The sequence below is a fragment of the Caretta caretta genome, chromosome 3 (assembly GCF_965140235.1).
Source record: "Caretta caretta isolate rCarCar2 chromosome 3, rCarCar1.hap1, whole genome shotgun sequence".
Lineage (NCBI taxonomy): Eukaryota > Metazoa > Chordata > Testudines > Cheloniidae > Caretta > Caretta caretta.
The window spans coordinates 77760323-78913755 of NC_134208.1; the positions used below are offsets into that span (position 1 = coordinate 77760323).

The following is a 1153433-nucleotide window of genomic DNA, read 5'->3' on the forward strand; positions in this document are numbered from 1 at the left end:
AAGCAACAGTGGACATATCTGGTGGTGGTTCTTGTGGTGTTCAGCAAGGAGTTAGCAAGAGAAGTTCTTCAACCATCTTAAGAAGGCAAGCAGTCATCATCAGCAACTCTATATTAAGGAGAATGGACAGAGAATTCAGCAAAGGATTCAGGACGGGGGTGCTGTCCGCCTGGTGTGAACATACTGCTCTGCTCTGATTACTAGGCTGGATTGTCCACATCCTGGTTCACAGCACACCATTACCTGTCTTAGAATTATGAATAAGTCCTAACCACTGGATGCATGTGGACCAATATGCTAACTAACAAAGTCTACGAGAGGGTACTGGTGGGGGTTCTATTATAAACCACTTAATTAAACCAGAATCATGATGAGTTCCTCCTTAAGTGCCTGACTTATGTGTGGAAAGAAGAATTGTGGTGTTATAAGGGACTTCAGTTTGAGAGACACATGCTGGAGGTGTCATGCAGCCAGTAGTAAAACATCATCAGAGTTTCTAAAAATGATCTATAATTTTAATATAAAAGGTATTGTACCTGGATGAGGTAACTCTATTTTAGACCTCATTAATTCATCTTGATCTATTATGATCACTGGACTGGAAGTTGGTGGTTCCCTAACCATAACCTGATTACAGGCAAACAGAGAACAGTCTCAAGCAGTAATATACATTTGGTGCTCCAGAATGGCTCATTTCCCAAAGCTGAGGAAAATTATGAGCAAAACTGGGAAGACAGATTTAGACAGAAAAATATGAATGAAAATTGGGAGGTCTTTAAGAAGATTTTTATTAGGTATACAAAAAGCCACAATTCCACAATCAAGAATGAGGAAAACTTTGGCTAACAGCCTATCCTGGTTTGCTAGTATAGTGAAGGCAGCAGTATATAACAAATGGAAAAATGGGGCAAATAAATAGCCATCAAGATAAACTAGAAGTTATGAAAGGCAGAAAATTGAGAAGAGAAGCTATAGACATCGGGGAAAAGCCATGGCTGACAGGACTAAGCATATTTAGGAACAAAAGAGAACCTAGCAATGAAAGAAGCTTATTACTAGATGGACATGGAAAAATTGTTTATAATGATACAGAAAATATAAGTATTCAATAAATATTCCTTTTTGGTATTTGGAAAAAGCAAGATGGTGTTTTGGTATCACATGAGGATATTTAGGAAAGCTGGACAAGCACAAGTCCATGGGGCCGGATGCGTTGCATACAAGAGTGCTAAAGGAGTTGGCGGATGTGATTGCAGAGCCATTGGCCATTATCTTTGGAAACTCATGGCGGTTGGGGGAAGTCCCAGACGACTGGAAAAAGGCTAATGTAGTGCCCATCTTTAAAAGAGGGAAGAAGGAGGATCTTGGGAACTACAGGCCGGTCAGCCTCACCTCAGTCCCTGGAAAAATCATGCAGCAGGTCCTCAAAGAATCAATTCTGAAGCACTTAGAGGAAAGCGATCAGGAACAGTCAGCATGGATTCACCAAGGGCAAGTCATGCCTGACTAACCTAACTGCCTTCTATGATGAGATAACTGGCTCTGTGGATGAGGGGAAAGCAGTGGACGTGTTGTTCCTTGACTTTAGCAAAGCTTTTGACACGGTCTCCCACAGTATTCTTGCCAGCAAGTTAAAGAAGTATGGGCTGGATGGATGGACTATAAGGCAGATAGAAAGTTGGCTAGATTGTCGGGCTCAACGGGTAGTGATCAATGGCTCCATGTCTAGTTGGCAGTCGGTATCAAGTGGAGTGCCCCCAGGGTGGGTCATCGGACCGGTTTTGTTCAATATCTTCATTAATAATCTGGAAGATGGCGTGGATTGCACCCTCAGCAAGTTTTCAGATGACACTAAACTGAGAGGAGAGGTAGATACGCTGGAGGGTAGGGATAGGATACAGAGGGACCTAGACAAATTGGAGGATTGGGCCAAAAGAAATCTGATGAGATTCAACAAGGACAAGTGCAGAGTCCTGCAATTAGGATGGAAGAATCCCATGCAACGCTACAGACTAGGGACCGAATGGCTCAGCAGCAGTTCTGCAGAAAAAGACCGAGGGGTTACAGTGGACGAGAAGCTGGATAGGAGTCAACAGTGTGCCCTTGTTGCCAAGAAGGCCAATGGCATTTTGGGATGTATATGTAGTGGCATTGCCAGCAGATTGAGGGACGTGATCATTCCCCTCTATTCGACATTGGTTTGGCCTCATTTGGAGTACTGTGTCCAGTTTTGGGCCCCACACTACAAGAAGGATGTGGAAAAATTGGAGAGAGTCCAGCGGAGGGCAACAAAAATGATTAGGGGACTGGTACACATGAGTTATGAGGAGAGGCTGAGGGAACTGGGATTGTTTAGTCTGTGGAAAAGAAGAATGAGGGGGGATTTGATAGCTGCTTTCAATTACCTGAAAGGGGGTTCCAAAGAGGATGGACCTAGACTGTTCTCAGTGGTAGCTGATGACAGAACAAGGAGCAATGGTCTCAAGTTGCAGTGGGGGAGATTTAGGTTGGATATTAGGAAAAACTTTACCTAGGGAGGAATCTCCTTCCTTAGGTATTTTTAAGGTCAGGCTTGACAAAGCCCTGGCTAGGATGATTTAGTTGGGGATTGGTCCTGCTTTGAGCAGGGGGTTGGACTAGATGACCTCCTGAGGTCCCTTCCAACCCTGATATTCTATGATTCTATGATTCTATGAGGATGCTGAAGTACTTTTCATTCCATTAATAATGAAGGAAGAGATAAATTAACATCTACTAGGTGTAAACATTTTTATATCAGTAGTTCAAGATAGCTTCCACTCAAGAGTCCTAAAAGAGCTGTCTGAGGAGTTTTCTGGTCTGCTGATTTTTAATTTGTAATAAATATTGGTATACCAGAGAAGTTCCAGAAGACTAGAAGCATGATAATGTTGTTCCAATATTTAGAAAGGGCAAGCAGAAAGACCTGGGTAACTGTAGGATGGTAAAATAATGAAAAAGCTGTTTGTTTATTCAACCGATAAAGAATGAAAGGATAGGAATATAATTAATGCCAATCAACAAGGCTTAATATCATACAATATTCTAATTTAAAAATTAGCACTATGAAATATCAAAGCAATGTCAAAAAGTAGTAATCAATGAAAGGGGGTGTTTCTAGTGGGTTCTGCAAGGATGGGCACTAGGCCTGACGCTATTCAACATTTTCATCAATGATCTTGACATAAACATATTGCTAATAAAATCTGTGGATGACACAGACTGGCAAAATTGTGAATAATGATGGAGACAGGGCAGCATGATCTAGGTCACTTGGTAAGCTGGGCTCATTCAAACAAAATGCATTTTGATACAGTCAAATGCAAAGTTATACATATAGGATCAAGGAACTCAGACCATACCAACAGAATGTGGACTCTATACTGGGGGAGGGATAGCTCAGTGTGGAGGGAGGGATAGCTCACTGGTTTGGCTTGCTAAACCCAGGGTTGTGAGTTCAATCCTAGAGGGGGCCATTTAGGGATGGGGCAAAAATTGGGGATTGGTTCTGCTTTGAGCAGGAGGTTGGACTAGATGACCTCCTGAGGTCCCTTCCAACCCTGATATTCTATGATTCTAAAGCAGTGAATCTAAAAAGGATTTAGGGGCCATAGTGGACAAGCAACCCAGCATGAGTTCCCAGTGCAATACTGTAGCAAGTGCAATCTTTAGATATATTTACAGTGCTATCTTTAGATATACAGAGAGCTAATGCAATGCTTAGATATATATAGAGGGGAGTAGCATGAAAAAGTAGGGAGCTAAGTTTTACCTCTGTATACAGCATTGGTGAGACTGACAATACCATTCTAAGTCCAGTTCTAATGTCAACACTTTAAAAGGATGTTGAAAAATTGGAGAACGGGCAGGAAAGAGCCATAAAAAGGATTTGAGGGCTGGAGAAAATGCCTTGCATTGCCATAAAGAGTACCATCATTTTAGTTAATCAAAAATGAGATTGAGAAATTACTTGATTAGTGTATAAGCAGCTTCATGGGGAGACTGGATACCAAAAATATCTTTAAAAGGCATAACAAAAACCAATGGCTGGAAACTGAAGCCAGACAAATTCAAATGAGAAATTGTGCACAATTTTTTAACAGTGAAGGTGATTATCTATTGAAGCAAACTACCAAAAGAAATGATGAAAATATGAAGAGAAGGAGAATTCAGATCAAGACTGGGTGCCTTTCTGGAAGTAATTTTTCTTCATTGGGGTCAATACAGGTATAGCTGGGTGAAATTTAATGGCCTGTGAGATTCAGAAGATCTGGCAAGATGATCAGATTGTTCTTTCTAGCCTTAAATAATCCTGAAACTATAGTTTAATAGAGTTTTCTTCATCTGAGAGAAATATTTTTTTTTTATTAAATGCAGAGAATTTGGGGAATGTAAAGATAATTAAGTTTTGAAACTGTAGCAATCTATTTAAAAATGAGCAATCTGATATTTTTTTTCTCATAAAAACAGCATAGCCACAGTTTTCTATATATGGTCTTTTCAAAATGTGGTAGTAACTTTATTCACTAGGTTATACAGTCTTTTTCATTAAAATTGGGGGAATTTATTTTACAACAGAAAAATACAGTATTTGAAATTTCAAGGAGGCAAGTTAATTACAATTCAATATTAGGGCTGATGTTCAAACAATTTCCTTAAGTTCTATCCAGATCTATGTGAATAAGTCTAATTATATATTATTCCAGTGAATTAAGTAACAATTCAATGAATATACAGGTACTTTCATAAACTAGTCACTTCACATCAGCCAGGAAAATTTATTTTTTGTATCCATTGTATTGGACTGATTGGTTTTGTAAATAAGTAAGTATGCAAATAAATAATTAACCATTAAAACAAAACAAAAAACCCGAAAACAACAACAAAACCCCATAAAATGACTGGAATTCAGTGGCTGGTATTGCCAAAGCCACACCACAAATTCCCCATCAGAATTAGACTTTATTGGGACTTTTCAGCTTGGAAAAGAGACTACTCAGGGAGGATATGATAGAGGTCTATAAAATCATGACTGGTGCGGAGAAAGTAAAATAAGGAGAAAATAAATACTCCCTCTCATAACACAAGAACTAGGGGTCACCAAATGAAATTAATATGCAGCATGTTTAAAACAAACAAAAGGAAGTATTTCTTCACACAACACACAGTCGCCCTGTGGAACTCTTTGCCAGAGGATGTTGTGAAGGCCAAGACTATAACAGGGTTAAAAACAGAGCTAGATAATTTCATGGAGGATAGGTCCACCAATGGCTATTAGCCAGGATGGAAAGGGATGGTGTCTTTTGCCTCTGTTTGCCAGAAGCTAGGAACGGATGACAGGGGATGGATCACTTGATGATGACCTTTTCTGTTCGTTCCCTCTGAAGCACCTGTCATTGGCTACTATATGAAGACAGGATACTGGGCTAGCTGGACCATTCGTCTGACCCATTATGGCCATTCTTATGTTCTTATGATTTGTAGTGGTAGAAACAATAGTGCTGTATTCTAATAACTTGTCTCAAATTATCATCAGGACTTTTAATCACCTAAACAGACTATTTCTGTGAACTGTCTTTGAGTCAGTGGGCTACAATTATTTGGATATTCCAGAAGTAACAGACCCAGACATCAACTGATTGTAACAAAATATGTCTCTGTGATCACTGAGTTTGATTTTAATTGTAACTTGAGGTGTTTTTGACCTTTTAAAGCTCCAATCTGTTTGGGTCCTTAACCTCAGCAATCACCTCCTTTCTTTTGTGCAGTAGTGTTGCTCTAGTATAGGAAACAGCACCCCAGATTTAAACAAGAGAGACTGATGGCAGAACATCTGTAGTGAAGGATCCTTGACTCTGGAATAATTTCCCCTGTTTGTCTGAGGGACCCTGAATTTGTTGAATATTAAGATATGTCTTTGTCAAGTGGGGGTATGCTGGGTTGGGTTTGGTGGCTCTCAAATCCTAGACTGTATGCCTAGGACAAATCCCCCTTGTCCTTGACTAAGAACCAGCCTCCCCTCTCCCCATGGAAAGGCAGAAGTTGGCCCCAGGAATGGACTCTGCTCTCCCCAATAAAGCAATATTTATCTGAACAGTAAGCTCTCAGTGAGTATCAGGAGTGACTGAAATAATACAACATGCCCAGTCCTCAGAGCCTAAATATACAAATTGATGCTCTCTCAACTGATTGAGCTGCAACATCCACTGCCCAGCCTGTTCTGTCCCATACATAGTACAAACCAACCCTTTGCTGTTGTCACTGTATGCTAGAGTGCAATAAGAACTCAGAGTCCCAAGTTCTGATTTCTGCTGCCAGGACTGTCTCCATCATTGCTGGGCTGGACTTCCCAGGTAGCTCTAGCTGCTCCCTGGGTCAGACCACTCTGCCACATATTATGTTTTCATTCTCTCCTCTAGTACAGTGGTTCCCGAACTGGGGTTCGTGAACCCATGGGGGTTCACAAAATGTTACGGGGGTTCTTGGGGAAATATTCCCTAATGCAGACAGAGCTGTCCCTAGGGACCCCGGGCAGCATGGGGCCAGCAGTTGGGAGCCCCTGGACTTCCAAGAGCTAAGCAGATCAAAGCAAGCATATCTATCACACTGAGGAGATTTAAACTTATAAGACTCCTTATAAGAAATAGAAAGGGAGGTGGATATTTTTTGCTGTTTTTAAAATTAAATAGGCAGTTAGTATTGTTTTTAACATTATTATGAAGAACAAGTTTAAGCTTGTTTGCCTGGACTGCTCAAGACCTAAACGCTCATGTAGGAGGAAAGATTTGAGTTGGCTTCTTAAATACCTTCATGCTGTTTCACATCTGATACTCCTTGATGAAACATAGGAGCCTTGTCTTATAACAAGCTTATTCAAAGTGATACAAGCTATGAAAGTGAGATCTTGGAAGAGTGTTGTCATTTTCATAATGTAATAAAAATACTGTAATATAAATAATAATTAATAATAAATAGTGTGTAATAAGCATGTCATGAAACATAATTTATATTTCCAAGATCACTGCTTTTATAATTTATACTCAGGTAAAGGAGAAAATCCCTGGAAATATTCATTTTTAGGAAGGGGTTTGCGAGACTTGACATTTTGGTGAAAGGGGTTCGTAGGTTGTGAAAGTTTGGGAACCAGAGTCTAGTACAAACCAAAACTACAGCAAGTCGCAGAAGCATTCTTGCCAGCTCCACCTCTGTGTCTGCTGATTGGCCCAGAGCCAACCAGGTGGCCTACTGCCAATTCCCTGTCCTTGTCCTGAAGTGACATTCCTCCTCTCTCATGAGAATTAGGCAGTTTGTAGCCAATCTCCTGCTGCTACTCTACCTTCACAATGAGAGGTGGGCCAGCACCAGGAAACTTGGAGATGAATGCCTACCTCATCTTTAACCAATCAGAGTTTTTCTGTGGAGGAAAGGCTCTATACAGCTCTCCAATTGCAAAGCCTGTCCACCTTCCTAAGCTTTTAGTGGGTGAGTCGCAGAAGCATTCTTGTCAGCTCCACCTCTGTGTCTGCTGATTGGCCCAGAGCCAACCAGGTGGCCTACTGCCAATTCCCTGTCCTTGTCCTGAAGTGACATTCCTCCTCTCTCATGAGAATTAGGCAGTTTGTAGCCAATCTCCTGCTGCTACTCTACCTTCACAATGAGAGGTGGGCCAGCACCAGGAAACTTGGAGATGAATGCCTACCTCATCTTTAACCAATCAGAGTTTTTCTGTGGAGGAAAGGCTCTATACAGCTCTCCAATTGCAAAGCCTGTCCACCTTCCTGAGCTTTTAGTGGGTGAGTAGAAGGTCTCAGTTTTAAAGGGTGGGGAGGATTGTAATTAAAATCAGTTTAATTTGAATCTCTATGTATTTTTTTTTCCAAAAAACCTAATTTGTTCATGTATCTAAAGCATGAGATAGTCATATTTTCTCAAATGTGACTATGACTGTGGTAAATAAATATTATCAGGAGTTCTAGTCAGGAAACCATCATTGATATATATCATTTTTGTCAAGTTCACTAATATAGCTATTTGGTAATGAAGAAATGAAGCTTGCCTCTCCTTGTTATTAGGTATGTATCCAGATTCTATTCACTGTGAGTTTTTATTGCTACTGCTGTAAGTAGTTCCTTCCTTTTTCACCATAGATGTGATAGGTATGGCCAATGAGAACTGATCTGGCTCAAATGCATGTTTCCCTTACTTGGCTTATTCAGACTCATTTACTGCTTAGAAAAATACTTAAGTTCAGGAGAAATGCTGAGAACTACCATTCTTTAAAAGTCTGAATATTTTTCCACTAAGCCGGCCCTGACTAGTGAATTTAAACAAATCCCCTTTAATTTGATAAATTGGACACTGTTTTCCCTGAATCAGAAATGTTTTCCCCAGTGTCTGTGTTAAGCAGTGTTGTAGCTGCTTTATTTTTACTTGTGAGATGCTCTTGTTTACTCATAATTGCCTCATTAACAGTGTCTGAGAGACACCAGTATCCAGTCATCTGTACCTCTTGCAGAATTCATCCAAGACATGATTAATTGCCTCTGTGCACTTTTGTTTTTAAGGTCATTCATGTGGCATAGGCATCATCAGATTCCCAGACCTAAGTTAGCACATCTTGATTTTTGGGGAGGAGGGTTAAGCTTTGGCTACTTCTACCATTGCAGCTGTTGTTGTTGTTTTTTCTCTCTCTCTTCATTCCTACAAGCAGTTTTTATTTTTTTTGGTAAAAGAACGAAAGCCACTGAAATCTTTAAAATGCTACAACTCAGTGACTCCCTCTGCAATGGTAGCATCCAATCAATATACTTCGCTCCTGTGGGCTACTGCATTTCCCTCACAGGCACTGAGATGGTGCCATTTCCTTTACCTCACATGCATCACTTGTTGCTGACTCCACAGACCAAACAACCTCAAATGCTTTTGTAGAATCCTGTGTAGACTCTGAAACCAGCTTGCTTTGATTGTTGTTCTCATCAGTACCTCATACTGTACCAGAAAATCTCTCAGCAATTCATTTAGTGAAATAAAATAACTACAATGTTTAGCCAAGCTGCCAAGTTTGGCCATGAACCTAGAAACAGCAGGCATATTCACTATTGACATAAGCAGGAGCAACTCCATTAATTTAACTTGGATGAAATTATTCCTATTTGTGCCAGCAATGCATTTGACCTCATTTTCCCAGTGTTCTGAATACAAAGTGCATAACTTCATGTGCTCCACTATGGCTCTGGATTGTATTTGTAATGAACTTTGGTGATTTAATCAACTTATCAAAAGTTCTATTTCAAGTTTTTCAAGATCCCCAAAATGAAGAAATGGAACCTACCATCCTTCACAGGATGGAATGCTTCTTTCCAACACATCCATTTTCCAAAACACTGTCATGGATGCTTTCTCTACAGCAGTGTTTCCCAAACTTGGGACGCTGCTTGTTCAGGGAAAGCCCCTGGCGGGCTGGGCTGGTTTGTTTACCAGCCGCTTCCGAAGGTTTGGCCAATCGCAGCTCCCACTGTCTGGAAATCATAATGAGTAAATATCTACCCTAAGATACACCTTATGCAATTTGCAGTCTAAGATTCACAAACATAGCTATTAAGTGTCAGTGGAACAGGTTTAACAAGAGAGTTTGAGGGAGTCCCTACATTACAGTATCCCAGAGAGCAATGATTAGAACACTTGCTGAGGCAGTTGGAGATCTCTTCAGATCATTTTGCTTCATCAGGCAGAGGAAGGAATTGAACCCAGGCCTTTCACACCCTAAGGGAGTGATTTAACCACTGGACTAAAAGTTACAAGGAAAAGTATATCACTACTACCACCACTTCCTCTAGCTGGATTTTGAATGGGCCCTAGTACCGTAGGCAAGGGAGACTGTCCCTTGGTTTGAGGATTATGTTGGGGCTTAGGCATCCAGATGTGTAGAGTGAAGCAACAGTGCGCATGCCCAGAGACAGAAACTTAGGCACTCAGGGAACTTGTACAGTGAAAATTTTGGTGCCGAGTAACTTTAGGTACCTACAGGGCCATGCAGCAGCCAAGCAGGGATTTTGTGGATCTCAGTGGTGCCTAAAACTGGGACTTATGTGCCCAAATCTGGGGTTTAGGCACCTAAGTGCCTTTGTGGATTTAGGCCTAAGATGTCCACTCTTTATTGCAATCTGATCTCCTGACATGACCTACCTACCAGCTTGCTGTTTTCCAATCTCTGAGATATATCATGACCTGGGAGCAGGGGGAAGCAGGTCACACTGAGAAAACTGGTTTGGTGAGGAAGGCTTTACTGGTAGCAGAAGGTAGTGTGGGTGCACTACCTGGTCCATCCTCCCAGAAGCCGGAATCTGTTTCTCTTCCCAGACATAAGGCTGCCTCTTAACTCAAATATCCCAGGTGACACACATTTGGAATTGGCATGTTTTCTGCTGGTTAGCTATCCAGCACACTATTTACCCTATTTAAGTCATTAAACTCTATTGTGAATACATTTTTATCAGATGCTTCAAACAAACAAAACACAACTAAATGTATTGAGGTTACTGAACACTTCTTATCTCTCAAAGCAGTAATACTTCAACAAGCTCTAGGTGTTAGGTAAGTACTGCTTGAACCCATCCATGCCAGCTACTACGAGGTAATTAAATGATACAATATGTATACAAGAAAGCTGAGCATCCCTCCTGACTTAACACCAATTTTGAGAGAATGCAGGCAACATTAACAAGAAATCTGGTATCTACAGCCAGACACTCAGATACCACAGAATATGCTCTGAGGAGAAAATCTGGCATACACATCTCAACACATTAAAACTGCCTTCACCAGCCAAAGACACTCAACCAGAGGAACAGATCACATCATGGAGCAGGCCACCCAAATATCCTGCTTCAATATAGAAAAACAAAAACCCTATGACCTCACGCCCCTTGTTGTCTCCTACCACTCCACTCTGGAATCCCTATGGGGTATCATTACACAATTACAACCCGTACTCATCCTGAAATAAATCTTTCCCAAACCCCCTCTTCTGGCCAGCAATCACCCTCCGACCTTGCCAACGTCATTGTTAGAAGCTGGTCCCCACAGACCAGGACCCACAAACTTAAAGTGGCACCAGACCTTGCCATAACAACAGATGCAAAACCTGCACACATATCTACACTGCTACGATGATAAATAGCCCCCACCACACACCTTTCAAGATCCCTGGGTTCTACACATGCCTATCACAACATGTGGTGTGCCTCATCCAGTGCACTAAATGTCCCAGTACCACCTATATGGGTGAAACCAAACAATCACTATGCTCTTGAATGAACTCTCACAGAAAAATGATAAAAGACAGAAACACCATATAACCCAGGGGTGAACACTTTTCACAAAATGATCACTCCATACCTGACCTCTCAGTTCTTGTCCTCAAAGGAAACCTGCATAACACTTTCAAAAGATGGGCCTGGGAGCTTACATTCATAACTCTGCTAGACATCCCCAATCATGGACTTAATAAAGACACTGAATTCATGGCCCATTTCAACAATCTATAACCCACTAACCCTTCTTTGGCCTATGACTGCTGAGGTGTTAATTGCCCACTGCCCTGAATGGTCTCTTTCATGTTAACTCCTTATGCTGTGTTCCATCTTGTAGTTATCTGTGACATTCTGAGTACCTTTCCCAGTCCTGAAGAAGAGCTCTGTGTAAGCTTGAACGCTTGTCTCTTTCACCAGCAGAAGTTGGTCCAATAAAAGATATTACCTCACCCACCTTATCTCTGTAATATCCTGGGACTAACACAGCTACAATAAACACTGCAGGCAACATTCTTTCCGGTTTAATAAGTGTAGTGATTTTTGTGATCTGAATGCCTAAATAAACCTGAGGAAAGCCATTGCTTCTACTATCTGTGCCTTTTCAAGGTGTTTCATCATTATCAACAAAATCAAGTCTCTACAAGTCTTTCTGAAGTTTTCTTGCTCAAATGGTTAATATGATTCATATAACTGAATAGAGCTGGGCAGACTATTTGTAGTGAACAATTCATTCTTTTAATATGACCATATTTCCTGCTTACAAAAAAGAATTCGATTGTTACTAATTTGTTTGCCTTTTGTAAATGTTTGAGTGTTTAATGGAAACAAAATTCAGCCTATGTGTTGCCTTCAAATTGTGTTCATCATATAAAGTCACTATTCATGTCTCTAAGGTACCACAAGTACTCCTTTTCTTTATTCATTATAAGTGCTGTGTGAGTCATCATTTTAATCCTATAATGCATTCTGTGGCTAGATTATGTAACTGTACTAAAGTAGCAGAGTTTGCAATATGGGTGAGGCTTTGTGCTGTGTCTCTTGGAGAAAACTGAAATGTCACCCAGCTGCTTAAGTTACTGCAGCCCAAATTCATTTGCTTCTGTGTTACAGTACCACCCAAAATCACCATAGCAGTTTTCACTATAACCCTTCCCTCAGCACACCCCTGTGCCAGGCCTTGCAGAGGAGGCCTCATAGGCCTTCTGTGGCTATCTTACTCAATTCTTCTGCCAGATAAATTGTCCCCTGGGTGGATACAGGGCTTTCATAGCCCCTTAGGCTACCACAGCATTATAAAGAGGACAGACATTGAGGGAGAACCTCTCTGGACTACAAAACCATTTAAGTATTTATACTCAGTGGAACAGTCTTTAGAGAGTGACTTAGAACTGCACTGGTTATAGCATCCATCTGGAAGACCCTGCGTCCAATCCCCCTGCTCCTATTAGTCTTTATTTATCCACAGTGGAGATGCTTCAATGGGAGACCTGATATCAGAATATTCTATATAGTTTAGTGGTTTGTGCATGCTCCTGAGAGGGGAAAAAAACCCTCTACAAATTCTTTTTTCCTCTACAGCGGAGAGGGGGATTGAATCTGGGTCTCCCACATCCTGAACAAGTGCTCAAATCACAGGGCGACAAATTATAGGGTATACAGTGCCATCACCACTGCTCCTCCATGTGGAGTAAAGCAAGTGCCAAACAGGCCCATAACAAGCATTTTAGGAGCTTAAGCCACTCCCTATTCATTGTGTAGGGAACCAGGTTCAGTTGCCCCCTTTGTGTGCTAAAGTGGAGTGTATAACCCCATCTGAACTAACAAGCTGTTGTATGGACTGGCTCTTTGGAGGCAAGAAACTTAGTGTTACCTCTGTGTGTGCCCAGTAAGAAGGACTGGACTCTGCAGGGGAGATGGTTTTGGGGAGACTTGGAACCAGAAGGGTTGTTGGTGTCACCCTGAAAGGAATAACTGGGCTGAAGCCTGGGTGAAATCATTGTGCTGTGAGCATGCTGCTGGTATCTGGGAGCACAGAGATTCCCAGGATTACAAGGCAGGTGGTAAGAGAACATTTTACCAGTCTGGGTAAATCCCCAAAGTGTCACAGCCTGTTTCTGCAGTCCTTGATAAAGTAAATTGCCCTCTGTTTTAGACAGGAGTTTTTGCTGCGTGTGAAGGGAGGGATAAGGCCTAGAAATGTAGAGTGATATCTTTTTCACAATCAATAACAGATTGTAGACACAAAGAAAGCTCCTTGCATTCCATGGCAATTATGACCTACATTCTTCGTCAAGAACATGGCATTCCATGACACTTCTGATGCTGTGGCAACTTCAGGAAAAAAAAAATTAAAATGAAGGTTTTTATTGAATTAAATATAAATAATAAGTCATTAAATTATGCTTTCGACTATTTAATTTCATAATAAATTGAGTTTACCTCAGTTACCTTCCAGCCTGCTGCTGGCGTCCAACTGCTTGCATTTTTAATACTAGCAATTTGTTTACTTGGGTTTATATCATTTTACAGATTTTCTTTGCCAGGATCAGGACTAGATATGTGTTAGACAGCTATGATTCTCTTTACATTTATAACTTCCCTAAAACAGGGGTTGGGGGACTGTGGTCACAGGCTTCTTGAATTTAAAGGCCAGTTCTGTAAATGGCACTGGATTTCTTATCCCTCCACCAGTATCTCTTTGTTGCTGTGCATCTAACCAGGCGGTCTCGTGAGGGAGTGAAGAATTATTGGCAATATGTTTTAAAATGATAGAAAATATATTTAAAAAGATTCTAAAACAGCTACCTAATAATATCACAATGTTAAGGTCTAATCTTATGGAATCCTCAAAGACTAGAGGGAAGTGGTTAGTGTGTCAATAGAATGTGGGAGATCATACTTTTCCAATGGGATAAAACTTGTACGCCCTATGAGATATAAGCTTGTAAGGCTTCAAGCCTGTCATTAGTATACAGTTAAATATTGCCCAACCTTGGCCGTGGGACATTGTAATTTAGGGAGAAGAATTTTACATGTAGGAAAAAGGCAGGATATATGTCTATGGCGTTTAAAATATGGTGGTTTGAAGGTGCTTAATAATATGATTTATTATTTGTATTACCATAGTGCCTTATAAGCTTGTAATGTTAGAAGTAGTTTGGCTATAGATGAATTGGTGGGTAGAGTGCAAATAAGGAATTCATATAGCTTGATATATGCAATTTATCTTATGGGGGTCACCAACACATCTGTGGTTTAAATATTTAGCACTTGCCTGCATTAGTAAATATCCATTTTCCTGCAAAATTTGATAATCAGTGTTCACTTTGGATTATGATGCTCAGAAATTCTTTCCACACTGCTGATGCATACCACATGTGCCATAGTCCAATGTCACAATCAGGAAAAAGTGCAGTATGTACTCTCTTTCCTCATAGAGTTATCTACTCTTTTCAAGAATTTTCTCTTATTTAATCCTGATTCGAATTTCTATTTGCAATTCATTCAGTAGATGGTCCTGATGTTTCTTACAGTATCTATTTTCACTGCATAAGTACTAAGTATTTATAATTAAGTTTCTGTTGAATTCTTTTGTTTGCAAACTTCTGAGTAGGAAGTTTCTGTTTGTTGGTCCTCTTCTCAGACATATAACCAAGTTGTCTCTCACAACCTATAAACTGAAAAGAATGTCTTTTCTTATGTTCCCTCATAACAGTTTCATGGTGGAGGACCCATCCCATGAAACATTTTAAAGTTTAACTGGAAAAAAACTAAAGTAGTATGTTGATTTTAGTAAGTGTCAAATCAAGATTGACAGATCAGATGAGCTATGCTTGTTCTCATGATGTCAGTCCCATAAATCTATTCCCTTCTGAAACCTGGCCTACCTTTGGCATTGCCATTCTGTCCCTGGATTTCAATCACCACACTTGAGCCCACCTCTTTTGACCCATGAACAGTTATGCCACCTTTGGCTCCTCCCAAATCACCATAACTTTTAATACCAGTCCAAGCCCCAACTTCCTCCCCTCTTGGGCCTTGCCATACCATGTCTGGCCTCTGCTTACACGCCCATGACCAGCTGAAAGGCTCTTCCTACCTAGGAGGAAAACCTGTTGCATTTGGTGTATGGTCAGGAAACCCTAAATCAATGGCGGATAATTAGTACCACCCTTAGAAACTATAAAGGACCACAAGAAATGATAAAATGTAAAAAGAGAGAGGTGTTTAAAATATTTGCAATGTTTATCTTTTAAGTAAATAGGTAAATAAAGTTAGGTCTGAGAGGAAGGATCCACACCATTTCAGGGCATCTGCATTCTGCCTTGCAGCTTCTTGGAGGTGGGATCAGGATTACTTCAAGATCAGTGGCATTGGATGATGTGGAGAGTCCCAGCAGAATAAATATGAATAATTCTTCTTCAAGTGATTGCTCATATCCAGTCCAAGAAGGTGTGCATGCACCATGTGCACAGTCATTGGAAAGTTTTCCCCCTAGCAGCACCTGTCAGGTCGGCTGTGGAGCCCCCTGGAGTGGCACCTTCATGGCACTCAATATATGACCCTGCCAACCTGTCGCCTCCTCAGTTCCTTCTTACTAACAGTGATGGTTATTGGAACTGTGGTGTCTTGCTCTGCAAGCTCTCCACGTTTCCCTAGCTTCTATTCAGACTGTTTGTACAAACTGGTTAGTTCTTTGTTATTGTTGTTCTAGTTCAGGGGTGGCCAACCTGTGGCTCCGGAGCCACATGTGGCTCTTCAGAAGTTAATATGCAGCTCCTTTTATAGGCACCGACTCTGGGGCTGGAGTTACAGGTGCCAACTTTCCAGTGTGCAGGGGGGTGCTCACTGCTCAACCCCTGGCTCTGCCACAGGCCCTGCTACCACTCCATCCCTTCCCATCCCCTCCCCTGAGTTTGCTGTGCCCTTGCTTCCCCTCCTCCCCGAGCCTCCTGCATGCCATGAAACAGCTGATGGGGAGATGGGGGAAGGAGAGGAAGGCACTGATTGGAGGGGCTGCCGGTGGGTGGGAGGTGCTGGGAACGGTGGGGGCGGGGAACTGATGGGGGGTGCTGACGTATTACTGTGGCTCTTTGGCAATGTACATTGATAAATTCTGGCTCCTTCTCAGGCTCAGGTTGGCCACCCCTATTCTAGTTAGTAGTTAATTAGCTGTTGGGTTGGGGGGGTTTACCCTCCACCCCGACTGCGTTCTACTTGGTGGACTTACGTGCCTTAGTCCCAGGGGTTCAAGCCCTGCAACAAGCCCATGCCAACAGGCGACCCCCACGACACTTGTTTAAAGTGTCTGGGGGAAGCACGCCAAGTGGACAAGTGCAGGATTTGTAAAGGGTTTTGCCCCAGAAAAAAAAAGGAGCAAGACTTTCACCTCAAGCAGCTCCTTATGGAGGCGGGACTTAGACCACAACCTACATCGGCACGGCAAGACACGACACGGAGCTCATCAGTGTGCAGCACCCCAGCGGCAGTGGTAGAAGTGGCACTGAGAAAGAACTCTGGGAGAGACCCGTGACACTGCGGCTCCCTGGTGCCGAAACCAGCGGGCTCAACCCGGCACCAGTCCCATTCCCTGCACAGAAGCGGCAACAGAAGCAAGGGAGGAGTGGATCTCTGACTCAGAGACCCACCCTTTTGGAGCCGGCCAATGGGGCACATCCCAGAGAGGAGCACCCAGGGCCTAAGACTTTGGAGCTAGTACCATTGACTTCGGCCCTGCAAGGGGGACTGTTGAGTCCAGTGCTGTTGGACTCCCCGAGCCAGGTCACTGAGGAGGTGAAATTGCCATCCGCCCCAGACACCTTTGAGACTGCAAGGGACCTCATCGCCATGACGGCACCACGGTCCCCAGTCCTTCGAGCCAAGCCTCCAGTACCACAACGTGTGGCACAATCTCAAGGCAAACTGGCTATGTGCCGTCCCTCACGCTGCCTGTGGAATCACGGCGCCGCTCATAGTCCTGGTGCCACTCGGAGTCCAGGTGCTGCTCGCAATCGCAGCACCAGTTGGACTTGCGCCAGTGCTCCTGATTGCGATGCTGATCCTCATGCCAATCCCAGTCGTGCAGCAAGTCCCGCTCTCAGCACCAGTCATCCCGGCACTGGTCAGCGTCCCCGCACAAATCCCGATCTTGGTACTGCTCCAGATCGTGGCACCTCTCCCAGCCTTACAGCGCCACTCCCCAGCATCGTGATACCATTCCTCGCAGTGCCGCTCCCCAGTTCAGCTGCATTTAGTTCCACCCTGGCCATCACGGTCCCTGTCTTCAGTGGCAGGGACCGGCGCAGCGGCCATTTTGGACTCCATGGGTCTACCAGCAGGCCCATGAGCTGGTGCCAACAGAGTTCAGGGAGGAGTTTGGAACGATAGTGGAGGAGGACAAGGCAGTGGCATGGACCTCTTTACAGGCCTCACTGGATGCTGCGGACTCAGCGGTGTGCACCTTGTCCTCCGGTATTACCATGAGGCGTAGCTCATGGCTGCAGGTCTCAGGACTCCTGCCCAAGGTTCAACAGACCCAGCAGCACTTGCCTTTTGATGGGGCAGGTCTGTTTGCGGAGCAGACTAACTCTGGGCTGCATAGCCTAAAGGACTCCAGGGCTACCATGAAATCCTTGGGTATGCCCACCCCGGCAACCCAATGTAAATATTCAAGCCCTAGCAGCAGCAGCAGTGTTCCTATCCTCCCTAGCCAGGGCAGGACTTTTATAGGAGAAGGGGCAGGAATGGCAGTCAAAAGCCTTCAACCCCCCCGCCCAAAATCATCGTCGGGTTCAAAGCAGACCTTTTGAAGATGCACCCGAGGATGGCACACCAGCCTCAATTCCAGCTCTTTTCCCATCTTTCTTGAATCGTCTGTCCCACTTCTACCTCTGGGTTCTCCATATGGTGGAAGTGGGATATTCTCTTCAATTCTGCTCGTACCCTCCCTCCCACCCCCCTTCCCCGTCCCTCTTCAGGGAACCTTCTCATGAGCAACTCCTCATCCAGGAGGTGTGGGTGCTTCTCGCCATGGGAGCAGTGGAGGAGGTTCCTCAGGAGCTCAGGGGCAAGGGATTCTATTCCCAATACTTCCTAATCCCCAAAGCCAAGGGGTGTCTTAGACCTATTCTGGATCTGTAAGGACTCAACAAATTCATGGTAAAGTTGAGCTTATGCATGGTCTCCCTGGGAACCATTATTCTCTCTCTGGATCTGGGAGACTGGTGTGCCGTGCCATGAAAGATGTGTACTTCCATATAGCTATTTGGCCTGCACAAAGGCAATTCCTAAGCTTCATGGTTGATTACAAACAGTATCAATTCATGGTCCTTCCATTCAGCCTCTCACCAGCCCCCTGAATGTCACCAAGTACATGTCGGTCATGGCAGCTTTTCTCTGTTGGAGGCAGGTGCAGGTATACCCCAACCTCGATGACTGGCTGCTCAGGGGCTGCACCAGGGGGCAGGTGGAGTCTGAAGTACGATTGGTTAGATCCACATTCAAGAGACTGGGTCTCCTCCTCAATACCTGACTACTACAGCAAGGGGATGCCTCATGGCAGCCTGCACTTATGTGACCCAGCATGCCAAACTGAGGCTCAGGCCTCTAGAGGTGTGGCTCGCTTCAGCCTATTACCTGGGGTGCAACAGCCTAAATTCAGTGGTCATGGTGCAAGGGCAGGTGCCCGAGTCCCTTCAATGGTGGCTCGACTCTCGCACAGTGTGCGAAGGAGTCCCCTTCAACAACCCCCAGCCCTCCTTGTCCCTTGTAATGGGACACGTCAGCTCTGGGGTGAAGTGCGCATTTGGGAGACCTCCAAATGCAGGGCCTCTGGTCACAGGATGAGCTCTACCTCCATATCAATATCAAGGAGCAGAGGGCAGTGTGACTAGCATGCCAGACCTTTCAGGCCTGACTATAAGGTCAGTGCGTAGCAGTTCTGATGGACACCACCACTGCCATGTTTTACATCAACAAGCAGGGTGGAGCCTGCTTCCCCTATGTCGGGAAGCCGTCCTGCTGTGGGAGTTCTGCATAGCCCACTCCATTCACCTGGAAGCATCCGATCTACCAGGAGTTCAGAACACACTAGTGGACCACCTCAGCAGGTCCTTCCGCAATCACAAGTTGTCCATCTGGCCGGATGTCATACATTCCATCTTCCAGAGGTGGGGGTTTCCCCTGGTTGATCTCTTCACCACCCGGAGCAACAGAAAGTGCCCAATGTTCTGCTCCTTCCAGAGATACAGTCCAGGCTCGATCACAGATGCATTCCTGCTTCCCTGGGGAGGCCACCTGCTCTATGCCTTTTCCTCGTTCCCTCCCATGTACCAGGTCCTACTCAAGGTCCGCAGGGATGGGGCAGAGACAATTCTGGTAGCACCAGCATGGCCTTGACAACATTGGTACACCACACTCCTGGAACTGTCAGTGGATGTCCTGGTCACGTTGCCTCTTCTCCCTGACCTGATCACTCAGGACCATGGTCATCTTCATCACCCTGACCTGCAATCCCTCCCCATCACATCTTGGAAACCTCATGGCTGAACCCTATGGAGCTTCTGTGCTCAGAACAAGTAAGGGAGGTCCTACTTGGCAGCAGGAAGCCCTCTACTAGAGCCATATATATGGCAAAGATTTACTTGTTGGTATGACCAGTGTCATACACCCCCTCTCCAGGCACCTGTACCTCTCATCTTAGAGTACCTTCTGCACCTGAAACAGGAAGGCCTGGCAGCATCCTCCATAAAGGTAGACCTCGCTGCTATCTTGGCTTTCCACCCAGGAGCATCTGGATGCTCTGTCTTCATCAACCCTATGGTTGGTCAGTTCCTCAAGGGTCTGGAATGCCTACATCCCCAGATCAGACAGCCTGTCTCTGCGTGGAACCTTAACGGGTCCTCTCCAGGCTAATGGGGCCCACATTTGAACTGCTGGCGACTTGCTCCCTTCTCTATCTGTTGTGGAAGGTAGCCTTTCTGGTCGCCATTACATCAGCAAGGAGGGTGTCTGAGTTAAAGGCCCTCACCTCTGACCCACCTTACATGGTTTTCCACAGGGATAAGGTGCAACTCATACCTCCCCTGGCCTTTCTTCCTAAAGTCATGTCACACTTCCACACTAGTTAGGACATTTTCCTGCCTGTTTTTTATCCTAAGCCTCATGCCAGTAGCCATGAGCAGAGGCTGCGCTCCCTGGATGTTCAGCAAGCACTAGCCTTTTACTTAGAGTGCACTAAGCCATTCTGGAAGTCGAACCAGACTGGTGGCATAGCGGTGGCAGACTGGATGAAAAGGACTCCCAGTCTCATCTCAAAGACTATCTTGCTGGATCACGTCATGCATCCGCACATGCTATGAGCTGCCCAAAATACCGGCCCTGGCTCTTACAGCACACTCCATGAGGGCTCAGGCTTCATCGGCGGCTTTCCTGGCCCAGATCCCGATACAAGAAATCTGCAGGGCAGCAACTTGGTCCTCGGTACATACGTTCACCTCTAATTATGCCATCATCCAGCATGCCAGAGATGATGCAGCTTTCGGCAGAGCAGTGCTCCAATCAGCAATTCCATAACTCTGACTCCACTGCCTAGGTAAGCCTTGAGAGTCACCTAATTGGAATCAATATTAGCAATCACTTGAAGAAGAAAAAACGGTTACTCACCTTCTCGTAAGTGTTGTTCTTTGAGAAGTTTTGCTCATATCCATTCCAAACTAATTATCCATTCTAATTGAATAGTTATGAACAATACCTCCCAAAGAACGATAGTTACAAGAAGGCGAGTAACCGTTTTTTCCCCTTGTTTCTGGGCAGAAGGAGGGCGTCTACCAGAGCAAAAAGTGCTGCTTCTGTACGGTGACCTGGTCTGAAGTCTGGCTGATAGTGATCCAGAATACTGGCAGTTGACAAATGGCACTGCTTTCTACTAGTTTCTTGATTTGCTTGCTTACAAAAGATGAGACTCTAGCAGTGGCTCATGAAATCTCTAGTATCAAGAGAAAATGTATTTTGTACTAATCAGACAATTGCATGTTTTAGGATACATGATCAATTTCGTTAGTCAAAGGAGGTGTGGCGGGGCGGGACTCATCCCTGTGGCACCTCCTGCTGGTCCTCCAGGGAATTAGTGTTTCCAGCCTTCGGAGCTCCCTCTGCAGGCCGGTGTCCCACTTGCTGTGGGTCCCAAGTCCCTCCCGGACCCCGGTGCCCCTTTCATGCCGGGGTGCTGCTCCCTGGCAGTACCGTCACAGATCTGGGTCTCCCCCCCCAGAAATCCCCACCCGCTATCCCTACCTCGCCTCAGTCTTTGGCTACTGCCATTCACCAGCTCCCTGGGGTGGACTGCAGTATAATTGCTACTCATCATCAGCACGGAGCGTCTGGACCTGCTGCTTCTGCCTACCCTTGAGCTGCCCTCTGCAACCCCAGTACCCTTTTCCTAGGCCTTCTACAAGGCCTGCAGCCTGCGATTTTCTCAGGCTGGAGCTCCCCAGCTTATCTGGCCTTGCCCCAGCCCTGCTCCACTGAGAGATACCCTATTCAGCTCCCAGCAGTCAAGCCCCTCCCTCTCAACATTGAGAGAGAGAGACTGTGTCCTCCTGGCCCACTGCCCTCTTATAAAGGCCAGCTGGGCCCTGATTGGGGTGTGGCTGCAGCTGTGGCTGTTTCTCCAATCAGCCGAGGCTTGTTGCTTTCCCTAGCAGCAGCCCTCTCCCAGGGCTGATTTCAAGCCCTTAAGGGCAGGAGCAGGTGACCACCCCGCTACAGGAGGTATTGATAATTCAGTTAGTAGGAGTCTTAGATGTTCTCTGTTCTCATTCTGGAAGTGCAGGGATAATCAGAGACACAAAAGAATCCTTCTTACTGTTGGTGTTTTCATGACTCTTAATGTGAATGGGCTGAATTATTGGAAGGAAGGCACCATTTCTCATCATGTGCTCAGCTTGCTGTTCCTGTTGGTTCATGTGGCCACTCTAGATGTGGGATGCACTATTAATTTGGATCTTTTAATCTATGAGTGAGATTTATCAGTGATGTGACCATTCATAATTTAAAAGTGCATATATTTTCCCTCAGTTCTGTTCACATTTGCAGTCTTTATTGGTTTTAGATATAGAAAATACCTAGCCATATTTTTGACATTTTTAGAAAGGGATACAAATAATTAATCCCCATAACTGGTGGTAATAACATAGTGAAAATATGTTGATAACGTTACCATTAAAGTGTCCAGTGAGGGTGCAGTTTTGCTGTTTTTCCTTTAGTACAACCCCTCTATTGCTTAAAGCTTAGCTGTACCCTTGTTACTCCTGGGGGAATTCTGCAGCACTGTGCATGGGCAGAATTTATGTCCCCCGCAGATTTCTTTGCATCCCCCCAGAAAAATGACTTTCTGACGGGGGAGCAAAGGGAAGCCACAAAAGCAGTCATGTGACCCTCCCCAGCAGTATGTTTCAGGTGCCCAGAGCAGCCAGCAGAGAGGTAAATCACTGTAGGGCAGGGTTGGGAAAGACGAAGACCTGGCTGGTGGCTCCTACCCTGCGCCAGGCTCAGTTGCTAGTTCCGGCTGGGGAGGATGGGATTTCCTCTTCTCCTGCACGACATCCAGGGCTAGGTCAGATCCACCCCTAGATTTCTCCCCCAGCTACAGGAAGCTCTGCAAACTCTCCCACCCGTGCTTCCTGCACCCATCGCTCCTCAGCTGCAGCCGGAGGGATCCCTGTACAGAGAGCTGCTCCCCCAACCCTCATGCATTCAGACTCCCTCATATCCAGACTCTCCCACCAAGCCCCACCTCCCCGCACTTAGAACCCCCCACCCCGATAAGCCTCACTTCCCCTGCACCTGGACCACCCTGACAAGCCACCTGCACCCGGTTCTCCACCCCACTGAGCCCCAACTAGCTGCACCTGGATCCCCACCCAACTACACACCACTCCTCCAGCATCTGGACCCCCCACTGGGCCACTGCACACCCAGACCCCTTCCTGCTGAGTCCCAATCACCTTCACCTGGACCTCCCTGCAGAGTTCCATTATTGTTGCAACCAGAACACTACACCCCCCCCAGCCCAACAAGCCCCTGTAAATAGAGATCCCCTGGCACCTAGATCCTTCACTGCGCTGCCCGCACTCAGATCGCCCCACACAGAACCCTCTCAACCCACACCTGGATCCCCCCACACAAAGCCCCTCCACACTTGGATCCTGCCTTGCTGAGCTTGCCTGCTCACAGCCTGTGCACCAGGCACAGAGGAGCAGAGCCCTGGGGTGTTTCTGGGGGAGGCCTGGTCTGCTGTGTCAGGGTTGGGTGCAGCTTCACTGCTGAGTCCATGTTTGTGTCCTGGGGTGGAGGAACAGCACAGTGATCTCCCACTTCTGTGCAGCCAGTGGCTTTTGCTCCCCATTGCTGTGCTGGAGACTCCACATTGATTTGACAAATAAAATTTGCAGAATCTTAAAATATTGTGTACAGAATTTTTTTTTTGGTGCAGAATATCCTCAGCCTTTTTCTGAATGTCATATGCTAGTGTTTTGCTGGGAAGCTGATTTGTATCATGGTAATATTATACAGCTTGATTGGTAATAGTTACTGACCCCAAATTATGACTGGTACTAACAAGGAATTTGTCTACACAATTTGTAGTTACCATGTAACTTCCATAAGCAGTACAAATAATTTCTTTACCAATTTGTTGTTTCCTTGCCTTCTTACTGTTTGCTGCAATTAGTTGGTTAATTTTTACTTGTGTTTGGTTAAACAGTTTAGCAATGTCATGCACATTATAAATGATGTACTGTTTCTTCAGTAGCTGGCCCTTAACACCATAAATTACAAGTTCAGAGATAGATTTGGCTGCCTGGTGGTCAAAATAGTTAATGACAGGTTTCAGAGGAACAGCCGTGTTAGTCTGTATTCACAAAAAGAAAAGGAGTACTTGTGGCACCTTAGAGACTAACCAATTTATTTGAGCATGAGCTTTCGTGAGCTACAGCTCACTTCATCAGATGAGCTGTAGCTCACGAAAGCTCATGCTCAAATAAATTGGTTAGTCTCTAAGGTGCCACAAGTACACCTTTTCTTTTTGAAAATAGTTAATGTTTTGTTTATATATATAATTTTTCATAGTACTCTCATTCCAAATAGGTCTGTGGGAAGCAGCAGCCAGCACATCCCTCAGCCCGTGCTGCTTCCCACAGCCCCCATTGGCCTGGAGTGGCAAACCGCAGCCAGTGGGAGCTGCGATCAGCTGAACCTGCGGACGCAGCAGGTAAACAAACTGGCTTGGCCCGCCAGGGGCCTTACCCTGGCGGATTGCATGCTAAAGTTGCTGATCCCTGCTCTATAGAGTTAATTAATCTTAAAAGTACAGGCAGCAGCAGCAAGGTTAGCAAACTGAGAGAGGATGTAAAGGAAAACTTAACTAGTACATAAAAATATTTGAGAACGGTTATATTATTAGGTCAGATCAAAGAGTGGGGCTCCGTGGGTTAAAACGGTTGGGAACCCATACTCCTGGTTTTTATCCTGGCTCTGAGAGGAGAGTGGGGGTTGTTACCTGCTCTTGCTAAACCTGAATTTGTTCCCCCAGTATCTGTTGTTTTTCTCTGCATGCCAAATGGGTTGCAGGAGTGCCTTTGCCTGCTGCAGTTAACTGATTCTGGGCAACTCCATATGTTATTGCATCGATTCCAGGTGTTACCCACTCACTCTAAATTTTTAACTTTGAAATTCTTTTTATCCACTCCCCTGCAATCAAGTCACAGCTCCTCTTTCTTAACGTAGTCTGCGAACTGTTCCATTTTTATCTTCATCTGATTTACCAATCCAGTGAAAGTATTGTTTGCTACTTCTCCATCCTTTACACTGATTTCTCCTGTACTGACAATCCAGGTCTCGGTTTAGGTTTTACCAGAACCTGATTCTTATCGTACACTGATGGTTGCAATACAGTCGCCCTTGCCCTTGGCTGTTAGGTAGCTGGTCTGAGTCATTCCACGTGTCCCCATTGCAACACCCATTCCAATCATCCAATGTTCCATTTTTCAATTTTGTTAGGGCCACTTTTTTCCATTTCTGTCCCCATTCTTCAGGCACTATATAAGTACTTGAAGTCTGTTGTTGCCCAACAAGATTTATAATGGAGGACAGCACATCTCTTGTTTGAGATTCTCTACCGCTGTTTCCAATTTTCTATTCTGTTCCTGTGCTTTCTAGTACTCTGTTGCTTCTGTTGTTTCTTCTGACATTTTCTTTGTTTCTGTTACTTGCCCCACCAATTTTGTGACATGTCTTAACCATTTAACAGTCATGGCCATAGTTTGTAATATTGTATATTTATTACCCTTATTATTTTTCAAGGCTACAGTCTTGTCTCTAGCCGTACAAATTCCATTCCATATTTCTTCCCCACTTTGTTTTTAAAACTCATATAGACTGCTTTATTTCATTACTCAGTGTGTCCAAACTTTATTAAAATCTGGGGATTTGAAGGGAGGGGATAAGGGGGTTCCCTATCTTGTAGTTTTCTGCCATGTTAGATCATGATTCCTACAGTGGATAATTCATCACTTACCAAATCAGTGGTTGGGATCACCAGTGTTCTCAGTTGGTGTGCATGTGGGACCTCTCCATGTGCCATCCCAGCTCTGTGCAGATAGCTGGCTCATCAGACCTTGATATTATTACTTAGAAAGACTACAGACTCAGTTTGGTGGGGAAGGCGCTCGACCAGGTTTATAGTCTTCAAGACATAGTCTAGCTTTCCAGATCAATGTTCTACAGGTACACTAACACATGAGTGTCCAGTGGCAAGCACTCATTTCAGTCAGCAGCAGGACATTCTTTTGCCCCTTAGGCTGGACAGAGACCCCTATATCCTATACCATCTCTTTTATACAGTGATACAAATAAGTTACAGATTACATCTTCGCATGGATAGTAACCAATCCTACACCTTGTACCTGTTTACTTGAACAAAACATCTTCAACAAAACATCTCCATCCTTTGGCCTTATTCCACGCCCCATGCTTCAATTTCTTGCTTCTTTCTACAATGACCATTAGCAGAAACATCTCTCTGGCATACATTGTCAGATCTCCTCCTCGGGACTAGAAAGCCATCTCTCTTTTCCCTCTCTGGTACCTTGAAAACCATTATGATCTCAAATGATGGCTAGCCTTTAAAGAAGAAATTGAAAACTGGTAACATAGCCCCCAGAAAGAACTAACCCCCCAAGACACTATGAACACAACTTTTTAAAAAACATTACTACATGTATCTTACTGTAGTGAGGGGGAGTGGCCTCCACCCAGACTTGAGAGCAAGGGACTACTACCTTTCTACCAAACCCGCTCCACCCCCCTCATTGGAAGTACTGGGGTGGGGTAGGAAGTATAAAGGGAGGGCCCTACAGCTCATTTGAACCTGCACCAAGGAGTCAAGCCTGTTGAAGGACTGTGGACCACCAACCGAGCAGACCAGCGCCCTACAGAACGAAGAGAAAGAAGGCTCTGAGTAGTGGCTGAAGTGGCCAATGCCTGACTGCGAGGCAGAGAGATAGAGCCCCAGCTTGATGGCAACACCAACTAAGTGGGGTAGGAAATAGCCTGGGGGAAGCAGACTTTGGACTGGCTGTGGTGATGGGAAGCGAGGCAGTGTGTAATAGGGCCCTGGGCTGGGACCCAGTGGAGTAGGGTGGGCCTGGGTCCCTCTACCCTCTTTGCTGCCACCCTGCACCTGGGGATTGGTGGCACACTCACCCTTGGCCTGAAGGCCTGTGCCTTGATTGTTGGTTGTGCCAGCCAGGAGGCTGTGGGCTTTAAACTGTTGATTGAGGTCTGCTCCATTCAGGAAGCTGCAAGCTATAGACTGCTTGTTGCTTGGCCCCGGACAGTGATGTCCAAGCCCAACTACTGTGGCAGTGAGGCAGAGTGACCTCCCTCCTCACTTGAGACTGAGGGACCACTACATTACCATTATTAGCCTGGACTCCTTCTCTGGGGGCTGCAAAAGCTGTCTAAGAAGCAAGGATAATCTAACAGTCACATTCCTGAAATCATAGAATCATAAAATATCAGGATTGGAAGAGATCTCAGGAGGTCATCTAGTCCAACCCCCTGCTCAAAGCAGGACCAATCCCCAACTAAATCATCCCAGCCAGGGCTTTGTCAAGCCTGACCTTAAAAACCTCCAAGGAAGGAGATTCCACGACCTCCCTAGGTAACCCATTCCAGTGTTTCACCACCCTCCGAGTGAAAACGTTTTTCCTAATATCCAACCTAAACCTCCCCCACTGCAACTTGAGACCATTACTCCTTATTCTGTCATCTGGTACCACTGAGAACAGTCTAGAGCCATCCTCTTTGGAATTCCCTTTCAGGTAGTTGAAAGCAGCTATCAAATCCCCCCCTCATTCTTCTCTTCTGCAGACTAAACAATCCCAGTTCCCTCAGCCTCGCTTCATAAATCATGTGCTCCAGACCCCTAATCATATTTGTTGCCCTCCGCTGGACGTTTTCCAATTTTTCCAAATCCTTGTAGTGTGGGGCCCAAAACTGGACACAGTACTCCAGATGAGGCCTCACCAATGTTGAATAGAGGGGAACGATCACGTCCCTTGATCTTCTGATAATGCTCCTGCTTATACAGCCCAAAATGCCATTGGCCTTCTTGGCAACAAGGGCACACTGTTGACTCATATCTAGCTTCTCATCCACTGTAACCCCTAGGTCCTTTTCTGCAGAACTGCTGCCGAGCCACTCGGTCCCTAGTCTGTAGCGGTGCATGGGATTCTTCCGTCCTAAGTGCAGGACTCTGCACTTGTCCTTGTTGAACCTCATCACATTTCTTTTGGCCCAATCCTCCAATTTGTCTAGGGCCCTCTGTAACCTATCCCTACCCTCCAGCGTAACTACCACTCCTCCCAGTTTAGTGTCATCTGCAAACTTGCTGCGGTTTAGTGTCATCTGCAAACATGCCATCCTCCAGATCATTTATGAAGATATTGAACAAAACCAGCCCCAGGACCGACCCTTGGGGCACTCTGCTTGATACCGTTTGCCAACTAGACATGGATCCATTGATCCCTATGTGTTGAGCCCGACGATCTAGCCAGCTTTTTATCCACCTTATAGTCCATTCATCCAGCTCATACTTCTTTAACTTGCTGGCAAGAATACTGTGGGAGACCATATCAAAAGATTTGCTAAGGCAAGGAATAACATGTCCACTGCTTTCCCCGCATCCACAGAGTCAGTTATCTTGTCATAGAAGGCAATTAGTGAATCCCTTGGTGAATCCATGCTGACTGTTCCTGATCACTTTCCTCTCCTCTAAGTGCTTCAGAATTAATTCCTTGAGGACCTGCTCCATGATTTTTCCAGGGACTGAGATGAGGCTGACTGGCCTGTAGTTCCCCAGATCCTCCTTCTTCTCTAAAAAGTATCAATATTGTTGCCTTCTACAGCAAATTATGTTATGTGTGGAGATTTCTTAGCATCTTCCAAAGGAAAAAAAATATATAATGCTACCCTTGTCTTTGAATTGGCAGGACCTTCAGTTCCTGAGAGGTGAATGAGTCTGCTGGGAGGGCAGGAGCATCACCACAGCAGAGGTAGATGGAGAGAGACTCTGGAAGACCTGCTCATTGGCATGGACAGGAGGAACCAGGAACGATTGCAGTTCCTCAGGCATGGGAGGATTGGGCTCTTCAACAGGAAGAAGCACTGATGAATCAGTTTCTAGAGCAGGGTACATGCCACAAGGAATGGGAGCTTGCCCAAAGGACATGGGAGCGTGACCGAATAGAGTGACACAATTGGTGGGCTGAATGAGTTCAGGGCCTGCCTGCTGCTGTGGCCACTGCTCCTCTTCCAAAGTGGCACCACCTCCTCCTCTGGCTGCCACCCAAGATGTTGCTGAGGCCGAGGACCCAATCCCTCTGCTCCACTGAGTGACTGGGAGGAGCTGGCAGGACTCCCGGGATAATACTCTCCAGTGGGACCCCCTGAGCATATAGGAGGGGAACAATGAGCCTGGAGCAATCTCTGAAGCCCAACCAATGTGTGGTCTCTAAACCCCATTCAGGACAAGTCTTGGGTTGTCCCCAAACAATTTTCTGCAGTCTTTCCTGCCCCAGGCAGAATGGAAGGGCAAGGTGATGAGTTCAGAGATGTTAGCATTTGGGTGTCCTTTGTGGACATAGACCTGTTGTCTTTCATTTACAGTTCCTTATAAAAAAAGTTTCAATTTTATGGTCCATGTACCACTTTTAATAAATGTTATTCATTCCTTGACTTGTGTGTGGATTCTTCTTGAGTATGATGAACATGAAATATTTTCCAGTTTGGGATTGGGCCCAATGATTCAAAGCACATGTCTTTGAATAGTATAACACTCTGGTGCCAGCATATTGCAAATATTTTTCTGTCCCTCCTACATCCATTTCTCCCCCTGCCTCCCTTAGGTCCATAAATATCCAAATTCCAAAAAATACACCAGAGGGATGGGGAAAGTATATTGTTATGTGCTTAGAAAGAACTGGTAGCTTTAAAAGCAGCGGAAGTCTCAGTACAGAAAACGGGGACATAAACATCTTTATGGCTTGGTTCATGTATGGAACAAGGAAATACAATTAAAGTAACATCAAAAACATCCGCCACTGAACAATGATTAAATGGTCCCTCCTCCCTCACCTCCAGCCAACCTTGACCATTTTCAGCCTTGGGTGTCATGATGCTTAACATCTGCAAAGTCCACTTATGACCCCGATAGTGAGTGGTGAAGAGAAAGAATATATGAACCCGAACTCCTCAGCACTCAGTCATGAACCTTTCTAGTGTTTCCAACATTGGTATTTATGAACCTGATTCTGTGGTTCATTAAGGGTATGTCTACACTATGAAATTAGGTCGAATTTATAGAAGTCGGTTTTTTAGAAATCGTTTTTTATATATTCGAGTGTGTGTGTCCCCACAGAAAATGCTCTAAGTGCATTAAGTGCATTAACTCGGTGGAGTGCTTCCACAGTACCGAGGCAAGCGTCAACTTCTTGAGTGTTGCACTGTGGGTATCTATCCCACAGTTCCCGCAGTCTCCGGAAATGAGATTCAAAAGTTCGCAGTTCTTTTCCTGTCTACCTGGCCAGTGCATCAGAGCGGTCACAATGGAGCACTCTGGGATAGCTCCCGGAGGCCAATACTGTCGAATTGTGTCCACAGTACCCCAAATTCAACCCGGCAAGGCTGATTTAAGCGCTAATCCACTTGTCAGGGGTGGAGTAAGGAAATCGATTTTAAGAGCCCTTTAAGTCGAAAAAAAGGGCTCCATCGTGTGGACGGGTGCAGGTTTACATCGATTTAATTCTGCTAAATTCAACCTAAAGTCCTAGTGTAGACCAGGGCTAAGTCTTACAGAACAAGGAAGTAATCTTTTCAGTTCACATACTCACTTTCCCCTTTTGGTGAGCAAAGTATTGGGATGTGGGTGCCATCAGTGGCCTCTGCACAGTTCAGAAACCCCGTCCTCTCACATCCAGCTATTATTTCTGGACCTTTGCTTATGATAACCACCCATGGGTAGATCACCGTATTAATTGCCTTGCAAACCTGAGCCCAGCAGTGGACTTCCAAACCCCAAAAAGGCTTGCAACTGGTAAACAGCTCCAGTGTTGCCAGTTTTCACAGGGTAATAGCTACCTGCTTCTGCACTGATATGAATTGAGTGTTATGATGCAGGATGGTTGGTGTGAGCTGCTCTCACAACTCCATGAAGGTCTATTTCCTCATTCAGAAGTTCTGAAGCCACTGCTTGTTTCCAAAATGATATGATCCTACAACACCATCTGCTACAGCAGAAGTGATGGTCCATCCATGGACATACCATGGCAATACTGGCAGTCACTGTATCTGTTCCATGGGACCAAAATGGCTTGTTATCACTCTCATGGTCAGTCATCTTCCATGTTAGTAAGCTCTGCCTCAATTCCATCCAGTGTCTTGCCAATCACCTACTGCACCCCATAAACATTTGTCCCTCAATAAGGAGCATGAGCAGAATCACATCATCATTCACTTGCTCCATGTCTTCCACACAGTTTGACAGGAGGGAGATGTTAGCAGGAACTAGCTTCAGCAAATGTGGACAATACCAACACCTCCCAGCAAAGCAGTTCCTAAGAGCATCTCCTGTGATAACACTCCTGAAATAGTAGTGCTGACAATGTGTAACAAATGCAGCAGTGTGGACATGAGCATTCAAGTGTACACAGCACATGCCGACACTGTATGGGGAACATGCGCAAATATGTATATTGTCAATTAGCTGAATATGTATGCAAGTGTAGACATAGCCTTAAAAGCACATTCCACTACATTGGAAAAATGTATTAACCTTCTGTCAAATTACCACAGAAATGACACATACCTGAGTCTGACCTTGAGGTGCTGAATGTCTCTTGTGGGAGGTATTTATGCAGTGGGAAATAAGGGTGCTCAGCACCTTATAGGATCTGACCCCTATTACCTTAATTTTCAGATACTGTTAGTAGTGGAGGTGCAGAGGATGAATGTGTTTCCTTTTATCTCACATGCACTGAGAAGCCTAATAGGAGCATACAAACAAATTGCAGAAACATATCACACCTCACGGATTCCACCCCTCCCCCCCTCACCAACATGCTAGGAGCTTGGCCTTGCTTCAAAGTGAAGTCTGGAGGAAAACGATTTTATGTTTTTTTTTTAAACTGGTGGGAGAATGTGCTTGAGTAACTATTCAACCTACCCAAACTCTGTGCATTAATGATTAACTCCTGGGACTGAACTTTTTGCACAAATGTATGTACCTTCTTTAAAACCAAAGTTTACATATAAACAAATTCTGGTAAATATATGGCCTATATGGGGTGGGGGTGGAAGGGAAATCTCTCTCTTTAGTTGAGGGATAGGGTATGGAACACTTGTGCAGCCCCTAAGTATTTGCTATTGCAATTATGGGATTGTAGCAACAACTGTGGCCCACTCTGTGGCTGTTTTTCAAGTGTTTGGGTCTTTGGATCCATGCAGTGAGACAGTATCTGACTTCTGAAAGTGCATTCAGCATCAGGAACAATAATTTTTGGAGGAAAAAGTGACACTGTTATATTCTCAGCTGAAGAGTTAGTTAGGCCACCTGTAATAAATCACTTTTCCATGTCTCTACGTAATTTTCATTTTTATATACTAAAAACAAACACACACTCATGCGCACACACACACAATGTCAGGAGCATGACATACCTCATAATTTAGCTATGTGAGTGAATATAATTTGGTAGCATTGTAGCCACCCTTCCTTGAATCTATTGAAGTTTTTAGCACACTGTCTGTTCCTCTTGTCTAAGGCTTCTGTTTTACTTTGGGTTCCCTACCTGGAGTTTCTGTGCCTCTTTGTGGAATGAATCTGTAAGGCTAGTCCAGCAGTAGCTGGGCCGAGCTTACTTTGTAATGAGGCCCAACTGGATCAGAGCCAGATCAGAGTTCAACCTTCACTGTTGCCTGGCACACGTGGCCAAAGGACCAGGTAACTGAACACTGGAGCAGGACCTGGCAGAGCAGTTCATTCTGAACTGGAGGAGACTGATGCCACTTAATTACCATTGAGTTGATCTGGTTCTGTGAGTGGGGTCTTATATGGGGTCTGTGGTGGGGCTAAGAATTCTGGATCTCAATCAGCCAGACAAGTATCTGAAACTATGGAGTTGACCAAATGCCTGAATACACTGATTTGGGTTGCTCATTTTCCTGTATGTAAATATATACTAGGTTTTCATGTCTTTTGATTGTTTTTCCATTTCCCCAAATAAAAAGATACTTGTGATTCCATACTCCCCAAGCTGAGTGCTTGTGAGTGGGGAAGAATCTCCTGCAAAAATAGTGAGGGAGGTTTTAATTTCTCACAACCAGAAATAAGAGTTCAGCTCTAGGTAGATCATAGTTTTATTTATTTCAGAAAATAGCCCCCTTGACAAATTGAATCTAGCCCTTGTTATTGCCATTGGCTCTTGGGTAAGGCTAAATGTCAATGGAAACTAGTTCACTTGCTAATGTCCGTCTAGATACAAGAGAATGCTTAACCCATGCAATTCCTCCGATATAGTTGCTCTAGCCAGCTTTCACTATGTCCTTTGGACTAGACCCTTTATATTGAACCCTTTTCGGTGGAGTGTTTCATGTTGCATATTGGCAATGATTATTCACAGCGTACAATTCATTAACAGCTTTGTATACCGGAGTCACTACAGGCTTGGTTGCTGGGAATTGGAGATATGCACTAGTTTCCCAAGAGCATGGGTCAAAATTATTACTCAAATTCTACATCGGGATCTCTAATGCCTATAGGTGACTTGATTGATTTTTCTCTAAGATGGAATGAAATATACAGCTTTGTTCCTCCTGCTCTTTCTGCAGTGAGCTGATACTAAGCTAAAGCATTAAGATTTGCAAGGCTTGCACAGCAGGAGGCTCTGATTTGAAAGCAAACGTGGGCTCTACTAACTTTATTCCTGTGTGGCATATGCCTACAGTTGTAATACAGTCCTGAGGCAATTCTAGTATAAGATAAATACAGAGGCTGGAGGTGCTGATAACATTGGACTTCAAACCAGAGAAATCTTGCAAATGCAAACTTCAGTCTCTCACCAGCTAATCAGTGGGAATTATTCTGAGTTTGTATTTCTTATGTTCAAGAGTGAGGAGTAGACATAGCAGGAATAAAAGTCACACCCCAAGTCACCTTTGGAATCAGTCAATGTTATTTTGATCCATTTGAATACTTCAATGGTTTTAAATAACATTTGGTCATTTTACATTTGTTGTATATATATTATACTTTTTAATAATTTTATTTTAGATCAAAGGATCTCAAGACTATTTGCTTTATGGCTACTTTAAGTTTTCCAACTGTGATGGGACACACCCTCACTCTGCCAGAGAGGAGACTAATGAGCTCTTCTGGGCCTGTTGAACACCAAAGAGGCGCACCTGCAAGGTTTGTCTTATCTGGAGGATGGGGGAGCTTAAAAGGGAAAACCTGCCACAAGAAGAAGGCTGTCTTGCCTCAGACAGCAGAGACCGGCCCACTGAGAGGGAGACAGCAGCAGGTCCTCACAGCTCCCCAAGCTGTAAGACCCAGCCTCAGAGCAGTATGCCCCAAGAGGAGGGGTTGGAGGTAGACCCCATTTCAGATTAAGCCCAAAGGGCTGATCCATGAAGACTGCCTGAGATTCAGGTCTCCCTTGCCTCTCTTTGTTTTCTTGTGGACTTCCCTCTGGGAAGGAAGAAAATCATTATTCGCTTGAAGAACCCCTCCCCTGCTGTGTGGTGGTGGTGGAGGGGAGGAAGATATTCTACAGGAGTGGAAGCAGAGTCTAGAGGGGACTTGAGAGAGCCCCTGCCCCCCTCATAGCTACCAAACATATTTTAACTAAACACATACAGAGATACAAAGACACAAACACTATTTATCTGAATATGATTGGGTCAGTTGAACCTGTACTTATACACAGAGAAAGCCTTGGCTTCTTCCTTCTGGTCATTTAAGTGATGTTTAAATTCCTCCCACAACTCTCTTTTTTTTTGGTGGTGGTGGTGATTAGAGCTGGCTAGGAAAGGGTTTTGCTGTACCAGGATAACTTTCAAGTGTTCGAAACATGTCCTGTTCTGAATTGGTCTAAACCAGAGACAAGCACTACCCCTGGTGTTTTGGAAACTCACCGGGGATATGGAAGACTCATGTTCATGTCCCTCCTCCAAATTAGGCAGGCTAGGCTATATAGTCTGTCTCTCTTGTTGTTGCAGTTTCACTTCATATAATTAAATATTGCTTGAAGCCATGAGAGACAGTGACTATATAGTGCCATGGTTTGGGCACTCCCCTAGGACGTGGGAGATTCAGAGCAGGAATTTGACTCTTGGCCTTACATATCACAGGGGCGTGTACCAAACACCAGGTTATCTGTTATTCTAGGGTGGGTATCGGTCTCTCTCTGGTATTGAACAGAAATTTCATCCTGGACCACAGAAATCTTCCTGCCTAATTGTAACAAGGCAGAGCTTCTCCCCAGCTTGCTAAGGGCTCACTGCCATACCCACAGTTGCCTTTATGCAATTTTATTATCCAAAGTTAGGTCAAATCAACAAAAACACAGTTCCTCAGCTTGCCCTGGACTACAGCTCCCAAAAATTCCCCACTTTAGATTCTTTCCACCTCCCCTCTGAGGGGACACTAGCAGTCCTGCTTTCCTGCCTCCTTTTCCAGAGAACTTGGTTTAGCTCTAGAGCTTAATTTGTAATGAAAGAGGTTCTGGGACTCAAGTAATTTTTATACTTTCGTAACTGAGGTGACAAGCCCAGAGGTGCCAGGGCTATGAACTGCTAAGCCTAGAAGTTCCAGGGATCAGCCTTGGCACAAATTAAGCAATGCCTAGCTCTCCAAGCACCCTATTATCAGAGAGCAAACTGTGACAGCCCCATGCCTACTCTCTCCATCCCTTTCCTGACTGGCACATAGCCTGACTTCCCCTCAGCAGGTCATTCATTCTCTCTCTTTCTAAATCAAGGTGTCCTCTATTAAAGCTCAATTGGAATCAGCTGCCTAGTCACAGGTGCACTGGGTCTGCTCCCTCTTAAAGGGCCAGTGTCACCCTGTGACACCAATGATCATAGAAAACGACCCTTTCATGTGAAAGTTTTGGTTTTGACAAATCAGCATTTTCTATTAAAAATACTTTGAAAAATTTCAGACCAGCTTTAATTGTGATGCGTGTGAATGTCTATCATTGGGGAAATCTTAGCACTATTTCACTAGCAAAGATGCTCTCCACCTTGGTAATGGAGCCTCCTCAATTAATTTCCTGAAAGACTTCAATACCCATGTGGCTTATGGACTCAGGGTGGTCTTGCCTAGCTTGTGATTCGTCCAAGTTGTCTCTAGACTTGCACACAATGCTCACCCACTGCATCTAATCTTTGGCCTCAATGTGTGTCTCTGTATGGTATGGGAGAATGGAGTAAGCCTTTGCCCTGAACCAACTATCCCCTTTCCCTGATGGCTACATAACATAAGACCGGCCAAATGGGGTCAGACCAAAGGTCCCCCTAGCCCAGTACCCTGTCTTCCAACAGGGGCCAATCCAGGTGCCCCAGAGGAAATGAACAGAACAGGTAATCATCAAGTGAGCCATCCCCTGTCTCCCTTTCCCAGCTTCTGGCAAACAGAGGCTAGGGACACCATCCCTGCCTATCCTGGCTAATAGCCATTGATGGACCTAACTTCCATGAATTCATCTAATTCTTTTTTGAATCCTGTTATACTCTTGGTCTTCTCAACATCCTCTGGCAAGGAGTTCCACAGGTTGGCTGTGCATTGTGTGGAAAAAATACTTCCTTCTGTTTGTTTTAAACTGCTGCCTATTAATTTCATTTGGTGACCCCTAGTTCTTGAGTTATGAGAAGGAGTAAATAACACTTCCTTATTTACTTTCTCCATACCAGTCATGATTTTATAGACCTCTATCATATCCCCCCCTTAGTCATCTCTTTTCCAAGCTGAAAAGGCCCAGTCTGATTAATCACTCCTCATATGGAAGCTGTTTCATACCCCTAATTATTTTTGTTGCCCTTTTCTGAATCTTTTCCAATTCCAATATATCTTTTTTGTGATGGGATGACCACATGTGCACATAGTATTCAAGATGTGGGTGTACCATGGATTTATATAGAGACAATATGATATTTTTTGGCTTGTTATCTATCCCTTTCCTAATGATGCCCAACATTCTGCTAGCTTTTTTGACTGCTGCTGCACATTGTGTGGATGTTTTCAGAGAACTATCCACAATGACTCCAAGATCTTTCTTGAGTGGTAACAGCTAATTTAGACCCCATCATTTTATATGTGTAGTATTTATGGGTAGTGAAACAGAATGTGTTGGTCTATCCATGAAGATTCATGGATTCAGTGAGTCTACAGCACAAAGCTGACTCACCATGGGATCAGTATATTCATATACCTGTTAGGTACTATAATCACTTGTAATATAAAACTGCTGGTATGGTAGCCTTGAAGTACCCCCACCTTCTGCATGGACCCTACAGATTTCCTTGGGTTACTGTTGATGAACATTAGATAATGTACAAATGCAGGGGATTAGAGGTATTTAATGTGTTCTGAAACCAATCGGGTACAGCTAAACTAATTAATGCAATCCAGTTCAATGGTTGTGAGAGAGTCTATGAGAGCCTTTTCTGCTATAGCTTTTGTGTCTTGATCTATAGAACTGCTCTGAATAGTGATATGTCTAATCAACTCTGACTGTCTTCACACACAAGTTATGAGGAATTCCCAATCTGGTGTGTGGAAAAGCTCAGTTGTGTCTGAGCTTTTGTTCTCTCTTGGGTCCAATAAATTTGAGTCAAAGGAATGCATCGCAAACTCAAAATGAGAGCTGTGTGTTTGGAATACAGTCTAAAACCAGGATAAACACTGATGCCATTTGTTTCCGTGAACAAGAAAAAAGCTCAGTTTCTATTTCTTACATACACACACATGTATGTATCTACAGGCAGAATGTCTGACCCCTGTAGTGAAGGTTTCATTAATTTTCATTATAAAGTGCTTTTTTGTTTGCTTATTTCTTTTGGTCAGAAATTTTGCAGGCCAGGTCTCTGCCCAAGGTAACATTTTTTTAGGAAAAGTCTGAGCAAAAAAAAAAGACTATAAATAAATATACTTTTGTCATTTTAAAATTATGTATTTCACTATTTCTGAACAGTTCTAATGCCTCAAAAAGTATGTGCCTTTTTGTATTCCAGTGAAAATCTGCTTTGATTTGACTAGGTCAGAAGGTTTAAAGAACAGACTTTGTGCAAGTGCATTCATGTTTTACTAACCACATGAGTTTTTTCATTAATGATCTCCCAGTATTCTGATAATACTGCGCATGGGTGCATGTGTAACTGGAATGGGATTTTCAGTCATTGAGGTGAATATGGCATTTTGTCTCTATAGCGTTTAATGGTGCATTCATAGGTGTATACAGAATGGGGGATCATTCCAAAGATCTCATTCCATCTGATGCTTGAAGGTCCAGTTGCCTCCCTGAGTGATCATCTTCTGCAGGGCACAGCACTTCATGTGATAGAAATTCTTGGGTTTATCATTTTTCTTTTAAAAGGAAATGCCATATAAACAATTATCAATAAACATACAGATTAGGGCTGTCAAGTGATTAAAAAATTAATCATGATTAATTGCACAATTAAAAAATTAATTGCGATAACATCGCTCTGCTAATAGAATACCATTTATTTAAACATTTTTGGATGTTTTCTACATTTTCAAATATATTGATTGCAATTATATCTCAGAATATAAAGTATACAGTGCTCACTTTATATTTTTATTACAAATATTAGCACTGTAAAAAAGAAACAAAAGAAATAGTATTTTTCAGTACCTAATACAAGTACTGTAGTGCGATCTCTTTATCATAAAAGTTGAACTTACAAAGGTAAAATTATATAAAAAAAACCCCCCTGTATTCAAAAATAAAATAATCTAAAACTTTAGAGCCTACAAGTCCACTCAGTCCTACTTCTTGTTCAGCCAATCACTCAGACAAACAAGTTTATTTACATTTGCAAAGATAAAGCTACCCACTTCTTATTTACCATGTCACCTGAAAGTGAGAAGAGACGTTTGCATGGCACTGTTGTAGCTGGCATCACAAGATATTTATGTGCCAGATGTGCTAAAGATTCATATGTTCCTTCATGCTTCGCCTGCCATTCCAGAGGACATGTCTGTGCTGATGACGGGTTCTGCTAGATAACTATCCAAAGCAGTGCAGGCCGACGCATGTTCATTTTCATCATCTGAGTCAGATGCCACCAACAAAAGGTTGATTTTTTTTTTTTTGTGGTGGTTCAGGTTCTGTAGTTTCTGCATTGGTGTGTTCCTCTTTTAAGACTTCTGAAAACATGCTGCACACCTTGAACCTCTCAGATTTTGGAAGGCACTTCAGATTCTTAAAGCTTGGGTCCAGTGCTGTAGCTATCTTTAGAAATCTCACATTGGTACCTTCTTTGTGTTTTGTCAAATCTGCAGTGAAAGTGTTCTTAAAATGAACAACATGCACTGGGTCATCATCTGAGACTGCTATAACATGAAATATATGGCAAAATGCAGGTAAAACAGAGCAGGAGACATACAATTCTCCCCCAAGGAGTTCAGTCACAAATTTAATTAATGCATTATTTTTTTAATGAGAGTATCAGCATGGAAGCGTGTCCTCTGGAATGGTGGCTGAAGCATGAAGGGGCATACAAATATTTAGCATACCTGGCATGTAAATACCTAGCAATGTCAGCTACAACAGTGCCATGTGAACACCTGTTCTCATTTTCAAGTGACATTGTAAATAAGAATTGGGAGCATTATCTCCTGCAAATGTAAACAAACTTGTTTGTCTTAGCAATTGTCTGAACTGAGTGAACTTGTAGGCTGTAAAGGTTTACATTGTTTTGTTTTTGAGTGCAGTTATGTAACAAAAAAATCTACATTTGTAAATTGCACTTTCGTGATAAAGAGATTGCGCTACAGTACTTGTATGTAGTGAACTGAAAAATATGATTTCTTTTGTTTGTCATTTTTGTAATAAAAATATAAAGTGAGCACTGTACACTCTGTATTCTGAGTTGTAAATTGAAATAAAATATTTGAAACTATAGCAAAACATAAAACATATGTAATTAATTTATATTGATATTCTATTGTTTAACAGTGTGATTAAAACTGCGATGAATCATGATTAGTTTTTTAATCAAGATTAATTTTTTGAGTTAAGTGTGTGAGTTAACTGCGATTAATCAACAGCCCTAATACAGATGCAAAATGAGGAACTTCAAAGTTAGAAAACACCCCAAAGTTAGCTCTGCCTTCTTGTGCATATGCCTGACAGCAGTGTTTCATAACATGTTTTTATGCAGTTTTTTTCTCCTCAAGACTCCTGTCTCATTCATTACATAGGTTGAATGAGGCAGGCTTACAGAGTGAATGACACAGTGATCCTGCAGAATTGGGATGAAATTCTGTTTGCAATACCATAGTGTAAATGTACAGAAAATACTGATTTACATCAGTGTTTTTGATTGCATATTTATGTCCTGACTGGACTGGATGGATGGTGTATAGCGATTGAGCCAAAGATTCATGGAATAATGAGGATAAAAATATTGAATATTGCTTCATTCTCTGCATGCTGCCCAACTTATTCTGCCTTTGAGGCAAAGGATCCATGGGACAAAACTTATAGGGTCATGCATTTAAAGATTGCACCGTAATGCAAATACACAAAAGACATAATTATGAGTTCACAGGCAACCTTAACTTTGACCTTTTTTTCCCTTTGCACCTTTAAAGTTCTGTTCATGTGGTTTGTTTTTCCATCTTATGAAAGAATTTACATAGGCTAGAATAAAAATGAATTCTAGTATCATAAAAATACTGTGCTCTGCACCTTTAGAATAAGTTCTTCATTCTTCTGCATAACCTTACAGAATGCTGTTTGCCTGTACCACTATATTATCTTCTACTCTTACTATTGAGGAAAACTAATTCAGGAGCAGCAAAATTTTACCATCTATATAGTATATGTAAAAATTTGGATTTAGGTTATGATTTATCACTCATATTGGGCTAAGTCCTGCTTACCTTACTCGTGAGTAAATCCATTAGCAATGTTATTGGGTGCATGTATATTTCATGACAGGTGCTCATAGTTTTTCAAATGTGGCCACTGTGGCTGCATGTGGCAACCAGGGGCTTTTTTTTGCCGCCACTGCCTCCTGGAGGTGATTGGGGTGGGGAGTAAAAGAAGCGGTCCGTCTCTGGCGGCTGCCAGCACAGGGTGGTCCCTCCCGCATTCTGGAGCCACAAACGCTGTAGGAGCAGGTGGCCAGTGTGAGTTCCCCACGTTCCCAGGGGCAGTGGGGCTTGGCTTCGGGCTTCAGTCCTGGGGGGTGGGCAGTAGGCTCTGCCTATGAGATGGCAGGCTCTGTCCCCCAGCCACAGGGCTTCAGGCTCTGGCCCTGGGCTCACCCCCGACTCCCCGTCACTCCGAGCCTCGCTACCTCCTTCAGCCCCCTATTCATCACCCCTGATCCCCCCGACCACCTTACCCCCCTCCCCGCCCATCCTTAATTTGTCCCCCAGCTTGCCAGGGCTGAGTAAGTCTGCTGTGATATTTGTATGTTTGTTAATATCACTTTTCACATCCTCCAGATAGTTAGTAAGTTTGCTGTGAAAAGTGATATTAACAAATATGCAAATATCAGTTTTCACAGTAGCAGACTTACTAGTTATCAAGTCTAACCCCCTTCCCCCACCCCCGGAAAAAGCAACCGAAAAAGCAAAACATACAAAGCATCTTATTTGTGTTTCGGTTCTGTTTGGGTCCTGTAAAGAATAGAAACAACTGTACATTATTTTTATTGAGTCTGCAAAAACAAAACAAAACCCTACATAAATAAATTACAATATTTTGCACATGTCTATGTGCATATTTATTTCTTCTTCCTAAAGTTAATTAAGTATTTTAGGAAAAATTGTCAGAGCAGCCACCGGCAAGAGTTGGTGGCCGCACTCTGAGGCCACCAAAAATTTTGTTGTGAGAACCCACAGCTGTTATAGCAAGATGCAAATTCAACCCCAGGAAGGATTCCTCCAGTATCCCTGCTGTCTCTCCCTTGCTGTTTCTCTCATTGAGGTACTTAATCATAACATTTCATGATTGCTTACTCCACACCAGGTAGCACCATTCAGACTGGGTTCTGTACTGGCTGGTTGTGGGTCCCCCAGCACAGGGGAGTTTGTGATTACCATGCTCCACTCTAGCCCTCTGAACCACTAGTGCGAACCCAGGAGTTAATTGGCATTGGACTTTAGCCTATCAGTACTATATGTAATATACATTACGTTTAAAAGAAATACTAATTAATTGAATACTTACCTTGTACGTTAGAATATCTTAATGCTATTTCATTACTAAATATCATATATGATTTAAGAAAATATCTATGATTTTATATAATCCATACACACACGTATATAAAAGTGTGTATGTACATAGGGACAGCTTCCCTCTGTGGACCAAAAATAGCTTTGAGTGATCTCTTTCATTTGAGTAGCAGCTGCTTTTAAAAATTGCTGAAGTATATATTTACAGGTACCAGAGGAGCCATTCTAGTGTATTGGGTAAGTGACTGAGGAGCATTTTACAGCCTTCTGCAAGAAATGTGTTTTTTAAATAAGCTACAAAAAGAAATGCACCAAAAAAATCAAGTTTGTGATATAACCTGACAATCTAATCCCCTTGCATTTATGGCTGGCAGATTTTTATTCTGGACTGCTTATGTGAAAATACAAGAAATGTCAGCTTTATCTTTTAATAGTCTGTCATATGATAGTTTGTGTTATGAACTTACTGTATCTAGTAAGCTTATTAGAGGTAATTATCATTTGTGTATAGGAAAAAAAGTGCTTTGATTATTCTTCCAGTTAGAGCTATTTGTACCATGTAAATCTGAGCATTCCTTTCTATCTTTGTGTTTTACTTTGGGGAGAATTTTTAAAAAAAGCAATAAGAGTATTTTCATAAGCTAGTCATATCCTGAAAATGGGAAGCAGACAACAGAATTAAGACTGTACTACTATTTACAACAAATACAATTAATTTTTTTTCATTACTTCATAGTAAAATGAAGCTCACTCTTGATAGAGGGGAAAGATCCATCATGCAATGGAAAGAACCAAGAGAAATGAACTTGTGCTCTTTCTGGAGATCGTGTTGGGAGTTCAGGTAGGGGCAGTGTAAAGGGAGTCTCAGTAAAATGGAGTAGAGTATCTTAGGGGAATTCTGTGCCTTAATGAGACAGTCAGAAATTTACTTGGCACAAGGGCATTCTTGTAGGGAATATCTAAAATGAGAAGTGGAACAATGCACAGGATCTTTGCTGGAGAGAATGGAACAAGGTGACAGGTCAGCTCATGGAGGACTATGTTATAGGAGTATGACTCAGGGAACTTTAGAGGTTCTGGGGGAATGGGATGGGGCATAAGAATACTTCAGTGATGTGGCAGGTCCATCTCTACATAACCATCAGTGCCACTCAGACTGCAACACCAGTAGAGAAAGTTAAATGAAAGGATCTCCAAGTGTTGGCCCATTTGTCCACCCCCATCTCTCTGTAGCCCACAAGAGGGAGAGCAGGTGGGCAAAGTGGTAGGAAATGTCAACAGAGATGATGACAAAGGGAGCAGTGGGGAATGAAGAAACTTCTACACTCTTGCCTCTACTGTTATTAACTGTTGGAACAGAATAGTAAGGGATGTAGGGATCCTCTATGACATAAAGATCTTAAATCAAGAATGCATACTCCAGTTCAACCACAAGTTATTGGGTTCAATGCTGGAATTACTGGGTGAAGTTCTAGGTCATGCACAGGATGTCAGACAAGATGACTGTAATGTTTCCTTCTGGCTTAAAAACTGTGAATCTATGGATAGTGTTTTCTAGGTGGGGATGAAGCTGGGAAGAGAGCAGATAATAGTTCCAGCTTTTCTTCATGATCCCATGGTGGTGTTTGGTCAGACAAGTTGGGAGACTGCCTGGAATGCCTCTTTCCTGCTCCTGGAGGAGCATACCAACAGGAGCAGGTTCTCCCAGCTTGCATTGCTCTGGTGTGTGAGCAGAGTGTCTGTCAGCGAAGGAGAAAGAGAAAAACATAAAAGAAAAACCAGGAGAGGAGGTGAAAGACAATGTCACATCTAGATGAAGTAAATATTTATTTATTTATTTGGATTTGGACAATAGGTAACCACTGGGCCAAATGCATTCCGTTCTGATTCTGGGCTTGTTTCTCCACTCCATAACACCAGCTTCACATCCACTTCAAGTCCACTTGAAATCAATGCATTTACACCAGCATAAAGCTGAAGTGAAGAATTTGAGGCTGAGATCGCTAACTGGCACTGGTTCTGTTGCTGTGGCACAGAATAACACTCTGGGCTAGAGTGTGCAATTTACATACTGCCTTGCGTTGGGAACAGCATGGTGCTTCAATGCTGTGGTGCGTCAATGCTCTGAGGGAGTGCTGGGAGGGATGGTGTGTTAGGTAGGCACAGTCCCTCCAGAACTCCAGGGAATTCAAGGAGAAGGTACAGCGTGATAGAATCTGGTGATGGAATCAGTTTCCATCTGAAGCACATGGCCAATCCATCTCCTCCTGGCAATGATGGTGCTCAGCTCCTCTTGGCTGCACTTTGTCAATAGATTTTTGGTTTGAGATTGTTCTGGGCCAAAAGATACAGAGGATTTTTCTGGGGCGGGTTGTATGGAGATGGTTTGGACATGTCATACTTCTTCCCCAGCATTCTGCACTATAAAGTAATGTTGAAAGTACACAGCTCTCATAAATCTTGAGTTTCATTTTGGTGTTGTATTTTGATGATTTCCAGACTGTATTTAAGCTCCTGAAAGTGTTCCTGGCTTTATAGATTTTGTTCTGGAGGTCCTGGCTTGTTCCACCGTCCTGGCTGATGGTGCTCCCAAGTAAGTGAATGTTTCTACATTGGTGAGAACATAATCCTCTAACCCTATTGGTGATGGTGAGGCAATATTAAAGGTCACGATATCCATCTTATTGCAATTGATTTTTCAGTCCAATTTGCTGGCTGAATGCATTGAGTTGAGTTATTTTTTCTTGTATATGGTGTTGGGTATGTGATAGGAAAGTGACATCATCTGCAAAGTCCAGGTCTTCAAGGGACGAGAAGAGTGTCCATTTAATGCCTCTTGGCATGTCTTCTGTTGTATGCCGTATTACCCAGTTGATGGCAATGTTGAAGAGGATTGCTGAAATGACACATCCCGAAGTACTCCTGTTTTGACTTGAAAACTGAGCTCACTGTGATCAGCACTGCATGTAAAGTTGAAATAGAATCTTTTGATGACGTTGATTATACGGAAAGGAATTCCATATGCCCACAGAATGCTTCATGGGCTGGTCCTGTGAATGCTATCAAAAGATTCAAAATCTATGAAATTTATGTAGAGTTGCCATTGCCATAAGCACTGTTCTATTATGTTTCGTAGAGTGAAGATCTGGTCTGTGCATCCATGCCCTTTCCAAAACTCAACTTGCTCTTTTCTGAGAATACTATCAACTGCCTCTGATATATGCTGGACTATGATCTTACACAATACTTCGCTTGGCACAGATAAAAGTGTGATACCACACCAGTTATTACAATCACGGAGAGTTCCTTTCTTTGATATCTTCACTATAACCCCATAGGTCCACTCATCTGGCACGTTTTCCCTTTCCCAGACTGATGTAAATAGAGGGCCAGGATAGATGCTGCTAAATTTAGGATTTATCTTGAACAATTCTACATTCAAATTATCCTTGCCAGGAGCTTTCCCATTTTTTAAGGATTTGATGGCTTGAATGATCTCTTCCTTCGTTGGGGTGTCTAGGTTGATATCAAGATCTTCTGCCTCCTCGATGTTTGCTTCCTCTATAGGTGGCTCCCTGTTCAGCAATTCTTTGAAATGCTCTATCCAGCGCATTTCTTGTTCTTTTTCGGTTGTTAGTAGGTGTCTTTGTTTGTTCCTGATGAGAGTGTTTGTTGGTGTCTGCCACTTACCACTGATAAACTGCATCATTTTGTAGAGGAGGATATTTGCCTTTAAAAGCTGAATTTCCCAGACAGTCTGGGCAGGGCACTCTGCACTTGTTATGCACAGTCACTTGGAGCCAGACACAAGAATAAAGCAACATGAAACAATTTTTTTCTGACTTTGTGATTCACCTAAAGTTCTGAAAAAATTTGTTTGGGTCAACCCTTTTTAAAATTTTTATTTTCCAGCACTGCCAGTGAACCAAAAAAATCAGTTATGTGCACAGTTCTACAGGGTAATCCATATTGTTTGGAAAAAGAAACATCTATGGCTTTTTAAAAGAAACTTTTTATTTTGTTGCAGCATGTCTGTTCATAAAGGGCCAACATTTCTTTCTAGTGTTGTCTGGTAGCTGGATGTATCAAATTATAAACACAACTTCTTGGGAAAACAGTCTGGGTCTTTATCAGCCCCTAATAATGGAATAGAATTGGGCATAGTAATTTAACCTAATTAACAGAATAAAATTATTATAGTATCAGCAGTACATGACTGGAGAGCCCCAAAAGAATTACTTAACTTCTGCAACTTTTGGACTCTCATGAAGTTTGTACGGTTTACTGATTTCATTTGCAGGTCTACTCTTAAAAAGTCATTGATGAAAAAGTGTAATGTTAATGCAATAACTGAAAGGTCTGTCATTTTTCTGGCAGAGGCTCTCTGACAATAGCAATTTGTAACCTCTAATTGCAACTGTAAGTCTAGTCAATACAGTGTCCTCATAAAATCTCATCAACATGAATGCAGCTTGTATTTTTTTTTTTTTTGCAGACACCATTTAAAAAACTTTAGCTCCTCCTGAGGTTAGTGTGAATTGATATCCACTCTTGCATGTAGAGGGGGCTCAGCATCTTCCACACTACCATCTCCACCAACCACTGTGGATCTAGCAATTTGTATTTGAGAGGGTCCAGGAAGACACAGTCAGCTCATGGACACCAGCAATATATCATGGAGATCCCTCCACTCTGGGGAAGCCCTAAACCTTGAGGCAGTTTTTCTAGGGGCATCCACTAGTGGGGAAGGCCTGAAAACATTGGTTCTGTTGTAAAAGGTACAGAAGACCACAGAGCTGGCATAGAGACAGCAGGATATTTTTTATAGAGAACTGGCCTCCAGTGGATCTCTGGTTCTGAGTAAATAATGAGCTGGTCACTCCATGGGTGGTGTCCCACCCCAATGGCTCCCTCCCTCAGGGAGTCTCCGGGGAAGGCAGATCAGCATTGTATGTGGCTAACACGGTTGCAACATTGCAAAGCATTTTGGGAAGGGTCAAAGGTGTGTGAGTGGAGAATGGAAGGTTCCTTTGCAGAATACGAGAGGCTGCGCAGGGGGGCGGCAGAGAGAAAGAAGAAGAGCAGAGAACAGGTTAACTCAACACTTCAGCTAGCTCCGTGTGAAGATAAGACGCTGGCCCCGGCCCAAGGTTATGGGTTAGACGAGAAACCAGCAGTTGCCCAGCCATGAGAACGAAGTTGAGCGGAGCTGCAGAGATAACAGTGAGAACAAATGAGACGGCAAGAGCAAAGGCCAATAGAAGGGAAAACAAAGTCTCCGGAGCCGGGATGTTTTGGGAAACTTAGGCGGCCACAGCAAGCCAGTTTGGACTGGCACAAAGAGCACCAGAAGCAGAGGTCCCGAGTGGAATCCCCCGCGAGAAGCTCAGGACTTAAAACCCTCCTGAGAGCTGGAGCAACTGGGAGATCAACAGATCCTTGGACGACCTGGGCCCAGGACACCATTCCCCCCCACCTCTTCTTCTGATGTTACAACGAGGCCTGGCCAGTCTTGGGTAGTGCATGTGTGAGTATGAAAGTGGGTTAGGGTTTGGGGCGTTAACGCTTTCTTTCTTCCCCTGAGTGATGTGGGAGTGTTCCCAGCACACTCTGCTGTTATTTTATCAATAAAGCTTTAATACTTAGACACTTGGTGTGTTACATCATCTCCCCGGAAAAGATCCTGCGGCATCAGCCTGACGAATTGACGCCCCAGGCAGATTGGTAATGAAAATCTGTCACAGTGGGATGTACCATAGTGTACCACCAATCACTCATAGAATGAGAAATAAGATTTATATCTAGTCAATTTGTTGAGGGAGGTACATGCATGTCTATTATATACATACATTCAACAGTCCAACTCATATTCATGGCTATTACTTAGGGCAGTATGGACAGCTTAAGGTTACTCTGAGAACATTCACTTCTCATTCCCTGCTTGCTTTGAAATTTGTAACCCTCATTGCATTAGCAATTTTTTTTTGGTAACATTTAATTTCTAAATCTGTGCTGAATGGCCGGAAGACTGTTACTTTAAAAATAAATATGAGGTGTAAAATAGGTGCCTGAATAAAAAAGAAACAGCTTCAGGGTCAGGCAATTGTTTCCTGCAAAATGAACTTGGACCTAACATAATTACTTTTTAGTCAGTTTTTCCTCGAAAATTATAAAATGATTTGAAATAATTATAGCAACATGGATGGTAAACCAGTGGCATTTTAAGGTTATGAAATTGCTTTTAAAGTGTACACACAGTGTAGTACCTTTATTTCTGCAGGCTACAAGCAGTGAGCTGAAACTAATAACAATAAGTTACTCAGTGCTTTACCTGACAAACCATGATTTATTTTACAACTTACTGAAACTGAAATATTTACAGAGGAACCAGCTAGTTTACTCCTTCCAGTATTTTACATGTTAAATCTTGGGTATCCAGAGACACTTTTGATGCAATCACCAATGATCTTCTCAGACCAGGAGGCAGCGTGGCCCAAGGACAAGATACTGGGAGGCAGGAGATCTGGATTGTATGTATGGCTCTGCTACTGTTTTGGGTAAGTCACGTCAACTCCTCGTGCCTCAGTTTCCCCATCTGTAAAAAGTGAATGCTGACCTTTGGAAAGCACTTTGAGATGAACTTGTTTATTAATTATTTTAAAACACACTCATCCATTTTGGGACCATGTACAACATATAAAAACTCCATACAACTGACAAATTGAATCATTTCAGTTAAGCCAGAAATAGCACAGGGGTCACCCCAGTCAAGGATCAGTGACATTGTGCTGGGTACTGAACAAACACATAATAGAAAAATGGCCCCTGTATTTGATCCTTACCACATGAGATATTAATCTATTAGATTTCAACATTCTTGTAAATCAGCATTTCTTACAGAAGATTTTAAATGTGTATCTATACAGTGGATGCCCTTAAAACTTGCACTTACGGATTTTCACAAGCCTTAGTAGAGCCACCAAAGAAATTAGGGGAAAGTAAGACTACCAAACCCCTTCCATCGCTGCATTTGGGCTCCCCTAGATCATAGCTCTGGGTCCCCATGAAAAGCAGCCATTTAGAAACAGGTGTGGGCCCTGGGTCTTTACAGCATATCCTGCCCTTGAATAATCAGCATATAAATAACCTGGTTTCCTTTAAGTGACTAAAAATGTACCTCTAAATATCAGCTGACCCAAAACTAAATCACAAAATAGCATGTCTCTTCAAAAGGGACAGCTGATGACACTACCATCCCTGCTGGCTGTGATTTCACTAGAGATGGCAGCTGATGTTCAGAAGGTGAGTTTCCTGGAGAGCTTCCTGAAGATCTTTTCCTAATTTCCCATTACAGAGATCCCTGGGGGTGTGTGACTCTGGGTGTCAGTCTGTAACATTCTGGGGTGCAATCCAGACCAGTGCGGGGTTGTGTCACCACTTGCCCTGTAACTCTGGGTTCCTTAACTGCTCTGCTGCTGAGGCTCACAGCTCAGATGCCAGCAGACAAGCATTCAGTATCCTGAGTGTCTATGTGCTGTGCAACCCTGGTTCAATGCTCTGACCTGAGCAGCCTGCCTACAACACCACAGCCCCAGTCTGGTTTCCACTAGCTTTGGATGCACCTGGCAAGATGACACCAACAACCTCCAGTCACAAATTTTCCAAAATAGTGTGCTCTGCAATGTCCAGTCCTTTCATGGTCCCTTCAGAGGAATAAGGTTTGTTTGCTCCTTTAAAGAGATAATACCCAGCAGCTTGCCACAGTAACTGGAGTTAACAATCACTTCCATTCAAACACAGGTCACGGTTGGTTTAGTCTAAAAGTAAAACAAGTTCATTAACAAAAGGATATAGGTTAAGGGATGCCAAGTAACAGAAAGGGTTACAAACAAACAAAAGTAAAAATACACTTTCTAATGTTGTGTTAGGGAATATTGAAAGTGAACCCAATTCTTCTAGAGAAGTCCTTTCAGACACTCTACTAGGTAGGATCTGGGAGTTTCTGCTAAGTTCCCAATATCTGTGAGCCAAATGTTTTGAGCCAAAGATAGGTCTCTGGTCACAGTTCAGGTAACACTTTTTTTCTGTGCTGAATATTGAAGTTTTGTTGCTGCAAATTTTTTATTTCAGCATCCCATTTTTGAAATTCCTTCAAGATGGGCCACTTCGGTTTAAGCAGTATCTGCAGGCATAACAGGTAGAGGCATCCTTACTCGTCTTCCCATCAGAAGTTCTTCTGGTGACAGTCCAGATGGAAGCTGTGTTGACCGATATGACAGAGTGCTTTATACAGGTCCTCTGATTTTTGCGGACATACTTTTAAAGTCTGCAGTACCTTCTCCATCTCTCTATTGTTCTATGGGTAATGTGGACTACTAGTACATCCTGTGCAAATGCTAGGAATGTTTTGGAGGTAAATTGAGGCCTATTATCTAATATGAAGTCTTCAGTAATTCCATGCCTTGGAAATATTGACTTTAGTTTCTGGATGACCAGTGCCAATGAGGTCTGTGTAAGTATAGCCAAGTCAATATAACAGGAGAAGTAAACAACTACAATAATATGTGGATCCTTTCCAGAAACAGCAAATCTGTTGCTACCCACTTCCAAGGTCTGCCAGGCAGCTTTGCAGAGAGTAATGGCTCTGGTGATTGATTTTTTTTTCCTTGTTACATACCTCACAGCCCTCTACTAAGGTCTGAATTTGTGGTACCTCCTACTTTTACTGGACATTGTTGCCAGCTGTGGCTTGGTGTCTTGCCACATCTTCTACAGCCTTGTCTGCACTACAGGCACTTCAGTGGTAAAGCTACTATGTCGTACAGCACTGTAGTATAAACGTTTCCTACAGCGATAGATGAGAATTTTCTGTTACTGCATGTAACCCACATCCAGAAGTGATGGTAGTTAGTTTGATGGAAACATACTTTCATCAACCTAGTGAATTTCATACACCACTGAGCGCCCGTAGCTATGACAACCTAACATTTAAGCGTAGACCTGGCATACAGCTTTTCCAATCTTTCCCCCTATTAAGGTGATTTGGTCTCATTGCTGTTCCTTGTTTCTTCCATTCTCATTTTTGCTATAGCTTTTGCTAATGTGAGATCTGGGTGTAACTGAAGTTGTGATAAGTTGGTGTCTTGTATGCCACCAAACATCAGTGGCGGGTATAATAGGCCAGGGGAGGCTCTGCCTCCCCTAGCTCAGCTGTTGCTGCAGGCCCCCCAGTTGCGGATTTGGCGGGAGAAATGTTTGCTTTTTATTATGCCCCATGCAGCTTCTGGGGCGGCTGAGGAGGCAGAATGTGCTATTCAGCTTCCTGGGTTCATCAGTGATGGCCCTGGACTCCAGGGAGATTTCTGATGAACCCGGGATGCTGAGTAACACATACCACCTCCTCAGCCGCCCCGGAATGGGGCATAGGAAAAGCTCAGGTTCTTCTTCTGGAAGAGAGAACAAGAGAAGAGCTTTTGAATTTTTGTGGGGCGGCTTGGGGTCTGGAGAGGAAAAGCGCAGCTGCAGGGCCTTCTGCCAGCCCCGGGGCTCTTCTGAGCAGGTTGAGATGGGGCTCAGGGCTCCGGCTGGCCCGGGGCTCCACTGGCCTCGGGGGACAGGGGTCTCGGGGCTCCAGCCGCAGAGGTGGGAGCGGGGCTCAGGCTATGGGGGGGAAAGAGGGTCTTAGGGCTCTGGCCGCAGGGGGGGTCTCAGGGCACTGGCTGCATAGTGGGCCTGGGGTCTTGGGGTTTGGGCCATGGGGAGGCAGGGTGGCTTAGGGATTGGGCCACAGGGATGGGGGGGGCAAGGCAGCTCAGGCTGCGGGGGGAGGGAGGATGGGACAGAAGGGGTGGAGCCGGGGGCTAGCTTCCCCGAAGTGGGGCTCCAGCCACTGCCCATGCCACCAAATATCCTGTCTCTTATTAATTCTTCTTTTAGCATTCCATATTTGCAATGTTCAACAAGACTATAAACTGCAGCGATGAAAGTCTCAGCTGTTTCCCCTTGTTCCTGGCATCTCCTATTAAATTTGACCCTCTTGTATAAGATATTCTTTCTGTGAAATGGGCATAAAAGCCTCTTTCACTCTGTATTTTTTCTTTTTCTCATCAGGATAAGGACAGAGGATATCGTCATCATCATCATCACCCATGGCAAATATCAGACCATTTACCTGGTTGGTGTTCTTGTGTTTCTCTATTAACCAGAAGCCTTCTGGACTCACCCCAAACTCCAGATTCAGAAAGACCAGCTGCTTAAGTTTCCACAATCAAATTTCTCTAGCTCAACCATTTGCACTATGGATTCTGTTGCTGTACGGGCACAGGACACTGCATCCGTCCTTCTACAGCTTTCAAAGGTCTCTTCCCCGATTTCCCACTTTCTCCACTCTCCACGCTAGCAGTCTGTGAGTCTCCCTTCTTTCCTGTACTCCTTCTTTAAAGAGTGGGGTCACTCACTTACCACCCAATGTAGTGTGAGGACACACAAAAAGAGCTATGTCTTAAGCAGGACACACAAAGAGCTATGTCTTAGAAACCCCCCTGAGTGTGAAGTCCCTCTGTTTATTAAGCTCTCCTGGCAACACATCCAGGTCCTCTCTGGAAAATGGAGAGGACCTGGAACTATATAATCACTCCATAGTGGGTAAATGAACTGGAGGGTTCTAATGGTAAGGACCAATGTGGAGTTTAGGAAAAGGGAGCTGGAGAGGCAAAGGAGCTCATGCTGGTAAAAGCTGATGCCTTCTCTTAAAGTGTCATAGAACTTTAGGCTAGAAGGGACCATGAGATCATCCAGTCTGACCTCCTGTATAACACTGGCCATTCATTTTTAGACAAATACTTTAGTGAGACTAAAACATTTCCATAATCAGGAAAGTAAACTGTGCCACAGGGAGAGAATAGGAGAAACCAAGGCACCACCAAAGCCTGAGGTCCTCACCGTGGCAGGGAATTGATTTAGGTGAGATATACCCAGTTGATCACAGCAGGCAAACCATGCCCCATCCTGTGGAGGAAGCCAACCCCACTTGCCCCACACTTGCTCCCCCAAGGTCCCAGCCAATCTAACCTTGGGGAAAATTCTTTCTTGATGCCAACTCTGACAATCAGTTTGACCCAGTGTATGTGAACAAGACATCTCAGGCAGGTATCTAGAAAGAAGTTTCTCTGTACCATCTCAGAACACCTGTCTACCCTGTCCAGTGTCTTGTCCCCACTGTGGTCAATCTGATGCTTCAGAGGAACGTGAACCTCCCCATCCTTTTCTCCGCACCTCACTACTTCTAGCCACTTGTACACTGGAGGAAAAAAAGTCTTTCTGACCTCTGTAGATGACTGGTTGAAGCCATGAAGCATGAGATTTTATTATAATCAATATCTTACTGCAGAGCTGTAAGTGTTCTGAGAATGTTGAGGGCAATGCAAGCAATCCTTCTGTTTGCACTCCATCTGATAGACCCTGGAACTTCCGCTGCAGACTCTACCTCTTACTTCCAGTGCCTTCAGGATTCTCAAATGCATCTCCCTGCCTTCGGGAATACCTGCTCACCCATGCCTGTGCCTCCTTCCCATTGCTCCTCTTAGTTACATCTCTCTCCTGTTGGAGAACCTCTCCCTCTCTCCAAAGCCTCTGCAGATGACTTTGCTTCCTTCGTACTGTCCTGCTAAGCTGCTTATTCAAGAAGGGGCAGAATAAGTGGGGTAGCAGGGTAGAAGAAATCTTCCAGGTCACTTCTGGCCTCTTTTGTGCCATGTGTATCAGCAGAGTGGAAAAAGTTGGGGATTGTGGTACCAGCCTCCTGTTTTGTTCCCAGGGGATGAGAGTGCTAGATTGAGGAGTAAAGTTTTAGACCACCAGCAGAAAGAGAACTATGAAGGCAATGGTCTGCAGCTGCTCATCTGTTGCTCTGCTACCTAGCCTCTTTGTGGATGGAATAGGAACTACTTGTTCAAGGCGAGAGAAGGATACGCAGAGCTGGTGAGCTGTTCCCTAGCTGCTTCTGCTTTTGAAAGTGTTGCAATGGGACAAACATTTTGTTTACATTAGGACACAAAGGGCCCCTTGCTAATTGTCCAACCTCTTGGGTATGTCTACGCAGCATTTTGTAGTGAGCCTCCCAGCCTGGGTGGACAGACTTGGGTTAGTGGGATTCATGCCAGGGCTCTAAACCTAGCTGTGTAGACAGCACTTTGAAATTTCAGTTCAGGCTGGAGCTGGAGCTCTGCAGAACCCCAGTTGCAATTTCACAGTGCTGTCTACACAGTGGTAGTGTGAGCACCACTAGCCCAAGTCTGTCCACCCCGGTTGGGAGACTCGCTCCAAAATGCTGCGTGGGGTTCCCCTTGACCTCAAACCAGTCTCATTAAAGGTGGAGACCCTCTGACTCTCCAGGGGGCTCAAATTATCAGCACGGAGATCTGACTCAGCTTGTACCCTACTTCTTGGCACACCAACATTTCAGTGTCTTTGAATTGGTGGGGGTCCCCATACGTCTGCAACATGCTCTAAACACATGCATTGGCAGCAAGCTTTGAACAGGCCCCGAGGAGAACCAAACACAAAGGGTGTATTTACACAGCAGTCAGAGGTGTGAATGCAGCACGTGTGTAGGCATACCTTTGCTAGCTTTAATCTCGTTAGTGCAGCTAAAAACAGCAGTGAAGACATGGCAGTGCGGGCTTCAGCTCTGGCTGCACGAGCCTACCCAGAACCCACTATGCTGTCACTACTACACTATTTTTAGCTGTGTAGGCTAAGTTAAAGCTAGCATATATATGCCTACGTGAGCTGCAATCTCATTTCTGATTGCACCATAGATACACAGTCTCACAGCCAACAGGGGGGAGAAAGAGAGAGATGAGAAGGCTCCCTGTGCTCTCTTTACATCCCCTTTATTAATAGTGTTGCCAACTCTCATTATTTGTGCAAGTCTCTTAATATTTGGTGCTTTTCTTAGATCTCCAGTTCCTGGATTCGTGTAACTACATGAGGCTCTAGCCCTGATGGTTATGGAAAAAAAGCTTGAAAATATGAACTGTAAAGACTCTGACACCATATATAAATAAAAAGAACCCCAAAGATGTTTTAAGTAAATGTTATGAGGAGGGTAGTCAGACTCATGATTTTTTGAATGTTTGAGATTGGCAAGACTGCATTAAATGTAAGACCCCAGAAGTTGTCCCTATATATGCAGATCCACTAATGTCTGTGCTGTGACCAAGATAAACTGACCAAGTGTCTGCTGCTAAAGTCCTGCTGAAACTTTGAAATGTAGGGATGATGGATTAAGACTTCAAAGGGATGCACAGCTGGTAGCATGGTGGTAGTAGGAGTTGTACAATTCTTTGTAATCTGACCAATAATGAAAAGTGAAAGGGATGAAGAGGAGGTTGCCAGGAACTAATGAAATGTCCTTTGTTCCACAGGATAGAATGAACTGCATTTGAAGGTACTACCCTTTCGTTAGTCTCTAAAGGTGCCACAAGTACTCCTTTTCTTTTTGCGGATACAGACTAACACGGCTGCTGCTCTGAAACCTACCCTTGCTATGGATGGCTGTGAAATTCCACGTTACTAAGGTGAAAAGATAAGACTAAACCGGGGGTTTTAAAGAAAGCCAAAAAAAAAATCACATATGTTCTAGACTTGAACTCTTGCAGGTTTTATCCTTTTATTATTAAATCTTAAAAATATTTTGTAGTAAATTCAAAATTTCATCAGTGTTTGAACATACTTGCTTTGACAAAAGAACTCACAATCCTTTAGATGATTAGCAAGAGATGCCTCACAAGACACATAAGGAGGTACTAAGCTACAGGATTGTTATGTTATTGTCACCTCTGACAAGAATGCAGTGTTTCTGGGGAAAATAATATTAATGCCCCTCCCCCACAGCAGAACTGACTAAAGTTAATGTTCCGCTGGAAAAAGTTAATGAATGGCTGCCATCCTGCAGGTTCTTGATCTATAGGCTATTAAAGACCTGGTAAATCTGGTGGGTGTGCTAAGCGTCACTCTTTCAGGCTAAATGGAAGGCAAAATTAAGCTTCTTTATTAAGTGAGATAGCTGGAACAGTAGAAGCCACTGTCCAAAGCTCTGGGCTGCATGGCAAGGCCTGATCAGAACCTAAGCTGTGGGGTTCTGAGTGGGCTAGGGAATTGTTTGGCAATCTCAATGTGTGTGTTAGGTGGAGAAAGTGAGCAGACAGCAAGATAAGTAGCTACAAATGTGTCCCTGAGACAGAACAGCAAGACAGAGCTTCTTGGGACACAAAACTGACCGGGGGGTCGGAGGTGCAGACTTGGAAACAGTGAGCAAAGAAACTTCCTCCCATTTGTTTCTAATGTGCTCAGGGAAACAGGACAGTTACATTCTTCTTAATGAAACAAGATTGTACCAAATATACTTAACTTGTATAATCAATTTCTCCTTCTAATGGAAACAACGCAGCAGGGTTCCTGTCACAAATCTCACTGTCCCAGAATGCCCCTTCATGACATAGTGGGGCATTACAGCAGCTCTGCCTCAGCTTATCCTCAGTGACTTGGCCCTCCAGCCAAGCCATTAACAAAAGCCAACCCCTTCTGATGTATCCACATTCAAAACAAACAAAACACCAAGTCTTTGTCCCTGACTCAAACTGGGCCGAGCCCCTCCTTCCCAAGGAGGTCTGTCATCTTTCCTCTGATTCAAGCACTCTTCTGACCAGCCTCGGCTTTCACCCTTCCCAGGCTCCTTCAGACCCTTCTGGGCTCCTTCCCAGGCAGCTAATGCCAGGCTTTTCTGCCTGGTGTCTTCCACAGACCCACCTACCTTGTGCTTTCCTCTGGTTTCTCAGAACCTTCTGTTCTCCTCTCCAGCCATCCTTCACTGCTGGGCTTCCTTCCTCTTAAGTCCAACCCTGCACAGTTGTAACAGGACAGGGCTTAATTGAACAGGGCTGACTGGCTTATCACCTCTTGACCCTTAAAGGAGCAGACCACCCAGTTATAGCCCCAAATATTGGCTAACCGCTCAGGTCAAAGAGGCAATGTTAATATGAGCAGCAAGGTACTCCTCAGATACCTCATGTGCCCCCAAATAACTCTATGCTTGAAGATAGAAACCAGGTCAGGGAAATTTGGGTATCAACAGCCATGGCAACACAGTATACTAGAGAGAATTACACTCTACAGAAAACAATGATGTGGGCTCACTAGCTATCCTGCTTAGCTTGACATGCCAAGACACTTAAAAAAAACTGTCAACAGAGAGAGAGAGAGAGCAGTGAAAATTAACTACTAAAGCTGATAGACATTCTTTGTGGTGGATGTGTTGACTAAAAACAATCCTCTTGGATTAGCACACATCAGTGAAGCATGTGCTATTGGACTGCCTGTCACAATTATAGGCACTGATATGTGTGAAATTACTCAAAATGTGAATGAATATGATGTGGCAGAGGATATTGGAAGTTGTGCGCCTGTTATGTGCAGCTTCATGCAAAAGCCAAAAATATGAAAGACAATCAGAGAAGTTGCTAGCAGGCATCATCCTGTTTAGCACTAATGCAGATTGACTCATCCTTAAGTTACAGATATTAGTGCTAAGCCAAGTATTTCCTATTCTTTTTAAACACACACTATTTTATTTATCTTGGGGGAATAAGTGGAAGACACAGTGACTGAACTAATGCCAGATAGAGATGTTAACATGCAAAAAGTGAATTTCTTGGGTATTCATTGGCCAATAGAGTTTTAGACCATATTTCACTGCATTGTATAATTTTTCTTTGTAATTTTAGTCAGATATTCTCTTATTTTTTTAAAAAAGGACCAGCAGAAATGCCTTGGTCCAGTTAAAAGAAAATGCTATTATTGCTAAGTGTCCTCTAAAGAAATCATATTGACTGGATTTCCACTGTTTTTTTATCAGCTGTGTAGTTGCGAGATGGAATTTGTCTAGTTCTCAGATTTTTGGCCAAATGAGGCATCGTTCGTTCAGCACTATCCTGAGATCAACTGCTAGTATATCAGATCTTCCCCCATTCTGACTGAGCTCTCTGAGGATAACAACATAGAGTTGTGGCTGTCACATCTGCTTCCAGTCATTGCTGCCTCCTTGGATTTTTGTGTAGGTTTAGATGCCATTTCTAAATCCTCTTGATTTTTCCTGTTCTTTATTTTCCTGGGGCTCTTGAGTGGCTCTTCACAGTTCTGATTGTCTTTTATATATATATAAAACTTATATATATATATAACTTTTAACTGAGTAACTGAAGTTGTGTTGTCAGTGCCTCTCCTAAGAAAGGAGAGCTCATGAAAGCTTATGCTCAAATAAATTTGTTAGTCTCTAAGGTGCCACAAGTCCTCCTTTTCTTTTTGCGGATACAGACTAACACGGCTGCTACTCTGAATCCTAAGAAAGGGAGGACTTTTCAGCTGCTATGGATCATATGCTTCGATGTGCTTGGCACATTATGGGTCACTGGCCTTTTTTTCCTTCGTTGTTGATATTCCTTCTTTGCACAGCATTTCAGGAGCCTCAGTGCTCTGCTGATGATCAGTGGTCTGGCCACATCCTTTGACATGCTGAATTCCCTAGCTAAGTAATTACTTTTGACTCACTTTCTCACTGTCTGGAGATTATTTTTGTATGGCTTTTATCTCTTGTCTGCTAGATGTATTGGGTGAGGTGAAGAGCCCTTAGGGATTACTTTGGGGTATCACTCTGTCGTGGAGGCATCACTTCAAGCTCCCTGGGCAGAGAGGTCCATGCCCTGAGGTCTCCAAAAGAGAGACTAATAATTCTGAGCCATTCTGGGTCTGGAGTGCTTGGAAGGTGTCTGCCTCAGAGCAGGTTGTGGACCCAGTATCCAAATGCCAGCCTTTCATCTCTCTACAGTAGAGAAGATTTGATGGTGGAAGGCCTAATGATATGGACTAGTGGCATAGAATTGCCCTTCAAAACTGCTCTCTAAAGCCTGTCACAAAGGCAGCCCTTCACCTCAGCTCTTGGAGTTTAAGGTAAGTAGTTTCAGTGCAAAGCCACACTATGAAGCCCGAGCACTTCTGAGCTTCAGTTTTCATGTTATAGTCCTGATGCAGTTAAAGGTGTGGTTGAGAGTAGATTGACTGCTTCTGAGGTTGAGACAGGTAGCATCAGAGCAAAGTGGCACTGCATTGCTGAAATGCACAAATCAGTGCAGCACTATTCTGGTGAAGATGATATCCATACTATTGGAAGTGCCAGGTCACTATGGGCTGGTGGAACTAAACCCCACCAATAATGCCCCAGCTGTCAACCACACTGTAGAAGACATCACATAGTGTGTAGTGGGGGTGCTAAACTATGGGGTGCAGTACAATTTGAAGCCACTGGGGGACTCTTTTGGGATTGAAGCTGGTCCAGTTCCATCATTAGCCCCTGGATAATAACCAGAGCTGATTATGTGCTAATGCAAGGGAATAGGGGTAAAATTCTGATGCCATTAAATCAATGGGAATTTTGCTATAGACTTCAAAAAGACCAGGAGTTCCATGTCTGCCTTGCAGTACAGACCTTATGTTGTCCACATCTTGAGGAACATATGACTGGCCTTATGGCTATTTGCCGCCTGCTCAGTGTTTCACTTAACTCTCCCATCTCTTACTGTAGATATAGGGAATGGGACCTTTCCATAATTCTCCTCATGCAATTTCTTTGTGCATTCATGACTGGAGAATTTGATGGGTTTGTGGAAAATCCCCACAAGCCATTGAGTTTCTTGTGAGGAGAACAGCATATATGGAAATACAGACCTTATATAACAATTACATTTTATATTTCAAATGGGTTTAATCTTGAGCTGTAAAATCATTTTTCTCTATCACAATTTAGATTGCAGAAGAAAAGCTGTCTGACCTATAGTCCAGTTCCAAAATAGAAAGATTACTGTAATTCTTGTTTGCAACAAGAATAAGAATGTTGACTGGAGATGACTAAATGTATCTTAAATATGAATTTATTTTAATTTTGCTGATGGATGAATGTTGAGTGAGTGCTTTTGTTGTGCTAGGTTTTTCCTAATAGCTATTTTTAGAAAGATTTTTATGCTGAATTTTCCATAAATTGCTGACCTAGTGTCATTTTAAAACATTTCACCCAGATAAGACCATGCCAGCTTCCTCAAAAGTGGTCTCATGTACCTAGATTTTTGATAATTTTGGGGGGAGGTAGAGAGGTGTCACAGACTTAACAATCTTTGTGGTATGCACAACACTGGATATGTTTCACATTTCTGGGTTAAATGGGACTTTTCCAAATTGACCTGCTAATGATGATTGTTCAAACCTGACTGGACTAAGTTGCATAATTCCAAGACAGACTTCACACCTGATTTGTCCAAAGACCTTGGAGGGAGGTGCTGTAAGGCGGAGCAAGTAAAATTCCTAAACCATGAGGATCAAGGATAAGGCTGAGAAGTCTCGGCTTTCAGGTCAACAAGCCATCTGAGGGAAGACTCATGTTCCAGAATATACAAGACTGATCACCATAGGGAGAGAAAGTCATGACATCAACCACCAGGGTCGAGCGCCTCAAAAGTATTTAGGCACCTAACACCCATTGATTTCAATGAAAGTTAGGAGTCTAAATACGTTTGAGGATCTGGATCCAGGCCACTCCAGTCTTTGACCAGTCTTTTCCAGCAGCACCTGAGGGAGGCCCCCTAGCAAGAAGCTGTGTGGCTCAGAACATCACTAAGAGGCTCTTTGACTGAAGTTCCAGCTCTGACTGAGAGTTCAGAAAACTACAAGAGGTGAGGAGTTTGCCACACTTTGGGTATTGTAAGTATCTTATTTCCTCCTAGTTTATTTTTTGTCATTTGTTTTTTATTAAGTGGGAGATATCCCAGATACTTTTCGGATGTGAAAGTGCAGCTTTGTGCATGCATCTATATGTGAGCACACTCCAACTCCACGTTAGGAAGGCACCTGAAGAAGTTCCCCAGCTTTGAACAGCTCTAAATATTGTCTCATAAAGATACTCATTAGAATGTGTTCTATGTCAAAAAGTCCTAAGAAGCTTGCAATTATCATCTGCAATTTCTGGTAAATAAGAGGTGTTAAACTTATCAGGAGATTTCTGAAAAACTCCGTATTATAGTATCTCTGTGCAGGGTTGGATGTGGAGTGGGAGGGAAGGATTAGCTACCATACCAGAATCTAACAGGGAAGTTTTATAATTGGCTCTGAGGTTATGGTCCAGACATTAGATAATAATTTGGTTTCAATATTTAACCATTCAAACTATAGATCTGATTGACTGACTGGTAAAATTTTGGGATTTAAAGATCAGTCTGCCATTTTTAGAATGCATAAGGATTCATTATTTGTGGGTATAAATTTGGTGATTTAACTAATTTGATTTAATTCCAATTCAATATTGAGACTAATTTGTTTTTATTTTGATTTGGCTATTTGAATGTTGAATTGCTTTGTTCTTAGTTTAGTTTATTAATAGTAGCTAAGATAGGAGATAGTATCAATTTTATTAAAATACTTACAAAAAACCCCAAGAAAACCTAAGTCACATTTCTTTCAATAAAAAACACGGGTCCAGAATCTTTGACGTAGTTGACACTCAAGGGAGGAACTCCTTTGTGTTAAATTTGAAACTGAAATGTATATAACAAGATGTTTCACTGCACACATATTTAATTGTTTCTTTGTTATAGTTGAAGCTAATTAAGTTACTTTGTTAATGGGATTGCATTTGTGTATCAAACTTGGAAGATGTGTACATCAGAAAACAAGGCAATAAGAATAGAAATGAAGTTCATTTCCCCTAGTCTCCTTCCTTTAATCTAATTTAAAAAGTCTAGCTCCGTTCTGCCTTTCTTTATTATAGTCATGGAGATAATGGGACTTTGCTGAGAATAATAGAACTTTGCTGACACCTGTAGGTGATGTGGTATGGTATCTGATTGGAATGTATTAATATCTAAGGAACTGAGCAAGGACTTGGGTGACTTTCAAAAGTCCCTGGACAGATAAGCCCTGGCTACACCAAAGAATTGCTATATTTCAGCTGGCACGGCTATGATGGACACAGCCAAGATTCCAATGTAATGGCCCAAGCTATCCATCTTGTGTTGGGTGCATCCAATGCACTGTATTCACACACTATCTTTCCTGAAAGCTTTGCAGGCTCTGTAGGTTGTTGCATCTATCCCAAAATTTTCAGTAGAGTTTCCTGCAGCAGTATATGACATCTGCAATATACAATATTTGTTATATAGGCAGACCACCTTAGTCTAGGCTAGGACACTGGACTGGGAATTAATAGATCTGGATTCTGTTCTTGGCTCTGATACTAGCCTCTCTATGATCTTGAGCATGTTTCTTTACCTCTCTGTTCCTACAGTTTTTTCCATTGGTAGGAAAGGAATAGTGACACCTCCCTCCCTTTGTATAGGGCTTTGAGATCCAAGGATGAAAAGATTGCATAAGAACTAATTCTTGTTTGCATTAGTTCACACTTCTGCTTTGTTCTGATGGATGCTGTGAATGTCTCTGTCCTACACAAGGAACAGAGAGGTAACTTCACATTAAAATTGCAAGTGCTATGGTGCAGCGTCACCCACTTCACCCCAAGCTTGTGCCACATGGAATCTGTGCCTGGAAGCCCAGAGTCTGTTGCAATGAGGAACGCTATCTTTGGGTGGCAGTGCCTGAAGAGGTAAGGAGATAGAGGGTTTGTTACTATTACTCTATTTTCTTTAAAATTTAATATTTTATTGGGTTCCTGTTTTTCTTTCTTGAGTTCGCCTGTCATTTTTATGGTGGTTTTGTAGACTCCATGGGTTTAATTTTGTCTCCCTTTTAATGCTGAGAAAGAAGGGGTCCAGATCCTGTTCCAGAGGGAGGAGATCTAGCTAGGCCTCACTATGAAGCCCATCTGGCTCCCATTTCCTCTGCCCCATCTCATGCAGTGGGGACCTAGGTACCTGTGTGCTCATGAGTATTAGAATTGCCACCCAAAGCCCATTGTGGTCTGTGACAGGATGTCAGGTTCTAGCACCCTCCACAGAGGTGCAGGTCTTTTCTGTTTGTTTGGCAGCCAGATCAGGTGGGTCTCATTAGCTCTAACTCAGGATGATAAAAGGTGGACAGTACAAGACAAGAGAGAGGGTAAGAGGTGTGAGAGCAGGGTTTGTAAAGAATAACCCGAGAAGTATCCAGCTTATGAGGAAGCTCAGGCTAAAATGTGTTAGTTGTTCAAGTAAGAGTAGAGGAAAAACCCAGGTGGAGACCAGGCTTGTGTGTGTGCTTTGGACATTAATACAGCATGTGTAGTACTGTGGGTAGGGTAGGGACTCAGCCCATTCACAACCTATGCAGATGTTAGGACATCCCTGGACCATGAAGATATTAACTATTTAAAATTCTTGATGAGGTGATACATACCCAGGTGATATCTGGGTGTTTGTATCTGTAAAGTGAGGGTGCAGGTACACAGAGCATAGTGTAAATATAATATATGGAGCTATTTTAAAAAATGGAAATTAAAAAAACAAACACCTCATACAATTTTTCCTGGGGTAGGGACAGGTATAGAAGGTAAGAAAGGATGAACCACACTTGTCAGATGTTAGTCATTGTTCAATACGCTCCTGGGAGGTGCTCAGATACTACAGTGATGACACTGGTATAAGAATCTGAACAGAAGAGAGTCTATACTGTTTTCTGCTGGTAAAGCACTATCAAAATAAATGATTAAATGCTGAGCTTTACAGAAATACACTGAGGGGCATGCTGATATCTTAATTTTTATAATGCATACTTCCATAATTCTACACAATTCAGGAAGGGTTTGAGACTTGTTTGATTTTCTTTGTCATAAGGTTTTACTACTCTTGGTTCATAATCCATGAGTCTAACTCATCCACAAAAAATAAGCATTTAATCTTCATTTTTCCGAGCCTGATGAGTTCACTGATATCTTTGATTCTCCTAATAGAAAACCTGCTAAAGTTGTGCAAGGGTATTTCATCAAATGTTGCATTTTAAGGACCTTACAACTAATGAAAAATGTGTGTATCTTATCACAAGAATTACAAATAAGAAAAACAACCCCAAATTACTGAATTCCAATACATGCTGTATTGTGCATGCAATTAGTGGAATGTTTTATTTTTCTTTGCAATAAAGTTAATCACCTAAATGTTGTTAGTTGTCTGTGATTATTTCTGTTAATGATAATGTAAATTCATGAGATATAATCAGCTATCAAGTAATTTTGATCACACCACTCTTAATGTATTTGTTTTATTTTTTTAAAGGACACATAATTTCAAAAACACGTATTTTAAACATTCTGGACAAAATCCATCCCTGCTGTAGCTCCTGTGACATCAGAGGAGTTATCTAGTGGTGAGTGAATTTATCCCTCTGTGACCTGCAATCTAGTCAGTCTTTCCTGAGTATGCTACAAATGGAAATCACTACATGTGCGATCCTATGAGCAACATGGGAAATACTTGTTTAATTATTTCCCATTCTGGTTATGATACAGTGTAGACCATTAATCTCAAGAACAAAATAGTGATTTTTTTGGTGGGAGAAATGCGGGGGAGGGGGAGGAAAGATAAGCCTTATGTTGTACATATTGACTATCATCACATGTCTAAGTCCCCAGAGGCTGTGCATCTGTTATGCATGTTTGTTCTGCAGTGCTTATTACAGTACATTTGTTTCAGAGTTCATGGATCTGTTATTAATTGGTATATTGCTAGTACCTTCAGGATAAGGTTGAGGCAGATGTTGTTGGCTTCACAGAGACCTTGGTAAATGAATGATCTGATATATGATAGGTTATTCCATCGGTCAGAGAAAATGGAATGTGGCTGATGCAATAAATAATACATTTCTCTTCTTCCAGGAGAAGATTGGCATGTGTATTTGGCTGATACTGGAGGACCAAAACCAGAGCTTTGTGGTGGCTTTGGTGACACAATTTGTTTCCTTTCTCCATTCTCAGAGTTTACGTGGTGGCATTTCACTCTGTCTTTTATAAATGCTTCAAGGCAGGGAACATGTCTTACTCTGTAAAACACCATGTCAGTCTAATTCATAAATATATAACAGTTACTGTTCACTCTTATCCAGTGAGAGCTTTGTTACTCACAGAATGGAAGAAGGCAGGCATGAGGAGTAGATGTCTGGATTACAGGTAAGCCATGAACTCCTGTTTCCTTTGCTAATGTGGACATTGGTCAGAATCTACACTGAGCTTCAAGTGAGTTCTGTTCCATTTTACCTTTTAGCGTGATTTTCTCTTGTTTTGTTGGGGAGTACGGGGTGGAGAGCAGAACATGACCATTTCATGTAAGAGTTTGGGCAGATTTAAGAAACACATTGGATTTTTGTGTGTGTGGAGAACAACTTTATATGCTTTAAAACTAACCCCAGGGAAAAGCAGTAAAATCACTGATCTGCCTGGTCTGAGCACTCAGGGGCTACTTAACTGGTTGACCAAGTGCCAGGAAAAGGGATGCTTTGGCACATCAATGATATGTCCACTCATTCAGTAGCAGTTTGTTTTCTGGAAAGAATTGTTTTTTCTATAGCTACCATCTGATCAGTCTGGGGTTTGGGCCTCATGTCCAAAATGTATTCACGATTCTGGGCTTGGGTTATCCTGAAATTAGAGAGGTGGTGATCAGTGTTTTTCTGGTTATAGGTAAGGATGCCTGGAGCTAGTCCCGCCTGCTGAAAGATGTTAATTCGTTTTGTTTGCTCACTCACTAACATCTCACAGTCCCTCTTTCCTTAGTTAGTGACAACTATTAATCCAGATAAACTATTAATTAAACATTTTACATTGAGAATGGATGTAGCCAGCTAGGAGAGAACAACTGGCTTTCTTGCTGAATACTAGTCCCGCCTTATTGGAAAGGTGAGATGAGGGGCCAACTCATTGTCTCACCAATAGACTGATAGCACCCGAGTTGTGTAGCAACACTGTTTTCCATTTTACAATGGAGGAACCAAGAAATATATCCACCTTTATTAATGTAACCTTTCTGCCAGATGGTGTTGGCAGCAGTAAGGGCTGCATTCAATATCGAGGGGTTTCTCTTAAAATTACAAAAGAGACCCTGCTCTAGCCTCAACCCAGAAACCGGCAAAACCTGAATACCTCCCCTGAGCACCTCTAATAGGCAGTATGTCCCTGCTAGTAAGCACTGAGTCTGTGCATAACAAAAAACTTTTATTAAGGGGAAAGGGAGCACAACATTAATTTGGGAAAACAGAAACAATAATGCAAAAGTATGCAAACAATAAGTAGCCCCACCCCGTACTCTCCCCCACCGTATGTTAGGCAATGTCCTTTGCCTTGGTTTTCCATCTGGCAGTATGAAAGTCCAACAGACAAATGTCTCTTCAGTACATCTTGCCCCCTTTCTCTCTGCTGAATATCACTAATGGTTTGTTGTTGGAGGTCAGACAAGTCCCAGAGTCCAGGGGAACATCAGATGGGTTCATCTTCATCTTCTCAGGGAAGTGAGACTATTACCACTGCTGCTTTGCCAGCCGCTACCATCCAACCCTACCCACCAGATATAAACTCTTGTCTCCCATCTCCTTTGGCTTTCACTTGGATTTGGATCACTGCCCCATGCTTAGCAAGTTAGACTAATGTTATGGTGGCCACTCAATTAGGACCTATTAAGTACAGTTCTGTTGCCCTTTAGTCATACAGTAAGGATAACAATATTTCATGACGCCTGTATCCAAGACTTAAGTGAATTTTAACCCAAAACAGCCAGAATTGGTCACCTTGGCAGAGCATATATGTCAAGACAAACACGTTCTGTTCATGAGGTCTTTTCTTTCAGTTCCTCAACAGATGGCAGCAGAGAGTTCATTCAGACCATATGCTTACTTCAATTATTTGTATTACATTACTGCCCAGAAGTCCTGCCTGAAATCAGAACCCCATTGTATTAGATACTGTACATACACACAATAAAAGAAAGTCCCCACACCAGAGTTCATAATAAATCGACAAGATTGCTGAATAGATTTTTCTCGCCCATCCAGTGGTTTGCTAGTTGAGGTCACTGCACAAAACCAGCCATGGGAAGAAGAGGCATAAACTGCAAGTGAAAAGTCTCTTAAAAAAAATCTACTTCCTTTGCAAGCCTGCCCTATGGAAAACATCTCTACTGTAACTCCCCACTACACTCAACCCTATTGTAATACTTTTACTGGACTATGTGGACTGTTCGGTTATGGCAACTTGAGAATGAGTCAAACTGAGGAAAACCTTTTCTTGGGGCTTGAGTGGGATAATATGATCATTTGCCAAGATGAGTACAGGGACATCTATCCATTCTTTTGCAGTCAAAAGATGTAAGAAATTAGTACTGTAGGTAGAATAAAGTAAATTGTCATTGGGAGGATTTTTTTTTTATTTATTGGGTTCTAATCTGTGGCCTATGGAGCATGTGCTCAAGATTAAGGCTGTAATTTAGTCACGGAGGTCACTGAATCCATGACTTCAGCCAGAGCTGGCTGGGAGCTACAGGGTCCTCTGCTGCCTGCAGAGGCAGGGCACTGTGGGGTACCCCTGCAGCTCCAGGCCAGCTGTGGGCAGCAGGTGGACTGCCCACAGCTCCTGGCCACCACAGGTGGCTGGGGGACCCCCGCTGTATGGAGTCGCCAGTGGAGGGAGACCCTGGAGCTTCTAGCCCCCACGGGTGATTGGGGAGGGGCTTGGAACTCCCAGCCCACTGGCAGATGCCCAGGCTCCCCACTTTGTGATGATATTTTTAATAAAAGTCAGGGATAGTCATGGGCTTCCATGATTTTTTCATTATTGGCCATGACCTGTCTGTGACTTTTATTAAAAAATATCCATGACAAAATCTTAGCCTTACTCATTGTCCACAAAGAGTTGGCAAGGCCCGTGGTTCTGGCTCTACTTGCTTTTTGCTGTAAGATTACATTACATCAAGTGCTTATATACAAATGCACAAAGCCTTGGAAACAAGCAGGGGGAACTGGAGGTCCTGGTGATGTCAAGGAACTATGACGTGATCGGAATAACAGAGACTTGGTGGGATAACTCACATGACTGGAGTACTGTCATGGATGGTTATAAACTGTTCAGGAAGGACAGGCAGGGCAGAAAAGGTGGGGGAGTAGCACTGTATGTAAGGGAGCAGTATGACTGCTCAGAGCTCCGGTACGAAATTGGATACTATTAATTTAGGCTTAAATAGAGACTGGGAGTGGCTAAGTCATTATGCAAGGTAGCCTGTTTCCTCTTGTTTTTTCCTACCCCCCCCCCCAGATGTTCTGGTTTAACTTGGATTTAAACTTGGAGAGTGGTCAGTTTAGATGAGCTATTACCAGCAGGAGAGTGAGTTTGTGTGTGTATGGGGGTGGGGGGGATGTGAGAAAACCTGGATCTATGCAGGAAATAGCCTGACTTGATTATGTAAAGAGTTGTCACTTTGGATGAGCTAGCACCAGCAGGAGAGTGAATTTGTGTGGGGGGGTGGAGGGTGAGAAAACCTGGATTTGTGCTGGAAATGGCCCACCTGTTGATCACTTTAGATAAGCTATTACCAGCAGGACAGTGGGGTGGGAGGAGGTATTGTTTCATATTCTCTGTGTGTATATAAAGTCTGCTGCAGTTTCCACGGTATACATCTGATGAAGTGAGCTGTAGCTCACGAAAGCTCATGCTCAAATAAATTGGTTAGTCTCTAAGGTGCCACAAGAACTCCTTTTCTTTTTGAGAAAAACCTGAGTGTCTCTGGATTAAGTTTAGAAGTGTGTGCAACAAGAGTGATGTAGTGGTGGGAGTCTGCTATAGACCACCGAACCAGGGAGATGAGGTAGATGAGGCTTTCTTCTGGCAGCTCACGGAAGCTACTAGATCGCATGCCCTGATTCTCATGGGTGACTTTAATTTTCCTGATATCTGCTGGGAGAGCAATACAGCGGTGCATAGACAATCCAGGAAGTTTTTGGAAAGCGTAGGGGACAATTTCCTGGTGCAAGTGCTAGAGGAGCCAACTAGGGGGGGCGCTTTTCTTGACCTGCTGCTCACTAACCGGGTAGAATTAGTGGGGGAAGCAAAAGTGGATGGGAATCTGGGAGGCAGTGACCATGAGTTGGTTGAGTTCAGGATCCTGACGCAGGGAAGAAAGGTAAGCAGCAGGATACGAACCCTGGACTTCAGGAAAGCAGACTTCGACTCCCTCAGGGAACGGATGGCCAGGATCCCCTGGGGGACTAACTTGAAGGGGAAAGGAGTCCAGGAGAGCTGGCTGTATTTCAAGGAATCCCTGTTGAGGTTACAGGGACAAACCATCCCGATGAGTCGAAAGAACAGTAAATATGGCAGGCGACCCGCTTGGCTTAATGGTGAAATCCTAGTGGATCTTAAACATAAAAAAGAGGCTTACAAGAAGTGGAAGATTGGACATATGACCAGGGAAGAGTATAAAAATATTGCTCGGGCATGTAGGAATGATATCAGGAGGGCCAAATCGCACCTGGAGCTGCAGCTAGCCAGAGATGTCAAGAGTAACAAGAAGGGTTTCTTCAGGTACGTTGGCAACAAGAAGAAAGTCAAGGAAAGTGTGGGCCCCTTACTGAATGAGGGAGGCAACCTAGTGACAGAGGATGTGGAAAAAGCTAATGTACTCAATGCTTTTTTTGCCTCTGTTTTCACTAACAAGGTCAGCTCCCAGACTGCTGCACTGGGCATCGCAAAATGGGGAAGAGATGGCCAGCCCTCTGTGGAGATAGAGGTGGTTAGGGACTATTTAGAAAAGCTGGACGTGCACAAGTCCATGGGGCCGGACGAGTTGCATCCGAGAGTGCTGAAGGAATTGGCGGCTGTGATTGCAGAGCCATTGGCCATGATCTTTGAAAACTCGTGGCGAACGGGGGAAGTCCCGGATGACTGGAAAAAGGCTAATGTAGTGCCAATCTTTAAAAAAGGGAAGAAGGAGGATCCTGGGAACTACAGGCCAGTCAGCCTCACCTCAGTCCCTGGCAAAATCATGGAGCAGGTCCTCAAAGAATCAATCGTGAAGCACTTGCATGAGAGGAAAGTGATCAGGAACAGCCAGCATGGATTCACCAAGGGAAGGTCATGCCTGACTAATCTAATCGCCTTTTATGATGAGATTACTGGTTCTGTGGATGAAGGGAAAGCAGTGGATGTATTGTTTCTTGACTTTAGCAAAGCTTTTGACACGGTCTCCCACAGTATTCTTGTCAGCAAGTTAAGGAAGTATGGGCTGGAAGAATGCACTATAAGGTGGGTAGAAAGCTGGCTAGATTGTCGGGCTCAACGGGTAGTTATCAATGGTTCCATGTCTAGTTGGCAGCCGGTATCAAGTGGAGTGCCCCAAGGGTCAGTCCTGGGGCCGGTTTTGTTCAATATCTTCATAAATGATCTGGAGGATGGTGTGGATTGCACTCTCAGCAAATTTGCGGATGATACTAAACTGGGAGGAGTGGTAGATACGCTGGAGGGGAGGGATAGGATACAGAAGGACCTAGACAAATTGGAGGATTGGGCCAAAAGAAATCTGATGAGGTTCAATAAGGATAAGTGCAGGGTCCTGCACTTATGACGGAAGAATCCCATGCATCGCTACAGACTAGGGACCGAATGGCTAGGCAGCAGTTCTGCGGAAAAGGACCTAGGGGTGACAGTGGACGAGAAGCTGGATATGAGTCAGCAGTGTGCCCTTGTTGCCAAGAAGGCCAATGGCATTTTGGGATGTATAAGTAGGGGCATAGCGAGCAGATCGAGGGACGTGATCGTTCCCCTCTATTCGACATTGGTGAGGCCTCATCTGGAGTACTGTGTCCAGTTTTGGGCCCCACACTTCAAGAAGGATGTGGATAAATTGGAGAGAGTCCAGCGAAGGGCAACAAAAATGATTAGGGGTCTGGAACACATGAGTTATGAGGAGAGGCTGAGGGAGTTGGGATTGTTTAGCCTGCAGAAGAGAAGAATGAGGGGGGATTTGATAGCTTTCAACTACCTGAAAGGGGGTTCCAAAGAGGATGGCTCTAGACTGTTCTCAATGGTAGCAGATGACAGAACGAGGAGTAATGGTCTCAAGTTGCAGTGGGGGAGGTTTAGATTGGATATTAGGAAAAACTTTTTCACTAAGAGGGTGGTGAAACACTGGAATGCGTTACCAACGGAGGTGGTAGAATCTCCTTCCTTAGAGGTTTTTAAGGTCAGGCTTGACAAAGCCCTGGCTGGGATGATTTAACTGGGATTTGGTCCTGCTTCGAGCAGGGGGTTGGACTAGATGACCTTCTGGGGTCCCTTCCAACCCTTATATTCTATGATTCTATGATTATGCAAGGAGGTGGGGATAGGGCAGGACAGAACAACAAATTAACCCCCTGCCATCCTCCGTATACATATTACATCAATTTGAAAATTTATTCACACTGATTAACTGATGTGTATCTTACATTACCTCTGAACTTGGCCCAATGATATTCCAGGATATAGCAATATTTCATAACATTGTAACCTAAGATAGCCTCTATTTTATATTGTGTTTGCACAGGGTTGTGAATGGGTACTGAGTATATACTGAAGCTATGCTAGATCTTTTCATATACTTCATGTGGTTATAATATCAGCAATCCCTTATTAAAATTTACTGTTTCATTTTCTAGATTAGACTTTTAATAATTCAGGCAATTTTGTAAATTTTGTATATAGACATTTATTACTTTGTAATAATAGATAATCTATTACTTTAAAAATACCATCTGACATACTGTAATTAAATTTACTTTATAATTTAAATATGAATGCATAAATGTTTACATGATCATCTCAGCTGAGCATTGTGAGTAGAAGGTGCCATATACTGTCGTATATTTTTGCAACAGATATAGCTAATGATTAGAACATTCCAAAAATAACACTTTAAAGCAGTGTAATTCTTGTTGAAGGCCGGTTTAAAAGAAGGCTGAGCAATGTGAATATTATAATACGCTGCAAACACACTATGAATGAATGAGTTCCATGAAAAATGGTTTTAAACTACATAGTGATAGTGGGGTATGACAGAATGTAATTAAATTGAAGTCGATACGTTTTCCATCCAAGATGACTACATTTATATTTGTCAGTATAAATGTATTTAGTGAATAGCTAGGAAAAATGAAGTCCTAACAACTTAAAATAAGTACTTTTTATATGTAATACTACTTGTATTCACCTTGCTACATTGAATAATACAAATTCTGAGCTGTGTTGTATGTTGACTGTTATGTTTGATTTCCAGTACTGATATCAACACATACTGGAATTCAATACATGCTAATTCATCTTCCAAAACTTTACCTTGTGTTCAGGAAAAGCTCCTGTACCCTGGAGAATATTTCACAGTAAATGAATGGTGGCAGTTGTTAGCGGGCTTATTCCTTCATCCATTCACTTCCCTGGTCCTTCTTGCATGAACAGAGAACAACAATACCCGAAGTCTGAAGGTGCAAACAATTCGATGTTTATTGGGGTGAACTTCCAGCAAGCATGATTCCAGTTTCCTTCCTTAGTATCCTCCTTCCCAGCTCTGACACCACAGAGCCTTACACCTGTGTCCCTGTTCCCATTCCTGCCCTTAGCAAAACATTATTCCAATTTCCTTACCCCCATTCCCTGTTCCCATTTCCCCTCTTTAGCAAAACATGATTCAATTTCCACACCCCCCATTCCCTGTTCCCATCTCCCACACCCACCCCCTCACTTCCTGATTGACTGCAGACTATATAGTAAAACTTGAGTTCTGCTTTGCTATACCTTAACCAATCATTTTCCTGAAATTTAACTAACCAATCCTAACATATTGTAACATGATTATGTAACCAATTATATCCCACCACCTTAATTAGTTTACACCCAGCAAAATTAATTATACAGCAGACAGGAACAATCACAGAACCAGACAGAGATTATACAGACAAACAATAGCAAAGTGGGAACTATAATGACAAGACAATAGAGAAGTGAGGATTTCACATCCCAGCTATTGATAAGTGAGTTCTTGCCAGACAGGATGATGCTATCAAACTAAGTTTCCTTTTACATTTTCTAGGCACTTCCCTTTCTCTGGAGGGGATAGGCACTATCAGGACAGGATTGTATTCCTAACAGCCCAATAGCACCTGATTTCAATGTGACTAGTTTGGAATGTGAGGATGTGACTGTTGACTTCCTAGCTTATGGCTGCCTCTGGTGCTTAGCCAAAGGCCTTAGCCTAAGAACAGGGCCTCAGACTGTCACAGTAAGAGAAGGCCCTTACACCGGCAGACAGTGATTTTGATTCTTTCTTTTGTACCTCTATAACTAGCCAAGTGATAAGAATACACCTAAATTCTTAGAGTATAGGCCTTTACAGACAGGCGTGAATATCTATATCCTAACAGCAGTAAGTGCAGGTCGTTGGCAACATATTACCCCAACATGCTACTTCTGCTATTAACAAAATGGTGTGACATCTACTGGTTGGTACAAAATGGTTGGCTGTGCAACTACTACATAACTAATTATATTCTCTATAATAATTAGCACTTTTACAGTTTCACATCTTCAAAGTGCTGCACAAACAACTGATTGATCAGTACTCACTACTCCTCTTTCATTCTCCAGTCTCTTTGATATTTTCAATTTTTCATCTGAATTCCTTAATTAAGTTTTCTGTTTTAATTTTTTAGTAAACTATTATCAGTTTATTACTGAACAAGATAAGTAGTAAGGAATGAATGACATGACTGTTCATTAAAACAAGAAAGTATGTTATAGTTTCCTCATTATTTTTACAAATAAGTAATCGATTAGTAGCAGTTTTCCCTCTTGCTGTATATTTCATATTAAATAATATTGCTGAACTATTCCAAGGCCTTGTCTGCACAAGCTCTAAGCTGCACCAGTACAAACTGCATTGCACTGGTGTAAACTACATCTATGCTAGGGGGTTGCACCAGGACAACTAAACTAGTAGTTTAAAAAAATCCAGATCTTGACTCTCACTGACACCAAGGCCTCTTTACATCACACGGGCATGTAATTTATATCCACTTCAATATCCCTTTATGTTGCCAGATGGTGTTGTTGGGGACACTGGGGCATGGCCACTAGGTAACTCGAGGGGATGGAAGACCACGAGTGTCGATGAAGCCCCCTTGCACTAGGCCCAGGTGTCCTTGGCCCCCCTTCCCGCCTGGAGGCACTCGCAGCAGCTCTGCGTACTAGGCCCAAGTGTCCTTGGCCCCCGCGCCTGGAGGCACACACAGCAGTTATGCTGAGGATCTGCAACAATATGTTGCAGAGTCAGACTGCCTGAAACTAAGCAAGGCCAAACAGGGCAGATATGGAAGAACAATGCTGAATAAAGCAGCTTTATATATAGTTTAACAAATGATACAGAGAATCAGGGAACTAGCTGGGAACTGGATTGGCTGGCTATATGGATACTTGGGGCAGCTTGCTATTGGATAAGTATGCTGGGAAAAAGGATGTATAAAAGCCTGTGTAACTTCCTGCTCTGGGTGTAGGATTTGAGATTTTATTCTCCCTGTACCTTTTTGCAGCTGCAAATAAACTCTTCTGCTTCTCCACCCCATTGTGATTATTGGGTGTAGCACACCGGATAACGAACCAACTCAAGCTGTTGTTCAGCCTCTCGGCACTGCGTGCCGGCAACAGTGTGATGAGGCCTTAGTGTGAAGGAGAATCAGTCCATAAGTGTAGGCAAGGCCTAAACTGCATCAGTTTCAATGAGCTTTATATACTTGTCATATTGTGGTTTCAGGAAGTCTAACTATTTCAGACTGACTAAACCATCCCTATATGACACATACAAACTTGAGGGATTCAGACAAAAGCAACAAATATATATTTAGGAATATCTGTCTGAGAAACATTACCTTGCCTGCCTCCTGATGCCTAACTCTTGGTTTGCCTTCTGGCCTGCCTCGGACTCTGACCTCCAGGGCATCTGACCTTGCCTGACTCCCAACACCTGTTCCGACTGCTAGGTCAGACCACCAACATCCTGATTGTGACACAGTGGAAATGTTAGGCACTTGCAACACAAGCAATCCCAAGGGGCAGTGAGGGGGACCCCTGAAATGCAGATTTGACCTGTGAAGGACTTCTGCTTGGTCTTCTGTTTGGCCTGCTCCCTGCTGGGAGCTCCACTGTAAGGACGGCTGTGTTACCCAGCTCCACCCTGGGATCTCGGCAGCTCTGGCAACTTCTCCGCCCAGACCCAGCTGCAGTGTTTCCAGCCTGACCTGCCTCTGAGTGCCCCTCTCCGCCCTCGCTGGCTCAGATGATCCTCTGTGGCTGGGAGGGAAAGGGGATGCCTGGCAACCAGGGAGCTCAAAGACCTGAGCTGCCAGGTGCCAGCTGGAGTTGGGTAGTGGGGCTGCATTTACAGCAGACCTGTTGTGGGGCCAGTAACCCCTCCCCCATCACCCTGGGGGAGGGGTGAGGTAGCACTGTGGTTAAATCAATATGGTTGCACTTAGCCACAGGGCTGTGTAGTCCAATGGCCAGAGTCAATAGAACTCCCCTTGTCTGCAGGGAAGCACAGTCCAATGGCCAGAGTCAATAGAAGGGGGGTTTGGTGGGTCACCCCCCCAAAAAAGGGGGGGGCGCTAGTTAGGGAGATCTGGGCCCTCCCTGCTCCACCGGGTCCTAGCCCAGGGCCCTGGTAGTGGCAGTGGAGTTCACCACGAAGCCAGCGTGGAATCCACCCGCAACTTGCTGCCGGCTGCCGGGACACTGGCTAGTCCCTCCCTGGGTTGCTTCCTACTGTGCTTTGGGGGTGCCTCAGATGGCAATTGTAGTCTCTCTAGGGCATCTGTGGGTGCCTGTCTGGGCCCCAGCATCTTCTACTCCCTCGGTTCAGGTACCTGGCTGCTCCTCAGCTAGCAAGTTGCATCCTTCCCTCCTGGGCAGTCAGCCCAGACTGAGCTAGACTGCTCCATGCCCAACAGGGTTGAGGGAAGGCATAGCTTCTGCCACTAAGAGCACTGCCTTAACCCTTCAGCTTCAGTGCGGGGCCAGCACACCCTGTCACAGGACCCCTCAGCAGGGAGCAGGAAGAAACAGCTGAAGCCCCAGAGGGCAAAATGGAAGGTCCTTGCAGTAACTTCATAGCCTCTGGCCCATGTGCTCTCCTGCCCAGTGGGCCCATTTTCTCTCCTGCAGAGCAAACTCTAAGCTGACAGGTGCTGGACCTGGGTTGGGGGGTGGGTGGGAAGGTGCTCAGAGGCAGGTCATCTCAGGGACCCTGCAGCCTTGGACTGGTTTGGAGCTGCTTGGAGCCCAGGGTGGGATATACCCAGAGATGGAGCTGGAGTTGAGTAGTGGGGTCATCTGTATGGTGGAGCCCTTGGCTGGGAGCAGGAGCTGGGCACAGCCAGGGGACAGGATGGGTTCTTTGGTGAGCAATCCCCTGCTTCCCTGGGATTTGCCACTCAGAAGTGTTTCAAATACACTGGCAACACTGGTAGGGTCTTTGGAATTGAGTTTTGGGTGGGTGCGGGGCCTGCACAGGATGAACACTGCCACTGACTGGGGGCCTGGTATCGGGCCATAGATGTTAATGAAGTTGATGATCAGCCCCTCCACCTGGACCAAAAAGTTCAGCTGGCAATTTGTCATGACCTTGGCAACCTCCAGCACCTCGGCCCATAGGTTTAGGGGGAACTCTGAGTTATTGGATGGGGTGATGATCATGATGTGGCTGAACTACACCTTGGCCTCCCTACTCCAGCCACCACCTGGCTTCTGTAGCCAGATCAGAGTTAGTCTCCTGCAGGAAGATTATGGAGTGTTATCCTGCCCAAAGGTAGTAGTGTACCTGCCACCTGTGGAGGTTCATTTTATAGCCCTTGATGTTAAGAATTAAAATGGCGGGAGGCTTCATTGGGAGGCTTAGGATTGTGGGAGTGTTGGGGGACTCCTGAGTCCCCACCCGACCATGATTCAAGTTGTTTACAGTGTCCTTCCTCTGTTTGTCACATACAAGGGGTTCTCCAAGCCAAAGGAAAAAAAGTCCTTTTCTCTCTCTTTCCATTGAGGGGAGGGTGGGGGGAATCAGAGTAGAAGAAAAGAAAGGCAAAGTTGGTCTGTCTTGTAGGCAGTCTTTTTAGGGTTACTCCTTTGGGACTTGTCTTATGAGCTGGCATAGTGTCTTTAATTAGGGTCTGCCTCTAGCCCTCTCCTCCTGGGTCACCTTTATACCTCATCTATGCAGTCTCAGGGGTGGTGAGGCCTGCAACTGTCTCTCTCTTGGCTGATCTCTCTCTGTGGTCAGCAGTCTTCTTCCTATTCTAAGCTGTTCCTTTTTAAGCTTTTTAAGCTTTTCCCCTCCGGGCAGAGCAAACCTTACAAGTAGGCTTGGTTAATGCTGGCTGAGCCCAGAAGAGCTCATTTGCCTGCTCTCTACAAGAGTCAGGGTGTGCCCCTTCACAAACCCCAACCCTCAAGTTGGCAAGACAGTCCTGGGGCAGGTTGTCTCCATCTCTGATTTCCCATGAAAAGAAATTGGCAGTAGTATGGTCCTACCCACCCGGTGTTGCACTCTGAAACAATAGGGCTGTTCGTGCAAGGCACCATCACATTATACATAGGTTCATGTCTTTCAGGGTATGGATCCAGTGTAGGGGAGCATGATCTGTGATCAAGGGAATTGATGGCCCACTTGCTCACTAGTCCCTCCATTTCAATAATTGAGTAGGCCTTTTCTCTCGGGAATAGCTTCCTACTCAGGTACAGAGTTTTTCTCCTATGAATTTTTGTGAGAACATGGCACAGAATCAGACTTCTGAGGCATCCGCGTGAAGTATGAACTCACAGGCAAAATAGGGGCTGAAGAGCATGGGCATCAGGCACAGTCATGCTTTCAGTTCACTAAAGGTTTCCCACATTTCTCATCTCATCAGATCTTTTTTGAAGTTGTTACCTTGTATGAGGCCTTTGAAGGGGAGGGGCTGCGACTGAGGCAAAACTGGGGATAAACCTTCTGTAATACTCTGCTATGCTGAGAAAATGCCTCATTTGACTCTTCATCTGGGGAATTGGCCTGTAGGGCCTGTAACTTGTGGACCACTGATTTCCTGAGGCCACTGCCTATGCAGTACCCGAAATAGGTGACTTCAGTCACAGCTAGTCTACATTTTGCTGGATTGGCTATAAGCCCTCCATCTTTGAGGGCCTTTAACACTGCCTTGAAGTGCTGCAGGTGATCTTCCCAAGTAGGACTGCAGATGACAATGTCATCTATGTAGGATGCAGCATACTGATGGTGTGGGCTAAGTATCCTATTCATAAGCTGCTGGAAAGTTGCAGCAGTTCCATGGAAGCCGAAATGGGTGGTGAGGCCTGTGTCTGTCTCCCTCTTTGGTGATCAGTCTGTGATCAGCTGAGGTACAGTGGTCTTCTTCCTGTTCACCACCCCTTCCTGAGACAGGCTTTCCCTTTTTAAGCTCCCCCACTTCCAGGCAGAGCAAGCCTTACAGGTGTGCCTGGTTAGTGCTGGCTGAGCCCTGAAGAGCTCTTTAGCCTCCTCTCTACTAGAATCAGGGCATGCCACTTCATAAAGATCCTGGTAGTTGGGGGATCTCCCACACCAGCATGACTACACAGTAACCCATGCTCCCTCAACCAAGCTACAGGTATACTGATACTTCTTAGAGCAGTGGCTCTCAACTTTTCCAGATTACTGTATCCCTTTCAGGAGTCTGATTTGTCTTGTGTACCCCAAATTTCACCTCACTTAAAAACGAGTTGCTTACAAAATTAGACATAAAAATACAAAAGTGTCAGCACACTATTATTGAAATATGGCTTAATTTCTCATTGTTACAATAAAATTATAAAATAAATCAATTGGAACATAAAGATTGTACTTACATTTCAGTGTATAATATATAGGAAATCCTACACACATGCACCAGTTGAGAGCAAACTGTGGCTTCCTCCTGGAGCCACAGTTGTATGATGGATTCCATAAAAAAGGCTATGGGGAAATTATGAATTCTGCCTTCAGAGCAGGGTTTAAATTGTGAACAGTAACACTGAAAGATGAGGAGAAACAAAATATTGAAAGGCTGATCATTAATCCTCATCCTAATATGCAGTGAATGAGGCAGGGGTCCTGTGGAAAACATAGGATGTGATGATGTAATTAAAGACTGCATCATAATGCATACACACAAGAGGGATGAATTAAGGTTTCACAGGGAACCTTTTTTTGGGCATTTCCTAACTTTTGAGTTCTTGACTTCACAACCTTAATAATGCTCTTTTTGTATGTAACGTCCTCGGGTTTTTTTGTATGTTTGTAAGCCAGTAGTTTGAATGGATTCTTGCCTTCCATCTTTTGAGCACTCACGAGCAGACCTTATTTGGATAGATACACACCTACTTTGTCCAGGTGGTCAATTTTGGCTGTTTTGGATTAAAATTGACTTAAGTCATGGATGCAGGGATAATGAAATGTTGTTATCCTTATTATGACTAAAGCTCAACAGAACTGTACTTCATGTACCCTAATGGAGGAGTCACCATAACATAAACCTCATTAATTAAGTATGGGGTAGTGATCCAAATGCAAGTGAAATGGGGGAGCGGGGCAGAAGAGAGAGACAGTTGTGACATGTCACCTCCAGAGTTTAAAGACACAGCTAACATGATTCAGTTGAGGGTCCTAGTCTCTTCTCAGTTTCTACTGGAAGTGACTCGCTGATAAAGCTGGTCTATGCACTGAGCCTTAGATCTGATGTGGAGACAGTGTTGTGGTGAAAGACCGCACAGAGAGAGCAGCTGCAGTGAGATTCCCCACCCCCTAATGAAATCACTAGGTGGTGAAACCTCAGAGCATGGTGTTGTGGCTAAAGGCAGTGTGGTGAGAGAGAGAGAGAAGCAAAGGTGATCCCATATGCAGGAAGTTCTAACGGAGTGATTACTAATAGCTGTGTTAGGTGGTTGTGGTGCCGTGAAACTGGACAGGATCTGACCAGACCAAGGACACAGCAATGCACTGACAGCAAGAGGTAGTGGTGGTAGCAAAGCTGCACCAGCCCAGCCCTTCCAACTTGTCCCTGTCTCTATTGCATCACTGGCTCCTCACCTCAGTCCCAGTTTCTCTGCCTAGTAAGTACTAGTCTCAAACCAGTCCCAGTCTCCCCAACTCCCCAGTATTCACTCTGTGGGGATGGTGTTGGGCCTGCACTAGAGCTGTGAGAGGCTTGAGCATGCTAAGTGAGGATAGAATCTTCAGCGAATTTAGCTATTAAACTCTCGCAAGTCTCTATCAAGCATGTCTGAATTGCAATTTTTCATCAGCTTATAACTTGGCCAAATATGGTTGGATTTTTGGGGACAGCAAAGTGCACATTCCTGACACATAGGCCACCCTCCTGCTAAATTTCAAGTCCCAGTTCCAAAGCACAGGAGCACTAGAGCTTTCTAAAGAAAAGGTTACAAGTTTTTTTTAACTCTGAAAAATGTTATTTTCCTTAGCCTTGTTTTTGGAAATGGCTGAATTGTTTTGGCTGAAATTCTCTCCTATCCCCATCCCTCCCACCCTGCAAAAGAAAAATTAAAAATGAGCCTGAGGGAGACACCTGGCTTAGAAAATTTGAGTTCAAACAATAAAAGTTTGGTAAAGTTATAAGCATATGGAAACAGGTCTTATAATGGGAAGCATTGGCCAACTTTCATATTAGGTCGGGGTCGGCAACCTTCAGCACACGGCCCATCAGGTTAATCCACTGGTGGGCCGTGAGACGTTTTGTTTACGTGGACCATCCGCAACACGGCCCCCGGAGCTCCCAGTGGCTGTGGTTCGCTGTTCCTGGCCAATGGGAGCTGTGGGAAGCGGCGTGGGCCACAGGGGTGTGCTGGCTACTGCTTACTGCAGCTCCCAATGGCTGGAACAGTGAACCACAGCCACTGGGAGCTGCGGGGGAGAGGCGTGCCTGAGGACAGTCAATGTAAACAAAATGTCTTGCAGCCCGCCTGAGGATTACCCTGATGGGCTGTGTGCTGAAGGTTGCTGACACCTGTATTAAGTGGTGCTATCAGCCCCACTTCTAATACAATCCCTGTATACATAGTATATAGTTACTATTTTTAACTTTTGTTTTTCATTAATTACATAAACAAACAAATATTGTTTCTCTAGTGACCCTTCAGCCACCTGTCCCAGATTCATTGCTGCTGTTAAATGTTGGCCAATTTCTTCTGTCATATGGTAGAAATGGATCTTGTGAAAGATTTCAGAGGCAGAAGTGGGAAGTAGCCTTCAGAATGTTTCAGGAACGGCATTCCTGTCTGGTTTGGAAAAAAGTGTTAGCATATCTGTGGAAAGAGTTGGGGGTTGAGGCTGGCGTAAAAAGTTGGTCAGATTGATGACTGATCTGTTATGTTCTGTTTTTTCACTCTCATAAATACATCATGACCATAATAATTTAAGGAAAATGTCCATCAAATACCCAGTAACAGATGATCATGAAAAGAATACCTGGTATTTTCATACAAAGGAACCTTTAAATGCGGAGAAAAATCCAAGCTATACATTCTGTTGACTTTGTGTTTCCTATCTTAAAGATTTGTTACATATTAATTCCAGTTGCAATTTACTGTATCTTAAAAGCTGTGAAATATTTCAGTGGGTCTGAGATTAGCTTCTTTTATAGAGAAACTGAGGAGAATATGCCTCTTTAATAAGGAAAAGCTACTATGAGGAATTTAAACTCTCTTATTTAGACTAACCAGCTTTTCCACCAACGGGATGGCTAATTCAACCAAGTAAAGTTCTCTTTTTAAAAGTGTTACTTGGCAATAAATATAAAAACTCTGAGATTTTTTTTGTCTTTGAGATAGCTTGATATACGGGAAATTCTAAATGATTAGTGGTTCCGCTTCTTAAGGAGATAAATTGTTAGTGCTGCCCTTGTCACGTCAAGGTTAGATGAAACAGTCCGAACCTCATTTTTGGTTATTCTTCAAGGTGATGAATGAGGAGAAAACAAACTGTTAACCATGGATTGAACACCTTTGGACACTGGTTGATTCAAACCTTGGTAAGGCATGGTGTCTTCATTAGCAAGAACAAGTATCCACAACGCTGTAAGAGGTGACTCATTGCTTTTAACCAGAGGGACAGACATACCAAGCTAAATTATATCAATGCTGTTTGTGGTTATAGAATTGATTTTTATCCCAGACAAGCACCCACAGAACCGTTCTATTTTAAAATACAATTGACAGTGCTATTGGACTTCTGTAAATAATTAGGTAAAAGTCCAACCATTCTGTATTGAATTTTGTACTTATCATGATGGACAGAAGTCTGATAGACCCTCATCATCTAAGTTACCCTATATTAAGAATCTAGGTTTCTATTGATATGGTTCATGTCTAAATGATACATCCTGAATGATTACTGCATGACTTAAAGTGACATTTCAGGGAATATATAAAACCAATTGGTTTTAGTCATGTATTGAATATACCAGAAGGTTTTTATTCAACTGGCTATGGAGCACTTAGGGCCTGCTATTTCAGGTACTATTTACAGGATGCTATAAAATCTTGAGATTACTGCTGCTGCATTATTGGATGATTTAGTTGGGGATTGGTCCTGCTTTGAGCAGGGGTTTGGACTAGATGACCTCCTGAGGTCCCTTCCAACCGTTATATTCTATGATTGTGATGGTTGTCAATGACAACAATCTCCACTATCAAACATAATTTTGTGAGGGAATCTAGCGAGCTTGAACTCTTGTCAGTGAATCAAATTAAAAAAGCAGATTGGTTTACACATACCTAACTACATAAGACTTCCTTCAAGGAGATTAAGGATCTGATTCTGTGAGGAACTGAGCACTAGTTTCATGGACTTTGATTTTTGTAGTTGTTTGGGCAATAGTTTTACTATCTAAGTTTTAATACAGTGGACACTAATAACAGCATAAGTATCCAGTGTCTCAGTCATAAAAAAAAAAAGGGGGGGGGAACCCTTAAACAGTACAAAGGCCTAGATTAGTTTAGAATTTTGGGAAATGATTACCATGGTTTATATAATTAAAATGTTGGGTTCTGTTTTTAATAAATCCTCATTTGAATCTGCTGTCTCTCCAGTATACTCTCCCTACTCTGTTTTCTTTTCCATTGCTTCCCCCTGATCTATTGTATTTTTCTCACTTTACTGTCTCCCACTTTAGTGTAATCTGTCCCTTTTCTTATGACTGTTGTTTCCTTGGTTAGTCCATTTGTTTTCCCCCTGGGCTTCTCCGGGTTTTATCTTCCTTATATTTGCCCCCATTTGTTTCCTTCTCCTCATTTTCACCCTTCTGTTTTTTGTTTCACTTTCCCATTTGTTTTTTTCCTCCTTCCTGTTCTATTAGTTTTCTTTCATCTTCTCACACGCTTGTTTCTTGTCTCTCTCTCTCTCTCTCTCTCTTTCTCTTTCTCTGACCGACAAACTTCTTTTCCCCAACATTCTTTAGTCTCTCCTCCTGGTCAGATGGTTCTCCACCTGTTTGTTTGATTTGCATAATCCTCAATCAGCATTTCTTCAGCTTGGTGACATATCCTTATGCCAGTGGGTCTGATTGGTCTACCGTCTATTTTGGTGAACTTTCGGCTGAAGATGCTAGCTCAACACCTCTACTTCTGCTGACTTTGTTCTAAATTGGACTCTTCAAAGACTTAGAAGATAGGATCAAATTTCGTTGTCAGAGGGCAGGTAATACTAATTGTCATTTTTTTTAAATGGGAGGAGCAGCTGCCCAACTTCTTTATTTATTGTTGTATGAAGTGTTGTAGTCCTTTTGGTCCCAGGATATGAGAGAGACAAGGTGAATGAGATAATCTTTTATTGGACCAACATTTACTGGTGAAAGAGACAAGCTTTCGAGATCCACAGAGTTCATCTTCAGGACCTGGATAAGGAATCTAGTGAGTTTGGAGGAGCTCAAAAGCTTGTCTCTTTCATGAACAGAAATTAGTCCAATAAAAGTTATTACCTCACCCAGCTAGTTTTTAATTCATTCGCATGATGCATATCAATTTAGTATTGTGTATGAAAATAGGAATTTTGTTCATAAGTCCCTATGTATCCTCAATATTTACCCCTATAAACAAAGACAGCCTTCCACAATTCTTGCTTCAATGCACAGATAATCATAGCCATTTTTTTGTAATTTTTTCCCCCCAGGCATTGGCTCTAAGTACCACTATGGATCAGTGAGAGAGCCTGCTGCATATGAGGATGCAAATGTTCTACCAACCGTTCCATTTACTTCTACAATACCTCATATCCAGTACCCTGCTAGCAAATAGCTTTTTCCATTGACAGAACTACGTTTGCCTATTTTTACCTTTTATTTCATTTATCTCTGATCAGCTTACTGAGAGCAGTTGTCATATATTTCCTTAATCTGAACCATCATAAAACTTTTATGCATTCCCACCTGCAATGCTTTAATTTTTCATGGGCTCAGTGTAATCAGTTTCCATGTTTTTCTTTATTGAACCCATTCAAAAACCAACATGGTTTCACTCTGGAATGTTAGATTTTTATTTTTTATTTTTTTATTTTTTTTGCATTTTACTGAACTGTTTTAGCAGAGGGTCAAGACCGTATATAAATATATTTGTATGTATTTATGTTCAAGTAACCCTACCATTGTGAAATATCCTGCACAAATATTCTTAGTCCTGTAAAAGTGATATAAAATTTGTGGGGTAGAATTTTAATGGAAATGCTTTAAATGTATGGGTTTCATTTCTCTTGAAAAGTGAATAGATTGGAAAGAATTCAAAAAGTGACTTTTTTGCAAAGTTTTATTTTCCTTAAATACATTTTTATATTATTCCAGCTAATGAGGAGGTGAAAGCAAAAACTGGGCTTTTAAAGGAGAGTAAAAAGGTATCATTCAAAATGCAAGCAAATAAAATTAATAGTGGAATATGGTACAGAAACCACAACAGCACAAAACAGTACAGAAACTACACAGATATTCACACACACACCTGCTTAGACCAGTCAACCATTAATTTTGCCTTAGTAGAGCTAGCATGGTGACTTCATATAGTAAGAGTTGATTCACAAACCATTTAGACACCATTTACACTCAAAATCCACCCATTGTATGTGATATTTGAATACACTTACATTCCCTAAGGAGCCCTTCACTCTTTATGTGCAACTGTTTCAATCTCATTTCTGTGGTTTTGAAGAGTGATATGTGTAGAAGGGGTGGTGTTAGCTAAAAACAAAGCTGGCTTTGCTGAAAGAAGGGAATTATTATGCAACTATTACATTAAAAGTACATTTAAAGAAAATTAGGTTAATGTTATGGGGGATGCTAAGCTTTGGATCTGTAATAAAAAAGCTTTGCAGTGGTAAGAGAAAGGAAAGAATATGTTACTGAAAATACAATTGCATATTAATGTTGTCTTTGACAGACTTCTCAAGGGGTGACCATGTTGGCCATTCAAATTCCTTCACCCCGGCATGATTGATTACTATTTTGTCTGAATAATGCTATTGACTCATGGAATATTTCATCCAAAACACACCCACAAATTTACATTCAACACAATGACAGCATTCTTGAATTGAACAGCTCCAAAGACCTAACGCATACAATGGGTCAAATTCAACCTGTGTGTAAAAGGATCCAAACTGCCATCCATTTCAGTTTGCCTATTTACACCAGGTCTGAATTTGGTCCAGTGTCTAGCAAACAATTAAAGAATTGAGCCCAGTTACACAGTCTTAGTTCACATGCCTTGTACAGCTGCCTGTACTGTGAATATAGCTGTTTTCCTCTTTCCCTCCCTCTAACTCCAGCAATTGATGGAATGAGTCTGGAAAAACAATTTTAAAAATACATTTGCTAAATAACACTTTGTATGTCATTCAAAACACATTTTTGAAACTCTTTAGAACCTCTTTGTTTAGATTCAGATGACTATATAATTCAGTCCAGTGGAAAACCACTACTATTTCACTCTATTACAGCTGCTTGGGGCGGGAGAAGAGTGTCTTGTCTTCTCCTTCTGGGGATGGGGAGGATATCTCTCTGATGGATGGCTTTAGAGAAACAAACAAAAAGGATAGATGGATACTTTGGAAGTCATTCAGCCCCACTTTCAAAATTACTATAGAACTTCTTTGTATGGCCACACAGAGTAGAATTGTTTAAGCTCCATTACATCATGCTGCGTTGCATTGTGAAATTAAGTGACTGTGATGTGATTGGAGCAGCTGATATATATCAAATCATTTGACAAAAGGGGAAGTGTAGTGGAAAATCAAATGGATGTGTATGGACAGTAGAAGTGAACAGAACAAATAGTGAACATGACTGTGTTTGCTCAGTATCATTTTTTTTTACTTTAAATTGCCTTATAGTAGCCCCAACCATGATGAAGATATGGGGCTTGGTCTTGTTCTTTCAACCCTGTCAGACATCTGCTAATGAATAATAGTTTGACACTCAGATGCCATGGTGATGGGTGTGGTGTCAGAACCTGAATAGAATGATTCTTCTCATGGGAATGTGAGGTTCTCTTTACTGTTCCTGCTCATTCAACCTGTTCCTGTTTCTAACCAACTGGGACAGATGCAGCAGGGTTCAATATCAGACTCCACATATAGGGTCCTAGAATCTTCCACTGTCTTCCACCCTGATTCCTTTGGGCCAACTTCAGCAGCACCTTACACCCTACAACATCTTGGATCACTTCCAGTCTGACTTTAGGCCTGGAATTGGCATGGAAAGTATGGCTGTCATTCTGATGGACGATCTTCTCATTGGTATAGAAGGAGGTCAAATGCCCATGCTAGCATTGTTGGATGTACCAACAGTCTTTGAAACCATTCAGTGTGAGGTACTGCTAGCCTGCCTGTATGATTTAGCATGAGTGTCCAGGTGTGATGCTGTATACAAGCCCCAAACTGCAGTGGAAAGGATTAAAGAAGAGTACTGGGCCCAGGTAGCCCCACCTCTCCAATGCTGCAGAGCATGTGTTAACTGGAGACAGGGTTGAAAAGGGAAAAACCTAGCTCAGAAGGCAGAGGCTGGGGAGGAGGACAGACCTACTCTGAAGGCTGCTGACAAAATGGGCTGGAGAAGCCTCCCTGAGGGAACAGGACTGTCTGCTGATTCTGACTGGGGCCGACACTTTGGTTTCTTTTTCATTTTCATTTTTTACTTATCTTTGAGGGAGGAAGGCAGTGGAAGGAGGTGTCCCCAGGAGGGTAGGTCAGAGGGCCCCCTTGGAGACCAAACACTGCTGACCTTCCTAGGGCCCTGGTTTGGAGCCTGGTGGAGTGGGTGGGCCTGGGTTCCCCTACCACTTCCCCCACAACTGGATGGGTGTTAACCCCAAGGATATCCAGTCCACCAGGGATCCTATTACACCAGAGTTTTATAAGATGGGTCCACTTATTCTTATCCAGCAGGGGCATAATTTCAGAAAAAATTGTGGGGAGGAGAGGGAAAATTGTCTGAGCATATCAAATATTATATGTGATTATATTATATCCTGCTATAATATAAGCACATATAATGTTTGAAATGCTCGCACAACCTGGCTTACGTGGAATACCCCAGAAGTCTGTAAATATGGTGGATATTGCATGTCTTGAATGCTCATGCGGGTATTCAACATCATCTGGGAGCAGGAGATGGATGCCATCAGTTATCCATATATACAAATGCAAAGGTGACCGAATAGTCTCCAGCAATCATTGTGGTATCTCTCTTCTTTCCATTACCGAGAAGATTTTGGCATGTCTTGCTCAATAGATTCTCTACCATCACTGATAGCAACATCTCAGAGAGTCAGTGTGCCTTTCATGTGCAACACAGAACAGTGGATATGACTGTTGTTGCTCGCCAAATATAGGAAAAGTGTTGGGAACAAAACCAGGACCTCTACATAGTGTTTGCAGACCTGAGAAAGGCCTTCAACGACACTAGTTATGAGGGTCTCCGGCAGATCTTGCACAAAGTTGGGTGACCACACAAATTCATCATCATGTGCCCATTCCATGATGTCATGCTGGCTAGAGAAAATTGTGCTTCATAATTCTCTGTCACAAATAGTGTTAAGCAGGGCAGTGTGCTTGCACTGACACTATTTACCATTCTTTTTGGTGCTATGGTGTTAGAGTCCTTCAAAGACTGCAACTGGGGTATTTACACACAGTTCTGCACAGATGGCAGCATCTTCAGTCTCCAGCATCTTCATACTTGCACTCAAGTGATCAACTTGCTCATCAGGCAATTCTTCTTTTTTGATGTGCACTTGAGGCACATACTGTCTAGGACATGCAGCATCTAATTGACTGCTTGTCTAGATTTGCAAAGTAATTTGAACTATCAGCCTCAAGAAGACCAAGATGGTTTACCACCTTCCCCAGGAAAAGTGAATTCTGCCCCTGAAATCACAGTTGATGACATACTGCTTAATGCAGTAGAAAAATTTTGCTATCTTGAGAGCACTTTATCTAATAATACCGTGTTTGATGATGAAATCATGCAGTACATTTCTAAAGCTAGATCTGCCCATTGTCTACTCCGTCACTGCTTGTGGAATGTGAGAGTCATTTTGCTTCCCACCAAGATTAGTGTCTATTGTTCAGTTGTGTTAAGCACTCTTCATTACAGCTGTGAAACATGGACACTCTCTATAGCAGGCGCTTAAAGCAACTGGAGCATTTTCACATTCACTGTCTGCATCTCCTATGAAACATCAAATGGTCAGACAGGATATCCCACACTGAAGTCCTGAACCAGTGCTGTATGACTAGTATTGAATCCCTAATCATACAGGTGCAACTTTGCTGGGCAGGTCACCTTGTATGTATGGATATGTGACTCCCAAAGCCATATTTTATGGACAGTTGAAAACGGGAGCACATATGCAGGGAGGCCAATGAATATGATATAAACACTCTTAAAGTTCACCTAAATGCTTGCCAAGTTGACCTGAACACAAGGGAAGCTGCTGCTGCTGACAGATCAGGTTTTTGCAGACCTGTTTGTCTGCAGTTAAAATCACCAAGAATAGCAGAAGAGAAATAGCCAACAAGAAGCGTGAGTGAAGAAACCAGGCTGTGGCAAAAACATGCAGCCACATCTGCTGACGTGTGGATGCATCTGCAGATCCCTCATCTATTTACATTCACACAAGAAGATGCATTGAAACAAATTGACTCTCATACATCGACCACAATGGGAGATTCCAACAATTATATCCTGTTAAGTCTGGGGGTAAGGAACAAAAAGTGGAAGACATAATGGAGCATATGGACCTATGAAAAATTGGCCATGGTGAACTGCCCCCTAGCAAATGACACCCGTTATACAGTGAAGCTTTAAGTGTTAAGATAAGCAGCTACTCGTTCTCATCACTAAGGCTAAACCCATGTCACCTTTCCTAGTCAGCATGTATGTGAGACCACTGGGGGAGTTTGTGTCATCTTGAATAATCAGAGACTAAAGAAGAACTGTATGAGATTAAAATAAACAGAAAAATTTATGATGGGAGACTGCATTTGGTAGATCATGAGAAAAACTGAACTATTTGTAACTATCTGTTCTTTTAACCACTGACACTAAGTACTGTGGGGTGAATGATCTGAACAAGAAGAAACAGATGCAAAATGGCACATCACTTGGAATGGTGTAATAATCACTTCCTCCTCCTTATTAAAGAGATTTTAATACGGCAAAATGCTTTATTGACACTGATCCCCAGCTGGCCTACAGTCATCAAAGAGAATAGAGCTGAGCCAAATTTCAGATGATGATGATTTTGGGTTCTGATTAAACAAGCATTTGTAAACTTGAAATAAATATTCTCTAATCTAGCTGTACAACAAATATTGGTGTGTCCATTAGACAGACATTTCAGATAGCATCTAACCAATAATCATGAAATACATCTGTGGTCGTGCTGAAGTCATGGGGTCTGGGACTTCCCAGAGGATATGCTGTACTCGTGCAGTATAAACCTAGGGTATCATAACAGGCCCAGGATCCTTGGAAAGTGATCAAACATTAGAGCATGAGAGCTTAGTCACAAGTAAACTACTTATGCAACAGAACTTGTGCGTTGTGTGCCTGAGGATTCGCAAAAATATTTCAGCTTTAATCTTCATTGCAAATAAGGGGACAGATGGAACAGTTGTGGCAGGGGGTATCTTCTTCTGACCCCTGGCCTCATGTCTTGGGCTGCAGTTGGCAACATTTTCAATATATTCAACATTTGGATATGTAATATAATTCATATATGAAAATACTGATGAAATGAAAAATTGTAAAACTCTTTCTTAGAATCAAATATATGTCCCTGGTAACGTGCAGATAGTGAATATGGGAGATGTCATCAGGTGAATTTTCGGATACAGTCCCACACAGCATATAGTTAAAAGGGAAACAAGCTCTTCTGGAATATTTTCTGTGAGGTATTATCCTGTAGATATTTATTTCTTTCCTATGGTTTCAGTATCTTCAGTCTTATAGATGACCCCTCTTTCTGGAAGCAAATGGTTGCTGGTTGTTCTGACTGTAGCAGAAGCGGTCACCTTTAAGCACTGTCAAGATGAATCCCCATGTCTTCTTTGGACCAGTTGCAAGAGCTGTGCATTTAACATACATTTAGCAAGTTAGAGAGATACAGCACTCAATAAATGCTTATTTATATTCTTCATTCTTGTCTTTACAACATAGCTCTTACCAGCTTCTGTGTTCTGACATATTTCTACTTCCTCTCACTTGCTTTGTTTCACTCAAGCCAACCATCTCTTTGTTTCCTTCTCCCATTCCCAGCCCTGTGCCTTCTTCTAGCTGACCTGCTGTGCTTAAAACCCTCTGCCTGACCCAGTCCCTCCCTGTCTTCAATTTCTTCCTGCTTTAATCTCTCATTAAAACACATGTTTTCCATGAAACCTGTAAATCCTAGTCTTACCTCAGTAAAAAAGCATTAACCCCTTATGGAATTCTCAAGATGCCTGCATTACTAATAGAAGCAGCCTCATGATCCTATTGCTGTATCCCTCATACTCTCTTCCTTGAACCTGCAATCTAGTGTGTGGAACCTTATTTCCACGTGGATTTGTACTGAAGTTAATGGGTTTCCACATAGAGGCAGGGTTCATTTACATTCATCAGGTTATGGGACTGGGGCCATCGGTTGTAAACTATTCAGGATGGAGACTGTGTCTTATATTTGACAGTAAAGGGGCATATACCTTTCTGACACTGTGTAAGTAATGATTATAGGGCACTAATATACTATCGTTATATAGACAAGGTAAGTTTTATAGAGCTGGAGTTCGATCGATTTGCTTTAGGAACACAGCTAAATATGCAAGTCTGTACTGGTACTATCAGAAAATACAAAGTAACTGTGCAGGAGCATCCACCTTCTCTTTTCAGGCAGTCACTAGTGTTTTCCCTTTCTTTGTTTGTCTCTCTTATATGCCATACATTCTTCAGTCCTCTTTTCTTTTGGTACTCTGCTCTGCATACCAACAATGAGATTGTATAAATATTCTGTCCCGTAAATCATACACACTACGTTATACACAACGGTAACAAGTACAGTGGCACAGGATCCTTAAAAATACAAATGGAATTTGTAAAAGGGACATATCATCAAGACCAGTAAATTGAACATAGTTAACAAAATATAACCCAGATTCCAGTTGTGTCCTGAATATTATATCTTATTGCAGGAAAATTTCTGTTGTCACTGCTATCCGTTTCAATCCTATCAGCCATGTGATGGCTGTGCATGTCCATACCATGATTTTACCTTGCTTCACGGTGACATCTTGGCATGATTATTCCAGTGCATCATGCTGATAGAGCAGGATTTGGGAAGCAGTAGGTAGAGAGATCCTTCTAGTCTGTAATGAATGTATGGTATTCTTCCTGCACATAGATTGATGAGATGGCACCTAAAAATCAGACAGGAATGTTTATTTGTGGAAGACAATAAATGTAAAGAAAGGAAAATAGTAATTGTGGTAACAACATATAACTCTATTTAAAATGCAGATCTTAAAAATATTTTTCAAGGTCAGCAGCTGCTAAGGTAGCAATATAACAATTTTGCTGCAATATTCTCTGAAAGCACATATAGCTTTCAGGAAATCCGTGCCCTTTGACTATTACTATTTTACATCAAACAACTGCTGTGCAAACGTTAAAGGAACTTTATTTATGCAAATTACAGAACCTCAGCAACCAACAATCAAAACCTCAAGTACAATAGCCAGCAAATATAAAATAACGCCACCTTTCAAACCAAAGGAACTCCTTCCCTTGCTTAATAACTCTCCTACAGCAGGAGTGACACATTTTAGGCATGCATGGATGCATGCTGTGCTGTCTCTGCCATGAGTATGCTAACTACCAGGTTTGTGTGGAGAAAAAGGGGGTGGTTGGTCCAGCCCGGCTTAAGTAATAAAGAGAAAGAGGAGAGAAAGAATGGTCCTGGGATTAGAACATTAGTCTGGGATTCAGCTCTCTGTTCTGCCACAGACTTCCTGGGTGACCTCTTGCAAGTCACTTAGATGCCTAAACGCTGGCCGGAGTTACTGAAATCCACAATGCCCCCCCATGACCCCCCCCCCACACTCAGCTGGTGCCCAACCTTTTACTGAAGAAGGTCCCTTGGCACCTAAATTTCTGCCTCTGGGCCTGTGCATTGCTGTCTCAGACAGACATCCAGACGCCTACCTCACACCTAAGCCCCAGCGTGATCCTCAAACCAGCTGGAAATAGGTGTTGCCATACCTATCTAGCCTACAGGTCTGATCCAGTAGGTGTGGTCAGAGCATACCGAGCCACACAAAACAGCCAAGGGAGGGGGTGGCGGCAACCTCCCTCTTATAACTTTTAGTTCAGGGGTTAGAGTACTTACCTAGGATGTGGGAGACCCCAGCTCAATTCCTCCCTCTGTCTGATGAGGAGATGGGATTTGAACAGAGATCTCCCAACTCTCAGGAGAGTTCTCTAACCTGTGGGTTGAAGAGTCATTCTCACTCTGTCTCTGGCCCAATTAATATTTAATTATTTAATACAAAGTAGAATGACTTCAACAGGAGAGATTGAGGGAGGCCCCTTCCAGAATATACTGTAGCCCAGAGATTAGGGCACTCACCTGGGAGATGATTCTAGGAGGAATGCTGTGAGGAAAAATACTCTAAAAGATTATGTGCTCTGATAGGTACTCTATAGGAATCTTAGCTAGTAGGGGTAGATTGGTATCCTTGGAGGTGGGCAGCATCCATGTACAAGTGGGAGTGGGGAGGCAGAGATGGAAGTGATAACCAGTGTGGGAGGATGGGAGCCAGGGAGGAAAAAGCAGGATGGAAAGATTGTGTGGAGAAGATAATTGAGGATGAGTGGACAGATTACATGTGATGGAGTGAGTGCAGAAGGAGGGGTTCAATACAAAGTAAATGTGAGATCCTGCTCACAGTGAAGTCAGTAGTAAATCTCTCATTGACGGGAGTGGTTCAGGTCTGGCCCCTAAGTTTGACACTCAAAGGAGATCCATCTTATCAGATCTGGGTTTAGCTATTTGGATCTGGGCTTGGTCCCTTGGCCAGCAAGGGATGGGAGCACTGCTTAAAAAAAATGTGCTGAGCCCTTTGCAGGAGGGAATTCAAAGGGCCTAAATTTCAGCCATAGAACTGAAGGAGACTTTCTCTATACTGGAGAGTTTGGATTTGGCTTTCTACTTTGCCTCCCACTTCCAGTCCTGCCCAGATCTCCCTTTCCTCACCCACCTCACCCTGACAATGCTATGGGAGAGCCATTTACTGCCTTCCCTTTCCTTTCCCAGTCCCTCTCCTCATAAGCATTTACCACTCCATCTGGAACAGATGGTCAGAATTGAGAGCTAAATAGCTCTGTGTGTGTATGGGTGTGTGTGTTAGGCAGAGCTCTCCCTTGCTGAGGGCTTGGCTCCTTGCTTTGGCCATATGTTTCAGGCAAAGCAGAGTACTGAGGGTAGAAGTGAATGAACATAAGAACATAAGCATGGTTATGCTGGGTCAGACCAAAGGTCCATCTAGCTCAGTACCCTGTCTTCCAACAGTGGCCAATGCCAGGTGCCCCAGAGGGAATGAACAGAACAAAGAATCATCAAGTGATCCATCCCCTGTCGTCCATTCCCAGCTTCTGGCAAACAGGCTAGGGACACCATCTCTGCCCATCCTGGCTAATAGCCACTGATGGATTTATCCTTCATGAACTGATCTAGTTCTTTTTTGAGCTCCGTTATAGTCTTGGCCTTCACAACATCCTCTGGCAAGCAGTTCCACAGGTTCACTGTGCGTTGTGTGAAAAAATACTTCCTTTTGTTTGTTTTAAACCTGCTGCCCATTAATTTCATTTGGTGACTCTTAGTTCTTGTGTTATGAGAAGGAGTAAATAACACTTCCTTATTTAAAAAGAAAAGGAGTACTTGTGGCGCCTTAGAGACTAACAAATTTATTTGAACATAAGCTTTCGTGAGCTACAGCTCACTTTATCAGATGCATGCAGTGGAAAATACAGTGGGGAGATTTTATATACACAGAGAACATGAAACAATGGGTGTTACCATATACACTGTAACGAGAGTGATCAGGTAAGGTGAGTTATTACCAGCAAGAGAGAAAAAAAACCTTTTGTAGTGATAATCAAGGTGGGCCATTTCAGCAGTTTACAATCATGATTTTATTACACCAGTCATGGTTTTATCGTGAAGAACTAGGGCATTTCTGAAGTGCTGGAAAGATGAGAGAAGACTGAAGGTAACTAGCCCCTCCATTGCCTCTTCTTTTTGACTTCTTTCCCACTTTGAATCTGTCTGTGTCCCTCACTGCTGTACTCTTCACACAACACATTTTCCAAAATGAAACTAATCACTAATGTCTCACTATCCCTTGGAGCCAGAGTTCAGGGAAAACCAGCTAATCTTTTCTCTTCTCCAGAGCTACAGCACAAGGGGAGAGTGAAATTATGAAGATTTATTGTGCAGAGGTATCAGCAGGCTGGAGAGGGGAGAGGAGTAGTGGGGAGCTGAGAGAGGGTCCTAAATCCAAGGCCACTTCAACTTCAGGTGATTGGCTTGGAAGTAGGGGAATAACTCGGAACTAAATGCCGAGATTGCCTTGGTGGATTTAGATCATGGTGACAAAGGGCTGTGCGGGAGAGGGTATAAATATGGGACAGGGTGATGGGTGAATCTTGTAATAAAAACAAACAAAAGAAAGAAGACTGGGTGGCCCTCAAGGTTCACCCTGGCATCTTAACAGCAAATATATGAAACAAGGAACAAAGATCAAATAATTTACAGGGAAGTAAAGATTAGTCTTTCTGCAAAGTGTATACCCCTTTATGACCAATTGTGACACATTTTGGTCACCACCTTTGACAAAACACTAGCTGTAACTCTGGACATAATTCTAATAGGACAATGTTTGAAAAGTCTTTTCTGTAGCTTCATATGTAGCAAAAGTGGGTGTAGGTGGAGAAGAGGATGGGGGTTAAGCTTAGCTGCCAGATCAAAATAGTGCCTAGGAAAAAAGAGACTTGCGTAATTGAACGGGACCTGACCTATATTGTGAGGCGCTTATATACAGTAAACACTTTAGGCAGGAAATGAGACGACTTGTTTCAGCTATTGAATGATGTGTCTATCTGTGTGGGGCACAATGTGATAAACTATTATCTGCACATATTTTAATTCAGTGAAAACAACCTCATTTCACTATAAGTTGTCATCCAAATGTTCAAAATTTAAAATGGCCCTTTTCTCACGAGCTGTGGTATGGCTTCATCTAGGCTCCATTCCTGTGCTTATTAAAGTCAACAGCCAAATTCTCAATAACTTTAATGGGAGCAGAACTGGACCCCTATTGAAAATTGTTGCCCGTTTGGTCAATGAGATTCTGAGTTCTACCATCATTCCTCCCTGTGTCATGTGCCTGTTTCAAGGTATAAATGAGCTTGCTACACAACACATGCTTTATACATCTGGTTTTATTGTCAGCCAAAAGAAATGTTACAAAATACTGGAAGTTTTTCAAACCGGCCAGCTTTCAAAACTTGGATTACTTCATGTTCTCAATGTAGTCTCATTAGAAAAAGAATATATTTAAGGAGAAGGCCTGGCACAAGATTTCTTCATGACCCTTTATCTGTATAAGAAACCATAACAATACAATAGATTCTGCTTAATAGCAATCCTGATTATAACAACTTAGAAACATTTTGCTGGGAACCATCCTGTCTATTGACTTAAATGTTAATGGGATAACAGCATGCCACTGTAAGGATCTGCAGGTCTAGAATGCAGGGTTGTGGCAGCTTGGGTGATTGATGCCTTCATAACACCAATGGACCTGGCAAAGCAGCATCCAACTATTGCTGGAGGGTTAGGCGCTGTAGGAAGTACTGTCTGAACAGACCAGAGCGACAGAACCCTCCACACCAAATATTTAAACCAGGGAGTTACCTCACAGAGCTATCTGAGCAACAATGTAGACTCTGGCTTGCTACTACTGCAGACCTCATCTTTTGCCCTATTTTGCATCTGATTCCTGCCTTCGACCCCAGCCTGGTTTGACCTTGGTACCTGTCTCCTGACTCACCTTCGTAACTAGTCTTCACTCCTGCTTTCAACCCCAGCCCAGTGGACACTATTGGCCTGGCTGCCTACACCCCAGCCATTACAGTTGCTAATTGAGAACACTTGAAAGTTTCTCTTCCACTTTATGATCACTCCCTAATGAAACTGATATATGTCACCATTATGTTGTCTTTGCTACTCTTTTGAACTTGCACTTTTTTACTTGATTCCTGTGTTTTGTATGTAGACATCATCATGCTGTGTCCTTTATTCTTTGCATAATATGCAGTAGATGTCTGTTCTATTTTCACTGCTGAACAAATCAATATTTTCTTTAAATGAGAGGGAGCAAAAAAGGTCATCCTAGCTGTTGTAGACAAACTGGATTTGTCTAGCCTGAAATCAAAACCAGCCCTTTTTGAGTTATGAGTGATCAGAAAAGGTTAACTTTTTGCAGAAAGACAGAAATGTTACATTTCCATTACCTTATGCCTCACAAATGGCTGAGCCAATTTTCTTCAAACTTTCCAAAGTAATTCTCTTCTGTTCCTGGACCAAGAAAATGAAGTTTTCAGATTAAAGTAATTTCATTATGCAGTATGATTAATATTAATGGAAGTGCTATAAACTTACTGTATATGGTGCTTTACAAAGTGTCATGCATGTTCCTTGGCCATAAACACTTCACAATCTTATAGTCCAGTTCTACAAGATGTTGAATGGCTTCCTGTAAGGTGCTGAAATCTTTTAGCTCCCATTGCAGTAAATGATTTTTAGTCAAATGCACTTGAGAACACTCAGCACCTCACAGGAGGCACAGAATATCTTTCAGTTTATGGTATGAAACTTTTCCAGCACCTTCGGTATTTCAGAGAGCACAGTTGACTGAAATAAAAATAGAGACAACCTAGCATTTGTCCTCATACATCATTGTTTTGCTTCCATGGTAGCAGACAGTTTGAGTCAAATCCATGTGATTTTTCCCCTCTGCAAATGATCAATTTCCTCACAATAAGAGGAGCTAGTCAGCCACAGAATGGATACAGCCAGTAATGATTATTTAGTATTTGTATTATTGTAGCACCAACAGTTCCCAATGGGATATCTGGCTTCATTGTGCTATCTATTGTACAAAATTTTAGTAAGAGATGGTTCCTGCCCCAAAGAGCTTATAATCATGATAGACAAGGCATATGAAGTGCACAAGGGGAAATGGAGGCCTGAAAGGAGAAGTGACTTGCCCAAGATCTCATAGCAGACCAGTGTCAGGGCCAAGTACAGATCTCCTATCCTGAGTCCTGATCCAGTGCTTTATCAACTGAACATCACTGCTCACAGTATGACCAAAACTAGCCATGACTCAAAATAAATCTTTTGTTCAAGATTTTATTGATGCTACGATGGAATCAAAGACTGGTATTTTTTGTGTCTCCCACATGGGTATATCATAAGAATTACACACTTATTTTAGAGTATAGTTGATCAGCTTCACCCCAAAATTTCCACTACCTGAGCTCTAGTCTGTTTCCCTGTTTCAGTGTAATTTACATGTATAATAATGTGTGTGGATATCACATAATGTACATATATTAAATATTTTAATAATTAACCCCCCCAAAAAAAAATTTCCCCTGGAGAGGGAAATAGAGACACTCACCCCCCTCCCACACACAAACACATGATAGGTACTAGGCATCTTGCTTTAATTCACTTCTGGAACAGTGCTGAGATGTATCAGTGGTGACGGCTGCATAGAACCTGAATACTATAGTTAGAGATCCCATTCCCTCAAAGCAATTAATGTTATTTTCAAGAAAGAAGGGGAAATCAGAGTCCTATAACTGTATATATACAACAGTACTTTTCCTTAAGCTTTCATTGAAGAATATTTGTTAATACATATTCTATTCCACCATAGCACAGTGGTGTTCTCGTCCATCCTCCCCATGGAAGGAAAAGGCCTGGGTAGAGACCATCGAATCGTGGAAGTCAATGAATGGCTATGCAGGTGGTGTCGGAGAGAAGCTTTGGATTCTTTGACCATGGGATGGTGTTCCAAGAAGGAGGAGTGGTAGGCAGAGATGGGCTCCACCTAACGAAGAGAGGGAAGAGCATCTTCGCAAGCAGGCTGGCTAACCTAGTGAGGAGGGCTTTAAACTAGGTTCACTGGGGGAAAGGAGACCAAAGCCCTGAGACCAAAGTGGGGAAGTGGGATTCCGGGAGGAAGCATGAGCAGGAGCGCGTGAGAGGGGAGGGCTCCTGCCTCATACTGAGAAAGCAGGACGATCAGCGGGTTATCTCAAGTGCCTACGCAAAAATGCACAAAGCCTTGGAAACAAGCAGGGAGAACTGGAAGTCCTGGCAAAGTCAAGGAATTATGATGTGATTGGAATAACAGACTTGGTGGGATAACTCACATGACTGGAGTACTGTCATGGATGGATATAAGCTGTTCAGGCAGGACAGGCAGGGCAGAAAAGGTGGGGGAGTTGCACTGTATGTAAGGGAGCAGTATGACTGCTCAGAGCTCAAGTATGAAACTGCAGAAAAACCTGAGAGTCTCTGGATTAAGTTTAGAAGTGTGAGCAACAAGGGTGATGTCATGGTGGGAGTCTACTATAGATCACCGGACCAGGCGGATGAGGTGGACGAGGCTTTCTTCCGGCAAGTCGCGGAAGTTACTAGATCACATGCCCTGGTTCTCATGGGAGACTTCAATCACTCTGATATCTGCTGGGAGAGCAATACAGCGATGCACAGACAATCCAGGAAGTTTTTGGAAAATGTAGGGGACAATTTCCTGGTGCAAGTGCTGGAGGAACCAACTAGGGGCAGAGCTCTTCTTGACCTGCTGCTCACAAACCGGGAAGAATTAGTAGGGGAAGCAAAAGTGGATGGGAACCTGGGAGGCAGTGACCATGAGATGGTCGAGTTCAGGATCCTGACACAAGGAAAAAAGGAAAGCAGCAGAATGCGAACCCTGTACTTCAGAAAAGCAGACTTTGACTCCCTCAGGGAACTGACGGGCAAGATCCCCTGGCAGAATAACATGGGGGGGAAAGGAGTCCAGGAGAGCTGGCTGTATTTTAAAGAATCCTTATTGAGGTTACAGGGACAAACCATCCCGATGTGTAGAAAGAATAGTAAATATGGCAGGCGACCAGCTTGGCTTAATAGTGAAATCCTTGCTGATCTTAAATACAAAAAAGAAGCTTACAAGAAGTGGAAGATTGGACAAATGACCAGGGATGAGTATAAAAATACTGCTTGGGCATGCAGGAGTGAAATCAGGAAGGCCAAATCACACCTGGAATTGCAGCTAGCAAGTGATGTTAAGAGTAACAAGAAGGGTTTCTTCAGGTATGTTAGCAACAAGAAGAAAGTCAAGGAAAGTGTGGGCCCCTTACTGAATGAGGGAGGCAACCTAGTGACAGAGGATGTGGAAAAAGCTAATGTACTCAATGCTTTTTTTGCCTCTGTCTTCACGAACAAGGTCAGCTCCCAGACTGCTGCACTGGGCAGCACAGCATGGGCGGGAGGTGACCAGCCCTCTGTAGAGAAAGAAGTGGTTCAGGACTATTTAGAAAAGCTGGACGTGCACAAGTCCATGGGGCTGGATGCATTGTATCTGAGAGTGCTAAAGGAGTTGGCGGATGTGATTGCAGAGCCATTGGCCATTATCTTTGAAAACTCATGGCGATCGGGGGAAGTCCCAGATGACTGGAAAAAGGCTAATGTAGTGTCCATCTTTAAAAAAGGGATGAATCCTTTTTTCTGGGATCCTGGGAACTACAGGCCAGTCAGCCTCACCTCAGTCCCTGGAAAAATCATGGAGCAGGTCCTCAAGGAATCAATTCTGAAGCACTTAGAGGAGAGGAAAGTGATCAGGAACAGTCAGCATGGATTCACCAAAGGCAAGTCATGCCTCACTAATCTAATTGCCTTCTATGATGAGATAACTGGCTCTGTGGATGAAGGGAAAGTAGTGGACGTGTTGTTCCTTGACTTTAGCAAAGCTTTTGGCACGGCCTCCCACAGTATTCTTGCCAGCAAGTTAAAGAAGTATGGGCTGGATGAATGGACTATAAGGTGGATAGAAAGCTGGTTAGATTGTCGGGCTCAACGGGTAGTGATCAATGGCTCCATGTCTAGTTGGCAGCCGGTATCAAGTGGAGTGCCCCAAGGGTCGGTCCTGGGGCCGGTTTTGTTCAATATCTTCATAAATGATCTGGAGGATGGTGTGGATTGCACCCTCAGCAAGTTTGCAAATGACACTAAACTGGGAGGAGAGGTAGATATGCTGGAGGGTAGGGATAGGATACAGAGGGACCTAGACAAATTGGAGGATTGGGCCAAAAGAAATCTGATGAGGTTCAACAAGGACAAGTGCATAGTCCTGCACTTAGGACGGAAGAATCCAATGCACCGCTACAGACTAGGGACCGAATGGCTCGGCAACAGTACTGCAGAAAAGGAAGTAGGGGTTACAGTGGACGAGAAGCTGGATAGGAGTCAACAGTGTGCCCTTGTTGCCAAGAAGGCCAATGGCATTTTGGGATGTATAAGTAGGGGCATTGCCAGCAGATTGAGGGACGTGATCATTCCCCTCTATTCGACACTGGTGAGGCCTCATCTGGAGTACTGTGTCCAGTTTTGGGCCCCACACTACAAGAAGGATGTGGAAAATTTGGGAAGAGTCTAGGGGAGGGCAACAAAAATGATTAGGGGACTGGAACACATGAGTTATGAGGAGAGGCTGAGGGAACTGGGGATGTTTTGTCTACGGAAGAGAAGAATGAGAGGGGATTTGATAGCTGCTTTCAACTACCTGAAAGGGGGTTCCAAAGAGGATGGCTCTAGACTGTTCTCAATGGTAGCAGATGACAGAACAAGGAGTAATGGTCTCAAGTTGCAGTGGGGGAGATTTAGGTTGGATATTAGGAAAAACTTTTTCACTAGGAGGGTGGTGAAACACTGGAATGCGTTACCTCGGGAGGTGGTGGAATCTCCTTCCTTAGAAGTTTTTAAGGTCAGGCTTGAGAAAGCCCTGGTTGGGATGATTTAATTGGGGATCGGTCCTGCTTTGAGCAGGGAGTTAGACTAGATGACCTCGTGAGGTCCCTTGCAACCCTGATATTCTATGATTCTATGAATGTGTTTGTAGACTGTACCTGTAAAAGCAGCAAGCTTAAAAAGAAAATTGTGGATTGGTGTCATAAAATAGCATATCTGAATACTGGTGATATGAGCACTCCGGAATGAAGTGGAAAAATCTAAGAAATGGTTTTACAGCCAACTAATGGTATTAAAGAATGTAGGTATTCATTTTTGTTTTCATGGTTGTTGTGTGTGTCCTCCTGGTATATTGCCTTTCTGATTGGCATCTCAGCAGTAGCTCATAATCAAGTTTTAAATAAAATATTCAACTTAGCAACAAAAAACAGTGTGAAAGTTTACAGCCACAGCCATTTGCATTTAACTTTGGGGAAGTGGGCTGAAGCACTTGAGTGATACTAATCAGGAATTTACAGAAACTCTAAATGTGCTTAAGGACAACATCATGTGTCTGGGGTGCTACAGCTGGCAGTGCTCCAAAAGGATGGATGGGCGACTCCCAATATGAGGCTGGTTTGTTCAAAAAGCTGGTGCAGAATGGGATAGCCTACTTGGTAAGCAGTATATCTCTCCAGGAGTACATGTCACCAGTGCTCTGATCTTGGTGGAGTTTAAGGTGGTAGCATTGACCTACAAAATTGTAAGTCAATCGGGGCCCACCTATTTGAGAGTTTATCTGTCCCCCTAGGCCATGTTTATAAAATCGAGGGCCGTGGAGTCATTTGAATTGGACCCTTCTTGATATAAGATAGTGTGATCTGCTTGGACCTTCAACTTCTCAAATTCAGTCCCCTTTCTTGTTCCAAGATAACTAAGATCTGTTGAGCTTTAGGGTACACCATAAGGCCTTTTTTTTGTCTTGCAAGCTTTTGGGGAAGAAGAGGCATAATAACTGGGTAGGGTATTGTTGGAATATTGCTTGATTTGAAATCTGTTTGGTATATGTCTGGTTTTAAGGAAGCAGCTGGTGTTCTGTATTTATTTTTTATGATCTTGCATTTTTTTCAAAATGAGCTCAAAGTCACCTAGCATCCAGCATAGGTGCTTTCCCCTCTTTGTTATAAATTTAATTAAATAATAAAATGTTGCTCCTTTTCTATTAGTCCAACATAGTGATATACATGACAGAGCAGGACAAGTTTATAACCGTATCAAACGTTCTTGTAATTTGAAAAAAAACAATCCCAACTCTGCATTAAATATGAATGTGTGTGGCCAACTTTTTCAAACTCTGGCATCTAAATTCACTCTTAGGTACTTGGATAAAAGGGGATTGATTTTTTTTCCCTCTGACTTCAGTGGGAGTTCTGGGGGCTCAGCACTTCTGAAAATCAGGCCACTTGGATTTAGGCATTTAAATGTGGATGTAGGTACACAAATTTAAAAATGTAGACTGAATCTTTCATTTTGAGAATACCCTTTCATTGAGAAGCCATGCACAATAATGAAATAACTATGCAACCCATTCTATGACAAAATATCCTTAATTTTAGCCACATATATTGGGGTAGATATTGGTTGCATTCTGCCAATGTGCAGAAGGTTGTAGTTCTTCAAGTTCTACCCACAGTCCAACCCAGATATTGGAAATATGTGCTGGTTATACAAATAATTTAGTAAAAGATAAACAGCTCTGAAAAACTTGTGGACATGTGTACACTGGAGCTGGGAATGAGCCTTCGAGTCTGGGTAAACAGAATGGAGCTAGCATGCTAAAAATAGCAGTGTGTTGAGCCCCACCAGTCCTTGATGCCTGGCTCAGGGATATGGCTGAACTTGCAGCTAACAAATGACTGGCATTCCACAGAAGGGGAACATCCAAAAACTTTAGAGCAATTTGGGCTGACTTTTTAGACACCTATGATTAATGTAGATCCTGAAAATAAATATGTTGCTTCCTCTCCCTTCCCTTTATCCTAATTCACTTTTCTTTACTTTGTGTATTATGATGAATCTGGTATTTTGCTATATATGTTGTATTTTGAAAAATTAATAAAAAATATAAATATATATAAAAATAGCACTGTGAACATTGTAGGTCAGGTGGCAGCATTGGTTTCAACTCCACCCAATCTTTCGGATCTGAGCTTGGGTGAGTAGCCTGCGCCTTCACCAGAGCTTTAACGTCCACACTGCTATTTTTAGCATGCTAGCTCAACCTAGCACAAGTCTGTTTACTTGCGCAGGGATGCACGGTCCCAGCTGCAGTGCAGACATATCCTGGGACATCATGGATACATGATTTATCTACAAGGATCTGTGACTGTAAGTTTTCATGAGTTTATTAAAATTTACACTAATATTTGTATTGTATGGTATCCTGGGAGGTATGCTGCCTGCCAGGGGCCCGTATTTGAGACCTTACATAGGGATCGTCGAGGATCATCTGGCCCTCTGACTACTACCCCATGCTACTCATCCATGTGGGCACTAATGGTGTGACCCTGAGCAGTTCAGAAGTGACTACAGGGTTCTGGGAGTAAGGGTGAAGGAATTGTGGGTGAAAGTGGTGTTCTCTTGGATCCTTCCAGTCAAGGGTAGGGGCCCAGGTAGAGACAGATGCATCCTGGAGATGAATGTCTGGCTGCAAGGATGGTGTTGCCAGGACAGCTTCAGTTTCCTTGATCACGGGGTGCTGTTCTGGGAAGAAGGACAGCTAAGCAGAGATGGGGTTCACCTATTGAGGAAAGGGAAGAGCATATTTGGATACAGATTGGCTAACCTAGTGAGGAGGGTTTTAAACTAGGTTCTACAGGGCAGATGACAAAAGCCTACAGATAAGTCCAAAACATGGAGACCTGGGAGAAGGGTCTGTAAACTAATGCGAGAAGTATGGGGAATAAGCAAGAAGAACTTGAAATGCTAGTTAATAAACACAACTATGACATTGTTGGCATCACAGACTTGGTGGGATAATATGCATGAGTGGCATATTGGTACAGAAGGGTACAGCTTACTCAGGAAGGACAGGCAGGGGAAAAAAGGGCGGTGGTGTTGCCTTGTATATTAAAAATATATGCATTTGGACCAAGGTTAAGATGGAAATAGGAGACAGACTTGTTGAAAATCTCTGGGTAAGGATAAAAGGGGTAAAAAACAAGGGCAATGGCATGGTAGGGATCTACTACAAACTACCTAGCCAGGAAGAAAAGGTCGATGAGGCTTTTTTTTAAACAACTAACAAAATCGTCCAAAGCACAGGACTTGGTGGTGATGGGGGACTTCAACTACCCAGACATCTATTGGGAAAATAATACAGAAGGGCACAGATTATCCAAAAAGTTCTCGGAATGTATTGGAGACAATTTTTTATTTCTTCAGAAGGTGGAGAAACTCAATGGAAACTTCTGCTGAGAGTCTCAGATCGCACAGTGCATCACTTCATTAGCTGCTGGTGCTGTTCTGTATTCAAGTCCTCTGAGCACTCTAAGGCATCATGGAATAGCTATCCAGACTTCCCCAGCCATGGTTAGGCAGCATGGTAGTATTCACACACCAACATGACTGTGTTGTGAAAAAGCTGGCATATGCAGTCAAGTCATCTATGTTTGTTGTAACTGGGTCAGAAAAGAGTATCATAATCTGACTGGAGAAATATGGATATACTTGTAGTGTAGATGAAGACTTAATGGCAACCTAAGAATCTCTCCAAACTCTTTACAGCCATTAATATATAATGAACCACCAAAATCTCACAAACAACCAAAGAATAGAACTGAAGAGTTATCCCCTGTGGCCAACTTCAGGCCTGGGGTGAATTTCCTTATTTCAATACTTAAATCCTTAAGTACTGTGTCAGGGGATATGGGGTATATTACATTCTGATGTTCCCCAAAACAGCAATCCCAAAACACAAAAAAATTGAAGCAAGACATGCAGGTATGTGCTCAAACAAAACATGTAATAATCATGAACCAGTAAAGTCAGCAACAAAACATAATAGCAATCCAAATGGCAGATATGTTGCAGCAGGCCCTGAGTAACTGCATACTCCGAATGCCATTTGTGGACCTGGAACACTGAGTTCAGGGATCAGAAACTAGGAGACAAATAGGTATAAGAATAGGGAACAATAAGAAGGATGCGCGTGCGCGCACACTTTTTAAAGAAGCCCTTTCAAGTCTTTGGTTGAGGAAGAGGATCAAAGGCTTCAGTGTCTGTTGTTATCAGCCCATCACCTTTAAAAATTTCTTTTGTCCTTTCCAATTATTCCAACTCCATGCCAAGCTAGATTCATCTATAGTGCCTATTAACTCCATTTATGGGCTATGGTTTTATCTAAAACACAAGTGATAGCAATAAATCTGTGTTTCATTTGGTATTTTTACCACTTTTATTACTCTTTAGCAAAAATTAATTATTGTTCTGATTTATGCATCTCACCCCAATTTGTTCTGAGCTGCCTTTTTGAAGATCTCTTTCCATCATGCAGCCTGTGACATTCCTTGAAAATGAATTAAATACCAACTCCAGTATTGTTGGCTTTCATTTTTGTACAAAATGATCATAGTACTTTTTTCTCTGAACTTGAAACCGACCCCACCTGCTGCATAAGAGATGTCAGAACACTATGAAGTGGTTGGCTAATATTCTGCCTTTGCCACCAGGACTGATGCGGGAGATCGGAAAATAAGGAACGGAACTTTCCATTTAAAAAAAAGTGAATATCATTTTGCTGAAATTAAAAAGAAAAGAAATTTAGATAGATTCTGTACCGAAAAAAGACAACCAGGGTGGTGTCCTTAAACAGCTACTTCCGTAGCCACTGCCTGCAATATTATTTTTATTGCACCTGAACTGATACACTTTTAACATTATTTCAAAAAGACTGTTACTGAAAACTGACCAATTTCGAGAGAAAATCAGTTCCTAAATGTTCTCCCTATTGGTACTGAATAAAACTAGCCATTTTTGAGCAGGAAGAGAAAGCTCCATAGAATTTACTTGTTAGGATTGTTTTTCTGGGAGATCAAAACAAATGTTGAATAGTTTCTGAGCAGCTAAAGGACTCTGCAACAAAACACCTCTCCATCAGTTAAAGTGAAATCTAAGCAGGTTTCTTCAATCAGGAGGGAAGTTGCCCATGATTGAAGGGAATGGTGTGTGTGGATCTCTATCTTCCCAAAAGAAAAATGATTTTTCTTTTTCATTAACAAAAATGATCAGTCTTATCCACATCCCTTAAAGAAGAGGTTACTGGGGGACCACCTGCAGCCAGTTATTTGATGTTCCTCAAAAACCGTTCTGCCAAGATGAATCATTCCTTGAGTGGGCGCAGGCAGAATTGAAATGCAGCAGGCAAGTTTCATAAATGTTGTTTTTTTCCCCATGTAGGGGCTTAATAGCTTTTAAAGCTTCACTGTTTGAGCACTAATGATAATGTCTCTGTTGGTAAATGCAGGAAGCATAACTGTGTGCTCAAAGTGAAAACTTTTTTCTGAAATCTTTTCTGAAAAGGGCTGGGAGCAGAATAGTACATATAACAGGCCAAAAGGGGTGAGGGGGGGGGAGGGGAGAGAAAGGCCATTAAAATGAAATTAAGACATAGCCCTAGCCTCTCTGAAAAATGCCAGAAAATAATTTTGCTGTTTAAAAAACAAAGCAGATTAAACAGCAAAATGAACACAAAGCTGGAAAGCTGGGAAATCCAAAATGTGAGGTTTCCACTTAAAACCAAAATACCCACCAAACACTGGAGAGTTTGGAGATGCACATTTAAGCTTACCCCCAAACCCTTAACATTTCTCCAGTACCACCACTGACCTGAAAACATACCTAGCACTTTTTCAGATATAATATTTTTTGTTGAAGGATTTTGTCTGACCATTTTTATGAAAGATGTTTTCTTTTTTCATAAAGGCTCCAAGAATTCTGCAGCAATAACTTGTGGGTCTCTTACATCTGAAAGAGCCATTGTATTTGTACTGTTTTCATATGGAGTATAGTAAATGTGTTCTGCAGTATACTGGGTTTATATATGTCTGCCTTTGATACTCCGGCCTTTATCATCTTGAGACTTAAAGTATGTGAGTAGTCCAAATTAAAGTCAAAATTATGTGTGACACAAGTCTTTTCAGGCTGGGGCCTAAATGTGTTCCTGGCCCACCACACTCTCTTTACTCTTACCATGCAAATGTCATTATTTAGGGCTCAAGTTTTAGGAAGTTTAAATTAGATGTAGAATTGACCTCTGACAGACTGTCCAGGACCTAGGCAGAGAGCAGTGAGATCAGGGTGGCAAGGTGAGAAGCTGCAATACAAAACCAGCTGAAAAAGAGAGACAGAAGTCTCCTTTCTGAGCAAATCACTTCTATGAACTGTGGCCTTGTAAAGGTAAGATAAGGGAGTTCAGTAAAATGTTTGTTTGTTTTGGAGTCTGGATTAAGTGAACCTGTGTGTCCCACCTGGACCAGATTGTCTAATTTTTTGGTTGCTCTCACGTGAGATGGGGGCCAAATTACAGATTTTTGCTGATAACTATGCATTCCAATGACAGGTTTCAGAGTAGCAGCCGTGTTAGTCTGTATCCGCAAAAAGAAGAGGAGGACTTGTGGCACCTTAGAGACTAACAAATTTATTTGAGCATAAGCTTTTGTGAGCTACAGCTCTCTTCATCGGATGCATTCAGTCGAAAATACAGTGGGGAGATTTATATCCACAGAGAACATGAAATAATGGGTGTTACCATACACACTGTAATGACAGTGATAGGGTAAGGTGAGCTATTACCAGCAGGACTGCGGGGGGGATGGGGGAGAACCTTTTGTAGTGATAATCAAGGTGGGCCATTTCCGGCAGTTGACAAGAACGTCTGAACAACGGGGGGAGGGAAGAATAAACATAGGGAAATAGTTTTACTTTGTGTAATGACCCATCCACTCCCAGTCTTTATTCAAGCCTAAGTTAATTGTACCCAGTTTGCAAATTAATTCCAATTCAGCAGTCTCTCGTTGGAGTCTGTTTTTGACGTTTTTTTGTTGAAGAATTGCCACTTTTTGGTCTGTAATCGCGTGACCAGAGAGATTGAAGTGTTCTCCGACTGGGTTTTGAATGTTATAATTCTTGACATCTGATTTGTGTCCATTTATTCTTTTACGTAGAGACTGTCCGGTTTGGCCAATGTACATGGCAGAGGGGCATTGCTGGCACATGATGGCATATATCATAATGGTAGATGTGCAGGTGAATGAGCCTCTGATAGTGTGGCTGATGTGATTAGGCCCTATGATGGTGTCCCCTGAATAGATATGTGGACACAGTTGGCAAGGGGCTTTGTTGCAAGGATAGGTTCCTGGGTTAGTGGTTCTGTTGTGTGGTGTGTGGTTGCTGGTGAGTATTTGCTTCAGGTTGGGGGGCTGTCTGTAAGCAAGGACTGGCCTGTCTGCCAAGATCTGTGAGAGTGATGGGTCATCCTTCAGGATAGGTTGTAGATCCTTGATGATGCGTTGGAGAGGTTTTAGTTGGGGGCTGAAGGTGATGGCTAGTGGCGTTCTGTTATTTTCTTTGTTGGGCCTGTCCTGTAGTAGGAAACTTCTGGGTACTCTTTTGGCTTTGTCCATCTGTTTCTTCACTTCAGCAGGTGGGTATTGTAGTTGTAAGAACGCTTGATAGAGATCTTGTAGATGTTTGTCTCTGTCTGAGGGGTTGGAGCAAATGCGGTTGTACCGTGGAGCTTGGCTGTAGACAATGGATCATGTGGTGTGGTCTGGATGAAAGCTGGAGGCATGTAGGTAGGCATAGCAGTCAGTAGGTTTCTGGTATAGACATTCCAATGTCTTCTGCTTTCACATTTTTAAGTGGAGACTGAGCTTTGGATTTCCAGGATTTTTAAAGTAACTTTTAAAAAAAACTATAATATTCTTTTAAGGCATTTTATTAAAAGATTAGTATTATCTTTGTTCAATTTCATCTCTGCCATAATGGTTATTTTCCTGGGGAATTTTCTTAGTTTTTTTAAAGGAATGTTTAAGAACTGTTCCCTGTAGGGGATGCCAGCTGCATGGGGACAGGCTGTCCACACATGTAGCCCCTCTCTCTGTCTCCACATGTAGCTCTCTTCTCACTGTTACACAGTCTGGCGCCTCTACCTTCTGCTCCTGCAAGAGTGGACCCATTCATATCCCTTAGGGATTGAAAGCACTCAGCAACCTGGAGAATAAGTGTCAGGGATGGTGGGTCTTGAATGCTGGTCCACAGGGCTCTTAGGAGCTAAGCAGTTCCAACCTGTCACCCAGTGGATAGAAAATAAACTCTGATAGAGGACTCTAGCCTGGGATCTGATAGGTGGACTGCCTCCCCTGCATGATTTGCTCCTTCTGCCTGAGTCTGATCTCCTGGTAACCTGACCCAGGCCAACTCTTACTCTGATCCCAAGGTCAGAATACCCATGTACTGGTTGTGAAAATAAGACTCTTTTCTTTGTTCAGAGCTGCTGTCAAGGTTCCTTCCCCTCTCTGAACTCTAGGGTACAGATGTGGGGACCTGCATGAAAGACCCCCTAAGCTTATTCTTACCACCTTAGGTGAAAAACTTCCTCAAGATACAAACTTTGCCTTGTCCTTGAACCCTATGCTGCCACCACCAAGCATGTTAAACAAAGAACAGGGAAAGAGCCCACTTGGAGATGTCTTCCCCCCAAAATATCCCCCCCAAGGCCTACACCCCCTTTCCTGGGGAAGGCTTGATAAAAATCCTCACCAATTTGCATAGGTGAACACAGACCCAAACCCTTGGATCTTAAGAACAATGAAAAAGCAATCAGGATCTTAAAAGAAGAATTTTAATTAAAGAAAAAGTAAAAGAATCACCGCTGTAAAATCAGGATGTTAAATACCTTACAGGGTAATCAGATTCAAAACATAGAGAATCCCTCTAGGCAAAACATTAAGTTACAAAAAGACACAAAAACAGGAATATACATTCCATTCAGCACAGCTTATTTACCAGCCATTTAAACAAAAGGAAATCTAACGGATTTCTAGCTAGATTACTTACTAACAAGTTCTAATACTCCATTCCTGTTCTGTTCCTGGCAAAAGCATCACACAGACAGACACACCCTTTTGTTCCCCTCCCCTCCAGCTTTGAAAGTATCTTGTCTTCTCATTGGTCATTTTGGTCAGGTGCCAGCCAGGTTATCTTAGGTTCTTAACCTTTTACAGGTGAAGGGGTTTTGCCTCTGGCCAGGAGGGATTTTATAGTTCTGTATACAGAAAGGTGGTTACCCTTCCCTTTATATTTATGACAGTTGCATATAAAGAGTTGCAACAAGAAGCCAGTTACAGTGAAAAACAAGAATATTTCTGTTTCTATAAAGCCAATGAAAAGTGCTGCGTGTTCTTGCACACCCTAAAGAGTACACTTATAAAGTTTGCAGACAATACCAAGCTGGGAGGGGTTGCAAGTGCTTTGGAGGGTAGGATTAAAATTCAAAATGCTCTGGACAATCTGGAGAAATGGTCTAAAGTAAATTGGATGAAATTCAATAAGGACAAATGCAAAAGTTCTCCACTTAGGAAGGAACAATCAGTTGCACATACACAAAATGGGAAATGACTGCCAAGGCAGGAGTACTGCGGAAAGGGATCTGGGGGTCATAGCGGACCACAAGATAAATATGAGTTAACAGTATAACGCTGCTGCAAAAAAACCAAACATCCTTCTGGGATGTATTAGCAGGAGTGTTGTAAGAAAGACACGAAAAGTAATTCTTCCGCTCTACTCCTCGCTGATTAGGCCTCAACTGGATTATTGTGTCCTATTCTGGGAGCCACATTTCAGGAAGGATGTGGACAAATTGGAGAGAGTCCAGAGAAGAGCAACAAAAATGATTAAAGTTCTAGAAACCATGAGGGAAGATTGAAAAAACTGGGTTTGTTTAGTCTGGAGAAGACTTAGAGAGGACATGATAACAATTTTCAAGTACATGAAAGGTTTTTACAAGGAGGAGGGAGAAATATTGTTCTTCTTAACCTCTAAGGATAGGACAAGAAGCAATGGGCTTAAAGTGCAGCAAGGGTGGTTTAGGTTGGACATGGGATTCCTTACAGATCCAAATTTAGTCAAAATGTCATTATTTAAAATATGCAACCATCAAATGGAAGAAGAAAAGAAAAAAGTGTATTCATGAAAAAAGCCAATGATATAAAAAGACTTTTTAGGTCCCATCCAGGCTATTGTCCCAGGGATCAATGCAGGATTGTTTCTATTATATTTTCTAGTGTTTTGCCCAGCGTAGTTTTGAAGATATAAGAGCAGGAACTCCAGTCAGTACTTTCCCAATTATTCAAATACGGTCAGGCAGTCACCCCAGTACTCTCCAACCCCTATTCCACCAACTGTGAGTGTGCCCTTCACAAGGGGATGGGAAGCTGGATTAGTGGAAATGGTGTGTTCAGGTTTCAGGTGCATAGGTTTCAGAAACACATAGATTAGTTTAGCTGGAGAAGAAAGGACTGTGTGCCTGGGTGGAAAAGCAGCAGGACTACGGACAGCTAAGACTGCTGGCAGGGACTGGGGGAGTGAGAGGTTCCTGGCTGCCTTCTAGGAATGAGCCAAAGACAGTTGGCTTGCAGGGACTGGGGGAGCAATGAAGAGACACCTGGTTGGCTGCGGGGACTGAGTAGGGTCTGAGCCCTGGGAGGGCCATAGGAAGATAGTCTCTCCAGGGAGGAAGTCCTGGGGATACATCCCCATACCAGGGTCGGACTGGTTTGAAGACTATAGACACGCCCAACCAAAGGGGGCACTTGTGAGAGGTGGGTGCTAACCCCATTACAGTTAGTGTTTCTGAAACACTTTTTCTTTAGGATTTCCAATTTATGGGAAATTTTGGGAAAAAAGTGGATTTTTTTCTGATCCATAAGAACCCCAAACTTCAAAAAAGGCAACATATCCCATCAACCACAAATCTTGTCTTTCAGCCAACTCTACAGGCACCTGCTCAAGTGACAAACCATGGGCAGACATTGAGATCTGTCTTTTACAGAGCACAGCCCACCCCATTTGTTTTCTTCTTCTGAAGCATTGTATATTGATCACTATTGTTTGCAGGATTCCAGACTTTTGACAGCACAATTATCTAATCTAGTATGCTAAATTCTCTGTTAATGTTAAAATAAAATGTGTATTTCATCAATTTCTACTGGAGCTATAATACTGAACTATAGTTATGATTAGAAAAGTGACCATGTATAAAGATGACTCCCCTTTACTCAGCAATTTGGCCACAGTGGCCTGAAAAGGCATGTTTGTTCACATTAGTCAACAGACCTATAGATGAATGACCTGGATTCTATTGTGCCTCACATATATATCATCAGCTAAATGCTAATTGGAACATCATTATTGCTGGAAATGATGTTGTAACTGACAGAAAGAACAGGATGACTTTTTTCAGATGCTAGGTTGTTTCTATACCGTCAATTTAAAAGACAAAAACCTTTCACATGTTAACTAAACAAATTTTGATATAGAAATCATTGTGAGAAATAAATAAGTAGTCCTAAAATGTTATTTACATGGAGTCACTTTTCTAAGCACTTTATGACATAGAGTTTACTTTGACTTAAAATTTGTGTTTTGGACTATAAACCATTTCTATACAAATAGCAGCCGAATGCACTGTGTAGAATGCCATAACATTTATTTCTACAATTTGGGGTGTAAACCAATATTTATATTAGTTATAGAAGCAAAGTATGAGCTGAATGAATTTCAAACCTACTAAGTCAGAAACATACAATGAATTTATGACATAAGTAAAAATAGCAAATGATGATTTTGTATGTGTTGTGTGGATAAATTCTATTTTCGCTTACACTTCTTGGCTAATAAAATGCTACTACGACCATATTTGCAATACTTCTGGACATTCTGATCATTGAAAGGATACAGGAGAAACTGAAAAAGTACAATAGGTGGAAGCCAAAATGATTCTTGATTTTACAATTACAATGCAAGTTTTGTGTACAAAGGAAAATTTGAAGAGATTTGCCAGCATTCCCTTCCATTTATAACCTAACTTTTGCAAAATTATTTCAGGTTTTCTGCAGCAGTTAGCACTTTGGCATCAGCATGTCCCATTACAAGTAAAGTTATTTGTGCCAGGAACTTGTGCCTCCTGGAATCAAAGAACTCAATCAATGCTTCTTTACACAGCTTGTAGCTGAAACAGGGAAATGGTTGGCAAATGCAGAAGGGAAAAAAAGAAGCAGAAGCAGTGGAACACAAGAAATTTAAGAACAGCTACAAGCCAACTGACCCAGCTTGTGGTGTGTGTGTGTTTATCTTGTCTACAATTGGGTTTTCAGACACTTTGGAGGAAGCGTCACCCGTAAGTCATAGTTTACTCTGGTACACTGCATGCACACTATGCATATGTACGGGGAGACTTTGGCAAACCAGTAAAGTGCCTGAAACCACTGTGGCTTATTGCTAAAAGCAGCCAAGTCAGCTGTAAACTGGCCATTCAGCGGTTTCAGTTTAACCAAGGCAGGAGGAGAGCAGGTTTTTTGGGTGCCACCCTGCGTCCTTCCTGATAAGAATTGTGTTGAAGTTGCTGATACATGCATCTTAGAAGAGGAGGATGTGCCCCCAGGAATGTCTATTGGGGCCTCAAGGCTGCAAACTCTGGAAAAACCCACACCTGGTTAATCGATAATCAGAAGGAGCCTCTTACTTGCCCAGGGGAACTGCTTGCTTAACAAGTTTTCTTTAAGGGACATTCTATTACTAATGTATAAATAAGGGGGAAAAGTTTGAGGTGGTGGGACTCTTCAGGACTGGACTCTCCCTCTGGATGCATCTTGTGTTCCCCACCGGCAAACGGGCTGCCGCTGTGCCACTCGAGAGCCACACTCAGCTTTGGTAATTATCAAGGGGTGTTTTGCTAACCTGTTGCAGATATGTGTATAAGTGCTTGAGACCAAGTAAAGTTTAGCTTTAAGTGAAAGCACGCTTGTGTTGTCCTGTTTGTGCCAGCCATCTATCGGTCAGACTGCCGTGTTTCCCCTGATTTATTTCCTGACACCACATCGCACAGAGTAAAAGTTACCAAGAGCTTTGGGTTGAAAGAACTCTGGGTAACAGAATTTGGAGGCCCCAGCGAGGATTGGTAGCGAGGAAGGAGACAGATGGTACAAACAGTTTGTAGTTTGTCCATTGTAATAGGAGGTAAAAGATGGCGGGGTGGGGTTGCTCCCTATAAGTTCCTGTGTCACAGTTCGTGAGTTCATTTATGGATACATTCCATTACTGGGACTCAGAACTCAGGCTGATTGCCTACTCAAGTGGAGAAATTATGTCCAGAGACAAGGAACCAACTCCAGGACACAGCCCCAAAGATCAGAGCTGCCAGACCTTAACACTCTGCCAATGACACCGTGCAGAAACTGGAGTCCCCCAGATGGACCTGATTCTGACTGGCCATCAGGAAAAGTCCATCTGTCTTATTGGGAGTGGTGAGCACTGTATGTGTGTGAATTCTGTTTTGGGATTGTCAAGGTTCCTCCCCCACTCTGAACTCTAGGGTACAGATGTGGCGACCTGCATGAAAACCTCCTAAGCTTACTTTCACCAGCTTAGGTTAAAACTTCCCCAAGGTACAAATAAATGTTATCCTTTGTCCCTGGATCTCCACTGCCACCACCAAACTCTAACTGGGTTTACTGGGAAACGTAGTTTGGACACATCTTTCCCCCCAAAATCCTCCCAACCCTTGCACCCCACTTCCTAGGAAAGGTTTGGTAAAAATCCTCACCAATTTGCATAGGTGACCACAGACCTAAACCCTTGGATCTGAGAACAATGAAAAAGCATTCAATTTTCTTACAAGAAGACTTTTAATAGAAGTAAAGAAATCCCCTCTGTAAAATCAGGATGGTAGATACCTTACAGGGTAATTAGATTCAAAACATAGAGAATCCCTCTAGGCAAAACCTTAAGTTACAAAAAAGAAACACAGATAGGAATAGTCATTCTATTCAGCACAATTCTTTTCTCATCCATTTAAAGAAATCATGATCTAACACGTACCTAGCTAGATTACTTACTAAAAGTTCTAAGACTCCATTCCTGGTCTATCCCCGGCAAAGGCAGCATAAAGACAGACCCACAGACCCTTTGTTTCTCTCCCTCCTCCCAGCTTTTGAAAGTATCTTGTCTCCTCATTGGTCATTTTGGTCAGGTGCCAGCGAGGTTACCTTTAGATTCTTAACCCTTTACAGGTGAGAGGATTTTTCCTGTGGCCAGGAGGGATTTTAAAGGGGTTTACCCTTCCCTTTATATTTATGACAGGGATTGTTAAGAAATAGAGGTTATATAGTATATTACTGTGTAAGGCTCTTTCACTGGTAAAAGACCCCATAAACCCACAAAAGATTAAGCCCTGAGTCCACAGGGAAAGGGAGTTTGCTCAGAGTCCACAGGGAATGGGTACTTGCCCTTAGCCCATGGAGGAGTAGAGCCCAGAGCCCATGGAAGGGTAAGGTTAGGTGCTTTTTGCCTGGAGCCCTAGGAACTGGGGAAAAAGTGGGTGCCCTTGAATGTGTGAGTAACAGAGAATTTTGTGCGGCTAACGAATTTGGTGGAGAGAATGCAGGCAGCCTAAGGGCTTTTGGACTGAACTGATAGAGTCTAACACCGTAAACAATAGCAAAGTACCTGTGCCTTCTGTCAGAAAGGGTCGCTACCTATCTGGCAGAATGGCCACCCCAGAGCAACAAGAGAGAAAGGGAACTAAGAAAAGGGACCAGGAGGGGTGGGGGCTAGTTGAGGAACCCACCCTCCTTGCTAAATGGTTAGTGGGACAAAGCCTGTGCCCAAGGGAAGGGGCGGTTCAGGGAGGAAAGCAGGATCAGGCCCAGACAAGCAGGCAGGCAACAGATAAAGAGAGTGAGAAATTAACTCTGCAGAGGCTGGAGGGAATTAAGCAGTTGAACCTTGTACAAATGTTAACAGAAAAAGAGTTATAGAAAAAGAATTCTTGGTTTCTTTGCAGCCATTCTGAAGGAAAAATGGGCCCTTTTCCAAAGGAATGTTTGTAAATAAGCCAGGCAAAAAGACAATCTGCTTTGAATCATTTGACTGAACAATTTAGTCAAATTTGCCAAAAGAACATAAAGGGGTTTCTACTGGAATTTACCTGACCCCAAATATATACCAATGTAATCTATGTACAGCTGTGTAAAAATTAAAGCAGTGTAAGGGATGTGAAGCAGAAGAGCATGCTTGTATCTGTGTGTGTGTGTGTATAGATATACTGTGTAAGTGTGTGGAGTGTTTGGGACCAAGGCCGGCGCTCCTGGCTCGTGAAACTCTGTTTTGTGGGTTTAAGATAAATTGTTTTTTTGGTTTGGTTTGGTTTTAAATAACACCACTAAAAAGCCATCTGAATCTTTCATTCAAAGTTGCAAAACTGAGAAACACTTGTTTGCCAGACAAAGGTGACTAGTGTTGTTTGGCTTTGGTATTTAGCATTTAACCCTTAAGATGCCTCAATGCTTTATACAGTTCAATATTTCTTTTAAAGACCAAAGTCCTGGCTGCAGCAGGGCAGTCAAACCCAGGAGAATGGGGAGAAATTCTGGATCCTTTTTTTTTGGTAACAAAATAGCAGATAAGAGCTGTAGTATAAGAAGTTAAAAAGAAGACACTGCCCCTCTGGAGCAACAGCAGGGGTGAGGTGCACAAAAAAAAAGAAGCAACGTTAGAAACACTGAGCCTTAAGGTGGCTCTGAGTAATCAAACTGTCACTTTGATAAAGGTACATGAAAACTCTGTGTGAGCACAAAAAAAACTGTTACACCTTATGTAAAAATTGATATGGCTAATATAATGTTATAGAAGTTAAACTATGAAAGGAATGTGCATTTTTCCCAGGACATGTGCAGTGTATATTGTAGAAGGGGTAAAAGAAATGCAAACAAAACATGCTACTTAACTAAAATCCTATTAGGGCTCTAAAGGGAGCTAGAGTAGGTTGTATTTTGTTTTTCAGATCACTGTGTGTTTTGGAAGCAGAAGTTGAAAGTGAAAAGAAATCAAAACTCAGGTGGAAGTTGATTGTGTCCCCTTTTCAGAAAGGGTCTCTGACCTGCTGATGGCTTTGGATCCAAAAGCAAGCCAGAAAGCATCTGTGAAAATTCAAATTACCTTACTGATAGAGCATGGTGGGAAAAAAAGTCAAATCTAAAAATAAGAGAGGGACAGGTTAACCCTAAGTAGGAAAAATATTCTTTTTGTGTGTGTATGCAGTGCTGAAATCTGAAGTTTTCAATAGATTTGATGTTAATATTAAACATTAGGATAAATTTAATGTTAATAAATACCCCTGTAACAATGGATAGTGTGTATGATTTTTGAAAAAACCTAAAAGGTCATACGGTAATGATACTTCTCAGTTATTACCTGTGAATACACTTAAAGCTTAGCACAGCTTCTTTAACACTTAAAGAATATTGCAAACTTGGTCTGCTATATAAGAAGAAAAACTGAGGTACATCACCTCATGAATTTAATAACTGAACAGTGGGATAATTTCCCCTAAACCCTTAAAAGATAGGAGCCATTGAAACCTAGCCTGCCTATAGAACAAAAACACAGGAAAGTATGGGGGTAATTCCTCCGTTTTGCCTGCAACACGGTCTTGGGATCAATCAGGCGAGGTATTTCCAGTAGAGATAAAGAGGTGTTAGTACCATTACACAAGGCACTGGTGAGACCTCATCTGGAATATTGTGTGCAGTTCTGGTCTCCCATGTTTAAGAAGGATGAATTCAAACTGGAACAGGTACAGAGAAGGGCTACTAGGATGATCCGAGGAATGGAAAACCTGTCTTATGAAAGGAGACTCAAAGAGCTTTGGGTTGAAAGAACCCCAGGTAACACATATAGTGGCAAAAATCCCCAGTGTACATAAGGCCTTAGTATCACCATTCTCCTCTATCATTATACCCCTTCAATCCCTTTCTTCTCCAGAAACTAGGTGTTTCTTAAAGTCTCGCTTTTTTTTTTCTTCAATGACTTTCCCCTGGGACTAATTTTTTACATGTAGTACCTTTTAACATCAACTTGTTCTGTCTACTTTTTCCTGTGTGCTTTCAGGTTCCTAGTTTTTAGATTGTTCTGTAATAATGGGTTCAGGTAGGATTATTAATAATCAATGAGACGTCAGCTACCCGAGCTCTATTGGGTTTATTAAATCAGATTGCTCTAACTAAAAATAGAACTGCAGGATGCAGAAGGTTGGTAGTCACCAATCTAGGGTCCAGGCCCGTCAGCTCATACTGGTCTGGAGTGGTTTACAAGTATACAGTTTTTATAGACTGCTTGTCTACCTCTTTCTACAGCTTGCGGTTATTTGCATAATTGGCACCATCCAATCACCATCAAATGTTACCCTTATGTTTCATGATCTGGACAACATAGGATTCAAGCTTCCAACTTAACATACTTACAAGAACTCATAACATTTTGGCCTGCTAAACAATAAAGACAATATGATGGTTAGCTGTGTAATGCTTTTTTTTGTTTTTAAACCAATGATTTTGTTTTGCTCTTTGCAGTCAGAATAGCCTATGCATCTGCAAAACATATTCATTTCTTGTCGTTTTAGTTCTCTTCATTTGTAATTGGCTCCAATGAGTGAAATAACAAGCACAAAAAAACCTTAAGCAGCTATTTTTTATATTTTTATAGGTCATGCCCTAGACATATTTCCATTTCTTTTAGGGCATCTCCTACATAAGTTTAATATGCTCAAAGCCAAATATACTGCTTGGCTCCCTGACATAATTGTGAGGGATCCTGGAAGCTCAAAGGCCCTAGTTTATTAACCTCTTTGGTGGTGTAAAAATGTACTTCTCACCTCCCCATCTCTGTCAATCCTTTCTTGAATTTTGAAAACAAGTATTAGCCTCAAAGTCCTTATTTCTTCACTAAGAACAAAACCAATTCCCTTCCTGCATATTTTTCCTGACCTGCTGTAATTGTTGTTGTCTTAAACATGAACTCCTACAAGGTACTGATATCCTTCTTCTACTATAATGACAATGTACAGAACTCCAGAAGGACACTGGCAAGTACCTTATACAGCAACAACATAAGCACTGTAATGTTGTATTCTATTCCACTGGTAATAAAATCTACAGTGGTGGTAGCATTATCTTGTTTGCTTTTCTCCCCCCACCCGCATCTATTTATATTTTCAATTACTTTTGCCTTGTTAACTTTTCCCAATGAGTGTGCTGCATGATTTAGAATATTCTCATGTTGCTTTCTGATTCCTTTTTAAATTATTGAGCTTTTTTCGCAATTGAACTTCATTTGCTTATCTGCTACTCTGGTCCAACTCTTTCAAAGCTTAGTGATTTTTTTCTTATTATTTGTTTTGTTTCTGCCTTTAGTATCCTCTAGAACCTTGGCAGTTAGGGTACTGTAAATCACATGAAAATTGTGTAGTTCTAAATTTACGCACACAGTCCTAAAACTGACTCATCGCAGACCCCTTTCCAACTTAAAAAAGTTTCCATCTATAGCTCTACTTTAAACTTTAGTCTCAAACCAGTTTTTTATCCAGTATCCTATTTTACCCCTTATTCCATGGCTCTTTACCTTACCCATTAATCCCTAGTGTGCAACCTTGTCAAATACTTTTGTAAATCTGCATATATTATGTCCACTAAATTCCCTTTATCTCTAAGCAGTAACATCGTCAAATAGCTCCAAAAGGCTAGATAAACATGACAATCACGTGCAGAATCCATTTTTGCAATCCATAATCTGTACTTCTCCAGGTGTTGTCCTGCAAAGTTCCTTATGAAATAGTTTTGAAGATTTTTCTCATGTTAAATTAATATCTAGAGTTTCCTGTTTTAGTTACTTCTGATCACATAAATATATTTCTGAAAGTTTCTAGTTTGAGAATTTCTTTTCACAAAAAGAAATGTTTTAAAATGTCAGAATTTCACTGATTTCCCCCCCCCCCAACCCCCACTCACATTTTTATCATTCTTTGGAGCAGGTTATTACAGTCTGGTGTGTGTTGCCTAAGCAGACCCTGTACTGAGAGTTGTGGTAGTGACTTAAGCCAAATATGCAAAGTAAATCTGTTGTTTGTTATCTATGTTTGACCAAACTTGATAGGAAGTTCTGGAATTACCAGGCATTAAAACTTGGTTCTTTTTAGTACAGCTTTTTTTATGCAAAAATCACATACAAAAATCAATTTAATAGGTGCTCTTTTTTGGGAAACATTTATAATTAAAATGTTGGCTAATTCTTCTTTATCTTCTCACACTTTTGCAGAAGATGCAGAGTGCAAAGGGCCCCAGTTCTGCTTTATGCAAACCCCAGGTCTGCTTTATGCAACATGTTATCCCCTTATTTCCACACATGCCTTAGACAAGATGATCAATACATTCTATGAGTCTGTCCCAGTCAATCATGGAGAATTCATTTCCTGCCCCCTGGGCCTCCTCTCTTCCCACCCCCTTTCTTAAATAATTATTGTAGACACTTATGCACATGCAGTTCCCATAAGACATATTTATAAGATGCAAGATTCTAGAAGTATTGATTCTGAATAAGATATGGGGTCACAGAGGATAAACAGCTAAACCTTAGTTTTCAGTGTTAGGCTGTAACTAAAAGGGCTAATGCAAGCCTTGGATGCATAAAGAGGGAAATCTCAAGTAAGAATGGAGCAATTGCTTTCATAGAATCATAGAATATCGGGTTGGAAGGGACTTCAGGAGGTCATCTAGTCCAACCCCCTGCTCGAAGCAGGACCGATTCCCAGTTAAATCATCCCAGCCAGGGCTTTGTCAAGCCTGACCTTAAAAACCTCTAAGGAAGGAGATTCTACCACCTCCCTAGGTAACGCATTCCAGTGTTTCACCACCCTCCTAGTGAAAAAGTTTTTCCTAATATCCAACCTAAATCTCCCCCACTGCAACTTGAGACCATTACTCCTTGTTCTGTCATCTGTTACCACTGAGAACAGTCTAGAGCCATCCTCTTTGGAACCCCCTTTCAGGTAGTTGAAAGCAGCTATCAAATCCCCCCTCATTCTTCTCTTCCATAGACTAAACATCCCCAGTTCCTTCAGCCTCTCCTCATAACTCATGTGTTCCAGTCCCCTAATCATTTTTGTTGCCGTCCGATGGACTCTTTCCAGTTTTTCCACATCCTTCTTGTAGTGTGGGGCCCAAAACTGGACACAGTACTCCAGATGAGGCCTCACCAGTGTCGAACAGAGGGGAATGATCACGTCCCTCAATTTGCTGGAAATGCCCCTCTTATACATCCCAAAATGCCATTGGCCTTCTTGGCAACAAGGGCACACTGTTGACTCATATCCAGCTTCTGATCCACTGTAACCCCTAGGTCCTTTTCTGCAGAACTGCTGCCGAGCCATTTGGTCCCTAGTCTGTAGCGGTGCATTGGATTCTTCCGTCCTAAGTGCAGGACTCTGCACTTGTCCTTGTTGAACTTCATCAGATTTCTTTTGGCCCAATCCTCCAATTTGTCTAGGTCCCTCTGTATCCTATCCCTACCCTCCAGCATATCTACCTCTCCTCCCAGTTTAGTGTCATCTGCAAACTTGCTGAGGGTGCAATCCACACCATCCTCCAGATCATTTATGAAGATATTGAACAAAACCGGCCCCAGGACCGACCCTTGGGGCACTCCACTTGATACTGGCTGCCAACTTTGACATGGAGCCATTGATCACTACCCATTGAGCCTGACAATCTAGCCAGCTTTCTATCCACCTTATAGTCCATTTATCCAGCCCATACTTCTTTAACTTGCTGGCAAGAATACTGTGGGAGACTGTGTCAAAAGCTTTGCTAAAGTCAAGGAATAACACGTCCACTGCTTTCCCTTCATCCACAGAGCCAGTTATCTCATCATAGAAGGCAATTAGATTAGTCAGGCATGACTTGCCCTTGGTGAATCCATGCTGACTGTTCCTGATCACTTTCCTCTCCTCTAAGTGCTTCAGAATTGATTCCTTGAGGACCTGCTCCATGATTTTTCCCGGGACTGAGGTGAGGGTGAGGGTCCCTTGGTATTTGCCACTGGTGTGACTGCTGCTGGAATAGGTGTCCAGTTTTGGTGTTGACAATTGAGGAAGGTTATTGATAATTGGAGAGGGGTCAGAGAAGAGCCATGAGGACAAGAAAACATGACTTATGGTGATTGAACTCCTTGAGCCTATCTATTTAGCTTTACAAAGGGAAAGTTAAAGGGTGACTTGATTACAGTCTATATTTGGGGAACAAATATTTAATAATGGGCTATTTAATCTAGCAGAGAAAGGTATAACAGTGCAATGGCTGGAAGCTGAAACTAGATAAATTCTGACTGGAAATAAAATGTAAATGTTTAGCAGTGAGGGTAATTAACTATTGCAACAATTTACCAAAGTTTGTGGTGGATTGTCCATCACTGGCTATTTTTTAATTGAAGTTGGATATCAATGGTCCCTTTTAGCCTTGCAATCTATGTATGTATGGCATATTTCTAATGGCAGGCATAGTTTTGTGTTTGGGATCATTTTATCTTCTGTATACATGAGGATGCAACAAAACACATAAAATAATCTTTTTGTGTGTGTGTGTCTCTTCCACTGTGGGTACTTTGCCTTATTTGTGGGGTGGGTATGGTACCTCAAAAGTTGTGATCTTTGTCTTCCTATGCCTGGGTATTAGAGTCAACCCCCCACCACCCAAGCAGAGGATAATCACGTATCAAGTCTATGTTGTTTATACAACAGATCAGGAATCTTACCAGCTCTTCTAGGCAAAGCATGTCCAGATAGCTGAGCTGTGTACAGAATGCCTTAGGAAGCACAAATCGTTCCCCAAGCAGCCCAGGGCAGTTTTCCCAATGTTGAGGGAAAATCCCAGGCTATGATAGGCAACTGAGAAAAGATCTAGGGTGGATTGCAAGTCAGCCTCGGTGTGCATGAGGGTGGCACAGTCATCAGCATACTCATGGTTGGTAATAGCAGTCCTGGTGATCTTAGTTTTAGAATGAAGACACCGTAGGTTGAAGAGCTAGCCATCCGCATGATACTCAATCTCAATTCCAAAAGAGAGGCTGTCACGAATAATAATCAGGATCACAGCAAGATAGATGGCAAAAAGGGTTGGGCAGTAACACAGCCCTGATTAACACCGGTACGGATGGTGAACAGGTCCATCTTCAACCCATTACAGAGGACAGTTGTGGCCATCCCATCATGAAGTAGCCTGAGAAAGCGAACGAACTTCAATGGACAACCAAACCTAGACAGAACATTTCATACTGCTTCAGAATTGATAGAACCAAAGGCCTCAGTTAGGTCAATATATGCCATAAACAATGGCTGGTGTTCTTTTCAATACTTCTCTTGGATCTGTTATGCAAGAAAAATCATGCCAGTGGTGCCTCGAGATGGTCTGAAACCACATAGGGATTCCAGAAGGAGGTTTTCAACAAGAGAAGATGGATGGATGGCCATGCCCAGCAGGATCACTTTACCCATGGTCAGAACATATGAAGCAAAATGTGAACATTCCAAGTGGCAGACTTCATTAATCTGTCCTGAAAGAAGAAGTGCAGTAATAGCTAGAGAACTTGCAAGATATGACATTGATATTGCTGCCCTAAATGAGATCCATCAGGCAGATGAAGGCCAACTGAGAGAAGATGGAGGTGGCTATACCTTCTTCTGGAAAGGAAAGTCATCTGAAAAGAGATTCATGGGAAAAGTCATCTGAAAAGAATGAGAGGAAAGTCATCTGAAAAGAGATTCATGTATTCATGGGATTGGGTTTTGCATGTTTATCAAACCAGGCTTTTTGCTCTTTTTGAGCATCCTGTAGGTTTTCTTTAGCAAGGGCTAAAGAGGTTTGGAGGGTGTTTTGTAGGTTGGTTACAAAGTCCAGAATGTTAGTTCCTGGAGAAGGTGTAAACCCTTCCCACTGCTGCTTCACCAACTGTAATGGCCCCTTAACTTCGCGGCCATATACAAGATCAAATGGTGAAAACCCTAAACTGGGATGTGGTACAGCTCTGTAGGCAAAGAGCAACTGCTACAACACTAGGTCCCAATCATTGGAGTGCTCATTTACGCATTTACATATCATGGCCCCCAAAATTCCATTAAACTTCTCCTCCAGGCCATTTGTTTGATGATGGTAAGGGGTGGCAACCAAGTGATTCACCCCATGAGCTTCCCAAAGGCTTTCCATAGTTCCTGCCAGGAAATTAGGTCCTGCATCTGTGAGGATGTCGGAGGGCCAACCTACCCTGGAAAAATGTCCGTTAGTGCCTGACACACACTTTTAGCTCTGGTGTTGCTTAGAGCTACTGCTTCCGGCCATCAGGTGGCAAAATCCATGAAAGTCAGTATGTACTGCTTTCCTCTGGGTGTCTTTTTTGGAAAAGGACCCAGAATATCCACAGCTACTCGCTGAAATAGAACCACAATGATGGGAAGTGGCTGTAGAGGGGCTTTGACCTGGTCTTGGGGTTTTCCCACTCTTTGGCACACCTCACAAGACCAGACATAGATAGAAACATCCTTGCCCATTCCCTCCCAGTGGAATGACTATTCCAAATGGTCTTTAGTTCTGTTCACCTCAGCATGGCCACTAGGATGATTGTGGGCTAAGTTTAATAGCTTTACCTGGTAGTTAGCTGGAACTACCAACTGTCTCTGAGGATGCCAGTCTTCCTGGTGTCCACAAGAAAGAGTTTTCTTGTATAAAAGTCCTCTTTCTACAACAAACCTGGATCGATTAGAAGAGCTGAGAGGTGGTGGGTTGCTCCGTGCTGCCGCCAAAGCTCTCTGGAGGCTTTCATCTGCTTCCAGTTTGGTCTGGAACTGTTCCCTTGATGCTGGAGACATCAGTTCCTCATTGGATTGTGGACCTAGGCTTGGTCCCTCTGGAAGCGATGCAGGTGATGGGGCTGTTTCCATTGACTGTGAACCGCTCTCTGCTGGTGCACTATGTTGGGGTTCAGGCTCCGGCTGAGCCTCTTGTGTAGGGTTATCTGTTGCTGCTGGTGCAGGTTCGGTGGGGCCCTCTGGTGTTGGGGTTGCAAGTACTGGATTCAGTGCTAGCAATGGTTCTGGTGCTGGTTGTTCCGCCGGTTCCTGTTCTGGGACTGGCTCTGTCTGGGTCTCTCAGACTGGATCCACTACTGCTGTTGCAGACATTGGCATGGGGTCTGATTCCATCACCTCTGACCGGGCCTGGTAGAAGTTTCCGGAACAGAGCAAGGTGTGACAGCTTGCTTAGCCTGGTTGCAGGTGACCATTCTCACCCTCTTGGCTAGCTTCACATGATTGACCAAATCTTCCCCCAACAGCATGGGGATAGGATAATCATCACAGACTGCAAAGGTCCAGGTTCCTGACCAGCCCTTGTACTGGACAGGCAACTTGGCTGTAGGCAAGTCAAAAGAGTTTGATTTGAAGGGTTGAATCATCACTTGGATCTCCGGGTCGATTAAATTGGGGTCCACTAAGGAAGCATGGATAGCTGACACTTGTGCTCCGGTGTCCCTCCACGCGGTGACCTTCTTCCCGCCCACACTCACAGTTTCCCTCTACTCTGATGGTATCTGGGAGGTATCTGGGCCTGAGGACCTCTGGTGTGATTCTGGTGCAATGAACTGTAATCTGTTGGGGTTTCTGGGGCAGTTGGCCTTTATATGCCCCAGCTCTTTACATTTAAAACATCGTCCATCTGACGGGTCACTAGGGCGAGGTGGGTTGCTGGAGAATGGTGTGGCAGGACGATAAGGTGTCTGGAGTGTTCCTTGGTGTGTAGTTGGAGCCTTGGGCTGCCCTCAGAGTAGGGTGTGGTCTGAGGGTGTCCCTTCTGATATCCGCTCCAACTGCAACCAGGGTTGTTTCTCTCTCCTCCCTCCACCCGTTTTGTTCCAGTTTGCCCCACCTCTTTGGAGGTCTGTGACCGCTCGTATTGATCAGCATAAGAATCAACACTTTCTGCTGAGTCCATTTTCTTATCCCATAAACACTGTTTTATTTCCTCCTTGGACATATTCAGGAATTGCTCCTGAGCCATCAAATCACACATTCCCTCAAAGCTAGTTACACCCCTTCCTTTGACCCATTTATCTAACAGATCCTTCATCTGGTTTACATAAGCCACATTACTTAGTCCAAGTTTTCTCTTAAGGGCTCTAAATTTTACTCTGTAAATTTCAGGTGTAACTTGAAATTGCTTTAAAACCAAATCCCTGAATTTATTACAGTCAGAAGCCTCACCAATAGGCATCATATTGAATATGTCCAGAGCTCTTCCAGTCAATTTTGCGACCAATGTGGTCATCTTGTGAGCTTCAAGAATTTTATGGAGTGTGCACAGTCTCTCAAAGGTGAGAAAATATTCAGCAATATCACTGGATTCATCATACTGTGGACATAGTTGCTCCCATTTGTGGATTGTTGGGGAAGGATTGTTAGGGTTATCCAGTATATTCTGCTGAGCCTTTGCTTTCTCCATCTCCAGTGCATGCTTCTACTCTTTTTCCTTTGCCTTCATTTCTTTTTCCCTTGCCTCCATAGCTCTTCTGTGGGCAGCCTCTTGGGCTTTTTCTGCCTCTTTCGCTGCCTCCAGTCTGGTTAACTCCAATTTGTGTTGTGCCTTGGTTTCTGTCATATTAGCCTCTCTGTTTTTAACTAGCCCGAGAGTTAGAAAGAAAACAACAAAACAAAAGAAAACAAACAAAGAAACAAAAAAGCTTGGCATGTCAAAAAAAAATAGGTTGTGCTATAACTGGATACCTATGTTCTCTGATAGTGATTGTCAGCCTACAGAAAAATCCGTAAAAAACAAAAACAAAAACTAACACCTTTGTCTCCAGGCAAATAGACAGAAAAAGCCTCTAGTTGCTCTTAGCTAAAAATACCTCTTCAGGTCTGTGAAGACTTGTGAATTTCCCTGCAGGAGGTTAACTACCCTGCCTTTAGAGAAATGGTCTGTAGCCACGCACAGATGAACTTTAGAGAAAACTCAAGCTCACAAAAGACAATTCCCTTTTGTCTCTGCTCTGGCCCTCAAGCAGAGACAAAAAAACTCTAACTGCTTTCAGTTTAAAACCTGCTTTCCAGCAGCCCAAAGGAAAAAAATTTCCTTTTTTAAAATCTGTGCTTCTGGTTCAAAAAATCTCAAATTGATCTCAAAATGATTTCAAGTTAATCTCACCACTCTGCCACCATGTCAAGGTTCCTTCCCCAGTCTGAACTCTAGGGTACAGATGAGGGGACCTGCATGAAAACCCCCCTACGCTTATTTTTACCAGCTTAGGTTAAAACTTCCCCAAGGTACAAACTATTTTACCTTTTGTCCCTGGATTTTATTGCTGCCACCACCAAGCGTCTAACAAACATAACCAGGAAAGAGCCCACTTGGAAATGTCTTTCCCCCAAAAATCCCCCCAAGCCCTACACCCCCTTTCCTGGGGAAGGCTTGATAAAAATCCTCACCATTTTGCATAGGTGAACACAGACCCAAACCCTTGGATCTTAAGAACAATGAAAAAGCAATCCGGTTCTTAAAAGAAGAATTTTAATTAAAGAAAAGGTGAAAGAATCACCTCTGTAAAATCAGGATGGTAAATACCTTACAGGGTAATCAGATTCAAAACATAGAGAATCCCTCTAGGCAAAACCTTAAGTTACAAAAAGACACACAAACAGGAATATACATTCCATCCAGCACAGCCTATTTTACCAGCCATTAAACAAAAGGAAATCTAACACATTTCTAGCTAGATTACTTACTAACTTTTTATAGGAGTTCTGAGATGCATTCCTGATCTGTTCCCGGCAAAAGCATCACACAGACAGACAGACTCTTTGTTCCCCCAACTCCAGCTCTGGAAGTATCTTGTCTCCTCATTGGTCATTTTGGTCAGGTGCCAGTGAGGTTATCTTAGCTTCTTAACCCTTTACAGGTGAAAGGGTTTTGCCTCTGGCCAGGAGGGATTTAAAGGGATTTAAAGATTTACACTTCCCTTTGTATTTATGACACAAGACCCTGATGTAGTGAAAATATTGCTCTGAAAATCTAACCTTTGAATCCTATGACAAAGTTATGGCAAATATTCAAGAAAAATGTTCAACCCATATTTTGATGAGGCTTTAGGGATTGGATACTCTCTTTAAATGCCATGTCCAGATGATACTTTGGGTAAAATGATCAGAAAAGGGCAGTGATAGTTTGGAGCATATGTCTGTGTCAAATTATGAATTCCATTTTGTCTTGTGAATGCCATTTATAATTGTAACCTTCATTGTGGATAGAGCATCCATTTTTATAGTAGTGGCTTGACACCTTGTGAACAGACTATGTCTGAGATGCTGTGACAAAGCAGTTAAGGGCCATCAACATTGTTCCAGTATGGAAGAGTGATTCAATGTTGCACCAGCAGAGCTCTAGATTTTGAATGTCTTTCTGTACAGAAGGCTGGCTGGGGAAAGGGTCTGCAGTTCCTCAGCAACAGCACATAGGCAGAAAAGGGACAGAGATGGGCTTAAAAGGTGGCTGCTTCTCTAAGCAGGAGGCTAGTCCAACAACATTTGCAGAAGACCAGGTCAAGCAGACAGGAAGAGCTGCCTGGTCTGAGTACTTGAACCAAACCCAGGACTCCCAGGGATGGTGAGGACACACTGAAGGAGATTGCGCTGAGTACAGGAATTTTTTGTTTTCCATAGACCTGTAACTCCACCGTTTGTTTAAGAGTAAAATTGTTTGTGGTTAAGACATTTCTTTGCTAGGCCTCTGTTTTCCTTGTTTTGCTGCCACATTGTCCCTCAAAGCAGTAACTAGGAAACCAGACCTCCTTCAGCCAAATGGACTTTGGGGGAGAACATGTCCAAGTAACTCAGGGTTGGGAGGTGGGAGCAGATATGGCACTGGTGGCTGGACTACAGGATTCCACTGACAGAGGATGGCGTCAGACATAATGTCGACACCTTGGGAGAGATCCAAAGTTAGGAAGAGTGACCAGACTCAGGGGGCTTAGAGGAACATGGGATTTGGTGAATGTATCAAAGCACAGCACACTGATGTCTGTTCAGAGACGGGGACTGGGCCAGGTTGTGATGAGCTATATATGTAAACCAGCTATACAGGAGAAAATACTCTTACGTTCCTCTAAAATGAGAAGAACATTTAACTGAGATAAGATGAGCCATTGGTGACGCATGCCATCAAAATATTTTTAGAGTAGTTCCAGTGAAGAAAAAATGATTCTATAGAAAATGGCTTCTTGGGGTTAAAATTATTAATCAGACCAAAAATTGAGCCTCAGCCATTTTCAAATACTTCCTAGTATCAAGAGTGCAAAGCAGGTAAAGTAATAGTTCTCTGGAACAGAGGGTTGCACCCAGAAGTTTAATAATTAAAATCTGTAATTATATATGCAAATATATATATAAAATCTGGATCCAAAATCCAGGGCTTTCAGATCCTGGAGTTTAGTTCGCCCCATTACAGAACAGGGCAGCCAACTGTAAAGTTTAGGTTTAACAGCTTTGCTCTTTCCTTATTTTTCCTCTACAGTGCAAGGGTCTCATAAGTGGCCCAGTGATACCTTTAATCCTTTGGATGTAAAAGTCAAGTCAATCCAAAAGGGAGCTGGAAAAGATTGTGGGATTAGAATATTTTCCTGAAGCTAAAGTTACTAGCAATTGTATGGGGATAGGAAAACTATATTATTTAAGTTGTATAAAAGTAGCTGGGCTGGACACTAGGGATCAATGGCAGGGGAGGGCATGTATTTGTGTCTAAGGAGTATGACTCCTCCTTCCAACACCTGAGATCAGCTGTTCTGCATTCTTAGTGTCCCTCCTCTAGGGAGTGGTGGGTCCTGTGGCCCGTCCCCTGTCAGAGTCCTTCATACTGCCACACCAGGAGCTCACATGGAGGTGGGATCTGTGCCTTATTAGGATTTTTAAATATATGGAATTCATAAAGCTGAATACTTACATGGATTATATTACAATTACACTCGTAAAAGTACATGGAAAATATGGTCACCTTCTAATTTGGAAATGCTGTAGAATAGAAGTGATTTCAGTTTTTCACCCTACATCCAAACATATATGGTTGAATTCCGTGGTCGTTTCTGACTGTCTTGTGTTTGTTTCTGATGTCCATGTCACACTGGGTCCTCAATATCTCTTACCCTTTGTAATGCTGATTGGAGTTGTGCTCTTTGATCACCTGGCAGAGTCATAATGCATCGTTAGGTATCAGGAGAATAAGTTAAACCTTTTTTCAGGGAGCCATCCAGATACACTGTGCACATATCTAGGATTGGTGCAATTTTTCTTTCTTTCATGTAGCACTTGTCATCAATCTTTTGCAAGCAGAAAGTGAAAATGGAACCTGTTATCCATACCTTAGCATTTGCTGTAGCGCCTACAGACAGCAAATTTCAGCTCATTTCTCTTAAGCACTAGGGCTTTTTACTTCACTTTTTGATAACCAAAAGCTTTGCTTTATCTCTACCTGTCTGTCATACAGTCCAGCATACAGATTTGTTCATTAGATTTTCCTTCCATCACTTTAAGGAACCAAACTATTATTAAGAGTTAGTTTTAAAGAATACCTTCATCTAATCCCAGCTGTGTACAGAATCTTCTAGGCATAGTGATTGTCAGAAAACAGTAGCTGTACAGCAATCTGAAAAAAATGCAGTCAGGAAACAGAAAGGATCTGTCCTAATGCAAATCACAAAACAAAGAAACATAGGCAAGGCTAAAAATGCAGGCCAATTCTCTAGGCTTGATTCCACAATCCTACAGTCAATGGGAGTTTTGCCTAAGTAAGAAATGCAAGATCAGGCTTTCTTGCCTTATTGCCTGAGATGAGTGCATGATTCAGTATCTGGGGAGAATGAGGTGCATTAAGGTCAGTATCACCCTTGACTCTTGCTGTCTTAGCTCCAAATTTCCTTACTTCCTACAAGTTTCCACCAAACCACTAGCATTATTTATATGTACCTGACTGTCTATTTGAGCTAGAGAGACAAGATGGGTGAGGTAATATAATTTTTGGAACCAACTTCTGTTGGTGAGCTTTTTCAAAAACTTGTCTCTCTCACCAACAGAAGTTGGTCCCATAAAATATATTACCTCACCCCCCTTGTCTCTCTAATATTCTGAGACCATCTCTGCTTTAACAACATTGCATACAACAATATTTGAGCTAGAATAATATTCAAAAAAGAATATTTTATATGACTTTATTTTTGAAAACTATGCCTTGTTATATTTACTTCACATACTGATTCCTCCAAATTACCAACTGAATACACGATTACCTTCATGGGTAACAACTGCAATTTCAGGGTTTTTTAAAAAATGTGTTACATATGTGTTAGAAAAAAACCTCAGATTCTTCTCATAGGTTATAACAACTCCAGAGGAGTCAAGATCTGATTAAATCATAACAGCTCTCTTTAGCCAGCACAGTCTCTTGTGTCATGACCTACTTAGAAACTTTAAGTTCATATAGTGACTTGATAAACAGCAATGGCTTCTCTGGGGCTGTTAAAGCATATTTGGTCAGTATAGGTCTCTCAAATGTATAGCTCTTGCTAAATATTTATTAGTTTAAAAATATAAATTAAATATATTTGTAATAATAAGAGAAATAGAAGTTTAGGAAGAGAAATGAAGCAAGTTCCTAGTACAGGCGTAATAAGAATATTTATATTATACAAAATTTATAATACTGAAGAACATAGAAATTATCATTTGGGATCACACCAGCAACTTATCTAGTCCAATGTTCCATCTCTGACAGTGTCCAATGACAGATGCTTCAGAGGTAGGTGCAAGGAAACCTGAAGTGGATAATAATCGAAAAGTTGTCCATAGGGTAATGAAATGTATATAATATTCCACATAAGGCTGTGCCATTGATAATTGAGTCCATTTGATTGTGGGAGCTCTGGTTTGCTATTTACACACTTCAGATACAATGTGGCAGTAAAGTAAGAATAACACTAGCATAATGTTTTTAGAATTTTCAGTTGCTTCTACTGCCTAATATAGTGTTGATTTTCAGAGTGCTTTTGTACACTACCCTGAGGTTTTAACTGAGCTGTCCAAGTTGACATTTTCAAAAGCATCTAAAGGCCAGATTTTCAAAGGTATTCAGGAACTTAAAGATGGAGATAGGAGCTTTGTGCAGGCACCTAACCTGCTTAACCATACTTGAAAATCCTAGTAGGTCCTTACCTGCATATTTAGGCAGCTAAATACCTTTGACAACCTGGACCTAAGTGATTTAGGAGCCTAAATTATGTTGACTTTCAGTGACACAGGACCAGACTTTTAAAGGTATTCAGGTGCTTAAAAATGCAGATGGGTACCTATTGAGATTTTCAAATGAAATAAAAGGGCATTATTAAATATGGTAAAATAGTTTATAAACTATCTGGTTAGATCATAGATAATATCCCAGTGTTTAAGGTTGTCTGTTTACAGACTCATGAGAACTGTATTATGGAGATAAATAATAATTTTATGTATTTGCATTGTAGTAGTACCTGGAAACTATAATCTTGATTGGGGCTGCCATTATGCTTGGTTTTGAAAAACAAAATCTCAACTAACAATTTTTTGCAAAATTTTTTGACTACAAGGGATAAACCAAGAACTAATTATTTGAAACGTCAGTCTACATGGGTCAACGCAGCTTTGCAAAACCAAATCCCACATCATCTCCATTTTTGCTTATCTTTACAGCCCATCCGTATAAACATTTATCCATTACCAAAGTTAAATGTAATTTGTCCTCTTGCTGCTCAATCCTCATGGTGTTGAAAGTCATCAGGATTTTCTCAAACTTTCTTCATATGTTCACTAAAATAAGTTTGTCACCTGCAAATTTTGGCATCTTCCTATCCACTTCCTTCTTTTAGACATTAATAAATAACAGAGGTCCCATTGATTACCATTCTTCATATAATACACACTATTGTTTAGTCATGTTCCTAAACACTATAGTAACACTCTAGTAAGCTTCAGAGGAACAGCCGTGTTAGTCTGTATTTGCAAAAAGAAAAGGAGTACTTGTGGCACCTTAGAGACTAACCAATTTATTTGAGCATGAGCTTTCGTGAGCTACAGCTCACTTCATCAGATGTGTACCGTGGAAACTGCAGCAGACTTTATATACACACAGAGAATATGAAACAATACCTCCTCCCACCCCACTGTCCTGCTGGTAATAGCTTATCTAAAGTGATCAATAATCAGGATTCTGCAACAGTAGAATTCACCTCTTTCTGTAAAATCGTGCTCCATAATTTAACCTTTTATTTAAAATAAAATGTTTCTAGTCCTTATGTTTGCAAAGATAACCTTGAGAATGTTGACAACTGACAATGATATTTGCATAAGTCTGCAGACAGCTTCAATCGCTCTAGGAGGTATGAACTTACCCATTCATCTCAGTACTGTGCTAACTCTGAAACTTGATATCAATTTAGATATCATCAGTACAAAAATCTGTGGCATATTGAAAACTGAGAATGTGCCACAGCTGACAATAAATTGAATTTAATATTAAAATAAATAACACAGGAGCTACTTTATTGACTGTAGTTTCTGTTTTCATGTTTAATTAAAAGAAACCTCAGTTTTGAAAATCTATTTGCAACTGAGGCAGAATTTTTGCTAGAGCAATGCAGAATCCTGGGACCTTGCTGTGAATTTATGTCTATCTTGCCAGAGAGTACATGGGGGTCATGGTAACAATGTTTCCAACTATGAATGTAGCATTTTTATAAGTGATGAGACTAAAGCTGATTGAAAAATGTTAATGACATTATTTTGGTCAGAAATGGCGTCTTTTTGAAAATAGAAAAAAAATCAGAAATCATAATTTTTAAGATATTTTGCACTTTTGATGAAACTCAAAATTTTCAGTTTTTCCTTTTACCCCTTTGTTTTTTTCTTTCTCATTTTTTCACAGACAAAATGGGGGGAAAATGGTGAAAAGTAAGATAAATGAGGAGAAAAAGAATAGTGTGCCTTCTCAAAAATCTATGGAATTAAAGCTATTTCAAAATTGTTGATATTTTTGTCAAAATGCTTTTTTCTTTGTTGACCACCTCTACATGAAATATGTCACTATTTACTACTTTTCACCATGAGGAGCTATTATGATTGTCTTTCTTATTGTTAAAACCTTATTAAATACTTATGGCTGCCTACTGGAAATGCTCCTGATTACACTTATAATTCTGTATTATTTGTACTGACCAAAACTAAGTGCATAATGTAGGATGGTATTTGCTTAGTAAATCACAATAAATTCTTTTCAGAGTGAGGAGTGTATATTAGATCTCACTGTATCTTTCAGAGGTCCATGAAGCAGCTATATGTGGAAAACTGCCAAATTATCTGAGCCCACAGATGGAAACTATGGGGTCTCTCCCCACAGGGAGCCAAAATAAAGGTCCTTGCTAGGAATTCCTGTTCAGCATGGCCAGCAAGTACTGCTACTCACAATTCAAGCTTAATTTTTACAAAGGTAAATTTCAAGGCACATCTTAGCAAATATTTTAGCTTGTTCACTAATACTGAACATTCTCCTTTTTCTGTTTCACAATGAAATACAAGCAGAAGGGCTTCTTTTTCCCCTCACACTTCTATTCAACCTCTTCTCTTCCTCCCTCCCTCCTGACACACTCTCATAACAGCATCCTTACTGAGACTCAAGTAGAATTTTGGCCTTGGCCTTCGCAATTGTACAGATGTGTCAAGTAGCAGCTACATAATATTTCTTTGTGGCATAATTATTCAAGCTTTTAAAGATCTTCAATTTCTGTGGTAGGATCATTATAGTCCTGTTCATCTTTCAGGCCATTATTTCAATTGAGTTCCAAAGCAACAATACAGTGGTTGCAACTGTGTAGTCAATAAATATCTGAAGTGAACTGATCAGAGCTTGAAATTCCTGCCTTTCATTTATATATATATATATATATATATAGCTTCTAAAACCACAATGACAGTTAATGCTGATGAATAGTTAGTAAATAGCTTTGATGATGCACGTGGTAACTGCCCACATTACTTTACAAAATGGACAATAGCCCCATTAACAAGTGATTTGCTTGAGCTGGCAGTGTTTAATCATATTTACAACACAATAGAACTTTGCTTCTCTTCAAATGACAATATTCACTCCAATGCAATGAATTGGTATTTTTTCATGCTTTAAGTTTTTATTTTTGTAGTGGCCCACTCATGTCTTGTTTGTGAAATCCTTAACAAACATCACATCCACCACAATCCCTCCACTGCTGAGAAGACAGCTGAACAGTCCCTGAAATCCAACCACCAGGTAGTGATCAAACCAGCAGACAAAGGGGGAACCATTGTAGTCCTCAACTGCGATAACAACATTAGTGAGGCCAACCAACAATTCTCCAACACCACCTACTATAAAGAGCTCAAAGATGATCCCACACCACAGTTCACCCAGGAATTTAAGGATATCATCAAATCCTTCTCCAAACAACCCCAAGGGAAACTCAACAACTTTGTCCCTCACAAACCCACCCCAGGGACCTTCTACATGCTTCCCAAAATACACAAATGAGGGAACCCAGACAGACCCATCATATCTGGCCATAACACTCTTACTGAAGGAAAACTAGTGTCATGCTGTCTGGAGCGACTCATGAACATGGGTACTAACCTTAGGGTAGACTACCACAAACCAGGGCAGAACCCCCAAATTGGTTGTGTGTTCTATACTTAGATTTTACCAGTGGTGAGTTGGAGCTCATTCGCACAGGTTCGCTAGAACCGGTTCTTAAATTTAGAAGCCCTTTTAGAACCCATGAGGGACAACTGGTTCTAAAAGGGCTTCTAAATTTAACAACCGGCCAAAAGTGGCGCCTTAGGCACTGACTCTGTTGGTGCTCTGGGGCTGGAGCACCCAAGGGGAAAATTTGATGGGTGCAGAGCACACACCGGCAGCTTCCTGCCCTGCCCCGCACCCGGCCCCAGCTCACCTCTGCTCTGCCTCTGCCTCCTCCCCTGAACGCGCCGCCCCGCTCTGCTTCTCCACCCCACTTCCCCCCCTCCACTTCGTGCAGGAAGCCTGGGAGGGCTGAGAAGCAAGCGGCAGCTTCGCGCTCAGGCCCAGGGAGGCGGAGGAGGAGCGGAGGTGAGCTGGGGTGGGGGGGCGTGACGGGGGCTGCCTGTGCCACAGCAGGTGACCATTCACTTCCCAGCTTATGGCTGCCTCTGCTGCTTAGCCGGAGGCCTTAGCCTAAGAACATGGCCTCAGACTGTCACAGTGAGAAAAGGCCTTATACAGTCAGACAGTGATTTTGATTCTCTCTTTTATACCTCTATAACTAGCTCAGTGATAAGAATACACCTAAATTAGAGTATAGGCCTTTACAGACAGGCCTGAATATTTATATCCTAACAGGGGGGCGCAGGGGAACTGCTTCCCGCCCCAGCTGGCCTCCGCCTCCCTGGGCCTGAGCGAGAAGCCGCCACCTGCTTCTCAGGCTCCCAGGATTCCCACGTGAACAGCTGATTTGCGGGAAGCCGGGGGAGGGCGGGGGAGTTGAGAAGCAGAGCAGGGTGGTGCGTTCAGCGGAGGAGGTGGAACGGAGGTGAGGTGAGCTGGGGCCGGGCGCGCGGTGGGGAGCTGTCGGTGGGTGCTCTGCACCCAATAAATTTTCCCTGTGTGTGCTCCAGCCCCGGAGCACCCACGGAGTAGGTGTCTAAGGCGCCACTTTTGATGTGATCAGTGGGGGGAGTGGCTGCTCCCCCTGCTCCCCCCTAGCTACTCTCCCCCATCCCTAGGAGCCAGAGGGACCTGCCAGATGCTTCTTGGGAGCTGCCCCAGGTAAGCACTGCTGGGACTCCCCACCTCGCCCCCTGGCAGGTCCCTCTGGCTCTTAGGGGTGGGGTGGGCACCCACTACGGTGGCCCATGAGACACTTCTGCCCAGTTCTGGGGGAAGTCAAGGGACGGGGAGGGGGGTGGATGGGGCACGGGTCCGGGGGGGGCTGCATCAAGGAATGCAGCGGGTTGGATGGTGCAGGAGTCCCCGGGGGGCGGGGGTGGGCCACAACCCCCTTGTGGGGTGAGGAGGGAACCGGTTGTTAAGATTTCGGCAGCTCATCACTGGATTTCACCAACCAGGTATCGTGTGTAAACTCCTTAAGCACTATACCAGTCTTAACATGGAGTCACAGACAGTCCCCTTGGTCACTCTGGGATATTTTGCCATCCAGGGAAGCTTGCCTTTGTGATAGATGGTCCCTTACACCAACAATCACATCAATTTTCAAGTTACTTCCAGTCCCAAAGGACCAATCACTTACCGGAGGTCAATTGCACTTTAGATCTCACACCAAAGACAATGCTAGTAGCCAATCCTATAATAAACTAACTAAAGGATTATTAAATAGGAAAAAGAAAGGAGTCATTTCTCAAGGTTACAGCAAATAAACATACACATACACATGAGATACAGTTTTAGGTTCCTAAAGATGACAGTGGCTGTTATCAAGCTTTAAATGTCCTTTAAGGCTTATCCAAGCTAAGCAGCTGTGGACTCCTTGATTATACTTAGAAATCTCCCCTCAGAGTTCAAACAGCATAGGGATAACAATTTCTCCTAAACAGGCACTTTTATTTCTTTTCCCCAGCATTCAAGCTTTGATGGGACAAAGACATGTGCAGGGGCATGGGGAAATCAACAAAGTCTTTTCTCCACAGATGTTCCACAATGGCTTGTTGGTGTCTATGGGCCTTCTTTTGTGGGTGACAAGATAACATCTCTTGTGGCAAACTAGTATTTCACACTTGGTAATGCTTCTCCCCTGACGGTAGGGGGTTACAGTCATAGGCCATGTCTACACATACAGTGCTTCAATGGTGCAGCTGTACTGATACAACTGTGCCACTGCAGCGTGTCTGGTGAAGACACTCTATGCCGACAGGAGAGAGCTCTCCCGTCAGCATAAAAACACCAACCCCTGTGAGTGGCATAAGCTATGTTGGCAGGAGAAGCTCTCCTGCAGAAATAGTGCTGTGCACTGTAACTATGTTCCTCGGGGGATAGAATATTCACAGGTGGTTGTGTAGACATTTTTATAGTTACAGAGCAAACACTTGTGTCTCTAAATTTGATTGGTTTCAAGTCTCATGAGGTATCTATATGTATATTTAGGTGTATAGCTACCTTAAAACTGGCCCTTAGGGCCAGATACTCAGCTGGTGTAAATCAGTATAGTTCTATTGAAATGAGTCAGATGAAGTCATACCATTTACACCAGCTAAAGATCTATTCCTTGTGTGTCTGCATTTATCCATCTGTAAAATGGGACTATGTCTACACTACTCCGGTATACACAGTATATACACAACTCCAGCTACGTGAATAAGGTAGCTGGAGTCAATGTACCTTAGGTCGAGTTACCACGGGGCCTACACCATGGGGGGGGGGGGGGGAGGGTCGACTGGAGAAAATCTCCAGTTGACTTACCTTACTGTTCTGTTTGGGGGTAGAGTACAGGGGTCAACTGGAGAACGATCTGCTGTTGATTTGCCGGGTCTTCACTAGACTTGCTAAATCGACCACTGGTCGATCGATCTCCTAGGGTTGATCCTGGCTGTAGTGTAGACATAGCCTGGGTTTAATAATGCTAAATTACTTTACCAGTATATTGTGAAACTTATTTATAGAATCAGTGGTGATTCCATTGTTTCAGCTATTTTCCATTAAAAACATGATTTTGATTTCCTTAAAAGCAAAAAATCCATTCTCACTAAAATTTATATGGAATATTTCCTGTGATAAGAGACTTTTCAAGCAAAGTTTCAGTGTAATTGAATAATGCTTTTTTGAAATATCAGACTTTGAAAAATGAGGTGTTTGTCAATTTTCAAAGGGGGAAAAATAAGAAACTGTTTAGGCTAGAAACTTCAAATTGGTTTATTCCCATATTAGTCTCAAATAAGATCTAGTGCAGAGAACTATGTTTGCTAAATTTTGGTGCAAAATTTTGTACTTACTACTGTTTTTTCTATGCTCAGCTGCTCCATCAGGTCCCAACAGAGTTTATAAATGCTTTCAAAGGTCTGAGGACTAAACCTTCATTTGAAAAAAGAAAAAAAAAAAAAAAACCTTTTTTTTTTGCAAAGGTGCTGTACACAATGTAAACTGAATACCAGGATTGTATTCCTTCCAAGAGTGTCAGCAAAATAGCTCCGACCGCTGTTTTTGTCCCAGTCATTGGTAACCAGACCTACTAACCTGAATTCTTGCTTCTTTGATGAGAATCGTGGGTCCTGTCTCGTCGAGAATTTTCAGTTGTTTTGTAATTCAAGTTAATTGATTAAAAAAATTAACTTGAATCAATTAACATAATTGTAAGTGTTAATGTAGATGCTCTGCAAATATTTGTTCCACAACACAAATGTTTGTTCTTGGTTATGGCTCACCATAAGGCTCTAGATATGCCATATTTGTGGTTCTTCACCATGGCCAGGAACAAATATTTGTGTCCTAGCACTCACGTTTATGGACTCACTACACTAGCATTTACAATTGCGTTAGTTACAATCTTGTTAATTTGAGTTACAACCCTTTGTCTTCAGCCTTCAGACCAGAAACTTCACTCTAGTCTGTGACTAATGCTCCTCCCCCGTCCAATCGTGCACCAAGGAGACAGGTGGAGAAACCTTCACCTTCTGTGCACTTTCGTTTAGATACACCAGGGAAAATTGTTAGAATCACAGCAGTAACTAAAGCCTTGTCTATACTAGCACTGTAGCCTCTGATCCACCAATTTGGCTGCATGAGTGCAAAGCCCTAGGGTGAAATCATGCCTCCAGTGAAGTCAATGGAATCACTGATTTCAAGAGGATCAGAGTTCACCCCAGTGTACACATGCTGCACTAGTGTATTTTAAAACAGATTACACCAAATATCTGGTTGTCAAACCCCAATGTAGAAAGGGTCTGAGACATTTCATCTTGCTTCTACTCCTTTCAAACCCTCAGGAAGACAGAACCTGGGAGATGACTTTGGGAAACATGTCACCTAGAAAAGAGCTGAGAAAGCTGCTCTCCCCAGCCTCAGTTCTAAGTCTCAAATATTTTACCGCTTATAGAATCACAGCTTTATGGAATCTTAACTCCAAATTTCCTAGCTTTCAAATACCTGTTTGTTTGCTAACAAAGCTTTTCTAATGTGGTTATTCTGGTTTAAGAAACATGCAAACTTTGCTCTATCTTAGAGTTTTGATTTGGATTTATTTAGTATTTTTAAATCACTTTGTGATTGTTGAGAGCAAAAAGCTAATGTATTATCTTGTATAGCACTAATGCAAAACAAGATTATAACAAAGACCAAAAAGCATTTGACACATATATTTTACCTGGAAGCAGAATCAACATGCCTGGGACAGTATTAATGTCAGAATCTCAGAATATGCCGTTTTGTGGTTATAAAAACTAATTTGTTTATATACCAAAAGAGGGTAAGTGAAACTGAAGAAATATAGCAGATGGGGTAGCTGACATTCTACAGTAAAGATTGAATCAGCCATTAGAGAGTCCAACACCAGTCTGGAGAATTAGTATAGGTCAACACCACATGTGACGCATCCAGTAGACCACTAGAATCTTCATAAAGGGCTGTGTACAGCAGCTTAATAGTTGTACTGTATTACTTCACTGTTTACTTTCATATGAGAACTACACTTTCTGCAAGATCAACTAAGCCTGAATCATCCATTTGGTTGCCTTAGCATCTCTCATGCCACAGCCTGGAAAATTCTGAGTGACAAAGCATCTTAAGTCAGCATGCCCTTTTACTGTGTATTGTGACAAACTTATATTTCTGTGGATATCTCACCTGCTACTGCTGTACAAACTGCAATCCCTTTGTGTTGAATCTGAGTCTGGAATGGAATGAGATTTAGAAAGAATTACTGTTGTGTTGCTGGCAGTTCGATACAGCTTTAGTGTAAAAAATAAATTCATCTCAATCTCAGCCTTGGAAGGAGAATATGTATGTATTTTTCTTCTCTCATCCATGTGAAGAGGTTTTGTGTAAAACCCTCTTGGAAGATGCTTGTTTTCTTAAGTGCATGTATACAACATGTCTTTGTGTTGGTTAAGAATGGAAAGTATACTCTGATTTCAACAACCTGGAGAAGTTGAGTTAATGTAGGCTTTTCATTCAGGAGCTCTTTTATGTTAGACACATCTCACTCAAGATGTAGTGCTATGTACATGTATAAAAATAAGCAATAGTTTTAGACTTGGATGGAGTACAGAGAGCTGTATATGATACAGCCACAACACACGTTTCATTGGTTGATGATTTCTCCTGGAAAGGAAAAAGACAAGACAAGGGCCAACTCTATTACTGATGCAAAACCACTATAGTCAAATGAGATACATTAAGGATGAATTTGGCTCCAGGTTATCCAGGCTGGTTTTTTAGGTCTGTCAAATTCCTTTGGTACTATTGACCACTCATTTTTGTTGATATGGATCCAAACCCTGACAGAGATTGAGTAATTTCCATTTGTTTTGCATTGGGGGAACCTAGAGGCCATGTTGGGTGAGCACTCATCTCTCCTGAGGGTGCTCTTAGACTTCTGCTTGGTCAAATGGGTGAGGGGCTGGCAGACCCTACATTCCTAGTTGTCCCCTGTACAGTGAGGGTGTTCTCACACTTGCAGCAGCACTTTTTGAGTCTGGCTATCCTCCCAAGAGATGATTGGTGGGGCTGGAGACCCCTGGGGTGGTGGTGAGGCATCCATGACAGCCTAGTGTTCTAAACTGACACCTGAAATGATCTGTGGTGCTCAAAGCTAATGGTTCCCAAATGTATATGTTTGGGTACAGAAGTAAAGGCATTCTTGATGAGGGGCTCTCATTGCTAGAACTTAATTCCCCTGTTGGCCTAACAGGATTTGCTAAATGTTAGGGCATGCTTGAAGGCCTTTCTGTTCACTCAGGCTTCGATGGATTTTCAAGGTTCTTTTTGGGCAATGATTGTTGAGTGTGTGTGTTAACTGATTTATTTTTTTAAAGTATAAATCCACCATATCACTCTCTCCATATCAGCAAAAAGTGGGTGTAAGCAGGGTACTCCCACCCACACAAAGGATAGGCAACCTGATCGTGCTCCAAATGTAGCCCATTCCTGGGGTTTGGCTTCGGTGTAATTCAAATAATAACAAAACATTTTCCCTCAGTCTTAGCTATTCATAGAGTTTTTGTTGTAGGACCCCTATGTCCAACTTCCTACTTCCCTCTGCCTCAGAGAGTCTCCAGCCCTTCTCACTTCATGGCTGAAGATAACTTGTATCTGCTAACATGAACATGAAAAATTTCTCTTTCTCTATACAGGTTTCAAGCACATGACTTCAGAATGACTCAACAGAAGAAGTTCTTGAATCTGCTACCTCTTGAATCTGATGGCTGTGATGGAAGGAAGGGAGTGGCCCAGCCCATGCTGCTTCTCACAGCTCCCATTGGCTGGGATCGGCAAACTGTGGACACTGGGAGCTGCAAGTGGCCATACCTGGGGACTCTCGGGTAAACAAAGCATCTCGTGGCCCGCCAGGGGCTTACCCTGAACAAGCCACGAACAAAGTTTGGGAACCCCTGACCTAGAATAACTAGTTTCCTTCATCTTGGCCAATCTATTTAACATATTCATTTTTCTACCAGGCAAAATCATTCTGTGTTAATGACTTTTTTGATCGAATGTGTGAGATGTAACTTGGTCCTTGTCAGCAAATGGCTTATTCAGTGCACACTGAGGGTTAGTTATACACAGATTCATAAAATCATTTAGAATTACTAAGCTGTATATGGACAGATTTTCCAGACTGTCATATCCTACTCACTTCTTAATTTAAAATAACTATGCTTTAGATTAAAGATTTCCGTCATTCTACAGCTGATTGGTTTGTTTGGTGGACAGAAAATATTTGTATTCTATGTCAAATTCTGCTGGACTTACTCATGTGAATATTGCCATTGGGGCCAAGTGGCTAACCCTCCACAGGACTGAAGATTTCTCTGAGGACAGTACATCATATGACTAAAATTTGTGGCAATTAGTAAGTAAGGCCAGCAGAAACTGGCTTTGTATTTTAAAGTGAATTACAGAGTACTGATTAGAGAATATACACTGAAGATGTAAAAAGGGGCTAATTATCTTACTAGCAAGTTTAATATCCTATTAAATATCCTATTTTTTTATCAGTGAAATTATGTTTAAAGAATTAAAAAAAAATTTCCCTTATCACTCTGCATAGAAAATTCATAGGATGAGAAGTAAAAGCATGCAAGCCAGTTTGATCAGGAAATTTAGCCTTTAAATCTCTCAAGATCAGGTGTTCTCACAAGACTTTTCAATCTTCAAAGGTTTTGATATGGCCCAAGCCAGAAATACCTGAAGAGCAGTCTTTCGGTATATCCACTTCCATTCCAAAATAAACTGGACTGAACTTCAGGTTTCAGAAACTCCTCTGGTTATGTTTATAGGTTCTTATTATATCAGGCTGGTTCACTTGTTGCTACTTAGAGCACGAATTAGTCATGCTTGCTTTAGCCTTTAAGTGATGTTCAGGTTTTTTGGTCAATAACATTTTCAATTTTGCCATTGTATTTGCCATTTGCCAAACATATTGTTGCTTTAGGATATATATTTCAACAGGACGTACTCCTGTTTCAGTTGACTTTCATGGCAAAGTTTCAATGGGAGGAGGATTGCGTCTATTCTGTACAATGGTTATGGCAGAGGTATAAGTGTGTAATTCCAGAAATTCTACTGGGCAGATTACTAATTATGCAAAGAATTTGTTGAATTGTAGCTAGATGAAATCCAAATTAACCAAAATTTCAGAAAATAAATTGATAATGCTGGAAGTAGGATTTTTCCTTTTAGCATAATGCAGCCATTTAGAGAGAACTCGCAGCTAGGAACATCAAAGCAGATTCATAACCTTGAACTTTAATTGTAAATCTTTAGAGTAATTAAAGTGTTCTGAATTTTTATAACAGTGATAACCCTGCTAGCTTACAGGCTACAGAGGAGACTACAGAGGAGACCCACATGCATAGCACATAAATTCAGAGGTTCATATAAAGTATGAAAAGTATTTTAGTTGGTCCATTGTAATTCATCATGATTTTGCTAGTCAGAGTTGAATAATAATTCAAATGGTAGCCATCTACATTTATATCTTTAGGTATATTAGGAAAATCCCTGACACTTTTATATCAGTCTCTTTTAAGCATCTCTTCTGCCTCACATAATTTCTTACCTTTTTGAAAATGATATGGATCACTAATCAGTGTAACAAACGTTCACTGATTTTTTTGTGCATGTTTCTGATTTTTACATGTGTGTGGATGTGTACTACATATAATATATTGGATGATGATGTCCTTATCTGAAATGTTTTTTTCTTCCAAATATATAGATGACATAATAGCATAGTTCAAAACTAGCTTGTTATTTTGATTTTGGCAAGGGATTCTGAAATCATAAACCATGCCCCTGTTGCATTACTCTCTTTAAATTATTGCTAGTTCCAAAGCACTGTGTCAGCAGCTGCTCTTTGAAGTGCCACCTAAGCAGCTTGGTCCTGAAGTGCCATTGGAACAAGTCTTCTCACTAGTGGAATCTGCTTTAATAAATTATTTATTTTATTTTATGTGCTGGATACGAGCTTGCTTTGTAATTTGTAACAAAAAACTCCTCCTACTATTGCTTTAAAGTTTGTGCCCTATCACCAAAATTGTTCTTTGATTCTTTTTCTGAAATAACTAAATGAAGCTTGCTTGACCATATTAACTGTCCACTCTTTGATAAGAACATAAGATAGGGCAAATTTCCACAGATAATTTGTGCCTTAATATTTCAGATCTGTAGGCTGTGTAACTTAAATGATTGTTCAAACATGTAGTTTAACACAGTTTTTGGAGCTAGATTGAATGGTTCAGTGGACAAGCACCGGAAATGTATTCTACCAGACATTCTTTTTACATAGAGGCACAATAAATTCAATATTACATTTCAACAATTATCTTCTTCACTTTAGTATTTTTCAGGACTGTACTTAGAAAATATTTTATATATTTACTGGCTTGGAAGACTTTGTTAGTAATAGTGAGATTGAACTCAGCACACTTGGAGACAAGCAGCTGGCCATTTGAGTTTGACCTTCCAATGCTGTGATAGCTTAGTACCCTCTTCCACGTTTCAGAGTTAGCTCCTACATGAGCATTAAAATCTCCAAGGACAATGACTTTGTCCTGGTGTGGCATCCCTGTGATAACCCTGCTGATATCTTCATAAAGAGCCTGCTTGATCTCATCTGAATAAATCATTGTTGGTGTGCAGGTGCTGATAATGGTGGCACACTGGTCTCTGGACAAGTTTATGTGGAGCACTATAAGTCTGTCACTGACTCTCTTGGGGAGCAAGTAAAGCTTGCAGGCAATGTCAGATCATGTGGTGAACCTGTCCCCCAACTGTCTTGACTCATCCTTAGCCTTGCCAATCCAGTAATAGGTGTAGGCTGTTCCTAGCTGCTCATAGTGGGACTTATCAGCCAGTCTGGTTTCACTGAGAGCAGCAATGTTTATATTATACTTCTTCAATGTTTTGGCAGTAGGGGCTGCCCTTTGTTCTGGTCTTTGGCTATTGTCAAGAATGCTGATGTTCCATGACCTAAATGACAGTCTGTGAATCTTTGTTTTACTTTGGCCGCTGAGTTGATGACCAGCCAGGAGTGGTAACCCAACTGGTATGTACAAGTCAAGCTGTGTTCTTTTTCAATCCCCTTTTCCTGGATTGGGAGGGCAGTGCTGCGCCTAAAAAAGCTGGAGGATATGAACTCCAAATCTGCCCTGACATATGGAGAACGACCATCACTCTGAAGCTGCGTGTATGCAGAGTTGTTACTAAGGACTGCCAGCAGCATTCTCTGCCCATCCCCATCGCCACTTCCCCATCACCATAGGGCTTTGGTCAGTTGATTGGTTATATAAATTCAATGAATTAGCTGAACAACCTGCATTATGAATGGATTTTAGTTAGAGAGAGGTTTGTTCAGAGTCTTTCCCACTCTCTCGCGAAAGCAGCTGTTTCCAAGCGGGTGCAATAGATTCTAGAGCAGCTGACCTGGGTGCAGGATTTTTATTCAGAGTTGTCCTTCTCCTAGATGATCTGCCAACTTGAGCTAAAGCATTTCATCTGCCCATGGGTGTAGTGATTTGCCAATGTCTGCATACATAATGAGGGTTGCCCTTATGTGCTATCATAAGGCCTATACTTCATCGCTCTCCTCTCTGCATTGTCTGCCGATGCAGACTTTGCCGTGACTCTGGTGGAGAGGTTTAGGAGTTCCTCACACTTACTCAAGATGGGACCCTGTGGTGGGGCAGTGCCCCACCCCTAGGCAAGATTGGGCTACAACAGGCCAGAGTAGCTGCGCAGAACGGCACCCAGAGAGGGCCTGTGGGGGAGCCAATCACTGCCGAGCAGAGGGCAGCCAATCAAGGCCAGGCTAGGCCCTATATAAAGGCTGTCCAGGAGAGAAGCTGGCAGTCTCTCCCAGGCCTTCAGTGGGGGAAGGTCTGTCTCCTGAGCTAAGGAGACCAGCACCTTGGACAGCACAGTGCTGGGCAGGCTTGGAGGAGCAGAGGAGAGCTCCAGCCCGATACCTGTCAGACTGCGGACCCTGATCATAAGGGCCTAGAGGGTGCACAGGGTCAGAGGGGAAGTGACCCAGGGAGGATGGACAGACGAGGGGCGAGAAGGAGGGCAGAGAGGCTGCTGCTAGAGGGTCCCTGGTTTGGGACCCAGAGTAGCAGGTGGGCCTGTGTCCCCCACTTCCCCCTTGTACTACACCTGGCTAAGGAGGAGTGTGGCCTGACACAGGCTTTGGCTGGCCCCTCCGACAAAGGGACTAGACTTTGAGGCTGCAGTTGGCCACTAGGGCAGGTGTAGAGTGAAGACTGCTGATAACACCAAACCCCTGGAAGGAGGTGAGACCGGAGCAGTGGGCACTGCCAGAGAGCAGTGTCCTGAAGAGTATGCCATCCAGCGGGGAGTACTGTGGGTCCCCAAAGCAACAGAGCAGATGAAGGGCAAGACACCATGTGCAAAATGTGCTCCATGACTGGACAGAGCTAATTCCTGGAGCAACCAGCAGGAGGTGCCAGCAGTGGTGAGTCTTGACCCCGTCACAGACGCCATTTGCCAGGCTCACTCAGTGGAGGGAGCATGGAGTCTGCATCAGAACCAAGATAAAAATCTGCTACACTGTTGTACTCACCTCACTCATCTATGGCTGTGGGACATGGATGCTCTAACAATGCCACATTAAATAGCTGGAGAGCTTCCACCTTCGCTGCCTAAGATCTATCTGCAACATCAAGGGGAAGAACAAGATCCCTATCACTGAAGGCCATGAGAAGAGACAAAGCATTGAGAGTATGCTCATCAGGGCTCAAGTTGGGTGAGTCGGACACATTGTGCAGGTGGAGGTTTCTTGTATACCAAAAGCATTTTTCTACAGCCAGCTGAGCACAGGAACCTGCTCTGAGGGTCAGCCCATCCTCCAATACAAAGACACCTTGAAGGACAACCTCAAAGCATGCAAAATAGACATTAAAACCTGGGAACTTGTTGCACTGGACAGTTCCAGATGGAGAGCTCTGTCCCATGAGGAGTGGCATTCTTAGCAGGAGAAAAGAGCACTTAATAAGGCTAATGCCTCAAACCCTCCCCTCAACAACAATTACACTTGCAAGACATACAACCGCGTTTGAAAATTCAGGATTGGACTTGCTCCATGTGAGAAGCCATAAAAACAAATAAACCCAGAACTTAAGTCAATACTAGCTGAACCATCATCTGGTGATGTGACAGGAGAATCCAACACCACTTAGAAAATAAAATCTCCAGTCTTAAAGTCAACCTTTTCTTTGCTTCATGGAGGAAGATAAGAGCCCAAATTCCTTTGTGGATCTAGTCTTAACTGCCACTCTTCAAGCACCTTCATCCAAAATTTAGATCCTCAAACCCCCCGCTCATCTACCACCTAACCCTGTAGCTGCCTAAATTTCTAGTGGCAGGCATTCACAAAACTTCTTAAGTCCTGACATCACTGAGCCCCTAGCCACCTAAGCCCCAGTGGGATTCTCAGACTAGGTGCTCCCCTGCCTACTTCGCTTGGGGACCCTATCTGCTCAGAGTATGCCTTTCAATGACGTGTAGCAAAGCACTGCAGTGTGGACACAGCTTTCTTTTTCATGGTGGCATGTAGATACATATACCCCACATGCTGCCAACATGGGCAGCAACTGGGGGATATGTAGACATAGCCTGAGAGGGGGCTGTTGGCCCCGATCAGCTTGCTGGCTTTTTGTGGTGCCTAACTTTTAGGTGCTTAATTTTCTTCATACATTGCTTAGGGAGCATGTATGCCTAACTCAGGGCCATGGATTCCACTAGGCGGCAGGGCACATTAGGTGCTGCAATGCTAAGTCTAAATTCTCTTTGTGGATGTAGCCCATAACATTCAAATTAAAAATATAATACATTCATCTTCCATTTCATCATTTTCCCTTTTGTTTGGGACAGGCTACTTTCTTGTGTCTAGAAAATATCACCTCTCTGGACAGGAATCTTGTCCGAGTAAATTTTATGAAATGTCACAATCTAAATTTGTATTGCATTTGTATATTTTGAGGAGGCTTGTATTGGTGGAAATAAATTGTATCCTCTTTTAATTACAACATTGACTGTTTCTTTATGCCTGCTAGTAATATTTTTACTTACTGTTCCTTCATTTTTAAATAATTGATGGTCTAAAATTTCATAATCAATTTCACACAAAGTAAGATGCACTCTGGCAGAATTATGGGTAAAGCACTGTAAAGTAATAAGAACAGCCAATGGGGTCTCCGTGGAGCTTCATATGTAGTGATAAGATAATAAAATAGATTGTATCGAGTATCATATGCAGCAGGACAGAAAACAACTCCCCCTCAATCTTCAGTTGTTTCTATGTCATGTTGTATTAAGGGAGGGAGTGCTTTCTAATGGTTTAGAGCAGAGTCTGAAAGTCAGGACTACAGGCTGGGGAGGAAGGAATTCATCCCTGTGCTATGGCCACTTTGTGCCTTGGATGGCTGTGCAATGTGGTCACAAAGAGGTGATATGAGACTCCCTTGATGCAGAGTTGCTCGAGCAGGGGTCATGCTGGGGGTCTGGCAGGGGATGTGTCAGTCATGTGGCCACAGTCTTTCCATTACCTGCTTGTGGTAAGGCACAAAGGAGCCATGGCAACTGGGGTGCATATTGGGGCAGCCCTCAACTCTGGCAGTGCTTAGGTGTAAGGAGCAGGGCACCATCTGCTCTCTACTCACATCCATCTGTTATGGACCCTACACCATACGGAGATGAATTTAGCCTCTGACTTCTAATTCTGACCTCATCACTGTATGCCTGCCCCCAGGCATTTTTCCTTCCTATTCGCCTGCCACCTCTCCTGAGCCCTGCTCCTTAGGTCCTGCCCCTTGCCCTCTGGACAGCCACATCCACATGAGGATCCAGTCTTCACAGGCGGTTCAGGGTTGCATATCGAGACCCTGCACATGTGGGGTGAGGGGAACCAAGACCATAATAAGGCTTATTATGGAGGCACAGCAGTGACCAGGAAAATGGACCTGGAGAGTTTTACAAAGAGAATCCAACTGCCTTGAACCCATTTTCTCCAGTTAAAAACCTAATCTACCTAAAGTGTAGGTAGTCATGCTGGGGAGAAAGATCACCTACTATACAGTATGAAGTTATATATACACATAGTAATTAATCAAAGGGAGCAGAAGCTAGGGCCTTCCATCCCTTTTTGTGAGGATTTTGCAGATTCTTATTGAATCAGACAATTAGAGACCAAAATGGGGAAGCTTGTAAACTTTTTCATTCATGACTAATAATATTTTTGAATTTAGGATGAACAGAGCAATGGGTTTCAACAGGCATTATATCTTACAGGTATTATAGACTCTACTGGGAAATCTATATCATAATAGTGCCTGTTACTGTTTGTTATTGACGTATCTGTATTTTATGACTGGCCATTTGCTCTTTAGTCTAGCCTATACCAGGAAATTTTACCCTGATCCTTTAAAAAACAAAACAAAAAAACCCTCCATGCTTAACAGTACTGGTAGGAGCCCTAGGCTAAACAAGGTTCCTGTGACCAGACCCAGTTTGACCATATATCACTAATAAAACTACTAGAAGCCACTGGTGCCTTGTGTCTCAAACTGGTTCAAACTGGTGGAAATGTTTTAATTTTTAAAAAATTCTCTAGTGTATCCACAACCTTTCTGAGCATGATCAATTTAATTTTGAAGGTCATAGGCTTCAACTGGTTGAAAAACCATCCTCAGGAGTAGTTAATTGTTCACTGTCAAACTAGGAGTTTGTATCTAGTGGGATCGCACAGGGGTCTGTCCTGAGTCCAGTACTATTCAATATTTTAATTAATGATTTGGATTATGGAATGGACAGTATGCTCATAAAATTTGCAGATGACGCCAAGCTGGGAGGAGTTGCAAACACTCTGGAGAACAGGATTAGAATTTAACATGGCCTTGATAAATTAGAGAATTAGTCTGAAAATGACAAGATGAAATTCAATAAAGACAAATGTAGAATACTCTATGTAAGAAGGAAAAATGAAATGCACAAATACAAAATGGGACTAACTGGCTAGGTCCTAAGACTGCAGAAAAGGGTCTAGGGCAGTGGTTCCCAAACTAGGGGCGTTGCTTGTTCAGGGAAAGCCCCTGGTGGGCTGGGCTGGTTTGTTTACCTGCTGCATCCGCAGGTTCATCCAATCGCAGATCCCACTGGCCGTGGTTCACCACTCCAGGCCAATGGGGGCTGCGGAAAGGGCGGCCAGCACGTCCTTTGGCCTGTGCTGCTTCTCGCAGCTCCCATTGGCCGAGAACAGTGAACCGTGGCCAGTGGGAGCCGCAATCGGACGAACCTGCGGACACAGCAGGTAAACAAGTTGGCCTGGCCTGCCAGGGGCTTTCCCTGAACAAGCGGTGCTTCTAGTTTGGGAATCACTGATCTAGGGGTTATAGTGAATCACAAATTGAATATGCACCAACTATATGATGCTGTTGAAAACAAGGCTAATATAATTCTGGGGTGTATTAACAGAAGTATTGTATGTAAGACACAGGAGGTAATTGTTCTGCTCTGCTCAGCACTGATAAGGTTTACAACTAGAGTACGGTGTCCAGTTTTGGATGCTGCACTTTAAAAAAAATATGTGGACAAATTTGGAGAGTGCCCAGAAGAGAAAAACAGAAAGAGAAAAAGTTTAGAAAACCGGACCTATGAAGAAAGGTTAAAAACCTGGGCATGTTTAGCCTTGACAAAAGAAGACTGAGACTGGACTCTGAGAACAATCTTTGAATATGTTTTGGGCCATTATAAAGAGATTGGTGATCAGTTGTTCTCCATGTCCAATGAAGGTAGGACAAGAAGTAATGGGCTTAATCTGAAGCAAAAGAGATTTAGTTTAGATATTAGGAATAACTTTGTAACTAAGGATAGATCAGTAATGGAACAGGCTTCCAAGGGAGGTTGTGGAGTTGTTGTCACCGGAGGTTTTTAAGAACTGGTTAGATAAACAGCTGTCAGGTATAGTCAATGCATAGTTGGTCACAACTCCTACTTTGGGAGTGGGGGAGCATGGACTAGATGACCTCTCAAGGTTCCTTCAAGACATACATTTCTATGATTCTATTCTTTTTAATTGATTCCTTTGATTTTGTGTGTGTGTGAGATTTTTTTCAGCTTCAATATTATTACAAAGTATCTCTAATGGTCTTGAAACCTAGGTAGAGAGAGAGGGAAAGTTTTGTTTGAGCAATCTTTCCTTTAGCTAAAGAAGTAAGAACACAAATCCCTGCTTCAGTGTGCTTCACTTACAATCACTGTCATCACAGTGGCAAGTTGTTACCTCAGCCCCCTCTTTGTAGTAAATATTTGTAAAGCACTCTAAGGTTCTTAGATTCAAGGTGCTTTAAAATGTTGAAGTATTATATATTATTAATATTGTTACATAAACTTGTTTTTATTTTCAGTGGAATGAAGTAACAGTAAGATTATTTTTATGAAACACTAAGACCCATTGCCTACCCCAAATCCAGCTTCTCCTAAGACAGGGAAATAGACACAATGAAATGTGTTGGGAAAACACTGTTTTTTCCATTTTGGACGTGTAGTTTTCAAGGGCTACTTAAGTTCCAGTTACAAAATTACAAAATGGTAAAGAACTTAATGTAAAGAGCTACACAAAGGAAACCATTTGCAGTGTACAACAAGTTTCATGGGTCCTACAAAGTCCAGGAATCATGCTACCTATTCTTGAGTGACATTTTCTGGTACCTTATTAGTTAACTATTTACACTCAGATATAAAATAGGGCTGTCCAAAACTGCTTACCAACAGAAAGTTGGGTTAATTGACAAAATGACAAATGAACTATATTTTCCATGATGTACCATAGCCGGGACTCCCATGATGCACCACTTCTCTCCAAAAGGGAGATTATACTGCAGCATGGGATACATAGTCCAACCAGGGAGCCAGGCCTGTGGAGGAAAATGTGAGGCACTTGAATTACAACTGCCATGAGGCACTGCAACATCACTTTGAAATAAAAATATTTCGGTTTTAGGCCAAAAAAAAAAATATAGTGGTATTTGAATTTCCACTGAAGAGTCAAAATTCTCCATGGCTCTAAATCTAAAATCATGTATGCCAACCTCCCACCCCAAGAAAACACATTGACTACAAAGCTGAAGTATTAGGGCTACTTTGGAAAGATTCATGCGAGGGAACCAACAGTGACACACAATGCATGTGCTGGGTCATCAGGTGGAGCCTCTGCGCCATAGCTAGCAGGAGAGAGAAGCGGGAGAGGAAGGGATTAATGCCTTGCTATTCATCCATTGATGGTGCCAGAAGCTCAGGAGAGTTGAAGAACTCATTGCTTGCAACTTTCATGACACCATTTTGTGTATTTGCTTGGAAAGGTAGTGAATCTAAAACAGAAGATATCTTTTTCTCTGTACTCTGCACGTTGTGCATATCCCTTACTAGAAGGGTGTGAGTAAAAAAGGACCTGAGTATGTAACTTGCGGAGTCTTTGATAGTGGCCTCTGTTCCTTACATGGGTTTTTTTAGGCTTCCGTCATTCCTTATTTCTAAAGCACTTAGAGATCATCGTCTAAAATGTTTTTATTTGGTAGCAGAGTACTCAGCACCTCAGCAAGGAGTGCTTTATAATTAACATTGGTACTATTAAATTTTGATTGTAAAAATGTGCTCAAAGATCACAAGCCCTTTGACTATTTAACGTATTAAAAAATATCACTATGGGTCACATCCTGGTACCCTTACTCATAGTAACTACTGTTTTAGACTATGATTCTGGAAATGCTTATGCACATGTTCAACCATCGAAGTCAAAGGAACGACTCACATGCATAATCATAAGCATGGGCATAGAGTGAGTTCATTTCAGTGGGAGTACTCATGAAGTTCTATGTCTTGTATTATACAGACTAAATGATTACAATTCTCCTTCTGGCCTTGGAATCAATGGGAGTAAGGGTAGCAGAATCTAGTCCTATGTATTTTGGATTATAATGGTTCTGAAATAATGGTAATATCTTGATTTAAACTTTTAAAATTTGACGAGTAACACCCTCCTCAGAAGTTTCTTTGGAAAATATTGTATTTATCTTTCTTCACATGCTTGTAGTTTTGAGCTTCATCTTAAACCTCATCTCTTACATGCAATATTATTGTAGCATTCTCTGATTTCTTGTTTGAGTCTTTTGTGGGTAATCTCTCTCTCTCTCTCTGTAGCCTGCATACCCACAGTACCAATATCTGGGAGTGTAAGACTCATGGTTGCAGGTCTTTTTCAAATCTCTGCTTCTTTAGTATTTGTAAAACCACTGTAGTGCCATTATACTTTCACTCTGTGCTGTCCATATACTGCATGTCTGTTGTTTTACTGTTTTTTAAATTGATTGTCATAGTTTGACATATGGCTAACTAAAAAGTATGCAAAGGATGTTCTTTCCTGAGTAACAGAAAGCAACATTTTCAAGTTATATGTTGTGAAAATGTGCCCTTCCTTCTTCATATGTATTTAAAAAACAATACATGTATTATAGGATAATTTTTTATTTCACATTCCATACATTACTGTAATTTTAAATCATGTTACAAACAAAACCAAATATTTTATTGTATGTGCAAACACTCAGTAATTCTATTTCTGGTATATTTCATATAGCAAGATCCTATCTCTCATTAATTATCACGGTCCATAATTACATTTCATTGTGTAAGTATAAGATGTGTTACTAGGTCACCACATTCTGCCATTTGAATGGTAATTTATTGTAGGCTAAAAAAAAATCAAAGATCTCATCAATTATGTCATCCTCACTGTCTGACTCTATTGTAAACAATAAATCATTGGAGAGAACACATTAGCATTCATGAAGAAATATCATTTGGAATTGGATTGTCCATGTGGATCCACCTGGATCTCCATACTCAAATCATATAATGAAATGAGCCCTTGTTATCTTGCCCATTACATTAGGTATACAAAAGCTTTCCTTAATCACCTTCATCAATCTTTCACCTGCCACACAATGTTTCTTTACCTTTCCTTTGGTTAAGTTGTCTGTCAAAATTACTTAAACCTCCCACAACTGTAAAGCTTCTATTTTCCTTAAGAATGAAGCAGTGATTACTGAAAACTTCCTGTGTCTCAGACACAAATGAAAAAGCAATAACTTTCAAAACCCCGGGAAGCAAAGTCAGTATGCAGATTTTTCTTAGAGAGAGCAAGGTCAGATTGGAAATACCTACTACCTGAAGTTACTGTTACTATATCCTTGGATAACTGGTTAACAAGACCAGCAAGTAATCAAAATTGTGTGGATCAAGTGTTTAGTAACTGAACTTAACTGCAGCTGTAAATAAGGCTTGGTCCTTCTCTGATTGAAGTCAATGGCAAAACCCTTGTTGCCTTCAACATAGCAGGATTCAGTGCTAACTGATAGGTGTTTTTACATTTTGGATAAATTTTCCATTTCTGTTACATTGGTCATCAAATTTATCCATGCTGAAATAGTCTCACCACTCTACTTAGGTGTTTTGGATGGGGTTGTGGCAGTGGCAGAAGATTTGGCCCACTCAAACCTTCAGATCATAGAGGATCTTATGGAGGCAAGGGGCTTTCATGCTGAAGTCTATCCATATGTGGCTTTGGACAGCATAGTTGCTATGAACAACCCAGTCATGGTGCCCCAGGAACATATCGCAGAAGAGTGTGGAGTTTGTCTGTTTGGGTGGATTGTGTTTGGCTTCCAGCATTTTGTTTCCTTCTTGCCCACAGAGAGCTTCTATGAGACTTGAGGAAGAAAGGAACATATTCTTGAGGTGGCACCCTCAGCAAGCAGATGCAGATATGGGTTCCATTTTGGCCACAAAAGCAGAAGACAGAAAGGATACCATAATTTTTACTGGTTTCAGAGTAGCAGCCGTGTTAGCCTGTATCCACAAAAAGAACAGGAGTACTTGTGGCACCTTAGAGACTAACAAATTTATTTGAGCATAAGCTTTCATGGGTTACATCTGATGCATCTGATGAAGTGGGCTGTAGCCCACGAAAGCTTATGCTCAAATAAATTTGCTAGTCTGTAAGGTGCCACAAGTACTCCTGTTCTTTTTGCCGATAATTTTTACTCTTTCACTGGGATTCACAGTGCCAGAATTATGTCATTCAAATGACATACTTTCAAATTCTAACAGTACAGCAGCCATGCAATCTACTGGTTTCACGGGAACATAGAAAACTCTTGCTCAGTAAGAATCTAACTACCAAACTCTAGCTAATGCCCTTTATTTTTTCAGACCTTCATGCCAACCATCTGTTAAAACATCTCTACAGAGCTAGCCATCTGTTAAATACTTAATCTTCTCTCGTGCTGTTGTGTATGCATTTTTTTCAAGAACATTTACATTTTCTGTTTCAGCTGGTATTTTACCAACAAACATGAGGACATCTTATTATTATCTACATCTTGAGGACATGTTATTCCTACCAAGACAACTCTTGAAGTATACATACTGCAGATGTAATACTCTGAGAACAACAGTCACCATTCATAAGCAAATGTTCAATAAGATATCATATATATGTGAGATATCTGAAAAATTGATGTTCTACCATCATCTGCATAATTCAAATATTTTTATCCTGTGATATTCTATAATAAAATGAATAAAAATATTTTCTTTTGCCTGTATGCTATATTCAGTTCACATTACCAATGTTAGAGACTATTTACTAAGCTTTAGTTCCTTTGCATATATAAAGCATAGAAAACCGGGAAATTGTACAGTAAAATTGACTTATAAATCAAACCTGAGCAAGTTATTTTTTTCTGGTTTATAAAGAGTGCTATGTAATCTCATTTATGTCTTTGTAAAATATAGTATATTGTCTATACTGAACTTAATAACGGCTTTGAAATTGGCTGCTACTATAAGGAAACTACTTTGTTGGCATGCTAGCAGAAGAATTGCATAGTTATTTGTTGTTGATTTATGAGCTTCAAGTTTTTATGGTAACTTCAAATATAATTAACATTTGTAATTACCAAGAACAATAATCATAATTATTTTGTCCTCTAAAATTACAAATTATATATGTAATTGGTTTAATCACATTAGCATTTTATTAAATTGCACCATAATAACACTATATTGTAAAATAGATTTTCCATAACTAAAAATACTGAATGAAAATAAATTTAACTCAAAAAGAGGCTATTGTGAGTAAAGTAGCTTTTGACATAATAAGCAGAACTTGAAATGAAAATCTTTAATACTTTTTAATTTTACTTTTCCAAGTTGTGCAGCAATACTGTAATAAGCATTTGTTTTGTTTGCTGAAAAATTATTATTTCTACTGTGTTCTCTTCAAATGATACACAGTAAACGTGCATTTTTCAAAGTTTCTAGTGAGTAGCTCTCAGAGAAACAGAATGATACAAATCTCATAAGCCATGCATAAAGCTGAAGTCCCTCACCAGAGCCCTGATCTAACATAGCGCTAAAGCAAATGCTTTGATATAGTATATTGAGTTGAATTATTTGTCCTCTTTGCTCCTTAAGATCACTTGCAGCTTGTGCTAATGTCTGCTTTGATGTGTCCATGGAATTTTCTAGAGTAGTGACATGTGGGCTTAGATACTCAAAGGTATTTAGGTGCCTAATTGATTTGAATGGCTGTTAGGTGCCTGAATACATTTGAGGAAATAAGTCTAAGAGTCGTCTTTGGGAGTTTTTGGCCACCTGAATAGGTTATGATGACTTTCTGCCAATACTAAATTCTGCTAGCAAATATTGGACGTTATCACCAGACACTGTCTGAGGAGTGCTGGGGTATGCAGGCCTCTGCATCAATTATGAAAAATAGTCCCTTCCCTCCAGGCTGCTGATTTCTAGAGAAGTTTTGCATTGATGGACTTTTTATTTTTAGACATTGTTAGTTGCAGTTTTGATCAAAAATTGCAATTTCCAAAAAGGTGTTTTTAGGAGTTGAAGGCTAAGGAAGCAAAAGCTTTTCACCCACAAACGCACCTTGCTCCACCCTTTTCCACAAGATATTTAAATATTCTTGTAGTCTTAAGACGAGCACCGTAATATTGTGCTGTCAGAATTCACAGCAACAGTCACCAGAAGTCTGTTTCTCTTTAGTATGTTGCCCCTTGGTGTGTGTGCATGCAGAATTTGCCATTTATCCTTGTCTTGATTATGCGACCACCCAGAAACTTTTGTCTTATAAAAATACATGCTAAAATGGTATTTAAATCCCAGTAGGGGAAGGATGTATGGGTGGTGTCTCTGACCTTCTACACTAAGCCCATGCTGAGGATTTAATGAACCATTATTTATGTGGTCTTACAAAAGTCAGATAAATTACTTCTCTAGTTCCCCACAGTCCAGTCTCCATCATGCTGCATAATGGATCTCTCTATATTGAAACTGCTTGATGAAAAGTAGAAAAACACCCTCTCAGCTCTCAAACTTTGTGTGGTGTGTACTCATTGCCAAGACAAAAGGAAGCAGTTTACATGTCACACACATGCCGATAGCACTGGGAGGCTAAGTCTGGCTATTTAGAAAAGTCTGTTCAGAGTGTCTGGCCCAGAGATGACAGAAACAACCCTTCCTCACCAAACACCCGACTGAGTAAAGAATGAAGCTCAGCAATAGACATTTCTGTTTGACAACTCAGAAACTTAGAAAAGGGGAGAAAATAGATAGTAGCTAACTTCAGATATGATAACCAAACTTAAACCATCTATTATCTCCATAAACTAATATATAGTCCTTAGACCATTATAATACATATTATTTTACTACTCCCTAGAGAGTGATTAAAATGTGATTTTGATGGGGTTTGGGTTTGATTATTTTTGATTGCATTAGTTTTACATGAGACTATCTACATTGACTTTAACATGGGGTAGCCATGTTAGTCTGGATCTGTAAAAGCGGCAAAGAGTCCTGTGGTACCTTATAGACTAACAGACGTATCAGAGCATAAGCTTTCGTGGGTGAATACTCACTTTGTCGGATTTCTTCTATCCTAAAAGAAATTCTCTATCCTAGTCAAAATTATGGTTGCAGATAGTAGGGCTGGGCCCTTGCTCAGAACTGCACACTGCAAGTCCACACTGTACGTATATAGACACTTTTGCTTGGTTGACTATAAGTCTGCTTGGGGACATGAACTCCTTTTGGCCACATAGCTTTTTCTGTAGTCCCTCAGTCTCTTCCCCTTGCTGTAGTCCAGCACAAGATGCAGATGCAATTACACATCATCACCACTTAACACTGAGAGCTGTCCAAAATAAGCAATATCTTCCTCCTAGCTCTTTAACCACTGAGTCAGTGGCACCTGTGTTATTGATTAATGAGAGCAGGATCAAGGCCAAACACTTTACAGAAGTAGATATCTCAGCCCTAGAGCATTTTTATGTCAAGTACAAGCATGCTAAATTTACAAGACCAGCTATTGCTTTTACTGACAGAAGTGGATAAATGATTTATCTTTTATTCTAAACAGAGTAGATGAACTGAAGAAATGCTTACAAAAAAGACTTTGGAAAGTCCCCAAACAGTCATAAAATAAATATTCAAATAATAATCTCCCCAACAATGTTTTCTTTTATAAAGTTAGAATCTTGGGTCAACAACCCAGCTAAACCATAGAAACCATCTTGCCACCATCCTCCCAAGATAGCATGATGATGCCAGCTCCCCATGTTTCTGCTTCTGAGCATGAGAACTGCTGTCTCAAGCAGGCATCCAGATACCTCTCGTGTATTCTACAAGGAGCCTAGGCTTTGTGCAGTCCAGTGATTTTCAAGTCACTTGAAAGCTGCAATAGTCAGCATCATAACGCCTAAATCCCTTTATGGATCTGGGGCTTAAAATTCAATGAAGAAAATGATAGAATCATAGAACTGGAAGGGACCTCAGGAGGTCATCTAGTCCAGTCCCCAGCACTCATGGCAGGACTAATTATCTAGACCAGTGGTTCCCAAACTTGTTCCGTCACTTGTGCAGGGAAAGCCCTTGGCGGGGCAGGCCGGTTTGTTTACCGGCCGCGTCTGCAGGTTTGGCCAATTGCGGCTCCCATTGACCTGGAGCAGCGAACCCCGGCCACAAGGAGCCGCGATAGGCCGAACCTCCAGACGCTCCAATTAAACAAACTGGCCTGGCCCGCCAGGGGCTTTCCCTGCACAAGTGGCAGAACAAGTTTGGGAACCACTTATCTAGACCATTCCTGACAGGTGTTTGTCTAACCTGCTCTTAAAAATCTCCAATGATGGAGATTCCACAGCCTCACTAGGCAATTTATTCCAGTGCTTAACCACCCTGACAGTTAGGAAGTTTTTCCTAATGTCCAACCTAAACCTCCCTTGCTGCAATTTAAGCCCATTGCTTCTTGTCCTATCCTCAGAGGTTAAGAAGAACAATTTTTCTTCCTCCTTCTTGTAACAACCTTTTACATACTTGAAAACTGTTATCATGTCCCCTCTCAGTCTTCTCTTTTCCAGACTAGACAAACCCATTTTTTCATAGGTCATCTTTTCTAGACCTTTAATCATTTTTGATGCTTTTTCTGGACTGTCTCCAGTTTGTCCACATCCTTCCTGAAATGTGGCGCCCAGAACTGGACACAATACTCCAGTTGAGGCATAATCAGAGAGGAGTAGAGCAGAAAAATTATTTCTCATGTCTTGTTTACAACACTCCTGCTAATACATCCCACAAGGACGTTCGCTTTCTTTGCAACAGCATTACGCTGTTGACTCCTATTTAGCTTGTGGTCTACTATGACCCCCAGATTACTTTACGTAGTACTCCTTCCTAGGCAGTCATTTCCCATTTTGTATGTGTGCAACGGATTGTTCCTTCCTAAGTGGAGTACTTTGCATTTGTCCTTATTGAATTTCATCCTATTTCTTCAGACCATTTCTCCAGTTTGTCCAGATCATTTTGAATCTTAATCCTGTCCTCCAAAGCACTTGCAACCCCTCCTAGCTTGGTATCATCCGCAAACTTTATAAGTGTACTCTGTATGCCATTATCTAAATCATTGATGAAGATATTGAACAGAACCAGTCCCAGAACTGATTCCTGCAGGACCCCACTCATTATGCCCTTCCAGCCTCACTGTGAACCACTGATAACTACTCTCTGGGAACTGTTTTCCAGCCAGTTTTTCACCCACCTTATAGTAGCGCCATCTGGGTTGCATTTCCCTAGTTTGTTTATGAGAAGGTCATGCAAGACAGTATCAAAAGCTTTACTAAAATCAAGATATACCCATCTACTGCTCTGCCCCCACCCATAAGCCTTGTTACCCTATCAAAGAAAGCTATCAAGTTGGTTTGACACAATTTGTTTTTGACAAATTTATGCTGACTGTTACTTATCACCTTATTATCTTCTAGATGTTTGCAAATTGATTTCTTAATTGTTTGCTCCATTGTCTTTCCAGGTACAGAAGTTAAGCTGCCTGGTCTGTTAATTTCCTGGGTTGTCCTTATTTCCCTTTTTATAGAATGAGATGGTTCTATGAGTAATGGTGGCTTATACCCACCTACGTTGAAACTCTACCAAACAGACTTCAGTAAAAAACAAACAAAGTTATTATGTTAGCCAGATGAAAACCCAGTTCTACCCATGAATTTAACAATCTTGTGGCTAATGCCAAATTACCCAGAAACTAACTTGTTAAAAACACTAAAAGGTTTATATTCCACAAGTAAGGTGAAAGTGTGGGAAAACTGGTAAAGAGCTTTTCATCAACTCACTTGTATGACTGTGCCCCCATGAAATTGCATCAGTAGAAATTTTTTACTAAAAAAACCCACCTAATGTAGTCATAGCCTAAGGCCCCAATCTTGCAAAGACTAAAGAAGTGCTTGACTTTGTACACATGAATCATCACATGCATAAAGTTAAACATGTGCCCAAGTCTTTGAATGGACCTCTTAGGCATCTCTTGCTCTCGCTGTATGTTTTGAGTTGAGTCCTAGACTCACTTTGGGATAAGGGGAGATGGTTGCTGTGAGAAGCCCATTTAAATTTATTTACTGGACTCTGGCTACAGCAGACCTTTTGCCTTCATGTATCTCAAGTCGAAAGCTTCTGTTTTGCCTCACCTCTGTTTAAATGACATCCCCTATGCAGTTATACAAATTAGATTTAAATGACAACAATTTATCCTATGGTAATTTGAATAATAAAATATATATGCCATAGGACAATTATGCAAACACTAATCATTTATGGTCATGACGTGATTGAATATTATTAAAGATGTTTTTACATTATTCATGCACTAAGTTAAATGATTACTCAAAACATTTAAAAAAAACAATCTTATAAGCACCAGTTGGTGTTAAATTAAAGGTAGCACAATAGGATGGGAGATTGTAAGACTCTATGTATCTGTTGGCTTATCCAAGGTGCTTAAATCCTGCATTAAGATTCAGGGTAATTACTGAAGAAGCATGCTGAAAGGTGGATCGCTCCAAACAAAAAATAAAGGGATTGGAATTTCTCCAATTAGTCAAAAAAACTCCTGCGAAGAAGACCTAGGAACAACCAGGTTTAGGGAGAAAGCTTAGACTGAGGTTCATGATGTGTTATTGCTTTTGAATCGCTGAGAAAGCAAAACCTCAGGAAGGGGATGAGTTTGGATATGAACTCAAGGTCTGTGTGCTATGTTAAAGAAAGGGAGACACCTGTTCACAGATGGCAAAAAAATATATTCAAGCAATAGAAAAATGTTTTAGACCTAACACTGAAAGAAGATTCAACTTCAAACCCATGAGAGTAATATTCACACAATAAAAGATAATTATAGGTTTGGAAAATAAACTAAATGATCTAAAATACAGACCATACTTGAATCTTTTTGATTGATCATTATTCTTACCTATTTGCATAGACCAATATTTTTTTTTTAGGACCAAAAACTGGGGAAAAGAGGAAGAAAATGAGGTGCACAGGGGCCTCCACCCCAGAAAGGACTAAAGAAGAAATTCTCTGCATTTTAAAACATTGTTTTAGTTGTAGTCTATCATTGATTTCTTGGTTTGATTTCTGTCTTATAGAGAAGGAATATAATACTGAAATATTGACTGTTGATATTTTATCCAAAAATATAAAACAAAAATAAATATTTTACAAAATGAAAGAGGTAACAAAAAGTAGCAGATAAAGGAGATTTTATATTAACACTACTTACAATTCAAACAATGCTTTTCATCTTCAGAGAGCTCCATTAACATTAACTAATTATTGAAGCTTTTGTTAAAGGCTTTTGATGAAGCACCTTACATTTGCTTATTAAGGAAGCTTGATAAATGCTCAGTGAAAAGCAAAGACTGTTCAAGGATCATAGACTGCCTATGAGACAGGAGAGGCAGATCAATAGAGGAGGAGAAGATTTAGGTCAGGCAGATGATGAGCAGGAGAGATGATCCAAGGTGGGAGGGTGATACAGAGAGAGGAGAAGAGCTTGACGAATGAGAGAGATTGTGAAATCCAATTGCTGCAGTATGAGAAAGCTATAACCCTTTCCTTACAGCGCAGAAGTGACATTTCAGGTTTACAGAGCTAATAACTTTGTTTCTGACACACTGTGAACATCTCTAGCTACAATATTGGTTGTCATATTTAAGTATAATAGCTGTTTACAGAAGTAGGACCAGGTTCACGAGCCTGCTACAGCTGCTCTGCACCATTCCAGAAACACAAAGCAGCCATATATGGTTCAACTCTCCTAGTAAGTGGAGTTTACACATTCTGTGCGTCACTGGAGAAGTGGAAAGCACCTGGATCACACTGGTAAATCTGGTTCTTAGGTTCTCCAACAGTTGTGCTACCTAGCACACTCTAGGCCTGATTTTTCTCTCACCTAAATTGCTGTAAATCAGGAGCAACTCAATTAAAGTCAATGTATTGACCCTTTGCGTTTTATTTGATTGGCTGAAGCTTACTTACTATTCATAGAGTCACTGAAGTAATGACAGAGCTAACATGGTGCTCACTGGCTTGTTCTGATTTTGTGAGTAAGATTCTTTATACTATTTTAGAGTGCCCCAATGCAAGGGAAAAAGATAGAAACAAATTCAACCAAACAGGGAATCTTGGTAACATAAAGTCAGAGTTTTTAACTGTTTAACCATCCACTTGCCTCCTGCTCTGACACTGGAGATTCATGTTAATTATTCTCATTCATCTGAATCAGCTACAGGGGAGGCTCTCTAAAGATCTTAAAGCAGCCTCTAGCTTCAGAAGGCACTCCTTTTATTCCTTTGTGGACATTGTATTAGCCTATTTTTACACTGTGATTAGACACCCCTGGCTAGCCCATGCCAGATGACTCGGACTCACGAGGCTCTTTAATTGCTGTGTAGACTTTCAGCCTCAGGCTGCATCCCAAGCTCTGGGACCCCCTGACCTTATAGAATCATAGAATCGTAGGACTGGAAGGGACCTTGAGAAGTCATCTAGTCCAGTCGCTTACACTCATGGCAGGACTAAGTATTATCTAAACCATCCTTGACAGGTGTTTGTCTAACCTGCTCTTAAAAATCTCAAAAAATTGAGATTCCACAACTTTCCTAGGCAATTTATTCCAATGCTTAATCATCCTGACAATTAGAAAGTTTTTCCTAATGTCCAACCTAAACCTCCCTAGCTGTAATTTAAGCCCATTGCTTCTTGTCCTAACCTCAGAGGTTAAGGAGAACAATTTTTCTCCCTCCTCCTTTGAACAACCTTTTATGTATTTGTTCCTTCTTAACTGCAGTACTTTGCATTTGTCTTCATTGAATGTGATCATATTTTCTTCAGACCATTTCTCCAGTTTGTCCATTATCCGCAAACTTTATAAGTGTACTCTCTCTGACATTATCTAAATCATTAATGAAGATATTGAATGGAACCAGACCCAGAACTGATCCCTGTGGGACCCCACTTGATATGTCCTTCCAGCTTGACTGTGAACCACTGATAACTACTCTCTGGGAATGGTTTTCCAACCAGTTTTGCACCTACATTATAGTAACTCCATCTACGTAGTATTTCCCTAGTTTGTTTACGAGAAGGTCATGTGAGACAGTATCAAAAGCTTTACTAAAGTCGAGATAAATTAAATCTATCACTCCCCCCCTATTCACAGGGCTTCTTACCCTGTCAAAGAAAGCTATTAGGTTGGTTTGACATGATTTGTTGTTGACAAATCCATGCTGTTACTTATCACCTTATTATCTTGCAGGGTCTTAGAGCCCGGGCTCCAGCCAAAGCCTGAACATCTATACAGCAATTAAACAGCCCCTTAGTCCAAGCCCTGTGAGCCCGAGTCAGCTGGCATAGGCCAGCTGTAGGTATCTATTTGCAGTATAGATATACACTTAGTTACTTAACTTGGCTCTACTGGAGAAGCCAACACATTAACACCTACACTATCAGATGAGTAAACTGAATAAGATTCACAGAACACATGCATACATTTTTTAAAAATCACCCATATGCTAATGGGACTGAATCTGCAGACTTAAGGTCTGCAATTTTAGATTTATAAATACATTGCAAACAAAATATAAAAGGACTATGTTAAAAGAACATTAAATGTGTAAATTCAAGCACTCAAAAGTTAAGAAATGCCAATATTAAGATTGCCTGTGCAGCCTTAATTTGTTCCCTTTGTACATATAGATGCATTATGATACAGTCTTTATTTCCATGATCACATACTATTTTTTCCGCAAGTCCCCTGCTACATTCAGTGCACAGAATGGATTGTGGTAAGACATTTTTTAACATGGCAGTACAATATTTTCCCCTACTCTTGCTATGAAAATGGCTGAACTGCTTATGCTGAAACTTATAATAATAATGATCCTAAAGCAGACACTCACCAGGGAAAATTTCAGCCCAAACAGTTAGAGTTTGGCTAAGTTTATAAGCAACAGATGGCATAACTTTCATCAAATACAAGGAGGGAATCATCCAGAGATGGGCTGAACACATCAGTAGTCTACTTAATAGACCATCTACAGTCCATTAGTGTGTACTTGATCAATTACCCAAGGAACCCATCAAAGAGGGATCTTGACATTCCTCCATCAGTTGAAGAGGTCATGAAAGCCATCAAACAATTGAACTCTGGCAGGGTCTTATAATGCGAATCATAGAATCATAGAATCATAGAATAACAGAGTTGGAAGGGACCTCTGGAGGCCATCTAGTCCAAACTCCTGCCCAGAGCAGGACCAATCCCAACTACATCATCCCAGCCAGGGCTTTGTCAAGCCTGACCTTAAAAACTTCCAAGGAAGGGGATTCCACCACCTCCCTAGGTAACGCATTCCAGTACTTCACCACCCTCCTAGAGAAAAAGTTTTACCTAATATCCAACCTAAATCTCCCCCACTGCAATTTGAGACCATTACTCCTTGTCCTGTCATCTGCTATCACTGAGAATAGTCTAGATCCATCCTCTTTGGCTCCACCTTTCAGGTAGTTAAAAGCAGCTATCAAATCCCCCCTCATTCTTCTCTTCCGTAGACTAAACAATCCCAGTTCCCTCAGCCTCTCCTAATAAGTCATGTGGTCCAGACCCCTAATCATTTTTGTTACCCTTCGCTGGACTCTCTCCAATTTATCCACATCCTTCTTGTAGTGTGGGGCCCAAAACTGGACACAGTACTCCAGATGAGGCCTCACCAGTGTCGAATAGAGGGGAACGATCACGTCCCTCGATCTGCTGGCAATGTCCCTACTTATACATCCCAAAATGCCATTGGCCTTCTTGGCAACAAGGGCACACTGTTGACTCCTATCCAGCTTCTCGTCCACTGTCACCCCAGGTCCTTCTCTGCAGAACTGCTGCCTAGCCATTCGGTCCCTAGTCTGTAGTGGTGCATTGGATTCTTCCGTCCTAAGTGCAGGACTCTGCACTTGCCCTTGTTGAACCTCATCAGATTTCTTTTGGCCCAATCCTCCAATTTGTCTAGATCCCCATGTATCCTATCCCTACCCTCCAGCATTATCAACCACTCCTCCCAGTTTAGTGTCATCCGCAAACTTGCTGAGGGTGCAATCCACACCATCCTCCAGATCATTAATGAAGATATTGAACAAAACTGGCCCCAGGACCGACCCTTGGGACACTCTGCTAGATACCGGCTGCCAACTAGACATGGAGCTATTGATCACTACCCGTTGAGCCTGACAATCTAGCCAACTTTCTACCCACCTTGTAGTGCATACATCCAGCCCATACTTCTTTAACTTGCTGACAAGAATACTGTGGGAGACCATGTCAAAAGCTTTGCTAAAGTCGAGGAATAACACGTCCACTGCTTTCCCTTCATCCACAGAGCCAGTTATCTCATCATAGAAGGCAATTAGATTAGTCAGGCATGACTTGCCCTTGGTGAATCCATGCTGACCGTTCCTGATCACTTTCCTCATCTCTAAGTGCTTCAGAATTGATTCCTTGAGGACATGCTCCATGATTTTTCCGGGGACTGAGGTGAGGCTGACTGGCCTGTAGTTCCCAGGATCCTCCTTCTTCCCTGTTTTAAATATTGGCACTACATTAGCCTTTTTCCAGTCGTCCGGGACTTCCCCTGATCGCCATGAGTTTTCAAAGATAATGGCCAATGGCTCTGCAATCACATCCGCCAATTCCTTTAGCACTCTCGGATACAACGCATCCGGCCCCATGGACTTGTGCACATTCAGTTTTTCTAAATAGTCCTGAACCACTTCTTCCTTCACAGAGGGCTGGCCACCTCCTCCCCATGCTGTGCTGCCCAGTGCAGTAGTCTGGGAGCTGACCTTGTTCGTGAAGACAGAGGCAAGAAAAGCATTGAGTACATTAGCTTTTTCCACATCCTCTGTCACTAGGTTGCCTCCCTCATTCAGTAAGGTGCCCACAATTTCCTTGGCTTTCTTCTTATTGCCAACATACCTGAAGAAACCCTTCTTGTTACTCTTAACATCCCTCGCTAGCTGCAACTCCAGGTGTGATTTAGCCTTCCTGATTTCATTCCTACATGCCCGAGCAATATTTATATACTCATCCTTGGTCATTTGTCCAATCTTCCACTTCTTGTAAGCCTCTTTTTTGTGTTTAAGATCAGCAAGGATTTCACTGTTAAGCCAAGCTGGTCGCCTGCCATATTTACTGTTCTTTCTACACATCGGGATGGTTTGTCCCTTTAACCTCAATAAGGATTCTTTAAAATACAGCCAGCTCTCCTGGACTCCTTTCCCCCTCATGTTATTCTGCCAGGGGATCTTGCCCATCAGTTCCCTGAGGGTGTCAGAGTCTGCTTTTCTGAAGTCCAGGGTCCGTATTCTGCTGTTTTCCTTTCTTCCTTGTGTTAGGATCCTGAACTTCACCATCTCATGGTCACTGCCTCCCAGGTTCCCATCCACTTTTGCTTCCCCTACTAATTCTTCCCAGTTTGTGAGCAGCAGGTCAAGAAGAGCTCTGCCCCTAGTTGGTTCCTCCAGCACTTGCACCAGGAAATTGACCCCTACAGTTTCCAAAAACGTCCTGGATTGTCTGTGCACCGCTGTATTGCTCTCCCAGCAGATATCAGGATGATTGAAGTCGCCCATGAGAACCAGGGCGTGTGATCTAGTAGCTTCTGCAACTTGCCGGAAGAAAGCCTCGTCCACCTCATACCCTTGGTCCGGTGGTCTATAGCAGACTCCCACTACGACATCACCCTTGTTGCTCACGCTTCTAAACTTAATCCAGAGACTCTCAGGTTTTTCTGCAGTTTCATACTTGAGCTCTGAGCACTCATACTGCTCCCTTACATACAGTGCAACTCCCCCACCTTTTCTGCCCTGCCTGTCCTTCGTGAACAGTTTATACCCATCCATGACAGTACTCCAGTCATGTGAGTTATCCCACCAAGTCTCTGTTATTCCAATCACGTCATAATTCCTTGACATCACCAGGACCTCCAGTTCTCCCATCTTATTTCCAAGGCTTTGTGCATTCGTATATAAGCACTTGAGATAACCTGCTGATCTCCCCTTATTCTCAGTATGAGGCAGGAGCCCTCCCCTCACAGACATTCTTGCCTGTGCTTCCTCCTGGTATCCCGCTTTCCCTCTTACCTCAGGGTCTTCTTTGGTCTCCTTCCCCCGGTGAACCTAGTTTAAAGCCCTCCTCAGTAGGTTAGCCAGCCTGCTCGCGAAGATGCTCTTCCCTCTCTTCATTAAGTGGAGCCCGTCTCTGCCTAGCACTTCTCCTTCTTGGAACACCATCCCATGGTCAAAGAATCCAAAGCCTTCTCTCCGACACCATCTGCGTAGCCATTCATTGACTTCCACGATTCGACGATCCCTACCCCGGCCTTTTCCTTTCACGGGAACACCACTTGCGCCTCATACTCCTTTATCCTCCTTCCCAGAGCCACGTAGTCTGCAGTGATCCGCTCAAGGTCATTCTTGGCAGTATCATTGGTGCCCACGTGGAAAAGCAGGAAGGGGTAGTGGTCCGAGGGCTTGATGAGTCTTGGCAGACTCTCCGTCACATCGCGAATCTTAGCCCCTGGCAAGCAGCAGACTTCTCTGTTTTCCCGGTCAGGACAGCAGATAGATGACTCAGTCCCCCTGAGGAGAGAGTCCCCGACCACCACCACCCGCCTCCTTCTCTTGGGAGTGGTGGTCGTGGAACCCCCAACCTTAGGACAGTGCATCTCATGCCTTTCAACTGGTGGAGTCTCCTTCTGCTCCCTTCCCCCAGACATATCATCTGGGCCACTCCCCGCAATGGTACCTGTGGAGAGAACATGAAAATGGTTTCTTACCTGTATCTGCGTTGCTGGTACATGGACGTTCCCCCTTCTTCTTCTGGAGGTCACATGTTGCCAAATTTCTTCACCGTCCTCCTGTCCCCGCTGCGCAGCCTGCTCTGAATCTTCAGAACCTTTTGCCTGTAGAAGCATATCCTGACGTCTGTCCAGGAAATCTTCAGTTTCTCTTATGCAACACAGGGACGATACCTGTTGCTCCAGACCTTGAACCTTCTCTTCCAATATGGAGACACAGAGTCGCTTCTGTCCTGTGGAAGAAAGACAAACATGGCACATCCAGTGCAGGTCACAACAGCTGAACACTCCCCATCCATATTACCTTCCTACTACGAGCTTCCTCAGGAGATGCAGTAATTACTCAGAGAAGTCGTTAGGGTGTAAGCCTCAGTGGGCTCACCCCAAGTTGCGAAGTCTTATGCAACCTGAACTACCAGCATCACCACCTTTTCCTCCTATATTTGGGAGTATGCAAGAATTTAGTAAAAGCTAGCAATCCTATGAGTGTTTAGAGATTTGTTATAAAATAGGGACTTGAGTAAGATCTCTCTGACTATAGGTTTGAACCTTTATTGTGCAAAAGTCCAAAAAGCCCTCCTCTGCTCAATAAATCATTCAATGAGCAAAACTTAAATAAACTATAGGGAATTATATTTGGAGAAACACAGCGATGAGTAGTCAGCTAACTTCAACAAAAGCAACCTTATATGTAGCTGCAAGGCAGGGTATAGTATCTGTTTATGACTCACAGTAGAAGTGCGATGATGAACCAAGCAGATAAAGCAACAAGCTTGTGATGAAGAATTAGTTTGTGAATCCACTTCAGAAAAATGTGTCTGCTGGCTAGCTGGCAAATACAAAATCAAACACATAGATGCCAGATGTCACGTGTTGCTTAAGGATTCCAACATGCTATCAGGCCATATACCACTTGCTTTTCATTGGGATGCCGTAGGAGAAAGTCCACAGTGCAATAAAGGAAAAGCTACTTTCTCCACTGCCTTTTACGATTCTCCTTTTACTCCCCTCCTCATTCTATCTCTTCCCTTTAACTGTAGTACACTTTCCAATATCATTGTGTTTCACTGATTAAAAACTACAATTTTATTTTAATTACATAGTTTCTTACTCTCACACTACTGAAACTAAGGAGAACAGTGGTTTCGTATGTGCCATCATTTCAGATAATACCCTCTTGGTAAATCATATCAATATATAAGTATCTTATGATTATTTCCAGTTTACAAGCTACATTAAGCTAGACAAGTTCTTGGGCTATAAACTGAGCTACACTTAACAGAGCCTCTTCAACTTGTCATAATTATAATATTTAAATTCTTAATTTCTGTCCCCATCTCCCTGAGTGTTGATTGTCTGCTATCATTCCCTCTGTTCTGACTGACTACTATTTTTATAGTGACCCATGCAAATGCCTACTGCAAACACGAATGCTTCAATTTCTGACCCTCTTTCCCCACCTTCCATCCTTCTCAATATTTCAATCTCTACTCTTCCTTGTTTCTAGAACAAGGCTTTCTGCTTCTCTCCCTCCCCATAAGAAAGTAATTATCATTTTTTATAATTAAAGTGCATTTCATAGGGTCAGCTGCTGCGATAGAGTAGGGGTGGCAGAGCTGAGGTGACCATTTTTATTGTGGGCAGGTAGATGGGGAGTGCTGAGGGCAGTAGCCAATCAAGAAGGAGGATTTGTACAATGATAGTGGGTTATTGGTTAAGAATAGCCCCCACAAATTTTCTGATTAGATACCTTTGCATTCTCTTTGGTTATTGGTTAATAATCATGCAGTCATTGTACAAATCTGATCCCTTAGCTCGTTAGTGTAGGGGATTGTGTGACTAAGAAATCAGTGTATAGTTATCATTCAGTAGTTTCACAGTGTTCCTGTGCTGTGAGTAGCTGGCAATTTCATTTCAGAAAAATGCAAATTGTGCTACATTTATACAAACAATTAACTTTTAATTTTTATGGCTGTGGTAAAACTATAGTTAACAACACAGAAAATATTTTAAATCATGCTGTATTTTAATGCTTCAAAGTAATGACTAAAAGGTATCATGTAGCAGTATTCTGGGTTTTTCACTTATAAAAACTATGGAAAAATAGTACTTTAAATGCATTATATCTTGCTCTAATTAGGTTGTTTTCTTCTTTGTTTACCCATGGTAATCTAAATAACTTTTGTTGTCTGTTTGCTTTCCAGACAATTTACTGATTATTTTAAATAAAGTTGATGTAACTCATATCACAGTGATATTCTGGATGAAGACAATGGTCTCTGTCCTGGGGCCTGGCCCAGTTTTACTCAGCTGTACATCAGCTTTGTGATCTCCTGATTCCTAGGGCTACCAGGGCCAAATGTCCCCTAGTATAATTTAGAGCAGTCTCAAGGTTGCTCTAACTTTCTCTGGTGTACATCAGACCCCAAGGACCATTTTGGCAGACAAGGATTATCAGCAGTCAGCATGCCATTGGCCCTTTTCTCTTGGGGAAGCTCAATTTGTAGTTATGGCAACTTAAAGGTTGCTTTATGTAAAGCAGAGACCAGTACCTGTTTCTAGGCATTATCTTTCATAACCACCAGCCCCCCGCTCTGCCTTACTTTTTATATAGCCTTGCCTTGAGTCTGCTCCCAACTCTCAATTACATCGCTGTGAATTAGTAGTAATCTCACTGAAGTCAATACCCATATAGTGGAATAAAGATAGTGTTAAAGGAGAATCCAACTGACTGAGCTTTTCCTCTTTATTTTATTTATTTAAGTGTGAAGTTGTCTTGAGTGGCTCACAGGTGTGAGTGCCAACCTCAGGGTAGATTGTCAAGGAACAGGGCACAAACCCCAGACTTCTTGTATGTTCTATAATTTGATTTTACCAATCAAGTAACAAGTGTGACCTCCTAAAGCATTATAATAGGCTTAACAGGGAGTCACAGACAGTCCCTTTGGGAACTCTGGTCTATCTTGCTACTCAGGCAAACCTATCTTTGTGACAGATGGTCCCTTACACCAAACATCACAACAATATTCAGGTTACTCTGAGCCCCAAAGGACCAGTCACTTACCCCCAGTCAAGTGTACCTCACATCTCAAACTAAACACAATGCCTGTAACAAAACCTACAGTACTAACTAAAGATTTATTAACTAAAAAAAAGCAATAAGAGTTATTCATAAGGTTAAAGCAGGTAAATATACACACAAAAAATAGATACCGTCTTAGGTTCCTAAAGATGATAGTAGCTGCTATAATATGCAAGTTCTATATGTCATTCAGGGCTAACCCAAGCTCAACAGCAGGGGAGACCCTTTCCTTATGCTTAGAAATCCTCAAGCAACATAGGGATAACAATTTCTCCTTAACGGGCATTTTTATTCCTATTGTTAGGGGGCTTATTCCTTCACCCACTTACTTCCCTGGTCCTTCTCACATGAACAGAGAGCAACAATACCCGAAGTCCAAAGGTGCAAACAATTCGATGTTTATTGGTGATTCCATGATTCCATGATTCCAGTTTCCTTCCTTAGTATCCTCCTTCCCAGCTCTGACACCACAGAGCCTTACACCTGTGTCCCTGTTCCCATTCCTGCCCTTAGCCAAACATGATTCCAATTTCCCCAGCCCCATTCCCTGTTCCCATTTCCCCTTTTAGCAAAACATGATTCCAATTTCCACACCCCCCCATTCCCTGTTCCCATTTCCCTCACCCACATGCCCACCCCCACTCCCCTACTTCCTGATTGACTGCAGACTATATAGTAAAACTTGAGTTCTGCTTTGCTATACCTTAACCAATCATGTTCCTGAAATTTAACAAACCAATCCTAACATATTGTAACATGATTATGTACCCAATTATATCCCACCACCTTAATTAGTTTACACCCAGCAAAATTAATTATACAGCAGACAGAAACAATACCAGAACCAGACAGAGATTATACAGACAAACAACAGCAAAGTGGGAACTATAATGACAAAACAATACAGAAGTGAGGATTTCACATCCCAGCTATTGATAAGTGAGTTCTTGCCAGACAGGATGCTATCAAACTAAGTTTTCTTTTACATTTTCTAGGCACTTCCCTTTCTCTGGAGGTGATAGGCACTATCAGGACCAGGATTGTATTCCTAACAGCCGAATAGCACCTTATTTCAGTGTGACTAGTTTGGAATGTGAGGATGTGACCATTTGCTTCCCAGCTTATGGCTGCCTCTGCTGCTTAGCCAAAGGCCTTAGCCTAAGCACAGGGCCACAAACTGTCACAGTAAGAGAAGGACCTTACACCGGCAGACAGTGATTTTGATTCTTTCTTTTGTACCTCTATAACTAGCCAAGTGATAAGAATACACCTAAATTCTTAGAGTATAGGCCTTTACAGACAGGCCTGAATATCTATATCCTAACATCTATCTCCCAGCATTCAAGCTGTGATGGGATAAGGACTTGTGCAGGTACCCTCTTCACGAGTGTGGGGGAAGCAATCAGTATGTCTACACTATCAAATTAGGTCGATATTATTGAAGTCAATTTTTAGAAATCGATTTTATGCAGTCGATTGCGTATGTCCACACTAAGCGCATTAAGTCAGCTGAGTGCATCCTCACTACGATGGCTAGCATTGACTTATAGAGCGGTGCACTGTGGGTAGCTAACCCACAGTTCCCACAGTCTCCGCTGCCCATTGGAATTCTGGGTTAAGCTCCCAATGCCTGATGGGGCAAAAACATTGTCACGGGTGGTTTTGGGTACATCTTGTCAGTCGCCCCTCCCTCCGTGAAAGCAATGGCAAACAATCGTTTTGCCCCTTTTTTCTGTGCGGACACCATACTGCTTTCAGCAGACGGTGCAGTAAGACTGCCAACCATCATCATCCACTGCTTCCGCTGCAACTCTACTCTGCTGCTATTGTCTCAATAGCGAATTTCTCCATATTGTCTGTCTTGGGCTCCCGGGTATGTGTGTTCTTCCTTGGGAAATGTGTGTGGTGCTAACTGGCGTCCTCCACTGCTTCCGCTGCAACTTTGCTTTCCTGCTCTCATGAATCCACCTCGCAGGTCCTCTCGTTGTTCTCTATAAATATCTATTCTCCTGGCATCTGTCGTCAGCCACTGCTTCATCTGCAAATCTGCTCTCCTGCAGGCGCCATACCACAGCAAGCATGGAGCCTGCTCAGATCACCATGTAAGTTATGAGCATTGTAAATACCTTGTGCTTTATCCTGCAGTATGTGCAGAACCAGAACCTGCAAAAGCAGGCGAGGAGGCAATGGCAGTGTGGTGACGAGAGTGATGAGGACATGGACACAGTCTTCTCTCAAAGTACGAGCCCCGGCAATTTGGACATTCTGGTGGCAATGGGGCAGGCTCATGCTGTGGAACACCGATTCTGGGCCCAGGAAACAAGCACAGACTGGTGGGACCATGTAGTGTTGCAGGTCTGGGATGATTCCCACTGGCTGCAAAACTTTTGCATGTGTAAGGGCACTTTCATGGAACGTTGTGACTTGCTTTTCCCTGCCCTGAAGCGCAAGAATACCAAGATGAGAGCAGCCCTCACAGTTCACAAGTGAGTGGCGAAAGCCCTCTGGAAGCTTGCAACGCTAGACAGCTACCGGTCAGTTGGGAATCAATTTGGAGTGGGCAAATCTAGTGTGGGGGCTGCTGTAATCCAAGTATCCAGTGCAATCACTGAGCTGCTGCTGTCAAGGGTAGTGACTCTGGGAAATGTGCAGGTCATAGTGGATGGCTTTGCTGTAATGGGATTCCCTAACTGTGGTGGGGTGATAGATGGAACACATATCCCTATCTTGGGACCGGATCACCTTGGCAGCCAGTACGTAAACTGCAAGGGGTACCTTTCAATGGTGCTGCAAGCACTGGTGGATCACAAGGGACGTTTCACTGACATCAACGTGGGATGGCCGGGAAAGATACATGACGCTCGCATCTTCAGGAACTCTGGTCTGTTTGAACAGCTGCAGGAAGGGACTTACTTCCCAGACCAGAAAATAACCATTGGGAATGTTGAAATGCCTATAGTTATCCTTGGGGACTCAGCCTACCCCTTAATGCCATGGCTCATGAAGCCATACACAGGCACCCTGGACAGTAGTCAGGAGTTGTTCAAGTATAGGCTGAGCAAGTGCAGAATGGTGGTAGAATGTGCATTTGGATGTTTAAAAGCACACTGGCGCAGTTTACTGACTCAGTTAGACCTCAGCGAAACCGATCAAATAAATTGGTTAGTCTCTAAGGTGCCACTAGTACTCCTTTTCTTTTTGCAATATTCCCATTGTTATTGCTGCTTGCTGTGTGCTCCACAATATCTGTGAGAGTAAGGGGGAGATGTTTATGGTGGGGTGGGAGGTTAAGGCAAATGGCCTGGCTGCTGATTACACGCAGCCAGACACCATGGTAGTTAGAAGAGCACAGCAGGATGGGCTGTGCATCAAAGAAGCTTTGAAAACCAGTTTCATGACTGGCCAGGCTATGGTGTGACAGTTCTGTTTGTTTCTCCTTGATGAAAACCTGCCCCCTTGGTTCACTCTACTTCCGTGTAAGCCAACCACCCTCCCCACTTCGATCACTGCTTGGAGAGGCAATAAAGTCATTGTTGTTTCAAAATCATGCATTCTTTATTAATTCATCACACAAATAGGGGGATAACTGCCAAGGTAATCCAGGAGGGGTGGGAGAGGATGGAAGCACCAGGTGGGGTGGTGGATGAGGGGAGGAGGGAAGGACAAGGCCACATTGCATTTCAAAACTTATTGAATGCCAGCCTTCTGTTGCTTGGGCAGTCCTCTGGGGTGGAGTGGTTGGGTGCCTGGAGCCTCTCCCCACTCCCGGCCTCTGGGTGAGGAGGCTATGGAACTTGGGGAGGAGGGGGGGCGGTTACAGAGGGGCTGCAGCAGCGGTCTGTGCTCCTGCTGCCTTTTCTGCAGCTCCACCAGACGCCGGAGCATATCATTTTGATCCTCCAGTAGCCTCAGCATTGCATCCTGCCTCATTTCATCACACTGCTGCCACCTCTCCTCTTGCTCCTGCAACCTCTCATCTTGCTTGTCCCTCCTGGCCTCACGTTCATTTTCTGCTTTCCTAGACTCTGCCATTGTTTGCCTCCACACATTCTGCTGAGCTCTTTCAGTGCGGGAGGACTGCATGAACTCAGAGGGCATTTCATCATAAGTGTGTTTTTTTCGCCTTCTTATCTGCGCTAGCCTCTAGGATGCAGCTGTGGGAGGAAAAAAGGGAAAGTAGTATTTAAAAAGACACATTTTCGAGAACAATGGGTAGACTCTTTCACGGTGAACCAAGCTGTTAACATAGCACATGTGCTTTCAGTACAAGGTCGCATTTTGCCTCTTATATTGAGGGCCTTCTGGTTTGGTGTGAGAGATCACACTCGCAGGGCCAGGCAACAGAATTCGGCTTGCAGGCAGCCATGGTAAGCCACAGTCTTTCAGCTTCTTCAACCTTCATAACATGTGGGAATGGTTTCAAACAGGAGCGCCCTCCTTTCCCATACCAAGCATCTGTTGGGTTGGCCATTTAAAAGAAGGGGCTGCGGTTTTTTGGGTTAACGTACAGCACAAACCCAACTAACACCCCCCTCAACTAATCCCCATTCTCTGGGATGATCGCTTCACCCCTCCTCACTGTGTGATTAGTATCAGGGAAGATCCCTGCCAGCCAAACACGAACAGCTCAGCGTGAACAGGCCTCCTCTCCCTGCCACTGCGTGGCTAAAAGCGGGGATGATTTCTTTTCAGCCACAGGCAAACAGCCCAGCAGGAACAGCCACCTCTGAATGTCCCCTTAATAATGTCCCTTTAGGATTTCTGCTCCTCCCCAGATACATTAACAGACTTTTCCAGTAGCTGTACTGGCCGTGAATGCATCCCAAGTCTTCAGGGCAAATTAATCATTAAACACGCTTGCTTTTAAACCATGTATTATATTTACAAAGGTACTCACCAGAGGTGCCTTCTTCAGCTGCATGGTCCGGGAGCCTGCCTTGGGAGGGTTAGGAGGGTATTGGCTCCAGGGTGATAAACAGTTCCTGGCTGTCGGGGAGAATGGTTTCTCCGCTTGCCTGTTGTGCGCTATCCTCCTCCTCATCTTCCTCATCCCCAAAATCCTTATTCCTGTTGCGTGAGACTCCCCCCTTGCAGGTGTCCATGGACAGGGTGGGATAGTGGTAGGGGTACCCCCTAGAACTGTATGCAGCTCATCATAGAAGTGGCATGTCTGAGGCTCTGACCCAGAGTGGCTGTTTGCCTCTTTGGTTTTTTGGTAGGCTTGCCTGAGCTCCTTAATTTTCACGTGGCACTGCTGTGGGTCACTGTTATAGCCTCTGTCCATCATGCCCTTGGAGATTTTTTCAAACATATTGGCATTTCATCTTTTAGTACAGAGTTCTGATAGCACGGATTTGTCTCCCCATACAGCGTTCAGATCCAGTACTTCCCATTCGGACCATGCTGGAGCTCTTTTGCAATTCTGGTACTGCATGGTCACCTGTACTGATGAGCTCTGCATGGTCATCTCTGCTGATGAGCTCGCCATGCTGGCCAAACAGGAAATGAAATTCAAAAGTTCCCGATGCTTTACCTGTGTTCCTGGCTAGTGCATCTGAGCTGAAAGTGCTGTCCAGAGCGTCACAATGGAACACTCTGAGATAGCTTCCAGAGGCCAATACCATCAAATTGTGTCCATACTACCCCAAATTTGACCTGGCAATGTCGATTTCAGTGCTAATCCCCTTGTCGGGGAGGAGTACAGAAACCGATTTTAAGAGCCCTTTAAGTAGACAAAAATGGCTTCGTTGTGTGGACAGGTGCAGGGTTAAATGGATGTAATGCTGCTAAATTCGACCTAAATGCATAGTATAGAGCAGGGCAAAGTCTTTTGTCTACTGATGTTCCACAGTGGCTTGTCTGGTGTCTCTAGGCCTTCATTTGTTTAGGAGGAGATAACATTTATTGTGGTAAACTAGTATTTCACACTTGGTAATGCTTCTTCCCTGACTGTGGGGGTTTAAAGTGTTAGCAAACATTTTTATAGTTACAGAAAAAACACTTAAACTTTACCTTATAACATGGACTGCAAAGATTAAAAGTGAGATTAATACATGCAGCATCCTACAAGCATTCCATAAAGTCTAAATACTAAACACATTCTTATAACTCTGACATCTATTTTAACAATATTAACAGATTAACAGCCAGATGGGTTTCCAGCCATGCATTTGGAAGTGTTGAATGAAGCCCAGTGGCCTTGGCATGAGCTGGCACTTGCTCTGTCAGCATCACAGGAGGCTTCAACAGTAGAATAGATATACATTTTGATACTCTTAAAATTTATTTTAAGTCAGAGTTTCTGCTCCTTTTCCTGCTTCTGTCTTTATTTTTTTAAACCATTCATATTGAAGTAAATAACAGGAGTAGCACATTTGATAATTTCTGGAAAAGTTTCACCTAAACTAGGAATTTCACAACACTGTATTATTAATATTTATTTATTATTTTTTATTATTTTATTTTATTTTCAAATGGAAGGTACTTCATTTCCTTTGGGCCTCTTGCTTGTAACAGGAAGTATTTTCTGGAAGAACATTCTTTTTCTTCATCGATTGCCAGAATCATTAAAAATATCTCAAGAAACAGTGGGACTAAGGAGATTTGAAAAGATCAGGACCTCAAAATGTTAAATATTTGACTGTCTAGCCTATGCATCTGTTGTAAATGAAAGATACATTGGGTTACCTATGAATGAAGCTCCATAATCCTCTGATTTACAAGACAACAACTTTCACAACAATTATTTCTGCAGTTCGCAGCTCACTGTATCAGGGTATCAGATCTTTTCACTTTCTGTGATGTTGTCTACACTACAGGGGAAATTCGATCTAAGCTACACAATTTGAGTTACCTGACTAGCGTATCTCAAATCAACGTAGCTTAGACCTACTTACCTTGGGGTCCACACTATGCGATATTGACGGGACATGCTCTGCTGTTGACTCCTCCTACTCTTCTTGATCCGGTGGAGTACAGGAGTCGATGGGAGAGTGATCTGCCGTTGATTTAGAAGGTCTTCTCTAGACCTGCTAAATTGACCACTGATGCATCGATCGCCACTTGTTGATCCCACAGTAAGTGTAGACAAGCCCTATAATGCTGATCTAGGTGTAAGACAGGGGTGCATATCATCCAAAAGCAGAAACTAAGTAGGGGCCAGAGGCTTCATTCTAGCCTGTTTGTTTTGGTTTTTGTTCTTTTTTTCTCCCTCAGTAATACCCTGTTCTTCATCTTGAGAAGATCTGCATGAACACAGAATTCATTTTGTGGCTGGGAGGAGTGAGCGACCAGTCATCAGGTGTCCAATGAGGTAATATCATCTTCCATCCCTTAACTTAAATTCTCTCTCCCTTTTCAGATTTTCCTCTCTCTCTGTGTGTGTTTTGTTGACCTCTATCTATTCAGCTTCAGGTTTAGTTGGATTGTATGAGCTAGCTCCTGCATAATATTGAGTATCTTCTGATGGGTACTGAGCAATCTCATCTCCCAGTGGATTCAAATTTTCTTTAAAATATTTTTTTTACTGTGCATTGTGATCAGTTCACTCTGAATATCTAGTATTAATGTTCAATTTGAGTTGTGCTGGTTAGTTGTGATTGATCACACAAGAAGTCAGAGCTGTGGATTTTGGAATCACTTGTGCAGCAAGGGAAAAGAGGACAGAGACTCCTTTATATCTGAAAAATGATATAGTTTTACTACTGCACATCAGTTCAGGTTCCAAGGACCAAGTTTGGTTGAGAGTTCTGGCCCAAATGCCTTTACATAGCCGATGGATAGTAGTTCTTACTAGATCTCCACCATTTTGGTTTTTGCCAGCCTACCCTCTCTACCTTTTCCATTCAATTTCCCATGCCTCACTTCCCTAATAGTACCTGTTTTTTCATATTTGTGTGCATGTGATTGTTGGTTTTAGCCAAATTAAGCTAATCTCCACTATCCAACATGAGTTAATACCAGCAATTCAAAGATAGAAAAATAATAACAGACATGAGTCAATGTTTTGCGTTTTCCCCACTCAACTGCATAGGAAGCTGCAATACTGCATTTCTGCCACCTTGTGGGCTGTAGGAGTCTATAAACCAGCAACATTCCTAGGCCCACAGGTGATTCCAAGATGGCGTCTTTCAGCAATGTTTGGTGACTTATTCTGGACTCCTGGATCAAGAGAAGGCCCAGTTTGTACTCTCCTAAGGTAAAGATGCCCACATTTTGACAGTAACTTCAATGGACGCAGAATAGAAAAAAACTCGTTCTAAATTGAAGTGTGATTCTAGTTCTAAAGTGAACAGTTCACCTCCCGCAGTGATTTCTTCTCTAGCTGTTGTATGGGGCTTCATATAAGACAACTGGGAAGGCAATTGTTATAGGTTGTGCATTCTACTGGGCTAACCTTTCAATGGTGGCTTTCCCAGGATTAATCTTCCAGAGGCAAATTTGTCTATCACACCTTGATTGGATGAGAGTAACTTACAATCAGGAGAAGGCCTTGATGAAAATACTGGAGCTTTGAATTTCTTGGGGAGAGGCAGCTGCTTAGGGAGATGTAGCTGATAATCAGTGTTAGTGAATTTTAGAACATTTTTTCCTTGCTGGTTTAGTCAGGCATTGTCTGAGGCATTATTCCTAGGAAAACTAGACCAGTGTAAGATTTATTGCTTGGATGCAAAGTTAAAATTCAGTTTAACTTAATTTATGTTGAATCTTAGTTGTGAAGTATCCAATCAGATCCTTCTCAGACTCTGTCTCGGGGTGGAGTGTATTGGGAACAATGTCCTCCAGCTTTGTTAAACACTATCTCAAACACCCTATATAGAATAACATGCCAAGTGGATTGAATGTGCTGTTAGTAATTTTCTGTCTTCATGAAAGTCAGGGGCACAAAAATGTTGCATGTGCATACACAGTCCTACAGCTAAAGGTATTAGATCCTCATCTGTTTAATTTCCTCTGCAGCATAGCTCTCATTGGCGCTTTGGGGAATCTTGCTGTGTTAAGCGTTGTCCTATACCACATATCACAAATCACTTTTGGTGCAAATATTTGAGTGAGCAAGCTTTGCATTAGCTCTCTATGGGACTGATCCAACTCCTATAAAGTCAAGTAAAAGATTCCAACTGACTTCAGTGGCAACTGCATCATGCCCTGTAAGTATTTATGAAAGTGAAATCCAATTGTTTGAATATTTGCACAGAATGAACATAAATGGGGGGCAAGTTTGGCAGCAGTGAGTTAAGCTTTGAATCTGAACTAGTGCACAAAGAAATAAATGCTGTGGCAGTCGTTCAGATATGGTGGTGGTAATAACTGAGATTAAGGTTACCATCAAACAAGAATAAAGTATACTTTATTTAAGGAACAGTTTCTGCTACAGCATAGCCTTGTAGGCTACCATAATAAGCTGGTATTACAGGAGCCATGGGCATATTTCTGCTTAACCTAAAGCTTTCTGATAATTTAATACATTTTGGCAGTCGTCATTTGCTATACGTCACTGAATTTCTCTACTGACCGTGCATCAAATGCCTGAAACAGAGCCCTTTAAAGTCAGTGGGAAAACTCTCATTGACCTCAACAGGCCTTGGATCAGGCCTCAAGCCTGCAGTTTGCACAGTGGTATAGAGTTGTATTGGAGATGGTTGTGGACTGCATGGACACTTCAAGGTAGGTGGTTCTAATTCACTATGCTGGAAGGGAAGCTAATAAATGCTGTTGGATTCTGATTTCTTCTTTGATACATTCAGTATTACTCTGTGGGCTCTTCTGTGAGAGATTGCTCCTATCCAGCACTTAAAAACACTTTCAGAATGAGTGAAAGAGAAATCAACTTGTCATATTTTAAAACACAATGTATGTTCTTTTCTACAAGCCAGCATTTTAGTGTAAATCACGGTGTAGTTTGGTATGACTCACTATCCCCAGGATGCATTACTTAAATCCATTTGTGTATTTTTAAAGTGTATCATAATTTCTGAAATGCTTATTGCTTTATTAACTTCATACTATTGAAATAAAAGATGGGGCTTAAGCAATTCAAAATGAAGAGAGAGGCTGCATATGCAAAGAGAAGCTAAAAGTCAACACCTACCTATGGACCAAATCCTGTAATTCTTACTCAGGTAAGATGCCCAATGTGAGTTTAGCCTGAGTAAAACCCTCAGGATTTGGCTCTGAATAATCACCAACATAAAGAACCAATCCTGATGGGTTAGGTTTACTTCTGAACTTTTCCAAAATATCTTGGCACTACTTGGCTTCTGATTTTATTTCTACTTTTGCTTTCTTTTATTTCCTTACTAGTTAGAAACATCAGTGGCCCAAAGCTGCATTCCTTGCGTGCCTCAAACACCATTGAATTCAATGGTCACAGGAGCAGGCCCCCACTGGGGATCTTTGGTGTTGAAAGAATGCAGGGTAAGGCCTCCAGTGGTTTCCCATAGTTTGAGTTCTGCACCTACGTCTGAACTGCAGCTGTTTGCTGGATCAGACTCCTCTTCCACATTTTTGAGGAAATCTGTTAAGTAGGTGGAACCAGCGGAGGAAGCAGCACTGAAGAACTCACTAGGCTTTTGTGCATACCCAGAGTGAAATCTTGGATCCCTTGAAGTTAATGGGAGTTTTGCCATTGAATTCAATGAGGCCAAAGTATCTGACTCTGTGATAGGTACAGTCATGGGACTGTGATGTGTTTTTTTTTTTTCTGTATACTGCACCTTTACATTCTGGAGAACCCTTTCTGCTTGCAAAAACAGCAGGTGGATTTTGTTCATTATGAGCGTAGCCTCGTAATGTGGTGGCCCACACACTCATCTCTCATAGGGACTTTATTTTTGTCCTTTTATTATTGAAGTTTGTCTTAGTCTAACAGAAAATTTAGACTAGTACATAATTTCTCTTGATGCGTGGAAACACACAATTACAGTGTTGTTTGCTTAATACTGTAATAGCTAACATTCATGAGAGTGGGTGGTCCATACAGCTCTACTACATGTTAGCTATTACTAATCTATATAAATAAAAACGTGGCAATACTGTTGTGTTAAACTTTGAAGATCAAGATAGAAGAGAGAACATTGGTGAGGCCTCATCTGGAGTACTGTGTCCAGTTTTGGGCCCCACACTTCAAGAAGGATGTGGATAAATTGGAGAGAGTCCAGCGAAGGGCAACAAAAATGATTAGGGGACTGGAACACATGAGTTATGAGGAGAGGCTGAGGGAGCTGGGATTGTTTAGCCTGCAGAAGAGAAGAATGAGGGGGGATTTGATAGCTGCTTTCAACTACCTGAAAGGGGGTTCCAAAGAGGATGGCTCTAGACTGTTCTCAATGGTAGCAGATGACAGAACGAGGAGTAATGGTCTCAAGTTGCAGTGGGGGAGGTTTAGATTGGATATTAGGAAAAACTTTTTCACTAAGAGGGTGGTGAAACACTGGAATGCGTTACCTAGGGAGGTGGTAGAATCTCCTTCCTTAGAGGTTTTTAAGGTCAGGCTTGACAAAGCCCTGGCTGGGATGATTTAACTGGGAATTGGTCCTGCTTTGAGCAGGGGGTTGGACTAGATGACCTTCTGGGGTCCCTTCCAACCCTGATATTCTATGATTCTATGATTCTATGAGAGCTAATTCTATTAATACAGCTTGGGTATTCTGATCACATGAAAACTTAATTTCCTAGCAGAACCAATTGAGATTATACAAAAGTTTATACACTGTGGTCATGTAAACTGTTGTATATGCCTGTATTTTGAACTAGATAAACATCTTGCCAATCACTAATTAAAGATCTGGCTGAAAATACAGTAACCTGGAGTCATTTTGCATCCACATTTCTATTGAAGGCTAATGAACAGTTAAACTAATTTAGTCTAATTGTAACTTCATTGTGTTAGAAGTTAAAACTAACCATTTAGCTTTAGCTGTGGTCTTTTAAATTATATTTTCACCACTGTTGAGTAAGAGTCTAATGAAAAGCTTTTAGCCTCTCATATTGTGCAGGCTGCTAAGTGATATTCTTTAGTCCATGGGGATTCAATTATTACTCCATGTTAAAATATACACTTCTCCTTGGTGTTTTGTTCCTTTGGCTTGAAGCAGATTGTGTCCCAAAAGTGAATTTGATAACAAGATTATTTTTTAGAGGTTTCATTTAATAGAAACACAATTACATCAATGGTTTTGTGATTTTAAAAAGAAAATGAAAATAAGAACAATAATCTTATAGATATGTGCACAGTGAAGTATTATATAGGAACTCCTTATCCCATAAACAGCCATTATCTATGGATTGGAAAGGGGCATAGGGCCAGATTTCTTGCTGTGTTTTGTATGTGTGTGTTTTGCAGGAATGGATGATTCAGTCCATTGTAACTGGGTCTAAAACATTTGGTAAATGACAATGCTGTACGCAAATATTTGTTTGTTCTTTTCTCAGTTTGTGGTGTCTTGTTGTGGCTTACCTGCCAGTTTCATACTTGAAACATTGCGGAGATTTTTGGGAGCTAAAAAAGAATCAGCATGAGAATTTAGTGTTGGAAATACTCCCGCTTGTAGGAACAAAACATATTCTCGGAGAAAATGCTTGGTAATAGGCAACTAAGAGAAATTACAGCATGTTTTCTAAAGCTAAGCTAACCATTACATCAAGCTGGATGGTTCTCTCTGGTCCATATGAAATATTGTCTTTATTATCTGTTCTCCATGGCCTGATTTGCAAAAGAGCACAGTTCACAGTTAGGCACAAAAGTAGGTGGTGAGGTTTGTGGAAGAGCTCAGCCTGATGAGTGCATTTGGAGTGCTGAGCTCTTTTGAAAATCTGGGCCCATATTTCTGTAGATATCAATATATTCAGAGTAGTCAAATGATATTGAATACATATTTAATAATAAAATGATATTACAATACTGAGAGGCTGTACAATATTAGTACTACAGTTTCCCCGTCTATAAAATGGAGATAATGATCTCCTTCATAAAGCGCTTTGAGATCTGCTGATGAGAAGGATTATGTAATAGGTAGGTGGTTTGATTTCTAAGTCAATAGCACAAGAACGCTCACTTCACTCTCGTGATGAGTATAAATACGTAACTGGTAATAATTAAAGAAGCAAATAGTTGAATCAAAGCAATTAAATCTAGTTGTATGCCATAAAAATGTTTTAAAGTTTTACTTTAAAATATTTTATATCCCATTTTTACCTCTTCTTCCTCATTTGTTAGCTTGACTATCATATGCATAAGCATGTGCTATTCTTGGCTATGCATGGTATGGGAGAGCACACACCTGAGTTGTAATCTGTATAATTCTTTATGTCCTCGGATACTGGGTTTGGTCCTTAGCTGGTGTAAATCAGTTTTGCTTATTGGCTTCAATGAACCACATTGATATACACCCTCTGACGATCTAACCCCATGGCTCGATGTATTTGGGTATGCAGTAGGGAGAATGAGAGGTCACCCGAGTGTGCTTCATATGTAGTTGGGCCCCCAAGAATCATGGTATTTACATAAAAATCATGAGATTAAAAAACATTTTGTATTGATTTTACTTTCCTTCTGATTCATGTGCGGAATGAATTTTGTTATGTATACCAATATTGAGGTAATTTGTGGATGTGCACCACCAGCAGAAACAAAAAACATAGATATATATCAGGGATGAGCAACCTTTGGGCCACCGCCCGCCAGGGTAAGGTACCTGGCAGGCCGGGCCGGTTTGTTTACCTGCCGCGTCCGCAGTTTCGGCCGATCGCAGCTCCCACTGGCCATGGTTCACTGCTCCAGGCCAATGGGGGCTGTGGGAAGCGGTGTGGGCCGAGGGATGTGCTGGCCGCCGCTTCCCACTGCCCCCATTGGCCTGGAGCGGCGAACTGCGGCCAGTGGGAGCTGCGATCGGCCGAACTTGCAGACGTGGCAGGTAAACAAACCAGCCTGGCCCACCAGGGAGCTTATCCTGGAGGGCCATGTGCCAAAGGTTGCTGATCCCTGATATATATTTTTAAAAAGTTGCCATAGGGATAATTACTCCAGCCAGGACAGGTCAGGCATTTTAGAACTCACTACTCAAAAAAATAAATTTAAGCATAAGAGAGAAATAAAATTATGAAATGTATAGACCAGTTAAAAAACTCCAATAACAGCATGTTGAAAGAATAAAATTACAGAAAATATATGTGCATAGCAGGAAGTACCAAGAAGTAACAAGAACAACAATAGATTCATAGATATTTAGGCCAGAAGGGACCATTATGATCATCTAGTCTGACCTCCTGCACAATGCAGGCCACAGAATTTCACCCACCACTCCTAAAAAAGACCTCACATCTATATCTGTGCTATTGAAGTCCTCAAATTGTAGTTTGAAGACCTCAAGGAGCAGAGAATCCTCCAGCAAGTGACCCGTGCCCCATGCTACAGAGGAAGGCGAAAAACCTCCAGGGCCTTCCAATCTGCCCTGGAGGAAAATTCCTTCCCGACCCCAAATATGGCGATCAGCTAAACCCTGAGCATATGGGCAAGATTCATCAGCCAGATACTACAGAAAATTCTTTCCCGGGTAACTTGGATCTTACCCCATCTAAAAACCCATCACAGGCCATTGGGCCTATTTACCATGAATATTTAATTACCAAAACCATGTTATCCCATCATACCATCTCCTCCATAAACTTATCGAGTTTAATCTTAAAGCAAGATAGATCTTTTGCCCCCACTACTTCCCTCGGAAGGCTATTCCAAAACTTCACTCCTCTGATGGTTAGAAACCTTCGTCTAATTTCTAATCTAAATTTCCTAGTGGCCAGTTTATATCCATTTGTTCTTGTGTCCACATTGGTACTGAGTTTAAATAATTCCTCTCCCTCTCTGGTATTTATCCCTCTGATATATTTATAGAGAGCAATCATATCTCCCCTCAACCTTCTTTTAGTTAGGCTAAACAAGCCAAGCTCCCTGAGTCTCCTTTCATAAGACAAGTTTTCCATTCCTCGGATCATCCTAGTAGCCCTTCTCTGTACCTGTTCCAGTTTGAATTCATCCTTCTTAAACATGGGAGACCAGAACTGCACACAGTATTCCAGGTGAGGTCTCACCAGTGCCTTATATAATGGTACTAAAACCTCCTTATCCCTACTGGAAATACCTCTCCTGATGCATCCCAAGATGACATTAGCTTTTTTCACAGCCATATCACATTGGCAGCTCATAGTCATCCTATGATCAACCAATACTCCAAGGTCCTTTTCCTCCTCCGTTACTTCTAGTTGATGCGTCCCTAGCTTATAACTAAAATTCTTGTTATTAATCCCTAAATGCATGACCTTACACTTCTCACTATTAAATTTCATCCTATTCCTATTACTCCAGTTTACAAGGTCATCCAGATCCTCCTGTAGGGTATCCCTGTCCTTCTCTAAATTAGCAATACCTCCCAGCTTTGTATCATCTGCAAACTTTATTAGCACATTCCCACTTTTTGTGCCCAGGTCAGTAATAAAAAGATTAAATAAGATTGGTCCCAAAACTGATCCTTGAGGAACTCCACTGGTAACCTCCCTCCAACTTGACAGTTCACCTTTCAGTAGGACCCGTTGTAGTCTCCCCTTTAACCAATTCCCTATCCACCTTTCAATTTTCCTATTGATGCCCATCTTATCCAATTTAACTAATAATTCCCCATGTGGCACAGTATCAAACGCCTTACTAAAATCTAAGTAAATTAGATCCACTGCGTTTCCTTTATCTAAAAAATCTGTTACTCTCTCAAAGAAATGTGAAAGAGACAGAGTGTGTGTGTGTGTGTGTGAGAGAGTGAGAGAGAGAGAGAGAGAGTGTGTTTGTGCTGGGGAAGTGTATGAGAGAATGCGCATTGTTACTTTAAGCAGAGCAGCGCTCACCAGTCTGAAAGCTTGTTCAGACATAGCAGCAGCCACCAGCAGCTCCATCTCACTCCCGAGCTCTGTCCCCTCTTCCCCGCCCCCCCACCACTCTGCAGAGAGAGATACATAGGTACCTGGGGAGAGGGGGACACCCTGACATCAGCGCCCCCCGTCTTCCCCGCTCTGCACAGCAAGCAGGAGGCTCCCAGGACCAGCTGGCCAGGGGCTCCAAGGCAGAGGACAGGAGCAGTGCAGCAGCAGAGCATCGGGAGGAGGGGCACCTGAACACAAGTCACCATCGCTGAGGATATGCACGACTGTAATAATCAAGTGTGCGGCACTTGACGGATTGTTGTGTGGCCTCACAGGCATGCATCTTAGAGGGAACACTGCCTAGCACCTTAACGCCACCAGTTGCTTCTTTAAAGTCCAAACAATTTAAAAATGAGGTTGAAGGGTTTTTCCTAACTTTCTTAACTTTCTCCTGTTCTTCCTCAAACTATTTCCCATACATATACATACATTAAATGAATATTTATTCTTAATAAGAACTTAATCATGGGTCCAGATTTAAATTAAGATGGGAATCTCCGGGGAGCAATTAACAGTTAAAATTAATTCCTTCGATTACCACAATAAACTAATGAATTGTTAAAATAAACCAATTTTAAGTGTCATTTAAATCCTAATGTAATGGGTATGTCATGGCAACAAGAAGAGGGTGGGGAAGAAAAGGCTCCTTACACTGGAGTCACTAAAACTTTTTTAGTTAGTGATCAGCTGTCAGTTAAAAAATATAAATCCCCAAATCCCTTTTCAGATGTCTCTCTTTCAGATTTTTTTTTAGTTTTTTCTTTAAGATTCTACCTCACAATGTCTGTCCCTTTAAAATGTGTTTGTACTCTGAAAGGAGACTGATTAAAAATAATCTCATTGTAGGGTTCCATGTTTTTTTTTATTTTTTCCAAGTGGAGTTCCATGATTGGTAGAGGTACCTGAATTTAAAATGCTTTATTTGTAGCAAATGTTAACAGATGCTTCCTACATAGAAGCTTTTACTGTCTGGCAACCAAACTTCGTAGTCATAGCATTAAATCCCCATGAATCAAGGTTTGTGTGTGTGTGTGTGTGTGTGTGTTGTACATACACTCTTTCTCTCTAACTTTGGTTCGTGGGGATTGAATGCAATCAATGGCAGTTGTGGCTGGGTATTGGAGGGCTAAAATGAGCTCAGATTTATAGTGAGTCTGTCCTAGCTTCTTCCATCATATGCACCTTTTGTGCTGCAGCAATCTTCTCCACTCCCCATTGAGCATGCTGTTATTGGGAACCTCCACTGACACACAGGGTTCAGCACAGAAGAGGGCACAATTTTGTGTTAAGCGTCTTTTAACTATTTACCTAACAAAAGTTGAACTACTTTAAGTCTATTGGTGTAGTTTAAGCAGTACACCCCTCTCAGTGTGGATGCAGTTATACGGGTGTAAAAGTGCTTATACCAGAGTAGCTTATTCCCATATGGGAAGGGGAGTAAGCTATACTGCTATAAGGTACTTTTATAATTTATCCATACTATGAGTTGCATCAGTATAACTGGTTTCAGAGTAACAGCCGTGTTAGTCTGTATTCGCAAAAAGAAAAGGAGTACTTGTGGCACCTTAGAGACTAACCAATTTATTTGAGCTCATGCTCAAATAAATTGGTTAGTCTCTAAGGTGCCACAAGTACTCCTTTTCTTTTTATCAGTATAACTATTTCAGTTGAGGGTGTGATTTTTTTTGCCAATACAAAATTCGTATGTAGATCAGGCCTTGTATATACATGACTCCCATTACTATAGTATCAAAGTGGGTCACAATCTTGAATGTATTTCTTATTGAAATATTGTGTCAGGGGTAAAGTGAAGTATTTGGGGTAAGGGGAAAAAATCTGTCCACATGGAATTCTGAGCCAGTGTAAGCAGGTGTAACTGGAGTTAGATTAGGATGGTGAGTGAGGGTGGAACGCAGAAATAGGAGGGAGGGAGGTGAAAGGATGTGGCTTAAACAAAGGTTTCATGTCAGGGGGAGGGTCTAAATAACAATGATTCAGTGCTTCTATAAACTGACACAGTGTTTGCCACCCGGCTGCTCCTGTTGCCATAAATCAGGCAGAGATTATACGCCAAATGCTGCAAAGCTCCTGTATGCCCATATCCACTCCATCAGACACAGAGTGTCCAAGAGTGATAAACCTCAGAGAGGTAAAATGTGCAGAAATGGTCTTCAAAATATGGATTTTTTAGCCTTGTTGTCACCTTGAGGCAGTGGTTGGCTGGTGCAGCAGAGTCAGGCAGTCACAGCACATCCAGTAGCCTCTGTCCAGCAGTTTTGCAAACAGCTGAGAAATGAATTTCTAACACATACATGTTAGGTTGAGACTTCTGATGGCTGGTCTCAACAAAGCAATAACAGCTGGATAGTAGAGATCAGAAAGTCAGGGTTAGAGTTATGTGCACACTCCCTCCTCGGTCTATGACCCCCACAACAGATTTCTCAGAGAATTACACTTTGGCAGATGCCCACCAAACTTTGATGGAGAGAAAATACTGGGTTCTAAAGAGCTCTTTAATCTAGAGGAGGAAGGCATAAACAAGAACCAGTGGCTGGAAGCTGAAGCCAGACAAATTCAAATTAGAAGTTAGACACAAATTTTTAACAAACCCAGTGAGGATGATTATCCATTGGAACAAACTACCAAGGGAAGTGGTAGATTCTTCATCTGTTGATGTCTTCAAATCAAGACTGGATGCCTTTATGCTTTAGCCAAACACAAATTATGCTTTAGATAAACACAAGTTATTGGTATGTTGAACCCCCTTTTCCCACCCTTCAGAGGAGGGTTTGGACTGGACTGAAAGGTGAGACCTAGGTAGGTTTTAATCAGGAGCTGCTGTTTTAAGGGAGTTAGGCACTAGCCAGTTGGCCAAGTAGTTTATTGATGGGCTTACTTGTGTACTCTAAATAACATCTGATTGTTCTCTCAAGTTAATGAGACTCCAAGGGTGCCCGTGAAATGGGAAGATAACTACCACTAAAGGTGATAGGAAGTTAAAATTTAAAGATCCTAAAACCTGAGACGAGATAAGGTTTTAGATGGGGACTTGAGCCAACCATTTTATTTATTTTAAATTAATAAATTTAACATTTAAAATAAATTGCATTTTTTGAACCTGGCCCTTAGTACTGCTAATGACCCCTGGCTGAAGGGTTATGCCTCTAAACCAGGTGTATTGTAATCACAAACACAAATGTGAGTACTCAGAAAAATACATCCCGGAAATTGGTCCAGCCCTGAAAACACTGACGTGCAGGTCAGAATGCCCATTGATCAAAATCTTGCCTGTGAACACCCTTCTTCCCCATTTCAGCAACTGAGTTACACTCTTTGCTTTTAGAGGAACAGCCGTGTTAGTCTGTATTCGCAAAAAGAAAAGGAGTACTTGTGGCACCTTAGAGACTAACCAATTTATTTGAGCATGAGCTTTCGTGAGCTACAGCTCACTTCATCAGATGCATACCGTGGAAACTGCAGCAGACTTTATATATACACAGAGAATTCTCTGTGTATATATAAAGTCTGCTGCAGTTTCCACAGAGAATTCTCTGTGTATATATAAAGTCTGCTGCAGTTTCCACGGTATGCATCTGATGAAGTGAGCTGTAGCTCACGAAAGCTCATGCTCAAATAAATTGGTTAGTCTCTAAGGTGCCACAAGTACTCTTTGCTTTGCTAGACTATCCATATCTTGGTTTATCCACAGTACTGAATTGTACGTGATCCTTAGATATGTGGTGGGATTAAGCCTATCCTGCAGGACAGGGTTCAGTTGTTATCCCAGGGCCTAATGCTCCTGACAGCAGAAAGTTCACCTGGATGGGTTTGTGGTGATACAAGGAACCCACAACCTGTTTTTCTCTAAAGAGGTGGGGGAAGGCCTACAACTAATCAGCTGTGCCCCAAAGTGGGTGATGGTTTTTAAATGGGAGATAGCTAGGCTGGCTGGGGTATGTGTTGATTAGTGCCCACTTGGGACAGCCTCTGTAGGCAAGGCTGTGTGAAGCCTTGGCAGCAAGTTAAGGCTGCCCTGCACTGGTCAATTCAGCCCCAATATTTCAGGCAGCTCTGACTGCAGTTAAAAGCTGCCCTCAGCTGACTGAATCACCAGAGAAGAAGGCAGTGCAAGTAATTTCCTCCCAACTTGGCTATGAACCACCTGAGGAGGGCGGGGCACAGCAGCCTTTGCTGGTGTGTGGAGATGCATGTCCCTTTGCCAGCGGGGGTGAAACAAAACTGAGAGGAATAATTTATGCTGCCATATATAATGATTCCTGAATTTGGCTTCATGACTGTTACTTCTGTAAAATAGCAATGTGAATGTCTTCGACTTTTGATTTTATTACTGATGAGCTCATCCAACAAGTGATTTCTATTCAACGATCAAGGCAAATAAAGGGACAAGCAAATATTATGGTTGTATAGGTTTACTTTTTGAGCGTAATAGGTAAATATCTATGCATATTAGGAACTTTGTCACAAAGTTCGTGCATCACAAAGGTGAAGTCTGGCCTTGGTAGGTAAGGTTTACAAACACACTGTGCATGACATTTCCTGCCACCTGATTGTGAAATTGCATGGTGGGTGTTAATTACATCCAGGTAATACTTTGTATTTTGGTTCACTGGAAAGGTCAAAGTTGCATTTGCCTCCTCAGATGGCCGATAATTAGAAAGATAAACAGAATACTTCTGTACATCACCCTTCCACCTCTGTTAAATATTCTGTCACTTCTTAACCCTCTGACATTGATTCAGGATTTCCCAGCACTAAGCACGAATGCTAAATGCCTTCATGCAAAGCTATTCACAGATTAGCCAGAACAACTGGTGCCAAAAGATTAAAGTGAAGGTGAAAATCTCATATCAGATCAATTCCACTAATGTCCCTTGATAATAGCATCTAGTGGCCAAAGACTTGGGCATTCTAAATAACAAATGATAAATAATTGCGCACCCCTTACTGAAATATTAATTTGGATATTCTCCTTATTATATCACTTTGGAAAACAATATCCAAGAATATAATAACCATATATATTTAATCTTTGTTTTATACATTGATAAAATATGAAACTAAACTATAAAGACATTAAAAATTAGCATATTTACTGCAGTTTTTATGAGACATGCTGCTGCAAAACACATAAAATCCTCTAGGATAAATCTACATCTGGTGCTGTCTCAATAACAGTTAAATTTACAATAGTGTAATATTTATAAAGGGTTCTTCTTTTAAAGAAATAGCTGAAGTGTACAGTTCCTTTGTTTGATATGTACTCTGTCATTTGCTGCTGGAAGCTACTGGTGCATTCCATCAGTGTGAAAGTGAGATATGCATATGCCTCCAAGAGTGTTAATTTTGAGAAATGAAATACCCAGTTCCAACAGTTCATTTTCTACTTCATCTAATTTTTTGTCAGTCCAAACAGACAGTGTACTGAATATATTTGTAATTGGCCTTAAGCATCACACATTTGGCTGCCCACATACTGTGTTAGCCACACTTTGAAACTTTCCATCTTTTTCAACCATAGATTTATCACTGGATTAAACAAACCTGCTTTGCTTCTTTTTTTTTCTGGCTAGGAATGTAATTATTTCTCAAAGTTCAGAATCTTTTATTCTAGTCAGGGATTTAAACCCTGCTGCTATTTGCTGAGGTCGCCATGGAGAAGTCAGTATTTGCCAGAAGTTAGTACACAGTGCTACAGGATTGCTCCCTCTTTTGTATGCTAAAATAACTACTGTTATAAATGTGATAACTACTGGCAAATGTACATTAGGTGCATGCTGTCCTGAAAATGACAGGCCAGACCATAAGCTAGTGTAAACTGGCATAGTACCATTAAACTGATTTAAATTAAACTGATTGACACCACTGAGGATATGGCCCAAAATGTGAATTCCTAGAACAAAACTTTGTTCTAAGCTCCACATTCTAGATACTGACGGCAATATCCCACTATATATTTGCATGAAATTCCTACTTACAGCAATAGGAGAGCTGATCTCTCTACAGACTCATGATACTGGAACAGAGATCATATGCTATATGGATCATAGAACTGAAGCTGACTTTTACTTGTCTCAGCTTGTGAAAAGTAGAGGAGAGATAGTGATAGTTAGGAAGGTGGAAATGAAACCTATGTTGATGAGGGCAACAGAGGGAAGAAGTTGGGTCCCTCTGAAGACTATAAGAGATGGAAGGACAGGTTTCCTGAAACAGTAGTCATTTGAATCAGTAGCTCCTTCTACGTGAGAGAAATCCTTTTGTAACTCAGGCCTGTCCGCTTTGAGTGGGGCTGGGAAATAAAGAGCAATCACTTACCATTACCTCTATATCACGTTGTTTTTACTATGGGTTCTCAAAGTGTTTGGACAAATTCAGGAGGCACATTGGAGCTGAACTTCCAATCCTTTGAGGTTTGCCAATAACTAATCCAGACAAACATAGTAGAAGGAGAAGAACTCTACCAGATTTGTTTACACAGTTCTTTGATCTGCTGTTCTTTGAATTTAATTATAAGATCTGAATTAATACCCTGCCACTGTATATACGGCTCTACCACACTCTTATTTTCTTTGGTTTGATAAACTCAGCATGATTCTTAAAAGCTGTTCATATCTTAGTTAGTCCACAGGATAAATAACTTCCTCTTCTTTCTTTTATTTTAATTCTTTGACCATTTGATTGACATAATTATCACTCCTTCTTAATACTGAGTGGCACATTTTCCTTCCTCTCTGGCCATCCAGACATATCTATTTTGAGTGCTATAAGCACAGTGTCTCTTTGAGAAGGTCTCTGTATCTGCAAAAGCTGCCTGTGTGTCACACAAAAGAATTCTGCTTGGTTGATGTGTTCAACTAAGAGCTGGGTGAATAATTGAAATTTGGGTTGACCCAAAAGAACAACTATTCTTTTTTTCTTGGCAAAATGAAAAGTCATTTTTTTTTAAGGAAATGAAATAGGTTAAATAAAATGTTACATTTGACCCAGAATGAACTATTTTCAGATTGGAGGGATGGTCTTTTTTTTGGTGAGTTTTTTTAAGCATCACTTAAATTTCAAAATGAAATATCATTTCACAACCAAAAGTCAGTATGTTTCATTTTGAAAATATTGAACTGAAAAAGTTGCAGCATTTCAGAAATCTATTTTCCTCCATTTTTATTCAGCTGAACCGACTAGCTGAATTCAATCTGAGTTTGCAAATAGTTTTGTCTGACCAAAAAATGCATTTTTTGACAAATAAATTTAGCTGAAAAAATTTCATTCAATTCTCCTGCTACCTTCTTTTAAAACCATAACTTGAATATTGTATATGGGGGCCCAGACAGTCAGGTTTTCTACTGTGGATCTTTTGTACATTTATTAGCAGAGGACGCTGAGCAGCAAACCAATACTGGCCTACTCATGCTGTTGTTCTTAAACCAACTGCCTCCCTTCTCAGCTTGGGTAGAATCACTCCTGGGTCATGTTAGGAAAATTGCACTGAATGTACATTCCATTTCTGTATGAAATGATTGTGTCACTCAACATAAATCCTGCGTCTGAGAAGTTTAATCAGCTGTTTGAATCTTATCAGCATGAAATCTGTCAACTGAACTTTTTTTTGTTTTAGATTAATTTTATTCTGTGTTGTTTTCAGTTTAGAAATGTACCAAGCGCACAGAAACCCCATAAGCACTAACTAAATGAATGTTGACAATTCCTTTGGGAGTAAATCCTGGAACCATCACGCTGCCAAGAATATGGGCCATGCACAAAGTGCTACTCAAAGGGTTTCAGGGAAAGAATCCTCCCCCAGGTCAGCCTCCCAGCAGATATGCCTTGTATTGCAGCCTCACCTGGTGCCTGCTCCAAAGCCCATTGAAGTCAAAAGACTATTTCTGTTGACTACGAGGGGATTTGGATCAGGCACTTAGTACTTGTAGCTCTTGTCCCCTTACCTCTATTCCCTTGCAGTGGAAAGGGATCTGTGATAATTCAATGTAATGTCAGTATATTTGGATTAGGAGTAGCTTTATTGCGGCATAATCAGCCTGTAGAATTTTGCCTCTAGAACAGTACAACAGTGCAAAATTATGCTCAAACAGAGGAAGAATATTTAGTCATTGATTTTGCATGCAACAAGTTTGAACAGCGTCTCCTGGGATAGGAACATATCCATGTGGACACAGACCACAAACTTCTGGAATCCATCTTCAAAAAGTCTTTATCAGCTCCAAAACATTTCCAAATAATCGTAATCAAAAATCAAAAATATTGCTTGGATGTATTGTACAAAAGAGTCTCTGACGTTTATTGCAGATATTTTGTCCAGAGCAGTAGTACCCAAATAAATAAAAATGACTGCTGAGGTCCTGGATTATGAAATCCTCAACATATGCCAAAGGGGAAGAAGCTTCATCAAGATGTTGAACACATCAACCAAGCAGAATTCCTTTTTGTGACACATAGGTGGCTTTTGCAGATACAGAGACCTACCCAAACAGACATTGTGCTGCTAGCACTCAAAACAGTTGTTATGACTGGATGGCCAGAGAGGAAGGAAAAGGTGCCACTTAGTATTCAGGAGTACTGGACATAAAGAGAAACAACTGACAGTACAAAATGGTGGTCTTTATAAAGACAATGGGTTCATGTTACCCAAAGACATGCTAGCCTGCATAGGCTAGAGTCATTGGTACTGAAACATGACTATGCAAGGCCAGAAGTGTCCGATGCTGGCCAAACATGAACAGAGAGGTCAAAGATTTTATAAGGCACTGCAGTACTTGCAATGAATTCCTAACAAATCAACTCATGAGGCACAAAATATCTGATCATCTGTGGAAGAAGGGTGGGCAAGAATTTATACATAGTGAGAAATCAAGTATATCTTCTTATGGTTGATGATAATTCAGGTTATTGGGAAAGAGTTCTCTTACATACATCAACAGAACCTCTGTTATTGATTGTTGCAAAATGCTCTGTTTGCCCTGCATTGAATTCCAGAGACTTATTACCGAAAATGGACCTCAATTTGCCTATCTGGATTCTTTCTTCCTATCATATTATTACATAGAAACTATGTAATAAGAGTGTTCTGTCTATATATTTTTAGTTAATTAGTAGATAATGCTCCAGTAGATGGCATTCAATAATATGCAGCATTATTCATAGTTTTTGTCAGACCGATAAAAGTTATTGTGCATTGCAAATGTCTTTCAGTGTGTAGCTCTTTACATTGACTCTTAATCTGCTGTGCGTCTGAAGGAGCGTTGAGGCCAGAACTAGTTCCTAAAATCTTAATCTGAACTAGTTAATTTTGATGATCTCCATTACTTTTACTCCAAATTACTCTTCCATATTATCTTCAGTACCTTTCACATTGATATTGTTTTGCAGTTATCACCAGATAGAGCTGTGACATATAGTCTTACAAGTTCTTTTTGTTAGCATGTCAGCATTGTTCATTCTTCAGAGAAATGCTTGCCGTCTTGTTCACTGTGTAATATAATTTATTTGGGGCGTGCTGTGGCAAGCAGCAAGGGAGTTTGCTTTCTGCTTAATCTCTCGAACTAGAGTCAATTCTTGAGGCAGTTTCTCCTTGGGTACTGGGCATTGATATTTTGGCTGAGACCCCTGAAAGAGAGGATTACCTGCATGTTATTTGTGACCACCTCAGTTCAAAAACTAGCAAATACAATGTAAAATGAAAAATTTGCACTAAGAATAGACTACTGTCTATGTCACTGATTTCTCCTCGAATGGGAAACCAACCTGCAGGTCCTTGACATTTTCTACTGCTCAGCAGAGTGGTTCCAGCACAGTGCTTTGCATAGTATCTTTTATATATTAATGGTTTCAAGCCAGGTTTTGCAGCTAATGGAAATCAGGTAGTAAAATTCCAGCCAAAGATTTTAGAGCTATTTAAATGCAATGAGTTATTGCAGCTATTCTTTCCATAATGTATCAGATGTGCATTTATAAAAAAAAGTACAATAGAGACCAATTCTGCATTTACAGAGAGATGGTCTACTCTAGATGATGATGTTTGGTCCCTTCCATCTCTATTATTTGATTTTGTGAACTGATGACTGAAAGTACATTTTTGGTTAAGTTTGCTGTTGTAAACTTAACAAAACCCATTGTATTGCAGAAGTCTCAGAACAGTCTATACTTTCCCATATGGTACCATTTGTTCTTCAATTCCAGTTCAGAGTGTGATGAGCTAATATTGGAATGCTCTGAATGCTGGATGTTCTTCCTTTTGTGGGTTTAAGTCAGACATTTTAAATATGGTGTGGGGGGGGGGCTTGGGGGGAGGTTTTTCTTGGTTGTTTTGGTAATTGATTAATACATATATTACTAGAATTAAAATATTCAGCATGTATGCTGATTTCTATGTGTGACATTGTACCATACTATATTTAACATAATACTGTTAGGACTGAAAGATATCATCTTGAAATCTGTTTTTGATGCTCCTTCTGGATTATTACAGAAATATAAGGTGTCATCTGATATGTTTGGACAAAAATGGGATCACAGATCATGATAATACTACAGCAAAAAGGAAATTGCATTAAGCTCAGATAAAAACATAACTAAAGAAAATAAGGATCACTTTGAGGGCCATCCATCAGTCCTTTAGCTGATGTTAGTTCAGTATAGTTCCAGCAGTTTGATTAGTGTAGTTGCACCATCTAAGGATCTGGTCCCATGATTTTAACACTAATAAAATAAGAAAATACCAGCATCTGAATACAAGATACGATGAGTTTATTTACATCATGTGTACGGGAGTTTTTAACTTAGGGAGAAACTAGATGGATGTGGCTTCTGAGGTTCATAGACTGAAACAAGAAATGAGGATGTATAATGGAGAGACCAGCTACCTCTGGAATTAAAGAAAGTTACAGCGATTACCAGGTACTCCCATTTCAAAACCCTATCTGTGCTATTGTGTCCTACTTTTTCTGCACTTGCCAATGTGTGTCTGGAGGCATATCTCATGTTTTTTTTTTTGTGCTCAGCCATCTAGGATTCTTTCCCTATCAAATGTGGGAGAACTTGTCTGTATTTTGGTGGGAATTGTGGGATGGTCTTGGAGGACTATTAGCACTTGAAAGATTTAGCCTGCATCCTCACTACAAAGTGGTGGGTTCCATTGCAAGTTAAAGTGGAATGTAGGCTGTAACCCATACACCTACAAAGCTAAGCCAATCTGCAAAGCTGGTGACAGGTGGTTTTTGTGTGGACAATGGAGGGGTTAAGGCTAAAATCCATGTAAGCTCCTGCATCAACCATGCAGTGTAGATATACCTCTTGAGATCAGACTACACAAAGCAATACTTTAGGCTATGGTTTTGTCTACACTACATAGACTATGGGCTTGTCTGCACTTCTCCACAGTTTGGAATCCAGGGTATGTGAATATCAGTTTATAGCAAAGTGCTGCACTGTAACTTCCATGTGCGGATGCTGTGGGCATGAACTAAAAAGTTCTTAGTTTGAATTAATGTAGCCCTGTTTGAAGAGTTAGTCTAGCTCAAGTGACAACGGCCACACTGCAAAATAACACTGGAACTGCACAGAGTGATCATGGGACCAGCTGATGAGTTGCACTAACTTGAGGGTAGCCTGTTTCCCAAAGGGCCAACCAACTCTAGTTAAAAGCACCTTAAGTTAAGGGTTTTTATGTGTGGACGAGACTTGAATTAGGGGCAACACTTGAATTATAGCCTGAGTTAACTGGCAGTGAAGGCAAACCATTGGGGAGTTTTAGAAAATTTAAGCTCATACAAAATGTGGCTGCCTGTTTGTGAAAAGTCACACAATGAGCATGTTTCACAAGTGTGCCATAGCTTACCCCTGATTCCATTAGTTTCTGGAAGAATTTAAGGTGTTGGTTTTGACCTTTTAAAAAGCCTAAGTGGCTTGGGACCTACCACATTTCACTGCCTATGTGGTATCATGCAATTATCTTCAGTGGAGGTGCTCAAACTCACTCCAGAAGTTTAAGAAAGAGGGGGATGATGGCAATGTATCCTCTCTCTGGTGTCCTTACTTCTGCAACTCACTTTCTTTCCTTGGTCTGACAGACCCTGGATTTGGTGACATTTGGGACATGCTAGAAAGCTAGTCTATTTTCTCAGACATTTTCTGTTGAGGTGTGGTATTGGGTTTGGGGCGGTTATTTTATGATGATTGGATTTCATGGATGCTTTATTGGAAAAATGGGGATGGTTTGGGAAAAGATGGGTAAATTTGTGTACTATGCTATTGATTTTAGTGTTATATAATTTGTTGTTTTTCAAGCGCTTAGAGCTTTGGAGAAGCTCTATTAAAATAAATCTAAGGGATTTAGTAAATTACAGAGAGATGAGGCCTGTTCTCCTCTCACATTGAATTTACATCAGTGTAAAACTTCACTGGTTGCCTTGGAGTTACTCCTGATTACACTAGTATAAATGAGACAAGAATAAAGCCTATGTAACCTCAACCTGGTATTTTGGTTTGGAGCCTTCTCTGCTATTTATGCACATAAGAGTAGAACGGAGGCAGGTGCAGTCCAAGACTCCTCAAACCGCTCTTTCAGTGTGCCTTACTCCTGATGTGGAGGAACTGCTTCTGGGGGTAAAAGATAGGCCAGCACCATTGCCTCAGCAATATTTGGCCTCTCTGTGGAGACTGCTAACAAATGCATTGTATGTGGAGCAGGAGAGAGCTGTGTAGTATTTTTACTCAGGTTATCTATGTGACATTATGCTACCTGAATACAGAGTTAAATCAAAGGAGGCTATAAGGGAGAAACCAACAGGAAACTAAACAGTGACAAAGATAAGGCACTATGATAGGAGTCTTGTACACATATTTCCCCTTACCTACATCTTAATCTTTCCTTGAAAGCATTTGTAAATTCCTCTCAGTCCAGCTAACCACCATCGTAGGCAGCCTTCCTTGCTCATGGCATGCTCTCTCTGGCTCTGTGTTTCAGTCAATCTGAGTGTCAACCTCTGTCTGACAACCCAATTCCCCTGCCCCCTGAGGAATTTACAGATGCTTTCAAGGAAAGATTTAGAGCTATGTAAGGAGAAACATGTCTATGGGACTTTGTTGTGTTAGCCCTTTGCTCTGCATGCTATGTACCTTTGGGTTAAAGAATATATAATGCTTTGTTTTGAAGAAGCTGTTTTTGAGTCACTAGTCAGCCACTGTCACAGGCTTCCAGAGGTAAAGAGCTTACAGGAGCCATACACTAGGGGGCCTCTTGAGTTACCATGGTTGGGAACCAGGAGGCTGAAGCCCAGAGAAACAGTCTAAGACTTGTTAAACCATGTGGTTCCACCCAGAGGTGAGGTTCAGGAAGCCAGGCCCGTCACCTGAGGGGTGCATTAAAGATCGACTAAAAGGTGTCTAAGGCACAACTCTCCCACTGTGCTCTTGTGATGTGGACACATCTCCCATAGAAACAGTACTGAAACACCAATTTATTATACATAAGCCTGCTGCTCTGCAATACATTTTATCTTGATTTTCCCTATGAAAAGCACAGGAACTCGTGGAAGATTTTACAAGCAACCCTTTAAAAACTAAATACCCCATAGAAGCTATAGTTAACATGACTGATGGGTTTGCTAATATAAAACCTAATCCTGCAAGCCCTCCCAGAGGCAGGTCTACATAAGCTGAAAATAGAACACACTGTGCTTAAGTTATAAAATGTTGTGATTATTTTCTTGAGTGTTATTTTCTGAAAATGTGTAGAGCACTTCAGTGTGAAGATACAGTGACTTGCCATATCTGATGTTGCAGTCTGCAAACAACTCATCTGGTAAAAGTCAAATAACTAGTAATGATCCAAACTGCCTGGTGGTCAAACTAATTCATCTATATCTTATTCTGACCTAGCATTGGAGCACATCCATTATTTTTTTTGTATTGTTCTAATTACTACCCCATCACATGGATTATAGGTAGTCATAATAGCTGCCATTGCAGAAAGAATGCACATTATGAGTATCACAGTACTACATTTTCAATAGTTCACTATTATAAGGCAGAGGTTTAAATGGACACAAAGCATCAATTTTCTAAAACTTTCAGCAGTCTTATTTGGGTCATTTTGTTTTCCATTCAATTGTATTAATATAGGACAGCAGCACTGGGCGCTTAAGATTTTTTTGTTTTGGAGTTACTATGCTTTGTGATGGTACCTCAAATTGCAAAATTATTGCAAGTAAAGACATGAGGATACTTTTAATTTACAGGGGTTTTTACATTATTATGATTTTTAAAGCACTTCTCTAATTATAAACCACTTTTTAGTGATATTTTTGAATAAATTGAGTCTTGCAGAATTTATCTCAAAAGCTGTCACAGCACTGGTACCCTGATAAATTTCAAGGCAATAAAATGTCATTAGCAATTTAACTACACTGAAAACAAATACAGTACAACAAAAACACGCCAAGCAGACATGTTGATAATGGAAACATGGAATATAAACAGATTAAATGTGGTACAGAATTAACTATACTGCAACGTTCATATAAAAACTGACATCACCAACATTCTGTTTTAATGTGCAATTTGACATAACCCTGTAACAAGATATTACACTGTACTTTTAAAATAAAGACTATAAATAATACAAGCAAAGAGGTTCCTAGTGCAGGATGCCTTGATTTACTTACTTAGGTGAAGGCATTGCAAGGATCTCAGAACAGTAGGTTTTCTTGCTATATAGGCTGTGTATACCATGCAATGACCAACCACAAAACCAGAGAGAAAACTTCTTCCATTCCATCATTTAAAGACTCCTAGTGAGTAGGGCACTCTGGTCTAGCGCCTATCCCTGTTCTGACCCTTCCTGCAGGCTCCCACTATGGCTGGCTGCTGCAGCCTGGTTTCAGAGTAGCAGCCGTGTTAGTCTGTATTCGCAAAAAGAAAAGGAGTACTTGTGGCACCTTAGAGACTGGTGAGTCTTCCTCTGGAGGAGACCTAGTACTTAAAAGTGAAAGTAGCCTGCCAGACCTATTAGCTCAACACTGAAACTGTTAAGGAGCCATTCAAGTGGTAATGAAGCCATTTAACAGGCATTTGCCAACCCCCAGCTATATACTGTCAGTTTCTGAATTTACTGACAAAAACAGTTGGGCATTACTGTAATATTTACTCAGAACATGTTAGTCTACAGGACCTTAGTTTAAAATTTGCTTTAAAAATATGTCATTGGTATGTTGCTGAAGATTATAAATTCACATCTCTAAAGAATCCTTGCATAGATTTTTAGGTACACGAGCTGAATATTCATCTTTAGCCTTAAATGCTTGGATCTTCAGACATATAGTTTTTTAAATAAATCCTTCAAAAGACCACCCTTATCTAAAATAAACATGCAAGCTCGGGATGCTATCGGGGCACCAGTTTAATAATACTGCATAGGGTGGTGGGCCCCATAAATCATAAAGTCGGTCCTGCCCCAAGGTATCAAGTTGGGCACCCAGAAAATGAGGAGGACAGAGAAGCCATCTGTGAAAAGTCTGGTTTAAATGACTTGCCCAGCATCACACAAGAACTCTGGGGCAGGGGTAGAATCCAGTTCTCCAGGGTCGCATTCAACAATGAGACCATCCCTTCTCTCCTGGCAAACCCCTGCCTCATTTGTGACACACTTTCACTCATGCTTCCAACTTCAGCAGCAAATGAGGTACAGTCCTACAGACCACAGCCTCTTTTACTACACAGCCGTAATTCGTCCCTAAAGCAGGTCCATCCTGTGCTCTGAATGAGGGAGGCATCCTGGAAGGGAAAAAAATGTGATCATGTAATTAAAGACTATCATAATTCATAAGTATCAAAGATGTGTTGCATTTCCTAACTTTTGAGTGCTTGACTTTGTAACTTTAAAAATGTTCTTTTAACAGTTTTTGGTGTGTAATATATAATGTGTCCCCCCCCCCCCAAGATTACCTGTCCAAAAACTACACATTTTCATGATGATTATAGTCTTCTCTTAGGCCTTGGCTACACAGGGAATTCAGAAAAATTAATCCAAATTAACTAAAGGTTTGAATTTAAAGTGTATCAGTTAAACTGCATTAAATTCCTGTGTAGACACACTTATTCAGAATTAAAGTGCCCTTAATTTGATTTTGTTTAATTCACTTTAAATTCACACCTTTAGTTAATTTGGATTAATTTTTCTAAATTGCCCATGTTCCCTGCTGCATCCCCACTGTCAGAGCCTTTCACTGTGCTGTGTAGCTACATGTGCAGTGCCTGTACGGGACAGGCCTCTGAAAGTGCAGATGTAGTCAAAGCCAGAGATTTGCTTCTTTGAGCTAAAATTGGTTTCAGTTTCACAGCCATTTTGAATAACTCATCTCTAACTAAGGAGCAGAACGGTGAGATAGAAAGAGGCTTCCCTACCTTGGAGGATTTGTGTGGGTGAGTCTAAGTGCTGTGGAATCAGGGACCATAATCCAGAACATCTGGAGGAGAGACTTCCAGTTCTGCCTCTCAGCCCTTGTGCAGCCTCAGCCGCAAGACCTGTATACCACAAGAGGCTTCAAAATGCTCATAGTCCATTGCTCCTTCTTTTCTAGTCATGTTTATCTGACATCTGGAGCAATTTAGATTGGAGGCAGAGAGAGTAATGAGAATATGTTCAGACATTTTTCTTTTGATGATAGAATTAGGGAAAATGCCATTTTCTGCTTTATGGGCTGCCTACAGCTGTCTGAAGCCATCTGAATGTCAACTAAAAAAAATCCCTCATCACCCAACCACCACCACTTTTTTGGAAAGATTTTGCTGAAGTGCAAAATTTTAGTCTTGGTGTTAAAGCAAACGATAATATCTTTACCACTTTATTTAAAATGTTCTGTCCGTTTAACAATCATAATTCGATAGAGCTACAGATCAAGCTGATCAATGTATTCATCTCAGCAGATCAACAACATTTTTAAGAGAAAACCGGAGGGAGATGGATTGCTTTCACTGATGATGTGGCAATTTTTTCAGCTGTGCAGTCCAGATATTTTAAGTCCCAAGACCATTTATGGTAGAGGAGATGGATTACCAATATCCATGTTATATAAAATATTGAGTATCATGTTCATATCAAAATCATCAATATGGGACCTTATTCTTAGTTCAACTTTCTGGTATACATTTCTCCAAAAAACTTACAAAATGTTCTGAGAATATATTGAGTGCCAGGACTTCTCCAGAAAAGAAGTTGGGGATAGATGTCTCTTTAAAACGGTTGTAACAATAAGGATATTTTATGTTTTCCACTTCAGCTATGGCTGGAGTGAATAAATAAGAGCATTAATTGATACAAGCAGCTGAATCTCCTTAAAATAACAAGTTTAGTAAAGGATTATATTTTCAAGAACACCCAGATGACATTACAATATAAAGCTTCACTATATTCCAAGAGTCTAATCACTGAAATCAAGGCAGCTATGTTGGTTTACAATTGATGAGGCTCAGGCCTCAATTATATTATTAAAATTATGATTTTCTCTTTCTCTCCCAACCATCAATTCCTCCTGCAGGATGAAAGATGAAGAAGTTATGACCTTTATTCTTCCACCCATCCGGGTAATGATCACACCCATAACATGACACAGAGTTTTGAATTGTGTGTAAACAACTGACATTATGTAACTTTCTGGTATGTTTAGGTAATTGCAGTTTCCAAATATATTTCATGTTTTACATGAACCAGAATCATGACAAAAATATAGCAACTTTCTTGTTCTTCAGATACACGAATAAGTTCACAAATCTGTATTTATCATCCAAATATGAGGAAGGACAGTCTAGTGGTTTCTGTGGAAGCCTGGGATTCAGGAAACCCGTTTCAGTTCCCTGCTCTCTCACTGACTTCCAATGTGACCATAGGCAAGTCACTTAGTCTCTCTGTGCTTCAGTTCCCCATCTGGAAATAGGAATAATAATAATAATAGTTTCCTATCTCACTGGAATTTTGAGAGAGTAAATACATTAAAGATTGTGAGGTTCTCAGATACTACTATAATGGGGGCTATATAAGATCCTTAGATAGATAGATTAGATTAGATAGATGCCCTGATTTTCAGAAGTGCTGGGGATTCCTAATCCTACTGAAGTCATTGAGAGTTCTAAATGCTCATCACCACTGAAAATCAGACCACTTTTATTTAGGTATCTAAGTGTGGATTCAGGAATCTAACTTTAGGCACCCAAATTTGACAAATGTGGCCTATGTAGTTAAATCCCTGACTTCACTTTTGTCAAGGCTGAATCCCCACTCTGGCACTTCGAGTGCAGAAGGTGGAGGCCCGCAAGGATTTTAAAAACTAATACTTGCCACTCCAGGCTTGTATTACACTCCCAAGGTTATAGCTTTTCTCTGACCTTGGCTTGGTAAATGCTGCCACCACCTGTGCAAAAAACCCTTTCAATCCAAGAAGGAGCACTCGGGAATTCCTCCCTGTGGGGTACCCTTAAGCCCTTTCATCCCCCTCTGGGAAAGAGCTGAGAAAGGAAACAAAGGAAATTAGCTGTTGCTACCAGATAATCAAACAACATTCACAAACCTCTTAGGACACCAAAAATCCAATCCTTAAATTCTTAAGAAAGGCAAATTTTATTAGAAACAAAAAGGAAGAAAATACATCTGGAATTTAGGCTTTTGCTAGATTTTTAAAAGAGCAATTCCAAAAATCAAGTACCAAGAAAAGCTTTCTTGGGGTTCAGCTTAAAAGTTACAAACAAACAAAAGCATCTGGGGTTACCACAGAGGAGTTCCACAAGCCAAAATAAAGAAATTAACCTGATCGCATCTGTTTAAAAATTCCCTGTCCAATAATTTCTTCTAGGTATGGAAGATGAATTTTCATACCTGGTTCAAGCCTTACACAGCATTCCTACTTATAGCATTGCTTCTCCTTGTCTCCTTCTCTGGAGAACAACAGACAAAGGGGAAGGTTTTTTTTCCCCATTTTAAAAAGTTCTAGCCTTCCCATTAGCTCTTTTGGTCAGGTGCCCACTCCTTTTCTTTTACCTGTGGGCTTGCTAACCCTTTACAGGTAAAGCAAGAAGAGAACAGACACCAAGAGGGATTTTACAGCTAACTGGCTGGCTGAGTGTCTATAAAAGGGAGCTACCCCACCTTCATTTATCAGAACTTTAAAAGTAGAAAATTACCTCAACCTGTTATGCTAAACATGCTAACAGAAAGCAGCCTAAGAGAGCATTTACAATGAGTAAATTTTCACAGATAAAGAAATAACTTGAATGTAGAATCTTGGTGGCCAATAAAAGAGTATCTGAGAAATACAAAGAGCTGCCCAGAAGATGACAATCTTTTTATGTGGAAACTTTTGATGTTTTGAAAATTGTTTTCATTCTGCATTGGAATAAAAATCAAAACCTTTCGGATGTTTTCACAAAATGGAATGTGTCAAAATGTCCACTTCAAGATTGAAAAGCTGAGCTTTTTGATTCAGGTATCTTATATTCTCTCTGCTCAGAAATGTTCCAGAGAATACTGGACTCAAAACATCTTCCTGACCAAAACTCAGTCGAAACCAACACATCTCTGCAAAACATGAAAAAGTACACTTCAGCAAAATTTAATTTAGCCAAAAAGGTTCCAAACAGCTCTAAAAATAACTGAACACATGAAGTTACAAAAGTATTCATCCTTCAAGAAGCATACAAAATCTAGGAGGTGAAAGTAAGATCAAGAAGCAACTTTGCATAGCAGCAGATGAAATGACATAGATACACACACTGAATTTTTCACACTTTCTTAGCCATATCACACTTTGTCACATATCCTTATTTGTTCATTTAAATAGTCACATACACACTTTTATAGGATAATGGTGTGATAAGGAATAATCAGCATGAATTTGTTAAGAACAAATATTGCCAAACCAACCAAATTTCTGTCTTTGAAGGGGTGCTGACTTAGTGGATAGGGAGAAGCAGTAGACCTGATAGATCCTGATTTTAGTAAGGCTTTTGATGCAGTTCCACATGATAATCTCATAAGCAAACTAGGGAAATGCAGTCTTAATGAAATTACTATAAGGTGGGTGAACAACTATTGAAAGACTGCATTCAAAGAGTAGTGATCAATGGTCTTCTGTCAAACTCTCTGTTGCACTTATGGCAGCTGTCAAACTGAGAGGGCATATCTAGTGGGGACCCACAGGAGTCAGTCCTGGGTCAGGTACTATTCAATATTTTCATTAAACTACTTGGATAATGGAGTGGAGCGTATACTTATAAAATGTGCACCAATATAGATAGGAGGAGTTCCTAACACTTTGGAAGTCAAGATTAGAATTCAAAATGACCTTGGAAATTGGAGAATTGGTCTGAATTCACCAAGGTGAAATTCAATAAAGATAAGTGTAAAGTACTTCACTGAGGAAGGAAAAATCAAATGCCCAACTACAAAATGGGTTCTCACTGGCTAGGTGGTAGTACGACTGAAAAGAATCTGGGGGTTATAATGGATCACAAATTGAATACGAGTCCACAATATGATGCATTTCCAAAAAGGGTAATATCATTCTGGGGTATATTAACAGGAGTGTTGTATACAAGACCTGGACGATAATTGCCCTGCTCTGCTTGGCACTGATAATGCCTCACCTGGAGTAGTGTTTCCAATTGTGGGCACCAGACTTTAGGAAAGATGTGGACAAATTAGAGAGAGTCCAGGGGAGAGAAACAAAGATGACAATGACCTACGAGATTATGTTAAACACCTGGGCATATTTAGACTTGAGAAAAGATTACTGAGGGGGACCTGATAAAAGTCTTCAAATAGGTTAAGGGCTGTTATAAAAAGGACAGTGATCAGTTGTGCTCCATGTCCACTAAAGGTAGAACAAAAAGTAATGGACTTAATCTGAAGCAAGGGAGATTTAGGTTGAATATTAAGAAAAACTTTCTAACTATAATGGTGGTTAAGCTCTGAAACAGGTTTCCAAGGGAGATTGTGGAATCCCTGTCATTGACTTTTTTAAATAATAGGTTGGATAAACACCTGTTAGGGATGGTCTTGGTTACTTGATCCTGCCTCAGTGTAGGTGGCTGGACCTGATGACTTCTTGAGATCTCTTCCAGATCTACATTTCTATGATTTTATGATCATAGGTTGGATCCATGGGACTTATGCTCCCAGGTCAATCAGGTACTTTTGAAAGTTCCCCAGCGACTTACATGTAATAAGAGGCTTCCATATTTGTAGACACACACAACTGGAAAATTTCAACTGAGAGTTGCCTGAAGTAAAAGATTATAAATACTTTGTCTTTGCAAATATTCACTGCAGTTTACCTGCTTTGCAAGGGCTGTATAGAAGGGTGCGGGAGTAGCAATTGATCTCATTTTTGCATACCAGGTTTTTCTACTGAAAAAAACTTGATGTGATTAACCTCAGCAGATGCTTCTCACGGTTTCATATCCGTACCATATAGGTGATATATTCCCCACCTGTTCCAGTCTTCTGTTTATTATGGATCAGTCATTTTAAGACAGTATAAGGCAATGGCTCCTCTGGCTTTCCTCTGCCATAGGCAAATCTACATGAAGCTATTATCTCCATTGTTATATATGCAAGACCTGGGGAACAACCGACTTCTTAAAAACCTGAACCTTCTCTAACATCTGACTCAAAGTGTTATGTATTGTAAAATGCAGGGAGTTACATGAAAGTTTGTGATTATTTATGGAAATTTGCAGATTTCCAAATGAAAATAAATAAGCGACTAAAAAGTTAGGGTAAACATTCAAAAGATCCCCTGCTACTTTTTAACTGATTGCCATGCTTATGTATGGTGATCACTGAGAAATTATTGCAGATATAAGCCATTTTTTCATGCCACTTTGTTTCTGCATTGGCTTGATTCTCTCTCAAATAACATCTCAGTACATCCTCTTTCCTCTTTTTTTTCCATTTTGATCTTAATCATAAGAATAAATCAAATCAATAAATCAAAATTAATTATAAGAGATCTGAAGAGTGGAACATCATAATTTCCTCTTCTTCCTACTTGGATGTGTGCTTGATCAGGAAGAAAGAATGGACAGAAATGAAAGTGTCCAACTTTTAAGTAGTAGTCTGGATATGATATGCTGGCTCCTCCCCTATCCCTATTATAAATACATGCTGTCAGGTTTGTTTCTACATATGTCTGAATTGCGTGCTCTTATCAAAGGACTTAAGAGAATGTTGAGTCCTGAGCACGAGATGCAGCCATTTGGTACTAAGACAAAGCAAGTGGATATTGGAAGAAAGAATGGATGTGAGAGAGGCCATGCTCTGTTGCTTCTGGTAAATCTGGGAAGCTGTCATGCTTTTCAGCATGTGTCTAGATTGGATGTTGTTTCTCATAAAGAATTACTTTGTTTCTGAGGGTTGTCCTCAGATTCCAGGGGGTTGGTTCTCCTTTGTCTTGCACTTCGCGTAGTTATTTAGAGCTGTGCAAAGTGGGTACAAAATGCTAGTAAATCACAACAGCATTTTATCCTCGCACTTTGTATTGGTATAAATTACTATACGTACCATGTAGTGCAATGGTGAATCAGGACATAGGCATTCCAGAGTCATCTTGTTAAATTCTTTTTCTATTTAAGAGTAAGCCCTATCAGTCTCTCCCTCAACCCCTGCCCAGCCCTAACCAAACCAAACCAAAACTATAAAACCCAGTTTGATGCAAACAGTGATGCTTGAAAAGCAAAGAAACATTCAGTTAACCTTTTTTAAGTTACACTGTTTTTTTCCCAAGTATACATTTCATGTTGCTAGTTAATTTCTGTTTTAACATATATGTTGTCAAGGTTCCTTCCCCACTCTGAATTCTAGGGTACAGATGTGGGGACCTGCATGAAAACCCCCTAAGCTTATTTTTACTAGCTTAGGTTAAAACTTCCCCAAGGTACAAACTATTTTACCTTTTGCCCTTGTACTTTATCGCTGCCACCACCAAGCGTCTAACAGATATATAACCGGGAAAGAGCCCGCTTGGAAACGTCTTTCCCCCCAAAATCCTCCCCAAACCCTACACCCCCTTTCCTGGGGAAGGCTTGATAAAAATCCTCACCAATTTGCATAGGTGAACACAGACCCAAACCCTTGGATCTCAAGAACAATGAAAAAAACAATCAGGTTCTTAAAAGAAGAATTTTAATAGAAGAAAAAGTAAAAACAATCCCCTCTGTAAAATCAGGATGGTAAATACCTTACAGGGTAATCAGATTCAAAACATAGAGACTCCCTCTAGGCAAAACCTTAAGTTACAAAAAGACAAAAAAAACAAAACAAAACAGGAATATACATTCCATTCAGCACAGCTTATTTTCTCAGCCATTTAAACAAACAGAATTTAACGCATATCTAGCTAGATTACTTACTAAATTCTAAGACTCCATTCCTGTTCTGTTCCTGGCAAAAGCATCACACACAGACAGAGAGAGCCTTTGTTTCTCCCCCCTCCAGCTTTGAAAGTATCTTGTCTCCTCATTGGTCATTTTGGTCAGGTGCCAGCGAGATTATCCTAGCTTCTTAACCCTTTACAGGTGAAAGGGTTTTTCCTCTGGCCAGGAGGGATTTTAAAGGTGTTTATCCTTTCCTTTATATTTATGACATATGTGAAGCCTGCAGAATTGCTCTCTGTTTACTGCAGAGCAAATACAAAGGAAAGGGATATGTAAAATACTTTGGGAAAATTAAGATTGTGCAAAGGGCTGATTAATGTCCTTTGCTTATCTTCACCCCAAATGATAGGTGGGTAACTTTGTAGCAAGGAGTATGTATGTGATGTGGCCTGTGGGACACCAGAAATAATTAATAGTAATTAACAATATAACAGTTTGTACTTATAGAATGCTTGTCATGAAGTGTATATACCCCACGATGGCCCACTAACCAAGGGGTTAATGCAAGTCCGGATGGCCATTGCTGATTGGCAGCTTCACAGCAGCTGGGAGGATAAAAGAGCTAGGAACCAGACAGGTGGGGCAGCTGCTAGAGGAGTGAGCAGGCTGGAGAAAGGAACTCCTGTCAGCAAGCTGCTGAAAACCCACTCAGAGACAGCACCTAAGAAGGGATGACCGGATCAAGAGGCTGAAGACCCTACAGAAACCAGGGGAGGTAGGAAGGAGTTCAGAGCATAGCCGGAGTCATTGAATCCTGATTTTGCCTGGCTAGCTTAAGGGCTGTGAGCTGGAAGCCAGTAGAGTGGACAGGCCTGGGTTGCGCTACCAACCCCTGAGAGACTTAAGAACAGAGGGGTTTCTTTAGACCCCCTGGGTTCCAGGAACTGACTGACAGACCTGCCAGGTTGAGTGAACTCAGGTGCAACACTCTATATGTCCAGAAGGGGCACTGTTGCACCAACACACCATAGAATCATAGAATATCAGGGTTGGAAGGGACCTCAGGAGGTCATCTAGTCCAACCCCCTGCTCAAAGCAGGACCAATTCCCAGTTAAATCATCCCAGCCAGGGCTTTGTCAAGCCTGACCTTAAAAACCTCTAAGGAAGGAGATTCTACCACCTCCCTAGGTAACGCATTCCAGTGTTTCACCACCCTCTTAGTGAAAAAGTTTTTCCTAATATCCAATCTAAACCTCCCCCACTGCAACTTGAGACCATTACTCCTCGTTCTGTCATCTGCTACCATTGAGAACAGTCTAGAGCCATCCTCTTTGGAACCCCCTTTCAGGTAGTTGAAAGCAGCTATCAAATCCCCCCTCATTCTTCTCTTCTGCAGGCTAAACAATCCCAGCTCCCTCAGCCTCTCCTCATAACTCATGTGTTCCAGACCCCTAATCATTTTTGTTGCCCTTCGCTGGACTCTCTCCAATTTATCCACATCCTTCTTGTAGTGTGGGGCCCAAAACTGGACACAGTACTCCAGATGAGGCCTCACCAATGTCGAATAGAGGGGAACGATCACGTCCCTCGATCTGCTCGCTATGCCCCTATTTATACATCCCAAAATGCCATTGGCCTTCTTGGCAACAAGGGCACACTGCTGACTCATATCCAGCTTCTCATGCACTGTCACCCCTAGGTCCTTTTCCGCAGAACTGCTGCCTAGCCATTCGGTCCCTAGTCTGTAGCTGTGCATTGGGTTCTTCTGTCCTAAGTGCAGGACCCTGCACTTATCCTTATTGAACCTCATCAGATTTCTTTTGGCCCAATCCTCCAATTTGTCTAGGTCCCTCTGTATCTTATCCCTTCCCTCCAGCGTATCTACCACTCCTCCCAGTTTAGTATCATCCGCAAATTTGCTGAGAGTGCAATCCACACCATCCTCCAGATCATTTGTGAAGATATTGAACAAAACCGGCCCCAGGACCGACCCCTGGGGCACTCCACTTGACACCGGCTGCCAACTAGACATGGAGCCATTGATCACTACCCGTTGAGCCCGACAATCTAGCCAACTTTCTACCCACCTTATAGTGCATTCATCCAGCCCATACTTCTTTAACTTGCTGACAAGAATACTGTGGGAGACCGTGTCAAAAGCTTTGCTAAAGTCAAGAAACAATACATCCACTGCTTTCCCTTCATCCACAGAACCAGTAATCTCATTATAGAAGGCGATTAGATTAGTCAGGCATGACCTTCCCTTGGTGAATCCATGCTGACTGTTCCTGATCACTTTCCTCTCATGTAAGTGCTTCAGGATTGATTCTTTGAGGACCTGCTCCATGATTTTTCCGGGGACTGAGGTGAGGCTGACTGGCCTGTAGTTCCCAGGATCCTCCTTCTTCCCTTTTTTAAAGATTGGCACTACATTAGCCTTTTTCCAGTCATCTGGGACTTCCCCCGTTCGCCACAAGCTTTCAAAGATAATGGCCAATGGCTCTGCAATCGCAGCCGCCAATTCCTTTAGCACTCTCGGATGCAACTCGTCCGGCCCCATGGACTTGTGCACGTCCAGCTTTTCTAAATAGTCCCTAACCACCTCTTTCTCCACAGAGGGCTGGCCATCTACTCCCCATGTTGTGATGCCCAGCGCAGCAGTCTGGGAGCTGACCTTGTTAGTGAAGGTCACATGTGGTACCAGAAGTGGGAATCTTGCTGTGCCCTTGCTCCCACAGAACCCATAGCACAGATATGCAAGGTTTAAGATGCAGGAAGCACTCCAGTTGCTAGCTCAAAAGCAGGCTGATGCCTTAGTCTAGCAAGCAGTGGCACAGGAGCAGCAACCACAGATGAGACTTTGACACTACAGTTGTTACAGACACGGCAATGGCAAAACAAGCTGCAAGTGGCAACAGCAGGAAGCCTAGGCCATGGCTCAACAATACAGCCAGCGGATGTTGGACATAACAGCCACCCAGCAACAGCAGCTAGACATATTGATTTGGTCACCCACCTAGATGACTCCACCCCCTATATCCCCACCTGGAGCTAGGGTGGACCAGACAAGTTGGCCCAGAAGCCCTGTGTTGTCCATGACGGGACCAGATGATAACCCAGCAGCTTTTCTGGAGACCTTCAAATGTCTTGCCACCTATGCCTGCTGGGACCCCAAGACATGGACCATCTGCTTAGCACCTCTTTTGGCCGGAGAACCACAAGCTGCTAACAGGGCCCAGAGGCTGCCTTTGACTATCCAATGGTGAAGGTGGTGATATCTGATCAGCTGCAATTAAGTGAAGAGATTTAGCATTGCTGTTTCAAAGGGCAACTATTTGGCCTCAAGCTCTGGCTCAGAGTCTCAAGGATGTTGGTTGGAAGTGGATGAGGCCTGAGGCCAGGATGAGCAGGTAGAATGTCTTTGAGCAGTTCCTCTGGCCTCTCCCCACTCCTTTGTGTGAATGGGTATAGAGACACCAAACAGAGGCTCTGGAAGAAGCAGTGAGGTTAGTCAAAAACTATTTTGAGGCTGATGCTCCACCAACCCAGTCTGGGAGGACAGAGCTTGCTTCTCCTAAGTCAATGAGGGCTAACCAAAGGGAGAATGGCTGTTTCGAGGCCACAGGATGGAGACCAGCCTCACCTCTGACAGATAAGTCCTAATGCTGAAGGCTGGTCTTAGCTTACTCCCCACCCCATTCTCTGAAGGCCAGAACTTGGGGGCCATGCCATGCTGAAGCCCTGAGTATCCCACCATTTGAAGGTTCACTAGGGAGGGTGATCTGTTTTAAATGGGGCCAAGAAGGGCATATCAAAAAAAGATTGCCCAACCGTGGAGTGTAATTATGGAGCCAGCTAGGCCTTCCCTGGCCTTGACCAAACACCAGGCAGCCTGAAATTAACCATTATAGGTGCACATCAACAACCTAGAGGCACAAGCTTGGTAGATTCAGCTTATGAGCAGACCCTAATGAGAGAAGACCTACTGGGGAGGCTGAGGTCTATTCAGAAGGCACAGTGTCACTGACATGCCTCCAGAAGGACATAAGGGATTACCCCTGTATTAGTATGTCTAATGGCAGGTGGACAAACAAGCCATCCCATGGTAGGTCTACCACTTAAACTGGCATACCCAGTTCTGTTGGGATGAGACTGGCCCCACTTTCAGACACTGCTACAAACCATGTTGAGGAGCTGAACACAGATGACTAAAGAAGCTGAACATTCCCTTCAAGGATGAAGACCACTTTCTATCCCAGACAAAGGCACATTGGACCAGACAAGACATGTGCCACTGGACATGAGGGATGGGATTTACATAAATGAAGCTGAAGTTGTTGCCTAGGTGAATCAGAGAACTCCACTGGAATAGGCAGACCTAGTGATTTGAACCCTGAACAAGACCCAGTAGATGTGGGGACGCTGTTGGGATCATCTAACTTGCGGGTTGAACAGCAAAGGGAGGATTTTTTCTGGAGCGTTTATGAAGAAGGCACATCTCTCAGAGATGAGGAAGTGGTGAGGCTCATTTTGAGCTATGAGGAGACCTGCTCTATCGCCAGGTGCGAGGTACCCTTGAGGGGGGAACAATATACACATCTCCTTGTACCCCACATATTCAGACAGCAAATACTCAAGCTAGGCCATGAGGTACCGATGGGTTGGAAGAAAACCCTTGGCTGTCTGATACCCTTCTTCTTTTGGCCAGGAATTCACAAAGAAGTGAAAGATTATTGTGCTTCCTACCCTGATTGCCAGTGGGTAGCCCCAAAAGGAGTTCAAAAAGCCCCACTGGTTCCCCTTCCACTAGTGGAAGTTATATTTGAGCAGATAGGAGTAGCCCTTATAGGATCCACAGATAAGAGCTCTGCCAGCTACCTGTACATACTGGTTGTCATTGACTATGCAATCCACTACCCTGGAGTGGTTCCCCTACAAACCACTATGGCCCCAGTGATAGCACCGGAATTGTTAAAAATATTTGCAAGGGTAGCACTACACGAGGAGATCCTGATGGACCACAGTGCAAAATTCACCTCCAGGCTGACGAAGGAGTTGTGGAGTTTACTACAAATCAAGAACTTGCATACCTCCTTATATCATCCACAGACAGACAGCTTGATTCCCTGAAGAGATTGCTGAAATGATTCATGAAGACTGACCTCTGGCACTGGGAGGCACTCCTTCCCTGATTCTATTCGCAATATGAGAAGCCACACAAACCTTGGCAGGCTTCTCAAGTTTCAAACTCCTGTATGAATGGCAACCAAGGGGAATACTCAACCCAATTGAGGAGGGCTGGGAAGAGCAAGCCAATACAATGCCCAACATGGTGCAGTGTGTTCTACAGCTAGGGGACTGCCTGGAGTCTCTGTGAGAGTTCACAAAACAAAACCTACAAAGGTTCCAAGCAGCCCAGGAGTGGAACTACAATAAGGGGACCAGACTAAAGGAGTTTGGACCGGGCGACTGCATTTTAATATTATTACCCACTACAGGGTCAAATGGCAGGGCCCATACAAGATTATCCACTGGGTCAGTCCAGTGAATTATGAAGTCCATCAGTCAGACCAGAAAAAAGGAAAAACAGAACTATTATGTCAACATGTTAAAACCTTGGACAGCGAAAGAAGGACTCCTAATAGCACCATACCCCTATGAACCAGACTTAGGATCACAGATAGGATTGTGAGTTGTTGATTCAAAAGTACAGCTGAGGGAACACTCGACCCGCCAGGCAAAAGAGATGGGCCAACTTCCTGATCCATAAGTTCAAGGATGTCCTCTTGGAAGTGCCAGGCCAAATTGCCACCACATCAAACTGATATTCCACCACATCAAAACTGAGCCAGGGAAGGTGGTGAGAGAGGCCATATGGCCCATATTGAAGAAGATGAAAGCGATAGTCAAAGAGGAGTTAGAAGATGTGGAAGCTAGTGGTCATTCTAGAGTCTCAAAGTGCAAGGCGTAGTCCAATAGTCCTGGTTCCCAAGTCCGATAGCTCAGTCAGGTTTTGCATAGGTTTGTGCAAGGTCAACGAAATCTCAAGGTTTGATGCCTACCCAGTGCTTTGAGTAGATGACCTCCTTGAGTGTCTGGGACAAGTGCAGTATATAACAACCTTAGATCTGACCAATGGGTACTGGCAGATGCCCCCCTAACAAGAGCATCTTGGGAAAAGGTCGCTTTCTCTGCACTGTGGGGACTCTTTGAGTTTGGAGCCATGCTCTTCGGTTTACAGGGTGCAATGGCCACCTTTCAATACCTAATGGGAAAGATCCTGTGGCTGCTTATTTAGATGACATGGTGATTTTCAGTCAGGACTGGGAGATGCATGTACAGAAGGTGATTGTTGTTCTACATTCCTTAAAGGCTGCTGGGTTAACAGCAAGCCCTGCCAAGTTTGCGATCAGAGAGAAAGGAGACATGATACCGAGGGGACCTGCTGCGGGGCTGTCAAGGTTCCTTCCCCACTCTGAACTCCAGGGTACAGATGTGGGAACCTGCATGAAAAACCCCCTCAGCTTATTTTTACTAGCTTAGGTTAAAACTTCCCCAAGGTACAAACTATTTTACCTTTTGCCCCTGGACTTTATTGCTGGCACCACCAAGCGGCTAACAAATATATAACAGGGAAAGAGCCCACTTGGAAATGTCTTTCCCCCCAAAATCCTCCCCAAACCCTACACCCCCTTTCCTGGGGAAGGCTTGATAAAAATCCTCACCAATTTGCATAGGTGAACACAGATCCAACCCCTTGGATCTTAAGAACAAGGAAAAAGCAATCAGGTTCTTAAAAGAAGAATTTTAATTGAAGGAAAAAGTAAAAGAATCCCCTCTGTAAAATCAGGATGGTAAATACCTTACAGGGTAATCAGATTCAAAACATAGAGACTCCCTCTAGGCAAAACCTTAAGTTACAAAAAGACACAAAAACAGGAATATACATTCCATTCAGCACAACTCATTTTATCAGCCATTTAAACAAAACAGAATCTAACACATATCTAACTAGATTGTTTATTAGCCCTTTACAGGGGTTCTGTTGTGCATTCCTGCTCCGGTCCTGGCAAAAACAGCACACAGACAGACAGAGAGAACCTTTGTTTCTCCCCCCTCCAGCTTTGAATATATCTTGTCTCCTCATTGGTCATTTTGGTCAGGTGCCAGCGAGGTTATCCTAGCTTCTTAACCCTTTATAGGTGAAAGGGTTTTTCCTCTGGCCAGGAGGGCTTCCCTTTATATTTATGACAGGGGCTGAATAATCAAACCCCTAGTTGACAAAGTACAAGCTTTGAGGGACAGTCTGACCCCTGACACCAAAAAATAAGTCTGGTCCTTTTTGAGTCTAGTCTACTATTACAGAAAATTTGAGGCTATGTTCGTAATGCTGGTGGCACCCTGGAAAGTTAAATGGACTTCCAAAAGCCAGGACACCTTCCAAAGGATTAAAGAGTATCTGTATGGCCAACCAGTACTATGAACCCCTCACTTTGAGAGGCCCTTCACACTCCAGACAGATGCCTGTGAAGTCACCATAGACACAGTACAATCCCAAGAACATGACAGTGAAGAACATGTGGTATTATACTTAAGCTGTAAATGACTCCCCCTTCAGAAAACATATGTAATAATTGAAAAGGAGTGCCTTGTGGTGAATTGCTCTACCAGGACACTAAGCTATTATCTACTAGGCAACCACATTATTGTTGGTGACCGACTGTGCTCCACTAAAATGGCTGAACAAATGCATGGACAATGAAGTGGTACATCAGTCTACAACTGTACTCCTTCTCAGTAGAACACTGTCCCAGCCCCCCCAAAAATGCAGATTTCTTATACAGAAAAGGGGGATCACTGCTTCTGCAGAGAATGTTCCCACTTCTGTCCAAAGGCTGGGAGGTCTGTCATGGGGTGTATATATCCCATGCTCACCCAGCAACTAACGGGTAAATGTAAGTACTGCCAGTCAATGCTGATTGGCAGTCTCACAGCAGCAGGGAGGGTAAAAGAGCTGGGAAGCAGAGGGGTGGGCAGATGTTAGAGAAGGAAACAGGCTGGAGAAGGGAACTCCTGTCGGCAAGCTGCCGAAAAGCCACTCAGTATTAAGTGTGTGTGTGTGTTTAAAACAATGAAACAGTTTTTGTCAAAGATAAAACTTCAAGTTCAGCAGTATTTACATTACTACTGACCCATTAAAAAATGTCTTCCTTGGCCCTTCGCCCATGCTGCTGCTTTAGAAAGTTATCCTGAAAAATGAAACCTTTCACAATATGAGGACATAAATAATCAAGATAACTAGGTCATTTTCAAGCCTTGCCAAAACTGGTACATAAGCAGACAACCATTGTCTTTGAAATGTGGTCCACACATCCAGCCTCTGTTAGAGCATTGAAATACTCTTCATATAAAAATGTCCGTACATTGCCTTAAGCTGAAATGCATGTAAATACATGCTTAACTTTAAGCATATAGTTGTCTAACTTCAATGGTGTAGATATTTCCCCTGAAGCTCAGACATTTGGGGTTTTCTTTTCTATTGGAGCACCAAAAAATCCAAATAAAATAGAATTCTCTGTGCCTTCAACCAGCAAATAAGTGAGACATTAGAGAGATGAAGGAAGACAAGGAGCACTTAAAAATGCTTAAGAAAATGTGAAAACATATTGGATAAATAGAAGCTTGCATGACCTAATTAAAATGTTTTATTTTTCCGTATTACTTGTGCATCACTTACTAAGAAAAAGAGTAATTATTTTTTTAAAATGCAATGTCAGGTTATATGATTTTCTGTATAAATAAAAACATTTTGAGGAGGAACATGGATTTATAAATATTTTCTCATACTAGGAATAACTTTACATAACTGATAAACTGCTTAAGTTCAATTAGTTCTGCAATTTCCTTGCCCTACTGAAATGAACCAATTTTACTTTATATAGCCTCAGTAAAATAATTATCAAAGTAGATTAGAAATTTATGCTCACTTGGGTGGAATTCATTCCTGTGCAAAGATTCAACACAAGGTCTGTGCACCACTTGAATTTCACTTCAGTCTAGATTAAAAATCTTTAATGAGACTTAAATGGTACATAGAACTTGTGCCAGCTCTCTGCACAGGGTGAATTTCACCTTTTGACTTTGAGAACTAAAAGTCAGTTGAAAGGTCCTGTTCTTGACAGTTGTGCTTTGTGAGTAGCTAATATCTAGTGCTTGACTTTGAACACTGTAACTACTATATAATGTGTGATGCCATATATCTGGATCCTGACAACTGCACCTTGGTGATTTCTAAGTCCAAGGGAGAGAGGAGGGATGAATGGTAATTGATCTGAAAATATAACAAATGGCTTACTTGAGAAGGCTGGATATTGAAGATGTCACAATGTGGGCATAGACTGCCATTCTTACCACTACATTAAACACAAACATATCAACTATCAATCATGCTCATATTATTACTTCAAGTTTAGACATCTGGAACAATATATAACATAAATTGTCTCTCTAGTGTCTTTTCCCCCTGAAAATAATGTCTATAAATTCTCAGAGCATAAATTACTTCCATCTACTTAAAAAAAACCCTTTACACATTGTAAATGTGGTCAACAAACCTACAGTCCCAAAATCTGGAGAGATTATGTTAAATATACGACTAATTTAATCTGATCAACTATATAAACAATTGATGCAGTTCACTGATGCTTTATTAATCTTTTAGTACTGGTATTCTGAGTGAGATGGGCAAAAGTTGAGCAGTGATCCAAGAAACCTGTTACAATTGTACATTAATTATTATTATAGTTTGAATTTTTTGGAACACTATGCCAATGGCAAATTAAAGCCAAAATTCTGTATTTGGGACAGTTCATTATTAAAAATGCATTCTAATATTTTGGATCCAGATTTCCTCCTCTGTTTGTCATCATCTTACTTTGGAGATAATTTTTAATCTACATACTGCCAATTTATTAAATTAAATTCCAAGAAAAACCTTAGACTTGATAAATAATTTTCTCACCAGTTGCAGTTTTATGTTTTACTACGTATTGTTAAATTTTGTCAAGTGTCCTGTAAAAGGGCAGTTTTCCTGTTTTTTGTCTGATGTCCAGAATCTCTGTTCCCACTAGTCATTATATTATTGATTGCAAGTGTTGTGTTTTTAAGACTTATTTATTTCATTTTTAAAAACATTTTTAAACATGTGCCCATCATGGTTGTCTCTGGGGCCAGGTATAAATTTAGGCCCTGATCCTGGCACTGATTCACTGCTCCATTCACTTCAGTGGGCCTTTATGTGGCCATCCATAAAGGACTGGTTGTAGGATTGGGGCATTACAGACGATGACAGGAAGTTGTTGCCTTCCTTAACCTTTGCCAGTTGCCAAGTTATCTTAATACACATCCTTTAAATCTGTAGAGAGCCATGTTCCCAAGTATCTGATTTTCTTCACTGTCTTTCAAAAAGAATAATTTCTGGGAAGGGAGCCTCATTGGAGCCAGGGTATTAAACATAGTCATGATTCAATAACTAAAATGTAGGCTCCTTGAAAAATAGATTATAGGGTACTTAAGTGTGGGTCTGAACAAGATCCTGCCCTGACCCCCCCTCAGTTTCTTGTCATCACCCATCGACTGGAGCAGGAGCTCTGTGTGATGGTTGTTTCACAACCTCACATTCATTCTCTTAGCCTAGCTCCTTGTACATAGATAATAGCTAGTTTAGTTAGCTAGTGTTAGTTTTAAAAAAAGTTATATAGTGCTCTCCGGTGATGCCTTCACTGGGGTTCCAGCATTGCCCTTTGTGTGGAGTAGCAATTCCCAACAGTGCCCCCCACATGTGGTGCTTACTCTATCTTGATGAAGCCCATCTTAAAAGCACTGTTTGATGTGTAGATTGTTCAAGAAGAGGACTCAGATGGCAGGGGACCGTTGCCTCAAGCAGCACCTGCTTGAATAGGCCACGTGGCCTGACCTGGTACCGTGGTCTGACCTGTTACCAAGGCCTTCCCCAAGCCACAGATCGTGCTCAGGCTCAGAAAGTGCTGCTGCCTCTCATTCTGGAGCAGGGGCCTCTTCAGAGAGGCACAGGAGCCAGTCTCCATTGTTGGCACCAAAGAAGAGGTCTCACAAGCCAAATTGTGAGTGCTCCAGGTCCCCGGGTGGCTGTTCTGCCTCCCCTAAGAAGAATGCTGACTGGCATGGGACTGGTTTGGGCATGTGGGATGGTGAGGGTACCTCTGACTCTCCCTTGGTACAGGGTAGAGAGGGCAGAAATCCCATACCGTTGACTCCAGTTTGGGCATCTGTTGAGTCTAGTATCAACTGGAGCAATGCCGGTACTGATGAGGTCTGTGACATCAGTATATCAGGCTGCAGTGGACCTAATCTGCCTTTTGGTTACATCTTGACCGCTGATCCAAGACTTTGCATGGCTGGCATCTGCAGTGGCCCCCAGTTGGAGCACACCACCAAAATTTCAGGCCCTTCCACACCGCAACAGGAAGCACCCTTCCTGGTAGTTGACATGGACACAGCACTGGAGCGAGTACAGGGGATCTTTGGTACCAGGCCCTTCCTTGGCATTGGCACAATTGATGCTGCAGATGCTTTCATGGCAGTTGTCACCACCCTCAATGTAAAGGCATTCAGGTGCTCTGGTGCCACTTTCTGCACCGGGACTGATCCTGCCTGTGGCACCAACATATTGAGCACCAGTGGCTCTGACTACATGTGGAATGCTGATTCCAACCTTGTTCTGGGCCACAGGGGAGTCGGATCATCTGCTGGCCCCATCTAGGGTTGCCCTCTCCCCCCGCATGTCTCCGAGGTCACGGCCTCCTCTTTTTCAGAGTTGGGATCCTTCTTCTCCTGCTCCACTTCTCCAGAGGAGGTCCAAAGACCACTGGCAAACCACTATGGCTACCAAGGTAAGCACGTTCCCTGAGGCCGAGACAGAGGCCCCTGGCCTGGCACCTTCTTGCCACTAATGCCTTACTCATACCAGTGGCCCGCTTGGGCTCAATGGGAAACTCCTCGCTCCCTTACTCATCATCCAAGTCAAAGGCAAGATCATCTGCTCATGGAGCACTGGCAGCTGTGGATTGGCTGCAAGCCCTGGCACTCACGGTTCTCCTTCCTGTGAAGTTGCGGGAGTTTCCTTGTCTGGAGATGCTACTGCAGGAACAGGACCCATCTATGTTTCAGCCAACAGCCTTAGCCAACAGCCTTGTCCTAGTCCCCGGATGATGCAGTGCTGTCTGAGTCATCCTCCCTTTCCATCCCAGAGGACTTCAATGTGTACCAGGATCCTTTATGTTGGGTGGACACATCCCTCAGTTTTCAAGCAGAGTTTCTCCAGGAGAATACCCATAAACTTGTGAACGTTTTCCAGATCTCTGTCCCAGGGAGAATGGCCCTCCCAATTAATGAACCTTGAACCTGCAAGAGCTTTTTGGAGTATGCTGGCCTCAGTAATGCCAGTGGCCAAACACTTGGGGAAGCACTATTTTGTGCTTGTATAGGTATACAAGGGGTTCTATTCCCATCTGGTCCTGAACCCGCTGGTGGTCACAGAAGTGAATGACAGAACCCAGCAGATCAGGTTCAAGTCCACCACCAGCAACAGAGAATCTAAACATTTGGACCTTTTGGGCAGAAAAATATACACCTCTTAATCACTACAGATGAGGATTGTGACCCAGCAAACTTTGCTGTCCAAATAGGACTTTCTCAATTGGTTGGCTATGGCCAAATTTGAGGAGCAGTTGCCCTAGGCCTATCAAGATGAGTTTCAGGTATTTGTCACCAAGGGCTGCTTGGTGGCCAAGATGACTTTGCTATATGCCTTTGATGTTGAGGACACCTTGGCCAGTGTGGTGGCCTTGACAATTACTATGAAGGGGGCTTCCTGGCTCCAAAACTCAGGGATCGTGCTGGTTGTCCAGCAAGTGATTGAGGACTTGCCTTTTGATGGCTGAATGTTATTTTCAAAGAAGACTGATAAAACCTTGCATTCCTTTAAGGATTTGAGGGCTAACTTAAGGTCTTGGTGGACATATACTCTGCCCACGTGGATGTACCACTACGGGGTGCAGCAACAACAGCTGTACAGGCCACAGCATCCTTTTGTGCAACCCTTTCCCTTGAGACAATAACACTTCCCCTGGAAGAGGGACGGGTCTCACAAGAGGAAGCATTTGAGCTCGAGGCCCAGACCATCTGTTTGCCCTCCTTTGGCACCTGCTAAGTATCCATTTTGATTTGTTGGTCCAGAGCACTGTTCCAGTTGTTCTTCTTCCTCATTGTCCCCTTCCACTGCAGCTGGCAGTTGATTTGTCTGTATGCCTTCCCTCCTATCCCAGTCGTTCCCCAGATCATCACCAAACTCAAGGTGGATTGAGCCAGGCTCATCCTGATCACCCCAGCATGGCCGAGACAGTGCTGTTTCTGGGACCTCCTTATTCTGTTGGTTCAGCCTTCCATGCCACTTCTCCTTCTCAGCCTCCTCACACAGGACTGCAACCACACCCTGCATCTGGTGATCAGCTCCCTGTACCTGTACGGGGAGATTCTGGCAAACCAGTAAAGTGCTTGAAACCACTATGGCTTATTGCTAAAAGCAGCCAAGTCAGCAGGCCATAAAGTGACCATGTAGCAGCCTCAGTGTCACCAAGGCAGGGGGGAAGGGGTTTTGGGTGCCACAGAAATGGCAGCTTGACCCCACATCCTTCGTGACAAGAATTGTGTTGAAGTTGCTGATACATGCATCTTAGAAGAGCAGGATGTGCCCTCAGGAATGTGTCTGACAGGGTCTCAAGACTGCAAACTCTGGGAAAAACCCACACCTGGTTAATCAATAATCAGAAGGAAGCCTCTTGCTTGACCATTGGAACTGCTTGCTTAACAAGTTTTCTTTAAGGGACATGTCATTCTTTTACTAATGTATAAATAAGGGGGGAAATTTTGAGGTAGTTGGACTCTTCTGGACTCTCCCTTTGGATACATCTTGCAGTCCCCAGCGGCAAACGGGCTGCCACTGTGCCACTCGAGAGCCACACTCAGTTTTGGTAATTATCGAGGATTGGGGGTGGTTTACTAACCTGTTGTGGACGTGTGTAAGTGTTTGAGACTAAGTAAAGTTTAGCTTTAAGTGAAAGCACTCTTGTGTTGTCCTGTTTGTGCCAGCCATCTATCGGTCTCCCCTAATTTATTTTCTGACACCACCTTGCACCAAGAGTTACCAAGAGCTTTGGGTTGAAAGCACGCACCTTGTGGGGTGGCTGCTCCATGGCTAAATAAGGAGGAAGAGTGTTGCTTGGAGGCTGTCCAACAGGTCCTATTCAAGAGCAGGGAACCTTCTTGGCAAAGTGGAAGAGGTTTTTGGTGAGGTCCTTGGCCCTTGGGGCTGGCCCCTGGACTTCCATCCAGGACACCTTGAAGTACCTGCTACAACTTCAGGAACTGAGCTTGGTGCTTAGTTTGCTGAAAGTGCACTTGGCAGCAATATTGACATTTCATCCCTGTATCCAAGGGAAACTGTTTTTTTTTCCAGTGCCATGCTGCTGAAATCTCTGAAAGGACTTCTCTGCCTGCATTCTCTGGTCTGAGAGCTGATCCTTCTGTGGAAACTGAACACTGTTTTAGCAGCTGTTATGGGGCCTCCATTCAACACCTTGCTTCCTGTCTGCTGCCCTTCCTGTCTCATAAAATTGCATTCTGGACACACCTGAAGTTAGTTTCCAAAGTAGGCTCTGAACCAGGCGATGTATTAGCCTCTATTTTCCCCCAAGCCGCATTCTTCCCCAGAGGAGCAACACCTCCATCTGTTAGATACTGTCTAGCCTTTTATCTGAACAGGGGTAAATGGTTTTATGCTTCACCTCACCTGTTCATATCATATGTGGACCCCATGAAGGGACAAGCAGTCTCTGCACAGACCATCTCTAGATGGATAACATCTTGTATCAAGACTACATATGAGATAGTGTCAGACAAATTGGAGGATTGGGCCAAAAGAAATCTGATGAGGTTCAATAAGGATAAGTGCAGGGTCCTGCACTTAGGACGGAAGAACCCAATGCACAGCTACAGACTAGGGACCGAATGGCTAGGCAGCAGTTCTGCGGAAAAGGACCTGGGGTGACAGTGGACGAGAAGCTGGATATGAGTCAGCAGTGTGCCCTTGTTGCCAAGAAGGCCAATGGCATTTTGGGATGTATAAGTAGGGGCATAGCGAGCAGATCGAGGGACGTGATCGTTCCCCTCTATTCGACATTGGTGAGGCCTCATCTGGAGTACTGTGTCCAGTTTTGGGCCCCACACTACAAGAAGGATGTGGATAAATTGGAAAGAGTCCAGCGAAGGGCAACAAAAATGATTAGGGGTCTGGAACACATGACTTATGAGGAGAGGCTGAGGGAGCTGGGATTGTTTAGCCTGCAGAAGAGAAGAATGAGGGGGGATTTGATAGCTGCTTTCAATTACCTGAAAGGGGGTTCCAAAGAGGATGGCTCTAGACTGTTCTCAATGGTAGCAGATGACAGAACGAGGAGTAATGGTCTCAAGTTGCAGTGGGGGAGGTTTAGATTGGATATTAGGAAAAACTTTTTCACTAAGAGGGTGGTGAAACACTGGAATGCGTTACCTAGGGAGGTGGTAGAATCTCCTTCCTTAGAGGTTTTTAAGGTCAGGCTTGACAAAGCCCTGGCTGGGATGATTTAACTGGGAATTGGTCCTGCTTCAGGCAGGGGGTTGGACTAGATGACCTTCTGGGGTCCCTTCCAACCCTGATATTCTATGATTCTATGATTCTATGCCTCCTCAGCAGATACGGTCTCATTTGATGAAAGCACAGGCAATGTCAGTAGACTTCCTCAATATTCCCATATTGGACATTTGTATGCTGGCCACATGGTTGTTTATACATACATTTATGGGCCATTATGCAATTGCTGCTTCTTTCAGAGCAGATGCTAATCTCGAAAGATTGGTCCTGCAATCCTTATTCATGTAGACTCTGAGCTCTGCTTCTGGTGGGGGTACTGCTTGTGAGTCACCTACTTGGAATACACATCTGCATCTACTTGAAGAAGAAGAAATGGTTACTTATTGTAACTGTGGTTCTTCTAAATGTGATGCAGATGTGTATTCCACAGCCCATCCTTTGTCCCCTCTGCATTGGAGTCTTCCCCTGGCCATTCAGTGCGAAGGAACTGAAGAGGAACGGGGCGACACTGCCTTCTATAGCCAGGGGAGGGGCTACAGGAATGAGGAGTGAGTGCTGCCCCTCTGTGGGTACTGCTAGGAAAGAGTCTCCAACTTTGGCATGCGGGGTGTGCCCACACCTATTTGGAATACATATCTGCATCACATCTAGAAGAACCACAGTTATGGTAAATAAACGTTTCTTTTTCTAGAGTTACGGGCCCTCTGCTGAAAAGGTCCTGCCCCAGACATTCAGACATAGGAACTTTAGTGTAAACTTATCTGATGAACTTATCTGCCTTGACAGTACAAAGGATGAGAAGCATGTTCCCAGACAGCCAGTAGCTAAATCATATCATGACCCAAACATATGAATCTCTTGTGGACATAAATATATTACTGCTTTACTAAAACTCTTTTGATGCCATCTCTCACAATTAATTTATAGCAATAAATGAAGCAAGATATCAGATGGTCAGGCAGATTTTTTTTTTAAATTAACAGTACCCTGTAACACATGGACATAAACAAAATCAATGACAAATTAAATTCTGCATTACTACCCTCCTGGTGTAACCCATGCTAACACAATGTGGCTTATTGTCCCCTTCTAGTGGCTAGCTCATGTATGGACACTTATGAGACTGCTACTGAATCTAAGCTAAATGACCTGCTTTGTTAGCTGAAGCTGTATAGACACATTTTGTACCAAGGCCCAGAGATTAGTCCTTGTATACCACCTGACCAGGAGTGCCATTTCATGTATTACAAGTGGTGGCTCATACAGTGACTCGAACAATTGTAGGTTTCTGAAGCTTGGGAGGAATTTCTGTGTTGAGATGGAGTGTGTAGCGACACTAACACAGCGTGTCTCTTTGTTCTCTCTAGTAGCTAGACCAAGTATGGAGATTTGAGTCTGCTGCTGGTCCTGAGCTAATGGACTTGGTCCGTTAGCTCAAGTAGAGGCCTATACTGTTACATCCAGAAGTCCTGAATGTAATCCCTGCATTTGATGCAGCAATCATTACACTGGATCTATAATCCTCACCACCCCGTCAGCCCTCTGAGAACAGTCAGAACTCCACCAAAATGGCTGTTCTTGTCAGTCTCTTGTGACTTTTCCCCTGACTAGGTTAAACTCTGCCCACAAACTTCCAAGAAAACCGATTTGAGGGATCATGAACCTTTCAAGGTTTACAGTGGCATTAAAGGAGAAAGAAGGAAAATGATATTAGTGTGTTGAATATTCAACCAAGCAAGACTCTTCACATTGGCTTCCAATGCACCCTTCAAACTCTAAATGAAGTCGGTGGGAATTGTAATATTTTAAAAATGTATATCGCAGATAAAAAGGTATACAATACATTGTGTCCTGTATGATGAGTAACTACTGTACTTTTCTATAGGTTTCAGAGTAGCAGCCGTGTTAGTCTGTGTCCGCAAAAAGAAAAGGAGGACTTGTGGCACCTTAGAGACTAACAAATTTATTTGAGCATAAGCTTTCGTGAGCTACAGCTCACTTCATCGGATTTTCAGTGGAAAATACAGTGGGGAGATTTATATACTCAGAGAACATGAAACAATGGGTGTTACCATACACACTGTAAGGAGAGTGATCAGGTAAGGTGAGCTATTACCAGCAGGAGAGCGGGGGGGGGGGAGGGAGAGGGGAAGGGGTCTTTTGTAGTGATAATCAAGGTGGGCCATTTCCAGCAGTTGACAAGAACGTCTCAGAAACAGCGGGAATAAACATGGGGAAATAGTTTTACTTTGTGTAGTGACCCATCCACTCCCAGTCTTTATTCAAGCTTAAGTTAATTGTGTCCAGTTTGCAAATTAATTCCAATTCAGCCGTCTGTCATTGGAGTCTATTTTTGAAGTTTTTTTGTTGAAGAATTGCCACTTTTAGGTCAGTAATTGAGTGACCAAAGAGTACTTTTCTATGTGAGGAGAGCAGTACTATTTTATCATTAATGCAATAGGACATAGCTATGTGGGAGTCCATGTAATTCCATTCAAAGTTCTTAACAGCAGAACTGAACAAACAATAGAAAACATTTTTATGAAAATATTTGCCAAATAATCATCCATTTTGTTTAAATCTGTAATTTTAGTCAAAACTTCAAAAACTCAATTTTGACTACTTTGTAGCAAGTAAAAAAAATCAGATTTTAGTGTTTGAAAAAGTCATCCTGTTTTTTTGGGAGGACGGGGGTCCGGTGTCAGAATTTGAAATTCTGAAGTCAAATTCTGAAAAGTTTCAATGAGCTCTGCTTAATGAATTGTTGCCCATGATTCTATATGCTCTGATTTATGCCATTATCTAGGTTTCTTTGATAACTTTGAGCTACAGTTTCCTGATGACCCTTCCGAGTCTTTCCATATTGTCAGTGCCCATTGTTTTCCTAATACAACTACTGGAGTTTTAACTAGATGGAAAGGTATGCCACTTTGGAGTATGCGAAGACTTGAAACTAAGGAGACCCCGGTTCTCTGCCCAGTCTGCCGCTGACTTGATGTGTGACTTTGTGCAGGTCACTTAACTTTCTTCATTTGGAAAATGCTGATAATGAAATCTTTGTAAAGTACTTTAAGATCTCTGGATGATAAATGCTAAAAATATTACCTAGGCTTTTGGGAATCTGATATTTCATGTCTCATGGGGGGACAGATTTAGGGAAAGGTATTGCTGGGCTGTGAAAAGAGCGGGAGATAGATCTCTTGAGCATATTAATTCATCCTGCGCAATAAAGGGAGATGTGAAGTAACCGATCTCTCCCCAAAGAAACAATAGAGGTGAAACTGACCCGTATGCCACCCATTGTCAACTTGGAATAGCTATGTCCTTTTAAGGACTGAAATGCCACACTAGTTTTATCCCTCTCCCCTTTTCTCCTCCTAAAAACATATACCAGAGCCTCATCTATATATGCCAATATTTTGAGATAAGAGTCTGGATCATAATTATAATTAATCATAAATAATAAACCAAAGTAGGTTGAACCATCAAGTCATTTGAGATCAAAATATTAAATTTTCAATTGATTTAACATGACATCCCCTCCCCCAGTTGATTTGAAGTTGATTTGACCCTCAGGCACTTCTGCTGCAGTTTGCATTGTCGTGGAGATCTTTTAATAGACTTAGTCAATGTCTCCGGGATTCCTTTCTCTTTAATCTCAGGGTGCCAATGGGTTCAGCTTCTCCGCTAACCCACCCCACAAGGGAGCTCTGCCAAACCTGATCTCCCCGCTTCTGTTCAACCCCCATCCCCAACCACTTTTAACCTCGTATGGTTAATACGAGTGTTTCCCTATGCGAGTGTATTTGGTCTGTGCACAAGCGATCGCCATTACAGCCTCGGGCAAATTAAGCGGCTAATGAATTTTCTGTCGGCCACGGAAGTAATTAAGCTGTGTACTGTGGGGCCGATTAAGCTGCAAGTCACAGCAACCCGAGCCCAATCGCAGCGAGTCAGTCGCGCGTCTGTACTGCCGGCTTTTTGCTGCACAATGGAATCATTGACTATTTATTTACTCTGCACAAGAAGTCTGCTGTTTACTTAATTACAGGAGCTTTTCAGCTCCCAAAAAAACTAACTCTTTGAGGTCCCTCCGCCCCACCGCCCCCTGGAAACCAGCTCATTGATTGCAGCTGGAGATTGTTTCTGTAATTTTTAAGCAGCTCTTTTGGGGGGGGGGGGAGTGTAAACAGCACTTCATGAGAGGCAACATCTGTAATACTGCAGGTCGCACCCCAGGTAGGAAGCAGAACCCTGGGGAAGATAGGAGAGCCGGGGAATTCCTCTAAAGCTTCCAGGCATAGCTGAGCTGGAAATCAAGAACGCAGGGGGAAGCTACAGTTAGGAAAGCAGGAGAATTCCTGTCATGCTTCCACGTAGGTCTCAAGTGGGAGGCAGAAAACAGGGGGAGAATGGGAAACTCCTGTCATGCTGCATAGAGACCTGAACAGGGGAGAGCAGAATGCATGGAATTCCTGCAGCGCTGCTTTAAAGCAGGGCAGGGCTCGGGCTTGCTGGCTGGGCAAGTGGGACAGGCTCCTTTGCTTCTACAGTTAATTTCTGAGCTTTAGACCTATCAGAAGCGAGCTCCAGTAATGTTGCGGATCAGGTCGCGTTAGGGAGCAAGTCAGAGAGGGAGACGGGAAGGTCTGATCAAACATCTACCATTAGCTGTTCTTTTTCTTTTTTCCTTTCCAGTACTATGGTCTTTAACATCTCAGTTCACTCTTCTAACCTCTGCATCTTTGTCCCCCCCCCCCCCCCCACCCGAGCAATTCGCCTCCACCCCTTACATTCTCACAGTGCTGGGACTCCACTCCTGCCTAGTGGGGGCGGGAGGAGGGGGGGGGGAGAGTGCCAGAACTCAGCTCCTTCCCACTTTTAGAACTGTGTATTCAAGCAGGGAGGGCAAGAGGAATCCCTCATGTGGAAGCAATAGGGGGATGTAGCCAAAGGGAACTAGATTTGTACATGTTAATTCCTTCCTAAACCCCAAGACAGCTGCTCTTGAAGAATAAATGCAGACCCTGTTCCCACAGCAGGCTATAGGGAACTCAGCTTCCTTGATGGTATTTTGCACATAAGGACAGCTTGAGTTCCTTAGCTCTTCAACCCCTGATTCTGCCCTCCTTCTCCCTCCCTTTAAAAAAAAATAATACTCAGGGTTACAATACAATTGGCAGCGGGAGGTTCCAAACCTGACGTGTGTCATAGACTCCCTCGGGGTCGGCTTTATGGTTCTGCGGTGCCCCCAAGCCAAAATGTGGCGTCCGGCTCGCGGCCGCCTTTGGCCCCAGCTGCGAGAGCCGAGCTCTGTGCCAGGAGGTGTCTGCAGCAGAGCTTGCCCACGCCTGCGGGGGAGGGACTGGGCCGAAAGAGCAGGGTCACAAGCAGCCACCCGCCTGGCTTGTGCTTGAGGCAGGCTGGGCTGGGGGTGTGAGCGGTGTGTGGGGCGCTTTGGGGGCCCGGCGGTGGTGGAGCGGGAAAAGGAGCTCTGTGCCTTTAAAGGGCGCTGTGCAGAGCTCCGGGCAGGAGGCGTGTCTCTTTGCCGGGCTGCAGCTGCCGCCGCCGCTGCTGCTGCTGCTGCTTTCACTCGCGCTCCGCGCGCCGGCCGCACCTCGCCCCCACAGCCCCCGCCAACTGCTGCGCTACTTTGAGGGCAGCAGCCGTCCCGGGCTCTGCCTGCCCCGCGCACGCGGCCAGCCCCGCCGAGCACCTGTCCGCCGCGCAAGGTAAGAACTGCCCTCCGGGGCAGGACCCCGGCCGCTCGAGGGGCTCGCTGCCTCTTTGAGAGCCGTGCGTGGTTATTTGTCCTGCCCTCTTTGGAAGGGGGCAAGAAGGGGGCGGGCGGGAGAGCTGGCACCCGGGAGCTGCCGGGCTGGTGATTGCCCCGGGCGTGGTTTGTTGTAAGTGGCATTGTCGGGGTTTCTTTGAACAAATCCAGACCGGCTTGCAGCTGTCTGAGCTGAGCACCGCTGCCTACCAGATTCCTACGGACTGTCTAGATATCAGTCATCCAGCTGGCAAACCCAGTCCCCCAGGTTAGAGCAACAAAAGCAACACCAGCTTCCCCCAAAGTATCCCGGAGATATCTGTTGCTTTGGCTCTCCGGCGCTATATCGCCACGATGTGCCAGGGCAGAATCCGAGTTAGCTTCAAAAGCTTGAGGGGTGTAATCTCCCCTTGGGACCCTGCTTACTTCCTTCTCCGGGTCACGATTTTGTCTTAAAAATGCATCAAGTCGCCTTCCTTAGAAGATTAGCCACCTGAGGAGAAAGGATGAGACGTGCTCTAACTTGGTGGACAATAGTCTGTACTTCATCTGATGTCTCCCCCCCCGCCCCCTTCCCTCCTCCCTTCCTCCGTCCAGTCATTTACTACATTATACAACCAGCCGTCTACTCTATGATAGCCAGTCCTGTCGTTATTGATCAAAGATGAAATTCCACATTCTTTGAGAAGCCATCCATTGTTAACCTGGCTAGTGTCTGTGGCTCTCTGTATTCAAGGGGAAACCTTCCTTTCTGTTCCATGTAGTCGTGACTGCTAATACAGCGTGTGCAGTGAAAATGAAGGAATGCGTTCAAATGAAAACGCTCCCTTCATTTTTTCTTAAAAACTTGTTGGTGGAATAAAAAAAAATCTTTCCCCCACCTTTCCCAGATACTGGGGTGTGTGTGTGTGTGTGGGGGGGGAGCTGATGTATGGGGAAAGCCATGCATGTTTGCTTTTGCTGCTTAAAAATATGCTAAGAGTGCATTGCTGTGAAGTCCAAAAGTGCCTGAACAAGTAAATCTATTACATCCTCAGTTCGTTAATTAGGTTGCAAGTCTCTCCAGCAGCTAAAAAATTAATTACCATCTTAAAATGTCATTAATCATCGGCGCAGCAGAAACTTGGTTATAAATCTGGACTAAGCTAATAACAGACAAGGGGGACCTACCGTTTTTATAGCTTGTGGGAGTGGAGTGCAAGTGGGCCGCGTTGTGTTTTCTTTAACTGATAACATCAACATTAATTTTAGTACTTTGGCAAACGTTTAAAGGGGTGGACCGGGTTACTGATTTGTCAGCAAATCTGCAATACTTCTGTGTACCGATCTGGTGGGGTTGGTCAGGTGTTGTAGGAGGCTACTGCTTTCCTCTCACCAGATTGCAACAGCAGGACGACTCTGGTGGCCGACAAGTCTGAGGCGTTAGCAACGATTCACCGAAAAATGTCCAAGGAACAAAGTGTCAGGGACCATATGTCACATGCCGATTCTACATTTCTCTCTGTTATCCTTGTGAGGGAAGCGATCAGGAAGTTAAGCGACGTAAGGCCCATGATATACAAGCTCTGTAGTCAGTTCTTAGTTATGTAGCTGATAATGGAAAGAATTGTCTTAAATTGTTGTGGTAAAAATGTATATCCCAGCAGGTGGCAGCTAAATGGAACTAGATTAACTTTTAGTATAAGAAAAGGACATAAATATATGCTCTGAAGAAGAAAGACCTTGGTAATCAGGTAAAAGGTTAATCATTTAAATGTAATCGCTTAAGGTAATTCTTTAAATACACAATTTAAACGAATCCCCCTTTTCCTAAGGACACATTATTTACATAAGATCATTGTATACACAGGGCGCACACACACACACACACACACACACACACTTAGTAGGCTTTTAATACCCAGCATAGTTTTTAATTAACTTATGCAATGTCTACTTAAGTTTTTTTTTTTTTTGTAGCTGAAACATGTATTTTCATATCTGCTTCCCTGTGCGCTGGCCCTGGATACTAAAAACATGTAGCTACCAGGCTCCGTATGGTGAAGTTGAAGAACAAAACAAGACTTATAACAAGAAACTGAATATTTCAACCCTATTGTGGCGGATTATTGGTATGTGGAGGATAGGATCCCAGTGGACACCAGCTTCAGCTAGCCCTATATCAGAAAAGGATTGAATAGCGGGGTTGACAAGCATTGAAAAGACCAGCTCCCTCAGTAAAATACTGTATAATTAGCCGTGTTAATCCTTTAGATGTGTACAGTACTGGGAACGAAAATGCAATGAGGGGTGCTATGGCGCTTTTCAGTTTCCATACTAAAAATAGTTTAGAAGAGAGAGAGTTTTTTAAAAGGTGTTTAATAATGGGGAAATGAAACTGAAATCCTCTTAACAGATGGGAATCTGGAGGTGGTGGAGTTTGAGGCTTTGGCTAATTATATATTTTATAAATGGGTTTTAGCCACCAAATGTAGGCAAATGTTTTTTGTTTTTTTTACTGAGTTTTAAATATTCGGTGGCTTGCAAGACATTCCTTACCAGAAAGTAAGGACGCCATGTAAGAATTCTGAGTTAACCACAATCTTCCTTGAGAAAAAGATATTTTCATAAGATACTAGAGAAATGTATGGTAGGACATAGGAGATATTCAAGGCAACCCTGTGAAATACCAATAAAAACACAGTCCAGCCAACATAGTAAAGAATAGAGTGTATCTTTAAAAGTGTAGATAAAATACATTAATTCCCTTTCTGTATTGGGAAACTATTGGAGGGGGAAAATGTATTTTGACACCTAAAATCACACACGGCTTAGGTAATATAGCTCAACAGCAGTAAGGCTTAAGGAGTGGTGCTCTCCGTGGTGCTGAAAAGGGAATGCAGCCCTCCTATCGACACCATATTTCAGCAGGACAGGTCCAGTCACTGTCCATGGTGGTGAGTGCTGTCAGGTTAGTGTTGGACGGTTATTGAGAGTGAAAAGTTAATTTGAGTGTCATGCGTGTGCACAGGTTTTGGAATGTAGAATACTGAATATCTAATTTTAAAAGCCATTTATAATGGATGGTTTTGAAGTTTCAGTGATTGTATAAGATCCTTGGCAAGTTGGGAATTTTGTTAGGATTTTTTTATATCAGGTAGCTGCCTATTTGTCCAGGTAGTTTAGAAAATAAGTTTGGATAACAGATGGTTAAAATTGTTTGTTTTCATTTCTTGATTAATGCGCTGCATTTACAAAATAAGACAATGAATCTTATAATTTCCCATGCTTTTTTAAAGTTCATTCTATAAATAGTGCTACATTCTGATAATTCGCAACACAATGAGCATTTGAAGATACCTAACCTCCGCTAATTCATCACTGTAGCAAAATTAAGAATGCTCAGTTACCACCCAGGTCAGTTTTATTCCTCCTTGGACCAAGATAAGATATAACAGATAGATCAGAGTAAATGAAACAGCAAATACATGAAAGAATACCTCAAACTGTACATTTTCCTGAGAGTTATTCTAAATGGGAACTGAAGGAGTCGCTAGATATCCTTGCTTTTAGCACTAGGTGTTCTTTTTAGAGTACTCCAATAGTCAAATCATTTGACTGAATTCCCTGCTAGACTGCAGAACTAGCCATTCATGATACTTATTTTTGACACTGCAGTTATGCCTCCATTTTAAAGACAAGAAATCAGTAATGTTTAATAATCCCCTCGCAGAATATTTTATCAGTATTTTTACAATATAAGAAGATGATATGGGCAGATAAAATCAGGGTAGAAAGTTATTGTGAATTGTTAACACTTTTAGGAACACATGGTTTCTAGAACATAGGTAATTTCATTTTAGTATCACTTATTCTGCATGTCTAAAGTATGCATAGAATTATTAAGAATTAACCATAACTCATGTCTGTGTTGTTACACTCCTGATAGGTCCAAGAATGTGTTTCTTCAGTCTGACGTTCTGTAAAGCCAAATCTATGCTGTCTTCATCTGTGATAAAAATCTCTCTCATTGAGATTTTCTTCAGCACTAAAGAGAGGGCAGAGCCCAGGCAGACTACAGTTTAATCTGCCTTCATTTTCCTTGTGGGATACTAGGAATGGTCTCTTAATATCTATAATAAAAACCTAAAATAGCTTCAGTGAAAGCTTCACTTTCAGATTTTTTTTTAAATCGCTGTCCATTCTCGACCAGTGTGTTTTTAATGAATGCACATAGGAGCGAATACACAATTCAAAGTATCTTAATTGTTTTTCCAAGGAAAATCTGAATGTTGCTGAAAATGAGTGCACCTTTATATGGAATACAATGAGGAAAAAAAAAAGTCCAGAGCTGTTTTAAGATGCAAATTAAATGTCCCAGAAGCAAACTAGCAAGCACTGTTATACTTACTGAGGATAGTGGAATATTATGTGTATTTAGACTACACTCCTATTTTAACCATAGGTCTCGCTATGCAAGTATAAACAGTAGAACCTTAATAAAATCACAGTGAAAGAGAGTTTAGTACCAAAGATAGGCATTTTGGACTGTAGCATATGAAACCTGTAAATCTACACATTCTCTCTTACAAATAGCATTGTCGTTTTAAGCAAACTGAGCGAAATGAATATGTAGGACTTTCAATTCAGAATTAGATGTATTTATTTTTTTAACACTGCAAAATTGTTCTGTACTTTGCTAAAGCTTGGATGTTCAATGATCAGAGTCCCCTACAAGTTGCCAAAAGACAGGCAGCATACAAGTCATGGCGTTTACATTAATAGCATTAAATGTGCATAAGTATTAGAAAGTGAATTAAACTATTGGGACCTTTTTAGCCTAAGCCTTAGCCGGATACCCTTCATGACATACGGTCACCCCTTGTAATACCTCCTCTTGCAGAACTCTGAGGCTAAGTGATTTCCACCCAGCTAGTCAGCTGTTAAAATTCATGAACTGATTTTTATAGAACCGCGCGCGCACGTACACCATAGCTGCCCCTTTGCAGGAAAATAGCTATTGTTGAAAATAAACAAAAATAATAATTGTACGCACGTCAGTAAAACGGAGCTGATTTTTCAACAAAGCGAGGCGATCAGGTCGGTTGCATGGCAGAAATTGGGAAGGCTGTCTGGCAGGCAGCCGTAAGAAGCGAAGAGCTATCTCAAATTTTCTCACTTAATCTTGGCTTCACGTCAGAAGCTGTGCAGCAGTGCAGTAGAATGGGAGCACAGCAAAAGCTTCGCTACTAAAACGCCTGGAGCTCGTTGACTCTCGCTATGTGGCGATAGCTCAGCGATTTCTCGAGCTGGATTACTTATTGATTTCCCTCCTTTCTTGCTTCCCAGGTTTACCCGGCTGGACATTGTGTGTGTTTGGATTTCGCGAGGATTCTCCCTTGACTAACATGGATGTCCCACCATTCCTTGCAGTTGAAGGTTGCTCCTTGGCGCAGTGAATGAAGAACATGCAGGGATTGCTAATGGGTTTGGGAAGCGTAGACTCTCTCCTCTCTCTGTGACCATGCCGTGATCGTGTCTGAGGGCTAAGAGTCTACGTATCCTCATTCTTACCCTACCGGGGAACCTGACGCTTAGAAGGGGGAAGTAAGGCAGCGCGTGTGTGCATAGAAACACCATGAAGATTATTTCCCCGATTCTAACTAATCCAGTCTTCAGATGCACCATTAGACTCCTTCTTTGCTTTTTGTGGATTGGATATTCGCAAGGAACTACACATGTGTTAAGATTTGGTAAGATTTCCCCTGCACTTTACATTGTGTATTTCAAGCTGAATAGTTATATGCATGATTATGTCAATAGGTGGGGAGCAGGGAGAGATACGAGGCTCCGGGGGATGCTTTTTGAGTCAGTTACCGAAGACCCTCTTTATTTTGTGTCCGCATGGCTAAATTAATGTTTGGTTTTTGTGTCGCCGATTATAGTAATAAATAATCATAGGAAAAAAATGACTGTCAAACGTGCTTCCCGGAAGCTCTGCGGGGTGATCAGAGCTTGTGTGGTTTCCTCGTGCTGTGCCTTTTTTGTTTCCATAGCAGTAGGAAACGCGGCTAAAATAGCTGTTGATTAGTTAACAATCTGACAACTAGTTGGTGAGTTTCGACCTCCAGCTTTTCCATGGCCCTCTCTGAGTTGGAGCGTCAGGGCAGATTCAATATTAATGTGACACTGGAAGAGACCTTCCGTTCTGTTGTTCTTTTAGTTTACTTTAGTGGGGGTTCCGCTGTAGTAGAACAGATTCTTTATCAACAATTAGTGGGATGCCAAAGAGGCATTGATGCAGGGCTATGACACATTTCAGAAAAGCTCCTCTCATCAGGGAAAATGACTTGGTCATTATTTCCCCTGTAAGACAAAGAGACTGGGAGATGTCACAGGCAGATCAGTGAAAGCAAGCGTAGCGGTGTCCCAGATCAAAGAAATACTCAGCGTCTCGTGGAAACTAGTATTAGAAACCGGGAGTGACATTTCTGATAGAAAGCCTCCCACATATAGGGTTGCTTCAGGGGAGCAGAAGCAAGAGGAATGTTCAACAACAGCTCGAAGCTCATGTTGTTTCTTGCCATTGGGGCAGACCTGGGCGTGAAAAGTTCTGTTAAGTAAGAGTTAAGGTGGTGAGAATTGCGAAGAGCACTGATCCATTCAACAATCGCCAGCCTAAGTGGTACTAGCTTAGCGTTTGTGTGTGACTTACTCTCTCAGATTGTACACACGTTGGAAAAGTTGCCGTGCCAAACAAGCCCATCCTGTGTGCCAGCTTGTTATGTATGCAAAAGAAAATACTGCTTTTTCTTTTCTGTAGCTTCATTTTTACACTGTAGCAACTGCAGGAGCCATAAATAGCTCTCGTTTGCTTGGGAAAGGTAGAATGTCTTGCAGTTCTTTTTAAAAAAATCATTTTCGTGTTGAATGGAAGGCTGGTAATGATTAAGAAGGCGACTGGTTGCTATTGATCTCGTGTGCTGAATTCCTAGTGTACTTTCTTTTGCCTTCATCTGGTCTAAAGGTGGTGCTTAAGGCACGTTGCTCTTAGCAACCATCTTCAGGAATGCTTGTTTCTTTGGACACGGCTAAACAGGTCCATATATCACCACGGGGTTTATTTTGCATTGAATCGGCTCCGTTGGCATTGCAGTGCAATCATGCAAGGGCTGAATGTCGCCTGGCGCTGCCCAGTTATCCGTCTGTACCCGAAACAGGTTCACAATTGTTGCTGAGCGTTGGTATCTGTGCGTTTGAATTACTTGCAGAGGTAGCTATGAAAACAAGCACCCTTCCATCCCCACCATCGCAAACGCTGATTTGAGGGGTAATTGAAGCTGTCCTCGTCAGTAGCCGCATCCTTGTTGAATTGTGAGGCTGGAACACTTATTAGAATATCATTGATCAACCTGTGTTTTTATGTTAGAAAAATAACAATCTTAAGGTCACAGCGGGGTTTTATAGGGTGCCTTTTCCAAAGGGCTGCTCTTGACAGCATATAGTGTGTTTTTCCTAGACTAACTTCCTTTCCCAATCTGTCTCCCGGACATACATCTCGGTTTTGGGGTTAGACTCCGATGGCTGGTGTTCACACTGGTTTGCTGCAACAAACTAGAAAGACACTTTGGAAGCATTTGGTGCCTTTCTGTGCTTAAAAAGTCACCTTTTCTCTCGGTTTCTGCGGGTTGGGGGCGGGGCGGCAAAGTTATTTTTTTTTCTCATGTGGAGTCCTGGGAGTGAGGGAAAGGGCTTCTTTTTGCTTGTCAGCGTGGCCTGTTGCATGTCTGTCGTTGTGATCGAGTTTAGCTTTTAATTTCGTCCAGGAGTAAAACTGCCCTTATGCCCAATGTGTAAGAGAAGGGCTGTGCGTTCCCAGGAGGGTCAGATCATTTGTCTGGGGGAAGCTGGAAATAACAACTGTGTAATGAAAATCTTGAATTATTGTAAGTGGTAATCCTGTCGCGCCCCCCTCTCCCCCGGCCCCCGTTCCCACCGTGCTACATGCCACTCCGAAATGCCCTTGCTACTGAACTGATGGGTTGTCTCTTGTTGCCCATCGGAGTTTTCCATGGGTCTAGGCGGGAGCGCAGAAGATTGCCTTTAAAAGGCAGCCTGCCAGCCCCCGCGTTTCCTTCTTCGCTAGCAGCGCTATGGCAACAGGGGAGATCTCGTAGCTTGCCAGAGCTCCAGCCCCCTCATTCTTCCTGTGCAAATGAACCCACGATAGATTCGCGTTGTCCTTCCCACGGCGGTGCCACTGTTGGGACTAGCCGGCGTGTCCTGACAGCCTCTCTCTCTCTTCAAGCTACTTTTCAGCAACAGCACAGGAAAGCCGAATGCCCGGGTTATTTGTCATAGGCAGACTTATTTTTATCCACGCGCTTTGGATCGAACCCAGGAATGGCTGATAACTAACTCTCCAGTAGCCTTAAGTCAACCTACCCTTCACCCATCCAGTCCAGTTGCAGGAAAAATGTCTGCGTGGATTTCTGACTCCTGCTGCTGGAGCAGGACCAGCTAATATTTTGGCACCGCAATAAAGCGATCCCTTATAAATGGCATACAGCCAAATCTCTCGTTGCAGTTCCTGAATACTTTCCTATACACAAGCCCAGAAAGCAATAGGCACGAGGCATGCACCCATGATAGTCATGAATTTGAAAGAGAATTAAGGCAAGGCACTGAAAATAGTATTGTGATTATAACACGAGGGTCTAAATTTAGAATAAAAGGAAAGGTCAGGATGGTGTCTTATCATTTGCATCACTGTTGTCTCTGCTGTGTTAAGTCAGACTCTGGCAGAAATCCATACTTTTGCTCTTGGAGTTATACAAAAGCAGAAATGCATAGGTAAGTCGGTCCGTGGTTTTTAAATTTACTGTTGACTTATAAGAAAAGCAGGCCCTATAACCTGAAACAAATACATCTCTGTAGACATCATTAAGCCACTCCATAAATCAGTCCACCTTCACCGCCACTCATGATGGTCTTTCCATCACTATATTTTTGTTTGCCCACAGCAGCCTAATGACACGCAAAAGTGGGGTTACTGTGTTAGTGACAGGTTTCAGAGGAACAGCCGTGTTAGTCTGTATTCGCAAAAAGAAAAGGAGTACTTGTGGCACCTTAGAGACTAACCAATTTATTTGAGCATGAGCTTTCGTGAGCTACAGCTCACTTCATCAGATGTTATACCGTGGAAACTGCAGCAGACTTTATATACACACAGAGAATATGAAACAATACCTCCTCCCACCCCACTGTCCTGCTGGTAATAGCTTATCTAAAGTGATCAACAGGTGGGCCATTTCCAGCACAAATCCAGTGAGAGCTCCAGACCAAAGCATTTCAGGACCAAGGTAAGCAACTTTGGCTAATGCTGAGTTTAGATGCACCTACTACTGATTCTTGGATATTTTTTTTTTAAATGTCCACGATATTTTCCTAGTGCATAATCACCTCCCCAGTCTCCTCTTCAAAGCACCACAAGCTGATCAGAAGCAAGCAGTGTTTAAGAACTGGAGTCCTCTGGTTCTAACAAAACAAAACTGGACAAAGGCACTGGGAGGTAGCAGGAATCCTGGTGTAAAAGCAGCGCCCAGTAAGTACTGTTAGTACTAAGAGGTTAATCATGACAACTACATACAGTTTATAACAACAGTGACAATTCATCACTCTCCAGTGTGGTATGGGACCATAGAGCATTTAAAAACATTTGGCTACTTCAAGTAACCTATTTTAGATGTTTTGAGCATTTTAAAATGCCTCATCTTATTTAAATTGCACCTTTCAGGATTTCTAATTCATGCTAGGCCCTTGCAATATTTAACAGCAGGAATCTGAGGCCAGACAGATCCCGTTTTCTCTTTGTCCTGGTAGTGCATGGACATCATCAGCGTGACAACTGGCTGGAATCAGGAGAACAGAATTTGGTCACTAGGGATTAATTTACGTTTCCTCTAATTACAAGTGTTGTCCATGAATGTATATTGAAGACACAAAGCTCTGAACCGTGAGTGGTCCCTTGACCTTATGTCACTCCCTCTCTTCTCTTTATTTTCAATGTCACTGTAAAAACAATCCTACAAGGAAATGAAATCACAAAATGCCACTTCAACATACACAAAAGAAAGGAAGGCTGAGAATCAGGACTACAACTCCCTATAGAAAGTGACCTTTTGTTGCTCAGATGTTGTGGATGTCTCCAATAAAAAAAGATTTCAAGCCTATGGGGGGATGTAGCTGAATATTGTGAGTTAGTTACTCTTCTAAACTTACTTGCACAGATTCTTTCCCCTGAGGGTGCAATAGCAAAGGAAGGTCCAACTCTCTAGGGGAATGCGGTGGAACTGTCAGAACTGCAAGAACTTCAGGTTGAACTCTGAAAAGCAACTAAACTGAGACCATCTCAAAGAAAGCATAGGAAATATTGATCCGTTCCCTTATCAGCTCCTTCAAGTATTACATATGCCTGTTTGCCCTTCATCAAATTGGAGAAAATATGTTCAGAAAACAACTGAAAGTGGTTTTATTGTCTTAAAAATAAAAAAGAAAACTCACCTTATTTTTGGTCTCTTTTCTAATGGCTCCCAGTGACAGGAATGACTGCACAGCAGGGGCTTCTTCAATGAAGATTTGGCATTTGGGCTTCATCGCTGTTGTTGCTCTGTTGTGTTCATTCCCACTGAGCCAAATGAGTCTTTTCATAGAAACTTTTAGCATGTGCCTGAATAAGTAAGACACTACATGGCCAGCAGCTGGAATTCACTCCTCATGCCATCACGGATGGCCAGTTATGTATTACTGACCATTTTGCCAGACCATCATTAAAACTAGCAAAGACTCTACGTAGCATACTGGGAAAGCTGGCTTTCCGGACACTGAGATCATATAGTTTGCAGGCTCCCCAGACATACATTTATACCTCGTGGGCAATAGTGTTTTATTACTTTGTACTCTGTGTTAGGCATCTCAAGTGTGGAGTTTCTTTCCATTTGGTTCCTCTTCCACCGACATGACTGTACATTGCCATTGCAATCCCCAAACTGGGAAGGTAAAGTCAGACTGAGTTTAAGTGGAAGGATCTAGTCTATTTACCCATCTTTCTACATGTACTTAATCTATGCATGTGCACATGTGGGGGGTGAGGGGGAGGGAGAAGAGAGGGGGTATCTGCCTTCAGATCAGGGAAACGGTGAAATCTGGAAAAGAGCTGTCGGGTTCAGCAGCCCTTAAAGATTCAGGACTGCTGTATTTCTTTGCTTATTGGGAGCTAGTGAAAATTTTACTTGCCAAGGGCAAGGAGCCTTCAATGTGTATTAAAGTCCTCAGAGCGAGGTATTCAAAATGTGTCTGAAACACAGCAGCAGCAGCAGCAATCTTTGGAGGAAGAGTAAGGTTAAGAGCCCCAGGAAGAAAGGAAGGAGGTGAGAAGCATTGTTATTGACTGGTCCAGATTAAACAGCACAGAGGAAGATTTCAATTTGATAACGTCACAGCCCTTCCTGTTTGTCTTTGCTGCTTCTGCTGACAATTTTGTAAGGTAATTAAACTGGCTGGCTGAAGTCACAGTGGTCACAGGGCGATAAAGACCATTTGGATTTAATGGAATTTAAAAACAACAGTGCACTGCACACAACTCTTACAGAACAAGAATTTTAATGACCCATTCAGGGTGCTGACTAAATAGAATGTCCTGAACAAGTTTAATTGAAAGGGCAAACAAGATTAGCTGTACACAGTCTTTATTGCTGTAGATAGGGGAATTAAAATTATCCTTTTAAAGGACTCATTATTACATTATCAAGATTGAATGTAGGTGAAGTAAGCTGTCTTCAATGTTGAGCTTTTGAAATATTCCTGGATCCCTTTACCCCACTATTTAGAACCAAGCACACTTGTACAAGAATTTGCACACAACTGTGCTATGAATCAAGTGATCAGAAGTATAACTTACTTTTTTATTGACTGTTACTGATCTTTGGAAGTCATGGAAAGTTCAAGTAATGCTTTCAATGTAAATGTGCTTGATGAGTGAAATGGTTTCTGTTACTGGAGATAAGAAACCAGAGAAAGATTTACTTGTCTTTTCTAAACGTGAATACTAAGGATTTTCCTTTTAACAAGGAGAAAACCCACTCCCATCAGAAACTAACATGTTTTGCAGTCAGTGCAAACAACTGCAAGTCTTATGTCTCATATTTAGATTTACATACCTTGTTTTTCATAGTTTTAATCTTTCCTTCCCTTAATATCTTCTACTGAAACTATTTAATATATGTTCAGTTAGTAAGTACCTTATTTTCATAGTCTCCAATCTGCAAGGCAAATTAATGTTGGCTGAATATTCTTATTATACGTGTGCTGTAATGCATGTTAGAAGACTAGATTAAACAATGCACAACATAACATTAGGTCACATTTGAACTGAAACTTGAGGAATCGGAGGTCAGCCTGATGTTAAAGTGCTTGCAAATTCCCATTATTTTGTACTTTATTATTTTTTTGACTATTTTGTTGTTTTAGATCCTTTGTGATATGATGTGTAGTAATAATTTTAATAATAGTGTTATGTTTGTAAAACAAATTTTAATTTCAAAAGATTCAAGCATTTTGCAATCGTATTTAAAAATTACATTGTATGTAGTGATCACTTTGTATGTCACTGGAGTGCAGCCTGCGTTGACTGAGTTGATATATTAACAGCATACAATAACGCTAAAGCAGTTCAGGGCAGTAAATGAAGACTATCTTATTCTCTTGAATTAATGGGGAGATTTTATTTAGTCGGGAATTGGAATACACGTATTTGAACGTGACAAAGACATCAGGCCTGCCATGCAATGTGTTTCATGGATCTTAAAGTTGCCAAAAGGCACTTTTACATCTCATCCAAAAGTCACACTTGGATCAAAATCTGCAAGTAAATAGCAAGGTAGTTTTGCATCCAAGTATTACCTAAGAATTCTTCTTGGGTGAGCCTTCACTCTTCTATAGTAATTTTTGGGAATCCATTCTGACCGTTCTAAGAGAATCTCATAGGCTTAGGAGAGAAATTTCCAGATTCTTCAAAAGGTGCAGAGCTTTTTCTTCCCGGTTAGTTTTGTTTAAATGAATACACAGTAGCTGCATTTCCCACTGCATAATGTCAGACCCATAACTGGATGTCTGTAGTAAGTTGAGGGGTAGTTCAGCATGTAACTATACTGTGATCTTTGTAGAAAACACCATGTCAGCATCCACACAACAGAAGCTCATTTCATTTATTGGGTCAACAACATTGCAAATTTTTATAAGCAGCAGCTGTCTAGTTTGGTTATCCACATTCTGCCCATGACAATTCGCCTCCAGTTTGCTACATTTGATATTCTTCGTGTTCATTCCCGAACTCTGTTAAACTTGTTACATTTCACCACAGCGGTGATTGCATTTAAAAGGTAGGTGAAGCAAATCCTACATACTTGTTTTTAATTTTTTTGGGATGAAAACCCCTGCTTAAAGGAAGATTTTATTACTTATTATGGTTACTAAAACAACTTAGGGACACATGCACTTTACATCGGGGGCATAACACATTTTCCAAATATATGTTTGTCATTTATTATATAATATAAATTTGTCAATATATGTGTTTGTCATTTATTATATAATATAAATATTAAATATGCCATGTTCCCCCTCCCCCACCTTTTTGCTGTTATGGAAACAATTTATTAGGCCCATTCTGCAATCATTTATTACACAAATAATGCAACTGACTTCAACGTATATGAATAAAGATTAACAGGATCAGATGACTGATTTATACTTTTACACAGATTATAGTAGTAAGCAGGAGTATGTCTTACATGGTCACAAAATAATCTTAAAGATGAACTGCAAAGGAAAGAAAAATGGGATTGTCTTTTTTCCCTATCCTTTGTTTACAAAAAAAAATAAAAATATTTTTTACTTCTTTTTTGCAAGGTCTTGGACTTCCTAACTTTGATGGGGAAACTCCATGGATGACTGGAAAACTAATCAGTTTATGACCTCAGATATATGGAGAAAGTGAAATCGGAATGAGAGAATGTGACATATTTTTTTTTATCAGACTATTTAAAGCTATTTGTTTTTGTTACACCTACTTACCTCAAGCTCCCTAAGGGGGGGAAAATATTTTAAAGAAAAAGATTTTTTTTTTTAAACATTCAACAGCCTTGTCTTTAAATTAAAGGCTTGAAAAAATTGGAGCTGAGACCTTCAGGTAGCAAAAATCCCAATAGGACTACTAATGGCAGTAAGCACTACACCTGGTAGTAAGTGATTGCAGGATCAGACCCTGGATTTATAAACTTGTTCTTCCCTACTCCCCAGTGATATAATAAATGTTTATTACTTTCAACATAACATGTTTGAATGTGACATGCAAATTAGAACCTGCCATTTACTGGACTAATTGAGATTACTGGGTGAGGACCTGATTCTGAAGCCCAGAGAAAGAGTCCCCCTGAAGTCAGTAGGACTATGCAGCTGAGTAAGGGCTGTCAAACTCAGCCTATAAAATGCAGTCCTGTTTTGGTTAAGGCCCCAATTCAGCAAGCTGTCTCTAATCAGCAAAGCACTTAAGTATATGCCTAACTTTAAATGCATAATTAAATCTCACTGATTTCAATGGGATGTATGTGGTTAAAGCTAAACACATACATAAGTGCTGAATAAGAATAGTCTTAAGCATATATTTAAGTGCCTTGATGAACTGGGGCCTAACTCTATGGCAAAGCTCCAACTGAAGTCAATGATTAAGTTCATACTGAGAAAATGATGTTTGGACAGCATGTAATCTTGATTTTCAAAGAAAATATTATCCTGTGTTTATACAAAAACAATGCTTTCTTTAAAGCTGTCTTTATAATAAACTGACTGCTGGTGAATTCAAAATACTGTTGTTAAAATATTCATTCATGTGTATATACACTCTAATAGGGAAAAAATCAAGTAAATTTATTAAGGATATACTTATAATTGAAGTTGCCATCCATCTGGGCTTTTATGGTTCTGCTATAGTTTATAACTGATATATGTCTATATTTATACCACTAGTTTAAAGTAACACAATTATGGTATGGCTATAGAACATAACATAATAAAAATAATCAAGTATCCACATTATTTTAACAAGAAATGTGTGAGGTCCACAGCCCACTGTGTTCATATTTATTAAGGCCTTCATCTTTTTTTTTTTTTTTTTTTTTTTTTTTTTTTTGTGCAAGTAATCAACCGTCTTGTTAAGATAAGTCTAACTTCTACCTGAACTATTCAGATTGGAATAACTAAAAAACTGGTTATTTTAATTGGTGGGGGATACAGTACTGATTTATATTCATAATTAACTTTGCATCATCCATCAGCAACAAGCACCTTGTCTAGATTTATTATAGAAATACATTTTCTTTAGCTGTGTGAGATAGCGCAGTGCTGCTGGGGTCACTTTAGTGTGTCTTATTTTTCATGCCATAGCCATAGGTGTAACTATCAGTTGCATGCACCTTTTAATTTAGCCATTATTCACAATTACATTTTATGTACCAAATTTGGCAGTAACTTAATTTGCAGTGTAAATTACAGGTAGGCTCTGATTTTGATTTTACTTTCACTGTTTTTACACAAGTGTAACTGCATTTAGTTTTGTGGGGTTACTCCTGATTTACATCAGAGTAAATGAAATCGGAATCAGACCTGCAAATTATAAGAGAGTTTTAAAATGAGTGTAAATTCACTGCTATGGCACTTCATGATTGTGAGAAACCACATTATACCGTGAGACCAAAGTCGATGAAAATTGCATCTGTTCACTCAAGGTGTCAACTTTGCCTAGAAATGTTAGGGATAGTGTGTAGGCATAAGTGTAAACTGATTGATGTAGTTCCCTTGAAGTCAATGGAGCTATGCTTGTTTACACCAGCTGAGGATCGGACTCTGTATGTGTTTGGAGCAGGGAGTATGTTGCTCTATTTTATATTCTCCTGTCAGTTGTTTATCTTGCTGCATACTCCTTCTGCCTCCTTTGTGCATGTTTTACACAGTCACTAAATGCTAAGTCAGTGTAAGTTTATGCTTCTTTGCCACTACCCCCACTATAACTGTTTTATGACCAATTTATTCCTGATACGTGATTTATAACACTGACTACTGCTGAATTTGGTCCACAGACTTCCATGGACTTAGCATCCACTCAGCAGCTGTGTTTACTGAATTTGTTCCTGTACATTTATATCTTTTTAATACATGTATAGTATACACACATGCGTGCACGCGCACACACATCCAAATTTTAAAGGTAGGCATGTACAACCAAATTTATACAGTTGCATGGCCAAAGTTTTGAACACAAATATCTGGCTTGCATGTACATAATATGTGTGCGCCTCCCTCCGCTCCATGACCAGTTAGGCATATAAATGGTCATGTGTGCACAGAAGCACTTCATTTGTAACTACTCATCAGTTACTTATATACATAATTAGACATGTTTAACAGTATGCGTGTACTTCTATGTGCTTCCCTTTGCAACTCTGTGTCTGTGTTCAGAATTTCCAACATCTGTAATGTAATAATATGTAGCACTTTTTATCTTGAAAGAATTATACAAACTTATTATTACTGATCTAATTAATCAACAGTTTGGTTTGTGATTTGTGCATTTTTTTTGCAAAGGCATAACTCACATTAATTTCACTGAGTGTTTTGCCTGAGTGAAAAAAGAGTTAGACTGGGCCTTGTGCAAAAAGTCTATAGCTCCTGGAAAAAAAGGTTTGCTGTATCCTAGTTTAACTGTACTTTTTATTTTTGGCATTTTTTAAATTGAATTCCATATTGTGATACCCTATTCCTGTTCCAGAATTAAGGTCTGTGTGATATCCGTCTGTCCCTCCAGTTCAACTGTATTTTCTGCCCTACCTTTTACTGGATACAGAGATTGAAACTTTGCTATTCTCAACGACCCAAGCAGAAAGATGTCTTTGTCCAACCTGATTGTTCTTTGGCATGTGTGGGCTTTCCCCCAGCTCCCACTTCAAATAATAATACCCCCAAATGTGGTCAATTTCCTCTGTCATCAGTCTGGCAATTTCCTCTGGTCATTTTCCTTTGCCAGCTATCTTTAAGGTACATTCTTTCCTTTCAGGAAACAGTATTACAACAGGGACTATTTCACTGAAGATTGTAGGAGGTATGGACATGAATTTTGATCCCTTTTAATTAGTCTCTTTCTCATCTTATCTCTGTCTTACTGATTTAACAAAATATTTGTGCAGATTTGGGAACCCTTAGGCGTCATGGGATTTATGCCAGTGTAGTTGAGATCAAAATTTGCTAATTAACTCTGCCAGTTATCTTTGTTAGTCCATACAGCCAAAGAAGATGACTACGGACCTGATTCTGGTCTCACACCAGCACAGATCAGGGGTTTCCCTTTGGATCAGATGGAATTTTAAAGTAGTGTGAGACCTTATACTGGTAGAATTAAATTTTATATATTTGTGAGGCTAAAGGGATGTGGCTTTTTGTTTGTAATATCATGAGATCTGAATGTGGGTCCTATTTATATATGAAGAAACAAAAATGAAAAAGATTGGATTGTGCTTTCATGCTTTCTGTAAAGCTGTCTAAGCAGTATGTAGTTCATTTGTGCACTAAAGTTTGTGAAACAAAAGTAAATGGCATTCAGTGAGCATTAACCAAAACAGATACTTAGCCAAAAAAAATTAAGTGTTTCTGTTGTAATAAATGACAATTTATTAATAGTTTTATAGATTTTTTTTTTTAAGGCCAGAGGGACCATTAGATCATCTAGCGTGACCTGTATAACACAAGCCATAAAATTTCATATAGTTACCCCTGTATTGAGCCCAATAGCTTCTGTTTGACTAAAGCATCTCTTCCAAAAAGGCATCCAGTCTGGATCTAAAGATTTTGGGGGATGGGGAATCCATCACTTCCCTTGGTAGTTTATCCCATTGGTTAATCCTCCTCCCTTTTTTTAAAAAAAAAAGTACCTGATTTCTAATTTGAATTTGTCTGGCTTTAATTTCCAGCCATTGGTATTGTTAACTAATATACCATAAAAAAGAACATTAAAGTCATGCAGCGAGACCTTAAAATATTGGGTGGGAAAGCTTCAGAGAACGGTTGGTAATGGTTTGGTTCTTAGTGATCGAATCTTTATTACATTAACTAAAAAGGTTATGCCTGCTGCTTTAGAATTGGTCTCTCAGTAGTAGTAAATGCCACTGGTTTTACTGACAATAACTCATATGCAATCAGACGCTTCCTGTAGTATGTAAAATAAAAGTGACTAATATAGTCATGGAGCCTTAAGATTCCACATTGTCTGGAGCAAGAGAGTGTCTTTTAAGCAAGAACTCTGTGTTGTTCAATGACCTTTATTCTACAGGGCAGGAAATCTCTACATAAAATTTTACAGCTCCAGAATTCCACATTGTCTGTAACTCAAGGAGAAAAGCAAAAACTATATGTGAGAATGTTAAGAAATGTTTTTTTTAGAATATAAGCATCTATTTACCTAAAATCAGCAAGATTATTTGTTCTTTAAAAGTAATATTTTTATATCTGTTACATTTAGGCTTTGCATTTCTTAAGGGCAACACACATATTCAACTGGCTATCAGATACATTCTGCTCATCTCAGCAATAGAAAGATAATCATATTCTTCTCCTGGAGTCTTTAAGAAATTCATAGAATAAGTTAAGTGTTATATAAATAATTCATTCTTTTTGCTGCACGTTACAGCACTTAACGAGGACCAATATCAGGACTCAGCACCTTAGGGAAGCTAATTTGTAGCATTATTACTTCTCTCATTTTTATCTGTTCTACGTTGTTTAGAGTTTTCATAACCTAGTATCTTCACAAAAGTCCCCCTTTCTCTGTGATGCCTGAAAAAAACCTTTCCCCTCCACACATATCACTTTTGGTGGCATGCCAAGGAGGACCCTTAAACACTTTTTATTTGTCTTTCTGTCAAGAAGTACATAAAAATGTAAGCATTCCTGTTTAATACAAAAGCTAGTCAGTTACTGTCACCTTGTTACTGTCACTCAAATAAATCAAACTAAACTTCAAATACTTTGTATCACATCTCCTGAAATTGGCACCTGAAAAATTACTGTATATTACAAGTTGAATTAAGCTGACATGTACAGCCAAATTCTGTTCTTCGTTTATATCACCACATAAGCAAAGTAATTCCAGCTACTTCAATAAAATTATGCTTGATTTACACTGGTGTAACTGAGATTAGAATTTGGCTGATAGATTATGTGGGGAACCTCTCTTTGGTACAAATAAAAAATAGTAACTATTTAAAAAAGTGACCTGATTTTGGACACCTCAGTTATATGGTACATAATTTGAGACACTTTTTGGTGCCTGATTTTCCACTGAGATCCTTAAATGTGCCTGAAAATGGCCACTTGTCACCCCACTCTGGTCAAAGTTTTCAAAAAATTCTGGAATCAATTTGATGATGATCTGAGAGCATTGCTGGTATAACAGAATATAGATCAGCTTTTAGAGCTTGATGATGATGATGATCACTTATAAAAAGGTTGACAATGATTAGTGATAATAAAACAAATCTTTTATGAAGAGAGATTATAAAGCTAGGGAACGCTTTATCTCAGAACGAAAATTAATAAGAGGAGACATGATAAAAGTACACAATAGTGAATGGTATAGAGAAGGTAAATGGGGAACATTCAGTGAAACTGAAGACTGGCAAATTTAAAACGGATAAAAAGGAAATGCTTTAATACACAATGCACACTAGAGTGTGGAACTCATTGGCACAAGATATCATTGAGACCAGGGGTTTACCAGGATTCAAAATTGATTTAATATTTCTATTTCTATCCAGAGTTGTTCTTTTAAAAATTAAAACATGGAGAGCTTTGGAGTTGATATAAATGATTGCTATTCAGCCTAGGACAACCTTTGGGAGTTAGGAGGAATCTTTCCGACTGGTCAGATTTTTCCATAACTGCCTTTTGAAAGTTTGAACATAATTGTACATAGTACTGATAATTAGGGCCATATACAGTCTTTCTAACCCTTGTCCATGTAAGGGACAGGCATTATTGCATTTCCTGAATGGAAGGAGCCAGGACTGGTGTACAGGAGAGTATACTGCACTTCACAAAGGGATGCAGCACTGTACGTGCTACCCCTGTGTGCTGGGGAACTCTGGGAGATGCATGTGGCTGGATTTCAATGATATTCAATGATATACATATAGTTTATATATTACTTTGGGATCCTTGAGGTTAAAAAGCACTACAAAAATGTAAAATAGTACTCCTTAATAAAGTTTGTTTTCAGATCCTGGCAATGTCTATCATTCATGGCAGTAAACTTCAGTCTGCCCATTCAAATTTAGTATCAGGTCTGTGCTATGGATAATAATAAAAAATAATTCAACAGAACTGCATTAAAAAGACATTAAAAGGTCTGTCTTAAACCTACCAAAGCAAGGAAAATCTCATTTAAGGATCAAACCAACATTATCTAGTCACAACAGGATATCATCTCCAGCATCATCCAGTTGTGACCTCTTGTGTCTAGATGCTGGAGATCTGATGCTTAGTTATGAATGTCTAGGATTTTGTGACCTTCAGGCAGACCCTTACTGTTAGTTAAATGTTTTTATTGGAGGTTAAGGTAAAAATATACTGTGTTTTCATGCTAAGTACTGTAGATCACTTCACTGAGTCTCCTTCATTCTGTATATGCTTCATTGCTTTACTATAGCCAGCAAGAACCAGCTATAACAACAAAGAATTTAAAGCTACGTTGACCATCTGAATCATAGATATTGCCAGTTCTGACCATCTACTCAGCCTGGTGTAAAAATACCATAGACCTAAACAACAAAATGTACACTTATAAACATGAATAGAATGCTGGATCTATTTATTTCAAAAACTACAGGTATCTACCACTTGAGATAAAGGAGACACTCCGTTAACTGTTTGTGTTTGCTTTAGTTGGGCTTTTTATTTTAAATGTTACCTGCAGGGAACCACGACAGAGCAACATAGGACAGGGATGGGTAAACTACAGCCCGGGGGCGGCATCTGGCCCTTCAGATGTTTTAATCCAGTGCTTGAACCCCTGCCGCGTAGCAGGGTCTGGGTCTTGCCCCGCTCCGGCGCTCCAGCTGAGAAGCAGGGTCGGGAGCTTGCCCCGCTTTGCACGTGCTGTGGCTCCATGCAGCTCCTGGAAGCAGCAGCATGTCCCCCCGCCCCCCTGCGGGGTTTATGTGGAGGGGCAGCCAGGGGCTCCACATGCTGCCCCTGCCCCAAGCGCCGCCCCCGCAGCTCCCATTGGCTGGCAACCACAGCCAATGGGAGTGCAGGGGCAGCGCCTGCGGACAGGACAGCTTGCAGAGCTGCCTGCTCATGCCTTTTGTGTAGGAGCCAGAGGGGGGACATGCCGCTAATTCCAGGAACTGCTTGAGGTAAGGACCCCCTGGAGCCTGCGCACCTGCCTCAGCCCTGATCCCTGTCCTGCCCTCTGAACCCCTCAGTCCCAGCCCGAAGCACCCTCCTGCACCCCAGAGCCCGCATCACCCAGCTGGAGCCTGCACCCCCACTCCAGCACCCTGAACTCCTCATTTCTGGTTCCACTCCAGAGCCCACACCCCCAGAGGGAGCCTTCACCCCCTCCATACCTAGATGTGGCCCTCGGGCCAAAAAGTTTACCCACCCCTGATATAGCGTCTCTATTACCTGAGGATAGGCACTAGTTGGCAATAGTCATATATGCTCATACCTATGTGCATGTGCAGGAACCTATTTGTGCGTGATCCTGCAACCTTTATACAGGAAAAAAGGAACTCCCCTTTGTCTGAGTAGTCTTTAAAATATAAGTTGGAAGACAAGGAAGAACTGCCCCAGGCTAAACCTTTTAGTCTTCATGAAAGGACTCATGGGCTATATATCTGTTTCATGACAACTGGTGTGAAAATGGGATAACAAAAAAGGTGTGAAGGTAGCAGAAACTGTTCTGCTACAGCATGGTGAGGACTTCATCAGTATTTTCACAGGCTTGGTGGAAATAAAGAACCATTCAGGGTCATATGAAAGTCAGCAGAAATCAAGTGAGGGAATAAATGCAAATGACAAAGAAAGGAGAACAGTTCTAAATCAAATGCTGACAGAAAGAAAAGCTAATGATAGTTGTCCTGTTAATAAGAAGCACACAAACGCACATAAAAACTATTAAGAAATGTTTGGGAGATGGAGCTTGTCAAAAACACACCAGGATTAGAGGAGAGATGAATCAAGGGCCAAAGCCCACTTAAAAAAAAATCGTTCAAATCTTGAGGATCAACAGTGTGGGGGAAGAGCTAGGAGACAGATTTGAGACTGAGCTACAATATACAAGATCAAATTCTCAAGTCTGCCAATTTTACTTTACATGTGTGGCACAAGGTGAATCCAAAGCAGACAGATATCACTATTGAGGCCTACGCCTTCCATAGGCATAAAGCCTCTGCCACTTTAACTTGTCCTGGCGCTGGGCAGCTCAGAATCAGGGAATTGCAACTGACTCCCAGAACTCCGCTTCTCCCTCCACTGCACTTTGTTCACTGGAGAATCAAGCCCACAATTCTTTACTGAGAAATGAAGGTAGGTCCTGACAAAGTAGAGGAGTCTCATTATATCCTTACTGGGTTAGGCCAAAACTCTACAACTTCTTACTCTCAAGTAACTTTATAGACATGATTCATAGGTTCAAGGCCATACGGGACCACTGTGACCATTCAATTTAGGTAATCACACGTTTTAAGCATTTGCAGAATCAGTGCAATAGTTTTCAAGCATAAGAACTGAGGAATGTGCCTACACAATTTAGTTGTTTAGGCGATGCATTAGAGACCATTCAGTTTTGAAGAAAAATCCATCCTGAGAAGCTTTTGAAAGAAGCCAAATTAAACCCGTCAACAACAGTCTTGGTGCCAGTCTAAAGGAAGCTGAACTTTTTTTCCTAAGTAATTTGTTAGAAAAATAGAAAAAGCTGTTAAGCCTAGTCACTGCATTAACTAATTCTGTTGGAGTTGAGCATCAAACGAAATTCACTAGAAGTGCAGTTCCTGTATTGTGCTAGTGAACATGTGGATTCTCTACCAGAACTGTCTGAAGACAGTGACAGATTACTACATGCATTTCCAGATGTCTCAGAAGAGCTCTAAGATGTCTTAGCTCAATATCAATATCATATACATACTTGCTGTGAACTAGAAACTGAAGAGAAAAGTAAATAAACCTTTATCATTTAGTAGCTCTGGCATAAACTTTGAAATTAAAAAATGCCTGTCCAACAAACCCTCCAAAAGAGAAAATATTCCATGATATAAGATGGACAGAAAATTCAAAGTGGAATAAATAAGCATCCATCATTAATGACAGTTGCATTTAAGGCAAATTATGATGTTCCTGCAAGAGTTAGTTGAACTCCTCCCTTCACCTCCAAAAAATCTGCATTCCTTGAAAATTAGATGCCTGTCACCTTTTGAGATATTTGAAAATTAATTTGGTGTCACTACCACAACAGGTAAGAAGAGTATCTGAAATCAGAGAGTATTTCACAGCCAGGGAAAGATGACTAAAATTGGATTAAGGCAGAAAACTCACAGTAACCAAGCTTCCATTTCTTTTAAAGTGTGATTCTACTCTAAAAATGGCACAAGTGGTACCACCTTAATCCACTGAGCTGTTCCTTGTTTGTATTCAGAATAGTATCTGATCACTTTAGTAATAAAAAGAAGGTTTTATTGCTCCTTATTCTTCCTAGCACTATAGTGACTACAGGTAGATGTGAGTGAGCTAGAGGGTAAAATTGTCGAAAGTACCTACATCTCATTTTCAAAAGCAATTTAGGCACTTAAGCATCGAGTGGGATTTTCAAAAGCTGCTGGGCACTGCATTACTACTGAAATCAATAGGAGTTAGGTGCCCAAATACATTTGCAAATCAGGCCAGTAGTCTCCTAAGTGTTTAAGCCACTTTTGAAAATGAGACTTAGGCATTGCAATGCTGAGCAGAAGAAATGCCTTTTAAAATCTGGATCTTGCGCATAGACAAAATAGGACTTAGGGTCCTAAGGCATGGACCCACAAAGGGACTTACATTTTGCAATTTTAGGTGCCTGGAGAATCAGTGGGATCCACAAATCCTGGGTTAGGTGCAATGAATGGAGAGAGTCAGATGTCTAAGAATGGGTTCTAGGTAAGCCAACATGCTAGCCTCGTGGTTAGGCTACTCACAGGGCAAGTAATAGACCCCAGAACAATTCCCCCTTTTGCTTGATGAGAAGGAATTTGAACAGGGGTTCTCCTACAGCTCAGGTGTGCTTTAGCCACTGGACTATGGGATATTCCAATGTGGGTCTCTTTTGTTGAAGATATTCCTCTTAATTAAATACTCAGGCTAGAGAAAGCGTGAGACTCACTCTATAGTCTATATATACACACACGCAAGAACTGGGATATCCTTTCACCTTATTAGGTAGAGAGGTGAATTAAACTGTGGTCCCTCACATCCCAAGTGGGTATCTACCCACTGGCCTAAATAAGAGAAGGCCCTTCATTCTCTGGTCACTTCATATAGAGTTAGGTGGCCTCTGTGCATGCGTCCCAATTGGGCCCCCAGGCCAGATAGGTGCTTCTCCACCTATCTTCCTCTGGTTTGCACTGGGGCTTAGTTGTCTGTGCACCTAGAGTGAGGTGCATGTGCTCAGAGGCAGAAACATAGTCACTTGGGAACTTAACTTTTACACAGAAAATGTAGGTGCCTAATGAATTTAGGTGCCTACAGGTTAGGTGGCAGCAGAGTAGGGTTTTTGTGGATCACAGTAGTGCCTAAAACTGGGATATAGGCACCTAAACCTGTGTTTTAGGCATCTAAATCAGTGCTACTCAAAGTGGTGGTCCGTGGACCGGTGCTGGTCCGCGAGCCATTGGCTGCCGGTCTGCGCGAACATTGGAAAAAAAAAAATCCGGTCCCCCTCATCAGATAGCTTGAGAAGCACTGATCTAAATCACTTCATGGATCTGTCCCGAAGTGCTGAAATCAAGTAAGCCAGTTTTGAGACACTTGTTCTGAACAGTTTCAACTTTAGACGTAGCCCCAGCTTGCATAATAAGAAATGGTAAATACAATATGAGGGGTGAAATATCAAAAGGATTATAAAATAGAAGTTATGCTGTGTGAGACTGTTCTTGGCACAGGTTCAAACATCACCTTTATTCAGCAAAGTATGTAGAAGAAAATACCAGTGAATGCAGAAACATGGGTCAGGGCATGGGCAGCGAGTGAACTGGCAGTTGCGGGAGTCTAGCCCCCTCCCCTTCTGCCGCAGGCCCCTCCCCTCCCATTCGAGGCCCTTCTCCTCCCCGCTGAGGCCCCATTCTTTCTCGTCTTCTGCCCCCTCCCCTGCAGGAGCCCAGAGTAGCAGAGCCCCACTGCAGCCACTGGCCCCTCTGCCTCAGGCCAGAGCCCCCATCCACAGCCTCCCTCCCTGACCCCATTCCCAACACAGGGCAGTTGGCGCGGCCACAGTGCCCTCAACCCCAACCAGGTGGGTGGTGTCGCTGCAGCATTCCCCAGCCCCAGAGTGCGGGGTGGGCGGCGATGCTGTAGCATCCCTGAGCGGCGTGCCAGGCGGGCACCAGCACTGGCCTCCCCAGGTCCTGGCGGCAGGATGTCCAACCCCAGCCTGGGCCAGAAAGAGCAGGAACTCACAGGCACGCCTGGGGCTGGAGCATGGGTGGGGCTGTTTGGGGAGGCTCAGCCTCCTCCAGCCTATGATACCCGGTGCCAATGGGTCAGGAAACTACTATGCTTTTACTACTATGCTTTTACTTATGAAAGCAGGCGAAGTAGATGTAATGTTATCCTTGTGTATAGTCTGTGATGTATTTGGGGATCCTTTGGGATGAAAGATGCTATATAAAAAGAGAATTTAAAAGTCAAATGCCAGAGACAGTGCATGCTATTAGATAATGCAAGAAACGAATGATGAATAGGCTCCACTATAAGCAAAAATAAATGCTGGCATGGCAGAAAGCACTCAGAGGTTTTGGTTGCCAACATCACAGGTGAATGCACTTGGGATCTTGATTATACGATGGAAGATGTAGAAAATAACAAGCTAAGAATAGGATAGGAAGAAATTCCCTTGCACCAGATACTTAGATCTGGAACAGGGACAAGATACCAGAGTTAATCTGCCTAATTTTGAAAAGATTGACATGAGATCTTCAGTGACCACAGTGGTCAACATAACAGCTCTGTTTTAAATGTCATCCGCGAGCCCCTAGGAACACGGTGAACCCATAATGTCTTGCTAGCACATTATTTCAATGTTTTTGCAAAAGGGAGAGTGTTGCCTAATAAATCTGGGTGTTTTGATGGAGGTTTCCAATTAAAATACTTAATAGGCCTGATCAATTTCACTTGATAAATCATCTGAGATTAAAGCCCACGATGGTGCATTTACCAGTCTAAAGGATTTGCATGGATTGGGGCAAAATATTTCTAACATTACAAATTGTTCCATAATTTCACAAATAGTGTCTATTTCTCCCACCAGTTTCCTGAAAAGAGGCATCTATTTAACTATATTGAAGAATGTGAAAAGGGCTTCCAGCAGCTGGAAGTGACACTACTAATAGGACTAATCTTAGCTTACCCATCCTAAAAAGACAGCTTTCCTTCTGGACACTAATGCTAGTGATTTAGGAATGGGAAGAGTACTATTTTAGGAGCACAGAAGCTAGAGAGAGTAGTTTTATATTATAATTAAACTCTCTCTGCTGCTGAGAAACATTATTGTGTCACAAGAAAAGAACTACTGGCCATTGTAAGATCAATAGATCACTTTCATCATTACCTCTATCGGAGAAAGTTTATTACTCAAAATGATCACACAGCTCTACAGCAGCTATTGAAACCCCAAAGCCCTGAAGGACAATTGGCTCGCTGGTTGCACAAAGTAAAACAGTATGATTTCATCATTTAGCATCTTCACAGGGGAATTCATGGGGATGCCGGTGCCTTATTACGCACAGTGTGTTTAGTCACTGATTGTAAACACTGCATTAGCAAGAAAGATAAATAATTTTTATCAGAATACCAAAATTCTTCATGTGCCAATTCTGGAAATATTTCTCTCCAGACCTAATAAACTGGAAAAGTACAATTAACTTTATGACGACTATATAGCTGCTTGTGAACTGAATGATGCAACTCTACAAAGATTAATTACAGGTGAATTTCAAGAAGTGTAGTAAAAATATCCTGTGGCATTAGCTATTGTCAGATTGAAATTTCTTGGAGATGGAACTTCTTGGATCATGGAACCACAATTAAAACCTACCGGACATGATGGAAGCCTCTAGAAATGTAACAAGAATTGTTAAAATGGTTGATAGAGAAATTGAAGCTAATGTGATCCTAAAATATCAGGTTTAGAGGGCCAACATATTTAAGCAAGTTCTTTATCTGCATCACAATCATAAGAATATTGACCCCTAGGAATCTACAAATGATATGAGTATTTCTCTTGTTGAGGATGTCAAAAACATGTTGAGAAATGGTACAAGAAATGCGAAAGGTATGTAAAGGAAGGGCTACAACAGGAAGTTTGTGCACCTTTACAACACAGTCCATTGTTGGATCACTACTGGAAAGATTTCTGCATCAGAACCAGAAGTCACTGCTTTGGATTATTTTAGTAACCAGTCTGAGGCCTGCCTTGGCGCTGACCCATAAGGTAACAAACAATGTTTAATTTTCAGAAATTATTAGTCATTTTTTATGTTCAGGAATGCACTTTGCTGAAGATTATTGTCACATTTTAACCCTTGACAGTCTAATGATATCACATGTAATGAGCTAAGAGAGCAAGAAGTTTATTTAGAAAAGAGAAAATCTTAGCAGTGTGCTCCACTATCATCTATTGTTGTCTGTCAATCATTTGTAGTGCGGGAGGGGAAGATTGGTAGCTCTTTTATATATACCCAAACCCAAATTAATGCTGGAACAGTATTCTAATTTTTGTGTAGATACACCCTGCTAGATCTCGCCAAGAGAGCAAATCAAAGAATGTTTTATTCTCATGAAGCACTCACACCTTTGGTGGGTATAGTGCTGATACAAGATCACTTTGTAGGTTCGACTGATTCCTCTATTATATTTGCGTCTTAAGATTTGCGTCTGGAAAGATCAGTATCTTTTTATCCTTGATGTTTATTGTCTCTTTTTATTTTAGATGTGTCCAAAATCTTCTCTTCATCTTGCAGCCATTTTAAAGCCATAATACTTTCATTGTTGGATGCGGTTCCCAGGAATTGGCTTTGGGTGGGTTTCTGTAACATCAAGCCACTTTTCAATAAAATCCAGTCTCTTTTTCTTCAGTACCTGCAAGAATGTAATAAATTATTCCATTCCTACTTCTTCCCTGGTAATTCTGTGTTTTAATCAAACCATGAAGCACACCAGAGTTAAATGGTATTTAATCAGACTGTAGAAATCCAGCTAGCAACCTTCATTTGGGGGACCCTGAATTTGTGATTATCATGTTCCACCATTACTTTTCTACATCTCTAAGTATCTAAGGGTCTGAGTTCGACACTAAGGGCTAGGTAGATTTGATTGTTTATTTAAACATGTTTGTCACAATTTTTAAAAGTAAAAATCAAGAAGGAAAGAAACTTCCTGACCTAAGGCTAATTGTGTAAAACTGTAATAAAAACAGTTATATTTTGTGATATTATGTATCAGTTAAAGGTGTGCCATTAACTGCATAAGAGTCAGAGAATAGAGAGATGTCTATCAGCCCAGTGATTAGAGTGACTATTTTAAATAACCTATCCTGCTATTAAGATTGCATAACATGATGGGAATATATATATCTAGTCTAATCATTTGTTGCTCAGAATTTCAAAATAATATGATTAGCTAAAAACATAGTAAGAAGGCAATAGTTCTTAGCAGAATTGTTCTTTTTTTATTTGAGTAGTTTAAACAGATTTCTTTGTACTTCATAATAGGACAATATGGGTTATCTTTTGCATGCAGTTATATTAATATTTGAAGAGGAAACTATAGCTACTCATAAACTGGCATATTGCTTCTAGGTCTTAAGGTTCAACTATTTTTTCTTTTGAAGAAGGTCATGAAGTATTTCTCCCCCTTTGCTTTGCTTCCTCTTCCCAATTAACAATTTATAACACAATGAAAGATTACATTAAAGAAAAGAGGGACAGCCATTTTACTGAGATTCTCTGAATGTAGCAAAATGGAAAGTATTTATAATTTATTATTGATGAATCACAATACATTTTAGCCTTTTACCACACAATCAAGCCATCTGGATAACAAGTGAAGTCTACATTTGCTTTGCAAATTCAAGGAACATTTGCCTACTTCCTGCTCAAATGACCAAGGCATCTTTTGAGATCTTGAAATTTTATTTCTGAATCACACGTGCAATTGCTGCTTCACTGTATCCATTATGAAAACATGTTTACTGCCTTCATACATCCATTTTAAAGGAAATGGCTGCCATTCCTTATTTTCATTATTCAACAATAGTCCTTTGTTTCAGAAGCTGACACATTGAATTTGTGTTTTTATTCTTTTCACCTTATAAGTTAATTCTATTCTATTTACCTTGTAATAACTGGGTGCCTTGTATAAATCTTCTAACCTTTAACCAGGATGGAAAGTTAAAATAATACTTTACCATTTCAGGAGGGAAGCGGTGCTGTTATATTTTGACTTTAAAGATTTTTTCCCCTCCAAACTTCATGGCTGAAATAAATATATATTTTCCATAAATCAGATAAGAGCATGTAGCATGAGCATTTTGTGTGTAATGCACCGACTTTGATTCTGCAGAGTAATTAATCACATGCCTAACTCTGAGCATGAATAGTCACATTAATAATAATATCTAACTCTCACTGATGATTTTTACTATATAAAAATAGGTATTAATGTTATATAGCATATTTCACCAGTAGATCTCAAAGCACTTTAACAAAAGAGATCATTATCTCCATTGTACAGATAGGGAAACTGTGGCATAGGGAGGTGAAGTGACTTAGCCAAGGTTATCCAGAAGGCCAATGGCAAAACCAGGAATAGCGCCCAGGTCTCCACACTCCATTCCAGTGCTCATATAGACTTCAATAGGACTATGCACATGCTTGGTTAGGCACAGGCTTAAGTACCTGGACCAACTGGGGCTCAACCCTATGGAGTACTGAGCACCTTCATTTCCTTTTGAAGTCAATAGGAATTGAGGGTGCTCAGCACCTTGCAAGATTGAGGCTTTGGAGCCTAAACAATAAAGTGATACTGAGGGCTCTGTATAGCACAATGCATCAGGACCTAGAAAACCTGCATTCTATTCCTGGCTCTACTGCTGCTTTGCTGCGTGACCCTGGGTAAGTCACTTGTATCACTGTGCCTCCATTTCATGTCTGTAAAATGGTGATACTAACCTCTTCGTAAAATGCTTTGGGCTCTATGGATAACAAGTGCTATATAAGAGCTAGGTGTTAACTACTGCATTGTAGTAAAGGTGGTAATATTGATATATCTGTCTGTTTTGGTCTAGAGAAACTAAATGCAATGTGTTAATTTCTCTCTTTTGCAGCCATGTGTGCCAAGGAAAGTACAGAGATGGGGCCTGATTCTGAGTAAACTCAGTGGCTTTACACCAGTGTTACGCCACTGATTTAAAATGAGCTACCTGATTTTCATTGGTTTATGCTGAGATCAGAATTATCACCATTATGACTGAGTGCTGGCACCTGGCAGAATCTGCCTTAGCAGAACAAATCCAGGTAGAATGTCACAGGCAGCCTCATTCCTGTCTTCTACTACTTCTGCTTTTAAGAGGAGCAATGAATGCTGCCTCAGCCCATGATGCTCTATTCCAGTTGGAACATGGTGGGTAGGATGGGGCAGTGGCTCCTGCCTCGTTGGCCATACTTCTCCATGACCATTGGCTGGCCGAATATCCTAAGCCCTGAAGGGAACACTGAGTCTATTGTGTGTCTCCCTCCTGTGAGCATGTGCTTGGAGGCTCTTTGAGGCATCTTCCTGGCCTCTAGTATTCCTGCCCAGGCACAGCCACAATTTAGACCAACTTGCTGTTGTCTTAGAGTAGTCTGAAAAAGTTATTGGAGTGACTGTTACAAATAGAGTAAAAGCTGTGTTATCTGGCACTTTACCAACCAGAAAGCTCTAGAAACCAGCATTTCTGATATCCATTAAAAGTCCAGTTGGCCCGGGGCCGGTAGGCTACGTACCTGGCAGTGCGTGGCTCTCTGGAAGTAGCGATATGTCATTGCTGCTCCTAGATGGAAGACTGGCCATGGAGGCTCCATGCGCTGCCCCCACCCCACCCTGAGCATTGGCTCCACAGCTCCCATTGGCTGGGAACTAGAGCCAATGGGAACTGCGGGGGCGGTGCCTGCAGGAGGAGGCAGTGCACAAAGCCCTGTGGCCGCTCCTCCATGTAGGAGCAGCAGGAACATGTTGCCGCTTTCAGGGAGCTGCCCAAGGTGAGCACCACTCAGATCCGGCACCTCGAATCCCCTCCTGCACCCAAACTCCCTCCCAGAGCCCACGCCCCACACTCCCTTCCATGCCCCAACCCACAGCCCTGAGCCCCCTCCCGCACCCAAACTCCCTCTCTCTTAGTTAACTGGAATTTTTGACTTACTGGCACCCCTCATTCCACCAACATACCAGAAACAAAGCTATTACTGTGATGCTTTCTTTTTTTATATGATATTATATTATATCTTTGAATAGCAGTAGACCAGGTTTCTATCACACTTCTGAGTATATTTTTGCTGGAATTACCTCAAAGGCAGGCAGTCTTCTCTCAGGGGATTTTATAACTGAGTAAGTAGCAGTAAACAGAAAGGTCAACACACAGCACACATCTTCTCCGAGAGTCAATGCCAGTAGAATTTTGATTTAATTGTGCAACAATTATATCTTTTAAGTAATGTACCGAAGTGCTTAGGGATTAATTCTTCACCTTGTATTATGGAGTCAGGAAAAGTAATGACATGCATTACTTGGATGTCATGGATTTACTTAACTGGGTAATTTGAAATCCCTTCCAGTATTTATTCTTGTGATTCTTTTTGATCTGTAAATATTAGTTCTAAATATTTTAAGGGAATTTAACAAAAATTAGTTTTAAACAGGAATAAGCAATCAGCCTATGTTTGTGTCATGAATAATCTTTTGGCAAATCAATATGTTAAAGTAGCTGAGATTATCTACATTAGCACACTAATATCTAAGATTATCTACATTAGCACACTAAATATCTAATCCTAAAAATACAAGTGCAGAATTCTGCCACTGGAATGCTTGTCTGTATGATGAGCTGCATTATATGTACACAGGGAGAGGAATGCACATCAGCCAAAAGGTGCCAGGATAAAATCAGAACTGGACAAATTCAGATCTGATGTATATGTGTTTATTTCTATTAATTTAATTATAGTTACTCCCTTTTACCATAGAAATGAATTTTGCCCATAGGCATAATTAGCCCTTCTGAGTCAGTTATATTTATTCTGTTCTCCCTCAACATGACTGTTTTATGAAAACTGGAGCATAAATTAGACTTATTCCTCTCACTTTAAAGTCACTAGACACAGTGGGCCAAATCAATCCTTTGTACAGCTCAAGTGAAGTCAATGGGGTGCATAAGGTTTGAATCTCACCCAACAAGAGAGAGAATTGTGTTACAGGAGACAAGAGGTGTGAGAATCAGGGTCCAGATATGCCTAGGGGAGAACAGGGGGTCTGAACCCCAAATAATAAATTGTATACAGTTGAATCAACTGATTGTATACAGTATTAATGTATTATAAAATGTATTGAGTAATGTCTTTTATGAAAGCTGGTTACACATTGGTGATTAATATCATTGGGAATTATGGATACGCAGTGACATTATGCTTTTAAAGTCTGTGACCAAAGGGGGATGCAGGTTTTCTCTCAGATAGGAAAGAAGGTAATTTCCAATGTAAATTAAGCATTTTTTTATCCTCGGGGGATAGGAAGTCATCAGGAAGCAAAGAATAGCAGGTAGCCATCCTGATTCTGGGAACAAAACAGTGAGTTTTGGGAAATATAAGTGGAAGCAAAAAGCCATTTTGGCATCTATCACCTGAGGGACACAGAAGGTCAGAGCTCTTCAAATTTGAGAAAGGTGGATCCTTCAGAAAAGGGGGTTGAGATCTCTGGGCACTGACTGTAGGTGAGAAACCTGCTTAGACAAAGATTATAACTTGCTGAACTTAAGTTTTAGTCACTAGAAAGTGTGGGGTTTTTTTATTTGTAACCTTTCATTTCTCTTTTACTCTTATTCAAAATCACTTAAATGTCTGTTCTTTGCTGATAAACTTATTCTTGTTTTGTTACAAAAACATCTCAGTGCTGTTATATTAAAATGAAATGTGAGTCTTCAGTTAACATAGGTTGGTGTGTGCTCTGTCTCTTTGGAGGCAGCAAACGTAATAATTTCTGTGAATGTCCAGTGAAAGGGAGATGACTCTGGGGAACTTGGGAATTGGGATTTACTCATTGTTACCTTGAAGGCAGAGTCCTGAAGAGTTTGCTGGCCAGGCAACACGCTAGTAAGACAGGGAGATGACGCAGAGCTGAGCAGCAGCAATGTTCGCTCTTGCTGAGGCAGAGTGGTCACACAATGTCTCACAGTGCTGAGTGACCTGAGCAAGATGTCACAGGAAGTAATAGGACTTAAGTAGGTGATTAAGTGTTTTGCTGAATTGTGTGCCTTTGGCCTGATTGTCAAGGCTGCTAAGTCTCTGCAGTGCCCAAGTTGTTACCTGAGGTTTTCTGAACCCAAAGCTTTTGGTAACTTTACTCTTTGCGAAGCAGTGTCAGGAAATAAATCAATGGAGACACAGCATGTCCGTCTGATAGATGGGCGACACAAACAAAAGTGCTTTCACTTAAAGCCTCTACTTTATTAGTCTCCAGCACCCCCACAGGAGTGCTTTTACTTAAAGCTTCTACTTCATTTCATCTTGAGCAGACACAAATGCAGTAGTTATTGATCTCCCCCAATCAATAGTTACCCCAAAGGTCTGGAGTGGTCTCGAGTGGCCAATGACATATTTTCAGTGGTGAGCCTTCCGGCTGCTGGTGGGGACCTTAAGATGGGTTCACAGCAGAGTTCACTTGACCCAGCACCCCTTTTCCCTTTTATCCTTACAAGTGTTACATAGCGGAGCAAAGAAAACCAACCATTGAGCAAGAAGCAGGTGTTACAAAAAACCTCATGTCACTTAAAAAAAATGTTAGGCAAGCAATTCTGAGCCATTAGTCTTGCAGCTGCATTTCCCCATAACAACAATCCTAAAGATATAGCCAGACGTTCTGTTTTTCAAAGACACATATCCTGGAAATTTCAAAAGCGAGCTTATCAGGAAAGATGCAGGGTCATGTTCACTTCTCACAATTGCTCTGTGACCCCCCCACCATCCTCTCTGGCTTTTGCTTAATTATGCTAAAGTTCCTGCAACGGCCTACTGGCTAGCTTAACTGCTTTTAGCAATGAGCAAATTAACTGACATTCCAGTTACTGGTAGTGGCATAAAGATGTTAGGCATTCTGCTGGTTGTCAAACTTACGCCCTTACAAAGGAAGTCAGTGGGTGTTGCAGTACCCTCTCCCTTACTTAGCTTTTTGTTGCACAGAGAGACAATCTAATCCTAAATGCATAGGTCTGACAGCATTTAAATACACTGTAATTAATATTTTCATTGGCTTTTAGTGACTATAACTATCTAATTCTGTGCTTTTCCAGCCCCAATGGTAGCTGTTTCCCCTGAGGATTAGCCTTAATTTTGGAGTCTCTCTTTAATATCTGGATAGACTTGATATGATGGAACTAGTCTATGTTTGCTGTCCTGGAATTGTGGCAGCTGGGATGATAACCATAAACCTGATGCTTCTTATTCCAAACCTCTCTCAAGAAGTTGTGTTGCCTAACAGGAGAATATTCGGATCCTCTAACATAAGCATCCCCTGGTTCATTCCCACAATCATGAGACCAGACATGAGCCTTCCTAAGGGTACATCATCTCACACCATTAAATGGACAGAAAGTGTTCCTGTTGCAAAGCATGCCATTGTGAGAACTGCAAGAAATACATTCCCGATGCTCAGCCACACAATGCAAAAAGGAATACAGATACTGAGGCTTAAACAGATTCTCGGCACTGCAATATTATGCTGGTCACCTGAACTTACTCCACTTGTAAATCAAACTGTGATGCAAGACTTATATATCCCTGCTTAAATCCAAACAGCTAGCAAGCTATGTAAGTACTTATATGGCTCTTATCACCATAGTGTCTGAGAGCCTAGAGCAGGGATCGGCAACCTTTGGCATGCAGCCCGTCAGGGAAATCTGCTGGCGGGCCAGGATGGTTCGTTTATCTGCAGTGTCTGCAGGTTTGGCTGATCGCAGCTCTCACTGGCTGCGGTTTGCTGGTCCAGGCCAATGGGGGGCTACTGGAAGCGATGTGGGTCGAGGGATGTGCTGGCCGCCGCTTCCCGCAGCCTGCATTGGCCTAGAACAGCGAACCACAGCCAGTGGGAGCTGCGATTGGCTGAACCTGTGGATGTTACTAGTAAACAAACTGTCTCGGCCCGCTAGCAGATTTCCCTGACGGGCCGCATGCCAAAGGTTGCCGATCCCTGGCCTACAGCACATGAGAGATGGCTTCAGTTAACAAAATGTCTTTGTAGTTTTTAACAATTTTGCTTTAAATTTGAATTCTATAATAATGGATTAAAAGTATTTCACCACTTTCAGAAAGGGAAAAGAGTTTACAATTTTCATTACAAGTTTGAAACAATTTATTTTATAAAAAAAAAGATATAAATTAATCCCTGTTAACTAAAATAGATAATGTGTAGACTTTTGTTTCCTACAAAATGAATATTTATGCTAAAAATAAATGTTATTTTGAAGCATATACATCAAATCAAAGCATATAGATGTTGAAGCAAAATATATGGTTCTCCTTATGTTAAAATACTTCAGAATGAAAAAAAAAAACCCAGTGTGAAACTGACAGTGAAGTATAACATGCTCTGGTAGAAAAATTAAAGGTTATCGAATTCAGTAATACTTACTGTTATTTAAAAATAAAAGGTTACTTTCAAAACATGAGATCAATAAACACTGTTAAGTTACTACCCCGTCTGGTTCCCTTCATTTGACCCTCTAACCACACTCCTGTCCCTGTTATTTCATTAGTTGGCCCCCATACTCATTTGGCTTCCAGGTCCTGTGGATCCCTCTCTTAGGCTGGGGTGGAGGAGGGATCCTTTAGCAGTGGACTTCGCCCGCCCACTTCCCGGATCCCAATAGAATAAAAAAATCCACTCAATAGTACTTTTTCATGAACATCTCCAGTGGAAGTGTGGTGAGTGTAACATAAAAGGTACTTGTTTTTTCAACTCTTATGCTGAGTGAATTCTAGGCATCAAAAATTGAAATACCTTCCAGCAATAACTGAATAATGCAAACCACTTGTTTTCATTGCAAAGTGTGTTAGTATTCTGCAACCCATTTTGGCTGTTTCACTGTTATCCCATCTTGGAACACCTAAGTGCCAACATCTCAATGTACATAAAATACAGCAGCCTGCATAATTGATTTAACAATGAATTGGATTAAACTGCTTTGTATGAGGGGAAGCTGGGGAAGAAATAATTTGGCAGACTGGGTATTTACAGTAAATATAACACTTACTCTGAATCATTACATGTTTACTGTATTTCTTTTTTTTTTTTTAAAGAGAAAGTGAAGATTTTCAGTTTAGCATATTGCTTCTTAGAATATGGTACTGACATATCTACAAGTTTCCATGAGAGTTGTTTCCTTTCTGTCTTGGGGTGACCTTAAATAGATGAGTATTACTATGCAACTCGTTAGTAACAGCTGAGTAATAAATAATAGCTGTTAGAATTCCTTATTCCTTTTTATTGTTGTTCTTGTTTTTATTCCCTTTCCATTAATTTCTTTCTTCATTAATCCCCCAGCTTTATCCAGCCTTTGCAATTTCAAGCTAGAGAAAACAAATTAAGAAAAAAAAAATAAGTTAATTGACTTTATTTGCTTTAATGCTGCCAGTCCATATTATCTGCTTTCTTAAATTGAGTCAGGGATTGCCAGCTTTGAGGGTATTACACTGCATTTTGGGTTTCTGCCAGCATATCCTGAGCAAATATATTTAAATCAAAGTTAAGCTGCTTAAAATATTCATGTGATGCTCTTAGTATGGTTTAGAGAAATGTGAAACCATTTATGACTTGCAAACCTGTTATGTGGCCAGAAAATATATTTGAACTGTCAGGCATATAGCCTAAATTGATAGTCACTATTAACTTTGTCTAATAGCAAATGGTTTCATTGTCTTATTAGCAATGATACATTTCAAATGTCTAATTCATTTGAAATTTGCTACACAGTGGCCTGCTATAAACACTGTGATACAGCATGGCCAGAAGGCAGCAGGAGAGTGATATAGGAGAGATATGTAAGTCCCAGGATGAGGAGAAGCCTTATTCTCTGTAGAGGGAAGAAAGGTTTCTAAAGATTGATTAAAAGCACCTGAAGCCAATTAGAGCACCTGAAGCTAGTCACTTGATAAAAAACACCTGCTTCAATCAGCCAGGGGAAGGAGTCAGAGCAGAGTTGTTTGGAGTTGGAGCAGGAGGGGTGGTTTGGAGGAGTTGAAGTAGAGGAAAGTTTGGAGAAGTGCTGTGGCTGGCTAGAAGACCAAGACCCTAGGTAAAAAGACAACTGGCTTGTGCAGAGAGAGTGGGGGATGGGGGTGGTAGGAAGCCCCACAAGCTGAAGAATAGGAGAGGGAAGTAGCCCAGGGGAAGGAAGCACTAGTTCAAGTGGTTTACCACTATCCCTAGGGCCCCTGGGCTGGGACCCAGAGTAGAGGGTGGGCCCGGGTCCCTTCCTCTCCACTACCCTTTTCTGGGTTACTAGTGGGATAGTAGATACCCTAGTTCAGGGGCAGGAAACTGTGCCCTGAACACCATCCCCCCAAGAAGAGGAAGTGCGGGACCCATCATAATCGTACCAGCAATTTGCCACAACACATTATTTACATTGGTACAGTTAAACATTTTGATTGAAAATGGTGCAGGGAAAAGGCATATTTTTATATTTTGAATAGATATAATTATGGATAAAGGGGAAATACATCTGTTTTATGCATTACAATTGTTGCATGGAGCTTTGAATTTCATAGTCAGCAATATGTTTAGCAAAAAATCAATATATTTACAAATTTCTTAAGTAGCCATAGCTAAATATTTAGGGGATTTGGAGATGGGTCACTTACTATAATGGAAACCAAAAAACAGGCATTTCAAGACTCTTGTGAGGAAGCCCTGAAGCATATGCCTTAAAACATTTATCTCTAAAACAAAATGTTTAAGGCCACTATGTTATTTGTCAGCAATAAAAGGATATGTATTGCCTACAAAATGGCTATGATGGACCTGTAGAAAGTTAGATTCTTATTCCAGCCCCTCTCATGTATATGAGTAACTGTTCCCCAATGGGTAAGTGCTACAATTAAAGTCAATTTGACTTGGTAGAAGATTAACCAGTGTATATGTAACTATTGCTAAGATCAGAGCCTCAGTTTTTACCCAGTCCATGTATAGATATTCTCCTATTGAAAGCAATAGGAATTTGCCTAGATAAGAGTAGAATTAGTAATGAATATAAATAAAAAAACTATGAAATGTAGAAAATTGTAAGGGAAGCAAGGGGACATAAGGAGAAATCTATGACCAGTGGAGTTAAGGACAATACCAAAGAGTTTTTAAAATATATTCAGAACAAAAAGAATCCTAAGAATAGTATTGGTCCATTACTAGATAGAAATGGCAGAATTGTTGATAATAATGCAGAAAAGGCAGAAGTGTGCAATAAATATTTGTATTCTGTATTGGGGAGAGGACGGGGAGAAAGCGGATGGTGTAGCAATATCACATGCTGACTATAATACTATTTCAATTCCAGTAGTATCTCAGGAGGATGTTAAACAGCAGCTACTAAAAGTTAGACATTTTAAAGTCAGCATCCAAGAGTTAAAAAGAACTGACTGAGGTGCTTATTGGATCATTAATGTTGATTTTTAATAATTGATACACCAGGGAAGTTCCAGAAGACTGGAAGACAGATAATGTTGTGCCAATATTAGTAAGGGTAAACGGGATGACCCAGATAATTATAGGCCTGTTAGTCTGACATCAATCGTGGGCAAGATAATGGAATGACTGATATGGGACTCAATTAATAAAGAATTAAAGGAGGTTAATATCATTAAAGACAATTAGCATGGGTTTATGAAAAATAGATGAGATTACAAGTTTGGTTGATAAAGGTAATAGTGTTGATGTAATATATTTAAACTTCTGTAAGGCATTTGACTTGGTACCACACAGCATTTTGATTAAAAATCTAGAACAATATAAAATTAACACGGCACATTTTAAATGGATTACAAGATGACTCACAGATGAGTTGCAAAATGTAATCGTAAATGCGGAATCGTCATTGAGTGAGTATGTTTCTAATGAGTTTCCGCATGGATCACTTCTTGGTCATATGTTGTTTACCATTTTTATCAATGACCTGGAAGAAAACAAAAAATCATTACTGATAAAGTTTCCAGATGGCCCAAAAACTGGGGGGAGTGGTAAATAATTAAGAGAAGAGGTCAGTGACAGTGATCTGGATTGCTTGGTAAGCTGGGTTCAAGCAAATAATATGTTTTCATATGCCTACATGTGAATCTAGGAACAACAAATGTAGGCTGTACTTACAGGATGAGGGACTCTATCCTAGGAAGGAGTGATTCTGAAAAAAATTGGGGGCTGGGGTGCATAATCAACAGAATGTGAGTTTCTAGTGCACCACCGTAGCCAAAAGGGCTAATGTGATCCTTGGATGCTTAAACAGGAAAATCTCAAGTAGGAGTACAGAGGTTATTTTACTTTGGTATTTGTCACTGGTGTGACTGCTGCTGGAATACTTTGTCCACTTTTAGTATGTACAATTTAAGAAAGATGGTGTTAAATTGGAGAGAGATCAGAGAAGAGCCATAACAATGGTGATTAAAGGATAAGAAAACTGGCCTTATAGTGGCAGACTCCAGAGCTCAAGGTATTTAGATTAAAGAAGATAAAGTCAATGGGTGACTTGATTATAGTCTGTAAGTATCTACATAGGGAATGAATACTTGATAATGGGCTCTTCAATCTAAAAGAGAAAGGTATAACACTATCTAATAGCTGGAAGTTGAAGCTAGACAAATTCAGCCTGGAAATAAGATATACATTTTTAATAGTGAGAGTAATTAACCACTGGAACAATTTAACATGATGGATTCTACATCATGGGCAATTTTAAAATCAAGATTGGATGTTTTTCTAAAATATACATTCTAGGAATTATTTTGGGGAAGTTCTAGGCTGGTATTCTACAGGAGATCAGACTAGATGATCACAATGGCCTCTGAATTTATGCATCTATGACCATAGTAAAAACTAAATAAAGGCTCCAGAATTTGACTTAGAGTGAGTATTCACTTGGGAGAACAAGGTTTTACTTAAATTTCTGAGACGTCATATCATGTTACAGTATAAAATAACACCAATTTATGTACTGTGAATTAAACAACAAAACAAAAGAACAAGAGAAGGCCTCTTAACACTGGTAACCAAAGTTTATATGGATTCAAAAGATGATAAAATGTATGGTAGTGTGACTGAGTTACAGCTCACCCTCCTTTCCTCTATTGCGGGATAATCCATCTTTGTGTAATCAAATCAGATTAATTAAAGATGGACCCAAATTTGGAGGGGTTTGAATTCTGGACCTCAAGCCAAATGTTCATAGTGGGTCAAACTGTAATCCAAATACCAGGTACTTGGGTCCAAATATGGGTCCAAATTCTATGGCTGGAGTTGATCTGTAGTATTTTAAAAATACAAACTCTGCCTTAAAAATTTTTATTACATGCCTTGAGGGGAGGCAATACATAATTGTTATGCCTGTGTAATGGACAAAATATATTGTGCATGTTACTAGTTAACAGCAGAAATAACTATGGGACACATTCTATTGACAATTACACTGGTTTATATATGCAGTATTCCACTGAAGTTATTAGTCTGGATTTGTACTGGTGTAAAAAGGAACATAATATGCAAATGTCTTTGACTTTTTGTTTATTCTAGAATCTTAATATCCTTTCATTTTAGATTTTATATATAAATTTCCATTATTTTGTATCTAAATTTCAGTCTATCTATAGATTCAGAGGCATACATAACTACATATTATGATCCTGATCTAATGCTCACTGAAGTCAATGGAAAGACTCATATTGACTTCAGTGAGCTTTGGATCAAGCCCTATGTCCTACAGATATGGCAAATACTGGACTAAAATAAATGCATCCTGAGAGAGTAAACTTTAATTTGAGTGCTAAGAATGCACCTGTGCAAATTAGAGTTTAGAATAGGAAGTCTACAGCATGTTAAAATGAGATGCATTATTGCAAACATATCTGATTTTATAAAATAAAATCAGGAATTTTATTGTATACAATCAAAACAGCAAAATAAGTTTATCAAAGTGGCTGTTAATTGCAATAAAAAGTGATCGGAAGTGTTTATTATAAAAGGTGTGTGTCCCTTGTAATTCCTAATCTATGACATTAATTACTTTATACATTCTTGATCTTACCACATTGATAGTATGCATATCTTTAAAAATATCCCAATTCTGATAGTTGTTGGACACCATTTCACTACTTATAATGCACAAGGAAGTCTATAAGATTTGAAATCTTATAAATAGTACACTAACCTTAATGTATTCAGCATTTAGAACTAGACATCAATGTTTCCCTTTTAAAAAAGACTCTGTCTTCTAAGGTCAGTGGGCCAAATTCTGTCTTCATTTACGCTAATAGAGAAAGTCCCTGTCAATGGTACTGCATGGCTGTAAATGAGATAATATGATCCAATGAGTTTTAGTTAGAATCATTAAGTCAAATATTGAATTTAATGCATAAAAGCTTTGGAACATAAACACATATTCTGAATCAATATTCTAAACATTGTTACTACATTGAGAAAAGAAATGAAGAATACTTTACACCATTGATGAATATCTTTTAGGAAAACAGGCCTGGAAATGACTTAGTTATAATTACCTCTTTGAAATGATTATATAATGAAACGAGGTAGAACCAAAGAACATAGACTGAGAGCTAAGGTAATTTTTGTTATAGAGTTCTAAAATCAACATGGTTTGTTTCATTATCAATTAAACAAATATTTGTGTGCATTCTGTGGTGGAGGGAAAGCAGATTACCAGTGACACATACTGCTGACTGGAAGCACACACCTCATACATACCCTACACGTTCACAGTACAGAGGGTCTCCATTAAAAGTAGTACTGGCTGCAGATGAGCTAACCGCAATTTTTTTTGACCCATTCCAAGCCACCAAAGTGGGGAGGGTGGATCTTTTCCACACTATGTCTAAGTAAATTGTAACACCGAATTAGAAAATTACAATTTACCAGTAAATAAGGAAAAGTATTAATCTTTTCTATAGTCAGAAATGAATGCATATGTTCAGTCGGTCAAATTTCTGTCTTCATTTATGCTGATGCCATCTCATTGAAGACATGGCAAAAGCACCCCTGGAAATGAGGGCAGAATTGGCCCCTGCATCTTTTAATGGAAACTTTGAGCTATTCATGTTATGTTTCCCTTGAACTACTCTTTGGAGACAAATCACTTATTTCCTTTTTCTGCGACTACATATTAGGTGTTTTATGCTATCAAGCCTGGTTGAAGTAGTGTGCACTGTTACTGTCTCAGCACTGAATGGCTGGTTGCACTGGGACCTAGAGTAGGGGCTATTTCTTTTATGCTAAATTCTGCCGCCTTTTTCTTGCTATGCTAAGCCCAAATACATACTGAAGATCTAAGGAGGACTAATGTGGAAAAAACATCCACGTGGAGTGGATCAGATGAGCAGCTAGCTCTGCAGCCACTACTACTTTAATAGACTAAAGCATCCCTAATGTGTGAGGAATCTGTTAGGTCTGTGAATCCATGCAGTGGTGTGTGTCACTGGTAATCCCTTTTCCCTCCACTATGCCTACAGCGCTTGTTGAGCCCTCCAGAGCAGGGCTCCATGGAACACATCCCCCTGCGCATCCACATTCTGTCTCCCTTTGTGGCGCACAGCCGTGGTGGGTCTATTGCAGTTCACAGAGCCCTCTGTACCTGCCAGTCGGAGTGGGTCAGAGAAAGTGAGTTTTGCAGCAGATCCATGAAAAAGAAATGGACTTAAACTACTTTTCTTTACAATTAAAACATTTATGCAGCTATATTGATTTTGAAATAAGACAAATAATGTTTTTAGCAGCCAACACAGCTCCCAGCAAGGCTCCCATTTCTGCCTTGACAGGTGAATGCATCACTTCCAGTGATGTCAGTGGAAGTTCCCTGGCTGCAAGTCTCTAATCTATTTTGGGAGATCCTTGCTCCCAGCACAGATCAGAAAGCTACCTTTACAAACTCAACTCCCCCCCCCCCCTTCTGTTAGTGTTTAATCCTGCCATCCTTACTTAATCAGAACATCCCTACCCTCCTGATGTCAACATCAGGATGTGTCCCTATGGACCTGACTTTCAGAACATCAGATATGCAAGATATGAATGGGCACAGATGGTCAAATTTGTACGTAACTGACCATTTGTATATGAAAATTCCTGATTTACATCTACTCACAATAACTGCATGCTCAAATAAAACTTGTAGCTGCACTCGCATGTTTGCATATGCCCTTGGGCTTCTTGGGTTCTGATAATCAGTCCCCGAGTGTTCAGCTTGCATCTCAAACTCTGTGATTATGACTCCTCCTCAAAAACATCAAAATTCACATGATTTCAGGATGCAGGCTGAGCCAATTGGCAGGATTCCCCATGCTGAACCAACTTATGGGCAGATGCTTTGCAACAGAAATTTAAGCCACCTGAGAACTTAGGCTGTATCTATGTCTTTAAAGGGAAAGTTTGCTTTTAAATGGAAATGGTACTTCTAAATTCTTAAATACCTGCTTCAAGCCTTCCTCATTCCTGAATAGCTCTGTAATAGCTTTCTAGCCTCCTAGAAGATACATTCCTCATCTTGTATTAAAAATACTTTATAAGCATATATTTTGTATCTGTGCCACTTTTGATGCATGAGGGTAATGGTGGGAAATGAGGGGTTCTACTTTGGGAATACATCCGTTATGTTAGGTACCTAGACATTCTTCACAGAATGTGTTTGGAAGCTGAACAAATAAAATCCAGGGCATGGTTTTTCTTTTAAACTGAAAGAACAAGTAAAAAAAAAGTTACAGCATAAATCGAATGTAAATAAGCATGTTCTTCCTTAATTTCTTTATTGAAAGGCACTGTTTTGGCAATTTCTTCAAGCTACTTTACAAAATTAACATGCAGATCGAAGTTAGTGGAGGAGGTATAGAATTTTTAGTATTTAAAGTTGGATTGTAGTATTTGTAAAATACTTCTCTAGCCTCCCATGGAACATATCTCATAGGTTGGTGCTAAAAATTGAAACTTAACAGGTCACCGAGAGGAAATAAAACATTACATTTATTAGATCCAGGATGTGTTAGTTGATTGAACATTACATGCATGCTGTTTGTGTCATATCTTTATTTCTGTTAGATGTTTGAACTGTTCATGCAGGTTTGTGTTCCATGCAGGCTGTCTCTGAAATTTCATCTGATTGCCAAGTTCAAGGTTCTGTTCTTGTTGCATTGCTGAGCAATGGTTGAGTCACTGTCAGGCATGAAGAGTTATACTTGTGGTGTTCCTGTAAGGAATGCCAGAATGTTGGCAGCAATTGAATATGACTGGTGTCGGTTCACAAGTATGGCACAGTCACTGTTTTTACTGATTTTTTTTTTTTTTAAGAAATTCCTGTTGGGTTAGGTATGTGTGGTATGATTTGTTTGTCTCCTTTTCGTCTCATTAGCTTGTTTCTTGAAGATGAATGTTTGCAGCTGCAGTCACATTTTCCTCTACTTTTCACCCTGTACAATAGGCACACAAAGTAAAAAAGAGATTAATCAGAATCATGCTGTCTTTAAAAATGATGAAATCCTTGACAAAACCCACATATTAGACTGTCATTGCAAATGTTAATTCTTTGTTTCTTTCAATATTCAACAGCAGAATTTTGATCAAATGCCTGTAGCTAAAATTACTAGTATAGTGGGCAAGATTCACGCCAGTGAGGGTGGGAATGTGCAAGTTGAATTCTTTCTTTTACTATGGGCCAGCTGCATTGGAGATGTAATTCATTCCCAGAGGAGAGTAGTCAGTGGTGCTGCCACCCCACTATACTGGGGGTTCCATTAGGGGAAGCATATTTCATAAGTCTACGGGAGAGACTCCATCTGAGATGCACAGAATCAGAGATGCACTGAGCTGGCCTAGCCCAGATTGCCCATTCTTTGGGTGACTGGTGTGAGGAATGTCTGGTTTCCATTTCAGCAACTGAGCTGAATCTGACCTACATAAAAAACACCTTATAAAATTATGCACAACACAAAATCCAAAGAAAAGAAGTCGAGGAACCAAAACGGGAAGCAACAAGTATAATCACGTCTAGTGTGAAACTTACTTATAAACACATGAGCAAGAAGGTGGGAGAAGTAATACTTTTATTGGGACAACTTCTGTTGGTGAGAGACACAAGCTTACACAGAGCTCTTCCTCAGGTCAGCATCTAAATGTATGAAGGAGTTAAGGAAAAATTATGTTGTTGCTCATATTTGGGTTCAGAAAAATCTTAAAGATTTCCACTTAGCATAAATCTCTGACACTATTTAAGGGATTTGTTACACTAAACATTGACAATATACTAATCAATTTCATGCCATGTTTGGAGACAGAAATTCCAATTTTAGATTATAGGGATGAGTAAAATCTGCCACACCAGGATGTTAGGTTGAAAACACTCTGGCAAGAGGAATGGATATCTGTTATAATCCCCAACCAGCCCCTTGTTACCAACCCCACAATTTGCTCGCCTGGTTTTTACCTGCCCCATCGCCAATGGTCCCTGTTGAACAGGTTCTGGTCTGGGAAAGGTCTCTGTGCAGCCAACCAGTATCGCTGAGGCCTTCGTGACAGCCCTTTGTGCAGCTGTGGTGCAACACAGACAATGACGCACATTGTCGATGAATGCCCGCTGACTAGGTTCACGCCACTCAAGATGCCATCGCTTGGCTAGATGACTATGCACACACTAAATAAATAGTAAAATATACATCAGCTCCTCAGATGCACTGTATTGTATTCTTAGATAAAAGTATCACATTCCCTTTGCTTTTGCCATTTTGAAAGCCGTTTTGGGAAACCTTGCACTTCATTCTAGATATGTACTAACATATAAAATGGAACCTACGGACAATAAGGTTCTGTGTTGCACATCCTGTAATTATAAAAGAAATAAAATTTCCAGCATCCTTCTGATGCCCAGTCCAGACCAGATTATATGCATTTCTTTAACAATAAAAGCTTCCTCCCAGTATCCATGAAGTTTTTACTGCTCTCAACAAGGTTATTCTATAATGTTCTATACAAATGAATAGCTATAGTGTTTGCAATGTACACATTTAAGGCTGACAATAATCCAGAATGACATAAAGGTCTATGTGATCTTTGAAACAGAAATGAAATTCCTGATCTGCAAATACTAGGAAAAAAAAATTATCAAGTTCAGATTCCAATTTTAGTTTCTTAGAGGACTTGAACATGTCCTCTGCAATTAATCTTCTGAAACAAATATTAAACTGATTGCATGATAGTTTTTAAATTTCTCAGTACCAGTTAGGAATTAACATCTTTTTTCAAAGATCTTAGATCAGTCATCAGAGTGACTGTGAAATAATAAACGTTTTATATGTAGGTGGGATTAAATATTTAAATATATTTTGCAACATTACTTTCTTGATATTTTATTTTGAGTGATTTATTTCTAAAGCTTTACCACTGAAATGTTTGTACTGGACATTTTGGGCTGCTTAGTAATATTAGCATTTCTCCACCCTAATTTCCTGCCCACCTTAACTACTTACCCAACATCCATGACAAGTTGTTCAGAGAGAAGAGATGTGTTTTTTTTTTTTTTTTCTTTTGGAAGGGATCTGAGAAGTGATCTTCTGAACTAACCGAAATTAGAAGTTGTATATTATAGCGTTTCTGCTTATAATATGGTTGGATTTTTTCATTTACACAGATGTGAACCAGGAATGACTTTGTTGAAATCAATGGAGTTACATCAATGTTAAAGGAAAATTATGCCTATCCGGTTGTTTGTTTAAAAAACATAAATACAATTTTTAAATGAAAATATCATTGGAAACAAGACTTGAAAATACCAAATGCTGATCTTACAGCAAAGGGAAAATCTCACTTTCTTTGTGCAAACTTGAGAGTGATAAAATGTAGAAGTAATAAGATTTAAATGCAGACTGGTCTTTTGTGAGTAGCTTTTCCTTCTTTAGCCATTTCTAAATTTTGAGACCTTTTTGTGGTGTTAGTTTGTCAAAAAGGTTTTTATATGCAAATGAGGTAAGAGGCAATTTGACTTTTCTGTTTAATGGCCCCTGACCTGAGTTATCAGCATGGTTTGAAGCCAGATGCCACAACACACATATCTACCACTTAAATCAAAGGAGTAATTGTATTATCTGTTAGTAGTAGAAGTCTGTTATCCTCAGTGGAGCAGGCTTTATAAGAGGAAGTGATGCACACTTTACCTGTGGTTTATACACTAAACTCTCTTGGAGAATGCTTATCCTGAACCTCTGCCAGCATTCAAATACCTGTTCAGGTACCACTTTCTGTAATAACTGCTCAGCTTGGGTTATCAATAGGATTTGTATTCAGGACATTCAAGGATGAGCTATACCACTGGTACTAAAATAATAATTCCTCTAGCTGGCCACTGAAGTAATCTCTTATCCTTTTTGGTGGACCAATCACTAGTGGGAAACACAGACACACTGTTTTTCATAAACGTGAAGAACAATCCTGACTAAAAAAAAAAAATCCAATCCTCCCCACCACCACTCATATTTTTGTTGTCAGTGAACAAGATGGCTACTCTGATACCCAAAAGTACTATAAAACCTACCTAAAGTACGGAGAAGATAGTTTGCATGATGTTTTAGTTTCTATTTGCATTGTATTGCTCCAAAGTACTGTGTTCTTCTCAAATCTTATGAACAAAGCGGGGTCAGGACTACTCAGCACTTAAATGAGAGACAGTGATGGGGTGTACAAACCCTGGACTGGAAAGGAAGGGGTTAAAGAGCTACTTTGTGTCCAGGCAGCTCCCTTCCCGCTGCAGCCTCAAAGCACGCAGGAGGAGCCAGTCAATAGAGGTGAATTCTTAGCTCACTGGAGGGAGCATTGTGTGAGGTCCAGGTGGTTGGACCTCTGGTAAGTAGGACTCAACCAGATCTGCTGAGGAGAAAAGGTCGTCTGAGATTTCTTTGATTTCTTTTAGTTTAATGCCTTTTTACTCTCCTTTGGTAGAAGGAGTCTGGTAAGCAATTCAGGGAAGCAGTGGTACTGCAGCTTTGGCTTTAGACCTTATCTGCCTACCACAGGGCATTTTGGATTGGAAACTGGTGGAGAGTGTGAGTCCAGATTCTCCTACCAATGCCTAGGTGAAACAGAAGATGGAAAGCCTACCACTGACATAGAGAATCTAGGCAAGAGAAGATCCTGCAGCCAGAAGGGTCAAGACCCTGAGACTTTGGCTCAGGAGAGGCTTGGAGCCTTTCACATGACTTTAGGCCTATCCTTTGCCAGTCAATTTTATATCTCTCAAAAGGGATGGACATAAAAACATGACCTAGCTGAGGGGCTGAGTCACGAGCAGACCATCGTGGGTCCAGAGTGGCTGTCAGCAGGGGATGCCTGCTATGCTCACATCTAGCCACAAGGGGACACTTCCAAGAAAACATAGGGTAGAAGTGAGGCTAGTGATTGAGTAGCTGATGCTCTTTGTTACTCGCTTTTCAGGCAGTGCCCTGGCATGGTGCAGTGTGCAGTTATAAGTGCCATTTCTTACTGTGTACTTTGGTATGTTTGTGTTTTGATCTGAATACCTTGAGGGAGGCCGAGATTTATGTCCCAATTTTGCTGACTTTAAAGATTTAGGGAATTTAGTGAAGGATCCAAACCAAAGAGAACTTAAGAAGTTTTCAGGATTCAGCTGTCATTAGTTACAGAAAGTCAAGATTTATTGTCCATTAATTGTAGAGCACTGTTTTCCTATATTTGATGTGCTATCTGTAAGTAAATATATAATTTCAGGCTCAGAGGGGAGAAATGAAGTATTAGACATGACTTTACCATTAGATTTGACTTTTTGTTTTGCTCATTTCTCATGTCCTTGGCTTGTTTTATATGGGTATAAAGAGATAAATATGTGTGACCTACATTTTTAAGGTGACTAGTGATTATGAGTCTCCAACTTGGGACACCTTAAAGGGGGACTGTTTATGAGAAAGTGCTGAGTTTTTGCCTTCTGAAAATCAGGCCTCTTTAAAGGCACACAAAATCACATCAGTCTTGCTGATTTAGGCTAGCTTGATATATCGCTGTTAAAGTGAGAAAAGACAGCCCTGCGGTTTAATTGCCACTTTCTAGTATGTGTGCTAAACATTTCTTGTGTTTGGAATATGAAATGTAGACACAGACCTTCTAGCTAATTTGGCAATTGCCCAATTAATATATATGTGATATTTTTACACAGCTATAAAATAAATGTCTTCCTCCTCCCTTTTTATCACAAAAGCATTAATGTGGGAAGGTGTGCTATCCATCAAACAGTAGCAGAAGTAAGCTAAAAACAAAGTGCATGTTAGTAGCAGATGTTTCACTATTACTTTAGATGAATGATGATCACTATAAAAGATATTGTACACTCCATGGTTAAGTGGATAAAATAAGACCCTCTTATTTCATCCAAGCCTTCATTACATCTTTGTTCCCAACTAAACATTTAATGTCCAATTAACTTTTGTGTGATTACTCTACATTTTCATACTCCTCTGTGCTTCTAAATTATGGATGGGGATGAACAGTGAAAGTGTTGCTTGATTGTGAGGAAGGCTGTTCCATTTTCTGCTCACCTGAAAGAAAGACGTAATGCAAAATCTTTCCCTTTTGAATTTTTCCCATCACTGGACTACTTGGCTAAAACTCTAGGCCATATTGTGATAGTCTACTTACATTTATTGTTTCATTATTTCACAAGTAATGAAATCCAATGGGACTATTCAAAGGTTTTAGGGGTATCTCATTTTGACTCCTGATGATTCATTCCATAGAAGAAGTAAAGTACAAGGCATACATTTCTATGGTTTTTGATGTGGAAAAAGTCATTTATTGTTTCATTATTAAGAGTTAAATAAATTTGCCAGTGACCTTGCAGGGGGCGGGGGAATTATTTTGATCTTTTCGAAGTCACTGTTCCAACTTTTGTATATATATTCCTATTTAATAAAACTCAGTGCAGATAATGTACAATCCCAAGAAAATATAATTGGGAATGTACTAGAGTGTATATATCAACATTTCCAGCATTAAAACAAGTTCTGGGAGGGAACTTGGTGGGAGATGTTTTTACACCTTCACAGGTAGGACATATTTTCCACTTTGAGCTTACTCTGGTTTGGATACAGGGTGTTGTGAATCCCAGGATTTCGAATCTCTTGCTGAGCGTATACTGCCTGAAGTAAAGCTTCTGTATTTAGTAATATATGGACTTGTCAAAAAGCCTGTGGCTAGATTAAACTTAGATTTTGTTTGTTATGGATTAATAATATACACATTTATATGGCACCTAATTAGTTAAAAATAAAAATAAGAATTAACTAAAAAGGAATCCAATTACACTTTATTTTTTATTGGTATTTTTTTTTTTTTTTTTTTTGTGAATTGAATGTACTCTTAGGGAAAGTTACCTTAGTGACAGCCCTGAAGACTGAAGGCCTCAGTTATTCCATGTATCAGGCCTACCGGAGGCAGTCGACATACAAGTTTCTGTTCACTGAATGTTCCTCAACCCTGACCTGGCACTTTGAAAATAATATGGAAATACTTTCCAGTTCAGCAGCATAAAGATATACACCTGATTTAGCATGCAAATGTTAAATCACCTGTCTTGTGAGTGTGTGTATATGTTGAATCAGTTGCTTTGATTTTGTGCCATGTCATTAGTACTTCAAAATGGTAGACCAAAACATTTGCAGAGAGATCTGTCAATCTATGATCTTTACAATATCAGGGAATGTCAGGTTTTGAACTTGAAAATAATTTTATTATACTAACAGTTCAATTAATTTATTTTGTATGTATTGGTTTACATGAACTTGGTTTCAGTTGGACGTTAAACTATTGTACTGTAGAAATACTTATGGTATCACATTAACATGTAAGATACTTCAAAATATGGATGATAGCAAAGGTGTTTTTTTTTGTTTTTTTTTTAAACGACCAAAAAAACCCCTGTATCTATTCGGCTCAGATCATGAGCATAAGTTTAGGCTTTGATGATGCTTTGGCACCAGAGAACTCTTAGCTGTGTAAAGAACAGGTGCTGCTACTCACTTAAGTTGGTCTATTCTTCTTTCGATATACATGCACAATTCCCATTAGTGTCAAAGGCAGTTATACATCTTATTGATGGGCTAATAAACTCCATACTGAGTCTGTTGTATACCATGTTGATACTAGATAGATTTTTTTTTTGTGTGTGTGACATATTACACATAACAATACGTAACTTTAACACTTGTGGGTAGTATTGCAAATAAACAGAATGAACTTTTGATTTGACATTCTGTCCCTACTACTGGATGAACATATCATGTTTTGTGATATCATATTGAGAGATAAGGCAACCTCCTACTGTCTGAATTTGCATGCAGTCTATGAACAGCAGGTATTATCCGCCTGTAGTGAATCTTCAATTTTCACTGTTCATGGCTTAATTTCCTCAAAGAAATCATCTGTAGGAACTAATAATGGACTCTCCAACAAGAAATACATTTGTCTTGTTGAAATCTCAGGGCAAGAAAGATGACATCCAAATTATACAGTGTTCCATGACTCTGTTGAAGAAAGTTATATTCAGTACATACCTTAAAGAGCTCAACAACTGTGTGTGTGGTAAGATAGTATCTCCTGTCTTAAGGACAGGAAGACACAATGGTTATTGCAAGTATCAAGGATAGAGAAAGTTGAATTCTTTATGGCATTCTCTGTAGATTCCTACTTCATTTTTTTTCTTTTTTTTTAATTTGTAATTTAATTTGTCAGTGATTAACTTTCATCTTGTTGAACATTAAGATAGTTTGTGTTGAGAAAAATCCTGTGTTGGTGGAGAGGGGATGAGACATTGTGAAATGATACAGTATTTCCTTTTTTTCATCTGAAATGTGACAAGCATTATAGACAACTATTGCCCAGATTCTTCCAAATAATAGTCCTTAGAATTGCCTATTGGACCTCCTTTATTTGTTGGAAAAGGCTTTGATCTATAAATGTATCCAGATTCTTCAGTTCAGTTTTTATCATCCACTGGACAACAGTAAATCTATGTGAAGGAAAATAATGTATTTAATTTCTTAATATAGGAACAAGAACATATTAAAAATAATGTCGCACTGAAATCTGCTTCACATCTGCTATAGTGTGACATACCCAGGGTACAATACACACTAATGAATAGCTGTGTCACCCCGACCCTCTAAACTGGGGTGCCCTTTACAATGGTTTGTTCCTGTAACCTCCAGTCTGGACTGCCCACAAAGAGCTCCAGCATGTAAGTCACTCCCAGCTATGTCTCTGTGTGTGCTGCACCTTGACTCTTAACAGCCTGAGTTTTATACTGCAGGGTGAGCCCAAAACAATCCCAGATTTTCTCCTCAGAAATGTATGTCCTGTACTGCCCAGCCCTCTCCTGGACAATACAAATGTATATAGGTCTGGTATTTCATCAATGGAAATAATATGCACACGTTTTGTTATCCCAAATGGGGTTTCCCAATCACTTCAATTTAAACACAAAGAGTTAGATAAAACAATAAAACATCTTTGTTAACTACAAAGAAATAGATTTTAAGTGAAGACAAGTAATGAGGCATAAGTCAGAAATGGTTACAAGAAAAATAAAGATAAAACACAACTAATGTCTAATTTAACAAACTCAATTCAAAGCAGTTTTTTCTCACCACTTGCTCTCAACAGTCATACTGACCAAACTTCTTAGGCCAGAACCCCTTCTTCTAGTTAATGGCTGCTTCCTTTGCTTCTTCTGATGCAGTGAATTGATGAACAGAGAGAAAGAGGAGGAGGAGATCTCTGGGGGTCTCCCCTTCCCTTTTATAGTCTTCTAACCCCCTCTGAGAAGCATTTCCAGCTGAGAGCATGGTGACAGGCAGACTCTGTGCAACAGGCAACTCATGCTGTTTCTTTGTTAAGATTTTTTTCTTGCCAAAGAATGGCCACTTAGCAGGTAATGGCCCATTGGCCTAGTTTATATCTGGCTGAGTCATCAGCTTCCCCTTTGTTACTGAGGAACTGGTTTGACCACTCTCCAGCTTGTAACTTGTATTAGTAACACCATACAGTGGAATCTGATAACTTTACAGAATGTGGCCACACATATAGTACCAGGATAATAATGACGAGCAAATTATGAGTTTTCAAATGATACCTCAGAAGGTATACTATGTACAAAGATTATTACAATAGTGGACACAGGTATAGTCTGTCACATGTAGTAAGGTAAGAAAGGTGACTGATTTAAGTGCCTCATGTATATCACCTGCAATGAAATTTCCTGTTGGCATATATAGTGGACATATCTTGAGATAAGAGAAATATACATTTCACAGCTTAAAGGATTCGGTCCTCCACTCTTTACTCAAGCAAAACTTCCATTTTCCTGAATAGTGAGGGTAGGATAGGGCCCAATCATAGCTATTACAAAACGGCAAATAAAGGTAATGAGTGAATAGGGCCCTGGTCGTGTTTGAGTAGTCCCTTTTAATTCAATGGGACCACTCTCATGCAGAGAATTAAGCAAGAGCAGAAGTGTTTTCAGGATCTGGGCTTAATTCTATATAATCACCTTTAATAAAAGTGCAGGAAATACACTAAGAGAGGCACTGATTACAAAACATTACACCTTTCCCTTGCCTAATAGAATTCATAGATTGCAAGGCCCGAAGGGCCTTGTGATAATCTCCTCTGATTTCCTGAATAGATGAGTAGGATTGTTAGATAGTTGACTGTGAAATGTTACTATGTTCAGATGCAATGTTTTGCTTTTTATATTACCATAATTACTTATATCACCAACTGCAATGATATAATATGATGCTGTAGAAGAATACCATCTCAACTGAGAATACTTGAAAAGATAGCTTTGGTTGGCAAAGTCATTGTTGATTCTGATACCAGTTAGGTTTCAGTTGTGTAAACAATGACTCAGACCTATTGGAACCACTTAGTTTATGAAAAATAAATAACAGGGCAGAGGATGAAGGTGCAGGGAAAATCCTCTTATTCCAGTTCAGCAGGAGTTAGGAGAATACTATAATCCACATTCCTGCCCTTAGCAGGAGAATTTGAATGCCAGTAATTGCAGGTTGCGAAAATGAAAAAAAATTCTAAGGTTCTCTCTACCCCTTGGAACAGCTATAGACATTACTATCTCTTTTTGGAACAGTATTGTTTATTTCTGTCCAATTGTTTTTGACTCAGAAATTGGGGGACCACACATGAAGTCTGAGGAACTGGGAATGGTTATTGTTCACCAGTTACATTTTTTACATATGTGAACATGCTGTATTTTTGCAATTTAGAACTTAATCAAGTTTGGGTAGTAAAGCACCATAAAAGAGAAATCTCAAACGTGTAAATTGAGTGTGTATGAAGGAAGATTTCAGAGGAACAGCCGTGTTAGTCTGTATTCGCAAAAAGAAAAGGAGTACTTGTGGCACCTTAGAGACTAACCAATTTATTTGAGCATGAGCTTTCGTGAGCTACAGCTCACTTCATCAGATGCATACCGTGGAAACTGCAGCAGACTTTATATATACACAGAGAATATGAAACAATACCTCCTCCCACCCCACTGTCCTGCTGGTAATAGCTTATCTAAAGTGATCAACAGGTGGGCCATTTCCAGCACAAATCCAGGTTTTCTCACCCTCCACCCCCCCCACACAAATTCACTCTCCTGCTGGTGCTAGCCCATCCAAAGTGACAACTCTTTACATAATCAAGTCGGGCTATTTCTTTACTTCTGCAGGTGGGTATTGTAGTTGTAAGAAAGCTTGACAGAGATCTTGTAGGTGTAAGAAAGCTTGACAGATTATGTAAAGAGTTGTCACTTTGGATGGGCTAGCACCAGCAGGAGAGTGAATTTGTGTGTGGGGGGGTGGAGGGTGAGAGAACCTGGATTTGTGCTGGAAATGGCCCACCTGTTGATCACTTTAGATAAGCTATTACCAGCAGGACAGTGGGGTGGGAGGAGGTATTGTTTCATATTCTCTGTGTATATATAAAGTCTGCTGCAGTTTCCACGGTATGCATCTGATGAAGTGAGCTGTAGCTCACGAAAGCTCATGCTCAAATAAATTGGTTAGTCTCTAAGGTGCCACAAGTACTCCTTTTCTTTTTATGAAGGAAGAGAAAGTCTTTGTATTGTAATATATTTTCCTGTTTTATATTCATTAAGGTTGCAGTATGTGGGTGAAAGTAATTTTAAATGAAGTTCTAATTCACTTGTCACCTTCAAAACACTCATGGAAATGAGGTTCTTTCATCACACAGATATTTTACTTAAGTACCACTAACACTTCAGCTTATTGCTTCAGAATACAAGTAACATGCATCTGATGAAGTGAGCTGTAGCTCATGAAAGCTTATGCTCAAATAAATTTGTTAGTCTCTAAGGTGCCACAAGTACTCCTTTTCTTTTTGAAGATAACCTTTGTTAAACCTACTCACTCCTTTTAGAATCACATGCTGATAATTTTACTGAAAGCCTCCATCCCTTGAGTTGTGACGTAAAAGTTTACTGTTAGATGTCTAAACAGCTCGCATCAAACCAGATAATTTACACTGATCCTTTTTCTAATAACAGCAACTGATCCTTAGTAATGTAGTTTTGGAAGCATCATCCATTTTAAATTTTATGTAAATTACATATATGTTTAAAAATAATTGTTACTGAACCAGCAAAAAAGAGAATAAATAATTGAAGTCTGTACAAGAGGAAAAGCTAGGAAAACACTTGCTTTTTTTAGTACAGCCGAACTTAATTTTTTATTTATGAAAGGCTTTAAGAATATATTTTAGTCATGCCTGTAAACCTGCCAGAAGCTGAAGTAAACTAGATAGGCCAATAATGAAGTGCATGTCCCAAACATAAGTAGACATCTTGCTGTAAGAAACACAGATTTTAGGAACTGGATCAGAGAGGAAAATGTTTTCAATGATATAACCTGGTTAAATGCATAATGAACTGCAGCAGAGTTGAGCAAACCGGGACTGCCCATGCTTGACTGAGGCTTTCCAAGCTAGAGGGAAAACCTGCCAAATGTAAGCTGCTCCTTGTGCTATCCTAATAACTCATTGGTCTGAGTAGACAAAGGAGAAAAGAATCATAGAATATCAGGGTTGCAAGGGACCTCAGGAGGTCATCTAGTCCAACCCCCTGCTCAAAGCAGGACCAATCCCCAATTAAATCATCCCAGCCAGGGCTTTGTCAAGCCTGACCTTAAACTTCTAAGGAAGGAGATTCTACCACCTCCCTAGGTAACGCATTCCAGTGTTTCACCACCCTCCTAGTGAAAAAGTTTTTCCTAATATCCAACCTAAACCTCCCCCACTGCAACTTGAGACTATTACTCCTTGTCCTGTCCTCTTCTACCACTGAGAATAGTCTAGAACCATCCTCTCTGGAACCACCTCTCAGGTAGTTAAAAGCAGCTATCCAATCCCCCCTCATTCTTCTCTTCTGCAGACTAAACAATCCCAGTTCCCTCAGCCTCTCCTCATAAGTCATGTGGTCCAGACCCCTAATCATTTTTGTTGCCCTTCGCTGGACTCTCTCCAATTTATGCACATCCTTCTTGTAGTGTGGGGCCCAAAACTAGACACAGTACTCCAGATGAGGCTTCCTCAATGTCGAATAGAGGGGGAGGATCACGTCCCTTGATCTGCTCGCTATGCCCCTACTTACACATCCCAAAATGCCGTTGGCCTTCTTGGCAACAAGGGCACACTGCTGACTCATATCCAGCTTCTCGTCCACTGTCACCCCTAGGTCCTTTTCCGCAGAACTGCTGCCTAGCCATTCGGTCCCTAGTCTGTAGCTGTGCATTGGGTTCTTCCGTCCTAAGTGCAGGACCCTGCACTTACCTTTATTGAACCTCACCAGATTTCTTTTGGCCCAATCCTCCAATTTGTCTAGATCCCCCTGTATCCTATCCCTGCCCTCCCGCGTATCTACCACTCCTCCCAGTTTAGTATCATCTGCAAATTTGCTGAGAGTGCAATCCATACCATCCTCCAGATCATTTATGAAGATATTGAACAAAACCAGCCCCAGGACCGACCCCTGGGGCACTCCACTTGACACTGGCTGCCAACTAGACATGGAGCCATTGATCACTACCCGTTGAGCCTGACAATCTAGCCAACTTTCTACCCACCTTATAGTGCATTCATCCAGCCCATACTTCCTTAACTTGCTGACAAGAATACTGTGGGAGACCGTGTCAAAAGCTTTGCTAAAGTCAAGAAACAATACATCCACTGCTTTCCCTTCATCCACAGAACCAGTAATCTCATCATAAAAGGCAATTAGATTAATCAGGCATGACCTTCCCTTGGTGAATCCATGCTGACTGTTCCTGATCACTTTCTCTCATATAAGTGCTTCTGGATTGATTCTTTGAGGACCTGCTCCATGATTTTTCCAGGGACTGAGGTGAGGCTGACTGGCCTGTAGTTCCCAGGATCATCCTCCTTCCCTTTTTTAAAGATGGGCACTACATTAGCCTTTTTCCAGTCATCTGGGACTTCCCCCATTCGCCATGAGTTTTCAAAGATAATGGCCAATGGCTCTGCAATCGCAGCTGCCAATTCCTTTAGCACTCTCGGATGCAACTCGTCCGGCCCCATGGACTTGTGCACGTCCAGCTTTTCTAAATAGTCCCTAACCACCTCTTTCTCCACAGAGGGCTGGCCATCTATTCCCTATGTTGTGCTGCCCAGTGCAGTAGTCTGGGAGCTGACCTTGTTCGTGAAGACAGAGGCAAAAGTAGCATTGAGTACATTAGCTTTTTCCACATCCTCTGTCACTAGGTTGGCTCCCTCATTCATTAATCCACACTTTCCTTGGCTTTCTTCTTGTTGCCAACATACCTGAAGAAACCCTTCTTGTTACTCTTGACATCTCTCGCTAGCTGCAGCTCCAGGTGCGATTTGGCCCTCCTGATTTCTTTCCTACATGCCTGAGCAATATTTTTATACTCTTCCCTGGTCATATGTCCAACCTTCCACTTCTTGTAAGCTTCTTTTTTATGTTCCGCTAGGATTTCACCATTAAGCCAAGCTGGTTGCCTGCCATATTTACTATTCTTTGACACATCAGGATGATTTGTCCCTGTAACCTCAACAGGGATTCCTTGAAATACATCCAGCTCTCCTGGACTCCTTTTCCCCTTCATGTTAGTCCCCCAGGGGATCCTACCCATCCGTTCCCTGAGGGAGTCGAAGTCTGCTTTCCTGAAGTCCAGGGTCCATATCCTGCTGCTTACCTTTCTTCCCTGCATCAGGATCCTGAACTCAACCAACTCATGGTCGCTGCCTCCCAGATTCCCATCCACTTTTGCTTCCCCCACTAATTCTTCCCGGTTTGTGAGCAGCAGGTCAAGAAAAGCTCCCCCCAGTTGGCTCCTCTAGCACTTGCACCAGGAAATTGTCCCCTACGCTTTCCAAAAACTTCCTGGATTGTCTATGCACCGCTGTATTGCTCTCCCAGCAGATATCAGGAAAATTAAAGTCACCCATGAGAACCAGGGCGTGCGATCTAGTAGCTTCTGCGAGCTGCTAGAAGAAAGCCTCATCCACCTCATCCCCCTGGTCCAGTGGCCTATAGCAGACTCCCACCACTACATCACTCTTGTTGCTCACACTTCTAAACTTAATCCAGAGACACTCAGGTTTTTCTGCAGTTTCGTACCGGAGCTCTGAGCAGTCATACTGCTCCCTTACATGCAGTGCTACTCCCCCACCTTTTCTGCCCTGCTTGTCCTTCCTGAACAGTTTATAACCATCCATGACAGTACTCCAGTCATGTGAGTTATCCCACCAAGTCTCCGCTATTCCAATCACGTCATAATTCCTTGACATCACCAGGACCTCCAGTTCTCCCTGCTTGTTTCCAAGGCTTTGTGCATTCGTATATAAGCACTTGAGAGAACCTGCTGATCGCCCCTTATTCTCAGTATGAGGCAGGAGCCCTCCCCTCACAGACATTCCTGCCTGTGCTTCCTCCCGGTATCCCGCTTTCCCACTTACCTCAGGGCTTTGGTCTTCTTCCCCCGGTGAACCTAGTTTAAAGCCCTCCTCACTAGGTTAGCCAGCCTGCTCGCAAAGATGCTCTTCCCTCTCTTCGTAAGGTGGAGCCCGTCTCTGCCCAGCACTCCTACTTCATGGAACACCATCCCATAGTCAAAGAATCCAAAGCCTTCTCTCCGACACCACCTGTGTAGCCATTCGTTGACTTTCACGATTTGACGGTCCCTCCCCAGGCCTCTTCCTTCCATGGGGAGGATGGACGAGAACACCACTTGCGCCTCAAACGCCTTTATCCTTCTTCCCAGAGCCACGTAGTCCGCAGTGATCCGCTCAAGGTCATTCTTGACCTTACGGGGGTTGGACTAGATGATCTGCTGAGGTCCCTTCCAACCATGATATTCTATGATTCTTGTCAGTGTCATTGGTGCCCACGTGGAGAAGCAGGAAGGGGTAGCGGTCCGAGGGCTTGATGAGTCTTAGCAGTCTCTCCATCACATCGCGAATCTTAGCCCCCGGCAAGCAGCAGACGTCTCGGTTTTCCCGGTCAGGGCGACAGATAGATGACTCAGTCCCCCGGAGGAAAGAGTCCCCGACCACCACCACCCGCCTCCTTTTCTTGGGAGTGGTGGTCGTGGAACCCCCCATCTCAGGACAGTGCATCTCATGCCTTCCAACCAACGGAGTCTCCTTCTGCTTTCTCCCCCCAGACATAGCATCTGGTCCACTCTCCGCAATGGTACCTGTGGAGAGAACATGAAAGCGGTTAGTTACCTGTGTCAGCGTTGCTGGAACCCGGACATTCCCCCTTCTTCTTCTGGAGGTCACATGTTGCCAAGCTTCTTCACTGGCCTCTTGGCTCCGCTGTGAAACCTGTTCTAAATCTTTAGAGCTTTGTGCCCGTAGAAGCATATCCTGATGTTTGTCCAGAAAATCCTCCGTTTCTCGTATGCAATGCAGGGTCGTTTATCTGTTGCTCCAGACCTTCAATCGTCTCTTCCAATATGGAGACCAGCTTGCACTTTGTACAGACAAAGTCGCTTCTGTCCTGTGGAAGAAAGACAAACATGGCACATCCAGTGCAGGTCACAACAGCTGAACCCCCCCCGGCCCCGCTTCCATATCACCTTCCTACTATGAGCTTCCTCAGAGAAGTTGTCAAGATGTAAGCCTCACTGGGCTCATTCCAGGTGAACTCCCAGGCAAACTCCTGCTGTGTGCTGCTCTGCTGTTCCTGGCTGCTCAGCTGGTTCGCGAAGCTCTCTGGCTATTTTTAAACAGCCAGGCTTCCCTGAAACAGACAGCCCCAGTGCCCGCCCCCTGCAGGCTACCAGCCAATCAGGCACTCGCTCAGGCTCTCACACTGCTCTCCCAGCAAACACGCACTCGGATACTCACTCAGCAAATGTTGGATCATATTAAAGAAGTTCTGTATTAAAATCACAAATGAGTTTGATTCCCCATAGTTTAAATTCCAGGGTATTACTAATTAAGAGCTCTCTTGGTTTTTGGTACTGTTTCTCTCCCTATATGTGTGAAACTTGCAAGCTGCTAATTGTGTTAGTACATTCTAAGACAGAGTCTGTTCTCAAAGCAATTCACAGAGAGAGACTCAAAGCAATACTCTAACAACAGAAACAACACCCAAAGACTCCCCACCCTTTTGTTGTATTAACAATTGTGATTAAAATAGAGATAGAGGATGTATGTGGATGGATGCTTGGTGTGGATAATAACTGAATGATCAGGGAGGTGCCAGCCTAAGAATCCATTGTCCATTGGCTGAAGAAGGCGTCAAGTGGAAATAACCAGAGGACCCCCCGGAGGGCAGACTGGAATCCACCCAACAGCCTCAAGAATGGGAGAACCAAAGAACAAGATAACATCTTGGAGCCGTCAGGAATGTGCTATCTGCTGATTGATTCAGCAACAGCATGATGAAGCAATTCCCATAGACTGGCATAGGAAGAAATTCCTATAAAAATAGACTCTAAAAAGTGAGAACTTTGGGGGGTCTGATTCTGCAAACCAACTTCCAGGAGCATCAGATGAGCATCTGACAAGGCCCTGCTCCCTCCTCATGTCCAGGCCACCTGGCCAGTGGCTTGGCATGAGCAACTCTAAGGCTGGTAACTATGATAACAACCTTGCAGAACCTGTGTGTGTGTGTATGAATGAATGTGTGAATAAATATGAGATTGAATGGAATGTTATAACTAGAACTAACTGCTTTCTATGATTCTTTCTGTATTCACAATAAATGTGGTATTTTGCCTTTTTCCCTTTAATAAGATCCTGCTGGTTTTTATTTTATTGGTACAACACAAACACGCACTGGATACTCACCAATCCCAAAACTTATCTCATCATAGAAGGCAATCAGGTTGGTTAGGCATGACTTGCCCTTGATGAATCCATGTTGACTGTTCCTAATTACCTTCCTCTCCTCCAAGTGCTTCAAAATGGTTTCCTTGAGGACTTGCTTCATGATTTTTCTAGGGACTGAAGTGAGGCTGACCGGTCTGTAGTTCCCTGGGTTCTCCTTCTTCCCTTTATTAAAAATGGACACTGTATTTGCCTTTTTCCAATTGTCCGGGACCTCCCCCGATCGCCAAGCGTTTTCAAAGATAATGGCCAATGGCTCTGCAATCACATCAGCCAATTCCCTCTGCACCCTCGGATGCATTAGATGCATTGACTTGTGCACATCCAGCTTTTCTAAATAGTCCTTAACCTGTTCTTTCACCACTGAGGGCTGCTCACCTCCTCCCCATGTTGTGTTGCCCCCAGGACAGCAGTGTGGAAGCTGACCTTGTCTGTGAAAACTGAGGCAAAAATTGAGTACTTCAGGTTTTTCCACATCACCTGTCAGTAGGTTGCCTCCTGCATTCATGAAGCATCCCACACTTTCCCTGACCTTTTTCTTGTTGCTAACATACCTGTAGAAACTCTTCTTGTTACCTTTCACATCTCTTCTTTCAATCTTCAAAACTCTTTGCTTGTGATATCCTGTGATAGGTTGTACCTAGCTCTTTGTGGCTTCCTGCTGGAAGCCCTGTAGCCCTACTATGTCCTACCCCAGGAAGGAGTACTGGAGTGGGGTCCGCCAGGCCTGTCTAGAGAGGCCTCATGAAGGCAGCCAATCACAGCCCAGCAATCTCAGATAAATGTTCCTGGGTGGGACAAGAGGGGCAAGGAAGGGTGCTCTACTCTGGCCAGAGAAGCTTGATGGGCTACATTTACTGGCCCTGGGAGCGAGAGGACCTGAGAACTGTAACCCTGAGGTAACAGGTGAAAGTAAAGGGACCAGGCAGCAAGAGGCCCAGGGAATGCAGCAACAGCTAGTTGAAGGGAGCAATATATGGCCGCTCTTTATATGGGATCAGCCCAGGTTCCCTCACTGGTCGCTGGCAAAGTGGTCAAAGATCTGAGATGGGGACAAGGCTCTTTTGTATGCCTGAGTGAATGGCTGGATTCAAATGGCCCAGAGACGGGGATGAAGACCATGGTGAGGGCAGACAGTTTGTTGAACTGTTAGCTACCCTGGAAGAGGTAAATTTTTTTGGACAGTGTGACCTGGCCAGTGAGCTGAGTGACTAAAGATCCACCTAATGAGGTTGGCAACATACAGGGGGCACCAAGAGCAGGGAAGAAAAGATTGCTGCACAAAACCCAGATGATAGGAGTTGCTCAGGAGGTGAATGGCACAATCACATATCCTTTGTTTTTTCCTACCCCCCCCCCCAGATGTTCTGGTTTAACTTGGATTTAAACTTGGAGAGTGGTCAGTTTGGATGAGCTATTACCAGCAGGAGAGTGAGTTTGTGTGTGTGTATGGGGGTGGGGGGGATGTGAGAGAACCTGGATTTGTGCTGGAAATGGCCCACCTTGATTATCATGCACATTGTAGGGAGAATGGTCACTTTGGGTGAGCTATTACCAGCAGGATAGTGAGTTTGTGTGTGTGGTTTTTGGGAGGGGGGTGAGGGGGTGAGAGAACCCGGATTTGTGCAGGAAATGGCCCAACCTGATGATCACTTTAGATAAGCTATTACCAGCAGGACAGTGGGGTGGGAGGAGGTATTGGTTCATATTCTCTGTGTGTATATATAAAGTCTGCTGCAGTTTCCACGGTATGCATCCGATGAAGTGAGCTGTAACTCACGAAAGCTCATGCTCAAATAAATTGGTTAGTCTCTAAGGTGCCACAAGTACTCCTTTTCTTTTTATGGTGAGTGTTCCTCCCTCAGTTATCATTGCCTGTGTGTTACTGACATTCACTCTAAGCCCAGATTGCTCAAACTATGTTGCTACTGTTCAAAATTTGCTTGTAGGGTCTCACAATCCTCTGCATACATCACCAAGTCATCAGCAAACAGGCTATATCAAGGCTGCTCCCTTCGTACATTCTCATGTATCACATTGATGACCAATGCCAACAAAAGGAAGCTCAACCCTGACCCCTGATGTGGGCCAGTATTTACTGGAAATTGTCTTCTCTAGCCCCTTTTAGTTCTGAGTAGTCACTCCATCATCCAGATCCTGGATAAGATGGACATATTCTTCTGGCATACCTGTCCATTGCAAATTCCACCAAACTAGTTTTCTTGCTTATATGATCCTATGCCTTCTCCAGGTCCACCAAGATCATATCCAGTTACCTTCTCTTTTCTTTGAACTTTTGCCATGAAGATTCATAGCACAAATATGGCATCAATTGTGTTCCTTCCTGGCATGACCCTTCCAAATGTAAGATTCTTTTTAAGATTCTTTTCGGTAGTTTTCTCCCATGTTTAACTTTGCTTAATGTTAACAGCCATTTCCCAGTTACCACAGTTAGGCAGGGCTGTTGTACATCATGACGGGGAACACCCTAGCTTTGACGTGGACATAAGTTCACATGAGCATATCTTCTGAACAAACTATACAGGTTAGCTGTCCACGCCTGACACATTTGGTTTGAAGTCAGAGTTTTCCTTCTCCTAGGTGAACTACCTGCCAAGGCTTCCAAACCCCGTCTGCCCCAGCACAACTTGTTTTAGGTGGTCTTTATTCACCCTGCATCCTTGTCATAGGGCCTCCATGGCTTTTAACAGAGGTAACCGTGCCACCACCTATCCCACCACACCCAGCTGAAAGATGTTGCTTGTTGGTCCACAACTGCTTATTGAATATTCTCAGCTGCCCTGCGTCTGCAGGTGATCACCTGTCTGCCAACTGGGTACATGCCTGGTGGGTCGGTCACTCTTAAACAGCTCTACACATTTGGGTCTGTGTAGGATAATAATTTGAAAAATAGAAGTGATTCATCATTCATTCTGTTCATCTATAGTGCTTGTATCTTTAAAAACAAACAAGCAAATCCTCCTGCAGACAAATTTTGATGTGGCTAAAAAAGAACCCTGTTTATATTTAACTTAGTGGTAGTGAGCTGTTGGGATAAAGAATTTCTCTTGCATTGTACTAGACACTTCAAGAGGGGTCTTTCTTGATTCATTAAGACAGCTACAATACTTTCCCTTAAATTATTCAGTAATCAAGTGAAATCTGTTAGAAGGTTCAGTCATCCTGGCCTAGCTACTATACATATAAGACTTGAAACTAGGATGTAGCAGTAGGTATGCATAATGGCTTTTGGGATGTTTATAGGGTCTATTTAGACAGCTGAGTGAATTCTATAAATATTGTAAATTAAGTAGCTGCACTTTTTAAGTTAATAGTTTCTCTTCCGTTGTTTTCTTGTTAGAAAACATGCATATTTAAATTGACTATAACAGAGATCTGAGAAGCTGATTGCTCAGTTGATTGTTTATCACTCACTGTGCTCTTCATTTATGTAAAATCCTCATACTCAAGGTTTTTTGTAGCTATACCTTCTGTACTTGCATCTCTCTCTATGGTCCTTTGTGCTTCCTCTGCTTTGTTTGTTCTCAGTGTCCTAATTCTGTTGTGCTATATAGGACAGTCTGTATCCTTCTGTTCATTTCAACAATTCCTCATTCTTTTTTGAAACACAGGTCAAATTCCATCTTTTCTGTGTTGCTTGCCAACTATGAGCTATTAATATTTTCTCTACACTACAGCTTGCAAGTACTATCCTCCCTTTTGTACTTCTTAGTCTACTGTCCCAACCTACCTGAATGAATCCAAATGTCCTCAGATTTAGATGAGAATTGTTTCATTCAGAATACAACTACAACTTTGTTTCCACATCAGATCCATAACTGAAAAGTACCTATGCTCCAGTTCTGGTTTGGGTGATGCGAAAATCTCACACGATCATTCAAAAATTGCAAGATTTAATTTTAAGATAATGGGAATCTCATGTGATTAACTGCTCTCACAAGATTTGTGCCTTCCAAGGCCTTTGAGTGCTATACCACAATACAAACAAATAGTTGGGGCTGAAATTTCATGACAACAACTTGCAGGATTTGATTTCGAGTCTGAATCCTGAACCCTAACCTAAACCTAGTTCACATTCAGATCAAAACAGTGTCTTTGGCTCATCTCTCTAGTAATACTCTGTTTCATGTAATATCTTATTCGATCTTTTAGGCTAGGTTTTAATCCCTTTAATTTTCCAGGAGGAACAGTTTATTCCCAAATGTCCCTTCTAAAGCGTATTAATTTACATTGTGGTCTTCTAAATCATCCAATAGAACATCATAACAATACAGCAAATTATTTTTTAAAAAGGATTTTTTGTGGATTCAGAGTGACTTACTCCCATTTCACAGAACATTCACTATGCAACTTGACACTAGATGAAAATTCATGGTGCCATATTCAGCCATCAATTACATTCAATGTAACCCCCTTTACACTCAGTGGTATTGCAGTGATGTAATGGAGGGCAGAATTTTAGTCACTGTTATTAAGACACATTCAGGTTCTTTTTTGTGCTGAAGTTCTTTTCACTGATGCTTTCTATGTGAAATGCTGATCTTTGTAGCCTCAGGTCACATATGTGTCTAGTCTGTCATACTTTCATCAGGATCACCGTAGAGGCCTAAATCCTCACAACTTTTAAATTGCCTGTATTAATGTTTTAGTGCACTGCTAAACCCAATCTGTATGATTGATGTTGTAATCACTAAAATGTGGTTGTGTTATAGGTTTGAACTCCTTCACATAAACTAGTTGAAAGCACTGGTCTCGGCACTTACATAGCCACAATGAAATCAAATATATGGGTTCTAAAAAACCTGAAGATATACTTAACTAGTAAAGGGACCAGTTCTTCAATTGAAATAAGGGAGAATTTTGTCATTGACCTCCATAGGAACAGAATCAGACCATAAGTAATTGAGGTCACTATTCTTCTACATTGAAGTCAAAGCAAGTTTACCTTCGCAGTTAATGACAGCAAGATCAGGCCCAAACTAATTCAGGTGTGGAGAAAACAGATTCACGTGTAAGCTTGTGTTTCTCTTGCACAATGTAGACTGAACGCTTACTGAAATGAAACTGAATTTCTAATATGTATGTATTTTCCTACCCAATTTAAATTGCAATAAATTATGTTATGCAGCATTATTGTATGCTCAGATTTATATAATATGGCATTGGATACCATCACCAACCTCACTTGGCAGATTTAAAAATAATGCATAATTTATTTCAAAAATGTTCTTTCTAATGCCTGTGAGCTGCAAACTAAACTCCTTAAATATGCGCATTCAGTGGGTCACATGGAGTTCAGAGCAATACATAATGTAGCCCTGAGACAGATCTTAATACACACTGTACAAGAGGTTATGGGATAAAATTATGGTACTAGCCTTTGTAATAGTAATTATACTCTGTACCTCCCTAGCAATATTCATTCTGTTACCAGGAATCATAGAATATCAGGGTTGGAAGGGACCCCTGAAGGTCATCTAGTCCAACCCCCTGCTCGAAGCAGGACCAATTCCCAGTTAAATCATCGCAGCCAGGGCTTTGTCAAGCCTGACCTTAAAAACCTCTAAGGAAGGAGATTCTACCACCTCCCTAGGTAACGCATTCCAGTGTTTCACCACCCTCTTAGTGAAAAAGTTTTTCCTAATATCCAATCTAAACCTCCCCCACTGCAACTTGAGACCATTACTCCTCGTTCTGTCATCTGCTACCATTGAGAACAGTCTAGAGCCATCCTCTTTGGAACCCCCTTTCAGGTAGTTGAAAGCAGCTATCAAATCCCCCCTCATTCTTCTCTTCTGCAGGCTAAACAATCCCAGCTCCCTCAGCCTCTCCTCATAACTCATGTGGTCCAGACCCCTAATCATTTTTGTTGCCCTTCGTTGGACTCTCTCCAATTTATGCACATCCTTCTTGTAGTGTGGGGCCCAAAACTGGACACAGTACTCCAGATGAGGCCTCACCAATGTCGAATAGAGGGGAACGATCACGTCCCTCGATCTGCTCGCTATGCCCCTACTTATACATCCCAAAATGCCATTGGCCTTCTTGGCAACAAGGGCACACTGCTGACTCATATCCAGCTTCTCGTCCACTGTCACCCCTAGGTCCTTTTCCGCAGAACTGCTGCCTAGCCATTCGGTCCCTAGTCTGTAGCGGTGCATTTGATTCTTCCATCCTAAGTGCAGGACCCTGCACTTATCCTTATTGAACCTCATCAGATTTCTTTTGGCCCAATCCTCCAATTTGTCTAGGTCCTTCTGTATCCTATCCCTCCCCTCCCGCGTATCTACCACTCCTCCCAGTTTAGTATCATCCGCAAATTTGCTGAGAGTGCAATCCACACCATCCTCCAGATCATTTATGAAGATATTGAACAAAACCGGCCCCAGGACCGACCCTTGGGGCACTCCACTTGATACCGTCTGCCAACTAGACATGGAGCCACTGATCACTACCCGTTGAGCCCGACAAGCTAGCCAGCTTTCTACCCACCTTATAGTGCATTCATCCAGCCCATATTTCCTTAACTTGCTGACAAGAATACTGTGGGAGACTGTGTCAAAAGCTTTGCTAAAGTCAAGAAACAATACATCCACTGCTTTCCCTTCATCCACAGAACCAGTAATCTCATCATAAAAGGTGATTAGATTAGTCAGGCATGACCTTCCCTTGGTGAATCCATGCTGGCTGTTCCTGATCACTTTCCTCTCATGCAAGTGCATCAGGATTGATTCTTTGAGGACCTTGATTGTCAGTTCTATTAGTTATGACAATAAATCTTAACTGACAGTTTTTGAAATGTTTGACTTCTATGGTTTAAACCTAAAGGGTATAGATCACTGACTTGCTTTTTCCTTTTTTCCCTGACATTACAAATTAATTTTGTTCAGTTTTTTATTTTATCTGATTCCTGGTATTTAAAATACCTTTTATATACTATTTTTTCCTCTTGAGGCCTCCTGTTACTTTTCTATTGATTGCTATCATTGTGCAGTTGTTCCAAAATACTCTAGTATACCTGCTAAGCTGGCTGCCTTCCTTATCAGGCTTTACTTTCAAGTTATATTGCAGGCTGGATGGGAAGCCTGGACAGGACTTAAATATCTTTTGGGAACTGTCTTCTCCTTTCCCGCTCACCCTGCAGTGTGAGGTACTTGAATTTTGCACTGTTCCAAAAAATCCTGATCCAGATTTTGGCATTAGGATTGAAATCTACAATCAGAGTCTGATTCAATGAAGATTACTGTGCTCAGTTTTGTGGCAATAAAAATGGTGGCATAAATTACTATACATGAATGCAAATTAGTCAGAAAATGAGTGGACGTGCCAGCACATCGATGTGAATTAGTGAGAATTTGATTATAAGTAAAACACCAATTTGGAACAACTGGTTTCATCAATTTGGAATTCTGTAGTTGTCAAAAGAAGTGTAACTCTACTTACAACCATGAATCAGAAGAGTGCTTACTGTAAAAAATGGGGGTATGGCTAATTAAAAGGAGGACAAGCTAAGGATATACCAACAGGAACATTATATTCGAGTTCTCAAACACAAGGCCTGCAGGGTTATTTTCTGTGGCCTTCCAGCTCCCCATGGCACCCCCACATTTACCTAGAGCGGCTCCGGCCTGGCGCTCACCAGGGGCGGGCAGGGCAGTGTGCCCTGCCCCCTGTGCATGCTGGGCCGGACCCACTCCCAAACCCCTCCTGCAGCTGAACCCCCTGCCCTGAGCTGCCTGCCGCACCCTGAGCCCCCTCATGCACCCTTCCTGCACCCCAACCCCATGCCCTGAGCCCCCTGCCACACCCTGCATCCCCTGGGGGCAAGGAGGGGGCGGAGTTGGGGTGGGGATTTCAGGGAAGGGGTTGGAATGGGGGCAGGGAAGGGGTGGGAAGAGGTGGGGCAGGGGTGGAGCCTCACAGAAGGGGTGGAGTGGGGCTGGGGCTGGGGCAGCAGGGGGTGGTGGTCAGTGGTCCGGCCCTCGGCCAATGTACTAGTCCTCATGTGGCCCTTGTGGTCATTGAAGTTTGAGACCCTGCCCTAAATGAACCCCATGAGTGTAATTTGTTTTCAATGGGATAAATCCAAGTTGGGATTCTGAAGTTCAGAAGCATTTAAGGTCTCTAGCCCAGTGATCCTATCTGTCAAATAGCTATAAAGATACTTGCTTTCATTTGTAAAATACCTTGAGATCTATGGATTAAAATATTGATGTAAGTGCATTAAGATATTTCACCATTATAGTATTAAATAAGACAGGTGTAAATCCCAGACATATTAAGTGATTGAGCTACAGTAATATGATGGAGAGGCTAAGAGTATCAATATCCTACTGTAGACTCAAAGCTACTAACTGAGGGCCTGATCCAGTTAGGTGCCGACCGACCTCTTACTCTGAGGTGATGCTCAGCACTTTGCACATGAAAACCTGTTCACTGCGGCCCCTAAACTGACCTATGTAAGCAGTGGTGTAGTACTCTTTGGCTGCTTGTATCCATGTGGTTTTCAGATTATCTGCCCATTATACCTTTGATCTATACCAGCCTTAGACCCTGATCCTGTAAACACATATATTCATAAGTACACTCATTGAACTGAGTGGAGCTAGTAATAGCTGTAATGGTTGCAGGATCGGAGCCTTATTTTGCATGTTCTGCCCTGCAGAATCCCAGTTTGGAGTTAAGCCCTTGAACATAAGTAACTTGGCATAATTTAGGGCCCAGTGCTTTATTTCTTGAACACTCAAACTGCCATTGACTTCAGCTATGGAACAAAAGATGTGCATCAGTGCCTATCTTTTTTTTTTTTACGAGCAGTGTCCTCAAAACATGGAGAAGAATATTTTGAGTAGCATTGTTGATTCAACCACCTTAAAACTTTAGAGATTCATAGATTCTAAGGCCAGATGATTGTGATCATCTGGTCTGAACTCATGTATAACACAGGCCATAGAACTCCCCTGAAATAATTCCTGTTTTAACTACAGCATTATCTTTTAGAAAAACATCTAATATTGACTTTAAAATGTTCAGTAATGGAGAATCCACCTTGGTAAGTTGTTTCAATGGTTATTACCCGCACTGTTCAAAATTTATCCTTATTTCCAGTCTGAATTTGTCTAGCTTCAACTTCCAGCCATTAGATCTTGTTATACCTTTCTCTGCTAGATGGAAGAGCCCATTGTCAAACAGAGAAATGGAAACCAACTGAGCAAGCAGCTTAAGATACTGGCTTTGCTTATTTTATCCTGTGTTATAGAAGCATATGCTTTTCTGTGAGTGCACCTGTTAGTCATTATTATATGAAAAGTTAATGACTGGAATGCTTAAGTTCTGTATCAAATAGGGAACCATAAAACACCTTCAAGCAAGAGAATAGGGACAGCAAGCCTCACAAACTTTATACTCTGATAGTATACTTGTATACTTATGTTTAAAATATCCAGTAGAAATCTTGTGTCACTAATGACAGGAGAATCAATATTTCCTGATAACATTCTCTCTAAAATCATTGTTGAGTCTTTCATTACCTTTACATGTCAAACCAGTTGCAGGAATTTTAGTTTATTCTCTTAAGAGCATTTTGTTTTACAAAATGACAATTTTTAGCCTTTCTTTCTGCATGAAAAACTGGTGACATCTTGTAATGAATCATGCAAAATAATCTGTGGGGGTCTTTATTCAGTAGGCTACGTATGTAAATTCAGGAACACTTCCAATCTTTGATATGAATAAAAGACCAAAAAATCTTAGAACTATATTAATGTCTGTCAGCAAAAACATTCTGAAAGGGAGGTTTTGGATTGTAGTGGTAATTTTATAAATACAATAAAAAGAGCTAAATAATACATAAATACCATACATACAAGGTTAAACACTAGATTTAGTGAACATGGGAATCAGATTACAATGTATAATTCTTTTCAAGTGAGCCAGATTTGTTCACATCTTAAAGCAACAGATGGTTTAATCCGATATATTTTGTTATCCTTACTTAGAAAGGGCCTGCTCCATTGTTGTGCAGCTCACATCATCAGTTCCATTAGCGCAAAGTGGGTGTACTGTGTATGGCGAATCAATGCCTTTGGGTCTGTTTAATGTCAGTAATATGAACATTACTAGGAGAAATATCTGTTTATTTTTCACATGTCTGATGTGGCTCAAGTGCCCCCACATGCACTTCTGAAATCAACACCTTCCTTATGAAGACAGTGTGAGTGTGAACTCTGAACCTGTCTAAATTCATTTGAAGTTTCTGGATGAAGCCTGAGACAAATTTCTGGTTCACTAGCTGTCAACATGGTACAAATATAGTAAATTTACCACTTCTTCACAGGTCTGTCAGGATGCACATAAATATGAATAATGACTACCAAATTGCATGGTCATCTTGCTGTTCAGACCTGTTTACAACCAAAATATCATTGTTTGGGTAAAACATATTGTTACTGCTACAAATGCAGAAATAAATTGTGTGTATATGATGGCGAAAGCCCCTGATCGCTAGTAGTGGCCAAGACTAGGACAGGGTGATAATGGACAGCTGAGGGTAAGGGGTTAAAAAAGACCTGATCTTATTTCGAGTTGTCACTTTTTCCATTGTTAGGATATAAGAGAAGCAGAACAGTGAGGGGAAAAGAGGGTAGTGGATGTGTATCAAAAGACCTCTCTGGGCTTGGGAGACCTGCAAATCTGGATAACCTACTTCTATTCCCTGCATGGCCATTGTTTCCAAATAGAGGTTGAGAAATGGGAAGGAAAAATAACAGAAAAGATGACTGACCCATGCACGTTAGGAGAGAGGAGAAGAGATCCCCTTTGAAGCGCTGAATGCACTGAAGTGAACTCCTTATGCATGTCTATGCTAGCGTTTCCCCTGCCTACAATCACTGACTGAATAAACCTGCTGGTTAAAACCTGCACTTGCCCTTGATGCAGCTAATAGAAATTGGGCTTTGCATATTCTAGGATGAATTTAATATTAATTAACTTCTTATTCATAAGTATTCTTTTGAATAGTGCTCCTCATCCCTTAATTTCCAAATGCAAGTAATGGATAGAATAAATCCCAGTGTCACACACACACACACACACACATGTGAATCTAAATGTCAGGATCTATGCATGTCCCTAGTCTCTTGTCTCTCATTGTGCTGAATGTGCACATTCCAGAGTAACTCTCCTTGTCAAGCCTTTAGAAGAAGTGCTGGCAGGGGACCAAAATAACTGGCTGTGAAGTTTGACTCTAAACTTGCCCACTGGGGTAGTGCTCTCTTCTTTCATCTCAAAAATTCACATGTAAAGATTAGACTAGCACATGCAGTTAAATCAATAATTAAGATGTTTGTTTGTACTTCCTTGATCCGCACGTTATACTAATGTCCGCAGCATAAAAACAAATCTAGTTTTTGAACCAGTCAATTTAAAATGTTACAAAATGGTGGTGGTAAAGTAAGAATTTTGCAGCAGAGAGAACTCCGTGGGCTCTATGCTATGCATATTAGTCCAAATCTTCTGTCCATCACAAACAACCAGGATGGTGCAATGGGGTTTACAAACCCTTTACTGACGATAGACAGAAGGGAAAGGAGAGCCTCTCCTGTTTACAGGGAAGCATCTTGAACAGACTCCCATGCAGCTGCCAAAACAGTCAGTCATGGAGACAGGCACCCACAGCTGTGACCAATAGCAAAAATAAGACCTTCTGTAGAAGGGAGGAAACAGATGAAGACAGAAGGGCCTGAGATAGCAAAGGGGCTACAGTCCCACACCAGGTTGCCTCTGAGAAAGCAACCAGGAGACAGAAAAAGACTGCAAGCCCTAGAATTGAAGGGCTGTTTAGCTTCCATTTAAAGTGGGGCTCCATGAGCTGCTCCGATTGCAAAAAAAAAAAAAAAAAAAAAACAAAAAAAACTGAAGAGGGCCAATTAGGAAAGCTGAGACCCCAGAAAGACCACACCAAGAGGTGATGACAGATGGGCACTGGGGAATTCTTCCAATGGGTTCCTTTCTCCCTGTCCCCATGCAGTGGAGTGGCAGCAGAGTTGCGCTGTAGCCATTATTGCAGCCTCTTGGCTTGAGCAGTCTCTGTTGCCCTTTTCCCCATGTAGGTGGAGGGGGAGGCAAAAGACCAGAGACTGCACATAGTAGTGGATTCGCCAGCACGTATCCAGCCTATTTTCCACCTACCTCCAAAGAGTCACTGCACGCATCTGTGGTTCAAGCTGGCCTCCTTAGTACAGAGTTAGTCAAGCCTGTAGCAGGTTTATCAACCCACTTGTGGCCCAGCCACCACTAGAGGTGCGATAATGGAGAGTACCTAGTTGAATAGATGTGTTACATATACACCCATTCCTTGGGCTTACACAATCCATTCCTGCTCTCCCTTTCATACCAGAATTGTGCAGCAGGAGGGCATTTCTTCCCATTTGTCCCTATATATTGAAGATTCTCCTTTTTGAACTTCTCCAGATTTCATTACCTAACTAGCTGAATAAACACTTGTGATTTGATTTTATGATTTGGGGAATGGGGAAGGTTTGGAGAGAAGAGAATACAATGCTTCTTGTATTCCTTAAAATTACTCTCTGAAACAAAAGCTGGACAATACAGAAAGACATTACGTGTTTAATGTGTTTTCTAAATTATGTTTGAAGAACCTCTAGAGCAGAGGTTCCTAAATTGTGGGCTGTGGACACTTGCTGGTAGCCCATTCAGAGCTAATTGGTAACATGACACTGGTTCTTTTCCTGGTTTCCAGCTGAGAGAAACAGAGCAGACCAGGAGGAGGATAAGAAATGAAAGCAAAAGTCAACAGTGTGATTAATTTTTCATTCAAAAAGATCAAAATACTTGGGAGAGCTGCTGGGCCATGCAATTGCCGATAAGATGGGAAGTAAACCAGGAAACAATCTTTCTCTTAAAACATGGTCCTCACTTATTTGAGAACCCCTGTTTTATGAAGAACTTTAGTCTACATGATAGACTACTAATAGACAGTGTTAAAAGGTGGCTGTTCTTCTGTCACTAATTTATTTTCATTAGTTGTACAGTTCTAGTTTCTCTGATTTCACACCTTTGGGATCTTTTTGAAAATTCATCAGGGATAGATTCTAATACCTCTTTTATGAGACAACTTCCAGAGGAAGGCATGACTCTGTGGAAACAAGGATGTCAGAAATGGCCCAATAATATGTTGACAATTAAAAGCAGCAGCACCGCAATTGCTAATTGGCTCATTATTTGGCAGAGGATACCAATTTTGAGCGGATGAGCAGCAAGGACCTGCTTCATTGGAATTTTTTTTCCCCTTGGGATACCCAGCAGGAGTTCAGTGGCATCCTTTTACAATTTATTCTAAAATTTAGTTGTTCCTTCTGCCTTGTCTTAATAACCCCTGAGAATTCATGTTTCAGAAGAAATAACCCTCTTCCATTTACGTTGTGGTATTTTAAACAGGCTCAGCACCTCTGAAACTTCATTAGTGTTTTGGGTTATCTTCTGCCAGATTTTGCATGTGTTTTTTACTACTTGAGAACATCTATGTGGAACTGGATTTCCTTGGAGATCGTCTCTTCATCAGGAAAGTTTATCCTGGAGAGATCCCTTGCTAAGGAGGAGACTATGTATATTTATGAATTATCTCTGATCACTTGCAGCAGGTTAAGCTCGACGATAAAAGTGGTTACTTTTTTTTCTAAAACTCTTCATGTTGAGAATTTTTTCCTTTGGAGATTTTAATACTGTTGAGAATTTGTCCTCTCAAAGGTGTCTTCTTCTTGTGTCACATTCCTGTTTGAAATGTTTTTGCCTGTGAAGAGAAACCATTGCTTTAAAACAAAAATAGCAAGGATAGGTTTTTGTTGTCATTTTTCAACTCATTCAAAGCTATTTGTGTTCACTTTAATATTCAATGTACAATTCTAGGAGACGTATCTTATCTTCCCTAAGTTGAATATATGTATTTAGAGGATAGAAAGCCAAGGACTGTTTGTAGAGAGAACCATAGAAAGGTACATACAGATCCATTCAAAATTCATGAAGTTGTTGAGGGAAGAAAAATGTGTGAATGAAGAGAGATTTCTATTTTGGGTTTCTTTTTAAGAGTCGCAGTATGTAAATACAATTAGCTGATTGGCAGCCCTTCATCGTGGTCATTTTTAAAGCATTATACAATTTGTTCTACTGTTCCTTTTCAAAGTTACATGATTGCTAATTTTAAATAATATGTGGTTCATCTGTAGAAATGTTGTACTTTAGGGAGTTGGATAGTTACCATCCATATTGTTTTCCAGTTTTTCAGCTTAATGGTGTTCTTTGAGTAGGCTGAATAGCCTGACACCTGAGGTTGTGAATATATCTATTAATGGTCCTATTTGGGCACATTTATTCAGCCTATTCCAGGCAGTTTCCATGTGTACTGAGAAATGGATTTTCTTCTACAAAGAACACATTTTTGCAGTCTGTTGAACCTCATTTCTGTGTATGAACAATATTTGGATGACTCCCTGTTACAAAGCTGAGAGCAGAAAGGAGATATTATCTGACATGTAAAAGTACAGTTTTATTTAATTGAAACAAAAGCCTGGAAATCCTGCTTTCGAAGTGGGGATTGTATAATTTAGGCCATGTCTACACTAGCACTTATATTGGGAAAACTTTTGTCACTCGGGATGTGTTTTTTTTCACACTCCTGAGCGACATAAGTTTGGCCGGCATAAGCGCTCATGTGCACAGTGCTGTGTCGGTGAGAGACACTTTCCCGCCAACATAGCCATCACCGCTGGTTGAACTAGTTTTATTATGTCTTTGGGAGAGCTCTCTTGTCAGCATAATACAGCTACAAGAGCACTCTTAGAGTGTCACAGCTGTAAGCGTAGACATGGCCTGACTGCAGGCTTCAGGTTGTGCAATTGACGACAAACCTGTTTCTTCACTAAACCGATCACTACTTTAGTTGTCTTGTTCTTTTTGCGATCAGCATTTTGGATCTGAAAAATCCGCCAAATCCCCCTGTCCCCCTTGATCGAGCTTTCTTTCTTTTTATAACTGACATTTTTTTGTGAGGAAGAAGACCGTTTTGGGAAAGTGTTTTTCTGCTTTTAATTTTGTACAGAACTGTGTATTAATTGACTGTTACTCTATTGCTAAATAAAAAGTCATACACATTTTAGGGGCCAAATTATCTGCTGATATAAATGGGTGCAACTCCATTGACTTCAGTAGAACATTGTCCATTTACAGTGGCAGACAACTTGGTTCAAAGTATTGCTCAAGTTCTGAGTCCAGTTTTAGCATAATGCAGTTGCTGCACCCATGCATTTCAGAAAATGTCAGTCCACCCCCCGCTCTCAAGAGCTATAGGAGAAGAAAAAGTGAAACGTTTAAAGCATACCCATGACTAATTTTGTAATACTTCAGCCATAACTTGTCACCTACACATGAAGTAACTTGGATTGGTTTTCTGGATTGTTTTCAGTGCCCTTGCAGCACTCAAATAAGCAGCTCAAACTCTATTATTCTATTATTAGTTGCAGGTATACACTTTGTTCTAGTGATATGTTCACAGAACCTTTTGTGCCCTTGGATATGTTAGATACAATATTTATCAGCTCTGCTCTAAAGAAAAGCACTTAGTTCTTTGACTTCAGGAAAGGAAGTTTGGTGATCAGTCACCAAATTGAAAACAAAAACCTGGTGTAATAGCTACCAAATCTTCCATTTTGCTTTATTTTCCAAAAGTTAAATTAAGATCTTATATTCTAGTCCTTCAGCTATAAAGAAAATCAATTGTTTAGTCTTCATACTCTTAAAAAAACAAAAATGAACAAAAATTGCTTGGGTGCAATGTTGGCTTGCCTTATTTTTATTTTAACATCCATCTCTGTAAATTTTAGAGTAGTTACACATCACTTTTGTTTACTTTCAGCAATCTTCAGTTTGATGGAACCAGGTAAAAGTTATGCTAAGGAAAGAGATAGGACAGACAGACTTCCTAAGCTGGCATTTCCTCTGTCTAATGGCCACTTTTTAAAAATGTAAGAGGGTTTGCATATTTTAGTTTCAGGGAAATCAAAGACATTACTGAGCTGTCACTCAGTCTTCATGACACATTCCCCTTTTTCCTTACTGTTCCTTCTCAGCAGCTAGCAGGCATTGAGGATGTATGAATGCTCTCTCAAATGAAGAGCGGCTGCACCCCAGTTCCATCTAATAATTCTCACCGAACCTTGACGACAAGGTACAAGTACAGAGGGGCTACTTTGCTAGATCCAGGGGTATTTGGTTTATTTTTTTTTTCATATACAGAGAACAAACATTTACCTTTCTATTAGGATGACCATTATTTTATAGGTTATGAGAAAAAGAGCAAAAGAAAGACACACTTCACTTTTGTTCTTTCTTCTGTAGCAAGCTCCATCTGAACACAAAATGGCAGTCGTCTCTGTAGCTCCAGGGATTTCTGTATATTTAAAGGTGGAGTATACAAATCAAATATCATACAAGCTACATGTAAACCATAGGAAGCATGCAGCAAAGGCTTTCTTTCCCACAACCCTTTCTGCCCCTCCAGCTGTGTGATAGATTATTTTACTTCTCTAGACCTGTGTTGAAGCATTGGGCTGTATATCTTTTGAATGAGCACCAAACTGTTAGCCCAACTCTGCTTTTGTAAAACAGAAGAATTAGTTCCGTTACTGGTGTGAAAATCTTGATGAAGTTATAATGTAATTTTGTTTAATCTTCCTCTTTTGTAATCTTCTATATCAATAGCAGTTAATAATAATGAAAATTTAGCACAGACAATGTCCCGTACGAACAGCTAATATGAGACTGGCTTATAGAATTCTATGGTAAATAGTCATAACACTTAAAATATCCACTTTGAAGAAAAAAGGAAGGCAAATTTTCCAGCAGAGTGAACAAGTAGTTTTTGTTCTTGCAAACTAGCTCCTTTTTGAGGATTAACACTCCAAGATCTGTTTAAAAAGTAATATTCTATGAGAACAATCTGTAAACGGGCACTATATTTCTTATTTAAAAATTGAAATGCCAATAATCACACTTCTCTTTAAAGATTCTTAAGGCAATGTGTAGTCCCGTTGCTTATACCAGCATTGTCGTTACTATTTATGTTCAAGACACTGGGTTGTCACCAGATTGAACATCTAGACTGATATCTTGATAAATCAGAGTGCCTTATTATATGGGCCATTTGTCCTTTCCAGATAACCAAAAGGAGTGACCCTGGCCTTGATCTATAGTAGCAAGTTTTCTTTGTGGCATTCTAAAAAAAAGTCCGCCTGAAAGAAACCTTTATCAGCCTTCCTTGGCTACTCCTGATGACTGATAACAAAGCACCTCAAAGCTGACTCATGTTTAGGATAGCAGTATTATACTCAGGAGATGCAATGCCATTTTTAAAGGACTAGAATATTGTAACCTCCATACCTAGGCAAGCTTGGGGGACTCCCTTCAGTGAGTAAGTCACATTTTAGGTTTTTTTTTAAAGGAATTCTGAATTTGCTTGGAATTGGAGCATAAGTAGCACTTAAGTAAAGTCAGTGTAGGGATGAAAAGGCTTTAAGAGTTCTTTTTGGGCTGTACAAAACTCCAGCAGTTAAATATAAAATATTCATGTTTTTGCTGCAGAGTTTTTTAAATGAATTGTTTATTGCTCAGTACTATTTTCCTCTGTCTCTCACTTTACTCTTCCCCCCTTTACTTAAATAGCAATTAGAAGTCCTGTTTCAAGGTCCGTTCTTCTTATACTCTCCTCTCGCTTTGATTGCTTCTGTTTCTTTTATTTATTCATTTACTTTTGTTAAAAAGTGCTTAAAAGTACCATTTGGAGTATTTTCTTGCTCATTGTGCACTCTTCTCATTCACTTTATCATGCACTTCTCCTCTGACACACACTACTTGGCCTTGGGCAAGGTTGGCATACAGATAAAAGGGAAATTGTATAATAGGCAGGCTGGTATTGCTGCCTGTTATTAAGGTTGTACAACGTGTCCTATTACAAGACCCTGTTTTCAGTTAACTAATAACTTTGCCAAACTTTAGTTGTTTGGGCTGAAAGTTTACATGCTGGGTGTCTGTGTCAGGCTGGAAAAGTTTAGCCAAAATTGTTCAGCCGTTTCCACAAATGAGAGTAGGGGAAAAATAGATTGTTTTGCCAATGTTGAAAAATTCTGGTGACCTTTACTTTTAAGCGCTTTAGCGCCTCACATGCTTTGTACCAGCAACTTGAAATGTGACAGGGGGTTGCCTTTGTGTTGGTCATGTATCTTTTGCTGTCCTTATGAAAATCCACACAAATTTGGCCAACTCATAAGCCTTTGAAAAATCACAGATCTCACATACTCAGTAGAGACTTCAATTTCAGTAGCTAAAATCTCTGAAGAGTCCATCTTTGTTGAGCATGCTTGAGCCTCTCATAACTTTTCATGCTGATCAGACTATATGTATTATAATAGTTTCACAGGGCGGTTGCCTCATTCAGTGCACAGACCTGTTCTGGGCATGAATAAGGGACATGTAGTAAAAGAGGCTGTTGCCTGTAGGACTCTGCCTCATTTGTTGCTGAAGTTTGAAGGAGTGTAGTGAATGAGGAAAGGGATTGCAGGCTGAGGAGAAGAGATGGTCTCACGGTTAAGTCAGCTGAATGGCATTCTGGAGAACTGGATTCAATCCTGAGTGGTGATTTTGAGGGAATCTGACTTTACAACTTATGAATTCTAGTTAATATTATGGAGTTGCTCTTATGAAAGCTGCTGTATCATGAATACTCCCCTATATGTGTATCCCCATGTCCTCCAAGCCTGAATGTGTGTCCTTCCCAGGCTGAGGACAGTGGACACTTAACTATTAACAACTGGTCTATAGATATGCTGAGGGTTGCACAGACAACCGTAATTCTGGCATTTCATAACTTTTGAATGCTTGACTTTACAACCTTAACATTCTTTTTATATAGTTTTTGTGTGTGTAATTATATTAGATATGGCTTGGAATTAGATTACTGGGCTAGATTCTCATCTGGTATAAATCAATGAAACTCCATTGATGTCAACAGAGCTATGCTGATTTATATCAGTTTAGGATCTCGCTCATTATGTTTTAGGAATTCTTTGGGTCTTAAACTAGAAGACTGAATTTTCCATTGGATTAGTGGAGCTTGTTCTGTTTTTTTTTTTTTTTTTTTTTAAAACTACTGGTTTTGTTGGTAGCCTATTAGGCATGATCAGGAGAAGCATGGTAAAGAGCAAGTGGAGAGTGGATGGAGAGTTGTTGGCCTGAGTCTGTGACCAAAGAAGATGCATACCATTCTTCCTTCCCACTCTCTGACCCCGGTGGAGTTCCCCACTGGAAGTTAATACAGCTCCCACTGAAAGTTAAAACAGCCCCAGCTGTATTAACTTTCTGTAAGCTAATCTGCATGGTGGTGGTCCTCAAAGCATTTGGTGTCTGAAGAAGCCTGAGCAATGTGGTTCCATGAGAGCTGCAGTGCTATGGAGGTGGGGGGAGTGGGAACAAGGGACACAGAGCCAGCACATACAGCGGGAGACTTCACATGCCTCTCTCCTAAGATCTGTGCAGTTAGTTGAGGGACAAATTGCTGCAAAGAAAACCTGTGGAGACTTTCTACCCCTTCTCTCTTCCCAATGGTGAGAGAGCAAGACAGCCAAGAGTTATTCTTGGAACACTAAGCATCCCATTGCTATTTTTTTACAAGTGGGGTTTGACTTACTGCCAGTGAGTATATTCTCTTTCCCCAAGTGAAGTACACAGCTTAGCTACCATCCTCTGACCCAGATATGGCTGCGTACTGTTTATGAAGTGTGTCCTTTGATATCCTTTTAGAATAAGCTGAGAATATGTTTGTACAACCCCATATGTGCTGCTAGCTGTCCATATTGTTATAATATGTTTACTCTGATAATAACACTAATTGAAGGAAATGCACATCTATGCATGTCTAAGCTATAGGAAGAGATTTCTGCTGTACTCACCCTGCTGCTCAAAAAGAGTTACTCCAGCAATGTTGCAACTTGATGTAGTAGTGGCAAGTTTCTGGTTATAAAATTGGTTACAGTAATGTACCTGTATTAAAGTGCTTCCCTTTGGTTACCTTGGCAAACTACATGAGGACTCAAACTCAAACCCTACAGGAGAGCTCAAACTCATTCATCAAGACATACTTGGCTTCCTTCTCTGGTCCACTTGCCCACCTCTCTCTCTCTCTCCTTCTTTCTTTCATCTATCAAGCTAGGTTCTTATGTGGCCTCTTCCCCCCCACATAGTAACTGAATGCCTCCCAAAATTATAAAGTGTACACATAAAGACACCTTTTTCTCTCTCTCGTCCTCCCCCTCCAGTCAGCACGGATTGGACACTGTTTACCGAGGGTGTTTAGTTTCTCTGTTTTTAATCTGATGTGACTGAAGATATAGGTTTTATAGTTTGCTCTGAAAATGCTGATGCACATGGTCTTGCTGATGTCTTCCAGGATTGAGTTTCAGATGTGTGGGTCAGTCAACAAGAGATCTCTGTCTCTGGCACATGGGACTTTCACTCCTGAGGTTGAGAGTTCCACTGTTCCAGTGTAATGTAGATGTCTTGGGAAGTCAAAATAATAATGACTACTCAAGGTGAAGTGGTCTCTCGGGTAATGTGGCCAGCCGCTCTTCTCTCACCTCCCTTCTACCACTGCCTTTCTTTCTTTCTCTTCCCTAAAGAAACTTTCATTCCATCCACACTGATGTTTTCTCAGTCTGATGGTGACTTTTAGCCCCATGCTCAATCCACAACTTCTTTCAGTGTCCTTGACTTCCTCATCAAAAAATACATGCCACAGTCACATACAAGAGGTCACAACCAGACAGAATTTACGGCACAATTGACATCAGTACATTTTTTTACTTTAGCTACTCACCAGATTGCTAAATGGATGGAAGCAGCTCAGGCAGCATACTGAATTGAGATAAGAAGAGCCAAGGAGCATCTGGCTTCTTTTAGCATAGAGATGTTTTGTTTTTTGTTTTGTTTGTGACCCAGGTGCTTCTGACTTGAGGAGATTGAGCACCATCTTCTCCTTCCTGCTGAGGATTTAAGCTGTTCTGAAAGCCAAGGAATTGAAAACATTATGCATAATTAATCTTCAGCATTATCTTTCCAACAAATATCTTTGTACCACATTTAATTACACTTGGTATCAGTAATAAAACTCACATCACTCTTCTTTTCAGGAAAAGGGCTCATATTACAGTCGTCACTTCATTACTTTTAGGGTCATTGAAAAATGCCATGCATCTAACCTATAGTAATCATGCTTCATTTAAGTTTCCTTCACATAAATATTGTAAGACTTGGAATAGGTTCTATAAATGTCTCAACAGGGAAGAATCATTTACCTGCTTCAGAGCAGGGAGGATTTTCAAAACATAAGCAGTTGTCCCCAAATTCCATTCTTTCTTTGAAGTAGTTGGTTGGAGGATCAATTAGATTGAGTCAGGAGCCCTACAGTGAGTCATTTTCTCTGATGGAGAGCATATGATGCTTTCACCCTTGCAGCGAATGCCCGGAAGATGCAAGACTCTAGTGATGCCTGACGGCATGTACGCTATCACTTCTAGTAACTTTGTGTGGATATCGCGTGTGTGCTTTTATATTGTCAGAGCAGAATGACAGTACTGCCAAACTAGCTGAGGAGGAGTGGTTGGTCCAAGGAGTAATTGTGTCTAATCATTCATTATAGCAGTGAGAACAGATTTGTTTCCTGGTGAAAACTAGCTGTTTGCACCACACTGGACATCTTATATCAGCAAGTCACCAGAACCCATGTATACTTTTTGATAACCTGTTTAGTGTTCAGAACCAGAACTAACCACAAATGACCCTCAGCAACCCTTAGAAGGATTTCTTAAAATGAATTGGTCCTCTAGCTTTGTGACTAATGATTAAATGCAAATTCAGATAAAATCCTTAGAAGCTGTCTATTGTGTCCAGAAGTCTAGTATCTTGGCACAATTTACACTGTTTCATATGATGAGGCAGGACTTATATACACTCATTCAGATTCTGTTGCTGCAGGAAATTAGTACTGTTCACACTTGTTTAGGCTTAATAATCATTTTAGCTAAACTGCAAGGATAAGGTCATGTCTGTCACATAGAAATGCCAATTTTAAATAAGCAACAGTAGGAAGAGAGTGTTTTTCATTCTCAGGCACTTTCAGAAAGAACTTCAAATAGGCAAGCCCCTAATTGATTTCAGCACCTATCAGATCACAGGAATTCAATTACATAACAGATTTGCTGTTCTGTAATTATAGTTATATTTAAGCAGCAGTTTGTTTATACTGCCTTCATGAGTTTGCAAGGAATACAGTGTGCTCTTTCCTTCCTTTATTTACAGTTAGTAACATCTGCTTATATATAGTATGCCCATATACACAAGCATTCAGGAGTACTTCCTAAAATTTTTGCAAAATTAATGGCCAACTCAATATCTTAGTTCACTGGCGCTGCACTTATACCAGGTTTGATTTGGTCCATTATTTTAAATTAATCTATACAAATATGATCTGAAATGTTTGAACAAAAATATCGTTTAAAATTTGCAATCTTTCTCATAACAGTTTAATTGTATCTCTCAAGTGGCAAAGTACGATATGGTATATCGTGATCTCCCCTTCCCTCCCCCCCCTACCCCCCCCCAGAATATAGTACAAAGAAATGTACACATGTCCTGTGGATTATAAAGAACACTTATGCTTATTTATTCAGAGTGCATGTACTATATGCAATACATAATTAATAACTGCAGAATGAATGATTGAGTATGACCTATTCATGACCAGAATGTTTGCGCGCTAATGAAGGAGATTAAAAGATGCAGTTGCAGCTGAGGAATTGAAGACCGCGCTCGCGCGCGCTCTCTCTCTCTCTCTCACACACACACACACACACACACACACACACACACACACACACACACACACACTTAGTAACATCTGCTTTTTCAAAATTATATTCAAGGTTGCGTAGCCTTTCAAAATAAGACCTGAATCTTATGGTTGGATATCTTTTTAAAATCTTCTTTATTCATCTACAGACATTCTGGTCATGATAAAATCATATTTAAGCATTTGTTCTGCAGTTATTAGTTATGGAATTCTAAGTTTTAATAAAACTTATCATGTATTCATCAGACTTAAGCAGTACAGGGAGATGATGTCATGTATCAGCTGTAGATAGAATGGGACAATCGAAGTGTGGGTAGGTGAAGGCATTCAAGACACTCAGTAGGGTGAGTAGCAATACCATTAATTGCTTCCTATTGTCACAAAGTACAAAATAAATAGAAATACAGACTCTGTTGTGCTGATGATTTGGTAGCAGAAGAAACAAGAATTTCTTGTAATACTGTTACAGATACTTGTGGATCCAAAAGTTGAGGTAGATTCATTTCACCCCGACAGCTGCAAAACTCTAAATCCATGTTTACTGATATCCAGTGTCCTAACATGGATTCAACTTTTTGGCCATCTTCTAATCTTACGATCAAGGGGAATATTTAAAATGGCATCACCATTCCTGCAATTGCAGCTCTTTTAGGCTCTCGTAATATCTCACTAAATTTATATTTCAACAAAGGATGTGTCTGCATTGCAAATGAAGGTGTGATTGTAGCCTAGATAAGGAAATCCACGCTAGCTTTAATCTAGTTAGCATGGGTACAGTAGTATGGAGACATGGCCGCATGAACTTCAGTGAGGATCCCTAGCGGGTGGCTAACTTGAATACAAGCCCTGTCACCACTTCTTCACTATTGTTGTTACTTGTGATAGCTACATTAAAGCTAGTACGGCTGTGCCTCCCCATGCTACAATCATACCTTCATTTACACTGTAGACATACCCAATGTCTTACTTCCTTGTCTCTATCAGGACTAACCCCTTTCAGTTTTCCTAAAAGAATTACCATACCTGCTGGATGGGTTGAAGACCTTGAATTTGTTTAACTCTTTGTCTTGATGTTTGATTTGATTTGTCAGAATGGGTGTTTGTGACTTATCAGGTGCTCTTTATCTCAAATGTCAGTAGCTGGGTTTTCTTGTTTTTTGTCCAGTTTGATGGCCAAAGTCCTGCAGAAGTTGTAATTCTAACTTCATTTACTACAGATTTACATTCAGTGGAAGCTCCAAATTACCTGACCATTTACTTGATTGGTACTTTTCCTTTAAGAGGAAAAAGCTGGCTGTTTTGATATGAGCCCAAAGTAAGGAAGCCTCTAACAAAGAGCTTTACTCCAGCCCCGCTTTATTTAAAGCGGTCATCAGTGCCTGAGCCAGTGGGCTTTAGCCGGTCTCTGTGGCCTGCTGAGGCACTAATCATATAGCCTCTTTCCAAGGCTTGCATTGTAATAGTTACAATCCTAGCTAGCTGTTCCAGACAGGGTCTCTTCCTCCTTGATCTCCAGAGAATCTCTCCCCTTCAGCCTTCTCCAGAAGAACCTCTCTCTCCTTCTAACGGGCATGCTTTTATAACTACTATAATTAATTCTGGTTTAAATCCTTTTGTGTGCACAGAGTCATTTTAATTCCTTTCCTCATCGCTAATATGGGGTATATGACCCCCATCACAAGACACTAAATAGAAAAAGGCATAGTAATTACACCTAAAATATGTGTAAACCTTCTCAACTGTACACAAATGGCTCAACCAAAATAGACATTTAATAGCTCATTGGTTTTGTGACTACTACTGCAAAACTTTGCCCTGGAATACAAGTTTAAAAAACTAAAATTAAAAACACAGTTATGTCATAACAAATGAATTCAGCAAATAATGAAGTGGGCAGGTCTAGAAGACACGATGGTTAAAAAGCTGGAGCCACCATTACATAAACATATACATTATCACAATCTCTGAGTTGCACCGTTGGTAGCAGTGCTGGGAGTTTAGGGGGAAACAGGCTTTTGTGAACAGGATGCCAGTTGAGTCACTCACGGGGAGCGTGTCTTTGCCTCTCTTCTCCAGAGGCAGTAGCCCAGGGAAGCCAAAGTTTTAAAGGTATTGTGCCCAGTCCCTGATCCAGCAAAGTGATTAACTGTAGTATCACTGGAGTCAGTGGCAGGGTCCAGGCTTTCTCCAAAAGTGGGCAGTCCCTCCTATAACTCTTTAATGCTAAAATGGTTTCATGTTTTGGCACCATATAATGTTTTTTGTTTGATTTCATGCACCTAAGAGTCATTCTTAGAATGATTCAGGAAGAATGTACTTTGAAAAGAAGTGCATCATTGCTAACCATCAGGATTTCTCTCAAGCTAGTTACTTTCATATGTAGTTGAACAGAACTAAGGAGACTATCTGCAATAGCACCATCTGGTGACTCACAATGTCACAGTTACATTATTCAAATTCTTGTTTGTGGAGCTGCAAAAGAGTTCAGGTTTATAAACCTACAGTATATGCTAAAGGCTAAATATTTTCCTGTCCTGAGCTGGTGCACAATGGGTAGGATATAAGTGTGAAAAGGGCTTACGCAATCCATCCCCCTTGAGTAGGCATAGCTCTCAAGAAAGAGTTGGAAGGGAAGGTTGGCTAACAGAGAGGCCCGAGCACCGTGACCCTAGGAAAGCATGGTAAGCTAATCCCACATCTGGCCAGCATGTACACTACAGTCATCAACAAGCACTAACCTGGGGTGCACTGAGCTGCTGCTCACAGGAGTAACAAAGCCTGCATTACAGTGAAATCCTGCTCTAGCAGCATTCCTGTAACAGACAGCACACACAGTTTAGGCTCTGCTCCCACTCAGTACTAGTCAAGCCAAGGATTTCTGTCTCGAGAGACGTAAAATTTGAACAGAGCATAATGTGGTTCTGCTATGAAAAGTGACTCTTTCAAAATGGTGTGGTTCTGTGTTTATTGTACTGTAATGAGTTCCATGTCAAATATACTTTATAAATTAAAAAAGTTTTTATTAGCTCTCAGGCTCGGTTGGCAGTTGAGAAGCTGTGTTTTACTCTTGTATTTATCACAAGTGGAAAAGCTACTGCAGGCTACATTTATACTTTGAGTTCCATCTCCATTGTCCTCAATGACACCTATCCAGTCCTAATGTCAGCAGTTGATTTATACAAATGTAACTGATGGGAACAGAATAAGCAATTTAGTTGATGATACCCAAGAAGGAGTAGAGTCCAGCTCACTCTTTTAACTCTCTTGCATCTATAGGGTTGTAAAGGTTTTGACTCACCCCTGCGGCACCTCCTACTGGTCGTTCTTGGGAAGTAGCTTGATTTCCAGCCCAGAGCACCCTCTGCAGGCCAGTGATCTGCCTTACCAGTGGCCCCCGTGTCCCTCCTGGACTTGGTGCCCTTGGCTTGGGTGCTGCCTCCTGGCAGTACCCCCACTCCCTGGGTCTCCCCACTCCGGGGAACCCTCACCCACTATCCCCACATCACCTCAATCGTGGCTACTGCCAGTCACCGTCTAGCCCCCGTGCCCTAGGGCGGACTGCAGTGTAAAAGCCAATCATGACAGGCAACAAGGGGTTTGGATTAGCTGCCTTTACCCACCCTCAGGCTGCCCATCTGCAACCCCAATACCTATATGGGCCTCAGGAGTTGCTGGCCTAGGGCTTCCCAGCTCCTGAGGCCTTTCCCCAGCCCTGCCTTACTCTGGTTGGTTGGGGCAGGGTGTGGAAAGACTCTGCCTAAGCTTCTGGCTCCCAGCGTTTATAAGGGCTATGGCCCAGCTGCAGCTACTTCCCCAGTCAGCCCAGCTTCTAGCCCACAGCCCTCCCCAAGGGCTGGCTTTAAGTCCTGACGGGCAGGAGCGGGTGACCACCCCACTACAAGGGCTAACAGAAGTAAGAAAAGTTTTGTTGCTCAAGTGAGCAGATGACTCTGAATACAGAAGAGGGACTACTGAATAAAAAGTACAGAGTCACTTTCCAGAGTATAAATCAACACAATCAGATAGTGCTACGTCTTTTTACTGCAGGCTTCAGAAAATCAAATATATTGCTCAGACATAGCCTCTGAGTTAAAAATAAAACCTGCTGTATTCAGTTTTCTTCAAAAGAATAAACTGTTGTTGAAGAATAAAATAAATAAATGGGCAACAGTATACAACAGAGAAAATGCATGAGCAAGATCAGAGGACAGAAAATTATCACTGTACTTGCATGCCTCCAATTACAATTATGCTGTAGCCTGGTTCCAGATTCTTCTTGTTTTATAGCCTTTTACAATTTCTTTTGACAATATCCTTCCATATCTTTGTGCATTTTTTTTCTTCAAAGGTCATCTGAGACAATCATTCAAGTCCCTTCAGGCATATTAAACGGTCAGTAGAATATTAAGAGGCAAGAGCTTCTCCTGAGGTTTACACCTATGGTATGTTCCTCTCTGCTTCCTGACCCTTCCCCACCCAGTATCTGGAATGAGTACAGAAGGCTCAGATGTTTCAGCCAGCCTGTTCAAGCAAAGCCCCTGGGATTGCATTTAATGTCGCATGGAATACACTATCTTGTGCAAATCACTGTCCATCAGTGTAGACTTTTATTTCCTGAGAAAATGTTCAATAGTATATTAATGTAATTTTACTACATTGTTTATGACATGAACCTTGGATTTTGACATACCTGTATGAGCCATGCTAGTGAATTTCTGACAGGAAACTAGAAAACAGTCCCTGTTTAAACAGATGGATTTTGAGTCTCTTAGTTGCAAGCAATATTTATAGTGCTAGAAATATGGATATTATAGCCATTAAATGTAAAGGGAGCGCATCTTTAATTCTCTTTTTAATTAGAAACCTTTTTCTTTAGCAAGAAGATGGGATGAAATCTCTTTGCTCTTGAAGTTCACATCATTATCTGCTCTTCCCAAAGCATAGAGTGGTTTACTGAAGTCTGTGCATACAGTGATAATATTTTTACCGGTTTCAGAGTAACAGCCATGTTAGTCTGTATTTGCAAAAAAAGAAAAGGAGTACTTGTGGCACCTTAGAGACTAACCAATTTATTTGAGCATAAGCTTTTGTGAGCTACAGTATGCATCCAATGAAGTGAGCTGTAGCTCACAAAAGCTTATGCTCAAATAAATTGGTTAGTCTCTAAGGTGCCACAAGTACTCCTTTTCTTTTTGCAAATATTTTTGCCATCAATACACCTTTAGGGAAAATATAATACAAGTTGTAAGCTATTGGTGCTATGACTTGAGGAAGGATCTTTGAAATCTGCAGGTAAGATTTAAATCTATATGCTTCTTTTAAACATTCAGATCTGAATCTCATTAAGGAGTGGAGTCAGCTATTAAGGAGGTATTTCCATTACAAATATACCAACACATAACTCTTCCTTAAGGGTTTAATTGTTACATGTTAATACCATAGTATGCATCACAAAAACTATGTGAGGTTAGATACTATGGTGATGGATACTAAAGAAAATGATAAGTCCCATATGTGGTGAGTTCTCTGCATTTTTCTGCAAGTGATGTGGGAAGTAAGCAAGGATCTGCCCCACAAACACCGGAAAAAACAAGACAACACAAACAACCATAGAACGTCTGAAGAAGATTTAAAGAAAAAACTATTCAGACCCTAACTTATTTAGCGCAAGGACATTCTCGCTCTCGCTCGCACTCTCTCGCTCTTTAGATATGGCCTTGGTTTAGAAGACCACTGAAGCACAGTTCCCTCTAAGTTGTGTGCGTGTGCCTGCACACACAGATCCTAAACCCTACGCACACGGCGAAACACCGCACCCACAACAATTTGCACAGAAGCACAACAATTTGCACAGAAGAAATTTTTTTGTGCACATGGCCTGTCAAAAACTAGAGGGAACATTGCACTGAAGTATGTGCTAAAGTGCTTTTCTGGACCACAGCGGGGTCCCTATGTGATACAAACAATTAGTGATGATGATGTATTGTAATTAGTTTAATAAAATTGATTTCTCAATATTAAAAAGGACAATTAAATAATCACTAGAAACAAATAAGATCAAAGGTAGGATCATACTGAATATATGTGCAAATTATCAAATAGCTTTTTGCCCCAAATGGGAACTGTACTTGAGTAAGGGCTACAGAGTTTGGTATCTAGAAATCAAAGGTGAGCTATAGTTCCTAATCTTTTCGTTTCAGCAGCCCAGCCAAGACTCTCAGGATCTGATTGTTATTGATATTAAAGTCCCTTTACACTTCTATGGCTGCATAAAGGGACCTTAAAACGGGTGAAATTTTTACCCACTTTAAGGTCCCTTTACACACTGCCAGAGTGGTGAAAAGAGGCCTTAGTATGAATGAAAAATAGGCTCTAGAAGTGTAATAAGATGATAAAGGTCCAACGAAGCCTAGCTAACCTGTGAAAAATGCTGTGTTGACGTAAAAATAAATCACTTTCAATTACCTGTGATGTGGATTTGAGGTCCACCTACAGTATTTTGTAATGTTTTACACCAGGGAAATTACCAGTGTTGGCTTGTAACCTTTGTTTTAATAGAAGAGTTTTATAACTTTTTGGTTGAAGCTAACATAGCCTTAATTTGTTTCAGATATTCCTTGGATATAGTGGTTGGAATCAGAAAGAGGAAGAGCACCAAAATGACAGTTAATTTTAGGAATATGGACTTTACTGCCAAGTCCATATCATGCTAGTTTGACATTGAATACATTATTCACCACAATATTTAATAGCAGATGTTAAAATCTTTATAAATATCTATAGTTATTTACGTCCAAAAGGGCTAATGTACTTGTTTTATTTTAGTATATTTTTGTAATTGAATGTAACCTGAATCCAGAGTTAAGTACAGTATTCCCTTAAGACTGACTAGTTTAGTCTGGATTTGCTCTACTTTAGAACATGCTAATCAATTAATTGTGCATTTCAGAAAACAAGTCTGTAGGGATGCTCTTAAGGGGGAGGTTTTGGTATTATGTTTCAAAATATCAGTCCATTGCAGCATATTGCTAATTGGATTACACAGAATACTTACTACTCTGGGATTTTTCATTCAGTTTCATTAATAATAGTGAGACGTGTGTTAAACGTTTTTTTCAGTTTTCATCTGCTAATATGGAACATAGCTGATCTGGCAATGTTGAGGCATTAATCAGACAGATTTCATGAAGGAAAAATGAAAGAATGGAGCATTTTTATTGTCTTAGGTTTTTTGTGGTGGTGGCAGCTTGAGGCATCAAAACAGACTTTCTTGGGTTTACTGACCTGACCAAGGGGATAGGTATGGGTATTGTGAGTCCATTTAAGGCTATTTCTTTAAGGCTATTTCTCTGTATTTAAATAGACCTAAGAGTAAAATAAACACCAGCTTTGAGAAAAGATTTATGAGTAATGTACAATTCATTACATTTTCAAAGGACAGTAAGTGGATACAAGACATTCCCTTTTAGGATAAACACCAAAAGCTAAGTTCTGCTTTAATTCATTTCTTGTGCTAGAAGTTTTCTTCTCCATGGAATGAAAGAAAAAGTTTGTGTTCATTACCAGTATCTGGTAATAACAAATCTATGGAATTAAATTTGAACACGATTAGTTGAACTCATTTTAGCATTCAGGGTATGTGTGTTTAAGTTTTTAGATGTGGTGATTTGTTTTAGAAAAGTAAGAAATGATTGTTTATAACAGTCTAACAATCACAGTACAATTTTGCCAGAGATCTTGGATTCAAAGGCGGCTCATCTTTCAGATGTGTGCTGTTGATAGGCTAGTTATTTTACATGTAATAAGCAAACAGTACTCTTCACAACTAAACATAGGGTCAAATCCTTCACCTAGTGTAAATTAGCACAGCTACATTGAAGTCAATGGAGCTATGCTGATAAAAAAACAGGTGAGGTTTTAGTTCACAATGTTTATGCAGACTATATTCTACCCAGCATGTATTTTAAATGTGCAAGACAAAGCTCTGATTTTCCATTTGTGATGTCAATTTTGTCCTTACAGCAAGTTCAGTAGACTGTTCTTTCAACAGTCAAATTAATGTGGACTAGTGGCTCACTGAATACCTGATGCCATAACAGGTGACAGAAATGCTGTGGGTGTTTTTGCTTAGGTTTTAATGGGATTTTGCATTAAAAACTTTTGATCAAAGTGTGGAGTCATGGTATGGAGATAAAAGAGCTTGCTAAAGAGAAAACTGGATCATCAAACCAGGAAACTAAGGGTCTGTTATAAATGTTATTTTTTCTAGCTTTAAAGTGGTGTGACAGGCTGTTTGGAGCAGAGGTAGGTCTATCAATGGACTCTGCATGTCTGGTTAGATTCATAGGTGTTTGAAGTGTGGGTGATTGGAACTGAAGTTATTGCAAAACAGAGATGCCATTTCAAGGCTCAGACATAAAAGACAGAGGGCTTGTTTCATCCATAGTCCCTGAAGTAACAGAATAAAAGGCTTGCTTCAGCTGTCATGCAGGCTGAGACTGTACCCAAATCTTCCTGTAGTTTCAACCTCTTTCCCTTCATGGCTGCTGGTTTCACAGCCACAGAGGAAACCTGCTACCAATGCGGATTATCAGAATTCCTGTGCAGAGCTGCTGCAGACCCACTCCTCCCTCTTACCAACATTTTTGTTTGGATAACCGTTTTAGCTCCTTTCCAACAGTGCTTAAGTGGTCTGAAAAAAGTTAAGGATCTATCATAATCTGGGAACGGGAACTTTTGTTAAACAATGCTTAAAGTATCCCCCTCAGCAACCCAAAGCTTGCTTTTAATTTTTTTTTTTTTTGGTTCTGTGCAACTCCTTGTTACCTTCCACCCCCTGCCCTACCCATCCCGCACAGCACTTTTAGCATTGCCTCCCAACCAGAAGCTGAATAGGATCCCTTTGCTCCATCACATAGGGTTATGTGAATGTTAGCAACCAAGGTCTGGTTTGGGAATTTTACTGGAGTGCGAGAGGTAGGTATATATGTTTTTGGTAAGACTATCAAATATAAAATCTCAAAATCTGTTAATATAAATTCCATGGATATGAAATAATGAAGAAATTTTGTCGTCTTAGGAGTCTTGGTCCAGAAATGAAAGTACATTTTAAACGTAGATCAGTGTAAGTGAATGGACCAAATTCAATTCAGCTGGAAGCAGCACAACTCTAGTTAGGCCATATAAGTGTAGGGAGGAAGGCACTAAAACCAATATAATGAGAAACCATGCAAGAGTTGAGCAGAGTATTACTCCCCAGAAAAGATATTTAGGGGTTATTGTAGAAAGAGTTTGTAACCCAACCCACCAGCCCAGCATGTGGTTTCAGTAAAAGAGGTGAATCAGGATACTGAAATATTCCAAAAGCATAGAATACAAAGCAAAAATAAGTAAAACTGCACTCTTCAAGTCATAGATAGAATACCATCAAGAACAGTGTTCCATTTTGGTAACCTTTTCATAAAGGATATTTTTGCACAGCGGTATGCCTCCCCAATATAGGGGAACCAGAATTTCAACTATAGGTTTTAGAAATACGCACAATAACTGAAAGGCTGAAGAATGAGCTTTTAGTCACTTCAGAGAGCAGAAGATTTGGAAGTGACCGAAGTGAAATACTATAATATTAATGTAGTGCAAGGACTAATTGTTCACTTTGGGAAGACCCTTAGAAATCAGAAGGACCAAGTGATAACTTGGGAAATTTCGAGTAAATGGGGAATTTAAGACAAAAACAAACTATTGTAATTTAAAGGATAGTAACATACAATAAGCAAAAATTGCTGAGGCAAATATTATTCCCAGACAAATACTACATTAAAATGGAATTAAAGTTGGGAGTACTTTAGAGTAAAATAGCAGAATTAAGGTTGTGTCGGTGCCCTAACTGTGCATTTCCGTATCTTAATATATTTGGATTTTCTTTTAAGTTTATCCTTAACTTTGAATTTCCTGAGTGTGTTATGTGTAATTTTGGGGTAATTAAAACAATAATATAGTAAAGTTGTTTATCTCATTTATACTATCCACCTTAACTTCTCAATATAGTCTGGGAATTTCTTTCATTGTTGTTTTGTTTGTTTGTTAATTGTTAAACTTCATACATGAAAACTAAACAGTAAGCTCAAAATGAATGTTAGTATTTGATATTTCTAATGATCTGAAAATATGAAATAGAAACATTCATTTTAAAAAAGTCTTCATTTTAATTTGTACGGTTAGATTCCCCAGTATGTTCTGGCTGCTTTATACCATGCTAGAGCAGCACAAAGCAGCCAGATCACAGTAGTTAGTTAAGCTTGGTTTACAGTTTCTTTACACTACCAGAACAGGACAAAGAAGCATAGGATATACCCTAGTTTCCCTGCTATCCTGCACATTACCCTGCACACACACAACTCAAATGCCCCCTCCCTCATTCACCAATTTACTGCACACGTACCCGGTTTTGCCCTCCCTTCCGCATTCCCCCCAGATTTGCCCTTCTTCCTGCCCCCACTTTCTGGCCTTTCACATCCCTCCCTCTCTCACACATGCACACACTCAACCCTAGCTTCTCCTTCCTTCCATCTCTCCCTTTTGTGTAGATCTGATACAATAAATAGTTTATGACAAGAAATAATTCGTATTAATGATCATTTTATGCTGTCATGCTATAACTGAAAGTTATTTGTGAACAGAGACTGGCAACAAAAACTTTCTCCTTCAGAGAGATCTATGAAGACTTTCCTTCTGCAAAATAGCCACCATTTCCCATTCTCTGTAGGACCATGGCCAGAGGCTGACGTCAGTTAAGATGTCCTCTTTCACAATGACCGCTGTGTCAGGCAAATAATATGCCTGGCACAATGTGCTAAATTTTGTTGAAGGATCTATTTTAAATTTAAAATTTAATTCATAAGCTAGTCAACAGAGTAACTTGTAAGCTGTCAGAAAATTAATTCAGTATTCAAAGTGTTGTAACGTGGGGAAGAATATGGTCTATTTTTGTACATAACAGGTCCAGTCTCAGCATTAAATGCAATAATAAATTCAGACTTAGAGCAGAGGCTTGCACCTCCAAAACTGTCTTTAAGAGAGAGAAACCATATTATGGGTGAGAGAACAATGAAAGATAAAGCGACTATGAAAGTAGCTGGGTCTAAAATAATGCACTGTGGACCTCTGTCAAACTCTGCCAAACTCTGTCCTTTGGTATGCTCCTGTAATTCCTATTTTACTTCAGTGGAAATAGTGAACTTGTATCCAGGCGTAATTCTTTGATTTTATTGTCAAAATGGTCTTTTGTGTTGAGAAATCCTTTGTCCTCTTATTGGGAAAAATACAGCTATTTTTCAGCTCTATAATTTATAAATTTGTGTACAAAAATTGCAAACATAACCAAGAATTAAATAAAATTTTCATTAGTTTAACCACTCAATTGTTGCTGAATGATCCACGAACACTTGCTTTCCTGTTTTGTGTACTAGTAGGTGTGTCCCCTGCCATTCCATTGATGTTAATGGAAGACAGCAGCACTGGAGGTGTGGTGGAGGACCAATAGTGAAAGACTGAACAATTTGTGCCTGAGTAAAATAGAATGCTTCGTAGATTGTTACTTCTCTCTGTTCAGAAACTCTAGGGTGGTTTGGAATTACATGTTGTCAAGAGATGCTCTTTAATGAAGTATTCTGTCGTACAGATTCCTCATAGTCATTTAGTATAGTATAGATGTCAGGATTATAGGCTGGATTTGTGTTTCTGATGGAAGCATGTAGTGTTCAGAGAGAAATACATAAGACCGTGACTATACAAAATGTATTGATGCCATGGGACAAACCAAATTCATTGCTGGTTGTGAAGGGATAGTGTCAATGGATGAATTTGGTTCACACACTTTACCAAAGATGGAATTGGGTGTATTCGCTCTCTGTGGCTCTTCAATTTTAATGCACTTTTTACTGTGCTGGATTACTTACTGTAGAAAGCATTATATTACAAAGACAGCATATACTTTTTAAATACAGGATTTTTCTTTGTGCCAAGTCTTAGAAACACATATTCTTACTGTTCATTGAGTATTTTATTGTCATAGCAACAAAGATTCAAAGCAAAGTAGCAAGTCCAGTAATCACAAAGGCATTAAAATGAATAGCCAATATATAAGCTATTTGGAAGGGAGCCTGGTCTAACGGCCAGGATTACATGGAATAATAAAAAACAAAAGTAAAAGGATGACAACGACACACTGGGGCATCACATATTAGAAGCTGAGCTATAGAGTAAATATTGTCATTCAGAGCTTTTCAGAGTTACCTACTGAAGCTAAATTTGTTCATACTTGGAAAAGTAGTTTGTAATGTGCCCTACTTACTCAGTAAAGTGTATTTGTTGCTAAGGATGTCACTGACGTGTGCTGTTCTACAATCCAGTACAAAATGGGAAATACCTTACTGATCGTATTATTGGAGAGCTGTGTAATCAAGAAACCAAATATAAAAGCACTGGTATTAAAAAAAAAAAAAAAAAAAAAAAGTGGAGCAGCACAATACTCAATAAATGTCGCCATCAGTGTGATTGTACACCTGAAAATCCAAGGAGTTGAGGAGGTGCTAAGCAGAATTTAGCAAGCTCTAAATATCTGAGTTTTGATTAATGCACCACTAACGCCATCTGATTATCAAGACTAATCTATCCCATGGTATTTTTATTACATTAGTACCTTACATTACATTAGTACAGGACACAACCAGGAACAGAACCATGTTGTGCTAGGCACTGTACAAACTCGCTGGTGGAAAGTACCCAAAGGAGGTAGAAGGATAGACACAATGGCTCTGTGGTAGCAAATCCTTTACCCATAGTTGTCCCTTTCCCACAAATCTATGGCAATTGTTCTGGCAGACCCAGGAGTATAGCTGGTTAAATAATGGATTAGTTGGTTCATTGGCCTTCCCAGGAAAAAAAATTGTTTGGGGTTGAACCGAAAATTAATTTTGAATATTTTTTTTGGCAACCCATAAAAATTGAAAAAAAAAATTTGGGGGTCAAACAATGTTTAATTTGACCTGGAACAAAAATATTACTTAGAGTTTGATTGGTTTTTACATTTAATTTAAAAAATTAAAAAGTTACTTGAAAGAAATTTTGAAACAAAACCCGAAAATCAAAATGTTTCATTTTGGAAATGACAAAACAAAATGTTTTGATTTTTGGGGGGGGGGGGAGAGAAAGGTGGGGCCCAACATGAAGAATTTGGCAAAACTAACATGAATTTGACATGTTTTGGTGTGCTGAATCTTAATTTTTTTTTTTTTTGACAGGAAAGAGTTTTGCTGAAAAATTTTGCTCTGCTCTTCTCGTATTGCTCTCGTGTGGCACTTATTGACTTAAAATACCTTGAAGAATTACACCTTTTTTGCTCATGATAAAACTTACAAAAAAATTCTTCCACTGCTCTTTAAAAGAACAAACCTTTCAATATATTGCTAGTCTTTTAGGGCTGGTATTTGTATTAAGGAAACTTGCATATTTGACACAATTGCATGCCTCTTAATAATCATTTGTTTACCAAAAATAGTTTAGATACTGAATAGGGTGGTAGCCTATTTGAATATTGCAATACTGAGTTATAAATGTATGTCAAATTTGTGTGATATCTAGGGAAAAGACCTATTGTGAGTTATCAAGGAAGGATAATGTCTCTGCATAAACTAAACACCATGGCAACCATCAACAGATTTTTAGACACAATTTAATTGTATCTTGGAACAATTGCCTTGATGGTGTGCTTGACCTTATGAAAAGCAGTTTAGGAGAAGCAGGCTTTAGAAAATGAGAAAACAAGAATTCTTCATAATTCCTATTCCAGTATTAAATATTTTGGATAGTCTAATATGTACCTTTAAATTTCTATGGTACTATGTGTTCCTGGTGGAATTCTGCAACACCTCTATGGCTCCAGCAGCTAATGTTGCAGATTTACAAGAAAAATAATAGGATATACTGTACTATATTGGGTATGAGGCCCTGTGCAAAGTAACGTCTGCTGTCTACTCTAGCACATATCCCACATGGATCCCTCTTCTCCTTACCACCAATGGTCTCCCTACAGCTTCTACCCATCGTGCTCTGATGATTCTCACATAGCCACATCACTTAGTGAGGGAGGTTTTAAACTATGTTTGATGCGGACAGGAGACAAAAGCCACTGGTAAGTCCAAAACTTTAAGACCTGGGTGAAGGATTGGAATCTGAGGGGAACATGGGAAATCGCAGCATGGTCAAAGGAAAGACCAGAGGGAATATAGAAGGGAAATCTAATAAACAACTCAGATGTCTATACACTCATACAAGAAATAAACAGGAAGAACTAGAAATACTAATGAATAATCACGAATACAGTAATGGTGGCATCACAGAAACTTGGTGGGATAATCCATGACTGGAATATTCGTATAGAAAGGTACAGTTTTTTCTGGAAGAACACGCTGAGAAAAAAGGGAAGAGGTCTGGGTGGCCTTGTGTATCAAAGAGGTATATGCTTGAACTGAGGCTGAGATAGAAGTGGGAGGCAGAGCTGTTGAAAGACTCTGGGTAAGGATAAAAGGGTTAAAAGAACAAGGTGATGTCATGGTAGGCCTCTACTATAGACCACCTAACCAGGAAGAAGAGGTGGATGAGGTGTGTTGTTTTTTTTTTAAACAACTAACAAAATCATCCAAAACACAAGACTGGGTGGTGATGGGGAACTTCTACTACCCAGACATCTGTTGGGAAAATAATACAGCAGGGTACAGATTATCCCACAAGTTCTTGGAATGCATTGGAGACAACTTTTTATTACAGAAGGTAAAGGAAGTGACTAGGGGAGAGGCTATTATTGAGTTGATCTGACAAACAGGGAGGAACTAGCTGGCCATCTGAAGGTGGAAGGCAGCTGGGATGAAAGTGATTGTGAAATGACAGAGTTCATGATTATAAGGAATGATAGGAGGGAAAACAGCTAAATAAAGACTTCAAGAAGGCAGACTTTAGCAAACTCAGAGAATTGGTAGGTAAGATCCCATGGGAAGCAAGTATAAGAGAAAAAACTGTTTAGAAGAGTTTGTAGTTTTTTAAAGAGACATTATTGGGAATACAAGAGCAAACTCTCCCAATGCATAGGAAAGATAGAAAGTATGGGCAAGCGGCCACACTGGTTTAGCAAGAGATCTTCAGTGACCTGAAACAAAAAAGATTCATACAAGTGGAAACTAGATCAGATTACAGAGGATGAATATACAAATAATGGAAGCAGGTAGGGACAAAATTAGAAAGGCCAAAGCACAAAAGGAGATTCAACTAGCTAGGGCTATAAAGGGTAACAAGAAAGCATTTTACAAATACATGGGAAGTGAGAGGAAGACCGGGGATGGGGTAAGCCCATTACTAAAGAAAGAGGGAAAGAAAACAACAGAAAATGAAGCAATGGCTGAAGTGTTAAATGCCCTTTTTTGTTTCATTTTTCACCAAAAATATTTACAGTGATCTGATAACTCATATAGAGCACATCAGTATAAATGGGGTAGGATCTGAGGCTAATATGGGAAAAGAACAAGTTAAGAATTACTTGGACAAGTTACATGTCTTCAAGTTGGCAGGTCCTGATGAAATACACCCTACAATACTTAAGGAACTGGCTGAAGAGATTTCAGAGCCATTAGCGATTATCTGTGGGATTCTATGAGAACTCTTGGAGGATGGGGGAGATACCTGAGGACTGGGAAAAGGGTAAAAATAGTACCTATCTATAAAAAGTGGAATAAGGACAACCCAGGAAATTATAGACCACTCATCTTAACTTTGGTACTTGGAAAGATAATGGAGCAAATAATCAAACAATCAATTTGTAAGCACCTAGGCAAAAATAATTTAATTAACACTCAACATGGATTTGTCAAGAACAAATCATATCAAACCAACCTAATATCCTTCTTGGACGGGGTAACAAAACTTGTGTATGGGGAGAAGCAGTAGGTGTCATATTCCTTGACTTTAGTAAAGCATTTGATACTGTCTCCTGTGAATCATACTCAGAGAATAGTTATCATTGGCTCACAATTGAGCTGGAAGAGCATATCAAGTGGGGTCCTGCAGGCATGGGCGACTTGTGATCTTCCCATTTGGGGAGGTTAGCCCCCAGCACTGCCCCGAACCCCCCACTGCGGACACTGTCCCCCCACCTCAGCCTGCCTGAGCACCCCTAGTGCTGGAGCATCAGGCAGTGTGACCCCAGCCCTGGAATGCTGGGGTCACGCTGCCCCAGTGTATAGTTGGGATTATGTTTTCCAATGTGCATTACTTAGTATTTATGGATATTGTATTTCATCTGCCATTTTGTTGCCCAGTCACCCAGTCTGGTGAGATCCCTTTGTAACTCTTTGCAGTAAGCTTTAGACTTAATGTGAATACAGTATTCTTCACCTCATGTTTTGAAATGGCATGGAGTGATTCAGCAATTTATTAGAGCTACCAGATTCATCCCCAGAGTATTTTAAAAGTAGGAAAAATGATTTATACGTGCATAGAAATCTATACAGATAAGTATAGAGAACAATTGGAAGGAAAACCAAGTCAGTAAAACTTCATGCAGGTATGACTGTGTAGACCCAGGGCCACAATCTCGATCCCCAATCCCTCCTCACCAGCTCCTTCAATATTGTTAGGGTCGAAACAGAATAGAATAATACTAAGGAAATCTTGCACAGAACCATGGTGTGAGAAAGTTCCTCCTCTGCCATGGTGGGTCCTGTGCTCATTCGCGGATTTGCTTGCCTTAGAGATTCATGGCAGCCCTCAGTTTGGTCATTTTTGCTAGTGGCTCAAACGTGCCATTCACTCAGCTAACCCCATAACTGGCCAGCATGGGGAAAAGGAAAGAGAACACACCCCGCTGTCTCTGCTGATCCACCGAGTGGGTCGGGGGACAGGCCAGGGGCCTTCCCCTCTGGTGAGACCCACAGTCCAGTCAACTCCTCTTATATCCAATATGGGGGAGGGGTAACCCGGGCCTGCCCTCTACTCCAGGTTCCATCCCAGGGTCCTGTGGATCACAGCTGTCTACTGTTTCTTGTAACAGCTGTGTGACAGCTACAACTCCCTGGGCTACTTGCTGATGGCCTCCTCCCACTACCTTTATCCTTACCACAGGACCTTCCTCCTGATGCCATATAGCATTTGTACTCCTCAGTCCTGCAGCAGCACGCCCTCTTAGTCTCAGCTCCTTGAACACCCCCCACTGACTGAAGTGAGGTCCTTTTTAATCCAGGTGCCCTGATTAGCCTGCCTGTCTTAATTGAGTCTAGCAGCTTCTTAATTGGCTCCAGGTGTCTTAATTAGCCTGTCTTAATTGGTTCCAGAAAGTTCCTGATTGTTCTGGAACTGCCCCTGTTAACTTACCCAGGGAAAAGGGACCTGCTTAACCTGGGGCTAATATCTGCCTTCTATCACTCTTCTGTAGCCATCTCGCCTGACCCTGTCACAATAACCAGATTCAAGGAAGGACGTTTTGCAAAGGGGTTAAAGGCAGTTATAAAGAGAGGGAATATCCTATGTAAATACTTTTCCCACACATGCAGTGACCCTGCAAGTTTTTCCCTGCATGACCCTGCATGTTTTTACTTTTCTTAGCCCTTTGCCTTGTGGTGTACCCTTTGTTTGTGAAAGGCTTTAGCATCATTCACACTGAAAGACATTATATACATGAATGATATATATGTATGATAACATTGAGGATAATTTATTGCTTTGGTTTTCTACCATTGTCTTTTTTTCCCTCCGTACAACTGTCCCTCCAAATCTCCTTCAGAAACAGCTACAGACAGCTATTATAATACATCAGATGCTTTGAATTTTAAATGACTTTTTAGAGGTTTTCATTACAGGACAGAGAGCTAGGGCCACATCATTTCTGATTCTGGGTCTGACAAGGATGCTTTCAGTGACCCTGGACAAGTCACTATTCTTTTCTGCCATACATTGTTCTTCTCTAAAGTTGGGGTACTGGTACTTATCTCAGAGGGTGTTTGAGCGGTTAATTAGTTAATATTTATCCAGTAAAAATATTCTGTGGGTAAATGTGCTGTGCTGTTTATTAAATGCTAAATAACGTTATACTAATAAGAATAATAATTGGTGATAGGCAAAACATTAGAGAAATCAAATAGTGGCAGTTAAGTGTGGTGTATATGTAGATCACCAAAGAAAACCTGAATTTTCAGATTACAATAAAAGAAATGTTATGAAGCAGTGATTTTATTCTTCCCTTGATACATTGTCTAAAGTGCCTCTTAATGCTTAGGAGAGTTCTGTTCTTAAAAGGTGGGAGAAGAGAAAGGGCAATGAATATTTGCAATTACTATTACAAAGCTGCCTGCATATTACCATAAATGTAAAGTACACAAATACCATATTGCAATCAAACCACCACTAAAGACTATCTGTAGTAGACAAGCCCTCATTGTAATAATCCATTTGAAAGAATCCCTAAGGTTTTTAGTACAGCTTTGTTTGATTTTCAGTTAAATATCATCTCTGCTAGCCAACTGACATTTGCCAGTCCCTTGGGTTGTTGTTTAAAGCCGGTTTTGCTGTACTTGTTTTGCTAATAAAAAGGACATGGCTCTTTGCAACCTGTTTAGTTTCAGTAAGAAAGACAAAGAATTACAGTGCACTTGCTCATTTATAAGTACAGTGCACGGTTCACTAATGGCTTATACAGTCATGAATTTAGCAGCATATTAGTTTCTATGAGACTTCATGTATTCCCTTCTTCATTCATTTATAAAAATTCCATTTACTTTCCTTTTATTTCAAGGAGGGATCCTCTGGGATTCCTCATTAGCTCCCATCAGCTTGTCCTACAAAGACCAACACTGCAGTGGCCTTCCCTTTGGGGGGATGCTGCTCCCTTGTGAAGGCATCAAAGCCATTCCATGTGTCAGTAAGAAGTTGCCAATTTATAAAAATTTGGATGGCTCTTTCCCCAGGGGCTGGTCATGCTTCCTCCACATCCTTCTCTGTACCTGCCAGACCAAAGCAAGAGAAGATAGCTGGTCCTAAATTCAGATGTTTCTATAAGGGTGTTTGGCTGGCTCATCATTTATTTTTCCAATTCATTTTTATCATTGAAAACATCTTCAATCCCAGGAGCCTTATTTATGTTTCTGACCTTTAGAAGTTCAATTCAAAAACATCAATATATTACACTAGGGAAAATTAAAACCATATTTTATCAGCGGTCTCACATTTTAACAGTCGTGCATGATCTCTCTTAAACTGATATGACTCCATTGGTTTCAATGGTGTTTCTCTTAATTTACATAATTAAAGACAATGCGAATATTCATGTGAGTAATTCTCATATGCTTAAGTGATTGCAGGAATAGGTGAGTTGGTGTAATGAAGGCATGAAGTGCAGGTAAGAGACTAAACTTTATTTATTGGACCCAGGCACATGACAGGTTTATAAATGATCATTTCCCATCTGATTACAGGGATCAGTATCTATGGAGTCCAGAGGAGACTGTTACACAGGTGACATAACCAAGACCTTGAAGAATGTTTTGCCAAAAATTGATACTATTTTGTCTTTCCAAAGGAAAACATTGTCTATCTACATGGGAACTTATACAAGTCTTTTTCACCATAGTATCTGAGTGCCAGAATAGCTGAAAGTGATTTATTAGGTAAAGGCTCAGTCCTGATCCCATTGATTTCAATGGGAGTTTTGCCAACAGCCTCAGTGGGAGCAGAAATAGGCCCTAATTATTCAAAGTGACTCAATGTTCAGTTTGTACGATCAGTTAAGACATTTGTTCCTTACTGGACTCAAATGATGACACTTTTTTATTATTTTGTTTTTGTAGTGCTGTCTGTTCAGTGGACCAATTTGTCTTGCCATAAAAGGAAAACTCTAATAGCAGAAGGGGACAAGTGGGTAAATTTTCAAAGATACCACTATATAGAAACTGCAAGCCTATTTACAACTTTCAATGAATGTTGAAGCAAATTAGACTTCAGCAAAACTGAAATTGGACTGTTTTGGAAAAAAATAGGGCTGTCGATTAATCGCAGTTAACTCATGCGATTAACGAAAAATTAATTGTGATTAAAATATTAATCACGATTAATCGCACTGTTAATAGACTACCAAGTAAAATGTATTAAATATTTTTGGATGTTTTTCTGCATTTTCAAATATATTGATTTCTATTACAACACAGAATATGAAGTGTACAGTACTAACTTTATATTTTTTATTACAAATATTTGCACTATAAAAATGATAAACAAAAGAAATAGTATTTTTCAGTTCATCTGATACCAGTACTGTACTGCAATCTCTTTATTGTGAAAGAGTAACTTACAAATGTAGATTTTTTTATTACATAACTGCGCTCAAAAACAAAACAATATAAAACTTTAGAGCCTACAAGTCCACTCAGTCCTACTTCTTGTTCAGCCAATCACTAAGAGAAACAAGTTTGTTTACATTTTACAGGAGATAATGCAGCCATCTTCTCATTTACAATGTCACCGGAAAGTGAGAACAGGCGTTCACATGGTACTTTTGTAGCTGGCATTGCAAGGTATATATGTGCCAGATATGCCAAAGATTCGTATGCCCCTTCCTGCTTCGGCCACTATTCCAGAGAACATGCTTCCATGCTGATGATCCTCGTTTAAAAAATAGTATTAATTAAATTTATGACTGAACTCTTTGGGGGAGAATTGTATGTCTCCTGTTCTGTTTTATCTGCATTTCATTTTATAGCTGTCTTGGATGATGACCCAGTACATGTTTGATTTAAGAACACTTTCACAGCAGATTTGACCCAAATGCAAAGAAGGTACCAATGTGAGATTTCTAAAGATAGCTACAGCACTGGACCCAAGGTTTAAGCATCTGAAGTGCCATCCAAAATCTGAGAGGGGTGAGGGGTGGAGCATGCTTCCAGAAGTCTTAAAAGAGCAGCACTCCGATGCGGAAATTACAGAACCACCAAAAAAGAAAATCAACCTTCTGCTAGTGGCATCTGACTCAGATGATGAAAATGAACATGCGTCGGTTCACTCTGCTTTGGATTGTTATCGAGCAGAATCTGTCATCAGCATGGACACCTGTCCTCTGGAATGGTGGTTGAAGCATAAAGGGACATGAATCTTCAGCACGTCTGAAACCTAAATATTTGCGACACCAGCTACAACAGTGCCATGTGAACACCTGTTCTCACTTTCAGATGACATTGTAAACAAGAAGCGGGCAGCATTATCTCCTGCTAACCAGACTTGTTTGTCTGAGAGATTGGCTGAACAAGAAATAGGGCTGCGTGGACTTGTAGGCTCTAAAGTTTTACATAGTTTTATTTTTGAATGCAGTTATTTTTTGTACATAATTCTACATTTGTAACTTCAACTTTCATGATAAAGATATTGCACTACAGTACTTGTATTAGGTGAATTGAAAAATAGTATTTCTTTTTTTTTACATTGCAAATGTTTGTAATAAAAAATAAACATAAAGTGAGCACATTACACTTTGTATTTTGTGTTGTAATTAAAGTCAATATATTTGAAAATGTAGAAAATATCCTAAATATTTAAATAAATGGTATTCTATTGTTTAACAACATGATTAATCATGTGATTAATCATGATTAATTTTTTAAATTGTGCAATTAATTGTGATTAATTTTTTACTTGCTTGAAAGCCCTAGAAAAAATGAATTAATTATGGACTTTTGTGTATTTTTAATTTCACTTTTGTCTTATGTAAGAAATAAAATGGTCTGTCTTGGCTGTAAAGTGACTTATGAATTATGAATGAATTTCAAAAGACCTACACAGTCCTTATTTATTTATTTATTTTTTCCAGGTAGAAGTCAAATGTCTGTCTGCACTGTCAATAGAAAATATATAGCTGTTTGTACCTTACAGAAATAGTAATAATTCATTTAAATGTATTATAAATACTTTTTATGCCACTTCAGTGTGGTCTCATTAGATCATAGTGTTTTGATCTTTCAGTTAGAGCTAATACTTAGGGCCCTACCAAATTCACAGCCATGAAAAACACATCATAGACCGTGAAATCTGGTCTTTTTGTGTGCTTTTACCCTATACAATAGAGATTTCACGGGGGAAGCCAAGGTTTCTCAAATTGGGGGTCCTGACCCAAAAGGAGTTGCAGAGGGGTCACAGGGTTATTTTAGGGGGGTCATAGTATTGCCACCCTTACTTCTGTGTTGACTTCAGAGCTGAGCGGCCAGAGAGTGGCGGCTGTTGGCCGGGTACCCAGCTCTGAAGGCAGTACCCTGCCAGCAGCAGTGCAGAAGAAAGGTTAGCAGTACCATACCACACCATTGTTATTTCTGTGCCTGCTGCCTTTAGAGCTGTCAAGCTGGACAGTAGTGGCTGCTGACCAAGGGCTCAGTTCTGAAGGCAGCAGCGCAGAAGTAAGGGTGGCAATACAATACCATGCTATCATTACTTCTACAATGCTGCTGGTGGTGGCTTTGCCTTCAGGACTGGGCTCCTGGCCAGTAGCCACCACTCTCCAGCTGCTTAGCTCTGAAGGCAGTGCTGCTGCCAGCAGCAGCGCAGAAGTAGGGGTAGCAGTTCCACAAACCCCCCTCCACAATAACCTTGCAACCCCCCCAACTCCTTTTTGGGTCAGGACCCCTACAATTACAACACTATGAAATTTCAGATTTAAATATCTGAAATCATGAAATTTACGATTTTTAAAATCCTATGACCAAAATGTACCATGATTTTGATAGGGCCCTACTAATACTCCATTAAGGCCTGGCTCATGCCTCCTAGGCCTGCTGAAGGTTATAGTTGAATTCTTCATCTAACATGCTAGAATTCAGCCAGTAGGCGTTACTAAAACAAGAAAGAAGAAGAAACTACCACAGCAAGCCATGACAAAATATTGGATATGCATTTATTGGCCATTTAAAAAAAATGTTACCATGAGAATCTATATCTGACCCAGAAGATAGGTTACTACAGGCAAAATCCAGCAATCTTTACTCAATTAAAAAAAAACGAGGAGTACTTGTGGCACTTCAGAGACTAACAAATTTATTTGGGCACAAGTTTTCATGGGCTAAAACCCACTTCATCAGATGCATGTAGTGGAAAATACAGTAGGAAGATATATATACACAGAGACCATGAAAAAAATGGGTGTTGCCATACCAACTGTAATGAGACCAATTAATTAAGGTGGGCTATTATCAGCAGGAGGAAAAAAAAACTTTTTACTGTATTTTCCACTGCATGCATCCGATGAAGTGGCTTTTAGCCCACAAAGGCTTATGCCCAAATAAATTTGTTAATCTCTAAGGTACCACAAGTACTCCTCGTTTGTTTTGAGTTTTTTTTGCTGATACAGATTAACAGAGCTACCACTCTGAAACCTTTACTCAATTAGACATCCTTATTGTGGACCTTGTTACTCTGGCCAAACTTCTGTTAGTGGGAGTCAATGGAACTGAATCGTACAAGTGAAAGATGATCATCCAGTCTATCTCCCTGTCTATGCAGGATTTTCCGACTGTACATTTCATATTATTTTATCCATTCCAGATTTAGCTGTTCCATGTGATGTGAGCTCTATCACTCCTCATGGGAAGCTATTTTGCAATACTTCCCTAAGAGATAATGCCTCCCAATACTCCCACTTGCAGGCTGCACATTATTCCTAACACAGGGATTTACCATAATGCCACAATTTAACCCTTAATTTCCACCCATAAATAACTTCCTCCAGCCACAGTGGGCATTTTTGTTGCTTTCCGCCCGCACAACTATTTCCTGTAAAATATATGAAATTTAACAGTGTGCAATGCAAATTGTATTGGTCATTTTAGCTGCAATAGTGAATTGAAAACTCACACCTAATTTGCTGTTTGCTGTTATCCATAGATCTTAGTATCACAGTTTTCTAGATTTCTCCCTTCTTTGAGTATGTGTGTCTGAGACTGGTTTTTCCCCAGACGTATTAACCTGCAGTTTTCCAACCTGAATCTCATTTTATTTTCTGTCTCCATCTTTAGTCTCTCTAAATCCCTTTGCTCTTTGCTTTGACCAGCATTTGCAATTCCTCCCAATTTAAGGCCAGTCTCTGCCCCATCAATGGTGCTACTCCCAGTATAAAGGTGCCTATCATTGTGAAGAAGGATGATGGAATCTGGCTTTAGTATCATCTCTTGAGTTTTGCTATCATGCTATTTACTTCCTTTTTCATGATATTAAATAAAATGAGGACGAGTGCTAGTAATAATAATAGGGCTCAGATTTTCCTAGATGCAATAACTGATGGATTCCTTCAGCAAGTAGTTGCTGAACCGACTAGAGGGGATGTCATTTTAGATTTGGTTTTGGTGAGTAGTGAGGACCTCATAGAAGAAATGGTTGTAGGGGTTAGTCTTGACTCAAGTGATCATGAGCTAATTCAGTTCAAACTGAACGGAAGGATTAACAAAAATAAATCTGCAGCTAGAGTTTTTGATTTCAAAATGGCTGACTTTCAAAAATTAAGGCAATTAGTTAGGGAAGTGGATTGGACTGAAGAATTTATAGATCTAAAGGTAGAGGAGACCTGGGATTATTTTAAATCAAAGCTGCAGAAGCTATCAGAAGCCTGCATCCCAAGAAAGGGGAAAAAATATATAGGCAGGAGTTGTAGACTAAGCTGGATGAGCAAGCATCTCAGAGAGGTGATTAAGAAAAAGCAGAAAGCATACAGGGAGTGGAAGATGGGAGGGATCAGCAAGGAAAGCTACCTTATTCAGGTCAGAACATGTAGGGATAAAGTGAGACAGGCTAAAAGTCAAGTAGAGTTGGACCTTGCAAAGGGAATTAAGACCAATAGTAAAAGGTTCTATAGTCATATAAATAAGAAGAAAACAAAGAAGTGGGACCGCTAAACACTGAGGATGGAGTGGAGGTCAAGGATACTCTAGGCATGGCCCAATATCTAGACAAATACTTTGCTTCAGTCTTTAATAAGACTAAAGAGGATCTTAGGGATAATGGTAGCATGATAAATGGGAATGAGAATATGGAGGTAGACATTACCATATTTGAGGTAGAAGCAAAACTCAAACAGCTTAATGGGACTAAATCGGGGGGCCCAGATAATCTTCATCCAAGAATATTAAAGGAATTGGCACATGAAATTGCAAGCCCATTAGCAAGAATTTTTAATGAATCTGTAAACTCGGGGGTTGTACTGTATGATTGGAGAATTGCTAACATAGTTCCTATTTTTAAGAAAGGGGAAAAAAGTGATCCGGGTAATTATAGGCCTGTTAGTCTGACATCTGTAGTATGCAAGGTCTTGTTAAAAATTTTGAAGGAGAAAGTAGTTAAGGACATTGAAGTCAATGGTAAATGGGACAAAATACAACATGGTTTTACAAAAAGTAGATTGTGCCAAACCAACCTGATTTCCTTCTTTGAGAAAGTAACAGATTTTTTAGACAAAGGAAACGCAGTGGATCTAATTTACCTAGATTTTAGTAAGGCATTTGATACCGTGCCACAGGGGGAATTATTAGTTAAATTGGATAAGATGCGGATCAATAGGAAAACTGAAAGGTGGATAAGGAATTGGTTAAAGGGGAGACTACAACGGGTCCTACTGAAAGGTGAACTGTCAGGCTGGAGGGAGGTTACCAGTGGAGTTCCTCAAGGATCGGTTTTGGGACCAATCTTATTTAATCTTTTTATTACTGACTTTGGCAAAAAAAGTGGGAGTGTGCTAATAAAGTTTGCGGGTGATACAAAGCTGGGATTTATTGCCACTTTAGAGAAGTATAGGGATATCCTGCAGGAGGATCTGGATGACCTTGTAAACTGGAGTAATAGTAATAGGATGAAATTTAATAGTGAGAAGTGTAAGGTCATGCATTTAGGGATTAATAACAAGAATTTTAGTTATAAGCTAGGGACGCATCAATTAGAAGTAACGGAGGAGGAAAAGGACCTTGGGGTATTGGTTGATCATAGGATGACTATGAGCTGCCAATGTGATATGGCCGTGAAAAAAGCTAATGCGGTCTTGGGATGCATCAGGAGAGGTATTTCCAGTAGGGATAAGGAGGTTTTAGTACCGTTATATAAGGCACTGGTGAGACCTCACCTGGAATACTGTGTGCAGTTCTGGTCTCCCATGATTAAGAAGGATGAATTCAAACTGGAACAGGTACAGAGAAGGGCTACTAGGATGATCCGAGGAATGGAAAACTTGTCTTATGAAAGGAGACTCAAGGAGCTTGGATTGTTTAGCCTAACCTAAAATAAGGTTGAGGGGAGATATATTACCCTCTATAAATATATCAGAGGGATAAATACCGGAGAGGGAGAGGAATTATTTATGCTCAGTACCAATGTGGACACAAGAACAAATGGATATAAACTGTCCACCAGGAAATTTAGACTAGAAATTAGACGAAGGTTTCTAACCATCAGAGGAGTGAAGTTTTGGAATAGCCTTCCAAGGGAAGCAGTGGGGGCAAAAGATCTATCTGGCTTTAAGATTAAACTTGATAAGTTTATGGAGGAGATGGTATGATGGGATAACATGATTCTGGTAATTAAATATTCATGGTAAATAGGCCCAGTGGCCTGTGATGGGATATTAGATGGGGTGGGATCTGAGTTACCCAGGAAAGAATTTTCTGTAGTATCTGGCTGATGAATCTTGCCCATATGCTCAGGGTTTAGCTGATTGCCATATTTGGGGTCGGGAAGGAATTTTCCTCCAGGGCAGATTGGAAGAGGCCCTGGAGGTTTTTCGCCTTGCTCTGTAGCATGGGGCACAAGTCTCTTGCTGGAGGATTCTCTGCTCCTTTAAGTCTTTAAACCTCGATTTGAGGACTTCAATAGCACAGATATACATGTGAGGTTTTTTGCAGGAGTGGTGGGTGAAATTCTGTGGCCTGCGTTGTGCAGGAGGTCAGACTAGATGATCATAATGGTCCCTTCTGACCTAAATACCTATGAATCTGTCAAGGTTCCTCCCCCACTCTGAACTCTAGGGTACAGATGTGGGGACCTGCATGAAAAACCTCCTAAGCTTATCTTTACCAGCTTAGGTCAAAACTTCCCCAAGGTACAAAATATTCCACCCGTTGTCCTTGGACTGGCTGCTACCACCAAACTAATACTGGTTACTGGGAAAGAGCTGTTTGGACGCGTCCTTCCCCCCAAAATACTTCCCAAAACCTTGCACCCCACTTCCTGGACAAGGTTTGGTAAAAAGCCTTACCAATTTGCCTAGGTGACTACAGACCCAGACCCTTGGATCTTAAGAACAATGAACAATCCTCCCAACACTTGCACCCCCCCCCCCTTTCCTGGGAAATGTTGGATAAAAAGCCTCACCAATTTGCATAGGTGACCACAGACCCAAACCCTTGGATCTGAGAACAATGAAAAAGCATTCAGTTTTCTTACAAGAAGACTTTTAATAAAAATAGAAGTAAATAGAAATAAAGAAATCCCCCCTGTAAAATCAGGATGGTAGATATCTTACAGGGTAATTAGATTCAAAAACATAGAGAACCCCTCTAGGCAAAACCTTAAGTTACAAAAAAGATACACAGACAGAAATAGTTATTCTATTCAGCACAATTCTTTTCTCAGCCATTTAAAAAAATCATAATCTAACACATACCTAGCTAGATTACTTACTAAAAGTTCTAAGACTCCATTCCAGGTCTATCCCTGGCAGAAACCAGCATATAGACAGACCCAGACCCTTTGTTTCTCTCCCTCCTCCCAGCTTTTGAAAGTATCTTGTCTCCTCATTGGTCATTTTGGTCAGGTGCCAGTGAGGTTACCTTTAGCTTCTTAACCCTTTACAGGTGAGAGGAGCTTTCCCCTGGCCAGGAGGGATTTCAAAGGGGTTTACCCTTCCCTTTATATTTATGACATGCCCCCCAAATCACAGCTAGGGTGAAACACTGGCTGGGATTTCTTCCTGGAGCTCTAGGAAAACCAGAGTTAATAAGACATATGCATCTCTAAATATACTACCAAGTACATAAAGACTAACAATATTTTCCACATCTCAAGGACGATTTTAACCAGTTGATTCTGGGAAACTTTCACGGGAGAGTGCATCAGCCACTTTGTTAGAAGCTCCTGAGATGTGTTGGATGTCGAAATCAAAATCTTGGAGAGCTAAACTCCACCAAAGAAGTTTTTTGTTAGTTTCCTTGACGGTGTGAAGCCACTTCAGTGCAGCATGGTCGGTTTGCAGGTGGAAATGCCGTCCCCAAACATATGGGCGTAGCTTTTTCAGAGCGTAGACAATGGCATAACATTCTTTTTCAGTGACTGACCAGTTGCTTTCCCTCTCAGACAGTTTTTTGCTGAGAAACACTACAGGGTGGAATTCTTGATCAGGTCCTTTCTGCATTAAAACTGCTCCCACACCACGCTCGGATGCATCTGTGGTTACTAGGAACGGTTTGTCAAAGTCTGGGGCCCTTAGTACAGGGTCAGACATGAGTGTCGCTTTAAGCTTGTTAAAGGCCTTCTGACACTTTCCGGTCCACTGAACAGCATTTGGCTGTTTCTTTTTGGTTAGGTCTGTCAGTGGGGCAGCGATTTGGCTGTAGTGCGGTACAAATCGTCTGTAATAACCGGCCAAGCCTAAGAAGGATTGAACCTGTTTCTTTGACTTTGGGACAGGCCACTTTTGGATAGCATCCACTTTGGCCTGTAGGGGGCTGATAGTTCCTTGACCCACCTGGTGTCCAAGGTAAGTCACTCTGTTTAGGCCTATTTGACACTTCTTAGCCTTAACAGTTAGTCCTGCCTCCCTTATGCGCTCAAGGACTTTTTGTAGATGTTCCAGGTGGTCTGCCCAGGAATCCGAAAATATGGCCACATCGTCAAGGTAGGCGACTGCATATTCTCCTAATCCCGCTAGGAGACCATCTACAAGTCTTTGGAAAGTGGCGGGTGCATTTCGCAGCCCGAAAGGGAGTACATTAAATTCATACAGCCCGAGATGTGTGATGAAGGCTGACCTTTCCTTGGCAGATTCATCTAGCGGTACCTGCCAGTACCCCTTGGTTAAGTCCAAGGTAGAGATGAACTGGGCCCGTCCCAGTTTCTCTAATAGTTCATCTGTGCGTGGCATTGGATAGTTGTCTGGGCGAGTTACAGCATTTAGCTTACGGTAGTCCACGCAAAAACGTATGTCCCCATCTGGTTTGGGAACTAGAACCACTGGAGATGCCCATGCACTTTCAGAGGGGCGGATTACACCCATCTGTAACATATCCTGGATCTCCCGTTCTATAGCAGTTTTAGCTTGAGGAGACACCCGGTAAGGTTGGACCCTAATTGGGTGAGCATTACCTGTGTCAATGGAGTGGTATGCCCGTTCAGTCAGTCCTGGGGTGGCTGAGAACGTTGGCGCGTAGCTAGTGCACAGCTCCTGGATCTGCTGTCGCTGCATACGCCCAAGGGTCATGGAGAGGTTCACCTCTTCCACACCACCACCACCACACTTCCCTTCGTAGTAGACACCTTCGGGCCACTCAGCGTCGTCTCCTCCCTGGGCTGTAAACTGACAAACCTTTAATTCTCTGGAATAAAAGGGCTTTAGAGAATTAATATGGTACACTTTAGGCTTTCGGTTCGAGGTGGGGAATGCTATGAGATAATTAACAGCTGCCAGGCGCTCCTGGACCGTGAATGGCCCTTCCCACGATGCTTCCATTTTATGGGCCTGGAGCGCCTTTAAGACCATGACCTGGTCTCCTACTTTGAAGGAACGCTCTCTGGCATGTTTATCATACCAGGCTTTTTGCTCTTTTTGAGCATCCTGTAAGTTTTCTCTAGCAAGGGCTAAAGAGGTTCGGAGGGTGTTTTGTAGGTTGGTTACAAAGTCCAGAATGTTAGTTCCTGGAGAAGGTGTAAATCCCTCCCATTGCTGCTTCACCAACTGCAATGGCCCCTTAACCTCACGGCCATATACAAGTTCAAATGGGGAAAACCCTAAACTGGGATGTGGTACAGCTCTGTAGGCAAAGAGCAACTGCTGCAACACTAGGTCCCAATCATTGGAGTGCTCATTTACGAATTTACGTATCATGGCCCCCAAAGTTCCATTAAACTTCTCCACCATGCCATTTGTTTGATGGTGGTAAGGGGTGGCAACCAAGTGATTTACCCCATGAGCTTCCCAAAGGTTTTTCATAGTTCCTGCCAGGAAATTAGTCCCTGCATCTGTGAGGATGTCGGAGGGCCAACCTACCCTGGCAAAAATGTCTGCTAGTGCCTGGCACACACTTTTTTAGCCCTGGTGTTGCTTAGAGCTACTGCTTCCGGCCATCGAGTGGCAAAATCCATGAAAGTCAGTATGTACTGCTTTCCTCTGGGTGTCTTTTTCGGAAAAGGACCCAGAATATCCACAGCTACTCGCTGAAATGGAACTTCAATGATGGGGAGTGGCTGGAGAGGGGCTTTGACCTGGTCTTGGGGTTTTCCCACTCTTTGGCACACCTCACAAGACCAGACATAGGTAGAAACATCCTTGCCCATTCCCTCCCAGTGGAATGACCCCCCCAAACGGTCTTTGGTCCTGTTCACCCCAGCATGGCCACTAGGGTGATCGTGGGCTAAGCTCAAGAGCTTGACCCGGTATTTAGTTGGAACTACCAACTGTCTCTGAGGATGCCAGTCTTCCTGGTGTCCACCAGAAAGAGTTTCCTTGTATAAAAGTCCTCTTTCTACAACAAACCTGGATCGATTAGAAGAGCTGAGAGGCGGTGGGTTGCTCCGTGCTGCCGTCCAAGCTCTCTGGAGGCTTTCATCTGCTTCCTGTTCGGTCTGGAACTGTTCCCTTGATGCTGGAGACATCAGTTCCTCATTGAATTGGGGACCTAGGCTTGGTCCCTCTGGAAGCGATATAGGGGATGGAGCTGTTTCTATTGACTGTGAACCGCTCTCCGCTGGTGCACTATGTTGGGATTCAGGCTCCGGCTGAGCCTCTTGTGTAGGGTTATCGGCTGCTGCCAGTTCAGGTTCAGTGGGGCCCTCTGGTGTTGAGATTGCAAGTACTGGATTCAGTGCTGACACGGGGTCTGGTGTTGGTTGTTCGGCTGGTTCCGGTTCTGGGACTGGTTCCGTCTGGGTCTCTGGGACTGGATCCACTACTGCTGTTGCAGACATTGGCCTGGGGTCCAGGTCCATCACCTCTGACTGGGTCCTGATAGAAGTTTCCGGAACAGAGCTAGGCCTCACGGCTTGTTTAGCCTGGCTGCGGGTGATCGTTCCCACCCTCTTGGCCTGCTTCACATGATTGGCCAAGTCTTCCCCCAACAGCATGGGGATGGGATAATCATCATAGACTGCAAAAGTCCACATTCCTGACCAGCCCTTGTACTGGATAGGCAACTTGGCTGTAGGCAAATTGAAAGAGTTGGACTTGAAGGGTTGAATCGTCACTTGGATCTCTGGGTTGATTAAATTGGGGTCCACTAAGGAAGCATGGATAGCTGACACTTGTGCTCCGGTGTCCCTCCACGCGGTGACCTTCTTCCCGCCCACACTCAGTTTCCCTCCGCTCCAAGGGTATCTGGGAGGTATCTGGGCCTTTGGACCTCTGGTGTGATTCCGGTGCAATGAACTGTAATCTGTTGGGGTTCTTGGGGCAGTTGGCCTTTACATGTCCCAGCTCGTTACATTTAAAACATCGTCCAGCTGACGGGTCACGGGGGCGAGGAGGGTTGCTGGAGAACGGGGTGGTGGGACGATAAGGGGTCTGGAGGGTTCTTTGGGAGGTAGGTGGGGTTTTGGGCGGCCCCTGGTAATAGGGTGTGGTCTGGGGTGGTCCCTTCTGGTCTCCGCTCCAACTGCGACCAGTTTTCTTCTTCTCTGCCACCTCCACCCATCTGGCTCCAATCTCTCCTGCCTCGATTACAGTTTTGGGTTTCCCATCTAGGATGTATCTTTCTATTTCCTCAGGAACACCCTCTAAGAATTGTTCCATTTGCATTAGGAAGGGCAAATTTACTGGAGATTCAACACTTGCTCCTGATATCCAGGCATCCCAATGTTTCACAATGTGGTAGGCATGTCGGGTAAATGACATGTCTGGTTTCCACCTTAGGGCTCTGAACCTCCGACGAGACTGCTCGGGTGTTATCCCCATTCTGACTCTCGCCTTGGATTTAAACAGTTCATACTTGTTCATGTGTTCTTTAGGCATTTCAGCTGCCACCTCAGCTAAGGGTCCACTGAGCTGCGGCCTCAGCTCTACCATGTATTGGTCAGTAGAGATGTTGTACCCAAGGCAGGCCCTTTCGAAGTTTTCTAAGAAGGCCTCAGTATCATCACCTGCCTTGTAGGTGGGGAACTTTCTGGGATGGGAAGTGGTACCTGGAGAAGGATTGCTAGGGTTTGTTGGTATATTCTGCCGGGCCTTTATCCTCTCCACCTCCTCCACATGCTTCCTCTCTTTTTCCTTCTCCTCCTCCACATGCTTCCTTGCCTCCATTTCCCTCTTGTGGGCAGCCTCCTGTACCTCCTTCTCCAGCCGCATGAGTTCTGTCTGTCTTTCATGTTCCCTTTGTTTTTCCTCAGCCTGAAATTTGGCTAATTCCAGCTGTAGTCAAGCTGAGGATTTGGTCATTCTAACCTCTCTGTTTTTAACTAACTTCACACCCGAGGTTTAGAAATAAACAAACAAAACTTGGCTGTAAAATTTTGCTGTGCTGGAATAGAATATCTATTCTCTGATAGTGATTGTCAGCCTACAGAAAAAGACAATTCCCTTGTCTCTGCTCTGGGCCCAAATTAAAGCAAAAAACCTCCAACTACTTGGAAACCTGCTTATCCAGCCTAAAGAAAAAGCAAATGGGTAGAACACACACACCCTATTTACTTTTAGGAAGAAAAGAAAAAAAAACTCTGGGTTGGAAGACTGTGAATTTCCCTGCAGGAGTTAAGTACCCTGCCTCCAGGCAAAGAAAACCTGCAATTCACAAAGATAATCCCCTTTTGTCTCTGCTTGGCCACAAAGCAGAGAAAAAACAAGCTGCTTTCAGTTTCAGCTGCTTTCTGGACTTCCTTTCCAAAGGAAAAAAAAATTTCCTTTTTAAAAACTGTATTTCTAGTTCAAAAAAATCTCAACTGGATCTCAAAATGATTTCAGGTTAATCCCACCACTATGCCACCATGTCAAGGTTCCTCCCCCACTCTGAACTCTAGGGTACAGATGTGGGGACCTGCATGAAAAACCTCCTAAGCTTATCTTTACCAGCTTAGGTCAAAACTTCCCCAAGGTACAAAATATTCCACCCGTTGTCCTTGGACTGGCTGCTACCACCACCAAACTAATACTGGTTACTGGGAAAGAGCTGTTTGGACGCGCCCTTCCCCCCAAAATACTTCCCAAAACCTTGCACCCCACTTCCTGGACAAGGTTTGGTAAAAAGCCTCACCAATTTGCCTAGGTGACTACAGACCCAGACCCTTGGATCTTAAGAACAATGAACAATCCTCCCAACACTTGCACCCCCCCCCCTTTCCTGGGAAATGTTGGATAAAAAGCCTCACCAATTTGCATAGGTGACCACAGACCCAAACCCTTGGATCTGAGAACAATGAAAAAGCATTCAGTTTTCTTACAAGAAGACTTTTAATAAAACTAGAAGTAAACAGAAATGAAGAAATCCCCCCTGTAAAATCAGGATGGTAGATATCTTACAGGGTAATTAGATTCAAAAACATAGAGAACCCCTCTAGGCAAAACCTTAAGTTACAAAAAAGATACACAGACAGAAATAGTTATTCTATTCAGCACAATTCTTTTCTCAGCCATTTAAAGAAATCATAATCTAACACATACCTAGCTAGATTACTTACTAAAAGTTCTAAGACTCCATTCCTGGTCTATCCCCGGTAAAGACCAGCATATAGACAGACCCAGACCCTTTGTTTCTCTCCCTCCTCCCAGCTTTTGAAAGTATCTTGTCTCCTCATTGGTCATTTTGGTCACGTGCCAGTGAGGTTACCTTTAGCTTCTTAACCCTTTACAGGTGAGAGGAGCTTTCCCCTGGCCAGGAGGGATTTCAAAGGGGTTTACCCTTCCCTTTATATTTATGACAGAATCTAATACCAATCCTCTGTGACAACCTACAAATTTCTCCCCAACTTGAGTTGCCATCATTCAAGTACTTTTCCCTTCACATGACAGTTACTATCCCAGTCTATTTAAATATATTTTTCAAGTAAAATTATGCAAGACACAGTATCAAATACCTAACAAAAATACAAATAGCACATTTCTCTATATTCCTTTCACTGACCAATTCTGGAATTCTACAACAGCAAAAAGGCAATCAAGAACACTTGCCAAAATTCACTCAGTAAATAAGCACCCCAACTATTACAATAAACCAAAGATCAAGCTAATCCCATTTCAAAACAAGGCCAAAACAAGTCAATCCCTAAGAAACCCAACATTCTATGTGACTAGATCCCCCTGGCATGCAGTCTGGTACTGTGGTAGGCCCGCTGTACACCCCTGACTGTCTCCCGCCCTTGCCCCTGCTTGCCGGGAGCCAATAAAAAAATAGAAGCAACAAGCTGCAACAAGCTAGAAGCCAAACAAGCTACAAGTCAAAAACTAGCCAACAAGCAACTCAAAGCCAATTAAGCCAAAAACAAGCCCAATTTCTGCATTTTTTCCATGGGTTTGGCATGTCTGCAATGAAGTACTGCACTCATGATCCTTATATATTGCATTCAGTGATCAAATATACTATAATGACTAAGTTGTATTATGATATTTTGGGCATTTTGAAACCTGATCCAAAGCCCTTGAATTCAGTGGAAGTAGTCTTCTTATTGCATATTTCCCTGTTTACCATGTATATTCTTTATGAAACCTCAGATATTTACTTAAGTGATGGATTTTGTAGCAGATATTCATAAGAATAATGTGTTTCAGAGCTGGTTCAAGCACACCTGAGAACTCATTCAGACCCACTTGGATGCATCTTTGTCCTCTGTAATATTTCACCCCTTTTCCCTCTGCTTATAATTAAAATTATCTGTTTTTTAGTTTATAAAAATGATGAATATAAGTCCTGTAAGCTAGGAAAGGCTGAAAGGGCTCAAGAAGTTGGAGGACTTGGCAGGATGGAGAACAAAGGGGGCAGAAGGAGAGGGATGGTCTACCTGTGGGAGACAGTGTGCAGGGATGCGGAAAGAAAGCAACAGCCTTCAGCAGCCTCCAGTTAGGTGCAGGTTGCAGCACATAGGAGATCTGGAGGCCAGAGGAAACTCCTTCCTGGCAGTGAGAAATAGTTGGGTAGTGGGGCCCTCAGAAGCAGCCCTAGTCAAAGTATGGTGTGGCCAAGATGGTGGAACAAAGGAAGCTCCCAGTCAGATGCAGCCTGAAATGGCTGGGATATTGAGTACTTGGAGGAAGCCTTTCTTGTTTGCAGTGGGTAACAAACTCTGCCCACTGACACCTAAAAAATCATGTCTCCCATGCCCCATATGCCTGTCTTGTATCTCAGTGAGTGGTGGTAGTAGGCCTTCTCAGTGCCAGTCTGATCTAAAGTGGAGTAGGAGAATGTCCTTGTAATTACAAAACTGGATTGGGATTGCTGAGATCTGGGTTACATTCCTGGTTTTGCTACAGGCTTCCTGTTTCAGAGGAACAGCCGTGTTAGTCTGTATTCGCAAAAAGAAAAGGAGTACTTGTGGCACCTTAGAGACTAACCAATTTATTTGAGCATGAGCTTTCGTGAGCTTCCTGTTGTGACCTTAGGCAAATCACTTTGTGTTTCATTTCCTGAACTAAAATACTTATATTCTCCCACCACTTGTCTAGATTGAAAGCTGTTTGGGACCATGTTTTGTCTTAACGTAATCGATCCCCTCTCTTGATGGAAGTCTCTATGAGCTCCTATTATACAAATCAAAACAATAAACTCTTTGCAGGGCAAAAAAGCTTTACGTGTAGGAGGACTAGTGTAAGCACTGCTCAGCTTGATTCATGCCTTTTATGATGTGTGGAAGAGGGTAAAGAGAGAACATGCATAAATTCTTATTCTGAGATCTCCTGTGTGAGCTCACTTGCAAATCCAGGTTCTTTAGCCTGTCAGAACTTCCTGATATGTTTTTTGGAAAAAAGGATTTAAAAAATTTGTTCATTAAAATGCACCTTTGGTTTCTGGAGAATATATTTTAAATCTTCTGTTTTTTTTTAAAAAAAAGCCAAATTGTGAATATTTAAAAAGTGCTGTTTAAAGAATTTACTATTCAAAGATACATCTGTATTTTTGAACAAATTCTAAGAGTTTAATTCCTTGATCTTTGGATATCTGCATGCTACAAGGGCAGCACCATCTACACCACAGACTACACCAGGTATCAGCCTCCTTTATCACGCAGCCTGCCAGGGTAAGCCTCCGTGTGGGCCAGCTGGTTTGTTTACCTGCCACGTCTGCAGGTTTGGCCGATCGCAGCTTCCACTGGTCGTGGTTCACCATTTCAGGCCAATGTGGGCTGTGGGAAGCAACGGCTAGCACATCCCTTGCCCTTCGCCACTTCCCGCAGCCCCCGTTGGCTTGGAGTGGTGAACGATGGCCAGTGGGAGCTGTGGTCAACCAAACCTGTGGACGTGGCAGGTAAACAAACTGGTCTGGCCCAGCCCGCCAGGGGGCTTACCCTGGGAGGCCACGTGCCAAAGGTTGCCAATCCCTGGACTAAACTATAGAAATTTTGAGAAATAGTGTCCCTATGAAACTTAAGTCTAAAAAGCTTTTCTGACATATGTATAAACCAAAAATACAGCATAGAGAATTTTAGTTTTTGTCTCCATTTCTCATATTCTGTTTGTGACTGTTGTAAATCACAGTTTACATATAGCCTTGAAATACTTACATATCTCAGCAGAATGTACTTTAACTTTCTTCCTGCTTTAGGGTTGCAGCACTTTGTGACAGGTAGCATGATTCTCAGTGAAGTGAAAGTGATACATGTCAAAAATGGATTTTGTTTGTGACATGCCACCTTGGCTATCAGGTGCTTTAGTTAAATAAGACTGTTTTTCACTTCACTGACAAAAATACTGCGTCATACAGTTCTGCAATCACCACTTACGGTTCTGTATGAACAATTTTCATTATGTTGCATTCTCTCACGCAGTTCTGAACCATTCAAATAAAATAAAAATGTTAGTTATTCACACTGGATCACATGTGGATTACTCATTAAATAAAAAAAAATATTCAGCCATATCATATCCATCAGAGATATAAAATCTACATATGAATGGAAAGTAATGACTACACTAGTTTTTGTAAACCCCAAATTTCCAAGACATAAATCCACATGCTAGATTTTGCATTTGGGTGTTTGAAAGCTATGTGAAATCTCATGTAAGGAGACAGCTCCGTACTGACTGCTCCGCTAAGGAGTTTTGTGCGCGTATTTTACTCCAGCAAATTCAAGGCATATACTGCAGTCTAGAAACATGATTCCTGATGTGCTGCTGTTTCAGACAGGGATATGCAAACAGCTGGTGAATGGGAATAAAAACATCCACTTTTTTAATTAAATCATGCCCCTTTCTCGGAATCTCTGTGGGCTGATATATTAAACATGCATATCTGTCCTAATAACATGCCTTTGTGGGGGAGAGCAGCAGCTCCCAGCAGTCTGGAGTGGAGGCTGCTGCTAGCTGCTATTCCACCTTTTTTTCCTTTGCCTTTGTGACTTTGAGATCACTGTAAAGCTGAATGTATATCTACAGTGAATGGTAAAGCAGCCTTTTAATGTTCCCTTTTCTTCACATTCTTTTCATTGTTCTGTTTTCATTCCACATACTATCTTATCTACCTTATTCTGAGAAGAAATAACTTTAGTTATGCTACTCCCAGGGGCAAGGACTACCCCTTAAATACTAGTTTTCAGGCTCAAGCCCTAAATCCTTCCTTAATAAAGCAACACTTGCATCTCCAACAAAATATGGTATATTGGAAATGCAAAGAACATCTTTGTTCAAATTCGAATAATTTCACATTTCCTATTTTGTTTTCCTAGAAGTTCCTTACTGGAGCCCTGAAGTGTCCTACCTTTGGATTCCCTGCCACATCTACAATTCTTTCAGTTCATGGGGACTTTTTGTATGTAATCATCCCCTCTCATTTAATCACTAGAAGAGGCCACTTCCAAATTATACAGGACACTTTTTGCCCATAGAGACTGAGTAAGTGGCATTGAAACCACTCTCAGAGGTTGTTGATCTGGGAAGCAATAGAGTAAGGCAATGAATATTCTACTTGTTAGTTCTGAGATGTATCAACAGATCCATGGGCCAGTCCTGCCATTGTTTATAACTATAAGATAATGGATTTCTTTAAAGTGTTGGCCAGAGGTCAGATATGTAGTTAGCCAGCTAACTATAAGCAGCAAACTGGTGAAGCAGTGAGATGCTTTTGAGGGCCACTACTTCCATATCAACTTAATTCTGGCAACACCCTTTACATGGACAAAATGTGTGTTCTTTTGGAAATCCATAGGGGAAGACCACCTGTGTTTAAATTACCTGTCCTCTGGATATCACTGTTACACATAAATATATCTCAAATCCTATCTATGAATATTTGGCGTTTCTCTATTAATTCAAGAAAGGAATGAGAACTGTTTCCAGTACCGTGAATGAAATGATTACTGGCATTAAACTGGCTGTTCATTACAGAACAAAGCTATTTGACTTGACACATGCTCACAGGCAGTTAAAAACACCAGTTGCTGATGTATGTACCATGCTGTAAATGTTAGAAGTTTTATTGTTGGTGTGCATCAGGATAGCTTTTGTGATCATATGTGCAGTATAATAGTTTTGTAAATTTCCATTTCAGACTGCAGGAAGGGGGCAATTATTTCACACCAAGGATCAAAAATATTACAACATTTAACTTTTGGTAACCTGTCTATTGTACCAAATTTAGGCAGACACCAAACATATGTGATTTTTAAAAAGAAGCCAGAATGAAAGTTTGTCCGGAAAGTTTTAATTCAGGATTTGTAGTATGTCTTAAGCAGAAATAAAGGGGCCTTATAACTGGCCTTGGCTGAATATTCTTCTCTTATCTCCTTGCCCTGAATTTATTTACACTTGGTTGCCCCCTGGGTCCAGCTTTTTTTTTTTTTTTGTAAGCCAGATATAAAGGACATGAAAGGTTAGGCAATTTCAGCCAGTGTGGAATATATATGACATGTTGTAAACTGAAGTTGATTGTGTTTTCCCTGTCTTACCTTAACCAAGCCATATTAAGGTAATATGAAGTGTAAGGCTTAAAACTGGAATCATCTAGGAAATTCATACAAAGGTTTTAAAAATCCAGGATAAGGGAGAAGACAGTTAAGCTACAAGTCCTTGACCCACCAATCCAGACAGAGCAATAGTAGTATTCTTCATTATACTTTTTGTTGGCTTCTAGATGCACTTTGTTGTTTTAGTACAAATTTCTTTTCATTTCATAATATATATATACACATATGGAATATGCATGTATAAACTTAATCCTACTTGACAAATTGTTCTAAAAGCAGCTATTTCAGCATAAAGCCCTTAACAATGCTCCCTTTCTAAGAGAACAATAATGAAGGTCCTCCTTACAATTAGTCTTAAACAATCTTTGCCATGCATGATTAATAATTTACATATTAATTACATAAACCTATCTGACTGACTCTCCATTCTCAACTCCCACTGCTGTCCAGGGCTATCAACCCTAGATTTTTATAAGCGCTAAGTTGAAGAGAAAAATGAAAATCCTTTGTGAATAAAAATCCTTTGTGAAGGTTAAAGAAGAAGAAATCTCCCAACTAGTAAACTTCAATTTCTACACTTTGATAACTTAAAAACAACCCAACCATTTTTATAGCTAAATCAGAAACCCCTGAAGATACATTATATTGCGAGTTCATAAGTGAGAATTAATTGCTAACCCAAAACCACAGTATTCTTAATAAGGATATTATATTTTTTCTAGATATTGAAAATAAATAGATGAAAAATTTAGATATAATCTGTGACAAATGCAGATATGCAGATTTGGTGGAGTTCTTTGCTTTCTGTAAGTGTAGAAGTTACACTGAGTGCTCAGTGTCATTAATCTGCAAATAGAACCTGCCAAGTGTACCCTGTTTCTGCCAAGTATATCCATGCATTTTGAAAGTATTTAATCAGGTAGGCATTACCCAGCAATATGGTTGGGAGACTAAACATTATTTCAGTTAAAGAGAGAGAGAGCAATTGTAATGAACTCTGCCAAATGTTCAACACTTTTGTTTTTTAAGAAAGAGATTTAAAATGTTCCAAATTTAATTTTGGTCTCTTTGGTCATTTCACAGTAGTGGAATGGAACAACCAGTCACAGACATTTTGTTCCAGAATCATCACAACGATAAACAGCTACAAGTACAACAGTATTTTCTAATTCTTCTGGTATCTGAGAAGGTCTGATCACCTTATCAAGGCCTACGTTCAGGAAACCACTTAACCACATGCTTAAGTCTGTCCATGTTCAGGACAGCACTTATAATCTCAAGCATGTGATGAAAATTTAAATATGTTCTTAAGTGATGTCCTGAATTAAATGTTTTCTTGAACTGAGAACTAAGAATTTCTCAAAATCAGGCTGTTACTGAACTGAATTCCTAGCTGTTATGTGAATTTTTTTGGTAAAGGAGTTATGTACTATTTATGCATAGAGCTTACTTGTTCCCTAAGCAGTTTATATTTACACAGTGGGTAGCCCGCCACTATTAATACTGTGTAACTGGCATTTTGGTGTAGTGCCCTGAAGGTGTATGTATTTTGTGTTTCTTATTAACTACTTCCATAATTAAATATAGTCTCAATGGTATCTGTTGTCCCAGATCTAATTATGTGCATTTTATTGTCTGGGTATTCCAATAAAAAAGTTAACCTTTTTTTTTTAAAAAAAAAAATGACTCTGTTGAAAAGAGTACTATGAAAGCTATTACACTCACTTTTATGCTAAGCAAGTCCTGAAACCTAACAGTTTTGCAATCTTAGTATTGAAAGGTAAAGTGTTTATCAGAGTGTGTCTTGTTGTAAAGACAAATATATTGGCAGTAAAGTTAAAAAGTGCTACTGCAAGTGTTTATTTAATTGTATTTGGAGAGAAAACAGTCACTGTTAATGTACTGTTACATTTAATGTCACTTCTGTGTCTTATAAAGGAATAAAGTGCTTTCATTAGTTAAAAAGATGGAAATTGCTCAGGAATTCATGCCTTTGTGAATGTTCTATTTTTATACGCTCTCAATGTTGTTTTGAGTTTTTATTACATTTAATTTTCTTGCTTGCATGTTCCTTTACAAAATGTTGACAAAATAAGTCAATAAGGAGAGAGGGGGTAAAAAGAACAGCTCACATGGTTGATTAACTAACTGTTATGGCAACAATGGAAAAGCTTTAGAACAATAATTTCTAAAGTGATGAGAAGAGATGCCTTCCCCTCACCCCCTGTGGGTATAGAAGACTTAGTTTAGTAAAAGTGATAAGAAACACAAATTTTGATTACTCCATATTTCCACCAGGGAGCTTTTGGAGGGTAGTCCTGCTACCCTTGGCATGTCGAATGCAAAGCCAAAAGAAGTATTGTGTGGATGGCAGGTGCAATTTAAAAAAATTATGTAGTTCTACCCAAGCACAAACAGTAGATACAATCTTTTAAAACTTATTGTACTGTGCAAATGCTGAAAAAGAATATGTATTCATTCATTTATTCATCCATCCATTCACAAATCATGACAGATCTGCCATTCTGTTCATCTACCGGAGGGGACAAAAAAATGTCGACATGCGGATGAATAAGCATTTGCCTACAAACAATTGGCTTTGGCCGTAATTTGTGTCAAACAATTGGCCTAACTCCTGATTAGAAATTAATTAGATCAATATCAGCAGACCACACATGGTTTCCTTGCATAGAATTACATGCCAAATCCATTAAGAATAAACTACTTGATGATGATGATTCAAGTCTTTCATGCTTTGTCAGTTCAGCTGCATATCTTTCCAATGATAGTGGAATACACTGTGCAAGAACTTAAATGGAAAAAGAGTATGTTCTAAAATATAATATTTACATTCATTCAAAACCACATTCCTCTCAGATGCGTTGCTTTCGCCTGCAAAGTTGTAAAACTCCAACTCTAGATATGTTTCAGAGGAACAGCCGTGTTAGTCTGTATTCGCAAAAAGAAAAGGAGTACTTGTGGCACCTTAGAGACTAACCAATTTATTTGAGCATGAGCTTTGAAGTGAGCTGTGGCTCACGAAAGCTCATGCTCAAATAAATTGGTTAGTCTCTAAGGTGCCACAAGTAACTCTAGATATGACTGCTAGAAATGAAATACAATTAAATAAGCAAGAAAGAAAATGTCATTTTCTTTCAGATTGGTTAGCTTTAATGAGAAAGAAACTCCGAAGTAGACATCACCATTCACTGTATTGATCTAATCAGGGAGAAATGTTTGCTCTAGATTTAATTTGTATTTCTGCTGAAAGTTTATCTCCACATAACAAGCAATTCTGTAACCATGAGGTAGTGTTCTGTGTAGCCCCTCAATACTTCATGTAGGCTGTTTTCCCAACTGAAGACATTCTGCTCTTCAGAAAACACCAACATCTGGGCCAAATCCTGATGAATGCTTGCTACTCCTACTCACTTCCATGAGAAACACTTTTCAGGATCTTTATGGTTACTTGCCCTTTTGTACATTGGAAGGCACGCTTTCATGGTTGGTTTTTAATTTTAGATTCTTCCTCTGAGCCCAGTTTCTGTAGCCCTTGTCCAACAGTTTCTAAAACAAAGCAAAATAAGTCTACTTAGTGGCAAAGGTTGATTTTTAGGTTTTCTTTTTTCTGGAACATGCCTTTTGGTCTACCAGTTTCCAGTTTTACTTTATTGAAAGTGCTTTGGAATCCTTTGGGATGAAATGTGACAGGTGCTATCTGAATGTAGTGTTATCAGTAGCAGGTCTAGGTCAAACCTTAGTTGGGGCTGTAAAATTCACTTTAGTTCCACATCTCTTTGTTGAGTAAGGACAGCTGTGAAGTGTCCCTCAGACTTTTGCTCTGGCTGCCAGGCTATTAAGTGAATGCCAGGCTGCAGTTGCTCTCCTTGCTGCTCCTGTGGAGCTCCCTACTGGTGCGTGCATAGGAATTAGATGGTCTGAGGAACCAGAGCAATTGTCCACATATGGACATCTCATTGAATATTTGTTCTGTTTCATAATGCAGAATAATGTATAGAACTGGGGAGAACTAGTGGTTGAAGCACAGAATGGTGACTTAGGTTTTGTTCGTGGCTCTGCTAAAGACTTCCTGTGAGACCTTTACTTCTCTGTCTCTCACTTTCTGTAAAATGGGGATAATAATGCTTCCATACCCTGCCAGGGGGAGTTTGCAAGAATGAATATTTGTGGGTTGCTCAATTACTCAGGTGGCTAAGTTACTGTGGTCAAAAGGCTAGAATGCATTTATTTCACTCTGATTTTTATTTTTTCCATTATTTATTTGTGTGTGTTTTCTAGTAGAAGAACCACTGCTGGTAGTATTATTACATCATTTTTTTCTTTGTCCATAGCCAGCTGGTTATGAGTGTCTAGCTGATCAGAGTACTGGAAACAAAGGTACTGGCAAAAGTACCGGGTTTCCTGAATGCGTTTTTCACAAAGAAACCGAACATTTCAAGCTGAAGTGAAAACCAACCAACTACAACTAAAATTAGTAAGAGGCTACCCATGACAATATGCATCATGCCTAGGGCAACATATAGTAAGACTTTATTGATTTTAAACTTCTATCTTCTCTGGCATCTGTGCAAGGGGAGGTGAGAAAATTCAAAAAATAAACTCTCGTTTTACAATGCTAGGCATGTGAGCAGTGCGACTATATTCATTCAGCTATCTGTCTAAGCACTTGTACTGCCTATACTAAAGGACTCTCCATTACTTTTTTTGGTGTTGATCCATAGCACACAGATGTCAAGTAGTCAGTTCATGAGAATGCTAAGTTCTCTAAACGTGAAATTTCTTTAATGGTATAACATCAGAGGTTTTATTCTTCCCTTTCCCCATTCCATTTAACTGAGCCTGTTCCATTGAAGTAAATAGGAATTTTGCCACTGAGTTCAGCTGGAAAATGATCAAGTTCTTAATTGACTCATCTCTTCATTTGTAATGGTTTCTCCTTTGTACTCATTTATTTTATTGATTTTTGGTTTTGTTTTCTTTACTCAAACTCCCTCAATCTCCTATGTTCACATTTTTCCTCCTGTTGTTTCTCAATGTCAGCTCAAGTGTGTGATCTAAATAGCATGTGACATTCAGTTGCCCTACTGTGCCTGTTCTGTACTTCAGAGTATAACTTCCTATCCACTAAGACCTTGACAACACTTGCAGGCCTTTCTGGGAACATTCATGTAGCCTCATGCAGTCAGGCTATGATCAGAAGGAGGCTTGGAAAGCAGATTAGGCTAAACAAGACTTAAAAAAAGTCACTTTGTGCCAGATCCCAGGCAGAAGGGGTTTGACCCTCCATGGTCATCTGTGTCAACTCTGATCTGAATCCGAACCAACCATGGTAGATGCGAACATCTAATGCAGAAATGGAAAATCAAGGACTCCCCGGCATGTGAGTGATGTTCCCCATGACAGGCATCAAACATATGACTACCTACTGCCCAATTTATAAATATGAAGGAGGCATTACTGCAATAAATTCTGCTACTCCTGATGTAGCCATTTGGCTTGATCAACTTCTAGTGAAACTGTAGTTGCTGCTCTACACTAGCCATACGAAAGAAGAAGAGTATAACTAATTTTCATTAATGCCAAAGTTCACCAAAATAAGTTAATTGAAAATAGACTGTTTCTACCTAGTTTATAACATGGGGAAAAGATAAAGTGATTTCTACTAAAACATCAGCATTTGTCAACATTTACATGGTGGTATCTAAGGTATCACCATTTCCGCACTTTACCTAGAATGAGTGATATTTGTAGCAACTTGAATAGTATCTATCGCAATGGTTGATCCGTGAGGCATTTTTAATGATTCTGCTGCATATTTTATGTTAAATCATTGACTTACATGTACAGCATTCATGTGCGAGTGTTGCAAAATGTTTGCAATGAAATTGCTAGTTAGTCAAGACTCCCCTAGTTCCTGAACCTTGGCACAAGTTCACCAAGAGGATCGTGAAGATTTTGCGTGAACTTGGACTGAGTTTTGGTTTTTGGTTGAATCCACACAGTAGGTGCTGGTTTCTCTTGGCATTGATTGAAATCATATAAGTACCTAGACAGACATACCACTGGGGAAGTCTTAGCAGGAGTTAGTCTTACTGGCTGGTGTCTTCAAGTCATTTGAGTTCTGGGGTTCCTCTGACTGTGGAAAGCCCCAGATGGTGGAGGATTTTAATAGTATCATCAAAGAAAACCCAAGAGAGGAAGTGCCAAGTCTCAGACTCCCTTGACATATTATCACCTAGGAACGGGATGTGGTGCTCATCAAAGAGAGTGACTTGGGACCATCTGGGTGTTGGGAGTACTAGGATTCTGTAAGGGAGAGCTAGGTCTTTTTCGGGAGTGCGTAGAAAAAATAGTTTGAATACATCTGTTTGGAGGTTGTTGAGGAATTTGGGTAGATAAGGGAATAAAACGGGGGGTCAGAACAAGAGAATAAGAGGCAAAGAAATGGGAGAGACTAAGGGAAACCTCAGGAGTCAGAACTACTGATTCTTTTGATGTTCATTCATTGCTGCCTTTGTCATAAATATAAAGGGAAGGGTAAACCCCGTTGAAATCCCTCCTGGCCAGGGGAAAGCTCCTCTCACCTGTAAAGGGTTAAGAAGCTAAAAGTACCTCGCTGGCACCTGACCAAAATGACCAATGAGGAGACAAGATACTTTCAAAAGCTGGGAGGAGGGAGAGAAACAAAGGGTCTGTGTCTGTCTATATGCTGGTCTTTACCGGGGATAGACCAGGAATGGAGTCTTAGAACTTTTAGTAAGTAATCTAGCTAGGTATGTGTTAGATTATGATTTCTTTAAATGGCTGAGAAAAGAATTGTGCTGAATAGAATAACTATTTCTGTCTGTGTATCTTTTTTGTAACTTAAGGTTTTGCCTAGAGGGGTTCTCTATGTTTTGAATCTAATTACCCTGTAAGATATCTACCATCCTGATTTTACAGGGGGGATTTCTTTATTTCTATTTACTTCTATTTTTATTAAAAGTCTTCTTGTAAGAAACTGAATGCTTTTTCATTGTTCTCAGATCCAAGGGTTTGGGTCTGTGGTCACCTATGCAAATTGGTGAGGCTTTTTATCCAACATTTCCCAGGAAAGGGGGGGTGCAAGTGTTGGGAGGATTGTTCATTGTTCTTAAGATCCAAGGGTCTGGGTCTGTAGTCACCTAGGCAAATTGGTGAGGCTTTTTACCAAACCTTGTCCAGGAAGTGGGGTGCAAGGTTTTGGGAAGTATTTTGGGGGGAAGGGCGCGTCCAAACAGCTCTTCCCCAGTAACCAGTATTAGTTTGGTGGTGGTAGCGGCCAGTCCAAGGACAACGGGTGGAATATTTTGTACCTTGGGGAAGTTTTGACCTAAGCTGGTAAAGATAAGCTTAGGAGGTTTTTCATGCAGGTCCCTACATCTGTACCCTAGAGTTCAGAGTGGGGGAGGAACCTTGACAGCCTTAAATTACATATTTATTTGAAAGCCATATATTGACCCAGCAAGCAGGTCCCTACATCTGTACCCTAGAGTTCAGAGTGGGGGAGGAACCTTGACAGCCTTAAATTACATATTTATTTGAAAGCCATATATTGACCCAGCAATATATTGACCTAGCAAATAGTTCCTGTATGTCAGTATGCTATAATGAAGATCCATCTTTTTTTTTTAAATTTTCATGGAGTTGCACTGCAGAAACAAAGGAGTGAAACTGTCATTTTGTAACAGTGAGGAAAATAGTGAAAGACTTCTGTGCATGATATTAGATGATAGATTCATGAATGCTCTTTCTGGTAATGATACAGTCCTTTGTTCCAAAAATGTTTTATCTAAAGGTGTCAGAAACTTTAAACTCAAAACATTGAATTTACTCAAAATCAGCCTTGACTCCATGTTCATAAATCAGCACTTGAATTTGCAAACTCTGTCAAAACTGAACAATGAACGTTTGCTCCAGCTGCTAGCAATGAACATTCTGAGTTTGTGGTTCAGTGACACATTTTGAGTTCAAACCCTGTTCCCCGGAAAGGCCACATAAGGTAAGTCTTGCAGTTTCTCACTTTTTAGAATTGATTGAGAATTTTCTGATGGAATGCATTTCTGTTGTAAAATGCCGAATCGTCAAAAGAGAAACATTTTGTTTAAATCTGTTAGTTTCAACAATAGTTCATTTAAAGAGAAAAATTTTAAAAATGCATTTTGATGAAGTCAGAATGGAACATTCTATTTCAACCTTTTCAGGACATAACATTTTGATGTGCTGTGTCAAAATGACTATTACAATTTTTAAAATTTTGTATGATATAAAATTAAAATAAAAAGTTGAAATAGAAACAAAATGTTTCAGTTGACTCATAATGATTTTTTTGGGGGGGAGGAGTTGTTCTACAGGAAATTTCTAACTTTTTTGCTTTGGTTCTGTTTTGGAATAGAAAAAAAAATTCAAACTCATGGTATTCTCCATGAAACAAAAAATTCTGTTTCTACCCTGCTCTACTTTTTATGCAATTTTAAATTTATTTTTAACATCTAGGATGCTTATCACTGTTGTATATAATACCCAGTTCCCCATACCTCTGATATGCTGAACAAACTTTATGTAGTAAAGAAGTCGTCAGAAGCTATTTTACTCAGGGTGAGAGATGGATTATTTTCTTGCTGAGCTATCTGATCCAGATGGAAAAAATCAGAAAATCCCTTGAAAACATTTCATCATAGCCTCTCTAGCTGGCTGACTCTGGCAGGCAGTGGCTCTGGTAGGCACGTTGTCATTCTTAGTTCTGTTAGTGGAATCCGACTGCATTATTATTTAGCCTCATTAACTCTCATGAATTATAATTTTGCATAATGTTCCTTACTGCAGTCCCTGACTCAATCAGTGGTGCCACATTCTGCACCATTTAAATTCAGCCCCAGCCACCCAAGACCATCCTACTGTTCCAACAACTCTGTCATTTTTTGAGTACTTCCCATATAGCCACGATTCCTACGTGCTTCTCCAATGACAGCTCGCTAATGACATACTGCTTGGTATAGCTTGATTCAGAATGATCCCAGGCATCAGATCATATTCTACCTTCATGACCTGCATCTCTGGATCATTTTACCCTTCCTTTTGCAGTCCTATTGCCGGCTCCTCTGCACTTTCGCTTTCCTTCTCTACAGCCCCTTATCATTCTTCTTCATGCTTCCTCTTCCTCCTTCACATGATGCTTCTTCAAGCTCTTCTTACTTTTCTCAACATTTGCTTTGTAAACATGTGAATATTTGTACATTTTTTTCTCCTCACTATCTCCTAAATAAAACTCAGTGATATTTTCTAGTGTGGTTACCTCTCTGACTTCTGGCATACCAGTGAACCTGCATGGACCTAAATTTTGCCGGTTGGTTTGCAATGTGATTTAAGGTTGAGAAAACAGGTTTATGTGAATGTGAATCTAATGCATTAGGGATCTTTCTCCAAGTCCAAGGACAGCGTATCTCAGGGTTGCCATAACAGCAGCTTAGAAATAGCTCAAAGCAATGCACAAATAATCAAAACATAAACATTGATTAGAAATTCTATCCTTTCATTGACTGGGGATTGGTGGAATAGGATGTCTTATTTCATTGTGAAAGTCACTTGACAACATACATTCCCTGAGGTGCTCAGAATTCTATTATGTCTGTGCTTGACATTGCCTATGCAACTTGGAGCTTTGGGTGCCACTCAGAATATAACACAGGCTTTGTCTATGGAAATTCTTGCTGGTATGTTAATTTTAAGCCCATACATTTTGACTGGATGCAAAAGTTACCACCATTCCCCCAACCCCGAGTGTAAAAGCCTGCAATTTGTCATCCATTCCTTTCGTATGCACTCCTGACAGCAATAATGCACAATTTAGCTATCACACAGCATTACTGTGAAAAGCTGATTTGCTGCAGATAGGAGAAAAGCTGTTGAGAAAGCAGCCTATGCTGTCTTGCAATCATTCTTCTTTTCCTGTTAGTTTCTTGGTGCTTGAGCAAAAGTCCAATCACACTGTTTGCCATTGTGCCTTTTGTTTAAACAGAAGCCAGCTGCAACTGTATAGCATAGCATTCAAAAATGATATATTAGAGCATGGCATTTATTTATTGATTTGTTGTTTTATTTTACCGTATAGTGACCTGACTGTTACCAAAATCTCATGATTTTACCTAATACTAAAACAAGTCAGTGTGATGATGAATATAGGAAGGAACATTTTTCAGTTTGTACAGCATACTCTATGTAGGGACAGTTTACTCATAATCTGGAATGAAAGGAATAAGGAAAATATGCTATCCACTAGCATTCTTAGAGAAAGCATGGATATTTCTGCTTTAATCCTGGAGGGGTGTGGGGGGGGGAAAGTGCAGCTAAACTACAACAAAGACTTTGTTTTGAGACATTCTTTGGGTGAAAGAAGTATAAATGGAAACAGATTGTTTTACCCCCTTTGTCATACCCACTAAATTATGCCAGTCTGAGCTTTATAGATGGCACTGATGTAAACATAATATAAATAATGCAATTATTATTAGTACTGTAGTAGGGCCTAAGGCCCCAAGCAGGACTAAGGCTCAATTGTGCTAGGTGCTGTATAAACAGATAGGAAAAGACAGTCCCTTTCCTTAAATTCTGATATCTAATGGAGTCATTTGCAATTAGCATGTGAGATCTGTTTACATTTTGCATGTATTTAAGTGATTATCTCTGATCTTGTGTTCATTGTTAAATATGATGCTAAGTGTTGTTGTAGTCATCTAGAGTATTTTTAACAAAAAAAATCTAATTATATCATCATTGAACTTGATATGCACTTGTGGGGCATCAGAGCTAAAGATTTTCTCCAATTTTAATTAACATTTTATTTTGTTCAATGATATTCTACTCTCTTGTTCTTCTGAGGTTTTTCATCATCTTTGCCAGGTTTTCTTTCTGTCAATGTGATTTCTTAATAAGTCAGACAAAATTGCTCCTGTGTAAATAATTGTCACATGCGTACACTGGAAAAGCAAACCTTTGTATAGTTTTCTCTGGCTTTTTTAGAGGGTGTAAGTATGAAAGGAGGTTTTGGCTATATTTATTTCATGATTTTTTTTTTGGTATTGTTTCTAGTGGTTGTGGCAATATATAATAATTGCTATGGTTTACTTTTCTATCATGTACATGTTTTTAAGGAGCTGTCCTTAAGTCTTTGATCTACTCTTATTTTAGACCTTTCCTTTCAAGGCAAAATCCATTGGGCTTGCACAGAGGCTGTGTAATTTAGATCTATATAACTGGAGAGTAGAGGATTTGGAGCTGTGCCATCTCACTCTCCAAACTAAGGCTGAAGAGTGGGACTGCTGCACAGCTCCCCAGTTGCTGCTTCTATTCCTATCTTTAGGCTCGAATAACACCTGCAGCCCTCTGCGCTAGTTGTATTGGATATTGGTTTGCTGGCTCGACTTACACATAGAGCCCATGGTTCTTTCCCTGTCCCATGCCTTTGTGGCTTTATATGCCTCCAGGACTGACCCAAGGTGTTTTGTCACCCAGTGCGGAAAACATTCCCCACCCCTATCCCCCAAAATGTGCAAGCAAAAAGATTTTAAAAAAGATGTGGTGCCTAGGGTGGTCCGTCCTGATTGTCTGCCCCTAAGGTTGGCATTGTAAGCCATGGGCCAGTAAGGACACTCCTTACATTATATAGAATGTAGGAAGGCACCCCTGCATATCCTTCCTGTTTGCATTTAGCACACTCAATTCTTATGTGAGGCTTAAATGCTTTGGAGGGCTTTGTGCTGACCCTTTGCACCAGAGTGAAATTCAGTTTCATTTTCACTGTGTAACAGACTTTTGGATCTTTACTCATAGTCCCATGGATGCTAATTTTAATGGAGAGACTCCTTTGTTTTCAAAACAGTGGGGTCAGCTTAGCTGTATTAATTTAGAAAATAAAAGGATTGATCAAGAAAAGGCTACTATAGGCAGTGAAAGAAAACAATAATTCTTCTTGGAGTAGTGTCCCTAGGGGTGCTCCACCTCAGGTGCACATGTGACTCTCGAGCCCTTGATTGGAGATTTTCCATTAGCAGTGTCCGTTAAGCCAGTGCACGTGCTCTACACAACATTGTGCCGCTCACTGAGGGAATTAGGGCTGTGTGGGCAAACCATTTCCTTCTCTCTTGCCTGGGCCTTAGAGGGAGCTCTAGCATGTCTGGCTCGTGCACGCCTCACCATTTCACAGTTGTTCTGTAGTTAGTTTAGTTAGTATTTGTTAGATAATATTTAGGGTTTTTTCCCCTTTCCCTCCCCCCCACCTTTCTTTCTGTGAGGCTTATTTGACCTGGCAGGCATGCCTGGCTTACCAGGTTTCAAACACTGCCTCCCTTGTTGGGAGGCTATCTCAGTCAGTGACAGCCACATCTAAGTGTATCTGTTGCTTGGAAAAATCCCATATCCCTCCCCTCCCACATACACTTATCTCTGGGCAGATCCAGCACCCCTTTGACCTGGGCTAAGGTTTCCACTACAAAGGGGAAGACTTTAGAGGACACAGGGAAGACTCTGACAAAGAGGCACTTTGTATCACATCACAAGGAGCTGCTATCAAAAGGGCCCAATCTCCCAGTAAGTCTATGGTTTTGGAGGCCTCAACCTCTCAGCTTGGTACCATGGAGATGAAGGACTCTCCCTTTGATACCATTGAAGCCACGAGATCCTGGAGCACTTTGGAGAAGCGTGGTTCCAGCAAGCCCCCAGTACTGTTTGTGAAGGATAGGGAGGCATAGGATATACATTCCTTGAGAACTGCACCATCTACATCAGATTTATCAATGGTGCCTTCACATTCAGCAAAATCAAAATGGCAGAGGCCTTCAGCCAGATCAAAGGTACTGTCTGTCTCAACTTGTACTTCAGTATCAACCCACTTGGTACCACCAGAATTCAGGGACTTATCAGTGTTAAATGAGTCAGAATCCTCCCTGCCTGTGGGTACCGAATGACTCTCTGTACTGCTGTGGAGATGGATCTAGTGGTAGCGTCCATGGCATCTAAGGAGATTCTGGCTAATAACCGACGCTCCTTACTGATGGTCTGGAAGTGATCTCTATGCTTATGTGAAAGATGCTCAATAGAGGTTGCAAACTTGTTGTAATTTGTGAAGTCCTGCATGGCCATCTTTGACTGATAGTTTGTGATCTGAAGTTGGAGGGTCACAGATGAGTATGCCTTTCAGCCAAAAAAGTTCTAATCTATTTTGGCCTTTATCATAAGGAGTCAACTTTGAGTAATTCTGTCTACCCCTTTCAGTTATGGCATCCATCACCAGGAAATTAGGTGGGTGGTGGGAAAACAACAAAGCTGAGTCCTTGGGCAGGGAGGGAGGGAGGGACATATTTTTTTTTATTTGCCCATTCACAAAGTTGGTGTGATGGTGGCAGGAGTTTGCCACAGTCATTGCTGGATCCAGGAGCACTTAATTAATGGCTAGTGCAACCCTGGTGAGTGTTGCCAACTGCGGAATGTCCAGGAGCTTGTGTTCTGAGTCTTTAACCTCCTCATGAGGTATCTGGAGGGTGTCAGCCACACTCTTCACAAGGTCCTGGAACTGGCAAAAATTGGTGGTGGTGGAGGCATGACTGTCTTGTCTGTAAGTGAAAATAAAATGAGAGCTTGGGGTGGGTTGGTGGGTGGGGGGGGGGGGAGAATAACTGAATGTCTCCTTCATCCTCCTCAATGTCCTCCAAGGCATGAGGTGGAGGACAGCACAAGAGTGCAGAGAATCCTGTAGTAGTGGGAAGCAATGGTAATCTGGAGACCAGGATCTTGGTTGTTATGCGCAGGGCATTGTGGTCCCAGCTTAATCTCCTGCTTGATGGTCAGAAGCTCTTCCCAGGGATGAGTTCCTGCACACTCTGAAGGACTCCAGGGCCACGTTGTGGTCTCTAGGTTCATACACTTTTATGAACAAGAGGAGATTTAGCAGGTCTCAAACTGTCCAGAGATCATATCTGACCCAGTTCTCTGGATTTCTCAGCACCACCAAACCCACTAGAAAGAGACAAAAATTCCAGAGGAAAAGTGCTTCTGACCCTCCTTCAGCAAGAACTCAGTTATCATTGAAACAACAATTCTGATGGTTTGGTCAAGGGTTCGGCTTCTCCCTCACTTCTAGTTTGCAAGCTGCAACTTCTCCCCCACCTTCCCATTTTTGGAGACCACCTTTCCCATTTCCAACAGGCCTCATGGTGTATAGCACAGACAAGTGGGTCATGGAGGTTATAACATCAGACTACTTCATCTACTTTACAGTGCTCCCTACCACCTCCCTTCCCTGTCCCTCTCACAAGACTATACTGGTTACAAGAAGTTACACTCTCTCCTTCATTTAAGAGTGATTGAACCAGTCCCATCTCCTCACAGGGGGAAAGGATTTAACTCAAAGGATTTTCTCATACCGAAAGATGCAGAGTGGAGATGGATCTTAGATGTAAGATGACTGAAAAAATTTGTAAAGTCTCAAAAGTTCAGGATGGTGACTGGCAGCTTTTCCAGAAGCAGGAAATTGGTTTTTGGCTCTTCCCGTACAGGATGCCTATTTCCATATAGTGATACATCCCCCACACAGAAAAAACAATGTTTCACCCTCGGTGGCCAGAATAATTTTTAATACTGAGTACTTCCTTTTAGCCTCTCCCTCCTCGTCCCACTATGTGGCAAAGCTATGAAGTTGTGGAACTGGCGCATAACGGATCAGATTCACATTTCAGCCCTTTCTCATCCTGGAGTCAAGAATATCACAGCTGAGCAGGCGCCTCTTGCAGGACTATGAATGGGGGTTCAATGTTCAAATTCTCCCCAGGATATTCCAAAGGTGGGGACTTCCCGAGGTGAACCTGTTCACCACATCCAGCAAGAAGATGTGCCCATTGTTTAGCTCAAAAGGAAGCCAAGGTCACCACTCTCCAGAATACACATTTCTCCTTTCCTGGAGAAACATTCACATAAAGATTCTGACACATCAGAAAAGGGCAGACAAATAAACAGTGATAAGTTTAAGTGCTTGTACACAAATGCTAAAGTGTAAATAATAAGATGGGTGAACTAGAGTGCCTCATGTTATAGGAGAATATTGATATAATAGGCATCACAGAAACCTGGTGGAGTGAGGACAATCAATAGGACACTATCATTCCGGCGTACAAAATATATTGGAAGAACAGAACAGGTTATGCAGGGGGGGAGTGGCACTATATGTGAAAGAAAAATGTAGAATCAAATGAAATAAAAATCTTAAATGAATCCACATGTTCCATAGAATCTCTATGGATAGTAATTCCATGCTGTAATAAGAATATAACAGTAGGGATCTATTATCAACCACCTGACCAGGGCAGTGATAGTGATGATGAAATGCTAAGGGAGATTAGAGAGGCTGACAAAATAAAAAACTCAATAATAGTGGGGGATTTCAATTATCCGCATATTAACTGGGTACATGTCACCTCAGGACAAAATGCAGACACAAAATTTCTCGATACTTTAAATGACTGCTTCTTGGACTGGCTGGTACAGGAACCCACAAGGGGAGAGGCAACTCTCAATCTAGTCCTGAGTGGAGCGGAGGATCTTGTCCAAGAGGTAACTGTCACAGGACTGCTTAGAAATAGTGACAGTTAATAGAAATAATATAATAACATTTAACATTCCTGTGGTGGGAAGAGCACCACACCAGCCCAACACTGTGGCATTTAATTTCAGAAAGGGGAACTAAGCAAAAATGAGGAGGTTAGTTAAACAGAAATTAAAAGCTAGAGTGAAATCCCTGCAAGCTGCATAGACACTTTTCAAAGACACCATAATAGAGGCTCAACTTAAATGTATACACCAAATTAAAAAACACAGTAAAAGAATTTAAAAAGAGCCACCGTGGCTTAACAACCATGTAAAAGAAGCAGTGAGAGATAAAAAGGCATATTTTTAAAAGGTGGAAGTCAAATCCTAGTGAGATAAATAGAAAGGAGCATAAACACTGCCAAATTAAATGTAAAAATGTAATAAGAAAAGCCAACAAGGAGGTTGAACAGCTAGCCAAAAACGCAAAAGGTAATAACAATGTTTTTTAAGTACATAAGAAGCAGGAAGCCTGCTAAATAACCAGTGGGGCCCCTGGACAATCGAGATACAAAAGGAGTACTTAAAGACGATAAAGTAATCACAGAGAAACTAAATGAATTCTTTGCTTCAGTCTTCATGGCTGAGGATGTTAGGGAGATTTCAAAACCTGAGCCGTCTTTTGTAGGTGACAAATCTGAGGAATTGTCACAGATTGAAGTATCAGTAGAGGAGGTTTTGGAATTAATTGAGAAACTTAACAGTAACAAGTCACCAGGACCAGATGGCATTCACCCAAGAGTTCTGAAAGAACTCAAATGTGAAATTGCGGAACTATTAACTATGGTCAACTATGTCCTTTAAATCAGCTACTATACCCAATGACTGGAAGATAGCTAATGTAATACCAATATTTAAGAAGGGCTCTAAAGGTGATCCTGGCAATTACAGACCAGTAAGTCTAACATCAGTACCGGGCAAATGAATTGAAACAATAGTAATGAATAAAATTTTCAGACACATAGAAGAACATAAATTGTTGCTCAAAAGTCAACATGGTTTCTGTAAAGGGAGATCATGTCTTACTAGTCTATTAGAGTTCTTTGAAGGGGGGTAAACAAACGTGGACAAAGGGGATCCAGTGGACATAGTGAACTTAGATTTCCAGAAAGCCTTTGACAAGGTCCCTCAACAAAGGCTCTTATGTAAATTAAGTTGTCATGGGATAAGAGGGAAGATCCTTTCATGGTTTGAGAACTGGTTAAAAGACAGGGAACAAAGGGTGGAATAAATGGTAAATTTTCAGAATGGAGAGGCGTAACTAGTGGTGTTCCCCAAGGGTTAGTCCTAGGACCAATCCTATTCAACGTATTCATAAATGATCTGGAGAAAGGGGTAAACAGTGAGGTGGCAAAGTTTGCAGATGATACTAAACTGCTCAAGATAGTTAGAAACCAAAGCAGACTGTGAAGAACTTCAAAAAGATCTCGCCAAACTAAGTGATTGGCAACAAATTGGGAAATGAAATTTAATGTGAATAAATGTAAAGTAATGCACATTGGAAAAAATAACCCCAACTATACATACAATATGATGGGAGCTAATTTAGCTACAACTAATCAGGAGAAAGATCTTGGAGTCATTGTGGATAGTTCTCTGAAGACATCCACGCAGTGTGCAGCGGCAGTCAAAAAAGGAAACAGGATGTTAGGAATCATTAAAAAAGGGATAGAGAATAAGACTGAGAATATCTTATTGCCCTTATATAAATCTAAGGTATGCCCAGATCTTGAATACTGCGTACCGATGTGGTCCCCTCATCTCAAAAAAGATATACTGGCATTAGAAAAGGTTCACAGAAGGGCAATTAAAATGATTAGGGGTTTGGAACAGGTCCCATATGAAGAGAGATTAAAGAGGCTAGGACTTTTCAGCTTGGAAAAAGAGGAAACTAAGGGGGGATATGATAGAGGTATATAAAATCATGAGTGATGTGGGAGAAAGTGAATAAGGAAAAGTTATGTACTTGTTCCCATAATATAAGAACTAGGGGCCATCAAATGAAATTAATGGGTAGCAGGTTTAAAATAAATAAAAGGAAGTTTTTCTTCATTCAGAGCACAGTCAACCTGTGGAACTCCTTGCCTGAGGAGGTTGTGAAGGCTAGGACTATAACATGGTTTAAAAGAGAACTGGATAAATTCATGGAGGTTAAGTCCATTAATGGCTATTAGCCAGGATGGGTAAGGAATGGTGTCCGTAGCCTCTGTTTGTCAGAAGTGGAGATGGATGGCAGGAGAGAGATCACTAGATCATTACCTGTTAGGTTCACTCCCTCTGGGGCACCTGGCATTGGCCACTGTCAGTAGACAGGATACTGGGCTGGATGGTGGACCTTTGGTCTGACCCAGTATGGCTGTTCTTATGATGGACCTATTCCATTCATTCCCTCCCACACCACTAATTCTAAGAGTGATGAACAAGATCAGACAGGACAAGACCCAGGTTATCCTTATAGTACTGACCTGGATGAGTCAAGCTTGGTAATATGAGGCAAACCTGCAGCCAGACTAGGGCTGCTCACTCGGGGTACCTCCATCAGAGCCTGCAGTGACTTAGCCCTGAGGCACGCTGCAGCAGCCTTGAACAGGCCTGGATCAGATGACCCCCAGGCACAGGTATTTCACTGGCCCTGCTAGAGCTGCAAGTCAGTCTGGGCAACAGCACTACTAGGCTAGGAACCCTGTTGCCACCTTACAGTGTTAAAGACTCCCTAGGCTTCTAGCCTGCTCTTAATCTGGTTCCTGGTCCCAGGCTTGCCTGAGACTAGTTCTAGCCAGTGTCAGCCTAGTTCCAGCCTGCTTCAACATTGTCTGTACCCTTCCCTGAGCCTGCTTCAGCCCTGTTCATGACCTGCCCCAGACGCGCACCCGCCTCCTGACCCCCAGACCTTTGGAGTGACTACAACTCGGTTTTGACCTTCAGCCTGCTTCCTGATTCCGACTGTGATCCTGATTTGGCTTGTCCATGGACTCTGACCCCAGTTCTGACCCACAGCCATCCACAGACCCCAGTTTCAACTCTTTCCTTGGCCTGGTCCTGACTCTACATCTGGCTTCCACCACTGCTCCAAACACCAAGTCTGACCACCTAGAACCCCGTGCCTGGCAGATATCCTTGTCTGCTTCGCCTATGTGTCCAACCGGCATTCAAGCTTCTGATCATCCCACATCTCCTCTCCCATGATGCAGGTCATGTGTTTCACCCAAACCTAGACCCCAAGCATGGCTCCAAGATGACTCCTCTGCCTCCAAGAATGGCTTCGAGATGATTCACGGGATTAGAATCAACCTGCTGAATAGGAGGACAATGGATATTACTAAACACGAGGAGGAAGTCAACTCAAATTACTTATCTTCAGAAATGGAAAAGGTTAAACCACTGGTGTCATTTTCACTGCATTGTGCTTGACTATTTTCTGCTCTCAGCCATCTTGGATTACCTTCTGAACTTAAAAAAAAAAAACAGGGTTATCAATTAGGTCCATTAAAAGTGATGTCAGCATTTCATTCCCACTAGCGGGGTTTTCTATATTTGCTCTTCCTGTGTCCTCTACACTTATTAAGGATTTGGGGAACCTATAACCCTGGGTTAAGGATCCTACTCTGACTTGGGATCTCAACCTGGGACTTATAGAGCTCATGGGATTGTCTGTTTGAACCTACTGCAACCTGCTCCTTGCTTCACTTATCTATGAAGGTACCTAGTAGCTATCATATCAGCCTGCATGGTTGGGGAGATTGGGGCCTTGATGATATTTACGGTATTTTTCAAGGACAAGATTTCCTTATGGCCACACCCACAATTCTTAACTAAGGCACTGTTGGATTTCCATCTGAGGCAGTCTATTCATTTACTGGTATTTTCCCCTAAACCACATAAACCTTAGTGATTTCATGCACTAGATGTGAGACAGGCATTAGCCTTTTATCTGGATAGACCCAAGCAATTTTGGAAATCACGTAGACAGTTTGTCTGCATTGCAGAAAGGTCCCTGGGATCCACAATTTCTTCGTAGAGAGTTCTGAGGTGGATCGCTGGATGTGTTATTGCTTGCTATGATGATACAGCTGCTGCTTTACCACACCAAATGATAAGAGCAAACCCTACCAGATTATGGGCAACTTCCACAGCTTTACTCAAAAACATTCCAGTATCTGAAATATGCAGAGCTGCTACATGGGCCTCAGTGCATACTTTTTCTGCCTTGGTCCATGCCATCAGCTCTGATGTGGCACTTGGATCTGCTGTACTGTCTTTAATCTTGGACTTGACTCTGAAGCTCTGGGGAAACTGCTCAAGAGCCACCTAATTGGAGCACCCATAGGGACACTGCTTGGTGAGTAACTTCTTATTCTTATTCTACAGTAACTGTAGTTCTTTGAGATGTGTGTCCCTATGGGTGCTCCACTACCAGCCATGTTTCCCCTCTGCTTCAGACTGTTCTTTGTTGGACATTCAGATAGAAAAGGAACTGAGGGTGGTTTGTCTGTGTGGCCCTATACATCCTCAGTGAATGGCATGAGGTTGTATAGAGCACATGCACTGGGTGAACAGACACCACTAATGGAAAAGCTCTGATCAAGGACCTGAAGTGGAGCACCCATAGCAACACTCATCTTGAAGAACCCCAGTTACTACACAAGATGAGTAACCTCTTCTTTTATATTTGCAGTAATACAGAACTAGTTTATTGAGGTCAAGCCTGCAAGTTGCTGAGCACTCTAGCCCCAATCCAGGAATCACATAAGCATGTTCTTAACTTGAAGCATGTGAGCAGTTCCATTGCATTTGCCTGGAAGGATTGAGTCCATCTATTATGTGGGGACAGATCTAAAGCCCACTGAAATTAAGGAAAATGTCAATATACTTTAAATATTGGGGTCAAATAATTATTTACAATAATTAGATTACAATAATTAATAATCTATCCTGAATGATTGTAAATGAAATTTACAGCATAGTTTGAACAAATAATAATCACCTGTGCATTTGTTTTTTCCCCTAATACAGAACACTTAACATTAACAACAATAGTATCTTGACAGACATCTTCACGGCTCTGAAATAAGCCTTGGAGGTCTCTTTCAGCAGATTTTTTGAGTGTCCCTTCAAATAAAGGGCACATGGGCTTTGGCTTTCGGGTTACACTTTTGGAGGTGAGGGAGGAAGACAGAAAGAGAGAGAATCAGACTCAGAAGACCTTGGGCAAGTCACTTCTCCCCTCTGTGCCTCAGTTTCTTTAACCTTTCTTTGTCTAATTTCATTTTTTGTGAAGTGCTTTGAGATCTACTGATGAAATGTACTAGGCATTATTAATTATGATTTAATCCTTGTCTTAAACTTGGCAGTCTAGATTGCCTAATTGTCATTTGTATATTTGAAAATCTCCCCAGCATGTGAAACTAGTCCAAAAGCTGAGTGTATACTAAATTTCAGCTTTGAGGAGTTGAAATGATTGACTCCCTGACAACTGAATTGAGAGGTTCTAGTGTGATGGGTTGTAGATAGTTTCATATGATTCAAATAGGAAGAACAGAAAAATTAGTTCATTTTAAAGAAAACAGCAAAATTACAGCTACCTTTCCATAATATTAATGATTCTACAGTGAATCTCACAGAGCCAGAGACAAATTTTAATTTGTGTTCATGCTTCCACCATCTGATTCTTCAACACATTTATCACTTTCACAATAAAGCTTTATAATTAATTGTCTGCCTAATTACAACTCTCAAGTGCCACATGCAACTTATCAATGGAACAACATAGTGGAAGCAGCAATGTGTAGTGATTTTGTGGAATGGCTCTGATTATACCTGGATACTATCTTTTTCAATTATATTGACTTACATTTTTTAGGCCTGATTTCTGCAGTCCTTCCTTATATAAAAACGCCACTGAAGAACTGAAAACTGAAGGATCAGTTCCACAAGTGTTTCATATGCAAATTCTCATAGATAAACCATAGAAAAGGATTCAAGAAAATATTTTGTTATATCCATGAAATCTGTTTTAAAAAAATTGTGTGTGATGTCACAGGGAAAAAAAGAAAGAACAGTTCAGCTTTATGATGGCTTAAATTTTCAAAAGTAATTTGAGATTTTGGGTGTCTCAGTTTTTGGCTGTTTAATTTGAGAGTCATGGAAAAAATCCTGATTTCCAGAAGGAAAGTACTCAGTACATTCTGAAGAGTTAAGCTTGGTACACAAATTTCACTAGTCAATTTTGAAAATTTAGGCCACCATCACCGTTTGTGTCAATATTACTATTGGTTTCAGGAATCTCTGGAGTCTCTAACACAGTGGGTCATCCATTTCTATTTAGTAGAAAACGAAACTCAGCTAAATTAACCAAAATATCAGCCCTGGTTTGGGATTTTCAAAGGAGTCTAACTCAACTCAATTGAAATTTAATGGGATTTCATAGGTTTCTTTGAAAATTGCAGCCACCATCTATAATACCTTCTTATTTATTCCTTCTTGCCACATTTTTAATACTAATTTAAAATAACATTTATGCCATTTTAGGAGCAATGAAAAATATTCTTTATACACCGGCAAAAAGATAGTTAACCAGTTTTATGTAATTATATGTAAAATTTCTGACAGACAGGATTTCGACATCTAATTTCCAAATTGTCCCTGAAATCAATTAGTTAAATGGCTAAATCTGATTATTTGCTCACATTGTTTTCCCCCTCTCTAAAGGGAGACAAGGTTAAGGCCCCTTTAAAACTTAGGCTCTGACTGTTTCATTTAATAATGAAATACTATCTTAAAAAGAAGAAACAATATAACACGTAAAATAACTTAATTAAATAATAATAATTAATAAAAAGGACAGAGTCTGGATAATTATGATCATGCACCTGTAAGGAAGTTCTCTCTTGTTGATTACAAGAGAACACAATGGCACTTCTGATAAGATGAATTATTTATTTTTTCACCAGCTACAAAAGAGTTAAATCTCTTGAATCACTTGCATTTTATAATACATTAAACTAAAAAAAAAAAAAAAAATACAGGAACAATTCCTTCTAATGAATCCATCCCCACTGCTTCAGACATACCAAAACGTGCCTCCAGATTATTGCAATCATAAATTTACCTTTGCTTGGTGTGGGGAGACATTTTGAGAAACGATACAAATAAAAATAATTGTAAACCAATTGTTTTATTCTCTTAGGCTTATCATTCATTAATTTGCTTTTCTAATTGCTTTATGGGGATTTGTTGATAGATATATTTGTCTTTCATTGTTTGCAATATATCTGACAATTACTAAACACTCTGACAGGATAATTTAACAAAATAAATGATGTCCAAACAGTGGTTCAAACACAGAATCTGATTAATTATTTTAAAATAACTTCTAACTCTTCTAAAATCTTGGCAAGCAAACACAGAGGAAGGAAGAAATGTAGTTAATATACTAGAATCATCAAGATAGCTATGGATAGGATGAAAACTTGCGACCAAATCTTGCCTTCACTTAGTGCCTGATCTTGTGTCCTTTGAAGGCAATGGGAGTTTTACCATTGATTTCAATAGGTGCTGGATTAGTTCCTTTCATCGGGACAACTCTGTGGAATTCAGTGGGCTTGGACGAGTATATAAATGAAAACAAATTTGCCTATTTCACTGCAGACATCAGAATCTTTTATCTTCCTCTACACCTGAGGCTTAAATACCAGGTACCCACCATTCTGTCTGAAGCCTTCTGTTACCACTTTTAAATCATCACTGTTTAAAAGCAAGAAAGATGATATGCTTTCCACACTGCACAGCTTTAAACCATGTTTCAACCCTGATAGGAGTTAGTCCTGACAATAGTTTTAACAAACAAATCCCTGATCCATGTTAACTTTACTTCTGATCTATACAGGCAAGATTTAATAGAGTTCTCCATGAATCATGAGTCCACAAACCTGGCTAAAATCCATACTGTGTGTGTGCATAAATTACACAAATACAATACTATTTCTCCATCAATGTGGTGTTAATGTAATTGGCTCACTTTGACCCAGTGCTTTGCAGCACTTACTTTGCTGCCTCTATCCATTTAATGCTTTCGGCGCTGGTGTGCCATGTGATTATGTTTAATAACAGGGTACTGCTCATGCACAGAATGTTTCTCTGTTATTCAAAGAATATTGTTAAAATAGTAGATTCCTGCCAACCTATAAACATTACACACATTATTTGGTTTACATTAAATATATCTATCTTAAAAAGTGTAACTGATAGAACTGTGCTGTTTCCATTCATAAAGATTTATTCCATTCTTATTTGCAGTTGTAGATCACGTGGGTTCAAACCCATTTAATTATTCCTTGAGTTTCAAGGCTTGAACAGATCTCCAAAGTCAAAGGATAAGTTTGCTGAAGTGGCCAAATTTATCTGGTTTGGGGATGAACTTGCCAAGTTCCAAACAGTTTCTACTAGAAGTTATGCATTGTCCCAGGTTTGCTGGAATTAATCCCAGGTTCTTGAACACCAGAGAACTCTTTGGCAAACCTGACCAAGTATCAAGTATGTAATGAAACCTGAACTTGAATATTTCACACAGTTTTACTCATTGCATACTGCCTTCTCACTAGGACCTCTGTTCATTAAAAATATTGTTGGATTCCTATGGTATAAATCCATGTCAAAGCCATAAAAGTTGACATCTGTTTCTCTAGCTCCTCTGTTTTCTTATCTAGCATCTATGGTTTCTAATTTGTCCACCTATCAGCTGTGCATCCTCATCTGACCTGTACCTACTTTTAGTGTATATATCTGAATCAGTAAACGTGTGCATATTTTCTATATTCATTGGATTGCCAACATGGAACATAATATTTCAAATGAGAGTCATAAGGAAGTTTAAATTATGTGCCAATAGGCCACATTCAAAACCATAGTAATTCTATGCAACATATTTTCTTATGATCTTGAAATATATTTTTCTATCCAGTTGAACATATTTCTTATCACAGTTGTTTAGGATTACTAACTTGTATTACAGTAGTGCCAAGAGATCTTAACTGAGAAACACAATATCCTGCACAGAGGCACTAGAGGGGGAGAGGCTGCCGGGGGCTTCTGTCTGCCCAGCAGAACCCTATAGTAATTGGGCAGAACTCCAACCTTTGAGTGGTGGGTGGGGAGCCTACTTGAAGTCATGATCAGCCTTCCCTTACACATATATAATCTGCCAGTGGCACCAAGTGCTGGTGCAGAAGTGTGCATGCTACTGCCTTTTACAGCAGTTTCTGGGAGTCCCATTTGTTTGCATTACTCCCTGGTCTCCTTGAACCATCCTGTGCAACTCTGGCAGAATAGCTGGTAGACCTCACACTTGGGTGCTACTCCCCTTTCTGGACAGCTTAGTATCATAAGGGCAGGATTTTTCCAAGCATATCTATGTTATTAAATATCTAATCTTTGTTGAATGATGCAGGCTTACAGCTTAACATCTGCTGCTATTTCCGGAATGACTTTTAAACTGTGGGTAATGTTATTGGGAAATATATTTACATAAAATAGAGCCACTGAACACTTTAAAATTGATTATTAATCATTACCATCTCACCAGCCAATTGATGCTGTCCATTTTCTCTAACCTTCCACAGCACTTTTAGTTTCCCAGATCTGTTTTTTCACTTGATCTTTGGTGTTCATAGAAATAGTGCATACTGAATGCAGTAGAAACCCTCTTTTTCCAAGCAAAGGCTTGGCTATCTGTTACTTATATTTGGCCCTGTGACAATGGATTGGGCTCTATGCACTGTCTGGTAAATGGGGACTTAATTCCAGCTCAGCTTTCCCCTCCTTTTTGCACAGATGTTCAGTGGAAGATCTGTAATAGTGGCTGCTTAGAAGACGCAAGGAGCCAGTTCTCAGTTGGCGTAAATCAATGTTGTTGTATTGAAGTCAATTTACAGCAGCTGAGACTCTAGCCAGAGGTGTGCAAATGCTTTAGGGAAGGTCATGTTTCACACCATGGTTCGGAGTCAGTTGAACTCTAAGGTAGGGATTTTTTTCTGTTTAGCATATGTTTATTTCAATCTACTTTGTTTTCTTGTTTCGAACACCAGTCTCTAGCGTTCAAGAACAATGCTGAAGTAGAGTTTGCTGGCTTAAACCTGGTCTTCATTGGTAAAAAAAAAAAAAAAAAAAAAGTTTCTCACCTCAGGGTGGTTAATATGCATAAGCTAGCCCAAGGTAAAAACACAGTGAAGAGAACACTCTGGTTTCTAGAGAGAGAAATTAGGCAGAGTCAACACAGGTGGGGGGATACAGCTGACCTTGCTTAGTTTGCCTTGCAGTAAAACCACAGTGTGTGTGTTTATTGTGGGTTTTTTTACCTTGAGACGCTCACATGCATTTGTTATCCTGAGGTAAAAATCACTTCTTTTTTTAGCAATGAAGATAATGCCTAAGACTTATATTTCCTGTTGAACGCAGCACCATCCTCCATGTCTTTACCCTGTTTTGTCTACATAAGGAGAATGCAATTTGGCACTTCATGGTTCGGTAGCTTAGGAAAGGGGGAAAAATAATTCAATGCATATGCACATTCATTTTGTACATTTATATGTTATTGGGTAAAATTTTCAAAAGCACTGTAGCCACTTAGAACCCTGAGTACTTAAAGCAAAGGGAGAGCTCCCACTCCTTTCCCTGACTTCAGGAGCAGGGCTCCCTCACAACTCCCCCTCCCCTTGGCTGGGTTAATAAGCTCCCTTTTTTCTTATTTTAAACCTACTTTTTAACCATGGGTGGAACCCAACTCCAGATTAGCCATATGTGGCAGTTGGGACTGGATAATGATGACTGAGGTAGAGATTGAAATTATCCTGGCCCACCTTGATTTTGGTGAGGAATGATGGGGAAATGTTTTCTCTAACTGATTGACATTCCTCCACAGAAAACTTTTAAGAGGCTGCCTTCCCCTGGTAGTTGGCTTCTCTCTTTTGGGAAAGAAGGTGGGTCAGTTGGCTAAAGATTCATCATCTTCTCCCTTTGCCCACCCCAAGGAATCAGGAGAGAGACCCTCAGTGACCCAACTTCTCAACCTGACATTGGGGAACAATTTTTTTCCCCACTTCCTCCTCAGGAGTTGAATATGGGTTATTTTAGAAAGTTTCTACACTGCCTAGTAATCTCCTACTAAAAGTATATTATTATTTATTCTTTAGTGCCAACAGTGTGCCAGACATAGACAATTGATAACAGTCCCTACTCCAAAGGTTATAATCTAACAGGTGCATCCCCAAAAGGAGGCACAAGAAGTCAGGGTCTTCATAGGAAGGTTCAACATAGCAAGGGATAGACTGCTCATATACATAAAACCTCCGCCTGCCCTAAGCTGCTCTTTGCTACTACCAACCACAACATGGCTGCATACTCTCTTCACCTCCCTCGCTGAGTGAACTGGCTCTGATCCAACTTTAGCCAGTTTGCATGACTATCTGAGGCTTTTAAAGATTTGGTCCACAGATCTTAGTGGCACATGCCATTTGTATAGTACCTTAACAAAATATTTACAGGTCTTACTTCACATATACTGCCATTTAAGGGCTGCACTTCTGCAAAGAATAAACAAATGCTTTCCTTAGGGTAATTTTTGTTTGGACATTAAAATGATATTGATTCTTTTCTCTTTATACCTGTTTGTTCAATCAAGCATACCACTGGAAAAAATACCACCAACCGCCAAATTCTACTAGTTGTCTTTGAGGAAATGTAAAAGTTGTAGTTTTAGTGATTTTTTTTTCCAAAGCCTTTGATTTCCCATTGTGTTGCATTGCCTGAACTAATAGATTTATATGCCATCTCCTTGAACAGTAAAACCATTTGCCATTTGGTGGAATTGGCTGACATTTCATTTTTGCTGTGCAGATTGCAGATTATGTTGACATTATTTTGCTGGGCTCTGTGCTACATCATTAACATATTGCTCATGACTGAAGCTGAAATGGTTTCACTCTGGAAGCATAATACCCCATGCTTTCTGCAAGAAAAAAAATTGATGTAGATTTTGCTGAAAGAAAATAGGTACTGTTGCAGCACAATAAAGTAGGAATTGCATTAATGTAACAAAATGTATCCAAAAAACTGTGTGTCAAAAGGGAGGGAAAAAATAAAAGCATAACATGTTTACTGTTGGTATCTGTAAATCCGGCCTTGAAATGAGCAGCGTTCATGAAATACTAGGTTTAAACTGAGATTATATCAGTGTGCTAGCAATACAGAACTTGTCAAATAAAGGAATGTAACTGCCTGGTTGCACTACCTGAAAATGAAGGCATAATTTCATTCTTGTCCACATGTGAGTATTTTTCTGAAGTAAGAGTCAGCCAGCAGCATCACAAGATGGCTTTGTTTGGGGGACCAGAAGCGCCAAAATTCCGGACAGCTTTTAATTAATCTGGCAGTTGAGTACCAATAGCTTATTGCAAGACATTTGAAGACCCTACTTACATCAGTTCATTTAAAAGTCATATATTTATTTGGAATTTGTACCATTTCTTCTCATATACTGTCTATAGAGGGAAAATGATCTCATCTGGACTGCAGTCCTGCTATGGCCTGTCTACTGTAATGTCCTGATAAAGACAGTCGTGAATTGGTTGCTTTATGGGATGAGGTTCTCTGGCAGTTTCCTTGCTGTTTTTGTTTTTTGCTTATGAATTGTTGTGTTTTGCCAGACACCAAGTTCTTGAATAATGTATTATGGGCTACATGCTACCACCCTTATTCATTTTAAGTTGTACTTTCCTCTAGGAGAAGTTCTGGTGATTTAATTGTGGCTACTCACTGAGTAAAGTATTATTTAGCGTGCCTAAGGATGGCAGGATGTGATTATGTATGATTGATGAGATCCTCTCAACCGCATACAGGGCACTACCTACACAAATCATCAAACAAACCAACCAGATATGTAGCTTAAAAATTCAGGATTGGAGCAGCCATCTATGTTTGAGTTTTTCCAAGGAAGAGTCATTATTCAGTTTCTCAGTCAGGTGGGTTAACTTTGTTTAGATTATAGCTGCAGAGGATGGATCCTTAATCAAAAGTAAAAGCTTTTATATTTGAGTCCAGATATGTGCCATATATCTGATAGCCAAATGTTCTATTTGTTGAATCAGTCAGTTGGCCGGTATTTAAATTTTATTTTGAAAAGATTCAGAAGGTTGCTTTTCCTAATTAGGTGGCAGGGAAACACCATTTTGAGGTGTTTGTATGTGTGGGAGGGAGATGCGGGGGGCAGGATGTAATTTGTCATGCTTTAATAGCATTTTATCTATCCTTTTCTCACAAACATAACAGTATAATTTTCCTGTAGAGATGTTAGTTACAGTTTCTATAAAATCAGAAGTACAGCAAAATGAATAGTTATCAAAATAAGCAAAGGCTATATTTTCCTCTGATTACTTTTGAATAGTAGTTGGAATGCTGGTAACTGAAATGTGAATTAGCTGCATCGTTTCTTACGGCAATGAGTGAAAAGAGAAACAATAATCTTGGAGCCGGATGGAAGCTATTGGTGATATTTCTTATCAAAAATACAAAGATAACTGAAAAAAAATAGTCCATTCTTTTGAGGAGTTCCAGATCTACCCAAGACAATAATAAAAAAAATCTGTGACTACAAAAAGCTTGATCCAGCAGTGAATCAAGAGGGCATCTTTGGTCCCACCCAAGGCAAAAATACTAATACCATTAGCCCTTTCAGTAGTGATTATTTTTTTCAAATGCCATGAACACGCAGGATGGCATGCAAAAGCCAAAAGAGATCATGACCAAGCTAAGAAAGGGTCTGTCTGTTGCAAAACCAACTGTGGGTGACTATGCAGGGAAAATGTGCATGCCAGTATGTAGCAGTCCCACCTAAGACAAGTCAGCCTCTTAGTCAGTATAAATAGTGTAGCAGTAGCACTATTTTGACATATCAGAGATTGTTTGCGGTGGTGTTTTTGCAGGAAAATGTGTGCACCTGTATTCTACGTTTCCTTGTATGTGCTCCTGCCTAAGCTGCCCATGAAGATGCTTTCTGCCTGTGCCTAGTGGGGAAATAGTTTACTCTTTTTTTCAGCCCATGGTTCTACATTGTCACTGGGAATAGGGGTGGGATAGGGGCATAAAGTGGAGGGCTCGTGACTAATCCACTTATCTCTCTTTAGCTGTGCAACAAATAATTACTGGGCTAGACTGCGGCTTATGCATGCATCAATTCCTGGATAACTTCCTTGGGTCAATGAGCTGTCATACAAGTAGGATTATTTTACATATTCCTGGCATTCTCACTTGTCTGCCACTGAGTTACATGTTGTGCAGGTGACAGTGTGTATTGTTGCATTTCCTGATGGTTTAACCTTTCTGATGGTAAAATCCTAGTTATGGCTTTTTTCTTTATATCCACCTATATCAGATTAACACCCTGTTTATGCTAAGGGTGGTCTACACTACAAATTTACACAAGCATAACTATGAAAAATCCATACCCTGAGAGACAGAGTTAAGCCAACTAAGCCCTGGTATAGACAGTGCTAGGTCAGTGGAATAATTATTTGGTCGGCCTAGCTACCACTTCTTGGGGAGGCGGGTTAACTACAGTGATGGGGGAACCCCTCCTGTTGCTATACTGAGTGCCTACACTGAAATGCTACAGCAGTGCAGCTGCAGCTGTGCCACTGTAGTGTTTTTAGTGTAGACATTCCCTACATCTGCAGAAGTTACTATTGTTGTTTTTTCTATGCTACTGCCTTGAAGCCTTAACAAAGATTGAATCTCCATTGTGCTAGGCAAGGTAAAAACATATAGTGAGAGATTGTCCCTTCCCTGAAGATTTAGAGTCTAAATAGAGAAGACAGATGAAGGGTGGAAGAAAAGATACAATATAAAAACAGAAAATTTGGACCTGAGGCAAAGAGATTCAGTGACTTGTCCATGTTCACATGGAAAATTTGTGACCACGCCTCAAATCGAACTCAGGTGATCTAGGGCCTTAACCATAAGACCTTCATTTCAAAGAGCCACATTTTGCTCTCAGAACCTTTTGAAGTCTTTGTGTTGGCAATGATCCCACCAAGGATGGAATTTCGTCCAAAATATTTAATGATTCACTGACATTTTGTTCTGATTGGATACCAGGTGGCTGGAAAACAAAATATTCATGAAATCCCACAAATATCAGGTGAACCTGTGAAGTCATTCCCCAAATAGCTGGTCCGAATGTTGCCCTCAGTCACACCAGTGCAATCACATTAACTTTATTCATTATCATTGACTACAGTGGGCTTGCATGGAAATTTTACTTCAGAGAGCAGTTGGAAAAAAAGTGGCAATGCCCATGGAAGGCAAGTGCTACTTATGGGATCATAGTTACTGATTTACTCAAAACACCCTTGTAATTTTTCTCAGGTGTTTGGATGGTTTTCCATTGTCAACTATGTGGTGAAATGTATTGTACTGTTATGTCAAATCATATCCCACCATTTTACTATGAGCAGCCTTACTACTGAAGTCCAGAGGAATTTTGCTTGTGGATAGATGGCAGGATATTGTCCATATATTTTAAACAGTATTAATAAATGTGGGGCCATTATGAAAACTGACCACCTTAACATTGTAAATATTCACAAAGGGTAAATTCACTTTAAATAGTTGTACGTGTCAAATTTTACAGGGAATACAATATTCTTGGTGTGTGTGTGTATGTGTGTGTGTATATATATATATATATATATACGCACACTCCAAGAATATTCTATTATATATATATATATATAAAATTCACATTTTATGCAGCATGTAAATTATTCGTCAGTGGTTTATTTTTAAGAAGGACTCTAACTTGCAGAATAAAAAGGCATGATCAGTGTTTATAGTGTACATCTAGCAAGCATACTATTTATTTGTTCCTAATAGCCCATTTTCTTTTGTTTTTTAACAGCTTTGTGAGTAAATCTAAAATATTATAAATAACCTGCCCCCGTCACTTTTAGATAATATGTGCAAAAGTGATGTAGATTGTTTGATTCACTGATGTTGCATTAGCAGCCACTTATCTGTTCTACACATAGATGATTACTAGTTGCCAAGGATACAAGGAGATTTTCACAAGATGTTACACAGAATAAGCAACCATATTTTTTGTTGGTAAAACACGTTAACGTAGCTAGTTTTACTTAAAACACAAGCACATTTTTTTGTCTCAACACTGCAAAACATAAAATATTTATATTTTATTTTTAACAATCAGCTTTCTATCCATGAAGCTCTTAGACCAGTAACACCCATTAATCTCAGATGAACAACTACATATGAAGAACACTCTGTACCGCTCTTTGCTCTCTCACATTACATTAGTTTTTTCAGTGCTAGTGGCTCTCCAATGCAATGAAATATTCAAGATTTTTGAAATGTTAATTGTGCATGGCTAAATGTGGTGTTGGACCCGAACCAAAACAATAGATCTGAATAGCCTCTAACTTTGGAGTAGTTTGGAGCAGAACATTGTGGCATGGGCTCATCTTTAGCTAAAAGGCAGAAGGTTGTATCCTTGCCCTTTTTTTAGACTTCTCTCCAAGGAGTAACTGGCCTTTGCCCCCTCTGCATGTGTTTTTAGATGTTTGGAAATCTGTAAGTCATCATAGTGTGTCTATGCTGAATATGTGTTTTTAATCTGAAACATTACAGCTGGTGTAATAACCAACTGTTCTAATCCTGAAGGTACTTCTGTCTCCACACTGAAGAGGAAAAAAAAAGTTGGTTGACCTTATGCAGTGTTTCCCAAACTTGGGTCGCCGCTTGTCCAGGGAAAGCCCCGGCGGGTTGGGCTGGTTTGTTTACCTGGTGCGTCCGCAGGATCAGCCAATCGCGGCTCCCATTGGCTGCAGCTCGCCGCTGCAGACCAATGGGGGCTGCGGGAAGTGGTGCAGGCTGAGGGACGTATCGGCCACTGCTTCCTGCAGCCCCCATTGGCCTGCAGTGGTGAACCACAGCCACTGGGAGCCGTGATCGGCCGAACCTGCAGACGCACCAGGTAAACAAACCAGCACAACCTGCCAGGGGCTTTCCCTGAACAAGCGGCGTTCTAAGTTTGGGAAACACTGACCTTAAGTAATGGATAAATCCATTCTACACTCTTTAAAGTGAGTGCCATTGTAGTAAAGTAACATAAGACTCTGTTTTCCGGAACAGTGGTTTCTATTCTGTGTTTGCCTAGCAACAGAAACTTGCAGCAACAACACGGGTAGGTATAACTGAGAAGAAATGTATTCAGAGTTCCCAATGCCGTCTGTATAATTTTTAAAAAATAACAGCTGTGAAAAATCAGCTTTACAGATAAAATCCACAGTGGTTTATGAACTATCTAGAGTGGATTAGTCACACTGCTTACTCTCCTGGACTGTATCAGAGGAGCACAGCACTGATGAAGTCATAGCATTATCCCCACATGTTTCTCTTTCTAACTCTATTGTCATTACTACTAGAGTAGTCAGAGAGACACTTCTGTGGTGGTGTTGTCTTCTCTATGTCCTTTTTTGCCATGGACACGGGCTGCTGCTTTCTCTTTATCAGTTTATGAAACAATGTTACTCATTCTTGGTATTAATAAAAGAGTAACTCAGAAGGAGTAAGTTATGGAAAGTTTGTCATCCTTTCTTTTACCATTTGGCTATCTAAGTTAAAAATAAATTAAAATAAATCTCTAGATTCATAGAGTGTAAGGCCCAAAGGGACCATTAGACCATCTAGTCAGGGACTGGCAACCTTTGGCACATGGGCCCGGCAGGGAAATCCACTGGCAGGCCTGGATGTTTTGTTTCCCTGCAGTGTCCACAGGTTCGGCCGATCGCAGCTCCCACTGACCGTGATTTGCCATTCCAGTCCAACGGGGGCTGTGGGAAGCAGTGCGGGCTGAGAGATATGCTGGCTGCCGCTTCCCACAGGCCCCATTGGCCTGGAACGGTGAACCACAGCCAGTGGAAGCTGTGATTGGCAGAACCTGCAGATGGTGCAGGTAAACAAACCGTCCTGACCCACCAGCGGATTTCCCTGATGGGCCGTATGCCAAAGGTTGCCGATCCCTGATCTAGGGTGACCTCCTGTATAATACAGTACATCATTAATTTCTGTTTCAAAGGCACGTACAATGACGACTTACAGTAACATAGCTGTTACTATGAGAGTATAAGACTGCAGCAAATTTTATGATCATTCTCAGTCAATCTTACTCAGTTACTGAAATCACTGAATGAATGTTAATAGTGAATAAAACCTGGCATTTATATAGTCCTGTATATCTACGGTGTTTTTCACAACCATATACTAACCAGCACAGCACTCCCATATGATAGATCAGGGAGTATTATTTACCCCCATTTTTCAGAGTGTTAAACAGAGACACAAGCTAAATTTTCAAAACCTTGCTCATGTGCAAAAACCCAGAAGCATGCACTGGGGGAGCTAGCTGGAGCTGGATATGCATGGAATATTTAAGGGGAATGTCTGGGTGAGAGCAGAGCTTACATATTCATTAATTAGCAGCACATGCAGATCAGTAAGGTTGTGGACATGGCCTTATAGATAGCTGTCCACAGCCTATTTTCAGAATTGTGTGGGGCCCAGTTTTAGCATGCTCAAGGCAGTCATGGTTCAGGCTAGTGAAAGACAAGCAAGACAGCCGCACAAGTAAAACTGGTTTCCCATCAGATCTCACTTGGTTGTTGATTGAGCCACTACAGTCCCAAAAAGCAGCAATTGAGAATTATTGGTGCCTAGATTACTTGTTTCAGAGTAACAGCCGTGTTAGTCTGTATTTGCCAAAAGAAAAGGAGTACTTGTGGCACCTTAGAGACTAACCAATTTATTTGAGCATAAGCTTTCGTGAGCTACAGCATGCATCCAATGAAGTGAGCTGTAGCTCACGAAAGCTTATGCTCAAATAAATTGGTTAGTCTCTAAAGTGCCACAAATACTCATTTAGATTACTTGTTTAATTCTGGGATGTATTAGCAGGAGTATTGTAATCAAGTCATGAGAAGTAATTCTTCCACTCTACTTCATGCTGATTAGGCCTCAACTGGAGTACTGTGTCCAGTTCTGGGTGCCATGTTTCAGGAAAGATGTGGACAAACTGGAGACAGTCCAGTAAGAGCAACAAAAATGATTAAAGGTCTAGAAAACATGACTTATGAGGGAAGATTGAAAAAATTGGGTTTCTTTAGGCTGAAGAAGAGAAGACTGAGGGGGGTGGGGGATGGGACATAACAGTCTTCAAGTACATAAATGGTTGTTTCAAAGAGGAGGGAGAAAACTTGTTCTCCTTAACCTCTGAGGCTAGGACAAGAAGCAATGGGCTTAAATTGCAGAAGGGGTGGTTTAGGTTGGATATTAGGAAAAACTTCCTGTCAGGGTGGTTGAGCACTGGAATAAATTGCCCTGGAAGGTAGTGAAATCTCCATCACTGAAGATTTTTAGGAGCAGGTTAGACAAACACCTGTCAGGGATGGTCTACATAATACTTAGTCCTGCCACGGGTGCAGGGGACTGGACTAGGTGACCTCTCAAGGTCCCTTTCAGTCCTACAATTCTATGATTCTATCATACAATGAAATCAATGGGGGCTAGGCACCCATGTGCTTTTGAAAATTCCACTTGTTATCTATCTGCATCTGTAAGCACCTAAATACCTTTAAAATCTATGTGTTTTTATTGGTTTCATATTGAAATGATGAGAAGTTGAATTGTGAATGGTCTCAATGCAAAACTATAAATTGGTCCATTTTCACTGAGAACTCAGTATCAGGAACTACTTATCAAAATCTGAAAAGCAATTCACGCATCCCTAAGAAAAGACCTTGCAACGACAGACTCACTTTTCATGAATTTAGCAGTGTATGGATACAGTATTTGAGCAATAGAAAGACATTTAAGGAACAATTAACTGACTTTGATTCCATGCAATTATTTGGATAAGATCATTATCACTACCCTGGCGATGTTCAACGGTAAAAAATAATAATAAAGAGAGCTCTCTGAAGTTTAAATCTAGATTCTACAATTATAGTTAAACACTAATGAAATTAGATCATACACTTAAAAAAAAAGTATAAATCTATGTATATATTTAAATTATATTAAAGTTATGAAGTTATCTTCTCTAGTGCTTTCTTCATGTATTGTTGTATAAATATCTAAAGAGTGAGATGACATACACACAATTATCCATATGCTTTCCAGATATAAAAGGGCAATAGCTTGTTGAAATGCTTTTGGTGACTGATTTCTTATTACTGTTTAGCAGAATGGATTCTGTGGAGTCCTGAGGGAATTCTGTGGCAAAAATTAAAAATTCTGGGCCAAAAAATAAAAAATTATGCACACAATATTTTAATTTTTTTCAAAATCCTGCAAATTTTATTTGTCAATAAATAAATATGGCTCCAGCATGGCAGTGGGGAGCACAGACCACTGGCTGCAGTGAGGTGGGAGATCACCCTGAAGACTGTCCTCCCCAGTACAGGGACTCGGCAGTGAGGCTGTATCCTACCCTGACACAGTGCAAGGGCTGGGCCTGCCCCAAAAACATCCTGGGGTCCTTCTCCTCTGCACATGGTGCGCCAGTAGTGGGTGGGCAGGCCCAGACCAGCAGTATCCAAGTGTGGAGGGGCTTAGTGTGGGGGGATCCAGGTGTGGTGTGAGAGGTTTCTGGGTGGGGCAATCTGGGCAGCTCAGTGAGAGATCTGGATGCACAGAGGCTCATTGGAGGGGTTCCAGGTGCGGGGGCAATAGGACTCTGCAAGGGATCCAGGTGAAGGTGGTTAGAGGTCAGTGGGAGGGTGGGGGTCAGGGTGTGGGGAGATGGGGCTCGGTGGGGGCATCTTGGTGTGGAAGATGCAGTGTGGGGGCTCGGGTGCTGGGACAGTGGAGCTTGATGGGATGTGGTCCAGGTGCAGCTGGTTGGGGATCTGTGGTGTGGGGGTCTGGGTGTGGGGGGGTCATCAAAGGGGTCTGGGTGTAGGGGGTAGGACTTATGGTGAGGGTTCAATGGTCCAGCTTAATGGGGGAGCCCCAGCTGCTGCCGAGGACACACTGCATGCCAGGCTCCCGCTTCCCCCCTCGATTCCCCTATCCCCTTTTCTTTTCCATCCCCCTCCCCTCACTCCCACGTTCCCCCCATTGCCTCTTCCTCCCCCCCCCACTCCCTCTTCCCTCATTTCCCCCACCCCCCATTGCCTGGCCCCACCACTGGCACTCCCTGTTGCACAGAAAATAGGAAGGCTCCCAGCACACAGAAGGGGACTACAACTGGCACTAGGACCGAGGAGGTAGAGTTGAGCTGCAGAGTTGGGGGAGCCCAGACTCAGCCTCCTGCTGCTGGGCAGTTCTGTGCTTGTAGAAATGAGGGAGGGGGCTGTGGCACATAACCCTGTGTGCCCCCCATATCTCACCTCTGTTTAGAGGGGGAAAATCCCCCCCACAAAAAACTGTGCCCATGGTCGTTTCCCTCCTTGTGTGGCTTCCTTTTGCTTCCCTGACATTTTCTGCAGGGAAGCACAGGAATTCTGCGGGGGCAGAGGGGCATTTTCTGCAGGCACCTAGTCATGCAGAATCCCCCCAAGAGTAGCTATTACACAAATATCTTGGGAGCTTATGGGAGCTAATGGGTCTGGGTGTGGGGTCTTATGGGTCTGGGTGTGGGGGGTTCTACACTCACTACACTCACACGCATTAATGAAGTAGAAAACTAGAACATCTTTATTTGCTTGCAAACTACCCATTTGGTAAGTGATTTTGTTTATTACTAATTATATTTCTTTTCTGAAAATACTATTGTTACTGAGAACTAGAAAGAGAAGTAAGCTCATAATGCTGTGGGCTGAAATACAAGTAGTTTCATAGAAGTCATCCAAGGTATTCACAGTTTACCTCAGGAAATTCAGGCCCTATTTCAGTAAAACACTTAACTACATGCTGAATTTTAAGAAGTGAGTAATCTTATCCCTATGCAGCAAAGCATTTCATTTAAACATGTGCTTGAATTACTTTGGTGGCACTTTGTGTGAAATTAAGCACATAGCTAAGTGCTTTTCTGGCACTCTTATTTCTGGTCTACACTAGAAAATTAGGTTGAAATACTAGGTGAATTTTAGGTGAAATATTAGTTGAAAAATCCATACCCCAAGCGACATATTTAAGCTGGCCTAAGTCACCATGTGGACAATGCTAGGTTGACAGCAGAATTCTTCCATCGACCCATCTACCACTTCTCAGGGAGGTGGATTACTACACTGATTGGAGAACCCATCTCATCAACATAGGTAGTGTCTACCCAGAAGTGCTACAGTAGTGCTGCGGTAGCATTTCAAGAGTAGACAAGCCCAGAGTCAATAGTGAAACAATGTTCTAGCACAATTGATGGGTGAGTTGCCTCCTGTAAACCTATATGGTTTGTAAAGCACTTAAGGATCCCTTTTAGGGATGAATGGTGAACTAAAGGAATATTATTATTATTATTTATTTATTACTTTATTTTAAAGAACAAGTTTACACCTCTTCAGTGGTTGAGGAAACATTAAATTTCAACTTGTATCTATCCTTCCCTGTTTTAATTTCCCTCCCACTTAGTTTAGTTCAGTTTCTGACTGGCCTTTGCTTGTATGTGGCAGGTGCAAGTAGCCTGATTTCTGAATGTTAATGTCAGTCAAATCAAAGCAACTCAAACCTCAGTCTAAGTTTTCTTCAGTCCTTGGATATTCATGGGTTTTCCTCAAGACATCCTCTCCCTGCTTCTTTCTGCTTCAGAGGGACATCTCATCCCTCTTGTATTCCTAGACTGTAGTTAATAGGATCTTCTTCTTCTTCTTGTGTCCTTCCACCCAATCCTAGATTTTGCCAGTGTTGAGCACATGATATGGCCTGGTCTATATCCCTGGCAGGATCTTCCATGGTGCATGGTTCCTCCCAGGAGCAGGCAGACCAACAGATGTTCCATGATTTGTGTTTTACAGCAGTCACATGCATCTGGGTCTTCGGAATAACCTCACTTCCACATACTGACTTTTGATCTGCAAACTCTTTTTTGGAGAGGATTTAAACATCTCCATGTTGACCAGTCTTTCTCTGTACCCTCAGGAAGGTGTTTGGAAATGTCATTGTGCATTTGACATACTCATTGCATATTTTGAGCTCGGTGTGCCACATTTCTAGTTGTGTAACTGCCAGGGATTTTTTAAGTGGTTCTGTTGCAGCTAGAAAGTTTTTCTGCAATTGAAGGAGGCTAACTGCTGTGGTGTGGCCAAATAGAGGATGTCGGGTATCTTTGACCTGTCGTAAACTTTCGATTTATGATGGCTGTACTAATATCTGGTAGAGTGATTCCAGCAAGCCCATAAAGTCTGTTCAGGTTTGTTTGTTTTAGACATCCTGTGATGTAGGGGCAGCCGTCATTCAGCACTGGGTCCAGCTTCTTTGTGTGAGCCAATCTTTTCCACACCAGACATGCATATTTAGACCCACCTTGCCGGACATCGGTGAGCAGGCAAAAAACAAACCAAACAAAAACCGTACATATCTGCAGGAACTTAGAATGTGTGTCTCTGCTATAGGTCAGTCGCAGTCTCATAGATCTCAGGGAAGCACAAACACTGGTTTGTGTGGCAATCACTCTGGAAACAATTTACCCCAGAGCGGGGGGTCAAGAGGTATAGACATAGGCATGCCCTCTCACTCTAAAGAGTGGGCCAATCAGGGGTACCCTGCCATCTCAAAACTCCTGACCTCATTGCACTGAGGAGCTCACTAAAACAGTCTTTCAGTGAGCTTCTCCTGGGGTGAGTGGAAGCTCTGCACTGCCCCTACTTAGGTCTGGCACAATACAAATAAATAAGGAAAATGAATTTGGCGATTAATTATTTTTATTGCATTTCATCATATTAATTTTCTTCACAGCCATATTATTTCTTAAAATTATATATATTGGAACTTAGTTGCTAACAACAAAGATCATTGCCAGTTAGCTAAAGTGGCAAAACAATGTCCTGGAAGCCCATCCCACAACACTCGCCTTAGAAATTAAGCTTCAAGTCTTATATTTAATGCCTTTCCTTCTCAATAAACCTTACCTGGAGTCTGAGGCCACAAGATAAATTGCATAGGAAAGTGACCTATATAAATACTTCCAGATCAATAATGAACAAGTTTGCAAGACGGGTTGACATAACCAGGGGATTGTTTCTACAGAGAACTTGTACAAGAGGCAATTTCTTTCCTTGAACGTCTTTCTCTGTAGGGGTATATACAGGCAAATATGAATTCAGAGTTCAAAAGCACTGCTCCATAAGGACCCAAACAAAGCTCTCTGTGTCACTTACCCTGTGCTGCCCCTCACAGGAGAGAGAGCAGGGCAGAACAAATGTGTGTGTGTGTTCATCCTTTTTTACTCAGAGAGGGGGCGTCTACACCAGTACCGGAAAGGCTGGCATGGAGGATGGAGTTCGAGGTAGTTAGGAGAGGGCTGGTTAGTTATTGATAAGATAGGGATTTTCACCCTAACAGTGTGAAATTTTGAACATATAGGATGTTTATAGAGACTTTTTGGCAAAAGCAACACATTTAACTAAGCTGCACTGTGTTTAAATATTTCTGACTGACAGTGCAAATATTTTAAAACAGAACGCTTATACAACATTTTGCAAAGCTGGAATATATGAAAAACTAGTTCTTGTGCTATAGAGAAAGGAAAATAAAATGGTAAAAGAGCAGTAAAACGTTGATGTTCTTAGTACTATGAACTCCCTCTCCCTTTTTTCAAGTGGAACAAAGATTCCCCCCCACACCCAAAAAGATAGAAAGTGAGGACCCCAGAAAATCTTTTTTCCCCTTGCATTTGACACAAAATTTCTGTAAAAAAAAAATAGAAAACAAGTTGTGGAAAATACTTCTCAGCTCTAATATTGAGTCTAAATATAATTAAACCTCAGCATACTGAGATTCGTAGCCAGAGCTGGCCCTAAGGTTGTGGGATACATATGTCCCTAGGCTAATGGGACCCCATCAGATGCTGGAACTAGAAGCAGTGGCAATAAAGTAATTTCTTCTTGTTTAAATAGAAAGAAGGTCGGAAGGAAAGAGAATAACAAGAGCCTTGTCGATATGATGGTATTATAGGCTGTGCCTTTAAGAGGCCTGATAATGGTTGACACCATGAAGTGCAAGGGGTAAGGTTGTGGAACATACAGTGTGATCTCTGAACAGGCTGAAAAGAGTTGTATTTTGGAAATGACTGGGTTGTAACTCTGTTGTCTCTCTGTCTGATACCAAACCAGTGACACTTCTGGGATCGAGTGGTAGGAGTTTCCTGGTGGAAGCAGGTATTGTGGGAGGTTGAAGAAACTGGTGGTCTGCCTTCAGAGGTTCACACATTTTCTCTAAAAGTGTGTTGATCTTTGGATAATGTTGATCTTTGGATATTTTAGGAGCATCCTAGCTATAACCAAAGTATTGCATGGTGGGCCTCTTTTGCCGTAGAGTGTTTGTATTTAACAACAAAATTGGCATGTATTGGCATTCTATAACACAGCAATGAGAGCCGGCTGTAAACCAATCTGTTCTCTGGTTTGCCTGCAGCCTGCTCCCCAAAGTGGAGTCTGACCTTTGGTTTCTGCAGCCACATCCAGCACTTTTATGTAACAGTGGCTGTTTCACACATCTGTGGTCCTATAGACTTTCTTCACTGGAAAGAGTGGATCAAATTTGAGGTCTAAACTCTGAAAATATAGAAATAGAAGGAATAGAAGTAGAACTCTGTGTCCTTCCTAATACCCAAATATTTTCAGATTTAGTATGAACATATTTGCCTCAATAAATATGAAGAATACTATTTTAATTGATTCGGCATCCATTTTCACATTACATCATGTTACATTTAGATTTCCTTCTGGATTAAATTGGCAGAGCTTTCTGACTGAGTAATTCATGGAGCAAAGCCATCCCTTTTGCTCTTTTAAAATTTCTATTACTTTGGGAGTATGATGCTCATTTCTTAATTAATGTAACAGGGCCTCTCGCAGCAACCGTGGTAGAAGGAGAAAATATTCATTACTATTTTGTTCTCTGCTGTATGTGAAATTAGACTGAGTTTATACAGGGAAATAATTTGGGTTTTACAAAAGAGATGTTCAAATATATTCCTCAAGCAATATGCTAGATGTTCCTCAGTCGGTATCTAATCTCTGGGGAGCAAGTACTTGGTACTGTGGGTGAACGTATATTCTATATACTTCTGCTGAAGATATGTCATCTAATGACTTTGCTCCTTTCAAAGTGATTTTTTTAAAAAAATCATCTTTAGGATCTGACTTTGTTTTTGTTCAGAACAAGGTTCTTTCTTTGCAAATCTCTTGTAAAATTCCGGGAGAGTCTTCTTTATATATCAGTATTAACATGACAGCCTTTCCCTCGCCACTGTCCCCCTCTCCCGCACTCTTTTTACTATAAAGCAGTGTAAAGAGAAGTCTGTGCCATCTTGTATTTTATGGAAGCTAGTACTTTATGGTATGCATCTGAAGAAACATATTCACCATACACTAAGTGACATCAGAATTTCCGGGGTGCTCAGTTGCCAGTAAAAATCAAATCAAACCAAACCAAACCAAATTCCCGCATACTTTTAAAATCCCCACATGCTTTGTCCTTTTACTACTACTTTGAGAATGGAGCGCTTAAATCTTTGTATGCATCATTTGGATTGAAATGTATTTAAATAGGATCTCTGGCAGCTGTGTATTTTTCCCTATGACTTGAAAATTGTATTCACCCATGACTACTAGTCTTCAGAGGAGAAATCCATTGTCCAGTATTAAGCTTCTACTGCACCTACTTATTTCAGTAATTGTTTGTGCATTAGACTGTTTTGTCTTGCTCAACATAATAACAGTGATGTGTTGGACTCCTCAAGTGCAAAAAGGAAAAAAAAATCATGGTACTATTTAGTTTGTTTAATTTAGGTCTTTTTTTTTTTTTTTGGTTTGTTTAATTAGTTCTGTTGTTCATAGACTGGCTATTGAGGGCCCAACAGCAATAATATTTTGAACCAAAACTAATGTCATTGAGCAGGTTTTTTTATACTATTGTGCATTTCAGTTTAGCATCCAATCACTGCAGTTCAAATATCCTCAGGGATGCTTTGGTGCCTATAATTATACCAGCTGTCTGAGTCTAGAATGTCAGACTGCTATTACAATGAGGAAATAAATAATGTTGCATTCTGAGCACTCTGTTGTAAGCTTATTTCTCTAAATGCATCAAGCATCACTGATTAAAAAGCCTAGCCAGACACGGACCTTAGAATTCTGTTTTTAATAAGGCATTGCTGTTATTGTATAATCAATAGGGAATACTCTGGAGATGCTTTATTAATAATGTGGCAATGGGCCAAAGCAATGAGATATCAGGTGTACCATCTTGCACAAAGAGCTGGCCTTGCATAGTCTATTTTTGCTCGCTATATCATGTACCCAGACACAAATGTTATGTAAACAAATCTTAAAAACACACTGTAACAACTGATAATACATGTCAGCTGGTGTCCAGAAACTGAAAGAACTAATGGACAGATTGAGAGAGAGAGAGCTTTTTGTGGTGTAGAACTGAATATTTTTTTTCTGTGCTGCACCTTCCCATTTCGAATAACAGTGGCTGTGTGCAGAGACAGCAGCCATTTTATTTTCAGAATTGCTGCTGTGCGTACAGAGGAGAGAAACTCTCTCATGGAGACTTTACATTTGTTCTTTCTTACCGAATATTTCCTTGATACAAACTAAGTCAGTCAGACTGAAAGTTTTTTGGATATGATAAAAATATTCACATTATATGGTTTATTTTTATTGGATATTATGCAGAGAAATACCTGAAAATAAATTGAAAGTATTTTGCAAAACAATGATAAATGCACTGGAACATGAAATTGCCTTATGGTAAGCATAGTGTGCAAGCTTTCACCATACAATACAGTAATATTAGATGAGGAAAATGAGAATCTTTGGTCATTTAATAAGGAATTATCCACTGAATGATATTCACAGGGTTCAGAGGAACAGCCGTGTTAGTCTGTATTCGCAAAAAGAAAAGGAGTACTTGTGGCACCTTAGAGACTAACCAATTTATTTGAGCATGAGCTTTCATGAGCTACAGCTCACTTCATCAGATGTTTACCGTGGAAACTGCAGCAGACTTTATATACACACAGAAATCATGAAACAATACCTCCTCCCACCCCACTGTCCTGCTGGTAATAGCTTATCTAAAGTGATCAACAGGTGGGCCATTTCCAGCACAAATCCAGGTTTTCTCACCCTCCACCCCCCCACACAAATTCACTCTCCTGCTGGTGCTAGCCCATCCAAAGTGACAACTCTTTACATAATCAAGTCGGGCTATTTCCTGCATAGATCAAGGTTTTCTCACATCCCCCCCACCCCCATACACACACAAACTCACTCTCCTGCTGGTAATAGCTCATCTAAACTGACCATTCTCCAGGTTTAAATCCAAGTTAAACCAGAACATCTGGGGGGGGGGGTAGGAAAAAACAAGAGGAAACCGGCTACCTTGCATAATGACTTAGCCACTCCCAGTCTCTATTTAAGCCTAAATTAATAGTATCCAATTTGCAAATGAATTCCAATTCAGCAGTTTCTCGCTGGAGTCTGGATTTGAAGTTTTTTTGTTTTAAGATAGCGACCTTCATGTCTGTGATTGCGTGACCAGAGAGATTGAAGTGTTCTCCGACTGGTTTATGAATGTTATAATTCTTGACATCTGATTTGTGCCAATTTATTCTTTTACGTAGAGACTGTCCAGTTTGACCAATGTACATGGCAGAGGGGCATTGCTGGCACATGATGGCATATATCACATTGGTGGATGTGCAGGTGAACGAGCCTCTGATAGTGTGGCTGATGTTATTAGGCCCTGTGATGGTGTCCCCTGAATAGATATGTGGGCACAATTGGCAACGGGCTTTGTTGCAAGGATAAGTTCCTGGGTTAGTGGTTCTGTTGTGTGGTATGTGGTTGTTGGTGAGTATTTGCTTCAGGTTGCGGGGCTGTCTGTAGGCAAGGACTGGCCTGTCTCCCAAGACTTGTGAGAGTGTTGGGTCATCCTTTAGGATAGGTTGTAGATCCTTAATAATGCGTTGGAGGGGTTTTAGTTGGGGGCTGAAGGTGACGGCTAGTGGCGTTCTGTTATTTTCTTTGTTAGGCCTGTCCTGTAGTAGGTAACTTCTGGGAACTCTTCTGGCTCTATCAATCTGTTTCTTTACTTCTGCAGGTGGGTATTGTAGTTGTAAGAAAGCTTGACAGAGATCTTGTAGGTGTTTGTCTCTGTCTGAGGGGTTGGAGCAAATGCGGTTGTATCGCAGAGCTTGGCTGTAGACGATGGATCGTGTGGTGTGGTCAGGGTGAAAGCTGGAGGCATGCAGGTAGGAATAGCGGTCAGTAGGTTTCCGGTATAGGGTGGTGTTTATGTGGCCATTGTTTATTAGCACTGTAGTGTCCAGGAAGTGGATCTCTTGTGTGGACTGGACCAGGCTGAGGTTGGTGGTGGGATGGAAATTGTTGAAATCATGGTGGAATTCCTCAAGGGCTTCTTTTCCATGGGTCCAGATGATGAAGATGTCATCAATATAGCGCAAGTAGAGTAGGGGCTTTAGGGGACGAGAGCTGAGGAAGCGTTGTTCTAAATCAGCCATAAAAATGTTGGCATACTGTGGGGCCATGCGGGTACCCATAGCAGTGCCGCTGATCTGAAGGTATACATTGTCCCCAAATGTGAAATAGTTATGGGTAAGGACAAAGTCACAAAGTTCAGCCACCAGGTTAGCCTCCTCCTGAAGGTCGAAACAGCAGACTGGACTTCTACATAGAGTGCTTCCGCCGACGTGCACGGGCTGAAATTGTGGAAAAGCAGCATCACTTGCCCCATAACCTCAGCCATGCGGAACGCAATGCCATCCACAGCCTCAGAAACAACTCTGACATCATAATCAAAAAGGCTGACAAAGGAGGTGCTGTTGTCATCATGAATAGGTCGGAATATGAACAAGAGGCTGCTCGGCAGCTCTCCAACATGAGTTTCTACAAGCCATTACCCTATGATCCCACTGAGAGTTACCAAAAGCAACTACAGCATTTGCTCAAGAAACTTCCTGAAAAAGCACAAGATCAAATCCGCACAGACACACCCCTGGAACCCCGACCTGGGATATTCTATCTACTACCCAAGATCCATAAACCTGGAAATCCTGGGCGCCCCATCATCTCAGGCATTGGCACCCTGACAGCAGGATTGTCTGGCTATGTAGACTCCCTCCTCAGGCCCTACGCTACCAGCACTCCCAGCTACCTTCGAGACACCACTGACTTCCTGAGGAAACTTCAATCCATCGGTGATCTTCCTGATAACACCATCCTGGCTACTATGGATGTAGAAGCCCTCTACACCAACATTCCACACAAAGATGGACTACAAGCCGTCAAGAACACTATCCCCGATAATGTCACGGCTAACCTGGTGGCTGAACTTTGTGACTTTGTCCTTACCCATAACTATTTCACATTTGGGGACAATGTATACCTTCAGATCAGCGGCACTGCTATGGGTACCCGCATGGCCCCACAGTATGCCAACATTTTTATGGCTGATTTAGAACAACGCTTCCTCAGCTCTCGTCCCCTAAAGCCCCTACTCTACTTGCGCTATATTGATGACATCTTCATCATCTGGACCCATGGAAAAGAAGCCCTTGAGGAATTCCACCATGATTTCAACAATTTCCATCCCACCACCAACCTCAGCCTGGTCCAGTCCACACAAGAGATCCACTTCCTGGACACTACAGTGCTAATAAACAATGGCCACATAAACACCACCCTATACCGGAAACCTACTGACCGCTATTCCTACCTGCATGCCTCCAGCTTTCACCCTGACCACACCACACGATCCATCGTCTACAGCCAAGCTCTGCGATACAACCGCATTTGCTCCAACCCCTCAGACAGAGACAAACACCTACAAGATCTCTGTCAAGCTTTCTTACAACTACAATACCCACCTGCAGAAGTAAAGAAACAGATTGATAGAGCCAGAAGAGTTCCCAGAAGTTACCTACTACAGGACAGGCCTAACAAAGAAAATAACAGAACGCCACTAGCCGTCACCTTCAGCCCCCAACTAAAACCCCTCCAACGCATTATTAAGGATCTACAACCTATCCTAAAGGATGACCCAACACTCTCACAAGTCTTGGGAGACAGGCCAGTCCTTGCCTACAGACAGCCCCGCAACCTGAAGCAAATACTCACCAACAACCACATACCACACAACAGAACCACTAACCCAGGAACTTATCCTTGCAACAAAGCCCGTTGCCAATTGTGCCCACATATCTATTCAGGGGACACCATCACAGGGCCTAATAACATCAGCCACACTATCAGAGGCTCGTTCACCTGCACATCCACCAATGTGATATATGCCATCATGTGCCAGCAATGCCCCTCTGCCATGTACATTGGTCAAACTGGACAGTCTCTACGTAAAAGAATAAATTGGCACAAATCAGATGTCAAGAATTATAACATTCATAAACCAGTCGGAGAACACTTCAATCTCTCTGGTCACGCAATCACAGACATGAAGGTCGCTATCTTAAAACAAAAAAACTTCAAATCCAGACTCCAGCGAGAAACTGCTGAATTGGAATTCATTTGCAAATTGGATACTATTAATTTAGGCTTAAATAGAGACTGGGAGTGGCTAAGTCATTATGCAAGGTAGCCTGTTTCCTCTTGTTTTTTCCTACCCCCCCCCCAAGATGTTCTGGTTTAACTTGGATTTAAACCTGGAGAATGGTCAGTTTAGATGAGCTATTACCAGCAGGAGAGTGAGTTTGTGTGTGTATGGGGGTGGGGGGGATGTGAGAAAACCTTGATCTATGCAGGAAATAGCCCGACTTGATTATGTAAAGAGTTGTCACTTTGGATGGGCTAGCACCAGCAGGAGAGTGAATTTGTGTGGGGGGGTGGAGGGTGAGAAAACCTGGATTTGTGCTGGAAATGGCCCACCTGTTGATCACTTTAGATAAGCTATTACCAGCAGGACAGTGGGGTGGGAGGAGGTATTGTTTCATGATTTCTGTGTGTATATAAAGTCTGCTGCAGTTTCCACGGTAAACATCTGATGAAGTGAGCTGTAGCTCACGAAAGCTCATGCTCAAATAAATTGGTTAGTCTCTAAGGTGCCACAAGTACTCCTTTTCTATTCACAGGGTTGAATGTCAAGTGCACTTGCATACAATAAGAGCCAAATAAGAGTCCCGAGAATCTCTGACCCCGTACCTAATTGTTGTGTTTTCCCACTAATAGCATTTAATTTCTCTTAAAACGTTTATCTGCTTGCTAGCTATTGAACAGGGTTTCTCTAGTAGGTTTTCCGCCCAAGTGCTGTCTTTGGGTAGGCTCACTAATGGCCATGCTTTGAGCTGCTCAGCACTTCCTGTGTCAGCGAGAGCGAGAAGGTACGAAACGCCTTGCAGGAGTTGCTAAACACCTCACAGGGTTGAGCCCTGAACTTGCAGAGCATAGGTTCTTCAGCTACCCTGCTGGATGGTTTTAATTTGCTTTACAGAAAGTATGGAAAAAACTGAGAAAGAGACCCCTGAGTAATGGGATGCAAAGCTTTTAACTTGTATGACACTTGGGTGAGTCTGACCCAGGTCAGTAATCACCCAAATTCACTGCCACTTGATGCCCGTTCAGGAAATCTACATTAACTGATATTTTACTATATATGTACCCACTTCACAAAGATCACCTTCATGATTGGGACCCTCTGATAATTGAGAGCCTGATAGTACAAACCGTTGTTCAATAGAACTGCTCCTGCGAATAAGGATCTATTTGTTTACAGTTTCAGAATGTTCAATTATTAAGTAAAAAAAAAAGGAGTACTTGTGGCACCTTAGAGACTCAAATAAATTTGTTAGTCTCTAAGGTGCCACGAGTACTCCTTTTCTTTTTGTGAATACAGACTAACATGGCTGCTACTCTGAAATCTGTCAATTATTAAGTGGGAATGGAAAATCTACCTTTCTTCTCAAAGCTGTAGAACTGATACAATACCTCTGTATAAATGGCTGAACCATGGTGGCTTGACATGGCTCGGGACTGTAAAGGGGTGTGGTAGAGGGTGTGCTAAGCCTATGTGATGGGGACTCAAGGAGGCATTGTCCCCTGTGGCAGTGTGTCAGGCCCTGGATCCGTGGCAGTCCTGGGAGTCATCATACTCCAATCCTCCACCCTGCAGCTCACAGACAACAGCTGGGACTGGGGTTCATGAAGCACAACTGAGGCACAAGTCCCTCCCCATACTCTGATTGGGATAGCTCTGAGGCTCCTGAAAGGGTTCCAGTTCCTATTTAAGCCAGAGACTGAAACAGGAAGTTGTTGTACGTCTGGGCCTTACCCTGCCATGGATTGCTGGTCAGTTGTTTACTTGTTCCTGCCTTCTGATCCTGACCTCCTGGTATCATGTCTTGGCCTGTTGCTTGGTAACTGCCTCTTGGTTCCATCACCCTAAATTGCTCTTTTTGGTATCCTGACTCAGCCTGACTTTCTGGTAACAGACTCTTGATCCCTGTCCTCTGGTTTGTCTCTCGGTTCTGATCTCCTGGCATCCCTGTTAATTGGCTCCTAGCCCCATGGTCTGTGCCTGATGATAACCCTTAGATCAGGCCCCCCACACACTGGCCCTGACACAATGTGGCTCTGCAAACTGCTTGCTTTGGCCTGTGCCTAAGTGGCATGACCTATCCCTTGGCGATTGCAGCCATCAGATACTTGTAGATGGTTATTATGAGTGGATTTTTCAAAAGCTCTCAGAATTAGCCTAGCTTTGCTTCCATTAAAGTCAATGATAAAACTGTCATTAGCTGCAATGGGAGCAGAGCCAACACTGAGTGCTTTTGAAAATCCCACCCTATGTCTGCTGCATGTGATACACAGATATTTTTACCTTTTATCAGTCCCTCCTTCCAAGGACATAATCATTTTAGATACTTTTCTCTGAAACCTCTCCAATTTGTCAGGATTTCTTCATTTTCTATCTTTATGTGTCCAGGAGGGCAGCACACAATATTTCAGGTGGAGTCTTCCCACTGCCACGCAGAGAATGTAACTTCCATGGCCTGTGATGTGGTGCCTCTTCTGTCATATCACATTGCAAGCTCATCTCTGATATGCTCTCCCCTATCCCCTGTAGGTCTTTCAGCATTATTGCTTTCCCTGCCTCCCCTTCAACTCCCTAAATCAAATATCTTTCCTTGGGGATATTTTTTCCAAGATGCATTATTATCCTGCATTTTTTCTTGTTGACTCCTATTATTTCCCCATTTTCTCTACTGTTGGCAGCATCTCCTAATTGAGACTATCTGTGAATGTAATTAATGCACTTTTACACTTTTTTTTTCCAAATAATACAGTTGATCCTAACAGTTCTCCTGGTATTCCTCTGGACAGTTCTCCACATTGGCATTTCATTATCCATTGTTGATGGTCCTTCATCCAGTGAGAGTACTCAGATCCAAGCCAATTTGAATTAAATTTTCAAGCACAGATTTGAGACACTGTCAAATGTTTTCTTAACAGATGCATACATGATGAGCGTTCACTTGTTCTGCTTTGTTATTGGCCTAGCTCACCGTTGATATCAATGGGGAAAATCATGCCAGTAGTTCAGTGGTTACAGAGGTTGCCAGATGCAGTAGATTCCAAATGATGGGCAAGGTAGAACAACCTGCATAGAATAGAATAAATAGTATGGCTCCTCTACATGGGGAGGTAGGAATCCATGTGAAGGAGCCTAAGTGAGGCAGTTGAGGGGCAGGCTGGGGGAGATGCAATGGTGGGATTGGATCCATCAGCTGTGCACATCCAGGGGGTATCAACCGTCCAATGAGAGAGTGCGTAGGCATGATGTGGGCGACTGAATCCTCCAGGCTGCAACAGTGGCCACGGTTCCATTGCAATGCCCTGGCTTAGTGGGAGTCTTTCTTCCACACTATGTCTGTGGAAAACCTAGTGCATTTGGCTACTTGGTTTTGGTGAGAAGCCTGGATTTAGCTAAGTGTGAACAGAATTGGGCCCTCAGTATACCTGAATTCCTCTCATCTGCCACACTTGCAATAATATTTAAAGGAAAAGTGGGAAACTTTGACATGATTTTTTTTCTTTATAAATATATTCTGCTTCTGTTGGCTTCTTGGTGCTTACAGATTGTTTTATGGTAATCTACAGTCATTTAAGATTTCAAAACTGTAATATAGTTGACATATTGTATCCAGAGAAACTGTTCACTACTAGCATGAATGTGAGAATATCATGTAAACTTCAGGAGCAAATAGAAAGTTTAAACAAAACAATTTTTCAAATAGGCTAATAAGGATATTGAAAGATATTACCACGCCACCGAACCAAGCAATATCAGTGAATGAGGAAAAGAGAGATAAGTACGCTACTAAAAGAGGGAGGGGATGGAGTTTCATGAAACTGGTAGAAAAAACTGAGGGAGAAAAAAGCTCAGATACGATGTAATAATACATTTTTTTTGTTCCTTAATCTCACTGTTCTTAATAACAGCAACTTATCATAGAAACATCACCAAATGTTTTCTTTGTCTCAATTCAAAATATTTATTAGGGAAACATCTGTTCATGTCTCATCTGAACTACCAAACACCAGAGTTTAGTATCTGAAATCACTCAGCTGTAGCCCAGTTGAGGTGACTATATGCTGTACACAGACATTCCATTTTCAAATGGATTAAATATCACAATTTTAGATGATATTAACTAAAGTTTGACATGAGTGAAAGAAGCACCTTGGAGCAGTGTGTTGCAAACAAGCACACAGTCTCCCTAGTCTTGGGAAATTTTAATGAGGAAAATCCATCCTTCCCTTTAGATACCTCCCATAGATCATACCCAGTGAGCACTATATGACCACTGATTCATCACACTTACAAAATTTTGCCTGCTTTGAAAAAGACACTGAATTTAAGCTTGGCATTTTCAGTTCTTGAAGGACAGTTGTTTTATTCTCCCCCTTCCCCACTCCCTCTGGATTTGTGATAGCACAACTGCCAGCCCAGATGTGAAGCACCTAAGGTCTGAGTCTAGCGTTAGATGTATGGGGCTGTATTGTGCCTTTTGCCCACAGTTGAGTGTGAAGATGCATGGTTCTTAAAGGATCTCCCGCAGGCCCTACATGCTTGCCTCATCTCTCAGTGCAGGGACTGTGTTTATTGATGGTCTTTGTAGGAGGTGTACTGGGGTGGTAATAGGAAATGACACAATCTCCTCTGCTATTTTTATCTTACAAATACTTCAACTTTACTATGGATGGTGCAAATGCTGCAAATTATTATGCACTTCCTTAACTTTACTACCCTGAATAGTCCCACTGACTTCTACTCCTGCTAATAAAGTTAATCGTGTGCATAAGTGTTTGCATCATTAGCACTTTGAATATTAACTGGAATAAAAACTTGCTTGGACTGTGTTAACTTTCTGTGAAAATATTCTAGTGAATGAATTTACTTGTTAGAATGTTTGAGGAAACAGCTAAATTGAATGTAATATTCAGGAAAATGAACAGTGGACTTATAAAAAAGAATATTTACACCAGAAATCTCATTTTAGGTGATCTCATCTATTCAGGAAATAGAAACCAAACCATAAATTGTAGTGCCCAAATTTGTATTTATTTGTCTGAACTAAACTATCTGATACAGCTTGAATGTCAAACACTGAGTACAGTGAACATTTTGTAAATAGTCTATAGAGCAAGAATTATTCAAAGAAATCTGGGAAATTTTCAATAAAAAATATATTTGAGAAAATTAAAAGCTACAGATGGACAATTCATGCGCAATAGAATAAATTATGTGCTATAAATTCTCTTTGTGCTAATATTAGACTGTGGTAAAATATTTTACAGTGCATTTGTGTTAAAGTTAATGTATATTAGTCACAAATTTAACATTCACATGCATTTCTGATTATAGGTGCTGCATGAAATCCCACAATTAGCACCCCGTTCTTTTATTCAAAAGAACTCTGTATACCCTTGGTTACAGAATATATACTATAAACAGATGCTAAATAAATTCCAAGAAAATAATTGGTTGCTTGTAAGTTTCTTAGGTTTTAACAAAACATAATTGAACTTTTAATTACGTGGTTCATTGCCTTTCTAACAATCTATAACTAATGCCAGATTATGTTAAAAGCAAAGAAAAAATAAAAGCACTACTGGAAAAGTATTCATTGACATGATTTACATAACAAGAATTACAGAGCGGAACAGATGCAGACCTGGCAACAGTACAGGAGGGACAGATGCAGATTTGGCAGCAGTGGAGATACTCTTTTTTAGGGCACTGATCATGCAAATAGATGCATGGGTACAAACACTTATGCTCGTATGAAGTCCCATTCTAATCAATGACACTCTGCAAAGATCTGGTCTGTACCAGTGCATCTCTTTCCAGGTTTGGATCCTCAAACATTTATCTATTGGATATCCTCAAACATTGGATCTATTCCAACTATGCACTTGCAAAGTGCTGTTATGTGCCTAAATCACCCATTAGCAAATATACCTGCATTCCAGCATTACATACTTCCTTTTTGTCTGTTCCAACCCTAAAAAACTCCACCGGCAAGAGATGCAGGGTGAAGCTAAAGAGGGATACAGTTGATAGTCTTTTTGTGCAAAGAAAAAATTGTGATAACTTTGAAATAGATGACTGTACTGATTGATCACTTTGTAGATGGAAATTCTAATAGGAATCTTATCACCATCATCATCGATCAACTGTATGTTTCTCTACCTGATCAGCATGCTATTACTAACGTTCATTATTGTTCTATTCAGTTAATCTCAATTTCTGTAGTTCACTTAGTAATTGCAGCTCAAATATAATATTCTATTTGTGTCCACTTCACCTATCAAAACAGCCATATTTTATTTGGTTTAGCAAAATTATGACATAGGGGAAGGTCCACCCCACATTATATTTTACTAAAGGATGTTGGCAGTGAGTAAGTAGTGGTATACAAAGCTCTACTTCAGGGTATGGTCATCCCTGCCTAGGTGAGCCTTGGGTCTGACTGGTCCTAGTCACTAATAGATGATAAAGGCTCCTGCTCAGGATAATGAGGTCAGGCCAACAGTGGACCCTGTGGACAATGGTCAAGTTCCCAATGGTGCTGAAGGTGGATAGGTCACAACTTTAGGTGTGTGGACTGCATAGGGCAGCAGAAAAACTAGATCTTTGTAAAGGTCATCCATACCCTCAGGAACCAACAGCATCTGGCAAAACAGCTTCTGGGAAAGGGGTGGAGTATCCAACAAAATAGAACCCCTGTATGTGTCCCCAGTCCTAAGGAGGCAGAGTGGAATGAAGGGGCAACCAGTCATGACAGACTGCAACAATAGCTCCAGGTTTAAAGCCCCTGCTGTAACCAACTCCGGCTGGAGGGGTGTGTTTTGCATGCGTAGGATGGGTGTGACTCAAACCCCACTTAAAGAAAGCACAGCCCTGATGACCCCAGCTTCCTGGGAGTCCAAATCTCACCTTCATGGTATGTTCTGTGTTGCCCCATGGAACGTGCTACCATTGAAAAGCACTGAGTACAAGACTTCTCTTGCCAAAGAACTCATTTATTACAAGATTGTCATTGGCAGCATCACAGCAAACTGTCTGCCACAAAACAATAAGTTGCTATGGAAAGAGCAACCTTTCTCCACTCCAGTGGTCTACACCAAGCTCAGGCTGTGGCACTTGTTGTCGTCATCATCAGTCCCAAATCCCAAGTATAAAGTGGTTTGTCTTTGAGCAAAAAATGCCACAATCTCAAAAAGACTCCAGGGTCTCAAGTTGGGCACGCAGAAAATACAATTAGAGGAACATACAATTAGTGACCACCTCTGAAATGTTTGGTTTAAGTGACTTGCCCAGCATCACATAGGAGCTCTGTGGCAGAGGCAGGGATAGAATCCAGGTCTTGAGGGCAGCATTAATCTGTGTTAACTATGAGATTGTTCTTTCTCTTCCTACAGTCCCCTGCCTCATTCATTACATACCTTCCAACCTCTGCAACAAAGGAAGCAGGCCCCTATAGACAACCATCTCCCTTCCTAGTCTGATTTGTAGAAGTGCGGAGCACTCATAGCTGCAATTGAAGTCAGTGGGAACTGTGCTTTGAATGTATAAAATGGCACATACTCTGAAAAATCACGTCCTAGGTGTCTCAAATTGGACACCCCAAATTAGTGGAAACTGTTCGACTTCTCTGTGCCTCAGTTCCCCATCTATAAAATGAGGAAAACTATATCCCCATCTCAAAAGGGGATTCTGAAAACAAATTAACGTTAGTGAAGAACTCAGATGCTACAGTTGTAAGCATCATAGAAAAGCCTATGTGGAAAGCAACAATTCTGCCTTCAGAGCAGGGTTTGAATAGTGTGCAGTAAATAAGGCCCAGAGCCACAAACTGAACAACAGGAGAAAACAGAATATTGAATAGCTGTTCATTAAGGGACTAGTGTTGGGATATGTAAGGGTTAAGTAGAGACCTGGGAGATCGCTGGTGTGCTGGTATGGTATTAGGGAGTAGAATCACAAGCAGTCACAGTCATCGCTTGATAGATAAGTGTCATCCCTCACCTTCCCTTTCAGCTTGTTGGAGATAAATAAATGTTGCAGCTGCATAAGGAATGGATGTCTAATGGATACCTTTGTGTAAAGAAGTGTTATCTCCCCCTCCTTCCCCTGAGAACTGCTGATTAAGGGAACTTGTTGCAACAGTCACTGCAAAGAAATGTATTTTCAAGGTAAAAATGTGTGTATAATATGCATAATCCTGTAATCAGTCAATAGGGGTGGGTATAATCATAGTATGGGTGTTTCTATTACTTAATAAGGGGTTTTGGGGTGTTGTAGCAGATGTAGGTGTTTACATACTAACTTAAATAAAAAGAGTGTGATGTAACCAATCCAGTGCTTACTCGACAGTTGGGTCGAGGGGAACAAGCCCCGCAATAAAGAAGTCTGTCTACTCAATCTGCCTCTGAGTCAGCCTGCTCATTTCTCTAACAACTACCATCCATCCTGTACACTGATTGAGAGAGGGGTCCTGTGGAAAACAATATTATGTGATCATGTAATTAAAGGCTGCTGAATTAAGGTTGCACAGGCAATGTTTATTCATACAGTACCTAATTTCTGAGTTCTTCACTTTGTAGCCTTAATTCTTTTAACATAGATTTTGTGTGTTTAAAAGATATATAGTTTTAACTAGTTAAGGATACATCAGGTGTGTGGGCTAGATTCTGGGGTCTGTTAAGGCCATTATGTAGCTCTTGTAATAGTTAATCTCCATCAAGTCTCCCTAGGGCAGTGGTTCCCAAACTTGTCCTGCCACTTGTAAAGGGGAAGCCCCTGGCGGGCCGGGCTGGTTTGTTTACCTGCCGCGTCCGCAGGTTTGGTCGATTGCAGCTCCCAGTGGCCGCAGTTCACTGCTCCAGGCCAATGGGACCTGCTGGAAGCGGAGGCCAGTACGTCCCTCGGCCCGCGCCACTTCCAGCAGCTCCCATTGGCCTAGAGCAGCGAACCGCAGCCACTGGGAGCCGTGATCGGCCGAACCTGTGGACGCGGCAGGTAAGCAAACCGGCCCGGCCCGCCAGGGGCTTTCCCTGCACAAGCAGCGGAACAAGTCTGGGAACTACTGATCTAGGGTAAAGGGAGGGAGGGGGCATTCAAGTGTGGGAAGTGGAGAGGTCACTACACCCAGTCCTTCCCTAGCACCAGTCAGCTGTTTACTTCTGTGCTGAGGCCAGGCTGCTCAGGGTCAGGGAGCCACTACTGACTCCCTGCGAGTCCCATTCTGTCCAAATGCAGCTTGAACAGAGTAGAGAATTAAGGTCATGAAGATACTTCATCATGTTGTAAAAACATCTAATCTTCAAAACTCCCCTCGTGTTCCTTGAAAAGGGACAAAAAAGTGTTACCCTCTAAGTTCCCTCTATGATGTGCAGCTGCGCAGCAGACTGGGACAGGCGTCTCTCCCTCAGCCCCGGCCCTGGAGCTGCCTCAGCCAGGAGAGGCACCTGTCCCCTTGGCCCCAGCCCCGGAGTTGCTGCAGCCGGGGAAAGGTGCTCTGCCCACTACAGCCTTGGTGCAGCCTGCAGCCTAAACCTCTCATCCCCTACCCCACCCTAGAGCCCTCCTCAGCCAGAACCTTCACCGCCCACACCCCAGCCCTCTGGTCCTGAGCCCCCTCCCACACCCCAAATCCTTCATCACCGGCCCCACCCCAGAGACCGTGCCCCCATCCAGAGCCCTCACCCCCCTTCACGCCAACCCTCTGCCCCAGCCCTGAGCCCCCATCACGTTGCAAACCCCTCAGCCCCACCCTGCCACACATCACCTCCATGTTAGTGCACATAACAAAATTCATTCCACACATGGATGTAAAAAATCAGAGGGAACATTGATTAGCCTCCCCCAAAAGAGGATTGGAACAAGGATATTATTCTGTTTCCCAGGATAGTCTACCATTCTGTATGTATGGACATAATGTTTGTTCCTGGATATATGACCATACATTTAGTCATACTGAAGCACGTTGCATGTACTCAGCTTATTAAGTGATGCAGTCTGTATCATTCTGTATCAGTCACCTGTCCTCTTCATTATTTACCATTTCCCTAATCTTTGTTTCAGTGATGATTTTATGTATTCCCCCAACTCACTGGTAAAAATGTTACGTAGTATGGGCACACATTAGAAACACACCCGCTCAATGAAGATTCCCCTGCTTAAAATTACATTTGAGATCTATCATCTAGTTTTTAATCCTTTTAATGTGTTGTATGTTAATTTTGTGTCATTCTAGTTTTTCAATCAAAAAAAGGACTCTATACTCTGATATGAAAGTGAGGGCAATGATATGAAAGTGAGGGCAATGCTAAAAGACTGCTACACCAGATTTGGGAAATGTAGGTGAAAAAAAGCTTAAAATCCTCTAAGGGATGTCTTTCCCATTTTTCCTAGAAAGATGATGTGTAAGGTAACCTATCTATGGACATCACTTTGACAAACTGGTATGGACAAAAGGTGTTGGCTTAAAAGATCTGCTCACTTCATATTAGCATTTAACTTCTTCATTAGACAGGTATAGTTCTTCAAAGTTTAAATGCCTGATTGTCAGCAATAATTTGTGTGTATTATCTTTATATATATATATACACACACTCTTCTGTATGGTGGAAGCAATTCAAAAAGGTGTTCTATTTTTTTACTGTGAGGTAAGATGATATAGTGAGGTTTAGCCTGTGCAGAACTACTTGCAGATATTGGGCCTTAATTACGACAAAAGGGAAATATATATTCTCTTTAATTGCATCCACACTAGTGCATCAGATGTCTGTTTAAGAAGAATGCTACATTTCTGTGATGTGTGTAATGTGGATACCTGTAAATATCTGTGTAGTAAAAGACACTAAAAGAATAGCTAAGGCATCCAAAAAATATTAGGAAAGTAACCACATAAATGAAAAGCATCTTCTAGAAAGGTAAGAAAAGTCAATAGCCATTAAAAAAAAAAAAAAAAAACTCTCCCCCCATATCACCACCCTCCAGTAAAATAAAACAAATGAGAGAGTCTTATGTTATTTTCCAGCAAACTTGCTGCCAGACTTAACATATGAAATGTCACACTTCATTGTTTCCATGACATGAGCAGCATTTCAACTAACTTGTCACTGTTCATTCTGAGTAGGCCTTTCCACAGCTCTGACTCATTCCTGTTTCGAATCACATTATGCAGAAACTTGGGGTAGCGGTTAAATAAATCGATACAAAACGTCAGAAAACCTGATTCTCTTTTAAGAGTAGTCACTAATGGTTATTGGCTAGTCATTTAAGAAGGCTTTGTTTAAATCTAATTTAAATTATATAGATAACTGTAAATACCACAAAATAATCCGGATGCCCTTGCACTGGAGTGATTGCTTTCACCTGTGTCAGTTCTGAAGCAAGCATTGCTGCTAAGTAGCGCTGGAAAAGCCATAATTTGTGAGAGTGTATTTTGCAAAATATTTCTTCCTTTACTGCAAGGCCAGTTCATGCCATTTCTTTTCATTTGTTGTCATCATTAGGTGACCAGTTTTAAGGAAAAACCTGTATGAGGATAAAACACATTTACATGCTGTTTTGATGTTTCTTTGAACATTTTTTTTAATAGAAGCGAAACATCTTATGGTTGAATAAATGTACCTGTTCCATACAAATAAAAACAGCATAGACTGTAATATAAAAGAAGGTGTTTACTTCTGTGTAAGAAAAGAAAAAATCATAAAAAATCCTACTGCTAAAGAAAAGAATAATAAAAATAAACCGAGTGGACTGTAACTATGAAATGAGTTACAAATATATATTGTATTCCCTGTGACAAACAACTTTTACTGCAACAGTGTCTTTAAATTCTGTTTAACTGTTTGCTTGTGTTTTTTTCTTATTTGCTGTAGGTATGTGTGTTCACACATACATATACTGATACACAATCTAGAAAATATACAGTGACATCTCTAGGTCGGTAACTTCATGTCTTAAGAGATCATTTCAAAGTATCCCTCAGTGTAAGGACCAGATTGTCAGTTGGTATAAATTGATATAGCTGGAGTTGTGGTTAATGGCACTGTAGTGATTTACACCAGCTGAGGAATTGGCCCATTGAGTACAATTCTGTCCCAGTTATTTTAGAAGATGACTACTTTTAAACAATTGATATTGTTGGTCCCTTATGCAGTCAAAAGGTTGTCATCCATTTTGGGATGCAGGCACACTGATACCTTCCCACAGCCCGGTAGCTGGAGGTTGCAGCTCCACTCAGTAGGTTTTGGTTTCTCTTTTTCATTTCATTTATGCATCTTAAAAATGGTGGTTGAAGATGAGAGATCCTTTCTTCTTTGCAAAGAACACCACAGTCATTTAGGTACCACTTCAGAAAAGCGCGTAAATACAGACATGTTCCCCTATCTCTCTCATTACAGCTGATTGAATATTCTTGTCAGAATCCTTATTTGATTAAATTGCCATTTTTTCATTGAATAATTTATTTGAAGCATCCATTTTTTCTTGCATTCAGCTAGTTTGCACTTTTTGCTCTCTCTGATATAGAATTCTACAGGTATACATCAAAAAGAGTCACACCAAAAAAGTTGCACTGCTTGCAAAGTACAATTTTGCATCCTTACATCTCAGGCCTTCACTAGATATATTTACCATGCTAAAAATGTTTGTTCCCTCCCTTTTTGTCATTTCAACACCAGCCATGGCATCGATATTTTGAGGTTAATGAATGATTAAGTCTCAGTTATCCTTGCCTCAGTCATTGACTGCTGGTGTTGAGGCATCTCACTAGCACAAATGGTGGGCTGTCACCTAATTTAGTTTTCCATCTGAATGTCCCCTGACTTGCTACATAACCAGGCCCCTTCACAGTAATTCCATCATGGCCATGACCACCACAGTAGGTCTCTCCAGAAAAAGTCCTCTTTCTCAGCTCACATTTCATTTAGGGAACCAACTTCAGTATGCCAGTTGAAAGTACTAGTCTGATGAACCACAGCTGGCTTGTAAAACTAATGTTTATAAGCAGTGAACCTGATCCTCAGTTCACAGTGCTTGTAGAGAAGACAGTGGGGCATTCATGGAAGCTAAGATGCATTTTTAGGGAGATAGCATTTTATGTTGCCCAAGTCTAATAGTTGGCATCTTTACCAACAACAAAAGTCAATAACCAACTTTTGCATTAAGTTTGAGCTAATGTTTGGGTTGGAGGACACTGACACATCAAGTGCTGATGTTAAGATCTTGAATGTTGAAAACCTCATGAAATCAGCTGTTTATATAATGCATTTAAACCAGAATAGAAAAATAAGCTACTTCTTGTTTTGAATACCACTCAGAACCAAAACCTAGAGCCAAATTCAGATCAAAGTGTTTCAATTTGATTCCCTTCCTAGGCAAAATATTTGAAAGCCTTCAAATTTGAGGTTTTAGTTAATTCAGATGCTATATTGGCTCATCTCTTATTCATATGAAAACTGAGAAACAGGCACTTAATTCTGTAATACAACAGAAATTTTGTTAACCTAAACATTTAAACTAGAGGAGAAAATGAAGGTCAATAACACAAGTAGCAATACATTCTCTGAGTTATGCCTTGGCACTACAATCTGATAATGTGGCTCTGTTTTTGATATCCCAGCAATGCATTTTTGTCTCTGATCTTTCCATTGCTGATAAATTTTAATGACATATTTCAGTTCTATACTTTGTCACTAAGGCAATATTTATTGGGACTTCTGTCTCTCAGCTAGGCTTGAAATATTTTAAATACTGTAGATAAACTACCTTTTCTGTAAAACAAATCTATCAAACTGGTATGAACATGAAATGGAGTCGATTTGGGTAGCAATTTTGAAGATATTCTCTTGCAACAGATTAATTATGCATTAGATACAGTTTGCATTACAGGATGTTGCTTGCTGTGGATTACACTTTTATTTCACTAAGGGCGAAATTCACCCTTTGCACAGGCCCTCTGTGATGTAAAGCCTCACTGGCTAATTGCACAGTTAAGTGCTTTCTATGCATGGGATGTTTCTTCCACCTGTGCACCTTGTCACATTCCTAAATTGTGAGCTATCTGGTTGAGAGACTGTATTACTGTCTGTTTGCCTTGACCCTTGACTGGCACTACTGCAGTATAAATAAAAATAACCATAACGTAACATTGCTTGTTGTTCATATTTGATGCAGTTCTCTTTGACCTTTTGTACCCAAATAAGCTCCATATTATAAGTATAGATGGCAAGAATATAGGCCCTGATCCTGTAAAAACTTCTACACATACTTAGCTTTATGCATTGGGAATGATCCTATTGAAGTAAAAAATCAGAATATTAAAAAAAAATAGACGGATGTTTCAAGCCATCTCCCACAATGAAAAGTGATTATTATAAATGCTTTGAATTAAACTGATCAGGATATACAAAATCTCAATCCATGTCCTACTTTTCAAATACCAAGTCCTTAAGAAAGGCCAAAATAGTCAAAACTCACTAAACAGATTGGCCATTGAAACTTGTCAAAATGCAGAAAAATATGTAAAATAAATATGTTAACTACCAAATTGAAAGTGTTGCCATCATGATTACAAACAAATTAATTTCTTCTTTGTAATCTGGTCAATAAAATTAACTAAAAGTGGTTCCATATTCTACACTTATTCATGAGTCCAGTTTTTGTTGTTTTATTTCCCTTTTTGCAATGTGTAAGAGTCACTCAAAAACAGGGGAAAACAGACTATAATATTGGGAAATGGTGAAATTGAATATCTAATGCCTGAAGTAAGCATTCTGAAAAATAAGAGGTGTTTTTATTATCTAACTTCTATTAGTTATTGTAATTTTGGGTCTAAACAGTAACCAAAGTAGTTCGAAAATTTGCAGACAGAATTGTGATATTTAAGTTGACATTGTCCCTTTAACTATAAACCCAGTATTATGCTGACATTGTAGAAGACAACAGGCAACAAGGCAGTCCCTGCACCAGAGACAGACGCTGAAAGGTGAGAATCACAGATATATTTCAGAGGAAGTTTTCTTAAATGAGGGAAAAACAAGTTATCTGTTTCGTGACAGATAAGGCAATTTCCTGCAATATCCTTGAAAATCTTATTGAATTAATATTAAGCAATTTTGGCGACCATTGTATTACATGCAAATGTTATCTATTGGTTCTGGATGATCAAAGGACTATACTGAACAAAGTGGCAGACAAGAATGATGTTTTGGCATAATACATATGAAGTGGAATTCCTGGGAAATATCTAGGGGAAGGTGAATACAAATTCATCCCCTCAGTCATGAAAAAATCCAACCCTTTGAAGTTACACCCTGCAGAGAGGACAATTGGCTGATGATCACCTGTTCCCAGAATCTGAAGATCAAAGGCCTAAGCTGAATGAAAGGAAAACTGAACTATTTGTGGTGTTCTGGTTCTGAACGAAGGATGTTATAAACTTGTAACCACAGGAATACTCCTTTGTGGGATTCAAAAGGCTGACTCCTACCAAAGCCCATGGCTGGAGGTGGAGGGTGGTCTTCAGTAAGCTTATTAGTGTGTGAAAGTTCTTTTATTGCTTTTATTATGTTTTCTCTGGAATGCTTTCACTTTAAGTGCTTGCTTAAAAGATCTGTCTGGTAACTCATAATTGCAGACAATTATGTTGTTCATAGCCTTAGAAGAGGAAGGCTAAGTGCAGACACTGGCCTGTTTAGGCAAACTGGCTTGTTGGGGATATCACAGAGTAGCAAGGAACTGTGCAGACAGGAAAAACCTCAGTCAGGAGGGGGAGAGATGTGGTTCTTCACTCAAGATAGGTGATGGATGAGGAGCTGGGAGGATATATTGGGAGCCCTTGGTGCACCACAAGGGGGAAATACAGCTGCAGTTGCCCTGAATTGTGACATATCTCAGCCTGCTAATATTTACCCCGCTTATATTTTGTGTGGGCCTCACAGAAGTACGTCTCTCAGAGGACTAGGTGAGGTACATAGCTATAGTCTCCTGCCAAAAAGAGATTTTAATTTTTTCCCTGAGAGGCAGAGTAATTAGAACCTAATTATCATATTAGTGAACATCTTATTAGAGCGTAATTATCATATTAGCTGCTAACATATTAGGTTTTAGATTCAATGCAAGAAAATCACTTTAATTAATGATGAGCCTGAACCAAAACTCTGGATCTGATCAATCCCGAATTCTGGGGGTGCTCAGCTCTCAACATGCTCCATTGGCCTTTGATGCAGGTGAGAAGAAAAATGGAAACATCAAGGGTACAGTTTGCACATCCAATTCAGATCCTGACAAGAAAATCATTCAGCAGGGAAAATGCTGCAAATAAGAACAAAAGTGTAAAATCTTAGGGTCATGACTCTTAAATATTTTACACTTTCCAACTTTCCCCTGCTTAAGTACAACACTTTCCCCCTTTAAATACTATTTCTATATTCTGTGAATTGAACCCAATTGGTTTTGTCACCGAAAAAGCAAAACACCATGTCTGATATTCTGCTATAACTAAAACAGCCCCTCATGTGCCTTGTTAAATACTGTTGCTTATTTACATTAATGTAAATTCCCACTAGACTCTATTTACAACATGAATATTCCAATGCATTTCCAGTTCAGATTCAGAACCACTCACTTTTTTACACACATTAATAAAATGTTATGAATGTTAATGTTAGAGTAATAATTGTATAGCTCTAAAATAGAAAATATTCAAAAGATATTCTGTTTGAAGTGTTGTTGTAGCCCAGGACATTAGCAAGCCAAGCTGGGTAAGGTGATATCTTTTATTGGACCAACTTCTGTTGGTGAAAGAGACAAGCTTTCAAGCTAGACAGCACTATTCTGTTGTTTAGTCCTTTGATATTTAGAGAAAATATCTAGCAACAGCTTCCAAAAAAGCCTTTGAATTGTATAATTATCTTCCTTATTATTTATGGTGTTTAGTAAAGTACATTTCATGCATTTCTTCAGAGAAACATGTCTTTTTTTAAATTTCTTGGGCTTACATGTCATGTTTGCATATGTCACACTCAGCTGCATAAGTCACATTATATTACATTTCGTAATGTAACCTGCTGTGTTAGTGGTGCAACTTAAGTAATGGGTGAGTGCAAGAAATCTGAATAGATGTCTTTTTCAATCTTCTTTTAATTATAAATCTGCTCACTTTGGTAACAGCAGCTGCTGCTAACATTTCTGCTGGTGAAATAGAAGAAAATTCTCTCTTTTGTGTGAATTCTTTTTTATTCAGAGTAATAACAAGCTTTTCCCCACACTCATATATCTTTACTCACCAGTGCCAGAGAATAACTAGTGGTATTTAATAATTCTGTACACTTTCTGTGGGTTTCTTGGGATATAAACTGCGTATACATTATATATGTATCATATATAATGCATCTCTTTTGTGTTCATGAGACGGACCATAATGACAGCCCTGACACTGAAGTTATCTAACCCAAACAACTGGTACAGTGTGGTCCATAGCAGTGCAAGTCTTTCCTGTATTGTCTGACTGATATTCCTCACTCTCTACCTAGATGACCAATTTAACCTTAGACTCCTTTGCTATGCATGCCAAGTGGTTTTTTATGGCATAAGCCAAATATAGGCCACTGATCAGCAATTATATGATACCTCTTGCTCATTACTGATCTGGATGGATTTGAAATTGAAAAAAAATGACGTAGGAGAGAGAGGTGCTATATGCCATTTCTAACCTGCTGCACAATTTAGGCCTCCTTGGGCACTGACATTGGATTATGGCAAGTGAAAATTTATGGTATGGACATTCCCCAAGCATGTGCAGTGTCATCAGTAGCAAAGAGATTAAAAGCTTTTGGGCTTAAACTGAATAAATTGTGGAGGCTGTTTCCTTTGCCTTTAACTTTATAAAGCTAATGTTCAGAGGCAGTGTCATCCAATTTGTAGGGAACTGGACTGGGAATCAGGTGTCCTGGGTTCTCATCTAGGCTTTTCTGCTAAGTCACTTCACCTCTGTGTGCCTCTGTTTCACATCCCCAACCGTTGTGTGTTCAGATAGTAAGCTCTTCAGGCCAGGAGCTGTCTCTTATTTGTGTTAATACAGTGTCTTGCACAACAAGGATCTGGCCTCATTTGGGGCCTTTAAGTGCTACTGTGATATAAATAATTAAGAATATCCTATTTTATGCCATATTCACCAAGGGAAACCACTCCTTAAAGATATGCACATTGTTAAATATCAGACAATTTCTTTATATAGTGTTAGCAAATGAGGAGTGCTCAGCTCAGCTGTAAAATCTGTGGTGAAATACAAAGCATCCAAACACTAGCGTGCAGACACATTTTATATATTCAGCTGGTTAACTCCATTATACCATTTGGTACGCAAGACTACTTTCTGACCTTACAGAGAAATGCTGTAGTTTAGAAATTAAGCTAAATCAAAGAGTTGTTCTTAATGGCCCATAGAGTTTAAATGTTACACAATCAAAATATTTCTTTAATATATATGGTTTTACCAAGTGCAATTTCTGTAATTTACATTTGTTAAATTTTCAGATGTGCATTAAATACATTATTTTGCTTGGACCTTTAGTATAATAGGAGTGGAGGAAACTGAATGGCACTCTACTTGGGAATGCTAGTAGGAAATGCCCTTTGATGACTATTGCTCAAAGTAAACTGGACAGAAAAACATCTTTAGACAAGAAACGTGGATAAAGGTCATCAACCTCTTTATGCAATTGCCAATTTTAAGTGACTGTCAAAATGTGTACCCAAATATCTTTTGCTATTCAACCTTCCTTTGGAATACCATCTTTGTTTAAAAAAAACCAAAACCTATTTTTTGTTCTTCCCTTGAGCTGTCACTTTTTTGCTGTGTACAAACAATGTTCCATTCTCCATCTGGTCTGACTATGGAAAGAAACAAATCACTGCCAGACATCAGAGGGATGAATCCTCGAAATAAAGAAACAATTATAGCAACTTCCTGCACACCAGGGTTGTAAAAAACTATTTTATTAATCCAAAGAATTATGGCTCATGGTAATATAATTTTAAATTGTTCTTTTAATTTAGAAGGGTTATTTTAATAAAAGAAAAAAAGATATTTTAAGCAGAAATATAGTTGCTTTTCTCCCAACCACAGAACAACACTCCTAGCCCTGTGGATCTTTTTCATTTGGCACTTCTTTTGAGATGTAAACAATACTCTGGTATTCTTATTTTCTTTTGTTTTCTTTAAAATATAAACTCTTGAGAAAACACAATTGTTTCAGGATACTTCAGTGTTTAGTTACCAGGAAGCTTGTGAAAAGCACAGTTGTTACCTGTGTAAGTGTTGCTGTCACTTAAACTGTGATTCTCATCATAGAGGCATTTGCATACTGCATGAGTAAGAACCTGTGATATTTCGTTGGTGCAGTAGCTTGCAGTATATCTTCAAAGTAATCCCAGGAAGGGCCTTCCTTGGAATGCAAGGATGCAGCAGGCAAGCTTAAAGTAGCTTTTAACAACTTGTGCAAATTAGATAGTTAGAGAGATGTCATTGGAGGTATAAGAACTGCTTTTTAGAAGTTGGTGGTAGTTGCTTAACCATGCTATTATTGGGTGAGATCTTGCAACTAGATCCATGGGGACAGACTCCCGCACAGTAATGGAGGCCAATGTCTTCAGCAGGGCATGGTGCAGATACAGAGGACCAACATACATATTGAGTTACGGGATATGGATAGTTACAGGATAATGGATTTCCTGTGTGTGGAAATGGGTGCAGATGGACTACCACTGATTCTCTGCACTGAAGTGAATTTCACTCCCAAAGCTGAGCCATAGTGTTACTGAAGGTGCTTACCACAGTAAGAATTTCATCTTAAGAATGGAATAAACTTTCCATGGTATGCATTATAGTAATTTGAGGTTATTTTTTTATAGATTATTGTTTCTGGATGGATTTTTTTATTGCTACAAATTATTCACTTACAAAATAATTTTCATTACATCTCTGTAGTATAGCATAAAAAGTTACATGTAATAATTTATTGACTTTCCATTGACTTACGTCGGAGCAGGAGTAGGCTCTATCAGGTCATCTAATTTAAAGGTGGGGTTACTTTAAATCAAGCCATCTGCTATATAGATTTACCAAGTTTCTTAGCTACAGATTGATTTCTATTTTAATGGCCTGATTCTCATTTCCACTAAGTCATCTATACCTTGTCAAAGCAATGAAAAAGGACCTTCATGTAAATGAGAATCTGGCCTCATTTCTTCAGCTTTCCTCTCTGATTCCTTTAGCACATGACTTTACAATTATGAAATTATATTGTAAAGGCTAAATTCAAGCTAACTATAACTATTATTACTTTGTGAGCTAATCATTAATAATATTTCTGAATTCCATTTATTTCTAAAACAAATTATTAGCAGAGGGTATTCCACTTCAGCTCCTCTTTCTTCATTGTCTATGTACACAGCTTCTTCATTTTCTGTGATCTTGAATCCTGGACCTGAGCTCAAACTAGCCTTTCAAAATTATATTCACCCATTTTCCTGAAAGAACAATTATTTTTGCTAAGCTAATAAAATATAATTTAGTTTTTAATAGTAATCATGATGGGAAAACTGGGGAAGTAGATTTTTGTTCATGTTTTTAGTACATTCTCATGATGATCTTGCTAAGCTGAATAAAACCATCCAGAACTTATTAATTTTAAGGCATATTAGCAGGAAAGAATATGGGAAACTTGTGCACTGTATCGGTTTTATATTGGATATTGCCTTAGTCTCTAGGGCTTTGTCTCGTACCTTCACACTAATTAAATTTATTTAAAATATTCCTCAAATAGTAATAGTGTTGTTTTTTTCCAGAGGTTGAGATTATTTTCCTCTCAGAGTTTCACTGTTCATTCAGCTGCATGTTTTCCAGGTGGAACCAGAGGTGCCATGGAATATGCTTTGTTGTAACATTTTAACAGCTAAGAAGAAGAAAAGCAAATTTAGCTAAATCTTGTGGAACTGGGCTTTTAAGAATCTTCATTTAGTGCTTTTGTTTGCCTTTGTATACAATGGTCATGAAGAATGCTGGCATTCAGGAAAGATGGCAATTTAATTACTATAATCAAACATGCCGCTTAATAAATTGCTTAGTGTGGCAGAGATAATTATAAGTATATTTAATGTGGGAAGGAAGCTTGTGAATAACGTATTTTACACAGTATAGATGCATATGTTTAGATGTTCTTATTCCATAAGCCATCTGTGGTCATGTACCATTGGCATCTTGACTGTAATAAACAATATACACAAGTAAAGTTAAAATCAGCATGGTATTTTGCATATATGGTATTTTTCAAACTAGTGTTGTTACAAGTTCACATTCTTTTCTTCATGGCCTTCAAACCATAGCTAGGATCCCTTTAGGTCATAAAATAGGTCATACGTTTTTAACAGTGAAAGTAATTAACCACTGGAACAATTTACCAAGAATCAAGGTGTATTCGTCATCACTGAGAATTTTTAAATCAAAATTGGATGTTTTTCTAAAAGATACGCTCTAAGAATTGTTTTGGTTCTGTGGCCTGTGTTATACAAGTGGTCAGGCTAGAATGGGGTTTTCAAACTGGGGGTCGGGATCCCTCAGGGGGGTGTGAGGTTAATATATCGGGGGTCATGAGCTTTCAGCCTCCACCCCTGGCCCCGCTTTGCCTCCAGTATTTATAATGTTGTTAAATATATAAAAAAGAGTTTTTAATTTATTGGGGGGGGGGGCACACTCAGAGGCTTGCTATGTGAAAGGGGTCACCAGTAGAAAAGTTTGAGAACCACTGGGCTAGACTATCACAATGCGTCCTGCTGGCCATGGAATCTAGGAATCTATAAAATTACAGCCTTAATTAGATTAGATTAGATTCTGTTGTGCCTTGTGACACATGAGGCAACCCATTGTTTCTGACTCCATGTGTCTAGTGCCATGGTTCTTGCTCCATTGTAGTCTGTTTCCATGACAGTGATGTCTTTCTCAATGTTTTTCTTATGTTATTTGTTGTCCTCCTCTTTTCTGTCTTCCACCAAGTGGTATCCAGTGAAGTGCTTGTCTACGAATATGTTTTTTGACATCTGTTCAACATGCCCAAACCACTTCAACCTTCTTTCTTGAATAATTGTCTCCACTGTCTTTTTTTTTTTTAACTCAATGATCCCAAAAGCGATCTCCTTCAAGATGGCGAATTGAGAGACATTTTTTTATCTGGGTTGCTTCCATAACTGTATTTTTTTATTATTATTATTTACATGGACAGGTTGTCAACCTGAGTCTCAAGCATGGGTCCATGGCTCCTTATTCAACATATTCAGAGCAGCTCATACCATGTATGGGCTTTCCCCATCTGCCACCTGAGGTAGCTTAGGATGTATTACAGAATATTCAGTCTGTTCAGTGCTGTGAGAAGTTTTCCATATCTGTTAAACAGATATCCTTGTGATACAGATAAGTTGTGACTTGCCCTAGACTTGCCCTTGTCTGTGGTAGCACTGGGTCTAGAACCCAGGGATCCTGACTCCCCACCAACTTCTCCAATGATGAGATACTGGCTATTACATTCTGAAGTAAATTATATCATATTCTGTTGCATGACTTATGCTAAACTAAGTCACCCACATGCTGTGCAAAGATTTTACTTATTTCTCCACTCAATTTTTGGATGGTTTATAGGAAGAACTTATTTTTGCATTCATAAGGGTTATCATTATAATTCTCTTACACATTGATTTAGAGATGACCGGGAATTTTCGAACAGATCCTTTTTTTGTCAGAAAATGCTGATTCATCAAAACTGAGACTGGATGAGAAAGGGTTGGTTTTGAAAAAAAATTCAACTCAAAACCTTTTTCACAGAAAAGTTTCAAAAATTGTCAAAATGTTTCATTTTGACATTTTCAAAACAAATAATTCTAATAGTCAAGTTTGAAATAACTTTTATTTCTAAATTTAAGCTAATTATTGTAATAAAAGTCAGTCAAAATAATATTTCAAAATAAGTGAAACAAAATATTTCAACTGATGTGGCACAATTTCCCCCTAGATTTTCAGTTTGTGAATATTTTCAATTTTTGTCCAAATTTGGGATGTGAACAGTGTTTGGCATATCAGAAATTTCCATGGGATGGTAAAACCATTTCCTGCCCAGCTCAACATTGATTGGCCAGTTTTCAAAATAATGCAAAATTTAAAAATAAATAATAATAGAGTTATAGTCATAGAGTTGAAGCCCAGAAGGGACACATAGATCATCTGGTCTGATCTTCCGTCTGTTGCAGGCAAGCAGCATCCTGCAGCACCTCCACACTAACCACAAAAAAAAATAAAATTAGGCCAGAATATTACAGCCCACTATTATGTGACTATTATGTGCCTCAGGCAGAGAATAGGGGGGACTCAAGTGCACCTACAGTGGCATGGAAATGATTAAGTGAAATATACCCAGTTAATCCTGGCAACTGAACACTGCAGAGGAAGGCAAAATCCCTCCCCACACAATCTGACATGAGGGGAAAATCCCTTCCTGGTCCCACATATGGTGATCAGTTAGGCTCTGATCATGTGAGCAAGAACCAGCTGGCCGCGCACCAGAGAATGCTCAGTGTCACCTCAGAGGACTGGCCCACTCTCTTCACTGACCCATCTCCAGCCATGAACATCTCTGATGCTTCAGAGGAAGAAGACCAAAAAAACCCACCCCCACCCAATATCCAAAAAAACAGACTACATTGAGGGGATTCCCTTCCTACCGCCTGCAGGTGGCTAGATGAAGCCCTGAAGCATGAGCTTTCAGGAACATAAGCCAGAGCTTCCTGAGCTTTGCTCCCTACCATCAGAAGGAACACTGTCCTACAACTGCACTCATAAATTTGTCCAGCTCTCTCTTAAAACCAACTAGGAGGTTGTTCCAGAGAATCATCTGTCTGATGTTAGAAACCTTCTAATTTCCAGTCTGTATTGTTCATAGCACAACATTGCCATTTAGCATAAATAGCTCTTCCCCCTCCCAGGGGGTTTACTTCTGTATGTATTTATAGAAAGCAACCATATCCACTCTTAGCCTTCTTTTTGCTAGATTAAACAAACCAGGCTCTTCCAGGCTCCTTTCAAAGGATAGGTCCTCCATTTCCCTGCTTATCCTAGTAGCTCCTCTCTGTTCTTGTTCCAGTTTGAATTCATTTTTCTTGAACATGGGTGACCAGAACTGTACATAGTATTCCAGATGAGGTGTTGCTTTGTACAATGCTATTAATGCTGATCTACCTCTGTTCCTTGAAATACCTCGCCTGATGCATCCTTGGATTACATTTGCATCACATTCGTGGCTCATAGTCTTCCTGTGATCGACCCACACACCCAACTTTCTCTCTCTTTTGTCACTTCCAAATGATGAACCCCCAGCTTGTAGCAGTAACTCTTATGATTAGATTCAAATACATGACCTTGCAGTTTGTACTATTGAATTTCATCCAATTTCTTTCACTCCAGTCTTCAAGATCATCCAGATCAACAGTAAGGTTGGAACATTTTTCTTTAATGCAATACCTTCTGTGGTTTACCTGAGAAGTGATTTATTTCATACAGTTAAACAGGGAGATGGATATTAAGAGAGTGATTTTGTGCACAGCTTTAATCCATCTTTGCAGCCTCCCAGTTCTGGACTTGTGTTGGGGCTGAAATGGAATGAGTCTGGTCTGCCTTAGGGTTATGATAGCCCACGTTAAGGCATTCTAAGCCAAACTGCATATGGGCAGCTGCACCATGCCGCATCACTGTAGCATAAGGGCATCTGCTGTGGTCCTGCCACCTCCAGCTCCCACACAGTAGCTTGCAAAAGAGGCCTTGGCAGCTGTCTGTCTCTCTTCCTGCAGTGGGGGAATTATGGTCCCTTTAAGCTGCAGGAATGTAAAGAAGTTGTAGCAGAAAGAAAACGCTCTCCTTGGGAATATTAATAATGCACTGTTGTCCACTGCACTGTCTGTTAATCAATAATTCACTGTTGAACCTTTATCCCATTGATCTGGGAATCACCTGGATGATCTTGTGCTGTGATTTTAAATAGTGAGTTATTAAAATCAGGACAGCAACAGTATTTATTGGGCTTGCTTCATGGCAGTAAAGTGGTTGAAGACCCTCTGGTGTCTCTTGCAAAACTTAGAAAATAAGAAAATAAGCTGTGCTGAATGGAATGTATATTCCTGTTTTTGTGTCTTTTTATAAGGTTTTGCCTAGAGGGATTCTCTATGTTTTGAATCTGATTACCCTGTAAGGTATTTACCATCCTGATTTTACAGGGTGATTCTTTTACTTTTTCTTCTATTAAAATTCTTCTTTTAAGAGCCTGATTGCCTTTTCGTTGTTCTTAAGATCCAAGGGTTTGGTCTGTGTTCACGTATGGAAATTGGTGAGGATTTTTATCAAGCCTTCCCCAGGAAAGGGGGTGTAGGGCTTGGGGAGGATTTTTGGGGGGAAAGACGTTTCCAAGTGGGCTCTTTCCCAGTTATATATCTGTTAGAAGCTTGGTGGTGGCAGCAATAAAGTCCAAGGGAAAAAGGAAAATAGTTTGTACCTTGGGGAAGTTTTAACGTAAGCTGGTAAAAATAAGCTTAGGGGGTTTTCATGCAGGTTCCCACATCTGTACCCCAGCGTTCAGAGTGGGGAAGGAACCTTGACAGTAGCTTCACAATTAAATGTTGAGATAATTATGGTAACCCAGACACAGGATACTGAGTGGAAAAATGAGAAACAGAAGTAGATTAATTCTTGTACAGCAAAGATTTCATTTTTCTATTAGAATAATTAACACATTCAATTTTTCTATTGGAATAATTAACACATTTTTTGTTCTGAAGTGACACTTTAAATGTGAAATTTATTTCATTTTGGAACATTTCATTTTGATAGAAAGTGGCAACATTTTTAGTTTTGACATTTCAAAACCAAAATTATACGGAACATTTCATTCTGTGAATTTTTTTGATATTTTGACTTTCCAATTCAGAAAGATTTGGAAATAAAGTGAGTATATACTATAGTATTGTAGTTTGGCTGCTTGTCCACATAGCAATGGCAAGATTTATGCCTTTTCCCTCTCCTTATCTAAGAGCACGTGCATGCTCTCACTTTGATTATTAGTAAAGCTATCCTGAATACAAGGCACAACAGTAGTAGAGAAGAAATGTCTCCTTGGGAGGGAATAACATAGCTCAATGTGCTGTAATAGCCCTTGGAAGCCAATATCCTTTATAATAATCGAGAGCACCTGAAAACTGGGGTCAAACCTTATTTTGTTTTTTGTTTTCTATTTTACAGGTAATGTAGTATGATTGGTGTTATATCTCTCAGGATTCAGTCAGTAGAGCCACTCTTTTAAAAATTAACTTTAATAAGTTTGTTATTTTGTATTTATTCATTGGATCAGAATAACAACAAGAAGAACAACAACTAAAGCCCAGATCCACAAAGATAGTTTGGTACCTAAACCCCAGACATATGTGCCTATGTCCTAGACTTAGGCACCACTATGATCTATGAAACTCCCCTTGGCTTCTGCCTAACCCTGTAAGTGCCTAAACTCACTTAGCACCTACATTGTTGCAGTAAAAGTCCCCTCAGCACCTAAGTTTCTGGCTCTGGGCATGCACACTGCTGCCTTCCTCAAACACCTAGCACCCATCTAAGCCCCAGTGTGATGCATGAACAGGGAAATATAGTCACGCTCTCCATCTATTTTGCATGTGGGGCCCCAGTGTGGTAGGCATTCTCATAGGGTTGCCAGACATCTGGTTTGCAACTGGAATGCCTGGTCGAAAAGGGATCCTGTTGACTCTGGTCAGCACTGCTGATCGGGCCACTAACAGTCCAGTCAGAGGCGCAGCGGGGCTAAAGCAGGTTCCCTGCTTGCCCTGCCTCCATGTGGCTCCTGGAGGTGGCAACATGTCTCTGTGGCCCATAGGCGCAGGGGCAGCCAGGGAAGCTCCACATTCTGCCCCCGCCCCATGTGTCGGTTTCGCAGGTCTGAGTGGTCGGAAACTGTGGCCAATGGGAGCTGTGGGGGTGGGCACCTGCAGGAGCAGGCAGTACACAGAGCTCCCCTGACTCCTCCGCCTAGGAGCCGGACATGTCACTGCTTCTGGGAGCCATGCGGAGGCAGGGCAGGCAGGGAGCCTGCCTTAGCCCCACTGAACCATTGACCGGGAGCTGCCTGAGGAAAGCACAGCCTGGCTGGAGCCCGCACCCTGATCCCCCTCCCACACCCCAACCCCCTGTCCCAGGTTGGAACCCTCTCCTGCACCCTAACTCCCTCCCAGGGCCTGCACCACCCCTCATCCCCTCTCTCACCCCAATCCCCTGCCCCAAACCTGGGCCCCCTCTTGGAGTCTGCACCCCACACCTCCTCCCAAACCCCTCATCCCAGCCCCACCCCGGAGCCCACACCCCCTCCTGCACCCCAAACCTCTGTCCCAGCCTGGTGAAAGTGAGTGAGGGTGGGGGAGAGCAAGCAACGGAGGGAGGGAGGATGGAGTGAGGGGGAGTGTGACATTGGAGAAGGGGCGGGGTCGGGAGGGGTAGGAAAACGGTGTTTGGTTTTGTGCGATTAGAAAGTTGGCAACCATCCATACCCAGAGAGCACCTAGCCAACTGGATCCCCTTCAAAATCTAGCAGGTGGTGGTGGTGTCCGCTTTAAGGTTGCTGTGCCTAAGTCCCTTTGTGGATCTGACCCCACGTGTCTAAAACATGCCTCAAGCACTTATTTACAAATGAGGACCCCAGTGCTGCAATGAGCTGTGCATGGGCAGACCACAGTGTTCACATGGAGCTCATTTAAGGATTGGAACTTTAATCTAGCACTATTTCATTCCTGAGTTCAATTTCCAGCTCAGCTCCAGCTCCAGCTGCAGCTAACTTCCTGATAACAAGTTGTTGTTTAAAAATACAAACAAACAAACAAAAAAAACCTGTTACGCAAAATGTTCCAGATCTCAAAGGTACAACAATTGTACAGTCAACCTTATCCTAAACACTCTGTATTGTTATCCCACAGTTGGAAGTTTATCAGAAACAGTTCCTTGATTTCTGCGCACCTGGTGGAAGGTGTATTGCATTTTCATAAGCTCTGTAAAACCATTCAGCAACAGGTTGGGTTGAACACGTGTCGTCTGAAAAAGCATGGACTGATATTTTATTCGGATGTTGATTTGGTTTTGCACCATATCTGTGGTGAACACATTTATTTTTCCCCTTGATTTGCAGCATTTTGCAGTGAACACTAACTACATGATCATCATAGCTTTCCTAAAAATGGCTTTAAAGATCTGATGTTGAGTGCCTCCTTTGGGAAAGTTCACTGCTGCTAAGTAATACTCTAAGGTCACAGAACATGATTTTCTTGTTTATTAACAGAAAAAAATGGAATCAGCAGTCCCAGAAAACACCAAGGGAGTCTTGTTTGACTGGGAATCAGAGCTTCTGATTTTTAAAGTCCCTTCAGTTTATGCTACTATGTATTATCTTTTGTGTTTTCACTTTTGGTTTAAGTAACATTATGTTCATAGTCAAAATTATGTTGTAGCATGAGGAGAAAAGTTAAATAAGAAAGAAACATGTTTTTGCAATAAAAAAGCTTTCCTCAGAGGTGTGTTGTGGGGCGTAATTTATCAGTGTTTAAATATGCGTTAAGATCCTCTGATTGGAAGGTATTACAGAAGTTCAAAGTGCTAGGTTTATTAACAAGCAACTTCTTCTCATGACTGTCAGGTTTAACTGTGAATACATAGCATCCTCCTGCTGCCAATGGTTCAAGGTGGGTAGAGCCCATTAAAACTGCTGTAGAGACATTGGAACCCTGGAAGTGGAGATGCCCAGGAGAGAATTTCCTCTGGTACAGAATTTATGCAAGACACCTTATTTTGCCCTGCAAAGCCTCCTCTACAAGCCCCTGGATAGGGGACATGTCAGGGACTGGGCAAGATAACATGTGGGGGTTGGAGGGGTAGGGCCACAAAGTGTAGTCATAACAACAATAATACTGAGCAGTTACACGGCACTGTTTGCAGCTATGTGTAGTGGTGCTGCCTCCCAGAGCAGGTAGGGGAGGAGCTGCCATAACTTTGGCAGTACTAAGTTTTGCTGTAGGGGGCACTCACCAGCATTGGCAGCAGCCCTGAATTCGGAGTGCATAGATGTTGCCAAAATCCATCTTAACTCCCCCTCTCCTGGCGTGAGTTTTATGCTGTATCGCTAAGAGATTGCATATTACGTAGGCAGCAGAAGGAGAACACAGCAATAAATAAGAATGAGTGAGAAAACACGATAACAAGCCTAAGATCAAAATAGATTTTTTAAAAAAAATCTTCCAATGTAAAAATCAGAAAAAATAAATGCCACCAGATATTATATTAGCTTTGTCTGTTGTTGATATTGAATGCACTGTCACTTTGGATACAATCTTCCATTAAATAATGCTACAGTTTACCTGCTATCTATATATTTGAGTAACAATTTTTCAGTTATCTTAACAAAGTCTATATATTCTATTTTTATCCTGATCTTATTTAAGCAACCTCCTTTCACTTTCTTGACAGTTGGTAACGGTATTTAACAATTGTACTGAGTAATCTTATGCTTTCTGTTGCAAAGGTATTTTTCATAGTCTCCTGAAATCAAAATAGAATCCTCCTACACATCACAGTCTGACTTTTAATGTGTAGATGCTGTAAGCCTCTAAACAGCATAAATATAGAGGGCTGTCTATCAAGCCACATTCTGCGAAATATAACTTCCTTACTCCCCACGATATTCGGTTGTCTCCAATCTTTAAGTTGTATTATTATTCAGGTGATCATTTTTCATGTTCCCTAATCATTTTGTATTACAATTACTTTTACCTCGATATTATCCAAGTTATTCCCGTTTGTAGTTACTGTAGTATTGTTTATCTCATTATTATTGTTTATTTTGTGTAGTATTGTTTATCTCATATAGCTGCCTTTATTGCTGTGTCAGTTTTGATCATTTCTGTACATATCTAGCTATAATTGGAACATCTACTTCTCCCACCTATGCCTCCCTTTGAGTTTTAAATAGCTAACATTTAACTAGCCATTTGCCATTTCTCTCCTCAATATGCAGTGCTTCTATTTTTAAGTTAATATTATTTGAGCATCTATCCCCAGGAGTCTGGTCAGGATTTTACAGGCTCACCTGCAGGAGGAAAAATTAATGCCTATTCTCCAACCTGTGGCGAGAAACAGGCTGAAAGTGGTAGGATGGTTGTAAAACTAAAAGGCTTTTAGTATTTATAATATATGATAGAAGAAAGTGGTGAGGTGCTAGCTAACTAGCCACTTTTTTCCTATAGGGCAGGCCTGTCTACTCTGCTCTTCAACAGTCTTGTTTATAAGTTTGTTGTAGTTAGCAGTGTTCCGTCTGACTCAGCCCCTCTACATCTGCGTTCTGTCAAGGGCTTCCCACTGAAAAGCAGTGAAGTGTTGAATTGGGAAATTCTTAGATATTATAGAGCCAGGTAGCAATGTCAGTTTAGAAATGAACAGGCACAAGCTATTACAAAAGGGGGAATTCAAAATGTCTGCTGCACTGAAATAAAACCTGACTTGTAGTTAATGATCCCAGGCAGAGTGGCCCTTGGCTGTCCTTAGCAGATAGCAAGTAGCTGCCCTGGAAACTTCCCCTTTTAAAAAACCTTTCAGTTATGAGCACAAGGGATTTTTTTTCAAGGTGTTGGATTTCAGATCCTCAGAGTCATCTCATACTAAGACTATCTGGTGTGTGTATCTGGAAGTGGGAATAGACTACATCCTGTTATAAGTGTTTTGAAATTGTGCAAAGTGGATATGTAACCTCACTGGGGTGCCTTTTAGGAAGGAAGGAAGGAAGGGACAGAATGGTCCTGATTGTTGCTGGCATAGGAACAAAGGTGCATTTAAGTTGCCTTTACAGCCTCCATATTCTTGTTCTCACTAGCCCACAGCATAAATAAGAGGCAGCTTGGGGCTGCTGTAACTTACATTCTGTCTGCAGTGTCCCCTTGCAGGCTGTCATTAGATGGCGTTACCTAAACCATAGTGCTCTTTGATCATGCCTCCTCCCTCCCTTTCCTTATGCCTAAGGCCACAAGTAGAGTGGCATAGAACCATTCCAGCAGCTGCCCCTCTCCCGGGGAACCCTCTTACACTGGCAGTATTCTTAGGGTAGCTTCTGCCCCCCTCTGTGGCCCTTTATTCTATCAGAGCTGTGTAAAGGGCCTAGGGTGCAGTGGAAAATGGGCCTCCAGGAGCTTTATATTTATTTCTGTGCAGCAGCTGATTTGTGGAGGTTGCAGGAATGATAGGGAATCCCTTCAGAATTGTCACCAGTGGGAATATTCATATCCCCCCCCCCCCCACAGACTCATACTCACATGGTCTCAATCACATAAATACAGGGATTGCAGAAAAATTAAGAAAAGTTGACAATTTAAATTGTTGTGAATGTGATCTTTGGAGAAATATGTGATAATATTGTGCAATTAGAGTGTGCTCCAAAGCCCACTGAGGTCATAAGCAGCTTTCCTTTGGTTTCAGTGAGCTTAGGATCAGGCCCATTGGGGCAAATACCAAGAAATTTCTATTAATTCCAGTTTCTAATACTCAACTCATATCTTGAAACATTGGCTGGGTGTTGTTTTGCTGACTGGATGTTCTCTCTCTCTTTCTCTCATTACCAGGGGGCATTTTTGAATGTGTGGAATCCGGCCCAATGGGAGCAGAGGAATTGGCCTTCAGATTTGCTGTGAACACAATCAACAGAAACAGAACTCTCCTGCCAAACACCACATTAACATATGACACCCAAAAGATAAATCTCTATGACAGTTTTGAAGCATCCAAGAAAGGTGATATTTTGCATATTTAAACTTTTATGTCAGCAGCTAAAACTCACTTGGCTCACCTACCTGAACAAATGCCTGTCAGTAAACTATTCAGAAATGATACTGTACAAGGTTAAGGCGTGCACCACTGACATAAAAAAAAGTTTTAAAAATGGTCCTTTAAAGGTAACAGTTTGAAAAAAAATTACATGTGAGCATTGCTTCCCCATCAAAAGATTATTATTTCCTTATATATTTAGAATCAATTTTGAGATGAGGGTGGTTTTAGGGTATGTCTACACAGCAATTAAAAACCCGCGGCTAGCCTGTGCCGGCTGACTCAGGCTGTGGGGCTGTTTAATTGAAGTGTTGACTTCTGGGCTCGAACTGTAGCCTGAGTTGTCATGGGTGTCTAATAGCAGTGTAGACATACCCTCAGAGACTAGCAACCTTGGAAACTGAATAGCCTTTTTGGACCCGATCCTGCAAGGGACTGAGTGCCCTCAACTCTGCCCTATCTCCCAGTAGCTGGTGCACCTATTTAGCAGAACATGATGTTTCAGACCTAAGCTTTCCCTGCGCACCTAAAGTGCGTGTTTTGTAGGTAGGGTTACAAACTGATTCAATTGACACCACAAATCAAAGTTCATTTGAGGCCGCTACAGGCCTGTCTACACTGCAACTGGAAGTGAGCCTCCCAGCCCGAGTAGACAGACTCATGCTAGAAGGCTCAACAGCAGCATGGATGTTGCAGTATGGTGGATACTCAGACTAGCCACCTGAGCTCAGACTCACTTGGGCATTAGCTCAAGTCTCTGTTGATGCCACAGTGTCCACACTGCTATTTTTAGCATGCTAGCATGAGCCCTGCAAACACATGTCTGTTCACCTGGGCTGCGAGGCATTTTCCCAGTTGTGGTCTATAACCTAGATGAATCACAATGCGGTAAACACATACTGCACTGAGATTCCAGCTGCTGCTTCCAGTATCTGTTAAAATTAGAGACAGGTCTGAACCAAACCCTTTGATTTAGGCTGTTCAGAATCTAAAGTTCTGAATTTTGTGACAGTACGTCATTTGTAACTGATAACTTCTTCCTGTGCACTCAGGCTCCAATTCAATTCATGCTTAAGTCTCCTTAAAGTCAATGGTTATAAGCCTGTGCTTAAGAATTTTGGCAAATAGGGATGGACTGCTGTATCAGGGCCTCCAAAATTTGCTTAAAAGTAAATGGATTATTTTTTAATTAAAACTGATTCCCATGATTGTTAATCCTGTGTAGTTTCAGACCTTGCTGCTATACTTTCTGTACCTTTTCATTGTGATCCCTCAGATATACTGTAACACTGTAGTATGGTATCATACATAGTAATATAAAACAGAGAAGTCCTGGTGTGTTCTGAGATCTGTCTTTGTGTTCTTCTATTCCTAAAACACACAGGTGTTTGATTCAAGCTTGTGTTAGCTCACATTCTATGCAAATGCATTTTTTCCTACATCAGAGAGGAAACTACATAGGTTTTTGATTGTTAGCAGCACAATCAGAATGGTAGAAAGATCACAGGCGCAGTGGTCAGCTAATCAGATTTTATCAGAGGTTTCTAGTTTAATGCAATGGGTGATGTGAGGAAATTAGGGTTGTCAAGTGATTAAAAAAATTAATCACACGATTAATCACACTGTTAAACAATAATAGAATACCATTTAAATATTTTGGGATGTTTTCTACATTTTCTAATATATTTATTTCAATTACAACACAGAATATGAAGTGTACAGTGCTCACTTTATATTAATTTTTGATTACAAGTATTTGCACTATAAAAAGCCCAAAAGAAATTGTACTTTAAAATCACCTAATATAAGTACTACAGTGCAATCTCTTTATCATAAAAGTTGAAATTACAAATGTAGAATTATGTACAGAAAAACCTGCATTCAAAAATAAAACAATGTAAAATTTTAGAGCCTGCAAGTCCACTCAGTCCTATTTCTTGTTCAGCCAATCGCTCAGACAAGCAAGTTTGTTTACGTTTACAGGAGATAATGCTGCCCACTTCTTATTTACAATGTCACCAGAAAGTGAGAACAGGCGTTCACATGGCACTGTTGTAGCCGGCGTTGCAAGATATTTACATGCCAGATGCGCAAAACATTCATATGTCCCTTTGTACTTCAACCACCATTCCAGGGGACGTGTCCATCCTGATGACGGGTTTTGTTTGATAACAATCCAAAGCAATGTGGATTGATGCATGTTCATTTTCATTATCTGAGTCAGATGCCACCAAATGAAGACGGATTTTCTTTTTTGGTGGTTCGGGTTCTGTAGTTTCCACATCAGAGTGTTGCTCTTTTAAGACTTTTGAAAGCATGCTCCACACCTCATCCCTCTCAGATTTTAGAAGGCACTTCAGATTCTTAAATCTTGGGTCGAGTACTGTAGCTATCTTTAGAAATCTCACATTGATAGCTTCTTTGCGTTTTGTCAAATCTGCAGTGAAAGTGTTCTTGAAATGAACAACTATGTGTGGGTCATCATTCGAGACTGCTATAACACAAAATATATGGTAGAATGCAGGTAAAACAGAGCAGGGGACATATAATTCTCCCCCAAGGAATTCAGTCACAAATTTAATTAGCACATTATTTTTTTCACGAGCGTCATCAGCATGGAAGCGTGTCCTCTGGAATGGTGGCCGAAGCATGAAGGGGCATACAAATGTTTAGCATATCTGGCACATAAATACCTTGCAATGCCATGCAAATCCCTGTTCTCACAATCTGGTGTCGTTGTAAATAAGAAGCGGGCAGCATTATCTCCTGTAAGTTTAAACAAACTTGCTTGTCTGAGCAATTGGCTGAACAAGAAGTAGGACTGAGTGGACTTGTAGGCTCTGAAGTTCTACATTGTTTTGTTTTTGAGTGAAGTTATATAACCAAAAAAAAATGTACATTTGTAAGTTACGCTTTCATGACAAAGAGATTGCACTACAGTACTTGTATGAGGTGAATTGAATAATACTATTTCTTTTATCATTTTTACAGTGCAAATATTTGTAATAAAATAATATACACTTTTATTTCACTTACAACACAGAATACAATCTATATGAAAATGTAGAAAAAATATCCAAAATATTTAATACATTTCAATTGGTATTCTATTAACAGTGCGATTACAATGTCGATGAATTGTGATTATATTTTTAAATCGTGATCAATTTTTTTGAGTTATTGCATGAGTTAACTGCAATTAATTGACAGCCCTAAAATAAATTGTACCAAGTGCATTTTGATACTATACACATGTACAGAGTAGGGTAGTATGCAAAATTTACATTTTACTTAACACCTCATTTAAAATATGTTATGGGCCAGAGTGTGGCCCAGCCTTACATGGCTGAGCGGGGGAGCAAGATGATCTCTGACAGAGTCTCCCTGGACTACCACTCCAGATACTAGATTAGAGCAGGATCAGGGGCATTGCTGCTCCCTCCCCACCCTCAGAAAACAGGTGGGTGGCATGGAGTGGGTGCCCATTCACCAGCCAGTCTTATTGAACTAGCAGGTGGGTTGGGGCCTGGGAAATAACTTGCTATGGGCAAGGGTCTGTAGTGAAATACTCTGCCACCTTATCCCTCCCAGGAAACAAGGAGGGAACAGGAAAGAAAACGTAATTTTCTGAGTCTTAATTATTTTCCTAGAGCAGCATAGTAATTTGTTTTCCTTACATGGGCTATGCCCAAAGACACCGTCTATCCTGTTGTTCTTATGCTGCAATTCACAGACCCATAGAGGTATATTTATATGTCCCTTTTGTACATCAAAATGAGAGAGTACCTCTTTATTTGCAGTTAACTAGACTGTATTAAACTCTGTAAAATCTTTCAGCTCTGATAGTTCATGGCTTCATGAATCCAAAGTACTTTCACACATTTGACAACCACTTTTGTGCTGAAAGGTTTTTTAGTCAGGAATCAAAGGCTAAAGGTTAGCATAAAATGGTGTACTTAGTATGATGGCTGCAAAGCAGGTTTTTAACAACTGGGTTTATGCATTTGACTATTTACATGGTTCATGATTATGCCCATTAGTGAGCAAGCAGACATCACATCAAAAATACAGTCTGTTTACCTCTTAATCACATAGCCTCTTGGAGTCGATTGCAGATGAGAGATTAATGAGTTTTTAAAGGTACCATACAGAAGAATAACCCCAGGGAAGATCACAATATTCCCAAGATGTTTGAATAAAGAATTATGCAAATGCAATCCCAGTCTCCCTCAATACATTAGAAAAAATGGTGTGCTTCTTATAGAAAAGTGCTGTACTAAATCACGTGCAAAATGATCACACTCTCAAAATCTCAGAAGCAGAAAATAAAAAGCCCATTGAAAAGCCATCTGGTAGCTATCACTGTTGTGTTAGATCCCATCTACTTGCATTTGCATAAAGCTTGTGGACTACACTTAGGAAGGGCAATATTAGTAGAAATTGGAGTGCAATGCTGAATTATGTTTTGAAGCAAAATGTAGTCACTTAGGCCCTAGTCCTGCACTCACAGCCATGTGGGTTGGACCCGGTGCCTATATAAAAGCTCATTGAAGTCACTGGTGCTCTTCAGGGGTGTTCTTGCTCAGTTTGCAGTACACAATCAGGACCTTGGTAGACTCTCCATCATGTAAACACATGAGAATGATTAATTTTAAATTAGTGAAAAGAGTGATGATATATTTATTTCTACTGCTTGCTTTATTGGCAGTCAGCAGTATTGACTTTGTAAAAATATTAATCATTCACATCTCATGTAAATGCCTTCATCCTGGCAGAGATCTTTTTCTGACCGTATAACTTAACAGCCCAATACTATTTTAAAAGAACAAACCTGTTCCATTTCAGAGAGATATGGCCAAAATGGGAATATTTCCAAATATTCTGTCAGGATGTGTGTAACAAAGTACATTGATTTAATTCTTTAATGAATACCAACAATTAATCTCCTTAAAGAGAAATATTGACTCCCTGCATTCTACTAGTTAATGTATATCTCTCAAAACAATACACCCAAAAGTCCACTTCAACATAAGTCAGTATCTGCTTAATGTTACATTATCTTAATAGGTTGAAATCCACTGAGTAATTGGGTTCTCTGGGGAAGTAGTCTGGGTAGGTTGGGGAGGAAATTCATTTCTAAAACTTGGGTTTAAAAATACAGCCCTCTATGGTCCTACATCTGCTGTAAGGTGCATTACCATTTGATTTCTCCCTTCCCCCTGCATTTTCTAAAGGCGTGCCAGAGCTGAGCCTTGGCAACTTCCATTGACATTAGTGGGAGTTTTGACTAAATGTAGTTGTGTTGTATGCATGCTAAGTATTGTTCTTCATCAAATCACAGTGAAAAGTTAAAGATGTAGTTCAACTTGGTCATTATTTAAAGGAAAAGTCTCAGTACAAATGAAAGTGTTAAACTTGAATAGGAAGGGGAAAAATATATTTCACAAAGTGCCATTTAGTTAATGGGAATAGTACAATACTTTCTGGCACATTCTCTCCTCTCAGAATTGACAGACTTCTGTCTCCTCTTCAGCCTGTGATCAGCTGTCCCTTGGGGTGGCAGCCATCTTTGGACCTTCCCATAGCTCTTCAGCTAACGCCGTGCAATCCATCTGCAATGCCCTGGGTGTTCCACATATACAGACCCGCTGGAAACATCAAGTTTCAGACAACAAGGACTCATTCTATGTCAGCCTCTACCCAGATTTCTCTTCTCTCAGTCGTGCCATCCTTGACCTTGTGCAGTTTTTCAAGTGGAAAACCGTCACTGTTGTTTATGATGACAGCACTGGTAAGGCTAACCCATGGGACTATGTGCAGAACTATTCATGTGTGTGCTTTGCTTGCTAATTATTGTATTTTTTTCCTTTTAAATGTAGTTTTAAGTGAAGCACAGGTAATTCTGTCTAAAATGGTGTGTAACACGTAACAGTTTTGCATACATTTATGCTGCATGTGTATGTTTTATATGCACAACTATATTATTGCATGTGCATAGTTCATATGCACACGTATACATACACCTTTTTATTCATATATCAATCTAAAAGTAATAGGTAAATCTTATCTTGTTCAGATAAGCATCTAAAGATCTGGATATTTATCCAAACCTATCACAAACATCTTTGATTAAGAAATTGGGCTGAAAAATTCATAAAACAGACTTTCTTGCAGGGGTCAGATTGCCCGAAGGGGGCGGGTGGAAGGTGTAGAGTCAGATGCCCTATTGTATTTCTTGAGTTTGGCTGATCTTTGGGAGATCTCAGATGTCCCTCAGGGCTCTGCGTGGCGTCTTGGATTGACTCCTTCTTGATTAAGGGGCTGTGAAATGAGCAAGAACTCTCCCAAGCTCAAATCCTATATTGTTCAGATAAGCATCTAAAGGACCTGGTGGTGCCAAACTGAACAAACTCATAGTAGTTTGTGTAGATCTCCTTAATATAATCCTCCCTCTCCTTTTTTATATGCTTTGAGTAGTGAAATAGTTAATCTTTTAAATGTTGACATTGTTATCATAGACCATCTGAGTTAGCCCCACTGAGATAAATAAGGCAGTTCATATCTCTTTGAGTTATTGTTTCAGATTCTGCTGACATCACTGCATCAGTTACACTTGGTCCATGTTTTCAAATCTGTCTCTGCAACCATAATATCTAGAGGCTGTTTTTTTTTTTAAAAAATACAAGCTTAGGTTCTGAAGAATAGGAAGGCAGCTTGAAAGAGGTGCTGCTACATGATACTAGTGAGTGCCTGCTGAAGCCCAGCCCAGCCCTGCTCACTGGTTTCAGCTAGGTAGGAAACACACCATGATGACTATTTTGGTTTCAGTCGTGGATAGGGCTGTGTAAAGCCTGCAGTCTAAGATTTGCAAAAGAAACCCTGCAGCCTGGCTCCTAGGATGTGAAAGCAAATGAAACTTGAAGGCTCATTTTCATAGCTAAAATTCAGATTTGCTGATTCAAATTTGATAACATTGAACCTCAAACTGCCAATGGGGAATTCCCCATAGCTTGCCATATTATAGCCCTCCACATCCTCCAGGCTGCTCTGACAGGAACCATTATCCTCAAAACAAACCATGGGAACCACCTCCTTATTTTAGGTTTCATCTAGTAAGTGGGGTTCACTACCCTACCAAGGCTTGTTGAGAGGAGGAGATAGCTGTTGGTGGTGATGGAAGGAAACTGGTTCTCAAGTGGGGTATGCTAGCTTCATGGCTGGGTAATCAATTTTGTCTCAGGTTTTCTGAATTGTTGAGACATTTTGACAATTTCAAGACTTTTTTCAAAATATTTTTGAGAAAAAAAAATTGTCAAAACTGACTCCCAAAAATTGTTTTGGTTTCCATGAATCGGCATTTTCCACTAGAAAAAATGTCATTGAAAATATCTTGGCCGGTCCAAATACTCTTGTAAAGAATTTTGTATGGTGATCGTATAGTTGAGAGATATTCACACAGCTTGGACATATAAGAGAAATGAGGATGAAGATTGGGTGTCTTGCATCTGCTGTGCAGTATACATACAGCATTTTGCATACAAAATGGCTATTTTAAATAGCTATATGAAATGTTAATCTGAGTTCATTTAAATGTGTTTTACTATGTGGTTAGTCTCCTTTTAAAATAACTATGAATGAGAAATCAGTATGTGTATTAAAATGATGTTTGAATCAATTTCTAAAGATCCCATAAACCTTCACAACGTCAGCTGAGAACTTTCAGTCCCAGTACCTCTGCCTTGCAAAGCTGCTCATGCCAAAAAGAAACCAGTACTTGTAAAAAGTAAACTTTTAATCTTTTCATGATCTTGGCTGTAAGTAAATTTTGAGGCTACGGTTTAAAAAACTGCCAGAATATCTTTGTTGGAAGCATCTCCCTACTTCAAAGACTTCAAATCCAAGGGCATGCTGCTGGGAAGTCCACAGCATCTTCTGCTTTTGAAGTGCTTATGGGAGCAACTTTTTGCTAAAAGAAACTCTCTTAAAAACAGACTTGAAAACTTAAAGCTAGGCTGTAAACAGGTTTAAAAACCATTTGTTAAAGAAGGTAATTAATCTTGATTAAGAAGGGCTCCGTTCAATTCATGGGTACTTCTAATGTAAACATTGAATGGTGGAGGCTGGGGCTGAAACATCCAGTGACAGTTTAAACTGACACTGGAAGATTCAGTATCATAATGACCCCTTGACCATGAAGATTTTGATTAGTTTCAAATCCATTCAAATGAATGAAGGAAATAAAAACAAAATTAGAATTTGCATTCTTGTAGGCACCTCTCAATCTCCTAACATAGGCAGGAGACACCCAAAATGTGGGGATCAATGTGCACTCTTATTTCCCTTCCTCTGTTTCTCTGTATTTACTCCTTCCCCTTCACCTCTTTCTAAGAGCTATTTAGGATTGATAGCCAGTCATGCCTCCTCACTTTCATGATAAAGTTCTCTACTAATGGATTTTCTCCTTCTGAATGGACATTTCCCAAATGGACACTTTTCATGGGAATAGCAATAATATGCTGTCGCAGGTATGCGGCATCATATTTTTCTTGCTAAAATTGAAGGTTCATTATTATTTTTTGATCTGTTTACGTTTATGTAGTTCTATTACTTCTGTATTTACATGGAAACTGCTGGAAATGAGGAGTCTTATTAAGAAAAAAAGGTGGGGGCAGTTGGGGAGGAATGTATGTAAAAGATTTTAAGAGTTTTCAAAGGATAAGTCTCCAAATAAAGCCAGGTCTCCGGGGGCGGGAGGGTTAGGGAGAAGGGGGAGAAGCGAGGGGTTGCAAGGTTCTGGAAGGCTGTATTTGTACTCTGGGGAAATTTAGATTACTATTTTATCTCAATATCTTAATTTTCATGGCCTCAAATGTAATGCAATTATGAGGCAGCTCTGAAAAATGTATTCCCCTGCTAGATGAAAAGGGCCAACCCACTCCCCCAAAAGCATTCCAGAAATTTCATCATCTACATTCTCTACGGCATTTACTGCCTTAAGATGTTGCATTCAATATGGGAAATTTCATTATGATGGCTCGATGTTCCAAAAGTACATATGAGCTCCCAAAACTCCACTATCACAAAAATAGATGTAAAAGCACACACAACTCCAATGTCAACCCTATAAAAATAAAGGTAAAACCAACAGTGGGAAAATCCTAAAGGTTTGAAGTGTGAGATTAATTTGTATTAGCATCTTCTTTCTTCTTCATTGTATTTTTTTATTTTGTAGTGCCCCAAAATGTGTTAGGTGCTTCGCTGAAACACAACAATAACAACAATAAATAAATAAATAAATAAAGAGCTCGGCTTTGGTACTGCTGCAAATATCCACCTACCTAAAACACTGCTATGGTACCCATTAACATAATGTCTGAGTGCCTCAAACTTTTTAATGTATTTCTTCTCATGAGTTAGGTAGGTTATATAGTTATCTCCATTTTAAAGGCCTGACTCCACAGAAGCTAAGTGACTGGCCCAGAGTCACACAGGAAATCTGTGGCAGACTAGGGACTTGAACCCCAGTTTTCGGAGATCCAGGTTAGTGCACTGACTACTAGACTGTCCTTTTACAGAGGTTTGGATGAAGGAAAAGTTGCAGTTTTTGTTAGGTGTGACATAGAACGAGAGAAGGAATTGCTCGGCGGATCTTCCTGACGCAGACTACCCACTGCCCAAAACAAATGGCCATAAAGGCAGAACAATTCCTAAGGTGAGGCTAGCCCTACTCCCCTACCAGGGATCAGATCGCCCCTGCCCTTTGCTCATGTGATGGGTGTGGGCTTAATCAAGGTGGGCCTCTTTCTGCATCAAACATTGAAACAAGTCCAGCCAGTGCCCATGTCTGCCGTTGCAACTCTGCCTCATCACTGCCTCAGTTAACCTGCGTTAGACAGCTGCCACACAAATATCAGTACTACAGAATCCTGTCACTAGCCCTACCTATAGGCTCTCTGTGGAAGGCAAAATCCAGACACCTGTAGCTACCAATTTGCAGAGTTGTAAAGAACTTTCTTAAAGGATCATTGGGCAAATCTCTGAGGAAAAAGGGGAAATCGAGCAATAAGAAAAACAACAAAGAAACAATCCAAGGGAAGGACGGGGGAAGGGAAAGAGGGGACATGGGCACGCAGGCAAAAAAAGGAGGCGCATGAATGATGGCTAATTTCCAGGAGTAGCAAATTGCCTTTTCCTCCCCGTGTATTTGAAGGGGGTGTTATGGAGCCAAAAAAAATTACCCCTGGCCCACAAATGGGCCAATTAGATTATGAGGGTGGGAATTAAGGTCCCTCAAGCTCTGTCCACATGCAAACCTGCTGAAGTATGAAGAGAGGGTGCTGTCAGGGGGCACTGACACTCCTCCCCATGCCAGTTAGGACCCATGCTGGTCCAGATAGACCCCTCCCCCTCTTACTCCCAGCCAGTGTGGTATGTAACAAGTGAGGAGTATAAGCAGTATGTTGGGATGGGAAAGGAATATGAGGCTACAGAAATACTTGGATTTTCATTTCAGATATGTACACACCATAGTGGTACGGTTGAGGTGGAGGTTGAATGTACAAAAATAGGGAAGATAAAGATTGAAGATAGTGAATTATTTTTGGCTCACTTCATTATTATGAAGAGATGAATTTTCAGATAAAACCTAAGGGCTTTATCTTGCAAAATGCTGAGCGCTCTGGCTCTGATATTAGAAAACAATTAAGCATTCACTTAAGCCCCTTTAAAGTGCACTGCTGGGTCTGGGCTAGAGTGCTCTGCATCTCACAGGCACGAGCTCTTAATTAGTGGAAGGTTGTAGCTGGGCAGATTATAGAAGGGAGGGTATTCCATGCATTGGGGTGGCATGGAAAAAGGCATGAAGAGGCTTGTGGAAGAAAGAGACCAAGGGGGTGTCAGTGGTGGGGATGGCAGGGTCTACATGACAAGGGGCAAGGTTAGATAAAGAGGCAGGAGAGAAGATTTGCAGGCTTGAACAGAAAGGCTAAAAGGCTGAGTTATAGGTAATGGAGAAAGGGAGCCAGTGAAAAGATTCAAAGGAGGGGACGATGTAGTCAGATTAATGGGACAAGAAGAAAATTATAGCAGCCATGTTTTGAATCAGTTGGAGAGAGATGAGGTGAGTACCCGAGAGAATGACATTGCAGTAATGAGGATGCAAGATCTTGGAATGGATGGGAGATCATGGAATGGATGGGAATTTTGCTGTCGGATACAGAGAAAGGGTCAAAACTTTCAAATGTTATGGAGGAAGAAATGAGATGGACGAAGATTATATGAGTGATTTCAATTCTTTTCGTTTTATATTAAGGCCTTCTGCTTTGGCAGAATTGTATGGATCAAGCCATGGGAATGGGAGGGAGAGAAATACTCAGGGAAGAACAAGTTTAGGGATTGCTGTATGTTTCTGTATCTGATTGCTTGGCTGCTAGGTGGCACCTGCTTTCCTCTGTAGTTCCTCAGTACAGTTTTCTTGTGGCTCCTTGATGTAGCCCATCTGTTAAAGTGATGAAAACTGGTGCTAGAACTTTCTAGCTGTCCTGATACAGGTTTAAAAACCTTAACTGTGTCATACCATCTTTCATATTGGATTCAATGAGAGCTTTGCGTAAGAATTGTTGGCAGGATATGATCCAGTGTATTTTTGGTAATTTCTGATCCTCTCATTAGTTAGATATGTGTAAATTATCCATTGGTTTTAATTAAGTCCCCTTTAGGCTTATGGATTTGTTGCAGTCAGATGGCTTTAAGAAAGAAGGGAAAAAATGGCAGACATGCGCACCAGCTGGCTTTCCCCTGAGTTCTAATATCTCCACAGAGAATAAAGTGTCCCAGAGCTTTCTTCCTAGTTCTCAAAAATTCAACTACGTGAGATAACCTTCTCTAAGAAGGAGAAAACACATCAAATCAGTCCTAGAGAGAACTTCAGGGGTGCAAGAAGCTGTGAAGCAGGCTGACAAGCTTAACCCTTTGTGGATATCATATAAAACACTAGCGTGATTCCTGATTTGCATAAGCCATTAGTTGCTAATACCATTCAATTACATAGTGCAAATGGCTTACGCAAATCAATTTGATAAAAACAGGAGCTGAGTTTTTTTCTTAATTAGCCTTTGTTGTGGTCTTGGATGAACCGACGTGAAAGTTGGAATGGAATTGTCTTCAGAAACGAACCTGTTGTTAGGGTGTCTTCAATATTTTATACACTGGGGCTCATTTTAGAGGTGGGAAAAAAGGAGAAAAAAAGTGTCATTTTGCTGGTATTTTTAACGAGAGTGAATTTGGTGTTTGCTAATTTTTAAACAAAGTTTGGGTTTGTTTCTTGGGACCTGTGCTGGGTAGTATTATATATCTCATATGATCTCGCATCCAAAGATAACACTGTCTTGTGCATATAATTGTAATAAATTAAAGGTACTTCCCTTGCATTTGCTGCTGTTCTAACTTTTTGGGGGGGGTAATTTAGTAATCTGGGAAAAATTGGGGGAAGGAAACAGTCATCACTAAAAGATAAAAAGAGTGAATGTGTTTCAGTAATTGTTGGAAGTGAAACTGAGGTTAACTCTATGTTGCTCTATGTTGTCTCTTTAAATATGTCTTGTAAACAGTGCTTGGAGACAGGAAGTGGGGCTTAAGACTGCAAAGAATAAGTAATTCAGAGAGAGAAGGGGGACCAAGAAGCCATGTGGCCTCAAGAGAGACAACTCAGAATTTATGTTTCCCTCAATATAAAATCAGCAAAATATCTAATCTATCTATCCTGTGCTCATTATTTAGAAGAGACTGAGGTCAGGGTAGGTTATTGTAGTTATAACAAAGAAAAAGTGTGAAACAATAAATAAATACAGAATTAAGGATCAAATTTTTGACAAGTGAAACAATTACAGAATACTTCGCCGGAGTCTAGTGGGCCTGATTCTGATCTCACTTATATCTGTTTTAAATTGATATTATTCCTTTGACTTCACTGGAGTTGCTCCTGACTTTGTGCCCAGTTTAGTACTTGGGAAAGCACATGGTCACATGTGGAGTTAATATTAATAATACATAACTCTTTTTTAGTGCTTTTCTATCAGTATATCTTAAAGCACTTCACAATCTTGAGTGTATTTATCCTCACACCACCACCAGGGAGGTCCCCATTTTACGCAAGAAGAGGCTAAGTGACTCGCCTGAGGTCAAACAGGAAGTCTGTGGTGGAACAGGGAATTGAGCTAAGTCCTAGGTTACTGGCCTGGCCACTGGACCATCTTCCTCTCTCATAAGCAGCTGCTTGAGTGGTTTCTTGAATCAGAGCCTTACCTGGTGTATGTGAGATGAGGCTGTGACTATGAAAAGTCTTGTTTTAATTTACTATTTTAAAATAAAGAAATTAACTTGAGAATGAGGGGGGAAATGTGAAGATCCCTGCCCTGGGAAATAGAAGTTTGTCAAAAGTTTGTTGTTTAAGGTATCAACATAAATCTTTTGTGAGGCTTCGTTCAGCCCTCCTAACTTAGAATCAAATTCTCAACTCCACTGATCGGCACTCTGGCTCTTTCCACAGCTTGGCTCTCATGACCTATTTCCCACTCATTCCTCCTGTGGAATCCTCACTGCAAGTTCCACAACAAGGACACACAGAATCTGCAACAGGGAATTTCACTGAGGGATCACGTCTAAATTAGTAATGTTGTGCAGACTACTTAAAGAGTTGTGTTGCTTTGTATGACTTATAATAGGATAGGGGAGTTTAGCACTTTATGATAAGCTAGAAGATCCATTGTTGTTCTAGGTTTCTTGAAAGACAAAATATGGTCATTCTGACTTTTTAAATGGAATGGATGAATATCTAAAGGCATAATATTTTTGACATTATCATCTGAGGACATGGGCGTTTCCCCCCGTTATAGATAAATATGGCTTTTGAATGAACTGTAATATTCATTATTATTAAATAATAATTTTGAACTATTTTTAGAGGGTCAGAAAATGTAGATTCAGGCTGATTATATATTATGCAGTACCTTCTAAATACTTAGTATTTCAAGTGCTGTGTGCAATAATTCCAAGTGCAAATACAATTAGTAATCATGTGTTAAACCTAATTACTGTATTTGGATATAGTTGATCACATAGTTTGATATATTACGTTTCCAAGAAGGTTATTGAACGAGTTGCCCAGTAAAACTTGAAAGTATTTTTCCTGATGTCAGAATGAAAATACAAAAAAAAAAAAAAAAACAACCAGAGAGAGAGTATCTTGTGTGGTCATAATTTTACTTTTGATGGTTATATAGTCTCAATATTAAGAATTATTTACCTTTTTAGATTAACAATTGAGTCCCTATAGTATGAGAGAGACTTTTGGTTATGTTTAATTTTTCTTTTGTGGTCAGTCATGCTATAAAGCTTCTTTGTGATTATTTCTTTAGAACTCAAAAGTAATGGGGCATTTGAAAAGAGCAGAAAAAAATTAAACCAACTTAGGCCCATACCATACATGGATCAAAGAACTTCTCTGATTTCAATCAGAGTCAACTTTTTGATCATGACTTAAATTTGCTTTTCAGAAAAAGACCAGAATACAAGTATTTTTTAAAAAAACGTTATTTTTTAAAATATAATGGGCTTGATGGAGTTTTGCCTTTGACTTCAATGAGAACAGGATGGGGGCCAATATTTCCAGAAAATATTGGATCGTTAAATGAACTTACTCCAGATGACAGTTTAAATTGTACTGTGCCACTCAGAGGAAAACACACACACTTAAGAATTTTTAAGTCTTGTAGAACATTGACTACTTAGAATTGGTTCTTCGAACAAGCTTACTTTCTAGTATACAGAATGCTAGAAGTGCCAAATTGAAATTTTGTTACTGATTCAAAATAGATAAACAAAGACAAAAGACAAAAAAAAATAAGGAGGAGAAAAGGGAAAACTACTAGCTATAACATCCTGAGTGCATCATAAATATAAATAATTTACAATTAACTATACTACTTGTATTTTTCACGTACATTTCAGTATCACGAGTTTGTCCTCTAGTTTTAGAGAGAGCGTTAAAGATGCTGAAAATGTCTAGTACTGTGTTAATCACTGTTCTTTACTGCACAGCCTCAGATAAAATGTTCCCATCTTAATCTTTTTAGCTTCATTTTTAGAATCATTCTTCTCTTCTTCTGTCAACTTTTGCAACACAAATTTCACTGTTTTGGTCTCCCAAAATAAATGTGGTTAGCCAGTATTCCTATTACTCTAGTGGAAATTCCAGTTGAAAATGTTCAACAATATCACATGTCCAACTAGGTCTACTGGAATTTCTAGTAGGTATTTATTTCCTGTAAGCATCCTTTTTTGACTGGTACAGTACTGCTGCCTCTGTTCCTCTTATGGTAAAGGTTTGCTTTATTTGTTCCAACCTTTGAGCATAATTCTGAAAGCTGAGATGCAGAAAGAGTTGACTTCCTCCCTGTACCATAGCAGATCATGCTTTTCCCTCCTGCTTTCATTAATCTCTCCCTCTCATATTTGTCAGACATTTTGTAGAGCATAGTTCCCTCAATTAAATTCTGTTCCTGAGACTTTCTCATTGAAATTCAGAGTAACTTTAGTTGTCATTGTCCTCTTCTGTATTCAGCAGTTTAGGCAGAAGTTTTCATAACATATTTAAGTTGGCAACAACCAAACTTAAAAAAAAATACCTTCAAAGACCGTGATACAATAATATATTCAAATATATTCAGCTAAGTGATACATAAACTGACAGAGACCCTGTCTGGAAAAAAAATTACATATTGTATATATTGTTATCATCTTCTTGTTTCTCATCTTACTACACAGGATTTATTGTTTAACATTATTGGTAAGAAGATTGTTGAGTTAATTTTTGGTTGCCTTTTCACCCCCTACATATTTTAAAACTGGACAGTTTTAATAATTGTGGTTCCTCTGGGGCAGGGGTGGCCAACCTGAGCCTGAGAAGGAGCCAGAATTTACCAGTGTACATTGCCAGAGAGCCACAGTAATACATCAGCAGCCCCGCATCAGCTTCCCCTCCAACCCACAGCACCTTCCACCCTCTGGCAGCCCCGCCGATCAGCACCTCCACTTCCCTCTCCATGTCTCCTGTCCACTGTGATCAGCTGTTTCATGGCATGCAGGAGGCTGTGTGGGGGAGACGGAGGAGGAATGAGGACATGGCAGGCTCAGGGGAAGGGGCCTTGGGGGAAGGGGTAGAGTGGGGGCAGGGCCTGGGGCAGAGCTGGGGTTGAGCAGTGAGCACCCTTCAGCACATTGGAAAGTTGGCACCTATAGCCCAGCCCCGGAGTTGTCGCCTAGACAAGGAGCTGCATATTAACTTCTGAAGAGCCATATGTGGCTCCACAGCCACAGGTTGGTTACCCCTGCTCTGGGGACTTTACAATATGGCTCATGCTTCAAGACCAAACTTGCCCCTGCTCCATGATCACAGAGGCCCTTTAAAGCTAGACCAGTGTAGTTGCTTTATGTGGGGGCATAGAAAATGTAGAAAAGTCAGAATTGCTATAGCCCTGCACAGTGGATTAATACCCTCTCGGGGGACTGTGTTGCGTGTGGGCTCTTTCAGTGCTGAAGAGCTGTGTGAAACTCCTTGCCAGAAGGTGTTGTGAAGGTTAAGAACTATAACAGGGTTCTAAAAGAACAGGATTCCAAAAGGAAATGCCAGAAAGAGAAAGTGTGCTTTAAGAGGCTAACAAAAACCTGAAAAGTGCTCACTGGTACTGGCATGGCTTGTATCCAACAGAGAGAAGTACTTGAAAAATGGTTGAAAGTAATAAGGCTTTTGTTTTCACTCTAAAATATGGTGGCTTGGCGTTGCTGTTAGAAAAAAATAGTGAGACAGAAACATTTGTTAGTAGGATACTTGGGAAGAATATATTGTTAAAAAAATTAAAGGGGCCGATCATGCCTTGTGCCGAAGGATTCTATTTGGCATATCTCTCTTCTCTGAGGGAATATTAGAATCAGCTGTCTCCTAGGCATTGTACTCATTGCTGGAATACCAGTGTATGGATCCATAAATGGGGAGGTCTGGAGTTGGGGGAGCTGGAGGATGCATGCATAGTAATGCAAGGTATTCACTCATGAGTTAATATCCTCTAAAGGTGTATTAACTCCTGAATAGAAGTCACTCCATGGTGCGGAACTCCCATCTGAGGGAAGTTCTAGGGGCAGTGGGTTGCAGAGCAGATAGGGAGCCAATGGAGCAGTTATAGGTAGCCTGGAGGCACAGTGCCACCACACAGATGACTCTGGCCTCCATCAACTCCCCTCAACATCTTAGTGAATCTGTAGGAATCTCCAGATTCTCGGGGTTGAAGCTGTGTCCCCCATCTTCTATCTCAAGGGGTCAGACCCTTCCTTCTGATTGGTTTAAGTTAGAAGAAACTTCATGAGGAACCCTAACTGGGTTTTTATGCCAAAGCATGATTTAGCCTAAATAATTTAAATACAGCCAGTGCCATTTTTCAGAAGGAAATGAATGGATCCCAAGACCATAAAGGACCATTATGATCATCTAGTCTGACCTCCTGTATTACACAGTCCATAGAACTTCCGCCAAATATTTCCGAGTGCAAATCTTTTAGAAAAACATCCCAAATTTATTTAAAAATTGTCACTGATGGAAAATTCACCATGACCCTGGGTAAATTGTTCCAATGGCTAATTACTCTAACTTTAGAGCAGGGATCGGCAACCTTTGGCCTGCGGCCCTTCAGGGAAACCGGGACAGTTTGTTTACCTGCAGCATCCACAGGTTCGGCCGATCGCAGCTCCCACTGGCCTTGGTTTGCCGTTACAGGCCAATGGGGGCTGCGGGAAGTGGCAGCCAGCACATCTCTCGGCCTGCGCCACTTCCAGTGGGAGCTGCGATTGGACGAACCTGGGGATGCCGCAGGTAAACAAACCGGCCCGGCCCGCCAGCGGATTTCCCTGACAGGCCGCGTGCCAAAGGTTGCTGATCCCTGCTCTAACTGGTAACATGTAGTATGCCTTATTTCCAGATTTAATTTGTCTAGCTTCAGCTTCCAACCATTAGATCGTGTTATACCTTTCTCTGCTAAATTCATAGAATCATAGAATATCAGGGTTGGAAGGGACCTCAGGAGGTCATCTAGTCCAACCCCCTGTTGAAAGCAGGACCAATCCCCAATTTTTGCCCCAGATCCCTAAATGGCCCCCTCAAGGATTGAACTCACAATCCTGGGTTTAGCAGGCCAATGCTCAAACCCCTGAGCTATCCCTCCCCCCAAATAGTTGAAGAGCCAGTTATTAAATATTGTTCCCCATGTAGGTGTATATAGGCTGTAACTGAGTCACAATTAATATTGTCTTTGTTAAGCACAATGATTGGTCTCTTTCAGTCTACTACAAACACATATTTTCTAATCCTTAATCATTCTTAAGATCCTTCTCTGAACTCTCTCCAGTTTATCAACATCCTTGAATTGTGGACACAGTATTCCACCACTGGTTCCACCAGTGCCAAATAAGAGGAAAAATAACCTCTGTAGTCTTACCCAAGATTCCTCTGTTTGTGCATCCAAGGATTGTGTTAGTCCTTTTGGCCTCAGCGTTGCACTCGGAGATCACATTCCTTTAACCTCAAGGTTTCTGTCTTTTTAAAATAAAAATCCCAGGGACCAGATGTTTATTTACACTAAGGCCACTTGACACCACTTAAGCGGTACAGAGGGGTATTAAAGTGGGTTTAAATATCATTTACTTTGACTTTATTTCCAGAAGGCTCTGAATGGCACTGAGGTTGCCTCGCTTTCTGTGCAATACTACCAGCAGGTGCAGATTCTCAAAAGATTGATTATTATTATTATTTTATTAAAGACAGGTCTTTTGTAAATAGAGGATGTGGGGAAAATAGAGCCAACTCTGAGAGCCCACAGATAATCTGTTCCAATAGTCAAGATTTGTGAACTTAAAAATATAAGAACGGACATATTGGGAGGGACCAAAGGTCCATCTATCCCCGTATCCTATTTTCTGACAGAAAACGTTGCAAAAAATTGAAAATAAAGGAATTTCTCAAACAGCAAAATAAGGTAATATATTTATATTTAGCCCGTTGTGAGTGTCCTGCTGCTCAGAACAGGCCAAGATTGGCTTTCATCTAAATAAAGAATGTGTAACTTTCTATTATACAAGAAAAAGTGTTTGTGTACAGCCCATTGCAAAGTATATTGGTTTGATATCTTCTTATACACCACAAAGACAGCATTAATGGGAATGATAAATAGCTTGATGAGCTGGCCAGCTGGTATAACAATGGCTTGTAAAGCTGAGCTTGGCTTTCAGAACAAACTTGAGACTCTTGCTTCTTGGAGTTGGTTGAAGTTGAGCATGTTGAGGAGGTGATGGGATTGATCTCTTTGGAGGAGGATGTCAGCTAAAGTGTTCAAAAACTGCACCTTCAGGATTCTCCACAAAACTGAACTATAGCTTCTGAAAAAGGAGACTCATGCCTATATTCTCAGTCATTCAGACATAAGGCTCATGACAGTGGCTGCCAAAATAAATAAATAAATGAATGAAAATCAAGAGTTCAAAGGGGCAGAAAAGGTGTCCATGATACAAGTCACTTTAGAAAATATACCCCCTCCCCGCACAATACAACAATTATTTCACTTCCACACTGCTGTAAAGCTATTTCAAGAGCTTGTCTACCCAAGTTGTTTTCCTCTCATCATAGTAGGGTCCTGTAGTACCAATAAAATAAGTGGTCAAAATTTCATCTGCATGGCTGTATTCTATGTGGTTATATTGTAAGTCAGTTCTATTAAAATGCTCAAGGCTGAAATTTGGAATTAGTCAGCACAAAGATATAATTCAAAATGATAAAATAATCAATTGTTTTGTTGCTGTCCTCCAATTTCCTTCCTTTATTCCTCCCCTAATTGAAGGCCCCACACTGGGAAATTTATTTCCTGAAAATTGTTGCATGCAACTTGCTTTGAAATGTAGGGCACTCAGTCCTGAAAATGCTTCAGATTGGACAAAATTCTCAGTTTTATAGTGTTCCCTCCCCTTCCATTGCAGGCCTCAAAGGCAAAGGTGTGTCATTGCACCACCTACCTGCCTGCCTATTTCATTTATTTGTAAGAGATACTGTAATAAAGACAAGTATCAGAGGGGTAGCTGTGTTAGTCGGGATCTGTAAAAGCGGCAAAGAGTCCTGTGGCACCTTCTAGACGAACAGACAGTATTGGAGCATAAGCTTTCGTGGGTGAATACCGTGCGTCCGACATGGTGGGTATTCACCCATGAAAGCCTATGCTCCAATCAGGGGTGGCTTGACTAATTTTGCCGCCAAATTGCTGCCACCGCAACAGCACCGGGGCTGCCACCGAATTGCCCCCACGCCCGGAAGATTGGCGGAGCTGCTGCCCAAAAGCCGCCACAGTGGGAAAAGCGGTGGAGCTGCCGCCGAATTACTGCCTTGGGGCACGGACTGCAGCCCCATTCTCAATGCCGCCCCAAGCACCTGCTTGGAAAGCTGGTGCCTGGAGCCGGCCCTGGCTCCAATATATCTGTTAGTCTAAAAGGTGCCACAGGACTCTTTGCCGCTGTAATAAAGACTATAAATAAACTGAAAGGTGTTGGGTTTGGGATCTTCTGAGCTAGTGCAACTTTACAAAAATAACTTTCTTCCTAGTCTTGAATGCCTATAGTTTATTTTTTTACTTAAGACCTTTTTAGGCCTGTCCTTTTTACATGTGTATGAGGTGGTGGATGGAAAGGAGCCATCCCTAAGTATATCCATTGGATGCAATTGCAGGAACTGACCCTTTCCTGCAGGCATAAGTCAGTCCAAAGGAGGAGAGTGAGGATGAGGAAGAAGTGGATCGTAGCATACAATAGTAAATGCTGCATCATCCTAATGGATGGTAAACCAGAGGCACGTTCCTCATGCATGCCTTGGATTTCCAGAGGGATGTACACTCAGAAGTTTGTCTATACAAAAAAATGTGCTCTTAAGTTCTCCAGACGAGGTGTCTGTTGGACCATAGATAGAGGGAGGGAATTATAAAGATGAAAGCCTTAAAGGCGGCAAGTGCTATCACTGGTCCTGAAAAAACAGACTCCAAGCATTGATAGCAGAAGGCACAGAAAACCACAGCATTTGTAAAAGAACATAAGGGAGAGGTAACTTCTATATGAGCTTTTTCAGGACTTTAACGTTAATCAGAGGTTGGTACCCAAATCATGGGCCACAACGCAAGTGTTTAACCAGAAAAGAAAACAAAAAATATTAGAAAACTGAAATGATCAGAAGACAGTGTTCTCCAAACAATCCATCCCCTTCGCCATTAACCAAGTTGTATACAGATGATCACTGGGGTGCGGGGTGGGGTGGAAGTTTCGAAAAATGTCTGGGCTTTTGCACCGTGTAAATGATATACTTTGTTCCGAGGGTTCCTTTCATGCACTGCATCCCTTAGGGAAATGAAAATTATGCTACCTGGAAAGATTTTCATTTGCAAGCTCGTCCTTACAGCTCTATCGGCATCCCTCCACCCGCTGCTCTGTTTAATCTAAATATTGCTGCACATAAATATTCAAGCCTTACTGTAGCCTCAAAGTTGGGATCCAAAAGAGGTTAAATTAAAAAGGCTCTACTGCAGCCTGTGTGGAAATCACACCAGTGAGAGTCCTGGACACAATGTGTCAGGAATGAGTGTCAGCCTTCACTGTGCATGAGCACAAGCATGTGTTCTTTCTAAGTTTGACCTAAACCTGAGAAACGTTGAACAACCTGAATTCTCAGTAAAATCTTAGTGAGAGCTGATGTTGCTCAGCAGCTTGAAACTCTGGGCTGTTATGTACAAATAAAAACAATGGGTAAATGGATACTAAGTACTGTATTATCATTCTTTTGTGAAGCATTTCTTTGTTGTAGGAGCTGTAGGGTAACTGTAATGAGAGCTACTCCCTCAGACTTAGCTTCAATTCTCTGTACTGTTCATTTTCCACAAAGTGATGAATCCTTGAAATCCTAAGCAAGGGACAGCCGCTCCTGCTAGTGAAAGATTTTTGCTCTTCAAAGTCATTCCCCAGGGAGCCTTACAAGCTGAAAACTGTTGAATTAGTGCCAGCATGGATTTATTTTATGAGTCTAAACAGGAATGAACAAATATTTATTGTAGCTTATGGCCCAGTGGACTACCAAAGTGAACCGTTTAGTACAGTGGAACATGTTTTGTGGCCTACATAATTCAGTTGAGCTTTATAAACACAACTGACCGTGCTTATTCAGGAGACTGTTCTGTATTGTCAGTGTTTGTGCCTCTTTAGTTTGGAATAGGCTTTTTGAGATACTAACATATTCTATTCATTTTTTGTCACTCCTTACATGTTATAAAGTGCTTTGAACAATTACATTTATTTTATAAATTACATAGTGTCACAAAAGTAAAAACACACTAACTATAGGTGAGGGACAACATTTTGTAAAGTTTTCCATAGGTCAAATGAATGTAAGATAGCTTCTGCTATTGCATAATATCTAAATAGAATTTTAAGGTGAATTTTCAGCTTTTTGCTCTGTGTAAAGTTACACATGATGATAATGCATGACAGCTAACATCATTTCATGAACCTTCCTCATTAATATCTCTATCTTGAAAGGAAGTAGGTAATTTCAGACATTGGAGATATCTTTTAGGGCCTGATCCTACTCCAGCTGAAGTCAAAGACAGAACTTTCATTGACTTTGGTAGGTAGGTGGAAAATTGGTCCCAAGCATCACATATGAAGTACTGATGGCATATAACAGCCATTACTGCCAGTGAGTTATGCACACCCAATTCTTCACATGCCAGGGAGAAAGTTTACCCATAAGAATATATCGTTCTTGCTAACACTGAAATGAACTGTTACTTTAGGGAAGAGCGGCTTTTACGCTGTCATTTTCAATACAGTTAAACAACATGAGGTTTAGTATTGGTCACAGACCAATGATCTGTAAACCAACTCTGCACTGTCACATTGATTTGAACTAAAAGATTTCTGAGAAATTTCCATATATGTAACTCCTTGGGTGGGTGGGTGGGGGGGGGGGGGGAGGAATAAGTAATTCAAAATGTTTTGTAGTATGTTAAGGAGGAATTAAGTGACATGAGCCTACTGTTTATTCTATACCCCTTTTTGCTGTGCTTTTGAAGCTGCTTGTTAATTGTATAATTAAGAAAGATAAATTAACGCTCTTAGTAGCCTGGTGTGGATTATGTGAAAATGTTCCATGGTACTGTAATGAACTTCAGCTGTGTATATAAACCTGATAGATTAGTCATGAGAATGAGTAGTCTGATTACAAACTATTAGTCTGGGATATTGCTTTAATTGAATTATAATAATTATATATATATATTATTTAGAGAAGAATATCATAGCTTCAAGAAAATGCAAAAAGGAAGATTTGTCTGCATTCCTGGACGTAATCCTAACTCAGGCTGCTTACTGTCTATTAATATTAATGAAGAAAAAAGAATTGTGTCAAGAAAGCAATGGGATCCCAGACATTTCTTTAAGCACAAATTTATACACACTGTAGCGTACTCATAAGAAGGGGAAAGAATCAGGAAATTGCAAATATTTTGTAATAAGCTATTTTCTCTTGCCAGGTCATTTCATTTTTGTTTCAATAATTTTCCTTTCCTGTCTCTTTCATATTTTCTTTAAGGCCTTATTCGATTACAAGAGCTCATTAAAGCTCCATCACGGTACAACCTAAGACTAAAAATCCGTCAGTTACCAGCTGACACAAAGGATGCTAAGCCTTTACTAAAGGAGATGAAAAGAGGCAAGGAGTTCCATGTGATCTTTGACTGCAGTCATGAAATGGCAGCAGGCATTTTAAAACAGGTAATCATTACATCACTTCAGATGGCCTAGTATATTTCCTAACAAATAACAGGAACACCTAGTCTCAACTGATTTTAAAATTGTGTGTGAATTTTACTGAGCTCTTTCTACTGGAAAATCAACCAAGTCCTCCTGAGCTAATGTTATATGAGATTATAATGATAGCCACTTTTCTTTTATTTGTTTGGGATGGAGCAAGAGCTTTATTTACAAGTCTCTGGAGGCAAATGTTACTTGGAAAAATCTTTTATATTATCTTATAATGATGAATGTCCTGTTGGGTATGCATCCGATGAAGTGAGTTGTAGCTCACGAAAGCTTATGCTCAAATAAATTGGTTAGTCTCTAAGGTGCCACAAGTACTCCTTTTCTTTTTGCGAATACAGACTAACACGGCTGTTACTCTGAAACCACTCATAGACTGGCACTCTGAACAGAAAGCAAATTTAGAATGTTTGTTTAGTCTTATTCTGCACAATGAACAATTTTAATTTAGACTTCTTATTTTAGTATATTCCATAATCAAATGAATAGAATTCCAATAGTGTATTTCAATAATAGAAAACTCAACCTTGCGTTGATTGACAAACCACTTGAGTATGTTTGTAAATTAAATCTCTCTTTTCCTTACCAGATGAGCACACTAATATGTTCCACTGAGAAAATTACTCATACTGTCAGTTCCCCTTGGGTATTTTCTTAGGGGCCAAATTCTCTCTGCCCTCCTGCCATGATTGCGGAGGACCCTAAACATGGTTAAACTGCTGCATTTCCATTGTGTGCCTGTGGGAATGCAAGGAGCATATGGCAGAATTCACAAGAGCTTGCCCAAACTTTCTGCACCAGCTGTATGCTACACGGTTATACTCCACTGGGATCCTCCAACTTCTTTAGGGACAGGGACAGGGAAGTGGTAGGGGTGGGTAATAGTTATTCTCCTTCCCTGTCTAAGGTGATGCAGCACATTCAGCGTGAGGGTGCAGTAGTGGTCTCTGAGTAGCTCCATTGCTGCTCTATAGTTTTGGTGAATGAGGATTCCCAATGCATACAGGCACTCCTTAGCTGTACCCAGTGGTGAGGTTTCACCACTTAGCAAGAAAATGAAGTAATGCTTGAGTCTGAACATTCAAACTTGTAGACTCCTAACTTCCCCCCCCCCCATAACTACAGTCTTGTTGCGTCTTGCCTTCTCATGCAGTGTCACAAGCAGCAAAGCTTCTGGAGGACAAACTAGGATCTCACGTATATATCTGAAAAATTAATTGTTTCCGAACTGTGTTCACAGTGACTCCTCCTCTTGCCATCAGTAGGTTCGAACAGATGTAATTGATAAAAGAATGCTGTTGGTGCACAAAAAGAAACAGAATCCAAATTCTTCTCCCATAGCTATGTTATCTTTTCAGTGCTAAAAAAAGTAACTAAAAGTTTTAGTTACTAAAATGATTGGATATAAATCTTAATACACAAAGGAGGCTGTTCTGCAGAGTACTTTTCGGATTGGAACTGCCCTTTAAGGTAGAAGAATAATGAATTAGAATGAGGAGAGATCCCCAACCCACTTCTTTAAAACTGTATTTAAGAATACTTGCCCTTATTTTGCCAACAAAAATATATACGAAATTGAAAATACACAACTGAGCTGAAATTATTCTGTGTTGTGCTTTTAGGAAGGCAGGAAGACATACTTGCTAGTTTTCTATACTTTTTGAATAATGGTACCGATATTTGATATGCTCCGTTAATGCTAAAGAAATATGGTAAAAGTGCCCAAAGCTTGATCTGTTGATCTATTTGTCTGTCTGTCTATCAATCAACATCCCACTTATTTTGCTAACACTAGTTTTTAATTGAGTCATATTGTTAATCAAAGTAGAATTGTGTTTCTCATTAGGTTATTAGTTAGTGGAGACATTATAAATACAATGAAGTAAAATATTCTTAGTTCAGATTTTGTGTGGCAAGTTAATGCTCCCATTAATATGTAAAACTATAAGCCTCTTTCACAATTACAGCTCTAAACATTATAATAATAATCTTTTTATCAGAAGATCTGGTTCATAAATTCCTTTAATAGTCAGTAATCTGTTCTGACTATTAAGAAATGATTTGCTTGACCTAATTTTAGTATAATTCCTACCTTATAGTCTGTTCCAAATAGTGTTCCACTTTTGCTTTTTAATTTGCTGTAAAGGTGCAATTAAAAAGTATGTTATGTGACCTCAAAATATTAATCTTTCGTTTATTTTTTTAGGCTTTAGCTATGGGAATGATGACAGAATACTATCATTATATCTTTACCACATTGGTAAGTAGCTTATAAAAACATGCCAATAACATTGAACAAAGGCCTTAGCCATCTTAATTATATTACTTGACAGTGTGAAAGAGGTCTCTCAGGTATGGCCTCTCAGGTATGGCATGTTTTCTCCATCAAGTTTTGTTATGTCCAATGAAAACTCATGAGGATATTTTAATTAATGTTCAACACTGTACACTGGTAACTAATAGACCTGAGAAAATTATTTTGTAGCATTAGAGATTTAAATTTTTGAGTAGAGCTGAGAGCATAATCAATCCACAATTAATAATTATTCTATGAGTCTTGTCATTTTTCTCCTTACTGTTTTTTCAATGAACAAGTTGTAAAATTCTCAGATATATTCATTATTCCAAGTTAGTTATTAATTTCTTTGGCAAACAATTCTTCGTCCACCGATGAGTACTAAATAATTCATTGTGAATAATTTCAAACCACAATTTAAAATTTCCTGTGTGGTGATTAATTACATAAGTCATGTGGTATTGTTTCTTTTCCTTTATGTAAATACCAACTTGGGAAGAATGGAGAGCTCTGGAATTACATATGCACCACAAAAATCAGCTTTGATGAATATTGGAGCATTCATGCTGAAAATTTGGTGCTAAACTCAAGAACTGGAAAAGCTGAATCTAAATATGCTTTCAAATTTAAACAAATATTCATGTGACAATCTTTTTCACAATTCACTCAACTCTACTCTCAAGTAATGTGTTCTTGCATTACTTCCAAGCTATATATGAGAAGGCTATCAGGGAAGAATTTAGAAGTTTTTAGAATTCCACCCTGAGAAATGGGAAAACATTAGTAAAATTCAAATTATATACATTATTTTATCTTACTCCTATTATGGATCAAATGGGCACATTCAGTCCTCAGTTCAGCAAGGTTCTTGAGCGTGTGTGTCATTTTAAGCATGCAGATGGTCCCACTTCAGTGGGTCTATGTAATGTGTTTAAAATGAGACGTGCTCAAGTACCTTGCTGAAATGAGACCTTTATGTGGACTCAATGAACAGTCATCAATGAATCATAGTATAGAGATTGCAAAACATGGAAAAGAGCAGCACTGGAACAGCCTGCGTACTGGCCTTTAATGAAATAACTCTTAAAGATGAACCTCATTAGGTTAGTAAAAGCAGAGAAGATTTTACATAACCATAACTTTTCTTAGGGCCTTTGTGGAACTCAGAGATGCTGGAATTGCACACAGTTTATAATTCACCTTGTCAAAGCTCTCAGACTGACCAAATGATTCCAGACGTCTCAGTTTTAATTTTGTATATTGTATTTTAATTTGGCTCATTGGTGAGAATTGCTGGTTTGAGTGACTTGAGCTTTCTATCTCATTGCATTTGTTTCTTTGCTTTATATTCTAGAATGGACTTTTTACTAAATTTTAAAATCAGGATTTTGCTGTAATTAAATATTTCCATTTGCTTCTTGGAACACTAGTTTCTTTAGGTGCCTGAAGGACCAGCCTGAATCAGTGACAGAAAAGGATAATTTGGCATACGCCAGCAGGTGATAGATTTTGATGCTGCAGTAGAGCTCTGTAACTTGCAACAGAGTTTCAGCTGCTTTGATTTATTAATTGCTTCTTACCTGGCACAGTGAAAGCCTGTCAAATAAATTTTCCAATCACAGCATTTAAAGCAGTCTTCAGAACTGTATTCTCCAGTGACTGATTCAGGGGCCTAATGCACTAGCTCATTAATACACCGAGTTGTTGTGTATATTTGTTATACTTTTGTGTACACATGAATGTGTTTGGATTAAATAATTAGTTATGAGGTTGGGGTTTTTTTGTGCAGATGTTTGAAAGCATCTGAAATTTGAAGGGAAAGAAATTCTGTAAGAGTACAGCATTACTGCAACATAGTTCTTATTACTTTTAGCTATTCTGCTAAAATGTACAATATCTTTAGAATAAGGACGCAAGTATGGAAATTTGTAAATAGATGTCAAACTGCAGGCACACACTGAATTCCGACATAGCCAGTGCTTAATTTGTGATGAAAGAGGTGTCAGGGCTCAAGCAATTAGGTGCTGAAGCTCAAGTAAGTTTTTTACAGTCATAACTCATGCAGCAAGCCCAACGGTGCTGGGGCTATGAACTGCCAAACCGATAGATGACGGGGCTCAGCCAAGTTAAGCCTTGGCACAAATTAAGCACTGCATGTATCCTAAGGAGTCCGGTGACACGTTAAAGACTAACAGATTTATTTGGGCATTAGCTTTCGTGGGTAAAACACCACTTCTGCATCTGAAGAAGTGGTTTTTTACCCACAAAAGCTGATGCCCAAATAAATCTGTTAGTCTTTAAGGTGCCACTAAACTCCTTGTTGTTTTTGTGGATACAGACTAACACGGCTACCCCCTGATACTTGTACATACCCTATACATTGTATATGAAAAATAATACCATAAACCCTAATTAGAATCCAGAAGGATAACTATCTTTGAGATTAGGTTTGAGTTCTAATGTTAACAATGAGCAATTCATCATATACTGCTATCCCTGTTATTGCTCTGCTTTCTCTTCAATGGGTAAATAAATGCATTCTGATAAATATCAGCCCTAACATTACAATTTCACAGAAAACTAGAATATATTAAATGGGCAATTTAAAAAAAGGAGATGAAGGACAAGCACTGTAGGTTGAATTGTATGGAGGATGCAGTGTTTATCAAAATATAATTCGGTGCAGGACTGCTAAATAAGGGTCTCTATCACCTTCACTAGACATATTACTAAGGAAATCAGAAAAAAGAACAGTCTTGGTGCAGCCTGCTATGTAGTACTGAAGCACTTTCTGCTGGTTGAAGCTCTGCTTACTGAGTCATAAAAGTTATATTTTTCACCAACTTCATATTTAAGTTCCAATTCTGCATCAGAATTCTCTAGTGAAGATCTCTGGACTCCCCAGAGGTACTGGGGTCTGCACTGAAGAATCACAGTGAAGGATCGGGACCTTGTTCTTGAAATCACTTGTTCCATCCAAAATTTCTACTTATTTTTCTTTTTTTCTAACTTTATTTTCTCCCCTACACATATGCCTATTTTCTTTTTTAGAAAAGATCTTAATTAAAATGTTGTAATACAAAAGAGAAATTAATAGATCAGATTGATTAAAGATATTATGTGTTCCGAAGAACAGGAAAATATTGTATTCAGTGATAGATCAGTATGAAAGGTGTATAAAAAACAGAATATTTTGTTACTCGGGATATGCATTTTTCTACAACATCCAACTGAGAATGTCTAAATTTAATAATGAGCTTTTAGCATTTATTCTGTTTTTGAGATAATGGAGACTAATTCTCTACAAGGTGTTCTGTAGCTCATTAAGGTAAAAATAATAATAAGGTAAAAATAATAGAGATAATAGACCAAGATAAAAACAGGAAGAGTGTATTCTGCTTAACAGAGAGAAATAGTCTGAGGAAAGTGCAGGGAATCTGTCATTTTATTTTATCATTTAAATTCAGTATCTGAACTACAGAAAAAGGGATTGTTAAATTAGCAAATAATATTAAAGTCTGATTACATTTTATGGAGTATTTGTAACTAGCAATTTCAGCCACTGGGCTTAATTTTTTTCCTAATGTGCTTTGTTTATGACTGTGGGATATGTTCTTTCCTCTTTATGTACAGGGAACTCCCACTAACATCAGTTGGAGTTATGTGTGTATAAGATGGAATAGACCCCAACCAGACCTGTACATGGAACATACGGCACTTAGTAGCATGTACAATACTGTTGGTCATGGCACATTACAGTGCTTATCTCCACGGAGGTGGTTAAATGCCTGCATTAAGAAATGACATATAAAAAGCATTTATGTTGTAAACATCTCTTTCAGGACCTTTTTGCTCTTGATGTGGAACCTTACCGGTATAGTGGCGTTAACATGACTGGATTCAGAATCTTAAACACAGAGAACAGCCAGGTGGCCTCCATCATTGAAAAGTGGTCCATGGAACGATTGCAAGCACCTCCTAAACCTGATTCAGGTTTGCTGGATGGATTTATGACGGTATGAATACCAATTTATAGATTAGTTTGTGCATGCCTGTCTAATTACAAAACCCTTAGAATTGTAACCTGCAATCCAGTCACGCAGTTGTTCTAAAGTCACAGGACCAAATCTCATTTTAATTATTGCCTACAGATTAGTCATTAGTTGCATTCACAATTGATAGACTAAAAATGTGACTTAGTACTGGAGAGCCATACTAATTTTATCTCAAACAAAATACCATATTTATATTTACTTGCAACCTAATATTTTAAAGTAACTGTCATTTTTGCTTCTTTTTGTATCTTTTGAACTATGTTCTTTACTTACTTTCATTTAAAAAGGGAGATATTCTGGATTATGCTAATTCCAGAGCCATTTGGTCATAACACAGAGAAATATTTGTCTGGTGTTACAATGGACTTCTTTAAAATGTGATTATGTAATTTAACATAAAAAACTTCTCCTTTATAATAAAAAAATACTTTGTTTTCTCAAGTCAAGTCAACATATCACTAAATGAGAAGGTTTTTCGGCCTATTTTAGAAATCTCTTGTCCTGTAGATCTCTGATTATTGGAAATCATTGGATAAATCCAATAACAACATTCCTAGGAGATGTTAATCCTGTGCACAGTAAGCACCTTCCTCCAGTGATGTCCATGTATTTTATAAACATTATTTATTCTTCACACTCTCCTTGTGTTATAATTATTATTATACCCATTTTAGAGATGGGCAAAGTGAGGCTGAAATTAACACTCATGTTTTCAAATGTATGAGCAGCACCCGATGCATACTGAAGAGTTACACACTCATATTTATGCAGAGCTCACAGAATGCATAACGTGTGGGATTGCCCAATGGAGAACGTTAAGGAGGAAGTTTGATTCCTTGTTCTAAATAGCCTTGTATATTTGCATGTGCATGGTAATGTTTTAGAATATAATCATTTGTGGTTTAATAGTAGGTATCAATTGATCGGCATGTAGGATAACATCATTTATTTTGTGAAAAAGAAATATTATGAATGATATCTTGGCACCCATTGAAGTCCTTGGGAGTTTTGCCATTAACTTCAGTTGAGCCTATGTGATTTTTCCTCATGTGTATAAAAATATTACCCATATATTGTGTTCTTATCCAGAGCCACACACACTGATGGTACTCTAAAAATTAACAATAGTGGTATTTAGAGATGTTTTTAAAAATATGTAATATTTAAAGTCTCCATTAAAGCTAATTACATCATAAAAGTTTTTATACTAAGAAGTGTATTTAAACTCCATGCACTGTAATTACTCATTCAGAAGTTTTGCTAGAAGTCTATGGAAACTATAGAACTGATTCTTATCTTACCCCAGTTTTAGACCGGTGTTACTCTATTAGCATACATTTACTTGCACCGGACTTACATTGGTGTGAGTGAGGTCAGCTCAGGCTTTATAGTTATAAGGTACCCATCCAAAGTATAGAGCTTTTATGAGAGATGTCTCTTCACTAATCCTATGGGAAACATTTAACATACTGAAAAGGAGTACTTGTGGCATCTTAGAAACTAACAAATTTATTTGAGCATAAGCTTTTGTGAGCTACAGCTCACTTCATCGGATGCATCCGATGAAGTGCGCTGTAGTTCACAAAAGCTTATGCTCAAATAAATTTGTAAGTCTCTAAGGTGCCACAAGTACTCCTTTTCTTTTTGCGAATACAGACTAACACGGCTGGTACTCTGAAATGTAACATACTGTGGCTTTTACCCAATAACAGTATTGAGCAACTGTCACATCTAGGTCAAAAGGCAAAAGATGGTGTCAGCCACCTCCTGGCACCATCTCCTTCTGACAGAGATATTTCAGAAGAAACTCCTGAGCTCTGAGGTTCCACATGTTGTGAGGCAGGTCAAGGGCAGGAGCATGTATTGTTCTTTTCCAGGACATCTAGCTTCATCAATAAGATAATACATCCCGAGGCTGTGTTACCTCTTTTGTGTCTCTCCCTCTCCAACCCTTTGCATAGTCTAATCCCCTTTATTAGAGGTTCCAGGGACAGACAATGGTAGAGGAGGTCCTTGTATCATAGTTCCAGTGTTCGGCACTGAGCCTGAAAGTGGATCAACACAGAGTAGAAAGCAGAAGTGAAATCCTGGTCCCGCTAAAGTCAATTCACCTCAGATCTTCTGCTTCTTCCCCTGTAGGGGTGAACCATAAATAGAAGATATTGCAGGAAATTACAGGGGGAATCTCAGAGTTTTTGTTCATCTGGTTCCTGCTCCCCAAGTTTTGCTGTGAAAGAGGATGATATAACTAATTATAATTATACTTAAATTTTTTAAAAAGGCCTTATTTTAAATGGCAGATAACCAAACAGATGTTTTCCTGTTTAAAAAAAACACACCAACCCTGTTGTCTTTCACTCCTACAACTATTGATTTTTATTATTTATTGTATTATAATAGTTCTAATGTTTCAATTTGTTGGAAAAAAAAAGTTGAAAACCCCACAATTGTCACATTGATTGGAAATCAGGAGTCCTTACTTTATGCCTTCAGTCTAATATTATACACAATTTTTGAAAAAAAATAGAGCTTTTATAATAACTGTGCTGACAGAGCTTCACCTCTTCTGCTTTTATCAGATACTGCATTAATATTTAATTTGAAAAATATCAAATTCTGTATCATTTGTTGAATATTCATATCTGGTTATTTAAACTATATATATATACTGTGCTAAATGAGCCACACAAAATTAGGTAGTTTTTTTAACTCTTTTTTTTAATGCCAGTGGAGATTATTAATATATATTAAGGATTTTACAGACACTGAATATTAAACCACAATCAATGGATAATGTAAACAGTTAAACATTTTTCAAGTATATCAACCTGGTCCCTCTTAAGCAGAGCTATGATGTATTAAATATCAACATAGCTGGGACAGCTAGAGAGACAGGAAAATTACATCCTTCCATGTACTTGCACTTTGTTTGTCATTAGTGTACCACATTTATTAATTGGAAACAGTGATTTCAAAAAAGTTTTTAATTAGATTTCATTTATTATGTATTTTGAATGTATTGCAACTTCTAAGTATTATCATGTATGATGGTGTCTATAAAAGTATATTGTTTGTCCACTTATATTTGTAAATGAAACTTAAAGTGGCTTTAGAAATAGGCATAAAGGAGAATTTAAGATTTAAAATCTCTTCTCACCTGTTCTGACTATACTTTTTGTCCCCTTTGACAGCGACCAAAGAAATAATGGGCTTCTGGTTACTAGACAAAGAATTATTACTGGCAATGGCACCATTCCCATTTGTCAGTACATGGGACCACAGTGCTTACACATCTCATGTTCTTTCTTTTTCATGATGTTATAGAGAAATAGGAAGCTCAGCAAAGCCTCTAGTATCTGGGACAAAGACCTAATATTGCTAGTAGTAATATAGTCATTTGTCACTATATAAACCCGCAGAGCTTACACATTACACCCTTACTTTATCTTCAAGCTATAGAAAGAAATAGAGGGAAAGGAACTGGATTCATTTATGAACTCTCATGGCTCAGTTAACCCCTTTAATTGGCCCTAGAAGCGATCACCAGAGTCAGCCATTCATCCACACTGTAATGAATTGTTCTGGAGGTGGATGGCACTGGTGAAAGGGTATAATTTCAAATCCTTAAGAATTCTAGTTTAGGTCGGTTGAATTTATTCTCTGTTTGTCATCAGTGGTTGAAGTGGTTGCCCTGGATTTAACCATCTGAACTGTAGATTGCCCTTTCAGTGTAAATAGTCATGGGGAGGGGCCTGAAAGGAGGGAAAATCAGTGTCCCCCTGTGTAGTTTCCTTCAAATCATTCAGGCAGGGGGAAGTCTTGCCTCTTTCCACAGAATGTAACCCTATTCTCCCCCGGTCTCTTCAGATGCTTGTAGATTAGGGTCCTTTATGTGGAGGAACACCATTTGCGATCCAATCTAACCAGAGGGCCCACAACAAATCGAATCTGCTTCCCTTTCAGCAGGAAAGAGTTTGTGACTCTTGTGCATCTCTCATTGATTATGATACATCAGTTTCCGTTATCTGAACGTAGCCTCGCTATTTCAGAAACTCTGAACAGAAATCACCCACCCATGCAGTACAACCTTGCTAATTCACACTTCGCTAGTCTCCACACTTTATAATACTAAAAAAAAAAAAAAAAAAAAGAAAAAGGGGAGCCTCACCCAATTCTCAGCAAAAATTTAATATCAGACATGGAGCTGTCATGCAGTCTCAAATTAGTATGTACTATACTTTTTCACAAAAATATTCATGTTATCTTTAGAAGCACATTATGAAACATTCTGAAGTAATTTAGACTAAACTACAATTGTTGGCTGTCTTATTCTGAGAATAAAAACAGTAAAATAATTTTGTAATAAAGGGTAGGGAGAAAGTGTGTGTGTGGGGGGGGAAGTCCATATTGTGATAACACACAATAGGAAGTTACATTGTGTGTGCACAGTTACCAAAAACCTCATACTGAATATACTATGTTGCACAACCTGGGGGGTGGCTAGATGTTCCATCTTGCTTGAGTTCTTGGTGTCAGATAATGAAACAAATGTGTTGCATGTAAGTTAGGGTTGTTATGGGAAAACTGAGACACAGAGAAAGAGATGTAACTTGCCTGGGGAACAAGTGGGGTAGTGGATTGGGTGAGGAGGAGACAGGAATTCAAGAAATGTGGTTGTAGCCTGGATTCTGATGCTGATTTGCTATTAGACCATGGACAAGTCACGTAACCACTCTGTGACCAATCTTTAAAATAGAAATATAAATACTTATTTACCTACCTCATAGTCTGAGAAGATAGATTAGCTAATGTTTGTACAGTAGGTAGAAAATCTAAACCACTGTATATAGTCATTATTAACACTTAGGAGCTGAGAGCACTCCTTTCCATGGAGAACACCCCCAACCCCCACCCCATATTAGCACTACAACCCTGGGCAGAGACTGGAGGTGGGAACAGGAGTTTCTCAGCATTGAGAAGAAATGAGAAGGATTGGTGCACCAGATGTTTTGCAGAAGCATTTTCTGCAGAGAGAAGCAAATGGAAGATCGAGTAACCAAAGTAGTAACAGAGCTTTTATGCTCAATTGGAGGGGATGGCTTGGAGCTTTAACACCAGGTATGAAATATTAGTTTCTCTGGAGCCACAGATCAAATCTAGAAAGAGTGGATCCAACCTTTCGTCCTCAACGTAGATAAAAAATTAGTTCCATTTGGTTTACTGTATGGATTTTTGAAACATAGGGAATGATTTTCAAAAGTGTCTAAGTGACTTAGGAGCCCAAGTCACATTTTTCAAAAGTGACACTTTAGAGTCTAAGTACCAATGCCTTTCAATAATTTAGACACTATTAAATTTTTTACCCTATCTGAAATCCTGTCTCATCTGTGTGGTTATTAAAAAGTTTGTGATGCATTTTGTAAGAGACAAGCGTGTCTCAGTATAACTGTGTGAAGTTTCACCACTGGCGAGTGATTCATAACAACCTGTGTAGCAGATGGCTGCTGTCCTCCATTTGCTGTTCGCTGATGCTGTTGTTGCTTTTTATGTATGATAGGTAAGGTGCTAATCTGCAGAGCATATCACAGTTCAAGATCTAGCTCCCAAAGGTCCATCGTCTGTTTATGCACTTTCATGATAGCTAAGATCATTTCCTTTGCTAACACACCCTAGTGCACATTTGGATGTTGAGGGTGGAGAGTAGAGCCATAGTATTTCTGTGGTGGGCCCTTGGCTGTGGAACTTGCTTCCTCTGGCAGGGCCTGAGTTCACTGAACTTCAGAGCATGGGCCAATATACATCCTTTTGGTCAATCCTTTGTCTGATTGTAGATTATCGATGATTTATTTATGGTTGTGTGATGGTGTTGAAGGAAGGGACTTTTGTGCTGTCTGTTGTGGACCTTTGAATGCTTTTCTGCATTTAATCAGACATATGCCCAGAGGCTAGAGCGATCAGTGCATAAAAATAATGAAGGAAACAAATCCAATGAGAAAATTTGTTCTGGCAACATTTCTCTCCCAGGTGAAACCAGAAAGTACAATAAATCTTGCAAGAAGTCCTGCTCATACTTGGTTTTCAGACCAAAGAGGTTTTAATAAAAACACCTGAAGGTCTGGAGGAATATATAAACAAAACTTTTGGAGCTATATGTCTCCCAAATCAGTTTTTCTTTTACTGATCCTTCATGTGCTTTTGTTGTACAAATTTGCTTCTGCCTTTCCACTCCCCAATGAATAATTATTTATTTCAGCAAAGTAACATTTCTTGATAGCTTAAACAATATTCTCTTATCGAATATGTGCACTTTAACCATATATCATTGCAAAGGAGAACACCTCATACAGGTAAGTGTCAAGTTTCTGAACTTAGTTAAATAATTTATTAAAAACTTGTAAGGCCATCAGATGTCATATTTTGTGTCATTGGTTAGAAAATAAATGATTCAGACAACTTAACTGGCGACATCTCTTATGTAATAAAGCTGGGGTCCTGTTCACATAGCATAGACAGGTGCTAGGCAACTACTCCTCTCCCCCCCAATTCTGCCAATGCATCTTAGTTCTAGTTTGTGACAGTTATTCTAATACTGAAGATCTCATACTAGAGACAATCTTGTAGTAAACTATCTAAGGATTTTAATACCATTATACATTCTCCAGAAGTAAAAAAAAAATACAATGCATGCCCTCCACTTAGTTTAGTATTAAACTAACTCAACTGAGTGTAAAGATCTGTGGGATTAGAACCCCAGTCTACAGATCCTGGGACCAGGTGATGTTCCCACATCACTACTGGAAGGATATGCAAAGCCTTATCCAAGGAGCTCTGTGGAGTTTAGGTGCTACAGGAAGTACCACCCATAGGTTTTCAGAGTGACAGCACTCAGCGGCCCGCTGATTGGCCCGTGCTCACTATTTAATCCTGGAGGTTTAGCCCAGAAAGTTGTCTAAGTAGCCATGCAATTGGCTTTCTGTGACTCAAGACCACACCTTGCTTTCTGGTCTCCAGTCTCTGACCCCGGCCTGACTCTGGCCCTGACTCTTGCTTATTAATCCTGGCTCTAGTGATTACTCCAGTTTTTGCCACTGACTACTGCCTCGTTGCTGTCCTTGACATGTGGACACCAGTCCAGTTGTGACCACTAGGCAAGACTGCATATGCCACAGTCCCTTTCACTGAGCTAACACAATTGGAAAACATGCCCTTTCTGCCGATCAGACAGGACCTTATTGAGACTGGGAAAACCAGGGTCTGGGAAGCACTGGTAAAACAGCTCTTGCTGTCCGGGGGCCAATGAGAGCTGGTAGGTTTGAGCTGCAGTAGTCATCACATGGATACTCTGGGGTCTGTGGGTAAAGGGAGTGGAAAGCTTGGTTTCTTCTGTTGGGATGGACAAGGAAAACAAAGACCCCACTTCCAAGAGAAGAGTAAATAAGAGAATCTCCTTGATGAAACCTTGCTGTTTTCTTTCCCTTGTGGAACATTGGATCTTAAAACATTGCAAGCAATTCAGGCAGTGGCAGCTGTATCACAACGTTAAAAGTGTGAAAGACAGGAGATTTTCCAAGCTTGGGTTGATGAGTTGTACATTGCTTTCTCCCTGCCTTTATTGCAGCACTCAATCCCTTTGCCATTTCTCTTCCCTACACATCTTTCTCCCATTGCCTAGCACAGTGGGGTCCTGGTCCATGAGTAGGGATCCCAGGTGCTATGGTAATACAAATTACTAACAATGATAGCATCTGCATTTCTGGGATTCTGATCCCCACATTAGTGCACTAATAATGCAAGGTATATTTCTACATTTTGCTGTGGTAACGGGTGTGGGATTTTTTCTGGCCTAAAGCATTGTTACTGTTGTTGTCTACAAACAGGTAGAGATTCTTTCCTTACCTGAAGCTGCTGTATGGTCTCTCCATGGACTGGGGAGATTCTGTACTAACCCCAATGTTTGGGCTATTTGTTCTCATAGTGAGACCAATCTAGGGGAGAATTAAATTTTAATGAGTCCAGTGCTACCTAATTCCAGGTCATAATATTTTTGTGTGGATTTCTCTGTTGGTTATAATGTGTGTATATGTGTTTAAAATTAGGTTTGTATTCAGTTTGTTAATACACACAGTTACACAACTCTCTTACTATTTGTATCAGGGAACCATCAGTCTTGTACAATACTGTGTAAGGATCTATCGAGAGCTGGCAGAGAGTACACATTATTTAGAAATTCATTTTTTGATTGGGAAGGATATTAAACTAGATAAAAAGATACTTAGAATGTCTGTTTTCTGAATGAGACTTTGATCTTCATATGATAATATATATTATCTAAAAAGGAATAATTAAAATACTTACTATAGTTCAAATCCTGAAGTCCTCCGTAAGTGTTTATTCAAGACTTACTCAGGGAGAACTCAGTTTATTTAAGACTTACTCAGGCATCATAGTGGATTCAAATAGAGTCCCATTGACTGTATGAATAAGGACTGATGAAGAGCTTCATGATTTATTGTTATTATTATTATTATTACCATTATTATAATTATATATTTTTGTTATTGCTTCTGCAACTCTAGCTCCTAGAAGCCATAGTCGAGAACCAGGAAGATAGTGGTCATCAGTTAAAATTTGGCATAGGCATTTATACTTTGGCTTACAAGTATGAATACTTGGAAATTATTTTTGTTGAATTCTTGGCCAACACATTATTTTAGGAGTAACAGTAAATGTAGTTTCAGGGCTTGTCTACATGGGGACATCCAGGAAAGTTAATTCAAATTAACTAAAGGTGTGTATTTGAAGAGGAGTAGTTAAACCACATGAACCGCTGTGGAAACCGTCTCATTCAGAATTAAAGTGGCCTTAATTTGGGTTATTGTAATTCACTTCCAAAGTGACCTACTGCTGTCTACTCAGGGACTTAGGTCGGTTTAACTACTTCACTCAGGTTGTGGATTTTTCACATGCCTGACCAATGAAGTTAAACTGCCCTAATTTTCTAGCATAGACCAGGCCTAATTCTTCTTCCACTTGTCTTGCTAAATCTATGTAGCCTTCTAATCACAGAAAATGTGTGTTTTCATATTTAAAAATTGCCTACATAAAGAAGAATTGTTTCTAGTATTAAATTCTACTTAACTTTTCTGAAATCTTTTCTTTAGCAGGAGCTAAAATCAAATAAAAGAAGATTTTTTTACTCCCCTTCTTAGGATATTTTTTGTTGTAGTTGCATTCAGATCTCCCTCTTTGTCTCTCAAATTACTTTAATGGTAACCCCTTACTTAATCCCATCATCCTGCTTCCTTATGAGTACCTGGTCATTTTTCTTCACACATTGAGAACTTTATCCTGAATATTACAAGAATTGGTATTTTTCATAAAAGTCCAGCTCCTAAAAATCTTGACTGTGGGAGAATGTCAGCTTTTATTATTTTTTTCAAGTAAGTTTCTAGCTCTGATGGCTACAGAGAAAAAATTGAATACACCGCCTTTATAGGTGATGGAGGAAGGAAATAAACCTCTACTTTGCTGCAAACCTGTTGTTTTTAAGCAAACTGAATTAGTGCTATAATGAGAGTTAGTGGTTCGATGAATGGAGTTGACGGAATCTACAGACACTCTGCCTTTTACTGAGCTCTACACTTTATATGCATTATTGAATAGGTGTGTATATATATTTGGTTGAAATGATATCTGTGAAACTACAGTTTCTTACCTTTACTCTAATACCATAAAGAAATAACTTATATCTCAGATACTATTGGTAGGTAACTTTTGCTTAAGAATGGCTTTTCTCTGGTGACCACTGTAGAGCTGTGAGACTTGCCTGAAGAATCAGAAAGGTACCTGCTCTCAGGTTCCCTATAAGGGAGGAAGTGTTTCTATTGTTCTCTGTGGCCCTATTTCAGCAAAATATTACATTTTCTAGTTTTAGGTATATAAGATGTCCCATTGAAGTCAATAGCACTACCCATGAGCTTAAAATTAAACATGCATTTAATTATCTTTTTTAACTGGGAGTTATAGTTTAAATGCAAAAGCCATTGAAGTTAATGGGGGGAAAAAGCCACTGACTTCAGTGAACTTTGGAGCAGGCCCCAAACCAGTAGCTCCTGATGGGCTTTGAGGAGGGTAGTTAATGAGGTAGGCAGCCTTATCATTATCTGTTTGGCTGACCGGAAGTTTCTTGCTCTACTTATGAGATGTATTTAGTAAATTATACAGTTTGAAATTTGTACTTCAAAGGGAGAAGTAAACAATTTCTTATTGCTGCATTACAGGCTGACTAGAAATCTCCCTTAGGCACAGTTAACTTCACAGGTTGGGAGACTACACAAGGAATCATTTTAACAGGGTGATGTTAAGAGGGATGAGGCCAGTTCACCCGTGACTGGTCAGCTGATTGCCAGCTCCCAGCTGGCGACTTAAAAGAAGGCACTTGGGCCCTAGAGTGGGGAGAGACCTGGTGAGTCAGAGCTGCCTGACAGTGCAGATGGGGTCAATCAGGAAAAGGGAAAGTGAGAGCTGTCTGGGAATGAGAATTTTGGCAGGTGACATTGCTGTCTGAGTACAGGATAGAGATCAAAGGCGCAGCAGAGAGCTGCCTGGGTGGAACCTGCAGAGAACAGAAAGCACTGTAGGTCTTCCCTAGGAGAAAAGGAAGGAATTGTCAGGAAGCTAGCAGAGGTGTGATGAGAGATGCTGGAGCAATACCTGGGAGGTGAGTGTGGTGGAGCTGCAGAGAGTCTGAGCATAGTGTAAAATTCCAGGGCTGTACGTTGATGCACTTTGGGGGCTTGGTTGGTTATGGTTTCTATGCAAGGGGATTTGTTTTGTATACATTAACCCCACAAGGGCTATTTATACTCCAAGAGTTGGACTATTTCTGGGAACTGCTGAAGGGGAGACAGAGGCAGGCAGACTTGCCATGCAGCAGCTTGATGCTGGAGGGCACCCCAGGTGAGGCTGCCTTATGACATTCATATTTTAATACATTTTTAGAAAGAGTAACTCATTTGTTTTGAGAATGAAATGTATAATTTAATAGACTGGATGCAAGAATCATATATCTCATTCTTATTGTTTAGGAGCCAAGATATGTGTCAGAACTTCACAACCCTGCCCACTAAACCTGCCCAAAAAATAAATGGTTGCATCTTTTGTACAATGATCAGTTATGTAGAAGTTCTTCATTTTATATATAATATGAAACCCTTGTAAGGATTTCAAAATATAATACGATAAAATTGTTATTATATAGCTGTTTTCATTCTTGAAGTTCGTCCAAGAGAGCTTTACAAAATAATGAATACAAAATGTTAGTGTAGCAATGAGTAGGCAAACAGCCGAAATTATGAAGTCTGCAAAAAGCTCACATGCAGCATTGAACTAAAAGTGGTTTCCCTGAGTCAGGGAACATTAGCTGGAACATACTGTTGCTCCCTACTTTTTTCAAATAGTGCCCCAGGATCTTTAACTTCCAGCTGGCAACCACCACAGACAGGCTGGAGGGAACTATTTAATAAGCTACCTTTGAAAGTTGTCACTTTCTAACAGTCCCTCAGCTCTAGAATTGCATCCTGGAGTCAATATTGTATATGAACCCAAGGTATGGAGAAGAACTTAAACCTGCAGGTTATAATCTATTGGTCCAACAGGGGGTTGTTCCAACTGAAGTATTCTGAAATACATGGTAAGTTGTTTGGGTAATGACCCAAACTACTTTTCCTCTTCAAATATCATTAAGTCCCATTATATCATATAACAAGTTCATGAAAATAATGAGTTTTTATTTCTGATCAAAAAGTGGGATGCCAGCTGTCCTGCATTAATAGGGATATTCCTCCACTCATGTAAATTGTCATAAAATATAAAGGGAATATATAAATATATATACTTTCTGTATACAGTGCTATGAAATCCCTCCTGGCCAGCGGCAAAACCCTTTCACCTGTAAAGGGTTAAGAAGCTAAGATAACCTCGCTGGCACCTGACCAAAATGACCAATGAGAGACAAGATACTTTCAAAGCTGGAGAGGGGGAGCACAAAGGGTCTGTCTGTCTGTGTGATGCTTTTGCCAGGAACGCTCTTCAGAACTCCTGTAAAAAGTTAGTAAGCAATCTAGCTAGAAATGCGTTAGATTTCCTTTTGTTTAATGGCTTGTAAAATAGGCTGTGCTGAATGGAATGTATATTCCTGTTTTTGTGTCTTTTTGTAGCTTAAGGTTTGCCTAGAGGGATTCTCTATATTTTGAATCTGATTACCCTGTAAGGTATTTACCATCCTGATTGTACAGAGGGGATTGTTTTACCTTTTCTTTAATTAAAATTCTTCTTTTAAGAACCTGATTGATTTTTCATTGTTCTTAAGATCCAAGGGTTTGGGTCTGTGTTCACCTATGCAAATTGGTGAGAATTTTTATCAAGCCTTCCCCAGGAAAGGGGTGTAGGGCTTGGGGGGATATTTTGGGGGAAGACATTTCCAAGTGGGCTCTTTCCCTGTTCTTTGTTTAACACGCTTGGTGGTGGCAGCATAGGGTTCAAGGACAAGGCAAAGTTTGTACCTTGAGGAAGTTTTTAACCTAAGCTGGTAAGAATAAGCTTAGGGGGGTCTTTCATGCAGGTCCCCACATCTGTACCCTAGAGTTCAGAGTGGGGAAGGAACCTTGACATAAATCGAAGGTGCAGTTCTTGTCCATGGATTTGTTGATCAGAATGCTGTTTTTTGGCTGATCTCATTAAGCAATTGAACTAATGCAGATTGAGCTGATAGCCAGATAGCACAATTTGAGATAATTTAAATGTATAAGTGCTATTGCTGTTTGTAGTAATTCACATAATTTTCACAAAAAGTATGTTGCCCCTCAATGGCATTATCTTTCACTTTCTAGAAAAGTGATCACTGAACACAAGATTACCCTTAGCAATGTACTTTCAGGATGGTTCAAGGATCTGAATGGAACAGAACATCTTTAAGAATGCATTAACAAAAGAATGTCATGAAAATCAGACCAAACTGTGTATCTAGGAGTGTGTTACGTAGAAATAGGAGGCTTGCAGTTGGTTATAAGTGAGAGCTGTTATCTACCCATTTTACTATGTAGTGGAGTGACATTGTAGATGAAATCCTGGTCTTCTCAAAGTCAATGACAAAATTCCCACAGACTTCAGTGGGGCCAAGATTTCCCCTTGTGTATGTTAAATATGGGGTATTCTTCCTTTTGCTGGGTGACCACCTAACTCAAGAATGGTAAGCCACAGAATTGAAAAATGGGTTTGTTTACTCCAAGGGAATTAAATAATGTTCAAATACTGTTCATTGTCCCACATTCTGTTTATACTACATTAGAGGGAAAAAATGTGTAAATCATCTCTTGGTAAAAATATTTTGCCTATGATTACTCAGGGGGTTGTTATCCCGGGTGGACATTTTTGGGCAAGTTTTAAAACATCCACATGCACTGTGTCTATGCCCCTGTGTTCTTTCTGTTCTGTGAAATGTCAAAGTAAATTATTGTGTTTATACTACGAAATGTGAATTCAGTCATGCAGTCCTTATTCAGGCAAAATCTCCAATCACTTTGACTTTTGTCTGAGTAAGGTTTGCAGGATCAGTCCCCATCCTGAAGTTATAACTGTAGAAATGCAACTTGATTGATTGATGTCTGTTTGAAGTAGGAAGTACAGCTAATAATTTATATTCCAAGACAGAACTGGGCTGAGAACATATTGCCCTTGAAAACAATGCTAATGGGAACAGGGTGGTTGCAGGCAAACAACAGCACCCCACACACAACATATTAAAAAATCACCTAAAGTTCCTGCACCTGGATCCCTCCATCTGCAGGACAGCAACACACACTTACACTCATCTATATTTAACCTTATACTTATATATACTTATAACCTTATATATAACTTTATACTCATCTCTATTTTCTTTATGGGCTTCTAATTAACACTCTCCGAAGCCACACTCAGCGTACTAATGGATTATCAACACACCCATCTCATGCAGGCCAGAGACTCAACCCTTATCCAGTCTATTGGAGAAAAATTTCACCATCTTGCATTTTATCTTTCCCATGGAGTCCACACAACCACAATAACCCAATAAAGGCTGGGGATGTCATTTTTCAGATACTTTTCAGCGATACATCTTTACCCTGTTCACTTTAATCAGAGGCCATGTAATATCTTGGAAATAGGCTGTTCTGTTAATGTGTATATATTAACTTTCATCTAGTCCTTTTCAGTAATCTCTGAGCAACTTTTCATTATGTTTGACCACGTCTGTACTGTTGGTTTTACTTTATTTAGCTGTTGGTTAAGGTCCCTGTTCGGCAAGATACTCAGTGCATTTGATGGATAGTAAATATATAAGTAATCCTACTGAAGCCAACAGGGCTACTTAGATACCCCATATGAAAGGCATATTTTTGAGAATAATTAACCATTCAAACAATTTACCAAGTGCCATGGTGGATTCTCCATCAGTGAGATTTATTTTTAAATCAAGATTGGATGCTTTTTTCTAAAAGATGTGTCCCAGGAATTATTTTGGGGAAGTTCTATGGCCTGTGTTATACAGGTGAGATTAGTTGATCACAATTGTCCTTTCTGGTCTTGGAATCTATGAAAAATATAGATAGACAGATAGATAGATAGGTAAAGTACCTGTTTATTATATCTTTAAAAAAGTTTATTAAAACATCTTTGCACATTCATGCGCCCACATATTACATTTCAGATAAACTCACAACATTGCAACATGTTTTTAAACTATCAGTGTGAGATGCTATAGAATCACTTCATATCTTTTTCAGTTTCTTAGTACTAAAGGACACAGTTCACAAAATGCTGGGGTGCACCTGGTACTCTTCTGGGCATATAATTGCTGTCAATACCATTTGTAAAAACAAACATAAAAGCTTATTTGACACATTGATTTTCCACAACTGTTATGATGTAACTGTTGTGTTATCTTCAAAGTGTTTTGTTATAACAGCTAAATAGAAAGAAATAAGTGTTCAGTGTTCATTTGTTATACTATTAAGTATCAAATTACACCTTAAAATCAATAGTAAATAGTAACCGTTAGCATTAGACTATTGTAGGTATGTTGCTAGAATTCTGGTCAAGGATAAGCACCAATGTAATCAGAACCCAAGAGAAAATAAGTGCTTAATTAAAGTGTTTCTGGCTCGAAGATTACTTTTAAAGAAACACCTTTTATTATCTCAATGCTGAAAGGTTTCTGCTCTTGAAAAAATAAGCATTACTTGTCTCAAAGGTGCATCATGCAGAGTGTGATCCATACTTCACCAACTTATGCATTCATATGAACAGATCTTCCTCTGCCGGTAGTGGTTCAGAAAGTTCCATTTGTTCTAGCCTACTGTGGAATTAGAATTGAAACCAGCAGATTCTGGCTGTTACAATAAAGACTGCTGATCCATGTGTTTCAGGCATTTGCTGGGGTAATCTTGAAGGAGTTTTCCACATAACTTATTTGTGAACTTTCTCTTGATGGAGCATGCTGAATTCTTTGCAGGATACTTTAATAGTTGTAGACACTTGTTGCTCACTGGGATTGAGGATTGAAGATAATGAAGATAAACTGCTAAACTGTGGAAGAGGAAAGCAACTCACCAGCATACTCTCTTGTAAATTTATCAGTCTCAAAGCATAATGTCCATTGATAAACTGTTAGAATATGCCTAAAATTCAAGCAAGTAGAGTATCTACCTGTCAAGAGAGCAAGTGCCAGTGACTATCAAAAGAGAAAATCAATGGATTCATAGTCAATATAGAGAAAAAAAAAGTCAATAAACTCAGACCGGACTACTCGATGGTATTCTGATTGGTTTTGCCTTTAATAAAATGTGCTTCCGAGCAGCACAGCTGAATGGAACATTCCTCTCTGATCTTCAGCAGTTATATGCTGACCTGTGAATGACTTTGCCCTAGTCAGTGCCTGAGAATCATTCATGCTTAGATTCTTCCTTTTCTAAAAGAACATTCTGAGGAGAAGAGTGGCTACTGTTGACAGAGGATAAATTACTTTCTTTTCTGCTATGCATATTTTATATGGAAATGTAAACATTGACATATTATGTTTTTTCAAATGTGTAAGAATACACTGGCATGCATTTAAGACATTGACCCTTTAATGGACTCCATGCTGATGGATCTTGAATTAAAGTCAGTGCGGTTCTCTCATGGGCACAGGGATCAGCTCTCATAGATCTGATTGCAGGATCTGTGGAAGCACCTAGGAAGGATTAGAGAGGTTTTGCTTTTCTTGAACAGAATCATTACAATCTTAATTTTCTTTGTATACAACACCCAAGCATTACCGTGACAGGTGTTAGTAAAAGCACAGAGTTGATGGAATGTCTCTTTTTTTTTGTACCCAGAAGAAAAACAGCAACACAACTTTTTCTTTAGAGTTAAAACCTTTCTTCTGTTAACACATAATACCAAGTATAGTATCTCCTGTTGTGAGTTGATCCTGTGGAGACATTGTGGTATGTGATAACCCCATTTGTTGGATTTATCCTCAATAGAGAAAAGGAAGATCATTTAGATTTAAGATTAACAAAATTGCATACATCTTTACTGTCTAGTGTTTAACTTTGATTTATATTTGTTTTTCTTGAGCTGTCTTTTAGGGTTTTGGTTTTTTAAAATTTTTTACAAATCCAAACTTTTAGCAAAGATAAAAGTGAACTATTATATCCTTGGTGGGCTAAACATTTTTATCATTAGATGATTTATGAGATATACATAGATGAACAATGTCAGGAAAACTCCTTAAATAGTTAAGACAGATTAAATGTGAAGATTTTGAAGTTCTCTATAGCTCTAAATGAATGACGATAATTAATAGGGACTCAAGCAATGTTGTGTTGCTCAAAGAGTATCTTCTGTAGGGCTAGTATTCAAACAGCAGCATATAGAGCAATCCGGAACAATTTGTATACTGGGGGTGCTGAGAGCCGTTGAACCAAACTGTATACCCTGTATATGATGGCAACCACTTCAGGCCATGGGGTGTAGCAGCACCCCCAGCACCCTTAGTTCCAGCACCTATGACATTTGTGCTGGAACCTATTTGTGTATAGAGCCTTGAAAACACAGAGGGAATACACAGCACAGTTTAGTTTAGTTGCAGTTTGTTCCTCTCAACAAATTTCAGTTATTAACATACACAAAGGTATGAAAAGCAAACTTTTAAGTGAAGAAAATCTTTCTGTTCCTTGACATGGATGTGGGATTCTGACTGAAATATGAGTCTCTTAATATTTATATTATCTATTGATATAGGCCAGCAGTGTGTTAGGAACTTCATGGATAAGTATGAAGACAAGAGGCCTGAATTTGATATCTCTTACACCAATAGAAATCAGGAGTAGTTTCAATGAAATTGGTTGGGTTACACTGATTTTACACCTGTGTGACAGTCCATTTAAGTGAACCTACTCCCAATTTACACTCGTGTAAGTGAGATCAGACTAGAACTCAAGGTTCTTGCCCCAAAGAATTTACAGAACAGGCAATATACAGATAAAGGGAGAGAAATGGGAAACAACCAGTCAGAATGACTGGAAGGAGAAGTTTAATACATCTTGATAGTTCCATGATTTTTGATTGACTTTTTTTTAGTTAGAGTTTTATGTATTTATTTACTTTTGCATGAAAGTTGTTGGCACTTTGAAAGAAGCGTGTTTCAAGGAGACCCTTGAAAAAGAAGATGGTAGATATGTGGGAAACCAGGTCTCGGGGAGGATTCTGGGTGTTGGGGACTGTAAATCTGAAGGCAGAATTTTGGCCTCAGAGTAAAATTTTAAGTTTTTATATGCATTAACATTTGCCTTTCTTGTTCTAGGGATGCAATTTCATGTACACTGTCATTTTGTTTTGGCCAGAAGTGGCTCTGAATACCAATCTTGTGAATCAAAGTGTCATAAATCATCTATATGAAGTTTCTTTAATGCTGCTGGTTAGAATTTGAATGTCAGAGACCTGTATTGATTTACATGTAAGATCAAGAGAGGAAGTCAGTCAGCAGAGCAATGGGAGGTATCAGGAGGGAATCTTCTCAAGTAATCTGAACTCCAAACATCATGGTTATTAGACAGAAATACTTGTACTTAAGAACTCCTCTGGGCATACAAATCAGTAACAACCGGTCAACCAGTTCTTATAGAGATTTAGTGAAGTCATTTTTTTTTTAAAGATTAGGTTATTGCTTGGAAAGATTTATGGTATTTTCATCAGTCAGAAGTAACCTTCTTGCAGCTCCTATTTTGCTAACTTGCTGGAGTGCATGTCACTTTTCCATGCTGCTGGGAAAATTAAACTGTGTAATATTTCCCTTTCTCTGAAACCACAAAATATAGTGCCTCATTTCCTGCTTTGTATCCAGTGAAAGGCATTCATACTAAAAAAGTAGCACATATTACAAATAGATTTATGAAGATTGGACTATGTACTGAACACTGCAATATGCAATGAACCTGTTTATATTATTTTCCCATGAAAGTTATGAAAACTATTAACATTTACTTTCATGATATTTGACTGTAAGGTTTTTGTGACAGGGATTTTTTCACATGAATTATAACCAGCTTGGTGTAAATTAGTGTGTGTGGTTGCAAGGTATAATATTTTTAAATGAAGCAAACTGTTCATTTCTCCCTCCCCAAATTGTTGCTTCATTTGCAATTAATTTTAGGTGCATTTTGTTATCAGGAAACTGAGACAAAACTGAGATCTTCACTATAGTTAGGTGAAGTTGCTCTCTATTTCTTTTTTTCACTGAGAGAATCCCCAATTCTTTGACACTGAAACACATGTCTCTTTATGTGATGAAGTGTCCACAACTAAATAAAAATAAAATCTTGCCTAAATTAAAAAGTACCCCATTCATTATTTTAGATAAGGTAGTACATACCTTATATTCAGCCTATTAAAGTTTTGCCTCTGTTGTGAGAGCCAATGTAAAAAACCTCAGGGCTAGATTCACTAGTACACTCCAAGCGCTTTGCACTGTTCTGGAAATAAAAGGTATCCATAAATGTGGCTTATCCAATGCCACAGGATGCTGCTAGAAAGAATTTTCCTGCTGGAAGTGCTGTCTTTTAGATAAAATGTAAAGCTGAGGTCCTGAACGCATGTAGTTATAAAAAAATCACACATGGAACTTTTAATAAAAGTCCCTCTGGCTGAGTTAACCATGTTTATGGCTACTTTGCATCCCTGAAATAGCTGTGAGGTACTGGAATGTATTGTTGAATCTTGCCATCAGTTTGGATTTAAGAGCTTTAACTGTGTAGATGGAGGTGCAATGATGCAATAAATTAACAAATTCCCATTCTGCTGAACTGAACATTCCAAATAATTTTCTCTTCAAAAATCTCATTAGTCAGAAGTTTTATCAAATGCATAAATAGGTATCTTGACCGACATCTCACAGGACTGAGTTTTTTGCACACTATGAAGTCCATGGAGTTTCTAAGTATTTAAACTCTGATGTTCAGGCTTATGTTATCCCTATTTTAATGACTTTAACAACTGAAAAAATTATGACCCATTACCACTTGACATGGGTGCCACATTTCAGGAAAGATGTGGACAATTTGGAGAACAACAAAAATGATTAAAGGTTTAGAAAAAAAGAAAAACAGAGAAACAAAGAGCAACAAAAATGATTAAAGGTTTAGAAAACATGACCTATGAGGGAAGATGGGGGGAGGTGTAGGGGGTAGGGTTTGTTTATTCCAGAGAAGAGAAAACTGAGCGGGGACTGATAACAGTTTTCAAGTACATAAAAGGTTATTACAAGGAGTAGAGTGAAAAGTTGTTCTTGTTAACCTCTGAGGATAGGACAAGAAGCAATGAGCTTAACTTGCAGCATGGGAGGTTTAGGTTGGACATTAGGAAAAACTTGCTAACTGTCAGGGTAGTTAATTGCCTGGAACAAATTGCTTAGGGAGCTTGTGGAATCTCCGTGGTTAGAGGTTTTTAAGAACAGGTTAGGCAAAAAACCTGTCAGGAATGGTTGAGTTATTATTTAGTCGTGCCTTCAGTGCAGGGGATTGGACTAGATGACCTGTTGAGGCCCATTCCAGTCCTACACTTTTATGATTCTATGGAGAAATCACAGCTGGAGTGACTAAGACTATTTTTAATTTAACTTTTAGTAACATCCTTTTCAACAATACCTTTTATGTAGGACTCTTTGCCACTTTTACGGATCCAGACTAACATGGCTAGCCCTCTGTTTCACGTAGATGAATCGCAACACTCTATATAAACTCTATGCCCGTGTTTCCCAAGCTTGGGACGCTGCTTGTTCAGAGAAAGCCCCTGGCGGGCCGAGCTGGTTTGTTTACCTGCCGCGTCCACAGGTTTGGCCGATCGCAGCTCCCACTGGTTGCGGTTTGCCGCTGCAGGCCAATGGGGGCTGCAGGAAACGGTGTGGGCTGGGGGACATTAACTTAAAATATAACAAATGTGTGTTTGAATGAAATCCAAATAGAAACAATAAATAAATAATGGAAATTAGAACTTTGGATTTCAGATTAGATCAAATGTCCCTGAAAACCAGGAACCATCCCAGCCTTGCCCCGTGTCCCTGTCAGTTTTTTCTGAAACAATTTTTGTCCCAGTTGTAAATCCCAGCAGACTGCAGCCACCTGAAGGTGCTGTTGGACAGCTGAGCCAGTGTAGAAGAGAAGGTATCCATCCCCATCAAGGCCAGCAGCATGTTATGACTGTGCCTTCTCCCCCTCCCCAGGATGCCTCAGAGTGAACATCCGCACTTCCCACATTTAATAAATAATTTTCTTAGCTGCCAAAACCTTCTTATACACATTTCCGAGAAATGCCACCAAAACCATCCCCCTGTGCTAACCTCCCTCCCCAGTTGTCCTCACTTTTCCACTTTGAAAATCAAGTCACCTTAATGATTGTGTGGTGGAGAGACCAAGAAAGAGAGAGGAAAAGTGCTTGTCTCCAATTCCCTTAAGGCAATTTTGTTCATCAGAAAAGGAGATAAAGTTGCAAGACATTTCTTTTGATAAGATCCTAATTGTGTAAAGTTCTTAGAATGTGTATGTGGTTTCCCAGCTTTCCCCGATTAGCTAGCAGCTGTATGGCTGAAACTTGCAAATGAAGTCTCCACAGACCAATTTGTTGTGATGTTATGCTTTCAACATGTCTTCTCCCAATGAACTATACAGCAGTGGGAACCTAGGATTTGTTAATAAAATATATTTCAGTGCTCATCAAACAATATAGAAGACCTGGAGGCCTCTGTAACCATTAAGAATATATATTTACCTATTTGTGTTTATGGCTTACACCAGTGGGATAATACCCCATGGGAAGATTAGAGAAAAAAAATCTTTCTCAGTAACTAGGAGCCATCAAGTAGGCCAAGATTAAATAATGAGGCCTTCAATAGGCTGTAATGGAATAACATTAAGCCTTTTGAGTTCAGTGGGCAGTTAGATACACTAATGGAAGCACCATGCTGGGAAAGTACACATTTTAGTTGGAATTTCTTATGAGGGGGTGATTGCACATTATGATATGAATAGCTGTGCTAAACGCATGGAAATTTTCTGCCAGAAAATGAGAAGATTAAGACCCCTTCTACCAGATAACGGCTCACTGGAGGAATGTAATGGTGGTGAAGTAAAATCTGAAAACAGATGATTTCCCATTTAATAGTCCATTGACTTTCCTCCTAGAGTCATCGCCTCCACTGCGATGGCAATACTCTTTATTTTCATTTCACAATCAAGCTCAAGCTGTTTTGATATGGCTTGGGAAGACTCTTTTTTTAAGGTTTCATACATTACAATTTTATGCTTTTGCAACTCAGGTTTAGTTACTGATTTCAGTAAGGTTTTCACTAGAGTATTTTCTGAGTAGATGCTGCATAATACATTAGCTTGTTTCATTCAATTTTGCCCTCCATAAATGTCACCAGTGTCTCTAACATAAATTCGAATACCTTCTGCTATCCATTTGTGTCTGAAAATGCTTAATATTTCCTGGATAATTTTCTTTAGCCTCTATAAATTCTGTGTGCCATTAATTATTAAGCTTTTAGCAGACACAATCTATTGGCTTTATGGTTGACGCCTAATGAAAAACATTGCTGTTAAAATACAGCATCTACTGATGAACAATTTCAAGAAATTCTGGTAAAGCTTTCTTTGTTCTAGACATTTTGTTTCTCTCTCCTTTGTTCAGGCATCAGACTAGACAGTAACCAGACTCCTCAAGACTAAACTACTGTAGAAAAGGTCCTGTGGATTTTTGCCCCCATTCACAGTGGGAACCACCACCTCTCCCTTTGAAATCTTGCCTCTCCTCTCTTCCTTTCAATAAAAGTTGTTTGCAGTGGGTGAGTGAAGATATAGCTACTATCACTGCATAGACTGTGCAACCAGTAATTGTACCCCAAAATGGGGCCTAGGTGGGTCATCATCACTCACTTTAGGAAGCCCACATGGTTCTAAACCTCCATATCCCATGCTTCAATATAAAAATCAAGGTAATCTTCATACTGTAGGGTTTCAAAGCATAATTTATTTCATTACATTTCTCCTTTCAAAATGGTGGAAGAGCCAGATGATTTGTTTCAACCACTGGAAGAAGATAAAGTAAATTGAGTGACACTATGTGTAACATGAGAATTAAAGTAGTCTGCATTCCTCAGGATAAGAAATGCATCTTTCTACTAATAACTTGTCTATTTATATGGATAAATAAAATGGCACATTATACAGTAAAACAGAAAGAAACAATATAGCTGGGGTGTACCTAGTGCAAACAGTTGAACAGTAAGGGCTCGATAGTACTTGGGGTATGTCTACACTTACCCGGGATCGACGCTGTGGTGATCATTGCACCAGGGGGTCAATTTAGTGTGTCTTCACTAGACCCACTAAAGCAACTGCAGATCACTCTCCCGTTGACTCCGGTACTCCACCTGAATGAGAAGCGTAAGGTAAGTCGATGGGAGAGTTTCTCCCATTGACCCAGTGTGGTGTAGACACTGCGGCAAGTCAAACTAAGCTACGTCGACTCCAGCTTCGTTATTGATGTAGCTGGAGTTGCGTAACTGAGGTCAATTTACCCCTGTAGCGTAGACCAGGCCTTTTGGTCCTTGCTAGGATGGAAGGTGTATTCTACCTTATTGCTCCCATGGCACAACTGCATTTGGAGAAATGCACTTGGGGAAATGAAAGGAGTGCTCCCTTTACTGTCCCCAGGAGTGAAAGCCACTCTAAAGAGGGAAAGGAACAGACTGGGTCATGGATCCAACTACTCCCCTTTGCATTGGCAAGTACAGCTGGCCAGCTGAAGAGGAGAGCACATGGTATAATAAGGGAAAGTGCTGCTTGCAAGCTTTCCATGCTCTCTGAAAACTCTCTTTGGGATGGCGATGCCCATGCCAATCCCAGGCCTGGTTTGTACCTCTTGGGCCTTTTAGGGGTCATAGGTTTTGTTAATATCTTTTATTTTCTTTCCTTTTTTTCTCCACCTCCACCCCCATTAGTTCAGTATTTAAGGATAGCATTAGTACTTTGTCAATCTTTATTGACTACTAACATTTGAAGGCTTGTAACATATTGCTGAGCGATGTCTACTCTGCTCTCTGACACCATTTGTTCAGTGGGTATTGAATAGCTTTGGGCAGTATGCTGTCCAGGCCCTCCTTCACAAAGGAGATTGTAGAGTAGGCAAATCTCCAGAGAGAGTTTTAAATTTGTTGCATTTTTGCTGAACACATGGCCACAGTGATTCATTTTGAAAATTGGTGATTTTTTAATTGGGAGTGATTCTGATGGTGAACATTTTGGGTGAGTGATGGGGAAGGCATATTATATATATAGTATTTAGATTGTGACAGATTTAAAAAATATTCAAATAATTATAAAATAAAGTTGATTCAGAGAACACTAGTAGTATGGATCCATGGTGTAGAGAAGACACCAAGAGATATGTTTTCAAGGTGGCTTAGCAGCATTTATCTACATCATCATAATTTACATGAACATTCAGCAAGAAATTTTGTTTGCCTTTTGATCCAATGTATTTGAAGTATTTTTCTTCTGATGGGAGGATAGGTGACCTGCTACACTAATGCTATTTTATGGATTATCTAGCAGGGGGACACTCATGAAGCTAGGGTCTTCCCTCTTCCGCCTACTCAGCAATCTCCCATTTTGTCACTTCTGAAAGCTGTAGCTAGCTGGCATTCCTTTAACAGTGTTATAATAATAATAATACACAGCACTAACCTGACTTTATACATGAAAGCAAATGGAGTGAACCTAAAAACTGTTTCACTGATGTTACAAATGTGCTATCCCCCTTGAAGAGCTAAATTTGATTCCTGGCAGGGTTTTGAGATTAAGGATTCATGCTGGTAATAATTGCCTTGACTTTTCTTTAGATTCAGATCACCTGTAAACATGAAGGGATTACTACAAAAGACAGTTGTTTCTTATGAGGCCACAGAAAACATAAAAAAAGAAACACATCTGAGAGTTACCTTTATGCTTTTTGCTCATGGATTGGCAGCTGGGAGTGACAGAATTCTGCTGTAGGCATGATTTACAGTGCTCTCATAGACTTGGCAGCATTGGTATGTCTGTCACAGTAAATATTCCATCTGAAAAATACATCACCAGGGATGATCCTAGGTTTTCACCAGAATCAACAGGTACTGCCAGTTGCTTCTAATGCATCAGTGATGCCTCTTTTCATCCTGCTGACCAAAAATTCACATAAGAATTCAACATTTAGTAAATCAAAAATACAGTTTCATCTCTTAGAAGTCTGAGAAAGGATGATAATTTTTGAAACGTTAAAACACTTCCTAATTTCATCAGGATTTTTTCTCCCCCTTGAGATATTTTATCTAGAGATACTTATTTGAGTATTAAAGAATATCTACAAGTGTCATAAGGGATATTTTTAATAAGTTATTTGAGGGGAAAATGATTTTGTTTAATTAAAAAATAAAATGAACACATCTCTACAGCCCAAAGGATCCCTCCCTGCCCTGAAATTTATACATCACACAAGTCATCTATAAATAAGTTTATTGCACTCGATGATAAATTTTGTTTTAAAACCATGTTAAGTTGACATAATCCTTAGGGGAAGTTTGGACAGAGAAATGTGTCCTCCAGTACCAAAAGTGCTAAATAGTGTGTGATTGAAAATTATTTATCCATCTATCTCACACTTTGATTTCTGCAGGAGTTGAACTTTCTTTACCCTACAGCAAACTTTACATATTCTGAACTACTCTACTTTCAGCTGTTTAGATTCACAAAAGTAACATAGCATGTTACTGTATTCTTTGTCTTAGGTAATTATGCCATTGCAAGTTGGCATCAGTTGGCACCTAAGTAACACAGATGGATGTGCCTGTTGTTGTGGATACTTGCGCTGTGAGTGTGATTGCATAACAGAGCTTAATTCTGTTTCATCTGTGAAAGAATTGTTTCATTTTACAGTAGTACTTGGGGTGGGTGACACACACTTTCCTCCGATCATTGACATATAATCATTTTCCTTTCTTCTGTTATGAAGGGGAAGTATAGTACACTCCACTTAATAAAACAGACATGGCTAATGCAGGCAGTCATTTATCAAGGACAAAAACAGAAGTCTCTAATCATATATTAAAATGAATGTTATTTTAATGACTAGAACAGAGAGGAAGTTTATTTTCTGGACATTGCTATTGCTCTAAGACAGGGGAGGGGGAATTGATAAGGAGATTGGACATGTAGAAAAAAGACACTGATTATTCTTATATGGTGAAAAATATGTACTCTAAAATTGTCATTTCTCCTTCCTCTTCTTTTTTGAAACAAATCAACAGAACATCCTCCACCCCTTTATTGTCCAGGACACAATTAAAAATTCTTTTGCTAGTGAGTCCATTATTCTGCACCCTCAACAGAATGCCAAAAATAGTCTCTTTGCGATTTTTGTTTCAAAAGAGTTCCAAATATTCTGGCAGCAAAGTTACTTTAAAAAACATTGACAGGTTTCAGAGTAACAGCCGTGTTAATCTGTATTCGCAAAAAGAAAAGGAGTACTTGTGTTACCTTAGAGACTAACCAATTTATTTGAGCATAAGCTTTCGTGAGCTACAGCTACAGTATGCATCCGATGAAGTGAGCTGTAGATCACGAAAGCTTATGCTCAAATAAATTGGTTAGTCTCTAAGGTAACACAAGTACTCCTTTTTAAAAAAAAAAAAACATTATGACACAACTGCCAGTTTTGGATCAACAGAGGCGCAGGGATAGCAAGGATGTTTCCAGAAGGAATTGAGGTGTACCTGTAGAGTTGTGTGAGAGAGCTTGTACAATCTACATTGTGCCTGGCAAGACAAACTACTACTTGTCATTTTGTTTTAATTTTGAATGAATGTAATGCTCATGAAAAGTCCAGCTTCTTATACAAAACAAACAAACAAAAAAACCACCCACAAACACCACACAGGTTAATTGGAAACTTTTTCTTTCATTTTGTTTTTTCTGTTAAACAAATATGTACAAGTGTAACTTAATGGACCAATAAGACATAGCATCATAGAATCATAGAATTTCAGGGTTGGAAGGAACCTCAGGAAGTCATGTAGTCCAACCCCCTGCTCAAAGCAGGACCAATCCCCAACTAAATCATCCCAGCCAGGACTTTGTCAAGCCTGACCTTAAAAGACAAAACTTCTGTATTCATAATACCAGTGTGGCATCAATCAAATTACTTATTTTGTCTAAACTAGGAAACCCCTTATAGTGCATGATCAAAGAATGTAAAATTGAAGAAAAGAACATAAAGAGAGGCAATGCTAACACAAGAATGTAGACATTTGCTATAGTTAAAATACTGGAAAAACTCTGAAGTAAGACTTACAAGTAACTTTAGCTCTGAAAAGACTGTGGGCCATGTTCCTGTGGCATAAACTGATATAGCTCCATTGACTTCAGAAGACCAGCTCACATGGCTTCATAGAAATATAGGCCTGGATGGAACCTTGAGAGGTCATCAAATTGAGCCCCTTGCGTTGAGGCAGTACCAAGTAAACCTAGACCTGGCACGTGTTTGTCTAACCTATTCTTAAAAACCTCCAACACTGGCGATTCCACAACCTGGAATAAGCTTCCACGTGAGAACTTAACTACCCTTATAGGTAAAAAGTTTTCCCTTGCAGCTAACCTAAATCTCCCTTGTTGCACGTTAAGCTCATTATTTCTCATCCTACCTCCAATGGACATGGAAAACCACCATACTCTTTGTAACAGCCTTTAACATATTTGAAGACGTATCGGGTCCCCACTCAATCTTCTTTTCTCAAAACTAAATATGCCCTGTTTTTTAACCTTTCTTCACGGGTCAAGTTTTCTACACCTTTTTTTTGTTGCTGTTCTCTGGACTCTCCAATTTAGCCACATCTTTCCTAAAGTGTGGTGCCCAGAATTGGACATAGTACTACAGCTGATGCCTCACCAGTGATGAGCAGCATGGGACAATTACCTCCTCTGTCTTACTTATGACACTTCTGTTAATACACCCCAAAATACTATTTGCCTTTTTCACAGCTGCATCACTTTTTTGACTCATATTCAGTTTGTGATCCACTATAACCATCATATCTTTTTCAGCAGTAATACTGCCTGGCCCGTTATTCCCCATTTTGTAGGTGTGCATTGTATTTTTTGTTCCTAACTGTGGTACTTTGAACTTGTCTTTATTGAATTTCATCTTGATGGTTTCAGTTCAATTCTCTAATTGGTTGAGGTTTTTTTGAATTCTAATCCTGTCCTCCATAGTACTTGCATCTCCTCCCAGCTTCGTGTCATCCACAAGTTTTATACGCATACTCTCCACTCCATTATTCAAGTCCCAAAAGGGATGAACAAGTTCAGGACAGTTCGCAGTTTTTTAAAGAGACATTATTAAGGGCACAAGACAAACTGTACCAATGCATAGAAAAGATAGGAGGTATGGTAAGAAGCCACCCTAGTTTAACCAAGAGATTTTCAATGACCTGAAACTCAAAAAAGAGTCATACAAGAAGTGGACACTCGGTCAAATTACAAAGGATAAATATATAACAACAACACAAGAGGGTGGGGACAAAATTAGGAAGGCCAAGACACAAAAAGAGATTAAATAAGCTGGAGATATAAAGGATAACAAGAATCATTTAACAAATACATGGGAATCAAGAGGAAAATGAAGGTCAGGGTAGGCCCATTACTAAATCTGGAAAGACAATAACAGGCAATGGATGAAGTGTTAAATTTCTTTTTTATGTTAGTTTTCACCAAAAAGGAAATTAGCAGTGATTGGATGACTAACAGAGAGGACATCCATTAAAATGGGGTTGGATCTGAGGCTAAAATAGGAAAAGAACAAGTTAAGAATTACTTAGACAATTTAGATATCTTAAAGTCAGCAGGGCCTGATGAAATACATCCTAGAATATTTAAGGAACTGGTTGAAGAGATCTCTGAGCCATTGGTGATTGTCTTTGAGAACTTGTGCAGGACTGGAGAGACACCTGAGGATTGGGAAAGGACAATATAGTACCTATATATAAAAAGGAGAATAAGGCCAATCTAGGGAATTATAGACCAGTCATCTTAACTTTGGCACCCAGAAAGATAATGGAGGAAATAATCAATTTGTAAGCACCTAGAAGAAAATAAGGCTATAAGTAACAGTCAACATGGATTTGTCAAGAACGAATCATGTCAAACTACCCTAATATCTTTCTTTGACAGGGTAACAAGCTTTGTGGATAGGGGAAAAACAGTAGATGTCATATATCTCTGCTTTAGTAAGGTTTTTGATACTGTCTGAAATGACCTTTTCTTACATAAAATAGAAAAATATTGCCTAGATGAATCTCCAGTAAGGTGAGTGCACAATTGGTGGAAAACCATACTCAGAGAGTAGTTATTAATGGCTCACAATTGAGCTGGAAGGGCATTTGTCATGGGTCCAATTCTATTATAATCATAGAATCATAGAAGATTAGGGTTGGAAGAGACCTCAGGAAGTCATCTAGTCCAACCCCCTGCTCAAAGCAGGATCAACACCAGCTAAATCATCCCAGCCAGGGCTTTGTCAAGCCAGGCCTTAAAAACCTCTAAGGATGGCAATTCCACCACCTCCCTAGGTAACTCGTTCCAGTGCTTCACCACCCTCCAAGTGAAATAGTGTTTCCTAATATCCAACCTAGACCTCCCCCACTGCAACTTGAGACCATTGCTCCTTATTCTGTCATCTGCCATCACTGAGAACAGTCGAGCTCCATCCTCTTTGGAACCCCACTTCAGATAGTTGAAGGCTGCTGTCAAATCCCACCTCACTCTTCTCTTCTGCAGACTAAACAAGCACAGTTCCCTCAGCCTCTCCTCATAAGTCATGTGCCTCAGCCCCAATCATTTTCGTTGCCCTCCGCTGGACTCATCTAGTTCAATATCTCCAATTCAATATCCAATATCTTCATAAATGATTTGGATAGTGCAGTGAGAGCACATTTATAAAGTGGGTGGATGATACCAAGCTGGGAGGGGTTGAAAGTGCTTTGGGGGACTGGATTAAAATTCAGAATGATCTTGACAAACTATAGAAATGCTCTGAATTAAACAGGATGAAATTCAATTAGGCCAAATGCAAAGTACTGCTCTTAGGAAAGAATGGTATAAAATACAAAAGGGAAAATGATTGCCTAGGAAGGAATACTGCAGAAAAGGATTTGGGGGTTACAGTGGATCACAAACTAAATATGGATCAACAATATTGCAAAAAAAGCAACCACCGTTCTGGAACGAATTAGCAGGAGAGTTGTAAACAAGACACAAGAAAAAAATATTCCATTCTACTGAGGACTGATAAGGCCTCAACTGAGTATTATGTCCAGTTCTGGGCACCACCCTCCAGGGAAAATGTTGGCAAATTGGAGAAAGTCCAGAGAAGAGCAACACAAATGTTTAAAGGTCTAGAAAACATGACCTATGAGGAAAGATTTGAAAAAAAATGGGTTTGTTTAGTCTGAAGAAAACACCGAAGGGGGGCATGATAAGAATCTTCAAGTACACAACAGGTTGTTATAAAGAGGAGGGAGAAAAATTGTTCTCCTTAACCTCTGAGGCTGATCTAAATTATACTTAGTATCCTGCCATGAGTGCAGGGGACTGGACTAGATGACCTCTCGTGGTCCCTTCCAATCCTACATTTCTATGATTCTATTATTCAGATTCACTACCAGTTCCTCTCTGTTGGTCAGAATCTAGTCTAAATTGTCTGTCCCCCTGGCTATTTCCTTCACCTTCTAAAACAAAAAAAAGTTGTCCCCAATACATTACAAGAACTTACTGGGAATTTTATGTTTTCCCATATTACTTTTCTAACAGGTGTCTGGGTAGATAAGTCCCCCATTACTACCACAGCCTGAGTTTTGGACATTTCTCTTATTTGCCTCATTCTCCTCCTTGTCCTGATATGGTGGTGTCTAGTAGACCCTTACTATGACATCTCCCCTATTTTCCCCTTTATATCTTTATCCAGAGACTTTCAACTGGTCTACCTCTCATCTCCTTCTGAACCTCAGAACAAATGTATATATTCTTGAGGTATAATGAAATACTTCCTTCCTTATTTCCCTGCCTGTCCTTCCTGCACAAACTATACTCCTCCGTACAGATATTCCAATCATGAGAGTTGTCCCACCAACTCTCTGTGATGCCAGTTAAGTCATAATTTAGTTTATGTACTAAGACTTCCACTTCTTCCTATTTATTCCCCATACTTCGTGCATTTGTGTATAGACATCAAAGGTGTTAAGCAGCTCTGAATACACAGAGATTAAAGGAGACATGTATTGGAAGAAAGAGGGTATGTACCTGTCAAATTCTTCTCCTGCAGAAGTGGTCTGTCTCCTAAATAAATAACTTATTGCATCTCTGAGTTACATAAGCTAATAGAGATGGGAGGAGTCAGATTTGGGAAAGAACAGAGGAAGGATATCACAGACTTAGTTAGGTGAATGGCAGTCCTGAATGCACAAAAATCATGAGTCAATTTCTTACTAAATAAGGAAATAAATAAATACATAGTGGCTTAAAAATCATGAGGGTTTTTTGAATTTTTAAAAATAAACTTGGGGAGTCTTCTGGTTTTTGAGCCTCAGAAGTTCATGTTTTCAAGCTTTTCTCCACAACCATGAGAGCCAGAAAATTTATTGTAGGGGGAAAAAAAGGAAGCTGAGAGTCTCATGAAATAACATGATTCCAGGAGCTGGGGCTTCAAGAAAAAATGCCAAATACAGAAGACTCATGATAAAATCATGAGAGTTGTTAACACTGAAAAAGTGCCTCACTTGACACTTGTCTGAGTTACTGCTGGAATCAGCTTTGCATATGGGCCCAATAACTATCTTGTAGAGCACAGACTATGTTGTCAGGTGGAGTTTGCAGCCCAGGCTCCGGTTGACTTAATAGGCACATGTCCAGCGGGAGGAACCAGTGGATCATAATCCTAGATGCTCTTATCACCTTCCAATTCTACTATTTTCTTCTAATTGTGTGCTCTTTTTGGCACATATCACACTGAAGTTAACATTAAGTTTTCAGAACTCCTTGTTCTTTCTTAGAATCTTTTTGTCACAACCCTAAATTAAAGATGATCAAAACAGCATTTTATTGTGGGGGGAAAAGGGGTTGATGAATCATCTGGTCTCACCACAGTAGGAGACGATTACTGTGGTGATTTGTGTTCCTTTTAAGAACTTGCAATTCATTTTCAACTTTTAACTAGCAGCATTGAAGTGATCATTTCAACAGGAACTCAGTCACCCAGCTATCTATAAAAATGCCTTTAGGATGATACTGCAGTGTTCAGATTGCAAACTCTGTAGGGTAACATCTAAATCCAAACACGGAGGACTATTTTAATAGGAAAAAACCCCCACCTTTGAATGAGTGAGGTTAATATTTGGTTACCTTTTGTTTAAAAATTTACTGTTTGTGTTTGCAAAACCTAAATGTTGACCCTAGAGCTAAGGATATTAGGCTCATGTGAGTCTAAGCTTTGCCCATGTATTGACAAATGGCTATATAATACAGAAGTACATTAGGGCTGTCAATCACAGTTAACTGAAGCGATTAACTCAAAACAAATTAACTTGATTAAAAAGTTAATCACGATTAATCACAGTTTTAATTGCACTGTTAATAATAGAATACCAATTGAAATGTATTACAAATTTTTTGGATGTTTTTCTACATTTTCAAATATATTGATTTCAATTACAACACAGAACATATAGTGTATTGTGCTTACTTTATATTATTATGTTTATTACAAATATTTGCACTGTAAAAGGAAACAAGAGAAAAGTATATTTCAGTTCCTCATACAGGTATTGTAGTACAATCTTTTTTTTTCATGAAAATCCAGTTTACAAATGTAGATTTTTTTTGTTACATACCTGCTCTCAAAAACCAATCAATGTAAAACTTTACAGTCTGCATGTCTACTCAGTCCTACTTCTTGTTCAGCCAATTGCTAAGACAAACATTTTTTTTTACATTTATGGGAGATAATGCTGTCATCTCAAAGTGAGAACAGGAGTTCACATGGCACTGTTGTAGTTGGTGTTGCAAGGTATTTACATGCCAGATATGCTAAACATGCATATGCTCCTTCATGCTTTGGCCCCCATTCCAGCAGATGTGCTTCCATACTGATGACAACCCATCAAAAAATATTGTGTTAATTAAATTTGTGACTGAATTCCTTGGAGAGAATTGTATGTCTCCTGGTCTGTGGTTTTACCCGCATTCTGCCATATATTTTGTGTTATGGCAATCTCGGATGATGATTAAGCATATGTTGTTCAATTTAACAACACTTTCACTGCAGATTTGACAAAACACAGAGAAGGCACCAATGTGAGATTTCTAAAGATAGCTATAGCACTCAACTCAAGGTTTAAGAATCTGAAGCGCCTTCCAAAATCTGAGAGGGACAAGGTGTGGTACATGCTGTCAGAAGTCTTAAAAGAGCAACACTTAGATGCGGAAACCGCCAAAAAAGGAAATCAGCCTTCTGCTGGTGGCATCTGACTCAAATGATGAAAATGAGCATGCATCAGTCCTCACTGCTTTAGATAGTTATCAAGCAGAACCCATCATTAGCATGGATTTAGGTAATCTGGAATGGTGGTTGAAGCATGAAGGGACATGTGAATTTTTAGTGCATCTGGCACATAAATATCTTGCGACGCCGGCTACAACGGTGCCATGCAAACGCCTGTTCTCACTTTCAGGTGACGTTGTAAACAAGAAGCGGGCAGCACTAGCTCCTGCAAATGTAAACAAACTTGTTTTTTCTGAGCAATTGGCTGAACAAGAAGTAGGACTGAATGGACTTGTAGGCTCTAAAATTTTACATTGTTTTATTTTTGAGTCCCGTTATGTAAAAAAAAATTCTATATTTGTAAATTGAACTTTCACAATAAAGAGATTGCACTATAGTACTTGTATTAGGTGAATTGAAATATACTGTTTCTTTTGTTTGTTTTTTTACAGTGCAAATATTTGAAATAGAAATTATGTAAAGTGAGCACTGTACACTTTGTATTCTGTGTTGTAATTGAAATCAATATATTTGAAAATGTAGAAAACATCCAAAATATTTAAATTTAAATGATATTCTATTATTGTTTAACAGTGTTATAAAACTGCAATTAATCACTATTATTTGTTTTAATTTCGTGATTAATTTTTTAAATTGATTGATAGCCCTAAAATATATATATTTCACCATTGTCAAATATGCTAAATACTGTGTAGACAATGTACAAATTGTGTTCTCATATAAATGTAAACCTAGGAAATATTATGGCTGAATTCAGTACATTTACTCTGGTTTTACACCACTGTTACAGAGATCAAAATTTGACTCTGTGCGCACTGACAGGTAAGGGCCAAATTCTGCCCTCATTAAGATCATGCATATATGGACTAATGAAGCTGGTTAAAGATATAAACTGGCCAGGTAATATTATTCTAGCTATTCATTTTAGACTAATTGCATGAAAGCAACTATTTCACTTTTAGCCATCAAAAGGGTAGCGTTTTACTAACTGCATTGCTTTTCTTCTTCGTGGACAGATTCAATAAGTAAACCTTGTTGGTCGAATAATCTCTTATGAAAATAATGTCCAAAGAAGATATCCAATCCTCATTAAATGTAGTTCTGCTTGGCTGCATTACACTTTTAATAGGAAACTAAGAAAAACTCTGTGAAAGATACTGTCTGTTGCTTCATAGCAATATGCCAGTGATTTCCCAGCAGCTAATGGAAGCCAATGAAAAGGATGTAGCTAATATAACTGGTGCTTTATCTTTTATGCTTAAAGAGAACTAACTGCATAATGTCCTCATGAATTGGTCAGAGTAGTGCTTTGATAATAACATGCAGTTCATATGGGCAAACAAACAGAGAATCAAGTGTGACAGCATAGAGCATAAACATTCATAACTGCTTATTTAGAAAGCAACTGGATTAAAGGCAGTTCCACTGATGACTGAAACACCTTCAAATGAAGATGGAAATTTTAACTGATAGAAATTAGTACACATATTAAAGTAACATATTGCCAAAAATGCTGAAGCAATGGTAGGATGTTTGAACAATACACATAAAGAGACTATATAATTATGCAAGTACTCAGTATTTTCAGTGTTTTATGTCCTATATTTGGCTTCTTCTAGTCTACAGAGCTACATATTTTGTCTGTATATTAAAATTTAAAACAATAAATAAATATAGAACATAAGAAAATTCCCACCCAAAAGGCTTCTAATACTATCAGCTTGATATCGTTAAAAATTCACTACAGATCAGCAAAAAAAAAGTATAGTTTTGCAATTTAGGTCCCATAAAAAGAATTTGTTTTTATTTGGCTTCACCTTTACCATGGAGTATCTAGGCTTAATTCATATTAGGCCTTGAAAAGAATAGATCACCTATATCTGAGTTACACCATAGGGTTTGAGTTGCTTTATAACACTGTTGGGTAACAGTTATTCCTGGATGTGATATCTGACAGATGATGCTATTTTAGACTTGGTTTTGTAGTGAGAACATTACAGAGGAGGTAGTCACAGAAAATAACCTTGGATAGAGTGATCATGAATTGCTTCAATTTAAATTGTATGGAAGGATAATCAAAAAACAAGTCGGTAACTAAGGTTTTTTATTTCAGAAGGACAGATGCTGAGAAATTAAGGGAGCTAGCAGGGGTGAAAGTAACTGAGGCCACTTACTGGTATGGGGCGGCTCCAGCTCCCAGAAGGGGCATGGCCTCTGGTGGAAGGGGCGGGATTCGGGGGGTCAGTGTCCCCCAGCCAGCCCTTCCAGTCTGGCTGGCCCGTGCCTCCCAAGACTCCCGTGTTGATTTAAAAGGCCTGGAGCTCCAGACGCCACTGCTGCCATAGCGGCAGTGGCGTCTGGAGCCCCAGGCCCTTTTAAATCGCCAGCCCCAGGGCAGCTGCTCCCTTTGCCCCCTACCCCCTCCCGTTGGCGGCTGGGGGCGCCAAAAGGGGCAGGAACGTTAAAGCGCTGCAGGATCCTTTGCCGTGGCAGCGCTTTAATATCCCTGACCCTTTTGCCTCCCCTGTCGGCGGCCCTGTTGGGATGGACCCTACTGGCAGGGCCACCGACAGGGGGAAGGGGCAGTGAAGTTAAAGTGCTGCCATGGCCGCGGCAACGCTTTAATGTGGGCTGGGTATGGGCCAGTGCGGGTTCTTACCGGTACTCAGTACCGGCCCCTACCGGCTCACTTTCACCCCTGGGAGCTAGTTATTGAGGTAATCTGGACTGAACCATTCAGGGAATTAAATGTGGAGGAGGCTTGAATTTTGATTATGTCAAAGATGCAAAAACTGTCTGGAATTTACATCCCAAGCAAGGGGGAGGGGGGCGGAACATAGAGGGAAGGGGCCCAGGCCTAACTGTATGAACCTCAGTAAGGATATTAGAAGTAATTGTGGAGCCTAAGAGGAGTGGAAGAAGGGATTGATCAGCAAAGAAAGCCATGTCTTGGAGGTCAGAAAGTACATGGGTGAAGTGAAAATTGCTGAAAATCAAGCTGTTAGGCTTTGCAAAGAAAATTAAAACAAATAGTAAAAAAGTTCTTTAGCCATATAAATAAAAAAGAAAAGAAAAGTGCTTGCTATGCAGCAAGATGGGGTAGAGAGATTCAGGATAATCTGTGTGTGGTTCAAAATCTAAATAAACACTTTGCTTCAGTTTTCAATAAGAATGATAACGTGGGCAAAGGTAGGTGAGCTAATGGGAATGAATGTATAGAAATGGAAATGACTACATTCAAAATGGAAGCAAAACTCAAAGAGTTTAATGTGCTCAAGTTGGGGGACCAGATAATTTCCATTCCAGAATACTGAAGAAACTGGCACATAAAATTGCAAGTCCGATAGCAAAGATTTTTAATAATTCTATCAAATCAGCAGTGGTATAACTGGAAAATAGCAAATACAGTACTGCTGTTTAAGAAAGAAGAAGAGGCAACTACATACTCGTTAAACTGCCCTCAATAGTATGTACGATTCTCAAACAAATTTTGGAGGAAAAAATAATTAAGGATATGGAGGTAAATGAAAAACAGAAAATGGGATGAAATGCACCATGTGTGTTTACCAAAAGTAGCCAGACTAGCCTGATATTTTTCTTTGATAAGATAACTGAGTATTTAGCCAAGGGAAATGTGTAGATCTATCACATCTGGACTTCAGTAAAGCATTTGATCCAGAAACCCCTGGGAAGTTATTAGTTGAACTGAAGACAATAGAGTTTAGTACAAGAATTGTAAGATGGAAAAGGAACTGGCTAAAGGGAAATGGAGAATATGTTATGCTGAAAGGAGAACTATTGGGCTGGAGGGAGGTTACTAGTGGAGTTCCTCAAGGATCAGTCTTCAGGTTGATCTTATTTAATATTTTAACTAATGACCTTGGCACAAAAAACTGTGCTAAAGAAAATTTTTTTGATAACACAAAGTTGGGAGGCAACCTCCATACAGAGGAGGATCAGAATATTACAGAGACAGAAGAGGATGACTTTTATGTGGAGTAATAGAAATGGAACACAACATGCAATTTAGCATAAAGTGCAAGGTCATACACTTAGGGAACCACTAACCAGAATTTCTGCTATGAGATGTGAGCTGATCTCATAAACATGAAACAACAGAGGAGGAGAAAGACCTGTGTGTCTTAGTCAATCACAGGATGACTATGAGCCACCAATGTAATGCAATCCTGAAAAAGGAAAATGTGATCATTGAATGTATCAGGAGAGATATTTCCTGTACAGATAAGGGAACATTAAAGCCATTGACCAAGGCATTGGTAAGACTTCACAGAATCATAGGAATGTAGGGCGGTAAAGTCCAGTTTCCCTCACTGAGGTAGCATCAAGTATATCGAGATGATCCCTGACAGGTGTTTGTCTAACATGTCCTTAGACACCTCTGATGACTGGATTCCGTCTATTGGTAACCTATTCCAGTACTTAGCTATCTTTATAGTGAGGTTTTTTTTTCATAATATCTAACCTAAATCTCCTTTGCTTCAGATTAAGTCCATTATTTCTTTTCCTCCTTCAGTGAACAATTGCTCACCATGCTTTTTGTAACAGCCTTTAACATATTTGAATCTAAAGACTCATCAGGTCCCCCCCCCCCAATTTTCTTTTCTCAAGACTGAACATGCTCAGCTTTTAACCTTTTCTCATATGTCAGGTTTTCTAAACTTTTTTTTTTTTTTTTCATTTTTGTTACTCTCCTCTGGACTATTTCCAGTTTATCCACATCTTTCCTAAAGTGTCAAGAATTGGACACAGTACTACAACTGAGGCCTCAGCAGTGATGAGTAGCATGGAACAATTACCTCCTGTGTCTTACCTATGACACTTCCGTTACTATACCCCAGAATGATATTAGCCTTTTTTGCAACTGCATCACGTTGACTCATATTCAATCTGTGATCCACTATAACTCCCAGATCCTCTTCAGCAGTACTACTGCCTATCCAGTTGTTCCCCATTTTGTAGGTGAGCACTGGATTTTTCCTTCCAAATCGTAGTGCTCTGCACTTGTCTTTACTGAATTTCATCTTGCTGATTTAAGACTAATTCTCTAGTTTTTTCAGGGTTGTTCTGACCAATTCAAATCCTGTTTTGAATTCTAATCCTGTCCTCCAAAGTGCTTGCAACCCCTCTCAGCCTGGTGTCATCCATAAATGTTATAAACATACTCTTCACTTCATTATCCAATTCATTAATGAAAATACTGAAAAGTACGGGACCCATAACAGAGCTTTGCAGGACCCTATTAGAAATGTCCTCCCAGTTTGAAAGCAAAATCTTTGTGTTTTTTCAACCAGTTATGCACCCACCCTTATAGTAATTTCATCTAGACTACATTTCCCTAGTTTGCTTGTGAGAAAGCCAGGTGGGACAGCGTCAAAAGTATTCCTAAAATCAAAATCTATCACTTCTGGAGTCAGTAATCCTGACAAAGAAGGAAATAAGACTGTCTGGGTTAGCTTTGATTGAACACTTATCATTATTTATTTATTATTAATATTGCCATATTGCTTAGGAGCCCTCTTCATGGTCCAGGACTTGATTGTGCTAGGAACAGGACAAACAGAACAAAAAATGGTGCCTGCATTAAATTGCTTACAATTTACATATAACACAAAAAACAAAAGGTAGGTACAGATGGACAGGGGAGTGCAAGGAAACAATGAGACAATATTAGTCAGAACAGTAGGCAGTGTATAAAACATTTAGGTTTGTTTTTGTATCCTGATTGGGGGTGAGTTTGCTTGTCCTATAACACATGGTACAATAGATATTCTGGGCTATGGAGGATGCCACGCAAAAGCCCCTGGGAGGCTATCATAAAATACAGCAGTCTTTGGCTGCTCTAATTTACACCAGGAACAATCTAGAATCCAGAGAGGCAAAAGGTGGCTCAAAGCCACCTTTGCCTACCTTCCCCCAGGGTGCACCTCCTGTAGGCACCACACAGGTTCTCAGCCACTAAGCAGTCATGCCTTTTGGGTCACATAGTGCACTGGCTACGTTTCATGGCTGATAAGCATGTAGTATTTAAGGTGTCTGAGGATTTCTCAGATAACTATGTCATCTACAACAGAACTGGCTTGGAACATCTTCAAGAAAATATTCAAGAGGATCCAACAAGTTGGTTGGCTGGTGCATTCAAAGAAATGAGCTTGGTTTCAAGAGGTAGCGAAATATCTGGAATATGTCATGGGTCTCACCAAAGTGTAGAAAGTCCAAATCTATTAAATAAGATGTTGCCACCTTGGACTAGAGATTCTTAAGCCTTTAAAGGGTTTGATACAACAGGCTCAGGAATTCATAGCAAACTTCTCTATTTTGGCAAAACCTTTAACCAATTATTTTAAACACTCAATTGGACTTTACAGGAAAAATATTTCCAGGGTGGTCTAGCTACATAGCTATCAAGAAACAATGTCTAGTTCATTGCTAGAGATCTTAAAATATGGTGTATTTGGAAGACATTCACTGAGTGGACTGCAATGGCTTCATCATTTGAAAGATAAAATCTGGAGGGTTACTAACAACTACCTCACCTTATTGACTGAGCTAGCATAACATGGGATGGAAGAACTCTCTGGATGATTACCTGCCTCAGGCTCCAGTCTTCATACGGATTTTGGGTAGAATAAACACTTTTGAGAAAAATATCTCTCAACTACACAAATGTATAGGGAAATATGCAGGGGCAGATGAGCTATACAGTGTTAGATACTTTGTTCAGACTTCACTGGAAGAAGCTTGAAATCCAACTCAGATTTGACAAAGTACATAAATAGTTATGCACCTATAATAAATAAAATTTCCCTTGGTGTCATCAGTCCAAATGTTTGGTAGTACTTGCATTTTGTTTTGCTTTGATATCAGCATGCAACTGTCTCAACTCCAAGCCTGTGTAGATATTTGCAGAGTAAGAAACTGCTCCTATCCATCCTCAGAGACCAGTCCCTCAGGTGTAGATAGTGACCTTAGTTTCTGATGTTGCTAATGGAATTGGAATACATTTAAAATCAGCTCTTTTTGACAACCCTTTATTAGCAGTCAGCAATTAAATGTATTAGGAGCCCTTGTTGTGCACACTCTTTCAGCCATAGAACGCTAAAAGATGTATATGTATAATTACAATTATCCATTCTCCTCATTGTCCTGCTGAGGAATGCAACTGTAATTCTGGCAGCCAAGCTGCATAGCTGGCTTGCTTTTCTTGGACTGCAGATGTCTAATTGCAGGCAACCATTTCATTTCAAATGGCTCATTAAAGTAGAAGCCATTTAGCATTGGTAACATGGATCTGCATCCATGATTATGCATTTAATTAGAAAAGTGATTTTTTTCTTTGTACTCAGAGTTTGTAAAATCTCTTCTAAGTGATCTGTGTTGGAAGAGCTCAAATGGCTGAGTTAATTTTTTCACAGTGCCTCTAGATTTGTGACCTTCATCTGAAAACCTGGTAATCCAAATATTAACCACAATAGTGTATTCTGTTATGTTCCGCACATTTGTTGCATATTTATCTGGTTTATCTCGTTCTGAATTTTTCTCCACTTAACTAAACTATAGTTTATATAGGCTCCTATACTGCCAAAATAGTATATCAGTGCCTTCCGGTAGTGCATTAAGTGATGTGACTAATGTGTCCCTGCAGCCTCACAGGTGGGAAGGCTTTGGGACAGCTGGGGACAGAAAACTATTGGCCCTGTTAAGGATTGCATGCCCTCCTCATGGGTTTGAGGAGGGGGTCTGTCGGAGATTGGTTGGACAGAAGGGTGTAGCATAAATGTATTGTCTGTGCACAAACAAGGGAGTTCCTCCTGCTGCCGAGGGCACCATTCTGTACTGGGAAGAAACCTACCCCACTCCTGACCCTTAGGCTTAGAGTAGGACTGGGTCTTGGGAGGGTCTTTCTGTGGGTTCATGCTGGTCACCATTTCTCATCATTGTCAGATTGACAACCCTCTGATAGCCAGCAATTGAATGTATTAAGAACCCTTGTTGAGCAAACTCTTTCAGCCATAGAACAGTAGACATTTATGTTATAATTCAATTATCCATTCTCCTCATTGTCCTAAAGAGGGTGGGGAATGGGAATGAGAGTCCTAATGTCTGGTACAGGGAGGAGGAGACAATCCTCTCTTTTGCAACCCTTAACCCTTATATGTGGAAAGGGTCATGGGGGGACTAGCTGAATGAGGTAGAGTGCTGATGTCAGCCCTCCACATATTGGTGCAGATTACAAAGGAAGGATGTTTGCACTGGATGAATTATTACAGGGTAGATCCCAGATGTTACTTAATAAAGATGCAGCCTAGTTAAGCCACATTCCTGCGGCCTTGCCTGTCTTCTTAAGAGTCTGGGACAACATCTGTTGTGTGGTTCATTCTTTCTCTCAGGAAATGAATAATGTTTTGTTATGGTAGGATGTTGTTTGTATTTATTTATTTATTTCAGAGTACACGCTGTTATGTGTGTGTTAGAGGAGGCAAAGTCAAAGAACTGCACCTTGTACTTGGAGCAGACATTGGTAAGCTTTGCAATGGTCATTTGTTCTGTGGAAGTTCATTCCACCGTCTCAGGCCAGCCCCCAAGAAAGCTGTGTTCTGCACAGACAATCTTTACTACTGGGGTAGAAAGTTCCATTGTACTATTAGTTGTGCCCCAAGTGCCACTGCTCTATTGTGTGTGAGAGGCTTTTAATCATCCACTTAGCTTTCTTCACAGATTTTATAGATTCTAAGGCCAGAAGAGTCCACTGTGATCATCTAGTCTGACCTCCTCTATTACTTCACCATACACTTCCCCAAAATAATCTCTAGAGTATAGCTTTTAGAAAAACTTACAATTTTGATTTAAAATTTGCCAGCGATGAAGAATCTGCTTCAACTTTGTAAATTGTTCCAATGGTTAATTACCCTGACTGTTTAAAAATGTATGCCTTATTACCAGTCTGAATTTGTCTAGCTTCATCATCGAGTCATTGGACTGTGTTATATCTTTGCCTTCTAGACTGAAGAGCCCATTATCAAATATTTGTTCCCCATGGAGGTGCTTATAAACTGTGATCAACTCACCCTTTAACCCTTTCTTTGTTAAGCTAAATAGAGCGAGTCTCCTTGAGTCTTTTCTCCAAAAGACAGTTCTCCAGGCTTGGGTCCTTCTATCGCACTCCTCCTCCTGATCCACTGTATACTGCCTATATATCATTATTTAAAAGAGAGATCCTACCTGAGTGGAGGAACTTTAACAAAAGGATGTAGCAGAAAACAGGAACAAAATGTCGGTTCTGTTCTACATAGGTTCATATACTGCAATCATCACTGTAGTATTTCAAAGCAAGTGATGGAATGCTTTGAAAGTGAGGTTAAAAGAAAATTGAACTGTAGGCACCACAACAGGGAAAGAAAGTGGGACAGACTTGGTCAGAATAGTGGCAGAAGTAGATCCTTGCCACAGGATTCCGTGTGGATGCATGGGAGGAGCACAGAGAGTACAAAGCAAATAGAATAATTTCCTCTCTAGCCAAACAGTTAGGAGCACGGGGGTGGGGAGGAGGTGAGATGAAGGAGAAACAGCCAAGTTCTTACTTGTTGTAAAGAAGAGGTTGGGGAGGAGTGCTGAGGTTGTCTAATGGAATCCCAAAGAATCGCAAAATGATATTAATAGTAATAAAAACACTGTTTTCCATCCATAGCTCTCAATGCATTTTACAAAGGAAGGTAAGTATTTTTAGCCTCATTTTACAGATGAGGAAACTGAGGCACAGAGATTTGATGTGATTTACCCAAGTTCATTTAGCTTTGTATTAGACTATGCTGCCTCACTTTTAAAAGAAGCAAAGTAGACTTCAGTGGGATTGGTCTCATGTTTACAGTTAAGCAGATGTTTAAGTGCTTTCTTAGATCAGAATCAATGTCATAAAGGTTTATTCACATTGTGGCATTAATATGCGATGGTGTATTATTGCAGCATGATAGGAAATTTGATTTATTTTTGTAATCTCTCTCTCACACACACACACTTTTCATCAGGTTCTACATTTCCAAAATATTCCACTGAACTGTTGAAGAGGTTGAAAATGAGAACAATGTCATGGAAAAAAATCCACAGAAAAATGTTTTCTGTTCTTTTGTTGTTGTTGTTATTTTGGAATGTTTGAAGTTTTCCAAGCAGCTTTAGTTGACATCTTGCTAAGGCTTTGTCTACACATAGAATCATAGAATATCAGTGTTGGAAGGGACCCCAGAAGGTCATCTAGTCCAACCCCCTGCTCGAAGCAGGACCAATTCCCAGTTAAATCATCCCAGCCAGGGCTTTGTCAAGCCTGACCTTAAAAACCTCTAAGGAAGGAGATTCTACCACCTCCCTAGGTAACGCATTCCAGTGTTTCACCACCCTCTTAGTGAAAAAGTTTTTCCTAATATCCAATCTAAACCTCCCCCACTGCAACTTGAGACCATTACTCCTCGTTCTGTCATCTGCTACCATTGAGAACAGTCTAGAGCCATCCTCTTTGGAACCCCCTTTCAGGTAGTTGAAAGCAGCTATCAAATCCCCCCTCATTCTTCTCTTCTGCAGGCTAAACAATCCCAGCTCCCTCAGCCTCTCCTCATAAGTCATGTGTTCCAGACCCCTAATCATTTTTGTTGCCCTTCGCTGGACTCTCTCCAATTTATCCACATCCTTCTTGAAGTGTGGGGCCCAAAACTGGACACAGTACTCCAGATGAGGCCTCACCAATGTCGAATAGAGGGGAACGATCACGTCCCTCGATCTGCTCGCTATGCCCCTACTTATACATCCCAAAATGCCATTGGCCTTCTTGGCAACAAGGGCACACTGCTGACTCATATCCAGCTTCTCGTCCACTGTCACCCCTAGGTCCTTTTCCGCAGAACTGCTGCCTAGCCATTCGGTCCCTAGTCTGTAGCTGTGCATTGGGTTCTTCCGTCCTAAGTGCAGGACCCTGCACTTATCCTTATTGAACCTCATCAGATTTCTTTTGGCCCAATCCTCCAATTTGTCTAGGTCCTTCTGTATCCTATCCCTCCCCTCCAGCGTATCTACCACTCCACGTGGACTGTGGACACTCGTATTCTGGAATAGGAGTATTTTGTTTGTGTTTATCTTAATCCACAAAGTGGATTATTCTGGAATAGGTGTCCACATATGGAGTTATTCAAGAATAGCCACTGTGTTTTAAATTTAAACCCTACTTTAATCCAAGTTAACTTTCAAGAGAAGCCCTTAGTGTCTATTTGGTAGTCCATTCTGTGATGAAATGGCTCTCCAGCTCTACAAAGCTAAATGCCACCAGAGACTTGTGTTAATGTGGGTAAATTGATACATTTGGGAAATATTATTCAGGGGCTGCCACCTCCAAGGTGTGTGTGTGTGTGTGTGTGTGTGTGTGCGCCTGTCCCCAAATGACAGAATTCTGACATTTTCAGAAGAACACATCTGGGAAAGAAGCATGAAATCTTTTGGAGATATCCCGCATGAGAACCAATCTCTGAAGGCACTTTGGTGGTTCAGTTTTCTTTAAGAGATCCATTTTTTATATCAAAAAACAGTTTGAATGAAACATGCCCTGTCAAAAAAACCCTTATGTTGTTTTTAAGCAAGAAGAATAGCAGCGTCTGAATATTTTAGAGCAAATTACCCAAACCTTTAGCAGTGGTGATTATATATTCTCTCAGTTTGACTTTCCTCTTTAAAAGTACTTTCATTTCATATTTATGCCTAATGTTAATCCTTTAAGAAAAAGAACAGTGCACAACTGTCAATTTTACTGAGTTGGATTTGTTTGACAAGGATAACAGTTCCCAGAGGAATTTTAGCATGTCGAAGAGTACTTTACAATCTTGCTTGGTGGCTGAGAGAGCTTTTCTGTCTTGGCCTTGCTAGTGGTGTTTTGTTCCCTGAGGACTAACTGTTAAAGGTACTGTACCTTTTCTCTGAAATACACCAGAGCTGATTGCTGGCCCCACCCCCACTTTTATTTTCAGAAACAAGATACTGTTCTTGGTTGTTTCTGTTGTTTTGCTAGTATTATATACTGCTCAGTGTATTGTAGCTGCAATGGTGGCTTTCTCAGCATTTTAATATATACTTAGTTGAATAGATGCATTTTAACTGATGAGAATCCAACTGTGGTAACCTACCAGTACTGCAAGTCAATTGTTTTTACAAGTTATAACAACGTAAAATGATTTAAAGTGCTCATTTTTTATAAAATTTAATCAGCTGCTCTTGTTAAGAGTTTTACTGGGGAAGTGTAGACTTTGTTTGCCTGGTTAGTTAAACTAATGGCTAGATTCACCACATAAGTACCGGGGTTGCAATTTGTACCTTCTCTGGGGTGGAAAGAAAGGGTATTCGCCCTTGAGAAGGCAAGCAGCAGTACTGTCACTGCGTAAAGCCAGAGAATCTACTAAGGGGAGGTGGTTAAAAACTCTGTTGACGAATCCAGAGCATCCCCTCCATTAGAGGCTGCTCTGATGAGGTGCTGAATCAGTGCATCTCCTAGCGGCGTGCCCCTGCTTCTGGTGGGCTGTACCAGCCCACTTCTTGGGTGTTATTAGCCAGCTCTATGCCTCCCAAATAGTGTGGGGATTGAATGGAGCATGTGCCTTGTGCTCCTGCTCCTCACTGATCTCCTTCCACTGGTAAAAGGGAGCCTGGCAATGTGCTGGTTCAGTATTTCTTACACTGAGTGTACAGAGTTAAGCAATTTCACATTTATTCCGGTTCTTGGGAAGGTGAAAAAACACATACAATTTGCTTTTGCTTTTAATTACAGACAGTATGCCGCCTACAGCAGTGTGTCTAGATCTGAAGACGTGTGCAACCCACACAGTTTTAAAGCATTTCCTCTCTAGTGTAATTATACTATTTTGTCCTTCACTAATTTTTATTTGTATTATATTTGGGAGATAACCCAGTTGGATTAAGAGATAATGTTTTTTTTCTCCAGTTAATGCACTCGATAAAAATGAAATTATGATACAATTTAGTAATTATTCAGACTTCTTACTTGAGTTTTTAAACAGATCATTCTAGTAATCATCTGAAATTTTGTCTAACAAATATAATATACAGTGCGCCATTTGAAATTCTAAGGGCCACAATCTCAATGCATAAATATCCCTAAAAGGGGCAACTCTCAACACAGCAAAAGCAGCATTTGTAGCCTGCCTTGTGGCTGGAAGTATTCTTCTTGACTGACCCTCACATTTTGTCCCTTTTTTGGGCAGGAATGCAAATTGTCTACAAGGGGAGGGCTGGGGTCTGTTACACTGACAATGAACTACAACCCCTCACTCTGAGGCTTCCCCAATGCTCTTGCTTGAGAGACCAGAGCAGCCCCTCCACACAAAAAAAACAAAAAAAACAGGAGTGAACAAGGTCTGCACTACACTGGAAGCAGGTTTTCTTTTATACAAAATACATCATTCAGATAGTGTATCTAGGGTAAATGTTTTTAACTAACTTTTCTGGCATGTGTTTGGCTAGAATTAGTAAACTTACAGCTTCCTTATTGAGTAGTGACTTGTTTCTTTTACTCTGTGTTCTGTTTCTTTCTCTCCAGTTTTTATTATAGCCTAGTTGTTATGGCATAATTGCAAAATTGCACTGTAGTTGCTGATGCATTTTTCTATAGTATTTTCTGTATATACACACCCCCTTCTATACTGGGCATATATGATGTCCACCAATCCAAGTTTTTTTATTTTTTTAAAATGTAATATGTTATCATTAGGGCTGTCAAGTAATTAAAAAAAAATAATTGTGAGTAATTGTGCTGTTAAACAATAATAGAATAGCATTTATTTTGATGTTTTCTACATTTTCAAATGTATTGATTTCAATTACAACACAGAATACAAAATAAAAAGCGTACAGTGCTCACTTTATATTTATTTTTATTACAAATATTACACTGTAAAAACAAAAGAAATAGTATTTTTAATTCACTTAATACAAGTACTGTAGTGCAATCATTTTATCATGAAAGTTGAACTTACCAATGTAGAATTATGTACAAAAAATAAGTGCATTCAAAAATAAAACAATGTATAACTTTAGAGCCTACAAGTCCACTCAGTCCTATTTCAGCCAATCGCTCAGACAAACAAGTTTGGTTACAATTTGCAGGAGATAATGCTGCCTGTTTCTTGTTTACAATGTCACCTGAAATTGAGAATAGATATTTCCATGGCACTGTTATAGCAAGTGTCTCAAGATATTTACGTACCAGAAGGGCTAAAGATTCATATGTCTCTTCATGCTTCAACCACCATTCCAGACGGCATGTGTCCATGCAGATGATGGGTTCTGCATGATAAAGATGCAAAGCAGAGTGGACTAACAAATGTTCATTTTAATCATCTGAGTCAAATGCCACCAACAGAAGGTTGATTTTCTTTTTTGGTGGTTTGGGTTCTGTAGTTTCTGCATCTGAGTGTTGCTCTTTTAAGATTTCTGAAAGCATGCTCCACACCTCTTCCCTCTCAGATTTTGGACGGCATGTCAGATTCTTAAATCTTGGGTTGAGTGCTATAGCTATTTTTAGAAATCTCACATTGGTACCATCTTTGTGTTTTTTCAGATCTGTTGTGAAAGTATTCTTAAAACGAACATGTGCTGGGTCATCATCTGAGACTGCTATAACGTGAAATATATAACAGAATGCAAGTGAAACAGAGCAGGATACATACAATTCTCCCCCAAGTAGTTCAGTCACAAATTTAATTTAAATTTAATTAAAGCATTTTTGTTTTAATGAGCATCATCAGCATGGACGCATGTCCTCTGGAATGGTGGCTGAAGCATGAAGGGGCATATGAATGTTTTGCATATCTGGCACTTATATACCTTGCAACTCTGGCTACAATAGTGCCATGAGAATGCCTGTTCTTACTTTCAGGTGACATTGTATATAAGAAGCAGGCAGTAGTATCTCCTATAAATGTAAACAAACTTGTTTGTCTTAGTGATTGGCTGAACAAGAAGTAGGACTGAGTAGACTCTGAACATCACTGAGGGTTACCACCTTAGAATTTTAACAGGGGGAGGGATAGCTCAGTGGTTTGAGCATTGGCCTGCTAAACCCAGGGTTGTGAGTTCAATCCTTGAGGGGGTCATTTAGGGATCTGGGGCAAAAATTGGGGATTGGTCCTGCTTTGAGCAGGGGGGGTTGGACTAGATGACCTCCTGAGGTCCCTTCCAACCCTGATATTCTATGATTCTAAAACTTGAGAGTCTACTCAGTCCTACTTCTTGTTCAGCCAATCACTAAGACAAACAAGTTTGTTTACATTTACAGGAGATACTACTGCCTGCTTCTTATATACGTCACCTGAAAGTAAGACCAGTTTTACACTGTTTTGTTTTTGATTCAGTTATGTAACAGAAACATCTACATTTGTAAGTAACACTTTCACAATAAAGAGATTGCACTATAGTACTTGTATGAAAAAATGGAAAAATACTATTTCTTTTGTTTATTATTTTACAGTGCAAATATTTGTAATTAAAAATAATATAAAGTGAGCACTGTGTACTTTGTATTCTGTATTGTGTTGGAATAGAAATCAATATATTTGAAAATGTAGAAAAACATCCAAAAATATTTAATAAATTTCAATTGGTATTCTGTAACAGTGTTCAATTGCTTAATTCAATTTTTTTGAGTTAATTGTGTGAGTTAACTGTAATTAATTGACAGCCCTAGTTATAATAATGTTCACAGCTATATAACAGTTATCTCCTTTCTGTATTCTGTCTGTCTCTCTGGGTACTTATATCACACCTGTTGCTGTGATTTCGAAGTGCCTATTGATTTAAGTACTCTTTAATTGAAAATTGCTCAGCAAACATGGTTTTCACCTTACTGCTGTACCTATTTACATTTTTGGAGCCAGAGGCTTGTTTGCAACAGTTGATGGTTGAGGATTTAAAAATAGAGCTGCATGTCATGCAGGTATACACAACAATATGCATGAATTTCAAGAAGGACTTGTCATACATTCGCACAGCCTATAGGCTAGAATGGTGCTTCTGTGTTGGAGTGCATTTGTGTCTGCAGGTATAACCTTAGGAAAGGAAAAGACAAAGAATCGATGATTTCAAAATTAATTAAAATCATGAAAACTTTCCCCCCACAGACAGGATATTTAGGATGAAAATCATTAAATGAGCTTTTGTGGCAAATGCAGTATTGATTGCTTACCAAGAACAGCCCCCTGAAGACCATGATAAAGATTGATAACTGTTTTTTTTAGCAACCAGAGCCAAAGGCAAACATTCTCATGTGTAACTTGGGTGCATGTGCATAATCTCAGGAAAGGCTTCAAACTCACCCCCTTGCTAACCAGTATAAACTATTTACCACCAAATGAAGCATTTGTACTCTTTCTCCTCTGTCCTTCTAATACAATTATATCTGCTACAGGCTGTGCATTCATTCCCTGTGCCTGGGTTGTCTACTGGATTCATCACTGTGGTTTCTAGGTGGATTCATTTTCAGTTACTTTTAATATAGTGCACTGTTTTTACTTTTTTTAGCCACAAAAGAGGTGAAATAGCTGCAGTTATTAGCACAACTGATAGCAGAATGTACATGGGTGGAAATCACATCCACTTTGAATTACTTAAGAAAATAGATCCATGTCTTGAGCAGAGCTCTCAATGAACTCATAATGATGAGACCTAAATATAAGCTGGCACCAGGTTTTCCATTTTGATTACTATCATGTAATAGCACTCTTGATAGACTGTGGATGGTAATGCAGCTTTTTAAATTTATTTTATAAATTTTATAAATTTATTTATTTATTTAAATTCTATATAATTAATTAAAATAATCAGTATATTCATAAGGGAAGAAGCCTATGAAGACAAAGGCCATTGTCATTTTCACCTTGGGCTCAATTAAAAATGGACTTAAAATGATAGAAGAGGGAACAAGTTATATATGTATAATATTTATTTAAAGCATCAAGCCAGTCTGTTGGGATTAAACACCTTTGAATCATGCTATTTTATCTAAATGTTTATTCAGGTAAACTTGCAAATTACACATCATCCTATTCGGCAGAGCACACAGTTGGCCCAGGAAAACAAAGTCTCACACCAAATACTAATAAGAGAAAGTAAAATGGGGGATGTTTTTGAAGTCTGTTTTAAAGAATGACATGCAATAAATTATGGGTGAGATCTTGTGTGCTATGCCTCTTACAGATGCAGAACAGAATTCTCAGCTGAGGGGGAATTGGGGATTATGTTGGATTTGACGTCTTTGTGTCCCCCTGATAGTGAATTGCTCTGAAGCCAAAGCAGACCCTAGAATCACTTAGATGGCCCTGGGGGACTGTCTATGTTGTGTCCCCTATGTTCCACTTGTTTGTGCACTGCCCAGAAGAGCCTCAGGGCTCCATGCTGCATCCCTGTCCCTGACACACTCCTTCCACCAACAATATGCCCCTATGCCAGGGCTTGAAATGAAATATTTGCAAGACAGCCGGTAGCCGTGTTTCTCAGTTCCTGTGCTGGGGAAATTTTCCCTGGGCCCTGGGGCTTTTAGAGTCTTTTTTAATGCTGCTTAGGCTTTTTTACCTGCAAGGACAAGAATCTCATCCACATACCTCTCTGAATGTTACAAATATTGTACCTTTGAGAACCCTGGAGGTCTCTTGTGAAGACTTTCTCCCTGCTGAGAGGATATTTAGCATGGGAAGGGTTTTTAATTAAAAGTTTTTCAATAGATAAGATTTTCTTTTTTAGGTAAAGGACAGCAAGACCTATGAAGCTGAAAAGAGGTCAATCTCTGCTTCCAGATTTGGACTCCTCAGAACCTCTGTGCAGTGGGGTAGACACTTGCTCCTGCCCTGAGGGACTTAAAACGGTCCCAGAGAGGGCTGTGGCTGGGGACAAGAAGCCTGGGCTGATTGGGCAAGGCAGCAACAGCAGGGGCCACGCCCCAATCAGGCCCAGCTGGCCCCTATAAGAGGCTGTGAGCCAGGAGTCCAAACAGACTCCTTTGCCTGTAGAGAGAGAGAGAGAGAAGGGCCTGATTGCTGGGGAGCCTAACCAAGTGCCTAGAGTGGAGTTGGGGAGCTCCGGCCCAGAAACCCCCCAGGCTGTGGCCTAGTCAAAGGCCGGTTAGGTACTGGGGTTGCAGGGGGCAGCCTGCAGGTAGGAACAAGCAGCAGGTCCAAACCCCCCTTGCCTGAGATGAGTGGCTTATATGCTGCAGTCAGCCCCAGTGAATGGGGGGCTAGATAGTGACTGGGCAGTAGTCAAAGACTGAGGCTAGGTGGGGATAGGAGGTGGGGGTTCCCCTGGGTGGGGAGACCCTGCAAGTGAGGGTTACTGCCAGGGGGCAGCACCCTGGCATACAAGGGACACCAGGTTTGGGAGGGACACAGGGGCCTGGTGTAAGTGGGACACTGGCCTGCAGAGGGTGCTCTATGGCTGGAAGTAGAGCGAATTCCCAAGACACCAGCAGGAGGCGCTGCAGTGATGAGTCACGCTTGCTTACACTCAGTCATTCAGTTAAAATGTGAGAGAAAATAGATAGTTCTGCTAAAATTAGAAAACAGCTGTTTCACAAAGCTCACTTGTATGCTAGCTGCTCATTTTATGGCTGTTCAGGAAAAGTTTTCCTAAACAATTGTGTCATTTCCTGCACACTGTGATTTCTAAAAAAGATTTCTTTATCCAAGGCAGAAGCTAGTAGAGTGGGTTTACACCGAGAGAAATCTTTCTTTTCATGAGTGTATATCATTCATTGAAAATCTGCACAGGAAATAAATTATTAAGACAATAACCTGATATATTATTAACATGATTAAATTCTCTCCAGTTCATGATTCTTTGCAAATTGCCAGTCTCGGGAAGACAATACCATCAAGAATGTTAAATATGAACCTTTGTGACTTTAATTTGACTATACTGTGGTTTTCCTTTAGTTAATTTGGTTTTCTTGAACGGATAAGGATAAATACGTTACCTAAATATTTTATTCTTGTTTAGAAGTAATTTATCCTTAGCATTACAGGTGGGGCTTTGTCGTGCTGTCTATATTAAGTTTTCAGAGTAACAGCCGTGTTAGTCTGTATTCGCAAAAAGAAAAGGAGGACTTGTGGCACCTCAGAGACTAACCCATTTATTTGAGCATGAGCTTTCGTGAGCTACAGCTCACTTCATCGGATGTAGCTCACGAAAGCTCATGCTCAAATAAATGGGTTAGTCTCTAAGGTGCCACAAGTCCTCCTTTTCTTTATATTAAGGTTGCCGAACACTTTCCCTTATATGACCCCATTTTCAATTGCTCGTTTTGTTGAACGTAACTGTTTGGGCTGAAATTTTCCATTCTGGGTATTTGCTTCAGAATAGGTTTTTTAAAAAAATGATTTATTTACTTTGGAAAATTTTAGCCAAAAAGTGAGCCATTTCTGAGAATGAGGCTCAGGGGAAAATAAATAACTTTACCCCTGTTTAAAACAACAACAACAACAACAAAAATTAAAAAAAAAAAATTCTGGTAGCATTTTCTTTGAGAAGCTCTAGTGTCCCATGCCTTGGAGCAGAGACTTGAAACTTGGCAGGGAGGTGGCCTATCATAATGCATAAGCACAAGGGGGTTTAATTAAGGTTGCATAGGTAACCTTAATTTTCTCATCTTTTACTTTTTGAGTGCTTAAATGTTCTTTTAAGTTGGCTTGTGTCTACATATATATCTGTATCTATAGTGTGTATGTTTGTAGATTTGCATATGTGTGAAAAAATATACACATTGCATACACAGAGTTCTTGTGTGTGTATTGTATGTGTTGTACATAGCATTTATTTTTTCACCACAACTATCACAACTATTCTAAGTACTAGGAATATTGAAAAAAATACTTCAGTAAAATATTAACATAGGATACACAACCAGGCCATAGATCATACAAGAAAACACACAGGATTCCTATATCTTCATAATCTAAAATATCAACCTCAAACTCAATTTCCCTCTTCCCCTTAAATGTTCCCCTAATAAGTATCTCGAGCCACTCTATCAGGCAGTTCCTCTCAGGAGAAGCCTGAAGATCATCAAACCTAAGTGAGAAGTAAGTTGCAGAACCAAAGAGCTCTTAATAAGAATGTTTTACCACTGGATTTACTGATATCTCAACCACCTCAGATTACCTCAAGGAAAGTGTGGGCCCCTTACTGAATGGGAGGGGCAACCTAGTGACAGAGGATGTGGAAAAAGCTAATGTGCTCAATGCTTTTTTTCCCCTTTGTCTTCACGAACAAGGTCAGCACCCAAACTACTGCACTGGGCAGCCCAGTATGGGGAGGAGATGACCAGCCCTCTGTGGAGAAAGAAGTGGTTCAGGGCTATTTAGAAAAGCTGGATGAGCACAAGTCCATGGGGCCAGATGCACTGCATCTGAGGGTGCTAAAGGAGTTGGCAGATGTGATTGCAGAGCCATTGGCCATTATCTTTGAAAACTCATGGTGATCGGGGGAGGTCCTGGATGACTAGAAAAAGGCTAATGTAGTGCCCATCTTTTAAAAAGGGAAGAAGGATCCAGGGAACTACAGGCCAGTCAGCCTCACCTCAGTCCCTGAAAAAATCATGGAGCGTGTCCTCAGGGAATCAATTTTGAAGCACTTTGAGGAGAGGCAGTTGATCAGGAACAGTCAACATGGATTCACCAAGGGCACGTCATGCCTGACTAACCTAATTGCCTTCTATGACAAGATAACTGACTCTGTGGATGAGGGGAAAGCAGTGGACAAGTTATTCCTGGACTTTAGCAAAGCTTTTGATACGGTCTCCCACAGTATTCTCACCAGCAAGTTAAAAAAGTATGGACTGGATGAATGGACTATAAGGTGGATAGAAAGCTGGATAGATCATTGGGCTCAACAGGTAGTGATCAATGGCTCCATGTCTAGTTGGCAGCCGGTATCAAGCGGAGTGCCCCAAGGGTCAGTCCTGGGGCTGGTTTTGTTCAATATCTTCATTAATGATCTGGAGGATTGTGTGGATTGCACCCTCAGCAAATTTGCAGATGACACTAAACTGGGAGGAGAGGTAGATATGCTGGAGGGTAGGGATAGGATACAGAGGGACCTAGACAGATTAGAGGATTGGGCCAAAAGAAATCTGATGAGGTTCAACAAGGACAAGTGCAGAGTCCTGCATTTAGGACGCAAGAATACCATGCACTGCTACAGACTAGGGATCAAGTGGCTAGGCAGCAGTTCTGCAGAAAAGGACCTCGGGGTTACTGTGGATGAGAAGCTGGATATGAGTCAACAGTGTGCCCTTGTTGCCAAGAAGGCCAATGGCATTTTGGGATGTATAAGTAGGAGCCTTGCCAGCAGATCAAGGGACGTGATCGTTCCCCTCTCCTTGGCATTGGTGAGGCCTTATCTGGAGTACTGTGTCCAGTTTTGGGCCCCCACACTACAAGAAGGATGTGGAAAGATTGGAAAGCGTCCAGTGGAGGGCAACAAAAATGATTAGGGGACTGGAACACATGATTTATGAGGAGAGGCTGAGGGGACTGGGATTATTTAGTCTGCAGAAGAGAAGAATGAGGGGGGATTTGGTAGCTGCTTTCAACTATCTGAAAGGAGGTTCCAAAGAGGATGGATCGAGACTGTTCTCAGTGGTACCAGATGACGGAACAATGAATAGTGGTCTCAAGTTGCGGTGGGGGAGGTTTCAGTTGGATATTACGAAAAACTTTTTCACTAGGAGGGTGGTGAAGCACTGGAATGGGTTACCTAGGGATGTGGTGGAATCTCCTTCTTTAGAAGTTTTTAAGGTCAGGCTTGACAAAGCCCTGGCTGGGATGATTTAGTTGGGGATTGGTCCTGCTTTGAGCCGGGGGTTGGACTAGATGACCTCCTGAAGTCTCTTCCAACCTGTATATTCTGTGATTCTATTCTATGACTGTGTACCTCAACTGTCACAGGAAAATATGAGGAAAAGAGGCAGTCTCTCAGCCTGGATCCCAAACTGTTTGGGGCTTCAGAGGTCAAAGTCAACATTATAAGTCTCACCTGGAATCAGTCAATAGCCTGGAGCAAATCACAGAGCACAGATGTAATTAGGCAGAAATATGGCTGAACAAATGGGCCTTTGCATTCTGTCTAAGCTACTGGTCCCAAGTGGCTTGAAGTTTTAGCCCCAGGTGGCTGCACTACAATAATATAAACTTGAATGGAAGACCTATGATGAGGTTTACTGCAGAGCTTGGAATAGCAGGAGCCGAGGTTACCAATCTGGTAAAGAAGGGATGCACTCATCCTGTTAGAAAGGTGGTGATATAGCTTATACCTTTCCTCTGGTCATTTCTTCCTCATCCTTAAAACTTCTTGGCATAGTCTCTGGCAGTTTGTCCATATTCCAGTCTCTATAAGACACTGGATAAATCCCTCCAATTCACCTTCAGGATCAGTAGAGATAGAAATATAATGCAGAGTTGGATGTTATCAGCATGCTGAAAACTCTGTAACCTATACTTTTTAACTAACCAAATTCCCCCAGAGCCCCGTATAGTCTTTGAAGTGGGACAGTAGGATTGAAACCTTTGAAACCCTTTGACAGTCCTGGATCAGGGGAATAATTGTCCTTTGAGATGTCAGGGTTCCCTCCCCACTCTGAACTCTAGGTTACAGATGTGGGGTACTCTAGGGTACAGATGTGGGGACCCACATGAAAGACCCCCTAAGCTTATTTCTACCAGCTTAGGTTAAAAACTTCCCCAAGACACAAATCCCTATTTGTCCTTGGACTGAGGTATGCTGCCACCACCACCAAGTGATTTAGACAAAGTATCAGGGAAAGGAGTTCCTATTCCCACAAAATATCCCCCCAAGCCTACACCCCCTTTCCTGGGGAGGCTTGAAAAATAAACAAGGTGAGCACAAACGAGGCCCTTGGGTTTGTCGGACACTAAAAACCCAATCGGATTCTTAAAAACCAGAACTTTATTATAAAGAAAAAAAAGTAAAAGAAGCACCTCTGTAAAATCAGGATGGAAGGTAATTTTACAGGACAGTCAGATTCAAAACACAGAGGATTTCCCTCCAGACAAAACTTAAGTTACAAAAAAAAAAATCAGGGATAAACCTCCCTCTAGCACAGGGAAAATTCACAAGCTAAAACAAAAGATAAATGAACGCATTTCCTTGCTTTATTTACAATTTTTGTAATCTAGATGCTTAGTTCAAGTAAGGCTTCGGGAGACCTATTTTCCCTGTCCTGATTCCTTGCTGACCCGGAGAGAACCAACGAAGAGAACAAAGCAAAAACCTTCCCCCACAGATTTGAAAGTATCTTCTCTCCTTATTGGTCTTTTTGGTCAGGTGCCAACCAGGTTACCTGAGCTTCTTAACCCTTTACAGGTAAGGAGGGATTTTATACCCTTAGCTGTATGTTTGACGCCTCTCAACACTGAAGGAGCAGAGTTACTTGGGAAAGTCCCCTTTTGATCTATTCTGGAGTCCACAGACACATTATGGGCTAGAAGTATCAAAGAAAGTCTCTAGAGGAATCAAAATGGATACCTGTTATTCACTTATCACCAGGAGAATATCAATCCCCAGTACCAATAGTGCAATTTCCATATTATATCCAGGTTTAAAACCAAACTGACTGGGTCTGATGACCTGAAGAATCCAAGAATTGCTGGTGTTTTGCCACAACCTTTTTGATGATCTCCCTCCAAAATGGAAAATTTAAAAATGTCCAGATTTTTAGTAATGGTCTAAGCTGTGTTTTTAACAGAAGCTGGCATTCTGCTCCTAGAGAAACGTTGGCTTTCACCAGCCTGGGGAACATGGTTCTAACTCACCAGTAATAGCCTGTACAACCCCCTGGCTCCTCCAAAGCTCCAATAGACACCACAGGACCAAAACCAAGCCCAAAAGAGCTTAACTTTGTCTGCAACACTTTTCCCTCTGCTCCCCAAAATAACTCATTTCACTTCCTTGGACGAATCTCAGTTCATGTTAGAGAAATCTTATCTTATATGCAGAGTAGTGTTAAACTTACTTATGGTGAGAAACATTCAACTTTCTCACTAGATGCAGGTAACAGTTTAATCAAGTTGTTTATCACATGGAACTGTGTCACAGCTGCAGCTTAACAGATGCTGTGATGGAGGCACAACAGCCTTGCTTTACGGTCTTGCAGAGCCATCGTATAAGGTCAAAACATTTATTTATGCTGCAGCCAATCTGATTTGAAATGAGACTTAAGGCACTGGCAGCCTTGCCATCTTCCTTTCTATTTCATCAGCCATGGGTCATCTGGGTAATACAGTGATATATGAGAATGAATCCAGCATTGAAAAATCCTTTCCTTACTGGCAGATGAAAGTAGATCATTTTAATATCATACCAGACGGAGTGGTTTGTTGGCATGACAATCTCAATATTTTTCCTTGGAGCTCTTCTAAGATCTAATAGGGATCTAATAGGTCCCTTTAGGTGCTGGAAATGGACCATCAGAACCTTCTGGCTTATAGGATAAATGTGCCACCGCCTTAAAAGTGAGGTTCTTTTCGGTGCATGTGAAGGGCACAGTTTTTCCCATGCTTATCTGCATTCAGTTTCCAAAATAATGTCCAGACTGTAGCCACCAACGAGTATAGCCAGAAACCACCTGAACAGAGCGGGGTTTTCACGGTGGTCACAAATGCTGCTGTAACATTCTGTACATGGTGATGATATCTATGATATTTTCTATATATCATGCTCCTTTTAAGACCTCATATGCATTTTGTCTACTGTACTAGGGATGATTACTAACATTCCAAACTTCTGAGTTGCTTGAAAAAGTAGCAATATAAAACCATATCAAACCAAACATAGATAACAAAACAAAACACAGCAATCTGTTGTATAATTTTTCCCTTCAAAAGTTGATTTGAAGTTCCAGATATGGAGCTTCTACAGAAAGGGACTAGCAGAAATGTAGGTCCAAGAATCATGTTTTCAAACCTTGCTATAGAGTACTTAAGAGAGTAGAAAGAAAAATCTCATCACAGTCAGAGGTAGCACTAGGCATAAGCAGACTAAGCAATTGCTTAAGGCACTGAGTGTTAGAGAGCTTATTCCTTCACTCTCCCACTTCCCTGGTCCTTCTCGCATGAACAGAGAGCAACAATACCCGAAGTCCGAAGGTGCAAACAATTCGATGTTTATTGGGGTGAACTTCCAGCAAGCTTAAATACAAGTTCCTTTTTCCTTATTTTCGAATCCCAACTTACTTCCTGTTTGCCCCTAATTTATATAGTAATATTCTTAGCTATACCTTAACCAATCATTCTACTGAAATTTAACTAACCAATCCTAACATATTGTAACATGATTAGCTAACCAATTATATCCCACCACAATAATTAGATTACACCCAGCAACATTAATTATACAGCAGACAGAAACAATCACAGAACCAGACAGAGATTATACAGACAAACAATAGCAAAGTGGGAACTATAATGACAAAACAATACAGAAGTGAGGATTTCACATCCCAGCTATTGATAAGTGAGTTCTTGCCAGACAGGATGCTATCAAACTAAGTTTCCTTTTACATTTTCTAGGCACTTCCCTTTCTCTGGAGGTGGTAGGAATACAATCTTGTCCTGATAGTGCCTGACAGCCCAATAGCACCTTATTTCAATGTGACTAGTTTGGAATGTGAGGATGTGACTGTTCGCTTCCTAGCTTATGGCTGCCTCTGCTGCTTAGCCAAAGGCCTTAGCCTAAGAACAGGGCCTCAGACTGTCACAGTAAGAGAAGGACCTTACACTGGCAGACAGTGATTTTGATTCTTTCTTTTATACCTCTAACTAGCCAAGTGATAAGAATACACCTAAATTCTTAAAGTACAGGCCTTTACAGACAGGCCTGAATATCTATGTCCTAACACTGAGCATTTCAAGGGACCCCCCATATTCACTTTTTATTATGGGGTGTGTGTGTGTGTGTGTGTCGGAGGGGAGAGGGGTTTAAAATTGCTGCGTAGGGCCCCCAGTGGGTGAGCACCGCTCATAGTGACAATGCAAGAGACTTGATAAGCAAAAAGATCTAAGCCTGTTGAATAGGGCTTCTTATTGATCTTCCAGGTAGGTTTAGCTACCATGAAGGACTTGGTCTCCTATCCACTCTTGAATTCTGGTGGAGGATTGAAAGGGTTGGAAATTTATTCAGTCTTCAAATCCTATTTCTGTTTTGGTAATTGTGATATCATTTGGCTTTATGATATAAATATGCTTCTACTGAAAAGTGAACTTAAACAGTGAGCTGTATTTAAAGGGAGAGAAACAAATTAAAAAAAGGAGCACAGGGTGAACTTGAAGCTTATATATTACTATAAATAACAAAACTGTTTATAAGCTAATGATATGGAGACATTCGAAGGTTCATGTAAGTATCTAAAAGAAGTAAGTTATTTTTAAGATTATGGTCACTTCTTGTTTCACCCAGACCCATTGTTGTTTGTAAACCCACTAACAGAATTCTTCTGAATGCAGTTATTAAACCTGCATTTCTTCCAGTGTGCATAGTTACAGATGACTTCAAATTTGTTGCAGCTGGTCTTTAGCACTAATATAATTTGTTTTTGCTGAGAAAAATAACACTTTGTCACCTTCTTGTGGCAGGAGGTCAATAAAGGTACTTATTCCATAAAGGGACTGGTCCCTGATAAACTGGAATTGGAAGTTAATTTAAGGGAAGGTAACCCATAAGGAAGCTGGGGAAGGAGGTGGGTGGGAGATACTAATGTCTGGAACAGTGAGGGAGGCAACCCCACTTCTTCCAGGCCTCCTTAACCTTCACATGAGGGGAGGGCAGCAGGACCAGGTTTGGAAGAGAGGGGGCCTCCCAAATAGGTAGAAACTATTAAGGAAAGAATGATGACCTGCACTGTATAATATAGTGCCAGGTATTCCCAGAAGTTGTTAAAGTTGTGGCCTAATTAAACCACATCTGTTTCCTCTTGTCTTTTTGTATGGCTGGGACAAAGAATAAACTCCACTGTGTGTTTTCGCTGTGTGTTCGTAGTTGACTGAAGTTAAGTCTAGAGATGTAGTTAAAAAATTAAGTGCACAATAGCCAGATACCTTTCAGAGATAAGAATGGTGGGTGCTATTAATAGTCACCAGTTGCCTCTACACAGGGATATCTCAGACACTATAAACTCCTTCACACTTAAAATAGGAAGTACTTGTTGGCAAATGTTTGTGTTTGTTTGTTTTTTATTAGTACCTGCTCAGAGTGCCTATCTATATTTCAAAATGTTATCATATTAGAGTGTGACTTTGAAAGATCACATTAATTTATGTGATGCTGACCACAACTTTGGAGTCAGAGTAGTTATGGGCAAGTCATGTTAGTCATGTCAACTTGTGACTAAACCCGTAACTAGGTGACACAATGCTGAATATGACTTGTCCTGATCTATGCTGTTTGGAAAGTTGTGGTCAGCATCATGTTAGGTAACCTGGTTCTTGACTGTCACATTCTAACATAAAATGTCATGAAGACAAACCCTAAATAAATGGAGAAGAACCGTGGTAGAAACTGAAGAGACAATTTTAGGCAGGTGCATTCTAGTTTCCAGAGTTGAAATTTTGTGAGCTTGCATGACCATAATTGTTAATCACCTCAGATTTATGTCTAAGAAGCTTTGCAAAGCTCATTAACATGTATCTTTGGCGTTCAAGAAGCACTAAGAACTAATGAGGGTGCTTGGCCAAAGTAAGGATCACTTTCTTAAAAAAATGAAAAAACTAGAAAATCATTGCAAAGTTTCCTAGGATCTCCTCAACCTGTACTCTAAAGAAGTTAGGATCTTATTAAATCACCATTTGATGAGGATCAGAAGATTGTCCAGTTAAGATATGATCTGTTCTTTCTTATTCTCTTTCTAGTTTTATTTTGACCTTTTAAAGCTTTAAGATTGTTCCACTTCATATTCTTCCTTGCTCACAAACATAGTTGTTTGCGAGGAAACAAAGGCATTGGCAGAAAATCAAACTAAATGTTATAGAATCAGATCCTATCTTTATTTTATATGAGCAGTGAAATTATGATGTCTATTTCTCATGGCAAAATTTGTCACAACAAAATATAATGCTTAATAATCTTCTTCTTCTAAAACAGGGGTTCTTCTTCAAGTAGTGTCTCTATGGGTGCTCCACTTTAGGTGTCTGTGTGCTCTTGCACCTCTAATCTGAGATTTTTGCGCATATGCTTTCCCTCCCTCGTGGTCTGCCTCCAGGCTATTTAGCACTGTAGGGGCGAACCCTCCTCACTTCCTTCTCTACTGTCTTTGGCCTCTGAAGGAAGGAGCAGTTGTCCCTTATCTGTGTTATTAGCATAAGTAGTGTTTGTTTTTGTTACCTTTGTTCTCCCTAAAAATACTCAGGCTAGTGTTTTGTTTTTATTTTATTCCTTTGGTTTAAAAAGAGAAGAGAAAAAGGAAAAGAACTTCTCTTTCCTTCCCTGTCTGGGGCCATTCTCTCCCCCCCCCCCCACCCCCAGGCATCTAGTAGACTCATAATTATTTCTTTTTCAGTTTACTTTTTTTTTTATAAAGACTATGTTCTTCTGCATATTCCTCCCTGCTAGAGGATGACACCCCCTGCCTACGGGCTTGCCTGGCTCTCTCTGCTCCAAGCAGTGCCTCTCCTGCCAGGAGTCAGTTCCTGTAATGACTCACTGTGCCTGGGAGACCCTCACAGACCTGCTTTACCTGCCATACCTAAAACTGCAGCCTCACAGGAGCTGGGAGCTGAAGTAAAAATTCCTCCCTATAGAGAAAACACTTCAGTCTGCAGGAGACTCTGGTGGGTGTTGACCCCAGATCATCCCCAGAACCCTTCACTTCAAAAGGGGTCGAGCGGTGAAGAGGAGGAGAGAGAGAGAGAGAGAAGAAGTCACCAGCAGACTCCCCCTGGAAAGGCTCCTCTAAGGCCAGCCAGAGGGGTGCTCCCCAGTGCAGCCATCTCGGTACCGACCCCCGACCCCCAGCAACTGGCCAGCCAGAGGGGTGTTCCCTAGTGCGGCCATCTCCTTAGGACAATACCAGCAGAGGAACCTCCTACTGTGAGCTCAGCTGCCGCTCCCTTTCCCCACCAAAGCTCTGGAAGCTGAAACCTCAGAAGGGGCTTCCTGCTGTGAGCTCCCCACCAACAAGGGGCTTCTGTAAGCTCTGTGCTGCTCTGAGCTCTACTCTGGGCAACTAATGCACCAAGAGGGCACAGCTACCGTACCATCTCTAAAAGAGCGACACAGAGAAGCCCTGCTGTCAGCTCTGCTTCCGCACCCAGACACCAGAGACTTCCACCCTCATGCTCTGAGGCAATGGTACCCTCTGACAGGGAGAGGGGACAGTTACCATACCATCTCTAAAAGAGCGGCATAGAGAAACCCTTTGGTACCAGATGCAACAAAACTCCCATCGAGGAAGCGTTCTGCACCTTCCCAACCATTGATACCGACTACAGACACTCCTCTGGGGTTCTGGATGAGCCTATGGTAACACAGGTGCTCTGATATTCTGGAGACCTGTGGCCTCAGCACCCAGGGAGAGACAATTACCACACGGTCTCTAAAAAAGTGGGACCAGCAAACTTTTTGTACTGGGCAAAACTCTTATTTAGGGAGTGCTCTGCCCAACTATCGGTACTAACAATGTACCATGGACCCTCCTCTGTGGTACCAAATGAACCCATGGTACTGCATGAGTTCTGATACCCTGGAGACCTGATGATGGGGGAAGAACCACAATCCCCATTACTTGGTACCAGGACCCCGGTATCGACCACGTCCTGGCACCCAGAATCGCTCTTAGCACTGGGCTGTATACTGCCAGTACCCCAGTCAGTGGCACCCTTACCCACTGACAAATCTGACACTAGCCAGGAGAAGATCATTCCATGGTCCCTCAAGGTGGCCCACCACCACACTACAAGGGTCATCCCCAATTCCATAATGCCAACAGCCCGTGCTTGCCTTCCTGGCTCTCCCTCCCAAGGCCATATTGTAACTCTTCGGGTATATACACACACATGGCGCAACCGTCTCCGGTGTCTCTCAGGGAGAGTCCATCAGATGGTTTGCTACAGCCTGGCACCTGAGCCAGGACAGGAGAATGTTTTTCCCCTTGCCCCTTCTTTCCTGTTCTGAAAAAGCTAACAAACCAAAAAAAAAACAAAAAACAAAAAAACACTACAACTGAAGAGGAAGCTACCTCTTCAATACACTTCTCCTCATCTCTCCCAGATGAGACTGTGCTGCCCACCCCTCATCACTAGGTGAAGATTTAAGAACTTTCTGGATCTTACCAAGAAGGTGGCAGACGAGCTGCAGATTCCCTTACAGGAGGTGGCAGATACACATCACAAGTTGGTGGAAATTCTGCACACTACCTTCTCATCTAGAACTGTCCTCCCAATTAATGAGCTGATTCTAGATCCTACCAAAATTTGGCAGAGCCAGCCTCCATCGCACCAACCAGCAACAGAGTGTAAACAAAAACAACCCTACATCTCTACCCAAAGAGGCAGACTTTGTTTTCAACATCCGCAACCCAACTCCATCATAGTGGATGTGGTTAATGCATGAAGCAAGCAACATAATGCCAAGGCAACTCCATATGATCAGGCTTTGCAAGATGGCGTATTCATCAACAACATTACTGTTTAGAGTAATAAATTATCAAACCATCATGGCCAAAACAATTTTGTTAATCTTGGGGAAACCCAGGATGTTTCTGAAACGTTACTGGAAACACAGAAAGAACAGATTCAGACCATTCTTAGAGAAGGTCCGTTAATAGCCAGACCGTCCTAGAGACACCACTGGATGTAGCTGTTACAGCTGCCCGCCCAGTCTCCATGACAGTGGTACTGAGGTGGGTTGTGGGTTTATTTATTTATTTATTTATTTATTTTGTTTGCTACACCTCTCTAGATTGCCCAAAGAGCTACAGACTTCCAATTTGAAGGGCCAAACTCTTTGCGGAGAAGACAGATTTTCTCTCCAGATCCTGAAGGATTCTCGGACCGCACTACACTCCTTCGGAATCTACACTGTGGAACAGAAGAGAAGATATACCTCTCAACCACACCACAGATCACAATCTTCTCAATACTCACCATCTCTGTGCTGTTATGAGCCACAGTGTAAGAGGCCCAGGGCTCAAGTGAGAACAGTTTGTTCCACAGTCCATGACCTCTCAAACTGCCTCTTATAAGCACTTTGAGCTGGTTGGGGGCCTGAACAATGACACCTTACAGCATCAGCTGCCATCTATACACCTGTGACACTACTCAGAAGTCACCTTACCTTACTTCACAGCAGTTAGGACAAGCTCTAGAGCAAAGAGATTGATTTCTAGCCCTGAACTTACAGGGTGCCTACTTCCATATCTCAATACAACCATCATACAGGAAATTTCCTACTGCTTACCTTTGGGGCAAGATCATTATAGGTACAGACTGCTCCACACAGGGTAGTCTCCAAGGTTCACTTCATTGTAGTGGCATACTAACCCTGGTACAGTGACTGGACTTTAGCAGCACCAACCTGATGCAGTACAAGCAAGAGCGCTCCTCTCACTACCCACATTCACCACCCTGGGACACGTCTCCCTAATATGCTGGGGAGCTCACCTACACAACAACAAGGTTCAGGACAAATGGCCTTCCACAGAAATTACCTTCCATATCACTCTTTTGGGGTTAGGGGTTGTCAGGAGTGCCTGTGCACAAACTCTGCCTTTCATCAAAAACAACACACAAAGGTTATGATGGACTTAATGTGAGCTGTATGTTTTGTATAAACTGCCAAGGAGCTGCCAGATCTCCCTCCCTCTGCAAGACAGCATTCAAACTTTGGAATTGTGGACCCATCACAATGTGCTCATCTCAGCTGTCTGGCTACAAGGGATACAGAACGGGATAACCAGCAGTCTCAGTTGGAATTTTCTCATGACAATGATTATACTGAATTCACAGGTGCTTCAAGATACAGCCACCCTTTGGGGAAACATTCACTGGCAGTTGCCCTCATCTTCCCAGCGGACAGGGCCCACTTGTATGTCTTTTCCCAGTTTCCTACCCTATCCAAGATTCTGTTGAAAATTCAGCAAAACAAAGTGAGAGTTATTGTGATTTCTCCTCTTGACTATGACAAGTCTGGCTCCCTTACCTGATGCAGATGGCAATATGCCCTCCTGTTCCTCTGACGTCAGCCCATTCCTCACCTGCTTTCTCAAAACAATGGGCTGACCCTTCACCCTAACCCATGGGCCCACTGCCTCCAGGCTTGGATCTTTTTTTGTTCCAAGGCTTAGAAGCACAATGCTCTGATAAGCTGAAACACAAGTTGACCACTCCACATACCTATCTACAAAATGGAAATGACTCCAAGTTTGTACCATTCCAAATGGACTGACCCAACCTCATCTTTCCTCCCTCTGATTTTGCACTAATTTTAAACTCTCACTCTGCTCCCTTAAGGTACATCTCATGGTGAAAATGGCTTCCCACTTGGAGTTTATTCAACCACTAATGTGTAGACTCTTTAAGAGCATTGGGACTCTCTTCCCCCATGTGACACCACCCGCTCCAGCCTGGGACTTCAATCTAGTGCTCAGGGCTTGGACTAGACCTCTCTCCGAGTCCAGGACAACTTGTTCTCTCTTACACCTCTCCATGATGACAGCATTTCTAATTGCCATCACCTCAGCTAGGCACATAGGAGAAATAGCAGCCCTGATGGCACACCCATCATTCACGGCCTTTGTTTTTAAATAAATAAATAACTCTAAGGCCATATCCCAAGTTTCTCCCTACTTGTTTTGCACTTTCCATATGAATCAACAGATCAATCTCCCTGTTTTTTTTTCCCCCAAAACCACATTGTGACAACTGGGAGACAATTGTGCCTATGGTAGATATTAGAAGGACATTAGCATTCTTCTTGGACAGAACTAAGGACTTCAGGAGATCCCCTAAACTCTTCCTTTCATCCACAGAAAGATCCAAAAGCTCTGTGGTATCTCCTCAAAGACTATCCAAATGGGTCTCTAATTGCATTAATCACTTAGCAAGGGCGCAACTTGCTTCTGTACATACGCACTCCTTGAGATCAGTTCCTACCTCAATCACATTCCATAGGGATACCCCTATCTCCCAAATCTATAGAGCAATGGTCGGGGCCTCTGTCCATACTTTCACAGAACATTATGTGATCACTGAAGATTTGGCCGCTGACACCATCTTCGACTCCACAGTACTCTCTGTACTAAAAGACTCCCTTCCGAAGTCCCAGCCTCCAGTGGTGGGTACTGCTCCGGAGTCACCTAAAGTGGAGCACCCACAGGGACACTACTCAAAGAAGAAGAGGAAGTTACTCACCTTGTGCAGTAACGATGCTTCTTCACTATGTGTGTTCCTATGGGTGCTCCACAACCCGCCCTCCTCCCCTCTACTTCGGAGTTCTCTATAGGGCTCTGTGGTAGAGAAGGAAGTGAGGGGGGTTTGCCTGGGCAGTGCTAAATAGCCTCGAGGTAGACCACGAGGGAGAGAGAGCGCATGCGCGGGCTCAATGGGACACTGCTACCAAAAATCTCTGATTCGAGGTGCAGGGGCACACAGACACTTAAAGTGGAGCATCCATAGGGACACACATCTTGAAGAACCATCGTTACTGCACAAGGTGAGTAACTTCCTTTTCTCAAACTTCACTGCACTGTGACCCCCTTCTGATGACAAAAGTTACTTTGCAATTCCAGGAGGGGGGACCGAAGCCTGAGCCCACTCTGGGAGGGAAGTGCAAAGCTGAAGCTCCAATGGCTTCAGCCCCAGGCAGGGGGCCTGCCACCCAGGGCTGAAGCCCTCGGACTTTGGCTTCAGCCCTGAGCCCCAGAAAGGCTAAGCCATCCCTGGTGACCCCATTCAAAGGTCACTTTGGGGTTCTGACCCACAGTTTGAGAACTGCTGTTCTAAAGGATCTGTAAGGGTTTTACAAATGTCAATTATAGTAATTAAAACTAAAGATCATTTGTGGTGTATTAGTATTACTTAGTATTCATTAAAGTTAGGTAAACCCAGACACTCGAAGTTTGTCACTTGGCAAAGAGTCAATATTGAGTCAGCTAAAGATAGAACCCAGAAGTCCTACCTCAAAGTCCTGTCATCCAACCATGAGATGCTGCTTAAAGCAAGAATCCATTCTTGAAGATGATGATGAGACTGGGAAGCAATATACCACCATCTATTGTTGATGTAAAAGAGTAGCATGGAGTCTTCCACTACCCAGACAGGGCAAACATTTTTATGAAAAATGCCTTGTTTTGTTTATCCATAATAGAAGGCACTAAGAATATGTATATTTTGGGGAGTTTTGGCTGGGAAACTTAATCAATTTGTGACTTATCCCATAGTAATATTTGTGTCCCAAAATCTCCCATGCCATTGCATATTCAGCTTAAGCAAGGTAAGAAGCTCTCTAGAAAAGAGGGATTTCCCTGGAGCAGAAAAAAAAAATAAGGTAAGGATTTTACAAGAGCAAGTAGAAAAGAAATGAAAGAAACCAACCCTAAAGAAGATTCAGAACCAAGTGATCTGTTGCTCATATTTCTAAAGCACAGGCTAGCAATTATTTTTTAAAGTCTTTAACTCCTTATTGAAAGCAGAAGTACCTAAAGAAGGTTGGCACCTAAAGTATCATGATGCTGTTTACTTATTTAAGCTAGGGCTGAATAAATAGTTTAGTGTATGAATTCTAACCTGATCCACGCAAAGGGTGAATTGTGTTTTTGGCACAGAAATATTATTGTATGGACTTGGTTTGCTTTAAATTGCTGGACAGTTTGCAAATCCCTGTGAAGATGAAATTTGCCAGGGCTCCATGTGATTAATTATGTCCTTTGTGTAGGATACTGAATTTGCTGTCTTTTTTTTTCTCTGTAAAATAAGCTTGCCAAAAGCAGCACAGAGCAAAACTTTTTTGAGGGCCCATAGTCATTTGGCCTGCGCATTTCAAAATCTGGTAATCCAATAAATATTTATATCGGCCAACACAGTTAAATGTTTAAAGGTCTGAAACCTCTAACTATTCTGGAAAAGCTTAAGATACAAATGTATGATACAATCAGGTAAAAAGGACAGAAAATAGCCATGCATGCAGTTCTTCCTGTCAAGCAATTCCTGTCTTGACTTGTACTCAAAAATCTACTTACTAATTTCTTTGGGGGTGTCTAACTCTGAGCTCCTCCATTAAGGAACAATCACACTGTGGACCTCAACCCGTAAAAGTGCACAATAAAACCCAATATTTTTCACATATGAAATTCACCTGATCTTAATAGGTTATGTAAATCCCCATATAAAATATGTTTAGGTAAAATATGTCCCTCTGACAGGGGTAAAACTTTGCAAATGTCCTGGTCACTTTCTAGTGCTTGGGGTAAAACAGATGCTTGTTGTATGTGTCAAGCATGCTAGTTCCATAGCTGCTTATGGATGCAGTTGATACACTCGTAAAAGGGCTCTTGATGTGTAATAGCTTGAGTAGAGAGGCATACTACTATAATGGGTAGCCATCTGTTATAGAGCTGGCTGCTAGATTTGAAGTTGAAAAGATTACTGGTCACTACAGTATAGATTCTGAAGGGTGGGGGGAAAGAAGAAGAGTTGCCAAAAGAGTTGCCAGTGGTGACTTGGTTTCTTCAGAGGGACATAAAGTATATAAAAGATTACAAAAATGGTATCCATTAAGGAAATATTCTCATGAATGCTGCTGTTTGAAAAGATGAGTATTGAGGTTGACACCAGCATTTAAAGATACTTTCCCACCTGAATAGTACATGTTTCCAAGGAAACATAAAAATCTGCATCATTTAATGTGTCTGTCTCAGATATAAAAATATCTGAGTAGGAGCTGTGGGCCCAACTCTGCAAATGCTTATGCACACGGGTAGCTTTTACTGTACAAGGAGTCCTTGTGAAGTCAATGGAAGGCCTTAGCTGAGAAAAAACTACTCACATGCAAAGGTATTTACAGGATTGGGCCCTGTGTAACAGCACTTGGTACAGTGAAGTCTATTTCCTCTGTTAGCCAGGAATGGAAAACCAGGGGAGAATGCACTTTGTGTTGTGTTTTTTCAAAGAAAAATATACCTTTACAAAAATAAGATTTTTGTTTTTGTCTCTCCTTTATTTTGTGTTTATTACAGTCATCAATTTTAATAAAAGAGATGTGTGTCAGTAGAGCACCAAATAATAGCTGATGATAATACCCATATGCAATCTCATACCCTCAGTTAACACACCCCTCCCCACTTATGGGAAAACAAGAAATAAAAGGTCAAATTCTCTGTTGAGGTAACTGTTTAAGTTAGTGGAGTTACAGCAGCAGAGAATTTGGACCTAAAATCCTAAAAGCACACAATAAAAATCACTATTTTCCATGTAGGAAATACACCTGATCTTAACAGGTTATGTAAAGTCATATAAACTATATAGGTAAAATACGTCCCTCTGACAGGGATAAAACTTTGCAAATGTCCTTATTGGAGTTATTTTTTGTTACCTATATCAAGTTATAAAACTATGAATTTCAAAACTCATACTCATCAACGTACTAGTTACATAATTTGAGTTGAGTTAAATGCCCATTTCATAACTGAGGAGACTGGAGTTTAACATTAAAGAATCAAGTTATCAAAGGAAGAATGTTGCTACAAAACCCATAACCTAGCTGTGAGTATAGCTTGGATAAGGGCTTGATTGATCCACCGCCCTTTTTGCCAGCATCTGGAGAGAAGTAAAGCTCAATGAACACTTTCAGAGAGTAAAGGCAGATAACCTGGTTTAAAAATAAGGGAACTTCTGCTAGTTCAAAATGAAAATTCAATTGTGAATGCAGAAAGATTCAAGTAAGTCAGTCACAATTAGATCTCACACCAAAAGAACAAATACAATAAAAAATACTTCTGATTCCAAACTGGACAAAGTGCCATCGAAACAACATCGAAACAATGTAGAGATTAAATATGAGGATATTTTTTGACTGCATGAACATTCTAAACATTCTCAGAGCCTTCTTCCTTGTGGCTCTTGCCCAAGTCTGTGTGCATCCCTGTTCAGATTCATGGTCTTTGCTTCAGCAGGCATATTGAACAACAATGTGTCCGTGACCACCAAATTGAACTCAAAACTTTGCTGGATACACCAGGGTATATTCTAATCCTTAGCATTTTATTTAGTAAAATGAAATCTACGTCTTATACCATAGGTCAGCCTGTAGTCCTTGCTGTTCTTAGCACAGTTAAACCTGAACTTAAGCTACCTTCTACCCCTATCACCTGTGTTAAGTGTGGCAAAAGCTCAGGTTCTCTGAGATTTCTTACCTCCTCCATGTGGTAGGTGGCCACCTGCCTAGTGCATTTTCAGATGCTTGGAGATTCCTAGCACTATAATTTCATTGCAAGCTGCCTGAAGTGCAGAGATTATTTTAGAGATGAAGAACATTCGTTCAAATTATTATTATTAAAATGATAACTTTAATATTGTGAATATGCTGATTTATTTTTTGTCATAAATGTACAGCTCCTAGTACAATGGGGTCTGGTCTGTGACTGGGACTCCCAGGAACTATAATACACATGACTAAGTTTTTTTTTTATTGTTATTTATAAGTGAAAGTTGCATGTATGTTTTTGTTGTTGTTGTTTTGATTCAGACTATCTAACGGCCCAAAATATGGTATCCCCACGATGACCATTATTAGCAGAGCTTTTGTGTAATTGTAGATTTATGTTTTTTATCCCTCACTATGGAAGATAAAACACCCCACCCCCCTTTTCTCCTCTTGGGCCTCCCCAAATGAAGTAACTGTTTCTTGCTCTTCATCCAGAGCCCTGCTCTTAGAGAATGTGAAAAGAACTACTTTGTGCATTCAGGAGGGAGATAGAAACCTTTTATTTTTTTTCTTTAAGTATAATACAAAGTGACATTAAACTGCTAAATTAATAAAACAGATTGATGTAACTTATATTAAAACGAAAAACAATAAAAGAAAAAGAAATCCCAAAAGCAAAATTTTGTTTTTAAGATTTCTGCTGTAATGACTAATACTTGTTTTTCTTTGATAAAATATTCATCTCTCTTGTAGCTTAAATAATTCCTTTATTAAATAGCATGCACATAATTTTCTTAAGCACATTGCTTAAAATGTACTGGGTAACTATACTTAAAAAAAATCTATACAGCTACCCCTTGATGTGGTAATTATTATTTGTGTGAGATATTACCCTATTTTAAAAATAGTTTGTGTGCAAGTTCTGTCATATTTGGAAAATTAAGTGGACATTGTTTATAGTTGACGGCTTGCTGATGTTCATATTTTGTTCCCAGTTGGAATGTACTCCAGTGGTGAAAACAAAATCTCTGCTGTTTAATTATACCCCAGGGTGGAGTTGGGAATGTGTCAAGAAGTGAAAGAACACCAGCTTTAATAAGCATACACTGCAATTTAACAGTTCATAAAACAGTGAAATTTAATCTCACACTGAGAGATTTATTAAATCTCACTCAGCAAAATGGGGTGTGGGATGTGTGAGCAAGTGAGAATTAAGTGAAATGATTTCAGGGGCAATAGACTTTATTACCCAAGGAAGGGGGGAACTGGTTTGTCAAGCCATTTCTTCTTAATTTTATTCACTGGTTATAATTGCCTTAAATAGGAGAGCTTTCTGGGAGCAGAGGAAATATATTGGTGCAGAATGCATGCATATTACTAACGGTCAGGCCTCATCTAACTGAAATCTTTGTAGGTAATCTTGTGTTGCGGTTCTACTAATAATTGCTAAAGATTTTTAAATGTAATGCGACTTAAATATCTTTAGGGAGAAATGACTATCATGAATTAGGTTTATAAAACGTCCATTGAGAAATCCTATTAAAGCAAATGGTATGATCTCCTGAAAAGATTGCGGTTAGTGGATTTTTTTTTCTTGATGGGGCTTTATTTTGTCATATTCTACAAAATCATGTAGATGACTTGCTATATGTTACTGGTTTTATTTTGCCACCTTTGATAAGAATGGATCTTCTGTGTACTGTGCAGTTGCTAGTGATGGGTAAATCTCCAAAGGTTTGAAGGATGGTATGGTTGAAATAAGTATCAAAATATTCATCCCAAACCAAGCTGAGTAGAAATATATGGAAATATAATCTTCCAAAAAATGTAAGATTCAGGCCATTACAAAAGCAATAGGAAGGTTCAAGTTAACTATTTAAAATAAGTAAATTGGAACTTGTTTGTAAATTCCTACTCATTCTTTACTCCCCCAGCCTTGTTAATCACATGTATGAAATAGCATGGCAGATTCTGTGATGATGGCAGTGTTTCACACAACACCAAATGAGAAAATTGGCACTAATTGGGATTAGGAGAGTCCCTGAGATAGTGTTTAACTCGTACCATTGGTATAATAACAGAACAAATTACTTTTTTAATATGAACCTTAATGAAGCTAGAAAATTCCATCCTACAGTTCCAGAATCCTCCTATACCGTATAAGTGAAGTTTGACTTAATATAGCAACTTACAGAACCCTGAGATAGAATATATAGACTTAATGAATGTGGGTTCAAGGAGCAATCTTGCGTATTTGAAAAACTTTGGAGTTTAGCTCCGTGTGCAGAATAACTGAGCCTGCTCTACATCCTGAAGTCAATACAAACCAGATATGCAAATATATGCATATTGATGTAAAAGGGTTTAGGGAGAGTGTAAAAAAGAAAAGAGATTCACTCCTCTTAGAGTGCCTGCAAACAAGAATTAGCATCCCTTCTCTTCTCAGTTTGCAGGGGTGGTGAGAGAGAACTGCAGCTCAATTTAGAACTTTCTATGGCATCACTAAATGGGTCTTGTAAAAGTCCTTTAGCAAAGAGAAGGAAGCATATGTTCTCATATTTCGAGTTATTGACCACAAAGCTGGAATTTCTGTGAGAAACTCTATGGCTTGTGCTGTGCAGGAAGCCGGAGCAGGTGATCGTAATGGGGCCTTCAGGAATTACAAGCTATTAAATGTGAAAAAGTTTATTTTTCCATTTTCTCTCATTTCTTTTCCTACTTGCTTAAATGTGGTTTTTAGTCTGTTTAACTGTCTGAAAGAGAAAAAAAACTCTTGCTGCATTGTATCTGTTCTATTTCTGAAGCATTGTATCATTTTACAGCAATAAAAATAAGGTTGAAAGAACGTTTGAGCTATCTTTATACAGCATAAAAGAACAATAAAGAGCAAAAACAAACATGCCTTGTTCTCACTTAGCAGTTGAGCTTTAAGTATTCTCGTGAAATATTGACAAAAATTTACACTCCTCTCTCCAATAATCCCATGTAGGCCAAAAATGTTTCACATGACAGGGTACTTTTGGAATATGAATAAGATGTTTATTTCCACCAGTTTATGAGCTTTTATTACCCAGCCTTATTTTGGCCTCTGATTAAATTTAAAATCTGATTGATTCAGCAGAAATCCTGAATTAGTTGCATATGTATAATAAAGACCAGTTACCTTGGATTTAAGACAATGGGTTTACGAGAATAGTGTCATCTGGTGACTTGCACATGAGACTACTGAGAACAAAGGATTTTGTATAGTGTTTCTATAATGGAGGTATGAACTTTATAACAAAAGTGATAGCGTGAATGATTATGTCATAAAGGTTCTTTATGTACTTTAAATATAGTCAGTATTCACTTTATATTAGCCTTGCATTATATGTTACTACAGAGAAAAACAAAGTCTAGATTCTGCTGTCATTTACATTAGTGTCAACTTGCATATTTTGTATAATTTTGGAGTAACTGAGAGCATAAACAGGCCTATTAACTGTAAACTATAATAGCCACAAATAAAAAAAGAAATAAATTCAAGGAGCTTTATAACTCTCATAATGCCTTTGATAAGAAGAGATTTCTGAATAGAGAAAATACTCTAGTTTACAATTTTCAGACTAACGTATTGTGCAGTAAATTTATACAGTATGTTGAGTCTTTCCAAGTTCTCAGTTTGGGCTGGGTCCTCTGATCCAACCAAGCTGTGAACAGCACAGGATCTGAGACAAAGGAGGAGAAAGGAGTCTTTGAAACATCTTTTTGTTTCCCTGATCTTGAATCCACTTGTGGAATATCTATATAAGAACAATATCTCTCTGGAGGCACTTCATGTGAGTAAAAACAGCAGATTCTCTCAGCAGACACTTCATGGATGACCGCTAGTGATTTATGAAGAAGGAGATTCTTCAAGGTATTTTCCAGCAGCTGGGGATACCTGGTAATAGACCCTTTTGCCAGCAATCTGAACAACAAATGCAGGATACTCTCCAGGGCAGGCCTTTTATCTTCCATGGTTGAGGCATCTGTTCTATGTATTCCCTCCAGTTCCTCTAATTCTGATGGTAATCAGGAAACTGAAACATACAAGGCAACTTTAATTCTCATAGCATCTGCATCACCTAGGTAGTACTGGTACACAGACCTGCATCAGCCCTCAATTTGACCACTCCACCACTCTACCTCTGGTTGTGGATCTCTTGTCTACGAACCAGGTATAGCTGTCCACCAGGGCTGGAGCACCACAGAAAAAAGGCAATCTCGTACCCTCCACGCAGTGCCTCGCACCTGCTGGCAACCCTACTGATCAACTTCTCCCTCCCAGTGCCTCCTGCCCACTGCAATCAGCTGTTTTGCAGGAGGCTCTGGAAGGAATGGGGAGGAGAGGGGACGGGGTATGCTCAGGAGAGGGGGCAGAACCGGACAGGAAAAGGTGGGTGAGGGTTTGGGGGAAGGAGTTGGGTGGGGGGCGGGATGTGGGGCAGAGTTGGGGGTTGAGCACCCCTCAATCCCAGAGGAACCCATGGCACCCCAACCTGCAATCTCTCCACCTCACCACCTGGATGATCTCTGGATAAGTAATGCAAAAAAAGCCTGCACTTAGGAGGTTCAGATGAGGACATTTGATTCAGTAGAGACACTTATGTTGTAAAATAGAAGAGAAGTTTGCTTTGGGCTGAATCTCATTGGGTATCAGTGAATCTCACAGAGATATGACTTGTATTGGACTACATCTGAAATCTGGCCTCTCCATCAGTGCTGTGAGATTCCATTTAACAGCCATCTCTGCATTACATCTGACAATAGAAGGATTTTCTAACTTTTTAAAACCTGGTTACCATGAGATGTTAAAAGGTCATATTTACCCTCCTGTGTCTGATGCAGTACCTCCATGGGACCTGATCAGTGATGACATATCTGTTGAATGGGTATCCCTGTGTGACACAAACATCTGATGAAGTGAGCTGTAGCTCACGAAAGCTCATGCTCAAATAAATTGGTTAGTCTCTAAGGTGCCACAAGTACTCCTTTTCTTTTTGCGAATACAGACTAACACGGCTGTTCCTCTGAAACCAATCTATTCTATAACACTGTTGTGGATTGTGTTGGGTATATGAAATGCCATCATGCAGACTGGTTAGACAATGCTGATCCTGAAATATTGAATCTCCTGGATGTCAAGCAACAAGGGCATGCCACACTCTTAGCTGACCCACTCTCTAAGTCAAAATAGGACAAATACAAGGCAGCTTGCAGCATGCTCCAATTCAGATTCCAGCAAATGCAAAATATGTGGTTTGCTCATGAAGCAGATGAACTACAGGCCCTTGCTGATAAACCTGACTCCAAAAGTTTCTGTGATATAGTCAAAGCTGTGTGTGACCCTTCCCAATCTGCTTTGACACCACTAACAAGTGATGTCTCATTGGAGATCGTGGCATGAACATTTTATCATTTTTCTGCTCTTTCTGATGAGTACTGGATATTGTCCGAAAATTTCCCACATCTAATGCACTTGCTGATCCACTCACAGAAGCTAAGGTGTTGAAGGCTCTTCAGAGAATGTAAAATAACAAATCTGATGGTCCCGATGCCATTCTATTGAAGTTTTCAAACACAGAGGGAATTTTCTCATTGACAGGGTGTTTGAGTGTTTCTTACATGTCTGGCTTCAAGAAATTATACTGCAACAACTGAAAGATGTTAACATCATCACTATCTATAAGCATAAAGGCTCAAAGAGTGACTGTGGTAATTACCGTGGTATCTTTGTGCTCCATGGCAGGCAACATTCTTGCAAAGATTCTCCTGAACTGACTCCTGACCCAAACCTTTGGCAACGTTCTGTCTGAGTCACAGTGCGGCTTTTGTGCTCAGAAGAGCACTGTTGACATGGTTTTCATCATTTGACAATTCCAGAAAACATTTTGTGAACAGTACCAACCTTTGTGTATGTTTTTCAAACTAACCAAGGCTTCAACAGTCAACTGCACTGCCCTCTGGAAATTATTTGCTAAATTTTGATGTCTAGACAAATGTATTAACATTGTTTGACAATTGCATGAAGGGATGAAGCAAGGATGTGTCCTTGGTGGAAGAGTTAATGTTGAGGGTGATCTAACAGACCTATTTCCAATTGCAGAAGGGATGAAGCAAGAATGTGTCCTTGCTCCTAGCCTTTTTGGTCTATTATTTGCTGTAGTGCTAGAGGAAGCCCTTGGTGGCTCTTCAAAAAGCATCCTTTTATGCTTCTGCACTGGTAAGCTCCTCAGTCTTTCCCATCTATGTGCAAATATCAAGCTGACAGAAGCACTGATCCAGGAACAGCTCTATGCTGATGATTGTGCCTTGATGGCATACTCTGAAACAGCATGACAGGATCTTACAAACTGCTTTGCTGCAATGGCTCGTAAATTTGACCTCACCATCAGCTGAATGAAACTGAGGTTACGTATCAGTCACCTCCTCAACAATCTTACCAATGTCTGTCAATAAGCTTTGAAATACCATGCTCCAAGCCATCTAACAGTTTGCTTATCTTGGGTGCATGTTGAACAACGAAGCCACAATTGACCACTAAGTGGATGCAAAAATTAAGAAAGCCAGGGCTGTGTATGGCCACCTCCATCGTGAATTTGCAAGCAACATGTATCTCTGTACAGACAAAAATCAAAGTCTCTAATTCTGTTTTCCTCATGACCTGCTGTGTAAAACGTGGACCTGCTATCAGTAAAACATGGACCTGCTATCAATAGTACAGTAACAAGCTTGACAGTTTCCATTTGTGATACCTACGATGATTGGGCATCAAATGGCAAGACTGAGTTTCCAACATAGAAGTCCTGGTAAAAGCTGATTCAGAAGGCATTGAGGGTCATTTGATCTGCACACAATTGAGGTGGACTGGCCATGTATGCCTAAGATCTACTTATCAAAACGAGTCTTATATTCCGAATTAAGCTCTGGCAATCATAATCATCTGCTGGTACTGCTGGCAAAATGTATTTAACTTGAGCACATTGGGTGTACATACACCTACTGTGGAATATAGATGTGTGCACTACACATCTTGAAGAACAGTTACTGTAAACTAAGTAACCATTTTCTCCTCACTGTCCAGAGATTCCCATTATGGTAACTGGGTAAACTGGAGATATGGCTGTTTTGCCTCATAGAGCAGTCATATTAGCCCTTGAAATGTAATTTTCGGAGCAGGCAGTACTTGCTGCTACATCCAAGCAAGTGCAGACATTGATAGATAAATCTTAGGTTGGTTTTATATACACCTCTGTTCTTTTTTGACAGTTCCAGTTCATATCCTACAATTTTTAATGACAGCTTTATGTAGTTTTCTGGTCAAACAGGACAGCGTTCAAGGAAAGTAGCAGGCAGCTAATAATGAGGGTCCTTCTACTGTAGGTGCTCCACTTTCATGACTGTTCAGTGTTGTCAGATTTTCCTTATGTCTTTGTGTTCAAGTACTTTTTTTCTGATTTATTTAGAAGAGGGGAAGCAGTCTGCTTCTATGACAAAGCCAGTCCTAAAAGGAAAAGAAGATACTTTATAGGGGCTGATTCTTCTCCTCTTGCACACATATTGGGTTCATTTCTGGAGTTAGGAGTTACACATTTATTGCAGTGGACTTACGAGAACTCAATAAATGGAAGTAACCCTGGATAATAGGAAATTACACATAATACAGAGAAAGGAGGAGGAAAGGGATGTTATTTGCTTTGGCTATGTGGTTTGCCATTTATTCAATTTTTTGTAATTAACACTTTTTTGTAATTTATTTTAAATTATTGGCATGTTAGGCAAGGCCTAGGAGAAGGGATACATGATTAGCACTGGGAAGTTCTTTTACTTTCAGACTGAGCAGGGTGGTGGGATTTCAATAGGGGAGTTGCAGTGTATAAATATAAATGTCACGGTGGTACCGTGCAACACACTGAAAATAATTTCTTCACAAAGGGCAAGATTATGTTATGATCTATGTGGCTATGGAGGGGAGTAAGGTGCGTCCCTTCACCCCACGTCTTTTGTGGTCTCCCAGCATCTTTGGTCTGTACATGGAAATGGGGGGAGCAGGTGCTGCAAGATTGTTACTTCTCCCCCAACACAAGTGGGTAAGGAGTGGGAAGTGGATAGGGAATGGAAGGAACCTTGACTCTACCTCCAATGTGCTGTCCATGCTATTTGTAAGGATCAGTAGCAGATTCCTTCTTCCTCCCTTGAACAAATGGTATTTTGTGGTGTAGCTGCATTCTCTCTTACTAAACACAAGCTGTAAAACCTTAATTTTGGTCTAAACCAGGGATCGTCAACCTTTGGCACACGGCCCGCCAGGGTAAGCCTTACCCTGGTGGGCTGCGTGCCAAAAGCTGCCAAGCCCCCTGGCGGGCTGGGTCGGTTTGTTTACCTGCCACGTCAGAAGGTTCAGCCAATCACAGTTCCCCCTGGCCACGGTTTGCCGCTCCAGGCCAATGGCGCTGGCTGAGGGATGCGCTGGCCGCCGCTTCCCACAGCTCCCATTGGCCTGGAGCGGTGAACCGTGGCCAGTGGGAGCTGCGATTGGCCAAACCTGTGGATGTGGCAGGTAAACAAACCGGCCCGGCCCAGCCCGCCAAGGGGCTTACCCTGGCGGGCTGTGTGCCAAAGGTTGACTATCCCTGGTTTAGACCAAAATTAGACCCAGCTTGTGTTTAGTAAGAGAGAATGCAGCTACACCACAAAATACAATTTGTTCAAGGGAGGAAGAAGGAAACTGCTACTGATCCTTACAAATAGCACATTGTGGGATAGAGTCAAGGCTCTTTCCATTTCTGGCCTGGACCACCAGAGGATTTCCCTGATAAGCCATGAGCCAAAGGTTGCTGATCCCTGGTCTTAACTATTGTAAGGATGGATATCTTGTTACAGATATGGAAGTGACTATGCAAATGACGACATAATTTCTATATGGGAGTGACTATGATAATACCTGTGTTGAGCCACTGACCAAAGTCCATGTGAACTAGATTTTACTGTTGCCTTAACAGTCCCCTTAAGAGCTGGCTGCGTGTGGAGCTAAGAATAATTCTGTGCCTTCTCTCTAATCATGCTGCTTCCTGAGCTTACTAACCATGCCAAGATAAGTGAAATTATTTAAGACTTTGAACATGTTATATGAACTAATTTTAACATGTTGGAACATTTTAAAGAGCTATAGTTAAATTATTTGGTGGACCGTTTTCTTCCACTTTCTGTGTTACATTTCTCTGGTTACTTTTGTTATGGTTACCTTGGAAACAAATGGAGGCATACATTTGCTAATATATAGACTCCGTCTGTGCCCCAGGGATGCAGACAATAAGTGAATACTTGCAGTGGATTTAACCAGAGAATGAGGAACTTCTAAAGTAAAATCAGGCATAGTTTTTCATACTTAGAAATAGAATTCTTATTGAGACCGGAAATTGTTCATTCTTTATGCTCCACTGTATGGGAAAAAAAAATCATTTTCCTGTGAAAATTTGAAGACACTTTTTAAAAAAGAAATCTTCAAAGTAAAAAGCAACAACTTTGGGATTTTGAGGGGTGGCGTTCTAATGGAGTAAGATCAGGACTGAGAGCTAGAAGGTCTTGAGTTCCATTCCCATCTGTTTCAGAGGAACAGCCGTGTTAGTCTGTATTCGCAAAAAGAAAAGGAGTACTTGTGGCACCTTAGAGACTAACCAATTGGTTAGTCTCTAAGGTGCCACAAGTACTCCTTTTCTTATTCCCATCTGTGTAATCACTGCCCTTAAAGGTGGCCTGCAAAGGATGTTTTTTTTTTAAAAGGGCTTATATCCTCTTTTGCATCTTTAAAGCCTTAAGTCTTTTTTTTTTTAATTCTGCTTGTTTCTCCCCCTTAGATATATCCAGAATGTCATGTCTGACCTTGTTTTGCTGGAGGATTAGTTGGGGGATCTTAGAGAATATAAATGGATAGCTCTCACACATTAAGCTTAACAATATGTAACAGACTTCTTTTCTCCACAATATGACATTAAATAGGGATTTAACAACAAAAATATCAAGAACTTTAAGCAGTTTGACTAAATATCCTTTACCTTCTCACTTGCTATGCGCTGTTGTGTAACATTATCACTTTACTAGCTCATCCGTTCTCCAGTCTTCACAGAGTTGTTCAGGTTGGTCTGGACCTGAATTTCTAATGTAAAATATAAACAGAAAAAAATGTTGGAAACCAACAAAAACTTGGCAGCCCTTCCCCATACATCATGAAGGCAAAAGTATTAAATATAGCATTTCACAAACATTAAGGTCTTGTTATGAGCTGGGTGAAAACTTATGAGTTGGGTTAAAACGTCATTTAGGTGAACACATCTTTCATCTAAGATAGTTGTAGGAAACATGTATGGGGTCCACACCTAAAACAAGGCCTAGTAGAAAAACTAGCACCATGTGGGTAGGGAGGTTCTACTGGGTATTGTGATCAGGTATGTGCGTGAACACATTAACTGGGAGAGACCAGAGAAAGACCACTGAAAGCTCGGTGTCTGATCCTGGAAGAAACCCGGGGGAGAATTAACTGAGTCAGGGGTGAAGGCTAAGAAGTACTGTGAAAGGTGCTGTGAGCAAAAGAAGCTGTTTCCTGCTGTCTGATTCCTTCTGCATTCAGAGAAACTGGACTTTGTATATTCTTTGCAAATAGGTATTCCTGTGGTGCAGTTTTGTTTATCACCAATTTCTACTCCCAACTGAACTTCCGCAGGGCCCCAAACTTGACTATCCTCTTGGGTCAGAAGGGGACAGTAGCATGAAGGTGGTAATTGTTACTGTACCTCCATCTGTAGGGGGGATGAACTATATACCTAAGAAGAAAAGGAGTACTTGTGGCACCTTAGAGACTAACCAATTTATTTGAGCATGAGCTTTCGTGAGCTACAGCTCACTTCATCAGATGCAGTTGATAGATTTCCACTCCATACGGCTAAATGCAGTGCCTTGCATAATGACAGGTTTCAGAGGAACAGCCGTGTTAGTCTGTATTCGCAAAAAGAAAAGGAGTACTTGTGGCACCTTAGAGACTAACCAATTTATTTGAGCATGAGCTCACGAAAGCTCATGCTCAAATAAATTGGTTAGTCTCTAAGGTGCCACAAGTACTCCTTTTCTTTTTGCGAATACAGACTAACACGGCTGTTCCTCTGAAATCTATATACCTAAGGACTCTTTGAAAGCTATTTCTATGGTTCCATGTCTGTCATTCCAGTTACACAGTGAAGAGTCTGTTGACTTAATTGAAAAAATTGTCTGTATAAAGGACTGCCCCTGTGTATTGCAGATTTAGAAATATACAAATTATCTTAGCTATAGAAAATTAAACCAGTTCCCTGTTATTTTGGCTCTTCTCACAATCCATAAAATCACCAGTAAATACCAGTCAAATCCAAACAGAGCTAACATTATTAAGTTTGTCTATCCCATTGGTACTGAGTTATTTATAATGCTACTCAATTTAGAGAGCTTCCTTGATTCCAAGTATTCCACAGAATATCTTTAAAACTGGAGGCCATATATTGCTTTAGGCTTTTATTATTGAAAAATTAATTAAGAAAAAATAATTCTTAGTTAAATGAAACTTAATTGAAAACCTGTAGGTTTACCTGCTTTCATCCGTTTCTTAATCAACTGGTTTTGAGCAGTGAAGAATTCCTCCACATCATGCTTGAATATCATCTAAATTACTTAGAATTTGTAAATTAGGGTTTAAAGAAGACTGGGATTTGTATAATAAAAACTGAAATAGGATTTTCTGTCTGAAGAGCAGTACTACTTCTTTAGAACTATTTAATGAAGAAATAGAATTAATCAGGAAAACCCCAATCCTGAATTAATGTCATGCCTGAGCAGATAACACACATACAGTAGATGTCTTCTAAAATTACAAAGTGTATTTTTTGCATCTTGAAACTAGATAAGAACTGAAATATATTGAGGTGTAAACAAAAGCAATGCAGTTCACTGGATGCATCGACCTGTCCTCTACATGGAAAAAAAGTGACATGTAGAGGTTTAGTATATGTAGCCATTTATATCTCACTGTTTCTCTGTCCACATATTCACCATCATGTGGGTAAATGAGGAAGCTGCAATTTTATTTGACTAATAGTGGTTAACACCCAAAAGTACTCAGCAAGAGTGTTCCAGTGCTGATCTCAATTGGTATCTCTGGCTCTTGATGTACTGTGCCTGAGGGTGAATGTGAAGGGAAGGCCATGCCCCCTCTACATCCTCTGGCCTGTCCAAGGACTCTTTCTGGATGTCAAGGTCCCAGCTCCTTCCTTTCCCCATACTGTAGGGAGAAGAGGCACTCAGAGGCATGCCCCTCACCATGCCATATGAGTGCCTAGGAAGCTCAGTGGGTTTTGGGGCATTTAACTGGACCATTTGTAACCCACCAGCTTCATTGGAAGCCCCCCAAGAGGTCTCCTGCATGCCAGATGGAAGGTGAAAAAACCCCAAACATCAGCTTGTCAATTTCACCATGTGAGAAAAATCCCTTCCAGATGCACAAGTCCATGGGTCCAGAGCTAACACATCTGAGGGTGCTGAGGGAATTGGCTGTTGTGATTGCAGAGCCATTGCTAATTATCTTGGAAAACTCTTGGCGATCGGGGGAGGTCCCAGACAATTGGAAAAAGGCAAATATAGTGCCCATCTTTAAAAAAGGGAAGAAGGAGAACCCGGGGAACTACAGACTGATCAGCCTACCTTGATCCCTGGAAAAATCATGGAGCAGGTCCTCAAGGAAACCATTTTGAAGCACTTGGAGGAGAGAGAGGTGATCAGGGACAGTCAACATGGATTTACCAAGGGCAAGTCATGCCTGACCAACCTGATTGCCTTCTATGATACAACTGGTTCTGTGGATATGGGGAAAGCAGTGATCGTGATATATCTTGACTTCAGCAAAGCTTTTGATACTGTGTTCCACAGTATTCTTGCCAGAAAGTTTAAAAATGTATGGATCGGATGAATGGACTATAAAATGGATAGAAATCTGGCTAGATTGTTGGGCTCGATGTCTAGTTGGCAGCCGGTATCCAGTGGAATGCCCTAGGGGTCAGTCTTGGGGCCAGTTTTTTTCAACTTTTTCATTAATGATCTGGATGATGGGATGGATTGCACCCTCAGTAAATTTGCAGAAGACACTAAGCTGTGGGAGAGGTAGATACGCTGGAGGGTAGGGATGGGGTCCAGAGTAACCTAGACAAATTGGAGGTTGGGCCAAAAGAAATCTGAGGTTCAACAAGGACAAGTGCAGAGTCCTGCACTTGGAGAGGAAGAATCCCATGCACTGCTACAGGCTGGGAACCGACTGGCTAAGCAGCAGTTCTGCAGAAAAGGACCTGGGGATTAGATTGGATGAGAAGCTGGATATGAGTCAGCAGTGTGCCCTTGTTGCTAAGAAGGCTAACGGCATATTGGGCTACATTAGTAGGAGCATTGCCAGCAGATTGAGTGAAGTGATGATTCCCCTCTATTTGGCATTGGTAAGGCCAAACCTGGAGTATTCTGTCCAGTTTTGGGCCCCCCACAACAGAAAGGATGTGTACAATTTGGAGAGAGTCCAATGGAGGCCAACAAAAATGATTAGGGGCTGGGGCACATGACTTATGAGGAGAGGCTGAGGTAACTGTGCTTGTTTAGTCTGCAGAAGAGAAGATTGAGGGAGGATTTGATAGCAGCCTTCAACTACTTGAAGACGGGTTCCAAAGAGGATGGAGCTCAGCTGTTCAGTGGTGGCAGATGACAGAACAAGGAGCAGTGGTCTCAAGTTGCAGTGCGGGACGTCTAGGTTGAATATTAGGAAACACTGTTTCACTAGGAGGATGGTGAAGCACTGGAATGGGTTACCTAGGGAGGTGGTGGAACCTCCATTCTTAGAGGTTTTTAAGGCCTGGCTTGACAAAGCCTTGGCTGGGATGATTTAGTTGGTGTTGGTCCTGCTTTGAGCAGGGGGTTGGACTAGATGACCTTCTGAGATCTCTTCCAACCCTAATCTTCTATGATTTTGTGATTCCAAAACTGGTGATCAGTCTAGCCCCTGGCATCACAGGAGACCCAGTACGCCTATGTAAAGGTGGAATGGGTGAGGGTGAAACATGAAGCCGACAAAGACTTCCCGTCCCCAGCAAGCTGCTTAAACTCACTCAGTGACCTCTCACCCCACTGCAGGAGAGGAGCCTATAACACTGTCCTCCATCATCCCGATCACCCAAACAGAGTGGCTGTGGGTAGGACAAGTCCCAGCACCTGGATGATAGAGGATATATCGACACTTGGAGCTGGGGGTGTGATTCCCAGCTTGAAACTACATACTTGTGCAAGCTTTGATCAAGCTTGTGTGGGTAAAAATAAAAATCACACCTTCAGCTCCAAGTGTAGACATATCCAGAGACTTTCCTGCCTTTCCCTTTCTTGGCACCATTGTGAGGAAGGTGAAGGTGAAAGGGGGAAGACCCAAACACACCAAGGTAGTGAGATAATGAGTAGCAACAAAAAAACAAAAAATCCCAAAAGCCACCCACAACAACCAAAACCATGCTGGACACATATATACCATCATGTTCAAAGAATGTATGCTAAAGCATTAACCTAACTTTTCAAACCATTCTGTAGAACAGACAAAAGAAAAATAATCAAATTACATGATGATTTTTTAAATGGACATTGTCCTACTTCTAGGGTTGCAAGGTGTCTACTCGCAGAAAACCAAATTCCCTTTCCCCACCCCTACCCCAGCCATTCTCCAAGGCCCCACCCCCCATTCACTCCATCCCCCCTCCTTCTATTGCTTTCTGTCCCCACCCCAATTTGCTGATTTTCACTGGGCTGGCTCAGGGGGTTGCGGTCCGAGAGGGTGTGAGGGCTCCAGCTGGGAGGTGAGGGCTCTGGGGTGGGGCTGGGGATGAGGGGTTGGGGGTGCAGGAGTGTGCTCCAGGCTGGGCGTGAGGGGTTCAGAGAGCAGGAGGGGGATCAGAGCTGGGGCAGGGGGTTGGGGCATGGGAGGGGGGTCAAGGGTGCAAGCTCCAGGCAGTACTTACCCCAGGCGACTCCCGGAAGCAGTGTCATGTTCCCCCTTTGGCTCCTATGCGGAGGCACGATCAGGCGGCTCTGTGCACTGCCCCATCCACAGGTGCCACCCCCGCAGCTCCCATTGGCTGGGAAGCCCAGCCAATGGGAACTGCAGAGCCGGCGCTTGGGGTGGGGGAAGCATGAGGAGTCCCCTACGCATAGGAGCCAGAGGGCAGATGTGCCACTGCTTCCAGGAGCTACATACTGTCCTCCTCCAGACATATTTGTTCATGGATGGAGTGGGACAAATTTAATATGAAGGAGGCTTAGTTGTTGATTACTTTAATCTATTTGTTGCAGTTGGCTGTCTCTCTCTTTCAATAAAATTGTTCTTATCCCTGTTTTTTCTAAAAATGGTGATGATCACTATGGAAAGCATTCTGACTACTGATTGCTAGAGGAGATGTGTGATTAGCTTTTCCTGTCTTTGGTTCGGGGAATATAGTTAGAAGTTGGGCAGTGAAAATACCCTCTTGCAAGAAGACCATAGCACATACATTTGAAATCTGAGCTAGACTAATGTGTAGTACATTATTTTATGGTTTCCTTGAGAAAATATTGAATAGCTCCAACTTTAGCAAGATGCGGTCACCAGAATTTTAATTTATACACAGCAGACTTTGTATATTACTCCAGCTTTTGGGAGCTATATTGGCTCCTTCTCAGATATCAATTTGGCCTTAAAAATATTTTAATGATTTATTAGGTGGTGAACAATTTAGGATCTGTGTATTTTTTGTCTGAGTTGTAGTATCAGTACAAGCTTAGTTGCTGCTTGAATCATCTGAAGCCATTGTACTGACTATTTCAAAATTGGGATTTATTCCCATTTGAATTTGAAATGTCACCTCAGGAGACCTATTTCAATCTAAACGTGGCTTATGGTCTATAAAGGCATAGCACTTTTGCATATTGTAAAATGCCCTGAGATGCATTTGCATAAGCTCATTTTGTATTACATTGTATTGTATTGTGACAAGTGCAATAATCTCCAGGTTTCCTATCCATTAAAGAACTCATTTCACAGCTCACTAATTATGTGAATGAGAAGGGGAAATAGGTCCTTTTTCTCTATGGTATGGTGAGCAGATGGCAGAGTTCATTTCCACCAGCTGAGTCTGAGGTCCTCTTCTCAGTTTTGGTGGCAACACTTGCCACTATTTATCAAACAAAATGAAAGAGACATATTGGTTTCTTTGCACAGTGTAGTGTGTCGGTTGAGTGAGTAGCTCAATGCTGTGAGCATGATGCTGGTTAGCATTTACTGAGCGTAAAAAGACTATTTATTTGGAGGGGCACAAGATAACAATTAAAATGAATATGAATTTTAATGTAAATTTGAATTGCCTCTCATTTATGGGAAAAATTGGTCAAATCAACCCTAGGGATTAAACTGAGTTCCTAAAAAGTGATTAGTGAATATGCTGAGCACCTTTGGGATTGTATCTTCTCTGTACTTCTAAAATGGAAAAAATATTATTTTCACTGCCTGTGTATGTTCCTTCTTAGCTGAGGCCTTTGTAATCTTTCTCCTGACCCAAGAGAATAACTTGCTCATTGACTTATCCATGCATAGTGTGATTTATATAGCCCCTGAAGGTACTTCTTTTTTAATATTATAAACAAGTCATCTTAGTTGTCAGAGCTCTGCAGTGATCCCAGATAGTATGTAATTGGGCCCTTATATCTGGATTTAAAAAGAAAAGCTAAAACTGAAGAGCTTGACATTTCTGATGTAGGAACTTGGTAACTATGTTTTATTTGACAGTGCTGCATAAGCAGTCATATGGTTTTCTGCCTGCTGTGACAAAGTTCCTCCTTTACCTTGGTGGGTCTTGCACTTATTGGTGGATTTGCTCACCTTGGAGCTTCACAGCAGCCCTCAGTTTGGCCATTTTCGTGAACCCACAGTCCAGGTCAGCTCCTCCTGTGTCTGACCAGGAGTTGGGAGGTTTGGGGGGAACCCGGGCCCGCCCTCTACTCCGGGTTCCAACCCAGGGCCCTGTGGTATGCAGCTGTTTAGAGTGCCTCCTGGAACAGCTGTGCAACAGCTACAACTCTCTGGGCTACTTCCCCATGGCCTCCTCCCAACACCTTCTTTATCCTCACCAAAGGACCTTCTTCCTGGTGTCTGATGATGCTTGTGCTCCTCAGTCCTCCAACAGTATGCATTCTCACTCTAAGCTCCTAACACCTATTGCTCCCAGCTCCTCACACACACACCACAAACTGAAGTGAGCTCCTTTTTAAACCCAGGTGCCCTGATTAGCCTGCCTTAATTGCTTCTAGCAGCTTCTTGATTGGCTGAAGGTGTTTTAATCAGCCTGTCAGTCTTAATTGTCTCCAGAAGGTTCCAGATTGTTCTGGAACCTTCCCTGTTACCTTTCTTAGGGAAAAGGGACCTACTTAACCTGGGGCTAATATATCTGCCTTCTATCACTCTCCTGTAGCCATCTGGCCTGACCCTGTCACACTGCATTATAACAAACAGCAGGACAGATTTTTTTCTTTCTCTTTTTTTATTCTCTGTCATGCACTTTCAATTTTGTGTTCACTGCATTGATTTCTTTCTAATTTCAGACGGACGCAGCTTTAATGTATGATGCAGTTCATGTGGTGTCAGTGGCTGTCCAGCAGTTCCCACAGATGACTGTCAGTTCATTACAGTGTAATCGGCACAAACCATGGCGCTTTGGGACCCGCTTTATGAGTCTCATTAAAGAGGTATGTCATTAATAAAATATGTTCTGGTTTCTTCTTACCCCATCTTCCCCCCACCCTTAGTCTACTTTAATTTTTTTTTACCAGCAGGCGGGACTCTTTCTGCTTGTTGTGTGTGGGGAGACTTGCAGTCAAAGCCTCATTTATGTTTAAAAACTGTTCATATGGTTGTTCATACAGGAGCAATTTATAAATATAAAAAACACAAAAGGGTGAAAGTACTGCACTGCAAATAGACAAAATGAAATGTTTTGCTGATAGATCTTTCTTGGAACTTCTGTGATGCTAAAATGATCACAGAAGCAAATATGTAATAATTCTAAAAGCAAAATTCTAGCCTATATTCCTTGGTCCACCACTTCCCAGGCAACCTTTACCTCAGCCTTTTCCACTTTAATCTGTTCGCTATTTATGCTGTACAGCTCTGGTAACGTAAAAATCTATAGCTGGATTTTTTTCCCCATAAATGTCTTAAATTTATATGTTTTGCCTCAATGTAACTTCTCTTGGATTTTATTTAAAATTTAGTCCTTATACAATCATGCATAATTTAAGACGTTGAGGGTCAGCATGGTACATTGTTCAAATATGTTGTTTCGTAAGTGCCTACCTCTGAATTTTCCATTGTCAGTAGAGGAAATAATGTGGTAAAGATAAATACAGCAGTGTCATAAATTTCCATTTTTAACGGTGCCTACTTGCAAGATCATAAATTGCTCTTCTGACATCTCCTCTTGAATGCTTTCACTATAACAGATACATTGGGAGAGTGATATACTTCTTATTTTCAGTTATTAACAATGACCATGCTTGCAGAACCCATTAATGGCATCATTAGGCTCTACAACTTAAAAATTATAAGAAAATAATATATTGTGCCTTCTAAAATTAAGCGTTCATTTCTGATAGGTGCTGACTCAAGTCCCTCAATGTCATAGGTGCTGGAACTAGGGGTCCTGGGAGTGCTGCCGCACCCCCAGGCTTGACGTTGTTTGTTTAAATGGCTCTCTGCAATCCCACTATAAAAATTGTTCCAGCACTCCTGTCGATGCCTGTTGTCTCAAAGGGATTTGAGGCTCAGCACCTCACAGCATCAAGACCTTATTTGCAGAAAATAAAAATGACAGAAATTAAACAAATCCAGTACATATAGTGGGGAAAATAAAAATGGTAATTATAAATGTCTGAGAAGAGTTAATGGAAACAGTCTTTCATCACACTAAGACCAATTTTTATTGGCTAAAATGGAAGGCTGTTAAGAAATTGTGTACAGAGATTAAAGAAAGGTTGGTTTAATTAGGAAAAACCCTGAGAATCTCAGAAATGAATATGAAATTATTTTATCTTTAGATCAGCCACAAGGTGAATTATTTAAATGTAATGAATAATTAATATTCCCATTTTGGTAGAAATTATTTTTTTGTTCTTTTTTTGTGTGGCTTATTTATGGAAATTATTTTTCTTCTTCCATAGGCCCACTGGGAAGGCCTCACAGGCAGGATAACTTTCAACAAAACCAATGGCTTAAGGACAGATTTTGATTTAGATGTGATCAGCCTCAAGGAAGAAGGTCTTGAAAAGGTACTTGACATGTTCATCCTATTTGCTTAGAGAATAATGTGAAGTATTAAAAAAAATTTAAATACTTTCCCTGTATGAGAGATCTATTTATACCATGTTACAACTGCATCATATTGAATGTAGGTTCATGTTTGTGCTCTTAAGTAGGAGGTAGCCTTTAATAACCTTATAAAAAAACCCTTATGTTTATGGTGATGGAAATAGAATTAACTCACAATTTGGAAGTTGAGGTAAAGTATTACTTAGGACAACTTAAGCATTTTGTTTTGGGCAATGTGTTATGCTAGAACTATGGGAATGTGTACTACCTTCATTAGCTAGGGTCTTTTTACCATTATAATTAAGAAACACTTGGGTTTTGCTCTGAATATTTGCGTATACAGCTCATATCCATAGAGCGATTACAGAATATCAGTCACCAGATATAAATAATCAACATATAACCATAGAACAGTACCAAAAATGATAGAGTAGCATTTTTAAGCATAACAAGTTAAATGCTTAAGACAATTTTGTAGGGTGCTCAAGAGACAGTAAATAACAAGCATATATTTTGCAAAAGAGGATGATGGAAACAGAGGGCTGGATACTGAGCTGAGTGTTTCTAGAAGTAGGGCTGGGGGTTTCTAGAGATGGTTTGTTATCTTTTAAACAGGTTTTGTTAGGAAATTCTGGGGAGATGGGGTAATAATGTGGGGAGGAATCTGAATGTCGAGGTGAAATTTAAACAGCTTTCTGTTTTAAAACAAGAAAGCAAATGGAGAGTATCTGTCCCGCTCCATAAGCGCTAAACGTACAGTCAACAGGGATTTGCTCAACCCCAGTCCAAAATTAAGGTTGATAGCAATACATTGAAAGAAGTGCAGCACACCCATAATTTGGACCAGGCTTGAAATTCTACTCCCTGGAAGTCAATGGTTTCCCATTGATTTTAATAGTGCCAGAGTTGCAGCACAGATTTTCAAAACAGTTGCTCAGCTCCACTTTAGGTCCCTAAATGAAATGGCCAGTGTTTCAGAAGTGTCCAGTGCACTGGACAGGTCATTGTTTTTGAAAGAGTTCCTGGGTGCTGAACAATTTTGAAAATTTGGCCACATATGTAGGTGTTTCAGTGGGAGCTGCTGGAGGATGAGCTCCATTGAAAATCTACTACATAATGCATGACCTTATTCAACTGAGTCCAAAAGAAGGTTATCAAGTGTGGCTTAATTCAGCTACATTACAGAGGGGAAGAGAAACATACAGAGCTTCATTTCTCATTTCATCTTCAGCTTTCTTAAGATAGCTGTGGATATACCGTGCCTAACGATAGGCACCCATGTCTGAAATTTTGGCCTGATTTCTCTCCCAATCCATGTCCAATGTAACATGTGCAGAGGTTAACAAGGAAGAGGTTAATCTTTCCCTCTAACTAAGAGAGGCATCATGGATGCTTGCGCTGAATATAGGAATATAGTGGAGCAAAGCTGGGTCTGCTGAGAGAAATTACATAATACTTTAGTCCACGATGGGCCAAATTTTGTGAGCTGTGGGGATTTGGGATTGAGTCTGATTGAAAGAGGAAGACTGTCTTGGAAAATGTGTGGAGCAGAGAAGAGAACCAGGAGAGGGGATGTAGAGATGAGCACTCACCAGCTCTGAAAATCAGACCTCTCATTTAAGTGCCTACACTTTATGAATATAGGTGCCTAGTTATAGGAAAACACATTTGAAAACTTTGCTCTGAGATATGAAAGTGATTGCAAATGACAGGAGCAGGTTGTCATAATACAACTGTAGTAGCATGGATCATCGAATCAGTAAATACAGCATAAACAATTAAAGCAGAGTGTAAATCAGGAGTCCATCAAGTATCAAAATAGGGAACTTTTATTTTTAACTTTCAGAACTCTAATAGCAACAATCATATGAAACCACCGAAATCCACCTTCAAGGACACGAAGGCATCTGGCAAAACCCCCTCTTATTCAGAGATATAACCATCACAAGAGCCTCACTTAGGTTGAGTGAGTGTCTAACTTGAATCAGAGGTCTTAGTCCAGCTGGGCTCTTAAACTGGAACATTTCCAGGCTGGAATGAGCTCAGGGGGCTATAGACCAGATTTATAGTCCCTTGGTTCCACCTTTTACTGGTTTTAGTTAATCAGTGCTCTCCACTCAATCTGCCTCACTTTTTTTTTCTTTATATATGTATTTGTAAATACATATTTCCTTTCTCATTAAACCGCTTTTCCACCTTACAACTTCCAATCAAGAAGATGTAAAGGGCCAACAGCAACAAAGCACCTAAAATAAAACAAAACAATAAAAACCAACTAATATTGAGTAGGTTTCAGAGTAGCAGCCGTGTTAGTCTGTATTCGCAAAAAGAAAAGGAGTACTTGTGGCACCTTAGAGACTGACCAATTTAGTTTTCCACTCTTCAATAGGGAGTTGCTGTCCTTGCAATACTAAATTCTTAACAGCAGGTGGAACAATATAAAGTTATAAATTGCATTTACAAGCCCCTCATATGACCCAAGATAGAGTCCAGAGGTCTCCAGTAAACACTGTGGCTTCCCTTAGCTCCTGAGAAAGCTTTGCCAAATACTGCCCCAAGGTATGAATGCCCAAATCTTACTTCTACTATACAGAGCAGAAGAAGTCAATTTTGCAATATGCAACAGGATTCTCATTTCCTTTTTCCATAAAGCTTTATGTATAACTGAATAAAGGAGTTTAATGTAAATAATATTCATTGTTATATTAATCCTATCCCAAATCCACTACTAGAGGCTTCATATTAGCCTAGTGGCAATGATACAACCACAGAGCCTCAAACTGGTTATTCCTCAAGCGCGTTTAAGAATGAAGATTTATAGTAGATTCTTGATTCAGCAAGAGAGCAAGTGGTATTAGCAGTAACTGAGATATGACCACCAAAGAAACGGACAGTCAATTGCAGAAAATGTTACTTTATCTGTGTGAATGCCAGGTGGGATACATATGCTTGAAGTGCAAGCTGACTTCCATTCTGGAAGAAAAAGTGAGGGGTCTGAAACAGTAGGAGAAGCTGAATCAGTTCACGAAGGGAGGGACTGTTATGAGAGACCCAGCCACTTGAGACCAAGGATGGGATGGATATGGTGAAGTATGAAGGGAGACAGACAACAAGGAAGAAGAGAAGGGAAACAGTATAGAGCTTGTCAAGGTTCCTTCCCGACTCTGAACACTAGTGTACAGATGTGGGGACCTGCATGAAAGACCCCCTAAGTTTATTCTTACCAGCTTAGGTTAAAAACTTCCTCAAGGTACAAACTTTGCCTTGTCCTTGAACCCATGCTGCTACCACCAAGCATGTTAAACAAAGAACAGGGAAAGAGCCCACTTGGAGACGTCTTCCCCCCAAGCCCTACACCCCCTTTCCTGGGGAAGGCTTGATAAAAATGCTCACCAATTTGCATAGGTGAACACAGACCCAAACCCTTGGATCTTAAGAACAATGAAAAAGCAATCAGGATCTTAAAAGAAGAATTTTAATTAAAGAAAAAGTGTAGGAATCTCCTCCGTAAAATCAGGATGGTAAATACCTTACAGGGTAATCGGATTCAAAACATAGAGAATCCCTCTAGGCAAAATCTTAAGTTACAAAAAGACACAAAAACAGGACTATACATTCCATTCAGCACAACCTATTTTACCAGCCCTTTAACAAAAGGAAATCAAACGCATTTCTAGCTAGATTACTTACTAACTTAACAGAAGTTCTGAAGAGCATTCCTGACCTGGTCCCGGCAAAAGCATCACACAAACAGACAGACACTTTGTCTCTTCCCCCCAGCTTTGAAAGTATCTTGTCCCCTCATTGGTCATTTTGGTCAATTGCCAGCAAGGTTCTCTTAGCTTCTTAACCCTTTACAGGTGAAAGGGTTTTGCCTCTGGCCAGGAGGGATTTTATAGTTCTGTATACAGAAAGGTGGTTACCCTTTCCTTTATATTTATGACAGAGCTGTTCAACCTAGTCACCAGTGACACACACTCTGGCCTTCATGAGTTAGGGAATAAATAGACTAAAAGGAGACTGAGGACAATCAATCTCCTGAGTAATGATTGAAAGGGAGCCACCAGAAGCAAGAGTTAAGTTATTTTGACTGGCAAATGGTTGTTATGGAAATATGGTCCAAGCCATCAACAGAGTCATTTTTTTTAATATTCTGGATCCTTAGACAGAAAAAAGAATACTACAAGACGGGCCAAAGAGAACCTAAATAATGGTAATGAATATCCACTTATTGCAGTCCACATGGAAGTAAATGAGAAAAGTGGGGCTAATAGTTCTGTAGAATCAAGGATGACTTTAGAGGCATGGGAATAGAACTGATTATGGCAGCAATACAGCTGAGCATCACAGAGAGTCTACCTGTGCCACATGTGAGTGTGAAGAAGGGAGAAGACTGATTCTGGAGAACAGCCAGTGAGTACTAGCTGATGGAACAGAGAGAAGGAGCTTATTTTTATGGAGCACTACAAGGCTTTCTTTGATGAGAGGGGAATGGTCTGCAATAGATCTCCATTTCATCAGAAGAATTAACAAACATGGATTTAAAACTGAGCTTGCTAAATAGATTTTAAGCTAGGATGGTGGGTATATGATTCCTATTTGAAAATGAGAAAGGATGGAAATGATCTACAGACACACACATATGTATGTGTATGTATGTGTATATAACAACAAACATAAGTATTTATGTACTTTACAAGAAATACGGGGAATACATAATAACTAGAAGGGATACAGTTATCAAAACTGGGTATTATTATTGGTGGGTACCTTGAGGAAGAGATGAAGTAGCACTGTGGGCCTGATCCTGAGAGGTGCTGAGCACCCTCAGCTTTGATTGATATGAGAGAGTTGAGGATGTTCAGACCCTCTCCGGATCCAGCCCTATAATATGTTTCAGAAGCATTAACAAAACCAATGTGATGCAATTTAATAATGAATAACAGTGAAATACAGGAATAAAATAGTTGGATACAGGAAACAAAAAAATAAAAAAGCAAGCATCTGGTACAGACACAGAGGACTGGAGGAGTATAAGAACAATAAGCAGCATAAACTATGCCAGACAAGCTTGATTGCTTTTTTTTTGATAGAAATACAAAATTAGTGGATGAAAAGAATACAGTGGATATAATATGTTTGGACTTCAGTAAAGTATTTGATACTGTATTTCACAATCTTATTTGAAAAATTAATGCAAATTGACTTGGATAGAAACAGTGTCATGTGAATTGAAAGCTGTCTGAAAGACCATCAACAAAACATATTGATAAATGGCAACATGTTGAACTACAGGAAGTGTCTATTGTCTTCCATAATGATCTGTGTTATGTCTGGCCTTATTAAACATAATTTTAGATCTGGAAGAGGGAGCAAAAAACATGTTAATTAAATTGACAGTTGATACAGTTGAAATTAGGAGATATGAACCACAGTCAAGACAAAAGTGAAACAAAGAGCCGCAGAGATTAGAAATTTGGGAAGAAAATGCAGTCAGAAATTTTTCAGTTTGGAAAAGATTGGAGATATACATCTGGAGGAAAATAATCTAAAACACACATACCTAAGAGGAGGGAGAAACTTGGGAAGCAGTAAGAGATGGCAAAATAGACATAGTAGGCTATGGAGGTTAAAAAATCTAAAACAAAAAACCACTAGTTTGAGCTGTCTGCTACAAAGGTATCACAGAGCAGGAAGTTAGTAATCCCTTTCTATGTGTTTTCTGGTGACCTCACTGAAATATTGCATTCATTTTGGGTTATTACCAAAATATATTGACAAACTGCAGTAAGAACAACAAAAATAATCGGGTGGAGAAATTGGCTTTCATAGAAAATTGAAGAGTTTAAGTATTTTATTTTAGGTAAATAGTGACTGAGAATGATATATTGGTTTATAAGCATTTGAGTACACACAACAAAAATGGGGAAGTGAGTAGAACTATGAAATTAACAAACTGGAAAATTATGGCTATATATTGTGGTAAACTTTCTCACAGTTAGGTGGCTCAAGCAGCAGAATAGCCTTCAAAGAGAAGTGGTGGAAGACCCATCTCTTGGGACTCGTAAAACTGTACTAAATAAAAACCTTAGATAGTGCAGTAGGGAATGATCCTGCATCAGAATGAGCATGCCTAAGGGCTTGTCCATATGGGGACATCCAGGAAAATTAATTTGAATTAACTAAAGGTGTGAATTGGAAGTGGATTAGTTAAACCACATTAAATTCCTGTTGTTCAGAAATAAAATGGCCTTAATTTGGTTTAGTGTAATTATTTTCCAAAGTAATTAAACTGAAATACCACCACTTTAATTCTGCAGGAGAGTGTTCACACAGAGATTTAATATGGCTTAACGAATCCACTTGAAATTCACCTGAAATTAATCCAGATTAATTCTCCTGGATGCTCCCATTTTTGAAAAATATTGGCCTTAGAGAATAATAGACCTGTAAGCAATAAAACACTATGAATGTACAAATAGCAAGAAATGCCAGACAAACCTGATTTTTTAAAATAATACATGAAAATGAAGAATTAGAGTTCAGTAAACAACGTATAGCAGAATCTCCTTAATGAATTTGGACATAGTGAAACCTAAATTAAGTACAGTGCAACAATTTGGGACTGTCAATCTATTATAAAAAGCAAATTATCACTCTGATTATAGTGAAGGATAATTTATAATAAGGCTGTTCTGCGAGGGAAAATTACTTTAAGTTGGTCCCCACTATACCTGGACTTTAATATAGCATTTGATACATTGTGTCATGAAATATTACTAGCGAAACAAGAATAAAATTGCCTTGGACAAGAACACTATCAAATGGACTGAAAATTGGCTGAAAGACATGAATATATGGCATGAATTGAGTTGAAAAATATTGTCCAGTATTACACTGCAGGACTGGGTTATATTTTATATCTTCATTAATGACCTGGAAGGAGGAGTGCATGGCACATTACTTAAATTAACAAATATGAAAGTGAGAGGTATATTACTATGCAAATGCCAGAGAGGACAAACAAATGAACAAAAATCTGGAGAGATCAGAAATATGTGCAATAACAAAATGAGTTTCAAACAAGTAAGTTAAATATTTTTGAGGAAAATGGAATATGGAACTCGGAGATTAAATGGGAAGGACTTAAATGGGAAGTAGTAATACCAAAAAGATGATAGCTCAGATTTTGAATAAGCACTATAGAAATGTCTAATAACTATAAAAAAATGAGAGAGCAGCAAACTATATAGGAGCTTGTCATGTGTTATGGGACAAAAAGCCAATGTGATTTTGGCTGCACATTTGACAAATTTGCATCACAGACCCTCGAGATGATGATCCCTCTTATTGCAACACTAAAGGCACCACATCTAGATCAGTACATGCATGTTTGGGCACCTCTCAGTCAGAAAAATGTCAACATTTTGAGGGTAATTCTGAAAATAACAGCGAAAGAACATTTGGTTATTTATAAAAATGACATTTTATCTACGGTCTAAGTAGGCAATAAATTGCATAGAAAGTCTCATTTGACTGACATACAGTAAATTCCTCTGTAGTCTAGACATGAATTCAGCCAAGCTCTGTTTCAATATGAGTACAATACACGTCTTACAGAGTCTGAGGATTTGTATTAAATCAGATTGTTCCTGGCAAATATAGTAGCTTCGAATGGAATATGAGGGTGTTCAACAGGAGGCTAAAAACTTGATTTCTGACATTTCCACAGAAAGTGGAATAGAATTTTTTCACAAATAATTTTTTGCTAGATTGTTATTGACATGACTAAAAGCAGATCTTTACAACGTGATATGTGGTAACACAAAAAGACCACTTCAAACATTTTGCAGCAGATTTGTTGAGGCTGTTCTGGAGCTTTCAGAAGAACTAAGCTAAATCACTGCCTTTTCCCAGATACTTTATTTTAGATTACTATAGAATCTGCGGGCCTTCCTTTGCACAGTGATATTTTTCTCCACACCTTCGACTAACTGCTCATTTGGGAATTCTGATAGTGTTTACATTAGTCTTCCAAGGTTTTTTTTTTTATTCTGGCACAAATAATTGTGCAAATTCAAACTTATTTTATTCACGTTTGAAGTTCTTTCCATGAACATGTGTGGGAGGAAACTCAGTTACTCTAATCTTTGTGGAAAGTGAATACAAGATGTTTGAGCACAAATGAAGCTAATTCATTTTAAAATGCAAGTGGATATTTCCAGACCATATCTTTTGGTATTGCTGAACTCTATATTTTTTTGGAAAACACACTGAATATTTTTAGGAGACTTCTGATATCCTTTCAGTTTTTTTATTATGTTTATATTGAGCCAGTGTCAGATAAATGTCACGAAAACCCTGTTAATATTGTAGTGAAAGGATCTATTTGATTGATTGACCCAGTGGAACTGTGTATATACCTGCCTACAAATAACTGATTTCTCTTAGGCATAAGACATACAGTTCTGTTAGTAGAGATTAATTACATAACAATTAAGGCCCTACTTGAATTGCGGGATGATTGTCAAAAAATTGCAGCAGAGTTGAGGACAAACCATGGAAAAGTAATAACTGCAGTAATAAAGTCTATTACTTTCCTGTGATTTTCTGCTGTCTGCCACCCGGGGCTGAGAGCAGGGGCCTGGGGCTGAGAGCAGGAACAAAAGGCTCAGAGCAACGGTTCCCAATATCATCTGCCCATGGCTGAAAGCAAGGGCCTGGGGCTGACAGCACCCCTCCTGCCCCTGGGGGCTCCCACTGTCAGCCCTGCACACAGCAGGGCTCCCGCTGTCAAAATTGCAGTGGAAGCCTAATATTGTGGAATCTGCAATTTCCGCAATATGTCAAGCTAAATAGACCCTTAATAATAATATAATTCTGGGAGTCAGTAACTGACTGTCTTATCTGTGGTTCAATAAAGATTTCTCCATTTTCTGCTCCTTGTCCCCTTCTGTTATGTTTGGTTCATCTGTATCTTAGCAGCACCCCAAGACCTTTTTGACATTGCTGGCTGCCTTTCTATTGGAGAACAATGTGAAAGTCAATGCTGAATGTTGATCTCCAAGTAGTCCAAAAGCCTAGTTTTTTATAAATATGTATCCTGTAGGAACATACACTTGTAGTTTTCTTTGGCTGCAACTAGAAATTGTGAGTGTTTAGGGCCTGTTTATGCACCCTTATTCACATGAGATTCTTACTCACAAGAGTAATTTAAGTGACGTCATGAGGCTACTCACATAAGGCTACCTATGTGAATAAGGATTTGAAGATTAAATTCTCCTCCACAACTGTCTTAGATCTGATGATAAAGTTTTGCTCATAACTGCAATTGCTATGTAAACCTCCCTTTAAACTTGTACCTTATAATACTCAACATGTTTAGATTGCCATAGAGAGGCTAGATTGCAATTATACATAATAAATTACCTTGGTTGGATTCCACTACATTTTTTGCCTTAAGGGAATTATTTGGTTTCCAGTTTTAATAAACATACATAACTAAATCTATTCAGTTCTTAAGACTGTTTGAGAATTAAAACAATTGCACTAAACAAATTGACTGCTGCGGATTTGGTGCCAACGTTAATCTTCATCTTTTACTTTCATTCATGGAGAAATAGCTTTTAGTAGAATGTTGATATGTTGTATTACTTGCGAACAATAACAGTGTCTGTCATATCTATGGTATAAATTGTTGACGCTTTGCTCACCCAAAAGAGAGAATGTGTAAGATGGCACACCTATGTCAGTCTGGCCCTCCATTTCCTTCAATTTTTAAAATTCTTTATTCACAATTTTCAAAAAAGATAAACAGAATGCAGTAACATGCAACTATCAGTATATCTATTTAGATAAAATAGTAGGTTTTTTTTTTTTTACACACAAAGAAATTCTCCTTTAAATGATGCAACCACTTATGAGACTAGATAGGTTTGGTTAAGGAAAACCAAAATTCTAATGTGGTAATCCTCAGTGACTCACAAATGTGGTTAGATTAACTGAAACACATCTTATGTTCATAGAATCATAGAATATCAGGGTTGGAAGGGACCTCAGGAGGTCATCTAGTCCAACCCCCCCTGCTCAAAGCAGGACCAATCCCCAATTTTTGCCCCAGATCCCTAAATGGCCCCCTCAAGGATTGAACTCACAACCCTGGGTTTCGCAGGCCAATGCTCAAACCACTGAGCTATCCCTCCCCATGTTGAAAGATGTAGTGGAGGAAATTACTTTAATTGCCTATAGGTATCAGAATTTTTAGGCAGGCTTAATAAAATAAAATATTGTTTCCTGAATTTAAGATTTGAAATGGATAATATATACATATGGAATTCCCATAAGTATCTCCTTAGGGATCTGCATCTGTATTATTCATAGACGACTTTCCTGAGGCGAGGCTATAGTCGCTGAATATGCTGGAAAGCTAGTGGAGATTAACCTAACCTAACCCTACCCAGTTCAGTCTTGTACTGGAACAGCATTGACAAACCCAGGTCACCCCTAGTCTCAGCCTCCTCTTCCCCAGCTCCTACCTTATCTCTCCCCTTCTTGCCAGTTCTCTTCTACAAGTGACCTATCACTGCTTTCCCCAACATCTCTGCACTTTGCCCACCGTTTTATGGGTGGCTGAGTGATAGAGGCAGCAGCAGAATGAGGCGGGGAGCTGTTCCTTTCCTTCCCTGCCTGGGCTCCTGCTGGTTACTAATCACCCCAGGATTTTGCTGCTTTTTTAGCCAGTGGGTGCCAATTTCTGATTGCCCCCTTGCAACTGATTTCCAGTTTGCGTTGACTGACTGGGCAGCACTGCTTTAGAACCCTGTGGTCTGGAAATTCAGTAATAGTTACTCCCCAAAGGATATTCACATGTACAAACTGAAACATGCTACTATGTAAGGTTATTCAAGTTCCTTACTTACTCAGATTTAAAGGCGCTCCACCTTATTTTCCAGAGGGGTGAGGAAGAGAGCTCACATCAGTGTATGAAAAGTAGCTTAAGGCCCTTTCTGAACAAAAACTGCCCTGAGTGGCACTACTGTGTGTGTGTGTGTGTGTTGGGGGGGAGGGGTGGAGTACACACCCCGTGTGTGTGTGTGTGTGTGTGTAGGGAGTACAGCAGCCCAGGAAGTGGGGTGGAGGGGGTTCAGCAGCAGTGAGGAAAGGGAAAACAAATACTGCTTCCTGAGGGTCTCCCTTCACACCCCCGAGAAAGGGAAAGCGAGAAGCTCAGGGGTGGCAACGGCATGGGAGGTGGAAGGGGAGGGATGAGAGTGTGACTGGGGTCCCCAGGGGCTGAGGAGTGGCACCACCTCACCAGGCACAGGGATTGATTGAGCCAGTGGTGGGGATCCCCTCCTACACCAGGCTCAGCTCTCACAGTCTAAGCATCAGGTTGGACACTGACTGGGTGCGTCAGGCATCTCTGACCCAATTTTGTCAGTGTTCTGAGTGGGGATTATACACCATAATGAACTAAAATAAGACAAGGGAACCAAAATAGTCTTACACCTAAAGAGAAGTGCTAAGGTATGGATTTACCACTTGGTTATTCAAATTTTACACTCATGTAATTGTTGATTTTAGTGGGCATAACACTGGAGTAATGCAGCCCCATAAGACACAATCTGAACTCCTTACTTAGGCAAAACTCCTATTGACTGTTTCTGGGATAAGGACTTCAAGGCCCTAAGTGTCAGAAGATATATGTACAGAATCTTATCAGCAAATCAATCACACTATTCCACTTAATAAAATTGGAATCTTCCCCATAATATTTTCCCCAAAATATCTTTTTTTGCCCTTATGCTAATTATGATGAGAAGAAGGGATAAATCCATTTTCAGAAGGGATACTGTAAGCTCTGCAAATGAATTCCTGTCTGCTATCAAGTTATCATCAGAGGTGGTTTATCTAGGAGAATGAAAGTTTAAATGGGAAATTAAGCACTCAGAGTGACTTTAGAAATTCTTTGCATCATTTTGCCCTTAATGTCACACTTCACCAGGCACAATTTGAAGTACAGTGAATCATACTTTAAACAAGCAGACTTTAATATAACGGCAGCAGATAATGTAGTAGAGGTGAATAATAAGCGTTAGCAGTCTTAACTTCTCCTTTACAGTATTCTCTCTTAGGTGCCTAATAGAATTGATGGACAATTTATAAAGTGCATATGCTGTTTTTATAGATTGGAACTTGGGATCCAGCAAGTGGCCTTAACATGACAGAGAATCAGAAAGGAAAACCAGCAAACATCACAGATTCCCTATCCAATCGCTCTTTAATTGTTACTACCATCTTGGTAAGTAATTATATTTGCATTCCTTTTCTGGAAATACGGATGTACATAAAAGTGGATAGAAAAAGTTGTACTAATTACATCGGTAATGAATAATATGTCATGTATTTTACAGTTATTTAGCAATTACTTTGTAATGAATGAGCTACAGTGTTAATTTAGTCATGGATTTTTATTCTGGTCTAAATTGATGTAAATTTACTCTCACTTTAGTGCTATCTCATTTAATAATTTAGGTTTGCTTATTATTGGCAAAAAAATTGTACAAAACAAATTAATCGAGACTTTTTTAATGTCATATTTAGAAAAAAAAAAGTATTGATTCAAATCAACTAGAAAGATGATTAGGCCACTGACTCAAATTCAGAACACTGTCCCTACTTTTGTCAGTCGATAATGCCATAAGGTTTTATTGTCACAAACAGTAGCAAGTGTTTTCCGTCTTTTTAATCAGAATTATCTTGAAAATTTTAAGTAAGCCTTCTTTTTAATCATATGAAAGGATTTTTATTCTTAGCAATTATTCTTAAATTAAATGAACAATTTTCCTCAACATTATTTTCATCCTCATTACTAAATTAACACCAGTGAGCCAGGTATTTTAACTTTCTTTTATGTATATTTTTAATGATAATACAAATTAATATTCAGTAATATCTGTACTGTTATTTTAAAACAGTAATTTTAATTTTAACTCAAAAGAAGTTCTCCAAGGGTTTATGCTACTTGACTCCCACCATTCTGCATTTACAGGTATCAGAATGCAACATACTATTCCTTTTATTGGACTAACTTCGGTTGGTGAAAAAGACAAGCTTTTGAGCTTCACAGAGCTCTTCTTCAGTACTCACAGAGAATCACAGCTAAATGCAAAGTGGAATAGATTGTTTAGCATAAGTAGTTAGCAGAGATATGCCTGCTTCTGATGATGACCTGAGAGAGACTGGGGGTTGTTTGAAGACCAGAAGTGGGGGTTCATTGCTTTCACTTCTGGGCTTCAAACAACCCATCCAACCTCATCATCAGAAGCAAGCTCCCCAGAGACCGGCACATACCATCTCAAAACGTTACAAGATCCTGCCAGAAAAGATAACAATATATAATATATATGATGATATAAGACAAAAACATCATTTTATCTGAGGATGAACACTTTTCACAAAGCCGTCACTCTTATCTGATCTATCCGTCCTCATCCTTATAGGCAACCTGTACAACACTTTCAAAAGAGGAGCCTGAGAGCTTAAATTAATAATTCTGCTAGACACTAAACATCATGGACTGAACAGAGACATTGGGTTTATGGCTTATTAAACCAATCTGAAACCCACTAATCCCATTTTTTTCTTATGACTGCAGAGGTGTTAATGGTCCACTTCACCTGGAATGTGTGCTAACTACTTATGCTAAACAAATCTGTTCCACCTGGCTTTTAGCTGTGACACTGGGAGTATCTTTTCCAGACCAGAAGAAGAGCTTTGTGCAGCTTGAAAGCTTGTCTCTCTCACCAACAGAAGTTGGTCCAATAAGATATATTTGTTTATTACCTCACCTACATTGTCTCTCTAATATCTTGGGCCCGCCACGGCTGCAACTACATTGCATGCACACTATTCCTCTAATTCTGCTGTCCAATCAGAAGGGTGATGGTTCTGTGTCGTATCTGAACTGACATTCAGACAATGCTGGCAACTTAGGTTTATTTTAAAATTTCAAACTGGATTTTCATAGGTTAATAGATTTATAATGCCAAAAGGGGCCATTGTGCTTATCTAGTCTGACCGCTTTGCATAACACAGGCCATAGTAGTTTACCTAATAATTTTTGCGTCTTGCCCAAAAACCTGTTTGAACTACAGCATATGTGTTAGAAAAATATTGATTCTTGATGTAAAGACTCCAAGCGATGGGGCCTCAACCAACATCCCTTGGGAACCTGTTCCAATGGTTAAATATCCTCAGTTAAAAATATGCAATTTATTTCCAATTTGAATATAACTAACTTCAACCTCCAGCCATTAGATATTTTTAGAACTTTGGCTGCTATATTTAAAAGAACCCTGCAATATCATCATCCTCCTGTATAGGTAATTACAGACCATGATCACATCATCTCTTATGTTTCTTCTCCATAAGCTTAAGACTGAACTCTTTAGTCTCTCATTGTAAGATGTGTTTTACAGAATCATTCTTTCACTTCTTCCCTAAGCCCTCTTCAAGTTTTCAACATCCTTTTTAAAAAACGTGCACTCCAGAAATGAATGCTGCATTCCGGTAATGGTCTCACTAATGCCATATACTAAGGTAATAATGCTCTCCTCCCTGCCCACCCCCAATGCTTCGTTTACATCCAGGTATCATCTTAGATGTTTTTGCCACTATGTCACACTAGGAGCTCATGTTCAACTGGTATCAATAATGTTTCCAAAATCCTTTCTAAAGTTGCTGTTTTCCAGAAAATATAATACCCAGTCCAATTAGTATGGCCAACATTCTTTATTCTTAGATGTATGTTCGTGCATACATCTTATGTTAAAAGTCCTGTTGTTTGAGTGCATCCATTTTACCAAGCAATCCAGATTGCTCTGTATCAGTGACCTGGCCTCCTCATTATTTCCTACCCAACCAATCTTTGAATCATCTGCCAAATTCCTCAGTAATGATTTTATATTTTCTTCCATATCAGTGATAACAATATTGATCCATGAACCAAACCCTGCAGGACCCCACTAGAAACATCCCCTCTAACTGGCGATTCTCCATTAACAATTATATTTTGAGATCTATGGGTTAGCAAGATTTTAATCAATTTAGCATATATGTCATATTAATTTAGTAGAATGGTAATTATTTTAGTCAGAATGCTGGCTTTGCAAAAAGGTAAAATCCATTAGTGCAACTAGTGGCTTTGCCTGTATGTGCCAGAGGTGTGCATTAGAATGGCCACATAAGTTTTTGTAACTGGGGCAAATTCCCGGTGTAGACAAGAGCTACATTTTCTTCAGGGTAATTTTGGTTGCTGGTTGTGTAAACATCTGTCTTCATCCCACACTTCCAGATGGAATGCATAATTAAGAAAAGAAATTGGAGGATATTCAAATGGGTGTTATTAGCTGCTCATTTGTAGTGCAGTAATTCCCTTTTTACACCTTAATTACTGTTTGTTGAAGGCTTGGGTAACTGTAATAATTCTTGTTAACTGAAAACAAAAGAAACGGGGAGGGAGGTGGTCAAAATAATTGAAGGTCCAAAAGCCTCTTCTGCGCCTTTTGATATATAAGTAGGCTTGGAAAAATTATATTTTTATCAGTAAAAGTTGGTAAATGTCAACTTCACCGTACACACACAAACTGACAAAAAAGATTTCCATTGATAATTTAAATTTACAGGTAGGCAAAGTAAGAAAAATGCTGCTTTTATAATGATTATGGTTTGGTTGAGCGATATTTACTTTGTCTATTTTGACATGTGATGTTGACATTTTGTGTTTTAGTGTTTTGCAAAGCTTTAACATTTTGAATGTCAATGTCTATTGTCATTAAATAATTATTGTCTGTCACTCTCCCATAGTTTCCTACAAATCTGAAGACTTAAATTGATAAAAATCAGAATTTTGTGCAACAGTGAAAATTTAAACAAATACAAATAAAAACTGCTTAAAAATTAACCTCAATATTATCCATCAAAATTATAACAAATAAAAATTGAATTCTGCCAAGTGTATAAATGTGGTGGTTTGTTTTGAATGCGCAAAGAGTAGGTGTGGTGCTTTGCATTGTGGCATCATTTCTTTGTGTTTAATCAGTGTATTTGTATGTAAGACACATATTATTGTCTCTATTCTCCGGACAGTCAACAATGTGGGCAAGAGATTTTTTTTTCTCTTTTTATTTCACCGTATTATACTAGTGAAGTTTCAGCTATACAGCCCACTGTAAAAGACTGCATGTATGGAACAAAGCTGTCAAAAATAATGGAAAAGTTAAAATCACAGAGGAGAGTATTAGCCAGTTATAGCTTTAAGGATCCCTCCAAAAGTGTCTGTAGCAGGTTCTAGAATAGCAACCAACCTAATTTAGAGGCCCATGTTTGTTGTGCTGCTACTCCTGTTAACGTTTCTGCTTTGTCCAGTGTCACTAAGGTACCGTCAAGGAAGAATATAGCCTCTGAAGGGCAGCGTGGTATCAGTGCTGGCTGAAAACTAGGGAAAACAAAGATAGTGTGGAAAACTACACAGCTGGCATGCCAGATGTATGCCATTGCTGATCCATCTGTAACACATGGTATATGCCAGCCACTTTGCTAGATACTACATCGATAGGCAGGGAATCTGAGAGAGAGAATCTCCAGTGCAACTATAGAAATGCAAAGATATAGCATGGAAAACCATAATTTTCGCTTTATTTCTACACTTTTGTTTCCTTTCTCGCATTTTAAAATATTGTTAGAAAAGACTACTTGGCTCAATTACCCTGACAGCATGGATTTTGCAGCAGGGCTAATATCTCATTTAAATCAGCCCCATTACTGCACTGTGTATGTATTATGTGCATGGATGATACCTTGGTTATTTTCCTTTGCTGTCTGGCCTGCTTGCCAAGAGCTGTTATTTTTAAGAACCTTATTTCTGCTTGTTTCACTGCTTTCTAAAATTCCAAACAGTGCTCTGTTTTTCTTTTATATAGTAAAGGTGGTTGCAGGTAGTTTAAAGATTGTGACTATGACCTGCTTCCTACCTTGTCTTTTGTAAATGGCTATATATGCCCAGAGAAAAAATAAACAAACTGGCATTTCATAGATTCTAAGGCAAGAAGTGGTCACTGCATAGCACAGGCCATAGGAAGCAAAGGCTACCAGGGACCTTCAGGTATATCAGCACTGCAGGTGGGAGTAAGTCTCCAAGCCCATGTAGAGAAACTCATAGCTCGAGCTATCACGCTAAGAATAGCAGTGTGGACATTGCAGGGTAGACATAACCCACTGTCCAGTGTAAGCCCAGGGTTAGTAGAACTTGAGTTAGCGGACTCTGAGTTTGTTAACCTAGGCTTGAGCATCTGTACTCATTTGCAACCCCAGATTAGAATTGTTGAACGCTAGGTCCCAACTTGGGGCTCCAAGGTCTACACTTCATTTTGAGGGCCCTCTCATATCCCAAACTTCCTAGCACCTCCCAAAATGTAGCCACACTAGCCCTGTTCATGGTGCAGTGTGGGAAAACTTGATTGTCCACCAAACTTGATTGTCCAAAGGACATAGAAAGTCAGCCCATGGGATTGTGGGATACTTTTGGCCGACTCCAGAGCACAAGTCAAGGAGGGCTACACCTAAGATGGGTCCCAGCTTGACTCAGGTTCAAACACTCCACCCCATGTGAGGTCCTGAGACTCTGGGTTAGCACAATTTGTTTGTAGACAGAAGCGGGGTTATACCTGAGCTTGAGTTTGAACCCTGAGCTTACATTGCAGAGTAGACATACCCTATGGGTCTGAGTTTGGGTGGCTAGCCTGAGTCTTCGCTGGAGCTGCAATGTTCACACTTCTATTTTTAGCATGCTATCTCAAGCCCTGCTAGCATGAGTCTGGCTACCTCGGGTTGGGAGGCATTCTCACAGCTGCAGTGTAGACTACTCCAGAGCCAGGACTTCCATGCTCCTGGGCTGCTCACCTTCTTACCTGATTGACTGCCTGAGCTCCAAGAAGCTTGGAGAGCCTTGGAAACTTTTCAAAAAAGGTCAAAACTAAATGTCAGAATTCTTGTTCTGTGGAAATATTGAAATTTTGGGGTTTGATCCATTCTGGAATATTTGTAGTGTGTGCTGTGTGGTTTTTGTTTGTTTTTGTTTGTTTTTTGTTTTGGAATTTCCCACTGAATGGAAATTCCAGTTTCTGGCCAGCTCTAGTTCTGATAAATCCTCTGAGAACTTCACAGTCTGTTGCTGAGGTCACCTTAAACATATTAAATACCTTTGTTTGCATAATTTGTCCATCGACTGAGGGAATTCTGGAGTTATGTGGCTTTGTACATACATGTCTTATATGTTTGTGATGCTTTATAATTAGGCCTCTGATGTGAAAGCAATCTAATGTTTGGTTCAACCTTTATGATGGTGATAGCTCCATAATGACATTTATTTATCTGTGATGAGTGTCAAAGTATGACATCACTTGTGTATTTGAAATGCCCCCTATATTTTGAGTAATTGTCCCAAATGGTTGTCCTCACTTTCGGCTGAGATGTGTTTTTCCAGCAACTGAATATAATGGGCAGGTATAGTTGGCTGATGTGATAGAAACTATTGCATTTCATTCTATGTGTTATAGGAGTGTGCAAGTCAGTCTTTAGCAAGAATAAAATACTTTATTTAGCTACTTTTCTATTTTTCACATTTTTTAAAAAAAGCAACATTTGAATTTTAACATATTTCTTCAATGTTAATATCTAAAACAAAAAAAGCAATTAAAGATCAGTTTTTTTGCTTAAAATAGGACAATTTTAGAATGAACACAGACCTATTGTCAGGCAAATGTCCATTTTTCAAGAAGAAACCATCATTTTTACAAATTTGAGTGTTTTCAACATTTTTTTTATTTTGATTTGAATTTTAAACACCTAATATTTTCTTTAGTTTTACACCATAGTTCCCAACCTGTGGAAACTAGGTATGCATTATATGTATCCATGCAATATTCTATAGGGAATTACATTAGGGATGCAAACAGGATGTTAGGAATCATTAAAAAAGGGATAGAGAATAAGACAGAGAATATCTTATTGCCCTTATATAAATCCAAGGTACGCCCACATCTTGAATACTGCGTACAGATGTGGTCTCCTCATTTCAAAAAAGATATACTGGCATTAGAAAAGGTTCAGAGAAGGGTAACTAAAATGATTAGGGGTTTGGAACGGGTTTGGTCCCATATGAGGAGAGATTAAATAGACTAGGACTTTTCAGCTCGGAAAAGAGGAGACTAAGGGGGGATATGATAGAGATATCTAAAATCATGAGTGGTGTGGAGAAAGTGAATAAGGAAATGTTATTTACTTGTTCCCATAATATAAGAACTAGGGGCCACCAAATGAAATTAATAGGCAGCAGGTTGGGGATTGATCCTGCTTTGAACAGGGGTTGAACTAGATGATCTCCTGAGGTCCCTTCCAACCCTGATATTCTATGATTCCCCAGCATGCAGATCTAAGGGATCAGCAATAATATTTTATTATTCCATTTTTCTTAAGCCTTAAAATAAAAAAGCCACTTTGAATCCAGAAAGATACATTTGTCACTTTTTTTGTGTTAGCAAAGCTTTAGAAAAAAAATATATATATATACACACACAAAACTTGAAGCCTGTGTTTTGTCTTGTGGCAGGTAATAATTGCCACTTTGTGTAAATCATTGCTGTCATTCCTAATGACATTCACTTTCTAGTTTAAATATGATAAAAAGAAATACATTTAAATAAACATTTTTATCAAAATCTGTTTGTAAAAGAAAGGAGAAAGAGAGAGAGAAAAGAAAACAAATATAAACACCCTTTCACTTGAATTTAAATTTCACTGTCAGATTTTGGAAATCTGCAGTTCATACATGGTCCCATATCACCCAGTTAACTGTAGGTTGAAAAATTAAAATTAGTTTGTAAAACCACAGTTCTAATCTGATGTCTAGAATAATCATAATACATTAGAATCTTCTTTGTTGCATCAGTGAGAATTTATTTTAGTGATACCAATTAGGAAAAAAAGGCAGTTTACCAATGCTTGTGGTAGATTCTTCATCACTGGCAATTTTAAAATATAGATTGGGATTTTTTTTTCTCGATGATATTGTGACAGGGTCGGGCCAGATGGCTATAGGACAGTAATAGAAGATATTCGCCGCAGGCTAAGTAGGTCCCTTTTCCCTGGGTAAGGTAACAGGGAAGGTTCCAGAACTACCAGGAACCTTCTGGAGACACTTAAGACAGGCTGATTAGAACATCTGCAGCCAATCAAGGAGCTGCTAGAATCAATTAAGGCAGGCTAATCAGGGCACCTGGTTTTAAAAAGGAGCTCACTTCAGTTTGTGGTGTGCATGTGAGGAGCTGGGAGCAAGAGGCACTAGGAGCGAGAACGCAGACTGTTGGAGGACTGAGGTGTACAAGCATTATGAGACACCAGGAGGAAGGTCCTATGGAGAGGATAAAGAAGGTGTTGGGAGGAGGCCATGGGGAAGTAGCCCAGGGAGTTGTAGCTATTGCACAGCTGTTCCAGGAGGCACTTTAGACAGCTGCATTCCACAGGGCCCTGGGCTGGAACCCGGAGTAGGGGGCGGGCCCGGTTTCCCCCCGAATCCTCCCAGCTCCTGGTCAGACACGGGAGTCGTCGACCTGGACTGTGGGTTCAGAAAAACGGCCAAGCTGAGGGCTGCCGTGAAGCTCCAAGGCGAGCAAATCCGCCAATAAGCGCAAGACCCACCAAGGTAGAGCAGGAACTTTGTCACAGTATCCTCTAGTTCAAACAGGAATTAATTCGGGGAAGTCCTGTGGCCTGCGTTATACAGGAGGTAGGACTAAATGATCATAGTGGCCCTTTATGGCCCTATAATCTATGAATCAATGAAAAATATTTCTTTAGTGAAATAAATGTGAAATGAACTGAATAGCTAATATATATTGATATTCCCAATTTTTTTAAAATAAACTATATTCTAGAGACAGCCAGATGGCTTGGCAGCCACTTGCCAATTACCAAAGACTCAGGTTGGGGAATGACTTAGGGATAGCCCTTTTGTGATATCCACATGTTGGAATCTAAAGGTAATGTAACATCTGAAATGTTTATGTCATCAATAACCAATAAAAGAGACTAGTCTTGATTACATATAGTAAACTTTGTCATTGGTGCTCTGACTCTTAGCACCCTTAATGCTATTTTTTTCCCAAATTGAGCACCTACATTGCACTGGCAAAATATGCATGCCCATGTGCAGAAGGATAATTACTTTCCCCAGATAAACACATTAGCATACAAACCCCTATTTACGTACACAGTTACCCAAATTGCATATTTCAGGCTACTAATGGTTTCTGTGCCTATATCCTGCAGCTGTAACTTAAGTGCTTAGCTTTGAAAAAACGGCCTTTACTGTTTACCTCAAGTTTCTAATACACTTTCGAGTGGAATACCTAATTACACTGCCATCTTGGGCTCTGGTGTTATGGACATTTTCTCTTCTGTGGAAAACGTTGTGTCTACAGTTCCTGTCTCTCTTTCCCCCCTAGCATTTGATCCACTCTGCTCCCTGAATCCCTGCCCCTTCAGAAAACAAGCAAGGACTGTGCTATATCTGAGTGAGCACAGATAGCCTGTGACATAATTCTTAGGTGCTGGTCCCTACCCCACTAGTTGCCATGCCAGGAACATGTTTTCAATTTTCTGGGTTTTTTTAACCTGTTTTTATGAAAACATCATGAAAGTGTTTTTGCTATAAAATTAGATGTATAGTAGTGTACCTGCTTTAGAACCCACATACTTCAAGTTCATTAAAGGTTTCTTGTAAATTTATACCATTCTAAATCTTGGTGTAACAAAATCAAGTCACTTAATCTCCCAGTGTCAACTGAAAAACGGGGATAGTCATATTTTTTTCTCTTACCTTTATATATCTTATATTTTCAGACGGCAAGCTCTTCTGATGTATGTACAGCACCTAGCACACTGCAGTTCCAACCTTGATTGGAGCATGTTGACACTATTGTAATACAAATAATAATATGAATAAAAGAAGGGAAAAACTCACCATTTGGTTAATACACATTATTTACCAGTGATTCTCTGAACCCCAGAGAGCCTTCTCAATTTTCACAGTTATTTCCCTTCAGCATTCTGCTTTTCTGTCTGTTTTCTAGTGTATGTAAACTGGGAAACATTTGTCATTAAGGGCTTGTCTCCACTTACAGCTTCATTTAGGGTATGTCTACACTACGAAATTAGGTCGAATTTATAGAAGTCGTTTTTTTAGAAATCGGTTTTATATATTCGAGTGTGTGTGTCCCCACAGAAAATGCTCTAAGTGCATTAAGTGAATTAACTCGGCAGAGCGCTTCCATAGTACTGAGGCTAGAGTCAACTTCCAGAGTGTCGCAATGTGGGTAGCTATCCCACAGTTCCCACAGTCCCCGCTGCCCATTGGAATTCTGGGTTCAGATCCCAATGCCTGATGGGGCTAAAACATCGCCGCGGGTGGTTCTGGGTACATATTGTCAGGCCCCCATTCCCTCTCTCCCTCCGTGAAAGCAAGGGCAGACAATCGTTTCACACCTTTTTTCCTGAGTTACCTGTGCAGACGCCATACCACGGCAAGCATGGAGCCCGCTCAGGTAACCGTCACCGTATGTCTCCTGGGTGCTGGCAGACGCGGTACTGCATTGCTACACAGTAGCAGCAACCCATTGCCTTGTGGCAGCAGACGGTGCAATAGGACTGGTAGCCGTCATCGTCATGTCCGAGGTGCTCTTGGCCGCGTCGGCCGGGAGCGCCTGGACAGACATGGGCGCAGGGACCAAATTTGGAGTGACTTGATCAAGTCATTCTCTTTAGTCCTGCAGTCAGTCCTATTGAACCATTTTATGGTGAGCAGGCAGGCGATATGGAGTGCTAGCAGTGGGATTGTACCATCTTCTGCCGAGCAGCCATGAGATGTGGATGGCATGCAGTCCTTCTGCACCATCTGCTGCCAGCCAAAGATGTAAAAGATAGATGGAGTGTATCAAAACAAGAAATAGACCAGATTTGTTTTGCACTCATTTGCTTCCCCTCCCCCCACCCCCTGTCTAGGGGACTCATTCCTCTAGGTCACACTGCAGTCACTCACAGGGAAGGTGCAGCGAGGTAAATCTAGCCATGTATCAATCAGAGGCCAGACTAACCTCCTTGTTCCAATAAGAACAATAACTTAAGTGCACCATTTCTTATTGGAACCCTCCGTGAAGTCCTGCCTGAAATACTCCTTGATGTAAAGCCACCCCCTTTGTTGATTTTACCTCCCTGAAGCCAACCCTGTAAGCCGTGTCGTCAGTCGCCCCTTGCAACGGCAGACTATCGTTCCGCGCCTTTTTTCTGAGCAGACACCATACCAAGGCAAGCATGGAGGCCGCTCAGCTCACTTTGGCAATTAGGAGCACATTAAACACCACACGCATTATCCAGCAGTATATGCAGCACCAGAACCTGGCAGAGCGATACCGGGCGAGTAGGCGACGTCAGCGCGGTCGCGTGAATGATCAGGACATGGACACAGATTTCTCTGAAAGCATGGGCCCTGCCAATGCATACATCATGGTGCTAATGGGGCAGGTTCATGCTGTGGAACGCCGATTCTGGGCTCGGGAAACAAGCACAGACTGGTGGGACCGCATAGTGTTGCAGGTCTGGGATGATTCCCAGTGGCTGCGAAACTTTCGCATGCGTAAGGGCACTTTCATGGAACTTTGTGACTTGCTTTCTCCTGCCCTGAAGCACATGAATACCAAGATGAGAGCAGCCCTCACAGTTGAGAAGCGAGTGGCTATAGCCCTGTGGAAGCTTGCAACGCCAGACAGCTACCGGTCAGTTGGGAATCAATTTGGAGTGGGCAAATCTACTGTGGTGGCTGCTGTGATGCAAGTAGCCCATGCAATCAAAGATCTGCTGATATCAAGGGTAGTGACCCTGGGAAATGTGCAGGTCATAGTGGATGGCTTTGCTGCAATGGGATTCCCTAACTGTGGTGGGGCCATAGACGGAACCCATATCCCTATCTTGGCACCGGAGCACCAAGCCGGCAAGTACATAAACCGCAAGGGGTACTTTTCAATAGTGCTGCAAGCTCTGGTGGATCACAAGGGACGTTTCACCAACATCAACGTTGGATGGCTGGGAAAGGCACATGATGCTCGCATCTTCAGGAACTCTGGTCTGTTTCAAAAGCTGCAGGAAGGGACTTTATTCCCAGACCAGAAAATAACTGTTGGGGATGTTGAAATGCCTATAGTTATCCTTGGGGACCCAGCCTACCCCTTAATGCCATGGCTCATGAAGCCGTACACAGGCAGCCTGGACAGTAGTCAGGAGCTGTTCAAATACAGGCTGAGCAAGTGCAGAATAGTGGTAGAATGTGCATTTGGATGTTTAAAGGCACGCTGGCGCAGTTTACTGACTCGCTTAGACCTCAGCGAAACCAATATTCCCACTGTTATTACTGCTTGCTGTGTGCTCCACAATATTTGTGAGAGTAAGGGGGAGACGTTTATGGCGGGGTGGGAGGTTGAGGCAAATCGCCTGGCTGCTGGTTACGCACAGCCAGACACCAGGGCGGTTAGAAGAGCACAGGAGGGCGCGGTACGCATCAGAGAAGCTTTGAAACTCAGTTTCATGTCTGGCCAGGCTACGGTGTGAAAGTTCTCTTTGTTTCTCCTTGATGAAACCCCCCGCCCCTTGGTTCACTCTACTTCCCTGTAAGCTAACCACCCTCCCCTCCTCCCTTCGATCACCGCTTGCAGAGGCAATAAAGTCATTGTTGCTTCACATTCATGCATTCGTTATTCATTCATCACACAAATAGGGGGATGACTACCAAGGTAGCCCAGGAGGGGTGGTGGAGGAGGGAAGGAAAATGCCACACAGCACTTTAAGCACAGCACTTTAAAAGTTTACAACTTTAAAATTTATTGAATGCCAGCCTTCTTTTTTTTGGGCAATCCTCAGTGGTGGAGTGGCTGGTTGGCCGGTGGCCCCCCCCCCACCGCATTCTTGGGCGTCTGGGTGTGGAGGCTATGGAACTTGGGGAGGAGGGCGGTTGGTTACACAGAGGCTGTAGTGGCAGTCTGTGCTCCAGCTGCCTTTGCTGCAGCTCAGCCATACACTGGAGCATACTGGTTTGATCCTCCAGCAGCCTCAGCATTGAATCCGGCCTCCTCTCATCATGCTGCTGCCACATTTGAGCTTCAGCCCTGTCTTCAGCCCGCCACTTACTCTCTTCAGCCCGCCACCTCTCCTCCCGGTCATTTTGTGTTTTCCTGCACTCTGACATTATTTGCCTCCACGCATTTGTCTGTGCTCTGTCAGTGTGGGAGGACAGCATGAGCTCAGAGAACATTTCATCACGAGTGCATTTTTTTTTTCTTTCTAATCTTCACTAGCCTCTGAGAAGAAGATCCTGTGATCATTGAAACACATGCAGCTGGTGGAGAAAAAAAAAGGACAGCGGTATTTAAAAAGACACATTTTATAAAACAGTGGCTACAATCTTTCAGGGTAAACCTTGCTGTTAACATTACATACATAGCACATATGCTTTCCTTACAAGGTTTCATTTTGCCTCCCCCCACCGCATGGCTACCCCCTCCCCCCACCCCTTTCTCCGTGGCTAACGGCGGGGAACATTTCTGTTCAGCCGCAGGCAAACAGCCCAGCAGGAACTGGGTCCCCTGAAGAAAAGCACCCTATTTCAACCAGGTGACCATGCATGATATCTCACTCTCCTGAGGATAACACAGAGAGATAAAGAACGGATGTTGTTTGAACGCCAGCAAACATACACTGCAATGCTTTGTTGTACAATGATTCCCGAGTACATGTTACTGGCCTGGAGTGGTAAAGTGTCCTACCATGAAGGACGCAATAGGGCTGCCCTCCCCAGAAACCTTTTGCAAAGGCTTTGGGAGTAAATCCAGGAGAGCCGCGAATGCCAGGGCAAATTAATCCTTTCACATGCTTGCTTTTAAACCGTGTATAGTATTTTAAAAGGTACACTCACCGGAGGTCCCTTCTCCGCCTGCTGGGTCTAGGAGGCAGCCTTGGGTGGGTTTGGGGGGTACTGGCTCCAGGTCCAGGGTGAGAAACAGTTCCTGGCTGTTGGGAAAACCGGTTTCTCCCCTTGCTTGCTGTGAGCTATCTACAACCTCATCATCATCATCATCATCATCTTCTTCGTCCCCAAAACCTGCTTCCATGTTGCTTCCATCTCCATTGAAGGAATCAAACAACACGGCTGGGGTAGTGGTGCCTGAACCCCCTAAAATGGCATGCAGCTCATCATAGAAGTGGCATGTTTGGGGCTCTGACCCAGAGCGACCGTTCGCCCCTCTGGTTTTCTGGTAGGCTTGCCTCAGCTCCTGAAGTTTCATGAGGCACTGCTTCGGATCCCTGTTATGGCCTCTGTCCTTCATGCCCTGGGATATTTTGACAAAGGTTTTGGCATTTTGAAAACTGGAACAGAGTTCTGATAGCACGGATTCCTCTCCCCATACAGCGATCAGATCCCGTACCTCCCGTTCAGTCCATGCTGGAGCTCTTTTGCGATTCTGGGACTCCATCATGGTCACCTCTGCTGATGAGCTCTGCATGGTCACCTGCAGCTTGCCACGCTGGCCAAACAGGAAATGAGATTCAAAAGTTCGCAGTTCTTTTCCTGTCTACCTGGCCAGTGCATCTGAGTTGAGAGTGCTGTCCAGAGCGGTCACAATGGAGCACTCTGGGATAGCTCCCGGAGGCCAATACCGTCAAATTGTGTCCACAGTACCCCAAATTCGACCCGGCAAGGCCGATTTAAGCGCTAATCCACTTGTCAGGGGTGGAGTACGGAAATCGATTTTAAGAGCCCTTTAAGTCGAAATAAAGGGCTTCATCATGTGGACGGGTGCAGGTTTACATCGATTTAACACTGCTAATTTCGACCTAAAGTCCTAGTGTAGACTAGGGCTAAGTGAAGATGCTACCTATACCAACAGGAGAGCTGCTCCTATCGGCATAGGTACTCCACCTTCTTGAGAGGCAGTAGCTATGTCAACAGGAGAAGCCCTCTCATAGACATATTGCTGTCTATACTGGGGAGTTAGATTGGTATAACAACATTGCTCAGGATGTGGTTTCCAAGCCCCTAAGAGTCAAAATGCTAAGAGTCAAAATGCTGTTCATTCCTTCTGAGGGAGAGTAATAGACACAACTCCCTCCAGAACTCCTGGATGTTACTCCTCAGCTGGTCAGAGGTTCACTACAGAGTTGCCTAAGGCACTCTCTTCCCCTTCCTCAGAACCCCAGCCCCTACCAACTTGGGAGCAAAGGCAAATGTGTGCCTATATCATTGAGTGGAGACTTGATAGTCTCTAATCTTCAGTCTCCTTCCTTACTTAAAAGAGAGGTTATTATTACTCTGTGTCTTAATAATGAAGCTCAAAAGAAAACTGTGCAGAAACTGTCTTGAGATTGTCTTTTAAGTGGAAAAACACACACAGTTTAGAGGGGAAGGATACAGTGTGCTTCTCAGGAGCCAACAACATATACCGTCCTGTATTGCAGGCTGTAACAAAGCCACTCAAGCGAGACAGTTTCAGATAGCTGCCAGAACTAGTCTTTATTTTACTTGTCAAAGGAATGCCCACCTTTTTGGAACAATTTTTCTTCTGTCTCCATGTAAGGAATGATTTTCCTAACCATGCCAATAATGGTATTTTTTGAGATTTAAAATCTGTACTATCAGCCCCCGTGCAACCTCCCCCCCCCACATCATGACTTGAAACCATAAAATTACATGCTTCTACATGTGTTTTATTCCTATACATTATTTCTTTTTTTGTATTCCCCAGCTAAGGAAGAAAAATGAACATTGTTCTTGTAACATATTAACTGCTGAAATGCAATAGTGAAAGACAATGGTGCCAATAATAAACAAAACTAAACTAAAACAGAATAATAAGTGGGTGGGGAAACAGAATCATGCTTTTCATGGGAATCTTGCTTCAGCTTTTCCTGTGGTATGATACACATCTCTACAGTATATCTGAGAGGCTTTGTTTGTTTGGGTTGAACTGATATTCACCTGTAGTTAAACTAATTCATAAAACCCTGCTTCATGCCATTCAGTGGGAATTAACAAAGGTGGTATGAGGATGTTACTTTTCCCTGGTGTGATGGGAGTCTGTCGGAAAGGAACAAAAATACCTGTATCCTCTGTTTAAGTTAAAAAATGTAAACAAGGTTTTCTAAATGTCCTTTAAGCAATATGCCTGTGTTCTTGCCTCCACTGCTTCTGCATTCACATCTATCTAATTATTGACTTGATTTTGCTCCCTTTGCTGGTCAAGACCTTGAGTTACATGGTGGGAATTAAAGAAAGGAAAAGCATAAAGTTGTTGTTAATGAAAAAAATTAACACTCTAATTAACAGTACTTTAAACCATGCAACATGGATGCTGCTCCTACTTAATGTACATGAATTATCTTAGTGAAGGAGTCTGGAACAAATCTCCTAGGATGCCTCACAAGAAAAATAAACTTCTGAAGATAAACAGTTACCATTTCTAACTTCCATAAAGAAATAGAAAATAGACAATTGTTGAGGTGTGTGTTATGGTGCCCTCTTTGGTGCACGGAAAACTGCCATGTTAGACAATTAAATCACAACAAATTCAAGATAATCTGTCTTTGAAGGCAGCCAAAATGGCTTCTAGCTGAGCAGGGAGGCAATGGACAGAGACTGCAAGGAACTGTGGATCTTGGGCTATCTGAGCTGTTCGTTTAGTTCATTTGACCTCTATTTACCAAGGTGCACAGAACATCAATTGGTCAGAACCATGCTATTTGTTCATGTGACCTCTGGCACAAATATATGTTGTCTGAGGCACATTGTATCTTTTTATCTATAACAGGCTATGATGTATTACTATTTGTGTTTCAAGTGTTATGCTAGTGAACAAAATTCATAATTTACAAATGTCATTCAATATGATGCCAGCAGTTTTTAAGGAAAAGTCCACTGAGATTTTCAGCTGCATATTGCTTTTTATTAAGATTGGCTTTTTTAGGTACACACACATTCTATAGATGCAGTTTTCTAAAATATTTCTTTCTAGGAAAATGTTTCATCACACAAAAGATTATGGAGATGCAGAGCAAATATGATGTGGATCTAACACACATGTAATATTGGGAGTCATCAGATAATCATTGTCAGCCTTCAAGACCTCTGAAAGCAAAATCAGGTCAAATTACATAATATTAAATTCTCCTTAAAAAAGCTAGCAAGCTGGGATTGGATGTATGCAGCTTAGTGAGCTCTGTATATAAAAAGATTTCTCACCATTTCATTTTCAGTAACAGGACACTGACATCTTGATTTTCAAATTTGCCAGTGATGGAGAATCTACTTCACTCCTTTGTAAATTATTCCAGAGGGTTGATTACAATTACTTTAAAATGCACGCCTTATTTCCAGTCTGAATTTTTCTTCAACCTCCAGCCATTGCATTTCATTATACCTTTGTCTGCTAGATTAAAGAGCCTATTATCAAATGTTTGTTCCCTATGTAGAGACTTATAGACTGTGATCAAGTTGCCTCATGACTTTCTCTTGGTTAAGCTAAATAGATAGACTCAAGGAGCTCAGTCCCTAAGAGGTAGATTTCCCAATTATTTAACCATCCTGTGGCTCTTCTCTGAATCCTCTCCAATTTATCAGCATCCTTCTTGAATTGCAGACACCAGAATTGGACACAGTATTCCAACAGCACTTGCAGCAGTGCCAAATACAGAGATAATATAACCTCTTTATTCCTACTTGAGATTCCCCTGTTTATGCCTCCAAGAATTGCATTAGCCCTTTTGGCCACAGAATCACAGTTGGAGCTCATGTTCAGCTGTTTTATCCCAACAACCCCCAAATCTTTTTCAGAGTCACTGCTTCCCAGGGTAGTATCCTCCATCCTGTAAGTATGGCCTACATTCTTTGTTCCTAGATGTATACGTTTACATTTAGCTGTATTAAAACATATTGTCTGATGGTGCTCAGCTTACCAAACAATTCAGTTCACTCTGTGTGAGTGACCTCTCCTCTTCATTATTTACCTCTCCCCCAGTTTGTGCATCATATGAAAACTTCATTATTGAAGATTTTGTGTTCTACCATGTCATTAATAAATGTTAAATAGCATAGGGCCAAGTGTCATGCTGTCTGGAATGGCTCACAACTGTGAGAGCCTACCTATCAGAAAACAGGACAGACAACCCAAACTGGTAATGTGTTCTATAATTAGATTTCACCAAGCCAGTACCAAATGTGAACTCCTGGATCACTATACCAGTCTTAACATGGAGTCACAAACCCCTTGATGCCAAGTGTACCTTGCTGTCAAGAGAATTGGACTTTGGGTAAAAGATCACTTTGTCTAAAAATCACACCACATCCGGTTACCCTGTCCCAAAAGACCAGTCACTTACCCTAAATCAATTGGTACCCTAGATCTTACACCAAAGACCACTGCTGATAGCCAATTCTATAGTAAACTAACTAAAGGTTTATTAGGTAAGACAAGGAAGTGAGAGTTATTGAGAGTTTAAAGCAGGTAAAATATATGACAAGTGGGTCAGAGTCTATACTTCCAAATGGTAGCAGAGATGTAATAATCTGCCGATATCCCAAAAGTGTCTCAGGGCTGCCCAGAATAACTCTGGGGATCTCCATATTCTCAGACAGTTATTCTCTGTCCTATTAGAATCCAACAGTCCAGAGATGAAGCATCTTTTCTGGAATCCATACAAGTTGACAGTATCACTACCCACATGGGCTCTTCCTTTGATGGAGAGTGAGGAATTCATTTAGAGTCTTTGACCTCTGATCATCACACACAATTACCACTTGCTTTGAAATTAGCACTTTTCTGTTTGAGTTCTTCCTTTGCATTCCAAAAGGCTTCTTTCTTGATTTGATGGGCTGTTGAGTTACAGGGATATACACATTGTAAATGTTTGCTACGCCATTATAAGAGGATACAGATGCGTAAAAACAATGCATGTAACGTCCCATTAATTTTCATGATGTTTAAATGCCAAATACACTCTAATACATTTAATAATTACTTTGATCTATACTAATAAACAAGTGAATTGATCTGGGGCTTTGGCATGAGCTAGCATCTGGTCTGCCAGCATCACACCAAGAACTGATCCCTATGGGATCCAATGAGTAACATACTCACTTCATGATGATTCTCGGTATATAGTTACATTTTGAAACATGCCAGTTAGCCAATTTTTAATCCATTTCATTTGTTCCACATGAGTTTTTTATCATTCTAGTTTTTTAATCAAAATGTGCAGTAGCATGTTAAATGCCATACAGGAATCTCAGTATCATCAACACTAACACCTTGATCAACTGGACTTATAATCTTAACAAGGAAAGATACCAAGTTAGTTTCACAGGATGTATTTTCCATAAATCTATGTTGATTGGCATTAATTATATTACTCTAATTTAATTCTTTATTAATCTGGTCCTGTATTATCCACTCTGTTATTTTACCTAGGATCAAGATCAGATTGATAGGCCTATAATTGCTAGTCATCTCATTTATACTTTTAAAATATTAGCACAACATTAGCTTTCTTCTAGTCTTCTGAATCTTCCACAGTGTGAGAAGAGTTATTGAAAAGCAACATTAGATTCATAGATTCATAGATTCATAGATATTTAGGCCAGAAGGGACCATTATGATCATCTAGTCCGACCTCCCGCACAACGCAGGCCACAGAATTTCACCCACCACTCCTAAAAAAGACCTCACACCTATATCTGTGCTATTGAAGTCCTCAAATTGTAGTTTGAAGACCTCAAGGAGCAGAGAATCCTCCAGCAAGTGACCCGTGCCCCATGCTACAGAGGAAGGCGAAAAACCTCCAGGGCCTTCCAATCTACCCTGGAGGAAAATTCCTTCCCGACCCCAAATATGGCGATCAGCTAAACCCTGAGCATATGGGCAAGATTCATCAGCCAGATACTACAGAAAATTCTTTCCCGGGTAACTTGGATCTTACCCCATCTAAAAACCCATCACAGGCCATTGGGCCTATTTACCATGAACATTTAATTACCAAAACCATGTCCAGATATCCAGCAAGCTCCTTTGGCCAGCTCTTTAAAAACTCTTGGATGCAATTTTTCTTTCTTTGCTGATTTAAAAAATTTCTAAATTTAGTAGCTGCTGTTTGATATCCTCCTGTCTTACTACTGGAATGAGAAGTGCTTCATATTCATATAATATGTCTAAATCATCTGTTTTTTCCCAAATGTAGAACAGATATATTAACTGAACTCTTCTGCCTTTTCTGCATGTACTGCTGAGCTTTTCCATACATCTTGAGATAATATTTTAAGAAATCAGGCAAATAAAGAGGTTCCAGGCATTTCTGACCCTCCCAAAAGTACACAGCTTCCATAACTGAAGTGATCTGGTTATTAATTGCCATCAGCTTACCAAAGGCAAAACGTTTTACTTTTTACCTAGAGAATCAATTTTCCAAGGCTACACATTCTTACATAGTTCTCTGAGCTGTACTTAGCTAAAATTGGATTGCTTTTCTAACCACATAGTGCTCTGTGAACAGTGTACAACATTTTCTCAGACCCGAGGGTGTCATATTTATAGAGATGGTTGGTAAATGTTTGAAAAAAATGTTTTTCATCAGAAAATGCCAGTTCATTGAAACTGAAACCGTTTTTGTGACCATTTTTTGACTCTCAATTTTTTTTTTAAAAAGAGTTTTGAAATTGTCAGAATGTTTGGTTATGAATTAAAATAGTCTTGTTTTCTGCCTCAACGTTTTGTTTAGAAATATAAGCTAAGTATAGTACAAAAAAGAAAAGAAAGAAAAAAGGAAAGAGAGAAAGAAATGGTCAAACTCAAAATGAAATCTTTCAAAATTATCAACATGAAATGTTCTGATTGACCCAAACAGAAATATTTTTCAGCTTTTCAGTTTATGAAAATTTTCAAGATTTTGACTTTAGTCCTGATTCGGGATAGACAGTTTTTGTTTGTTTGTTTGTTTGTTTGTTTTTTTGATACTTCAAACTTGAATGGAACAGGAAAATTGTTTCCTACCCAGCTCTAGTAGTTACATTTTTTACAATTTTTTAGACATGAGAATGAAAAACACAAAATAATTCCAATATCCTTTCCACTGAAATATTCAAGACTCTTAAATTATTACATGCTTTTCAGTTTGCTTGGATTTTGCATAATATCATTCTCTTGCACTCCACACAATTCATACAAAATTCCAGAAAAAGTTTGACTTCATTCTGACTCTTGAAATACCATAATAGCCCTTACATTATAAAGCTTATATGAAATATCTCACTGAAGCTAATGGAGTTTTGGAACTTGGGAGGTAGCGTGCACATTGTTCTGTACATAGTAGGAAATGCAGTTTGCCTACTAAAACAAGCTATGAAAAAGAGCCAGTGAGTATACGCAGTGATCTGTTTCCAGATTTAACAAATTTCAACATAAAAATTCATATTTTTAATTAAGAAATACAAAAACTCCTGAACCACTTGCCAAATTTAATGTTAAAAACCAAAGTGCTGATCCATAACAAAAAATCTAACTCATGAGTAGCTCTTACTAATGTGAGGAGACAATGGAATGACTTGTGTGGGTCCAGCTTTTGCCAGATCAGTCCCTACATTTATTTCTTTAAGTAGAAATGTGTGAAATAGCGTCATAACATGACAATTTGGAGAAAACAAATATTGATCTTTTTAATACAAAAGATGGCCAAAAAAAACCTTCCACATAACATACTTTTTGAACATGTTTTGTTCTAACTACAACAAACCCCCCTCTCTCTCTCTCATACCCTTGTATCTGGGCAAAAATCATATGTGCAAAAGTTTCATCTTTATGCAAATTAAATGGATCAATTATGGGACTCCTCAAAAATGGTGTTTATAGCGAAAATGCTGACAGACTCTTATTAAAGCTGCCAAGTGCCACTAGAATGAGGTGCCTTTAACCCCAGTGAATGCTGATGTAGAGGTTTAGTACTGTATGAATTTTATAAAGTTACCCAGGAGAGTTATTTTATTATTCATTGAGTCTTGTGTCTGGTATAGTAATTGCATCTGGTGCAATTTTTCTTGCCTTACTTTGTGGTTATTTTTTATTCTGTCTAAAATGAGGAAAGGTTCTAAAACAGGAGAAAAGCTTGAGCTCATGTATTTAACCTATTCTGTGTCAAAAGGAAACTGGAGGTTGGTAATAGAAAATTCTTGATGTGGTATTTCTTTTCCCTCCCAGCATTACATGTAATGAAAGCTACATTTATTCTGCATACAAAACATAACAAGAAGTTGAGCATAGTAGCAGATATTAGTTTCCTACCAAATAAATTACTAATGATCTGCCAATTGTTTTAAAATGTTGACTGTCTTCTGTATACCACTTAATACAATAAACATCTACCTAAATCTTCAGTCACATCTTAACCTTACAATTAAATATCAGCTGAAGGTTTGAAGGAATTAAAATTCAGTTTCCATGGACTTAATTTTTTTAAATTTATTTTTTTGTTAATGTTTTCATGGGCTTTCTGCAGTCTCATAAATAGCAAAATATATATCTTGATGCAGCGGACCAGAATATACTGTTACTGATTTGTGTTTTGAAAGGTTTTCTACATGCTTATTTAAAAAAAATATTGCAAAAGCAGTTAACATCCCCACTTATACAAAAATTATAGCATGCAATACTTAACACTCTTGATTGACATTCTGAATTAAAACTATTAATTTTTCAGTCGCCAAATAACCACATTGTTAGATTGCTTTCATTTTAAGCAGTTTACAGGATTCTACCCAAGTAATATGTTAGACATTAATAAGCAATTCGGTAGAGAACACATTTCAGATTAGGTAGGGTGCGGCTGCACTGAAGATGTGGCTTCACTATTGGCTCATTTTTTTCACTTAAAAATGAGAGCGTTTTTGAGTAATCCAAGGTAAATTTTCCCTTGATAGAGGGGAGACAACAGGATTTTCTTTTTAAAGTCCACCTCTGTCTGTGTGTGGTAATATATTAACAACTTTATACAATGACTGAACCTCCCTCTCTGTGTCTTCACTTACAGGAAGAGCCATACGTGATGTTCAAGAAGTCTGACAAACCTCTGTATGGGAATGATCGATTTGAGGGATATTGCATTGACCTCCTCAGGGAGCTAGCTACCATCCTTGGATTTACCTATGAAATTAGGCTGGTGGAGGATGGCAAATTTGGAGCCCAGGATGATACCAGTGGACAATGGAATGGAATGGTTCGTGAACTAATTGATCATGTAAGTTCCTTTTTGGAAGCTTGTCTGCTATCTTACTGAAATCTAAGTGAGGGCAACATTTAACAAGGTCCTGCAGGTTACTGATTGCTTTTTTTACATGGATAGATTGTTATAATAGTGTATGTTAATGCTAATGGTATGCTGAGATTTTCTAGGCTAACAAGTCACTGTACTTAAAACAACAACAACAAAACAAACCAAAACAAAAAAAACCCAAACCAAAACAAAAAAAAAAAAACCTTAAAGATGCTTTTTTCTAGTTTTTAAAATGTATCATTAAACATGAGCTATTTATTTTGCATCTCTGTTTTTGTCTTCCAAATGGAAAGAGCTTCATGCTTTCATGAATCATTTCCAAATCTAAATGTAGAATAGATAACATCCACAATGATTTCTTAGGAGCAATGTATTTCCCTTGTGAAAAGAAATATTATAGTCACTAACTTAATCATTCAGGAGCAATCAGCCCTTCTTTTCTGGCAGGAGATTTGATACTGTGTCCCAGAGGAAACCCTATATAACCTTTAAAATATGCAGTATTATCTCCCATTAACATACACTGAGCAGATCCCTGTCTTTTCTCCTTAAAACATCTGCTGTAAAGTCCAGGCAGTAAGACAGAAATATCAATGCACGCTGAAGCAGCAGGGTAATTCAATCTGAGTCAAAACAGATATCATTACTGGCAATTGTTTGTAATTGAATAAGTCAGGCATCCCTTTTCTCTGGCCTTTAAAACTTTCTCAGTTGATGGTGCCAATTGAATTTGGTCTCTTGGAAATGGAGTTTAGTCTGTTTGCAAATTATGCAATTGTCTCTAGCTTCTTTGTGTTTGTTAATTTTGGTAAATTGCTCAATGTCCAGACATCTGATCAAAGCCACTTGAAATAAACCAAATAAACCTGTGCATGAATTTGATTTAATACAACCAAAAGATAGGAAGATTATTCTGTAGCTCCAGTCACACCTTTTCAGGCTGACACTGGGAAAAATGCATGGGTCTTCTGAAGCAAGAACAGACAGTTTTTGACCGACTTGAACCTATCCTGCCTGCCTCTGTTTGCCCAAAAGGTTCACAAGACAGTGAGAACATATGCCAGGATATTCAGATTTACTATAAGTATTACTTTAACACCCTTCTCTTAAATTATATTGTAATCCTGTTTTGAAGAGAAGTACGTTAATGCAAAGTTTTTATCTTGTGCCTGCAGCATCCACACAGGGGAGGAACAGTGCAGCACGTCAATGCGCACTGCTATACACACTCCCATAGTCCGAACTGCAGGGCAGTGTAGACATGTCCTAAGACATGTCTGAAGAAATTCTGGCACTGAAATGAAAAGGTTAGAGCTGGGGCTGCTCCAGTCACTCCCTTCAGATGATATATCACAAACTCAATAACTGTTTTTACCCATGCGGCCTCAAGCTCATTCACTGGTTGGATCAATATTCCCCCTTCCTCCATGGAAAATTTTGACTTTTTAAGTTACAGAGCTTAAGGCCAGAAGGGACTACCAGATCATCCTGTATATACAGACCTCCTGTATATCGGGTAGGCCACCAATTACCACCCAGAACCTGCACACTAAACCCAACAGTTGAAATTAGATCGAAGTATTACAGTCCACAGGAGACTAGATGATTATGTGCAACAGGCAGAGAATTGGAGGGACCGAGGTGCTCTGGTGCCCAAGAGCCCACAACGGCAGGGAAATGAGTAAGTGAGAAATACCCAGATAATCCTGGCATGTGCTGCACCCACATGCTGCAGAAGAAGATGAAAGCCTTTGCCAATCTGACCTGAGGGAACATTCCTTCGCAATCCCTCTTATGATGCTTAAGTTAGAGCCTGAACATGTGAATAAGAACTAGACAGCCAAGCACCTGAGAGAAAGAATGTTCGGTGCCACCTCAGAGCACTGGCCCTCCCTGTGCAGTGTCCCATCTCTAGCCGTGGCTATCCCTGAGGCTTCAAAAGAAGGGGAGAAAAAAATTAAAATCTTCCCAGAATATATTGGGTGAAAATAAAATCTGAGTGTGCAGGTAGCTGGCTAAAACCCTGAAGCATGAGCTTTTAGGAACATAAGACATGAACTAGAAATGAGCCTCCGGTGCTGAACCCTGCCCATTATCATCACTCAGTTTCCTCTCATTGGGGACGGTTTATTACAACATAGTCTAAAGAGTCCATAACAAAAGACCCCAAACATAGACAATTTATTACCCCCTTAAAATCACACAATATCTATTCCCTTGATGTCCCGCATATTACACTCTGGCATCTTCCACCATGCCTGTGCTCTTCGTCAGTCATCTCTTGCCTTTTAACAGAGCAGCAACCCCACCCCGTCCAGCTGGAGTGCAATCCAGCTCTTCCCAGCAGAGACACCCACAGCCTTTCTGCTGGGAGTTCAGCAGGGGAGCCACTAGTCCTTTCCAGCCCTCTTGCTCCAGCTCTTCAGCATGGAGGTAAACCCGTTTGTTGCATCAGTCCTCTCCAGCTCTCAGCTTCACACTCCAGCTTAGAAGTCTGCAGGCAACTCCCTCTGGTGGTCCCTCACCTTCAGCTCTCTGCAGCCTTCTTGCTCTGGTTCTCTGGCTTGGGGAGGTCTAGCTGCTTCAGCCATACCCCAGAAACCATGTACAGCTTTTTTCAGGGACCTTCCACAGTCCCCCTGGTTTATGGCACCTCTCACCTGCCCTTTTCCTAACTGAGTCAGGCAGCTCTGATTCACCAGATATCTCTCCCTTCTAAGGCCTGGGTGCCCTCTTTGACACCCAGTTAGGAGGTAGATGATGAGTCACAGGTGCACTGGCTATGCTCCCTCATAAAGGACCGGTGTTACCCAGTGACAGGCACCCAAACTGCAACTCCCATGATGCACCTCAACAGCATTCCTGAATCACTTTTGTTTTTCAAAAAGAAAAGGAGTACTTGTGGCACCTTAGAGACTAACCAATTTATTTGAGCATGAGCTTTCGTGAGCTACAGCTCACTTCATCGGATGCATACCGTGGAAACTGCAGCAGACTTTATATACACACAGAGAATATGAAACAATACCTCCTCCCACCCCACTGTCCTGCTGGTAATAGCTTATCTAAAGTGATCATCAAGTTGAGGAAGTGTTGTTCTAAGTCAGCCATAAAAATGTTGGCATACTGTGGGGCTATGCGGGTACCCATAGCAGTGCAAAGGAGGTGCTGTTGTCATCATGAATAGGTCGGAATATGAACAAGAGGCTGCTCGGCAGCTCTCCAACACGAGTTTCTACAAGCCATTACCCTATGATCCCACTGAGAGTTACCAAAAGCAACTACAGCATTTGCTCAAGAAACTTCCTGAAAAAGCACAAGATCAAATCCACACAGACACACCCCTGGAACCCCGACCTGGGATATTCTATCTACTACCCAAGATCCATAAACCTGGAAATCCTGGGCGCCCCATCATCTCAGGCATTGGCACCCTGACAGCAGGATTGTCTGGCTATGTAGACTCCCTCCTCAGGCCCTACGCTACCAGCACTCCCAGCTACCTTCAAGACACCACTGACTTCCTGAGGAAACTTCAATCCATCGGTGATCTTCCTGATAACACCATCCTGGCCACTATGGATGTAGAAGCCCTTTACACCAACATTCCACACAAAGATGGACTACAAGCCGTCAAGAACACTATCCCCGATAATGTCACGGCGAACCTGGTGGCTGAACTTTGTGACTTTGTCCTTACCCATAACTATTTTACATTTGGGGACAATGTATACCTTCAGATCAGCGGCACTGCTATGGGTACCCGCATGGCCCCACAGTATGCCAACATTTTTATGGCTGACTTAGAACAACACTTCCTCAGCTCTCGTCCCCTAAAGCCCCTACTCTACTTGCGCTATATTGATGACATCTTCATCATCTGGACCCATGGAAAAGAAGCCCTTGAGGAATTCCACCATGATTTCAACAATTTCCATCCCACCATCAACCTCAGCCTGGTCCAGTCCACACAAGAGATCCACTTCCTGGACACTACAGTGCTAATAAACAATGGTCACATAAACACCACCCTATACCGGAAACCTACTGACCGCTATTCCTACCTGTATGCCTCCAGCTTTCACCCTGACCACACCACACGATCCATCATCTACAGCCAAGCTCTGCGATACAACCGCATTTGCTCCAACCCCTCAGACAGAGACAAACACCTACAAGATCTCTGTCAAGCTTTCTTACAACTACAATACCCACCTGCGGAAGTAAAGAAACAGATTGATAGAGCCAGAAGAGTTCCCAGAAGTTACCTACTACAGGACAGGCCTAACAAAGAAAATAACAGAACGCCACTAGCCGTCACCTTCAGCCCCCAACTAAAACCCCTCCAACGCATTATTAAGGATCTACAACCTATCCTAAAGGATGACCCAACACTCTCACAAATCTTGGGAGACAGGCCAGTCCTTGCCTACAGACAGCCCCGCAACCTGAAGCAAATACTCACCAACAACCACATACCACACAACAGAACCACTAACCCAGGAACTTATCCTTGCAACAAAGCCCGTTGCCAACTGTGCCCACATATCTCTATTCAGGGGACACCATCACAGGGCCTAATAACATCAGCCACACTATCAGAGGCTCGTTCACCTGCACATCCACCAATGTGATATATGCCATCATGTGCCAGCAATGCCCCTCTGCCATTTACATTGGTCAAACTGGACAGTCTCTACGTAAAAGAATAAATGGACACAAATCAGATGTCAAGAATTATAACATTCATAAACCAGTCGGAGAACACTTCAATCTCTCTGGTCACGCAATCACAGACATGAAGGTCGCTATCTTAAAACAAAAAAACTTCAAATCCAGACTCCAGCTAGAAACTGCTGAATTGGAATTCATTTGCAAATTGGATACTATTAATTTAGGCTTAAATAGAGACTGGGAGTGGCTAAGTCATTATGCAAGGTAGCCTATTTCCCCTTGTTTTTTCCTACACCCCCCCCCCCCCGAATGTTCTGGTTTAACTTGGATTTAAACTTGGAGAGTGGTCAGTTTGGATGAGCTATTGCCAGCAGGAAAGTGAGTTTGTATGTGTATGGAGGTGTGTGGGGGGGTGAGAAGGCCTGGATTTGTGCTGGGGGTGGCCCACCTTGATTATCATGCGCATTGTGGGGAGAGTGGTCACTTTGGATGAGCTATTGCCAGTGGGATAGTGAGTTTGTGTGTGTGGTTTTTGGGAGGGGGGTGGGGGGGGTGAGAGAACCTGGATTTGTGCAGGAAATGGCCCAACTTGATTGTCATGCACATTGTGTGGAGAGTTGTCACTTTGGATGGGCTATCACCAGCAGGAGAGTGAATTTGTGTGGGGGGGTGGAGGGCGAGAAAACCTGGATTTGTGCTGGAAATGGCCCAACTTGATGATCACTTTAGATAAGCTATTACCAGCAGGACAGTGGGGTGGGAGGAGGTATTGTTTCATATTCTCTGTGTGTATATAAAGTCTGCTGCAGTTTCCACGGTATGCATCCGATGAAGTGAGCTGTAGCTCACGAAAGCTCATGCTCAAATAAATTGGTTAGTCTCTAAGGTGCCACAAGTACTCCTTTTCTTTTTGCGAATACAGACTAACACGGCTGTTACTCTGAAACTTTTGTTTTTAGTTTTTGGGTGATGTGGCTTTTTTCATTAAAAAGTATTAAATTAGTTTCATTAAAAAGTATTTTTTTTCCTGTAACAAGCAGTTATTTGTCGCAAAATAATTCATTTATTCAAAACCCCAATTTTCAGTCAAAAACCATTTTGATTGAATATTTTCAACCAGTCTAATTGCTTTCTCTATTTCTCTCTCAGCTTTTATGCCTATTCTTAGCTTTCTATGTATGTTATTCTTTTCTCTATATTTAGCTGTATCCCTCTGTAGCTCTATTTTATATATCTATCTCTGTGAGTCTCTCTGTGTGTGTAATTAGTAAGCAAATATTTTAGATATGAGAAGTTCCCCAACTATTTAGTGTGGAGACATCAAGGTAGAAAATGATTATATATGATCATCTCCCTCTGCCACTTCAGCTTGAATCACTTTACAGTCATCCTTTTTACTTAGTTCCTCCATCTGTGTTTACAGCAGCCTGTTATTTTTTGTTTGTAACCATCCAGTGACCTCCCATCCAGATTATTTGTTTAGAGTGACACTCATAATGTGCTGAGTGATTTCCAGACATTCTGAGAATCCCTTCAGCAAAGGCACCTCACAGGCTAGGGATAATTTGTAGCATATAGGCCGCAACTTCATTAAATAAACAAATATGTAAATAAATGAAGGAAACAAGTGAGCGTAATCTTTTCACTACAGAGTGGTTGAGGCTGTTTAACCTGAGCACGAGCCAATCTTTGTCTTGGCTGGTAGACCCAGAGATCAAAATGGCTATCCAGCAAGATGCACCATCCAGGCCAAGACATGCAGCTTGCACCAACCTATGCTCTACTCCAGTAGAAAGTGCTAGGGCTGGGAAAGATTCCAAACAGTCTCATTGGTGAGTTCTTTAGTCTCAGCTACATATGAATACCATAATTCTGGGAAATACACATCTATCATCCTAGCCCAAACACCCAAATAAATGTACCCTCCTGCAAAGACAGCATCCACCCAAACACTACAACATAATGCAGGGGATTGTGTGGAAACAAAAACATAATTCTAACTTGACTTGAACACAGAATAAAATAAATTTAACCAACATAACACCGCCCATAATACATACAGCAGTTACACACCAGTAAAGATAAGGACCAACTGCTCGCCCTAGGTCCTGCGTGTGGGTAGGCATATGGGAGGGAAAACTTTGTTGCAGCTGGAGGTGTGTGTGAATGTCCTTTTTGTCCTCCCACAGCTCATCCGAAGGAGTAGATTTGTAGGAGTAATCAGGTTGCCTCTCTCCTGCCCTATAAGTAGGCTCTTTAGAAGAACAGGAGAGACCTTGAGCACAGCCTGAGCCCGAAACAGCTTGTGATTGGTCTGGAGGGACAAGTAGCTTCTGGCATCCATTCAGGGATGCACCCCCAGCAAAATGAGCCCAGGGAGCTGCAGTCCTATGAATCTGTGTGTGAGCACAGGGTGAGAGTGGGGGCTAAAGAGTGGGGATGACTGAGCAGAATTGAAGAGGGGCCAGTCCCTGCCTCCAAGTGCTCACAGTCATATACAGAAACAGAGGTGGGGGAAGGAGAAAACAGAGTGGTCTTTTTTATAGATTCATTGTAGGCAGCATGGCAGAACTGTCTTTAAGAGGGACTTAAATATGGACAGCATAGGGAAACGTTCTGTTATTCGTGTCCGGGATATGTTAGTTTTCACACAACTGCTGCAGAGGAGTTTCCTGTCACACTGGCCGTCTTTGACATTTTGCAGGTGATTAGTAGCATGTTTTATATTTTGTAATGGTCAATATGTTTCTCCTGAATGATGGTACCTTTAGCAGTCAGACTCATTACTATCTAACTATCAAAGTGGTCCAAGTTCCATCAGTATGCTACTTTCATACCCTCTTTATTTTTAAAACACCATTTGTAGCATTCATCAGTTTTTATGATATATCTAATATCCAGCAAAGAACTGGGAATTGTCATAAATAAACACAATGAACAAGGTGTCCTGTTCGGACACTGAAGCAAACACTTGATTTTGTCTTACACAAAGTGGTTAAATAAACTGAGAAATAAACTGTTATTTCACTGAGGACATTGTGACTCTGGGTGTATGTTCTGAGTTGGTCTCTAGTTGCCCTTTCTTAAACTCTCTGCTTAAAATATTCATTGCAACACCAGGTAGGATAGGATGAAGGTTATCTTACACAGTGTGGCTACAACCTCATTCCCTTCTCTAAGTAATCCAATTCTTCTGAACATAAATTGTGATTAGAAATGGGCCATTGTCCAACGAGACTAAGAGAGATACTAGATGTGTCTTCTTTAACAGTATAGGAGGTGCATGTTAAGGTGAATGTTGTATACTTTGAGAGCTACTTTTTACTAGTAGATTTAGAGATTTTATAACTTGTTGATCATCTACGCTTGAGATCAATAAAGAAGGAAAATAACTATGCTGACAGGTCTGTGTTAATTGGTTTAACTGAGCTATGGGATGCCATTACAAAGGAGGTTGTGTATTCATTGTTCATGGATTTTTAAGATATACTCACTTCAGTATATCATTTATATGGAAAAGATACTTCCTAACTTAAAATAAAAGATAAATAGTACAATATAAGGCCCAAACTTCCAAACTTTGTTGCCTAACCCTAGGTATCTAAATGTATATGTAGGCACTTCACGTAAATATTTGGCCTGAGGTGCAAGCTCAGAGGTGTGCAGAATCAAAGGTATAAAAGCTTAGCACACCTGTGGAAATCATGTCACTTAATTAGATGTCTCAATATAGATTTAAGCTTATTAAAATCTGCGAGAGGGGAGCTCTCCTATTCATCTTGTGGACCTTTATAAAATGTGACATAGAGGACCACAGAGTACAAGATGTGCAGAGACTGGCAGGGAAAGTCCTTACCTTAGTCTGTGTGCATTTTCAGTTTGCTTTCTGGTTTTCCACTAAGCTATCTTCTCTCTTCTACCATACGACACACTGGCTGTGCATGCACAGATGTGTGTCTGTAGTGTTTGGCCCATGTAGAGTAGGACAAAGGTTCCTAACCTGTAACCTTTGAATCTCATGGTGGTTCACAAAGAACTGGCAGGTTACAGGGTGGTGGACCTCCTTTGTTCTAGCAAATACATTACACTGAAAGCTAAAAAAACATGAAATGATTCCTTCCCTAAGATTAATTCCCTGTGAAAGCTACAGCAGTTACTCAGGTAGCTTTCACAGGGAAGTAATCTTAGGGAAGGAATCATTTCATGTTTTTTTAGCTTTCAGTGTAAAGTATTTGCTAGAACAAAGGAGAATTCACCACCCTGTGACCAGCATAATTGCAAATGGGATGGAGGTGGTCCATAAGACAGGCTCTCTCTATTATCAAAAAGAAAAGGAGTACTTATGGCACCTTAGAGACTAACAAATTTATTTGAGCACAAGCTTTCGTGAGCTACAGCTCACTTCATTGGATGAAAATTTATGCTCAAATAAATTAGTTCGTCTCTAAGGTGCCACAAGTACTCCTTTTTCTTTTTGCGAATACAGACTAACACGGCTGCTACTCTGAAATCTCTCTATTATGCGTTTTCCATTATGAAAAATGGACTTCTGCCTTGTACCTGAACAGTCTGATGCTTGCAGCTAGAGGAGTTAATCCTTTTGCACAAGTGTTAGATGTATATGATTTAAAGTTCGTTGAAGTCAGAGACAGTCTTTCCCTTGACTTAAATTGGTTTTGAATCAAGCTGTAAGTCTCGAAGATCTCCATTTCAAACTGTGCTGGTGATCTGTGGTGGGTTCGTTATATCTCCTTAGGTTGTGGGATAAATTGTATAGTATGATTATTAGAGAAATGGGATGTTTGTCTATCCTCTACAAATAGATATGTGTGTGAATATAAATATATATACATATGCATATATATGTGTGCCATGTGTATATATAATATGCTTATTATAGATGTCAGATATAGACATGCTCTGGCTAAATTATAGAGTGAAATCAATTATTTTACTTTACTTTTAATGAAACTCCTTTTTTGCAACTTCAAGATTACTTTAAAACAATCTTAGTAATAGGATTCTGAAAAAGTAAGGAAAATGACTGCAGTTTTATAGTTTCCAGCAGCTATGAGTTAGAGTGAGAAATCCACTGGGAACGAATTCACTATTATTATATTACATAAAAAGATGGTGTTTGTTTCTTGTCTGTCACTTTGTATGATTTCTCCACACAGTTCTTATGCAACACAAAGGTTGTGTATTACAAATTGTATTTAACAGTCGCAGAGCTTTTATGATTCCTAAATCACTCATGGAAATCCTTATTTATTAGTCTTCTCTAATTATTGAAGTTATTTATGTCCATTGATGACTTTCATATCATTATATAGAGGCTGGACAGACCTTTTTTTTGCTGAATTTTTCAGCTCAGCAGATATTTAGATGTTTGCTTCTTTTGTTAAGAAGTGAGTTATCTACCTTTTCTTTGTCCTGTGTTTTCTTGCATTCATTCAATTTGATTGCATAGTTTGAACTTTTGTAAATTTTGCTACTAAAGATTTTTTAAAAATACTTATGGACAGATTGTGCCTTGTTTTTCACAGCTTCACAAGGAAGTGCTCACAGAGCCTTCTCCAACCCATTCTGTGCATGTATAAGGCCAGTCACACCCTTTGTCTTTGCAATTTCAGTGTGCAAAGACTAGAGGTTGAGATTTGAAAATCAGTGTAAGAAGATTTAGCCACACATCTTGCATTAATGAAAAATTTCAGCCAGGGAGTCTTCTCACCAATACTGGGGCTAGATATTTTGTAGGGGACAATATAAGGATGGGGCCTTCGACTAGGGTTGCCCCCATCCAGGTTTTCCCAAGATCAGCCCTTTTTTGAGATTGTTGTTTTGGAAAATCTGTGAGGGTGCTCACTACAGAGCGCCAACTGACCCATTTTTTGTGCTCAAGATTATCCTGCATGTCCAAGTTCTTTGTACCTCAGAGGTGGCAACCCTACATTGCGCCCCCTTCCCCTCTGCATTAAATAGTACATGTTTCACCATAGAATTGAAAGATTGGAAGGGACCTTGAGATCTAGTCCAGTCCCCTACACTCATGGCAAAATATCTAGGATACTAAGTATAATCTAAACCATGCTCAGGGGTAAAGGAGAAGAGAAGAGTTTATCACTCTCCTCTTTATAACAACCTATTGTGTACTTGAAGCTTCTTATTATGTCCCCCTTCAGTCTTCTCTTCTCCAAACTAAAGAAACCCAATTTTTTCAGTCTTTCCTCATAGGTCATGTTTTCTAGACCTTTAATAATTTTTGTTGCTCTTCTCTGGACTTGTTCACATCTTTTCTGAAATGTGGCACCCAGAAATGGACACAATACACCATCTCTACTAAAAAATCTACTGTTCTTCTCTTGACTTGTCTTTCTCCATCTAAACTCCCATCTCCAACATTTTTTTGGCTCTCTCACTGTCAGCTTCAGCTTAATATGACCAAAACGTAGCTCCTTAACTTTCATCTATATTCTCCATTCCTCCCTCTATGACAAACCCAACATTTCCCCATCACTCATATCCATGACATAGGCATAATCTTAGACATCTTCCTGTCTTCTTTGCCCTCTTCTTTCATGTATGGACTGTGTTCAAATCTTGCTACTTGTTCCACATTGCTAAAAATCAGGCTTTTTTGCCATTCCCTACTTATCTAGTCTTGTCTCTTATCACATTACATTGACTTTCAGTCTCGACAATTTGTCCATATCCTCCATAACCATACATGCTTTTTCCACATGGTGCACCTATCCTGAATTGATTCAAAAGATCACTGCTATAGTAGGTTGGAAAATGAGCAGTTTTGTTGGTCTTGTGCCCTACTCCTCCTCCCATGGAAAATGTCAGTAAAAATCACTGACATTTTCAACAGAAACTTTCATCTTCTTATGGAAAAAATTAAAAAAAACCATAAAACCATAACAATTTTCAGGCAAAACATGAAAAAAATTGTGGATTTTTTGTTTGTTTTTGGATGATTTTTTTTTTAAATTTGAGGAAAGTGGACATTTCCCATGATTTTTTTTTTAAACCTAATTTTCCAGCAAAGAAAAGTTTTCTCAGAAAAATTTCAACCAGCCTTAGTCATTAGAACTGATTGCAGGACAGACATTCTGTTTCACCACAACTTTTGAGGATTTGAAATTTGTTTTAATTCTGCATTAAAACAAAATCCAAGCCTTTCAAACATTTTCATAAGTTCTGATTATCTCTACTCGTCACTACCCTCTCCTCAGATAAACTCTCATAAACACTGATTTGTACCATGACGGCTGCAAGAAATTAGCCAGTAATGATACACACACTTTGACATGTATCTCTATTTATGTAAACAAAAAAATCCTTATATCACCATGCTTACACTCATTTTGTCTCAGGAACTGCATACTGTATTTGATATAAATTCTATCCTTCCTCTCTTAGCTCCTAAATCACAGCATATCTGAAATCAGGATATATGCTCTCCTGGGGAGGGACTGTCTCATCTACTGTAAAGTCTAACTCATTTTAGGCACTGTAAAATAATAGCCGAATCTATCTTTAGCACTTTGCTAGTCTTTAACAAAATGAAGTTCGGTCAAAGTTTCTGTCATTGGAACCTTATTTGCACCTATAAAATAAATGTGTTTGTTTAGAGAAATTCCTTTATTTGTGCAAACTGATATTTGTGTGATCAAAGTAGTATTTACTTTAATCAGTTACCTGATTACACACTTAGTTGCATCCATAAACACAGAGCAGTTCTATTGTTGCAATTTAGTAGGAAGTATCTTAAAATTTTGCCTTTAAAATCTAGTTTAAAAAAATCCTGCAGTCATGGAACACTGAATTTTGCAGTACTATGCAGAGTGCAATTTAAAAAAAAAAAATCTTTGCATTTTAAGGATTTTCTTTTCTATTAATGTATACATTGCAGAAAGCGCTTATGCAGAACAGCATGGCCACTGGTAGAACAAAGATAAAAACTGATCCTGTAGTTATTAAAATCAATTTTCTATTAAATCCAACAAATGATTGTTAATATAAAACAAGAAACATTAGAAGCAATTTTTTTAAAAAGTAGCTGTGCAAAGTGGATAAAATAGAATGTACTTGATATAAGTAATATTTTTCTGTAGCATAGATATTCACCCAGTTTGCTTCAGATTTTCAGAATCCTGTTTAAGCGGATTCCATGTCAAGGGAATATGTTCCTGTGGCACTTGACCATCACCCTAAAATAAGAATATATCCACTTTTATGTGATTAACCTCCCTGCATACCCAAATATTTATTGAGAAAACTCAACTCTATGGAGTTAGGACAGTGTTTGCGACTCTTGTGATATTTTTGCACGTGATGTGATTTTGGCAGGGAGCCCGTCTGGCAATGACACGAGAAGCTTCATTCCTGCGTGGGGGAAATCCCCTCTGGCACACCTGCCCCACTTGCCAGCCTCCTGGAGGTAGAGCAGCCAATCACAGCTGCTGAAGGAAACAGGCCGTGCTCTTTTCCCCCTCACTTCAGCAACCCAACGTGATTCTCACAGAAGGGGAGAGGGAAGGAAGGAGCAGAAAGAGCCCAGCAGCTTAATGCAGCTCTGCTCCATGATTCCCCTTTTCCCTCTGGTGAATAATGGGAGGGTTCTTCTGCTCCTCCCTCTGTCTTTGCTGTACTGGCCTGAGAGGAAGCTGCTTCCCCCAGCCTGAAAGAGGGAGAAGGGGAAACGGTTTCAATCTCCCTAGGCCTTGGAGAGGTGAGTGAAGAACCCCGTGAGGAGCAGAGCTGGGATTGGGGTGGCTGAAGTGATGTGGGGGTGGGAGGAGACTGGAGAGGGCAAAATAAATAATGGGGGGGGGCAGATGTGGGGCAATGGGACAGGCAAAATTGATTCGGGATGGGAAATCAGATGTAGGGCCAGAACTGATGCAGGGACTGGGAGGGGGGTGGGATTGATTTGGAAGTTGAGGTAGCAGAATGAATTGCTGGGCTGGATACAGGCAGAGAGCTCCTGCAGTGGGGGCCAAAATCACGTTTCCCAATACATTTGGGAGAATGAACAATAGTAATTCTCTCTCACACTCTCTCTCACAGACACACTGGGGATAGGCTGGGGCAGTTAAAAACACAAACTAATCATTTTTTAAAAACATATCTTGATTTGGGGGATCTGACTCATGGTTTGTTTGGTTTTTTACTTGTGGGGTTGTGTCAAGGTTCCTCCCCCACTCTGAACTCTAGGGTACAGATGTGGGGACCTGCATGAAAAAAACCCCTAAGCTTATCTTTACCAGCTTAGGTCAAAACTTCCCCAAGGTACAAAATATTACACCCGTTATCCTTGGAATGGCCGCTACCACCACCAAACTAATACTGGTTACTGGGGAAGAGCTGTTTGGACGCGTCTTTCCCCCCAAAATACTTCCCAAAACCTTGCACCCCACTTCCTGGACAAGGTTTGGTAAAAAGCCTCACCAATTTGCCTAGGTGACTACAGACCCAGACCCTTGGATCTTAAGAACAATGAACAATCCTCCCAACACTTGCACCCCCCCTCTCCTGGGAAATGTTGGATAAAAAGCCTCACCAATTTGCATAGGTGACCACAGACCCAAACCCTTGGATCTGAGAACAATGAAAAAGCATTCAGTTTTTTACAAGAAGACTTTTAATAAAAAATAGAAGTAAATAGAAATCCCCCCTGTAAAATCAGGATGGTAGATATCTTACAGGGTAATTAGATTCCAAAACATAGAGAACCCCTCTAGGCAAAACCTTAAGTTACAAAAAAGATACACAGACAGAAATAGTTATTCTATTCAGCACAATGCTTTTCTCAGCCATTTAAAGAAATCATAATCTAACACATACCTAGCTAGATTACTTACTAAAAGTTCTAAGACTCCATTCCTGTTCTGTCTCTGGCAAGAGCAGCATACAGACAGACACAGACCCTTTGTTCCTCTCCCTCCTCCCAGCTTTTGAAAGTATCTTGTCTCCTCATTGGTCATTTTGGTCAGGTGCCAGCGAGGTTACCTTTAGCTTCTTAACCCTTTACAGGTGAGAGGAGCTTTCCCCTGGCCAGGAGGGATTTCAAAGGGGTTTACCCTTCCCTTTATATTTATGACAGGTTGGCAATACCTATAATGTCAATCATGGCTCATACTTCAAAAGTGAGGTTAGCTATGTACAGCTTCTAATTGTAGAAAGCAAACTGTGCTGTAACCTTACAATACAAGGGCAACTGCCAGTTGCCACTTATGCAGTTGTGAAAGGTCATTTCTGCAATGAGCCACTTTTGCATTCACTATTTTCACTGGAACAATGAACGCGGTAATAATTACAAATATGCCTCAGAAGGAACAAAAAAATTTCATCTGAACCCTGTACTTACATGCAGATATATTTTAGAAACAGAGTTTGGTGTCTTTCATCTAGACTCAGTGCAGCAAAGTCATCGCAGGTGTAATTGTGTTGACTTAATTGGTCTTATTCCAGGGAGGAAGGTTTTTTGTATGTATGAGGTGTATGTTCTTCAAATGAACTTGTTTATTATTTTTATGGTCTATTGAGTACTGTGTTGTTTAGAACTGAGAGGAAAACATTGCAGTGCATGTTTTTCCCATGCTGGTCAATACTAAGACTGGTTTCAGAGTAACAGCCGTGTTAGTCTGTATTCGCAAAAAGTAAAGGAGTACTTGTGGCACCTTAGAGACTAACCAATTTATTTGAGCATAAGCTTTCGTGAGCTACAGCTCACTTCATCGGATGCATACTGTGGAAAGTATAGAAGATCTTTTTATACACACAAAGCATGAAAAAATGGGTGTTTACCTCTACAAAAGGTTTTCTTTCCCCGCACCCCACTCTGCTGCTGGTAATAGTTTATCTAAAGTGATCACTCTCCTTACAATGTGTATGATAATCAAGTTGGGCCATTTCCAGCACAAATCCAGGTTGTGCTGGAAATGGCCCAACTTGATTATCATATACAATGTAAGGAGAGTGATCACTTTAGATAAGCTATTACCAGCAGGAGAGTGGGGTGGGGGGAGAGAAAACCTTTTGTAGTGGTAAACATCCATTTTTTCATGCTTTGTGTGTATAAAAAGATCTTCTATACTTTCCACAGTATGCATCCGATGAAGTGAGCTGTAGCTCACAAAAGCTTATGCTCAAATAAATTGGTTAGTCTCTAAGGTGCCACAAGTACTCTTTTTCTTTTTGCGAATACTAAGACTGACTCACTTTTAATTTCCAACTGTTTCCCCGTTACATTTAATTTGCTATATACACCAACCAGTTATTCAGTCATTCCCAATCCTGTTGTATTTCACTTGCTACCATCTTCATTCAGTGCTTATCACAATTTCTTGCTATCAGTTAAGTATTCAGTTCCTCTCTCTTTCTCATTAAAGGATAATAAGAGACATCTGAGCACTGACCCTTACTGTCACTGGACCTAGCTTCTCTCACACTTGGTTTTTCCTTTTCCTAACTATTTCTTTTCTTTATTCGTCTCTATATCCTATGTATGATATCTTTACATCTCTTAATATAGTCAGGTGCCTAACATAGGAAATTGTACTTTGGGGAGAAAAAAAAAAGCCTGCCTCAGAATCCTTATAAATCAAAAAATGTAAAAAATAGAGTAGATTGCAGCACACATGTTCCCAGTATCATTCTTATCTTTAAATTCCCCAGATAGTCCGAGATTGTTTAAGAAAAGCTTCTCTTGCTAAAACTCTGTATTGTTCATTCAATTAGATGTAATTATACATAAACTATATTCTTTAAGTGGCTTCACAGGATAGGGTCAATTGTGTTCGAGACTATGAATGATTAAACTGTTCAATCTTTTTGTTTCCTAGATCAGCCTTATCTCATTTTTTGCTTTCCACTTTAGGTGGAGGGAGTCAGTAGGTAATCAAATCATAAGCTTTCCCTGACATGTTTGATCACAATTACCACTACTAAACATAATTTCTATTCAGTTTCACCATGTAAACAGCCAGAGTAGACCTATTTGTTTAAGGAAAATTACTGGAACGATATAAACACTCAAGTATTATGTTATACCTGCTAATTTCTTTGGTAGCCAGACATTTTGCTGTAGCTATAGTCATTTTTTTAAAAAATGACCAGTATAATGTAAAATTCAGAGGACTAAAAGTCTTAACACAACTGCTGTAGAAATCGAGTACAGTCACTTTAGCTTTTCACATTTTACAGGCATTGGGTGTTAGTGCAGTACTAACTACATACTCAAAATGTGTGAAAAATTATGGACTGTGCAAAGTAATTTAATTGAAATGAAAATTGTAATGGAAACCTAATATTGTGGAGTCTGCAATTTCCACAATATTGTGAATGAAGCAGGGCCTTATACGTAATATATTTTACTTTGAGGAGTCTAAACAATATACAAAATCTGGACTTGATTTGCTGAATGACTGGATCTGAAGGTTATTTAAAATTCAGACTTAATCCAGTATAAAATTGGATTGGATCTACACTGTTACATGATCAAAATTTCAACCATGCTAGAGGACAATGCCACGTTTATCACAGTACTGTATTTCAATGCATTTGGAAGATGATATTTCCAAGGATGACAGTCAAGTAGCCACATATTATGTAGGCAAGTTGTGGTTGCCACTTTTACTTCTAATTCCTCTAGACATGGAGGCCTGGTAAAATACCCACACATTTCTATTATGAATTTTATTTTATTTTTTTTTATTCTTTGACATTTTAGCTTCTATTTTAACTACTCCTTTGCATTGGTAGTACTAGAAATGCACAGTAGGAGCTCTCTTCACTTGTAGGCATGCTTTCTCTATATTTTCAATATTGCATTTTGTCTGTTTCAGTATTTCTTTTATTTTCTCACCCTTGTTTGCAATTGTTTGCAAGCATCATACGGTTCTTGTTTTTAATCCAGCTTCTTCCTGATTTATCTGTTTAGCCATTTGAAGGCCATCTGTTCAAACTGCATTTTTATTTCTTGGTATACATTTATTTACCCTGTAGATTAAGCACTCCTGTTTTGTGCCGGAACCATTTCTCTTTACTTAAAGTAATTTCCATTAATCATCATCCTCAATTGTTTAAGCTTCTTTGGCATCTCTCCAGCAGTAGCCTTTTGGAAGACCTAGCCACCGATCCATACTATTTAATATATAATAATAATATGTCCATTTGATCAAGTTTTTCTAATTATCCTCTCGGTCATTTTTTGTAAATCTGACAGAGGCACGTACACTTCCGTAACTGTTAGTATCGATGATAAATTTTCTATTTGTGTTTACTGCCTCAAATATTCCCAATTATTATTACGTTAGCATGCTTTTTTCATCCCATTGATGTAGCATTCTGTTTCTGTGTGAATTCTGTCTTGGCGGGTCCATAGGATAATTTATTATGATAATTTGTAATATGCCAGAAAAAGATCACTGTGCATTTTATACTTTTCAGTCTAATTGGTAATTCACGAAGCCTGAGCTTCAAATACTCTGACCTTTCATTTCCAGTGTCATTTGTCCCAAATTGAATGAGCACAGCAGGCTCCTGTCTGCACCCCAGTAACCTTATTTCTTTTGTTGTTTGCACCACCTTTTTTTGCTTCAGCAAATTGGCTACATTCTTATTCTCTGGCCTCTTTCTAGAAAACCTCCTGCTGTACATTTGAATGTTGCAATAGAGTCCCCTCTATTTTAATATGTTGCTAATTCCCTAACAACTTTTCTTTTCCTTTTTTCTTTAGTGCACTGAGTAGCCCATTCTTCCACATGACTGCTGTCAACTACACCTATGTTCCCACTAGAGTTATTTGTTTCATATTTTTAATAGAGGCTGAACATTGGCTATATGCATCTGTATGTATTTGTCCTTCACTCTTGTATTGCTCTACTTTTTGCCTAGTCATACTGATGATTAATCCGCTTTACTTCTAACCTGACTGAACTCTTCCATTTAAACATTGTTTTATAACTAATAGTAATAATAATAATAATAATTATATATATATAATAAAGTATAAATTAATAGGAACATGGCTGTAATTGAGAGCAACCACGTGAGGGAACCTGTTCTCATTTCATTTAGGGTAAAAAGATAAATTGTTGAGGAATTGATGACACAGTATTGGAGGATTGTATAACAAGATTTGGACATATTACAGATGGTTTTGCAGGCAAGGTGCATATATTGCCTTTTAGGAAAAGTCTGCTTTTCATGCTGATTACTAAGGTGAAATATTCAGAAGTGCCAAAAGTCCTATTTTCGAAAGCGTCTGAGATCCATTTATTCTGTAAGTGACTTAAACATGTTGAAAATTGTATCCTCTTTTTTTCCAAATTGTAATGAGAAAAAAATGCTTAAGTGGAACAGTTCATTCTATTTTGAAGTGGAGCAGATTGGTCAGTATGAATAGGTATGAACCAGATCTTTTGTGATGGACAAGCCAGATTTACATAACCACTTTAATTCCCACGTAGCCACTTCTTGACAGAAGTCAAATGGGGGAACTTCCAGGTAGGACATACGTGCACAACTTCACTCAGGCAGAGGTGGCGTTATGTACAGATTGGAACACCCAAGCTTAGGACACATTAATCGTAGCAGGAGAATGCCTTGAATTATTTCAGGCTGACACAAGGAAGCCCACTAGTTTCTAGAAGAAGACTTGCCAGACTCAAAATCATGAACTAGAAGCAATACAGTTGAGCATACCAAAATTACATAGTAATTTAATATACGGCTTGGGAGAAACACATGTATAAAGTCCCAATCAAATGGTAAATCAGAAGCATGCTACTGATCCCAAGTAAAGGACAGGCTACAACTAAGGAATTCTCAACAAAAGGGCAGTCAGATATAAGCACTGTTCCCCAAAGTGTGAAGAACACAAGCACAATCTAAACTTAATGAAATAAGTCCAGTCAACCCCCAGTACACTGTAGAAAACAACACTGCAAGCACTTTTCCTCCTAACATTAAATATTAATACCACATCTTGTGACCAGATCTTCCTCTACATTTTTGTTATGAAGCTGGATGAAAAATTATGAATGTATCTGAGGGTGGGGAAATTGAACCTGAACTGTATCACCTCCTACCCCATCTTTACAGCCCCTTGCTGCCACTGGGGATAGGGGCTGAGGGAGTAGCTTGGAGAGACTAGTTCTTAACAGATGCTTTGAGATGTGTGGGATTTCTCTGCTGGTCTCAGGAGACCCAGAGATTTGGAGAGTTGTGTCCCAATTTGCTCTTTTTTGGAAGATGCTATTCTAACAGTATGATTTGTAGGAAAGGCCATAAGTTATGAGTTTCTTGCCCCTTGCAGTCCGACCAAAGATGACTTGCCCTTAGTTTTCCCAGATTCAGTCTTCACTAAGAAAACTTTCTCCACAGATCTTTTTTTTTTTCTGGTGCCTATTTCTTTCCAGTAGTGTATTTAACTCTTCTTCATGCCTCTTTCTTCTCCTTTCCTCATTTTCTTGCTCTTCTTCTCTTTGGTTGTGGACAAAAATATCTGATAAGTAGATCATCTGTTGACAGTATCATGGAAACAAACATACTCTTTGAAAGCAGCAAGGGTGATGCTTAAAAGCACTGGACTTATTTTAAAGTATAGAGCAAAATCCTTGCTCCGTTGAAGACAATAGCAAAACTCACATTAACTTCAGTAGGGCCAGAATTTCGCCCATACAGATTTCTGTATTGTCTTTTCTACCTCTTGTCTAGCAGAGCTTTCCTTCATGCCCATATCCGGAGCTGGCATCTGTATTTACCAAGAATTGCCTTTCATTGCTGTTTGTGAGCAGCTTTAGGATATTTAAATGTAGCAAGTTTTGAAATAGATAGAGAATATTTTACAAATATTATCCAACCAAAAGTTATTGACAAAGGAATATTATCAATGGACCAATTAAAATATGGATCAGGGACCAATTATTTTTACAGGAGAGATATGACCAGAGGTTAAAAATACAATATGCACAGATCTAGGGTTTTGGGGAGACAAGTATAATCCCCATTCATAACTGGAATTACCGAGTTGAACAAGCCTGGCTTGTGAGGTTAGATAAATAAAAATATTAAATCTTAGTGATGACGCTAATATATACTTAGATAGTAAACATAAAATCTGTATAGTCAAGAAACAAAATTAGTTTTTGTTGAGTTGTCTGTGAGATTCAATACAGACTATAGGATAGTAACACAAGGGTTCATGTCTGAGCCCTTTTTTAAGGTGATTCTCTAACTCTTTCAAGATTTAGCACTATCAGTATATTGTGCATTTACAATCTGCCCTATTTAAAGCTGCATGTGTAGTTATGCCACCTAGGAAAGGAATTGTGTTTCAGGAAGGTACCATCCCTTCTCTGCTCCTGCCTCATTCCATGGGTTTATAGTAATCTGCCTGGTTCTGCTGTATTTACTATTGCAGTGCTAGAGGAGAGCCAAGGCCCCAACTATTCCTGTCCACTCTCTCTCTCGAGATGGGGAGTAGTAGACCTGCTTGACCATTTATGTCTGGATCCAGGGCTGGGAAGCCTGCACAGAGATGTATTTGTGAGGTTCTTCCTCCATCTTGTGCACCTGTGTGGGGACGTAGGTTGGGCCACTTTCTGGCTCATGAAAATATTAGTGCTATGAAAAGAATAAAGATAGAAAATCACTTGAAGAGTTAAATTTTATGTTTAAATGTCTGCCCAAGAGGGTATGTGGAAATTAAGGCTGCCTGATAAGAAAGTTAATTCCCACTTGGATTTAAATCCAGTGTTATGTAAACTCTTGTGCATACATTTTGCTTCTATTTCTTCTCGTTCAGAAAAGGTTGGACATGAGAGATGGCAGTTGATAGAAATTAAATTACCTGCAGAAAATTGGTGAAACTGCTTCTCCATTTATATGTGCATTTTTCCTCTGAAGAATTGATTTGTAATTCTACCTTTTCATGCCAAAGCTCCCGCAAGATACTTCCAGAATTCCATTTTTGAGAGTTTATTATTTCTCCAATCATTCAGTCCATTTCCACAAAATCTATACTTTGTGTCCTTTAACACCACTGAACTCAAAATAAATATTGGTTGAACTGGAAAAGATTAAAGCTGATAGTTACTCTATTTCCCACTCTCCAAGAAAAACAAAAAAAAAACCCAGCCCTTTACCCCCCTTTATTTCCCAAACCAACATTTCTACAGTCTAACCACAGGATTGGGAACTAAGAATTCTTAAATTCTAATTCCACCTTTTAAATTAACTCCCTCAGTGACCCTAGGCATAGTCACTACTTAATCTACCTGTGTCTGTGTCAGTTTCCTCCTCTATGAAATGGGGGTAGTGGAATTTGCAAGATGTTATGCAGATTTATTAGTCAATGCTTATGAAGCACCTTTAAATAGGACTAAAAAGCTTAATGTAAATAAACATTATTATATTTACACTTTTCATCTGTCATGCATAATTTGATCACTGCTCATGTCAAAGTAAACGTTGCTGGAAAGTGGAACCCTTGGGAATGTCAAGTATCAGCCAAAATGGATTTCAGTAGTCCAGTAGCTCTAAGGATGTGCTGCTGTCAGGAGATGTACTTCTGGGAATGATGCCCAAACCTGGTGACACCAACACTGTTTGGAGAGTTGGCAGGTTGTTTATTTGTACAGCATCAAAGAAAGAAGTACTCAGGTATGTAAAAACTGCAGTACTGATCATTAAGCTAGACAAAAGATAGACAAAGCTGAGGAATGACATAACAAATTCATTTGAATGTGTCTTGTTGAAGTTTAGCATGTCTTGTTCCGTGATTTACAAGTTTTTAAATATATTTTATTCATATATGTTACTAAGTATGTATCATTATATTATAAATATACAGCACACATGCATGTGTATTTATGAATATATATACACACATATGCATCCATATATGCATTTTCATAAGATTTACCACAGCCTTTCAAAATAATTATTTAAATTGTATAGATTATATACCCCACCCAAACCCCCCGGCTCTCCAAAATTACACACACACAAACTGTGTTAATGGGACAAAAGAACATTATTACAGGATGGGTGATGCTCAGTTAATGAGCAGCCATTCAATATTTTATTTTATCCTCATTGTTCAGTGTTTGTCCCTAGACCTTATCTACTGCACACTATAATCCTGGGGGAATTCTGTGCCAAGAAATTAACAATTCTGTTCACAATATTTTAAAATTCTGCATATTTTATTTGTCAAAATAACACTAACACAATATAATAATGGCAGTTTCAATTATTTTGGTAATTTATTTCAAAATACCTGTCAGCAACTATGTCTGTAACAATACAGACAACAAAAAAGATTCAGGAAATGTTTTTTGACAAATAGATTCCTTACTACGCATATTAATACTGAACTTTGAGTAATAATTCATTTTAAACTACAATACAGAACCGTATTTCCTGCACTCCTCAGAAGAGTACAAATGCTTGGGAGAGTCGGGGGCAACAGAGGAGTGGAGGGAGAGGGAAGTAATTGCTGGGAAGGAGCCTGGGAATGAACCTGAAGGGTTGTTGTGTGTGAGTGGGAGAAGTAAGGAACAGGTTTTTTTGGGGGGGGGGGGCAGGAGGGATTGTTAAGGAATTGGGGAGCCTCCCCTATGCAGACCGTGGCTGACCCCTAGCCTCTCCCATTCAGTGAGACACATCTGCCTCCTGTTTTCATGTGACCCTGCATCCCCTTCCCTGTCTCCATGTGGCCCTTCGCCTATCCCCATCTGGCCCTACACGCCTGTTCCCATTCAGATCTTTCCCCAGTCTCTCCACACCACTAGCTCTTCTGAACCCCAGTCTATGTGACCTCCCCAGCAGCCCCATGCCCCCTCGCTTGTCTGTTTCCCCCCATATCCCATACCTCCTTATCTGACTCCACGGGCAGGGCACTGTAAGGAATGCAGACTCCTCTGTTCCCAATCTGCAGTTTGCTGCTCCATCCCGGGAGTGGTTGCTCTCTGTTCTGGTGCCATAGCAGGCCCTAGTGGGCAAAAGGCTTAATGCAGTGCCTATCCAGCAGAATGAATTTTCTGCTGAGAAAAAAAAAATCTGCAGTGGGCCATGAATTCTGTGCATGCACAGTGGCACAGAATTCCCCCAGGAGTAATGCTGTCCAAACCCTTCTCTCAGTACAGAATTATTAATTCTCTCATGGCCATTTCTGTGGTGCTCATCTCTATAGTATTTGAGTGCTTCATGAATATTAATACATTTATGTTCACAATGCCCCTCTGAGAAGAGAGGATATTATTTTACCCATTATACAGATGGGGAACTGAGACACAAATTAAGGTTAAAAGTATCCACTAATTTTGATTGCCCAGTTTGAGACACTTTGAACCAGATTTTTTAGAGTACTTAATATTATGTAGTGCTTTATGTGCTCAAAGCAACATTCCCATTGGCATCAGTTGCAGCTGTGAATCCTCATCACTTCTATAAATCAGGGTCTCAAGTTGAGCCACCTTTTTAGTCTCATTTAGTGACCACCTATGAAAAGTTTGGGTTAAGTGACTTGCCTAACCTTTTCCTTCCTGAAATCCCCCAATTCATTTACTTCACACCTTACATCTTCTGCAGCAAATGAAGCAGGGAACTTACAGGCAATAGTCTGGTTTACTACACAATCCTGATTGATCTTCAGAGCAGGTCCATTCTGTGCACTGAATGAGGTAGGGTCTTGTAGAAAAAAACATATGTGATCAGGTAATTAAAGACTGTATCATAATGGATACACACTAGAGAGGTGTGAATGAAAAAATTACAAAAGCAGCTTTAGTTCTGTCTTTCCTAATTTTTGAATGCTTCATTTTGCAACCTCGATTAGTGTTCTCTTAACTAGGGATGTAAATATCGTTTACAAAGTTAACTGTTTAAATTATTTAAATTATATTGTTTAATTGGTTAACCGATTAAAGGGAGAGGGGCTGGGGTTGGCAGGCTGGCTGGCCTGGGGCTGGGGGTTAATGGTTAGGGTGGGTTATTTGGTAAGACTAATGCTTACCATTTAACCGTTTAATATTTTACATTCCTACTCTTAACATATTCTTTGGTTTTTTTATAGAATTTTTTTAAAAAGCAAACTGAAAAAATAAAAACAAATGCCATTATGCGGAGTCATATTGACATCCACATGGCTTCATCAGCAGTGTTTAAACCTTTAGATCCACTACACAGCCCTCTGCCACTTGACCTAATGGAATAACTAATAGCGGTAGTAGGTTGTCATCCCTTATGTGTGCCATAAATAAAGGGGGATCATAGAATCATAGAAGATTAGGGTAGAGACCTCAGAAGGTCATCTAGTCCAACCCCCTGCTCAAAGCAGTACCAACCCCAACTAAATCATCCCAGCCAGGTCTTTGTCAAGCCGGGACTTAAAAACCTCTAAGAATGGAGATTCCACCACCTCCCTGGGTAACCCATTGCAGTGCTTCATCACCCTCCTAGTGAAATAGTTTGTCCTAATATCCAAGCTAGACCTCCCCCACTGCAACTTGAGACCATTGCTCCTTGTTCTGTCATCTGCCACCACTGAAAACAGCCTAGCTCAGGGATCGGCAATGTTTGGCACACGGCCCGCCAGGGTAAACCTCCTGGCAGGCCGGGCCAATTTGTTTACCTGCTGCATCCACAGGTTCGGCTGATCATGGCTCCCACTGGCCGTGGTTTGCTGCTCCACTCAAATGGGGGCTGCAGGAAGCGACAGCCAGCACATCCCTCAGCCCACTCCTCACTCTTCTCTTCTGCAGATTAAATAAGCCCAGGTCCCTCAGCCTCTCCTCATAAGTCATGTGCCCCAGTCCCCTAATCATTTTTGTTGCCCTCCGCTGGACTCTCTCCCAATTTGTCCACATGCTTTCAGTAGTGAGGGGCCCAAAACTGGACTCAGTACTCCAGATATGGTTTCACCAGTGCCGAATAGAGGGGAATAATCTCTTCCCTCAATCTGTTGGCAGTGCTCCTACTAATGTAGCCCAATATGCCATTAGCCTTCTTGGCAGTAAGGGCACACTGTTGACTGATATCCAGCTTCTCGTCCACTGTAATCCCTTGGTCCTTTTCTGCAGAACTGCCACTTAGCCAGTCGGTCGCTAGTCTGTAGCAATGCATGGGATTCTTCCGTCCTAAGTGCAGGACTCTACACTTGTCCTTCTTGAACCTCATCAACACTGGGGTACTCTGCTTGATACTAGCTGCCAACTAGACATCGAGCCATTGATCACTACCCATTGAGTTCAATAATCTAGTCAGCTTTCTATCCACCTTCTAGTCCATTAATCCAATCCAATGTTTTAACATGCTGGCAAGAATACTGTGGGAGACCATATCGAAAGCTTTGCTGAAGTCAAGATGTATCACATCCACCGCTTTCCCCATATCCACAGAACCAGTTATCTCATCATAGAAGGCAATCAGGTTGGTCAGGCATGACATGCCCTTGGTGAATCCATGTTGACTGTTCCTGATCACCTTCCCCTCCTCCAAATGCTTCACAATGGATTCCTTGAGGACCTGCTCCATGATTTTTCCAGGGACTGAGATGAGGCTCCCAGTGGCCGCCGTTTGCTGCTCCACGCAAATGGGGGCTGCGGGAAGCGATGGCCAGCACATCCTCAGATTCTCCTTCCCTTTTTTAAAAGATGGGCTCTATATTTGCCTTTTTCCAATTGTCCGGGACCTACCCTAATCACCACGCATCTTCAAAGATAATAGCCAATGGCTCTATAATCACATCAGCCAACTCCTTCAGCACCCTCAGATGCATTAGATCCCGCCCATGGACTTGTGCACGTCCAGCTTTTCTAAATAGTTCTTAACCAGCTCACCTCCTCCCCATGCTGCGCTGCCAGTGCAGCAGTCTGGGAGCTGACCTTATCTACGAAGACCGAAGCAAAAAAAGAGTTGAGTACTTCAGCTTTTTCTACATCATCTGTCACTGGGTTACCTCCCCCATTCAATAAAGGTCCCACACTTTCCGTGACCTTCTTGTTGCTAACATGCCTGTAGAAACCCTTTTTGTTACTGTTCACATCCCTTGCTAGCTGCAACTCCAATTGTGCTTTGGCCTTCCTGATTACACCCCTTGCATTCTCAAGCAATATCTTTATACTCCTCCCTAATTATCTGTCCAAGTGTGCACTTCTTGTAAGCTTCCTTTTTGTTTTTAAGCTTATCGAAGATTTCTCTGTTAAGCCAAGCTGGCTGCCTGCCATATTTGCTATTCTTTCTGCACATTGGGATGGTTTGTTCCTATGCCCTCAATAAGGCTTCTTTAAAATACAGCCAGCTCCCCTGGACTCCTTTCCCCCTCATATGAGCATCCCAGGGAATCCTGCCCATCAGTTCCCTGAGGAAATCAAAGTCTGCTTTTCTGAAGTCCAGAGTCCGTATTCTGCTGCTCTCCTTTCTTCCTTTTGTCAGGATCCTGAACTCAACCATCTCATGGTCACTGCAGCCTAGGTTGGCACCCATTTCCACTTCTCCTACCAATTTTTCCCTGTTTTTGAGCAGCAGGTCAAGAGGAGCATGGCTCCTAGTTGGTTCCTCCAGCACTTGCACCAGGAAGTTGTCACCAACACTCTCCAAAAACTTCCAGGAGTGTCTGTGCACTGCTGTATTGTTGTCCCAGCAGATGTCAGGGTGATTGAAGTCCCTCAGGAGTACCAGGGCCTGTGATCTGGAAACTTCTGTTAGTTGTCCAAAGAAAGTCTCATCTACCTCATCTTCCTGGTCTGGTGGTCTATAGCAGATGCCCACCACAACATCACTCTTGTTGCTCTCGACTCTAAACTTAACCCAAAGACTCTCAACAGGCTTTTCTCCAGTTTTGTACTGGAGCTCTGAGCAGTCATACTGCTCTCTTACATACTGTGCAACTCCTCCACTTTTTCTCCCCTACTTGTCCTTCCTGAACAGTTTAAATCCATTAGTGACAATGCTCCAGACATGAGAGTTCTCACCAAGTCTCTGTTGTTCCAGTCACATCATAGATCCTTGACTGTGCCAAGACTTCCAGTTCTTCCTGCTTGTTTCCCAGGCTTCTTGTGTTCGTTTACAGGCACCTAAGATAACTAACTGATTGCCATACATTCTCAGTATGAACCAGGAGGCCTCTCCTGTTGCACCCTTCTCCTTGTGTTTCCTCCCGGTATCCCACTTCCCCACTTACTTCAGGGCTTAGGTCACCATCCCCCAGCGAATCTAGTTTAAAGCTTTCTTACTCAGTAAGCAAGCCTGGCTGTGAAGATGCTCTCCCTTCTATTCTTTAGGCAAATCCTATCTCTTCCTAGCAATCCTTCCTGGAAACACATACCATGGTTGAAAAATACAAAGCCTTCTCTCCAACACCACCCTCGTAACCACGCATTTACCTCCACAATTTGATGGTCTCTACCTGGGCGTTTTCCTTCAACAGGAAGATGGATGAGAACACAACTTGCGCTTCAAACTCCTTTACCCTTCTTCCCAGAGCCAGGCAGTCTGTAGTGACCCGCTCAAGGTCATTTTTGGCTGTATCATTGTTGCCCACATGGAGAAGCAGGAAGGGGTAGCAGTCCAAGGGCTTGATCAGTCTCGGCAGACACTCAGTCACATCCTGAATTCTAGCTCCAGGCAAGCAGCACTCTTCTCTAGTTTCCCGGTCTGGACGACACATGGATGATTCCATCCCCCTTAGGAGGGAGTCTCTGACCACCACCATCCATCTTCTCCTTTTGAGAGCAGTGATTGTGGAACCTCCATCCTTAGGACAATGCATCCCATGCCTTCCGGTCGATGATGTCTCCCTCTGATCACTCTTCCAAACCATCCTCTGCCATAGTACCTGTGCAGACAGCCTGAAATGGTTTCTTACCTTTACCAGCACACAACAGTTTGCCAGCAGGTTTCACAGATACTTGATGTCAGTAGAGTACTGGTGAGAGTCTAGAATCTTGGGTTCCAGACTCTGGAAGGGAATATGCTCAGACTGTTCTACCCATTCCCCAAAAGCTTTACCCCTTCTGCCCTGTCCCAATCCTGTCTGTTCCCTGCCCCTGGCTTCTTGTGCCATCCCCAGTCTCCAAATCAGAGGCATCACATGTCAGTCCCAATCTCCTTCCCAGCAAGTCTAGTCTCATTCCTCTGGGCTCCCAGTCACAGTGTTCCTTTGCCACTCCTAGTTTCACTCTCCATTCTCAGCTCTCCATCATATCCCCAACTTTTTTGTCCTCGGTCTCCTTGCCCATCAAGTCCTTCTCCCGCTCCTTCCCAGCTCCTCATCTAATCTGTCTTTCCCCCCCACCTTGGCCTCCAACCACACAAACACCCCCATGTAACCTGTGTCCACTGATTCTGTCCAAATCTGTGTCCCAGTCTCCTTGTCTGATCTCAGTGGCTCTCCTTCCTGCATGGCTCCTCTTCTTTATCTCTTTGCACAACTAGTCCTAGTGCCCTCTGCAAGCTCAAGCTCCTCATCTTCCCCACCCCCAATGGTTCTCAGCCCCAGTTTAATTGCCCAGCTTGCCCTCATCTCCTATTCCCCACCCCGAGTCCTCATCCGATCTCCATTTCCCCCACACCTACTGACTCACAGTCCCCACCCCAGTTCTTAGTCCCAGTCTGCTTCCTTGGCCAGTTTATCCTCCTCCCCAGACCCAGTCCTATCTTCCCCACTTCCATTCCCAGTCTCTTTCTCCTCCCTCCCCCTGCCAGCCTTCAGTCCCAATTTCTGCCCCATCCATGTCCCATTCTATAGCCACTGCCCACCCCCAGCACAGGTCCTCTCTGCATTTGAATCAGGCATTCCCCAGGCATGTCCCCACTTCATTCTCCTCCACCATGTCTGGGTCAATCAGGAAGTTATTGAGGGAACAGGACAGACCAGCTACCTGATTCCTTTTGGTTGCTTGAAACCATACCCAGCATAGCCCAGAGCAACACAGAGATGCAATTTCAAGGAAAGTTATGCTCAGCCCTGGGTTGAGGCATACTCAGTTCTGACAGAATGTTTGGGGAATTTATCTGCAAATATATAAGTACTCTCTACTAAGCATTGTGAATTGCAGATTTTCAAAGGCTTGTATCTTGGCCAAATTTGGGATTTTCATGGGTATGGCAAAAGACACATCTCTGACACAAGCTCTCAAGCCCATGCTGTAAAACATGGGAGCGCAAGAGCTTCTCAAAGAAAAGGTCACCAGAAATTTTTAACATAGTTAAAAAATCCCTCTATTTTTCCTTTAGTCTCATTCTCAAATATCTGAAGCTTTTTGACTGAAATTAAATATATATAACAGCCTAAGGCAGACACCTCAGGCATTTTGACAGCACGGTTACATATATTCTTTCTGGATAGTAAAATTATCTAGCCTTTTTAAAAGTCTATCTATAATATTCAACAGTGTGACCTGCACCAGTGATTTTTTACATATTAACTATGCAGTGTATGGAGACCTATGTCCCTTGATCAATTTGTTCTACAACCCCTCATTCTTGTATTTTGGGATAACGGGAAAGAATTAATCAACTTTTGGTGTATCCATCATAAGCTTTAATATAGTGGTCATGAAATAAATAAATAATATCTAGCTCTAATGTAGTACATTATAAAAGAGGGCAGTATCAGTGTGCCCATTTTACAGATGGGGAAAATGAGGAACAGAGAGATTAAATAAATTCTCCAAGGACACCCAGCAGGCCAGGGTCTCATTTGTCCACAGGTACAAAAGAATTACTGTGAATCACAGTGATTTTCTGTTTGAAATAGTGTAGAGGACAGCTGGCATATTGGATATTGTTGTGTTGGTTACTTTTTGCAAATGCTGACTTTTTAATGGCAACTGCTGTTCCTCAGTCAACTTCCCTCAAATACTTTTCTTGTCCAGGGTAGTTTTTGCCATTTCTTGCCATATTTAAGTCCTATTATACTATCTTTTTAGTCCTACCTTCTTAGTTTCAGGCTGGGGTTTCCACTCTTGATGCAAAACTTTCTCAAGATGGCTAGAACCTCTGCCCTCACTGGAGTCTGGAACACTCCAGAGGAGTTAAACTCCAAAGCGTGTATCAATAATTCTAACCCATTATGCCATAGTTGAGAAGTGGTTTTCAGTCCATCAATATACATTAAGAATTAATGTGCTCCTCTGGTGCCATGTGCATTCAGTTGCTAAAACAATCCATTTTTATACCATGCCAAAGGTCAAATAACTATAACCAATTGTTTCGTCTACGAATAACACAATCCAGGTTCTTCCTCTGTTTAAAAAAACACCTTTTTTTCCACCTTGTAAAAAGTATGGATAATTCTGTGTTATGTAGGTGGCATGATTTGGTCATTCCAAGAACCTTTGTGGTTTTCGTGTTACTCCATAAACTGCTTCCTAAAATAACTTTCCTGTTACCCACTCTGTAACACATCTAAAGGTATTTTTGTTTTGTTTTGTTAAAATCAGTCTGATTATTCTGACATGGCCCTTAAATTTTTGATAACTTCCCGCAGTATCCTAGAATATTTTCCCAATTATAAATGGTTTGTACAAGACTCAGTTCTCCCACCACTGCAATGCAGCTTCATCTGGGCTGGACTATGGCAGTTTATATAACTGAACACAGCAGGTTAGATCAAGAACATATTTAATTAAAACTATAGGCAAAGATTAAATAGGCTGAATGTAATTACCCTTATTGGAATTTGGCCAGGCCGCTGGGTCTAGAGTGCTAATACCCATTCTGTTGCCAAAAAAAAAAAAAAATTAAAAATTACCAGTGCTCCACACTTTGATTTTTAAATCTCATTCCAAAGATGACACTTGTAACCACACACAGCTGCTGGGAAAATGTGGGCCCATTGGTGTTTGACTGATTCAGAGGGAAGAGTGCCACCAAATCTATTATCTGCATCATCCAAGGTTTTCCTTGGCAATCTCCCTTCCAATTACTGACCTTGCTCATTTTGGGAGATGGGACAGGATCACACCTTAAGAAACATTTTAAAACAGATAATATGAAATATTTTACCTTGCCATGTATAATTAATTTCCCACTTAGCGCTACAGATAATTATTGAGGTAACTAGTCTTTCAGTATTGAAAAGAATATAAAAAGTCATTTAAATACTATAGCTTTTTGTAAGCCCAAAACACTGAATTAAATATGTTGTAAGTTTTAATATTTTTAATTATTAGCACAGAATGTTGTAGTTTTTTAAAAAAAAAATAAGAATAGCACTGATAGTTATGACAAGGGTAAAAGGTACATATACTTTCGATAAAAGAGTGGCATTTTTCTTCTGTTTATCATCCCTGTTAGCAGACGTTAGAACCCTGTGCAAAGGTGCTGAAGTTGTTCTGACTCAGCATGGCAAATGTAGTTTGATTCCACTCAAGATATAAGGGAGGTGAAAGTGGCTCTCTAGATTGAGGGAATCAAACACAGGAGGGATATCCTAGAGACAGCAAGCTATAGGCTAGGGTGACCAGAGTGTGAAAAATCAGGATGTGGCAATAGGCACCCATATAAGACAAAAGCCCCAAATATCGGGACTGTCCCTATAAACTTGGGACATCTGGTCACCCTACTCGAGGCGTAAGCCTAGGCTGAGCTCTATGGTGGTGCTTGTGAGATGACAGTGAAGCGAAACCACAGGAAGGCAGGGTGGTTGGGCACTAACTTCATTTCTGGTGACCTGGTTAGGATGATGAGCTTGATTCACATTTCTCTCTGTGACCCTGCACACTGGCTACACTTGCACAAAAGGGTTGCAGAGCAGCCACATGAGTCCCCAGGGGATTGTCTTTGGTCCAAGAGATCCTCTGCAGAGAGAGTACCACTCCATCCTTTTCTGTATCTCAGTCCAGGGATGGAATCTAAAGGCAGAAGAGGGAAAGGTGAAAAGAATTCATATGGCCTCTCTATTCACTGCTGCAATGATCTATAAGGGGCTATTATAGCAGGGGCCACAAGTTCAGACAGTCCTCATGGGTGTTCTAGCAAGCATTGGAGCTTGGCATCTGTGCAGTGATGAATTCTGCCCTGTGCATTCTGTAGAACTCAGTATATTCACACTTCCAGTCTTCATGTCTTATTCTGGCCTTATTTATCCTATTTTTGCTGTTATCTGTAAGTAATCAGCTTTTGATTCCTTTGTGTGTTCGCAATGCAAAACAATCAGTAAACAAACTAGTTTAGGCTTGCATCATATGTTTGTACAATCTAAGAGACAGTACTGCTAATCTTATTCCACTAGTGAAAGCCCAGTTTTTGCTATATGTACATGCAAAATAGAAATAAAATTACAGGGCTGCAATTCTTTTTTGTACAGAAAGCAGTATAGAAAATTGTGGAAGGAAATGACTTATAGTTCTTGTTCACAGAAATGCATGACCTGCATTCCTTTTGTTTAATGCATTGAAGTTCACCTAAATTATGGTAGATTTAGAGCATAAGCAGTTGTAAAAGATATACTGTTGCAAGCTAAGCATAACAAATCCATATAGAATTCCTGTAAATTATTGCTGTCTCTTTGAGCCGTACGAAGAAGATGACATATTGAAGTGAGGAAGAGCAGTTGAATTGTGAAACACACTTTTATGCAAAATGTACATTTATGCCTAGTTGTAATATATTTTCATGTTTTTACAGTGATGGGTGGGAGACATACCCATTTAATAACCAAAAGGAAAGAAGACCTCCTAGTATTCTAATAGTTTTTTTTTTTCCAGAAAGGAAATTGTTTTGCTGTATAAATTGAAACTCATTCTCTCATATCTCACATAGGCCTGAGCCCAAGTGTGTCTGAACAGTGGTTGACAGAAAATGGTTAGTCTGTAGTCATGACCACTACACCACAAACACTGAAGGCAAATGCTGTAGGCATTCCAACTATTAGAGCCTGATTGAGGTATCTATCAGCCCAAATTCTTGTCAGTTATAGGTGTAGAGGAAACCTGGATTCTTAGTGTCTAGGGACAAATTGCAACCTGGATTCTTAGTGTCTAGGGCTATAGCTTCCCCGTCAGGCCAATCCCTGTTCAATGCACCTCTTCTCCCAAGTGTGACTCTCCCTCAGGATCAGATACTACCATTCTCTCCTGCCTTCCAACATAGTTCCTGTAACTTAGTTCTACCCCCAAAGTAATTTAATTGGTCAAAGAGGGAAGACTTCTCTGTCTGTCGGAGTGTCAGTCTCTGATTTTCACGAAAGTTGCTTCAGCTCGTCCCCTTCAGCTCGTCCCCTGCTGGAGAGAAATGGCCTTTTCTGTGTTCTTTACAATATTTTATTTGGACAGCATGATTTTTTGCCTTTTTCCAAATAACCAACTGTTTGATGTGGCATTTTAATTCTCAAGATGAACTTTAATTTTATGGCCATAATATAGTCCTATATTCTGAGCTTGCACATTGAGCTGCATAGGCATTCTGTAGTGTGGCTTAGCTCTGGCATAGCCCACTGGTATGTGTTGTGCAGGTCCTTTGGTACATGATCCACAGAGAATGTGAGTCTGTTGCCATCACCAGTTACAGAACTTAGTTCTTTACCTTGAGCTGTAGAGGCACATGTATTCAGCTCTAGAGGGCCCTGGTTTTATCCCCACTATCAGTGAACAAGGCCCACTTATGAGACAATTAACAACAGGGCTTACAGAGTTATATGTTGTGCTGGGACCAGGCTGAAGGTCTTTGGACTAAATTTTGAAGTGCTTAATCGATCCAAGCTCCTGCTGAATTTCAGTTTGGGTTTGACTCAGTTGGAGTTTGTTAAGCACAAAAAAAAAATGGCCCTTTGGATTTGCATTTTTATTTTTATTGTGGAGGTTTATGCTTAAAAACGTGTTTCTCCTTGTGTTTTCAATACTTGAATAGTGCCTAAGGCTTTGGTAAGTGCTTTATTAAATTTAAATGCGAGAACAAAATTTTGTCAAATGAGTAGTGCCTTACATGTACTGTAGGGATAGCAGAAATAAATTAGCACTTGGTAAATAAAATCACTGCCAGCACTTCCTTTTAGATTTGTGCCAACATCTTGTTGGTAATAAAATATGTGCTGTATTATATAGCAAATAACTGGAAATATTTTTGCAATGCATGTAAACAGTTGTGCATTGTGTAATGCCATAAAATAACATATACTACAAAAAGGTTTCTTTTTTTTTTCTCTGTTTAAGGAACTCTGTCAAAAGAAATATTAAAAAGCCATATTTTCCTTTGCAACTGAAAGCTTATACAAATTGAATGTAATATTATGCTGTAATATCATTATGATCTGTAAATCTTTGAGCATATTCCAGGCAGTAAAAGGCATTGTGTTTTTATCATATTTGTTGTTTTTAATTTAAGCCTCAACTGATGGAATTAAAAGGTTGCATGGGTATCAGCTTGGGGGTGTGTGTAAATTTCTTGCCTTCATGGTGGCTGAGAGAACCATGAATATGTGACTTGAGAAGAAAAAGAACTAAAACAAAAATTTTAAAACCTCCTGATTTGGGGGGCTTAACTCATGATTTATAGAGATTGGGGTGGGAAATACTGAAAGCATCTCAGATTCTTTTGGTTCTTAATGGTTGGGGCCTTTCTAATTTATAGCCAAGAATATTCAAAGAATTAGCTATGGAGCTCTTTAAAGCATTAATGATATTTTGTAATAAAACTTGGAATACTGCGCTAACTGGCAGGGGGAAAGCAAATGTGTGAATATTTAAAAAGTGTAAAAGAGATGACTTGGGAAACTATAGAACATTTACTCTGATTTCAATCCAGGGCAAAATCATGAAAAGGCTCCTAAGGGATATATTCAGTAAAGAATTAAAAGATGAGAACATAATTAATGTCTGTATGTGAAATGGGATTTGTCAAAAAAACCCAACAACACTTGACATAATTTTCTGATGAGATCAAAGTTAAAGGTAATTGTGTCAACATAATACACTTACATTTCTGTAAGGCTTACACTTGACATTCTGATTTTAAAAGTTAGCACTATACAAACTCATTATACAAACTCATTTTACCTTGTATTAAATGGATTATAAGTTTATTAAGTGATAGATCATAAAAAGTAATTGTAACTTGGGAATTGTCATCATATGAGAGGAGTTCCTAGTGAGTTTCTGCAGTGATCTGGTTTTGGCCCAATGCTATTCAATATCTTTATCAGGATCTGGAAGAAAATGTAAAATAATTACTGGTAGATTTGTAGATGACGCAAAAATTGGTGGAGTGATAAATAATGACGGGGAGGTCGATCACACAAACCAATCTGGTAAGGCAGGCACATTTGAATAACATAAATTTTAACACTGCTAAATGCAAGGTCAGAAGATAAGAACAAAGAACTTAGGTCATGCTTTAAAAATGGGGTATTGTATCCTATAAAGCAGTGACTCTAAAATGGCCTTGAGGTCATGATAGATAACCAGATGAACATGATCTCGCAGGGAGATGCTGTAGCTAAGAGAGGAATTTAAGTTCTTAGATGTATAATTAGCGGACTGTCAAATAGAAAAAGGATGGTGATATTATCTCTGTATACAACATTAGTGAGACCATTAATATGCAATTCTGCGGTTCACACTTCAAAAAGGATGTCGACAGATTAAAAAGGGTTCAGAAAAGAGCTATAATAATGTTTTGAGATCTGGAAAACATGCCTTTTAGTGAGAGACTAAAGAAGATTAGTTTATTAAGTTTACTGAAGAGAAAGTTAAGAGATAATATGATCACAGTCTACAGGTACCTACATGGGAAAGAGATTTCTAATAGTAGATGGTTCTTTAATGCCTCAGGGGGAAAAAAAGGCATAATGAGATCCAATGGTGGGGAGCTGAAGTGAGCCAAATTCAGACTAAACATAAGGAACGATCTTTTAAGAGTGAGGGTAATTACCCATGGGAACAATTTACCTAGGGATCTGGTGGATTTTCCATTACTGGAAGCCTTTAAATCAAGGCCTTTCTAAAAGGTATACTGTAGCTGAAACAGAAGTTATGGGCTCTTGTTTGTGAAATTATTGTGCGAGGTTCTCAAGCCTGTGATATGCCAGATGTCAGAATTAGATGATCATGATGTTCCCTCTGGCCTTACAATCTATGCATCTTATTTTAAAAATAGTTTTTAATTTATGAATAAAGTAGTCAGTTGTCTGCAATAAAAATTGTTGTTGATAATTTACAGGGGTAAAAATGACTTTTAGATGCAGTGGGGTTCCAGCATGTAAAGGAGATCCGTTCATTTCCCCCGCCCCCTCAAATAAACCTACCTTATACTAATATTACTTGTCCACCTTTCCCATAACTATTAACACATCTAAAAGGCATTAGTGGATATATTGATATTTACTTTAATTGTACACTTTTTCATTATATGAAAATTAGGGTTTGGAGTGAGAATGAGCAAAAGTCAGATCTGTTTTATTTTTCTCATTTTCTTGGTAATTGAATTTACATAAGTACTTATGTTTTTTTTTTTAAATGGAAAAATACTTTACTGCAATATCTACTTTATAAGCATCTGATTATGGGGTATTGTATCCTATAAAGCCTTGAAAGTACACTTATTTTTGTTAGTCCATCCCTTCTTATGCTTGGGGTAAGCAAGTTGTCAACTGCCCACGCACCCTGCAAGGGTGCTTCTACACTTCCCTCCTCTGTATTCTCCCTCTTCCAGGACCTTTAACACAGAGTCCACATACTTGCTTATCCATTCATCACCTTTATAGGGGTCTGGAATTGTTTAAGAAAAATAAATTCAAAAGTAAAACTCAAAGTCCCCAAAATCTGTCCCTGGGAATGGCTCTTACCTCAGAGCCTGGGTGTGTGAAACGGTTCCTTCACAAAGTCTTTTTATCAATTCTTAGGAGGTGACCTGCTTTGGGACTTCGCATGCAGCTCCTCTCCTCAGACCTGATATCTTTGCAGACTTCCCAGAGTCACCTCCCTCACTCCCTCTGCTCTCTCACGCTTAGGAATCCTGTTTTCTTAAACCATCAGAATAACCCTCTGTGGAAAACTCTGCTGGAGTGAAATCATAAGGAATACGGCTGAGATTTTATTAAGAAGGTTTGGTATAGTTCATAGTCATCCATCTTAATGCTAAGAGTAGTTTCTTGGTCCACTGCTTGTGGTCCCTTAACATTCAATCTGAGAAACACTTGATTAAAATGGGGTTAGTACAAAATGCCTGGCTGAAATAGTAGCTTAATAAATCAACAGCCAGAAACTTCTTGGTTATTTTGAAGGAATAAGCAATGCTATATAAGCTGTTAAATAATGTAATGCATCAGTCCCCATATTTTACGCTTCCTTTCAAAAACGGAATATGGAGTTCTAAAGAAGGAGCTTCTCTCAAACAGCTGGTTGATGAATAAACCAAAAGGTAAATTTCAGTTGTGTAATGATACAGCTCACTTACCAACCTATGGGATTGTTACCTTTTAATTTGTAACTGCAGCTGTAAGATCCAGTCAGCACCAGGACCACTGAATAAGAATGCACCAGAACAGTAGTCAGATTTACTTAGATGGATTGATGATAGCACAAACTATGAGGTAAATTAACAAATTATCTGTGTAGATCTCCTGATACTCTGAGTAATAGTTTTTTCCAGGTAAACATCCAGGCCATAAAAAACAAAGGGAAAAATAAGATGTTGGAAATCACCTCTAAACACCACTGTGCAGATGGAGAGGAAGAATAGCAATTGCATTGAAAAGCCATGATCTGAATGATTCCAAATTATTACTTTCAGTCAGGTTGAACTCATACCATCATTGTTTTTGTTTGAATAATGGCATACAATACAATTATTGGCTCTCATGTTGACAGTCTGCTTTAATTGAAGCCTGGCAGTGTTTTATAGCTTATGGTAGGTACTATTAGGAGATAAAGCAAGACCTTCATTTAAACAATGCGTTTTAAAGGCTTGAAGTGAGTACAGATCATTGATTTCCAGAGCTTTGTGGGACTGACCATTGCTATGACCTAAGAGGGTATCCGAAGAAGTCAAGGATCTATTCATTGTCAGCAGGTTCCACTGAAAGTATTTATATTTCTGAAAACTATCTGGCTTGCAATGATAGTTTCAGATCAGAACAAATACACGTTGAGAATCTAAGCACCAGTTAAAAATGGTTTTGTAAATTCAGTTCATATGTATTGAAAATTGTCAGCAGGCTTACTTTTGTATTAGTAAAGTAACAGCTGCTAAAGCAGCAGCTGAATGTGCTACAGTTAGCTTTTAATTTCTTCTTAATTGCTATAAGTCAGGCCCTCACAAGGGGGAAGCTTTGTGTTATCTAAACTCAATTGCCTACTTTGCCTACCCACTTTGGACTTTATGGGGTGCTACTACATTTGGCAAACATAGTAAGAAGGCATGCTTGTTATGGCAATGTGTGAATCTTAAAGCTGCAGACACACTTTTTGTTTGTATATGTCTTGCATACAGAAACAAAACTATATGAAAATAACTGACTAAAATCTAGTGAAAAATCTAGTGAAAGCTGACCCTCTGCCTTTAATTTACCATGCTGTGCTAACGTAATAGCAGAACTCTTGGACCAATCTCAAATATGCTATGATGCCAAGGAAAATCAGGGTGGATGCAGTCTTGAAAGCAAACTAAAAAGCTTAAATACCCAAATCATAGACACTGAAATCCAGCTCTTTGCAGATGCCTAATGCAAAACTTATACACCACTCAAATCCTCAAGGTAGGATTTTAGTGGGATTAAAGTGGTACATAGCCTTCCACTGTTTTTTTGCATAGAGATAAATTTCACCCTAACAAAATATAGGCCAAATTTTGCTCTCAGGTAACTAATAAGATCTGTGTGGTTGTAAGGCTGTAAATAAGAGCAGAAGTTGGCTATGTGGGACCTACTCAACTTTACTCTGCATATTATGTATTCATCTACATTGGTGCAAAGTAAATGTAAAAAGTTACCAAATAATGCTCTTGGCACTCACTGTTCACTGGTGCTATGCTGGGAAGCAGGTCCTGAGTGTTTAAATTTAAAAATTACCTTACTATAGAAAGGACTGAAAATTCATTTTTCCTTAACATATTTCAGAAGTCCTGAGTTCAGGATTCTATTTTACCTTCCAACAGTGATCAGCATGAAAGTGTTTAAAGTGTCATTACTGTTGAAGGGGAAAAACTTAAAATCCTGACATCTTAATCCAAACCTTCTGATTTTGTGCAGTCTAATTAATACATATCCATTTGTGAACATACTGTTACTAAAACTATAACTGCTTTTACAAACCCTAAATTGTATTGGTTTGGATAAGATGAAACCCAGATTAGAACTGACAAGGTTATGGAAGACAAAAGCCAATGACCATCTAGTTTGCTGACTGTGGAGGTGAGACCAAATCTTTCATCCCAGCAGCTTCTCCTCCTCAAAACTTGGTGGTTCTTATAAAGTGAAACACATCTCAACCACTTTAGTTTTGCAAACCAAAATCTTACCAAGAAGGTTTTACCAAACCACACCCAAAAAGTAGCCACCTCACCCCATCACCAAATAATGTGTCTATAAATTATTCAGTATTCTTAAAACACAGTTCATTACATGGATAACATGACAGCTGCTCAGAGAGGCTTGTTACAGTGTTAGTTTTCAACATAAGGTACCAGTAATAACATATGACCCATGTTTTGGCCTATACACTGCTCTTGATTTAGAAGTGAAATGTTTATTAATGTCAAGTCGAGCTGCATGCATGGACTGAAGGCAGTATAATTTAATATCTTGTGTGCTGGGAGCTTGTATGCCAAATTTCAACCTAGTGCAAGCTGAAGAATGATTATCCTCATTTTCCCCCTGACCCTCACTTTGTGAAAAAGAGAGGATCAAAGTCAGTAATAACCCAGTATGGTATGTGTCTAATTAAAATATAAAGAAGAAGGAAGGGAGGCTCTGCCAATAGGATAAATCCTGCCCTCGCTATGATGTCTCTGAAAGATCCCTATAGCTCCCACATAGCAGCAGGAGCTACAGAAGAGAGAAATGTTTCTGCAGCTAGGATCAGGGAGACTGGAGGTAGGGTTCTAGCACAGCATGACAGAGGGAGGATCAAGCAACCCCAACCTTGAAAGTCCTGCTTAGTGAAAGATCAATCATACACCAGCAGCACACACGCTCACTGTGCTCGGACAATAGGGGGAATGAGTAGATACCCATGCCCCACCTCAGAGTTAGGGGGTGAGGGGTGGAGAGGTCTAGCACCCATCCAGAATATCTCAGTACCTGGAAAAAAACAGGTGAGGAAAGATGTCAGGGTTAGATGTGATTGGTTTAATTGACCCTGGAAAATAGTCACCTAGGCTTTGGCGAACTCCCCTCCTTCCTGCTGCAGGCAGGACATTTCTGACTTTCTCTCTTCACTCCTGGATTGAAGGACCACATAGATGGAGAAGAAGATGGAGGCCCTGCCTGGGCCAGCATCTTTCCTTTTGAAAGGAGGGGACCACACTGAGAAGGGTTTAGGGGTGTGAGGGAGGATGGCCAGACACTGCTTTCTGTTTCCTCTCCCCTCCTAGTAATCCTGTACTTCAAAATCCCAACATGAGGGAGATAAACCAGCACCATCTTGCCTCAGTGGATTTGAATGTGTGTGAAGGGAAAGGATGGCTGTGGGAATCAGAGGAACATCAGAGCCCAGGTGGCCAGTTTACAGAGTCAGAGTACACATCATGCTACTTGATGCCCCACACACCAGGGGTATCCCTAAAGGATGAGACATGTTGTGGGAGCAGGTTTGAAGCACTTATCTACCTCACTTGCAAATCTTTGGAGAAAGATGGCCAGCGGTGTTTGATCCTGCCCTGTGTCCTTTTCAAGTATCTTGATTATATCATTGGCCTGCCCTGTTCTATTAAAATAAGAGCACTTTTGAGTGGCAGAGTGATGATAACTAGCAAAATAAATCCCTGGTTTACTTTGGAAATGCTTAACATCCTTTATATAAAAACACTTAACATCCTTTAGGAAATGCTTTCCCAATGTTCCCTTAAAGTGATACAATTCTCAATTTACACTGGTACAATTGTATTCCTTTGGGCTCCCCACCCACATACACACACCGAAGCAAAACTGGCCATATTTATTGTTTCTGTTACTCCACTGAATCAATGGCACTACAGTGAGGTGAACTTGGCCCTTGGCTCTGTTCAGTTTGTAATTTTTCTTTTTAAAGAAAACAGCTGCTGAAGAGTTCATTGACTGTAGTGGAGATACTTTTCAGAGTAGCAGCCGTGTTAGTCTGTATTCGCAAAAAGAAAAGGAGTATTTGTGGCACCTTAGCGACTAACCAATTTATTTGAGCGTAAGCTTTCATGAGCTACAGCTCACTTCATCGGATGCAACTGTACCTTATTTTTAATTCATAAAACACCATTCTCCACAGGTAAAATATCAGCATTATTATATTTTTCCTTGGTCACTCTAGGCTTTGAATCTTTTTTCCTTTTCCTACATTGCATCTTCATTGTGTTGGGCTCTAATGTAAAGTTATTGGGACAAAGTCAATAGACTCAGTGGGTTTTCACAAGAGTTGAATTTGGCCTATCCTTCTCTCAGCTGCTTTTTCTTTTTTTTTTGTTTTTTGGCCTATAATTTATAATATGAGAACTTTGTACTCCTGAAAGCAGAAGGGTAACAGCACTGACTAAAACCAGCCCTAATTCAAGTTTCCATTCATAGCTTGACCAATGCACCTCAATTCCAGCTTGCAAGCCCCCTGCTATTCGAATCATTTGTCTGTCTTGAAAAGAAGCTGCTGCAGTAATTGTGTCAAATTATATGGTGGTTTTGTGATAGGACAAGGCAATTGGCTGAGTCCACAACATTCATTTTTACTTGTGATTTAAGGCAGGCTTTAAACTTAGGCCTATTGTGCCACCTTATCTTCTTAGGTTAGTTTGTCATGCATTGTAAAGTGTTCCAGCCTAGGATGGCAGGGTTCTCTGACTGACATTATGAACATTTTTAACATCCAAATTGCTATAACATTCAAAATGATGCCACTATAGCGAGACATTCTAATGAAGTTGAACATACTCATTAAAATGTTGCTATGAACTAAAAAAAAAACCAATTAAATTTTTATCCTTACTCCTTTCAGGATTATCATAGTGTGTTTTCCTGCCTATAGTTGGTTCCTTATCTTTGTTCCTACATATTTAATGCTTTTGACATGCTTTAATATTAACTTTAAAAAAGAAAGATGGAGTAGAAATAATGTTTAAAATATTTGTCATATTGTATCAAAAATCCCTAAAACAGTAGGTAATTGATTGGATGTACCAGAGAAGCTATAGATGTTCACTGAGTGAGTGCAGGAATGTTTTTCTAAGTTCCAAACCCCTGCATCTTTTATAATTTCAGCTGGCTGCTTTTCTCTGTAAGTGAAAGACTTACGCAATACATTGTACTATGAGATGCTGATCTGAGGTTACACAGCACTTTAGAGAATTTAGGCAGTTTCTGTAAAAATGATCATTATATTAAAAATCCAGTGCTGTCTCAGGATTAGAAACTGTGTCCCTCGTTCTAATGTTTTCTCTCTGACTCAGCGCTGAACCAGTGCCACAGTATGGTATTAGGTGGAACTGTGCTATGGGAGGTCTTTTGAATAAGACAAAAAATAAAGATCCTGATCACTGTTATAAATAGCTTGAAGTCATTTTCTAGTCCTAATGCTTTTTTCTCAAGAATAGAACATTGTACTCCCATTCCTGTCCAAATTACAGTGCAGATAATTAAATTCTGTTTATCTGAATTCTCACTAAAGTTTTACCTGAATATGGTATCCTCCTTCAGATTACATTCCAAACCATTACATAGTGTTGTTGTATACTAATCAACAGCTGCTGTCACTTTGCACCACAGAGGTGATAGTGGTGGTTAATATGAACTCTGTGTGTCTGTTGTATTTTGTATTGCAGTTTAAATTTGTAAAACACTTTAATATATTTTACACAGTGACGTCTCCCCTACATTGAAATATTGCCCCAAGTCATTTATATCAGCATCAGAAAATCACTGATTTAAAAGGAAATTGACCCTCCAGTAGGTATGATAGGCACAATTTTGTAGCTATTGTACTTTAAAATGATATCACAATGTAGAATCTCCATGTATTAAAAGTACATTAGGGAGATTTTTTTTAAATCCTCATGTTTTGATCACAGGGGGAAAAATATCCCTATTGCAGGATACCTCTCATAAGAATGGCATACTGCATCAGGCCAAAGGTCCATCTAGCCCAGTATCCTGTCTTCCGACAGTGGCCAATTCCAGGTGCCCCAGATGGAATGAACAGAACATGTAATCATCAAGTAATCGATCTCTGGTTGCCCATTCCCAGCTTCTGGCAAACAGAGGCTAGGGACACCATCACTGCCCATCCTGGCTAATACTTATAGATGGATCTATCCTCCTATGTAGTTCTTTTTTTAAAATTTGGCCTTCACAACATCCTCTGGCAAAAAGTTCCACAGGTTAGTTGTGCATTGTGTGAAGAAATACTTCCTTCTGTTTGTTTGTGCTCTCAGCTGTAGAGCACTTGCAATACATCAAGTTTTGGAACAGATTCTGGCTCTGTGTTTCCAATGGTGTTCTCCATCTGTGATACTATGGGCAACAGCCAGTGCAATGCCTATCAGCTGGGAAGGGAGCAAGCTTTGGTGGGGGAGGAGTGCCTATGTTTAGCACAAAGCCAATATGACTGCCACCATCTTGGCCAGCAAATCAGAGATTGAAGTTGGGACCTCCTGAGCTAAAAGCATGAACTAAAGAGGAGAGGCTCCCCCACTAGAGCGGTAACACTCAGCCTCTGCAGCTTGGCCACCGAAAGGGACCTGTAATGCACACGCGCGGCAGTGGGTTACACCTGCACAGTGTGGTGACATCACCATGCACAGGCCATGCCCATTGCTGATGGCAGGTCTCTATTGTTGGTTCTGCCACTGTAATCTTCAATCTGGAACAGCCTGCATTTGCTGCTTCCTTTGCTGCATTCCACAACAATTGAAAGGGTTTGCAAGTGAGCAGGAAGTAAATGAGACCAAAAAATAGGGACACAAACTGGTGTTCTACATTTCACTCATTTGGTGCTCATTTTGATAGGTTGTGTCACACACTACCAGGTTTGAAAGTTGGGAGGTATGGGTTGCAGTCATTAGGAACATAGGTACGTCTAATCATAGAATCACACGACTAGAAGGGACCTCGAGAGGTCATCTAGTCCAGTCCCCTACATTCATGGCAGGTTAATTATCTAGAACATTCCCAACAGGTGTTTGTCTAACCTGCTCTTAAAAATCTGCAATGATTGAGATTCCACAATCTCCCTAGGAAATTTATTCCAGTGCTTAACCACCCTGACAGGAAGGAAATTTTTCCTAATGTCCAACCAAAACCTACTTTGCTGCAATTTAAGCCCATTGCTTCTTGTCCTATCCTCAGAGGTTAAGAAAAACAATTTTTCTTCCTCCTCCTTGTAACAACCTTTTACATACTTGAAAACTGTTATCATGTCCCCTCTCAGTCTCCTCTTTTCCAGACTAAACAAATCCAGTTTTTTCAATTTTCCCTCATAGGTCATGTTTTCTAGACCTTTAATTGTTTTTGTTGCTCTTCTCTGGACTCTCTCCCATTTGTCCACATCCTTCCTGAAATGTGGCACCCAGAAATGGACACAATGTTCCAGCTGAGGCATAATCAGAAAGGAGTAGAGCAGAATAATTATTTCTCGTGTCTTGCTTACAACACTCCTGCTAATACATCCCAGAATGATGTTCGCTTTTTTGAAACAGAGTTACACTGTTGACTCATATTTAGCTTGTGGTCCACTATGACCCCCAGATCCCTTTCTATAGTATTCCTTCCTAGGCAGTCATTTCCCGTTTTGTATGTGTACAACTGATTGTTCCTTCCTAAGTGGAGTACTTTGCATTTGTCCTTATTTAATTTTATCCTATTTACTTCAGACCATTTCTCCAGTTTGTCCAGGTCATTTTGAATTTTAATCCTATTCACCAAAGCACTTGCAACCACTCCCAGCTTGATATCATCCACAAATTTTATAAGTGTTCTCTGTATGCCATTATCTAAATCACTGATGAATAGTTCCAGAATGATCCCTGCGGGACCCCACTCATTATGCCCTTCCAGCATGAACGTGAACCGCTGATAACTACTCTCTGGGAATGGTTTTCCAAAGAGTTTTGCACCCACCTTATAGTCCATCTAGGTTGCATTTCCCTAGTTTGTTTATGAGAAGGTCACCCTGTCAAAGAAAACTATCAGGTTGGTTTGACATGATTTGTTTTTGACAAATCCATGCTAACTGTTACTTATCACCTTATTATCTTCTAGATGTTTGCAAATTGATTGCTTAATTATTTGCTCCAGTATCTTTCTGGGTAGAGAAGTTAAGCTGACTGGTCTGTAATTTCCTGGGTTGTCCTTATTTCCCTTTTTATAGATGGGCACTATTTGTGCCCTTTTCCAGTCTTCTGGAATCTCTCCCATCTTCCATGACTTCTCAAAGATAATCACTAATGGCTCAGATATCTCCTCAGTCAACTCCTTACGTATTCTAGGATGCATTTCATCAGGCCCTGGTGACTTGAGGGCATCTGATTTGTCCAAGTAATTTTTAACTTGTTCTTTCCCTATTTTAGCCTCTTCTGTTCCTGCCTCATTTTCACTGGCATTCACTATGTTGGACATCCAATCACCACCAGACTTCTTGGTGAAATTCAAAACAAAGAAGTCATTAAGCACTTCTACCATTTCCACATTTTCTGTTGTTATTTCCCACCCCACATTGAGTAATGGGCCTACCATGTCCTTGGTCTTTCTCTTACTTCTAACGTATTTGTAGAATGTTTTCCTGTTACCCTGTATGTCTCTGGCTAGTTTGATCTCATTTTGTGCCTTGGCCTTTCTGAAGTTGTCCCTAGATACTTGTGTTATTTGTTTATATTCATCCTTTGTAATGTGACCTAGTTTCCACTTTTTCTAGGACTTCTTTTTTTTTTTTTTTTAAGATTATTGAAGATTTCCTGGTTAAGCCAGGGTGGTCTCTTGCCATACTTCCTATATTTCCTACTCAGTAATATAGTTTCCTCTTGTGCCCTTAATAATGTCTCTTTGAAAAACTGCCAACTGTCTTCTATTATTTTTCCCCTCAAACTTGCTTCCCATAGGACCTTACCTACCAGCTCCCTGAGTTTGCTAAAGTCTGCCTTCTTGAAATCCATTGTCTTTATTTTGCACAAAATACCATATATCTATGCAAGTGTTTGAGCAGTGATTTTTGTTGTTCAAAACTAAGAATCAAAATAACATTAAAAATTACCTTTGTCAGTTATAAGTGAATTTAGTGCTTGAGAAAAATCATTTTATCCATAGAACAGATACAGATAGGTGCTGGAAATGCAAACTTTGAACAGCCTCGTGAGTGTGTCTTAAATAATTTCCTTTCAGGTAAAGGTTAAGGATGGGAGCTCAATTCAGTATCTAAGGCTTGCCATCTGCAGCTACTAACAAAGATGCCATTTTGTGTAAGTTGTGATGCCCACGGAAGTCATTTGTAATTTTGTTTAAAAATTGCTAGCAGGATATTGTCGTTAAGGGAAGGGGATGCATGTTTTCAAACTGGTGTATGGGGATTCAGTCACATGAACCCATGAACTATATGTCCATTACTAGATGATAATGATATTGCTTATACCAATAACGTCAATAATATTGCAGAAAAGGCAGAAGTGTTCAATAAATATTTCTGTTCTATAACATATAATATAATCTCATTTTCTGCTGATGAAAACACTCTTCCCTGTCCGCTAGTATCTGTGGAGGATGTTAAACAGAAGCTACTAAAGCTAGACATTTTAAAAATTAGCAGCAAGATAACTTGAATCCAAGATTTTTGAAAGAGCTGGCTGAGGATCTTGCTGGACTGTTATTGTTGATTTATTTTCAATAAATCTTGGAGCACTCGGTAAGTTCCAGGAGACTGGAAGAAAGCTAATGTTGTGCCAATTTTTCAAAAGTTTAAACAGGATGACACGGGTGATTATACGCCTGTCAGCCTGACATTGATCCCCAACAAGATAATGGAGATGCCAATATGGGACTCAATAAAGACTTAAATTAGGGTAGTGTAATTAATGCAAATCAATATGGGTGTATAGAAAATTAAAGTAAATTGATATCTTTTTTTGATGAAATTGCAAGTTTTATTGATAAAGGTATTAACTTTTTTATCAATGACCTGGAAGAAAACATAAAACAGTCATTGATAAAGATTGCAGATGACACAAAGGTTGGGGGTATGGTCAATAAAAACAAAGACAGGACACTCATACAAAGTAATTTGGATTGCTTAGTAAATTGGGTGCAAGCAAACAATATGTGTTTTAATATGGCTAAATGTAAATGTAGACATCTAGATTCAAAGAATATAGGCCATACTTACAGGATGTGGGTCTCTATCCTGGAAAGCAGTTGGTCTGAAAAGGATTTGGGTGTCCTGGTAGATAATCGGCTGAACAGGAGCTCCCAGTATGATGCTGTGGCCAAAAGAGCTAATGCAATCTGGGGATGCACAAATAGGGGAATCACAAATAGGAAGAGAGAGGTTATTTTACCTCTATATTTGGGGCACTGGTGGAACCGCTGCTGGAATACTGTGTCCAGTTCTGGTGTCCACAATTCAAGAAGGATGTTGATAAATTGGGGAGGGTTCAGAGAAGAGTCTCAAGAATGATTAAAGGATTAGAAAACGTGCCTTAACACAATTGAGTTCTTTAAGTCTATCTATTTAGCTGGGGCCTTTTCCCACTGCAGATCTCTTTCCCTGTGGTGAGGGAAGGCTCCAGCTGCAAGGAGCTGGTAGAGCCTTTCCCGCTGCCTCCCAGCTGCTAGAGTCTTTCCCCATAGTGTGGAAAGGTTTCAGCAGCAGGATGCTGCATTGCTAAAAATAGCAATGGGGAGACAGAGCTTGGGTGAGTAAAGAGCCATCAGGTGTGTCTTTACTCTACTCACCTAAGCCCAATGCTTCGCCACTCACACTGCTGTTTATATTCCTGTTAAGGGGACTGTGCAGGTACCTACGCTACAAGCCACTGAATGAAGCATGCAGTATCTTGAGAGTCTTTTAGCTTAATCATTGTACCCTACCTGGTAAAATGAACAACTCTGGGCTTGAATCATCATGTATCTTTACAATATCAATTACAGTGTTTACACATGCAGACTCCGTTGTTGATTTTAGAAGATATGCAACAGTATCTCACGTCGAGGACCATGACATTAATACTGCTGGATCAGTTGTGTGTGGTGTGTTGAGCACAATAGTTAGACTGACACCAAGGACTTCTGACAATGGCATTTTTTATTAAGATGAAACCCCAAATAACTCTCTCCCCACAAATAACTCACTGTGGAGATTTTCATAAAGATGGGGAAAATAGCCAACATACCAATTTCATCCCTATTGTAATTCCATTCACATGAGTAGAATTATACTGGGATGAACTCTCTCTCTCTATATATATATTCTGTAGTTTGGTTTGATTTGGTGTTTTTCAATAAGATGATGATTCAGTACTGTGAAATTAAAACAAATTCTACACAATCTAGAAGCCACAGTTATGGGTGCAGTGTAAGTACCTGAATAGACTGGAACAGACATGTTATAGCTATCGGGTTCTCATTTACAGATGACATAAGCATATATCTCCTTCATATTGTATTGTGAATTTGTCCTATTATGTTTTGATGCATGAATTGTACAGGGACAAATAAAGCTGAAGAAGGTTTTATAAGCTATTATGTATTCTTCCAAGATATTTAGACTCAGTAAAGCAGCATCAGCATCCAAATGTGTATTTATTTATTTATTTATTAAACTAAGGTAATGTTTTATATTGTGGTTTCTTACCTTAAATATAATATTTATTACAACCACTTTAATATTTAGAATATAAACCATAAATTAGTATCCTATATATGAACTCTTAATGGGGGTGAGGAGTAGCAGAGCTCTAACCATCCAATATAGTGAAATACAGTATGTAGCTAATTGCCTAGTTCAGTATAAATTCTTTTTCCTAAAGCCTGGGACATTTGTTTTTTTTAATGTCGCAACTTGGCTCGTGGGAATCTTTTGCATGAGAAGATGGTAGTTGCGTCCTTTCTCATAACTTTTGCGCAACTTTAGGAACAGGGCTTCTAAGGGAGGAAAAGCGTGTGGGAATGGCCTACTAACATGAACAGACAGGGCCCCAGATGAGAATATATTTCTCTCAAACACTGGTGTGGTTCCTGAATTTCAGTTCTAGCCAATACATGAGCTTCCCTGGCCAAGAAGAGTGTGTGATTCACAGGCACTTGGTGTAGCACTCTGTGACCCCCTCTAGTGATAGCTGGGCCACAAATTGAGGTGAGTGAACCTTCTACACCTTTTGCTATCAGGAGCATGAGTGCTGGAACAATTTTTATAGTGGGGATGCTGAGAGCTGTTGAACCAAACTGTAAACACTGTGTATAGTGGAAACCACTTCAAGTCAGGGTGTGCTACTGCACCCCCAGAATCCCTAGTTCAAACACCTATGAACTGGAGGCTCATGTTTTAAGATCGTGAAGTCCTAGGTTCAAACCCCATTGCCAACGACCCACCCAGTGCCCTGTGTTATAGAGCCATGGGGGGGCGGTATCTCCTCAGAGTCTATAACAGCTACCCTCAGCCTTTGATACTTATTACCACAAGAATTAATGGCTGCCTGGTGATGCCACAGTTTATTTTTTGTATTTCAGTAAAAAGCTGCAGCTGTAGCCTTTAATCCAAATGAGTTATATAGTCTTTCTGTATCATCCAGGGGGCATTAGTAAAAAGTGGCCCAAAAATACTGATATTTACCTCTTACGATGCAACATTAGTATGCTATGGCCTGATTAATACCTTTGAGAATGAGAATTGAGAATTGAGAGCATTCAGCACCTTGCAATACTGAGCTCTTAGTAAATAACTTGCACAATGTTATCTGAGTTTTGCACAAATAACAAACATACTTATGGAGTAAATTCAGTGACATCATAAATATGCATAGGAACAGTGAAATACAGTACACAGATTATAGAACTTCATGAAATGGTATGCAGCAAGCACAAAGTAATCCACAACTGAGAAAAATGTTATGATGGCTGAAGCATATAGAAACATAAAATGTATGCGATTTTTGGCTATATACACAATACAAACTGAGAAAAATATATTAATCTATACCACATCGCTGGAAATAAACTGTACATCAACGGTATTATTTAGGCTTAGGACAGGCATTTTAAAAATAACATGCTATTGTCACAATAGTTATTCCATCTCTCTTTCATTACATCTCTCTCAATCTCTATAACTGGTCATAGAATCTGGCTAATCTGCACCTTCTTAACTTGCATACTTTGTAATCATCCCCCAAAATTGCGAGTCTTTCATCAGCCATCAATACAGATTTGAATAGTCAGTGCTGTAGTTAGATTGCATGTTACTTTGATGTCTTTATTTTTACAAAATACAGTATATTTACTAAGTATTAGAGGGTAGCCATGTTAGTCTGTATCCACAAAAACAACAAGGAGTCCGGTAGCACCTTAAAGACTAACAGATTTATTTGGGTATAAGCTGTTGTGGTTAAAAAAAAACCACTTCTTTGCTCATGCCCAAATAAATCTGTTAGTCTTTTCGGTGCCACCGGATTCTTCATTGTTTTTTAGTATATTTACTAGTTTGCTATGCATTTTTGACATAATTAAAACTGAATGGCAGCCGACAAAATACTTTTTGTGAAGTGTGGGGGTTTTTTTGTTTTTGTTTTGTGTTTAAGTGTTCACTTACTCATGGGTCACAAAATTCAGTAATTTACAATGAGGTCACCTAGTCATTCATGCAAATTAGTAAGGATATAGCTACATAGCTAGAAATTGTTCCCCATGGTTGTTTTGCAGGTGCAGCATATATGAGAACTGTTAATTGTCACAGTAAAACTGTTCTGTACATTTTCTATTTCCATCAAAATATCCTTCTGCTAAAATAAACACAAGCAGCCTTCTCCCTCCCTACTCCCAGTTCCTCCACCCACCCACACACAAAGCTATTTAAAAGTTTTGGGGTAAGATTGTGATATCATTCGGTATGTTGCTTGTATCTTAGTGTATAAAGATTCTCATTGAAGTTAATTGGTTTACTCCTGGAAGAAGATGCAAGTAAGGGAATCAGAATCTGGCTCTAAATGTATGATCTGGTTCTATCATTTCTTTGGAGCTAAACTAGTATAATGGAATGGTGAATCATTCACTATGGGCCCCATTGAAGTTAATTGGAGTTTTCCCACTGACTTCAGCAGATCCAGGATTTCACCCTATATCTATAGAATTACTACTTGAAAAGCATTCATGTTCACGTCTGGTTCTTAAGTTTATTACTATTTTTTTTAAATAGCACATTTAAGAATTTATAAAGTAGAGATATGAAGTGACACTCAAAGCCAAATGGAGTTTTAAGAGAGAGATTGGAAAGAGCTAAGACACAGGTCCTCTGAAGGATATTGTATTTTGCCTCCTTTCCCTTCCACTTCTGTAATATCTCTAAATACTGCTGTGTTAATTCAGAAACACTCAGTGAAAGAGAACCAGAATTAATCATCTTCCTTACTAGAGGAAGAGGGTAGCTTTAAATTTAATCTTAATAGGTACCGGGACAGACCTCCTCAAGTGTAAAGTCAGTGTTTTGTTTAATTTGATTGCCTGCTTCTGCCTGCTGCTTCTGACTTACGGCCTGTTTCTCTTCTCTTTATATTTTTGTCAACAGAAAGCTGACCTTGCAGTTGCACCACTGGCTATTACCTATGTTCGAGAGAAGGTCATCGACTTTTCCAAGCCCTTTATGACTCTCGGAATAAGTATTTTGTACCGCAAGCCCAATGGTACAAACCCGGGCGTCTTCTCCTTCCTGAATCCTCTCTCCCCTGATATCTGGATGTATATTCTGCTGGCTTACTTGGGTGTCAGTTGTGTGCTCTTTGTCATAGCCAGGTAACATGAAAACTTTTGTGATTTTTTGGCAATTATTATCTTCTTTTTCTTACTAATAATTGTCAAAAGTCACAATTTTTTTATTACTTTCTTACTCTTATTTTTCACTGTGTGGTGTATAGTGGAATAATTAATTAGGGCTCTCACTGTTGATTAGAATGTAGTACACTGCCATGCTAAGCCTCCAGCATGCTGTTTATGTCACTAAACTACCAGAATGCCAGGTACCTCTCCCCTTTTATTTTCAAACTGAAAGACATTAACAATCCCTGTGAATATTTTTTTTCTTCACTCCCATGTGTTTCTGTTCAGATAGAAAATGATGATTGTATTGTGTTGGCCTGACATGGTGTGGCATTGAAGGAAAATACCCCAAGTTAAGCACTTAACTGCCCACAGCAAGATCTGTCCTTAGATGTTCAAATTGGGCTCATAATATCTTTTAAATATAAAAATTGTTAGCTCACTCAAGGTTCCTTGGCTTCTCGGGATTAAAACAACTGAATAGTTTATTTAAAATCTTGTACAGGTAAATGCACTGAGATAAAATATCTAATTTAAAATGCCAGTCTGGGATGTATTTGGAGCCATGCTTAGCTGGGCTTGTTAGGGTCAAGGGCCTCAAAGCTGCAATTATGAAATCATAAAGCAATCCAATACGTATTGCTTTCTTGCTCTTTAATTGCGTTATTGCCCATTTTCTTCAGTACAGTGTTTCTCCTCTGTTAATCTTACAGGCACTGGTAACAGCTCTGGGAGATGGGCAGACACGGTGACACTGCCATGCCATTTTCCCCCCATGGGCATCCCATAACTCTGATAGGAATTTTTTTATTATTGTATTTTACCTTTTCATTGTAAAGTAATTGGAATTGACCCCAAATGCTTGCAGAACTGTAACCTTGCACTCACTTTGTAACTGTGACTCGTGCTGTGACTGCAAAAAATTGCAAAGCATTAGAGAAACCAGTAAATCCCACTTTCCTTGGATTGTTGCTGTAACATCACTTGCACCATTCCACGATATTGGCAGACATTTTAAAATCATTTAATGAATTAAAACAGTTTAATATGGATGACTTTTTGACCACCTGATTGCCTAAGTTCACCTTATAATACACTTTTTTCTGTCAATTTTTAGAACCATCCTTGTATGTTGATAACAAAATTCCCCTCAGCTTCAAGTTTTTTGTGATGTTATTCTCCTGTGCATAGTGGAGTCTCCCTATCCTTTTCCCTTATGCTGGAATTGATGTAAGGGTTCCACATCTTTCTTTGATACTATCTCTTTCCTTTGGTAGAGGTTGTATCATTCCTCTGGCAGATGGAAAGGTAGTAATCCTTGAAGCTACTTACACTTCCAACTCATAAGTAATTCAGCAAGGGCACCCAGGCATACAGTTTATGTAGATAACACTCCGAAACACATGCTGCATCTTGTAGTGAAAAACTTCACTTGTGTGCCTTCATTAAAGGACAATTTTAAAGAGCCAAGGACTTACATTGGAAGTTCCTTGAAAATAGAGTAGACTTCGTGGATTTTTGATGAAGACCAAATCTCTATTTCAGAGGTGATCCTATAACAAAGATACTTCTGAAAGCACTGAATTCGATAGTATAGCAAAAATGCACAAATGGTTTATTGTGGAACACATGCTGCGTGTATTTACATGTATTTCCAAAAAAACTTAACCCAAACTTTACTTTATAAGGAAATTTTTGAGTGTGGTGCACAGCCTACACACCACTCTGAAAATATTTCCTGCTGTATCTTGTGGGAGACTTTTTCTGACCCTACAAACTATTTGTTCAATTTTTTAGAAACTTTTTTTTATTATGATATTCAGTCACCTCATATCACTCACTGAGCTGGGAGGAATGTTTATCAACAAGCAGAAGCACCAAATAGTAAAGGGTTATTGCTGAACTTGTTTTCACTTGTTTTGTCATTTGGCTCTATAAAATCCTGATGTACTCAGAAGCATATCTTTCTCATAAAGCAATACAAAAATATAGAATAGAGGGTTGTGTACAGTGAGAAAGTTGTGTAAAATCTGTTTTATTTCCAAGTTTACATCAGTCTTCAGAGCTACAGATAACATTTAAGCATTTGTTAACTTGTACAATGAAATATTGATAGTGTATGCAGAAATCCAAGAAGTAGAATTAGAAAGGATACATTTTTCCCATAAAGTAGAAAGCTTTGTGTTAAAAATATGTATGTGCTAGGATTTCCAATCCAAGATTTATAGTGCCTTTATACAGAGAAAGAAACTTAAATGATGATCTATCGAAGAATACTAAAGATTGTAAAATACAGACTACACAGAAGTAAAACAGCCTGTTTGTGAAAGTAATAATCTACCTGTTGTCATTATAGGGCCAGATATTATAACTGTATCGTAGTGGACTTGGATATTTCAGCAGGCACTACTAAATGTGCAGTTTCACTACAACATATAATGTAGGTGATGCACTGTGTAATGTATGGAATTCAGAAAGTTTTGTACCGTATGCATTCCAGTCATGATAGGTCATGGAACTTGAAGGCTGTATGTCCTTAAATTGATACGTTCCTTTTAGATTCCCCTCTTAAAAAAGATTTGATGATGTAGCAACCCCCAGCATAATGAATATTTGACTGCCAGTATTTCATAATAAGGTATAACTATGTTTGAAGCAGTATACTACCTGGTATATCTTTTGTGGTGAAACATATGTTTTGCAATTACAGCTCATCAGACTATTCATTGGAATTATTTTGGGGGAAGTTCAGAGGTCAGTCTAGATGATCACAATGGTCCTTTTTGGCTTTGGAATTTATGAATGTGAACCATTTATTTGTCATATTTGGCCTTTTTCATTTGTGAATTGTTTCATGAACACAGCATGATTTTATGAATGTGTTCATTATTCATAAATATCCTAATAGGTTTAATAAACAATATTAGGTCCTATGAGCTTTTGTGCGCTGTACCTCTTTGAGTTGCTATACTGGGAATTCACTATCTAACTGGTTTTAGGGGTCACTTAGAGCACATGCAGTGGATTGAGTTCACTGATTGGATGGCCTAGTTTTTTAAACAGGAGGAAACTGAGGAAGTCATTGTGGAGGTTGTGTTTCTCAGGCAGAAAATAAAGGGAGAGCACTTTAGTGAAAACAACATAGTAGAGGATAAACAGGCCTAAAAAATTTACATCTTTGCCTATCCTCTTTTTCACAAGAAAGAGTATTATATTTTGCTGCATAAGTAGAATCCAGATGTAAAGAACTAGGTTATTTACTCTCTGAGTCCAAAAGAGATCAACCAGATTTGCTGGCTATCTAGAAGACTTTTTGCTCTCAATTTTCTCTTATCATAATTACACCAAGTGTTGGGTGTGTGCGCATGTAGGTGTTGTGTTGCATTCTGAATGGAAGGTTAGGTTGGAAAGAATATACAGGCACATCAATACTCATCTTGAAAGCTGACCTGAACTGTTTTCTGTTGGGACTGGAAATCACTTTACAGTAACTTGTGTTAGTATTCCTTAACTTTCCATAGCAGGATTTTCCTTTTCATACTCTTTGAAGCCTGCCTTCCACCTTCACTTTGCTTTGGATTTCTCTGTCTGTTTAACCAAGAAGGGGGGGGGGGAGGCTACTTACTTTTGAAGGACTGAGCCATCTCTCCCATGCTTTTACTAGCTCCTGCATCTCAATCCATCTCATACAGAAGTGTGGTTCTGCTAGCCTGCCAGATGAAAACCACAATGAGCAACTCTTCCAAATGGTCCCCAGTTTGAAACTCTGCCCTCCATTTTTAACTTGTGTTTTGAATAAAAAAACACATTGACATTGTTGTAAATGTACTTCAAGGACACTGGAGCTATTCTACTTCTGTGAACTGGAAGCCCACCTGGAAATTCTGCCCTCTGTTGGCAATTGCAAAAGATTTGTAATTGTATCCAGCTATGGGTGTCTTCATTTGGCACAACTGACAGCCCATTGGATTCTACTCCTAATATCTTCTCTTCTTTGCCATTATGCTTGTGTTTTACCTTTTTGGGTTCTCACCGAAAGGTGATCAGAATGAACTGGAAGTTGCAAAGAAAGTTACTTTACTTATATCCACTCCTCTTTGGAGTTTCACTATGTACACAGACCCTATACTCATCGACAGAATAAATTGTGTCTTCTCAATATGACTAGTGATTCTGTGGACAGTCTTCTGGCAAGATATCTGTCTCCCTTGGGTACAAAACTGTTCAGAGCTTTCCAGTTCTAATAAGTTTTCTTTCCTGCTGTCGTCTTATTGTTTTGAACTGCAATCTCATAAGCGCTCTTCATCCATTCTTCCTATTAGTCTTTGAAGACGAAATAGTTGTTGCTCTCTTTGTTCTCTATGAAATCTTAAAAGTTATCTGGGTAATCCTGGAGATTGCCAATACGGCAAGGAATATGAAGAATAACCAGTTTCATGCTCGGAGCTGTTATAAACATGTACTACTGTATTTAAATACTTCTTCCAATTTGACTCTTGTTCTTCAGTTTATGTTGGTGACACTGTTAATAGTGTTCTGTTGAATTGTTCAGCAAGGTTTCATTCCACAGGGTAAGCTGTGACATGAGAGTTTTATAGCCCACAACAAGCACAAGTCTCTCAAATAATTGATTTTCAAATTCCATAACCTGTCCCTAATTGATCTCTTCAGGAAATCCAAAGGGAAGGCTAAAATCTCTGAATATTTTATCAGCAGTTTTTGTGCTTGATTTATTGGTTGTTGGGAAGGTCTTTGCAAATTTAGTGAAGTGCCTTATTATCACTAATATGTTTTCAAAGCATCACCTGTTAAGTTCTAACCATAGATGGTTATGGTTACAGGGTTAGCTGCAACTGTGACTCCTTCTCTGGCCACTCTGAGTGCAGACCACTCAGGCCTTGTGTCATTACTTCCCTAGGGTAGAATCACACAATTTTCCCATTCCTAGACAGAGACATGGGCTGTTGTACCCTGTAAATCAACTGTGCTTATCCTTGGTATCACTGGTTTTGGTATCTGCTCTTCTTCCCTTTGGGAGCTTGTGACTAGTGGTTAATACAGTGATCAGTCAGCCCTCTTAAACAAAAGTATTGTTTAATCTTAACAATAGGAAGAAAGCATAAAAAGGAGAAAAGGGGATTTAAAACAATGAAATTTCTACACGTCTATCTTACCTAAGCCTTTCTGCCCTTAGGGAGCCTAGGAAGACCTGGCTTCTTCAGATGCCCTGCCTGGGGTCTGTCCCTCTGAACAGTTTCCTGTCAACTATCTCTCCCCAATGAGAGAGAGAGAGAGAGAAAGAGAGAGAGAATCCATTTAAATCTCAGAGTCTTCTTTCTTCCTGGGTTTTTTGGCCATGTGAGTCCAAAACCAGTTTGGTAAGCTTCACAGGAGAGTTGACTCAATCTCCTCCAGACAATCATCCTTCCATTGTCTTTTAAAACGGTCCATAAAGAGTTGGTTGAGAGATGTCTTACACTGAGTCCTTATCTTGTTTCCTGCTTGTTTGTTCCAGCAGGCTGCTATTAAGCTAAACCGGTGCAGTCATGCAGTGAATATCCCAATAACCACATCACATACTGTGCTCATACCTTATTACAGATCAGCTGCATGTCCTTCACATAGGATTCCTTTGCATTCCTTCAGTGCAAATAAGATGGAAGAGCAGTGGTGGTAAAGTGCTGTAAGGGGCCTTTTTTTCTGAATGTTAGTTTTTTTCTAATTAACACCCTGAAAAAAACATTGCTTCTATAAACTGAATCTGTTCATGGCCAGTAGAATCTCTCTGGAGCTTTTTTTTTTAATCTAAAGTGGTAAAATAATGGCTTATGTAGTTCTGATAACACAAATAATTTCCTGGGTTCTACCTATCTATACAGGAATTCTTTCTTATTTTCTCATTCTTTTATCAGGAGTCTTGCCATCTCTGTTCTCCTGATCTGTTGATTTTTGCCTTTGACCTTGGGGTGGGGTTCTTAACCTGTTTCTTTTAAGCTGCTCTTGGCTAATGGGAGATCAATAATAATATGGTGGAGTGAGAGATATCTGCCCTTCCAGCCCCTTACACTGCTCGTGTATATCAGACATGAGGATGTTATCCCACGAGTCCTCAGGGGTTCAATGCACCATATATTCCTTCATATTCAGGGGCGTCTAGAAAAGGAAACTGCATCAACATAGGCCTGGAAAAGCCTATCTCCGATAACAAAACTAGAAGATTTCAATTATGTTATCTTATAGCATTTAGATTTGCTGCTGCTATGACAAGTGTGAGGACTTCCCCCTACCCCACCCACTATAAGTAGTGGCATATAATACAATAGGCACTGATCCAGCAATGTACTTAATCATGTGCTTAAACATAAAAACCCATGAGTAGTCCCATTGACTTCACTCAGACTACTCACATGTCCCTAGATAATCAGTAACAGCTATTTCAAAGCCAGGATTTTAACTTGAAATCCAGCAGTAGTTTTTGACTGAGGCCATTGCTTACAGTTTATCTTCTTCCCAAGGATACCATATTGCTCCTAGCCCTTCATTTGAAGCCTCACTGTTCAAAAGAAATGATTGTTGAGACTGAGGAGAGACTAGCAGGAGAGATAGGAGTTGATAAACCATTCACCAGCCTCCAAAATGTTTTGGTGGTTGTGGGTTCTCTCTTCAGTGGACTTTCTGAGCAGGAATTAGTGGCAAGACTGTCTTTTCCTTCTCTTCTGTTTCTTTTCCAGCTCACTAGTTCCTCTTATGGGCTCATATAAGGTATTAGCAATATGAACAAAAAATCTCTGGTTATCCTATGAAAAAGTGTTCCAGAAAGTCCATTAGCTTTTGTACATTTTAGAGTGTTTTGGTTTCTCTTGCTTCAAACTTTGAATGGCAATCAGTTTGTGAAAGTTTCACACTTTGATATCGGTTACTTTAAAAGAAAATTACCATATATATGAGATTAATGTAAAAAGGTCATACTTACTAGTTTTTATTATACATCATTGATTTGCAATTTCTTAAGCAGTTTCCTTACATGTTGGCCGAACATTTGCTATTCACCATGGTGTTACAAGTGTGGTCAGCTTCTGGGCATCATCATTCATGAAAGCTAGGGGATAGGATTTAACTAGATCAAGTACAGTAAAGCATTCTCTTCACTCTAAGTCATCCAGTATTTCTTGGAAATCTAGGTAGTGTGTCTGTCTACTAGCAGTTTTCTCTGATCAGTATAAAGACTCAATATTCCATCCTTTTAGCCAAACCAGAAAGGATACTGGGAACAATATGGGTTTCATTAATTCCTCAACTATATGGACAGAGGACAATAGTATCAAGATGGCTCCCAGATACCTGGAAAGACTTTAAATTGAGAGGGGAGTCTGAGAGAGCCAGTCAGCTCCCCTAATCTCCCCCCACCCCGGCTGGCAAATGGGAGGCAGAGAAGTCCCTCCCTCTCCCCACATCTACACTCCCATGTGATCTTTGAGGCACAAGAAGGGGCTCAGCTCCCACATATCTGGGCTTAATCACTCCTCTCTCTCCTCCCAGGAGTTGGCCATCCCCATGCTGGCCTAAGCAAATTCCTTCCCCACCCCCACCTCCAATATGGAGATGGGCACTGCTCTAAGAATAGAGCTGTAGGGCTGGTGGTGAACTGGCGTGATAACTGCTAATTTTGAGATAAAGTTCTGCACCTATGCTTTGTACATATGAACGCAGACTGGAAATTGTTTCTTTCACACCCTTTGTTCAGAACAGAGTAAACAATCACAAGCTTCTCCAGTGTCTCATTACATAGCAGCAATGGAAATTGGACCTCACCTTACATCCCAAATGATGTACGGTGGATGGCCAAACTGAATCATCAGTCCATTTTTAGCAATCTTAGTCCCATTCACCACCTTCACATCAAAATTTCCCTCCATTCCCAGAAGTATGTAAAGTTGTCACAGATGAGCAGAAAGTGTGTGCCTTTTGATCCAGTATTATATTTATTTGTGCACCTGTATGCCATAATATACCTGTCTTTACTTTAACTAAGTATCATTCAAGTAGGCAGTCACCTGTAATCAGCTGGGTAGTCCATTCCTGGTTTCAAGGCTGTTTTTGTTTTTTGTTTTTTTTTTCTTTTTGAGGCCCTGTTATTCATGAGTACTAACATTTCCCTCCTAACAATAGTGTTGGTGGAAGGTGTCAACTAATCTTGTGTTGTGATCGTTTTTGTGGTGTAGTATCTCTGGTTTTGATCTCTCATTTTGCATCTTGTTGCAGAGTGTGTTTCACTGCCACAAAGATACCAGTTGCAGTGATTTTCAGGATCTCTTTGATTACAGAAATAATGATCTCAGGATCCAAAGCCCCTCCCAGCAATCCCTTTACTGAGGATCCTGCGATTGAACCGTCTTAACTAATACAGCCTCCTGAGTGGCAATCTGGTGAATGACATGGTTGTGTTGCTTTGGTCTTTGAAATAGTGAGTTTGTTTTAATGCCTGCTTCCATTTTCTGAGTTTATGTCTGGCTAACGATTAATCTGGCTCTGTGCCTCACTGTGCTTAACAGCATTCATTTTCAATGCAGGGACTCTGCCTGAGTAACCATTCATACAACTTGCAAGAGTTTCGTAATTGTGTGTGAGCATTTAGTCCCAGGCATATGGTAGGGGCTGCTGGAGAATGTTATATTAAGTGTCCCATCATTCCTATATACACATGTGTAAATGTCATATTATCTAAGTATTTGAATGTAATGGTCTCCAGTTTTCTGTCACTTTGCTGCAGCTAGGTTACTACAAAAAACGGTCTGTACATACCATGAAATTCACTTTGGCAGTATATTATCATTCACAACAATCAAATTTTTCGCAATCGTTTCATAATTGTCTATATTTGATTGTGTTTAGTTGTAAAAGGTATAGTCCTCATATTCTTTGTTTCATTTGATTAATGGCCTTGATATCCATCCTCTGGCTGGGGTTGTGGGGACGGACGGACTGCAGTGTTAAATGTGCTATCATCCCCCCTTCCCACAGCAATAGTTCCTGTTTATCTTTGTTAGGTGGTGACAGAATCTGAGAGGCTATCACCAAAATATAATAACCATATCTGCATACACATTCCCTATTGGGAAAGGTGCAGTCAGGTCTGAAAAGTAGTGTCTGTACTAGTTCTCTGCCTTAGTTTGGGGAAAGGTTTGCAAATTCTGCCCTTTTGCAAATGACCCAGGCACATTTGCAACTTCTATTAGTCATCAGCACATGCAATAAGCAAGAGCAGTACCCCGAATACTGGTATGAAAGAGGAGTGAAGTGTGCTTAAAAAGAAACATTTAGGGTTCAATGAGAAGACACTGGACAGTCCTGACATTGACACTGTAAGTCTTCTGCTAGAGTCAGACCACAGCAATCTTTGAATTGACGATGGGGGAAAGAAGGAAGCCACAGTGTAAGGATAGCCTTTCCAGTTTGGTGAATGTTGTTCTTAGGCAGTCATAGGAGGAGGAGGGAACCTCTGCAGATGACTCGGTTTATTTTTCCAATGGGGAGATGATGACAGTAACCAAGCTAGGATAGTGCTCCTTAGGAAAACCAGCATAGGAGTTTTTTTCTGTGCTGTGCCCTAGCACACATAATACTAGTGAAAAAATGCATAGCACTCTCTCCATCATGTAGTATTTAAACCTTTTTTCCTGCAGTGTTGCAAAAAAAAAAAAAAAAAAGAAGGTTGAGGGGAGATATGATTGCTCTCTATAAATATATCAGAGGGATAAATACCAGAGAGGGAGAGGAATTATTTAAACTCAGTACCAATGTGGACACAAGAACAAATGGATATAAACTGGCCACTAGGAAATTTAGATTAGAAATTAGACGAAGGTTTCTAACCATCAGAGGAGTGAAGTTTTGGAATAGCCTTCCGAGGGAAGTAGTGGGGACAAAAGATCTATCTTGCTTTAAGATTAAACTCGATAAGTTTATGGAGGAGATGGTATGATGGGATAACATGGTTTTGGTAATTAAATATTCATGGTAAATAGGCCCAATGGCCTGTGATGGGTTTTTAGATGGGGTAAGATCCAAGTTACCCGGGAAGGAATTTTCTGTAGTATCTGGCTGATGAATCTTGCCCATATGCTCAGGGTTTAGCTGATCGCCATATTTGGGGTCGGGAAGGAATTTTCCTCCAGGGCAGATTGGAAGGCCCTGGAGGTTTTTCGCCTTCCTCTGTAGCATGGGGCACGGGTCACTTGCTGGAGGATTCTCTGCTCCTTGAGGTCTTCAAACTACAATTTGGGGACTTCAATAGCACAGATATAGATGTGAGGTCTTTTTTAGGAGTGGTGGGTGAAATTCTGTGGCCTGCATTGTGCAGGAGGTCAGACTAGATGATCATAATGGTCCCTTCTGGCCTAAATATCTATGAATCTATGAATCTATGAAACAAAGAATGACCTGTAACGTGGGGAAGGATGGAGACTACTCTACTAGCGGAACAAGAGAGATCACAGAGAGCAATACGAGTGCTAGGGAGTCCTATGATGCTCACAGAAGAGCTCCACGTAGGCAATAACCATCATTGCACAACACAAAATACAGCATCTGTTAAAGCGAAAATCTGAAATGATGAGTGTTGACTACTTTTCCATTGACATGAGGCTGCTTGCCTGAGGTATCCGATGGTCAAGTCCACACTTGACTATCACCAGTTGAGTACCTTGCCTATGCAAAATCAAGCAAACCCAACGATGGATAGTCATGTACATGCTCGGGGGGGGGGGGAAAGGGAGGCGCTTCATCGCTCATGTGAAGGAAACTTTTCCTTGTTAACATATCCCATTTTATCAGGGCATGTGCAGCCTTATTTGAGACAGGGCAATGCCATAAATACCTTTCAAATGTCTGCAGGAGATATCCAATGCTGCAACATCCCAGGCCTTGCCAAGAGAAATGACAAGGGATAAAAATACTGTCAGGTCACCTCCGTTCCTATTGTGGAATATTAGCTGTGCTGCAGAGATGCAGGTTCCTGATGTGAAAATAAGGGATTCTGAAAGATAATGGCTTACTATTTTTACCCACCTGTCCAAAAAGAAAAAAAAAATGAACCAGAACATTGCCAAGCCATGAATGCTTCAGTAGGGCACATCCTTAAAAGTTACAAGGTCAAACCATGGTTACATGGCTAACCTGCGAGTTACACTTCCATTACTACACATTGTCTCAGCCTTAGCAACATTATCCATGTCAATCTATGGGCTTGCTTTAGTTCTGTAGTGAATGAAAGAAAACCAAATTAAGGCCACTTTATTTCTAAATGAGTGTTTACACAGGGGTCTCAAAATTGGGTGCCTAGGCAACAAAATGGCAAATGAAATTCAATGCTGATAAATGCAAAGTAATGCACACTGGAAAACATAATCCCAACTATACCTATAAAATGATGGGGTCTAAATTAGCTGTTACCACTTAAGAGAGAGATCTTGGAATCATTGTGGATAGTTCTCTGAAAATGTCCACTCAATGTGCAGTGGCAGTCAAAAAAGCAAACAGAATCATTAAGAAAGGGATAGATAATAAGACAGAAATTATCATATTGCCTCTATATAAATCCATGGTACACCCACATCTTGAATACTGCATGCAAATGTGGTCTCCCCATCTCAAAAAAGATATATTGGACTTGGAAAAGGTTCAGAAAAGGGCAATAAAAATTATTAGGGTATGGAACAGCTGCTGTATGAGGAGAGATGAATAAGACTCAGACTTTTCAGCTCAGAAAAGAGATGACTAAGGGTATGATAGAGGTCTATAAAATCAAGTGTGAAGAAAGTAAATAAGGAAGTGTTATTTACTCCATCTCATAACACAAGAACTAGGGGCCACCAAATGAAATTAATAGGCAGCAGGTTTAAAACAAACAAAAGGAAGTATTTTTTTCACACAATGCCCAGTCAACCTGTGGAACTCCTTGCCAGAGGATGTTGTGAAGGCCAAGACTATAACAGGGTAAAAAAAAAGAAATAGATAAATTCATGGAGGATAGGTCCATCAATGGCTTTTAGCCAGAATGGGCAGGGATGGTGTCCCTAGCCTCTGTTTGCCAAAAGCTGGGAATGGGCAACAGGGGATGGATCCCTTGATGATTACGTGTTCTGTTCATTCCCTCTGGATCACCTGGCATTGTCCGCTGTCAGAAGACAGGATACTGGGCTAGATGGACCTTTGGTCTGACACAGGATGGCCATTTTTATGTTTAATGCAGTTGAAATAATCCACTTTAAATTCACATCTTTAGTTAATTTAGAGTAATTTTCTTGAGTGTCCCCACATAGGCAAGCACTAATTCACCAGCACACCCCTAGTTCATATGTGGATATGACAAGCAGTATATAGAAAATAGTTTTGAATAAATTGCATGTTGTCATAGAAGAATATTTGACAGACACTTCCCTCTCTTGACTTTATTGCCTTTCATATGTTTTGGCTGTGTGTGACAACTATTTCCCACATGTATCCTGTATGGCACACTGTCTTGACATAAAGGTAGTAAAGGACTTCCTCAACAGAGATGTGAAAGCCGCCACTATACTTGGCATTGATGAAAGATGCATATCCATTTCTTCTGGTCTTATATGGTGCATAGAGTTCCAAAACTTCCCTACAACCAGCTGAAGCAGTGGTGTGATGAATTCCACCTCCATAGGTTGATTGACACATTTCTAGGGTTTATACGTGCTCAGCATCAGAGAACCCTAGAAATACAGTAGTCTGTACTTTGTTTAATTGGACTAGCCTCTTTTCAGGACTTTATTAGCCATCTTTAGCTTTCTGATGTCACAATGTTCACCCGTGAAGAAGTTGTTCGTGTTATTAAGGTCATTCCATTGATCTGACCTTTGGAATAAAAATAACCTCTAGAGTTGAGTAGTGTGAGGCTGGGGTGGGGACAGGGCAGGACAATCACCACAAGATCAAGAAGAAGAAAAATGGTTCAAGAACTGACAGATACCAGCCATGTAAAGTGACAAACACATGAGCCTTATGTGGAGCTACAAATGTATCCTGTTTTTTGTTGTTGTTGTTTTTATCCTGCCTTGATGGAAAGACAGACATAAATCCTTGGAAGCAAAGAGTGAATAATACATTGTGCAAAATCCTGATCAAAATAGCAAGCAGCAGCAGCTTCCTTTCTTAGACAGAAGAGCAGAAGCTACATGAAAGAAGTTGAGACTGGGAGATATTCTCGTAGGACAACCTTGAGTATTTTTAGATTGTAGGCATTGCTCCTTGTTTTCTGGATTCATATGAACTTAGGACTGCTTGGATAATTGATGGATAGCAAAAGGAGTCTGCCTTTCTTTCTGCTAGTACAGACCCTTGAAACTAACTTTATTAGATCACCAGTGAAAATAGCATCTTATGCTTCTTTTCTCAGTAAAAAGTAATTGTGCATAGCCAAGTGGCCAAATACATGCAATGTGTATCTTGTCTGAATGAGACAGTCCTATTGTTTACAATAAAATAGCAGTTTGCTTTGACCTCACTGCTGGAAACCACATTAGTACCTTCACCAGCCAAGTACACATTAAAAAGAAACTTCCTAAATTCCTCTTTCCAGTCATTACCCATAAGCATGATGTAATTTTATATCAATCTTACCATGAGTTTAATTTAAAAATAGCAACATTAGAGATCTATTTTTTAAAAATTGGAAAAAAAAAACAACAAGATGTGTCCATTGATTGTATCAACTCAAAGACCTCGAGAAAGAAGTCAGATTCAGCCAATGACAGGATGGAATTCAGCAGAGGCAGAAAGATCCTGCTATCTTACACCAGGAGTGATAAACATTTCCCTTCTGATTCACCAGGACAATCCTACTGATAAACAGTGGGTGCAGTAGTATTCATCTTTTTGACTCAGCCCCATTAGCAACATGACCACCTTACTATCTATAGACAGCAGTTTTCAACTCATAAGTTTAAATAATCCACTTTAAGGACTTAGAGCAGGAGGAGTCAGCAAAGCATCATGTAGCCTACATTCAGCCTCTGTGGCATCATTCAGATAGTTCTGAAGTGACTCAGAAGGAAGAAGATAGTAGTTAACTTTCCAGTGCTGCTACTGAAGCAGTTGTCTCTGGCTTTCCTTCAGAAGCCTCAGTTCACTCACTCTCACTCAGAGCTGGTCTTCACTATGGAGCTAAATCGGCGCTGCTGTAATCAATGCAGCTGCATCGATTTAGCGGGTCTAGTTAAAATGATTTTTGTTTGATTAAAAAGTTCTGTAGAGGTTCTTTAGATTTTGTTCATCAATAGTATTATGAATTTTAGCATGGTGAATTATTACACGTGTGGCACCAGTATTGACCAGATAGTCCCTAGTCCTGTAAAGTCATAAGCACATACATAAAGCTCATCCCAGATTCTGAAAGTCCTAGAGGTGGTGGAGTTACTGCTGTGATCAGTTACATAATTCCACTGCCCAGAGAGTGGAACATACCATATGGGGCTGCTATCATCTTAAGTCTCCCAGCCCCCTTTCCAGTTCCCTGTTTCCCCATGGAATGCAGCAGAACTTCTGCATTGTAATCATGGAGGAGATAGTGGTAGGCAGAAGGAATTCACTTTGTAGATAATTTCCCTTTCCATCCCCTCATACTCTACAAAATCAGGGCATTGGGCTCCTCAATGTGATTAATAAACATGGGGTAGTATATGGCTCCCAAATCTTTAGCAGAGACTTCAGCATCCTTGTCTACAGTAAATATTACGCACACTTCTGTTTATTTTGCTTGGAATCATAAGATATTGTTTCTGTAGCACAGTGTCCTCCATCACCATTTTGCAAGACCATCTTCAGCCAGCTGAAACTACAGTAGTTTCTTTGATGAGAGCCTTATTACTTTCTGGAGCAAAATTTGTTTTTCTTTGGCTATGAATGGTAGTGGGGAAGGTCTAGTTTATTATATGATCTGGGCTCAAAGATTCTAGTAAAGAAATTCTGTGCAAACCTTTGAAAATTCTGGTTTTGTGGCTGACACAATGTAAGCGATGAGTCCTGTCCAAAAGAAAAATGGGAGCAGTTAACAGAAATTTCTACATTGCATTGTTTCACTGTGCTTATGGAGCATGGCAAAGATAATGTTAAGCCACCAAAACAGCTGAAAAGGGGATTTCTAATTAGTCATATTTATCCTTTACATAATTCTGTCTTTCCTCTTTCTTCTAAACAGGCATTTTAGTGTAGAGGCTTGTCAAAATCCTGGTCAGGGCGCCCTTCATTTACTGTTAATAAGAGGAATTTTCACATTGCTTCAAATGTAACTTTTAATTAGATAAAGTTGTTGATGTTGATATCAAAGGCTCCTGTATGGAAGAGATCTAAAACCTTTTGCCTTTTGTTCCATCAGAGAGCCCAATTCTGCTTGCAGATAAGCCTCATTAAAGTCGGTGGGAATTGCATATGCAGACTGCAACTGATTTGCCATAACTTTCACCTTCTGCAGTCATTTGCACTTGGTAACCAACTAGAATGGTAATATGTTGTGTCCACTGGTGTAAATAACTACAACAGGTATAAGACAGTGGAGATTCAGACCTACTGATTCTGAGAACCTAATTGGGCTCCCAGTGATGATGGAATATCAGGATTGGAAGGGACCTCAGGAGGTCATCTGGTCCAACCCCCTGCTCAAAGCAGGACCAATCCCCAACTAAATCATCCCAGCCAGGGCTTTGTCAAGCCTGACCTTGAAAACCTCTAGGGAAGGAAATTCCACCACCTCCCTAGATGATCTTGTAACACATTTTTATTTTCAAGATGTAGATGTTATTTAACATTCATATTGTGGTAACTCAAAAGACAACCTGGTTTGGGCCTCATTTTGCCACAGTGGTGCTGGAACTAGGGATACTGCCACACCTTCTGGCTTGAAGAAGTAATAACAGACACCAAATAGATGGTTTCCATCATCAGTGCCCCACTGTAAAAATTGTTCTAGCACCCATTTTGCTATGCATGTTATAAACACAAAGTAAATGACAGTCTCTGTCCCCCCACACCAAAGAGTTTACATCTAAACAACAAGAAACATGTTGATTAGATGAACAATCTGGACAGAGTAGGGGGAAAATCAGGCTCACAAAAATAGGATATGTGCACTTCTTACTCCATCAGGATAGGCAATCACAGCTCTCAACCTGCCTCACCATGATCAGACCACAGTTTTCTGCATGCATTGCAGAACAAAGGAGCTTTGCAGAGGGACTGGAAAGAGGAGAGATTTATAGAGGTAGCTTTATAGATTTTGGCTGGGAGCTTTTACCACACATAAGGAGGGCTGGCATGGGGTTCATTCACCATTGGGTGCCTCTTTGTGGTTAGGTCTGGAGATTGGCTCTGCTCACATCTGATACCCCCTCACCCCCACTTTCAACATACTGTTCACACCTCCTTGCTTGCCAGGACTTGCAATGCATCCCCTTTGTAACTTAACCCTCCAGCCAGGTCACTATATTCCTCCCCTTCTGGGGTATCAGAGTTCCACAGGGTCAAATGTCCACCTGCCATTCCACACAGTCTTCCAGTCCAGGCCCCATGCCACTTTTCCAGAGGCTGGTAGGGCTACCCAGCCCCCACCACTCCAGGTTCCAACCCAGGGACCCTATGTCTAGCAACTCCAGTCTGCTTTTCCCCAGCCCCTGTTGCTAGTTCCCTGCTGTATCTTCTGGTCCCCTCCTCTGGGCTTACCAGCCCAAACTCCCTCCTCCTAGGAAGTAACTGTAGAGCACTCCTGTCTTTGGTTTCTTGCCAGACTCTCTAGCCCAAAGCACAGCTCCCTTCTCCTTACAGACTACTTCCCATACCACCCTTTTCTGGCCTCAGTTTGTTGGGTATGTGCTCAGTTTGTTGGGTATGTGCTAGCTCAGCCTGCCCCTCCTCATCAATTAGGCTTTCAGGCCTTGCCTCTCCCCCAGGTGCTCTGTATCAGGTTAATTACCATAACAACCTACTCTGCCTTGTGTGGTGTGGACACCTCCTCACAGGTGCCATTGAAGAAAGTGCAAAGGTGCTTGTGGAAGAAGCGGGCTATTGAGGCTAGCATATTTGATGGAGTGAAGGTGATGTCAATCTAGTGATAAGATATTTGAGCAAATAGTTAAAGTGGAGATAAATTGTGAAAGGCTTGGAAGATATGGACAAGAAGTTTATACGTGCAGTGAAATAAGAGCCAGGGTAGGTACTAAAGGAGGGGGATGAGAGAGTCAGAATGGTAAATCAGGCAAATGAGTTAAGAAGCAGTATTTTGAATGGCTTTCAGTAAGAGTGAGATTACAGGTATTGAGGCCAGAGAGAAAGAATCAAGTCATGAGATGATATGGGCCCAGACAAGAGTTTTGCCAGCGTGGACAGAGAGAAGAAGTTAGATCTTGCAGATGTTGTGCAGGAAAAAGCAAGCTTTCGACATATTCTGCATGATGGGGCAAAAGGTAAGGTTGAGTCAAAGATAAAGCCAAGGTAATGGGCTAGAGGGATAGTGCCACCATTTCTTCTGTCAACCATGATAAAGGCAGATGGGAAAGATCAGGAGCTCACTTTATGGAAGAGAATGGATTTCTATACATGTCAGCCAGATGTTAGTTTCTTAAGCAGTTTGAACCTAATCTTGAGAGCAGACAAGCAGTTGCTCATCTTGAAATAAAAGAAAGTTGCATGTGCTCTGTCCCACGCAGTATTTAGGTCCCAGTTCAACAAAGCACCTCAACACATGCACATATATAGTCCCACTGACTTCATTGAGACTACTTATGCATGTAAAGTTAAATACATGCTTAAGTACTTTATTGACTCAGTGTCTTTCCTCAAATTAAAAACGCACATTCAAAAGACAATGTGAGTTGTTGAAATCTCCATAAACATATTGACTATGCTGTGATGGGACAATACTGAGAAGAATAACAGAATGATGGAAAATGTTGGGACAATTTAGCAATCCAATAGCAATCTAGAATTAGAGCCGAGATGGTAGGCCTATAGTGCTCCCACTGAGCTCGGCGGCAAACCTTTCAGTGTCTTTGGTAGGAGCAGATTGGGCCTGAAGGTACTCTCCTGAAATATTTCTGATAGGTTTGGTAAAGAGTTTTGTTTGTTTTACTGTTGGCAATATTTCAATCAGATATTTTGTGATAGTTTTGCTGTAGAGAAGGAGGAAATGCAGGTCATGAGCAATTAATTGATATATAAACATATCTCCTTAGATTCCAGATGGACTTTCACGAGTATGTGTTAGGGGCCCATAACTCCCTTAATACCATCTGGGGTTGAACTCCCTTAATACCGTCTGAAGTCAATAGGAGTCAAGAGTGCTCCCACACCTGGGACAACTTGACCTTCATCATGTTTCTTAGTAGATTTAATCTATCAAAAATCCTGTTTAAATTTTCCTCCAAAATTGAAGGCCTCGATTGAGGTACCAAAAAACCTTATTTTAAGTATGTGAATTGTCCCAGTGAAGCCAATGGGACTAATCCCATGCTTGAAATTAAGTATGTGCTTGGGTACCCTACTGAACTGGAGCCATGATACAATTAAAGAGAGAGATGTTGTCACATAATGCTCTGTGTACTCAGGAAAAATCTTGAGGTCTTTTCTCAGGCCAAACTCCTACTGGCTTCACTGGGGCTTTGCCTGAATAAGAATTTTGTAAAAGCGGAGTAAGAAGCTGAGGATTTGGTCCAGTAATATGGACATGATTTTGAAAGGTGCTATATACAAAGAACAGCTCTTAGGATGTTATTTTGAAATGACATGACTATTTTTCTTAGTATCAGAATTCCACAAAAGTATTAGAAAAGGATTCACTAAATTTAAATAAAATGCTCAAAACGTTAGAAAATTTGAATATGTTTTTTGGCAAAACTCATGAAAGTGAATGCCACCATGTAAACCACTGGTTTAATTTTCTGAATGAAATCTCAATTGCTTGATTTTGTTGTTTAAAATGCATTCTGCTTTCAGATTTGTAAATGCTTGAGAGAAAACACTGCACTCTTTTTGAACATGGTATTCTGATGGTTTAGTGAGGTTACAAAGACCGTGTCTAAAGTGCCTGCATTAACAGCTCTCATCTTGGCTTCTGACTACACTGCAATCGTTTTTATATTCCTGTCACTATGATGTGTGACATTTAATGTACAGTGAAGGGCAACAATGAATTATTATGCACTCTAAAATGGATAACTGTTTTGCTGGGATGCTCAATGTTAAACTGCTGTCGAGTATGTTGTTGTCATGTTGGAATGAAAAGCCAATTTTGTTGTAAGCCCTTAGAATGAACTTGCCCCACCTTTATACTCAGAAATCCATACCCTTTTTGCATTTCAAAATATAATTTCACGATTTATGTTTTAGTCTGAATAATACTTCATTATGTGTAATTAAGAGTTCTTCTGCAATTATAAACTTCCTTTCCCAGCTTCCTATAAAAAATTTAGACTGAACTCTAGAAGTTGTGCAGAGTGTTTCAGTTCTATACTGAATACGCAGTTTCTTTTCTTATGATCCCTTTTTGTTGATATTAACCTGTCACTTTTTAAGTAGAAATACTGATTTGCTTATTAAATTAATCATTATTTAGTATTACTAAGTAGGGCAAGTATCGTTGCAGCATATTATTGATTCAGTTATTCTCTGAACTTTGGGCTTAGCTTAGTTTGTTGAAAACTGCACGTTGGGCCCAACTTTGTAAAGTCTTATAATCAGTGGTGCCTATGAACATTCACAGCCCCAGAATATCATTTTATTTTTAGAAGGCCTAACTGTGATTAAGGATATAATCTGGTTTGCAAGGAACAATATATTCTGATAAATTGTACTACCAGTGCATTGCACTGTCAAACACCAACTCACCACTTCCTCCCAAAAATGTCAATTTGGGTAATATGGAATATGCAAATGACTGCATAATGAAAGCTGATATATCAGTATAAGTAAACCTTAAAAATAATAGAGATACAATGGTTCTCTTGTGTTTATCACATTTTAAGGAAAATAAATCACACACTCACCCACTGCTTTCCCAGTGCCTCCCTAGCTCCCGTCTTTAATATTGGATGTTGAGGCTCCCTGAGGCAGGAAGACTGCCTAGCTGTAGTCTTAGAAAATGTGTCAGCTCAATAAATATTTTCGTAGACTAGCTTCTGGGAAGTCTAGTCAGCCCTTGCCGATTTGTTTCAATTTAGGAGCACTACAATGCCTAGCTAAGTAAATCACAGAAACTAATTGTTTTAGTTCATAGTGCTGTAGTCATATAAGCATCACCATTGTTCTCTTAAACCTATGTGAATCAGATTACTCAGTAAAGTATTAAGTTCTTTTATAAAGGAAGAATGTTTTATTTAAATATGAAAGGTTCCAAATAATTATTTCACAGTGCATGTGTGGAGTATGTGGCTATAATTAAAACATACCCATGGAGGTGGGTGGGGATATCAGTACATCCGATATTTTTAACTATACTCCCAATATTGCAAACACTTGGTACTGCACATAATGTATATGCTGTGAATAGTCTCATATCGGTGATCACAATATATATATATAATATTAAGTGTTTGCAAGATTAGTCTAAATTAATAAATTCTAAAGTATGGAAGTATGGATCCTGCAGCTATGTTCACCTGGGCACAAGGGGTCAACCTCAATGGAGTCATGTGCAGAATTAGAATATTTTTTAAAATAAAACTTGAGTAAAATTGTTCTTCAGTATATGCAATGCAGCTGAACTTACTTTTTAATATTTGTTTTAGATATAAACTAATAAGGCTTACAAGAGCAAACTGCTATTAGAGAAATTTAAGCCTCAATCCTTCAGAGACACATGCTGTTGTACTCTTATACCATTGTGCATCTCTTTGCAGAATCAGTGCATAAAAAGTAATGTGGGAGTTGCATTACATTTTTTATTTTCCTTCTCTACCCATGTGGATGTCTGTACAGTTTCGGGTTTCTTTAATGAGCTACGTGTAATTCCTAATTCATGAAAAATACAAAGTGTATAAAAATACAGATTTATTTATACATCTATAAAGAAATGTAGGATAATATATTTATCTAAATTATTATGGGTATATACGAACATATGAAGAAAAATATCAGAGGTATATTTTTATTCTCCAGTTATGAATTAGAAATAAGAACAATAAATCATAGTCCATTGTATCATATTAATTACGGCTTCTAATAATAATTAATAATTATGACAGTTCCTCTTTCCTGTTTACTGAAAATCTTTATATTAATATACAATTATGTTATTTTTAGTTGTTTCTAGGAAAAAGGTTGGCTATCATATGCTACCACAATATTGCTCAAAGTGGCTACCATTAAAAGGTCAGCACTTTCCCACAAGTTGGGTTCAAGGTATGGAAAGATTATAGTATGAAGAAAGTTTAAAAGACTGACTGTATTCAGTTCAGATAGTACATGAATAAGAAGAGAGATGAGAGAGTTACAGACAATAGTGAATAATGTGGTGAAGATAAATCATAGTTTCCTATTTACCCTTTCTCATAATGCAAGTGAAAAGGAACATTAAATCAAATCAAAAGGCAACATATTGAAAGCTGAAAACTGTATTTTTTGTCATGCTTCTTTGTTTTACACAGTTGATAGTTAACATGCTGAACTCACTGGCAAAAGGTATTATTGAGGCCAAGAGTTCAGTAAGAATCAAAAAGGAATTAGACATTTATATAGATATGAGAACATTGTAACAAGTTACATTTGATAAGAATTTTAAGGGCTATAAAGAAACTTCCCCCATAGCCAGATTATTCCATAATTGTCTTCTATGGGATTTTGTGCACTTTCTTTTTAAGCATCTGGTACTGGCCATTGTCAGAGACAGGATATGGAACTAGACAGAACGCTGGTCTGGTATAACAATTCTTTTGTTCCCAAGTAGTATCTGAGAAACCCCAGTTATTTCACATTTTCAATAAACTAATTTTAAGTACAGAGAAATAATGATATCTTATTCAAGTAAATGGACTACTCACCGTGTATAAAGGTAAACACAGGAGTATGTCTTTGTAGGATGGGTACTTCAGATACTGCTCTGAGTAAATGCTGTCCTTCTTATGGCAACTGCTGTAGTTTGTGCTCACAAGGCCAGAGAGTAAAAGAGCTGGGAGCAAAACCATGCATGGGATGGGTGTGGAGAAAGAAGGCCACCACAGATGCACATGTTAATACGTAGTGCTCAGTATGCTGTCCTGAAGACACCAGTCACATTGACTATACATATTCTAAGTTGTTTAACACGTTTACCAGCCAGAGGTTGCTATGTAACATTTTATTTCATATTTTACACACTTCCTTCTGCATCATTATAGTATAAGTATTCATGAAAGCTTTGCTACATACTGTGGGCCTGATCCATTGAAGTCCATGGAAAGATTCCCCTAGACTTCAAAAGGCATGAGGTAACATCCAGTACCCATAGTACAGCAAAGATAGTGTGGACTAGAGCTAATTGGTGAAAAAAGCTATACATTAAATTAAGTTAATATATGTACAGTAAAATGTCCTATTGCGTTTATTGAGTTAGTATTTGAAGCAATGGTGAAAAAAATGGCCTTGAGTTTAGGCCTTATGAATGTTACCGGCATCATGACCATTATAAAACAAGGGCTGCAACTGTCATCTAAGTTGGTTCAGAATATGCACCTGAATATTTATTTTAATGTAGTAAAATGAAAATTAGGTAAGTTTTCCCTGCTTCCCCTATTAATAATTCCTGGTTTGCAAATTTATGTCTAGCAGACTAAACAGCATGCATGGAGGTCATAAACTGTTTTTGCTAAAATTATTTCATTATAAATGGTAAACAGAGCGGTAAACAGGTAAGCTTATTCTCTTGTGGACAAAGACTTCCAAAAATCATAAATGTTTCAGTTAGAGAAATGTGTGTGTAAATTGAAGCCACTGCCTTGTTAAATGTAAATCTCTGGGAAATAAATTCAAATTAGTATTAAGTGACAAAAAACAAAAAAAAAAAGTTTTTTTTTTACTGAAAGCTGAAAAGATACAAAGTCATAACATGATAATTAATGCAGTACTGTTTAACTACTAACATAAATAAGCTATTTTCAGAGCCATTTATTTAAATAACAGCTGATGTAAAAGCAGTTTTTTCAGAACAATATGTTTCACTTAGTTTTAAGTCGAAAGACGAAAAATGCTTTATGTTCCTATAGGTATCTTAAAGAATTTATCTACATGTTTGCTGTGCTATAAATATATTTTAAAACTTTCTTTTCTCTCCTTTTACACATATGTAATTTTGATATTAAATTTTAAAAATTCAGGAAAGGTGCACACACAATAGTAGAAAGTAGAAATCATAAAAATAAATGCTAGTGCACATATATTTTAGTATATACATTAGCATTCAGCTTGTACTTTTTTAAATACATTTTTACTTTTGTATAAAAGTGTGAGTGTGTGTGTGTGTGTGGTTTGATTATGTAGATTATGAGCATAAACCATCAGTAAATATATTTAAAATATGTTGGCTTGATACCAATAATCTAGATATGAACTTAATATGTTTTATATAGCTTATATTGCTAGTAAGTTATGCTAAAAAAGCAAATATGTTTACTAGAAAATGTTAGTGACATACTACCTTTGATTGAAAACCCTTCGTAAAAATAAAGTGCAGTCTCTCTCTTTCAGATTTCTGATAATATTGACTGCATTATCACCTATTTGATCTGAGAAACTCCACTGGAGCATTTAATCCTTGGCACATTGCTGTTTTAAATCTTGTTCAGTTGGGTTTAAATTCAAACATTTTTTTTTTTTTTGGTTGAAACATCAAAGCAATAGTTTAGCCATAGAGGTTTTAAGAACAACAAAGATGAAAGAGTTTGTGGTCAGCTGTAAGCATTTTTGCTAAATTGTTAACTGTGTATCATACTTGTTGATGAACCTTTTTCCTCTTTTATTCTCAGTTTTAAAGCCACTCTGCCATCAAATAAATATAAATATTTGAGATAAGTTTGTTTTGTAGCAGGGCCAAAATAGTCACTCATATTATGAGACAATTTAAACTTATATGGACAAATTTTGACAGTATTTTATTTATAATAGTCAAGCCAGCTGCAGCTTGGTTTGGGCCCATTCTTTCAGTCGTTTACTCGGAGAGAAAAAAATAGCTGAAATAATTGGACTTATGCCTGAGTAAGTATTGGGTGTTTGATATCTTATGAGGTATTCAGAAGAATAAGCAGGAATGTGTGTTTCTCTGAAGAGAATGTATTTTAATATGTTTTCCACTTTGAGACCTATGCATATTAAAATACTGTAGTTGTACCTGGCTGCAAATACGGTACGTTGGAACTACATTACATTTTAATTTTGTTTTGAAAGTTCTGTCTCAAGTAAATTCTTGGAACTCAAACAATGTTTGTTATTGTTTCCTAACATGTTGACAAAAATGTCTTGGTATTCTTCTTGAAGATGCCAGAATCAAGGATATTTTGCATTTGAAATTAAGAAGCAAGAGAGATAATTAATCATCCTATTCTCTGACCCTTCTTTACTCCCTATTTTAATATCTGTGTTTAATCTGTGCTGAAGGAATAGATTAACCCTTTTTATTATAGTACCATGATGGTGCCTTGTTTACAGGCAAAATGAAATGGCTTTTTTAGGGAGAAAAAAAGGTTTTCAAGCTCAGATCATTAGTATGATAGATAAAAGTAGTATACAGTTTATAAATCAGGTTTTTTTTAAACACAAACCATTTTCTCCTCTACTTACCAGTTCCTCCTTTACTTAATTACCAAGACATGATCGATGAGTTCTGTGTTTCCTCTACTTTAATTGATAATAATATTAACATCTCAAGCAATGTAAAGATTACAAGGCAATTCTTTGTGAATTTCTTCTGTATCAGTGATCCCTTCGGTTTTGTCAGAAGAAACACAGAAACATGAGTTGTGATGCTGGAGGGTAAAATAAAGCTAATCTTTTATGCACCCCTTGCATTTGAATTCCAAATTAAAATTTACTGATGAAATCTATAAACAGTATGATCCAAGTTCTGTGTCAACCATGCAATCCCACTGTCTTTACTAAGATTGCATAAGGTTTCAGTTATCGCTGAATTTGGTGCAGAAATTTAAAAAAAAATGGTTTTCCCACAGGGAGAGAGACATATCTAATGTTTTACTATTCTGTAAAATAATATGTAATTTTGGGGAGTAGGTGAATTACTTTTAGGATTAAAAGCAAACAAAAAAATGGAGATCCTCACTCAGGTTTCCAAGATAGGTTTGCCTGAGTAAGGACTGCAAGACTGTAGTTTAAAGGTCATTTTTAAAGATTAATTTTCACCATTTACAATGTTGTGCCCTTGTTTAGTCACTTATGTTGGTAAATTGGACAGATTTCACTGGTTCACATTTACTACTTGACAGCTTAAAATTGGGGCAGTTACATCTTTTAAGTGGTATCAACAATTCCTTAATAAAACATGTGTTAGTTAAGTCTTATGACAATTTTTAACACAAGTCTTAACAGCATAGGCAGGTAGTAGGTTAGTCTTTGAGTTTCCCCAAGAGATTTAGTCGCTGTGCATACTAAAAGCAGTGGCACTATGTTTGTTGTTGTTTAACCTCATGCTGTAGTTAATTATGGACCTTTTCACCTCCATTCCATTCCTCAAAACTGCCAGGAACTGTAGGCCTTTGGAGCAGTTTTAAAGTGGATAGTGCCAACTTAACTGACACTGTGGTGTCAGAACAAAGCTTTAGGAGCTCAGAGGAGGCTGGCTAAATGAAGGGAGGTTTGCATTTTTCATTGTAAACAACTACATTTGTAAAATGAAGACATGCCGAGTTTGGTCAGCATTATTAATAATCATTGTTACAATTTTTGCAATCAAGCTTGAACCCAGTGAAAATAGTGAATGCCACAAGTTATTGAAAACTGTATAACTAGAGGAGAAATTTCCTCAATCTGCATAAAACTATTCAGGCTTTATGTGGGCATAGTGCAGAACAATCAGAGAGGTAAATTCTACCACCACAACTCAGGGCCAGGGTCCCAGGCTGCCCCTCCTCCCACTCTCCAATATCACAGGTAGTAGCTGTTCAAGCATATGGCTAGAATAATGTCCAAGGCACCTCTGCACCGGTACTGCTGGGTATTAGGGCCACTGGATACACATAAACCTGGATCTGCAGCCTATTCCTAGCCTGCCCCCACTGTAAATTTCTGCACTGGCCTAAATGGGTCCGGTGCTCAGATCTTTTCTGTGGTGACACAGGCACCTCTGAGAAGCTGTTCCTAAGTGCAGCTTACATATGGACCTTGCAATGACCCTTGCACCAGGAATGAATTTCAACTGTGGGTTGCTTTTTTGTTTTTCTTTTTCCAGTACATTTTTGCTTAACATGTAACAAATATTCTATAAGGGTCAGTTTGAGGTTGTTGGATGTTAACCGTCATTTACATATCAGATGCATCAGTAAATAGTACTTAAAAACATTACTAATCATGCTGAGAATATATACAGTAAATACAACATGCCTCAGGAAAAAAAAAAGTGAACTCAGCACAACCATCAGCCCACAGGGTTTAAAATTGGACCCTAATGCATGTTAAAAATGTCTATCAGGAGGACAAGCCACAATTTTTATTTGCACGGTTCTGATTTGCTTGTCTTCAGCAAGTGGACAGGTGGCAATTTTGTATGCCTCATCTTTAAATGGATGCAATTATCACAAGATTATACACTCCACCATGTAAGGCATTCATGCATTTTAATCTTTTGTTTACAGCCTCCTAGTGCTTCTCATACTTTCTCATTGAAAGCTAATGGACAGTATTATAGCTCAGGTCTTCGCCTATTCAAAATAGGATAGGTTGTTAGCTAAAAGCTTGGGAAATGACACGCCACTGAACTATTTAATAAATTGTGCAAGTTTTGTTGCTATTACAAATAATTAAGAAGAATTGTTTCCTAATGCTTGTGTAATCTCAAAAGAGAAGTGGATATGTACGCGACATTTTAAAAAGATGCCAATAACTGCTTTACTACAGTAGGTCTATATGATTTTTGATTGAGTACTCAACATATCTTCATGGTTTGGGGGCTTACAATGCCATCAGTTGAAAAACTGTGGCAATTTTACATAATGTAGCTCTTTAGAATTGCTGCAAACCAAGCCATGAGTATGCAACACATTGTAGCTGACAGGAACACACAGTAGATACTGATATATGAAACTGGCTACATTTTTGTCTTCTGGTGTACCTTGAGGGAATAAAAATTATGTGATTAAACTAACTTGCCACTGGACATTAACAAATCTTCAGAGAAACACAGATAATACTTGACTTTTCATGAAGACAAATTGGATAGTAGCACTAGGACACTGCTTGATTTTGATAGTCATGAATGTAATGATATACTCTAAGAGATTTTGGCTGCAATTGATATTAGATGTGAGGATATAATTTGTTCCAAAAATTGAAGTGAAGGAGAGAAATCTCTAGAGCCGAGAGTTCCAAGTGCAAAAAATATTACTTTTTTTTCCTTCAGTCTTCTAAGAACATGCTAAGAAGTAATATATTAGTAATACCAACAACAAAAAACGTAGCCTATTATGCCTGTCCTTTTTTGTGTACTTTAATCGTCAGTTTCCTCTTTTTCATCATACTTTCTCTCCTCCATCCCTTTTTCCATAAACAAATCTAGCCCATAAATTTGTAAATAGTTTGCATTAGATTTAGCTATGTAATGCCGGTTGGGAGTTAGGCTGATAAATCTTCTGCAACTCTATAGAAATCCCTCTATGTATAGTTATGTACCATTTCATATATAAAGCAGCCAAATTTGTTTTTTATTAGACTAGTCAACTGTGGATTGAGAGGGACCTGTTGGTTGTATATAACATATAAAGAAACCTAAATACAGGAATGGCCCTAAGGTTTGCAGGGCCCTGTGCAGAATGAAGCGTGTTGATCCCCTTTCAGCTTCCTCTATACCAGTCACTGTGGTTCTCCCAGTCTCAGTACCCTTGGCTGCCTTTACCTTTGACCTCTCTGTATGGGCTGCGGCAAGTCCCTTTTAAACCTTTCATTTATGAACCTCTTTATTCCTATACTTAAGGATCTACACAGAAAGAATTTTAATAACTAGAAATTAAATCTAGAACCTAGAGAAGAGAGGAGGGAAAGAATAAGAAAATTCAATTTCTAAGTTGCCACTACCGGAGACAGCAATCATTGGAGACAGATTGTAGTGTGTCGGGGATCAGGGGTGTAAACACCAGCAGTGACTGAACTCTGATGCAGTTGGCTGAATCCCTAGCAGGCAGCTCAGCTGCATGCTGCTGAAGCTGACTCTCCTCCATCTCTTTGATATTCCTAGTGTATTAACAAGTATTATACTGCTCAGTAACCTTTACTGCCATACCTCTCAGTCAGACCCTGGGAAAAGACTGATAGAGCAAAGCAGAGACGTCAGATGGGGCTCATGTCTGGCAGCACTGGTAGTGGAATATCAAAGTCAAGGAACAGGGGTCAAGGTACTAAAAAAGGAGGTAGCCTATCTCCTAGTAGTGCTTGTGGTCCTTTGGCTGGTGGTTTAGGTCTGTATACTGGTTAATATATTTTGAAGTAGCTTATCAAGAGGTGTCTTTTCTTATAGTCATAAACATTTTTGGATTTCTATGGGTAAATTCTGTGTATATCCCTGTTTTCAGCTGCTGGCTGGTAAGTTTCACTGGGTAACAACTAGAACAAGGTGTATGTGAATGGATGTTTACAAACCAAGTTGCTATTTTTCCATTGTAGTCCATGTCACTTTCCATTTAACCTTTTTAGTCACGAAGTTATTTTCAAAATATGGAGGACTCCTGATTAGAACTGTACTTTTGTGCCCAAGTCATAAATTTTATTTTAAGGAAGTGGATTTGTTTACATAAATTAAGTGTAATTATTTTCCATTTAAGCACTTGTGAATTGTTCAGAAGTTGTTGTGATGTTGGTGACAGAAGCTACTCTTCATGTGCGTGCTCTCTTTTTAGCTGATTTTTCATTGTCATCCATGATTGATTTATTTGCTTGTCAGCTTTTTCTATATGAATTACATGTGAGTCTATAGGATTAGAGACAAGAGTAGGTGAATCACCATGGTTAACAGCTAGTTAAAAATGTTCTGGTTTTCGGAATAAGTCAAAGAGTGGTATTTGTGTAAGGGGTGCTTATGCATTAGGAAACCTGTGGCTATTGTAAGCCATTTTGATTCACTAAAGACAAACCTCAGAGGATATGGAGGTTCAGTTCAGATAAGCTTCCAAAACTGAGATACCATTTAAATCTCTTTGGTCTCAAAATTAGGTTTTAAATCTCATGAGAACAAGCTTTGGGCTAGATCCTGGAATCAGATCGACCTTGCCCATACAAGTCCACTTGCAGAATGTAAACTGTTGGGAAGATTATCAATATGTCCTGGTTTTAGTCAGGTAGAAAAATATGAAATATAAAATATTTATTTTCTTGTAGTATTTTAGCATTTCTCTTGTTTGTCTCAAGTAGATTAAATCAAAAAGGAAAGAAGTGAAAAAATTAATTAATTAAAAATAAATGGAACTTATGAATTTTCTTGAAGTTGAAAAAATATGTTCTAGTCAAAATATGGTTATAGGGTCAAGTCAGTGTCTATTTTATCCCCAGGTGTTCTTCCATTACTAGTCAAAACATGGGTAGTCTAGATTGCTTATCTGATTTATCAGCAGATAAGAGCTGGGTTTCTGCTCAAACAACAGGAGGTTACTGATCACCATTGTCATATGTCAAACCATTGAGTGAAATTCCCAAACATATTCTTAACTAGTCAACGGAGCATAACAAAGTGTACAGAATGTGGGATGGTAAAGTGCAGCATCAATACACTGAAATATATATACTTGTTTAATGATTGAGGGGAAGAAGTGGGTATAAAATATGGCTGTTGGTGAGATTCAATGCATAGTTGAGCTTTGTACATAGATGGTATACAATACAATAAATAGTCAAAGTGCCGTTCTGAGGTGGGGTGTGATACAGTCAGTCAGCTCTCTGGTATCAGGGTAAGAAAGTTAATATCTCCAGTAGATGATGTCCGGGGATAAAGTAGAGAGGCTCCTGTTGAACAAAGTTATATAGAAAGAAATAACATATTACATCCTGCAAACAATTTTGAGGAATTAAAAAACAGAAAAAAGAAAACAAAAAAACCCTAATCTGAAAGGTGGTTTTCTCACTAATATGTTTTCAGTATCACAGTCAGAGCAAGGTAAGGCTGTGTGTGTGTGTGTAAGTGTATGCATGTGCACACCTCAGACAGATAATGATGGTTAGGAATACCATTGGTTTGGTTCTCAGACGTGGCATCTCTGCACTTAGGGGTGTCTGCATGCATCTGGAAACGAGCTTCTCAGCCCAGCTCCACAGATTCATGCTACCAGGGCTTGCACAAGCATGTCAAAATAGCTTTGTAGACATCATTTTGACGTTGTGATTTGGGCTGGAGTTTGGGTTCTCAAGCCCTCCAGTTTTGGAGCCTGTGCACCAGTCCAAGTCGCAATGTCTAAGCAAAATATACACAGCTGTTTTCAGCGTGTTAGCATGAGCACCGCTACTCTGAATCAGTGGACCCAGGCTGGGAGGCTAACTCCCAGATGCAATGTAGACATACCCTCAGAAATACAGGCCACGTAGGACTAAACATAGAGAAATAAACTGTATTGGGAAATTGTCATCTTTACTTTCTAGGCCCGGACCCTCCTTCCTGCTACCATTCGCCCCCTCTCCTCCTGTAATAAACTTCTTCCATTTTCCATCCCAGGACAATGATACATCTCCCATCTTAAATAACATCTCATCACGTATTCCCCCAGTCCCAGGTGCACGGCCACAGGTATCAGTCCTTTCCTAGTGGCTCACTTCAGCCCAATACAGTGCATCGTCTCCAGTTCCTCCTGTAATTTAGGCTTCTTTCTCCTCCCTAGGCTTCTTGTTCCCCCTAGTCAGTCACTTTGGCTCCTCAGTCTTCTGTTCCTCTCTCACAGTCTTCTGTTCACATCCAGTCTCATCACCTCCATCATCCCTGCTACCCCTCTGCACAAATTTGATGATGGTGTCAACCAGCACATTCTTCCTGGGTCTCCCACTTTCTCTTCCTTATACTGCTAAGGGCAGTGCTGACTATCCATCTGCTCCTTCGGGTTCTCTCTCCCACTCCTCTTGACAAGCTGTTCCAACCAGCATTCTTTTCAGGCCTTTTCTTCTTTTCACCTATCACAGGGTCTGCTACTCACTGCTTGGCGGTGCCTCCTCATAGCTTATCGGAGGAATTAGCCCACTACTGTCCATCCCCCATCTGACAGTTGCTGAGTCTGTAGCCTCAGTCACTTGCTCTGTAGCCGCTCTCTCAGTGGTTAGGAGCTGCAGCACCTCTCCTTTATGGCTTAGCCCTCTGGCCAAGTCACCATCATCCTCCTCTTCCGGAGTATTATGAGAGTCTCTGTCCTCAGGCAGTTTCCATCTCCACTGTGCTGACTGCACCACTCCAGCACTGGTTGGTAGTGGAACCCAGACCCACCTTCTACTCAGGTTTCCAATCCGGGGACCCTTGAACTAGCAGTTGATGTCTATACCTCTCAGACTTTACTGCTCCTTCACTGGGCTACTTCCTACCCTGCCTTGCTCAGGCTCCTACTCTCCCTCTTGTATCAGGGGGTGTAACTGTAGGGTTACCTGATTCCACCCTTAAATCCTAGGCCTGTTCTTGCCCAGGTGAGCTTCATTCTCAACCAGTCTCATTGCCCCCTTTACTCCCAGCGGGCAAAGCCTAAGGCTAAAAGGTCTTTCTTACCACTTTAAACCCATTGGTGCTGGCATAAGGAGAATGCCCCATCACATGCCTTCCCTCTCAAGTCTGTAAGCCTCTGAGAGTAGGGATGCCTCCTCCCTTGGAGTTTTTGGAGCTGATCTTGCAAACCATCTCACTCCTGCTCCGAGTTACCCACCAGGAGACACAGATTATCCTGGTCCTCCATGGCATCCCTAAACTTTTCCCTTTGGAATTCCAGGTCTTCCTCAGCTGTTCACAGGTCCTGCTCTGCAGCTACTAGCTTCTCCTGGAGCCTTCTCACTTGCTCCCCAGACTCCTCCAATACCCTTTCCTTCAGGGTCTGAATCCACACAGTAGCCTGCTTCATTTCTGTGGTTGACTCCCTTTTGAGCAGGTTCCTCCTTGTCTCCACTATTTTATTCTTCATTTCTTTAGTATCATCCATCAGGGGCATGGGGTGAGCACCTGCAATTCCTCCAGGCTCCACCACCATTTCTGGGCTTTTCTTATGGGCCTGCAGTTCCCCCTTTGTTGGAACCTTACCCTTCTATAGACTATTTTTCCTCCTCATAAAGAGGCATTGCCTCTTTATATGCCCCCCCACCACCACCACCAACTATCTCTACCTACCCTCCTAGCATCTGGGACTCTTTTGGGCCTCCTTACAGCTCTCACTTCCTGATGAGCTTCTTTACCACACTCTATGCATGGGCATTCCCTTTTAAGTGTCCCCTCTGTTCACAGGAATATAATTGTATTAGCCAGGCCCTGTCCTCCTGACCCTGGAACAATTCTCTTGTTCACAGCCTCGACAGCCTCTCTTACTCTCATCTGTCAGGTGTCTAAATAAGTACTGCTGCTGTTCTGCAATCTTCAGCAAGTATTCCTGCAGGTATAAGAGGGTCTCCCACTGTCTTTGCTGGTTTTCCTAGAACCTGCTTCACCAGGGCCCGGATCTGCCTTTGCTGTTTGTCCACACCCTTCAGTGGAAGCCACAACTCAGGGGCCGAGACTTGGATGATATAATTGCCCCCTGCAGAGAAGGCCTCTTCACAAGCCTCTACATAGTCCCTACCTTCATTTTAAAATGTCTCTATTAACATGGCCCCTCACTCTCCTGTTGCCTCAAGGACAACCACATTACAGTCTTTCCTTATTCCCCACCGCTCCATCCTGTTTTTTTTTTCTTCACCACAGTCTCTCTTTTCTTCACTAAGCCCTCATCTCAAGGGTGTCTGTCATAGAATCATAGAATACCAGGGTTGGAAGGGACCTCAGGAGGTTATCTAGTCCAACCCCCTGCTAAAGCAGGACCGATCCCCGATTAAATCATCCCAGCCAGGGCTTTCTCAAGCCTGACCTTAAAAACTTCTAGAGAAGGAAATTCCACCACCTCCCTAGGTAACACATTCCAGTGTTTCACCATCCTCATAGTGAAAAAGTTTTTCCTAATATCCAACCTAAATCTTCCCCACTGCAACTTGAGACCATTACTCCTTGTTCTGTCATCTCCTACCACTGAGAACAGTCTAGATCCATCCTCTTTGGAACCACCTTTCAGGTAGTTGAAAGCAGCTATCAAATCCCCCCTCATTCTTCTCTTCTGAAGACTAAACATCCCCAGTTCCCTAAGCCTCTCCTCATAAATCATGTGTTCCAGTCCCCTAATCATTTTTGTTGCCCTCCGCTGGACTCTTTCCATTTTTTCCACATCCTTCTTGTAGTGTGGGGCCCAAAACTGGACACAGGACTCCAGATGAGGCCTCACCAATGTCGAATAGAGGGAAACGATAACGTCCCTCGATCTGCTGGCAATGCCCCTACTTATACATCCCAAAATGCCATTGGCCTTCTTGACAACAAGGGCACACTGTTGACTCATATCCAACTTCTCGTCCACTGTAACCCCAGGTCCTTTTCTGCAGAACTGCTGCCGAGCCATTTGGTCCCTAGTCTGTAGCGGTGCATTGGATTCTTTGGTCCTAAGTGCAGGACTCTGCACTTGTCCTTGTTGAACCTCATCAGATTTCTTTTGGCCCAATCCTCCAATTTGTCTAGGGCCCTTTGTATCCTATCCCTACCCTCTAGCATATCTACCACTCCTCCCAATTTAGTGTCATCTGCAAACTTGCTGAGGGTGCAATCCACACCATCCTCCTAGACATGGAGCCATTGATCACTACCCGTTGAGCCTGACAATCTAGCCAACTTTCTATCCACCTTATAGTCCATTCATCCAACCCATACTTCTTTAACTTGCTGGCAAGAATACTGTGGGAGACCATGTCAAAAGCTTTGCTAAAGTCAAGGAACAATACATCCACTGCTTTCCCTTCATCCACAGAGCCAGTTATCTCATCATAGAAGGCAATTAGATTAGTCAGGCATGACTTGCCCTTGGTGAATCCATGCTGACTGTTCCTGATCACTTTCCTCTCCTCTAAGTGCTTCAGAATTGATTCCTTGAGGACCTGCTCCATGATTTTTCCAGGGACTGAGGTGAGGCTGACTGGCCTGTAGTTCCCAGGATCCTCCTTCTTCCCTTTTTTAAAGATGGGCACTACATTAGCCTTTTTCCAGTCATCTGGGACCTCCCCTGATTGCCATGAGTTTTCAAAGATAATGGCCAATGGCTCTGCAATCACATCCGCCAACTCCTTAAGCACTCTCGGATGCAACGCATCCGGCCCCATGGACTTGTGCTCTTCCAGCTTTTCTAAATAGTCTCAAACCACTTCTTTCTCCACTGAGGACTGGTCACCTTCTCCCCATGCTGTGCTGCCCAGTGCAGTAGTCTGGGAGCTGACCTTGTTCGTGAAGACAGAGGCAAAAAAAGCATTGAGTACATTAGCTTTTTTCACATCCTCCGTCACTAGGTTGCCTGCCTCATTCAGTAAGGGGCCCACACTTTCCTTGACTTTCTTCTTGTTGCCAACATACCTGAAGAAACCCTTCCTGTTACTCTTGACATCTCTCACTAGCTGCAACTCCAGGTGTGATTTGGCCTTACTGATTTCACTCCTGCAAGCCCGAGCAATATTTTTATACTCATCCCTGGTCATTTGTCCAGTCTTCCACTTCTTGTAAGCTTCTTTTTTGTATTTAAGAGCAGCAAGGATTTCACTGTGAAGCCAAGCTGGTCGCCTGCCATATTTACTATTCTTTCTACTCATCGGGATGGTTCGTCCCTGTAACCTCAATAAGGATTCTTTAAAATACAGCCAGGTCTCCTGGACTCCTTTCCCCCTCATGTTATTCTCCCAGGGGATCTTGCCCATCAGTTCCCTGAGGGAGTCAGAGTCTGCTTTTCTGAGGTCCAGGGTCTGTATTCTGCTGCTCTCCTTTCTTTCTTGTGTTAGGATCCTCAAACTCGACCATTTCATGGTCACTGCCTCCCAGGTTCCCATCCACTTTTGCTTCCCCTACTAATTCTTCCCGGTTGCACGATGATGCACGATGCCTCACGTTCCTTTTTATGGGGTGACTGCCATGCCTGCATTCTCCACCATTTTGTCATGGGGTCTACTACTCCCTGCTTGGTGGTGCCTCCTTCTGGCTCATCTGGGGAATTAGCTCGCCAATGCCCATGCCCCGTCCAGCAGTTGTTTAGCCTGTTGCCTCAGTCACTCACTCTGCAGCCTCTCTCTTGCTGGGCAGCAGCTGAGGTGCCTCTTCTTCATGGTTTAGCCCTCTGGCCAAGTTACCATCATTCTCCCTTTCTGGGGTATTATCAGAGTCTCAGGGAGTCTCCATCTCCACTGTGCTGACTACGCCACTCCCTCAATGGCTGGTAGGGAGTCCGGGCCCGCACTTAACACCAGGTTCCAGTCCAGGGACCCTTGAACCAGTAATTCATGTCTATCTGTCTCAGACCTTACTGCTCCTTCCCTGGACTGCTTCCTACCCTCCTTTCCTCAGGCTCCTACTCTCTCCCTTGTATGAGGGAGTGTGACTGAAGGCTCACCTCACTACAGCCTCCTCATCTATCCTCAGCTCCTAGGTTTTATAGAAGTCCACTTCTTCCTGCCCATCTGTACTTCATTCTCAGACAGTCTCATTGCCCCTTAACTCCCCAGTGGGTACCTCCTATGGCTAATTAGCCTCTTTTGCCACTTTAATCCTATCCATGCTGGTGTGGGTTGAATGCCCCATCACACTGCTTCAACTCTGCCAGCATCTGCTCCTACCATGATCCCTCTGTCCTGCTGCATAGGATACTGTGATTGACCTGTCTGAAGAAAGAGAACACAATGTGCAAATGACAATGTGTCTGAAGGTACATTTATATATAAACATCAGTTACATAGACCTTCAGGTGTTGAAGGAATTAGCTGTGAAAGAGAATCCAATGTAGTTGAATACGAAAATGGGGAAAATAATCAGAGTTTAAAAGATGCATTTTCAATTTAAATTAGGCAAAGAGGAGGACTGGAAAATATTATAGAACACTGATAAAGGAGCATAAAAATGATATTAAAAGCAAAGGTGATGTAAGTAAGAAATATTAAATAAGAGATGAAGATAAATAATAGGATTTTTTTAAGAACAAGAGGTTATTGAAGGAGATGGTAGAAACTTCTGAGAGACAACAATGGTGACAAAAGAGGTAAAAATCACTAAAAATGTACATCTCTTGGTTGGTGGAAATACCACCAGTTTTTACATTATTTTGGCACTAAGATATTTTGGCTACCAATTGCCTTAAAACAATCTGGGCAGATAAAGAGAAATACAAATAAATACCAGTACAGTGATTGAAATACAAATTCCAGAATCTTCACATACTGCTAACCTCTACTTATGTATCCCAATATTGTAAGTACTCTCCTTATTGCTGTTAAATATTGTTCCAGATAATGGCAGAGTTTTATCCACCACTATATGTCTGTTATAATTCTCAGTCTTCTACTATGTAAATGTTCAGGGTCTGTATCAATGGTAGATGCCTCAAATTTTTATTTGCTGAGCACCTTTTGGTGCTTTGCAAAAAGAGAAGCAAATATAGTCCCTACTCAAAAAACCCTCATAATCTAAGGGCCTGTTTCAGCAACCCCTTCCTCATGTGAGGGTACTGCCTTTGCGGAGAATGATGACTACTTGCATAAGTGTTTATTTACTGTTGCAAAATAGGATCATGAATTAGACGAAGAATATGCTTCCAATACATAATGTAATGTATTACTACCTGATGAGGGTCAAATTATAAACTGCTGTATATATCTAAAGCTAAATGGAAGGAAGTGGGTTTTTAATTTAATAGGGCACATTCTCATCTGTTGTACATTTCTGTAGCTTCATTTACATTGAAGACGCTATGATGGTTTACACCAGCTGAGGAGCTTCCCCAGTATAGATGAGGAAATTACTTTAGAATGGTATAGGAAGCTAATGAAGCTATAACTGAAAAAACATAGGACTCAGTGTTGGTCATTTTAATGTAAGTATTAAATATGTTACTTCAAAATTTCAGTTCCAAATTAAAAGAGAAATTAGGACTGTATTTTTTTTTTTTAGGAAAAGGGGAGATTAAGAGGACAGCTCATTAAAGTGTGTATAGCACTCTAAAAGCAGATGATAACTGTGACAGGGTCAAATACAAGAACAAAAGGGCATGAGTTTTAAGCAGAGGGAACTCTCTGCACTAAGGTATTTTTGACAGAACGTCTTTCCAGAGGAGCTTCTAAAATACAGAAGAAAAAGCTATCCAAGCATGCAAGGAACTAACTAAGGAACAGCTTGTGTAAATAATTTGGAAGCAATTAGACAAGCACTGAAAGGCTGCAGGAAATAACTTTAATAGGGGACATTTTATGGCCTCCTTTCACATTCATAATTTTTTTTATTCTTGTCAGCGATGGATGATTTGGTTCAAATGAAATAAAAATAGGCTGGTGCTTTTATTTGTAGTTCATACCAGTGCTTTGAAAATGTTGAATTAACCTTTTTCTTTTTTGATGTGCTTTTGTACATCCTGTTTCTTTCTGGGACAGGAAAGAGAAGTCTCTTTGTTCCAAAGGAATGTCTATTTTCATGGCCTTTCTCCCTTGTCAACATCTAGAAACAATGGAAACCACATAAGCGAATCCATTCTCATGAGATTTACAGCCCAGATTCCAGATCAAGAGATTTATATAATTTTGGACAAGCTTTGGATGAGCATCCCAAAGTTCAGATACTTATTCTAGCCAAACAGAGTTAAGGTTAATTTTATCATATTAATTCTTATCAATTGCATACATCTTTATTTATTTATTTTTAATCTGCAAAGGGTCAATCCCACAGCCTTTTTTCAAGATAACACAATTGTTGCCTTTGTAAAACGATTACAGGCTTGGACTCTAACTAAGCAGGTAAGATAATTACTCATAACACATATTCAGAAAATATATCCCTTCATCTTTCATCTTTATTTCCCCATTAAAAAGAGGTAATAACCACCTAGTTTTAGACGCATGTCCAACAAAGTATTATATACACAGGTACTCTAGAAGTATGATTATGCAAAAGGTTGTGCAATATATGGTTTTATATAAGAAAAAAATATTCCAGGGCTTGCCATGTGCTACATGTATGACCTGTTTTGTTGCCTTATTATAATTAATTCAAACCAATAGAATTTAGTTTTGTTGTTGCTTGTCTGAACAAGCCAAATCAGTTAAAAAGTAAAAAGAAGTAGCCATTGATATTCTATAAATTTGATTGGATTCACTTCATAATGAATTACTTTTCTGCAGTCTGCTCTGTTTAAATCACGAATACAACATCAGTCTTTGTTCTCTTAAAAGTAAAGCTGAGTTTTAAAGAACAACTTTGGATGCAAAAGTCTATGGCATTAGTATAGTTAAGAGTATATGGCAATAGAAGTCTTGTCCCTTCCAAAGAGAGTATGAGGGCAGTCTGTCCTAAGTGTTCTTTGACTTCATTTAAAACTGATATTTCTTGTCCTTAATAGCAGTAATAATGCTTTAATTTTTTTTAAATCAATCTTGCAATCAAGAATCTAAAAGCACTTTCCAGAATTAAATGGTCAAGTTTAACATCAGAGGTTGGCCCAAACCAAATCCCTAGATTTTAAAACATAAACAAAGCAAGACTATGGAAAAAAAAATACTTCAAGGTCTGAATTTTGCACCTTGGCCATTTCTACAAAATATGGGTGGAAAAACTGAGGCACAGAGAGGTTACCTCCAAGGTTATACAGGAAATTTGTGGCAGAAATGTATATAGAATATGTATCTCGTGAGTCCCAGCTTTTGCTTTAACACAAGGCTATCATTCCTTTCCCACTATATTTCTAACCTTACCTACTTCAGTTTTTCATAGCCATACTTATGGGTATCGTTAGATTAGGAAAAGCTAATCCATCCGTCCCTGAGTACAGCTTTCACTGTTTTTTTCAGATGATTCAGCAGCATTACTGGGATCACTCATATAATAAAGTGTCTATGTGGTATCATGTTGCACTATCAGCTAAAACATTGGGGTGATACTTAGGTTGGGAGAGCACTGTGTTGAATCAGTATGTTAGATTACACATCCGTCTGAACAGTATTAAAATTGGCAAAGAGCCCTGTGGCACCTTATAGACTAACAGACGTATTGGAGCATAAACTTTCGTGGATGAATACCCACTTCGTCAGATGCATGAGTATTAAAATTGAATTTCCAATAGTGATGGAACAATGGGTATTTCAGCACATATTATGGAATATGTTGAAAATATTAATACATTTGCCCAGGTAGTGGTCCAAATTCATTTTCAGTGTAAATGGGCAAATCTCTACTATTTGCATCCACTGACACAAGGTTTGATTGTGACCCCTTGTAATTTGAAACAACCCCAGCAACAAAAATATTTCATAAGTAAACACACACACACACACACACACACACACACACACACACACACACACACACATATTTGGGAGCACTGAAAACCTAAAACACTTGAAAGATCGTACAGGATATTGGGCTAGATGGGCCATTGGTCTGACCCAGTATGGCCATCTTATGTTCTTATCCTTGAAAACAACCTGAAACCTGACATCTTCTTTTTTGTTGTTGTAAACAGCTCTGTTAATATCTTGCATATCCCTAATGATACCTAGCTACATTATAAGTTCCAGTTTGCACATATTGGGGAGGTTCTTCATTTTGGCCTGGTTCTTGTGTTCTGGACCTGTATACATGGCTTCGCTGGGTGTGTGTGGGGGAACCTTATCTATCTGGGATAACATTTCCCATGAATACTTACTGGCTAACAATGCTGTAGCAGGCTTGTGCAACATTTCTTGCAAGCCTCCATGTTGGGAAAAAGGTAGAGGAGGCGCTTCCACAGCACACAAATCTCCCCATGCTACACTGGATGTGTGCTGTGTCTCTTGGAGTCTCAACATGTAATTGCACTCTTTGAGAAAACATCCTTGCAGGTGTCACTCCATTGGGTTCTAATGGAATTACACCAGTGATGAATTTGATTCATATTGCTTAACCTCTTTAATATCACTTAATCTCTTGAAAAGCTAGTAATTTAAAGATTCATAGGTTGGATCTGATTTTTTTAATTTGCTAATAGAAGATCCTTCCCATCACTCTGAAATCTCAGTCTAATAACTTGAACAAAACAGAATGTTTATTTTATACTGTTCTTTTGGATTAACATAAATAAATAGAAACAGTGGCTACTCAGCATAGTTGTTTTCAGCCTTATTTGCAATTATTCCCTTATTTACACTGTAGGTTAAGTCATGTCCTGCATTATATTTCCCACATTCCTATGTATCCTGGACAATTACCTGCTTCACTTATGCATATTCTTTAATCAGTAGGTTTTTACAAGAGATGTATTAGAGATTCTGATTTTCAGAACTACCAAAGTCATATTGCCAAGTCATATCAATTCAGTGTTTTTGAGCAACATAGGTGCTGAAGAGGAACATAGATTGTTTAGGTTGGTCTAACAGTCTATGACTGCTAGTAATGGGATACATGTAGGAAAGGAAAATTTACACTGAATATCTGGAAACCATTCTTAACAGTGGGGTGTACTGAACTGTGGAATAGTCTCAGATGGGAAATGATGGAAGGCCCAGTACTTAAATCATTTAAACCTGTATAGGACAAGACAATTGGGTAGACCTAATGATTGTATTTTATTTTAAAAATATATAATATGATACATTTTAGGCTTTTTTTTTTTTAACACCAAGGATAATGTTTCCTCTTTATCTTGGGCTGGATCCTGAATTGCTTTGAGCTTGGTACAGCTGTTGGGGGCTGGGGTAAGAAGGGATGTAAATGTCACTCTAAGCCTAAGGGAACCCACCCAAATGTGGGTAGATCTGAGGTAGAGTGGGACCAAACAAGCGCTAGTTAGAGAAGCCACAGCACTGCTCCAATCTACACCATCTTGAATAGTCCCATAGCAACCCTTCTGTCAATCCAGGAATGACCACTCCTGTTCTCTGCCTTTTCAGGGTGTGGAGCAGCTGGAATAAAACTGGCTATGCTGACTATATGTCACCCAAAGATTCCCCCACAATGGGGGAATGCTGAGCTACCTACCTTAGGCAGCTTTGTCCTGGACTTGAGCTATGGGGATTTAACCAGGGCTGTAAATCTGCTCCTATATATTTATAATGAACAAATTAAGGACATCTCATTTTTAATTCATGTCTGATGTTCTCTATGTCTTTCATAGGGCATCAACTTGCCACCTTGATTTGAAATGATTTCTCCAGTACTTTAATGCCAAATAATACTTAATACTTTTTCTCTAACAGTAGTTATGACAAATTGGCATGTCATCTCTTAAAATCACTCACCAAATCCATCAGGAGTGGATTAGTGATGGATTAACCTCAAAATATTGGAGACTGAGCTAAGCAGTTCAAATGTATATCAACCCCCGCTTATTCGTTCTATACATACTTCCTGCATCTTCACAGTTTAAAATACATTGAGAATAATAGCCCTTCTTGTGGTGTTTTGTGGTCAGAACCAATAAATGCAGAGTTCTGTAAAAAATAAAATAGATGAGGAATAAAAGAATATTCAGACTTTTTGTGCAGTTATGAAAAGTCAATTTGAAGTGAATTCTGGGAATTGGGGTGGACTGCTCTGAACTGGCTAATCCATCCTTAGTGATGATTAGAAATCATCAGGTTGTTCAAATCAGAAGTAGCAAGTGTTGAGAAGTTTACTCAGCAAGATGATGCTACCACTAATATCTTACTTGTAAAAGAATACTATGTAAAGCAAGGTTTCAGAGTAACAGCCGTGTTAGTCTGTATTCACAAAAAGAAAAGGAGTACTTGTGGCACCTTAGAGACTAACCAATTTATTTGAGCATAAGCTTTCGTGAGCTACAGCTCACTTCATCGGATGCATACTGTGGAAAATAGAGAAGATGTTTGTTTTTATACACACAAATCATGAAAAAATGGGTGTTTATCACTACAGAAGGTTTTCTCTCCCTCCACCCCACTCTCCTGCTGGTATGTAAAGCAAGTGATCACTATTAAAAACACAGCATATGCCAACAGAAACTACACAGTAGTACCTGAAATGATATATATGTATAGTGAGTTCTTCATGGTTTCTGTTGTATCCAGTCTTGAATGAAAACATGTTTTGCAAGTTTCCAGAACAAATTTGTACCTAAAGAGATTAAGATAAACTTCAGTATTTTGTTACCCAAACCACACCCCTCATCCTAACTCCCATTCAACAAATAGTTCAATTCCTGGGCCTAAGAGGCACCATGTATCCAATAACTCCAACCTTCAATGGGTTTGCTTGTCACCTCTTAGAAACAGGTCCAAAGTTTCTATCCAAGGCATGCCTGATATTTGTAAATTAGATACAAAAACATCTCGTATGAAAGGTGATTGTGAATTAGTGCTCCTGTAGTGTTCAATCTATACAGTGCTGATGTACAGTAGAATATAACAAACATTTTTCATTCACATTAACACAAAAAATTTATTCTTACTAATATAATTACAATTAATAATTAAAGGATTATGAATTATTTAGCATTATTTTAACATAGTATTAGATTGTGTAGTATGTTACACATTGTACCAACATGACTTATGAAGGGATTAATTAATATAATACAGTGCCAGGCACAGCAAATTGGTTTTTTGTCTTTGAAAAAATCATGCATATTCAAAAGCGTAGCAAAGTCCTGTGTCCAAAAAATAAATCTAACCTAACTACTGCAGTCAAAATAATAATGTACATTACAGTCATAACATAGATGGCCCAGTGCAACCTTCCTTTTAGTCCAGTGAATAGGGCTGACAGCTATACTGCGAGCAGAACAAGGAGTGTATAATTATTTTTTTCTGAAACATTTTATCATATTAAGTTTTTAATCATCAAATTAACAATTTGCCATTGGGTCACAGTGTACTATTTTATTACTATATAAGCTTACCATAATCATAATAACTTCCGTATTGTACTACAAAAATGGTAAAATGATGAAAAACATTCATGTGGTGTGGTGGAAATTGCTAATTTAATAAGACATTCATCAGTTTTAAAGGAGAGCTACCATTATTACACATACCAGCTGACTTTTCATACTGGCTATGAACATACACAGATTTGTTTTGTGTTTCTTTCTCTGGTTCACATCTTGTACAGATTGTGCATGCAAAACAAGAGCTCTTGTTTCTTTCAAAATAAGAAAAACAACATTGGTATTTGCCTTGAAACGATGCAATCTGGATAAAAATGTGGTTAAAGGAATAGAGTTGAATGAGCATCATTTGCCATCTTCTTTTCCCTGGTAGGCTGCTAGAATGAAAAGATGCTCCCCTGGAGCGATATAGGACAGGATTTTTTTTTTTTTTTTTTTTTGCATGTTGTAATTAGTTTACAGCACCCTATAGCCTGGGGCCCAGCAGGAATTATTTGCAAGAATGGTTTGTGTAAACATGTGGATAGTTTATAGTTGTAGAGTGGCAGGCTGCTATGTCTCTGATGAGTCAGTCATTGGACAACAAATATCTCTTGCCTCTTAGATGGATATGTGTAAAACTAGATCACTAAAAGATCTAAAGAAACCATCTCAATTTTGAATGTGGTTGTTTCTTGGGATGGATGATGGGTTTGGTGAATGATTTAGATTATTTTACATTTAAAATACCATTGCTATGAAATTTGTTTCAAGCTTTTAGTGGTATAATGGAGTGAACACAGCAAATAAAACTTAATAATAGGAGATAGGTATGCAAAAATTATTTGAAGGGAGTAAGTATTCCCCATGTCTCAAATTTGTTTTCAGAAGTCTAAGGTGTGTGTCGGGGGAGGACTTAAAAACACATTGTTTGCTATCAAACATTTGATATGGGACTTTCTACCTTGATTTCACCCAGTTTCAGGGGAAAAGATGGGGAAGAAAAGAAAAAGGTTTTAATGCACAGGGCTTGATGTGGGCATGCATCATCCTCTCTGTCTTTTATGATCATCTGGTATTCACTTCTGCACAAGCACAGAAGTTGATTACATGAGACACACAGCAATGCATGATCACACTGAGGACAGAAAACTTAATTATTAAAAAAATGCAATCCGAAGGCTCACTCCTCCAAATATTTACTACTGTGTATTGTTCCATTGAAATTAATGGGACTATTCAGAGTAGCAAGCCATATACCTAATAGTAAGGATCAGGCCCCTAATTTGAAAATATATAGCATTTTTATTGTTGGTGTACGTACATGTTCTGTTGAGTACTTCAGTTTGTTTGGGGATATGTTTCTTTAATGCAGACTTTACATTTTAAATAAAATATTTGAATCAGGGTTGTCCTAAAGAAGCATAAATTGGCTTTCTTAAGGAATTAAAGCATAGTGAGGTAAACAAAAATAGGATATTATTTAGGGAGTGTAAGGTGTATATACAAAACAAGGCCATCAACTTTGTATGCTGTTAAACCAAAATGGTTGTGTACTATTTCATGTGTCTTGAACATAATGGATTTGCAGTAGGTTTCTAGTAGAGAAGACTTTTGATGAAGGCACTTGTCTAGGACTTGTGAGATCTTATGAAATAACCTAATCTCTCTTTTTATCAATCCCTCAAATGATCAGTGTTCCTTTCAGTTTTAAAAGCAAGTTGCATTTTGCAGATTTTCTTTCTAGAACTTGATAATAATTATTTTCCAATTTCAGAAAGGCACTTCTTAAATTCAACAGCTAAATGTTAAAAAAATGCCCCACAAAAATAGTATGAAGAGAGAAAACTCATCATTTGCAACATTTACTACCAGCCCCAGATTTGGAGATGATGGATTGAGTAGTGTAAAATGCACCATATTCTGTCTTTGCCTCACACAGCCTGATATGCATATGCTTATCTGGATGTTTCATGTCTATAAGTAGGACTGGGCTTTACAACTGTGGGTAATGACTGGTTTCTCAAACAGTGGTTACATGTTAGATACCAGATTGTTTGTCAGCTCTGCCATTCCAGATGGTACCGGCTAGGAATGGTTCCTTCTTTTGTTAATATTTTATTTAACTCCCACATGGTTGGTTCACTCTAAATTAGATCATTTCAACTGGGATGCAAGGTGCTAGTTGGCTGGATAATAGCAATTATTGTTACATTAAATAATGGATTCTGGATCATTAGTCACACATCATTAATGAACTTTTAAAAAAAATCTTTGGCTTATTAATTAAAATTATAAAATATCTATTAAAGAATATGTGCCTACATTTTGAAAAGTGACTAATGGTTCTGAGTGCTTTATTTTTTGGGCTACCCACCTTAACATATGCTTAAATGGGCCTGATTTTTCAAAGAGTGCTGAGTGCCACAATCTGAAAATTGAGTCCCTTTAAGATATCTGAAGTTGGGCTCCCAGAATCAGTAGTTACTTCTGAAAATTGAAGCCAGTGTCTGGGCATCTGTGTAATAAGTATACAAAATTCACGTCTGCCAAACAACGCCGTGGAAAAGGTTTGTTCAATTGAAAATCTTATTCTTCATTCTTCTCACTAATGTCTACATTTAAAATAGACTGAACATGTACTGATTTGAAGCATTCCTGAAAGTTGTATTTCTTTCTGTTGGCTATGCTATAACATTGCCAGTTTATTCTTAAAACAACCTTGCAGTTCCATATTCCTTTCCAGCTAACATGTTTACATAATACAGGTAAAGCTTTCAGAACCTCAGCTGGTGTTAATTGGTGTTGCTCTTCTGACTTCAATGGACTTACACCATCTGAGGATCTAGCCTCAACATTTTACCAGGCAATATGATAAACATCCTCAAAAAGAAGACAGCTAGGATTCTCATACTCAGTAATATTAAGACATTCCTAGTAATTTTATGACCAAATATTGAGGTAAGATATTTAAGTGTATCCTCTTTACATGATATGTCTATGTTAACTACAGATAAATATCAATCAGTATAAAAGTAAGATGACTGTAAACAATGTTTTTCCCAGTGTTAGACTGTAGGCAAGAGTATCCACTAACATAGTGTCCTAGTATACAATGGATCTTTGACCCATTACAAGCTAGTGCTGCACCTGGGTCACCTGGCAGTGTTTGTACAGGTATTCTCTGGGCATGTATGTTACAATTACATGCCAATTCCTGGGGGGTTGGTACATGTGAAACTTAATTTTATACTAACTGTGCGGGAGGTTGTGACAAGCCCTTACATGGGAGTGCAGGGAGGAAGACCCAGGTGCCTGCCTCCTTTTGTGCAGCCTGTCAAGAGCCTGTCACAGTGGTAGTCCCTGCACTCAAAGGAGCACAAGGACCTCTCCCTCGGTGTGGCCTGTATCCCAAGGGGCCAGGAATGTGTTGGGGCCATGGGCTGGTCTCCACTGGCAGCCATTCTGCACAAAGTACCACTCAGAGACAACTTGCACCTTAAAAAAAAAAGAAAAGGAGTACTTGTGGCACCTTAGAGACTAACCAATTTATTTGAGCATGAGCTTTCATGAGCTACAGCTCACTTCTTCGGCTGCACCTTAGTAAGGCACAAAACTTCTTCAGGCTCTTTATGTCAGTTCAGATTAACCATCTCCCCACTTCTGCTTAAGTTTGTCAATAGGAATTAAAGATACAACTTTTTTGCCCCTACACAAGCACAAAGCTGTCATAGAACAGTCAGTGCAGTACCTGTACTGTTCTCCCACTTCCCCACTCTCAGTGACAAGATTCCCTGAAGATTAGTGTAGTCTGTCCAGAGGCCCAATCCTGGTTCTCTCTTTGATGGAAAGTCTCCCATTGACTTTAATGGGAATTGGATCAGGACCCAGCACAAGTTGGCAAATTTTACCTTAGGTGTAGGATGAAGACTGAGTTAATTCCAAACTTCATATCATTCACTATAATTTTGACTGAATTTTGTCACATGATAATGTAAGATCATTCAGTTACTGATCCAGCACTACAGTTCAGTTGCCTGGATCCCTCTGAGCCCTCTTCTTTTTGCTCTATCATGCTCTTATCTCATGATTTCCCTCTGACTGATTTGGTCACAGTGCCCAGTTCCTTTCAAATTTTGACTGGTTCTTTGACATGATCTATCTTTGATTTCTCCCTCGGATGCCAGTGCTCACTTCTATCACCTGCAGCAGAACTTGGCACAAGTCTTTAGGTTTCTGTAAAACAAGTTTTAACTTTCATGAGGTAGAGCAGAGTGCTAGATCTTTTTTTATCTGGTTCCCTGTAAAACTGTAGAGTGTTCTGATAAATCTGTCTCCTTCTGCCACTTCAAATACAGTTACATCACTTCAAGTGTCTTTCTTCTACAGTAAATGTCCAGCTAAGCATTCTAGGAAAGTTTGAGTGTTTTGTTCAGACATTTCCCATACATAGGGCCCTATCAAACTCACAATGCATTTTTATCAATTTCATGGTCATAGGATTTTTAAAATAGTTAATTTCATTATTTCAGATATTTAAATCTGAAATTTCAGTGTTGCAAGTGCAGAGGTCCTGACCCAAAAGCTGCCAGTCTCTAACCATCCAGCTACCAGTCTCTAACCACCCAGCTCTGAAGGCAGCGCAGAAGTAAGGGTGGCAATAACCTTGCGACACCCCCCCCCCCCCCATGACCCCGTTTTGGGTCAGGACCTCCTGTTTTAGAAATGCTGGTCTCCACCATGAAATCTGTATAGTACAGGGTAAAAGCACGTAAAAGACCAGATTTCATTGGGGAGAGCAGATTTCACTGTCTGTGATGCATTTTTGATGGCTATGAACTTGGTAGGGCCCCTACCCATACAGCTGTGATTCAGCAGACAAGAATCCCTGTGCCTTTGAAAAATGTGTATCCTCTTTACTAGTTCTGCTTGGTGCCTTTGAAAAAAAACATGGTTAGGAATAAATAAATTTTTATCCAAAACATAGTTCCTTCCTGGCAGCAGAGAACAATTTCTTAAACTTTCTCGCTGTCTTTGCAACTCACATACACTCTTAGCAGAGATTGCATCTCAGCACCCTATTCTTATTGTTATCATAATTCTTCCCTCATTCAGAGTGAAATAATGTCAGATAATTCTTCCTTAGGCTAGCCTGGCTGGTTGGACTTTGAGGTTGCTCTTAGAAGATCAAGGTACTTATCATTGTCCTTTATGAATAAAGTAATCATTACAGAATTTAAGGCTGCTCTCTGCTCATTTCATGCAGAAGATTTGTTTTTTTTTCATTGGTGGTATTAATATTATTTTATTTTTAACATTTATTTTGTAGTAGCACCACGGAGCTGTATCTATTGTGCATTAAGCCACAATAATTTTAAGATATACAGGATCAGGCCCTTAGTTAGGAGCCAGGATTGCAACAGAGAGTATTTTAACAGGAAATTGCAGTCAGGATGCATTACAGTGTATTTTTGCAGTCTCCTTTTTCTCTTACATCTAAGAACGGTGCAATCAAAGTACCATACCTTTTGTTCCCAAACCTTTCTTTACATTGACATTTTAATCTCAGCAAAAATTCACCCTGCTTGCTTGGAGTATAGGATTAAGAAATTTTCTCCAAGACAAATTTCTTATGCCAGAGTCATCAAACAGTATGATATAAGCTGACTACAGAAACTATCATTAATTTGGGGTATGCTCTGTTCTTCATCCATGCCCAAGACTTCCATGCAAGTATTAGGAGGAAAAGATAGTTGGATTACTCTTACTTTCCTTAAAGCTTTCTTGATATCTTTGGGTTAACTTTGTCATGCTTTCCAAGTGCCAGTTGTCATGCTGTTTGGAGTGGCTCACAAGTGAGAATTCCAACCTCAGAGTGGACTATTAAGAAGCAGGGTATGAACTCCAAACTGATTATGAGTTCTATACTTAGATTTCACCAACCAAGTAACAAGTGTAAACTCCTCAGGCACTATGCAGCCATTGGGCATTCTGATCTATCTTGCCACACAGGCAAGCTTGACTATGTGATAGACTGTCACTTTACCCAAAGATCACAAAATATTCAGTTTACTCAGTCCCAAAGGACCAGTCTCTTACCGCACTTACCACTTACACCTTAGATCTCACACCAAAGACAGTGCTTGTAGCCAGTCCTGCAACAAACTAACTAAAGGTTTATGAACTAGGAAAATGAAATGAGAGGCTAAAGCAGGGAAACATACACACAGAAATGAGATGCAATCTTAAGTTTAAAAAGTAATCAAAACTTCTATAATAAGCAAGCTTTTATGTCCTTTGGGGCTAACTCAAGCCAAGCAGCTTGGGGGTGTCCTGTTTATGTTTAGGAATCTTTGCCCCTCCTAATCCAGACAGCATTGAGACCTTAATTCCTTCTGGTCAAGGATTTTTATCCCCAGCACTCTAGAGTACAAGCTGATGGGAAGAGCACTTCTGCAGGTAACCTCTTCTTGGGTGGGGAGAGCAATTGACAAAGTCTTTGTTCCACAGTGGCCCATTTGGATTCAGTGTTCTTTCCTGGTGAGCAGGAAATAACGCCTTCTGTAGGAATTCAGCATTTTGCATTCGGTGAAGTTTTTTCCCTGTTTGATAAGTTACGAAGTTTCAGAACAAACATTTTACATAGTTACAGAGCTATTACCTTACAGCATGGGATACAGATATTGTAAATAGGATTAATACATGCAGCATCCTACAAGCACTTCATAAAGTCTAAACACTAAACACATTCTTATAACCCTAATGTCTATTTTAATTATTCTAACCCACAGGGAAGAAGACTGTTTTCCAGCTATGCGTTTGTCAGTGTCACACCAGTAAATAAACACTGCATTTGCAGGGACCATAACTAAAAGTGTTTTGCATCTGTACATTTTGGATATATCATCACCAAAAAGGGTGCTAATCCAATCACATCAAATCTATTGTTCAGAAATCATTCAAGCCCTAAATATATGAGCAGTTCATAGCACATGAGGCATAAACAACTTTAACAGCTGCAAAATCCAGACTAATCAAATGCTAATTTCAGATGTGTGAAATTAGTTAAGAGGTTGTTAATAAACAGCCACTAACTATCTGACTCTGACAGACAGAGGGACTGGATGACCTATCAGGACTTTTCCATCTCTGAATTTTATGGGATGCTTCTATGATTTTCCCCTTAGTCTTCAGCATATTTTAACAAACGATGTGAATCTCTGAAGGTAAACAGAGGGATGGTTTGTGCAACATGAGTATGATTGGTTTGTAGGAGATTGTTTATATTGTTATTTGAGAATAATGTTCAAGAATTAGGCAAAGGTAGTTTTAATATCGAAGGCTGTCAAATACTCCAGCAGGGTGAGCTAAAGGAGACTCTCTCTAGCATGTCAAGGGCTGGGAATACTATGGCAACATAAAGCTTAGTCTGGAGAGGAGTGCCTCTTGTTATTCCCTGACAGTTCCTTGGGGTTGACTGAAAGTGCAGCAATGTCCAGCCATGCTGGAAGAAGATAGGAGTCCATGGATGTGGTTTAATTAGGCTACAACTTAATTCACTTAAATATCTGGGATTACCTGGTGGTAAATTGTACAGAGCAGGGTTATCATCATCTCCTTACCTATTTCCACACAATCCCCAACCTTGTTGGAGACATCCTAGCGCTGGAACCCCACTATCCTCCTCTCGTATGAGGTGGATATATAAAAGGGGTGGGGAGTAACTCCATGCTTACCAGACATAAAAGTCCTGAACCCCTGCTTCCTCATCTCCCTTAAGGGGGGCTAGGAAGAGGAGGAGTGTCAGTTCCACACTCTACCAGACATAAGAGCTCTACCAGCTTCCTTAAGGGATGGTTTCCTTCAAATCCTTTTCCAATCCATTTTATCTGATAACTATACCCCTTTCATATTAAGTATCTGCACTGGACATCTGCCAAGGAAGCACCAAGAGTTATGCTTGGCTGCCCCCCATTTGCTCCCACCAGATTTCCAGATATTCACTGATTCCTTCCTTAATATGGGACAAAAATGTTTCCACTCCCCCATTAGATAGATGTAATACCTCCTCCCTGAATAACATAAGATATGGTCCGATTAGGAATGCATTTCACCACCTCCTTATTCACAAACCTCCTCATTGTATCAATCTGTGGCAACTTCCTGGCCCATCACTATACCCTGTATGTGTCAGACCAAATAATTGTCACCAGAGGGAAGAATCTCCAGATTTACCCCAAATCCCTCTTACTTCCTATCATCAATTTGACCCTGTATGCCTTCCCAAATCATTTTTACTGAGGTGGATGTTATTTGCATGCGGTATCTGCTCCTGGGCTGCCAAAAAGTATCCCATCAGTTAATCCCATAGTATTTCCCTGAGGATTGCCTCATAACTGTGCCCAGATGTGAAATGCTACATGACCCAGAAGCCCAATTGTGCACCCAGTATACAATAGTGTGCACACAGATCCCAGTTGCTGCTTGCTTGGTCATTTCACATGATTCTGAAATCAGAAATCCAGGAGAATGAGCTCTGAGTCGCTACCTAGGGTCTCACATATGTCTTAGAGGTATTTGAATGCCATAGTCGTATTGCCTGCATCACTGTGGCCCCTAGTCCTAGTTGGGCCATTGCAGTCTCAGTCTGGAATGAATCAGAAACAAATTCCTGTGCCGGTAAACCCAACTTTGTCAGCACCTTTCCTAAAACCATAACAAAATGGTATGTTCCTTCATCTCTTTATTAACTCTTACAAAATGGTTGGGCTTTGATATTCCCATGAGGGAAGCAGGTAGGTGCAAAATGCCCACATGGAGGCCACTGCTGTGCCTGAAAAGTTCAAATACTCAATAGATTGCAGTTCCTGCAAGTGTAATCATCTTGACTGCTCTAGCCTAGATGATCAATCTCAGAAGTTCCCCCTCTTACCTTTGGGGTGTCTAGATATACCAGCTCATATGTCTAACTCAATCCACAGATGGGTCAATTTAGTAGAGGGCCCTTCTGTTTTTCCATCTGCCAGAGATACTTCCAGCTTACCAGCCAGGACCTGGAATGTGGCCAGCAGGCTAAAACACATCTCAGAATCTGCCCTACCTGCCTCAATTTCCCCAAATTTCATCCCCAGTTTCTACTGGCAGCCACCCTGAGACGTGCCTCGGTTTCCCCAGTATTGGTTTTTGAGGGAAACTGAGGAGTTTGACTGGGGTATCCATGAGGAGTTTGACTGCAACTGCCCTGGCCTGTGCCTGTTTTCCCAATTTTGGTCTCCCATTTTTGCTGAAAACCTGTGCCACCCCAAACTGCACCTCAGATTTTTCCCCACTTTGATTCTCCAGCTCAGCTGGAATCTTGGCCAAAGCTTCTTGAAGATATGCCTCAGTTTCTCCAGTTTTCCCCAGTTTGATCCCTAATTGAGGTAGTGGTCTTGGCTTCAGCCACTCTGAGTCAAACCTCAGTTTCCCCAAATTTGGTCCTCAGTTTCAGCTGGCTCTTAATCTCAGCCAACCTTGACCTGACCTTGACCCCTGTCTCTCCTGTTTAAGGAAACCATTTGTAGTGATCCATGACCAGTTGAGCAGAAGGGAAAATTGGGATTGATTCAGGAGAACCTACCCATGAAATACATCAGCCATCAAATAACTTCATGGAAAACAAAGTCTTTTTAAAGTGTATTTACAGTGCACTGGCAGTTCATGTATTATTACTGCAGTGTAGACATTATTACAGTTAGTTTCATTGGAAAACTGTCCAAGGATATGTCTGCACTTCAAAGAAAAACCCTCAACACTGAGTCTCAGAGCCCGGGTCAAGGCTTGGGCTGCTGGGCTAAAAAATAGCAGTGTAGACATTCATGCTCAGGTGGAAGCCTGGACTCTGAGATGCTACTCCCTTGTCAGATTTCAGAGACCAGGCTCCTGCCTGAACAGGAACGTCTACACAGCCATTTTTTAGCCCCACAGCCCAAGCCCTGCTAGCCTGACTCAGTTGACCCAGGCTCTGAGACTTGGTGCCCTGGGTCTTTTATTGCTGTGCAGACATACCCAAAATTGACCCATAAAAGGAGTGTTAGAATGAATATTTTCTAAGTGTAGTAATAGAGAGCCCATGCCCAGAGACTGAGAGATCAGGGTAAAATTGTAACTGAGAACAACAGAAGAACCAAAACTATTTTCTGGATGCCAATGAACTGGATTAATGAAATGTTATTTTAGAATTCTTTATGCTAATCCATAGGGTACTGGAGTTTTATTTCTGGTATAAGGGTGACATAATAAATCTCTGAAAAAGGAAAATAGGTATTTTGTGTCACATTAAGAGCTGAGTGTCTTGACTTTGGGATGGCACAGACATAAGCAATGCTAATGCTGGAAAATTATACATGTATGTTAAAATTTGAATTCTGCAAAATTCAAATTTTACTTCACTAGAGATGTTTCTAGCCTTCCTTATAAATTACCTTTCTTCTATGTGATTCAGTGTCTCTTATCACTGTGAGATAGCACTGATGAGAATAGCAAATATGAATAATGGAAAAAAGTATAACATCTGCCAGAATACACACCCATAGCCACAGGGTTGTTTTTAGTAAAGGTATTTGATTGCATCACCTGAGTATTCAAATTTAAAAAGGAAAAAAAATAGCTTTGCTAATCATAGAATCATAGAATATCAGTGTAGGATGGGACCTCAGGAGGTCATCTAGTCCAACCCCCTGCTCAAAGCAGGACCAATCCCCAATTAAATCATCCCAGCCAGGGCTTTGTCAAGCCTGACCTTAAAAACTTCTAAGGAAGGAGATTCTACCACCTCCCTAGGTAACGCATTCCAGTGTTTCACCACCTTCCTAGTGAAAAAGTTTTTCCTAATATCCAACCTAAACCTCCCCCACTGCAACTTGAGACCATTACTCCTTGTCCTGTCCTCTTCTACCACTGAGAATAGTTTAGAACCATCCTCTCTGGAACCACCTATCAGGTAGTTGAAAGCAGCTATCAAATCCCCCCTCATTCTTCTCTTCTGCAGACTAAACAATCCCAGTTCCCTCAGCCTCTCCTCATAACTCATGTGTTCCAGACCCCTAATCATTTTTGTTGCCCTTCGCTGGACTCTCTCCAATTTATCCACATCCTTCTTGTAGTGTGGGGCCCAAAACTGGACACAGTACTCCAGATGAGGCCTCACCAATGTCGAATAGAGGGGAACGATCACGTCCCTCGATCTGCTCGTTGTGCCCCTACTTATACATCCCAAAATGCCATTGGCCTTCTTGGCAACAAGGGCACACTGATGACTCATATCCAGCTTCTCGTCCACTGTCACCCCTAGGTCCTTTTCCGCAGAACTGCTGCCTAGCCATTCGGTCCCTAGTCTGTAGCTGTGCATTGGGTTCTTCCGTCCTAAGTGCAGGACCCTGCACTTATCCTTACTGAACCTCATCAGATTTCTTTTGGCCCAATCCTCCAATTTGTCTAGGTCCCTCTGTATCCTATCCCTGCCCTCCAGCATATCTACCACTCCTCCCAGTTTAGTATCATCTGCAAATTTGCTGAGAGTGCAATCCACACCATCCTCCAGATCATTTATGAAGATATTGAACAAAACCGGCCCCAGAACCGACCCCTGGCGCACTCCACTTGATACCGGCTGCCAACTAGACATGGAGCCATTGATCACTACCCGTTGAGCCCGACAATCTAGCCAACTTTCTACCCACCTTATAGTGCATTCATCCAGCCCATACTTCTTTAACTTGCTGACAAGAATACTGTGGAAGACAGTGTCAAAAGCTTTGCTAAAGTCAAGAAACAATACATCCACTGCTTTCCCTTCATCCACAGAACCAGTAATCTCATCATAGAAGGCAATTAGATTAGTCAGGTATGACCTTCCCTTGGTGAATCCATGCTGACTGTTCCTGATCACTTTCCTCTCATGTAAGTGCTTCAGGATTGATTCTTTGAGGACCTGCTCCATGAGTTTTCCAGGGACTGAGGTGAGGCTGACTGGCCTGTAGTTCCCAGGATCCTCCTTCTTCCCTTTTTTAAAGATTGGCACTACATTAGCCTTTTTCCAGTCATCCGGGACTTCCGCCGTTCACCATGAGTTTTCAAAGATAATGGCCAATGGCTCTGCAATCACAGCTGCCAATTCCTTTAGCACTCTCGGATGCAACTCGTCCGGCCCCATGGACTTGTGCACGTCCAGCTTTTCTAAATAGTTCCTAACCACCTCTTTCTCCACAGAGGGCTGGCCATCTATTCCCCATGTTGTGATGCACAGCGCAGCAGTCTGGGAGCTGACCTTGTTCGTGAAGACAGAGGCAAAAAAAGCATTGAGTACATTAGCTTTTTCCACCTCCTCTGTCACTAGGTTGCCTCCCTCATTCATTAAGGGGCCCACACTTTCCTTGGCTTTCTTCTTGTTGCCAACATACCTGAATAAACCCTTCCTGTTACTCTTGACATCTCTCACTAGCTGCAGCTCCAGGTGCGATTTGGCCCTCCTGATTTCATTCCTACATGCCTGAGCAATATTTTTATACTCTTCCCTGGTCATATATCCAACCTTCCACTTCTTGTAAGCTTCTTTTTTATGTTTAAGATCCGCTAGGATTTCACCATTAAGCCAAGCTGGTTGCCTGCCATATTTACTATTCTTTCGACACATCGGGATGGTTTGTCCCTGTAACCTCAACAGGGATTCCTTGAAATACAGCCAGCTCTCCTGGACTCCTTTCCCCTTCATGTTAGTCCCCCAGGGGATCCTACCCATCCGTTCCCTGAGGGAGTCGAAGTCTGCTTTCCTGAAGTCCAGGGTCCGTATCCTGCTGCTTACCTTCCTTCCCTGTGTCAGGATCCTGAACTCAACCAACTCATGGTCACTGCCTCCCAGATTCCCATCCACTTTTGCTTCCCCCACTAATTCTTCCCGGTTTGTGAGCAGCAGGTCAAGAAAAGCTCCCCCCCCTAGTTGGCTCCTCTAGCACTTGCACCAGGAAATTGTCCCCTACGCTTTCCAAAAACTTCCTGGATTGTCTATGCACCGCTGTATTGCTCTCCCAGCAGATATCAGGAAAATTAAAGTCACCCATGAGAACCAGGGCGTGCGATCTAGTAGCTTCTGCGAGTAGCTACTACTAATATGATGTGCCTTTATTGTTTTGATCCTAGAGTTCCAAATATAACTTCTTTGATAAAATATACCCATGAAGCAGATTAAATAGTGATCATTCTATAAATAACAGGATATGAAATAAATGGTTTGGTTAATTACCGAGAAATTAAAGGGAAAATCCCTGCAGATTTCCCCAGAATTCTTCACTGATTTATATGGACAGTTCCCAAAGCATTGGCCTCACATATAATTAAAAAGAGAACATGATTATGAGCTGAATATTGTATGAGTTGTTGAGTATTTTAACTGCACAAAAAATAACTTGTTTTGATTTACAATAATCCACATTTTATTTTGAAACACAAAAGGTTGTTTTGTTTTAACAACGACAACAAAACCAAGATATTCAATAGTTTTTTCTAGGAGATGGTTGTATTGTTTCCTTGTGTCAAATTAATCTATTACCAGGCTTTTTGTGAATTCAACTCCCATAAATCTGTGTCCGATCTTTATAGTTACACATGGGACACTGTGTAATGACTTCTGTTTCTCGAGAAGGCAGTAGACTCATAAAGGTTTTCTCCCTCTGGCAAGCACTGTCTTAAAATGTTTCAGCAATTACCTAATGTAGTGAGAAAAGCAGAAGCATTGCAGTTCAGTGTTATGGAAACCATGGAAGGGTGACCCTATAAAAATGTGTAGCATTTATTTATATGAACTAAGGATCCTAAGCAAATCAATTACCTGTTGAATAGGAACCTTTTCGAAGTACCAGAAAATTACTTTGTCATGCAATATCATCTTGTGCTGCAAGCCTGTCCGATCTGGTAATCTGAAAAGAAAGTCCAGGATAAGGTCAGTACTTGGATGGGAAACCTCTGAGAAAAACTCTGGTTCTGTAGTAATTGGTTTGGCTCATTCATTTAGTGTCTCTCTTGCTATTGAGTTAGTACAGGTTTCAGAGTTGCAGCCGTGTTAGTCTGTATTCGCAAAAAGAAAAGGAGTACTTGTGGCACCTTAGAGACTAACAAATTTATTTGAGCATAAGCTTTCGTGAGCTACATCTGATGAAGTGAGCTGGAGCTCACGAAAGCTTATGCTCAAATAAACTTGTTAGTCTCTGAGGTGCCACAAGTACTCCTTTTCTTTTTGAGTTAGTACAGAATCAATGCCCCAGTTTAGTGACAAGGCTCACTATGGTGCCCGAGGTGCAATGTAAAACAGTTCTTAACAAATGGTGGTCGTTAAAGATCCATTGGCATTTTCTGCAAAATTATGGAGGGATGTAAACCTCAATATCTTGGCCACATTCCCAAGGGGTAATGACATTCCACCTACCTTAATATTACTTGTAGTTTCAGTTGGGTAACTTGCTGCTATACAAAAGTTGTATAACTCTGAAGGGCACTGTTTAAATATTGCTGCCTTCCAACTCATTGGTGTCTGGCATTCAAATTTGCATTAAGTAATTAATAATAATGTAATTTTTCACTAGCATAGTGCCTTCCATCCATAGATCTCAAAGCCCTTTACAAATGCTAATGAACTAAGCCTCATGAAACCCCCATGAAGTGTGTATGTATTGAGATCTGTATTTTACAAATGGAGAAACACAGGCACAGAGAAGTTACAGGGCCAAACCAGTGAGTTATTGAGCACATCCTCTGACGTGTTGAATGCCCACAACTCAAATTATCTTTAATGGGAGTTGAAGAATATTGAGCTCAAAATAACTTGCTGAGGGTCACACAGGAAATCTGCCAAAGAGCCAAGAATAGGTCTTATATAGCCATATAGCCCTCTGTGAATGCCCGATTTAGGTTTGTAGTTTTAAAACGTAGTTACCTATATTTAAGTACTATTCAAGTGTATATAACTATTGTTACTGACACAACCTATTATTAAACATAGCCTAAGGTGTGCTATGCACTTTACAGAACAAATAAAAGACTTTGTCCCTGCTCTGAGAAGCTTACAGTATAATTTTAGACATGACGCAACAAGTGAGCGCAACAAACAGTGGGAGAGAGGGGAGCAGGATGAGCATCACAGTAAGAAGATTACATGGTTACTTCGGTTCATTTCATGCATTTCTTGATTATATCTGTTTCATTTTTATTTAACATTTTTAAAGCTCTTGCAGCTATGCCAGAGGAAGCAGGAGAAGTGATGAAGGGAAAGGGAAAAGGAAATAATGGCAATAAGGCAAGAGATAATAGTGCATGAGGGATAGGAAGTGGAAGACAGGACGAGAAGATGAAAAGGGAGGGTATGGGCTGTGGGAAAGGATGAGGCGAGAAAAGTTGTCAGCAGGTTGAACAAGGAGGAAAAGGGAGAGGTGAAAGTGAGTATATGTAAGAGTGGAGAGAAAAGGAACAGGAAGGTGAGAGGATAAGAAGAAGTAGAGCTCATGAGAGCAAGGAAAGGGGAAGACATGTAGAAGGGGAGCAGAAATGTGTTTGAGAAGCAGAAGTGTGTGTGAGGGGATGGTAAAGAGAAGGAGAGTAAAAGAGAAAAGGAAAGAAGAGAATATTTCCTACTGGAAGAAGGATGATCCAGTGGTTAGGGTACTACCATGGGACTTGGAAGACCTGCATTCAATTCCCTGGTCTCACATAGGTTTTCTGTATGACCTTGGGCAAGTCACCTCATCCGTCTGTGCCTCCGTTCCCTGTCTGTAAAATGGGAATAAATGCAGTTCCCTGCCTCTCAAGGGTGTTGAGAGGATAAACACATTAAAGGTTTAGAGGTGCTCAGAAAACACAGCAGTGAGGGGCAGGCAGGTCAGTACCTAAAACAGAGTAAGTGCTATGAACATCCTGAGAATGGCAAGCAGCACTACAGCAGAGTCACAGAGCAAGTGCTGCATGCTTCACTAGATTGCTAACCTTCTGAAGGCTCAGCCCCAGGCTTTATAGAGAGGCAGCTGTTGGGTGTAACCCCTTGTAGCTATATTAAAAACAAACTCCTGTTGCCTGGGCCTTGAGGGAGATGTTTCCCAGGTGAAATCTCTTTTGGCAGCTGAAAGCTTAGGCTGTGTGAAGAAAAGAGGCTTTGGGAATTCATCCCATAGGAGTTTTATTTTAAATCTAGCTTTTGTTGCCCCAGACCCTCGTGGAGGGGGGCTACCACAGTGTTACCAATGCAAAATGCTCAAAAATCAGGGCCCACACAATCGTTACATTTGTTTTAAAATCATAAGATTTTAAAAGTTAGTAAATCTTGGGGTTCTTTTCATTTGCTCTCTGGCTTTTGAGTGTTCCGGTGGTCGCATTTTCAAGCTTTTCCTCTGCAACTATTAAATGAAAGCTGAGGTATTCCACAATCACATGACTCCAGGAACTGGGGCATTAAGAAAAACACCCAATGCCATAAGGTTCGTGGTTAAAAATCATGAGAGGTGACAACACCAGTGCCATGGGAAACTGTAGGCTCATTTCACTGTATTTAAATGCTATGTTAGTGTCTGTCATTACATGAATTACATTAACTATGCCCCAGTTCATTCCCCTCCTCAAGAGTATGGAGGCTAATTTAAGCAGTAATGCTCATAAAGGAAGAGCAGCAGCAGGATTCCAGAGGGCTTTCTGGGTAGGCAGCCCCTGTGCAGTGCAGAGCTCAGCTTTGTGGAGTCCCTGCTTTGCAGCACGACAGCTGGGTGGGAAAAAATGGAGGAGCTATCACTGCACGGATCTTTCCATACCTCCGCTTTAGATCTAGACTTTAGATCAGACCACAGCTAGCACTATGCAGTATATAATTTCTTTTCAACAAGCAGAGCAGACTTTCAGTTCAATTAATTGAACAGAAGCTAAGGTTCTGATCTATTGGCATTAATGGGCTTCTGAATGGGCACAAAGATCCACTCACTTGGATCTGACTGAAGCATTGGGGGCTAACATAACTGAAAAATTTTAATCAGTCAATGTATAATTAAGCAGCCTATATCTACTCGGTGTTGCTATAACTAATCTATAATATGTGTTTTCCATATAAATTACATTAATGTACTTTTTAACATAGACAAATTACTACACTGTACTTTGAGATGTAACACAAGTATCGATGGCTGTAAAAATGTGTGACATACTGGTGTGATCATGCAGTTAAAGACTTTGGCCCTGATCATGCAATGACTTATGCACAGTGTTTAAGTACTGAGTAGTCCCATTGAGTCTAATAGGACTACTCACATATTTAAAGTTAAAATTAAGTGTGTGTAAGTATGTAGAGGCCTTGAGCCAGAAACATAATGCATACATTGTAAAAGTGCAGAGTTGAAGTTAAACATGCAAACTGAACTCTCTCTTTTCCAGATTTTTGGATGATTAAGCTTGCAAACATAGGAAAAAATGGTTTCTCCCCCTCCAGCCCCCATTCTCTTTATACTCCAAAACAGCTGACCCTTGTTTCTTGAATTTTAGGAAAAAAATCACCTTCATAAAGAGACCAAGCCTGGAAAATGTAATCCCGAAAAAATTGAGACCATTCTAAACAAATGGAAACAGAGGGTTGGCATAGAAACACTTTTATGCAACATTAACTGAGGCAGTTACAGTTGTTCCGGCTATAGTGTCAATGATATAGTAAATGCCTTATCCACAGAAGATGGCTACTTGACTTGTGTCACTTGTGGGCTAGAAATGAAATGGGGATTGAGGATGTGAATACACTCATCTCTATTTGTTGAGGAAATACTGGATTACTTACGTTTTTAGGTGTGAGTGACATATACTCTTCAACAGACATTATACTTTTAGTCCCTGTGTTGTATGTTGTGAATGATGAATCTATCCTACATAACGTTCCACAAGCTGGTAAACAGTGGATCTATATGGCAACTCCTGAGTGCTATAAAATTAATTTTGAGTTGGTGCATGATATGTCTTCCCTTTATATACCATTTGGGAAAAACAAAAGAAAAACAGAAAAATAACCCAAGCGCTCCCTCCCCCCCATGTGAACACTTCTCTATCTACAGCTGTGTTAACTACAAAAAGCCTACAAACTGTGACAAATAGGAGAAAATGTATACATTCCAGTTATGTATTTTGATACATTATGATAAAGCTCCTATTCCATGCTTTAGATGCACTTGAAAACATTTATACATATTATTCTTATCATTTACAAGTTTATAAACTGTGATATGGTGAGGACTGGATTCAGCCTTAGGGCTTTGCCCAATGTAGGGGTGGTTCTGAGAAGGAACTGTGTTATCCTTCTCCCTTGCTCTGAGGAAAGGGGAGATGTGTAACCTACTATACCCCTTTCCAGGGTGTAGGATACACCTCTCCAAAATATACACACACTCTTGGCCAGTTCTGTGGGTGAGCACATACAGAACTAAAGACAAGGTTCCGCCCACTCTCTGTTCTCTTACCAAACATTCTATTCTTCCTGCACTCTGAGCTGCAATCTGGGTGGTTCCTATAGAGAAGAGGTAGTATATCTCTCTCTCTTACTGCACTGCATGGCTGTGTTGGGCCTTGGCACAACCAAGCACTGAAAGCTTAGGGAAGAAATGAGTGTTAGGATGTATGTTAATTTGAGAGATTTAGAAGAACAGAATACATGCGGCGGTTAAGTGCAATATATTATTCTGAGGCATAATGCATTTAAATATTCACAATATGTGGATACACAGGGTAGAGTGTGTTATTGTGACACCTTTCTATGTTCATTATCAAAAGGCAGAGAGCAGTGCATTAGCCTGTTGTCTCTTTTGTTGTATTATATCTTAAGTAATAAGGTAACTTAAATTAAATGCCGTTAGCTATAAATAATTTCTGTAGTCCTTTTAAAAGGACAAAACACTGTCATGCTTACTCACATTGTGTAGTCCCTTACACCATGGAAAGGGCTCCTTTCCCCCCAGTCAAATTACTCATGGAGTGAAAGGAAGTACTTACCAGGAGTAAACATGACAGAGTCAGGCCCAGAATTACACTGGTAGGGGTTTTCTGTTTGTTTTTTTAAATTTCAAAGCTAGTTTGTTAGGTCATGGAAATAGCTGACATTTTTGCTTTTAGACATCCCTAGTGGATGTTAAGTGATTACCTTTTGCGGCATAAAAGGTAAGGCAATAACATATTCAGCATGTAGGTTATTGTGGTGAAAAAATAGGATACAGACAGTAATTCTAAAACTACAATTAGGCTCCAGATACTGTAGGTTAGACTGATCAATCAAATATTTCAAAGCGCTGCTTAAGTATTTAACATCTGGTTTTGAAGTATAAAGCATTTATTGTGCACTATTTGGGCTCTATTCAATAAAAAAGTGATTTACTACAAAGGGCTTTTTCCATTTCCTTCTGGAAGCTCTCTGTCGGAGTCTGGGTGCATGCATTGCATTTGACTGAGTAACAAACTCTTCCTTGTTGGGTATCTGTGAGCACTACATAAAAACCATTTAGAAGATCATGCAAATGTATGTAAATATCAGCAATGGGCAGACTCAGTTTTGTTTGCGTAGCACCTGACGTTAGGTTCCCAGTAGCTTTTTTTTTTGCATACACTTCTCTACTCACCCATTTCCTCTTCCCTCTAAATTACAGCCTTTCCTGGCTTCCTTTTCATTTTAATATATAAAATTATATAACACTCTCGACAAAAGCGCTTAAATTCAAAATAAAAATGTCTTTAACACCAAACTTTATGCTAAAAACCCATACTAAACATGTCTTTTATTAATTTCCCTTTAGGACAATATAAAAACTAAGGGCAAAATCATTCCCTTAGCTACTGAGAGCTACTCTGAGTAGTTGAATGGACAGAACTCAAGTATGTTCTCTCCTGTCTTGAGCAGTGTGCATTTGTATATTACATGTAGTAGGTCATATTTAGAGCTTATTTAAGAAGGAAAAGAAAAGAGCAGTGTATTCTGCACAATACCCTGTGCTGAACATTGACAGAGAGAGCTTCAGCGAACCTTCTGGCCCCCTGACTAATAAACTGTGGGACTGACAGACCTTCACACATGACTTACATGGTAAAAGTGAATGGGAAAACCATTATATTTATTAGTTTGTGGTGAATTCCACACTGGGAAATCAAACATAATATCACTGTATAGTGTGTGCTTATTTTAGTGGACTTTGAATATCTATTTCTGTGACAGATGGGAACAATCTTTCCATGTGGACTCAAGGCTCCACACACTCTCCAACCTCACCCACTTGCTTCCATAAGACAGGAAATAGCAACTCCATGGAGGGGTCCATGCTGATGCAAAGGAATAAGGGGATAAGCTACATCAAGCTGTAGTTAAAAAATTATTAGCACTCATTTGGAGGGAGACTACATAACTCGCACATTAATTTGGCACTCAAAAATTATATCCATACATCTTTTCACCACCCCACCCTGTCATATAATGTTTCCCCCATCTTCTATAAATGTATTGACTCAAGTAGCACAGGGATGACTGTGGTATACCACTAGATAAACGTGATGGCAGTTTTTATTGGCATACATTTGAGATGGCTGTGTGATTCAAGAGTAACAAAGCCATACATCATCCCAAATGATTCTATCCCATAACAACCCCACAACATATTCTGTTTATGCTGCATATTTACAGAAAATATTTTAGAAGCAGTTGAGTTTGTTAAAAAATTGAAAATAGTTTTATGTCCCTCCACCTGTGAATGCTGTTTCTCTTTGTACCATGAGTCCATTGTACAGGGGCCAGTGGAAGAGGAACAAACATATCCGGAACATCTTAACAATTATTTTTAATCATCTTTCTTATGTTAGTGTCTAGGAACCAACAGGATTGGTAGAAATACAAATTGTACAAATATAAAGTAATAGACAGTGCCTGCCCCAAAGAATTTATAATCTAAATAACAAACGTCTCAAATAGCTTTTCTGTGTGCTCATTAAAATATCGTGACTTTAAAGTCCTATATCTTTGGATCTTCTTGGGCTAGACTAAAGTTCTTTGTGTGTCATTGGGAAACTATGAGGCGGAGTCCCCTTTTCAGTGGTATAAAGGTCTCACTGCTAGCTCTGTGGAACAAAAAAAAATGGTTGAATCTTTGACCACTCACTGTTTCAGAACTGAATATTGCCTTTACTGGGCTTGAAATCTGTAATTTTAGCACCGCAATACCAGTTTTTGAGGGAAAAGCAAACGTTTTGTGGTAGGTTCAATTTTTTAAAATTGCAGATTTTTGACATTACTCAGGCCTTTGAAGTATTAGAATGGATTTCAGTGGAGATGCGTGGATGGGGAGAGTACAAGTGATGCCATCAAAGAGACAAGACAGAGGCCATATATCACATGGTTATTATTTAGGGCTCAATCTTTCAGGGTTGCTTAGCACTCTAGCCCAATCCAACAACATACTTATGCCTGGTAAGCACATAACTTTAAGTATCCACTAAAGGTATATCTCTGCTACAGCTGGGAGTGAGCCTCCTCACCTGGGTATGCAGACTTGTGGTAGTGGGGTTCATGCTAGGATACTAAAATAGCAGATGGACATTGTTGGGTACAAGCTGTGGTGGCTGGCCCAAGCCTCCACTGATGCTGCAATGTTCACACTGCTAGTTTTAGCATACTAAATCAAGCTACCACAAGCCATTCTACCTGGGCTGGGAGGCTCACTCCCAGCTGCAGTGAAGACATACTCTTGGAGTTTTGTTGGATTGGATTAGAACTCTCAGCACCTTGCAGGATCAAACCCTTAATCGCATGGATCTTGAGCCTGAAAATGCTTGCATGTGAATAGTTCCATTGAATTCAACAAGTCTGCTCCTGAGTGAGAGAGCTTCTGGGTAGCTGACTCTAAACCCAGACAAATAGACTATGGGACTAACAGACCTTCATACATGACTTACATGGCACTAATGAATCGGATAGCCATGATAAGTATTTGTAGAATCAGGGCCAAGGCTAATACACACACACACACACACACACACACTTTTGTTGGAGGATCTGCAATGTATGTTTCCGACATTTACCTCCACTAATAACATCAAATCATAATAAGAAGGGATACCTTTGTGTAGGGTAGGCATGCTTAAGTTTTCTTGTTAAGTAAGATCTTGACCTTTCTCCCCCCGCCTTTCTTTTTTTCACAGAGATTGTCAGCCAAAGCTGATTACTTCATGTGGTGTGGGCTGCAGTGGATAAGGAATTAATTTGCAATTGTAAAATTGTGGAACACGGAGTTCAGTACTCACATTATATCATTTTTTAGAACCATAGCTCCTATATTGGATAGTTTGTGTACTTTTCTTTACAAATGTAGACCCCTTTTCTGTATCTCATGTCAATATACCTTTTTTAAAGAGCTATCACTCCAGATTCTGTTGTTATACTATTTATAAGATGGACATCAAATAGAATTAAAAATGCATGGGATTAAAAATAAAATGGCAATTGTTAGATAATTAATTTATTGATTATATTTGAAATCTCTCAGATAGTGAAAACATGAAAAATGATTTGGAAAAGAACATAGATATTTAAATGTCTAAAATATGGAAAGTCCTTAATCAAAGCACACAAACATCACCCTATCTAGGGTAAGGTATTTTTTATTTGTATATTCAAGGCCCCTTATCCAACAAAGAACTTAATACAGGCTTAAATTTCAGCACAAGAAGTAGTCCCATGCTTTGGTGGATTGGGACCAATAGGAAGTGAAGGATTTTTCTTTTTAAAACAACTACAAACCTTGAATCTAGTTTTATTACAAGATAACAAAAGAACTAAGGTCAAAATATTTAATTATAACCCAATCAACCTTTTTGAAATAACATGCCAGTATTACTTTACAGAACCAAATTGAAACATTTCTTTGTTTGTCAAGTACACACTTTTAAGACAGGAGGTGTTCTAACATTACATTAATAGGATAAAAATGGATTGTCTGATCTTCTGAATTTTAATGTGTTGAAAAGATTATTCTGAAGAAAAATGCATTCTCTAAAGTGTCAGAAACGTTATTCAGATAGTTTTGATTACATGATAGATTTTTTTTAAATATTCTCTAAAGGATATGTATCCCAATTCTGGTTTCTAACAGAGTGGCTTTAAAGATTTGAGAAATTAGGAAAAGCTATATTGTCATTAGTTTAGTAATTAGACTCTGCAGTCTTTTTAATTATTGTGGTAGTTTTACGAAAATGCAATATTTCCTGGGTTTTGTGCAAACATTCTATGAATATTATTACAAGCATGGGCTAACTCGTACACAGCAAGAAAACATTTTAAAGACATGATTTAAGGGTAAAATATTAGTTCCTAACACCTGTTTATGTGCCAGTGCCAGTGGAAATAATTTTCATTTAAAAAATATTGTCCCTGAAATACTTAGAGTAATGCTGTAAATTGGTAGTAAATTATCAAGCTAGACGGAGACACTTTGAGGATGAGAAAGCTATAAGTCTGTGTTTCTAAATGGAATTATAACAAGAAATAATTTACCTTGATATGTTGTTTGCTTGTTATAGCCAATGCTTTTGGCAAACCAGGATTCAGATAAGAAGTCATTATTATGCATCAGTGATGTCGAAATCATGTTAAAATATCAGCACTATTCCAGAGAGTCATTCTATAATTTGTTTGCAATCTATTCCAAATTCTGCATCATGCTACCGGCTTTATTCTATGTGCATGATGGTGTTTGGTTGCATGCTTACTTGGCTGCTCTCATCTTCACTTCTCTCAATGGTAGCCCAGTTCTGCATGGTACTGTTGAATGCCCTCAACTCCCTTTGGAAAGTCTCTCCAGGCATGACACTCAACATCTCACAGGACTGGGTCCTTTGTTTTTAACTTGCCATAATATTTCTCTGGGGATTCCAGAGATTGTGTTCCTAGTTTGCTGCACTCATCTTCCCACATTTATCTCTAAATGTTTATTTTCCCTTGGTCTTATTATCTGAAGGCCTGTTTATGTAATGCTTTCAACACTTCTTAAAGTACAATCATTTTCTTGTTAATTACTACCTTTTAATGGCCCTTACATTTTTCATTCAAAATAAGAAATAGCAGCATGACTGGGACTGACCCTGAGTGGTGCTGAACACCCTTCACTCCCATTGTCTCTTATGAGAGAGAAGGGTGCTTAGAAGCTTTCAGGTGTTCAGCAGCACCTTTCAGAGCCAGCCTTTTTATGACAGCATTAGTTAATAAGGACGTGGATCTTCAACAGTATTGTTTTATCTGGTAATGTTTGATGTCATGTATAATACAATCACACTGTAAAGACTTCTGTTCTCTATTTTCTATTTAACCTTTCTTGTTTTTCTGTTTCTTTTGCAGCAGATTTGCTGGATAGACTTTCTACTTGCTGCATTTTAAATCTGTTTTTTTTTTCTGTCAATTACCACAGGTTTAGTCCCTATGAGTGGTATAATCCACACCCTTGCAACCCTGACTCAGACGTGGTGGAAAACAATTTTACCTTGCTAAATAGTTTCTGGTTTGGAGTTGGAGCTCTCATGCAGCAAGGTATACGATTCAGCCTGCTCTTTCTCTTGGGCACCATGTCCCACTTTTTGCTGGGGGTAACAGCTCTCTCTGGCACAAGTCACTTGCATGAGTGCCTCTGTGCATGTAACCATAAACCAGCCTCTTTCTTTTTCTTTTTATGCATTTATGCATTTTCAAATCCCACTCCAGAAATCAACCTGAGAACATAGCTAGTGTTTGTAAATCCTAAACACAGCATAATAATGTAATTTCTTTCATAAACAAAAATAGGTACATTACTGCATAAATAACAGAGCCAATCTATCCATTAGCTAGCAAGCCTGCATTTAAACACAACAAAAGATTACATCTCCATCAGACAAGAGTTCAATGCTTAGCTTTTCTCTCACTTGACTCATTTTGATCTAGAAATCTCTTCCTCCTTCATATTTAGTCTTAATAATAGATGCATTTTTATTGTGTGGTTAGTATATGGCATCAAAAATTGTAATACTCCAGGATTTAACTCTTTATAAACACGCTTTAGATTTCTTTAAATTAAAAGAGCTAATTAACAATCAATTGCACTTGACGACGTAATCAAAGAGAATATATTGCATGCTGTACAATGCATGCAAAGACACTTTTCCTGACTAAAATGAAGATACATATCTTAAAATTAAAGTTACATTCTTCAGAGAATAACCAACAATCAGTTTAAATCAGTGATTTGTTTCAGCTGCTTACAGTTTTGGTGGAGCAATTAAATTAACCTGAATTCTCCAAAGAAAAAATATTTTATACTGCTTTTTTTGGTTTTTCGTTTGTTTGTTTTTGAATATTTATTTCCATGGACTATCAAAGAAATAGATCCATAAACCATGCTTCAATTTTATAGTTCTTTTCCTCTATGAATTTAGCAGAATCTAGGAACTTCAGACACATATGTGTGGCACACATGTACCAGAATCAACAATAGTTGCTTTTTTTAAAATGACATTTTGGTAGGCATTAGTGCATAACATTTGATATTGCGTGGGGAACAATGCAGAAAAAGAACAACTTTTCCCTTTGGAAAAGTATTTAATACTTTTCACAAAAACAAGAACATATTTGCAAGAGTTAGCGTTCTTTGACGTGATTACCCATGTGTATCCAGATAGCAATCTGGTATTGAAATTCTCATAATACATAGGCCAACTATGAATCAACCATTCATATCCATCTCTTTTTAAGTCACCAAATAAGTTATAACTGCATTTAATAGCTATAACAAAGGATCTGTCATCTATTGAGTCCATAATCTTTCTCTTTAAAAGTCTGTAGTGTCTCAGTAAAAATCTCAATACCATATTCAGGAAAACATCAACCAGTGAGTGAAAAGACAAGCATCAAATAAGAAGTAATGATGCAACGATGTGTTTAGTAAGCAGGCAACATCAAACAGATAACTCAAATATATTTTAAATAGTCACACAACCTAAATGCTTAAAACCACAGTTCTGAATGAATGGCTACCTAATGGACTACAGTAGTTTCAAAGGCACTATATAGTGATATTTACAAGTGAGATTTCCAGATCAACAGTCATTTTTTTTTTCGAAGAAGAAACTCCCAAAATTATTTATGTTCACATAATCTTCATTTGGGGTCTGGTCCTGTGCTCCCTGATGCCAGTGAGAACACTCCCACTGATTTCCAGGGGTGCAAGATCAGGGCATTAGAGCCTAGTTCTCCCATCTTTTCCATACTGATGGCAAAGATATGTGAACTGTGTAAAACTGGGCCAAAACACACAGGAGTAGAGAGGAGGTCTATATGGCATTTGTCTTTCTCCAAGATATTGATAGAGCCATGCATGAGAGTTGCACATCTTGGGTGCTACAAAATTTGGGGGATGGGACATCGTCATCTCTAGGAGGGACAGAGTGGGGGAAAATCATGGGGTTTCAGACAGAAACCTCTCAAATTAATGCTCATCAGAACAATATTAACTTTGAATCCACATCCTCTATCCTTCTTGAAAAAAAGATGGAACAGAGTCATTAACCTGGCCAATTGAAAGACAGATATCCTGGATGAATGAGCCAAATCTGGTGGATTTACATCAGAATTCCCCAATGGATCATCAAGGTTCATATGAATCCAAAGTGTTATCCCCTCTGCATGGCTGCTAATTTCCAATAATATTAAGATTGTGGCACAGACCACAAACAGCAAGTATACTTTTAGTTAAGATTGATACTCCATCCTTACCTTATACCATTTTACCTTTTGCACCACACATGCTACAATAACTTAATGAAGGAACCAAGTTATGGATGAAGGGTCAGTCCTATCTTTGATGCTTTTTTTCAGTTTGCCTCGCATCCCTACTGTGACACAACAGTAAGTTTGGACACAAACACAAAATGTGCCTAGTTCTAGCTATTTATAATAATTTCCCATAAATACATATAATATGAATTGTGGCCAGTTAGTACACACGTTAATCAATATTTAAATGCCACTTTAATATTGATTAATATCTTTACAACACTTTCCTTTAATGCTGGAGGAGGATACATGATAGAGGAAACTCATACATTTTTTTGCTGACACCCCTAGCCCCCAGGAAACTGTGGGATATAGTGCTGGACATGACGTTACCTTGGGTACATGACAGTCAGCACCTAACCAGGCTCTGTTTCACAGGCCTAGGTGGCGTTCTGTTTAAGTCCTTTGGTAAGATATGAACTTGTGGTAATTGGGGCAACTGTGGCAAACGTTTCCACTGTTCTTTTCTTCCCAATCTTGTTTGACTCTACTAGTGTTGATTTTTAATTAAAAAAAAATACGTTGAAGATGGTGGGCTTTTTAGGGAATATTGTAGTGTTATGGTGTCTAAGTGTCTGACTGACAGGGCCTAGGAGCGACTACATCAGAAAGGTACTTTTCTACTTTTTTCCTTGCAGAGTTGTAGGCAGAGTCTGGCACTGGAGTTGGCTATCATGTCCAAGTCTGTCACATTGTTTTGTTTGAAACAGTAAGGGTAAGATGAACTGCAGGGTAAGATGGACTGTTTTGGATCAAATAGTCCAGTCATGGTACCACTTCTTTTCTTTTTCTTTTTTGTTGCATTGACATTGAACGTTTGGCACAACCTACATTTATCTGAAGATGTGTTACCTTGCTGGACCAGTTCCTTAATTAATCTAATATAAACAACATAATTTATCAGGAATAAAATAGTCCATCTTGCCTTCATTCCATTTTACCCAAGTAGTAATAAAAATCTGGTTAATTGACTAAAAAAACCCTAATACTTTATTTCAATGATATATCAATACTGCTAAACTATTTCTTTAAAAAATACATATATACTTCTCAAAGTTTTGTATATGTTTTGTTTATGGCAAAACTTGAAATTGTTTACCTTACGATTATTAGCTATAATTTAATGGGAAAAAATCCATACATGCCAGTTTACAAATATATTTCTGATGCAAATTAAGTAAACTGAATTCCATTTTTCCCTGTTTATAATAATTAAGCACAAGAGGAGCTCATGTGCTACAAATTGTCTCATTAGGCTCTAAATTGGCATTAATAATTATGCAAATTACCATACAATGTATGGCACCCTGTCCATTCTTTAGTGCCATGAGCAGGCAACTCCAGCATTGCATTATAATCTATCTTTATCTACTTTATGCATAACAGTCTAATATTGTCATTGCTGCTCTATCGAGTTAAATGTGTGGCACAGCCACCCATGTTTATCTGAAATTGTGGGCTAATTATAGAGATGGGAGATGTTTTCTTTTATATGAGAAATTGCTAAACGAGACTTTATTACAACAGAAGTGGCAGAAGTCAAGGTTCTTATGGTTATGGGGAGTTGAAATTCTCGGATTTGTATCTGCTTTTTTCAGCAACAACATATTTTTCTTTCATCAAAAAAGTTTTTTATGAACTGCTTAATTAATCTTTAAGTACTTTGAAGAATAAGCACAGTAGATGGGCTACAGTAAGTATTATTATTAATTTAGAGGCTCAAGCCTGCTGCGAGTTTTTTTTAGTATAAAGCTTCTTTTGACAATCCAGTTCCAATTACTGCTTTTGCTTTTTTGTTTTCCATTGTCATGAAACCAAAACAAAAAATTAAAAATAGGGTTGTACATTATCTCAGACCAAAACTGCACTTTGAGTCTCCCATTACTATACTTTGTTTCCCACAGTCCCCAAATCTGTCTTGTAAGTGTAATCAGTCCCAATTTTCCATTTCAGTTGTGTTTGTTTGTACAAGCAATATGTAAGCCTGTAGCTTAAAGATTTTTTGTGCAGTGATTCTGTTCTCAACACTGTGACAAAAAAGTGCCGAATGCTTGCGGATTGTTTTCTGTGCATTGGTTTCACCTTTCTCCCCTGATTTCCATTAGGTTCTGAGCTTATGCCCAAAGCCCTCTCCACCAGGATAGTGGGAGGCATTTGGTGGTTTTTCACGCTTATCATCATTTCCTCGTACACTGCTAACCTAGCCGCCTTTCTGACAGTGGAGCGCATGGAATCTCCCATTGATTCAGCTGATGATTTAGCCAAGCAGACAAAGATAGAGTATGGTGCAGTTGAAGATGGAGCAACCATGACTTTCTTCAAGGTAGGCCCTTTATGTTCTGATTGGAAAAAATGCTGAAACATGATTCTGCAAGTAAAAAAACCTTCAATTAAGCTTGCTGAGTAGAGATATGGCATGTGAGATGATTCCCACTGCAATCAAACCCATTTTTGTGGGTTTGCAAGACAGCAAAAGAAACGTCTTGTTCATACATACAATTTCTCATGAAAGTAAAAAAGGCAGTTTCCTTTTCTTGAAATTTTCTCCTGAAAATAAAAAAAAAGCAGGGCTTTGGGTCTGCTGCTTAGATCTTTCTGATGATTTTTCCTCAGCATGCTGAGTGTACTCTTATGGAGTAAGTCAAGAATAGTGAGATGAGGCGAATCACTCAGGTGAATCTCCCATTGCTAGATCTGAGTGTGAGTTTTGCTTGAATAGGGATTGCAGGATCAGGTCAATAATTTTATCGTAGTTAATTACATATCTATCTATCTTCAGATATCTAGATGCTGATACTGCAGTCATCAATATCACAGCTGGGCTGGGCAATCTTATGGACACTGCATTTCTAAGAACCTTTCAAACTGAATCTTGACTAGCTCAGATTCATATAACGTCTCCCTGCCCTCTGTCCTATGACTAGGGTGATTCAACAGACAATATAATGTGCTAATTTTTAGCTAAATTGAAGCCTGATTAGAGATAGAGGAAATGCCACTTCCCCAGCTCCATCAGTTATCTAGGTTGGCACAAATTAGCATTAAGTACATATCCTGGGCCAGATCAGATTGGCCCTTCAGATTTGATAGCGCAAGAGGTTCCTATGGCTCCCCAGTGCAGGGGCATACTCCAGGCCTGGCAAATGCATTATGCTCTGGAGTTCCTCAGTGAGCATAATTATCACTTAAGAGCCATTACATGCCACTATAACATAGAAGAGCCCTGAGGCTTTTGTGTTACACTGCGACTGATGGAGTGGCCAGAGATCTGTGCAGTGCCAAGGGTGAGTTAAAGGCACTTTTACATCCCTTTACTCAGCTGCATAGAGTAAAAGTTTCACCATTTATTCAGCTGAAAGAGCTCAGAAATCATTATCTAATCTTATGGTAGTGATACATATATAAGTAAGTACAGTAAAAGCTTTTGGATCTGGCATGTTGGGGAAACGGGGGGTGCCGGTAAGTGAAAAATTCCCGTTAACTAAGATGTAGGGAGTTTGGGTGTGTGTGTGTGTGTGGGGCTGGGGATTGGGGCACACGAGGGAGTGTGGGGCGCAGGCTCTGGGAGGGAGTTTGAGTCCAGGAGGGGACTCAGGGCAGTGGGTTGGGGTGCAGGAGGGGTTTCAGGTGCTGGATCCAGCACCTTGGGTGGCTCCCCGCAAGCGGTGAACTGTCCCTGCTGCTCCTAGGTGGAGGCATGGCGAGGTGGCTCTGCGTGCTGCCAGCGCCCCACCCCAAGTGCTGGCTCCGCAGCTCCCATTGGCCGGGAACCATGGCCAATGGGAGCTGCGGGGATGGCGCCTGCAGGTGGAGGAAGCACGCATGCCAGATAAAAAAGCTTTTACTGTACATACTTTCTGTATTCTCACTTTCAACTTTCACCTGGAAAATAAGAATTGATTAAATTTCAGTGACTGAGGACTTTGTAAGCCTGTTGCCTCAGAGGATGTGTTCGGAAGGTTCAGAATAGCTTCCACAGAATATTTGTTTTCAAAAGGAGCTGAGGAAATTGATGGAAGTAACTAATCCATTAGAGCTGCTTTTATGACAGGAAATATGTGTAGCAATCCAATAAAACAACATTCAGAAAAAGTTTAAAAACTGAGATTTTTTTAAAGTACCAAAATGATTAAAGTCCCAGGACATAAAGAGATGACACAAGGTATTTATTGCATTACCAGAAAACACTACCAGATGTCAATGTCTTTTTAGTCTGGTAGAAAACTTTGATCTTATACTCCTTCAGATCGGAAGGCTGGACTCTAAAATATTAGAAGGCAGTTTTTACTTAGCAGTGTCTTTGACTCCAGTTGCCAGCATTGTTTTTCTCTGTCTGTCCTTAACTTTTTTCTTTATTTAAAAAAATTCTACATGACACTTTCCTTTCTTCTCCAGACACTATTTCTCCTCCTTCGTGTTTTTTCTGTCTCCTCCTATCTCTTCTCTGCATATTTTCTCCCATATATATTGATCTTATTGTTTCCCGTTCTATTCACACTTACCTTTCTCATCTTCTCTTTTGCGTCTGTGGGTTGTTCGTCTGTTTGAATATGTATCCTGTTTTGTTTCTGATCATTCTCACATTCCTTCCTTTATTTCCTTATGTTGCCTCCAAGAACAGAAGAACATTTACAGTCAGCAGAGCAATGACTGCATCTCTTGCATGGAAATGTTTTCCCTTCAGTGGCATATAAAAGTTTGAAATGTACTAGACTTGACTGCACACAACAGAAACATAGCATCAGAAAACACAATTCTGTAGTGCTTCTAGTACATTGTTATTGAATTCTACCACTTCAGCAAGGATGAACAAAGAAAGTGAGGTCAGAGCACAGGACTCAGTTGTTAAATTTAGGGTAAAATTCTGCTCTCAATTACACTGGTGTAAATACATTTATTGGAGTCAATGTGGATTTACAACATTGTATCTAAAATGGTGCTTAATTTGTACCAGGGCTTACTAACCTCAAGGTGTGATGGATTCTCTTCCCCTTTCAACTTTAAGTCAAGACTGAATATATTTTGAAAAGATAAGATATAGGTGAAACAGGCTATGGGTTTGATGCAGAGATGACTATGTGAGGATCTTTGGCCTGTATTATGCAGGAGGTCACACTGGATCTGACATTAAATTCTATGAAAATATGGTTTCAGCAGAAATGCACAAATATGACTGAAGGTATAATTTGATTCAGTGCATGTGTGTTTCACTCTCATTATAGCAAGATAAAGCTGCTGACTATATTGAGCACAACTGTGGCATTATGTGTTAGCACGAAATAAAAGTTCCAGATGGTTTCTTAATGTTAAATGAAACTATGAAATCCCGGTAATAGCTATTAGCTCCAATCACAGTGAGGCACAGTAGCAGCCCTGAGATTGACAGTAATTTCAGCATAAATTATTGATATAAAAGCTCACGGAAATCTTCCTTTTAATATCTTTGGAACCCAGCCAATTTTTGGGGAGCTAACATAGAATAACATTATGTCTAGAAGAGCCTAAACCAGGACTACACACACACACATTGGTTGGAGGATTTAAACTTACTAGAGAGAAGATACAAAAGATGAGAGTGTTGGGATGGGTAGATTTCACCAACTAAGCCCAAGGGAACATGCTCATGTGAGCCCAGCTTCCTGAAATCCGCTGCTGGAGGGAAGAGGAAGGGTGCTAGGATTTATATCAGCATGAAGTCGTCAGAGCCTGTATAGGCCCTCCGTATTATCCTTTGTCTAGTAGTTATCTGATAAATCTGAAGGTATGTCTCCCTCAAGCATCTGGAAAGGAAGAAGGAATTTTCTGTGTCTTCCCTCACTTGGAGCCACTTTGCTGCTCTGAGGAGGCTAAGACATTTTATCTCCAAAGTCTTCTAACTGCTGCTAGTTTGGTGAGTCTCCACTATTGCTGCTCTCCCAGCCTTTGCTTTTTAGATTTTCTTCTCTATGAATAATGCCAGTGACTAACTCTGTTGGTGCTCAGAGGTTTCCCAAGCAGTAGGAGCCTGAAAATGATATGATCCTTTATGTGCAGTGTATATATACACTTTATAGTTTCATTGCTACCTGTGGTTTCTGAGAAACAGCTGTGAAACTGACCCAAGTTGTATTAATTTCACTATGCTGCTGCTTGGCATAACTCTGTCATCAGACTCAGTAAAGAAAACACCAGAGCACATCAGTTTGCATGTGGTCCACAGGTGGGAGATTTCTTTTTGCATCCATAATGTTGGATTTAAAAAAAAATAATGAAAGCCAAAATTCTTCAGAAATCCACCAACTAGGGTAAGCATTCACAGAGCTTGTGTGAGAGAGAGTGAGAGAGAGAGAGAGAGAGAACATGTAATTGTGCAGCATAGTTAACCATAGTGGATGAAGGATACTAGACAGACTCAGAAGACATAGATTCTGTTCCTGGCTCTGCCACTGGGTTTCTCTGTGACTTAGGGCAAGTGATTTCACATCTGTATGCCCACATTTCCTGTCTTGTAGACTATACATTGTTAAAGGCAGGGACTTTCTCTTGCTCTGTTTGTACAGCTGTTTGTACAACCCAATGGGACCCATCGGTTCAGCACTTTCAGGCTATGCTGCAATACAAATAACAAGAAACAAGAGGTTTTTTATTCAGTCTGTCTTCCTCTATCTAACTGTAATAAGTTAATATCAGTACTTCCATCCCAGGAATTTTAGAATTTTCAGCTCTTTAGGAGGTAGATCTATGTGATAGTCCAATTTTACTGAGAGTGAAACTGAGACACTGAATGATTACATGTCTTGTACAAGATCACACAGCAAATTAGTGGCAGACTGGGAATGAACCCGAGTCCTGACTTCCAGTCCTGTGCATTAGCTAGAAGATCATCCTTCTCCAATTTGCCTCTGCATAGGGCATGTCTACACTGCAATTAGACACCCATGGCTGGCCTGTGCCAGCTGACTCAGACTCGTGGGGTCCTAGAACCTGGGCTCCAGCCCGAACCCGGAAATCTACACTGAAATTAAACAACCCTCTTTCCATAATGATCCACTCTCCCCTCTTCACTTCCCCTCTTAACTCATTTATCTCCCTGAATTTCTTCTTAATCCTTTTTGTTCTATATCCCTCCCTCATGGTTGTTTCTTGGGGGTGGAATGTGCTGCTGCTCAGGACCAGAGATCAGGAGTTCTGGGTACCTCCTTCTTTCTAATTCCTCCTGGACTGGGCTGCACTCACAGTTACAGAGGGATCAAAGGAGCAGTGAAAAGCAGGAGGGAGGGGAAGTTTTGGCTGCTCAGAAGGCCAGAAAAAGAAGCTAAAGGAAAAATCTTGCTCATTGCCTGCAGCCTGGCTTAGAGTGACATTTCAGTTGGCATGATTTGAGAGAGTGACAGAAGGGGCAAATGTGTAAAAGTCATTCCAGATGAGTGACACATGTATGTAATCAATATTGGTGCCTGAATGGTTCAGTGGGTTTTTCCAAACACTGTTCTCCTTTTACTGAATAATTTCAATATTGTTTGATATAACTGAGAAGTGGAAAAGAGCTTTTGGTTATCTGGTCATTCTCACCTGATAGTGTACAATTGTTCTTTAAGGAATATTTTCTAATTTTTTGTTTGTTTATCATGCCATCTCTACTTAATGTGGCTTCCTCCTTTTCCATTGGAAGGTTAGCCCTGGTATAAAATATTTAATGGTTGAGAAATTTTCATGATACTCAAACTACCTTTTCCTGTTCTTAATTTCCACTTTGTACAGTGGGCACACTTAAAAAATCTCTTCCTAGCTCTGGAGAGCATTCCCTTTTATCTATATAGGGAATATCAATGAACTGGTAAGTAGTGCTGGTCAAAAATTTTCCATCAAAACTGATTTTTGTCAGAAAATTGGATTTTTGACTAAATTAAATTTTTCACAAAAAATGTCTGCTTTCCATGTAAAGTTTTGACAGGTCAATGAAATACTAAAACCCCAATGCTTTTGGGCTGAAAATCAAAACATTTCAATTTAAACTGGTGCCGTAGTGCCCGTTAGAAATTGTCGTTTAGGTGCCTTAGGCTCCAAGTCTCTGTGGGTTGGACATCTTTGATAATGCACCATTTGGTGTCATCTTGTTAAGGTGCTTCATAGCAGCCCTGATTGTGATGCATCTTGGGAAATGTGGTCTGGCCAGAGAGCCTGACCAATACAGAAGGGTGGCAGTGCAAGGCATCTGAACTACAATTCCCATGAGACACCACAGCACCACTTCGAAAAAAAAATATTTCAATTGTCAGTAGAAATATTTTGCCAAAAAGCTGAAATTTTCCATGGGGAAAATACTATTTTCCTACCATCTCTACTGGTAAGAGCTCTAAAAGTGGAATGTACTTTAAGTGCACACTCTATTATTAGCTGTACACTCTCATACCAACACAAACAATTATTATTTTCCTTGGCTTTATAGATAGTTGGTTTATAATAATGAGGAAACATGCTTTAGTTAGGGAGGATTTATCCATGCCTGTTCAGATTTTCATATAGTTTGATTCTCCTAAGCCACTTTTTCCATCTTTATTTGAATTGTTTTTGTGATTTGGGAGCAATTTTTCATTCTCATTTAGCTGACATTTCATACTGTGCTGCAATTAGCAGGTGCAAAATTTATTTAACATTTAACTGTTACCCTTTAACTGGAAGCCCAAATAAGGCAATCAACAATTTATATAAAAGTTCAGTCTCAGGTATTTTAAAAACAACAAACATTTTACATATTTTTTTTTTCAATTTGATCTTTGCACATTCCTTCCAAACAGCAAGAAAGAGAATTTCACTACTTTGCCTCCAACAGACTCCCCTAACATTGTTGTCTGTTTACTAATTCTTTTCAATAACAGTATGTGGCTGCTGTAATCTGTATATGGGCCAGTCTAAATTCTGTTCCTGTCTTTTCATGTGGTGTCTATACCAGTATGGAGCAGGGGAAATGCCTCTAGGCAAAGCTGCTCAACTCTGAGAAATTGCCTCTGTTCTAGAATCAAAATAATTCTCATCTTGATGCACTATTAAGGTCTGCAGGGATTTCTATAGAGCAGAGTTCTGGCAACAACTGATTCCATAACATCCCCCAAAAGCCATGCCAGTGCAGTCATGCATGCCTGATCCTGAAGACTCACTGCAATCTGCTACTCCTCTGACAGCTTGCTTGTAGGCCCAATGTATGAAGCTGTGGCTACAGTTCCAGATTCAAAGAATTATTATTTCTTGCAGTCCTGCTTATTTGAAAAAAAAACCAAAAAAAATCCAATCCCAGATTGAGGATATTATTACCATGGAATAAAATCAATAGATCACATAACACCAGTTCTTCCATGCTGGCGGAGAATAAAGAGAAGGACAATGACATTTATACATACACCATTCACAGATACAGTGGGTGGTAATTGGACTCTCATTGGCTAATGGATCAAATGTCCTGTCTCCAAATACAACACTTAACCTGATATTATACATAGCAGTAATGTATTTAAATGTGATCTCCATGAAATACACATCACTTTCCAGCAGAGACAGGATTAATCACTTACAATAATTACAATAATAAATAAAATATTTATCACATAAACAGTTGAATAGATTCACTACTAGCTATTTTTAAGAGGATGTGGTGGGGAGGAACCCAAAACAAATAAAAAGTTGACATTTGGAAAAATCTCCTCTGTATTGGGTTCATCTGAATCAATATTTTCACAGCTTAAGTACCATCTGTTTTCTCCTTATCCTGAAATGTTCATGGGGGAAGGAATTATAGGTCGATCTTCACAGAGAACTCTCATTTTAGCAAAACAGACTAGTCCAAAGTCTAACCTGACTAATAGTCATGGATGTCTCCCACCATCAAAGAACAATAGAATTGTAATCAGCATAGAATGAAAATAGCAATTCTTAGATATTAGTGTCAATTTCCAAACTTTCTGTTCATACTAATAAGGACTCATTCTCCAAGTACATTATTCTAGAGTGTTTATAAGGAAACATCTGCACCACAAATTTCAGCAGGTAGACATGGTAGCAGGGACCCTGGTACAGTACAGGACACAGGACCCTGGTACAGTACATGTTCAGAGTCTCATGGGCTTGTACTGGGGTCGCTAGCCCATGCTATCACATCCTCACTACTATATCCTCTTTTCCACACTTACCTGTACCAGCTACATTAAAGATAGTATGGGTGTGCATTACACACTGATGCACCCCAAAGCTGCAATCCCAAGGAAATTGAGGCAAGACATGCAATAAGGTGGTCAATTGAAACACGTATTAACCACGAACCAGTTATGTCAGCAGCAGTTTGAACAAAACAGCAATCCAAATAGCAGGTATTTTCAGCAGCAGCCCCTGAGTGACTGCACACACCCAGTGCTATGAACACACACACAAAGAAACAGGAACGGGAACACTTGTGTCCTGGGAGCAGCAACCAGGAACAGGGAGCAGGAAGGCAACACACACACATCAGTTATCATAGTACACCTACTCATGCTGTCCTCAACCTTCATTTGTGGTGTAACATACCCTGTGTGATGGTGGTCTTCCTAAGGGTATGGGACACCATAAAACAACATGACCTGACTGTAACCATCTGTTTTAATTTACTTTAATTGCTGCATACAAAAGCTAAAAAAAAACAAACAAACCCAAAGTATGTCATCCGTCATTTAAGTTGTTGACTATCATTAGATAGACTTGGAAGTACAGAGACTAACAAATCAAATTGTGATCTCTCCAGAGAAAGACTGATGACAAATTAGGGCTAAACAAGGTGACAATCAGCTTTTCTCTGGATCTTGTAGTCAAAAGTCCTTGCCATAGATGTTGTTTCTTTGCTAGCTAGCTCACGAAGGAAGTGCAATCATAATGTGATACTCATGAGCTCATGACAGCTGTTGGCAGATCTTGGAAAGGTAAGGAAAAAAACCTTTCTGTCTTGTTGAGGGGAAGAAGTAGGTATAGATGCTCCTGAGAAGAAGCAAAGTAGGAGCTTTGTTAAACTCTGGTTTGAGTCAGCTACAGTTTAATCTTTACCTGCTCCTGTAAACTGGCACAAAACACACCTGTCAGTAGATTGTCTTAAGGAAGTGGGTACAAGTGCCTGGATACTGTGTATGTGTTTGGGAAGTGGAAGGTGGGGAGTTGAATCATGCTGTAATTGCTGATACTTCAGCAGTGCAAACTGGTCTCCAAGGATGGGATAGCTTTGTAGTGTAGACTTTTGTGTTACCCGATAGGTCTTAGTGCCATTCTGTTACCTCGCCCCCTCCATCCCCCTCACCTGCAATGTTTCCTCAAGGTGTGCTAGTTGGCTGGGCCACTTGTAGGAGGAAAACTGGACTGTACGTTCTGATAAGAACCTATGAGCAAGAGAGTTTACTCATCACCATGTCCTCACTCAGCTTAACCTCCCAATTGCCATGCAACATTAATTCTGTACATTTAATCTGAGACCTCCCCAAACACCTTTTTTTCTCTTGTTCTGGTGCTCTTTAACCACTGGAGAAGAGGGCAAAAATATTGTCCACACTGTCCCCATTCTTCTTTCCTTTTCAGCTTTTTTCCCTTACTCTCTGTCCTCTAACAATGAGTGAGGGAAGAAAGGGAATAGGACTAGAACCACAGAGAATGTTTTAACTCCAAAAAGGAACAGATGTAAAGGTGTAATTGTGTAATGGGTACTTTAGAAGTTGAGGGGTTATTTGGGAAATTGGGAATGTATGTATTGGGAACATGACCTGCTCTCAAAATGGGGGATAAAACACTGAGTTTTGCATTGTTTTTTCAAAGCAAAGAGATCAGTCTCTGGGTAACCAACCCAAAGATTGCAAATTTGATCTATGTCTCAGTCTGGCTCTGACTCAGGAACCGTACTCCAGAATGAACTGTTTCTTGGCTCAACCAGTCTGCTGCATGGTGTGATCCTGCTGTATGAGCAGCCCTCAAAGTCAGATCCTGCCCATTGAAGCCACCTGAGAGCCTCTATTCATTAGCAGGGATGAACTTTTGGTTCTGCCTTGTCAGTTTATATATGATACTGCTGAGGTGTTGTCCAACTGCATTAGCATTGCTTTGTGTGTAAGAAATGTTTTCAGTGCCAGAATTGCTCTGCTCACCATCTTGAATCCTGTAACACTGGTACATTTCCCTCTGCTTTTACTCATTGGTCTGAACAAAATGCTTGTCGAGATATGTTACCTATCCTTTTGAAGATTCATTTATGGTGATAATCACACAAGCTGGCTCTGACATGGATAGCCTTTTTATCAGATTTCAGTATTTATCCATTAATTCAAATAGTATTTTGCTGTATTTTTGGTGCTTAACTTGGACCATACTGATTTGAGAAAATTTTGTCCTGAGTCCTATCATCTGAACACATGCATGAAGCCATACTCAGATATTTATCTGTACGAGGATATCAGACCAAACAGGTGCAAGTTTTTTCTTTTGCTTTTGTACAAATACACATGGTCCTTTTTCTATTCTTTCCCGAGCAGGGAGTCAAACGTTATAGCACCTAAGAGATGAAATTCAGCAAGGAATTTAGTGATTTCTTTTATACTTGCTAGCAGCTACTGGGTATTGATTTGTCTTGATTTTTTTTTTAGAGGTGATTTCCCAAATATCATTGTCAACCATTTCAGAGCAGGTATTAAGTAAATTTTGTTGTTGTTTTCTTAAGGTTGTAACTTTTTGTGGTCACGGGGAGAGTGAAAGATTTTGTGCAGCACATATTAGCATAAGTGATGTTGGCTTTCTGATATGGGAATATGCATCATGCAAATCAATAAATGCGAAGTAATCCCCTTGATCAACTACTGTGATATACAACCAACCATCTTGAAATGCTTGCATTTGATTAATTCATTCAATCATTCGAGGACTGAACTTGCCTGACCCTTCAGGGTCTATAAAACATAGGAAATACAGCTGCGGATTTGACATTAGAATTATGGTTTTGATGTCTAACAGATCATCTCTGATAAAGTAGAGAGTTTCTCTTTTTTAGGTGTAGGAGACATTTACGTTCCTTACCTTAAAGAGAATCTTCCAAAGCTTTGAGAAATATCAGTATGAAATGGCTGAAAGAAGTCCTGTGTAATCTGTGCACATTTTCTGACACAGAAAGACAGCCTCATCCCTGAAGGAACTTTTTGTGAGAGGAGAACAGCATCAAACGTTTCCAATGATTTGATGGGATGGTCATATAGCTCTCTCTCTCTCTGCCTGATCTGGCAAAGAAGCTCCAAGACTAGTTCCTGTTGTACATGGACTTTTAACTAACTCTGCCCGGAGAGTTATTCCCCCCCAAACCTCCACGGTTGAACTGCTGAAGCTTTACTCTTGGCTGTAGGGAAGCAACAATTTTGTTTGTTAATTTATTTTATGGTAATATCTAGCTGTTCTCAAGCAGCTTGTGTTCCTTGATAGCTAGAGGCACTAAACTTCGTTTATTATAGATGCAAAAACTCATGTCTAGTATTTTAGTCAGAAAACCTGTGTTGCTATGAAATTATAAGAGACACTTGACGTAATGGAAATTGCATGTGCAGCTGCATCACACAAAGCATCTCTAAACATTAAGAAATAATTTAGATTTTGAACTTTTCAGAATTAAAAAGGCTTAAAATTTCCTGATCTTTTCATTTATCAGCTCCGTCTTTACTTAGCTCCTGAAATCAGCTCACAATGGCTTTGGGGACACGAGGATTGAATGGACTTTGTGAAGATACACTTTGAGGTGTCCTACCCCTTGAGCAGAGTTGTGTCAATTTCCTTATCATACTAATCTAATATTTCTTAATTTGAATTTATTTTCTAGGTTATCAGTTCAATTTCTAAATGCCTTACTTTACCATTATTGCTATTTTCAGTTAGTATTATGCCTGTTCATCCTTATCTTTATCCCTTCAATTTTCCATCCACTGGAACTTCAGGTTTTCAAACTTAATATTGATTCCTGCCATTGTTGTCTGAATCATGTTAGGCTTTTATCACTCTGCCCTGAAGTTCCTGTTAAATCTGACATCACTTGAAAAGTTAAAGCTATACCATCTATCAATGTAAAACCAACAATACACTGACCTTGACTTATAACTCATGAGAGCAAAAATATGATTTATTTTTGAGATGCTAATGGTACATTTATCTTTGCTGGGACTGGTGAGAGGTTCAAAGTATTAAGAGTCTGACTATTTCTTTAGTTCTAGGTTTATAATTGGAGTGACATCTAATTCATCTTATACAATACACGCTCACTGTCAGAATACAACCTTTTGTTCGTTATAGCCAAGGGTTCATTATAGTGAAAGGACAATCAAAATGAACCATAAAATGCTGGAGTAAGTTAATGAAGTCACCTTGAATAAAGGTGTTAGCTAAATTAACTAATTATTATTATTAATAATATTAAAAACTATGGCTACAAGTTGGTCAGGGAGGGAGATTTTAGGTGACCTCTGTGTTTTCAGCTGCAGGTAGAGTGGTTCTGGCTGTCGGCCCCCACAGCAGCCAGGTTCCGGGCTCCCAGCTGATCACCCCCACAGCATCTGGGCTCCTGGCTATTAGCCTGCACAGCAGCAGGGCTCCCGGCTGTCAGCCCCCAAAGTTGCACCACCACTGGGGCTTCAGCTTCAACCCGGGTTGTGGCCCACTCCTTAAGTTTTTGCTCTTGGACTCAACCCTGGATAGAAATTGAACAAACATGTGCAACACCCCTCCCCTTTTTTTTTAAACAGTACTGAACTGTAGTTGGGATCCAGGAATTGGGTTTATTAAGGGCGGAGGTTTGTAATAATGAAGGATGTTATAGCGAAGGTGTACTGTATTACTAAAATTACATTTTAATAACAAAATAATACTACTTAGCTTTTCATCAGTAGATCTCAAAGTACTTTACAAAGCACTCCTTTGTAATGCTTTACAAAGCATTATCTCCATTTTATAGATGGGGAAACTGAGGCAAAATAGGCAAATTGATTTGCCCCAGGGAACCCAGTAGGCTAGTGGCAGAACTGGGATTAGAATCTAAGTTTCTTGAGTCCGACTGCAGTGTTCTATCCACTAGGCCACAATGCCTCCCAGCTGAGAAAAGCAAGACAGCAGCCACTGTTCAGTAAAAACAGTTTAGAATGCTTAAAATGTGTTTTTAGCCAGTTTAATGATATTATTGAAATTCTTTGTTTTTCTGGTGTTCTGGTCTACTGTATATGAAGACTACAAATTATTCAAATATTTTAATGGGAATGTAGGGGTCATAACTACAGCTAGTCAAAAATTTTCCATCACAATGATTTTCTGACAGAAAGTGCAGTTTCTGCAAAATTAAAATTTTCCTTGACAACATTTCAATTTCCCAAATATGTTTTGATTTTCTGTCTGGGAAATTGAAATGAAATATTTTGTTTCAGGTGAGTTTGACCCCAATTAGTCTATTTCAGATTATTGAACTCACCCAAAATATCTTGCTTCAAATCAATCCAACATTGAATTGTATTTCTCAGCTGTGGACTATTGCCTCATGGGAGTTGTTGTTTGAGTCTCTATTCTCTCTTATATACTGGGTTCTGTGGCCAGAATACATATCCCATGATGCAACACAGACTTCCTTCTGATGGACCAGAGTGGTGCATCATTGGAGTCACATGGCTGAAAGTGCATCATGTGCGATACAGAGATGTAGGCTAGCCACAGAGCCTCTCCTATTGGGAGAATGGAGGCAGCAATCAAACTGAACTCTGACTCCCATGAGGCAAAGCAATACAATAGGGGAATGCACTTTAGTGTTGAACTGACTTGAAACTAAGAGTCAGTCAGTTCAACAAACTGAAATGAAACATCAGGATGTCAAAATGTTTCATTTCAATTGAAAATGTTGAAACAAATGTTTCCTCATTTCCCAATCAAAACTGATCTGTCTCTGTCTGATTCAGGAACATGCTCCAGGATGAACTGTCTCTTGACGCAACCAGTCTGCTCTGCAGTGTGATCCTGCTGTATGAGTAGCTTTCGGAGTCAGATCCTTCAGAAATTTCCCTTCCGTGAAAAATTTAAATATTTCAACATTTCATCCAATTCAGGATGAAAAAAAATGTTGAAAAAAATGTTGAAATATTGGGATTTTCCATGAGTTAGAAATTTAATTTGTTCTGATTTAGTCAAATTATATTACAATAACTTTTCAAGTCTGTACCCTATGCAAATCCTTTTATTTTAAAGTTCTTCTTTTGACTTTTAAGGCTCTGAGGGTATATTTGGCTGAACTCCCTGTCCTAACCTGTCACAGTCGACTCAAGCAGCTCAATATTTAGTCAGTCTTCTGTAATGTATTAAAACAGCGGGAGCCAAACCTTTTACCAGCCATGGCTCTTGCTACTGTTCTTGTAATTTTAAATAAAAAATAGTAGTTAAAAGTAGAATAAGGATCTAAATTCACCATGGCATTCACAGGTTCCATTAGGCGAAGCATCCACAAGTTTGAATGCTTATCTGAGCTAACCAGACTTCTTGGGTTTGCAAGTTTGAACCTTATCCTGAAAACACTTAACACATATGAGTAACCTTACTTGTGAATAGTCCTGCTGAAGTGTGTGTTTGGTGGATCAGGCCTCTGAGCTAGAAATTTCATAAGAACAGGTTACACAGAGAGAGAGAGAGACATGGGGGATAAGGGCAAGGGGGACAGGACTTGGAGTTCATATGCACATAAAAACAAGAGAGGGGGGAAACAATAACAACCACATTTAGCAAACATTTCAATTTTGGATAGAACTGAAATTTTGTGTTGTGTGCATATGTCATATTTTAACAAGACAAGTTTGGTCATTTCTATCAAGAACCATTATTATTAACTAGGGCTGTAGAGCGATTAAAAAAATCTTAATTGTGTGATTAATCGCGCTGTTAAACAATAATAGAATACCATTTATTTAAATATTTTGGGATGTTTTCTACATTTTCAGATATATTTATTTCAGTTACACAGAATATGAAATGTACAGTGCTCACTTTATATTTATTTTTATTACAAATAATTGCACTGTAAAAAAACAAAATAAATAGTATTTTTCAATACGCCTAATACAAGTACGGTAATACAAGCAATCTCTTTATCATGAAGGTTGAACTTATAAATGTAGAATTATATACAAAAATAACTGCATTCAAAAATAAAACAATGTAAAACTTTAGAGGGTACAAGTCCATTCAGTCCTACTTCAGCCAATCGCTCAGACAAACAAGTTTGGTTACAATTAGCAGGAGACAATGCTGCCCACTTCTTGTTTGCAATGTCACCTGAAAGTGAGAACAGGCATTTGCATGACACTGTTGTAGCCGGCATCGCAAGATATTTATGTGCCAGGTGCACTAAAGATTCATAATTCCCTTCATGCTTCAACCACCATTCTAGGGGGCATGCGTCCATGCTGATCACAGGTTCTGCTTGATAACCATCCAAAGCAGTGCAGACCAATGCATGATTATTTTCATCATCAGATGCATCAGCAACTGGCTGAACAAGAAGTAGGACTGAGTGGACTTGTAGGCTCTAAAACAGCGGTTCTCAGCGACCCCAAAGTGGGTTGCGACTCTATTTTAATGGGGTCACCAGGGCTAGCATTAGACTTGCTGGGGCCTGGGGCTTTGGCTTTGCCCCCATTCCTTCCCCCACACCTGGCTTTGGCCCTCTTGGCTGGGGTGGCAAGGCTCAGGCAGGCTCAGGCTTTGTCCCCGTCCTGGTCATGTAGTAATTTTTGTTGTCAGAAGCGGGTTGCGGTGCAATGAAGTTTGAGAACCGCTGCTCTAAAGCTTTACATTGTTTTGTTTCTGAGTGCAGTTATGTAACAAACAAACAAAAATCTACATTTGTAAATTACACTTTCACAATAAAAATTGCACTACTGTACTTCTATGAGCTGAATTGAAAAATACTATTTCTTTTATCATTTTTACAGTGCAAATAGTTGTAATCAAAAATAATATAAAGTGAGCACTGTACACTTTATATTCTATGTTGTAATAGAAATCAATATATTTGAAAATGTAGAAAAAATCCAAAAATACTTAATACATTTCAGTTGGTATTCTGTTGTTTTACAGTGCGATTAATTGCTTTTAATTTTTTTGAGTTAATTGCGTGAATTACTTGTGATTAATTGACAGTCCTATTATTAACCAGAAAACCAGTAACTGTGAAAGCATTGTATTGCAAAACTAAACACAGAAGAACTAAAAGCAAGCATACATCCATGATTTTGCTCTGCCCATGTGATCCCATCTGCTTGATCATATTAAGAACTTGAATACATTTATCTTCCACCAGCAGGGTAGATGTAGCTATGTCACTTGCTGCATAGCTTCTTCTTCCTTTTTTTTTTTTTTTTTTTTTTTAACTTTTTATCAGTTCAATGAATTTTTTTTATGAGATTAAATTAGGGTGACAGGTGTAGGTTTTTGATGTGTGCACTACTAATGTAACACAGTTTGCATATTTTTTTTGAAAGCATGTAATGTAGTAAGCTTGATATTTTTAGGTGCCAGATCCTGTAAATTGAAGGATATAGTCCAGCAAATTGGTCAAACGAATTATTAAAAGCAGGGTAGGAATTAATCAAGAGAAGCTGAAAAATCTAAAGATGTGTACAGCCTAGCACTTTTAAATACCCCCTCCCCCCTTTCCAGCTATGAATAGAGCATTTTGTTTTCCAAAACTGCTATGTCATTTAAGTTGCAACTATTCAATCATTGTGACATTTAGCATCAGTGATTTCATTTGCTAGGAAAAGGACCATTATTTAAAACTGATCCTCTGGGTTAAAGACAGCAACAACAAATATAAGCAAATGAATGAATTTCATAATAGTTTGTACACCCATTTTTTAAAATTGTACTTGGGAAGCTTTAAAGCAAAACAAAACATTACTATTATTATATTTTCTTATCAAGTATAATTGGAAATTAGTTTGGACTGTACTGTGAAAAGAAACATACAAAAAAAGGGAGAAATACATAGCAGCAGGAGAGAGCCAAATATATATATATTAAACATTTATATTTTCACTATAGGAAAATCAAATCCTCCTCAAATATGTATAATCAATTTCTATTCACTCTTTGTATATTTTCAGTACAATTAAAAATGGGTGAACTGACTTGGGAAAACTAAGAACCCACTCTGAAAAATACCTTAATAACTGCTCATATCTAGAACCTTTTGGAAGGTGCTGAACTACATTCTCTCTTTCGTTATTTTCCATTTTCACAAACCTTTTAAATTCCAGATTACAGGCTGAGACTGAAGAGAAAATAGCTGAAATCCTGGGAGAGACTGTTTTTGAGTTACTCTGGGCTCTGGCCTGGCAGTTGGAAGTATTATTTTTTTTGTAATTAATCATTGAAAGACTGATGTAAAATATATGGTGGAGTAGTACCTGAATAGTAGATCAGTTCCAAATACATAATATGCCCCTGCCCTGTTACAATTTAAGGGCATTGATTCTGATTTCACTTACAAAGATTTAATGCTGGTGTAACTTTACTCACTTTAATGGATTGAATTAGCCTTGATTTACAATGTCAGGAATACCAGAATTAGGCTCTAAAAGCACAACTGAAAGCAAACTGTACAAGCCAAGCATGATTATTTGTAGAATGAAATATGACTGTTTGAGTTTGTAGTACCTGAAATCTCATAAAAATAGTCCATTCTTTCTGTTTTTTAAGCCAGATTTTATAAATTCAGCAGGTTTGACTAAGATTAAAATGTTTATCCAAGCAGAACCAAAATGCCAGACCAAACAAAATATCAGTGAAGTTCACCAGTTCTGAACTAAACCATTCCATAATTGTCCTTCATTTTAGTGCAACGAAACATGTACTTCCTTAAGCTTTGTGATGTTCGTGCATATCACAACATTGTAGAAGATTTGCCATGACTATTTACTTCATTTTTATTCTCCTGCCACAATACTTTTCTTTGTAAAGAGTACGTTAGAATAATCTAATGAAATATATAATGAGTTTAGTTCTTGAGAGATGTACCACCTTTATTTTTTTATAACTAAAGAATTCTGGTTTGACTTCTGTATTATTTAATGAAAAAAAACCCTGAATGCTGGGATATAACAGTTCACTATTATGCATTTAAGAGAGATTTATAATAAGTTTATTGATGAATCACATTGTTTGAGTAATAACTAATTTTTAGGATCATTTCTAAAGAGAACTGGATCAGCTCTTTGCATTTTGTTATGGATATTATACATAAGATATGGAATAATGATTTATTTGAGTAACAAATTCAAAACCAAATCTACATTCAATATTTGCATAATTTCACATAGGCAGGGGTTTAGCACAAAAGGAACAAACACTCTTTCCCTCCAGCATACACACTTTATTATACATAAGATGACAACATGTTCATCTCCATAATTTGCATAGAGACTTTCTCATGAAGGTATAGGAAACAAACTGCTATTTTACTACACTCCCTTTTGTGAAAAAGTAACGGTGCCATTGAATGGAATTGCTTCATCAGGCACTCTAGTTTTCATCATGTCAAGTTGCAACAATCAATGGGGAAACAGCAGATGTGAAGGTTAGCTGGCATCAAAGAATATGAGTGGAAGACTTTCCTATGGGAAAGAAAGTGCTTCATTACACTTTATCTATACTAAGAACATTGGTTCTATCAAGCTGTCAGAAAATTAGAATATGATGGGTTTTATTACCCAGCTCTGCCAGAGTGAATTCAATAGTTAAAAAGTTAGAGATAACTCTCCATTTTGGGAATTACAATAAGTGATTAGGACTTTAGTATTTTTAAACTAGAATGCTGCAACTTCTTTTGTCTCTGATTAGAGCAGATGCAGTAGAATGTCTGGGGTACAGAAGTCTGATCTCTGAGTGATCATTACATCCTCAATATGTGTAAATGTCACTTTGGGGGTATTTTGAGGACTGAAACAGTACCATTGCCTGAAATGAATTTAGAAGCACAGTGGCATCACCCCTCCAGAGCATTAAATGTTTAAAGACTTCTGTTTCTCAAATATCATTACTTTGTGTTTTGTTTTTAATATACTGTTTGGCATTGTTTGTCCAGTTAGGAATTGCAGCTGCAGAACTGTGAGTCTCAGTACCATGAATCAAGAGGGCACTCTTTAGAGAGATTGTCCCATAGGGAGTGAGAAAATGTAAAAGTCAGTTAATAGAGTGATGTTGAGCTGGCACATCAAGTCACTGGCTAATGGATAATAGTTGTCAGTGTGGGAGTTTACAGCCACTGATAGCGTCAGGCTGCCTTTCTGAGGATGCTACAAAAGGGGAACAAGATGCGCTCTAAAAGATAGAAAATAGGGAGGAAAATATTTATTGACATTGGCCATTTGGTTCCTTTTACATACTGGAGAGTTCTGCTTTGTTTTCAAGAAAGTAACCTCAAGGTTTCCACAGTTTTCTGCTTGAACAGGGTTATTTAGATTAAAAAAAAATCTTAAATCATCGCGGTTCCGTTTTTGTCTAAATACATTTAACTATCTGTTTCCACTAAAACAGTGGAATTCTATTCCAGAATTCTTTCTCCAAATGCATATTTTAAATAAAAAACATTGAATCATAGATACGTAAGGCTGTAAGGGACCTTGAAGTCATAAGGTCCAGCTCCCTGCTCTGTGGCAGGAAGAAATAAACTTAGACCATCCCTGACAGGCAGGTGTTTGTTCAACCTGTTTTTAGAAACCTCCAGTGATGGGGATTCCACAACCACCTATTCCAGAGCTTAACTAGCCTTACAGTTAGAAAGTTTTTTTCCTAATATCTAACCTAAATCTCCCTTGCTTCAGATGAAGCCCGTTACTTTTTGTCCTACCTTCAGTATCATGGAGAAAAATTGATCCTCTTCCACTTAAAAACAGCCCTTAATATATTTGAAGACTGTTATCAGGTCCTCTTTTGGTCTTCTTTTCTCAAGACTACACATGCCCAGTTTTATTAACCTTTCCTCATAGGCCAGGTTTTCTAAACCTTTTGTCATTTTTGTTCCTCTCCAATTTGTGCACATCTTTCCTAAAGTGTGGTGCCTAGAACTGGACACAGTATTCCAAATGAGGCCTACCAGTGCCAAGTAGAGAGGGACAGTAACCTCCTGTGTCTTACGTACAACACTCCTGTTAGCTCTTTTTTTTTTTTTTTGGGGGGGGGGGGTTTGCAGATGCATCACATTGTTAATTCATATTCAATTTGTGATCCACTATACCCCTCATCCTTTTCAGCAGTACTACCAACTAGCCAATTATTCTCCATTTTGTAGTTGTGCACTTGTTTTTATTGAATTACATCCTATTGAATTCAGACCAATTATCCAATTTGTCAATGTTGTTTTGAATTCTAGTAATGTCTTCCAAAGTGTTTGCAATCCCTCCCAGTTTGGTGTCATCTACAAATTTTATAAGCATGCTCCCCACTCCATTATCCAAGTACTTAATGAAAATACTGAATAGTACCAAACCCAGGACGGACCTCTGCACTACCACACTGTCCTCCCAGTTTGACAGCAAACTATTGATAACTAGTTTTTTGAGGACAGTCTATGCACACACCTTATATTAAATTAATCTAAAGCACACTTCCATATTTTGCTTATGAGAATGTCAACTGGTCAAGATATATCACCTCTACTCCTTCTCCACATCTTCTAGGCCAGTTACCCTGTCAGAGAAGGGTTTGTTCGAAGCTCATTCCCTAGTCTGCACTATTAATTGCTAGAGCAAATTATATTTGTCAGCACTGTGGAAGAGGAATCAGTATTAATCATCTAAAAGCACTTTTTTCACACAAGTACAGTGCATCTGCAAAGATATATTGTCCCTGGCCCTTTAGATCTGTCCACTAGTTACTAGATGAATGCACTAAAGCTTGCATTTAATCAAAGATTACATTGGCATTTTAGATACTTATTTGTCCCTACAGAGTAGTGGCATTTTTGGAGATGTATTCTTTTCGTGAAGATGAGAATCTGATTTTTTTTAAGCATTTTGATCTGCTGAATTGTCTGTAAATTCTCCCTTACCACTCCCCATTCCGTAAACAACAGATACAATTGAGAGCTTTGATATTATGAGGAAATGACCTCTGTGAATGTCTCATGCTATCCGTTAAGCTTGTTCTTTCATCTTCTCATAATGTGTAATGATGTTTACAAGTATGCGATCTCTGCCTTCAGTGCTTACAGTTGCATTTGGAGAGAAGACACAACTGTTTTCCCTTTGGCATTTAAGCAAAGCTGAGGCGTCTTGTCATGCACCAGTCTAAGACCATATAGTCTTATCACGTCAATAGACATAGCCATAAGCACTGTGAAAATCTGATAAATCATCCCTTCTCTTTTATAACCTTTGTTGTTTTTATAAAACATAGCATCAAAGTAAACCCAAATGAGGTAGCAATAAACTTTAAAGCTGTGTCTAATGCTGTGGTGTCATTTACAACATGAATTTTATTTGGTTGGTTTAAAAAACATACTAAACCCTGCATTAGGAATGGCACAAACAACCTTATTTAATTACATTGGAAAAGTTAAATGTCAAGTGTTTGAAGTGGTGAGAGACTGAAAGCACTGCAGGCTGAACTCCTCAACCTCTGTTGTCTAATGTGGACGGACATAACACAATCTATTGGCTTTTCCTCACTGCTGTGCCAGAGTACTCCAGTGTTGATACAACTGATAACTCCACAGCCTTCATCTCCAGACAGACAGCCAAAGTGAATGCATGCACTGCTAGAAGTAGAGTCTAGTGTTTTTAAACGAAGGTCAGAGACCAAATATATCTTGCTGGACTACTCTGGCAGCTGCTTAACTGGCCTAATAGGTGTTACTTTAATTAGAGTTACATTTCAAATGTGTATCAAATCTGTGCAAATTCTTAGTCCTCTTCTAAAATCAGCTTTATAAAAAAGATACAATAGTGTAGTTTTCAGAGGGGGGAAATATACTACTACATTTTCTGTCTGTTCATGAACAATGCCCCCCGATAGCATTAGCATATTGCAAGTCACTGGTTTTTTTTTTTTAAGCCAAACAAACCAAGTGCAGTTCATTGAAGAGATTTGATTATCACAACTGGTAGGTGTCTCGTTTATTAAATACTGCAATTACAGCTAATTAGCATCTTCAAATTATATTCTTTTTTCATTGTAGGTCTCCTGACAGTTTTCTGAAAACTATGCACCCAATTCATTTTAATTTATTATCAAAACAATTAATAAAGGCTGTAGAATTAAGTTTAACTCATTTTCCTTGGGAATTGCACTTTAATGATGCAAGTAAAAGACTTGGAAGAATTGAGTTGCTTCACATCTCAGCTGCTGGAAACTTGCTAGATAACATGGACACAACTAGATGACATGAAGACAAAGGTTTCTCATATTTAGAATGTGGTTCTTTATTAATTTAGAACTATATAGCACATTCTGGTGTCTTCAGGGACCAACACACTATCAAAATGATTACATAAATTTAAACTATTTAAATATGGCACCAGGGGGTATATTTTCAGCACAACATATATAAATATACTTTTCTCAAGCCAAAAGCACAATACCCATTGCGGTCAACAGCACCTGTATATGTTGATTAAGTGTAATAGGCTTATTACCACCCATATTTCAGAATCTTGTCCTTTAGGTCACAATGCATCTCCCATTGAAGGGAATGAAGAACTTGCACTGACTTCGTGGGAGTTAGATCAGATCTTCAGTGTATAAGTGTAGCCTAACACACACTTATCAGTAATTATTTGAATTATCACTGCATAGTGAATCCTTTGACTTCTGACTTCCTTGTTAGAAATAAAACATGCACCAACCTCTGGCACCGATGCCCATAATCCTGTGAATGGTGTCTCCCTCTCTCATCTGTCTATATTTATACCATACTCATTACCATGGTAACTTCAGAGAAGTTTCACACAAGTTGTCAGTTGACTTTTGCTTTAAACTATATTATTATGATGGGTGCCACCTGGAACTGGGGTACCACTGAGCCCCCTGACGCACCATACTGTACTGCTGCCTCTCACACTGTATTGCTGTGACAAGCTGCAAAGCCCTCCAGCCTGAACTTTCACCAGCATACATACAGGTAGGGACACACTCAGCTGCAGTTACATGCAGGCTCTCTGACCAGCCCCTGCATATGAAGGATACAGTTAAGGCAACTCCCAGCTTCCCAGGCACACATCCTCTCTGGAGTATAAACCCAAAATTATGCCATCTTGTGCTGCACAGCTCATGTACTCCATAAACTCATAAAATTTGCCCCCTCCCTCAAAGTGGAGATGAATATGCAACAACCTTTGCCCCAAGTTATGATTCCCACACCCTTCACTCCAACTTACTAGCAAAACAAGTTTATTAACTACAAAAGATAGATTTTAAGAGGTTATAAGTGATAAACAGATCAAAGCAGATTGCCTAGCAAATAAACAAAAAATGCAAACAAAGCGTAATATACTAAATAGATTGGCTATCAATAGCAGATTCTCACCCTAAGAGATGATACAAGTAGGCTGCAGATTCTTAAGGTGCAAGCTGCACTTGCTTTACAGCTTGGAATCCCTAGATGTTTCATTCACAGTCTATAAATCCTTTTAGCCTGGGTCTAGCACTTTCCCCTGTTCAGTCTTTGTTCCTCCGGTGTATCCAGGAATCTTCTTGGGTGGGGAGTGAAGAACCCCAGATGATGTCACTCCCTGCCTTACATAGCTTTTGCATATGATGGGAACCCTTTGCTCTCAAAGCTAGGTTCCCAGACCAATCTGTGGAAAAATACTGACATCCCAAGATGGAGTCCAGAGACATGTGATCTCATCACATGTACTTGTAGAGTCATAGCAGCCATTACTTGGAGACTGTCTGTAGCATTTCCAGGAAGTCTCCACAGGTGGGAGATAAGCTTCTCCTCAGGCCTATTGTTTTTCCTAATGGCTTTTCCTCACCCACTATGTCGACTGAAAGCATCTTGAATAGTGGGCATTACCACGGTGTAACTACATTTGAAATCATAGATTCATAGAAGATTGGGGTTGAAAGAGACCTCAGAAGGTCATCTAGTCCAACCCCCTGCTCAAAGCAGGACCAACCCCAACTAAATCATCGCAGTCAGGGTTTTGTCAAGCCAGGCCTTAAAAACTTTGAAGGATAGAGATTCCACCACCTCCTTAGGTAACGCATTCGAGTGTTTCACCACCCTCCTAGTGAAATAATGTTTCCTAATATCCAACCTAGACCTCCAACACTGCAACTTGAGACCATTGCTTCTTGTTCTGTCATCTGCCACCACTGAGAACAGCCTAGCTCCATCCTCTTTGGAACCCCCCTTCAGGTAGTTGAAGGCTGCTATCAAATCCTCCCTCACTCGTCTCTTCTGCAGACTAAATAAGCCCAGTTCCCTCAGCCTCTCCTCATAAGTCATGTGCCCCAGCCCCCTAATAATGTTCATTATCCTCCACTGGGCTCTCTTCAGTTTGTCCACATCCTTTCTGTAGTGTGTGTGTGGGGGAAACTGGATGCAGTACTCCAGATGTGGTCTCACCAGTACCACATAGAGGGGAATAACCATTTCCCTCAATCTGCTGGCAACGTTTCTACTAATGCAGCCCACAATGCCATTGGCCTTCTTGGCAACAAGGGCACACTGTTGACTCATATCCAGCTTCTTGTCCACTGTAATCCCCATGTCCTTTTAGCCAGACAGTCCACAGCCTGTAGCAGTGCATGAGATTCTTCCTTCCTAAGTGCAGGACTCTGCACTTTTCCTTGTTGAACCTCATCAGATTTCTTTTGGCCCAATCCTCCAATTTGTCTAGGTCATTCTGGACCCTATCCCTACCCTCCAGCCTATCTACCTCTCCCCCTAGTTTAGTGTCACCTACGAACTTGCTGAGGGTGCACTCCATCTCATCATCCAGATCATTAATGGGGCACTCTGCCAGGGATACCGGCTGCCAACTAGACATTGCGCCATTGATCACTACCTGTTGAGCCTGACGATCTAGCTAGCTTTCTATCCACCTTATAATCCATTCATCCAATCCATTCTTTTTACCTTGCTGCCAAGAATACTGTGGGAGACCGTATCAAAAGTTTTGCTAAAGTCCAGGTATATCACGTCCACCACTTTCTCGAAATCCACAGAGCCAGTTATTTCATCATAGAAAGCAATCAGGTTGCTCAGGCATGACTTCCTCTTGATGAATCCATGTTGACTGTTCCTGATCACCTTCTTATTCTCCAAGTGCTTCAAAATGGATTCCTTGAGGACCTGCTCCATGACTTTTCCAGGGACTGAGGTTAGGCTGACTGGTCTGTAGTTCCCCAGATTCTCCTTTGCCCCTTTTTAAAAGATGGGCACTATATTTGCCTTTTTCCAATCATCTGGGATCTCCCCCCGATCACCATGAGTTTTCAAAGGTAATGGCCAATGGCTCTGCAGTCACATCAGCCAACTCCCTCAGCACCCTCGGATGCATTACATATGGACTTGTGCATGTCCAGCTTTTCTATATACAGATATATAGTCCATATTCATAACTCCAGATACAAAAATGATACTTGCATAATAATAGGATAGTCATATTCAGCAAATCATAACTTTTTTAATGTCACCTGACATGGCTTATCTTGCATAAAATACATTATAATTAGGTCATAATGATATCTTAATAATATCACTGTGAAGAATATGGGGTGCAGTGTCACAATTATATTTGTTTTTCTGCAGCTTCCCAGCCACTGTATTGGGAGAACAGTACTAGACAAATAGTTAAAATCAGTGTTAGGTTTACTGTGTGCTGCAGCAAGTGTCACAAAAGAACACAGTCCTGAATGGAATCCTTTCTGCTTTTCGTCACAAGGTTCCATATGAGTGGAAGTAAGTCTTCTAAAGCATTAATGAGCTGGAATTTACATGTGGTAACAAGGCTTTTTCACTGCTGTCGGATCCCACTTCTAAATGTAATGATCTTGGTTTTTTTGCTGTAAATCTAAGATATTTAGCTTTCACATGTCCACTGCAGTGAAGGTTCCTTTCCCTATACAGGCCATCTAGAGTCTTGTCATAGCAGCTTGTTTGTCTGCAGCCTTCTCATTGCTTTATCAGGGATATAGCAGGGCAGCGTAGTTAAATTGTACAGACTCAGTACGCACACCCTTCCTTAAAGAGACAGTTGCAAAAAATAGGAAGCAGTTCCACAGCAGGAATAATTTAAAGAAGGATGTTGGGATGAATAGTTAGTGTTTATACAGGGCCTTGCACATGTAAGTATTAAAATGCTATATATTAGAATTTAGTCATATGACAACCATTAGTGGATGTCATGGAGCTGAGTCACTACACTGAGAAAGTTCCTTCAAAAGATCTTTTTCATATCACAAAGAGCCTAAAAATACACTTAAATTGAAGCTTAAATCTTTAATCCACCCCACTGTGCATGTGTACAAAAGTGATCACCAAACAGTGAGCGAACATCTTGAAACTCTCACCGACATAACTTGGATTAAAAGTTCATTACAGTCATGAACCTCACCTCACTGAAAGTTCATGAACAGGTGTTCACATGAATGTTCACAAAGTTCATTTTCTTTCTGAAAATGTAGTTTTCAGGTTTGTCTCAAATGTATTTGCTTGTATAAAAATAAATGGCAATTCCAGAGGTGAATTTTGCCACCAAACAGCTACTTACTGCAACCCATTTTACTCTGCCTTCTCCACTGCAGTAAGAGAGCCAGAATTTCATTAATTACGTAGTAAAAACTGTTTATCAACAAAAATGATGACATTTTGTTCTCATTCAGATTCACAGAATCAAAAAACTTCTGATTTAGCATTGGAATAATGTTAAACCAAAACATTTGTAATTTTGCAAAGTTTTAGGTCCTGAACTGGAAGTAGATGTGCTAGCCTCAGTACTATAAGCTTCTATCACCACAAAGTGGGTTAAACAAACAATTTGAAATCCTTACTTTAGGCTCTGCTCTTGCAATCTGATCTACACAGACTCTAGTTTAGAGACCCATGGAAGTTAATGGTACTCTGCACGAGTCCCATTGAAGACAGTGGGGCTTCAAATCACTGCATCGTCTGCCAGAATGGTTCAGATTGCAGGGCTGGGCCCTTAGGTTCTACTAGTTGTAACATGGTTGATATTTTTTGCACTAAACAGTGGTTTGTGAAAAAATGGCCATTTTTCTAATACGGAACCTTTAATAAAAAATTGTCAGTGTTTTCAAAATTTCCCATTTTTTGCAAATGTTCCATGCCATTTTATCAACGTTGCTGTCTAAGTCATTTTCAGAATGATTATGGAAACGTCTTGTTGACCGAAACTCTTGTTTTCAGTAAGGAAACATAATTTATGATTAATAAGACTTTGGAATGCCTATTTTTACAACATTTTCTAGAAAAATTCAGAAACAATATGGAAAATTTTGTGGAAAAAATGGGAAATTGGTCCTTTTTTAACCTCTGCAAAATGGAAACAACTTTGAAATTTGGAAATGTTTCATATAAATAGTTAGTCAGCTTGCTCTGACTGGTAGTTAGGTACACAGGTGAAAGGAAAGGCAGGATGCTAGCAGCAAAGCACAACTTTCCCTCCTTTCCTTGGCTCAGGTAAACTGTTTCCACAAGCTTCTCTCCTCCTTCGGTGGTATGTCTGAATGCACGCCCACCCACTTCCTGAATGAATTAATCAGGGGCTAGGGGATACACTTTTGCTCCGTAACAGTATTTTCTTGTTTAATAGACCATATAGGCTCTTTCAAAATACTTAGGATCTATTATTTAAACTCAAATATTGCCACCTACAGTATTACTCTCTCGTGTCCATAAACAGTAATGAAACATAATGAAATGTCTTAATTTTTTTTGAAAAGTAATTATTCTGATTTAAATCTCTCAGTTGTTTTGTTGTTATTCGTTTTATTTCCAAGTACCAAATGCAACTACAACACATTAGAACCTGGAGATTCTCTCTTGAAATGAAGTCTTTGAGTAGTAGAGACACAGACAAGTCTCAGAGTAGCAGCCTGAGTGTTAGTCTGTATTCACAAAAAGAAAAGGAGTACTTGTGGCACCTTAGAGACAAACCAATTTATTTGAGCATAAGCTTTCGTGAGCTACAGCTCACTTCATCGGATGCACCAGTACATTACTACCTGATTCCTATTTAATTGTACTCTTAAACTTTTAAAAATGAACCCATGAGACCTGATTGACTTTTTCAGACAATTAAAATGAACATTCTTGGGTTCTGATCTGCACTATTAAGTCCATCAAGTTTCAGCCTGGAGAAGAGTTTTATGGACAAGTTATTAAACCTGCAGAAGAAGAGATTTACAGTATGATCGCCATACTAAAACATTATTAACAATAGCACTGTTTCCATGTGCCACTTTGATAATTTTGACATAAGCAAAATACTGATTGCTTAATTAATGATTCCTTCTTCATTTACTTTTACTTGTTTTATTAGTCCATGGCTACAGCCTGGGATGAAAGGCAGTGAAGGATGAAAGCCTTTTGTTTGTTATAAATTACATTTTACAGTTCCACTACAATGCTCCTAAATGTTACATTTTCAGTGCAGCATAACTCCTGTGTCTTAGGACATTATTGTAAAATATAACATCTATATTTATATCTTTCTGTCTGTCTAATATTTATATTTACCACTGAAACCAGAGAAGAAAATGCATATTAGGTGACCCTAGTTGAGAACAGTGCAAACCTTTTCTAGTTCAAAAACGGCAAGCAAATTTTTGTGATTACTGGATTTTAGATTCCCTGTTCAGGTTATTTTCCCTGAAAAATCCTTTATTAGCGTGTGTTCTGTCAAGTGAAATGTAATTTTATTATTTCCTGGCTATATGTCTAACCTCTGTGGATCCTTCTGTGTCATTCTTAGCTCAATAAGTAGGGTGTTAAGTAGGACTGAACCTCACCCTGATTCTTTCAGCAGCTCATCTCAACCAAATGCATTGTCCTTATCATTAGCCCTTATCTGTAGTCATTCAGTGAGTTTTCAATCCATAAGACAGTGTTTAGGGCCAATCTTCTCTGAAATAACTTTAAGAGACAAATTTCTTGGGACATGGATGCAGATCCTGGCCTATATTCTGGCTCCTTTGCTCTGTGTGGTTCCATGCCATTCCCCTCTTAATCCTCATCCCAGAAGTATCGAGGAGAAAGAGTACATGGCTGAAACATTGATACATCATGGCATTCCTCAGGTACTGGAACAGCCCTTGGGAGCCACTGGCAACCATTTGTAAGCTAAAGAGCCTTAGGAATGCTCTGCTTTATGCTGAGGGCAGGAGTAGCAGTGTCCAATCTTGGTATCAGGAAAGAGGTGCAAAAAAGGTGAATTAATGCAGCTTTGTCCTTCCTTGAGCATAGCTAACTCATACAGGGTTCAGGCCCATTGTGTCAAGTGCTTTACTAAAAATCAACATTCCTCTCATCCATTATTAATATAGTCATTTTATTTAAAAAGCCATCAAGTTTGTCTAGCATGATTTGTTCTTTATATGAATTCACATTGCTAGTTGCTCATGGCTCCATTACACTCCATTAATATTCGTTCCATTACTTTACTAGAGATTGAAATCAGATTTAACTGGATTATTCTTTCTAGCATTGTTCTTCTTTCTAATGCTTTTGTAATTAGAACCACATTGGCTCTTATTTTCAGTCCTTCTGTATCTCTTGCATTCTCCCTGGCATTTTATGCATGATTGTCTGTGGTTCAGTAAGTTTATTAGCCAATTCCTTTTACACCCCAGGATGCACGTCATTTGGATGCTCCAAACTGTATATGTTCAAGTTTTCAAAGTCTCACTCTTTTTATTACTTTCTAATTGTCCCAACATATTTTCTGTAGTTTTATTTTTAAAGACAGTTTACAAAAAGCAGCTGAAGTATCTCAGCCATTCTAGAGTCACCATAGGGACCATACCAATTCCGGGATGTGTTTGCTTTTATCTCCCATAAGATAAGCACAGTTGGGCCAAATTAGTACTTCAATGGGATACCTCCTAATTAAAAACAAGGTGCTGAAGGAAGTGGTGTTGGTTATTAAATAGGTTCTTCATCCATGTTAGTCATGCATTATGTTACAAAGAACTATGGTGCTGGTATGCCATTTTTCTGATGACTTGTAAAATGAAGATTTCCTGGCACACTTCCCCATTCTGTGCCCATCAAAAATTCCCCATATAGTTCCAATTAGAGAGATCAGTCTTTGTATTTTGCTCTAATCTGCTGTGTAGTGTGACTGTACCACGTTACTTGGGTGTTGTGATCTGCACCAAAGGTTGGCTACTGCATTTCAGTGGTGGGTGAATTAATTCTTATAGTTTGCAGAGTGCTTTGGGTTCCTTTGAGGTGAAAGGTGTCATAATTACAAGAAACTACTGTTACAACATTACTTATTATGTTGAATGAATACAAATTATGTGGCTTATATTTGTACTTCCATAAAGACAAAACTGATTTTCCAACATGTGAGCATCATTCATAATAGCAATAAGATCCATTTTGGAAAAAAAAAAAGTACATAGGAATTGCCACACTGGATGAGGCTCAAGGGACATCTAGTCCAGTATCTCATCTTTGACATTAACCAGCACCAGCTGCTTTGGAAGAAGTTATAAGAACCTTGCAGTAAGCAGATATGAGGTAATCTGTCCTCACATTGGTCTTATCCTGACCTCCAATAGTTGGAGATTAGTTTAAATTCCGAAGTTTGAGATTTAATGTAATGTCATAAAAGTTGACTTTAATTATGATAACTCAGTTTTCAAGCTATCCATCTAAATGTCCAATCTCTCTTTGAATCTTGTTAAATTCTTGGCAACAATGACTTCTTGTGTCAGTGAGTACCACAGTTTTAATCAAAATATTTCATAGAATCCTAGAATATCAGGGTTGGAAGGGACCTCAGGAGGTCATCTAGTCCAACCCCCTGCTCAAAGCAGGACCAATCCCCAACTAAATCATCCCAGCCAGGGCTTTGTCAAGCCTGACCTTAAAGACTTCTAAGGAATGAGATTTCACCACCTCCCTAGGTAATGCATTCCAGGGTTTCACCACCCTCCTAGTGAAAAAGTTTTTTCCTAATATCCATCCTAAACGTCCCCCACTGCAACTTGAGACCATTACTCCTTGTTCTGTCATCTGCTACCACTGAGAACAGTCTAGATCCATCCTCTTTGGAACCCCCTTTCAGGTAGTTGAAAGCAGCTATCAAATCCCCCCTCATTCTTCTCTTCTGCAGACTAAACAATCCCAGTTCCCTCAGCCTCTCCTCATAAGTCATGTGTTCCAGTCCCCTAAACATTTTTGTTGCCCTCCGCTGGACTCTTTCCAATTTTTCCACATCCTTCTTGTAGTGTGGGGCCCAAAACTGGACACGGTACTCCAGATGAGGCCTCACCAATGTCAAATAGAGGGGAACGATAATGTCCCTTGATCTGCTGGCAATGCCCCTACTTATACATCCCAAAATGCCATTGGCCTTCTTGGCAACAAGGGCACACTGTTGACTTCTATCCAGCTTCTCGTCCACTGTAACCCCTAAGTCTTTTTCTGCAGAACTGCTGTCTAGCCATTCGGTCCCTAGTCTGTAGCGGTACATGGGATTCTTTGGTCCTAAGTGCAGGATTCTGCACTTGTCCTTGTTGAACCTCATCAGATTTCTTTTGGCCCAATCCTCCAATTTGTCTAGGTCCCTCTGTATCCTATCCCCTACCCTCCAGCATATCTACCTCTCCTCCCAGTTTAGTGTCATTTGCAAGCTTGCTGAGGGTGCAATCCACACCATCCTCCAGATCATTTATGAAGATATTGAACAAAACCGGCCCGAGGACTGACCCTTGGAGCATTCCACTTGATACTGGCTGCCAGCTAAACATGGAGCCATTGATCACTACCCGTTGAGCCCGACAATCTAGCCAACTTTCTATCCACCTTATACTCCATTCATCCGGCCCATACTACTTTAACTTGCTGGCGAGAATACTGTGCGAGACCGTGTCAAAAGCTTTGCTAAAGTCAAGGAACAAGATGTCCACTGCTTTCCCCTCACCCACAGAGCCAGTTATCTTGTCATAGAAGGCAATTAGATTAGTCAGGCATGACTTTCCCTTGGTGAATCCATGCTGACTGTTCCTGATTACTTTCCTCTCCTCTAAGTGCTTCAGAATTGATTCCTTGAGGACCTGCTGCATGATTTTTCCAGGGACTGAGGTGAGGCTGACTGGCCTGTAGTTCCCAGGATCCTCCTTCTTCCCTTTTTTAAAGATGGGCACTATATTAGCCTTTTTCCAGTCATCTGGGACTTCCCCCAATCACCATGAGTTTTCAAAGGTAATGGCCAATGTCTCTGCAATCACATCCGCCAACTCCTTTAGCACTCTCGGATGCAGAGCATCCGGCCCCATGGGCTTGTGCTTGTCTAGCTTTTCTAAATAGTCCCGAACCACTTCTTTCTCCGCAGAGGGCTTGTCACCTCCTCCCCATGCTGTGCTGCCCAGTGCAGTAGTCTGGGAGCTGATCTTGTTTGTGAAGACAGAGGCAAAAAAAGCATTGAGTACATTTTTCCACATCCTCTGTCACTAGGTTGCCTCCCTCATCCAATAAGGGGCCCACACTTTCCTTGACTTTCTTCTTGTTGCTTCTTGTTACTCTTAACATCTCTTGCTAGCTGCAACTCCAGGTGTGATTTGAGCTTCCTGATTTCACTCTTGCATGCCCGAGCAATATTTTTATACTGTTCCCTGGTCATTTGTCCAATCTTCCACTTCTTGTGAGCTTCTTTTTTGTCTTTAAGATCAGCAAGGATTTCACTGTGAAGCCAAGCTGGTTGCCTGCCATATTTACTGTTCTTTTTACACATCGTTTGTCCCTGTAACCGCAATAAGGATTCTTTAAAATACAGCCAGCTCTCCTGGACTCCTTTTCCCCTCATGCTATTCTCCCAGGGGATCCTGCACATCAGTTCCCTGAGGGAGTCAAAGTCTGCTTTTCTGAAGTACAGGGTCTGTATTCTGCTGCTTTCCTTTCTTCCCTCTGTCAGGATCCTGAACTCGACCATCTCATTGTCACTGCCTCCCAGGTTCCCATCCACTTTTGCTTCCCCTACTAATTCTTCCCAGTTTGTGAGCAGCAGGTCAAGAAGAGCTCTGCCCTTAGTTGGTTCCTCCAGCACTTGCACCAGGAAATTGTCCCCCACATTTTCCAAAAACTTCCTAGGTTGTCTGTGTACCACTGTATTGCTCTCCCAGCAGATATCGGGTGATTGAAGTTTCCCATGAGAACCAGGGCCTGCGATCTAGTAACTTCCGTGAGTTGCCGGAAGAAAGCCTCGTCCATCTCATCCCCCTGGTCCGGTGGTCTATAGTAGACTCCCACCACAACATCACCATGGTTGCTCACACTTCTAAACTTAATCCAGAGACTCTCAGGTTTTTCTGCAGTTTCATACTTGAGCTCTGAGCAGTCATACTGCTCCCTTACATACAGTGCAACTCCCCCACCTTTTCTGCCCTGCCTGTCCTTCCTGAACAGTTTATATCCATCCATGACAGTACTCCAGTCATGTGAGTTATCCCACCAACTCTCTGTTATTCCAATCACATCATAATTCCTTGACTGTGCCAGGACTTCCAGTTCTCCCTGCTCATTTCCCAGGCTTCTTGCCTTTGTGTATAGGCACTTGAGATAACTCGCTGATTGTCCCTTTTTCTCAGTATGAGGCAGGAGCCCTCCCCTCTCGCGTGCTCCTGCTCGTGCTTTCTCCCGGTATCCCACTTCCCCACTTACCTCAGGGCTTTGATCTCCTTTCCCCAGTGAACCTAGTTTAAAGCCCTCCTCACTAGGTTAGCCAGCCTGCTTGTGAAGATGCTCTTCCCTCTCTTCGTTAGGTGGAGCCCGTCTCTGCCTAGCACTCCTTCTTGGAACACCATCCCATTGGTCAAAGAATCCAAAGCTTCTCTCCAACACCACCTGCATAACCATTCACTGACTTCCACGATTCGACGGTCTCTACCCAGGCCTTTTCCTTCCACGGGGAGGATGGACGAGAACACCATTTGCACCTCAAACTCCTTTATCCTTCTTCCCACAGCCACGTAGTCTTCAGTGATCCACTAAAGGTCATTCTTGGCAATATCATTGGTGCCCACGTGGAGAAGCAGAAAGGGGTAGCAATCCGAGGGCTTGATGAGTCTCCGCAGTCTCTCCATCACATCGTGAATCCTAGCTCCTGGAAGCAGCAGACTTCTTGGTTTTCCCAGTTGGGGCGGCAGATAGATGACTCAGTCCCCCTGAGGAGAGAGTCCCCAACCTCCACCACCCACCTCCTTCTCTTGGGAGCGGTGGTCGTGGAACCCACAACCCTAGGACAGTGCATCTCATGCCTTCCAGTCAGCGGAGTCTCCTTCTCTTCCTTTCCCTCAGATGTATCATCTAGTTCACTCTCCGCATTAGTACCTGTGGAGAGAACATGGAAATGGTTGCTTACCTGTATCTGCATTGCTGGTACATGGACGCTCCCATTTCTTCTTCTGGAGGTCACATGCTGCCAAATTTCTTCACCGTCCTCCTGTCCCCGCAGTGCGGCCTGCTCTGAATCTTCAGAACGTTGTGTCTGTAGAAGCATATCCTGACGTATGTCCAGGAAATCTTCAGTTTCTCTTATGCAATGCAGGGTCGATACCTGTTGCTCCAGACCTTGAACCTTCTCTTCCAATATGGAGACCAGCTTGCACTTTGTACAGACAAAGTCGCTTCTGTCCTGTGGAAGAAAGACAAACATGGCACGTCCAGTGTAGGTCACAACAGCTGAACACTCCCCATCCATATTACCTTCCTTGTACGAGCTTCCTCAGGAGTTCTAGTAACTACTCAGAGAAACCAGCAAGATATAAGCCTCAGTGGGCTCTCCCCAGGCAAACTCCCTCTGTTAGCCTCTCTGCTGTTCGCTGCTCAGCTGGTTCACAGCTGACTGGCTTTTTATAACAGTCAGGCCCACTCAAGGCTCACCTGGAACAAAGCACTCCCAATTCACACTTTTCAAACAACCAGTCAAGCACACGGTCAAACTGTCAAACTGTCCCCACAACAGAAACCCAGATACTCACCAACACGGCCTCCTTAATGCAGCCCTTAGCGTACCACCTCTCAGACAGATCCCAGGCAAACTCCCTCTGTTAGCCTCTCTGCTGTTCGCTGCTCAGCTGGTTCCTTTTATCAGGTTTGAATTTCCCACTTTTTAATTTCATTGCATGTCTCCTTGTTCTTGTGTTATCAGGCCAGGGGACAGAAATCCCAATCAACATATTAATATAATTTAAGCGGGGTGGGGATAAAGGATTCTGTTCCCTTTATTTCCCCTTCCAATCCATCCTATATTAGAAATAACATTCTCATTTTTGATAGTTAATTTCTTCCCTTTCTGTTTGGTAAACTTACTGCTCATTTTCCTAATGAGTATAAAGTCAAATAAGAAGAATCAACAAAAGAGCAAGGCTAGATTATACAACCTATATGCCTTTTGTTCTTTTGTTTAACAAAATAAAAAAGGAAACAGATATTGCAAATTTAAGGCAAGTTATGGGCAGCTTTAATTTTCACCCTGTCCATTTTCATAAGATTTTAACATAGTAATTACTTGAGTATTCGTGTCAAATAGGTAATTGCCATATCACATCTGCAAAGCGTCTCATTCCACCCACCCCTATATTTGTAAAAGGGAAATATATAACTGTCTAAAATATAGTATACCGTAGAACCTCAGAGTTACAAAGTGACCAGTCAACCACAAGCCTCACTTAGAACTGGAAGTACACAATCAGGCAGTAGCAGACCTTAAAAAAAAGCAAATAAAATATAGTACTGTGATAAATATAAATGACCAAAAAGAAAAAAAAAAGAAACCAGCATTTTTCTTGTGCATAGTAAAGTTTCAAAGCTGTATTAAGTCCATGTTCAGTTGTAAACTTTTGAAAGAACAACCATAATGTTTTGTTCACAGTTATGAACATTTCAGAGTTATGAACAGCCTCCATTCCTGAGGTGTTCGTAAGTCTGAGGTTCTACTGTATGCGTCTGTCATGGGGCTCCACTCACCACTAGGGATTAGCTCTTTCTAGGTCCCACGCCCTCTTCTGCTCCTCACTGCACGCCCTGCCACCTTTCTTTCTCTCTGCAACTGAGGGTGCTTTGTCTCTGTGACTTGGCCCTCCAGTCAGGTCACAGTATGTTTTCACCCTTTGGGGTGTCAAAGTCTCTTCCTCCAAGATGGCAGTCTTCCTTTCACTGCCCAAATCATGTCACTTCCCCGGTGGCTGGCAGTGAAACCCACCGTGTATTCCAGCTTCAAACTTAGGGATCCTCTAATTGGCAGCTAAGGTGTACACCTCTTAAGCCTTGCAACCTTTTACCTGGGCCTTTTCCTATACCCTTTCCTCCTAGTTTCCTTTCTTTCATGCTCTACTATCCAGAGAGTGGCAACAGGCCCCCTCACGGTAGCCCCATTCTACTGTCAGCTTCCTGGCTTTATTCTAGACCTGGCTGTTCCTTCTCAGCTCTGTCATTATTCAGGGGTTACTTAGGTCATCTAATGCTCCTCAGCTTTGGCCTATCCAGTTAATTGGACTCTCCTCACCCTCATTATCCCTTTCTAAGCTGGCGTGGGGAGAACAGCCCATCACAATGTCCTTTATATCCATAATTGCTGATCTTTTATTTAATGAAATTGTATGTGTGGGCAGGGCCATCCGAAGGGGGGTGCGGGGCCTAGGACATAGGTGCCAAGTTTCTGTCTGCCAGGGGGTGCTCCCCTCCTGGCTCCACCCCAGCCCCCCCACTCCACCTCTTCCCCCAAGGCCTCATGCCTGCCCTGCCTTTTCCCCACCAAGTTCCACCCCCTTCCCCAAGTGTGTTGCACACTCGCTCTTCTCCCCTCCCCCTCAGTGCCTCCAGATGCCAGGAAACAGCCATAGGCACTAGGAGAGAGCAGGAAGGGCTGATTGGCGGTGCCCTGCCGGTGGGCAGGAGGTGCTGGGAGGAGGGGGAGGTTGGTAGGGGGGTTCTTCCTCACCCCTCCCACCAGCCTGCCTCCTGCTTTCACCTTCCCGCCTGCCTCCTCATGAAACATGGGGCCCCCTAAAGCTTGGGGCCCAAGGCAGTCCCCACAATTCACTGTACCCTAGGTACGGCTCTGTGTGTGGGTGTATATATATATATATATATATATCTTTATCTATCTCCAGTAGAAGGTACTTAATAATTCATTTGTGCATAAAGAAAATTTCAAAAAAAAAAAAAAATCCCAGCAATATACCGGCAGTAGGAATCAGGAAGCTTCCAGCTGGAGCTAATTGTAGTTGCCAGAAAGTCTGTCTGTCATGTGGAAAAGGTGTAAGTATAGGTGGGGCGGGGGAAGATGTTCTCCTGAGAGGAAATGGTTCTGACCTGAGCAGATTGGTCTTTTTTATGTTTAGAACTATTTGCACCTTCCCAGGGAGAGCTGTTCCTGTTGAGTAAACAGACAATGTGAAGTCTTAACTGAAGCAAACCAGCCATGTATTTTTTTTTTTGACGGCCAAAAACAGTTTATTCTAAGGGCTACTCTACACTAGAAGCACTACATCGGCACAGCTGCACTGATGCAGCTGCGCCGCTGTAGCACATCTAGTGATGATGCTCTCTGCCGACAGGAGAGAGCTCTTCTGTCGACAAAATTATTCCATTGTGAGAGGCGGAAGCTATGTCAGCGGGAGAGTGTCTCCTACCAACATAGTGCTGTCCACACAAGCACTTAGGTCAGTGTAACTTGCATCGCTTAGGTGGCGGCTTTTTCAGAGCTCTGAGTGATATAAATTATATCAACATGAGCGATAGTGTAGACCTGCCCTGAGATTATTTTTGCCTAGCTTCTCAATAGGACTTTACCAGCTGGTCAGCAGTCCTTTCTCCAGTTACTCTCACTTCTGATTTTTTTTTTATTTTTAAATTACGGCAACATAATCAATACTTCATTAATGTGCCTTCTTAAATTTCAGCTCCTTCAGCACCAAAGACAATTGCTTTATAGCACATGACACATGCAGTCCAAACAATTCTGCTGCTATGTTTTACATTCACCTCCTCTAAATATAAAAAGTGAAAAGACAGTGTTAATTAATGGAGACAGGCTAGTTGCATCGTTTGCAGCTCACTGTCCAAAAGAGTTTAGCCTCTGGATAGTTTGCAATAATATGCAGTGCCATCCTCGCCTACCTCCGTTCCTGAAAGTTGTCCTGCCTCATCTTTGGTTTAGGAAGCTCAGATTGCATCTCCTCCTTTGATGATGTTCAGTAACAAAATAGAAATGCCAGTGGGAATTGTAGTAATGACACAGTATGAGGACACAGAAATACTGGATCCTTTGTAAAGCGCTTTGAGATCTATCGATGAAAACAGCTATTTAAGAGCTAGGTATTATTTTTATTAGAACTATATGTCATACTTCCTATTTGCTGTTGAAGAGTAAATGATCAGACTGACTGAATACTCTATCATGATTCCTGCATTTCCATTTTTCTTTAATGCAGTAGTGGCCGTACAGGCAGAAAACTTTGCAGATGAAGTTCATCCTTTAGGGAGACAAAACTTCAGATAAGCTAACGATGTACATTTAAAAGATCATACACGAAGATAGATGGTTTCATCTAAAAGTAATTATGGGGGAAATGCTTCAGGGGAAAACCATGTCATTCTCCTAATCTCTTTGTAGAGAAATATAGTGTTTGGCACAGCCCTGCTCTGTGCCTAATATTATCATAACATACAGGGGCTCATCCCTACTTACTTTCCTTTTCAGACTCACTGTTGGATGTCTTTGTGCATACACTGGTATGTATCCAAAGCCCATATCCCAGTGGGCACACTAGTCTCATTTAAGTTATTCTCTTTGTTCAGAATGAATTACCCAACTGGGGGGAGCCCTTTCCCTGTCTGTGGAGTGCAGGCATTGTAAGCCAGTACTTGTGATGGACACAGGTAAATCCCAGAGTGAAATGGAATCTTGATCTGTATCTGGCTGACACTGCAGCTGAATTACAAAGATGAACAAGACCAGTTAAAAATCACTAGGGTCTGAATGCCACTGCCTTACATCTGTTGAGGACAAGTTCTGCTTCACAATATTATCTTACAGTTGCTAAGGGAAAGAAGTCTGCATATATTTCCCACCTCCCCTTCCCCTCCCCCCCCCCCATGTTTCACATTCAATCTTTAAATCTATGATTCCTTGGCAAATATGTTGTACAATCGTGGTTCTCGACAAATAAAAACTGCAGCTGTGATTTCTCGACGTATAGTTGGGAGCCTTAAACTTTCAGTTGTTCTGCAGGGGATTTCTTGCTCTATAGAGCAAATTATGTTGAATTGCATTGAATCTCCATTTAAAAAAATAGATAGGCCTATTTACATACTAAATACTGGTCAGAAGTCAACTACTTCAAATGCAAATAGTGACTGTAACATCTATGTTTCAAGAGCATAGAATTGAAACATGTAAATTGCACAAAGGAGATGATTATGACTCCCTGTTCCTACCTTGTCCTAATCTGCACTGACTAATTATGGCCTCCCCGGGCACCTCTCCTAGCCATGCAGAGGGACCATATGGTAGTAAAGAACTAGGCTTGTAATCTCTAGTGCCACCAGACCCTATCACTGTCCTGCTCTGAATCCTCAGAACTGCGAGCCACATACACAGCTAATATTTTTAGAAAATAGAGCTCTGTGTATATAGGTCTTTGAACTGTTCTAGAAAACACAGTTTTGAAATCAATGTGTACATATTTTCAGCTAAAAGGGTTTCCCACATAGTTTAGTGCCAAACCACTTTGCCTCTCTAGGCTTGATGTGATGTTTTTTTTTTTACAGTCATTTTAAAATATACTGATGCTGTCAACAATATGGTTGCCAACCCTCTGGGATTGGCCTGGAGACTCCAGGAATTAAAGATTAATCTTTAATTAAAGATTATGTCATGCGAAGAAGCCTCCAGGAATATATCCAACCAAAATTGTCAACCCTAGTGAACAATGGCCAGTAAAAGCATATCAGAAACTGGTTTAATTAGAAACATGTTTTTAAAATGAACTCACACTGAGTTTTCAAACAAGATTCAAAACCTTGGCCCTGATATTGCAAGAACTCATGTAGATGCTTCCATTAATAGTTCTTTTGAATTCAGTGGGACCAGTAACATGTAAAGCTAAGCACATGCTGCATGTTTGTAGGATCAGGCCCCTAGTGTGTAATCAGTACTGCTTTTCTATGCCTCTGAGTGTGTGAAAGCATTTTGAGTACTCTTTTAGGCTGGCATTCAACATCCACAGTGGAAGATTGATTGATTTCCTTTATTATAAAGTAGGCTTTAGTAAGACTACTTGGGTTATTATACTTGTTATTTATTATCTCACGTTATTGTTTGTCTTGCAGTAGCATCTAAAGGAATCAATCAAAGACAGGGCTCCATTGAGCTAGGTGCTGTACAAACTCATCAGAAGAGGCAATTGAAGCCTGAGGGCTTGTCTGTACAGAAATGTTTTATACCAGTATAAACTAAGGTGTGAATGTAAACTGATGTGATTACACTGCTGTAACTCCCTGTATGGGCCCTCATATTTGGGTGTGAAGACCTTTTATTTGCTTTAGCTTATGTCACTTTGGAAGGAATTTCAGCTAAACTGCAGAAAAGCTACTCTTATATTTTAATAAGAGTACCTACCTGTGGAGTTATAGTTGTCTCATTATATTACTTTAATTATACTGGTATAACAGGTAACATTTGCATGTGTAGACAAGCCCTAATTTAAAGTAAATCGTAACAAGTGACAAACAATAGGAGAGTAGAAGGAGGGTAAGTCATGGCTAAGCTGGCAGTAGTAAGTTCAAGTAATTACATAGACTATCTATGTGTACAACTTCATAGTGCAGAGATATTTACAAACATTTTTATATGTCCCGCTATTATTAGTTGTCTGATTTCTTGCACTTCAAGCCAACTGCCCCTTAATCTTCCCATGGTCCACCGAGGGCACCCATTAGGGTGCCCAGACATCACCTCTCGAGTGGAGACCCACATCTCTCTCCCTCCTGACTGGGGCTTTTCCAGGCTGCAAATTCCCCTGCCTAAATGGCCTGCATCTGCACTTTGCTCTCCTTTTAGAGGCTATAAATAGCACAAGAGCCCACAGCTATAAGTTACCACATAGCCTTTGTCGAGCAGGCACATTTATTCTTAAGGTGAAAGCAATACAGAGAAAATATATTAAAACAATAAAAGAACCTACACGAATGCTAGTATGCTTACCAGAGGTCATCCCCAACTGCAGCCTTGTGCTCTGGCAGGTGCCAGTCTTTCCAATCCTTCTCCAGGGCCTTTCCATTTGCTGGATCAGAAAGAAGGCCCTGAGTCAGTTTAAACTCAGACTATTGATCCAAAAGTCCTTTCTGTGTCTGTTGGTCCCTGGAGAATCCAGTTTGAACCAGTTTATGCAAGCCCCTCCAGGTGGTGGTACCTTTGTAAAGTGTGTTTACCCCCCACTGTCCACAGTTCCTGGGAGGACTGTGATAACCTTCCTGCACTTCCCTGTGGTCAGCCCATTCCAGTAGGTCACACACCAGGTGGAGCATAGACTCTGTTAAGCCTACTTTCCTAAAATGAGAGTTCAGTCCTGCCTACTTAGCTGTGCCTGGTTCAAGAGGCTTTGGATTCTTATACAAACCTTTCATCCATCCATATCTTATGGCTGAAGATATCTTTGTATTATATTACATATACATATATTATACATGTATTATATTACAGTATATAATACTTATAGTATCAAAAAAGTGTTCCTTAATTATCTATTTACCTGATAGCCTGTAATCAGAGACTGTTGAGTAATTAGATCTTTGAAAATACATGTTATTTAGTGATTAGTTCATGGCTTCTTTAGAGTCTTCAATGACTATTCTGTAATTATGTAATTTGGACATTTTACAGAGAATATATTTTTGTATTGAGTCGTCTGTAAGGGATAGGAATCTGCAGCTGGGAGTATGCTGCTTTTTTGGAAATCTCATAGAGTAAATTGATATAAATGGCATAGGCTACTCTGGCATGAATTGAGAGACCTGCATCCTTCTGAGAAGTGGAAGAGGAAATACTGAACTAAAGTCATACAGTAGATAGCACTTGTAATTCCTGCTTCCCATTGTAGCCCTTTACTAATGTGATTTGAACTGCAATATTCAGGAGAAGATAGTCAGTCTTTTTGTTAGTTTGGACATGAAGGTGACCACAAGGTATCAGAGATATAATGACTTCTCTATCGGGAGTCAGTCATGTATTTTTGCCATCTGGATGAACTCTGCCAATAATCTGCACAGTGCACTAGACATTATATTAGCTTATTTTGTATTATATTCAGTTTACTAGATGTTCCAAAGTTTAGTAGATAGGAGTTTTGGATTCTAGCCCTGAATTCAAAGTTCAAATTGCTGCTCAACCAGTGATTCAGTTTATAACTTTGGGTAAATTACTTACCCCTTTTTTACCTCAGCTTCACAGTCCCTAAAACTGATATATCACTTACCTATTTCACAAGGATACTGCTAGGATTCATTCATGTTTGTTTAATGTTTTGAAAAGGTAAAGTACTGTATAGATATTAAATAGTATTATTTTTTCTAACAACAGACCCTTCCCTTCAGCAAGGAATATGGGCTTATTCCTTAGCTTTTGCACAATCACTTCTTTCTTTCCCTCGCCTTTTCACATTTCTTTCTTCTGGCCAATTGGCACATGTAGCTCTCTTTCTGAATCAGCTGTCAATACTTCCCCTGAGGAAGCAATGTGTATTAATACCTAAGAGGGTTGTGTTGGATTCCCTCCTTTCATCCTGTGTGTGTATGGGCGTTCAGAGAAGGATTTTTCTGAGCACTCTACTTAAGAATATTTTCCAGTTCTCATAGCTATTCTAAACTGTAAGCCTGCTCTTCTGGTATGTGCTGTGTGATATGTAGCTTGCCAGCTAATGCTCTATAAAATCCTGAAAACAGGTTTGTATAGGCTGGGGAGAATCTCAGTATTGCCTTCTATTCCAAATGCTTCTATGGCATCATGCCTCTAGTTCAGCTCAATTTCCTATTTTAACAAGTAGGAATGGAATTAAAAAAGAAAGAAAAGGTGCAAAGATTAGCTGCAATAAAGGCGGCACTTGTGGAAGACATCACAACAGCATTTGTGTATCTCACTGTGTATTTCCATTCCTGTGAGAGGCAATTGTATTAACAGTTTGCTCCGAGACCTTAGCAGAAATCACGTGTGAGCACACCAGGGTTGGGGGTGGAAAAAGAAGAAAAGGGATGACACTGACCTTTTAGGTGAGAGCAGGGCCAGTGCACCTGTACCTTATCAGTGCACTCCAATTTGGCCAATTAATTGGGCTTAAAAGAGAGCACCTGGGCTCTAAGGGAGGCGAGACCTGGTGAATGAGGGTTGCTTTAGAGCACAGACTGAGTCAGTCAGGAAAGGTCTTGGAAGAAAGCTATAGCTAGTTCCCAGGAAAAAGAAGGCTAAAGACAGAGCCAGGCATCTGCTGGGCCCATCTGCTGGCATCATCCGTGCCAGAGACTGGACCCAGTAGAGCTCTGAGAGGGCCAGGGAGAGTGAAGGATTCTCTCCTAGCAAGGATGCTGTCAGCTGAGAGATTGTAGGGGGTTCCCCCTGGAAAAGTGGGATTGCACTCCAGTTGGAAAGACTAGGGTGGCCCTCTCCAGGGACAAAAGAGGGCTGATGAAGAGTCCAGCCATGGTTGAAGGTGCCAGGGTGTGATATAAGAGGCATTGTGGAACAAGGTGTCAGGTGATCTAAATGACTATTTGCACTGGGGGTGATTAATTGATTTTATGATGGGACTTTTGTTATGGACTATTTTGCACAAGGTTTTAATAATAAATCAGCCCCAAGAAGGGTTTTATTGAGAGAGAAGAGCCTGAAGTGAAGTCACTGAGTTACTTGAGAGGCAAAATTAAGGCAGAGGGTGCATGTGTCTTAACCATCATGCTGTGGCTTGCTGCAGGGGAGCTTAGGGGGCGGGGGCGTGCTCTAGGCAGGATAATCCTATGAGGAGGGATTTGGGAAAAATGAGCGCTTTGCTACTGTAAACTAGTTTACGCAACAAATTAAATTCCTGCCAAAATAAATATCCACCTTAAAAGAATACCACCTTTAATCGAAAACATAATCACTAACAACAGGTCTGTAATATTAAAACTATTGCATGCTTGCATAGGTATATGTGTTTTCTATATGTCATGAACTCTCAGTACAGAGTGTAGGACAGAACTACATGATCTTTTGCATTAAAACCCATTACAATTTCACAACGGACAAACTTTAATGATTGCTGTAAAATTAAAAATATTAATGTGTTACATGGTACGGGTGAAGCATATGGTAGATTGCAGGGGGGAAATTATTTTAATTCCAATGAAGACGAAGAACAAATTCTTAAAACAGTTCTTTAAGATGGATCATAAAAGCATTACTGCTGCTGAGGCTTCAGGTTTTACCTTACTCCTAAGATAAATAGAGTATGTTATTTGTCTGCAGTCAAGAATTTTCTTCAGGTATACTGAGAAACAGATCTAAAACATTAGCTGCCATTTAGGAGCTTGTTAGTCTGATACGTACGTACGTGTGTGTGTGTAAAAGCCCATAATAGACAATTTTGTTTAAATTATTCTGTAAAACATTGCAGGTATATTGAGATAAGGAGGGAGAACTTAATCAGGAGTCTGACTATGTATCTGATTGCCCATTTCCATTTGTTATGAGAGAGAATTTGAACACTAGCAGACAAGTCTTCCATTTCATATTTTGGATCTCTGGGGGAAAAAAGTAATTTTGTCTATGAAAGGGCTGATTGAAGAATTGTAGAGACCTGTTTAGTCTGTCATTCATCGACTGCCAGGTAAGTACCCTCATAGTATCGTATAATTCTGATTGGCAGCTGTTGGGTGCTCACCTTCATCTCATTCTTTCTCTTAGAAAATTGCTCACTTTCAGCTTATTATCTCTCCACTCTCTGTAAGTCAGAGCCTTAAAGCAATCTGGCAGTTTCTGACAGAAGGAAGTTGGAAAATGGGTAACCCAGAGAGTACTGCATCTTCATTCCGAAGCTTTCGCCTGCTTTTGCTGGTCCTACTACTGTGGCTGCTACTCAAAATATTGTGAGGCAGAGCTTGATATTAAAGCATTCTGTCAGTGGAGTTTGACCACAGTTAACTAATCAATATCTGATTAGATAAAATGTATCTCTCCCTAAATTGGTTGTGAATGTGGGGTTTTTTTTAATATGCTTCTAAGGATGTGTTTTCCCATTACTGTTGGGGCCCATTTAATTTGATAATGTATATTATGTATGCATTATTCCACATTGCCAGACAAATTGGCGTGTAGGGACCTTAATGTCAGTCACTTGCATTTAGTGTTGCGAATACTGTATTTATACTTCCATTTTTCTGTGCATAAATACATGTTCTATGGGCATAAAAGGAAAGAAATAACATTCTTGTCATCTGTGGATTATGCCTCATGTAAAGTTATATGCCTGAATGGGTAACAATGTTAAAGGGATGTTTTTAGTGTGCAGTTAGCTTGTTACCCAGGGTTCTTTCAAACCAAAGCTCTTGGTACCTTTTACTCTCTGTGAGGTGGTGTCAGGAAATAAATCAGGGGAGATACGGCCATCCGACCGATAGATGGCTGGCACAGACAGGGCAACACAAGAGTGCTTTCACTTAAAGCTGAACTTTACTTAGTCTCAAGCACTTATAGACACGCTGCAACAGGTTAGTAAAACAACCCCAACCCTTGAGAAATACCAAAATTGACTGTGGCTCTCGAGTGGCACAGCAGCAGGCTTCTGATGGCCAAATCTTCCGTCTGCCGGTGGGGACTGCAAGATGTATCCAGAGGGAGAGTCCAGAAAGAGTCCAACTACCTCAAACTTTCCCCCCTTATTTATACATTAGTAATAGAATGACATGTCCCTTAAAGAAAACTTGTTAAGTAAGCAGTTTCAATAGTCAAGCAAGAGGTTTCTTCTGATTATCGATTAACCAGGTGTGGGTTTCTCCAGAGTTTACAGCCTTGAGGCCCCAATAGACATTGGGGCACATCCTGCTCTTCTAAAATGCATGTATCAGCCACTTCAACACAATTCTTATCAGGAAGGACGCAGGGTCAAGCTGCCCTCCCTGTGGCACCCAACCCCCTCACCCCCCCCCCCCCTGCCTTGGTTAAGCTAAGTCTGCTGACTTGGCCATTTTACAGCCTGCTGACTTGGCTGCTTTTAGCAATAAGCCATAGTGGTTTCAGGCACTTTACTGGTTTGCCAAAGTCTCCCCATATAAGCTCTGTGAGTGAATCAGCAGGACCCCTAATGATTGGGTGGATTTGAAACTTCCCTTGGGTACCCATGATAGCTGTGATTTTTCCTTTTATTTCCTGCCATTATACAATAACCAAGTGTTTAGTGTGCTATAAAAATGTAGTTTGTGGGACTGGATGATTTAGGGCAGTGGTTCCCAACTTGTTCCACCGCTTGTGCAGGGAAAGCCACTGGCGGGCCGGGGCGGTTTGTTTACCTGCCACATCCGCAGGTTCAGCTGATCGTGGGTACCACTGGCCACGGTTCATTGCTCCAGGCCAATGGGAGCCACGGGAAGTGGAACAGGATGTACTGGCTGCCATTTCCAGCAGCTCCCATTGGCCTGGAGCAGCGAACCGCGGCCACTGGGAGCTGCAATTGGCCGAACCTGCTGACGCAGCAGGTAAACAAACTGCCCCGGTCTGCCAGGGGCTTTCCCCGCACAAGCGGCAAAACAAGTTTGGGAACCACTGATTTAGGGGATTAGTAATGGCATTAGGATGACCAGGTGTCCCGGTTTTATAGATATAGTCCTAATATTTGGGGCTTTGTCTTTTTTGGCTACATATATGTCCACATCACTAAAGACAACACAATAGTTAGGACTAATTGACTCTCTTGTTAGCAATCTCAAGAAAGCCAGGAATCGAACGGATTATGGAGACTCTGAACTATTCCTTCAACTCAGTGGTGGTTCCCAAGGTCAAGGTTGAATAACATGGGTAAGGCAGTCCTGAGAAGCTTGCAATGATGCATGCTCCTTGGATAAATGGAGGACTTCATTCACTTGAGTTGTAGATCTGCCACCTTTCCCACGGTACAGTAATAAAAAAATACACCTCACGAAGCAGAAAACAAAATGGTGATCAGCTGGAAAACACTCTATCTAGTTTGTTGTTAAGGGCTGTCCTTTTGTATAGAGAGACTTTATTTTGCAGCCAATTTTGTTATAAACAAAGGTATTTTTGTGCCCTGACACTTACATGTCTCCTATCAAGAGAAATGCTGAGGAATTCACAAACATGGGAAACTGTGCTTTCTGAAAAGGTGTAAATGTAATTGTATCTTTATTCACAGTGGTAAGGTTTAATGTAGTCTTGCAAAATTCTAGCTGTCCACATGTCCAGGGCATGTAATTCTTCTCTCCCCCCCCCCCCCCCCCCGCCCCCACTCCCCACCGGCAGATAAAATATCATTGATAGAGCTGGTTGGGGATTTTTTTTGACAAAACAATTTTTGTTCAAAAATTTTGATTAATTTTAAAGTTTTAATTATTTTTTTTGTCAGAAACAGTGTCCAGGTTCAGAACAGAATTTCAGAGGGAGAGGCCCTCCTCGGAATAGTCAGTAGTCCAGTAGAGCGGGCACTCACCTGGGATATAGAAAATCCAGATTCAAGTCACTGATCTGGATAAGACAATACAGTGAGTTGAATCTGGGACTTCCACAGTCCAAGTGAGTGCCTGATTTACTGAACTATTGGCTGGTCTGGGGTGTTCTTTTTTTTTATTTCTCTCTATTGTTTTGCAAATAATTTCAAAGGGTCTTAGTTTTGTCCTCATGCAGCATGGGAAATATTTGAAATCTTAAAAAATTTGCAGGACAGGAAAACTATTTCCCACCAGCTCTAATCAATGACATTCTCACCATTCATCAAATTGAAAGGACGGGTGAGAAAACCATGTTCTAAACATTCATAATTTGGCACAGCTGTTTTCGTTGCAAGGAAATGCTAGTGCATGTGGATAACTTGGTCCTGGCACATCTGTTTGAAAATTAACTTATAAGCAGAATGGCCTGTAAAGTCTTACACATAAGTAAAATATTTCAAATTAACATTTCCTCCAAAGAGGAGGTTGTGACAGCTGTTACCACCCATGTGGTACAGACCAATGGGGAATCTAAAAGTTTGCTTTCAATATGGTAATAAGAACATCCATGTTGATATGTATAGGCACTCTTCCACAAATAAATCCAGATCACTATGCAGATGGAGGTAGCAGAAAGTTAAATTAATCAAGAACAAGATGAACTACTGCATTACAATTTCAGGAAAAAGAAAAGGAGTACTTGTGGTACCTTAGAGACTAGCCAATTTATTTGAGCATAAGCTTTCGTGAGCTACAGCTGATGCATCCAATGAAGTAAGCTGTAGCTCACGAAAGCTTATGCTCAAATAAATTGGTTAGTCTCTAAGGTGCCATAAGTCCTCCTTTTTGCGAATACAGACTAACACGGCTGCTACTCTGAAACCTGTCAATTTCAGGAAAGAGACCAGGCAACTAAAGATGCTTTAAAGGGCTCCATAAGTATTTATTTTATTTCACTCTTGATCTGATTCATATCAAAGCCACAGCACCTTGTTGATACAAGCCATGGAGAGACAGAAAGTATTCAAAAAGCTTTCCTGAAGACACTTCTAAAACTCATTGTCATTTACCCCTTTAAGCTCATAATAAAAAGAAAATGCCTGAAAGTTGCCAAAATTGATATATTTCATTCAGTTGTTTTCACCTGGGGGAGGCAGGGAGTGAAAGACTGTGAGCCAGGAAATAAAATATCACATTTATACACTCAATTTCTTTCCCTCTGACATTTCCTCATTGCTTTTAATTAATCTGTTCCTGTTGAGAATTAGACTGTCCTCGGCGTATTGTTCTTTGCTGGTAAAAGGAATGATGGAACCAAACAGCCCCAAGAAGTTAAGCTCTTCTTTCTCATACATCTGGACAAAAAACTATATAAACCTGTATGTTGCCACAAGTTGTCAAAAATCATGTCTTTTGACAAGTAAATGCAAATATGTATGAATCACAGAAAGTGCTACAAAAATAATATCCATTCTCTTTAGGAATATGACAACAAAGCGTCTCATAATATTTCTTCCAGAACCCCAAATCCAGTATCTAAATAGTCTTGACCCATTAAAATATCTAATAATTATTTATAATAATACATTTCTAAACACTGTGTCACAGGAAGCCATGGGGGCTCAGCCATTGAAGCTAATTCTGTTAGAGGGGAAATCTGTCCAGCATCAATTCCTGTTTATTTATTTCTTCTCCCCTGCATTTTAATATTTTTAGAATTTGAATTGTGTAACCCAACAGTCTTCCCCCATTAACCCCTCTTCACACAGATTCCTAGTACCCAAAACCCCTCTGGGCTCAACTGAGAGTGTGGGAAACACTTTGCTAGAGTATTGGAAATCACATCTGTCCACGAGTCAGACTTGAAAACACAAAGGGGTGGTGCATATTGGTACCATGTTTCCCTAAGAAAAGGCTTAAAGAGATTAATTCCCTCTATCTGACGTCCTCAGACACTTGGGCTCCTCTCCCCACCTACAAGACGTTTCCTCCATCCCTAAAACAATTTGAGGTGATAGAAATGTAGCACTGCCTACCAGCAGTTAATATTTCTGAAAGGAAAAAAAGAGAAAAGTAAGACATTTGTATGAAAAATAAATTCAGGTTTTCAGTGGAAAAATTTCTTCTTTGTTTTTGTTTTGATGTGTATTGACCAGTAGTGGCGGGTGGGTGAGGAGAATGGATTTTTTTTTAATAGAATTTGTTTTAATTTTCAAAGTTTAGGAAAAGAAATATCTGTCAAAATGGAAAATGTATTGTAAGGCTGTTTGATCATTCCAAAATGATCATTTAATCATAGGTTGCATCAATGTCATATACACAAATGTTTCTGTTCCTTCTAAGGTTAAATTCTTGACTAACCATTTCTGTGAGTAATTTGTATAATCCTTAAATACAGAAATAGGGTTACTTTATTTTAAGGCAATGAACTGGACCTCTTTTACTTCTGTAATTTGTGTTTTCAAGTGTGAATGGGAATACTAAATGAAAAAGAGCTCCCAGCAAGATTTTCAAAGCATTACTGTCCAATTTTCTTTGATTGATCTTTCATTTGTCCATAGATCCTTGCCCTTATTATCTAACACCCTTTTACTGACCCTTGCTATTGCTATACATTATATCCTACTGGGAGCTCAAGCAGCCAGACTCCAATCATCTGTCAGCCACTTTGAAGCTATGAGTCATCAGTCCAATCCCATCCAGGGACTGTCCTTTAAAGGGCCAAATCCTGTTGTATGGAACAGAGCTCATCCTGTTGTTTGGAACAAACATTCTAGGACTGAGAAACAATATCATCATCTCCAGCTGATTGAGCTGCCTTTGAAGCATGATCACACCTTTCTTCTGCAGATCAGGAGGGAAAAGCTCTTTTCTATCTGGGGGGCTTGGGTACTGGATCAGTGCAAATCATTGACCTGCAGGCCTTACTCCCAGCCCTCCCATAATCGCTCTCTGCATACCATATCAAAGCCACAGCACCTGTGCTGTGCTCAGTCACCACAGAGGACTGTGCTTGTTGGCATAGTTTCCCTTCATGTGCTCTTAACATGTATCCGATGAAGTGAGCTGTAGCTCACGAAAGCTCATGCTCAAATAAATTGGTTAGTCTCTAAGGTGCCACAAGTACTCCTTTTCTTTTTGCGAATACAGACTAACACGGCTGTTACTCTGAAACCTGTCATTTGTACAGTAGGGATGTAGCATTTCCACTGCATTTCCTCCTAAATCTTCCAGAAGGAGGCGCTGACAGATAGTTAGCCTCTTAGCGACTGCCAAAGTTAGATCTTGAAATGTAATGAATAATTCACAATACTTGTAAATGTTCCTTTTTATTAAACGTTCTCTCCCCTGAATCCTACTAATCAGCAGAGGAGTTCACCAGATGTGGAAGCCTTTTAAAATCTGACTAGCAAGAGAGCATCCACCAAGGACATTAGAGAGCTGCTGCTGGCATCAGAAAAAAAATGAAAAAATCTTCTATTTATAGCAGAAATGATTCTGCATCGATATAAAGTTTCCCATATTTATCTTGCCTTACATTTGCTTGTATTTACATGAGACCTCAGACTTGTTGTTAAAGTATCAATCAGCTCCTACTTCTAATTGACATTTTAGAGTAGGGGTGAGATAATTATGATTTCATGAACAGGGATGTTTAATTTGAGTAAGCAGAAGGAACAGATAAATTCTTATAAAATAGTTGTCCTGTTTTCATGCAAATATTTTAAAGAAAGGATCAAGAACATAGTATGGGCAATATCTGATTAATGGATTGATACATTTTAAGCCCAGAGGCACCACTCTTAACATCTAGTTTGAATTTTTGCCTACCACAGGCCATAGAACATAATTTTTCACCCATTGCATTTACCCCAATAATTGGTAGTTGAACTGGAGTATATATTCTAGAACGATTTCCAATTTTGCTTCAAAGACTCCTAGTAAAAGAGAATTTAGCACATCCATTAGTCATCTATTCCAAACTCTCACTGTGAAAAAAAAATTGCATCTTATTTCCAGTTTGAATTTTCTGACTTAATTAGATCTGCTAAATTAAAGTATTCTCTAGTATCAGATATCTTCTCCCTGCATAGGTAATTATAGACCATGGTCATCTCTGAATCTTCTCTTTGATAATCTCATTGGAAGGTGAGTTTTCCAGACTACAAATCATTCTTGGAGTTCTTTTCTTTGAACTATCTCCACTTTTTCAACATCCTTTCCAAAGTGTGGACACCAGGTCTGGGAACAGTGGTCCACCAATTCCAGCAATGGTCCCACCAGTGCTGTATATAGCAGTAACATCACCTCCCAACTCCTGCTAATTATGCTCCAGGGTATACTTCAAAGGATCATACTAGCTGTTGATGCCACAATATCGAACTGCAAGCTCATATTCTGATAGTGATCATTAATAATTCGTAAATCCTTTTCATACACATGGTTTCCAGGATTCTCTTCCCATTCTGTAAGTAGGGCCTACATTCTTTGTTCCTAGGTATCTCTGTATTTGGCTGGATTTAAATGCTATTTGATTATGGCATCTTAGCAAGTGATCTAGATGGCTCTGTGTCTGTGACCTATCCTCATTGTTATCGAGCATCATCTTATTTTCATATCATCTGAAAATTTTATCAGCAGAGTTAATATTTTCTTCTAGATAATTGATAAAAATATTGAAAAGCACTGGGCTGAGCAATAATCCCTCAGTACTCCACTAGAAACACCCCCATTAGTTGATGATTTTCCATTAACAATTATGAGTTTTAATGCATGAGCAGAGATGTTGGCAAAGGAGTGTTTTTCAAAGTACCAGGAGTTAGCACACTGTATGTTATGGAAGGGGATGAGGGGAAAAAAGGAGGTGAGTAAGGAGACACACACATACACGCAGGGCAGAGGAGGTAAAGACACAAATAGGGTCTGTATATGTGATGTATCTGGTTTTTTACTATCCTCTTCTCCTCCAAATTCTCTAACAGATAAGGAGATGCATTCATGTTTGCAGTATTCCCTGTTTGAATGTAAGAATGATAAATAGAAAAAATAAGTTTTGCTCCTCACAGTACAAAATTGGAATACATCATCATGTATTGGGGCATGATGGGAAACTCTCCATTTTTTGACCAGGGAGAGAAGGGAGAAAGATCTAAGATGATAATTATGAGGTAAACAAGGAAAAAGGCATAGAAGTATTTTGGCCAAGTGAAAAATACAGGTTAATGAATGAAGAGTCTGTGGAGGAAAGGAAAATTTCAGATCATTCAATTAGTAGCATTAATTTACATGATTGGCATTTAGGGGCAGAGGCTCACAGCTCTCACAATCCTTAAAAGCATGAATGCATAAATCTGCACAAAAGATTAACCTCTTCTTGAAGTTTTCTCCAATGTCTTGTGCACAAACATGATTTACTTCAGCATTAAGCTTGAAAGGTGACTGTTTACCACCCTTCAACAGGTCAGACAAACACTCTTATTGTGGCCAATGCAAACATAATCCTACATTCTAACAGAATGTCCTGGTAAACAAGATACCTGCAACCAGTCAGTAGTTGTGTTTTTCTGAGGTTGGTTGGTTTGTTTTGTTACCTACATAGAATTGCATTCCCCATCACATTATAGCATCATGCCAGGAAATAATGCCCCCATGTAGTGAAATAAACCTTTATGGCCATCATATGTCTACAGCATTAGCCACTGGTGGGCAGAATCTGATAGTAGCAAAGAAATTATTAGGGAGCGTGAGCAGACTATTAGAGGTGCAACACAAGGGTGCTGTCTCCACTTGTATGTGTGACAAATTGGGGGTTTTATCTGTACCACTTCTGAAATGGGATGATTTTATGAAATTGTATCATGAAATTACTGTGCTATGGAAAGCCTGTATGTATGTGGATCCATTATAATTAGCAGGGTTGTGTCATGTCTCTGCCAGGGCAGAGTGATCAACACATAATCCATCTATTCAAAATAAACCACCTTGGGACAATGGCTTTGTTCTAGTTGGGAGAAGACACTTCCTCCTGTTTTAAGTGGGGTGCGGGAGAGCAGAAGTAATGGAAAGTTAGCAGGAGGAGAAAAAATGAAGCAAGTGACACCAGCGGGCATCTATAAACAGATTCACAGAGGCAATGGGGGTGGGGAGGAGAGCCATTTTATACCAGATTAAAATGAGGGAAGCTTCTTCAGGGTCAGGGACCCTGCCCTCCTGCCTGGTAGAACATTGTTATGGACCCAGACATAGGCAGTCTGTCCTAGAGGTCAGATCAGGAGTCAGCTCCAGTGGGCAAAGCAGGCATCCAGGTTGGGGGACGACACTGAGGGTCAGCACCAGAGTCAGCTGCTGATTACCAGAGCCGAGCCAGGAATTAAAGCTGAGGGACAGAGCTGGGATCAGATATCAAAGTGTCAAGCTGGAGTCAGAGGTCAGAGCCAGGTAACTGATGGTTGGAAGCAAGGCATAAAGGCAGGAACTGGGGGAGAGGCAAGAATCAGGCACAGAGTGGGTGCACAGAGGGAAATCAAGAACAAAGACAGAGGTGAGGCAGGAGGGAAGAGTGGTACAGGAATCAGAAACAGGATTGGGTTCAGGAAGCCGGTACAAACAGGGTCCAATGCAACAGAGGGAGGGGGAGGGATAGCTCAGTGGTTTGAGCATTGGCCTGCGAAACCCAGGGTTGTGAGTTCAATCCTTGAGGGGGCCATTTAGGGATCTGGGGCAAAAATTGGGGATTGGTCCTGCTTTGAGCAGGGGGTTGGACTAGATGACCTCCTGAGGTCCCTTCCAACCCTGATATTCTATGATATTCTATGAGAGAATCACCTAGTTGTTCAGACAACTTTCTGTGCCTACTTTTGGCTTAAATAGCCTGATTGGACCAATCAGTTCAGCCAACTGATCCTTCAATCAGCGCTTTGGGCTGAGGCTGTAGGCCTACTAGCTCCTCAGCCCAGCAGATTTCAGTAGACATTAGGTGGAGGCCAGCATGCTATAGCTGTCTGGGAACTCAGAGGCTTGGGGTTGGGACCTGGGACATCACACCCAAATGATCCTTCAAGGACTCCCAAAGGAAGGGTGAGCTGGTGTGGGACATTGCATCCAGGATGTTTTATTGTTTTGTATAATCTGTGCTTTTCATGACTAAGTATGAGAGGATAGATATGTTGCTTGACTGTGTGTGTTGACTGCTTCACAACTACTGCATGTCCTTGAGAGATTTAAACTGTAAATCAGAAGCTTCACACCTGTTGAGTGGAGTTCTGGGAGAGGGGTGTGTTTAAGTATTGGAAGGTCAGTGAGATGCCCAGAGGGGCTAGGTGGATGGACAGCAAGTTCCATCACTCGGAAGGGGAGTGCCAGGTAGATGGTCTGTGCTGTGAGAGTGTGCTTAGGGACTCCAAGACTGGAATAGTGGCTGGACTCTGTTCAAGTTCCATGAGCTTGAAACACCCATGGGAATCCAGAGCACAGAGATTTGGATTCCTCTCATGACAATCCTAGCTAGTAGCCAGGAAGGAGTGCTCACTAGGACGGTACATGTAACTTGATTTATTTCCCCCAAGACAGTACACCTTGGAAGTTGGTCCTGTAAAATAAGCAAAAAGTGACTTCCAGATTAGACAAGCTTAGTACAGCAGACATCCTATCTGCAGACTACAAGCATTATGATTCAAGTCTCTTCTGTCGTAGTTTATCGGATGCAAATTAAGTTCAGTCACCATATATATGGAGTCTCCTAATTGGTTATGTTCACATTAGCATCTGGCTGTCAGCTTGCCAACATACCAGATAATTACAAAACCCTGGCCAGAATGTTATTCCTCTCTGTGCCTAGTCCATAGAGGATATAGGTCTGTTGAGTTCCCTCAGTCAATCCCCAGTATGTTAGCCAAGATGGCAGCTGTTACAAGTGTGTACTTAGTGACTGTGTGCATCACAGGTTTTTGCTATTAATTTTAAATTGATATTTTTAATATCTTTAGTCCTTGAAGGATGCCAGTTTGACAGGAGTAGAAACTGAATTCCATGAAGCGCAGTACAAACTTAGTGTAGCGAAGGGGCAACATAAGCATCCTTTCATAGCCCCCTGCCTCTACATTGTCCACAGTGTGCTTCCCAGTGTTCTAGCAGTTAAAAAGTGGTTCCATTTCTAATAATAATTCAGTCCTTAGACTTTGTGCTGAGACTTTGAAAGCTCCATACTGTGATAGTATTCTTAATGAGAACTCCTACAGTACTTTGTTCGAGACTAGTCTGAGATCATCCATTTCATATAGTTTTTTCTCCTATTAAGTGAAAACTGATTCTTCCTCTGCACCTGCCAGGATTGGGCCATGGGAGAGGAATAATAGAGGGAAAAGATGTTCCATAACTATATTAGGATTATTGGAATTAGAGATGGAAAAGATCTAGTAGATTATCAGGCCATCTCCTAGCAAGTTCTGGATAACCCAGCATTCTCTCTGCCCCAGAGAGAAGCTGATACAATTGATCTTGGGTAGTTAAGCATGTTAAGCACTCTACAGCAGTGGTACTCAAACTTTTCCTGTCATGCTCCCCACCCCCTTACCAGTAGTGGAATCTGTCTGTGCCCCTGTCAAGGTTCCTTCCTTCCTGAACTCTAGGGTACAGATGTGGGGACCTGCATGAAAACCTCCTAAACTTACTTTTACCAGCTTAGGTTAAAACTTCTCCAAGGTACAAACTATTTTACTCTTTGCTCTTGGACTTCCACTGCCACCACCAAACGTTTATCTGGCTTTATTTTTATTAGGAAAGCGTTGTTCGGAAACATCTTTCTCCCCAAAATCCTCCCAACCCTTGCACCCCACTTCCTGGGGAAGGTTTGTTAAAAAGCCTCACCAATTTGTATAGGTGACCACAGACCCAAAACCCTTGGATCCTAAGAACACTGAACAAAAAATCAGTTCTTACAAAAGAAGAATTTTAATAGGAGAAATAGTAAAAGAAAAAAAACCTCTGTAAAATCAGGATGGTAAATACCTTCTAGGGTAATTAGATTCAAAACATAAAGAATCCCTCTAGGCAAAACCTTAAGTTACAAAAAGACACACAGACAGGAATATCCATTCTATTCAGCACAACTTAATTTCTCAGCCATTTAAAGAAATCATAATCTAACACATATCTAGCTAGATTACTTACTAAATTCTAAGACTCCATTCCTGTTCTGTCCCCGGCAAAAGGATCACACAGACAGACACAGACCCTTTGTTTTTCTCCCTTCTCCCAGCTTTTGAAAGGTTTCAGAGTAGCAGTCGTGTTAGTCTGTATTCGCAAAAAGAAAACGACTACTTGTGGCACCTTAGAGACTAACCAATTTATTTGAGCGTAAGCTTTCGTGAGCTACTGCTCACTTCATCGGATGCATCAGCTGTAGCTCACGAAAGCTTATGCTCAAATAAATTGGTTAGTCTCTAAGGTGCCACAGGTACTCCTTTTCTTTCAGCTTTTGAAAGTATCTTTTCTCCTCATTGGTCATTTTGGTCAGGTGCCAGCGAGGTTATCCTAGCTTCTTAACCCTTTACAGGTGAAAGGATTTTTCCTCTGGCAGGAGGGATTTTAAAGGTGTTTACCCTTCCCTTTATATATATGACAGCCCCCACTCCATTATTGCATAGCCAAGGCTTCCTCAGCAGAGTAGCTTGGTCTGAAGGCAGAGCTCGGGCAGAACACGGGATGGGGGAGGAGCTGGGGCTAGAGGCCGAGCTGGCCTGGGGGCGGAGGGGAATAAGGGCAGAGTTGGGCTGGGGGTGGAGTGGAGCTGGGGCTCAGGGCAGAGCAGAGCTGGGGATGGAACAGGGGTGCAGTTGGGCTGGGAGCGGAATGGAGCTGTGAGTGGGGCCAGAACTGGGCTGGGGGTTGAGCAGGGGGTACAGCGGATCAGCGTCTGGGGCCAGAGTTGGTCTGGGTGCAGAGCAGGGCTGGGTGGAGCGCCCTCCCCACCCCCCATGAGATCTGGTCTGGGCCCCACCGCACACCCCCTGCCTCCCGAACATTCCTCCGTGCCCCCCTAGCAATTTGGGGACCACTTCTCTAAGGGCATGCGTACATGGCAAGCAGAAACTCATGGCAGCAAGTGTCAGAACTCAGGTATACAGACTCAAGCTTTCACTAAGATACTAAAAATAGCTGAATAGACATTAAGGCTTGGGCTCTAAAGCCTCCCCGCACCCCATCCCTAGGCTTCAGAGCCTGTGCCTCAGCTTGAGCCCGAACATCTCTACATGTGTCTTTAGTGCCATAATTATTACTTCCTTTTCAGATCTCCAGTAAACCAAAAGTTTTAGTTTAGCATGTAGCAAATAGCATTTAGTATCTCCAGAACAAATGCATAATGTATAGGTAGTGAAGGACTTTTTTAATTGAGGGAGGGAATAAATTTACTATTATAAAAGAACTGAAGAGTTTTATGAAAATATATGCAAGCAATATCTTGAATCTAGCAGGTGATTTCATGGTATTTTTAACAACCAAGAGTAAATAATCAGTAAAATTGGCTATAAAAACAGTAAATAAAGAGCAAAACAATCAGTTGAAACATTTAGTTTAGCAAAAAGAAAAGGAGTACTTGTGGCACCTTAGAGACTAACCAATTTATTTGAGCATGAGCTTTCGTGAGCTACAGCTCACTTCATCGGATGCATACTGTGGAAACTGCAGAAGACATTATATACACAGAGACCATGAAACAATACCTCCTCCCACCCCACTCTTCTGCTGGTAGTTTAGGAATCTCATCTCTGTATTCCTGAATAAATCCTGTATCCAAAAGGTATGTTTTAATATCAATCTTCTTGCTTATGGCCATTTGTACTTAAGATTAATTGAAAACAAATAAGCAACAGAAATGAACATGGGCAGCGCTGCATATTAGACCTTAAAAGATGCAGATCTATACAGTGTACGTTTTAATTCTTTAAAATGACCAGATATTGTATCACCTTAAGATACTATTTATAAATCCTTCATTTATGATACATGATGAATAGAAATATCTTTTCTCCTAATCAATTATTGTAATATACTATATGTAAAAAGCAACATCAGAGTTGAAACAAAACAAACCATCTGTTATATTCTTGTACAAATAATTGAAATATAAGTATTCCTGTTTGCAAATGTTTCACAGAAGCTTCCTGTGCTAAATATTTTGAAATTGTTTATATGTGAGTGTATAGTATTATCCAATCATTTTCTAATCCTTTATTTGAAAAATCAAAATATATTATTTATTCATTATGAAAATATCTAGAATTTACACGGTTAAATGATATTCAGTTATAAGCATCGAGGTAGTATTAACCCATGCACTCTCTTATAATTTGTACAGCTATGTAAAGTGAATCCCATTTTTCTAGATATCACAGATGTGTGGCTGTCATTTGTGTTTAAATGTAATGCTCAAGTTCCATCCTGTTATCTCCTTTATTTGTTCGTATTATTTCATTCGTGTGTCTTCACGTTTTTATTTATTTATTTCCCTAGAATAATGTCATTGATGGTCTTCTGTCTTGGAGTTAGAAACCTATTTGTGCCCCTATTTATAGATTCCCGGTTCAGAGCTAGTTACCTTGGAAACTATTTAAAGTGAATCTTCTTGATGTGATAGAACAAATAGCCACCAAACTGCCTTCTTTCCGCCTTCATCTATAGTTCCACAGAGCTTGGTGCTAGCAACCTGGCATGCCTAGCTTCTGTCTCACTGTAACTCCATCTCTTAGCTAATCAAGATGACACTGTCAGATCATTTTCAGGCAGTCACAGAACATCATATATATTTAAGACAATGTTGGATTTCTAGACACTCCCTTCCATTAACAACTGGCATTTGAAGCAGTGTGGTGGTCTGTAGTTATATTAGAAACATAGTTTTCAAACAGCCTCAGTGGCTACTGTCTTTCTTTCTCATGAACTACAATTTACTAGAGCTGTGGGAACAACTAAAATGGGACTGAGAAAGCTTTCTTTAATAATAATAATAATTACTAATAAATGCTAATAATGCTTTAAATGTGCCAGTCTAAGGGATAGGTTAATTCCAATAATTTGTGGTATCTTTAAGAAACAAAGTTGTAATTGTAAGTTGTTAGTTGTTCTGTTTTTCTTATAAGGCCAAATCCTCAGCTGATGTTAATCAATATCGTTTTACTGAGGTTCATGGTCTCCTAAGGCCTATGGTTTGTTTCTCTGTCTCTGTCAGTTTCACTCTCTTTATCCTCTTGCCAAATCCAGTCTGTTTCTGTAATATTTTCCCTTTCTCTCTTCCTAACTAGTCTCATGTGTGACAACAATGAAATGTAAACATGGGCAGCTTAATAATGCTCACTTCTCATGCTGAGTTTAACAGGCACATGGTCTTGAGTTAACAAATGTGCAAATGAGCATACAGGAATCCTTTTTCACTAAAGTTGGGCTTAATTGACTACACTACAGCTCTGCAGCCCATTCATCTTTTCCTTCATGGCCAAATGGGTATTGTAGCATCCTATGAATCTTTATGCTTTATTGATAAAACATTGATAAGGCAAAGTTAAGGTTGAGAGCGAATATCATAGAATCATAGGACTGGAAGGGACTTTGAAAAGTCATCTAGTCCACTACCCTGCACTCATGGCAGGACTAAGATTCTGTCAGGAGCTTAACGATTAAAAATCCTTACAAGAAGGCTGTAGCTGTTATTTTAAAAAAAATCAAATTCCAGGAAATTCTTTGTTAAGAATGAAATGACAGGAAAGCCAGACATGTTGAGAAGCAGTAGATGGAGTACTAGACTTAGGACTTGAGAGTAGAGTTGGTCAGGAATTTTTCCATTTTTTTTTCTACTGGAAAACAATGGTTTGTTGAAACTAAAACTTTCCCCAGAAACCTATCAGTTTTGATTAAACTTTTGTCAAGAATGTTTCTCAGATTCAAGTTTGAGTTTCTGATCAGAGAGAGACACCTGCCAAGAATATTTCATAGCAGGGTGGTGTTAGGGCACTTACCGGGAGATGGTACCAGTATCTGCTCTACCTGGTAGGTGTCCTAACCTCTGTGCTAAAGAGCCAGTTGTTCTCTGTCCCACTGTATATTTACTTTTACAAAGAGGAACAGCTCCAGTAGGAGAGATTGAGAGACTGTCTAAGACAGTGACTCTGTAGCCAATGGTTAGAGCCCTTGCCTAGGCTGTAAGAGACCCCAGTTCAAGTCATTGTGGTGAATCAAGTAGAGCAGGGACTTGAACTTAGGCTCCTATTTACCATGTGAGTGTCCTGACCACTGGGTCATTTGCTGTTCTAGGGTGGCTTGTACGTGCTCATGTGCTGTCTCGTCTTTCCCCTCAATAACATTTTTCAAAGGTCTTGTTTTCTTTACACACTGAAACAAAAACAAAATTCTAAATTCTTTGCAGAACAGAATTCTTGTTTTCCAGCCAGCCCTGCTCAGGAGACGTGGGTTCTGTTCCCAGCTCCTGCCCCTGATCTGCTGTGTGAGTCTAGTAATTTCTTTCATTTCTGAAATAGTCCTCACAAGGATTTGGGGAGAGAACCATTCCCATCCTCCCTGCTTTCTGCTGATGACTTGGATTCTTCCCCCACTCTGAGAGCCACAGAAGAGGGAGCCTAGTTATTCAGACCTTAGTAGATGCACAAGAAATGGGATCCATTCTTGAATACTGTATCAGGTTTGCAGAAGAAGTAATGGATACACAAGGTGAATTGGAGGAGCAGCCTGTTAGGGGGCCATTTCACTCCCTACCTTCCTATAACCTGATGTATACATGAGTGGAGCCTCATTCCCAAGCTGCTTAGAATGTGCAGTTGGGAAGATCCACTGTGGTAAGTGAATTAACCCTGTAGTGAGTCCTAGACTTGCTGTGGGCCCCGAAGCCCTTCCTACCACAAGGCTTGGCATGCTCTTTCAGAAACCAGCAGCTCTATCTCCCAACTACTGAGACCTTTCATAAACTAAGGGTTAGGGGAAGCTGCAGAGCAGGGAGGATTACTCCTGTCAAATCCATTTTGTCTACCTAATTTTAATTCTCAAGCTAGGATCTTGCAAATCTGTGTTAGAAGAATTTTCTAACTGTGTGGACTGTGACTTTGTGAATGTGTTTTAATTTACATAGAACCTGTCTGATTAACTCCGTCTTGGTGGAGGAATCTCCTTTTTTCCAATGACAAGGCCGCTAAGGGGCAATTTATAAAGTCTGTCTATAAGGAGTAGGACTGGGAAATGTACTTTGGTTTTTGACTGAAAGTGTGCATCTTCAGTAGTAATGCTGACTTCCTGTTTTAAACTCACTGCCTCTATCAAGCCCTTTTGTTGTTACTTTTTAAAAATCTTAAGAACATTTCATCTTTTTAAACACTTGCTACTTAATTTTAGAAACTTCTGATACTATAGGCGTATGACAGCATTAGCTTTCATATATTTTGTATGAATATATATGAGCATTTTGTAATATGTGGTACGCTGGCCTGTCTGGAGGAGCTGTACTCCTGTAGGGCTGGCAGTTTTCTGGAATTAGAGGTGAGCCTATAAGCACTGCTGTGCTGGTGAAGAGACCATGCAGCCATTGAGAAGATGAGCCGGCATCAGTTCTCCAAAGCATTTTGTAGCTCTCTGGCCTATGCTATCATTGTGCTTCACCTAACTTGCTTCCTAAAGGAGAAAGCAATTGTCCAGAAGAGCAGGTGTCACAATCCATCCCAAGGACACAGGAATAAGGCCCTTACTGCCCTCTCTCTTGTCTCTCCCTTTTTGTCATATCCTCACTTCTTCTCTACCTTCTCTGGGGTGGATTACACATTATACTCTGTGCTCCCCTGAATGCAGACACTGCCTTTGTGCAGCAGGAGGAAAAGTTTCTGTGACAGGATGAGGGACAACAGTAGCCCTTAAGGGAGGATAATTCTACTGATAGTTGGCTCATGTATTCCCCACTGATTTTCACCAGTGGTGGATCCTATGTGTGTCTGGTTGAATGGAATTCCCCGAAGTTCATCTAGAACCTCCATCTGAAGGACCGGTTGAAGCTCAGTAAGAGAAGACAATGCTTTTATGTTTTTCTGATTCCCCTGCATTCAACTATCCTCTCGTGTGTGTGTCTGTCTTCATTTGTTGTTTTTTATTTTTATTAATAAGTGTGACATCACTTCTGTTACATTATAAATGATAGGTTTCAGAGTAGCAGCCATGTTAGTCTGTAATCGCAAAAAGAAAAGGAGGACTTGTGGCACCTTAGAGACTAACCAATTTATTTGAGCATAAGCTTTTGTGAGCTACAGCTCACTTCATTGGGTGCTCACGAAAGCTTATGCTCAAATAAATTTGTTAGTCTCTAAGGTGCCACAAGTACTCCTTTTCTTATTATAAATTATGTATTTCCCTATACTGCATTTTCCAATTAGCCAATATTTTGGGTCTTGCAGATTGTTTCCAATAGGAAGAGAAAATGGTCATGGACTCAGGGATTTCTCTGATGCAATCCTATTCAATTTCAAAGAATGTACACAAAATCATGTTTCATAGCGCACAGTTGGAATCAAACCACAGGTAGCAGTTCAAAACCTCTTTCAAGTCAGCACTCTGGCCAAAAGTTTTCTCTCTAGGCTTTTTCTCAGGGCCACACTCCCAATGCTTTTCCAGCTGTCTTCTTTGCTTTCTTTGGGCTGCTTCTCTTTGCCAGTTCCCTGGGTGCTTCTGTACACAGATACATTTATGTTCATCAAACAGTACCCATCAAAACCTTTCTACCCACAAACTAAGTTTTTGACTAGCCTTAGAGGTCACCTCTATTTTGGAAGATGGCTTAAGTGTCTGTTTGAGTGTGGTTTCGATGAACCATAGGAATTAATTAATCTTAATAGTGGGATACAGCAGTCATTGTTGGGGGTGGGGAGAGAGGGAAGCAATTTCTAGTGATGGTTTCAATGAGATGGAGAGCCATCAGTTAAATCTAGCTTAGTAATAAAAAGCTTTGTAGCTGGGGTTTAGGGTATATGCAGTTTGCCTTATCTTACATGCATTAATTAATATGACTTGCTAGCTTTCTTGTTGCTCTCCTCAGCAATACATATTAATATTAATGAAAGAAAAAATAATAAAGCAGACTAGCATATACTCTTTGAATCTGTCTGGCACAACTGTGTAGACAGGAAGAAATAGCTTAATCATTGTCTTCACAGAAGGGTCAGCAAGTCAATCCCAAAGAAGAGTAAATTTATGCATGAGCTCATATTAGTTCCTTCTCTATCTCTTGATGCTTTGAGTAAGTGGATTGCTCTGCACTCCAAGGAGAGAGGAGGGGGGAAATGGTTCTGTGGTATGGCTATAGTATTTGGAATTGTGTAGATAAAACCTGTTTAAAGGGGAGAAAATAAGATTGCCATAAGCCTCTTGTTGGCTTTCCATTTGATGCAGATTCATATATATCAAAAAAGACTCAAAAGAAAAAAAATAATAAAGGAGACAAACATTAAGCATTTGCTTTGACCAGCTCATTATATCTCTATTTTAGACATTAATCATACAACACATGGGTGAGGGTTGAAGCAGCTGAGGTCAATAGGGAGTGTTTTGGTGCAGGCAAAAGCAAAAAACCCCAAAGCTAGTGATTTAAAACAGACTGAAATTTTTAAAACAAGACATAAAGGTCACAAAATCTGATTCAGATTGCCGAGGCACAATGGGCATGTTTTAATGAATTCTCAGCAGAGCTTTTTAAGACAAGCACTCAGGACTGAAGTAGCGAGACCAAGTAAACCTCATTTTTTCACTAACCAATAGGAAGAGAGAGATGGAAAATTCTAGAGAAAGATCAAAGAGAATTATGAAAACTTGTTTTCAAAGAGAGAAACTTAGTTACCTTAGGCTGGCATAAGTGTTTTTTTTCTATAGAATAAAGAAGGAGTTTGAAATCACTGTATTTTGTAAGTATAGCCTTCATTAGAGATTATCTTGTCATCTCAGACTTTTTAGCAAAGAATGGGGGAGAGATGTAATCTTGGGTGGGAGGAGCATACCAAGCCATTACAAAGATCATTCAAGGTGATCTATTGATATGCTGTAGTCCTGCCTATCAGTGTTGATGTTTATGTAGTCTGAAAATACAGTCCAAATGCAATGATACCTGTCTATCTTGTCCTGCAGTCACAGAATCTTACTGTAGTCCAAGGGATACATTATTAATAATAGTAATATAAAGACTTTTTGAAATAACCTGCACTGTAGGACAAATACAGTTCCCAGGTTGAATAACTCAGCTGGGTGCTGGAGAGATCAGCATGAGGAAGTGTGAAGAAATCCTCTTTCCAAAGCTGAGGCTGGCAAAGGAGCTGCTACTCCTAGAATATTTCCTCTGCAAGGGAAGGGGGAAGACCTGAGAAATAATATAGTGGTAGATCCTATTATCCTGGCCCAACTTGGGGCTTTGGCTACACTGGGGAAATGTGTTGTGTCGGAAAACATTAACATGTTATAATTAAATCAATAATACACACCTAGTGTAAATGCAGACAGTCCTGCTTTACAATGGATTAGCTGGTTGTGATTGTTAGTTAATACGTTTTCTAACACAGCTCACTTTCCCAGTGTGAATAAAGCCCAAGTGTGTATTGCCATGTGGGGAATTGCTATACAGCTGGGCTCTATGCCACACAGGAGTGCACACTTCTATGACTTCATCCAGTTATGCCTCCCACAATGTTGTGAGGCAGCAGCAAACTGGTTATTGCTTCAGGGTGGCCTACTCACCCCTAGAGGTAAGAATAGGATTTGCCCTAAATTTTAAAGGGATCTACTTGACTCTATATGGGACTGGCATAAGCAAACAAGCATGCTGAATAGGCCTCTGTAAACTGGTTGCCAATAGGGTCAGACTCATAGACTTTAAGGTCAGAAAGGACCATTGTGATCATCTAGTCTGACTTCCTGCACATTGCAGGTCACATAACTTTACCCACTCACTCCTGAAATAGACCCCTAACCTCTGGCTGTGTTACTGAGTCCTTAAATCATGGTTTAAAGACTTCAAGTTCCAGAGAATTCAGTTTTCACTAAGTTAAACCTGCAAGTTAAACCTGCAAGTGACCCCATGCTGCAGAGGAAGGTGAAAACCACCCAGTGTCTCTGCCAATCTGATCCAGGGGAAAATTCCCTCCCGACCCTAAATATGTTGATGAGTTAGAACCCAAGCATGTGGACAAGACCCATCAGGCAGATACCTGGGAAGGAATTCTCTGTAATAACTCGGAGCCATCCCCATCTAGTGTCCCATTTCCAGCCATTGGGGATTTTTGCTACTTGCAGTCACTGATGGGCCACATGCTATCATAGGCAGTCCCATAATACCATCACCTCCATAAACTTATCAAACTCAGTCTTGAAGCCAGTTGCATATTTTGCCCCCCAACTGTTCCTCTTGGAAGGCTGTTCCAGACCTTCACTCCTCTGATGGTTAGAAACCTTCATCTAATTTCGAGCCTAAACTTGTTGATGGCCAGTTTATATCCATTTTTCTTGTGTCCACATTGGTGCTTAACTTAAATAACTCCTCTCCCTCCCTTGTATAGCATGAAAAACAAATTGGTAAAGTTATTAGAACGTTATTCCTTATCTTTTCAGGTTACTTTAATGTTCAAGCCAGTGAAGAACAATAATATAATGCAAAGAAGAGATGTGGTTCTTGTCAATATGATGTTTAATATTGTTACTGTTTATTTGGTATTTTGACTGTTTTTTCAGACTAAACTATTTTGCGGTTTAAAATTCATGTTGGACTGACAAGATAATACCTGTCTATAAACTATACAGAGAGGACAGATTTGGGTTGAAAATAACACAAAGCCTAGAAGATTCCATAGAATCTAATCAAATGGATATACGGTAGAATGGAATAAGAAGAATACAAATTAGTAGGGGTAAATTACTAGCATACTGATCAGGAAAAGGATATGGAATGCACAATGCTGAGGCAGATCAAAGAAGTAGCTAACTATGAAATGAAACAATAATAGTGGCTGCTTCAGTTTCCCACAAATAAAATGGTTAAATAATAATAATTATAATGCCAACCTTTTATATGGATCTTTTTCATCATTAGATGTCAGAGCACTTTACAAAAGAGGCCAGTATCATTATCCCCATTTTATAGAAATGTCACAAATGTACAAAATGTCACAAAGCTTTAGAGAAGAAATTTCTTCACAGCTTAAGCAGGTGCTTCTTGGATCGGCTAGTTCTAGAACACACGAGAGAGCATTTCTTCATACTTCCTCATGCTGATCTCTCCAGCACTCAGCTGAGCTATTCAATCTGGGAACTGCAGTCTCAGCTTAGCACTGCATAACTCACAGCAGTTGGTTCAAGAAGTAGAAATAGTTGTGCCAACAGGTAACAGTGACTGCAATATAATTAAGCTGAATATCCTCAAGAAGGAGGTCTCCTAACGAAAACTAGCTCTTAAACACAATAAAGTTCAGAAAGGATCATTTCAAATCAATGAGGATCCTAAAGCCAAAAGTGAGAAAATTTAAACCCTTAGACTCAGAAAAGAGGCTACTTAAACTCACTTTACCAGCATCAGGGAGGCAGGCATAAATATCCCTAAACAAGAGCTGGTTGAAATTTTATTATTTTTGAGTTTTAATGAAAATATGATCCAAAAATTTGTTTCTTGAGGAGGGAAGGAAAAATTGTTTGTTTTTATTGGTTTGTTTTGGGTTTGTTTGGTTTTTTTTACCACTATTGCTCTAACAAAAATGTACAATGAAATTGCAAATTTGAGAGATTTTTTTTAGCCAACCAGGTGTCATTTGAGGGGTTATCCTGAATAGTAGAGCATAAGTTGGGGGCAAAAACATTGCAGAAAAGCTAAATCATTTATCTGCATGAGTCTTTCCCACTAAGGATTTGGGAGAGAGATCTATCCTTTCTATGTAAGGTGTAAGTCCAGAACAGTTATTTTATAACATATAGTAGATATTTATTAAGTTGCTTCTTTGTTAGGCTATTTATAAAATGAGATCTTCTGATTTCAATCTTTGTTCTCCTCAATCTTAAAAACAAAACAAAAATCCTACACCAAATGTTCAAACTTGGGTACCTAAAGCTTGGCATTTAAATCCATAAATAGACACCTAAATAATAACCAACTTTTCAGTGGCTTCTGCATATCCCATTGACTTCAGTGCTCAGAAAATCAGGCCACATTTATTTGGGTACTTAAGTGTGGATTTAGGTAATTAACTTGAGGGCACCAGGTTTAAAAATGTTTGCTGTGATTCTTACAAATTAAAATTTTACTGAATGTTAGGCAAGTTACATTTCATATTTCTAAAACAGTGGTGGTAGTTTGACAACTGAATATCTGAAAAGTACTGAACAAATGGGAAAGTGAAGCAATTATTTTTGTAAACTTCCTGTAAGGCGCAGAAGGTATAAGATTTAAATTTTCCCATGGCCTCTGTGACCTTGCACAGTTAATATTAACTTTGTGTGTGTGTGTGTGTGGGGGGGGTATTTTGAAGTAATATTTTAGAAATAGTGGATATGTTGAGTTCACTAGTTATTTTTCATGTTTTTAACCATCTGGATAAGGAAACTTGATATGCCATCAAGTATTATTTGTCCAAAAGTGACAGTGACATATAAAGCACAAGGTAAATGTAAATATAAAGCTTAAATGATTATTTCTCTTGAATGCCTAGACATTTGCTAGTTTTAAAATTATATATTACATGCTTGTTTATGGCAGCTGGGTGGCTTAAGAAATTGGAAATTGTTTTTTAGAGCCAGGGACCTTAGAGTTAGTGATTAAAAAAATGATCCACATAATTTGTGACACACAATAGTTAACATCTTGCAACTGATCAATGGCTGTTGTGAAATGAGTTAGTGGTGTCTCAGTACAGGTAAAAACAACGAGGAGTCATCTTAGAGACTAACAAATTTATTTGGGCATAAGCTGCTGTGGGCTAGAACCAACTTCATCAGATGCATTGAGTGGAAAATACAGTAGCAGGTATAGAATCATAGAATATCAGGGTGGGAAGGGACCTCAGGATGTCATCTAGTCTAACCCCTTGTTCAAAGCAGGACGAATCCCCAAGTAAATCATCCCAGCCAGGGCTTTGTCAAGCCTGATCTTGAAAACCTCTAAGGAAGGGGATTCCACCACCTCCCAAGGTAACCCATTCCAGTGCTTCACCACCCTCCTAGTGAAAAAGTTTTTCCTATCATTCAACCTAAACCTCCCCCACTGCAACTTGAGACCATTACTCCTTGTTCTGTCATCCGCTACCACTGAGAACAGTCTAGATCCATCCTCTTTGGAATCCCCTTTCAGGTAGTTGAAAGCAGCTATCAAATCCCCCCTCATTCTTCTCTTTTTCAGACTAAATACACAGCACATGAAAAGATGGGAGTTGTCCTATCAAGTAGGAGGTCAGTCTAACGAGACAATTCAATAAGACAGTACAGGAGTTTTTGACTTCTGTTTACATCAGGAAAAAAAATATGTGAATTAGCACCATTTTTAGCATTCTCATCAGAGGACAAATACTCAATATGGAGTATCCAGAAAGTGCTTCATCCAGAAAATGGCTTCACTGTCACCCATGACAGTGAAAGGCGTTTGCACTGTTGGCATCTGTACAGTTCCTCTTCTTTGGCTACATAGAGAACTTTGCTTTTCAGTACTGCCCTCCAACACCTTTCACAAGCATAATATTCAGCTTTCAAAACCCAATTCTTTACTCCTGTTTCCAAGTAGTAAGGCTGGTTTGCTTGCGGTGCACGTGTGACAATATCACCCAGAATAACGGTTGAACATCCCTCAGAGATCAAGATGGTTTTTGGGTTGAACATCCCTCAGAGATCAAGATGGAATTACAGAGTTATTAACATAGCTATGTTATTTAATTGTGTCATAATAGATGGAAACTAAAGAAACATTAGTAGCAAAGTGCAATTTGTAGAAGAAACTGTTAGCTGTCCTATTCCTTCAAATGATTTTTGTAATAACTTGTAGTCCTAAAAGATTACTTTGAGCAATACAGTTTGTAATGTTTTATAGTGGGTAATGATGGCATTTACTTTTATTACAATTGTTTGCTACACATTTCATTATTCTGTAATGCAATCATTTTAAAGCAGTTATTCAACAAGCAATTACTGAATAAGGATATATGTACCTTGAGGAATTATTCATCTAATTTTAACATGGACAAATTAAAAAATAAAATGAGGAACAGAATCAGTCTGGTGGGGGAAAAAAAAAACATTCATTATCTTTTGAAATCTGCTCAGAAGAATGAGTCAGTAACTCCCAGAAGAGCTTGAATTGTTTTGGCAGTTAAGCTAACAAATGTATCAATTTAAATTTAACTTGCTAGCCACTCAGACTGTCAGTCAGTAATTTCGTTTGCCATCAGTGTGATGCCAGATCAATAGCAAAATGACTTTTTGACATCCGGTTGACATACATTGATTGACAGTTTAACAACAGAAACAGCATTATAGCAGTTCCCTGCAAGAAATGCCTATTCTTCTTGGCATGTCTGAAAATACTATAGAATCATCAATACAATCAGTGTTTTGAGTACTGGCATACCATATATCAGTACATGACATATTCATGAAACATATGATTTACCATATTGGATCATACCATTGGTTTCACAAGTCTGATACCCTAATTCTGACACTTGAAGGGTGCTTCAGAGGAATATGGCGGAGAGCGGGGGAGAAGGAGAAGAAATAATGTTCCAAACCACTTATGCAATACTTAATTTAGCTATAAAATTGCTTTATGACCCCAGGTACTTAGGAGCCTGAGATTTGATTGCATTTATCATATATAATGAGACATGTATTGATGTAAAATAGTGTATTTAATACCTATTCAGACCCTCCTCAACAGCAGTAAAAAAAAAAAATTATGGAAAATCTAGTGTCTGCACAATTAAAATTTTCATTGAGAAAATTTTGAGTTTTGCCAAAAATTTTCAGTGTTCTGTTGGTAAAATCGAAATGAAATATTTTTGGTTTTGGCTGGTTGAACATGAATCTAAACATTTTGGTTTGTTGAACTGAATAAAAACATTTTGTTTTGAGTCAGTTTGACACATAATTATATCTGATTATGCTGCTCCAATGCCTTATGGAAGTTGATTTACTATTAGTTCTCCTAGCCGTATAGTCTGTAAGGCTTGGATGCGATCTTAACTCACTTGTGCTTTGTACTGGAGTCTTACAATAAACTCTAATGTAGCATCTGTGCTTGCCACAGGGGATGCTTATGTATCAACAAGTTCCCACAGTGGGTAACTTTAAACCTCCTTGTTTTGGTCTATGTGGTTCAATTTTAATATTATTTTAACTGAGCTTTTTAATGTTAATGATGGTTAATTTAAATAGTCTATTTTCAGTCATTAGTCTACATATAGGTGCTCACAGAAAAAAAAACACCTGCAACTGAGAAGGAAATCATAGATGGTAATTTTTTTCACCTAATGTCCCAAAATCTGCAGGGCAACCTATAGCTGTGGAAGACGTGTCATTTTAGAACCAGGAAACACAATACATGATGCATACATTTTGGCAGACTCTGCCTACCCCATATCTCACAACTTACTTCTGTTGCTTACATTTTTAATCTGCATGTAGTTTCTGTGATCAAGCTTGATATGAGCTCATATTAGCACTGCTTTTGCATCATTAATGTGCAACCAAATCCATTATTATGTATATGTCAGCAGAGCATCCTAGAAAACTGGAACAAAAATTTATTCATAAATACTGAAATCCGATGAGAATCAAAATCCCCAAATTTTGGACAGCTCTGATTTGACCTCTGCCTTTGTCATTCAGGGGGTGGAGGCTACATCCTGGCAATAGCTCCCAGAAACATTGTGTGATGGCAGGCAGAGTGACTACAAGAAAGCAAGGGGAGTACACACAGCTGTGTGGTGGGGTAAAGCATACAGGCCACTAAACTGATTGATGTATTCCTCCAGAATCAGGTGATTTTAAAAGCTGCTGTGTCCTTTATTGCAGTCTGTCATCCTAGACCTTTAAAATTCCTTTTTAACCTCTCAGTTGTTTGGAAGAAAGCAGCTGTTAAAACATTGCATTGTCCATCACCTCAAGTATGTTGTTTTAGGAGACTGAAGAAGCTTCAAGATAAAACTGCCAGAATTATTCCAAGAACTGACGGGGCTTGCTAACAACAAACTGCTTTTCAGATCACTATAGTAGACTCCTCTACATCTTTGATATGAACTACATATGCCATCAATTCTGTTTGCCTGAAATAATTGCAAATGTCTAGTGACCAAGGTCAGACGACAGAGATAGAGACTCAGCTGTTCTCACCCAGAACATATGTTCCACCATTGTTGGTAATTTATTTACTGCAATAAAAGCAATGCTGAGTTCAAATCCCATCACTACAAAAAGACCCCTGATGAGAGCTTCTCTCAGACTAGGTACTTTCAAATGTTTTTACACAAGCTAATTTGTGAGGAAATACTGAACATCGTTATAAATTTTTAGCTGTACAATATTTTCTTTGGATGGTTTTAGCAACATGGCTGATGGGATGGAGCTGATTGGAAGAAACTATATAGAAAATCCTGTCTTGGTGGTATTAGATTTGTTTTGATGGGGATTAAATATGGACATCAATTAGTGCTGATGCTTATTCTAGCCAGGTACAGAGTGGATAACCTGTCAGTGGAACTTCAGTTGCCTTTTCCAAGCACTGTTGAGATAAAAGCACAATATTTATTCCTAAAGACATTGGAAAATAAAGGTTACTGGTTTTGTTTTGTTTTAAATTGTGTGCGGAGCTCTTGAGCAGGGTAGCTATGAGAGGCTGTAAGTTTGAATCCTAGCGCTCCTGATCAGTCTGTTTCAAATCTCATCATGAGCTAAGTCTTTCCAGCCTAATGTGTAATAAACTTTATCACAAAATGTTGCATGAACAGTTTCCACACCAGTATTGCAGCTGTGTGGATGTAGCTATAGTTAAACATACGTTGTTGTGATAAAGCCTCAGACTGTCAGCTGTAAGTAAACTTTTCTTTGTCAGGATTTGTGGACTAAATTCTCAGCTTCATCTTTCAAGAATGACACAAATATTGATGATGCTGTTGTCTCACTACTTGCAGAAGGTGAGACTGTGTTCAGATATAATGGTGGCCAAGTATTCTCATGCAGAGTCCTAAATTCTAATTTGTATTTGACAGCAGGCAGAATGAGCAGAGGCGAAGAATTCATTTGCCTTTCTAAACCAATTTGAGTATAAGGTATTTAAAATCAGATGAAATTGTATTTGTCTAATGTGTTGCGTCTATTAATAAAACCTAGGGCAGTGTAAAAAGCATCACCCTTAACTTGTCTTATTTCCTGCTGTTCTACAGGAAGAATAATTGTGCAGCTGATGATAATCCAGCAATAACTTTCTGATATGCAAGAAAAGAAAATTTTCTGAAATTCATTAGTGATTTTCATGCTACAAAGTTTTTACTTATTTACAGGTCAAAACTGGCTGGTGTAATGTTGTCAAGGAAAACATTGCAGTAATTCAGCATTAACTATTTATCCAATAGCTTTACCTCTAACTACCTTTTTAATGATTAAATTTGCACTATCTTTGGTTTCCTGAAACAAAAAGCCAGCACAGTTGGCGGCAGAGTAACATTTATTTTTCCCAGCACTTCATTTTTCATTCCCTGTAACTCCATTCTTGGCAGGAACACCTTTCCTACCTTTCTTCATTTGTGCTCTATGGACCATGAAAACTGCTGTTACAAAGGAGAGAGTGTCGTATGCACTGGTTTTATCAGTTTTGTGCTGATACAACAAAAACTAAATCGGCTGGTTCACTTAAGGGTTTACAGGCCTCAGCAATTCTGATTTTTTTAAAAAAATGGAGGTCATGGAATCGAGGAGACCAGTCTGATAACATGTAAGGGTGTCTTTCATCCTTTATACTTTTTCTTTGAGCCCTGAAGAAAATCCAGAGTGTGTTTTAGGTGGCATGAAAATCAAGTGAAGGGCTAAATGCAGCGTCACTTAAAAAATTTTCTTTAACTCTTGATAATCTTCTCAGAAAACCTATTACCAGCCCAAAGTTCATTTATAATGACATACTTGATCTGCTTAAGAGATAAACTGTAATTAAGCTAATTAGTTCTAGCACATTATCTTCTATTGGTAGAAGAGTGTATGCTACTTAGTGTACAAAATATCAGAGATTACCCCATATACTTACAAAAAGTACTGAAGCATTCTATTGTAGTGGTTCAAAACTGCATATTACATATATGTTTAGAATGGTTACCAGCTTGAGTTTTGCACTGAAATTAGGGATTCAAGCAATATGTTATGCATGAAAAATACAGCATATCCTTGCCAGAATTAGAGCACTTACTTTTGGAGTATAGAATTATTTATCTGAGATTTTACAAGTAAATTACTTTTACTTTAGGTATTAAAAATAATACTTTAGGTATTAAAAAGACTAGGACTTTTACTTTAGGTATTAAAAATAATTTAAAATGTTTTCCTTAAGAAATTAAGCACCTGGACCTCTACCCTGTAGTGACACCATGAGAGGCAGAGACATTACATGTTTTTCTTGTACTATCTTCAAATATTAGTTTAATTTAAATCTGAGGCTACAATCACAAAGATACCTTAGTCGTAATCGTATAGCTATTATTTCTTATTTGTATGACTATAGCTCCTAGCAATCCTAAGGACCAGGGACCCTTTATGCTAGGTGCTGTACAAACACAGAATAAAAAGAGCGCCCAAGCCACAAAGAGGAACAATCTAAATATAAGACAAGAGAAAACAGATGGATATAGACATACTAATTGGGGAGTACCAAGAAACAATGAGACAGTATTGGTTAACATGATAGGCAGCAATAGTAGTGCCTTAGAAGCCATTATGCATGGTGTCACTAAAGATCAGAGTTAAGATTCTTTGGTTGTCCTAACTGTGCATTTCCATACCTTAGCATGTTCAGATTTCTTTAGGAACTAATGACAGGTTTCAGAGGAACAGCCGTGTTAGTCTGTATTCGCAAAAAGAAAAGGAGTACTTGTGGCACCTTAGAGACTAACCAATTTATTTGAGCATGAGCTTTCGTGAGCTACAGCTCACTTCATCAGATGTATACCGTGGAAACTGCAGCAGACTTTATATACACAGAGAGAATATGAAACAATACCTCCTCCCACCCCACTGTCCTGCTGGTAATAGCTTATTTAAAGTGATCAACAGGTGGGCCATTTCCAGCACAAATCCAGGTTTTCTCACCCTCCACCCGAGAGTGAATTTGTGTGGGGGGGTGGAGGGTGAGAAAACCTGGATTTGTGCTGGAAATGGCCCACCTGTTGATCACTTTAGATAAGCTATTACCAGCAGGACAGTGGAGTGGGAGGAGGTATTGTTTCATATTCTCTCTGTGTATATAAAGTCTGCTGCAGTTTCCACGGTATACATCTGATGAAGTGAGCTGTAGCTCACGAAAGCTCATGCTCAAATAAATTGGTTAGTCTCTAAGGTGCCACAAGTACTCCTTTTCTTTTAGGAACTAAGGAATTGATTCAGAGAACTGAAGTGTGAAATGACTTAAGAAAAAACACTTTCCCCATGCTAATAAAGAGTTGTCCATCAGCTATACATATGAATGACACTATTCTACTGGCTATTTTTCAAAGGGGTAGCAGCAGAAAATATTTTGTTTTTGTTAAAAGAAAGCTTTCCTCATCTTGCACAGCATGGTAAACTGAAAGGTCATGGGAAACAGTGCTCACTATGCTCAACTGTGAATTACATGTGAAGTGAACCTCCCTGACAGAGGTGGGCATTCCTGAGTTTATCATTCTTCTCTTCCTATCTCAAACAGAAGTTATGGGCTTGATGCAGGAATTACTGGGTGAGGTTCTCTAGCCTATGTTAGGAAAGAGGTCAGATTAAATTATGACAGGTTTCAGAGGAACAGCCGTGTTAGTCTGTATTCGCAAAAAGAAAAGGAGTACTTGTGGCACCTTAGAGACTAACCAATTTATTTGAGCATGAGCTTTCAGCTGTGGCTCACGAAAGCTCATGCTCAAATAAATTGGTTAGTCTCTAAGGTGCCACAAGTACTCCTTTTCTTTTTTAGATTAAATTATGTTATTGGTCATTTCTGACTGTGTAATCTATGAATCTGGGGCATGATGAAAGTAACTTCTGAACATTCAGAATGCTGTGCTCTTCAAAACAAAGGACAACACTCCTTTGAGATCAGAGACAAACAGAGAACACAGAAGAATAACTACCATATCACTTCCCCAGTGATGAAATCTTTTGAGCCTATAGGCTTCTCCTTTTGCATTTAAATATAAACACTTGGCACCTAATTCTCATTTACATTAAGGCCCCTTCACAATGTAAAAGGCCTCCATTTAAAAGAATTAGATCCTTGTGATTTTTTTTAAAAAAGCAAGAAAATGAGGATGTACACCATATCCCTGATCTGCCCACCCGACTTTCAAGAATTAGGGAAGGTTTCATAAGTGTAGCTGAGGCTAGGAGGTTGCCCATTACATTTAAAGTTTTTAGATGTTAAGAACTACAATTTGATATAATTAAAGCACACTTTGTACATATTGTTATAATTACAAAAGAGGAACAATGCATCAGTTCTGGCACTGCACACTTTTGCTCCATTCTTGCCCTCACTAACATATTGTTTGATGCTGTGTACGTACCATATCCTGTGCCTTTCCTTTGATCTTTATTTATTTTGGCATTCTCCCTTGTGATCATACAGCGTCCCCATAGTTCCCCCTTCTCACCTGTTTCATTCCATACTGTTGCTGTGCAGCAATATTTGTCTTTTCTCTCTAACACTTCAGTATATAGCAGGAACATTGCATTAGTAAAGACACTGCCTCCCATTTCCAACCTTCGTAGATGTGCATAGCAATAGGCTAACTCAGAGGCTTCGCCATTCTTATGTTCATGATCTCTGACACACACACTGTTGTCTTCAAATGATCTTTAATTTATGAGTACTGAATAGACCATTGGCAGCTGCCTCTGGATGTCATTGTGATAGCTGCCATCTCCATGCACCAGGAAGCTGAACTTCTTGATTTTCTTAATGTCTTCATTTCCAATTTTCCTGCTTGTTGGGATGGGCTGCAATGTTTCCATTGCCGTCTTCTCTTTTGTATTCCAGTGTAATGCAAATTTCACAAAGTGTAGACAGCTGGTTTTATTAGTCACTGAATATCTCCTGCATTACTATGGGAGCACAAGCATAATAAATCTTGTCACCACAGGTTATCCCAACTAGACATCACTTCCAGTGGATACAGTGATTTTCAGTTAGGTCAGAAATGGTGTGCTAATGAAAAACAACACAATGTACTTCACCAATGGAACCTGTAAGTCAATTCATCCTATTTGCTCACAAATAAGTAAAAATGGAAGCATAATATAAATTGCAGAATCTGCTTCCATCAATACGAATGTCACAATCATAACCACCAGAAGCAATAAGTAGTGTCATTCTCCTTAGTTCCATGTCAAACCAGCCTGTGATGATTTTGATTGTTCTGGCTTTTGGATTCCAGTCATACTAGAGACTATACAGTAGTTCACTAAATTTTAGTTCACTAAATTGATTTGTTTGAATCAAAAGATATTTTGTCTGTGTCAAAAGGTTCCCTGTTGTGCATAAAACACATCCCAAGTCTCTGCCTTACAATATTAAAGTACAGTAAATATATGATCTAGTGTTCATTAGTAGGCTGTCTATTTTTCTGGCATCACTTAAACTCTGATCTTTATCTTTTCTAGGATGAATAGAAACAGTACAGGTTTTTTATTTTTTTTATTATTTGTTTCATCTGCATGAGAAATGAATTCTCTAATTCACACTATATTCAGAGCTACGTATTTTCGTAGATAGGTGAACAGAGTCTTTCACTAATTACCAAGATATTGCTCTATCTTCCATGTAACCTCACAAATCATGCATAAAATGTTGATACATGCATAAGATTGTTTTAATGATTCCAGCAAGCATGCCATCTGTGACTCTAGGCACCTCTGTATTCATCCTACACACTACTACAATATTTGTACAAAATATGCCTTGTGAGGTATCATCGGAAAGCATTGTAAAATGCATGTGTTAATGTTGCATGTGAAGTTCTGAATTCCCTGTGTATGATGTTACTAGGATATATTTAAGATCAAAAAGCCTAACCTAGGTAAAGGCGATAAACAGCTTTGTCCTAGACAAAGGAATGTAGGTTCACCCCAATTTACATATTAGCAGTAAACAAAGCCATTCAGCTAAATCAATGGGAATTATCCTGATCCTGAACTAAAGAGACAGAGAATTAACATAGCTCCTGCAGCCCAGAATGACACAGGAGACTGAATCCCCAGGAGACCTTCCAGACTTGTAAAACAAAGTCAATCCTTTTGGGGATATGAGGAACAGAGAGAGACTCTTCCTTGATCTTTCACTTTAGGAGACAAAGAAACCAAGCAATTTTATCTAAAATGAAAAAGGAAAAACTGGGGGTAAAAGAATCCATCTTGAACAAAGATTGTGTCTTCCTAGATTAAGTTTTAGACTTTTAAATGTGTGTTTTAAGTTTTATATTTTTGTAACCATGTCTACCTTTATCCCTGTTACTTGGTATCATTTAATCCTTCTCTTTTTAAAAATACACTTGCTTTACTTTCACTTTAAACCAATTCAGTGCTGTATCAGGCATAGTCACCTCAGTTAAATTAATAAATTACTATGTAAAAAGAAAAGGAGTACTTGTGGCACCTTAGAGACTAACCAATTTATTTGAGCATAAGCTTTCGTGAGCTACAGCTCACTTCATGCATCCGATGAACTGAGCTGTAGCTCACGAAAGTTTATGCTCAAATAAATTGGTTAGTCTCTAAGGTGCCACAAGTCCTCTCTTTCTTTTTGCGAATACAGACTAACACGGCTGCTACTCTGAAACCTAAATTACTATGTACTGATTCTTTAACAGAGCAGCAAATTTAACATCTTCTTTGAATACACAGTGGTAGGGGCTATGCAGAGAAATATCTCTGAGGAGCTCAGGGGCTGGAGTGCACTGATTTTTACCTGCTAGGCAAGGTTTGGGCTGGCAGTTGGAGTTTGCCTAAGGAGTTTGCTGGTGAGGAAGACAGACTGGTGTGGCAGGGAGTTGACACAGAGTCTAATTGCCAGCAAAACTCACCCTTGTTGAGGCAGAGAGGTAACAGTGGCTCACAACTCTGGGTATGCCCAGCAGCATGTTACACCATCTTAGCCAGAAACTTGGTTCTGCTTTAATTTTATTCACTACCTTATTCCTTAGAGGTATTAGTTCCTTTTCAGATGTGGCTGGGACTTTGTCCCAGCTGATTAAGTCCGTCATCTTGTCCATCTTTGTGTAGAACAGTGGTTCTCAACTCTGGCCCGGCACACTGGGGACTTTCCCTGAACAAGTGGTGGACCAGTTTGTTTACCTGCCGTGTCCTCAGGTTCGGACAATTGCAGCTCCCGCTGGCCGTGGTTCTCCGTTCCAGGCCAATGGGGGCTGCAGGAAGGGCTGCCAGCAAGTTCCTCGGCCCACACCGCTTTTTGCAGCTCCCATTGGCCTGGAGCGGCGAACCACGGCCAGTGGGAGCTGCAACGGGCCGAACCTGCGGATGCGGCAGGTAAACAAACTGGCCCGGCGCGCCACGGGCTTTCCCTGAACAAGCGGTGGACCAGAGTTGAGAGCCACTGGTGTAGAAGTTATCTGTGTATTCTCTCCATTGTTCAGTCTCTCGTATATTTCTACGTGCTGTAATGCTTCAATAGAGAGCAACAGTTCCAATTTTTGACACATTTTCATCCTAGTGATTGTCTTTCACGTTATTCTCTCCTATTCTTTATTTGGCTTCTCTCCCCCTAGCTCACACAACACCAATGTATCTAATGGTTTGCCAAAGTTATTCTCTGTACCAATTTTCAGTGTTGTTCAGTTTATTCCACAGTGGCAAAAAATATTGTTTTGTGCACTTAGGGTAAAGCTTGAATGATGAAAGAATTAAATGGTGATATGGGAAATTTGGAGAGTTTTGCAGTAATTGAAAAACATTGGTGTTCCCTCTTTTCTGTATGATATAATCATTTTGATTCCCATTGAGCTGATATACAGGACTCAAGTGCATTCTCTTACATTGTAATATTGATATAACGTGTTTGTAAGAATCATTTGATTCTCAGACCAGAAATCAATGAACAGGAGACTGTTTGTTTCTTCTGTTCCATGTCTCCACATCGTATTCTTATCCACAACCTTTTTCTCAACTTTCACACTGAAACCCTCTGCAGTCAACACCATAGCGTGTTTTGGCACAGTATCAGTGAGCTCTTGCAGCTGGATGTCAAACTCGTCAATTTGATTAGCGTTGACTACTGGATTAGTTAACATACTTGAATGATGGACGTTCTGAAGTCCCCAAGCAGACTGAAATAAGCCTTGGATTCTATCTCAGCAGGGATACAAACTCATCCTTATTCAGAATAAATGTTCCCCTTTCTATTCCACATACACCACTAATTCTTGTTGGGGCAGAAGTTACAGCTGCCAGTTAGCTGAACTTCAGAAAGAACTGCAGTGTCAATCTTTGCCAGTGTCTCCCCCAGAGCTGAAAATGGACTTATGCTTGGGGTTAATATTAACAAATCAGAGACTCCCTGAAGAATCTGGTTATACTAGTCTGCTATATCAGATTTCTACTCTTGTCTTAGTGGCTAGGCGTTAGCATTACAGCACATCTCCTAATGATAATCTTGGTCTGGGACATTCTTGGATGAAGGTGAGGGTAACACAATGCAATAAAATAGGAATCATATATATGTATAATACATATATAGTGGTTTTCATCCCTAAATCTCAAGTGCTTTAACAAAGTATGGTACATATTATCAGTCTTATTTTACAGAAGTGGCAATGTGGTGTCAAAAGGCAAAGTGACTTGTCTAAGGTCACATAGAACAGGGTATAGAACTCTGGTCTGCTGTCTCACAGTCCTATCTCCACTGAACTATACAGTTTCCTGTGAATACTCAGTGAATGAAGCAACAAATAAGGGGCATGTTAGGCGTAGTTCTTTGACACATAACAAAACAGTATTATCAATAAAGTTTGTAATGATATCTTTGGCTAGGAGTTCCCCTCCTCAGATTGCTGTTACAGTGTACTGTGGACCAGAAGGTTGCCACCCTCCATCCCATAAGTGATTTAATTTCCGTGGGCTTGTATTCATATACTGTCACTTATGAAGTGTTTTGAGATCCTTGAAGATGTCAGATGCTGTCAGTCAGTTTTTCAAAAGAGCTCTGCAACTGTTTAGGCATTAAAATAAGTGTCAGACTTTCAAGCAACCCAAAGTATTGTTTGTGAGACTTACAGTCAGGGGTGAAATCTTGGCCCTATTGAAGTCAATGAAAGTTTTGTCCATTAACTTCAATGGTGCCAGGACGTCACCCTTGATTTTCAAAGAATCAAGCACCCAATGTGATCAGCGTTTTTGAAGGTTTGGCTAATCATGTTGGTGTCTAAATGGGAGCAGAGCTCTTTTGGAAATCTGTACCCTATATAGATCTAAAGTATTAAATGAATACAGTTATTCCTAGAAATACTATGTTAATTGGGGCTTTTCCTACTTTGTCATAAACATATTCATGTTAATACTGTATTTTAATATTTTATGTTTCAGAAATCAAAAATCTCCACTTATGACAAGATGTGGGCCTTTATGAGTAGCAGGAGGCAGTCGGTGCTTGTCAAAAGTAATGAAGAAGGCATCCAGCGTGTACTCACCTCTGATTATGCCTTTCTAATGGAATCCACAACCATTGAGTTTGTCACACAGCGGAACTGTAACCTAACACAGATTGGAGGCCTGATAGACTCAAAAGGTTATGGCGTTGGAACTCCCATGGGTAGGTTATATGTCAACCATTTGTTCTGTGCTCATTAATCTTAGCTGCAGTGATAGCACAAAAAGCTCTAGTATACAATATTGTTGCTCTCCATAAACTACAAGCACTTTTTCTCCCTCTCCCCACAACAAAGTAAACATACCATATTATATTAACACAATTTATGGATCTAGTTTAATTTAGAAAATGATGTCTTGGTTACCCTAAAAAAATGACAGGACGTTTGCATGTATAATGCCTGTGCTCTAGATGGGGACTGCAAATTCAACTAAAGGAAATACTTACCTTGACAAGAACTTGATCTCGTACAGTATTTTTTGTATTTATGGTATAGAATAAATTATGTAGTGGTAGTGCAGTGACTGCATAGGTAAATATAGTGGGCATTCGTAGTTCTGCTATATAGAAAAGTTTAAGTATCGAGTTCGCTAAGATTGTTGGGGAAACAGTCATAATAGTATGTTATACATAAACCCTGGAGAAAAAAACAGTGAACTAAAACTTTCTGTATCTAAATTATGGAGCTGTGATTGCAATTCATAATCCTGCAATCAGTTCCTGAGCAGAGTCCTACTGAGTGGACATAAGGACCTGATTGCAGGACTGGGGGCTGAGATTTCAGTTTAGTAAGCACCTAAGCCTGTGCCTAAATACCATTGAGCTATGTTGATGTACATGAGCTGAGGATCTAGCCCTTAGATTTTAGAGAAGACATCCTTTTAAATGGACTAAGGCATTAGTGCTATACAGAGGCAAAGGGTATATTAGAAGCATGGAATGACCTGCTTGAAAGAACAGTATTATGTCCTACTTTTAGTTTATTTTTATATCAAGAATTTCATCACCTTGACATCGGAATGAGCATGTCCTATATTTTTTCTCTAACGTGACTTACAAATATAATTTATTTTACCTGTATTTAAAGCATACTGTAAATCACCTTGTGGGGGAAATGCCTACAATACTTTAAGTCAAGAATCACTAGCATAAGGAAGGTTAAGAAGAGAAAGTTATTGGAAGGTCTTGCAAAGAAAAACTAGCTAATATTACCAGGCAGCTTTACCTATGGAGATTTTTTTTGTAATTTTAATAGAACTACTCAAACATACTAATAGCATTATTGTTTCAGTGATTGCAATAAGTGAATATGATTGCAACGGTACCCTGTGTGGAAATCATAGTTCTGTAAATTCCAACCTGCTTCTGACCCTGGGCTCCAATTCCTGACCTCTGACTCCAGTTCCTGTCCTTGCTACTGACTCCTGTTCTAACCACTAGACCTAACTCCTTCTCCATTCATTGACAGTCTGAGCAGAACCAAACCCTGTAAACAATAAGGGAAGTAGAGCATACAGTGAGTAAGGATCCTATAAAGGTCAATATCTCTCTGCTGGAGATAGTGGGAGCTTGTCTACACTCCTGTGCAGGGTTGAGCTAATATACGCAACTTCAGTTACGGTGTCTTCACTGCAGTAAGTCGACAGCTGACACTCTCCCGTCAACTCCACTTGCACTTCTCATTCTGGTGCAGTACTGGAGTCGACGGGAGAATGCTCAGTGGTCGATTTATTGCATCTATACTAGATGTGATAAATCGGTCCCCGCTGGATTGATCGCTGCTCACCGATCCGGCAAGTAGTGTAGACAAGCCCTGGGGGCCCTATGGACTGTGCATGCCCAGGTTGCTGCCCTGCAGGCACAGAAGGTGGCCCTGCAAGCTCAAGCCTCACTGACTTCAGTTCTTATCCCCACTCCCACTATACAAAGCTCCCCTTGCCTGACAACTTCAGTGGCAATCACAACAAGTTTCATGGTTTCCTAAATCAGCGTCAGCTCCTATTTATGGTACGTCCTCAGTGGTACACTACTGACCACGTCTAATTGGGACTAAATATCAGTCTGCTTAGAAGGGGAGGCCCTGGCTTGGGCATCTCCACTTCTGGGAAAAATCAAGCTCACTTCTAGGACAATTTAAGGATTGGTGGTGATCTTCAGTGACCCAAGTTGCAAGCATACAGTTGGAAAACTCCCACAATGAGTAAGCATTTAGACAACTGGGCATTTCATTTGAACACCAGCCAGTTAGTAAATATGCAGCAAAGTTCCAATTTGTGGTAAAGACATCTAGTAGAACAAGGCCACCCAATGTTATCATTTCTGTCTCAGCCTAAACAATGATATTAAAGATGAACTGGCATGGGTGTAATCCAGCCTGGATGCTTTAGTTGACCTATGCAGCATGACTGATGACTGCCTGACCAAATCCCACCAAGAAAAATACATTGTTCTTCCGGACCTTGCCAGCTCTGCTGATACCACACCCATTATCAGTCACTTCTCTGTCACCTAAACAAATTGAAGTTGATCAAGTCCAGCCCTGCATTTCTAATGTGGAGACAAATTGATGCAGGGCATTGGGCTTGTACCTATATTATGGGGATTTTGCATCAAGTTGCCCTGCCAAGGTCTGATCTGTGCCCTGGTCAAGAAATCCCAAGCCCCAGCCCCAGTGGGGGGGTCCAGGCTAAACTGGCACCCTTCCCTCTCCCCATAAGTGTGCACTAATGCTTGTCCACAAGTACCCTGGGAATGGCCAATCAGCATTCAACACCTCTCCAACTCCCTCTCCAACTCTGGCACTCTGCCATGCCCTACACCAACCTAGAGATTCTGGTGGACTCAAGTGCCTCAGGCAATTTCATGGATCTGGAGTTTGACCGAGCATACCATATCTCCACCCAGTGAAAGGACTCCTGACACACTCCCATAGGTTAGTGGAGTCCGTAGATAGTCACTTCTTTCATTGGTATCATACACCCACCAGAGAGCTCCCTTACAGGTAACTACACTTTGAGGCCACTGATAAATCATTCAGTTTGGACTAACTTGTGCGCTGCATTTATCAGTTGTCCTTGGCATCTCCTGCGTCATAACTCGCTCATGCACCAGCAGTCAGGCATGGTAAGTTTTGACTCCACATTTTATTGAAAATCTTGTTTCCTGAGAGCCAACCCGGGATCAGCAACCTTTTATGGCTTACTCAGTCAGCCAAAGAATTCAAAGACACAAAGAGAGAATCCAAAATGGGAAATGACTGCCTAGGAAAGAGTACTGCTGAAAGGGGTCAGAGTGGATCACAAGTTAAATCTGAGTCAACCGTATAACACTGTTGCAAAAAAGCAAACATCATTCTGAGATATATTAGCAGGAATGTCGTAAGCAAGACACAAGAAGTAATTCTTTTGCTCTACTCTGCAGTGATACAGCCTTAACTGGACTATTGTGTCCAGTTCTGGACACCACATTTCAGGAAAGATGGGGACAAACTGAAGAAAGTCCAGAGAAGGGGGGGGAAATGATTACATGTCTAGCAAACATGACCTCTGAGGGAAAATGGAAAAAAATGGGTTTGTTTATTCTGGAGGAGAGAAGACTGAGGAGGGACACAACAGTTTTCAAATACATAAAAGGTTTTTACAAAGAGGATGGTGAAAATTTGTTCTTGTTAACCTCTCAGGCTATGACAAGAAGCAATGGGCTTAAATTGCAGCAAGGGCAGTTTAAGTTGGACATTAGGAAAAAGCTTCCTAACTGTTAGGGTGGTTAAGCACTGGAATAAATTGCCTAGGGAGGTTGTGGAATCTCCATCATTGGGGATTTTTAAGAGCAGGTTGGACAAACGCTTGGCAGGGATGGTCTAAATAATACTTAGTCGTGCCTTGAGTGCAGGGGACTGGACTAGATGACCTCTCAAGGTCCCTTCTGATTCTATGATATGATTCTATGAAAACCTACAGAAAAGGTTCATTTGCCCCTCCATATCCCCAGTGGGGGCCTTGATTTTCTTAGTGGCAAAGAAAGACTACTGAGATTTGAATCAGTATTCTTTACTCTGCTCTGCCAAAGTCTTCACAAAGTTGGACCTCCATAGAGATTATAATCTGGTGAGGAGCCACAAAGAAGATGAATGGAAAACCACCTTCTATACCAGATGTGGCCATTTCAAGTATTTGGTCATGCCATTTGGGGTATGCAGCACCTGGCAATCTTCCAGCATTTCATAAACGACATCGTTAGGGGCATGCTGGACCAAATTCTTGTTTACCTAGATGACTTCTTCATTTTCCCTGAAAGTCAGTTCCTCCACAATTATCCTGTGTGTACTGTCTTGGACAGATACTGCCAAAACTACCTCCACACGAAATTCAAGAAATGTGACTTCAATGAGGACACAGTGAAATTGGGATATATTGTCTCACCTGAGGGACTCACCAATGAGTGGTGATACCTGGCTTTGCCGCATCCAAGGATGCGCACCAAGTGCAGCAATTCCTGGTGTTTCCCAATTTATACAAGCAATTTATTAAAGGATTCTTTTGTCTGGTTGTACCCATAACAGCACTCCTACAAAATGGAGCCCACTTTTCCTGGTCCATGGAAATTCAGTTGGCCTTTGATTGACTGAAGAGGGCATTCACCCCAGCTTCCATCCTGATTCACCCAAATCCCACTGAACCATTTATAATTGAGGTTGATGCCTCAAATTTTGCCACCAGTGCAGTTTTATCTCAACATGCGAGCCCCCACAACCAACTATACCTTTGTCCCTTTCATTCTTGGAAGCTAACCCCCACAGGGAAAAATTACAATATTTGGGTCAAGGAGCTACTGGCTATCAAGATGACTTTCAGTGAGTGAGCACCACCTCCTATGAGAAGCCTGATACCACAAGTTATGACATACCACAAGAATCTGGAATACCTACAGACTGCTAGATGCCTTAACCAATTCTAGATCCACCAGTCCCTCTTCTTTACTCACTTTGACTTTCTGGTAACCCAGCAGTTCTCAAACTCTGGGTCAGGACCGCAAAGTGGGTTGGGACCTCATTTTAAATGGGTCGCCTGGGCTGGCTTAGCCTGCCTGGGCCTGATGCCAAAGCCCAAGGGCTTCAGCTCTGGTGGTGGGGCTCTGGTTACAGGCTCCTTGCCTGGGGCTGTAGCCCTTGGGCTTTGGCTTTCCCCCACACACCAGGGGTGGTGGGGATCGGGTGAGCTCAGGCTTAGGCCCCTCCCTTCTGGGGTCATGTAGTAATTTTCGTTTTCAGAAAGGGGTCGTGGTGCAATAAAGTTTGAGAATCCCCGGTAACCTATCACCCAGGGATAAGAAATGGGAAGGCAGATACTCTAGGCCCCAAATTAAATATTTCCAACATAGGGAAAAGCCCTCTGCCACTATGCTTAAGGAGTCCAACATTGTCAACAGGACAATTAAGAACGGGTCTAACATTCCATCCGCTCCCTGATGACTCATTCACAACCCAAATCTGCCAGACCCTGAATGATGCAGGTACCTTTACTGACCCAGAGTTCTCAAGGGTTGTATTTATGTTCCAGTGGGACAACTTAGGTTTCTGGCATTGAAACTATGCCAAGTTTTGTGGCTTGTGTGCCATTTGGGCCAATTCAAGGCCTGGAATCTGGTCTCAAGATTCTACAGGCCTACAAATTTACATCAAGTCTTATACAAGATCCAGCAAGCTCTGTGCCTGCACCAAGAACCTAGGATCAAAACCCCTAGGTCTCTTCCAGCTTCTGCCCATGCTTCCAAAGCCTTGGTCTACTATATCAATGGACTTTATTGTAGAACAGTCATTTTCCCAGGAACACTTGGTAATCCTGAATACCATCAACCTCCTAAGAAAGATAGCACCCTTCATCCCATGTTGTGCTGTTCCTAAAGCACAAGAGATGGTTTGACTCTTCTTGGAAAATGTCTTCTGTTACCATGGGTTACAAAGAGGCATTATATTGGACTAGGGACCCCCAGTTCATCTATTGATTCTCTTGCGAATTTCTCAGACTCCTTAGGGAGACTTCTCAAGTCTATTGCCCAATTTTGTGCTATTCTGAATTTGCATATAAAAATACAATCCATACCTCAACCCAACCTAGCCAATTCTTTGCAAACTGTGGCTTTCACCCCAATTTCCACTCAGACTTACCTGTAAGTTCCACAGTACTGGCTATCACAGATTTGGCCTCCCACCTACATCAAGTGTATTGGGAGTTCATGGGACACTTGCAGACCACCAAAAAAGTCTATAAACACCACATGGACCAAGACAATCAGACTTCCCCCAATCTGGTCACAGGGGACAAGGTGTGGCTGTCTTCCGAAAACCTTAAATCAAGCAGTGTATCTGCCAAACTAGACTACCAATACCTGGAATCCTTGAAGATACACCTTGTCTTTAACATCTCACTTTTAAAGCTCCGCACTGAGAACCCATACTCAAATCACTCCAACCTGCCACCACCCATAACAGTCCATGGACAGGAGGAGTACTTGGTCCACTGGATCCTTGACTTTCAGTGAGTTAGGGGAAGTCTTCACTACCTGGCGGACTCAGAATGTTACAGTCCAGATGAGCAGCCTTGAGAACCAGTAGAGAACATCCATGCCCTGGACCTATTGTGAGAGGTCCATCAGAAGTCCCCCTAACACACCAGGTCCCAAGACCCTTAGAAGGTGCGCTCAAGGAGGAGTGTGGTCAGGAATCAGGACCTGCAGCAGAGACATTCTCCAGGGAACCAACCTAATGAGCATAACTGGCCTGTAGGAGACAGCCTGATTGCCCACACCACCTGATTGGTGGGAAGAATCAGCAGACCAGCTCTTAAGCCCAGCAGCAGCAGTTTGGCAACTGCTGAAATTTACAGATAGGCAGAGGAAGAAAAATGCTATTTGAGAGTTTGATTTAAGGATTTCTTATATTAATTAATATATTTCTTTTGTATATTTTGACATGTGATGGTGATAATTTGTGTTTTAATCGTTATAAAGCCTTTACTTTTTGAATCTCAGTGTCTACTCTCATTAAATAATTAATGTTGGAACCCCCCCATTTCCTTCAACTGTGAAAACTGAAATTAAAAAAGTACTTAAAACCCATGATCTTGCACAAGTGTGAAAATTTAAATTGATACAAAATTAAAATGTTTAAAAATAAACATCTTAGAGACTAACCAATTTATTTGAGCATAAGCTTTCGCGAGCTACAGCTCACTTCATCGGATGCATACTGTGGAAACTGCAGAAGACATTATATACACAGAGACCATGAAACAATACCTACTCCCACCCCACTCTCAGGAGAGTGAGAGTGGGGTGGGAGTAGGTATTGTTTCATGGTCTCTGTGTATATAATGTCTTCTGCAGTTTCCACAGTATGCATCCGATGAAGTGAGCTGTAGCTCGCGAAAGCTTATGCTCAAATAAATTGGTTAGTCTCTAAGGTGCCACAAGTACTCCTTTTCTTTTTGCGAATACAGACTAACACGGCTGTTACTCTAAAACCTAAAAATAAACATATTATCCATAGAAATTATAACAAAATAAAAATCAAATTCTGCCAAGCCTCGCTGTATTCCATAATAAACATCAGAGTTAATGTGAAGTGAACCATGTAAGACTCAGAAGTTTAGCTTGAGTACTTGTGCAGATCATACCAGTAATGTCTTATACTTTTGGGGGTCTGCAAAAATAGACTGGACATTATACAAGAATATGAGATTTTTGGCATTTCCTGTTTCCAGTTGGTATGGTAATATCCAAAATACAGCTTTTTGTGGTGTATTTTTCTGTTTCTATCTAGAATAAGGAATTGAAGGATTACAAATGAAAAGTATTTTTTTTATATTTTTATATTAATTAGTTTGAATAGAATTTGAGTAGTTCTTTAAAAGCATGGGTAGAATTTTGGTTTCTACAGTTTGTAGAAGTTCTAATTTTATCTTGATCTGTTTTTTTCCATCTTTAATCAGGATGAACAACTTTATCACTTGCAGGGAAGGAGCTTGTTACCCATTTTCAGTCCTGATCTGACCTGTCATAGTCACAAGTTCTCCTCTCTGTTCCAAGTCTCTCTGTCTATCCAGAGAAGCTGGGAATGAAAAAAAAAAAAATGATTTTGATGTTTGAGTTCCTCCTCCAGGACACATTGTTTATGCAGCTGTTGGGTTTTTAGGGGCAGCCCTTCTTTCTCCCCTGCTGCTCTTACACCACTTTCAGTGCTGGTTTCCCAACTGCCTGTTCTGTGCATCGCAGTGCAGCAGAGCTGGAGAGAAAGACTGGGAGCTGCTAGGAGGAAGATAGAGCAAGAGGGAGCAGGGGAAAGAGGCAGCTTGGACACAACCAACAGCAGCTTCAGCCTCTATTTGGCAGAATTAAGCATCAGAGCAAGTCTGAGGTAGGAATGAAAAAGTAGCTTTACACTACCTCAGGGATTCACTGATCTTGGGGCTGTCAAGGAGCCAATTTAACCCCTCTTCCAAATTGGAGCAGCCTCAGAGATACTGTACATTGTGCTCTGCTGGTCATAGCTCCAATGGGACTGTTGGATCATATCTTTTAGAAAAACATCCAGTCTTGATTTAAAAATTGGCAGTGATGGAGAATCTCCCACCAGTCTTGGTAAATTGTTCCAATGATTAATTACTCTCATTAACAATTTATACCTTATTTCCAGTCTCAATTAGTTTCAAAATTCAAGCCATTGGATTGTGTTAGACCTTTCTCTGCTAGACTGAAGAGCCCATTATTAAAAATTTGTTTCCCATGTGAGTACTTACAGGTTGTAATCAAGTCACCCCTTAATCTTCTCTTTGTTAAGCTAAATAGATAGAACTCTTTGAGTCTGTTACTATGAGGGAGGTTTTCTAATGCTTTAAGCGTTCTTGTGGCTCTTCTCTGAACCCTCTCCAAGTTATCAACATCCTTCTTGAATTGTGGTCACAGTATTCCATCAGCAGTCAGACCAGTGCCAATACCCCAAAACCCCAAAACGCCTTCTTGAGATTCTTGTTTATGCATCCAATGATCATATTAGGCCTTCTGACCACAACATCGCACTGAGAGCTCAGTTTCAGCTGATTATCCACAACGACCTCCAATTTTTTACATTTAGTCACATTAAAATGCATATTGTTTGCTTGTGCCCAGTTTAGTTCTGTATTCATGACCTGTCCTCTTTATTATTTACCACTCCCCCAATTTTTTGAGTCATCTGCAAACTTTATCAGTGATAATTTTATGTTTTCCTTTCCATTGATAACAATGCTAAATAGCATAAAGCCAAGAACAGATCCCTGTGGGTCTGCTCTAGAAACATGCCCGCTCACTGACAATTTTGAGAGCTGTCAGTTAGCCAGCATTTAATCCATTTATTGTGTGCCATGTTAATTTTATATCAGTCTTGCTCTTTAATCGAAGTGTCATGTGGAACAAAGTCAAATGCTTTATAGAAATCCAAGTATGTTACATCAACACTATTACCTTCATCAGTCAAACTTTTAATCTCATCCAACAAAAAGATATCATGTTAGTTTGACTATATCTATTTTCCATAAATCCATGTTGATAGTCATTAATTATATTAACCTCCTTTAATTCTTTTGTAATTGAGTTCCATATCTGTCCCTCCATTGTCTTGCCTGGGCTTGATGTCAGACTGACAAGCCTATAATTACTCATGTCATCCCATTTACCCTTTGACCCTTTTTAGATATTGGCATAACATTAGTTTTCTTCCAGTCTTCTGGAACTTCCCCAGTGCTCCAAGACTTATTGAAAATCAACATTAAAGGTCCAGCAAGTCCCTTGGCCAGCTCTTTAAAACCTCTAAGATGCAAGTTATCTGGACTTGCTGATTTAAAAATGTCTATCTTTAGTAGCTTCTGAGCTCAGATGCAACTGCCTCCTGAGATATGCAACTGTCTGGTGACTCCCAAATTATTTGAAGAGTTATTACAAGAAGGGAAAAAAGTTAAATGCTAGCAACTATGGCCTCTCTGTGGACCTGACTCCTCACTGTAAAACTGGAGTAACAAATTGGCAAATCACATAGATATAGTAGGCATAACTTAATCGTAAACTTGATTTCAATGGAGCAACACTGGGATAAAACTGCAGTAACATGGAAGTGAATCAGGCCCTCTGTTTTGTATAAATACATAAAAGTGTGTATGCATATGTACATATACATGCATAACATAAAATTAGCAGTAGAATTCATAGTGTCATGACCTAAAAAATATAGTGCCCATGTCAAATGAAAAGAATATGAATAAAATACACAGTCTTCTAGCAGAGTTGCATTGGCCATAAGCTCCAGAAATCATACATACACATAGAAGTTCAATAGGTTAGAATAAGACCCTCAGGCTTTCACATTCTGTTGGTTCAGGAATGGCATTTTTCACTGTGTTCCTTTTCACTTTCAGTTCTAAAGGGATACTGCTACATTTGTTAACATTTCATTTTCTTCCCCTTACAGAAAAATGTATATTTCATTTGTTATTTTTCTTAACGGGAGGTTGCTCCTTTACTTGCCCAAGGCATATGTGGCTTCCACATAAATTTATTGGTCCAGACTAATGTATTGGCATTCAGGTCACTTGCACGTGTGCACATGCCCCTACCCCCCCCCCAGGTTTGTTTATTTGTTTAGTTTTCTCTCCTGCTGCCCAATGAAATTCTAGTGAACATTTTTCACTTAAAGCCTTCTTTTTGATGAATCAGACCCATGTGGAGGGCTTTTTGTTTTTTGAATTTCAGTCAACTGTAGAGCACATAATTAAAATGTTGTTTAGAGTAAGCACATTTTGAAGACAGTGGTATTCCCATAATTTCATCAGACACAGGATCTAGAAAGTGGTATTTCACACTCCACTCCCTTAAATTAAAGCCTTCACTACAGAAAAAGGGTTTCAGGCAATAATTTATTATCTCCTATTTCATACCTCCGTTAGGAATATGACTTCATGAATTTTTTATATTTATCTTGTAAGCCATTAATAAATGCAATACAATACCATTCTTCTTTACCTCAGTAAGAGGTGCCTGGTTTCAAATAGTTTTTAAACAAATAGTGTAATGAACAAATGTATAACATTTAACTACCATGTTATATCCAGTAATATACTGTATAGCTCACCTAATTTAAAATTACTTATCCTTTTCCTCTTGGGGTTGACTTGAACAAGTCCTTCTGTTAAACTTTAAGTTTTACAATACTGTATTTCTTAAACTGATTTTTTACCATTTCTTTAATGCAGACATTTCACAAAAGCATCCTGGTATCATTATATGCTACTTTTATTAACTGTCTGTTCCCACTGGACAACTTTTAGCTAGAGTAACAGTTATACATATAAATTACTTGAGAAGAGAAGACAATTGTATTTTTTTTTGAAAAATTAACCAGGAAATTCCAAGTTATGGAACAAAGAACAAATAGAAAAAGGAAATAAAAAGAAAAAAATACCATTAAACATTAGGAAGCTAGAAAATGCCCCGATTAGATCACCTTAACCAACCTAACTCTGCCCATATACCCACCATGCTTGCATTGTTGTCATTGCATTCCAGCTTGCATTGTTGTCACACCCACCATATAAGAGAGAGAGGTTTTGAAATGGACTTTCTGCTATCGCAGTGATCTTAAATTCACGTTATTTGCATAGTGTGTCTGTAGAATGGGGAAACATTGGAGTATGTGGCTTGATTTTGCACCAGTGATATGTATAAGTATGATTTCCCCTATCATCTTGCATTCCTGAGGTTTAACCTATCTACATTGTGTCTGGCCTCAACAGGCTTGTAGCCCCAAATATTGCAACACTTGAACAATTGAATACCATGTACTTTTTGGGGTAAATATTCAGAGTGATTGTTCTGAATGTAGTTACTTTCCCATCAAGAGAGCTATTACTTTTTGTTGTTGTTAATAATTTGTTCTACAGTAATGTCTGGAAGGCTCAACTGAGATCAGGTCTCATTGCCCTAGGCACTCAACATAAACATAGTGCGAGGCAGTTCTTTCCCTGAAGAGTTCTAAGTGGACAAAGTGTGATAGAGAATTGGGACTGCATATGGTCTTAAAAATAAAGCAAGTTATTTATAGCAATTGTGACAGGGTCGGGCCAGATGACTATAGGAGTGTGATAGAAGGCAGATATATTAGCCCCAGGTTAAGTAGGTCCCTTTTCCCTGGGTAAGGTAACAGGGAAGGATCCAGAACAATCAGGAACTTTCTGGAAAGAATTAAGGCAGACAGGTTGATTAGAACTCCTGCAGCCAATCAAGAAGCTGCTAGAATCAATTAAGGCAGGCTAATCGGGACACCTGGGTTTAAAAAGGAGCTCACTTCACTTTGTGGTGCGCGTGTGAGGAGCTGGGAGCAAGATGCACTAGGAGTTGAAATTGAGAAGGCGTACTGCCGGAGAACTGAGGGGTACAAGCATTATCAGACAACAGGAGGAAGGTCCTATGGTGAGGATAAAGAAGGTGTTGGGAGGAGGCCATGGGGAAGTAGCCCAGGGAGTTGTAGCAGTCGCACAGCTGTTCTAGGAGGCACTTTAGACAGCTGCATTCCACAGGGCCCTGGGCTGGAACCCGGAGTGGAGGGCAGGCCCGGGTTCCCCCGAAACCTCCCAACTCCTGATCAGACACAGGAGAAGTTGATCTGAACTGTGGGTTCATGAAAACAGCCAAACTGAGGGCTACCGTGAATCTCCAAGGCAAGCAAATCCGCCAATAAGCACAAGGCCTACCAAGGTAGAGGAGGAACTTTGTCACACAATATATAGTAAAGCCACACTTCATTTTAAATGCAACTATTCAGTTCAATCAGTGTGTTAATAAACATTACTACAATTAAGGTATTAGATTATAGGATTGTCTCGTGTGTTTTGGTGGTTCCGAGGACAGTGATGGAGGGTTAGAGATAAGGTTGTTTGGGTGCCCTTAATTTAGCATTTTTGTACATTCTGCTGTTTTAGTTTTATTTTGTTTTGTTTGTAAATAACTATGAGATTCCCTGAAAGGGTTTTTTGTGCTTCACTTCCATCACTGTTAAGATGGAAATAAGGCTGTAAACATACAACGTTGTTTGCCTGGGAATTGTATTGAGGTTTAAAAACAATATTTAAAGTATTATTCCATGTTAGGAACACTCATGGCATTTTCATTGTCTCGGTCAGCTGATGAGGTGCCTGCACCCCAGCTTTTGGCAGGTAGCTATACATGGGGGGAGAAGAGCTTTTTAAATAAAGAATCCGGTTAAATGGATTGGGTTGAGCATCTTTAATTTGCTTGATAGGCACCCCTCTCTTCCACTCTCCAGACCACTCCTACTCGCATACACGTGTGTGCACGCACACACATGCACACAAACCAGTGTGGTTCCCTATTTGTTGCTCTCCCCTTTCTCTCCTCACTATGGCCATCAGGGTCAGAATAGTATTTATAAACTTGATACTTTAGGGCCAGATCATTCCTGGCCCTAGCACAACTGTGTAGGAGACTAAAGGTAAGTCAACACAACTGGGAGTGAGCCTATAAATAGTGGTGTAGACATTGATGCATGGGCTAGCCACCCAAGCTTGGACCCAGGGTGTCAGGCAAGCTTGTATTCGGGTGGCTTGCCTGTGCTACCACCTGTGTAGCAATATTCACTCTGCTATTTTTAGCATTCTAGCTTGAGAAGAACTAGGTCACATCTGTCTACCTGGGCTGGAGGCACACTCCCAGCTGCAGCGTAGATATACCCCTAGGGAGAATAAGACTCCATGCCCCTTGCATGGTCACCTTGCATCTCAGCTCAGGTGCAGGGGCAAAACTGAGGTCTGCACACCTGGCAGCTTTCCCTCTGCCCCCTACAGGCTGATAGTGAGCTGATAGTTGAACTGGTGCAATGGGAAAATTCTCTTCAAAATAAAGAGTTGGTACAGATTGTTTCCCCTTTTGAGCAAGTGGGAAGGAAGAAAGGAAGTGCCCAAGCTCGGATCTATGGGAGCACAGTCTCAGTCTGGTCTTAGATGTCTTAACTAACACTCTCCAAAACTAGGCACCAATTCTCACTAAACCAAACAGATTTAAGAAGATGGCTCCTGTGAAGTACTTGCAGGGAGCCCTCACATAGCTGATTAGCCTAGTGGTACTAAACTGCATTAAAAACACAAGTAATGAGACGTGAACTATTTTCTCACATAAGGAAATGGTGTAGTTGCCCCAGGGTGGTTGTTAGGTTGAGGGCAGGAAGGTAGGTTATGGAGAATGGGACTGAAACTGGTTTGTAAAACAGCCTCTCTTCTATATAGATGTGGTTCAGTATGAGAAACTTGGAGAATCCTTAGAGTAAAACACATGGAATTTCAAGGACAAGCCATTTCAAAGCTAAGAAGAACTAGTTAAAAAAATATTCAAGGTAGTTCACATTATTTCTGATCCTTCCTCTCTTCTCTACTCCCTGTTCACTTTTCTCAAATTTACTGGAAAAATTCTACTCTGGCAGGTAGAAAAGAATAAGCCATTTCAACAAGCTTTTTGGTAATGTTATTTTAAAATTTGCTTGTATGTGTGGATGCTTCTTTGAACAAGATTTGCAGTGTAGTTTGTGAGTGGGGCATGTGTTTTGACTTCTAATGAGCTAACAGAATTGCGAGTAGTGTATGATATACAATCAATTACAAATATTATGGACAAAAACCCTGAAGAAAAACAGTGTTTTCCATTAGAAAGTATTTAAAATGTGCTAGTACTGGAGGACTTCATGTTAATTTACCATGGGCAATTATCTGCAGAGAAACCTTTCTACTTAAAAATGTTTCTGTGGCACTGCTTCCCTCCTCCTAACTGCAACTATTAAAACCCTACCTTTATCCTTTGTATCTGTTTGTTATATATTACACTCAGAGAAATGGGGAAGGATCAGCTCTCATGGTGGCAGGAGAGTAGCAAGACACAAAACCCACAGTTGTCTTGTTAATTTCTGTTTTTTAGAGAAGTAAGGGACCTTGTCAAAATAAGGAATTTGGAAAGTGGCAGCCTCTCTTTTTGTTACATATTCCCAATTTCTAGCAAGGGAAACTCTTCTGTTTTCCTTTTATTTCCATTCCCTTTTCACAGTGTGCTTAGCCTTCTGAAAACATACACAGGAGCTCACACTATTCATTAGAAAACAGAGAGCTAACACAGATGTCAGCATAGTCATTCCCATGCTTCCAGCTTCATACCTATTCTTAGGGGAACATATGAGTGCATGATTTTAGATCTTTTAAAGTCCAGCAGAAAGAACTATGATTTTTCTATTTCTGAAAATAGATCTCTTTTTCTCAGTAGAATAGGGATACTAATGTTGTAAAATCTCAAATGTATTTTTGATTATTCCTTTAAAAAGAATCTAAAATAAAGAGAATAAACTGGCTGAATTGCAACTAGAATCCCACTTGTATAGTTTGAAAAATTCATAGTGTATGTTTCTAAAAGATAAAAACACACACAATTTCGTTTTAAATAGTCAAAATCTAGAGTTCCTCTTTATGAATTACTTTTGGGACTCTTCCATTTTAGCTCTTTTTAAGTCCTAGATTATGTAAATTCCACAATTTAAGCATATTGCAATCTTTGAAAAAGAGAAGTATAAATTAATCAAGCAAGTGGATGCATCACTTTCTGGTTTGTTTATGTCAGTGATCAGTCTTTATAAGAGTAAATAGGTAGCAGTATACCAAAAAGTGAAGACTTTCCTTTTGTTTCCTGGTCCTTTATCTGTAATCCTTCATATTAGCTATACTGTAATATTCGTTACTTATACGTGCATAAAACTGCCAGGCTTCGGTTATTCAGTGTAACTAAAACAGATTAATAAATTTGTCTGTACCAGCTGAACATAATGCACAAAAATTGATTCATATTATTTATCCTTATGCAGGTCAAACCATGAATTAAAGCTCATTCCAGAATTTCAACAGCTTTCACAGGGATTTAAATGTTGAAGTCTGTGAAACTGTAGTTAAAACATTTGATGGGGAAAAAATCTTTATAGTATGAATGAGCAAAAATCTTTATAGTATGAATGAGCAAAAGAAATGTTTGTGAAAGGCTTGTCAGAGATTGGGCTTTCTACCTAGTAAAACCACACAAAAAATAAACTAGAAAAATCCTAGTTCCTATTGTTAGCAGACTGCCTAAGAAAAGCTAGGTTTCCATTGGGAATTCACTGAAGAGCAAGAATTGGAGCACAGTCATCATTAAAATTGCAAATGCTGACCTAATGGTACCTAGGACCATATGTGTATCACATTGTCATATAATATGTTATCACAGCCATTTTTATTTACAAGCAGTAAGTCTCAAAGATGAATGTTTTAAGGCTGCAGATCTATTTTTCTATCACTAAAAAGTTACTTTCTATATAAAAATATTAGTTGTGTTGCATAATAAGAAACTCGTAGTCCTGAAATAGTTAATAACATTTTTTGAATAATGATTGAGCTCATTAACACTGATTATTAATGATCCAGAGGACTTGCAATAGACTAACTATCATACCCGTTATATCATCTGAACACCTTGCAAAAGAGTTCACTGCTAAAAATGGTTAGTGGTCTCCATTAAGAACGTGTGGTTGTTTCTTCATTAATGTATTTCTTTTTTCTTCTCCTATTCTCTTCTGCTTTCTTACTAATTCTTCTTCCTCCCACTTATTTCTTGCCTTCACCTCTTTCTCCTTTTCCACCTTATTGATTCTTTGGTGCTGATTTTTGTTGGAGCTGTGCAAACACAAAGTCAAAGAAGCGAGTTTTACATTTTTACATTCTGAAAGCTCATCTTTCTGCTCTCCTCTGTTTATTAGTTCCAAAGTCTTAGCCCTATTGCCAAAAACCCCCATCTCTTCCTTTCATGAGATTCACCATTGAATTTGACAGTTTTCTGGGTCCTATGGAATGTCATGACCACAGAGAGAGGGGCACTCTCTAAGGTGTCTTGGACTAGATCCATGGAAGTACATGATAACTAGGATTCAGACTTTGAATTTGTACTTGTATTCTATAGAGAGTCTATTCAGTGAGTGGAATACTGGGATGATGTGCTTTTGGTGGCTGGTGTTGCTGAGCAGATGGGCTGTTCCATTCTTGACTAACTGTGGTCTTTTATTTTCACAGTATATATGCTCATGAATAGATATAGTGAATTAATGCAGTCTAGCCTGGTGGTCAAGAAGCTCAGTCCTTGTATGGGTTTTTCCAATCCTTTGCTAGCCTGGTAAATCAAATTCAGGGTCTAGAAGCTGCATCCAGATCTTCCAGGAGGCAGGGCCCTTTATTAGGGAATTATATATATGATAAAATTGGGGAACTACTAAAAAGGATATTAAGCAGTGGAATTCTCTTATTCTTTTTGCAATGTCATGTGGACTTGATAGGAATTCCAGTCACTCTGAAGCACTGTTATTACTTTTGTCTGTTTGCATATTTGTTACTTAAGTAGAGTCTAGCCAGATTTAAAATATCTGCTATTCAGTTATACCCAAATGCCACTTAATAAGTAACCTAGGATGAAATCCTGACCTTAGTGAAATCAGTTGCAAAATTCCCATTGACTTTCATTGGGGCCAGAATTTCACCTCTAATCTGTGTGGTTCCTGAAAAAAAAACCAGAGGGCTGGTTTCTCAGGTCTGGCTTCCTTTTCTTGCTCTGGCCCTAATTTTTCTCATTCTCCCTGCTTTTTTTTTTCCTGAGGACCTTGGATATTATCAGAGAAACTGTTGTATTTTCGATATCTTAAAAGGATACTAGGCATGGGTTACTAGTTAAGGTGGGAAATAGTCTAACCGATGGTACTCAATAGGTGGACTGTGGGCCAAATCCAGACCACCAGATGCTTTTGAATGGACCCCAACCCCCTCCCCCATTCTGTTTCTTTATCCAGTACCTCCTTTTAAGTTCTTTACCAGGCCATTTATCTGGTCACTGGCTGTCTTCCCTATGAGATACCTGCACTGAACATCCACCCAGCCTTACGAAATAAGTTGTGACATATGGCCTACCACCTTTTCTTCCCACCAGAAAAGGTCCTCCCTCACACCCACTGTGAGGAAGGCGAAAAAATCACATTCCACTGAAGCCAATTCTGGTGGTGCGGGAAAAATTCCTTCCTTCCTTTAAAAGGGGGGACTAGTGTAATGCCCACAGCAGGTCCTAACCCAGCCTGCCATTCGCCTCCACTAGGGGAGGGAGGGTGGGTGCTGGCTTCCTCTCTGCATGGAACAAAGAGACTTGCCCCACCCAGGTTTCAACCTTTATGCACATTCCTGGGGCGGGGAGAGGGGAGTCATTGCTGCAAAGCTGACCACTGAGCACCGTTTTTAGAGCAGTTTCTGACCTTCCTCTCCCTCCCCCGCCCAGCACAAAGCAGAGCTGCCCTTCCTGGGTAAGCCCAGACAAACTCTGCCCCACCTTAGTTGTCTTGCAGTCATTAGAGTAAAAAGAAAAGGAGTACTTGTGGCACCTTATAGACTAACAAATTTATTAGAACATAAGCTTTCGTGAGCTACAGCTCACTTCATCGGATGCATACAGTGATGTTCCTTCCCCCCTGCACACCGGAGAGGGGACTCACGCTGGCTCTGATGTAATGAGGAAAGCAGTGAGCTCCCTGCCTGCCCCCACTGGGACAACTGGTGGCAGAGGTGGGATTCGAACCCATGCCCCCGAAGAGACTGGAGACACATGTATGCATCCGATGAAGTGAGCTGTAGCTCATGAAAGCTTATGCTCTAATAAATTTGTTGGTCTCTAAGGTGCCACAAGTACTCCTTTTCTTTTTACGGATACAGACTACCACGGCTGTTACTCTGAATCCAGTCATTAGAGTGGAGCTGAACTTTTAAAGCAGTAGCCTGTAACAGACAGTTGTGAAAATGAAAATAAATTGACAAACACAATGATGAAGTTATATCACTCGGGTGTCTGTAATAGTAAAAATGCATGGTAACTACAGTGCTCCTATTGTCCTCATATTAAAAAAAAAAAAGGACTCAGTTTGAGGAAGTCACAGAACGACATAACCTGTAAAGCCATCCAGCATCAGGTCTTACTTAATTTCCCTACAGCTAAACAACCAGCCTGCATATTCTTTTCACCCTCTCTCCAAAGACGGAGACAGCAGGTAACGTTATATGATATTTTGGGATGGTTGAATTAGTTATAAATTTAATACAACCTAAGATATCCCTTCCCAGTCCTCCAAGAATACAAACACTGGTGTGATGTAGGATGTTTTCATCAATGGCAGTTGCAGGATTTAGCCTAGAGATTAAACTAATTTTTATCCCAGGTATGTTGCATGCACACCCAAATAGTTCCCAGTACTTTAAAAGCAAGAAAGAAATCTCTCTGCTATATTTTCTTTCTTGTTTTATAAATCAGTTGTATCTATGGAACTGCTATGAAGGTGGAGAGAAGGGTGGGTGAGGATAAAAACTGAAAAAAGAGTAAAGGTTGTCAGAAAATAGAAGAATTTGCATGAGCTCCCAGAATACACAAGTTAAAAGAGTTTCCTGGTTCCTACTAGTTCTGTCTTTTCTAGGCTTTATATCAATAATGGCTTATAAATGTAAGAGAGGCATTGTAAATGTGCCCTTTGGGCTTCCCTTCTTGATCTTGTTTCAAATCCCCTTGCTACCTTAATTAAATGTGAGATAGTTTAAATTGTTGTAAACATCTATTGGGTATTTTGTTTTATAATAATTATGATTTATAGAATATTTAATGATTATGTATGTCTAATATCAAAAATATGGTAATGCAGAAAAGTCTGCAAACTTAACACTACATTAAGAGTTACAATCACACGGAATCAGGGAACTCCGAAGGGTTAAGGGTTTATCAGGAATGTTATGGGTCACACATTGGATAGCCTAACTATTTTATCATGGTGCATCTTTTGACAGAAATAATAATACATAAAGCTACACACTAACCAGATCAGTATGTGCAACACAGCCAAATTAAAATTGCAGGTGGCAGTTTCATTTTCCCCTTGACTCCATGTGACTTTAACTGTGAGTCTGCAGCCTTATTATTATGTATTATTTATTCCTGATAGTGTCCACAGCATGCTAAGCTTTCCAAACAAAGAAGGAGGCATGATCCCTGCCTTGAGGAGCTCAAAGTCTAAAGGCAGATAAGTAAGCAGACAGACAGCATGTAGAGGGAAGAGGAGCAACAGGTATACATTGTATTAATAAATGTATTTACATGATTATTATATTCCTCCTCTTAAGACCTCAATGGTGTATTGTTATTGACATGGCTAAAAGGCTTTATTGGCTGCAAATTTATTAATATAGCAACTGCTATCAACTGATGCTGAAGGGCAGCTAGTCCTTGTAAACTTTCTCCTGGAGAGAATCCCTGATTATATGCCCCTCACCACAGACAAGGCAGTGATCTTGGACACCTTGTTATTTATTAGTTTCTCTGTGGTGCTCATTGCTGTAGTATCTGAGCATCTCACAAATATTCATTAATTTATCCTCACAACTCTGCTGTGAGGCGGGCAAACATTAATAAATCCCCATTTTACTGGTGAAAAACTCAGGAGGAGAGAGATTAAGTGACTTGTCCAAGATACAAGGAAAGTCTGTAGCAAAAGCTCATTATAGAAGCCAACTCCTGAATCTTAATCTAGTGCTATAACCACAAGGTCCATCATACATCCTCTAATCCTAATCCTTAAATAGCACCCAATGAATTGCTTATGCTTACTGATATGAAAGCAGCCAATTCTCTTGCATTCTTGGATCCTAACCATGTTTAAGCCTCCATCAGAATAAGGATGTGAAAAAATTGGAAAACATCCAGCGTAGGGCAACAAAAATGATTAGGGGACTGGAACACATGATTTATGAGGAGAGGCTGAGGGAACTGGGATTGTTTAGTCTGCAGAAGAGAAGAATGAGGGGGGATTTGATAGCTGCTTTCAACTACCTGAAAGGGGGTTCCAAAGAGGATGGATCTAAACTGTTCTCAGTGGTAGCAGATGATAGAATGAGGAATAATGGTCTCAAGTTGCAGTGGGGGAGGTTTAGGTTGGATATTAGGAAAAACTTTTTCACTAGGAGGGTGGTGAAGCACTGGAATGGGTTACCTAGGGAGGTGGTGGAATCTCCTTCCTTAGAAGTTTTTAAGGTCAGGGCTGATAAAGCCCTGGCTGGGATGATTTAGTTGGGGATTGGTCCTGCTTTGAGCAGGGGGTTGGACTAGATGACCTCCTGAGGTCCATTCCAACCCTGATATTCTATGATTCAGCATCAGCAGGAGTGAGCCACTCTAACTCCTAACTACACCAACATTAGGAATCCATGAACTTCACTCACCTATGGTCTAAATTTTGACCATTTACCTTATAGCAATGACTGTCTACCACAGGACTAAAAGTTATATTGCATTTATATATAGGAAGGGAATCCTTAAACCCCCATTGCTCAGGCCAAGAGGGTAGAATGTGGAGTGGTGTCATAAAGGGGAGGAGCACCAATTAAGGTCTGCTTTAAAAAAAATCTTAGAAAATGTCCACTTGGTATGTTCAAAAGTGGTTTTTCTCTTTTTTTCTCTAGCCAATCAAAGATAATAGTCCTCAATGGGACTATATCACATCCAGGACAAGTTTCAAATTTCCAACATTTGTGCAAGGATCATTAATACTGAATGTGTTGTTGGAACTTCGCATATATATAGTACTTCCATTGAATGATTAGAATATAATCAAACTGCTGGATTAGAACTTGCTTAATGAAGGATTTGGTGGAGTGCTGCCATTCATTTTATTTATTTAGTGCCAAATGTATGTATGTAGAGCCAAATGTAGGGTATGAAAATGCACTCCAACTCCTTCTTAAGGATATCTTGAATTAATATATCTTAGAATGGAGTAAATTGTGAGCAGGTTTCACTGAATTATCATCTGCTTGCCACCATCTCCAAGACCAGCCAGCTCAGCAGGATTTCAGCACGTAGGTCTCATCTCAACACATAAAGATTATGTGTGCATAAGTCTTACTTAAGCGCATACTTATGCACATAAATATTTATGCACTGAGACTTCAGGGTAGAAAACTAATCCCCATAAAACTTTTTGAGTGTAGCACTAAAATCTCACTACAGTGTGTAAAATCTTGAGTGTATACAGGTTTATGAAACTACATTTTTATGCACTCATGTTGCAGCAAGTAAAGATTTTTGTGCATAAGCCTTTTTATAATGCAATTTCACTGATCTGGCTGGTTATTGAGAAGCCATTAGCCTGTCTTGTGATCTAAAGTGCTATCACGTCTTGAAGTCTATTTCCAAGGGATTTGATCTTAGACTTCATTGTCTACTGGGTCAGCATCTCACAGTCATCGTAACAAATGAGGGAAAGTTATATGACCTAGGAACCTGTAGTAACTTACAGTGTATTTAATGAAACCTACCACAGGTCATCAGGACTTGAACCAGGAGCTTTAGCACCCAAACACAGACTCTGCATTTGAAATAAGAGTACCTCCATAAATTGGCAGCTGCAGTAGGTTACTATCCATTCTGTGGGATAGCCACTAGAGGGGGAAACAACACACACTTTACAAGCATGTTTACATATACCACCTCACCCATATCTTAGAATGGAGGTGTATGGTTGGACTGGCAGGGAAAAGACAACCCCAGGATCCTGAGAAAAGAGAGAAGAGAGGGTCAGACTTTGATGCTCTGGGGCCTTCTCCCACCTTCCCTGCCTAGAACATGCAGGGATCAGAGCAGGAGTAGAGGAGAATGTCTCTGCTTCTCTCTGCTGACATTAGGCTGTGGTGGAGGGAAGCAAAAACTGGTTGTCTGTTGAACCCACACTTCCTGTATGTGAAATCCTCGGAGCATGCAGCAGACATAGTGGTACTGTTGCTGCTGCCCTGCCTTACCTGCCCTATAATGGAGAGAGAAAGAGTTTGAAATGTGTTCCCAAGATGTTGTGGATTTGACCAATCTCTAGTTTTGAGAATGCAGAAGAAATGTTTCCCCAAGACTAACAAGGTGTCTGGTGGGTTTTTTCATCATGGTGGCTCACTTTGGGATTCATAAGGATAAAGGACAGGATTTTAAAGTTGTAATTTTACAAGTGAAGTTTGTAATTTTGTTGCAGCTTGTGGTCAGTGCAGGTGAGAGGCTCTAGGGGGCCAACTCCAGCTGTAAACACAAGACCTTGTAGATACCTGTTAACCCCAATTAGCCTGGAAGAAGGAGGGGGCACCTGCATCCTCCCCTCTGCACTTTTCTGTGCCAGCTGACTCGGGCTTGCAAGGCTTGGACTGCGGGGCTGTTTAATTGCAATGTACGCATTTGGGCTCAGGCTGCAGCCCAAGCTCTGGGACCCTCCAACCTTGCAGGGTCCTAGAGCCCAGTTCCAGCCTGAGCCCAGACGTGTACACAGCAATGAAACAACCCCACATCCCAAGCCCCAAGACCCGAGTCAGCTGGCACAACCCAGCCAAGGGTGTTTAGTTGCTGTGTAGACGTGCCCTAAGTCTTCTCAGACTGAGATACCTTTTATGTGTGCCCTTGCTCCCTCTCACAGGGAGCAGGGGAGAGGATTCAGCGATGGTCTGAATTCTAGGTGGCAGGCTGAAGAGGGCATGCAATGAATATTGATTATTTGGCCTGGAGGCAGTTTAACACCGTACTGAACCAAAATAAATACCTGATTATCAGGAGAGTAGGGGGAGAATTTAGCCCACCCTCAAAAGTTAAACGTTAATACAGTTGTGGCTTTCTGCTTAAAAATCTACCCCTGTGCCTGTGTTCATTGGAACTTTGTTTCTTCTCCCATTCTTCCATGATAGGAAATTTTTATAGAAGGCTCTACCCTCACATTTCATATAGACATACTCTTTTATTCTGCACAGCTATGTATGCCTATCCTAAGATGTTTTTTCCCCACTATTTCTCTTTCCATTGATGGTTGGTGTTTGCAGTTCACACTCCTTTTTCACTACAGAATGAAAGATGCACTTTCTGTCATGCCTGGGAATCTGGAAGAATTTGACTCTTAGTTTTCACTCTCTTCTTATTCTTTATATTACTGTTGCATTTTTAGGCACAGTCCTAGAGCTTTAAAGTTTCAGAAAATGCAAGGGATTTCACACCCTTCAAGATGAATTCTGTTGAATAATGTTAATGATTTAAAAAGCATGCTTGCTTCCTACAGTACAGATGGAAGTTCAAAACTCCTGGGACTTCATTTCATTCTCTATTTCTTTTGAGGGCCATGAAAATTACACCCATAGTGCCAGAATTCCACATGCAGGGATTGTTTAGAGTGTTTACAGAGTGTAATCGCTGGCTGCATTTTCCATATCTTCTACCAGGTCAGTCCTGACCTCTTTCTAAGCTACTTGTCCATCTCCAGAGCCCACCGTATCTGGGATTGTGATATTTTCTGCCATTGCAATTCCTTCTGGGTGGACTTTTTGCTGCTGGGTCTTGCAATCCAGCTTCTCCCAACAGAAACCTGAAATATTTTAAATGACAAATAGTGAATAATAAATATTCTTGTGTGTGCACAAATGCCCCTTTTCACACATGGATGCCAGCACTTGTTATTGCACAACACACAGGTGCACACTAGAATTTACACCTCTCTGGTGTGGACTGATGCACAGTGTAGACAAGCCCTACAGTTTATTAATCAACCAAAAAAGACACCATAAAAACTGCAACCAATAGTTACTATAATTATGAGGGGCACTCTAGAGAGAGAGAGCTCATGAAGAGAGAGTCCTCTTTGTGGGCTCATATACATACTGACACCACCTTTCACACGATGTGTTCTGACTTTTGATTTAAAATTTTTTTTCTTTTACTCAGGTTCACATTGGTATCCAATTTAAGTTAAAGCCTTTTATTTGGACATCCAGAAAAAAATTAATAATAAAACAGGTGGCTCTGTTATATCCCTAAACATGATAGGAAGTCTCAACACAGAGGGCACTTATGACTGATGTCAGTGATTTATTCCCTGCATTTCCAAAAATAAAAGCCTTCTCTGTTCACATTATTTATTAAATAATTTAATTTGTGAAGTGCTCATTGGAAAGTCTCTGGGCACTGTACAAAGAATAAAAACAACCTCTCATAAAAAGGTAAAGAAGCTTACCTACAGCAAAATATATTCTCTTCCCCACCCTCCTCAAAAAAAATTGTTCCCATTTGGTCACAGCCTGGAGAAGAAAAAGCAACTTTATGCTGGGCTCTGAAGGACAACAAATTCAGAATGTGTCAGGCCAATAGGGGAAGCAGATTTGATACCTGAAGACCAAATATAAGAGAATATTCTGCCCCACATGCTAGAGTAAGATCCTCAGCCCCACCCTGTCCTCTTTGTGCCAGGTAAAAGGGCTGGATACTCTTGCCAACACTATTGCAGGGAGTGGGGTGGAAATGGGAGGAGGAAGGGTGTTCCAGAGTTGGGGTTGCAGGGCACAAAGCTGCAGAGATTCTAGGCAATACTGTAGTCCACAGAACAACCATGGGAGGGTGCTGTAACTTAGGCCCCCAGGGCTACAGCCACTGGAGCATCCTACTTTGGGAGGGTACAAGGATGGCATGCAGCCAACTTAGCTCCCTCTTTCCCCTGGGGTGTGAGTTCAAATCTAGGGACTATAAACAAAAGCGAACTATAGGGAGCTTTGAAATGGATACAATGCACCAGAATCATATAAAGGAATATAAGCTGCACATTGATAAGGGTACAACATACATAGCACAAAGGAATATTGACTATGTATACATACAGCAGTGGGACTTTTCATCCTACTATCTACCCTACAAATAGAGAGGGCTGCTGTCAAGTCATTAAGATATGCCTCTGCCCACCATGTCCTTAAGTCTGTGGTTTTCCATTAACTTTTAGTTAATAAAGTGAATAAAGAAACATTTTTGAAGGTATTTGAATGTCCCTATCATGTAGTTGATCTGACAATCTGACAATGAGCATGATTCTTTTGACACAAAGTAGCAATCAACATTTCTGAGACCTCAAAGTTCTGCACATCTGTAATGGACTCACTCTGTGGGGATATTGTTGTATTTATAGTATTTGTTTATTTGTGATAGGGTTGAGACTCTTGTAACATCTTTTGTAATTATAGCTATTTGCCACACCTGTTTTCATGCAGGGACAAAAAACTTTCTTAAAGTATAGTTAAGGTTGTAAATGTGTATTAGTAACTTAAGGGAAACAAACAAACAAACACAAACAAACAACCTTCCCAAACTCTTAGACTTAAATTGTCAAAACTCCATTGATTTACATAGAGCTACTGTTTACACCAACTGACGATCAATGCTTAAGTTTCCAGAAATCATTAAGAGTTGGAAATAGGAGATGTTGGAGTAAAATAAAAATTGAAAAATACAGAAATGAGAGTTAACATATCCAAACAGTCTTCACTCTGCTCCCTGTTGCTTCACTGCTTGGTATCCACCTTACTCTGCCCTCTTGATGTGAGGTTGATAAGTGCCTGGTAAATGTCATAGTTGTTCGATTATTTGTGATTTTAAACTTTTGCATACTGTGGTGGTTTGGCCTTGAAAGCTGCTGTTCTAGCTATGAGAAGTAAGCAACTGAAATGCTGTTTCTTGTATCAGTTCTTGTATGGGGTCTAGAAGCAAATAGTCTATAGTTTTAGATATGTTAAACTAAATAACTTGTAACTAATCCTATATTTGCTTGGTTGTACAGGGCTTAAGATTTCTGAAGTCCATACAAACGAGTGATGTTTAGAACGTTTTCATTTCCAAAATCACGTTACTTAGCTACAGGAATTGTAGTAATTGCATTTGCATGTATGCTCAGATACTGATATACATGCATAGAACCCGTATTTATAAGTGTACAAGATTAATTAGCTACTTAACCAGCCAGGTGCACAAGCAGTTACTGGATTTGTGTACACAAATTCGGTATTTTCATGAATAAATTAATCATGTATAAAAATGTGGGTTCAATTATATGCACTAACTTTGAAAACTGGCTCATATTCTGTGATCTGAAAAAGATTTTAAAAAACATCCTCTTTCCCCCACCAAACCATGCCTAAAAAATTGTGAATCATCACAAGGATTTTTTGTGTTATATCCTTCTCAGGACTAAACTAAAACATTTTTACTCTCCTGAAAATATACTTTGGAGCACTGCACGTTTCCTCTATTCTTTTGCAGGGTCTCCATACAGAGACAAGATCACTATAGCAATTCTTCAGCTGCAAGAGGAAGGCAAGCTCCACATGATGAAGGAGAAGTGGTGGAGAGGCAATGGTTGTCCAGAAGAGGAGAGTAAAGAGGCCAGTGCTCTGGGAGTTCAAAATATTGGTGGCATTTTCATCGTTCTGGCAGCTGGATTGGTGCTTTCTGTCTTTGTGGCAGTGGGGGAGTTTTTGTACAAATCAAAAAAAAATGCCCAGTTGGAAAAGGTAAATATTGTATTTTTCCATTTAATGTAATAATTTTTGTTATAATCAAATCAGTTTTTAAGCATTTTGATGATCCAATGACGGGCTATTCTGATATCCTTTATACCCTAGTATAGTATTTCTGTAACAAAGGTTCACAACAGAGCACCTGATGTGTCACATATACAGCTTTTAATTTGTCTTTAATATGTTTAATTGTAGCCAGCTTTCAGGACAAGTGACTATTTCTCCTCTTATACAAGCCTGAAAAAAGACAGCTTATTACTCCTGGAAGTTCACTGCAGTTAATTTTATGGATGAAGAAGAAATGAGAAACTGTAATTGGAAACAAATTAATCTTCTACAGATAAATCTGATTTTTAAAAGTCAAAACTGTGTATCAGTTCAAAGTCAGAAGTCTAGAAATGTCTCCATAGAAATGTCCTTTCCTGAAGACGTTCACACTTGACAAGTTGGTTTGGTGGCATCTGGAAATTATTAGATCAATATTATTTTTTGTGGATTTACTACTGATTATAATTTGATCTCCTGTAACTTGAATTCATCCAGTTTTGAAACAGCTAGTGTTAACCTGTCCTGTACTGACCATTTGCACAAGTATGATAATTGAACTGTTGCTGGGTCTGCTATTTTCTTGCAGAATTCTTGGGTGCTATCATCAGCTTTGCATAATAAATATGTATATGCACATATGTAACATCTAAAATTGAACTAAAGAGTATAGCTTTTATTTATATGCCATATTTTTAATTCACATTTAAAAACTTGGGAGAAAATGTGGTATATTTACCGGGTTTCTCTTTTCTTTTTTTCTTTTTTTTTTTACATTTTTGAGGAGCTTTTGACCTCTGTTCATCCCTATTTTTATACTTTATTTTATTAAAATCAGTAGTAAATCCCAAAGGCATATTTGTATTGATATTGATTTTCAGATGCTACCTGTGAATTTTTGTAACTTGAAATATCACTCAGAAAAATCTAAGGCCTATCTTTTGAGACTTCTGAATTTATATGGATATACCTAGCTCTTTGTGTATGAAGTCTTAATTTTTAGTAACATACTGCGAAAGAAAGCTTTGATACTAAACAACAAGGCAGTGTGAGGTCACAGGTTCCTAAACAAAATTTGGACATGGGTAGATTTTATTAAGTTGTACAAAACTAATTATGGAGAGGAAAAGTGAATCCACTGATGCTCTAATTTATAAGAATATAGGAATATTCAATTCTGTCAACCTACTTCTGGAGTTTTGTATCTCAGAAACAAATTTCTTTTGAAAATTTACCATTTGTTTTATAATTAATGTGCATCACAATGTCTTTATCCACTTTAGAAGAAATTTACTTAATATGAACTTCAGTATATTTTGGTTTAAGTGATCTGAAAAAAAATTTAAATCCTCATTTACTAATCTAGGACTGTTTTGATGAGAATTTTATAATGTAAATTGATTAATGCTTTACAGGGGTTGAATGCATATTTCATCTTATATGCTATTATTAGGTATGAAGCTAACAGCATGACTTATCCTTGGATACTGCACCAGGAAGGTTAGGTCAGGAAGAAAATGTGACCTTGTCTGTGTTTCAGGGACTGATGCTACAAGCTCTCCATTTTTTGGAACAACCATTTTGGCCAATGGTAGCTCCACATGTGGGGCAGGGGCAGAGAGGATCAAGCTCTATGTTTGTAGCTAAGAAAACAAAATAAATGTAATAGATTTCAGTCTTTGAGCCCAAAGAGCAAATGGTCATTTGTTGATAAAATGTATGCCTGCCTTTTAGCAGGTGCAATATGTGGAATTGCACCTGCAACATGGGTAACTAATCAGGCCACTGCACATTTTGCATGCTTAATTTAGGTGCACTTTTTTCAGATTAGATGCTTTTTTTCTAAAATAGTCAATAACATTTCAATATTACGCCTTGACTTTCCAACTGGCTGTACAGGGGTAGATCCATGTGCCCATCAAATTCAGTGGGGTCCTACGTGGGGAGAGGGTCTGGCAGTGTGAAGCCTGTTGCAGTATAGATCCCTGTAAAATGAAGCTGTGTTCGAAAAAGCAGAAGCAAAACTCTCATTGTGCTATTTGTACCAATGCTTTTAAATTTAGTGGAATAGGGGCTCAGATCTTGCATGTACCTGATATACATGAAAAAACTTGCCAGGAACACATGTAACTAGTGGTGGTCTTTTTGAGAAAGAGTCAGACCTTACCTTCAGATACACGTTTGCATTCATTTCATCACAGTGTTCTCCAGGCACAGAGGAATTTGTATTTTATTGACTATTTTGAAAAGCAAAGACAAGAATGATCAGAGTAAAATTGTCAATCATTTGCACTCGCCTTGATTTATTTGTTTGAAAAAGATCAACAGTGTCCTAATCCACTAAGAATTCACTAGAATATACAAATCTGAAGAAATGAAAATCAGCAGTACATGGAGTCAGTTCTACTACCAGAAACCCATTGTGCTGAAAATGACTACTTACGTTACCAAGGGCAGAATGCACACTGGTAAATGTAAAAGTGGGAAGCTGTGCAGTTATATACCTGATCTATTTGTTTCATTGGACAAGATCAAGATCAGATGTTTTTGACAAATACAAGTCTGCAGTTGCAGATTCCACTGAAGTAAGAAGGAGTTCTGAATACTGAATGAGGCAGTCTGTGGTCCCTGAAAATGTTTGTAACAGAGACTGAGAAAGCAGGTTGAGATGAACTTTGCCATATACAACCTCTGCAAACCTGTTCAACAATTCCAACCATTTTAATGAGCTGCACAGTGTATGACAGAGCAACATACAGCCTTCCATGAACCACAGAAAAAGTAACAGTGATTTTACTAGTTATTTTAAATTCTGATCGAAAGTAAAAATTGAACAAATATTTGATTCACTTGATAGCCTGTACTTTATTCTGTGAAATCTTATGGGTTAAGTACTAAACCCAGCCTAGCAAAACTTCCACTGACTTCCCCTCAATGGGAGTTCTATCCTTGGATCTGTGACAATATACTATTTCCTTTCTTTATAGCAGAGGGTTAAAATTCCAGTCCAAGTGATGGAGCAAGATAAGTGGACACTGGAGTTTCCAAGGTCTCTAAGCTGCATTCCTTCAGATGTCCCAATATTATTGAGACCATCTGGATATTAGGGGTTTTATCTTATAGAGGACCCTATTATCCCCCTACACACCCATCCTGATTTTTCACACTTGCTATCTGGTCACCCTAGAGCAACCACAAGATGGCATATTGTATTTTTAGAAGGAAATGTAATTGCCAAATTTTAATAGAAATTATGTGTCAAAATGTCCACCTCTCTTCTTTCATTACAGTCTTTTCAAAAGCCAACCGTTGGTATCATTTCCTTATTGTTTATAATACAAACACACAATTATGTCATCTACTTGGAGACATGTTGTAAAGCAGACCTTTGTTCTCTGTGACAATCTTGACAATAAATGCTCAACCATTTGCATTTTATAATTGCTTCTCTAAGTAAATGACCTGCTCCCTGATTGTAACATTATGTTGACACTTAAAGGACAGTGAGTAAGCAATCTAAGAAACTGAAGCCATTTTAAACAATTACCAGTGTAATTATTGTTGATGTAATTGTTTCAGTGTGTCATAGTTTTAGCCTCATTACATATTGTTGTTTTTGTAAAGCTTAAGAGTTTTCAACGTCATGCTAGAAAAGAGAATGTTGATCTTCAAAAACAGTAATGTTTAACATAATATATTGATGGTTCTTATTTTGATAATTTATTGAATTTGTTTCATTATTATCCTTTCAAAATATAATTCTTTGAGATTGTTTCCATTTGATACCATCCTCCCCTAGCTTTAGTGCCTACTGGGAATTATCAGGTACTATTGAATGAGGGAGCTGTGCATTTAATCTCTTTGGGGACAAATCACCCGGGTACTTCTGCACAATGTAAGCCATAGGTGAAATTCATCCTAGAGCAGAAGACCACTGCAAGACCATACAGAACACTATTTTATGATAGTGCCACATGCAGAAAGGTATTGTACTTCCTATCCGTGCTAGCTACACATAGTTCAGTGAGCAGGGCAACTGTGGGCATGTGCTAGGAAAGTGGCCATGGAGCCAGCAGCTCCAGGCCCTATGTAAATGGTATGGAGGGACCGCAACTGCTATTTCAGATCACAGATTGAAAGGCAGCTGTGCTGCAGCCTTAAACACCAGCTCCAGGCCCTGCTTGCACTTCTCCGATGTAAAGTCCAAGAACTCTGGCTTTAATTTAATTGCTAACATGAGATAACATTTAATTTACTTGAAGAGAGCTTTTTACACAAGGATAAATTTCACACACTAGGATTTAGAATGCCCCTCTTTCATATGAGGTTTGGAAAAATGCTGGTCATCATTCACCTATCATTTAGTTTCACCGATAGTCAAACACAGAGTGTACATAATGTAGCTAATTTGTACCATAAATGGAACAGCCTTCCAGAAACAAGGTTATTATTATGGAAGTGTTGTGAACATGAAATATGCAAGTCAGAACATGTAGAAATCTGCTTTTCCTTTTTTTTTAATGGTTATGTTCAAAGCCATGAAAATTGAAACTGATACAACAATTTCTGGTTTCAAATTTTACAATCCTTCTTCTATCCTTCCAGGCCTTTTTCTTCATCCTATCATTTTCTCAGATATGGCCAAATTCTTTTTTATTAAACTCTTCCTTACTGTTATTTGAAAAATTATAAAGAGGAATGAAATTAATTATATCAACATTATTACTGTTCAGAAAATATCCTGGTAGTTTAATTTTTAAAAAGCTTTGATAATATGGTCTGGGCTTTATAAAACTTTTGGATGAAGACCAAAGTAATTCCCAGCACCGTGATTTTTTTTTTCAGGGTCTGCAAGTTCAAAAGATTTTAAAGTTGAAGAGCATGTTCGTCAGCTGCAGATGAATAAAAAATGTAGGGATGGTTGGTAAATCAAACCTGGAGATCCAGGAAATGTATCCCAATAAACTTTATAAAAATACAAAATAATGATGCACCCTGAATGATATTATATTTTGCATTAGCATAACCGGAGAGTTCTTGTAGTTGGCTGGGAATAACAGATTCCCAGCTGTGACTGTTCATAAATGGAACATTTTCCCAACCTTGGTACATCTGCATTCTGCAGCTAGGCAGATGGAAAATTGGAAGCTCTTCTCATCCCTCAATCCCTGAGCTCCATAAGGAAGGACTGTACTGGTTTTGTGTGTATCTTTTTTTTTTTTTTTTGGTCTATACAGTGAGAGCTGAATTCTAATGCAGTCCCCTCTTTAAAATTGTTTTACTGCTTATATTGGAGGGATATTTTGAAATGGCAGGAAATGTAAAAAGAAAACCTTATGCTGTTAAAGATGTGAAAAGCCAAAAGTGTAACAAATAGAGCAAAACAATGGAAATGAAGATTTTTATTTCATTGACCTGACATTTTTCAAATAATTTTCAAACAATAAAACATTTAAAACGTGATCTCTATTTTGACTTTTGATTGCAGTTTAACAATGACAATGAACAATGACACAGAGGTATTTTGCTTTTAATTTGAATTCATTGAGAAGTATAAACAAGAGAATAGAGAAACACATTTTAAATTGTCTAGTTGATTATGGCCTCCTTGAGAATTATTTCACAGTACGGTCCTGATCCTGCAAGCCCATACATATGAATGTGACTTCAGTGGTCCAGAGGTTCTGCCTATCTGTGTGCTCATTGCAGGATCTGGTCCTAAATTCCAGTTTTGATTTATGAACATTTTTGATGCTTTCTACACAGATAAATTTAATGTTGCGTTTAAAAATTATCTTTGTCTGTTCCCTTTTTCATACCAGCTTTCCTCTTACCAAGGGAAGATAGAAACTATAAAAAATGTAATTCTTGGCTCTTCTTAAAAATGTTTCATTTGTTCTCAAGAGAATAAAATGTTACTATATTTCCAAAAATGCAAGTCCTCCTAATACTCATTGTTTCTCTTTTGATGTTACATCAAGTACGTCCTGTCTAAAAATATCCTCATTTTATAAATGTTTGTGTTTGCAGTTATTTACATTAAATGTAAGGGTAATACAAACGGTCAGAATATTGGGATGTCTCACAATTGAGTTCAGGTCAACCCCAGATCAAAATTAGGATATCTGTTAGTTTATTGTGGGTCTGTGAACTCACTCCAGCAGAGTGTTAGCACCCTCAACTGATTGGAGTTGGAGTTAAGACATCTCTGGTCCCTGCAACAGGAAATGCATTTTCATGTTGTATTAGCTAGCACAATCTGAGAGTGTATCATTTATCATTTGTCAGTTTTGCTAACACAGTGGAAACAATGTATATGAGATTAGTACTAACACTCTACTCAGTAGGATTCAAGGCCATGCCATATTTTTTTATGAAAAGTGCAATATAACCTCCTTCACCCCTAAAATGTATTAAATATTTTACAGTCAATATTTTGCTGATAATTTTAACTCAGCATTCACAAATATGCATAAAGATATTTAGACATAACTTCATAAAATGTGACTAGTCACCGTTTCCAAAAGGCTCTATGTTGTATAATTATTTTTGTTTATTTGTTTTGAGATTTACACTGTATGCAAGTACATGGTGAATATTTTTGAACATAAGCTGTTGCATGTACAGCCTGCCCCAAAAGAAGTCTCAGTACACTTCTTGCAATTATTCCCTTACACTGTACCCTGAGGGACAAGAAACCTGAGCTCCATTGGACAAGCTGAATTCAGAACCATGATCAAGAATGATAAACCCTGAGTGACCAGACTTTCAAATCTAAGAGCTGATTGCAAAAGATCTCAGCTAGCTGCCTGACTTCAGTACAGCTAGGATCAGGCCCTGTAGGAAGACAGGGAAGCTCTTATGTAGCAAGAACCATAGCCATATAGCACCTCTAAATTAAAATAATACTTTGAATTGCACATTGAAGCATACAGCCAGTTCTGTGTTTTTTGTTATATATCTGCTTAGCATCAGCTCTGTGCCTGACCTGCTGTAATATGCTCCAATATTGCTAAGATCATCTAATAAGCATTCAGCAGCATTCTGCACTTACTTTAGTTTCTGACTTGTCCACAGTAGTAGTCCCATATAGAATGGATTGCAATAATCCAGACTGGAGGACACAAAGATCTGGATAACTGTGACAAGGTCTGCATCAGGTAGAAACTGTTGTCACTATCTACCCAAGCACAAAAGAGAAATGACAATCCTGGCCACTGGAAACACAGGATCACTCAGGAAACTGGAAGAACCCTGAGACTGCAAATCTCACTGTCAAGGTTGAACAGAACCTACAATAATGAGGGCAATCTTCTAAATGCTTCCCTTTATTTTTCCACTATAACAGCTATCTTCTCTGGATTGAACTTCAATCACACCCCTATTTCAGCCAGACACTGGAAGTGCAAAAGCCTGCACCATCCTGGTTTGACAAAACAGAGATGTAGGGCTGTATGTCATCTAAGGTTGATGGCATTGCAGCCCAAATTGTCTCATTATCTCCCCCCAGTGGCCTCACATACATGTTGAGAGGAAGGATGACAGAATGAAACCTTGTGGACTTCCGCATGAGAGAGAACCCTCGGGGCTGATGATCAATTGCCCTGTACCATCCTCTGGGATCTCTCTGAGAAGGAAGAATGGAACCACACAAGTACAATCCCATCCACCCCAACTTAGGTCCACAGGTGAGTTAGCAAACCTCATGGTCAGTGCTATCAAAGTCTGCTGATAGATCTAAACGCAATCATCAATGAGAAACGTTTGTGCATCGCTAGGAGGATGATATCAACCAGGGGAACTAATGCAGTCTCCATGCCGTACACAGGTTGGAAACCAGATTGAATGGGGTCCAAGAAGTCGGAAGACTTCACCGCAAGTTTCACACTTACCAATGCCAGAAAAGGAAGGTTAGAGACTGGAGAGTAGCTGCCTAGATTGTTGTCATCAAGCAATAGTTCATTGAACATGACCATAAACTCTGTCGATTTGAGGGAAGTTGCACCTTGCCCTCCCATTAGGACACAATAACTATCTATAATAGAGTGGTCTATTGCTCTGCTTGATTTTACCAGTAATGAGTGAAAAAGGATCATCTTGTAGGTCATGGGCCTAAACTCATCCAGCACCTCTAGAATCTCAGTGAGCGCAACTCGTTGAAACTTGTAGGCAGAGAAGATGTTGTATTAGTCATCCCCAGCATAGTTTTGTTACTATGGGAGGGGGAAATCAAGTCAGATTCTGATTGATTTTCTCCACAAGATAGATAGAAAGTTCTTTATCACAATCAACATTCAACTCTGTTTCAAAGTGACGCCTCCCCCAGCTCCACCAAGCTGTCTATCACTTGGAATAATTCTACTGGTCAGGACTTCATGAATACTATGGTGAAGGAAAAGCTTTCTCAACCACCACAAGAAACGTATGGACTCAGATCGTTTTACATTTGCCTTGTTTTGTTTTCAGTCTCTGCTCAAACCTCCCACTGATTTTGATTTGAAATCCTAACTAACTACTTAATTCAGATCCTGATCCATGATCTGGCAAAAGAGCTGGCTATCCTTAAATAGAAAGTGTATTTGTGAATACTGCAGTTAATTGCTCTCATACTTAGCTTGCAGAATACTTGAACGCTACACTTGCACTGGACCAAGAATGTATACAGTGGAAAATTCTGTATAACAATATGCCATTTTTAATGCACGATTTTTAGAGAACATATGACCTTAAGTCAACTCTTCTTGTCCAAATGTATATTGGTTTCTAAAATATTCTAAAAATATGATTGGTGCAGATATGTTTTTAAATATAAATTGAAAGTGAAATGGTTCAAAGTGCAATTTATTTTCCCTCTTTCTACCCCATCCTCATAAGTTCGTTTCTTATATTCCATTAGTTGCTGCAATGTCTGTAATTGCATCTGTCCTGTGGAAACATTTTTTCTAGGATTTGTGTTTGTCTTTGCATATAAGAGACTGGAATGACAGGTCCTCACTATACATCATTCAAAATCCTTGGGGAAGTGGCATATGGAAGCAGAAACTGATTAGAAAGGAGGCTCAGGGCAGGGCTATGAATCCACTCTCAGCCAACTTCTACAAGATGAAAACCAGTTTGATTGATATGTCCTAGTAGATGTTAGAACATTGACCCATAACATCTGATATAAGCTGCAGGATTACTGCCATTACTGCTTTAAGAAATTTTAACAAGGCTTCAAATAATATCTGACATGCAAGGCTGGAGGTAATGAACTTCTGAGTAAATCTTGTCATTTCATACTGGATTTCGACAGTCAATTTTACACTAACTCCATCAAAGAAGAAAGGAGACAGATTTATAAAAGAGCAAATCATTGAGTCTTTTTCTTTAATAATAATAGAAAAAGAATAATGCTGGTTTAATTCAGAATTTGAGACACAGCTATACCATTTCTGTCTTTTTTTCATAATATTTTGTTTCCAGGCAATGTTTGTACTGGTGGTTTGTTCATTATTTCCATTTGTTTTTCTTGATCTAAAGCATATATTTTCTGCATTGACTTCGTGCTCTCATGCTTTGATATTTATGGGTGCAATAATTATTGCTCTTTTTACAGTCATTAGAAGCAAAATTTATAGTGATTCATAATGTTGGGTCTGAGGAGTATTAATGTGGTTTCTAATTTCTTTTCCTCTACACGTGATATATAGCAATATAAGAAAACTGTATTAAAAACTGTCCAACATTGGTATTCATGCTTGTGGGTATGCAAACCCACATTATTTCAGGCTCCAGAATGGACACAAACTGTCTGCATAGATTGTAAACAATGGTAAGAAATGATTATACTGAAACCATATGAGCTGGCAGCTGTGACATGGGGTGAAGTAGATACAGCTTAATTCTTTACACTTCATAAGGAGCTGAGCTCTGGCAAAGTCCCTTTGTGTCAGAGGCTGAAGGACATACAACGCTAATGCTGATTAAAACTTTATTTTGAACACTTTAACCTTCTGACTATAAATGCAGTACTTTCACACCCAATGTTATATATTGATTATTAATTTTGCTATAGTAACTACATTTAACTCTGAGAATGTGTGTAGAATTTTAAACTTTTTTTCAAATCATCTGCTATCTGATTCTCTCTAAAATGACTTTCAGGCAACATTTACTTATGGTTACATTTAGCAAGACGGCTTAGAGGTAGCCAAAATTCAATAATTGTGGATGTTTTTGTAACATGCCTGAGGTCCAGAAGGTAAGTAAGGGGCAAAAGGTTATTATCTTTGAAAAATTGTTCAGGATGTATTCAAAGAGCTCATCTTCAAGCTGGAGAAGCATTTCTAAAATACATCTTGCAATCTTGCCAAACTTTGGAGATTTTCTAACAATAATATAATTTGAAAAAACATTTGAAATTGGGAAAAACATTTGATTACGTCTTCTAAAATCCTCTCAGAAAATAGTGTAATCTACCAATTACAAAAAGCAGTGTATAGCTTCTTTCTTACTCCATGTGTTACTGCTCCCAAAGGTGTAACCTAACAATGTACAGTTCTTTGAAAAAAAAAAAACAACAACATGAATTTTCTGTAGGCAGAAAAATATGAGTTGGTGGGAGTTAAGAGGGATCAGGGTAGAATTTTTAATTAAAGAAATGCCAAACAGAGAGTAATCCTTTGTAAAACGTTCTGCACGTTACTTTGCACAACATAGGAAAATGCCCTCTTCCTCTTTTCCTCGAACCCACTTTGCAACCAAAGAAAATCAAAGGTGCAAGTTGTGAACTTTTATATAGCCTGAAGTGGAGAATCAATTATAAAGATGCTTTTAGCAGAGAATTAAATTTACAAGAAGAATGTGTCTGTTTCTCTTAATGATTGGTCACAAAAAGAGTACTTTCTGGGAGTGCAACTTCTTATTATTTTCAGGCACATAATATGTTTAATATATAGTTGTCATAAAAAAGTTAAGTTAATGCTCTACGTTTCAGTGAATATAATGTTTAACTCTTTTAAGTACAACATATGGGAATAAGTTTGCATGAACTTAGACAAACTAATTTGAAAGTTCAGGGCAGGAGAAACTTGTATATACTATGTATTCTCTTAGATTAAATGTAATTATTGACATGACCAATTTATTATCTGCATCATAAAACTGTCAGACTTTAAAATGATCTTCATTTTATGGAGCTCATTTTAACAAATATTGAGATTTAGGAGTAAGCCCTAGAGTCTTATGTGTTGGCCCTTTTTCTTGAGATCTGGGTTTTGGTGAGTATTTGGTACACTAAGTATGTGTGACAACAGATATTAGAGGTTTACAGCACGGTATATTAAGAAACAGGATGAGGAGGTTAGTTGTAGGAATGGGAGAGGTCAACATATATCATTGCCATCTCAAACAATATTTTAAAAGCATTTCAGATGGAAACATTCAATTGTAGAAATTAGGGCTGTCGATTAATCACAGTTAACTCACGCGATTAACTAAAAAAAGAGTAATTACAATTCATTGCCATTTTAATCACACTGTTAAATAATAGAATACCAATTGAAATTTAGTAAATATTTTGGATGTTTTTCTACATTTTAATATATATTGTATTCTATGTTGTAATTGAAATCAAAGTATATATTATTTTTGATTACAATCATTTGCACTGTAAAAAAGATAAACAAAGGAAAGTAGTTTTCAATTTACCTCATACAGGTACCGTAGTGCAATCTCTTTGTTATGAAAGTGCAACTTACAAATATAGATTTTTTTTTTGGTTACATAACTGCCCTCAAAAACAAAACAATGCAAAACTGCAGAGCCTACAAATACACTCAGTTCTACTTCTTGTTCAGCCAATTGCTAAGACAAACACATTTATTTTCATTTACAGGAGATAATGCTGCCCTCCTCTTATTTACAATGGCACCAGAAAGTGAGAACATGCATTTTCATGGCACTTTTGTAGTCTGCATTGCAAGGTATTTATGTGCCAGATATGCTAAACATTCGTTTACCCCTTCATGCTTCGGCCACCATTCCAGAGGACAATCTTCCATGCTGATGACGCTCATTAAAAAATAATGTGTTAATTACATTTGTGATTGAACTCCTTGGGGGAGAATTGTATGTCCCCTGCTCTGTTTTACCTTCATTCTGCCATATATTTTGTGTAGTAGCAGTCTCGGATGATGACCCAGCACATGTTCATTTTAAGAACACTTTCACTGCAGAGTTGACAAAATGCAAAGAAGTTACCAATGTGAGACTTCTAAAGCTAGCTACAGCACTTGACCCAAGGTTTAAGAATCTGAAGTGCCTTCCAAAATCTAAGAGGAACGAGATGTAAACATGCTTTCAGAAGTCTTAAAAAAGCAACGCTCCAATGTGGAAACTACAGAACCCAAACCACCAAAAAAGAAAATCAACCTTCTGCTGGTGGCATCTGTCTCAGATGATGAAAATGAACATGCGTCGGTCCACACTCCTTTGGATTGTTATCGAGCAGAATCCCTCATCAGCATGGACACTTGTCCCCTGGAATGGTGGTTGAAGCATGAAGGGACATATGAATCTTTAGCATTTGGCACGTAAATATCTTGCGACGCCGGCTACAACAGTATCATGAGAACGCCTGTTTTCACTTTCAGGTGAGAAGAAGCGGGCAGCTGAGTGATTTGTCTGAGTGATTGGCTGAACAAGAAGTAGGAGTGAGTGGACTTGCAGGCTCTAAAGTTTTACATTGTTTTATTTTGAATGCAGGGTTTTTGGTACATAATTTTACATTTGTAAATTCAACTTTCAAGATAAAGAGATTGCACTACAGTACTTGTATTAGGTGAATTGAAAAATACTACTTTTCATTTTTACAGTGCAAATACTTTTAATCAAAAATAAATATAAAGGGAACACTGTACACTTTGTATTCTGTGTTGTAATTGAAATCAATATATTTGAAAATGTAGAAAACATCCAAAATATTTAAATAATTGGTATTCTATTGCTTAACAGTATGATTAATCACAATCAATTTTTTTAATCACTTGACAGCCCTAATAGAAATGTAATATTTCTAAGAACATAGGTTCAACTTCACCAGTACACCCTAGCTGCTTTTTGCAAAAGACAAAAACAAAGACATTGTAACACCAATTCATATTGTTTTCAGAATGCGATGTGCCACGATATTGGCAATGAGAATGTTCATCTTTTCACCTCTTGGCCAGCTTTGGAATCCTATTCAGTGATAGTGACTGAATGTTGGTACTTTCTGCCAAATTTTTAGTAACCTATGCTCAGTGAGTTCGTGGTTTCAATCCAGCTGTAGAGGGACAGAAGTCTATTCCGTAAAAGCCCCAATCTTTTCAGAGCTCTTGTTCAGCATCTTACCAGAGAAACTAAGCAATAAAATTTTCAAAAGTGATGTAGGAGACTAATACTTATTTTCAGAAGTGATTTAAACACTTCAGAGACTATATGCCATTGGCTTTCAATAAGACTTAGGCTCCTAATTGCCTAAGTCACTTTTGAAAATAGGAACTTGGCTCTTAAGTCACTTAGGTCCATTTTGAAAATTTTAGGTGAGCTCTTAAACTGAAGCATGAATTTTCCTTGGACATGTTCCTTCCGTGGACAAGGCTGGAACATGGTGGTGGGACAGATGAGTCAGACTGCACTGTTACTACTTTTTTCTTGAATAAAGAGAGGGCTTTGGGGTAGATTTTCCAAGGCACAAGTGGGAGTTAAATGCCCACCTTTTCTAGACTTTCATTGGGAATTGGACGTCTAACTCCCTGTTTCCCATTGAAAATCCCCCTTTTGTATCCAAGGCTTTATATCTTTCTCAAGCACTAAATTCACTAATTTACAAAACATGTGCATAAAATACTGTAGTAATAAATTGTATCCAGAAGATAAGAGCAAGGATTCCTGTCACAAGTGTAATCCCAAGAATACATTGTAGTGCATGGGTACTACCAACCACTATTTTTTGGAGAAAATTGTTCTTAATAGGAAAAAGTAAACCTTACAGTAGACATATGCTTAAGTTGGAGCGTATCATTGCTCCTTGAATTATTACCACTTCGTGGCCTGGGTTTATTTTGAAAAGATATTTTCATTTGTGCTCACTTGTTAATATATATTTTTTTATTCTGATGAGCTTGTTATGGCACTGGAATAAAACAAAAGCCAAGGACACAGCTCAGCCCATCTCTGCTTGGACCATTTCTAATCTAGGTCTGTTCTGCACACTTCCCTCTTGCTGCACTGAGAGTCAGCAGTAATAACCAAATTTCAAAGGAATTGTAAGGCTTCATTTAGAACTTGTGAACTCATGTAGAGTGAGTTATTTACAAATCAAACAAGAACCCTGAGGCTAGGAAAAAGTGAACAAGGTGAATATTCACTGCTGACCTATCACAAATCACATAAAAGTAGATACTGGTTAGGAGTTGCTTAACGCAATTCAAGAATCTGTTTTAGGAGGGTTTGTCCCACCTGGGTTTCACGTGACCTCGCATGACCTCCACAAAGGGCTAGATTGTAATTTGACAATCTGTCTTGAATGAGGGGCAGTATGTTGCTGAGCTCAGAGAGTCATAATTTCTCTCACACTGGCCCCTTGCTCTCAGGAGGAGTAAGTTACTTCACCCATCTTCATGGGACAGTTTACTCCCCACAATGTGACTGAACTATTGGATCTTGAGAGTGTGGCAGGGGTGGGGAAGGAGAAGAGTTCAGACCCAAGGTCCTCCCATCTTCACTTTCCTCCCTGCACATAATGCAGTATTGGTCAAGCAGCTGTGATCAAAGTCTGAACGCTGCTGAGCAAGTGTGTAAGGAGGGCCTTATGTTGCCTTACTTCTTTGTACAGATAAGTAAGGTTCTGACGATCCAGCCCATATGGGGAACATGCAGTAAACGTCTACCTAACAGGTTGTTCTCAGGAGTTTATGCACCTCAGTTTCAAACTAAATCTACTATTTTACTTGCAAATCCTCTTCTCTGAACAATATTCTTCTGTGAACAACAGCTCTTCTGACTATTGCAGATTTGAAGCTAAAGAGATGCAAAATAAGATATTGGGTATTTGTTTTCCATTTAACTTCAGACATGACTGTTGACCTCAAGTTCTGCCTTATTTAAATTTAATTTAAAGTTAATTTAAGCTAACTTTACACAAAACATTTATAAGTTTCTGAAAAGCAGCAACTCAGATTTTATAGGACTGAAATACATTATTTTGAAAATATAAAGCAGGGAGATTTGCAGAGTATTTAGTGAACATGTACATTGAAACTTTAACCTGTAAGGCTAAACTATGCTAACAGAGCATCTGTCTGAAATCTCTTTACATATAATGTGCATCACGAGACACTAGTTGGCAGATAAATAATTGTAGAGACAAGGTGAAATTTTCAATGAGCCATCACAGCTTGATAAGTCATTTTAATTATTATGTGATGCATATTTAAAAGACAGCAATTTGTTATGATCTGCAGGCTGAAACATGGCAAACTGACAAGGCTGTTCCAAAAGAGTGAATCTGCTTCTAGACATTGCAACTTTATTTTCTTACAACTGTTTTTTTTTTTCTTTCTTCCTTCTTCTTCTTCTCCTCATCCTTAAATTTCCCCCTATAGAGGTCCTTCTGTAGTGCCATGGTAGAGGAGCTGAGGATGTCTCTGAAGTGTCAACGTCGGTTAAAACACAAACCACAGGCCCCTGTTATTGTGAAAACAGAAGAAGTTATCAACATGCACACGTTTAATGACAGAAGGTTGCCAGGTAAAGAAACCATGGCATAGAGCTGGGAGGCCAAATACCCCAAGCACAAACTGTCGTCTTTTTTTTTTTCAAACAACTTTGCGAGAATGTTTCCTGTGGAAATATGCAACCTGTGCAAAATAAAATGAGTTACCTCATGCCGCTGTGTCTATGAACTAGAGACTCAATGATCTAAGCAGTTGCAATGGCCAGACTCGAATCACAAGCGTCATGGATCAACCAAGTTATGCAGGGGTTACACTGTTTGTCATGGGTTCCACCATTATGAATGAATGAATGTTTCATGTGAGTTTTGTGGCTGATTTCAAATGCAGTCTTAGTGAGAAATTGCAGGTTCCTTTTGAAGTTCAACTGTTGCCAGGTGGTGGAGAATAAACGTCTGACATAGTAACTAACCACCGAAGGAGTCTTCAAACAGTAATGTCTCAAAACAGAGTATGTTCTTGAGAACTTTCAAGCATAGAAGAGTTACTATTTGCTGGCCGATATCTACAAACTGTAACTGCCAGCTGCAGAGGCAATATGAGCTTACTGGATGGGAGGAGTTTTAAAGCAAAGGAAATCTGAATCTCATGAATAGGATAAAAATGGGGATGCTAACCTGCTTTTGGACTGTGTCTGTGTCAATGATCAAAATAAAAAAATGTCAGTAAAAAAGGCAGTAATAATTTCCTTTTAATTTACTTGGGCTGGAATTTTGATGTGTGAAAACCATAAAGTTGACCCAATTTTTGATGACATAAAATTGACAAAGAAATGTATCTTACAATCTTTAGCTGTAAGCAATTACTTTGTTCTTTAATTGTAAAAGAGAAAAATAAAGTGTATTTGGCACATAGAAAGCCTGTATTTTAGCCAAAAAGAGTTGTGAAACCCTTGATCCTGCTACTCATTGAACTCAATGGAGCCTGTGCAATTCTCGCTAATAGTGAAAAGGGGATTGGTCACCTAAAAGAAGTGAATGTGGAGAACTTTAAAGAGGACTGCATTTATCAATACGGTCACAGTGTTAAATGAACAAAATTCTTGAGCAGTTTTTTTCAAAAAAATGTTCAGGTTTATTTGTGGAAATGCAAGATTTCTATGAAAATAGTTTTTGTATGGAAATTTTTGTAATACTTTTTATCAACAAAATAAGAACATGCGTTCTGGTCGGGGGTGTGATGCCAAGCATGAATGGTAGTGCGTGTGCATCACCAACGTTTGGTGAAAACTATTTTTATCAAGAAAAAGGAATCTTAGAAGAGAAATATTTTCAAGTTAGATAATAAAGCTAAGTGCACTACCAGCACTGCTTACCATGCTACACTCCTGGTTTCCACTAGGCTGATAACCTACTGTAATGAACGATTGTGTGTAAATGGTAAAAGACACAAAACTCTTGGCCACATTGTGATAACAGTTGAAGTGCACACAGTTTGCTGTTTGAATCCAATGCACAAAATTAAAAAAAAAAGCATTAAAATTGTCAGTTTTAGTTGTTTTGTTTTTTTGCTGTGTGATTTGAGCAATGTATGTACAGTACTTTGTGTCAGTTCTGCTACTTATAGCAATCTCAGTTTAGGGCCCAATCCTACAAACACTTGCTGCTGAGCATAAGCCAGTGACTTCTTTGGGACTGCTGTACATCTCCCGTTACGGACACCTATTGCAGGGTTAGGCCCTTAGTTGGTACAAACCTAATTTACCCATCCTGCTTGTAGTGGGTTTCAGGACATAACATTTTGAAAAAAACTGCCCCACTGACGTTAAATCTTGCACCCTGTAAATTTGTATCCTGAAAATGCAGCAAAACGTATAATTCTAGGAACGTTATGCCTACTACCAAAGTTTATAAAGATGTTTGGTTTTTTAGTTCAGGAAAAAACATTTTCTTTGGCTATTTTATTTATTTATTTATTTAATCTATAACAAACAGAGTTCTAGAACTAAAGGAATAAGAAATCGGTCATCGGTGAGGAAAGTGAATAGTTGTTTACGCAAGGCACAATTTTATGTTATCATCCAAAAGAATTATTCTATAACGTTTCACTTTTCCAGTACAAAAGTATAATATAGATCACCAACATTGCAGGGGTTATAATATGCTATTTGGGATTTTGGGTATACTATCCAATTCCCATAAATTTTCATATGCATTGAGCTGGCCATTTTCATCATGACTAGGCATCAGGAAAATAAAATCTCTGCTTGTGAGAGTTTCATCCCATTGATGTGGTATAAAGAACAGGTTATTTTTGTCAAAATAAACAAAACATAAAATAAAATAAAAACACCTTCAGCAAAGGTTCTGAAAAAATATATATAGTTAAATAATGCACATTTAAACAAGTTCAATTTTTAAATAAAAAGGAAAAAAAAGTAACTGTCATACAGGACAATGGAAACTCCTAATTATGATGGTTTGGAATGGTAAAATATTGGCTATTGCATTGACTGATGATTTACAATAAAATTTGTAAAGTCATAAAGCATAATGTTGTATTATATTCAGACTAACCTTTTTTTCTCCATTTAAGGATGTTGAAATAAGCAGGAGTTTCATTCTCCCCTTGATCCACATGGGTAATTCTCATTATCATTAATGTGAGCCACAGTAAGTCTGAAAAGGCAGGAAAATGCCCCATATATATCATTTGGGACAAAAACCCCTAAGGAATGGGGAATATTAAAACTGAAAACAATATGGATTAATTTGCATCTCAGTGAGAACATGCAGCCTTCCATGGCAAGAGAAGCATACAAAATAACTGGTAATTGGAGATTTGAATATCAAGACCAGAATGGATGGCTCAACAGACTCACTGGGATAATGGCATAATTTGAATGTATACTCTCACCCATTTATGTTTATTGATGTGAGCTGGTAATGATTTTTGTTTTTAGAGAATCAAAGAATTTAAATAAAAAAATGACTAACACACACAGTAGTCCCCAAAGCAGCAGAAAATGTCATGCATTGCTATACATCCCCAAAAGCTCAATGGATCATTTTCCCATCAATACTATGGATGCAGTTCCTTATCCTGAGAGGGAAAACACCATTTCTAATGGCAAGGGCCAGATCCTCAGCTGGTGTAAGTTGTGATAGCTCTGTAGCTCTGTTAAAATCAATGGAGCTACACCTGTTTACGCTAAGTGGGCATCTGGCTCTTGCAGATGCAGTCAGACTTTACTCAGTTCAGCTGTTTTATGTGGGGGTTTTTATACAAGACATCAATATGTCCATTGATTTCTCAGAAAGGGATGGTTGCTTTTTCTCTGGCTGATCTTGATTGTTAGTCCAGAGAAGAGTTTTAAAGCAGCTATAATTCAGCTATGAGGATCTACCTGGATGATTAAAAAAAAATAAGAAATGAATTCTTCAGGTGACATTCCCTTTCTTTAAACTTTAATTAATGTACAGGTCTGCAATCTTTAAGGATTCCCAGGATCCAAATGTGAAATCTTCAGATTTGCCTCTTAGCACATTTCTTTAGAACCTTTAGTTGGGCACAGGCAACTATTTAGATACAAAAAGAAATGACAAAGTATATTTAACTCTTCGTGTTTATGAGGAATCTAGTTTTGGGCAGGACTGGAAGTAGAAATCCTGGGCCTCAGCTGAAATCATTAGAGATAAGCTGATTTACATCAATCTGGCTCATTATACCAAGATACACTACTGCAAGAAGAGCGAGGAGTACTTGTGGCACCTTAAAGACTAACAAGTCTCTTAGATTTAGAGGATGCCACAAGTACTCCTTGTTCTTTTTGCTGATACAGACTAACATGGCTACCACTCTGACTAGTGCAAGAGACACTGCTCTTGTAATATTCCCAGGCTGGAAGAAACCAGGAAGTGCCGGCAGTTTTGTGAGAGATTTTATTCTTGTGAGGTTTCCAGCCCAATTTTTTAACTGAAGAGCTTAATGCAGGAGTGGCGAATCTTCAAGTTTGCACCTGAATTTCTGGGGACTTATCAGAACCTGCCCTTCTCAGGTTCACCTTTCACTTCTTCCAAAGAAGCATCATTCAATGATTTTTAAAAAATAATAATAAGTTGACTGGATAATATGACAGAATGTGAAGGACATGATGGAGAATGGAAGAAACTAACTAACTAAATAAATAAATTTGAAATGGGAAAAATGCCATGATATTTTACAAAATAAAGAGGTATCAAACCAGATAATAGCACAGAACGAGAGAGACAGGAGGCATATGCCATATGGATCATTTCTGCAGAATAATGCTTAAGTCTGGTAAAAATGTGCCAATCATGGAGCAGCTCATGACCACTTCACCTTATCCCCAGATAAAGGAGACCCATCACAAAATATAGTGGGTTAAATCCTTGCTACACTGAAATCAGTGACAAAATTCCCATTGACTTCAATGTGACCAAGATTTCATCCAGAATCTCCAAAAATGGTAAATTTATTCGGCTAAATGTACAATGACCGAAACATAGAGGCCAAAGTATGACACTAGCATTTCTGTCTTCAAGCCTGCCTTCAGGTTTATAGGTACAATTTGCCTTGTGTCATAGATTCATATTTTTGAGTCCAGAAATGTCCACAATGGTCATCTACTTTGTTCTCGGGCATGAATTCCTTGGTGTCCTCTTCCTACTTCCTTCATGCTGTCCCCTACACCTTTCTGATGTGTCCACTAAGCTCTTTCTTTTCCGCCTTTTAAATCTCTTCCCAAAACCCATATCTTCAAGCTGTCCTATAATCCGTAGCTCCAGTTAAACCAATGTTACTCAGAACACCTCATCTCCCTTGTTTGTAACCTCCAAGGGCACATACACTAGCCTTTCATGTGACTGTAATCTTATTGCCCTTTTTATTTTACTTCCTGTTCCCTGCCTCTATCTCTTCCTCCTGTTTTTCTTGTATTTGCCTAGATTGTACGCTCTTCGTGGGCAGGGAATCTATCTTTTATTTGTTATATGAAGCACCATGCACCTCTACGGAGCGATAAATAATAAAAATAAGACCTTTTTAAATTGTTTGAAGTGATACTGATCTGATTGCCTGCCAGTCTAACACTCTGAGGGTCCTGGTTCATAACTGGGGGTCCAATGCATCATACAAATAATTATAGTAAAAAGTCAATTGACAGGACCCATCACTCTGACTTACACATCAGTGGGAATTACCCTACAGAATAACGGTACAATAGCCAAAACATAACGGAAATAAAACTTATGTAACATAGATCCTCATGTACTGATCTACTTAACAGCAGTTTTACTACTCATTCTATCTCATTTAAGGATGGGCCAACCAATTCAGATTACATAAAACTGAGAACTTGTCAGAAGCTTAGTCCAAATCTCACGCCCTAACTTATTTCAGGTTTGGAAAACAAGCAGTGAAATAACTCCTCTCTTACCTTGACCCAAAATTGGCTTCATTCCTTTGCTGAAATCCATCTAATTGTTGAGCAAATCTAGCAAATTTTCCAATACCACAAGTATGCACTAAATCCGTTGTGCAAAGGAATTCTTTGCTAATGATAGAACTGCAGAAAATAGAGAAGGCCTCTTGAGTAGGGATAAGTGAACTGTATTTTCAGAGGGTGTCTATCACTTGATGCACCTGGCCTGGTGGCAGAACTTACCAGATTTTCTTCTTCCTATTGTGCCTGGTCCCTTTTTAAATTTAGTGTCACTCTGGAACTACACACCTTGTCTTGAAAATAGGACTGCATAGACAGTAACACTCAAGAAAGCCCTACACCATGCAAAATGCTTCCTTTCCTTTCCTTTTCTGAGATAGTAGACATACTTGGGGTTGGGAAGGAATTTTCCCCCAGGTCAGATTGGCAGAGACCCTGGTGGGGGTCGGGAGGGCGTTTACCTTCCTCTGCAGCGTTTGGCATGGTCTTAACTAGCGTAAATAGTGAATTTGCTGTAACTTAAAGTCTTTAAATCAACAGTTGAGGACATCAATAACTCAGCCAAAAGTGATGGGTTTATAGCAGAAGTGGATGGGTGAGGTTCTGTGGTGTGACATGCAGGAGGTCAGATGATTATGACAGTCCTTTCTGGCCTTAAGTCTGAAAGTCTGTATGTTCTCAGACTTCACAGAGATCTACCCAATTGAAAGGAAAGCCCCTTCTCTGCCACATCCTAAAGAGTTTTATGGGAAGGAGAAAAGGATATTGGTAGTGATGAGAAACTTATTCCGCTATATACATAACTGAAGAGAGGTAGGAGAACTTTGGAGATGGACAAAATTTTGGGCTGCTTCTATATGAAAAACACAAGGCTCAGAAGGTGATTGCTATATAGTCATCAGTCATGTCTCCATATTTGAGGTAGAGTCTAGCCCTAATTTCCATGCACCTACTAACTTCTAAACTGATTAACACATTTTTTGTAAAATGTTATGTCAAAAATAGGGCATGAACCTATCATTCTGGCAACATTCTTTCTACATCTACAGGCTCATTCATTTGATTGATATAATATAAATTCATTGGACTCTAATTAGAACAAAATTCTTTGACCAGGATTACCAAGAGTACCGTGTCTAGATGGCTGCCTGAATGGATTTCACATTACTATGTCCTGGCTGGTCGGAAACTAGCAGCCCATGTTAATAGCCACTCTTTCTAAGACAAGGTTACCCCATAACCTGCATCATAGAACATGCCATTCTGGTCATCTGCAAAGGAGCAGCTACCTTGTGCCATTACCACACATTACAAACCATTATTACTTAGGTCTGGCCTTCAGGAAGAAGTTCCACTGCCAACACTCCATGTTCCAGGGCATGTTTCTACTTTTCTCTCTCAGCCAGCTGAAGTCACCTCCACGAGGTAAATGACCTGCCAGGGAAAAATGTAAGTTTGCAAAAATCAAATGGTTCAAAAGGCGCTTCAATCAGCTTTCTCCAGACCACATGAATACCTCATGCCACAGGTAGCTTTCAAATCCATTAAGCCTTATGTGAACCTAATAAGGAGTGTAAGAGACACTGTTCTACTTGTCACGCATTCATGACTGGCTGAAGTAGCAGCCGAATTTATGGAGTTAGTCTTAAATGCAGAATAAAGTGGTCAAGCAGTGTTTGTGTAGAACAAGTATACCTTATAGGCCTGTCTGAATCAACTCACCACTTTTTCAAGGCTACAGAAATGGTCTCTACCCTGACCGGAGTAAAGCTCAGAGGCCCAGGGCCAGATTTTTAAAGGATCTTAGTTGCCTAAATAGCTGTCTTGTGGGATTTTGAAAATGTCAGGAGGTACCTAACTGAATAGTAGATACCTAAAGGCCTTTAATTCCCCCCCACACACACACACACACACAACCCCCTACTGTCCTGCATGCCTTTTGGGATGGCACAAGCTACTCTGAGTGATGATCTGCAGCCACGCTCTCAGTTTCATGGTATTGGCTTTATGCAGCAAAGTTGTGGATTGTAAGTGTCTGGGCCAGAATAGGCTGTTAGGATCATCAAATCTTTGCCTCTCCTGAGCTTTCCAGTAAATGGTGAAGACATTCCTTGCTAATGTGTTGTTTCTCAGGCCAACAGCTCTTTGTTCAAGGAATCCCATTGGTCATTTGCTCCCTTCATGGAGTTTGGGCGTGAGCGAGGTTTGCCCAACATGCTCATAACACTTGTAGTTCTGTATATGATAATGGTTATAATCTAATCTCATATTTCAGGACTTCAGATAGTCACTTGAAGGTGTCAGGAAGGTATTTTTTTACCCAATGCAAAATTGTAATATTAGTTTGGGATTTTTGCCCTCCTCTGAAACATCAGATATCTGCCATGACTAGGGAATGGGATACCAGTTGAGGTGGACTGGTTCTCAGAGATGATACAGAAAATCCTTTGTCCTAGATACCTGTGTGACATGTCTTGCTCACAATTTAACTGATTGCCAGTTTGGGGGTTGGGAAAGAATTTTACACACATGCTAAGAAGTTTACCAGAACTCCAGAAGGGCTTCTGGCAGGAGTCAGGCCTCCACCCCCCACAAAGGGGTTTTTCAGTTATTACAAATGCATAATAGCTTTAGCTCAGAACAAGCACACCTATAGCTAGTTCAGGCTTTCCTTTACACAGCATAGGCTTTTGATCTTCGGATTTTGGGAACAGGTACTCAATATACAATGATCCCCTCTTCAGGCAATAGCTTCAAAAGGCTGGATTTTTGCATAACCAGAAATGGGAATTTGCACTCACCTCCCCCTCAAGAGTCCCTAGGCAAACCCCTTGAAATTTTCAGTTCATAACACTTCCCAGTGCTCATAATAATACATAATCTTTGCATTTAATACAATGCACTCCTAAGATACATAACCTTAATGCAGTGAGAAAACTGAGTACAAAACCACCTGAACCCAGGGAGTATGTACTGTGAATAACTTATCCATGCCACCACTGTCCATGCTATTATCACTATACTACTATTTATATGTTTATGCAAGCTGGAAATCATACCCCTAGTCTATAGTGTAGATGGAGTCTATTTTGCTCCTTGGATATTGATTAATGGCTCCATGATGAAGACGAACAGGAGTGGCCACAGAAGCAACCTGCTGGCATCTCTTCTTTACAAATATACCTGGGTAAAGATGTAAAGTTTCTAAACATGGCATGAAAATATAAATATTGACTAATATGTTGAAAAGGGGTATTAAGTGCATTCATTAAATTTCTATGCATAGAAAAGGAAGGCACATTGCCTACTCTTCAGTGAGACATTTTTTCAGCTCCTCATTAACAATCCTTAATCCTCTTTCCAAAACTGCATCAATCTTTCTTTGAATCTTAGTCAGATCAGCAGCAAGTGGCTGATAAGAGATTTCATAATTTAATTGCCTCAAATTTTCTTTTCAACAATCTTGACTATTCATAATTACAATTGTTCCCTTTTTTGTCTTCTGCTTTAATTACAAAGTCCTTGTACTGTGTCAGTGTCTTTAAGAAGTCTATTTCTCAGATAGCTAAAGTATGGATAATTTTTGTTACAGGTTTTTAAATAATTGCTCAAAATTATGGACAATTTTTGTTACAGTTTTTAATTAATAGATCGATGGACCTTGTTTACATCTCCCATGGAGAGTGTTAATCAAGCCTGTGTATTAAATTTACTTTTACATTTAAATAGCTTTTGTTTATGGGCACCAGCCCCTGTCCCCTGAACATTTGACTTAGCTAGTTAACTTTCAATGTAATAGTTTTATTTATTTATTCCATAGTATCTGAGTGCCTCACTAATATTAATGATTTCATTCTTCTAACAGCCCCCTGAGTCATATGCCTCACAGAGCCAGGGCGGAGGATACCTGATCCAAAGTCAAACCACTTTTTGTGTATACCATTCCTCCCTTTTTTATGCAGGGAAGTGCCAGGACCCAGCTACACTTTGCTGGACCTGTAATATACTGCATTTCTTTATTTCTGTCTGCAAGCTACTCAGTGCTGTTTGAAGCATTTGCTTTTTCAACTTGGCCTGCTTGTGCTTTCTCTCCTGTGAAAAGCATTAAATTCACGGAACATTTATTTAGCACTGTGAAGCTAGATTAGCATAGTTGTTATAGCGAGTTAGGATATGTGAGTGAAGGAAAGAATCAATATATAGTAATAAATCTGTCTCTGTCTATATTTTACTATCTCAATCCTGCCTCAGTATTGTCTGAGTGAAAGCATAAAAGAGAGAAAAGAATGGGTTTGATCCCACAGTCCTGGAGATTTCATGGGACTGTTTCCTGAGAAAGGGATTGGTCTCATGAATGCTTATTACTTTATAGCACTTCATTATCCGTCTTGTGGGTGTGCATATTATTCCCATTTTACAGACACAAAAATCAAGGTGCTGGAGTTTTCAGAAGAGCTCAGTTTTCACTTATCCCCCAAAATAAATGGCCACATTTTCAAAATGCTCATTTGTCACTGCTGGGTGAGAGGGGAGGTATGAACTCTTGAAAGTAAATGTCACATGACAGCTGCTGGGTGTCCAGAAATTCTGAAAATCTGGCCTCAAGTGTTTAGCTTTAGTAGAAGAAGAAGCCTTCACTAAAGAGAAGGATTAATATTAATTTATTTTTACTACCATAGTTCCTGGGAGCCCTGGTCATGGACCAGGATCCCATTGTGCTAGGTGTGATGCACACACAGAGCAAAAAGACAGTCCTTGCCACCAAAAGCTTTCTATTTCCTAGACTTCTGTTCACATCAGGATATGACACCTTTCTCTGTAAGAGCATTACCATGGGGCAACTCTATGGTACTATTATTGTATGTGTTAAAGGCCCAGATCTGCTCTCACAGAACTGCAGTAACCATTGGTTTCAGTGGCCACTGCACTGTGTAACTGAGTGTAGCATTTACCCCCATATAGTACTATCAAACTATATCAATGATTAATAATGTTATTTCTGTTATTCTATGACTAATTTCTATGTTATATACCATATTGCACACACGAGCTATAAAATTAATAGATAAACTTTCCATAAGTTTCAATATAATTTGAGAAATTGTAATGAAAAGATAGAAATGACTCCAAGATCTCCTTCTTGAGTGGTACTAGCTAATTTAGATCCTATTATTTTATATGTATAGTTGGGATTATGTTTTCCAATATGCATTACTTTGCATTTAGCAACAGGGAATTTCATCTGCCATTTTGTTGCTCAGTTTTGTGAGCTCCCTTTGTAACTCTTTGCCACTTGCTTTGGACTTAATTATCTTGAGTAATTTTGTATTGGCTGCAAATTTTGTCACTCATTATTTACTTGTTTTTCCAGATCATTTATGAATATATTGAACAGCACTGGTCCTAGTACATATCCTTGGGAGACCCTGCTATTTACCTCTCTCCATTGTGAACACTCACCATTTATTTCTAACCTCTGTTTCCTGTCTTTTAACCAGTTACTGACCCATGAGAGAACTGTCTCTCTTAACCCATGACTGATTACTTTGCTTAAGATTCTTTGGGGAGACCACGTCAAAGGCTTTCTGGAAGTCCAAGTACCGGATCCACTGGCTCACCCTTCTCCACATGTTTGTTGACCCCCTCAAAGAATTCTAATAGATTTGTGAGGCCCCATGTTCCTTTACAAGTCATGTTGACTGTTCCCCAATGAACTGTGTTAATGTATATGTCTGATAATTCTGATCTTTATTCTCTATAGTTTCAACCAATTTGCCTGGTTCTGAAGTTAGGTTTACCAATCTGTAAATGCTCGGATTGCCTCTGGGAAAGTTTTTTTTAAAATTGACATTACATTAGCTATTGTCCAGTCATCTGGCACCAAGGCTGATTTAAGTAATAGGTGCATACCACAGTTAGTAGTTCTGTAATTTCATATTTGCATTCCTTCAGAATTATTGGGTGAATACCATCTGGTACCGGTGACTTATTACAGTTTAAATTATTGATTTGTTCCAAAAACTCCTCTACTGATAGCTCAATCTGGAACAGTTCCATAGTTTTGTCACCTAAAATGAATGGCTCAGGTGTGGGAATTTTCCTCACATCTTCTACAGTGAAGACTGATACAAAGAATTCATTTAGGCTTCTCCAAAGCGGCCTTGTTGTCAATGAATGCTCTGTTAGCATCTCAATCATCCAGTGGCCACACGGATTGTTTGGTAGGGTTCCTGCTTCTGATGTACTTAAACATTTTGTTGCTGTAGTTTTTCTGTCTGTTACTCTTGAAATTCTTTTTGGCCTGCCTAATTATACTTTCATACTTGACTTGCCAGAGTTTATGTTCCTTTCCATTTTCCTCAGTAGGATTTGACGTCCACTTTTTTAAAGGATGCCTTTTTGCCTCTAATCACCTCTTTTACTTTGTTGTTTAGCCATGATGGAATGTTTTGGGGGTCTCTATAAATTGGCGCATGCATTTAATTTAAACCCCTATTATGGTGGTGGGGGGGTTAAGTTTCCATGCAGCTTGCAGGCATTTCACGTTTGTGATTGTTCCTTTTAATTAGCTTCCTCATTTATGGTAGTACAATGCAGAGCTCCCCCACGAGTATGTTAAATTTAATTGTATATTGGTCACTATTACTAGGGTGTGTGATGGATATATTGGTACCAGGACTATGGTTTTCACAGTGCAAACTTGTGAATATATTGGACACGTTTATTGATCAAAACTGACATTTTTCATTTTATAAAATACTTTAGTATCTTCTTATTAGGCATAAAGGATGCTAGATTATATTCATGGCACTGAACCATTGAAAGACACTGTGTTTTTGCAGGTGGTCCCAACAAGACGTGCCAAGAACAGTCCAAACTGTGTGTGCCAGGTCTCTAAACATGACCACAGCTGCATGCTGAGAACACCGGGAAGCCCCTTTTCTCAGTGAGTGATGCTGGCACAGCGACACAGATGAGTGCCAACATTAGGGAGAATTGCAGTCAATGGCACCTTTCATCAGCATAGAAAAGGGTGGCAGCAAGATTAAACTGTTAACTAAAAACTGAAGCTTAAAGAAAGTGAAATGCAGGGAGAAAGGCAGAAAGCCTTGAAGAGCAGTGAGTAGTGTTGCTACTTGGTGTTACTAAGGACCAGAACGTAAGCAGTGCATGTGATCCCAAGAGCACAGCACAGAACGAACTGAAATGCAACACAATTCCTTCCCTGCTCCCCTTTTATTCTGGGTCAGATGTTACTTCACCCCTTTTTCCGGGTACAGCTTACTCCCTGCGTGTGCCTGGACAGTTACTATGAGCAGCACATGGAAGGAGCCAGGCCAGGATTCCTTTCTCTCTCTCTCTCTCTCTCTCTCTCTCTCTCTCTCTCTATCTGCCCTCTCTCCACAGCATTGCATAACAAGCAAGTTGTCTCTGCTCTCCCCGTGGCTGGAGTCCCAATCTGAGCTGGGCCTCCTACACAGCCAAGTAACATCTGTGAGAATCTAACCCTAATCTTCTAGCTTCTAAATATTCCCCAGCAGAGGTTGAGTGATTACTAAGTAAATGGGCTATGCTCACTTTGTAAAATCTGAGGTCAAATATTTCCCCTTTTTTGCTGATTGTAAATGCTAACTCGTGAATGCTTGAGAACAAAAGACTCCAGTATGATGCTGATTGTCCAGTTTACTAGAAATCTTCGGTTTTCTTTGTGTCTGGCTTGGTAAAAATCCTAGCTGGATCCTTGACAAAATGAGATGTTAGGGGAAAATATCTTCTGCTTCTATACCTGACTGAGAAGATTTGTGGTAAAAGATTGCACTGACAATATTGAATCAGCCCAGAAGCTGTTTAACAGAGCGGTGGGGTGGAGGGTGAAGGAGGTGGAATAAAAGGTGCTTGGTGAAACAGAGAAGTTTATGAGTTTATTAGAGCTTAAAAATATCCTTAAAAATGGAAATCCTGCCAAATCTCAAATAAACTGGAACACAAACCATGCCAGGGAAGGTGCACGTTGAAAAGAAAATGGGCAGCGAAGATTTAAAGAACATCATTAATTATTTATTTTGTTTGCAGTGCCCCGAAATCTGCTAGGCTCCTTATAGATCACATTGAAGACATGATCCCCATTTAATTCCACAATCCTGTTATCAGCTCCACTTGGGTGGACTCCTGAGCCCTTGCAGAAACCTGCTGGTTTCCACAGGGCTCCGTGCTGGCACAGACCATCCAATGTAGAGCTCATTGCAGGGCCAAAGCCTTAAAAAAGAAGTGATGGCGGATGTGACTAGGAAACATGAGGGAAGGGGTAAGCAGAGGATAAGGGTTACACCACCAAGATTGTGTGAGTACTCCCACAAAGTTCCCCCACACCAATGGTTCATTAGGCTAATGCAATTAAGGCACATCAGTTTCACAGCCAACACCACACAGGGAGTGATGTGGACAGCATCATGTCCAACCAGCTGTGAGCATCCTAATCCAATTTTGCAACTGATTGAACTAAAGGTGGCCTTTCAGTGTGAGATCACGGAAGACATTAATGTGTAGGCTTTAAGGTCATAAGGAACCATTGTGATCATCTAGTCTGACTCCCTGCACATTGCAGGCCTCAAAACCTCACCCAATCCTGTAATATACCCCTAACCTCTGGTTGAGTTACTGAAATTATGGTTTAAAAACTTCAAGATACAAAGAATTCACCAGTTACACTAGTTTAAATCTGCAAGTGACCCCTTCCCTGTGCCACAGAGGAAGGAGAAAACCCGCCAGGGTCTCTGCCAATCTGACCCTGGGGAAAATTCCTTCCCAATCCCAAATTTGATGATCAGTTACACCCTGAGCATGTGAGCAAGACTCCCCAGCCAGATACCTGGGGAAAATTCTCTGTAGTAACTCAGAGCCTTCCCCATCTCATTTCCTGTCTCCAGCCATTGGGGATTTTTGCTACTGGCAGTCACTGATGGGCCACATGCATTGTAGGTAGCCCCATCAGACCATCCAGAGTTGGTGTTGGTCCTGCTGTGAGCAGGGGATTGGACTAGATGACCTCCTGAGGTCTCTTCCAACACTAATATTCTATGATTCTATGATCCCCTCCATAAATTTATCAAGCTCAGTCTTGAAGCCAGTTAGGCTTTTTTGCCCCCATATCTCCCCTTGGAAGGCTCTCCCAGAACTTCACTCTTCTGGTTGTTAGAAACCTTCACCTAATTTTGAGCCTAATCTTGTTGATGGCCAGTTTATAACCATTTGTTCTTGTGTCCACACTGACACTTAAATTAATTCCTCTCTCTCCCTGTTATTTATCCCTGTGATGTATTTATAGAGAGCAATCAGATCTCCCATCAGACTTCTTTTGGTTAGGCTAAAAAAGCGAAGCTCTTTGAGTTGCCTCCCATAAGGTAGGTTTTCCATTCCTTGCATCATCCCAGTAGCCTTTTCTGCAACTGTGCCCATTTGAATTTATCTTTATTTAACAAGGGAGACCAAATTGAACACAGTATTCCACCGGACCTCTCACCAGTGCCTTGTACAATGGTACTAACACTTCCCTGTCTCTACTGGAAATACCTCTCCTGATGCATCCTAGGACTGCATTAGCCTTTTTTTTACAGCTGCATCACATAGTCATCCTGTGATCAACCAATACTCCCAGGTCTTCCTCCTCCTCTGTCACTTCCAACTGATACATCCACAGCTTACAGCAAAAAACTCTTGCCCATTAGGATTGTAGGTGAGTGCCTTAACCTTTTAGCCACATCACATCTTAAAATCACTAAGTTTGGGAGCCTCAGCTTTTTGGTGCCCAAATAGGAAATTAGGGCCTGATTTTTCAGAAGGGCTGAGCATCAACAACTCCACTTGCAATCAGTGGAAGCTATGGGTTCTCAACACCCAAAGATCAGATGCCACTTTAGCAAATTCAGGTCTCAGAGTGCAATGCATTTCTCTGAATGGCATTTTAACTTGTGACTTTTTTGCCTGCTCACTTTTTGTAGATATGGGCCCAGATCCACAAAAGGGCTCAAGAGCCCAATTGCCAATCTCTTATCCTTCCTCTGAATCAGGCAGAGAGACAATCAGAAGGTACATCTACATCCATACCATCTGAATGCCCACATCCCAGGCTATAAAGTTGGCACTCTCTTTGGCCCAATTGCTATTTAAGTAATTTTACAGAGTGGAACAGCTTCAACAAGAGAGGCTGACTGCACAAGATCATGGTGGTAGGACACTCACTTGGCAAGGGAGACCTGAATTCAAGTCCCTACTCCAGGGATCGGCAACCTTTGGCACACAGCCTGTCAGGGAAATCCGCTGGTGGGCTGGGATGATTTGTTTACCTGCAGCATCCGCGGGTTCAGCCGATTGCAGCTCCCACTGGCCGCGGTTCGCCAATGGGGGCTGTGGGAAGAAGTGGCCAGCATGTCCCTTGGCCCACGCCACTTCCCACAGCCCTCATCTCACTTTGGAGTTAGCCAATAGTGAATTTTCATAGTGTTATAGGCACAGCTGGTAGCACTGGCTGGTATAAAGTTTGCACGATATTTCCAATTATAATACTCTGATTATGGTTGCTTGTAACTTTACCAAACATTAACTATTAGGGCTGAAAGTTTTCATGCTGAGTGTCTGAATTCTTGCAAATGGTTCCCCCATTTCCAATAATAAGTTTAGGGGGGAAATGCTGGTTTGCAATGTTAAAGCAATTCTGTCAATCTTTTCTTTGAGACTGTCAAGGTTCCTTCCCCACTCTGAACTCTAGGGTACAGATGTGGGGACCTGCATGAATTTTAATTAAAGAAAAAGTAAAATAATCCCCTCTGTAAAATCAGGATGGTAAATACCTTACAGGGTAATCAGATTCAAAACAGAGAATCCCTCTAGGCTAAGCCTTTTATATTTATGACAGAGACGCTCTAGTGCCCCCAAGCTTTTGTGTAGGAACTTGAAATTCAGTAGGGTAGTGGGGGTGGCCTTTGCGTTCGGAACATGCCTTTTACCATATTTGCAACAAAAAAATGGCCTTTGAAAAAAATCAGTGTATACATGCTCAGGAGAGACTTCAATTATTGCATGTAAAATCTCCAAAGATTCTGCTTTCACTGAGCCTCTCATAGCAACTAGGGCTGACCAGGCTGCATGTGCCCCAGCCTCCCAGAGCGACTGTTCATGCTCCTTCCATATCAGTTACCACTGGACTTTTCCTATAATTGCTGCTCTGGGATGGACATAGGCACTGCGAGCTGGAAGCTTGTCTTTCCAGTGCTCTGAGTGACCTCTCTGCCAAAACCCAGGAAGCATGGAGGAGGAAGCCACCTGATTCAAGTGCAGAGGGCACAAAAGCCAGGCAGAGGATAGAAGGGAAAATAGGCTGGGACTGAAGTGGGAGGGAGAGGGAGAAACTATGACTGAGAGTTGGGGAGGAGCCTGGGACTAGGGGCTGGTGAGGGAAAGAGGATGTGGGTGTGGATGACTGCCATTTGGCTGGAGGTAAGGAACAGAGGGAAACTGAGATCTGTGGGGGGACAACTGAACTGCCTGGCCTAGGAGACTGGGACAGGAGTTAAGGAACCAGTGAGAGGGAGAATAGTGGAGGACAGGGGAGACGGATCTGAGAAGAAATTAAGGGTTTTTTGGGAGAACTGGACTGGCTGGGCAAGGAGACTGCGAGTGGCCGTAGGGATGGAATGAGACTAGGTGTGGGGAGAGATTGGGACTTGGAGGGGAGACTAGAACTGTTTGGGCTAGGGACTTGGATGAGAAGCTTAAGGAGCAGAGATTGGGAATGGGTAGGCAAGGCAAATGAGAATGATACAAGGAGTCAGTGGAGGGGAAAGGACAGGGCTAGGACATGGACAAGTTATAGGAGAGAGGGCAGAAAGGACCAGGCTTGAGGGCAAAGGCCAAAAGAGTCTGTGCCCACAAGAGCACGCTCCCCTCTAGTACCTGGAATGGAATCCAGATTTCTGCATCTCACCATTCCTCCCCTATCAGCAAATATTGGTAGAAACCCAGGACAAATTGTGTCTCGTCTCCCCTAGGTGCTGGTCCAGATACAAGATGACAGCTTACTGTTACTATCAGTTGCTCAATTAGTTCAAATGGCAGAGATCTGTGTGATGGATCTAAAAGTTTCAGCCCTGCTATTGAAAAATGAGGGTGTCAATATGATGCCATATGTTGGAATTCATTTTTTCTGTTTGCTTTTTTAAAAGCCTTGGAAATAGCTAAAGAAAGCAAGGTAAATAAGAAAACATTCAAATACAAGAAAACATTCAAATACATGTTGTCATAAATATAAAGGGAAGGGTAAACCCCTTTGAAATCCCTCCTGGCCAGGGGAAAGCTCCTCTCACCTGTAAAGGGTTAAGAAGCTAAAGATAACCTCGCTGGCACCTGACCAAAATGACCAATGAGGAGACAAGATACTTTCAAAAGCTGGGACGAGGGAGAGGAACAAAGGGTCTGTGTCGGTCTGTGTGCTGCTCTTTGCCAGAGACAGAACAGGAATGGAGTCTTAGAACTTTTAGTAAGTAATCTAGCTAGGTATGTGTTAGATTATGATTTCTTTAAATGGCTGAGAAAAGAATTGTGCTGAATAGAATAACTATTTCTGTCTGTGTATCTTTTTTGTAACTTAAGGTTTTGCCTAGAGGGGTTCTCTATGTTTTTGAATCTAATTACCCTGTAAGATATCTACCATCCTGATTTTACAGGGGGGATTTCTTTATTTCTATTTACTGCTATTTTTATTAAAAGTCTTCTTGTAAAACACTGAATGCTTTTTCATTGTTCTCAGATCCAAGGGTTTGGGTCTGTGGTCACCTATGCAAATTGGTGAGGCTTTTTATCCAACATTTCCCAGGAAAGGGGGGGTGCAAGTGTTGGGAGGATTGTTCATTGTTCTTCAGATCCAAGGGTCTGGGTCTGTAGTCACCTAGGCAAATTGGTGAGGCTTTTTACCAAACCTTGTCCAGGAAGTGGGGTGCAAGGTTTTGGGGAAGTATTTTGGGGGGAAAGACGCGTCCAAACAGCTCTTCCCCAGTAACCAGTATTAGTTTGGTGGTGGTAGCGGCCATTCCAAGGATAACGGGTGTAATATTTTGTACCTTGGGGAAGTTTTGACCTAAGCTGGTAAAGATAAGCTTAGGGGGTTTTTTCATGCAGGTTCCCACATCTGCACCCTAGAGTTCAGAGTGGGGGAGGAACCTTGACACATGTACAATTCAGGGTTGAAAGGAATGGAGATGTACGGTTTAAAGAGAACAAAGGTTAAATGCATTTTGTGCATCTGTGAATCCTGAAACTTAGATATCAAATATTTGGAGGTGTGCTTGCTACAAACAAACCAGATAGCTGGAAATATGTTTGTAGGTATGATTCTTCAAATGTTGAGGAATAACAAACAAATTTGTCAAAATTCTGATTAGTTTTCGAACATGTGAATAGAAAAGTGGGTCACAGAAAAGTGATGAAGTTGCTTACAACTAGTTCAGCCATGGTATATACGCACGTGGTGTCCTCTCCACTTTAGGCCACCACACCTTAAGGAAGAAATAGCTGAGATTAATAATGGTCTGCAAGGGAAACAGAGATGGTAGGATTTATGTATGACAAAAAAACTCAAGGCTGATCACGGGAGGAAGGATTGCCTTGTGGTTAAGGCATGGCTCTGAAACCAATATTCAAACCCCAGCTCTCCCACAGACTTATTTTGTAACCATTGTCATGTCACTTAATCTATCAGTAAAATGGGAATAATAATATTTTCTTTCCCTGTCCTTTTCCTTATCCACTTCCGTAAACTCTATGGGGCAGCAGTTTGAGTTGTACAGTATACAGCAAAATGGATCTGTGGTCTCAGTTAAGATTTCTAGGGTTACTGGAAAAAAATAAATAATAATGATAATAAAATTAATAAATAATTATTTAGCCTGTAAAGAAGAGATATGGGGGCACTAGTTTATATTTACTTAGAAGCTGGTTACTTGAGGATCTTTATGGCAAGCGCTAATGCAATGAGCAATACTGGTTGGCCTGGAGACAGCTTGTAAATATATCACTTGGCATGCAGTTATTCTTCTAGCAACTTCATTAAGAGACAAATTCTTATCCCAGCATCCACCCCAAGACACTGTGATGGGTGCAGTGTCGAAGCATAGGGGATCTTCCTCGTCAAGCCACAGAGTGGTTGCAGAGCTGTCCCAGGAATAGTAGGATGCTACTTCAGCACAACAGCATGTACTCTGGCAGTGGTTCCGCCTCACATAACCCCTGTGCACTGAGGGGAGGGAGCCACTGCAAACAACGGGGTGCATATCCCATGCAAGTCCCTTGATGTCTTCTCTTTCACTCCCCCTTACCCACTGTCATACTCTGTCATACTTGTGCAGTGGAGTTGATCTGTGGCTAGAGAGAAGTGACAGAATTTGCCCCTGTGTAAAGCATTAATTAATTTATCCTCCCTGAGTCCTCACTCTATTTCCTGTACCCCAGAATACCATTCCTTAAGCCGTTAGATGAAAACTGAGCTTTGGATTTACACAGCATTTCTGAAAGGTTTCATTTGGCTTTGTGAGGCATCCAAGTTCTAGCATGTTTGGGATCCAAGCAATTGCAGAAGCTACGTTCTAATGGTTTCCCGTAGATTCAATTACGCTTTATGTGAATCCATTTGAAACAATTACCATAAACAACAGAACAACATTTTAGGTAGGTACAGAAAAAAGCATGCTTATTATTACACACAGCTACTTGGGCCAAGTTGTAAACTGAGCAACTAAAATATTAATAACATAATGTGGCTTTGTTTGGAAAGGTAGAATATAAAATATTTCTTGTGTAAAAGTTATTTGCAGATGAAATTCCACATCTACAGGAAAGTAAGAAAATAAATGTCATGGCTAAGGATTAAACTTGGGCCTTTTGACAAATCAGAAACATCTACACTATGCACGCGGCTGGCTGGAGTCTTGTCAGGGTTTAAATTTCCTTGATAACTGTTAATCATGGGCCAGTGACTGAACACAAGGTACTAGCAGGCACACCCCACTGAACCTCAGCAACTGTGCAACCTCAGTCTGCTTCATATGAAACTGAAGCTGCAATGTGTTAAAAAAAAGAGTATCAGCAATTTGACACACAGTGTGAGATTTTCTTCAGTCCAACTTTCCCCAGATATTGAGAGAAAGCAAAAGGTGTAAAAATAAAAGCGTTTCAACAACAGATAACAAAAGGGTTAGTCCAGGTCATTGTAGGATACATACTCTTTTAGGCTGAATATGATTTAGCAACATATCTATAGAATTTTGGCATTGACTCCAGTATGAACAGTGGTAAGCCCCAAGTTCTTTCACACTTCTGACCCACTTATAATTCCAAAGACTCTGTGTGCGTATTTCCTAGCAGCTTTTAAAACCAAGCTTTGATGGGTCCACAAGAAACAAACATAACAAGCCTACCAATTTGTTGACTTCCTGATGCAATTTATCTTAATGCCAATGGAACAGGCAATTAGAAAATGATAAGTAGTACCTTTGGGGCATGATGCACAAAGGAGTACATAAATACTTCTTGTTATTGGTCTGTAGCAAACTGTGAGCTAATAAATATTATTCCCAGAGAGCCAGAGTTTTCACTCCTAGAGTTGAATGCTGGTCCCAATGAAATTTTTGCAAAGTTGTAACTTTTTTTTTTTTTTTTGGACTGTCAATGAAGGAGCTGTTCAGAAAGAGAGTGAGGTAAATAGAAGGGAGCCATTTTAGATTCTGCTGTACTGGAAATAAGAGGGAGGGGGAGAAATAACGTAGCGTAATGGTGGACAAACTTTTTGAAGAAAGAAAATTTCCTCCAAGCATCCAAGTGGGTGATAGTTTCATTTTGTTTACGTTCCACTTTTTTGATTGACAGACTCTCTTTATAGTTAGGTCAATTCATGGGTATTTAATTATTAACCCTGTTGTGTACAGGAAAGAATCTCTTTCTAGAATTGCACCACTAGGGATGTACTATCTGACACTTCTAATGCTACACAGCAGCAGATACTTTTCAATAGTTAAGCTAAATAAATAAATACCTAAATAATCATATACTGAGACTTTTTGCAGCTGAATAATAGCTTTCACCCTAATCATCTTAAATTGATTTTAAAGATAAATAGCTTTTTAAAAAACGTTCAGATATGAACTGAACAAATAAACCCATTTCTCTACAAAAATAATATTTTGTTTTCCATTGTATGTGGGTGATCCTGCAGTCTCTGTGCACACAAAGCTCCTGTTGGCTTCAATGGGAGTTGTGCACATGGGGCCAGATCACTTTCTCCTGTCTCTACCCATTGTCTACTGGTCTCCACGCAATATCTACTGAAACCTGGTGGGCCAAGAAGCTAGTAGGGCTGCACTTTCTCCTGAAACAAAACTTACAGAGAGGCCTCACAGGGAAGAAATCTTGTAGGATTACCCTTGTGAAGATCCCCTTTAATTGTTCTAACAGAGGCACATGCCTGGTCACTCTCGAAAAAATGAAGCAAGGGGCCTGCCCAAAAATCCAGTGCACTCCTGAAGATCAGATCATGTACACATAGGCTCTGTGTGTTCCTGCAATAGCTATGTGGCCTCAGATGCTGGTCTCCCTGCCAAAGGACTCATGAAAGGGGCTTCTCTGATGTGGAAAAAATGCCACATGCCTGTATTAGCTACATAATACAGTATGCTGGGTCTTGAACCCAGGCCTAGGCATTCCCAAACAGCAGCTACCTCCTGCCCTCCATTCAAAATCTAGTGGGTCAAGAAGCTAGTAGGACAATAGCCTCAGCCAAGGCACCACACACAGGATCCCTGATTGGAGCACAGTCCAGCTCCACTGATTGGTCCAACAAAACTATTTAAGGCAGAAAGAGACACAGGAAGCTTGTGTGAGTAAGAAGGTGAGTTCTTGTGCCTGCCTCTTGCCTCATTCCTGCCTTTGCTCCTGTTTTAACCATGCTCTTCCTCTGTGCTTGAGCTTTGTATCTGTTCCAGTCCCTGCCCATACACCTTGCCTCCAATCATAAGTTACCAGCCCTGACCCTGACCCTGATTCTGGCTTGAACCTTGGCTCTGTCCCTCAGCTTTGATCCATGGTTCTGACTCTAGCTTGAGTCCTGGCTCTGGTAATTTCAGTTGGCTCTGGTGCTGAACCTTGGCTTCATTCCCCAACCTGGATGTCTGCTCTGCCCACTAGACATGACTCCTGCTCTGACTACTAAGCCAGACTGCCTACATAGAATCATAGAATATCAGGGTTGGAAGGGACCTCAGGAGGTCAGCTAGTCCAACCCCCTGCTCAAAGCAGGACCAATCCCCAATTAAATCATCCCAGCCAGGGCTTTGTCAAGCCTGAACTTAAAAACTTCTAAGGAAGGAGATTCTACCACCTCCCTAGGTAACACATTCCAGTGTTTCACCACCCTCCTAGTGAAAAAGTTTTTCCTAATATCCAACCCAAACCTCCCCCACTGCAACCTGAGACCATTACTCCTTGTCCTGTCCTCTTTTACCACTAAGAATAGTCTAGAACCATCCTCTCTGGAACCACCTCTCAGGTATTTGAAAGCAGCTATCAAATCCCCCCTCATTCTTCTCTTCTGCAGACTAAACAATCCCAGTTCCCTCAGCCTCTCCTCATAAATCATGTGTTCCAGACCCCTAATAATTTTTGTTGCCCTTCGCTGGACTCTCTCCAATTTATTCACATCCTTCTTGTAGTGTGGGGCCCAAAACTGGACACAGTACTCCAGATGAGGCCTCACCAATGTTGAATAGAGGGGGACGATCACGTCTCTCGATCTGCTCGCTATGCCCCTACTTATACATCCCAAAATGCCATTGGCCTTCTTGGCAACAAGGGCACACTGCTGACTCATATCCAGCTTCTCGTCCACTGTCACCCCTAGGTCCTTTTCCGCAGAACTGCTGCCTAGCCATTTGGTCCCTAGTCTGTAGCTGTGCATTGGGTTCTTCCGTCCTAAGTGCAGGACACTGCAATTATCCTTATTGAACCTCATCAGATTTCTTTTGGCCCAATCCTCCAATTTGTCTAGGTCCCTCTGTATCCTATCCCTGCCCTCCAGCGTATCTACCACTCCTCCCAGTTTAGTATCATCTGCAAATTTGCTGAGAGTGCAATCCACTCCAGATCATTTATGAAGAAATTGAACAAAACCAGCCCCAGGATCGACCCCTGGGGCACTCCACTTGACACTGGCTGCCAACTAGACATGGAGCCATTGATCACTACCCGTTGAGCCCGACAATCTAGCCAACTTTCTACCCACCTTATAGTGCATTCATCCAGCCCATACTTCTTTAACTTGCTGACAAGAATACTGTGGGAGACCGTGTCAAAAGCTTTGCTAAAGTCAAGGAATAACACGTCCACTACTTTCCCTTCAACCACAGAACCAGTAATCTCATCATAGAAGGCGATTAGATTAGTCAGGCATGACCTTCTCTTGGTGAATCCATGCTGACTGTTCCTGATCACTTTCCTCTCCTCTAAGTGCTTCAGCATTGATTCTTTGAGGACCTGCTCCATGATTTTTCCGGGTACTGAGGTGAGGCTGACTGGCCTGTAGTTCCCAGGATCCTCCTTCTTCCCTTTTTTAAAGATTGGCACTACATTAGCCTTTTTCCAGTCATCCGGGACTTCCCCCATTCGCCATGAGTTTTCAAAGATAATGGCCAATGGCTCTGCAATCACAGCCGCCAATTCCTTTAGCACTCTCAGATGCAACTTGTCCGGCCCCATGGACTTGTGCACGTCCAGCTTTTCTAAATAGTCCCTAACCACCTCTTTCTCCACAGAGGGCTGGCCATCTATTCCCCATGTTGTGATGCCCAGCTGGGAGCTGACCTTGTTCGTGAAGACAGAGGCAAAAAAAGCATTGAGTACATTAGCTTTTTCCACATCCTCTGTCACTAGGTTGCCTCCATCATTCATTAAGGGGCCCACACTTTCCTTGGCTTTCTTCTTGTTGCCAACGTACCTGAAGAAACCCTTCTTGTTACTCTTGACGTCTCTCGCTAGCTGCAGCTCCAGGTGTGATTTGGCCCTCCTGATTTCATTCGTACATGCCCAAGCAATATTTTTATACTCTTCCCTGGTCATATGTCCAACCTTCCACTTCTTGTAAGCTTCTTTTTTATGTTTAAGATCCGCTAGGATTTCACCGTTAAGCCAAGCTGGTTGCCTGCCATATTTACTATTCTTTCGACACATCGGGATGGTTTGTCCCTGTAACCTCAACAGGGATTCCTTGAAATACAACCAGCTCTCCTGGACTCCTTTCCCCTTCATGTTAGTCCCCCAGGGGATCCTACTCATCCGTTCCCTGAGGGAGTCGAAGTCTGCTTTCCTGAAGTCCAGGGTCCGTATCATGCTGCTTACCTTCCTTCCCTGTGTCAGGATCCTGAACTCAACCAACTCATGGTCACTGCCTCCCAGGTTCCCATCCACTTTTGCTTCCCCCACTAATTCTTCCCGGTTTGTGAGCAGCAGGTCAAGAAAAGCGCCCCCCCCTAGTTGGCTCCTCTAGCACTTGCGCCAGGAAATTGTCCCCTACGCTTTCCAAAAACTTCCTGGATTGTCTATGCACCGCTGTATTGCTCTCCCAGCAGATATCAGGAAAATTAAAGTCACCCATGAGAATCAGGGCATGCGATCTAGTAGCTTCTGCGAGCTGCCGGAAGAAAGCCTCATCCACCTCATCCCCCTGGTCCGGTGGTCTATAGCAGACTCCCACCACTACATCACTCTTGTTGCTCACACTTCTAAACTTAATCCAGAGACACTCAGGTTTTTCTGCAGTTTTGTACCGGAGCTCTGAGCAGTCATACTGCTCTCTTACATACAGTGCTACTCCCCCACCTTTTCTGCCCTGTCTGTCCTTCCTGAACAGTTTATAACCATCCATGACAGTACTCCAGTCATGTGAGTTATCCCACCAAGTCTCCGTTATTCCAATCACGTCATAATTCCTTGACATCACCAGGACCTCCAGTTCTCCCTGCTTGTTACCAAGGCTTTGTGCATTCGTATATAAGCACTTGAGTTAACCCGCTGATCACCCCTCATTCTCAGTATGAGGCAGGAGCCCTCCCCTCACAGACATTCCTGCCTGTGCTTCCTCCCGGTATCCCGCTTTCCCACTTACCTCAGGGCTTTGGTCTCCTTCCCCCGGTGAACCTAGTTTAAAGCCCTCCTCACTAGGTTAGCCAGCCTGCTCGCAAAGATGCTCTTCCCTCTCTTCGTAAGGTGGAGCCTGTCTCTGCCCAGCACTCCTCCTTCATGGAACACCATCCCATGGTCAAAGAATCCAAAGCTTTCTCTCCAACACCACCTGCGTAGCCATTCGTTGATTTCCACGATTCGACGGTCCCTACCCAGGCCTTTTCCTTCCACGGGGAGGATGGATGAGAACACTACTTGTGCCTCAAACGCCTTTATCCTTCTTCCCAGAGCCACGTAGTCCGCAGTGATCCGCTCAAGGTCATTCTTGGTAGTATCATTGGTGCCCACGTGGAGAAGCAGGAAGGGGTAGCGATCCGAGGGCTTGATGAGTCTCGGCAGTCTCTCCGTTACATCGTGAATCTTAGCCCCTGGCAAGCAGCAGACTTCTTGGTTTTCCCGGTCAGGGCGGCAGATAGATGACTCAGTCCCCCGGAGGAGAGAGTCCCTGATCACCACCACCCGCCTCCTTCTCTTGGGAGTGGTGGTCGTGGAACTCCCCATCTCAGGACAGTGCATCTCATGCCTTCCAACCAGCGGAGTCTCCTTGTGCTTTCTCCCCCCAGACATATCATCTGGTCCACTCTCCGCAATGGTACCTGTGGAGAGAACATGAAAGCGGTTAGTTACCTGTGTCTGCGTTGCTGGAACCTGGACATTCCCCCTTCTTCTTCTGGAGGTCACATGTTGCCAAGCTTCTTCACTGGCCTCTTGGCTCCGCTGTGCAACCTGCTCTAAATCTTTAGAGCTTTGTGCCCGTAGAAGCATATCCTGACTTTTGTCCAGAAAATCCTCCGTTTCTCATATGCAACGCAGGGTCGTTATCTGTTGCTCCAGACCTTCAATCTTCTCTTCCCATATGGAGACCAGCTTGCACTTTGTACAGACATAGTTGCTTCTGTCCTGTGGAAGAAAGACAAACATGGCATATCCAGTGCAGGTCACAACAGCTGAACCCCCCGCTTCCATATCACCTTCCTACTATGAGCTTCCTCAGAGAAGTTGGCAAGATGTAAGCCTCACTGGGCTTACTCCAGGCGAACTCCCAGGCAAACTCCTGCTGTGTGCTGCTCTGCTGTTCCCCGCTGCTCAGCTGGTTCCTGATCCATAACACACAATTTCTATAAACTGGAGGTGTTGGGGGAATAATATATGTTGCTCCTGCCCTCAGCCTACCCACTCTCCCTTGCAACCACTGCAATGCAAATCCCGAGGAAAATGAAGGGGTTTAGTGGAGGAGGAGATAGATGGCATCTTGGCATACAGAAAATGCAGTGTTGCATGTTCTGGTCTAACCTATATTGGTTTTTATACCACACTTATCTGGAAGGCAGGCTCCCCTCTATAGAAGGCACAAAACACAACTTTTCAGTTGGGCCCCATGGCAAATTTTCAAAGCTTTCAGAAATTGGTAACTTTTCTAGAAGACAAAATTTTGCCTTTTTGACCAGTGCGTAAAGGTTATGTGTTAGGAGGTATCACATAACAGTTGGAGCATCAGAGTTTAAGTTGGGTATATTTTGGAACAATAACCTGCGTGGACAAAGGATGCAGACCTGCAGTCCTTACTCAGCCAAAAATTTCATTGACCTCAGTGACAGTTCTGCCTGAATATATAATGTGGCAACAGGCCTGCAGTCATTAGAGGCATTATGTATAGGATACAATCAATCATTATAGCTCACAATTAAATACATTAAATTAAATAAAATGGCAGTCATTCTGTTCATTGATAGTAAGACCTTTTTTGACTGCTGAGAAGGCAAAATAAAAACACTGTAAAGAGGACCAACTAATAGTAAATAATAATGAGATGTATTAGTTCCCTTAATATAATCTGGGACCCATCAAGGAGAAGAAATTGACCAATAATTCTGTGGATGTGGCATGAGACGGTTACACATTATGTGAAAGGTAACTAAAAAGAATGTAATGCAATCTCCTTTGGTTTATGGCTAGGACTGAAGTGAGATCTAAGGACACTGAATTTCAGCAGAACAAATTTTGGAAGTATGTGGGAAATGATGGGTGAAATTGAATGAGTTTGAGTGATGGAGAGAAATTTAAAGCATTCAAAGATAAATTTTTGTATGCCCACAGATTATGCATGCCATCTAGCAATAAATATAGCGAGAGTATTTTTTTTAAAGCAAATGTAGATGAACAGAGAAGTGAAAAAAATAACCAACAGTAAGAAAGGTGCATGTAGTATGTAAAGGAGGGTACGGGAAGCAGTTAAAGTACAGACTACATATTGGCAAACTGGTTCAGAATAAATAATTGATATGGAAAACATTGAACCAAACATGAAGCCTCTGAATGTTTGATTTTGCTAAGGTTAATGCCCCACTTCTGATTCAGGCCATTTCTAATGCAAAACCCGTTACAGTAGGCCTGAGAGGCACCATTTTCAAATTTCATTTCATTTTGAGGTTCCATTGGGTTAAGTTGTACCTATTGCTTTCTAGACTATCTCAGGCCTATAGAAGGCCATGCTGGAAAGAAGTGACTTTTTCTTCAAATTCATGATGATATAACACAGTTGCTTTTGTAGGAAGTTTGTAAAGGTAAAGAAGCTTTTCTTAAATCATGGTAGAAGATCCCAGCCTAAGGGTATATCTACACAGGGATAAAAACCCCTCAGCTGGCCCAGGTCTGGTTGAACAGAAAGCACTACAGATTTGATGAATTCACCATTTGAAAATAGTTCACAATGCTGCCCAATGCGATAACTTGCCCTGAGCATTTCATCATTTCGGGAAAGAAAGTCCCTCCATTTCTGTTGTTGATGAACTATTTCACTTCTGGTTTTATCCAATAACTTTTTACAGAGACAATTGTCACCATAGTTTTTCTCTATTTCTGGTTCATGAGTTGTCAAGGTTTCTTCCCCACTCTGAACTCTAGGGTACAGATGTGGGGATCTGCATGAAAGGCCCCCTAAGCTTATTCTTACCAGCTTAGGTTAAAACTTCCCCAAGGTACAAACTGTTTTACCTTTTGTCCTTGAACCTTTATGCTGCCACCACCAAAGTGTCTAACAAAAATAACAGGGGAAGTGCCCACTTGGAAACATCTTCCCCGCAAAGTATCCCCCCAAGCACTACACCCCCTTTCCTGGGGAAGGCTTGATAAAAACCCTCACCAATTTGCATAGGTGAACACAGACCCAAACCCTGGGATCTGAAGAACAATGAAAAGTAATCAGGTCCTTAAAAGAAGAATTTTAATTAAAGAAAAAGTAAAAGAATCACCTCTGTAAAATCAGGATGGTAAAAACCTTACAGGGTAATCAGATTCAAAACATAGAGAATCCCTCTAGGCAAAACCTTAAGTTACAAAAAGACACAAAAACAGGAATATACATTCCATTCAGCACAACTTATTTTATCAGCCATTTAAACAAAACAGAATCTAACGCATATCTAACTAGATTGCTTACTAACTTTTTACAGGAGTTCTGACCTGCATTCCTGCTCTGGTCCCAGCAAAAGCATCACACAGACAGAGAGAACCTTTTGTTTCCCCAGCCCCACCAGCTTTGAAAGTATCTTGTCTCCTCATTGGTCATTTTGGTCAGGTGCCAGCGAGGTTATCTTAGCTTCTTAACCCTTTACAGGTGAAAGGGTTTTTCCTCTGGCCAGGAGGAATTTTAAAGGTGTTTACCCTTCCCTTTATATTTATGACATGAGTTTTATAATGATACAGTATACAATTTCATCTGATGAAGTTCTGTTTTACATACTGCACAAATCATGCTGGTTTTGGAGGAATTTGGTTCCAACAAAGCTAAATACTTTTTTTCTTACTCCCTATTAAATACCCACAACTTAAGTCATGCCTGTGCTTTGCAGAAGATGGTACTGAGAAGCCAGAGTTATCTGTGTCACTCATGTTGGATGCTGGCTTGCCTGGGGCTTGGGTCACTGCTCTGGAAGATCCTACCCTCCTATGGACAAAAACAATACTGGCTACCAGAGCCCTCTGGCACCACTTCTCAGCATGCTTGGCATCAAGGCTGGGGACAGAGTAGACTACAAACTCCTGTGGAAGCAATTTGGGAGGCTTCTGCATGGGCTGATCTGGACAAACAGTTTACTGGGTAAATGATGAGCCAGGACAACTCCACCCCCTCAGTGAGATGGGAGAACCTGACCAAGAGACAAAGTCTATTTTTTTGAGCTTTGAATTTTGGAGCTGCTGGAGAAGCAGAAGAGCTCAGGATCTCTCTGATTAACTCCCTGCATTCATAGCACTGAAGCACTTGACTCATTCTCAGCCTATCACCTACTGGGGAAGGTGCCAGTGTCTGAGTTTGGGGTTGGGAAGAGTTTCTGGGGGTTGGGAGGTGGGAAACCTATTGTGTTTGCACTTGTTTTTTAACACCAATAAGTAACCCTTGCTTGCTTGGAGTAGCACTTTGTCCTCCTCTAGTGTGGGCTATTAGAGATTGATGAGCCTGCTACAGCCCTGGTTAACAGAGACATGTCTTTTAGCTCAGGCAGTAGAGGCTCATGCATTTAGCTCAAGAGATTCCCAGGTTTGATCCCCACTGCTGACACCCCTGTTTGGGTTGGTGTTACTATTTTCCTGCTCCCAGTAAAATCCCCTTTTGTTATATTATTATTTTGGGGTGTAGGGTTTCTTTCCTGGGGTTTATATTGATGTATTTTATTGGTTCAAGTGTACTGGGTTTTGTAGTCCTTGTTATCAATAGAAGCATTATTCATTTTCCCAAGGGACAGCAACCCTTGTGTCCTGGGTAAAGTGAGGCAGCACCTTGGGTGGAGCAACCAAAAAAAGAACCCAGGATCCAACCCCTGTGAAGAGAGGCATTTGCTGCAGTTTCTCTACATCCACAACACAGTCATTTTAGTTTTTTCTGGCTGTATAGTTAAAATCATGTTGCTTGTGTTGTGGGGACAAGAAGTACTAAAAGAAAAACCAATCTAAAACACTTTGTTGTTCAATCTCTTTTGTTGGAACTTACATCTAAAGAAGAACAAAATCATTGAGATAGTGCATAAAAATATGTAAAGCTTGAATGTAGTACAGAAATACAGAACAGAAAGCAGGCTACAAAAGTAGAGATCTCAGTAAAACTTACTACTGGTTTTTTAACATGAAATATATTCATCGGGATAGATATTTCAAAGAGCTCATCATAACATATTGTATGTTACTTCACAAGTATAACCAAAGTAGGGTACTGTAGTAATAGGAAAACAGATTAGTCTAGGCACGGTGTAAATTTCTATGCACATACAGTAGAATAGAAGCAATGATATTAGACTGAAAGCTTGTTGAACAGAGATTGGAAACATCTTTTTATGTGTGGGTTTTTTTTATACTATAAGTAGAAATTCAAGGTGAAATTCTTGGTTTAGAGCTGGCTTGTAGAGTGCTTTTATAGATTTCAGTGAGTGAATGGCAAAATCTTAACAAGTTATAGGTTCTCAGTATTGCCAACCCTCAAGCACTCAAGTGAATGAGCCCTCCAAAAATCACAGGACTTTTAAAAAAAAGAAAATACATTAGGGTTATTTTTCTTTGTCTTCAGGATTTTGAACCTTGGGGTACAGTTGCATCACATTGTCAAACTTTTCTCCTCAACCTTGAGGCCTAGAAACTTCATTTTTTTTTAAATGATAGCAGACATTCTCACAATCATTTGATTCCAGGCTTCAAGGAAAACACCTAAAATCACAAGACTCATTATAAAACCATGAACCTTGGCATGTGACAGCATGTATCAGGCAGCTGATGCCCTTTGCTGGAGGCCTCACTGTCTTGGCACACCCTGCTCTAATAAAGTGTCCTTTTGAGAGAAAATGGTGAGTTTAGACCTAGAAGAACTGCCTAGAGATGCCATCCAGTTTCAGTAGGGCCCTTTGTTTTTGGATTTTATTTTATTTTATTAATTTTTCCGGGAGAATTTATCTGTGTTTATTACTACAACAAAAAAACAGGTGAAAATTGGTGCAAAAAACTTTTAATAATTTTTCTGGGTAAATATCAGGGTTTATTTTGGTGGACAAAGGGACAGGGAAAAAGGTATTCATTAGCTTAATGCTTTGATGAATGGAATTCAATGTTATTTGCTGCAGAACTAGAGAACTCAAAACATAATGCCACCTCTGAATTTAAGAATAGAATATCTCTAATCCCTAAATAAAACTTTTCATTTGAATAAACCGTTTACTGTTACAGACTTAGAATTATTAGCCTATAAATGTTTACATTTAATAATTGGGCCACACTGTTTGCAGCACATACAGTCAGCTTCATCCTTTTTTTCCTGTTTTTGTTTTTTTGTTTTAAGTATCAATTGCAGTTGGAACCAATGAGAATTGGTCCTCCAGAGGCTAGAACGGCTAAGACCAGGTCAGAGCCAAACAGGGCCCAGTAGGCAACATGAAAAGGGCAGGCTGCTTCTTCCAGGGCCTAGTGAAGCTGGCACATGGGAGGAATGAGCCCTCCTGTCTTAACCCAAAAGCCTGGCCAGGTCAAGGCCTAACTCTGACCACACCTCTGTTGTTGAGCAAACAAATGCTGGCTTATGCTATAGAATTTAAAGTCTGTTGCTCATCTTGAGATAATATTAATTCATGACTGTAAAAGTAAAGCAAGCTCACTTCAAGAGATTCTGCTGGCTGAGGCAAACCTGTGACACAGCAACAGTGGATTCTTTTTGTCTCAAGGAAGCAAAATAAGGCTCTGATCCTCTCAACATTTATTTGAATGGGGTGACATGCATAACTGACATTTTAATTCAAATACGTGCACATTTGTAGGACTAGCATGGCTTTGAATGTTTATCTGAGCTTTTTGCAGGCCTTCTGCAAGCATGGCCACCATGGCACAGTCCTCCTCCCCAGACACTTGCTATGCTACTTTCCCAGTACTAGCAAATCTGGCAGAAGTGGCCCATTTGCCCTCTCCACTGTCAGGTCTCTCCCTCTTAATTAAGACTTTTCATGGAGGATCCAAGTTTTCTTTACTTTCTTTTCTTCCCCACTCTGTTTTACTCTACAAAGTGTAGCCCATCTGCTGACTCCAAAACAGCAGGACTGAATTATCCCTCAGTCTCCTGGCTCTAAAATGTACTGACAATTCATGGTTTCCTTATTACTTGTGCCCTGGAGTGCCTGCAAAACTGTGACATCATTGGTCAAACAATTTTCTCTCTTCTCATGAAACCAGAAAGGCTTGGTTGGAAGGATGAACAAAGGGTCAGGTCTGCTCTTATTTTATGTAAGCATGCGTACATACTATTAATGTCAGGTTTCCAACAGTGAAAAATATGTTCATACAGACTTTAGAATGAGTTGCTAAACAGAGATGGAAGTGCACTAGATTTTATAATAATTGTCAAGAGAGGTTTAAAGGAACATTTAGTAATAATGGGCCAGATTTGGTCTGTGAACCAACACAATCCCTTAAAAAGAAAAGGAGTACTTGTGGCACCTTAGAGACTAACCAATTTATTTGAGCATGAGCTTTCGTGAGCTACAGCTCACTTCATCAGATGTATACCGTGGAAACTGCAGCAGACTTTATTCCCTTAAGAAGCTGCTGCTGGTCTATGGAAAGGTGACTGGTCACATAGTGCTAGCTTTCCTTCTCGCTTCCATCCGCTAAATTGCATTAAAAGAAACTAACCAAATACATTAAACACATTATTTCTATAAAAGCAATTGCTGTTGTTGTCACAGGGATGATATTTGGTTGCCAAGGAGAGGGGAGGTGGTCTACCTCCTTGTGAATAGGAGATAAAGTGGTCCACATCATGAATAGGGTTGAGAACCCTGGACTAAGGAAGAGGGAAGAACCTGTCTCTCTGAAGTTAGGGAATGAGAAAGTTAAGACCATCTTTAATATAAAGGACCTGATCCTGCTCTCACTTAGGACTCAGTCTACCTCTCACTGAAATTGATATATGGTTATAACTTGTTTAGGGCATAACCACCACTGTGATTGAACCAAATCTGCCTCAACATGATTTGTTAATATTTTCTTTCCTGTGTCAAATCTGTGTTTGGAGTCTGAAGTCATTCTGGGTTAATGCTGTTTAAAACAATATGCCACGATATCCTGAATGTTTGCAAGTATCCACCGATGACAGGTATCTAATAGAGAAGAATAGAACAGTGAATTTAAAGGAAGGATTTTGGATTTGCTTCTGTTAACATTATTAATTATAATCAGGGAAACTGACTGAACTGTATGCAATATAATTTGATTGAGAGTGCTGGACCTGTGACATATGTACTAACAGTAAATCATCAGCATACAGATAGACTTTGAAGTGGGAAACTTCTTAGCTGCTATGTCTGGGTTCATCCTGATGACTAAAGGCTCAGGCCAAAATTTTCAAAAGTGGGTGCCTATTCTATGCTTCTCAGTATAATTTTATAGCCATCTAAATACAATTGACTTCATTTTCAGAAGTGCTTGGCATCTCTGGCCTCAGTAGTTGTGGCTGCTGAGGCTGCTTGTCAATTTGAAAACCAGGTCAGTTCTGTCTAGGTGACTACACTTATTTCTAGATGCTATCTTTCCTTTTGAGCAGTGATAATCACTTTTCTTTCCAAACTAGAATAAAGATTCCTCCAACCCCCCGTGCACATTCAAATTGTACCAATTACAGTCCTAACATCACTCTTGGTTCTGCCATCTGTATGCACTGAGTAGTACTTTACTCTTCAAATAGTCCCATTAACTTCAATGGGATCATCCCACAGTAAGACTCTACCCACAAATAGAAAGATACTCAGATAAGATGCTCAGACTCAGACACTACCTTAGCAAATAGTAAGCAAGAAGAATATGATATCACTCAATAAGGGCGTTGGATTATGTCCCTAAAGTTGAATTTATTTTCTCATTTTCCCAATAGCTGAGATCCAGTGTATAGTGATAACTGGTATCAATCTACAAACCACTGAGATTCAGATAGAAGTAAAGACTTCCCTAGGAGTGTTTGAAACTGCTATCCTTCTAAACAGGCTTGGCAGAATTCAATGTTTATCTTTTTAGAGTTTTTATGGAGAATATCAACATGCATTTTAATCAATTTAATTTTTCACAGGTGTGGGAAATTATGATGGACCAGATAAACGAGAGATACAAATTGAGGTACAAACATTTAAAGCTTTATAGCTGTTAAAAATATAAATGGTCAACATTATATGTCAGAATATACAAAATAAATATCCTTAAATCAAACTCTGATAACTTCTCAAGCAATATTTTCTCACTTTGGCTATCTGTACATTTCAGTTATTGATGGAAATATTTTTTCATCAGTGTGTCTATGGTAAAATTGACATTTAGTGATAAAAATCTAATCCTTCTAAGCCTACTTATAAAACCGTTGTGTTGTATGTCTTAAGCCCCTGTCACCACTGTATCTAAGAACTAATTATTCTGCTGAAAAGCCACCTGGTCCTAGATCCTTACTTGCTTTTTAGTTTTAATGGTTCATTGACTGATTAATTGACAAACTTCAGTTAGTGATTGACTAATGTAACCCTTCTGCCTGTCAGAGTTGGCAGCAACAAGGGCCGGGTTCAATATCTAGGGGATCCATTCCAATAACACAATGCAAACCGGCTCGAGCCCCCTACCCAGTGACCTGGGACAAATATATACCACCCCCACTGGGCGCCTCCAAGAGGCAATACTTCCCCTCTCTCAAGCACATAGTCTGAGTGTAGCAAAAAGCCTTTTAATAACAGAGAGAAACAATGTGGCATTATGTTGGGGAAACACCACCAACAGGATTCATAACACAATCCATGAGCAAAAAAAACCCACCCCAAGCAAATTGGGGCATGCCCCTTTCCCTTTGGTTCTTGAGTCCAGCAACCCCAAATCACCCAAAGTCCCAAAAGTCCAATGACCCAAAAGTCTCTGTCCCTGGTCAGGGCAGCCTCAGAGTTTGAAAGTTTATCTGCAGAGCTTTACTTCCCAACCTGGGTGGAGATGGGACGGGGGTAAGAGGCACCTTACATGATCTGAAGCTGACCGCCCCACAGTTCCATAGGCCTTCTCTCCGCTCCACCAGCCGCCCCACAAACTCCTTTGCTCAGTTCTGCTCCGCGGCCCACAAACAGCTCCCGCCGTCCCACGAACTGCTCCACCAGCCGGTCCACAAACTGCTCCGTGTCCCACCAGCAGCTCCCGCCATCCTACGAACTGCTCCACCAGCCTGTCCACAAGGCACTCCAGTCGTCCCACAAACCGCTCCACAATATATCTTCAGGCTCCCCCGCTACTTAACACAACGCTCAGTGATTTCAGCTCTTAGTCAGTTCAGCTCTTTGGTGAATTCAGCTTGTAGTACGGGAGCCTCAGTGCTGGTGCACTATTAGCCCAAAGTGAGCTCAGCAGCCTGTAACCAGACTTCTAAGGAAATCAAAATTAGCTCTGATATTCCACAGTAGAGAGAGGAGAAAGTGCAATTAGCATGTAAGGCCCTCACTAAGGGGCCCATGCCACCAAGTATTAACACTTGTCCCCAGCCTCTCTCAATTCACAGAGTTTTGGAACCCATGACCCTTGCCTAGCAAGTGCCACTTAGTTGATGGTGAGTCCCTCCATCATAACAAAAGGCCAAGTACAGTTCCAAGTACCGTTCCCATAATCAGGGTAATAACAATTTATTCTTCCTGCCCCAATAACAGAGACACTGGGGATCCCACAACAGCCAAAGTGACCATTTGAGCAGCTATGGCCTCATTCTAGGCAGGGTGGGTGTGCCTATGCAAATGAGATCGGCCCCTAAAGTTCTTTTCCACAACTTGCCACACCTCACTACCAGATGTCAGGGTGGAGCTCATCCTGACACTGCTTACACTAATTTTAAATCAAGAATTCCTCACTGAAAATAGAGCTCAGCATTTTGAAGTTTTATTCAGTTTGGCAAAAGGGAAAAAAACCCACAACCCTAACAAGCCAGATTTATGATGAAGTGAGACAGTATACAATTTCCAATAATGTTGAGTAAACAGGTCAGCACTTTCAGAATTGTTTGTGATCAGACACTTGTTTTAATAATATAATACTTTTATCTGAATCCTATTGGATTTAGCTATATATAGCTAGCCAAAAATTGCCGTGCTTTATTTGATTCTGAGTAATGTTTTGCCTGGTTGCTTTCTGAATAATTCAAACCCCATTCTTCAGGATAAGCGTACAGCACTGATATTTGAAACTTAAACACTTAACAAAAAATAACTGCCAAAATGAAGGGCCCACTTTTCAAAGGTTAACCATTATGATCCTGATTCAGAAAAAGATTTAAGCTTGTGCTTAACTTTAAAGTCATTCTTAAATCTCATTGAAGTGATTGTGACTTGCACAGCTTGAAGTTAAGCATATGCCGAGCCTAAATACTTTGCTGAGTAGGGATGAATTTAAACATCTGCTTAAAATTAAGCTCCTCGTTAAGTGCTTTGTTGATTGTGTTACTTCCAGCGGTGGAAATGAGGTTGCAGGGAGGAGGGGGAATATTAGGACCAGGACTTGCCATCTTGTGAAGCAGGAAGTTGTTCAGTGGGTCTGTCTTCCTGCTCTACATTCTGCAGCTCTTTCCCTCAAAATTGCTGAGCTGCTCCCATGGCTATTTCTCTATATGAGGCTCAGGGACTGTTGATAGCATAGTTGTCTTTATATTACAGTATGTTGGTACTGAGGGCAAAGGGCAAGAATCTTTTATTTCTCTCAATCATTTATAAGTTACCATCAATTTAACCTTGTTATTGCAGCAGATCAAGAGCTAGAGTGAGCCGTTTGCCAGAGACTTAAACTGTGAATATGTCCTTGTAGATTTGATATAAAAAATACAGACTTCATAAAGTAGGACTCACCAAAAGATATGCATCTTATTATGCCAGTTCTGCTATGGGTCTGTAAATTGGAAGGTAGGAGGTAGTTCCAATGAAGAACAAAATAAAAGACGTTTGTTCCGTAAGGGGGAAAACAGAGCTTGGAGATATAAAATACTGCTGAGTTTTGAGGGTGTTTATCTGCAAAACAGCTCTGCCATGGTCAGTAAACTCAGTATCAAGCACTGATAAATGGCAGCGGCCAACAGAATGAAATTTTAAGACAAATAAGCATGAGCCATGCAGACAATACCCGGGCGGATGAATAGGAATGTCTTTGTAATTAAAAAGTCATCCAGCACTCTAGTGTGTCTGAGGATTAGTGACAACTGTAGCAAACAGCTGCCATGAAGCCTAGTGAACAAATAAGCCCCACTGAAAGACTCATGAGCAGTGCAAAATTAACAAAAACTTTAAAAACAACTATGCACCCAGTTTTTGTTCTTAAAACCTTCACTTTTAAAAACCAGTCACATTTTGTGTGTGTGTGATGACATCTGCCTCTCTGAGCATCGGGCACCCAGGATCCGTGTGACAGGCTCTGCTAAGGAGAATGAAAGGCCTCAGATCCAGCAGTACAGGGTATGTTGGATAGTAGCAGGGTGGCATTAATTAAGGAACACTGGGGCCTTATAAAGAGTTATGAGGGCCCAGGTAGGAGCCTAGAAAAGGGGGAAGAAGCTCATGGGGGTAGAAGAGGAGTAGCTACTTCCAGTGGTGTCTCCCTAGCAAGCAGAGGTTCCTAAAGAGAGGAAATGCTGCCCTCCCTCCCCCCCGCCCCCCGTCAACACAGAGCGCTCCAGAGAAGAGACTACAAAACTCTTTAGGCAGGGAAGGCCTGAGATGAACTAGGGAAAGAGTGCAGCCCTCCAGGCAGGGAAAAAGCCTGGGGACTTACAGCAGAAGGAGAAGGTTTGTTTACAGATAACATTTGGCAGTTGATTAAATAAACTAGCCCCCTGAAGGGCCACTGCTCGCTGTCTAAAAGCCTTATTAAACTTATTGAAAACCAATAGAGGCAGATGTAACTGGGATGAGTAACACAGGGGTGAGCGTCCACTATTACAAATGTGCGTTAACTGTGATGGAGTTGATCTGCTAGTGGCTGTTGTTTTGAAAACAAACTCTTATATAGGGCTTAAACTCCATTTGCTCATGGTGTAAGTAGGAAGCTTTTCTGAGTTCAGGTCCTTATCAATGGAGCTTTCCCTTATCAATGCACAGAAAACCTTCCAAACATAAAGCACATTTAAACTGATAGTGTTTTCTGCCATGTGTAGACAGATTTCTCCATTGCTTCTGCTGCTATTCATCACTTTTTCCACTCCTCAGCAGAGTAAAAACTGACCAGGCTTTTCCACAGTTTGTCATAGCTAAACAAAAGTTCTGAAGAGCAGAGAGAGGGCCCACGCTTGCAATTTTATCACAATCCTTACCATATTTGGTAGCTTTTATTTAAAACCACAGCTCCTGGAGTCAACTGACTCCAAGAAATTGTCTTTCATAGAATCATAGAATATCAGGGTTGGAAGGGACCCCAGGAGGTCATCTAGTCCAACCCCCTCCTCAAAGCAGGACCAATCCCCAACTAAATCATCCCAGCCAGGGCTTTGTCAAGCCTGAACTTAAAAATATCTAAGGAAGGAGATTCCACCACCTCCCTAGGTAACGCATTCCAGTGTTTCACCACCTTCCTAGTGAAAAAGATTTTCCTAATATCCAACCTAAACCTCCCCCACTGCAACTTGAGACCATTACTCCTTGTTCTCTCCTCTTCTACCACTGAGAACAGTCTAGATCCATCCTCTTTGGAACCACCTTTCAGGTAGTTGAAAGCAGCTATCAAATCCCCCCTCATTCTTCTCTCCCGCAGACTAAACAATCCCAGTTCCCTCAGCCTCTCCTCGTAAGTCATGTGCTCCAGTCCCCTAATCATTTTTGTTGCCCTCCGCTGGACATTTTCCAATTTTTCCACATCCTTCTTGTAGTATGGGGCCCAAAACTGGACACAGTACTCCAGATGAGGCCTCACCAATGTCGAATAGAGGGGAACGATCACGTCCCTCAATCTGCTGGCAATGCCCCTACCTATACATCCCAAAATGCCATTGGCCTTCTTGGCAACAAAAGCACACTGTTGACTCCTATCCAGCTTCTCGTCCACTGTCACCCTTAGGTCCTTTTCTGCAGAACTGCTGCCAAGCCATTCGGTCCCTAGTCCTCGGGCCGGTTTTGTTCAATATCTTCATGAATGATCTGGAGGATGGTGTGGATTGCATCCTCAGCAAGTTTGCAGATGACACTAAACTGGGAGGAGAGATAGATACGCTGGAGGGTAGGGATAGGATACAGAGGGCCCTAGACAAATTAGAGGATTGGGCCAAAAGAAATCTGATGAGGTTCAACAAGGACAAGTGCAGAGTCCTGCACTTAGGACTGAAGAATCCCATGCATATTCTTAAGTGCTATCCTAAATAGTGATGCTTTCCTGAATAGGGGCCAGAGTGTACTGTGGATAATTGATTGATTTCCTAGAGCAGGGAAAGTTTTATTTCAGTCAGGGAAAGTAGTTGAGATTCTTCGTCTATCCAGAGTAAAAGAGTTTAACTCCTTACCTGACAACCTCTAGACAAGAACCGGTCACCATACTACTAAACAACACCACCAAGAGTCTACTATCCTTTCTGCTTATGCTGAACATGCAATTAAAATATATTTTAAGTGGTTCTCAAAGCCGGTCCGCCGCTTGTGCAGGGAAAGCCCCTGGCGGGCTGGACTGGTTTGTTTACCTGTCCGCAGGTTCGGCCAATCGCAGCTCCCACAGGGCACGGTTTGCTGTTCCAGGCCATCGGGGGCTGCGGGAAGGGCAGCCAGCATGTCCCTTGGCCCGCACCACTTCCCACAGCCCCCATTGGCTTGGAGCGGTAAACCGCGGCCAGTGGGAGCTGTGATTGGCCCAACCTGTGGACGCGGCAGTTAAACAAACTGGTCCAGCCCGCCAGGGGTTTTCCCTGAACAAGCAGCGGACCGGCTTTGAGAACCACTGGAAAAAAAACAAACAAAAAACTAAAAGCAAATGTGAAAGTACACTTACTTTCTTAATTCCTGTTAAATACCTCTGTCACCAAATTGTAGAATACACCATAAAAACAAGAGACATTTGGGGACTAGGGAAAGCTCATCCATCCTGAACCGCAAATCTCTGTTGATTAAGACCTGCTAGTATGTTTGTTACCCTATAGTATTTTGTTAGTGTTCAAGCTATCAGGAAGAGCATTGCACAAAGTATTCCAGAAAGGATCAATGTTTTTTCATCCTACTTCCTTCTGCTTTAGTTTAGCATTTAGTTCCCCTAATTTTTAAAAGCACTCTTTAGATGACCTGTCTCTGCTTCCATTGCAGTGAATGATAAAACTGACTTCAATACTGAATGTTTTTCAATATCCCACCCTAGTTTTAGACCATCAGAGTCATCCCTCCAGCAACTACTGGCAACTCACTCCCACCCTGTCTAGAACGTAGGTTTTTACTGTTTATGGTTCTCTTGCTTTCTTGGCAAAATAGCTGTTTGACTTTTGGCTGAGAAGAGGCTTTTCCTAATTCATGGCCCAGACATTGTCTCTTTAAGGTTTTTTACCCAAAGAAGACTTATCTCTGACTGTTCCATTTTCTGCTTCCTCTCCTTAATAACTTCTTTTGAATTAACTTGATTCAGTCAGACACTAATATCAGGAAGGTAAAATGAGGTGCCCATAACAGTTATTTAAAAAAACAACAACAACTGATATTTCCCTTGTTCTCCACAGTTTGCTATTTGCAGTCCCCAGGAATCTCCCCTAAAGCTAATAAACCTTCTGTACAGCTCTTTGATGGTAGATTAATATAACTGGAGTACACTCTTTCTGGGCAACTAAAGTTTTGCTCTCCTTTCCCCCTTACAGCAAATCTGGCTGTGATCAAAAGACTTCTTTCAGAGTAGAAGCCGTGTTAGTCTATATCCACATAAAGAACAGGAGTAATTGTGGTACCTTAAAAACTAACAAATTTATTACAGCATAAGCTTTCGTCGGCTACAGCCCACTTCACCGGATGCATAGAATGGAACATATATATATATATACACATACAGATAAGTTGGAAATTACCATACAAACTGTGAGAGGCTAATTAGTTAAGATGAGCTATTATCAGCAGGAGAAAAAAAAACTTTTGTAGTGATAATCACGATGGTCCATTTAGACAGTTGACAAGAAGGTGTGAGGATACTTAACTTTAGGGAAGTAGATTCAATACGTGTAATGACCCAGCCACTCCCAGTCTCTATTCAGACCCAAGTTAATGGTATCTAGTTTGCATATTATTGAAACTCAGCAGTTTCTCATTGGAGTCTGTTTTTGAAGATAATTACTCATTATTGATGGAACTATTGATACAGTAGTTGTAGCAAAACCACAGGCAACTTATCAGCATGTATTGTAATGTGCATTCCACCACTGTATAGTTTTCCTTTTTTATATAAATTAAATCAGCCAGATGTTTCCAACCTGTCTCAGTTAAAGGTCATGTTTTAATATTTGTATTTCAGCAAAGTCACCCAGAAGACCCAATCAGGCACCAGGGGTCAAGTAAATAAGGTATATATCCACCTTTGAAGTTCTTTTCAGGAAGTGCCCAGAAACATAGAGAAATGAGTGCTTTGTTAATTTGGAAAGTGCATCAAGTTGGCAAACTTATTAGTTTTCTTCTGTTTTGACTGATGAATATTCCAGATATATACAAAACAGGGAATGCTGTTACCTGCCATTTTCCTGAACCCAAAACTCTCAGTAACTTTACTCTTTGTGAGGTGGTGGCAGGAAATAAAATCAACAGGGACACAGCCATCCAGCTGATAGATAGTTGATGCAAACAGGCAAACGAAAGTGCTTTGACTCAAGGCTTTTACTTTATTTAGTCTCCAGCACTTATGTCCGCAACAGGTTAGTAGAGCACCCCAAAATACCTCCAGATTCATATTTAGCTAGGGTCTTGAGGAGATATCCAGTGGCCAGCTTTCTGTTTGCAAGGGAACTTGAGAGGTGTCCAAGTGTCCATCGAGCTCCGATTTCTTCTTCTTTCTATACCCAATTTGTTAGTATTACATAGCTTGTCCATTAAAAAAACAAAAAAAACCAAAAAAAAAAAACCTCCAAACCTCTGCTGAGCAGAAGCTAAGTTAAGTGTGGAGTATTCCATCCTGCAGTGTAGAATTTTCCATCAGTTAACCAGATGAATAGCAATAGTTTACTGTTGCCAGACTTTCCATCTTGCAAAACTGCAAGCTTTGGAAAAAGCTCAATTCAGGAGAGCACGGAGTCAGGTTTACTCCTCATGGTCACTAATGTCTCCCCTTCCCTCCTGGTCTGCTAGTTGTGCTAAGGTTTCAGAAAGAACTTCTTTTACTTGCTTTCAGCAATAAGCATAACACTTGGTATTCCAGCTACGGGCAAAGTTAACAACATTTCCTTCTTACAAAGCCACTGGAATCAGCATGACCTGTCAAAATGGGGGGGGGGGGGAGGAAAACTTTTAAGCTCTTCCACTGTACTATGTACATAAAAAGAGTTGCCTTCTTCCTACTTTCATGGAAAATAGCTGAAAGCTGTGAATACATTTTTATTTGATTCAGGTACGTAACAGAATGAAGGCTAGACTGCAGGTATAACTTGTTGCTGAATTTGCACTTTCAGCTTCTGAACCTCTTACAGGCATACTAATAATTTATTTGACCACTTAAAAGCAGGTTTCTTCCAGCTGGAAAGGCAGGCAAACAGCTGTGTCTACAGCTGATGTTATTGCTTCTCTTAGGCTGGAGAGGCTTTTATCCCTGGTAGCTGGCTCAGTCCCCTGTTCAGCTGAGTGCATCTCTTCCATAACCTTCAGACTTTCTGCCAGATCACGTCCTTTATCATTTAAGTGTTCCCCAAATAAAGTCCTTCTAGCAGAGTTCCATTATTATTATTTTCTTTTTCGCAAGGAATAGTCTGATTATTTCTACTATAATGGGTTTTCAACTTTGTCAAGAGCTGAAGTTTAAGCTCAGAATCATTATCTTTTGTTTAATAATGTCAGTGCATCCACAAAGGTCATATCATAACTATTCAGTAAGCCAATTATTCCCCCAAATGACTGCTTCAGCTGTGTTGGCCATTGTCTCTTCACAGCAGCATTCATCACTCCCTGTCACAACAACAAAGAATGTCCCTTTACATATACAAGTGAAAAACTTAAGTGTGGGATTTTCAAAAGTCCCCAAAGGACACAGATGTCTGACTCCATTTGAAAGTCAGTAGGATTCAACATCTTTCTCCCTTAAGTGTTTTTGACAACCCCACCCACAATGGATTATTGATTGGGCTATGGATTCTGAAAACTTTGCTCGCTGCCTGGATAGTATAAATAAGTATCAAACAGAGTTTCTTGCATTCAGGAGAACCAACCACAACTTTACCCTTTTTCCTGGACAGCCTTGTGTTACAGTCATGGTTTCATCATGTGTTCATATAACTCAACTTTGGTAAATAGCAGAATGTTTAGAGCCTTATGAAACAGAGAGAGAATTTTAGTCCACCCAGTAGCTGAGTATCACCTCACTCAAATAAAGCAGTATTGGCTTCTACATTTACATTCTCAGCTGGGAGATCAGGAACAAAATTATTATAGGGACCAAATGTCACCTCTGTTCCCTTGATATTAGGGTTGAGGCACATTGGTGAGGCATTTTGAAGAAAACTTGCACTACTGTTGACCATGCTTTGCCTGTTCATTACCATCTTTCCTGGTATTGATCAGGCACCTTTCATGTGCATTACACTCACTTGAAAAAAAAGATGGAGGGGAGATAGAAACCTCTGGGGAGTTGGTTACCATTTACTGTAGCTGTATTTTTCACTTGCTATGCTTTCATTCTCCATTATATTTATTAATATTCTTGAGGATTTGTCAATGGGTGGAGGAGTAAGACTTCAAAGACTTAGTGCACACAGGTACAGCCCAAACCACAGTGACAAGGTTAATAAATAAACCTAAGATGTCTAAGAAGTGAGCCAGGCCACTAAGGGGCACACATCTTTATTACCACTTGTGTAGGGAAAACCCCCTCAGATTGGCTGCTTGGGGAAAGCAACCAATTAGGGCTGCTGTAGGAAGCAGGCAAAGCACTTCCCACTCCCACACCATTTCTCACAGAAGGGGACGGGAAGGAGGGGGCAGAAAGAGCCCAGTAGCTCAGGGTGGTTCTGCTCCTTCCTTCCTTTCCCCTCCTGTGAGCAATGGGAAAGGGATAGTAACTTTGCTCCTCTTACCCCTCCCCCCATCAATACCTGTGACATCTGGCCTGGGGAATGAGAGAGGGAACCTGACTGCAGTCTCAGGAGCTGCAGGGAGAACAGAGGTGAGTCTGGTGGTGGGCGGCTGAATTTATGGGGGAATGTGGGTGTGACAGATTTATGTTACCCATCTGCCTGGGGCGTCAGGTGATCAGGCTGAGGCCACAGGATCTTTAGGGAGGAGATGATGGAGCACACCACAAAACTGAGTTTTAAAGCTTTATTGATAAAATAATAAAATAACAGCGGAGAGTGATGGGTGCTCCCCACGTCACTCAAAGGAAGGAAGAAAGCGTTAGCGCCCCTCGTCCTAACCCACTTTCATACTCACACCCGCACTACCCGAGGCTGGCCAGGCCTGGGTGTAACGAAAGAAGAAGAGCGGGAGGGGTGGACGGGAGTTCTGTCCTGTGCGCACAGGTCATCCAAAGTCCGCTGCCAATCTTCGAATTGCTCCAGTTCTCAGGAGGGTTTTAAGTCCCGGGCTCCTTTGGGGGTGTTCTATTCTGTGACCTCTGTTCCTGGTGCTCTTTGTGCCAGTCCAAACTGGCTTTCTGTGGTCTTCTCCGCTTTCCCAAAACACAATGGCTCCAGAGACGCGAAGCTCTGCTCCCCCCCAGTCGTCTCACTGGTGTTTTCCATCTCTGCAGCCCTGGTTCAGTGTACTTTTTCTTTTTTCATGGCTGGCTGTGGCTGGGTGAGATAATTTTTCATCTAATGCTGCGACCTTGGACTGGGGCTAGCGTCTTATCATCGGACTGAGCTTGCTAGCTGCAGTGTTGAGTTAACTTGTTTTCTGCTCTCTTTCTCCTTCCCCCGTTGGCCTCTTGCAGCCTGCAAAAGAATCTTCCACTCACACCTTTGACTCTTCCCAAATTGCCCTGCAATGCTTGCAACAATTCATATACAATGCTGATCTGCCTCCCCCAGGGGGCCCCCGGGGCTGGGAGGTGGGGGGCTGGGGTGTGACAGGGGGGCAGAGGAGAAGTTGAAGGGGACAGAATTGATGTGGGGACTGAGGGAATAGGATTGGTTTGGAGGGTGGGCAGAATTAATTGCTAGGCAGGGGAAGAGGAAAGTGGGAGTGATGGGGAGCCTCACTTTTGTCAGACACTGACCACTTGGAAGCTTCAGCCAGTGCAAAACATGGCTCTCCTCTTACTTAATGGCATTTCTGTAGGAAGCATGTGTTTTACCAGCTGTCAACACTTTCAGTTCGAGGTGCTGAATGTGGGTGAAGTGATTTGGGTTAGTTTGATCTAGAAACTGCTTTTACAGTTTGCATCCTGCATAGTTTAGAGACACCTCCTATCTCCCCCATTCACAATGCATTACCAGGGCATAAAAATAGATGGATATTTCTTTAGTAACAAGATGTGTTTATGCCACTTCAGTTTCTCTCACCACAATCACTAAATTTTAATTGAAATCTAAATAATAATGTTATATTTGAATGTAAAAAAAACAAAACAACCCCCCCCCCAAAAAACCTCCTTAAAAGAACCAAAACTCTTGTCTTATGCGTGATAAAGTATTTCAAAATCAGTAGTTCAGAAACACAGTACAAGCACTCCATAATGCACATTAAAATAAATAAATATAAATATACAGCAAGGTAATTGTTAAATTAAAATGTAAAATGAATTAAAGTTATATAAAATGAGGTCAGAAAGCATTTGTCATTAAACAATATTTATGTTCTCCCTAATCTGCATAATATAAAAGGATATAAGAATATCAATAAGTTTTACCCCCATTACAAATGTACCATTGTCAATGAGTTGCTAGCAATTTCCTTCTGGAATGTGACCTTTTTTCCCAATGAAACTCAAAATTATTTCATTTATTGAATTTGTTTGCTACCAGATAGTCCAATTTACTTCAGTTTTGCTATTTTCTTCCACTATTGTTTAGTTTATTTGAGAATTACTGAAAAAGTATAGCACTCTTTACACACTACAATACATGATAGTTTGCACATTCCATAATGGTCAGTACCTTTGAGTTTCTGGTATAAAAATTACTTTTTGAAAAAAGTTTTACACCATTGACTTAAATCATCTCTAGTCTGACATACTAATGGCCTTTATTAACCTGGCATTCCCCAGCATGTGCAGGAAGGCTTTTAATTTATACGTGGAAGTTTTCATTTTCAAAATATATAAATGCTGACTCAATAATGTGCATTTCAAATAGACTCCACCATTAGTAAATATAAATAGGTTTTACCTACTATCAAGTCTTTGTGCTACTGAGATCAGAGAGATTTATATTTCGGTGTAAGCTTTTTATATTAGCAAATGCAGGTAAGAATGCTGTGGTAAGAATATTTTGGAAGTGGCAAATAAGTTGTACATGGTGATATACATAAGGGGAATTGTTCAAAGAAGGGATTGATTGTTACAAAATTACCTGAGAAATGTGAGTGCTTGTAGGATATTTTGATGCCTACATGGTCATATTTTAGGCATATGCAATCTGTTTTTTATTGCTATTAATGATATGTACAGCACTTGCAATGTGCTAGGTCCTTTAGACATATATAAAAACACTGTCCCTGTCCCAAGGAACTTTGGCCCAGATCCTCAAAAGTATTTAGGTGCCTAACTCCCATATATCTTAATAGGAGATACCTTTGAGGAGCTGGACCTTACAGTCTAGGAAGACAATGTCCAAATGCATGAAATGAGAACAGAGGCAAAAAAAGCAGTGTGAATGAGTAGCAAACCTGGCAACTGTCTTGTCATTTTGAACACGTTTAAACATTTGGTCAATTGGGAATCTACACCTACCATGTGCTAGTTCAGATGCACAATATTACTGTATTACTGCTTCCTTTATTGATGAAGTCAGGAATCTGACATTCACCCATTGTAATTTTCTCAATGCTTTTGTTCATGTAATCAAGATAGGAAGTGTATTTGGGCTGCTGGCATCTGCCGAAGAATATCGAGGAAATTGTGGAGTACTGAATTCTAATTCTGCTTTCTTACAGAATCCCCAAATTTATCCTCATATTCATGACTATCAGAAATTTACAGCAACTGTGCTGTGGCAATTCCAGCCAGTAATTCCATGTTAACGGGCTTGTCTAAAATCTACCTGGCCTGCCCATTTCATTTTGTTGTCTCTTTCCTATTTTGTTCAGGTTAGTTTGAGGCAGCAAGACGGGTAAGAGGCTTTTTCTTTTTTGAGGTGTGAAGGTTCCTCCCCACTCTGAACTCTAGGGTACAGACGTGGGGACCTGCATGAAAACCTCCTAAGCTTACTTTTACCAGCTTAGGTTAAAACTTCCCCAAGGTACAAATTAATTTTATCCTTTGTCCTTGGAATAACCACTGCCACCACCAAACTCTAACTGGGTTTACTGGGAAATGTAGTTTGGACACGTCTTTCCCCCCCAAATCCTCCCAACCCTTGCACCCCACTTCCTGGGAAAGGTTTGGTAAAAATCCTCACCAATTTGCATAGGTGACCACAGACCCAAACCCTTGGATCTGAGAACAATGAAAAAGCATTCAGTTTTCTTACAAGAAGACTTTTAATAGAAATAGAAGTAGATAGAAGTAAAGGAATCACCCCTGTAAAATCAGGATGGTAGATACCTTACAGGGTAATTAGATTCAAAACATAGAGAATCCCTCTAGGCAAAACCTTAAGTTACAAAAAAGACACACAGACAGAAATAGTCATTCTATTCAGCACAATTCTTTTCTCAGCCATTTAAAGAAATCATAATCTAACGCATACCTAGCTAGATTACTTACTAAAAGTTCTAAGACTCCATTCCTGTTCTATCCCCAGCAAAAGCAGCATACCAACAGACCCAGACCCTTTGTTTCTCTCCCTCCTCCCAGCTTTTGAAAGTATCTTGTCTCCCCATTGGTCATTTTGGTCAGGTGCCAGCGAGGTTACCTTTAGCTTCTTAACCCTTTACAGGTGAGAGGATTGTTCCTCTGGCCAGGAGGGATTTTAAAGGGGTTTACCCTTCCCTTTATATTTATGACATGAGGACAAAAATATCTGTGATGCAAAGTTCTTCTTGGATTAAACACTTAAGTAGTTGCATGACTATCTGTCTTAAATTATATTGGTAGAAACCTAATATACAATATAAGTGACAACTCTGGGGAATATTTTAATATCTGCATTCCTGTACCACTGAGAGGAAATTTGGTACTTAAGAATAAAATACCATATTCTTTGCCTTAGAAGTAGTCTACGCCAGAAAGATTGTGCACAAGGCAAACTTTGTTGGCTGTTATTACAAAATGTAATTGTTTTCACTGTCTTTTTTTTCTGATCATTAAAGCATAAAGCTAGTAGGCACAATAATCTGTTGTTGTTGTTGCTGAGTAACCTTCATTTCCCATCCAGAGCATCTTTGGGGCATTTTAAACAAAAATATTACAACTTCTGCAAAATGACTGATCTGCTATCTCCATACAGTATCCTAAATGTATAGCTGGAGAACTCAAATTGCATGGACCATGACCACATCACTTCGTAGTGTCAGTTAAACCTTTCTTTATGTACCATAATCGCAACAAATTCCAATTCTTCAGCTTTTATTAAAGAGCTTTAGGCAATTTTCTGCAACAGCTCTTCAATAATCTCATGACATGGCCCTTGAGGAACTAAAAGTAAGGGAGCTGTTGTCAAGATGGAAAACCTGCATCTAAATGTACAAGCCAGTAACTAATCAAACTTCCCTTACCCCCATCACTAGCAGCTATGGTAAGGCATCACATATTACACACACAAAAAGAAGAAACCAAACTTTCAGCTGAAAGATTTCTAAATATCCTTCTTGAGGGTCATTGTGAGGGTCAAGTTAATTTCTAAAGACCTCTCAAGTAGGAATACAAATCTGGAAATATACACTAGTCACCATTAAAAATCATGGTTTTGCCAACATCTGAATTTGACATAATTTCTCCCACCCCCATATTTAGAACATGAAGTATCTGTGATATCTGTGTGATATATGCTTGGTGTACACTTTTGAGAGGAGTTAATTATATTAGAAAAACAGACAATTGATCAAAAGAGCCTGTTCACATGTTATGAACACCTCCTTATTTCTAGGGAATGCTTTCCATGCTGTTTGTTACAGTAAGAATATTTTCGCAAGAAAAAAACAACATCCCTGTCACCATTTTTGGTACATTACTTTGTGTCAAAATTTAGAACACAATGAAACCGCGATAATTTGGGGAAGGATCAAATGCTTAGAAATAATGTATGGGAAAAATATTCACTCTTTATCGCTACAAGGCACAAAAATGGTGAAAAATATTCCAAAAAGAAATGTGTTGTGCCTATATAGCATAAGCCACTGCTAGTACTAAATGGGTGGCAAGCTGAAATATACCCTTTCTAATGCATACAATGATTATCTTTAAAAACCTCACCAATTATATACAAAATATTGTGGTAGGCCCCTATATGATGTTGTAGGCCCCTAAATTCATGCATATAAGTTACACACATAAATAGTCTCACTAATTTTAGTGAGCCTACTCACGTAATTTAAATTATGCACATGCTTCAATCTTGGCAGGATTGTGCCCTTAGATAATTAAGTAATGTTATTAATGTTATTTCAGTGTTTGCAGTAGTCTAGGGATTCATCTAGTGGATATGGGGAATACTTTATATATTCATTTCTTTTAAGGCCAGAAATAACACTGAGTTTGACATCTTGTATAACATAGTCCAAAAAGTCCCCTGATCATTTTGCATGTAGCTCATAACTTCTGTTTGAGCTATAGCATATATTTTATAAAGACATTCTAGTATTGATTTAAAGACTTCAGGTGATGGAAAATCCATCACATTCCTAGGCAAACTGTTACCATGTTTAATTATCCTCACAGTTAAAAAATTGCACTTGTATCTAGTCTGAATCTGTCTAGCTTCAGATTCCAAACAGTGGATCTCATTATCATAGAATCATAGAATCATAGAATATCAGGGTTGGAAGGGACCTCAGGAGGTCATCTAGGCCAACCCCCTGCTCAAAGCAGGACCAATCCCCAATTAAATCATCCCAGCCAGGGCTTTGTCAAGCCTGACCTTAAAAACTTCTAAGGAAGGAGATTCCACCACCTCTCTAGGCAACGCATTCCAGTGTTTCACCACCCTCCTAGTGAAAAAGTTTTTCCTAATATCCAACCTAAACCTCCCCCACTGCAACTTGAGACCATTACTCCTTGCCCTGTCCTCTTCCACCACTGAGAATAGTCTAGAACCATCCTCTCTGGAACCACCTCTCAGGTAGTTGAAAGCAGCTATCAAATCCCCCCTCATTCTTCTCTTCTGCAGACTAAACAATCCCAGTTCCCTCAGCCTTTTTCCAGTCATCCGGGACTTCCCCCGTTCGCCACGAGTTTTCAAAGATAATGGCCAATGGCTCTGCAATCACAGCCACCAGTTCCTTTAGCACTCTCGGATGCAACTCGTCCGGCCCCATGGACTTGTGCACGTCCAGCTTTTCTAAATAGTCCCTAACCACCTCTTTCTCCACAGAGGGCTGGCCATCTATTCCCCATGTTGTGATGCCCAGCGCAGCAGTCTGGGAGCTGACCTTGTTCGTGAAGACAGAGTCAAAAAAAGCATTGAGTACATTAGCTTTTTCCACCTCCTCTGTCACTAGGTTGCCTCCCTCATTCATTAAGGGGCCCACACTTTCCTTGGCTTTCTTCTTGTTGCCAACATACTTGAAGAAACCCTTCTTGTTACTCTTAACATCTCTCGCTAGCTGCAGCTCCAGGTGCGATTTGGCCCTCCTGATTTCATTCGTACATGCCCGAGCAATATTTTTATACTCTTCCCTGGTCATATGTCCAACCTTCCACTTCTTGTAAGCTTCTTTTTTATGTTTAAGATCCACTAGGATTTCACCGTTAAGCCAAACTGGTCGCCTGCCATATTTACTATTCTTTCGACACATCGGGATGGTTTGTCCCTGTAACCTCAACAGGGATTCCTTGAAATACAGCCAGCTCTTACTTACTATGCCTCTTACTGCTAGATTAAGGAGCTGCCTACTATCAGAAACTTCTTCCCCCATGCAGATACTTGTAGACTTCAAATATTATGATAACCTTTTTGATTTATGTGAAGGAAAATTGGCCAATTTTTAAGGATGCCCACTGTAATGCAGAGGAAATATTTTTGAATGGTAAAGCTGAAAGGACTGTGAGCATTTTTATTCTACTTCCACTATAGCTATCTGTTATATTAGCTATTCCTTTGAGTAATCCTAGGGAATTATATAATTTCCATGATCAATTATAAACAAAGGCAACAAATCTGCAAATGCAGAAAATCTATGGATTCCAGATTAAGATATTGTGTTCTATAGAATTTCCCCTTTCATTAGGGATTCTGTTTTGGATTATTTATGCATGGATTGAAATATGTATTTTCACCTACTTTAGAAATCCTAAATAAATAAAATTAAAGGACCTTTCCTGCTCTTCCTAGTTCACTGGTTATGATTATGTGCAGTGAAATCTTGGCTGTTCTGCAGCTGGGCAGACTGAAACACTGTACCACTAAGAAAGTTGTGATTTTTTCTTATTTGTCTCAAGTGACGGTTCCAAAGCCTTGTCTTCACATTTAAATACTTAATTTTCTAAATTATTTTGGCTAAAAGTAAAATGCTCACCTGTAACAACTAAAATTTGAAAACCTGGTTAAAGATGGGTAAATAATGAAAAAGTACATATTTACTACTAATTAATGGGGGAAATTGCAAGTAATATGAAAAATATTAATTTACCATCAAGAATTATACATAAAGACCAAAAATTAACCACAAATGGCCAAACTCCCCACACAGATGCACAGCTAACTCTGAGCATCACTGTTCTCTGAGAATGTCCCTATTAGTTACATTGGGATTTACTTTATGAAAAGTGTTTTTAACTCGGATAAAGGCAGCAGAATCTGGTCCAGGTAATTTATTCCTTGGTGGGAATTCATGCACAAGTAGGCATCTGTAGAATTGGACCCTAAAAGTTGCCCCGTACAGACACTCATTGTGTAGCTCTGCATTTTGCATTTCACATTTAGTGTTTTATATAAAGGATCAATCCATCTTTCTCCCTCTCCATCTTTTGGAAAGTTGGACACTTCTTAATTACATAATGTCCATATAGCTTGATGTGTAGCTAACGGATAAGAATTCGTAGAGGGAAGAGGTGTACTTCATTTTTAAAATTGGCGTTAAATTATTGTTGATATGCAGTAGTGCAACTGGTATTTATGGCACTTTCCAGACATTTTGAAAGATGAGTGCCTTGATTCTGATTCCACCTATATTTATTAGTATAAATCAGAAATCTATATATTGCAGTAAGTTAGAGTTACACAAATATAAAAGTGCTGTGAAAGCACCCTCTCTGTGAATCAGAAATCAAGTGAACTGATCACAACAGCTTCAACTGTATCATGGTTGCTATCGTTCATGAGCATATATATGAAACATAACACCATGTGACTAAACTGAACAATCAGAAGTTACACAGTGGACATACAAGAAAACAAAGCATAATCAAACAGAAAACAGATTAAAAAAATATTCATCTCTCGTATGGAAATAGCAACATTTCCAAGTTAATAGAAAGGTTAAGAGTCCATCTGAAGGCTTCGGGAGATGCAGAGCACAGCTTTGTGATATCTCTTGGAAATTAAAAGATGGAGCACCTGTCCATAATGTGTCTGATGGTTTGGATATCTCTGCATTTGCACTGTGGCAAATTCTTGGTTTTTCCATTTGTGCCTTTGGTGCATGTATGTTTCAAGTAATGTCCTATGGTTGGTGGCCATCCACTGTCTTTGGCAGAGCATGAAATCAAGTAGTTTGATGGTGGGATCATTTGAGGTGTGTGTTTATGTCATAGCCTTCCTGTTGCATCTGCCAGGTGTCTTCTGGGTTAAAGTTGGATGACAGCAGAGCATCTCCAGCTGCCAGAATGTTTGGTGGGACTTTAGGTGAGTAGGAGGCAGGTGAACAAATTTGTCATGGAGTGGGAGCTTTTGCTTAGTGAGCTTTTTTGTGCTCCCACAACGTAGTCATCTCTTGCCGGCTGGTTGGAGGAAGGATGTTCGTAAGCAATAGAAGCATAGAAGAATTCAGGGTGCCAATTACAAGTTTCATAGCCACATTTAGCTGGATATTGATGAGGTCCATGTGCAAGCTTCTTCCCCACACAGGTACACAGCCCACTTGGCCATGGAATAAATTAAAACCAGCATTGCCATTCATAGTGTTTGAGCATCACAACGCCACCTAGAAGTGCTAGCTTTTATATGATATTGTTATCTTTGGCTCACCAGCTCCAGATGTTGTTGATATGTAAGGCTGGGATAGAGCATGACCCTTAGGTTGCGGGGGTTTGGATCATGACTTGATTGCCTTGTTGTGGAAGTTTACGTTCACCATCATCTTAGCTTCAGAATTGCTGAGATGGAAAGCTGATGTAATTGTTTTTTGATGGATTTGGTTTGAGCCGCAAGTACTGAAAGTAGTCTTGCATCCTTAAGTGTGTCTTCCGCTTCCTTGAGTACTGTGGCCTGTGTAGTTTGTGCCAGTTCGTCATCGTAAATGCATTTGTGGCGTGCTGTTTCCGTCAAATCACTTACATAGAAGTTTAAAAAGACATGGTGCTAGTACTGCTGGAAGTCCATTGTGCAGACTCAGCGTTTTGCTAATTTGACTTCTGATATGGACAAAAAGTTCTGTCCAAGAGCATTGACAGAATGAGTTTAAATGTCTGGTTGCACTGAAGCAGTTGGCTAGCGTCAGCAGTAGGCCCTAGTGCCAGATGGTGTCATAGGCTGATGGCAAGTCAATAAAAGTTGTGGCCAAGTAATCAGTGCAAGCTATTGGTCACAGCAGCTTCACCATGCCCTGCAACCTGCCTGTTCTGAGGGGGATTGCAGTCTCCAGAGTGGGGGTTCAGTCTTGCCAGGATCATGCACTCCAGTAATTTGTATGTTGTACAGAAGAGAGATATCGGCCTGTAGCTTTTGGGGTAATCTGGCAATTTTCCAGGTTTTAAATGGCAAAGACTTTTGATCATCTCCAAACTGTTGGGACTTTGGTAAACTTCCATGAGTAGTGCTGCCATCCAGTTGTGCTTTCTCAGTCCACGATATTTAAGGATGTCTGGAAGGATGCCATCGATGTCAGCTGTTTTTCCTGATTTAATAGCAGAGAGGGCAGCATTGATCTCATGACGGATTGACAGAGAACTTGACAAAAGGGAAATCAGTGTGCAGGATTCCTTACGAGCTATTTTCACCTCTCCTTTAGTTTGTTAGCTTATCGTTTTCTTTGAATTTCTTAGTCGGAGTTTGGCAATGCTGTTAGCAGTGACTTGTGGTGTTTGTGTATGTGTGATGGCGCCATTCCAACTAGGTCCCGCAGAAGGGCCCACGCTTTATGGGCCAGTGTGTGAGGTCTGTGGTCTCCACTGTCTCTGTCCATCATTGTTTTAGAAAAACTGTTGTTTTAAAATTGAATGAAAACTTGGAAAACATTGGAAACTCTTCATGAGAAAATTCAGCTTTTGGAAATAATGGCCAAGTTTTTGATTGACTTTTTTGTAACTTTCATGGGGAAAAAAACACCCAGCTCTACTGAATGAGCATCCCAACAAGTTATCCAGATTTTCCCCCACTTCCAAACATACACAACAAGCAATTCTCCCACTAAAAGCAAGCCATGGGTAAAAAGAAATGGTGGGAGAGTATAGGAACCAAATTAGCACTTTCCCCATCTCCCTTCCTCTCGATAGAATGGCTCTTCATTAACCAAATATCTTCTAAACTGCAAAAGAATTTAGTCAAGGTTAGGGGGCTGAAGGATCTTAGTGCTTATTCTAAAGCCTATTTATATCAACGGAAAAACTCACGTTTCCTTCAATATACTTCAGATCAGGATTCCAGTGTGTGTGTAGCTTCTTTTATTACTTTTTAGAGCCAGTGTGCTTTGACCCAGAAATATTTCAAGGCTAGTGTGAATGGTAGAACATTGTATATCCCAAGTAATACCTACCTGTATTTCCTCCCATTATTTATGCCATTTATCCTGGAAGTGCCATCCTTGACTTGCAATCTGATTATGGCAGTCTATATTGGCCCAGTGCTGTGATTTTTGTTTAGATAGTATTACCTCCAAAGGCTATTATTGGAAGAGTATCACAATGTCTCTATTATTAGAACTCCCAAATATTATCATAGCTTTCTCTCTTATTTTTTAGATAGGGATAGGATCCCTAAACCACAATAAAGAAGCATAAGATGCTTACACTGTTCCATTTCCAGCAAGTATCTTCCTCTCTTTTTATAGTGACTTCAGCCTCAGGTCACAACCTTCATGACCACTCCCACTCATTAACTATTAATATTTACCACCCCAGTCACTTCCTTATATGGGATCCATAGCCATAAATTGGGATATAGAACTCTGCATATAACTTGCCACACATCTAATTTCTCCTATGGGGTTGAGTATTTCATCTGCTGGCCATTAACTGGTCAGGTAATTTTTACCAGTGAATGACAGCTGCTCTTTCCTGTAATGTCTGTATGCGCAGCAAATGTAATGACACTGAGATAAAATGAAAATATAAAATGTTGAAGTATTAAACTCTTTTTATTCAACTAAAATCTACCAGTTTTTAAGGGATCCGTTTAACATTTGGCTTCTCTATCTGCAGTGCAAAGTTCTAAGGGAGTATATGGCTTCCCCTTATTCCCTTGCATAGGCTCTCTGCATTGCAGTACAGAAAGCAGCCATAAGCCACTACTCAACCTCCTGTGGAGATGAGCAGAGAGTAGGCAAGTTGGTGCAAAGAGTGGGTGGAGCTTTGATTCCATCCTATCCCCTCGCAACATACCACACAATTCAACTGTGCTGGTGTGGAGGGGGAAGCAATCTGTGCTGATAAAGGGTTGGTGCAGATTACCTGGCAAAGGATAACCAGGTCAGAAACTGTACAGTTCTTGGTCTGCCCCGGGACAGCACAACTATGTTGGGGAAGTGCAACTGCACAGGAGTAGTGGCAAATCCAGTCTAACTCATAGTCTTTAGCAAGCATTATGCTACCTTTCCACATTTATGCAATCTCAGCCTATTTTCTATTAATTTTCTTTTCATTCATTATACATTCATCAAACATAAATGACACCTACCCAATACAACTAAATCATGTGCCTTCAATATAGAAAAAGATGGGGAGTGGTGAAGTAGAGACAGAATGGAGAGAGCAAGTCCACAAGTATCATGTAACCTCCTTATTTTATTAATGTTAAGTTTCTTCCCAGGCCAGAGAAGAAAGGCAAACTGTGTAAAATTTAAAAGAAAATCAATTTTCTTAAAACTGAATAAAGCCATTTTAAATATTCAGTCCAAGTAAACTCTTGTAGATAAGATTTGAAAACATTATCAAGTTACTAAGTTGAAACATTAACAAAATGATATATAAACTCCTAAAGCTAAGGTTGATTAAGGCTGTTTTACCATTAAATAATTTTCTCATATTAAGAGGACTTCAAAAAAAGTGAGCAGTTAAATTATGTGCTTTTGTCATTATTGGTAATTAGAGTACTGAACAGTTATTCATGTAGTAATATTGAGATAAAACAGTTCATTAGTTCACATAAAGTTAGCATGCAATAATATGTCCCACTGAGAAATCCATAGTTTTCACCCTTAAATTCTCATTCTGAGAGGGGAAAAAAAAGAAAAGAAAATATTTGAATAATTGATTTTTGTGCAAAGGCCAGGAGTACTCGGTTTCCCTGATGTATGATTAAGACAAATAAAAATCAGTTCACTTCAGGTGTGTTCTTTCTCCTGGAAGACTCCAGACACAAATCAGTTAGAGTAATTGTTTTAACTCATGTTCATTTCCTAAAAAAAATCCAGCCCATAAGCCCCTAAATTGCTGTAATTATTTCTAAGGGGGCTAAACTGATGAAAAAATAACCACCTCCAGTTAAGGTATTAAGAGTGGATCGCAATGGCACCTGAAAACAGGACATAGGTACATATGTACCTTCAGGATCTCGGCTCAAGAGGCCACAAGTTCCTGCATAAATAGAAGCTCGGCTTATAGGAGAATGGGCAAATTTAAAAGACCACTATACTTACTGCATATCTAATCCATTCAAGTTATTCCCAATACACTGGTCCCTCCCTGCTCTCAAGCTTTCTCCCCTCCTGCCCCTCTCCCCAAATGCTTTTTTTGGCCCCTCAAGTTGGGCTTTAATGTTTAACTTTCTATTTGGAGCCCCAGTCAGGCTTTTAAGAAGTATAACTGGAAGCAGTTTGCCCACTTCCATATTAGTGCTGTGTGCCACTGTGATGTTATTGACGTGAACTGTGACTGTATAGATCATTGTTGCAACCAGGGTCCTATGATTGCACCAGGTCTTGTACAGAGGAGGTCAAGTGGGGTGTCTGTGTAAAGGTTGTAGTTTGCTGGTTATGATTATGCTGTCTGTATGTATCATTTTTGTATTTGAAGTTATGAATATTGGCTATGTACTTGTATCTCAATGTGTTTGATTCTAAGTAGCCTCAGTGAAGCATTTGGTCAGCTTCTTGAGAAAGAACTATTTACAGTAAGTGCCCAATCAAGAAAAACTTAACTGACAATTGACTTTGGGAGACACCAATTCACATCTTAGCTTTCCTGGGAACATTCAAACTAACATGTAAACAATGGTGTCGGCCTGCAAAAAGCTGAATCATTCATGGACATGTGACTTGTCCAGGTGGCTACAAACTCCATCTTGTTGCCATGACTTTGCACAGCAGAACAAAGGGGTTTCCACCCACAAGGCAGAGAATATAAAAGGCCCTGGAAGCCTCTCTATTTTGTCTTCAACTAGCTCAAGAGATGACCTCTTCACCCCTAGGGGATGCCTAAAAGAAACTGGAACAAAGGACAGTAACTACAGGGGTGTGAGTGATTGCTGGCCCCATACTAGGAAGGAGTCCAGTCTGTGAAAGAAGCTTGTTGGAACATCTCTGGGGATGAGATTTTATCTGTAATTAGTTTCTTAATGTAGTAGGCTTAGACTATTTTTTGTTTTATTTTGCTTGGTAACTTATTTTGTTCTGTCTGTTATTACTTGGAACCACTTAAATCCTACTTTTTATATTTAATAAAATCACTTTTGCTTATTAAATAACTCAGAGTAAGTAATTAATACCGGGGGGAGCAAACAGCTGTGCATATCTCTCTATCAGTGTTATAGAGGGTGGACAATTTATGAGTTTACCCTGTATAAGCTTTATGCAGAGTAAAACGGATTTATTCAGGTTTAGGCTCCCAGAAAGACTGAATACTGGGTCCTGGGAAAGTCCCTGTTAACTAAGAAGCCCCTGAGCTGAGTGGATCTCAGTTTCAGTTAACTGCAGAGAGGTGTGGCCCAACCCCTAGGTCGGTGCTGAAGTTGACTGAAGTGTCTAACTCAGCAACACAGGAGTGGAGGGAAGCCTCTTCTGGCAAGGGGGTTTGTTCTCAGTGATATCCCAGCACATCTAGTGACAATCCTGAGGGAGTTTCTGTGACCCAACTCATCACAGCCACAACTGGGCTGCAGTAGGAATCTGGGGTTCCCAAAGTTAGGTACTAAATAAAAGTGGCCTAATTTTTCAGAAGTACTAAACTGCCATTAACTTTAACAGGGGATGCTGGTGCTCAGCATCTGAAAATCTCAAGCCATTTTAGGTGTCTAAATCAGTGCCTAACTTTTGACATCCAAATCTGAAAACCTTCACCAAAAGGCTGTGATGGTTCTCAGGATACCCAGGGCTGAGCGTCACCTTGCTACCTCCCCATCTCCTGTTAGCGGAAGACTTACTTGAGCTTAACTGGCTGTCAGCTCCTGACACCATCAACCTGTTAGCCACACAAGCAATCTCCTCTTGGCTGTGCCAGTCCTTACTTTGCCTTGAAGGTTAGCAATAAGTGCATTTCAGTCCCTGAGCTCCTTTGAAACATTCCCCTTCAGTGTCTAGGCCCTTATCTATTGAACTCACACACAAATACCAGGTCTGCTGTCCCAAAGGACCTTTAAAACCTCATATGATCTTCTTTGTATTAGAATGGACATAGCAGGATCAGGGTATTCTTGTACTTCAGGCCAGTTGGAGTTGAGAGGTTTATGGGTCACAAAGGTATAGAGATATTTTTTGTGGTGCCAGCTGATAGAGCCTCTGTTATGCAATACTGAAAATTGATGAACAGTTCATACCACCTGAAAATGCCAACTGGCCAATCTTGGTGTGGCCTTTTGCCAAACAATGTATATCACCATATTCTACTAGTTTTGAAATTCACAGTATACGGCACTTAGGAAACTTATACCATCTGACTTCCACATTGACAGAAGTTCTAAGCATTTTAAAAAGGAGGGACCTCATACTGATAAGGTTTAAAAAACACAAAAGTAAAGCAAGACTGTCATAAATATAAAGGGAAGGGTAAACACCTTTAAAATCCCTCCTGGCCAGAGGAAAAACCCTTTCACCGGTAAAGAGTTAAGAAGCTAAGATAACCTCGCTGGCACCTGACCAAAATGACCAATGAGGAGACAAGATACTTTCAAAAGCTGGAGGTGGGGGGAAAAACAAAAGCTCTCTCGGTCTGTGTGATGCTTTTGCTGGGGACAGAACAGGAATGGAGTCTTAGAACTTAGTAAGTAATCTAGTTAGATATGCGTTAGATTCTGATTTCTTTAAATGGCTGAGAAAATAAGCTGTGCCGAATGGAATGGATATTCCTGTTTTTGTGTCTTTTTGTAACTTTAAGGTTTTAAGAATCCTAGAAGGATTCTCTATGTTTTGAAACTAATTACCCTGTAATGTATTTACCATCCTGATTTTACAGAGGTGATTCTTTTTACTTTTTCTTCTATTAAAATTCTTCTTTTAAGAAACTGAATGCTTTTTCATTGTTCTTAAGATCCAAGGGTTTGGGTCTGTGTTCACCTATGCAAATTGGTGAGGATTTTTATCAAACCTTCCCCAGAAGGGGGGGGGTAATGTTTGGGAGGATTTTGGGGTGGGAAGGATGTTTCCAAATGGACTCTTTCCTAATAATAATACCGGTTAGATGTTTGGTGGTGGGCAGCAAAAGTCCAAGGGCAAAAGGTAAAATAGTTTGTACTTTGTGGAAGTTTTAACCTAAGCTGGTAAAAGTAAGTTTAGGAGGTTTTCATGCAGGTCCCCACATCTGTACCCTAGAGTTCAGAGTGGGGAAGAAACCTTGACAAAGACAATGGTCCTAGCCTAGCAGATGTAGTTTCAAGTAGTGGACTGTTCCATTAGGTCAGATTAGAAGAGAATGGCTGTCCAGCATTTCTAATTTAAGTTTACCTAAAATTGATTTTTTGTCCATTTCTAGGGGTTTTTTTTTTAATGTTCAGCTTAAAATTTTGGCTGATGCACTGTGTCCTGGTGCACTGCTTTCCTATGCACTGTTGACAAGGACTAAAGGTCTGGAGGGAAAATTAGTATAGAATCAAAGGGGGTGGAGTGCAGAAGGAGATTTTTTCCTTTCTGTGAAGAGGATATTTTCACTTCCCTCTAGATCTTCAAGCCATTGCTGCAGCCTACTCTGTTGTTCTCAGTGCCCTGTTGGAAACAATTAGCAATATTGTGATCAAATCAATAACCATGTCTTAAAAGAGAATTGTGAGGTAATAAATATCTCCCATGACACCAATAAATTATATGAGTATTAATAGGCCTTGGGAGACTGTCTTGTTGAGTCGAGGCTCCTTTGTAATACAGTTGTTAATATATTTTCCCTCAGTTCTCCAGCATGACTCACCTTTTATTATTTTCATAGAAAGGGATTTTCCAAGTGGCACCTAATCAAAATACAGTATTGGCCAAAATAAATCATTGGGCAGATAACAATAGGATTGTAGTTTATTATGCTGATTGGCCAAATGTGTCACCTCCCAGTCTAAAGCTCTTTATGACTAACATAGGTTTGTAATTACATTTTAGACAGAGCTGAGCTAGGATGCTATTGTTCACTTGCTGGAAGATTTTGCAGGCAGCTGGAAAAGAACTGCTTCTTGCAAGAATTTCCCCCACTACTAAGAATATTACAGGCGAATGATATCCCAGCTAATAAGGTGTATTCAGTCCCTGCTTTGTTTTTCAAAATGCATATGAGAGATTTAGAAGGGCTAAGGTTATGAAACAGCTGCTACCAGCTTTCTCTTGCAGGGGCTGCCAATATCCAGTAATGCAATCCTTTAGAAAATTGAATAGCCATTAACTAACTTAAACAGCTTATGACATAGTATCAGTGAAAGTATTGTAAACTTAAAGAATCTAGGAATGAAGTCTCTTTTTCAGTGGAGAGGGCTACCAGTTCTAGCTCCTTGGGATTTTTTGTTTGTTTGTTTGTTTACAAGTGGAAACTCATTAATCTATGAATTGACTGAATTCACAGCCTAGTGGGGAATAGATCAAGACATCTCACTCCAATGAAGCGGTCCTTCAGCACATGAATTATTATTTATTTGAGTTTAGATTGTAGTGCTTTATGCACAGAGCCTCTAATAAGGGGTGAATGTTCAGGGGCTGTGCCCTACAGGGAGCACTGCAGTGTTGCCAATTCTCATATTTGGTGTTCTTTTTCTTCAAGTCCCAGCTCCCGGAGTCCTATACTTATGAGATATCAAGTTCTCAGCTTTATTGTTTTTTTAAAAGTAAGTTTTTATCATCAAGGTTTAAGAGAGACACTTAAAAATGTAAACCCTAAATTTGGATAAAAAACCAGAAGGCCCAATACAGAACTCCAAATGTATTACTCCTAAAAGTCGCAATGTCGTTATTTCTAAGCCAATCTCATGGTCTCTTGTGCCTGACCTATGATTTCTGAGAGACTGGGGTTGGCAATACTGGCTCTGAGAAGTATTGTTCCTGAAAGATGGGTCCTGGTGCTCCCCAGCTGCATTGTGTGTAGGGGTATAAAGTATAGCATATCTCCTCCCACCCCCACCATGTGGCCAGATAATTCTCCTGACCAGCACATGATGAGGGAGGGAGTGGGTAGAGCCACAACTATGTCTACTTCCTGGCCTTGCTTCCAGTGGAGAGAGCATCTGGGCACAAATGTTATTCCATCTCTGCCCATTTCCCTCCCTCTTCCCAAAAGCCAAGGCTATGACAAGAGGAAGGGAGATCCTTTTTCCCTCCAACAACCCTGCACGTCCACAACATAACAAAAAATCACAGTCCAGACCTTTATCTATTTCTCATACTACAGCTGTGTCCCAAACATGACAGGCACTGTACAAACATAAAGCTGGATGTTATGTGCACAGTAGAAAAGAAGGATTTTCTGTGCAATGGGGATACTATGTACCTATAGTGACTTGTCATCTCTCTGTTATATTCAAGGCAACATATGACCCTTGCTGCAAAATCATTAATGGACAAGAAGTGTCTTCAAACAAAATGCTTTAGTATTAATAACAATAATTTGTATTTGCAATGGTCCCTAGAGTCCCCAGTGAAGGATCCACATCTCATTGTTCTAGGTACTATACACTAACATCATATAGAAGTAGAAGTGACGTCTAGTGGTTAGACATGGGGACCAGGAATTAAGATTCTGGTTCTATTGCTGGTTCAGCTACTGACTTGTATGGTTTTTCTTCAAGGGACAATATAAATCTCAGCTATAGTAAATTTAAAGAAAATCCAACTGCTGTATTGAGGCCAGTCAGCATAGAGAGCTGATAAAATAAAAAAAGGCAATTTTAATTTACCTTACGATCCAAATGGGAAGCAAGTTTTCCTCCTGTGGCTCCTTAATTTAACTATGCTGTACATAAAAAAGTCACCGCGCCTAAGTACAGAGAATTGTTGTGGGGTCATGGAGTGTAATTTTATTGACTCTAGAGCAGTAAAAAACAAACCTACTCAGATTTATTACATATACTACAATGCAACGATTACTGCTAGCATCAGCCTCCAGTAGCATCTTCAGCGTCTCAGAGGTTGCCATCTGTGGTATGAAAAATTAAATGTAGTATTGATTTTAAAATATGTTGAAATGAATTCTTGGTCTAATGGGAATATCACACCACTGGGTTATGTTGATAGATTTTAAGGCCAGACCTGACTGTGCTGACCATCCTGTCAGACCTTCTGCATACACTGGCCATGGAATTCCACCTAGGCATTCCTCCTCAAGCCTGAGAAAACCATGGTGGGTCTAGAGCTAGCTTTTAGCAAAGTGAACAGTCTTGATTTAGTAGCCCTGATCCTCTGTTATAGGGAAGCTGCGCTCAGACATAGTGAGGGGGTGGCTTCAGGGAGCAGAATGTGGTACCCTGATTCACAGCTGCCCAGCCTTGGTGCAAAGTGAGCCCTAATTTACACTAGCAAAGGATCAGGCATAAAGGAAATTTACTGTTATGCCCTCTTCCTTCCTGGCCTGATCATGCTCCATCCCCAGTATGCCTCAAGCCCTCATAGCAGGGGCAGGCAGCTGGCATAGACAGCAGATCTGCCTCCACTACATTTACACCACTGGAAAGTTTGCATGTATGGTGCATACTGGCTTTTGGGAGAATCTGGCCCAAAGATTCCAAGTGATACAGATTTCCCCACATGCCTTGGTAATCTGTGTTACATATGGCAATATCCTTGAAAGACCTTATTGTATTAAGTTTATGTATTATTGTGAGCCGGTACTATAGTAAATGCTCTAGAGGGGAGATGTGACAAATATTGCAACCCTATGCAGTATCTTTTGGGTCATCATTTTAAATGAATGGTTTATGTATGATTGTTTCTATTCCACAGAGGAGGGCTACCACAGCACCTCCAGGAACTAAAAACAATTGGATTAAGGCAAATCAGACAGGCTGTACACTCCTGAGCCTCAAGAGGCATCACCTCCTGGGGAGATCTCATATACTGGTTTAACCTAGATTCTCCAGAGTCCAAGAGACAAAGAAAGGACTTTTTGATAAATAGCCTGAGTTTAAACTGAGTCAGTGCCCTCTTTCTGATCCAGCACACAGACAGAACCTTCTTCCCAAGGGGGGCCCCAATCCTTGTGGAAGGGTTGGAGGGGTTTGATTTACTAGGGCGCTGTAAGACTGATGGGAGACCTCTGGTAATCTGTTACATGTGTATAGGAACTTTTATTGTTTTTAATAGGTTTCCTCTGTAATACTTTCATTTTAAGAATAAATGTGCCTGCTTATCAAGAGCTGTGTGGTAAATTGGAACAGTGGGCAATTATGCTATTCCTAGCCTTAAAAGAGAAAGCAAAGGACAGACATTGGCCTATTTAGGCCATTTGGTTTGCTGGGAATATCACAGTGTAGGCAGGAGATCATGCATCCGAGAAAAACCCTAGTCAGGATGGAGTGAGGCATGGATCTCTGCCCAAGAGAAGTGATGGCTGGAGTGGGTGCCCTTGGTGGAGCATGGGTGGGGAATAAATGTGCAGTTACCCTGAAACTGTGAAGCTGGTCCAATACTTAATTATGAAAAATGTCTTATTTTGAGTTTTGCTGGCTTCAAGTCCCAGACATTACATCTTGTTATGCTTTTGTCTGCTATGTTAAAGAGCATTCTAATATCCTGTCTTCTCCCATTTGCTTTCTTTGTGGTGTATATAAACATTCAGTACACAGTATGCTAATGTTTTCTCTTTCTCTCTCCTGCTCATGGAGACTTTATATTTGTTATTCCTTTGAAATCTCTTTTTCCTTATTCTGAAATAAATCTGGTTGACTGAAAAACAAATATTTGCTCTTGTCTTTGGGAAAACAGGGCAATTTTATTTTGTTTTTGGATTTTTTTTTTAAATCTGAAATAAATCTATTGCCTCAATTTCAGGTGTGCTCACGATATCCCTCCCCCTGCACCTGGCATGGATGAAATAATACCTTTCAAGTGGGAATCTACTGTTTCCTTTAGCTCCTGTGATTTTACAGATGTTGTGTGCTGTATTTTTCAAGTGCTCAATCGATTCTCTAGGGTGCTGAAATAGCTGCTACTGAAGCTAGCCAAAACTGTTTGGGGCAAAGGAAAGAGAGAGAAAAACTAGGAAATGGAAGGAAACATTTACAACAATCTCGTGAGCAGACAAGGGAAGGGAGCTTTAGGCAGACTGGCTGGTTTGTGGGCTTGGTAACCGACATAAGGTCTTTCATATACAAATCACCAGTTTGTATCCTGACAAGCATAGTGATGTCTGTAAATTGTAGCTATTTAATACCTTGTCAGTGCCATATGTAAAGTGAATTTGGTAGCGTGTGCAGTGTAATTGCCTGCAAGTTACCACATAGTTCTTTCTAAACAAGCACATTTGTTAAGGTCAGGCATTGCAGAGAAACTAGTTATAAACAATAAAATAACTTGCTTGCTATAAAGATTACTAAGGGTCACCCCTAACTCCCACCTCAGCCTCTTGTAGGTGTTGGTCCTTCTAAACCCACAACTGGTTTTTCCAGTGGTTACAAATTCATAACTGTCTCAGATTCAGAACCAGAACACAGGCTGGGCAGCTCAGCTGTTTCTTCATACAGCTTAGTTCTTTGATCTCATCTCCAGGACTAGGTGATCAGCAGACAATTATGCACTCCTCAGGGCATAGCTTCAAAAGGCTGGGTTTTTGCGTAACTGGAGGTGGGGAGAATTTCTATTAACCTCTCAGCAGATCCTCAGCAGATCCACTTTACATCTATTGTCCCAAAAGTCCATTCATTTTTGGCATATTTTAAGTATATTCCTTTGAACTCTCTGGCCTCACATAACATCTCCCCGTATAGAGCTTACATGCAATCCCAGCCCACAATAATACATAAACTTTGCATTTAATACAATGGACCCCAAAAGATACTTAAACTTTATTCAATAAGGTCTCCCAAGGATAAGCAGGAAATTGCCATATATGTCACACAGTGGACCTAGTCTCCAGAATTGTCAATGTCACTTATTTTGCAAGCACTAAATTGGCATACACACAACAGAAGACAACAGTACAGTCACGGGGTTGCGACAATCATGTGCTAGGCTGCTTGGAGTGCCATCAGAAACCACACCATTAGCACAGTTATTTTCTTTTCTAAATGATGGGTACAAATGCAAAAGTGTTTTTGTTTGTTTATAGATACTAATGTAATAACTGTTGGCATGGTGACTATTGGATTGGTGACCAAATGGGCCAGTTCACCAGGAATTAGAATGCAGATTCCCCTTCTCCCCTTTTTCTTTCTCCTTCGGACTTTCTTTCAGGCATTTGTCTCCCAACTTGTGAGTGGCAGTTTGAAAAATATTTCAGAGTGATTCACCACTGAAAGAGAAGAATATGACCACACAGGCCAATTATCTGCTTCCTCTGACTCTGCTACTCAAATGTTTACTCCAGATTTTCCATTTTAACCATGACTGGTAACAACAGTGGAAAAATATATGCATATTGGATACCACTGTCTGGTAACTGGTGACAAAAGTTGGCTTTTTTTAATGATGATGAATTTTTAGTTCAGGAAGAAGTGTATGCAGCATCCACAAAAGGATTAAATTGTAAAAAGTGAGCTCTGAGAGTGTGCTAGATAACAGTTTACTGTGATCAAGGTCACAGGTTAACCAATGGTCCTTTGATCTAGTAATGTATATTAATGCTTGTAATATAATACACTGACTAGGCTTTCTGCGGGAAGCAACCTGAGCTCATCTCCACAGAAAACTCAAAAAGAAAAGGAGGACTTGTGGAACCTTAGAGACTAACAAATTTATTTGAGCATAAGCTTTCGTGAGCTACAGCTCACTTAATCGGATACACTCGTGGAAAATACAGAGGGGAGATTTATATACACAGAGAACATGAAAAAATGCTCTCTCCTACTTATGTAGAAAAATTTATCACTCTATTTTTTTGTATCACAGAAGAGACCAAATAAGATTAGGATATTATTGTGCTATGTATTACCATATATACTAGTGGTGGGCAACCTGCGGCCCGCGGGCCACATGTGGCCCATCAGTGTAATCCGCTGGTGGGCTGCCAGCGGATTACTTAAATTTGCATGACCACCCGCAGCTCCTAGTGGCCGCGGTTCGCTGTTCCCGGCCAATGGGAGCTGCGGGAACTCCCATAGCTCCCATTGGCCAGGAACGGCGAACCGCAGCCACTAGGAGCTGTGGGCAGCCATGGAAATGTAAACTGTCTGGCGGCCTGCCAGCAGATTACCCTGACAGGCTGCATATGGCCCGCGGGCCGCAGATTGCCCACCATGATATACACAAACTAATAGAATTTCCCTGCCCCAAAGAGTTTATTATCTAAATAGACAAGAATTTTGAGAAAGGAAGTATTATCCCTCTTATGGGATAATTTCATCCCCCTTATGAGGCACAGGGAGATGAAATGTCTTGGACAATGTCACACGGGAAGCCTGTAGCAGAAGTAAGAATTGAACCAAGATCTCCCGAGTCCCAGACTAATGTCATTCCCACAAGACTATCTTTTAACTTTTGTGCTGTATCATAGGTCTCTGCATTCTCCTCTCAACTTTTACTTCAACCACAGTACAGGGAACATGGTCTTTGTTTTGTATTTAAGTCATATACTCTGTAGCTTTCATGATGTTTCTGGATGAGTAGCATCAAGCTCCTTCTTCTACCTTGAATCTAGCAGAAATTCGGGATCCACCTAAGAAAGGATTAATTTCCCTTCATGATTTTAGTTTTAACAAGAAACGTTCTAAGCTGAGGCAGCAGTTCCTTTGCAGATGATTCTAATTGGATCTTTTTAGGCCATTTATTTCTCTCTGACCCTTCAGAGGAGATGCTGTTGACTTGGACAAGCTGTGCCAGGTTGCATTGATGTTTAAATAATACATCATTCTCAGCTAACATTAGACACAAGCCTTATCTTGCTTAGAACTTCTGGTTGGACTGAGATCCTAAACCCAGAAGTATAATTCCAGCACTCTATTGCTAGCATTTCAGCACTTTCTGTCAGAATAAATATATCTAATGGAACAAGTCATCTAGAAAATAACTTCTAGCATTTTTTTTTACTGAAACAAATAAAAATCATTTCAACACAGCCCCAAGTAGAGATGATATCTGCCTTTAAAAATAGCTACTTCAAAGAAGTGCAGAACACATTTGCATAAACCATGGCTGTCAGATTGTTTGTGTCTAGTCAAGGAGATGAGAATTAATTGTAAAATGCCATGTAGGGAATTTGTTCCTACAGTGTCTATAGGGGCAAACCACTTCAAGCACTAGGATTTTAAACAGAATGGTTAAAAGGACTAACCTTAAAATAATATTTCCCCTCCCATTAGGGTTAAATACACAGACACATCTCAATGGGATACTAATTGCATGTGTTTGTTTAAGTGCTGTTAATAAGATTTCACTGGAAGGGGTGTACATTCAGTGTAATTAGGTATTTCAACTCCTGTTTTGGTGAATGGAAGAGTTAACACTAGTTTCATGGTGCACTGCAATGAAACTCTAGCATGTACCTGGTAAGTACCCAGTGCTGTACACAAGATCAAAAGCACTCTTCTATTTTTTCTGGATGATCAGAGAAGAGATGTATTTCTAGGGCCCTCAACCCAGCAGCACTGCAGAATTAGCATCCACATTTGTGAAGGTAAAAAAGAAAGCCCTGGGAGCACTGCTTGAATGAAAACAATAGGAATGCTAAGAGATTGACTGAACTGGTTATATTGGACCACTACTTGCCGTGAAGTTTTAACATAGAAAATAGGGTTTCACAGTGAGACAAATCCCAAAGTCCTCACTCAGGACTGCATTCTGCAACAGGATCCATCCAGGTGTACCTTTGCCCCTCATGGAGCCCCAGTGACTTCTGTGGTGCCTTCAGTTTGCATTTAGGTCTTATTAATTGAAATGGAGTTTGCCATTGTGGATTTTTACAATCGTGACTGATGTAGTTATGTTGACCTACGCTTTGAGCAGGGGGTTGGACTAGATGACCTCCTGAGGTCCCTTCCAACCCTGATATTCTATGATTTTTCATATAGACCAGGCCTAAACCTGATTCAAAGCCCACTGAACTCAATGACAATTTCTCCTGACTCTTAGGGCCAAGCTGCTCCAGTCCCAGCAGGAATGTTAGAACAGCCTCTCGGTTTCTCTAGCTTAAACTAACAGTACCTGGTGTCAAAGGGACCATATTCAAGCTGTGGATGGGCATAGCAGAGTGGTAGTCTCTCTGCCCCACCTATCCCTCTTGACATGCCTTCTATACCCTCCAGGGGAATTCTCAGATGACTAATTACAGTCAGAATCTGGCTCATTAGTGCCACCTGATTGTGCAAAGCAGCCAGGTTGCAATGAGAAACTTGCTTAAAAATCTTTCCTAAGATTGTGGAAGAAACTGAAACAGCAGTGCAAGAGAGGGCATAACATATAATACAATTAAGCTTTGTTTTGTATGGTTTGTTATCCATTTATTAATATAACCAGACATCCCATATGCTATTTCAGTGGCTGATGCACACTGGGCAGCTATCTTCATTGAGCTACCAGTGATGATTCCTGAGTCTTTCTCCTTGCCTGGTTAAATCAGGATAAAATGGGAGCTGTGATATTAGAAAACAGGCTATAATTTTGGGCTGCCAGCTGGCCGGAAGGGTTATTGGCTGTGACTGTAAAGGTGCCCTTTCATTTGCAACATTTCCAAGAAAGGTAATGGCATAATTATACAATTCATAGAATATAACATATGGGTTTAACTCAAGAGCTTCCAATAATTGAAGGCCATGTGTCAACTCATCTTCGGTTTCCCTTTGAAAAGCTATAGCACATCTTCCTCTGTGTATGGAATATTTTTGCACTTCTCTATTTGTGTTTATCTATTTATTTAGGGGATTACTAAGAACACAGGTGAAATGTAATTTCTGTAAAAATAAATTTAAAATATTTGAAATACTGCATGTTGAAACATCAACTTCCTCTTTATAATAAAGTTTGGGGAATTCTGACTATTTTAATTTGAATATTGGCAATGAAAATATTTGTTTTTATAACAGATTATAGATTTTATTTTATTACAGCACAATGTCTTGACTTGAATCTAATTTTTAAATTAGATTTTTGGTATAAAAAATCATTTTGAGCCTTTGAAGTTAGGCGTGGGTAAATTTATTTTGCTTAAATTGGAACATATTGTGGGTTCAAGAAACTCAGGTATAATTGAATTTTCACAGAATTCTGCTCAACAGATACTAAAATCAAGAACAATAATTGCAAAAGAGGCATAGAAAAAACACTTATATACACAGAAGTATTTGTATGTGTGTGTGTGTGTGTATGTGTGTATGTGTGTGCATGCATGCACACACATGCCATCCTAACTTCTCATGAAGTTTCCCCTCCCCTAATACACAATATCAGCTTTAGCTAAAAAACCCTTTTTCATTTAATCACTCATAAAACAACACAAATAGTTTTAAATTAACCTGGGAGCTAGAATTTGAGCTAGTTGTATAAACCGCTAAAGATAGTGTGAAACACTCAAAAAAATGCATAATTTCCATAAAATTAATTTATTGTAACTGAAATGCCCCTTTCAGCTAAAGGTTCTGATCCAAAGCTTGCTGCAGCCATTGGAAAGACTCCCTTTGGCTTTAGCAGACTTTTGATAAGGCCCCAAACACATTTGTTTATCTTGCCTTCTCAGTATTCATGATAAGCTAAGATCAAGGATGAAATATTGTTTGTGTTTTTTGTGCCATCCTGATAAAACTACTTGATGCATAATATCATAAAATTTAGTTAGAATATCACATTCTCCAAACTCAGCGTGTTTTAATATGTTTGTTCATAGATCTTTACCTCCATTAAAGGGAGTGATGCCTACAGTACCTCAGAATCTTGGACCTGTCTCTTCAAAGCCACACAGAGAAAAAAAAGATTAGGGCAAATCTTTAGCTGATGAAAATCAACAAAGCTCTGCTGAAGTCAATGGAGCTGCAATGATTTACAAAACCTGAGGATCTGTCCAAAGGCCCACCGAACTAAGCAGATGTGTGATAACAATGCATTTGATTTCTAGACACTCTATCAGACCAAACAGATATGTAACTGGTTGGCAAAATGAATTCTACCTGTATACATTCTGATTTAATCAGACAGTTAGGCTACTTGTTTTGATGGATTGAACTAACCAGAGTGCTGCAAATATTTAGTATTTTAAATCATTGGCATCAAAAATAGTCTGTTGCCTGCATAGTCATTAATACTGGAATCAGGAGGCACAGGAAGCACGATTCTGATCTTGATAACATCAGAGTAAGTCTAGAGTAACTCCTCTGACTCTGAAATCGTAATTTTGTCCACTGTGTATAATTCAGGCCAATATACAAGGTAGGCAAAATTTTGTTTTTTCTGTCCTTAGTAATTTTCCAGGCTGAAAGAACTATTTTCGTTGAACACTAAGTGTAACCTTTGCATGATCTAGAGTTCACTTCATTGCTCTTCTCCAGTGCCTAAGCCATTCCCACCCTCCCCTCCCACTCTGCAACTCCCACAGAAAAGCAGCAGGAGACCCAGAATTTAGTCTCTAAGGATTTTCAGAAAGGATTGCACAGGGTCAACCTCCCCACATTCAAGTCCAGAAAAGAACAAAAGAAATGAACTTAAGTACCAAATTTATAAAATCTTATGATAAACATAATTAATAACTTATTTTTTATAACATGGCTACTTTATCATTCACAAGCATTATCTTCCCAGTTGTACATAAACATAAATAAAGAAAACAAATTAAATCTAAACAGTTCAGTTCCCACAGAAACACAGTGAGACGAAACTCAGAGTGCCTAAAACGTTAGGTTGAGTTCACTTGAGACTTAGGCTATGTCTACACAACAGAGTTACGTCGGCGACATAAACCACTGTAATTACATTGCTTCTGCATGTTCACACAGTGCTCCTTGTGTCGGTGGAGTGAGTCCACAGTTGAGGTGCTAACATCGACAGAAAGAGCAGTGCACTCTGGGTAGCTATCCCGCTGTGAAACTTGACACTTTCTGCCGCTAGGAGTTCTGGGGATGGATTGCAGTGCATTATGGGGGCAGGCTTACCGTACCAGGATGCATTTTTTCTGTCTCATCATTCCATGGGATTCTGACTATGTTTCACACCAATTTTCAACTTCCCCTGTAAACTGCACCCACCATTTCTGCCTGAAAGCATGGATCCTGCTCTGCTCTCCAGCCTTGTGATGAATTATGAACAGAATGCAGCTGATCCTGCAGTATTTCATGAACTGTGAATCACTCACCTGTATAGAAAGCTGCAGGCAAGAACTTTCTTTCCAAACTGAAAGACTCCAATAGGAGATGTAGAAATGCCCATAGTGATCCTGGGAGACCCAGGCTACTCCTTACTACCATGGCTAATGACACCTTACACCAGAAACCTTGACAGTAGCAAGGAGCGCTTCAAGAGGGTCAGCAGGTGCAGAATGACCACTGAATGTGCATTTGTCAGATTAAAGGGTTGCTGGTGCTGCTTTTTTGGCAGGTTAGACCTCAATGAGGAAAATATTCCCATGGTTATAGCAGCCTGCTGTGCTCTGCATAACATTTGTGAAGCTAAGGGGGGAAAGTTTCCCCAGGGGTGGAGGATTGAGGTGCATTGCCTGGTAGCTGAGTATGAGCAACCAGATACCAGGGCTATTAGAGGGGCTCAATGGGGGGCTATTTGAATCAGGGAGGCTTTGAAGCAGCATTTTGAAAATAAACCCCTGTAATGGGTCTTTCTATGATACATTCAGCCAGGCATTGTTTACTGGCCACTTTGAATGACCTTTGTAATGATTGCTGCCTGAGCGTTAATTGTAGTTTTCAAATGTGCTGATTGCCAGAGTGTAGGAATTTCAGAAGCAGCCACCATGTGAAGGACATAAATAAAGATTCATTGTATTTATAAGATTTTTTTTAACAGCAACACACGGGTGTCCATTTCTTACAAGGGACGTGACACTGAGGAGTATTCCCTCAAAAGAGGCTCTCACACCTGTGTGTAAGTCCATCTGTCATGGTGAAAGATGTCCCTGGGGTGGAGTGCAACAGGTAGTGCGAAGGGCCAGGAACATGCAAGCAATGTGGCGGGGCAGGGAGTTGGGGGGCGGGCACAGAACACAGTTCTGTATGGGGAAGTCAAGCAGTGATGTATTCTGACTGCAGCACAATCAGGGACCTCAGCATCTTTGTTTGGTGCTCTCTCAGCTTGATCATCCACTTCTGCCTCTCTATCATCTGCTCCTGCCCTGTCCCCTCTCTTGGCTATCCACTCTGAGTTTATCATTGGCTGTCTCTCTCCATGCTCTGTGTTCTATATCTGCAGCATCTGATGATTGGAGCACTTCTCTAAATATGTCCTCCTTACTAATCCTGATTTGCCTCTGAGACGCTCCGCCAGAGTATAGGAGGTGGTCCACATCTTCAGAAGCAAAAGAAACACTAAACAGAGGCAGTATTGTGAGTGAATTCACAGCCTGGAATCATAAAAGTTACATACACCTCTTTCTCACTTTCCCTTGACAAGCACACAGCATAGTGAGAGCCATAAACATGATGAGTCTGACTGAGGGAGGGGCAAGATGGGACAAAGGATCTGGGTGGTTTCAGAAGGGGATAACTACAAGCACCTATGGACTCTGTTCTGAATACTGGTGCCATTTTACGCAAGTGGGGGTGATCGAAGCTGATAGCTCACTCCTGAGGGTTACTGAGCATGCAAGGGTGCATCTTTTGCATATGTGTGGCTTTGGACCATGTCCAAATACTTTGGTTCCTGTGGAAGTAATTGCTGGTTGGAGTGGAAAAGTCTTTTGTGCAGTGAGAGAAGAAACAAAGCAGCTCTGCCAAGGAACCTTCAGCAGAGGGTTGCAGGGTACCTCCAGGAAAGTTTCCTAGAGATCTCTGTGGAGGATTCTCGGGACATCCTGGTGTGCATTAACAAGCTTTTCTGCAGAGTCCCCACTGTGTAGCTGCACAGGGAAATGAGAAGCAAATGCAAACAGTCCTAGTGTCGTTAATTTCTATCCCTTATCCCACTTCTACCATGTAACAAAATGTAACTTGAGGCATTCCAGAGCTGGAGTACTGGGATTTGATAGACCCCTCCAGAGTCAAAAAGAGGTCCTGGCACACTGTGCCCCCAGATGAGCCTGTCGCCTTTCCCACATCCTCCTCCAACTCCACTCCTTCATCCACCACTTTGTCCTTGATGTTAACTCTGCTGGCCACTGTCTCCAGTCCCCCTGAAGTATCCACAAGATTCTTGGAAGTGGAGATGAGGTCGTTCCTTGTAGAGGTGGCATGTCTTATAACCCTTGCATGCCCCTTCACCTCCATGTCCTGCTGGTAAGTAACAAAGTTCCTATGGCTGGAGTGGACCTGTGACTATGCAGTCTCCTCTCTTCACAGACCCAGCAGATCCAACAACTAGATGTACTCCAGGCGGGAGTGCATTTGAAAGAAAACCAGCATGGTCAGCTGGGAAAATGCAATGTGAATTCTCCAGACCGAGCAAACAGGAAGTGGAATTTCAAAAATTCCCAGGGCTTTAAAGGGGGAGGGGCACATGCCTGTGCAGCTGGCTGCAGGGCAGCAGAGTAGAAACTGCTTACCCAAGTGGTCATGCTGGGCATTGTGGGACACTTCCTGGAGGTCACTTAAGCAAGCGCAGTGTCTACATTGACGCTGCATCACTCTAACTTCGTTGCAAAAATCTCTATGACTGTCACTGAGGTGGTTTTACTATGTCAGTGTAGCAGAAGAGTTAAATCAGTGGGAGGAGCACTGCAGTATGCACACCTCTGCTGTTTTGTCAACACAAGCTTGCCCTTATGGAGTCTGAGTCCAGCAACAGTGACCTATTGAGCATACCCAAAACTACAACGCCCAGTTCCAGAAGCTTCTGGATGTGGAGTGCTAATTTTGCGTCTGCCTAGCAACAGTGTCCCAGACACAACTCACTCCTAGTAGACCTCTTAAAGAGATATCTTCCTAGTAGGTATGTGGGTTACATAAGCATGATAAATATTGTGACGGGGCAAGGCCAGATGGCTATAGGAAAGTATTGAGAAACAGGTGTGTTAGCCCCAGCTAAACAAATCCATGGTAACCAAATGGCAGTTGCTCCAGGTTAATCAAGACACCTGAGGCCAATTAAGATCCTTCCAGAAAGCAGTGGAGACAGCTAGGTTGATTGGGACACCTGAAGCCGATCAGGAGCTGGCTGAAACTAGTTAAAAGCCTCCCACACACCCAGGGGGTGGTGTGTTAGGAGCTGTAGAAGGGAGTTGTGCTGCTGGAGAAATGGAGCAGTACAAACATTATCAGGCTCAAGAAAGGAGGCCCTCTATGCTGAAGATATTGAGGAAGTGGTGGGCTGCTGTGGGGAAGTGGCCCAAGGAATTGTAGTTGTCCTGTTTCCAAAAAGTTAGCTGCTAAGAGCTGCTACTATCAGGCTGTGCTGGAGCCTGGAGCACAGGCTGGGCCTGAGCTCCCCCTTTCTCTCCCTGACTAATCACTGAGACTGGGAGACAACAGAGACTGTGTGAGGGAGGATAACCTCTCCTCACCTTGCTTGTTGGCTTATGATGAAAATTGCTCAGTAGGCTGTGACCCTTCTCTTTAGAGAGAGAAGGGCTATGGGGAGGGTCACAGTGAGCCTCTGAGGCTAGCGTAATCCTCCACTGAGACAAGGTTGGAGCTTTGTCACAATATAAAATATATTTTAACATGTGGAATACAAAATAATAATGTATAAATGTTTATATGCAAATTATGTCTTATAAGGTACCACTTAAAGATTTGTAGTAATTTATGTGTATATATTGCCATATTTTAAAACTGCAAAAGTAGACATACCATAAATCACTTTGCTAACATAGCATGTCAGTGTACATTACACACTAAAAGACATACTCAGGTATGCATTTTCTGAGTGGAAGGCTGTGAAGTTTGCTCTTCAATAACAATGTTTCATGCATTGTTAAAGACACTATATGTAACAATACAGTAACCTACCATCACAGCACAGTAATATGAAAGCACTGTGGTTTCAGTTTGTGCAAAGAGACTTATTGCTCTGTCCCTAGCCTTTGTTTGAGACAGGGGATGGATCACTTGATGATTAACTGTTGTGTTCATTCCCTCTGGGGACCTGGCATTGGCCACTGTCGGAAGACAGGATACTGAACTAGATGGACCTTTGGTCTGACCCAGTATGTCCATTATTTTGTTCTTATGCTCTTACCGGGTCCTTTCTCAGATGGCAATGATGTTCTAGTTTTCAAAGCAGAAATGTGCCCTTTTTAGGCGATCAGGAAATGCCAAGTGAATTGAATGCATAAGAATGCCAGCTAGAGATACTGGGGTGGGGTGGGGTGGGGCGGGGGAGGGAGGAAATGACCAGTTTGGCTCCAGTCCTGCAAAGCAATTATGTATATATGTATCTTTATGCATGTGATTATTTGTACTGAAGTCAACTATTGCTGCTTCTTTTTCCCCATTGTAGTGAGTCTGGTTTAAACAGTAAAAACCTACAGAAACACAGCAACCAACACCCACACATGTCACTTATGTACTGTAGTTGCTCTTTCTCTTTCTCACACTGGAGCTCTCTGAGACACTCTACTCATATTTTCCTCTGCTAGGGACAAACCTACTGACTTCTCCATCTGACAAGCTACTTGCTGTATCTAAATTAGAACGGGGTATAATTTTTCAGACTCAACTTTATTTTACAGAAAAATGAATATTCAGGTCCACTGAAACATTCTGCAACTGCATGTCAAATTTTGCCAAATGGATTTTTTCCACCCTGTCTGAACAAAACAAGTCAAAACTTTTTTCCACTTTTGAAAGAAACCCCTTAGTTTTTTTATTAGAAGCAAATCATTTTTATTTTTACAAAGGTTAAAAAAAATCTTCAAATGAAACAAAATATTTTGTTTTTTTTTCAAACAAAAAATATTCATCTTGGCTTGAATGAAATTTAACTCTCCCATCCAACAAATTGAAAATTGTTCATTTTGGGATACTCCAAAACCGTTGGGTTTTTTCAGTTCACTCCAAAAAAACTGTTTATTTTCACAGATCTCATGTAAACTCTGCCATTCGTCAAAACATTTTCATCTATAAAACAAATTTAAACAGCTGTTTTAAATCGGTTGTTATGGTGCCAGCCTCCTAGTGAGTCATTATGTCTTAAAGTTTTCTTTGCTTTTTTTATAAACAATGTGGTGGTGGAGGGGTTGCTATTTTTGTTTGTTTAATTTCTTATCGTTGGACAAAAACAGAGTTGATATCTTCTAAAAAGATTCATAAGTGATATTTGTTGCCTTAAAATAGATACTCAAATCACCCACTCATTAAAGGCTGGCAAATGATCAGTCTTTATTCCAGCCAAGTCATAACTAGCTGAACGATATTCTAGAATGCAGGGATAGGGCACTTGGTTATATGGTCCAGTTTTCATTTTTAAGTATACTGACTCCTATTTCTGCAACCCTCAAACATGACATTTGATGACTTTAACAAAAAATGACAATCACATTGAAGTATTTATCTTGTCTTTGGTATTTCTTGCACTTGGAATGGGAAATAATGCCCTGTGAGAAACTGAACTTATGCAAGTGCTAAATGATCTGCTTTTAATTACAGGTTTCAGAGTGGTAGCTGTGATAGTCTGCATCAGCAAAAACAATGAGGAGTCCTTGTGCACTGACCTTTAGCACTGACCCTCCCCACTTGGTAAGGCGACTCCCATCTTTTCTTGTACTATGTATATATAAATGCTACTGTATTTTCCACTCCATGCATCTGATGAAGTGGGTTCTAGCCCACGAAAGCTTATGCCCAAATAAGTTTGTTAGTCTCTAAGGTGCCACAAGGACTCCTGGTGTTGGTGTTTTTTTAATTGCATGCATTATTATATAATATAATAATATAATATACCATAACATATGGATAATTAGAGGAATAGTGGGAAAAGATATACAAGTCACCAGGGAAATGGATCATTGTAAGGAGTTTAAAAATCTTCAGACTGAAATAGACTAGAGGAATTCTAGTACCCCAGCTGTTTTTCACAATTAAGGTTATTCATCCACCCCCATTTTAACTGAAAATTCTCATTGTTATAAAGTTCATGAAGTTCGCAAACTCATAATTCATCTGGATATGTTATGTCTCTTACAATTTATCTTTGTAACAACCTATTTTTTTTCACACCCCACTGCCCCTATATCAACTTTCTGTATAAAGACAGCATGCATAACATAGAAATTCAGGACCTTCAAGCCACAGAAAAGTCTTATTAGAAAACTAATTGAGCTTTCCTACTAATTCAGGGCTAGATTCACACTGAGTAGCATCTAAAAATGCCAGATATCCTAATGCCTGCTCACTTGAGTAAGTGGAGTTTAGCATGAACAAGAGTGGTCATATTGGGCCCTTAACTATTAAACAAAACCAGTATGTCTCTACTTGGAACTGGAGGTGTCATTCCCTTTAGGATACATACTCATGCTATCTCTTGTGGACTGTGAGTAGCTCAAGATACCACAAGTAGCTCACTGCAGCTCAAGATACCACAGCTACTTGTGTGAGGGGCTAGCTGCCCAGATTACATACCTGCCAGGCCCCCATGGGTATGTACTTGGGCAGTTAATCTGAGCTGCTGCCTTGGCTGCACTCCTTTTTATATGGGCAGTAGTTCAGTGAGAGCGAGCCCAAGAATGTCTCCTGACTCTGGGACTCACACTCCTAGTTCCTGGTGTAGACATACCCTACATGTAAGTAAATCTTTCATAGCCCAGAAGAATCATAGAATATCAGGGTTGGAAGGAACCTCAGGAGGCCATCTAGTCCAACCCCCTGCTCAAAGCAGGACCAATCCTCAACTAATTCATCCCAGGCACGGCTTTGTCAAGCCTGACCGTAAAAACCTCTAAGGAAGGAGATTCCACCACCTCTCTAGTTAACCCATTCCAGTGCTTCACCACCCTCCGAGTGAAAATTTTTCCTCAGATCCAACCTAAACCTCCCCCACTGCAACTTGAGACCATTACTCCTTGTTCTGTCATCTGCTGCCACTGAGAATAGTCTAGATCCATCCCCTTTGGAACCCCATTTCAGGTAGTTGAATGCAGCTATCAAATCCCACCTCATTCTTCTCTTCTGCAGACTAAACAATCCCAGTTCCCTCAGCCTCTCCTCATAAGTCATGTGCTCCAGCCCCCTAGTCATTTCTGTTGCCCTCTGCTGGAGTCTGTCCAATTTTTCCACATCCTTCTTGTAGTATGGGGCCCAAAACTGGACACCGTAGTCCAGATGAGGCCTCACCAATGCCAGCTAGAGGGGAATGATCACATTTCTCAATCTGCTGGCAATGCTCCTGCTCATACAGCCCAAAATGCCATTAGCCTTTTGTGACTAGCACAGAATATGTGTGTAGCGTGATAGAAGCTGTGAGAGACTTGGCAGCTCTCTTTCTGCAAAGAAAATTTTGAAGTTCAACTTCCACCAAATGAAAATGGCAAAGTCAGTACAGATAATAGTTCCATAGCTAGATAGCAGTGGCTAGTTTAAGATTAAAGGTGAAATACAAATGTAAAAGAAGGAAAAGGATTGCAATAAAGGAAAGACTTGCATTGGTATTGCTTCAGAGATCAACCACAATGACCAACAAACAAACTCTCAAACTCTAGAGTGTTTATTCATCAGGCAAAATTAGACTGTAGCTGTATCCCAGGGCAACATTACATTTCTGTGTGAGCCTGCCAATATCCAGTTGAATCTTCACTCTGCAGCTGTCCATGATGCCCTACGGTGATAAATGAATACTGGTGTGTTAAATTGGAAGTGCAGAAAACTGCATAGTTTAAAACAAAATTAATAGATAAGGATAGCCTTAAAAATTTCTCGTGTATAATAATGATAGCTTGAGGCGGCAGTAAGAAACCTCTAGCTTTTTTTTCAGCAGCTGCAGCTTCAAAGCTATGACAGATAAACATTAACACTGTTATGTTTGGTAAACCATGAATACTACAATTTTTCAGCCAATACTTCATTCCTAAAATGGCTTTAACTTTATCAGTTTTTCAGATTATATCCATATTGTCCTCAGTCTTCTCCTCAGAGGAGAAGGCACTTAAGCTTTATGTGCTACACGAAGACCTAGAGACATGCCATTTCCTCTGATGGTGCTAAGGGCCTTTTCCTTTAGGCAGAACCAGTGTTGTCCTGCACTAAAGAGCCCATGCTGGGTTTACACACATTTTGCCAGCTGGGGATTTCAGAACCACAGGGCTCCTTGCATGCTGGTGTGAAGGAAGTGGCCCAGACTGGGTAGGGCCAGTGGATCTACTGGCTATAATAAAGGTTTGCAAGGCAGAAGTGCTGGTGAGCAACTGCTTGTTATTTCTGGCAACAGTTACATCTTCCCTTTCCTTGAAAATCAAGCTGACATAAAACAATGTCCACCAAAGACAATAATCACAAACCAATCCAGCCAGTTAACAAAATGCAAAAATAGATGATTACAATGGAAGTGAATGCTCTAATGGATAAGAGGATCATTCCCTCTTATTAGTCATGTCAAAAACAACTCTCAATGGCTTTCTGATCACACTACTGCTACTTGTTTTAAAACCAGTCCCTCTTCAGTAGCATGTTGAGCTACTGTAGTAAACCCACTACTGGGAGCCTATGTCTGCTGGCCCTGGTTTTTCATTGTTAATGACTGTCAGGAATATTTTACTTTCATCAGAATATGAGCACTGTCAGTGGCATTCTGAATGTCTAGATGAGTTCTGTTCCTCCAAAGCATTGATCCTTATGGCAGCTATAACAAGTGACTTTGGTATTTACTTGGTATATAGATGCTTTGGTAGCTTGCCAAACACTTTCTATTTGAGATCAAATAGTCTCACTCACTTGCAATGGGATAACTGTGGCATTCTTCTTGCAGTATTTATTCTGTTTTAGCTTTTGATGTTTTGGATTTTTATAACTAATTGTCTTTAGATTGAGAGTTTGCACCTTCTTGAGTCTAAGATTTTTGTTCTTCTGCCTATGAATCGCTGAACTGGTGATGTTAACAAAGACCTGTGATGTGCTGAGATGTTCTAACACTAAGATGGATCTTTGACTGTACTAGTGCTTTTTATTTCAAGTTCTTGCTATTTGTACTGACTTTTCTGTTAACCCCTTTACTTGTGCATAATAAAAGCTTGATATTGGATGTTTGAACTGACAGAATAAGGAGAATTGTCAAAATTAGTCATTCATTACACTGTACATCTTGGGATGTACATCATGAGTTGTATTGAATGCTTAGAATTATGATCTATAACAGATACAGCGCACAATGAGATACTAATTGGTGTCTGTTAAAGACCGCCAACTCTCACTTGAGAACAGGGTGACCAACTCCCTGAGCCCCTATTTATAATGTATAGAGGGGAAAAATCTGCATTTATCATGGGTGAGTTCAATGCAAATAACATACTCTACAGGCGTTGTGCCAGTACTAAAACATCCTTGGTATTCTTAAACGTTATAAAGGACTGATTCCCAATTTAAGAAATGTTGCATCCAACATGGGAGCATTCTATACTAAATCTCATGTTGACAAATAAAGAGGATCCTAACACAGAACTAAGTTAGTGGTTTCTTGAGGTGTAAGTGATCATGACATTTATTATGTGCCAACAGAATATATATTAAATGGCAAAAAACTTTGTTGGTACAGAGTTATAGTTGCCAAGTGATCACGCATGTCCTTCCAAAACATCATGTTCAGCAGCAATGAAACTTCTAAAACGAGGAAATAGAGTTAAGGTTAATGCCCCTGGAATCTTAACTCTGTCCCCTGGGAACTGACAATAGCCACTGGGAGTTCTCTGCATGCACTCCAGCTGCATTCCATATGTTAAGTATAACTATACTGAATGGTGAAGGAATAAGTTGGAGCAGCTTCGGGGAGAGCTGTGGCTGTGATGTGAGAAGATCTGTCTGAACCCCCCCATGCATGTTTATCAAAGAAAGAGGGTCATGAGTACTTCAGGGTTCCAGTTGGCATCATTTCAATACAGAATTGTGTGGATTATGTCAGTAGCTTGGCACTGGAATCTTCTTGCTGTGGGTATTGTCAGTCGTGAGAGGGACCATGAGAGCAGTCTGTGGATTTAATTATGTTGAGGGGAAAGTGTAGGTTTGGATCTTATCTTGTGTGCATGTGTGAAGGGTTGTAAAAGGCTATGAAGTGGTAGTTAAAATTTACAAATGTGAAGTTTGGTCCTGGGAGTAGGCTCGGTGTTTCAAACATAGGACAAGTGCAGGTAGCATCACTCCAGTCCTGTGGAAAGGGAGACTGGGAATGTGTGTGTTATGGGTATACTGAGGCATTGCTCAAAGAAGGCAGAGTTAAAGTTGCAGGGCCATTTGCCTTAATTCTATATTTTCTTGTTTAGAAGTTTGAGTTTTGCTGAACTTGACATTCTGGATGACACAAGCTATCACCGGGCAACCTTACCTATCTATTAACAAAGAGTTTTGCCATTTAATTCCATAATTTTTCAAACAGATGAAGAAATGTTTGTTGGTAGGAGTTAATGGCCATTTAGACAGTTGTAGCTGTAACCTAGGTTTCCAGTTAAGGTAATAATCAAAAGACCTGGCTTTTACATAGTGCTTCTCATGTGTTGCTCTCAAAGAACTTTACATTATTATCCCCATTTTACAGATGGGAAACTGAGGCACAGAGAAATAAAGTGACTTGCCCAAGGCCACTCAGCAGGCAACTGGCAGACCTAGGAATAGCCCAGCTCCAGTGTCTGTCCATCAGGCCACATGGTCGCCATGTCATTCCTCAGAGCTTCCCTCCTTCTCCTTCTTCCACCCTCTCACATTTTATTTAATGTAATGGAGGTAATGGTCATGCTTTGAAATGTTTGCCATGTGTTGTTGCTAACAGAGCTGGTGAGTGAAATCTCTTCCAGGGTCTCTGTCCCAAAAACTTGACCGTTTTTTATTACCTGGTTGTTACAATAACTTTTTAAGCATGTATGAGAAGGCTAGTGCACCTCCAAACTTCATTCCCTGCCCCACCATTTCCCACATGTAGCCCCAACACCACTTTCAGCTCGCCCACCCCTTCCCATCTGATTAAGCCATTAGCTAGCACTATAGAAACATTAACATGTACAAAGTTGCTCTTTGCTGTTTACTGCCCTGTGCCACTGCATACACATCACAGGCAGCAGCTTACTGGAGAGCCACATGTTACCTTGGTTCTGTAGCCTGAAGTCCCTCACTGCAGACCCAACCCTTCTTCCCTGTTACCACCTACTCTAGCATCACTAATCAACCCATTCTCTCTCAGTGAGCACTCACAGGTGTCACTTATTTTCTCTTCAAAAATAATTTCAGCACCTCCTGATTATTCTTCTATACTCAGATTACATTTCTGAGGCTACATCTGCACTACAGCACTTCCAGCGCTGCAGACCTTGTGGTGGAGATGCTCTAAGACAATGGGAGAGAGCTCTCCCATAAACTTAACTCCTGCCTTTGTGAGAGGCAGTAGCTATGTCAGCAGGAGAAGTTCTCTTGCAGACATAGCACTGTCTACACTGGCACTTAGGTTGGTATAATTTAAATCACTCTGGGGTGTGGATTATTCACACATTAACTAAAGCAGATTTTTCCCAAATGTTTACAATTTATTCTCAGATTTCAGTCCAGGGTGAATTTCGGACTTCAAAGTTGCATGCTGAGAGAGCTGTGGAGTGGCCCATGTATAACACTGACATGTTCTCACCTGACAGAAAATATCCAGTGGAGATGAATTAAGCCTCAGAAAAAAGCTCTGAAAGGTGTGAACTGCTCCATTCATTTCTATAGGTGTTCTCCCTCTGGAGAGTCTCTGATGTGTCAGGCATGCCCATTTCCAGCTCCTCACCCCAGTCTTAGCAGTGTGTTCTTGGTGCATGCTCTGAGCATGCCTGTTCTAAGCTTCACACCCAGAAGGGTAGAACTTCCCCAGATCCTGGATCACAGGGGGGTGGGGTAGGAAAGGAGGGCTCAGACACCCCCAGAGAGGCAAGACCCTAGAACCTAACTCCCATTAAGAGAGGATAGGGATGGGGCTCAGATCCCCTTAGTTGGATAGGGCATCCAGATTCTGGCACACATGAAGTCAGGGAGCAGGACTCAAGCACCACTGGATGGCTACCCTCAGATCTGAGCTCACTTGTGGGGGGAGAGATGGGGCTCAGCCCCCCTAAGGAAAGCACCAGAACCTGGCTCACATGGGGGCAGGGGAAGAGGATAACTCCACTATTTGTATTTCATGCTAGGTAATAACATGAAAAGATTCAATCCTTGTAAAAACTAAACTGGCTGTTTATTAAAAGAAGTATTTACTGAGGCAACTGCAGCTAGCAATCTAGCCATGTACATATAGAGTAACTTCCTAGTGCCTCCTCCACACTCTTCTTTCCTGCAACCTGCACTTCTCTCCCCAAGTTCCATGAAAGTTGCTGCAGATACCACATAATATTTTTATTAATAAATTAGAATAATATGTCAAATATTAAGTACATTAAAACTGGTTATCTGATATGTCTCAAAATGTAATTGTATATGGGGTATCATAACTGAGTGATGTATCGCTAGTGGGGTCCAACGGGTTATTGTTCTTGACCCTCTGCCATACAATTTTTATCAATGACCTGGAAGAAAACATAAAACAATTACTGATAAAGTTTGCAGATGACCCAGAGATTGGGGGAGAGAGAAGCCATGAGGAAGACATGTCACTACTACAGAGGGATCTGCATCATTTGGTAAGCTAAGTCCAAGCAAACAATACGTTTTCAATACAACAAAATATAATACCCTACCTCCTCTGTTTCTAGATGTATGACATCCTTAAAGGATGGCAGATTCTATCCTGGGAATAGTGACTCTGAAAAAGATTTGGGGTCATGATAGATAATCAGCTGAACATGAGCTTGCAGTGCAACACTGTTGAAAAAAGGGTTAAAGAAATATTTGGTGTAGATGGGAATATTGCATAGGAGTAGAGGTTATATTGCCTCTGTATTTGGCACTGATTCACCTTAGTGTGTCCAGTTTGGGTGTCTACACTTCAATAAGGATTTTGCAAAAGAGAATGTTCAGAGAAGAGCCCCAAGAATGATTAAAGGATCAGAAAATATGCCTTATAGTAATAGAGTCAAGGAACTTAACCTATTTAGCTTATCAAAGAGAAGGCTACGGGGTGATTTGATGACATATGTATTTGCCGTGGGAACAGAAATTTGATAATAGAGGGCTTTCTGATGTAGCAGACAAAGGTATAACAAGATCCAAAGGCTGGCTTTTCCAGCTAAACAATTAGATCACCGTCATAACAAATTGCTTGAAAACTGCAGACAAGACCTGGTGTTGTCAATTCTCTTGAACAGTTTATTGGAGCTACAGGATGTTGACTGGGGGCACTGCATCAGGCAGTGTTTATCTAGGCTCTCCATATTCCTCAACTTTCACTTGATCAGCCCAACTCTCACTCATTTAAAGCACACCATATTTCCACTAGAGGTCATTGAGCTTGGGGGCAGTTCTGAAAAAGCCAAGTTCTCTAGGTTCATTGGCATTTCTTTCAGTTTTGTTACTCTGAAATCTTCCACAGTGGTATTTTGTGAGAGCAAAGTTCTTTTAAATTTAGGGGAAGTTAAAGTAACATTTGATAAAAGAAAAGGAGTACTTGTGGCACCTTAGAGACTAACAGATTTATTTGAGCATTAAGCTTTCATGAGCTACAGCTCACTTCATCAGATGCATTCAGTGAATGCTCAAATAAATTGGTTAGTCTCTAAGGCGCCACAAGTACTCCTTTTTCTTTTTGCGAATACAGACTAACACGGCTGCTACTCTGAGACCTAACATTTGATAGTGACCTCAAGAGATGGGGAAGTGATCTTTGCTTATTACAGGCCACTGTTATATTCCTTCTTAAATAATTTTAAAAGACATTTAGACTGTGAACTCAGCATTGTAACCAGTGCAGCAAAACAGTGATACAAAACCTGACATGTTGTATCTGCTACATATGACCAAGTTATTTTTATTATAATCTATTGATTCCCAGGACCTGGGACAGAATCTGTTCTTGTTACACTCCTAGACTCCCACTGATGTTATCAGGGTCACACAAAGGTAACCAAAATCAGAAACCTTATATTTTTAGATTTTTCTTTGCTTCTGTGATAAATGAGAGAGAGGGTAACTCCCTGTTGTGGACACTCCAGCCTGCCAGTTAACCATGGAATCCCTCTTGGTAGCTTTTCTCTATTTGCTTTACATGTCAAGGGTTAAAGTCTGCATGCATGCATAGGTAAAGGGCACCTGGCCAAAAGAGCCAACAGGAAGGCTAGAACTTCTTAAAATTGGAGAACAACAGACAGACAAAAGGGGAGCCTTCTCTCAGAGAGAGGGGACACAGGGCATCAATGCTGTGAGAAGCTAAACTAGCTATGACAAATCATCATCAAATCATACCTAGGAATTGCTTATCTGAAACCCCAAATGTAAGTAAATCAGGGAATGTCTAGGAAGACGCGATTAGGGTTATTTCTTTTGTTTCTTATTGGCTTGTGGACTCCTCTGTGCTAACTCCCAAATGCTTTTGTTTTGCTTGTAACCTTTAAACCGAACCTCAAGAAAGTTATTTTGATGCTTAATCCTTATAATTGGTTCTTTTTCAATCTACCACAAAGCCTACTTTCCAAATGTATTTTCTTTTTTGTTTTTAATAAAATTTACCTCTTTTAGGACACAAATTCAATCCTGTTCTTAAGAAGTGTGCATAGGTTGTTTAATTAGCTTGTTGCAACAGCTGGTTTTCTTTCTCTGCTCTCCCCCGGAGGGGAGGTGAAAGGGCTTGAGGGTACCCCACATGGAGGAATTCCCAAGTGTGCCTTCCTCGGTCCCAAGGGGTATTTTTGCACTTGGGTGGTGGCAGCATCTACCCATCCAAGGTCAGAGAGAAGCTGCAAACTTGGGAGTTTAATACAAGCCTGGAGTGGCTAGTATTAATTTTTAAAAATCCTTGCAGGCCCCCACCTTCTGCATTAAAAGTGCTAGAGTGGGAAATCAGCCTTGACAGCTTCTTTTGGCACAGCTTAAATTAATATATATCTAGAACTGAATCTCAATATATAATGCATAAAAATAGATGGTGGACAGAAATATCTTTAACGCAACATGATTTGTAGTATCTCTACAGCATGAAATTTCATTGAAATGTCCAAAATCTCAGAAAACCAGAACTAACCTTTTGTTCTCATAGGCCCAAATCTTGAACCCAGCGCTCAATCCAAGTAATAGGTTGGGTATATGGTATATCCATGGGAGTAACCTGCTATTCCAGCCCCAGGGCTGTACAAGGCTCTATATTTATAATGTCCCACTCCCTTCCAAGAGTGAAAGGCTTGTGAATACATACAGGCCCCACCCTGCTCCCTTCCTATACCCCCCCTGACTCTAAGAGACCTCAGTGCATGGTCACATAAGAATCTCCAGAGAGTAGGCTTTCTTTGGAGCACCACCCTGTTGGAATAGTGCCAAATTATGAATTGATTGATGTGTGATCTATAGGAATGAATGTGGTAAGCATGAGTTTGGTTTGGCTTGGTATTTCTGAATTGAATAGAGGATTCTGGGAACAGGATTCTCTTAGCATTATATAGATGGTGTGGAAAATTACTGGAAGTGCTGAAACTGCATCTGAATGGTTAATAAAGGCTTGATTTGCATGTATGTTTCAACATCGAACTTCGGAATATATGAGCCCAGGGCACCAGCTCACGAAGTAAAGAACTAAAATCATGCAATCAATGGGCTTGGTACAAGCTGACCCTGGTCAAAATGATTCTTTTGGATCACATCATGCTAAGAGCTCAAGTGAATAATTGTTGAGAGGGTAAATGTTGATAAATCTTTGGTCTGTGTCTGTGTCCTCCAAAGTATTAATTAGAGAAAACCAGTAATGAATGCCCACAGGGCATATTTTTGGAACATGTGACTCCTTTGAGAACAAATAGTGTAAATGCTAAGTAGAGTAAATTAGTTAGTTAGTTCCTCCATTAACATCTGAAGAGGCCCTTGACACTGTAAGACAGAAGGCCTCGGGGTAACTAAGACCCTGCTTCTGGTGGACATTTCACAGACCAAGTACCTGAAAGGAGGAAAGAAGAGAGGAAAAGAGGTCTCCATCTAGAACTGGTAGCTATGCAGGCTTTGTTTTCCAATCAGGATACTGTGTAAGGCCAACATAGTTACTGAGGGTTTATGCTTGGGGAGTTGAGGCTTATTAGGGAGATGTGTATAATATAACTTTTACTGCTTGTGTGATTCTTTCTCAAATAAATTACTATGAATTAAGCACATTGTTTTCTGAATTTTTACTGGTATTGGTAACAATCCGCCCAGCTATGGCCCATTAAAGATCCGTTTCAACAAATTCTGGCTCCCTGCATCTTCTCCTTCCACCCTGGAGTGGAACCACATTGATTCTACTATGCAGAGGCTCTCCACTGAGTTGGGGTGCAAGAGTGAGGCCCATTTAACTGACATTGGGATCTCAAAACTGGCAATCAGAGCAAAGTCATTTAAGTTAAATACAAAAATAGCTCACATCAGTGCAGTCGAGTAGGACGATGCTAAATTAACACTCATTTTAACAAGATCTTTCTTCTTTACTCTTTCCTTTCCTTACTCTTACGAATTTCAGTCTGAATCTTAATGCTATTTTATTTTTGCTAGTGTTGTCAAAAAAGGTTCCATTAATTTACATTAACCAAAGACTCTCCTTTGAGAATCCTCTTTGAAATTAATAGGATTTGATTGCTCTCACTTCCATATGCAAGTTAATGTGGTCTAACAGGCACTGCATCTGCATACACACACTGTGTGAAATTATAATTACAACTAGTAAGTAGAGCAAGAGAGGCAAATTTTGTCTAATTTTCATGCAAGCTTTTTGTCTCCTAACTTTTTTCCATCTCATACACCCATTATTTCTATCTCTTATGGCAGTGTTGGCAATCACTAGGGTAAAATGTAGACTGAAAACAATCCTGTTGCCCACTACTTTCAGTTTTGCTAAGTGAAAAGCTTTTGCTACAGTTTGTATTAAGGTACACATTTATCAATACTCCCCAGTTTAGTTAAGCACAAACTTAAAATTAAGTAAGTGCTTTTCTGAGCTGGGGCCTAACTCTTGTATACCAAAGTTCGTCAACTGCTAAATATCTATATAGCATAGTAGAGGATAACATCACTTGTGCTATTCCTTTATCCTACAAAAAGCTATTCAAATTGTAGGTTACGATATATTGATTTCTAAAGTAAGTGGTTAGAAGTTTTGAAACTGGAACATTAGCCTAGCTCACAGGCTTATTAAATCACAATTAAAGGGAACAAGATTGTCTTTGCAGGTTATTATTTTGCGGGTAGTCCAAGGAACAATATTTGGACCCCTTCTGGTTTCACTTTCACAGATTTCTTCTAACAATGGTAGTATTCTAAATTCATTTAGTGAACAATGATTGTGATTATGATGCATTAGTTAAGAGAAGTCATTCAGCTGAAGATGTTCAAAGTGATCAGCAGAAGGATTTGATCAGTTGTAATGTTGAGCACTAATTCTACAAAAAAAAGTTACTTTTTAAAACGGGGTTAAAATGACTTGTTTGTGAATTTTTAATTTTTTTTTGTAATTTTTTTTCACATAAATGTTTTGACCAGCTCTGAGTAGCAAGGAGACTAATAGTTTCCTAATACTGCACTATTTTACTATAAAGAGAGCTGGTTTAACAAGATTTGAGAGCCGAAATTCTGACACTTCCTTATTTAGAGGCCACGTTTAATAGTATTTAGTATGTGAACTCACCTTTGTGTAATTGAGACCATACTAGAGAAAAAATATTTCACTCCAAGATTTAACACTGATTCTGATGTTTTTCATAAACCACATTCTTTTAAATATATATTGGGAATTAGGAGCTTCTACAGAGTGGAAGTCTATGATATAGCCGATGAACGAGGCAATATTTTTATGTCAATGTCTCAACTTATAATGGAAGAACACTGTAGACTAGTCAGTTCCATTGAGGTAGCTCATAAACTGCACAGGTTTCTGGAAATATCTACTTCATACTGAGCAGGTCTGAAGCTTACACAAGTAATAGCATAGTTATTCCCATGCTAATATTACATCTTCTTATTTGCATATCACTCCCAAAGTAGCAATTTGATACCTAACTTTCCATGTTCAAGAACATATTTGGACAGTTTGTACTGATATGAAAGCCTTTCACACATCATAATGAGCTTCATGACAGATTAAGCTGACTATCTCCTATTACAGGGAAAAGGAAAGTTGGTTGGTTTTTTGTTTTTTTTTTCACTATCAACTGCTGAAGTCAAAGTTGCCTGGAAAACACAGATTTTTACAAGATTCTGACTGAACATTATGCATGTCCTAGAAACCTGAAATGTATTAGTTGGAAGCATCTCCCCAAATATAATGTGAATGGAATTATTTGCCCTCTGACTCTCGGGAAAATGTTGAAAGGAATTATTTTAAAGTCAATTGCAAACACTGTTAGTCACATGATGGGATGTGGATGTTTTCATTGATTGTATGAACAGAAATTGAATGTGTGTAATGCAGTGTTTGTGTCCCCTGGGAATTCCAAGGAATAGCATTTGCTCGCATGTGGGTTTTTTTACGCAGTTTCCAACAAAACCCCAAACATGACTGTTCTGAACAGTCACATGCAACTCACAGGTCAGGGAAAGAAGAGAGACTCAGGCTAACAGTTGTTAAACAATGACTGTCCAATGATTCAGACATTGACCCTGATCCTATGATGCACTCTTCAGTCAGCATAGTGGCATCTATGCTGGGAGTTTTGCAGTGTTGACTAGAAGGTGTGATTTATTTATTTTTTTGTCACACTTCTACCTGAGAGCTCTATTGGCAAAACTTTGTAGTGTATGCTAAACCTTACACAGGTGCTTAACTAATGTGGGTGTGTTAACAGTGATAGGATTAAGAGAAGAAGTGTATTTTAAGGAGAAATTTGAATAAAGGGCTTGCAGAGCACATTGGCAGAAAACACCAAAGACAAGAGTAGGATATGAATGTAGTGTTTTCATACAGTTTGGTTTCTAATTTCAACTTAGCTGAAGATAACATCAGCTGAAAAATAAATGTTACTTTCTTACACTGCATTTTTGTCGCTGCTTATCCATCAATATTTGTATAGCCACATGGATATGATTGATCGTTACTGACAGGATTTTCTTATACAAGCTAGACCTCTATGACAAGAAAATAGATGTTTCCCTAAAATATTTATCAGTACAGCATATATTAATATAGTAGGCAGGCCATCGTTAGGTTTAAAAACCACCCCTGGCAAATTCCAATTTAATCCCTAAGTTACTTCTCTATACTAATGCGCACTCAGTGTTTCTGCCTGGTTTCATTCAGGCAGCTGCAGCTTCTTTGCTTTTGTTTCAGGCTGTGCTCCAGGCAACGTCAATAGATACCATTGCAGTTCTGAAGCCTCAATCAGGGCTTAAAAGACCATGTTTTAATTCACGGGTTTATGATATTGTCTGAAATCCCTGCAGTATCTTGCTACCTGTGGAACTTCATCTCATAATCTAGTGGTATTAAAACAAACAACATTTGCTGTTCCACATGTGCAACCGGTTTATGAAAATCCCTCTAAATTTCATAAACCTGTAACAGATTCTGGGAGGGCTTAAAGGTGGGATACATGGTTCCAGATTCCTTTGGAATTTCTGATCATTAGCCTCTGCTGTAAGCGGATTCTGTGCATGCATGTCTGTCACATAAATCATGAAAACTCTTTCTGGTTTTTATTTTAGGTTGGTTAAGCCCTAGCTGCATCACTTCCCTTAAACAAAATAAAAGGGATGAAGGACTGAGACAGAAACTTTGGACCCAGATCCACAAGTGATTTGGTGTTGCAGTGCTTAATTTTTACGTCCTGGAAAATCACTGGAACAACAATAGGTTAGCCCCCTATACAATAGGGAGAACAATGAATAGGGAGAGATAGGCACCTAGTCATTGGACAGAGAAAGTGAGTGAAGAGGGGAGACCCAGCTCCCAAGCCCTTTATGTATCCAAAGAGGAACAGCTTCAACAGGAGAGATTGAGGGACCCCACCTCAGACAATCACAGTGGTTAGTGAACTCTCCTGAGATGAAAGATATCTGTTCAAATCATTTCTCCCCATCAGATAGAGAGGAGAATGGAACCTGGGCCTCCCACATCCCAAGTGAGCATTCTAATCACTGGGCTGATGGTTATAAGAGAGGAAGCACAACCTCCTCTTCCTCCAGCTGGACTTCGAATGGGGTCCAAATCCAATAGGCATGCTTCAAGCATACCCATCGGATTGGCCCTGCAAATAAGATAGACCCCACCTTCCTTCTCCTGGTTTGAGGATCATGCTGGGGGTTAGGTCTGAGGCAGGTACCTAGAGTGAGACAACAGTGCACATGCCTAGATGCAGAATCATAAGTGCCAAGGGAACCCTTACAGTGAAAATTGAGGTGCTTACAGGGTTAGGCAGCAGCTAGGTGGGGAGGGGTTGTGGTGTACAGTAGCACCTACATCTAGAGGTTAGGCACCTGATTACCTGTGTGGATCTGGGCTTGAGTACATTGATGGAGGAGGGGTGCCAATAATTGAATAGATGGGGATTATTCATCATATTGATTGGGGGAAAAAAGATGTAGAAATAAATAGACTAGGGAATGATGGAAAATTGAAACAAAGAATGGGGGAAGAGAACAGAGAATTAAGTAGAACAAAGGAAAGGGGTGATTTCAGGATGGCAGCTTGAAAATTTGATAGAGGTGGAGGTGAACAAGCAAAATTGATGGACTTGGCAAGGAGAAGTATCGAAATGGTGAGAGTGGGTTGAGAAGAGCTGAAAAATTAGTGACAAGGTATGGGAGAAAGATGGCTTGGAGGGAGAGGACAGAGAATGGATTCTTGACGTAGAGTGGAATGACACCAAAACATTTATTTTTCCAGAAGATGCAACCAAAGATTAAACTGTCAGACAAAAATGGAGAGGCAAAAAAAGATGGTTTGAGGAAAGAATAGAAAGGAAGGGAAAAGTGGATTTGTTGAAGCCATGCATAGATTTTAGAGGAATATGAGAGAGAGAGAGATTTGGAATTGAGAAGAATAAAGAAAGTGAGGAAAGAGTGAACGATTATAGAGAAATGAGAACAGAGGAGAGAGTTATATATGCTTTCAAATGCATAAAGGTGTGTTGGTCTCTTAGCTTTCGGTGTACAGTGTTTGTTAGTAACTTCACGGAACACAATTTGCTACAGACAAGGTAGCCCAATAAAAAATTCAAGTTAAATACCCAGTTGACTTTCCTGTCTGTACATAAAATGGTTCTTTGAAATACTATAGGCCTGCAATTACATTTGATGCAACTGAAGACACTAGCAAGAATGAACAGGTCTGTGTAGTGGTGTATAAAGATTCAGCGCCCTCTCTCTCTCTCTCTCTCTGTATATATGTATATGTATGAAAGATATTAACAAATTCTTTAACATGGGATGAGGTTGGGTAGATAACTGCAATTGTGACAGAGTAATCTGCTATTTTGTGGGAGTGAGGTTGTATATATTAGGGATGGTTTATTTTTCTTCCTCACCTTTTAGAAGTTTCTGTAGTTTATAAAACTCTTATACTGCATATGTAATTATTAAGCAAATGAATATGAAACAAATGGAGTGTGAAAGATTGTCTTGTCTCCCCCCTCCCCTCCCCTCCACCCCCCACCCCACTTTATGGCTATTTATGCTGTAGCATTTTTCTGTTCTAGTTTCTTTCTCACTTTCTTGGGGAATCAAATGAGCATCAGAGAGTGATGGTACTTGGGAAACAGTTGAATTACCTTAACAACAATTAGCCAGAAAAGGCAAGTGCTAATTGCTCTGATTTAATCCTGAAAGGCCAGCTGAGGTTTATTGAGCAATCTGGGATCAACAAGGACCGGAGAAGGGCCAGATAAATATAGCTCTCCTTAGTTTGAGTAAGGACAATTTAAACTCTGGAAGCTATAGGCATCCTGAATCTGAATGCTGGGGCTGTTAATTTTCATGCGTGGGGGCTAAACTTTGGGGCAATGCAAGCTAAAGACCTGGTTGGAAAATCTGAATTTTGACTTTTCGGTTTGGAATATTTTGAGCATGCCCTTTCCCAGATTGGGGAAAAATTAATAATTTATTGAATCCTAGCAGACAAAGTATCTGTGACTTTGTTTTAGTCAAGCCAGACACACTGCTCAAGTTGTATGTGACAATAAAGGTGGCAGTTTGTGATGCAAGAACTCCTTCCATAAGTGAGAGTCTCTTACCTGTGGAAATAGGATGTTGGGATGCAATCCACAAAGGTACTAAGGATCCTAAATCCTGTTTTAAGGCATCACTGAACTCCACAAAAGTCATTCTCGGCTCCCGCCTAACCCTGGAGGCACCTAAACTCACTTGGTGCCTAAATTTTTGTCTGTGGGTTTGCGTACTGCAGCCTCCTTCTAAGCATTTGGAAGGTGGGCGACTATCCCTAGTCTTTACATGTACCCTACTGTCTCACCTCTATCTCACACCTGAGCTGCATGGCGATTCACAAACTAGGCAAGATAGGCTTTTGGCTGCCCAAGTCACATGAGGCAGTCTGATCAGGTAGGTGTATGCAGAGAGCACCTACTGGATTGGGCCTGTCTGGTGAGTTCACACAAAATAGCCTGGCAGGGTAGGTGTAGGTGTGATTTTTCATAAGCCCATCAGCACAAACATAGGCACCTAGGGAACACTAGGGGTGTTGAGGATCTCAGTGGTGTATAAAGTGGCAGATGGCTGCGATGTGCAAATCTCTTTGTGGCCTTAGCTCCAGACCCACTAGATGAGTACATGCTATGCTTTTTTCTCAGAGGAGGAGGAGGCAATAGTATTGCTGAAGGCACACTTTTTCTCCTATTGTCACACCCTTCAGATCAATATTTTCACCATGACACTATCTGCATTGTATGAGTATTCCTTTCTCTTTCTACAACATCTTAAAGTATTTCTGTGTTCAAATACGGGGCCAAGATTGTGTAAGCATCTATTTCTGAAGAAAGTAGTCTTTCTGTCAGCGACTGACATATTGTACATAGAAGAACCCATGGGATAGCTTTATTGTTAAAATGGTGGTCATGTTGATTTTCATTTAGGAAAATTTAAATAAAACAAATCAAAAAGTAAGGCCAGAAAGGCTCCAGAGATAACAGGCAGCGATTTTCCCATTCCCTCAAACATGGATCTCCTCCTCTTTTTTTCTTTCATTTTTCCTTTGGCATCTTTCACACAGTCATAAAACACTGCATATGGCACTGAATTTAAGGAGAATGGGTTTGCAGTGGCCTAACAAATATAATGATGCCAGTTAGCATTTCAAAACAGAGAGATGACTGGCCATCTGGGAAAAGGGGTAATTTAAGATCAACGCATGAATAATAATAAAAGCTAAGGCCCACTTTTCTCAGCTGTAGATGTTATCCTGCCAAAAGATTGATATTAAGTACAAAATCCAAGTATTGTGCCTTCCAGCAGTAATTCATTCATGAATTTCAGTTGATCTCTCATGTTACTTTTGTTCCAAGCACATGGCTGTAGCAAAATAAAAGCAAATATCAAGCTAACTCCAGAGAAGTGAGTGGTGTACCTGTTTTCCCATATACACTCTAAAGAATGGCATTGATGATGTGATAGAAAATTTATCTTATTAGTAACAGCAGAAAGGAGTGCAAATTGTTGGGTTACCTAAATTTTCTTTCCAACATAATTTTGTTAAGCCTGACTAACTTTAGGGTTCAGTGGAGATTTCACTCCTTGGAGATGGTTACATTTAGGTTTTTATTTGCTGCTGCAGAGTAGAAATAGGGCAAGTCAGTCCACTTTCTTTATCAAAATACAATATATATTGGATATTCATACAAAATGAACATGTGGTAGTGAAATAAGGGAAGCAACCACAGAACTGCACTTTTCTATTGCTATTAATAGGCCATTAGTGTTTACTTTCTCTGGTTCTCCTTTGCCTAGATAAGTGATCTATTTTATCTTAAATTGTTTTAATAAAACAGGTCAAATAGTGTATTTGGAAGGACTTCATGGCTCATGAGATTGGCAATGAAATATGGGTAATTTCTCCTCTAGGTCACTGGTTAGATTAGAATTTCACTCAGGTAAATTGTGGCTGAAATTCTTTACCCACTGTGAACTGTTTGATAGTTTATGTGAATTGAGTAGGCAGTCCTGGTTCAAGTCTTAAGTGTTCATGTTGTTTAAAAGGAGAAACTATTATCTAGTGCAGTATTTCCCAGACTTTTTGTTTAAAGGCCTACCTGTATTAATTTATACATACGTGGATGTCTTGTGTGTGCCCCACATTTTGAGAAATGCTGGCTTAATGGTTAAACAGAGGACAAAGAGGGAAAAGAACTGGGTTCTTGTCTGAGAGAACTTCCTGAGATAACACTCAGGAAACTTGTTCTTTGATAAGAAGACAGTAATCTTTTGGATATGACCCAATTTGATGATCAGCAGTTATTTCTGAAACATAAAATACAAATAGGTATAATATGAATCCATAATAACCTGTTCTCTGATGTTATGGTATCTCATTACAAGGGTTTTTTTGTGTGTATTCTCTCTGCCAATGTTTTATATTACCTACAGTCTGTACCAATAACTCTTTATCTTAATAATTACCAATTGAATAGGATCCTTGAGGTGATGAAAGAAACATATCAGACAGCATTTGGTACAACACAATATGTACATTTATTTCCCCTATATAAACATCATAAATATTCAAAAGAGTGCAGTACTCTATATTCTTCTCTTATTATGGCTAGGAACTATGCATATATTATCATGTTTGTTACCCCATCTTCCAACTCCCACCTCAGTCTGCTTTACTATCTTGTCCACATGTTGTGTCTTGCCTTTCGATTGTAAGCTCTTTGGGACAGTTCTTCTTTACACGTTTGAACAGTACTTACCACAATGGGGACTGAACAATGGAGCCCTGGTCTGGTTGGCATATGGTACTAACACAATATAAATGTTAATAACCAGTGCCCCTTTGGTATTACTCAACTTTTTGGTATTTTAGAGATTCTTAGAGTCACGTATAATTATATGTGAACAAACTGGAGAGAGTCCAGAAGAGAGCAACAAAAATGATAAAAGGTTTGGAAAACCTGACCTGTGAGGAAAGGTTTAAAAAGCTGGGCATATTTAGTCTTGAGAAAAGACTGGGGTGGGGGTGACGACTTGATAACAGTCTTCAAATATCTTAAGGGGTGTTACAAAGAGGACAATGATCATTTGTTCTCCATGTCCACTGAAGGTAGGACAAGAAGTAAGATTAATCTGCAGCAAGGGAGATTTAGGTTAGATGTTAGAAAATGTTTTTCTTAACTATAAGTTAAGCTCTGGAATAGGCTTCTAAGGGAGATTGTGGAATCCAGTGGTTGGACAAACATCTGTCAGGGATGGTCTAGGTTTACTTGGTCCTGTCTCAGCATGGACCAAGTAAACTTGATCATATCTCCAGCAGTAGATTTCTATGATTCTGTGATTGTATGCCATGCTGCATAGGATAATAAAAAACAATAGGGTTAATATAAGCTCACGTCAGTGGAGCTGTTAGACTCAACATAGAGCTTGCCAGATTGAGCAGCCTTTGAAAAATGGTCATTAATGAAGTAAGTGCAGGTCTGACTCAAGTAATTTCTTTCTGTGTCTTCTGGAAAAGATATGAGAATAATTTTAAATGAAAATGTATATTGATACTCTCAAGCTTCTGGATGATTTACCAATAAAAGTGACAGACTGACAAATCTGTGAAGAATCCAACCATTGTATATGACTATCTTTCCTTCTGTCTAACTATGGCCTTATTTATATGAAAAAAAGGTTTGCCAGTTTAGCTATACCAGCAAACCAGGTGACTGCAGATGCATCTTATAAAGGCAAATGTGTGCTTTTGCAAGTATACCTTATATTGGTTGCCTGAACAAAATAAGCTAATCTGACAAAAACAATTTTTGCTGATATATTTGTGTCTTTTTGCTGGTAAAAAAAAAACATAATTAAAAAATCACATGGCTAATCAACATTACTATACCAGTAAGAGGTCCTGCCTTGATGATGGAGTTGAGAGATTTTCCTGTCCCCGGGGGCTGCTATCCCTGACTCTTTTCTTCTGAAATAAATACTCCCCCAGGAAACATGCCTGGAAAAACATATTAACCATAAAAATGATTAATTTTGAGGTTGAGCTGAAGGATGGTTGAAAGTTCAGATCAGCGAAATGTTGCTGACAAGATCATAAGGTGCACCAGTGTGACAAACTTTTGAGCACCTTACCAAGTCTGCAGGAGCCCTTCTCCAAGACCAGAGTGTTTCCACTGACTTGTAGACCTACATTTGACTAAACTTTACACTGGACAGCTAATATGGTGCTGCATGCATGCCAATCAATCCTTTACTAAGGTTATAAAATGCCTAACTGAGAAACAAATCTGGAATTTTCAGACCACAATTTTCAAAGGCTTATCATGCTGTCAAATCAAAACTGATTTCCTACAGGTTGATGAAAGGCACTGATGATTACTGAAGTTTTTTTGTAAAGTTTCGGCTTTCAAATTAACATCAGCTCTTTTGGCTATGGGCTTGTTTGAAAAAAATGAGATCAGATTTTTTTTTAACAATTTGAAAAATGCATATTTCCCTCTCATCTCATGTTCAAAATGGTGGAACAGTATTTCCTCAAAATTATTAAAGGAAAAAGAGAGGAAAAAAAATCATATAATCTTTTTGGGAAGAGACCAAATATGGAAATTTTTAGCTAGAATAGTCAAAGGTTCTGAAAGTTGAGGAATGATTTGAGGACAGGTGTTAGAATGGGAACTGATACTCAATTTGAAATGTATTGCTTGTTTCCACTTCCAATAAAGTAGCATATAACTGAGGCTCTGAAACTGATGGTTAAATCCCTGGAGGTCTCCGCAAACCTATTTATTTATTTATTTATTCCAAAAGCTGCTTCTGTCACAATGGTGAAGCAACTGTCAGTCTTCATGAAGTGACGATTCCTACTAGTTGTGGTACTACTTTTCATCTTTTATGGCAGCTTCTTGTCTTTGGTGGATTTTTGATTTATATTAATCTGTGATCACCTTCTGCGAATGACCCCAAAACTGGAGATAACTAAAATGAAGTTTCCTGAAGAGTTTTGAATAGCTAGGGATATGGCTATCAGGAAGATTTGGCTTTAATAAATATTGTCCTACAGGAGCTAAATACCTCTGAGGATCTAGGCCTAACTTCCATTGATGTCAAGGAGAGAGACAAGGTGGTGAGGTAATATCTCTTATTGGACCAACTTCTGTTGGTGGCAGGGACAAGTTTTCAAGCTTCACAGTGCTCTTCTTCAGCTCTGATTGATTTCAGTGGAAGTTGGGAGGCTAACTGTCTGTAATGTCAGATCCTCAAAGATAAAGAGAAAATAAATATCACAAGACTAGGACTGAGTAGCCACAAATTTATATAAGTACACACACAAATATCACACAATGAGAAGCAAACAAAATATTGTCTACTGGCTCATTCAGTGAGCACCATTCATTTTGTGCACTGAATGAAGTAGGAGTCCTTGGAAAAAGTAATATGTTATCATGGAATTAGTCTGTGAAGTGTACAAAAGGACTGAATTAAGGATGCAACAGGAAACATTAATTGTTCCATTGTTGTTTGCTGTTTTGTTGTAACTGTGTTGGTTCCAGGATATTAGAAAGACAAGGTGGGTGAGATAATATCTTTTATTGTACCAACTTCTGTTGGTGAGAGAGACAAGCTTCTGAGCCACACAGAGCTCTTCTTCATGTCTGGAAAAGGTACTCAGAGTGTCACTGCTAAATACAAGGGGAACAGATTGTTTAGCATAAGTAGCTAACACATACTGTAAGAGATCATTCAACGTGAAGTGGTCAGTTAACATCTCTGCAGTCAAAGGGCAAAAAAGGGTGGTGGGGGATTAATGGGTTACAGATTGCTATAATAATAAATCCAGTGTCTTTATTAAGAACATGACTTTTAATGTTAGCAAATTCATAAATTTAAGCTCCCAAACTCATCTTTTACAGGTGGTGTGCAGATTTGCTTAGGGACACGGACTGAAGGTCAGATATGGAATGATTGTTTTGTAAAAAGCATTCACCCATGGATTATATGGTGGTTTTTCTCTGTTATCATTTTCCTGTGTGAGCTCATTCAAGAGCATAGTGATTGTCTGGTTTGACCCACATAGTTGTTGGTGGTGCATTTAGTGCACTGGATGAGGTATACCACATATTGTGATAGGCAAGTGTAGGTCCCATGGAGCTTGAAAGGTGTCTAGTGGATGGAGTGTTGATCATTGTAGCAGTGGAAATATGTCTGCAGGTTTTGCATCTGTTCTGTCAGGATCTGGTGCCACTTTGAATTGGTGGGTCCTGGTCTGTGGGAAGCTTGCTTCTGAGATGAAATTGGGGAAGTTTGAGAGGGGAAGGGGGGGTTGAAGGCTAGAAGAGGGGGTTCAGGAAAGATTTCTTTTAGGGTGTGATCCCATCAAATATGGGTTGTAACTGTTTAATAATACCCCTTATGGGTTCCAATGCAGGGTGATTAGTGACAAATAGAGATGGTGATTGGAGGGTTTTCTCCCCATATTGAAACAGGTTCTCTTGGGGTAATTGGTGGCCCATTCCATGATGCAATCTACTTCTCTGGTGGAGTGTCCTTGTTTGGTGAAGGTGGTTTTAGGTGTGTTAAGGTGTGTATCCTGGTCTTTCTCTTCAGAGCATATTCTGTGGTAGCTGAGTGCCTGGATATAAGTAACAGATTTCTTGCTGCGTTTGAGGTGGTTACTGGATCTGCAAAGGTAAGTGTGATGATCTGTGGGTTTCTTATATATAGTTGTCTGTATCATTTCACTGATGAAGCTGATTGTGGTGTCAGGGAAGTTGATGCTCATACAGGTGTGTTCTAGAGTTTGATGGATGGGTGGTGGTTGTTGAAGTTGTGGTAGAAATCAATGGGGGAGCTTAGGTCCTGTGTCCAGAGGATTTTTTTTCCACTTTCATATATTTTTTTTTGTAGTTTCTGCATTTGTCCAGAAATTCTTCCTTAAGTTGGCCCATGAAGAGACTGGCATATTAGGGACTCCTTCTTCTAGTATCAATGACTGTTCCCATTGTCTGGTCAAAGTATTTGTTTGTTGTTGAAATGTGAAGTTATGATTGAGGATGTCAAAATATAAAGGGAAGGGTAATCACCTTTCTCTATACAGAACTATAAAATCCCTCCTGGCCAGAGGCAAAACCCTTTCACCTGTAAAGGGTTAAGAAGCTAAGAGAACCTCGCTGGCACCTGACCAAAATGACCAATGAGACAAGATACTTACTTTCAAAGCTGGAGGGGGGCAGAACAAAGGGTCTGCCTTTGTGATGCTTTTGCTGGGAACAGATCAGGAATGCTCTTCATAACTCCTCAGAACTTCTGTTATGTTAGTAAGTAATCTAGCTAGAAATGTGTTAGATTTCCTTTTGTTAAATGGCTGGTAAAATAGGTTGTGCTGAATGGATGTATATTCCAGTTTTTGTCTTTTTGTAACTTAAGGTTTAGCCTAGAGGGATTCTCGTTTTGAATCTGATTACCCTATAAGATATTTACCATCCTGATTTTACAGAGGTGGTTCTTTATTTTTTTCTTCAAATAAAATTCTTCTTTTAAGAACTTGATTGCTTTTTCATTGTTCTTAAGATCCAAGGGTTTGGGTCTGTGTTAACCTCTGCAAATTGGTGAGGATTTTTATCAAGCCTTCCCCAGGAAAGGGGGTGTAGGGCTTGGGGGAATATTTTGGTGGGGAAGACATCTCCAAGTGGGCTCTTTCCCTGTTCTTTGGTTAACACGCTTGGTGGTGGCAGCATAGGGTTCAAGGACAAGACAAAGTTTGTACCTTGAGGAAGTTTTTAACCTAAGCTGGTAAGAATAAGCTTAGGGGGTCTTTCATGCAGGTCCTCACATCTGTATCCTAGAGTTCAGAGTGGGGAAGGAACCTGGACAGAGGATGAAATGGATTAGTTTGTTGATGTGCTTGGGTGGATATCTGAGTGTTGTCAATTGTCATGCAAATATTTGAGGCAGACTACAATGTCATCATTATGTGGAATGTTGGTGTATAGGGAGATGACATCCATAGTGGCTGGAAGCAGCTGTGATTAGTGATTGCAGGGAAAGTCCTATTCACACCCTGTACCCTTGATGTATAGCATGCTCAGTGAAGACAGAATCTTCTGTGGATTTTTCAGTCAAACTCTGCACAGGTTCAGCACAGATTTGTTAAACAGCAATTATTCTATGACTTATAACTTGATCACATGGGAACAGCAAAAGACACATTCCTGACATCAGGCTGACACTCCCTCCCAAATGTCAAGTCACTAATCCAAGACATGGGGGTCCTAGAGCTTCTTAGCTCAACTGTTAAGTTTTGGTTTTTTTTTTTTAACGGGGGGAAACATTTTTTTTCTCTGAAAGAGCTGAACTATTTTTGCTGAAAATTAAAAACAAAAAAATCCACAAACCTGAGACCTAAATTTCAGCCTAAATTGTTAAAATTTAGCAAAGTTATAAGCAACTGAAAATAGGTGTTATAATGGGAAGTGTTGGATAAACTTAAGTACAGGCTATGCTGCCAGCCTCACTGCTAATATACATTTTTCTTCTCCCTCCCAACTCTATTACACTCTTAATATTTTTCTCAGTCTCTTCATTTTCTACTTGGTTATTTCCATCACCTTTCCCTCACCAAAGGGTTCTTTTACTTGCCCCCTGCCTCTGCTCCTTTTTTTCCATAGTCTCCCATAAGAAGAACATGAACTCAGCATTTAAGTTGAACCTGTAAGCTTAGGATGTTCAGCCGAGTTCCATATTAGTCAAATGAGTCAAAACACCTTCATTGTCCTTCAAATCATTCTGACAAGAAGATAGTCACTGGAAAAAGCATTGTTCTTTGTATCTGCTGCTCTCTGAGAAGTTCCAGACAACTCTGAAAGAGATGAATCATGATGAGGCTTATTGTTAATCCAAAATGTTCCATGCCATACCAAAATGTTCCATGCCATATAAGCAATGAGGGAAGTTACTTACTTAATGCCAGTCTGTTACATAGCACAGAAGTGGGTGTAAGACTGCATAAAACTCCTGTTCCTTGTGTTATTTCCAGCAGCAGTGCACAGTTGAGAAGATGCCTCTCCCTGTAAGAACCCCTACCTATAATGTTTGCGGTAATCCAGTCTGAAAGTGATTAATGCCTGATCCAATGACATTAAACAGAACAAATATAAAACAGAACTTGAATTGGTGAGCTCCACAAATTAATTCTAAATTACATTAAAAAGTGCAATGTATCCTGAAGGCAAATAGCTAAGTCACATTCAGGAAAAGATGAGACACTTATGGCCTAGATTTTCAAAAGTGACTAGTGATTTTTGGATGCTCCATTTTTGGGGTTCCCAATTTGACATCTATTCCAGGGGCTCATTTTCAGTAGCTGGGTCTTAAGCACATTCTGGGAATCTCAGGCCCTTCAAAGTGTGCATCCAGAAAACACTGAAGCACCCAAAATCACTAGGACTGTGAAATTATTTTAAAAAATCACAATTAATCGCATGATTAAAAAAAACTGGTGATTAATCACAGTTTTAATCACAATGTTAAACAATAATAGAATACCAATTTAAATTTATTATAAATATTTTGGATTTTTTCTACTTTTTCAAAGATACAGTGCTCACATTCTATGATTTTTTTATTACAAATATTTGCACTGTGAAAGATTTTTTTTTAAAAAAGATAGCGGATGCATGAAGGTGCACACGAATGTTTAACATAGCTGGCATGTAAATACCTTCCAACGCCGGCCAGAACAGTGCTATGTGAATGCCTGTTCTCACTTTTAGGTGACCTTGTAAATAAGAAGCGGGCAGCAGTATCTGCCTTAAACGTAAACAAACTTGTTTCTCTTAGCAATTGGCTGAACAAGAAGTAAGATCGAGTGGACTTATAGGCTCTCAAGTTTTACATTGTTTTAGTTTTTTGACTGCAGTTACGTAAAAAAAAAAAATCTACATTTGTAAGTTTCAGTTTCCCTATAAGGAGATTGCACTACAGTACTTATATGACATGAATTGAAAAATACTATTTCTTTTGTACAGTGTAAATATTTGTAATAAAAATAACATACTGAACACTGTACAATTTGTTTTCTGTGTTGTAATTGAAATCAATATGTTTGAAAATGTAGAAAAACATCCAAAATATGTATAATACATTAAAATTGGTATTTTATTATTGTTTAACAGTGATATTAAAACTGTAGTTGATCACAACTATTTTTTAATCTAGTTAATTTGTTTTGTGTTAATTGCTTGAGTTAAGTGCAATTAATTGACAGCCCTAAAAATCACCATGTTTTTTTAATGTAGGTCTACATAGGAATTAATATTCGATATTATTATCTGCATTTATATAAGCTGAATAAAGTCACAAGGGACAATACATGGGACTCTAATCAATCACCAATTGAAGTCAGGAAAAAGGTTTCTGCCTCTTTCTTCCTCTCTCTATATATATACATATTTCATAATTATCTTCATTTGGTGGGATTTACTATTTCCTCTGAAGCATCCAGTGTTGCCCAATATTGACCAATCATAGGCATGATGGGTTATTAATCTTTTATGTGGTAAGTCCTTTCTCTAATGTGAAATGATTTAAAAATGATCTGTGCTTTCATGAAGAAAATAGCAAACACAATAGCTGAGCCAATCTAAATTTATCCAGGTTTTAACCTCATACATATATTGATTATAATGGGCACAACATTTAGATTAACATAGGTTGTTCTATTGAAGCATGAAAAAATTGTGCCTATATAAATGCAGAATGAGGATCTGTTTTTAGTTTGAATTTAGAAACAATTTTGAGACACGGTAACAATTTCTTAGTGCTAAATGGAAGGTGTCCCCCTCTAGTGGTACAATCCAGACTAGTGAGGGGTTGTGTCACCACCTGTCCTGTCATCCTGGGTGTTTCACAATGCTTTGTGGCTGTAGTGCCCATCCTGAGTTGTTCCCAGCCATCCTACAGCATGCAGGTCATACCCTGAGTGTCTGTGTAGCTGCAATCATGGTCCACCATCTCAGACCCCAGCAGCTTGCTAGCAATACACCAGTCACATTCTGGCTTCCACTAGCCTTGGTTACAACCAGCAAGATGACCCCAACACACTCCCAGCGCTAAATTTCTCCAAAACCTTGTGCCCTGAAGCATCCAGCCCTATCATGGTCAGCTCAGAGAAATAATAAGGTATGTTATTCCAGTAAAGAGACAAAACCACACCACAGCTTATTAACCTAAGTGGGGGTAAATTCACCCTTCCCTTTAAACACAACTCTGAGTTGGTTTATGGTAAAAATGAAATGAATGTATTAACACAATATATATAGGATTAAGTGAGTTAAAGTATAAATAATAATGTTACAAGTAAAACCAAACAAAATACACATCTAAAACTTAATCTAGCAAGATACAGGCTTTGTTCAAAATGGTTTATCTCATCACTTGTTTTTCTTTCCAGCCATGGCTGAATTACCCTCAGTCAGGATGTCCCACTAAAGAACGCAGGGCTGATTTTCGTTGTCTTCCTTGGCGAAAGATCTTTGCTTAAGCAGGTTTCTCATCTACATTTAGTTCCCAGAGACTTTAACCCCTGCTTGGCTGAAGGACCCATCGTCTTCAGCTTGCAAGAGCTCTGTTCCCTTGTGTCTGTCTAGTGATGGATGCCAAAGATTACTTCTGTCCTTTCTTATATCTTCCAAAGTTCAATGAACTTATTTCAAGAGGCAGGATGAACTCATGCTGGGGGGTTTCTCAATATTCCTGTATGGTTTCTTTGTAATTGGGGCTTCTATTTTTTCTGATTCCACCATACTTAATTTACATAGGAGACAAGTAGATAGTTTTGACATTCCCTCTTGTCTGGGCAGACTGTGCAGCCTAATATCAACGAGTATCCATAATTCCTTACATAGTGTTAATACATACAATTCACAATGATATTAATCATCAATGTGTCATTAGCTTTCAGAAAAGACTTCACTCTAAACACTCTTATAATACAGTAATTCTGTGTACAATCAGATGATCCAATTGCTTATCAACTGAGGTTCAGATCCCCTGTCGTTATAGACCAGTAAACCTTTTAAATGGATTATTCTGAGGAAGGCGATGTGGAGTCTGGTGACAAAGGAAGCTCCATTCTCTTTTTTCCCCCATTTGTGTTTGCTGAAATGGAAATTGTTTTGTTTCCTGCTATCTCCTCCCTTGCTGTTTTGATGTCTTGTTTCTGCTTACATATAAATATGAACCTTCATTGTCTTTGCCTGAATATCAGGCTGGTCAGAGAATTACATACACATTCCTTTGTTTAAGATAGACCTCTTCAACAAGTCCCACTGACATACCTGATTTACACACACCTTAGTCAAATTATAGCATATATTCCTAACTCTTGATACAAATCACAACCATCCATCACACAAGTTTTCAAATGATGCCTAACAAGATATATTTTGTACAAAGATTACTACAATAATGTGAGAGGTGTAAATACAGAGGTGCCATAGAAGGTTGCATGCCAGAAATAGCATTCTGATTCTAATATAAATTCTAAATATGCAAACTTTTCATGGCATATTTTACTTTGGGTATTAGAGTGTTGAATTCATGTTCATTTCTATTAATGTGAAATAATGTTTATATTCTATCTCAAAACAAGATGCTTTGTAAATAACAGCTGGTTTTATATAAATGCAAAGACTGTCAATATGACATAGAGTAAAAATAAGAAACAGGGCTATGCAGACCAAGAACTAGAACTGAGCTGACTAAACTTTTACTCTTCAAGCTAAAGCCATAATATTTATGACCTTTCATTTCTTGATGACATTTTACATTTGTTATTAAATTATGACCACTGTATATGCACTGATACATGCATTTCCTAATTGCTTCTTTTCAGCCAGCCATGCCAAGATAGACCTGTCTCCTTGCTTGTCATTTTAAATGAAAGTACTACCATCTAAATATAATGAGTTTGACTTGCACTGTGGCATAACATATTCAGGCTAATGAAGGCAATGGAAAAAAAGTACAGTGGCCTTCAAAATAGTCATGGTGTATGGATTTCATCAACAGCAGACAAAGACTGAATGTAATGCAGAAAAGGTCTCAGTGAACAATCTCCATTTCTGCATGATTCCCCAGATCATTTTTTTGCGTGTACTGGATTCCATCCCATAATTGTCTAAGGCGTGGTAATGGCTAAAGGCATGGAGGATCCTATACATTCTTCCTATATATATATTATGGAAATGTCTAAAAATATGGAACTTCTAAGAAGAGACACATAAGAATTAAGGGTTTGATATTTAAAATATATTTTTAAATTACTCTTATTGACATTAATGGGAGCAGAATAAGGTCAGTTCTGAGTGTGTTTGAAAACCTGTCATTAACTTAATGATAGTGTGACTTCTTTTCTTAGCTGGACAGAATTGTTTAGGGAAATCTCACTAATTTAAAATGCTATACGTTTGAAGGGGGGAGGGGGTCAATTTATAAATTTGGCAGGGTGCCAATTGTGTTTTGAAGTTGAAATCTAACAAACTAAGTTTGAAAATGTATTAGACTCCAATAGCAGAGCCCTGCAAATCCGTGGGTATCCGCTTTCTAGGCGTGGACCATTTCTGAGGATAGCAGTGCAGATGCCCATACAAATTTCGTATCTACTCAGGGCGCGGACGGTAAGGACCAGGCCGGCAGCTGTGAGGAACAGTGATATTGCTGTCAAAGCAATGCCGTGACAGTGGCACGGATTCGCCACCTGCCCTGGGAGGGAGGACTGGGGGCCAGTGACACTGAGCGGGGAGGCTGGGACATTTGGCAGGGGAGCTGGGGGGGCAGGGCCATGGGCCGGGGACTGCTTGGGCTGCTCCCTGGCAGGGCAGGTGGAGGGTCTGCTGTGGCTCCACACAGCTACCCGCCCGGCCCAGAGGACAGCCGGGCTGTGGCTCCGAGCTGCACCCCTGGCCAGAGCCGGGTCAGGGAGAGCCGCGCTGGCAGCTCTGGGGATCCTGGGTCCCCCCACCTGCCTTGGGTGGCAGGCTGGGACCCTCACCCAGGGCTGGTGGAGGGACCCGGGGTCTCCCCAGCTGCCATCGCAGCTCTCTTTGACCTGGCTCCAGAGGCGGGGCGAGGCTTTGAGGCACAGCCCGGACACAGCAAGAGTCATGCTGACAGCTGGGTGGAGCCGCGATGGACCCTCCACCGGCCCTGGGCAGGTGGCCCGAACAGCCCCCAGACAGCTCCACAGGTCTTCCTCCTCCCCCGTGGCCAGGCCACCATGGAGCCCAGCCGGAGAGCCATGGCGGACCCTCCACCCGCCCGTGGGGGCGGGGGCTCCGAGAGCAGCCCCTGGCTGTGTCCCCAACCCGCAGACTCCCCGCCCAGCCAAGGGCAGGTGGAGTGTCCTGGACTCTGCGCAGGCTCCCTATAGCTGCTCGCGGTCCCCCAAACCCGGCTGTAGCAGGGGTGATGCCTGGGCGCTTCGGCCCAGCCCCCAGGGTATAGCCCTGCAAATCCACAGATAATTTTTATGGATAGTGGATGGGATGCAGATACACATTTCTGAATCCACGCAGGGCTCTACCAATAGGATGACTCTCTCTATTGACAGGTTTCAGAGGAACAGCCGTGTTAGTCTGTATTCGCAAAAAGAAAAGGAGTACTTGTGGCACCTTAGAGACTAACCAATTTATTTGAGCATGAGCTTTCGTGAGCTGATGAAGTGATCTGATGAAGTGAGCTGTAGCTCACGAAAGCTCATGCTCAAATAAATTGGTTAGTCTCTAAGGTGCCACAAGTCCTCCTTTTCTCTCTATTGAGTCGAGGGAGTGTTAGCTTACTAGTTTAGAAGTGGGTTCTTTTCAGTTCTTTTATAACTTGAACTGTATTTCTCAATCCTTCCTTATGCCAGACAATTTTTCAATCAAGACACTTGCTTATTCTTAACCTGCCAACAATTTATTAATTCACCCAAACCATATTAATGTATAATCAACAGTTCACCACTCAAATGTAGATACACCCAATGGTGTGTATTACTTACACACACACACACACACACACACACACACACACTACAGTTTTGCAAGAATTTATCACAGACTAGAGATGAGGCTCTGTAGTTATATCAAAGAACAATGCACATTACCAAGATTTCTTATTGTGTTTACTTATGATCAACAATTTTCAATTCTTTAATACCTAACACATTTATCACATTTCCAAGGGTGTACTTGTCTGTAAGGAACTTTGAAGAGTGTGTTTACTTCTCTTTGACTAGATTGGCCCAAAAGGGACCTGTTTAGAATATTAAAAGCAATTGCTTAAAACAATTCTTTTCAATCTCTATTAGGCCAATTTGCTTGGGCTTGCAAAGGAATTAGAATCTACAGTATGGTTACTTTTGGTCTCACTAGAGAATGTAGACTTTGCAAGATAACTTATAGTTAATTAAAGAATAGAAGCAGAGATACAATCTTTGAGATTAAATCTCACCACTTATTCGTATCGTCTTAACCCTGGGATGGTTGAGAGTCCTTTCCACATGGCTGGTCCAGGCATTGGTTACATTTAGGATTCTGCAGCTTCTTGTGTTCGGTTCAGTCAACTCCCATGAGCATATGGTGACCTCAGTTTATATACCCTACTTTCAGAGATTGTTGGAGGGGGGCTACACTCTGTTTCCTACTGGACACATTTCAAGTGGGTTCTGGGATTTTAGCTCTCAGTTATCTGTTACTTCCACTGGGATCTAGTAGAGGGTGATGGTGTATAACTAATTTCCTTAATCCTTTTCTTGTTGGAGGCTTTTAAAGTTGGATTTGTTTTAACAATTGTATTTCATTATTTACCCTCCCCCCCATCAATTGGGATTCCCCCTTTGAAGCAATTTCTCTTAATATCCCAAAGTTAAACCCTGATTTATGTCTTATAATATTTCTCATTCCTTATTCCAGACAATTCCTGTTACTTTTTGAGTGCAACAATTATTTACAATGAAAACCAACAAAATCCTTATAATCCTCTAACTTTTGAGGACTTGCTCCATATAGTCTTTGATTTTACATAAACATTTTGCATTGTTTAGGATTAACAATAGAACAAGAGATGTTTCTACATACAGAAGGCTATAGATCAGACTCACAAGGCAAACAAATGTGCAAATTCTAATTTGGGGGCAAAAATCAGATTATTCACAATATATTTGATTTACGAGGAAACAATGGATAATTTTGAATTTGCTGTGGCTTGGATTTCTTGGGTAACAGCTTGCCCAATTTGACCTTTAACCTTACAGGCAAATTTCTAGTTTGTTTAACTTGCAGCTTCCCTACCCATCTCTTTTCCTGACCCACTCAATATGTTTGTAAAGGAAAGCTGGGTGTGACTCTTGCTTGGTAACTTGGAATTCTTTTTAGTTAGGTGGGGAGGGAGAGAGAGAGATTTGCACATGCAAATTTACGAGATGTTCTTGCTTATGTGATTGACAATGCTCTAATTTATCCATTTTAGTTCAATAGTTGCAGCGGGGGACTCCCAACATTGGCTGATCTGTGGCTCCTTAGACAAAGTGTCTCAGATTACATGAACCATATTCTTATTGTCTTCATTGGTGGATCCTATTCAGGGGTAAAAAGAGTTGGATAGCCTTTTTAATTTCTTAGGGCCAGAAGCAATCACTAGTTATTAATAATTCAAGGTATATCTGTCCCATATATCACTTACAATGCTCACGTTCTGATTTGCAAGAACAATGTTTCATATTGGTTGCAAAGTGTCTGATACTAAAGCTTTGGAAACTATACTTTTTAGGTTAATCAGGTTCAATGAATTAAATGATATGGCAGCTCATGAAAGATTAGCATGTAATAGAAGGGAAGAATTCCACAAATGTTGTGGCATTTGGTCTTTATTTTTAGAGTTGTTTGAGACAAATGGTTGTGTGCAGAGAGCTTTGTTGCTGGCCTGGTGAAACCACATTGGAGATAGTTAGAATATTATTGTTGTAGGATGATGAATTTCTGACTCACAGTGGTATTTCTTCTGTCTGACCAGGCTGTATTAAGTATCACTTTTTTTTCTTTGTTTCCTATGGCTTGTTTCTCTCATTGCTCTAGGTTTTTTTTTTTATTATTTCTGATTTCTCTCCCTTCATAAAGCAGAGAACTGATGTACAATATTGTATGATATGATGGGTATTTTGGATTTTTGTGGGTTTTTTTCTCCTTTTACAGCAACTTTTAGTTATTTCTATCTTAATTAAGAAAAAGTTGGCTCAGCCCTCACTTTATATACTTGCACTCAGATCTTTCCTGACCTCCCTGAGGATCATCTCCATGGAAGAGCAGCTGCGTTGACTGCATAGTTTTGGCTAAAATAACCTCCATATGTGTGACTAAGCATCAAAATGTTAGTGAGTTTTAAAATGCAGATACAGAATCTCCTTTTTTATTTTTGGCAGTGCTGCCAGCCAGTCACTTTTGATATCCAAAAGCTATCTCCACAGCCTTTGCTTTGGTGCCATTATACTCTCTTGGGTGATGATTATCAACAGCTATAATCAAGCCTTTCACATATCAAGAAGAATAAAACATAATTCAGTGTTTAAATCATACAATGCTTTTGCTTAGGATATTTTACCAGTTGCTCTAGGATACTAAATTCTTCAAGGAAAATGCTATACAACAGACATCATTTAGTAAAACTGCATCACTTCCCTACTATAGCATCAGGACAAACCCAGCAGAACTCCTAAATGGAGTGTAGGCTTTTCTATGTCTGTTCAAGGAAAATACAGTTTGAAAATGGAGGAGATGTGTATTGGCAACAGGTTGTGCCTAAACAGATAATGCATTCAATGCCAGCTCACCCTTAAGTTCTGATTCCCCCAGTAGTGTTTCTAAGGGCAGAAACAGGTCAAGCTAACTGTGATATAACTGTCAGTTATGAAAGTTCTTGCACCATTAAATTATAGCTGAGAATGCCATTGCACAGACAGAAATCCAGATTGGGGCAGAGGGTGTGTGGGAAATGATAGAAATGTGACTAAAAATGTAAAGTCGTCCAGTCATCAGATGTTTGGTTTTCATTGTTCCAAAGTGATATATCTTTATCACTTGTTTACGCTGGTGAGGGTGACTTTAGTTATATCTATGGCAGTGTTGATTTAATATTAATCAAATCTAGCCAATTTAGATTAAATGTCTCCTTTGGATTGCTTGCTCCAGCGCTGATTATTCACCATTCCTGATTTTGCTGGGGTTGTTGTTTGAAATGGGGCAAAATGGAGGAGGGGGAGCAATGACAATTTGATAATTTAGAACTGATCTGTTAAAATTAAAATATAAAGGAGGTCTAAGTCAGTGTTTCTCAAATGTGACCACCAGGGGGTTTTCGTGTAGCCAAAAGAGCCTCCTGGGCAGAAATGGGTTAGAGGCTAAGCAGCAGCCCTTTTCTGCAGCACCTATGGGTTCTGGGGGTGGGCGTCAGCCTCCCCAACCCATCTTCAGCTGTAGGACACCAGGGGTGGGTTTCAGCTCCACACCCCCAGTTCAACCAGAGGCTCCGGCCGTGGGCTTGAGCACCCCCACCCCGCCTGGTTCAGCCATGGGCTCTGACTTCAGCCCAGGGGAGCGGGGCTTCAGCAGTGCTGGCCTTACCCGGAACTGTGGTCAAGAGGCAAGGAGCGGGATGAACCTGGGTGCAAGGCCATGGAAGGAAGCTCAGGGCAATAGGGGGCCCAGGAAAAACAGAGTCTAGGAGGGTGATGGAGGCTGGGGGGAGGCAGCAGGGGCTGAGGGATCTGTGGAGGGTTGGGGGAAGGAGCAGGAGGCCAGGGGCACCAAAATACAACTGTACACTATTTTTATTGAGTGTGCAAAAAAACCCCACATGAATAAATTACAATAATTTGGACATGTATCTGTGAATATTTGTTTTCCCTAAAGTTAATTAAGTATTTTAGAAAAATTGTCAGAACAGCCACCAGCAAGAGTTGGTGGCTGCACTCTGAGGCCACCAAACTTTTTGTTGTGAGAACCCCTGGGAGTGGTGCAGTGATTAGGGGCTTGATCCTGCAACGTGCTGAGCATTCTGGCTCCAGTTCAGTTCAGCATGAGCATAAATGTGCATGTGTGTGGTTCACATGAATTGGGGTCAGAATGTTCAGCATTTTGCAGGAATGAGCCTTTAATGCAGTAGCTTTTGAGTTCTGAAGGACTGGGTTCAAATCTGACAAGGTCACAGTCTGGCTTAGGACTCTGTGGATTCCTAATGGACATTTATCTTTATTACAAAAACAACAAATTCAAGACAAGATTTGGCACAACGGCTGAATCTGGTGGCACCTAATGCAGGTGTTTGGGTTTTTAATTATATTTTTAAAATTCCCTATCAAACTCTAGGACTCTTTCAGCTCACATTCCTCTCCACCTCTCCCACCCCGCATCCAGTCAGTCTTGAAAAAGTCATTCTGGGCTCCCTGCCAGACATTTCATTAATTAATTTCCTCATCTATTTAGACTATCCCGCAATGCCCTTGTATCTGGTATTATTAGGACACTTTTTCTTTTAAATATAAATTGATAGTGTCCCTTTAAAATTTTAATAGTTCCAAAATATATTGAGTGTATTCTTCTGCAGCACGCATGTGACTTTCAGTAACCCCAATGAGACTTTCTCTTGCTTATCAAGGTGAGAATATACCATGTAGTGTCGCATCTAATTTTCTTTTACCTACTTTGTCTTTTTTCTTAATTAACTGCTTAGTAATGAGATGTTAATGATGAAATATTTAAGATGTAAAATCAGAAATGCAGTTGGTTTAAAATATGTCAGTCTTTGAATATCAGAAGAGAAAATACTACAAAAATAAGGCATTTATGGTCTTTTTTCCCCCTTATACTAATTAGTATCATTATATAACATTTTGTATCTGATATTAACTATTTGAGGAACACAGTGATTTTCTTGAGTTCTGAATGAGCTGGGAAAACCTAACTATTGGTTTTTATATTCCTAAATAGGAACACTTTGACTTCCATTTTGATAATATGAAATCTTTAATCTGGGAAATGTCAAACTGATTGTTTCTTTCCCAGATATTACCCTGGTGAGGTTACTCCAGTTCACTTCTAACCTTACTGTCAGCTCACTTTTAATGGAATCTTATCAAACAATCTTCATGCTCTCTTGCCCAGAATGTGATCTTCAGTTTCCCTGAAATGAAAACTCTGAAATCCTCTGTGTTGCTTAGCTGGCATCTGTCTCCTGGAATGACATGAGATCAAACTAACATTCCCTCCTCCCCCCCGCACCTATTGAGACAGGAATTAATGGAAAGAAAGTTACCAAGTTTAGTGAGCAGAATATAGCAGCTATTAACTTTCTGACACTTTACTTTAGACTCTTATTGGCTGCAAGTTCAGATCTGAGTCTAAAGTAGTATGTGGTTGTTGATACATAGGCACAAACTCTTTTGGACTGTGCTATCTGTTTTAGCTTATCTGAGCTTTTCTTTCATAAATTCAGACGAGATCAGCTAATCCATTTTGTGTCTTTTTATGATCCCATCTGAATGCATGACACTGTGATACAAGAGAGAATGGTGATGGCATATGTGAACAAATGTGTTAGCCTACAAATTACTCATATAATTAGGTCCAAAACACTTATAGATATTTTTTGCCACTTATAGTGTCAGATTTTGATTACTAAATCACAGCTTTTTTTTCATAACTGGCAAAGAGGCCATGCACTAAACTCTTCTAAAGGAAGAAAGGTGACTACAAAATAAAGCTAAACTGCTTCTGTAATCTTTTTTTTCAAAAATTCTCTCTTCAGCCCTTTCTCCTCTAACAGGTCTTTTGAACATGGGCAACAAATTATTTTGCAGATCACAGATCTGCTTTTAATCAAATAAATGAAACTCAGCAACAATGGTGCTTTTCTTTTTTAGGTGGGTATCCACTCATCCCCATATTTTACTTGTTTCCCAACTACCTGCAACATGTGAAGACTTTTTTTCTAACTATTCCTTCCTTAGCTCATATTTCTCTTTGATCCCTATTTACGCTTAATCTTTTGGAACATTGTTTTCTTAGTCTCTGCCTCCTCTGCATTAACATCACACCAGGATTCTTTCACATTAGCTGGAGATTCCCAATAGAGTCCCTTTAGAGATTATGGATAACATCTAAATCCTATTGCTTCTTAATTGCTTTTACTTTATTCAGCAGAGTGTTGTCTCAGTTTTCTTCCCAGCTTTGCCACTGACTTGATATGTAACCTTTAGCTAGCTAGTTAGCCTCACTATGCCTCATTTCACCCATCAGTAAAATATGTATATTTATATAATTACAACTGTGTGAAATTGTCATCTTGGAAGCCAGGTGAAACTTACTTGACTCTTGTAATAATGAACCTGAAAGGAACCAAGATTTTTCAAAAGTGATTAGTGATTTGGGGTGCCTCAATTTTTGGGTTCCCAATTTGAGAATCCTTAAGGCCTAATTTTAAAAGCCGCATACTCATCACTTGTTTTGAAAAGCAACCCCCTTCAATTGACTCAAGTAACACATCCAAATTTGAAGAACCCCAGATCTCTAGTTACTTCTGAAAATGATGGTCCACAATTCTTAGTGTCCAGGAAAATAGCTGAGGAAAAAGTTTAATCTTTGAATAAGAATTTAATTTAATTTATTAAATTTAATTAATTATTAAAATTAATTAAATTTAATTTATTAAAATTAAGTTTAGTCTCTAGAAAGCATGTACTGGTTTTGTTTTATATGTAACTGGTCTGGTTCCATTGTTATCCTTACACACTATCTCTTAAATCTTAACCTTTGATAACAAATGTATGTTTGTTTTCACTGTAAATATATCTCTGTGCCATGATGCTGTGTAGGAACTGATCCTCAGCTGAATCAAATAAAATGGTATGTAAATTGTTCTCTGGTGGATGGCAAACCTGATATTTCTATGAGTTACCAATGACAGGGTCTGGGTATCACAGGGGAATATTTAAAGTGTCCAGGAGCATTGGGGTGCACCTATTGCTAACCTGCAAAGCAAAATGAGGGCTAGCATTGACCCAAGACCCTCGTGTGTTTCAAGCTGATGAGCGGAGTCAGCATGACTCCAGATAGTGAGCTGTAACTGGGTGTCCTTATAGCGAGTTATAGACACACAAAGTGCTGAGAAGGGCCTCAAAGTTAACTCCCTAGAACAGATGCCAGAGCAGAGTTCAGGGAGAGGCCTGACATGATTGACATGAGTGATAATGCCCTCCCCTCACAGATGTATGCCAATCCCAGCTCACACAAATGCAAGGGTAAAACTATAAACAATTGTTATTGTTAGATACTAATTCCTGCTTTTTTTTTTGCTTTAAATCTCCAGGAATGTACCTGTTGGTCAACCGGGAGAGCTGCTACCTCATTCTCCATGACCCCAAAATTAGGATTTAACCTATATATTTTAATAGAAATAGTTTAAAGGTGTGTTAGCAATATGCTCATTTGAACCATGGGTGGAGCCATTATGTAATCTTTTAGACCATTGGCTTATTGTGCTTATCTTGTCTTGCTCCTAGAACCTATCCAGGGGCTTGGGAAATCCCATCCCCGTTGCTTCTCTCCACCCAATGAGCACCCTGTATAATCTATTGTAATCAATTGTTCTTCAATGTCACTGAGACTAATAAGCAAAGTGACACTCCACCAGTGCTGTGCATTATAAACTCCTGTGCTTGACTGTAGACGGTGTCCATTTCTGTTCCTTCATCCCCCAAAAATTCATTGTTGGTTCTTGGCATCAGGATGATCCTCTGAGGTTTATTCCCTGGTGTGCTGACTTCATGTTGACTTCCTATGCAAATGGGGCTTCCTTTACAATGCTTACTGTACATGTGAACTGAGGCAGACAGATGTGTATAGATCCAAAGTTTGGCCTGTTGTCAGCCTTGGACACAGACTTTAAAACACATTTTCAGTGCATAGACGCAACTCCTTAAATATCATCCATACATCATCTCACAAGGAATATGAGGATGTGATGTAAGCTTTTATTAGAGACCTCACATAACCCTCTTTGGAGAAATACTATGAAAGCAGTGTGTTAGGTGTAGTGCATTTGTCAGGCTTGTCAGGAGTTACTGTTACAGAACAGTGAACTCTTTGCTAATTGACAGTGATGGGGTATTAGGGTCACAATTACAATGGCAACAATTTAACCATAAATTACTTTATTAAATCCGAAGGCCGCATGATATTTGAACAATTGCTCTAAACATGTGGAAAACTTTAAGCAATAAATAATTATTACATCCATACAGTAGCAAACATTCATAAGCGTTTGATCAGAATACTTATGAAAGGATCTGTCTTGAGGTAACCTTCTCATCCTGGCTTGCCTGCAGCATGATCAGGTAGGATCTGACAAATGCCCCTAGCAAGCCTGTTTTTTTCTGTTTTTGTTTTATACAGTGCAAGAAACAAGTGACGTCATATTGACTGTTACTATCTTAGTTAAAAACAAAGTTTTGGCTGATTTGGGGTCACTACTTGTTCAATACACACAGTCCTTCTTTCTTGTTCAGAATAGTTTAAAACCACTGCTGACAACTGGGGCTATTTTTCTAAGCACTTTTCCTCCTATTTTCAGGTCCTGTTTTTCCAATTAAACCTCATTCCAAGCCCAGTATTTCCAATCAAGAATACCATCTTTCAAGGCCTTCCCAACTGCAAACTGTATCTTTTCTTTAGTCTGCTAATTTAGTCCTTTATATATCCATCTAATCCCACAATGAACATGGATTACATGTTAGTTTCCATTCTTATTGTGCTGCAGTTGCTATGTTCTTGCAATTGGAGTGCATATTCTATTCAATTACTTCAAGGTTTTTAGAGCACACCCAACACTGCAATATCTATCTAACCACCTGCCTCTAGTAGCTTTTGCATTGCATTCCTTCCTCCACCTATTGTGTGTGTGCGTGTGTGCGTGCGGGTGCGCACACTCTCATTGATAAGGACAATGCACTGAATGGGGTCCTCTCGATACAACCTATTTCCCAATATCCATGCTCATTTTCCTTTGGGGGTGACCCTGATGTGCACAGCTGCTGAATTAATCTAAATATGGTTTCTTACAACTCCATTCCAGTTTTTCTCTCTTACTACTGTTTTTGTGTGGTTCAAGATTGTTGTCCTAACCAGAAAATATATTACTCTCATGAATGAGAAATGGTCTCTTAAGAGAGACATGAGAAGATGTAAGAAGACTGAATGCTTCTGAATCCCCCCTGAAAGATAGTGGAATATGAGAAGAAAACTGAAGTTTTAGTCCTGCCGTCTAAAACTAAAATCATAACTCAGAGGATACATTCCTATAATGCATCTTCCAAGAATGAATTATTACTTTGATAAGGGAGGGAAAGAGAGAGAAGTAGACTCCGTCAAAGTGTTTGAGAAACAACAGGAATCAAGTAGAATTGGAATTATTCAATGTGAGTGTATACATCCCAAAGCCATCTATATACAGAATAGAACAGTTTACAGCCCCGTGGGGTACTCAGAAGAAAACTAAGCTTCAGTACCAATAATTATATTTCACATGCAATATCCATAGTTAAATAGCACTAATTACTTGAGTGACAGACAAGTAGAAGCAAAGAAGTAGAGTGTTTGGGCAGAGACATAATGAGTTGCATTTTTAAGTATGTAGTAAGGTGAAATAAAGCACACAACTGAGTTCACAAACATATAACTCTATTTTCATAAGAACAAGTTTGAGAACCAGTGCAACTAGATAGAAGGAATTTTGAACACTCAATATCACCCCTGAAGTCCTGGAGTGAAATCCTGGCCTCACTGAAGACCACGGAAAAACTCAAGTTACTTCAATGCGGCAGGATTTCCCAACTGATAACTTAAAAATTCCACCTGTCCTCTTGAGGCTTTCCTGGACTGTTGAATGAATCTATAGAATAATACTGAATTCCTGTCAAAATTCCACTTCTTCTCAGCAGGAAGGGCAGCATTTTAAGACTCCATGACTGTAAGTGAGGGCCAAGCCCTGACGTCCTTATTCAGTTCTCACCTCTCCTTACTCAAGTAACACTTAGCTTGAGTTAGCACCAACTAAAGATTTCAAAATTTGGCACTACAATGTCTGGTTGTTGGCACGTAGTAGCACATGCACAGATATGTCTCTGGCAGCAGCAATCAGTACAGATGTGATTAATATGAATCCTTTATTGATTTTTGTTGTTCTAAAACACATAGATTCATAGATATTAAGGTCAGAAGGGACCATTATGATCATCTAGTTTGACCTCCTGCACAATGCAGGCCACAGAATCTCACCCATCCACTCCTGCAATAAACCTCTCACCTATGTCTGAGCTACTGAAGTCCTCAAATCATGGTTTAAAGACATCAAGGTGCAGAGAATCCTCCAACAAGTGACCCATGCCCCATGCTACAGAGGAGGGTGAAAAACCCCCAGGACCTCTTCCAATCTGCCCTGGAGGAAAATTCCTTCCCAACCCCAAATATGGCGATCAGCTGAACACTGAGCATGTGGGCAAGTTTCACCAGCCAGATACCCAGGATAGAATTATCTGTAGTAACTCAGATCCCACCCCATCTAATATCCCATCACAGGCCATTAGGCCTATTTACCATGAATAGTTAAAGATCAATTAATTGCCAAAATCATGTTATCTATAACCATATACCAGTATATATGTCATTCATGTTCACTTCTTCCCAATAGCCGCTCCCATCATTATTTCTTCATTAGAAAGATTGATTTTTGCACTTCTTGAGCAAAACTTCTTTGTGAGTTGCCTGTGTGAGAGCTACACAATCGGGTCATATGAGTTGTGGGGTGTTATTTGATTGTTTGTTTGTTCTTTTTAAGAGAAGGTAAACTAAAACTACATTACATTTTATAGGAGGGACCAGGGGGGTGTGTAGGAATTTAAATGTAACCCCTTTTGGCAGGGCACATTCTGTGCTCCCCCAACCCCACCAGGAGCTCACTCTCCCCACCCTGCCACCACAGCCCTGGGCTTGGAGGTGTACTGTGCCCACACTGATTCTTGGGGGGGGGCATGCCCCTTCCATGCCTCTGCTTGCCCCCCTTGTGCACACCCTGGGACAGACTTTTCATTTAAAACAAGTTGTTATGGTATTTATTCATGTATTCTTTGAACTTAAATATGACTGCTTGGCAGTGTTATTGTTCGAGCTGGTCAGAAAAGCTTAGGTGGAACAGTTGAAATTCCATTCACAAAGAATTTGAAATGTTGGATTTTGTTCTAAATCAGAACAAAATTAAATGGAATTTCCATTCTCTGCCCAGCTGTAGCAATTGGGGTTGTGAATGGCTACAATATGTCTTTGGAGAAATCTGATATGAAAAATAATCTTTTCTGCTGAGACTAGGGGAATTCTCTGAGAGTAAATGTTCTGTGTGTTGTGTATATCACCCATACACATATTTATCACATATGGGTGATATATACACACATACTCTGAGGATGTATTTCGTGGGATCCTGCAGAGCATTGTCCTAGGTCCGGAACAATCCAATATTTTCATTAATGACTTGGACAATGGAGTAGAAAATATGCAGATGACACCAGGCTCTAGGAGGGCTTGCAAGCACTTTGGGGGACAGGATTAGAATTCAAAATTAGGTGGACAAATTGGAGAATAGGTTTGATACCAAATGTGATGCAGTTGCAAAAAAGGATATTATTGTTCTGGGGTGCATTAGCAAGAGTGGTCTATGTAAGACACGGGAGGTAATAGTTCTGCTGTACGCGGCATTGGAGAGGCTTCAGCTAGAGTAGTATGTCCATTTTTGGGTGCCACACCTTAAGAAACATGTGGGCATTAAATCATCTGTACTTAAATGGAGAAATAGTCTCTTCACCCTAAGCCTCCAAGGTGGGTTTTTTTTTTAACCAAGTATAAAAAAACTCCATTAGTTTATTAAAGATACAACACATTTCCATCCCAGTACACCTGTCATACTGTTTGAAATATAGGAAGTGCTGTGCATTACTCAAAACTATATACGGCATTTGACACACTAAGAAATTAGGTCAAATTTATAGAAGTTGATTTTTTAGAAAGTGATTTTATACAGTCGATTGTGTGTGTCCCCACTTAAAACCATTAAGACCATTAAGTCGGCGGAGTGCGTCCACAGTTCCGAGGCTAACTTCCAGTCGACTTCCAGTGTGTTGTACTGTGGGTAGCTATCCCACAGTTCCCGCAGTCTCCACTGCCCATTGGAATTCTGGGTTGAGATCCCAATGCCTGATGGGGCAAAAAACATTGTCGCAGGTGGTTGTCAGCTGCCCACCCCCAATGAAATCAATGGCAGACAATCATTTCACGCCTTTTTTCCTGGATTACCTGTGCAGACACCTTACTATGTCAAGCATGGAGCCCGCTCAGCTCACCGTCACCGTACATCTCCTGGGTTCTGGCTGACGTGGGATTGCATTGCTACACAGCAGCAGCTCATTGCCTTGTGGCAGCAGATAGTGCAGTACAACTAGTAGTCCTCATTGTCTCCTGGGTGCTCTTGGCCAGCCTCGGTGAGGTCGGTCGGGGCCACCTGGACAGACATGGGTCCTCCTAGCAGATCTCGGTGAGGTCTGTCAGGGGCACCTGGGCGGACATGGGTGCTCCTGGAAGACCTTGGTAAGATCAACAGCCGACAATCATTTTGCACCTTTTTCCATGAGGGTGCCATATTGTTGTCAGCATCGTCATCCACCCGCCGCTTCCGCTGCCACTCTGCTCTCCTGCTCACGCCATATCATGGCAAGCATGGAGCCTGCTCAGATCACCGCGGCAGTTGTCACCACTCTAAACACCATGCACATTGTCCAGCAGTATATGCAGAACCTGCAAAAGCAGGTGAATAGGCAACGGCAGTGCGGTGTGGAGAGTGATGAGGACATGGACACACACTTCTCTCAAATTACGGGCCCCGGCAATTTGGCCATCCTGGTGGTAAATGGGGCAGGCTCAGGCCGTGGAACGTGACTGTAGGCCTGGGAAACAAGCACAGACTGGTGGGACCGCATAGTGTTGCAGGTCTGGGACGATTCCCAATGGCTGCGAAACTTTTGTATGCGTAGGGCCACTTTCATGGAACTTTGTGAATTGCTTTCCCCTGCCCTGAAGCACCAGAATACCAAGATGAGAGCAGCCTGCACAGTTCACAAGCGAGTGGTGATAGCCCTCTGGAAGCTTGCAAAACCAGACAGCTACTGGTCAGTTGGGAATCAATTTGGAGTGAGCAAATCGACTGTGGGGGCTGCTGTGATGCAAGGAGGCAAGGCGATTACTGAGCTGCTGCTATCAAGGGTAGTGACTCTGGGAAATGTGCAGGTCATAGTGGATGGCTTTGCTGCAATGGGACTCCCTAACTGTGGTGGGGAGATGGAACCCATATACCTATCTTGGCACCGGACCACCAAGGCAGCCAGGCAGTACCCCATAAACTGCAAGGGGTACTTTTCAAAGCTGCTGCAAGCACTGGTGGATCACAAGGGATGTTTCACCAGCATCAACGTGGGATGGCTGGGAAAGGTACATGACACTCGCATCTTTAGGAACTCTAGTCTGTGGGAATGGCTGCAGCAAGGGACTTATTTTCCAGACCAGAAAATAACTGTTGGGGATGTTGAAATGCCTATAGTTATCCTTGGGGACCCAGCCTACCCCTTAATGCCATGGCTCATGAAGCCATACACAGGCACCCTGGACAATAGTCAGGAGCTGTTCAACTATAGGCTGAGCAAGTGCAGAATGGTGGTAGAATGTGCATTTGGACATTTAAAAGCGCACTGGCGCAGTTTACTGACTCAATTAGACCTCAGCGAAACCGCTATTCCCATCATTATTATTGCTTGCTGTGTGCTCCACAATATCTGTGAGAGTAAGGGGGAGATGTTTATGGCGGGGTGGGAGGTCGAGGCAAATTGCCTGGCTGCTGATTTACGTGTAGCCAGACACCAGGGCCGTTAGAAGAGCACAGCAGGGCGCACTGCGCATCAGAGAAGCTTTGAAAACCAGTTTCATGACTGGCCAGGCTATGGTGTGAAAGTTCTGTTTTGTTTCTTGATGAAAACCCACCCCCTTGGTTCACTCTACTCCCCTGTAAGCCAACCGTCCTCCTCTCCCACCTTTGATCACTGCTTGTAGAGGCAATAAAGTCATTGTTGTTTCAAATTCATGCATTCTTTATTAATTTGTCACACAAATGGGGTGAGAACTGCCAAGGTAGCCCATGAGGGTTGGGGGGAGGAGGGAAGCACTGGGTGGGGTGGTGGAGAGAGGGAGGAGGGAAGGACAAGGCCACAGTGCACTCTAAAACTTATTGAATGCCAGCTTTCTGTTGCTTGGCCAGTCCTCTGGGGTGGAGTGGTTGGATGCTCGGAGGCCCCCCAACTGCGTTCTTGGGCTTCTGGGTGAGGAGGGTATGGAACTTGGGGAGGAGGATGGTTGGTTACATGGGCTGCAGCGGCGGTCTGTGCTCCTGCTGCCTTTCCTGCAGCTCCACCATATGCCGGAGCATATCACTTTGATCCTCCAGTAGCCTCAGCATTGCATCCTGCCTCCTCTCACTCGTCCCTCCTGTCCTCACGTTCATTTTGTACTTTCCTGGACTCTGACATTGTCTCCCTCCATGCATTGTGCTGGGCTCTTTCACTGTGGGAGGACTGCATGAGTTCAGAGAACATTTCATTGTGAGTGCAGTTTTTTTCAGCTTCTAATCATAGAATCATAGAATATCAGGGTTGGAAGGGACCTCAGGAGGTCATCTAGTCCAACCCCCTAATCTTTGATAGCCTCTGGAATGGAGATGATACTTGGAGTGATGAAACATTTGCAGCTGCGGGAGGGAAAAAAGGGAGATTAGTCTTTAAAAAGAAACATATTAGAGAGCAATAGGTAGACTCTTACATGGTGAACCAAGCTGTTAACATTACATAGCATGTGTGCTTTCTTTACAAGGTCGCATTTTGCCTCTTATATCGAGGGCCTGCCGGTATGGTGTGAGAGATCACACACGCAGGGCTTGCAGGTAACAGAATTTGGCTTGCAGGCAGATATGGTAAGCCACAGTCTTTTGGCTTCTTTAACCTTCCTAACATGTGGGAATGGTTTCAAACAGCAGCGCCCTCATTTCACATACCAAGCACCCATTGGGTTGGCCCTTTAAAATGGATTGGCCATTTAAAAGGAGGGGCTGCGGTTTTTGGGTTAATGTGAAGCACAAACCCAACTAAACCTCCACCCACGCACCCAATTCTCTGGGATGACCGCTTCACCCCTCCCTCCACCACCTGACTAACAGCGGGGATGATTTCTGTTCAGCCACAGGCAAACAGCCCAGCAAGAACGGCCGCCTCTGAATGTTCCCTTAATAAAATTCCCCTATTTCAACCAGGTGACCGTGAATGATATCACTCTCCTGAGGATAACACAGAGAGATAAAGAACAGATGTTGGTTGAATGTCAGCAAACACCGGGACCATACGCTGCCATGCTTTGTTATACAATTATTCCAGATTACGTGCTGCTGGCCTGCCGTGGTAAAGTGTCCTCCCATGGAGGATGGAATAAGGCTGTCCTCCCCAGAAACCTTTTGCAAAGGCTCTGGGAGTACATCCAGGAGAGCTTCACTGAGATGTCCCTGGAGGATTTCCGCTCCATCCCCGTTAACAGACTTTTCCAGTAGCTGTAATGGCCGCGAATGCATCCCAAGTCTTCAGGGCAAATTAATCATTAAACATGTTTGCTTTTAAATCATGTATTATATTTGCAAAGGTACACTCACTAGAGTTCCCTTCTATGTCCGGGACCCCGCCTTTGGTGGGTTGGGAGGGTACTAGATCCAGGGTGAAAAACAGTTCCTGGCTGTCGGGGAAAACGGTTTCTCTGCTTGTTTGCTGTGCTTCAACCTCCTCCTCATTATCATCTTCCTCGTCCCCAAAATCTGCATCCCTGTTGTGTGAGAGACCATGCACAGGGCTGGGGTAGTTGTAGGGACACCCCCTAGAATGGCATGCAGCTCATCATAGAAGCGGCATGTCTGGGGCTCTGACCCGGAGAGGCCGTTTGCCTCTCTGGTTTTTTGGTAGGCTTGCCTGGGCGCCTTAAGTTTTACGTGGCACTGCTGAGGGTCCCTGTCATAGCTTCTGTCCTTCATGCCCTGGAGATTTTTTCAAATATTTTGGCATTTCATCTTTTCGAACGGAGTTCTGATAGCATGTATTCATCTCCCCACACAGTGATCAGATCCAGTACCTCCCATTCGGTTCATGCTGGAGCTCTTTTGCGATTCTGGGACTGCATGGTCAGCTGTGCTGATCAGCTCACCACACTGGCCAAACATGAAATTCAGAAGTTCGTGGGGCTTTTCCTGTCTACCTGGCCAGTGCATCTGAGTTGAGAGCACTGTCCAGAGCGGTCACAATGGAGCACTCTGGGATAGCTGCCGGAGGCCAATACTGTCGAATTGTGTCCACACTACCCCAAATTGGACCCAGCAAGGTTGATTTCAGCGCTAATCCACTCGTCGGGGAGGAGTACAGAAACCGGTTTTAAGAGCCCTTAAAGTCGGAAAAAATGGCTTCTTAGTGTGGATGGATGCAGGGCTAAACCAATCTAACGCTGCTAAATCCAACCTAAACTTTTAGTGTAGACCAGGACTATGTTAGCTATGGTCCAATAAAATCCTTCACAAAGAAAATACTAAACCAGTCTATTAGTTTGGAAAAGAGTTATTGGAACATGATTTGTAATGTCTTAAAATAGAACCAAAAATCACTTTATTGGTACAAATCTTGAGTACAGACAATTAAAAGAGTAAGTGACTAGTGTGAAATTGTACACTGTCATTCTGACCTGTTGTAGCCAAATTTGGACAGACTAAGTGCTTTGTAACATTTAACACTCAAATCAAAGGCATTAGTAAAGCCTTTATATATTTTGGCATAGATTTGATTGGACTACTGTAAAAATGACGTTTACACTATATCCAAAGTAATACAACCACCATCTCTATTAGGGTGGGCTAAGAATGACTGAGTAATTTGTATGTTATTAGAACGAGAGAGTATTTTAAATTAGCCTGAGAATCAGCAGTGCAAGTAGGCCGGTAGGCTCTAGTACGCCTTACCAGCTATGGCGTACCGGAAAGACACAGGAGGAGCCGGCGGCCCTACGCCTTCTCTCTGGCGCAGCTGTACCGCCTCCAGCCCCGTCCCCTTCCCGTCCATGGAGCTGTGTCTCTGTCTGTGTGTACGACAGCAGCAGCCCCACTGGGGGGCGGGGCAGGGCTGGGGGTTCTGCTCCTTTCCCCACTGGGAGGGGCAGCTCCTCCAGTGGCTGTACCGTTGCCAGACCCAGGCCCTGTCCTCCGGAGGGGCTGCAGCTGTAGTACGCAGCTGGAGGATGGAGACGCAGCTCCATGGAAGGGCAGGGGGTGGGGCTGGGGGTTCTGCTCCTTTCCCTGCTGCCCCTCCCAGAGGGGAAAGGAGGAGAATGCCCAGCCCTGCCCCCTGCCCTTCCACGGAGCTGCGTCTCCGTCTGTACTACAGCAGCAGCCCCGCCGGAGGACAGGGCAGGGCTAGGGCTGGTACAGCAGCCACGCTGGAGGAGCTGCCGGCATGGGGCTGCCTGGAGGCCCCACGTTCTGCTCCTTTCCCGAAGTCTCCAGCACAGCAGGGTAATGTGGGTGGATCATGGGGTCGGGACCAGTGAGAGCATGGGGGACCCGGACCGGGGAGGAGTCACATGGAGGTCATGTGCCACCCTTTATCTGGTTCCCCCCCCCACCCCGTACCAGTAAGAAATGAATTTTGCTTGCACCACTCCTGAGGATGGTTAGAAATAGCTTTTAAAAGGTTTCAACCCAAACTAACCTTTAAAGCAGGGTTTGGCAACCTTTGGCATGCTGCCCATCAGGGTAATCTGCTGGTGGGCCGTGAGACATTTTATTTATGTTCACAGTGTGCAGGCACGGCCCCCACAGCTCCCAGGGGCCACTGTTTGCCGTTCCTCACCACTGGGAGCTGCGGGGGACCATGCCTGATGATGGTCAACGTAAACAAAATGTCTCATGGCCCACCAGTGGATTACCCTGATGGGCCGCATACCAAAGGTTGCCAAACCCTGCTTTAAATGAATGAAATAGGCTCTCACCATGTTATCAATTTACTCTGAACATATTCTCACACACTGTGAAGAATTGTTAATTTTGGTCTATGAAAACAATGGGTGAAATCCTGGCTCTATGAAATCAATAAACAGATTCCAATTAACTTCAGTGGCCATTGAATTAGTCCAATGTCTTTGAGAGCCAAGATACTTTAACACTATTGTAATTTATTTGACCAAATTCTGTTCTCATTTACACTGGTGTAATTCTAAAGCCACCACACAGTTTTAATGGATTAAATCCAGATTTTCACCATTTTAAGTGACTGCATAAATTTGGCCCTGGGTTTGTGTATGTGGTGGTATTGTCTGTTAAAGGAAATATATGAAAGAAACAGAAAGACAGAAGGCTCTTTGGTGTACTTTTAACATTTATATATATCTTTCTCTTTCTTTCTTATATATTTTACTTTAGACAACCACCAATAATGCTCAAACAAAAGAAAACAAACACTTCGGAAGTAATGAAGTAGCTTGTGGGGAGTTTGTACCCTAGTATCACAAACTTCATAATACTCTATAGTCTGTGGGGGCCTGATTCATGCTTTATAGCTAGAACCCTGGCTGGTTTGAACAGAGGTAGCTCTGTTGCTCCTTCCAATTATTCATATATGGGAAGGCATTTTCAGTCTTTGACTAGACCTTTATAGGAGCCCTGTGGTTGGAGGCTGCCTAGGGAGTGTCCTGAATGATTACATCCCCCTCCCACTGTAACCACTACTGCTCTCCAAACTATGCTGTGGTCCCCATTTCTGCTAGTGAAAGAATAGAGACCAAAAATAGCTTGTGATTTCACAATCCCCTCCTACTGAACTTTCTAGTACCCAGGGTCTTTGCACCAAGGCCTGTGCCAGCTTTTGCTGGCAAAGACCTTGGCCTGACCCTAGGTCGTCTATTGTAATCTTTATTTAGGAGTTAGGAAAGACTATTCTACTTCGCAAATAGTTTAGCAAACAGATTCTGTGCTAACTTTTATAGCAGCTTGCCACTCTTCCTTTTTAATTTGTTACATGCACTTTGGGAAAAGATTAATCAAAATGTTAATAATTGAGCACTCTCAGATCTCTTTTAAGCCATTGGTAGATACAATTGCTGAGCACCTATGTGGGTCAGGACATAATTAAAGCCAAAGGTTGGCTCCCCCTTTGGGCTTATTTCCATTTTTCTTAAACTGCTATTCTAGAGAGATTTTGTGGTTTTTAATGTACTTTAATCTAAATACCTACCCTATTTACACACAGAGATTCACAAGATAAGCCTATATATATTATTTCTGTAGGTCCCAGTCCTGCATATTACCACTATACTTGATACATAAAATAAAAAATATACATAACTTCAAAAGAAACTGGATATAATGAAACCAAACTCTTCAGCCCATGGCAAATTAATACTTGGAAAAAGTGACCTTTTAAAGATTGTAATAACTATTAATCTTTCATTAATAAATTTAAAATAGTAGTTAGAATTAGTGTTTCTTGACCATTCAACAATTTGCAATTCCTAAAGTGAAGGAAAAATGAAACACAGATGTTTCACTCCTTCATGGTATGTCCCTGGTGGAGAACAAAAGTCTGCCTAATTTATTCTGCATTATGTATCTCCCAGAAACCTTGTGTTGTATTTATCCTTGCAATTAAGACTGCATTGAGAGCTCTTTAAAAACATCTCTTCATTGTTTGGACAGGGCCCCAATGAGCAATGCTAGTAAGCAATTCTTTGGCACTGAATGGGACTAAGAAGACAGTACAAGGTACTGTTATTAAACCATGATGCTGGCTTTATGAAAATGCAGTATTGTGGCAACAGGCAGCTATTCAGCAAAGGAAGTAAAAGTAAATGTGATATCAAGGAAGGTTCTACAATCTCAGGCTTCAGGAGAAAAGATTTGGTCTGAATTAAGGGGTCTGATATTGGCCAGGATGAGAAATGAGGTGTCATTTTAAATAATACATATCCATACAGTTCAACAACAACAACAAATGTGTGGGTGAGATCAAATTAGTTCAGTAGGAGTGGATAAGGTTGGACTTGTCTAGGTTTGGTCATGTGAAGCACAAAATAGAAGGTTGAAGAGTTCTCGGGTAGTTTTAATAATATGTCTCACTTGGGAGGTATCTATCGCCACTATTAAGAAGTCAACAGTTACCATACTGTGATAAATGAAATGATGTAGTATTTCTCCTTCTAATGATAAACACTGACTTTTTAATGACAACCGTTCTTCATCACTGACATAATTTTTAGAATCCAATAAACATTAAAGGCAAACAAAAAACATTAAGTAAAAAAATAAAGCTATTAAATTATAAAGCAACATAGCATCCCAGATTCTTTGGAAATATAGTAAAAACTGTTTTATCTGGCACTTCACCAACCAGCAAGCTCTATAAACCAGCATTTTTGATCTGCACTGAAAGTCCGGTTTACAGTGTAGTTGTTGCGGGGCCAGCAGGAGGTTGGGGCATGGGAGGGGCTGCGGAGCGCACTCTAGGAGGAATTTTGGGTCTGGGAGGGGGCTTGGGGCAGGGTGCTGGGGTGTGGGGCAGCTCACCTCTGGCGGCTCCCCATAAGCGGCTCCCCGTCTCTGCTGTTGCTGGTGCAGGCATACTGCCTCCGTCCCCTGTCCCCAAACGCTGACTCTGTGGCTCCCAGCCCATTGAGTTGTGGGCCAATTGGAGTTGTGGGGGCGTCGGCTGCAGACAGAGGCAGCCTCCCTGCTTGCAGAACCGCCTGGTCGCAGCAGGGAGAGGGGCCACTGGAGGTGATCGCCCCCCCATCTGCCACCTGAAGCCCCCTCCCATGCTCTAAACCTATTCCCCAAGCCCCCTCCGAGACCCAAACTCCCTCCCAGAACCCAAAACCCATGCCCCCTCCCATGCCCCTGCCCAGCACCCCTCCGCACTGCAAACCCCTCCCTCTGAGTTAACCAGCATTTTTAATTTACTTGCACCCCCATTCCTCCATCATGCTGGTTAAAAAAGCTTTTACTATACATTGAATGTCAAAGTAAGTAAAATACTCTTAAAAAGTAGTAGGGATATTGGACACACTGCAAAACATTCAGTTCAAAGGACATCCTTCTGTACCAAAGAGATTAAATACTGCAGGATTTCTACATTTAGCTTGACCAGATTTGTGGAGCACAAAACTGGGAATAGTGTGGTTCAGTGGAGTGTGTCTATGTGGGAAAGTTTTACCAGCTAGGCAATTAGGAGTGGGGGGCACATGTAGGTAGTTAGAAGCTGAACGGAAAGGAAATGGATTGCAAGCACACATTGACGGCTGAGAGAGTGCCATTTTCTGGTCCCCACAAATATTCCAGCCCTTACATTCCCCGACCACCTTGTTGTATCAACCAGGCAAGGTACTAACAAGCTTCAACAGGACTTTATTTTCCAAGTGGAAACCTCTTTACCACGCTGCTGCTGCACCCTCTGTAGCTTTCTCCCAGCCTCTCAACTCCTCCCCCCTCCTTCCTGTTTCCTGTCCTTTCAGACTCCCAGCAACCAGTGCTCCCAATTCTAATAATTACAAGCAACATCTAAACACCACATTCCCTCCTCTCTTAAGAAACTCTCCCAATTAAAATAAACATTATTGTTCTAACCACAGGAACAAATATGAAACAAGACACTATACTGTTGGCAGAAATATTACACTAAAAATACTGTAGATACTACATAACACAGTCTCTGGTCCAGACAGGTGGTAATCTGAGTCTGGCAGGCCATCTCTCAAGCCCGGTTCCAGTGCAATGTCTTTTTGTGTTGGTACTACGGTGAAGTCATCCAGTGCAGACTGGGTGTTGGCATAATCTCCTCTTGGTGCATAGGCAAGTGCAAGATAAGAAGCATTCCATGCCCTCCCATCAGAAAGTCAATAGGTGTTAAGTCACTCCTTCTCTATGATTTTAAGAGAAACTGTGAATTTATGGTCCCCTTTGCGTAAAATTCCAGGTTTTCGAATTCTAACACAGGAACCACACTCAAATTTTGGTTCCTTAGCACCCCGCCACTTGTCTGTGAAGGCCTTAGACTTTGCTTGGTTCTGTTCAACTGTTTTTCTCACATCATCCTCGTTTGGGGCATCAGGTCATGCCTTTAACAATCCAGCAATGTTCTGTTTAGTATTCATCTGTTTCCCATGCAGTAACTCTGCGGGTGATCTTTGCATTGTGGCATGTCGTGTAGCCCCGTATGCTTGCAAGAAATCAGTAGTGAAGGGTATCCACAATCGCCCTTCCAGTTTAGCCATTTGCAAACTCTCTTTCAAACTTCTGTTAAACTCTTCAATTTCCCCATTGGCTTGAGGGTAATATAGGGATGACCTTCTGTGTAAAATGTTGCTCTGTGCTAGAAAAGTTTCAAACTCCAGGGAAGTAAAGTGACAACCATTATCTGAAGCCAGTTATTTGGGGTTACCTTCCCTGCTAAAAACTGAAGAAAGGAACTTAATTACTGTAGCAGAAGAGATTTGCGATGTAAATGCTACTTCAGGCCATTTACTGAAATAGTCTATTAAAGTGATGGCATAACGGCAGTCAATTGGAGCAGTATCAAAGGGTCCTACAATGTCAATCGGCACATTTTCCCATGCAGATTCAGGAAGAGGAACAGACTGTAATGGAGGGGTACATGTCACTGCTGTCTTATCATGCATTTGGCAAGTGATACAGGATTTTGAGTGCTTCAGTTTGAGAGTCCATCCCTGGCCACCAATACAGATCCTGTAGTTGTTGTTTGGTTTGGACAATTCCTTGATAAGTATTGTGTGCCAGGTGTATGAGTTTTGACTGTAATTCTTCTGGCACAAGGAGCCGGTGTTCACCTCATAGCACACAGCCATCAAACAAAGAAAGTTCATCCCGAACTCTAAAATAAGGCAGCAAAACTGAGTCAAGGTTTTTAGGGTGACTGGGCCATCTGTCAGAAATTCCTGTAGTTTTTGTTGAATTGGACATGCTGAACAAGCAGCTTGAAATTGTTCTCTTCTAACTGCAGTGAGAGCGCTTGTAATAAGTGCAACCACTACATCCTCATCCTCCGGTGGACCATCTGGTGAAGGCAAAAGCAGGCAAGAAAGGCAATCACTGACCACATTTTGGTTTCTAGGCTTATAGTCCAGTTCATAATTGAAAGAGAGTAGTCTTGCAGACCATCGAGCAACACAGTATCCTGCTCTTCCCAGTCCTTTCATGGTGAGCAACATCGTCAAAGGGCTGTGGTCTGTGCGCAATTTGAACGTGCAGCCCCACAGGTAAGTTCTCCATTTTTCACTAGCCCAGACACAAGCAAATGCTTCTTTTTTGACTGTAGAATATTTTCTCTCAGCATTACTTAGTGTCCTTGAAGCAAATGCATCCGTCCTCTCTGTGTTGTCCTCATGCAGTTGTGTGAGAGCAGCCCCAAGTCCATAATCAGAAGCATCAATAGTTACAATTGTGGGCAATGCAGGACTGAATAGTGCAAGTACTGGGCTATGTACAACAGAGTCTTTCACCGTTTCAAAACTAGATTGTGCATCCGTTGTCCACACTAATGTTGAACTTCTCCGCAGTAATTCCCATAACGGTTCAATGACAGAAGCATAATTGGGAATGAATTTTGCATACCAGGAGGTAAGACCCAAGAAGGAACGTAAGGTTTGCAAATCTGTTGGAGGAGAAGCATTTGAAATTGCCAGGGTATGATCTGGATCAGGTTTTAGTTCAGCCTGTGAAATTGTGTGCCCCAGAAAGGAGAGTTCAGTTTGTCTAAATTTGCATTTGGACCTATCGAGCTGGAGGCCTGCTGTGCTGACGAAGTTTAGTACAGACTTCAGATTATTGTCATGCTCCTCAGAAGTATTTCCAAACACGATAATATCATCCAGATAGCACGGAACTCCATGTTGATTCTTCAGAATCAAAGACATCATTTTTTGAAAGGCACTTGGGGCAGATGCGAGACCATATGGAACATGTTTAAAATGAAATAGTCCCTCATGTGTAATAAATGCTGTGAGGTCTCTTCTATCTTCATGCAACATAATCTGGTGGTATGCGCTCTGCAAATCAAGAGTAGAAAACATCTTTGCTCCACGGAGTTCTGCAAATACTTCTTCTATATGAGGAAGAGGATGGCTTTCAATCACAGTAGCTTTATTTGGCTTCCTTAAATCCACACAAAGGCGAATGCCTCCACCCTTCTTCTGAGTCACTACTGTAGGTGAAACCCATTCCAAGGAGTCAATCTCTTCAATAATGTCCTTTTGAACAAGTTTTCTAAGTTCCTCTGAAACAGCTTCCCTGACTGAAAATAATAAGTGCTGTAACTTCTGTCGTACAGGCATCACATTATTCCGCATTTTAACTTTATGCAGAAACCCATAATCACAGCCAAGTTTCTCCTCAACTTGGTGTTGGGTCCCATCTGAAACTGGTGTGTGTACCACGAGAGTGCTTTGCTGAGGAAGATCAATTCGTCCATTAACTATGTGAGATTTAAAGCAGCCAGTAATTCTCTGCCAAGGTTAGGAGTGCCTTTGTGGACAATGTAGAACTCTGCAGTTACACAGCAATCACCAAAAGTAACTATTACTGGCAGGCAGCCATGTACTGGAATATGGTTTTTCAAATAGCACACCAAGTGAAGTTTGGGTTCAGTAAGAGGCACATATTTAAAGTAACGCAGATAGATGGAATCAGGTAGCATAGATACTGCTAAGCCAGTGTCCAACATTGGCTGAATAGAGTGTGGTTTGCCTGAGGGTATGGCAGAAATGTTTACAGTGCACTTTATCTGTTCTGGAATATGTGCAGTAGTGATTTTGTCCACGCTCAGCACAGTAACATCTGGTATTGTAACTGCGTGCACCTGTTGATTGAACTGCTGCAACATACTTTAGCAAAATGTCCAATCTTTTTGCAATGATTGCACTGAGCTACTTTTGCTGGACATTCTGTGTAGCTTGCAAGGTGTTGTGGGGATCCACAGACAAAACATGCTTTTAATGTATTTTGGATTTGCTGATTCGGTGGTTTTTCATTAGTTTTCCTCTTGCAATTGCGTGTCTGCAGTGGTAGTGAACTTTTCTGCAAAGGAGTCACAGCCTGGACTGTGTCTCCTTATCCATGCTCATTATTTTGGCTTCAGCTGTAGCTGACTCAATCTGAGTAGCAATGGTTATTGCTTTTTCTAATGTAAGTTGTGGTTCTAGAAGTAAGCGTTCTTTTACATGAAGCATGGTTGTTTTCTCAATGAGCTGGTCTCTAATCATCTCATCTGCCATATTCCCAAAGTCACAGATTACAATCAGATTCCTCAGGTAAGCAATATACTGCATTATAGTTTCCCCTCATTTCTGCTCACTCTGGCAAAATCTGTAGCGATTAGCTACTACATTCACTTTTGGCACAAAAAATATCTTTAATGCAATGAGTGCAGTCTCATATTTATCATCTGCAAGGGGAAAAGTGTAAAATATATGCTGCCCTTCTGCTCCAAGGCAGTGGATTAGCAGAGCACGCTTTCTTACTTCATAAATCTCTGTAGCACTGATTGCAAGCAGATAAGTCTCAAACGTATGGATTCAGGTAATAAAAACAATTGGAGGTTCACGTGGGCTTTGCAGAAAGGGTGCAGGTGGGTTCAGAGGCAGAAAATCCATCCTCATCACCAAAATGTTGGATCAACCAGGCAAGGTACTAACAAGCTTCAACAGGACTTTATTTTCCAAGTGGAAACCTCTTTACCAAGCTGCTGCTGCACCCTCTGTAGCTTTCTCCCAGCCTCTCAACTCCCCCCACTCCTTCCTGTTTCCTGTCCTTTCAGACTCCCAACAGCCAGTGTTCCCAGTTCTAATAATTATAAGCAACATCTAAACACCACACATCTTTAAGCCTTCAGTTATTCCAATCTCCTCCATCCAACTCAGGGCTTCCCTCCTGTCTACCTGAAGTGATTACAGATGGGTAAAATTAAAATATTAGATATGAAAGTATTGCCAATATTTTTTATTTCATGTTCACATCAGCGTATCAGTGCACTCTAGCACTGAATTGTATTTGTTAATGTACCCATATCAGTAGTCGCAGCAAATCTATCATGCACAATGTGTCCTCAGTACGTGCTTTGTATTTATATTATTAGTGAAACATTAATCACACTGTTAAATAATAATAGAATACCATTTATTTAAATATATTTGGATGTCGTCTACATTTTCACATATATTGATTTCAATTACAACACAGACTACAAAGTGTACAGAGCTCACTTTATATTTATTTTTATTACAAATATTTGCACTGTAAAAAACAAAAGAAATAGTATTTTAAATTCACCTAATACAAGTACTGTAGTGCAATCTCTTCATCATAAAAGTTGAACTTATAAATGTAGAATTATGTACAAAAAATATTGCACCCCAAAATAAAACAATGTAAAACTTTAGAGTCCACATATCCATTCAGTCCTACTTCTTATTCAGCCAGTCACTCAAGCAAATTTGTTTACATTTGCAGGAGATAATGCTGCCCACTTCTTGTTTACAATGTCACTTGAAAGTGAGAACAGTCATTCGCATGGCACTGTTGTAGCCAGAGTTGCAAGATATTTACATGTCAGATGTGCTAAAGATTCATATGTCTGTTCCAGAGGACAAACATGCATGCTGATGACTGGTTCTGCTTAATAACGATCCAAAGCAGTGCGGACCAACTCATGTTCATTTTCATCATCTGAGTCAGATACCACCAGCAGAAGGTTGATTTTCTTTTTTGGTGGTTCAGGTTCTGTAGTTTCCTCATCAGAGTGTTGCTCTTCTAAGACTTCTGAAAGCATGTTCCACACCTCTTCCCTCTCAGATTTTGGAAGGCACTCCAAATTCTTAAACATTGGGCTGAGTGCTGTAGCTATCTTTAGAAATCTTACATTGATACCTTCTTCATGTTTTGTCAAACCTGCAGCGAAAGTGTTCTTAAAATGAACATGTGCTGGGTCACCATTCAAGACTACTATAACATTAAATATATGACAGAATGTAAAACAGAGCAAGAGACATACAATTCTCCCCCAAGGAGTTGAGTCACAAATTTAATTAAAAAGAAAAGGAGTACTTGTGGCACCTTAGAGACTAAGAACTTTATTTGAGCATAATTCTTGACGTCTGATTTGTGTCCATTTATTCTTTTATGTAGAGATTGTCCAGTTTGGCCAATGTACATGGCAGAGGGGCATTGCTGGCACATGATGGCATATATCACATTGGTAGATGTGCAGGTGAACGAGCCTCTGATAGTGTGGCTGATGTGATTAGGCCCTATGATGGTGTCCCCTGAATAGATATGTGGACACAGTTGGCAAGGGGCTTTGTTGCAAGGATAGGTTCCTGGGTTAGTGGTTCTGTTGTGTGGTGTGTGGTTGCTGGTGAGTATTTGCTTCAGGCTGGGGGGCTGTCTGTAAGCAAGGACTGGCCTGTCTCCCAAGATCTGTGAGAGTGATGGGTCGTCCTTCAGAATAGGTTGTAGATCCTTGATGATGCCTTGGAGAGGTTTTAGTTGGGGGCTGAAGGTGATGGCTAGTGGCGTTCTGTTACTTTCTTTGTTTGTCCTGTCCTGTAGTAGGTGACTTCTGGGAACTCTTCTGGCTCTGTCAATCTGTTTCTTCACTTCAGCAGGTGGGTATTGTAGTTGTAAGAATGCTTGATAGAGATCTTTTAGATTTTTGTTTCTGTCTGAGGGGTTGGAGCAAATGCGGTTGTATCGTAGAGCTTGGCTGTAGACAATGGATCATGTGGTGTGGTCTGGATGAAAGCTGGAGGCATGTAGGTAGGAATAGCGGTTTGTAGGTTTCCTGTATAGAGTGGTGTTTATGTGACCATCGCTTATTAGCACCATAGTGTCCAGGAAGTGGATCTTTTGTGTGGACTGGTCCAGGCTGAGGTTGATGGTGGGATGGAAATTTTTAAAATCAAGGTGGAATTCCTCAAGGGCTTCTTTTCCATGGGTCCAGATGATGAAGATGTCATCAATGTAGCACAAGTAGAGTAGGGGCATTAGGGAACAAGAGCTGAGGAAGCGTTGTTCTAAGTCAGCCATAAAAATGTTGGTATACTGTGGGGCCATGCGGGTACCCATAGCAGTGCCACTGATTTGAAGGTATACATTGTCCTCAAATGTAAAATAGTTATGGGTGAGGACAAAGACAAAGTTCAGCTACCAGGTTTACCATGACATTATTGGGGATACTGTTCCTGACGGCTTGTAGTCCATCTTTGTGTGGAATGTTGGTGTAGAGAGCTTGTACATCCATAGTGGCCAGGATGGTGTTTTCAGGAAGATCACTGACGGATTGTAGTTTCCTCAGGAAGTCAGTGGTGTCTCGAAGATAGCTGGGAGTGCTGGTAGCATAGGGTCTGAGGAGGGAGTCTACATAGCCAGACAATCCTGCTGTCAGGGTGCCAATGCCTGAGATGATGGAGCGTCCAGGATTTCCAGGTTTATGGATCTTGGGTAGCAGATAGAATACCCCAGGTTGGGGTTCCAGGGGTGTGTCTGTGCGGATTTGTTCTTGTGCTTTTTCAGGGAGTTTCTTGAGCAAATGCTGTAGTTTTCTTTTGGTAACCCTCAGTGGGATCAGAGGGTAATGGCTTGTAGAAAGCGGTGTTGGAGAGCTGCCTAGCAGCCTCTTGTTCATATTCCAACCTATTCATGATGACAACAGCACCTCCTTTGTCAGCCTTTTTGATTATGATGTCAGAGTTGTTTCTGAGGCTGTGGATGGCATTGTGTTCTGCACGGCTGAGGTTATGGGGCAAGTGATGCTGCTTTTCCACAATTTCAGCCCATGCACGTCTGCGGCAGCACTCTATGTAGAAGTCCAGACTCATTTTTGCTGGCTGCTATGTGCATAACCTCTCTTACTGAAGTGTCTCAGAGAAGTCATGTTCCCTCTTCTCTGATTGATTGAGTAATATCACTTCACTGTCCTGTCTCTAATTATATCCTTTATATCTATAAGTGGATTGCTGTTGTTTCTATTATGTTAGAGTCATTTTATTAAATGGCATGGTAACTTGGGTTCAGATACAGCAAAGCTCTCAATCACATGCTAAATATTAGGCATATGACTAATCATGTGATTGAATGGGATTACTCAGATACTTAAGGGGACTAATGTACTTTAAGTTTACGATGTGTTTAAGTGCTTTGCTGGATCAAGGCTTTGGTCAGTGTCTGGCTTTCTGTAGGAAATTATATCAGCCACTTAATAAAATACTTCAAGATACCATATGCTTCCACACTGCAAAAGTAAGATGCTCCTTACTTTTATTTATTCTTTCTATGAAAGTGTGTTGTTCCCTGTTGGCTGATTTTTTTTTAAAGTTGAAATGTAACAAGTGACACAAGTGGTTTCAAAAAGTTGAAATTTTAGTTTTATATAGAACTGTTATTAAAAGTTACACAGGCAGAATATGAAGCCATAGAAATAGCTTTGCCAATGGTACTGTTGCCTCTTTGGTCTGAGGGTTAGCATTTGGGCATTAATGGGTTGTTACAATTAGGAGGAGAATGGATAATAGGAATCACGTATATTCTCTAGGACCATCGTGGTCATTTACAAAGGATGTACACAAAGTTCTGTGTCCCTGAACACAGTAATAACAAACGTTAGCAGGCAGTTTACTTGCTTACAGTTTCCAAGCCTGTCTTTCCAAGGAGTTCCATCCACCAAGGAGTTTTATCTCACTGCTCCCCACCCCGAGACCACCACTGCTTTTCTTACTGTCTTCCTGCTTTCGGGAGTTTCTCTGCACATACATACAGTTTGCCAAACAATCCCTTAGTCTCTATGTTTCCAGGCTTGGGAAAACCCCTCTTTTTCTCCCTAGGTTAGTTCTTGCTCAGTTCTTGTTATGTGGTCCAATGCCTCATGCAGTGGCTTCTGAGGTTTCCAGTATCACTATGTAAAAGGGATTACTTCTACTTGACGTGAATATAGGGTACTTAGCACATCCATTGACTTTAATCAGGTCTGTAACTGTCCAATGATCAAAGATCTACTTGACGACAGCCATTAATATTTTACAGCATAACACAGAATCATAGAAATGTAGGGCTGGAAAAGACCTTGAGAGGTCATCCCTGAGGTGTTTGCCCATCCTTAGTGATGGGGATTCCACAAACTTCCTTGGAACCCTGCTCCAGCACTTAACTACCCTTATAAAGATTTTCCTAATATCTAACATAAATCTCCCTTGCTGCAAATTAAGTCAATTCCTTTTTGTCCTACCTTCAGTACACTTGGAGAACAATTGATCACCAATCTGATTTTTGAAGGAATTTGAAGACTGTTATCAGGTTCCCCTTCTCAGTCTTCTCTTCTCAAGACCAAACAGGTCCAGTTTTTTTAATCTTTCCTCATAGGTCAGGTTTTCTAAATGTTTTATAATTTTTGTTACTCTTCTCTGGACTCTTCCTAATTTTTCCACATCTTTATTAAAGTGTAGCACCCAGAACTTGATGCAGTACTTAGCTGAGGCCTCCAGAGCCAAGTACAGTGGGACAATTACCTCCCATGTCTTACATACAACACTCCTGTTAACGGACCCCAGAATGATATTGCCCCCCCCCCTTTTTTTTTGCAATGCACCACATTTTTGACTCATATTCAATTTGTCATCCACTATAACCCCCAGATCCTTTTCAGCAATACTACTTCTAAGCTAGTTAGTCCCCGTTTTGTAGTTGTGCATTGGATTTTTCCTTTCCAGGTGTAGTACTTACCATTTGTCTTTACTTAATTTCATCTTGTTGATTTCAGAACATTTCTCCATTTTGTCAAGGTTGTTCTGAATTATAATTCTGTCCTCCAAAGTTCTAGCAACCCTCCAACTTGACGTCATCCAGACATTTTATAAGAATACTATCCACTACATCATCCAAGTCATTAGTGAAAACTTTGAACAGTACCGGACCCAGGAAAGACCTCCGTGCAACCCCACAAAATACATCCTGGGAGTTTGACGGTTATATTAAGTCATTTAACATAACTCTATATTGTATGTTTCAAAACTAATGCTCAAGTTGTGTTGTGTTGATGCCAAGTGCTTAGCAAGTTTATGTTAAATTGACTGTATGTTTATTTTATATAATGTTATTAATAATTGTGTTAAGTATCTGGTCAAAATTTACCTGTTTAGTGAAGACTGAAATAAAATAGGCATTAATCACCTGAGCCTTCATGATGTCATACATTATTAGCTCTCCTTCCCTGCTAAGTAGAAGAGCTACTTTTTCCTTCACTTTGTCTTGTTCCTAATGTATTTATAGAACCTCTGATTGCCTTTTATGTTCATTGCTACGTGTAACACATTTTGTGCCTTAGCCTTTCTGATTTTTTCTCTACATGCTTGTGCTATTCTTTTGTACTCAGCCTTAGCACTCTGTCCATGTTTCCACTTTTTGTAGGATTTCTTTTTTAATTTTCAGGTCATTAAGGAACTCATAATGGAACCATATTGGCCTCTTACTATACTTCCTATATTTCCTTCACATTGGGATAGCTTGCTGTTATGTCTTTAATATAGTCTCTTTGAGAAACTGCCAGCTCACCTGAACTCCTTTTTCCCTCACATTTTCTTACTCTGGGACCTTATCTACCAATTCTCTGAGTTTGTTAAAGTCTGGTTTATTTTAAGTCCATTGTCCTTATTCTGCTGCTCTCACTGTCCCCTTTCCTTAGAATTATGAGATCTATCATTTCATGATGAATTTCACCCAAATTGCCTTCAGATTCACAACGAATTCCTTCCTGTTACTCACAATCAAGTATAAAATGGCTGTCCCCCGGTTATATCCTCCACCTTCTGAAACAAGCAATCCCCAATGCATTCCAAGAACTTGTTGGACATTTTGTGTTTTGCTGTTTTACTTTTCCAACAGATATCTGGGTAGTTTAAGTCCCCCATTACTACAAGGTCTGTGTTTTAGATATTTCTGTTATTTGTTTAGCAATGCCGGTGTGATGTTGCACTCTATATGATTTTATAAAAATATGCTAATGAATGTGAATATAATGTAACTGGGATATGCTTCATGCAAAAGTTTATAAATCTATTGAATGTGTTCATCCTATTTGTATGAAGTATCATTCTTGTATCTGAAACTAGAAATATAAAATATTACTCTGAGGGCCTACTGTAATTATGCAAAGTGTGGGCCATTAATGGTGGTTTGGAATCTTGATGGCTCCCATTAACCAGGACAATTGACTGTAGATGGCTCTGTTTTACTTGTAAGTCTTCCTGTATAAGTGTATGCTGGCAAGTGGGTAATGAAGTCTTACAGTGACATCTGATCATGTCACCTGAACTGGAATCCATCTTTAACCTGGTATTTTTCCATTGAGAAGGAGGGGTGGGAACCCAGAGAGGGACAAAGGATTCCCACCTTATGCAAAAGATATATAAGTGGTTGGAACAGAACAAAGCGGTGACCATCATGAGAAATCCCCTCGCTACCACCTGAGCTGGAACAAGGGCTGTACCAGGGGAAAGGATTGTGCCAGACTAGGAAGGCATCCAGTCTGTGAAAGAAACTTATTGAAACATCTCTGAGGGTGAGATTTTATCTGTATTCAGTTTTATTACTGTACTAGACTTAGACTTTCGTGTTTTATTTTATTTTGCTTGGTAATTCACTTTGTTCTGTCTGTTACTACTTGGAACCACTTAAATCCTACTTTCTGTATTTAATAAAATCATTTTTTACTTATTAATTAACCCAGAGTATGTATTAATACCTGGGGGCGGGGGGAGGGACAGCTGTGCACACCTCTCTATCAGTGTTATAGAGGGTGAACAATTTATGAGTTTACCCTGTATAAGCTTTATACTGGCATGTGTGGCTTAACAAGACAGGGTGCTGGAGTCCCAAGCTGGTAGGGAAAGCAGGGGCAGAAGTAGTCTTGGCACATCAGCTGGCAGCCCCAAGGGGGTTTCTGTGATCCAACCTGTCACAGCCTCATCTATTTCCTCTTCCTGATTTGGTGGTCTACAGTAGACCTGTGTTTTTTTGCCCTTTTATCCTCACCCAGAGACTTTCAAATGGTCTGCCTCTCACCTCTTTATGGCCCTCAGAACAAGTGTATATATGCATGATGTATAATGCAATACGTCCTCCTGTTTTTCCTTGCTCTGGGTTAATTAATAAGCAAAAAGTGATTTTATTAAATATAAAAAGTAGGATTTAAGGGTTCCAAGTAATAGACAGAACAAAGTAAATTATCAAGCAAAATAAAACAAAAACATGCAAGTTTAAGTCTAATACACTAGGAGACTAAATGCAGGTAAATCTCACCCTCAGAGATGTTCCAATAAGCTTTTTTCACAGACTAGACTCCTTCTTAGTCTGGGTCCAGCAATCACTCACAGCCCCGGAGTTACTGTCCTTCGCTCCAGTTTCTTTTAGGCAACTCTTTGGGGTGGAGAGGCTATCTTCTGAGCCAGCTGAAGAGAAAACAGAGGGGTTTCCAGGGCCTTTTATATTCTCTCTCTTGCGGGTGGAAACCCCTTTGTTCTCCTGTGCAAAATCACAACAACAAGATGGAGTCTGTAGCCACTTGGGCAAGTCACATGTCTATGCATGATTCAGCTTTTTGCAGGCCGATGCCACTGTTTTCATATTAGTTTGAATGTTCCCAGGAAAGCTCAGATGGCGTCTCCCAAAGTCCATTGTCAGTTAAGAGTTTCTTGATTGGGCACTTACTGAGACTAGTCCTTTCTCAAGAAGCTGACCAAATGCTTCACTGAGGCTACTTAGAATCAAACAAGTACATAGCCAATGTTCATAACTTCAAATACAAAAATGATACACACTTACAGACAGCATAATCATAACCAGCAAACTACAACCTTTTCATAGACACCCCACTTGGCCTCCTCTCTACAAGACCTGGTGCAACCATAGGACCCTGGTTGCAACAATGATCTATACAGTCACAGTTTAGGTAAATAACGTCACAGGAGCATTGACTTCAGTAGGCCTTGCCATATGAGCAACAGGATTTGGCCCTTTAGAAGATTAATAAAATCTGGTTGTTGGAAATTCTTAGTCTAAATTAAGAGGAAATAAAGTAAATTAAAAAACGGGAGAGAGGGAGATAGAGAGAAAACGAGAATGAATGTTGCTTAACTGACCCAAATCGGAACTGGTACTTGTTTCATACTGTTCGTAGAACAGGGATGGCTGTGCTACTCTTCCAGCCATTGTGAATCTAGCCCTTCATTTTCTTTGTGTTTCTGTTAAAAAGTGTCTGGAAACTGAATGAAATGGGTCATTTTAGATTGAATGCAATGTTTTATTCAACCTGAAATAAAATTGTCAACACTTTTGCTTTGCTGATTTTTTTTGAAGGTTCAGATTTGATTCAGGTCCAAGTGATTTTTTTTTCATATCCGCCGGCAAATTGAAAAATCCATTATTCACCCAGCTCTACTTTTTACCTTAACCTCTGTGCCCCAGTCCCTGCTCTCTACAATGGAGATAATCCTCTCCCCTCACCTCACAGGGAAGTTGTAAAGATAAACTCATTAATGTGTGTGATGCACTATATTTCAGACATTATAGTAATGGGCACCATAGGAAAATCCATGAGGAAATTAATTCTTTCTTTGGAGCAGGGTTTGAATAGTATGCAGTAAACAAGTCCTAGGGCCACACACTGAACCATAACAACAAAACAAAATGCTGAATAGCTGTACATTAATTGAGCAGCAGCCCTCCTGTGTACTGAATGAGGCAGGGGTCCCATGGAAAAATTAAAATGTGATCATGTAATTAAAAACTATCCTAATGTATGCACACAAGGGGGATGAATTAAAGTTGCATAGGCAACTTTCATTCTGGCATTTCCTAACTTCTGAGTACGTGACTTTACAACCTTAATGTACTTTTAATGTAGTTTTAAATTGTGTGTAATACATATAAATAGTGCAATTTAATCGATTCGCCATCTATATAAGATACTCTATCATAGTAACTCACTGTTTACCTCTTCTCACCTGTTCATATGGTGAGAAACATGACAGAAATAAGCAAGCAAGAACCAATTCTCAAAAAAACAAACCAAAGCAAAGCAAAACAGATTTTCTGTTTTCTTACGCTAATCATCTCATTATCACGTTTGTTCTCTATCCTCTTTTCTTTGTTGACTCCTATACAGGATACGCACACTGATTCCTACTGGTAATTCTACTCCTGGATTCTCTATTTGTGATAGCATCATTGATTGATCTGCAACTGAGAGAGAACAGATCACTTAAGCAATTTCCATAATATTTTCCCTTCTCCCAAGGGAATTTTCACTTCAAACAAAGGCAGATTGACAATCAGGTTAAGATATATAGTGCAGCTGAATCAAACAATGGGTACCTGAAGAAAATCATACAGAACAGACTATATTTCAAGCATACGATCAGCTTCAAATTCAATTTTACAATAGGCTTTGGCTCATAGCTAATATGTGATTGGGGGGGAAGGGGAGGGGGAAAGTTTGACAATCAGATTCCAGCTACCTCAAGCACAGAAGGTTTAAACAAACCAACAAACCGAGCAGTTGACCCACCTGATTGCATAACGGATTATTATAATGTAAAAGTGTATTAAGGTCTTCAGTGAAAGCTTGTAATATTCTTGAGTGTCATCATGAGATATGTATACAAATTGTGGTTATGTATTTGTGTATATAAAAAAGTATGCTGATAAACTTCAGCTCCACTTCACAGAAAGGTGGGGACAACTCATGTGAACAGGGTCACTTCCCAAGCCAATTTTAAGTACCCATCCAATGTCCAGCCCAGGAGAAAGACAATGGTGAACCATTAAAGTAATTGGAAACACACTGAGACAACTAGGAATCTCTCCCACTCTGAATAATCACGAGTCACCACGCTAGGAGAGGAGGGTGGGAATGGGAAAAAAGCCTTTTTAAAAGCAGGCTTGAAATGGAAGTTGTCATCCAGAACTTGAGGGACAGTCTCAAAGGCGGGAGGATGTCTGTGAACGTTGGATCCCCCCTATGACTAGGGGTACACTGTGAAACTTTTGAAAGGCAGTAAGTAACTTGAATGAGAAAAAGAATTTTATCTAATATAGAAATGAAAAGCCTGAAGTTGTCTTTGTGGTTATTTACTGTGTAACTTGTCTATTTGCTCTCCCTTACTATTTCATCTTTGAATCCGTGCTTTTTCTATTAAGTAAACCTTTTGTTTATTTTTACCCCAAGCAGTTCTCTGTTGTGCAGAGTAAGCTGGTATCTGGGATGCTGGCTTCACACCTCCAGGGATGACAAACCATTCCAGGAAGTGTTTAGCAGTTCAGAACTTGGGAAGAGTGGATTTGGGAAGACTCAGGACTGGAAGGGCTGCTGGTGTCACCCTGCAAGGAGTAACCAGGATGGTGGAAACTAGGTGAGACCTTGTGCTTGTGGGCAGGCTACTGGTGTCAGGGATATGAGCCATAGCAACATAGTATTAAGCCACCCCAAGGTTACCGTGCAGGCAGTGACAGAATCCTTTACTGGTTTGGGCAATCCCCAAAATATCACACCAAGGAATAGTGATATTCCTTGAGAGTGAAACCAGTTGATAACTAATGCAGATGTCAACTGGCTTACAAAATCACAAACACTACAATTCACAGGAAAATTAGTGAATGCCAGTTGTCTTTCCAACAGGGGATTGATATACAATATTATGATTTTGGAACAGAGGGAAGTGGTTTTCCACCAAAAAATTGATCAGAGCATCAAGAGTTTAGGAGAAAAGCAAAACATCAGGTATTTTCAATGATTAGAGAATATTTTTGATCTAGTTTTTATATACTGTTTTATATCTAAGGGCCAGATTCTGTGCTGCCTCCCTGACAATCAGAACACTCAAGGTTTTATGCCACTCAGATTCCAGGCTGATGCTAGTGCCAAATTGGTCTCCAGCTTACATTAGAGCACCTAGGGGCAAATCTATTTTATGGCAGCCTTTCCTTGGTTGCCTTCCATTTGGACTACAGCCCAAAAAATAATAGTGCCACGTACCCCAGCTACCCTCATAAACCCAAGCATATCACATATGACGAACTTTCAAGTGTAGAGCTGCTTACCGGGCTTTATGTTTGTCCTGCACTGGGGAAATTGCCCCCCTGTCGCTTTAATCTCACATATGGCCTTTACAGTGTTACCTCTTTTTGATCCGAGTGCCTAGTCAAAGTTCAGGACTCAGGAGGTGTTCTAGCGAGGAGGAGAAATTGGGTACATTGTGGTATTTTCTTTCATGTTGTCTTGGTTATTTATAAGGAATGTACAAAGTCCTGTTTCTCCAAGCATAGGAGGACCCACAAACAAGAGCAGCAGGTTCTTAGATTATAGTCCCAAGCCTCTTTGGCCCACAGACCCGAAAGCTCTTTCTGTGCTCACTGGCTACTGCTTGGCTTTCTTGCTTTTGTCTCTGCCTCTCTCTGTTCTGCTCTCTCTTCTCCATTTCTGTGTTCTACACACATACATGCGCAGGCATGCTCTTTCTGTCTCTCTTACCCAAAATAATTTTCAAACTCTCAGCCCGTATGCTGATAGCAAGGAGAAGCTCATAAGTGAGGGCTATTTCAGAGATCCTAGATAAAGCACAAGCTTAGTGGGGGCAACTATGCTTCTTCGTGTCCAGGAGAACATGAAGAGGGTAAGTTGAATGAGATGATGTTCACACCTAAAAGTTGAAGGAAGTTTTAATTATGGAGATGCCAGTTGCCCTGTAGTGAAGTTATGTGGGAGAAAAAATGGGGTGGGGCAGGAACTGTCTTTAAAAAGCAATGTAATTTAATCTGGGCCCACAAATACGAAACTTACATGGCCATAATCATATGTTCATTGTATGGCATCACTACAGGACAGTTTTAAGGTTGTTTGGGTGCTATACCTATGCATTTCCATAATTTAATATGTTGGGATTTCTTTTACGTGTAACCTTAACTCTGAATTTCCCTTATAAAGCTGATTTTGGGACAATTACTATATCACTGAGACATTTTTTACCCTTCTATTATTGATATATACCATCAGTCTTAATTCCTTCTTAATGTATTTTTTGTCTAGAAATTTGATATTGGGGAAAATGCAGACTTCAGTAGTTTTGAATTACAGCTTCATTTGGTACAATTACAAATTTAAAAAATTTACCTGTCTGCCTTGCTTTGGAAATGGCATCACTCTGTCTCTCTGCCTTTCTCTACAATCTGCTACCCTCACTCCTTTGTACTTTATACACAGTGCTTTTTCATCTGTAAATCTGAGTGTTTTGCAAATATTGATGACCAGTCTACTACTCATTTTGAGGTGGGCTACTGGTAAAGTGGCTGAGTTTGTCCAAAGTCACAGAAAGTTACTCAGTCAGACGATCTAACAATAAAGCCTGCATCACCTGACTGTTGGCCTTCTATCAATCCACTAGGCCAAATAATTTTTACAGATCTCTGAATTTGATCTCTTTTGTTATTGGTTTCCTCATGGATTTATGTGACTATAATCCCATCATATTTCTGTTCCCAGCCTTTTGAATTTTAATCTAAAACAGTCAGAGATTCCATACATATTGAAGTGGTTAAGGCAATTTAAAGAAAATTATTAAAAAAAAAGACAACAAAAACAAAAACAGCCAATGGGATATATGCCATCATGTGCCAGCAATGTCCCTCTGCCATGTACATTGGCCAAACTGGACAGTCTCTACATAAAAGAATAAATGGACACAAATCAGACGTCAAGAATTATAACATTCAAAAACCAGCTGGAGAACACTTCAATCTCTTTGGTCACTCGATTACCAACCTAAAAGTGGCAATTCTTCAACAAAAAAAACTTCAGAAACAGACTCCAATGAGAGACTGCTGAACTGGAATTAATTTACAAACTGGATACAATTAACTTAGGCTTGAATAGAGACTGGGAGTGGATGGGTCATTACACAAAGTAAACTATTTCCCCATGTTTATTCCCCCCCTCACCCCTCACTGTTCCTCAGATGTTCTTGTCAACTGCTGGAAATGGCCCACCTTGATTATCACTACAAAAGGTTTTTCCCGCCCCCGCTCTCCTGCTGGTAATAGCTCACCTTAAGTGATCACTCTCGTTACAGTGTGTATGGTAGCATCCATTGTTTCATGTTCTCTATGTATATAAATCTCCCCACTGTATTTTTCACTGAATGCATCTGATGAAGCGAGCTGTAGCTCATGAAAGCTTATGCTCAAATAAATTTGTTAGTCTCTAAGGTGCCACAAGTCCTCCTTTTCTTTTTGTGAATACAGACTAACACGGCTGCTACTCTGAAACCTTAAATGAGAATAAATCCTTCATTTGGCAGAACCAAAATTCAAAATTAATTTCCTTTCAAAGCCATAAAAAAATCCCTCTAAAATCTACTTAATTAATAAAACCATAATAAAGGCACAAGAAAGAGTGCAACAAGGCAAATAAGGCAAGACAGTATTAATTCATGTGGTAATAAATCCTGTTACTACCGCATATGGAATACAAAGCCATATTACAGACAAAGGGACACACAACAAATTACATAAATGTTCTGCAACACATAGTAATTTAAACTACGCATATTTTGTACCATCTGTAAACTACCTGACTGAAATGGTGATGTCTGAAGATAAAAACCTTGTGGCCACAAATTAAATGGCAGTTGCCATGTCTTAATTATAATTTGAGTTACTAAACCAAATTATTCCCTCAAATACACAAGTGCACATCCCATTGACTTCAGTAGGAGGGTATGTATTATTAACTTTGAATACAAAATCTGGTCCAGCATAATGTATGTTAAAAAAGTTCTGTGAATAAAGTGATATCAAATATTATATTTTCCAATGTTTGACCAATAACAACTTGGAAATATAGTTACACACTTGGTAATATCTCCAAATCGTTCCCTCAAGATTGTTTATGACCCAGAAGATGATCAGGAAACTGTATCTGCCCAACTGTTACATAGGGCAGGAACATAGCTGAGAGCCAATTTAATATTGAACTATGCAGATATCTAGGCTTGGAATCATTAGATTTGTATTGGTAAATGTTGATAAATGTCAATTTCACCATACACATGCAAACGAACAAAAAAAGAATTCCATCCATAATAATAAAAATTTACAGATAGGCAAAGTATCATGCTGCTTGAAAACTTCTTAGAGTCTGTTTTAAGGCTATTTACTTTATATATTTTGACATATAATATTGACAATTTATGTCTAAACAGATATCAAGCTTTAACTTTTTGATTTGAAACATCTACTGTCATTAAATAATTACTGTCTGACACTCTCACTGTCAGACCCCCATAATGTCCCATAACTGTTAATGGGCCTATTGAAATTGTGCATTATAATGGGTAGAAAATTGAAAACAGTGCTTAAAAATTCATATCTGTAAAGCTTATAAAAATAAAATAAAAATGGAATTCTTCCAACGCTCTGGATCACCAATATAAACACCTTTTTTCAATAAACTTTATTTTACTTTACTTAATAGTCTGTAACAAAGTATATCTGCTATCCATATACCCAGCTGTGAGATGGAGTCCCAAATCCAGCAATTTATTTCATAGATAGTTCTTCTTTGTTTTGCCATTTCGTATTTTCTGCCCATTATAATACACAATTTCAATAGGCCCATTCATTATGGAAACTAAGCCCTCTCCCATCATTACATGGATGATAATGATAATAATACCATGCACCATTCACTCTAATGAACCTGTTGGGATCCAAGTCTTTTGTTTGTTATAGTGAAAGGACAATCAAAACAAACCATAAAGTGCTGGAGTAAGTTAATGAAGTAGTCTTGGATAAATGTGTTAGCTTTACTATTATTCTTCTTATTATTCTTCTTATTATTATTCTTATTATTAATAATAATAATATATACTAATAACTATTTGTGACATGCATCCAGATTTCTGCATTAGTTCATTGAAGAACAGAAAAACAAACAAAAAACCCCCCCCACAAATCACAAATGGAAAGAGAACATTAAAAACAAGTCAAACAATTTAAAAGCACATCAACAAATTTTTAGTTGTTTCAATTAAAAAATTAAAATTCCAAATGTTGATTTAAGTCTCAGTTCTAAAAAAAACCCCTCATCAGTTTTGCTTTGTCATGCCGATAGCATATAAAGTTTATGAGCATGAGGAGTATTGAACGGAGTTGCAGGATTTTTATTGCCTCAACATCCTATGGTTCCATCCAATCAATAGCCATCTCTAACCCCGTTAACACCGTGGATGCAAGTCAGGCAGGGGACACTGGTTCGTCTGCCTCATCAATTTCATTTTCCTGGGCATCTGACCTCTCCAACACTGTGTCAATGATGTCTTCATCTGTCAGCATGGTGGTCACTGCACACGCATCATCCACATGAAGCCAGTCACTCTCTACAGTTTCAGGATCCTCTACTCTACCACACAAGTGTTCCGCGAGCTCCATTCAGGTTGTCTGCGGGTAGTTTCCTCTAAGGTGCATGCCTGGGCGGCTGCTCACAAGAGAATGAAGTTGCTGGGGAGACATGGCCCTCCTTCCCAGCCCCAGCTTGGGGGCTGCCACGGCAAGGAAGAGAGGGCATATCCATCACATTAGAAAGGTATGACTACTGATATTAAAATATGAGTTGTGTGTTTTTACTTGTAGAACAAAAGAAGTTTATTATTATTAAGGTTGTTTTACAATAATTAGCTAACAGTACAAACAACATTTGGAAAAAAAAAACAGTAAGTGGTCCGCTGAGACCCTCAGCAATTTTCAAGTGGTCCGCAAAAAAAAAAAAGTTTGAGAACCACTGCTGTACTCCATCCAGCAAATTAAGTATCTGTACATCCAACAGAAGTTACTCATTGTCATCATTTTCCAGTTGGAGCACATCTGCATCTTGATTGACAATTCTCAGGGAGGGTCCTAATATCTTGTTCCAAATTTTATGACATTTCCTGAATGAATACCGGACCATGCATCAGACGCAAGATATATCATATCTTTCAGGGTGAAGGATGTCAAAAGAGTCACACAGCCTATATTCCTTGTGACTAGTATTTCTCTCAGTAGCCTTTTTTCTGTACTGCTTCTTGAGTGCTGCAATTATCCCACCACCCATTGGCTGGATTTTTGACATTGTGTTTTCAGGTAAGTAGACAACTTTAATTTTTCCATCAGATGTCACTAACTGGTCTGTAGGGCCGTGGGAGGAGGAGAGTGTGCTGGGCAGTTGTTTAGGAGTAGCAGGGTTCTTTGATCTTGATGCACTCAATATTGATGTTTCTTAACACTAAGGACATAGTCCTAAAAAAACACTGTTTAAAAATTTCTCCCATCATCCATGCTTTTCTGGAGTTCTTGTAACTTACTGCAAGTGACTTAATATTAATGTGATGGCAGTATTGTGGCTGTCATGACTTTCCAGTGCACAATGGGGTAACTTTGTGACTTCCACTTGCATTTGTACAGAACAGAAACATCACTTTTCCTCTGGCACTTTATGTCCCTTTGCTGAATCTGCCCTTTGGGACAATATCCTCTCAGGCACACATTTCCAAAACAAACCTATTCATTGTATACCTGTGCCAGTGTAGATCCTCCTTCTAACACAAGTTGCTTTAGCTTTGGGAGAAAGCTGTCTACAGCATTGTCATTGCATGACTGGGATCCAACAACAATTTTCAGTTCCCTAATTCCATGCCTTTTTTGAAATTGCCACAGCCAGATGCTTTGAATCTTTGTCAGGATATTTGTTTTTTTGCAAATGGCCAATCCAGATACAGGATTGCCATTGCTTTTTCACTTAATTTCACTTAATTTCATTTGTGACAGCCCTTGGTCAGTGTTGACTTTATGGACAAATGCTCAAAGATTTTTCTCTGGTTTTTTTTAAATGTTCCAGTCATGCTTTTTGACAGCCCATACTCACGACAGAGATCTGCCTGCATTGCTCCTTTTTTTCAGACAATCAATAGTTTCTAGCTTTGTTGCAACAGAAATTGATTTTTGCTTTGGAGGATGGCTAATGCTGTACTTTGTGACACTTTTTTGTTTCAGAGGCACAATGCGACTTTCATGACACTTCCATTTCAGAAGCACAGCGTGAACATATGACGCTGGATAAAAAATATGCATGCATGTGCAACATCCTTTTATTTATACTGTACTGTAATTATGATCCATGGACTTTCTTTCATACAGGTTTCCATCAGCAGTTCTCAAAGCATTTTACAGAGGATGTCATTATCTCCATAAAAGTAAACAGTGTTCAAAGAAAAGGAGGACTTGTGGCATCTTAGAGACTAACCAATTTATTTGAGCATAAGCTTTCGTGAGCTACAGCTCACTTCATCGGATGCATCCGATGCTCAAATAAATTGGTTAGTCTCTAAGGTGCCACAAGTACTCCTTTTTTTTGCAAATACAGACTAACATGGCTGCTACTCTGAAAAGTGTTCAAATAGCACTTTAAAAACCAAAATATGTTCGTGTATAAAAAAAATTATACAAAAATGTTCTAATTTAAACAGAAATTCAGTGTGGCAGAGAGCTCCCCCCAAAACTGAACTCATCAGTAATCAAAAAAAAAAAAAAAGGCATGGCATCAACATTCTGTATCTTCGCCAAATGTTGTAATAAGCATTTTGTGGGTAGTGTTTTGTACACAAGGTAACCATACTTATTTTACTCTACATTTTCTTGAGACCTATGAAGTCTTGTGCCTTTTTGATTGCTAGGGGGCATAGAAAGTTTTACTGGCAAAAAATACACTTTAGATTTTCATACAAAATTAAAGACAAAAAACACTGAGCACTATCAGCTGCAGGATTGTGTGTCACTTGTGGCCATGGAGTGCCCAATTTACAAAACCTCTATGCATTTCTTGTTCTCGGGTGCTTAGGTGCACATAATGGATATTTGCTTATGTAATTTAAGTGGACACATCCAGAAATTGTGCTCGTGATATTCGTTTGCTGCTGTTCTTTACTTCTCATTTCAAATTAGAATCTTTCCTTGTGACATCATCTTCACATAAAGGTACTGTAGTATATTTTGTAAAAGTAATGATGTTTTCATAATAGAAATTCTTGTGGTTTACAGCCTGCTGTTAAATATTTTCTGAAAAGTGGAGCTATTCCACTATTTCTTTTGTGTAAACTGTTGGGTATGTGGATTAGCAACTTGTGAATTACTACTAATAATAACAATTGTGCTGTTATTACAAATCATTTACTATAATTGTAATGCCACAAACAGAGGAACATTTCAAAAGAGATATTAGCAGCAGATGTACCCCCAAGCAACAGAAGTCTTGTTTTTAGACATATGTCCCTGTTAATCAAAATAAGAGGAAATAATGCCCAAAAAATTACACTTGAGCAAGATTGTCTCTACAGATTTATTCAAAGTTTTTGATGACATCAGCTGTTAAAGATTTTTAAGAATGCTCAAATAAATTTGTTAGTCTCTAAGGTGCCACAAGTATTCCTTTTCTTTTTGTGAATACAGACTAACACGGCTGCTCCTCTGAAACCTTAAGAATGCTTGCATTTTCACACCTATACCCTAGGGCAGCGTTTCTCAAATGCGGCCATTGTGGCCTCATGTGGCCACCAGCGACTTTTCTTGTGGCTGCAGCAGGGAGGTTTAGGTTGGATATTAGGAAAAACTTTTTCATGAGGAGGGTGGTGAAGCACTGGAATGTGTTACCTACCTTAGAAGTTTTCGAGGTCAGGCTCGACAAAGCCCTGGCTGGGATGATTTAGTTGGGGATTGATCCTGCTTTGAGCAGGGGTTGGACTAGATGACCTCCTGAGGTCCCTTCCAACCCCTGATATTCTATGATTCTATGATTTGATTGATTCTCCCTGGGTGGTGATTGGGGGAGGGGCAAAGCGACTGCCCCTCCCTTAGGGCTGCCAACAAATGTTGGTCCATGCCTCCTTCTGGAGCCACAAACACTGCAGGAGCAGGTGGCCAGTGTGAGTTCCCCACATTCCCACGGGTGGTGGGGCTCGGGTGTCAGCCTTGGAGTGGTGCATAGCAGGCTCTGGCCATGCCACAGCGGGCTCCAGCCCCCAGGCGCAGGGCTTCGGGCCCTAACCCCAGAGATCCAGTCCCAGGCTTACCGCTGACCCCTCCAGCCCCCCCATCACCCCTATTCGCCCCACCTCCTCACCCAGGACTTAATTTGTCACCCAGATTGCTGGAGCTGAGTAAGTCTGCTGTGAAAATTGATATTAACAAATATCATTTTTCACAGTAGCAAACTTGCTCACTAGCAAGTCTAAAAAAAAAAACGGAAAAGCAAAACATGCAAAGCACCTTATTTGTGTTTCTGTTCTGTTTAGGTCCAGTAAAGAATAGAGACAACTGTACCTTATTTTTATTATTGAGTCTGCAATGAATAAATTACAATGATTTGGTCACATATATGTGCATATTTATTTGTTTTTCCTAAAGTTAATTACATAGTTTAGGAAAAATTGTCAGAGTGGCCACCAGGAAGAGTTGGTGGCCACACTCTGAGGCCACCAATTTTTTTGTTGTGAGAACTCCTGCTCTAGGGGTATGTTTGCACAGCAAAACAAGACTCATGGCAGCCATTCTCTGAGCCTAGGTCAACTGATCTGGGCTTGTGCGGGGCTGTAATGTTCCAGCTCAGGCTGGAGCCTGGGCTCTCAGACCTTCCCCCCTCGCTTTTTCACTCAGACCTTCCCCCCTAGATTTTTCAGAGCCTGGGCTCCAGCCCTAGCCAGAAGATCTACACTGCTATCTTTAGCCTGGCAGCGTGAGCCTTGTGAGCCAGCCTTTGTTGATCTGGGCTCTGAGACTCACTGCGGCGCATTGTTTTTCTGCTGCGTAGGTATATACTAAGCTATTCCAATGTACTCCAATAACTCCTGTAGCTGTCTTTCTTCCTGTTATTCTTAATGTGTTTTGCTGTTTGAAGCTAAAAGGTAGGTGACTTCACAGATAATTTAGCATTTGCCTCCTAGAAACAGAAATGGAGCGATCAGAACCTCACTATCTGGTCCAAATAATGAATTTTGCCTTCCTTCCTTTTTCCCAGAAATGGACATGAGCCAAAACCCTGGACTAAAATGACCCCTTTGGGAAAGCTGAACCAGGATTCAAATTTTGCAGTTGCCCTTAAAATGAACCAGAACAAATCCCTGCATATGAATTTCCCTGAATTTTGGAGATATTTGGATCTCTATCTAGACCTGAGTTTTGCAGCTCAGAACCTTTCTTCCTTCCTTCCAGAAGCTTTTTAACTCCTTAAAAATAATATTTCCATTCTTCAGTGCAGCAGATATCAAACAGCCATTTTATTTAATACCTTACTGATATCCAGAACAAACGTTTTACTATAGCGTCCATAAATCCTGAAATTCTGAACTGGAGACTTTAACAAGCTTTGGGAATGGACAGGGTTATTTGTTTGCTTTTTAAAGGTCATCCTTGTTGATCTCCCTCTTCTCATGGAATAGGATCTAGTTGCTGAGCTTAGGCTCTTCTAAACCTGAACAAATACTGTGCTACTGGTTGGTTGTACTGGGAATATAATTCCAGTATGGGTGACCTTCAGCAGTGAGCAGGGGGCCAGCACAAAGACTCTGCACCTCTGAGTCTCACTTAACCTCTATTTTGAGGGCTTAAATAGGACTTAAGTAATATATAATTCTGTGCTGGCCTTCTTCACAGGGGTAAGTTCACCCTTGCTGATCTGGAAAACTTGCTGGAATTAAATTATCTTAGGCCCCTGGGGAAAAAAAAACACTGGAATTTCACCAAGCAGGGAAAGGAGTCTCTCCTTGTCATACCCTTTATCCCCACACATGCTGGGAATACCCAAGAGAAAGTGGTGAGGGAGAAAAGTAAAAGAGAAGTCTTTCCCCATCCCAAAGCCTGAGAAGTCTGAAGAGAAACAACTCTAAGAGCACTAAAGGCCAGGTTTTCAAAGTGCTGAGCACCCAACAGCTTCCATTATTTTTTTGAAAATCAGATCCCAACATTTTCAACCCCTGCCCCTTTCTCCTGCCCATCCTCCATGGCAAAAGTCTCAAACTCCCAAGATCCCGCCTCTCGGTTGCTAAACCTTCTTCTTCAGATTCTTCAGATTCCTCCATCTCAACCTCTTTAAGCGGCGAAACCCTTCTGCAAATGACACAAAATGCCCCCCTCCCACCTTCAGTGGTAAAAAGTGAGATATCCATTCTTCTACTGTTAAACTATCTGGCACTTCCTGAAATCTGCTACACTATATTTAAGTAAAGTATCAGGAAAACTGTGTTAAAGTATCAGTCTCAGAATTAAATCTTGTGGTACATAGACATAGACATAGCACTGTGTGTTATTAATTTGAATATTGAATTAAAAAAATCTCTAGTTTTGAAATTTTGTTTTCCCATTAGTTTTACACTGCTGCATGAATTTCAGTTCCCCTTCTAAAATGAGTGCTTCTAGTTGTGTGCTGAGTCACACAATTTAGGTCCACCATGACTACCTTCTTCAGAATACACAGGGACCTGCATGCAGGGCCAATCAGTGTGGGGGCCAGGAGGGCCATTTGGCCTGGGCCTCAAGCTCAAAGAGGGCCTCAAATTTAGACACTTTTAATTTTTTTGAGGCCAAGTATCAGAGGGGTAGCCGTGTTAGTCTGTATCCAAAAAAACAACAAGGAGTCCAGTGGCACCTTAAAGACTAACAGATTTATTTGGGCATAAGCTTTCATGGGTTTAAACCCCCACTTCTTCAGAAGAAAGAAGTGGGCTTTTTTAGTCTTTAAAGTGCCGCTAGACTTCTCATTGTTTTTGTTACTTTTTTGGAATTTGATGAGCTTTGCAACTTGTTTTTATGGGCATCCCTATTGGACCAAAATGTGACACTCTCTCTCAGCTTAGAACTGCAAATTTAAGCAAATAAGAGATGTGACTTGGTAAAAGACATATTTTTTTTTTGTTAACTGATATAGATTTTGTCATATTAAAGAGTTAAAAATGTTCATAAATATTAATAAAAATATATCTGTTTTGATGGAACAAGATTAGACCATGATGAATGTGTTCTCTGAGATCAGCTGATTATATAAACAAACCACTACTAGTGGCTGGTGCTGGATCAAGTGCGTATTGAAAGGTAGAGAATTGTTACATTTTAGTGTCTTATTTTGGTGCCTTATGTTGTTTTTATGTGTCATCATTTTAAATTTTTTATTATGGCTAAGGGCCTCAAAAGCTGGAAGTGGCCCGGCCTCTCCAGACCTCCGAGAGGGCCTGCCTGCATGTAATATACATAGGCTTGGAAGAATTATATTTTTATCAGGAAGTGTCTATTTCACCATACTTGCATAAACTGATGAAAAACATTTTCATCAATAATAATCAAAATTTACAGACAGGCAAAGAATGAAAAATTCTGTTTGAGAACTTCTTTGATTTAAGGCTGTTTGCTTTGTATATTTCAATGTGGGATGTTGACAATTTGTTATAATAGTTATAAAACTTTTAAAATCTCAGTATCTACTGTATTGAATAAGAATTGTCTGACTCCCTTATAATTTCCCAGAAAAAAATAAATCAATGAAAATGGAAAATTGCTAAAAAATAATTGATATTATCAGTGAATATATACAAACCAATTCTGCCAAGCCTAAATATATGACATTCCCTGAGTGTGACAAATCCTGCCCCTAAGGCTGTCATTTGGCCCCACCGACTTCTGGTCAGGCTTCAGCTGTTCCAGTATCTGTCCTCATTTCTTACTATTCCCATTTGAAAAAGAAAATAACTTTGGAATTCCCCACTGATTGTAGCTCTGAAGCTTGTAAGTTTGGCAATCTTTCTTTTGTTTTTTAAAAAGTGAGTCTGATTTCCAAGGAGGTTTTCCCCAGCTCTTACAGATTGAAAAATGTGTAGTTGCTATTTCAATACATGACCTAACTGTACTCTTCTTTAGAAGAAAGGAAGCTTAAAGAACAGAACTTCAGGGATACAGTACTTGTCCCTGTGCCATTCCGGTCAAGACAAAGCATACAATCATAGTTTGCAAAGTATTATGAATGGGAGGGTTTAAGATTCAAGGTTCATTGTATATAATTTTGGGACACATAAATCCTACAAAAATAGGATCAGCTGTATTCTAAAAGCAATCATAGAAACAATATATTCATAGAAAGTCAGTAAGTGGTATGCAGACTCTTCATATCCCAGACTACATAAGTGACATTCCCTCTATGCACCAATGGTGAGAGCCTACATAGAACTGTGCATAAACTTTGGGGAAATTCAAAATTAATTACTCACTCATCTCTAGATTCTATCGGACAGACAGGCCCGGTGTTTTGAGTTATTTATTCAGTATTTCCAAAAGTTTCTCAGCATATTCCAATCAGTCAGCTGCTGCTGGTATATTTTTCCTTTCTATTTTCCTTGATTTTTGCAAGCTATTAATACATCACCTCTTTTGTTTAGAAAACTGAACCCGGAGAAAACTGTTTTGATGCTAGTGGGAAAGAGCCAGTGTTTTGAGGAACTGGTTGAAACACTGAAATCTCCTCCCACTGAGGTCATATGCCCTCCATTTTCCAAAATGGTGCAAAGCATAGGTGTCCCGCTAGAGCCATCCCTAACCTTGGAAAATCAGGTAGAAATAGAAATGGTCTGTTCCACTTTCAGCTTCTTAGGAGCCTTAACCTTTTATTCTTGGATTTGTCTACAGTAATCTATCCTTTACTACTGTAATTCCTCTGCCTATGCTTCTACAGAATGTAGTGGTGCACCTCCTTTCCTTATGCATTGAGGCACCCAGAACATATCACTTCTTCAATCCATATCCTCCATTGACTCCCAGTTTTCCTCTGATGCCAATTCTAGACTTTGGTCCTGATATTAAAAACATCAACAGATTAGGGCCCAGGTACGTATCCTTGACCTGTAATAACAGTTGCCTTCTCTATGAAAATGCAGTAAACAAAACTCAAGATGAAATAAATAAGAGGTGAAGAAAAAGGGTTCTTGGTCCAGGGAGTTCATTTTGTAAAACACAGTCCCAAATTCTGGCCAACTTCAGAGTACGCTGGAAGATCCACTTACTTCCTCAAGCTTTCTCACTTTAACCAAGGTGTTAAAAACTAAGCTTAATAAAAACAAGCATAGGTTTCTTCAACCTTTAAAGATGAGTGCAGAACATGCCATTAAGTCCACTATGGACAGTTGCATGTAGCTCATGTTCACTTGTTCAGAATTTAGGGTAGGATTTCCAAAGGAAGTAAGGGAGTTAGACACCCAAAGACTATTGAAATTTATTAGGGTTTGGGCACCTAACTCCCTTAGGCTCCTTTCAGAATCCTAGACTTCTATGCCAGGATGAGTACCACTATAGGAAACCAACTAAACCAACTAGAAGCATAGATAGCAAAGCCCACTTTCTAATCTAATCAGTGTAAGGATTTTAAATAGTGCCTATTACCATGATATCTAAGGGTATGGTGACACTACAAAATAAGGTCGATTTTATAGAAGTCAATTTTTTGAAATCAATTTTATACAGCCAATTGTGTATGTCCCCACTAAGCGCATTAAATCGGTGGAGTTTGTCCTCAGTACCATAGCTACCTCGACTTATGGATCAGTGCACTGTGGGTAGCTATCCCACAGTTACCACAGTCTCTGCTGCCCATTGGAATTTTGGGTTAGGCTCCCAATGCCTGATGGGGCAAAAACATTGTCGAGGGTGGTTTTGGGTACATGCCATCAGTCGCCCTTCCCTCCCTCCCTCCATGAAAGCAACAGCAGACAATCATTTTGCGCCTTTTTTCCTGGGTTACCCGTGCAAACATCATACCACAGCAAGCATGGAGCCCGCTCAGCTCACCGCTGCTGTTGTGACCATTGTAAACACCTTGCGCATTATCTTGGAGTATGTGTAGAACCGTGCTAAGAGACACCAGCACGAGGAGGATTTTGACATGGACACAGACATTCCTGAAAGCACAGGCTGTGGCAATTGGGACATCATGGCGGCAGTGGGGCTGGTTGATACAGTGGAACACCGATTCTGGACCCATTAAACAAGCACAAACTGGTGGGACTGCATAGTGTTGCAGGTATGGGATGATTCACAGTGGCTGCGAAACTTTCGCATGCGTAAGGCCACTTTCCTTGAACTTTGTGAGTTGCTTTCTCCCGCACTGAAGCACAGGAATACCAAGATGAGAGCTGCCCTGACAGTTGAGAAGCGAGTGGTGATAGCTCTGTGGAAGCTTGCAACGCCAGACAGCTACTGGTCAGTTGGGAAACTATTTGGAGTGGGCAAGTTTACTATGGGGACTGCTATGATCCAAGTAGCTAATGCAAGCACTGACATTCTGCTATCAAGGGTAGTGACTCTGGGAAATGTGCAGGTCATAGTGGAAGGCTTTGCTGCAATGGGGTTCCCTAACTGTGGTGGGGCGATAGACGGAACCCATATCCCTATCTTAGCACTGGACCACTTTGCCAACCAGTACTTAAACCGCAAGGGGTACTTCTCAATGGTGCTGCAAGCACCGGTGGATCACAAGGGACATTTCACCGACATCAACGTGGGATGGCTGGGAAAGGTGCATGCCACTTGCATATTTAGGAACTCAGGGCTGTTTGAAGATTTGCAAGAAGGGACTTACTTCCCAGACCAGAAAAGTACCATTGGGGATGTTGAAATGCCAATAGTTATCCTTGGGGACGCAGCTTATGCCTTGCTCCCATGGCTCATGAAGCTGTACACAGGCAGCCTGGACAGTAGTAAGGAGCCGTTCAACTATAGGCTGAGCAAGTGCAGAATGGTGGTAGAATGTGCCTTTGGACATTTAAAAGCTTGCTGGCGATGTTTACTGACTAGGTTAGACCTCAGCACAACCAACATTCCCATTGTTATTGCTGCTTGCTGTGTGCTCCATAATATCTGTGAGAGTAAGAGGGAGACGTTTATGGTGGGGTGGGAGGTTGAGGCAAATCACCTGGTGATTTTGAGCAGCCAGATACCAGGGCGATTAGAAGAGCACAGGTAGGCGTGCTGCACGTCAGAGAGGCTTTGAAAACCAGTTTCATGACTGGCCAGGCTACGGTGTGACAGCTGTGTGTTTCTCCTTACTGCAAACCCTCCCCCTTTGTTGATTTTAATTCCCTGTAAACCAACCACCCTCTCCCCTTCGATCACAGTTGGCAAAGAAAAGAAAGTAACTATTGTTTTGAAATCATGCATTCTTTCTTTATTAATTTAAAAAAAAAGTGAGATAACTGACAAGGTAGCCCAGGTGTGGTGGGGTGCGGGAGGAGGGAAGGAGAAGGCCACATTGCTTATTGTTGCCACACTACAAATCAAAACTGTTTGAATGACAGCCTTCTGTTGCTTGGGCCATCCTCTGGAGTGCAGTGACTGGGTGCCAGGAGCCTCCCCACAGCATTCTTGGGAGTCTGGGTGAGGAGGATATGGAACTTGGGGAGGAGGGCAGACAGTTATACAATGGATGCGGGGGGCGGGAGGGGGGACTTCTGTGCTCTTGTTGGCTTTCCTGCAGTTCCAACAGACACTTCATCATGTCCGTTTGCTCCCCCATTAGCCTCAGCATTGCCTCCGGCCTCTGCTCTTCACGCTCACTTAATGCTTTCCTGGCCTCTGCCACTGAATGCCTCCATGGATTCAGCTGTGCCCTATGAGTGTGGGAGGACTGCATGAGCTTGGAAAACATGTCATCGCGAGTGCGGTTTTTTTTGCCTTCTAATCTGCAATAACCTCAGGGACAGAGATGATAGAGGGAGCATAGAAACATTTGCACCTGGGGGGAGATAAAAAGGGAGAGTAAAATTTAAGATGATACATTTCTGAGAACAAAAGGAAGACTCTTTCACAGTGAATCAAGCAATTCACAGCAGACAGCACATGTGCTTTAGGTACAAGGTCGCATTTTGCCTTTTATATTGAGCGCCTGCCGTCATGGTGACGAACATCACACATGGGCAACAAAATTCGGTTTCCAGGCAGCCATGGTAAGCTTTTTAGTATGCGGGGTTGGCTTCTTCCGCCTTCATAACATGTGGGAATGGTTTCAAGCTGCAGCGCCATCCTCTCCCATAGCAAGCAATGCTGGCTGGGTTTCACCAGAGGGGCTGCAGTTTCCAGGTGGATGTGCAGCACACACCTCCCCCACACCACCGCATGGCTATTCTCTGGGATGATCCCTTTTAGCCAAGCGCAAACAGCCCAACATGAACGGGGTCCTTTTACTGTTCCCTTACAAAAATTCCCCTATTTCAACCACGTGATCATGAATGATAACCTCTCCTGAGGTTAACACAGAAAGATAAAGACTGAATGTTCCTTGAATGCAACCAAAACCCAGGACCATTCGCTGCCATGCTTTATGCTGCAATGATTCCAGACTACTTGCTACTGGCTTGGCATGGTAAAGTGTCCTACCGTGGAGGACGAAATAAGGCAGCCCTCCCCAAAAACCGTCTGCTAAGGCTTTCAGAGTACCTTTAGGAGAGCTTCATGGAGATGTCCCTGCAGGATTCCCTCTCCATCCCTAGACAGGTTAACAGAATTTTCCAGTATCTGTACTGGCCGCGAATGCATCCCAATTCTTCAGGGCAAATCAAACATTAAACACTTTTGCTTTTTAACCCTGTACTGTAGTTACAAATGTGCAGTCACCAGAGGTGCCTTCTCCAGCTTCAGGTAGGGGATCCCGCCTTGGGAGGGTATTGGCTCCAGGGTGATGAAAAGGTCCTGGCTGCCGGGGAGAACAAATTCATCCCTTGCCTGCTGCGCATTCTCCTCCTCCTCTTCCTCCACAAAATCCTCCTCCCTGTTGCATGAGACTCCCCCCTTACAGGTGTCCACGGACAGTGGTGGGGTAGTGGTAGAGTCCCCTCCTGGAATGCCATGCAGCTGATCATAGAAGCGGCATGTATGGGGCTCTGACCTGGAGCGACCGTTTGCCTCCTTTGTCTTTTGGTAGGCTTGCCTGGGCTTCTTAACTTTCACCCAGCACTGCTATGTGTCCCTGTTGTAGCCTCTCTCCACCATGTCCTGTGCAATTTTGGCATATATATAAGCATTTCTTCTTTTTGAATGGAGTTCGGCCTGCACAGATTCTTCTCCCCATACAGCAATCAGATCCAGTGTCTCCCTTTCGGTTCATGCTGGAGCTCATTTGCGATTCTGGGGGGACTGCATGGTCACCTGTGCTGCTGAGCTCGCCACACTGACCAAACAGGAAATGAAATTCAAAATTTCCCGGGACTTTTACTGTGTACCTGGCTAGTGCATCGGAGTTCAAAGTGCTGTCCAGAGCGGTCAGATTGGAGCACTCTGCGATAGCTCCCGGAGGCCAATACCATCGAATTGCGTCTGCACTACCCCAAATTCGACCCAGCAAGGTCGATTTTAGCGCTACTCCCCTCGCCATGGAGGAGTACAGAAGTCGATTTTAAGAGCCCTTTAGGTTGACGGAATGGGGTTGGTTGTGTAGACTCATTCATTTTAAAATCAACCTAACTCAGCTAAATTCGACCTAACCCTGTAGACCAGGGCTAAGCAAAGAGAAGAGATTCTACTTTGCTAGGATCTGGGTACATACATTTTCTGCCCATTAAACTTTAGCATCCAGATTCTCTTGTGTTCTAGTAGGAGTAAACCAGCCATGTCCTTTATGCCTGGCTGACCCCATGCCCTGTATAGGGGCCAGAAGGGATCTGCACAGAACCGCAACCCATGGTTTTCCCTCTATGCAGATGGACTCCAAAGTGAGCACTTCTTCTGGGTTTCTGGCTGCTTTGCACCCATATCTCCCTTTCCAGCAATGGTAAGAATATTTTCTGTCATGTAAGTCTGTCAAAAGTAAAATCACAGTTCACTCTCATTCCACATGTAGTTACTCTACAGATTTCTTTGTGGTACATATCTTCTATATTTCTATTTATTTAAATTCTTAATTCTGTGCCCTTCACTGTAGTCGCAAGAGATGGGGGAAAAAAGTCACCCTTGATAAATTTGCTCTAGTTCTTTGCCTACATAGTAGAGTTCAGAGGCAAAAGTTAAGACAATCAGTACAGTTTTCTGAAAAGTTTTGGATATTGTACCTTGGCAAAGGTTAATCTATGTTCCTCAATATAGGGTGAATGATAGTAAACTGGAGTGAAATTTGGGTCATTAGAAAAAAACATAGCAAATGAAAGCAGAAAGTCTGATTACCATTTTCCTGATCTCATTTAAGTTACCAGGACCTCCTTTTTATTTCTACAACTAGATACACATTTTAAAATGTTGCTTGATTTTGTAATGTCTGCACATTCCTTCAGGGTTGCCTGGAAATATTTAGAGACTTGTAGACTATTAAACTGAAGTCGTAAACTCTTCCTGTACAATGTCAATTCCCAAGATTCATGCTTTATGTATTAACAATCCAATTTTTCAGAGTTCAAATTGCTGGTTACTCTATTCTACCATGAACAAATTTAACAGCTGTACAGTTGGTCTCTCTGTCTGGGTCAGTTGTGTAAATCATCAATAATATAGGACCTGGTTCAAATATTGATCTCTGTAGAGCCCCTTGGAACATTTCCTCTGACTGGGGCTTTTAAGGCTGCAACTAGTGTTCACTGTTTGGTTAGCTCTCTGAAATATAGCTCATCGGTATCAAAACTCATGTAGTACCTTTGGCATCTTTTTCCTTTTCATGCTTAGTCTCACAAAGCACACTGAAATCTTTTTGGAATTATAATATTAGATTTTTTTAGCAATTTGACATTGAGTTTTGAGGATTCTCTTTGCCATTTTTATGTATCCTTTATATCTTAAATCAAGTGAAACCATTTGGAATGCAGGTATTTTGGTTAGCACAGTGATTTGATGAGGACATAGTTCATTATAGGCTGCCATTAACAACTCTGATTTTTCTAATTCAGGAAAAAAGACACAGACAAAAGTTTCTGTTCTTAAAACACCTGTTTAACAAAGCACCTAATTAAGAGCTTACTTGTCAGTTTGCTCCACACAGCTGCACAAGGGTCTGCTCCCCAGTAAAATTAATCTGGGCTTGCCCAGTTTGGAGGTCAGGGCACAAAGGCAAGAGTAGGCAAGGGGGATACTACTCCACCTCAAAATCAAGTGGGCTGAGATGGGATAGGTAACTTTCTGCTTCAACTTTCTTTGACCTTGCCTTCTCTAACATAAACACTTAGCAACATGCACATTTTAAAAACAACAGCTCCAAACTGAAACCTTACAAAAACAAAACACTATTTACATACACAATTCTCTGAATAGGGAGAGGAAGAAAGAAAGGGTGAACCACACATGAGAAGTGTTAGTTGTGTCATCTAACGCACTACTGGAAGGCTTTCAAATACTTACGACTGTGCTCATCACCATACGTGCTGAGTTTTTCTTTTCCCTGGGGATGCTCCACCCCTGCTCTTCCCCAATGCCCTGCTCCCATTACAACCTCTCCCCCAATGCCTTGCCCTCGCTCCACCCCCTTCCCAAGTCTCCCACCTGCTTGCTGATCTCCGGCCCTCCCCCAAGCCTTTCTCCCATCTGCCAAACAGCTGTGGCTGGCTGGTGCTGAGCACCCACTTTTTTTTTCCTCTTGGTGCTCCAGCCCCAGAGCACCCATGGAGTCAGCCCCTGTGCTCATCACTGTAGTAAGTAAGTTATATAGAATAGAATCATGAGGATGGAAATGTAGTGAAATTTATTGAATACATTAGTCCTTAGGAATAGCGTTCCCAGCTTTAAATATAATCATTGTGTTAGGAGGAACTACAAAGGTCATCCAGTCTAACCCCCTGCCAAGATGCAGGATCTTTTGTGTCTAAACTATCCAAGACAGATGGCGATCCAGCCTCCTTTTGAAAACCTCCAGTGAAGAAGCTTCCACAACCTCCCAAGGCAGCCTTTTCCATTGTCCTACAGTTTTTTACTTCTTACAGTTAGGAAGTTTTTCCTGAAATTTAATCTAAATCTGCTCTGCTGTAGTTTGAACCCATTGCCTCCTGTCCTGCCCTCTGTGGGAAAAGAGAGCAACTTTTCTCCATCTTTTTTATGGCAGCCTTTCAAGTATCTAAAGACTGTTATCACATCCCCCATTAATCTCCTCTTTTCCAAATTAAACTGGAAACATACCCAGTTCCTTCAACCTTTTCCCATAAGGCTTCCATTCCATCCCTTTGATCATCTTTGTTTTTTGCCTCTGGATTCTGTCCAGTTTCTCTACATCCTTTCTATACATTGGTGACCAAAACTGGACACAATTTCTCCAGCTGAGGCTTAACCAGTGCTGAGTACAGTGGTACTATTGCTTCCCATGACTTGCATGCTATGCCTCTTTTAGTGCAACCTAAAATTGCATTTCCTTGTTTTACAACGGCATTGCATTTCTGACTCAGGTTGAGGCTGTGATCCAAGACAACTCCCAGAACCTTCTCAGCTGGGCTGCTCAGCCAGTTTTCCCCCATTCTGTATTTGTTTTTTCTTCCATAAGTGTAGAACCTTACATTTGTCGTTGCTGAATTTCATGTTGTTTTTATAGCCCAGTTCTCCAATTTATCAAGATCCCTCTGAATTTTAGCTTTATCTCCCCCCCAAGTATTGGTACCCCCCACACACACACACTTTGTGTCATCTGCAAACTTAATCAATATGCTCTTAATACCTACACTGAGGTCATTATTAAAGATGTTAAACAACACTGGATCCAGAACAGATCCTTTTTGAACCCCACTTGAGACCTGCCTCCCATTATCCAACATCATTCCATTAATAGTTACTCCTTGTTTGCAGTTATTTACCAGTTATGTATTCACTTAATGGTAGTTCTGTTGAGGCCACATTTCTCCAGTTTATTTATCAGAATGCCATATGGGACTGTGTCAAAAACCTTGCTGACATCCAGGTATATTATGTCCACTGCTTTCCCCCATCCACCAAATTAGTTACCCTAACAAGCTGGTTTGCCATGATTTGTTCTTGGTAAATCCATGCTGGCTGCTAGTGATTACCCTTCATCCTCCAGGTATTTGCAAATTAAATGTTTTATACATTGCTCTAGTATGGTGGTGGGCAACCTGTGAACTGCAGGCTACATGAGGCCCATCAAGGTAAGCTGATTGAGGGCTGCGAGACATTTTGCAGACATTGACCATTCACAGGCACCCCCCCACCCCCCCGCCGACAGGTCCCAGTGGCTGCAGTTTGCCCTCCCTGGTCAATGGGAGCTGCGGAAAGAGGTGGGCCACAGGGACATGCTTCCCAGGTGTCGAAGTCAGGCTGGCTGGTCTACAGTTCCCCGACTTCTCCTTTTTCCCATTTTTAAAGATGGGCACTATGTTAGCCCTTTTCCAGTCTTCTGGGACCTCTCCTGTCGTCCATGAGTTGGTAAATATTATTGCCAGTGGCTCCAAGATTTTTTCAGCTACTTCTTTCAGTACCCTCAGATAAATAGCATCTGGCCTCACTGATTTGAATTCATTCAAATTGGTCGGAAAATCTCTGATGTGTTTTTTACTTATCCTGATCTGCATCCCTTCCCCTTTATTGTCTATGGTAACTTCGCGAACAACTTACAGCTGTTGTTTACAAACTGTGGTTTGCAGAGCACTTTCTCATAATCCAGAGAATGAAACATTTTGAGAAGGAAGCAATAATCAGTTTGTCTCTGAGTCCAGTGAGTGCAGAAGGGGAACCTGAGAACACCTGCTTTGCAGTATAATGAACCCATCCATGTAAATGTAAAAATGCTCTTATATGTGTTTTTTTATCCTCCATCAGTGGTGCTGGAACATTTTTAATAGTGGGGGTGCTGAAAGCCAGCCCCTTTACCTGTGTCTGCACTGCCTCCAGAGCTGAGGCTGGGAGCAGGGCCATATCTTCAGGAGGGCATGGGGGATCCAGACAGGGGTAAAGGGGCCGAGGTTGGGGCCAGCAGCTGGGGCCCCAGGTAACGGGGCGAGGAGCGAAGCACCGTAAAACCTGGGGGTGCTGCAGCACCTCCCGCACCCCTAGTTTCCATGCCTATGTCCTCCATGACAGGTTTAATGATAACACACCCCCATGAACAGACAGCAATAGTACATCTTTCTCCTCCTGAATCATGTAGGACTATAATATAGCTTGAGAAACTCAAATACACATTCAGAAAATAATTGCCTTTTTAAACTAAACCCAGACTGAACAGACCAATTACTGTAGTTGTATCATTGTACAACATTATGCTCCTTTATCTGCTGTAGTAGTGTGCATGACTCTTCTATCTTTATTATAATCATATTACTTTTTCATTCTTACAAGTCAAATTAAATTGTATAAGGAAGGTTCCAACAGTTTGAAGAATTTATGAAGTTTGGACTGGTTTTCAGTGGTCTCATTCCAAATATGAAATTCCATAGATGATCATTATTTTTTCATCTGTAATTGCTGTGAGTGCTGAATTCTAATGTAGTAAACATGGAAATAGAGACATTTATTTTGCTATGTTGAGTTACAGATGACAAAGAAATGTAGAAGAAAAAGAATGGAAAAGTCTCAGATTAAGCAATGTAAGTTCCTGGCAACTGAAAGAAAGTGATAGTGTGTGATATGCCCACGTACTGTAATGAATGATCCCTACCCAGTGCATCAAAGGAATGCAAACCCACCTATTTTCCCTACAAGTATGTCCTGAGGGGGTAGAAATTTCTTCCCATTCAAAATCTAACAATCATTATAACTGTGTATGTGAGCAAGAATCACTATAATTCATTTTCAAATCTCAGCTATATCCTGTAGTATGACTGATGTCCAATATATTTTGCTTTCAGTTCTGAGAACTTCTGTGTTCAGTTCTGGGCAACTCATTACCAAAAAGATATTGACAAACTGAAACAAGAATTCAGATAAGAGTTGCAAAAATTACCAGAGTGCTGGAGGGATTGATTTATGCAGGGCATGTCTACACTATCAACATAAATTGACTTAAATTAAGTTGACATATAGCCACTGTAGTAATTAAGTTGATTGTGTGTGACCACACCACACTCCTTGTGTTGGTGGAGCGCATTCTTACTTACAGCGCTTGCATCGATGCAGAGAGCAGTGCCCTGTGGGTATCTATCCCACAGTGTAACTTGCCACATGGGGGGTTGGGAAGGTCTTGCAGTGCCTTATGGGGAACCAAACATTCTCACAGGGGTAACTGGCAACATGGCTTGAATGTCCCATGAGTCAGTTTTCTCCCTCCCCAATTTCATCTCAATCTCACAATATTCTGTGCCTTTTTACCCCCGAAAGCCGATGAATCCACCATCTGTAGAGGAGCATGGACCCCACACATTGTTTCACTATGGTGGTGAGCACTGCAAACTCCATGCATGTTATCCTAAAGTATTTCCAGAGCCAACGAGAGGAATTGCCATGCAGAACATGGCAACTTTCTTCACACAGCCCTGCTGGAAGCCATGGAACGAAACAATTCCTTGTTGCTGTTGGCTGTCACAGAACAGCTGAACATGGTGCAGTGTCAGTTCTGATCCTGAGAAGCACTGACTGACTGGATTGCATCATTATGCAGGTATGGGATGATGAGCAGTGGCTGCATAACTTTTGTATGTTGAAGGCCACTTTTCTGGAACTATGTGCAAGCTTGCCCCAGCCCTGCAGTACAACACTAAAGTGAGACCTGCTCTGAGAGTGGAGAAGCAAGTGGTGGTTGCTGTGTGGATGCTTGCATCACCAGACTGCTACCAATCAAGCAGGAATCAGTTTGGAGTCGGGAAATCCGCTGTGGGGGTTGCTATGATTCAGGTGTGCAGGGCCATTAATCACATTCTGCTAAGAAGGGTTGTGACCCTGGGCAATGTGCAGGTCACACTGGATGGTTTTGCCACAATGGGATCCCCTAACTTGTGGGGTGATAGATGGCATGCATATCCCTACCTTGGCATCAGACTACTTTGCCACCCAGTACATAAATAGAAAGAACTATTTGCTATGGTGTTGCAAGCACTGGTGGATCACGAGGGTGTTTTGCTGACATCAACACGGGATGGTCTGAGAAGGTGCACAATGCACATATCTTTAAGAACACAGGCCTGTTCAGAAAGCTGCAAGTAGGGATTTTCTTTCTGGACAGCAAACTCACCATTGGAGAGGTTGAAATGCCAGTAGTGATCCTGGAAGACCCAGCCTACCTCTTATTTCCATGGATCATGACGCAGTACCCTGGACACCTGGACAAGAGCGCTTCAACAACAGGCTCAGCAAGTGCAGAATGACAGCTGAATGTCCTGTTGAATTTGGTCACTTGAAGAGTCATTGGAGCAGTTTGCTCACTAGGTTAGACCTAAGTGAAAAAAAAATATCCCCAAGTTATAGCTGCCTACCGTGTGCTTCATAATATCTGTGAAGAAAAGGGATAGAAGTTTCCACAGGGGTGAGGCATGGAGGTATCTAGACTGTCTCCTAATTTTGAGCAGCGAGACAGCAGAGCTAGAAGAAGAGCTCAATGGGGAGCAATGTGGCTTAGGGAGGCTTTGAAAACCCATTTTATTAACGACCCACAGTAAACTGCGTTGCTTTTCTGTATTGTGTCTGCCAACAGTGTGAATCTGGCTGTGACTGCTGTGTGTGTAGTAATGTCACCTTGGAAATCCACCTCTTCCTTTGCTCTGAAAATGACTCCCAGTCCCCACCCACTAGACAGCTCTGGAGCCACTGCTCATCATCCCATACTTGCATAATGGCAACCAAGAAGCCCTGGCTCCAACAGCCCCCACCTGCTTGAACCACTAGATCCCACACCCTTGCCACATCTGAGTAAGTGCCTGTCCCCACTGCAATGTGAGCTGGGGGTGGCACTACACTAGGGCACTGTATCCTGTTGGGTGCTCAGTGCTTGTCTTCTCCTGTTGTGGGGGGAGCCCAGGTAATGAGATGAGACCCTCCAGCTCATTCCTCACAGGGGCACCACAGAGACTGACGTGAGTGAGGGGAGTGTGGGCTCCTGCTTCAAGAGGGGAGGGGATGGGAGGGGAGCCAGGACTCCTGGGTTCTATCCACAGCTCTGGCTCTGTGTGACCTAATTTACATCCCCCCAATGCCTCAGTTTCCCTATCCCTCCCCTTTCTCCCTGTGCACTGATGTAATAAAGATTTAAGTTTAAAGAAATGCATTTTTATTGCACACAGATATAGAAACAAAAATATGTGCCACAGAAATAAAACTTAGAAGTAGAGGGGAATACAACTGAGATGGGTAAGGCATATTCATTTTCTGTTTAAAAACACACTCGCCTTGCCTGCCACACATCAGACTATGTGCAGCTGTGATTCAGTGCACCCCCCTCCTGGGGTTGAGTGGAAGGGATATTGCATTGCCTCCCACACACCTAGTGGAATGTGTGTGAGTGGGGGAGGGGGTACGGTGACGCTGGAATGCTGTTCTGCAGGGGATGTAGAGGGAGTTGAGCATCAAGATATTTCTCTTCAAGGTCAATCAGATGCTTCAATATGTCTGTTTGTTCCTTCAGAGTCCCCATCATCTTCTGCTGTGTGCCACACTCATTCTCCTAAGCTTTTGTCAATCCTCCAGGCCCTCTGCTCAGTGTCCACTGTTCCAGAGGTGTGCATTCTCTCATTAAACATGCCATCACACATTCTCTTTCATCTTTGTTTTATTTGGGAGAGCTTCTTTGCTGGTATGGAGAGAGTCAAAGACCACATTTTCAGCTGTAAAACATGAAAGGCACAAAGGAATCATTGTCAGTGCATGCCTAGTGTTCAGTGCAGACTTGCTATATAGAAATCACTCCCCTAAATGAATGCAAGTGTAAAGCAAAACATTTTCATTTTTACAAGGTATTAACTGAACTGGTTTGCTGTCCCAGACATGGAGAGTTCAGCAAGGGCGCCAGAACTTCTGCTGAAGTGTGTGTGGGGGGGACCAGTGGCAAACAGGGATGGCCACGGGGCCATGCCCCCTCCCCTTTGTAACACAGCTGTAGTTTGGTGCGGGGAGGGAGGATAACACCAACCCTTGCCACCCAAACTATGGCCATGTTGAACAGCGGGCAGCTATGCCCCCCCCAGATTCTGGCACCCTTGCCCCATTTCCCCTCTCCCCAGTTCCGGCTCCCCTGTCCGGGTAGGGCAGGAAGGGGTGAGCTATCACAAAGGGGGTGGGGCACACAGGCACTAGCGTTTGCTGTTCAAGCAATTGAAATGAATACTACCACCATCTCCCTTAGGTGATCTAGCTGATATCATGCTCCTAAGGGTAACAGAGGCAGAAAGGGAACAGCTGCTGCACATGTCCTGGTACAGATCGGGTCTGTATGCTGCTATGCTGTGTACTGCGATAATGCCTACCAAATTAATACTGGAGTGGGATGGGACAGAGTCCTACTGTGGTGGAAGAAATAAGGCAGCCCTCCCAAGAACCTTTCTACAATGGATTAGAAACTACCTCCATGAAAGTTTCCTCAGACATGGAGAAGCAGATATTTAACTAACTAGTAAAGGTAGAGTGACTAAAAAATAGCAAATGAGAACATGTGCCCCCACAATATTAATGCAAACTGCATGTTCATCAGAGGTTCCTTCCCTGCCATCATGCTTGGCTATGCTGCAGTGCTGCGACTGGCTGAATGGCTCTAGGGTTACAAACAGCTCCTGGCTGTCTGGGACAATGGATCCCCTGCTCTCCTGTCTCCCATTCTCCTCCTCCTCTTTCTTATCCAAGACCTCCTCTTCAGTGTTGCCTGTGGTGACCCGTGACTCCTCTAAAGTATCCACATGGCTCCTGGGGTCATCACAAAGTATAGCATGCAACTCTGTATAAAAGTGGCATGTCTGCAGTGCTGCACCAGAATGACTGTTAGCCTCCTTTGCTTTCTGATATGCCTGGCGCAGATCCTTCACTTTCACATGGCACTGCTGTGGGTCCCTCTGGTAGCCCTTCTTCACCATGCCCAGAGAGAACTTCTCATAGATGTCCATATTTCTATGGTTTGATCTGAGCTGTGCCTGGATAGCCTCTTTTCCCCACAGACCCAGGAGATCTACCGCCTCCTGTGTACTCCAGGCAGGAGCATGTTTGGAGCATGGAGCTGGCATGCTCAGCTGGGCAGGTGAGCTCTCCATGCCAAGCAAACAAGAAATGGAAATTCAAAAGTTGCCAGTCTTGTTTCCTGTGTACCTGGATGCTCGGCAGGGGAGTTGTGAATGATGACTAGAGCAGTCACAATGTAGCATTGTGGGATACCTCATGGAGGCCATTTAAGTCAACGTAAGCAACACAGTGTCTACAGTCACTGTAGTGACTTAACTACATCAACTTAAGTGATACACCTCTCACAAAAGTGGAGTAATTAAGTCAACATAGCAAGCTAGTTACATCAGTGAGAGGGACCTAGTAGTATAGACACAGAGATAATTGGGGTGACATAAGCTGCCTTATGTTGATCTAACTCTGTAGTGTAGACCAAGCCTCAGTAAAGGGTGAAAGAATGAAGTAATATTCTGGAAGTGTTGGTCACAGATCTGTAGTTAAAGGTGAACTGAGCTTTGCCCTTAAAGCAGGGATTGACTACCTCATTATATACTGAGAATATAGCCAATCCACCAAACAACCTTAACTTTGTTCTGTATTGTGTGGCAAGATGGCAGATTTTAGTTTGGTGGGTCCTGCACTTTTCTTGGCAGGGAGCTAAGATACTACCCTTTGCCCCTGCTCTTGGGTGCCAAGGACCCAGCTACCAGCCCAGGAAGGTGGTAGAGGAGGGGTCTGGGTGTGCTCCTCACTCTGAGTCCCAGCCCCTCTCAACCCCTATGGGTTTCTTACCCTCATCACCCTTAGGTAGGGTTACCCTTGGTCCTTAGATGCTGGGGGGCAGGGTCTCCCTTACTCCAATTCTCAGGACTTCCAAATCTCAACATACCTCCAAGCTCCAGTCCTTCCTCCTCTGTCTGCCTGACGCAGGGGGTTTTATTAGGTTCCTAACAGGGCCTTAATTGACTGCAGGTGCTCCAATTAACCTGCACCCACCTTCCCTAGTCTACAGGGAACCATGCCTTAATTAGCCTTGAGCTTATATATATAGCAGTCTCCCACTGCTCCCTGGCCCTCTTGTATCACAAGTGACACAGAGGGGTAAAAAGAAAGCCACTTAATGTGTCTTTAAAAAACAAGTTCTTCTCATCTGGGATCACAAACACCTAAAATGCCTTAATCATAACCATATAGTTATTACATGGTGTCATTACAACACAGAGTTAAAGTTGTTTAATTGCCCTGAGTGTGCATTTCTGTACCTAAACATGTTTTAAATTTAACATTAACTTTGAATTTTCAGAGTTTATAGCACTCGGCTTGTGGACAATTGCAATATCCCTGTAATGTTCCTTAGCCTCAATTGTGATATGTGTTCTCAACTTTATCTCCATGTTAATGCAATTTTTGTCGGGGTTTATATCTTAGCTAAGCTATGAGTGGGTGGTCATATTACCCTACAGATATCTGAAAGATGTAATCATAAAGAGAAGCTTCAATCTAGATAATTTAGTTCTTTAGCTCAAGCTTCAGGCTCTGAAGTCATTCTTGGTGATAATTAAGAGTATGTCTATTACCCTGTCTGCCCATCTGTCTAAGGATTTGATACTGTTGCCTTTCACCATAGTATCTGAGCAGCTTCCATGTAAAATCAATAGCAATAACAGAGCCCCTAGTGGAGTTCATTACTCAGATATTCATGAAAGTATTCACACGGGAGAAGTGAAGGGCAAATTCTGCCTTCAGATATGTGGATATAACTCCCACTTCATGATTTAGCCCAGCTTTCTTTTGGCATGTTCTAAAAACAGAAGCAGTTCTTATTTATTAGTGTAACTTAGCCCATCAATCCATTCTAAAAAAATTATTCTTTATGATAGACTCCTGGTTCAAATGTTTACCTTTCTAAAAACGTGAACTAAACTCCAAACATCTGGCATTACTGTATTCCTAAAATATATATGTTAAAATGGTTCTGAGCTCCTCCTAACAATCCCTTTTTTGCTCTGGATTATAAACCACTTGAGCCCAGCAATTTCTTCTGATTTAAACATTTAAGTTTTGTGACCACAAAACTAGCTGGTTGTATCATTGGCTTCATCTCCTAACTCTGTGAACACTCATGACATAGTGATTTGGAAATGTTCATCATTTTCTAATGTGAACACCTTCAAGAAAGTTTTACTCAGCTTCTCAGCCAAGTTTATGTCCTCAAACAAGGTTTCCCCTGCTTGATATTTTGGTAGTTCTGTGGTAACTTTTCTCCCTGCTTTCTTCTAATATATTTTGAAGACAATTCATTGTTCTTCCTAATGTTTTCAAGTACAAACCTCTCATATTTTTGCTTTAACTATTATTCAGCATGCTCCAAACAATTCATTGATCCTAATCTTCACTTCTTCCTTTACCCAGCTCTTCATTTTTATAAAGACTTTTCTCATTTGGCTAACATACTTTTAATCTCTGTGGTAATCTAGGATGACTGTTTTTGTACCGACCATCTTTCTTGAAAACTGGGATAAATCTGCACTGTGTGCTAAGTAGAAGTATCTTGAATACATGTCTTGATCCTTAAAATAGTTTTCCCAGGTAATCTTTTTGAGTGCACCTACAACTATTTAAAAAAAAAATCACTTTATCAGATTTTTACATATGAAAGTTATTTTCTGTCTGTTTTTGTTCAGTAATCAAAGACTCACATCACTGTATTATGCTACTGCCAAGTGGTTTTCAGACCCAAAGATCTCTAATATATATATTTTTTCAAAATCAGTGATAATTAGGTCCAGCAGTACGTCTCCCACATGTTATAAAAAGCACTGCAATCTAATCTTGCTGCCAATGTAGGTGTAGATCACAAATTCTTCTGATCATGTGGCCAGATCAATATACATTTAGGCTACAAATGGTTCATATTACTCAAGCTGCTAAAAGGGGTACACATGAAGACCTTTCTAAATCCTAGTGAACGTCTAAGATCTGCAAAAATAGACCTGTTAATCTCAATGACCAGCAATTAATCTAGAGATATGGGTTATTTTTAATATTATCATATTAATTCTGACTTTCCCAATCTTCAGCGCACAAAGCTACTCTTTACAATGTCATACCCTTGACATAAAGATACTTTTGATATTATTTCAAATGGGCAATTTTTAATACTACAAGTGAAATACAATTCCTCTCATTTTATTTTTCCAAAAGCCAGTAAACTGGCTAAAATATAAATATATATATGAGTTTACTGGATATATATGTCCAGGAATAAAGGATGTTATAAAACATGTTTTCTGGTGGTCTCTGAAAGGCTTAAGCATCCCGAAAATGAAAGCCATGCTATGCATCTTCATAACTGTTTCTTACAGACATAATAACATATTACTAAGTGATCACAGCAACTGTTCCAGTGTACTTAAGTTCAAACTTTTAAAATGCTAAATATTTAGTTTAGGTTTTCGGTTCCCAGGAAGCAATATTATTTAGAACAAAGATCAGGACTATAATAAACATTGCAACTAACCTGAAAATTGAGATTTGGACGTTCAGAAATTATTCTGAATTATTTTGACTATTACAATGAGTATTTTTACATTGCAACCATGGTTTCAGTTCAAAGGTATATTTAATTAGTCATTTTTAGTGCTTAAAGTAGAGTTGCTGGAATTGTGATGGAAAGTCTGCAATTTGAGATATTTTTATTAAATATGTTGAGCAAGATCCTCAGCTGATGTAAATTCTTTTTACATTCTTTTTCACTGCATCTGTGGTTTGAAGAGGCACTCTAATTTGAAGCAACATATGATCTTACGTTGTGTTACTTATACACATAACAGCGTCATTGAGCCAACATGTATGCATGATATGAATAGGAGAAGGAGCCCTACTTTTAAAAAAAGAACTAAACTAGATTTGGGGACATCAGACCTTCAAAAAAGTAATGCAGAAGAAATGTCAAATAAATGTATTTGAATGTCCTCACCTTAGTGCAATACATGGCAAATTGAAGTACGGCATGCAAACTTAATTGTTCTCATATATGTAGACAATGGACTTTGTGTGACATGAGACCTTTTAGTATATCATGAACATGAGAATTGACTTATGCTACTATTATATGTATGATAGATTTCACATTGCAATGTTGGATGTGTCCTCCAAAAGAGAAAAATGCCTGCAAGCTAAAAGGCTGTGGCTCAATGATTTCAGTGTGCCAGTAACTGAAAATAAGCTTAAAAAAAGAAGGAAAAGACAAACTTCTTGATATATACTTTATTCTCACACAAGGGCAGATTTAACACGCTGTGGCCTCTCACGAAGTATTTATTCCACAGTGGTCCTTAAACAACAATGCCATGGCAACAACTGCATCAAAGAACCAAGCACTGTTTCTAAGAGTAAATAAGTCATATGACAACTATACTGAAACATAAATATTTACATCGGCTTTGAGGTCTGGGAACAAAGGGCAAAGTGCATAAGAATACAAAGTGTATATGCACTGAAACTTTATTTTTTTCCTTTTAAAGAGTTCAGGTCTGTATTTTACCATTTCTTGTGTTTGGATTGAAAAAAATTATGCCTACTTTAGAGAGGTACATGTATGATATCCTATGAAAAATGTGATAATCATTCCAAGTGGGGTGATTACTGGATACGGGTTCAAGTCTGTGGGTGGACTGTGGCAGAAGCAGGGAACCCAGGTAACCTGTATACTAACTGAGGGCCCTAACCACCACTCAATTAGCTATTGTGGGGTTAATGGTTCTCATCCCACCCATATCTAACTATAAAACTAAGCACTGGTTCTGGTTTGTCCCCCAAACTTGCTTAAATTTGAATTGGATTTGAATGCTGCCTTCCTGGTTTGAAGTCATTTCTAGTTTGAAGTAATTTCAGTTTGGTCAAAATGTAGAAAGCATCATGTTCAACCTGATTTGAAAGTCAGTAGATGAGGACCTACTGTTTGGTGAAACTCAAAAGCTAAACATCCAAAAGTTTGGATTTTTACATGAACTGTCCTAAATCACTTGAGTCCCGAGTATTATACTCCAGAGCTCATATTAACAGTGTTTATCACAACATTTCTGGCACTTTCTCTTGGTATGCCTAGAGGAGCTGTGAGAAAATATAGTTTGATAATATGCTGACAATTTTGGTTCCAATCATGAGCAGAAGGAAGAACTGGGAGAAAGGAAAAAAAAGTACCCAACTATTTTAGATATCCACTTCAAAGTTAGTTATAGAGATAGAACAAAATTTTGAGGGGTTCTGAACTTTGCTAAAGTGGTTCATCTCTCCCAACCATAACTAACATGTCATTTCTATGTTGTCATGGATAAAAAAAGCTTTATGTGCTCAAATCCAGGGGACTGGACAATTTCCCTCCCAGAATTCTGAGAGCACTAGCACATGAGATTGTTAATGTTTAATAGCAAGAATGTTTAATAATGCTAGCTATTTGGGGGTAATACCATATGACCGTAGAAAACCTAATGTCCGATCTAAATTTAAGAAAAGGAAAACTGTGATCTGGGCCATTATAGGCCTGTAAACCTGTCAACAGTCTTATGCAAAACTTTGGAACAAATTGTGAAAGAACAAATCATTTAATTCATGGAGGTAAATGAACAAGGGGATGTAATGCAACATGTGTTTATCCAAGGTGGACCATGCCAGACTAACCTGATTTCCTTCTTAGAGAAAATCACACCTGATTTTTTTTAGATAAGGGAAATGAGGTAGATCTAATATACTTGGACTTTAGTAAAACATTTGCTATGGTACCACATGAGAAATTATTAGTTAAATTCAAGGTGATGGGGATTAGAACAAGAATTGAGTGGTGGACAAGGAACAAGCTAATGGGGAGAAGGCCACAGATTGTGTTGGAAGGTAAACTATTGGACTGGAGGGAAGTTACTAGTGGAGTTCCTCAAGGATTTGTTTTGGAACCAATCTTATTCAATATTTTTTATTAATGACCTGGGCACAAAAAGTAGAAGCATGCTAATGAAATTTTCTGATGATACGAAGTTGGGAGGCATCATCAATACTGAGGAGGATTGAAACATTATACAGGAAGTTCCAGATGATGTTCAGGACTGGAGTGACACACATGGGATGAAATTCAATAGTACAAAGTTCAAGTGCTTAGGGTCTAAAAATAATTTCTATTACAAACTAGGGGCTCATCAGATGGATGCAAAAAAGGAGGGGAGAGACCTGGGTCTGTTGGTCAGTCACAGGATAAAGGGAAGCCACCAGTGTGATGCAGCTGCCAAAAAGGCAAATGCAATCCTACAATGTGTAAGGCAAGGCATTTCTAGTAGAGAAAGTATTAATGCCACTGTATAAAGCATTGTTAAGCCCTCCTCCTGGAATCATATACAATTCTGGTCACTCATATTCAAGAAAGATTAATTGAAACTGGAACAGGTGCAGAGAGGAGCTACTAGGAGGATCAGGGGAATGGAGGGCCTATCTTATGAGAGGAGACTGGAAGAGTTTGCTTTGTTTAGTCTAGCAGAAAGAAGGCTGAGAGGGGATATGAGCACACTCTATAAATACATCCCAGGGGTAAACATCTTGGAGGGTGAAGAGCTATTTAAGATGACATGTAATGTTGGCACAAGAACAAATCAGTATAAACTAGCCATGAACAATTCAGTCTGGAAACTAGAAGGCTTCTAACCCTCAGAGGAGTGAGGTTCTGGGAAGAGCCTCCCAATAGGAGTTGTGGAGGCAAACAACTTTATTAGTGTTGACACCCAGATTATATGAAAGGGTTCCTTTTTTTTTTTTTTTTTTTTTGGGGTGGGGGAGGAAGGAACTGGGCTTGGAAGCCCTTGGGATACCTTCCAGTTTGTCTTATGTTCCCACAGCTTATGCTTCAGAGCTTCCGCCCATCACCTGCAGGGGTCAGGAAGGGATTTGATTTTTTCCCCAAAATTTATTTAGATTTGGGTATTTGTTTTTGTTTTACTCTCTTTCCTTTGAACCCTCAGGGATAGTCACAGCTGGAGATGGGACACTGGACAGAAAGAGCAGTGCTCTGAGGTGGCACTGATAACTGCATTTATAATGTAAGAACTAATAAATGATCCTCTTATTCACATCCTCACCCTCCATCTCTTTTAATTTAAACAAGTCTGCTCATATGAGTAAAATTGCCATAATCTTTGTGAGGTCATCAACTGACTGTCAAAATGAGGGTGGCTTCACATCTTAATTACATTTTAGCTGTAATTCTTTTACTATTGTTAAGCAGTCTCTTCAGATAGTGACTCACCTACTTATTTTCTCTGGCTCCTATTAAAGGAAAATGTGACTTAGCCCTTCCAAGCTGGAGGGCCCAAATCCATGTGGGTCTGTATGCCACAATTCAAAAAAAAAAAAGGGAGCCCAAAAGTAAAGTTCCTAGTCTGTATCTAAGAGCCTAAATAAGCATTCTGATTTTCAAAAATTCTCAGTATGAGCACCTACCAGCTTTGAAAATCAGGCTACTTATTTAAGTGTCTATATATTGACAGAGGAACATAACTCTAATTAAAAGGACTATTTTTGAAAAAAAAATAATTGACCATCATATATGTAGACCATACATACAAATGGCACAGTTAAAACTAGAGACAGGTCAATACAAAGGGTGGAAAGAGAAGGGAGAAGGAGCAGAAGGAGGGGTCATAGTGGTGGTGGGTGGTATTGTCAAATACTTGTCAAATCTCAACAATTCGTTTTGCTGATATTCACAACTCCTTTTATTTGTTTACGTGTCACCATTTTCACTTGCAACAATGTTCAAAAAGTAAGAGTCAAATATGCACTTTCAACCTCTTTCTGTGTCTGTAAGTAAACCAGGCATATTGCAAACGAATGATTCCCTTTCAACTGCACGATAGGCTTTGACATCTGTTTCACCAAATTCACAGTTTAAAGGATGTAAATTAATGGAATAATATTGCTTCCATAATTCCTGCACCATGTCATGTTGATCTGTACTAAATGCAGGCTATTGTTTCTTAGTAAGCAGTGGTATTTTCCCATAATTAATGTAAGTAACAAGTGATACTAGCCCACAGGAACAAGCTTGTCTTATCTCCCTCCTAGCTTGCAAGAGGTGTCACCACTTCACCTAACTTCAAGGTAATTAGCTTAAATTTGATTGTCGATTTGGTAGTGTATCTTAATCTTTCATAACATAGGACTCCTAATGAGAACAAGATTAAAGAATTCTCTAAATCAGAAGCTTTGATTGTAGTTATATTATGATATCACTAATTATAAGTTAAATTTTTATTCAGAAATCATGAATATTTCAGAGTAGCAGCCGCATTAGTCTGTATCCACAAAAAAAACAGGAGTACTTGTGGCACCTTAGAGACTAACAAATTTATTTGAGCATAAGCTTTCGTGGGCTACAGCCCACTTCATCGGATGCATAGAATGGAACATATAGTAAGAAGAAATATATATACATACAGATAAGTTGGAAGTTGCCATACAAACTGTTAAAGGCTAATTAGTTAAGATGAGCTATTATCAGCAGGAGAAAAAAAACTTTTGAAGTGATAATCAAGATGGCCCATTGAGACAGTTGACAAGAAGGTGTGAGGATACTTAACTTTAGGGAAATAGATTCAATATGTGTAATGACCCAGCCCACTCCCAGACTCTATTCAAACCCAAGTTAATGGAATCTAGTTTGCATATTAATTCAAGCTCAGCAGTTTCTCATTGGAGTCTGTTTTTGAAGCTTTTCTATTGAAAAATTGCCTCCCTTAAATCTTTTACTGAGAGGCCAGAGAGGTTGAAGTGTTCTCCTACTGGTTTTTAAATGTCACGATTCCTGATGTCCATTTGTGTCCATTTACTCTTTTGCGTAGATACTGTCCGGTTTGGCCAATGTACATGGCAAAGGGGCATTGCTGGCACATGATGGCATATATCACATTGGTAGATGTGCAGGTGAATGAGCCCCTGATGGCATGGCTAATGTGATGAGGTCCTATGATGGTGTCATTTGAATAAATATGACAGGTTTCAGAGGAACAGCCGTGTTAGTCTGTATTCGCAAAAAGAAAAGGAGTTCTTGTGGCACCTTAGAGACTAACCAATTTATTTGAGCATGAGCTTTCGTGAGCTACAGCTCACTTCATCAGCTCACTTCATCACTTCATCAACTATCCAATGCCACGCACAGATGAACTATTAGAGAAACTGGGACGGGCCCAGTTCATCTCTACCTTGGACTTAACCAAGGGGTACTGGCAGGTACCGCTAGATGAATCTGCCAAGGAAAGGTCAGCCTTCATCACACATCTCGGGCTGTATGAATTTAATGTACTCCCTTTTGGGCTGAGAAATGCACCCGCCACTTTCCAAAGACTTGTAGATGGTCTCCTAGCGGGATTAGGAGAATATGCAGTCGCCTACCTTGACGATGTGGCCATATTTTCGAATTCCTGGGCAGACCACCTGGAACATCTACAAAAAGTCCTTGAGCGCATAAGGGAGGCAGGACTAACTGTTAAGGCTAAGAAGTGTCAAATAGGCCTAAACAGAGTGGGTGACACCAGGTGGGTCAAGGAACTATCAGCCCCCTACAGGCCAAAGTGGATGCTATCCAAAAGTGGCCTGTCCCAAAGTCAAAGAAACAGGTTCAATCCTTCTTAGGCTTGGCCGGTTATTACAGACGATTTGTACCGCACTACAGCCAAATCGCTGCCCCACTGACAGACCTAACCAAAAAGAAACAGCCAAATGCTGTTCAGTGGACCGGAAAGTGTCAGAAGGCCTTTAACAAGCTTAAAGCGACACTCATGTCTGACCCTGTACTAAGGGCCCCAGACTTTGACAAACCGTTCCTAGTAACCACAGATGCATCTGAGCATGGTGTGGGAGCAGTTTTAATGCAGAAAGGACCTGATCAAGAATTCCACCCTGTAGTGTTTCTCAGCAAAAAACTGTCTGAGAGGGAAAGCAACTGGTCAGTCACTGAAAAAGAATGTTACGCCATTGTCTACGCTCTGGAAAAGCTACGCCCATATGTTTGGGGACGGCGTTTCCACCTGCAAACCGACCATGTTGCACTGAAGTGGCTTCACACCGTCAAGGAAACTAACAAAAAACTTCTTTGGTGGAGTTTAGCTCTCCAAGATGAAGCTGATGAAGTGAGCTGTAGCTCACGAAAGCTCATGCTCAAATAAATTGGTTAGTCTCTAAGGTGCCACAAGAACTCCTTTTCTTTTTGAATAAATATGTGGACAGAGTTGGCATTGGGCTTTGTTGCAAGGATAGGTTCCTGGGTTAGTGTTTTTGTTGTGTGGTGTGTGGTTGCTGGACAGTATTTGCTTCCGGTTGGGGGCTGTCTGTAAGCAAGGATTGGTCTGTCTCCCAAGATCTGTGAGAGTGAGGGATCATTTTTCAGGACAGGTTGTAAATCTTTGATGATGTGCTGGAGAGGTTTTAGTTGGGGGCTGAAGGTGACAGCTAGTGTTGTTCTATTATTTTCTTTGTTGGGCCTGTCCTGTAGTAGGTGACTTCTGGGTACTCTTCTGGATCTGTCAATCTATTTTTTCACTTCAGCAGGTTGGTATTGTAGTTTTAAGAATGCTTGATAGAGATCTTGTAGGTGTTTGTCTCTGTCTGAGGGATTGGAGCAAATGCGGTAGTATCTTAGAGCTTGGCTGTAGACAATGGATTGTGTGGTGTTGTTCCATCCAGGACACCCAGTCTTTATTCAAGCCTAATTTAATGGTGTCCAGTTTGGAAATTAATTCCAAATCTGCAGTTTCTCGTTGGAGTCTATTTTTGAAGTTTTTTTGTTGGAGAATTGTGACTTTTAGGTCTGAAATTGAGTGACCAGGGAGGTTGAAGTGTTCTCCGTCTGGCTTTTGAATGTTATAATTCTTGATGTCTGATTTGTGTCCATTTATTCTTTTGTGTAGAGATTGTCCGGTTTGGCCAATGTACATGGCAGAGGGGCATTGTTGGCACATGATGGCATATATCACATTGGTAGATGTGCAGGTGAATGAGCTTCTTATGGTGTGGCTGATGTGATTAGGTCCTATGATGGTGTCCCAGTAACTCTTTATGATAATGTTAAGACAGCAGGCCCATATCAGTAGGTTAGTGAATATTACTTTTCAAGAATGTAAGTTTGTAAAAAAACAAGCAAATAACTCCCCTCCCCCCAATGTCCCCCCAATTCTCAAGAATTCAGAATTAAGGTTAAACTTACAAGAAACTCAGGCCTTTAACGGAAAAGAAATTCATAGTTCTGGTAGCCAAAATACCTGAGATCTATACCCATAGTGCAATTTGAGAAAATTAGGAACTGGTGCTACTTTACCCATGCATGCAAACAGTTTCATTTTCTCAGGGACCACAAAAAGTAGCAGACCTTCATTTTTTCACTATTTTTTATTATTTGTATTACAGTAATACTTAGGGACCTCCCTGTCAGGGAAAACAAAGAGATGGTCCCTTAATTGTATAATTATTGTACCATGTTATGACTTAGAGTGTAAGGGTTAGACAAACTTAGCAAGGCTTGCAGTGAGATGAAGTGAGCCTTCAAGAAACATGCAAAGGCTTGCAGTGGGTTTGAGATCTCACTGATTTTCTTAAGGTTTCCTAGGGGAGGGAGAGTGCAGTGACCCCCTATTCTTCTCCCTCCTCTTGTATTCTCCTTCTTCCACATGCTACTGCTCCCTTCTTCACTTCCCCCTCTCCATTCTGCTTGCACCCTCATGCCCACCTCCTCCACTGCCCTCACAAGTTCAGTACTTTCTTTTATATTGAGAGCTAAAAGACAGATCTTCAGCTGGTGTAAATCAGCAGAGCACATTTAAATGCTGACATACACAAGCTGAGGATCTGACCCTCTTTTAATAGGCTGATTTATTTTCATACCATACTTCTATTGACTCAAAGAATTCCTGTGATAATATATTTTGATTACAGGCAGAAAAGTTCTACAGTTGGGGACATCAATTACTTGTAACGTGTTTGGTATTTTTGTAGAGTTGTAATAAAACAGTGGCAAGAGTCATTATGAACTGTTTTTTTCTGTGTTTTCAGTGGTTGGGTTGTTTCCAGGAGGCCACTATGATTTTTAGTTATCTCATTACATGCATCTATTGTGTATTTAATATACCAATTTTATTGTAAATAAATCTCCTAGATTTTTTTTCTGGCCTTATTTTCTTGTTTTGGCTAAAAAATGTTGAAAAACCTTTATAGCAGATTTTCTTTTATAAAATGAGCATGGCCAGTACTATAAATTCGCCAAATACCATATGATCATGGTGCCCCATAAGGTATCCAAATTCAGATCCCAAGCATAGCCATTGATCCCAAGCCAGTAGGGATTGGCTTAGATACAGAGGTCGATCACTTAACTCAAGGGCAAGGACTGAGGAAGGCCTCCCTTGCATCCTCATTCTTTGGGTATGTCTATCCTTCAAAGTGGAGATGTAATTTCCAGCTCGAGTAGACATACAGCACGTAATCCCACATAACCAGCACATAACAAGAGCGCTAAATATAGAGTATAGCTGCAGTGGCATGAGCAACAGGAAGGGCTAACCTGAGTACATACCTGCCCAAGACTCTAGGTACAGACTTAGGGCTATCTAGCCCCTTGCACAGCTCTATTTTTAGCAGACTAGCTCAATCAGAGCTAGCACTGGTACAGCTCCTAGAGCAGGAATTCACACCTCAAGCTCAAAGTGTACATATAGTCTTTGGGTGACATTATTTAGCTAACAGATGAATTGACATTTATGTGCTTCAGAGTCAGACATGATCATAGAATCATAGAATCATAGAATATAAGGGTTGGAAGGGACCCCAGAAGGTCATCTAGTCCAACCCCCTGCTCGAAGCAGGACCAATTCCCAGTTAAATCATCCCAGCCAGGGCTTTGTCAAGCCTGACCTTAAAAACCTCTAAGGAAGGAGATTCTACCACCTCCCTAGGTAACGCATTCCAGTGTTTCACCACCCTCTTAGTGAAAAAGTTTTTCCTAATATCCAATCTAAACCTCCCCCACTGCAGCTTGAGACCATTACTCCTCGTTCTGTCATCTGATACCATTGAGAACAGTCTAGAGCCATCCTCTTTGGAACCCCCTTTCAGGTAGTTGAAAGCAGCTATCAAATCCCCCCTCATTCTTCTCTTCTGCAGGCTAAACAATCCCAGCTCCCTCAGTCTCTCCTCATAACTCATGTGTTCCAGACCCCTAATCATTTTTGTTGCCCTTCGCTGGACTCTCTCCAATTTATCCACATCCTTCTTGAAGTGTGGGGCCCAAAACTGGACACAGTACTCCAGATGAGGCCTCACCAATGTCGAATAGAGGGGAACGATCACGTCCCTCGATCTGCTCGCTATGCCCCTACTTATACTGATCTGTCCTCTTGATCAGGAGAAATGGTGCAGATGGTGCAAAAATGCAAATGGAAGGGATCTACCTATATCTCATTCACTTATCTACCCATAGTCTTATACCATCACTGATCTGTACAGTATCCCACATTCTAAGAGATAATCAAAATTACAATTGTCCAGTAGTCCAATTTTCCTCCCCTGTTGCCCCGAGCCATTCAGGGCTTGAGGAAGATTTGTTTGTTTCCTTTTCTCTCCTCCCACTTCTACTACCTCCTTTCTCTTCTTCTCCTTTTTCTTGGCTTCAACTCTTTTTCCTTCTTTACTTTTCTTTGCTATTTTCAGTTGCACCTAAACAGTTGGGCCCAGATCCTTATAAGGTATTTAGGCGTGCCACTCCTATGATTTCAATGGCTATTAGGCACCTAAATACCTTTGAGGATCTGGTCCTTGAACAGAGATGAAGATATGAGTTTTACAATGTGTCTGAAAGCAGTGAGATCAGTGATCAAACTTATCTCATCTGGTCATGAATCCAAAGTCATGAGTCCAAACTCAATTTCGCACATCTCATGAGCTGCACTGTTGAGGGTAGTTTCTGAGGCACACAGCTGTATCGGGAGGTCATTGTCCAGAAAAAAGATGCATTATTTTAAGTATCTTAGCCCAATTGCATGGAGACCCTTAAATATTAACACTGTGACCTTGCATTTGTCATGGTATCCTATTGAGAGCCAGCAAAGGGAGAGGAGCACACAGGGGTTATGTGCTGAGCATCTGATATAGGCTGTGTGCCACTTTCTGAACTAACTGAAAAAATTGGAGGAGCTCAATGGACTAACATTCCTTAGGGACGGGACAGGGGAAAATATATATGTAACAACCAGTTATCAGTACTTTCATTCCTTCATGGTGCTTAAAAGAAGCAGTGAGACATAAAAAGGCATCTTTTAAAAAGTGGAAGTCAAATCCTAGTGAGGTAAATAGAAAGGAGCATAAGCACTGCCAAATTAAGTGTAAAAATGAAATAAGAAAAGCCAAAAAGTAGTTTGAAGAACAGCTAGCCAAAAACTCAAAAGGTAATATGTTTTTTAAGTACATCAGAAGCAGGAAGCCTGCTAAACAACCAGTGGGGCCCCTGGAGGATTGAGATACAAAAGGAGCACTTAAAGACGACAAAGTCATTGTGGAGAAACTAAATTAATTCTTTGCTTCAGTCTTCACGGCCGAGGATGTTAGGGAGATTCCCAAACCTGAGCCATCCTTTGTAGGTGACAAATCTGAGGAATTGTCACAGATTTAAGTGTCATTAGAGGAGGTTTTGGAATTAATTGATAAATTTAACAGTAACAAGTTACCGGGACCAGATGGAATCCACCCAAGAGTTCTGAAATAACTCAAATATGAAATTGCAGAACTATTAAATATGGTTTGTAACCTGCCTTTAAATCAGCTTCTGTATCCAATGACTGGAAGATAGCTAACGTAATGCCAATATTTAAAAAGGGCTCTCGAGGTGATCCCGGCAATTACAGACCGGTAAGTCTAACGTCAGTACCGGGAAATTAGTTGAAACAATAATAAAGAGTAAAATTGTCAGACACATAGAAGAACATAAAATTGTTGGGCAAAAGTCAACATGGTTTCTGTAAAGGGAAATTATGTCTTACTAATCGATTAGAGTTCTTTGAAGGGGTCAACAAACATGTGGACAAGGGGGTCCAGTGTACATAGTGTACTTAGATTTCCAGAAAGCCTTTGACAAGGTCCCTCACCAAAGGCTCTTACATAAATTAAATTGTCATGGGATAAGAGGGAAGATCTTTTCATGGGCTGAGAACTGGTTAAAAGACAGGGAACAAAGTATAGGAATAAATGGTAAATTTTCAGAATGGAGAGAGGTAACTAGTGGTGTTCCCCCAGGGTCAGTCCTAGGGCCAATCCTATTCAACTTATTCATAAATGATCTGGAGAAAGGGGTAAACAGTGAGTTGGCAAAGTTTGCAGACAACACTAAACTGCTCAAGATACTTAAGACCAAAGCAGACTGTGAAGAACTTCAAAAAGATCTCACAAAACTAAAGTGATTGGGCAACAAAATGGCAAATGAAATTTAATGTAGATAAATGTAAAGTAATGCACATTGGAAAAAATAACCCCAACTATACATGCAATATGATGGGGGCTAGTTTATCTACAACTAATCAGGAAAGAAATCTTGGAGTCATCATGGATAGTTCTCTGAAGACGTCCACGCAGTGTGCAGTGGCAGTCAAAAAAGCAAATGGGATATTAGGAATCATTAAAAAAGGGCTAGAGAATAAGACGGAGAATATCTTATTGAATTTACATAAATCCATGGTATGCCCAGATCTTGAATACTGCATACAGATGTGGTCCCCTCATCTCAAAAAAGATATACTGGCATTAGAAAAGGTTCAGAGAAGGGCAACTAAAATGATTAGGGGTTTGGAACGGGTCCCATATGAGGAGAGATTAAAGAGGCTAGGACTTTTCAGCTTGGAAAAGAGGAGACTAAGTGGGGATATGATAGAGGTATATAAACTCATGAGTGGTGTGGAGAAAGTGAATAAACAAAAGTTATTTACTTGTTCCTATAATATAAGAACCAAATGAAATTAATGGGCAGCAGGTTTAAGACAAATAAAAGAAGTTCTTCTTCACTCAGCGCACAGTCAACCCGTGGAATTCCTTGCCTGAGGAGGTTGTGAAGGCTAAGACTATAACAGGGTTTAAAAGAGAACTAGGTAAATTCATGGAGGTTAAGTCCATTAATGGCTATTAGCCAGGATGGGTAAGGAATGGTGCCCCTAGCCTCTGTTTGTCAGAGGGTGGAGATGGATGGCAGGAGAGAGATCATTTGATCATCATCTGTTCTGTTCACTCCCTCTGGGGCACCTGGCATTGGCCACTGTTGGCACACAGGATACTTGGCTGGATGGATCTTTGGTCTTACCAGTATGGCCATTCTTATGTTCTTAGGTGCAGGCAATAAAATCAGGTTATTTTATCCTAAACCAATATCTCTTTGAGTATCTGCTACTTTATACTCTGAAAAACATGTACTTTGCAGCAAGCAAAGATTGGTTCTTATTGTGTGTTCTGAACATTCATTCCTCTCAAAACTGTATTTAAGTTTTTTAATTGTTCCTTTTAGCTGTGTATCGGGTTCAGCCACATTTAAAATTATTTAATTACCTATTTTATTTGGGTTCAGTGTGAGCTGTTTTCTTATTTTCTAGTTCACTGATGTGTAAATAAGTTTAAGGAACATGATGTCTTCTGATATCATGATGCTCACCAGGTTCATCGTTTCATTGTGTTCTCTTTTTCATTTTTATATGCAGACAGTTTTCTTGGCTTTCCTCTATTTGCCCAGACATTGGTGTTAAAAAATAACAACCACAATATCAAAATTAGGTACTGAGTTGGACATTGTGTTCGGAATATGTTTCTTTTGGTATGTGGTTTTACTGGTTTGTGAAAGTTTAATTTATTTATTTGGACATAAAGCTTCCTTCTCCCCACTTTAAATTCATGAATTCTAATGGATAAATGCTGGATATATTAGTCAGTCATTGTTTTTGGTAGCTTTTTGTTACTTCATTTACTTTATCTTATTCTCTACCATACCTGGGTTCTCTCATCCAATGTGAGGCACTAATGAACAACTGAGACATATTATGAAGAGGTATTCATGTATCCATAGTTGAATTTGCAACAGCTTCTATCATAAAGTCCTACTTTAGTCCCTATATTTTTGTATGAAAAAATAATCTGCAGTGAAAACGGGCAAATTTACTATGATGGTAAAGAATAATATTCTGTGGAATGTGAGAAAAAAATGTCTGATTTTCCAATCATTTAAAAATTGCTTCCATATGAATTTTGGAATTTTGACTCCAAATCACTTGTTGCTATTCTATTCAAATTTCCCAGATATTAAAATTGTCTCAAAAATTCATGCACTGGTTACATTTGAAGAAAACATGTTGCATCGAAAAAACTTGTTACTGAATTTTGTTGGGAATGGATTTGCGCCCAGTCCTGAACCTGTGATTTTCATTAGGTGTTATGGGATCATTGTTGATATCAATGAGATTTTTTTTACTATTGACTTTAGTGCAAACAGCATCAGGCCCTCCAGCTTCAATCTTTAGCTATGTCCAGTTACCACTGGAAACCGGTTGGGCAGGAGCCATTTGCTAGAGCTGCTAGACTAGATCTGCTCTAAACTACCCGCAGCTGGCTATTGTCCAGAATCCCTGGTATAAGCAGTGCACCCTGACTATGTTCTTACTCCCCCTAGAAGATGTGCCCTGACACATCCATTACACTGTCTCTGTGCCAGCTGGAGACTATCCTACATGATAGAAATCACCAGTTAGGAAAATGTGGTCACTTTCTGGGCCCTTTTCATCATGGGAGCAGCCCAAGAAAAGAGAAGCAGGAATCAGGACAGAGTCTTGAATGTACATGTTAGTATTTGCTCCTCACTGGTTCAGTGCAGTTTAGAAATAGTACAATGTCCTGTAGGCACATGAAAACTAAGAACTCCAGTGGTAGAGGTCTACACTTTCAATGCCGTAAAACCAAGGCTTTAATTCCACATTTGTACTTCTGGTTTACACAGAACAGGCAGAGTAGCAGTCATTCCATAATTAAGGTTACAAGCAGCATCCAGTTATGAAGTGATTTCTCCTAGTAATGCCAAAAAATGAAACTTCAGGCTTTCACATTTTAGGGTTAAGTGTCATTAGCAACTAGAATATAATCTCAACTTTTTGGGTAAATTGAGTAAGTACTTTAAAAATGGACAAAATGGCTCCTTTTTGAGTTGTTTTTGATGGTTTGTTGTTTTTTTAATATCTTTGGCTAACAAAATCGTATTATACCACTAATTTGGATATATAGGTAGACTCTTGACATTGCTGATGTAAGAGGTAGCTTTCCGTAGTAGGAATAGTGGAATGATCATGAAATAGCCATTACTTGACAACTATACACCAATCTTTGTCCTTTAGGCTTATGGAGAAAATTAAAAACTGATCTTCACAGACATTTTTTTTGTGGTGGGCCTGCATTTTGCTGCAAACAGAAGAGTCTGGATGGGAGGTGCTCAACAATGAAATCTCTTTACTGAGCAGTGTTGAGTGTGCAACAGATTCTGTAGTACTGGAATTGGGATGCAGAACTGTTGCTGAGGAAAATTTGCCAGAACTGAGAGCTTTTGAGATGTTGCCTATGTTTGGGGCGATGAGAAGTTAAGGCTGTTCACAGAACATATAGGAATGACTTTGGGTTTCTGTGATTTTGTGTCAATTGGTGCATGCAGCCCTGAACATTTTCATTTTGGTGCGTCCATACACTCTTAAGGCTTTTTGTAAAGATCGTAGGAGGCTTTTGAGAAATCTTTATTCATACCATAAGATGTGAACCGGGGAAAGAGGTCCTTTGGTGCCAGCAATGCTTATTGACCACATCCAAAGTCAGCTGTCAAAGTGACAAAAACTGCTTTACAATAGGGGAAAAACCAAAACCAAAACACCAACCTATTCTGTGCCTGAAAAATGTGTGTTGATATCACATAGGTGCTGACTCTTATGCATTGGATGAAAATAATACCTTCCCAGCCCTGAGCTCCCTTAGGACTTTTACTTGATAATGGCTAGAGGAGAGGTTAAAAGAACTTCCATTTCTGCTACTGTGACCTAAAGGTTTCTGAATGAGATAATCCTGTTGGGGTTATGAACTGTGTTTCCATTCAGGATGCACTATACTGGAGTTTTATTGCTTAGCAGAGCATCTAACAGTAGTATTTCCATGTTTTACAATTGTATTGCAACTTCAACACTTGAAATACAATGGAGTATTTAACTCTTGCAACTTCATATTCACAACGCTGCAGTTAAAGTTAATGCAACACCATCTGTAACCACTGTCTTTCAGGAATTCAGAACTTATTTAACATACGAGAGGTGGCTCAGAAGCACGAGTCCAAAAGTTCATTATTTTGCCAATTAAAACTGCTAAGCTATAAATCATTTGCAAACTTAACACACCATAAAGTTGGGCTTGAATAGGGACTGGGAGTGATTGGGACTGGGGAGTGGGACTGGGAGTGATTCAGTACAAAAGCAATTTTCCCTTTCTTGGTATTGACACCTCCTCATCAATTATTGGGAATGGACCATATCCACCCTGACTAAATCAGCCTTCAACATTGGTTCTCCACTTGTAGGTAACTCCCTTCTCTTCATGGGCCAATATATATTTATGCCTGTTTCTGTAATTTTCACTCCATGCATCTGAAGAAGTGGGTTTTTTACTCACGAAAACTTATGCCCAAATAAATCTGTTAGTCTTTAAGGTGCCACCGCACTCCTCATTTTTGTGGCTACAGACTAACACGGCTACCCCTCTGATATCTATAGAGATTTTGTGGGTGCACACACACGTACACAATGTGAGTATCTATTACCCTAGTTGTGTCCCTCAACTTCTCTAAAATTATAGCAGCCAAAGTTTGCTGATCTGATCTCTGGCATCTCTACCTTTATCCATACTGCCTCTTATGCATGGTGCATTCCTCCCAGTCCTGTTTGCCAAGTTACTTCCCTTACCACATTCAAATTTCTCCTAAAAACTCAGTTCTACCATTTCTTGCCTCTGAGAAGTAAGATTTTTTTTAAAAAATTCGGAATTAATGTAATCATAATGATCTGTGCCTGCCTTACAGAGTAACCATGTAGTATTATTATTTTTACTTAAAAACATAGAAATTGCTATACCAGATCATACTAATGGTCCATCTAGACTAGTACCAGAAGCATGAAATAAGAGTGTAAGAAACCTTTCATTTGATGATTATTGATTATTCATTACCTGTTGATGGATAAAGATTCTTACAAACCCTCATCGGTTGGAGTTTGGCTTATGCCCTGTCCTATCCCTTTCAATTCCTTAAAAAAACCCATTGCAAGTGCACGTTTGTGTTGTTCATCCTCCATTATCCTTTCTCCCTTCTTCTTTTGTTGTTGTTGTCTGTTTATGAGCCTCAGTGCATCATGTTAAATTTAAATTGGGATAGGGACCATGCCATTGGTTGTGTTTGTGAGATGTCTGGCATGTTTCTACACGCATAATAATAATGATGATAATTGCTTATATAATAAAAGCTGCCCTAGAGTTTTCTTAGCTATGGAGAAGAAAAAGGCAAAATCATATCAGATAGACAAGTGAGTTAATTACAGTTGATGAAGACATTGAGACTTTCACTATCACCACAGCAAAATGACATTCAGATCTTCAGTGACATTTACATTATCCTAGAAAATTGATATAAATTTAATGCAAATGTACAGTATGAAGTTTGCTAATCATAAAATTCAAGTTGTTTACTTAATACTGTTTGACAGCTCTATATTAATCATGTCATCTCATATTGACAACTCAAAAAGAAATACAAAATTAGATGCAGGTCTCCATAAAAATTTTAGGGTACAGTGGAAACAATTGAGATATGTACTCATTGCACTGACTTTTTTTTTTGGAAAAATGAAGACGTTTCCTTGTAACACTAAACTACATATACAATATGCATAGTACTCCCTGCTATGATTATATAGCAGCAAAGGCAGCAGCAACCCTCATTAGAGAGCCATATCTGTGTTTAGCTTTAGGGTTTGGATGAGTGTCATTTTTCTAGTTAATCCAGTCATGACACATTGTTATCTTGAAATGCAACCTTCTGAAAAGGGAATGTTCATAGAGTAGGATAGTATAGAATGCTCTGGGATGCAATTTGATCCAGTAGGTAGGACTTGAGAATGGGAGTCAGGGTACCTGCAGCTCTGTCTTTAAAATTACATTAATGATAATTACCTTCCTTTGTAAAATGCTTTGAGCTCTATAGATTTAAATTATTATGTAAATGCTAAATATTATTATTAACACACCTGTCCTATGGCTGCCAGAATCACTCAGCTTAATTAAAAGTTCAATCCTGTAAGGTACTGACTGCACCCAGATCTACTTCAGCACGCACTACAGAAGGGATTCAAGCATCTCACAGTAATATAGCAATCCTGAAGCTGTGAGAATGTCCATATGTAGTTTAGATTTAGTAACTCCCAACTCCAGACTGATGATGTCTACTCACTTGGATGGTGCAATTTTAAAAAGTCCTGCAACTTTTTCTTATCTTTCATTTCATTATAAGTATAAAAACAAGATAAGAATGGACCATCCTTGGTGTAGCTGCCCAGTAATGGAAGCCAGGGACAATTGGTAAGATTATGTAAAAGAACTTCTTACTTCTATGTCTGTATTTCCTGTCTATTAAGGAGCCATAAAATAACTCCTCATGGAAATTCCAACTGTTGATTTTTATGACTCATTCTAATTCTATTCCTTTATTCATGATCATTGCCATTTACTTTTCATATTATATGGCACACTTAGAGTTTTCTTTGCCCTATTGACTTTTTTAATTATTTTGATTCCTTGTTTTATATTTGTATTTGTTTTTTTTTCTGCTGATCCCATCTGCTGCAACATTTCCCTGTTAAGTCAAAAGCTGCCAGTGACATTCCACCTCATATATAATGTAATCCATAAACTTGTCTTGGATTTATTATTCCCTGTCATTCATAACTAATGTTACACATATTTATGTTGCATTTCTTATCCTGAATTACACACATGCTTCTAAAGATGTATCATTATTTAACTGCATTGATTGAATTATAATCATTTAGCCATTGAAAGAGCTAATTTTTTCTTTGTGTATAATCTGATTATATTCTTCTTCAAATGATTTAGAGTTACTGCTCTCTGTCATTCATTTGTAACAAGCCCCACCCTTCTCTTTGCTTCTTGTTCACTCTGTTTCATTTTCTGAACCAAGTTTCCACAAACCCTTTTTTGCTGCCAGTCTTTCAAATTAGCAGACACACTTCTGTGGTAATTTTACTAGCATTCCACTGAAATCAACTAAGTATCACAGTGTACTAATACCTGGTCTATTCAGCAAAGCAGGGATGCTGGAAGTTCAGTAGTTATTAAGAGTTAACAATATATAAAAAATGGTTTGAATGTAAGATGCAGCCTGACTACTTTGGGGGTCCTGGTGGATAATAAGCTAAACACGAGCTCCCATGTGGCCACAAGAGCTAATGCAGTCTTGGGATATATAAACAAGGGAATCTCAGGTGGAAGTGGAGAGGTTATTTTATTTCTGTGTTTGCACTGGTGTGACTGCTGCTGGAATACTTGATCCATTTCTAGTGCCCACAGTTCAAGAAGAATGTTGATAAATTGAAGAAGGTTCAGAGAAGAGCCATGAGAATGATAAGCAGATTAGAAAACATCCTTATAGTGATAGACTGAAAGAGCTCAATCTATTTATCTTAATAAAGAAAAGGTTAAGAGATGACTTGATTACATCTATAAGTACCTACATGAGGAACAAATATTTAATAATGGGCTCTTCAATCTAGCAGACAAAGATATAACCCTATCCAATGGCTAGAAGTTGAAGCTAGACAAATTCAGACTGGAAATACAGCATAATTTTTTTTTAATGGTGCGAGTATTTAATACTTTACCAAGGGTTATGGTGGATTTTCCATCACTTACATCTTTTAAATCAGGCCTGGATGTTTTTCTAAAAGATTTGCTTTAGGAATTATTTTGCAAAGTTTTATGGCCTGTGCTATATAGGCAAGACCAGATGATCACAATGGTCCCTTTTGGCCTAGAACCAATTAATTTCATTATTGAGTCTATCAATCTATTAATTATCTCCCACTGATTGAGTATGTCAGGATTATAAAGCCTTTTCAGGTACCAAGCCTCTATGCCACATCAAAAGAATTTTTGCTCACCTTCAAAATGTTTTTTTTTTCTCCTCTGAAAAGTGAAGCTGTAAAAATCTCATCCTTAGGGCCCCTATTTATATTCTTTTGATAATGTCCATGTCAAACATGCTCCATTTAAAGTAAAACAATGTTTAGTTTTCTTACAGGAAGGAGCCATCTGGCTCTATTCATATAACCCTGGTGCCATATTTCTTGCCCTAATTCCTTGATGTTTCAGTTCCAAACTTTGCTATATTACAACATTAATTGACTGTTTAAGCCAGATTTTTAAAGGTATTTAGGTCCCTAATGATACAATCCCTACTGGGATTTTCAAAATCACCTGGGACCCAGATCCTCAAGGGTATTTAGGGGCCTATCTCCTATTGATTTCAGTGGGAACTCCCACCTAAATATCTTTGAAGATTTGGGCCTTGGTGTCTAACTCACATTGAAACTCTTACCTAGAAACATACTTTGAGGAAACTACTCAAAACCCAGGCTGAGTGGGAATTACCATGCTCAGGTATTCAGAGCAGGACATATATTCAGAAAATATTAGTGGTCACATTTGCATTAATGAGTATTTCCATATGCAGCAATTTATTTTAGTATTGAATATTCAGCATAAATGTACATGAATCATTTGTGGTCTGGCTGTCAAAAATAAACATCTGAAGTCTGTGTTTGAAAGCATGAGGATTGCTGTTTTCTCCATCCTACTGTTCGGTTTCCACTGAAAATTTGCATTTGTCCAAACCCTGCATTTTCTACTTTGCAAAGTGACATCTTACTGATTTATTTTATCATATTTTCAAGAGCTATTAAGCAGTTCAATGATTACATTAATTTTTCATAACCCCACTTTCACTTCCAAATATATTGCTTGTCAACATAATTACTTTTTATAATCAAATGAAAATATTTACATGTGCTTTAAAAGTCACCTGTATCTTAACATAATTTACTTTTTAAAATTTAAATCTAATCACAAACTGGGTTCAGAAATTAACTTTTTTATTTATCTAAGTGGCAGAACCACATTTAAGGATATGTGGGGGATGGCATGGTATAAAACTATACCAGGTAAGGTGTAAATTGGAAAGAAAACATTGCGAACAGATGTTATGAATTATAAGTAGCCCAAAATATCAAATAAATAATGCAACTCTTTTATACTGACATACAAAGAGGCCTTCTAAAATACTGAGAGGGCAAATAGAATTGTTAAGCAATAGAAAATTTAAAGGTGACTCAACATGGCAAAGTATCAGATATGAGCTGAATGCCTCACTCTGATGCACTGCCTCCATAATTCACCAAGTTGCATCATGATAATATTGCATCAGCCATAGATCATATTGGAACATGGACCTGGCTGAAAGAGAATCAGAGAAGTTCTGTTTGAAATATAGTGCTTGCATTTTACAGCCCCTTCATTAATTTATATTTTTGAGGAAATCAACATTTTGAAACATTTATTTTCCTTGTGGCATCGACACTGAATATTATGTGTTATTATTTGTTATGGCTTAGACACTCTGAGATACGCCGTGGTATGGACAGTAAACTACCTGTGCAGTAGTTTCTGGAGGTATTATGCCGATATAAGCCATGATTCTACTCAATGCACTGAGAGAAGTGTACCAAATAGAGGCAATTCTTCATGTTATTCCAGGGTATATTGTATAATCTCACCAGAGCTACTTCACTGGTACTCTCCAGTGAATGGCAGTGGGAAGATGAGTAATAGAAACTCTCCTACCTACCACACCTTGTTCCCTATAAGATGGCAAACACTGTTGTGATCCCCAGCCGAATCTCTCTCCTTGAATTCTAGATTGCTTGCGGCCATATTCTGAGTGCATATTTCAAGGAATGTCCACTCTTCTTCTAGCACACCTGCACAGAGACAGCTGTAGTTTAGCAGGAGTAAGATTTCCCAATTCTCAGTAGCAAAGCCCATTATATTAAAGGAGTCAATGTACACACAAGCCCGTCTTAACACTTTGTCTTTGTCCCTTGACCACAGACACTGTATCTGCTAGGATATAGCTGGAAGAGCATTAACTGAGCAAGTTAATGCACTGTACTTTGGTTAGTATTCTGGTTGTAGTGGCTTTTTAAGGTGGAGGCAATTCTATCTTTGGTAGCTTCACTGAAGAGATACCAAATTGGTAAAAGCTAAGTTAAGACAAGCAAATAAGGCCCTGAGAGGAACTTATGTTATGTTTCAATTAATATCAGAAGCATGAATAGCAGTGACAGGGATATGTAGTAGGCACTTTCAGTCAAGCATGTAAAACAAAATGAAAAAGAGCAGCTTGTCGGGGTGTGGGGAGGGAGGAACTGGGGAGCGAGGGAAGGCAAAGCAAGGCAAATGGATGAAAAGAAACAAGCATGTTTCAGTTTCCATGTTTGTTTCTTCGCACATTGAGAATTTGCCTTAGAACCTACACTGTTCAGTCCATTAGACGGTAATTTACTGTACAAACATTATACCCCTTCAGATTCAAGTGGAAGAAGTTGCACCTTTTGACATCAGCTGTGATCTTGTCACCCTGCGATTCAGCAACATGAGATGGATTAATGAAACATCTGTTAACATTGAAAAGGACATCAGAGTGGGTAAGGGCCAGCTTTTTGAAGGTATTTAGGCACCTAACGATACAGATAGGAACCTAGGGATTTTCAAAAGCACTAGGTTCTGAACTCCCACTGAAATCAGGTGCTTTTGAAAATCCTACTAGGTGCCTGTAGTGGGCTTCACTTGGAGCCAGCAGGCCTAATGGGCAGGCCATGGCTCAACAATTGCCTAGTTTTGGGATGGCATCTGAGGGTCTGGCATATGAATTACAGTCCGTGGTCCTCTGGTGCTACCTGAGTTCTCTTAGTCCACTGCAGGGATGGAGGGAGACCCAGGCCTTCCCTTTCCATTGTGTCCTGCCCAGGGCCCAAGGGGAAAGAAGTGAGGAGAGTCTCAGACCTTTTAGCTGATACATAGGGGGAAGGGATAGCTCAGTGGTTTGAGCATTGGCCTTCTAAAGCCAGGGTTGTGAGTTCAATCCTTGAAGGGGCCATTTAGGGATCTGGGGAGTTGAGGATTGGTCCTGCTTTGAGCAGGGGGTTGGAATAGATGACCTCCTGAGGTCCCTTCTAACCCTGATATTCTATGAGACCAGCATCCTCGAGGACACTTCCTACATTCCCTGTTCTCTCTTCAGTTTGGGCCATGGTCCCAGCACTTTGTTTCCTTCTCAGCAGAGCGTTGCTCACACAGGCTCAACAATTCAGATAACCTGCTAGATCCAGCTCACTTTCAATGTCCAGTTGTTCCCCCTTGACAAGGAGAAGTGGTGGGGGAGCCACTGGCCTCGCATTTGAGTCTTAACCACACTCCAGACCCTTCCCCTTCACATCATTCTGACCCAGAAGCTACAGCCTGACTACCTTCCTCTACTTCACTCCCTTCCCTTCCCCTCTTGACTATCGGAGTCCCCTTTTAGGCAGGTCCTCATTTGGAACATGCTCTGCAGCTAATGAAGGCCATGATCTCCTTGCCCTAATACTGCTCCACCACTCCCTTATCTTTAGTGTGGGGTCTGAAAAACCCATCACAGTGCCTAGCTGCATATTTAGGTGTCTAAATACATTTAAAAGTCTGGCTCTAAGGGCTGGGTTTTTTTACACATGCTTGGAATGCAAAATTCTTTTGGAAATACTGCTCCTAGGAGTGCAGCATATACCCCTATGATTATTATATTACTTAGCACATCACTTTCATGAACAGCAAATTTAGAAATAGAGCTCTGTGAAAGGCATCTCTTTTTGCTTTGAAAGAATTTGTGTATAGAAAGTAATACCTTCCTGAACTTCGGGGGCTAAATTTCACTCTTTTTTGGCACTTTCACTAGCTTTCCTCAGTGAAAGGAATGAAATCTTATACCACAAGCAAAATTTAACAATTCTTGTGACATACATAGAAGTAAAAATATCCATTTTGGGATGAACATGGTCCTCCTTTTACTTTTGAAAAAAAAATTACCCCAAACTTAAGGTGAAGCTGCAAAATATTTAAAACCTGAATATGTCTAGGACAGAAATTACACTGCTGCCCTGGACAGTAATAACTGGAAGGTGTTGCCATGTGTTTGGTGACCTGTGTGAAATTCATCAGATGGTCTCTGTCCAGTTTCTAGTGGACAAGGAATCCATACTCACCACAAAACCACCGTCCCAACTGACATTAAGTCAAGCTATGGTTGCAACTTTTACCAGTATAAACAATGATTCAAATGAACATAGAAACAAAATTATTTTGCTCAGTGCTAGAAAAAGCCCTTCCAGGTCAAGGTGTACCTTTAGCTTTAGAATCTCCTGTGCCTAGAAGCACACGAGGCAGTTGATTTTTCCTATTGCTGTCTGTCCAGATCAAGATGTTTGACTCCATAGTAAGTTGTCTCCATGATGGCAGAATCCTTTATGATCATCTTGCAATAGGTCATTCTTTCTCCTCCACTCTTTCTCTCACTCCAGTTGGGATCCAGTCTAAGACATACTTTGTGTTTCTGCCAGGGGGTAGCCCGATGTCATGGCCAAATCACTGTACCTATCTCTGCAGTCTGCTGACGCATGTGGTGCAACACTTCTACATTGGTTAGACAATCTCTCCAATGAATATCCAATCTCTCCAATCGCTCCACTTAATTCCCAAGAATCTTCTTAAATAACAGTGGTGGAGTGAATTCCACTTTTCAACTTCCCTATGATGTTTACGAGGCATACAGTAGTGTAGGGAGAACAATAGAGTTGTACTGTCTCATTTTAGTCTGTAGATGTTTCTTACTCTTCCAGAAGTTTGACAAATGTAAAAAAGATCCACTGGTTTGTGGATTCTTGCCTTCATGTCATTAGTGAGATGACCATTAACAGATATTGTACTTCCAAGATTGGCAAAGTTTTCAACTCTTTGTGCTCTTTCAACCATCAGCCAGTGTGGATCTCTCCTATCTCCATGATTTGGGTCTTCCATGTACTGATGCAAAGTCCCACTTTGACTGCTTCTGCTTCTATGCTCATAAAGAGTCTTTTCATTCTACCCAAGTTGCTATTCAGTATGACTATATCATCTGTAAAATCTACTTCTGGCAGTTTATCTTTAGTCCAAACTACACCAATGTCTTCAACAGCGGTCATCACTCTTCTCATCACAAGGTCTATGACAAGGCAGAAGAGAAGTGGGAATACTACACAACCTTATATTGCGCCAATAACAATCTTAAACCATTCCATGTCTCCATTTTCTGTCCTGACACATTACACAAACTCATCATGCAAACTTTTATCAAATTAACGGTCTTTGCTGGAATTCCATAGTATCTCAGGGCTTCCTCTGTGGATGCTATCAAATGGTTTAATAAAAATCAAAGAAATTAAAAACCATCTTCTGCTGATATTCTAAGCCTTTCTCAATAAGCCTTCTTAAGTGAAAAACTGGTCTAAACATGGCCTACCAGATTAAAATACAACCTCTTCACCCCTGAGTACATATAAAGCCTTTTTATGGATTTTGCAGATAACACCTGTTCTCCAGTCTTCAGGACAGCTCTCATTCTCCCAAACTGTTCTGTACAATCTGCACATATAATTCATCATCACTTCCCTCCCAGCTTTTAACATTTCACATTTCACATTGATATTATCATAGCCTTAGTTACTTCCTCAAAGATGGTTACTTCTAGTGATATAGGTAAGTCCACTGTTTCTTCACCTCTCTCTGTGTGTTAGTGGTTCTGGCTGGTAAACCACAGTCTAGAAATGTTCCATTCAACAGGCACTCTGTCCTTCCTCTGTGGTTAATGTAGTACCATCTCAAGCCGTCACAATGCTTCAATGGTTCAAGAATTGTGATGTCATTTGTTTAGATACCAGAAAAAGCTTTTTATAATCTCTTTTCTTATACATCTCTACAGCTTCTCCTGCTTTATTTTCCATCTATTCTCTCTTATCTCGTCTGATATTTTAATGTCCTTGTCTTTGTCCATATAGTCTTGTTGCAGACCAGCTCTTTCACTGCTGTCTCTTTTTGGTTGAATGCTCTTCAATTCTTTTCTCTCTTCAACCAGACTCCATGTATTTGGTTGGAGCCATTCTTCTTTCTCAGATTTTCTTGCTCCCACTGTAGTCCTGTCTGCATCCATACTTGCTTCTTTGAAACACTGCCAATATTGTTCTGTGCCATCCATCAGTGCCTTTAACTTTTCAAATCTATTGCTATGTTCCAGCTAGAAATGCACTTTCGCTGTTGGATCTCTAATTTTCTAGTATTGTACATACCCTTCTGCCTTGTGTAGTGTTACCTACTTTTGTTTTATTTTGATTGTCCCAATAACAAGATGGTGATTGTTTTATATTTTGGAAGAAAGGATAACAAAGACTGGACAGGTGTGAGTTTAGTATTGAGCAAGCAAGATACTACAGCACTAAAGGAATAGAAACCTGTAAACTCAAGATAGCTGACTTCTTACTTGGTGATGAATCATGCAAACATTATAGTTGTTCAGTGCTATGTGCCAGCAAATGATAGCAACAAACAGATCAAAGGTTGTTTCTATCCAGAACTTTCTGTTTTAAGAATACAGACAAGTTTCATTCAGGGTGGATATAATAAAATGGAACCTGTACATTCCTGAACATTGCAAAAATATGTTGGGTAGAAAAGGTACCCCACTACCCAGATGAAATTACTTCTTGGTACTTTAGCCCTGGCACTAGTTTCCCTCTCTTATCTTCAACCACATAGTCCTGCTTCTATAGACATAGGGAGAATTAGGAAATGCTGCACAGCATCTGTTAAGTAGAGAAGGCAGAACAGCCACCAGGCCTTTCAAGGAAAATGCTGAAATTCCAGGAAGGTTGAGTCAGGGGAACCAATTCATTTATTTCTTGCAGGGTGGGGAAAATGTCATCATCCAACTCCCACTCCAGCAGGTACCCCATTCTGGTCCCTGCTTATCTCTCCTCCTCTTCCGCTAGGACCTGAGTCTCACTCAGCAGGGGGAGTGGCTGCGTCAAATTTCAGTGCATTTGTGATGATGCTTCAGCAGCAGCTGTACTGATGTCATATGGGACCACTGCTTAAAGGAGGTCAGGCCATGGCCCCACCAGTTCCATATACTATGGAACTTTGAGCAACTGCAAAAAACTGAGAGTGGGTCATTCGCTTAGCACCATTCCTCCAACCCTGCCTAAATGGCACCACTGGGTGTAGTTGTAAGAATAGGAAAAGTTTGGGAGAGAGGAAAGAGGAGGGTAATTGTGGAAGAAATGCAAATTCTGAAGAAAGGCTTCTAAAGAGGCAGGATGGTCCTGGATCAAGGTTGTGAAGCTGACACTTAGGAGATATTGGTTCAGTTCCCTGCTGTGCTGCAGACTATGTGTGTGATCTTGGACTGAATGGTTAATCTCTGTGTGCCTCAGTTCCCCATCCGTAGAATGGATATAACAGCACTTTACAGGGTACAGTTTGTGAGGTGCTTAAATATTATGGTAATAAGGTTTCTATAAGTATTTTAGATTGAAGATGCTGGCTCTTTGCCTTGTAATATACATGTGTGTGTCTAGCCCATATAGTGGGTAAGAGACCTAATACTTCTGCCAAGTCCACACCATCTCCTTTAGCTCAAGTGGGTGAGGCCTGTTTTTGTAAATGGAGGCCAGAGGCTTGACTCCTGGCTGAAAAAGATTACATGGGTGTTATTTATCGAGCAATTATATATGCTGTTTGCAGTATATGCATTTGTTACATACATCTATTTCTGGTCAAAACATAATATAAAGAGAACATTAATTTCAAGGTGTTTAAAAAGACATGATTTTACAGTTCATTCATTTTTTTAAAATAAAAGTGAACAGTTTACATCAAAGGTTGTGAAATCACCTGAAACAAATGTGAAAAAGGTTTGGACTTTCATAAAGCACTGGTCAGACAGTTTAGCTTCGTATATTGAATATTTGCAAAATGTATAGTACCGCTCAAATAAAAGTTTTTGCTTTTTCTATGCCATGACTGACTGACATACTGTGAATAATAATATTTTGTGAACTGACAAGTAGGGGCCCAATCCAAAGGCCACTGGATTGGAAAAAACTCTCATTGGACTTCAATGGGCTTTAGATCAGGACCTAAGTGAACTTACACAATTTTAAATGCAAGCACAATGCCTCATCAAATATAGTTTATTCATCTATTTTGTCAATTGTACATTTGTTTTAAGCTCTTATATTTTTAATGGTATACTTATAAATGTGTGGCAGTGTATTTGGTTAAAAAAAAACAAAACAAAAATAATCCCCACTATCGTAGTAGTAAGAAACTTCACTTAAGCATCTGCCATTAAACCTTTGCTGAGAGATGGGAAGAGACTACAGATTATAAAGCTTGCAGTTAGGATAAATGTGGGTTACTGCACTTCTACCACACATATTTAGCTGTGTGCAATAAACACAAATAACATATTTAGTATCCGTAACGTTATTAACTAGTGCACCTTTCCGACTGCAGTGGCAATAAAATCCTAACCTCAACCTTCTCTTTGCATAACGCTTAATGGAAAATATATCCAGCCTACCAAATTGTATAGAATTCCAAAGTCATCTATCTTGTCTTTTGCCTTTTCTGAGAGAGCCACTTTCCACTTTGTATTGAATTACTCAGACTAATGCGAAAAAGATGTAGATATGGCAACTTTTCCTTAATGGGGTCTTTTACTACAACAGGCATGGATTTTAAATAAATGTACATTACTAGGACATTTTTTCCTCCTGGGAAGTTTTTCATTTGCTTTAACATGCAGATGTTAATTTTTTATGAATAATGTATTTGGGGCTAGATCATGGGCTCTGAAACACAGCTGTGCAGTGAGGAGAGGAAGGTGGAGGGATGTAAAAAACCTTCCCACTTTACAGAGCCTGCAGAAGGGCTTCCTAGAATTGAAGACTCTGTGTGTGTGGAGGAAAGTAGGTGTTGCTACCAATCTGCTCCCCCTTGGCAGCCACTTGCCAAAAAGTAGAGGAAGAATTGGTGGACTTGTGCTTCTGACATCCCTATGCACCCGCTGATGAAGCTGATCAGCCATATGTTACAAAGCTCAAGGGGCATAGCAGATTATGCTCCCTTCTACATAGTCAGGTAGCTCTCTAAGTTATTCAGCAGAATGCCTCTTGGTATTTCATGGGTTTAGTTTAGCATTGACCATGTGCTCAGTGCTGTACAAGTAAAAAATGAAGACAGTTCCTGTCCCAAAGATCTTTTAATTGAAAAGCTGGAAAGAAGACATAGGGGCAGCACCTCAGCGAGTGTAACTTTCATAGGCTCATTGATGCCTAAGACAGTTTTCATTAGCTGAGGATCTCCCCCATGGTGCACTGGAAATCCAGAGGTGGTGATAACATAAGAATTGTTTTATTGTTCATAGCTGTTATAAGCTCACTTCTTTCATAACTATGAAATGAAAAACATAACAAAAACTCCATTTTTTTTTTTACTTCCCTCTAGGTTCTGTCCAATATTGTCTTAAAACATACTGGTTTCATGAATATTCATGACAATAAACATTTTCTCTACCATAGTCCTGGAAAGCAAACTGAAAAGTTGTACAGACACAAGCAAAGCTGATTTGTTTAAATCTTAAAATGAAAATATATGTTTGTGTGCAATATGCAACTCGCTCATTTTAAATGCATACAGATTTTATCCAGTCTTGTGTCATGTGAATCTTAGTGAATTTTGAATTCTTGGGTTCTGATACCACTCCCATTGAGTTCAACAACAAAGCTTCCACTGACTGCAGCGGAGCACGCTCAAGCCCTTTGTGTTCTTGCGTTTTATGCTACCTGTAGGCCAAATCTTGAAAGTCCTTCCTTTGCAAAACTTCCAGTCAACAGACAGTATGCAAAGGAAGGACTTTCAAGGTTTAAATTGGCAGTTTTAGAGATATTTAATGGATGATACAGATAGCCGTACAGATAGCTATTTGCTGGATAGTCAAATTGTTCTAAACATCTACATGCAGAGTATCTTTACACATGTGAATGATCCTGTGACAACTCATATTTGGAAGGTTCCTCTGCATTGTAAGTGTCTGTAGTAATGAGGCCTTAGTGTGTATAATCTGTGTTTAGATTGATTACTGTAAACATCAGTGATGGGTCAATGGTAGAGATGGTCACAATATATTTGATGAAGTGTAATTTAACTGAAACATTTTGCAAAGATAGTCTGTGGGGACATTTCTAAGTGCTCTCGTCACTTCTGTGTAGAGAGGGAGGGAAAGAGAGAGCCCCAAACCAAAAACCTGAGGTTTTCGATCTGAAAACAATCATTTTGATACAATTCTGTTTTGCAAAACCATTATAAAGAGTTTGTTTTCATTTCAGTACAGAATGAAAACAAATTTTGAAACCTCAAAAGTTGTTCTGAAGTGAAATTATCATCCTCTGGCCAGCTCTCCCTCATGACAGGTTTTTCATTAATAAACAAATTATACTGAAATTTGTGCTAAGCTAAATGAAGTCACCTGTCCTAATGAAAAATAACATCTCAGGTCCCACAAGAATTGCTCTATAGTAACTGCACTGTTATTCATCTGTGTTATTAAGTGCACTGTTAGACTGAAAAATAGCAGTGTCTTTGGTGGGCAATATTAACAAGTTTGATTGTATAATTACATTTTAAATTTTAAGTTGCTTCTTCCTAAGTGAGTGCCTAACAAGATATTTAAAACAAAGCTTTTTTACTTGTCAAGATCTCAAAGAACTATGGTTTTCCATCACTTTTATTATCATTTAATCATCATCAAACCTAAAGATGTTCCAATTTTGTCAAACAAATTTGCTCAAAGATTGATATTGTGACAGATTTATGTTACCAATCTGCCTGGGTCATCAGGTGATCAGGCTGAGGCCGCAGGATCTTGAGGGGAGGAGATGAAGGATAACACCAAGTGACTAAGTTTAAAGCTTCATTAAGAAAATAACAGTGGTGAGTGCTGGGTTCTCCCCATGTTGCTTAAAGGAAGGAAGAGAACATTAGTGCCCAAGCCCATGAGTGCTGGGTTCTCCCCATGTTACTTAAATGAAGGAAGAAAGTGTTAGTGCCTGAGCCCTTACCCACTTTCATACTCACACATGTACAACCCAGGGCTGGCCAAGCCTGGGTGTAATGTAAGTACAAGAGGGGGAAGGGTGGATGAGAGTTCTGTCCTGTGCACAGGCCTTGCAGGGTCCACCGTTGATTTCCGGCTTGCTTTGGCTCTTGAGAGGATTTTTAAGCCCTGGGTTTTCTGGGGGCATTTTGTTCAGGGACCTCTGTCCCCTAAGCTTTTTGTACCAGTCCAAACAGGCTTTTCACGGCTTCCTCAGCTTTCCCAAAACACACTGGTTTCAGTGACACCAGACTGTTGTTTTTCCACTCGCTGACCTTCACAGTCTCACTCGTTTTCGCAGTCCCTGCAGTTCTGTTCAGCTCAATCCTCCTTTCTCATGGCTGATTGGGGTTGGAATCTTGGCTTCCATCTTTCTTGGCATCAGAGAGTCTGCTTGTGTGCATTGGCCTTGGGCAGCTGGAGTCAGCTTCTTATCTTTGGACCTAGCTGGATCATCGAGTTAACCCATTCCTTTCTCCCTTCCTCCCCCTTCAGCCTCTTGCAACCTGCAAAGGAATCTTTTGCTCCACACTCACACCTTTAACCCCTCCCCAAATCCTTTCCCATGAATATGCATATATAGGCATTAGTGATATAAAATGCTGGTGCTTACCCAGGGGAACCCCTGGGGCAGGGGCAGTTATATTGTGACATTCCCGCCCTTGACCCCAAAATCACCATTTTGTTGTGAGGGGTTAACACTTAGGTTTTCCCCCTCCCTCTGACACTGTGACTAGTGTCACCGTTAGCCTTTTACACAAACACCAATATAGCACAAACAAAATTGTTAGGGTGGCAACAATTGCATGCACCATCCAGTAGTGGCTTCTGGCTTTATTAGTAACATAGAATAGCACATCCCCTTGTTGGCATAGATGCCCCATCCGGATGGCTGTGGCAAAGGCAGCTTTTTTCAGATTAAATGTGTGCTGCAACACTGTAAAGGAGGAGGCATCTGTCTGGAACACGGTCAGTTGTTCCTGGGTCTGCGTCAATGGAAGAAAATCACTGGGCGTGATCCATGAAAAAATAAACATAATATAATTAAAGACATTAACACTACTTTGCATAACAGCAGGCCAATGCACCAAAAAATGTTGCGCTTGAGGTTGCAACAGCAAATCGAGGGGCACCCTGTGGCAGGTGGTCCTCCAAACACACGCAGAGGTATGGTAAACAGATGTGCTTTGCTGGCATATCCCGATGCCTCCTCTTCCCAGCAGAAGTGTTGACCCACCTCAACACTTGTATTAAATAGGCACTGCCTTTTCTTTACACATCATTTGAGGGGGCTCCATAGGCCATAGTTGCCGGATGTTGCCGTTTGCAATTCATGTGTGCTGATAGTCAGGGGCTGCAGTTAGCACATACCGCTTAGCTGTGTCACTGAGGGGCGCCACCTCCCTGCAGATGTTACCAGCCACCAAATGGGAGGCGGCCACTCAACACTGAATCCTCCTTAATGCCATCTTTCCCATGCATATACATATATAAGTGTTAGTGATATACAATGCTGGTGCTTACCTAGGGGAGCCCCTGCAGGAGGTGGGGGGGCACAGTTATATTGTAACTATATCTTCCACAGTTTCAACCAGTAGTAATGTTTTAGGCCAAGTTATGAAATGAAACTATAGCATTTCTGTCTACCATAACACAATATCCAACTAAGGCAACCTAGAAGCAATTCTACACATTTTCCAGTGAGTTAAACAGTTATTTATATAGGCTGAAATTGTCCCCAATAGTAAGTGTTGCTATAAGGCCTATGCGACACTTAAGTCTTCTTTTGACACTTTTAGTGATGCATAAGACTAGACCCTCCTCTTGAAGCATTGTCAACTTCAAGGTATCAAAAATCATGAGTCAGATGCCCAAAAATCATGAGATTGACCCCCAAACTCATAATATTTTAAAAACATCATCAAACCATTATTTTTTAGCCCATCTTCTGACTTTTTAACTCCTTTCTACTCTTGTGTGTGTGTGTGTGAGTGAGTGAGTGAGTGTGTGTGTGTGTGTGAGAGAGAGAGAGATAATTTCAGGTTAAAAGGTCAACCTCCAATGCACACACACTCACTCTCTCCTCAGCTGCTTAGATACTCCACTTAGGCTCTCTTCACCCCAACACAGGGGAACTGTCATTCATTTCCTATAACTGTCTTGACTCCTGTATCCTTCCCTACTTCACTGCTTCTGGGATTCTCCCCTTCCCCAGGTTTGGCAGTACTATCTCCCCAACACTCCTTCTCTTGTCTTTCTGCCCTGGGGGCTTCTCCTCTGCCTGGATCCCAAGTAGGAGAGAAATCCCAAGGCAGTGGAAGACAGAAAAGTATTGCTGAGGCTCCAGGGCCCTGGATCTAACAGTATATTTTCCCTGACTTCCCCTTCCTTTGTCTCCTGCTGCCCCAGAATCTTCTCTCTGTCACATATGAAGGTGGAACTCAGTGGCAGGGCAAGTCTGTGTTCTGAGTCTTCCACAGACTGTGCTCTGGAAATCATGATAGAACATCACTTTTCAGGTAAATGTATCAAAATATGAGGAGTGGAGGAAGCATCATGTTCAGAGATGCTCCAATGACATTTGTAGACAAGCAACCTCATGACAGCAAAATGCAGACAAATTTTTTTCTGGACAGAGGAGGAAGTAAGTACTTTTTCTGCCCTGTATATACGTCGTGAAACTACTGTAATGTAATGTTCTACCAAAACTCAGGTTAGATCATCAGTAGTTGTACACAGCACACACAGAGGAGTAAAGAGGCATAAGGCAACCCCTAACTCATTTACATGGGCTACCTGTCTCAGGCAGGGGTTCCTGCATGAGGGAGGAAGAAGGCTCCACAGAGCTTCTACTTCCCACTACGGTCAGAAAGGGATGGGGACCTGACCGAGCACTGTCCTCCATACCCCAATCTTCTAGCCAACATAGCTGGGCCTGTGCAGCTGGTGATCTACATTGTGTTGAGTATGGGCCTGCTGCTCTTCATGTGTCCTCCTCAGAGCAGAGGACCTAGGAGACAGACTGTGACCCTGTATCACAATCTGCTTTGTGGGCTGCTCCTGACCAAGTGCAACTACATGCTGCACCTTGCTCAGGGCAGATTGTACAACAATGATCTAGTCCTTAGGGATTTAAGGTATTTGACATCCAATATGAGAGAGTTTTCTTCAACAGTGATTGGGGTTGGGGGAAGATTTAAATACATCATTTGGTTTAAAAGTACATCAAATGTGACTATTCCTATTTATTTACCAGGCAAAGTGCACTAATCTCTTTTCAGAACATATAAAATACACTGTCCCTGCCTGAAGACTTCATAATCTACTAAAGATAGACATAAACATATGAAGAATGGGAGACTGAAGAGATAATATGTATTTCAACTTACTATTTACTGCAAAGGTTGAAGCTTAAGTGTGCTCAGGGAAACAGGTTACAAATGCTCATGCTTCTAAAAATTTTAGTAAATAATGCCAGTCCTTTTAAACAGTTAAATACATTAAAACTGTAATATTGAGGCTTTAGTGTTACTCAGAGGAAGCAAATTTCACAGTTTGGAGGACTGAAGGGGAAGGAATTCACACGTTATTCAGATAGTAAATGGTACAAGTCAAACTGAGCCTTTTGTGTCCATATTTTCCCTTCACCAGATGGCAAAGTACAGTAATATTTACAGGAAAACACAGTGAAACTTGAGCTGATGGTAAAAGTAGGTAAGCATAGCCATTCTCTAAATAAGAGAATGTCTCTTCAGGCCAGATGACTACTTGGCTAACAGGAATACAATTATGAAATTAGAATGTTTCCCTTCAATGGCAAAGCTGGACATTTCCAAAACATGCTGCATTATCAAATGGGGGATCAGGACATATTTGGCTGAATATGAGCTTTTCAAAGAAGTGTTTAGTCATCGTCAAGTCCCTTGAGTTCCCTAGTGATGGGGCAGTCTTGTCAGGGGCAAGACTTAACTAGGATGGCACAAATTAACCCACTGAGCCATCTGCCACTTATTTATTGAAGTAAACATACCCCACTCCCAAATTAATACAACTGGGACTCATTATATTGAATTAAATATATTATCTTGCTTTAGCAAAGAGTGTTCTCTTTTATGATAAGTCAGCTTTCTGGTAGGTTCTTCATCTCGTGAAGCATTCAGATCAAGACCGCATGCTTTTCTGGAGGATATGCTTTAGCCAGACACAAGTTATTGAGCTATATATAGGGGTTAATGAATGAAATTCTATGGCCTATGTTATACAGGAGTCAGACTACATAATTACATGACCCGGTCTGACCTTAAAAATTGATGAATTTAACATGTAATGTTAATATAGCCAAAACTGCTAAAAGAAATGAAGACAGACCCTGCAGAAAATGTACCTGTGATTTTACAGAACTCCGTCAGGAAACTAGAGATCTATTAGACTTACACCAGCCAGGTCCAAAAAAAGTGTTGTGAGAGATGACAAAACTCTTATTGATGTGAGGACTGACATGAAGAGCTTCCAAAAATAGATCAGAGCCCGAGATTTACCATTATACTATTATTTGAAATACCTCAAATAACTTGAAAAAAAATGCATTGGCACTTGGTAGCAGAACTGCTATTGCTCAATTGTGAAGAAAAGTATCCATTATTAGCCAGGGATGGTGGAAGCCAAAGGAAGGTAACAATCCTGACTAATATTTTCTGGTCTATATCTTGCTTTATAGACAATAATGAATACAAGGGACCTGTGTTCTTTACGTATATTGTCAGCAACAGAACAAATTCTACACTGGAATTATGATCTCAGGTACAAAGGGAACAAAAGGAACAGTTATCACTGTTCATGCAGATACTGCAATCACTGGCTTTCTACATTAAATGACTTACATTAATCTAAGTCTAAATGCAATAGCTACTAAGTGTATAGCAGTTAAATCAACTAATTAAGTGAGTTAGAAACTCTCTGACTGTTATTATTAAGGACTTGGGATGTGCCTAACATTGTCAGTTTTCTGAAAAAGAAATAAATTTTGCTCCTTTGTATGTTGCTTTGTTCCTCTTCGACTGATCCTGTGAAGTGCTCTGTGCCACAGGGAGGTGCTCTGCACCCTCAACTCCCATTGAGTGGAGAGCTTTCAGCACATCATAGGGTTTGCTAACTGACTTTTCTGATGAGGCAGAAGAGGAGAAAAATGCTTATCATAAATTTGCCACATTTCTTTCCAGAGCGTTTCACATTTGCCTTTATAATTTAAGTCAAAAGGAAGCTAAATTATAGAGAAATAGGGGAGTTATATTTTAAATTAGATATTGGATATAAACTGTTCCGAATTGCACTGGTACAAGTTAGAAGTGAGTCAACTGATTTAAATGGAAACATACTGGAGTAAATGAGAGCAGAATTTGGCCGAGTAACTTCAACTTTGACTTATTGAAACAGTATTTCTATTTTTACTTGTTTGTGATTTCATTAGGTTATTGACTGTTCCAATCACTCTACATTTCATCTGAAAACACACCTCATCCATGATTAGGGCCCGACCAAATTCATGGCTCTGAAAAATGCATCACAGATTGTGAAATCTGGTCTACTCAGTGAAATCTGATCTTTTGTATACTTTTACCTTATACTATAGAGATTTCATGGGGGAGACCAGCATTTCTCAAAGGTGGGGGTCCTGACCCAAAAGAGAGTCATGGGGCGGTGTTGCAAGGTTATTGTAGTGGGGTCCCAGTATTGCCATACTTACTGCACTGCCTTCAGAGCTTGGAGGCCAGAGAGTGGTAGCTACTGGCGGGTGCCCAGCTCCCAAGGCAGTGCCCCACAAGCAGCAGCGAAGAAGTAAGGGTGGCAATAGCATGCCACACCACCCTTACTTCTGCATTGCTGCCTTCAGAGCTGGGTCAGGACCCCTACAGTACAACACCATGACATTTCAGCTTTAAATATCTGAAATAATTAAATTAATGATTTTTAAAATCCGATGACTGTGAAATTGACCAAAATGAACTGTGAATTTGATAGGGCCCAATCCATGATGCCCACAATAAGTAAGTCAGTATTCAATTTAAAAAAAATCAAAAAAAGGAAAAATCCTGAACCACCCAGCAGATCAGGCCCCACACAAAATACTGGTGATGCCCCCCGTGCCTCTAATCTAGAAGTAACAGCAATCACAAGAATGTGGTAGACCAAGGATCAAATCCACACTTGACCTCCTATCTCCCAAGAAAGTACCCTGATCATTGGGTATTCTGGGTTGGGGATCTCTCACTCTTTACTGTGGAAGATGTTCATGTATATTAGGGCTGTCAAGAGATCACAAAAAATAATCACAATTAATCATGCTGTTAAACAATAATAGAATGCCATTTATTTAAATAGTTTTGGATATTTTCTACATTTTCAAATATATTGATTTTAATTACAATACACAATACAAAGTGTACAGTGCTCAGTTTATATTTAATTTTCATTGCAAATATTTGCACTGTAAAAAACAAAAGAAATAGTATTTTTCAATTCACCTAATACAAAAACTGTAGTGCAATCTCTTTATCATGCAAGTTGAACTTACAAATGTGGAATTAGGTACAAAAATAACTGCATTCAAAAATAAAACAAAATAATGTAAAACTTTAGCACTTACAAGTCCACTCAGTCCTACTTCTTGTTCAGCCAACCACTCAAATAAGTTTGCTTACATTTTCAGGAGATAACGCTGCCCGCTTCTTGTTTACAATGTCACCTGAAAGTGAGAACAGGCAATCACATTGCACAGTATGTCTTTTCATGCTTCAACCACCATTCCAGAGGACATGGGTCCATGCGGATGATGGGTTCTGCTCGATAACAATCCAAAGGAAAGTGGACTGAAGCATGTTCACTTTAATCATTGGAGTCAGGTGCCACTAACAGAAAGTTGATTTTTTTTTGGTGGTTCGGATTCTGTAATTGCTCTTGTAAGAGTTCTGAAAGCATGCTCCACACCTTTTCCCACTCAGATTTTTGCAGGCACTTCATATTCTTAAACCTTGGGTTGAGTGCTGTAGCTATCTTTAGAAATCTCACATTAGTTCTGTGACATTCCTCTCTGGTTTTTTCTGGACTGGGGATCTGCTAGGTCACTCCAGCTCTTGACTCTGGGAGCCAGCCTTACCCTGCTCTACTGTGAGAACCCCCACTCCTGGGATGTTCACACAGAGCCTCTAGCATGCAAGCTGCTTCTTGGATTATGCAACCGAATGATATTAGTCACTATCTTCAGTCCCAGACGCAACCCTAGGAACCTCCGTCTTGCAGTGTCCAGTTATGCCCACTGGACTCTGCAAGACTATATAAGTTTGTCAATTTAACAAATAAATTGATATGTACCAGGCTTGTTATCCCAAGGAGGGGTCTCTGACACGCCTTAAACCAAATGCACTCTTTAGGTACAATAAACAAACAGATGTATTAACTACAAAGTTAGATTTTAAATGATTATAAGTCAAAGCACAACAAGGCGGATTTGGTCAAATGAAATAAAAGCAAAACACATTCTAAGCTGATCTTAACACTTTCAATGCCCTTACAAACTTAGGTTTCAGAGTAGCAGCTGTGTTAGTCTGTATTCGCAAAAAGAAAAGGAGGACTTGTGGCACCTTAGAGACTAACCAATTTATTTGAGCATAAGCTTTCATGAGCTACAGCTCACTTCATCGGATGCATAAAGCCTTAGATGCTTCTCACCATGTGCTGGCTGGTTGCTCTTCAGCCAGGCTTTTTCCTTTGATCAGCGCTTCAGTCACTTGGTGTGGTGTCTGTAGATGTAGGTGGAAGAGAGAGGAAGAGCATTGCATAAGACTCTCCCTTTTATTATGTTCTTTCTTCCCTCTTGGCTTTGCCCCCCCTACAGAGTCAGGTCAGCATTACCTCATCACAGTCCCAAATTGACCAAAGGAATGGGGGTGACTCATTCAAGAATCCAACAGATCCTTTGTTGTTGCCTAGGCCAGTGTCCTTTGTTCCTGTGAGGCTGGGCTGGGTTTGTCCTATACATGCCCTGATGAGGTGTGAACTGCCCCTCATTTTTCTGGTTTGCCAAAGCCTCCCCGTACACGTCTGCTTCTGGAGAGTTTTTGTCTGGGCTTGCTTTAAGCCATGAGGACACATTTTCAGACTCATAACTATATATATGAAGTTACAACCTATAACATTACTATAACAACAATGCTCAGAACATCATGAGCCTTCTGAAGACAGCCGACATGACAAACTTTGCATTGGATGCCACACAATCATATCATAAGGATGAACATGTGTAAGGTGTCCCCCCAAGGTACAGAGCATCACAGATACCTTCTTTGCATTTTGTCCAATCTGCAGTGAAAGTGTTGTTAAAGTGAACAATATGTCTTGGACCATCATCCCAGACTTCTATAACATGAAATATATGGCAGAATTTGAGTAAAACCACAGAGCAGGTGACATACAATTCTCCCTCAAGGAGTTCAGTCGTAAATTTAAATAATACATTATTTTTTTAATGAGCATCATCAGCATGGAAGCATGTCCTCTGGAATGGTGGCCAAAGCATGAATGGCCATATGAATCTTTAGCGTATCTGGCACATAAATTCCTTGCAATGCTGGCTATAAAAGTGCCATGTGAACACCTGTTTTCACTTTCAGGTGACATTATTTACATTTATGGGAAATAATGTTGCCTGCTTCTTATTTACAAACTTGTTTGTCTTAGCAATTGGCTGAACAAGAAGTAGGACTGAGTGGACTTGTAGGCTCAGAAGTTTTACATTGTTTTGTTTTTGAGTGCAGTTATGCAACCAAAAAAACCCAACTCTACATTTGTAAGTTGCATTTTCACAGTAAAGAGATTGCACTTGTCTGAGATGAATTGAAAAATACTATTTTTTAATCATTTTTACAGTGCAAATATTTGTAATAAAAGTAATTATTAAGTAAGCACTGTGCATTTGTATCCTGCATTCTAATTAAAATCAATATATTTAAAAATATAGCAGAACATCCAAAAATATGTAATACATTTAAATTCATATTCTGTCATTTAACAGTGCAATTAAAATTGTGCTTAATTGCAATTAATTTTTTTGAGTAAATCATGGGAGTTAACTGAGATTAATTGACAACCTTTATATATATATATATATATATATATATATATATATGAACTAAAATCTGACTCACCCAAATTCCAGGGAAGTGCTCTAACCACTACAGGGTCACTCACTCGTTCTCTTCCCCAGTGAATATTTAAGCATTTATACAAAGAGAAGAGCTTCAGCAAGAGAGATCCCAGAATACCCTATAGCCCAGAGGTTAGGGCATTGCAGCTCAGAATATGATGGCTAAGTCTCTTCAAGTGGCAAAGCTTCGGATCCAACCCTCTTCTTGGCATTGCCTACTGGCTAGTTTAGGCAGATCTCCCCTCAGAGTGCTGGCTTTTGTGGATCCCATTCTTAGGTGCCTAACTCTCCTCACACATTGAATAGAGCAGTGGTTCTCAAACTAGGGCTGCCACTTGTTCAGGAAAAGCCCCTGGTGGGCCGGGCCGGTTTGTTTACCTGCCGCATCGACAGGTTAGGCCGATCGCAGCTCCCACTGGCTGCTGTTCGCTGCTCCAGGCCAATGGGGGCTGCAGAAAGGGCAGACAGCACGTCCCTCGGCCTGCGCTGCTTCCTGCAGCCCCCATTGGCCTGAAGTGGCAAACCGCGACCAGCCAAACCTGCAGATGCTGCAGGTAAACAAACCTGCCCGGCCCGCCAGAGGCTTTCCCTGAACAAGCAGCGGCCCTAGTTTGAGAACCACTGGCATAGAGAGCCCGGGCACCTGACTCAGGGCTGTAGATTCTACTAGGCAGCTGGAACCTAAAATTAGGAATTGCAATGGTGAGCCTAAGTCCCTTTTGTGAATCTGTCTCATAGTGCGAATTTTGAAGTACCATGACAGTCAGATTTGTCACAGAAACCAAACAGAAACCTTCTGAAAGAGTAAGACAAGTCTAGCAGCTGTGAGATGAAGGTAGCACTTTATAAAAGTGGTAGAATGGGACTATATCATGGTTACAGGTATCTTAGAAAACCACAGATAGATGGAAAGAAAAAAGACAGATCTCCTAACAGTCCACTCCTTGCGCAACCCAAATAGGGTTAGAATTCATCCTGACCTAATTGGCCAGTTAACATGAACTGGTCTAGACTGGGAAGACACAATGAAGAAAAACAGTGACATACAACTGTTGCATTGCTACTTTTTCTCTCACTTTTTATAACAGTGTGTATTGACTATTTGTGGTGATTATATCTTTGTCACAGTGTGTTCAGAAAGTGGATTAGACCCACTGTAAAACTATTTTCAGGGTTATGTGTGTCATTCTATTTCAGATGAAAAAATAACACCCTTTCTGCAGGTTCCTGAACAATTGTTGGTTTTGTGTTGGCTTTTTTTTCTCCACCTCATTCTGAAAACTGAACCTTTATTATATTCTAAAACAATTCATACACCAAAGTTTTTCTCTGTTGATATGCCTGCCCATTATGTCAAAGCTTTTCTATATTGTGCAAAATAGGGGCTTTTCTGAATTACTATCAATAGGATGGAATTATGCAAATACATGGACATAAATGTCAGCATTTAGTTAAAAACTTGGAGATACGGAAAATCAAGTCTTTTGCTTTGGGTGTGGAATGACAAATTATAATTAGTTTGCGCCTGCTACTGGGCAGGTAAAGAGTAAAACATTAGAGACCACTGAGATCAGTTTGAATTGATAATCCAGTCCCTACCTTAGTACATCTAAAGTGGCTGGGAGGGTATTCTTAGTGTGGAGGCCTTGGAATCTGGCATTTTCCGTCTTTGGGGAAAATTCTTAATTGAGTTTGAAATTTATACTCTTATCCTATTGCTTTTCTGTGGGATATGCTTTGAGTTAAGCTTCAGTGCTCTGTTTTAAAGTGTTCCCATCTTCAATAGACAATCACTTGTCTTCTTGACTGTTGAATCACTTCATGCACTCTAGAAGCATACTCAGGGTTTGTTTTGGCCTATTGACTTTCTCTCTGGGACTATGGCTATCCTAAAACAGCTACATTCCACTGTTGACCAATACTGGTAGCTGGAGGACTATTGGAGGCAGAATTTTCACAAGAGCTTACTCCAGAATATTGAACTTTCTCCTAGGAGAGAGAAGAGTGATCATTGATCACATTGTTTTCAGACCTAAATGCAAAACCTACCTCCTCACTCCACCTTTCCCCAAAAATACCCTTCTCATTCTCAAGAATACTTTAAAAAATTAACAGAATAAAATTTAAGATTGCTACTTGCCAGGGAAGAGAGAGAACAGTGCAATCTCTTCTGAAGATCAGTGCTCAGCTACTACTGAGCCAAAGTACCTACTGAGAGAATATAATTTTATCTGACCTCTGGTTAAAGCCCAACTTCTCCTAGGTATTCAGTTGTTGACTAATTACTCAAATCAGATTATACTACATTTTGTCATGCAATTAGCATTTTGGCAATTGAAAAGACTGCATTTCAAAGATCAGAAGCAAAGGGAAAACTTTATTTATTTTTTAGAAAAAAATCTAATAGTGGCTGATTATTTCCCCCATATTCAATTTATTTTTCCACTAATTTAGTAAAATTCCTGCTAGGCTCAGAACCACTGGGAGATGTTTAAAACAATTTCTTCAGAAACAGCTTGCACCCTCGGCAGATTTTTTCGAAGATCTAATGTAAGGACTAGAGAAGGCATATGAAACAGTCTTTTCTGTGCTTCACAAAAAAACAGCTACTCTGCTTAGCCTATTCTAGGCAGATGGTACCATATCTGTTCTTTGTGCCTTTTACACCTCCATGAAACTGGGCAATAAAATTTTGGTTTAAGGCAAACCTGGGCAAGATGGATTTTTCATAATTACTGGCAGCTGGCTCAGCCATCATAATGTGCTTGTACACATGTTATCTCGCTGAAGTGGTCGTTGGGGACCTCCTCATAGAGATTACTTGCCAGCAGATGCCATTGAGAAGAATTCTAAAAACATTGTAATATACTTTACAGCAGAAAAATAATTTAAGATTTCCAGACTTGATGATTGAAAACATGTTACTGGATGAATGGGAAAGATTTTCTACCACCCCACATCACTGATGTCTTTCTGCACAGTTTAAGAAAAATGTTAGAAATGGTTTATCAAATGTTGTAGTCTTCTCTTAAACCAAAGAAATTCTTACAGTGCTCTCATTAGGTCATATTCATTAGAAGTTGCAAGATAATTTCAACTCTGTCCCTACCAGGAAACAATATCTTGCATTTAGTGAATGGAAGTATCTTTGTTAATCTATTTTCTTCTAGGGCTATGTCTAGTGATGTGCAGACCACAAGCTTCAGTGTTGGATTCAGTCCAAATGCTTATTTTAAGCTGCTCCAATCTTCCCAGATTCACAAAATTCAGCTAGAAATCCTACAAGAATAAACTCCCTCTTGAGATTTCTGATATTAATCCCTACTGATTGGCATTAAAATATTGTAAGAATGACTTGTCTTGGGGTGTGGCATTTGATCTTCCATGCAATCTACACATGCAGAAGTTCATGAAAATAAAACATAATAAATAACAAAACTTTTAATCCCCCCAAAATGTTTAGTTCTAAGTGATGCTTTATCTTAACCAATGCTCCCATCTCTAGCCACTTCCAATTAGGTTTCAGCAGAAGCAGAATTTAAAAAAAAAAAGTATTTTGCTTTTGCTGAATCTGTTCCCCGACTGAAAAAGATTAAGCAAGTAAAAAAATCCTCTTTTCCAGTATTCCCTGGTCTTACTTTCATTTTCCTGTAAGAGATTGGAGTCTCCCCAAAGGGGCCAACCACACATTTGCGGAACCTTGCCAACCTGAATAATGACTAAATGTATACTGGGGGATTTATATCGCTGCTATAGCTGTCTGGCTGAGATCTAAGCCAACATCATCAGATCTGATATTGTGTATTTAGAAAACAAAAAAAAAATGTATTTTTATGTCAGTTGTTACTAGCACAATGTAGCTAATATCATTCTAGGCTGTATCAAATGGCATGAAAAATCTGCAAACACAGAAACAACATCAGAAAAGTCGCTCTTTGTTATGGAACCAAAACATTGGAAAGAAGACAGCTGACAAATATGAAAATGACAGAAAACATTTGATTCACTGGAACTTCAGGGGTAATGACTCGCTGCATGCCGAAATGGAAAAGAGAGTTGTGACATTCTCTTTTTTTAGTTGAAATTTGTGATGCTGAAATATTGCAAATGGATTGATTCTTCCTGTTCTCACATGGATTCCTTGCCTTACCATTAACCCTTGAGTAAAGCAGGTAAGCCTGTAACTTCTCCACCCAATGGGCCTGATTCTCCGCTGACTTGCACTCTGTGTAGTATTTTACACCTGCATAAGAGGGTATAACATGTTAACTTTGTGCTTTGGTAGCACTTTGCACATGTGTATATTACTACAAGAGGTATAAGGCGGTGGAGAATCAGGCCTTATGCTGCTAATTGTTTCCTGAAGTTAAAGCCAGATTGGGCCTGGAGAGCACAAGAAGCTGCCAACAATTTATAAAGGCAAGGCACAGTTCCAGTTCCTACACTTAAGGAAGCACAAGAACTGCCCTGTCTGAGTACCCTCTCTACTACTAATTATATTCTGCTATGAGAGACTGCAGGGCATGGTGAACAGTCCCATGGATCCATCTGTCCTTCACACAGGTGAAAAGTGCACCTGGTAATCACAATAAATAAAATCATGAGATTGGGATTATTTTTCCATTGACACCAATGAACATGCTGTGACAGGTTTGGGCCCCTTGGGTGTCACCTGATGTGCTGGGGTGCCACTGAGTCAGCCTATTCTGCCAGCCTGGGTCCCGTTTACCTGGCCTTGCTGGATTAGGCTCACAAACCTCTTCCAGTCAAGCACACAGGCAGGGCCACACCCAGCTGCACAGAGAGACAGAGATGCGCTCTGGTGCCCACTCCCTTTAAGGGATACAAACCCAAAGGTTTTATACAATTTGCCCCTTCCCTCAACGTGGAGGGAGATATGCACAGCTTCTTGCTTCTTTCCCCACAGTTAGAAATTAAATAAACTGGGTTATATTATAAACAAGAAATAAATTCACTAACTACAAAAGGTGAATTTTAAGTGAATATAATAGATAACAGACAGATCAAAGCAGATTACTGAGCAAATAAAAGAAAGTATGCAAGCTAAGCTCAATATACTTAAGAAACAGGTTACAAAATGTAATTTCTTACCCTAACAGTTATTTTAGGCAGGTTGCAAAGTTTCTGTGCTTCAGAGCTGCTTCCCTGCTGCTGGAGCCTTCCCCCTCTGCCTTCTCCCTGTCAAAGCCTTTCGCTGCTGTGTGTAGCTACACACAACAATGAGTGTGGATGCAGCCTGCTCTTAGCTGAGGTGTATAGCTCTATATACCCTAGACATCTCCATAAGCCTGGGCAAGGTTTCGTTCCTATTTTTAAAATTGACAGGTAGGTAGGGCCCATTTTTAAAGGCGTTTATGTGCCTGAAGGTGCAGATAGGCATCTAGTAGGATTTTTAAAAGAACTTAGATGCTTAGCTAAGGGGCTGTCCTCACAAACAGTTTGCGGCAAGCTGGGGTGTAAATCTACCTTGCACGAGCCGGCCACATGCTAAGTGTCTGTGTGGACCCTGCTGTTGTGCACTAAATGGTTCATCCTGCATTTTGATCTACCCCACTTTGAAATGGGGTACATTAAAAGAATGTTTAGTGCAGGGTCTACACCAACATTTAGTGCACAGAAGGTTCAGATGAGGTAGATATACACGCTCACTTGCTACAAACTGTTTGGATAGAGAAGCCCTAACACTGATTTCAATGAGAGTTAGGCACCTAAATATCTTTGAGGATCTGGGCCTAAGTCCCATTGACCTTTTATATGATTTAACCTCCTAAGTCATTTAGGAGCTTCTGAAAGTTTTATTGTAAGGCAGGCTTGGCTGTAAAAAGATTTGGCCATTTACACAATCCCATCCTGCTGCCTCGCTGCCTCTAAGGACCACAATGTTGGTTGCTTTGCTTTGGGATTCAGTGTGCAGGTGCATGTGTACACTTATAGGGCCAACTTTGGAAATGTGCTCAGCTCCCAGCAGTTCCATTGGGACAGCTATGGGCCAGTTTTCAAAAATTAAAAGAATCTTTGAAAAAAGAGGGGTCACTTATTTTGGTGACTAAATGAAAGCTGAGCTTCGAAGAGGAAAAAAAAAAAACAAACAAAACCAGAAGAACCAAAAACCAATCAACCAACAACAGAACCCCCCCCCCCACCCAAACACAACTGTCTGTTCCAATTATGGATGCTGAATACATCTGAAAACCTTGCCAAATTACACTGGTCAGGGCAAGGAGTGTTGCAGGTGGAACCAGTCCTCACCGTTTACGGAGAGAAATGGTGAGGATTTTGAAGAATTAAACTATCTACCACCCATCCTTTTAGAAGTTCCACTTTAAAGGACCACAAAATAAATACTTCATAACCTATCAGCAAATTGACTGGAAAGGGAAATATTCAGATTCCAAGGCCAGTAGGGACAATTGTGATCATGTAGTCTGACCTCCTGTATAATACAGGCTGTAGAACTTCACCCAAATAATTCCTAGAGCATGTCTTTTAGAGAAAGGTCCAATATGAAAGGTTCCACAAATCAGATGTAACATTTAAAAAATTGCCTGTAAAGTCTGATTCTCAAAAATGTGTTAAGAAAGACCCTATGCATCTGAGAATCAAATGCACCCTGTAACAATGCACTGCCTGTCCATTATGAATACTGGATGGACTTCCCCTCCATTTTGTATGATTTCCTCAGGGTGATGAGGGCAGTCATCTGCCCTAACATGAAAGACACCATTATGAAAAGTGGAGCCAAACACCTCTCCTCCTCTATGTGTCTTCCCTCTTCCCCATCTAGAACTAGTCAGAAAATTTGACATTTCAAAATTTGTTTTCAGCCCAAATCAGGACAAAGTCAAAATTTCTCACAGAACAACAGTTACTCCAATTCATGATTTGTAAACATCAAAACATTTCATTTTGATAATGTTGAATCATTATGATATAAATATCAATTACATATAAATATTAAATACATGTAAATATAAATTATAGAACAATATCAAACCATTAGACCAAAATATTTTATTAATATAAAACCAAAATATTTGCCATTATTGAAATGAAACATTATTGAAACTGTCAAGGTTCCTTCTCTACTCTGAACTCTAGGGTACAGATGTGGGGACCTGCATGAAAGACCCCCTCAGCTTATTCTTACCAGCTTAGGTTAAAACTTCCCCAAAGTACAAACTTTTACTTTTTGTCCTTGAACCTTTATACTGCATATTTTACCAGCCATTTAAACAAAACAGAATATATTGCATATCTAACTAGATTGCTTACTAACTTTTTACAGGAGTTCTGACCTGCATTCATGCTCTGGTCCCGGCAAAAGCATCACACAGACAGAGAGGACCCTTTGTCCTGCCCCCCCCCCCCAGCTTTGAAAGTATCTTGTCTTCTCATTGGTCATTTTGGTCAGGTGCCAGCAAGGTTATCTTAGCTTCTTAACCCTTTACAGGTGAAAGGGTTTTTCCTCTGGCCAGGAGGGATTTAAAGGTGTTTACCCTTCCCTTTATATTTATGACATGCCCCCCAAATCACAGATAGGGTGAAACGCTGGCTGTGATTTCTTCCTGGAGCTCTAGGAGAAAGCAGAGTTAATAAGACACATGCACCTCTAAATATACTACCAAGTATATAAAGACTAACAATATTTTTCACATCTCAGGGATGATTTTAACCAGTTGATTCTGGGAAACTTTCACGGGAGAGTGCATCAGCCACTTTGTTAGAAGCTCCTGAGATGTGTTGTATGTCGAAATCAAAATCTTGGAGAGCTAAACTCCACTGAATAAGTTTTTTGCTATTTCCCGTGGCGGTATGAAGCCACTGTAGCGCAGCATGGTCAGTTTGCAGGTGGAAACGCCATCCCCAAACGTATGGGCATAGCTTTTCCAGAGCGTAGACAATGGCTTTCCCTCTCAGACAGCTTCTTGCTGAGAAACACGACAGGATGGAACTCTTGATTCAGTCCTTCCTGCATTAAGACTGCTCCCACACCACGCTCGGATGCATCTGTGGTTACTAGGGATGGTTTGTCAAAGTCTGGGGCCCTTAGCACAGGGTCAGACATGAGTGCTGCTTTAAGGTGGTTAAAGGCCTTCTGACACTCTTCGGTCCACTGGACGACATTTAGCTGTTTCTTTTTGGTTAGGTCTGTCACTGGGGCGGCGATTTGGCTGTATTGTGGTACAAATCGCCTGTAATATCTGGCCAAGCCTAAGAAGGATTGGACCTTTTTCTTTGACTTTGGGACAGGCCACTTTTGGATAGTATCCACTTTGGCCTGGAGGGGGTTGATAGTTCCTTGACCTACCTGGTGTCCAAGGTAAGTCACTCTGTTTAGGCCTATTTGACACTTCTTAGCCTTAACAGTTAGTCCTGCCTCCCTTATGCGCTCAAGGACTTTTTGTAGATGTTCCAGGTGGTCTGCCCAGGAATCCGAAAATATGGCCACATCGTCAAGGTAGGCAACTGCATATTCTCCCAATCCTGCTAGGAGACCATCTACAAGTCTTTGGAAGGTGGTGAGTGCATTCCGCAGCCCGAAAGGGAGTACATTAAATTCACACAGCCCGACATGTGTGGTGAAGGCTGACCTTTCCTTGGCGGATTCATCTAGTGGTACCTGCTAGTACCCCTGGGTTAAATCCAAGGTAGAGATGAACTGGGCCCATCCCAGTTTCTCTAATAGTTCATCTGTGCGTGGCATTGGATAGCTGTCTGGGCGAGTTACAGCATTTAGCTTATGGTAGTCCACGCAAAAACCTATCTCCCCATCTGGTTTGGGAACTAGAACTGCTGGAGATGCCCATGCTCTGCCAGAGGGGCAGATTACACCCATCTGTAGCATATCCTGGATCTCCCGTTCTATAGCAGTTTTAACTTGAGGAGAAACCCGGTAAGGTTGGACTTTAATTGGGTGAGCATTACCTGTGTCAATGGAGTGGTATGCCATTCAGTCAGTCCTGGGGTGGCTGAGAACATCAGCGCGTAGCTAGTGCACAGCTCCTTGATCTGCTGTCGCTGCATATGCCCAAGGGTCATGGAGAGATTCACCTTTTCCACGGCACCAGCACTTTTCCGTTCATAGTTGACACCTTCAGGCCACTCAGAATCATCTCCTCCCTGGGCTGTAAACTGACAAACCTTTAATTCTCTGGAATAAAAGAGTTTTAGAGAATTAATATGGTACACCTTAGGCTTTTGGTTGGAGGTGGGGAATGCTATGAGATAATTAACAGCTCCCAGGTGCTCTTGGACCGTGAATGGCCCTTCCCACGACGCTTCCATTTTATGGGCCTGGAGTGCCTTTAAGACCATGACCTGGTCCCCTACGTTGAAGGGAATGCTCTCTGGCATGTTTATCATACCAGGCTTTTTGCTCTTTTTGAGCATCCTGTAGGTTTTATTTAGCAAGGGCTAAAGAGGTTCGGAGGGTGTTTTGTAGGTTGTTTACAAAGTCCAGAATGTTAGTTCCTGGAGAAGGTGTAAAACCCTTCCATGGCTGCTTCACCAACTGTAATGGCCCCTTAACCTTGCGGCCATATACAAGTTCAAATGGTGAAAACACTAAACTGGGATGTGGTACAGCTCTGTAGGCAAAGAGCAACTGCTGCAACACTATGTCCCAATCATTGGAGTACTCATTTATGAATTTACGTATCATGGCCCCCAAAGTTCCATTAAATTTCTCCACCAGGCCATTTGTTTGATGATGGTAAGGTGGCAACCGAGTGATTCACCCCTGAGCATCCCAAAGGCTTTCCATAGTTCCTGCCAGGAAATTAGTCCCTGCATCTGTGAGGATGTCGGAGGGCCAACCTACCCTGGCAAAAATGTCTGTTAGTGCCTGGCACACACATTTAGCCCTAGTGTTGCTTAGAGCTACTGGTTCCGGGCATCAGGTGGCAAAATCCATGAAAGTCAGTATGTACTGCTTTCCTCTGGGTGTCTTTTTTGGAAAAGGACCCAGAATATCCACAGCTACTCTCTGAAATGGAACTTCAATGATGGGGAGTGGCTGGAGAAGGGCTTTGACCTGGTCTTGGGGTTTTTCCACTCTTTGGCACACCCCACAAGACCAGACATAGGTAGAAACATCCTTGCCCATTCCCTCTCAGTGGAATGACCTCCCCAAACAGTCTATGGTCCTGTTCACCCCAGCATGGCCACTAGGATGATCGTGGGCTAAGTTCAAGAGCTTTACCCGGTACTTAGTTGGAACTACCAATTGTCTCTGAGGATGCCAGTCTTCCTAGTGTCCACCAAAAAGAGTTTCCCTGTATAAAAGTCCTCTTTCTACAACAAACCTGGATCGATTAGAAAAGCTGAGAGGCGGTGGTTTGCTCCGTGCTGCCGTGCAAGGTCTCTGGAGGCTTTCATCTGCTTCCTGTTTGGTCTGGAACTGTTCCCTTGGTGCTGAAGACATCAGTTCCTCATGGGATTGTGGACCTATGCTTGGTCCCTCTGGAAGCGATGTAGGGGATGGGGCTGTTTCCGTTGACTGTGAACCGCTCTCCGCTGGTGCACTATGTTGGGGTTCAGGCTCTGGCTGAGCCTTTTGTGTAGGGTTATCTGTTGCTGCTGGTGCAGGTTCGATGGGGCCCTCTGGTGTTGGGGTTGAAAGTACTGGATTCAGGGCTGGCAATGGTTCTGGTGCTGGTTGTTCCACCAGTTCCAGTTCCGGGACTGTTTCTGTCTGGGTCTCTGTGACTGGATTCACTACTGCTGTTGCTGACGTTGGCATGGGGTCCGATTCCATCACTGCTGACCGGGTCCTGGTAGAAGTTTCTGGAACAGAGCTAGGGGTGACAGCTTGTTTAGCCTGGCTGCAAGTGACCATTCCCACCCTCTTGGCTAGCTTCACATGATTGCCCAAGTCTTCCCCCAGCAGCACGGGGATGGGATAATCATCATAGACTGCAAAAGTCCATGTTCCTGACCAGCCCTTGTACTGGACAGGCAACTTGGCTGTAGGCAAATGGAAAGAGTTGGACTTGAAGGGTTGAATTGTCACTTGGATCTCCGGGTCAATTAAATTGGAGTCCACTAAGGAAGCATGGATAGCCGACACTTGTGCGCCAGTGTCCCTCCATGCGGTGACCTTCTTCCCACCCACACTCACAGTTTCCCTCCTTTCTGAGGGTATCTGGGAGGTATCTGGGCCTGAGGACCTCTGGTGTGATTCCAGTGCAACGAACTGTAATTTGTTGGGGTTCTTGGGGAAACTGCTACCAGGATTGTTCCTCTCTCCTCCCTCCACCCGTTTTGTTCCAGTTTGCCCCTTCTGATATTTGCCTCAACTGCTACTAGTTATTTTTCTTTTCTGCCACTTCCACCCATTTGGCTCCAATCTCCCCTGCCTCGATTACAGTTTTGGGCTTCCCATCTAGGATGTATCTTTCTATTTCCTCAGGAACACCCTCTAAGAACTGCTCCATTTGCATTAGGAAGGGCAACTCTTCTGGAGATTTAACACTTGTTCCTGATATCCAGGCATTCCAATGTTTCACAATGTGGTAGGCATGTCGGGTAAATGATACGTTTGGTTTCCACCTTAGGGCTCTGAAGCGCCAACGGGAATGCTCGGGTGTTAGCCCCATTCTGACTCTCGCCTGGTTTTTAAACAGTTCATACTTATTCATGTGTTCCTTAGGCATTTCAGCTGCCACCTCAGCTAAGGGTCCACTGAGCTGTAGCCTCAGCTCTACCATGTATTGGTCCATAGAGATGCTGTACCCAGGGCAGGCCCTTTCAAAGTTTTCTAAGAAGGCCTCGGTATCATCGCCTGCCTTGTAGGTGGGGAACTTCCTTGGATGTGAAGCGGTACCTGGAGAAGGATTGCTATTCTGCTGAGCCTTTGCCTTCTCCATCTCCAGTGCATGCTTCCTCTCTTTTTCCCTTGCCTCCTCAGCATACTTCCATTCTTTTTCCTTTGCCTCCATAGCTCTCCTGTAGGCAGCCTTTTTGGCTTTTTTTGCCTTGGGCTCTATCATGGTTGCCTCTCTGTTTTTAACTAACTTTACACCCGAGAGTTAGAAATAAAACAAACAAACAAACAAAACTTGGCTTGTCAAAAAAATAGGTTGTGCTGTAACTGGATACCGATGTTCTCTGATAGTGATTGTCAGCCTGCAGAAAAATCCTTTAAAAAAAAAACCTAACACCTTTGTCTCCAGGAAAATAGACAGAAAACCCCTCTAGCTGCTCTTAGCCAAAAAAACAAAAAACAAAAAACACCACCTCTTCAGGTCTGTGAAGAACTTGTGAATTTCCCTGCAGGAGGTTAACTACCCTGCCTTTAGGTTGAGAAAACTCCAGCTCACAAAAGACAATTCCCTTTTGTCTCTCCTCTGGCACCCAGGCAGAGACAAAAAAACCCTAACTGCTTTCAGCTTAAAACCTGCTTTCAAGCAGCCCAAAGGGGGGAAAAAATGTCCTTTTAAAATCTTAATGTGCTTCTGATTCAAAATGATGCCCCAAAAAATCTCAAATTGATTTCAAATAAATCCCACCACACTGCCACCATGTCAAGGTTCCTTCCCCACTCTGAACACTAGGGTACAGATGTGGGGACCTGCATGAAAAACCCCCCTAAGCTTATTCTTACCAGCTCAGGTTAAAAGCTTCCCCAAGGTGCAAACTGTTTTACCTTTTGTCCTTGAAAATTTATGCTGCCACCACCAAAGTGTCTAACAAAAATAACAGGGGAAGTGCCCACTTGGAAACGTCTACCCCCCAAAATATCCCCCTAAGCACTACATCCCCTTTCCTGGGGAAGGCTTAATAAAAATCCTCACCAATTTGCATAGGTGAACACAGACCCAAACCCTTGGATCTTAAGAACAATGAAAAAGCAATCAGGTTCTTAAAAGAAGAATTTTAATTACAGAAAAAGTAAAAGAATCCCCTCTGTAAAATCAGGATAATAAATACCTTATAGGGTAATCAGATTCAAAACATAGAGAATCCCTCTAGGCAAAACCTTAAGTTACAAAAAGACACAAAAACTGGAATATACATTCCATTCAGCACAACTTATTTTATCAGCCATTTAAACAAAACAGAATATAATGCATATCTAACTAGATTGCTTACTAACTTTTTACAGGAGTTCTGACCTGCATTCATGCTCTGGTCCCGGCAAAAGCACCACACAGACAGTGAGGACCCTTTGTCTCCACCCCCCCTCCCCGCCTCTCCAAGCTTTGAAAGTATCTTGTCTCCTCATTGGTCATTTTGGTCAGGTGCCAGTGAGGTTATCTTAGCTTCTTAACCCTTTACAGGTGAAAGGGTTTTTCCTCTGGCCAGGAGGGATTTAAAGGTGTTTACCCTTCCCTTTATATTTATGACAGAATGAGAACATCAGAAAGATTTGTTTTTATACTTTTTCGTTGACATTTTTTTCTAAATCAATGTGCTCCCACAAAATGTTTCAATGAAACTGCATTTTCTGATGGAAAACTGTTCTAGGGAAAATGTTTTGACCATCTTCCTTTCCCCTCCTCATTACTGCTGCTAGATTTCCTTCCACTCCATACCAGGCAATTGCCTGTGGTCAGAGTGGCCCATATGCACTGGCATGCAACATGGCAAACAGCGCTGGATGCCACCTATCATGGAAAAGCAAATAAAAGGGGGGGGGGAGGGTCAAACATCATTAACAAACATCTATGAGGTTTATTCTCCAATGCTGTTTTGCTGAACTCACCTGCATCTAATACTAGTGTAGTTAGACCCTCAGTCTGTTCTCTTATGGCAGTTACTCAAACCATGACTTAATTTTTCATCTCAAGATAGATATTGATAGAGAAGAATTTTAAATCCTTAACCTTCAGCTTCTGTGAACATATTCTTACCTGTAACTAATGACAATAATTTAAATTTTAAAACAAAACAATGTGCTAAGATCAATGTTATAGACCTGCGGCACCTGCCCTCCAGGATTTTCATGTCAGGGTGTGTATGGACACCCTGCTTTCCAATATTGCTAAATGGGAGGGGCTCAGCTAGATGAGAATGAGGTAATGGACAAGGGTGCTGGAACAATTTGTATAGTGGGGCTGCTGAGAGCTATTGAACCAAACTGTACACACTTTATATAATGGAAACCACTTCAAGCCAGGGGGTGCTGCAGCTCTCCCAGCACCTCTACTTTTAGCATCTATGGTTATGGAGGGGTCCTGGCATAGAAATGATTGAGAAGAACCACTGTGCTATGAATAAAGGCCTGTGTTCCAGAGATTGTATTACACAGAAATGTAAATATGCCTATTTGCAAAAATCAAGCTGATATCCAAGGAAAAATTCCACTGCATCTGATTCAAGAGTTCTACAAGAAAAATAAAATGGAGAAAGAGAAAACAGAATACATCTAAATCTCTGTGGTATTACAGCAGGTACGGTTGACACGTTACACATTTATAAATGCAGGGTGAGGAGGTCTGTAGCTTGGAAGACATAAGAGAGTTTCATTACATACACAAAGTTTCCACTTATCCATTCAGTAGAGGCTGCAGCAGCAAGCAGCTTCTCTGTTGATGTCAGTGTGATGAAAGATTTATGTTACAAAATGTGTGTATAAAGCATAGTCTCTAGTGAAAATGAAAAGCAGGATGATTTATTCCTTGGCATAATTTAAGGGACAAATTTGCCAATATATATTAATTCCTACATTCCATACTTTATCAACAAAAAATTTTTAAGTTAGTTGGGTGATATGAAGAGACACACAAGCATGAATTTAATTCCTTGTGGAGAATTCCAAGCTATAGCAAAGCTAGGTGACTCTTCTTTATATTGTTTTAGCCACAACGTAAAACATTGATGTTGCTGACTAACATACATCCTTTAAATAGGAAATGACATTGGTCCCAAATGACTTGTGTACAGGTTTCAGATGTGTTTAACTTTTAACATCCTCTGTCAGCTTCTGTTACCATGCCTTGATTTGATCATATGAAAGCCCAAGTTTTATTATAGACTCCAAACAAATAACATTGGAATAGACACTTATGTTTCCATTTGAAAAAAATATTACAAGCATATTTTGTATACACCTGGTATACTGGACAATCAGTGTGATTTACTCCATTTTATAATATATATCAGGCTAGAGAGAGTCTTCCCCTTTTTCTTTATGCATTCAAGTCCATATTCTGCCCTTGACTTTTCATGCACTACTCCTATTAATTTCAATAAGATGTTTGCATGTAACCAAAGGCAGCCTTCATTCCTAAGGCTTTAAGGAAAATATTCTGCTCTTGTTTACTGGTACAGCTCATACTTGTATCCTGGCACACAGACAGAATAGTCAGGTGTTTGACTCTCAGCTTGAGTGACAACATAACTGGTGTATTAGCCTGCCTATGATAGCCTTCCCTTCTGTGTCATTGTTCTAAGCAAGTTTGGTTGTGTCATTCAGAATTCATGAATGGTTCACTCACCTTATTCAAGCATTTGGTGAAACCACATGGAGCCTGACTGTCCCTTGACCTGCATTATGTGTAGTCACTTAAATGAGTGCAAAATAAATGCAACTACTAGTAAATAAGAATGATAGCATTTCATACGTATTTTACACTAGGGTAAATAACTGCACATAACTCATGACAAAAGAATCCTGTTCATGGCTTTTTACTCTGTATTCAACTGGAGGTTACTGAGTTTAATGGGAGCAGGATCAAGCTGTTCCATTTAAGTGTGTGTGTTACACATAAAAATAAAACATTAAGTTGCAAAGCAAAACATTTAAACATTAGTCCCCCTTGTGCAGATACAATATGATACTGTTTTTAACTATACAATCAGATATTTTCCCCATATGACCGCTGCCTAAATCAGTGCATAACATAGATGTTACTCAGTTAATGAGCAGCTATTCAATATTTCGTCTTCTCATTGTTAAATGTACGGGCCTAGGCTTTATTTGCTGCACACTATTGAAACACTGCTCTGAAGATAAAAGTGTTAATTTCCTCATTGTGTGGTGCTCATCACTATAAAATTAAGTGCTTCACAAATATCAATAACTTATTTTCACAACACCTCTGTGAGGTGAAGGGCTGGTATTGTACCCATTTTACAGATGGGGAACTGAGGCACAGAGAGATGCCCAATTTGAGATGATCTGATTTTTGTCAGAGTACTTCACATTATACAGCATTTTATTTGTTCAAAGCACATCTCCCATTGACATCAGTTGCAGCGGTGAGTGCTCAACACCACTTCTGCAAGTCAAGCATCCAAAAAAATGAAGAACACAGAATTAGTGACCACCTGTGAAGAGTTTGGTTAAGTGACTTACTTTGCATCACACAGGGTCTCTGTGACAAAAATAGGGATAGAATGCAGTTCTTCAGAGCAGCTTTCAATTGCCTTAACCATGAAACAATCCTTTCTCTTTCTGCTGTTCCCTGCCTGACTCACTAAACAGTTTCCAACTTCTGACACAAATGAGGCAGGGTTCACAACTCAGTCCTGTCTCATCTCCAGATCAAGTCCATCTTGTGCACTGAATAAGACTGGGTCCCATGGAAAAAAACAGTATGGCATCACATAATTTAAAACTTTATCATAATGTCTATACATAAGGCAGCAGAATTAATGTTGTACAGATAACCTTAATATTGGCATTTCCTAACTTTTGAGTGATTGACTTTGAAACCTTAATAACATTCTTTCAGCATAGTTTGTGTATGTGCAATTTCCTAGCTTTTTTAATCAAACTGAAAAGACCGATATTCTTCATGTGGCATCATACTGACACCCACATGGGTCATCAGCTGGGTTGGAACTGTTAGGTCCACCACCCAGATCATCTGTCTCTTGAGCCAACAGATAGCAGTATTATGTCATTCTCTATTGGGACACTCTGAAGGTGGGTTTCATAAATGTTTCCTAGCAGCAGAGGAATGCTGATGTGAATGGAATAGCTTGATATTAGCATACGGTAGGCAGGGCTGTTAGTATTTCCAATTATTAAGACTGCCTGTCCTTTTCTAAGTGTCCCATTATAACAGAGGTTCTTAAATTGTGGGGGCACATCCCTCCTGGGGATATGTGGAATGTATTCGGGGTGGGGGTGAGAAACTTTAGGAGCATGGCAGCCAGTTCTGAAGACAGTGCCCTGCCAGCAGCAGTGGAAAAGTAAGGGTGGAAATGCCAAACCATGTGTGGCAATGCCACCTTTACTTCTACTTGGTTTTCAGAGCTGGGTGGCCATATTTGTACTGGTGTGGCAGAAGCAGAGGGCAGGGGGCCTGTAAACTACTACAGACACAAAGAAGGGGGGTGCGATCAAATAAGTTGGAGAACCACTGCATTATAACACACTGTTTTCAATTGCTTATAACTTTGCCAAAATGTAACCATTTTGGCTGAATTTCTCCAGGCTAGCCTCAGGCTGAATTTTGGGGAAAATGTCAACGAAAATGTTTCAGCATTTCAGAGATAGAGTGTAGGGGAAAACGCTGTTTTCAATGTTAAAAAATTCTGGAAACATTTTCTGAAAAGCTCTAGCACCCCCATGCTTTGGAGCAGGAACATGGAATTTGGCAGAAGGTGAGCTTTTTGTCAGGGATGAAACTTTCTGCTTTAAGCTCTCAGAGCTCCTGGTGTTGATCTGACTGGACTTGCACCATCTTCACAGAGGACTGAGCATGCTTCATTCCAGGGCTACAGCCACAAAGCTGTACTTTCCTGCTAATGGCTTCTGCTAGTGGCTCTGAGACATCTTTGCAGGTGCGCAGGCAGCATGAAGGAGGAAGCTGCTTGACTCAGATGCAAAGGGCATAAGAACTAAACCTGGGAGTTGAAGAGGAAGGGGAGGGAAAATAGATGATACTGGAGGATGACAGGAGAAATAGAAACTAGGAATAGGAGTTGGAGAGTGAGACTGAAATCAGATAAGTGAGATAAGGGGGTGGGGGCTGCACCTGGAACTGGCTGGGCAAGGAGAAGGGGAATTGGAACTACTGGGGCAAGAGGCAGGAAGTAAGGGAAGGGATAGAGAGCTGATGAGCCAGAATGCAGGGGAAGAACCAGGACTGGTGAAGTAAAGGGACAGGGACCGGGACAAGGAGTTGAGGATACTGAGATTGAACAAAAAGCTTGGGAAAGAGACTGGAACTGGAAGCTAGTGTGGATGGGGAAGTTGAGGGGAATGACTGGAGGCTTGTGGGTGAAGTAGAGACAGAACAAGGGGTTGGGGAGTGTCTGGAACTGGCTCTGTAAGTGAGGTCCGCTTCATGCCTCATATGGTCTTATTACTTTGACCCCACCCTGGAAGGTTATTCTATTTTTAAAATGAAGAACTGGTACACTATGGCAAGGGGCATGGCTGTTTTCCTGGGCAAGCATACGTTGGTGGGAATGTGGGAAGAAAAAGGTGCACTAATGCCCCTTTTCACAATGAAAAACTAGGACATTTTACAGTCATTAAGGCACCTAAACAATTACGTGCTGCAACAGTGAGTCTCTGTCCCCCTTGTGAATCCCACCTTTGGGGACTAGAGAAGTAAGATGTCGTTTCTTTACGTTTTTATTTGATAGACCCTTATACATTTTGTTGCACCATCCAAAGGAAAGGTGTTGCTCCCGCTGTGGCTCTGCCAATTCCTCATTCATAAAGACAAAATTATTCAGTCTGGCTATAAATGTCATGGGAGCTATGGTTCATCTTGTATAGACTAAAATTCATCTAGTGACTGACAACAGGTAACAAATTGGATGAAGAGAACTAGTTCATTATAAAAGTCAAAGGAACTCTGGCTGAAGCTTGATTATATAATTTTGGAGTACATTAATCCTTACTTTTCAGACTACAGTCACAGCAGTAATGAACTGGCTTCTAAATGGGATGCACTTTTTATTGGAGGATGCCCTCTGAGTGGTAGGCCCTCAGTGCAAGCATCTTAACCCCTTTTAATGACATGTTTCCCATTCCACGTGCAGCCCCTTATTACTAAATGCTTGCTTGATTCCACACTACACTAAATACACTGAATACAGAGGCCACATGGTCTATGCAAATAAGCATAGGGAATCAAAGCCTCTCAAATTCTACTCTGCCACTGACATATTGTATAATCTTGAACAAGTCATTTCACTTCTATGCATTTCCTTTTTCTCAGCTACAAGATAAGAATAATAATTCTTACTTACCTTAGCACAATCAACTTTCAATGTGCGTTTAGAAGGAGGTGGATAAAATATTATGACTTCATGGGGGAATGGACTTTCTTACTATTCAATAACCCTCCAGCTGCTGAATTACCAAGTGCCTTGGAGGATGGCAGAGGGGAAGAGGAGAGGATGAAAACCACAGATTGAAGCAAGAGAATAACTAGCCATAACCTTTGCTGTCTTAAAATTCATTATTATACAAATGCTCTTTTATATCTAATCTGTTCCCATAAGGCAAAGGTCTTACCTTGCTGACACTAATGCTTCTCCTTGCCTTTATATTTACAGAAAATATAACCCATATAGTCAAGAAAGACGGTAGAGGCTGTGATGCTGTGTACAATAAAGGTGACCATTTATTTAATTGCAACAAATCTTGTATAAAAATATGTCATATAAGGTGTCAAAGGAAAAGTTATGGTTTGCTAAGTATGATTATCCTGTTTACATGCATGTATCATCTTTGTATCTGAAGTTATGAATATTGGTTATGTACTGGTATCTAATACACATTCCTGGGTAACACCTCTCAGACCTTTGCAAGCTAGTAGTCTGTTCCATCACTGCTAAGATCCCAATCTATAAACATTGAAAAATCACCTTAAGTGTATGATCTATTAACCATTTATAACTCTCTTCTTTTCTTTTATTATATTATTAAAACTTTATTTTTTTAGTTACTAGAGAATTGGCTTCAGTGTGATTACTGGGTAAGATCTGAGTTATATATTGAACTGGCTAAGTGGCTGATCCCTTGGGATTTGAAGGACCCTATATTTGATGGAAATGTTTTTCAGTAACAACTCCTCATAGAGTCTAGTGCTGAGCGGTTAGCCAAGGGCTGGAATGCCTTAGGAGACATTTTGTGGCTTCTTGTTAACCAGTGGGGTGATAGAGCAGTTCACTTTTGTTACTGGTGTGGTATAATCTAATGATAGGGATAACCACCAGTTTGGGGTGAGTCTGCCGCATTTCTCAGTGGTCTGTCCTGAATTTAATATTCTCGGCAGGGAACCACTGAGGCAAGGTGACAGAGGCATGGTGACAGAGGCACATCCAACTCTTGATGTTTGGAACTGGTGAATTAAAAGTAGTCTGCAATCTGGTGTTCTTTTCAAGGTGGGAGATGAGCAGGGTAGACCTGGATCAAGACCATCAAAAGTAGTTGCCTAAATCAGTGGGAGCTGCTAGGTGCTCAGCACTTTTGAAAATAAAGACACTTAGGTGGAGAAATATGCACCTGGAAGCCTAATTTTAATCACCCAACTTTGTAAATCTTGGCCGTGGTGTTCTGATTAAGGCCTGTCATTAGTATACAAGGGAAGCACCGAATACAACCAAATGGAGAAGAGAAGGTCAAGCAGCATCATTTTTGATTTAGGAAGGGAAGAATGGTCTAGTGGGTAGAGCCCTGAAGACCTAGGTTCATTAGTCAACTTAACCACATGTGTTTGATCTCAGACGAAACAATTAATCTACATGGTGGTTCAGTTCCTCATCCGTAAAATGGAGATAATACCTCACATGTGTGTTGTTGGGGTTAAATCCATTAGTAAATGTGAGATGTTCCAATACTATGGTGCAAAAGTCCACATAAGTACCTAGACATGAATATTTACAATATGGACATGAATATTTTTGAGAATAAGAGTTCTGATTTAAATTTCATGGGTTTAAATGCATTGAGTTCATTCAGATTATTTTTATCCCTGGGTTTATATTTTCATAATTTGCAAGTGTTCAGATAGCTGTGAAGTACCCGCAAAAATGCTCACAAATTTGAACGTTTCATGAATTTTATCATGTATCACTATTTGTCCAGAAATTCACTACAAAGGTCTGCTATTCGTTATTTGTCATTCTTTACTTTCCCATTTAGAAACCTTCAGTCATCCAATCAGATACTAGAAACAGTAACATGTGACTTGGATAATCAATCATACAACATAAATATTCAAAACCAAACAGTCCACAAACAAATATGCTGAAAAGCATTCACTGAAACTAATTTGTGAAACCAAGTACCAAATACACTGGCAAATACCAAGAATGAAGCATTTGCTAACCAAAAAAAGGGACTGAAATTCTAACAATTTATAATGAACAGTTCAACCAGCTCTACTTAAGATGCAATGCAACTACATTTCACATGCAGGGCTCCATTCTGCAGAATATTAAAAAAAAACCATCATTGTTCTAATAAGAATAGCCATCACTGCTGTACCTTCATGTTACCTGCTAATTTTCACTACTGAAGATAATATTCAGAAATTAAGATCAGTGCATACAGTAATGCAAAGGAACAGACCAGCTTGCACAATTCATCACATCTAAAGGACTATGTCAGTAGCTCAGAAACATCTGCTCTCCTCAACAGGATTTTCATAACATGAACGTGGGCTAGTAAATCATTGTTCAAACCAACAGTCAGTAATCATAATATTCTAAAAACAAAAACACATTTTTAAAAGATGTCAATTCTGCAGGCACCATTCTTGTAATATCTGCCATAGTATGGGTTCACAGAATTATTTAACTGTCTACCTTATTAGAATTGTGTTGTCCCCTTTTGGATTTGAGTGGCTAGCCAAATTTCGGGGTCCTGAGGATGTTCCATTTGGAAGTAGAAGTCGATAGGTTCTGGTATTCTCATTGCAACAATCTTGTTCATGGAATGTACAAAGTCTTGCTTCTCCAAACGCAAGAGAAACCAAGAACAGAAGGAGCAGTTCCTCAGCTGACCGCTCCAATCCTCTTTAGCCACCAGACCCAAAAGCTCTCTCTGGCTTTTTTCCAGGGACACACTGGTTATGTCTATGCTGCACACTAAGCCTGGGACTGTGGGACCCAGGCTTGTGGACTTACGTTTCCAAGGCAGCGCTTGAGCAGCCACACTGTAATTGAAACTTGATCCTCACAACCATGCTGGTGCATGGTGCACTGTGCAGACTGGAGTCAGAGCTTCATGTTCCATGTGCAGGTGTTACTGTATTCCCAGGGTTCCTATGCCCTGGCCAGCTGAAGCCGTTTTGGGGCTTTTTTCTTCCCTGTCTGTTTCATGGCAGCTGACCGGAAGTGTTTTGGCTGGTTCTATTAGTGTGCGAACACATCCAGCAGAGCCATTTTATGTCTGCATGCTCCCAGCTGCCAGAGCCAACATGGAACCTAACCCGCTGGAAGAATTTCTCGACCTCACGTCCTCAGTCTTATTTTGGAACATAGGCAGAGCATTGCAGAGATGCTGATGGACATTTTAGCAGCAGTTTTTGAACTGACAAAGACACCTCTTGGAGGAGGATACTGACATGCCAGCTACAAACCAGCTCATGCCTCTTACCTTACCTGCAGATTCCTCCTGTGTAGACTGGCATGTCTGGGGCAGAGCTACAAGAACGGACTGGTGGGATAACATCATCATTAGGACCTGGGATGACCAGCAATGGTCAAGAACTTTTGCATGAAGACGACATTACTGGAGGTTTGCGATCAACTTGCCCCTTACCCTCCATGCCACATGTGGCTGGCCATGCTGGTACAGAAACAGGTCACTGTAACCATCTGGAAACTGGCTACCCCAGCTGCTACAGGTCCATGGCTAACCAATTTGGAATTGGCAAATCAACTGTAAGGGTTGTTGTAGCAGAGGTTTGTGAGGTGATCAGGACTGTGATTTACCCAAAGGTGGTGGGCATAAGACATTTCCCTGAAATAATTACTGTTTTTTTATAACATGGGCTTTCTAAACTGCACAAGGGAGATTGATGGGACTCGTGACTATTGTTTGTCCACCACAAGAAGAACACGAGTACATAAATTGCAAAGAGTACTACTCCATTATTATGAAGGCCCTGGTTGACAAAAGGCACAGATTCATGGACACTGACATGATATGCACCGGCAGGGTGCATGATGCCATGGTATTCCAGAAATTGGGACTTTACGTTAATAGAGAAGCTGGCACATTATTTCCAGTAAAAGATATTGTTATAAATAGTATTCTAGGGGATCCCATTTAACCATTATTGCCATGGTTTATGAAACCGTCCCCTGAAATCAGGGGATATGTCAAAAGAAGGTTCAACTACATATTCAGTAGCTATAGGATGGTGGTGGAATGTGCATATGGCAGATTGAAGTCCCGTTGGTGCTAACTGAAAAACAGTTTGGATGCCAGTGTCATTAGTACAACCGGCATTATTGTGGCTTGCCTCTGCACAATATTTGCGAGGAGAAGGTGGTACCTCTTCACCAGGAGTGGACTCAGAACACTGCTGGATATCTGAACTGAGCACCTGTTGCTACTGGTACTGGATCCAGACAAGCAATGGATATTAGGGAAATATACTGACATTCACAGTTTATTGTGACTACAGTTTGTAATTTTTTATTATGAAACTGACACTGTGTATGTGATGACACTCCCTAAACTTTCTGCCACTTTTTATCATTATATACAATAAAACCTGTTGTAGCCTGGTGTGGAAGTTAAACATTTTGTTTTACACATTTATTTACATGCTGTAATAACCAGTAATGCAAACCAGTGGTTATCATGGCATGTAGCATAATAATGTTACCAAACTATGTGCTAAAAATGGTCAAAGGTCCATGTTCTCCTTGGCCTTTTGGCATGTTTTTTCACATGCAGGCTACACGTGGACAGGAGAGGATGAATGCACAGAGTACATTTGTTTGTTCCATGTGCTCGTGTTTGCTTGTGACATGGCCAAGCCATCCCATGAATTGTCCAAAGATGGATGCTCTGCAGGGCTCAGTAATGATGAGGGCACTCAGACCATGAATCAGGAAGAGGAGCTGAAGGTTGCACTGGAGGCTGCAGTCTGGTAGCCATCACTTCCATGAAGCACTTGAATAATTCCTTTTGCTGAGCTTTGCCTCACTCCCTCAACTGGTGGTCATGCTTCAAAAAGCAGCCTGCCAATCTCTCGTTGTGCTGTGCAGGTTGTCTCTCTTTGCACCCAGTGTGCATCCTTATCCTTTTGGTATTTGAGTTGGACCTTTGTTTTATCAAGCAGTCCCCAAAGCCTCCCATCATCTCATCTTGGACTCTTTCCCTTCCCCTGATGTATGGTGATCTGCTACCCCAAACTCCTCGTGCTGTGTGTTTGTCCTGTGGGGATGGGAAGGCCTTGAAAGGAGAGAGACAGAGAACATTACTGTCTGAGCATGGTAAAAAGAGGGCTACTTTAATTCAAAGTCAAAAGACAATACTTTTTAGTCTAGTCGCACAAAAAATGCCATCCACTTCAGATGTCCTTTGTAGCAGCACTGAAAACCAGCAGAAATCATGGTAAGACATGTAAAAAATTCAATTCAAATGATTTCTATATCAATTTGGGGTGGGGAGAACTTATCAGTAGCTATGATTGTTCAGTCCTGTAAGGCAGCTCTGGAGAACATTGAATTCTGGAGGTCCCTGAGCCCTCCAGAGCGGAAGCACAAACTTTTGTACCAGGCCAGTGGAGGACAGCTATCTGTGTATGCTAAAGAGCTATTTCAGAATCTAGTTATTGAACAACACATCATTGCATGGAGGGAGCTCGTGAGTTGCCAAGGTGGCCTTAATAAGTATGCCCTGTGCTGGAAGGTAACAGAATGTCTGGAGTTCCTACTCAGTAAGAAGTTTGCTTTCATCACCTGCCAGCAAAGGCAAAATTAACAAGATACTGAATTAACATGGAGATGCACTACAGCCTCCTTGCTAGCACCCTGCCTCCATGCCACCCATTGGAAGTCCTAACAGAGACATACTACAAAGTGGGGGGAGGGATAGCTCAGTGGTTTGCAGCACTGGCCTGCTAAACCCAGGGGTGTGAGTTCAATCCTTGAGGGGGCCATTTAGGGATCTGGGGCAAAAATTGGGGATTGGTCCTGCTTTGAGCAGGGGGTTAGACTAGATGACCTCCTGAGGTCCCTTCCAACCCTGATATTCTATGGTTTAACCCTCCACTGCAGTTTTGAACTTATTCAGTAAAGCAAACAAACAATGCACCAAATACACACTCCAGACTTGTTTAGAATCATAACAGCCAGGTTGTTGGGGACTCAGGTCACAGGCAATGTGAATGTTGTGTGCAGAGTCAATTTTGAAGGTGAGCTGAATTACATGGGAGGGGTACACGAGGCTATGAATTGTGGAGCACCACCCACACGTATACCAGTCAGTGAGGAACTAGTAAAATTTCATGATAGCCACTTGTTTAACTTTGTTCCTCTTTTCATAGTATCCATTTTGAATCCCACATTGACACATGGTGCGGTGGTGGGTGAAGGGGGGAGGTTTGTGGGGGAATGATGAGGGTTCCAGCCTGAATGGAAGAACACAGAAATCCTGGGATTGTATTAAATAACTAAATAGGCTTATAAGCCAGAAATCCCTCCAGTCCATACATTAATAAAAACAAACACGGTGGCAGAGAATTACCTGACTCCAGCTTCAGCACTTGTTCTGATGCTGGTTCTGCCATAGTCTGTTCCCCAGAGCTGTCCCCACATAGGGCCTCCACGTACGCATCTAGGATATGCTGTAGCTGCTCCTATGGCATAGTATCTCTGGTTATCAGGGTCACATCTTGCCCTTCATCCAACAGCTGGCTCTCCTCTAGGGGTGCCTGTGATGGGGGGCTTATAAAGTCGACATTCTCATTCAGCAAAAAGTCACTGTACTTCCATGCAGTTCCCATTTCTAGATGAATTCCTCATAGGAGGCAGGAAGACAAGGGGTTCCCAGAAGTGCCATTAGCATTCTTGACTTTGTGGAAGTCTGTCTTCAGCTGCTTGATCTGCTCTCTGCATTGATCTGCTGTCCAGCTGATCCCCAAAGCCTCCAGATACTTGGATATATAGTTTTATACACATGATCATCTTTCATGTTTTCTGAAGTCACACATCTTGCTTACCTCACCAGAATCTGGCTGTGTTCCTCTGGCCAACTAACATCATGCTTGATGCTGGACGACTTCTTAATGCTGGCCATAGCAGATACATGTTAGTGTTGATTGTGTTGTTTCCAGATTAGTCGTCCACATGGAAATGAAGGGTTAAACGCTGAGCAGCTGCATGTGAACCAGGAGGTTGATTCCAGCTTCTGGGAAGCTAATGGCAAGTTTTGGAATCAAATGGCCAGGAAATAGAGCCCCAGAGGATTGTGGGATAGTGCTGGCAGAAGCTTGCAACCCAGACTAGAGCCAGGCTATGATACTCATCACAGTGGGACTTGAGATATGATTCACCTCCATAGCAGGGTCCATGGGCCCCACTCAAGAGGGGTTCTGGGCCCAAGTCAGACTAAATAAATCATTAGGGAATCATAAGGAAAGGGATAGATAATAAGACAGACAATATCATATTACCTCTATATAAATCGGTGGTATGCCCACATCTTGAATACTGTGTGCAGATGTGGTTGCTCCATCTCAAAAAAAGATATATTGGAATTGGAAAAGGTTCAGAAAAGGACAATAAAATTATTAGGGGTATGGAACAGCTCCCATAAGAGGAGAGATTAATAAAATAGGGACTTTTCAGCTTGGAAAAGATATGACTAAGGGGGATATGACAGAGGTCTGTAAAATCATGATTGGTGTGGAGAAAGTAAATAAGAAAGTGTTATGTACTCCTTCTCATAACACAAGAACTAGGGAGCACCAAATGAAATTAATAGGCAGCTGGTTTAAAACAAACCAAAAAAAGGAAATATTGCTTCACACAAATGCACAGTCAACATGTGGAAGTCTTTGCCAGAGGTTGTTGTGAAGGCCAAGACTACAGCAGGGTTCAAAAAAGAACTAGATAAATTCATGGAGGATAGGTCCATCAATGGCTATTAGCTAGGATGGACAGGTATGGTGTTCCCAGCCTCTGTTTGCCAGAAGCTGGGAATAGACAACAGGGGATGGATCACTTCATGATTATCTGTTCTGTTCATTCCCTCTGGAGCACCCGGCATTGGCCACTGCTGGAAAAGAGGATACACATAGGCATGGGATGTAGGGGTGTGGGGAGTGCTGAAGCACCCCCAGGTTTTGCGCCCGACGTCCCAGCCCATGCCCCTGCCACCTGGGGTCCTGGCCACTGGGCCTGCTGCTGCCCAGGGGCTCTGCTGCTGGCCCAGGGTTCTGCTCAGCTGTTGGTCCCAGGGTGCTGCCCAACAGGTGGCCCTGTGTGAGGGATAAGCAGCCTCCATTGCCAGACCCAGGATCCTGCCCGGCCGTCAGCCCCACATGCGGGGTTCTGGCCACTGGTCTCAGCTCTAGGGGGCAGCAAGGGCGGGGGAGGTGTTGCTCAGCACCCCCACTCCAAAAACTATTCCAGCGCTATTGAGGTTACTGGGCTAGATGGACCTTTGGTCTAAGCCAGTATGGCTATCCTTATGTTCTTAATTTATGTGTGGAAAGAAGGGGGACTTGTACTCAAACCTGAATCTGAACCTGGGCTTAGTGTGTTTTATAGACATACCCCTTGTGCTCACAGATTACTGGTTGGCTTTATTGATTTTTGCCTTTACCTCTCTCTCTTTGTGCTGTGTATTCTCTCTCTCCTCCCCACCCCCTGTTTCATTCTCTCTCTCTCTCTCTCTCTCACACACACACACCCCTGTCAGCAAAACCCCCTCTGTTGCCCACCCACCCCCAACTCCTGAGTGGGTTCACAACCCCCTTTGGTTGAGGGGAGGGCTTCTGATGAACTCAGCCTGACAGTTATGTTAATTGAAGGGTGCATTCACACCAATCTCAAAGAAGTTTGTGATTCAAGCAGTCACCAGAACCTCTCAGCATAACACTATCATGCATACAAACCCACAACTCTGCTGTCAATGATGAAAATATGTTCTCAGATCCATTTGGGGAATTAACTTCACACTTTTGTTTTATAATAAATTCTCAGTCCACTTTTGTGCAGCTATGTGTCTTCTTTTTTAAGATTCTCACTGAAAATAGTAAAGATGAAACCAAATTCATTCCAGTGTACCAGCTAAAGTAAAATCTTTTAAAGTACAAAGTGTGTATGTGTCTGCTAAAAAAAAAAAAAAAAAGATATCCAATTGTTATTTTTTGTCTGTGCAATCAGCATCTCCACTGAAACTGAATATATTTGTTTGATAATTTAAAACAGCATTTTAAAACCCTATTATGAGGGGTTTATTTTCTTTCAGTAAAAAACAAAAATCTGTTGATATATTGCACTTCTCTTTTTATTATAGAAAAACATACTCTAAACAAAGCAATCATTTTAAGGGGGAAGACATTTTAAAGGTATCTGAGACTTTGGTTCTTGTGTGTCTGATAATTCTTACCAGAATGCTGACAATATCTGTACACTGACCCATTAGGGTGTGGCATCATCAAAATAAGTAACGTCTTTCAAAAACTCTACCAATGATCATTTATTTGCAGTCGCACCTAGTAGCCCCACTCAGGGGTTAGGGCCCCATTGTACCAGGCACCGTACATACATAAAAACAAAAAGACTCCCTCCGCCTCCAAGAGCTTACAAGTTAAGCATATGCTGAGAGACAATTCATAGAGTGTCATTATTGCACTATCAATAATTATAAGGTGTTGTTATCCCAAGATATGACTACTATGAACAGCAAGAGGAAACGAAGCAGCATTTCTGTGTGGAAGGTGAAAGCACAGGTCACATCACTAGATGTAGCATAGACATCAGTGAGAGATGGAGAGATGGACAGAGAAAGTAGTCACACAATATGCTAGACTACCTGTAGGTATTCCCTCAACAGCTAATTTAATGCTACCGGGTACACCAGATTTTAGGAAGTGGGCAGCTGATTCAGATGAATGAACCTAAACTTTTGCTCACAGCTGAAATATTCCGAGGTCTAGTAATGGGGCTGGCATACTTGCTGGGATCTCAGAAACATGGAGTTATTTGAGGATGCTTGCAGGGAGGGAGCTGGGGTCCCAGCTTTTGCTTGAAATTGCAAGAAGGGGAATGTACCCAAAAGTTACAGATATCTCACATAAACTTGTAATAAGCATTCACACTTTCTGATTCTGATCAGAACTGAGCCTTCAGATGTTTGATGTATGCCCAGCTCTAATTTAAACGCTATTAATCTAATGTTTGAGGATGGAGCCATACAAGTGACATATAGATATGTGAGTTGCTATGGAAAAGATATTATCCAAATATAAAGAGGTTATGGTGATGAACTACTTTGCTCTCAAGTATCTCCTCCCACCCCAAAATAAGCCTTACAATCAGGCATAGCTCTGAATGCTGGTCATTTGGTTTGGTTTTAATTTGTTCTCAGTGGAGGCCGTACCATTTTCCTTCATCTTTTCTCTCATCACTGTCAGCCACTTGTTTTTCTCCTTTGCCTTATGTCTCCTTTACCTTAATTATTTTACCTTGCTCCATCTAGCTATCTGTGTTTTTTGGTCAAGTTCACCTTGCATATTCCTCAACTCTCAGTCTCCTTAAACATCCTCCTGCATGATCATCTTCCTACTGCATACTCCCTTCCACCCTATTCACTCACTCTTCTTGTGAGCTGCCTTAAAGCCAAAAGGAATATAACTGCTCTTCCTGTTTTCTTGTTAATTTTCTCAGTATGTGGGGAAGCACTGAGATGCATGGAAAAAAAATTACATTTCTCATTTGATATTTTAATAATTTTAATAGCATGATCATCTCATAATATGGAAACCTTAATGCTTAAACTATTTGTTCTAATGTATTTTCATAACTTTAAACTAAACAGTACTCAGCAGATCTCTCCACAGACTTGCATCATTTCTTTATTATTCCCACAGACCTAATTTCTGATTGTACTAAGTATAATGTGAAGACATTTTTAGAAAGATTACTATGATTCAAAGGTCCCTATCAGGTCATCTCTGTGTTAGGTAGTTTCCATTGGTTTTAAAAGTGCAAAAGCTTTATGCTCAGAGATTTTCAAACATCTTATAGCATTAAGAGAAAAAGAATCTAAATAATTCCAAGAATTACTTTCTCATTGTAAATCTGAGACATTGACAGACAGGCTATCACATATCTAGAAAAATAAATCCACAGATGCAGAATTTTTAACACATATAGTTTAAAAATGGGAAAAAAGGAAGAAAACAACCTCTCTTTTTACAACCAGATGTCTCCACAATAATGTTGCTGTGTCCAAGGGATGGAATGGCACAATCCTAGGTGAACCTTAAAAAAAAAAGAAAAAGAAAAAAAAAGAGGATGTGGTGGTTTGCCTTCAGTTTAGCATCAAAAAGTGAGATTGCTTATTCCAAAACTGCTGAAACCTTTTGGATCTGCAAAGCACTTGGGGTGTTTCCAGTCCTGAAATATCCAAAAAAGCCTTTACCCTAATTTTCAGTTCTGCTTAGAAACACTCCATTAAAGACAACTGCTCATTACAAGCCACCTGGGTTTATAATTTTACTGTGATATGGTGGCCTGCTTGTTCCCAAAGGTTATTCCAGGGTGACCTCCATAAAGCTTAAGACTGTGCTGCTCTGGTGTGTCAGCCTAGGAAGTTTTCACAAGGGCTTAAAACTGACTTCTAGTTGATAGAGCCAGACTGTGGCCAATTGCTCCAGGAAAGGGGTAAGATGCAAGAAGCCTCCTTCGCCTTTTGATTCTAATTGGTTCTTATATTAGGTTCTTCTCTTAATGGTATCTTAGTGCCAGTGATCCATTAAGCAATGCGAACTGGATCTGTCTCATTCAGTTCCTTTTCCATTCTTCTCCCCAGGGTCAAAATCCGCATGCATTTTTTTTTTTTTTACTTTTTTTAAACATACTACATGTGCTTGTGCTTTTATTTGGGTGCAGCAGACTGTTACAATTGCAGACCTCACACTCCCCGCACATACCGGAACTGCTTGCCCCCTTGAGCTCCCAGGAGTGCACCCATCTGCAAACCCAGGCTTGCAGAGGGAAGTGTGCGCAAACCCAGGTATGCAGGTGTTAACGTTAGTTCACCCCCTTGTGCACTTGGAAAGTCCCTTGGGAGACAGTGATTCAACACCAGTTCCAACATAGGCCAGAGCCCTGGATATGTAGAATACCAACAAATCACTACTTATTTGTTAATTATTAAGCAAAACAATGGGAATGTGTAAACATTTTTGGTAAAAGCTGAAACATTTTTTCTATATAAAATCAGGTTCAACAAAGCTCCAAGACAGTTTTTCAAGTACTGCTGTGAATAGCCCCTCAACAACAAGTCACTATACCCAGGTGGACCCTTTCTCCCACCCAGAGGCCCACTGATTTCAATGGTGGTCTACTTCTGGAGAGCAAAGGTGGCCTTATCCCTGGAGCTACTGGTTGGTGGCAAACTTTTCTTCTGGTCCATCTCTACCTCTAAATTTACCTTCTACTGCAGAATTGTTTTCTGTCTTCAGAACAAAGCTATTCCCTAATGATGTTCACCAGATACAATTGTTTTATTGTGGTTCAGCTCCATTAAAAAAAAAAGTTTAAATTTAAAAAAAAATCAATATAAACTTATTTCAGTGTTGGTCTCTGCTAGCAGACAAACTTTGAAGATATAGTTGAATCCAGGGATTTTGTTTAAGTAAGAAATGCCAAGCTGACTGTGAAAAGTAGCTTGCAATGGAATGTTTTAATACAGTTGCCAAAGTTTGCATTTCTCAGAAGCGTAAAAAAAGTTAACATTTTCACTTTCAAGATAGTATGTAAACCCAATAAAATAAATAACCTCTCCCCTCAAAAAAAAAAATTCTACAAAGTTCAATTATTTTAGACTGCTATGTAAGGAGGCAATAATTATTTTCTATTGTTTTTAAATGCGATAGAATTGAAAAGGAGGAGTAAATTTAGCAATTATCTATTGGATCATGCAAAGAGATTAAAAGCTACCATATACAGTACTTTCAAAGCTAGTTAGTATTTTCTTTAAAGCAAAACTATCTACCCGCTGCTGCATTTCTTCTAACAAAATAAAATGAAATTAGGTTCTTTAAATACAACATGGTATGGTAGATGAAGGCACTAAGTCTGAATCTTTACATAATTGTTTTTGTTCTACTGTCAAGTTTTGGGGATAATGAATTTCTTGTCATTCATTTAAAATACAAGATCTCACTCTTTCCTCACTTTCACCTCCGCAAGCTTATTAACGTCAGTGTGGATACAGAATGTAACTGAAAGGCAGTTTAGACCAGAAACTCTATAAATAGCTTGAGCTCCATCACTTGTGAATAGTGCAGAAATACAAGATTCTTACAGACTATCACTAAATACTTGTCACAATTTAGCTAAGGCATTGGTTCATCAGATGATTGGACATGATCCTCAGTTCAGGTGTGCAGTACATGCAAAATCCCCGCTGACATCCATGGGGGGGGAGAAATGGGGAAGAGAGAAAGGCGTGTGGGGCGGGTGCATGTGAGGGGGGGGAGTGTGTGTGCATGTGTGCGCACGCAAAAAGAATTTCTGGGTCTGGAACTCACATATAAACATGTCCCCCCCGGTCCGTGTGTCACCTCTCACTGATTCCTGTTACATCATTTCATAGACAATATAGTTTAAATTGATGATAAAGGGTATTATAACTGACTTTCTGTAATGTTTCAGACACATAAAATAGGAAGCTTTTCTACATTTCCATAATATCAGAAGCTGAATTCTGCTTCTCTTATTTACATGAGTAATCACACTGACCTCAACTGGAGTATTTTGTGTGAGTCAGGTACGTAGTATTTTGTTCTAGGAAACTGAAAAACTACAATTTTTTTTTCCATATTACCTTTTTTTTTGCCAAATGAAGTGCACTATTTCTGGATTTTCCTGTGGCTAGAAACCAGAAACCTTCCACATATTGTTTTTATTTTAAATAATAAATGTATACATTCCAGATAAAAGTGTATTGAAGGAATTAAGATATTATGAACAGAAAATAAAAGAAATCATTTTCAAGGGTGCCAGACATCCTATCCATCAACTCAACAGATTACTCTTTGACAAATCCAGAGCCATCTGCAAAGCTGCCAGTACAATTGCCAGTGAAGCCTGCCAAAGGGGAAGAGGTCTTTGATACAGTAATGACAGGTTTCAGAGTAACAGCCGTGTTAGTCTGTATTCTCAAAAAGAAAAGGAGTACTTGAGCCGAAAGCTTATGCTCAAATAAATTGGTTAGTCTCTAAGGTGCCACAAGTACTCCTTTTCTTTTTGATACAGTAGTTTCTATAGCTTGTCATTTGGGTCCTATGATTATGAGGCAAAAAGGAGAGAAGGAGAAAAGCTGTGGCATAATAAACAGAACACTAATATTTCATCTCTCCTCGCCTTTTAACAAATTGTATTATTTTGACAATATGTGATTGGATTTTGTTTGCTGTAGTCTAGTAATAGGCACATTTTATATATATATATTAATAAAATGTATGTTTTGGTAATATGCTCTCTAAAACCAGACCATATTTTAAAACTGTAAAATGTTATATTTGGGAATTACACTGTTGCAGCTGGGTTGGTCCCAGTATATGAAAGAGACAAAAGGTGGATTAGGTAATATCTGTTATTGGGCCAACTTCCACTGGTGGAAGGGACAAGAGTTTCTGAGCTTTACAGAGTTCTTCCTGACCTCTGTGTAGCTTGAAAGCTTGTCCCTTCCACCAACAGAAGATGTTCCAATAATAGATATTACCTCGCCCACATGGTCTCTCTCATATTTGAGAATCCATGTAGTTGTATATCATTTTGATATACTTTTACCTTTTAGCATGTTCTCTTGAATCCTGATCCTGCAAGCTGTTCTGTGCATGTGGACCCTTGTGCCTCATGTATGTAGGGGTCTGTTCACAGGGAACACTTAACAGGATCAGGGCTGTGATGGAGAATAGAATTTAGGCAGTAATCCAAGTACCTACATGGGCCCCTTATGGCCGTACCTGAGCACTTCACAATCTTTAAATTGTTCTGACAACAATTACTGGCAAATTCTATTTCCCCCATTTTACAGATGGGGAGCTGAGGCATAGAGACATTAAGTGACTTGCCAATAGCCACAGAGGAAGTCTGTGGTAGAGCAGGAACGGGAACCCACATTTGCCAAATTCTATGCTACTGCTTTAACACTAGACCATCCTTCCTATCATTAAGCCAAGGAATGGCTTACAGGATCAAGGCCTTGGGGCTAACAGAACCTAGGCAATAATCTGTTGCTCCAAAAAGTTGCATAAAACCAAGGTTAATAATTTTGGATGCATATTGTACCTTGAAAATATCTTAGTATTTGCTGAAATGATAATGAAACAAATACTTGCAGAGTTGTTGGACTGCTTATGTTAGTATCATTGATTCTAAGAGCCACAGTATGTGCTGAAAAACAATAATCTTAATGGTGAGTTAGAAATATTGAATACTGTTTTTGTCCGTAATTTACTATAAGTATACACAAAAAGAAAAGGAGTACTTGTGGCACCTTAGAGACTAACCAATTTATTTGAGCATGAGCTTTCGTGAGCTACAGCTCACTTCACGAAAGCTCATGCTCAAATAAATTGGTTAGTCTCTAAGGTGCCACAAGTACTCCTTTTCTTTTTGCGAATACAGACTAACACGGCTGTTACTCTGAAACCTATAAGTATACACCTACAGTTTGGGAAAGTTTTCTATGCGCGATAATGGTAAAGTATCTGATAGAGTTGGAAGCATAATTTTCTGGGTGACTTGGAGCCTTTAGGTTTATGAAAAGTAATTGAGAAGCTAGTAACACATTAATGATGCTGTGGGGGACAAAAGGCAAAGGTTGGGGGGGAAATCTATAAATGCTTTAAAAGGGAATTAACACAGTTATGAGAGCATGCAGGGGAAAAACAATACAAAGAAATGCTGCATTAATCTCTTTTTCCTGAATGACAGCTTTGAGATGCAAGTCCTCCTTGTGTATAACCATAAGACAGGCAGATCATAAATGTCAGTTACAGATGTCTGTTTCTCTCTGACTATTCAGACTGATCAAAAGATAAAGGTTATCTATAGCTTGTATATTTTGATTTCACATTTTTGTTGAATACATTTAGCAAAACTTATAAGTGATTGTAGGCCTGTCTTGATATGAGTAAGTGGATATGGGTGAGGCCTCATTTCTTGAGGGACAGGTTTAGGGAGGTAAATAGATCAGCAGACTGGAAATATAAGGTATACACTAGCTAAGGGTGAACACCCAGGGAATCATTTATAATGGGCAACATAACAATGGGTAAGATAAGCCTGGAACATAAAATGAGGTAAAGGGTAAGTTGTGCATGGACAATACATGGACAGAGCATGCTGTACAGGGACTGGGTCCTACAAAGTGATCCAGCCAACCCCCAAAATATGATTAAATGTATAGTAAGTGCACTTTGTGGGGAGGGATAGCTCAGTGGTTTGAGCATTAGCCTGCTAAACCCAGGGTTGTGAGTTCAATCCTTGAGGGGGCCATTTAGGGATCTGGGACAAAAATTGGAGATTGGCCCTGCTTTGAGCAGGGGGTTGGACTAGATGACCTCCTGAGGTCCCTTCCAACCCTGATATTCTATGATTCTATGCACTATAATGTGTAAATACAAACAAAGGAAGAGGTTTGCTGTATAATTTTGGATGTGTGGTATACCCACTCAACTGCTACATTTGAGTCTGATAAACTCAGGGTAGCTTTGCTGTATGCCAAATAAAGGAACTTGAGTGACAAGACTGGAGTTGAATTGAGTTCTTGGGGGAACTGAGTAGAAGAGGTCTGGGAGGCTACCCCAACAGTCATCTGAAAGATAATCTTCATTTGACTAAGAGAGATGGACACTCAAGTTGATGGTTGCTACATTTGTATTTTTGTCCCTTTCCACTCTCCCCCCCCAAATGTTAGAATATGGAAGTGTCAAGGCTGATTCCCCAGTCTGGCGCTTTGAGTGCAGAAGGTGGGGGCCCTCAAGGATTCTAAAAATTAATACTGGCCACTCCAGGCTTGTATTAAACTCCCAAGGTTATAGCTTTTCTCTGACCTTGGATGGGTAGATGCTGCCACACCCAAGTGCAAAACTCTTTTGAGGACCCAGGAAGGTGCATTTGGGAATTCTTTCCTGTGTGGTATCCTCAAGCCCATTCTGGGGAAGAGCTGAAAAACAAAACCAAAGGAAATCAGCTGTTGCCACCAGCTAATTAAACAATATGCGCACAAACCTCTCAGGACACAAAAATCCAAACCTGTTCTTAAAAAGGTAAATTTTATTAAAACAAAAAGAAAGAAAACACATCTGGAAACTCAGACTATTGCTAGATTAAAAAAAAGCAAATAAGGATTAAGCATCAAGAATAGTTTATTGAGGTTCAACTTAAAGGTTACAAGCAAAACAAAAGCACTTGGGGTTAGCACAGAGGAGTCCACAAGCCATAAAGAAAAGAAAAAAAAAAGAGAAAAACCTAATTGCGTCTTCCTAGACATTCCCCAGGACAATTCAGTGCACTATGGAAGGGAAAGAAGACCTTATTTTGATTGTCAAGAGACCATTCTTCCCAGCCCTCAATATCACAATCACTGTTATCCAACACATGTTGTTGAGACCCTGACAAGGAATGAGATGGCAATCCTATCTGTCCTTACCCCACACAAACATTTCTCAACAGGCACAAACCACTGAAGCAGAAGGTGTGAGAGAGTGGGAACAAATGGAACACTTCCAGTTCCCTGGGAACAAGAATGTGCCATTTCAGGGAACCGTTATTTATAAATTCCTTCCCCACACAGGGAGAGAAACAGCCAGTTGGCCAGTTATCCCAACCATCCGCATGGGACCCACCATCACCTTTGCCCCACCTCCACACAAGAAGCGCAACATAAAGGGGATAAAGAGCACAATGCTTGAGCGCCCAAAGATGGTGGGACAGCTACTCAGAGACATGAGCAACCTATCTAGTTTGCCCTTTATCGGATTCAGGAGGTGCAAACCACGTTAGAATAGCAATGTCTGGGATTATACATGTGATATCCAGGTGGGAAAACACCACTAGTTGGAAACTCAGTTACTAATTGCCCCTTAAAGGAGAACCACCATTTTTCTCCCAATTATTTTTTTATACAATTAATTTTTCAAAGTGTAACAAATATTCTTACTGACTTCAAGGCCTAAATTTTGATGTGTCTCGATTTTTGATTTCCAGTTGGAGACACCTTAAAGAGACCTTTTTTTTCAGGGAGTGCTGAGAATATACCTTTGGAAAAATCAGTCTCCTTTTGTCAGGTTTGACACCCAAATATCAATGCAGCCACAATCACTAGTCACTAGTCAAAATGTAGACCTGAATATATATTTTGAAAAAGTTATATTTTAAACTTGTTTCCTATATTATTTTTATCAATTCTAAAATAAAATTGAGATGGAAATCTGACTTCTTACTCCATAATAAAGTTCAGAATGCAAAAAAATTGCCACTAGCAATGTGGTTTGTTTGTGTGATGCAATGTCAACTCTGTCTGCTCAGCGTGCTGTAATTTATTTGGTGACCTGTGAATGTGGAAGACAAGCTATATTAGAAAACTTTAATCTGCTTCAGTCTGACTATTCAACAAAAATGTTTGAACAATCACGACTAGAGGTTTAGATATATTTGCTGGAAATGTTAATTCTGAGCTTTTAGTTTCAAGCTTATCTATGGTTTCACTGTGAGGCAAATTCAGGAAAACTGTATAAAACCTGAATAAGCAGGCCTAATGTGGGCAAGGGGAGACAGAAACTATCCCAACCCTTTTGGTGGCAACAGTGATTATGGAGAAGCTTTACAGCCACGCCCACTGAGTGGAGGCATCTGTAGTAATCTTACTGATTAATAGGCTAGTGTCCAGATCAACCCTTTATTCTGTACATACTTCCTGTTCATAGATGAGGTAACAGAAGTTTCTGCTACTGTGTAGAGCTGCAAGCTCCAACTGCCCTTGTCAAGTTTCTTTCCCCACTCTGAACTCTAGGGTACAGATGTGGGGACCTGCATGAAAGACCCCCTGAGTTTATTTTTACCAGCTTAGGTTAAAACTTTCCCAAGGTACAAACTGTTTTACCTTTTGTCCCTGGATCTTATGCTGCCACCACCAAAGTGTCTAACAAAAACAACAGGGGAAGTGCCCCCTTGGAAACGGCTTTCCCCCCGCCCCCCAGATATCCCCCTCCAAGCACTACACCCCCTTTCCTGGGGAAGGCTTGATAATAATCCTCACCAATTTGCATAGGTAAACACAGACCCAAACCCTTGGATCTTAAGAACAATGAAAAAGCAATCAGGTTCTAAAAAGAGAATTTTAATTAAAGAAAAAGTAAAAGAAAAACCTCTGTAAAAATCAGGAAGGGAAATACCTTACAGAGTAGTCAGATTCAATACAGAGAATCCCTCTAGGCAAAACCTTAAGTTACAAAAAGACACAAAAACAGGAATATACATCCCATTCAGCACAGCATATTTTATCAGCCATTTAAAAAAACAGAATCTAACGCATATCTACCTAGATTGCTTACTAACCCTTTACAGGAGTTCTGACCTGCATTCCTGCTCTGGTCCCGGCAAAAGCATCACACAGACAGAGAGAACCCTTTGTTTCCCCAACCCCCCCTCCAGCTTTGAAAGTATCTTGTCTCCTCATTGGTCATTTTGGTCAGGTGCCAGCAAGGTTATCTTAGTTTCTTAACCCTTTACAGGTGAAAGGGTTTTTCCTCTGGCCAGGCGGGATTTAAAGGTGTTTACCCTTCCCTGCAGGAAGTGTGTCCTAGGAGACCAGAGATTGCATCCATAGAACACTGGAAGTATGGCATCTCTGCAATTCCTGGAGGACTTAATCTCTAGCACATCTTCCCTATTTTAGATCCCTTTCTAAATTTCTTTAGTGAACTAAAACACAATTAAATGAAACTAAAAAGCTATTACAAATACAATAACTTGTTGAGCAATCCTTCAGGTTGCTCTTACACAACAATATCTCTCGATCAGTTTCTCAAGGTATTTCAGCAATCTTCTTGATCTGCTGCAGGCATGTCTATTGCAGACGGTTCAGTCTCAGTCAATAACAGGGTTAGTTATTGAATTGTTTTCTGTTTGTATGGCTTCTACCACCTCACTAGTCTACGCCAAGTTGTCAGGTATCTCGAGCGAATGCGTTTGACTCCTTTATAAGAATTTTGCCTTCATCTGTGATCAATGAGTATAAGTGAAGTGACTCCTTCTGGATCACTGTAGCTTTGACGAGCCAGTGCCCATCTAGCCAAAGTCTCATTGAGTCTTTGTTTTCCAACTGTGGAAGACAACTTTTCTCCTTTATTATGGTATTTTGTCTGATTATACCTTCCCAGTCTTTTCCTCACTACAAGGAGCTTATTACTGCAGAATGATACCATTTGCTGTCACATTTTGTAGCCCTTCTTCTAGACTGTTCCTTAAGGTTTGTGGAACTTTTCACATAGCATGTACCACACCTTCTGCATCTTCTTTTAACTGTACCTTGTAAGTTACTGGGAGGTACTTATTTCCTATGAATACATCTTCCTATAGTGCTATTAATACTTTCATATCTGGTTCTGTGTTGTCCTTCTGTCTCTCTAGTCTCCTGATGACACCAAGCACCTCACACGTGTAGGCCAAGACTGATTGCTTGCCTCTGATCACCACCCCAAACTCCTGTTTTATTGTGAGTGAGGGGGATGGAAGAGAGAGAGGAGGGAAACTTACATACTGCACTCTTGCAGTACCAGGGTGAATACATTAATTTGACTGGCCATTGAATCATTCAGTCTTACCTCTTTACGTTCATGTAATTTAATTAAGCCTGATACTTTGTTGTTTGTTCTTGCTCTGTGCATATATAGCAGGAGCACTGGTTGCACTTTCAGTGTAAGTTAGTTATTACCTGGGTTTAACGACTTCTAGCAGCTAAATTAATGGTTTACAAGTATGTGCTTCATTCACATTGTCCATTTATTTTTAGTTGTGGAAAGTGAATTAGATATTCACACAAAAGTAACACAACACTAAGCTAATAAGGATATGGAAAAATACCTTATGATATTACAGTGGAAGCTTATGAAATCTAGCAGTCTGTTCCAACTTTACAATTGTATATTCTTGCTGTATATTAATAATTATGGAATGTTAGAGTACCGTACTACAGATTTAAAAGCTACCATACCTTTAATATGGTCTCAGGTACTATAGAATGGAGATGGGATCTATAGATAGATATTTGGTCTGCAAAAGGGGAAAACTGACTGGATAAAACTGCAGAACAGGTTTTCTTATAAAAAAAATTTTGGTACTTCCTCACTCTGGATCATCCAGAAAAAGCATACGTTTCCTTGCAGTAACTCAGTACTTAACAGAACTAAATATTATGACTTTTCATTTTCAAAATTTATATTACATATTATATTCTGAATCTAAATCTAAATCCTTTTCACTTAGGGGATAGACAAGGGTCTGCCACCGCTATCATGGTGTTTGCTGGAATGGCTACCTTGTTGCGTGTCTATAACTTATTGTGGGTTGTTTTTTTAAACACAAAGATAGGATATCGGCACATTGCACAACTCCCAACCTGGAGGGTCAGTGACTTGCTTTGGATCTGGTCTCTACCCTTTGACCTGTCTGACTTGAGTGGCCCTATCAGGAGTTAAAACTCCTACCACATAGCTCTTGGGAAAACACAAACTTTCCCACCACATCAAGGTGGAGGGAAGGATATTATAAAATTTAAATATCATATAACAAAATAAAGTTCAACTCGAAACAAAACATTTTAATTGGCCCCCCCAAAACAGGGTTTGTTTGTTATTTTTAATTGTTTCACAGGAAATTTCAAAATTTGGGTTTATTCTGATTCAGAACAAAAACAAATTTTGAAATCACAGAATTTGACATGAAAATGGAAATTCAGGTTTCTGCACAGCTCAACTTATTTAACTTCTATTGACAGCATTAGCTAAAAGTGCACAGAAATCCATCCACGTGTATACAGGAAAACTGCAAGAAAGAAAAATCCAACAATGTAAGCTGTTGATTTATTCATGTGTGATGAATCTGTGATGGAAATTAATTAGGATTGACTTACATTCAATCAGTTCAGAAAAAGCTCTCCATTAATCATTTATAATTACCAGTGTAGTAAACAGATTATTAATTATTTTTATTTTTCCAGCTATGTATCATTATTTGAACAGTGAGAATCCCAGCTTGCCATTGCAGAACATGAACGAACAATAGTTGCTAAAGCTTTTCATTAAAAATTATATCTGCACAGCAAAACATGAGCTTGCAAAACAAAAAGTGACCCTTAGGAACTTTTTTCACAATTTTAGAAATTAATCTTTTAGTGACAGAATATTTCACACTTTTGAAAACAGTATATAGACTTCCAGGGATACAAATAGCTAGCATGTAAGTTAAAATCATTTAGGTGATCTCACTCATATACACAAAAGTGAAAGTCAGTGCTGACTGCCCATATTTGCACTTCATGAAATTAGAAATGGAGAAGTACGCCTGGTAGTGTTTAAAAAGGATTCCGAACTGTCAGCTGACTGACATTTCCTGGCAGCATGTTATGCTGTCCTGATGGAAAATAAAATTTAGGAGCAGATTTGGCTTCAGAAACCCCACACTCCACCTGGTTAATAAATAGAGATGAAGAGTGCTGACAGGGTCCTTTAAATGTCAGAAACATCTCCAGATTGTTACTGTAAAGAATAACTGCAATTGGTGGGAGCATGGTCATGGGGCAAGAATTTAGGTCTGGGAGTTAGGTCTCTTCTGTTCTCTGGACTGCACTTTAGTAGCAACAGAGGCATACCCTAGATCTCCTGTCCTGGGCAGCAGCCACTAGGTATACTCCCTCAATATAATTTTAAAACTCATTTTTAAATTCTTTTCTGTTTTTATTTACAATATATTTAACTTCTTAAAGATGGATAGATAGAAAACTACAATCTCCAAGGCTGTCAATAGTAGCACCTTTCATGTGGGTATAAAATTCATATACAAAAGACCCTAAACACATTAATAAAAACACTGAAAGCTGTAGGGTTCATAGCATCCTAACTCCTCTTTCCCATTCAGAGGAAGCCTACACTTTCTGTCTCAGCATTAGCCCTAGACAAGCCACCTTTTTGCCTTTGAAATGGTTGTGGTTTATTATTTTGAAGTTTCCCTGAAGAGAGAAACCAGCAACTTGAGGGAAGAAAAAAAATAAAACAAAACAGGGTTTATTCTACTTACAGCCTACATCAAAAATTGGCTATAAGTAGAATCATTTATTTTTAAATAGATAGTTGTGTTCTTCATGGAGACATTTTCAAAATTGGATCTGTGGCAGTGGCTCAATCACAGCAGCAGAAAATGATGGTGGGGCTGATTCAATTTTTAAAATACTTATTTCGAAATGGAAAAGCTATTCTTGGTCAAACTAGTGTTGTCTTCTGAGCTAAGCATAAGCAATAGAATCATAGAATATCAGGGTTGGAAGGGACCTCAGGAGGTCATCTAGTCCAACCCCCTGCTCAAAGCAGGACCAATCCCCAATTAAATCATCCCAGCCAGGGCTTTGTCAAGCCTGACCTTAAAAAACTATTAAAATATAAAAAATACTTAAAAAATACTCACACTAGCTTCCAGGGATGCCTTAAAGTTTCAGCAGCCCTCAGAGGGACTTGTCTTCTGAATAATAACTTCAACATGGCCACCATGAGTACAAATATGAACAACAGTTTTTGAAGTGAATTCGCACCATCAGTGCCCCCTTTAGCACCTCTTCCAAACAACTTAACCCTGTGTCTATAGGGCGGTGGGCATTATAGACACCATTCTTCCTTCTCCCTTGCTTCTTTGGAAGCCCACTCCTGGGGCTCTGAGGTTGGAGAGTGGGAGGAAGCTTAAGGGGAAGAACAATGGATCTGCCATGTTATTGGCATGCTGTAACCATATGGGGGAAATATAGTATAATTATATATAAGAATTTAGAGAACTCTGCTTTCATGAAGCACTTGATGAGGTGGAAGAAGGATTAAAACCTGAATATTGCACTGTCTTGACTGTGAATGTGAAGATAGAGTACATTGTGTCAGAAGTGAGTCAGCTCTTGCAATTTTGCCAAATGAAACACTAGAAATATTGCAAAAAAGAAAGAAAACAAAATCTAAATACAACATAATAATCACTGTAGCATACCAGATTCCTCATCCAAAACAAATAGGCAAAGAAGGGGACATGCTTAGCAACTGGGCACTCTTTAGATCAAAATGGGGGAAACTATGATATTGTAACAGGCCCAGCTAAAAAGGAAAACAAATAAGAGAAGCCACACTGTTAGAGCTAATGGGCAAAAGGCTGTCATGAACACCAAGATAGATATATCAGCTGCAGGCCAGGAGAACCCATTCAAAATCCTAGAAGTGCTTTTGCAAAAGTGAAAATGCTTAAGCATTTTCAAGCCGGCAGCAATCTTATATGTGAAAGGTATCTCTTCAACAACTGTTATCAAGAATCTGGAGAAGCAACAGAAGTGAAAGAAGTGTCCCTTTCAATATGACCCAGCAATCTTACCTCCACTCCCTGAGGCAAGTTTTTGTGTCTGTTCCTTGGGAAATGTCTTACCAGGCTACTGCTGAGGATCTTCCTTGAGACAGTCCTCAGCCTTATTGTCAGCCACCCCTCTCTGCCTCAGTGCCACCATTTTATCCCAACTGTTGCTAGTCAGCCACTTAGTCACAGCTGGGGAAGTTACTCTTCTGGCCATTAGCCCCTTCCTGGCTGCAACCCTGAGAGGTTTATAAAACTCATCACAAATGGATTTGGCAAGGGTTACTGATCAAGAAAGCAGCTACCTCACTGTTTTTGGACACCAACAGGTAGGTACACATGGGTGAGTGTGCCACATTGGATCCCCATAGCAGTGGAAGAACATCAACGCCACCAGAAGACATACTAACAGGACTTACAGGCATCACTTGTGAGGACATTCTGGTATAGGGACACAGACACGATGGTGGAATTTGTTGAAGATCATGACCACAAACACATCTGTCTGTTACAAAGAGCCAGGGAAGTAAATCTAAAAATATGATGAAATTGTGATTGACTGCAGTACCATACAAGGGACAGTTGGGGACCTCTCAAGAGCTATGACCTGACCCCCAAAAGATAAAAGCAATTCAGCAGATGGCTGCACCCAAAAATGTTATATCAATTCAGAGACTGTTAAGATTAGTAAAAGATTTGACACAATTTCTTCCAACCCTCACAGATGTGTATGACCCCCTGAGGCAACAAGACAAAGATGGAGTATGGACATGGTGCTTCACATGATGCTGCCATAACTTGTATCAAGGAACTGGGGACCAACTACTGTATCTTGAAATACTACAAAGTAAATGAAAAGGCAACCGTACAACGTTACACCAGTGAGCACAGGGCTTGGGGCAACGCTCCTACCAAAGGGAGAGCTGTTAGCTTTCTTGTCAATGATACTATCATCAGTGGAACAAAGATATGCCCAAATTGAAGAGAAATATCTGGCAATAGTATTCACATGCGAAAAGTTTGACCAGTAAATTCAAGAATAGGAAGACATTCATATAGAAAGTTACCATAAATCACTAGAGAGCATTTTTTAAAAGCTATTGCTAGCTACTCCAAAATGCCTTCCACACATGATACTGAAACTGCAAGGCTACAGCTTAGATGTACGCTACAAGAAAACAGACATAAGCATAGCTGGCTTCTTAACCAGAGCAGCCTGGAAGTATGAAAATATAACAACTGAACTAGAACATGAGATTTTTAACCTGACAAATACAGAAAGGCACAGAAAGCATAAACCTAGGCAGTCACAAGCCAGTTTCAAGGTAGGCGGTAGAAGGAATCAAACTATACAAGGTAAAGATTTGTAAGTGCTCACATCCATCACTCTTAGGATGGCAAGACACCGGGGAGAAGCCCCATCTCCTTCTGAAAAGTACTAGAACTACTGAGATGACATGAGCACACATGATATCATTAAAGCTGGGCAGGAATTCAATAAAAGGCTGTTTTATCAAAACTGAATTTTGTGAAAATATAAGCTTTTACTAAATTCTCATTGGGAAGGTTTCTCAGGTCTTGGATGGAATTTCTGGTCAGCACAAAAGAGAGAGAGAGCCAGCCCTGAATTAGAGTGTCACTATATGGATTTACACTAGAAGGATGTAGGGACCATCCTTTATTCTAAACCACATTTGTGGTCATAAAACTATTAAATTAACATTAGTGAAATATTGTTGTTTTACACTTCGAGCTGTCATATAAACTGACTTCAGACTGTATTAGTCATCATCATTAAACTCCAGTCATGTAACTGGCATCACTGTTTCCATAGTAACTAATATACTCCAAAAGAGAATGAAGGAGAGAGCGAGTTAACAAAAGCGAACAAAACAACAAACAAAATTAGTCAATTCCATCATTACACTGGAAGTGATCAACAAAAGGGGCACAATCCAACAGGCCATCCGTTTGCAGAAGTCCTGTCAAAGGACCTACAGGAATTACTTACTGTAAGATGAATTACAATTATGGAACACAGATGCAATTGCACCCTCAGTTTTATTGTGTGGGGTGCTATAACATGTCAAGATTAATGGGGTTAGCCCAGATGTTGCATCAGTACAATGTCTCAGTTTTGGTCTTTTCTTGGGGGTCTATTACATACCAGAGCACAGGAAAGATCTTTGTATTTCATACACTCAAAATGGCTGTCTGATTTCTGCCTTCCTTCTGAATCAACTGATTTCACAAAAAAAAAAAAAAAAAAAAAAACAGATTGACAGAATTCTTATTTGCCTTCTCATTTAATCTTCTGTATGCTTTATCCCTATAATACACTTCATTTAAAATACTTCTTTGTTGCTTCACTTCATTTATTTGGCATAATAGAAATCAAAGTTCTATTTAGTGTGTCACAATGGTGAAATGGTCCCAGCTTTACAATAAAACCAGAGGTGTTTATTATATAATGGTAGTTTTTTGTGCCGCCGGAACGTGCACTAAAAATGTCATTGGTTTAATATATTAGAATCTGATATTATCAGCCCTGTATTACTTACCATCTGCAAATGTTTCCAAAGCTTATTACCAAAGCTTCAGTTAGCATGGTTTGGAATGTACATTAAAAAAATACCAAACCAGAACTGTTTGCAAAGGATGGATTTTATTGTCATGTGGTTCTACTTCGCACATTTAGGATTCTTTGTATGTTACTTCCAAAAAAAAAAGGTGTAGCTGCAAATATTTTCTATTTATGATTATCTGCCTTTACATTTAAAAAAAAAACAAAACACCTAGGTCCTGATTATTTCTCACTGTAAATGGAAATCCAGAATGTTAAGTAACACTTGTCACTTCTTGTTAAAATGTTACTAAGCACTTATCAATGTAAGTGTTATTATTTGTTTTGCAGTTGGGGAACCAGAGGTAGAGATCTGAAGTGATTTATCCCGGGCCATTCAGTGTTTCACTGGCAGCATTTGGATTGTAACTATGGAATTGCTGGGTTCAAGTTACTGCTACTTCTTACAGTGTATGTAACATGAAACCATGCATAGACAGCAAGGGCAATTAAATGACTTCAGTGGGCACTGGATCAGGGCCTAAATTACTGTAATAAATTTTGCCACGATCAGTCTGACGTAAGTAATAGTTGATACTGCCAGACTACATAAGATGAGTTTTCTCAATTCATCCCCCTGAGGATAAAGGACATTTATACAGTACCCTAATTCATAGTTACAGAACAAAGAATAAACAATGTGTCTGTGTTTATACTATTTTCACAGGACTGGTGAGTGTTTCCCTGTGCTGTTATCCATCATCAGTATTGATCAGCTATTTAGGTGCATATTATATCACATTGTTATCATTTAGGACATTACAGTACTGAAGATCTGCCACAGTATTAGTACATTTGGATGGCTGAACGCTACCTGGCATGTTGCTAGCTTCCTCATTTAAAAGGCAGAAAGAATAATACCAGGAACAGTTCTAAGGAGCAATTCAGTTTTGGAATTACTAAAGGCTTCTTTTCTATTTGTTAGGGGAGTCCAAAGAAGTCATCATTACTTTTTCTTTCACTTTCTCTCTCCTACTTCTCTCCCCACCCCTCTTTCCCCCCCCCAACATAGATTAGAGCTCAGATAGGTTCTGGCTGCCAGTAAATCTTTATGTTCCCACTGACTAGTGAAGCCCAAAAGATAGCACATGTAACACAAATCCTTTAAAGCTTTTATATCTTCCATTATAATTATCTTTACAAATTAGAGCTAGAGAAAAATCCTCTCAATTAGACACAAGAATTTTAGATTAAAAAATAGCACCATTTAAAATTACTACTGTGTCATTTTTAAGCAACCTATTAATCCCCTCCAGTGGAAAACAGTGGCTAACAAAATCAGCTCTTTATAATCAGAATTTTATTTAGATGTTTGCCCTATATTGTCTTGCCATTAACAGCTTGTTTTCTTGTATCTTCTTTGTGTATGCACTTTTGTTGTCTTTAAATTTATTAAACACAGTGGCCTGGATCCTTATACCCTGCCCCCACATTCCAAGATTCATAAACAGAGAGGATCCTCTGCACCTGGACTTCCCCCATTCAGTATGAAAGCTGGTATGTAGGCACAGGTCCCCTGCAAGAATGGTGCTTGCTCCCACAGGTCCTGGGAATGGGAATTTTGGAGGGCTCAAGGCCTTTTCTAAGGGGAAGGAGTCCTTGGGATGGGGTGCATAGGCCCCACACTGATGAGGAAGAGGGGCCCTGTAGGGGGGCTAGCCCCACCCCTGTCAATCATGTATGGTAGGGAGGAGACCCTTAAAAAGGAGGAAACTGCAGTCACATCAGGAAACTGCTGGAGTGACTCCTGAAACTGCAGGGGGAGCTCCCATCTAGAAGATCTCCACCCCAACCCTATGGAGAGTGCAATGAAGATCAGGGTAAAACTTAAAGAGCGAGTCCAATTCAGCAGCCCAGCCAGAAATAGTCTCTGAAACCAATATGTAGGCAATCCCGAAGTAAGAAGATACTGTTGACCTTTTTCCTTTTAAATTGGCTCCTGGAAGACATTCTCAGGTCCACTGGGACATTTAACTTCCTTTTTGATTCCCACACCAGAAGATACTTAAGAAGACCTGCAAAGGGCAGGGTCCCCTTTGCAAGAAATAAGAAACTGGGGAATGTGTATAAGCCACCCAGTGTAAATAACGTCATGATCAGAATCTCCCACCATTTGGGAAAAAAAGCTAAGGGGGCTCTTGTACAGCCCTTCCCCCCCTCCCCAGAGTAGTGATGGGGGGGGATATGCAAATAGTCCAACATTATCATTTATCATTGAGCTAATACCTAGTCTTGACTTCCCATCCTACTTCCAATGCTAGATACTGCTGATATATATGAGTTCTCTTGTTACCACTTCTTAATCTGATAGCACAATACAGATTACATCAGTGTAGATAGTTAGAAAGGCTAAATACATAATTTTGGAAATTTTTAAAAATGTGTTTTGTATACTGTTTAACTTTAAAGATCAGTATATATAGAGGTATGATATGTTAAATATATGGGACTTGACTCAACAGTGCAGATGCAGGGGGATGCAATTTGCACAGCCCTACACTCTTTAAAATACAGTTATTTGTACTTATTAATATAGTCCTGGAGAAGAGTGGAACATATCACAAAAGTAATATTCAACAAATTTGCCCTGTGCAGTTTGTCGTTAAATTTATACAAATAACACGAGTAACATCAAATTGATACAGACGGAAAACTGGGATAAAAGAAACTAGGGCAGAGGAATCTTTTCTATGGGTACTTAAGGTTATGATAATTTGATTGTCATATTAACTTCAAGTAGCAGGAATGGCAATGAGAATCCACAAGAGAAGATCAGTGGGAAAATTGATTTTGAGGAGGGACTTGAAGGCAGAGAGTATAATTACTAGGTTTTCAGGAGGAGGGAAGCTGAAAGAAGGTACAGAATCAAGAGTGGGAGAAGACAACATAGGGAGCATGACAGCAAACAGAACTGGCATACAGAGCAGGGTATACTAGAAGATGTGAGATGAGGGATAGAGTAATGGAGATTCTGGTTATGACGATATGGAATTTGACTATGCTGTAAAAGGAGACAAAGAAAAATGACACTATATAATCTATGGTATTTATAGATAGCCCATCATCATAGTTGCTAGGAACTAAATAGATTCATGTAGATTTGAATAATAGATCCACAGAGGATACAGTGAGAATTTCTGGTTTTTGCCTGTTGGTTATGGCAAGAAGATTTTGTACTATGCTGTGAATATGTCCAGGCTTTTGTTTCACCTTTTCTCTGGGGCTGGACGAGTTGCATCCGAGAGTGCTGAAGGAATTGGCGGCTGTGATTGCAGAGCCATTGGCCATTATCTTTGAAAACTCGTGGTGAACCGGGGAAGTCCCGGATGACTGGAAAAGGGCTAATGTAGTGCCAATCTTTAAAAAAGGGAAGAAGGAGGATCCTGGGAACTACAGGCCAGTCAGCCTCACCTCAGTCCCTGGAAAAATCATGGAGCAGGTCCTCAAAGAATCAATCCTGAAGCACTTGCATGAGAGGAAAATGATCAGGAACAGCCAGCATGGATTCACCAAGGGAAGGTCATGCCTGACTAATCTAATCGCCTTTTATGATGAGATTACTGGTTCTGTGGATGAAGGGAAAGCAGTGGATGTATTGTTTCTTGACTTTAGCAAAGCTTTTGACACGGTCTCCCACAGTATTCTTGTCAGCAAGTAAAGGAAGTATGGGCTGGATGAATGCACTATAAGGTGGGTAGAAAGCTGGCTAGATTGTCGGGCTCAACGGGTAGTGATCAATGGCTCCATGTCTAGTTGGCAGCCGGTATCAAGTGGAGTGCCCCAAGGGTCGGTCCTGGGGCCGGTTTTGTTCAATATCTTCATAAATGATCTGGAGGATGGTGTGGATTGCACTCTCAGCAAATTTGCAGATGATACTAAACTGGGAGGAGTGGTAGATACGCTGGAGGGGAGGGATAGGATACAGAAGGACCTAGACAAATTGGAGGATTGGGCCAAAAGAAATATGATGAGGTTCAATAAGGATAAGTGCAGGGTCCTGCACTTAGGACGGAAGAACCCAATGCACAGCTACAGACTAGGGACCGAATGGCTAGGCAGCAGTTCTGCGGAAAAGGACCTAGGGGTGACAGTGGACGAGAAGCTGGATATGAGTCAGCAGTATGCCCTTGTTGCCAAGAAGGCCAATGGCATTTTGGGATGTATAAGTAGGGGCATAGTGAGCAGATCGAGGGACGTGATCGTTCCCCTCTATTCGACATTGGTGAGGCCTCATCTGGAGTACTGTGTCCAGTTTTGGGCCCCACACTACAAGAAGGATGTGGATAAATTGGAGAGAGTCCAGCGAAGGGCAACAAAAATGATTAGGGGTCTGGAACACATGACTTATGAGGAGAGGCTGAGGGAGCTGGGATTGTTTAGCCTGCAGAAGAGAAGAATGAGGGGGGATTTGATAGCTGCTTTCAACTACCTGAAAGGGGGTTCCAAAGAGGATGGCTCTAGACTATTCTCAATGGTAGCAGATGACAGAACGAGGAGTAATGGTCTCAAGTTGCAGTGGGGGAGGTTTAGATTGGATATTAGGAAAAACTTTTTCACTAAGAGGGTGGTGAAACACTGGAATGCGTTACCTAGGGAGGTGGTAGAATCTCCTTCCTTAGAGGTTTTTAAGGTCAGGCTTGATAAAGCCCTGGCTGGGATGATTTAACTGGGAATTGGTCCTGCTTCGAGCAGGGGGTTGGACTAGATGACCTTCTGGGGTCCCTTCCAACCCTGATATTCTATGATTCTATGATTCTATGATTCTTCTGGTAGCATGTGCCAGAAACAAACATCCTTGGCTGAGAATTCTTTATCTATCACTCATGAATTGTACTGTAGGTTTTGTTGGCTGTATTGTTCCAGGCACTGAGATATCATGATCTTCACATCCAGGTTATGACAAAATCTTAGATTCTTTCTGCATAACATCTCTAGGATACTGCCTTTTCTATCTATCCACACAGCTAAAACTCTTGTCCAAACTCATATAATTTCTCATCTCAATAATTACAACATCCTTCTCCCTCACCTTGACAAATACAATCTTGCCCTGCTCATTTGTATTCAAAATGCTACTATTGAGATTTTCTTAGCCCATCTCTTTGATTATATCACTCCTATCTTTGCATCCCTTCACTGGCTACATCATATTAAACATAAGTTACTTGTTTTCATTTTAAAAGCCCACCATGGTCTATCCCCACCCTACCTATCATCTCCCATTCAGTACTGAAAGGTCAACTCCCACCTCAGATCGGTCCATAATGCCAGTCTCCATTGCTCACTTGTTAAATTTTTCAAAGAGGAACCTTCATGCTTTCTACCAAGCTGCTCTACATGCCTGGGAGAAGCTAACTTAGTCTACCTTCAAAGCCCTCCTGAAAACTCTCCTTTGTGGTGATGCATACAAAAATGTTAAAGAGCAGTGAAGCTGTTGCTGGCTGAGACCACAGTCTATCATGCTGACCAACAGTGCCTCCTTTTATTCCCTCATCTCTCTGTATCCATCTGTTGTCTCTTGTCTTATACTTAGATTGTAAGATTCTTACAGCTGGAACTGTGTTTTTGTTCTATATCTGTACAGTGCCTAGCACAGTGAGGTCCTGATCCATGACTGGGGCTCCTAGGAACTACAATAATACAAATAATAAAAGAATAAATACTTTGATGGGTTACATAAAATGGATAGTTAGATAACCACAGAAGTACCACACAAGTACAGCTATGGTTGTGTATACAGAAACTGTCTCTGATGCCAGGTCTGAAACAAGTAGGTCCTGCACAAGTTGAAGTCCCGATGTTATTTCTACTTTCAGCCCAAACAGTGAATTGCAGTAAGCCAGTCTGGAGGTGATAAAGGCATGGATCACTGTGTTCAGGTCTTCAGCTGAGAGAGATCCGTGCAGTCTCCTTGCAAGCAAAGGTGGAAAAATATGTGTTTCTCACCATCATTGCTACTTGGGCATCTACAGTCACAGCAGAGACTCCAGCTGAACCCCTAGGCTTTCTACTATATTGACAAACAGAGAGCACATGCTCTTGATGTGAGGACAGGTCAGACTCTTGATTAGTTCCTTGAAACACTTCTCCTTTTTGGCCAGCATTACTTTGGTCTTACCCAAGTTCAATTTCATCAATCATTTCAAGAACTGACTTTTCTGAAGGCACTGTGACATCTTGTTGACAGTAGTGGATAAGTCTGCTGAAAAGAAAATCCAGGTTCAAACGTCTTATATAATATATTATTTCCTAGGTAGATTCAGAGCTATTGCTGCTTACTTTAGGGACAAAATTAAGTCTACCATCTTTTGCTCCTTTTAGAATTTCAGAGCCAACACAGCTGTGGGCAAATGAGATGGATTCTAGTCTGGCTCACATGTTGTCAAGAGAAATGTGGCCTAAGATCTGGTATCAGAATCTGTATTTCCAATTACAATGCATGAGCAAAGAAAGAGAGAGTGCAAATCCCAGTTTGAATTTGTGAGATAGTGGTTCAGAAAAAAAATCTATATAATAGGCAAATTTGATAGGGAATTTATGGAGAGAAAAATGGAATCCCATTAAGTAACTTGTGAGTAAACCACATTTTGACTGACTCAGTGTTTTGGTAGTAATATACAAACATGGCCTGATTATGAATTCCTTTTGCACCAAAAACTGCCATTGACTTTAGTGAAAGTTCTAGGCATACCAGGAGTGCAGGATATTTTTTAAAACACATACTAGATGCCCATAATTATTGGACAGAATAGGGTGATTTAAGGACAATGTTCCCAACATTGTAACTCTTGCTTTTCTGAGTTTAATTCAGTTATTCAGTAATTCAGTTAAAGTTACTTATATAGAGATTTTTTTCTTAATAGATTAATATTTATAACGTTTAAAACAAAACCTAATGAAATGAAAAATTTAAGTTAAAAGTGGCTCTTGAGTGTCTTCGGTTGTACTTGAAACCTCAACCATCCAAGCGCAAGAGATCTGGGGTATGCTAGCAACTTGAAGGCTTTGAACACCTGCATGATATAACAAATTGGACATATTAGTAAAATAAAGAATTCTACTTTTATTAAAACCCAGTGTGGCACATTTATTTTAGCTGAATTTAATGCTGCTTAATTTATTATTTTTGTTAATTCCTCATGAGACAGAACTAAAGGTTTCAAATCTAGCCCTGTAGGATATGGAAATATCATACTTGATTCCTTGATAATTCTACTTTTGTGGGTATGTAGGCGATAGGACATTTCCCCCTGAAAATATATATATTTTCTAAATCTCCTATTTGTTTTAAAGGGAAACCAGTGGGCCAGATCTCAGCTAGTGTAAATTGACATAGCGGTGTTGATTTCAAATAGGCCAACTGAGGTCTGGCCTAATGTTTTCACCACTTTTGAGGAGACTCTTAAAATTTCTCACTTGTACCAAAGAGAGTGAAGAAGGATGAATGTAACTAACTTGGGAAACTCCTTGTCCTCTGCCCCACCTCTTTATACTGACTTATAACTGAACAAGCTCATTATTCTATAAATATATCATAGCTTTTTAGCTTCCTTCCCAAAGTTCGTATTACTGACAAATGAGTCACAGCATATTTTCTTTTCTAATAATGCCACATTTAGTTTTCACATTACTGCAGGTTGAGCTCCAAGGAGATTTTAAGAGGGAAGTATTAAAGCTGAAAAGTTGTTAGCACATAGGCTATTAAACTCAGACACATTCATTCTTGCCATCTCAGTGAGTAGTTAACATGAGGTCACTGGACATTAATGAGCTATTTTGGAGACTTATAAAAGTCATTATATTTGTGCAAGGTCTCAACCTCAGAACCAGAGACACATGCCATTATAGATTTGTGTCCTGTATGTCATTTCCGCATCAAGTGATGCAGTAATCTTAGATTTTCCATCTTTTTCATGATAATTAATGGCTGTGATAAAGTTCTACATTTTGTTTGTGCATGTGTATGGGAGGAAGGGAGGGCCAATAGAAAAAAAGATTAGATGCCCTGCAGAAGTCTATGCTTGACAGTTCAGCTAATCTCTTTAATATGATTGATCATAAATAATTACTTGAACAAAGTAGGATGTCTCATTCTTCTATGCAACACAGTGATAATCTTGGTCCCAGTTCCGTATGTAAAAATCATCCTAATTGTTCACATTATAGACCAGCTTCTTAATTAGTGTAGATTATTACTAAATTATTAACCACTTGGCAACAGACAGCCCTTTTTAAAAAATCATTAATTTGGAGTGAAGTTTTACAAGAGGTTCTCATTATCAAACAACAAGAATATTTTAAATTGAATATTACTAATATGGCTTCCAATTGCAGCCAAGTCATTGGCTGCAGAGGGGAACATTTAATCAAGTTTAATGGCGAGCACTGTATAAAGTACTGGAGAGATATAGCTTTGATGACACTTTCATTAATTGAAGGTTGCCATAACAACTGAAGGTCTGCACTGAAAACCCCTTAGTTACAAAGAAACTAGCTGTCCTCTATCACCTTTATACTCTTTTTTAACACTTGCACATGCATAGCATACTTAAGCAAGAACGATTTACATGAAGACTACATGGAGGTGAAAGGGACATGGCATAAATGAAAATACTGGCAACTTTTGAGTGTCTGCATCCTCATTAATAGGCTCATGGCATTTCTAGGAGCAGAATGTTGATGCCTCAGTAATGAACTGACTTGCATAAAGATCCAGAGTCATCTTTTGAATATGAGCGTATATGAATATGCAAAACTAATACCAATGACAATAACATTTTTGACCCTGTTTCAGAGGTACATGGGTGGACAAGGTGTAGGGTTTGTTATTTTTTTTAGTTCAACATTGTCTTTGTTATAAAGAGTTGTTTTTGTTTTGAGACAATGGTTGATATTCTATATTTATCCTGGAGTATAAGTGTAAAATTACCAATTTTCATGAGTAAAAACAGATTTTTCTGCAAAAATTTATGAGCATACTATTTTTCTCAAAACAAAACCATACAATTTAAATAGTAACTTCGCTGAATAATTGACTTCAGTGGAAATTACTTGTATCATGGAGGGGGAGAATTAAGTTTGTGATGATCAGTTATTAAAATATTAATGAAATTAATGTTTAAGAAAAGAAAATTAGGAAAGAAAACCACAGATTCATGGCAATGGTTAGGCCTGCTGCTTTGTTGTGTTTTGGCATGGTTGGAGAAAATATTACTAATTTGCTGAACGTTTTTTTTAAGTGTCAAATTTAACTTGCAAATAAAATGATGAATGTATTGTCCACAGTTATTTCTGAGTTTGATTGTTCAGGGATCTGATCATGACAAAGCACTTTATAAATGCATACCATTATATAGATTATGTAATCCCCAAGGAGATTACATAGATTCCTGGGGCTCTGTCTACTGGCTGCTCAGTATGGAGGGGGAGCCAAGGCAGACTCAGAGTTTGCCTGGCAACCAACAGAGATACCCTTCCCAGAGAGTTCAGGAAAGGGGAGAAGCCATTTTTGAGTCAGTCTGGCACCAGCCAGGGCAAGGGCAGGACTGGCTGTGTGGGGAGCTGGTGAGTCCCAGGTCTGCATGCAGGGTTCCCCCTGAGAACTGGCCTCTAGGGACCCAACAGCAAGATCCCTCAGCTGGGCTTTTCCTTCTCCCCTGATGATCCCAGTTTCTGGAGTTGTACTGGGAAACTTCCACAGCCAGGCTGAGTTTGCCCTCCAGCTCCCTAGGTGAAACCAGTCACCACATGGTCAGCTCTGCTCTGGCTACTAGTCAAGGGCTGCTGCGGGTGTGTCTGGATGCTGGGCTAGGAGATTATAGTTTGGATTTTAGTATAGTTGTCTAATTTGCACCTTGAGCCCTGCACTCCTTTGTGGCAAGGGGAAATCCTGGGACCAGAAGCAGGCTGACTCCTGCCTGAAGAGGATCACTGCCAGCAGAGATCAGCCTCTCTGCAGTGGCTGAGGAGTCCAGAGTAATCTCTGAACCTGAGGATCGTTCATGGACTTTGTTAGTACACCATCTTTTAATTAGTCAGGGAACTTACTCAAGCCAGGGAGTAAGGTTTTGGGGATTTTATAACCTGCTGGATATTAAACCCATGGAGGGACTTACTACCTCCTCCTACTTGTCAGTCCTTTGGGCTGTACTGAACCCAGTCAGCCACACTGCTAAACCACGGCAGAGAAGAATTTTGTGGTCATAGGTCGTCAAGGGCACCAACAAAGTACACATACGAACAGGACATTAACCTTACATTTGCTACATCAGATCACGTGACTGGGGAAAGTCACAGGTATTATCAGCATGCATCCGATGAAGTGAGCTGTAGCTCACGAAAGCTTATGCTCAAATAAATTGGTTAGTCTCTAAGGTGCCACAAGTCCTCCTTTTCTTTTTGCGAATACAGACTAACACGGCTGTGACTCTGAAACCAGTGTTTTACCCTGTTATATTTGTCTCCTGTTTAATATAACTATTGTGTTGAATATATTGTATGTGTTTGTGTTATTTCTTGGAAGTCTCCACCTATCTGGCAAGTAAGTGGGGGGGTTACCCTGTGGTTAGAATTTTCCTCCCAAGCTGCCCTGGTGACCCTGCCAGGAAGGAGTGAGGAAGGAGCGAGGAAGAGTACTTGTGGCACCTTAGAGACTAACACATTTATTTGAGCATAAGCTTTCATGATGCATCCGATGAAGTGAGCTGTAGCTCACGAAAGCTTATGCTCAAATAAATGTGTTAGTCTTTAAGGTGCCACAAGTCCTCCTTTTCTTTTTGCGGATTCAGACTAACACGGCTGCTACTTTGAAACCTAAATTATCCTCATTCATCATGCCAAGAAATTCCTGCCTCACATTTTCTATCAATTTGTTTTTTAATTTTAATATATTGTCCCAGCGGATACAGTCAGAGAATCCCAGGAAAGCCTGCTGATTGCAATCCTGAACGGCACAACAGCTGTTGAATAAAGTTTTCTGCCAGAGAGATCCAGCTTTCCACGAAAACTAATCCAGATTCTTTTTATCCTTTTCTTTTGGGGTAGATGCCTGCTCACCTTGGTGTTTTCTCATTGGCAGGTGCACACGCATGCTGTTAATTGGGAGCACACTCTAGATGGTCCCACAGAAGCTAAGATGTCGACCAGCCTCTGAGACCTTTTTCAACCTCTTCCACCTGGAAATCCATGGCAGAAGCCACTCTTCTTTAACAGGTCCTGATGAGGAAACTTCCAATACCACTGTGTAGTGAGGCGGTGTGGTTCCCCGCTGCCCAGGAGAGAGACGAGCCCATCCGGACACCAGAGTGGGTGGAGCCGGGAGCTCTGAGCCCGCCCCCCAGAGGGTCAGGTGCTGCCCTGGAATTATAAAGGCCCAACCTCAGGGCTCACTGGAGAAGCAGCTGCTGGGGAGGCCAGACACCTCTGGCCTAGCTCGTGAGTAGGAAAGCCCAGTGGCCTGCAGAAGACCTGAGGACTAGCCTGACCTGACCTGCGCCAGCTACGCAGAGGAGTTGCCGAGTCTGCCCCACACCAGCTACCCGGAGGAGTTGCCGAGGCTGCCCCTGGCCAGTTACCCCAAGGAACCCATGGTGCTCGACCCCCCTGAGGATACCACCCTGACTTAGGTACCTCAAGAGGGGGAGTCTGGAAGTAGCCCAGGGACAGCCGACCCTAGTCTGGCTGCAGCACTGCCAGAACCCATGTTGGTGTGTTGTGGCCAGGATCCCCACTGACTCAGCAGTGCGTCTTCTGCCGCTGCTAAGGTCCCAGGCTGGGTTGCACCCAACTTGCGGGTGGCAGTCTCCCCCTCTCCCAGGCCATTTGGAACCTAGGGCCTGGGCCTATTGTTCCTATTTACTGTTGTTGCTCAGTCCCTGCCTGAGCGCTTGACTCACCAGTGCCCCGCCCTGACCCAAGGCCTGGGCTCACTGTGTTTATTTGTACCGTCACTAAGGCCATAGAGGAAGACTCCCACGGCCAGACTAATTTCCCTGCAAGAGCTATTCCCCAAGGTAGTGAGGCAGTGTGGTTCCCAGCCATCCCGGAGAGAGACGAGCCCTGGCTAACCACTCTACACACTTCCTCATTGGATGATGAAGAGAAGGAAGCCAAAGGTGGCTGTGGTGGAGCCTCTACTGATTCCTGTGAAGGGAGATTCACAAGAGCAATTTCCTTCTGCTCAGTACTGAGTCTGGTACCAGGTGTGCTCTCCCGTTGCACCTGGTATGGTAAATCTTGGTACATCCTCTATGAAGCAGAGTGAGGAGGGTGTGGTGACAACCTGGAGGCAGGTGGAAACTCCCATGGGGTCCAAAACAATTATTGATAAGATCACAGGACCCAATTTGTCCCTGACTACAACATGAAGGAGCTGACCTCATGAGTCTAAAAACTAGTCAGCCTCTTCCAACCAACGGGGGATTGCTTCCATCCATGCCGGGGACTGATGTCAGCAGTCCAGAGATGGCAGAACCAACGGATGTGGGAAACTCTAGAAACAAAATGCTCTGTGTAAATAATTTGCAGTGTTTCCCAGACAAGTTTTATAAATGACACATTTTAATGGTTGGATTAGTTAACAGTTATGTGGATGTCAGTCATTTCACTAAGAAAACAATTTAGTGTCTTTAATCAAAAAGCACATGCAATCATTTGTTCATTACGCCCATATTTCTGCCATACTAATGTTTTTTGAAAAAAGCTCCATGAACTTTGCCTGTCTGTTTCAATATTTAGAAAATACATAGGACTTGTTTTTCAGGGTTTATTAATTTCATTTGGGGGGCTATTTTTAGCAATTTGAGTTTTATATAGCTGCACAAAAATCAGGGGGAAGGAGAGGTGGGTTTTGGTGTTCTCTGTATATAATGTAGTGAGTAATGTACATTTTTCATTACATGTGCATATACTTTTATCTTTGTAATGTTCCTTGTGTATTTTAATGTAATACTCTTTCAAACATTAACGCACACTATTTCAAAAGTTAAAGTGCGCTAAAACCTTTAGTGCACACCAGCAGTGGCTACATGGGACCAATTAACATACAACATTTTAGTGCCCTTTAGATATCATACCCCCATTGTCTGCATTACTGCTCTGTGTAGTCTAGCCCTTAGATACATGTAATAATTTCTAGTGTTTATCCAATAAACCATTGCTGGTGTTTTTCAGTGTTTATTGGATAAACACCAACTTCATTTAAAAAATCAGGAGTGTTTTAATGATATCTATCAGTTAAAACCTAACATCAAAAGCCCTAAATGTATATAACTCTGGAGAAAAGAGCAGACGTTTTAGAGCTACCTCTGACATTTATTTCAAAGTCATTCCAGACATATTAATAGATATTTAAGAAATTACTGGTCGATTTTGGACAACAGGGATGAAACATTTTGGGGTGGATGGTGCGGGGATGGGACTTTTTGTGGCACATTAGAACTATTCATTGATTAAATTAGCTATATAACAGTCAGTTACACACTACCCTCTCAACTGTTGTTCACAAGTTCCAACGTCCACACTTTTGGGACTCATTCTTCAGCTTTTGGTTTAGCTGCTTTGCACCACTTAGGCAAGAACGCAAGAAGCCTGGGAAACAAACAGAAAGAACTGAAAGTCCTGGCACAATAAAAGAACTATGATATGGCTGGAATAACAGAGACTTGGTGGGGTAGCTCACATAACTGGAGCACTGTCATGAATGGGTATAAACTGTTCAGGAAGGACAGGCAGGGGAGGAAAGGTGGAGGAGTTGCCCTGTATGTGAGCAGTATGATTACTCAGAGTGTAGCCTGATTTAGGGTGTACCGATAATATTAATTTAATTTATCAATTTTATTTTAATTAATTAATCAATCATATTAATAATAATTAAGTCTTAATAGTATGGGTATGGGCTCACCAATCTGTTTGATCAGAAGATAAAGGTTCTTGTCCTGAATCAGGATTCACAGAATTTACAAAGGACCCTCGGGGGTATGACAGGAAACTCACTCTGAGACAGATACAGCCTTCAAGACTTTTTATTAAAATCAACAATAGTAAGTAAATGGTAACATACCCAGAGTTACAAAGTTACAATTGCATGACTACTATTCAAAAGATACATATGATAATATAGTATTACATGCAACAAAGCTTTGGTTAATATACTCACACCCTTCCTTGATAACCAGGTGGAAGAGACACAGGACCAGTCTTGTAGTTCAGGTTTCTCCATTCTTGAGTGAGGGATGCAGTGCTTAGAAAAAACTAATGCTAAGAGCTATCAAAACTAACTTAGGGTTTACTTGACTAACTTAAACTTAAAATCAAAACCTAATAAACAAACTAAGAATAAAACTTAGGGAGATCAAGCTTAGCCTAGTTCCCTTGAAACTTAAAGTTTAAGAAGAACAAGTATAGCCTACCAATAGTAGTAGTCATAATAGATAGAATAAAAAGAGTAAGAGAGAGAGTGGAGGAAGTAAGTGAGAATGGAGCACTCTATCGAGGTGGGTCACCACTTTTATAGGGCAAAGTGACGGAAATCCTTCCTCCTATGCCAAAATTTCATTCCTCATCCACAAAATGTTAGGTTACGCTTACCCCATAGGCTAGTATGTTTGTGCACATTGATCACAGGTATATATGCACATAAATTTCCTTGTGGTGTACCTGCTAAGTTTGTGGGTACAACATTGAAAACCCCCCTATGCCATTCTCCATTGTCTATTTGTCTAGATAAAAGGTCATAGGTGTGGGTACTTACCTATTTAAGTAACAAGATATAGGTCAACTTTACTTTCTGGGTAGAAGGTCTTAATATAGATATGCTAACTTTGCCTTAGCTTAACATACAGGATATGGCCCATAGGTCTCTTGCATTACAGCCAAACTTACTTTAATATAAATCTACAAACCTATTACAAACCAAATACTTAAACTATAAGAAAAGATATATACACACAAGCAAGCAGGTTAGTCCTATAGGCTACAAGAGCTGCAGTATGAAAATGGAGAAAAGCCTGTTGAGAGTCTTTGGGTTATGTTTACAGGTGAGATCAACAAGGGTGATGTCATGGTGGCGTGTTCTATAGACCACTGGACCAGGAGGATGAGGTAGACGAGGCTGTCTTCAGACAATTAACTGAAGTTTCCAGAACACAGGCCCTGGTTCTAACGAGGGACTTCAATCAGCCTGACATCTGCTGGGAGAGCAATATAGCAGTGCACAGACAATCCAGGAAGTTTTTGGAGAGTGTTGGGGACAACTTCCTGGTGTAATTACCGGAGGAACCAATCAGGGGCCATTCTCCTCTTGACCTGCTGTTTACAAACAGGGAAGAATTGGAAGTGGAAGTGGGTGGCAACCTGGGCAGCAGTGACCATGAGAGAGTTGAGTTCAGGATCCTCACAAAAGGAAGAAAGGAGAGTAGCAAAATACAGACCCTGGACTTCAGAAAAGCAGACTTTGACAGGTCAGGGAAAGTGTGGGACCCTTAATAAATGGGGGAAGCAACATAGTGACAGATGATGTGGAAAAGCTGAAGTAATCAATGCTTTTTTTGCCTAGGTCTTCACAGGTAAGGTCAGCTCCCACACTGCTGTCCTGGGCAACACAGTACGGGGAGGAGGTGAGCAGCCATCAGTGGTGAAAGAAGAAGTTAAGGTCTGTTTAGAAAAGCTGGACATGCATAAGTCCATGGGTTCAGATCTAATGCATCCGAGGGTGCTAAGGGAATTGGCTGATGTGATTGCAGAGCCATTGACCATTATCTTTGAAAACTCATGGCGATCAGGGGAAATCCTGGATGAGTGGGAAAAGGCAAATATAGTGCCCATCTTTTAAAAAGCGAAGAAGGAGAACCCGGGGAACTACAGACCAGTCAGCCTCTCCTCAGTCCCTGGAAAAATCATGGAACAGGTCCTCAAGGAAGCCATTTTGAAGCACTTGGAGGAGAGGAAGGTGATTAGGAACAGTCAACATGGATTCACCAAGGGCAAGTCATGCCTGTCCAACCTGATTGCCTTCTATGATGAGATAACTGGCTCTGTGGATATGGGAAAGCAGTGGACGTGATATATCTTGACTTTAGCAAAGCTTTTGATACAGTCTCCCACAGTATTCTTGCCAGCAAGTTAAAACATTGGATTGGATTAATGGACTAGAAGGTGGATAGAAAGCTGACTAGATTATTGAACGCAATGGGTAGTGATCAACGGCTCGATGTCTATTTGGCAGCAGTATCAAGCGGAGTGCCCCAGGTGTCGGTCCTGGGGCTGGTTTTGTTCAACATCTTTATTAACAGTCTGGACGATGGGATAGATTGCACCCTCAGCAAGTTCACGGATGACACTAAGCTCGGGGGTAGGGATAAGGTCCAGAGTGACCTAGACAAATTGGAGGATTGGACCAAAAGAAATCTGATGAGGTTCAACAAGGACAAGTGCAGAGTTCTGCACTTAGGACAGAAGAATCCCATGCACCGCTACAGGCTGGGGTCCAACTGGCTAAGCAGCAGTTCTGAAGAAAAGGACTTGGGGATTACAGTGGATGAGAAGCTGGATATGAGTCAGCAGCCTTGCCAAGAAGGCTAACAGCATATTGGGCTGCGTTAGTAGGAGCACTGCCAGCAGATGTAGGGAAGTGATTTTTCCCCTCTATTTGGCACTGGTGAGACCACATCTGGAGTATTGTGTCCAGTTTTGGGGCCCCCACTACAGAAAGGATGTGGACAAACTGGAAAGAGTCCAGCAACAAAAATGATTAGGGGGCTGGGGCACATGACTTACAAGGAGAGGCTGAGGGAACTGTGCTTGTTTAGTCTGCAGAAGAGAAGAGTGAGGGGGGATTTGATAGCAGCCTTCAACTACCTGAAGGGGGGTTCCAAAGAGGATGGATCTTGGCTGTTCTCAGTGGTGGCAGATGACAGAACAAGGAGCAGTGGTCTCAAGTTGCAGTGAGGGAGGCTGGATATTAGGAAACACTATTTCACTCGGAGGGTGGTGAAGCATTGGAATGGGGAGGTTTTTAAGGCCCAGCTTGACAAAGCCTTGGCTGGGATGATTTAGTTGGTGTTGGTCCAGCTGTGAGCAGGGGGTTGGACTAGATGACCTCCTGAGGTCTCTTCCAACCCTAATCTTCTATGATTCTGTGATCTGGAAAGCTGGCCAAACTGGCAATTGAGGATTGTCTCTGATGCAGTTTGTTTCACCTCAACCCCTGCATAAGGGATATGTTATAACTGGAAAGGAGAGGGTACTTGAAGGTACACATGCTACTGGTGAAGCAGAGCACGTGACACTCCACTATTTGCTCAGCCAGCACAGTGGTGGTGGTCTGCTGCAACCAGTGTAACTTACAGCAGCTTCAAAGCTGTAAACCCAGGGCAATTCAACTCTTCTGGTCTATTTCCCAGAAGAAAATGGATTGGGTTTGGTACTTTCAATCACAGGATAAGAACATAAACTTCTACCTGAGTAGTATGTACAATATAGAATTTTCCTGGAATTCATGTGTTGGGGAGATTTCCCTTGTCTGAGGGACTAGCCTTAGGTTCCATTCTTTAAACTACTTTGACACTTAATCCCACCTCCTCCCAGTCACCTTTGGCTCCCTGGCAGTTTGCTACTTCTATATAAAAACTGAACCTCACCTTTTGATTTTAAGAGTAAAATATTTTTTTTCTTTGAAAGAGCTAAAGTTTAACCTTTTACCCTGAATTTTTTTTTACCAAAAGTGTTATTCAAAGTTTGATACTACTAGCCACAGGATCTCCAAAAAAATTAGAGAAGTTCAACAGAAGGGAAAGTTCCTTAATCTTAAAACAGGGAAGTTTGCTTTTATGCTTGGATCATGGGGATTAAATGGATTTTTCGTTATTATTTTAGTCCCAACTTTTTCCTAGCTTAATATTTTTTCAATTTATTTTGGGTTATTGAGTTAGAACTTTTGCAAAGTGGTTGTAATAATGTTTGTGAACTTACCCATGACTGAGAAGAGATGATCAAAAATCTTTAAATAACGCAAAAAAAATTGTGTGTGGATGAGATGAATGACCAACTGGCTAAATATTTTTAAAATGCTGACACTACAAAGATTTTCCAGGCCAATACTTCCAGATGGTGGAGGATCTTCATTTGCATACTGCACATAATCATTATGTGATACCGATGACATCAGAAGTGGAGTACTCCATTCTGATAGCAGAAGGAATGAGCAAGGCAATCATCTTTATAACCTTAAAGAAAAGAGGAAAGCATTGCTCCTGGCCATGTGATGCAACCATATTTTAGAAAGAATCCTGTGCTTAGTCCTCCATCCTGGCTGGCCAGCAAGAGGAGCTCAATAACATGTAACATCAAAGATTCGACACCTACAAGCAGGAAACCTTTACCCTGCTAAAAAGTCCATCAAAGTAATCACTAGCTAATGTTTTCAGTATCACATACCAGCAACAAACAAACAAACAAACAAAAAACCCTATTAGCAGGACACTCCTGTTCAGACCTGTTTCCATAAAGGTGTGTGTGTCTGTATGTGGTTTTGCAAGTGGTTGGAACCCACAGAATTTGTCTGAGAATTGTACCTCTAGAATAACTTTTCAAACATCTGAAGCAGTCCTAGGTTAAACAACTTTTCTGTCTAAAAGATCACAAATGCAAATATTTTATAGATTGGGAATTATATGTTTAAAGCCTGCAGAACTGTTACCTTCACCTACATTTTTATCTGTTTGTTAAATGTGCCAAGTTGTGTTGTCCTGGATTCTAGTGGAACATCTCATGCAACATTCTGCTGGAAGGAAGAGAAAGCAGGCTCCTGTATACCTGGAATTTGGACAGGGTGCCATAGCTGGCCTCAGGCTGTAGTTCACATATTAATTTCAACATGGGAGTGATCAGACCCTCTGTCTCTCAACCATTTGTAATACAGATACATCAGATGGCCCTGAAATTGATAATTCCCTGCTAATTTGGAGCTGATAGCTAAACAATGATTGCCACCTTCCAAAGTTAAGCTGATAAGGACTTGTTGGGTTTTTGGTATTAACTTGAATAAGCTTAATTTAATTTCATATGAACTTATTTTAATTTGAGTTATTTAATGTTCAGTTAGAAGTAATTTTGTGATGTTTTTAAATGTTTTTAAACAGTTGTCTACATCACAACACTATCAATATATATTGGTTTAGAGGTGGCCTTAAACCATAACATTGGGATGTAGATGTCAAATCCTCAAAGTGTGAGGATACTTTAATCAAGGGCTTTGGTTTGGCTCATTATGAAGATACTGGAGAACATCTGTGCCAACATACGGATTCCAAGTGTACAGGGCTAGAGATCCAAGATTTTGGCTCATGTCCATCTCTAATATCTATCTATCTTAGATTATTAAAGCAATACTAGAGCTATGGTCTGCCCCCCGTAGAAATAAATTGGACCATATTTTACCTACAGAGGTATTGGTTTGGAGACTGATATATTGATATCTGTCCCCTAGCTACATTCTCCATCATGAGCTGAACTGATCAGAGAATGTCTTTTTCCCCTCCCATGAAAATTTAAATGAAAATAAGAGAGCCCACAACAGTTTTTGTCAATTATCCACTGAAAAATTTGAATTTTCAGCCCAAAATTGAAAACTGAAATACTTTGTCTGAAAATCAAAATATTTTTATTTGGAAATGCTGCTGTGGTGCCTCATGGGGACTGTAGGTAAGTGCCTCATGCTCTGTAGACTGGGCTTCCTGGTCAGACTGTCTCTCCCAGGATGCACCACAGTCTTCCCGTCTACTGAAGGGAGGTGCTTGCATCATGGGAGCACCTGGAAATTGTGCATCACTAGAGATGTCATCTGGCTAGGGGGCTCAGTCCACAGAGGAGAATAAGGATAGGAGGAAACCAAACCACATCTTAACTGAAACATTTCAGTATTAGAAGTTTTTTTTTTTTCTGACAAAAAATTGAAATGTTTTGTGGAAAGCAAAGACTTTTTGCATAAAATTCCATTTTGCTGAAAATCTAACTTTCCGTTAAAAGACATTTTCAATTGAAAAATTTCACTGTTCCCTACTCATTAGATATATTCATGTTTTCCGGCTTGGTTTGTTGTTCATCATAGTAGCACAGTCATCTGTTCATTATTGTACTCAATAGAAGCCAACTGGCTGGGAGATATAATGGTGATAATATTATCGTGTAATTCCCAACTGATATAACTTGGAGTTGAGTTGACTAACACACAGTTTAATGATAGAATGATTGTTTAAGAGATGCCCAGACCTGAAAAGCAGGAAGGTTGGAATTTAGGATTATAATATTAAAGCTGTGTGGAAAAGGCAGAGCAGCAGCTGACTACACTATACTAGTCTATATCAAGTGTTATTATTTATTAAGATCTTCACTTTTAAGAGCACCAGATCTTTCCAGAAGTCATTACAAACAATAATGGATCAAATACATATTTCTTTAAACACCAGGAACTCTGCTGTAGTTTCATTCTTAAAACTGGAAATGGCTGTGCCACAAAAGCTGCAGGCCAGATAACAATTCTCACCTCAGAAAATCTTTTTTAGTTTAATTGAAATTCTTATCTTCTCCCTTTTCAGGTTTTGTTCCCTCTTGGGTCTTTCAGTTTCTCCAAGCTTAATTGGAGTATTAATGGATAAATGTCTTTTTATTCTGCTTTAAAATGTACTTTCAGGCAGAAAAATGACTGCATAAAAACAACACCTTAGTATTCAACTTATCTGCCCCTTGTGTCTTTGAGTATATCTGCTTATTTTGCTGAAAAAAATCATTTTTAGTAGCATTAGCAGTGCAGTATAATTCAACCTGCAACTTGAATCCTTCATATAATAGGGCACTGTGTATCAAGATAATAGTAATAAAAAAATTAAAATTGAATAAAGCTGTCCCCTTAAAACTAACTTTTTTTAAAAGGGCAATGTCAAGGAATTTTTAATAATTTTCACATACAGTTTTTACTTCCTTCTTAGTGTAACCCCTATAACTGTGAAGTGAAACCTATTTGCTTACTGACTTTTTTTTCTCCATTGCTCCTAATTATATGCTGGACTGATTGTTACATTTTTCTCTTTTGAATTGAACAATAAATATGAAATATGACATGGATTTTACACATACAACAGGAGAAGATTGTCATACTTGGGCTTGGTTACTGACACAACCAGCGTCTCTGTGACCATGGTTTTTAAGAAAGTACTCTCCCCCCGCCCCGACACACACACACACACACTAATTTCTAAGGTTAGCTAACCCATCATGCTTAGTTATCCATTAAACTGTGTAATGCATCCTCCTGGAGTACCGCAGACATGACTCACTTTCCCAGATGAAACACTGGCATGGAAAATTCAGAGACAACAAATTTAATAATATTAACCTTGTTCCATCCAATGTATTAAAAATAGATATATCTTTTAATTATACCTGACAACATATGGGTCATTTAAGTACCAGATCATCATTTTACTGCTCCTTTGGAATGGTACAAGTAGCAGAAAGAGATCAGAGAAGATGGAGAGGCTTGCAGACTCATAATTTCTTTAGAGACTGAAAGTAATTAGCTCCCAGGAAGCAGTATTAGTTAATAATTCACTTGAAAGAAGGGAGGGAACAGGTTTGGGACTGCTGGTAATTGAAACCAATATGCTAACCCAGTTAAAACAACTCTAACAGGATTTTTCACCATTTCCCATGCTGAAAAGCATCTCAAAGTCATATTCAAAAAGGTTTTTAAAAATTAAACAAAAGTAAAACAAATCAACAGCTTCATCCCAAACAACTGAACACAAGGAAATATTAAAATAGAAAGGAAAATTCACAATTATTTTTTCTTCTAAGACTAAAATAAAAATGTAAGCCAAGAAGCAGCTGTTTTTGGAGCAACCAGTCAAAGAATATCTTCTGTTTGACATGCAAAAGCACAGCCATTCAGAAAGTAGCAGAAACTGGGATGACTACTTTCAAAAATCTATTGTCATAACAACAATGGATTTCTCCAGAGCCCCATGGCTACTACAATACTTCCAAAAGTTCATTTTGGAGAAATCTCTTTCATTTTTACTCAAAGTTGACAATTAAAGAGAGAGTTCTCCACACCAAGCTCAGTAATCTCTCTCCAAATTAGTTATAAAAAGTCCATGAAAATATCCCAGGGCTACAGCTATTCAAATATGCCTGACTGATCAGAAAATAACACATGTAATGTTTGTTTTTAATAAGTACAAATATATTTGTTATGTTGTTGACCATACCACAGAGGATCCTTCATATAGGAGCAGAAGAAAGCGCCAATTCATGACCAAGGTCACAGGCGGGAAGAAAGAGTACAGATGGCCTAATGCATCAAAACATAAGGGTCTCCAAAACTAGGACTTTCCCAGACTTACCTTCTCAACCTTTTCCTTTCAACACTTTCTCAATACCCTTTTGTCTTTCTCCTTCTAAGCCCCTGATCTTCCTCCCTGGAGAGTTTATCAAGCCAGCATAACACCACCCTATCAGGTGGCCAAATTTAATTTTCTGTGACATACAGGAGGAGATGGTGATACACAGATGTCAGCATTAAAATCTCTGAATCTATTAATTGACTGTGTGCTGATCTACTGATCACTGATTTCCCTTTCTTTTCCCCTCCTTTTTCATTTTGATTGTGTTTTGACTTTTATATTAAATATTATTCTTAATATCACATTATTTATGAATGTCAATTATAATTTATTATCTTCATCTTCATATTTAATATTTTGACATTACTGGAACAAAATAATATGGTTGTTCCAAATGTAATTTTTGTTCTTGAATTTTCATTCTGTTGGAAATTTAAAATGTCATGTTTTATGTTCCAGTTTGGAATGAGAATTTTTTTTCAAAATGTCAGAATTTCCTGCAAAATGGAAATTCCATTTTCTGAACAGTTTGAAAAGTGAACCCTCTTGAGAAATATTTTCTCTTTTCTCTTTTCAGACATATCATTTGAAAAGAATCTGCTGTGTCAGAGTCTGTTTTTCCTTTTTGGGGACACACACAACATCCAGTTCGATGGGGTATAAAAATACACACAGTTCAGATTATTATTATTAGGCCTTCATAACTCTATGTGTATTCACAAGAGGAAAGAGCATGTCACTTGTTTGACAGTAGTACATATAATGTTAACTAATTCAACATTTCTCACCTATGACAAGCTCAAAAAACCTAGACTAGAGTTTTACATCCACTTGATTATACCTTTCAACACTGACCACCCTTTCCTTTTAGTCCATCTCAGGTCACTAACAGTATGTGCTCTTGAAGCTGTAACAGGATCCTTAAAACAGATTTTCTAACATGCTGACACTGAGCACCGCTTGAGTCTGCTGCAAACAAACTTTTGCTAACAAGCCAATGTGCCACAACCACGATACCTGCAAACTTCTGGAATCACTTCAGGAAAATCATTGTATAATCTCTGAGCAAGTTGGCACATGTGACTCACTGTGCCCTCCTAAATATTCACTTTGAATTGTTCTGTTACTGACCATATGTAATACACTCCTTTCTTCTCTGTGTGCTGGCACTGCTGTGATTTCTCACAGGATAAGCTTCAGGAAATGCCTGCAGGACATATTTATTAAGCTCTGGAATTAATTTTTTCAGTAATAACATATGGATGTCAGCGTTTTCTCCTGCCCTTTTTAACAGGTAGTCTCTTGTTTGGCTTCACTGCTGATTTTGCTTTTAGCTGTGGACCTACTGCTGAGAGCAGGGCCAGTATGCTGCTCCTGGCATTGTCACTCTTCCCAGTCATGTTGTCTTTAACTTCACAGCAGTAATGATTTGCCTCCTTTTCTCAATTTAAAGTGCTAAGTTCATTGTAAATGAATTATGAGATTCAAATATTAGGCTCTTTCAGGTGCGAAAAGGGAAATTCCTAGGGCATTCATCATAGATTTAAATTCTGGCAAAGTCCATGGAGGCTCCCCTAGGAAGAATCTATCCTTGTGCCTCCTTTTGCCTCTTAGGCTGACAAAACAAAAACATTTCCAGTAAAGACTAATGGGGAGAGGAACACCTACCAGAACACATGCAGCTATCCAACAAATATCTGTTTGCCTCTGGAATGCCTGTCAGCAGAGAAAGGGAAGTAGCTGGGTTATCATGTAAAATTGCCATGTCCTGTTGTCTTATTCAGATTTTGGAGTGCAGATTTTGGGTAGGAAAGAAGAGACTTGAGACTTTGGAGCTGCCTGACACTGGAGAGAAGGCCAGGCAGAGTTGGGGCTGGAGTTTGGAACTGGTAGTTTGAATTGTATGTGCTAAAAGTAACTGTGGCAAGGGTATTAGCATCCTGTTTACGGGGCATTCCTATTAGAATTATCTTGTGTTACTCAGAATCTGAGAGTGCTGATGAGGATGAACCGAGCATTATAGGCTGTAGAGCCTAGTGCTTGGAGTGCTTTCAGACGTTGCCTCTTGTGTTACAGAGAGCATCTTAACAGACATCCAGAGGGGACTGGTGTACTATCACAACCACAGAGATACCCCGAAGTAGAGGGGGTAGGTTACAGTAGACAGAGCTGGTAGCACCACCCATTATTTAATGTTGCCTAACTCTTCCCATAATAAGACCCTATTTTCAGTTGCTTGTAACTATGCCAAACTAACTTTGAGCTAAAATTTTCCATCCTGGGTGTCTGCTTCAGGCTGAATTGGTTTGGAAAATGTCAACCAAAATGGGTTGACCATTTCTGAGAACATGGCTAGGGAAAACTACACGGTTTTCTTGGTGTTTTAAAAAAAATCTGGTGATCTTGTCTTTCAGAAGCTCCAGCACCTTTATACTTTGGACCAGGGACTCAAAATTTGGCAAAGGGTGATGGCCTTTCTGTCAAAGGTGTGCCTTTTGCCACTCCTGTGAAAACCTGCCCAAATATGACCAAGTTATAAGCATATGAAAAATTATGGTTTGCACATTCTCAGTAGAGCGTTGCTCGAGCTTCACAGCTAAACATTCTGGAGTCTCCATCCACACTGGGCATGCTGCAGCCTAGGGATGAGCAGAACTTTGCCCTGCAATTGCAGCTCTCGGTTGTGGCAGAGCCAAGGAGGGGACCTTTCACCAAGGACCTGAACACAGAGCCAGGGAGATGTGAAATTGGACCAGAAACCCAGGGAAGGAAGCTGGGACTGGGAACCAGTGGGGATAGGGGAATATAGGTGGTGTTGGAAAGAGAGAATGAGTGATTGCATGAGGGGCCAGGAAGGGGAGCAAATTGGCATTGGTTGCCCAAGTAGATTGGAGATAAACAGCTGATGGGGAGGGAGGACTGGGAATGGATGAGCAAGGAACCAGGACTGCGAGTAAGAATGGTGGGGATAAGGAAGAAGGTATGACGCTTGGGGGGAATGCCCAGCAGAGCACACTCCTCTCCTGGAAAGGAATCAAAGATTCCTCACCAGTCCTGTACTGTCAGAAAATTTCTGTGCAACCCATCAGCAAAGTGTATCATCACACTCTGGTAGTGGTCCACTAAACATGATAGCTTTATTTAGAATAGACTAGGTACTTTCCAACCAAAGACTAGTGGAAGAGAAATCTGAAAGGCTCAAGGCTTAGCAACAGGGGAACAATTAAAAAAAACTAATCTAAAATATTAACTAAAGTTGTGAATATAAAGTGGATTAGTTAAACCACATTAAACCTGTGTGACTTTAATTCAGTTTAGTTCCATGTACTACATTAAACTGAATTAAGGTCACTTTAATTCTGAATAGCAGCATCCACACAGGGATGGTTAATGAGGTTTAACTAATCTGCTTCAAATTCACACCTGTAGTTTATTTGGATTAATTTTCTTGAGTGTCCACATGTAGACAATCCCTCATTCTAGCTAACCTAAATCAGTATTTCTCAAAAGGAGCCAAGGATATTGAATGAAGGAAACTAAGGGGATTTTTTTCTTTCATTTTTATTTACATGAACAAATTAGAAAGCTAGCATGGGAAAAGAGCCATTATGGGATGGACTGGACAAAGAAGTGGATTTGAAGAAGAATGAAGGATGGTTGCATGAGGAGCAATTAGTAAACCAGGAAATATAAGCCAGGGGCAGCATTAGAAATGGGATAGTAAATAATTTTGGAAAAAAGACCCTCTCCTATCCATTCACATAGTACTTCTTTGTTCCCATATTATTACATCAGATTGCTCTTTTCATCAAATCCTCAGAACCCTATCATTTGCACTGCAGCATTACAAAACTGTGACAGAGCAATTGATTCATTTGATTTGGTCGATTTGTCTGTTTGGGGATTCTCAGCAAACAGAAAAATGTTTCTGCTGTTTGAGCACCCTGCTCAGCCCATGCCTCTTCACTGCCTGCTTGTGTGGAGTGATCATTCAGTTTCATGTATTAATATCCTGAATCCTGCAATGCAGGTGCATCCTTATAACCACACAGACTCAAGTTAAAATCAAAGGGGATCCTAATGGGCACAAAGCTCTGCTCACACAGATCCTATTGCAGGAAGAGAATCTTAGTTTTCATGGAAATTACTAGATCTCACCCTGTTCTGTTCTTTTCCTGTCTGTAACACCCAAAATCTCAAGCCCTCTAAATCAGTGTCAGAGTGGTTGCTGGGTAAACACTTCTGGAGCACAGATATCCATTTACATAAGAAATGCTTTATTCCTACTGATAAAAGCTCCTCCCCAAACACTAATCATACAAATATCAGCAGAACAGTGAACAACAGAGATTGAATATAGCTAGATTAAATTGTTATTCCTATTTTGTGGACATGCTACCAAATAATTTTCGTCACTGTTTTCCCAACTTTAGTTTTAATAGCTGCAGGATAATCTACAATAGATATACTGTGCTTTGAGGTCCACTCAAAATCTCTGGATTTGGGAGTTGCCCTTAATCCACTAGGGAGTATGTAATATTTCTTCACTTGCCCTGTAGGCCTGTCAAAATTACAGTGGCAGAGACTCCCTGAGATGCCAGAAATCAATCTAAATCCAAAGTATTTTATTAGTGCTGTCTTTTTCTCATGCCAGTATTATAGGATAATGTTGTAAAAACAATGTAATTTACTAACAAAATGTCATATGTTTTTTGATGCAAATTTAGTTTGGTGCTTTAATAATATATTATTTTAAGGCCCTCAAACATACTAAAAGAGCCATATCCCATTCTCATTATTAATCTGTAATAATGCCACAGTTTTTGCAAGGCAGTATTTTTACCTGGGTGCCATTTTATTTTTTGTCAGTGGTTCACAATGTGACAAACTGCTTTTCACCTGAAGACTCCATTGTTGGAAGAAAATGTTTTAGAACAACAAAAAATGTAACATGGATGGTGTAATTGGAGGTTTGAAACTAAGAGGGGATGAGGAAAGTATGAAATGAGTCAATTTGCCACATTATTTGTCCCTTGAAAGTCTGGGTTCATCAGTTTGGGTCACAGGCAGAATGAACTGATCTACATCCCAGAGGGCATTGGTCTGCTCAAACCACGATTCAGACGTGATCTCAGGTCAAAAAAGAGCTAACCTTGGGATGAAAGGGATGTTCTGAATTGGGTATGACATGAATGGATAGGCAAAGTACTGCTATACAGCGCACCTTAAAAAACCCCAAAACATTCACTGACTGTACTGAGTTTTAATTAGAGCTTTGGGGCATTCATTTTCTGATGACATAAAGCAAAATTCATTTAAATTTGATTTTATTTCAAGTAACTTCCTTTCATAGTTAAATTATTAACACATAATTTTACCATCTCCACATTGTAAAAGGTTTTGAAAATACTTGCCCCCACATTTGTGTGTGTAACACTATTGTTTAGGGTTTTTTTTTTCCTTTATAAAAATCCATCACCTGATTATTCACATTGATTTAGGTTTACACAAGGTCATGACAGAAACAAAGATGCACTGTGTGTTTAAAAACCTATCAGACACTCCATCTTTGGATGTCTCGCATGTATGTACAATTTATTTTTACAAGTATGGGTATGAAGGATAAAACCTATCAGTTTTGATATCTTTTCCATCATGCATCACTGATTCAGACTGTACATTAAAGTCTATATCATCATAAATGGGCATGTACAAAGCATGCAGTAAATGTCTTTGAATTATTGAGGGCCGTGAAACAGTCTTCTTCCAGATTTATTTGTGCTGTTTTATGCTAGCCACTGCAAAGTCAGGCAGCTGTAACTTTCTTGGGAGTTGCATTTCATGGATTGTTAACTATGCAGTGCAGTCTCGGGAGCTGATGCAGTGAGACTGGGTGAGCCTGCTATTCTGTAAAAATTGGAACATCCCCTGGGTAGTTCATGGAATCCATTTCACGTTTCATCGTGTTAGGAAATGAGATAGAGAACCAGGGAACTTAAGTTATCAGAAATATCTCACAGGATACTCAAACGTCAGTCTTGTTAAAAAAATAATGGAGCTATATTTCCACAGCATTAATTTTGGATGATTAGTTTTAAGGGTTCTTATGTCATCCCGGTATGGGGAAATGGGGGATTTTTCACATACCCCCATTTTCTTGAAAACGTTTCATTTGGGGAATAAGTCCGTACAAAGCTGTGAGTGGATGAAGCAACTTGAAACATTATTTTTTCCTGCGTCATATGTAAAGACACTGAAAAAGATCTGCTGCTTCTTTATATCAGGGTAGCTCCATTGAACACAGTGGAGCTATGCTATGTTAGATCTGGATCTAGTATTAGAAAATATAGCAGCTAGAGCACTGGAGCCCTGTGTTCTCCTGCTGGCTCTTCCACTGACCTGCTGGCTGACTCCGGCCAAGCCACTTTCCTTTCTCTCTATGCTTCAGTTTGTCTGTCCTTAAAAGGGGATTAATGATACTGGCCTTCATTAGAAACCACTTTGAGATCAATGGATAACAAAAGTACTATAAGAGCTAGGTAGTTTATTCCAGATTTAAAGACTTTAAGTTGTCATATTGCAACTTTTCTTGATCCTGCTGAGGATCCTTTTTGATTTGTTGTTTCTTTGGCTTTAGGAGACTTTCCCTAATTTTGTCTGACATCTTGAGCCAGTTTCCACCCTTATTTGGATCTATGGAGCCCCATTTAAGTCAGTTTCCCATGTGATTTACCCCCTTCACATTCATACCTTGACAAGGAAGTGTGATCAGGCTAGATTGGGTATGGTCTATCACATGCTACCTCCATTTGGATTGTGATATCCTAACAAACAAGAAATCAAAAGGTTTTGCAACAGAAGTTAATCATGGGACAAATAATTAACCTTGCAGTCATTTGTGAATAATAACAAATGTATTTTTGCTGAATAAATAATTTATTATTGTTGATCAAATTTTATTCAGTGAATTAAGATATTCAATTTATATGCAGGCCTCAAATAAATTATTTGCAAATATTTTTGTCATCCGTTCTTATGATGAGAGAGGCCACATTGTTCCTTGCAAATCATCACAGAGACAGGCACAATTGTCACTAGTATAATCTTTTTGTCCCCCAAAATGCAGTTAATTTGTTAATTATCAAAAGCAGCTGAAGAACAACTAATGTAGGCAACTTAAAAAGGTGACTGGAAAAAATATTCTCCAGTCCAATGCTAATTCCAAAGTTACAGCAGTCTCTAATCCTGCAAATAACTATATATCTAAGGTGTTACATGGCCTCCATTATCCTAGCATCTGAGCAGTTCACAAGCTTTAATGTGGTTATTGTCACAACACCCTGTGAGGTTGTGAAGTACTATTATCCCCATTTTACAGATGAGGAACTGAGAAGTTAGGGGCTTGTCTCCAGGAACATTTAGTGCCTGGCAAGACTTCCTCGTGTTAAGTTTCTGTGTGGGCCCCGCTGCCGCACACTAAAAGTTCTCTAGTGTGCTTTGATTTACAACCTAGGACTAGTCTACACCAGCGTTTTTCAAAGTTAGGGGGTCACGGCATGTAAGGCACTGGGCTGCTTTGGGCAGCACTGCCAACCGGGACATTAAAAGTCCCCTCAGTATGGCTGACCAGCTAAGGCAGGCTAGTGCCTACCCGTTCTGACACCACGCTGCGCCTCGGAAGTGGCCAGCAGTGGGTCGGCTTCTCGGCAGGGGGGTGAAAGAGCTCTGCACGCTGCCCCCACCCCAAGCACCGGCTCCGCATTCCCATTGGCTGGAAACCGGCCAATGGGAGCTGAGGGGAGGCGGTGCCTGCGGACAAGAGCTGCACGGAGCCGGTTGCGGACCTCCACCTAGGAGCCAGACCTGCTGCTGGCCACTTCCAGGGCGGAGCACTGTCCTCAGTGCCAGGACAGGCAGGAAGCCTGCCTCTGCACCCCTGCTGAGCCACTGACCGGGAGCCACCGGAGGTAAGTCTGTGCCCCAACCCTGCACCCCAGCCCTGAGCCCCCCCAACCAGAGTCCCTTCTGCACTGCAAGCCCCTCATACCCAGCCCCACCACAAAGCCTGCATCCCCAGCCCAGAACCCTGACCCCCTCCAACACCCCAACCCCCTGCCCCAGCCCTGAGCTCTCCCCCAAACCCAGAGCCCCTCCTGCACCTCAACCCCCTCATCCCTGGCTCCACCCTATAGCCTGCATCCCCAGCCCAGAGCTCTGACCCCCTCCTGCACCACAATCCCCAGCCCAGAGCCCCCTCCCACACCCTGAACCCCTCATTCCTGGCCCAACCCCACAGACCCCACCCCCGCACTGCAACCCTCTGCCCCAGCCCAGAGCCCCTACCACACCCCAAACCCATCATCCCCAGCTCCGTTGAGTTGTGGGCATCAACAATTTTCTTCAACTGAGTCCCCAGAAAAAAATGTTTGAAAACCACCGGTCTGCACTATAGAATTAGGTCAGCTTCTTTACATCACTCAAGGCTGTGAAAAATTTCACACCCTGTATGATGTAATTAAGCCACCCTCCGTCAAGGCAGATACACTGCTAGGTGAACAGAAGAATTCTTCCATCGACCTAGCTACTGGCTCTTGGAGATGTGGGTTAACTATAGAGATGGCTGTCCTGCTGCAGCATTTCTATTGTAGACATAAACCCACCTTGAAGCAAACTAAGTGTTCATGTTGACAAGTCCTTGCCCCAGGTCACACAGGGAGTCTGGGTATGTCTACACAGCCCACGGCCTCAAGCCTCCCACCCCCGTACAACAGACTTCGGCTAGTGCTCTAAAAATAACTGTAGACAGCCCTTTGAAGTTGAGACTCAGGCTCTATTAGCTCACTGCCACAGGCTGCAAGAAGATACCCTCTATGACACATCAGGGACTTGAAACCAGATCTTTTAAGGCTTAGGTTAGGGCACTCGGGCTTGGACCATCCTTTTTCTCAGTGCATGGACTGGAGCTCTATACAGGCATAGCAGTCAACCCATGCACAGCTATTTCCAAGACCATGGATTTTGAGCCAGGCTGCTCAAGGGTATGTTCTATGTGCCTTTCGCAGAATTTAACACATATTACAATTAATTTTAAGTAAGAAAAATGTTAAACTTAGGCTCCTGTAGTCATTCCTAGACCCTGACATATTGATCTTCTTATCAAATGTGCTGAGCCCCACAGCTCCCATGGAAGTCAATGAGGTTACAAAAATGCAAGTCCTTGGTTGGAAGGAATCCTTCCAGAGCTACAGAACAATTTTTCTAACAGCCATGAACAAAATATCCATGAAGGATTTAATGTCTGAGACTTTAACCTTGAATGTAACAGTAGCTGACGTAAATATTAACCAATGCCATTTTTTCCTTTATAATATTTTGAATATGATCTTTGTCTTAGAGCAGTTCATTTCCACCTCTAATACCACAGGTTAGTGATAGCATTTTTACTGAGGTAGACTGGCATTTGTGGCCACTATCTTAACAGAAGATACAGTAAAAACCATGCATTTACATGTATTTGCAGTATATTTTCAGGGCTGGAACAGCTTTTCTGAAAGAAACACACATGCCTTTTTTTACAAATGTACCATATATGTCTAAAATGATTATTTTTGCTTTGTTAAAGAATGTCAAGATCTTTTTAAGTTTCCTGAACCAATGTGTCTCATGTCTGTTTATTCTGTCAGGTTTAGTTACTGATAGGATTGAGGACATGGCAACACCTGACTCATGGCACAGTAAATATGCAATAGCCTGGAAAATGTTACACCAGTTTTCTAAAAGCTGTGGTTAGAAGAACACTGCAGTTTTAAAAACATAGGGTTTTTTTCACATTTAATCACGTTAATTTAGTTTAGCCTCTAATCTTTCATAAATGAAAATTGTAAAAGACTTTCAAGTTCATGGCCCACTTTTCCATCTTTGCAATACTGCTGTGTGGAAACTAGAGATGGGCCAAAACTAGCACCACTCTGTCCCCATCAAAGTTCAGAAAAATAGTTGCTGAAAATTTTCAGGAAAAATGTTTCTGTTTTGTGACTAGCTCTATTCTCCCTCCCTCACCTCTCAAGTACCTCTCACACAGGCTGCATCAGACTCTGTGTTTATCACCTGCAGTAGCTCCTGATGCTTGGTGGATGTTTCTTCCTAGTTTTGTCCTTTCCTTGCTGGCTGTTTGGTGCTCCCTGCCCTTCCATCATCCCTTTCTGCCTTTCCACTAGAAGAAGAGGGAGTGCAGGACAGGGAGGATGCTGACCAACTGGCATGGGGAACCGGTTGACAATTCCCACTACAGTCCACATTCACTCTGGCACTCACCAAAAGCTTCAGAGGAGGCAATGGAAGCCAGGAAACAGACAAAAAATATCAGATCCTCTGACCAAAAAATCAGAACTTAGATCTATCTATTGTCCGGTCAAATCTGGCCTCCTCAAAATATACTATAAAAATACCAAAATATTTCCAGGTTTAAAGAATAAACCTGATTCCCATTCAAATATTTTCTCTTTCAAAGCCCAGACACATAGCTGAAAAATATCTTTATGCAAACTACGAATAGTTGCTGGGCCAGTCATTCTAGCTCAAGTATGAGAGTGGGTGAGGGGTTTGAGGGAGATAGCACTGGTCATGGTTTGGTAGGTAGCTCATTTTACCTGGTAAAGGCACAAATGGCAGTTATATGCCTACTTCCCTTTGAAAGTTAAGAAGAATTTAGGCTCCTAACTACCATTTTACTTTGAGATCTCTCCCTTTTAATGTGTGTATGGGTTTTTTTTTTATCTTTTGTGGACCCAAGCAATGTGCCCTCAATCCAAAGTCATATCATAGTATTGTACTCTAAGATTTCCTTGTAAAATCCAGAGACAGACAATGATCCACAGAGGCCAGAGGAACAGATCCCAGTCGCACATTTGGCAGCTATCTCCCATGAAGTTCCAGAGGTTCCTTGAGATTACAGGGAATTGAATGGCAACAGGACTTCCCAGGCTGAATTTTTACTCTTTTGGAGAGAGAAAGAGGAAGGAGTTTCATAGTTTAACATGGCTAAAACAGAGCTCCTAAGCTATATCTACCCTGCAAAGAAAAACCAGCACCTGGCCTGTGCCAGCTGACTCAAGCTCATGGGGCTCGGGCGATGGGGCTGCTTCATTGCAGTGAAGACTTCTGGGCTCAGGCTGCAGTTGGAGCTCTGGGGACCCTCCCACCTCACAGACTCCTAGAACTTGGGCTCAGGCCTGAACCTGGAAGTCTACACAGGAATTAAACAGCTCCTTAGCTGAAGCCCCTCAGCACAAGTCAGCTGGCACAGGCCAACCACAGATGTCTAATTGCAGAGTAGACATACTCATAATGTTCCCCCAACAAGCCTTCCTTGATACCTCCTTTTTCTATCATTGTGGCCACAACTGCCCTCCTATGCTGCCTGTCACTCAGGTTGGTAACATGGACTTTGACTTGGATCTTTCTCTAGTTGCTCACATTCATGTTTAAATCTTGCCAATTCTTTCTGCATAACGTCACTAAGATTTGGACTTTCCTACCCATCCATGTAGCTAGATATGTGTGTGTTTCCTGAATAAAGCTGCTCGGGTATGGAGAGTTCATTATATTTCTTCCCCTCCTCTTGTTACCTGTCATACCCAACATGCTAATCTGAAATTGCACATTTTGCATGGAGATCGGAGCTATTTGTTTTTAAAAAACGTGGTTTTTTTAAACTAACTTATTTCAAAATTGAAATAGTGTGGCCTAACCATTTCTCTAATCTTAATTACCAAAATTCAGCTGTATGCAGCATTGTGAATATTTTGGGATAAGAACTGGTCACTTCATAGTTGAATGTGAAACTCATGGAGTTTGTTTGGCAAGCTTGCATTTGTGCCCATCTGTTAGAATCCCATTGTGATGCACTCACAAGGTATCACATTAGTTTCAAGTGAGCATAAATTGCAACAAAAGATTAGTTTAGGAAGAAAGAATTTAGAGAGAGCTCCTGCTGAGTGGCGGGGGGGAGAAAAGCCTTCTGCTTTATAACAAGAGATTACGTCTGTTGCCACTTGCAGGCTAATGCCACTAAAGATCTGAGGTTTTTGTTATTATTGTTTTGTTTAAAATATATGCTAGGTATTGGGAAAACTAGAAAATTATCAATATGAATCTATAAAGGGTTGGCCTTGTCCAAAATACATCACAAACTAGTGCAAAAGTACAAATAAAATTTAAAAATGCTGGGAGAACAGTAGTTATTAGTTCACCAGCTTTTAATAAGGCATTTCATAAAGCCTCATGCAAAAGAGGACCCTTGTTGTCTCCATAAATGCTGATTCTTTTTCCCACCCATTTTTCTGGATTGCTGATACACAGTTTTTCCCTCATTGCTCCAGCTCTTTCCCTAGAGTATAAGGCTATGTCTACACTGGAAAATGAATGACAAAACCTTTGTCTTTCAGAAGTGTTAGCCCCTCCTCCCCTGCAAAAAGACAAAAGTTTTCCAATGACAAGCACCAGTGTGAACTGCACTTTGCCTGCAGGAGCACTCTCCTGCCAATAAAGCTAACCCCGCTTGTTGGGGGTGGACATTTTTTGTTGGCAGGGGAGCTGACAAATACACTGCACAACTGGCTACACTGCACAACCTTTAGCCGCATGGCTGTAGCAACACAGCTGTGTTGCTAAAAGTTGTTTAGTGTAGACATAGCCTAAGCCCTGGTCTATACTGGGGGGGTCCACCTGTGCCTCTCGTGGAGCAGGAGTACAGGAGTCGACTGGCAAGCGCTCAGGGGTCGATTATCGAATCTAGATTAGATGCAATAAATCAATCCCCGCTGGATCAATCGCTGCCTGCCAATCCGGCAGGTAGTGTAGACATACCCTAAGTTGCTATATTTTCTTGAGAGCAATCTACTTAGTATTGTTTCCTAGCTCACCTGCATTCTGATCTCTTTTCCTTTCCAACCAACACCTTGGGCTCAGTAGCATCTGAAACTATCTGCAAACTCCAACCTCTCCAATCTTTCACAATCTTTAAAAAAGGGAAGAAGGAGGATCCTGGGAACTACAGGCCAGTCAGCCTCACTTCAGTCCCTGGAAAAATCATGGAGCAGGTCCTCAAAGAATCAATCCTGAAGCACTTGCATGAGAGGAAAGTGATCAGGAACAGCCAGCATGGATTCACCAAGGGAAGGTCATGCCTGACTAATCTAATCACCTTTTATGATGAGATTACTGGTTCTGTGGATGAAGGGAAAGCAGTGGATGTATTGTTTCTTGACTTTAGCAAAGCTTTTGACACGGTCTCCCACAGTATTCTTGTCAGCAAGTTAAGGAAGTATGGGCTGGATGAATGCACTACAAGGTGGGTAGAAAGCTGGCTAGATTGTCGGGCTCAACGGGTAGTGATCAATGGCTCCATGTCTAGTTGGCAGCCGGTATCAAGTGGTGTGCCCCAAGGGTCGGTCCTGGGGCCGGTTTTGTTCAATATCTTCATAAATGATCTGGAGGATGGTGTGGATTGCACCCTCAGCAAGTTTGCGGATGACACTAAACTGGGAGGAGTGGTAGATACGCTGGAGGGGAGGGATAGGATACAGAAGGACCTAGACAAATTGGAGGATTGGGCCAAAAGAAATCTGATGAGGTTCAATAAGGATAAGTGCAGGGTCCTGCACTTAGGACGGAAGAACCCAATGCACAGCTACAGACTAGGGACCGAATGGCTAGGCAGCAGTTCTGCGGAAAAGGACCTAGGGGTGACAGTGGACGAGAAGCTGAATATGAGTCAGCAGTGTGCCCTTGTTGCCAAGAAGGCCAATGGCATTTTGGGATGTATAAGTAGGGGCATAGCGAGCAGATCGAGGGACGTGATCGTTCCCCTCTATTCGACATTGGTGAGGCCTCATCTGGAGTACTGTGTCCAGTTTTGGGCCCCACACTTCAAGAAGGATGTGGATAAATTGGAGAGAGTCCAGCGAAGGGCAACAAAAATGATTAGGGGTCTGGAACATATGAGTTATGAGGAGAGGCTGAGGGAGCTGGGATTGTTTAGCCTGCAGAAGAGAAGAATGAGGGGGGATTTGATAGCTGTTTTCAACTACCTGAAAGGGGGTTCCAAAGAGGATGGCTCTAGACTGTTCTCAATGGTATCAGATGACAGAACGAGGAGTAATGGTCTCAAGTTACAGTGGGGGAGGTTTAGATTGGATATTAGGAAAAACTTTTTCACTATGAGGGTGGTGAAACACTGGAATGCGTTAGCTAGGGAGGTGGTAGAATCTCCTTCCTTAGAGGTTTTTAAGGTCAGGCTTGACAAAGCCCTGGCTGGGATGATTTAACTGGGAATTGGTCCTGCTTTGAGCAGGGGGTTGGACTAGATGACCTTCTGGGGTCCCTTCCAACCCTTATATTCTATGATTCTATGATTCTATGATTCAATACAGCTGATCAAGAATTTTCAGTCAGAATAATTTTCTGTATGGAGTGTAGTTGCAGCCATGTTGATCCCAGTATATTAGAGAGACAAGATGGGTGACATAATATCTTTTATTGGACCAACGTCTGTTGCTAAGAAAGATGAGCTCTCAAGCCACACACAGCTCTTCTTCAGGTCAGGGGAAAAAATCTCCCAGCAAAATGCAAGATGGAACAGATTGTTTAGCATAAGTCATTAGCATATATTCTAAAGGACCATTCAAGGTAGAGTGGCCTCTCAACACCTCTGCAGTCATAGAACAAAAAAGGGGTTAGTGGGTTACAGACTGTTGTAATAATAAACAAATAATAAATAAATAATAATAATAAGTCAGAAAATGCCCTTTTCACAAAACTGAAGTTTTCTGTGGAAAAATTTCAATTTTGCTGGAAAAAAAAAATCAATTTTCCATTGGGAAAAGTCAAAATGACAGATTCCCGCAGGGAGACAGTGAAATTGACAAGAACCTTCCTGGTGGCCAGCAAACAAGCTGAAAAATTCCACTTTGGTTCTCCTTAAATGGATTTTTGTCTGGAACCCCTTTCTGAGAAAAAACAACACATTTTTTGACAAAAGTTTCAAAAATGTGATTTATTTTATTTATTTATTTGCAGTAATTGATTTCCGTTTTCTGGCCAGATCTGTTCTTCTGATATTACCACTACTGGCTGTCTCTCTAACTGCTTCTTCTTCTCCCTGTACTTCTCTCCAGCTCCCTGTTCAACTGTTTCTTCCTCACTGCCCAGCTTCCATCCTTCATTACTGTCCCTTTTCCATGTCCCTGCTACCAATGCTCAACCAGCCTTCCCTGACTTAGAAAGCTCCTGTCACTGAACTACATTAAAACAAAAGTTAGGAGTTAGGAATTTAAGGGTTGCATTTAAAACACAAAAATAGACACCTAAGTAGAGATCAGCAAATAAGTTTGCATAGGTAATTGCAGGTACTCACACTGAAGTTTTTAAAGTGGCCTACAGGAGTTAGTCATCCAACTCACAGTACCTTTCACTAGGTCATTCCCATTGACCAACTCCTTAGGCCCCTTTGAATATCCTACACCACATGGATAGTTGGACCTACCACTTCATATTTTTGCCTGGATGTTTACCTGATTGCTCACATTCATGCCTATTTGGCACACATATGCTTTCAAACTGTGGCCCTAATGATACAAGGTGATTTTCTATTTAGTTCCCCCCTTGCTTATTGTTACTCGTGTTCCCTGTCCACTGTGGAATAATGGTCTAATCTCTATGTGAACAGATAAGTGAGTGGCTCTGTACAAACTTAACACGTTGCCCCATTCTTCACCCAGGAAATGCTGTAAGATGTACTTAATTATTTTGCATAACTTGGCAAGGATTTCCCCACACTTTTGAGGCAGAGTTCAAAGCTCATTTTCAAGTAGTGTGAGCAGATGTCCCAGTTTTATAGGGACAGTCCTGATTTTGGGGTCTTTTTCTTATATAGGCTCCTATTACCCCAGACCCCCTGTCCCAGTTTTTCATATTTGCTGTCTGGTCACCCTATTTTCAAGTGTGAACCCCTAACACAGAGTTATTTGTGCTAATAAACTAAACAGAATACATGTTTTTAATATTTACTTAATTGAACTGTACTAGTGTCTCTCTCACAAGAAAAAAAAAGAAGGGTGTTGAACATAGCTTGATCTCTGGGTGTCAATTTAAATTTGATTCATTTTCACTGGGATTCATTTTCTATTTAAAATTCTAATATTGCTCCCACTTTTCCAAAAGAAATGGTAAACTTCTTTCAAGAAATATTTGTGAAGACTTTTGTTTATCGGACTCCTTAGATCTTACTTCTTCATATCACGTTAAATTAATATATATTGCTGCTTGGTTGATTTCCTTTATGGCATATGCCAGCAGTAGGTACAGATATGACTGACAGTTCTGAAGGCAATTACTAAAAAAAAATTAAAACAAAAATTAGGGACTACAGTATCAGGTTCACAATATCAGGTTGATATTGAGTATTATTCTTCATCAATATTTGTACTGTGGCAGTGAATAGGAGCTCCCATTCTAGACTGGAACACAACAAAGATGGGAAGTTACCAGGTGGAATCAGAAGGGAGATATGGGCACAGGCGCTCACTTCTGTTTTTGCAGATGGGTGCTCCTCTCTGCCGCCTCCCACCATGCAAGCAGTGGGCGGAGCCTTGGGGGCAGGAAGAGGCTGAGCTGGGGCAGGGCCTTGGAACAGAGAGGCGGGTGCTGCCTTGGGGCAGAGTTTGCGCATGGGGTGATGGTCCAGGTGCTGGAGCCTACAAAAGATTAATCCAGTCCTGTGGGTGCTGAGTACCGACTTTTTTTTTGGTCCATGTTTGAGCAGAGTGAGCACCTATGGATATGGGTACTTTTTTGATAGTTGTCCACTTTAATAATATATATTTTTACTGCATTCTCACGTTTGGTAACGTGATTCTGAATGCCGTCTGAAAATAAGGTGAATTAGTAAATTCTGCAGAATTTTAAATGTATTATTTTATCTGTAATTATAATATATGAAGTATGAAGTATGAAGTATGAATTTAGCTAAATTCTCTTTCATGACCTCCCATGAGAGATAACTTTTTTCCTTTAACTACGGAAGTTGAGCTTTGGCATAGTTTTATGCTGCTATATATTGTTTAGTAAAAAGTAGATAGATAATGCAGTTTTAGCCAAACCTTTGTATGACCAAAGGAGCATACAGATACCTTTTCCCTGATGCAACACCGTTTGTTAAATTACTTTATTGATTGTGTAGTATTGCAATGTGTGTTTCATTGCTTCTTTGACAAGTTTATAGATTTCCTTGTAGTGTATTGTGATTATATGACATGTGGTATCAGTGTGTGAAAAACCTCTTGTTTCCTTGTATCCTATTAAGAAATTTTAATATGGATGTCTCTTTTAATTTAGTCATACACATGGTGAAAGCATTTCATGTCTTTTTAGAGCAACATCTATGAACATATCTGCACCCAGTACTCTGGGAGAGAGAAATTCGACAGCGCCTCACTTTATGAACAGAGCGTGCTCACCTAGTAGTAGCTATTCTGGTGAAGTATATTAGCTGATATTTTAAAGCTGGCTGCACTCTTCTCCGCTTCCCCATCTGCTCAGTGGAAGTTTCACAGGGGCTACAGTAGCCTGACAGGGCTAGATTCTGCCAGTGTAGAAAAGAAGTAGGGCCATAACCTGGAAAAAAAATAGTCAGTCCCAGTCCAGTCAAAACTGGGCTGTGCTAGCCAGGGGAGGAGCATGATCAAGATACCCAGATATGCAATTATTTTCAATCTTATGAGAAGTCTTCACCAGCATAGAGCCTATAGTACAACTTCTCCCCTAAAAGAAAGTCCAGAGACTGCAAGATGCTTATGTACAGCCTGCCCACACTCAGGTTAACTATTCCTTAGAGCGTAGGGCTCTCCTTTTAGCTGTTATTTTGTTGATATGCCAGAAATGGTCTAATAGGTTAGAGAGGCATAAATATCCTTTAAAGCAGCCATGTTGGTTTGTCCCTATCATATGATGATCAATCCATGCCATGCTTAAAAATATACTATATTCAAAAGTATGATGATGAAATTTGTGTGATTATTATGAATATCAAGCCAAATAATCATTAAAATATTCTAAAACTATGAAGATATCCTGCTCCTTAAATGAGCACATCCCCCTTTTACCAGTTGAAGAATATGATGTTTCACAAGAGCTAGACAGAAAGGTTATATTTTCCATTAAAAACTGGCCTTTTTAAAAAAAATTGCTTTCTTTGGCTAAATCCAAATGTGATTTTTTGGGGGGGGGAAGGCGGAAGTGGGGGACTTTTTGTTCTCCTTCCTTCCTCTTTTTAAATTCTTTTACAGTAGAAAAATGGAAAATGAAGGAGAAAAGAAAAAAGGGATATCAAAGTGATTTAATTTTTTCCCCTACCGTTCCTGTGACATGTTTTCACCATACAACACTACTTTTACAATCCTTCTCAGCTGGGGCAAACTGTCATAGCTCCATTGGCTAAGTTTCACAGGGATACATTTTACCTTTACATCAGATTCGCTTTGCGTTATCCATTCTGACTATCCATTCGAGCTTCAGTGGCATCCACAGCTCAGGTGAGCTGTATTAAATCTATCTGTCAATGTTACAGTCTTCCAGCTTATCCCCTTTGGTGCATCTGTTTAAAATTTAACTGTATGAAGCATGCCTGCTGCCAGAGGTCCAAACATCCTCCTGGTTGGTTTAATTTGAATAAATCAAATACTGCTACCCAAATACTAGCTATGTTCCTGTACTCTGTCAACCCGCTACAAGCTGCCTCTATAACATATGATGCAAAACTGCAGGTGTGGCATGTAGTTATGCCACTCTCTTGAATAATTTTTTAAGTCATTTTAAGGGATTTGGTTGCTATCATCGATAGAGCAGTGTATCATTCTTTCAGCTTGCTAGAAGGCATTTTTGTTTTTGAAATAGAACATTCAACAACACTTTCTCCCCAAGTTTTCAACAGCTATTTTTATCTCCTCCCCTACAACATTGCATTGTATTAATCCATTTCATATTTCCCATGCTGTGTTGCAGGAGAGTGAATGGATGGATAGTTAAGTGACCCACATTGAAATGGGGAAAGACGAACAAAAAAGAAAAAAATCTATGACATCTTGAAGCTGACACCAGTTGTCCACACAAACTATGAATGGTTTGAGTAACATGTGAGCTAAGGTATATGACCTTCATGGAGCTACGTGGCCCAGGTGGTCCTCCCCACCCTGGGGAGCCAGCTGATATCCTGATGGGAAGGCTTTTTCAAGAGAGGTTGCATATGCCTATGCAGCCAGCCTGCCTTGTGTCCTATGCAGAAATGTAGTGCTTGACTACTCTCTCCCTCTGCTGTATGTTGAAAGGAGTCCGGAAGGCACTGAGCATATTCCGTATCTTCCCTACTCCATGAGTCAGGTGGGTTGCCTCTTAATTGACCAGCTGTGGAGAAGGATAAATGGAGGACCAACAACTCCAAAAATGGAGGAGAAATATCTCCCACACACATAACAAATAAGGGAGCACCCCCCCGCGTTAACTATGTTGTTTCACTATTACCAACCCCTCTCCACTCACGCTTCCCTTCTCTGGCAGTATCTCTTATGGAGATGGCCTATAGAAAGGAATAGAATCACCTTTCTACAGGTTTTTAAAACCATCCTCTGAGATTTAATTGAGAATTATATTGTTACTTTAAACAAACAAAAGCTGCTTTGAACATCTACTCCTATAGCACACAACAGAAGCTACTCATCTGAGTCCTAATGTTTAGAGATTGTTCAAAAAGAGCTACAGCTGAGTCACTACAGATGTGATTTGGAATATAATTAAATTCAACATTTCATAACTGTCCATTTTGCAGATTCTGCACCATCTTGTGAACACTTGCCAGTACTGGTCTGATATACTATGGCTGTCCCTATATTCCGTTCCTAAGGACTCTATTCTGAAAGGTGAGCACTCCAGTCCCCTTTAGGAAAGCATTTACGAAAGCATTCCAGCAACTGTTTCGGTTGTTTTCCAAATCCAGACCTGAAGCACATGCTTAAAATTAAGCATGACATAACTTACATCGGCTAGAATGGAAGTTAAGTAAACACATCAAAAAGAACAGGAGGACTTGTGGCACCTTAGAGACTAACCAATTTATTTGAGTATAAGCTTTCGTGAGCTACAGCTCACTTCATCGGTGCTTTGATGGATCTAGGCCAGAGTGATCAGCACCTTGCAGGATCACATTCTATATCCTGAGTCAGAACATGAACCTGTACACCAGGGTGCTGGGCACGTTCAACCTTCCAGTGAAATCAATGAAAATTGAGAGCACTCAGCATTTCAATTAAGAGTAGGCATAAAGAGAGAAGGTGACATGCATTAGGCATGGAAGGACAAGGGCAATACTACCACAACTCTGAGATTTCCTAAATTTTAAGTTCTTGACTTTGCACCCTTAAAAAGAACACTGTTAAGGTAGTGTGTGTAATATATCTCCATAGGCATTATATACCTTTAACTACCTGCTTTTACAAGCCTCTACATATACAAAATAAATATGCATTTGTGTAATATAATTACACACAGGTCATCCTCTAACACCCTCTAGTTTATGCTGTAGAGCATAACTAAAATAATGGAGTGAGATTCAATTCAATTTACTGATGACTGACATGGGAGCTGTCACTAACAGCTGGACCTGGGTCAGTTACAGCAGGATGAGGAAGTTGAGACATGCAATATGATAGAATTTGCAGATGTCAATTATGTTAGTTCAGCCAATCACTGATTTGTATTTGTATTGCAGTACATCAGGGAGATGAGAAATAAACAAGCTTGATGGACAAGTACCATTTTAAAGTATTGATAATTTCCATGTAAATTAAAATGATATAGCTGAAAGGGAACTACCCGGAGAGATGTTTGGCAGTCTGCCTGCTTATTTCAACAATTCAGTCACCAAAGGAGGGTGTCAAGGCTATTTAGAATTACAGCTGTTACTTTTCTTTGATGTGGAGTGACTGGGGATTAGTATATACTTCTTAGGGGCCAGTCTGGGGACTTGATGATGGTGCTGTTCACTGCACTGATAGTTAGGAAGATATCAGAAAACAAAACTTTGTGTGTTTCACTTCTACAAAGCTGTCAATAACACTTGTTGCACAAGTTCGTTCATGGTACAAAACATTTGCACTGACTGCAAGGGGAAGCCTCTAGGGGTTGTGTAGACATGGTAGAAGAGAAGCTAAAATAAACCGACCAACAGAAAAATTGAAGTTA

The 1153433-nt window shown here is 40.5% G+C and overlaps 1 protein-coding gene and 1 long non-coding RNA gene across 4 annotated transcripts; both read left to right on the forward strand.

Moving 5' to 3' along the window:
- Nucleotides 1-7737: 7737 nt before the first annotated feature.
- On the forward strand, nt 7738-29627 carry LOC142071407 (uncharacterized). The gene is made up of 2 exons (XR_012667439.1): nt 7738-7811; nt 28883-29627. It is a non-coding gene; the product is annotated as an uncharacterized LOC142071407 (long non-coding RNA).
- A 204985-nt stretch (nt 29628-234612) lies between these two features.
- On the forward strand, nt 234613-846344 carry GRIK2 (glutamate ionotropic receptor kainate type subunit 2). 3 transcript variants are annotated; one of them, XM_048844922.2, is made up of 18 exons: nt 234613-234763; nt 240133-240536; nt 438620-438787; nt 444355-444612; nt 462538-462719; nt 464971-465024; nt 468903-469076; nt 557508-557651; nt 559122-559229; nt 571457-571570; nt 594496-594702; nt 647304-647527; nt 715344-715462; nt 719845-720062; nt 801477-801702; nt 828802-829052; nt 836614-836791; nt 844733-844876. In XM_048844922.2, exons 2-18 carry the CDS (start codon nt 240422-240424, stop codon nt 844744-844746), a joined length of 2754 nt encoding a protein of 917 aa, XP_048700879.1. In that variant the 5' UTR covers nt 234613-234763; nt 240133-240421; the 3' UTR covers nt 844747-844876. The 3 variants fall into 3 exon arrangements, with proteins under 3 accessions (XP_048700879.1, XP_074982700.1, XP_048700880.1); XM_075126599.1 differs by lacking the exon at nt 844733-844876 and adding an exon at nt 836932-836963; XM_048844923.2 differs by lacking the exon at nt 836614-836791 and having other exon boundaries at nt 234615-234763; nt 844733-846344.
- Nucleotides 846345-1153433: the final 307089 nt, after the last annotated feature.

What these genes read in the sequence shown, in the direction of transcription:
- GRIK2 (XM_075126599.1), top strand. Translation starts at nt 240,422, where the DNA reads ATGAAGATTATTTCCCCGATTCTAACTAATCCAGTCTTCAGATGCACC. An exon ending in TTTTGAAGCATCCAAGAAAG is followed by an intron (nt 438,788 to 444,354) that starts GTGATATTTTGC and finishes TCTCCTCTTCAG; the next exon opens with CCTGTGATCAGCTGTCCCTT. An exon ending in TGTTTATGATGACAGCACTG is followed by an intron (nt 444,613 to 462,537) that starts GTAAGGCTAACC and finishes ATTTTCTTTAAG; the next exon opens with GCCTTATTCGATTACAAGAG.